Raw genomic sequence first — 976,878 nt, forward strand, 5'->3', positions numbered from 1 at the left:
CAGCCCATCTGTAGGAAACCTGTATGATTGCAGGAGCCGTGTGAACTGCCTGGCTCTTCTGGTGCTGTCCAGAGTCTCATGTGCATCTGTGACCTCTCGGCTGTCCTGGTGCTTTGTGTGCAGGGCTTTCAGCAGAGAATTCTCCTCTCAATAGTTGACACTACTGTTTACCAAAGATCCTGCAGTAGTTTTCTGTCGCTGTTTAACAAATTACTACACATTTAGCAGCTTTTATTGCCTCATTCTGTAGGTCAGAATGTGGGACGGCTCACCTGGGTTCCCTGTTTAGTGTCTCAGAGGCTGGAATTCAGGCACTGCTCTCAGGGAGCACTGGGGGCTTAGTAGCTCTGAGGGTGTTTCGGTTCCTCCAATACTTAGTATCTTCAAATAGCATCAACATATATTTTGCTCACAAACCAGAAAGTTGGTTAGGAGGTTGGAGGTGGCTTCTCTCTGACCCACTTGGTATCCACGGGCCTGACTGGCACTGGGACTGGCATCACCCAAAGGTCTGCCCACTCTTCCTTGCTGTGTTCCCACCAAGGGCTCCAGCATCAAGGGGCTGGAACAAAGCCCTGGGGGCACTCTTCTCTTTACGTGGTCTCTCCACCTGAGCTCTCCTGCAGGGCCCTGGGGGTGCTTCTCTCTAAGCCGTCTCTCCACCTGAGCTCCCCAGCATGCTACCTTCAGAGCAGCCAGACGCCCTCCATGCTGGCACAGGGGTTCCAAGTCACTTGCTCCCAAGGAAAGAACAAGTGACACAGTCCTGTCTTCCTCTCAGACCTGAAGGAGGGCACCTGGGGGCCTTGCAGCGTCCCTGTTGGTGCAGGCTGTGTGGATTGGGGAGGGTGCCCCAGTCCCAGTCCCCAGGGCCTGACAGGAGGGAAACAGCCTCCACTCTGTTGGGAGTGGAAGCTACGACAGGGTGTGCAGGAAATGCATCTGTGGCTGCTCTGGGAATATCGAGTTAGCCTCCTGGGTTTGTAATTATCACCGAATTTGGAAATGTCTAAGCCATTGTTATGTCTGTTTTTCCTCATCACTTTCCCCTTTTACTACAATTCCATGTACATTATATTTAATATACTGTTCTGAGTGTTGTTCTAAATGGCACTAAGGAACTAGTTCCTCATAAGAGTTAAAGACTTAGCACTAAGGTCGATGTTTTTCTCAATCACTGTTTTACTTTTGATAGTTTCTTTTTTTTTTTTTTTTTTTTTTTTGAGACGGAGTCTCGCTCTGTCGCCCAGGCTGGGGTGCAGTGGCCAGATCTCAGCTCACTACAAGCTCCGCCTCCCGGGTTCCCGCCATTCTCCTGCCTCAGCCTCCTGAGTAGCTGGGACTACAGGCGCCCGCCACCTCGCCCGGCTAGTTTTTTGTACTTTTTAGTAGAGACGGGGTTTCACCGTGTTAGCCAGGATGGTCTTGATCTCCTGACCTCGTGATCCGCCCGTCTCGGCCTCCCAAAGTGCTGGGATTACAGGCTTGAGCCACCGCGCCCGGCCTCTTTTTTTTTTTTTTGAGACAGAGTATGGCTCTGTTGCTCAGGCTGGCATGCAGTGGTGCAATCAGCTCACTGCAAGCTCCGCCTCCCAGGTTCACGCCATTCTCCTGCCTCAGCCTCCCAAGTAGCTGGGACTACAGGCGCCCACCACCACGCTGGGCTAATTTTTTTGTATTTTTAGTAGAGACAGGGTTTCTCCATGTGAGCCAGGATGGTCTCAATCTCCTGACCTCGTGATCCACCCACCTTGGCCTCCCAAAGTGCTGGGATTACAGGCGTGAGCCACTGCGCCTGGCCTTGAGAGTTTCTTTTGCCCTTTCTTCCAGTTCTCCGATCTTTCCTTCCGCCATGTCTAACCTCCTGTTAATTCCATCCACAGTATTCCCCACAGCAAATGTTACATTTTTCATCTCTAGGAGATCCCATTTTCATATTTTCTTTCTCTTTATTGTGTTTGTTTCCTTTAGAGCCTTGAGCTTATTAATAATATTTATAATAACTAAGGTTATGATGTGCTAATTCCATCATCTCTGTCAGCTGGGTGTGTTTTTCATTGCATTTTCTCTGCTAAGGGGGCATTTTCCCCATTTTTCAGACGATACGGAATGTTTTTATTGCGTACTTGGTACTGTGAATACCATGTGAGACGGCCATATTTTATTTTATTTGTTAGGAGACTCAGGCCTTTTTCAGGCTCACAGTTGAATTACTTGTGGGTCAGTGTGGTTTTTTCCAGCCTTGTGATGGCCCGTCCGTCTAGGACTAGTCTGGCCCTTCTAAAACTCCACTCATGACCTGTGTAGTAGGAGGCCTCTCCATTCTTGCAGTGAAGTGCAACCTTTCCAGGCCTGTGTGAGCACTGAGATATTTCAGCCTGAAGATTCTCAGTGTCTTTTTCAGTGATCTTGTGGGCTTTTCACTCAGCATGCTGACCACGGCCCAGGTGAGGACTCATGAGGGCTCCCTGCACGTCACGGGAGTCTCTGCTGGGCGGCCTCTGCTTCCCAGGGTGCTGCCCACACAGCGTGACCGTCTCAGCTGCCCTGGGTTTTCAGCGCAGTCTCTCCAGCCAGCAGCCCCGGTTCTGTTTGCTTTTGCATTTCTGGTCTCTGGGCTGCAGAGTGGAGGCTGTGCCAGGAGGTGAGCGGGTCCATAACGAGGGCTCACTGGGTCTGTCTCCCTTCTCTCCGGAGCCTCCATGATCAGCTGTTCCTATCTGCAAACGTGTGCTTCCCATGTTTTATCCCGTTTTCTATTTTTTTTTTAATGGGAGGAGAGTACTTCCTGTAACTTGTCCTTCGTAAGTAGAAGAAGACCTAGAGAGTAGGCTTTGTTTTGCTTTGTTTTGTTTCATAGAAGACAGAAACTAGTGTCTAATCAGCACCCAGCCAACCTTAGCTGAATTCATCTCAAACAGTGCACCGAGAAGCTGATGATGACTTGATTGAAAAATTAAAAAATCGTCAGAAATGAGATTTGTCCTTTTATACCCCTCATTAGCTATTTGTGCATGGCAAATTAACAAAAGCTAAAAAAGAAAGCCTAAGGAAAAAAATATGTTATTTACTACACTAATGAGTATCTAAGTGTTAAATTCATTGTATTAAATGATGGTAGAATTTGTATTAATTTTTACTTAACTTCTCAATTCCTGTCAGAAGCAACCTAGATCAAAATCTGTTTACATATCCTCCAAAACAGTGCAAATCAAGGAGAGTAAATAAACTCGTAACTAAGACCTGCAATGCGGCCAGGAAGTAGACAATGCTGTGATGTTTCATACGCACTCAAGTGAAGACATGATTACCCAAAACCATCACAGCCGCCCCGCCCTGTGCCGGAGGGTAGAGCTGGGCCAGGACAGTGCTGGGCCTAAGGCATCCAGAAAGACATCAGGATAATATTAGTGAATGCATGGCATCACTTAATAAAATTAAATCAAATTAAAGAGTTAATTACACAGAGGCACAGAAGCACCTGCGTACACGTGTAAGACGCTTCACAGAATCATTTGGTGAAATTACTCCCAAAATGGAAATAACCCCAAAGTTCGTCTACAGGAGAAATGGTCAATAAATCATAATGTCATCATCAAAGGAAAGACGACATGTTGATGGGGGCAGTGCCGGGAGCGCAGGAGGTCTGGACTTCAGCAATGCTCGAGTCCAGGGATGGACAGTTGTTCCCTTGGGCCTCCCATGCAGCAGGAAGACTCATTCCTGCAAGAGCTTAATACGGGATAAATCCTCAGTCCCTGGAGCAGCCCTTGATCGGCTTCTTTGTGTTCCAATTCCATAGCTGCTGATATGCCTATAAATTCATATGTCATTTGCTATAGTTGTTTGTTGAAATTGAGAAGAACATCTCAGAACTCATGTTGCTTTTGAGTTTGTTGTGTATGGAGACATCCATGGGAACTCCACTGAGCAGGACACTAATAGTTTGTATCAGCAGATGGTGGACATGGAACTCCAGAATGTGTGCTTACAAACTCCTATTTGTGTTAGACTCCTCCATTCATGGAAAGAAAACAGCTAGTTATGAATTACTTGTATAAATTACTAAATAATAGTTCATTACATTTTCCAAAAAGAATATAAAATTTCTGTGTAATATTTTTTATATTTTTAACATTAACAAATTAAATTTTGTTTTCTTTTTAATACATGATTTAGTGTTTTATAAGAAAATAATTTTAAAAATATATTAAAATAACTTTTGAATATTTTACATTTAATTTGCATTTTCTGTAAAATAGGTAAAGTTCTGAGCACTTTGAAGACAATGTGTTGAATGAGGTAATCCTGTTTTTTCTCATATAAAAGCAAAACATCATAATCTGTGATGCAGCTGAAAGAAAAAAAAGAAAAATACATTTTATGGAATAAATACACAGTATAATGCATGAGTTGTCAATCTCTTTATTACTCATCCAAATATTGCCGAAACGCTAGCGGAGCCCCTAAGAGGGATGTTTGAGAGGTTCCATCCCAGATTTCATGTTGCTGACTCTCAATCATTTAGAAACCATCCTCCAGGAGTTTTTACTTTGTCAGTGGAAGCCTTCGTATCAAGGCAGGGGTTCGGATCACCTGTGAGTCTTCCTGCCCAGCGCTTTGTTCCTAAGCATTTGGACCCACGGTTGGTCATCTGTGGCCTGGAGATGAGAGCAGAGGCCACACAACAGAGGCCGGCGAACAAGAGAGGAGCCCCTGCCACTGCCCGCAGGTGCCCGCTGGCTTCCTCAGCCACAATGTCGCTCTTTCCTGCACTGATCACAGTTTTAATCAACATCACTAGGACACTTTGCATTTACATGCACTTCACAGGCCATCTCCTGAACAAACCCCTCAGGAAAGGCTTCAGTTGGTTCTTACTATTCCATGTGAAAAAGAGAAAAGAGAAAACGGAAAAACAAAACACAGGGTCTGGAGAACGCCCCGTCCCCTGTCCCGCCACCACGGAAGGCACCAAAGACGTGGGGGATCTGGAACTCACATTTTCTCTCAGATGATTCTGTTCATGGTAATCATAGAAAATATAAGTAACTATTATTAAGGATTCAGCACAGAGAGTCCACACCTGGGGGCAATTCCTCCCCGCAGGCTGAGCCCAGCTCTGCTCTCGGCCTGGGGCTCTGTTTCTCATGGGACTTCTGGGGTGTCTGAAGAAAATGTGTGTTGGAAGAATCCATCCTCTGAGTGGTAGAAGCAAAGCAGGTTTTCCGCAGCCACCACAGCAGGGGAGAGGCTTCTCCGGAAAAGGGGGAGGCCGAGCAAGGACAGCCGTGAAAAGGCACACTGCAAGAATCACAAGCTGCTGGGTGGCTGGAGTGCACACCAGGCCACAGGTGGAGGGGACGCAGCCCTGCGGCCCCTGACGAGCCACTTGCCTCTGAAGACACAGAAGCCCCACAGGCCAGAAGGCTGTCGGCCCAGGGAGATGATGTTCGCCTGGATCAAGGGCAGCCAAAGGCAGGATGGCTTGTCAAAGGCTGCTGAAAAACCCCCAGTGTGAGAAGGCAAAGGCCTGGGGCAGGGCCGGGGGGAGAGATGAGGGGTCCCTCTGTTCCGGCCCTGAGCACCGTCCTGTGCCGTAGAGGGGCTGAGAGGGCGGTAACTGCTCTGTTCCCACAGCATCGTACCCTGTGGAGTCCATGCAGGATCAAGATTTGCAAATGAAACATAAATCAGTAAAATACCACACTTCCCCCAAAACTACACAAAACAGCTAAGTTGATTCATAGCCGAAGCTTCCATGTCTGTCTGGGCTGATGTTGCTCTGTGAGGATACGTTCTCCCGGTTCGTTTAGTACGAATTATTTCTAACCCCAGCAAAGGGAAAGATTGCTTGCTATTTCCAACCTTAAAATGACTTCGAGCAACAGCTTTCTTTAACCTTTGCATTCAATCAAGTGTCAGCTTCATGTGAGGCTAAAATCCACATCCCAGAGAGCAGAAAATAACAAGAATACAGCTACTAAAATAACATATGGTGAACAGCACGTCGCACCACCGAAGTCTTGATGTCCTGAATAGAATTTGTGTCTTTGTCAGACACATGATTTGCTGAAAAGAATTCCCTAGGGCAGGCCCTGTTCAGCGCATGACGCGTGGTCTACAGTAGACTCCTTTGAAGCAATTTTAGCACAGTAAAGGCGGTAATTACATAACAATGGACATAACACCGATGACAGGCTGCTAATTTTCTGCAAGTAGAAGTTACTCGTTTTGGGAGAGCTCCCTTTTATTCTCCTCAGAGGGAGGAAAAGGAATGTTTTGTGGACGCTAGAAAACAAGATGCATTATGTTCGGATTTTCTTTAAAAAAAATTGCACATGTGGTAAAATAAGCATATTGTTTTCAAAAACATTCTCTTGTCCTTAAGTTTGCAATTCATTGCCAGAGTCTCAGGATACTGCAGCTCCCACGTATTCATTTCCTCGTCGGAGATGTGTTCTGAATATAAATTGTATTTAAAATAATTTGTGAGCCTGCAGTGTAAGCTCCATCCTTTGCCAACTGGTGGTGTGGAAAGGCAGGGAGCTGCCCCTGTCTTGTGCTCCCCGGGTTGGGAAACTCAAGGGCACACCAGGGCACACCAGGGAGCCAGCATGTGGTGCAGACCCGGGAGGCTGTCGCATCCATGAGAACAGCTGCACCTTCCCTCAGGGTTACAGACGCCTGGCTAAGCCCAGCCCTGGTATCCCACGAGGCCACTCACTCAGGCAGCACACCTGCCAGCGTCTCTTCTCTTCACAACCTTTTCACGGCTTAGTCTTTCCTACAATATCCAGTGGACAGCACTTTGTGTGGTGGTGAGGACATTCGTGCGCGGCCTGTTTCCTGGCCGTCCGCCATTTCTGACACGAACCCCCTGTGGGATGGTCTCAAAGGCTGTTCAGTGACCTGGCGCCGCCCCCCACGCTTGTGAAATGCCATTTCTCCCCCACTTTCCCAAGTTAGTTTTTCTTCCGGGACTAAATTTAATTTCTTCTCTATTCAATAGCCTCCTCTGACTAATTTAACCCTCATCCATTTCCTTTACTTCTGCTAAATTCCTACAGTCTCAGCAGCTGAGAGGAAAGCCTGGGTGGATCCCTGGGCCTCTCTGTGTCTCTACGACGTGAGCTGCTGCAGCTGTTTCACTGCCCTGCACCCCGGTGCCCTCACCTATGCAACAGGATGCCACAGTCACCCTCGGCCGGGTGCTGGGAGAGTCAGACCAGGTCAGAGGCCTGCAGCCCCCATGCGCTCATCGCCAATCCCCCAAGCTTCCAACACCAGAGCCACGGGACAGAAATGCTGGTATCGGGCTCTAAAATCTCTCCATAGGCTAACAGTGTTGTTGATGAAGACAAGCTGTCACCTCTTCCAACAAGAGGGAAATGTCTGTTGAGTGGATGGAGTCCACCACGAGCAGGTCTGAAGCGGGAGGTGGCAGCGGGCGGCTGATTCTCACTGCTGCTCACTGGACTCAATCATCTGCTTTGGAATACAAATGATGTGCTTCCTACACAGAATGAAAACACTGCATGTGATTTCATGACCTGAGATTAAACATCATGAAACCAGAGTGTGGAAATGAAAAATGCTCCAGGCTGAGGTGGGGCTGTCTGAGGTCTGGGTTCAGCTGCTTCCTCTCAAGGGGATGCGTCACTGTCTGCGTCCCTGGAGCAGGCCATGGAGGAGAGGTCAGCACAGGCCACAGGACTCCGGTGTAGGCCTCGGGGGAGGCGAGGAAGCTGGACTAAGCTCTCACTGGGGTTGGTCTGAGGCCCGGCACCTGTGGCTGGAGTGGGCCCCAGGGATGGCCAGTGAGTAGGTGGGTGACAATCAGACCTCACCAGGGGCAGGTTGACCGGGACTCAGACAGTAGCACCAGGGCCACACCAGCTGAGAGAGGCAGGAGAGGAAAACTGAAGTTCCTTACTAGGAACTGAGGGCCGAAGGTGAGCCAGCAGGAGAAGCCAAAAGTAAGGTATAAGGTACATATTTCCTTAGCCAGGGTTTCAACCAGTTCAAGGGGAGAACGTGCCACCATTTATCAGAGAGATGTGTTACCTGTAAAATGTACCACCAAAGATACAAGTAAGATAAGAACGTGGGTGGTCGCTGTGGGCAGGGTCTTTGCAGAGCAGGGCACTGAGGCTCAGGAAGGTTCAGAACCTTCTGGGGACCAAGGATCCTCCTTGCCCACAAGGGACACCAAGTCCTGGGGTGTGGGACACCCACCCAGGGCCCACGAGAGCCCACCATGAGGACACATAGCCTTTCCACAGCCACAGAGGATCCAGTGGGCAGGAGGTTGGGTGTGGGGTAGGAAAACCAAGCAAGGTCCGAGTTACAGAGAAAAAATACAACAAAAAACAAGACCAAGGTCCCAGGATCTGCGAAGGAAGATACAGACCTAAGGCAGCAGGACAGAGGCAGGTCGGAGAGGTTTTTATTTTGTTTTGATCTGGAAAAAGATTGCCTTTGGTTTAAAAAGGCAAGTCAGATCCTAAAATAAGAATTAATGAGTCCTGGTCCTAGTAATGATGGTTAGAACAGCAAGGATGGGGAGTAAAGGAGATCGTTACAATCAAAAAGTTTTCTATTTCATGTACTTATTTTAAGGAGAGGAAATGAAAATACGAACAGTGAACCTATTCAGACATCCAGGCTTACAGAGCATTTTTATTATAGTTTCCTAAATATTTCTGGCACTGTTCCTGCAACATTAGCTCAGCATCTCCTGAGAAATACAAGAACATCTGTGGTTTAACTAGAAGCAACTTCTAGTCTATTCAGAGCCTGAACCCGAGTCCTGCAGGTCCCCACGCCTGCACCACATGATACCCATCTGCTGGCCCCCGTGGGAACCACCACAGCAGGGGCCTTCTGGTTGCCTCACCTCCCACCCCCGCAGTTTGCCTTTGCAGGTTTAATGGCTCTTCCAACCAAATCCTGTGGGTGACGCAAAGCAGCCCCTCCAGGCAATTCACAAATAATACACTGTAAACATTTAAATAATGAAATGCCAAAGCTACTTGATTCCCACAAAAAGATTTTGTTGATTTCTGCTGAATTCTTTGATCCACAGCCAACCTAGGGTTTAAATTTAATGATGATTTGATAAATGGAGTTGTATTCCAATCCACCACTTTCCCCAATAAATTAAACTTAAATTTGACATGTGACAGAATGATAAATGGTTTCCCAGCCTCATATAAATTATACTAATGAAATCAAAGCCTCTTTTTACTTCAGAGTCATGTGTCCTGGAACTTCACTCGCTGGTTACCTTTACTGAATTTGGAAAACAGATTTCAAATACTGAAAACACATGTTGTGGCTTAATAGCCAGAAACCACAGAGGCCCCCAAGGCTGATTCATACCTGGGACACTGTGCTGGCTTCCACAGATCTGCCTTTTATGATGCACTTGGGGTAGCAGAGAAATTCATTATTTAGCTCTGTAAATCTTAGGCTTAAACACATTTTTTCTTCTTAATAGGGTCAAACTCTAATGGATATTATTGAGCTATGAATCTACGGTGCAAATTTCATGTTATATTGTGATTGAATATTTAAGTTAAAATTGGGCATGAATTAACATTTACTCTCATAAGACCAAGTCCCTTAGATAATTAGGGCCAAGTGACCACACTATATGCTTCTTTTCATTTAAAAAAAATAGTACCTCAGGGTCTCATGGACAGTTAGTAAATTCAAAAATTTGCATTTCCACCAGGGATATTTGACATCATCCAACACTACAAACCCTATTGGCCTCTTCATAATTGCTTTCTGATGACTGTAGTGCTGCGATAATGAGCCTGGTTATAATTTGCCACACAGCAGGGGTTTGTATTTAAATGAAATTGTGAATCCACACCCAAAGACTCTCAGATGCCGTCCTGTTCAGACTCCCACAGAACCCGTCACATCTCAGAGGATGGGGAAGGACAGAATGGGGTGGGAAGTACAGAAGTACAGGAGCCAGAACCATCGTGTGAAAGAACCTTCCACTAGACATGGGTGTGGTGACTACTAGTTAGTGCTGGTAAGATTAGTAGTATCAGTGATTGATATGGTTGACTGTGTCCCCACCCAAATCTCATCTTGAATTGTAGTTCCCATAGTCCCCATATGTCTTGGGATGGACCCAGTGGGAGGTAGTTTAATCATGGGGGCAGTTACTCCCATGCTGTTCTCATGATAGTGAGTTCTCACAAGATGTGATCGTTTTAGATGGGGATTTTCCCCCTTGGCTCGGCACTTCTCTCTCCTGCTGCCATGTGAAGAAGGACATGTTGCTTCCCCTTCCGCCATGATGTTAAGTTTCCTGACCCTCCTGAGCCATGCTGAACTGTGAGTCAATTAAACCTCTTTCCTTTCTAAAGTACCCTATCTTGGGTGTGTCTTTATCAGCAGCATGAGAACACACTAATAAAGCGATAATTACTAAAAGAAAGGACTTTTATGTATTAGAGATTGATAGGAGAACTTTACAGTTGAATACTTGTAACGATTTATGATTTTCATGATCTCATTTATTTATCCTAACTTTTGCATCACTCTTGTTTCATTATCACCAGGCAGGTTGACTTTTCTTGGTCTTCTAGGGAAGAATTTCATGTATTTAATGATCACACCAAGATAAGTTACATTGACTATGAAACAGTAGAGAACACAAAGTATTATAGATGTTATGAAGTTTTATTTTTGTCATATAAATACTAAAATTTGATTATAGGCCAGGTGAAGTGGCTCACACCTGTAATCCCAGCACTTTGAGAGGCCCAGTAGGAGGACAGCTTGAGCCCAGGAGGTTAAGACCAGCCTAGGCAATAAAGCGAGACTGTATCTCCACAAAAAATATGAACAAATAAAATTACTCAGGCATGGTGGCACATGCTTTTGGTCCCAGCTACTCGGGAGGCTGAGGGAGAGGATTCTTTGAGCCCAGAAGTTCAAGGCTGCAGTGAATTAGCTAGTCAGCCAGCCTGGAAAATAGAGCGAGACCCTGTTTCAAACAATAAATTAAGTCAGTAAGTAAATATATAAATATATAAAATTTGATTGTAAGGGAGGTTTTAGCTTGGCTTTCAAGCCAAAGAGGGCTTTTCAAAGGCAAAGATAAAATATTTTAAGGACGAGTAAAGAAACAGAAGTGAGGGTTTATAAAGATGCCTCTTTTTTCCGTCCCGGCCCATGGCTTCCCGTGTGACTCAGAGTAACAGCCAAGGCCCCACCATGGTCTTCGTGGCCTCCAAGCTTCCCTTCCCAGTCTGTGCCATGGCAACACCCCCATTTTGTTCCTCGGGCACATTTCCTTCTCAGGCCCTCTCCCTTGTCATTTCTTCTTCGTGGCACCCTCTCTCCCCGAATCCACGCCAGCATTCTTTGAGGTCTCAACCCCAGTAACATCTTATGCATGAGACCTTCTCTGAGAACCTCTTATAAAATAACAAAGAGCACACCTTCTCCCCTACAATTTCTAGAGCTCCAGTGTGGAACAGAGGGGCTGCACAGACACCAGGGAGGCTCAATTTGTGGGACTTTCAAAAACTCTTGGAATGATAACTGTACAGTTGACCCTTGAATAACTTGGGAATTAGGGGAGCTGAGCCTTCACACAGTTGAAAATCCACATACAACTTTTTATTTCCCCAAAATTTACCTGCAAATAGCCTACTGTTGACCAAAGTCTTACTGACAACATAAAAAGTTAATGAACACATATTTTATACGTTCTATGCATTACCTACTGTATTCTCCCAAGGAAGCAAGTTGGAGAAAAGAAAATGACATTCAGGAAATCATAAAGAAGAGAAAATGCATTCACCATTAAGTGGAGTGGACCATCATAAAGATCTTCATTCTCGTCTTCATGTTGAGCAGGCTGAGGAGGACGGCGGGGAAGGGGTCTGTCTGGCTGTTCCAGAGATGGTGGAGTGGGTAGAAAACAGGCGTGTAAGGGACCTGCACAGTGTACATCTGTGCTGCACCCAGGCCAACTCCACCCATTCCCTGGAGAAGTCAGCTAGCCCCCAAGGCTTCAGGCACACGGTTTTCTAAGATCTAAGATTAAGGTTCAATATTACGTGTGCTTTGGCATCAGGGAAATCAAGAGGCCCCAAATGACCTTGCCACTGTCCCCTCCACACTCTGCTCCCTTGGGTGAGACCCCTTAGACAAACACCCCCTCCTCCCAGGGACCAGGCACCAGCCCCTCCTGAGCAGGGAGCCTCACTCAGCTCCTGGCCGGCCGGCAAAACTGCAGAGGTGGATGTGGCTCCCGTCCCTAAACTAACTGAGGCTGCCAGCTCCACCCTCTTCCCTGTACAGTGGATCAGGACACCTGCCTAATCCATCCCACGTCATGGCCTGGAGAATGAGACCACATCTGGTCATCACACGCAGCTCAGTCTGTAGGTCGCCAGACAGCCTACAGCCAGCATCGAGGTTGAGGGGGCCCAGGGGGTCACGGTGGCTGACACAGGACAGGTGGCATCTGCCCCAAAAGGCAACCCTGCCTCTGGGCTTGCCGAATTCGTGTGGGGCTGGTGAGACCCCCAGAGGTTCCCCACAGAGCCCCAATCACAGAGATACATCAGCCAGCACCTTCCGACCTCCTGGGCCCCACAGGCTAAGGGGGACAGCAGGCAGCCTGCAGCCACAGGACAGCCCTGGGTGAAGCTGGGCATCCACAAATCACCTGACAAAGGGTAGAAGTGACCCCGAGTGCAGTGTGCACACCAGGGTCCAGGGTCCTGCTAAAGCTGCTGTGTTTCCTCTGCAGAGACGTAAACACGATGACACGCTGGGCTCAGTGGAAGGCTGCCGCCCTCCCGTATCCGAGACCACAAGACTCCAAAGGCCCCGTGTGTCCTCCTCGGGCCTTGGGGAACTTGGCAGGGCTGCCCACTGGCTCCATCAGCACGAAGACTTCAGAATTACCAACTTTTGAAGAATTTCTCAACTTTGAGAACAACCGAGGTCCCTGTGCACGGCTCTGTGGATGTGAGTTGGTCCTGCGACAGGCAACAACGCGTCTGCAGGTGAGGGGAGGCCAGCAAGAGCAGGAGTGGCGTCATCGGTCCAGTTACAGAACAGAATCACAGGACAAGATCCGGTAGACCCCGTGTTTGCCAGCAGACACTCGCTCTCTTCCACAACCTGAGCAGGGGAGAGCCGAGGGGTGTGGAAGGGACCCCACCTGCCCTCACTCCCAGGCCCGTGGCCAGTTCCTCTTTCTGCTTCAGGAAAACATCCTTTTCCCCTGGAACCCAGTGTTTGATTCACCGACCTGCTTGGAAAGCAGCCTGGAGACGGCCGTCTTCCTGGCTGGGACACCGGGCACTCCAGGGCTTCCGTTTTCCTTCCTGTGGACGTCATCATAGACACGACCTCACACTGTCTGTTTATCCCAATGTAAGCTCTTCAGAAAAACAGTCTTCACATTGGCATTGGTTATGAGCGACAGGGGAGGGAGCAAAGCCTCCTCCTCCAACCCATCTTTTCGCATCCCCACCCCCAGGAATGTAAGGACAGAAACTGAAGTCCTCATCATTCTGCCTCTGGTCTTCCTGTTAATAAAAAATAAGTCTGTGTTAATTAGATTTGGAAGATGAGTTTTCCACCCAGGCACTTTTCCCTGAATTATCTTCGTCCACACGAGTGATTCTTTCCAGGGCTGGAGCTCATGGCTGGGCTGTGGCCTGTGCCGTCCCATGGAGGTTAGAAGGTGGGCAGAGATGTGCCCGGCTTCCTGCAAGACGTCTCATTATAATGCCACCCCAGGCAGTAATTTGATCTTTTTTTTTTTCTTTTAAAAGATGAAATTCCCCTTTTATCCCTTTGGTTATAGCTCCTCTGCTTGTTAAAGCTTAAGGAAAAGGCTAAAATCTTTTGCCACTATTGTACTGTCAGTATGTATTTCAAAAAGAAAAATAACAATATACCTATTGCATTAAAAATGTTCTGATCTGATTGTAGCTACAAGGTAACAGATATGAAAGAATCTAGTGCTCTCCCCTATGACAATTATAAATGCTGCATTTTCCTTATTCCAGGAAATGTTAATGAAATTTGGGAACACTAAATTAATATAATTTGCCCAAAGGTGCTTATGTCTGTCTGGAGGACTGGATAAGTTCATTGTAGTGTAGATAATGCATATCATACAAATCGTGTTCAGAAACCCCTGCTAAAACTAGTCTTATTGTTTTGTGATCACATTATATGAAGGAGTAAATGCTGTATCAGAGATTCCGGGAATAAAACTTGATTATTAAAAACACCCTACACAACCCCTCAGTGTCCAAGGGACATAAAAGGTAATGTCAGGGGTACCTGTATATCAACATAAATGTGATTTTCAGATAAGTAATTACAGCATAGTCCACAGTAATATCTGACATTTTTATTGCTTGAATATTTTTGTAATAAGGAAAAATAATTCAGTACAAATTTACGCTATTTTTACACTAGATTGAAATTAGCATTTTCTAAATATTTGAATTTTCCTATCGATTGATTTTATCCATTATCCTCTTCTAAAGTATCAATCCAGTGGATTTTCTAGGATTTGAATTTAGCAACAATTGTATATGTATTTTCACTACGTAGAATCTTGTGTGCACCTGCAGTATGTCAGGTCACTTTAGGCAGGCATGTAGTTACAGTATTAGTCACTATGGGGTTATTTGATGACCTCGCCGACGCCGTAACGCAGGTTGACCTGTGTCTGTTTTCAAGGAAAATGTGCATGCTTCCTGACACTCGGCCTCAACAGCTCCGTGGGGGTCAGTCCTGCCAGGACCCCTGCTGCTGGCTTCATCCTTCTCTTTGGAAGAATTCTCTTTTTCCCAGTGGAACACTCTGCTTTCAGCCACACTTCGGGCCACTGGAAACCCCAACTCTCTCCAGCCCCACACAGGTCTTTGAGAATAAGGAAAGATGAGCGTGGCCAAGTCGCCATCAGGTGAAGGACTGAGTCTTGTGCACCCTCCTTGGCCTTCCCTGGTGTCGCTGTTCAGCAGGGAATGCTCCGGAGCGAGGAGGTCAGAGCAGCCAGTGCCTCCAGCAAGTGCAGCCAGGCGAGAGACACTCACTGTTGTCATCACCATAAACGCAACAGTGCACAGTTCTAAATTTAAAACCAGAGAGTCTACTGTGGTTTGAATGTGTGACCCTTCAAGTCCACGTTGAAACTGAATCCCACTGTGGTGGTGTGAGGACACGGGGCCTTTGGGAAGTGAAGGGATGAGTGCCTTGTACAGGGGCTGGCAGAAGGCGGTTAAGGCTGCCACAGGCCCTCCCCCACACTCCCCATGAGGACCAGGCACCTGCCCCAAGGCCACCTTGGATATAGACAGCAGCCTTCACTAGACACTGACCCTGCCAGCGCCTTGATCTTGGACTCCCAGCCTTCAGTACTGTGAAAAATAAATTTATATTGCTTATAAGTTACTTTCTATTACTTGTAAATTACCCAGTCTGTGGTATTTTGTTACAGCAGCACGGAGGGATGGAGACACACTCATACTCACCTCAAGCTTAGCAACTGGACTGGTGCTCCTTCTCACTTCTTAGTCACCTTTTTCCCAACAGAGTCATCCTATTTCATCTCTGTATTTTATTTCTGTATAGAAGAACCTGAAAACAATGTCTTTGCTGACATGAACTATGTTGTATTTCTTCATGAAAGTTAATATTCTCCACATTCCAAGCCAAGACTGAAAAAGTCACAATTGCCAGGCTTGGTAGTTCATACCTGTAATCTCAGCCCTTTGGGATGCTGAGGCAAGAGGATCACTTAAGACCAGGAGTTCTAACACCACCAGCCTGGGCAACATAGTGAGACTTTGTCTTTACAATTTTTTTGTTTTCAATTAGCCGGGTGTGGTGGTGCACACTTGTAGTCCCAGCTATTCAGGGGGCTGAGGTGGAAGGATCATTTGAGCCCAGGAGGTCGAGGCTGCAGTGAGCCATGATTGTGTCACTGTACTCCAGCCTGGGAGAGAGTGAGAGTTCATTCCTCCACCAAAAAAAAAAAAAAAAAAAGAAAAAGTCACAATATGAAGCCTGACAGATAGGAAAGTCATTGTTTAGGTCAGTAAGTTAAAGCCCTAAATGCTTCCAGATGGAATAGAGTTTGATGAAGTGTCAAGGTTTACAGAGACAGGCCAAAGCCAGTCTGAGGAAATCCTATACAAGTGACCACGGAGAAGCAGGGGAACGGGACCAGTTTGATTGCAAACAGTCAAAGGAGGGTGAGCCACCAATTCACCTTTCTGCTCCAATGTCTCCTGTGCTTAAGACTCAAGTTTTTATGACCATTGGCTAGACAGGTCTGCATATGCTGCATATGTAAATTTCACTGCAAACTCAAATAAACTGAAATCAAAACCTACTGCTCTCCTCTTAGAACTTATATGCAAGACAGCAAACAACAAAAAGACTCTGGTCACTCAATGTCACCATCATTTCCAAGCTGCTCTGGCTCTAGGAAACCCTCACGGTGAGAGCCAACACTTAGCGAATCTCGTTAGACAAAATTCCAATACGTTTTCAGCCAGCCTCCCCATTTCACTCTTGCGTGAACTGCATTCAGGCCACACTCTCCATGCTCAGTCTGTGCCTGGCCCCTAAGACCAGCCTTTCTCCCGCCACGGGCTGACCAGAACCGCCCACGGCTTTCCTAAGCACAGTTCTGAAAGGTACCATACATTAAAAAAAAACAAAACAAAACAAAACTTCCTTCTTCTGCAGAACAAAAACCAACCTCATACCCTGGCCAATAAGACCTCCACAATTTATAAACAGGTTCCTCAAGACATATTTTCCAAGAATATTTTCAATTTTCTGCACAGAAAACACTTTGACTCTTGCCCTTCATTATCAGTGACCAGAATGTTCAAGCGTTTGGCATTTGTTCACGTCTTCCCCCTCTCACATCTTTCAAGTTTTAAAATTGCCATGCACGATTCTAGGCCACGCCTGAAGGTGCTCCCCCTCCAAGCCGTCCCTGTGTCGTCTCCACCCTGGCTTCCTCCCTGACACCTGCCATGTGCAGACGCCCTTGCACTAGGCCCCAGTGTCTGCCTTCATCCCCAGCGAGCCTCTGAACTCAAGAACAGGGTGCAGGTCGCTTCTGGCAGGGGTCCTATTAGACACCTGAGTGCAGTTCACCTCATAATTCATACCCCTGGGAACCCCTTGAGGGCCATGGGCACCTTCATCCAGGAATACTTACAGGGGAGTTTAGGGAGAAACTGTACAAAGTACCTAAGAGAGCTCCATTTTGTTTTAAAGCCAGATGGTCAGTTTGCAAGGTGCTCAGCACAGCACTGTTTCGGTGACCAAGACAGCTCTCATTTCCAGTGCCCTTGGAGTCTTGCTTTAGTTCCAAACTATATGCTTCATCAAGCTGTGAAATAAACGTAAAAGAGAAGACACCTGAAACTTCTTAAACTAACAAAAATTTGAATTCAGAATGTGTAAAGAATACCTACAAATCAATAAAAGATGAAATAAAAAGTGATGCAAAGTGGGCAAGAATTGCAAACTGTCACTCCAGAGACCAAAATTCACGTGAATCATTAAGAATCAGAAACTGTAAATGAAAACCTTGATGAGATGCCTTTTATACCTAACACTGCAACACCGGAAGGTCTGCCGATGCCAGGCAGTGTTGAACAGACGGTGCGAGGGGCAGCCCAGGTGGGTGAGCCAGCATGATGCAGCCACCTCGGAGGCTGTTTGGAATTGCCTGGAAATGAGCGGGACGGGCCAGGCAGTGACCAGCAATGATCAATCCACGCCTGGGCGTGAGCTCCGGCACGTTCTCTGCAGAGTGTGGCCGTCTCTTCTCAGACAGGATCCACCTCTGCCATGCTCTGGCCCAGGGAGGTGGTCTCCGGGGCCCACCACCTTAGCTTCTTGGCTGCTGGACCCCAGGCCCATTGGAAGGGAGGCCGGTGGGCGGGAAGCAGCCAGGGGGGAACAGTGTGGATGCTGCCCTACCCTACAGCCACATCCTTCCAGTCACTTTGCTGCTGGGATCAACACGTACAAAAGGGGAACCTGGTTGAGTTCTCAGGTCACGTCGACAGCACCTTCTGTTCTAGTATAAATAGGTGCTGAGAACTGGATGGTACCTACTTAAAAAGGAGGACTGTTTATCTGAAGTTTAAATTTAGGTGGGTGTCCTGTATTTTTATTTGGTAAATCCAGCAATCCTGGCTGCTACCCGTTCTCTGAACTCCCAGAACAAATCGTTTCTTACCTGATATTCTAGTCGCTTACACGAATTCTGTCACAGGCAAGCAATTTAAGTTCCATCTTTGACCGTTACAGAGGCGGAGAAGATGAGTCCACGGGGACATATTGCCTTCCTCAAGTTCTTTTTTTCTGTGCTTAGTCACTGTGCAGGGCAAAACCGCTTTGGAAGAGAGTGTGTGTTGAGTCCACCTTTCACAAAAGATAAATGGACACATAACTGATGGAAGAATCCATTTTTATAAAAATAATACAGGGCTTTAAAATCAAAGTGAAGGTTTGAAAACCCTCATTGTCACTTGCAACTGAGACTTTCAGCAAGAGACTGAAAGTATAATGTGGTATTTACATTTTGGGCTTGCTTGAGAGAAGTTAACAAAATAACCACAAATAAGAACCTATCACATCTCAGGGCTAATAATGGCTAATAGAATAAATGAAATATTATACTTAATATGGCAACGAGTATGGATGCATTTGAAAGCGCTGATATCATGCAGATGATGCTCTTGGACCACAATGGATTTAAATTGGAAATTAACAACAGAAGGAAATTTGAGAAATCCAAAAGTATTTATAAATTGAACAACACATTTCTAAATAATTCATGAGCCAAAAGAGGAATTACAAGGGAAATTAGAAAGTATGCTTTTCTAAATGACAATAAAATCAAAACATCAAAAGTTATGAGACAAAGCTAAAGCAGTACCTAGAGGAAAATTTATAGCTTTAAATGCCTCTGTGAAAAGATAACGAAGATCTCAAGTCAATAATCTAAGCTTCTGCAGTGAAAATCTAGACAAAGAAAAGCAAATTAAACTGAAGGCAAGTCAATAAAAGAAAGATTAAAGGAGAATTAATGAAATAGAAAAATAGAGAAAATTTGAGGGAACCAAAAGTTCGTACTTTGAAAAGATCAACAACATTGATAAGCCTTTAGCTTGAAGAAAAAAATAAGACAGGCCAGGCGTGGTAGCTCATGACCGTAATCCCAGCACTTTGGGAGGCTGAGGCGGGCAGATCCCGAGGTGAGGAGTTCGAGACCAGCCTGACCAACATGGTGAAACCCTGTCTCTACTAAAAATACAAAAAAATTAGCTGGGCATGGTGGTGCGCACCTGTAATCCCAGCTACTCAGGAGGCTAAGGCAGGAGAATCGCTTGAACCCAGGAGGCAGAGGTTGCAGTAAGCCGAGATTGTGCCACTGTGCTCCAACCTGGGCGACAGGGCAAGACTCTGTCAAAAAAGTAAAAAAAAAAAAAAAAGACTGAGAAAAGAAGACACAGATAGTGACATTTATGAATGTAAGAGGAGACATTACCAGTGACTCCTCTGAAATTAAAAGTTACAAAAATATTCTCTGAACAACATTTTGGGAATAAATTCTACAACATCGATGTAGTTGTCAAATTCCCAGAAAGGAGCAAATTAGCAAAATGACTCCAGATATAATAGAAAATCTGAATAAATGTATGGCAAGTAAAGAAGTTGAATGAAGAATTAAAAATCTTCAGACAAAGAAAAATTCAGGCTCAGATGGTCTCACCCAGATAGTAATTTTTTATCAAATATTTAAACATGTAATATCAATATCTCACAAACTCTGCCATTAAATAGAGGAGAAAAGAATGATTAACAACTCATTCTATGATTCAATGAGACAAGAGAGTGTGTGTTGGGCCCACCTTTCACAAAAGACAGATAGACACATAACTGCTGAACGAATTCATTGCATTTTTTAAAAAGTAATACAAGGCTTTAAAATCAAATTAAAGGCTTGGAAATCCTCATTGTTGCTTGCAACTGAGAATTTTAGCAAGAGACTGAAAGTGTACTGTGCTGTTTACCTGTCTATCACCCTGACAGAAAAGCCAAAGGCATAGCAAGAAAGAAAATTACAGACCAATATCTCTCGTATATAAATGGAAAAGCTCTTGACAAAATATTAGCAAACTAAAGCCACATCACATTATACAATAAACACTATGATCAAGTGGGATTTGTTCCAGAGAAAAGAGGTTTGTTTAAGATTCAAAACTCAATGTAAAGCATCCTATTTGTACAAAAAGCACATGATCATTTCAATAGATGCAGAAAAAGCACTGAACAAAATGCAGTGCACTTTCATGGCAAAAGCCCTCCACAAACTAGGAATCTAATAAATCAAAAACTGATAAAGAAAATCTAAACACAATCCCCAAGCTGACACCTTGCTAAATGGAGGGGGACGAACCACGTCCCTCTGAGTTCAGGAAAAAGGCAAGGACATCTCCTCTCATCTCCTTTCCAATGTGGTACAGCCTGTGCGAACAGGGCAAAAAGGCACCCGAATTGGAAGAAATAAACACACTATTTGTATTTGCAGATGTCAGAGTCCTGTACATAAAAAATCCTGAGGAATCCACAGACAACTATTAAAACTAATTTTTAAAAGCACAGCAAGTTGACAGAATACAAATTAATATGAAATCAATTGTATTTCTATATGCAAGCAATGAACAACCTGAAAAGGAAATTAGGAATGCAATTTTATTCACATCATCCAAAATTATAAAATACTTCGGAATAAATTTAACAAAAGTAGTGCAAATCACGTGCACTATAAATTAGAAAATGTTCCTGATAGGAATTAAAGTGACTTTAAAGATATGGAGAGACATTTTCTGTTCATGGATTGTGAGACTCAACATTGATTTAATGTACAAAATAACGCCCCACCCCACAAGATAACATGTTTGAATCCCAGACACCTTTGAATATGTTACTTGGCAAAAATTGGCGTTGCAGGTGTACTGAAGGATTTTGAGTGGTGAGATTCTCCAGGACTGCCCAGGCCAGGCCAGTGTCACCATGTGGGTCCCTATGGGAGAAAGAGGGAGGTGGGAGAGCTACAGGAAGGAAGGCAAAGGGAAGGGCCACTGACTGAGGAAGTCAGGTGCCTCTAGAACATGGGAAATGCCAGGAAAAAGACCTGCTTCTGGGGCCTATGGAAGGAGCACAGCCCTGCCAGCACATTCATTTTAGCCTGGTGAGACCAGCTTTGGACTTCTGACTTCCAGAGCTGTGAGGTAATAAACGTGTGCTATTTTCAGTTATTAATTTTGTGGTAATTTCTTACATCAGCAATAGAAAGCTCATCAAGAAGATAATTCTCTCCAAATCGATATGGATCCAATGCCCTCTCCATCAGAATTCCACACGGCTTTTTAAAGAAATTGACAATCTTATCCTAATATTTATACGAAAATGAAAAATGCCAAGAATAACCAAATCCAATTTTGAAAAAAAGAGAAAAAGGACTTTAACTTCCTGATTTTGAAGCATACTAGGAAGTGACAGCTCTCAGGACAGGTGGCACCAGCGTGAAGAAACATGTGGAGACCAGGGAACAGACGAGAGTCCAGGAACAAATCCCAACATTTACTGTCAATTGATTTTCTCAAAGGTGAGATTAAAAATTTGTCAAAACATATGAATACGCACTTCACCAAAGAAGATATTATGGATGGCTAATAAGCACATGCAAAGATGCTCAGCATCATTCATCTTCAGTGAAATGCAAATTAAAACTACAATGAGATACTGTTTCACACGCACTAGCATGGTTAGAAACCTGGTTCATTGTATGATGAATGATAAATCACCATCCTTCACTTAAACCACACATAAAAGTAACCTTTTAAAGCTTAAAAATGTAATTAGAGGAAAACTATTAAGTGCATAGAATACGTACCCAAACATCTTTATGGTATAAGGCTAGTGTAGATTTCCTAAATAAGACTCCCAAAAGCATAAAATTTAAAACTCATAAAGTTTAAACAGGTGACTACATCATGACCCCCAGGGAAAGAGCAGTAGCTCCACAGAGAAGGAAACAGGAGCGGGAGCAGGTGAATCCAAGGTGAATCAAATGAATGACCAGCTCTTTTGCTAACTTCCTGATTCATCAGTTCTTATCTCACCACAGTATTTCTTCCAGAAACTATTATCAATTCTCTTTCTTGCTATTGCCATTCTCCTTGAGGAATATTCAAACTATTTTCCTAAAAACTGTATTCTTAAAATTTCACTTTCAATTTCGGCACAGGCATCCTGCTGACCAATCTTCCCACCAGGAATGAGAACAACTGGACGAAAGAAAAGGTGTCTTCCAGGCGCTATCTCAGACTCGCCAGGTGGGGCTGCATTCTAGACAGAGGGGAAGCAGGTTGAGGCAGGCCTGGCTTTTTGTGGGGTTCTCCCTTCCCAGGCATTTGCTAGTGTGGTGTTAGTTAGGGTTGGAGAGTTCAGAGAGCTGACCTTAAAGACATGGGTGACAGCCAAACCACAGGCTGAGTTCTGAGCAGACAAACACAACCGTCCAGAAAAAACTGAGCATTCAGGTTTACTCACACTGCTATAAAGATACTACCTGAGCCTGGGTAATTTATAAACAAGAGGTTTAATTGACTTACAGGTCCACATGGCTGCGGAGGCCTCAGGAAACTTACAATCATTGCGGAGGTGAAAGGGAAGCTGGCACCTTCCTCACAAGGTGGCAGGAGAGAAAGAAACGGCGGGGAAGTGCCACACTACAGCCATCAGCTCTTAGAACTCACGCACGACCCTGAGAACAGCCTGGGAGAAACCAACCCCACGATCCAATCATCTCCCACCAGGTCCCTCCCTGGACACATGGGGATTACAATTCAAGATGAGATCTGGGTGGAGACATGGAGCCAAAGCATATCACCAACATGGCAGCCAGATTCTGAGAGGATAGAGCTTTCTCAGGTGGGTCTCGGAGCATGTGCAGCTTTCTCCCTGAATGAAACGTCTGCAGTTTGTAAGTGGCTCAGGCCTGGAAAACAAGAGACCATGGAGAGCTGTGGTTGAGGTCGCCAAACAGCCCCTTGGCTGGGGCTAGCCCATTTGCCTGCCCCTAGGCTGGGGACCATGAGCAGCAGTTCAGCTCTACTTCAGACCAACAGAAACGAGAGCAGATCTGTGGGACCTGCCTCCTCCCCGACTGCCGCCAGGACACGGAAATGAACGCTTGGCCCAGGCAGTCAGCGTGCTCCAGCCTGGATTTTCTGCAGCCTCACACATCATATCCAACCTAAGCCAGAAAGTGCATGCTTAGCCAAGGGGGTCAGCACGCTCTGCCCTAGACTCTCTGCAGACTCACACATCGTATCTGGCTGCAGCCAGAAAGGGAATGCTTAGCCAAGGGGGTCAGCATGCTCCGGCCTGGACTCTCTGCAGCATCACACACTGTAACTGGCTGCATTTGTTTGCTAGGGTTGCTGCATAACAAAATATCACACACTGGGTACCTTAAGCAGCGGAACTGTGTTCTCTAGTGATTCGGGAGGACAGATGTTCGAGATGAAGGTGGGGGCAGAGTTGCGTTCTCCTGCGGCCTCTTCCATTTGGGGGTGGATAGCAGCCTTCCTGCTGTGTCCTCACGTGGTCACCCTCTGTGTGGGGCTCTGTGTCCTCCTTTCCCCTGGACATAAGAAGTCACAAGACCCCCATCATCCTGGATCAGCCCACCTGAATGACCTCATTTTCACTTGATTATGTTTTCAAAGGCCCCATCTTCAAATAAGGTCACGTTCTCAATTACTGAGGGTCAGGTGTTATGAATTGGTGGTCACCATTCAATTCATAGCACAGCATTCAGTTAAAGATTACCAAGCAAACCAGTGAGAGGACAAGGCAAACTAAAAATCAAAGGAGAGTAGAGAGAGAAGTAATGGCAGGGGAGGCCCATCTAGAGCAGCCAGAAGCGGCTGCAGAGGGGAGGCACGGCAGAGGCTGCACATGGAGCCAGTGGGAGCTGGGGACAGGTGGGATCCCCGCCCCTTCCGAGTTGATGGGGTGGGAGCAGGCAGGACACCCATGTCATGGCTGCAGATCCAGGCCTCCTGCTCCACAGAGCAGGCAGGATCCCCACCCCCATGTGTGCAGCTGCAGCCACCCAAACCACGGCTGTGGACCCAGGCATCTCTGCACTCTTGGGGGCCCAAGAGTGCCCCCTCTGCCCTCACAGGCTCAGAAGTTCCTGCTTCTGCTGCCTGGCTTCTCACTGCTGTTGGCACCCACTCCAATCTTGGAGAAAAGTTAGGGCCGAGCCCAGACACTTTCTCAGCCTGGCTGGGTGTGTACATGCTCCAGGCAGTGCTGACACACCAGCCCCCTGCTGCCTCAGCCCACCTCCAGACTTTGGGCACCAAGGAGCTTAGGAGGGAAACTGAGGGGAAGCTGAGGGCAGCTCAGGGCTGGCCTGCATGCATCCTTGGCACCTACAGTCTGGGTGCCATGAAGCATGGCAGGAGGCAGACAGGTTCCTGGGCAGAGGGGACAGGTCCCTGGTGAGGCCTCACCTTCAGACCAGGGAGGCCCTGAAGGTTGGGGTCTTGCAAACCAAAGTGAAAACTTGTGGTGTCTTTTTTAGGCCTGCCCATGGCTGCCCATGGATCATTTGGCATTCACTTCCTCCCCTCTGAGGCCCATAAAAGCTCTGGGCTCAACCAGAGCTGAGCAGACATCTGGATGACCAGCTGGAGAGAGGAGCTACCCACTCCAGGGCCTCCTCTCTGCTAGGAGCTGGGGAGATGGTGGGATGACCTGCTGCAGAGAGGAGCTACCCACTCCAGGGGGCCTGCTCTGTGCCAAGAGCTGCAGACAATGGGATGACCAGCTGCAGAGAGGAGCTACCATCTGCTAGGAGCTGGACACTCATCGGGGCACCCTGGCTGTGGAAAGAAGCTATCCCCTTCTCTGAGCTGTTCTATCACTCAATAAAGCTCCCCTTCGTCCTGCTCACCCTCCACTTGCCTGCATACTTCATTCTTCCTGGTCACAGGAAAAGAACTTGGGAACTACTGAGTGGCATGCCTAAAAAAGCTGTAATACAAAAGGGGCTGAAATACACCCCTTGCTCACCACATTGCAGGCAAAGAGAAGGAGAGAAGAGCTGCGGCCCTATGGGGAGCCCAGACCTTGGAGCTCCCCAAGCCAAGGCTGTAACTCCCTCTTTGAAGCCCTGCAGTTCTTGGTGTCTTCAGGCCTCCAGGTGCCACTGCATTCCCCAGTGCTGGCCATGGAAGCTGCTTGTGGTGTGCCTAGTCAAGCCACAACCTTGCAGAGAGTTGGCACCCATGCTGGCACCTGGAGCTACCTGCCCGGCTGCAGCAACTGGCATGTCGACTGCACACTGGCTGGACTCCACACTTGCTCATGCACCCCTTGCCGCTCCATGCCTAACTTGCCCTTAGCAGGCATGGGACCCAGGCTAGTTGTGTGAGTGGAACACAGCCTTCTAGGCCAAGTGGGGAGAACCAGCCCAGTGGGCTTGAGCACAACTCAGGCAAAGGTGCCACCAGCCACAGAGATTTCTGGACCAAAAATGCCACACAAAAGACCCTGTAAGAAAAGGACAAGAGAAGCTGATCAGGGAGCCCCAGTCTCTGTGGTGAAGAGATGCAGATTACAATGAAGGTGTCCTCCAAGAAGACCAGCCATGAGGTGGAGAAGCCAATCAGACATAAACTATATTTTCCAAAAAATGCAACAAATGGAAGTTGTATAACTGGAAAATAAAATAATTGCAGCTAAGCACTAAATACGTGGGTATTAGAAGTGATTGAAATAGTCAACTGGAAGGCACACACAGCAGAAAATACTAGGTTGGTGCAAAAGTAATTGTGGTTTTGGCCTGTGAATTTTAAATCATTATAACAGGTTCAAATACATCCTCATGAATCAAAATAGGAACCACTACAGTCAGCACAATTTTTGCCAATGAGAAATAAGTTTGTTTATTCCCACAGCATAAAAATCCATGCTTCGGGATTTGACAAACTCTCGGAAAGCATTTCCTGCATCCTGTTGGGTGTGGAAGTGTTTTCCCTGCAAGACGTTGTCAAGATGCTTGAAGTGGTAGTCGGCTGGCAAGGGGTCAGGTGAATATGGCGGATGAGGCAAAATTTGTAGTCGAATTCATTCAACTTTTGAAGTGCTGGTTGTGAGACATGTGGTCAGGCATTGTGGTGGTGAAGAACTGGACCCTTTTTATTGACCAATGCCAGCTGCAGGCATCGCAGTTTCTGGTGCCTCTCATTGATTTTCTGAGCACGTCTCAGGTATAATGGTTCCACTCGGACTCAGAACCGTGGTGGATCAGACCAGCAGTAGACCACCAGACAGTGACCAGGACCTTTTGTTGGTGCAAGTTTGGCTTTGGGAAGTGCTTTGGAGCTTCTTCTCAGTCCGGCCACTGAGCTGGTCATCACGGGTTGTCACATAAAATCCACTTTTCATCGCACGTCACAGTCTGATTGAGAAACGGTTCGTTGTTGTGCAGAATGAGAAGACACTTCAAAATGACAATTTAAAAAAAAATTTTCACTCAGCTCGTGAGGCACCCACTTATCAAGCTTTTCACCTTTACGATTTGCTTCAAATGGCGAACAACCATAGAATGGCCAACGTTGAGTTCTTCGGCAGCTTCTCGTGTCGTTGTAAGGGGATCAGTTGCTCTCAATTGGTCATTGTCAACTTCCGATGGCCGGCCACTATGCTCCTCATCTTCAAGGCTCTCATCCTTTTTGCAAAACTTCTTGAACCACCACTGCACTGTAGGTTCATTGGCAGCTCCGGGGCCAAATGCATCGTTGATGTTGCGAGTTGTCTCAGCTGCTTTATGATCCATTTTAAATAAGAAAATTACTTGAATTTGCTTTTTTCCTAACATCATTTCCATAATCTAAAATAAACATAAAATAAACAGCAAGTAATGTCATTAACAAAAAAACATAAAGTGAGAAATGCTCATTAAAATGATGTATAGCATAACCACATGTATTTTTAAATGTTTTCAAATGTCAAACGGCAAATTCCAACAACGCAAACAGTGCAATTACTTTTGCACTCACAGGCTGAACACAGAAGAAAAGAGGATGGAAAACATTTTAGGAAATGAAAATAATGGCAGGAAAGAGGATACCAGCACAGAGGTGAAGCCAGGCACTACTCCAAGAAGACACAGTGTCGAGAGACCATTCATCCCCGAAAACAGGTTTGAACTTTCTTCTGAGTTCTTTGTAATTTGACTTTTATTATTGCCAACCTAAATAAGAGACAGAAAGAAAGACCCTCTAAAGAAAAAATATTTGTTTGGGAATTGTGCATTGCAATGGGAGTCAGTGAGTACATTCAGGGAGGTCAAGGAAGACAAGAGTTTTTGAAGAAAACATAAGTTGTTTGGAGACAATTATCCTTGGCTACAAGGGCCAATAGCAAGGGTGGTGCCTGTGTGAGGCTGGACAGGCAGGTGCTGAGCAGACGTCCTCCCAGAGGTGCTTTCTGACTGAGGCCGCTGGGGCTTTCGTGCATGGATGTCATGTCCGCAGAGTCTTTAGGTCTTGTTGTCGAGGCATTCGTGCAGCAGAGCCCTTGCGAGGTCCTCGGGGCTTTGGTGCATGGATGTGGTGTTTGCAGAGTCTTTGGTGATAGTTCTTGTTGTCAGGCGTTCGTGCAGCAGAGCCCTCCCTCCAAGGCCTTCCCCAGCTCAGCTCATCCAGGTTTTAACACAAGCGACTCCACTTTCATTCTGACAACTTTCATTATATTTGAAAAAAAAAGTGTAGAAAATAGGTAACATTTGTCGGGCTATTTCACTGCTAGTCAAGACTTCTGGTTTAGGCCCTGACCCCGTCCGTCCGCACATTGGAGAAGCTGTAGAAATGGCGCTCGCCTGGGAGTCACAGGGAGGAGCCCAGCTGTGGTTGTCTTTCACTGATTGCTTAATTTTTGTTATTTTTAATTTTTTGTCCCATGAATGGAAGGGCTGGACAATCTTACAGCTTTTAAATTCTTTGACATTACAAAGTGTTGTGAATCGATTACAGCACACGTTGTATATTTTATCCTCTCTGACCTGAAAGTACAAAAGAGTATGCTTATTTGCATAATGTATATATTTAAATTAACAGATGTTTCCATTATATACATTATTTTTTTCTAAATTGGTATTTTTCCATCTTAGTAGCAACCTTTTAACTCCAGTAACAAAAGTTTAAGTTTTGAGAACTTGATACAAGAGAAAAGATGCAGGCTATTAAATTTATAATTCATCACATACATTGTCAAATTCAAAAGTGAGCAACTGGTATTTTTTCAATATAGTGTAATTCAGTATAGGATAATAACAAAATTTGTTATTTTATAGCTAAATAGGAGAGTTAATGTTCTCCATTTATATATGGAAATGTTAGCATGATTTATGTATTTCTAATTATCTAATGATAAATCTTTAGTGTATGCTGCATCTCCAGAGAAATTCATTTTTATCTACTCTCCTATTACAAACACCTTGAAAAAGGCCACTTAACACATTTCAAGAAACACAAATGTATTTTTAATGGAAATAACCCTCTTTGTGACCTTCTTTTCAGAAGAGTCTACTTTTGAGAATAATTACTCACTTACCAGTGAGAGGATTTAAACTTTAAAAGCGGAAACACTCGAAGATTTAGCATTTGCAAAGCCTGTAAGAGAATGCAGACATTCTGGTGAATCAAATCTCTGGCTGATCACACACGTGGAGCTTCTAGTTGCAAATGAGCAAGTGAGTAAGTGTAAGGGGGGTGTGCGGCCCTCCAGATTAGTGAAAAAGACGCTGTCTCAAGGGAAGAGACAGTGGAGAGGCTCGGTGCTCCAGGCAGGCCCGGCGACTTGGAAGCTGAGTGGGGCTGGGCTCTGAGGTGTGTGACAGATGCTGAGGCCAGGCCTTTGGCACGTACTGAACCTAGTGAGGTCTGCGGCCGGAAAGGCAGGAAACAAACCACAGGGAAGGAAAGGCCTGGCCACCTGTTCCTGTCCCAGGGCCCACGTGTGGAGCTGTCAAACGAGGCCCCATCGATTATTTTGCCTTTGTGGGAGGGGAACCATCTGGAAAACCTTGTTTTTGGCTTATTGCTTAAAAAAGTTGGTGCTTTAGACAAAATGGATCAGCTGCCAGTGGGAACCGGCTGTCTCGTAGAATTCAGACAGCTTTGCTATCCTGGAGACTGGAAATCTGAAGTGGGCGTTCTATGATTTTTCACAGCAGGAGGCATTTTATTTGGGTCGATTCCATGTTGTTCAAGAACATTCTGTGCTCTGGTTTTCGCAGCTAGAAGAAAAGGAAACACAGTGAGCAAACAGCTCTTTTCCTCAGCTGCTGAAGAGGAATAGACCCGACAGTCAGACGTGGGCTTCTCCCCGGAAGCCCCTGGATGGTCTGCGGTGCTGATGGCCACATGCTGTTAAACAAAATGTACTTTACTTTGCTCAAGTGTCTGATTCACAGCTCCGCAGCTCCTATGACAAATTGCAGCGAGGCTCTGAATGTGTGGAGATACTCACAGCAGGAGGAAGAAGGGTGTGGAAAAAACACACCTGACGCTTGCCACCGCCTGGCCTGGAGAACGCGGGACCGGGCACCAGGTCACCCGGCACACGCAGGCTCCACACACAAGGGACACACTCGGTGTGGACCGGGGAGGGGGAGGGGCAGGGGGCTCACCAACTGTCACTAAAGGCACCCATAGGGGCACCAGGACCTCCATGGCCCAGACATGCGGAGTCAGGAGCTGCAGCGGGTGGACCCGGAACCTGATTTTACAAGGAATGACTCACAGAGCCTGTCCTGGGGGCCCTGGGAGGAGCTGGCATGGGCAGGAATGATGGGCCAGGGTCACCAGCTCGTTCCTAACCCCGAACAGCCTGTCCCGCCGGGCCCCAGGGCTCTGTCTGGAGGAGTCTGACCGAACAGTGAAAGCCCTTGATGAAAGAAAAACTTTAGGCAAATGACATTGGACAGAGTTTAACTGAGCAATGATCAGGCAGCCTTCCCAGCCAGAGGAGGCTCAGAGACTCCCGCGCAGCCGCGTGGGGGAGGAAGATTCATGCACAGGGAAAGGAAAGTCACAGAAACGGATGTGAGGGACAGAGACGGCTGGATGGCTTACAGCCTGCATTTGCCTTATTTTAACAGGTTCAAACAACTGGCTCTGTCTGAGGGGCCAAATCTCCGTGATTGACGCAAGTGCAGGCTATAGTCTGTGTACAATTCCACTTAGGTTATAGCTCACGCCGAACTTAAAATATGTAAAGAGGCAGCTTTAGGGCACACTTGATTTGACACCCAGGAGAAGGGCCCCTTCTCCCCCAAGCCCTTGGGGACAGGCCTCGGGCGCCCTCCCTGCTCCCTCACTGGGCAGAGGGGCCTCCACTCCCCCAAGCCCTTAGGGACAGGCCTTGGGCACCCTCCCTGCTGCCTCACTGGGCCTGACTCCGAGGCAGTCCTGGCGGCTGCATCCTGCACTGTGCTGCCGGCTCCTGGCTGCTCTCTTCCCGCCTGGATGACTTTGAATAGCCACGCATCCCTACCTCTACCCAGGCACCCCAGGAAGCGAGCAGCCCAGCAGCTGTGGGAAACACCAGCCCCAGCAACCTTCCTTGAAAGCTCTGCAGGGGCCGGCTGCTATAGCGGGCACTTCAGTCTGGTAAATCAATACTACGTTGCGTGGAACGTGGGCATGGATGCCACTCTGTCCAGGATTGAGTGCAGCGGCACTCGCTCTTCTCCATTGTTAGGAAAGAGGTGTCTGGAATAAGATAAACCATTCCTTTTTATTTTTAAAGGAACCAAGGGTCATGGGCTCCCCTTGGAAGCAGCTTGAGGCTCTACACAGCTGACAGTGGCAGCTGCACCCCCAGGAAGCTGTGCTCACCTGTGAGTTGGGTGGGGCGCGTCTAGAATGGGGCTCTGGAAACTGGTTGCCGAGGTGACAGCCCCACACGGCCCCTGAGGTTGTGAACCTGGGTGAGTGAGGCAGGCCCCCTGCAGCTGCCTGCACCCATCCAGCTGTTTCTGGCTCCTTCTCACCTGATGAGTTGGTATTAAATCCAGACCAGTTATGACCTGGAGGGAGGGGGAGGCCTTGACTGTTCCTACAGAGCCCAGCTATGAAGTAATTCTCAAAATCGAACTATTTTAATGTTTGAGTGTATTTGAATGTGTTTCATTGGTTCAAAATTTAAAATAAAAAATAAATAAGTAAAATCCCACTTGTCCACTTGTTCACCCAGCAACAGAACTCCCTGTCTGAAGTTCATTGCTTCTTCTGTGTCTTCTAGATGATCCCAGAAACAGTCTGGCCATATGCAACAAATAACAGCAAATAGCCTCCGTGTGCCTCTGCACACACACAGTGCACAGGGCATGCTACGTGTGTGTGTATATATATATATTTCCCTGTTTATAGACAGGAAGGTGCCCCTACACACACACAGCGCACAGTGCCTGCTACATGTATATATGTGTGTGTGTGTATATATATTCCCCTGTTTATAGACAGGAAGGTGCCCCTGCACACACACAGTGCACAGTGCATGCTACATGTTCTGCATTACACCTGTGGTATGTTACACACTGTATGCTACACACTATGTGATACAGCGTATTGTTGAAACTGGAGAATTCCCTGAATTCCCCTTGAAAGATGTACAACAGGAGTGTGGCTCACCTGTTTGGCCGCCCTGCAGCTCAAACCCCTAGCAGGAGCATGCAGAGGGGCAGGGGCAGAAGCTGGGGCAAGGACTTTGGGCTCTTGGCCCTACAGTAGTGTCTAGAGGTGCGTGCGTGCAACCCCGTGTCACAGAGCTCTCTCAGTTTGGCTGCCTGCAGATGGCTTCAGTGTTAACCAGCTCAACGAACCTTCTGCCTTATCACAAGGGCAGAGAGCCAATGTGACAGCCTTTTGTATCCCAAGCTCTTGTCCAGCGTCCTGGAAGAATCGAATCACAAGTGGACTCCAAGGATGAGTGTGGGGTTCTATTGAGTGGTGAAGGTGGATCTCAGCAGATGGATGGGGAGCTGGAAGGTGGAGGGGGCGGGGAGATCCTCTTCCCCTGGGGTCTGGCTGTTGTCAGCGAACTCCTCTTGGTGTTCAGGCCCCTCTTCCCTCCTTCTCTGCCGGGCCACAGTGTTGCTCTCTGCTGCTCTCCACCACTCTCTGCCACTCTCTGCCGCTCTTCACCGCTCTCTGCCCCTCTCCACTCCTCTCGACATTCAGCAGTTTGTGCGTTTGCCCGCTAAGGTCTCGGGTTTATATGGGCACAGGATGAGGGTGTGGCAGGCCAGAGTGGTCTTGGAAATGCAACATTCAGGTGGGAAAATAGGAGTTCCTGCTCTCACTTCGGCCTGTGGGCACAGGCCCGAGGGTGAAGCCCTCACAGTGAGCCTGCTCTTCTCCACCCGCCCTTTCCTGCCCCTCCTGTGTCATCATGACCTAGGTGGTGCACTGTCTACGATATGTTGCTTATAACATATTATTTATATCCTGTGAATGTTTTCCAACTTTAATCCTTATATACACAAAAACATATGATGCACACAATCTAAAATCAGGTGTTTCTTTAATCGCTTAACCATTATCTTGAAGATTATGCCTTACTAGTGTAGAGTTTATCATTCTTTTGAAAAGAAATGTTATTTTCCATTGAGTAGGTATGGCCTTGTTTATTTAAGCAACGCCTTATTGAATTACTCATAAGGTATTTCAGTATTTTATTTTTTAATACATCAATGGATACACTTTATACATATGTGATAACATATATCTAATAAAATTTAAGACATTAAATTATCAGGTCAAAAGAGTATGAGTGTTTTATCTTTTGTGTCTAATTTTCAATTGCTTTTTATAAATGTGAAGCTGGTTTGCAATGCTGCCAGCAGTGTGGAAGACGGCACATGTCTTTCCACATTCTTAGCGATCCAATTATTCCTAATCCTAGAGGCAGAAATCAAAAGTCATCATTCATGATTTCAATTGTTTTCTTATTCTTAATTAAATTAAGCATCCTTTAGCGCATCTGTACTCTGTTTATTGTCTCATCTTTTGGCCATTTTTTCAGTTGGATTATTGGTATTTTTATTACAGAACTGTAGAATCCATGTAACCATTTAAAATATGTGCTTTATGATAGCAACGAATTTCATGATTTGTCCATTTCCTTGAAACCATGTCACTTTTAAAATATTAATCCAATTATAAATTTTAATTGTTCTACTTATATTAATACTTGGAAACATTTCTCATGCTGAAACCGTAAGAAAACATCTTCATGTTTTTTTGGTGCTTATATACTTTTCAATTTTACATTGAAATATTTGATTCGAAAATAGTTTATTATGGTATAAACTGTGAGAAAATGATTTAACTACCCTTTTGTTAAAACCACAACCATATTCTTTGCTGTAGATTACAGGGTTCATTAATACCATGCTTTTTCTTTAAGTTCGAAATTCCTACTCTGAAGTATTCAGGGCCAGGGTTTATTTTTCTTGTCCCCACAATGCAAACATTTGTGTTATTCAACTGCATAAAGCACTGATAATTAAAGAGAAACCTTTTGAAACCTAAAGGAATTTATTTTGCTATTTACTAATTTTTATAAATTATTTAGTTGGATAGGATTGTTTCTAAGTTTTAGGTAAAAATTTTAAAAATAAAATAAAATACAGTTAAAATGCTTTGGTCCCTAACCCTCATTTTCCATGGAAAGGATCATTGCTCCTTGGAAAAAATGGCTGATTCTATTTCTGGTGAAGACAGGCACAAAGTGAGCCATGGCATCATGTTATGCCAGGAAAAAGCAAAACAACAAAACAACACAACACAAAACAAGAAAAACCTCAAAGACAACTCTTCTTCAAAGCCATGGGATGTGTCTAAGAATAGTCACAGCAGCAGAAGAGGAAACTAGCAAGTCCCACAAAGAGTAAAATGAACAACGGTGTTATCCATACTCACAATGGATGATGGAGCAGCAGGGATGACACGTGAGATACTGCACACATCAGTGCAGGTTAATTTCACATGCATGAGTTGAGCAGGGAAGCCAGACTTAAGACTGAACACTGTATGGTCCCATTTGCATAAACAACAAAACAGGCAGAACTAACCTGTGTCGTTCCACGGCCAGGTAGTGGCTGTGCTGCCGGATGGACGGCAGAAGCGGCAGGAAGGGTATTCTTGCTGTGGGCCCCACTCTTGGCCCACAAATGTGCTCGGTTTGCAAAAATCCATGGAGCTGGAAACTTGTGACACGTGCACCTTTCTGTGTGATGTTTTCTCTCATCAAAACTTTCTCGAGAACATGCAGGAGAGAACCTGAACAGCTTCCCCTGGGAAAGAATGGGACTGTTTTAACATCAAGAATGAAGATAACCTTGAGGGACTCTAAACACATCTATAGTTTAAATCCCATGAATTATTAATAATTCTCAACAACACCTAAAATCAAAGGAATCCGTGATCACTTTTGGGAGATAACAGAGGAAAAAACCTCATAATTTTGAAAATGGAAAGAAGGCAAACGCATTGATCCTGCCTTTCGTATAAAAACTGTACCTCAGGGCAAGGAAAGAGTCAACAAGGGGAAGTTTCTCTTCATGGAAATATTTCAGCTAATAAATAAGAAAAGCATGGTAACATTAAAATACTACAAATGTGCTACCCACATGCATTAATGTACCTATGTGGTGATTATCAAGGCTGTTTACATTAAAGTATGAGACACACTGGATACTCCATTGTTCCACAGTGGGGAGGTCCCAGCACAACTGCCCTCAAAGTCCAAGGAAGCTGAGAGGCCAGAGAAAAAGGCCAGTAAACCTGGTTTCTCAGAAAGAAACATTTAGTAGGAATTTAGGGACAGAAGCCGTGTCTGCAGCCAGACAAGATGGTGGATCCCTGCCCATAAACCCCAGGCCCAGGGCCTATGAGCCAGGGCAAAGGGCTGGTTCAGAAAGCATGGGTGGGACAACTGAAGTGCAACAACATCAAGGTTGTCTGGACCCAAAGGCACGATTTACAGTAGATACTTACTCACACGCAAGGAACAAGATTGTTACCAGCCATGGGTTCCTATGCTCCCATGCAACAGAGGGGTCACAAGGCCACGGATTCTTACACTCCCATGCAACAGAGGGGTCACGAGGCCACGGGTTCTTACACTCCCATGCAACAGAGGGGTCACGAGGCCACGGATTCTTACACTCCCATGCAACAGAGGGGTCACAAGGCCATGGGTTCTTACACTCCCATGCAACAGAGGGGTCACGAGGCCATGCGCGTTCCCCAGAGGAGGCTTTGTCAGGAGTCTGTGCTTAAATACGAGGCGGCAGCACTGGAGAGAGAGGTCTCGGGCTGGCTCCCTGAGGGCAGGTCTTTTTGGTGTGTTAGGAAGGATGTCAAGGATAAGCATGAGGCATGCGAACATCATTACGTGTGTGGGACGGAGCTGGGGGTGCATCGGCACAGTGAAAAATCAGTCTGATACATACATTGTTCATGATAAATAACACCTAAGCCCCTCCTGGGTGGGGATTTTAACCTTTTAATGAGGCAAGAGGTAAAGCTCAGCCATTCTTCTGGTCTCGTGCACACGGCAGTGACAGAGGTGGCTCCCTTGAGTGAGGTTTCCAGCAGAACCCTGGGTAGCTTGGTTTCTCCAGGGTCTGTGGAGCCAGTGGGGGTGGTGCGGCAAGGTCAGGTGCTTAGCTGATGTGCACGGAAAGACGCATCAGTGGGAATGGGCCACGTTCCTATGGGGGCCAAGTCTTGCCTTTACTCTGTCTCAAGATAAACTGGAAATCTTAGAGGACTTCCTGGAATTGGAGTTAATCAAAAGTCAACACGGTGGGTGTCATCCAAGGTGGAGCTGCTTCAGCCTCCACATCTGCCCTTCTTGACAGTTGCACACAAGATCACAATAAATACTCTTGCCAAAAACATCAGCCATGAATTCAGTTAAGCATCTTCATCTATCCATTTACTGGAAGTATGGAGAACAGAAAAAGAAAAACACAAACTTAAAAAAGAAAAAAACAACATGAGAACTGTATCCCTAAAGTAGCTAATAGGACGTCTACATAACAAAAAATCTAGTTTTTTCAACAACAGCAAAAAAATTGTAAAAAATAAAAATTTAAAAAAAAAAAGAAATGAAGGAGGAATACCTACAGCAGTAGAGTCTTCAGGGGTATTTTAATTAATAATAATTTATGTAATGTGTTTGAATTGTTTCAACTGCACAAACTTTTTTTTTTTTTTTTTTTTGAGACAGAGTCTCACTCTGTCACCCAGACTGGAATGCAGTGGTGTGATCTCAGCTCACTGCAACCTCCACCTCCCAGGTGCAAGTGATTTTCCTGCCTCAGCCTCCCGAGTAGCTGGGACTACAGGCGCCTGCCATCACGCCCGGCTAATTTTTGTATTTTTAGTAGAGACAGGGTTTCGCCACGTTGGCCAGGATGGTCTCGATCTCTTGACCTTGTGATCCGCCCACATCAGCCTCCCAAAGTGCTGGGATTACAGGCGTGAGCCACCATACCTGGCCTTAAAATGTATTTTAAATTCATTAGAATGATTATAGAAATGTGAGGAGTGGTTGAATATTTGATGATATTAAGAGAATACTGTGGATTAATTTCAAGTTTGATAATAAATTGTCACTATGTTTAAAGGTGTTGGTGTGTCTTTTAAAGATACACATAGAAATATTTAGAAATAAGTGCAGAAATATACGTTGGAATTACTAGCACAATGGAATAAGGAAACACACAAGGATATTCACTGGCACATAATTTGATCAGGTGAAAAGGTGGAAAAAATATAAGTATCCAGATAGTACAAAATGGACAAAAGAATTGGTGCAGTGATAGAAAGAAGGCTAGACCTAGCCCAAGGCATCAGATGAGGTCATCTTGGGGAAGGGGAGAGAGTGAGAAATAGAGGAAATGAGACGGGCTTTGAGCTGATCAACGCTCAAGACAGGTCATGGGTAAATTAGAGTTAATTATGCTATAATCTCCCCTAGGTATGTATTTGAAATTTTCCATAACAAGGAGTGATATAAAAGTATAAGAATAAAATAATTTTATTCAAATAAGGATTAGGAGCTCCAATCTCTCATCTGAAACAATTGAAAAAATCTAAAAGACCATTTCAACTAGAAGAGAATTTGACCCCAGGAAAAGGGTCAGTGTCTACAAGCAATGTGAGGAAAAGTCAGCAACAAAATGACGTTGCTGAACTGAAGTATTTTTTTTTTATAAAAAAGTGTGAAAAATTTGTTTTTTTAAAGGCAAAACAAAACAGTAATCACAGTTCAACATTATTTATGAACATAGATACAAAAAGTTTAGATAAAATAAATAAGTCATATGTAGCTGTGTATAAAGAAACATAAATCCATCTTGAGTAATTAACACTTATCTCAGGAATACAAAGATTATTCAAGAGCTAAACAACCTATCACTTACCTTCTTCATTACCTTAACAAATTGAAAGGGTGAAAAATAAAAACCATTTCAACAGAGAAAAAAATTGATGCAATTCAACCAATCAATTACAATACAAATATCTACAAAACAATAGAAGAGATTTCTCAAATTTGATTTTCTCTAAAAAGTATCTACCACAACCTTATATCAATCCTTTAAAAGTGAAAAATTACCTGCATTTCCACTTAAGGCAAGATTAAAAATGTCTTTTTTATAAATTTTCATAAATTTCACACTTTTACTGCAGGTGTTAGAGAGTGAAATGAAGCAAGTCAACGGGAATATGGGGGAAATAGTCATTATTTGTGAACACAGTGGTTCTCTACATAGAAAATACAAGCTAAAAATACACTATAGAAATTGCATATCTAGCTAGATTTTAGTTTGGGAAGTTATTTGCAATGTGTAATACAGCATTAGTATAAGGATTACATAAAGGTCATCTACTTATCAAATACATGGAGACAAATGAGAACAAAAGGAAACAGACTAAGAATGGGTAATTCACCCAGGAGAAAATAACCAAACAGCTAATGAGTTTATGAAAAAAAATCAGCATCACTGTTAATTAAGAATACAGACATCAAAGATATAATTTCTTAGTTATTTGCTTTAAAAAAATAACAGATATGAACAAGTTATCATGGATGTAGAGAAAAGGAAACTCTTATAAACAAGGTGTTGGAGTAGATATTTATACAACCAGGTTGAAGAGCAATTTTACAGTGTCCATTAAAATGTCGGTGTGCATCTGCTATAACATAGCAATTCCAGCTTTGAGAATATATCTTAGAGTATCACTAATGTATTTATATAAGGAAATATATTCAGAATGTTCACTGCAGCATTATTTGTCAGAGTGGAAAAGTAGAAGAAATCTACATATCCAAATAGTAAGAAATGGACAGACTGTTTTCTGAGAAGCTTGATGAGCCATTGGGGCAGATCTGACCATTATGTGCAAATTTTGTGCTTCAAAATGATTAGAAAATTGATAAGCCCTTAGGCAAATCGATTAACAAATCCAAATTTCCAAAAATAAGTCATTATATAAAAGGAGACACCAGTAGAGATCCTAGAGATATTAAAATTATATGGAATGTGATAAATAGCAATGTAGATGAAATCATCAAATTCATTGAAAATATAATTAACAAAGGTGATGAACAAAAGATATAAAATCAGTATAGCCTGAAATATGAATTTGTTAATTAAAACCTTCCTACAAAGAAAACTCCATCCAGATGGCTGTGAGTTCTGATTTCTAGACCCCTTCAGTACATAGAGTGGAAAAGCCTGCTGCAGGTTGTTTATCTGAGGACAGGGATCCACGCCCCTGTGGGGTGCACCTGTGCCTAGTGACAAAACTGTCACATGATGAGGACCTGTGGCCCTGGGCAGCATGGGTCTTGTTAGACACAAGCTCATGATGACAGAACATGTGGGAAGATATCTGACAGTCAGTAAAACTCTGCAAATCCTGTGTTGAGATGTTCAGGGAACAATCTATAGTCTATGACTGGAAAGATAAGAGAAAGAACACTGAAGGGGAACCGCCACTCCGGCACCTCCATACCAACTTACTGTGTTCTTCCTGCATGTTTCACGTGCGGTTAGTGAAGTCTTTTTTTTTTTTTTTTTTTTTTGCAAGAGGAGGTGGGACGGAGTCTTGCTCTGTTGCCCAGGCTGGAGTTCAATGGCACGATCTCGGCTCACTGCAACCTCCTCCTGGGTTCAAGCAATTCTCCTGCATCAGCCTCCCAAGTATCTGGGACTACAGCCATGTGCCACCACGCCCAGCTAATTTTTTTGTGTGTTTTTAGTAGAGACATGGTTTTACCATGTTAGCTAGGCTGGTCTCAAACTCCTGACCTTAGGCAATCCGTCCGCGTCAGCCTCCTAAAGTGCTGGGATTACAGGCATGAGCCACCATACCCGGCCAAGCCTCATTTGTTTTTAATGGACATACTAGTTTTTTCATTGCTGCATGATACATGAGCAAAAGCTTAAAAGCTCAACACTCTTTTATCATCTCACAGTTTTTGTAGGTGAAAAATCAGGGTTCAGCTTAGCTGTGTCATCTGCTCGGGGTCTCAAAAGGCTACAAGCCAGGTGTTGGCCAAGGCTACGGGCTCATCAGAGGTTGCACTTGGGAAGGGAGAGGTCTGCTCCCAAGCTCCTTCGTGTTGTTGGCTGAATTCATCTCCTTGTAGTAGGAGGACTAAGGTTCTGCTCTGTTGTGGATGTCAGCTGGGGGCTCCTCTCAGCTGGCAGACGCGGGTCCCCCGCAGCCCCCCTCAGACACGGGTCCCCCGCAGTTCCCCTCAGATACGGGTCCCCCGCAATCCCCCTCAGACACGGGTCCCCCGCAATCCCCCTCAGACACGGGTCCCCCGCAATCCCCCTCAGACACGGGTCCCCAGCAGCCCCCCTCAGACACGGGTCCCCCGCAGCCCCCCTCAGAGACAGGTCCCCGGCAGCCCCCTCAGACACGGGTCCCCCGCAGCCCCCCTCAGACACGGGTCCCCCGCAATCCCCCTCAGAGACAGGTCCCCGGCAGCCCCCCTCAGACACGGGTCCCCCGCAGTTCCCCTCAGATACGGGTCCCCCGCAGTTCCCCTCAGACACGGGTCCCCCGCCGCCCCCTCAGACACGGGTCCCCCGCAGCGCCCCTCAGACACGGGTCCCCGGAGGCCCCCCTCAGACACGGGTCCCTCGCAGCCCCCCTCAGACACGGGTCCCTCGCAGCCCCCCTCAGACACGGGTCCCTCGCAGCCCCCCTCAGACACGGGTCCCTCGCAGCCCCCCTCAGAGACAGGTCCCCGGCAGCGCCCCTCAGACACGGGTCCCCGGCGGTCCCCCTCAGACACGGGTCCCCCGCAGTTCCCCTCAGATACGGGTCCCCCGCAGTTCCCCTCAGACACGGGTCCCCCGCCGCCCCCTCAGACACGGGTCCCCCGCAGCGCCCCTCAGACACGGGTCCCCGGAGGCCCCCCTCAGACACGGGTCCCTCGCAGCCCCCCTCAGACACGGGTCCCTCGCAGCCCCCCTCAGACACGGGTCCCTCGCAGCCCCCCTCAGAGACAGGTCCCCGGCAGCGCCCCTCAGACACGGGTCCCCGGCGGTCCCCCTCAGACACGGGTCCCCCGCAGCTCCCTCAGACACGGGTCCCCGGCGGTCCCCCTCAGACACGGGTCCCCCACAGTTCCCCTCAGATACGGGTCCCCCGCCGCGCCCCTCAGACACGGGTCCCTCGCCGCCCCCTCAGACACGGGTCCCCCGCAGCTCCCTCAGACACGGGTCCCCGGCGGTCCCCCTCAGACACGGGTCCCCCGTGGCCCCCCTCAGACACGGGTCCCCGGCAGTTCCCCTCAGACACGGGCCCCCCGCAGTCCCCTCAGACACGGGTCCCCCGCAGTCCCCTCAGACACGGGTCCCCTGCAGTCCCCCTCAGACACGGGTCCCCCGCAGTTCCGCTCAGACACGGGCCCCCCGCAGCTCCCTCAGACACGGGCCCCCCGCAGTCCCCCTCAGACACGGGTCCCCCGCAATCCCCCTCAGAGACAGGTCCCCGGCAGCCCCCCTCAGATACGGGTCCCCCGCAGTTCCCCTCAGACACGGGTCCCCCGCCGCCCCCTCAGACACGGGTCCCCCGCCGCCCCCTCAGACACGGGTCCCCCGCAGCGCCCCTCAGACACGGGTCCCCGGAGGCCCCCCTCAGACACGGGTCCCTCGCAGCCCCCCTCAGACACGGGTCCCTCGCAGCCCCCCTCAGAGACAGGTCCCCGGCAGCGCCCCTCAGACACGGGTCCCTCGCCGCCCCTTCAGACACGGGTCCCCCGCAGCTCCCTCAGACACGGGTCCCCGGCAGTTCCCCTCAGACACGGGCCCCCCGCAGTCCCCTCAGACACGGGTCCCCCGCAGTCCCCTCAGACACGGGTCCCTCGCAGTCCCCTCAGACACGGGTCCCCCGCAGTTCCGCTCAGACACGGGCCCCCCGCAGCTCCCTCAGACACGGGCCCCCCGCAGCTCCCTCAGACACGGGCCCCCCGCAGTCCCCTCAGACACGGGTCCCCGGCAGTTCCCCTCAGACACGGGCCCCCCGCAGTCCCCTCAGACACGGGTCCCCCGCAGTTCCGCTCAGACACGGGTCCCCCGCAGTCCCCCTCAGACACGGGACCCCCGCAGTCCCCCTCAGACACGGGACCCCCGCAGTCCCCCTCAGACACGGGACCCCCGCAGTCCCTTGCCATTGGCCCCCCAGAGGCCTCTCATGATGCAGCACCTCACTTCTTCCAGGCAGAAGTGGAAAGAGTCTTTCCGGTGAATGCGAGCGAGACAGAGCTCTGTGTGAATACGGTAACGTAAGGAAGAGAGCGACTCCGTCACTGCTGCCATTTCATGTTGGTTAGACACCAGTGACTGGTCTCACCCACACTCAGAGGAAGGGATTATACAGTCATGAAAATGGGACCCTGCCAGGGTCTGGTCTGTCCACCACATAAACCTCATTTTGAAGAATTTCATGAGTCCCAAGGGTCACCGACAGCCTCACCGACGCTCTGCCTGTGAATCGAGGCTCCACCTAAACATTCCTTTTCAGTGTGTCCTCTTTTCTCGTCCTTTTATTTTCCTGTTTTATTTTGGCATAAATTAGTAAAATTTTATTATGCATTTTGTCCGTTTATTGACTTTTTGACTGCATTTTTTTTTCAGTGTTTTCTCTTGAAGTTATTATATCCATTTTTATTTGTATGGTCTACTCTGAGGTAATATTGTGTGACTTCGTCTACAGTAAAACAACCTCATGCTGCTATAAATCCACTTGTCTTCCCTGCTATCTGCAAGTGATGCCCCACATTTAAATTTGATGTTATAAAACTATCTTTTCTATTTTTGTTTGAAATAACCAATTAATTTTGAAGAATTTAAGCAAACAAGGAAAATAATTGTTTTTATTTATTTTCATATTTGTTATCTCTAGTATTCTTCATTACTTTATGACACCATTTTTCATCTGGTATAATTTCTCTTCAGCCTAAAGAATTTTCTTTAGCGTTTTTTTAAGTATGGATCTGCTGGCAACACACTCATCCAGCTTCAATTCATCTTAAAATGTTTTCATTTACCCTTCATCTTTGAAAGATAGTTTTTCTAGATATGTTTGTCAGTTGAAAGTCTTTTTATTTTTGGTGACATTTTCTTCTGGATTCCATTATTTTTGCGACAAAGCATCATTATTCAGCTGTATCACTGTTCCCCAGTGGGTAACAAATCTCTCTTATCAGGCGGCTCCTGAGAGTCCAGCTTATCTTCAGCTTTCAGCCTCCGGCCTCTGACAGCTTGCTGTGCTTCCTGGAACTGAGAATCACTGTTTCTGATCAAGTCATTTTCTACAAATGCTTCGTCCATTTTGATGTGTTTTTATTTTCTTCTGGGGCTCACATGGCCCATGAGTTCCAGCTTTTGATTCTGTCCCTGGCACAGTCGACGTGGTGTTGCTCCTTTTTTTATTTTTTTCCTCTGTGCTATGCTTGAATTAGAATGATGTTTACTGACATCCTTTGGTTTTTATCAATCCAATTGCATGCATGTTAGACATTTCATCATGTCCAGTATGCCTTTCATACGATGACTGCAGTTTTTGGCTCTCTGTTCTTCAGCTTCAATATTTTCTAACGATGTCACTTCTAGGGCATTGATTCTCCTTTGCTCTGCCCACTCTGGCATTTACATCTAGTGAGCTCTTCATTACAGCAATTGTCTCCTTGATTCTGGAGTTTCTATTTGCTTCTTTTATACAGAGTCCATCGTTGTGGTAAAACTATCCGTGGTGTTATCTATTTCATGTGTGTATAAAGCTGCCATTTAAATGGCCAATGTTAATGCCAATATCTGGGCTGTGTGTTACATATAAAGTGGAGATTTCAGTTACCAGGAGGCTGGTGTGTGGCTTGCAGGAGGCTCTGATTATTCCGCTCCCCCCTCAGGGCAGGGGCATCCAGGGTACCCTGAAGGAGCCTAGGGGATGCCTGGGGCCCCTCACTCTTCAGAAATCCTGGTCTCAGCTTCCACCTCCAGCACCACCCAGAATCCAGTCTGATTTGCAGCTTTGTTCTCTTTGGTTTCTTAGCTTCTTGATTCACGGAGGTTCCACATTTTTTAAATGCCTCAATAGAGAGACAACACTGATATGACCATCACTTTTCTGAGTCTTTTTTTCTGAAGATCTGAAACCATGAGACCTGCCTAACTTGCATACACGTGGATGTTCCCCCCGATTTTGTCCAAATGTTTTAGTTGTCTTGGCAAAGTATTGGTGTTCCTCCAGACATTCCACAGTAACTGGAATGAGAACTTCCTGGTCGCACGCTGAGAAAGGAGGACTTGGACAAAGGGAATTTGAGCCCAGAGGCAGGAGGTGATTATGAGTTTGGCTTTGACACTCTCTGTGGCATCCCAGTGGATATGTCATTCAAAGAGTCACACATGGGACCCAAACTCTCTGATGAGGACCCAGCGGGACACACATTTTTAGGAATTAGTAGCATTTGGGAAGGGGGTCATCAAAATAACGCAAAGCACTAAGATCACTGGGATAGAACTCCTGGGGAGAGGGGAGGATGCAGCGTCACCCCCGTTCTGGGTAGGTGGACCAGAAGCGGGCAAAGCAAACTGAACACACAGACACCAAAGAGCAAGGAAACCAGGAATGCCGGTAGCTCCAACGCCCAGAGACGGACGTGGATTAGCAGATCAAATATGGCCGTTTGCAGGGAATGTTTACATCAAGCGCTTACACATCACAGGCAGCAAGGGAATGAGTGAGTCTTACGCTTAGGCCAGAGGCCTGTTCCTGCTCTGAAAATTCCAGGGTGACACAGGAGTGGGGGATCGGAGAGAAAAGTCGGTCTGGAGCAGGGAGACTGGGCTTCCTCTCCCTGAGGGTCCACTGAGATCACTGAACGGGAGTGGCCAACTGAGTGGGTTGATTTTCCCCATAGTGTTTTGGGATGTTACAGGGCCCTCCCTTAGACTGTGGCCAGACAAATGAATTTTCCTATCTCAGTCTCCACAAAGGAGAGAGGCCAAGTCCTGGTGATTCTCTAAACTGCTGTCCCGTGTGGTCTGGGACCTGGGGAACGAGGGGGCACTGCAGAGGGTGTCTGGTCCATCACTCCTGAGCACGTGGGCCTGGCTCACAAATGCCACCCATGGAATGAATACCAGAGGGAACTGTGCTTTGAATTGAGATCATTTGCAGTGGTTACTTATTACTTTGTCCCAAAATTTGCTCTGAAACTAACATCTACGAGATGCACTCTAAAATAGTTGTGTGGTTTTTCTTTGTAATTAAAAATCAAAACCAAAAGCTGTCCAACGGCTAAAATCACGGGAGTTCCCTCCAAGTAGAAAGTGGGTATCCGACGGCCAGGAACACTCAAACTGCGATGACAAAAATGTTGTTTTCATTCCGTCATGGGCATCAGCGGCGAATCGGATGCTGTGGTGTGGATGGTAGAGCGGATTCTTATAAGATCATCCCGGATGGTCCGGTCCTCAGGACACGCAGGTCCTCGGGCCCGGAATCAAAAGCATCCACAGTATCCGACAATCCTGAAAACACCATCTTTACTCTAACAATCTTGAGGGTTTTTTTCTCTTCTCATTTGAATTTATTTATTTTCTTTACTATGTAAGACAATCTAGGTTTTTGTTCAAAGTGTGTGACCATTTATAGGTTCCCATCACTATTTCTAATTAAAAGAATATTTTAGCCTATAATGTGAATGATATTGATGAGTAAATTCTCAAACACCAAATGCGATGAGATTAAATATTAAAAATTTATGCACATGGTTTCTTCAAATAAATAATGCACATATTTGGCTTTTTATGTTTAAAAATTGTTCATTTCTAATGTAGATTTCCAAGCTTTTGTTTATTGTATATTATTAAGAGTAAATTATTATAACTAGATGCATCCTGTTATTCATTCTGACCCTCTTTGAAGCACATCATGGCTCAGTAGTGCCTCTGGCAAAGAGTTGACTGGAGGAAAGAAGAAATACCAATTTTCTCTATCAAGTATTGACTTCAAGGCTAAATCACTCATTCAACTCATGTAGGTGGTGTTTAGATCTGGAACAAAAGGGATTCTTCATGCCCAAAGCTGGGACTGTCTTTATCGGCCTGCTCTTAATTTCCACATGGCAATATGGTCCAAAACTTGGACTTCAAACTCTAACGCATACGTTAATTTTCCTGTTCTAATTAGAACATAACCTTTAGTTATATGAGTCAAGGTCTCATTTTTGTCTATTGTTTTAATTCTTTGGTTGAAGACAATTACTGGGATCTGTCCTCGAATTAGTGGGTATCATAGATTGTAAGAGCCAAGAGGAAACTAAAGAGTGATTGGCTGCCTCCTCCTCAGGCGGGAAAGCTGAACTTTAGAGAAGAGTGTGACCTCCCTGTGGCCAAGACAGATCAGAAACCCGGCCTCTGGGTCAGGGCCCGGCAGTCCCTCCCTTGAGCCTGCATGGTGAGGAGGAGGGTGCAGTCAGCCGCGGATGTGGCCCAGGTGTGTGGGGTGCACCCTGTCTGCCTGTCCATGTCACTCTGGGTCTGCTCTCAAGTGAGTGGGCACCAAGGAAGGGAGAGGTGTGCCCAGCCTGGTGCTCGCAGGGAGCGGGACCGGCCAGGGCAGCTGCTCTGGGGTGGCTGGATGGAGAACTGGACTCCAATGTCCACACACGTAATTGAGAGAACCCTTAAGGCACAGTTAGGAGAGTGGGGAGCAGAGAAGAGAAGGACGAGGCCATGAAGCCAGTCCGGAGCCTCCCGTAGCCAGAAGACAAAATTACAACAAGTTTAGATAAAGATCTTGATTGGTATTGAGAGTGCGCGTCCCAGTGAGCCAAGCAGAGGCGGCTGTGATTTTATAGACAGAAGAGGAAGCAAGCGGGAAAACACAACGCGAGGGAGTTGTCTCCTTTACAAGAGTAGAGCAGTGGAAAAGAGTAGAGCCGTGGGACAGACGACCGAGCCGTGGGACAGACAACCGTCTCTGGTAAAAGACCCTGGGCGAGGGGAGGGGGTCTGGTTACTTTTCTTGTAAAGGCTGAAGCAGAGGAACCTCCTTACCATGCCGGCTAGGACCGGCCTGTTTGGAGATCTGGCTTCTGTGCGCTTTCTCCTGATGTCTCCGGAGGTCAGATAAAGATCTCGGCTCCTCCTTGGTGGTGTGGGACCTGCAGCTCACTCCGGTCTGGGCCCTGCACAACAGCTTGTTCCAAACTGCTGCCTTCCACAGAATTCACTTAGCTCCATATCACAGGGCAGAGATGCCAGGGGCCTGGGGATTCTGCACCAAGGTTGACCTTCCCAGCATAAGGAAGGGATAGTGGGCAAGGCAGAGGATTATTTGACAGATTGTTAGCACAGACGAGGACTTGTACAGAGGCAAACATATGGCATCCAACCTGTGTCTGTGCTTGCTCCTGTCCCAGATACAAATGCAGCCAGAACTCCGCCCAGATAGTCCCACACCTGGAATTAGTCAGACCGTGCGCTGCTCCATCTTGAAACACTGTTACCCAAATTGAAATGTGGCTTTTCTTGTTACTGTAATATTAGCAGGAGGATGAAACCCTACCGTGGAAGCAGCCCAGGCAAGGGCCTGTGCACTGTGTACCCTCTGCCACCAGAGGAAATGTCTGCTGGCTGGGCTGCAGACTTCCGAGGGATGATACAAGTTTTGTGGGGACTGAAGCCTCATCTTTCATGATAACAGACTCACATGATGCACATTCAAGCATACGTACATGCAGGACACACATGTGCACACACTTTCATGACACACATGCACTCCAGATGCTCATTCATGCATACACACACATGCAAGACACACAAACACACACCTGCGCACACACATAAATACCCAAAAATGCACATTCATGTATATGCACATGCAGGACACACACATGCACATGTGATGCACATTCATGCACACAGACAGGATACACGTGTACACACATACATGACACACATAAGATGAAATTCATGTCTGGACACACACTAACGCATGCATGGACACACATACATATAGGTGTACAACTCCCTTTTGTTTCTCACCATTAAAAATAATCCCATAATGTTTTAACTGATTTAAAATCCATTCAAAGGACTGTCAGTGGAAGACGTCTGATGGCCCCGGTTCAGAGGCCTCCAGGGATTCTGGAGAGCAGAGACTTGGGTGCCTCTCTCCTGCCTACACGAGACGGAGATGCCAGAGTGGGCCAGGGGACCAAGAGGCCACGTGCTCAGAGGAGTCTGAAAGTCCGACGTGTGATCTCTCTCCATCTGCACCTCTCGACCCACCCAGGCCACATCCGGCTGGGCTGCAGCGATTCCCCTCAGGCATCACCCCTTGTGGTCCCGTCTCCACAGAGCAGCCAGATGATCTTTCTACAAGACCTAAATCAGATGTCATGTCTTAATTAAAACCTTTTTTTTTTCTTTTTGGAGACGGAGTCTTGCTCTGTCGCCCAGGCTGGAGTGCAGTGGCGTGATCTTGGCTCACTGCGAGCTCTGCCTCCCGGGTTCACGTCATTCTCCTGCCTCAGCCTCCCGAGTAGCTGGGACCACAGGCGCCGCCACCACGCATGGCTAATTTTTTGTATTTTTTAGTAGAGACGGGGTTTTACCGTGTTAGCCAGGATGGTCTCGATCTCCTGACCTCGTGATCCACCCGCCTTGGCCTCCTAAAGTGCTGGGATTACAGGCGTGAGCCACCGTGCCCGGCCCAACTAAAACCTTTACTGGCTTTCCACTGGACTCTGGATTCTTCTCCCTGATTTATAAAGCTCCGTGATCTGGCCCTGTCTGCATCCCAGCCTTGCCCAGGTCCACCTCCCTGGTTTCATATCATGATCCCCTTTCTTGTCTTTTTTCTTTCTGGTACTAAAACAAAAACAAATACACCACCAATGTGAACAGTTGGCTGACATTTTGAGAAGATAAACAGTCAACAAAACTTTACCCGAACTAAGAAAGATTCAAATAAATAAAATCAGAAATGAAGGAGACCTCACAGCCACCACCACAGAAATACGAAGGGTCAGATGGCCGGTGTGAACAACTGTGCCGCAAAAAACCACACGGCCCTTGGAAATACGAAGGGCCACACAACCAGTGTAAGCAATTAAACTGCAACAAACCGGATGGCCCCGAAGAAATGGACAGATCCAGAGACACATACAACCTAGCAAGACTGAATTATGAGAAAAAGAACATCTGAAGAGACCTAAATAGTACAAAGATTGGATTCATTAAAGGAAAAAACAAAACAAAACACTTTCCATCAAAGAAAAGCCAAGGAAGGGCCTAATGGCTTTACTGATAAATCCTACAGACAGTTAAGGAAGTAACACCCATCGTCCTCAAATGCTTTCAAAAAACTGAAGGAGAGAGGATACTTCCTAATTCATTTAGTGAGGCCAGAATTATGCTGATCCCAAAGCCAGATGAGGACACTGTGAGAAAAGATGCTCTGCCCGGGATTTCTGAATCGACTGCTCCATCCCCCAGGAAGGTCTTCACAGGCAGCCCCGAGACGGTCACTCATATGGTGCCAGCTCTCCATCCATGTCCACCTGCAGGCTCAGAGGAGCCCCGCACCCTAACCCACAGTGGCCGCCAATCGCCCCTCATGCGTCTCTGCCATAACGTCTGCTTCAGGCTTGCCGGGTCCTTGTTTCTGTTGTTGGTGGCCTTGTCCTCACCGGGCATCCCCTTCATCTACACAGAAGCCCCTGAGATGAGGGGCACAGCCAGGGATCTCACTGCTGCAGGCCCTGTACTCAGGAGGATATTGGGCATACAGTAGGTGCTCAATTAATGCTGAATGAATAAGCGCATGGTGCAGTCAACCCTCAGATATGGGAAGGACAGAACAGGCCATTCTGATGCTCATTCCAGGCCCTGCTGTGGGGTATCTTGTGTGTCACGGAGGAGCTTATCAGGGCCGTGGAGATGCCTCGTGCGCCATTCTCTGATGTTTGGGTTCTGTGGATGAGGAGATCAGGCTCACGGAGGGCAAGCTGAGTCCGGCTGGTAGGCTGGAGTGGGTACTTCATGGCCCTGTTGCTGTCAGAGTTCCTGCCTTTCCCTCCATTCATAGCCGCCTCCTTTATAAAAGTCTCATTAATTTCAAACTCTTTGAAACTGCTGCCTTTAGGCACCTTGCGTCTTACAGTGGAATCATCCTTTGAATGTGACTATCATTACAAAAAGCAAAACTCCAGTGGCTTTCCAAGCTCATGTTAGAAACTCTCCTTTGCAGAAAACAGACCTCGAGATGGAGGAGTCCAAGGCTCTCGTGGCTGCTGTTTGACCCTCACTGGGAAGGGGAGCTGTAAAATTGTCACGGGCCCACGGAGGCCTTCCCCGGTCCATTGCCCTGGAATATGACAGACACCACATACGCAAGTCCACAGGCACCACCCCGCTGAGTAGGTAGGGAAGGTTGTCTGGGTCGGGTGAGACCCTACACAGGTGTGTTTCATGGTCTCAGAAACTCACACCAACCTACATCTCAGAAATGCAGTCACCTCCACAATATTCTGGTGATGATTAATCATCGCAGATACATTAATTTAATGCATATATTCCTTACTATCACGTCTCTGCACTCAGACTTCGGTGCCACGTCCCCGTCTCTGCACTCGGCCTTCGGCGCCACGTCCCCGTCTCTGCACTCGGCCTTCAGTGCCACGTCCACGTCTCTGTACTCGGCCTTTGGTGCCACATCCACGTCTCTGCACTCAGCCTTCAGTGCCACATCCATGTCTCTGCGCTCGGCCTTCGGCGCCACGTCCACATCTTTGCAGTCGGCCTTCACTGCCACGTTCAATATTCCAAGTGGAGCACTCACGCACACGTTTTCTCACTAAAATCCTCATGTGGGAGGTGCACATGTCAGTCATAAAGTGCTTGCAGTTAGGTTGGGCATATGGAGTCCCGGGTCCCTAACACAGCTGTGGCCATTCCTGTCTCTTCTTCACGAAGTCATCAGAATAGCTGATGGCTTAGAGCAAGCACAAAATCTTTTGTGGCCTCCAAACACAAACAGGGAACGCTGTGAAGATGTTGAAAGGGAAGGGGCGGTGCAGGTGTCTTGAGCCTCCGGCCGGTGCCCCACAGAGGAGAGATGCGGAAAGCCGGTGAACTGGATCAAGTTTGATGTCAATGGATGAAGGTCCCTATGCAGGTGTTGCAAGCCAGGCAAAGACAGACGACGAACGTCAAGCATCTCCCATCTTCTGCACTGAGCCGTTCAGATTCAGGAATTCATTTAATCCTCTCCACGACTCTTATTGGAAAACGGTATCCTCATCACTTGACGAGATGCACTGAGGTTTCGGGAGTCCAGACACAATTTAAAGGGAGTGAAGGACAAAGCCTGGGTTCGACTCTCAGGCTGTGTGTGCCCTCAGCTCACTGCGTTTTCAGCGCCAGACTGCAGTTCAGTAGGAAGGAGAAGAAGCCCTCTCCCATACATTCATGGAAAGCATTCGTTGCCACACACAGCCTGTAAACACGCCAGCCACGCCTCTGAAACACAGAGACAATACAAGAAAAGACAGGCGTGTTTGCTTTGAAAATCATGTCAATTCGTACTTTCAGCTAATAACTGGCTTCAGCCAACTGACAGCCCATGTCTTCTCTTTTGTTATAGAAAAGGTTGACTTCAGCTTGTTCACCAGTCACAGAACTGTGAAGAGGGCTCCGGGTGATCCGCAAAGCGGGCATCACTCGGGGTGGGAAAGGTGGCTCTGTGACAAGACGGCTCCAAAGCTGGTGCCTGGTGGACCCGTGGAGTAAGCGTGGTGACGGGAGCGCCAGGTGCCCACGTGCAGCTACGGCTCAGAGGCCTGCAGGCTGGGCTTGGTCCTTCGACAGGGATTGGGACCCTCCCCTGGTCTAACCACCTACACACTCGCTGCAGAGCAGTCCCTGGTATTGGCATCTGGAGACAAAGCAGCATGGCCAGGTGGGCTGGGACCAACCCAGCTGCACGTCCTCCCAGTGGCTTCCTGGGAACACTCAGACCCCAGCTTCCATCCCGGGCGCTGCCCTCGTGCCCTCCCCGCCTCTCCAGTGTTGATTAGACCAAAAGCAGCACTTCATGCAGGGTGCCAGAGCCTTCTAAAACATCTTTCTAAGCAAAGGTGATTGTGAACATTGCATCACATGGTTCCTTATTTAACGAAGAGTTTCCTTTCAAGTCTTTGATGAATTTTGTCATCTATCACGTTTTTACCATCCCCTGGCTATCTACATCCTCTACCTATCATTTATGTTCAGGAAAGCATCTATTCTTATTCTAAATTATGACCTCTTCTGTTTACTGACTGACTGTTCTTCTCACCCACAGAACATACACTCAAGCCTTCAGCTCGCGCCCGCCCTTCACCATCCAGCTCCAGGCTAATGTCTGGCACGTGGAAGCTGCACAGTAAATCTCTGTTGACTTATTAATTGATAAGTAGTTGTTTGGAAGCGATAACACAATTTCCCAGGGAATTAGTACTGTAATTCTATCCCCACAAGTTCACAGGAGACAATTAAATTTATAATATAACAAATACAGAATGCTTGTGGTGAATATAATTTTGAGTAATTTTTTTCTTTAATCAAAATGAAAAGCTATATAAGCTTTTGCAGGACAGCGTGCCTCACTCTGCATCAGAACTGAGCATATTAACTCATGAAAGCCTCTTGTCCAGCGTTCTGGTGGGAGTCCCACTGCCTCGGAACCGCGGTGGTGAGCAGGCTTTCAAAACTCTGGTTCCTTCTACCAGCGGTGCAGGAAGCTCCAGACTTTCCCTCTTCTTCTCATGGGATCTACTGCCCAGAGGTCAACAGTGAGTCTCGGCTGCTGTCGAGACAGACAGGAGGGACAGAGTGCCCAACCCAAAACAGTAGCAGCATCCAGTAAAGGAAATCAAAGGTCCTTGAAAAAGTCAAACTTAGAGGTAATCCAACTATATCCAGAGAGTAAAGAAACAGTGATTTTCCTAAGTTAGAAATCGTTACATTAATTGTAATAATAAAGAAATGATCTGTGTGAACCCCGGGATAAGAGATGGAAGACGCTGTGGTCTCTACATGTTGGCGATGCTCTTCGTGCCCTTGGGTGCCGCGTGGGGGTTGCCGAGTCAGAGGGCACCGTGCTGCAGGGGCCGCTCCACACCCTGCTTTCCTCCTGGGTGTGCTTCCCACGCCCCATGCCATGAGCCCCTCCTGCTGCAAGGGTAGGGTGTTCCTGTGAAATAGTCGTATGGGGTGGGAGATAAACGCACTTCAAATTCTCTAGGATCTGTCATTGGGAAGAAGGTCAAAGTGCCAACAGGAAGAAACCACCCAAATATCCATCAGTGAACAAAAGGAAAAATGAGATGCGGCTTAGCCACGCAAAGGAACATCATTCATCCATAATCTAGAAAACATTGTGCCTAATGAGAGAGGCCAGATGCAAAAGACCTTTGACTCTCTGTGTTTGCATGAAGTCTAGGAGAGGAGTCTGTCCAGACAGGAGGCAGCTTAGTGGCTGCTGAGAGCTGTGGACGGGGGACAGAGGGACAACAGGAGAAGGGCAGGGGTCTCCTCTTTTTCTCCTAGAGCTGATCAAATGATCCAGTTGAGGGTGGGGATGGCTGCACATATTTGTGAATATACTCAAAACCATCGAATTGTACAGTTTAAATGTGCAAATTGTACGGTATTTGAAGTATAGCTCAACAAGCTGCTTTCCAAAAGACTGATGTAATAACAAGAGAAAATAGACACATTCATGTGGTGAAACATGGTATGGAGAGAATGTACAGTTTTAAATCCATATATTAGAAAATCACAAAGGCTGAAAATCAATAAATTTTGTGTGTGTATTTAAGATTTGTTTTACAATGGCATGAACAAAAGCAACAGAATCTATGCAAGACCAGTATACTCAAAGTCATGAAATGTTTTTCCAAGAAATTAAAGACCTAAAAAAAAAGCAATGTTTGGATTCTGGAAGACTCAGCACACTAAAGGTAAATACGCTCTAGAATCAAGGTCATCTCAGTGACAATACCTGCAGGCCTTTTCTTTTGTGGACATTGACAAACTGAGTCTAACATAGAGGCAGAGACAAGGCATGGCCTGTAATCCCAGTGCTTTCGGAGGCTGAGGCCAGAAAACTTTGTGAGACCAGGCATTCCAGACCAGATGGGGCAACACAGTGAGATCCCATCCCTATGAAAAATAATTTCAAAACCACAAAATACAGGCAGACAAATGAGGAGCTGAAGGCAACACAGACACGCAGGCCCCAGGAACTGCCCCATGGCCGGTGGTTTCTCCAGTAGCGGTGACCAGCGGCGCGGGCGCAGAGACGGTCAGGGATGGAATGGAACCTGGAGCTGAGAATCAAAGCTTCACAGACACAGACACTTAGCTCATGGCTGAGTTTGGAGTAGAGAGCAGAGGGATGTGTTGTTGTTTTTTTTAACTTCAATAGATAATATTGGGTCAAATAAATATGAAAACTAAATAATGAGACGATATATACTTTACACTGCACACAAAAATAAATGCATGGTGAATTTTAAATCTAAATGTGAAAGATAGAGTAAGACAAATTATAAATAATAACAGGGTATCTACATTTTTCATTAGGGAATTGTTTCTTTAGAGAGACACAAGGAATAACAACCGTAAAAGAATAAATCAACACATTGGATTGCATTTGTATTAAGAATATTTGCTCCTAGAGAGACACCAATAAAAAGTTAAAAGCAAGCCACACAGTGCAAGAGCATCCTTGCAACACATAGCTGGCAGAGAGCTTGGAGCTGACACAGAAGAATAACTGCCATAAATCAGGATCAAAACCACAAATGACCTAATTAAACAGATGGGTAAAAGACTCAAATGGGTCCTTTACAGAAGAGGATATCCAGCTGCCCAATATCCATATGAAATGTCTTAGACCTCATTTGCAAACAACTTTCTGTAATGAGGAAAATGCAAACTTAAAGCCACACTGGATACCTCCACACCATGGATGGGGAAGCAAGGAAGCAATATTGCCACTATCCAGCAATAATAAAGGTACTCATTTATGACCTGCCAACGTCACACCTAACTAGACAGAGAGCAGGGCTGCGAGCTGTGTGCAGGAGGACTCATGGAAGGATATTCACACAATTGAAGATCTGAAAGATGCCAATGCACAGCAGGGGCAGGATGTGGACACAGCCCTTCAGGGGAGGAATCCACAGCAGGGGCGTCTGCAAACCTTTTCTGTAACCGTCAGGCAGTGAGTGGCGTAGGCCTCGCAGGCCATGCAGCCTCTATCAGGGGCTCGCCTCTGCCACTGCAGGGAGCAGCAGTCTTCACCAACAAGTAAAGGAGTGAGCATGGCTGTGTCCAGTAAGACTTTACAGACCAAAACAGGCCACAGTGGCTGAATGTGGCCCCCACTGACTGTGGTTTGTTGACACCTTGTTTAAAGCAATATAAATGAATGGACTGAAGCGATATGTGTGCAGTAAAGTAGATAAATATCACAAATGCAATATTGCATAAAAACAGGTAGATACAAGAATACAGATCACAGAATTCCATTTTCATAAATTTCAAACAAGGTAAAACCATAGTATTCAAAGGTGAATGTCTAGGTGGTAAAAAGGACAAAGAAAGAAAAGCGAGGAAAGAATAAGTACGAATGATCACTCTGGTTGTTCCTTTTTCAGGAAAAGGAGGAGGTAGTGACTGAGGGGTGTGAGGGAGTACTGTAGATCACTTTCAATCTTCTGCTTTTTGACCAAAGTGTCTGATTGATCATAAGCTTCCAAACTATGCATTTTGTTCTTTTTTATATGTGTGTTATAATTTGTAATACAAACAAAATGTTCTCATATTTATCTATGTAAAATAATGAATTTGTGGTGGGTAACCCTCCAAAACATATCGCATTCCCATTTCACAGGAGAACAGCTGTGGCCTGAGAAGATAGACTTGGTTCTCAGAGATGTAAAGTAGAAAAGCAGCATTGAGATGACAATATGTGTTTTTAGTGGAGGAAGCTGAGGACTGAAGCTTGTTTTTATAAAACTCTCTTTAAAAATCTGGAATTGAAGGGAGTGCAGGAGGCAAAATTTAAAAGATGCCCCACACCACAGCCCCAGCAGAGCCAGTCCTGGGTGATCTGGTCAACACTAATCTCAACACCACCCTGAAGGAGATTTGCAGACAGAATTAAAGTCCCAAGTCAGGTGACCATAAATAAGGTAAATAACTATTCCTGGAATTTCGTGTTGAATTTTTTTTGTATCTCTGATTTTGTATCCCCTCAAAAACATGACAGTCAAACAATTTAAAAGATATCAAAATGTTAATTTTTATGTCGTCTGGATGATGAGTGCATGAGTGTCTTTATTGAATGCTTAAAATATTTTATAATTAATAAAAATTCAAAAGTAAGAATATAAATAAATTATATGAAAATGAGATAAGGGATCAGGAGAATATACTATGTATTTGTTTAAGATTTAATAGTTTTTCACCAAAAGTAAAAGTTGGTAAGAGTTAACAGTGTAACATATATTTTAGACTACTGGAAAAACAGTTTTACATGCCAGGCGTATAAGGAAAGTAAAATGTGCTTTTGGTAAAAGAGTATAATAAGTCATGGGAATAGTATTTTTTTTGCCCAGTTTAGAGGGTTAAAAGATTCTTTTAAGTTAGATAGAATAAAGCTAAAAGTTTGAGCAAGTTGTGGAAAGTTTGTGAAAAAGTAGTCTTATAAAATAGTGTGTGTGTGTGATCACATTGCTAAAGTTAAAGGGGTATTATTCAGTTTTTCTGTAAATTGAACATTGGAATGAAAGCACAACACAGTTTTCTTAGAGCATTGCTCTGGTTTTTAACCGAAAATTGTAAAGGGTTATAAAAGATTTCTGAAAATCTTTCCTTATGGTCAAACTGATTAATATTAAATAGATTTGTCAATAAGGTTTTATTAAGAATTGGATTTAACATCAATAGGACACTAATGCAAAAGTAAAATTTGGCTTTTTTTGAACTGTATTTTCATAAATGTGTTGTTGGTATCTATTCCAAAATAATGTGAAACTTCTGTAATTGTAATATGACTTAGTATGCCTTATTAATGATAACTAAAATTATTTTAAATAATTGTGTGCCACGGAAGTGATAAATTTCCTTGTCAATTGTGTCTTTGACCATGGCTGCCCTAAGGTTTTTTGTTACCCACAGACAATTGTCTCATTTTAATTCTCTTTAAAATGTGGTTTCATAATCAGCTATAGAACTCTAACAGGTGTTCTTAAATGCAGGTTTCTGATAACTCAGAGATTGTGACATTAAAATGGAGAGAAAAGAACTTCCAAGACTCTCTAGGAAAAGTAATGTGTTCATAAATATTGAGCAAAACATGAATTAACTGCATAAACTGAGCTAATAAAAGGCTGAAGTAATCTTTTTTTTTTTTTTACTTTTGGCTTAAAACCTTGTGGATCCTTTGTTTTGTTTTCAGAATAAAAAATACTTCTCTTTCAAGCTATTTATAACCTTTACCAGTTAAGTATACTCCTATAAACAAAATTTGAATCATATTTCTATCTACCAGATTTCTCCAAAATTTGGAAACTATTTGTGAATATTCTTAACTTACAGCAGTATAGTTATTTGCATAAGCATAATAATCCGTTTTCTTTTGTAGTAGGGCACAATTGCAGACACTGGTTATTTTACCAAGGCTTTGACTAGAATGGCATGCTTTTAGATACAAGCAGACTATTTTAAGGAATCAAAGTTTACTTATAGAGCCAATAAAAGCCTGTTGGGAAAACTGGCCTAATACTTTGTCTACCCAGTCCCTGTGCAGGGTTCCTGACCTGTAGTAAGTAAAGAATGTCACTTTCTAACAGGCCCAGGAACCCAAGTTATCTTGGGACCTAAAGAGAAGAAGAATTTATACATCTAATACAGGTATTTGATGGCACAAGTCCATGGCAGGGCTCAAGGCTTTAAAAAGTCTTTTCTGAGACTCCTTATGAAACAAAGTTCTATCAAAGCCAATTTTAGAAAGAGGCTGTGATTATTCTTGCTATGTTTTATGCAAATAATCCGGCCAAGTGTAATATGACTAAAGCTTATTTTGCAAACAAATCAGGCCTAGCATGATTTTACTTTAATAAAAACAAGGACTAGAGAGATAAAAATTATGTTTCAAGAACTGTAATACACCTGCTATTAGATTCCAGTCTCATCAGTTGTTTATGAGGTGTTTTTTTTTTTCATGCAATTCAGACTGATCCTGCTCACTCCTATCAACCAACCATGATGTCTGGCTGCAGCTCAGAAGAAACAAGAGGGATGGGTAATGCAAAAATCTGGATCAATATTCTAATTTGGGGCATATATTGGAATCAGCCAGCAGCTCCATGCCCCAGAGTCTTAGCCACCAGCTACCTGGGTATCTCAGCAGTCTCAGAATTTTTAGGAACTGTTCTCACCCCCTTATTTCATTTTGACTTTTCTACTTGTCTTAAAACTCAAGAAGCCTTCTATACTTGTGGCCAATCAGTTCACCAATGCCTCCCCACTAACGGGACTAGAACTTTTACCATAGGCTATGTATCCACAGACATCTTCATCGTCCCTGTCAATCTCTCTCTTCCAGTACCAATCTATGGACATTCCATGTTGCCCAGGGTGAAGAGGGCTATCCAATTATTTCCTCTTCTCATGGGACTTGACATTGTAACCTATACAGGAACTGGAATTGCCAGATTCATAAAAGCCTCCTTAACCTACAGCCCACTCTCAAAGGAAATAGCCAACAACATTGACTCCATCGCTAAAGGCTTAACAACCATGCAGGAGCAGATCCGCTCTTTAGCTGCCATAGTCCTTCAAATCATTAAGGACTAACATGAACAGCACCACAGGGAGGACCGGTGTTAACTAATGTTCACAGCAGCTCAGAGAGGAATTTCCTTAGCCTCAAATAAAAAATATTGCTTTTGGGTAAATCAATCAGGAAAAGTACAAGACAATATCAGACAACTTGTAAATGGAGCCTCTTGTTTATGGGAACAAGCCTCTCAGGGCTTGCTTGTTCTCATAAAGGAACCTGGGGAAGGAACCTGGAATGGAACATAGAAATGGTTCTCCTGGGTTTTCCCCTTTGAGGACCACTTGTTAGTCTCCTACTTCTGCTCCTTTGTGGTCCGTGTCTTCTAAATCTAGTAACCTGATTTGTCTCCTCCTGCCTTCAGGCCATCAAGCTCCAGATGACCCTCAGCGGGATGCCATCCTCTCAGGATTCTAGAGCCATCCTTCTACAGAGGACCCTTAAACTGCCCATCAGTATAAAGCAACAGAGTTGAAATCTTGCCCCATCTCCCTTAGACCTGGCTAGACACTGCTTTCACCAACTCAAAGAGTCACCCTTCTTCCCTGACAGCAGCAAGAGGCCAAGACCCACAGAACCACCACCACTGCCCATTTGTCAACAGGAAGCAGTTACAGAAGACTGACCTTAATCCATTTTCTCCCAAAATTGGGGTCTTGGACTCTTGATGGGGAAGTGCCACAGCAGGAAGTCAGGCAGATGTGAGAGCCCCCATGGCCAGGAATGTCAGGCAAATATCAGGTGATGGCCAGGAGGTGGTTAACTGGCTCTAAAATAGTTGGTCACAGCTGGCACCAGGGAACAGCAGTTTCCCAATGGACAGAAAACACCTGAAACTGGATCAGCAGCTTCCCGATAAGATCTCAGGAGCTGGGTGAGCAGGCTTAAGCATGGGCACTAAAAGGCAGAATGGTGGAGTCTAACTGGCATATGACCTTCCAGGAATATTCAGCTAGTAGGGGAGGAATGCCTCAAGCAAGCAGACGTACAGCTTCAGTAAACCTACTGTGCACGTGGCCCTTCCCAAGGGCTGGCAGGCCACTGTGCATGCAGATAGCCCACTCCATGGGAAGAATCAAGGGAGAAGGGACACAACCCCCTGAAAGCATGCCAATGGATACACCGCCAAGTCAAAGGTCAAACCACACATTTCACTTGCTGAAGCCGTCCATTTGGTCTTCTTCCAAGTGGACTTTCTTTTGTCCCCACTCTAGGCTTTTAATACACTTTCTCTCCTCCACTAAAACTTGCCTCAGTCTCTCCTTCTGCCTATGCCCCTCGATCAAAGTCTTTCTTCTGAGGAGACAAGAACTGAGGTTGCTGCAGACTCGTACAGATTCACCATGGCTAACCCTCATAAGTCACGTGCCAGCTCAGGGCAGCAATGATTATCTTTCTTCTTGCTGACTCTGTGTTGTTGAGGAACACATCACATTTTTATCTCCAAGATTCAGGCTTAAAAATAACTATTCTTAAGGATTCATTTTGATGCTTTTGTTTTCCCCTTGAAATCTCCCTGTAAAGGATCATCCAGAATTGAACCTTCAGGACTGAAGCCTCCAGGCGAGATTCCGTCTTTCCTCCCTTTTCCAGTTCTGCATAGTGCAAATGTGGTGGGTTTCACCCCAATTCCTGCTGTAAATCAAAACGTATCTGAGATGGGTCTCAATTAATGTAGAAGTTTGTCTTGCCAATGTTAACCGCACGCTCAGGGTAAAAATATCACCACAGAATCACAAAAACAGTCTATGGTGTGTGCCTTTATCCAAAGATGATGCTAACAGCTTCGACAGTTGAAGGGGAAATGGGAGCTGGAGGGGAAAGAGGAAGGGTGTGGTCATCCACATGCAGCAGGAGGAAAGGACAGGCAGGAGAACTGTCAAATGTGCACCCATCTCCCGCTCAGCAGCTCTGCACTTAAGACAAGGTAGACACAGAGCCGCTGCTTGTGGAGATGCGTCACCTTCATCTGTCACTCTCTGCTTAGGAACAAAAGGAAAGGCAGCTGCTTGCATGACTCGTCTTCCAGCTTCATTCCTTCCCCTTGGCAGAGTAAATGTGGGCCTGAGCTTTTAGTTTCCTTTCATGGTGCCCTAGCCAGAGTGAACGCAATAATCAAATGCATTTGTCTTCTATGGAGAGAAGAGGAAAATTACTTTACCACCAATATTTCTGTCTATTTTTATTTGCACTGTTTGAAATTGGTAAATTCTGATTACTTCCTTTGAGGTCACTTTACACACACAATGCCTCCAACACTGACGTGGACTCCATTCTCCACCAGCTGCAGTCGGGCCCCTCCTCACCTCCTCCTGCCATGGCCCAGTTCTCAGCTGCTAAGCCCAGGTTAGCAAGACTCCCTGAGTCAAACCCATGTCCCCGATCCCTCAGCATCCCTGGCACTTCGTCCCTGGAGGTTCTTGCTGTGTTCGGCTGAGCCCAGGCCTGCACTTTGGCCTCACAGCCCTGAGGCAGTAACTGGAATAAACTCTGTCTTGCTATTTTTAACAAGCCTATGCTACAAATCACAGCAGGCCCCTTTACGGTCTGGCATTTGAAGAGAGTAATTCCTTTTCTATTTAAAAAAAATTCCTTAAAGACCTTATATACTGAGAAAAAACCTTGCAAAGCATCACTCAACATTAACAAGAAAACACAACAACTTAAAGATTAGGATCGAGTAAACAGGGTTTCATCCCAACAAAAGTGCCAGGGCTGAGCGCCTGCCGAGAAAGTTGTAATAACGCCGAGGGATCCCCTTTGCCCAGGGCTGAGAAGGTTGTGATAACACTGAAGGCTGAGAAGGTTGTGATAAGGCTGAAAGACCCCTTCGCCCTGTCCCACGAAGGCACTCACATCTGTAAAGTCCCTTCCTTTCCCCACTGTGCTGATTCTTTCAGGGCCCTTTCCTGTCAGGAGAACCCGCTCCCAATGTTTAATGTGGGTTCTTTTCTATTTCCTAAGTGTCTCAATTGGGTTGAGAAATAAAGGGAAAGAGCACACGAGAGAGAAATTTAAAGCTTGGGTGTCCAGGGGAGACATCACATGTCGGCAGGATCCATGATGTTCCCCGAGCCATAAAAACAGCAAGTTTTAGGCCGGGCGCGGTGGCTCAAGCCTGTAATCCCAGCACTTTGGGAGGCCGAGACGGGCGGATCACGAGGTCAGGAGATCGAGACCATCCTGGCTAACATGGTGAAACCCCGTCTCTACTAAAAAATAACAAAAAAAACTAGCCGGGCGATGTGGCGGACGCCTGTAGTCCCAGCTACTCGGGAGGCTGAGGCAGGAGAATGGCGTGAACCCGGGAGGCGGAGCTTGCAGTGAGCTGAGATCCGGCCACTGCACTCCAGCCCGGAAGACAGAGCCAGACTCCGTCTCAAAAAAAAAAAAAAAACAGCAAGTTTTTCTCAGCGATTTTCAAAAGGGGAGGGAGTGCACGAATAGGGTGTGGGTCACAGAGATCACATACTTCACGAGGCAATAAAATATCACAAAGCAAGTGGAGGCAGGCGAGATCACAGGACCACCGGATGGGGCGAAATTAAAATTGCTAATGAAGTTTCAGGCACGCATTGTCATTGATAACATCTTATCAGGAAACAGGGTTTGAGAGCAGACAACCTGTCTGACCACAATTTATTAGGCGGGAAATTTCCTCATCCTAATAAGCCTGGGAGCGCTACAGGAGACCAGGGCTTATTTCATCCCTTCAGCTTTGACCATAAAAGACAGCAGGCTTTGAGAGGGTCATTCATAGGCCTACCTTCAGGGCACATTCTCTTTCTCAGGGATGTTCCTTGCTGAGAAAAAGAATTCAGCGATATTTCTCCTATTTGCTTTGGAAAGAGGAGGAATATAGCTCTGTTCCGTCCGGCTCACCGGCGGCCAGTTCCAAGTTACCTCTCTTGTTCCCTGAACATCGCTGTTATCCTGTTCTTTTTTTAAGGTGCCCAGATTTCATATTCGAACACACATGCTCTACAAACAATTTGTGCAGTTGACACAATCACAAGGTCCTGAGGCGACATTCATCCTCCTCAGCTTACAAAGAAGATGACGGGATTAAGAGATTAAAGACAGGCATAGGAAATCACAAGGATATTCATTGGGGAAGTGGTAAGTGCCCATGAAACCTTCACAATTTATGTTCAGAGATTACAGTAAAGACAGGTGTAAGAAATTATAAAAATATTAATTTGGGGAACTAATAAACGTCCATGAAATCTTCACAATTTATGTTCTTCTGCTGCGGCTTCAGCTGGTCCCTCCTTTCAGGGTCCCTGACTTCTCTCAACACTTTCCATTATCCCAAGTTGCCCTACCTGAATCCTTGTCATCTGGCCCACGGCAAACCCTCGAGCCTTGCCTCAGTCTCCCCACATGACCCCCCACATGCTGCCCTGCACCCTTCCAGGGTGGATGGTTCTCTTTCTCGGTTGTGGACACACAGGGTGGTCCCTCCTCCTGCCAATGGAGTTCATTTCCTCAGCGCAGCCCGGGTGTCCACCTTCCCACTCTGACCACACCCCTCCTCTCTTGCTGGCAAGGACCTGGAAGCTGCAACCTCCACCCTCACCCTCTGTTCCCCAATGTCCCAGCAGTCCTCTCCTGCCTGTCCCAACCCTCACGACCCCTGCTGAGGCCTTCCCATGCCGTTCACTGTACAGCAGGCTTCTCCCTCGTGTGGGACTCCCACATACGTCCAGTCCGGCCCACCTTACACTGGGTTACTGATCCTCTGGTGGGCACCCCCCCGGCACCTGCCCCGGGCCTGTGAGATTGGAGGCTCACCTGACTTCCATACCACCCCCCACGATCAAACCCAGGGCTTCGCCTGTGGTCGCATTCAACGTCTTTTCCAAATACCTGCGTGAATTCTAACTGTGACGTTTTTATACCTAGCACTGCAGACGTCTGAGCCCCCATAAAGTCCTTTCACTTGACCTTTGTTACACAAATGGATATGATTCTACAGGGGAATAAAAGTAAGTTGGTGTATCACAGATGGGGTGTTTATTTTAGTGGAAACTTACAAAACCCTTTTGTAGAACGACTTTTCCATTCACAGGCAAGAGTATTTTTAGATCAGCAGACAGCACTGCACAGGAGCCGACAGGAACTTCTCGAGACCCACATTCTTCCACTGACCACCACCCTCTCTAGAACCTTCCAGAGGGCGAGCTTGTTCTGACCCTCGTCACCGGAATCTCTCTGACCCAATGAAGATGGAAATTCATTAAAAATAAATGTAAAATGTCTGCAACAATCTACTTTATGATCCATTAGAAAATGTATTACGTACCTTTGACTTGTCATAGAGAGATCCCTGCTCTGTTTTAAAATTCTTCTTACTGTGACTTTTTAAAATAAAGTCTTACGAAACGTGCTTGAAATAGATGCCAAAAATTCTTACAAGCATGACTTATATGCTTTTTTCTTTTCTTTCCTTTTTTTTTTTTTTTTTGTGAGATGGAGTCCCACTCTGTCACCAAGGCTGGAGTGCAGTGGAGCAATCTCGGCTCACTGCAACCTCCATCTCCCACAATTCCTCCACCTCAGCCCTCCGAGTAGCTGGAACTACAGGCATGCATCACCATCACCATGCCCAGCTATTTTTTGTATTTTTGGTAGATACAGGGTCCCAAGCTTTTATTGTCAACCATGGCTTTTATTATAGCCAATGGGGTGTCCCCATGTTGGCCAGGATGTTCTTGAACTCCTGACCTCAAGTGATCTGTTCACCTTGGCCTCCCAAAGTGCTGGGATACAGCTGCGAGCCACTGAGGCGGCCAACATTCCTTATATACTTTATTGGACCTTTTTTCTTAGTTTTTTCTTTAACATGCCACCTCATTAATTGTGTTTGGACTCTTCAAAATACTGTTTTCCTGTCTTTCGAGGAAGAGATCGGCTGTTGCTTTCTCATTATAGTTCGTGTGTTTGTCTTCTACAGTCATTTTTTTAAATGTCAGCCAACAGATACGGTTAGGCTTTGTGTCCCCACCCAAATCTCAATCTTGAATTGTAATCCCCATAATCCTCACGTGTCAAGGGGAGAGACCAGGTGGAGGAAACTGGATCCTGGGGGAGGTTTCCTCCATGCTGTTCTCATGCTAGTGAGTGAGTGCTCAGGAGATCTGGTGGTTTTGTAAGGGGCTCTTCCCCCTTCACTCAGCACTTCTTCCCGCCGCCCTGAGAAGAAGGTGCCTGCTTCCCCTTCGTTTTCCCCCAGGACTGTTAAGTTTCCTGAGGCCTCCCAAGTCATGCTGAACTGTGGGTCAATTAAACTTATTTCCTTTATAAATTACCCAGTCTCAGGTAGTTCTTTATAGCAGTATGGAAATGGACTAATAAGCCAATTTGTGATTTAGTTTTGGTTCATAAGGAAGAAATGCAAACCCAGAAGACAACTCACTGGAGACCAGGACTCATCATGATTATGGTTTTGCATTGAGTCATCCACAGCATCTCCCTCCCATTTCTTTTTTGTTGTAGAGGGGAGATCCGCTGACCATGTCTAGTCTGGATTCCAAATTCTCATGTCTTGTCTCTGTGCTTTTCATACACAGAGCCAAAAACTCTTGTCTACTTCTTTCGAGTCTACCTAATGCAACACAACCATGACTACCAATCTGTAAGCACAGAACGCTTTTACATGTTCGTGGTTAAACTAGTAACTTTGACTTCTTGTGGGGAAGGCCTGTGGTTCAAAGAGTGATGGGGAACAGAACCGTGAAGGCCCTGAAGGAAGAACGACGGGACAGGTCTCACCACTTTGTTTTGCTGTCTGGCATTTAAGGCTGGTCTCTCTGAGCTGTTTCTCATTTTGTAGATTCTTCACTCAGCTTATAACCCAGAGCTTCTCTCAAACCTCCAAGTAGGTTTAGCTCTCAAAGGTCTCCTTGTTGCCCTTATCTCCTGTACTAAATTATAAGATTTTTTGTTCGTAAGCATTTTTCGTCCTCACTGGCTTTTCCTTTTTTTTTTTTTTTTTTTTTTTGACGGAGTCTCACTCTGTCACCCAAGGTGGAGTGCAGTGGTGCAATCTCAGCTCACTACAACCTCCACCTCCCAGGTTCAAGCGATTCTCCTGCTTCAGCCTCCCAAAGTAGCTGGGTTTACAGATGGCTGCCACCACATACAGCTAATTGTTTTTGTATTTTTAGTTGAGATGTGGTTTCACCATGTTGGCCAGGCTGGTCTGGAACTCCTGACCTCAGGTGATCCACCCGCCTCGGCCTCCAAAAGTGCTAGGATTACAGGCATGAGCCACCATGCCCAGCCTCTTTCCTTTCAAAGCATCTTGGTGGTTAGTAGATGGAATGGCTCTCATTTTATGTCCAAAGTACTTAAGCATGTTGTGTGTGAAGACTTGAAAGCTGTCCTAACCAGCTGTTTGAATTGTCACCCCAGGACAGACGCATTTTATTCCAAAGAAAACACGGCCTCAGGGGGACACAGAGCCTCCTCCAGGGACGCCACCATCAGGAAATTCTAGGAAAGAAAGAGGACGCCACGGGAGGGGGGATCTCAAGAGAAAGGAGTGGGTAGAACAGGGAGAAGGGAGAAGGGTGGTCGGTGAAGACCAGAGCTGATGTAGGACAGGGCGAAACACCAGCAGGGGGTGGGAACCCCAGCCCTACAGCAACTGTTCCAGGAGCTGCCTCAGCCACGCTTCTACAATCCTGAAGTCCCCTACCCTTGCCTTCAGCCCCGTTCCCTCATGTTCTCTCTTTCCTTAACAACTTCCTCCTTCAGGGAACTCTCAGAATAACATTTATGCTGGGCTGACTCCTCTCCTGGGGACCTGCACTTTAACTGTGTCTGTCTCGTGAGGAAGCCATCACAGCCTTTGTGTCCTTATAGGAGCTGCGGACCAAACGCGAGCAGTGGGGACGTGCTGGCCGACAGGCGAGGACATCCTCCCTCACATCCACAGCTGGGGAGGTCGTGCATCCCACCCACAGCCTTCCTGGCAAAGCAGCCTTACAGAAATATAGATCCAATCTTCTGCAGCTCTACCTGTAATATTTCAAAAAGAGTTTGATTTACCTGTGGTCTTGAGGAATCTCAAAGTTTCCATATGAGTTCTGAACAGGTTTGATAAATACACGTTCCCAAGACAGCCAGGCTGCCTGTTTCTACAGTTTTTGCAGTTCCCATTCATGATCTAAACTCATAGTGGTCAAACCAGAGCAAGTCTGTGTTACCTGTTTATTGCTGCGTGCATTATTTCACCCACTTATTCTGGGGGAGCCGGGGAGTGTTTAGGAGACACTCAAGGGTCTTGGCTGCAGGTCTCCCCTGGCCTCGCTGCTCTTCCCCAGAACACACACAGCAAGTCCCTTCAGCCCTGCAGTAGCTTCCTGACCATACGAAACATTCAGGACTGCAAAATAACTGCTTAGAAATACAGAAGTCAGGAAGTTAAGTGAACCTCCCTTCAATCGCCAGAATCTCTGACATCGTTTCTAATTCTGTTCTCATTGTTTCTAATTCTGTTCTTTTGCCCCCGCAATAATACAAACAACTCCCAGAGTCATCTGAGAATGACAAATTCTAATACACAACGCATGTGGGATGTGTTACCTGAGACAACACAGTGAGTGTCTGTGCAGGAACAGCCAGAATCATCCCGGAATTCTTTCATTAAGGAGTGTGTTAGGTCAATTTCCTTAAAAGGAAATGTACAACTTTACTGCAGTAAAAATTAACACCTGTGAATCATTCCATAGTAAAATATTTTTGGTTCATCCATTAAGTGTGATGTTACCGCCGAGTTCTTTTCATTGATATAAAACAATTATGTTATTATACAGAAGCACCCATCCAGAAGGGACGGAATTCTTTTTAGACAGAAGCTTTCCAAGCATGGTTATGGGCAGAGGGAGGAAGGGAAATTTGGAATCCAAATTTGGAGGCTATTTTGGTTCAGGAATTTAATCTCGGTGAGTTCTTTTCAGAAACCGCAATGCCAAGTGCCTATGAACAGCTGGGGTGCAAACGGGAACTCCAATCTCCATGCCCATTGCTTCTCTTCCAGGAAAATAACAAATAAATGTCTAGAAAACAATCTTTGTATTGGTTGATAAAAGCATTAGGTCACATCAGCAATAAAGCCATGCCCTGTGACTTCAAGGAGCATCTCCAGCCTGTGTTATCTGTCCTTGGAAAAAATGCATTGCAAGAGTCGCTGAAGTGAGTTAAAAGGTTAACAGTTGTCCGCAAGATTTCTAATGTTCTACAAATTCTGTCACCCAGAAAGCCCAGCTGTTCCTTCCCAAAGGCCAACTAGATGATGCAGCCTTGTGTGGGGAGCAGGTTGAGGGGAGAAAAGGATGCCAGTCCCCTCTTCTTTCCACACTGACGCCCTGCGCACCGATCTGTGATGTGACAGCAGCCTCAGGCTCCCCCAGAGAGCTACATGGCCCCAATTTCAACTTCTGATACCTTAGAAAAGGAGAACGTTCATTTCACACAAGGTTAGAACTGAAGGGCTGTGTTTATATTCACAGGTAAGGCACGAGGGATGTTACAAATACACGCCTGTGTGTTCTGGGCTGTACCTGCCACCTAAAACAACAGCTACATAATAACACACACACAAAAACAGAGCTTTGAAAGTATGAGATAGAACCAGGCCGGGCGTGGTGGCTCAAGCCTGTAATCCTAGCACTTTGGGAGGCCGAGACGGGCGGATCACGAGGTCAGGAGATCGAGACCATCCTGGCTAAAACGGTGAAACCCCGTCTCTACTAAAAAATACAAAAAACTAGCCAGGTGAGGCGGCGGGCACCTGTAGTCCCAGCTACTCGGGAGGCTGAGGCAGGAGAATGGCCTGAACCCGGGAGGCGGAGCTTGCAGTGAGCTGAGATCCGGCCACTGCGCTCCAGCCTGGGGGACAGAGCAAGACTCCGTCTCAAAAAAAAAAAAAAAAAAAAAAAAAAAAGAAAGTATGAGATAGAACTGAAATAAACAGTAGGTTTAAGATACTTTATTTAGTTATATTTGTGACTGTTGCAGAAGGCTTTTTTGTTCTTACTGAAATGTTGGTAGAGCTGGTGCTTTTGATGAGAGAAAAGTGAGTGAATATGATGAATTATTTGATAGCTCTTGGCTCAAAACTTGTGAACTTGTGGTGTGAGAGAATGAGTCAGTGCTAATTCTATGTTCAGGTTTCTGTTATTGGCTTTGTGGCAGTTATGTTAAAGCATATATACAGTTTCAAATTGTGTAAAGCCACATGAAGCTGTCTGTGATGTACTTTCTAAACCAAGATATTTACTTTTTAATATCAACTACCAATTCTGGTTTTTGTTAAAATTTAACATTGTTTCTATCTTTCCTTGTATCAGTCCACTTTTATGCAAATAAACCACATTTTGAAATATTTTATATTTTTATGTCATATTTTGGTGAGTGAATTCAAAATCTATCCAACAACTTTTTTTTGAAAGATTCTCACTGGATGAGAAAATTTAGTTTCAATGATTTATGATGCAGACACAGAAGTTTTATCAAGGCCATACATGATTGTTTCTAGCAATAAAATTATTGGAACCTTAGAAATATTCACTTTTAATAAGCTCCCTCCAGAGTTTAAACCTACTTAGAACACATTCACTCTTTTCTCCATTTTTCAGAATGTCACTTTTATTCGGAGGGGCAGATTGTTTATTTAAAAATACTTGATAGCTTACATACTAAATTTTAACAGCAATAAAAGTCTCAGTCATCTTTAGTTTCAGTAATCTAATTATTTTGCCACAAGATGACTGTGAACCAGTGTGAGATGCAGAAGACTCTCATGGTAGATGCTTTGTTATTGTAAAGGGCTACAGGATGCTATCATCACTTAGAAGTCTTTTTAGAAATATAAAACATATTACCTCTATAATGCTGTCACCTTCCATACAATTTTTATCTGTTTCTTACATGTTTTTGCTACAATAGCTTGCCTATGAAAGATGCTGTATTTCAAATTCACATGTGGTGTGTGTGTGTGTGTGTGTGTGTGTATATATATATATTCCAATGAAAACAGCCCATTAGACCAGGGTCCTTCTTACACAGTTCCCATAATGCATCATCCTTATTAAAAAAGTCATTTTCTATTGAGGACATTTTTTTCCCAGCTAAGGCATTACCTCTTTGCTTCAGAGGTTAATAAAAAATAGTCTGTACACAATAAAAAATGATAAGGCAGATATCACCACGGACCCCACAGAAATACAAACTACCATCAGAGAATACTACAAACACCTCTATGCAAATAAACTGGAAAATCTACAAGAAATGAATAAATTCTTGGACACATACACACTCTCAAGACTAAACCAAGAAGAAGTCAAATCCCTGAATAGACCAATAACAAGTTCTGAAATTGAGGCAGTAATTAATAGCCTACCAACCAAAAAAAGCCCAGGACCAGATGAATTCACAGCTGTATTCTACCAGAGGTACAAAGAGGAGCTGGTACCTTCCTTCTGAAACTATTCCAAATAATTGAAAAGGAGGGAGTCCTCCCTAACTCATTTTATGAAGCCGGCATCATCGTGATACCAAAACTGGCAAGAGACACAACAAAAAAAGGAAACTTCAGGCCAATATCTTGATGAACATCGATGTGAAAATCCTCATTAGAATACTGGCAAACTGAATCCAGCAGCACATCAAAAATCTAATCCACCACGATCAAGTTGGCTTCATCCCTGGATGCAAGGCTAGTTCAACATATGTAAAATCAATAAATGTAATCCATTACATAAATAGAACCAAAAACAAAAACCATATGATTATCTCAATAGATGTAGAAAAGACCTTTAATAAGATTCAACATGGCTTCATGGCAAAAACTCTCAATAAACTAGGTATTAATTGACAGAATATATCTCAAAATAATAACAGTTATTTATGACAAACCCACAGCCAATATCATATCGAATGGGCAAGAGCTGGAAGCATTCCCTTTGAAAACTAGTGCAAGACAAGGATACCCTCTCTCACCACTCCTATTCAACATAGTATTGGAAGTTCTGGCCAGGGAAATCAGGCAAGAGAAAGAAATAAAGGGTATTTGAATATGAAGAGAGGAAGTTAAATTGCCTCTGTTTGCTGATGACATGAATCTATCATTAGAAAACCCCATCATCTTAGCCCTTAACCTGATAAGCAACATCAGCAGTCTCAGGATACAAAATCAAGGTGAAAAATCACAAGCATTCCTTTACACTAACAATAGACAAGCAGAGAGCCAAATCATAAATGGACTCCCATTCACAATTTCTACAAAGAGAATAAAATACGAAAGAATACAGCTAACAAGGGTGTGAAGGACCTCTTCAAGGAGAACTATAAACCACAGCTCAAAGAAACAAGAGATGACACAAACAAATGGAAAAACATTCCATCCTCCTGGATAGGAGGAATCAATATTGTGAAAATGGCCATACTGCCCAAAGTAATTTATAGATTCAATGCCATCCCCATCAAACTACCATTGACATTCTTCACAGAATTAGAAAAAACTACTTTAAATTTCATATGGAACCAAAGAGACCATATAGCCAAGACAATTCTAAACAAAAAAAACAAAGCTGAAGAAATCACGCTACCTAACTTCAAACTATACTACAAGGCTACAGTAACCAAAATAGCATAGTACTTGTACCAAAATAGACAGATAGACCAATGGAATAGAACAGAGGCCTCAGAAATAACACTACACATCTACAACCATCTGATCTTCAACAAATCTGACAAAAACAGCAATGGAGAAAGGATCCCCTATTCAATAAACGGTGCTGGGAGAGCTGGCTAGCCATATGCAGAAAACTGAGACTGGACTCCTTCCTTACACCTTATACAAAAATTAAGATGAATTATAAACTTAAATGTAAAACCCAAAGCCATAAAAACCCTGGAAAAACACCTATATAATACCATTCAGGACATAGGCATGGGCAAAGACTTCATGACAAAAATGCCAAAAGTAATGGCAACAAAAGCCAAAATTGATAAATGGGATCTAATTAAACTAAAGAGCTTCTGCACAGCAAAAGAAACTATCATCAGAGTGAACAGACAACCTACAGAATGGGAGACAATTTTTGCAATCTACCCATTTGACAAAGTTCTAATATCCACAATTTGCAAGGACTTTAACAAATGTACAACAACAACAAAAAAAACAACCCCATCAAAAAGTGGGCAAATGATATATATGAACAGACACTTCTCAAAAGAAGGCATTATGTGACCAAAAAACATCTGAGAAAAATGCTCAACATCACTGATCATTAGAGAAATGCAAATCAAAACCACAAAGAGATACCGTCTCATGCCAGTCAGAATGGCAACTATTAAAAAGTCAAGAAACAATAGATGCTGGTGAGGCTGTGGAGAGATAGGAACGCTTTTACACTGTTGGTGGGAATGTAAATTAGTTCAACCATTGTAGAAGACAGTATGGTCATTCCTCAAGGATCTAGAACTAGAAATACCATTGCACCCAGCAATCCCATTACTGGGCATATACCCAAAGGATTATAAATCATTCTACTATAAAGACACATGCACATGTATGTTTATTGCAGCACTGTTCACAATAGCGAAGTCATGGAACCAACCCAAATGCCCATCGTGATAGACTGGATAAAGAAAATGTGGTACATATACACCACGGAATACTATGCAGCCATAAAAAGAAAGGAGATCATGTTCTTTGCAGGGACATGGATGAAGCTGGAAGCCATCATCCTCAGCAAACTAACACAGGAACAGAAAACCAAGCACCGCATGTTCTCACTCATAAGTGGGAGTTGAACAATGAGAACACATGGACACAGGGAGGGTCCTGTTGGAGGGTGGGAGGCAAGGGGAGGGAACTTAGAGGATGAGTCAATAGGTGCAGCAGACCACCATGGAACATGTATACCCATGTAACAAACCTGCACGTTCTGCACATGTATCCTGGAACTTAAAAAAAAAAAAAAAAAAATCTGTAAATGTATTTATCAAATTTGAATAAACTTCATTTCCTATTTAACAAGCTGAAATAAATACAGATAAAGGTGCAGTGTATCAATCCGACATTCTGAAAGATCATCTTGCATGCCACGGGGGGTGCACACACCCCAGTGTGGTCATCCTGACATGATTCACAAACCTGCTCCTTCATATCTGCCTGTTTCCCTCATTCTCCTCTGTCTTTGCTCCTCTATCCCACAGGATTGTCAAGAGGTGACGTAGAAATCCAGGGTTGGCGCAGAGCCTGTGGTGGATGAGAATAGCCCAAGAAGCTGCGGGTCCCTTCCCACGACCTGCAGGTGGGAAAAGCCATGCAGGGCGGTGGCTGGGGATGCTCCATGTCCTGTTCCAAATCCCCAAGAGGTTCCCCACGAAGTCAGTGAACGAGGGAGGTCAGAAGAGCAAAGGGCACGTTGGTGTAGGGAGAGTAAGTATTCATCTATCCACTACTCGCCCTTTGATTTTCCCAAAGAATTTCTGCCTCTGTCTATTAGAATGATGTCATCTCACTGGGAGGACATGAATGAATAGTGGTCAACATGTGTACGGCCCCTATCCTGCTAGATTTTTATTATTAAATATTGCTGAACCAATGCCAAAAATAAATACATGTTGAATTATTTTTTTTTAATTCTACCTTTCAGAGTCTGGGGTAATTTTTCCAATACTTCATGATAACTTTCCATTCCAAATCAAAGGATATGAAAATCTCCCTTTTATGAACACTCCAACTATTCTACCTGTAAGCAGGTATTTACATATATTTTTAATGCTTATGAAACTGTCTTATTTTTAAATTCAAAATAAATTATAACAACTAATAGAGAAGAAAATTAATGTATATGTTTCATGCAGTGGCATGGCATAGAAAGGGAAGTAATTCAACATCATATTTCTCCTTGCCATAATCCCTACCATTAAATGCAAAATATCTTTATTGAACTACATTAGTTTTCATTTTAGACAAAAATATGGAACATGGCGAGCCACACTCAACATACCATGAGCAATTCCATGAGTTGTTAATATGAAAAAGGATAATGATATTCATAGTGATTGCAATTGTATTAGTTCTTAAGAACTAAAACATCTTTGATTTCACTGTTCCTGTGGCTTGGTGCTAATTGACCACACACACATAAAATGAAATCAATGAAAGTCACAGTTTTAATTTTAAAAAGTATTTTAAGGCTAAAATGAAATTTGTATGTTAAAATTTGTGTATTTTTGTCATTTATATATGAAACTAATTTTGGGCTATTTTCTGCTTATAGTTTTTATTTCAAATAATTAAATAAAATTGATTAAAATAAGAGTAAGTTAATTGTAAACGTTCAATAAAATTGAATGCATAAGAAAGTAGTTTAATTGGTGAAATCTGCTTCAGTCACATGTATTCAATGAACTTTCCAAATAACATTCGCACACGCTGATGAAACGTTGGGAGAGCAGACGCGGGATCTTTGGCTTCCGTCAGATGCTCCTTGCCTCTGAGAAGTTGGCACACCTGGGTGCACACAGCCTGTCCTCCCTGTGCGTCCTGCAGAACCCTCAGCAGGGCCGTGGTCGGGAGCGTGCTGCTCCTGCAGGGGCACAGGGGACCCCGGCTCAAGAAGCCTGGCAGGGCTTCTTGCCCTTGACCCCACTTTTGGGGTCCAGCTGTGCAGGACGTCCAATCTTTCTGATTAAATGATCATGGCTGCCTTTCAAGCACCCACACTGTGGCAGAAATGGGAAGGGAAAGAAAGGGAGAGAGACAGACAGTGAGGACTGAGCTTCAGCCATTGGCAGGAGGAGAGGGCCGCTCCGGAAACACCAGGCGCTTTTCCTCCACTCCCTCGGCGCTCCCAGCCCTGTTCACACCTCCCCGGACAAGAACAGCCTTCGCCGCCCGGCCTCGGAGAGGTCCCAGTTCCTGGGGTGGAAGCTTTCTCCACGGCGGTGGCTTCCCGTCTTGCTGCCGTGCTCTTCTCAAACGAAGTCTCGCCTTACCTAAGGCAGGATTTGTCTTTTATTTGACAACCATAGATCAACATTTCACCATGCCATAATTTATATTTAATGTATTTTTAATGTATATTTAATGTATTTTTCCCAGTATTTTAGTATTCAAAGAATAACATGGTTTAAAGATCTTGGTATATTAATATTTGTACTTGTATAGATTTTATGGTAATTTTTAGAAGTAGAATTACTGAATTTAAAGGTATGAATATTTCAGACCTTTGGGACATTTATTTTTTTAAAAACAAGTTGCTAAGTTTAAATCTTCATCAGATGTCTATGATATGCACATGGAAATATTTGAATATTTATATATTTTATGAAGCATTTCTATTATAAAATTTGTTTTGCATTAAACACTGGTGAAAATAATGTTTTCCCTATCCGACCCTCAAATTCCTTTGCAAATCTGTTCACGAGGCGGGAAACACCCCCAGGCGGCGCTTGTCCCTGCACCCTTTTCATCCACAGTCCCCAGGGACCGGCTGCTCCGAAGGAAGCTGCTGGGGAAATGGGTGGCGTCCCCCAGTCCCCCAGGAACTACTATGAGTGCTGTGGGGGTTACTGCAGAGCCTATTTTTCAGATTAAGAAACTTCTACAACCTTTCTGGAGTTTTCTACAACCTCACTGGAGTTTTATGAATAATCAAAGGCTATTTTGGATCTATGGATAAGATTATACAACTATGTTATTAATACTATGGGGATTTGCCCTGATTGGCTCTTCAAGGGCCCTTTGAATTCTTGGAATTTTGCGTTTATGGAATAAACACGCCATATTGGTGTATTACCTGCCCCGGTGGATTTGATGAGCTAGTGTTTAGGAAGTTTTCAGGCATGTTCATAGATGTGATTGTGCTATACTTTCACGCTGTGTATCCATGTCAGGTTCTACTATGAATCAAGCTATTTGTATTTTTTCAGTATTATTTTGTCAGCTTTGGCAACTTGTGTTTTTCATGGAATGTGTGCGTTTTTCTCCAAATTCCTCTCTATGCTTCAACTTGAATATCTTCTATTGATCTGTCTTCCAGCTTATTAATCCTGTCCCTTTCTGTGTTCAACAAGTTGTTAAGGCCAACCATTGAGTTCTTCATCTTAGATCTAATCTGCACTTCTAGAATGTCCATTTTATACTATTTTATGGATTTCAAATCTCTTTTGAAATTCTGTATTTTGTCATCATTGTTGTTCAGCACACAATTGTTCATTTAATAGCAAAGAAATGGTGAAAGTCCATGTGTACCAGCACATAATAGCCACTAAGTGTAAGAAAAGTATTATTTCTTCAACTAGTGTCAGGAAGAGTGATAAAATAACTATTTCTTATCATGAGGAGTTCAGATGAAGGGATCTTAATTGCAGCAGGAGTTAAGGTGCCATCCACACTATGTCATGACCTGCCTTTCAGCTCCAGCCACTGCACACACAGGTTCCTGCCAGGAGTGTCCTCGCTCAAAACCCACAATGCACACAGGATTTTCCTTCATAGGCATAACATTCCTCTCATGAAAAAGGCTTGTTTACAAGAGGATTGAGAGTAACATTTCTTCCAGATGAGACTTCAGAAACAATCACAATTTTCTCAGAGATTCTCTACTGATGAATTAGGAGGCAATGAGAACAGCTATATTGCTTTTGGCAGAAATAACACAAATACAGATTTTGATGGATGCACGCGTAAAGGTGCAGATGACGTTTATTCAAGGTTGAAGCGAAGCACAGATGCTGTGGGAAGTGGGGCTCCCCGGCCCAAAGACCACGACGCCGTGAAAGCAACAGCCGATGCCTTTGCTACAGACGCAGAAGCAACTGTCTTCTTATCGCAGCTTTGACACGATCTGAACTGAGTGATTAATGGATTGTTATAGAATTTTTGGCATTCAGTGTTCTTCAATTCTTCTGCATTGAAAAACCCAATGACTCTCCTTAAAGAGTGCAGCTGAGAGCATCTTCAGTTTATCTGCAGCACTAAAATCATGTTAATTCTGAACAATAGCCCCAAGATATTCTTGTTGACTTTTAAAATAATCCTTTGAGTGAAGCCTACTTGCTTTTTCTTCATATTTTTCATCATTGCTTGAGTAATCAGATTATGCAAGTTGAAGGAAGGAAGCCAGCAGTGCTGCTGAAGTTCTCCGCTGCTGGAAGGACCTTGCTGAATGCGTCGAGGAAATAACCAACGGGAAATGCATTCCTTTAGGCATCAAGGCTGTTCTTACATGCAATGACATAATTTACCAACAGGAAATGAAATTCTGACTTGAGGTGGGTGACTACTATGGAATGGCCAGGACTGTCTTTCCGGATAGATTTTTGGGATGAATTTCACGCTTAAATAATCGAATTCCTTCACAAAGATGTCACCAGCCCTGCTACCAGTGTGGCCTTGAGTAAAACCCAACATGTGTAATGCTGAAGAAGAAGGAAATAAAAATTGATAACATTTATCCTTTTTGTCAGTGTATTCTTTTTATGTTTTTGATCAAAAGACATATATAACCCTGAAAAAAGAAAGAGAGAAATACGATGCCATGAAAGGTGGTACCGTGTGCTTCAGCACACTGGGTTTGAGGAGCGGTTCTCAGCCTGGTGGGCTTCATCCCAGTTCATCTTCTGCACACTGGCTCACATGCTGATGCTGACCGTGTTTTCTCTGTAATGAGGGTTCCATGGGCCAACGAGCAAAACATATTGTGTGTGGCTACTATAGCAGGTATGTTCCAAGATAAAGGCAACACAGACTATCATGGCAATGAATTTTAGAAGCAAATTCTGCAACACAAAAAACTGTTAAGCAAACCAAATTATTGAGAAATATCATTATAAAAAGATACGTGAAACTTCTATGCTTTAAATTATTACAGATGAATGACTTGCAATCTCATCTGTTGTCTCAATGCATACATGCATAGACAGAAATAAATCTCGCTGGCTGTCCATTGTTTTTATTTCCTGAATCTGACAAGCCCCATCTGCATGGCAGCTTCTGCTATCTATGCTTCTCTTATAATTCATCAAATAATAAGTCTTGCATCCTGTGTCCTGGTGTGACTAGTAATTTTTGATACACTGATAACATTATGTATGAAAAAAAGCATAGAGGTACCAGAACACTGGTTCACCCAGCAAAGGCCCGCCCTTTGCTCTGCTCTGAAAACACAGCAGGACATCAATGGCCCTCACTTCATCAGGGCAGTGCTGGGTGGAGACGGGGCTGCAGTTTTGGTCAAACTCCATCCATCTCTTTTTCTCTCCATGACTAGGGTTTTCACTGATAATCTTACTCCCTGCTTTTCTGAGGTTGGACTTAGTTCTGTAGCCTATCCTCTCCCTGTGATAGTTTGACAAATGCCCTGAGAGTCTACCCCGGTGCACCCTGGAGGCCCCTGGAGCAACCCTGGAGGTTCAGACCACAGGTTTGTGCAACGCGTCGTTTTCCCATCCCCCAGCAGTGGCCCCATGCCAGGGCTGCTGTGTGGCGAGCAGGTGGAATATCTGAAACTAGAAGGAAAGGACACCTCAGCCTACTGCATGCAGAGGCTCCGGGGCACAGGCTGTCGCTCTGGGGCTACACACCTGTGCAGCCTGGGACTGCACCGAACGTTGCAGGTGACTAACACAATGGTGAGCATTTGTGTATCTACATGGCTTCTTCTGGAACACCTCCTGAAGAACCTACCAGAGGCTGTTTTACAGTTAACCTTTTAAAATATAAGTGGAAGGAGTACACTCTAAAATAAGGATAAAAAGTGTAGCAAATACATAAACCAGCAACATAGCCGTTTATTATCATTATCTAGTATTGTGTACAGTGTGTCGTTGTACGTGCTGGACGTTGACACAGTTGGCACATCGCAGCCTTGTTTATACAGCACCCCACAAACATGTGAGCAATGTGCGGCACGCTGGCGTGAGGACTGCTGTGTCACCAGGCACTGCGGAATTTCGGCTCCATGATTATCTCATGGGACCACCACTGCATACGGGGTCTGTTATTGACCAAAACATCCTTATTCAGTGCGTGACTGTATTTATTTTGAAAACTCTCAAAAATAGCATATTTTTAGAGAAACCATCTAAGTAAAAAATAATTGAAGTTTTTTTAAAGGAAAACAGTAATCATGTTTGAATTACATTAATTTGTTGCATGTCATATTTCATTTAATTACCTCTAAAAGCATTAGTATCAATAAAAATAGTATTGTTTTGCTTAATGTTATATTAAAGCAGTGTTCTTTTGTTACACAGTTATTATATATCTATCTTACAGCACCATCTGGTAATTTAATAGTCTACCTCATCTGTTTTTTATTAAACAGACATTAGATGTATAATGGCTTAAAAGTAGAAATCACTGGAATTAATAAGCTAAGAATCAGGCCCTGGGTCTGGCCAAAATCTGACTCCACTGAAGCTCTGAGAGGTTTTGTGAGCCCACGCTGGCCTCTGTGCACTGGCCTTCTGCTTCCCTCTCGCCCCAACGGCTTTTGCCCGATGGTGTTGAAGGACACAGCAGCGTGTCCTAAGGCCACAGCCTCAGTGGTAGGTGGCCGTTGTTTATGTTTTGTTCAAGTGACAATTTCCAGGAAAAGCAAGTCCTGTCTCCTTCCATGAGTTTTCTAGGAAATCACATACTGAATTATTCTTTAGCTCTAAACAATTCTGAGACAATAATAAATAAAACATTGGTCATTTACGGTCTCTACTGTGTTTCCAGCACCGGGAAGTTCACACAGATTATTTTAAGTAATTGTCTGTCCACATTCTGAGGTAAGCCCCCTCCCCATACATTAGATAACACAGCACCCAAGGCATAGCCAAGACCACAGCTCGGAATTAGGGTCTAATACAAATCACCAGAGTCCAGGACCTGGCGCTCTTCCCATCATGCTGCACCAACAGCCAGAGCTCACCCTGCCCACAATGACAGCCTGGTGTTTGATGAGTGTCTGCAGGTGCAGAGAAACACAGGCTGTGGGGCATTTCCCACAAGTGTCCGCAGGTGCACAGAAGCACGGGCCGTGGGGCATTTCCCACGAGTGTTCCCAAGGGGAATAAAAACCTAGGCCATGGGGCATTTCCCACGAGCATTCACAAGGGGAATAAAAACACAGGCCGTGGGGCATTTCCCACGAGCGTTCACAAGGGGAATAAAAACACAGGCCGTGGGGCATTGCCCACGAGTGGTCACAAGGGGAATAAAAACACAGGCCGTGGGGCATTGCCCACGAGTGTTCACAAGGGGAATAAAAACACAGGCCGTGGGGCATTGCCCACGAGTGTTCACAAGGGGAATAAAAACACAGGCCGTGGGGCATTTCCGACGAGTGTTCACAAGGGGAATAAAAACACAGGCCGTGGGGCATTTCCGACGAGTGTTCACAAGGGGAATAAAAACACAGGCCGTGGGGCATTGCCCACGAGTGTTCACAAGGGGAATAAAAACACAGGCCGTGGGGCATTTCCAACGAGTGTTCACAAGGGGAATAAAAACACAGGCCGTGGGGCATTTCCGACGAGTGTTCACAAGAGGAATAAAAACACAGGCCGTGGGGCATTGCCCACGAGTGGTCACAGGTGCACAGAAGCATGGGTAGTGGGATGTTTCCATGGGTCACCTAATTCCAGCCGAGGTGGACAAACTTTCCTGAACAGACTGGGTGTTGTCAGTGTGGAGAAGTATCCACAGGCTATGACTGCAGAAGCTGCTGGATGGCTGAGAGGCGTCTCCAGGAAATAAATGGGGTGCCTGCTAGATAGCACAGGATCCCCGAGATCCAGGTGATTTTCTGACTTTACTGAACACACTGTGAGCAGCTAGGACATTTTAGTGCAGCTCGCCCGGGCTTGTGAGGGCCGCTTTCTGTCTAGATCCTGCCTGCTATGAAGACTCATTGGCTGACTCAACAAATATTCCTTGGAATAGCTGGCTGAGGCTTCCATAACAGAAACCCACAGACGAGGTGACTTATACGACACGGATTTATCCTCTCCCAGTTCTGGAGGCCAGAAGCCTAAGACCAAGGTGTGGGCAGGGCTGGTTCCTCCTGAGGCCTCTCTCCTTGGCCTGCAGCTGCTGCATTCTGTGTCCTCAGGTGGTCATCCCTCCGTAAGGGGTGGGGGCCAGTGTGAGGGGTGAAGGGTCAGATGTAAGCCCCCTGCCTGCCATGCAGCCAGTGCCCCTGAGTTGTGCTGCCTGGAGGAGGATGCACACTGGGCCACAGTGTCTGGGCAGGTCTACCATATTTGAGAATACCGGTTCAAGAGGTCCAACTGTGACCTCTTGTCTGAAGGTGCAGGTGCACCTACAGCAGCAGGGTGTGTCTCACACGGGCCAGGTCTCACACTGGGCATCGTCCAGCCTCTCCAGCTTCACCCCACCCAGGCTCTGCCCTCATGCCGTTTCTGAACATGGCACCCTCATTCACCCTGCCTACCAACGAGGACTCTATGTTCTCCCCCACTGACAAGAGAAGGGACATCTGTAATGTGCTCCTGCATCTCTCCTCTGCCTGGAGAGTCTCCCAAATGTCTGTCTGACATCCCCAAAGATCTGTCAATGCACAGCTCAGACGCCTCTCTCCTGATCAGCCTTTTCCAAAGTGACTTCTCTTTTTTTTTTTTTTGAGACGGAGTCTCGCTCTGTCACCCAGGCTGGAGTGCAGTGGCCGGATCTCAGCTCACTGCAAGCCCCGCCTCCCGGGTTCACGCCATTCTCCTGCCTCAGCCTCCCGAGTAGCTGGGACTACAGGCGCCGCCACCTCGCCCAGCTAGTTTTTTGTATTTTTTAGTAGAGACGGGGTTTCACCGTGTTAGCCGGGATCGTCTCTCGATCTCCTGACCTCGTGATCCGCCCGTCTCGGCCTCCCAAAGTGCTGGGATTACAGGCTTGAGCCACCGCGCCCGGCCCCAACGTGACTTCTCTAGGAAAGAAGCATCAATTACTTTTTGGCTCCTAAGCCTCATGGTTTATTACACACTTGAGTCATATATTAATATACTAATTATAAGTATGTATATACAGGTGTGTGTGCATGTGTGTGAGTGTGTGTAGGGGCGAGGGGGTTTGGGAGGAATGTACATGTGCATGTGTGCGTGTGTGTGCATGTGTGTGCGTGTGTGTGTGTAGGGGCGGCCTGCCCAGTTCATGGGTCGATGGCACCACGGATGTGGCAGGCATGGTGCCAGGCCCGTGGAGGACACACCCTGCTGCTGGAGGTGCACCTGAACCTCCAGACAAGAGGTCAAAAACATCCAGCCCAGCTGCCAGCCTGGGGCCCCGGGCAGAGGCCGGTGGCTAATGTGTTAGACATTCACCTAACACCTCTTGGTAAGGGGTGAAAACAATCTATTGTACCAGGTTCCAGTGACTAATCTATTCCTCGCTCATTCTTAATTCAGCTCAACTAAGAAAGTTCAAGGTGGCGGGAGGCCCAGGTGAGGGTGGCCGTGGGGACCACAGTGGCTGTTGCCTGGAAGGTGTTGATGATCAAAGCCAAACAATAAAATTGTCACAGAGGTTCATTCTTAGCCAAACATGAGTGGTCATGGCCCATGATGCAGCACCGAGACGTCCTCAGATCCTGCGCTCAAGGCGGTTGGGCTACAGCGTGGTCGTATACATTTTAGGGAGGCAGGAGTTACCGGTTCACATCGGTTCAGCCCAGCAAGGTGGACATCTCAAAGCGAGGACTCAGGGGCCACAGGTGGACTCAAAGATTTTCGGAGTGACGATTGGTTGACAGACTTCAGCTTTGCCTGAAGAGTGAAGGCAGCAGAAAGAAATGCTCCGGCAGAAAGCTGAGGGGTTGTGGAAGCCAAGGTTCGTGGTATGAAGATGAAGCCTTCAGGCAGCTTCCGAGAGAATTGATGGCAAACGTCTCCTACGGGACCTTAAAAGATGTCAGGCCTTAGTTAAATCTCTCCCAGATCAGAAAAGGGCCTAGCAAGGGATTCTCCACAGAATGCAGATGTTCCTGGCAAAAGAAGCCTTTGCAGGACATTTCAGAATATGTAAGGGAGATATATTTGGGGTTAATATATTTTGATTTCCTTCAGGACCTGCTGTTTTTCACGTGAGGCTATGCCAGGGCCAGGCTGGAGCGGGGAATCTTATTACTACAAGGAGTCTGTTTGGGTAATGCTTTGATGTCTGCTTTGGTGCTAACGCTGGTCAGCTGGTCCTGAACTCCAAAGGGAGGAGGGTACAATGTGGCCTGTCCAATCCCACTTCCTGCCATCATGAGCTGAACCAGTTTTTAAAATTTTTTTTTGGCAGGGGGAATCCCTTGGCAAAGAGGGGGTCCATTCAGTCGGTTGAAGGACTTAGAATTTTATTTATTTTGCAAAGGACACCAGAGGCTCTTCTCAAACAGAACTGGCACTGCCTGACAGCCCACTTCTCATGAAGCCGGCATCACAACTGAGCACACGGTTTTATTCAGTCCTCTCAGGAAAGTGCAGTTTTGTTTCACAGATGAGAAAACCAAGCCAGGGAGAGCCCATAAGGACACACAGAGGCTGGAAGAGAAAGGATGAAAAAATACATTCCCTGGAAACGAGAGCAAATGGAAGCAATGGTGGCCATATTCATGTCAGATTAAATGGACGTTAAGTCAAAACTGTAAAAAGAGACCAAGAGAGTCATTATGTGAGGTTGAAGGGGTGACTTCATCAAGAGAATGTAACAATTGTAAATACATCTTTACCAGCGTCAGAGCACCTAAGTACACAAGCAAATGTCAGTAAATCTGAAGGGAGACACAGACACCAAGATAATTAAGTAATAATGTTAAGGGGCCTCAGGGTCCCACCCTCAGCAGGGGACAGACCATCCAGGCAGAAAATCAATGAAGAAGGATTGACCTTAAACTACGTGTTAGGCACCTGGGCTCACAGGCACACTGAGACCATCCCATCCAGCAGCAACCAGACATGCTCTTCTCGAGTGCGCCAGAGCATTCTCCAGGACAGACAGCGCACTGACGCACAAAACAATTTCCAGCCTGATTTAAAGAGACCAAAATCACATCAATACCGTTCCCAGCCACAGTGGTATGAAGCTAGAATCAATAGCGGGAGGAATTTCAGAAGATCCGCAAAGGCGGGGAAATTAAACACCTTACTCCTGAAACACCAGTGGGTCCATGAAAACATTATAAGGGACATTTAAATACATCTTGAGACAAATGAAAATGGAAACACAACATATTAAAATCTATGGGGCACAGCAAAGCAGTTCTAAGAAGGAAGTTTTGAGCAATAAACACCCACATCAAAAAAGAAGAAAGACACCAGATAAACAGCCTCATGTTACACCTCACGAAACCAGGGAAGCCAGAACGCACGAAGCCCCCGTTAGCAGAAAGAAGGAAATGGTAAAGGCCAGACAAGAAACAAAGGAACCGTCTTCATACCTCGCCACGCTGCATTCCCTGTTTAGGAATATTGATTGCTATTTATTTTGTAATTGATCCCTGGCAATTTTCTATCATCATTCCTCCTTTGTGCCTGGGGTCCTGATGTTGAGTCACGTACTTGCCTTCTTCCGTCTGCCTTGTATCGTGTCACTCCACCTTGTGTGTTCACTTCCTGGGTCTCATTTCCTGAGGATTTCCTGTGCGGAACGTACACTTGGGTTTTGTTTTGCAATCGCACAAAATATACTTTCTTCACTAGATCAATGAATGGGAACATGGTTAACTATTTCATGTGATATAGTGTCTTCCTTTGGTCCTTTGGTCACAGAAGGAGGAAAACGGTTTTCCCTGACTATCCGGCTCCTCTCAGAACTTCACGTGGGACCCCAGGTCAGGATGGGGGCTGAGGGGTTTCCACACCAACCACTCTCCATCTCCCTAAATACCAGCTGGGTGCCCTACAACTTAATTCAAGTCTGACACTTTCTGCCTGGGGTTAGTCCAGGCCCCTGGGCTAAGGACTCAGCCCCACAAGGCTGCCCCTCTTCAGATGCCACTCCCAGGGATCAGGGTCCCTGGTTACCCCCATGTCTGTCCAACTTGGCTCCGAACTGGATCATCAGCTGTGTTACGCAAGCAATACACTAACGTCGGGTGTCAACAGGAGAATCTGAGTGTGGGACGTGGAAACGCTTTCCAATCTGTGCAACTTTTCTGTAAATTTAAACTATTCTAAACTTGTCTTGCAGGTGCTTAGGATAGATAGAACACTTCAGAAATATCAACGAATATATAGTCTATCACAAATCGACGTAAAATTTTTAATTCTTTTTTTGTAAGCTTGCTGCAAAACTGTAAATGAGCTAGCGGTAAGCTTTGGGTTTATCATCATAACATGCTGACAGAATCTCATTTTATTGCTCCTTTTTGCTTCCTGTCTCCAGTGGCTGACAAAGAAAAAAGATGAATTAAAACTCTTGAAGGTACGTAATTTTCCATATATCACCAAGCAATAAAAACATCAGCAAAAAATTAAAGACTGCAATTTAGTCTAGCTTTATAACTAACACATGAGAAGTGCATTTAAGCAATTTAAATTAATAGTTTAAGCGTCTCAGCAATAAAGCTGTTGCTTTTTTCCTAAGTTAAATATATACATTTTATAATAGCTCTTAGCTTTTTAGCATTCTAATATACAACTTTTAAAATCACTGTCGAATTGCACCCAGATAAGGCTGCATTTCTTCTCCCCTGGGAACTTCCTGCTCTCCTCCCTGCCCAGCTCCGCACCCCTCACCCTGGGGCCCCAGACACTTCTCTTCTCTCTGACGCTGATTTCCTTTGAGCTTTGCTCTTCTATCCTATCCTTGGGCTAAAATTTACTAGATTTGTTGAATTAAAACAAATTTTCTCTCCTACAAAAGCTAACAGGTCAAGCAAAAGAAGGAATGCTCAGGCAAGTCTAAGTTCAGCATGCTTGTGTTTCTCTCTGCAGAGGCTCACACGTAGCACATACTGTATGCGGTATGGCCCTGTGGACACAGCCCTCACCACCAGCTCGTCCTTGGGCCTCAGAGGAGCAGCAGGACCTCCCTCTGGCCTGAGGAGAGTTAAGGACTCTTGTCCAAGAACAAAATTTCAAAAAATTGAGTTTTGAAGACTAATTGGCTGCTATTCATGATGCATGGACAAGCAACAAACCATCCAAGTGTAACATTCACAGCATACCATCCATACCACCCACAGCGTACCACCCACAGCATACCATCTGTACCACCCACAGCATACCATCTGTACCACCCACAGCGTACCACCCACAGCATACCATCTGTACCACCCACAGCATACCACCTACAGTGTACCATCTGTACCACCCACAGCATACCATCTGTACCACCCACAGCATACCACCCACAGCATACCACCCACAGTATACCATCTGTACCACCCACAGCGTACCACTTACAGTGTACCATCTGTCATCTACAACATACCACCCACAGCGTACCACCCACAGCATACCATCTGTACCACCCACAGCGTACCACCCACAGTGTACCATCTGTACCACCCACAGCGTACCACTTACAGTGTACCATCTGTACCACCCACAGCGTACCACCCACAGCATGCCATCCATACCACCCACAGCGTACCAACCACAGCATACCACCCATAACATACCACCCACAGTATACCACCCACAGCATACCCCCCACAGCATACCACCCACAGCATACCATCCACAATGTACCACCCACAGCGAACCCCCCACAGCATACCATCCACAGCGTACCATCCACAGCATACCATCCACAGCATACCACCCACAGCCTACCATCCACAGCGTACCATCTACAGCATACCACCCATAGTGTACCATCCATAGCACACACAGGGTTTCCCTAGGTGATGCCCATGGTCTGCTTCTGCAGGCAATTTGGGTGGGAAGGAGGAGGTGACATTCTGCAAGCTGGCAGGATATCAGGTTCATCCATTTGTGCTGCTGTAACAAACGCCAAGGATGGACCATCACCAACAAGAGATTGATCTCTCCCAGTTCTGAGGCTGTGAAGCCCAAGATCGAGGTACCTGCAGGGTCCATGTCTGAGGAGGGCCGGGGTTCTGTTTTCAGGAGGGCACCTGGAGCTGTGTCTCACACAGAGGAAGGCAGGAAGGGCCAGGGGCGCTGGCTTCAGTCTCTCCTATGAAATCACTAATCCCATTCACAAGGGCTTCACCCACCGGCAGGACTTGATCCCCTATGAAGGGCCCCCGTGATGCCATCACATTGGTGCTTAAGTTTCAACACGCGGATGTGGGGGGCACATTCACACCACAGCAGATCACATCAGTAGCATTCATGTTTGACATGGCTTGGCTGTGTCCCACCCAAATCTCACCTCGAACTGTAAAAATCGCCACATGTTGTGAGGGACCTGGTAGGAGGTGATGGAATCATGAATGCAGAATTCCCTGCCACTGGACTTATGGTAGTAAGTCTCACCTGATCTGATGGTTTTATAAAGGGCAGTTCCCCTGCACACACTCTTGCCCACCGCCATGTAAGACATGCCTCTGCCCTTCCTTCCTCTTCCACCATGATTGTGAGGCCTCCCCAGCCATGCAGAGCTGTGAGTCCTTTAAACCTTTTCCTTTATAAATTACTCAGCCTTGGGTGTGTCTTTATTAGCAGCAGGACAGACTAATACAATGTTCCTTTCCTCTTGTGGACTAAAGCCCAGGGATGCTCTTATCCTGCCAGCTCAGGTGGCTGGGCCCCTCCTGACGGGTGACTGCGAATCTCCTGTTTTTGGAAAGCTGGCCTGTTTTTAAGCTCAGTTTAGTGATCTGGCACCTGGCAGAGGTGACTTCAATCTGCCTAGTCTGCCCAGGAGGGGCCTAGTACAGGAACTCAGTACAAACCAATGGCCCCCTGTAAATTGTATTTAACACTCTAATGCGTGAAGTAAAACATTCCCTTGCAGCTGATGTTTAGGGAGACAAACCAGGTCCCGAAAGTGACATTCTACTTTGCTGCCAGCATTGAGACCACGTATTCAGGCTCTAGGTTGAAAATTCAGTTTTAAATGTATGCCCTATGTCATTTATGGCACTGTCATCATAAGACTCTGGGTCTCCCCCTGAGGCTGTACTTTCCTTACCTCCTTCCAGAAATCCAGTGTGTTCTCCCTGCTGTTGAGGGGTTTGAGATGTGGTTGTCCTTTCTTAAGGGAAAATTTTGCCAAGATATGCAGCTTGTGATTTGCAGCTGTGTGTGTGTGTGTGTGTGTGTGTGTGTGTGTGTGTGTGTGTGTGTGAAGGCTGCCATGACAAAGCACCTCAGAAATTCATCCTCTCACATCCCAGGGCTGGAAGTCCCAGATCCAGGTGCAGGCGGGGCTGCTTCCTCCTGAGGCCTCCCTCCTCGGCCTGTAGATACCGGCATCCACCGGTTCCTCATGTCCTGAGGCCTCCCTCCTCAGCTGGCAGACGCCAACATCCCCCAGGTCCTCACAGGGTCCTCCCTCTGTGTGTGTCTGTGTCCCGATCTCCTCTTCTCATAAGGATACCATCCTGTGGGATTGGGGCCCACCCTCCTAACCTCCTTTGACCTTAATCCCCCCTTTCTAGGCCCTGTCCCTAACTCCAGCCCCATTCTGAGACACTAGGGATTAGGACTTCAGCCTATGGATTTGGGGACACGATTCGCCCTGCAGGACTCTGGCTTTTAGATGAAGGCTGAGAATCTGTTTCCTAAAACGTGCCTCACCACAGGCCCTACGCTGTGATATCTGCGTTTATTGCTTCAAACACAGGAACAGTACAGCTAAGTAACAGCTGCCACTAAATAGTTAAAACTCAAGCCAAAGTGCTCTATCATTCTTAACACAGATATTTTATACACAGAAGTGTAATTTCTGGTCCCCTCTGCTAGTATTACTGGCTCATTCCTTCTGGAAATGGACTTATTTAGAACCAATGGTGGAAAGCGTGGAACAGAAAGACCAGCAGCTTGGCAGGTATGGTACGGTTTACTATTTTGCAATACAGTTTTCTCAAACAGACCAAAAAAAAAAGGGATGACATTAATGCTGAATATATTCACCAAAAGCTAAAATTCATTATTTATCTTCCTCCTTTGCATATATGTGTATTTATATTAAACTCAATTTTAGCACAAAGGCAAATACACTGAATAAAGCGTTAATTTTTAAAGTGGTTGATGTATATTTATCTTTTAAAAATAATTAACATACGTGCAGTTTTTAGACTTATCAAAGTCTGCCAAACAGAAAGGAAGATGTTTGCATATTTCTCCGCTATCAAGGGATTATCTCAACAACACCAAGTGGGAGAATGTGTAGATCTCAAATCTCCCACGAGCCTGTCATCTCCCACTCAAATATCTTCCCATGAAACAGACAGAAGCATTTGAAAAAACATCCTTCCATTGCCACTGCAAGTCGGATTGAATTCCCACACATTTGGGAGGGAAAAAAATCTCAATTTTATCTGGATTTAAAAGTCCAATGTTCACAGCACACACACAGCGAACGTAACATCTTTAAGCTCACCGTCTACACTGGCTGTGATTTCACTGCCCCGTGGCCTACACCTGAGTCAGGAGCCGGAAGGACTGTGCTGCCTCCAGCCGCTCTGGCTTAGAAATGTGCCAGCAAGAGGAAGAATCGCCCAAAACGCCACTGTTACCAGATCCTGAGAGAACCGTGGACTTTCGTGAAGGAACACTTTCCCCAAAACAGTAAAAAGGTATTGACCCGTTGCTTTTGTCGTGAATGTTCTTTCAAAATGCTGCCAGAATGAAGCTCTGAGTAACGGAATCCTGAGGTCTGTTCTAACAGACTAAATAGTTGAGGGTTTTCAAAATCAATGGGAAAAATTTATAAGATGAGAATCTTGCTACAAAGAAAAAAAAATACGAATCTAAATGTTGAGAAACATTGGAAGATCTCGCAGTCCAAAACCTCGACATCAGAACTGACCGAACATTTGTACAAAGCGAAGTTCCAGGAGCTGCCCCTTTAGAAAGGCGTCCTCCTCCCAGAACTTTGGGGGTCGCCTGGCTGGGAAGCCAGGGGTCTTGGTTGCCCTCCCTAATGTCAGAACTCCTTCTACCGCGTCCCGAGTGTTCACATCAACTCGACTCTGCACTTCGGTCTCGAACTCCCAGAATTCAGGTTGAGAAATCAGTATCTGTGGTTTCACCCCCAGCCTGCAGCCCTCTGTCAGGTCAGCACAAGCTGCCAGGACCCTCGGGGGCCCGCTGGGGTGGATGCAGGGCCCTGGCCAGCCTGGCTGTGACTCAGACCCCAGCCCGATGCTCCATCCTGCGGCCGCCTTTTATTCTCCATCCTCTCATCCCAGCCACATTAGGGCTTCAAGAGCTCCTTGTCTTCAGCCTCCACTCCCTAAAACACACAGTGCACCCAGCAAGGTAGAGGTGCCTCCACGGGAGAAACCCAGCACCTCTTACTTAAGTCTCCACAGCAGCCCCTTCATTTGCTCAGCAAGTTTTCACTAAGATCCTGTGTGTGTCCTGCACTGGCTATCAGCTAAGACGAGGGTGTGTGGGCTCTCACCCTCCGGGTGCTCAGTCTGCTGAAGCCCCCTCTTCAAGAGCACAAAATAAGTCCTGTGTTGGGCCCACTGTGTAAGAGCTCGGCCGTGCAGGAGGCCCCAGGCCTCTGAGGATGCTGCCAAGGTCTTGTGTCAGGCCCTCGATACCTGCTGAAGATGCTGATGACAGGTCCCCGGGGTCCCTGGCCTCGTGTTGTGCCCCCAGCACCTGAGGTGCTGCCAGAGGAGCTGCCTCCATGCTGCACCCTGATGCCAGCCTCCTCCCCAGTGCCTGCCTCTGCCAGAAACCTCTCCTTCACAGCACTGCACCTTTGCAGCCTCCACCCGCCCTCTCCCCTGGACCCCCAGCCACACCCTCCGCCCTCTCCCCTCCCGGGACCCCCAGCCACACCCTCCACCCTCTCCCCTCCCGGGACCCCCAGCCACACCCTCCACCCTCTCCCCTCCCGGGACCCCCACCCACACCCTCCACCCTCTCCCCTCCCTGGACCCTCCGCCCTCTCCCCTCTTCCCCTGGACCCCCCAACCACACCCTCCGCCATCTCCCCTTCTCCCCTGGACCCCCACCCACATCCTCCGCCCTCTCCCCTCTGTGGTGCTGGACAGTTCCTCGGGCCATCGAGGTCCCCTGCTCATCTGCCCCCTCCACACCAGCCCTTGGCTCCGGGGCAGGAGCACAATTGTTCATTGATGTCCAGGGACCGCTGACCACGTCTGACGCACAGCGCTCCCAGGCGTCCCCAGGCGTCCCCAGGCGTCCCCAGGCACCTGCGGAGTGCCCATCCCTTAAGGATTTGTTTCCTTACCTGTTATGGGAAGCCCAAGAAACTTCAACAGTCCTGAGATTCCATTAAAAACACTTCCCCAAAAGGGGTCACATGGGGGTTCTGAGAGTCCCATCATCAGTTTCTGGAGCCCCCACCTTACTCCTCAGCCCCCACCTTATTCCTCAGCCCCCCACCTTACTCCTCAGCCCCCACCTTATTCCCCAGCCCCCACCTTACTCCTCAGCCCCCGCCTTATTCCTCAGCCCCCACCTTACTCCTCAGCCCCCACCTTACTCCCCAGCCCCCCACCTTACTCCTCAGCCCCCACCTTACTCCTCAGCCCCCACCTTACTCCTCAGCCCCCACCTTATTCCTCAGCCCCCACCTTACTCCTCAGCCCCCACCTTACTCCTCAGCCCCCGCCTTATTCCTCAGCCCCCACCTTACTCCCCAGACCCCACCTCACTCCTCAGCCCCCACCTCACTCCTCAGCCCCCACCTTACTCCTCAGCCCCCACCTTACTCCTCAGGGCAGAAATGAGAACATGGTTTTTCACTTCCCTTTTTGTTACTCAGGTCACATAATAATCACTTATATGGCAAAATTTCAGATGCAATTAGAGAGTTTTCAACCCTTCCCCCGTTAAATTTCAGATTGGTGAGGTTTTTGTGCAAATTCTCCCTCAAAATTAGTTGTTTAAAGATTTATGTCCAAACATTTACAGGAATCTCTGTGCGTTCCCGCGCTCTCGAGACAGAAGTAACGACGAACCTGAACGATGGAAATTAACGCGCACGCGTAAAAGAAACCGGCATCTTTGGGCTGCTGCCTCCACACTCAGAACACCGGGGGAGCCTGGATCGTCACATGTAATTCACAAAACCTCACTCCCACCTGGGAAAAGCTTCTCCAAATGGCGCCAGCATCGGACCGATTGCTCAGGCGCAAAAAACAAAACAAAACAAAAAAACACACAAGCAAACAAACAAATACGACTTTCCGTCTTTCCCTGCACACCCCACCTGCAGGTGCCGTTGACCGCTTCATCCAAACAATCCCCCCATCCAGCCTGCCTCATGGCTCCACCAGCCCAGGGCACCCTCCTCACAGCTACCTGGACCAGAGTGAGCCTCCCTGAGGGGCTCTGTTTCCTACACACATGTGCGCAGGAACCCAGCTGAGTGAATGTGAAGCGTGGTTTGAATTGTGCCACTCGAGTGCTCAAGTCCCTCCCAGAGTTTCCCGAGCCATCAGCCCCTTCACGCCCCACACGCCTCCTACACACACACACACACACACACACCGATCCCTCTCGCTCCTACACACACACGCACACACACACTCCAAACCCTCTCACCTCTACACACACGCACACATGCACACACACATGCACACACCTCCCAAATCCCTTGCCCCTACACACACACACACGCACACGCACACACACCAAACCCTTTCGTTCCTACACACACACATTCACGCATACACACACACATGCACACTCCTCCCAAACTCTCTTGCCCCCTACACACACACACACATGCACCCACACACACGCACACACACACCAAACCCTCTCACCCCTACACACACGCATGAACAGACACAGGTACACACACACCTTCCTTCAGAGAGGGAAGGTCACAGACCCAGGTGCTGGAGGACAGCCAGACAGCCTTCAAGGCAGGTGGTCAAGGGGTTAACAACTAAACATGGCCTCATTGTGGTCAGGCTTTGGAAAGTCACGGTTGATTCTGGTTGTGGTCTGAGGATGAAGCATCCGACCTCTCCCTCCTTGCCCTGAAGCTGAAGCGTTTCCCAGCTGCCGTCACCTGCAGAGCCCCTGCCCCGGCGTTCTCATGCCCAAGCCAGCAACAACCAGGACACCCTAACTAAAGGTTTCATCTCACTGAACTCTCAAAAGCCCCATGGCGCACGGACTCCTCTCTCTGTGGCGGGGACAGCCCACAGTCTTAGAGTAAGAAGAAGAGGCAGAGGGTTTGGTATGTTCCCATAGGTTCTAAGGAGTAGGTGGGTTCTTTGTAGGACTGAGTTACACGATGCATGTTTGTGCCTGACCCACACTCTGTGCTCAATAAATTTTACTATTTCCAGGTTACTTTGGAGATTTCTCTGTGAACAGTCACAGCACAAACCTGTCTTGTACTTCACACTGTCAGTCTCTGCACATGGCCCATTGGCGCTCCCACAGTCAGTGGAGGAAGATGCCAGCGTGTCTGGGTGACCTCGGGACAGGACTTCTAAAGGAATTGCAGTTTTAAAGGAAAGTTGGGAAGGACGTCCCTGGACTTTCCCATCGCCGTGAATATCGACCGTATTGACGACCTCTCCGTCGCCACCCGCCCTCCTGCGCAGCTGCCTTCTGTCCTCCGCCGTGGGCCGTTCAGTTAAAGATCAGAGGAATGCTTTGCGTAATCCCTGTTTTGGGTAACTGGCCACATTTCTTTCATTTCTCTGCAGCTTCTTATTCTTCATTCATTTTATTTTGAATTCATTTTATTCTCTCTTCATTTTATTTTGAGAGGTGGAATAGCTTTGCATTCTGTGAAAGGAGCCCCAAGGAACTTAGTAATCTTTTTATGTGAAGTAGAAAGGCAATGAATGAGTAAGTAAATACATAAAGACTTGAAAAACAAAGTTCCTCCTTTTCCCAGGAGAGAATCTGAGAACGGCCTGAAGTTTGCCTTGTCTGTTTGGGAGACGCTGCAAGGCCGGTTTCCCGCCGGGCTGTGAACGGCAGAGCACGCGGCCCTGTCCCGGGCAGGCTCGGCTCCAAGTGGAACCCAGGACACCTGCACGTCCTCAGTGGGGCCTCCGCACTCCACACTCAAGCACATTTCCCTTAATGATGCCAGCGGGTTTAACACCAGTGCCCTCCTGCAGCCTCTCCCCCGTCCAAGCGTGCACTCTTGTTCACCAGGCAGGTCCTCTGAGCCGGGCACGTCCCTGGACAGGGGCCCTGGCCAGAGCTGTGGTGAGTGGGCTTCAGACCCTGCTTAGTGAGTGGAATTTTGTCTCCATCTTTCTGTGATTATATTCCACTCTGGAGTGGACTGTGGGCTGCTTCCCACGGGGACATGAGCTCCCAGCTGCACACTGGGAATCCGTGCCCTCTTCATGGGACCCCCACAGCCCGTCACGCACTGCAGGGTCTGTGGTGCAGGAAACCACCCGACATGCCCAGACACCTGCTGCTCGGGGGGAATCTCAAGTGAATCCAGGACAGCCAGGATGTTCACGCACCTCGGGGGGCTGGGCCCACATGGGCAGAGACAAGACACAGAAGTACATCTTAGACCGTGTCTGCCACATCCGTGGTGCCGTCAACCCAGGAACGGGGCAGGCCGCCTTCCTTCCCCGGCCTCAGATTCCTCCCCTATCAAATGGAATGTTAACCACATTAAGTGCACAACGGTAGAATTCTACACTTTAAATGTTGTCTGTATAGGTTAGGAGATAAGACAGGCACAAATTAATTGCAAATAATGTGACGTTCCTCATAATTCAGACCAGTCCAGGAACAGAAGCAGTTGTGTTCCGAGGAAAAGGGAAGCCCTCCTGTCACCAGAGCAGCCTGAGGGGAGCAGCCTGAGGGGAGGAGCCTGAGGGGAGGAGCCTGAGGGGAGGAGCCTGAGGCTTGGGCGGGAGGGAAATACGGAAAGAAGAAGGTGGCGGCCGCCCAGCAGCCCACGGGTGCCACACACACGTTATCCTGCCTCGTTCTCACCAGAATCCTTCAGGGAGTGCCTGCATCCCAACCTCACACGCCAGTCTGGAGCCCCAAAGAAGTCAGGTCCCTTGCTGAAGGTCACCCCGGGAGACCGTGGAAGGGCGGAGGCTCCCATTCTGGATGAGCTGTAATCTATTCCACCTGATTCACTCCTCTAGCTGCTCACAGCACAAAACCTGCACAAAATCAAAATACTAAGCCACATTCCAGAGGGTTCTGAAACCGAGGAAAAGGCAGGCAAACTAGGAACCCTGGAACCCTGAAAATGACCCAGCAGTGAGCTCTTGGGGGTTTCCAGTCTCCTTTATACTCTAGCCTGGATGGGACAGGAGCCCAAAAACAGCCACGGGTACAGACACACAGGAGCCCCACAGAGGCGGCCCTCTCCAGCCATGGGATCTGAAGCAGTGAAGCCCAACAGAGTGGGCTGCAGTAACTGCACCTGCCCCCACCTCGAAGGGAGAAACCTGATCCCCCTACCCCTCGGGCTATGAGAAGGCAACGTCCTGAGGAGGATCTGCGTGGAAGCTGCCTCCTCGCCCTGCTCAGCAGGCACAGGCAGGGGCCTCCCCTCTTCCCACCCAGGACAGGGACACTGGGGGCAAAGTCACACCTTCTAGAGAAGACAGCGGCACGGACCAAAAGAGCACTGCAGGGGGTCTATTGACAATGGCATTGGACCACTGACAGCAAAATTGAGCCAGGATGTGCATTCGAACTTGAATCGGCTGACACGTGCCAAACTAAAAAACCAGAGTCTTACATAGAAGATTTTAATAGGAGCTAGACAAGGATTTTAAAGCAGCCATGTTAAAAATGCTACAATGAGCAGTTGAGAACACTCTTGAAGCCAATGGAAATATAAAACATCTCTGCAAAAAGAAAAAAAAACTATATGTAGTTGTGTACCAAATGGTAATTTTAAAATTGAAAAGTACAATCATCAAACATAACACACACCCACACACAAAACCAACAAGAACACTTCAGTGCACAGGCCCAGTAGGAGAATGAACACCAGCAAGGACAAAATCAGCCAACTTCAGGAACATCAATCATCTGAATAATAACATCAATAATCTGAAACAAACAGCAGCAGCAGAAATAAAATAGACTGGGAACCAAATGAATGTGCCTCAGAGTCCTAAGAGGCTCAACAAAGGCTCCGCATATCATCCCATCCGCAACTACAACAGGGAAAAAAGAACGCAGGATGCAAAAAGCTGGAAATTAAAACAAATGAGTAACTGCTTCCCAGGCTTGGTGGAAGACATAAATCTACAGATTTAAGAAAGCAAATGTCCTCTCCCAATTAGGATAAAACCTAAGAAATTCATGTTCAAATGCACAATAGCCAAATGTTTGAAAGCCAGAAATGAGGAAACAAATCTTACCCCAGCTGGCGAGGGAGAGCGGGTCAGCCTGCATGAAGCCCCACATCTGGTGTCAGGACTTACGTGTGGAACGTGTTATGAGTGTAGCAGAAGAAAAACAGTTTGTCTTTTTTTCCTGTTTTTCAAGTTCTAGGAACATTAGAAATCTTCCCGGAGAAAGAAAGTGAAGTGATCTTAGTGTCTCACTGCACCTGACCTCTGCGTCGAGCTACGAGTGTCTGGGCCCTCACCTGACCTCTGTGGCAAGCTAGGGGTGTCTGGGCCCTCACGATGCCCTCCCCTGTGAGCACTGGATCCCTTCGGGAGGCAGGAAGCAGATGCAGGGTGGTGCAGCCCCAGGGCACGGAGCCTGGGAACGCCAAGCCCATGGTCAGCCCTGCCCGGTGCCATCAGACGCACCTGGAGGGTTTTCTATGCGCAGAAACAGGCAAGGTTAGCACAGGGCAGGGTCCCCAATGCTGGAACCACCAGAGCCCAGGGAAACGAGGGTGGGAAGGACTGGGGGGCTCAGGAGGGACTGGGGGGCTCAGGGGAAGACTGAGGAGGACGAGCTTGGAGGGGGACTGGGGGGCTCGAGGGAGTGGACTGGGGGTGTGGGAGTTCCTGGCCAAAGCTGAGGGGGACCTGTGTGGAAGCCAGAAGGATGTGGGGGATTAGGAGGCCTGGGGGTACATGGGCGAGCTGAAGAGGAAGAGGTCCCACAAAGCTGCAGCCGTGGAGGCACCGACACCACTGCTGGGGCAGAGACGGGCATGGCTGATCCTGAAGGAGCCCCAGACTCAGGCCGGCTCTCAGACCTGCTGGGGTCCAGCCGCCCAGGGCTGCCCTCCAGAAGGCAGAGCACGAGCAGGATCAGGGGCTCTGCAGAGCCCGTGGAGGCCCCAGAACCCCATCCTCCTGGTTACAGTCCCTGATGGCTTTGTCCTGGCCGACATCTGACCGGAGACCAGAAATGAACAGTGGTGACACATCTCATCCCACAGGGAAGTAAATTCAAACCTTTCCGGGCCCTTGTTCAGTGCTCTCAACGCGGCAGATGCTGCTGGCAGCACGAATCTCCACACGAAGGTGAGTCCTCTCACGACAGGTTCCTCCAAGCACAAGAGCTGGCCTGGGACTGACGTGGACAGAGGCCAGCGCTCATGAATTCTCAATGATGCAGCCTTGGTGACCCCTCCCCGCAGGGACTGTTCCTCCAACCTGATGGCTTCCATGTGCACACGAATGCACACGAGTGACAGGAATCCGTACATTCCTGAATTCCCTAAACTGATGCTCCCTGAGCTGGAACAGAGCGCACAATGAGACAACAAGGAGGCCGAGTCCGTCAGAGCTTCCCGTCCATCCATGTCTAGCCCAGTGAATGGCCTTGGTTTTGCTAAGGCCATATTTTATGCTGGCTTCATGTTTCTTTGAAGTGACAGAGAACCTATTTTTGATGGAAACACAGTGACAGAACACTCCGCCTTCCCCTTTGATGCATGGAGACCCCGTCATCAGGAGCCAAGGGTGCCCCGATGGCAAGAGGCCCTTCCAGAGGCAGCAGTTTTCTGGGTCTCATTTGACAAGCCACAGAGGGAGGCCACAGGGTCCGTCATGAGGAATCTGCTCCACCGCGGGGTGGGAGGGGATGCCTTCCCCGTGCCAGCGCACACACCACACCCTCGCCACCACTCCACACGAAGCAGCTCTTGTCCCGTCAAAGTCCGGATTCTCCTGAGACCAACTTTCCCTTGGCCAGGGTGGGGCCACACACACAGCTCAGTTACTGAGGAATTATCTTTGTAACACCTGTTGGTCTTAAATAATTTCAATGCCAACCCATGCAGTAAATTAGCACTGTCAGTAGCAGAGAACCTGTTGAGGGCATAACTGTCCTTGGTGAAGCCAACAATTAAACAGAGGAAAATGACTTTCCTCTTGGCCTCTGCAGAGTGGTTAAATACACAGTGGGGGCCCTGAACCCCGGATACTCATCAAAAGCCACATTGCCTTTTCCTGAAAATAAATGACTCTGTTGCAAAAGAATTCTCGTATGTAATATTTTCGACTCTTCAAAAACCAGCATGAAATGTATATTTAATAAAGAAGATCAACTTCTTCTAGTAAAATAAAGAAATATTAAATCCTGAAAGTGGTTTATAGTGTGAAGTCTGTGTCAGCGTGTTATCAAAAATACAGTCAGAAGTTACTCTTGTTCAGTTTTCTGAGTGACAGTGGTCGATGCAGAGGAAGGGGCCGGAGTGGAGAGTCAGGGTCTGCCTCTCCCACGAGCACCCTGCAGACCCTTCACACCCACTCCCCTCAACACGGCACAGAGCCCCCCTCCTCGTCTTGACACAGCCAGATTCAGCACCAAAGAGACAGAAAGCGTTGGAGGAGAAGCTGTCACCTGCACCTGTGTGGCTGGGTGGGCTACAGACATTGGATCCTGCCACATCCCTGAGATGAGATGAATACAGGCAAGTCCGTCTTCATCCTGCAGGGCTGCCCTGATGGAGGACACAGACGGGACAGCTCAAATAACAAGAATTTATTTCTCGAAGTTCCGGGTGGGAGGCCGGAGATCAAGTGTCCTGCTGTCCTCCCTTTCACAGAAGGAAACACAACTCAAAAACAAGCAGGACCACCCACCCAGTGAGCAGCAGGTGTGGACTCTGAAGCCAAATCCCTTGATGGCACTCCACCTTGCACTCAGCAATGCTGAGTGAGGTCAATCCAACATGTGCTCGGGGTGTGGCTGTATTTCAGGATTCAGTGTTTACTACCACAGGACGGTGCATCGTGGAATATTTTAAAGCTGCTTCTACTGTGTTCTAGCACACTCTAAAACAATGTAACAATGTACCATGTCCATTTACATAAGTACCTGGTGAGGCCAAGGCTACATTGGATCGGAAGAGACCCCAACTGCCCTCTCTGTGATCCAACAGAAACTCAGTCATGATGTTGAGAATAATTCCGTGCGTATAAATTCCACAAGATAAGGCTTTGTTGTTGCTTTTCCTGTTCTTGTTTTGTTCCATCTGCTTATCTCAAGGGAGCAGCGAGGACTAGACGGGCTTACAGTGTGCCCTGGCCCAGGCCTGTATCTGAAATCATGACGAGGGCTCATGGTGGAACAAGTGTGAAACACCGATGTTAACAACCGAAGTGGCTTGTGCAGCAGTTAAGAGGCCTGATATGTGCAGCAGTAACCTGGCCCCCATGTTTACCAACCCCAGGAGCTGCCACTGCCCAGTCCTGACCTAGGGGATTCCTCACTGAGAAAGAAGCACTGAGGCTAGTGGAATCCGAGCGCATGAGACGCCGGGAGGCCATGACCCAGAGCCCCCTATGAATCCATGGCCTCCAGAGTTACCGGTATCACTGCTCATGAGGGCTGGGGGAGTACAGCCAAAGACGCCTCATCCAAGTCAGCACCCTTCCCACTGGATGTGAGAGCCGGCCAGCCTCAGCTGTGTGCCTGCCTGGCAGGGCGGTGAGTCACCTGTGATTGGAAACAGCCTGAACTGGGACAGAAAAGAGGAAAAATGAACCTCAGATTTTTGTAAACACGGAGCCCATGGTCATACGTTTTTGCTGCTCTTCTGTTTTTCTAGCTGGGAAGGACCTCGGTGTCCAAGTCTCTGCATGGAGTGGATGTGGAGATTCAGGGTTAAGGCGCTTCCAGAAGGTCCCACAGCTGCTTAAACACGAGGAGCGTCCACTCAGGGCTGCAGCCTTGAGGCAGGCACGAGTCCAGGCCCTTTTCATACATGAACTCTTTAAACCTCACAGCAACCCCAGAGTCAGGTGCAGGTTGTTAGTGTCCACAACCCCTGGAGCCCGAGGGATGACCAGGAAGGGCCCCAGTCACAGCCGGCAGACGAGGGCCCGAGCCTCCAGGGGCGCTCAGATCCACAAGGGTCTGCGACGCTGCAGTTCCCACTGGGTGATGAAGGTGAAAGTGAGCATCTGTGATCAAACACTGAGAGGAGAACCATTCCATCCCATCATTTTAAGGTAATTATTTGGGGTTTGGCTGACCAGTGCAGCAAAACAAGAGAAGTGCTGGGACGTAGCACCGTGTTCTTCCATGTCGGCGCTCCCAGCGACCGGGACTTAAAGACACACTCATGAATTGTTCAGGCCAGGGCTGGCGTGAGGGTCCACTCTGCATCTGAACAATGCCTCACCTTACTCTCAAGAACAGAGCCATCTCCAGCAAAGACTCTGAGGCACCTCAGACACGAGGTCATTTCCAGGAGACTTCAAGTCTGAGATGCATCGAGTGCCTCTAAATGAAAATGCGCCCTTTACATGCTAATTACGCCAGTTCAAAGAACAGCCCAGCAGTTTAGAGGGTAAGAAATATTTGAGAAGATGTATATGAAAAGCTTCATGGCTTGACACACAACCCCAGCTTGCAGGAACCTCAGAAACACTGCCTCTGAATACTTCCCACACCCTGCTTGCTGGAAGGAGCTCTCAAATGGAAGGAGGTGAAACTGGTCTGTTTCCTCAGTAATCATACCTGACAGGCTAATTTCTCAGTGGCAAATGAAAGTGGTAAACATCTGGGTGATATGAACAATTCCAAAATATCTACTCCCAATGTCAGATTCATTTCTTGAAGTTTAATTCATGGAAAGATTCTGGCCTTCTCATTTATAGGCTACAAGTAGAGACAACGTCTTTACGGAAAATCAGCTCACAGCATCTTTATTAATTATAGATCTTAATGTTATTTTAACTTTGTGTTTCAACTTATTACAAAAATATCTCTATTTTAAGAGAACGTTTCTCTCTACAGATAAACTAGGCTGTTCTGTGTGAGGGAAAGTAGTACAGGCTAGGTGAAACAAAAGTACATGAGCCATCCGGCGTTCCCAGTGTCTGCTGGGAGACGCGAAGTTCAGGTTTGCCTTTAATTTTATCAGCTCTCTTCACTCACTATTTTGTAGTAAAACTCTTTTTCTATTTTCATCATATGCTTCTCAGATTCTCACTAGTTTGACAGCACACACATATGCATCTTTTACTGAAATAATACTTTCTAACGTAATGAGCACTTACATTAATAGCCTAAGCACCACCCAACACCTATCCATTCCTCTCAGAAGCTCCCCAGTCCCTGAGCCGAGAGGCTCAGCCTCCCTCAGCTCCAAGTAATTCCTCCTCAAGGCACCAGCGTGTAGGGCATCGCAGACGCATCTGCCCCAGGACTGGAGCTCACACTGCAGCCCTCTGCGGGGAGCTCCACCCTCAGAGCTGACCCTTTTCTGATTCTCTGGCTAATCCGCCCCAGGACTGGAGCTCACACTGCAGCCCTCTGCCAGGAGCTCCACCCTCAGAGCTGACCCTGTCCTGATTCTCTGGCCATTGTTCTTTCCACTGCAGTCGAACATGAATGAGCCGTTGTGTCTAGCCATTCTTCTCTAGAATTATTTGTGCTTATTTAAAGTCCTTAAGAGAACATCAAGAAGTGAAAACATTACTCTTCTCAGTAGTACCACCATTCTAAGCTTGCACATAAATATTGTCTCCTCCTGGGAGAAACACCTGGATTTACCCCGATAGAGCCTGGTCCAGTGTGTATGGCCAGGTCTCAGGAGCCCATCTCAAGAATCATCGTCACTCATCCAAAGCAGCCCCTCCACAGACGGCTGTTGACAGCCCTGCCTTGGATTTTTCTGGAACTGACCACGCGTGGAAAGCAGGGCTGGCCCAGGGCACAAGCGCTGACCGCCTGGGTTCAATGCCCGTTCCATAACTCACGGCTGTGTGACCTTGGTGCTCTGACTCAGAATTTCCAAGCTTTGATTTTTTTAATTGAAAACTGATGGAAAATCCACACAAAAGGTTTAGCACATGGTAAACACCACAAAACAATTATTCATGAGATTGCTCAAACATGACAACACTGAGTTCCTGAAAAGAGCAGTTTGTATCATAAAACATACCAAATAGTATTGTTAAAGGTTTGTATTATCTCTACTTGTAAAGAAAGACACTGATTTTGTTTTTACTTAGTACTTTATTTTTATGTGAAAGAATTCTAGCATTGTATAGGCATGTAGATTAATGAGCCAATTGTGTAAACTTCTGTGAATGAATAGTTAGTATAAAACAATATACTCTTTTCTATTACTCTTTGAATAGTGAAATTTCACTTCACTATTAAATCCAAGAAACATTTTTTAAAAACACTTGTCAATAATAAAATATTTATGGTCATTTTTATTTCTTTTTTGCCATATTTGTTTACCCTATTTTTTTAATTTTACATTTGCTAACTGTGTCTCACAAATAAATCCATCTTAAAATGTATGAGGTAGACTGACAGGCTTTCCTCTCAAAACGCCTGTGTACAAATCTCTTCTCTTATAGTTAGCTGAGTTAATTTTGGCAAATTACCTAGTCTCTCGACATTAGCCTTCTCATCCCAAAACGCAGATACTAAATCTATCTATCTCACAGAGTTGACATCAGAATTAAACTAATCAATTTATAAACACTTAGAATCCTGTCTCACACAAAGTAATCCCTCCAAATATAGCTATAACAACAAGGAATGAACCAAAAGCAAACCACTTAAATATTCAAACAACACATTGCTAGTAATAGTGATATTAGCACATTGAATGCTGTGCATAGCTTAAACAGGAATGAACCATTGACACACGATTGAGGATAAAACATGTTTTCTTGCTGCTGTGAGTAAATTCAGATACCATTGGTCTAACTTACAGCCACACAAAGGAAAATAAATTACCTGGATTTAAATTTAGAAAAATTCACACGGCTTGATGTCAAAGAGCCACATCCCATTATTTTGCTAATTCTGAGACTTTTTACTATAGTGATAGAAATTAATGTTAGGCAACAATGCTTTCTGTGCTCCCACTAATATTAAATAAAGGTGATGTTTCAAAGAAGAGATAAAATAATGACAACAGAGAAAGCTGACTTGAAAAGCTAAAGATGAAATGGCACAAATGAAACGGGTAAAAGCAAACAGATCAGAAGGAAAATGACAGAAAATAATATCTATCAGTGTTGAAGCTGGCAAATATTGTTAGATTAGAATAGTTCAAATGGGGATACAGAACAGTTTCTCCGACAATATTCTGACAACATAGTACACCTCCGTGGCCTCAGATGCGTGAGGGTTTGTTCCCACCAACCACCAATTTGGGAGCAGATTGTCCAACAGGCACCAGCCAGGTGTCCCCAGTTCAGTTCGTTCCTAACGCCACTCACCTAGAGACAGCATCGGAGCCCACAGACTGAGACTCAGTTCCCATGATGGCCCCCACTTCAGACACCAGTCACCAGCCCCAGGTTTTGACCTGTGTCTCGGACTAACCAGTCATACATCGGGGTTCCCATGGCCCCTCCTTGGGGTCAACTAATTTGCTAGATCAGCTCAAAGAACCTGTATATTTATAATCTGACAAAGAGTATAGACAGACAGCTGGATGGAGGAGATGCACAGGGTGAGGTGCAGGGAGGAGTCCAGTGCGTCCATGCCCTTGAGGGTGATGGGCCATGTCCCTGGCCATAGGCTGCAGACTCCACCTGGTGTGGCCAGCAAACAGCAGGACACAACCTCCTCCAAGGTCAGGCCCTGCAAATGCACCTTCTCCACCCCTCGGCTCCTCCCACCCCAGGCTGCTGCAGGACTTGTCCTTCTCTGGTGCTCTAGGTTCGCTCTTCCTCAAGATATTTATTAATGACAAAGGGAGAAATGGTTACCCTATGCTGGAGAAACCAGTCAGACACACCCCTTAACCAAATCAGTTTAGGCTGACATTCCAGGCAGAAGAGGCGCCAACCCAGGGCACTCCTGACAGGGCACACGGAGAAGACACATTTTCTCCATGCTATCCCTTAAAGGATAATAATTGTAGCCTCAAACTAATCATGAAGAAACATCAGACAAACCCTGATGCAAGGTCACCCAGCAAGCTTATTGACCAGTTCTCTTTCAATGTATCAAGGTCACAAACCCACGTGTAGAATTTGTGTTTATGACTGGAGAACCCACTCCGTTCAGAGGGAAGTGGGGGAATGAGACGGCTAAGTGCAGGGTGATACCACGGATCAGATGCTGAGGGGTAAAGGACGTCTGTGAGAAAACCAGTGAAACCCAGATTAAGTCTGTAACTAACAGTGTTGCACCAAGGCTAATATCACGGCTTTATAAAATGTCCCGGCCAGGTGCAGTGGCTCACGCCTGCAACCCCAGCACTTTGGGAGGCCGAGGCAGGGAGATTATAAGGTCAGGAGTTCGAGACCAGCCTGGACTGCATGGTGACCCTTTTCTGATTCTCTGGCTAAAAATACAAAATTACAAAAATACAAAAATTAGTCATGCATGATGGTGCATGCCTGTAGTCCCAGCTACTTGGGAGGCTAAGGCAGGAGAATCACTTGAACCCAGGAAGCAGAGGTTGCAGTGAGCCGAGATCAGGCTACTGCACTCCAGTCTAGGCGACAGAGTGAGACTCCATCTCAAAAAAAAAAAAGAAAAAAAAAAGTTCCAAGTTCATGCAAGAGGTTAGAATTAGAGGAAGCTCATGAAAAGTGTTATAAAAACAATCTGCATTATTTATTATTTTTGCAGTTTTTCTGAGAAGTGTAATTTCAAAACGAAAAGTTAAAACACTATTAGGCATTTCAAATCTTGGCAGGATCAGAAATCAGATCCCTCAATACTCAGATCAATAAAAACCAAAGCATGAGAATAAATTTTATTACCAATTGAAATGGCTAGATGAAGAGCAATGAAGTCAACAAATAGGAAGTACAGGAAACAAAAAAATATACATAAATATTTTCAACCAAAAGATAGAGAATAATAAAATGGTAGATATAATCAATAATGTAAATCCTAGTTCTTTGAAAAACTTACCAAATAGACAAATAACTAGAAAATTTAACCAAGCAAAAAAGATAAATATGACAAATATACAAGATCTCTCATATATGGAATCTTAATGTTTTTAACTTGGATGCACAGAAGCAGAGAGTAGAGTGGTGGTTTCCAGAGGCAGGGAAGCGGGTTGGGAGAAGTTGATGAAAGGGTAGGAAGTTGCAGTCATGCAGGATGAATAAAGCTAAAGATGGAACGGGCAGCATGAGGGCTATAGTTAGTGATATTATATACTGGACCTTTGCTAAGAGAGTAGATTTTAGATGCACTTAACAGAAAAAAAGGATAACTATTTGAAATGACAGACATGTTAACTTGCTTGGCTATAGTAATCCCATCATATCACTATGTTCATGTGTATCAAAGCACCATGTTTTATACCTTAAATACATACAATAAAGAAACTGAAAGGGCAAAATAACAATGAAACAGGAAACTTTTACAAGGTAGAAGTTACTATAATTTATCAATCCTATAAAAATAAATTTGAAAACATAGGAGAAATGGAGGAAACACAGTTTATAAAAGTTAGCTTCAGATTTAATATAAAGTTTAATCTTAATAAAGAATTACCTCACCAAAAAATCACATCCTCATAAGAATATAAGAAACAATTTTAACACATATTAAACATAGGATATTCTAAATATTACACAAATTATCTGAAATAATAGAAAGTGAAAGAAAACTACCAAATTCTAGTTATGAAACAAGAATATCATTTGTACTTAAACCTAATATAGTACCAAGAAAAAAACATAAACTACTATCAGTGATAAATGTTGATGCAAAAATATTAACTATTAGCAAAGAGTGGTTACCTGGGGTCTATTTCATGAACTCAGGGTCAGTCCAATATGAAGGAAGTCAGCAACATGACGTAGCAATCCCTTTAAAGAGAAAAATTAATAGCATTACATTTGATGCAGGGCAGGTGATATGGTTTGGATCTGTGTCCCCACCCAAATCTCACGTTGAATTGTAATCCTCAGTGTTGAAGGTGGAGCTTGGTGGGAGGTGATTGGATCGTGGGGGTGGATCCTTCATGAATGGCTTGGCACCATTCCCTTGGTGATGATGCTTTCACGATGAAAGTGAGGGAGTTTTTTGAAAGTGTGGGGCATTTCCTTCCTCTCTCTCTGAGTTCTGCTCCTGCCATGGAAGACACCTACTTTCACTTTGCCTTCTGCCATGAGTAAAAGCTCCCTGAGGTCTCCTCAGAACCAAACACTGACATACTTCTTGTACAGCCTGTGGAACAGTAAGGCAATTAAACTTTTCTTTATAAATTACCCAATCTTGGGTATTTCTTTATTGCAATGTGAGAACAGACTAATATGGAAAATTGGCACTGAGGATTTCGGCTTTGTATAGAGACCTGAAAATGGAGAAGTGGCTTTGGAATTGGGTAATAGGCAGAGGTTGGAAGAGTATAGAGAGCTCAGAAGAAGATATGAAGAAGAGGGAAAGTTTGGCACTTCCTAGAGACTTGTTAAATTGTTGTGGCCAAAATTCTGATAATAATATAGACAATAAAATCCAGGCAGAGGAGATGTCAGACGGAAATGAGGAATTTATTGCGAACTGAAAGCAAGGTCACTTTTGTTATGCTTTGGCAAAGGACTCAGAGGCACTGTGCCCCTCATCTAGGGAATCTGTGAAACTTTGAACTTGAGAGTGATGATTTAGGGTATCAGGCAGAATAAATTTCTAAACAGTAAAGCATTCACAATGTGACCTGGCTGCTTCTAACAGCTTAGCTTATATGTGGGAGCAAAGAAATGATCTGAAACTGGAACTTATATTTAAAAGGGAAGCAGAGCCTACAAGTTTGGAAAATTTGCAGCCTGCCCATGCAATAGAAAAGAAAAGCCCCATTTTCAGGGGAGGAATTCAAGCAAGTTGCAGAAATTTGAATCACCAAAAGGAAGGAAAATACTGATAGCCAAGAAAATGGGGAAAGGGCCTTGGAGACATTTCAGTGACCTCTGTGGCAGCCTATCCTATTACAGCCCAGAGGCCTAGGAGGGAAGAATGGTTTCATGGGCCAGGCCAAGGCCCTCCCCAACCCTGCACAGTCTGGGGACACTGCTGCCTGCATCCCAGCCACGTCAGCTCCAGCTATGGCTCAAGCAGGCCAATGTACAGCTTGGGCCACTGCTTCAGAGGGTGATGGCTTCCACCCCATAAGCTGTGATGCCTTCCACATGGTGTTAAGCTTGCAGGTATACAGAGTAAAAGAATGGACACTTGGAAGGCTCCATCTAGACTTCAGAGGATATATAGAAAAGCCTGGACATCCAAGCAGAAATCTGCTACAGGGGCAGACCCTTCATGGAGAATCCCTACAGGGCTGTGTGGAGGGGGAATGTGGAGTTGAAGCCCCCACACAGAGTTCCCAATGGGGCACTGCCCAGTGCAGCTCTGGTAAGAAGGCAACCATCCTCCAGACCCCAAAATGGTAGAGCCACTGGCAGCTTGCACCCTGCACCTGGAAAAGCCACAAGTATTCAACTCAGCCAGTGAGAGTAGCTATGGGGTGACCCCTGCAAAGTCACAGGGCTGGAGCTGCCCAAGGCTTTGGGAGCCCACCCCTTGCACAAGAATGCTCTGGATGTGAAACATGGAGTCAAAGGAGATTATTTGAGAGCTTTAAAATTTAACGACCCCCCTGCTTGATTCTGGACTTGTGTGGCGCCTATAGCACCTTTCTTTTTGTCAATTTCTCCCTTTGGGGATGGGAGGATTCATCCAACGCCTACACCTCCATTGTATCTTGGAAGCAACTAACTTGTTTTTTATTTTATAGGCTCATAGATAAAAGGAACTTGCCTTGTCTCAGGTGTGACTTTCAAGTTTCAATTTCGAGTTAATGCTGCAATGAGTTAGGAGGACTGTTGCGAGGGCATGATTGGATTTTCCAATGTAAGAGGGACATGACATTGGGGAGGGGCCGGGGGTGGAATATATGGTTTGGATCTGTGTCCCCACCCAAATCTCACATGAATTGTAATCCTCAGTGTTAGAGGTGGAGTCTGGTGAGAGGTGATTGGATCATGAGGGTAAATCCTTCATGAATGGTTTAGCACCATCCTCTTGGTGATGCTCTCATGATGGTAAGTTATTGTGAGGTCTGGTTGTTTAAAAGTGTGTGGCACCTCCCTCCTCTCTTGGTCCTGCTCCTGCCATGTAAGACATCTCTTCCTATGTCACTTTCTGCCATAAGTCAAAGTTCCCTGAGGCCTCCCCGGAAGCAGATGCTGCTATGCTTCCTGTACAGCCTGTAAAGCTATGAGCCAGTTAGACCTCTTCTCTTTATAAATTACCCAGTCTCTGGTATATCTTTATAGCAATGCGAGAACGGACTAATACATCAAGTGAGTCCCAGAATTGGGATTTATCCCAGGAGGGTTCTTGCTTCATCCAGGAAAGATTTCAAGGGTGAGCTGGTGGTGACAGAAAGCAACTTTTACTGAAGTAGTGCTGCCCCTTGTGGAGCAGGGATACCCCATGGACAGTGCACCCAGAGTTTGCACCTGTGAGCTGTGAGCCAGCTGTTTTGAAAAAATGTCTGGAAAAGGAGCAGAGAGTTTCCAGAACCATGTAAGGTAACTTCCATGTTGTTGCCATGGCATTTGTAAACTGTGGAGGGGTTTTTATGCAAATGAAACATGAAACGTGGCACCAGTGGAGGGGTCTTTATGCAAATTAGTACTGAGGGACGTTAAGGCTGCTGCCATCTCCACCTGCTGGCTTGGCAGTTTCACTGCACCATTTCCACCCCATCCTGTTCTGGCCAGCAGGGTCATGCTGCAGTCCTGTCCACTGCTCAGAAAACAAGTCCTGCTGGTTTCCCGTCTCAGATTTACAGACATTAAAAATGTTTTTGGCAAAATCTAACCATTCTAATACAAACATTCTATAAAATATAAATTGACGGATATTTCTTTAACATTAAAATATAATAATGTTTTATATTTCATTGTATTATAGATATCTTTTTCTTGTAATACGTAAATGTTTTATACATTTTAGGCTAAGCAAGTATTTATCAATTCATATGTATGATATATGCACATATAAATACGTACAACTATATATAGTTATATAGTTATCTATAAATATGTAAAACCATATATAGTAAATATAAATACATAAATATATGTAATGTAATATATGCAAATATGTTTAACATAATTATATTTCTCCTAAAGCCAGCATCATATTTACTGGGAAATCACTAGATATGTTTTCATTCAGAATGTGATACTAGAGAAACCATTATGGAGGAACTAGAAAACCTGAATTGAGAGACAATCATTTTAGATCATCAAAGCTAGTAAATTATTGAAAATATTTTATGATTTTTTTTAATGTAACATAAGATCGGTTTAATATACAATACTCATACCTATATAACAGACAGTACTAGAAAATTTAAAATGAGAAAAGCATTACATTTCAGAAACACTAAATAGATAAAGATTATCTTCTAAATTTTTGAAACAAACATGCTAACATTCTACTAAGTTTAGTAATCAGACAAGGAGGAAGTTATCTCCTCACTTAAAAACATTGTACTTTATTTTCTATTAGCCACATTAAGATAAAAAATAATAAAGAGAATTCAGAACTGTATGGGAAAAGATAATATATTTTGTATTATTGACAATATTTTTATACAGAAAATTCAAAGAAATCTGAAAAAACTCTAGCACTAATAAGAGGTTTCACTGAGATGGTCAGATAGAATACCAACATTTAAAAAAAGAGCCATTGTGCTTATTTTCAACAATAATAATCAGAATTTTTAATGGAAAAACAGAAACTTATTTTCTCACAGTGCTGGAAGCTAGAAGTCTGAGATGACAATTTAGTCATTCCTGGACCCTCCCAAGGCTCTCTTTGGCTTGCAGATGGGGCCTCTTCCTGTGTCCTCGTGCAGTCATTCCTGTGTGTGTGTCTGTGTCCTCATTTCCTCTTCTTATAAGGACACTAACCATATTGGACCAGGGCCCACCCTAATGACCTCATTTTCACTTAATTACCTATTTAAAGGCCCTATCTCCAAATGCGGTCCCATTGTGAGGTACTGGGAGCTCGAGCTTCAACATATGAATCTGGCAGGGATGCAGTTCAGTCCATAGTAACATCAATAAAAAAGGTCAACCCATTAAAACATGGGCAACACACACGAAAAGGTAATTTACAAGTAAGAAAACCTAAAGTCAATCTTCTGAACACCAGTATAAAATTACTTGAATTCAGTTAAACATAAATCAAAATAACAATGTGGTATTACATTATGGCAATAGTATTTGCAGAAATTAATAGGTATAAGAATGTGCAGAAATGGAAACTATTGTGTAATGAAGTACATGCATAAATTGTTCAAAGTGATTTGATCAATTTGGCTGAATAATACTTTTTCAAATGATCCTGCACTAAGAACCAGCAAATTCACTAGTACATGTACACCCCAGATTCCAATTACCCAGAAGTGCCCATCACCAGCATTGGAGCCAAGTAAGCCCACTCTGGTGTTTGATGTCTTGGCCAGCATGAGAAGGAAGACATCTGATTGTCCATCAATCCAAGTGCGGGGTAAAGTGACCCTAGGACTTCAATGAGATGAAAAAGGAAAGCAAAGGGGTGTTTCTTGAAGCAGATTAGTGTTGGAACATTAATAAAAATTATAGAAATAATTTTAATGCACAAACAGAATTATCCAAAACATCTGAATTCTTAAAGGAAAATTTTATAATAGATTCTAGCAGCAGTTTTAATATTTTGTTTGATACACTAAAATTCTTTATAATGGTACTTAACTACATAATAACTAATATTCCTGTTTTTATATTACATCACTGGCTGAACTTTGTTCATGTGTCCAACCTTTCTTTGAAAGCCAAATATCATCATCAAAATATTTATATAAAATTTATAATATCATGATACATGCATTTTATTTAAGCCTGAAGTAAAAATTTGAGTCAAAAATATCTTTACATTGCTTTTCTGATGAAATTGTATTTAGATACAGATCTTTTATTATCATGCAATAAATATTTCTATGATTCATAGTAGAAATGCTTTTGCAATTCATGATTAAAAGTCTAAATGACAGAATATTTATCTTCATATGTCTCTATTCACATACATAACCTGACATTTCATTTAGAATGTAAATTATATAGGTAGGTTAATAGTTGTGATGTTATTGCTTCTTGATATTTAAAGAAAACATATTCAGTGATCCAATAAATGAAGTCCATATGAACTGACTGCAGATAGAATATAAGAAATCTGTTACTTTAATTTTGCTTTGGATACTGCGCTTTATTTGGTGATGAAAATATACAACTGAAGATTTTAGAAAAAGTCTAACATCCTTTATTATTCTAACATTGTATGACTTGAGTTACCCACTGGCTGCAAGAAATTCTGGTAGGCAGCACAAGGAAGTCATACAATAAAAACTAAGATCAATGAGAAGTCGGTAGATTTCTGCATTTCTAACCAGTGACATATTATGTGCAAATTTTAGAAAGTTCATTTTTACTGATAGAATTATCTAAACTTTTAAAACAAAAACCAAATAAAATATTTTAATGATAGATTTTCATTGTGGAGAGAAAAGAACGAACAATTGAAAACCCACTAAAACTCTACAATCATTTCCTTTTTTTGGGGGGCGTGGGGCTTTATTATCAGTCAGCCTGTAATTTAGTTGATAAATTACCTGCATGTCTTCCTTTCCCTTTCCCTGGAAATAAAGCAAAATAAGGAGAGGAAGGTGCACTCTCCAACATTCAGATGCACAGGCCAGGCTGCGTCCCACCGCCAGGCATGTGACGTTTGGACAGGGGTGCTATTTTCTCTCTCAGAGTCCATCTGTGACTAAAGTGAAAGGTTTAAAACCCAGGAGTTGTATATATTATTATAAAAGGAAGGGCCTGGCCTGACGCGGTGGCTCATGCCTGTAATCCCTGCACTTTGGCAGGCCGAGGCGGGTCGATCACGAGGTCAGGAGTTCAAGACCAACCTGGCCAAGATGGTGAAACCCCGTCTCTACTAAAAATGCAAAAATTAGCTGGGTGCGGTGGCGGGCATCTGTAATCCCTTTAGCATGCTTAAGACTCCTCAGGAGGCTGAGGCAGGAGAACTGCTTGAACCTAGGGAGGTGGAGGTTGCAGTGAGTCGAGATCCTGCCACTGTACTCTAGCCTGGGCGACACAGCAAGACTCTGTCTCAAAAAACAACAACAAAAAAAGGAAGGGCCTGATTGTTCATTCATTCATTTGTTCAATTAAAATTTGACTAAAACAATTATTTTATTAGAAGATGCTAAAATTTTGTTTTGTGTTTTTCTAATTTAAAAAAAGCAGTAGATGTTGATTATCTTTCCAGCCATGATTAAGTAACTGAGGCAGGCTTAACGTTCTGATATAAACAACTACAAAATTGGGCAGAAGACAAGAAACGACTGTTTTCAGATGTTGGAGACCAGGTGGTCTATAGGTCGATGTATTCTCCTAAAAAGATCAATACAGTGATACCTACAATTGCTCCATACACTTTTGCAGGAGTAAATCCCTCAAGAAGTGCTTATAGGTACGTTTCCTGAGTTTTTAGCATGCTTAAGACTATTTTTCTATAGCCTTGATGCTAGAAAGACAGTTTGGCTTGGCATAGGATCCTGTGCTCACACCTCCATTAGGGGGTTTCTGGGATGCAGCCCCATTGTGGCCTCACTCTGCAGGTCACTCTTGAGAAGTCAGATGCCTACTTTGTTCTTTGGCCTGGATGAGGAATGTGATATTTTATCTTCAGGCCCTTAGGATTGTGTTTCATTATCTTTAAAGTTTAATAGTTTTATTTGGCTATGTCTCAGTTAAATATACCAGGCCAATTCCTGCAGGTCTCATAGGCCCTCCTAACATGTAGCTTCAATGCTTCTTTTGTTTCTGGAAAATTATCTAAGTCTAGTTTCTCTAGCTCTGGCCCTGGGTTTGTATGGGACTCCAGTTACATGTATGCTGGCTGTTGTTGGCTCTCTTGCATGTCACCAATGTCACTCTGACCCTTTTTTTTATGTAACTCATTTTGATAGTTCATTTTATGTGTCAACTTGCCTGGGCTATGGGGTGCCCAGGTTTTTGGTCAAACATTATTCTGGGTGTTTTCGTGAGGGTGTCGGTACATGAGATTAATTTACTTTGGTGGACTTTAAGTAAAAAGCAGATTCCATAACATCAGGGTTGCACCAGGCCTTGCACCCCTGAAGGCCTAAAGACCCCCCTCCCTGGCTCTGAGAGAACTGTGCAGCCCACCTGCTTCAGACTCCAGCTGGAGCGTTGGCCCTCCTGGGTCTCCAGCCGCCAGCCCAACCTGCAAACTGTGGACTTGCCAGCCCCATAATTACACGAGCTCACTCTTCATTCCAGGGGTTCTGTTTCACTGGAGAATACTCATAAATCATTTTTATTTTAATTTTTGTTTTCTTGCCTTTCTTGAATGTCTCAAATCGTCACTCGATCCAGTCATTCTTGGTTTTAGTCATTTTTATATTTCCTGCTACAAGGTCCTTTTCCTTGTACAACCAGCCACTTGGTGAGGATATTTAATTGAAGGTGCAGTATTGTGCTCAGGTCCCTTCTCCTTCACAGCTGTTTTGTGGCAGTGCATTTTTATCACCTGAAATGGCTTGATTCTCATTTTGTGTTTTCTTCTACAAACAGCTTTTTATAACACTGGGCTGCTTTTGTTTGCTTATTTCTTCTGTGCAGCTGGCCGTTAGAGGCAGTGGATGGGATTCCTTGTTCAGGAGCTCTCTCTCCCGTCAGTGCAGCAGCATTCCGCTTCCTGTTGCTGTCCCAGGGGAGGTGGTGTGTCCTCTGGTTTCTGCTCCTCTTTGGTCTTGCAGAACCCCACATTTTCCTCTCTTGCTTCTCTTTATTTCTTCACCCCTCTGCTTCCTAAGGGTGCCTCTTCCTTCTATTTATCCTCTTCTTCAGAGGCAAAGCAGCTCTGGGCATGCCATGTAGGTCCTGGAGATGCATGTGTCCTTTCCCTGGAGCCGCCAGCCCCTGGGAGGCTTCTCTGCAGTTTTTCTCCATGTCCCTCCTGTCCACGTCCCTGGACTTTCCTCACTGTCCACCACTGTGTTCACTGGGATCAAAGGTAATCGATCTGCTGTTGTATGTTGTTTATTATTTCACCTGCAGGCGGTTGAAACACACCGTGTCTCTCTCTCCCAGGCTTGCTGAGGGAAGAGTTCTACGTCAAGTAGTTCTTCATGCTCATCTTGGAGATGTTTGGAGAGATTTAGATTCAAGTGGCTGCCGATATCTTCAGCCAACCCAAAGTCAAATTAATGTTTTTATTTAATGTAAATCAATGATTAGAAAATGGATTTTACATATTTTACATAATTATCACCATGGGACTCATTATTTTGTTGCCACTCATCAACCTGTTAATTTTGCATTTATAGTTATTTGTAATAGTTTTTCTAATTAAAGCAAACTAAATGAAATCAGTTAATAACGAAGTAGATTTTATCCCTCATGTACATTATCCTAGAAAAACACGAAATCCCGTAATTTATCTTATTTTAAAGTACATTTTTATACCAGGCAGCTGATTTGGTTTCTGCCCTCGGTCTGTTCTCTCTTGCACACACTCCCCTTCTCTTTTTCTCTATTTTTCCTCGGTCCTTCGCACCCTCAGCAGGAAGCTCAACTGCCTGGCGCTATTCTCACATACAAGTCAGGTGTAAACGTCTTTATGGGGGAAACAGGTCCTGGCTGTCTCACAAAGCTTTAGTGTAACATTTTCATTCACTTCTTAAAGGTGATTTACATGAGCCTCGCACAGCTGAGACGTATTTCGCTGCTTCCTAAACCTGGAATGATGGTGCATCATTCTCATAAAAACAAGGAAGCGCAGAAAGGTGGAAGCATAAATTTTTGTGTTTCTGGGCCAGTATGAATGTGCGACGGCAGGCATGGCTGTCTAGGCCTCCCTGGCAGCCCTGGTGTGGGGGCTCCCAGGAAGGAGTAGAGGAGGGTTAGGAAAAGGATGGGGGGGCAGGGGCCTGGCAGCTGAGCAGCACCTGGGCCCTCACAGCTCAGACTGCAGAGCAGAGAGGGAGCCACGTGTGGAGGGCGGGGAACATGGAGGGAGAAGGGGAGGGGAGCACAAGAGGGAGTACAAGAGGGGAGGATGGAGGGGAGCATGAGAGGGAGCATAGAAAGGGGCATGGAGGAAACACAAAGGGAGGACTGAGGAGAGCATGAGAATAACAGGGGAAGCACGAGGCATGGTAGCCCAGAGGGGAGCACAGAGGGAGCACTAAGGGAGCACACCGCAGTCTGACACGAGCAGGGGTGACCCCCGAGGCCAGACCCTTCCCCCAAGAGCACAGGAAACAGGCAGTGTTCACCCACAGTGGAGGCGGGGGGGAGAGTCCAAGGGCCGAAGAAGAGCTGATGGTCCATTTCCTGTGGAATTGCCGCAACCTGATGGCGTCCGTAAGTCACACTTAGCATGCTTGGGTTCTCTGGTCAAGTCTGGAAGAGGCAAGTCCTGCTAAGGGCCCCATCGGCTGCCCTCAGTCCCCAATGCCTGGGATATGTGCAGCGTCAGCCCTGGGGCCTTGGTTTCTGATTTCCAGGAATGTCCCAGCCCCCCTCCCTTAGCTTCTGCTTCTTGGTCTCACATCCAACTACTGCAAGGGCACCTCTGCACCTGCTGGCGGAGGTGATGCCTGTCCCTTCTGCACCTGCCAGCCATGGATTATGACCTGTGCTTTCTGTACCTGCCAGGCCGGGGGTGATGCCTGTCCCTTCTGCACCTGCTGGCTGGGGATTATGACCTGTCCCTTCTGCACCTGCTGGCCGGGGGTTATGACCTGTCCCTTCCGCACCTGCTGGCCGGGGGTTATGACCTGTCCCTTCTGCACCTGCTGGCCGGGGGTTATGACCTGTCCCTTCTGCACCTGCTGGCTGAGGGTTACGACCTGTCTCTTCTGCACCTGCCAGCCGGAGGTGATGACTGTCCAGTCCACATATGCCGGCTTGGGGTCTGACTGGTCTGTCTCTCTACATCTGTGGGCTGGGGTGACTGGTCTGTCTCATCTACACTCACCATCTGGGTGTGATGCCACAGGCTCTGCCCGCTTCTGTGCTGGCACAAGCTGTCGCTCCTGGGGAGTAACCTGAGGAGTTACCTGGCGTGTGTCTGGTGCAGGTGACCTCTGCATGTCACTGACATTGTGGAAAAGCCGTCAGGGGACCCAGGCCAGCAGAGCTCCTTCCCTCTTAGCTGTTAGCCAGGATCCCCCTCTCAGGAGCTGAAGTAGCCTCTGGATGGAGGGCAAGACAAAAACATGTTCTAATCAGATAAAATGATCGGTGGAGCCCTCTAAGTGCAGGGTGCGTGGATCTGGGAGCTGGGGGTCCTTTGCTTCTCCTACTCTCAGGGCAGGGCTGGTGCAGAGGAGATCGGCCGAGAAGTCTGAGGGGCTCCAAGAGCAAGAGATAAGAATCACAGGAATGTTTCCAGGAGTGGATTTTAACTAAACAGTGTTGGTTAAGCTGCATTTCCATAACTCATCAATTTTTATTAACAGAGCCCATGTATCTGGAGTTAATTTTGCTATGTTCTTAGTGGGAACAGGAGAATCTTTCCTATAACAGCCATACAGAAAATGTTTTTTTCAGCCACATTCTTTCTAACTAGTGTGGACCTGCTTAAGAATGCACTCTTCTGTATCTTATCTAAAACAGGAATTTATCTAGTCTATATTTGAGATTACCATGAAATCTTATTAGTACTTTACAAGCTAAAGCATCTTGAATCACGTTCCAAATATTATATATACTTCATAATTTCCTGAATAGATCATTAAGTAAAGTCCCATATATTCCAATTTAAGTAAAAATACATTTTTAATTACCTGAGCTTCATAACCTCAAATTTACCAGTTAATTAAAGCACAGACTTATCAAAGTCTCCAAAGCAGGTCAAGTTTAATACTCATCTGGCCCACTTTCAATGCCCACTAGGTCCTTCTGGAAATGAACTTCTGAATAAGAAATAATTATTAATTAGTAATTAGTATAATTATTAATGATCTATGTTAATTAGAACAAATGCACATAGTGCACATTATTAAAGTAAGTCACAGGAAATGGCGAAATCCTTTCTAAATCACTGATTCAAACAACAGTCAAAAGAGCTGACTACCTCATAAGACAGAAAATGTCATAGCCCTGCTCCAACCTTAATCTGTCCACTTCAAATATGTCAGGTCTATTTACAGCAATTTGCCTACATTGAAATTCATTGACGTATGATAGTGGTAAGCTGGCCCTGTTTTAAGATACAGTTATGTGATCAGAAATTCAGAAATAAATAAATCACATAAATTTTACTATTTTATTTTACTATTATGAGACTGTACAAACTTTGCAAATGTTTATAGTGGAGTCACTTTATTGATTTGAAAACTATGCAGCAAGTAGACACAGTGCCGTGCAAGGCAACAAATTCCCTAGAAGGGGGTTAAAATTACAGTAGAGCAGAGGTCTGCTTACTTTTTCATGAGGAAGATTCAAATGCCACAGTCCCTCAATGAGATCACCTCTGAAGCCTCTTGCTACTCTAAAGCCTATGATTGGTTCTTGGTCAAAAATATACAGATGCCGATCCTTGCCAACTGTCACTGTCTAATTACGGGATTCATTTTCTCTTTGTTGGATGAATGCAGAACCCTTGGCCTCCTGCCTCCCCTCCCTTTAATCGGGGTGAATTTGGGAAACGTTTCCTGGCAGGAACAATGTTGTAAGCGGCATAAGGGAGGCGTGCGTGGATCGAGCGCATGTCTGCTGGAGAGGAGTGCAAGTCAGACCACAGAGGTGCGGGACAGAGAAAGAAGGAGGCTTTAAACTCCTGCTGGAGGAGTACAGATTTTTTTCCTGTAATTGGTGGCAATCTCTGGAAGGTTGCTGGCTGGGAGAAGCACACCTGGGGCAGCGGAGGAAGACTGATACTGTATTGTTGTTCCAAGTAGAATGGGATAAAAAAGAGTTCACAGAGGTCAAAGCTTCTGGACTCATCTGTAGGCCACAGCACACCGTTTGCAATTCTCGGACCAGATCCAGCCACTGCTCCCCTCAAGCCTTGGCGCCCAGGCTCTTGGTCACCAGCAAGGCTCTCTCAAGCTTTTGCATCCAGGGACATACATCTTTCTTTTCCACCTGGTGACGTCACCTCCTGAAATGTCAGGTCAGGTGGCATTTACTCCACGCAGCATATCCGCTTACACTGAGTTCCTCCCTTTATTCTTCTTCCTTGATACTTTGGTTTTGCTAATCATATCCTTACTGCTGTTTTCTGTAGATCGCAAGAACTCTTGTAGATATTTGCCCCATTAATGCTGAGCTCTTTGCCTGGCCAGGACAATGCCCTGATCCTGTTTGCCCTAAAACAATGGCCCATGGTTGACGCACATAGATATTAGATCATTTTCACTGTTACTTTTTTATTCATCAGTACACCTGAAAAGAAAATACTTGTCCTTTCAATGTAAGCTTATAAAGTGATAAGTATTTTAAAATGTGATTGCCACACCTCAATAAGCATCATTATCCTTCCACTAGGATAAACTTAATACATAATTTTATAATTCTATTTAAACAGTAGATTACGTTAGGAAAGGATAGTAAAGAAGTGTGACTTTGAACAAATAATATCTCTTCCCTTCAGGGTCAGAACTAGCTGGAGTTATTCTGATGATCATGACTTGAACGTTAAATTCAGTTTGGACAATTTGGAGTCTTTATGGACACAGAGTCCCCAAATGCAAGGTGCAGTGGACTGAATGTGTGTCCCCTCAGATCTGAAATGTTGAAATGCTAACCCCAGGGTGACGGTGTTGGGAGGTGGGGTCTTTGGGAAGGCATGAGGGTGAAACCCTCCTGAGTAGGATGAGTTCTCCCACAGAAGAGGCCCCGAGAACTGCCCTGCCCCTTCGCCCACGTGAGGACAGAGCCAGAGGGTGTTGTCTGGGAGGGAACAGGACCCTGCAGACACCGCATGGGACAGCACCGTGGTCTTAGACTTCCAACCTCCGGAGCTGTGAGACAAGTCTCTGTGGTTTAGAATCCACCCAGCCTGTGCGATTCTGCTGTAGCAGGCTTAGTGGACTAAGACACAAGGTAAAACGTCATTTGCTAAAGGAAGTAAAAGAACTGGAGATATTAAAAATATATAGGAAACCTGCGCATTTATCAGAAAAAATAAAAAGCTGTCATGTGCCCATGAAAGCAAGTGCTAAAATAGTAACTACAGTTTCTTATTTCATTGTAGTCAAATTGCTATCTGTTCTTTATGGCCAACTTCAAACAACTCCTAGCCTCTGAGGCTTCCCTTGCTAACTCTCCATGAGTTTCGCTCCTTCTTCCACAGCCTGCTGGGGCTTTTGGCATCCAGATTGCCTTCTCCCATATAGATATCTCCTCTAACCCCTTCGATCATGCACATTTATGGCAAAGTTTCTGTGTAATTGCATCTGTATCTGCCTTGTTCAAAAAGTATTTACTTCCATCAGCATCTTAAAAGTAGCATTTCATTTTATTGATGAGGAATCACTAAGGAAATCTCTAAGCAGTAAGCTAATCCCCCAGTTCACGTTGCATATGATCAACGTACCTACGTGTATTGCTAAATTTACTCCTTTCCTTAAATTGAGTCTAAACTGGACAGACATTTAATTCCAGAAAATAGATTATTGAATTTGCCATACATATGAGTTGACGTCAAGAAACCCCAGGCCGCTTCCCAGTTCCAAGCCACAGAACCAAGAAAGTCTAACTGACCAATGCAGGCAAACCCAAAGTCAGCACTTGTTTAAGGACTAACCAGACACCAGAGGCTTCTCACCAAATCCAGAAATTTCGCTGGGGTTTCATTTCCTCCCGGCGTCCTCGCCTGCACTGGGTCACCAGGGGAGTTGCTGTGCCTCTGCCATGTCCTTTGTGTGCTGTGACCCCACATCTTGACACTCTGCCTTCTCATAAGCTGAGTTGGTTTATTTAGTGAATTCAAGTCAGTTTACTTCCACAGACATTCCTGAGGGCCCCCAGCAAGTCAGAAACCAAGTTCAGCACTAGGGAGATGAGGATGACCCCACAGCCTCTGCACCCCAGAGCTCACGTTCTACTGGAAAGTGATAGTGTTGTGAAAACTGCACAAAATATGCACTAAGGAGTGAAATATTAGCAGAGGGGGTGACAGTGCTCCAAGAAGAGACAGCAGTGTAGGCAACTTAGGAAACACAACTTCAACATCGGACCTGTGTCTTGAAGAATGATTAAGCGTCTGTGGGTGCAGCACCCTGAAAGGACACCCTGCAGGAGAAGCTGTGGAGCGAGGACAGAGCTCTGCGAATGTTCAGAGGCTCTGGTGAAGCCGGGACTACTAAGCACGGTGGTCAGGTGGGGGCTGCCAGGTGCTGTCCAGATGGTGAAGGGCCTTGGCTATCACCATGTGAATTTAGGGATGTGTCTCATATGCAATAGGAAGGCTGGCAGAGGAACATAAGAGGGAGGTCTGTGCTTTAGAAATGTAACTCTGGCAGCCTGTGGGGAAATAGGATGAAAAGGAAAAGATCCTTAGAAAACACGGTCAGCACCAGCATCCCTGCAGGTACCACACTGTGCAGGGGCATTCAGAAGCCAGGTCTGGGAGTCGCACGGATGATTTCCACTCATATTCCATCGACTGGGACTCAACTCATGGCCATACCTGACTTTGAAGATTGGGTGGAGGTTAGATGGAGATTATCGCTGTGATCGGGAGAAGAAGGAAGGTGATTTGGGGAACTGACAGTCTCCGTCACACTTTTACTCGAAATAATTTCCACATAAAAGATTTTTGAGGGTGGAAACACACATACTGTGTTTTGAATACATGTGTGTGTAAGTCTGCCATGAACAGCTTTATTTTCCCTCTGAAGGATCACACACATGCATCTGGTTTGCCATTCCACACACAGCGTTGAAGTTTGTTAACTTGTAGAATGAGAGGAACACCCAGCTCTTCAATGCCTTTTGTAATGTTTCCAGTGTTTCTTGTGGAATCTAAGTGCTGACATTTATGGGATTTGATTACTAATGTTGTCTCCAAAATACACATCAAATGATGACGGTGATGACGAGGAAGAGAATGACAGTGATCATTGAATTAGCCAACATTTTCTGCAAGCTTCCCATTCTAGGCACTTTACCTATATTTCCTCTTAATGCTAACTTATGACGTAGATATTGATATTACTCCTGTGTTATGAATTTAGCATACTGAGTTTTAGAGCATCCGAATAACTTGTCCAATGTAATTTAGTTGTAAAACCATAACCAATACATGAATACTAAGGTCCTTACCCTCACATTCATGAAATCTAAGGTCCTTCCACCTCACATACATGAATACTGAGGTCCTTCCACCTCACATACATGAATACTGAGGTCCTTCCACCTCACATATATGAATATTGAGGCCCTTCCCCTTCACATACAAGAATACTAAGGTCCTTCCACCTCACATACATGAATACTGAGGCCCTTCCCCTTCACATACAAGAATACTAAGGTCCTTCCTCTTCACATACATGAATACTAAGGTCCTTCCACCTCACATACATGAATACTAAGGTCCTTCCACCTCACATACATGAATACTAAGGTCCTTCCACCTCACATACATGAATCCTGAGGCCCTTCCCCTTCACATTCAAGAATACTAAGGTCCTTCCTCTTCACATACAGGAATACTAAGGTCCTTCCCCTCACATACATGAATACTAAGGTCCTTCCCCTCACATACATGAATACTAAGGTCTTTCCCCTTCACATACAAGAATACTAAGGTCCTTCCACTTCACATACATGAATACTAAGGTCCTTCCCCTTCACATACATGAATACTAAGGTTCTTCCCCTCACATAAATGAATACTGAGGCCCTTCCCCTTCACATACATGAATATTAAGGTCCTTCCTCTTCACATACATGAATAGTAAGGTCCTTCCCCTCACATACATGAATACTAAGGTCCTTGCACCTCACATACATGAATACTGAGGCCCTTCCCCTTCACATACATGAATACTAAGGCCCTTCCCCTTCACATACATGAATACTAAGGCCCTTCCCCTTCACATACAAGAATACTAAGGTCCTTCCTCTTCACATACATGAATACTAAAGTCTTTCCACTTCACAGTGTGCATTATTGATCACATACGCCCCTTCACAAGGCTCCAGGAGTTGATTCCCTTATTTGTAGGCAAGTGTGTTGGGCCACAAAGGATTTATGCATAAAGAAATATTACTCAAAAAATTATCTCACAAGAAGATTCTATGACATCCTTATGCAAGGAAAAGCATATAAGAGATCATCGATTCTTCAGTGAGCACTGCTGAGTGGCCTTCTTTCTTAATCCAACTTGTGATGAGCTTATTTAATTGTGGAAGGACTTTCACAAAAAAAAAAAAAAGGAATTCCTCACAGTCACTGGAGTGTGTCATCTGATTATGAAACACAAGCAGGATTGCAGGAGCTTAGGAATTAAATTGCTGAAACTTCTGTTGATCTGGCTGGAAGTGGCCTTTAAGTTATTCTAAATAATGCTCACACTATGCTGAAATGCATAGAGTTTGGCAATCACGAGATTAACCTTCCCTGAAACCACCCAGAAGATGCTTTATTCTATCAATTTCTCATGAAAAATCAATATGATTAACCTTGAAATTTATTTCTAACTGTGGAAGATGCACATTTCTAAATAGACTCTTGAGCTTTTGTCCTATGAACCAACCATATTTCATGGAAAACAGGCAATCAATCAGTGAATGTCTATTTCTGGCTATAATTTCTACCCACAGAAACATATAGTAAATTCAGTATGGCTCTTGAAAGCCTTTTAAAAGTTCTTTCTCTCTGGAAAATGCCTTGTGAATATGAATAATCTCTTTCTCCATTAGTGTGGCATGGCATTTATCTTTGGAGATTAAACAAGTGAATCAGTTGGCAACATGTGCCTCAGATGGCAAGATTACAGCCACTTTAGTAGAGAATGCCGGTAGCTGGAATCTTAATTTTCGAAGGGCTTTCACCAAAAAAAAAAAAAAAAAAAGGTACCCTTGTGGCAGAAAGAACCTAAAGACATCTCCCCTTTTGACCTAAACAGTGCTTCCAAGTGTCTTCAGAAGAGCCACTGCTAAAGTGAAAAGCTCCTTCTAATGTGGACAAAAACAAACTGCATCATCAGCCAATGAGACGAGACTGAACTTGCGTCCTCTTCCCACGGCAGAGGATCTGGGAAGCGCCCCATGCCGGTTGCTCATAGTTACCTAATCTACCTCTGTCAGGACAAAACCTGGGACATGTCCTTCATGGCACTGGGGTGAGATTTGTTAGACTCGTGCAAAAATGACCACGAAATGTAATGCTTTTTCCACCCATGAAGGAAAATATTTTCTGATATTAAAAAGATAGTCTTGGCAGAGATGCAACATTATTTGAGGCTCTGTGGTTGTGAACGCTTTTCCTACAGTTGGACTGCTCGGTGCATTTTACACGAGTCACTAATCAAAAGTGTTCTATGTGTGCAGCAGGCCTGTCAGAGGCGTGAGGATGCAGCCTGACTCCATCCCTGTGGGAGGATTGACACACAGTCCCTGCAGGGAGGCCAAACATTCATGCGCAATGGTTGCAGGACAAGGTGTGATGGGTAAGCAGCCTTTGTCCTCCACAATCTGGAGTCGTCTAGAGTTTCCGCTGAAGTTGTCACTGGCCAAGGAGATATCGTGGCTCCTGACAGAGGGAAACTCAAGTGTCTGAATCACACTGTCTGTATCACCATTCAGATCTGTCAGATCCCCAAAAGACCATCTGTCTAAACACACGTATATGCTATGCTGATTGCAAAGCACTTTCAGATAGATACGTAGATAGATAATGGATAGTCATATAGATAGATGGTAGACAAACAGATGAGAGATCATAGAATTAGAGGGATAAGACAATCAGATGATAGACAGATAATAGATACATGATACATAGATAGATGACAGACAGATGATAGAGGATAGATAGATGATAGGTGATAGATGATACATAGATGATAGATGATAGATGATAGATAGATGATAGATAATAGATAATGATAGATGTTAGATGATAGATAATGATAGATGATAGGTAGGTAGATAGCTATAGGTGACAGGTTATAGATAATGATAGGTAGTAGATAGATGATAGATCATAGATGACAGATCGATAAATAGATGATAGATAATAGATAAATGATAGGTAGGTAGGTAGATAGATCATAGACAGATAGATGATATATAATGATAGATGAGAGATCAATAGATGATAGATAATGATAGATGATAGACAGATATCTAGATGATAAATGACAGATAGAAGGAGAGAGAGATGATTGGTTGATAGACAGATGGATTATAGATCGATAGCTAGGTGATAGATGATAAACAGATAGATAATAGAGAGAGAGAGAGAGAGAGAGAGAGATAGATAGATAGATAGATAGATAGATAATAAGAGATGGGTAGATAGATCAATGATAGATGGAGACAGGCAAACAGAGGCAGGTGCATAGGCATGAGCAGAAGTGGACTGGGACATGCTGCCACCCTAAAGAATCAGAGATGGGTAGATAGATCAATGATAGATGGAGACAGGCAAACAGAGGCAGGTGCATAGGCATGAGCAGACGTGGACTGGGACATGCCACACCTAGAGCAGACGTGGACTGGGACATGCTGCCACCCTAGAGATGTTGTGTCTGAAGTATAAACAGTTCTGTGCGTTGCTTAACCACACGACTGGTCAGCATTCTCATATCTCACTGAGATGGAAGCTCAGGCCTCCCAACTCTGAATTCCATTCCCAGTCTAAAAACTGCTGTGCAGGGTTCTGGGGCTCAGGCAGGATCCTCTCATCCTCCCCGCCCTCCTGTTTCCACTCCATCTCAATCCTCATTTCCTGGGATTCAACACCCTCCCTCCGGCTCCCCTGTTCCTCCTGCCACCTCTCCCTCTTCCTTACTCACTCTCCTCTTCCCTTTCCTTTTTCCTCCTTCTTACCCATTTTTCTCCCTCCTATCTCCCTTTCTTGCAATGCTATATCTTTTTTTTGAGGGGGGGATGTCAGGCTCTTTTTTTTTTAAATTAAGTTCTAGGATACATGTGCACAATGTGCAGGTTTGTCACATATGTATATGTGTGCCATGTTGGTGTGCTGCACCTGTTAACTCGTCATTTACATTAGGTATATCTCCTAATGCTATCCCTCCCCTCTCCCTCCACCCTATGACAGATCCCGTTGTGTGATGTTCCCTGCCCTGTGTCCAAGTGTTCTTATTGTTCAATTCCCACCTATGAGTGAGAACATGTGGTGTTTGGTTTTCTGTTCTTGCAATAGTTTTCTCAGAATGATGGTTTCCAGCTTCATCCATATCCCTACAAAGGACATGAACTCATCTTTTTTATGGCTGCACAGTATTCCATGGTGTATATGTGCCTCATTTTCTTAATCCAGTCTATCACTGGTGGACATTTGGGTTGGTTCCAAGTCTTTGCTATTGTGAATAGTGCCACAGTAAACATACGTGTGCATATGTCTTTATAGTAGCATGATTTATAATCCTTTGGGCATACGCCCAGTAATGGCCTGGGTCAAATGGTATTTCTAGTTCTAGATCCTTGAGGAATCTCCACACTGTCTTCCACAATGGTTGAACTAGTTTACAGTCCCATCAACAGTGTAAAAGCCTTCCTATTTCTCCATATCCTCTCCAGCACCTGTTGTTTCCTGACTTTTCAATAATCGCCATTCTAACTGGTGTGAGATGGCATCTCATTGTGGTTTTGATTTGCATTTCTCTGATGGCCAGTGATGATGAGCATTTTTTCATGTGCCTCTTGGCTACATAAATGTCTTCTCTTGAGAAGTGTCTGTTCATGTCCTTTATCCACTTTTTGATGGGGTTCTTTGATCTTTTCTTGTAAATTTGTTTAAGTTCTTTGTAGATTCTGGATATTAGCCCTTTGTCAGATGAGTAGATTGTAAAAATGTTCTCCCATTCTGTAGTTTGCCTGTTCACTCTGATGGTAGTTTATTTTGCTGTGCAAAAGCTCTTCAGTTTAATTAGATCCATTTGTCAATTTTGACTTTTGTTGCCATTGCTTTTGGTGTTTTAGTCATGAAGTCCTGGCCCATGCCTATGGCCTGAATGGTATTGCCTAGGTTTTCTTCTAGGGTTTTTATGGTTTTAGGTCTAACATTTAAGTCTTTACTCCATCTTGTATTGATTTTTGTATAAGGTGTAAGGAAGGGATCCAGTTTCAGCTTTCTACATATGGCTAGCCAGTTTTCCCAGCACCATTTATTAAATAGGGAATCCTTTCTCCATTTCATTTCTTGTTTGTGTCAGGTTTGTCAAAGATCACATGGTTGTAGATGTGTGGTATTATTTCCGAGGGCTCTATTCTGTTCCATTGGTCTATAGCTCTGTTTTGGTACCAGTACCATGCTGTTTTGGTTACTGTAGCCTTGTAATATAGTTTGAAGTCAGGTAGCATGATGCCTCCAGCTTTGTTCTTTTTGCTTAGGATTGTCTTGGCAATGAGGGCTCTTTCTTGGTTCCATATGAACTTTAAAGTAGTTTTTTCCAATTCTGTGAAGAAAGTCATTGGTAGCTTGAGGGAGATGGCATTGAATCTTTAAATTACCTTGGACAGTATGGCCATTTTCACAATATTGATTCTTCCTATCCATGAGCATGGAATGTTCTTCCATTTGTTTGTGTCCTCTTTTATTTCGCTGAGCAGTGGTTTGTAGTTCTCCTTGAAGAGGTCCTTCACATCTCTTGTAAGTTGGATTCCTGGGTATTTTATTCTCTTTGAAGTAATTGTGAATGGGACTTCACTCATGATTTGGCTCTCTGTTTGTCTGTTATTGGTGTATAGGAATGCCTGTGATTTCTGCACATGATTTTGTATCCTGAGACCTTGCTGAAGTTGCTTATGCAATGCTATTTTTTTTAATTATGCAAGGTAACCCCATCAGTATATTCTCATTCTCTTCAATTCAACAAGCAAGGACACCCATGGGTGAGGGACAGCAGGGACCTCCAGGCAAAGTGAGCCACAGGGTCCCCACATGCAAGTGCATCCCAGGCCGTCAGCCATCTTTTCTGCATTTGTTAAATTGCTGTGCCTGAGGCCGGTGGCCCGTCTGCCTTCACACACATGTGTGTCTGGCCTCTGGGGTGGCACTGGGAGTCCTGGGAGGAGCAGGCGTCATCTGCCTGGGGCCACTGGATCACTTCTCTTCTATTTCCATCAACCTCAGTTGTTCCAAGAACCTGGACTCAGAGCCATAGCTTTTTTATGACCAACCCACAGATACTTGCATAGTATTTTGGGCCAGAAGTCAGTGTGTGGTTCAGTTCATCTTCTGTCTATGCTGACCCAAATAAGGATGCTCTGTTTAGACTCTGCCCTGAGGAAGAGAATCCTGCATTTGTGTGGAAGGTGAACATGCTACCCAATGCGGAACTGAGCCGGGATCCCAGGGCGAAGCCTCCCTCCCACTCCGTCATCACAGCCATGCACACAATCCGCTCCTGTATGCTACGCTTCTGATACTGGTGACCACCGGATAGATCCTGGGCTGTTTTCCCCATTGACGCTATCTCATCCACCAGGATAAAACATCTACAGGGGGCCAAATGCAGGCCTGGATCCGAATTTCCCGCTAATTATTGGCTCCTTTCCTTGTGTTGGGCTTTAGTCTAGAAATGCTGAGTGTGGGGTCGATGGGGACGAGAAGAGGGAGGTACCACCCAGCCCCCAACTCTCCCCGAGTCTCCTCAGAGGAGACCTTGCCACGCCACTTGCTCATTTGTCTTTGAAGGACGCTGGGTGTGGGAGGAGGGCAGGAATTGCAGCAGGTACCTTGGCCCTCGGACCCCTTCCCTGTATCTGTGCCCTCCCACCACTGCCTCTCTGCTGTGGGGCTCATGGGAGGAGCACATGGGACCACCTGCTGCCCCCAATATTGTATTTCTTGTTGTCTTGTGGGCAGAGAAGAGTTCCTTATGTAAAGTCATATGCATAGACCTCAAGGCTGACATTTGGGGCAGGGAATGTAGGAAAGGGGGTGAGCAAGCTTCCCATGGCAGATGAAACAAAGTTCCATTCTTGGGTTTAAACAACAGGATTTAAAAACAAATTGTCTCATAGTTCTTGAGGCCAGAAGTCCCGGACCCAGGGGCCTACAGAGTGGGTTCACTGCAAGGCTTTGAGACTGGCTGTTGGCTTGTCTATGGGCCTCCTCCTGTGTCTTCCCTCTGTCTGTCTCTGTGTTGGAATTCCCCTTGTCATAAGGACACCAGTGATCTTGGATTAGAGCCCACCCTAAATGCCCTCACCTTAACCTAGTGATAGTATCTCCATCCTGAGGCACTGCACAACCTGGCCCATGGCTGTGCTTAGCAGGGTGTTAAGAGGATTTTGACACAAGGAGGCCTTTGGGGAGGACACCAGCTGGGCTTCTCAGGTGAGAGCAGACACAGAGCGTCCCAAAGGAAAAGGTGGGTGTGAGCAGAGCACAGGCCTGCAGGCACAGGGAAAGGCCGCTAGCGTCCAGTGAGGGGAGGGACAGGGCTGGCCTCCAGAAGGTGCTTCCGGGCTGGTGTGGAGGAAAACCATGGGATCTAGCTGGCCTGGACTCAGGGTGGAGAATGGAGGTGGGTCAGCAGAGGAGTGAGTGCCCAGGGTCCCCGCAGACACCCTGAGATGCATTGCAGGGCATGGTGCTCAAGTGCTCAGCCACCTGCCTGCACGGCTGCTGATTCCACTGCTAGAGCTGTCCCTGCCCCAATGGGCTGCCCTTGGGAGCTAGTGGGCCTGGACTGGGAGCCTCTGGACAGGCCGTCTCTCTCTCTGTCCCTTTGGGGAAGCCTCCCCTGCCCCACAGAGATTGCTGGGCTCAAAGCAGGGAGGAATTTCGGCCGGGAGAAGGGCCTTCCAACCCTGAGCTCTGTGAGAGGAAATCTCATTAGGAGCAAACCCTCACATGTGACCTGGAAAAAAGGAGAACATGCACCTCTTTTAATAGACGATGTCTGGATCTTTAGTGAGGATGAGTTAGACATAATGCTTCCTTTTACTTTCAAAAGGGAAAAAATATGGGTCACTGAGAAATTCCTGCTGTAGCATAGATCATTGATCAAGTTCATAGCAAGTCCATAATCTCCAAAATTCAGACAGTTTCATGTTAGTCAAAAGTTAGTGCCTGCAGTGTGGGAATGCTGAAGACAGCCGGCCCAACACCCTGCTCAGGGATTCCCAAAGCCTCCCCGCGATCCAGAGAAGGAAGCCTAGATTTCTAGGTCAGTGCACCCCACTAGCAAGAGAATAAAGTCTCAGTATTGAGCTCACAGGCTGCAAACTGTTCCCCTGTATGTCCTGAGAGTCCCCAAGGACCCTTGACGAGGGCTCCTGAGTGTCGACCAGGGCTCTTCCTTCCACAGGCAATGCTCCTTCCTCCTCCTTTCTGTTCAGCGACCCCCACATCAGCCCAACACCCTCTTCAACCCCATGTCTCAAACTAGAAGTCACAGCTGCATCCTTTAGTTATTTCTTTACTTTTACATAATGTTTACAATATTTGTCACATTCTGCTTGTAGTTATTTGATGCATGTCTTATTCTCCACACTACAAAAGTCTCAATTTGGGGACCTCATTATTAAGCTTTTTTTTTTTTTTGTACATACGATCTCACTCTGTGGCCCAGGCTGGAGTGCAGTGGCATGATCTCGGCTCACTGCAGCCTCTGCCTCCTGGGTTCAAGTGATTCTTGTGCCTCAGCCTCCTGAGTAGCTGGGACTATAGGTGTGCACCACCATGCCCATCTTTTTTTATTGTTTTTAATTTTGTAGAGACCAGATATCACTATGTTGCCAGGGCAGGCCTTGAACTCCTGGCCTCACGTGACCCTCTGACTTCAGCCTCCCAAAGTGTTGGGATTACAGGTGTGAGGCACCGTGCTGGCTTTTTTTTTTTTTTTTTAAAGAGACTGGGTCTCTGTCACCCCAAATCTTCATAATTCAGTTTCTATGTTTGTGAAATGAAGGGTTCAACTCAATGATCTTTAAAAATATTCTGCCCTACCAATTGTCTGCAAATCAGCGATTCCAGTTCGCCTCTGTTTGAGGTTTTCCTGCTGGAAACCCCCCTCTCCCCACAGCTTTCTTCTCCAGTCCCTGTCTGCCCAGTGGTCAGTATCACTGTTTTCTTCCCAGATACCAGAAAACCAGGTGACCTCAGCTCCTGTCCTTCCACGTGACATTCTAATGTTATTGCATTAAGTAGCTGCAGAACCAGTGAGGATGAAATTTGTGTTTGGAGTTTTGACATGTTTCTGCTCTATTTGCTTAGTTACATATTTACCTACATAATCTCACATCCATAAATGGTTTCAAGTCACAGAACTCTAAGAACTGATTTACTCTTTTTGACATATCCCTGTACTAACATATCTGTGTTTTGTTTTTTTCATTTCAGTTTAGTAATAATACAATTTGGTTAATTTATATTTGTCTCAGCAACTTCCCCAGAGATTCTTGTTTGGAATTAAAATAACTTCTGAAGTTCCTTTGGAGAGTTCCATAAAGCTTGTTCCCTCACTTCTGTGAATAATTTCATTTTAAGACGTGGACAGCACATTTATCAGTTTTCAGTACACACGAAGCCAAGAATCCTAGTTAAGACATTAAATGGCAGTCATCCGTCATGAGCAGGTGGCAGATCAGAGCCACGAGGCAGAGGGAAGGGAATGAAATAACAGAAGGGCAAATGCAAACTCCCACATTTACATTAAAAAAAAAATCCACAATAACAGAATGAGGAAAATTGGTTAAATTGTCTTTTCACTGAAAGGTATTTGTGGGTTTTATTTTTTTCCATGTGATTGGGATTAACAGGAATAAACAATGCTGTGGCTTGAAAAGGATCGGACAACTCACCCGTCTTAGGCCATAACAGTGGCAAATAAGAGAGAAGAGTCCACAAGGCAGTAATAGTCAGCACTGGTCAGGGGAATTTTTGGCAAAACAATTAAAGAGAGGAATGGGTGAAAACACTGCATAAAGCACTTCACAAAGCACAAGGCATCAGGCACTCATTACAGGTATAACTTGAAATTTTAACATTTCTGCATTTCACATTCCTCTGTGATGAGGCCTCTGTCCTGGCTGCATGGCACCTTGAGAGGTGCTGCCGCTGGCTGAGCTGGGAAGAGAGGGGTGTGGGCAGGTAGAGTCCAGATTGGAACAGACTCATCTTTGGGACAGCCAAGGGCTGGGGTCAGGCAGGCAGCCTGGGCTCAGAAGAGAAATGCGAGCACCAGGTGTGAACCTGACCTTTCAGGGAAGCTACAGCAGGTGATGCCTGGGGGATGGAAGATGTCATGAGAAGCCTGGGAGGGAGAGTGGCTGGACTCTCTGGGTTTCTCCTGTTTAGGGCTGGGTAGAAATCTTCCATCTGAGGAGGGACACCGGGGCTGCTCAGAAGCCAGGTGGACAACCTACTGTTCTCTTGGAAATCAGGGAAAATGTGTTTCAAAAAGGACAGCCAGGCCAAAGGTATTGGATGGCCTTGGGAAGAGACAGATGAATCCGAGAGTACCTCCTGGGGTTGGTGTCCTGGGATCCAGTTCAGTGTGAAAAGGACAGAAGGGGAGTTTTGGTGAAGTGGGGGCTGGACCGCAGCCTGGAGGTCAGGAGCACGAACAGGAATGAGGACGCCCGGCTCTTCCTCTCAGGGCTTGGTGTCTCCCAGCGTCTCCCAGGACATCGGGACTTGGACAAGGGGCTCTCCTCCTTCAGCCAAAGTGGCAGTTATTCATTCTCAGGCTCCTCCCCACATCTCTTGTCACTGAACCTGGCCTATGTCTGGAATATTGAGGTCAGCTTTCACAGTCTCTACCCAGAACATCCTGGCCTCCCAATGCCTCTGCATGCAGGTCACCTCTAATCAATTTAATGAAAACTAGAACACATTTTCCCAAGCTCTCCGTCCCTTCCTGGCATGATTTTATGACGTGATCAATTGCTGCAGATACCTCCTCACTGCTACTCAGAAGACCTTATTTCTACCACCTTCTCTGCAGTGGTATCTGTCTGGTCCCCATCTCAGTAGCACAGCAGGATAGAAAAGAATGCCAAAAATATCCAGTGTAAGTCAATGCCAAGCTACAAGGTCAGTCTAAGAAAAAGAACCTAGATGCATCATCCTGAGAGTGCCCGGGTACAGGGCCACAGAACCGGGAAGGAGAGTCACGTCAGCCTCATAGGAGCACGGCTGTGTTGCAGAGACAACGTCAAAAGGAGGGACCTCAGCAGGGAGGCCGGAGTAGGGGGCCTGATCAAGGTCGGTTCTGAGAGCTGGCATGTCTGAGAGTCCCGCACGTGGACCTAGGGCTGCACTGCTCAGATCCTACTTAGTTTTGAGATTAATTATTGTTCAGCCTACCTAATCTCACATAGGTTGTTGACCTATAAAAGTTTTATACCCACATTCAAAATCAATTTTGCTAATAATTTAGATTTCAGAACGTAAAGGCAAGGAGGATTTAGATGACTCATAAAGTCAAATTTTCTGAAAGTACAAATTGTAAAAGTCTGGAAATGTTCATTTTAAGAACTTCTTTGAAGTAAATTACTTATTTTAGTGTAAGGTTGAGCAGTAAGACATGTAAAGGAGCCTGTGAGAAATTCCTCGGAGCTATGAACCTACTGCCCACACCCTCACAAGGACGGGCTATCTCCCACGGGGGCCCCTTGGTTCTTTCCTTCTAAAGCAGAGCTTTGCAAAGTGAAGTCACTGAAACAGCAGCAGCAGCAGCAGAGGCAGCTGAGGCCTTGAGGCCTTCTTTGAAAATCCCACCCAGACCCATGGGATCCAAAACTCTGCAGGCAGGACCCCAGGATCTGTGGGTAACAAGCGCCCCCGTGATTCCAATGCAGGCAGGACCCAGGATCTATGGGCAATAAGCACCCCTGTGATTCCAATGCGGGCAGGACCCCAGGATCTGTGGGCAACAAGCACCCCTGTGATTCCATTGCAGGCAGGACCCCAGGATCTGTGGGCAACAAGCACCCCTGTGATTCCAATGCAGGTAGGACCCAAGATCTGTGAGCAACAAGCACCCCCGTGATTCCAATGCGGGCAGGACCCGGGATCTGTGGCAACAAGCACCCCTGTGATTCCAATGCAAGGTAAGGTCTGAGGTGCAATGTTCTGGAGAAACCTATGTATGAAAATACATGAGGAAAACAGATCCACAGGCCTGAACATAACAAGAAACAAAATGAAAGAAGGTAGACTGATAGAGCAAATATCAGTATCTATGAGAGCAGAACAGGATAATTCTAAAAATAAGAAAAAGCTCATGCAAGAGAAACCCATGTCGTCACAACAGGGGGTGACCTGGGTACAGGATTCCCCTCTGCTGATGTCAAGTGGGTCAGGTCTCAGGATCCACAGGTGAGGGAGGTGGCCTGGGGTCTGCTGTCCACAGCAGACTTCCTCTCTCCACCTTCTCATAGAACAGAAGAAAGAGAGCGCAGCTGCAGGAAAATAAAGGTTCTACGGGTTTCTTGCTGATAACTTGCCACATGGCTCTCTCTCCACAGAAGGTAGTAAAGTCTCTGCCTCCAGAGCAGCCGGCTGCCCGGAGACCATGGTGGCAGCATTCAGGGACAGGATGACCATATTCTCTCCATCCTGGGAAGAGCAAGCCCCAGCAAAGAGATGTAAACCCCACCACAGATATGCGTGATGGGCTCCAGGAAGCCGGCTGCCTGTTCCCCTGCTCTGTGATGTCTGATGGGCTCCCGGAAGCTGGCTGCCTGCTCCCCGACTCTGGGCTATGCCTGATGGGCTCCTGGAAACCGGCTGCCTGTTCCCCCGCTCTGTGATGTCTGATGGGCTCCTGGAAGCCGGCTGCCTGTTCCCTGGCTCTGGGATTTGCCTGATGGGCATGGGGAAGCCAGCTGCCTTCTCCCCGACTCTGGGAAGGGTCTGCTGAGAACCATCTAGGCTGAGGCTGTAATGTTATCTGCTCTCTCCTATTATTTTTGACCTGATTTGCCCAAATTTTACACAAATTATTGACAAAAGCAAGGTGGTTTTCAGTTGAAACAGCTGCACTCAAATGAGAGCACCGTGCTTGAACCGTGTGCTGGGGCAAGTGAAGAGTCTCCTTGTTTCTCCGTCCCGTGGTATAAGCCTGGGGCTCTGATGCTCGTTCCTGTCCTCACTTGGCTTAGAAATCAGTCCTGAAAAATCATGTGGACTTCTTTGGAAGTAGTTATTTTATTTCCGTACAAGACAGGAGTTGAATTCTCCAGGATGCTGAGATTCCTTTTGGAAAAATGTTCCTTTTCAGATGATGAAACAGCCAGTGCCGTGGAGTTTTCTCTTTGACCGAAGCACAATGAGAACAATTTGAAGTCTGCGGTTGATCGACATTTATGCCTCCTTAGTGAAAAGGCAAAGGTAGATGCCCCTACAGACAAGAAACGAGGAACTTCGGCCTCATGGAAGCTAAGCGTCTGGATGCCGAAGGCTTGAGTTGCAGGGTGTTGGTCTTTCCTGGGTCCCAAGCTGGTGGCAGATGGCCCACACCCCATGGCTGCCACACACACACTGTGATGAGCTCGCTGTGTGTCCCGCTGCTCGTGCCATCCTACACCACCCCCACCTCTGAGCGTCAGGAAGTGCACACAGCTGAACAATTCCCCCTGTAAGACTTATCCCCATGCAGGACCCCGGGAGTGAATGGGAGGAGAATGTTGCATCCATCCTTCTCTTTGGAGAGAGCACTAAACAAGGTGCCACCTCAACCCGGCAGGAGGGAGTCAGACAGGACCCCGGGAGTGAATGGGAGAACAGTGTGTCCATCCTTCTCTTTGGATACAGCACTAAACAGGGCGCCACCTCAGCCTGGCGGGAGGGAGCCAGACAGGAACCGGACACTACCCGAGGTCAGTATCCTCCGGCTGGCCCAGCAGAGTGAGAGAAATAAGGAGAAAGATGTGGGCACTGAATATTTAGGACCCTAATTTATCCAAGCAGAATACTTTATTCTAGATCTTCATGCCTGTATTGGAATTTAAAAGCAGGGTAAAGTTCGCCTAAGTTGAATTTCAGGCATGTGCAGAGCCATTGACTTGCAGCTGTCCATGGAGGGCCACAGGCAGGCTGGGACCATGAGCCACAGGCCCTGCACCACCTCAGCTCTGGCCACATCAGACCCTGTGCATGGATTCAGCTGTCCCAAGAGGAACTCTGGTTTCTCCTCCTGGTGTGTTATCTGTTCGTTTCGCTTAGAAAAGAGGCAGCATTTTCGTGGGGTGGGGACAGGCCATCCCAGGTTCTCCGGTCAAATGCCACTTTATATCACGACATAAAACTCTCCACCTTTGAGACATCAAGTAAACACTGCCCTTTCTGAGAATCAAGCAAGTAATTCCTTCTTCTACCATACGCTGTATCAAACTGATAAAAAAAATTCATAGCTGCAGACTGAATATACATTTTATGATTTCTTAGTTCTCATGAAAGCCAGACAGGCACACAAAGAAGTGAAAACAAGGATCATTTCCTTCACCCATCCATCCACGAAGCAATAAGCATTTTAATGTGACCCTATGCTAAGAATTGTCCAAAAGTCCAAAGTTCAGTGGATTCAACTTATATATCATCTTGACTAAGAGAGATTAAGAAAAGTTAAATACAAAAATGGAAATTCAAAAGCATTGAACATGGACTGTTCAGCTCTTTCTTCAAGTTGGAAATTATCCATGAAAGCTCACCAGGAGAAAAGTCAAGCATTTGGAAGTGGACCGCTATCTCTACTCTCAAACGATGTGCCAGACCTGTTTGGGTTTAGGAGGAAGACCAGGGTATACTAATGGGGACACAGGTTTTTGTCCCAGTCCAATCGTTAAGGTGAGTCAACTGGGACAAATGACCTAGGATGTCTGAATCTCAGCTTTCTTATCTTTCTGAAAGTGATAATTGTTCCTCTCTGCTTTGTAGAGTCACAAAGATCAAATAAAGTAAAGCTTAAAGCTGGATAACCTATAATAGTTTTGGAATTCTCAAGTCCTATGTGAGTTTAAGTATCAGTTATGATGATATTTGGAGTCAGGTGACGGTTCTGAGCACTCTATCGAGAAGTGTCTGAAGGGCCGCCCCTGAGGGCAATTGTGGAGACAGAGGCCTGGGCACCGATGCTGAAGGCCGCCCCTGGGAGGCACTGTGGAGGCAGAGGCCTGGGCAGGGATGCTGAAGGCAGCCCCTGCGGGCCATTGTGGAGGCAGAGGCCTGGGCACGGATGCTGGCAGTGAGGGAAGAGTGCCCCCTCCTTCTGAAGGAAGCCCTCCCTGACCACATCGATCACATTGCCAGAGACTCCACACAGCCTCCACACTGCAGACAATCATATCCTCAGAATAGGATCACCAAATCATGGCTCTTAGAAATTACAGGAAAACATGAAGACTTGTAAATGTGATCTTTGTTGTGCAAATCTGGTTACATTATCTATTCAAATGTTGCCGGCAACACTCAAAGAGATATTTCCCGTCTTTCTCTGAAGCAGGGAAAACTACTTTTCTGAACAAATTTTTACAAGGACTTAATTTCACGCTTAGCAATGCCTTGTCTTCATTAAGGTTCTTTAGGCCATTTGACAGGATGCTAAAGTGTCTTAATGAAGCCGCAGGCTCAGGCTCAAAGCAGCCACATTTACAGTCTCAGCTGTGAGAAGTGCCTTCAGTGCAGACCTGCATGGGCCTCCGCAGACAATTCCCAGGCAGTGCTGCGGGGCTCTGGGACTTGGGAGGGGCCCAAGCATGCTTCTATCTGGAATTTTCCGCATTGTAAAAGCTCGGTTTCTTCAAATCACCCTCACCTAGAGAAAATGCTGACCCAGGGAAGGGGTTTCCTTCTGATTTCTGTGTTTCATATCCCTGCCATGTGCCACACGGCGCTAATTGATAAATAAATTCCCTGTGCACTGCCCGACAGACGCTACGGGCAGAAACACGAAAAGCGACTAGCACAGACCAAATATAAAGAGGACAAGGTCTGCTCAGCAAAGTGGTGCTTCAGGTGAGTCCTTTCATTAAAAAATTTAAAAAGGGGCAGGTGCGGTGGCTCACGCCTGTAATCCCAGCACTTTGGGAGGCCAAGGCAGGTGAATCACTTGAGGTCAACAGTTTGAGATCAGCCTGGCAATATGGTGAAACCCCATCTCTACTAAAAATACAAAAAATTATCTGGGCGTGGTGGCAAATGCCTGTAATTCCAGCTACTCCAGAGGCTGAGGCAGGAGAATCACTTGAACCTGGGAGGCGGAGGTTGCAGTAAGCCAAGATCACACCACTGCACTCCAGCCTGGGGACAGAGTGAGACTGTCTCAAAGAAAAAAAAAAAAAAAAAATCAGGGTTTACTCTGCGTACTCAGTGTCTACTCCCAAGAACTCAGGAATGAGAAAGTTCCGTTAGAATCACATTAAAATTAGGAACAATACCTACTGGCTCAGGGATCGCCTGCTCAGGGGATACAGCCCACGGGCTCCGTCTCAGCTCTCATTAAAGGGTCTCTATCTGCTATGCACCTCCAGGACTTTGCAGAGTGGAGAGGGGCATCCCCAACCCTGGCAGGGCCTGGTTCTTGGCCATTCACAGCTTGAAGAGGCAGCTTTGCTGCTCCCTGAAGCTGCTGGCTCAGGGGCCCTGTTGCCTGGGCCACCAGCCACACTCAGAAACCCCTGGCAATTACCGATGCTTCCCAGGCTGGCCCTTGTTCTGATCCTGCAACCTGGCTGTGGACCCTTCCTCTAGTGTTCCCCAGAGGTCCATATTCCCAGCGCTTCCTAAGATAAATGCTTTAGCTTCTATGCATGTCAACACACCCACGTCAAATAGTGGGGTGTGTCCCCTGCACGTAACCCTGACACAATCTCACTGTAACAAATGTCCTTAAATTCTATTTGTCTTTTATTAAAACTAACACTTTTATCTTAGCAAATAAGACTGTCCACAAGGTCCTAAAATTCCACTCTCTGCTTGCTCTAATCCACGGTTTCACAATCTGTGTGGCAGGAAGGAGAGCAGTCCCTGGGGGTGATGCGCAGCCAATATTTTAGTTTGTAAATTAGATTTGTTGCCAAACACACCATGCTCAAGATCGAAAGAGTCTCAGAAAGGCTTTACTTTTTAGATTAATTAACCCATGTATGCGGTTTTAAAGGACTGACCGTATCTTTTACCAGATTTAGGGAGGAAGACCACAGCTGAGGACACAATTTCTTCTTCATAAATAAGACAAGCATATGGTTCAATTGATTTGATACCAGAACATTAATAATAATAAGTTAGCTCCTTTTTTTTTTTCTTTGAGACAGAGTCTTGCTGTTGCTGCCTGGCCTGGAGTGCAGTGGCGCTATCTTGGCTCACTGCAACCTCCGCCGCATGGGTTCCAGCCAATTCTCCTACCTCAGGCGCCTGCCAACACGCCCGGCTAATTTTTGTATTTTTAGTAGAGACGGGGTTCCGCCATGTTGGCCAGGATGATCTTGAAATCCTGACCTCAGGTGATCCACCCGCCTCGGCCTCCTAAAGTGCTGGGATTGTATGGTAGAAATATTTCATTATATTTTGGATATTTATTATCAAATATTTACTCAACACCCACTTTCTCCTAGGTTGGGATCTATAAATACAACCAGAGGCTAAATCGGGCCTGTGGACTTTCCTGTGTGATTCTCAGTTAAGAACGTTTGATATTAGTAATCTTTGATGTACGTATTCATCTTTTTTCATGCTGCTGATAAAGCCATACCCAAGACTGGGTAATCTATAAATATAAAAGAGGTTTAATGGACTCACAGATCCACGTGGCTTGAGAGGCCTCACAATTACGGTGGAAGGTGAAGGCGGAACCCGTCTTCCGTGGTGGCAGCAAGAGAGAATGAAAGCCAAGTGAAGCTGGAAACCGCTTATAAAACCATCAGATCTCGCGAGACTTATTCACTAGCATGAGAGGTGGAAGCCCCTCACAAAACCATCAGATCTCGTGAGATTTATTCACCATCACGAGAACAGTATCGGGGAAACCGCCCCGTGATTCATCTGTCTACCACAGGGTCCCTCCCAAAACACGCGGGAATTACGGGTGACGAGATGAGATTTGGGTGGGGACATAGCCAAGCCCTATCAATGCATAATCCATTGCTATGCCACACTGAGGCTTAGAACGGCACCCATTTATTACCTCACAGTTTCTGGGGGTCAGGAGTCCAGGCCTGGCTCAGCCGGGTCCTCTGCTCATGGTCGTAGAGGCCCTTGAGGGGTCCATGGGGCTGATTTCATCAGCAGGCTCCACAGGGAAGGGCCGGCCTCCCCGAGGCCTGGCTGCTCGCAGAGCCCACTCCCTCCGTGCTACACAGCTCGGCCTCAGTGCTGGCCGCTTGCTGTCCCCGCTGGCCCTGAGCCGTCAGTCCTGCCCACAGCCCCACAGCGGAGCCACATCGCAGCCGCGACGTCTTCACAGCCGGCAGGACCGAGTGGGCTTCAGGAGACCCGCATCCCTGCCGCCGTCACCCTGGCATCTTCTCTGAGTCAGGCGAGAGTCACAGGAGCCACCCCGATCAGGGAGAGGATTCTGCAGGGGCACGAGCTCTGGGAGGTCGGGGTCATTAGGGGTTGCCTTGGAGTCTCTGAGCCACAGAATTTTACTTTTCTTTTTTTTTTTTTTTTTTTTTGAGACGGAGTCTCCCTCTGTCGCCCGGGCTAGAGTGCTGTGGCCGGATCTCAGCTCACTGCAAACTCCGCCTCCCGGGTTCCCGCCGTTCTCCTGCCTCAGCCTCCCGAGTAGCTGGGACTACAGGCGCCGCCACCACACCCGGCTGATTTTTTGTATTTTTTTAGTAGAGACGGGGTTTCACTGTGTTCGCCAGGATGGTCTCGATCTCCCGACCTCGTGATCCGCCCGTCTCGGCCTCCCAAAGTGCTGGGATTACAGGCTTGAGCCACCGCGCCCGGCCGGAATTTTACATTTTTAAACGGCAGTGAAAACGGCATTTAAAATTAAAGAGAATTATATGTGACAGAGACCCTGCACGTAAACGCCCCTCGGACTTCAGGGAGAAACCTGTACTGTTGTCTGTGAAAAGGAACACAGGTTCACTAGCGAAAAGGTGTCCTTTTATTCCTAGAAAACATTGTTCCTTTCACAGCCTCCTAGTTATCAGAGTGGACTTTGAGGGTGAGGTCCCTTTAAGAACTGATTCCCACTCTCTCCCTTACCCAGAGTGAAGAGAACAGGTGTGAAGAGAGTATAAGAGAGTATGAAGAAGCAAGGTGTGCGGGCAGGACTCACGCCACCCTGTGTGAACCAGGACCCAGCAGAATCTGGAGGACAGAACAAGAACCCCGCCAGCTCAGGCCAAACTCCTGCTTCACAGGGCAGGAGGCGGCCTCATGAGGCCTTGTGGCAGCGCAGACCCCAAGAGGCCAAGAGATGGAGCTCTCCAGTGTCCACACTTGCAGCTGAGGGCAGGGCTGCCTGTGTGAAACTTGAGCTCCTTTCCTGCCTCCCTCGGACTCTGAGCTCTCCTCCTGCTGGGCTTGATTTGGATGCAGATACAGGGTACAACCCCGTCCCCAGATACCACAGCACATCATGCCACCCACACACCCACGCCCTTCCATAGTCAGTGAAGTGGCTTGCCCCTCCACACCTGTGGGTGTTTCTCGTTAGGTGGAATGAGAGACTTGAGAAAAGAAATCAGACACAGAGACAAAGTATAGAGAAATGAAAAGGGGGCCCAGGGGACTGGCGCTCAGCATACAGAGGACCGGCGCCGGCACCTGTCTCTGAGTTCCCTCAGTATTTATTGATCATTATCTTTACCATCTTAGAAAAAGGGAAGTGGCAGGATAATAGGATCATCATAGGGAGAAGGTCAGCAGTAAGACATAGGAATAAAGATCTCTGTGACATGAATAAGTTTAAGGAAATGTGCTGTGCCTTGATGTGCATATGCAAACATCTCCATAAACCTTTTTAGTGCATAAAGAGCAGCATTGCCCTAGCACGGCCCACCTTCAGCCCTAAGGCGATTTTCTCCTTTCTCAGTAAACAGAACATACAATCGGGTTTTACACCAAGATGTTCCATTGCCCAGGGACGGGCAGGAGACATGCTTTTCTCTATCTCAACTGCCAAGAGGCCTTCTTTCCTCTATACTAGTCCTCCTCAGCACAGACCCTTCACGGGTGTCAGGCTGGGGGACGATCAGGTCTTTTCCTTCCCACGAGGCCATATTTCAGACTATCACATGGGGAGAAACCTTAGACAATACCTAGCTTTCCTAGGCAGAGGTCCCTGCGACCTTTGGCAGTGTCCCTGGATACTTGAGATTAAGAGAATGGTGATGACTTTTCACAAGCATACTGCCTTCAGGCACTTGTTTAACAAAGCACACCCTGCACAACCCAAAATCCGTTAAACCTTGAGTCACCACAGCACATGTCTCTTGCAAGGACAATGTTGGGGGTAGGGTCACAGATTAACAGCATCTCAAATACAAAACAAAATGGAGTCTCTTATGTCTACTTCTTTCTATATAGACATAGTAACAGTGTGATCTCTGTTTCTTTTCCCCACATTAACCCCCCTGAAATTGCAAACCACTGAAATTTACTTCCTTCTGGAAACTTCCCCCACATTCCCAAAGCCTGGGTGCCAGGAGTTTCCTAAGATACCCTGCAGGTCCTTGGCTTTTCCTACGTGTGGCATGGTTGTGTGATGTGTCTTTATTTCTATTTCTCTCTCTCTCTCTCCCTTTCTAGTTAAAAAACACCAGTAAAGGGCAGGGCTCTGCCTGCAATGTTTATTGCTGTGTCTGCAATTTCTAGCACAGTCACATAGAAAAAGTAAATATATCCATTTGTGAATGTGTGTATATGTGCACGTGTGCCTGTGTTCACATACATGTACATGCGGGTACCTGTGTGCATATGTGTGCACATGTGCATGTGCAGATGTGTGTGTTGTGTGTGCATGCGCATGTCAATATGCATATGTGTGAGCACGTGTGTCCATATGTACATGCATGCATGGGTATATTGCTGTGGTGGTTAGCATGTGTTCCTATGTGTGTGCATGTGTGAGCACATGCCTGTGTATGTACATATGCCTTGTGTACCTGTGTGCATATGTGTGCTCATGTGTACACTGAATCAACCAAATGCTCTTTGGATTGAACAACAGGGCCTCACAGAGTTGCATCTGTTTTGTCTGAAATACCTGATCTGCTCCTTGGTCCCAAGCCCCAGACGGGCTAAGTCCAAGGGACAATAGCTGTGGTGATTAATAGGAGCCGTCGGCCCGACTGGATTGTGGAGGCCAGGTGGTTGGCCATGTGTTGCTTTTGAGTGTATCTGTGAGGTGATTCCAGAAGAAACTGGCTGAAATTCAGTGGTCTGAGACAGGAAGACCAGCCCTCCATGTGTGTGGCACCTGGGGGCCCAGTTGGACAAAACAGAGAGAAGAAGAAGAATTTGCGCGCTCTCTCTCTCTCTCTCTCTCTGCTCTCTCTCTCTCCTTCCAGGGCAAGGCCTCCTTCTTCCTCTTGTCCTTAGACATCAGACTCCAGGTTCTTCAGCTTTTGGACTCTCTAAGGCTCTCTGGCTTTGGCCTCAGACTGGGGGCTGTACTGTCCATTTCCCCAGTTCTGAAACTTCCAGACGTGGACTGAGCCAGGCTGCTGGCTCTCCTGCTTCTCCAGCTCCTCCAGTTCTTCAGTTCCCCTGGTCCTGCTGTGTCTCTGGTTCTGCTGCACCCCTGGTCCTGCTGTGTCTCTGGTCCTGCTATGTCTCTGGTTTTGCTGCACCTCTGGTTCTGCTGTGTCTCTGGTCCTGCTGTGTCTCTGGTTCTGCTGTGTCTCTGGTCCTGCTGTGTCTCTGGTTCTGCTGCACCTCTGGTCCTGCTGTGTCTCTGGTCCTGCTATGTCTCTGGTTTTGCTGCACCTCTGGTTCTGCTGTGTCTCTGGTCCTGCTGTGCCTCTGGTCCTGCTGTGTCTCTGGTTCTGCTGTGTCTCTGGTCCTGCTGTGTCTCTGGTCCTGCTGTGTCTCTGGTTCTGCTGTGTCTCTGGTCCTGCTGTGTCTCTGGTTCTGCTGTGTCTCTGGCCCTGCTGTGTCTCTGGTTCTCTAGCTCCTCTGGTTCTCCAGCATCTCAGGTTCTCCATTTTCTCTGGTTCTCCAGCATCTCTGGTTCTGCTGCTTGCAACAGCCTATCCTGGAACTTCTCTGGCCCTGTGACTCTGTGAGCTGATTGCCCCTCATCAATCCCTTTCATGCAATTGGTTCTGTCTGTCTGGAGAACTCTGACTAACACTTGTGCCTTCTGTGGAAGGAGGAAATTCCTGGGGGAGGCTTTTCTCTTATTCACACTGAGATTTCCAATCATCTAGTCAGAGCCCTGGTGAAGGACCACCCAGAATTCTGGAAAAATCTCCCTATAACCCCAACTCCCTGAAATATATATATATATATATATGGGGTGGGGATGTTTTAAACACACACACACACACACACACACACACACCCCACACACATATATATGGCCTATTTTCCAATGACTAAAACTTCATTCACTATGCACAACAATTCTATGGCTTTCAATTCTGCAGCAAGACTCAGGTGTACTCACTGGTTTCAATCAGCAGAGAGGGTGAACAGCAGAAGCTTTCGTGAGAAGAGCAAAGTGACAGGGTCAAGACGCAGCCAAAGGCAAAATTAGCGGTGACCCCACAAAAAGTCAATAGGAAGACAAACGAAGAACACGGAAAAACTCCTCCCAGGAAGTGATTCTTCCCTGAGACTTGGTGCCTAGTGATCCTTGGGACGGATCTACCCGGAGTCACAAAGAAAGGAAATGTTCCTGAAATTCATGTACAATAATAAGACTATGTTTTAGCTTCTGTGGTGGGGTTCATCCAATTCTGCCTGCCGTTCTGGTCCTTTTCAAAATTCATCTGGTAATGTCATGCTCAGAGTTCTTAGAGTAAAAGACCCCTAGATTAAGGTAGCATTGATTGAGAAACACCAATTTGGCAAATAAACATCGTTCATGTGTCATAGCAGCTATTATCTAAGGGAAAACAAATTATAACAAGAAACAAACGAACGAAATTCATGATAAATAAAACTTTGCTATTTTAGCTTTACCGCAGCAATGTAGAAGTCACAGCAGGAAAGAGATATTGGAAATTTCTCCCTGGTGCCTACAATTGATATTTTGTATATAAGCCTCTTGGGAGCTATATTTTTGGTTCACAAGTTACCTCAAATGAGTAGCAAATAAGCCACGGTTCTGTCAAGGGTGAATGTATTCAATGTGACTTAAATAATCCATTTCAAAATGCAGTCATACCTCTAGAGTTATCTTTTCAAAAATAAGTAACTTTTTGATTATCTCCAGTAGTATGGATACAGTCACCTTCCTTGAATTTAGAGGACTTGCTCATCCATCCAACATTCATTAATTAAGCACCTACTGTGTGCAGGTCATCCTATTTAATGCTGTCATTGATGAAAGTTTGGGGAATGTTTTTTCAGGTTTGTGCAATATAGTTATACATATGTAAATAATGATCAGACCAGACACAAATAGATAAATGAATTCGGAGAAAAAGGGATCAACTTGAATAAAGGCTGATAAAATCTCTCTCTGGATAAAATGTCTTGAAGAGCGATCTGAAGTATGAGCAGCTTCTTGACATGCGTGGAGAAATTCAGGAAGGACATTCCAATGGGAATGGGCTTATTAAACATCATGAACATGGTACCCCATACCTAAAAGGTAGATGTGTGCACAGATTATGTCTCTATATGTGAACAGAGGTAAGGAACAATTAACAAATGGAAATATTTTCAACTTCACTAGAAATTAAGACATTTTAAATTAAATAAAAATGAAATGCAACATGTTCCTGTTAGTTGGACACATTAAGGTGACTCCCAAAGCCCAAAGTCAAGGTTGTCAGGAATCACACATCCAGACTCAGCTGGAGCGGCTGTCACACAGCCTTCCTCACCCAGGCCTGGACCCTCCATCACAGCCCTGGAAAAGCACGCCCCCATTCTCCCAGCAGAGCTGCTGTTGGAAACTTCACCTAAAACCATAAACCAGTAATGTTCAAAGCTGGAGGCATGGAGATTCTCTTTATAATTTTTTTAATTGGAAAAAGCTGAGAGTATCTTAAGTATCTGTATTAGTCAAGGTTTCCAGAGAAACAGAACCTATCTATCTATCTACTCTCTGTCTAGATAGATAGATAGATAGATAGATAGATAGATAGATAGATAGGGAGATAGACAGATAGATAGATAGATTTTAGGAATCTATTTTAGGAATTCCCCACACTCTGTCTATCTAGAGAAAAACAGAGAGAGATTTTAAGCGTTTGGCCCACATGATTCTAGAGGCTGATGAGTCCCAAACTCCCCTGTGAGGGGGTCTGCAAGCGAGGGACCCAGGGAGCCGATGGCTCAGTGGTCAGTTCTTGTCTGAAGGCAGCAGCCAGCGGCAGCAGGCAGAAAGAATTCTCTCTGACCTGGGGAGAGCTGGCCTTTGTGTTCTACTCAGGATTCAACAGATTGGACGGGGCCCACGCACACCGGGGAGCTCCTTCAGCTTTACTCAGGGGTCAAATTCAAACACCCTCACAGACACACAGAATAGTGTTCAGCCAAATATCTGGGAACCTCATGGCCCTGTCAGGCCAACATATAAAATTAGTTATGACACTACAAACAATATAAAATCAGTTAAATATGTAATATCCCCAAAACGGGACCTTATAGTAGCAATTAAAATGGCATAGAGATACAATTGTGTAAATAAACATTGACATATACTTTGACTGAGGAGGGATAATGGAAAGCAGACAACAGTGTGTCATACCACTCCTGTAATGTAACAAGAGACACCATATTTACACAAAGTAATATACTCACACACACTAAAGGAGCAATGTTTAAGATAATTTACACAACCAATGTCCAGAGCTATGTAATAGAATTTTGGGTAATGTTTCTCTGTGTTTTTGAGTATCTGCATTTTCTCATTTTTCTTCCAATATATTATCTAGAAAGAAAAAAAAATGCAAGATGAATTTGTCATCAATAGCAGCAAGCTTTGTGTGAAGACTGACATAACTTACAAATGAATCCAAATGTATTCTCTCAGTAAGGGCTGTTTAATAAATCAAAATGTGAAGAAGTTACCCAACTTTGGATAATGATGTAACTTAACCCAGGCTGGAATAAAAAACAGCATGGGCTTGTGGCTCAAACAAAAATGATGACCCCACAGGCCTGGAGGCTGCAGCATGAGGTCAGGGTGCCTGCGTGGCTGTGTCCTGGTGAGGACCGCTTCCCGGCCACCTTCTCACTGTGTCCGCACGTGGTGGTCAGAGGAAGCATGCTCCCCGGGGTCTCTTCCTGTAGGGCACCGATCCCATCACGAGGGCCCCACTTCCACAACCTCATCTAACCTCATCACCACCCAAAGGCCCCATCTCCAAATACCATTACACTGGAGAGAGGGGCTTCAACATATGAAATCTGGGGGACCCCTATTCAGCCCATAGCACTGTGATTAAAGGCAGGCCAACCCCATCCATGGGTGTGAAGGGACAGGACATTTTCAGAATAACCCACTGGCATCAGACTCCATGAAAATCTGAGAGTACAGATAACAATGAGGAGGGCCTGGAATTCTGAAATTCTGCAGTTGGTGAGAAAGATGGAATGAATGCAGAGCCTGGAAGAGCTTTGTCCAGACGCGAAGGTCAGCTGTGTCCTGGAGGCATCTTCCCCAAACAGGTCTTCATATGTTTTCTGTGTTTACGTCTCTATGCAACCCTAGTAACTTTTCCCGTGTTATTTTTGAGAAAATGCATCCCAAACACCTATTGAGCATCCAGATGTTTTACAAAGATATCTTAGTGGGGATTTGCAGAATCTTCAAGGCACTAAGAGGGTGCAGATAATGTATTGTCCATTTCACAGTGCTGATGTCCCCTCCATCTGGTAAAGATAAAACATGCCACTGACACAGCCCTGCAGCCTCACGGAATCTCCCTAAGCACAGGAAGACACATCAATCCTGCTCCCACCGGATCCGTACCGTCTAACACAGCTGCCAGCACACCGTGGTTTCTTCAAAAGTATCTGATGAATTTTTTGAGACAGCGTCTCACTCTGTCGCCAGGCTGGAGTGCAGTGGTGTGATCTCAGCTCACTGCAACCTCCGCCTCCTGAGTTCAAGTGATTCTCCTGCCTCAGCCTCCCAAGTAGCTGGGACTACAGGTGCATGTCAACATGTCCAGGTAATTTTTGAATTAATGTATTTTTAATATTGCCATTTAAGTTCTGAATTTTTCTAAAATTGTTCTTCTACTCTTATTTCAATTCTTGTAGTTTAACAATACTTAGCCATCAGCCTTTAAAAGCATGGAAAGAAACCCCATGTGTTTACTTAGCAAACATTCACTGTGAATTTTTTTCTGTGCTCATCATGTGCTGATTAATGAGGCCAGAAAGATGAGTACATGGGTCATAGGACCCCACAGACGGGGTTTCCTGAGGAAATCAATGTGCAAATGAACAGTTACAGCACAAACAAAATCCGAAATCTGCTACTCGGTCCTCAAGTTCCTTAAGAAATTGTGCACGTACGGAGCCAAAATGGCTCCCTGCCTGCACCCAAGGCCCTGGAGGGAAGCACTGGCACGCCTGGCATGGAGCAGACTCCTGCCCGCAGAAAGCCTGGCTCGTGGTGTCTCCGTGGGTCCTCCCCCTTCCCTGCAGAACCGCCACTGCCCTCAGCTGCTGCTACCAGATGCGCCCTCTCCCCGGCATCTTCCCAAGCACCTGCTCCCAGCAAAGCAGGAGACACCAGGGAAGGAAAGGGCGGCAGGGCGGGAGGCGGAACTCCAGAAAGTCGTCAGCATCGCGTTTCTTGCTCGTCCCTGAGGGCTTTTGTGTTTTCAACATGTTACGTGCTTTCTGTTTGCTTCTTCTACCTTTCTCAAAAGCTGTTGAAAATACGTGATGAGGTCATGCATAGGACATGGTTTGGATGTGCATGTTTATAAGGTCAACAGTTTCAAATAGTCCAAATTTAATATTTGTATTTTTTATTTGTCGTTGCATTAAGTTGAAGTGAAAAATTCACACAGATTCCTCTATGTTGGTGATTTTCAAATAAAACTGTACAAATTATTTGTAGTAAAGTCACACCTAGTAGTGAGCTAAACCTTGTTTCATAAGATTTTCCGAATGGAAGATTGTTTAGATTTCAATAAAGCCAAATACATTTAACATCAGTTGGCTACAACTTGCAAAACACCTTTTGGTTTTGGGAATATTTTTCTAAAATTTGACTCCACATTCTAGAGCAGTAAAACATAAACAAAATAATTTCTCTGAAACAGTTTCCTTGTTACCATGGGAAGGACCATGAAGAATCTGGCTATAACTGCTGACACCAAAGGCTTGGGAATGTTCTGTTAAAATAAAACAGGTGATGTCGAAACATGATGAAACCAAAATTGTCGTCATGATACAAACAATGAACGTGTATTAGACTAACAGGCAAATAAACAAGGGGTTGGGGACATTTTCCACTGCGTGGAATTAACTTCAGTGACATCACACAAAGGTTTTAAGAGCAAAGTGAAGACTTTTCTTTAACTCGCTCCAGGTGAACAAAGGAAGCAGAACATGGTCTTCCCACAAACAAGGAAAATGAAAACCTGTTCCACACGTCTGAAATGCTGATTTGAGGAATAACAAACAGAAAAGCACAGCACTTCAGCGTGTTCTGTTCCTGCCAAGCATCATAAACTAAATCAGCACTCAATTATTCCTTCCAAAAACAGAAAACATGTTTCCAAATTGGGAAGGTCAACTGTTAATCAAAAGGCCTTAAGGTTGTTGTCAGTTCTGAGTCAATTCAACTCCAAATTCAACCATTCGGAAAACTGTGAGCGCTGAACTGGAAAAGCCATCCCTGCGTTTGGCAATCTGTGCTCATTGCACGTCCTAATCAATAAAGCTGTTCAAGGGCAGCGCAGGCTGAGCCCACGGCCCCAGTGGAACGTCTCAGAATTTCAGAGATGAGCTTCTACTCGGAGGATGGACAGGCGGAGATTTCCGTGGAACCACTGAGTAATGCTGATTTTAAACAGAACCTAACACCAGGGTGAGGTGCATGGCTGTTGTCACCTGGACTTGGGATTGTTGCCAGGGAAGGACACTCATTTCTTCTCCAGGATGTTGACTGTCCTCATCTATGAGGTAGAAGAAGAAACTTCACGCACCTTAGTGGGCAAGGCCACGCTACCAGCATTTTAGGACTCCCCTCACTCCTGGCTTGAGGGCTTGAGAAGATGACGTCACGGTTGAGGGACTCTCTCCCCTGTGGGCCATACGGCCTTTCTGTGTCCCAAATGTCCCTGTGTTTGTAGTACCAGTGAGACCATTAGGAGTCATAAAGTTGGGTACAGGCTCACCGTGCTCCTCCTGCTGTTGTTATGGGATCTCTGGGGTGTTGATTTTCTGGCTGGAAACCTCTGTGGCTGGTGGTGCCTTTGCCTAAGTTCTCGTCCTCTGTACAGAAGAATGAGGCACACGGACAAGTGGAAGGTGAGCAAGATGAAGAGGAGCTTTACTGAGTGTTAGAACAGCTCAGAGGAGACCCACAGGGGGCAGCCCCTCTCTGCAGGAAGGTCGTCTCATGGAGTGTTCAGCTCTCAGCAGAGAGAAGGCCCTGGAGGGTGACTCCTCTTTGCAGTGGTTCATCCTGTCGTCTCTCTGAAGCTCTCAGCAGAGAGGGTGGCTCTTCTCTGCAGCTGGTCACCCTGCCATCTCTCTGTCCTCTGCCCTGCTCTGGCTGAGTCTGGGGCTGTTATGGGCCTTGGTGGAGGGTTGCATGCTGATTGGACTGTGGACAGCCATGGGCAGCCCAGGAAAAAGCTCCATGAGTTCCCCCTCTAGTCTGCAGGAATGGCAGCCCAGGCCCCCCGGACTTTAGGCCTGCCCAGGCCTGAAGGTGGGGCTTCACTGGGGACCCACCCCTTTCTGCCCAGGAGCCAGTCTGCTTCCTGTGGCTGTTCATGGTACCTAGACTGCTGGCACCCAGAGGCACCTGAAGGCCAGTGCCCAGCCGCCCTCAGCCATCCCCCCAGGTTCCCCTCCCACACTCCTCTGTGACCACAGTCCACAGCGGGCCGAGGATGTAGGGGGTTAGCAGCACTGCCCCGAGCATGCGCACAGCTGGCCACGCCGTAACAGCACCAGACTTGGCCCCAACTCTGCTCCGAGAACATACGGGCGCTGAGAGCAGGGAGAGGCCAGGCAGTGAGAGCAGGCACATTAGAGCCTGCAAGGGCAAAGGGACCCTTCCCAGGCTCCCAAGAGTGCACGGACGCCTGGGTCTGCAGGCCTGGCTTGGGCAGCTGCAGCTGTGCCTGGAGAGTGGGGCTCCTGCCTGCTCCTGCCCCCAGGAGCACAGAGGTACCAGGTTGCAGCTACAGGTTGGGAAGCTCCTGCCTTGCCAATTTGGAAAGGGACCCTACCCGCTTGTCCCCAGTTCCCACTGGCACGACGGAGAATGGCACCTAGCCATGCCCCCTTGCAGCCTGGGGTGGGGACTCCAGGTCCTCGCTGGGCTTGGGCTGGCATCGGGGCAGGGGCAACTTTGCAGAGAACTCCCTCTGTGGCCCCAGCACCCGGGGCTGACCCGGAGTCCTCCCTCTCCCAGTGGCCTGACTCGGCCCCATCATGGTGGCCTCCACAGGGGCAGGCTGCAGTGGGGGGCTGTTCACCTCCTCCCCAGGCCCTCCCTGCAATGGCCAGCATGATGGCAGCAGCCACATCAGATGGCCCCACCACTTCCATCACCCTCCGAGCCCAGGAGACCAACTCCACCTCCCACCCACAACTCCTCCTCCCACCAACAACTCGAACTCCCACCAACAATCCACCCCCATGACTCTAACACCTCCCACCAACAACTCTGACACTGGGATTCACATTTCAACATGAAACGTGGAGGGACACACATTCAAACCACATCACACGGTAAGAACACAGCTGGCATGGTGGGGTGTGGCCCTGACCAGACGGCCACTTGCTCATCCACACTCGGCAGGCTGCTCACTCCACTGGTCCCTGCAGCCATCCTCCTCTGCGGGCACAGCCATGTCCCTGGACCTCCCTGTCCGTCCTCTTCTGCAGGCACAGCCATGCCCCTGGGCCCTCCCTGTGACGTGCATGAGTGTGGGCACGTGGCCGAAGCCAGCGTCCTCTCTGGAGTGAAAGTGTCCACTCTCCAGCTTCTCGAATGTGCCTTTTTGCACAACGTGGCATCCTGAGGTTTCAGGATCTCGAAGAGCACTCGTGTGTAACTGTGAATACAGGTGAAGCAATGCTTGTCTTCTCTACGTCACATTCACAAATAAATGAGAGCGACAAGGCAATCCCACCTCCTTCTTTGACATATTTAAATGATTATTTTGATGTATTTAAATTTTGTACTCTAAGTATGAGATCCCACAGCCAGTTTTTCAGGCAGGAATCGAGTGCAGCCTCTCCCACCCGGGTGTCGGGCTGCTGGGCTGTGAGGACCCAGAGTGAACGATCTGCACTCAGGACCGTGTGGACAGCAGGACCTGTGGGCGTGGAGGGTCTCAGAAGCTCAGCCAAGAGCAGATTCCAGACCCAGAAAGGGACAGCCTGGGCCTGCCAGCCCAGATCCGGGAAGGCTGTGCGCACAGCGATCTGTGTCGGAGTTGAGCTCCCGCCCCTGCTCTGCGGACCAGCCCCCTTTCCTGTGAGCACGCAGGGGCACAGGTGACCTCCGGTCCCGGGACGCACACTGGTGACCAGGGCAGCTTCATCCTCAGCGTCCCCGGTCCCCGTGTCTCATCTCACACACTGAAGCCTCGGGGAGGATGCTCTCCGCCTCACTGAGACTCAATCTTCTGCCCCTGGAAAGGCTCAGCCCTGCCCAGGGCAAGCCAGAAGTGCCCTGAAGTCAGTTTTCCCAAATGCAGATCTCCACAGGCTGAGGACTGGGGAGCGGTGTAAGCCCTGGTGTCTGTGTGTCTGACACAGTGCTGTGGGCTGAACTGTGTCCCCCAAATGCATAAGTTGAAGGCATAACCTCCAATGTGACTGCGCGTGGAGATTGGGCTTTTAGGAGGTAACTAAGGTTAGATAAGGTCAGAACCACGGGCCTTGATCTGACAGGAGTCATGGGCTCCCAAGGAGAGGAGGCAACGCCAAGACCCCCATTCCCCCTTCTCTCTGTCTCTCCCTGTCTCTCTCTCCCCTACTTCTCTCTTTCTCCCATCTCTCTCTTTCTCTGTTTCCCTCTTTCTGTCTCTGTCTCCCTCTCTCTCTGTCTCTGTCTCCCCGTCTCTCTGTCTCTGTCTCCCTGTCTCTCTCTGCCTCTCTCTTTTCTCCTCTCTCCCCCATCTCTCTCTGTCTCTCTGTGTCTCTCTCCTCATCTCTCTCAGTCTCCGCCTCTCTCTCCCTTGCCTTCCCTTTCTCCCATCTCTCTCTGTCTCTCTCTTTTCTCCTCTCTTTCTCTCTGTGTCTCTCTCCCCATCTCTCTCGGTCTCTGTCTCTCTCTCCCCTGCCCTCTCTTTCCCCCCATCTCTCTCTCTCTCTGTCTCTCTCTCTCTCTGTCTCTCTCTGTCTGCCTCCCCATGAGAGCACAGTGAAGAAGCCATGTGTGGACATACGGAGAAGGCGCCGTCCACCATGTCCACAGCCACGGAGCACAGTGAAGAAGCCATGTGTGGACATATGGAGAAGGCACCGTCCACCACGTCCACAGCCACGGACAGAGGCCTCAGAAGAAACCATGCTGCTGGCACCTGAACCCCGGGTTTGTAGCATCCAGACTTGTGAGAGAAGAAGCATCTGCTGTTTATCCCCCAGGCTGTGGTCTTCTGTTGTGGCAGCCAGAGCTGACGGCTGCACCCTCTGAGATGCGGTTCTCTGGAATCGGAGTTCCCGGGAAGTCTGCTGTCTACAGCCGCCCACAACAGGGGCATCCAGCCTGGGCTCTCCCCACAGCAGGGGTTCCTCAGGTCACCTCTTTAGTAAAGCAAAGCACCCCGATTCTTATCTCAGTGTCTGCTTCTGACAGCACACACACTAACGCGTCTCCCCTGGGACGCACTCAGAACACAGGCTTCGTTCTCATTATTCCACGGGTTTCAGGTGTATTCTCTTATCGGTACTTTCCCTGAAGTCTCCTGCTTTGGAAACACCCACAGAACACCGTGGGGTGATGAAAGGCATCCTGCTGTCGGGCTGACGACTGTCCGTATGCATTCCCTCCCAATAACCCCACATATTATACTTAATCGGGACGGGGTGCGGGCTGTCGTAGGCACACACAGCTTTCGTCAATTGACTCTTGAGAAAATGTTAGGTTTGAAATGGCATTTCTTATAAAAATTGTTAACTTCAAAAACTTTTGTAAAATACTACTGAAATATTTTTAGTTATGAATGCACACATAACTAGTACTTAAACCTCTTAAATGTAGGGTGTTTAAATTCAACCCTAATCACAAGATAAAAGTATATTTCAGAGAATTAAAATAAATTTAAACTAAATGAGAAGAAGACTAATAAACTGCTTTCCATCATTGCAGCCTAATTTCTGTTTAAATATCTCTGCTTGCACATTACATAATTTAAAACAAGTTGTTCTGTTTAATATTGTATCTTTAACATACATGATTAACATTTTAATATTTGGAAACTATATCCACCCAGTTAACAGCTCTCACGACTCCTTCATTTGCTCCCGTGGGGAACTTAATACAAGTAAATCACGTCACCGGATGTGCATGGCGTCTAACTGCAGCGTCTATTTTAATATCGCTAGCTGCTATTTATCAAATACTTACCAGAAGCACAGCATGGACTAAGCACTTTTCATGTCATCTCACTGAATCTTCAAAACAGACTTCGGAGGAAGAGAAATGGTTCCCCATTTTCCGTGTGAGGAAACCGAGGGCCCCTGTGGCGGGCAGGGAACTTCAGGCCAACATATATCTATGTTGGACTATGTTGGAATTCCTACACACACACAGACACCCTTGGGTATATCTATGTGGGACTATGCTGGAATTTCTTCAACCAGGCACCCCTTGGTGTATCTATGTGGGACTATATAGGAATTCTTATGCACACACAGGCACCCCTTGGTGTATCTATGTGGGACTATGTTGGAATTCCTTCACACACAGGCACCCCTTGGTGTATCTATGTGGGACTGTGTTGGAATTCCTACACACAGGCACCCCTTGGTGTATCTATGTGGGACTATGTGGAATTCCTACACACACAGGTACCCCTTGGTACTCAAGGCTTCGCTGTTTTCAGCCTAGGCACTCAATGTGAGCTTCTTGCTGGTCAATTATTAGCACCAAATTATAAAATGAAAAAGATGTATAAATTAAAATGGAAAATTAAAAAAAATACCAACAAGAAGGTCTATTATCTAGAGAACACTAAAACAAAGAGTAATTTAACAAAATCTCAAGAGAAAAATTACTATAATTTTAAAATAAGAGAATTAAGAGCTCAATAAAGGCTAATAGTTCAGACTAATGAGACCAAAAACAAATGTAGTCCAAGGAAAAAATCTAGAAATCCAATATGTAAAATTTACAATATCATAATTAAATAAAGTATTAATAAGCAACATAAAATTAAAATGAGAAGAGTGAACAGAATTAGACACAAAAAACATGGATTGAGAAATTTTAAATTAAGAAGGACAAAATCTGAAAGAAAACAGAAAAAGAAATTTAAGGATTAGTGAGATAGATATATTAACAAAAATATTATGAAAAAGAAAGAATTAAGATTGCCTAAAGTGGCAATATAATCTGTAACAAGAACAGAATGACAGTTTTAAAGGTGACTTTCAGAATGCCAGATATTTTCGTGGTGAAAACAAGTTTCAGGTATGTTGTTGTTACTGCCAACGCCACTGTCCTGGTCTCCCCAGCCCCCGTGGGATGGAGGCCTCATGACCAGCTCTGGCCACAGGCAGATTAACGGTCTCTCTCGCTGAGTGCCCATCGCTGTGGAAGGCAGTGGAGATGCTCTGTATCCTCTGGAGTGGCTTCTGTCTGCAGGACCCCCTCTCACTCAGGAATGCAGGTGTAGTGAGACCAGGAATTGGAACTTCTGTAAGTCACGGAGCTTTCGGTGCTGTCCTCAATACAGTAGGCTTTTCCTGAATGGAATGCAAAATGGTATGTAACAGGGGAGGTTGGGCTGGGCGCGGTGGCTCATACCTATAATCCCAGCAGTTTGGGAGGTTGAGGTGGGTGGATCACCTGAGGTCAGGAGTTCGAGACCAGCCTGGCCAACATGGTGAAACCCCATCACTACTAAAAATACAAAAAAAAAAAAAAAAAAAAAAGCTGGGCATGGTAGTGGGCGCTGTTAGTCCCAGCTACTCAGGAGGCTGAGGCAGCAGAATCACTTGAATCTGAAGTTGAGACAGGAGACTCACCTGAAACCGGGAGGCAGAGGTTACAAGGAAATACATTAAACAAACAAACAAACAAACAAAACCATGAAGGATTAAAAGGCTGAATTAGGCCGAATTAGGGACCCCAAACATGGCCATATCCTACTCACCAAAGTCTGTGGATGCCTCAGGAAACACGGTGAAAGGGAGTTGAGGCTGCAGGTGGGGCCCCCACTGCTGGGCACGGACCAGGCAGTGAGGGCCGCTGGCCCTGGTGGAGGAAGGACCGTGCGTCTACGGCCTGGAGCAGGCAGGAAAACGGACTGTCCTGGAGCCTCCAGGGGAAGCGGCCCCACTCACAGCTTGACTCTAGCCCAGTAAAACCCACTCGCACACCCGCCCTCCAGAACTGAAAGACAATTTGTGTTGTTTGAAAGCCACCGGGTTTGCGGTAATTGGTGACAGCGGCAGGAGGAACCCCTATGGCGACCTGTGTCACACGGTGGCCAAAACGTGATGAAACCATCACTGACCAACGCCTGTGACGTAGAAAATGGGAGGTGCCACCAGCAACTGAAACAAAAGCACCCGGTCAGCAGCTAAAGCAGGAAACTCCATGCCCAGTTTCACAAGACGGCACGAGAGAGAAGTGAGCCTGGAGAAAGTCACGTCTACACTCGGGAATGAAGGGACGCGCAGCCCAGAGGAGCAGGGACATTTGGAGAAGAGGCAGCTGCCCTCAGGTAACGCACACACGTGGACGTCCTGTTATTAGCAGCAACAGCGCATCAGTGCGGCCAGGGCTGAGTGCTGCGTCTGGCATTCGCAGCCATGGTAGAGGGTGGGCGTAAAACCCCCTGGGTTCAGAGAGTACCCAGGACACCCTCTCCACTGCACAGGCCTGGTGATAGAGCAAGCTTTAAATGGCGTTCTTGCTTGTCTGTCCAATGGGCTGAAGGCATCTGGAATTAACTGGAGAGAAGGAAAAACACCTCAGAAGGACGCAGGAGCATGGACGGACTCCAGCAGAGAGCCCAACAAATAAGGAGCCTACCAGATGCTGAAAATCATTACACTCAAGGGAAACTGGGAGCCTGGAAACAGGACGTCGTGGATGCTGAAGAACACCCAAGGCCCTGGGCCCCCAGTGTCCAGCAGAGCCCCAGGAGGGCAGCTCTCCACCAGAAACACAGAATCTCCCCGAGCCGACGGTCACAGGGAACAGCCAAAAAGGAGCATCTGCCAGGGAATACCTCTGGGCAACGGAGGCTCCGCCTCACCCAGGGCAGCGCCCACAGGAATCCCAACAGAATTTCAGGAGGCTTCCTGGCATCACTGCCAAGTGGCCCCTCTCTCCTGACTCCTGCAGGAGGTGCTCACTGGGAACCCAAGCTGGAGGGCGGTGTTTGTACAACCATAGCCCATGGCAGCCTTGACTTTCTAGGCTCGAGCAAACCTCCCCCCTCAGCCTCCCCAGTAGCTGAGACTACAAGTGTGCACCAATGTGCCTGGCTAATTTTTTAAAATTTATTTTTTGTAGAGATGGGGTCTTGCCATGTTGCCCAGGCTGGAGCAGGATTTTGGCAGTGGTTTGCTTTGCCTGGACAGTAGGCACAGTGTTTCTGCCTCACACCTTCATAGGCACACGCAGACACAGGAACCACAGGGCTCCTGCCCAGACTGACGTCTACACTTTTCTAAGAAAACAAAGGTGGGCTCTGCCGCCTGTCTTCTCGGGTCTGAATTGCACACTGGCTACTGACTGCTTGTAACTCTGCATCAGGGAACCTGGCACACATCAGTGTCACAGTGAGCAGAGGTGAAATCACTGGGAAAGAGAGCAATTCCTCCAGGGAAGTTGGCTTTTTCGGGTGGCTCACCAGTCATCTACAGGCTTCAGAAACCTCAGATATCCTAAGAAAGGTCCCAGGCACTCTGGGAGCACTGGTCTGTGGGTCTAGCAACATGCTTCTCCAGCACAGCCTCTGCCCTGAGAGCTTGGGAACTGAGCCTGGGATCTGAGCCTGTGCCAGCTCTGCCAGGGCCACAGGCACTGCTGGGATCTGTACTCAGCCGAGTCCACAGTCCCTGGACCCCTCAGGAGTAAGAGCTCCAAATACCACCTGGGCGACAGAGTGAGACTACACCCCGCCCCAACCCTCCAAAAAAATAGAAAGCACTTGGTTAAAGTGTTGACAGGAGACTAAAAACTAAAGGAGAATGAGAACTGCAATTATCTGGGAAGGAAAATTTCTTGAAAGTAGCTTCAATTTATCTTACACTTTCTATTCTCAATTTACACAAGTAATGGATGGGACATCTTATGTTTATGTATTTTTTTTCCAGGTAAAAGTTCTCTTTTTCTCACTTATTTGTAGTTTGGGCAGTGCTTGCCTATAGGAAATAGTTTAATTTGCAATACATATTTTGTACTCTTTCAGCTAGGCTCAGGCCACTATTTTTTTTAAAAAAAGAAAACTAAAAATGAAACAAACAAAACAAACAAAATGAAACAAACAAAACAAACAAATAAAATGAAACAAACGAAAATTCAGGAAAGCCGAACTCGCTTCCCTGATCCCTCTCCAACTCCACACGTGCAGATCGTGTTCAGAAATCATTGTGCTTCGGAGAACCCAGCTTCAGAGAAATCAAGCTGTTTGGCAAGCCTGATACAAGAAATACAAAGCTCAGTTTATTCTATGTTTCCACAATCAAAACCGAGGAAACTGGGAAAAAATGATTTTATAAAAGGATATACATCTAACAGGGTCAAAATTAGTATCAGGCAGTCAGAAACCATTAAAGACCTCCCAACTGTCGAGGTCTTATGGGGATATTCTGTTTACAGTTATGAAGTCTATGAACAGGCTGCATTTGGGAAGGACAGTCGTAGCAGAAGAGGCAGGAGAATGACCCCTGCTGGGAGTCAGGACTGCGCTGGGCACGTGGAGGTGGCGCTGCTGGAGTCCTAGAATTTCCAATTAGAAAAGCTGCTTGTGAATCTCAGGCCAAATGGATGTTTTCTTATGTCTAGTTGTGTGCCAGAGGCTAACTTGTACTGAAGCAAAATACATCTTTTCTACTGAGTTTTTATATTATATTTTACCAAAGTGCAAATTAGCATGGTTATCATATTATAGAATGGAATGAATAGGCATAAAAGGCGAAGTAGAATCATGAGCAACACTGTAGATTTATTTCTTTTTAAATCGACAGCACAGTTTTAATGGAAGAAGCAGTTATTTCTGTGGGGGGGAGGAGTGTGAAAGTTATAATGTCTCTGAGTCATGTCAGAAGTGTTTAAGTTCATCTAGAATGTCAAATCTATAATCTAACTAATTGTGGGAGTAACTGATACCATTTTTAGTTACTTATAGTTAATAACGACTTGTGTTGATTTTCTTTTGTATGTTGGAAAACCTCAGGCATTTTACGATTGAGTCATGATGAGGACTTTTCAAGGTAGGCATTCTTATTTTGACTTTGAAATCGAAACTCAGTGAATGAAGTAACTTGCTGTGCCTCAGTTACCCAGACAGGGAGCAGAACTTGAACTTCACTCAGATCCACCCTCAGGAGCTCGGCGACTGAGCTCAGACCAGACCTCCGTTTCTGCATCTGTAGGATGGGATGTGAACCCTGGGCTCACAGGTCAGGGAGCGGAGAGAATGGGATGACCTGTGCAGCGCCCCAGGCTCCTGGCCTCGCCCTGCAGCCTCTGGCAAGTCTGCTGCCCTGCTGCTGCTGTAAGCAGAGCTGCCCCCGGCAGGGGCGAGGTCCGATCTATGCGTCTCTTGTTTCGGCCTCTCTACCAGGCCCTGATCAGCCATCAGACCAAACCCTCATGTCACACGCTACAAAGTTCTATAGGAACAGTGCAACATCCGATTCTTTTTTTCATCCAAATCAACTTTCTGAAGGCTTTTGCCAAAAAGCTGGAGCTAACTCTCCAAATTCAATATCCACATCCTCCTTCCAGAAATTTATTTGCAAAGATTTTTTCATTGTTTTTTATACGTTGAGCCAACTCACTGAATGATCAAAATTTCCATGAAGTGAAATTCTGAAGTGTGGTAATTTGGAAGAATGGCAGCAATTTTTAAAATGGTCACAATAGCCAGGAAGGATAAACAATAATCATGAATTGTATCCAGGACTTATTGTGTGCCTTGTAACATTAGGTTATTAATGTATTTCAAAGACACTCTCACCTACATCCACAGGAGATGGACTAAAAACGATTTTCATCGTTCTATTGCTCACAGCAGTAAAAAGCTGGAGATAAGTTACAGATTTATCCTTTGGAAAATAGATGAGTAAAATGATGAAAGTCTATGAAGCAGCTGAAGTAATGCATTACGTTTATGTGTCATATTACAATAGATCTCAAAAGCATAGTAAGGTGGGGAATGTTAGAAATAGAATGACCTCTGCCGCAAAATTCCATCCATGCAGAACAAAAATGACTCCATATATGTCCAAGGATGCAGGTGTATAATTAAATATGGATATAGGATAGTGGATGGGTATGAAGTTGGGAGAAGAAGGGGATTACTGTAAAATAAAATAAAGAAACTAATGATGATTATGCAACGTGAATTGAACATTACCAGTTCAATCTTGTCAAACAAGACTTTTAAAGAATAAAAAGAATGCTAGAAAATATGCCAGTCTGATCACTCACTCTAATTTTCCATCCCTTTGGAAACCCCATTGAAATAAAATCATAAGTAGAATAGAGGAAAAATATTATTGTATAAATAATGAAAATATAATGACGCCCATATCAATAAACTAAGGCCAGTAAACCTCCCAGAATGCAAAACAGACAAAGAAGAAAAATATGAAAGGAACACTATCTGATCTAAGTAACAAGATTTTCAGGAAGAAAAAGTTTATAACATAAACAGTAGATAATGGAAAAAAAAAATCTTACTTCTAAAGGTAGGGGACTTGCGCTTGCACGCTCACAGAAGTCCAGATGGTATGTCCAGCACAACTAATCAGAGAAACTCAGAGCCTGATGTGTAATTCAGATCTCGCAGAGCTCAAAGGTGAAACAAAAACTCCAAGGGCTCCAGGACAGTGGAACACAGGCGCCTGCAAAGAAATGAAAACCTCTGGACAACAGATTCCTCCTTGGCACATCAGGCTCAGAGACAACCACTGGTATGTTTAAACTTTTGAGGAAAAAAGATTTTTCTGAGACTTCCATAGTCATCTAAATTAGCATGTAGGAATAAGACAGAAGGAAGAGATATTAAAATACTTTGGATTCAGAAAGTGCATGAAGGAAGAGGACTCCAAGTCAAAGGAAGAAAAGTTCAGAGGAAAATATAATTCCCTGGCGAAGCAATTATAGGAACTAGATACAGGTGAATAAAAGCAGAAAAAAAATGAACAGTAACAATACATTCCAGGGAAGAAAACTTATGGAAGAGTCATTGTTGCAAAATAATGCCCAGATTCCATCATGGCTGCTGCTGGAGATGGAAGCCCCTCAGTGGCTGATCGTGGCATGAATCAGAGCGGGGACTGTGATGATGCCAGCAACCCCCAGGAACAGAAGCCGTTACAGAATTAACCAGAGGGTGGTCAACGCTGGTTTCAAGTTGTGATTTGAAATTAACATATGGAGAAAGCATTAAAGACTCATCGGATTGTGTCACCAACCTTAACTATGTAAAAATAAAAACAAAACAAAACAAATAGCTGATTGGAGTTGCAAGGTAAGAGGAAGGTGGGTAGAGAGGAGTAAAGCATGGGAAAGTTCAAATTCTTTTTTTTTTTTTTTGAAGACGACACAAATTTATTCGTTTAATATGGATGACAAAAATAAAATAACATGATTAAACAGAACTTTCTGGAAATTTAATATACTAATGAAAGTTATAAATATCCTGTGAATAATGTGAACAAGAGCAAATATATTGGTATTTAAAAACCTATTTATTTACATTAGTTAAAATATCAATTAGTTATATGATAACTTACTCTATAATTATTCTCCTTAGAAGTCTTACAAGTCCTGAAGAAATGGAGCTTTAAGTTTTTTGACTTTCATACCAGTATAGTTACTACTATGGACACTACTTGTTACTACTCTTTTTTTTTTTTCTTTTTTTTTTAATTATTATTATTATACTTTAAGAGTTTGTGTCCTTTGTAGGGACATGGATGCAGCTGGAAACCATCATTCTTAGCAAACTATCACAAGAACAGAAAACCAAACACTGCATGTTCTCACTCATAGGTGGGAACTGAACAATGAGATCACTTGGACTCAGAAAGGGGAACATCACACACCGGGGCCTATCATGGGGAGGGGGGAGGGGGGAGGGGGGAGGGATTGCATTGGGAGTTATACCTGATGTAAATGACGAGTTGATGGGTGCTGACGAGTTGATGGGTGCAGCACAGCAACATGGCACAAGTATACATATGTAACAAACCTGCACGTTATGCACATGTACCCTAGAACTTAAAGAAAGTTCAAATTCTTATCTCACAAAACGGTGAGATCCTGCTGGAAAATGCTGATGAGAATTAAAGGGTTTCAAGTGGAGAAGAAGCCGCTCGCATGAGGGTTTTATGGGAGAGCAAAATCACTGAGCACTTGCATTTGGTGTGCTTTGGACAGACATTTTATGATAGTAAATTAAAATCAGTATCATTTTATTTTTATCAAACAGGGCACTTAAAAGAAAAATAAATATCATTATTGTTAACAAAAAAAGGATGAGGGGCAGGACTTACCTCTCTTGAACCTCTCAATACAGTGTTTGAAGTCCCTGGCCTGGATTGGGCACACCAAGGGGACTGGTGACAGGGGGCCTGGAGCCACCCCCTCACTCCTGTCTCTCAGTCCCTTTAGTAGTGAGGTGGGGACAGTGGCAGTGACCTCCCACAGGCCTCAGTCACCACCCACAGGCCTCAGTGACCTCCCACAGGGCCCCAGGCCTCAGTCACCACCCACAGGCCTCAGTCACCACCCACAGGCCTCAGTGACCTCCCACAGGGCCCCAGGCCTCAGTCACCACCCACAGGCTTCAGTCACCACCCACAGGCCTCAGTGACCTCCCACGGGGCCCCAGGCCTCAGTCACCACCCACAGGCTTCAGTCACCACCCACAGGCCTCAGTCACCACCCACAGGGCCACAGGCCTCAGTCACCACCCACAGGCCTCAGTCACCACCCACAGGGCCACAGGCATCGGTGGGTCAATACCATGGAAGTATTTTCCATCCACGTTGAGGTTGGGGGACTATTTTACTTCTGTGATAATTAATACGATATTTTATCTACAAGAGTCTCACACATATTTATTCAGTTGGATGGATTTCGGGGTCACGTAGCCTCCAGAGAGTCGCAGGAGATGAACAGATGTAGACACTGAGTGCAGTCTCTGCAGATCAGCAGTTTGAAGTGTCCCTGGCAGGCTCCAAAATCTTCATTTTTGAAAAAAAATCCACTTGATATTCAAACACTCTCCATGCAAAAACATCATAATTTGTTACAAGCTTAAAATGTGTTTCATATACTATATATAGATATCCCTTATAATAACTTACCAAATAATGATATTTTAATAAAAATTAAAGGAAAATAATTGAAGTAAAAATCTGTATTTTACATAAAACTTCACAGGGAATTGTAAGTAGTATTTCCTGGTGAAACAATTCCATGGACTAGATCAGTTTTTGAAATTTGCAGTAGCGTTCAGTTAAATATAAGTAGGGTATATGCCTTTTTGAAGAAAAAATACATAAATAGTATTGACAATAAATATATTGTATACATAGGCCCTCACAGTGTATATATTTTAGGGTATTGATAATATATAAAACTATATTGATAATATAGATATTATTTCTTTAAAAAATAAAATTACAAATTTTATTAAAGTGAAATAAAAGTACTTTTCATAGTTACATCTACTTCTAAGATAACCATAATTGACATTTTATGATACAGAAAGGCAAACATGTATACATATACAGTGTATGTTTTGGGATCTTATCAAATTCCTCTGTTTTTTTTTTTTCTAAAGTTCCAATTTTTACTGTTTGACAATTTCTCGTGTGTAAATATTCTGATCATGGCCATATCAAGCTCCCAATGTTACATTACCTCACTGTCAAGCTGGAAACAGATGTGAATGAATGGCCCTCACAAGCCTGTCTGAGAACACACCTCACTTCTACACACATTTCACGTGTTCAGAAAAGATACCATTTAATATGCACAGTTCACACCTGTATTGTTTTCTCTTCATGTATTATAGACCTTGTCTCATATGTATAAATGTAAATTTACCTCATTCTTGGTTACATCTGCATAAACATTTTACTTAATCCCTTTCTCTATAGGTAGATGATGTTTCCAATATTTTTGCTGTTATTAATAAGGCTGTAATGAGCATCCTTGAATATGTTTTTAATAAAGTTGCACTATTATTTTAATCATTTATGGTAAATTCTTATATGTGGTATTGCTGAATCAAAAAAATTTACAGATTAGCCTCTTAGGATCTATTTTCCTTTTTTTCCCATTGAGAATCTGACGTCAGTGTTAAAAAGCTGCTGAGCTGACTGAATAAGGGAACAGCTCACTGTCCTCTGGAGCCGTCTTGTGCGGGCAGATGTTGAGGCTGCGTGGAGTATGGATTCTGTGCCCCCCTGGCTGAGCCACCAGATGCACAGATGTTTGACAAAACGTCATTGGGGGTGTTTCTGGGAGGGTGTTTGTGGATGAGATTAACGGGTAGAATGAGTCAAACAGATCGCTGTCCCCAGGGTCAGTGACCCTCGTCCATTCTCTTCAGTTGGAACCCGAAGAGAATGAAAAGGCAGACCCTCCCTCAGAATAAGAGGGAATTCCTTCTGGTTGGCTGACTTGGAACTAAGAAACTGGCTCTCTCCTGCCTTCGGACCGTGGCTGAAACATCTGCTCCTCCTGGGTCTGGAGCCTGCTGACCCACATGAGGACAGTGGACGTGTCCATCTCATGAGCGAATTCCTCGCAAGCCACCTCCTTACTGATGGAGCTGCATATTTGAGCCCATCCCACCTGTTTCATTTCTCTGGAGAACCCTGACAGGTCACCTTCTCTCAACTGCTCCTTTCTGAAGACTCAAAGGGCACGTTTTTATCTTCAAGGAGGAACAGGGAGCCACAGCTCGGGGTTTAAGATCCACAGAACTGAATCGAGATTTTTACTTCTGTCTGGGTTACTACTAAGTGGACATTGGGCCCTTTCTTGAATGTTACAGGAAAAATAATTAGGGTTGTAATTTTCTGAAGATGAGTTTCCAACTGGGCCTCCCACAAAGGACAAAGGCCTTACTTATTTTTCATTAATTATTCTGCTTCATAATCACTTAGCATTGGCCTTGTATGTGGAGGACTCTGCTGTGAGGATTTTAATATCCGGTAACAGGGGTTTTATTTAAGGCCTAAATGAGCTTCCTTGTGGGGCAGCGAGATAAATGCTTAGCTGGAACAGATGACAGAGAGAATGTGAGATAAAGAACAGGTGGAGGTAACAGTTGGGGCCTGGTCTTCCAAAACCCTGATTCTGATAGGGAAACGGGGTGATGCCTCCCGAGGATGAAAGGAAGAGATGGTTTATTCTTTTCAATACAGGAGGTAATAGGCTATGTCCACAAGGGACTGAGAGTAATCTAGTATTGTATAAAAATGCCGAACAGGGAGAAAAGGGGATCATTGCAGGAAAAGGGGAATGTGGTGCGTTCCATAGTCACTGGGGAGGATTCCTCAAGAAGAAGGGGAGCGGGGAATGTCCAGCGAGAAACAGATGAGGAGGCAGTTTCGGCGACAGACAGGTGAGGAAAGCCCCATGCAATTGTTCCTAATTTGTATTTTATTTAGGGAGAAAGATCTGCAGCAGATTAAACGGGAGTCGGGGAAGATAGAGGGAGTGGGAGAGAGAGAGGAGGAGAAGAAAGAGGAGGGAAGGAGGGAGGGAGGAAGGAAAGAAGGACGGAAGGAAAGAAGGAAGGAAGGATGGTAAGAAGGAAGGAAGGAAGAAAGGAAGGAAGGAAAGAAGGAAGGAAGGAAAGAAGGAAGGAAAGAAGGAAGGAAGGAAGGAAGGATGGTAGGAAGGAAGGAAGGAAGAAAGGAAGGAAGGAAAGAAGGAAGGAAGGAAGGATGGTAAGAAGGAAGGAAGGAAGAAAGGAAGGAAGGAAAGAAGGAAGGAAGGAAAGAAGGAAGGAAGAAAAGAAGGAAGGAAGAAAGGAAGGAAGGAAAGAAGGAAGGAAGGAAAGAAGGAAGGAAGAAAAGAAGGAAGGAAGAAAAGAAGGAAGGAAGGAAGGGAGGGAGGGAGGAAGGAAAGCAGGGAGGGAGGGTAGTAGTTTTTGAGGCTGGAGACTAAAACAGGTAGGGTGTGTTGCAGGAAACGGGTCCAAATCCAGACGCCAAGAGAGGGTTGTTGGATCTCTCACAAGAAAGAAATCAGGGCCAGTCCGTAAAGTGAAAGCAAGTTTATTAAAGTAGAGAAATAAAGACAGAGCAGCCCTGAGGGCTGTTGATTGGCCATTTTTATAGTTATTTCTTGATGATATGCTAAATAAGGAGCGGATTATTCATGCCTCCCCTTTTTAGACCATATAAGGTAACTTCCTGACGTTGCCATGGCATTTGAAAACTGTCATGGTGCTGGTGGGAGTGCAGCAGTGAGGACGACCAGAGGTCACTCTTGTGGCCACCTTGGTTTTGATGGGATTCGACCAGCTGCTTTACTGTAACCGGTTTTATCAGCAAGGTCTTTATGACCTTATCTTGTGCTGACCTCCTATCTCATCCCGTAAATTAGCATGCCTAACCACCTGGGAATGCAGCCCTGTAGGATTCAGCCTCATTTTACCCATCCCCTACTCAAGACGGGGTTACCCTGGTTCCAGTGCCTCTGACAGTCAGAGCAGCAGGAGGGTCTGAGTGCTTGTTTGCAATGTGATCCTAAGTGGAAACTGAGCCAGGTCAGCAAAGCTTTTTTTTCCCTCTCACAGGGTTCAGGTGCTTGCGAAGATGATGGAGATGATGGATGGTTGTGAAACTAGGCCTCATAAAACTTAGAAACTAGGCCTCATATAGAAAAAATTAACACCAGGTGGCTCTGGATAGGGTCCCACCCTGCCTCGATAGGGTCCCACCTTGATAGGGTCCCACCCTGCCAATTCCGGGAGACAACCCCATGGGGTCCCACCCTGCCTGGAAGTTCCCGGAATCAGCAACTCCAGGAAAAAAACCTCATAAGGTCCTGCTCTAACCAATTAGAACAAGACACCTTGCTCAGGCCATAGCTAGACCCAATTACCACGCGCCTAAAGCTTTGTTTGAATTTCGCGCCTTAAGCTGTGTTTGAACTTGTGTTTGCCTATATAAACAACCTGTAACAAGCACTCGGGGTCCCAGGGCCAACTTAGAGCTTGGGACCCTAGCGCGCTAGTAATAAATAACTCTCTGCCGTGAATCTCGTGTCGGTGATCCTTCGGGGCGACCCCTGCCCAGGAGGGAATCGACAGTTCGGTTCCAACAGTTGAGCTTAACCAAGGCTACAGTCTTCCTAGATAAGTACGGCAGAGGCAAAGTGCAGCAGGCAGTTAGTGTTTGCAAGAGAATGATTAGTCATGCAACTTGTACTCAAGCAGAATCAGGAAGGAAATGGAGGCCTTTTGAGGGTGCGGTCGATGGCCGGTGGTGAAAACACCAGAGCGCAGAGTGGGATGCCCCAGGGCCCGCCTGGCAGCTCTGGAAGGAAGGGGCTGGAAGGAGGCGTGTGTTGGAGGTGAAATGGTGCCTGGCCCACTTGTCTGGGGAGACAGAGGCCAGAGTGAGGACGGGCAGAGCTGAAGGCCAGGGAGCTGTCAGGCCGGAACGTGGCCGCACAGAGCCTGAAGGGTAAACTGAGGTTAGCACATGTTGTTGAATAAATAATTAATTAAAGGGATTCATGAATGGCTGCCTGATTAACTTATGAAGCAAAGGAACCTCCCTGTGCCTCGGATGCAGTGGGGTTCTCTACGAAAGCACTTTCCCATCACTAAGCGTCTGGGCCAAAAACAAAGTCTGAAATACACATAATATTCAATAAGAAAAAATCTGAAACTCAAACATCTCAAAATTCATATACTTACACATTTTTAATGTACTTAACAAGACAAGGAAATAATCCAATGAAAGGATAATCTTCTATTTTTATTACAGCTCAAGTTGGGGAGAATCATATAATATTGCTCAAACATTTCTATTCATCCTTCTTAAGCCTATGGAAGTCTAAGTAACTTTGTACTCAGAAACTAATTCTCAACTCAGAGTCTCTGTACATTTCTCAACTAAGAAAACAAGCTTTGGCCGGGTGTGGTGGCTCGCGCCTGTATTCCAGCACTTCGGGAGGCCGAGGTGGGCGGATCACGAGGTCAGGAGATTGAGACCATCCTGGCTAACATGGTGAAACCCCGTCTCTACTAAAAGTACAAGAGATTAGCTTGGTGTGGTAGTGGGTGCCTGTAATACCAGCTACTTGGGAGGCTGAGGCAGGAGAATGGTGTGAACCCGGGAGGCAGAGCTTGCAGTGAGCCGAGATTGTGCCACTGCACTCCAGCCTGGGCAACAAAGTGAGACTCCATCTCAAAAAAAAAAAGGAAAAAAAAGAAAACAAGCTTTGGGGACTTGATGAAGAGTCCAGCCCAAATGTATTCATGGTTTATTTCTATTTGAAGTCCATTCTAAAAATTCAAGTGCATATTTGAATATTCTGTTGCCTGCTGGATATCTTCCCAACATATTCTCATGCAGTTAAGAATACAGTCACTATCAGTCAAGAGTTCATTCATTAATTTCTTATCAAGAATATTTAACCTATATAGGTTAATACACAAACGTATGACCCCTTTTTATTGCCTGGGTAATGAGATGTCTGCAATCTGTATAATAGAGGAGGCAGTGATTTTGTGTGAGTAATTCACCAGGCTTCATGCCCCACAAGGGCCAGGCCACACTTCTATTGATCGTCGCAGCCCTGGAGCCTACCGAAGCTTCTGGAACATGGCCAGAAACCAGTCAATAGATGCTGCAGGTGTAAATCAGATGATTGGAAAAAAACTATGGAAAAGTGCAAAGCAGTAAATGATGTAAATCTTTACCTATCGTCTTAGAAATTCACTGATGAGCCCCCTAAAACCCACCCTTGGGCCCTGAGTTAAAGCCTTTGCACTGGGCTGTGGTGCAGTTCCCTGAGGCCTCAAAGCCATTTAATACTAGCACAGCTTATAGAACACAACACACTCTGTGTTGTGAAAGCATGGGAAAGAAACCAACATCAGGAGATGTTTTGCAGGGTACACGCCCTGGGGAGAAGGGAGGAATTCGGAGATGCACCTTCTGCTCTCTGCCTGTCTGATCAGCGGATCCACTCATCGACCAGCAATGTGGAGCCAGAACTGAGCTTTCTACCCACAGACCTGGGGAAAAACAACAGGTGCTCAGAGCTGCCAAGGCAGCCAGGACTCGAGGGACGGATGCCCCAGGGAAGTGAGGCCACAAGGGAGTCCCTGTGACTTTCAGAGCACTTTTGTCCTCAAGGCATTTTCCGATTCCTTCCAGGCTCCAGGCAAGGACCCCTGAAGTGAAGCAGAAGGTGTCAGCGGGGCCGTGGCGGAGGTGAGCGGGTGTCAGCGGGGCCATGGTACAGGTGAGCAGGACACAGCGCAGTCTTGCCGTGGGGACCAAGACGGGGTGCAACGCCCTGTCCCGGGCTGTGCCCCAAGCCTCAGAGCAGGCAGCAGGGGAAGTGACTCTCAAAGAATGAAATGTGACCTCAAACCACTCTGGCATTTGCTGCAATGGAGGTGGCCTGGCTCTGCACTAACTCCTGCCAGGAGGAAAGGAAGGTTCTTAGGAGAAAGTCACTGCCTGAGTCTTAATTTTCTTAGCAAAGCTTAACATTCAATTGAAAGAAAATATACATATATACCAAGGCTGACAGGAGACAGAACCAAGTGCAATAAAATAAAAAGACAAAAGAAACAGACCTAGATACAGGCGTTGTCAGAAATCAACTTTAAAATAGCTGAATTAAACTTTTGAAAATAGATGACAAGATAGAAATTTTAGGAACTAAAAGGAGTTTGAAGATCTGAGAATTGTGTAATAAAAATAAAGAATTCGGTGTAAAGGTGTGACGGGTAATATTGAGTGTCAACTTGATTGGACTGAAGGACGCCTAGCTAGCTGGTAAAGCGTTGTTCCTGGTGTGTCTGTGAGGGTGTTGCCGAAGGGGATGAACATTTGAGTCAGGGCACGGGGAGGGGCAGACCCACCCTCAGTCTGGGTGGGCACCATCTAATCGGCTGCCAGTGCGGCTAGGATATAAAACAGGCAGAAGAAGGTGGGAGGAGACGACTGGCTGAGCCCTCCGGTCTCATCTTTCTCCCATGCTGGATGCTTCCTGCCCTCCAACATCAGACTCCACGTTTTTCAGCTTTTGGACTCTGGGACTTACACTGGTGACCTGCCAGGGGCTCCTGGGCCTTTGGCCACAGACTGAAGGCCACAGAAGGGGCTTCCCTACTTTTGAGGCTTTGGGACTCAGACTGATCCACCACTGGCTTCCTCACACCTCAACGCGCAGACGGCTATCGTGGGGCTTCTCCTTGTGATCGTGTGAGTCACTTCTCCTTAATAAACTCTCTTTCACATTTACATCTACCCTGCTAGTTCTGAACCTCCGGAGAATTCTAACGCAAACGATTTAATTCCAGACTGAACATGAGAGGGAAGGATTGGCGAGCCAGAATCTAATATCCAGACCCAAGCACAGAGAAGAAAACTGCAAAAACAGAAGAAAGCAAAAGGGACTCACCCCATGGTGAGAAGTCCACAGACACACACATGAAATTCCAGGAGAGGAGGAGAGACTGAGGGACCGAAACAGTGTTGGAAGAAATAACTCATCAGATTTTTTCAGAACTAACACTAGCAGGGCGCAGGCTCAGGAAGGCCAGCAATCCACAAGAAGCATAAAGGCAAAGGAAACCTCACCTCAGCACGTCCTAATAGAAAGCCCCTGTGCAAAATGAGGCTGGCATCTCCAGGAAGCCCAGTGCGACTGTGAGCTGCCTTCCCAACAGACACGGGAACCAGAAGGCGAAGCGGATACGGCTTTAAAGTGCTACAGGAAAACCAGGGAACCCACTACCTACTTAGATTCTAATCCCAGAAAAAACCCTTCAAATATGAAGACAGAGTAAAGATGTTTTTAGACAAAACAGAAATTCTTCTCTAACGTAAAATGAAATGCAAATACTTAACCAAATAAATTAGCAGTTTTGAATGTCCAGTTAAGCATGCAGGGTATCTGTCAACTTACGTGAAAAAAATAAAATATCTTTTAGTCGTTAAATTCGAATTGAAATTTAGCATTTCTTTCAGTTGGAAATGTGGGCAGCAAACCACAGTAACATGCACCTTAGTATAACATTGTCTCCAGTGGAAATTAGAGGGACTATCGGCCACACGGCAGAGGGTCTGTGCCTGGGAATGTCCTTCACGCTCATGAGTTCCGACGTGAAGTTAGTGATGAGACCCGTCGCTAGATCTTTTAATTTAGGGTTTTCAAAAACATGGCATGTCTTTTATCACGTCATAATGATAAAAATTGACAACTGTATTTCTTACGATTGTTTTTTCTCTAATTCAGTGAATGATATGATAAGCAGGTAAAAATCACTAGTCTTTAGGCTAATAGGAAAAATGTGACTGGCATATTTGACTTAATTGTCATATCAAAATGAAAATTATAATACCTTTCGAATTGAAAATGTTAAAAGAATAAAAAATGTTAATATGAGTTTTGTCACCTAAAAATATAAAACCATTAAAATGTTAACATTATAAAACCTATAAAAACTGAGCTTGAAAGGAAAATTATAGCATTGAAAGGATCTCTTAGAAAAGTAAACGGGTTAGAATGAATGCTCTGAGTACCACTTCCAATAATTGAAAAAATTATAAACCTGTAAAAAGTGGAAGGAAAAATAACATTAATAAACAGAAAACAAAAGCATTTTTGAGATTATCAATTAAGCCACAAGTTGGAGTTCTGATAAAACCCACACAATTTAAACACCACCGACGGATCTGCTCAAGACAAAGGTAGGAGAGCAGACACAGTTCCCCAGTGCAGGCAGCACCACCGCAGGTCACACACATGCTGGAGCCAGCGAGGGAGGGCTGAGGGGTAACACTGGGCTCAGCTGGTACCACCGCAGGTCACACAGATGCTGGAGCCAGCGAGGGAGGGCTGAGGGGTAACACTGGGCTCAGCTGGTACCACCGCAGGTCACACAGATGCTGGAGCCAGCGAGGGAGGGCTGAGGGGTAACACTGGGCTCAGCTGGTACCACCGCAGGTCACACAGATGCTGGAGCCAGCGAGGGAGGGCTGAGGGGTAACACTGGGCTCAGCTGGTACCACCGCAGGTCACACACATGCTGGAGCCAGCGAGGGAGGGCTGAGGGGTAACACTGGGCTCAGCTAGTACCACCGCAGGTCACACAGATGCTGGAGCCAGCGAGGGAGGGCTGAGGGGTAACACTGGGCTCAGCTGGTACCACCGCAGGTCACACAGATGCTGGAGCCAGCGAGGGAGGGCTGAGGGGTAACACTGGGCTCAGCTGGTACCACCGCAGGTCACACACATGCTGGAGCCAGCGAGGGAGGGCTGAGGGGTAACACTGGGCTCAGCTGGTCAGGTGCAGCCATGCAAAAGAGACAGTGGAAGGAAGCCATGCCTGGAGCACTCCCTCATTCTGATGAAGCTGGAAAGGAGATGTTGAGCCTGCAGAAGAGCAAAGACAGAGGTGATAAAGTCTGGTGCAGCATCCACACCTTGTCTGCAAACCACCAGTTGGGTGGTGTGGCTGGGAAGGCATGGCCAGCACAGAGGGGAGGCCAGGCCAGACCTGGCTGGAGCTGACTGTGTATGGTGAGCTGGGGCTGAGAGGGACTTCTGTGTCTGGAGCCAGCAGACCTGAGGCCTGCAGAGGACTCACCATTCTGAGGGCTTGGTTAGATATGGAGGCTGGAGTAAAGAAGTAAATAAACTTGAGGATAATCGGAGCCTTCAAGAGAAAAGAGATCAAGCTACGGGGAAGGGATGGCTGGAACAAACTGCAGTCATGGTCTGGAAATGAAGAAATAAGTATGAACTCTTGATACACACACATATCCATCTTTCATATATAAACACATACACACACAAATGCCTGTTTATATATATCTTATGTAGTATATTAATATAAATATAACATATTATACATAATATATAAATATAAATATATTTATTTAATAATTTAGGTTACATACAAAATTAGATGTAATAAAAGTATATATTAATATAAATAATTACATATATATGTGTATATATATATATAGTGATGGTTAATACCAGGGGTCAACTTGAAGGATGCAAAGTATTGATCCTGGGTGTGTCTGTGAGGGCGTGGCCAAGGAGGTTAACATTTGAGTCAGTGGACTGGGAAAGGCAAAGGCCCACCTTAATCTGGGTGGGCACAATCTAATCAGATGCCAGCTTGATTAGAATATCAAGCAGGCAGAAAGATGTGAAAAGAGGGACTGACCTAGCCTCCCAGCCTACATCTTTCGCCCATGCTGGACGCTTCCTGCCCTTGGACATCAGACTCCAAGTTCTTCAGTTTTGGAACTCGGACTGTGTCCCCTGCTCCTCAGCTTGCAGACGGCCTATTGTTGGACCTTGTGATCATGTGAGTTACTACTTAATAAACTCCCCTTTATATGTATCTATCCTATTAGTTCTGTCCCTCTATAGAACCCTAATACATTTATATATATATAATATATGTAATATATATAATATACATATATATTCACTGCCCTATCTGCTAGGAGGAGCTAGAAGTCAGGTGGCTCAGTAGCAATGGGCCATACAGCATCTAGCTTTCAACTTCTAAATGCCAATCTTCACAAAAAGAATCAAGAGCTCCTTGGAAAGAGGGCTGGGTAGAAGATTCCTTGGAAAGAAGACTGGGAATTGGGTAGAAAAGGATGAGATGAGCCTGGAAGAGAAAGTGAGAAAGTCCTCATAGAATGAAGAGAATTTGTCAGAGGACACAGGCCTCGGCTCCAAGAGGATCTTATTGGCCAAATCTGGCACAATTGGAGCCTGAATATAATAATGGAGTATACCCCATTGAAGAAAAGAAATCCACATGTCCATGTTGATGTCAGTGAATGAATGAATGAACATTGGTATAGAATGCCAAAGAATGAATGTTGAAAGACAAGATTATAAAGTCATCATTTGACAACCATCATTACAGTAACTGATACAAGGAAGAACCACCAAAGGATTACTTGAGTGCCCACTTGCGACTTGCACAGCAGGCCGGCCCCTCATAGGACCTGGGAAGACCTGTGCCTCCTGGTGTCCATGTACTTGTGTCTCCCAGGGACTTGGGTGGCCAGCATGACCCACAGTGTCCATGGGTGGCAGTAATAGTAGGTGCCTTCTGAGGCCAGGCCAAGGCACAGAAGCCCCACCTCTTTAACTCCTTGCTCTAAGGGAAGCTGCGGCCTTTCTGTAAGGATGCTCGGTAGCCCCGTGGAGAGGACCATGGGGTGAAGCACCGAGACCCAAGAATGGTGCCCATGCCCACTTTCCAGCCTGGTGAGGCTGCTGCGAATCCCAGTGTTGGAGGCTCTGTCCAGCCTTCCTATGACTTCAGTACCAGCTGACACCCAGTGGTAATCTCCGCAGACCCCCAAGCCAGAACCACATCGGATAGCCAACCTTGAGTTTCTGATCCACAGAAACTGTGTGAGACAGTAAATCATGATAGCGGCTTTAAGCCATTGCCTTTTAGGGTGATTTGTTGTACAGGATTAAACAACCCGAAACATATTTGCAGTAATCACTTAATGTATTTATCAGCCAGTTATTTACTAATCCATAAGTTCAAATATTTATGATTTTATAGTAAATAAGTCTGGCAGATACTCACTAAACCAAATGATCACGTTAATATCACCAGAATCGGGACAGGTTAACAATGGGCCTTCTGGAGTGATGCACTGTGAATACCAGGACACGTCTGTAATATTCCTGTCAAAAAATGTACAAATGAATACAGTCATGAGGAAAGTTTAAACAAACCAAATTGAAAGAAATCCTATACTCTTCAAAAGTATCAAGATTGAGACTGAAGAAGATCAAAGGAACAGACAACCACAGGCAGAACGTGATCCCGAATTGGATCTTGAACCCGAAGAGAAAGTAGAGAAAAGGAAAAGCTAGTTAATTGTATGTGTTTATTATTGCTACAAAAAGATATTATTAGAAAAATTGGTGTAGCTTGAAGGCAGTTTGTCTTTACTGTATTAATGATAATTTCCTGATTTTAAAATTGTTTTTATGTTTGACACACAATTGTAAATATTTATTGTGCAGGATGTGATGTTTCAGTACATGTACACATTGCATAATGTGATCAGCATACACAGCATATCTATCACCTCGAACGGTATCATTTCTTAATGGTAGGAAGACTCAAAACATTCTCTTCTAGCTATTTTGAGAGACACAATACCTTATTGTTGACTGTAGTCACCCTACTATGCAATAGGCCAGCAGAACTTTCTTCCTTTGTGATTGTAACTTTGTACCTGTTAACCAAGCTCTCCCCATTCCCTGCTTTTTCCTCCCTGCCCCAGTCTCTGGTAACCACTGTTCTACTTGCTACCTCCATCGAATTAACTTTTTAAGCTTCCATGTATGAGTAAGAGCCTGTGATAATTGTCTTTCTGTGCCTGGCCTATTTCACTTAACATAATGTCCTCCAGGTTCATCCATGTTGCGAACGATTGGACTTCATTTTTTTATGGCTAAATAGGATCTCATTGTGTATATATGAAAGGAAAATAAATCTTGGGGCCCCAGAGTCACGAGGCTAAAGGGAAAAGTCAAGCTGGGAACTGCCTAGGGCCAACTTGCCTCCCGTTCTATTCAAAGTCACCCCTCTGCTCACTGAGATAAATGCATATCTGATATCCTCCTTTGGAGAGGCTACTCAGAAACTCAGAAGAATGCAACCATCTGCTTCTTATCCATCTGTGATCTGGAAGCCCCTCCCCTGCTTCCAGGCTTCCTGCTTTTGCTTGGAGTTGTCCCTTGTTTTCAGGTCGAACCAATGTTCATCTTACATATGTTGACTGATGTCTCATTTCTCCCTAAAATGTATAAAATCAAACTGTGCTCTGACCACCTCGGGCACATGTTGGGAGGACCTCCTGAGGCTGTGTCATGGGTGTGCATCCTCAACCTTTGCAAAATATTACCTTCTAATTTAACTGAGACCTGCCTTGGATTTTTGGAGTTCACATATACAACCCCCATTTTCTTTATTCATTCATCCACTGTTGGACAGTTACGTAGCTCTACATCTCAGCTATTGTGAATAGTACTGCAATAATTATGGGAGTTCGGATATTTCTTCAACATACACATTTCCTATCATTTCCTATCATTTGGATATAGATCCAGTAATAGGATTGCAGGATAATATGGTGGTTCTATTTTTAAAATTTTTGGGAAAATTCGATACTGTTTTCTGTAGCGGTAGTAGTGCTTTACATCCTTGCCAACAGCGGACAAGTGTTCTCTTCTCACCACAGCCACTCCAGCACTTATCTTTTGTCTCTTTGATAAAAGCCATTCTAACAGGTGTGAGGTGATATATCATCATGATTTGATTCACATTTCCCTGATCATTAGTGATACTGATATTGACCACAATTTTATATACCCATTGGCCAATTGTATGTCTTCTCTTGAGACATGTCTAAGAAGGTTTTTGTCTTGTTTTTTAATCAGATTACTTAGATTTTTGCTATTGTTTGAGTTCCTTATATATCCTGGATAATATACCTTTGCCAGATGTAGAATTTGCACATATTTTCTTCCATTCAGGCAGTTTTTCCTTCATTTCGTTGATTGTTTCTTTTGCTGTGCAAGAGCTTCTTAGCTTTTGGAATATCATCTGTGTGTACTGTTTTTGTTGATTATGCTTTCGAGGACTAATCCAAAAGTCCTTGCTCACTCCAAGGTCATGAAGTGTTCACCCTATGTTTTCTTCTAGTATTTTCATAGTTTGGGGGTATCACATTCAAATATTTAATCCAGTAGTTTCATAGTTTGAGCATCTCACATTCAAGTATTTAATCCATTTCGAGTTGCTTTTAAGTGGTGATAGATAAGGGTCCAGTTTTATTCTTTTGCATGTGGCTATCCAGTTTCCTCAGCACCATTTATAAAGGCGGTCCTTTCCCCACTGTGTGTTCTTGGTGTCAAAAATCACTTGATTGTAGATGTGTGGATTTATTTCTGGGCTTTCTATTCTGTTTCTTTGGTCTGCGTGTTTGTTTTTATACCAATACTATGCTGTTTTAGTTATTAGAGTTTTGTGGTATATTTTGAAGTCAAGTGGTGGTGTCACAGGGTGATCTCCAAAACTGGGGCTCAGCCTAGGAGGCCAAGTGGGTTCTTGCTTTAGCACAGGAAAGAACTCAAGAGTGAGGTGGCAGAGAAAAGCAAGAGCAAGTTCATTAAGGAAACAAAGGAACAAAAGGAGCCACTCCACAGGCAGAGCAGGCAACCCTATAGGAAGAGTAGTTCCAGGGTTGCTGCTAGCTGGCTGTCTTAGTGTGATTTCTTGATTATATGTTAGACAAGTGGTGAGTTATTCATGAGTTTTCAGGGAAAGGTGTGGGGAGCTCCTGGAACTGGGGTTTCTCTCCCTCCCTCTTACAGGGTAACTTCCGGGCATTGCCATGGCATCTGTAAACTGCCATGGTGCTGGTGGGCATGTCTATCACATGCTAATGCAGAGAAATAATAAGCAGTGAGTACGACCAAAGGTCATTTCTGTTGCCATCTTGGTTCTAGCTGGCTTTAGCTAGTTTCTTCTGGTCTTATCAGTGGAGTCATGTGACCTGTTGTCTTGGGAAACAAGTCCCGCTGAATTCTTATTTCAGTGTGGGCTTTTGTTTTCCTCAAGATTGCTTTGGCTATTAGGCTTTTTTTGTTCCATAGGAATTTTAGATTTTTTTTTCTATTTCTGGGAAGAATGTCATTGGTATTTTGACAGGAATTGCATTGAGTCTGTAGATCACTTTGGGTCATATGGACTTTTTAACAATATTAATTCTTCCAATCCACAAATACAAGATATCTTTTCGTTTATTTGTGTCCTCTTCAATTTCTTTCATCAACATTTTATAGTTTTCAGCACAGAGATCTTTCACTTCCTTGGTTAAATTTATGCCTAAGTATCTTTTTTTGGAGTTACTATAAATGGGCTTGTTTTCTTGATTTCTTTTTCAGATTAGTCACTATTCATGTATAGAAACTCCACAGATACTTGTGTGTTGACTTTGTGTTCTGCAACTTCACTGAATGTGCTTATTAATTAGTTCTAACAGCTTTTTGAAGGAGTCTTTAGGGTTTTCTATATGTAATACCAACTCCTCTGCAAGCAAGGACAATCTGAATTCTTCCTTTGCAATGTGGTTGCCCTTTTTTTCCTTCTTTTGCCTAATTGCTAGGCTAGGACTTCCAGTACAGAAGAGAAGTGATGAGTATACTCTATGCATGCGTGACAGTGCTTTTGATTTTTTAGGAAACATTTGTTAAGTACTTAATGGAAATGGCACATTATTTCTGCAAATTACTCTGAACAGGTTTCATGGAAAGTTATCTGCATATAAATAGAGAGAAGCAGAGTATTACTTGGGATTGAGTGAAAGATCAAGGGCACAGCAGCCCTAGCTCTGTGCGGTTTCACTTTCTGTGGTCCCAGGTGCCTGTGGTCAACTGCAGTCTGAAAATATTAAATAAAAATTTCCTGAAATAAACAGTTCATAAGAGCGAAGTTGTACCGTGTCTGACAAGCATGGCAAATCCTAACGCTGACACCTCTGTCCCTCTCAGGATGTAAATGGCCCATCTCAGGTCATAAGAGTGAAGTTGTGCCCTGTTCTGAGAAGCATGGAGAATCCTCACGCCTTCTCTGTCCCGTGAATTCACTGTGTGCCACACATCCTGACACTTAGTAGCTGTCGGGGTTATAAATTGACTGTCCAGGAAGCACAGTGCTTCTGTTCAAGTCTTGCTTATTTTATTCAATATTGGCCCCAAACACAAGACTAAGGATGCTGGCCATAGAGAAATCCCAAAGAGAAGCCGTAAAGTGCTTCCTTAAGTGAAAAAGTGAAAGTTCTCACTTTAATAAGGAAAGGAAAAAAATGTATGCTGAAATTGCTAAGATTCCCAGTGTGGTAAGAATGAAATCTCTCCGGGCAGAAAAACTAGTTACAAAATGGTAACCAAGTGTGAAACAGGAAGGTAATAGGTCTTGTTGCAGAACTAACACTATGCCTGGAGGGAGAATAGGGTCAGTTAGCAAATCAAGCAATATAAAGGATGTCCCCATAAGGCTGTCAGTCCAGAAGGTATTTTAAGCTAAGTAGAAAATGAAACCCAGCGAGGCGCGGTGGCACACGCCTGTAATCCCAGCACTTTGGGAGGCCGAGGCAGGTGGATCACCTGAGGTCTGGAGTTTGAGACCAGCCTGGCCAACATGATGAAACCCCATCTCTACTAAAAATACAAAAAAATCAGCCTGATGTGGTAGTGGGCACCTGTAATCACAGCCACTCAGAAGGCTGAGGCAGGAGAATTGTTTCAACCAGCGAAGCGGAGCTTGCAGTGAGCCGAGATCGTGCCACTGCACTCCTCCCTGGGCGACAAGAGTGAGACTCTGTCTCAAAATAAATAAATAAATAATAAATAAAAATAAAAAAGAAATTCACGCTAGTTTTGCTGTCACATTTCAAATTGCAAACGTTATGGCCGCAGTGAGTGATAAGCGCTTAGTTAAGATGAAAAAGACGCTGAACTTGTAGGTGGCAGACATGAGCGGAAAGGTGTTCCCACCGAGGGCACGCCAGCACAGAAAGCACAATCCCATGGGAAGACTTCAGCAGTGAGTCCCCTGAAGTGAGTGACACTGGGCCATTCATGGCAAGGGAGGCATAGCTACACTGATTTAGGAGTGGGCTTGTCGTGAAACAAACAAACAAACAAAAACTGGAGAGGCTGTGTTTGCCAGTGAAGAAGCTGCTGCCATATTTCCGGCAGAGTTGAAGGTGATAAAGGAGGAAGGATGCCATCCAAAACAAGTCTTCAACTGCAGTGAGACCAGGGTTTTCTGGAAGAAGATCCCCACCAGACCTATGTTCTTCAAAGTACAAAGAAGCCCCAGGGCATAAAACACTGAAGGGCTGATTTACCCCGTGCCGTGTGCTGCTGTAGGACGTGTGGCCAAGCCAGGTGTGGTGCACAGAGAGAGGAAACCTTAGGCTCAAAAAACAAACATTACCTGCTTGTGTCCGGGCAACACAACCAGCAAGCACGGGTGGTAACCACCATGTTTATAGAGGGGTTCCACCAGTACTTCCTCCCAAAGCCTTGGTACGGGGAAGGTTGGAATATAAAGTCTCATTAATACCAGACCATGTACCTGGCCATGCTGAATGTGTTTACTATACAAATGACAAGGCCAATGTTGTATTTTTTTTTTTTTTTTTTTTTTTTTTTTGAGACAGGGTCTCACTCTGTCACCCAGGCTGGAGTGCAGTGGCATGATCTTGGCTCAATGCAACCTCTGCCTCCAGGGTTCAAGGGATTCTCCAGCCTCAGCCTCCCTAGTAGCTGGGACCACAGATGCATGCCACCATGCCCGGCTAATTTTTATTTTTTTTTGTGGAGATGGGGTTTTGCCATGTTGCCCAGGCTGGTCTCAAATGCCTGAGCTCAAAGCAATCTACCTACCTCAGCCTCCCAAATGCTGAGTTTACAGGTGTGAAGCACCGCGCCCGGCCCCAGGGTTGTATTTTTACCTTCAAGTACAACCTCATTGCTCCCGCCTTTTGACCAGGGCATCGTCCAGTTTGTGTAGGCTGCATACATCAATTTGGTCAGCAATTGATGCAGACCCTAATCTAGACATCATGCAGCGCTGAAAATCAGTCACTGCTGGTGACACAATAACATTAATCAAAACCGTAATAAATGAAATAAAACCAGAAACACTGAATGCCAGCTGGAAGAACTTATGGAATGAAGTCATGAATGATTTTAAAGAATAACCAGAGGATGATGAAGAATTTGGGAAAATCCTTTACACAGCAAGACAAGTTGTTGAAGGATTTGCCAACATGCTTGACGAAGAAATGTTAGAACCATTGAGAAATGAAGGCCACCGAGAAATGGTAACAAATGAGGAGCTGAAAGAACTCGCTGAGTCACCTACAGAAGAAGATGAAAGTGAAGAAGAAGAAACTGAAGCAGAACCAGCAATGTGGACATGACTGACATTTGCTCAAGTGTTTCCAATTGCACAAAGGGTAGAGGGCAAAATTATGGAATACAATCCTTGAATTGCACGCAGCATTAAAGTCACCCTTAGAGTCACCAAAGGATTAGAACCTATGCAGTACCACTTTGATTGTAGCAGGACGAGCCATGGACAAAACCCCTCAGACACTGAGGTAGTGAAGGGAGTGGCTTGAATCAGCAGGGAGCATCCACAGGCTAGAGTCTTAAAATCTGAGCTCTTCAGGTGCTCAACTTCTGTCCCTTTTAAGGGCTCACAACTCTAAGGGGGTCCGCGTGAGAGTGTCGTGATCGATTGAGCAAGCCAGGGGGTTCGTGACAGTGGCTGCGAGCACTAGTGGTCAGAGTGAAACAGAACAGAACGGGAGGTTTCACAGTGTCCTTCCATACAATGTGTGGAATATATAGATAACATCAGTTGCTAGGTCAGGGGTCAAATTTTAACTACCAGGCTTAGGTCAGGCAGACCCAGGCCTGGTTTGGGGTCTGGTTCCTAGGTGCCAGGCTACCTGCCTTTAGTTTCGCTTCTCTTTCCTTTTCTGAGTATAAAACAATATGAGAGGGTCTCTCTCTTCTCTCATTTCCCTACCTTTGAGACTCTCACTTTTTATTAGTGGGAGTTCTCACTCTTATTTTCACTATTTATGTCTTCTTGTGCAATAGGTTGATAGTGATTCATACAGTACACTGGTGCTGAAGCATTCTGGTGAACTAAGGAAGCAATAAGGCTTTTTATCATTTGAAGGAGTACAGGCAGCAAACAAGGGAGCAGTAAGCAGGTTCCTATTACATTACAACTTATAAGAGTTTTAAATCTTCCTAGTGCTGGGAACCAATTTCTAAACATGGCCTTAGGATCAAACCCATGCCACACTTGCATGGGCACACGTGCCAGTTTTGCTACATCTTTATGTCTTCAACTACTTGCCCCTGATCATCTATGTGTAGACAACAATTAGTAAGGTTAAATTTTCTACGAACCCTTCCTTCAGTTGTTAGCAAGTAGTCGAGAGCCAGTCTATTTTGATAGATAGCATTCCTCACCTAAGTTTCTTGGTGGACTAGAACAGTCAAGGTTTGACCGATTTTATTAGTGATGATTTCTAAAACAGCTTGCAACCATATGATTCGGTTTGAGCATGTAAATGGGGGTCTGGTATCCCCATGAGCCGTCTTGTGCCTAAGTAGCAGGCCTATAATATTGTATGATTCTCTTAGGGGGCTATTCATTATTTTTCAATTTTTTTATAGCTATTCTTTCTGCAGGAAGCATAGACAGGGAAGCCCAGGAGTTCGCCTGTTTTTATGGGCAGTAGGAAGAAAGATGGTTTAATAGTGCCAATAACACAACTACCTGCACACTGGTCAGGCAGCTTAGCGTAGGCTCTATGTCCACATATCCAGTATAGTCCAGTGGGGGCCATCCAGTCCCGGTGGGATTCTGGGTGGGCTTAAATGGTCTGCAACTTTGGAAATTGACTGAATGGATTTTTATCTGTGTGGTTTGAACTCCACCATGTAACTGTTTTTGTGGTACTATTATACGGTTTTTGTCTTAGGCAACTAAGTCATCCTACAGAATGAGTGAATTCTTTCCTTTTTCTAGCTATGCAATATTGTCCAATAATTGAGACTTTTGGAACCTAGAAATGATCAGGGTGATTCTTTAGGGCTGGGAATTCATCAGGAACTGGGTCTGTAGGCACTAATTCTTGGGCTTCTTATGGCCATTGATCTATTACAGTTTTTCCACAAATATAACATTTAGAGACTGGGCTACATACCTTGGATAGAATAGCATTATACAAACAAGTTTCTTTTAGAGTCCCAGTACATGTATAATAACCATAAAATAACAGGACTGTAGCAATCTTTTGTCCTACCTCAGTGACTTGATGTATATACTGGGAACAGTCCTCAGTCTGAGGAAGGTCAGTTGAAGCCCTCATTGTACAAGTCCAAATTTTAAGGAAAATGAGTCCCAAGATGAGTTTCCTCATGCTTCGGCCGTGCGTGGACCAGTGGAGCAGGGCTTGTCGTCCTCTTCAGAGTCACTTTGCAAGGGTTGGTGAGGCTGCTCCCATCCACGTACAGCTCCCAGTCTACTGATGTTTAAGGAGGTCTCGGAGGTCTTGGAGAATAAACTGAGTCCAACACCTCTACACAGTTATGTTTAACTGGGCTCTCTGATACCAGGAGTAAGGTGGCGGGGTTTAGGGTGTTGTAAACTTCAATGGTTATGTGGGGATTTTCACAGAGCAAGCTTTGGTATCTAGTTAGTCTAGCATTCATTAGCTAATGATGTCCTTTGGTATTTATTAAAGTCACCACAGCATGGGGGGACTTTATGTTTAGGTTTTGCCCAAGAGTTAGCTTACCTGCTTCTTGTGCTAACAGGGCTGTTGCTGCCAGGGCCCTTAGACATGGGGGCCAGCCTTTGGAAACCCTGTCTAGTTGTTTTGAGAGATAGGCCACTGGCCTTGGCCAGGGCCCTACAATCTGGGTTAAAACTTCAACTGCCATTTTTTTTTTCTTTTTGACACATAGAGTGTAAAGAGTTTTGTCAGGTCAGGTAGTCCCAGGGCTGGGGCCGACCTGAATTTTTCTTTAACTCATGAAAACCTTGTTGCTGTTGGTTGTAATAGATGTAGTTTATCTAATTTACATTTTTATTAACTGTCACTTACTAAAATACTGACTTAAATCCTGCAGCTATTTGATTTCAAGCTTTCAATTGATCCGGTATTCCTTGCAGGACTCCAATTGCTTCTAAATGGACGTGAGAGTCGAAAGACCTATAAGGGGCTTCTCTCACTTTACGATGTCTTATTTTTCCTCCCTCTGGTTGATGAAATGCCAGGGTGAAAGGGATAGTCAACTGGACTAAAGTACAAGTGCCACTCCAGTTATTCGGCAGAGTGACTAGTAAGGTCCACCAAAACGCCACCACACATCCGCTCGGGGATGAACAAGGGCTGACTGATAGATAGGCTCTTGAAAATGCTCAAGTTCATCGCATTCCTTCGGGTCTCCAAGGAATGCTAAATGTCTTCCCTGTTGTGAGAGACACAAAGTGAACTTAGTGTTGGGAGACGGAGGCTGGATGACTCTCCGGGGCTGACCCACAGGGTGCTGGACTTCGAGATATAGCAGAGAGAGAGCTCGGCGAGACTTGTTACTCCAGCCTGTAGAATCCTGGAAAAGAGCTACCATGCAGCCCACGCCTGGTCGACTGGAGGACCACCTTAGTGGAAGGGGGACAGTCAGGGCCTCTGGCCTGCCATGTGCACAAGCATAACAATTGCTTTTGTTTAACATGCAGATAGAATATTTGATCCATTCCAACCAGGCATTTGCATCTTGGTATGCTGTCTTAGTTGCCAAAATTTGTTTTAAGTTTTTAACTTTTATGATCTTCTAGTAAAATGAATGTTTTTTTAGCACCTGTTTTTATTGGTTTTTAAACCAAAGACAGCCAAATACCATTTTACATTTAACAATGCTTTTTGTATCATTTTTATACTAGAGAAGATAAATTTTACCTTTATATTAGTGTGTTATTGATGTTAATTTTAATAAAATCTTGTAGACCTATTTATCTAATTTTTAATATTTGACCATAAGGTAAGATTTTATACACTCTTTTTAACCTTTTATAATTTTTGTTAAAGAGCAGGTTGGTGCTTTAAGAAAAAACTGTTGCATTTTTACTTCAATGTTCAGTTCATAGAAAAACTGGATGATACCTTTTTAACTTTAGCTAATATGTTTACACACAGAATTTTCTCTATAATTAACGCTTTAAAACTTGCTTAAGCTTTCAAAACAATAATTTTTTTAACCTTTTAATGTAGGTAAAAATCCACATTCTTATGCCTCCTCATAAGCCTTTTACCAAAGGTATATTTTACTTTCCTTACACACCTTACACATAAACTGTTTCTTCAGTAGTACTCAGGAGGCCTTATTACTTTTAAACTATACAACATTTTTTGCATAAATTTTTTTATAACATTTTTTCTTTCACGAATTTTGCAGACAATTCTTTGACATGTCTCAACTTTCTGACTTATTACAAACATTTCTTTCTTTAAACAACCACTTAATTTATTTCAGGACAAGAATTTAGCATATAACACTCTTTTTACATACATTCTGCCTCCCCGCGCCCACCCCCCCCCGCCTTTTTTTTTCCTTTCTTCTGTTAGCAAACCAGCTACCACTACAGATTGAATGCATCTGGGCCATTTGCGGGTTACTGGGTTAAGGATTTTTGATAGGAAGGCCTCAGTGCTTTCGGGATACGCCCTTGTTTACACTGACAACGAAGTGGTATTAGAGTGTTACAGGGTTACTGAGAATACCTTTAATTATCAATTACAGGTTTTAAATTTACCTTGGCTTTTAAAGGAATAGGGTATACTGTTTTATTCTTAACTACTTGAATATTTCTCTCTTTCTCTTTTTCTTTTTCTCTTTGACTTTCTGTCTCTCTCTCTCTGACTTTTCTTTTGCCTCTGTCTCTTACTCTCTTTCTGCCTCTCTCTTTCTCTCTCTCTCTTTTCTTGACTCCTCCTTTGTCTCTTTGCCTCTTCCTCTCTGTCTTTTCCTCTCATTCTTTGCCTCTTTTTCTGTCTCTTTCCTCTCTTTCTCTCTGCTGGTCTTTCCTTGCCTCTGCCAGCCACTTATGCTGCTGTTCTCTTAACTACTGTTGTGGGGAAGGAGGTCTAAAACCAGCTGTTGTACGGGAACTGGTCTGGGTACCTTGGCTTACAGGATACCTTGGGCCATGCCTTTGAAACAAGGGACCTGTCTAGGCTTCCTTCTGATGGCCAACCCACCTCTAATGCTGGCCAGTCTATTTCACACAAAGTTCTAAGTTTTCCTGGTGTCGTAGTTACACCGTAATCTCCCTTAAATCCTTTCTTGAAAATTTTCAACATAGTTCCTAGTGGGGTGGGCTTACTTTGTGCCTGACCCATGTCTCCTCGAGACAAAACACCACACTCACACCACATGCATACCACAAAACAAAGAACGGGTGAAAAGGGCACACACACACACGTTTACAGTTTATGCCAAACCAGAATCAATATCAAAATCAGAGAATCAAGAAATCCAAGCCAGGTCAAAACCAAAACCAAAGTATCAAGAAATCCAAGCCAAGTCAAAAACAAAAACCAAAGTGCCGGTACAGGCACGTCATGGGTGATCAGGCCACACTTCCACTCAAATGAAGTAGGCAAATACCCAAGACCAATCCTGTCAAGCAATTCAAACCAAGTCAAAGTCAAAGTCAAAACCAAAACCAAAACCAAAGTGCCGATAAAGGCACGCTGTGGGTGATCAGGCCACACTTCCACTCAAATGGAGTAGGTAAATACCCAAGACCAATCCCGTCAAGCAATTCAAACCAAGTCAAAACCAAAACCAAAGTGCTGATAAAGGCACACCGTGGGTGATCAGGCCACGATTCCACTCAAATGGAGTGGGCAAGTTCCAAAGACTAGTCTTACCAAGTTTTAGATGTCCAGACTCCAAGTGCCAGTTCCTTCCCGAAGTTCAGCCACTGCGTTGATCCTCCAAGGGGGCCTGCCACACGCTGCTCTGGCGAGGCATCCCACTGGAGCAAATGCCTACCCGGGAGCGCTCTCAGGATCCGTGTCACTCTGGCTGGTTAGAGTCCCTCGCAGGGATGTTCCACAGGGCAGTCTAAAGCCGCCTAAGGAGCTGCCTCCACCGTTTGTTAATCACCTCACTTCCCAGTCAGGGAACCAAGGAATGTAGCGGACAAAACCCCTCAGACACTGAGACAGTGAAGGAAGTGGCTTTAATCAGCAGGGAGGATCCACAGGCTAGCGTCTTAAAATCCAAGCTCTTCAGGTGCTCAACTTCTGTCCCTTTTAAGGGCTCACAACTCTAAGGGGTTCTGTGTGAGAGGGTCGTGATCGATTGAGCAAGCAGGGGGTACCTGACATGGGCTGCAAGCACCAGTGGTCAGAGTGAAACAGAACGGAACGGGAGGTTTCACAATGTCCTTCCATACAATGCCCGGAATCTACAGATAACATCAGTTGCTAGGTCAGGGGTCAAATTTTAACTACCAAGCTTAGGTCAGGCAGGCCCAGGCCTTGGTTTCGGATCTGGTTCCTAGGTGCCGGGCTACCTGCCTTTGGTTTCGCTTCTCTTTCCTTTTCTGCGTATAAAACAATATAAAACAACATGAGAGGGTCTCTCCTCTCATGAGTTAAAATGAGAGACACCTCCTAATTACACTGTTCTTTCCCAAGATTTTGGAAAAATTTTCAACTATCTACGATCCCCAAACATCAATATCATCCTGGTTGGATGATCTAGGATCACAGGGAGCAGATGATCTCCTTTTGAGCTCTTTGGACATTCGGTAGCATCCTAATGCCTTCACAATGTCTGCGCCACGCACCTCACTTTCTCTCAGCCCGCAGGAGGCATCCTATCATTTCACATCATCCAAAAAAGGGTGAGTACAGTGCAGTGTAAGGTATTTGAGAGAGAGAGATTAGGCATTCACATAGCTCTTCTCACAGTGTATTGTTATAATTGTTCTACTTATTTATTGCTTTAATCTCTTACTGTGCCTAATTTATAAATTGAACTGTATTACCAGTATGTATGCAAGGAATAAACATAATATATAAATATATAATATATACATATATGTGTATATATTACATGTATAGTATATATTATATATTATGTGTATATAATATATACAATATATAATAAATACTATATATGGTATATATTATATGTTATATATGCATATAATATATAACATATACAATATATACATATATACTATATACATATATATGCACATATATGCACATATAATATATACACATGTACACATATAATATACATATATAATATATACACATATATACATATATATCTACATATATAACATATACATATATTATGTATATACATATTATATATACACATATATATACACACAGTACTATCCACGGTAACAGGCAGCCATTGGGGGTCTTGGAACATATCCCTGAGGATGAGGGGTTACTGTAGTTTTTTGTACTACATTTACAAAGTTTCTGTAAATTCAGAATTATTTCAAAGTTAAAAGTTAATAAAGAGACACTAACTGCAACTCATTTTAGACACATCTCAGAATCAAAGCTATACTCATCACAAAAACCAGAAAGTTGAATTTTGGTAACCTCATGGGGGACATTCCCTCGCCGAGTTTCAGGATAGTCAGTGTTTTACTTTTTATTGTTATTGTTATTGCAGTAGAACCCTAGTATTTAAAATAAAGCAAAATAACTCTTATGTGCAGTCCTAACACAGATGCATAAAAGCAGATATGCAGTTAAAACTTGCATTAATCAGCCTTTCAAAAGTAGCCCCAGAGCGCCTAAGATGTCCTGGAATCACAACATTTTATTATAGAAAGGATTCCAGGGATTGTCAGCCAAAACTACATTATTTTATAAATGAATTAACAATACCTTTGGTCTGAAAACAAAAATATATGTGTTTATTCATTAATGATAAAATTTTAACAAACACTTGTCTCTCAAAGTCAACATTCATGCATGCAACATGCTGTTTTTCCTTCTTCAGGTCCTGGAATAGAATGTCCCTTTTCGAGTTAATGAGACAATATCTTTGTGTATTTGGAGACATTTAATTTCTCAGAGATTATATGCACGCTCTTTTAAAAATGCAACCGGAAGGCAAACAATAATCTCTTGTGCTTTTCCTTTCTTATTCTAGGTTTTTTCTACAAATAAAAAGTAGTACAATATTTCTTACCAATTCACCCAAGAAGCATACTTTGTAAGAGGCACTGAGCCAGGTATAGAAAGACCTGATTTTTGCGATTCAAGAGCTCGTCCTCTGGTAAACCGAGTGCTAAGAAGTGCTGGCCGACTGCCCTGCAGGCTCAACAGGAATACAGAGAACAGAGAAATGGGGAAGGCGTCTGTGTTCGAAACCCAGGTCAGCTCAGCGGTCAAGCAAGTCGGAGTCAGAAAAAGTAAAGTGTTTAACATCGATTTTTCAATATTTATTTGTTTACAATGCGTCACATTCTGTTCCTAGATAGGGTTAACCTCTGAAGACCTCCGATTTCGCTGCTTTTCCTCGCCGTGGAGCGGGAATGAAATCGGCATCCCGGCCTCGGCGATGCGCGCTCGTTCCTGGGCCGGAGGATTTGGAAAGGGAGGAAAATATCCACATTTTTTAAAAAGTGGGTAGCCCTTGGCTCAAGCCTGTAATCCCAGCACTTTGGGAGGCCGAGGTGGGCGGATCACGAGGTCAGGAGATCGAGACCATCCTGGCTAACATGGTGAAACCCCGTCTCTATTAAGAAATACAAAAAACTAGCCGGGCGCGGTGGCGGCGCCTGTGGTCCCAGCTACTCGGGAGGCTGAGGCAGGAGAATGGCGGGAACCCGGGAGGCGGAGCTTGCAGGGAGCTGAGGTCCGGCCACTGCACTCCAGCCCGGGCGACAGAGCGAGACTCCGTCTTAAAAAAAAAAAAAAAAAAAAAAAAAGTGGGTAGCCTTGTATGCCCCCTCACTCCCCCGCCGCACTGGAATCTATCCTAAACTTACTTTCATTTACATTAAAACGGGACGGTTTGAGTCTACCAAACCCAATACCGCATCTGTGAGGCTCCTTTTGGCACAAACCTGAATGAACAGCGGGAACCGCCGCCTCCGCGGGCGCCTGAGATCTGGGGTCCCCTCCCCACCCGGTCTCCCCGCTCCAGCCCCCGCCCCATGAGCCCCAGGAAGGCACCGCCGAGCGCCGGGTCCTCGCAGGGTCCGGGAGACTCCGCGGACCGGAGGCGGGATGGGGGGCCCGAGCTTTGGGGGCGGGAAGGGAGGGTGGGAGGAGGAGGAGGGGAGCGGGGTTGGGGGAAGTTGGGGCTTCTGTATCTTTTCTCTGGGTCAGGACATCCTCGGGCCCTGCGCTGTTTCTCCAAGGGCTGGGGAGACGCCGTGGGGAAAGGTCTGAGGATGCGGCCGGCGCGCACAGGTGTGGGGGCTTCAGAGGGCCCGGGAGGACCCATGGGCCTCGAGGCTGTGGACTGGAAATGCCCCTGATGAGAAGCTGAGAACCTTTGGCCAGGGAGGTGGGGCGGCCGGGAGAGGTCGTCAAGCCGGTCCACAGCGCGCCCGTCTGCGCCCCAAAGGAGCGGGGGTGCCCCCCTCCCATCCACCCACCCGCCGCCGCCGCGCGCCGCGGACCTCGGCGACCCAGCCCGGGTAGAAGCGCGCGCTCCCCGCCTCCAGCCTCGTGCGCCGGCCCCTGCCCCGCCGGCCCCGCGATGGTGCCCCCTCCACCCCCGCGGGAGCGCCCCTGTCCCCCCATCCTGGCACTTTCCCCGGAGTCGCGCGCCGGTTTCCCGACCCGTGGGAGCGCCCCTCTCCCGACTCCGCGGATCCGCGCTCGCCGCCCTCCCCGCGGGTGCGCGCCCGGCCCCTCCTTCACCCGGGGCGGGTCTGCGTGGGCGGCGCTCCCGGGCGGCGGGCGGAGCTCGGGTTCCCCAGCTCCGCGCCCCGGTGTAGCCTGAGCTGGAGCCGGAGCCGGCCGAGGGGCGCGGACGCCAGGCTCCTGGCTCCAGGGCGGGGTCCTGGCGTTGAGCTCGGCCGGCCCGGAGCGCGGACCCAGCCGCAGGGGTAGCGATGAGCACCGAGGGACCCCCGCCCCCGGCCGCCCCCCGCGGACGTCCGGGCTGCCTGCTGGTGCCTGCGCGGGTGAGTGCGGCCCCTCTGCGCCCCTGCACCCCCGGCCCGCTTCCTTCTCCTTCGCGCCCGTCTCCCTCCGCGCCCACCTCGTTCCCCGCGACCCCTTCCCTGTCTCCGCGGGCGGCTGGTCGGAGGGTGGACGCCGGAGCCCCGGGACGCAATGGGCACCCGCCCCCTGGCCGCTCTGTTCCCTCCAGCGCGGTGTCTTACTGGAAACTTGCAGGCTTTGCTCTTCGAGTGTCTTGCAAGGCTTGGTTTTGGGGTGCACGGGCTTCCCTAAACTGCGTGGGAGGTAACGCTTTCCAGAATTTGGAATTTGAGATCGGCCCCACATTCCTTCCCAGGAGCGGCTCCTTTGGGTCCAGGCGGTGGTGCGGACCGGAGCGTCCCCCCCTGCAGCCTTCTGGCGCCCAGGCCGGGTCTGAGCTGGCTGGAGTGAGCCTGGCCAGGTGCGTGGCGCGGCCTCGGCAGGTGCTGGGGGCTCTTGGCCATTCGGGGAGCCGCTGGGACGCTAATTGGGTAATACGGTTTCTTTTTTGAAGTCTATTCTAGTTCTTACCCTAAATAACTCCTTCTCTGCCTTCTTACTTTTAAATAACTAAACTATTGATTGACAGAAAACAAGTATTAGTTCAAAGAAAAACGAAAAGTTCTTGGAAACCTTCAAGTTGCCACCCACAGCACAGCCCCAAGTTGTGAAAGCAGTTTAAGGGAGCACGTGGCCACCCCAGCCCTAGGAAGCTGCCTGGGAGCGCGGCTGTTCAGGAAAATGCATTGACAACCACTCCTTTAGGATTCCTTCCCCAGGAGCTCCCAGTCCCCGGAGCCACCAGGAATAGGACAGCTGAGAGACCGTTCAGAAGGCCACAGGCTGAGGGCTGCTACACATTCCTATTGTCATAATAACGATTCTAAACTAGGACAGTGGTTGTAGCTACTGTGTGATGTTAAAAAAAAATTATGGAGATAGATGCATCTTCATTCAAGTCGTACCTTTCTGGGCTTTTACTACAAAATATGAAAATTAAATTTCATGTAAAATGTGGGTGTTTATTTCTTGACGTATTTGTAACATGAATAGCCATCCCGCTGTTGCCCATGGTAATCAAACCCGAGAAAGTACGCGGGGATTACCTGGAAATAAACTGCAGTAAAAACTGCAGGCGCTCTGGAATCACAGCTTTCCCTCTGGTCACCGCCTTCAGCTTTAAAATGATGCCCTCCCATGGTTAGGAATTGTGCGTTTTTCTCGAGACATTCTTGCAGCAAGTCTTGCTTTTAATCATTGTAATTATAGCAGAAGCTTTGAAGTGGATTCATCATACTTCATAATTGACCCACTTGATGAGTTATTGGCAATAACGTCAACAAATACAGCAACTGCGCATATCCTAGTAAATGTTCTCATTTGTGCTCGGTGTTAATTAAGGGGCTGAATTTGATGTTTTCCAGTCAAGGGTGGCCTCTGCTCACCTGTTTGCTACAAGATGTGATTGGTGCTTTCTTTGTAATAAGGACCTTGATTATTTGAAACAGCCTATCTGAATTGTGTTGAAAGAAACTTTTTTTTCAGCGTTGGAAGCCAATTATTACAATAAGACGGAGCGTTTTAAGACCACGACTCCTAACTTTGCAGTCATAAGTAATTAGGTAGGTGCTGAGCCTACCTTAGACACCTTAGCCTACGTTAGACATTAGACACGGTCGTGTTAGCTCAGATTCTTATTTATTTAAAACGAATCTGTTAAGTATCGGTGTTGGCAGGTATGTCTTGAATGTTCTTAGCATACAATGTCATCCTTGCTTAATGGCAGAGACAACTGCGCAGAATTATTTTCTTACCGTAACTGCATAATATTATTCAACTTGTGTAATTATTTCATCATTTCAGTGAAGAGAACTTGGTGCTTTTAACTGGAAAAAGGTGAAAGTCTTTTCTAAATCTTACCTTTCTAGTCATGTTTTTTTTCTATCTGGAGTTGAAACCGTGCACATTCTTTATCATGACTCCTTGTCTGAATCATGGAATTTGGCCACGTTTGAAGGTCTCCTGTTCAGTAGCAAAACTGTCTTGTGTCCCCTTTCTCGTGCCTGTTCTCGATGTCTTTTTCTAAGTTAAGTCAGTTCATGGAGCTCTGTCTCTGACCATACCTGGATTTTGTCTGTCCGTGATAAAATCCCACGGACAGACAACCCTCAGTACAATGTGCTAAGTGTGTCTTGCTTGTAGCTTCAAAGACTACTATTGGTTGATGTTTACAGCATATTTGCTGCTTTTAAATGACAGCACTACTTCTGTCTGGGGCACGGGAAGAATCCTTGACATGAGCTAGGAACGTGCCCGTTTATACGATGAGCTTGCCCACTGAAAGGGGCCCATTAGGTCATTTTAAAAGTGCATTTGCTAAGGGCACCACTTAATCATCTGTTTACAGATAGGAATTGCTGCATGAGATGAATGAAGCCTCTGACCTCCTAAGAAGGTTACCCATTCCTTCTATGCTTTGGGTATGTTTCTCATCCTTGCTGACTCATCTTTAATTTCAATTGTAGAATTTCTGTTGATGTCTAGACATCATAAGCAAAACTCATGCATTATAAAGCAGGCAATTACCTGATTTTACCAGGAGACATGGAGACATGTTCCCCAATAAATATTTAAACGAGGCAATTAAGAAAAGTGTGCCTCCCCCTCTCCCCAATATGGGATGTTAAAATTGCCTTGTTTTCTGAATGGTGTATGTAGAGCAGCAACTTCTTGTCTCTGGATATCTTTATGGCTGATGACTGTAGACAAGGCATTTAAGCTTCAGTTTTAATTTAGATCTCCTTCCCAAGATACCCCATGAGGCTCTGAGCGAGTTGGCGGAGGGGCTGGCATTGCAGTTCTCAGTGAGAGAGGATGTGTTTGCACCGCAGGCCCTCTATTTACTAAATGGGTACATTCAGGATAGACTTACTTAGCAGTGTGATTTTCTGGCTTTCCTGTTAGCTCATGTAGCATGTGACAACAGGCGCACGAGGGACCCCAAAGAGGAGCTGCTCTCAGGTTCTGCTGCACACCCCTAGCTCCTGCAGTGCTGGGCAAGGGGCAGGCACAGGCAGGTGCTTGTGGAAATGGAGAGGGAAGGAGGGAGATCAGGGTTCCAGGGAGCTCAGATAACCCCCACCTCGGGAACGGCCATCCTCTCTGGCTCTGGCTTCTCACCTGTGGACTATGTGCTTGGGTTCTGAAGGTCACTTTGCATCTGATTCCAGATCCCTCAGAAACTCGCTCTTCAATTAGATTCTAGAGGTATTTTTGTTGAGTGAGACACAACAAGGAAGGTTAAAAACATGCTTTTGGAGGAAAAATGCACTCAGGATTTCATGGAAAATGTACCTTGAACTGGTGTGTACTTGTTACTGTTGTCCAACTGGTTACTGCATGTTGTCATGATTGTAGTTTTGAATAGTCGACTTTGGATTATTTTCAGCTAACACTAGATGTCACTTTCCCCCAGTCCATGCTAAAGTTCGATGTAAAACTCAGGAAGCCGAGGTTATCTTTTCTATTTCTGTATTAAATGCTAAGCTCCCCTATGTGGGCATAATCCCTCACCTAAGGACTGACCCCAGCCTCTGGCTCTTCATCCTCTGCCCCTCTAAACAAGAAGGCCCCCCAAAAGCTCACCCATTTCTGGCTGCCTTCCAGGGACCATGTTGCTTCTTCACCCCATCAGCCTGAACCTTCCTGTTTTCCCCCCTTGCACATTTTAATAAATACTATTAACAGTGCTGTGAATATGAGGATGCGATTTTGCAATTAGAATTACATGGTAAAATAGTTTGCTTTTTAAGGAGTCTACATTTTTACATCTTATAAATATTATTATAAACTAACATTTTAAGTTAGCAAAGACTTTGGATTTAAGAAAGTGAATATGCTTCTTATTTAGGGGATAGTGTTCTAAACATTTATAAAATGTAAAGTTATATTTTTAGTGCATAAAGTATTAAACTTCAGAGGCTGCTAACTCCTAAACTGGTGAGTTTTAAATCTGTTTTATCTGTTACCCTTTGTAAAGAAGCCGTATGTCATTCACTTCTCTTGACTTGAAACCTAGATCACTGCGTGGCCTGTTATTTTGCAACAACCCGCATTACTGTTAATGAAAGAGGTGCCCCTCCACTGTCAAGATTCTGAGTGTCAACTTTGGGAGGCACCAGCATTCACTCGACATTTGGGTGAACATCATTTGATGACAGCACCGAATTGAGTTATTATAAAAACAATCACATAGAACATTAGAATCAAGTGTCCTCAATATCATGTGCTTTTTAGCCTCCATTTTATAAATTTACTTTTCCTCTTGTTTTGATTTGGACCCCAGCTCCAGAAGGCAAACTTTCTTCTTGTATCCAGCCAGTGGCAGTGGCCTCTAGGTATGGACTGACCAGGAAATCGCTGTGATTACGCCTACCTTCATCAAAATAGTTTAAATGACAAATCCTGTGCAAGAATTACATTCCACTTCTGTAAAGAATGCTTATAGTTGCAGATGTCTTATTGTGTAGTTAATAATTATTATAGGTAAGGGCACAGCCACGGGGACACACTCAGATTCCATGGGAGAACATTTCTGTTGGTTGAGCTGGTGTTTAGAAAATAATCTGTGTTTGTGCATTTGTGAAGTGGGATACAGCTGCCAGTTATTCTGAGCAAAATCATCACTTATTCTGGATTTGGCAGCAAGTCCTCTCACTCCGAACGGGGAGGCCTCCTGTAGTCCTCTCACTCCGAACAGGGAGGCCTTTAGTAGTCTGGGGTCCCAGCTACCCTCCTTTCAGAATCTGGTGCCCGGGAGGCCAAGGGCCCCGCATCTGCCACTGTCCCCAGCCCTGCCTCAGAGCCTTCCCTGCGCCTGCCCCTGCATCTGCCCTGGCCCCACCCCCTGGGCTTGCAACTATGCCAGCCCCTGCCCCTACCCCTGCCCCATGCCTATCCCTGCCCCTGCACCTACCCCTGCCCTGCCCCCACCCCTACTCCTGCCCCTGACCTGCGCCAAACACTCTGCACCTGCCCCTACCCTGTCCATGCCCTGCACCCACCACCCCCCGCCCCTGCCCTGAACCTACCCCTGCCCTGCACCTACCCCTGCCCTTGCCACTGCCCTGCCCCTACCCTGCCCCTGCTGGGCATTCTGCGTGCTCCTTTCCAAAACTCCTCTCTGCAGCTCAGGCTGGAACAGGGTTGCGTTCTGTCCTTCCCACGCCGGAGCATAACCACGGGCCCCGCGGGTGCATCCTTCCTCCCTTGGGGCCTTCGCACACTTCGGTTGGGCGTGTGGAGCGCTGCCTGCCTCGGCCCAGGGCCTTTGCTCAGCTGCCTCTCCTGGAGGCTGCATCTCACCTGGCGCAGCACCTGCCCCCCGACCTACACCCCTTCCTGTAGAGGACCCGCTCCCCCAGGTCCATCTCGGTCGGGCGTCTAGAAGGGAAGTGGGACCGGGGTCCATGCTGCTGTGAGCCGGTGGAAGGGGCCGCTTTTGGAAGGACATAGCCCGGGGAACTCGGTTCTGCCCCGCTGCGTGGTGCTGACCCATGAGTCAGTTGAGTCAATAACTATATATCTGAATTGGATGTATGTGTTTCTATGAACAAGAGAGAAAGTTCCATTTCTGGTTTTTGAACTGAGAATGTATTTTGTATTTATGATCAGTTTATTTGGATTTAAGTAAAATTGTGCTTTCGTATTTTTCGAATAGCTGTGTTTTGATTTTAATTTTTCACATCAGCATAAGTTTAATGGTAAATATAATTTATTCTATTTCTCAGCTGTATCCTGCTCAAGATTATCCTTAATGATTTCTCTGCAGATAATTGTATTTTACCAAATGGCTCTATCAGTTTGCCTTTTTACATTATTAAGTTTTCATTATGTACTGAGGAATATGGAATTACTTCTTATACCTTAAACCTGGGGACATCCAGAACCCGATGAGTTAGATGCAGTGTTTTTAGACACGATGAGGTAGTTGCAGTGTTTTTAGAAACATGTGCTGACTTGGTCGTAGTTAGCATAGGTCATATGGTCTTGAAAGAAATCCAAGTCTGGTTTTATTCCTAAAATGATCATGGTCTGTAGCCAGGTAGAGAAATTCCAGCCTTTGTATTACCTCCTCGGAAACACTAGAGATTTTACGACCTCCGTGCTTGAGGGGGAGTGAGGGATGGGGAACGGTGGTGGGAAGTAGCTCTGCGTCTCAGGCCTCCTTTCGAAAGATGGGGGTTTGGCGACGATTAAGTGCTGTTTGGAGAAGTGCTTTATGATGATGCACCTTGCGTGCGTGCAGACGCAGGCACCCAGATTTTAGAGAAGAATGATTAAGCACCTATTAATTGCCACACACTGAGCTGGAAGCTAAAGATAAAAATAGAGTAGAACACCTCTCAGACCAGGCCGGTGGGGCCCTGACTACCTGAGAGGCAAATTCTAGAGAAGCAGCCACGAAACAGCATAGGGCAGCTAAAACGTGGGTTCCCTCTTCTATAGATGAGGTCGTGCAACGTGTGTCTTTAAGTTAAGGATCTTAGGTGAAGGATCCTTACATTATTTGAGTGACCCCTAAATACAAGTCCACATGTCCTTATAAGCGAGAGGAGATGGAGTTTGGAGACCGGCACACGGAAGGCGAGGCTGGTACTAAGACTGAGACGGGGGAGACGCTTTCACAGGCCAGGGGCACCTGCAGCCACCAGAGCCAGAGGAGGCAGGAAGGAGGCTCCCTGGAGCCTCTGGAGGAATTTGATACTGGACTTCTGGCTTCCAGAACTGTGAGAAGATAAATGTGCATTGTTTTAAGCCACTAAGTTTGAGGAAATGTTGTCATAGCAGCCGTGGGAAGCTAATTGGTCTTTTTAGGTAAATAATACAGCTTTTACGGAATGTCTTCTTAGAAACATAGGGAATTTGAGCCCAGAACCCCTAGAAGTACTTACCTAATTGCTAACCTCTACTAGGTACTAAGAGCTCTTTGGAGGGCTTCATTCCTTTAACACCCCGGGGTACTGCTGATGCTCCCCACTTACACAGAAGACTGTAGAGAAGGCAGGTGAGCGGTGGTCCCCATGGTGGCTGCAGCCCCTGAGGGTGTGATTTTGAGAGAGACGTCTCTATCCCACGTGCAAAGGCTGAGAAATGGCCCCAAACGCATTTCCTTTAAGTGGTCATTTCTTGTGAGACAAAAAGATAACAGGAATTAGGAAATCAGAATCAGGAGGAATATACAACTGTTTTATTGTAATTGAGGTTGTAGTTCAAAATGGGAACAGGTTCATAAGTCGAGTAGATGGCAACGGCTGATGCAGCCCCTCCCCACAGACAGCAGTAAAACGATGTTGAGATCGTGCAGAGTACTATGTGATATTCTCCAGATTTGGTGCTTCAAGATGGATTTTTTGTAAACAAAAGCTCTGCAAAGATATGACATTAAATTTATTGAAGCTGAACTAGCAGAAGCTTTGTCAATTACCTATACTGTAACTGCTTTAAAAAGGAAAACAAAACCTCTGAAGTCACCATTATCTAAATTGGTGTTAAGAATTTGAAAGGTATTGAGAACATGAATTTGTAACTAAAATACATTATAATCTAAATAAATGGCATCTTTTTTTAAAAAGTGGTTCATTTGAAATCCAGAGAGAGATGAAAAAAATCATGTGGACTTCCAAATTATTTTCTATTTTAGGTTTCTAGATGTAGTGCAGTAAAATGTACTATTTCTTACGTGTTTTAATATTTTGATGTTAGGAGTTGTAGTATCAAACATGCCTTATGACAGTCGAAATTTTGGAATAGTACGGTATCTAAAACAATGATGCTTGGCTAAGAGTTAAGAAATTAGAACCAAACTCAAACTGCTAATAACAAAAGATAATAAAGGATAATGACACACACAGATAAGACCACTCTTTCTCTGTATGTAAAAAACATTTGTTCTTTGTAGCAACAAAAATTAAATAGATCAAATCATAATATACTTTGTAATGTATAACCCGTATATAAGATTTAGTTATATTAAAAAAATTAATTTCTATGTTGAATAATATTGTAAATTTAATAATCGAATAAAGAGGAAAAGCTAGTAGCTGAAAAAAAGGAGGTAAACTGAAAGCTTTCCTATCAGAGCAAGATACAAACCCACTAGGAAACAGCTGCATATGTGAATTACGAGCTTTGTAAGTGATGGGATGTAAACATTCTCCTATGTAACTCTTCTTTATTGAATTGAGGAGAGGAGCAGCACAGATCTATGAAAATGCTATGAGCTTTATGTATCACAATTATTTTCTTCCAAAGCTTTATCAAATTTTGTCGTGACCTACAGATTCTTGTTTTTATCAGGGTGGAATCGGAATGCTTTTAGATTTGTAATTTCCATGTTGGCAGGAGGAAGGGAGAATGGGATGGGGAGGGGTCCGCACACACAGGCCTGGAGTCGGAGGGAGGTCCAGGGTTCAGCTGCGCTAGGGTCACCTGGTGCAGGGCGCTGCCTGGGGTGTGGTGTTACCACAGTGGGCTGTGCAAAGCCTCAGGGCGGCTTTTGCTTTACTGGCCTCGGGCCAAATGGAGAAAGTGAACGGAGCAGGCCAGGGTCACAGAATTGCATCCTGCAGGCCCTACCTTGCTGACCGGGGGCTGGAGTTTGCGTTTCGGGTGCCGCTGTGCAGCTGGAGGGAACGTTCAGGGATACGATTCGAATCTGTCACCTTCTTTGGAGTAAATATATTTCCTTTATTCCTTTGATGTTTGTATGAATAGTGGCATGGTATCCGTACTGAAAGTGCATATGAGATGGAAAAGTACAAGGAAGGAAAGTTCCTGTGACCTGGTCTATACCTGACTAGCAGCTCATAGATCTCCTTCTGGCTTTTTCTAGTGTTTATTCTGTAAATCAAACTCATCCTTGAGATAGAATTTTCTATCCTGCTTTTTAGAATTCTCATTATAAAATGATAATTTTCATAATTTGCTAAGAAATATCCATGAATTACTGTCAACCCCCTGCTTTAGGTTCTTCTGTATCAGTGGAGAGGCCTTGGGCAGGTGTTCCCACAGGAGGAGCCTCTGTTAATGACACAGTCCTTTGGTCCTTTGCTCTTCTGTCTGGAAAGCAGCACCTGTCCTAGCACACGTCCTTGCTCCGCTGGCGTCTGTGACTAGGGTGACAGCATTGCTTGGGAATCCCAGCTGATAGCTACACCTGCTCCCTGGTAGAGCCCCACAGCGGGGAATGCTGGGCTTCTGGGCCCCGCAGTTCTGAGAGCTCAGGCTGCGTGCTCTCCTTTCTTGGGAATGCTTCAGTGCACGGGGCTTTTCAGGGTAGGGTCATGTGTGCCTTATTTTCTCGTTGGTGAGATTGGATTCCTGTTGTCTCCCAGGTGAGCCCTGGAACTCAGGGTTCAGCTGGATGCAGACAGGACTCTGGCCTCATGGAGGAGCTGGGAGCATGGAGAGCTCTGAGGGTTCCCGGGCACGGCTGTTGGTTCTGAAGAGGGCTGCTCGTACTGCCTGCTCATGGTCCTGGAACCGCTCACCTGCCCGCCTGCTCCCTGCCACTCCAGAGCACAGCCCCTGGTTTGTCTGTTCCCGTCACTTCCCGCCCAGACGGGCAGCTCCCACGAATGCTGCCAGCTACTGTAGATAGTGCTGATCACAATAATTTATGATTTCTGATTTTATCGCCATTTTCTGTTGATATAAAACTTTATCTCACTGATATTGCCAGAGTTTCTAGTAAATGAGAAATGATCATGGTAAATAAAGCCAACTTTATTTTGTTTTATATGTTAAGCTATCACCCCGGGAGGCTGTTGGTTTGAAACTACTGTTAGATTTTATTTTATTTTTTATTTTTGAGGTGGTGTCTTGCTCTGTTGCCCAGGCTGGAGTGCAGTGGCACGATATTGGCTCGCTGCAACCTCTGCCTCTGGGGTTCAAGCGATTTCCGGCTAACTTTTTTTTTTGTATTTTTAGTAGAGCTGGGGTTTCACCATGTTGGCCAGGCTCCCAAAGTGGTAGGATTATAGGCGTGAGCCACCGCACCCGTGGAGATGAACCACGTCTGTGAACTTTTCTGTCACGTAGCGTCTGCGTTAGTACCGCGCTGGGAGTTAACACACCACTGTGTGCCCAGGAAATGTTACATTTTCATTTTCTTTCTCAGAGTGGTAGGATTAGCCAGTCGAATTTCTCAATTATTGGGTTTTCTGCAATGTCTTTTAATTGAGCATTTTATTCTTTTTCTTAATTTTTAGGCACATGTTGTGTCTGTTGTTTTGTTTCCTGAGATCTCTCATGTCATTTTGAGTTCATTTTTCCCCCTATTCTGACATGTGAGTACGTTCCCAGTGAGTGGGTCTAAGAGAGTGGCAGCCTGTTTGGCTCTGTGCTGAACCGACCATGGCAGCGGAGCTTGCTCAGAGAAAGGAAGCGCTTTTAGCCAGGCTGGGTTTATAGAAAACACACACTTCCATGTGAAGCTGCTGAGGGTAATTTACTTTTTAGAACAGCAGTACTTCTTCCCAGGTGAGCAGATGGAAAAATCACATTTTACAATTTCCATTGAGAAGGATGGAGTTGTACCATTCAACCTAGATTCCTTGGTTCTTCAGTGAAATGTGAAAATACTGGTAACTTAAGATACATTTCTTATTTTAGTTTTAGTTTTTTGGCTGGAGTGCAGTGGCATGATCGTAGCTCACTGCAGCCTTGAGCTCCCCAAACAGCCCAGCTCAAGCAATGCCCCTGCCCAGCCTCCCGAGTAGCTGGAACCACAGGCACATGCCACTACCCCGGCTAACGTTTTAACTTTTTGTACAGATGGGGTCTCACTATGTTGCCCAGGCTGATCTTGAACTCCTGGTCTTAAGCGACCCTCCTGCCTTGGCCTCCCAAAGCGCTGAGATTTTAGGTGTGAGCCATCATGCCCGCCCCCAAGACAAGTTTCTTACCATGCAAGAAAGCATGAGTTTCGTGGTGAAGGTTCTGGACCCTGATCTGCCTTGTGTCTTCTCTTTAACCACATCACTCTCAGCTTCTTCATTTGTGTCCTTGGCTGTATCCAGCTACTGGAGTAGCTGCGTTGTTTGAAACCATACTAGCCTCTGCAATGCAGAAAAATAATTAGATGAAGTAAGACATTTATCCATAGTACAAATAGAATCAACATATTTCTTGATTATGCCTGTCTTTGAATAAGTAGGTTATGCTGAGTTTTCACTGTACCTTTGAATTAAATAGAAAAAATAATAAATCAAATATGCTTTATTCAACCTCGTGATGTTAAGTAATGAAGCCAAATAAAGAAAATTACAAATACCTTTGCAAAGGAGATGTGGTGAGCTGTGTCCTGGCTTCTAATTTGACTGAGGAGAGGCACATAAATCGAAAAAATGAAACAAAACAAACAGTTCGTTAAAACAAAAGATAAGTGTCATCCCTTCAATCAGAGAATGAGTGTGCCCATTCAGCAAGACAAATGTGAGTGTCGGACCCCTCCCTACCATGGCCATGTTGTGCTAATCCCACGTTCACAGATCCTTCCACTAATGGGGGATTTGGAGGTACTGCAAATAGTTCAAACCAAAAAAGGTGAATATGGATGGTTTTTGGCGTGGTAACATGATTTCTCATGCTGCTCCTGTATTCTAAAGCTGGTTTGAGTGCCTGCTTTGTGTGATACTATTCAAAAACTAACTGCAGTTTTTCTTAATTTATCCTTCATTAATCATCAGACTATGGTTTGAACTTTTTTAAAAAAAAATACTTCATTATTTGAAAATGATTAACATTAACATAATGAATTTAAAACCTATTTTTCCAGCAGCATCACAAAATAAGCACTTTTGAAAATGAAAATATGCTATGTAAAAATTGAAATGGAATGACCCCAAAAATTCAAAATTGCATTAAATAGAAAAATGTGCTTCAAACAGATAAGAAAGGCAGCATGCTCAAAAAAGTTAACTCTTTATATGATATACAATTCTCTAAACATTAGTTCCTCTGGGAAAAGTATTAGGAAGGTGAGCAAGTCCGTTTTCATGCTTTGCACACCTTTACGTAGTAAATGACGTGACCAGGGTTACCATCTATATTTGGTATTCGTGTACACGAAATAATAATGTTATTATTGAAATACGGTATGCCTTGGGACCAACTCCTAATATTTACACCTTTAACAATAGAAATATATTTAATATGCCAGTTTTTAACTTCACTAAAATTTGAGCCTTGATTTTTTCTTTTCCATAGTTTTTGATGGGCTGAAATAGTGCCTGGCACATACTAGCTGCCCGGTAAAAATTGGCTAAAGAGCTGGGCCCAGCTCCTCCCGGCTGCTCCCACTTAGTCCCTGCTTCTTCCGTCCTGTGAGTGTCGGACCCCTCCCTACCATGGCCTTGCTGTTTCTCTCGCCCCCATGCATGCCCAGGATTCCTCGTGGAACCTGCTGCGCAGCGAGGCCTGCCCTGGCATCTGCTCTTGTGGGGCCTGGACCAGAACCACTTTGTCCCACCTCCCTTCTCTGTGCCACATTTGTGGGGCCTGGACCAGAACCCACCTTGTCCCACCTCCCTTCTCTGTGCATTCTGTGTGGGGTCTTCAGTTACTTCAGGGTCATCAAAACAGTTTTGATATTTTAAAAATGTTTGTTGTTATGCTTACAATAACTTCTTCTGGGTATTTATATTTATTAAGAGTACTTATTTTACTTTTTTTTCTCTTAAAAATTTAAATATCTGCAATCTTTGCCTCATTCTGCAATTTGTTACTTTTGTCTTTTTTAACCTTGGGGGAAATTGCTTATTGTGTTTTGGATAATTTCTTATTGTGTTCATTTGAACTCTGATGGTGAGAATTCTTTAAGGAATATGTTCCTTTCATCTTTATCTGTAAGATTTTTGAGATTTGTAAAGGCTTTTATAATGCATAATTCATAAGAGAACAATAATTCTGACTATAAGGAATTTTTTCAAAATCATGTAGGACAAAACAAAATGTAGATAAGTTGTAAAATGAATGCAAAACAATGAAATAGAAAATTATTTCCAAAACAAATAATAGTTGAATGGCTATATTTTTAATGTTGAAAAGCTTCTGAAATGAGAAACTTAAAAAGTCCAAAAGGAAAATGGACAAAGAATATAAATTTACCTTAAAACAGAAAGAATTGTCACTAGTCAAAAATATATATGAGAAAATGTGCACCCTGTTCAGGCATAACAGGGACGGGAGTACAGACTGTGTGTGTGTTTCTCTTACTTCTCTTTTAGCAACTTGTACTCTTTTTCTTTTTTTCTGTTGACGTATTGTAATGGGTAAAACCACAAATATGCTATTTAGTAGAAATGGGAAGAATGGACACCTTGCCTTATTTACTATTTTAAAGGGAAAACATTCAGCGTTCATCATTCAGTAAAATGTCACTGTATGTGCTTTAGAGATGCTTTTTTTGGTTTGATGAAGTTCCCTTCTCTTAGTTTAATGAGATTTTTATTGGGAGTAGATGTTGAATATGGCGAAACTTGTTTCTCATCTATTGTGGTAATAGTGTTTTATTTTTAGTCTGTTTTTATGGTAAATTACACATTGATTCTGTAATTTGAAATAACCTTACATTCTAGAGATAAATCCTCTTTGGTCACAGTGTATCATCTTTTTATGTATTACTAGATTCAGTTTGCTGTATTTCATCTGTGGACATTTGCTTCTACGTTCACGTTGGATATTGGTTTGTTTCTGTTCATGTTGTGCCTTTGCCTGTTTTGGCATCAGGGTATTGGTATAATCCTGGCCTGTCAATATGAATTAGAAAGTGTCTTTTTGTGCCAGGCACGGTGACTCACGCTTGTAATCCCAGCACTTTGGGAGGCCAAAGCAGACAGATAACCTGAGGTCAGGAGATTGAGACCAGCCTGGCCAACATGGTGAAACCCTATCTCTACTAAAAATACAAAAATTAGCCAGGCATAGTGACAGGCACCTGTAATCGCAGTTACTCAGGAGAGGCAGGAGAATTGCTGGAACCCAGGAGTTGGAGGTTGCAGTGAACTGAGATTGTGCCACTGCAATCCAGCTTGGGCAACAGAGTGAGAGTCTGTCTCAAAATTAAAAAAAAAAAAAAGAAAGAAAAAGTGTCTTTTTATAGTTCCACAGATTTCCTGTAGTATTTGCATTATTTTTTTGGTAAATTCATGCATAATGCATTTGAGCCTGGAATTTTATTTTGAGGGTTTTTTAAACTATAAATTCAGCTTCTGTGATAATGGGTTATTCACATTATTCATTCTTGAATGAATTTTGATAGTTTCTGTCTTTCAGGAACTTTGTCCTTTTTATCTAAGTAATGAAATCCATTGATAAAAAGTTGTTTGCAATATTTCTCATGTGTTTAAAGTCCATGGGTTCTGTGGTGATGCCCCCCTTTTCCATTTGTAATACTGTTAATTTAGGTCTTTTCTGTTTTTTAAAAACAAATCAGTCTCCCTACTTAATTAATCAATTTTAGTGTTCTTTTCAAAGGATACGTTTTAAATCTCATTTTTTTATTTTGGTTTTGAAGTTCATTGATTTTTGTGCTTATTATTTTCTCAGTGCTTGCTTTTGGACTTATTTTGGTTATGTTTTTCCTGATTCTTAAGGTGCAGTCTTAAGTTTCTGATCTGGGGTATTTCTTGCCTTCTGTTGCCAGTGTTTACCACCATGTATTACCTATGGAGTGGTGCTTTAACCCCTTCCCATAAGTTCTTATGTCTTCTTTTTAGAAGTGTCTGTTCATGTCCTTTACCCATTTTTTAATGGGATTATTTTTTTTGATTATTGATCTTTTTTGATTATTGAAGTTACTTATGGATTCTGGTATTAGATATTTGCTAGATGCATAGTTTTCAAATATGCCCTTTCATTCTGTATGTTGTCTTTTTACTCTATTGATAGGTTTATTTTGCTGTGCAGATACTCTTTATTGTAATTCAATCCTATTTGTCAGTGTTTGGTTTTGTTCCAATTGCTTTTGGAGTCTTTGTTATGAAGTCTTTGCCAGTTCCTGTGTCCAGAATGTCTTAGGTTTCCTTCTAGAGTTTTTGTAGTTTTAGGTTTTACATCTAAGTCTTTAATGCATTTTGAGTTGATTTTAGTGAATGGTGAAAGGAAGGGTCCAGTTTCAATCTTCTCCATATGGCAAGTCAGTTATCACCAGCTCCGTTTATTGAATTGGGGGTCCTTCCTACATTGATGGTTTTTGTTGACTTTGTTGAAGATTAGATAATTTTAGGTGTGTGGCTTTATTTCTGGGCTCGCTACTCTGTTCCATTGGCCTGTGTCTGTTTTTGTAACTATACCATGCTGTTTTGATCACTGTAGCTTTGTAGTATAGTTTGAAGTTGGGTAATGTTGTGCCTCCAGCTTTGTCCCTTTTGCTGAAGATTGCCTTGGCTATTCAAGCTCTTTTTTTGTCCCATATGAATTTTATAATAGTTTTTTTTTCTAATTCTTTGAAGAATATATTTGGTTGTTTGAAAGAAATAGCATTGAATCTGTAAATTACTTTGGACACTATGGCCATTTCAACACTATTGATTCTTCTTATCCATGAACATGGAATGTTTTTCTGTTTGTTTGTGTCATCTCTGATTTCTTCCAGCAGTGTTATCTAGTTCTTGTTATCTTGTTATATAGTTCTTGTTATAGAGATATTTCACCTCCCTGCTTAGCTGTGCTCCTAGGTATTTTATTTTTGTGTGTGATTATGGTGAATGGGGTTGCATTCTTGATTTGGCACTTGCCTTGGAAGTTATTGGTGTTTAGAAATGCTACTGAGTTTTGTATATTCATTTTATATCCTGAAACTTTGCTGAAGTTGTTTATCAGATCTGGGAGCTTTTGGGCAGAGACTGTGAGGTTTTCTAGGTGTAGAATAATATTGTCTGCAAACAGAGATAATTCGACTTTCGCTCTTCCTATTTGTATGCCTTTTAATTCTGTCTCTTGCCTAATTGCTCTGGCTAGGAATTTCCAATACTATGTTGAATAGGAGTGGTGAGAGTGGGCATCCCTGTCTACTTGTGGTTCTCCAGGGTAATGCTTCCAGATTTTGTCCATTCAGTATGATATTGACTGTGTGTTTGTCATAGACGGCTCTTACTATTTTGAGGAATATACCTTCATTACCTAGTTTGTGGAGGGTTTTTAACATGAAGGGATGTGGAATTTTATCAAAAGCCTTTTCTGCATCTATTGAGATGATCATGTGGTTTTGGTTTTTAGTTATGTGATGAATTACATTTTTTTGTTTTGTATGTTGAACCAACCTTTCATCCCAGGGATAAAGCCTACATAATTGTGTGGATAAGCTTTTTGATATGCTGCTGGATTCAGTTGGTTAATATTTGGTTGAGGATATCCTTTTTTTGGTTATATCTCTGCCAGGTTTTGGTATCAGAATGATGCTGGCTTCCTAGAATGAGTTGTGGAGGAATCCTTCCCCTTCAGTATTTTGGAATAGTTTCATTAGGAATGATACCAGCTTTTCTTGACTTGTCTGGGAATTTGGTTGTGAATCTGTCTGGTCCTGGGGTTTTTCTGGTTGATAGGCTTTTTTTTTTTTTTTTTTTTTTTTTTAATCACTAATTTACTTTTGGAACTTGTTATGTTACTGGTCTGTTCAGCATTTGAATTTCTTACTAGTTCTGCCTTAGAAAGTTGTATGTTTTTATGAATTCATTCATTTCTTTTAGGTTTCTTAGTTTGTGTGCATAGAGGTGTTCATAATAGTTTTTTTTGTATTTCTGTGGGGTCAGTGGTAATGTCTTTTTTGTAATTTCTGATTGTTTTTATTTAGATCTTTTCTCTTTTTTTATTAGGCTGGCTAGCAGTATATCCATCTTATTTTTTTTTTTTAAAGAACAAAATTCTGGTTTTGCTAATCTTTTGTATGTTTTTTCATGTGTGTTTCCGTTGCAACTCAACTCTAATTTTATTTCTTTTCTTCTGCTAGCTTCTGTTAGTTTGCTCCTTTTTTTTTCTTATTCCTTAAGATATGATGTCAGGTTGTTAATTGGAGATCTTTTAAACTTTTTGATATGGGGGTTCAGCACTATAAACTTTCATCTTAACACTTCTTTAGGTGTGTTCCAGAGATTCTGATATGTTGTATCTTTGTTCTTATTAGTTTTAAATAATTTTTTATTTCTGCCTTACTTTCTTTGTTTACCCAGAAGACATTCAGGAGCAGGTTGTTTAATTTCTGTGTATAGTTTTGAGTGATTTTCTTGTTATTGATATCTATTTTTATTGTGGTCAAAGAATGTGGTTGATATTCTTTTTTGATTTGCTGAGAATTGTTTTATGGTCTATTGTGTGGTTGATTTTAGAGTTTCTAACATGTACAGATGAGAATAATGTATATTCTGTTGTTTTGGGGTGTAGAGCTCTGGAGATATCTATTAGGTCCATTTGGTCAAATACTGAGTTCTGGTCCCAAATGTCTTTCTAGTTTTCTGTCTCCATGCTCTTCCTAATACTACCAGTGTGGTGGTAAAGTCTCCCACCCTTACCGTATCTAAGTATCCTCACAGGTTTCTAAGTACATGCTTTATGAATCTGGGTGCTCCTGTGTTGAGTCCATACACATTTAGCATTATCAGGTCTCTTTGTTGTGAACCCTTTACCGTTATGTGAGGCCCTTCTTTGTCTTCTTTGATTGTCATTGATTTAAATTCTATTTTATCCGAAATTAGAGTAGTAACTCCTGCTTTTTTTTTTTTTTTTTTTTTTTTTTGCGCATCTAACAAGCAAACAAAAAAAAAGCAGGAGTTACAGATGACGTGTTATGATATACATCTTCCACTTGACACTATTGATATGGTTTGGATCTATGTCCCCACCGAAATCTTATGTTGAATCATCATCATAATATTGTAGGTGGAGCCTGGTGGTAAGTGATTCGATTGTGGGGGTGGATTTCTCATGGATGATTTAGCACCATCCTCTTAGTACCGTCCTCCTGATAGTGAGTGAGTTCTCATGAGATCTGGTTGTGTAAAAGTGTGTAGCACCCCCACCTCTTTGCTCCTGCTCCCATCATATATGACCTCTTGCTCCCGCTTTGTCTTCTACCGTGATTGGAAGCTCCATGAGGCCTCCCCAGAAGCAGAAGCCGCTATGCTTCCTGTACAGCCTGCAGAACTGTGAGCCAATTAAACCTCTTTTCTTTATAAATTACTCAGTCTCAGGTATTTCTTTATAGCAATGTGAGAACAGCCTAATACAAGTATCTACTACTATGTGACAGTATACCATTTTAGTATCTTGTAACATTTACATATATTTCTTACCTCTCATATTTTACTCTAGTTAGCATATATTTTGCTTCCATATTTTTAGGAACCTCTAGTACATTGTTTCTTTGTTTGATTTCAGCGAGCAGTAATTCTTATAGCAAATTAAAAACAATCCTCTTTTCAACATGCTGTCCTTTATCCCTTTATGTAATCCGCAATTCTGTCTGACGTCACAGTTTTTCCTGGAGAACATCCTTTAGCATTTCTTGTGATGCTGGTCTGTTGCCAATGAATTCTCTCAGCTTTTGTTGTTCTGAAGGCATATTTAGGTAAATTTCCCTACATTTATAAAAGATATTTTTGCTGAGTATGGATTTCTGAATTGAAAGTTTTTTCAGTGTTTTTTGTTTTAACTACTTTCAGGGAGTTTTCTTTACCTTTGGCTTTCTGGAGTTGATTTTAAAAGGTTGAGGCTTTGTTTTGTTTTGTTGAGTTTTGCCATTGAGGGATGGACATATTAACCTGTTTGGGATTCTCTGGGCTTCTTGGATATTGTTTTTACTTGGATATTGTTGTTTTTTACTAATTTTGGAACTCTTTATTATTAACTCTTTGAACATGCCTCTGCCTTTTTATTTTTTCCTCTCTTTTTAGAACTGTAACTGCCTGTTACTGAGTTTCCTATTTTCCCACAACTCTGGTATGTTCTTTCCGTTCTTTTTCATTTTTGTTGTGTTTCAGTTTTTGTACCTCATTTTGATTTGTCCTCAGGTATCTTTATTCTTTCCTCCCCTGTGTCCAGTTGTCTAACAAGCCCCATGGAAGGGATTCATGCTGACTTTCTGTATTGCTCTCATTCATTTAGTTTTGTCTTTTAAATGTCTAGGGTTTCAGCTTTTTTTGCTCAGATTTTCCATCCGTCCATGTGTTTCATTAATCTCGTCTCTCACACACTCGAACATCCAAATCTCAGTCATTTTGAAGTTTCTGTCTGGTATCTCAGGACCAGCGTTATCCCTGGGCCTGTCTCTGTGATGGCTTCATTTCCTGAAAATGGATTTATTTATTTATTTATGCTTTTTTTTTTTTTTTTTAAAGCTCATAAAACTAAGAAAGAAGGAAGTGGTGGCCTCTTCTTTGGCTGGATGTTACTGAGAGTGTTGAGTTGAGCTGGGTGGTTGATCTTTGTTGCTATCATCCCCTTAGAAGTTACCTTCAGAGACCACAAGCCTCACATCCTCTGAGGTGGGCTGCTTGTCCTGTGGACTCATGGGCTGTGGTGCCAGAGAGCTTTGCCCCATGTTCATGTTCCACATGATGTAGCAGGACCCCAAGCCTGGGGGCAGAAGGACAGGGGCTCCCCACGAGTGTTCCTCCACAGGGAGCTGCACCCGTTACCTGGCCATGGTAAGGCACTGCTTGGTTTTCCTGATCCTACCTCTTTTCCAGGCAGCCCTCAGTTTGACCCTGGGGTGAGCTTTAGGGCATCAATGCATCAGCAGCCCCTGCATGCAAGAGCTGGACACTGGCTCCCTTGGGTGTCCTCCCTGCCTCAGTCTTTGCTGGACCTGTCAAGGCTGCTGGTGAGGGAGGGAGATTTTCGGAATCATTCGTGAAGCTCTAGGTTTTCAAAGGTGTCTTGTCAGCTGAAGTTTCTAAAATGTTGCTGGCTTCCTCCCAACCTGTTTTTTGGCAGCATTTCCTTCTCTGGAGCTCTGCCAATCGTGAAGTCTTTCAGTCCTGTCTCTGTTCAGAGGGGCTTTTTGCTCTCTGGAATGTAGTTCACTTTGTTGCCTTGAAGCCATAGTTCTGGTGGGCTCAAGTTAATTTGTGCTTTTACACTCTCTGACCTTCTGTGTGGTTAGGGTGGACGCTGTGCCTTGTCATGGCTTTGTGTATTCTACATACATATCCCAAACTAAACAAAAAATAAAATCTCATTTATCCTAATTTTCTGCCCTTGTATTTTATTAATTCTGCACGTTAGGTCATTTGAAACAGAGAGTGCGTGAAGAAGGTGAAACATACACATGGACATCAAACATGCACTTGCTCTCACTCACACCGAGGAGCAAACACCCCGTGCTTGCACCCACTCACACCCATGAACAAACCACACCACACGCTTGCACAAACACCCGTGAACAAAACACACCACACGCTTGCACAAACTCACACCCATGAACAAAACACACCACACGCTTGCACTCACACCTGTGAGCAAGCACCACACATTTGCACTCACACCTGTGAGCAAACACACGTGCTTGCACCCACTCACACCCGTGAACAAACCACACCACATGCTTGCACTCACACCTGTGAGCAGATAACACCACACCCTTCCATGCACACTTGCAAGCAAACACCACGTACTTGCACTCACACTTGTGAGCAAACACCACGTACTTGCACTCACACTTGTGAGCAAACAGCACCAGTTGCCCTGTGACCCTTAGGAAATTTGCAGGAAAAAGTCTCTGGGGCTAGGAGTATTGAATACATTGATGTTTAATATACAATAAGCCCTAAAGATTAATCAATTAAGGAACAAGCCAAGAAAATACAAACCCAAAACAGAACCCTCTGCACACCTGCCCCCCCATCTGTCTACACCACATACATCTTAACATTTGACAAAAATTCCTACTGTGGTTTTTTTGTTGTTTGTTTGTTTTTTAGACAGAGTCTTGCTCTGTTGCCCAGGCTGGAGTGAGTGGCGCGAACTCGGCTCACTGCAAGCTCCGCCTCCCGGGTTCACGCCATTCTCCTGCCTCAGCCTCCCGAGTAGCTGGGACTACAGGCGCCAGCCACCACGCCCGGCTGATTTTTTGTATTTTTAGTAGAGACGGGGTTTCACTGTGTTAGCCAGGATGGTCTCGATCTTCTGACCTCGTGATCCGCCCGCCTCAGCCTCCCAAAGTGCTGGGATTACAGGCGTGAGCCACCGTGCCCGGTCCTACTGTGTTTTAAACAAAAAAAAAAAATCTAAGCATAATCAAAGACTGGAATTAATTGTGTGTTCATCCTGAATATATTTAGTAAATCGTGAGTTTAGCTGTATAACTTTTAAAATAAATGTGTTGATAACAAAAGCTGTTGGTATATGTCCATATAGCTATTATTATTGTGTTTATTCCCCAAGATCTTCTTCAAGATGTTACTTTACCAGGCAGTAACCTTTATTAACGTGTTACGAAAATCTTCTGATACCAGACAAATAAGCCATAACAAGAAAAGTACAGTGGCTTCTTAGATAACATTGTGCATAAAACAAAATCAGGACAATCTGTTGTCTCTGGGTTACATACTCTGGTGAGTACTGTCTGCCGGTGATAGGAACAGGCTTTCCCACAACTGCTCTTTTCTTCAGACAAAAGGAACCTGTGGCTGAGAATGTATTTGAAGAGTTGGATGAAATGTATTTGAAGGATACAAGGCGATGAATCTGGTGTTTGTGGTGTGCTTATCAACAGAATAATTAGAAGCAATTCATATTCAGGGTAAATAGGAAAAGTATGGATCTTTTGAAGTGGAAAGTTCTATCAATTCTGTAAAATATTTATCATGAAATAACATTTGTTTTTGAGTGGTGTTTTGAGTTATGAAGGTTTGAAGCTGGGGGAGGAAGAGAAACATGAGCTTGCATGCTGTGACATATCGATGTTGTGTGAGCTTTTAAGCGGTTCTCTATGTGCACATCGTGTTTGGAATGGTTGGGAGGTGGAGTCCAAGGCCTTGTTAGTAAATGCGGAAGCCAGCGATTGTTCTTGCTTCCCCTGCTCTGTCCCCACCTCGCTGTCCTCGTTTCTTCTTTCTTCCTTCATCAGCCTGAACCGGTCTCCTATCACCCGTTTCAGAACACATCAGTGATGAGCATTGTTCAGTAATGTCATCCCTGAAATCATGGTGGCACCTGCTGTCCACTCCCCAGCCCTGTCCTCTGCCCCTCTGAGCTCCTCTTCTGAGCAGATGAGCAGGTCTGTGCAACCCCCACTCAAGAACCCCCATCCATCTCCCTCCCTGCCTGACTCCTTTCTCTCCTGCCCCACCCATCTTCCAGATTTGCTCAGTTTACCCAGTAGCTCTCCAGAGGCAGCCTCAGCCAAGGCGAGTGGGGGCCCTGGGGAGCACCAGGCTGCTGGTCTGCTGGTGGGGAAGGCCGAGCGTCTTGTGGGATTTCTCAAGGATTGGAGGTGGCAGCCCTGCCTGGCAGACACCATCATAGACGCCTGCTGTCTGCACAGCCTTCCTAGCTTCTTCCTGCCACCATTCACTGCTAATGTAGGTGATCCAGGAAGCCACAGGTTTCTCTTCTCTGAAGAAAAGAGCAGTTGTGGGAGAGCCTGTTCCTATCACTGACAGGCAATACATGCTGTAATTATATATAATCCAGAGACAACGGATTGTCCTGGTTTTATTTTATGTGCAATATTATGTTAGAAACCATTGTACTTTTCTTGTTGTGGCTTATCTGCCCTGTGTTGGAAGATTTTCATAGCACGTTTAGTAAAGGTGCCTGCCTGGTAATGTCCATGAAGGTGGTCCAGAGAGCAGCGCAAATGGTGCCAGGAGGCCCCTGTGCCCACAGCCTGCTCAGAGTCTGCTGTGGGATGGTTCGCTGGATTTAACTGATTGCCCCTTCTCTCTTAAGCTCCGTCTTTACCACCCAATCCTCTGCCTCACCTTCCCCTGTCCCACCGCTTCCAGCCTGTTTTAAGGCACCAGTACCCTGCACTTACACTGTTTAATAAAATAACCGACAGCTTCCCTCCTACTCAGGAACCTTTGCCATCTCTGCCACTCAATGGTCCATCTTGCCTGTGAGTCGTTAAGTCAGGTCTCATACCCTTGGTGGTTTAAACTCGTCGAAAGCTACCCATTGCTTCTAGGATGGGATCAGAGCCTCACCGTGCCTCACTTTAGACCTTACTGAGATCAGGACCTGCCTGCGTTCCCAATGTCATGGCCATATGGTTCTTCCTCAACCTCATTTCCACCCTCCACAATCTCTGCTCTGTTTTCTGAGGATGGCAGAGCCTTCCTGCCTTGTGCCACTGATCCCTCTTCAAGCAACTGATCTTCCCATCTCTTTCATCTCAGCTCACTGGTTTCTGAGAATGGCCTTCTTGGAAGACCTCATGTAAAATCGCTGTTATTATCTATAACATCAGCCTATGTATTGATTTCATGAAGGTTATCAACATCAGTACTTCTCTTGTGTATTTATTCATACTTGTTTCCTTGTTTATTGTGTGTGACCCCACTGAAGCATGGGATGGAGACATACCCAACAGGGGCAAATCCACCCAACTTGATGAGTGATTGCCCATGGCCAGTGAAGGTGAGAGGGGACAGAGGTCACAGTGAGGGGCCTGGAGGGCCCTTACTGAGCTGTGAGATGCAGCTCGTGGTTTAGGATGATGTGGGTGTGACAGGGAGTTGGGGTGTCTATTCCCACACTTTATCATGCTAAGAATACGTGGAAAATAGTGGAGAAAAGTACATTAGTAAAAGTGATTCAGGCATTATTCAAAGTTCTTTTTACCAGAATTTGAAATTATTACTTTTCATTCAAATTTAGTTGGTAAATGTCATCTGATATTTTTCAGAGACCAAATCCAAAACTTTAATTATTATCCAATAAGGAACATGTCTCAAAAATTAAATAAAAAGAGGAATTTGGGGGGATGCCATAAACTTAAGGAGGTATACATTTTCCCCGTCATTTGTTTAATTTTCCACTTACCAAGTAATAAGATTCAACCTTTCAGGTGGCATTTTCCCCCTCGTTTCCTGAAGCCTTCTGCCCTGTGATTCACGGTAGCCGCCTGTACAGTTTGCTAGCCAGGGCTGAAAGCTGTTAGAAATGACTTTTAAAATATGTATTTTCTGACCTATGAGGATATTTTAATGTGTGCAATAAGTGGATGTCTTGTGCACAAAGGGAGTTCTGAAATTCCAAGTACAGATAAGTCTCGCAGTGGGAAGTTGGTCGCGTCTTAGTCTCATGCTCTCACTAATCAAGTGTATGAACCTGGGAAAGTCCCTTAGCTTATTTGGGCTAGAATGTCCTCATCCATAAAGTCATTTATAAGGATGAACCTGATGATAATTTTAAGTCAGATTGCTGAATATTATGTATTTTAAAAAATGAGCACTTGGTGTGTTGTAGGCTCTCTGCATTGAGGATTGGATGTGTGTAAACCAAGGCCCTGCTCTTCTTAATCATAATCTCCTAGGGAACATTGAAGTGATATTAAATTCAACTTCAATGAAAGGAAAATGGAAATCAAATTGAACTAGAAATCAAAGGAAAATTGAATGGAAATTGAAATGAAAATATTACCATGACCTCAGTGGACAGCTGGTACACTGGCTTTTGGGTTGGGGGCGGGTATTGACCTGGTTTGTGGTGACAGCTGATTTCTGTGGTATAAATACATCCGTAGTGGCTGTTTAAGGTATCAATGGTTTCATTACCAGTTTGCAGCATTCCCCAGTATTTAACAGTCTGCTCTCTCATGCTGGTGCAATGAAGAATTCAGTGGGATAACTGATTCAGTAAGAAGGTACAAATGCTGCACAAACGGCCTCATAGGCATCCCCGGGAGGCAGGGTGGGGTTTGAGGGATGAACAGGAGCTTGCCCGCTGGGCTGTACCCAGCTTTGCTGGCTGTGTTGGTTGCCATATATCTTTGTGGTTTTTACCAGACAGATCCTCTCGGTGACCTGTCCTCTTGCCTTTTGGGAAGCTGGGAGGTGTCCTAAACTCACCCTGTGGCTTTGTTGCTAAGGAATATGCTCCCCAAAAGTGGTTTTAGGAAAGTTGCTTCATTGTCTCTGGTCTTCTTCTTCTCTCCTTTAAAAAGACATTTGCTTTTCTCAAGATAGGGAACAAATCAGTCCTACTTATGCAAATGTGTGGGTTCTTTCAAACAGCTGCTACAGTGGAGTGATTTTCCATTTTAAGATCTTTTAACTCTTAATGGTATATTTGCAACTTTCTAATACATTGAATGTCCACAGAGAACTAACACCTTGTAGCAAAGTTATTGCCAAAACTTAGAGATTATAATTTGATTTAAATTTTGTTAAATACATTATGAAATAATTGTGCCACATTTTGCTAATAATTTATAAAAACAAACACAAAAAAGAAGTAAAGTTTTATTCATAATTTTTAATGCATGAAATCTTTTAGAAGATAGGTTATTTTATATAAAATCTTATGCCAAAGAGCATCTGTGACTTCCATGTGACTTCTTTGTTTGAATTCAAACTGATCTCAAATACGGAATTCCAAATCAGCATCCTCCTTATAGTTAATTCTTCATCACACAGCCATCTAAACAAGGGCTGTGTATTCATGTTAGGGTCCAGGTACAGCTGCATGTTACAGTTACGTGTTAGGATCCAGTGCTCAGTTACAACTCGGTCCTGGGCCTCCTTTTTAAAGGTGAGCAGGTGGGAGAAGAGAGTTTCCTAGTAAACACCAGAAAGAATAAGCCTTCTTGAGTAAACTAAAGACAGCTGATGATGAATAATTCATGCAACGATTCTGTTTCCTATGGATCTGTGTGGAAGGTAGTACTATAAGGAAATATGGTGTTTCTAAGTCATTGGGACTCTGCCAGGAATTCAGAAAACAATACATTTTGGATAACGATACTCACATTTTCATCCTGTTACATTTTAAATTTAAGGGAAAGTGAACTTTTGGTTTATCACTTATTTTACCAAGAATATAGTGATTTCTACAAAGCTCATATTTTACTACCTGATGCTTATCTGAAATTTTAGCTTCATATGAGCCATCCAGTATGTGTAAGTATATTATTATAAGTGGATAGGCCTAGTGTTTTTAGACACATGTGCACACACACACATTTATATAAGTTCTTTTAAAAAGGGATGTAATGAAACCTTGTTTTAATATTTGACATAACAAAAAAGAAATATTTTTCATTTTCCTTGAAAGACATTAATGGATTAGATAATAAACGATAGTAGCTTCTTTTCCCCATCCATGCTGTCTGTATTACGTTCTAGATACCCAGGACATCATAAATACTGACTTCTTAATCATCATGACAGCCCAACTTCCTAGCCCTGTTATTTTTCTTATTTTACTTGTGGGGAAAGTTAGTCAATAAGAAGTTAAATGAGTAGCCCAAGGTTAGAGCTGGCAGTGTTCAGGACTGAAATTTGAATCCTTGCAGACTGTGTCCTGAATTTGAAATATCAATCACCCTCCAGAATGCTTCTCAGGTACCATTTTTACTGCTGTTCAGACTCATTCTACTGTAGCTTTGTTTTTCATGATCCAGGTGTTTGTGTCTAACTGGGGAGTGTGACTTTGAGCAAGGGACAAAATATGTGAACAAGTAGCTGCCTGTTCTCAAGGCTCAGCAGCTTCATGAAGCAAATGACGATCGTTTGGGTGATTTCCAGGCTGGACCATGTTGATTCACATGAAATATGCTTTCCATTGTTGTAGTCTATAATGTTGCTATTTCCAGGCATGCACACACATGCATGTACACACAAAGGTATACAAACACATGTGCATACACACAAAGCACATGTGCACACACATGCATAACATACACATGCATATGTATACATGCTTACACATGTGCATGAATGCACACGTGTCCTACACATGCAAGCACACACGTTCCAAACTCATGAGCACACACATGCACACACACATGACTGCACACACATCCATATCATACACATTCAAGGACATGCCTGGGCCCACACATATGCACATACAGGTGCACACGTGTGATCATACATGCACACGAACACACAGACCTGCATACATGCAAGTGCACACATATACACATGCACGTGCAAACAAGTCATACACACATGCACATTAATGTGTCCCTACAGGAACATGAGTACACACATGCCCCCACACTTGCAAGCAGACATGTATATCATGCACATGAAACTGTGCACACACAAATGCCGATGCATGGATGTGAACACGCATGTCCACACACCCACACAGATGCACACTCACATGCACTTGTGCACACACATGCCCACACAGATGCATACAGGTGCACACTCACATGCACGTGAACACACATGTCCACACAGAGGCACACAGGTGCACACTCACATGCACTTGTGCACACACATGCCCACACCCACACACATGCATCTCCAGGCTTTTTCTTTGGCTGCTAATCTCCTCATTTAACAACCATCTTCAACCTGAATCTTGGTCTTTCCATAACTTTAAAGTCACTCACCTGTATTGGCAAAGCCCTAATTAGAATCCTGCTCTCCTTGTTTTCTTGAGTTTTATTTTTTTTAATGATGCAAAAACTTGTAGTCTCCTTCACAGTGTATGCATTGTTTTAATATAAAATAAGCCTTACAGTTACCAGTTAGAGGAATTCACCTTCCCCACTTATTCTTTGAGAATAATTGGTGTTTCAAAGATGTGCCCTATTAATCTGGATGCTCCCTGCACACCCCGCTGGTACACAGAGGACACAAGGATGTCCCAGCCTCATCTCCTCTAGCCCCACTGCAGGGGTGAAAACACCAGAGACTCCGCAGGTTCCTTTTCTAGGTTTTTTCTGTGCCTGTTCCCTCCTGGTTGTGAGTAAAGTTGAGTAGCTAGTAATGCACTAATGTAAAATATGAAATGTGATTCCAATCAAAAACATCCTCATACCCTGAACACCGTTCACATTAAAGTCAGTGTGCATGCAGTGGGTTTCTGAAAGAAGCAGCGTGGAGAGGACACCTGTGGGCAGGGCCCCTGCCACTGTGCCTGGGCAGCTTTCTCTTCTCTTGTGCTCACTCAGCACCTTGGGTTAGCATTGACCATGGCCCTGATTCAACACTGATTGTGGACTTGGTCACTTTGTAACTGAGCCTCGCCTAGAATGGAAGTCCTAAGGTGCAGAGACTGTGCCTGGAGGAAGCTGTGAGACACTAAAACCCCATCCTAAGGAGAGGGAATCTCTGCAACAAATGGTCAGGATGAAGCAGAGCTCTCTTCCATAGAAGCTGCGGAGGTGGTGGTCAGGATGAAGCAGAAGCTGCGGAGGTGGTGGTCAGGATGAAGCAGAAGCTGCGGAGGTGGTGGTCAGATGAAGAAGTTGCAGAGGTGGAGACTGGGATGAAGCAGAGGCTTTCTTCTGCAGAAGCTGCGGAGGTGGTGGTCAGGATGAAGAAGTTGCAGAGGTGGTGTCAGGATGAAACAGAAGGTGTCTTTAGCAGAAGCTGCGGAGGTGGTGGTCAAGATGAAGAAGTTGCAGAGGCTCTCTTCTGCAGAAGCTGTGGAGGGGGTGGTCAGAATGAAGCAGAGGCTGTCTTTAGCAGAGGTTGCAGAGGTGGCGTCAGGAAGGAGAAGCTGCAGAGGTGGTGGTCAGGCTGCCCCATCCATCACCACACTATGGTTTAATCAGGTGCTGCCTCCCACCCTTCCTGCCCAACTTGGTGCCTCTTGCGTGATTTTCAGTGGGGCCGCAAAGCAGGCATCCCTGTGTCCCTGATCTCACCCTCTGAAATAGTCACTCGCCACCCTGCCCCGGGGCCGGAATCGTGTTTGCAGCCTCCACCCCACCTGCCCTTCTGCACTGCACTCAGTGGCTCCCGTTGCCCCAGGATGAACTCTGAGCTCCTAAGTGTGCGCTGACCTGCAGTCCTGATTCATGTCCCTAGTTGGATTTAAAGTGTCATAGGTACCAGTTTTCTTAGAAATTGGTCCAGAATATATTGAGTAGAGGGAGATTAAAAGATCAAGACATACTTCTCACTTGTGGGCACCCTCCACCGTGGAGCCTGGAGAATCACGGAGGAAGGGGAGGAGGGATGAGGGTGTTCAGAGAGCAGGGGTGAGTACAGAAGTCACCTGGCCATTGCCACTTGGGAGAAGTCGGGCTCCACACAGCATGGCCTCTGAGGTGTCTTGTGTCCCTGTGTCCCTGAGGGTCAGTGTCAGGAGGCAGCCAGACTGTGTCTGGAAGAGCTGTGGGCACACTCCCTTGTTGGAGGGCTTCATGGAGGGGCTGTGGCACCAAGCTGCTCCATTGCTGAGTGGCCAGGTGGCAGGAGCTCTGTGAGCCACACCTCCCTCGGCTCCTTGACATTGGAGAGGTGAAGCTATTGAATCATACTTTATCCTGGGATTCTTGTACAAACCAGATGCACTTTTGGAGAAGAAAAGTAAGAAGCCTCACTTATTTCTAACAGTCTTCCCACTTTTACCCAAAAGAAACGAAGCTTTTTTTTTTTTTTAATAGCACACGTTCATGCAGTTAATTCAGATAAAATAAAAACAAAGGGCAAAACCTCCTCTCTGATTGTTGATGGAAATGGGAAGTGCGTGTTTCTTCTACTAAGGGAAGGGAGGCTCAAATCTTCCAGCATGAGGCTTTTTCATTTCACTAATTTCTGCACAGTCCAAGCAGGAGCGTTGTGCCATTTGCTGGGTAGAAGATACTCGGTGCTTCTTTGCTCTCTGATAAATGTCATCCACCCTCTCCCATCCGCTCTTGACCTCTCCGGTCCCTTTGGTCCACTTTGACTGGTCCTGGTTCCCCATTCTGAGGCCCCACAGCACCATGAGGTCAGCTGTGGCCCTGCCGTCCTTAAATTGCTCCTTCACTTGGCGTATCCTGCCATCATAAACTGCCTCCATGAGGGCACTGCCTTAGCCCCATGACTCAGGACAGTGCTGAAGAAGTCAGTGTATTCTCAGCGGGGAAGGCAAGGGTAACATGTCCAGGTGCTGCGTCAGCTCCACAGGGAAGGAAGCACCCACTTCTCAGTTCCTGAACCCAGACCTTAGGTCTTCAAGTCTAATGCTTATTTTATTGGAACACAGTAGAAGTTTTATTATCAATCAGAATTTAACAAGGTTTGACATGAACCTATTTGTTTCTTTTACACAGTTTTCTTCAATAACACTAGAAAAGAGATGTTCTAGGCTACACAATTTGCTGGGGGAGTTTTTCTGTGCAGAAGCATATTATATGTCCATTTTTTTTCCCCAAAAACAATCACCTCAATTTGTGAAGACAGAAAATCCAATCATCAAGTGTTGCCTGAAAAGCAAATATATATCACTCTCATTCTTAGACATAATGTGGCTTCTGCAGACCACACACCACTCCCTTCTAAAGAAAACAGCATGGACTCCCCTCCAGGAAGAGCTTTTCCTGCTGAATTTATATCAGGATCCATCAAAGAAAAGCAATGGAAACGCAGGTGCCTGCAGCCATTAAACAGAAAGACAAGTTTTTTTTTTTTTTTTTTTGGCAAATTTAGAAACTGGTGAGGAAACATTTCATGCTAGAGCAACTTCTGTAATTAAGGTATTTTCTTCCTCTAAAATAGAAGGGTTTGTGTGAGTTCAAGGATGTGTCTCTTCTTTTCTAGGAAGTGGAAAAACCAGAACCTCAACTTGAGCTATAGGACCCTGCTAGGAATAAGAGGGCCTGCAGCTTCCCAGCTCCCCAGCTCCCCCTGTGCTGGGCCAGGCAGAGACACCCTGGGAGGATCCAATCCTCAAACTAAGGCCATTTTGCTTTTTAACTTCGGGGGATAGGCACAGGATAATTTTCAGAGAGAAACAGATGCTGGTAAACTGATATCTCAGACCTTCAGTCAGAAATCTAGCATTCTCTGTGGTTGATTTTTGGTAATTCTGCCTACACAAGTTGGTAATTAACCTGTCTTCTGATAGGACCATCTGAGAGCAGTTTCACCTAAAGGAAGCCCATGCTGGTTGGCTTTTTATCCGAGCTACTCTTTCAACTGGCATAAATGTTTCTCCTATATCGTGAATCCTCATAATTTTCTTGCAACAATGATTAATATTGAGACAGTCACGTGTTATCACAGTTTCATAGACAAGAAAGAGACAATATGTGGAAGAAAGTACTGTGTCTGGAGACCCAACCTATTTTTATTTTATTTTTCTGAGAAGCAAAGCTCAGAAAAGAGGGGAGAGGGATTTATATTTTATTTATTTATTTTTATTATTTACAGCGAAAAATACATTCCCTGCAAATAATACAGAGAGCGAGAGAAAATCAGAGGATTTCCCATGTGCTGAGTATCAATTTTCCTTTCACACAGTCTTGCATGGGGTGCTGGCGAAGCACTGAGGACAGGCAGCTCATTTGGGAACATGGCCGGGATGACCTCTGTACCCTCATGGCCTGAGCACAGTTGTGGTCCCTGGGTGGGGGAGGGGTGGCTCCCAGACCTTCTCACATACTCTACCAGGGTTGTTTGGGATGGAATGACAAGGGTAACTTTACCCTTTAGAGAAGAGAGAATCTCACCTGGAATCAGGTTTCTGTTTTCATTTTTAACATATCAAAAAATGCCCCTTGACATGAGTTGAACTAGACTAACAGATAATGCGGATTTACATAAATAGGACTTCCCATGTAGGAATGGACAGATGTTGTGAATGAGGTTGTCATGGTTAGTTAAAAGGGGAAGATTTCAGATAAGACACATTTGGAACCTTCTGGACAGCTCAGGATCCCCTAATAAGGATTGGCATACCAGGGGCAGAGCCTGATGCTCACATCATGTTTAATAGCCTCTGCCTCCTTAAAGACTATCAGAGGTTCTGTGAAATGTCCAGGCAAAATTGCTTTCTTAGCAAGTGGAACATTTTTTTTTCTTCCTTAAGTAGAGGATTTGTTCTTTTAGTGGAAAAGACAAAATGTAGCAGTGTTCTAATTAAAGCACAGATTGTGTTGTTTAAAGAAAATGTCCTTGGCAATACAGAAAAATAGAACATATTAGAAAAACCAGTAAACACTTAGCAATTTTGAGTATATAACTAGGGACTAAATTTTATTGAGTATTCTCAGTGCTTTTCAGATTAAAATCGGAATACTTGCAGCTGTTTTATAAATAACACATTCGATTATTGTTATATATGTTTTTACAAATACTTTTTAGACACGTGTTTTTGAAGTGTTGATCATGTCCTTACCATGTGCTGGGTGCTTTGGAAAATGCAGAAGTTCTAGAACACACAACCTCTGTCCTCCAGGTGGTTGTCTTCTGCCTGGGCAGGAAAACATCCCTGAAGTGGCAGGAGGTGATAAAAGGCGGAATGCAGTTAGGTCCCGGAAGCGCTGTAGGAGCTGAGGAGATGGCGCTTTTGGAGCCTGGGATGGTTGTGCCATGACTGAGAAGGAGAGGAGAGGCTAGACTGTGCTGGGTTAAAGCCAGCCAGAGAATGGCACACTGCAGGTGTGGTGGGCAGAGATGGTCCCCAAGGATGTCCGCCTCCCGATCCTGAACTGTGGACACTGGACCTTAGGCAGCAAGAGCTTCTGCAGAGGTGGCTCAGTGAAGGCTCCTGGGGTGGAGACCTGGGATGATCCGGTGGCCCAGTGTGTCACGGGGGCCTTTACAGTAGGGGCAGGTTTTGTCAGCGTCCGAGGAGAGATGAGGATGGAAGGAGAGGTTCGCGCTAAGGGGACTCGAGCGCCTCTAGCGGCTGGAGGAAGCAACGGACGATTGTCCCGCGAACTCTCAAAGGCGAGCAGCCCCTCTGGCGCGTCGATTCCAGGATTCCGAGTTCCAGAGAGAGGATGTGTCTGCGTCTTTCAGCCACTGCGTGTGTGGTCCTTTGTCACAGCAGCTCCGGGAAACCATGGGGAGGCTGTGGAGAGAGGCCTGGAGGACGGGCGGGTGGATGGGACCTCCGGAGATGAAGGGAGGCCTCCTAGGCAAGGACAGGGGTACTGAGAAGACTGAGGAGAAGGTTCTGGAGATGTGGAAGGGCGCAGCCTTGCCCGTCACCAGCGCTCTCCGCTCCATTTCCGCCCACCAGTTCCTGCCTCAGGTCTGCACTCAGGATGACGCCCGACTGGGCCTCTCCAGGCCTCTCGGCCGCCCAGATGCAGCTTCTTCCCGCGCTCAGCCTCGCCCTGCCCTGCCCTGCCCGCCACAGCCCGCACCTTCCCCCTCATCACCTCATGCGGAGCCTCCCGCCCCTTTGGCAGAACGCAGGCACATACTGACTATCAGTTCCTTTAAGAAGTACGCATCTTGGCCGGGCGCGGTGGGTCATGGGCCATGCCTGTAATCCCAGCACTTCGGGAGGCCGAGGTGGGTGGATCACGAGGTCAGAAGATCGAGACCACTCTGGCTAACACGGTGAAGCCCCGTCTCTACTAAAAATACAAAAAATTGGGCGTGGTGGCGGGCACCTGTAGTCCCAGCTAATCGGGAGGCTGAGGCAGGAGAATGGCGTGAACCCGGGGGGCGGAGCTTGTAGTGAGCCGAGATCGCGCCAGTAGATGGCACCACTGTACTCCAGCCTGGGCGACTGAGCAAGACTCCGTCCCCCCCCCCCCAAAAAAAAAAGAGAAACAAAAAAAGAAATACGCATCTATGCATCTTTCCCAGCCTGTAACATTGAGAGGAAACAAGGCTTTTTTGGGACATCATCAAGAGGTCACAGCAAAGACATGGGAGACGGAGGCGTGGACACCCAGGTGGGGAGACCCTGGGCCACCTGAGGCCCATGCTCAGATGTAATCATGGAGCCACAACTATGATCAAGATTAGACACTCATGACCCCAGAAGCCGTGAGTCCATTGCAGTTAATCCCATCCCACCCCTCCTGGCCATACTGGCCTGTTCTGTGTCCCTAGAGTTGTGCCTTTTCCAGATGTCAAATAAGTAGAATCTTGCTATATGGAGTTTTGATTTTTTTGGCTTCTTTTTTCAGGCTTCTTTGGCTTATCACAGTGCTTCCAAAACTCACCTGTGAGGATGCGGGGTCAATAGGGTGTTATGCTGGGTTGAGGTGCCACAGTCTGCTCAGCCTTCTGCTGTGGACAGCACTTTGATTGCTTCCAGGTTTAGGCAGTTATGAATAAAGTGGCTGTGGACGTTCATATGTGGACTCTATAGACACGGATTTCCATTACTCTTGGGTTAAGCTCCTGGGAGTGTGCCTGCTGGTCCTTATAAGAAGTATATTTGCAGTTTTATAGGAATTTTTTTTGCATTTTTATGTAAATGTAAAATCACTTTCTCCATTTCTACAAAAACACCTGGTGCTGTTTTAATTGTGATTTTATGTGTATATAGCTCAATTTGTGAAACATGTTAAAAATACTGAATTTTTCAATCTATGAACGTAATATATTTCTTATTTAGATCTCTGTCAAAATCTGCCAGCCACGTTTTACAATTTTCATTGTATATGTCTTGCACGTATTTTGTTAAGTTTATGACTAAATGGTCATATACTTTATTTTATTGTATTTTTTTAAGTTCAGTTTTCAAATATTTCCTGTTACCATACGTAAATTCAACTTTTTGTTTACTTTCTTTGTGTCTTGTGACTGTCAAACTTGTTTACTAGTTTTGGTGGCTTTATTTTTAGATTATTCAACATTTTCTATGTAGGCAATCATGTTATCTGGGATAAAGACAGTTTTACTTCTTTCTCCCTGACATAAGACTTCTTTTTTTATTTTTTCCTTCCATCTTGCATTGGCTAGGATCTCTAATGAAATGTTAAAAAGACATTTTATTAGGGAAGTATCCTAGTGGTGGTCCTGATTTCAGGGATAAATAGTCCCTTTTTCTCCATTAATTGTTACACTCAGTAGATTGTTGGTTTGAGAAGGTCCCCCTTTCCATTCCTAGTTTGCTGAGAGTTTTTATCCTAAATGTGTTGAATTTAGTGGAAAACTTGCTTTGCATCTATTGTGATGTTCATATGGTTTTAGTTTTGTAGTCTGATATGGTGTATCACATTGATTTTCAAATGTTTATGCAAACTTGCAATACTGGTATAACTATCAATAGGGATTATGTATTTTTCTTTTAATCCACTGCTGAAAATGATTGACTTCATTTTGTTAGATACTTGCAGTTAACTTTATGAGGCATATAATCCCCAATTTTCTCTCATAATATATTTACTTTTGATAGTAGGGTAATTCTGGCATTATAAAATGAGTTGGGACTTGTTCCCTTTCCTACTATATTTTAGAACATTTTGAAATAACCTAGCAGTAAAGCGACTTAAGACTAGACCCTTCTTTGTGGAAATAATGCAATTCTTCTATTAGATTTAGGGCAATTCAGGTTATCTGTATCTTCTCAAGTGAACTTTGGCTATTGGACTCTGTCAATGCCCTTGTTGTTTTAATCTAAGTTATGTAGTTTATTGCATACAGGAAGCCAAGGGGACCCTGCTGCATGGTCCAGGACAGGGGTGGCATCCAATCACGGCTCCACTCTGTTTCCTGCCCTGAGCACCTCTGGGAGCTAGGGAGCAGCTGCTGACCCCTTTGTGGTTATTCTGACTCAACACACAGCTTTATGCCTTTGCTAGCCTTTCACCTTTCTTTTAAAAATCTACTTTTATTGCTGCCATATTTTCCTTCTATTCTTTACTAAAGGCATATAGCTCATGGGTTCTCACTGCCCTCAGAGGGGCTGGACATCCATGGCCATTCAGTTCCTCTGTTTGCCTGGAGCCTGTGCTCTGGAGCTGGCTCAGAGAGGCCTTGCTCTGTACTTTGCAGGTGTGAATCGGAGGAGGGGCTCCACCAGAGGCGTCTCAGTCAGCTCAAGCCTCTGCGACCAAATCCCACAGACCTGGTGGCTTCAACAGATTCTGGAGGCTAGAAATTCAAGATGAAGGTGTTGGGAGTTGGTAGCTTCCGTGTCTGATGAGGGCCTGCTTCTGGGTTCACGGACGGCCCCTTCTCACTGTGTCCTCACGTAGTGGGGGAGCTCTCCTGCCTCTTTCTCCTATTACGGGGGCACAGATCACATGAGTGGGATCTACCCCCATGACCTAATAATCTCTCAAAGGCCCCACCTCCTGACACCATCACTTTGCAGATTAGAGCTTCAACATCACCTAGGAATTTTGGGAGGACACAGATATTCAGTCCATAACAACACTTATCTCAATTACAAATTGTGAACGTAATTTTTTGGTCAGTTCTATGCATTGTCAATTTTGATGTGCACATTTTTATTGAACTTGGAGAAAAAGCACATTATTAAAATAAATCCAATAAAATTGGTATATAGTAACTCTTTTTATATCATTCCTAATTCTGGAAATGCCATCCTAAGTCACAGGGAAAAGTTGGCACCCTTTTTTTAGGAAAAAAAAAGAATTAGAAAATTTACCTTTTAAAATGAAGTCATTAACTCTTTATTTTTGCAGGTTGGAAGGAGTATATTGTATTATTTTAAAAGGGAAATCTATATGCTTTTCTTTTTTTAGTCATGATTTACTGACCTTTCTTTCAATCTCCCATTTACTCATTAAGTACTTACCATCCTGAGACCAGTAAAAACCTTAAGATATGCTGATGGTATATGTCTGGTCACGCTACAGAGAAAACTTTCTCTTAATTTGCCTGTTTCTGCTGGTAATGAGAGGATTTAGTACCAGAGACAGAGAAAACCAGATGGCAGTTGTGTTGTTCCATAACTGTAGGGATTATAGCTAGCTCTTCCTGAAAGTCTATGTATTAATGTCTAATGGATTTCAAGGATGAATGCCACGACCTCAAAGAATGATTCAATTTCCTAAGTCTTGCCTCATTGTTAAAATAGTCAGTACATTAAATTGAAGTTATAGAGAAGGAGCTTATAAGTTATGTAATATTACACACACACACACAATTGTGACTTTAATTCTAGAATGACGAGGCAGGCTATAATGATTTATACACACAAATGGACCTTATCAGTTAGAATATTTATAGTTAATACCTGACTAATTATCCTGGCTTATTCTGTTTTCCATAATCCTGTTATCGTTTTGCCGTAATACTCATGAGTTGGAATGTGAGGCATGTTTTTCACTCCAGGTAGCACTCAGGGCATCGGCCCTAGATGGAGGCATGTGGCTGCTTGGAAAATGGCGAAGACAACACTGTCCGCAGCGATAGCATCTAGGGTTGATCGCCGGACAAGCATTTTCCCGGCACAGGGAAGGCACAGCTGGTTCAGGTTTCCCAGGAGTGAGTTCCCTGCACGTCATCCTGAGACCAGGCAGCAGTGGTGACAGCAAATTCATTCTCAGTTCATTATATTTGTCAATAAATGATAAGAAATTTCATGAGAGATTGTTGCCCTTAAGTCTATATCTAGGAGAGAGATTAATTTTGTTCTGAAGCAGATTGGCAGGGAGCACTTGTAAGTGACGCCGTGCTCACCTGTTACCCAAGTCAAGAAACAAAAGTGACAGAAACGCTGACTCCACCACGACCCAGCATGCTCCTATAGTATCAGGCATGTGATGCAGATAAAGGAAATAACACACCGTGAGCCAGCATGCACCTGCAGCATCAGGCATGCGAAGCAGATGAAGGAAATAACCTCAAATAGGATTTTCTTTTGAAAGAAACATTTTATATAAATTATCAATACTGACTATGGAACTGAAAAGCACACATTTGATTATTTTGTAAAGCAAAAGTACATTCACAGAATAGGAAGCAGAAAAGAGATATTGGGGAAATTGAGTTAGTGATGTGGAGAAAATTACACTAAGAAAACAAAATAAAAGTAAAAATATGAGAAAGTGGATAATAGATACAGAGGACAAAACACATGATAAATATTCCTACTGAAGAAATTAAATGAAACAGACATGATAATCAAATTACAACTACAAAACTTTCTTGATACAGTATTTAGTATTTATTTTTGGCAGCCTCAGGGATACACTATTGACAAGAATTTCAAAAATAAATATTTAATAAAAGACTTCAAGAATCTTTGCAATACAAGATGAATGAGTGAATGAATGAATGAATGAATGGAATAGATTACCATCGGCTGACGCAAGTCTACCTTCTCTCAGACTTCATTTCTGAATAACTTTGGAATATCTTCCCAATTTACAAGAATGAGATTAGGACCAGGAATTCGCTCCCCTTCCACGTTGCATTTCATACATGATGGTGCAGGGGGTCGTTTTATGACACTTAATTAAGTTCATGTTGAAAAGCGGCTGCCAACATATTGTCTCTGAGGCCATCACACAGTGGCCTGTCCAAATCTTTATTCCCAAAGCTGTCTTATTCTTTTATAGATGTATTAAGATACAGTTCACACACCATACTGTTCACCCAAAGTCTACAGTTGGGTGATTTGTAGTGTATTCACAGAGCTGTGCAGCCATCCCTATAGTCCAATTTAAGAACTCTTGAGCACCCTTAATATAGAACCCCATTACCCCCTCCCCAAAACCTGGCAACACCAAAATCTACTTTATGTCTCTAAAGATTTGCCTTCTGTGGACATTTTACATAGTGTTGGTCATACAGTTGGTCTTTTGCGACTTCTTTTGCTTAGCATAATGATTTCAAGTTCCATCCACATTATAGTATCAGACTGTTTTCTTGTTACTACCAGATATATTCCATTGTAGCACATTTTGTTTATCCATTCATCAGTTGATAGACTTTGGGTTGTTCTGCTATTTGACTAATATAAATAATGATGCTGTAAATATTTATGAGATTTTGAATGGACCTGGTTTTCAGTTCTCTTAAGTATAAAACTATGAGTGGAATTACTGGCCACACTGTTTCCAATTCTATTTCATTATTTTCGAAACTCCTGAAATCAGTGGTGTCTCTGATGTGATAATACTGGATGAAGAAAATTGTACCACTTGACATCCCCACCAGCCGTGTATGAAGATTCCAGTTTCTGCATATTACTGCTAAAACTTTGTGTCTGTTTTTTTTATTAAAATCACTCTAGTGAGTGTGAGCTGGTGGCTTTGATTTGCATTTCCCTAATGATTAGTAATGTTAAGTATCTTCACGTATGATTATTTGCCATTTGTATATTTTCCAGTGTTTCCATTTTTAATTGGATTAGTTATCTTTTTCAGTTGTGAGTGTTTTAAAAAATAACTTTATGTTCTGGATACATGTAGGCATATGATTTACAAATATTTACTCTCATTTTGTGGGTTACCTTTTCATTTTCTTCAAAGTATCATTTGTCATGGAAAGTTTTATATTTTGATGAAATTCAGTTGATCTATTTTTACTTTTGCCATATGTTTGTTTTATTATTTTATCTAGCAAACAGTTGTCTGACCCAGGATGATAAAGATATACGCCTGTGTTTTCCTTTGGACTTTTATAATTTTATTTCTTACTATTAGGTAAAGGGTCTGTTCTGAGCATATTTTTATATTTTTGTGTATTGTGTGAAGAACAAATATAAACATATTTATTTTTAAAATGCGGATATCCAGAGATCCCAGCATATTTTCAGAAGTCTTTTCTTCTCCCCTTTGAATTGTCCTGGAAATCCTGTTGAAAATCAAATTATATAATACATGTGAGGGTTTGTTTCTGGATACTCGTTCCCATTCCATTGATCTAAATCTTTATTTTTATAAAGCTATATTAATATTTTCATGCTTATGCCAGCACCATACTACCTTGATTATTGTTCCTTGGTAGTTAGTTTTGAAATTAGGAAATGTGAACCCTCCAACTTTGTCCTTCTTTGTTAGGATTGTTTCTGACAATCCTGGGTTCCTGGAACTTCCATAAAATTTTAGAATTACCTTGTCAATTTCTGCAAATAAGTCAGCTGGGATTTTGATAGACATTGTATTGAATCTGTACATCAATCAGAATTATCCATCTTCACAATATTAAGACTTTATTAAATGTTAACCATATTGTCTTCAATCCATTAACATGGAATGTCTTTCTATTTATTTAGTTCTTCCATTTATTTAGTTCTTTCATTTTCATTAATAATGATATATAGGTTTCAGAGTTTTGCATTTCTCTTAATGAAATTATTCTTAGGGTTTTTATTCTTCAGTTTAACTCCTATAAATAGAATTATTTCCTTAATTTTATTTTTTAGAATGTTAATTGCAAACATATATAAATACAATTGACTTTTGCTTATTGATCTTGTATCCTGACACATTGCTAAACTCATTTATTAGTTCAAATAATTTCGAACAGATTTCTTAAAATTTTCTAAGTACAGGATCATGTTTTCTGCAAATAGAGTAATTTTGCTTCTTAATTTCCTATCTAGATGAGTTTTAGTTCTTTTTTCTTCCTCATATTCCTTTGATAGGCACACCCAGTAAAATGTTAAATTGAAGTGGCAAGAATAAACATATTTGTCCCATTCTTTATTTTAGCAGAAAGACACTCAGACTTTCTTCCTGTGTATATTGTTTACTATGGATTTTCCACAGATAACTTTATCAGATTGAGGAAGTTCTGTTTTATACCTAGTTTGATGGACATTTTTACCATGAAAGGCTGTTGGATTTTATCTAATGCTTTTTCTGCATCTCTTGAGGTGATCATATGATTTTGTCTTTTATTTACTTCATATGGGGTATTGGATAAATTCCTTTTAGATGTTAAACCAACCTTGCATTTCTGGTATAAATCCCACATAGACATGATGTATAATCTTTTAGAAATGTTGATGGATTTGATTGGCTTGTATTCTGTTTAGCATTTTGCATCTATGTTCGTGAGGATTGTTATCTTGTAGTTTTCTTGTGATGTCTGGTCTGTGTTAGGGTAATACTTGTCCCATAGAATAAGTTGGAAATTATATCCTCTTGATGTTTTTAGAAGAGTTTGTGAATAATTTGTATTCATTATTATTTAAATATTTGGCAGAATTCACTAGAAACTACTATTTCGTTGCCCGTGTTTGCTGGATATGCATTCAGATTATGTATTTTTTCATTCAACTTTGTTTATGCTTTTCTAGGAATGTGTCAGTTTCATTTAAGTTATGTAATTTTCCCAAAACTCTTTCACACCACACTTTCTTTGACTTATATTACTTCCTTCCTCTCTTTGAAGAGCAGCACAACCTCCCCATAGTATGTAGAAAAGGAACACAATCAGGAGGAGAGATAGAATTAGTTGGCAAACAGCTCCAACTTTTGCTCCAAAAAGACATGGAAAAATAGAGTTTCTGGTTTTAAAATTTTAACATATGACCTGAGCAGGTCCCAAAAGTCATTATTTAGTGGAAGTTATTTTTTGTTGTTTGCCTTGTTATGAGGAAACATTTTTATTGTCTTTCTTAACCTCTAGTTATGGCTAGATAGGTGTGACTGACCATAAGCAAACATACTCTCAACTTGTGATTGCACACAGGTGGCCTGAGTGTCATGGAGGTGTTTTGATTGTAGTTTTCTGGTCCATACTGGGTTAAAATAGATTAATTTAAATATTTGACAATTAGGTAGTTTTCACTTAAAAACCAAGAGAACTTTTCAAATACTTGCCTTTCTGGCAGCTTCGACTGCCAGAAATCAGCTCAGAAGTGAGCAGCTTCTTTCCTCTTAGATTATACCTTCAATTTCTAATTCAACAGAATTCCCAGGATTTCTGATTGTGCTTATTCCTGAGCCTACTGTTTACTGTTGTGTTCCATAGACCTTGTAGAAAAATGGGTTGAGGAATAAATATAAACATTTCTTGTGACTTCATCTAAATCAAAAGTGGGAAAGTAAAATGTATATATAGGCTTATGCTGCCACAAACATTGTGTGTATCTATATATCTACATATAAACATACATATATGTGTATCTGTATCTACATATATGTGTGTGTGTGTATATGTTGGTGGAAACTAGTTATCTTGGCTGATTTATATTGCTTGTATTTGAGTTACCCAGTTTTTTTTTTTTTTTTTTTTTTTACTACCACTAGGTATTGATGAAAGCAACACAAGAAAGACATTTTGGAGATGCTGCAGTACCTAAAATTTTCTTCTATTAACATGAGGGTTGCTCTGTAGCAGTGAATGAACAAAAGGAGCAAAGTTTGAAAATGTCTGATTCCTTCTGTTTCATCATTTATTTAATATTATATTAATAATGTAAAATGTCAACAAAGCCAAAACTACTGGATAAGATGCCTAAGGTTGTCAAGTGAGACTTTTTTTTTTTTTCTGTTTTGCCAGTACCAATACTCTATGTGTGTCTGGCCATCAACTCAGCAGCACTTTGTTTTGTGTCCACCTTGTAGCAGGCACTGTTCTGGATACCACTCTACGGGTACACAAGGTCTCATACTCACTGTACCTTACTTTTTTGGTGGAATCGGAAGAAGGCAAAGAAATAAGCAATTTCACAAATAAACAGAATAATTTTATTAAAATGTTAAGGGGTATGTAGGATATAGAGCAGAAGGATTTGAGAACGTGTACTGGGGGTGTGACAAGCACTAGGTTAAGCTGGGCACCTTCTCTAAGCACGTGGCTTCTTAACGGAAGCCTGGATGTCAGCCATGAGCCAGCCGTGAGGACCTGTAGGGAAGGACATGGTGAACACGTATCAGGGCTGAGAATGGACCATGATTTCCAGCCTGTTGACAGTGACTCGAGATGCAGGAAATGAAGTGAGAGATGTAGGATCATGCAGATATTGGCAATGGATTTGAATTTCATTCTGTCTGTGGTGAGAGCAACCAGGTTTTCAGCAGGAAAGTAGCATGATCTGATCTTCATTAAAGACTTCAGTCTGACTGTGCCGTGGGCCACAGAATGTGAGGATGGGATCTGTGGCAGGAGCGCAGATGAGGTGGCCATGACTGGATTGAGACCTCTTCCATCACTCACCTCAGCAGTTCTTGCATTTCTACTTAGTGGGGTCTGGCAGGCCTACCCTTTCTAGCCAAACAGACCCCCCTCTGGGGCTGAGTGGGGAGCCCAGGCCACCAGGCATTCCAGAGACCAGCCCATTGCCTGAAGCACCAGAGAGCTTCTCTTGGTAAACAAAGGTTAAACATAAACCCTTGTGCTACCACCACAACCGGCTCTTACCTGCATATACCACCCACTACCCTGGAGATGGAACTACACAACCCATTACAAAACCTGTTGACACAAGTGAACAGCACAAAGAAACATGATGAGATTCTTGAGACCTCCGCCACTCTGTCTCTGCAAGAGGCTGTTAGCCTACTCACCTAACCAGTACATCACTCCTACACCCAGCACTTGAGAAAGCCATCATACAAAGGCTATCTATAGCTAAGGAATTCATACAGAATCTTTGCCATTGAAAGCACCTAAAACAAAAGCCAAATGACCCTACACAACACACATTATAGTCATATCCTCAAGGGTGAAAAAATTCATCCAAATGAAAGTAAATTCAAAAATAAGGAGACATAGTTTATCTAGATGAGACGGAACCAGAAATTCTGAAAGTATGAACAGAGTATTACAACAGCCCCCAAATATCACACTAATTCTCTAGCAGTATATCCTAACCAAAATGAAAACATGGAAATACAGATAGAGAATACAAAATATTGATTTTAGAGAAGCTTGTTGAGATTCAAGAGAAAATTGAAAACAGAAGGAAATCAGAAAGAAATCGAATTAGGACATTAAGGAAAAGTTTACCAAAGAGATAGATATTAAACAAATAAACGGAACTTCTAAGAATGAAAACTTCATTGAAGGAATTACAAAATACTGTTGAAGGCATTAACAATAGACTAGATCAAGCATAAAAAAGAATCTCAAGAGTTTGAAGACCTGTCTTTCAAATTAACTCAGACAAACATAAAAGAAAAAAAATTTTAAACAAAGCCTTTAAAGAGTATGGGGTTATGTAAAATATCCATACCTACAAGTCATAGGTATTCCTGAGGAAGAAGAAAAAGTAAAAAAGTTTGGAAAACATATCTGAGGAAATAATTGAAAAAAAAATTCCTTAGTTTTGCTAGAGATTTAGACCTCCAGATATAAGAGGCTCAGAGAACTCTAGAAAGATACAATGCAAAATAGACTTCAACAAGACCTATAATTATCACACTATCCAAAGACAGTGTGAAGAAAAAACTTTGAATCATCAAGACAAAAGCATCTGATTACCTGTAAAGGAAAGTCCATCAAATTTCTAAGCCCATCAGTGGACTTACAAAGAGAAACTTCACAAACCAGAAGAGACTCAAGTTCTACTTTCAGACTTCTTAATGATAAAAACTGTCAACCACAAATTTTATATCTTGCTAAACTAAGCTTCATAAATGAGGGAGAAGTATAGTATTTCCCAGACAAGAAAACACTAATTTTCACCAAGAGACTGGCCCTGCAACAAATGCTGCCAGGAGTTCTAAACGTGGAAACAAAATGTTGATGCTCACCATAATAAAAGCATACAAAGCAGAAAATTCACAGGTCTCATAAAACAATTACCCAAATGAGACCACAAAGCAACTAGGGAACAATTAACATGACAGAAACAACACCTCACATATCAATATTAACTTTGAATATAAATGGATTAAATGTTTCACTTAAATGATACAGATTGGCTAAATTAATTTAAAACAACAACATTGTTTAACCATATGCTGCTTACAAGAAACCCACCTGACTGGTAAGGCATTAGTAGGCTCAAGGTAAAAATGTAGAAAAAGATGTTCCATGCAAAGGACACCAAAAGCAATCATGAGTAGTTACACTAATATCAGATAAAACAGGCTTTAAATATAGAAACATAAAATGCCAAGGAAGTTCATTATATAATGTTAAAGGTATCAATTCCACAAGAAGCTGTAACAATCATAAATATATATGCATCCAACATTGGAGCACCTAGATTCATAAAACAAATAGTACTGGCACTAAGAAAATAGCAATACAGTAATATTGGGGGACTTCAATACCCTACTGAGAGAACTAGACAAATCACTGAGATCGAAAATCAACGAAAAATTAGTGGACTAAAATTTGACTGTGGACCAGATGGACCTAACAAACACATTGCATTCTACTCAACAACTGCAGATTATATACTCTTCTCTTCAGTGCCTAGAACATTCTCCAAGACAGACAACATGTAAGGACACAAAACAAATCTCAGTAAATTTTCAAAAATCAAAATTATATAAAGTACTTTACTTTCTCAAACCATAGTGGAATAAAACTAGAAAACAATTCCAAGAGAAACTCCCCAGACTATAACACGTATGGAAATAAAACAATCTGGTCCTGAAATGATCTTGGGGTGAAAAATGATACTAAGATGGAAAATTTTTAAATTTTCTTTACCTGAATGAAAGTGGAGCTATGGCATACCAAAACATCTGGGATACAGAAAAATAAGTGCTGAAATGAAACTTTATAGCATTAAATTCCTGCATGAAAAAATAGAAATATTACAAATTAACAACCTAACATTGCACGTTAAAGAACCAGAAAAAGAAGAACAACCCAAAGCTAACAGAAGAAAATAAAGATAAAAGCAGAACCAAATAAAATTGAGACCAAAAAAATCATACAAAGGATCAACAAAACAAAAAGTTGTTTCTTTGAAAGGATAAACGAAATTGATAGACCACTAGCTATATTGACCAAGAAAAAAAGGAGAAGATTTAAACAATCAGAAATGATAAATATAACACTACAACTGATACCACAGAAATACAAAAGATCCTCAAAGACTACTGTGAACATTTCTGTTCACACAGACTAGGAAACCTAGAGGAAAAACATAAATTCCTGGAAATATACAATCTGTCAATACTGAACCAGGAAGAAATAGAAATCCTGAACAACCAAATAACAACTTATTAAATTGAATAAATGATTTAAAATTGTAACCAAAACAAGCCCAGGATCAGACGGCTTCACAGATAAATTATACCAGATGTACAAAGAAGAACTGGTACCAATCTTACTGAAATGATTTTAAAAAATGAGGAGGAAGGATTAATTTCTCACTCATTCTATGAAACCAGTATCAACATGATAACAAAACCTGGCAAGAACACAACAAAGAAAGCTACGGGCAAATATCCTAGATGAACATAAGTGCAAAATCCTCAAGAAAGTACTAGCAAATAAAGTCCAGCAGCATGTCAAAAATGTGATAAAAAATTTATCATGATCAGATGAGTTTTAACTCCAGAAATACAATGATAGTTCAAGATATGCAAGTCAATAAATGTGATTCACCACGTAAACAAAAAGCAAGAACCAAAACCATATAATCATCTCAATAGATGCAGAAAAAGCATTCAGTAAATTCCAACATCCCTTTATAATAAAACCCTCAACAAACTAGGTATTGAAGGCACATACATAAAAATAATAGCCGTATATGAGAAATGCACAGTCAACATCATACTGAAGGATGTTCAGTCTCACCTCACCTCTCCTATTCAACATAGTATTGAAAGTTTTAGCCAGGTCAGTCAGGCAAGAGAAAGATATAAAAGGCATCCAAATTGGAAAAGAGGATGTCAAATTATCTCTCTTTGCTGGTGATATGATCTTATACCTAGAAAATCCTTAAGACTCTTTCAAAAGACTTCTATATTTGAGAAATGAATTCAGTCAATAAAGTTGCAAGATAGAAATCAATGTACAACAATCAGCATTTTTATACAACAATAACGATCAAGCTGAGAACCAAATCGGGAAGTCAATTTCATGTACAATAGCTGCAAAAAGTAAAATACCTAGGATTATATTTAACCAAGGAGGTAAAAGAATTCTATAAGGAAAACTATGAAGCACTAATGAAAGAAGTCTTAGATGAAACAAACAAATGGAAAAACTTCCCTTGCTCATGGATTGAAAAAAATCAGTATTATTAAAATAACCATACTACCCAAAGCAATCTAGAGATTCAGTTCAATTCTCACCAAACATTAATATCATTTTTTAAAATATTAGAAAAAAGTTCTAAAATCCATATGGAACTAAAAAAAGAGGCTGAAGGGCCAAGCGGTTCTATGTAAAAAGAACAAAGCTGGAGGTATCACGTTACCTGACTTCAAATTGTACTACAAGACTATAGTAACAAAAAGAGCATGGTCCTGATATAAAAATAGGAACAGAAATAGAGAACCCAGAAATAAATCCACATACCTACAGGCAACTAATCTTTTACAAAGTCGATGAAAACACACACTAATGTAAGGATACCCTATCCAAAAATGGTGCTGGGAAAATTGGATAGCCATATGCAGAAGAATTCAACTTGACCCATAGCTCTCACCATATAAAAAAGTTAAAATAAGTTAAAAACATAAATATAACACCTGAAACTATAAAAAATCCAGAAGAAAATCTGGGAAAATCTCTTCTGGTTATTGCCATGATCCAATAATGTATTACTAAGTCCTCAAAAGCAAATGGAAAACATCCCAAAAATAGACAAATTGAACTAAAATGCTTCTGCACAGTGAAAGACAAAATCGACAGTGAACAGGTAACTTATAGAATGGGGGAAGATATTTGCAAACTGCATTTAGTGAATAACTAATACCCAGAATCTACACAAGGAATGCAAAAAACTCAATAACAGCAAAAACAACCACACTTAAAAGTAGGCAAAAGACATGAACAGACATTTTCCAAAAGACAAATGTTTACAAGCGTATGAATTAATGCTGAACAACACTGATCATCAAAGAAATGCAACTTAAAACCACAATGAGATACTGCCTTGTACCAGTCAGAATGGCTATTATTAAACATTTTAAAAAGCAGATGTGTGTGAAGATGTGAAGAAAAGAAAACACCTCGTTGGTTGAAATATAAATAGTACAACCTCTATGAAAAAGGGTATGGATATTTCTAGAAAAAAACTAAAAAATAAAACTCCCATTCAATCCAGCAATCCCAATAAAGGATATATACCCACAGGGAAAAAAGTTATATCATTATATCAAAAAGATACTTGTACATTTACTGTGGCACTATTCACAATAGCAAATATCTGGAATCAATGTGTTCTTCAACGAATGAATGACTAGATAAAGAAAATGTTTTTATATATATATATATTTATATAGTCACCCATAAAAAAGAATACAGTCTTGTCTTTTTCAGCAACATGGATGGAAGTGGAGGTCATTATCTTAAATGAATTAATTCAAAAACAACCAAATCCTGCGTGTCCCTGCATGTTTCCACTTCCAAGTGAGAGCTGAATAAAGTGTACACATAACTGTAGAATAATAGACCTGGAGACTCAGAAAGTGGGGAGGGTGGCAAGAGATGAGAAATTACCTCATGGGCACAATGGAAACTCTCTGGCTGATGGTTACACTAAAAGCCTGCATGCACCACTACGTGGTATATCCATGTAGCAAAACTACACACGTACCCCCTAAATCTATAATTCAAAAAGAAAAAAATAATGGATTTGCATGAGTATGTGAATCGATTATGGGAGGATGACAGTGAATAGTCAAGAGTGTGGCCTGGAGTTGGGTGAGGTGAGGGATGGAGGTTTGCGGAGTGCAAGTCTGGGTGACACAAGCCGGTGGCATCAGCTCAGGCATCAGTGGTGTCAGCCCCCAAACTCTGGACCCAGTTGGAGGCTTCTATAATTAAGAAGGAACATCAAACATATTAACCAAGCATTCGTCATGTTTAGACTTCATTACATATGCCATTATGATTTCTATTGTATTCTGTTGTGTTGGAGTCTAGAGAGAGGCCCAGGATTTCTGTACACATTTGGACAGGCTTCCTTCCTTCTGTCTTACCTTGGGCGCATTTGCCTGGCAGGTGACAGTGATTAGGCCAAGTGTTTCTGTCAGAAGCTGTTCCAATGATGTCCTAAGCAGCTGTGAGTTTTGAAAGGAGCTGCTGTGACGATCTATTAATAGATGTTCCCTAATGTAAATGCACTTTGAAGCATCACTCTATAGCTACTTGCTATTATTTCATTTTGAAATCTTTATTACTTCAGATTACACTTATGTAACATTGTCGAAACATATTTTTTTTGTACATAAACTTTTTATTATTTCTCAAAGAAGTAATTGTAATTTGCTAGGCTTCTCCCCTTTATTTATTCCTTAATATGGACTGCATTCTGGGGCTTCTGAAATCCCAGTGCAAACTGAATGCTTAATTTATACCTGTCGTAACCTGAATTGCTTCATTTGGGAAGAGAGCTATTACAAAGCAGCTGTGTTAGAAAAGAGAATTTGCCGAATATTTATACCTATGCAGAATCCCCTAAACTGTGTGACCTACTTAGTTTTAATTCTATAAAAAAGTTATACCATATTTTATTCTTAATGATAGTGCCTGACATGACTGTCCTGTGACAAAAACTAAATCATTAGTCCCTGTAACAGGAAGTCTATATTCATAAAACTCTTACAAGATAACACAGGAAAAGCCTAGATTATGTTGGATATGATGATGACTTTTGATATGACATCAAAAGTACAATCCATGAAAGAAATAACTGCTAACTTAAAATTGAAAAGTTCTGCTCTGCAAAAGACATTGTTAAGATAATGAAAAGACAAGCCAAAGACTTGTAGAAAGTATTTAAAAAATAATCTCTGATAAATGGCTTGTATACAGGATATACAAAGAAATAAAAGTCAACTACAAAGCCTTGAAGAAACCATTAAAACTTGGGCAAAACACTTGAACAGACACCTCACCCGTGTAGATCTGCAGATGGCAGATAAGCATATGAGGATGCTTAATGTCAGATGTCAGGGAATCGCAAACTAAAGCAACAATGAGACAACCCTACACTGCTGTTAGATGGCTAAAATCCAAAACGCTGACAGCACCAGATGCTGGCAAGGATTAGAGCGATGGGGACTGTCCATCATTGTGGGTGCAAATGCAAATACGGTGAAGTCACTTTGGAAGACAGTTTGCTCGTTTCTTACGACGCTAAACATATTCTTAACACACAGTCTAGCAGTTGTGCTCTCTGGACTTTACCCAAATGGTTCGAAAACTTATGTACCCACACAGAAAACATGCAGAGATGTTTACAAAAGCATTATTTATTTATTTTATAATTATATATAATTGCCAAAAACTGGAAGCAACCAAGATGTCCTTCAGAACGTGGAGAAATAAACTGTGGTTCATCCAGTCACTGTAATGTTATTCAGCAGTAAAAAGAAATGAACCATCAAGCCACGAAAACATGGAGGAAATTTACATGCAAATTACTAAGTAAAAAGTCAATCTGAAAAGGCTGCAGACTGTATGTCACGCTGGAAAAGGCAGAACTCTGGAGACAGTAAAGAGATCATGGACTGTGGGGCGGGAAGGGTGAACAGGTGGAGTGCTGAGGATGTCAGGGCGGTGGAACTGAGTTACATGATCCTGTAGTGGTGGACAGGTTCATTGTCTGTCTGTCCAACTCCAGAGACGAGGATGTCAGGGCGGTGAAACGGAGTTGTATGATCCTGTAGTGGTGAACAGGTGTCGTTGTCTGTCTGTCCAACCCCACAGACGAGGATGTCAGGGCGGTGAAACTTGAGTTGTGTGATCCTGTAGCGGTGGACAGGTGTCGTTGTCTGTCTGTCCAACCCCACAGACGAGGATGTCAGGGCGGTGAAACTGAGTTGTGTGATCCTGTAGCGGTGGACAGGTGTCGTTGTCTGTCTGTCCAACTCCACAGCAGGTACAACACCTGGAGTGAACCTTGGTGTAAACCACGACTCTGGGTGACGAGGACACGTCCGCGTGGGTTCACCAGTGATAATAGATGTGCTGCCTGGGGCGTGTTGATAATGAAGGGACTGTGCACATGTGGGGGCAGTGGGGATACGTGAATTCTCTGTACTGCCCTCTCAGTTTCTCTGTGAATCTAAAACCCCTCTAAGAATGAAATCTATTTTAAAATATTAACGTTGGAGCCAGGCGTGGTGGCTCACGCCTGTAATCCCAGCACTTTGGGAGGCTGAGGCGGGTGGATTGCCTGAGGTCAGGAGTTCAAGAGCAGCCTGACCAACATGGAGAAACCTCGTCTCTACTAACAGTAGAAAAATTAGACAGGTGTGGTGACACATGCCTGTAGTGCCAGCTACTCAGGAGGCTGAGGCAGGGGAATCGCTTGAAGCTGGGAGGTGGAGGTTGCAGTGAGCTGAGATTGCACCTCTGCACTCCAGCCTGGGCAACAGAGCAAGACTCCATCTCAAAAATACATATATTAACATTGACATTGCTCTTGAGACTTTATTTTTATATTATTTAAACATTGGATGAAAAATTTTACATGCCAACTGAATTATGTGGAGGAAGCCAAGATAAATAATTAGCAATATATTCTTCAGGAACATATGAGCAGAATATTTGAAAACTCTGGAAGAAAATTCTGTTAAAACATATTTGGATGGCTAATCTTGTGTTTTGGTGAAAAATTCTTTCTTTTTTGAGCGGACCTCAATATTGTTATTTACTTAGAGAATTTACTGTTGTCTACTTTTAGTTATACTTTTCTGTATAGACTTGGCCCTCCACATCCATGGGTGCAACCAACTGTGGATGGAATACATTTGAATAAAAAATGTGTCTGTACTTATGTATAGACTTTTTCCTTGTCATTATTCCCTAAATAATATATTGTAACAGTGTTGTTATGGCATTTACATTGTGTTAGATAGAAGTAATCTGGAGATGATTTAAAGTATGAGGGAGGGCCGGGCGCGGTGACTCAAGCCTGTAATCCCAGCACTTTGGGAGGCCGAGACGGGCGGATCACGAGGTCAGGAGATCGAGACCATCCTGGTGAACACAGTGAAACCCCGTCTCTACTAAAAAACTACAAAAAACTAGCCGGGCGAGGTGGCGGGCGCCTGTAGTCCCAGCTACTCGGGAGGCTGAGGCAGGAGAATGGCGTGAACCCGGGAGGCAGAGCTTGCAGTGAGCTGAGATCAGGCCACTGCACTCCAGCCTGGGCGACAGAGCGAGACTCCGTCTCAAAAAAAAAAAAAAAAAAAAAGTATGAGGGAGGCCCAGGTGCGGTGGCTCACACCTGTAATGTCAGCAGTTTGGGAGGCTGACACGGGTGGATCACCTGAGGTCAGGAGTTCGAGACAGCCTGACCATCATGGTGAAACACCCTTTCTACTAAAAGTACAAAATTAGCCGGGCATGGTGATGCGTGCCTGTAATCCCAGCTGCTACTAGGGAGGCTGAGGCAGAAGAATCACTTGAACCTGGGAGGGGAAAGTTTCAGTGAGCCGAGATTGTGCCACTGCACCCCAGCCTTGGCGACAGAGTGAGTCTCCGTCTCAAAGAAAGAAAGAGAGAGATAGAGACAGAGAGAGAGAGAGAAAGAAAGAAAGAAAAGAAAAGAAAGAAAGTATGGCAGAGGAGGTACCTGGGTTTTTTGCAAAGACTGCACCATTTTATAACAGGGGCTTGAGCATGTGTGGGTTTGGGTATCTGAGGAGGTCCTGGAATCTACAGATCCCAAAGGACGCTACATGACTCTCACACACACCCTGATGAGAAGGACATTAGACAGGAGACCTGTGTTCTGTGTTTTGGCCAATTCCTGACCTACACGATCTTAGGTCATCATAAATCACATCTCTAAACTTGTTACCTCATCAATGGAGACACCTGAGTGTTGCCAAGAGAAGTAGCAAAGGTTTTGGTGTTAGATGGACTCGCATTTAGACCTGACTTGTCCTTTCCAGCTGAGGATGTTGGGCAGGAAACAAAACTTCTCCGAGCCTCAGTTTCTACAGCAAAAATGGCATTAATCATATGTGTTACACATTGTTGTGAAGATTGAAGATGATGTCTTCAAATCACCCACCACAAGGCATAGTAGACAAGGTGGGCAATGACTTTTCTGAGTAAACGCAGCATTACCTTCTAAGGCTGCTTCTTTTAAATGATTTCCTAAAAATCATCATAAAATGATGTACTATGTGTGAAAGCACTCAGTAAGCATTCACCTCTATAGAAAAAGATGCGCATCCCTAGTATTGAGTTATAAACTCAATAGACAATATACCTTAGAAGATTTTTTGTTTGTTTGTTTTTGTTTTTGTTTGAGAGAGTCTCACTCTGTCACCCAGGCTGGAGTGCAGTGGTGCGATCTCGGCTCGCTGCATCCTCCACCCCCTGGGTTCAAGTGATTCTCCTGCCTCAGCTTCCTGAGTAGTTGGAATTACAGGCACCTGCCACTGCACCTGGCTAATTTTATTTTTAGTAGAGATAGGGTTTCACTATCTTGACCAGGCTTGTATTGAACTCCTGACCTCATGATCCACCTGCCTTGGCCTCCCAAAGTGCTGGAATTACAGACCTGAGCCACTACACCAGGCCAGGTTACTTTTTTTATTTTTTATTTTGTTGAGTGGGGAGCATGTTATTTCTTGGCCTTACTGATCTTTGTATTTATGTAAAAGGCTTGATAATAACTTATATTGAAGACACTGTTTTACACACAAATAGTGCTTGTTTTCTACTTTTCTGTTCTATATCTTTCTCTGAAAACAGTTGACTGATCTGTGTTTTTGTAAACAAACAGTTCTCTTTAGTTAGGGAACATTTAGAATGTGTGTTTATAACACTCACCATTTATAAGCAGATTCCAGTAATTTTACATCTATTTTGTTTCACATGAGCAAACCAGTATTATTTGTCTCCATTCTTGATTATTTTTAGTGCTTCACAAAAATTATAGTCATTTCTATAATTGCTTTATCACTTTTTTTTGAGATATGCAAGAAATGGATGTTCAGGTAACCATCACATAACGATCATCACATACAGTATTTGGCCCTCCTACTGTGAACATTTTCCACTTAAAAAACCAAGTCTACTGCATTAAAAAATGCATGAATTTCAGACTAAATGCCTGTTTATCTACATCATCAGTTTTTATTTATTTATATTTATTAACACTACGGAAACTTGGAATGTCATAGAACTGGTGATAGATGATATAAATCTTTATTTGATGTTCTAGTTATAGTTTTGATTTTGGAAAAAAATATAGTAATGTAAAAGGGCATCTGGTTTGGTGTAGATTTGGATAGTAATTAGTATTTTTGCGTTTCTGTAAAAATAAATACAAGTTTATAAGTTACATATATTTTCAATTGTTATTGAATTCAGGTTTTCCAAGTTGTGTACTCAATTTTCATTTCATTTTTTTCTGACAGGCCCTAGGTTACCTAATTTTGCATTTGACAGCAAGTGCTCTTTCAAATTACTGAACTTTGGTATGGCAAGAAAGAACTGTATGGCAACCTGAAATTGCATGAACATAATTGCCTTTCAAATTACAGCCCATTAGAAAGAAAATATGCCTTTTTTTAGAGTACCTAGGAAAACATTTTTTACAGAGAAACTCCTGGTGTCAAACTCTCTAAAGCTAAGTGGGCAGCTGGCTCTAAAGGCAGTCACGTCTGGTCCTGGGTCGTGTGTGTGGCAGCCACACCTGTGCCCCCAGGAAGACAGGCTGGTTCTGATACTAATGCATCTCCCAACCATGTGGAACCACGTGAATTCTCTCCTCATTTTCCCTCACCTGATCTCAGCTTTATGATAGGGAATGAGATCTTCCCTCCCCTACGTTCCTATCGCCCCCATCTCTCTTGTCATCCTTTCATTTTTAAACAAATCAGAAGTCCTGACTTGTGGAAGAGATGCCCTACACAGGATTCTCTGCGTGTGCTCCTGATGTGCCTGATCAATTTCAGTCACTGGGGGAAGGAGCAGTACTTTTGCTGGTATCATTTACATTTGTGTTAACAGGTGAGACATTATCAGAACATGCTCTATTCACCTCTGATAATGAGATATTTGTAATGTGTGGTTCCAAGTGGTATGAACACACTAAATGGAGCTTATGAGATGTCAGAAGGAGAGGTAATGGGACGTCCATGGAGTGAGTAGAATGAGGCGTGAGCACTCAGGGAGGGGCTCACTAAAGATGGGACCCAGAACTCAGGCTGCAAAGGTGAAGGATAAAGAGTGAAGCTTATACAGTGGAAGTCAACCTACTTGCATGTCCTGAAGGAATAGATAACATAAATCAGTTGTATATGCCAAGACTGGACCTGGTCTAGCTGGTGTGAACCACACATGCAGAGGAGTGGCTGTTATAAATAAAGGGAGAGGACACCCTGACAATCAGCCTCATGAGCGTGGTGTGTGGGATTGTGAATGAATCTGTCCCTCTGGTCAAAATCACTCAAGCATTTATCTGAGCATTTTGCTTGTAGGCATCCGAGCCAGACTATAATTAGAGAAGTTGAAATATGGCCAACAGGATGCCACAGGAAAAATTGAATGCTTGCAAAACACACGTTGCAAGAGACAAAGTCTCTTCATTGGAAGAGTGAACAGTCACACTTTTTTTCCGATAGCGCTTGGTTGTGGAAGAAAGGATTGTTAGAACATGACTAAAAGCCTGGCCAACTCCCTATTCGCAGGGCTCTTCACCTCTGTCTCTGCTGCTCCCGGAGCCCTTGCTGACAGGGCTATGAATGACAGCTGTGCTCAATGCCGTGACCCCAGGCAGGGCCCAGGGGAGGGGCTCCCTCCCAGGCTGAGTCCAGAGCACTTCAGGCTAGAACGCAGAAAGGGAAGCACTTACCGTCCTGGCCTAGAGTCTTCCGACTCTGGACAGAAAATGGAAAAGCGGAACTGAGTTAACTTTACAGCAAGATGCAATGGTGTGTTCGTGGAAATGTTCCATCTTGGAGGCCTTTCTCAGTGCTCTGATAGGTTTTCTTTTGGTTTATTGAAGGGGAGACAGATTTAGTTATAAAAACATAATCAGCAAGTGTGAGCTCAGTCTGCCTCACAGTGTCTGAAGTCCTAAGAAACCCTCATTCTGATCTAATCTCTAATGTGGCGTGGGGTGGCTGAGGGCCAGGTGGGAGCAGGGCGGGGCCTCAGCAGGCAGCACACTTGCATCTGAGCACTTTCTCAGCTGCTAGAGCCAACTTCTCTGCCCTTATATATCCCTTTCCAGACCCCCCTTCTCTCTCTGCCCCTATAAATCCCTTTCCAGACCACACTTCTCTCCGTCCTTACAAATCCCTTTCCAGATCACGCTTCTCTCTGCCCTTATAAATAAATCCCTCTCCAGACCCCCCAGGCACTGCTGTCCCTTTTCAGTGTGACTGTTGATTAAGCCTGCAGGTTTCGCTGCCCACCCACCCAGCTGTAGGTTCTAACGGGGCAGAGACTGTGCCGCGTTCTGCTCACCACTGGCCTCCCACACGGGGACACATTCACTTGCCTGGCACGGCCTTAGGTCCTGTTTGTAAATTGGTGCCTTATTGCCTCAAAGAATCCACTCTGTCAGTCTTATGATCTCTATTTTACTGCTGTACCATCTAGTATTATTCTGTAAATGTGTCATAAAAGTCGAAAAACTTCATTAGAAAATGAAATTGACTCAGTAAAGCAAAAGGTATGTAATAAAAGGTATCAAGTATATCTTTTTAAAATTATATACACACATGCAGACACATGTATATACACATACACATGCAGGCATGCAGACACATGGAGCTATGTGTACACATGCAGACATGCAGACACGTGCAATGTGCATATACAAACATGCAAACAAATGCACATGCACACATGCAGAGACACATATATGCACATGTACACCCAGAATATATGCATATCCACACATGCATGGATACACACATATACACACATGCACACATACATGTATGTACATGTATTTATGGTGTAGGTTAAAATTGGATAAAGCTGGCATTGAATATACAGATGCACACCATAGTGTTAAATTTTGCTTAAGAGCTCACGTGTACATAAAATAAGTTTTTAAAAGAAGAGTTACAATATCTTATATAATTTACTTGGTTTCTGATCACAGATAAGCATTGCTAGACAGTTCTGTGACTCTGTCAGGTGAATGTTAAAGGGTTGTCGTGAGGGCAGTATTAGATGTGGTATGCATCAATAACTGTCAGGTTCAGAGCACACAGTGGGCGTTCTACAAATGGGGATGGTGTGAGGAGGTGACGTGTTGTGTCTGGTCAGCTCATACTTCCATATTTTTCTTTAGGCTCTTCCGCTTCAGAAAGTGCCTCACACCAACTCCAGTTGGGTTTTGTCCATCCCTTTTCCTCCAGGCCCTTTCATAATTTTGTGCATGTATCTGGCATCCATACATAAGAAATGCAAAGATACTTGTTGGTCATGGAGTTAGTTAGCAAAATATCTATGTTGCAGTATGCTAACGAGCTTCTGTTGACTCCCACTTCTTACTGGTAGGGATAAAATTTGAAAATGATTAATTCACAGTTCTTTTAAAAATCCCATTAAGGCTGGCTGATTTCTGAAGTAGCTCTTACGTTCTGTTCGGTGCATCAAAGCAAGGGAAACGCTGTCTTGCAGAAAGTAGTGAGGAGACAAGCAGCCCCGAGGAGCTGAAGGCACGTTGCTGGTGGTCGGAGCATGTCTTCATTTACTGGCCACAATCCGCATGAGCTACTGCTTCTGAAAGGTGCCCTCGAAATCTGGTCCCCACTCCTGAGACCATAGTGGACTCCCCAGGAATCCCTGCTTTAATGTTCACTTATGGCCAAAGATTGGGCCTTGGTGCCCAGAGCTGACTGGGTAGGCGGAGGCTGTGCAGTCAGGGAGGGGAGAGTGCGTGGTGGGCAGGGTTGGGGCAACCATCAGACCTGGAGAAGCATCAGTGAGAAAGCTTGGAAGAGGAGGAAGGAGCAGAAATGAGAGCTGTTTAGACCCAGGGCGTGAACTTCTCACCTGGGTCAGCGTGTGCTCTGCAGGGAAGTATTCACAGCATGAATGATGAACAGAGCCAATGCATGCTCAAGTGGCTGGCAAAAAATAATAATAATAAAATTAAATTAAAATATTGCATGATGTTTTGTAAAATGTTGGCAAAGGCCTGAGCACAACATGCTTTCACTTAATGGGCCATCACGTTACAGCCCCCGTTTGCTCTTAGAGGTGTTTGCTGAGCGCTGCCGGGCGTGGGATGCTGGTAGTTTCCAGCGTGTGAAGAGACGCCCATCGTCCTCCTCCTGTCCTGACAGGTTTCCCACTTGAGGAGAATACAGCATGCAGAGCTCTACAGTGCTGACAGCGCTGCATGTTTTACTAGAAGGACCTGGCATCAGCTCTTCAAGCAGGTGCTGTTAGGGTTGCAGCTGTGGAGGGTGTGAGTTGTGGACAGGCATTCTGAGCTGGGCTGCAGAGCACTGATGGAGGGACGTCGTGGTGTGTATTGTGCATCAAACAACCCCCTTTGGCTCAATTTCATGTGATGGGTGATGAAGTTGAAATCAGACAGGCCAGACATCATGTCTGTGAGTCTTGGAGGGTCTTGGAGAACGTGCTATGAAGTTTTCATTTTAATCCATCAATGAGTGTGTTTGGAGCAAGGGAGGGACTAGTGATTCTAAACTGGTGTTTCCTTATTTGCGTGGCAATGTTGTGCAGGGTTGAGTGGGAAGGGGACAAACTGGAGCTGTTTAGAAGATGGCTTTGTGAGTCTGAGTGAGTGTTGTGGGAACAGGCCACAGTGTGCTGGAAATGTGGAGGGGGTGACCAGGTGTGGTATCCAAGGGAAGAAATGGCAAGGAGGGTGGGGTCAAAGTGGCTCCAAGCTTTGGAAATTGCACTCTTCTGGAAAGAAAGGAAATGGAAATTCACTGAAAAACTATAATGTCACAACAGGCTGCTGAAACTGTTCAGGCATTCTCTAAGTTAATGATAGTTCCACTGGTAATTATGCTGCAGGATTAGGCCGTTTTAGCTGAGGTTTAACCACAGTGCTAGGAGGCTCATGGGAGGTGGGCGACTTGGTGTTAACATCAACACAGAGGTCTGTAATCCCAGCTACTTGGGAGGCTGAGGTAGGAAAATCACTTGAACTCGGGAGGCAGAGGTTGCAGTGAGCTGAGATCGCACCACTGCACTCCAACTTGGGGGACAGAGTGAGACTCCATCTCAAAGAAAAACAACAACAGAAACACCACAGGCCACTGACAGTTATTCCCAATAGCCATTCAGGCGTGAATCTTCTAATATTAACAATGGTACATTTCAAATACACGAGCTGGTGATGAATAAAGTCCCATTTTACATACACGTGTGTGCTCTTCCAGCTTTCATAGATGTGGGGTGGATGGTGGAGGACTCCAGGGTGATGCCCAGTGGGTGAATGGCAGGGCCACTTCCCAAGGGCCCAGGCATCTGGGCTTGGGCCCAGCTCCCCTGGCTCCAGCGTGAGTGCTTTTCCTCCCACTTCTGGCCCCTGGACTGGCCAGATGGTGAGTGAGGGAACCACTTACAACCATCAGCAGGCAGGCCACGGTGGAGCCTCAGAGGGACATCTGCAGAAGGACTTATTTTTACCAAAGAGCTGTTCCGAAAACCCACTCATCATTTGCACTGTCCAAATGGGATCTGATTGTGCTGGGTCTGTGTACTAATTCCTGCACTTCTCCAAATTTGTAGCAATGAATATTTTTTAAAACACAGAAAAGTTGGAAGAATAGTCTAATAATATACTCCTCATCCATATTCAATTACTAATGTTTTAATAAATTTTTGTTTTTGCTGATCATTAAAAATCATTTGCAAAATTCATGAATTTTAATCTCAAACATGTCAAACTGTCTGCCACATCGGGCAGTCCCATTATTCATGAGCTGAGTTTTTCACTTAAGAGAGTAACTCACAGACTTCCCTGTTTTTAACCATATGTATACATATATTTTTGCCAATAGTTAACTGTTGGACAGCATGAAAATACACTACCAACAATTTTTACTTAATAGCTTTAGCATTTAATGATAATCCTTCTGAGTCAATTATTTCATTGAACCTGGAAAAATGGTGATTTTTCTATTACATTTTTAATGACCTTTCTCCTAATAAGAATAGCTTTTCCTCATCAACTATAGAGACACTGCATTTCCTCTTAAAATGAAAGGTCAATGATTAATTCTCTCTTGAATTGCCAATTTTCACAGTAAGGAATCGTGTTTTGATCTCTTCCAGTGGGGCAATCAAGGCATGTTTGTCTCTTCCTCTCACGTGCTTTCTCTATAATTTTTTGAGTATTATTACATATACACGTGCACTACAGTCAGTTACAGTAACTACTATCTTTGACAGTTAAATAGACCCAAATAGTAGGAAGTTCAAGCTGGTTTCTGTATCTTGTTGACCTGCACCCATAAAAGTCTGTTGATCAGTAGCTCCTTTTGTTTGATAATAAAAAATATCTCAGGCACACTCTCATAATAACTTTGCTGAATTCAGGAATGACATGCCCCATTTTCCAAGGAGATAGAATTGCTTTTTAAAATCCATCGTTTTAATAGGATATTTGGAAACCAAAAGCTTGCAGGTACATTTTCTGGACACATCAAGCAAATATATTTTAAAATTTTGTTTAAATATATTTTTTAATATTTTACTCAAATTTGATATAACTTATTTTTTGCCTTGACGTCTAGGAATTTTCTTTCTTTTTTTTTTTTTTCCTTTTGCTTTAGGGCCAGAGTCTGTCTGTGTCATCCAGACTTAAGTGCAGCGGCATGATCATAATTCACTGCAGCCTCCACCTCCTGACACCTCCTGGCTCAAGCAATCCTCCCACGCCAGCCTCCTGAGTAGCTGGGACTATAGGAATGCACCACCATGGCCGGATTTATTATTATTATTATTCTTATTATTATTATTTGTAAAGATGGGGGTCTCACTCTGATGCTCAGGCTGGTCTCAAACTCCTGACCTCAAGTCATCCTCCTGCCTTGGCCTCCCAAAGTGCAGCGATTAAAAGTGTGAGCCACCATACCTGGCTTGAATTTTGTTTTATGTGCTTTTTTTTAATTTAGTGAAAACACAAGGTAGTAATAACCCTATCATGCTAAATTATTCTATGTGTACATGATACATTTTCAAAATTTTAATATACTAGTTACATGTGAACTAGTGTAGCCACTGTGGAGAAGAATATGGAGGTTCCTCATAAAATTATGAATAGAACACAGAGGTGAACTGAAAACTATGAATTGACCCAGCATTCCCATCACGGGGCATTTATCCGAAGAAAAGGAAATCTTGCATTCTGGTGAATCCCTAGGTTCCTGCAAGTCCCTGATTTCCTGTTAGTCCCTGCATTCCCATGAATCCCTTTGTTCCTATAAATTCCTTTGTTTTTGTGAGCCCCTGTGTTCCCATGAATCCTTGTGCTCACGTGAACCCCCTGTATTCCCATGAACCCCTGCGTTCCTGTGAATCCCTGCATTCCCGTGAGGCCCTGTGTTCTCAGGAGCCTCTGCGTTCTCGTGAGCCCCTGCATTGCCGTGAATCCCCGAGTTCCCATGATTGCCTGAGTTCCTGTGAGTCTTGCGTTCTCGTGAGTCCCTGAGTTCCCGTGAGTCCCTGAGTTCCTGTGAGTCCCTGAGCTCCCGCGAGTCCCTGAGTTCCTGTGATTCCCTGAGTTTCTGATTCCCTGTGTTCCTCTGAATCCCTGTATCCTCGAGTATTCCTGCATCCTTGTGAATCCCCGAGTTTTTGTGCATACTTGCCTAGTACATGGCAAGTGCTCAGGTACATTTTTTATTAATAAGGTATTGCACTGGGATTGGTGATAATCAAAATGGGTCAGTGCTAAATAGTGAATTTTCCCTTTGTCATTTCTTCTTTCCCTCTTTCTATGAGAATCTCCCTTGTGTAGCTGAGAAACTGAAGCTAACATTGTAGCATCTTGATAGCGAATATAAATCCATGGACCTTGAGAAACAAGGCCTAGGGATTGTCATCTGGCGAGTTAAGATTTGCTTTAAGAAGACAAGAAAAGATAAAGGAGATAATGGCTTCAGTCAGTTGGCCAGGGTAGGAGGATGTGAGACTGGCAGCAAATGAGCCTCCCAGGCACACAAGCCTCGGAGCTGCTACAAGTGGGAGAAACCAGAAAAGAGGATTTTTTAATGTGGTTCAAAAATAATTCCGTTTTGACTTTACATTTAACCCACTATCAGTAGATATTCACATAAGTTGTTTATTTGTCTGTTTGTTTTTAAATTTTATTTTCTGGCCCGTGTCTTGAGGAGAGAATTAGTCTGGGCCCATGTTATTTATCCTGTTTGAAATGAGAGATTTGAGTAATCACCCCCCAGCCTGGCCTGGACGGTCACTTGTCACTATACTCTTGGGCCTTCTCCTTCTCTTGGCAGCAGTAGAAGGATGTGGCTCCAAGATTGTATTTTCTCCTGTAGTGTGAGGTGAGTGGCCATCGCATTGGGCTGAATTGATGCTGTGTTGGAGACTGGATGGTGGTAAATCTATTTTTAAAGAAATTTTCTGCAGTCAGAATGTGCAAATAGTTGATGTTGTCTTTATTTTCCATCACAGAGATAAAAGGCCTGACTTACTTTGTTAAAGTGGAAGAACGTAAGTTTTACACCTAAATGGGTAATAGGTTGTTATTTTTATTGACGGTTTCATCATCGGACATTTTAATATTGTGGACAGTGTCAATTCTTGCCCTTGTGGGCCCACTCAGACCTGCCTGGTCAGCCCTTGCAAGGGCACTCGCATTGCCAGCCCTGGCTCCGTCCCTGTGCCTCTGTCAGTACATCTGCAACCTGCGTAGCCTGGGAACATTTAGGCAGCTTTAGGCTCATCTGCAGCAGGGACAAGTGGATCCAGAACCTTGGCAGTCTGCAAGGAGAGCTGCGTGTGTGCCATTGACGTCCACTTCCACTAGGTCAGGCTGCAGGCTGCTCTTGGACCTCCTTGCCCTTGACTGGGACTGAAGGCAGCACAACCGAAAGCTTTCCACGGATGAGGAACGTTACATGGAGTATCCATTGACAGTGTGGAAAAACTAGTGTGTGCTTCACACCAATAATAACTTATCTGGAACAGGGGTTGGCAAACTTTTCTGTGCAGTGTGAGATGGTGAATATTTATTTGTGATTCTGTGGCAACAACAGTCCTGCTCTTGTGTGGGGGAAGTGGCTGCGGTAGACATGGGTATGGAGTGAGTGGTGCCTGCCAGGGAAACTTCCTGACACCACAGGGGCCTCCTAGATTCAGTCCATGGGCCACAGATTGAAAACAAAGCAGAAGAAGATGTTTACTTGAAAAATTGTAATACAATTTTTACAATTGTAAAGTGAGGGACCAATATGAAGAAAACAAATATTTAAATAAATATAAAACCTTGACTAAGTCATATCATAACATGATGTGATAGAAGGTTATTATGTACTTATCTTTTCTATAAGTGAAGTTACACTTTAAATATATTCTAATAAAAACATGAAGACTAAGTTTTTTTAGAAAGGGCCTCCATCTGTTGCTCAGACTGGAGTGCAGTGGCATGATCATGGCTCACTGCAGCCTTGACCGTCTGGGCTCAAGTGGTCCTCCCGCTTCAGCTTCCTGAATAGCTGGGACCATAGGCTCATGCCACCACACTTGGACAATTATTTTTTAAAATTGTTTATAGAGATGTGGTCTCATTATGTTGCTCAGGTTGTTCTTCAACTCCTGGGCTCAAGCGATTCTCATCCTCCACAATGCTGGGATTAGAGGCATGAGCCACCATGCCTACCGAAGAATGTTTTTAATGAAAATATTGATTCTGAAATTTAGCTGCAGTAATGAAAAGATGAGAATTAATACCCAAGGCGTCTTTGAAGAATAAAGTAATAAAGCAGTGACTTGCGCTAGCAAATGTCAAAACATTGTCAAGCAAGGTGGCACTGAGGTGAAATAGGTAATACAGGTCCACATTGTGTACTCTACCAAGAAATAAAAAGAAAGCAGAAACTAATACAATATGATTACTTGTTAGTGCAATCTATGGGATAATGAAATACATGGCAGGATATAATGTTAGTTATTTTGAAATATTGTCAAGGTCTGCTACATACACTCTACATGGATTAGAGAACTTATCTAAAAGATCAAAATATGAAACGCCCCCACTCACCCTGCCAAAATCAAACTATGTCCCCCGCCAGAACACTGAAGGGGTGTTGCAGAGCTTAATAGAGTAGATCCAAGTTCTCGGCTCAGTGTTTTCCCCTAGGGATGAGGAGTAATGTGGGGTCTGAGCAGTGCTTGAGCAGGAAGAAGCAGCCATCCCAGCTGGGAGCAACTCGAAGAGACTCATGGAATAGAACAAGGGCCCAGTTAGCCCACGACGGGGTGAGGGTGTCAGGGGATATGAGTGCGTGGAATCCAGGCAGGGCAGCCACACGGGTACTTTGGCATGCAGGAGGTGGCTGTGGAACTGTGTGGCTCTTCTAGAATTCCCATGATGAGAAGAGCATGGGGGATTCGCTTCCCATGGCTGCTGGTTTTTACTGCAGAGCACAAGTTTAATATTTTATAGTTCTGGAGGTAGAAAGTCTAAAATGGGTTGCACTAGGCTAAAATCAAGGTATCAGCAGGACTGCGTTCTTTCTGGAAATTCTGAAGGACGATCTGTTTCCTCTGGATTCTAGAGACTGCCTGCGCACCTTGGCTCCTGGCTAAGTCCTCCATCTTCACACCGTCTTCACAGCCAGCGGTGCAGCATCTCTAAATCTCACTGTGACCCTGGTCCTCCTGCCCCCCCCTCTGCCTTATGGAGGCCCCTGTGATGATATGGGGTCCTCTGGGTCATCCGGGACGACCCCCATCTCACAAGCCTGAGTCGCATCTACAAAGTCCCCCTGCTGTGTGACATTCACAGGCTCTGCAGATGTGGATATTTTTGTGGGGACCTTTGCCTAACATAGACAGCATCATTCATTCATTCATTCATTCGACCCTGAGACTTGTCAACCGCATTTGAGGGATTTGAAAATTTGGACTCTGCAGGTATAATTGACTTGCTAAAACTAGTTGTTAAGCCCAGGAGTTTTGGCTTTTAAGTCAGCATTACAAACTAATTTGGCATTTTGTTTTGTTACATGTTTATAGAAGTTAAAATGTATTCTTTAAAACCAGTCCAAATGTAATGAGTAATTTGAATATGAACTGTTAATCAGTTTCTGGAAAAGCAAGCAGCCTTGTTCATTACTGGATAGTTAATTTTGAAAAGTTTTTTTTGTGGTTGTTTTTCCCAGTGCTTCAACACCAGATGCAGACACATGGCTTTTAATTGAACCCGACTCTAGCATTGTTTTGTGGTAATTCAGGATTATTAATCAGACTCTCAGTTGGTGTTCCTCTCCAGCACTTAGCGTGAACACTGAAGAACACGCAGCGGAGAGGACTCGTTCGCCTCCTTCCAAATTTTATGCAGTTTTTGGCATTAATTCAAAATCTGCTATTCAATGCACGAAGAAATCATTAGAGTTATCAGTACAGGGACTTAGCCCTCTGACAATACTTTTAGGAAATTATAAGATGTCTTTTGCCAACATCCAAAAACACAAATAAATAAAACTGCCAGGAGAAACAGGGAGGGAGGTATCATTGTATGGGCCAGAATTTTGAGATTAAGTATTCAAGGGTGGCTCTTCGTGTTTTCCTAGGCATGAAATTGTTGACAACCCTGCACTCACCCGGCGGTCTCATTCTCCGGAGTAACCTTGTGCATAGAATGGAGCTCGGGAAACAACCCTTGGAATAACCTACTTGCTCTGCCTTTTAAAAACACCCCGATTCCACCTGTCTCCCATGGCAAATGGTCCGAGTGCCATCCTCTCTCACTGGGTGAATGCAGGAGCCCCCTCCTGCCTTTTGGCCTGCCCTTCCTCCTCCTGCTCGTGGCCTCCTCCTTTTACCTGTGGCCTCCCCCTGCCTGTGGCCTCCTTCTCTCCTGACTTAGTGTCTGCACAGCAGCCTTGCTGATTTACTGTCTACACTCCTTAGCTTAGTGACTGCACAGCAGACAGAGTGGTTCTTCTACAGTAGCTTGGCTTAGCCTCCATCATGCTATCCTGGCTCCCTTGTGTGATGCTGGGAGCCCCTCCCTGCATCCTGACCCCTCTTGCTGCTGCACTTAGTTCTCCTGCGTCCCATGACTGTCTTCCATGTGCTTCTTGCACACCCTAGAAACAGCTCTCCCCTCCATCTGCTCATTGCCTGTACCCTGGAGAGACCAGGGATCTCATCTGCTTGTTTCCTGGTGATGCTCCTGGGCCCACAGTGCTTTCTAGTGCCAGCAACTTCCTCATGCATCTCCGTTGAGTGAAGAGATAAGCAGGTGAATTATTGAAGGTACGTCTGACCCACAGACACTAAGCTCTGGCTGCACATCAGACGCTTACTGAACCTTTAACAATACTTGGGTATTCACTGACTGCAGATACCCTGATAGGGTAGAGCCTGAATGGACATATATGGTGTTTAAAATCCCCACAGCTGGTTCCGAATGCTGGCTGAGAAGCTTCCTTCCTCAGGTCGGCCTCATTTCCATCTAGACATGAGACCTGGTGTCAGTCACATAAAATGTCCAAACCTTCTCAGCTTCCTCTTCCTTGAAAGGTCCAGAAACCCTCTGTTGTCCCCTCATGTGGATCTGTCTTTCCTCATGCCTTACTCAAAGAGACTCTGGGTCTTACAACACTGAGGAGTTAGAACTCCACCCTGTTCCTGGTCCTCTCCACCTCTGCGTCTCTTTTCTAGGCAACCTCCTTTTTGTTTTTTTGTTTTGTTTTGTTTTTAAATAATCACATTTGCATAAAAGCCAGGGATTCTTCTCACCCTGAGCTTCTAAGCAGGATGTGTACTGTTCCCTTTGTATGCATTTTTGTGCCATATTACACGCTTTTACGATGAATTCGCATCTACTTTTTAATAGGACCAGACCAGTTCTAGAGTCTGGAGTTTTTAGTAATATGTGTCCATGTTCATCTCTAAGGGCAAAGGCCCTGCCCCAGGCTCTCGGGAAATGTGGAGGGAAGCACCTTCTGTCCAGGCTGGAGTGTGGCTTCAGGCAGGATCAGGAGGGCTCAGGTGGCCTGGACAGCAGGCCGCCACGTTTCTGGGCTTTCCAGCCACCCCAGCCTGCTTACCTTTATCTCCCCAAAGCACACATCAAAAACCCCATTTTATAGAAATCAATTTATTTCTACTTTTGTGTTTCAACTTAGAATTGGTACATTACCAAAAGTCTCAGCCAACTATAGGAGGCTAGTTTGATTTACAATTTTTAAATGACTAAGAGGAGCTGGCAATTAACACAAAATAGACTGATTTTCTTTGCAGGGGAGGGAGGTCAGGAAAATATATTGCAATGGTACAAGAAATACACTTGACACTTGATTAAACAAGCTATAACATGTCTGAATAAATTCTCAGTGTCAGGTTTTGATTTATTGCATTATTGAATAATAGTATCTAAGAATAATAAGACCCCCTTGGTTATGCTGCTTGGTTACGCTTGAATAATTCCTTTTTTAAAGAAATTAAGAAACGGAATTTGGTCATTGTAGATGTTTCCACTAGTCAGCAGTGTCGTCCTGATCAGTTGACACGTGAGACCTTCATAGTTCTGGCGTTTCACCCTGAGACCGTGCGTGACAGCATGACCTTACACGTTCTGGTCCCGTCTCATTCCTTCCAGACTTAAGCTGCTGTCACTGCCGAGGTGCACTCATTCCGGTGCCCCCTCAGTGCCCCTGTGCCATCTCATCCTCTGCTAAGTCAGCCCTGAGTCTTCTGAGGCCTTGATGCAAGTCGCTGGCAAGAGTCGCCTTTCCAGAACCCTCAGTGATGACCTTTTCTCAGTCATAAACCTACAATAGCCGCCTAAGTGACTCACACCTGACCTCTTTCTAGTGAAGTACTTGGGCTTTCCCCTGTTAGGCTTCATCTTACCTTTCACATCTTATGTTCCTGTATCATTTCCAGGGTTTTACACTCTCGCAAAATAGAAGCTGTGGATGCAGAGTGACTCAGCAGCCATTCCCTTTCCCCGGCATGCTGCTCCTTCATCTCTTCTATCTAAATGTTGAGTGGCTGCAGGACTCAGCAGCCATTCCCTTTCCCCGGCATGCTGCTCCTTCATCTTGTCTATCTAAACGTTGAGTGGCTGCAGGTTGGCTTAGGGATGCTTCCTTGCCGCTTTGGAAGTGACCTCTCCTTCTTTTGTATATTGATAATAAATAATTTGTAGCTCTCATCGCATGCACTGATTGTTGCTTTAGCTGTTTGTGTTTTTCTTGTCACTGGCTGTATTCGATGCTGAACTTCTTGAGCAGTGCAGTCATGCTGCCTTCCGCTGTGCCCGGTGCAGTGCGTGTGGTGGAGATGTGCCTCATGCTTAGAAAGGAGGGTTTCAGAGGAAACTGTGGGAGCCACTTGATCCCTGGGCCACATGATCTTAATTTCAAATGTTGCTTTGCTCAGACACAATTCAGTTAAAAAAAGGGCCAGGGACACACACAGACACTTTGCCTGTGATGCATGGATGGTACAAACGCACAACAAGATATACTTAGTGGAGGCTGCTCACACGTGTAGCTGTGACAAAACGAAACCAAGCTGTCCACACGTGCACCAGTGAGCACTGATGGTCAGCGTTACACCGAGCTGTCCACACGTGCACCAGTGAGCACTGATGGTCAGCATTATACTTTGGCCATGTCAGTCATGGCCTTTTCTCAGTCACACACCTATAATAGGTCAGGTGTACCTGTCAGGGGCCTGGTGAAGGCTGCTGAGCACTGCTGTACACTGCTTTTCCAACTTCTAAAAAATCTACAATTATTTCAAAATAAGTACAAATATGTTGGCAACATGTTATGTGTATTACATTGTAGGCACCTTCTGGAACGTTCTGAAGTGTGCCATAAATTGTGCACATATTGATTTCCTTTTTTCCCCGTTGACAAAGGAAGAAATCCATGGTTCTGCTGCAGAAGAGCCACATGCACCGCTGACTATTCGTGTGACCCCAGATTCACTGATTTCCACTTTTATGAACTCTTTTAAGCTGCAGTTGTGAAATTCAAAGACACCAACGTGTTGTAAAGGTTATTCTTTGAGCAAGTGGTAGTTAGCTAGTTAGTTTAGACAGGTTCTTAAGTCAAAACACCAGTAACTACTTCTGTTCCAGTCTTGTATGGCAGAGTCTATGAAAGCAAAGAGGTTCTGAGAGGAATCCCAAATTAGTGAATTTGCAGGCTCCAATATTGCTTGAAACTGTGAAATTTAATAAATTTTGACATGTGTACGTTAGGTAACAAATGTAAAGGCGGCCACCTGACTTCTGGAGATCCTTGGTTTTGTTTTTGTTGAGTGGACTTTACATGCAGAGGGTTGAGTTGTTGAGTTACACGGTTGGAGACAGGTCTGTTGCTGGCCTGTGCAGGGTTCCTGTCTGGTGTTTTCTATTCCTACTCCCATTTCCTCCCCTCTCAGGGAACAGTCCTCAGAGTGTCTGATGGGCACTCTCTAATTGTAGCTTCTTTCCAGTAACCCATTGCTGTACGATGTGCTTTATTTTAATTGACGTGAGTAGACTTGTCTTATAGTCTCATGTGTTTTCTCATGGTTTTCACTCCGCAGTTTTGAAATTTTATGTGTTTGGCTCTTTGTATATATAGTTCAATGCTTTATATTTCTTTCTTTCTTTTTTTTTGAGACAAAGTCTCACTCCGTTGCCCAGGCTGGAGTGCAGTGGCGTCATGTCCGCCTCCCAGGTTCAAGCGATTCTCCTGCCTCCTCAGCCTCCTGAGTAATGGGGAGGGGACTAAAGGTGCCCGCCACCACACCCAGCTAATTTGTTTTACATTTCTATATAGTAATGAAGTACTGATACAAGCTACGATACAGATGAACCTTGAAAATATTCAAGAGAGAGAAGCCAGATGGAAAGACCTCATGTTGTGTGATCCCATTCATGTGGAATATCCCGCATAGGCCAATCCACAGAGACTGAAAGTAGATTTGCATTTCCTAGCGATGGGAAATTGGGACTGACTGCCAATGCACACAGGGTTTCTTTCTGGGGTAATGGAAATGTTCTAAAATTAGCAGTGATGGTTGCATAACACTGTGAATATAGTAAAAATCTGTATTTTAAGTTTAAAAATCGTGGGCTGCATAGTACATGAATTATATATAATTAAAGTCATTGTTAGTAGAAGTAGCCACTGACAGCATTGCTTGTGATGGGTGAAAGGGTTATCTGAAATGAAGCGCCATCAACACCAAAGTGAAACAAGGGCAGGCAGGGTCCTAACGACGCTGCAGCAGGACCACGGGCTGGGACACCGGAGCACAGCATCTCGTGATTTTGATATGACTAAGAACTTCTTAAGCAAAACAGCAAAAGACAAGTAGGCCAGGTTATACTGTACAGTGAAACACACAATGAATAAATGTAACAGAGAAATGACAGATTACAAGATGTTCCTAAAGTCTAAAAATAATGAAATCACACCCCCCCCCCCCCAGGAATCTGTAGCAAATCTACAAGATAAATGAATAAGCCCAAATTTTAGATGGTCCAAAAATATAAACAGGTATAGGCAAGGGAACTCAGGTAATGGGTAATTAGGACACTTTCAATTCTTCCCTAACTTATTTGATACATTTAAATTCACATAATGATAAGATATCCTTTATGCCCAAGATGTCTGCAAAAGTCACATAAGAATCATGCCAAGAATTGGCCAGTTTCCTCATGTTTCTGAATTAAGAAGGACAACATGTAGTTTTCACCATAAAGTATATTATCTGTGGGTTGTTTGCAAATGCTCTTAAACAGTTTGAGGTAGTTACTTTGTATCTACCTCATTGGTAGATACATCCTTGGTATATCTACCCTTGGTCATTGTATTAGGTCATTCATGTGTTGCTATAAAGAAACATCTGAGAAAAGAGGTTTATTTGGCTCACAGTTCTACAGGTTGTGCGAACATGGCACTGACATCTGCCTAGATTCTGGGGAAGGCTCAGGAATCTTCCATTCATGGTGGAATGCAAAACGGGGGCAGTCATGTCACGTGGTGGGAATGGAAGTGAGAGGGGAGAGATGTCACACGTGGTGGGAATGGGAGTGAGAGGGGAGTGACGTCACATGTGGTGGGAATGGAAGTGAGAGGGGAGTGACGTCACACATGGTGGGAATGGGAGTGAGAGGGGAGAGATGTCACATGGTGGGAATGGGAGTGAGAGGGGAGAGATGTCACACATGGTGGGAATGGGAGTGAGGGGAGAGATGTCACATGGTGGGAATGGGAGTGAGAGGGGAGAGATGTCACACATGGTGGGAATGGGAGTGAGAGGGGAGGGATGTCACACGTGGTGGGAATGGGAGTGAGAGGGGAGAGATGTCACACGTGGTGGGAATGGGAGTGAGAGGGGAGCGATGTCACATGGTGGGAATGGGAGTGAGAGGGGAGAGATGTCACACATGGTGGGAATGGGAGTGAGAGGGGAGGGATGTCACACGTGGTGGGAATGGGAGTGAGAGGGGAGAGATGTCACACGTGGTGGGAATGGGAGTGAGAGGGGAGAGATGTCACATGGTGGGAATGGGAGTGAGAGGGGAGAGATGTCACACGTGGTGGGAATGGAAGTGAGAGGGGAGAGATGTCACACGTGGTGGGAATGGGAGTGAGAGGGGAGGGATGTCACACGTGGTGGGAATGGGAGTGAGAGGGGAGAGATGTCACATGGTGGGAATGGGAGTGAGAGGGGAGGGATGTCACACGTGGTGGGAATGGAAGTGAGAGGGGAGAGATGTCACACGTGGTGGGAATGGAAGTGAGAGGGGAGGGGTGTCACACGTGGTGGGAATGGGAGTGAGAGGGGAGAGATGTCACACGTGGTGGGAATGGAAGTGAGAGGGGAGGGGTGTCACACGTGGTGGGAATGGGAGTGAGAGGGGAGAGATGTCACATGGTGGGAATGGGAGTGAGAGGGGAGAGATGTCACACATGGTGGGAATGGGAGTGAGAGGGGAGAGATGTCACACATGGTGGGAATGGGAGTGAGAGGGGAGGGATGTCACACGTGGTGGGAATGGAAGTGAGAGGGGAGGGGTGTCACACGTGGTGGGAATGGGAGTGAGAGGGGAGAGATGTCACATGGTGGGAATGGGAGTGAGAGGGGAGAGATGTCACACATGGTGGGAATGGGAGTGAGAGGGGAGGGATGTCACACGTGGTGGGAATGGGAGTGAGAGGGGAGAGATGTCACACGTGGTGGGAATGGAAGTGAGAGGGGAGAGATGTCACACGTGGTGGGAATGGGAGTGAGAGGGGAGGGATGTCACACGTGGTGGGAATGGGAGTGAGAGGGGAGAGATGTCACATGGTGGGAATGGGAGTGAGAGGGGAGGGATGTCACACGTGGTGGGAATGGAAGTGAGAGGGGAGAGATGTCACACGTGGTGGGAATGGGAGTGAGAGGGGAGAGATGTCACATGGTGGGAATGGGAGTGAGAGGGGAGAGATGTCACATGGTGGGAATGGAAGTGAGAGGGGAGGGATGTCACACGTGGTGGGAATGGGAGTGAGAGGGGAGAGATGTCACATGGTGGGAATGGGAGTGAGAGGGGAGAGATGTCACATGGTGGGAATGGGAGTGGGAGGGGAGAGATGTCACATGGTGGGAATGGGAGTGAGAGGGGAGAGATGTCACATGGTGGGAATGGGAGTGAGGGGAGAGATGTCACATGGTGGGAATGGGAGTGAGAGGGGAGTGATGTCACATGGTGGGAATGGGAGTGAGAGAGGAGAGACGTCACATGGTGGGAATGGGAGTGGGAGGGGAGGGATGTCACATGTGGTGGGAATGGGAGTGAGAGGGGAGCGATGTCACATGGTGGGAATGGAAGTGAGAGGGGAGCGATGTCACATGGTGGGAATGGGAGTGAGGGGAGAGATGTCACATGGTGGGAATGGGAGTGAGAGGGGAGTGATGTCACATGGTGGGAATGGGAGTGAGAGGGGAGAGATGTCACATGGTGGGAATGGGAGTGAGAGAGGAGAGACGTCACATGGTGGGAATGGGAGTGGGAGGGGAGGGATGTCACATGTGGTGGGAATGGGAGTGAGAGGGGAGCGATGTCACATGGTGGGAATGGAAGTGAGAGGGGAGAGATGTCACATGGTGGGAATGGGAGTGAGGGGAGAGATGTCACATGGTGGGAATGGGAGTGAGAGGGGAGTGATGTCACATGGTGGGAATGGGAGTGAGAGGGGAGAGACGTCACATGGTGGGAATGGGAGTGGGAGGGGAGGGATGTCACATGTGGTGGGAATGGGAGTGAGAGGGGAGCGATGTCACATGGTGGGAATGGAAGTGAGAGGGGAGCGATGTCACATGGTGGGAATGGGAGTGGGAGGGGAGAGATGTCACATGGTGGGAATGGGAGTGGGAGGGGAGAGACGTCACATGGTGGGAATGGGAGTGGGAGGGGAGAGATGTCACATGGTGGGAATGGGAGTGAGAGGGGAGGGATGTCACACGTGGTGGGAATGGGAGTGAGAGGGGGAGAGACGTCACATTGTGGGAATGGGAGTGAGAGGGGAGAGATGTCACACGTGGTAGGAATGGGAGTGAGAGGGGAGAGATGTCACACGTGGTGGGAATGGGAGTGAGAGGGGAGCGATGTCACATGGTGGGAATGGGAGTGAGAGGGGAGCGATGTCACATGGTGGGAATGGGAGTGAGAGGGGAGGGACGTCACACGTGGTGGGAATGGGAGTGGGAGGGGAGTGATGTCACACATGGTGGGAATGGGAGTGAGAGGGGAGAGATGTCACACGTGGTGGGAATGGGAGTGAGAGGGGAGAGATGTCACACGTGGTGGGAATGGAAGTGAGAGGGGAGGGATGTCACACGTGGTGGGAATGGGAGTGAGAGGGGAGAGATGTCACACGTGGTGGGAATGGAAGTGAGAGGGGAGAGATGTCACACGTGGTGGGAATGGAAGTGAGAGGGGAGGGATGTCACACGTGGTGGGAATGGGAGTGAGAGGGGAGAGATGTCACATGGTGGGAATGGGAGTGAGAGGGGAGAGATGTCACATGGTGGGAATGGAAGTGAGAGGGGAGGGATGTCACACGTGGTGGGAATGGGAGTGAGAGGGGAGAGATGTCACATGGTGGGAATGGGAGTGAGAGGGGAGAGATGTCACATGGTGGGAATGGGAGTGAGAGGGGAGAGATGTCACATGGTGGGAATGGGAGTGGGAGGGGAGGGATGTCACATGTGGTGGGAATGGGAGTGAGAGGGGAGCGATGTCACATGGTGGGAATGGGAGTGAGAGGGGAGAGATGTCACATGGTGGGAATGGGAGTGAGAGGGGAGAGATGTCACATGGTGGGAATGGGAGTGAGGGGAGAGATGTCACATGGTGGGAATGGGAGTGAGAGGGGAGAGATGTCACATGGTGGGAATGGGAGTGAGAGGGGAGAGACGTCACATGGTGGGAATGGGAGTGGGAGGGGAGGGATGTCACATGTGGTGGGAATGGGAGTGAGAGGGGAGCGATGTCACATGGTGGGAATGGAAGTGAGAGGGGAGCGATGTCACATGGTGGGAATGGGAGTGGGAGGGGAGAGATGTCACATGGTGGGAATGGGAGTGAGAGGGGAGAGATGTCACATGGTGGGAATGGGAGTGGGAGGGGAGAGATGTCACATGGTGGGAATGGGAGTGGGAGGGGAGGGATGTCACACGTGGTGGGAATGGGAGTGAGAGGGGGAGAGACGTCACATGGTGGGAATGGGAGTGAGAGGGGAGGGATGTCACACGTGGTGGGAATGGGAGTGAGAGGGGAGAGATGTCACATGGTGGGAATGGGAGTGAGAGGGGAGAGATGTCACATGGTGGGAATGGGAGTGAGAGGGGAGCGATGTCACATGGTGGGAATGGGAGTGAGAGGGGAGGGACGTCACACGTGGGGGAATGGGAGTGGGAGGGGAGTGATGTCACACATGGTGGGAATGGGAGTGAGAGGGGAGAGATGTCACATGGTGGGAATGGGAGTGGGAGGGGAGAGATGTCACACGTGGTGGGAATGGGAGTGGGAGGGGAGAGATGTCACACGTGGTGGGAATGGGAGTGGGAGGGGAGGGATGTCACACGTGGTGGGAATGGGAGTGGGAGGGGAGGGATGTCACACGTGGTGGGAATGGGAGTGGGAGGGGAGCGATGTCACACGTGGTGGGAATGGGAGTGGGAGGGGAGGGATGTCACACGTGGTGGGAATGGGAGTGGGAGGGGAGCGATGTCACACGTGGTGGGAATGGGAGTGGGAGGGGAGCGATGTCACACGTGGTGGGAATGGGAGTGGGAGGGGAGAGATGTCACACGTGGTGGGAATGGGAGTGGGAGGGGAGGGACGTCACACGTGGTGGGAATGGGAGTGGGAGGGGAGGGACGTCACACGTGGTGGGAATGGGAGTGAGAGGGGAGAGATGTCACACGTGGTGGGAATGGAAGTGGGAGGGGAGAGATGTCACACGTGGTGGGAATGGGAGTGAGAGGGGAGGGACGTCACACGTGGTGGGAATGGGAGTGGGAGGGGAGTGATGTCACACATGGTGGGAATGGGAGTGAGAGGGGAGAGATGTCACATGGTGGGAATGGGAGTGGGAGGGGAGAGATGTCACACGTGGTGGGAATGGGAGTGGGAGGGGAGAGATGTCACACGTGGTGGGAATGGGAGTGGGAGGGGAGGGATGTCACACGTGGTGGGAATGGGAGTGGGAGGGGAGGGATGTCACACGTGGTGGGAATGGGAGTGGGAGGGGAGCGATGTCACACGTGGTGGGAATGGGAGTGGGAGGGGAGGGATGTCACACGTGGTGGGAATGGGAGTGAGAGGGGAGCGATGTCACACGTGGTGGGAATGGGAGTGGGAGGGGAGCGATGTCACACGTGGTGGGAATGGGAGTGGGAGGGGAGAGATGTCACACGTGGTGGGAATGGGAGTGAGAGGGGAGGGACGTCACACGTGGTGGGAATGGGAGTGAGAGGGGAGGGACGTCACACGTGGTGGGAATGGGAGTGAGAGGGGAGAGATGTCACACGTGGTGGGAATGGAAGTGGGAGGGGAGAGATGTCACACGTGGTGGGAATGGGAGTGAGAGGGGAGGGACGTCACACGTGGTGGGAATGGAAGTGGGAGGGGAGAGATGTCACACGTGGTGGGAATGGAAGTGGGAGGGGAGAGATGTCACACGTGGTGGGAATGGGAGTGAAAGGGGAGGGACGTCACACGTGGTGGGAATGGGAGTGAGAGGGGAGAGATGTCACATGGTGGGAATGGGAGTGAGAGGGGAGAGATGTCACATGGTGGGAATGGGAGTGGGAGGGGAGAGATGTCACATGGTGGGAATGGGAGTGGGAGGGGAGAGACGTCACATGGTGGGAATGGGAGTGAGAGGGGAGAGATGTCACACGTGGTGGGAATGGGAGTGGGAGGGGAGAGATGTCACACGTGGTGGGAATGGGAGTGGGAGGGGAGGGATGTCACACGTGGTGGGAATGGGAGTGGGAGGGGAGGGATGTCACACGTGGTGGGAATGGGAGTGGGAGGGGAGCGATGTCACACGTGGTGGGAATGGGAGTGGGAGGGGAGAGATGTCACACGTGGTGGGAATGGGAGTGGGAGGGGAGGGATGTCACACGTGGTGGGAATGGGAGTGGGAGGGGAGGGATGTCACACGTGGTGGGAATGGGAGTGGGAGGGGAGCGATGTCACACGTGGTGGGAATGGGAGTGGGAGGGGAGAGATGTCACACGTGGTGGGAATGGGAGTGGGAGGGGAGGGATGTCACACGTGGTGGGAATGGGAGTGGGAGGGGAGCGATGTCACATGTGGTGGGAATGGGAGTGAGAGGGGAGAGATGTCACATGGTGGGAATGGGAGTGAGAGGGGAGCGATGTCACATGGTGGGAATGGGAGTGAGAGGGGAGAGACGTCACGTGGTGGGAATGGGAGTGGGAGGGGAGAGACGTCACATGGTGGGAATGGGAGTGAGAGGGGAGCGATGTCACATGGTGGGAATGGAAGTGAGAGGGGAGAGATGTCACATGGTGGGAATGGGAGTGAGAGGGGAGCGATGTCACATGGTGGGAATGGGAGTGAGAGGGGAGAGATGTCACATGGTGGGAATGGGAGTGGGAGGGGAGGGACGTCACATGGTGGGAATGGGAGTGAGAGGGGAGGGACGTCACATGGTGGGAATGGAAGTGAGAGGGGAGAGATGTCACATGGTGGGAATGGGAGTGAGAGGGGAGCGATGTCACATGGTGGGAATGGGAGTGAGAGGGGAGAGATGTCACATGGTGGGAATGGGAGTGGGAGGGGAGGGACGTCACATGGTGGGAATGGGAGTGAGAGGGGAGAGATGTCACACGTGGTGGGAATGGGAGTGAGAGGGGAGGGATGTCACACGTGGTGGGAATGGGAGTGAGAGGGGAGGGATGTCACACATGGTGGGAATGGGAGTGAGGGGAGAGATGTCACATGGTGGGAATGGGAGTGGGAGGGGAGAGACGTCACATGGTGGGAATGGGAGTGAGAGGGGAGGGACGTCACATGGTGGGAATGGAAGTGAGAGGGGAGAGATGTCACATGGTGGGAATGGGAGTGAGAGGGGAGCGATGTCACATGGTGGGAATGGGAGTGAGAGGGGAGAGATGTCACATGGTGGGAATGGGAGTGGGAGGGGAGGGACGTCACATGGTGGGAATGGGAGTGAGAGGGGAGAGATGTCACACGTGGTGGGAATGGGAGTGAGAGGGGAGGGATGTCACACATGGTGGGAATGGGAGTGAGGGGAGAGATGTCACATGGTGGGAATGGGAGTGGGAGGGGAGAGACGTCACATGGTGGGAATGGGAGTGAGAGGGGAGGGACGTCACATGGTGGGAATGGAAGTGAGAGGGGAGAGATGTCACATGGTGGGAATGGGAGTGAGAGGGGAGCGATGTCACATGGTGGGAATGGGAGTGAGAGGGGAGAGATGTCACATGGTGGGAATGGGAGTGGGAGGGGAGGGACGTCACATGGTGGGAATGGGAGTGAGAGGGGAGAGATGTCACACGTGGTGGGAATGGGAGTGAGAGGGGAGGGATGTCACACATGGTGGGAATGGGAGTGAGGGGAGAGATGTCACATGGTGGGAATGGGAGTGGGAGGGGAGAGACGTCACATGGTGGGAATGGGAGTGAGAGGGGAGGGACGTCACATGGTGGGAATGGAAGTGAGAGGGGAGAGATGTCACATGGTGGGAATGGGAGTGAGAGGGGAGCGATGTCACGTGGTGGGAATGGGAATGGGGGGCGGAGAGACCTCACACACTTTTAAACAGATCTTGAGAAGACTCACTCACTATTGCAAGAACAGCACCAAGAGGATGGCACTAAACCATTTACGAGAAATATACACCCATGATCCAATTGCCTCGGCCAGGTTCCATCTCCAACACTGGAGCTTACACCTCAACATGAGATTTAGAGCAAACAGCATCCCAGTTGGTACTGTAGCCTCAGACAATTGTGATGCTAAACAGTGGCCACTGACTGCTTCTGACAGATGCCCTGGGCGGGTGTTGTCCTGCAGGGGAAGCTCTGAGTCAGGTCAACAAAGACAAGTCCAGAGAGTGGAGCCTTCCAGGGAGCTGCTGGACAGATCCAGTTCTGACAGTTTTTTGGAGATGGGACTTTTGGAGAAACTCCACAAATGCCTGTCCCTTCTTCAAGGGCTGCTACGTTGCCTGTGGCAGTTAGGACAGCTGTGAGGCTGCTGGTGTTGAAGGCTGCTACAGAGCTGTGGAGACTGGGATAGAAACAGGGTATGTTAAAATACCACAAAGCTTACTCTTCTTCCCAGCGTTCAGATATGTTGCTTGATAAAATCTCTTCTGATCACTGCTAACCTTTGATCAACTTTTGGAGTCCTGAAAAAGTTGTGGTTAACAATTTTTGCCAATCTGCTGTCTTGCTTTTGTGGAGATCTGGATTGACTTTGGAGTAGAAGTTCCTGTGGACCTGTGGACAGGCTTCTCATACCCAAGACTGAGATTCCTGTGTTGTAGGAAACACTCAGGCATTTTCACAAATGAACTCAAGATTGTTCGGCTTAGTTACTGGTCCGGCCTGTGCTCCCTGCAGTAACACATGAGTGTTTCCAGTTTCTTCCTAACCCCACCAGAAATTGATTTTTTTTAAATGAATATGCTAAGTATAGTGATTTTATAAAACTTGAAATATTATTTTCTTCTTTCTTGTTTTTTATTTCTCTTTCTTTATAAAAAATATATTTTTAACTTTTATGTTTAGAGGTACACATGTAGGATTGTATATAGGTAAACTCGTGTCACAGGAGTTTGTTGTACAGATTTTTGTCACCCAGGTATTAAACCCAGTACCCAATAGCTATTTTTTTTCTGATATTCTCCCTTCTCTTACCCTCCACCTTCAAGTGAGCCCAATGTCTTTGTGTTCATGTGTTCTCATCATTTAGCTCCCACTTATAAGTGGCCTTCTGTTCTTGGGTTAGTTTGCTTGGAATAATGGCCTCTAGCTCCATCCATATTCCTACAAAAAAACTTGATCTCATTCTTTTTTATGGCTGCATAGTATTCCATGATGTATATGTACAACATTTTCTTTATCCAGTCTACCATTGATGGGTATTTGGTTGATTCCATGTCTTTGCCATTGTGAATAGTGCTGCGTTGAACATATGCATGCAAGCGTCTTTATAATAGAATGATTTATATTTCTTTGGGTATATATCCAGTAATGCAATGGCTGGGTCAAATGGTAGTTCTGTTTTTCGATCTTTGAGGAATCACCACACTGCCTTCCACAATGGTTGAACTAATTTACACTTCCACTAACAGGGTATAAGTGTTCCCTTTTCTCTGCAACCTCACCAGCATCTGTTATTTTGTGAGTTTTTAATAGTAGCCATTCTGACTGGTGTGAGATGATACTCATTGTGATTTTGATTTGCATTTCTCTGATGATCAGCAATCTTGAGCATTTTTTCATTAGAAACGTGCAAAGAGAGTTAGATTCCCACACAATAATAATGGGAGACTTTATTACTCCACTGACAGTATTAGATCATTGAGGCAGAAAATTAACAAAGACATGAAGGACCTGAATTTAGTACTGGACCAAATGGATCTGATGGACCTCTAAACAACTTTCCACCCAACCACAGCAGAATATTCTTCTCATCACCACATGGTACATACTCTAAAACTGACCACACAATCGGACATAAAACAATCCTCAGCAAACGCTAAACAACTGAAATCACACCAATCGCTTTCTCAACCACAATGCAATAAAAACGGGAGCCAAGACTTAAAACATCACTCAAAGCCAGGCAATTACGTGGAAATTAAACAAACTAATCCTGAATGACTTTTGGGTAAATAATGAAATTAAGACAGAAAAGAAGAAGTTCTTTGAAACTAATGAGAACAAAGATACAACAATCCTTTATTTTCATTCAGTGCATAGCTTCCTTCTTATTGTTCCTCCAAGTCAAGGAACATTCAGTATTGTATTTGCTGAGTGTCTAAGGCTATTCTCTCATCAAGGAGTGGAATTCTGTTGCCCCGTGACAGGCAGGCAGAGTCTGTAACTGATCCTGGCAGTGCTCTGTGGTGCTCTAGAATGAGTATCATAAAATGTATTGAGGGTTACTTTCAAGATCCTTCATCTTGTTATCTGAATCTTCAGCACCTCTACTTACTTCCCTCCATTTGTTCTGTCAAGAGATGGACGAAAAGGGACTGGAACCAACTCTCCACTGCAATTCTAAAGATGCTCATTGTGTACTTCAGCGGCCGGTTTTTTATTTGAAATATTGCTGGGTTTGCATATGGTGTCGATTGCCATATCATCTTGATTTATTGTTCATTTAACGTGTTTAGTTGTTCTCATGGGTTTTGTTTTTGTTGCTGGAAAATCTATTTAAACAGTTTTAAATGGGCACGATCCTCCTTTTGGGGTTCATATTTGCCTACTTTATATATCTAAAGTCTTTTATTTTCAACTGTTGTATATTTGCATTTATCTTTAGTGTGTTTTTGTCTTTATTTCGTCTGCACATCTTATCTGAAGGGGATGGAGGTAGAACATGAGTATTTGTCCACATGGGAAATCTGTTTTTTTCCACAATAAACAATTACATTGTCTGCCAATAATGATAATTATTTTCCCTTCTTTACAAATCATTAAACATCATAATTCTATTTCCTACCTTATTAGTTTGACTGGGATTTTTCCGTAACCATGTTAAATGGTAGTGATGATGGTGGAAATATGTTTAAACTTTTTGCTATTGTTAATAGGCTCATAAGATTTTTGTCTCTTGGTTTTCCTATGTGATTTTTAACTTACGGTTTATTAGCATCAGCTTCTGCTGACAACTCCTCATATATTTGGTGTTATTCTTTCATTGTACTTCTAAATTATATTTTCTTGGAGAGAAAGAGATATTCTACTTATATTAAAAAGTGAGATTTGTTCTTCATTTATTTATTTTCCATATTTGTCACATTTTTCTTTATTATTTTTTCAAATGTAGCAGGAATCCCTTCCTCTTATCTGTACTCTGATATTCTTTACAAGGCATAGTATTTTTTTCTCAAATGTTTCAAATAACTCATCTATAATCAGTCTTCGCCTTGAGTCTAAAAATGACTCTGATAAATTTCTAAGATCTCATATTGTTTCAAAACCTACTTAAGTTTTGATAATTTAATTTTTCAAAGAAAATTGACACTTTAATTAAAATTGTACATAGCTAGTCACACTCCCCACTGTGGTTTTTAATTTGACTCTATGTTTCTGTGGCAGATTATTTTACCCATATTCCTTTCTGCCTGGGTGTATAGAAGTGACATTTCCTTACGTGGTGTTACAACATTAAATTAGAAATGTAATAAAGTATTTTTAATAATGGTTTTTATTTGTTATAACTGTTGTGTGATTTTTCCAGCTGATCCCCCAGTTGTGCTAATTATGCTGTTAAAATATGCACTGATGTAAATCTCACTGTCTGCAGTATTCCGCTTATCAGAGGTAAACGAGACCTTGCCTAGCGTTTGTCTTGGGCTTAGTTCTTTCAGAGATACCGTGTTTCTCTCTCTGCGTCTTATTAGCTTGGTGAGAACAGGGCATTCATCTTATAGTGTCTGTCACCATGTGAGAGACTCAGGAGCCTGGGTTGTGCCCACATCATGTACTACCAGACCTGGAGGTGAGGGCAGTGTGGGTGGACTCAGCTCCCAGGGGCACCCATGCCTTGCAGGTGCCTGCCTGAAGTTCCCTGGTCCATGGAGCACAAGCAAAGTAGAAACCCGCCAAGTCAGAGTGGCTCACAGCTGCACACTGCCATTTCTGTGGCCAGGTGGGGACGTTCCACCAGCACTCAGGGCTCTCCATCTGCATTCTGCTTCTCTCTGTGACGTGGAACCCATGACAGGTCAAAACCTGACCCAGAGTCAGCTGAACCATATCTGGGTCCTTTGGGACAGCAAGGCAGTGAGGGCTAACACCCGAGGCTACTCCTCGCCCCACGCCTCCCTGCCCATCCTCTGAAGGAGGAGTCCACATCCCCAGGCTATGCTGCCATAGCCCTGGCCCCCAGTTCTGAGCCAGACATGGATTTAAAAGGTGTGATTCAGTGTTTTTATTATATTCACAGAGTTGTGCAGCCTTTGGCACAATAGGTTTTAGATCATTTTCATCACCCCAGAAAGAAGCCATTTACACCCATTTTGCATGCTCCCTGCCCCAGTCCCTGGCCACCAGGGACCTGCTTTTTGCCTCTCTGGATTTGCGACTTCTGATGCTTTATATACACAGAATCCAAGGACGTCTGGTGCTTTATGTACACAGAATCATAAAACGTCTGGTCTTTTGTGTTTGGGTTCTTCTACTTTGTATCGTTTTTGGGGTTCATTTTTGTTGTTTGCATGAATCAGTTCTTCATTTCCTTTGATTGCTGAATAATATCCCATTTTATGGCTACAACATGTTATTTATCCACTCATCAGGGATGGACTTTCTGGTCATCTTTAAGCGTGGCCATTGTGAATCCTGAGGCAGTGGACGGTGGTGTTCAAGCTTTGGTGTGGACATGAGTTTTTGCTTCTCTTGGGTATGGACTCGGGTGGGCTTGCTATGTCGCATGGTCACTCTGCTTCTCATCTGTGGAAGAGTTTTCAGACTGTTTTCCAGAACAACTGTGGTACCTCCCAGTGGTGTATGAAGGTTCTCACATGTCACAGCAATTATGTATCAGTTGTCAAAACCTGGCCCTGTTTTTGGTCAGAGGTGTTTGCTTAACTTTAGTTCCACTTGATCCATCTTTACAAATAAAATTCACGGCCTCATGACCAATTTCATACTTGGTTTTCTTTTAAAGCTGAACTGCCGTCAGTATTCAATAGGGAAGATATCTGTGTATTCTTTATTCCCATAATACATTTTGGGCAAGATTCATTTTCTGTAACCACATTCTCTTAGAATGAACCTGGGAGTTTCTACTTTCAGATTGGCAAAAATAAAGCCCACAGCTAATTGTGAGGGAAAATGTCATCCTGGAATACCTAAACTTGTATATGAAATAAACAGCGACTTCTCAAAGTATTGTGTCATGGACCCGAGGAAGCTCCGTCTTCCTTGAAGTCATAGCCCCTCCCACAGTTCTCTTTGCCTTTTGTTCATGTTTGGCAGCATCCAGATTAACCTCTTCTGCCATTTTCCTTTTAAGTAAGTTAAAATTCAAAGAAATTCAACATGGATAAGATTGATCTTAGCTATTATTCGAGAGGATTTATCTTCTAAAGAACTTGCTTGTAGAATATTAACTGTATGATTGTTTTGACTCGTGGAACTCAAGTTCAGGTTCACCTTTGTAACAGTTTTGCAGATGGTTCGAGTGAGTGTGAAAAGCCTGGTAAATCAAGTAACCAAAGTTTTTATTATTTAAAGGAAAGTTAGAAGCCTAGTCCTAATTTAATTTCACAGTCAAACGTGGCATCTAATGAAATATGTGGCACATTTGGAAGATTTAGATACATTGACTGTTTTTCATCCTTTTCCACCTGCAGTTTATTCTTCCCAAATGAGCTCATATTCTTCTGCTCCTACCTTTTTTATAAGAACAAGATCTTTATTCAGAAACATGCATCTTGCCATATATTCCACTTTGCAAACCTGTAAGTTCATGCAGAGTGTGCATAAAGCTCCCACAGACTCATTTCTGAAGGTGATGGTATCTATTATACAGTAATTAGGGTTTGTCTTTAATTCTGCGTTTTGAAATCAATGATAAAAATTGCCAGTTAAGGTATATAAAGAAATGTTTTGACAACTTCAACAGGAGTTGTCTGAGTTACTGACAGTTGATTTTTAGTAAAATGATAAATAGCAATTCATTTATTTTGTTGTGATAGTTTGAATGCATTTTGTGACTCTGAAATATGTGTACAAGCCTTTCCTCCCATTTTTTCTCACAGTTAGACTGCATTTTAAATACAGTTTAAGCAGGTAGATGTCTATTTTAAATAACATCGAAATGCTTTCTGTGTGTCAGATTCAAGTTATTCAAATGTTATGCTATTTTGTTGAAAAGTCTTTCGATCTTTGTGACTTATTTCAGCATTCCATTTTTACAAAAATGGAAATCGTTCAACGGCATGAAGTGCTACCGTTATTTTGCTTTGAAAATGCTCCCTAAGTAGGTCATTATTGACTGGTCTTCCTTGTTTCGGGCCATCAATTTTGGGGGGATGGCAGAATCAATCTCTTTTTATCAGACACTGATATGGTACTGTGTGGTCATGACTGATGTTTGGCTCTCTACAAATTTTAAAGCCACAGCATAAAAGACCTATTTATTGACTTTTTTTCTGGATTATGGAAAAATATAAGTGCTGCTCCTAATAACACCCTGGGAAGCTGTGTGCACAGCCTCACTTCAGGGCTGTCAGCCCTGCTCTGGAGGGTTGCGGGGGACCTGTTTAACCTTCTTCATCTTTCTGCAGACAGGAGGCTGGCGGCTGTCCTGGGCACACTCTGTGAACCTCTGGGCTCCTTTTGGCCCTGAGCCGATGGGACACTCTGGGATTGAGTTGGCTGTTAGAGGGCTTCAGTAGTTGAAAGAGAAGGTCTTTGGGGTCAGGCATTCCTTATTCTTACCCCAGATCTGCGTTGCAGGGTTGGCCCGTACAGGTCACATGAGCATTCAGGCCTCTGTTCTCACCTGTAGCTCCTTTCCAGGCACCCTCGTGGTGGCTGCCACTTACACCTGCATCATTCTCTTACCATCAATTGTTGTCAATTTCCCTGTCCCGCAGAACCACCTGCAGGCAGTGTACATTCCTGCACCCCACTCCAGTGACACCAGAGTCCCTGTGGGCGGGACCCAGGCATGGGGCGTTTTGAAGCTTCCCAGGCCATTCCACTGGGGACCCCAGTTTGAGAACCCTTCTCTGGTCCTCACCTGCTCGCCTCCCTGTGGCCTAAACCTCTCCTCGGATTCCAGCTCCCATGGCCCTCTCTCCTCCTGTCTTTCCCCAGCTTTCCCCTTCCCGCCCCCATTGCTTTCAGCACTTTGCCCTCCCCAGCCCCACCTTTGCACTGACTGGCTCTAAGGCTCTGTGTTCCTGGCCTCCAGGGAAAGTCAGTAAGGTTCAGGGGTCCTTCTGGGTGGAGTTCCTGCCAGCCATTGCTGAAATCCACATTGATCTACCAAACACATTAACCTGTTGATAACAGAATAACTTTGCTTCCTGGAATAGGAATTTCTCTTTTTCATGCTTCAAACAAAAACCAATTTAGATATTTTTCCTTAACATCATACCTGATGGTATGAAGCATTTCAAAAGACGTGATGAAGAAACATCATTTCTGAAGAGGCTAAAACGCACACTGACAGCGTAGGTAGCAGAATAACTAAATCCTCCTTGTCCTGCCACCCTTGAGGTTTGATGTTAATTATGCTTCAAAAATATGCCTGTGTGACGGAGCCCGGCTGTGCCATCAGAGCAGCCGTTTGATTTCTGAGTTTGCTTTGTGTTCAGTTTGCTTTTTCTGTCCAGTGAAAGCAGTGAAGCCCTCAGTCCAGTGAATCCGACGGCTTTTCGGTGGAGGCTAATGTTAAATTCCGGGACTGGCAGAGAAAAGGGAATACCTTTTGTCAGGCACATGCTACGGTGTGATTCCTCTTCGGAGGGAAGTGGCCTCTCTGCATCCGTCCCGCAGCATGTTACGTGTCCTGTACTTTCTAAGGCGAATTCTCGCTGACTGTGTGCGCTGCAGAGAGTGTGATTTTAAACTGCACTGCAGTTTCGTTTGTGTTGCTCTCAGCGCGGTGCTTAGTGTAAAGTACAGTTAACCGTAGTTGGATTTGTCAGCCTTTACCACATGGTGTTTGCTTTTTCTGCCTGCAAGGAAACTTTGCTAAGCCCCAACAGTCAGGAAGATATTTATTTTAAAAGCTTTCAACTTAAAGTCTTTAATATGTCTAGACTTCAGTAAGGATCCAATTTACTGGTTTTTGTTGTTGTTGTTGTTTCATGTGTATAATCAAGTACCCCGGTACAGATCATTGTTATTCCTAGCCGATACAGTTGGATATTGGTCCCCGCCGCATCTCAAGTTGAATTGTGATCCGCAGTGTTGGAGGAGGAGCCCGGTGACAGGTGTTTGGGTCACGGGCACGGATTCTTCGTGGCTTGGTGCTGTCCTCCTGGGAGTGAGTGAGTTCTCGCGAGATCTGGTTGGGTAAACGTGAGCAGCACCTCCGCTCCCACTGCCTCTCTCTTGCTCCTGCTCTGCCTTCACCTTCTGCTGTGAGTCAGAGCTCCCTGAGGCCTCCCCAGAAGCCCGGCACCAAGCACAGCCTGCAGAGCACCAAGCACAGCCTGCAGAGCTGTGGGCCGGTTAACTTCTTTTCCTCATAAACTACCCACTCTCAGGTATTTCTTTATAGCAAGGCAAGAACAGCCTAACACACTAGCCGTCAGCAGTACCTGTCAAGGTCGAGTCTCCCTGGAATTGTGGGGCTGATTCGGGGCCCTCTGTTCTGTTCTTTTGGTTGATTTTCTAAGCCTGCACCATCTTTTTTCCAGAGTTCCAGTTATTATGACTTAATAATACCATATTTCTTCAGTTCTAAGATGCCATTTACATTTTCATACACCATTATTTTATGTAACACAAAGAACTAAGGCTACAAATGAAATTTGAAACATCTGCTGTAAGATAGAACTTGATTTCACAGATGCTGAATTATGAATACATATTAGAACTAATGACAGATATCAAATTTTCTTTTTTAAAATGGTGGATTAGCTCCTCATGGGACTTTATATTTCCTTAAATTTTAGCACCTTTTTTGTCAAGTTTCAAATTAATTCATACTTTGATTGTAATTACATTGTATCGATCAGTTTTGGGACATTTGCCATCATTTTATTGCATCGTCTTATTCACAAATATTTCTCAGTTTAACTAGTATTTCTTTAATGATCTTCTTTCTTTTCTTCCCAACTTTTATTTTAGGTTCGGGGCTACGTGTGCAGGTGTGTTGGAGGGGTAGGTTTTGTGTCATGGGGATTTGGTGTGCAGTTTGTTGTGTCACCCAGGTAATAATAGTACTCGGTAGGTAGGCTTTGATTCTTACCTTTCTCGCACTCCACCCTCAAGTAAGACCCATGCCTATTGTTCCCTTCTTTGTGTCCATATGTACTCAGTAATTAGCTCCCACTTGCAAATGAGAATATCCAGTGTTTGATTTTCTGTTCCTGTGTTAATTCACTTAGGATAATGGCCTCCAGCTCCATCCATGTGGCTTCATCACAGGATTACATCATTTTCATGACTGCATAGTATTCCATGGTGTATATGGACCACATTATCTGCTCCACTGTTGATGGGCACCTAGGCTAATTTCACGTCTTTGCCATTGTGTATAGTGCTGGGCTAAGTATAGACATGCATGTGTCTTTATGGTGGAATGATTTCCCTTCCCTTGTGTATATACCTGATAATGGGATTGCTGGGTTGAATGGCAATGTGATTTTGGTTACTTGAGAAATCTACAGACTACTTTCCACAGTTACTGAACTAATTTGGATTCCCACCAGCAGTGTGTACCTGTACCCTTTGCTCTGCAACTTTGCTAGCATCTATTGTTTTGTACCTTTTTCATAATAGCCATTCTGACAGCTGTGAGATGGTATCTTGCTGTGGTTTTGATTTGCATTTCTCTAATGATTAGTGATGCTGCCCATTGTTTCACATGCTTGTTGGCCACATATACATCTTTTATTGAGAAGTGTCTGTTCATGTCCTTTGCCCATTTTTAATGGGGTTGTTTCTTTTGTTAGGTTTGTCGAAGTTTCCTGTGGATTCTGGATATTCTACCCTCATTGGATACATAGTTTGCAAATATTTTATCCCATTCTATAGGTTGTCTGTTTACTCTGTTGACAGTTTCTTTTGCCCTGCAGACACTCTTTAGCTTAATTAGGTCCCATGTGTCAAATTTTGTTTCTGTTGCAATTGCATTTGGAGTTTTTGTAGTGAAGCCTTTGCTAGGCCCTATGTCCAGAATACTGTTTCCATGTTTCTTCTAGGATTTTTATAGTTTTAGGTTTTACATTTAAGTCTTTAATCCATCTTGAGTTGATTTTTGTATGTGGTGAAAGGAAGAGGTCCAGTTTCAATCTTCTGCATATGGCTAGTCCGTTATCCCAGCACCATTTACTGAATAGGAAGTTCTTTCCCCATTGCTTGTTATTGTTGACTTTGTTGAAGATCAGATGCTTATAGGTCGATGGCTTTATTTCTGGGTTCTCTAATTTGTCCCATTGGTCTGTGTGTCTGTTTTTGTAACAGTACTATGCTATTTTAGTTACTATCACCTTGTAGGATAGTTAGAAGTCAGGTCATGTGATGCCCCCAGGTTTGTTCTTCTTGCTTACAATTGCTTTGGCTATTTAGGCTGTATTTGGTTTCCTATGAATTTTATAATTGGTTTTTCTAATTCTGTGAAAAATATCATTGGTAGTTTGATGAGAATAACACTGAATCTGTAGATTGCTTTGGGCAGTATGCACATTTTAACAATATTGATCCTTCTTATCCATGAGTATGGAATCCTTTTTTATTTGTTTGTGTCATCTCTCATTTCCTTCAGCAGTGTTTTGTAATTCTCATTGTAGGGAGCTTTCATCCCCCTGGTTAGCTGTATTCCTAGGTATTTTATTGTTTTTGTGGTTGGTGTGAATTTGGTTCTCAGCTTGGACATACAATGCTGTATAGAAATGCTACTAATTTTGCGCATTGATTTTGTATTCTGAAACTTGGCTGAAGTTGTTTCTCAGATCTAGGAGCCTTTGGGCAGAGACAATGAGATTTTCTAGATATAAAATCATATCATCTGTGAAAATAGGTTGACTCTTGGAAGGCTTCTATTTCTTTCTCTTGCCTGTTTGCTTTGGCTAGGACTTCTAGTACCGTGTTGAAAGGAGTGGTGAGAGGGGCGTCCTTGACTTGTTCTACTTCTCAAGGGAAATGCTTCTGGCTTTTGCTCATTCAGTGTGTTGTTGGCTGTGGTTTTGTCATAGATGGTTCTTATATTCTGGGACAATTTCCTTCAATGCCTAGTTTGTTGAGGGTTTTTAACATGCAAAGATGTTGAATTTTATTGAAAGCTTTTTATTTGTTTATTGAGATGATTATATGCCTTTTGTTTTCAGTTATCTTCATGTGATGAATTATGTCGATTTATTTGCACATGTTGAACCAGCCTTGCATCCCAGGGATAAAGCCTACTTGATAGTGGTGTATTACTTTTTTAATGTGCTGCTGGATTTAGTTTGCTAGTATTTTGTTGGGGATTTTTTCATCTGTGTTCATCAGGGATATTGGCATGACATTTTCTTTTTTTTGTCGTTGTGTCACTGAGAGGTTTTGGTATGATGTTGGCTTCACAATATGAGTTAGGAATCCCTCCTCCTCAATTTTTTGGAATAGTTTCCATAGGATTGGTACCAGCTCTTATTTATACATCTGTTACAAGTAGTCTGTGAATATTTCTTATCCAGTGCTTTTTCTGGTCAGTGTTTTTTTTTTTTTCTTAATTATTAATACGAATCCAATTTTGGAACCTAATATTGGTCTGTTCAGGGTTTCAGTTTCTTCCTGGTTCAGTCTTGATAGGTTGCATGTTTCCAGGAATGTATTAATTTCTTCAGGGTTTTCTAGTTTGTGTGCATAGAGGTGTTCGTAGCAGTTTTGAAGGGTTTTTTGTATTTCTGTGGAGATAGTGGTAATGTCCCCTTAGTCATTTCTGATTGTGTTTGTTTGGGTCTTCTCTCTTACTTCTTTATTAGTCTATCTAGTGGTCTAACAACTTTATTTATTTATAAAAACAACTTTTGGTTCCATTGATCTCCTATGGATTTTCACATCTCAGTTTCATTCAGTTCAGCTCTGATTTTGCTTCTTTCTTCCTGCTAGCTTTGGGGCTTGTTTGCTCTTTCTTTTTATTGTTTTTCTAGGTATGTTCTTACTGTGAGATCTTTCTAACTTTTTGATTTGGGTGTTTAGCACCATAAGCTTTTGTCTTCACACTGCTTTAGGTTTGTGCCTGATTCTAGTATGTTATATCTTAGTTTTCGTTAGTTTCAAGGAATTTCTTGATTTCTGACTTAATTTCATTATTTGCCCAAAAGCCATTCGGGGCAGATTTTTTAATTTCAGTGTAAGTGTATGATTTTGAGACATCTTGTTTATATTGATTTCTACTTTTATTGTGCTGTAGTATGAGAGTGTGGATGGTATGATTCAGGTTTTTTGAATTTGTTGAGAATTGCCTTAAGGCTGAGCATGTGGTTAATTTTAGAGTCTGTGCCATGTCCATATGAGGAGAGTGTATTTTTGTTGTTGTGTGAAGTGTTTTGTAGATGTCTATTTGGTCAAGTGTTGAGTTTAATCCTGAATATATTTGTTAGTATTCTGCCTCATTGATCTAATACTGTCAGTGGGGTGTTGAAAATATCCCACTATTACTCTGTAGTTATCTGAGCCTCTCTGTGAGACTCTAAGAACTTATTTTATGAATCTGGGTCCTTGAGTATTGGGTACATATATATATATATATTTAGGTAGTTAAGTCATCTTACTGAATTGAACCATTCATTATTATGTAATGCCCTTCTTATAACTTTTCGATCATTGTTATTTTAAAGTCTGCTTTGTCTGAAATAAGAATAGAAAACCCTGAAGTTTTCTGCTTGCTTCATAGATCTTTCTATATTCATTTACTCTGAGCCTCTGGATGTCCTTGAATGTGAGATGGGTTTCTTGAAGACTGCATTTGTTTGGGTGTTGCTTTTATCCAACTTGCCACTCTGTGCATTTTTAATGGGACATTAGCCTGTTTACATTGAGGTTTGATATTGATATGTGCTGGTTTGATCCTGTCATCGTGTTATTAGGTAGTTGTTATGTAGATTTTATTGAATAGTTGCTTTATAGTTCAGTGGTCTATGTATTTCAGCGTGTTTTTGTGGTGGCCAGTAACAAGCTTTTGTTTCCATGTTTTGTACTTTTTTAAGGACCTCTTGTAAAGTAGGTCTGGTGGTAACAAATTCCCTTAGCATTTGCTTTTCTGAAAAGGATTTTATTTCCCCTTCACTTATGAAGCTTAGTTTTGCTGGATATGAAATTTTTAGTTGTAATTTATTTTTTCTAATGATGTTGAATATAGGTCCCCAATGTCTTCTTACTTGTAGGGTTTCTGCTGAAAGGTCTGCTGTTAGCCTGATGAGATTCCCTTCGTAGGGGATCTTCCCCTTCTCTCTCTCTGCATTTAACATTTTTTCTTTTGTATTGACCTTGGAGAATCTGATGACTATATGTCTTTGGAGTTGGTGATCTTTTATAGTATCTCTCAGGGGTTGTCTGAATTTCCTAAATTTGAATGTTGACCCTTCCAGCAAGAATGGGGAAATTTTTGTTGTTATTTTCCTTCAATATGTTTTCAGAGTTGCTTGTTGTCTTTTCTTCTCTTTCAGGAATGCCAGTCATTCATAGGTTTTGTCTCTTTACATAGTCTCATATTCCTTGGAGATGTTCTTCAGTTTTTTTCTTTATTTTGGTCTCACTGTGTTAATTCAAAGAATTGGTCTTCAAGGTCTGGGATTTGTTCCCCAGCTTGGTATATTCTGCTGTTAATACCCCGGATTGTGTTGTGAAATTCTTGTAGTGAGTTTTTCAGCTCGATCAGATCAGTTTGGTTCTTTTTTAAAATGGGTATTTCACCTCTAATCTCTTGGATAGTTTTACTGGATTCCATAAATTCTTTGGCTTGGGCTTCAACTTTCTCCTGAATCCTGATGATCTTCCTTGCCATCCAGATTCTGAATTCTACTTCTGTCATTTCAGCCATTTCATTCTGGTTAAGAACCATTGCTGAGAAATCTCGTGTGGGGTTTTAGAGGCAAGAATACACTTTGGCTTTTAGAGTTGCCAGAGTTCTTGTGCTGGTTCTTTCTCATCCATGTGGTGAGATGTGTGCTGACTACAACTGTGTGGTGTAATTTGAGTATAGTCAGTTGGCTTCGTTTCTGGATGTTTTCAGAGGGCCAAGGCTTAGTGCGGGGTCTTCATTTGTAGCCGACCTCTTGCCTTTTGTTTCACATGGGAGTAAATTCACCAAGTATTTTGGTGTTGCAGTTTGGGCTTCAGTCCAGTAGGTGGCGATTAAGTGTCGTTGCTGATTGGTGGGTTCTTGCTCACCCGCTTGGTGGTTCCTCTTCATTCCCTCAGGTTTGCAGCCCTCTCCCTTTCAGTGATCTGAGTGCAGGGGCTCCTCTCCCATTCACGTGCTGGCTGCGTATCTCAGCTTGACACTTTTTTTTTAATCTTATGGTAGACTAAGGTACACACACAAAAAATGCTGAATGCCAGCATAAAAGCAGAGATTTCAAGGTGTCACCACTTAGAGTAATGTTTATTGCAGGGGTTTTAACCAGGTGCTCTTCGACATATATAGGAAATTCCTATCCCTACTTTGCAAGGAAATTTTTATCATAATTATTTCTCCATATATTTAGATTTTTAATTTTTTTTACTTCTGAACATTTTAATGTTCTTTATTTTAGTGTATAAATTTATTCCTTATAATCTTCATCCCTACTTCGATTATTTCCTTCACCTCATAATCATTCACTTTGTCTCTTTCTATTGATATATTTCTACAAAATGCCTACTTTTTGTATACACATGCATTATTTAATCAATGTTTTACTGATATACAATATGCAAAGGGAAAAGTGTCCAAATCGTATGAATAGCTCAATGAATTTTCACTAAGACCTCATGTGGCCAGCACTCATACCCTGACGTCCAGCACTCACACCCCAATGTCTGGTCAGTCACTACCAGTCAAGAGTGAATTAGTGAATGACTTCTAACTTCACTATGATAATTTTCCCTGATTCCAAACTCTCTCCGTAGATAGATAGATACCCACACACACATATATATATCACATAATATTTCATGGTGTTTATCCACACTTTGCTTGTAGTTGCACTTTGTATATTGTATTCACTGTGTGAGGATGCCAACACTGGTCTGTTCTACTTGTTGCTGGATACTGGTGCTGTTATGTGGTCTCAGTTGTAGTAGATGACATTTTAAGCATCCTTTCACATGTCTTTAGATGGACGTGTTTGTGCAGCTCTGTTGGGTGAAAACCTGAGAGTGGAATTGCAGCTTGAGTATGCACATGTTCAGCTTTTGTAGAAACTGACAAGCAGTTTTCCAAAGTGGTTGCACCATCATAAACCCAGAAACTGTAAATGAGAATTGTGACTGTACCACACCTTCTGTAAACTTTGATATTCATTCACCCTCTTTGATTTTGTTCATTCTTTTGTGAGGTAATGTTTTATTGTGGATCTGGTTTGCATTCTCTGCTGATTAAATCATGCTGAGTACCTTTCTATTTGTCATCAGTCATTCACGTAGCCTTTTTATTTCGAGTATTATACATTTTAATACACTTTATTTTTTATAGAGTTTTAGGTTTACAGCAAAATGGGACATAAAATATAGAGATTTCGTATGTACTCCCAGTTCGCCTTCCCCACACAGCCTCCCACACTATCAGCATCTCACACCAGAAGCTTCTTTTGTTATAATCAATGAACCTCCATTGACAAGTCATTGTCACCCAAGTCTGGAGTTCAAACGAGGGTGCACTCTTGGTATTGTACAATCTGTGAGTCTGGACAAACCTGTAATGACAAGCGGGTATCCACCATTATAGTTTCATACAGAGTCACTTCACTGCCCTAAAATTTCTGTGCTCCACCTGCCCTGACAGCCACTGATCTCTTAACTATCTCCATAGTGTGCCTTTTCCAGGTCAGACAGTTGGACTCACACAATATGGAGCCTTTACAGACTGGCTCTTTCACTTACTAACGTGAATTTAAGCTTTGTTTGTGTCTTTATGTGGCTTGCTCTCCTTCTGTTTTAATGCTAAATCATATTGTCTGGATAAATCACTGATTGTTTCTTCATTCACCTTCATATTGGTTGATTCCAAGTTTTTGCAATTGTGAATAAAGCTGCTATAAACATTCCTGTGCAGGCTTTTGTGTGGACATGTTTTCAGCTCCTTTGGGTAAATAGCAAAAAGCATGGCTGCTGGATGATATGGTGAAACTGTGTTTAGGTTTGTGAGAGACTGCCACACTGTCTTCCAACATGGCCGCACCATTTTGCATTCTCACCAGCAATGAATGAGAGTTCCTGTTGCTCTTCATCTTCACCAGCATTTGGTGTTGTCAGTGTTTTGAATTCCAGCCCTTCTAATTGGTGTGTGCTAGAATCCCATTGCTGTTTTAATTGGCAGTTCCCCAGTGACATATGTTACTGAGTATCTTCTCATATGCCTATCTGCCATCTTTACGAATCATTTGATGAGAAATCTATTCAGATCTTTGCACACTTTGAAACTGGATTGTGTTTTTCTCTTTTTTTCAATTGCATACTTGGGTCCTTGCCAGTGTTTCTTCTGGGTTGTTTATTGTTTTTATTTTTACTGATTTAGGAGTTCTTTACATGTTATGAGTCTTTATCAAACGTATGAGACACAAACATCTTTCACTCTATGGATTCCCTTTTACTCTCTTGGTAATACTCATTGAAAAGAATTTTTTTCCTTTTAATGTAGACTTAGTTTATCAGTTGCTAATTTACAGTGACAACTTTTCCCCTTCTTTTCAAGAAATCTTTACTCCAGAGTCATGAAATTAGTTTCATTTGTTTTCTTTTAAACACTTTATTGATTTACCTTTTAAATTTAGATCAAAATTCCAGCTAGAGTTTTTCTTCTGTATGCTCTGAATTAGGGTTCAAAGTTTAGTTTTCTTCCTATTTATTGTAGAGATTATTCTTTCCAAACTTGACTGTAGTACCACATTTATCACAAATGTGGAGTTGTGTGTGTGGATTTTTTTTTTTTTGGACTTTGTATTCTCTGTACTCCATTGGGCTAGTTTCCTTGAGCAAATTTTCTATTGATTGAATTGCTCTAAGTTTATAATAGTTCCTGATATTTGGCAATATGAATCTTAAACTTGTTTTCTTCCAGGATTTCCTTGATTATAGTTGGCCATTTGCATTTCTGTCTAAAATTTAGAGCCCCTTTATCAATTTCTATGACTCATTCTAGGATTATTATTAAACAGCTTTCAATAACAATTATTGTTTTGAATATGTAGATTACTTAGGGGAGAAGTGACAACTTGAAAATAATTCATCAAATCCATAAACAGGATCTAGTCTGTAATTCATTTAGGTCTTCTTAAATTCCTCCCAATAATGTTTTATAGTTTTTATCATAGAAATTTTGCACATCTTTCATTAGATTTATTTCTAGGTATGTTTAATGCTACTGCAAATTGCATGTTTTTATTTCAACTATTATTTGTTGCTGATATGTTGAGACATACTTTAAAAATATTGACATAATAAACTGATATTTTTATTAATTTCAAAGGTTAATTGCTTATCTATTTTCATACCATATGCGTAGATACTTTCAGATTATCTCCATGCTCAATAATATCATCTATGAAAAATGCTAGTTTAATTTTTTCTTTCCAATGTTTACACATTTCCTTCCCCCCTCGCTCTCCCCCTTCCTTCCTCCCTACCTCCCTACCTCCCTACCTCCCTGCTTCCCTCCATCCCTTCCTGCCTTCCTCCCTTCCTCCCTTCCTCCCTTCCTCCCTTCCTCCCTTCCTCCCTTCCTCCCTTCCTCCCTTCCTCCCTTCCTCCCTTCCTCCCTTCCTCCCTTCCTTCCTTCCTTCCTTCCTTCCTTCCTTCCTTCCTTCCTTCCTGTTTGCTTTATTATTGTATTGGCTGGGAGCTGCAGTACCATGCCATATTGAAGTGGTGCTGTTGAGCACCCTTTCCTCATTCCTTTTCTCAGGAATTTTCAAGGCTTCACCCTGAGTGTGACATGTGCTGTAAGTCTTTTGTAGACGTCTCTAACCAGCTGTGGAAGTTCTCTTATTAAAAGGCTTTAGGTGACAACATTTGTCAACACTGTTTTTGAGATTAATCAATGATCATATAAGTTATTTGTTCATATGGTATGGTTGCCAGCCTGGAGGAAGGCACCTGGTATTCACGCCCCTGTGTAACCCATCTGTTGTACTCGGGGTGGCCTCTGTGTCATGGTGTATCACATATCTGATGATGTGCCATTCCTGATAGTGGGCTATAAAGTCAGCAGCTTCTGTGCTGGGGGCAAGCATTTTTCCTCCTGGATCATTCTTTCTAGTATATGCCATGTTGTGAACTACCCATTGGAGAGGCCCATGTGGCAAAACACTAAGGCCTCCAGGAGCCACCACAGGAGAGATCTGGAAGCAGATCTGCCAGCCACACTTGAGCCTTCAAAGACGGCAGCACCCCTAGCAACTGGGCTGCAGCCTCTGCAGGACCTGGAGCCAGAAGCACTCAGCTGGGCTCTCCCAGAATCCTGGCAGTCAGAGGCTGTTGGTTGTTGGATATTTTATTATACAACATTAGAGAACTGTTCCATGTTATGAATTACACCGATTTTCAAATGGTAAACTACCCTTACATTTTTTATTGTAGTTGCTTTAGAAGTATTTTGCTTTTTGTATTTTTGGATTAGATTTCAGAATATTTTATTTAGGATTTTTTCATTTATATTCATGAGGGTAATTGATATGTAATTTTACTTTATTATAACCTTCTTGTTAGGTTCTGGTGTGCAGCTTAGGTTGGTTGTATAAATGAGTTTACTGGGAGTCATTGTTTTTCTATTCTTTGGAAAAGTTTGTATAGTATCCATGTTACTTATGAAATATTTAGAGGAATTCACTGGACCCAGAGTTTACTTTGTGAAATAATTTTAATACTAAATTCAACTTTTAAGTTACATACAGGAATATTTTATATTTGTATTTAATATATCTGTTTTAGTAAATTGCGTGTTTTAAAGAGTTCATCCTTTGTACACAAATCACAAACTGTATGGTAAAACATTCTTGCTATTTTCTTGTGTACTTTTCATATCTGCGAGACTCATAGTGGCTTCCCCCTTCCTTTCCTCATCTTGCTGCTTCTGTGTGTTCTCTCCTTGTTTCTCATTTCTTCCAGAGAACTGTTCTTTGGCTTTGTTCAATTAGTTGATTTGTCTTCTGTTTCAGGTATTTCTGCTCTTATTTCCTTTATTCTCTTTCCTTTTTCTTGCTTTGTTTTTGGAAACTGAAATCGGAGGTCTCCAAAGTGTTTTGAAAGCCACATGGTGTCTTAGGCTCACTGGCCATGTCGTCCTTTACAGACAGACACTCAACTCTGCCATCCTTGCATGGAAGCAGGTGAAGGGCTGTGGCTGCGTTCCAATAAAACTTTATTGACAGACACAGGTGGTGGACCTGAATGCTGGGCGGCCTACTCTGGGATGAGGTCACTGATTTTCACCCTTAGTTTCTGCATGCATTCCAGCTGCAAATTATTCAGTTGCAGCTGCACTTCACATGTTTCGAAAGTCGTAAGTTCATCATCTGTTCAAAACATGTTCCAATTTCCACTGCGAGTCCCCTCCTGGATCTATGGTGATTTGTGAGTATGTTGCTGAACTTTTCAGGAGAGGAGATTTTCTGTGATCTTTTTCTGGTAGTTTTCCATTGCCACATATGTGAAAATAACATACTCTGACTTCAGTCCTTTGAGATTTTTGAGGTTTTCTTTATGACCCTGCGTTTTGTCCACGTAGGAAGGAAAGTGCTCTGCTGTTGGTGAGCACAGGGTTCAACAGACATCAGTCAGCTTCTGTCCCTTCGCTGTGCTGTTCAGATCAGTGTTGATCTGTTCATGCTTCTGAAATCTAGGTAAGCAGGCTTATTTTTAATTCCCGAATTTTTCATTATATGCTATGATTCTAGAAATGCATTAAAAGTTGTTTTTATTGAAGATGAAAATTATTTTGGCAGAAATATCAATTTTACATAATTACTGTAAACTTTAAAATCATATAATTTGATTGTTCCTTTATTCTTAAGATCCAGCTACTCCAGGAGGATGTGTTTTGGTGTTGACTGTTGATCAGTATCACTCCATCCCCGCCACCCCCCAGCCCTTTGCAGCTAAGTTGTGTCCCCCTGATGGCAGATGTCAGTTTCACGGAAATGCAGTTGTTTACAGGAGTATTATTTCTATGCCTTTTTATTTTTTTCCACTTTGGAAACATGAGTTACATGCTAGGTGTCCAGGTCGTGTTCACTTGGCGTACATCTCTGTCGTCCTCTGTCCTCTCCATATCACCATTTCCCACCTCATTTGTGTGATGCACTTAGGCCTGCATGTGGTGACTCTGGTTCTTGATTGTTTTCATTTGATTGTATTGCATTTTGTTGTGGCTTTGGTTCTGATTACTTTAACCCGCATTCACCTTCCTTAGCCTTTTTCTCCATTCTTTTCTGAGCTGATGACTTCCTTTCAGGTAATTCTGTTTCCATGGTCCCTCCTTCTCACCTCCTCTTCTCCCTTCCTCCCTCCCTTTGTCTCCTCCTCTCCTCCCTCCCTCCTTCCTCCTGCCCCCTCTTGCTTCCATATGAGTGGGAGTGGGAGACCTCGTGTTCCCTTCTCCCTCTGCAGGCCCTGTGAGGTGCAGGATTACAGGGATTTAACCTGCATGTCTTGCCCTTATTGTTTGTACAGCCCTCTAAGTGCTGCACCAGCATGAGAGGCACTGCACCTGCCACCTGCACATGTCTGCTGGGGCACTGCAGACCTGTGCCCTTGCCACCCTGATTCAGATGAGCCTGAACCTTTGGTTGTTTCCCTTGGTGCGGCTCGGGGGTGCCCTGCCACCTTGTCAGGTGGTGGAAATTGGCCCTTTCTCCTGCATCCCTAAGCATCAGGCCTCAGTTGTTCCCACCCAAGGAGAGAGGCTGCCCACACCTGGGCTGTGGCTGGAGCATCTTCAGGGGACTAGGAGTTCATTCTTCTTCATGCCAAGGAATTGGTTAATTCTTCTATGGTCCAGCATTTTAATTATCTAACTCTAATAAGGGGTTTACTTAGAGGACTTCGCAGATTTTCAGTATGGCTCTCATTTTGACTGAGTTTGAAGGATTCCTGAAAGGAAATCCCAGGCTCCTACAGTGGTTTTGTCACTCTTCCTAGCAGGTTTAGGACGCAGTCCTACATGGCTAGAGATGTTAGAGAAGGTCTCAGTAATATCCCTGTGAACCCCACAGAGCCGCCCTGGTGATTCTGGGAGCCCCTGGAGGTGACACATTCCTGAGACACCCCAGGGTACACAGCAATAGCATAATTAAGCCCCATGCTAATTAAGTCTTTTCCCCAGACCGTAGATCAGAATATCACTTTTTATATTATCTGAAGTTATGTTGATGTATTTTTGGATTTTCAAAGAGGTACATTTTCAAACAAAAAATCTAAATTAGGAAAATGAAAAAAGTAAAACAGAATAATGTAATTGTAATTAGGGTCTACCATTACACTTGTAATATATGAGATGAAAATTGGCCATTTTAGAAGTTAAAAATATTGCCAGGGTGATTTTTTGTTTGTTTGTTTTTGTTTTTGTTTTTTCTTTCCCCTACTGATTCCTTTGGTCTTTATTTCATTCAGAAAACAATTGCCTCTCACCTCCTTGGTCCAGCCTGCATCAGGTACTGTCGTGTGATAATATAAATGTTCTCACCTCCTCTATCCAGCCTGCGTCAGGTACTGCCGTGTGGTGCTGTAAATGCTGTTACCTCCTCTGTGCAGCCCACGTCAGGTATGTTGTGTGATGCTATAAATGCTGTCACTCTGCACTCACATTGTAGACATGGCCCTGACCGCAGGGAGCCAAGACAGAAGAGTGTGGCTTCATGTTGGCAGGAGACGGGCTGTGCGAGAGGAGTGTGAATGTGAGCTCCGCCACGGCCCAGGCCGTCTGCCTGCATGTGTGCCTGGCTGTGCACTTCATGGCTTGGGGCCGTTCCACTTGGAGCTTCTTTCTGTAAGTTTTTCATTTTGCGTAGGTGACTCTTTCCAGTGCTGTTGCCTAGATGAGCCCACACGGAAAGAATGCATTTCCACCCACTGTGGAGGCTCACGACCTGCCTTGTGTGGGTCAGGATTTTTCATGGATGTCACTAGATCAGTGTGCTGAAATGCCCGTCAGAGACAAAAATACTAATTTTGAGTCAGTGTGATCTTCAGATTTTCAATGCCAGAAATGTTTTTATCAAGTAGCAGGTACAACTATTGACCAGTTTTAATATGAAAATGTTAGTCATTCATAGAGATCAAACCATGTTGCAGAAATTCAGATTTGGAGGAAACCCGGAACAATAATTGATCTTATCCATTCTCCTCGGGTTACCATGAAGGATTTGATTTAACAGTGCGAACACTTCCGTTTTCTAAGGTGACCGTGCCTTTATTTAGACGGCTCTGAATTGTAATTTCCATTCGGTTGCAGCACCAGCCCTCCGTTGCTGTGCGGAATGACCAGGTGTCTTTAGGAGTGAGGCTGGGGCAGGACGCCACAGAGCTGGGTGGGGTCAGCAGGAGTCCTCCATGCTCCGTGTTACCTGCTGAATGCAAATTAACCCTTGCCTAGACAGGAGACAGTCTCATCTCATCAGAGGTATTTCCTAGAGGGTCTGATCTGTCCCGGACACGCAGTGGGTCCCGGGGGCTGCAGCTTCATCTCTCAGACAGCTCCCTGTCCCCACTGTTTCCTGGTGGACACAGGGAGGAGGGGCGAGGCAGCTGGGACCCAGGGCTGCGCTGGCTCCCACGTTGGTGGGAAGCTGGTGCACACCACCATGAACACAGGGAGGACTCCCTGAGGATGGACTCCAGCTTGCTTCTGAAGGAAGGAGTTGAATAAGTTAAGCGAAGTGGTTAAGAGGGAGAGTGCATGGGGGAGGGAGAGCGCCTCGCTGTGGGGAGGGAGGGAGGGAGGGAGTGCGCGGCGCCTCGCTGTGGGGAGGGAGGGAGGGAGAGCGCTGTGCCATGCTGTGGGGAGGGAGGGAGGGCACCGCGCAGGGCTGTAGGGAGGGAGGGAGGGAGTGCGCTGTGCCGTGCTGTGGGGAGGGAGGGAGGGCACCGCGCAGGGCTGTAGGGAGCGGGGGAGAGCGCCGCGCTGTGGGGAGGGAGGGAGGGCACCGCGCAGGGCTGTGGGGAGGGAGGGAGGGAGAGCGCTGTGCCGTGCTGTGGGGAGGGAGGGAGGGCACCGCGCAGGGCTGTAGGGAGCGGGGGAGAGCGCCGCGCTGTGGGGAGGGAGGGAGGAGGGAGTGCACGACGCCTCGCTGTGGGGAGGGAGGGAGAGCGCTGTGCTGCCGGAGCGATACGTGCCGCTTCCTCCAGGACCTGGGAGTGCAGGGTTGGACGGGGCCTTCTGAGCATGCGAGCTGGGGCCAGGCCTGTCCTGCAAGCAGCTGGCCTATTTCTGCTGGAAGCTGTGAATTACAGCTGTAATTTATTTATTCTGAGGACTAACCTGGCACTATTCATAAAAGACTGTGTTAATATTTGCACTGTACTGTCTGTAATTATACCTCATCAACTTCTTTTTGATCTCTATTCTGGCTGTATTTCATCTTCCTGATTCTCTTCTGTGTGCCTGAAAGGAGAGTTGGTGTATTAGTCAGGGTTCTCTAGAGGGACAGAATTAATAGGATAGATACGTATATGTAAAGGGGAGCATATTAAGTAGCAGTAACTCACAGGATCGCAGATTCTCACAATAGGCCGTCTGCAAGCTGAGGGGCAAGGAAGCCAGTTCTAGCCCCAAGCTGGAGTCTTTGGGGCTAGAACTGTGTGAGGGCAGGAAGCATCCAGCGCGGGAGGAAGATACTAAGCCATTCTAGCCGTTATATTCTGGCTATGCTGGCAGCTGATTAGATGGTGCCCACTGAGATTAAGGGTGGGTCTGTTTTTCCCAGTCCACTGACTCAAATGTTAGTCTCCTTTGGCAACACCCTCACAGACACGCCCAGGATCAATACTTTGCATCCTTCAGTCCAGTCAAGTTGACACTCAGTATTAACCATCGCAAGTGGCAAAATATAAATACCTCTGAATGTGCACAGGATCTTTCTATATTTAAACAATTACCATAAATTTGCATTATCAAAAAAATCTTCCAGCTGGACAACATGGTGAGACCCCATCTCTACAAAAAATTTAGAAAAATAAAATTGGCGCACACCTGTAGTCCCAGCTATTCAGGAGATTGGGACAGGAGAATCGTTTAAGCCCTGGGGGTCGAGGCTGCAGTGAGCTGGGATGGCACCACTGCACTCCAGCTTGGGTGACAGAGGGAGACACTATCTCAAAAAGACAAAAATTAAAAAACTTTGAAAAATTATATTTGAATCAATATAAATAACTTACATTTGTATCGGCATTCTTTTATGCTGTTATTTTCCTTGTTCATCATCTATTGTTGCTGACTGAGAGATAGGATTATGTGTCAAAAATTAATATTCTTCTACTAACATGTAAATTTAGAGTACAGGATTAAAAAAAAAAAAAGAATGAATGGGGAGATGAATGTCTTCTTAATACGGTAGTGTTTCTGTCTTGTCTCTGACTTTGTGTCCACAGCATGTGGTGAAAGTACAGGCAGAGTAGGCATTGGATATTTTTTTAAAAAAAGCAAGCAACGCACCAGTAGTGTTAAATGAATAAAGGACACTGGAAGTTATGTGACATTATTTCTTTGAAATTCTCCCTGTTTTCATTTTACATAATGTTGGTTTTAGTGGGTTTATTGGCAGTATTTTAATTTGCTCCATGTTGGATTATGGATAAATACATTGCTTTCCATATAATTCCACAATACCTGTTACCTCATAGATGCAAAAATCCTCATGTCTCCTCAGCTGCTGTTCACACTGATGCTTTTGTCTGATTAAAGTTTGGTTGAGCACAGGGTGAACCCTGGTTGCTATTTACAGTGTCCCCTGCATTGGGGACCTGCATGGGAATAGCATCATCCTTGGCTATGGGTGGAGTTTTTGTCAGAAGTTACCAACTTGTCTCTGTAGATGCTCGTGGTTCATCTCAAGCACCATCAAAAGCATCTGGTTGTACCTAACTAATGGCACCTGTTTGTGCCACACAAGCCTGTGGTCCCTAATGAAAGTCAGATGAACTGAGCTTCCATGTGCCAGAGCCCTTCTTGAAGGCTCTTATCACTGTCACTGGTCCGGTGCCCTCTCCGAGATGGGCTACTGTACAACTGTCTCCCCAGGAGGGAGAGCAGGATGGCAGCCATGGGACCACACCTGCGTTCCGTCTTTAAATGTCGCCGTTTGTCTTCTAGCTGGGCTCACTTTTGGGCAGCATTTCCTTCCTTGTCTCAGTTGCTTTCAGAAAAACCAGAAAACAAATGCATCTTTCCCCTTCGTCTTTGAACTGCCTTACCTCTTGCACTGCCCTTTGCTTAGCTTTGCCGTCTGCAAGTTCATCTGCGAGACTGAGGAAAGTGCGTTCCTGGCAATGGACTCCTGGCGCCTTCTGCCATCTCTTAGAGTGAATATTCTACAAACCTGTTTTTAGATTTAATCTTGAGTAGGAATGTAGGAGTTTCCTGGGAAAGCCAAATAACACAACTCCTTCTTCTCCTGGACTAAGAGTTTTCAGCTGCAAAAGGGCAAAAATAATAATAAGAAGAATCAGTCAAGATATCTATGTAAACATTTGGAAGATGATGAAGCTTATACAATGTGAAGTTTACTAGAAGGATTCTGCAGGTTTTATAAATACAAGTGTGTTCTGAGATTCTAATGGAAACTTGGAGTCACAATTGGATTTGAATATTTTTTGGAACTTTAATCTTTTGGATATATAATTTGTAATCTTTACTATTTCATTTAAATAACTTTTTTATTTTATAAATTTCTCTTTTGTAGAATTTTGAAGTGTAAGGAAAACCGTGACAATGGAAATGTAAAACTCCCTCAACCCTCTTTCTCAGAGGGCATAACATGAATAATCTTAGACAAAAGTTGTTAAAATTTTATTTGCTTAGAGACCATTTTAAAAAAGAATCTAAAATATGCTAAAGCTTAAAGATGCAAAACAAGCTGAGACATTTCTGAAATAGTGCTGGGAAGCTAGATTTTTCCATTTAATTACTACAAACATACCATGAATCTATATAAACTAAGACAGAGTCATACTGGTTCAGGGGTACAAAAGTTCAATTGAATCAAATATAGGGCTCAGAAATAGGAGATACATAACAAAAGTGGCATGGCTGATCACTGTGGAAATAAAATATTTTATATAAAGAGATGGAAAGAATGGTTAGCCACATGAAGTAGGATTACATTTTATCCCTACTTTACATCATGTCAAAAAATAATACAGACTGGAATGTACTCTTATCTGCAGGCCTTAGTGTAGGAAAGATGTTTAATGCCAAGACTAAAATACTTTAGGGATAAATGAAATATTTGATAAATGTAATTACAGTAAAATAAAACATTTGAATTAAAGTAAGTAAAAAGTTACAAACTGAAAATTACACAGAAGAAACCAAAGGTTCATTTTCAAGAAATGAAAGATACCAGTGTGAACTCAGTTGTTTAATATTGATAACTATCTAATGGATATGTAGGTATTAATACACTTGTGTATGTGTGTACTGTGTGTGTGTTTGGAGAGAGAGAGTTGCATAGATACGGAGATAGAAGTGTCCTGCCGTGGAGCACTGAGCAGTCCTGAAACCAAAGACACCCTCTAGCATGAGAATCCCAGCTCCTGGCTTAGGATTCTAAACGCCCTTCTTCTTCACTAAAGGGAACCAGGGCCCCTGAGGACAGTCTGGCTCCAGCACTGGGTTAAGTATAAGGTTCATCTGAAAGAGTGACAGGTGTGAAGGGCAGAAAAATCAGCTTGAAAGTGTCCCATGGGCCAAGCCTGGAATAATTCAAATATGAACCTAAAAATGATACTAACGAATTACAAGTATTTGAATGAAATAAGAAATAGTGGGTTTATACTGAAATAAATGAGTAAATAAATGGAAAAGAAGAAAAAGGTGTACTTGTAGTTAGATGCCAACTAATAAATCAAGAACAAATGCTGAAGTTATAATAAAAGCTGTCAATGGATTTAAACCCAGTGGGTGAAGTCAGACCAGGAGCAAGATATGTTCACTGTCCTGATGTGTCCTCCCATGAATTACTTAGAAATTACAAAGGGAAAAATGGTAACAGTAGAGTGGAGAAACTTGTGGGTCCACAACTTAACCAAGTGATCAAAATTAACACCACAAATGAGAAGGACAACAGTGATAGAAATGTAAACTTGTGGTATTCCTGCAAAAAAGGCGCATCCTGAACCTGTTTAACCCTCACACAATCACACAAACTTCAGTTGAGGAACATTCCACAAAATAACTGACCCATGTTTCCAAAAAAAGAAAAAAAAGTCAAGATCAAGAAAGGTAAACAAAGGGTGAAAAGGTAAAAGAGACGTGACAACATAGAGCTGTGTGGTCCTGGGTTGGATGCTGGAGTGGAAAGAATGATAATAGACATTGTTAAGGCAATTAACAAAAATGGAGTATGTGTATCAGATATTAGAAAGGTATTGTGAGATCATGATCAATGGGGTCACATTTCTGCACAACTTGTGTGCAGAAGTGCTGATTGCCTTTGTTCCAGACAACCTTTTCAAGGATGTTTGTACAGTAAACAGCTTTCCGAGGTTGAGGTAGTGTTTTGCCTCTGATAAAAGGGCAGGCATGCTTATTGAACATAGTTAAAGTTTCAGTTTCCTATGTTCAGGGCTTCTCTTCGGTAACGCAACCCACTGGGTATACAACTGCCAATCATCTGGCCCTCTTGGTGCTTCATGGGATATCAGGCTCAAGAAATCATAAAGGAAATTGTGAGTGTTCTGTGTCCTACTTGTTTCTGAGTAACAAAGCCCTTTAGTCCTTTGTCTCCAAGCCAGGCGTCTCATGTCTTCTGCCAGCATCCATGCGCTGTTGCTGGATAACGGGTTAGCTTGAACTTAGGTAAAATCTTAAAACCCTCATAGTTCTTGTCAGGTGTCAATGATCAGTTTTCTGAACTTCATCCTTGGAATGGAGCAATACAAAAATATTCCATTATTCTTGGGTATTACTTGGTAGTATTTAAGAGCAGAGATAAAGAAAACAATTACTAAAGAAAAAAATGAATGTATACTATAAATCTATAACAAATATGTATCACAATAAAAATGCAAGTGATACATCAGAAAAATGGAATCAGACATAAGAGGCGTTTCACAGAAGTAACATGTTAATCACAAACATGAGTGTAATAAAGGCAAGAAGCACAAAGACTACAACGAAGGATTTTCACACCATTTGACTGAAAATAAAAAGCTTTATTAGAAGGAGTGTGCATTCACTGGAATTATTGTAAGTTGCTGGTAGGAATATAAACGGCTCTGCAATAACTCCGATGGCCATGTTTGTCATTATCTCCTGAATTTGACCATGATCAAGCCCACTCTCAGCCATGCACCAAGGATATACTTTTGTGGTTGTCTAGATGGAGACATAGAAATAAAAGCAAGAAATGATAAAAGATAGGATTCAGAATCCTGGCAACCTTGGGTGGATGGGAGCAGAGGAATGAAGTGGGGGCTATATTATTAGAATTAGATTTTTTCTCATGGTTTTGGGTATGACAATAATAAAGAAATGTAGTCAAATAACTGACTAAATAAAAAGCTACACATGGATTAATGATCAGAAAGTGCCAAAAATGAAGGGCATGGTTAATCCAGCAGAAAAAGAAAAGAAAAATAAGAGATGTAATATTGTATCTCCAAAGTATAACAAAATTAATGGTCATTCTTCAAATAAGAAAATATATTGGGCACCAGCTCTACCTTATGACTCTTCTGTGGTACATAAAATGTTGAGTTAAGCATGATTTTAAGTTGATTTTTGCATGTACAAATTTTCCCCTTGATTTTTGTGAGTTATAGAATACTTCCCCTTAAAAGGAAATGTGATGACATTGAGCTTGAAAATTAGGCTTAATAAATGTCAACCTACACTTCATGGTGTATTAGTAAGTGATTTATTATATAAAATGGAAAAAAATGTGTGTGTGCATACACACAAACACATATACATACACATATATACACACATATACATACATACACAGCTTGGTGACAATGCATATTTTTGTTTCTTTGCTTAGCAAAAGATCTATCACATTGTACATACCAAATAGATATTTCTACCGTTAGTTGATATGAAATAACTGTAAAAATCTTAGTTGTCCTCACACTTTGTGTTTAGATGTGGAAAGTAGCAGGAGACTGTAGTATCCACTGTAAACCATGACTACACATAAACTCTCATATCTTTAAAATCTCTCAGTTACTTCTGTGAAAGGCCTCTTATGTCTGATTCCATTTTTCTGATGTATCACTTGCATTTTTATTGTGATACATATTTGTTATAGATTTATAGTATACATTCATTTTTTTCTTTGGTAATTGTTTTCTTTATCTCTGCTCTTAAATACTACCAAGTAATACCCAAGAATAATGGAATATTTTTGTATTGCTCCATTCCAAGGACGAAGTTCAGAAAACTGATCATTGACACCTGACAATCTATGCAAGAGCTTTCTAAAAAAGAAACATACATTTTTTTAAAATTCGTAAAGTATAAGCCCTTCCAGAGGAGCAGATACCCACCGGTGATGCTGCCGGCCTCCTCACAGATAAGCTAAGGAGAAACCAACTGGACGTTCCACAAAACTTTGAAAAGCTGCATTTAGCTGGGTGGGGTGCACAGACTTCCCAGGAGTTGCAACCAAGGAGCATTTGCCCGCCAGCCCTTCAAAGAAGCAGGAGGCATTTGCGGAAGCCTGGGAGTGGGGCAGCAGGGCCGAGAGAAGAGTTCCCTCTCAGGCACAGCTGACTCTCCCCAAAAGCACCAGAAAGGAAAGCTTTCAGCAGGACAGCAAAATGCGGTGTGAGAGTAGGAGACCCAGGGATGACCCTGATGTCGGAGTGCTCCTGAAGGGAGTGGAAAATAACTATGAATCACATGTGTGATTTCGCAAACAGAAAGTACAAACAATTCAAGCAGAAAGGTTATTAATGAAAAACATGTCAGAAATGAATAATTATATCATTGGGCTTAACTGAAGAGTGGACATAACAAAATACTGAAATTGAAGATCAATCACATAATTCAACTGAAACACATGGGGGAAAAGGCATTGAATTAAAGGTGTATTAAACAAAAATCATCCCCATTTATGAGAGAATAGCAGAGTCTAACTTAAGTAGATTCCCATAAGAATGGAACAGAAGGGATATTTGAACATACAATGGCCAAGAATTTATGAAATCAGTGAGAGTTATCAATACATGTCCTGAAAAGTTCACTGGACCCCAAACAGCATAAAATTAAAAGAAAATCATTTTTAAAAGCATACAATAATCAAACTGCTGAAAGTGAGAGTAAATAGAAAAATCTTAAAAACAGAAGATTAAAAAGATAAAATACTTACATAGAAATAATTTTAAAAGACAGCCAACTTCTTAGAAACAACAGGGGCCAGAATAAAATAGAACCATATCTTCACAGTGCTAAAATGAAAAAATAATGAACCTAGAATTCTGTATCTGTGAAAGTATTCTTCAACAATGAGCGTGTATTAAAGACTCATTCAATCAGAAGTAAAATAAAAAGATTAAACCCTTCAACAGCCTTACACTGCAAAAAATGTTAAAAGATGTACTTCAGACTGAAAGGAAATGAAAGCAGATAGAAATGTGAACTGCAGGGTGAAATATAAAGCACCTGAAATTAAATATAAAAGGTACATATCCACATATGTAATTTATGTATGTTTTAATGCATTTATATATACTTAATTATATATATGTATATATACTGAAATATAAATTTAAGTTTATATATATAAATAAAGTACTACATTTGGGGGCTTATAGCTATGGAAATCATGACAGCGTGACTATAGAGGATGGGAGGAGTTTCTAAAATTAAATTCTTTGAAGATTCTTACATTGTTCATGAAGTGATACTATATTTGATGGTAGTTGGTGATATGGAAAAATTTTTATTCTCAGCTAGAGAAACTGTTAGGAAATTTTAAGAATCTACATGTTAAAAAAAAAAGCATTAAAAGTGATGCAATGGGATACTAAGAAATATTTGATTCATTCAAAGAAGACAGAAAAGAAGAACAAAGAATACAGTATCCAAACAGAACACAAACGGCAAACATGGTGAAATCAAATGAAACCACATCAAAACTTACCTCACAGGTTAAAGGAACAAGGACTTCAATTAAAAAGTGGCCGTCAATGACAAGACCCAACTTTATGCTGTTTGCAAGAAACACGTTTAACAAAAAGACAGAGTGAAAGGGTTTGGGGAAGATATTCTGTGTCAATACTAAGCATCAGCAACATTGTGGGGCAGTTTCGTATCAGACATGGTGGATTGTGGGAAGGAGATTTTATGAGAAAAATGTGAAAATCGCCAGCTTGTTTTCACTCAGTCCATTGGTTACACGTCACCTGGAACTGCGTAGCTGGAGGCACACAGCCATGTGGGATGTGGGGGTGTCAGTCCAGCATGAGCTTGAGGAACAGGCAGTCTTCATGGAGATCTGAGGCCCCTGCCCACTGACTTACCGGGCACTGTGCTCTGTGGCCACCTCTTTCCCAGAATGCCTGTATTCAGACCCTCCACCACAAGGCATCTGACATAGTGACTGCCCTCTGTTCTAGCTGGGTGGCCATATAGTTAATTGTCTAAACCATGAATAGCACAAGGAGCATATTTATGATTACATTGAGATAAGGGGCATAATTGGAATCGCCCCTGGCAACTGAAAGGTGGCATCCCCCTCACCTACCCCAGCACACCCTCTGAGAGTGTTTTGAATGTGGTCAAACGAGTAAATTTCCCAAATATTACCAACTAGATGTTTGCTTACTGCTTATCTTACGTAGCACACATTGTATTACGAGATAATGTTTCTTATATATGTTTACAGTTTAAATGTTCAGATTATTTTCAAAGGAGGCATTTTTGTTTTTGTTAAAAAATTGTATTTAGCAATGCGTTGCAAATCATGAACTTTATTCCTAATACTGTTTTATGATACTCTGCTCAGCTTTATATATTTGAAATTTGCAGTTATTTTTTTATATGTCTTTCAGCTAAATGGCCATATTAAATAGATGTTCTGGAAAGAGTCTTGTGTTGTGGGATTGGTGGCTTTGAATTCCATGTAGATTTTGGCCTCTGCAGAGCCACTGACAAGATGTTTGGATTTTGGTGAGAAGCTCACCTTCTTTTGACTTTGGTGGCTTTCATTTCCAAATGAAGATAACTTACAGGTTACAAAAATAATCAAATGAGATTATCTGAAAGGCTTTGTATAGCAGTCACTTATAAAACTGTAGCCATAATGATTTCATTATTAGGTTGGTGCAAAAGAAATTGTGGTTTCAGACCGTGAAATTCAAATCATAACTAGGCTCACACACATTTTTATTGATCAAAATAGGAACTATTACAAGCAACACATTTTTGCCAATGAGAAATAAGTTTGTTTATTCCTGTGGCATAAAAATCCACGCTTCAGGATTCGATGAACTCTCGGAAAAAGCATTTTCTGCATCCTGCTGGGTGTCGAAGTGTTTTCCCTGCAAAACGTTGTCAAGATGCTTGAAGAAGTAGTTGGTTGGCGAGAGGTCAGGTGAATATGGCAAATGAGGCAAAACTTCACAGCCCAGTTCATTCAACTTTTGAAGCATTGGTTGTGCAGTGTGCAGTCACGTGTTGTTGTGAAGAAGAACTGGACCCTTCCTGTTGATCAGTGCTGGCTGCCGGCGTTGGGTCCTTGGTGCGTCTCATCGACTTGCCAAGCCCACTTCTGAGATGGGATGATTTTGCTGGGATTCAGAAAGCTGTAGTGGATCAGACGGGCACGGACCCCCAGACAGCGACCAGGACCTTTTCTCGGTGCAAGTTTGGCTTTGGGAAGCGCTTTGGAGCTTCTTCTTGATCCACCCACTGAGCTGGTCATCACTGGTTGTCATATAAAATCCACTTTTTGTCGCACATCACAATCTGATTGAGAAGTGCTTCATTGTTGCGTAGAATAGAGAAGATGATGCTTCAAAACGATGATGTTTTTGATTTTCGCTCAGCTCCTGGGACACCCACTTATCTAGCTTTCTCACCTTTCCAGTTTGCTTCAAATGCTGAACGACCATAGAATGGTCATCTTTGAGTTCTTCGGCAGCTTCTCGTGTGGTTGTAAGAGGATTGGCTTCCATGATTGCTGTTTGTCGTTGTCAACTTCCAGTGGCCAGTCGCTACGCTTCTCATCTTCAAAGCTCTCATCTCCTCTGCAAAACTTCTTGACCCAGCACTGCCCTGTATGTTTGCTAACTGTTCCTGGGCCAAATGCATTGTTGATGTTGCAAGTTGTCTACTCTCCTTTATGACCCATTTTGAACCCAAGAAAATCGCTCGAATTTGCTTTTTGTCTCACATCATTTCCATAGTCTAAAATAAATATAAAACAAACAGCAAGTAGTAAGTCACTAGCAAAAAAATTGCGAGGAATGTGCATGAAAATGATGTGTAATGTAACCACATTTACTTAAGAATGTATTCCAATATCAAATGGCAAATTCCAACAATGCAAAAACTGTTATTACTTTTGCAATAATGGGTAATGAGATAAAATTGCTTCTGTTTAATGTTTATAACATCACCAGTTTATCACTGTGCCATAATTAATACTTGACATATTCTATACACCATACATTGCAAAAACATATGTTTATACTTTTTATTTGGGAGGAGCTGGTTTTCATGGATCACTTATGGTTCTGTGGAACTAAGCATTCACAATCATGGAAAGGATAAAATACAAATTTTTTCTAAAATCAGTTAACATTTTAGGGAAACCTAATATCTTTTTCCTTCGATGTTCTGAAGCCTGTTTTTTAATCTCCTTGATGTTTCTAAAGGGAGTCAGAGAATGAGTTTGTGAAGGTTGGGCTCAAAGAGAGCAAGATGACGCATGACGTAGTCTGTCAACATTCTCTTTTCTTGGAGCAGCACCCATCTCAGTATAGAATCAAAGAGGTAAAATTTTAGCACTGGAACTAAGTTATCCAACTATGGAAGGGCACCTGTTTATTTTTCAGATGCAGAAACCGAGGCTAAGGAAATTCGAGTGAGGTTATATAGCAGATCAAATTACCCCACTCGTAAATCATGCCTGGGTGCAACACAGGCTTCTGTACGCAAACCCCAGGGACAGTTCTTCACTTTCCCGGGAGGAAGTGCAGGCTTATGGGTCCCGTAGTCCTTGGACTCCCAGACCTCGGGAGTGCAGCTGGAGCTTTGGGGTGACCCTCCGATCCTCTGCATGGTGAGGACAGAAGTAGCCTCTGATTGAGTCGGTCCTCCAGGAATCAGCAGGCATTCCCCAGGTTCAGTCTTCTGTGTCAACCTGAGCTCATCCTCATTTCTGCTAAGAGGTCCTATTGCCTTGCTTTCAACTAAAAATTATTTTGCCCGTATCTTTTTCAAGAGTGGTCAGGCACCAGGTATGCAGTAGCTAGTGGGTAACCCAATAAAACAGGAAGGGAGAGTCACTTTCCCACAGATCCTCACATAGCAGGGCACCCGTAGCTGTGTCGGCAGGCCTTATTTTTAAAAATTTTCCTGAAAGTTGAGGTTCAGGTAGATATAGATGGAATAAAATATTCCTCGGTTCCCTTGCGTTTTCTCCAAATATCAGGCATTCAATAGGTTGTAGAAACATGAAGCAAATTAACACGGTTTCCACAGTCGAGATGGTAACTGGAATGGCAGAGCCCAGTAACCAGAGGCTACGATCTGTTATTGCTGCTGCTGGCCCTGCATCCTTCACAGCATGATTTTTCCCTACAGGCATATTCTTAAAAATATGAGTGATAAAATGCTTAAGAAAATCAGAAATACATTAAAATGCAATTAGACAGATGTTCTCATTTTTATAGCCATTTGATATTTTGTACTGTCATCTATTGTTGGATTTTAGCTTCAATATTAATAACAAAAGCTCTTTTCACAGTTGCTTAAAAATCCATTACATTTCATCTTAAATTCATATGCTGAAAGCACTGATGGAACACACAGCACAGAACTTTCATGATTTTGTTTTATATATTCAGAATGGCATAAGGATAGCAATGATCAGTCTTCTCTAATTGGCTTGTGACGTACTATGTTAACAGTAATTAAAAAGGACATTCAGCTTACTTTCTAATCATTCAGATAAATGTCACTTATGTGCCAGCAGTTTGTCACTTGTGTCTTTGCCATGGCAGAACCATACTCATCCACTGGAAATGGCAGTTTTTGCCTTGATGCTGCTTAGAACAAAGCTTCTAGTTAAAAGGCTGAGTAAAAATGTGCATTTGAAAGACGGAATTTGTAATAACATCTCTCAAACACATGTCAGTGTCATTGTATCTGTTTCCAGTCACAGTGAGGAATGTGCTGTACATGGTTTATGATGGAAGGTGTTTATTATCCCGAGTCATAAACCACAAGTCTATTTTTTGAACTTATCTCTGATATTTTATAAGATGCTAAGCACCTTAACACAAAAGTAATGTCTTAAAGATTCATCCTTGTAGGATGTGCTGTGCTGCTTTATTCTAAGCTGAACTCAGGCAAATATGCCAAAATATATGAAATGGGGCATTAAAATAGCCCAGGCCTCTCTTATATAAATGAAGAAAATTCTTATATACATGGAAAAAAAAAAAAACAAAAAACCTCTTGTCTTCTGATTTACGTTCTGAAAGTAGTGTAACCTGTACGTGAAACTGAGCAATATTCTCATTAAAATTCTGGTCTAAAGCAATGCACGTGGATTATGGAGCAGGGAAAGAAAATATCCACTGAGGCTAGGGGAAAAAAACAAAAAAAACAAGCCGGGTGCAGTGGCTCACGCCTGTAATCTCAGCACTTTGGGAGACCGAGGCAGGCGGATCGAGATCCGGAGATTGAGACCATCCTGGCTAACATGGTGAAACCCCGTCTCTACTAAAAAATACAAAAAACTAGCCGCGCGTGGTGGCGGCGCCTGTGGTCCCAGCTACTCGGGAGGCTGAGGCAGGAGAATGGCGGGAACCCGGGGGGCGGAGCTTGCAGGGAGCCAAGATGGCGCCGCTCACTCCAGCCTGGGGGACACACGAGACTCCGTCTCAAAAAAACAAACAAACAAAAAACACCACAAACAACCCTAGAGAGCTGTCTAATTGATAACTCAGCTCAAAAGATGTCCCTGGGAAGCCCGGCCCCTTCAGCACCTCACCCAGGGGTCTCGGGACGCCCGCTCCTCACCGCCCCGGTTCCCTGGACACTCATTCCCACAGCCACTGTCTCTCCCTCCAGGTCATTTCAGAGCCCCCGGCCCCCGCGTGTGTCTGCAGTGACGTCAGTGTGCAGAGGGGTGGAGTACAGCCAGTCGCCACCTTGGAGCTTTTTGCGAGACCATCAGTGCCAGTGAAGCGATGTTGGCAATTTCTGCCAGTCGGTCTGAGGGGTGGGGGGCCAAGAGGACGGGAGAGCGGGGCGGGAATTGCCCTGAGCCCACCGGAGACCCCACCTGACTCTGTCTTTCACTCACTCTTAGCTGACATGATGCGTTTCTCCCCTGACATTTTTTTTGACCTAAATATACTAAGGTACGCCTGCTAAAGGGAGCACACTCCTGGAAAACTGGAAGGAAGGAAGTGATGTGGTTGAGTGCACAGTTTTCAGGAATACAAAATCTTAATTAAAACAGGTAGAATAAACAGTGGTCTTTACATTGAGGGAGAATTTTCCTAAGTTTTAAGAAATTTGATAAAGGTATTGTTAAGTAATCAGCATTTCACTTCTATAAAATGAAAAGATAAGACTATTTTGTAATTTGTTGCATTTTACCTGATGAATTTAATTCATTCAACCCTAAGATTCAAAGCTTACTCTGTATCTGACATTAAACATACCTCTTACAATTTATACACCTTATAACTTTCTCAGGAACTGGTTCCCTAGGAGTAAAGTATTAAATTACAAAGCAACTCAAGGGAAATTATCAAATGTTGAATTAGCAGAACCTAAAAAAATGTAATGATTATGATAGGCTCGAGTTATTTTTTAGACAAGTCTATGTTGAGTAACACTATCCTAAGAGAAACCGTAGTTTTTAGGAATGTATCCATTTGATTCATATGGCACTGTGAAGTTTTTGGATCAGTTTTGTGTGTGTAATCTAATTTAATTATTATTTCATTGCTATGTTGGTCCAAGAATCAGATTTTATCATTTTAAGTAAAAAAAAAAAATCAATAAAATAATCATGGAATCATATATGACTATACAGAATGGACCATAGAGATCCAATATTCTCATCATTATAGGTGCCAAGAATAATGCACATAAAAGAGTAATAACCTAGCCAAAGTCACATAACTAAGAAGGATGGATCAGATGAGCGTTGGAGCATAATTAGACGCATGTGTGCATGTTTGTAAGTTGAGAAGTGTTCACTGAGTCCCCAGCCTGTCCTAGGCACTGTTGTTCTCTTGGGGTGCAAAGTGAGTGGGGATAACCTAAGTGGCAGCTCCTATGTCCTTCGCAGCTGCCACACATTGCAGAACTGAGCTGCGGCCACCAGCAAGTCTCAGCCAAAGACCCTGCTTTTATGGGGACTTCATTTCATGTCCTAAACTTCAAACTCTAACTTTGATGGGCAGAAGATTATCCATTTTCCAATGGAAGGTGTCATCGTTCATTGGTAGAAAATGAATGTTTAGGTTTCTGCTTTCATTTAACCTTCCAAGGGCAGCAGTAGTTGTTTCCGTGTAGATTTTAGTGGGACACTGGCTGATTGGTGTTCGTTTTTCTTCTTATCTGAATTGTTTTGGTTTATATCTAAAACTAGGAGTGTGGATTTTCCTTACTCAAATAATGTTTGTGATAGATTACTCGCTGATGTCTTCATTTTTTCGGTTTGTTTGATATGCTGCTGGATTGACAGAGTTTATTTTTCTTTCTTGTGCCAAAAATGGTTTCATTTTTACTGACATGAAAATATCCATAAAGATAACCTTCCAGAAAAAGACTGAATTATAGTGGACCACTGCTGTTCTCTGACAGGTTCTCTGTTAGGAGCGTTCACAAATACCGTCTCATTTCCCCATTCATGTGTCTGAGTAAAGCTGCAATTATCTGCTTTTACAGTGACGCGGGTTCACAGCCCTCGCTGTTTGGTGGCTGCTGTGACATCACAGTGGATTTTATGTTTTCATGTTTCTGTGTAGCAGGTCCTCTTCTCTGCAGCTGTCTTTATTTCATTAAAGATCACGAAGCAGAGGCTCAGAGCAGTGAGGCAGATTGTGCACCTGTGTGTAGGGAGCATATGGCAGACGTCGTCGGACGCGTCTGTGGCTCGCTCCACCTCCTCCAGGGGCTCATGTTCTACATATGACCAAAGTCATTGGTGACACAAACATCTTCAATGCCAGTTATACCACCAGTATATGGATGTATATCCACACAATCTTTAATCTTTGGTAGACCCAGTTGACCAAGTCAAAAGGCACAGTATTAGAACTTTAGAATTCTTGATAACCAAGCACTTCTGACAGCTCCCTTAGCTGTCAGCTTCTAAAAACTGGGCTAAATTGGAAGTCTGTTGCTTCCTGCCGCCCCGTATGGCCCAGTAACTTATGTGGTTAGTGTCTCTTCCCCTGTGACTCTTCATGGCTTTTTACGCTTTTTTCAGCAGCTGATATGCATTTGCTAATTATCTTAATGTCAACAACTCAGGGAAGGAAATATACTTCTGGATAACCAAGGGGCAATGCTTTATAACAACTTGTATACGTTTTTATCACACTTTGAATCTATAGATAGCAATAATTATTTGATGAGTGTTATGCTGTGTGGTACTTTATATCAAGTATGTTCTATTTTAGAATAGCCTTCTCTGTTTTAATCTGCGAGAAGGTGTCAGTGTGCTGTGCTTCCAACAAAGACATTCATGAATGATCTCAGCAGAGATGCACTGGGCTGCATAAATAAAAAGCAGTAAAATAGCTAAATTTAGTATTTATGGTTTTTCTAAATTATTAAGAGACTCACCTTGAATTTTATGGAGGTAAATCAACTTTAGCAACAAAAGTCAGGACTTAATAAAAAATTGACCTTCATAGATTTAAGTAATCAATAATAAATGATGCATTTTCATAATTTTAAAATTATAAGCATTTGCATAAAATATTAATGTTTTGAAACCCTGTTCTTCTAAGTCTTCTCCATGCTATATTTACATCTATGTATGTGCATAATTCTTAAGAGTTACTATCATACTCTTCTGCTTTTCACACATGCTTGTTATTTCTGAACTCTTGCTTATCAACAGATGCTGAAATAAATTACTTTTAGCAGCTTCTCAGTGTCACCTATAAATCATAATGCACTTTAAAAGTGAAAGGTGTGAAATGAACACCTTGCCCACCACTCTCAGCGCCAAGTCTGATTGTTTATTTTAGGATGAATTCTTAGAAGTAAAAATGCTACATTAAAACCTAGTCCTAGTCAACGTTTACATCTGTTTCTGAGCGTTTTCTGGGAACAGGCTGTGCACTCACACACCTGCCAACACCATACGGACGTCCATGTCTGCACATCTTCGCTGATGCGAGGTGTTGCTATCCCTTTTACACATTTACCTGCCTGGTAGTTTAAAAATCTGAAATCAATGTTGTAGTGACTGTGATTTTTTGATGACTAGTGAGGTTGCATGTATTTTCACATTTGTAATTCAGTTTCTTTTATTCCTTCTTTTGGGAATTATTTTTATATTCCTTGCTCAATTTTAACAGGATGCTCATGTTTCCATCTTTATTTGTGAGGCTCTGTGAAACTAGTGTCTACAGCATGCATTTATTTTTGAATATGGTATTTTTGTTATATAAAGGTTTTTTATGTCTATATAACGAATCCTTTACTCAAGAAGTTCTGGCTTTTGAGTCACTCTAACCCAATATGCTTGCACACATCCCCGCACACAAACACACATACTGATATTTCCTTCACAGGTTTTTATTTTGTTTTTCTACATCCTTATGACTGTTGATCTCTCTGGAACTACTTTGTGAAATGAGGCATATGAGACCCATATTTACAATTATGGAAGCATTACTACGTTAAGCAATAAAGATCTTTCTTTGCAGGAACTTTTTTTTTTTTTTCTCTCCAGGGATGTCATACACCCTACATGTACCTGAGACCTCCCGGTGCTGACGCGGGTTCACGGCCCTCACTGTTTGGTGGCTGCTGTGACATCACAGTGGATTTTATGTTTTCATGTTTCTGTGTAGCGGGTCCTCTTCTCTACAGCTGTCTTTATTTCATTAAACATATTGTTAGAATTGTAAGGCTACATTTCAAAGTTGTCTGGATTGGGTTTTTATTGGAATTGCATGGATAAAGTTATAAGGTGAAAGCAGGCTTCCTGTTGCATTCCGTTTGAGAACTGTCTTGTGCCCCTAGGATATGCCAGGCTGCACTGTAGGAACTGGTCCTCCTGAAGTGGAGAAGGTAGAGACGACCCTTCCATCATGGAACTCATGTTCTGTTGTCAAGCAGCACACAGGTTCTGAAAAGTGCTAGGGAGAAAGATAAAGCTGGGAAGAGGCATGAAGAGCAATGGGGGATGGCGGAGTTCTGATTTTAACTGGCCGGTTAGGGAAGCGGCCGAGGTGGGGGCTCTCAGCCCAGACCCCAGGAGATGAGGATGCTGGGGAGAGGAGTGGGTGGGGTGGGTGGACAAATCCCAGGCAGGCATGACGGGGTTGCAGGACAGCTGGGCAGGGCAGGCGGATGGACCCCAGGCAGGCATGACGGGGTTGCAGGACAGCTGGGCAGGGCAGGTGGACGGATCCCGGGCAGACACAATGGGGTTGCAGGACAGCTGGGCAGGGCAGGTGGACGGATCCCGGGCAGACACAACGGGGTTGCAGGATAGCTGGGCCAGGGACAGGGAGAGACTGCAGATGCCGACCTCACAGGGCATCGCTGGACACTGGCTTTTCCTTTGAGAAATGGCAAACTTTGGGGAGATTTTGTTCAGAGAAATGATGTTACCTGAACGATATTTTATCAGGGCCGCCCGGCTGTAACTTTAAGAATACACTGAACTGGGGCAAGGCTGGAAACAGGTAGGTATTTTATGATGTCAGTGAAGCAGCTTTGAAGGTGGCTGAACCCTGTGACCCTGGGCAGAAGGGGAGACATTTCAGGGGATTTGCTGGCGAGTTGGACACCGAGGGTCAGGAGGGAGGAAGGTCACGGAACTGAGGGGCTTCAACTGAGACACCGGGGTGATGCCATTGCCACCCACTGGGGTGGGGGGATCATTGGATGAGAAGGGGTTTTACTTTTGTTAGTTTTTAAATATTTTTATTTGTTTTGAATGGGAAAGACTAAAAGTTTACTTTTGAAGAAGTTGAGTTGGAATAACTATTTTATTTCCAAGAAATGTGTCACGGAGATGCATTCAATTAGCTCATTAAATACCCAGAATTCCTTAAGCAATGGGAAACGTGGGCCTTGGAGAGGGCAGGACCCAGTGGAACCCGCGTCCCCTCCCTCTGCCTTTATTCCTCCTGCTGAGTGACCTGCCCTTATCTCAGCAACTCCGTGCTCAGCTGTTCACAGAGGTTTCCCTGGAGGGCTACAGGTCATGTCTCTAGGGCACAGGAAGGGGCACAGAAAGCAGTGCCTGGAGGGCATATTACCGCACATTACTGCAAATAATTCTCTCTGGCAAACTAAGGCCAATTTGACAGAACGTGTGTTGTTATAGAAGAAAGTGATTAGCATAAATTGCAACTGTGATTTGGAATGCCTAATTACCTCTAATTTGGTTGTGTTCCTGACTTTAACATTTTGAGCAGAAGTTAGGTTTATTTCAGATAGCATCATCTGGTTCAGACGGCGTCACAGAGCAACAGATGATTCATTAGAGGTCTTTGTTGAATCTTATTTGCTTTCCTTAGCTAGCATTTAAAATTTTATGTATTTAAAATATTCTGTTTTGTTTGTTAAAGCTCGGCACACCCTTCACTTGGCCTCTGTTGTGGAAACTGTTCTCTGTGGACACTAAGTTCAGTGTTTTCCATTACTAGAGTCCCTGGGTTGCAGGCAGTGTCCTCACCAGGACAGTTAACCAGTAGCAATGGTGAGCGGTCAGCGTGATGATTAGTTGGAAATTAATATTCTATGTGAGTGTGGACTTTACATCCAGATATAACATCGACCAACATCGCATCGTTTTGATACAAACTAAAAACTGTTCTCGTCCTGAATAACGAGCAGAGCAAGCCCTTCCTCCAAAGGCGGCTGCACTGCCTCAGCTTCTCTGGGGATGGCCCACTGCTCACTGTGGCCGCTCCTTACCACGCATCTGCCGCTCGGGGTCTCTGCACCCCGTTCCGGGTCCTGCTGCTTATTAGTGCCGCCCCTGAGGTCCTCCCCAAGAGCCCCGCAGGTCCCCCCTGGCGGTGGCGAGGGGGCCTGTCCTCGGCAATGGTGTGGCTGGGGGACACGCGATGGCTCAGTGAATGTCTGCAGCAGGAATGTGCTCAGAGACGTCGGTCACTGGGGGATCTGGAGAAGCCAGGCTAGCCAGAGCTCCCATTGCCAGGGAGATTCCTAGGCCATCGTGGAGAAAGCCTGTTTAGCAGGATGATACGGCCTCTTTCTGCACTCAGAGTGAGAGCCTCCTTCCAAACACTGCCTGTGACTTATTTTTATAGGAATTTGACTTTTACTTTGAGTTTTGGGTTCCAACTTTACAACTCCAGGCTTGGTCTATATCAGCTAAAACTTTTATTCCTGTCCTGACCTCAGCATATTGATACATGTGCTCTGCCGTGGTGTGTATGTGCCTATGTGTCTGTGTGTGCATGCATTTGTGTGTGTCTGTGTGTGTCTGTGTTTGTGTGTGTGTGCATGCATCCCTGTATGTGTGTGCATGAGTTTTTGTGCACATGTGTGGAAGCATGCGTGTGTGCATGAGTTTTTGTGCACATGTGTGGAGGCATGCATATGAGCCATGTGTGTTGTATGGGTGTGTGTGTGTCTGTATGCCTGTGTTTGTGTCTGTGTGTATGCATGCATCCCTGTATGTGTGTGCATGAGTTTTCAGGAGTTTTTGTGTGCAGGTGTGGAGGCATGCATGTGGGCCATGTGCGTGGCATGGGAGTGTGTGTGTTTGTGTCTGTGTGTGTGTGTACATGCATCCCTGTGTGTGTGTGCATGACTTTTTGTGTGCATGTGTGGAGGCATGCATGCGGGCCAGGTGTGTTGCATGGGGGTGTGTGTGCAGGTGGTTTCTAGGATGTGGGAGGGAGGTTGGAAGGGAACGTAAGTGCTGGCAGCTCCCTGCCTGACTTTGATGTGTGTTCTCACCACACCTGTGAGGATATCTCACCATTGCCTCCTGCATTTACTCTCACACAGAGAGAAGGGAAGGCGGAAGAGGCATGGCTGCTTCCTGGGTGGCATGAGAAAGGTCTGGACCCTGTAAGAGCAGTAGGCATTTGTGTTTTGGGGTGGCCTCGGTCAACAATTAAAGAAATGCCTCTGAGCTCCATCCTGCAGGAATCATTACCGAGAACCCTGGTGGCCCTTCCTTATCTTTGAGCCTGAGAGCTGTCAGTCATAGTGACTGGCAGGGAGGGTGAGAACCATGGCCCCAGGAGAAGCAAGGAGAGAGGCTGGGACCTGGGGCCTCTCCCAAGCCAGGCAAGCAGGACCACTTTCTGGCTTCCACGGGCTGCGATGTCCTGAGGAAGCCTCATCGCTCAGCTCCTCCCATTGTCAAGCCCACACGCCTGGGCTCGGGGCTCAGTGCTTGCTGCCCTGTGGCAGAGCTGGCCCTGCTTCCCTCTGTGTGCAGCAGAGTGGGGGATGCCCACCTTTCATCAGGCACCCATGTGTGAGAGTAAGTGCAGGAGGCAATGGTGAGATATCCTCGCAGGTGTGGTGAGAACGCACATCAAAGTCAGGCAGGGAGCTGCAGGCACTTATATTTCATCCTGTTTCACGCTGGTTAGCTAGAATTCTGTTTTCCCAATCGGTGTTCACTTATAAGAGTTACACGTTACACACGCTCATGGGGAAAATACTGAGGAGGGTCTTCCTGCCCTTAGGGACACGTCTGCATTTCTTCATCTCTCCAGTGAGCTCAGCCCGCGGTCAGGCAAGCCTAGGGGTCAAGCTGCAAAGGGCCAGGGGGCCTGGGTCCAACCATAACTGGGCTTCCTTCCCAGCTGCCCTTGGTGCCTCCACAGGCACTGCCCCTTACAGAGACCTAGTGGATCCCCAGATGGCCCGTGAGCTCCCAGAGCCACAGCAGCACTCCCAGTTCCAGCGCCCACCTGGTCTGGCAGTCTCATCCATGTACAGCCCCCTGGGGTTGGCGAAGTGGGTGGGAGCACACAGCGCCCACAGGGATGGGAAGAAACCATTAGAGTTTCCACTGGTTGCAGTTTTACTTATGCTGGGTGAGGTGTGGATTGTAGTGGCCGGTCCCTGGGCTGCCGGCCGGATGGTCACGTGTGACAGTGTGTGCGAGCATAGTCCTGCATGTGTGGTTGTTAAATTAACAGATGCAATGCAGTGGGGCACACACTCTTTTTTGTGCTGTGTTGATTGAAAGCAAGAGGAAACCACTCGGAACCCTCCTGAAACTCTCCTGCGCGTGGGGATCAGCTGAGGATGTTGGGAGGAGCAGATTCTGGCTTGGTTGGCAGCTTCCCTTGGCGAGGGTCTGTGTTTCCCGTGAGTGCTGAGGAGGCCTCCACTGTGGAAACAAGCCCAGCAAACCCTTCCTACCCATCCGTGCTACTTAATAGAGGCGTTTGATGAGTTCGTTTTTAAAAATCCTTTTGTTCAACCTGGGTATCACCTGGTGAACTCCAGATCTCTGGGGAAGATGCAGGCGCTGGGGCTCCTTGGACCCCCTGTTTGGTTCTCACAGTAGCTGAGTTGTGGAGCTGCAGGGTTCTATGTGGCCACGGCCTCATCCTTCACCCGCGGGGACCTCCCTGTCCATGGGCCAGGCTCTGCCCTCATGTGTGGCTCTGAATATGAGGGTTGATCAGCACCGGGGCTCTAGGCAGTGAGGATGGTGGGGTCTCAGCCTTCCTTGCTGGGCCACTGGCCTCCAGATGTGCCTGTCCCGCTCCCCTGCCACGTGGCGTGAGGACTAAGTGCCCTGGCTCTAGCCCCTGCTCCTGCACTCCGGAGGCTGGGTCCTGACAAGGCACTGGGCATGCGGCTGGGCATAACCGCTATCCTGTGGGATGCCCAAGCCCTGTACCTGGCCAGTGGTCTGCTCTGGATTCCCCAGGGTAGCTTTCCCTGACTCTCCCTGAGGAGGAGGCAACGTTTCTAATGACCCAAAGGTGTCTTTCTGAACTGTGCCTCCTTCATCTGCTAACAGAGCTGATAGGTTTATCTTCTATGACTAATTACACGTCCCTCCTGATCAATACTTCCCAGCAATTCCACACTGTGTTGCTTGCTGTCCGGGAACAACAGGCCTGGCCCATTCCCCAGCTCCCAGAACACAGCGGTAGCCCCTGCAGGAGCTTGGGCCACGCCCACCTGCCCACTTCTCAGAAGGCCGCTTCCTCCTGGGCTGTGGTTATTCCCAGTGTGTTCCTTTCCTACTCCCGGCCAACAAACCTTCATACAGATATTTTGTGAATCTTAAAAACTATCATTTTTATTCAAATAACTTTAGTTAAACTAAAAAATATGTATATTTTTGGAAGTGGGAAAAATTGATTAAAATACTATAAAACCTTTCAAGTTAAAAAAAAAAAATGCCGGGCTAATTTTCTTTTAAAAACACGCCTTATATAAATCCCACAAAAACTGCTTAGGAACAATTATTCAACACTTTATTATTTTTTGCATAAATGAATCAAATCCTTATCGGTCGAGCACAGATCTCCTGTGCACACGTGAGCGCTACACGTGCGTTTTAGGAAGAGTCTTGAGCAGGAGGCTTGCGTCACCCGTCCCCACCCCTGGCTCCTGCCCTCACACCATTCTTTGTGTTTCCACTTTGTCCCTACAGACGAAAACCGCTGTTGCTCTGTTGTACGATGAAGAGTCCGAAAATGCCTATGACGTCCGGCTGAAGCTGACGAAAGAGGTGCTGACAATTCAGAAGCAAGACGTCATCTGTGTGGGTGGAAGCCACCAGGGCAGGAATGTAAGTGCCGCCACTTCAGGGAAGTCTCGGAGTGTTTCAGAGGAGCCCCATGAAGGGTCTTTGAAAAGTGTGGTTCAGGAATGATTGCTGAGCAAAAGCTGTTGCCTGTTATTTAAATATCCACAACTACTGGCTTTGACTGTGTCACAAAATAAAATACAGTTTTTAAGGTTGTATTACTTACTCTCTCCCTGACTTTCTTATTTGCTAATACATTTTCCATGTAAAGCTTATGTAAAAAATATCCCCAATCCTGGCGCGTACCTGTAATCCCAGCTCTTCAGAAGGCTGAGGCAGAATTGCTTGAATCCGGGAGGCGGAGGTTTCCGTGAGCCGAGATCCTGCCACGGCACTTCAGCCTGGGTGACAGAGCGAGACTCCGTCTAAAAAAACAAAGCCCCGAATGCCCCCATGTGAGATGTGGAATGTTCTCCCTGGAAACCGGAAGGGAGCCACAGGGTGACTGGTGTGCTTGCTGAAAGCACAGAAGCCCCAGGGTTTCCGTCTGCAATGGCCGTGAAAGGCAAGGCGGTGGGTGTTCCGGCATTTGGGGCCACCTTGGTCGCCGTGCATCTGTGGATGGAAATGTGAATTTTGATGCTAAAACAAGGTCCTTCTTGGCTGCAATTATATTCCCAACTGACAGATGAAATTTCCTTAAGGGTAAGAAATGTATTTATCAGATGCGGCAGAATAGTGACTATTGGGGATTTTGTTTTGTTTTGTTTTTGCAACTTTTATTTGAAAGAGGACTACTGCAAATCAAACATACTGCATTGAAACTGCAATCATTTTGTCAGTTCCTAATTTTCCTTCTAGTAGGGGTAAATAATTTTAGATATATGTAGTGTCATCTTTAGTCAGAAACCTTTCGTTGCTCTCCTTTAAATACATCCATTAGCTGCAAAAACTGATGTTCAAGAATCATGTAGTTGAAAAGAGGTTCTTTTCAGTGTGTTCTTGAAAATATTCCCCAAACCATTTCCATTCCTATGTTCTAGGCTGGCCCTTTCTGGGGGCACAGGCTTAGGAGACCCTGTGTTTATTTGGTTTTCTCAGTCCTCCTGTCCTTTACCTTGGAAATAAAATGAGGTGGGCATGTCCCCCCCGACTCACAATCCTGTGATCAGCGTTTCTGAAGAGGTGCAGATGTTAGCAAAGTGTGACGGGTTTCCCAAGAAGGTCCACAAAGATCCCACCGTAAACCGTTCTGGTGTAGATGTGTATCGTGTACAAGTGCCCCTGTGAGCATCCTGGCCCACACCTTCTGTTTGGAGCCCCTCCTTCTGTGGCTGGCACCCAGTCCACCCTCCCGCTCCCCCACATGTCCCCTGTGGCTCAAGGAGGCGAAGGTTCTGGGATGGGGGGGCAGGGTCCCCCTTTCGGTTGCTCTTCCCTGGAACCCCAGCCCCAGCAGCACATCCCAACATATACCCTCTTCATACTGCCTCCAGGACTGCATCTGTCTTTGTCCGTTTGAGTTACTGTAACAAAATACCTGAGCTGGGTAATTTACAAAGAACAGAAATGCATTGCTCACAGTTCTGGAGGCTCAGAGCACAGGATCAAGGTGCCTGCAGATTGGGCGGTCTGGTGAGGGTCTGCTCTCTTTCCAGACGGCGCCTTGAACGCTGCATCTTCCAGAGAGGACGATCACTGTGTCCTTGTGTGGCAGGAGGCGGAAGGGGTGAGATTTTTCAGCCAAGCTTTTGTGTGAAGGCACCTGACCCCATTCATGAGCTCACAGCCCTCATGGCTCGGTCACCTCCCACAGCCCACACCCCAGCACCACTGCACTGGGTAGTAAGTTTCCACGTGAGCTTTGGAGGAGACAGACATTCTAACCCTGGCCTCTGCGTTCCAGAAGCCATGGTCGGTCTTCACAGGCTCATGCAAGATTCCCACAATTATGAGGCTTTTTTCTTCCCAAAGTGTAGATAAATCTCCTGTCTGCCTTTATGTAGTCTAATCACTAACCATTATGTCTTTTCCTCCACTTGTTCTAAATACCTAATAAGAGTGAGCTTGAGCAAAGAAAAAAATCAAGGAAGGTAGGAAGGTTTTGTAATCATTTTAAACTTACCCTGCTTAGTAGATATTTTTATAGAAAATCTCAAAGTAAAAACACTAAATGTGTTTATGCTGTATTGGCTAGAAAAAAAAAATTACATTTTAAAAGTCTATAGCATCAGATTCTCTACCAAAAGTTAGGTTATTGGTGAACATGAAAGACTGCTTAAGAAAAACAGGCGTATGCTCGTACATGTAGACTTACGCATAGTTTTATACAATTTTAGGTGAATTATTGACACCTAAAAAGCCCGTTGATCTAATGTTAAGATCCCTGCTCTATGAGAAGTGGGGCCATCAGAACACTCAGGTGCCTGGTCCATTTCTCAGTGATCTTTGCTGCTTCCACATGACACCCTCCTCCTTAGAGATGAAGCGAACACGTTTGTGAAAACACATGCGCACCTGGGCTGGATAATTGAGGGGAAATACCTGGGCTGGAAAATTGAGGGGAAAGGGTTTATGGGAAAAGTATAACCCCAGAAATTGAGGTCAGATTTTTTTTCTTCTTGCTTTTTGAGACGGGGTCTCGCTCTGTCACCCAGGCTGGAGTGCAGTGGCTCGACCTTGGCTCACCGTAACGTCTGCCTCCCGGGCTCAGGCGACTCTCAGATTTCTTTTAGGTACAAAATTTCAGGGTTTCAGGTCCCAGGCAGAAAATCATATTGGGATCAACCCCCTTAGTTTGAGGGATAACTGAAATCCTGCACCTTCCGTTGATTATGAAAATAAAGCCATTTTACCATGAGAAGTTATCAGGTGTTTGGAGATTGGGAAGGCCTGCTTTTAACAAAGGTCACAGCTGTTTCTAGAATTAGAAGCAGAGCACCCCGGGGGGCCTCAGAGCCCGGACAACCCTTTCGTCCACATCAGGGAGGGTTTCCCACGTTGGCCCCCAGCGAACCTGACTGAGAACAGTTGTTTTCTGTTTAAAAAAATTTTGAAGAGCAGAACTGGAAGACCTAATCATTGCACAATTGATTCACAGAAAAACCTAAGTGGGGGATTTTTATCTCATGGACTATGGAGTCCCTGCGTGGAACCCAGGAGATGAAAAATTCATCATCAGATTCAGCTCAGCATAGATTTATTGAGTACACAAGATAGGTATTAAAGTCAAGCGTATCCGAAACCCTAGATAATATTACTAGTAAAAATAGTTACAAATATGAATTATTTTATTACCACATGCCATTACTTTTCTAAGCATATTTCATATTATAATTCACTTAAAACCTCCACATCCTGATGCAGTAGACACCCCTACAGGCCCCCTGGTACAATGACTTAGCCTAAGGCTGAGGCTCTTACCCTGAAGGGACCCTGAGGTTGGTACCTTGCTCATTCGGCCCCTAGGATTGCTGGTGTGTCTGCCACTGACTCCGCGTCCTGGAGAAGACGCCTGCTGAGTCTGCATGTTACTTTGAATGTCCTCACTGAAGTCGCACGTACAGTTCCGACTGGCATTTTAATTTTCAGATTTTTTTTTCTTTATAGCAACTAATACTAATAGTTAATTTATACGCTCTGAGCCCCGTTTTCAGTGGGAGGTTCACTCTCACTCCAGCACCTGCTCTGCAGACGGGCTTGGAAGGAGTTTGGGTCTCCTGGAGCCTACCCCAACATTCCCACTGAACTCCAAACCTCTGGTTACATTTGTGTTCCCACCTGAACATTGGAGAAGACAAAATTAATGGGTAGATGTGTGTTTTGTTTTCTTGAACCTGCTGAAAATAGAACCACATTATCCATTAGTGATAGATGACCATAGAAGGAAAAGAGCAAAACTAGCTTCACCTTTAACAAAGCCAACAGTTCTGCCCATGTATCCTGCAGCACGGAATCTGAATCGCTGTATTATTTTACTTCCTGTTCCTTTATATTGACATGAAGTGTGGATGCCCAAGAGTCTCAGGATTCCGTCTCCCAGAGACAGTGTGGGCTTTCAGGAGGGGAGAGCCGGCTTCCTCTTCCCTTTCAGAATTCCCATTTAGATTGCTTTATTTTTCTATAATTGTCATTGTGCATTAGATGTTCTTTTAATTGATACGTCTATGGTGGTACTTTTAATTAATGTGGTGGGACGCTGTATATTAAACTTGGTACGTTAGGTCATGGTAGATTCACAGTTGGAAAGTATTTTAGAAAATTTCACTTCTTCATTTTACTATGCAGGAAATTAAGATTCAGGAAGAAGGAGGTGTGGTTCTAATATTACAAAGTTACCCACAGAGTTAAGACAGCACTGGGCACAACTCTGCTCATTTACAATCTAAGGGATGTGCTCTGATAAATTAGTGAAGACTGCACAAGAAACCAGCAACCACAAGCAGCGCCAACACAAACAGTGTTGGGTGACATTTAAAATCACAGTTCTGAACTGTGATTTTAGAACTGTGATTTTAATTTGGAATGAAGAATTTAAAGTCTCTCAGATTGTTGAATGGATTGTGACACTTGCAAACATGTAGGACTTTATGATAAATTCTATATACAATATACAAAATTCTACACTTGTTTCTCATAAAGTCAATATTTCATGACTACTTTAATTTATCTAAATTTATATCTGTATTTCCCAAGTTGCTTCTTATTCTTTGGGTGCAAAATCAGGAGTAGACATCACTTCCGTTTTACTTTTTTTTTATTCTAACCTTAATCTTTATTATTTTATGTCCTTAAATTTAGACAAATGACCAATTCCCCTTACAATATTTTTGTAATTCAGCCAAAATACAAGTAATTTAGTATCAATCCTTTTAAGCTAATCTGACACTTTATCAGCATTATATATTTTTTCTGTTGATAACTTTATTGACAAACATTTATTAGTTTGTTAACTCTTCCATTTTTCTCAGATCCCAACACAAAATGTATTTCTTTACAGTTTCTGAAAACCAGTCTCTGTGAGCTGCTTCATTCTGAGTCAGCTCTGACGCCTGTGTGCATCGCCTCACCGGTCTCTCTTGGTTGGGTCAGATCCCACTCCGCCTGGCACCAGGTCCTGCTCAGGGCCTGTGAGCTCTCATTAGTCCATTAGGGGAAGGTCTGCTGGACGCCTCGGCCTGTCCTCCACAGAGCTCATCAGCGTAGGGCAAACATGCATGTTTACAAATGGAATACTGCATAAGAAGAATTGGCTACTGTTCCTAGAAACTGGAAAACAGAAAGTAAAACAACTGCATTCGGAGCTTTCATTTGTCGGTGACTCGCCCACCGGTGGAAGAATCATATAAGCTCATTAGAGTGTGTCCATAGTCAAACTGCAATATGAATTCTTCTCTCATTATGTTCTATCCCAGGGTAAATCAGATGTCCTTGCTGATTGCCTGGCTGGCTTTAAGTGGGAGGATATCCTTCTTATGAAAATCACTAACTTCTACAAGGCATCCATTCTTGTTTGAAATTGATTTCTCTTGTGTTTAAAATGGCCCCAGCCTTTTTCTTCGATGAATTTATTTCCAAAAGATTTGTCTCCACAGAGGAGGATGGCATGGCGAGGCAGTATGACTGGAACATAAACAAACTGTAAGACACAAAGTGCCGGGAAAAGTGCAGGTAAATTTGGAAGCAAGCGATTTGTGAAATTTCACAGGTACGGGGCCGAAGGCTGCAAGGATGAACCAGGACTTTGAAATTCATACCTTCAGGAGAAAAGTGGACAGTCTTGCTGAAAAGGCTTCCGAAACAATTAACAAAATGCAGTCGTCAGCAAAACATCTAGAATTTATCTGTCATCACTTGGATAGTGGCTGACTCTTGCAAAATTCACCTTCACCTTAGTTTTCAAAACTATTGAGTTAGCTCGTTAAAATGTTATTTAATGGTACCCAGAATACAGTTCACTTCAATAAGGAAAGTTCTGGTTTAAAGAATATGAAAACCTTAAAATAATGAACAGTTTGGCCATATTCATTATAAAAGTTTACACCAAGGTTTAGTTAAAAATAATAGTTTACACTTTGGGAGGCTGAGGTGGGAAGATCACGAGGTCAGGAGTTTGAGACTAGCTTGACCAACATGGTGAAACCCCATCTCTACTAAAAATACAAAAATTAGTTGGACGTGGTGGCAGGTCCCTGTAATCTCAGCTACTCAAGAGGCTGAGGCAGGAGAATCGCTTGAACCCAAGAGGTAGAGGTTGCCATGAGCCGAGATTGCACCATTGCACTCCAGCCTGGGCGACAGTCAAACTCTGTCTCAAAAAAAAAAAAAAAAAAATAGTTTACATATGTTTGTGTATGAGGGTGTGTGCATGCAGCAGCACACTTTATAAAGAAATCAAATAGAAAGTGCGTCACTCAAATAGAACTTTCAATATAACTAAAATCTAACAGCAAAGACAGTTGTATAATCTGCCAAACATTTTTTTAAGTATATAATTTTTTAAACCTAAAAAATTTGAAGTGAGCAAACAGAACCCCGTGCAATTATTATTAATATTTATTATATGCCGACATAGCACTAGATTGCTTTGGCTCTGTCTATGTTTTAAAGAGTGAAGTACTCCTCCACAGCTGGAGCCTGACTGCCTCCTCACCGGCCCTTCGCTACTGATGCTCCTACCGACTGTTCCATTTACATTTTTAAATTCTTCCTTCATACGCATTTTTCCACAGACAACATATTTTTTGTGTGTTTTTCAATTGTAGATAAATGGAATGCCATTAGGTGCTCATTTTGCAAACATGCTTTTTAAACGGATCTACAATGCATGAAGATAAAACCTGCTGCATGTAGATCTGCTTAGTCCATCCCTCTAAGGACTGTGAGTTGTTGCATGAACTGTCCAAAGTTGATTGATAAGTTTTCTGCACATTCTTAGTTGGGTGTAAGTCCCTGCAAGAAAAATTTAGATTTTCAATATTGCCAACATATTTATTTTAATAAGCCTAACTTTGCAATGATGTGTACATTCTCTAGAAGTTATTTGGGGCTCATATGTGGTGAGTTCTTGTTACCAGCTGTGAATCCACAAGGGTCTGCAGCAAACTCGATTCTTGCTTCCTTGGAGGAAAGAATTGGGTTGAGGGGCAGAAAGAGGTTTAAGGCAGAGGGAGGTTTAAGGCAGAAAGAGGTTTAAGGCAGACTGAGGCCAGTTTTAGAGCAGGGGTGAACGTTTATTAAAAAGTTTTAGAGCAGGAATGAAAGGAAGTGAAGGACACTTGTAAGACAGCCAGTGGGTGACTTGAGAGACCAAGAGCCCCGTCCAGCCCTTGACTTGGGTTTTCTCCATTGACATGGTTCCAAGGTTTGCAGGCCCCTTCCCCTGTTCTTCCTTGGGGGTGGGCTGTCTGCATGTGCAGGGCCGGCCAGCATTTGAGGGGGCTGCATGCACCGTGTGTTTCCTGGGGCTGTGCACATGTTCACTTGAGGTGTTTTTCCCTCACCAATTGAGTCCACCCAGAGGAAAGTCATAGACCAGTTAAATACCACCCTTTTGTCTTGAAGCGCTTGTGCTTGAGGCCACTGCCCAGCTCCTGAGATCTTATTGGGAAGCTGCTGATCACCAGCTTTCGGTATTTTCTATCTACCTGGAGACTGCCTTTTCCTGGTACTGGCTGTGCCCAGTTATCATTTTAGAGAGAAAGTATAACAACCACCCGACCACCACCTGCTGGTCGCCTGATGTCCTGGGGCTGGGGCCCGTCTCCTGCCCTGCTCGTGTCTGCTCTGTGTTACGGTTGTGAGGTTGTGAAGAGCCCTGCTCGTGTCTGCTCTGTGTTATGGTTGTGAAGAGCGAAGTCGAAGGGCAATGACAGGCCCATCTGCATCCATGACTAATCGTGGTGGGTGCCCAGTTGACTGGCAGGAGCAGTGCTGCCAGGTGTGAAGCTGGCGGGTGAGAGGCAGCTGACATGGACGGACACCCCTGCTCCTCATCACCTGCCCTGATAGTGCAGGCCAGGCTGACCAGGAAAGCTGCCAGCCCCAGTTCCCTGGACCACTTGGGAGAGCTCCCCTGGAGGGCCAGGCCCATCAGCACAGGGGCTGGGTGAGGAGAGCTAAGGATGGAAAAGCCCTGGAAGCTAATTCAGAGGAGAAGAGCGTCTTCAGGTTCCTCCTGTACCCCGTCAGGGATTGAGGCAGAGGCTCCAGATGGACCAGAGACTCCAAGGCCAGTATGCAAACGTCATAAGGTCATGGTGGCCGGGAGCCTGGTTCCTGTCTGTGGCTCCCAGAGACCCCAGTGTATTGTCCTGGCATCAGGTCGGGGCTGGGGGGGCTGCTCCCCCATGATGCCCGCCATTCAGCCTTTGTCATTCCTGGCCTGTGCTCAGACCTGATGAAACTCATACTCAGAGCTTTAGGTGTGAGAAGCCAGATCCAACTCCTCAAGAAGGTGGATTACTATGGAATCACTGGATTTTTAAAATTTAGGAGTTATCATGCACTTTTCAAAACTCTAATCCCAGGATATTGAAATCCTTCTAATAAGGATTTAACATCCAAATTAGGCAAATATGCACAAGAGTTTTCAAATAACTCTTCTTAGTTTGAAATCATTGCATCCAGACACTGAGAAATAGTTTACTTACTTCAGATGGCAAATGCAGGCTCCCGCAGTCTATTTAGGAAATTTTATTTGAGTGAATTATTTTTAAAAAGTAGAGAGAGATTCAATACCCCAATCTGAAGGATGCCTTACAGAGCGTTTCCTAAAGCAAAGGGAATGTCCAACTCTGTGGAAGAAACAATGCCTCGTGACTCAACACCCTATCACATAGCCTCAGGGTGAAGTCTGTTAGCACATTGTTTTCTGAAAACTATGAGTATTTTTGAAAGTATCTTTCATGTGTGGGTGTGAAATAGAACACTTCAGAATTGTTTTTCTGTAAATTTCTAATTTTTAAAGTTTAACATTCAAACCCTTCAATTATAGAGAAAAAAAAAAAAAAAAAAACAAAACCTTATTTTCTAGGTCCGTGGCCTTTCCCACATCTCCATTCTCTTCTTACAAGAGTGAGGCCAGGCCTGTGTGAGGAGTAAGACCACCAGGGAAGGGAAGGGAATTGACGAGGACCTGGGGAGAGAGCAGGGGGATTAACGCCCCAGGTCATCCTGTCCTCGCCACAAAAGGGTTTTGAGCTGAACAAACCTGGGGGTAGGACCCTGGCTGGTGACCACAATACAGCGTTTTACTTGTAGAAATGATTGAAATATTTCTGGAAATTGCAGTATTCACATCTGAACATGAGTTTGCAGCCATAACAAATTTAAATTTAGTGTTAAGTCCACAGTTTAAATATCTGTAGTAGAATTGTGAGGCCCATTCATACATGTAATTCAGTAATAACTTGAAGAACAATGTTTTAGAAGACCAGAATGAGAAATCTGATCTTACATACCCCCAAACCATTTTTTTGATGAGAAATGTATAATTGATAAGTTATCTGTGTCATAGAAAACTGCTCCTTCTTAAAATATGTGGTCAGAAGATAATGTGGAGATAGCTATGTCCTATTATTGATATAATGATGCTGCTACCAAGATGTGAACATAAATTAAATGTCATAACATAGTTTGAGATTAAATGAGAAAATGCAGAATAGTATTTTATGAAAGCTTTTATCTGATATGTTTGTGAAAAGAAAAGCAGGATTGAATTGGAAAATAATTTATTGAACAATTACCTTAGATTTCAACCTCAGTTCTGTAGAGGTTTTATGATACATTTGATTCTATTCAGAATTTGTTCCTTTGGTGAGTCCCTGCAGTCCCTGAATGTGGGAAGTGAGGAGGCCGTGATTATGGGCGAATGCATGGAATAGGGGAGTCAGGCCATAAATTAGATTTATAATGAGCCTTGGGGCAGCTTACGATCCATACCTGCTTGTGGGTCCTTGACTTTAAGGGGTATGTATTAGGAAAGGAATGAAACAGCGGACTGTTTTGGTTGCATTAGAAATGCTTTTTGATGGCATTAGTTTGTCTAGATATCAGTTAACAGAGCACTATGAAAATGCTACCCAGAACCTGAAATTAAAGTGATCAGCTCTGGATTGACTCTGGGGTCATAAAATAATTAGGACGCAGGAGGCAGAATAAGTTCAGCCAGGTTGCTGTGTGAAAAGTTCCATTAGAAGCTGCAGAAGTTTTCCCATTTACTTTTTATCATCCAGTAAGTTTTATAAATCTTGGTTTGAAAATTAAAGTTCCTATATATGCTAATGTTAAGATGTTAGGGGCTTCATAATGATATAATGGTCATTTATAAAAGTGTGGAAGCACAAATTGGCTGAGCCTTTTCTCTCAACTTTAGCACACTGAAGTCCTTGGTGTTTGAATGAGGTGTTTTTTTGTTTTGTTTTGTTTTGAGACGGAGTCTCGCTCTGTCACCCAGGCTGGAGTGCAGGGGCCAGATCTCAGCTCACTGCAAGCTCCGCCTCCTGGGTTTACGCCATTCTCCTGCCTCAGCCTCCCGAGTAGCTGGGACTACAGGCGCCCACCACCTCGCCTGGCTAGTTTTTTTGTATTTTTTAGTAGAGACGGGGTTTCACCGTGTTAGCCAGGATGGTCTCGATCTCCTGACCTCGTGATCCTCCCGTCTCGGCCTCCCAAAGTGCTGGGATTACAGGCTTGAGCCACCACGCCTGGCCATGAGGTGGTTTTAAAACAACAATTTTTCATGGAGAGAACTAACCACCTTGGTAGTTTTGCTAAACCTGATGGTCTATAAGGTGCTTTCCACAGTGATCGTCCTTGACTGCTGTCGAGGCAGCTTGGACTCCACGGTAACAAGGAACCACAGGTGGGCTGACTTGGGCAGCAGGGACTCCCTTCTCACTGTTCTGGGAGGTGGAAGTCCAACACCAAGGTGCTGTGGGTTTGGTTACTGGCAAGGGCTGGCTTCCTGGACTGCAGGCGAAGGCCTTATATGCGTGTCCTCACATGACAGAGTTACTGGCAAGGGCCGGCTTCCTAGACTGCAGGCAAAGGCCTTATGTGTGTGTCCTCACATGGTACAGTTACTGGCAAGGGCCGGCTTCCTGGTTTGCAGGTGGCAGCCTTATAGGTGTGTCCTCACGTGGTAGAGACAGTGAGGTGGGGGTGGGGAGAGAAAGAACAAGAGAGAGAGAAAAAGAGGAAAAAGAAAGAGAGAGCGCTGTATCTGCTGTCTTTTCCTGTTCCTTTAAGGACACCAACCGTATCAGATAGGGCCCCCTTGAATGACCTCATCTGACCTTAGTTACTTCCTACAGGCTCTACCTCCAGTGCAGTCACACTGGGGGTCAGGACTTCAACATGGATTTTAGGGGGACATGGTCCCATTCCCAGCACTTCCTGTTAGGGCTCACAGTACAGCTCTCACTTTCCAGATGCAGAAACTTGATTTTAGAGAGATTTAGAGACCTAAATACCTAAATGGCTGGTTCAAACGTACACAGAAAGGAACATTTCAGGAGACTGCACAAAGCTGATATGAAATGAATATTATTTCGGCTTAGCTAAAATCATAAAGAACAAGCTCCTCAAGTTCTAGTAAACAAATGTTTATGTTGGTTGTTCAAGTTGTAATTTTTTCTTGCCTATCTTGTTATTAGTCCAGATTTTACCACAGGTGATCAGTTTCTTGATGTTTCCTTTGAAATATCAAGGATATTTTAGGATATTTCAGGATATCTTCCTGACATGTATAAGTGAGTCAAATGACAGCTTTAAAATGTCATTCTTTGGCAGTCTATCGAGGCAGAAACTAACTTGTTTCTTCTCAAAATGTGTTTTCTCTCATCTTGTACTTGCTTGCTTGCATGAGTTTCAAATGCTTACATTAACAGCTAAAATTTTAAAATGTTGTAGAGCATTTTCAGAAATTCCATACAGAGAGGCCTCCAGTTACTATGACATAGATAATTCAATGTGCTCATCTTCCGTAGCACAGAAAAGTTCTTAGAAGCATGAGGCTATTTGCTGTGTCACACAGAGGAACAGCTAGTAGGTGGACGGACGCCTTTCTCCCCACTCCCTCACTGGACCATGAACACTGCAGAATTTACCGTCTACTGAGGGAGGGAATGAACCCCTGCTGTGTTCTGCAGTTCACACTCACCGTGAGATGCATTCTGGCCTGCAAAGTCAACGGTCCTCGTGTTGAAGAGGAAAACCGTGTGCTTCCCACATGCAGGAGTAGCTCCCTGTCCCTCCTCTGTAGAGGATACCCTTGGAAACGCACTGTCCACACAATGGCATTTATTTATTCAGCTTTATTGAGCTGTAACTAATAAAAATTATACATGCTTAAGGTGTGCAGGGTATGTTCTCATGGGCATATAATGAAATGCACACTACAAGCAAGCTAATTAACACGTATATCACCTCTTACGGTTACCTTTGTTTTTTGTGGTGAGGACACATAAGGTTTATTCTCTTAGCAGATTTCAAGGAAATACGGTATTACTAACCATAGTCACCATGCTTTCCATTGGAGCTGCAGAACTTGTTCACCTTACAGCTGAAACGTTGCACCCTTTGGCCTGCATCTCCGCGCCGCCCCCCACCCCGAAACCCCTGGTAACCACGGTTCTACTCTCTGCCTCTGCATAGGGGTAACCACGGTTCTACTCTCCGCCTCTGCATAGGGGTAACCACGGTTCTACTCTCCGCCTCTGCATAGGGGTAACCACGGTTCTACTCTCTGCCTCTGCATAGGGGTAACCACGGTTCTACTCTCTGCCTCTGCGTCCAACATTCTTAGATTCCATGTGCAGGAGAGACCGTGTGGTATGTGTCTTTCTGTGCCTGGCTGATTCCACTCAGCCCAGTGACCTCCAGGCTCATCAGCGTTGTTCCAGATGGCGGGACTTCCCTCTTTATGGCTGAAGGATGCTCCATTCGGTGGATCCACTGCGTTTTCTTTGTTCTCGCATCTGCTGGTGGACACTTGGGTTGTATCCGTATCTTGGCTGTTGTCAGTAATGCTTTGATGGGATTTAAGAGCCCGTCTGTTACTCTGTCCATGGGTGCAGTGTGGCTGGGAAGCATCTGTGGCGTTTCAGGTAAATACTGAGAATGCGGATGTGATAAGAGCCCACGGTATGGACATCCCAGGGTGGCTCTGACTTTGCTGTTCACAGCATCTGGAACGCAGCCTAAGACCAAGAAAAAGTCAACATGATCACTCTGTAGCAAGATCCCTGAAATATAGCTCTTTTTCTGTGTGTAAAATTATTTTTGTCAGTTAAAAATATATGCGCAAAAAATTTTAACGCAGGTATATTTGCTCTAGTTTGTGGTTTCTTTCCTTTGAGTTTATAAAGTATTCCCCCTAAGAAGGACATTCCTGGGATGTCTCAGGCTGTGGAAGTCCTCACAGCAGCCTTCCTGCATCTGCACCTGCACCGCTGTCCAGGGCGGGAGCTCCCAGGTCCCCCCTTCGGCATGAGCTCTGCCACCGTCTTACTTCTTCGTCCTTGCTTTGCACAACAGATTCCTTTCAGAGCCATTCAGCCTGAACATGCTCATGTTTCCACCTAGAACTCAAAGAATGTCTGTCACTTCTGTTTTTCCTGTAGTGTCTTTTTGAGGTAAAGGCACCCTTTGGCCACTGTCCATCTGCTCCAGGCCACCTCGTGCACCCCTCAGAGCGCACCAGTCACCCGTGTCCACCTGAAGTTGGCAACAGTCGCATTCATCAGATTAGCAAACACAGGTGCATGGCTTAATGCGCAAGAGATTTGGAGATTTTTACCATTTCACTAGCCAGTTAAGGGCCTATTGTGCTTTTAGCTTTTTATCACAACCTACCCTTAAATATCCCAGGCACCTGTGGTCAGAGGACGTGAAAAAATTGATCATTCTTAAATTAATATTGGTTGAAGATTGTCCTAAACACGGCTGACTTCAGCAGAGATGCACAGTGAAGAGGGAGCCCGTCCTGGGGTTGGCGGGAAGAGTCCGGATTTAAAACAGGACTGACTGCCCCGCCCCACTTCCCTTACACCACCTTGGAGAAGGTGGGCCCCTCATTTCTTCATGGAGCTCTGTTCCTCACAAGCAGATTGCAGATGGGATGGCAGCTGTGCAGAGACTCTCCCTGCATTTCACGGGGCCTATTCTTTATCACCGTCTTTGTTTTCATACGTGCAATACCACACATTAAAGGTTTGAAATAGTGTCATTACTGTCATATTTAGCCAAGGTTGCTTTGGAAATGTAATTTAACAAGTATTTGAGTTTAAATGAAGAATTTCTTTTGAATTTACTTTCCGATGGTGCATTTTAACCTAAACTTGGTTTGTTTTCTAAACTTTTTTAAAGCACAGAACTGTTACACTTCGCAGACAGGCAGTTGGCGGCTTGGGCCTGAGTATAAAGGTATGGGAAATGGTTTTCTTTATTCCTGCTTTTTATTTTTGAAGAACTTTTTAGTGTGAATCATGATAACTGTGCTTCTTTCTGATGGCTTTGTCTTTCAGGGAGGTTCTGAGCACAACGTCCCCGTCGTCATATCAAAAATATTCAAAGACCAAGCAGGTAAAAACAGTCAAAAATGACCTGTGTATGCATCGCAGCCATTTGTAAGATAACAAAGTACTGAAAATGATAAAAATTAGCAGATGTGTATTTTGCTCGATTACCTAAACTTCCGTTTTATTTTCGTAGCTGTGTCTTTCTCAAAGGATGCTTCTTATGCCCTGATCTGAGGCTGCCCTTTTTAACCTCTGCTGATCCCTCTGGCCCTTAAGACAGACAGTAATTCTCTGATGTATCAGGTTATCCTCTAAAGATACTGATGATGCAGGGGTTTGAACATGGAGTTTAAGGTATGTTAAAAATTGAGGAGAATTAAATACAGATGGAGAAGTCCATGGTGGTCATTGAAGTATCTGACACAAGTCTCCAAGCGTAAGAATGTAACTTGCCTGTTGCAGGACTAGCTGACCGCACCAGGCGGGGCTGAAACCCGTCCGTTCTGCACTTGGCAGCTGGCGGCACTGCACTGACTGCCACCTCAGTCCATGAAATGAAGCACTGGCTATGGGAATAATCACAAGAATCACTGACATTCATAGGGAGAGATCACCCTGTATGCAATCGAAAAGTGAGGGTGGGACTTCCGGCCACACATTCCACTATTGTGCAGATTGTTTCTCATACAATTCGATTTTGGACATAATGACCCCCCTGCATTAAACTGCATGCATCTGTCTCCTTGTCAGGAGGATTTTGCATCCCCACAGCTGGCCTCCTCCCACCTGGTCCAGCAGCTCCTGGGTGTGCAGCCTCAGGCTGCTCCTCCCCTGTTCTCCAGAGCAAGGGGCACTTGGACATGGGCTGTGTGGGGGGAGATTAGCTTAAGTCCTTGAGGCCTGCAGGGGAACAGGAAGTAAGACAGAGTGGGTGAGGCGAGGTGGCCTTATGACCTCATGTGCCTCACACCGGAAAGCACAGCCACTGCAGGGGACCGCTGGCTGTGTCCCTGGAGGGGACATGCTTCTCTCCACGCTCTACCAGAAATGTGGAGGTTTTGGGTGAAAAGCGCAGAATAAGCTCATACTTTTTCTCAAAACATTCTTACTCATTTCATCCAATTTTACCCAAACCGTAAGCCCAGTATGCAGGTAGAGTGCCCTGAAGAGGATGGAGGTCCCAGGCTGGGGAAGCCTTAACCACCAGCCCTCTGAAGGTGGGTGCGGTGAGGGCAGCGAGAGTCAGGTCGTCTGAAGGTGGGTGTGGCAGTGATGGTCAGGTCGTCTGAAGGTGGGTGTGGCAGTGATGGTCAGGTCCTCTGAAGGTGGGTTTGGTGAGGGCAGTGATGGTCAGGTCCTCTGAAGGTGGCGCGGTGAGGGCAGCGATGGTCAGGTCCTCTGAAGGTGGCACGGTGAGGGCACGATGGTCAGGACAGCGATGGTCAGGTCCTCTGAAGGTGGCGCGGTGAGGGCACGATGGTCAGGACAGCGATGGTCAGGTCCTCTGAAGGTGGTGCGGTGAGCGCAGCGATGGTCAGGTCCTCTGAAGGTGGGTGCGGTGAGGGCAGCGATGGTCAGGTCCTCTGAAGGTGGTATGGTGAGGGCACGATGGTCAGGACAGCGATGTGTGGTGCAGGAGATCATGTTCTGCTGCGGAGATTGTCTCAGTGGGATGTGAATTCCCCACGGCAGCTCTGAACCTGTTCTCAGGGAAGAGAGGTTTCCACAGAATGATTCGCCATGAAGTCTGCATCCGGGTAAAGATTCTTTTTCACCAGAAGGACATGTAGGAGTCAGGTCAGCAGCACAGTTTTCTCCTTCGGAGCAAAAGCTTACAAACCTGCCTTCAAACTCGCAGCAGATGGCTTTCCATTTAATCCGGAATTAGGGGCCAGCAACCCCCAAAACCCAGCGGCAGCCTCGGCCTCAGAGGCAGCAGGGGCTGTTCGGAAGGAAACCTAGGAATTTCAGTGTTATAAAAAATACAGTGTTAGTTATAACCAAGATGGCAGGAAAAGTGAGAAGGCTTTGCAGACCTCTGAATGAAAGGATAATTCTTTTTGAGGATTTTTTTTTTTTTTTTTGGTTTGTTCCCCCACCCTCCCCACCCCTAGATGGCATCTCACTGAGATGCCCAGGCTGGAATGCAATGGCGTGATCTCGGCTCACTGCAACCTCCACCTCCCAGGTTCAAGCGATTCTCCTGCCCCAGCCTCCCGAGTAGCTGGGATTACAGGTGTCCGCCACCACGCCTGGCTAATTTTTGTATTTTTAGTAGAAGTGGGGTCTCACCATGTTGGCCAGGCTGGTCTCGAACTCCTGACCTCAGGTGATCTGCCCGCCTCGGCCTCCCAAAGTGCTGGGATTACAGGCATGAGTCACTGCACCTGGCCTCTTTTTGAGGTTTTTAGAGCATTTCAAAAGAAACATGATGATTCATTTGAACTGTAGTATTTTGTTGCATGTATTACATCAAGTGTTATCATTGTGTTGACCAGCTTTGCAGACCTCAGTGCTTTGGCGCGTATGAAGTGTGATTCCACACGGAGCCGTGGGTCCACCGTTGCTGTGTCGGGTGTGGTTGGTTCCTGCTGCACCCCTGAAGCCATCTGGCTGACTGGTGGATAGTGGAAAGAAGGCATGGCCTGATGCAGCTCTGTTCCTCTCATCTTTGTGAATATTTTTAGTTATTTTCATTAGTGGGGTTTTACTTTTTAATTGGTGGATATGATGAAAATCCCAGAAAAGAGAATAAGACAGTAAGGTTGGTCAAGAGGTAGCATTCAGTAAAGGATGTTTATGGTTAATTCAGAAAGAAAATCTATTTTTCCTGTAGGGGGAGAAACAGGTCAAGAAGGCCACACTCCCTAGAGTGTGCGTGCGACCCTGGGGTTGTAGCCCGTGTGCCCTCCCAAGCCAGCATCCCTGCCTCAAGCAACCAAGGCTTGTGGGTGTGGTCAGGAGAAACTGGGACCCGGGAGATCCCGTCTTACCAGTCCGCAGACCATGCTGATGCACTTCTCTTCTGACATTGGAAGCTTCACAAGTAACTCCAGTGGGGAGCCCCAGTGGGAGGTCCCCACGCTTCTCCCGGGCCTGCTTCCAGGCTTGCGTTCCGTACCCGCTGCAGATTTCCTACCCAGAGCCTTGCCTGCCCATCCCTGCTGCCCCCTCGTCCTGCCAGCTCGCCTGTCTCCATCCTCACCACCCCTCCAGGCCCAGGCCCGCTACCTCAGCAGCACTTGGAGATGAACTTACATGGTTCCTCCAGGCTGCACCTGCCTCTCCCCACCAGGATCCATTTCATCCGCTGTGCCAGAGTTCATGTTTTGGAGACACATTTATATCCTCATTGTATGCAGTCAGTAACAGAAAGTCCTGGCAATGAATTGTGAGTTTAAGGGATCAGGGGCTTTGTCTCATTTATTTTATGTCTTCCGTGTAAACCACAGAACGAGTGTTTTACAGGCGAGCAGAGCCCCTGGGTTGTCCTGAGTATCTTGTATTAAACTGACACAGGAGTCTGGCCTCAGGATGAAGGGAGTGCAGGAGGCTCTGTGGACTTTGGTGCTGGAGCCCAGGAGCGCATACCCTCTACCCCACAGAGCAGAGCCCAGGAGCACATACCTCTACCCCACAGAGCAGAGCCCAGGAGCGCATACCCTCTACCCCACAGAGCAGAGCCCAGGAGCGCATACCTCTACCCCACATAGCAGAGCCCAGGAGCACATACCTCTACTCCACAGAGCAGAGCCCAGGAGCACATACCCTCTACCCCACAGAGCAGAGCCCAGGAGCGCATACCTCTACCCCACAGAGCATGGAGTCGCCAGATAGGTCGGGAGGCAGACAGACCAAACACGGGGTGATTAGTTAGAACTAGGAATCCCTACGGATGCTAAGAGAAACTGTCTGCATTCCTCCACGTTTTAGATCCTCTTCTGGATGAGCAGGTATGCAGTTATCCCCAGGTGATGAAAGGCCAGGACAGGTGGGAAGGCTCTCCAGCTCTCATTCTCCAGGGACGCCAGAGCAGCCAGGTAGCCCGAGGCTTCACCTCGCTCTTTTTTAAGAATGAGGCAGTTGTGAGATGTTAGATCAGCACAAAATATAAAATTATTAGTTTGCTTGTTTATCCATGAATTTATCCAATCCTATTTAATAAACAACTTCTATGGATAAGACACTTCTCGGGCCATCAGCAGAGACCAAGGCAGAATTCTCGCCGTTGCAGAGCTTGTAGACAACTGGAGAAGGCTGGCAGTGAACACATGTGCGATACATTTGCAGAAATGACGGCTCCTGTGGAGTGAGCGAAACTCCTGTGGAGTGGTACGGAGGAGACGGGTAGAGGGCGCTGTTTTTTGTAATGTGGTGAATGATTTTATCCTGTGAGTAAGAGAGAGTCAGCTGAAGTTTGTTTAAAATAGAGTGATTAGGGTAGCCTCTCATTTAAGAAAAGTCCCCCTGGCTGTTGTGAGGAAGCTGCTCCAGGAAGCAGGGAGGAAGGTGGAGAGCCAGTGCAGGGTGTAGGAGGGGCCGCCATCCCTGCCCTTCTGGGATTTTGGTGAATCTGTAGATAAGTGGCCAGAAGCTGGATGTCCTCGGAGGCTCCATGCCACATGCTGCTGAAGGGTGGGCTGTGTGTCTGAGAGCAAGGAGGACTCAGGCCAGGTTGAGGTTTCCTTTTAGCCTCAGCACCAGGTGGGCCGATGGTGCGTTTGGTGAAATGGCCCGCACAGGTCCTGGGGTGTTGAGTGAATGTCGGAAGCAGAGCGTGGACAGCAGGGGATCCGTGCTGCGTTTCAGGGCTGATTTGCTGGCCAGCGGAGTGTACCTGTGAGGCTCAGAGGACAATATCAGGGTAAGACACTTTTTAAAGAGAGGCATTTAAATTAAATGAATGGCACTGAGGTGGTTCCCCAGAGACTTACTGTAGGTGGAGTGGAGAAGGCTCCTGAGGCCTGAGTTAGGAGTGTGGACATCCCGAGGTTGGACGGTTGCCTGATGTCAGAGTGGAGCCAGGCAGCCCGGCTCAGTTCACTTGTGCCTTGAATTCTTCGCGAAGTGACTCTTGAGCATCTGAATTGCCTGAGCAGCTGTGCAGAGCCTGACAGAGAGAGGCTCTGATTGTACCGTTGAGGTGCGGCCTGCGTGCAGGATTCCACGCCCTGGAGCCCCTGCCCCCTGGTCCCTCTGATGTGGAGACCTTCAGACCTCACACTCATCACAGGGGACTTGGGATCCACAGGTCCACGTCATGGGTATGGAGAGGCTGAGAGGTGGAGATAGGTCTGAGACTCTCCTCAGTGCAGATATAGGGTTAAGCACATATGTCTAGACATTGTTGAATACCTGGTGAGATTGTATATTTTCAGGGAGATATATAATTATTTTCATTGTGTTTAATGGGAAATTTGTTAATATTACATTTGAAAACTTAAGTATAATTTTTCTTCAGCATTAAATGTCAATCACCAATTTTAATTCCTTCAATTCATTAACCTTTCAAATAATGAATATAAATTTCTTTTTCTTTTTTTCTTTTTTTTTTTGAGATAGAGTCTTGCTCTGTCACCTAGGCTGGAGTGCCGTGGCGCGATCTCGGCTCACTACAAGCTCCGCCTCCCGGGTTCAAGCAATTCTCTTCCCTCAGCCTCCTGAGTAGCTGGGATTACAGGCGCCAGCCATTATGCCCAGCTAATTTTTGTATTTTTAGTAGAGATGGGGTTTCACCATGTTTTCCAGGATGGTCTCAACCCTTGACATCGTGATCCGCCTGCTTTGGCCTCTCAAAGTGCTGGGATTACAGGCGTGAGCCACTGTGCCTGACCATGATTATAAATTTCTACAAATGATCCATTTGATTATGTTAAACTTCATAAACACTAGACAAAGCCTCTGCGCATGCTGTGATTGCAGGCGCACACTCATCGATTCCGTCGTTCGGTTAACAAATGTTGTAGACTCCTGAGTGCTAAGCACTGCCCTGTGTGCTGAGAGAAGCGAAAAATAGACTGAGTTCTTGCTTTCAGAGAGTGTGCATTATAGCGGGAGAAGATAATAAGCAAAAATATAAATGAAATTATGTCATGTATGGATAAGACTAAGAAAAATATAGCTACATTTTTGCTAATACTTTCAGGCATTCATGGTATGACCTTTAACTACCCTATGAGATGATGACTGGGATTTTCATTCCCATTTTATAGATGAGGACACTGAGGCAAAGATATGTTAAAGAGTTTGCACAGGGACACACGTGTAAATAGCAGAGCCGGGGAGTGACCCCCAAGACCCATTTCTGGGTCATCATCCGGTGCTGTCTGTCTTTCAAACATTTGGAAAGAACCAGTGCAATGTGGTTACGACATTTCTTCATTTATTCTTTATTTTTGTACATTCCTTGGGTTATTGCTCTATGTTGGTGTTGCCTAGGGTTGAGTAATGTTATTTTGATAACTTCCTAGTGTAGTAATGGTGGAATTATTAAACCAGAAAAGGAAAAAGCAGTGCCTTTTTGGACCAGCTGAGTGACACGGTCTGCTGTTTGATGCATGGTTTATTGATTATTGATATGAGATTTGATTAATTCTCTCAAGATAATTTAAAAATAAACACTTTGTATTGAGCTTTCTTTTTGTAGTTGAACTTCTTTTGTTAAGTCAATAGACTTCTAATGTGCACATATTTATCTAAGTTTTAGGTTTCTGCATGTATGTACCTCAGGGAAAAGACAAATGGAGAAAGGAAAAACTCACTTGTCGACCTGGCCTGAGACTTGCCGTGTGTCATTTTGTCAGTGTGTGTGGCCCTAGGGTGTTAGCATTGTGAAAACCTGGGGACTCCACCCAGGAAGGGCCGTGTGTGCTGTGAAATCCTCTCAGCTTATGGTGGTTTGAGTGAATATGGCTTGCTCTTTTCACTGAACAAGAAATCTGGTTGTGTGCTGTGGTTTCCTCCCAGTATCTTTCTGTCCTCCCACGGCACCATCCTTGGCTTGTGCCGTGCATCCATCTCCAGGAAGGAAAAAGCCTCCACGGTGTTCCTTCATTTCCATCCCACCCACTGGAACGGGACTGAAGTTCGCCCTCAGAAAGGCTGAGAGAGCCAGTTCTTGATGAGCTGTTTGAAGTTTGCCCTCGGAAAGGTTGAGGGAGGCAGTTCTTGGTGAGCTGTTTGAAGTTTGCCTTCAGAAAGGCTGACGGAGCCAGTTCTTGATGAGCTGTTTAAAGTTCGCCCTCAGAAAGGCTGAGGGAGCCAGTTCTTCGTGAGCTGTTTGAAGTTTGCCCTCAGAAAGGCTGAGGGAGCCAGTTCTTCGTGAGCTGTTTGAAGTTCGCCTTCAGAAAGGCTGAGGGAGCCAGTTCTTGATGAGTTGCTTGAAGTTCGCCCTCAGAAAGGCTGAGGGAGCCAGTTCTTGACGAGCTGTTTGAAGTTCGCCCTCGGAAAAGCTGAGGGAGCCAGTTCTTGGTGAGCTGTTTGAAGTTCGCCCTCGGAAAGGCTGAGGGAGCCAGTTCTTCGTGAGCTGTTTGAAGTTCATCCTCCGAAAGCCTGAGGGAGCCAGTTCTTGGTGAGTTGTTTGAAGTTCACCCTCAGAAAGGCTGAAGGAGCCAGTTCTTCGTGAGCTGTTTGAAGTTCACCCTCAAAAAGGCTGAGGGAGCCAATTCTTCGTGAGCTGTTTGAAGTTCGCCCTCAGAAAGGCTGAGGGAGCCAGTTCTTGGTGAGCTGTTTGAAGTTCGCCCTCAGAAAGGCTGAGGGAGCCAATTCTTCGCGAGCTGTTTTAAGTTCGCCCTCAGAAAGGCTGAAGGAGCTAGTTCTTGGTGAGTTGCTTGAAGTTCGCCCTCAGAAAGGCTGAGGGAGCCAGTTCTTCGCGAGCTGTTTGAAGTTCATCCTCCGAAAGGCTGAGGGAGCCAGTTCTTGATGAGCTGTTTGAAGTTCGCCCTCAGAAAGGCTGAGGGAGCCAGTTCTTGATGAGCTGTTTAAAGTTCGCCCTCGGAAAGGCTGAGGGAGCCAGTTCTTCGCGAGCTGTTTGAAGTTCGCCCTCAGAAAGGCTGAAGGAGCTAGTTCTTGGTGAGTTGCTTGAAGTTCGCCCTCGGAAAGGCTGAGGGAGCCAGTTCTTCGCGAGCTGTTTGAAGTTCGCCCTCAGAAAGGCTGAGGGAGCCAGTTCTTGATGAGCTGTTTGAAGTTCGCCCTCAGAAAGGCTGAGGGAGCCAGTTCTTGATGAGCTGTTTAAAGTTCGCCTTCAGAAAGGCTGAGGGAGCCAGTTCTTGGTGAGCTGTTTGAAGTTCGCCTTCAGAAAGGCTGAGGGAGCCAGTTCTTGGTGAGCTGTTTGAAGTTCGCCTTCAGAAAGGCTGAGGGAGCCAGTTCTTGATGAGTTGCTTGAAGTTCGCCCTCAGAAAGGCTGAGGGAGCCAGTTCTTGATGAGCTGTTTGAAGTTCGCCCTCGGAAAAGCTGAGGGAGCCAGTTCTTGGTGAGCTGTTTGAAGTTCGCCCTCCGAAAGGCTGAGGGAGCCAGTTCTTGGTGAGCTGTTTGAAGTTCGCCCTCGGAAAGGCTGAGGGAGCCAGTTCTTCGTGAGCTGTTTGAAGTTCATCCTCCGAAAGCCTGAGGGAGCCAGTTCTTGGTGAGTTGTTTGAAGTTCACCCTCAGAAAGGCTGAAGGAGCCAGTTCTTCGTGAGCTGTTTGAAGTTCACCCTCAAAAAGGCTGAGGGAGCCAATTCTTCGTGAGCTGTTTGAAGTTCGCCCTCAGAAAGGCTGAGGGAGCCAGTTCTTGGTGAGCTGTTTGAAGTTCGCCCTCAGAAAGGCTGAGGGAGCCAATTCTTCGTGAGCTGTTTGAAGTTCGCCCTCAGAAAGGCTGAGGGAGCCAGTTCTTGATGAGCTGTTTAAAGTTCACCCTCGGAAAGGCTGAGGGAGCCAGTTCTTCGCGAGCTGTTTGAAGTTCGCCCTCAGAAAGGCTGAAGGAGCTAGTTCTTGGTGAGTTGCTTGAAGTTCGCCTTCAGAAAGGCTGAGGGAACCAATTCTTCGTGAGCTGTTTGAAGTTTGCCCTCAGAAAGGCTGAGGGAGCCAATTCTTTGTGAGCTATTTGAAGTTCGCCCTTGGAAAGGCTGAGGGAGCCAGTTCTTGGTGAGCTGTTTGAAGTTCACCCTCCGAAAGGCTGAGGGAGCCAGTTCTTGGTGAGTTGTTTGAAGTTCGCCCTCGGAAAGGCTGAGGGAGCTAGTTCTTCGTGAGCTGTTTGAAGTTCATCCTCCGAAAGCCTGAGGGAGCCAGTTCTTGGTGAGTTGTTTGAAGTTCACCCTCAGAAAGGCTGAGGGAGCCAGTTCTTCGTGAGCTGTTTGAAGTTCGCCCTCAGAAAGGCTGAGGGAGCCAATTCTTCGTGAGCTGTTTGAAGTTCGCCCTCAGAAAGGCTGAGGGAGCCAGTTCTTGGTGAGCTGTTTGAAGTTCACCCTCAGAAAGGCTGAGGGAGCCAGTTCTTCATGAGTTGTTTGAAGTTCGCCCTCAGAAAGGCTGAGGGAGCCAGTTCTTCATGAGTTGTTTGAAGTTCGCCCTCGGAAAGGCTGAGGGAGCCAATTCTTCGCAAGCTGTTTGAAGTTCGCCCTCGGAAAGGCTGAGGGAGCCAATTCTTCGCGAGCTGTTTGAAGTTCACCCTCAGAAAGGCTGAGGGAGCCAGTTCTTCATGAGTTGTTTGACAACCTTTTGCCACCCCCTGAGTTAGGGGAATTTAGGGGTTCCTTTCCCTGAGAGCAACACACTCTGCCCTCTGCTGAACCGTGGGAGCAGGCCGGGCTCTGCCACGAGGCTGGGAGGGTTTGGTGGGGGCGGGGTGAGTGTGGGGTGGCCCCACTTACATATTGTCACTGCCAGCTGTGCCACGCAGAGGCCTTGCCTGGGATTTGTTTCTGTCCATGTCCATGGTTTCAGGCATCTGCTGCAGGGCTTACAACTTAGATAAGGGTGGTTGCCATATGAGGTTCTGCATGAGGTCCACCTTAGCTGCTTAGACATTTAAATTCTTAGATATGGTGTCCTTCACACTTTCATTCACTGCTTCAGAGAGGTGTGTACACCCGCCAAGGCTCACAAATCAGGAACCACATGCGTGCTCCTTAAGGCGGCCTGCCAGCCTACTCAGCAGCCGGTCACCAAAAAAATCTGTTTTAATACCTAAAATCACCATGGGCAATTGGATTTGACACTGTTCTATACATAGATTTTATGAGGATTGAATTGCTCTGAGCGTGGTTCAGTAGTGAGGATGCTGAGCTCCTGCTCACCCTCCCTCCAATGAGGTTCTTCCTCAGGACCCTGCTGCCCCTGGCCCAGAAATCATCCATGACTCCATTGCTTACAGAAGAGCCAATGTGCAGGCTGGGCTTTCCAGCTCACCTCTGCATCCTGGGTCCCGCAGCCATGTTTGTCTCCTCCCTGCTCCGATGTGTGGCACACGATGCCCACCCCAAATCTCCACCCTCACCTGGAAGCTTGGCCTCCCCTGCGTGTCACAGTGGGGTCAGGATGCTCACCTGGTGCCCGACCCTGAGGCTTCTCACCATGCTCCTTCCACCCCAAGTCTCCACCCTCACCTGGAAGCTTGGCCTCCCCCGCATGTCACAGCGGGGTCAGGATGCTCACCTGGTTCCCGACCCTGAGGCTTCTCACCATGCTCCTTGGTAATAGTGGACGTACACTGTCATTGGGGTGCAAGGTATGGAGAGCTCCTTGGTAGTAGTGGACGCACGCTGTCTTTCGGGTGCGTGGTATGGAGAGCTGGATGCACGTCTGCATCATGACATGTCATGCTTTCGGAAATCAAAAGTGGCTTGCAAAGTCCCCTAAGCTGCTTTTATTCCCCCTCACAGAGGCTTGTTCTCGGTGATCACCTTGTTCATACTTAATGCAATGAAGAAGAATGAAGTACGCCTCTATGATTGGATGGAATTTACATGTGGTATTTCCAGCATGGCAAAACCTTTGAAACCCAAGTCAGACTGCATATAACACACAGAGAATGGATGATGAAAACCACGTGAAAAAGGACATGAAAGTTAGAGGGTTCCATCTGCATAGGATTTCCTGACACTAATATTTTGTCATAGGAAAATAACTTCTATTTTCATTGGATCTTCATAAAAAGTATGAAATAGACAAGGGATGCATGATCATTCACATTTCATAGGGCAGCAGATAAACAGAGGAATCCTGAGTTGCCCAGTTTTACTCAGCTCACAAGGGCTGGTGAAGAGTCATATACTTATACACTTAGATTTTTCCCTCAAAATCCGCTTCTTCCTACTATAGCATATCATCTCATTAAGTACAAATAAAATTCATTCACAACCACAATTTAATTCCACTTAAACGGTAATAAATAATTTGATAAATAATAATGTTTCTGTAAGACTTTGGATAGGCCTGGGCCCTGTAGCTAATTTGATGTGTATATTCGGGAGACAGATGGGACAATTAGAAAATACTCAGAAAATTGCACAGAAAGGAAGGGGTGTTTTGTCTCAGAAAGAAAGGCAAGACGAACGAGAACCCTTCAGTCATTCTTATGTGGAACATTCATTGTTCAGTGCCAGGAAGTATCCTCAGCTGAAGGGTGGGCTCTTACACAGAGGCCACCTGCACTATAGTGGGAATGTCAGGTTGGACACGAGGCTCACCATTACTCATAAAGATATTGACACACTTATACAGAACGACTATTTCTATAACCAAATATATGTACTACACTTGGTGGGGAAGGAAAGGGAACATAAAACCCAGGTCCCAAAGCTCCCCGTTCAGGTCTCTGTGGCACAGCGGCTGTGGCGGGGTTTTGTCTGGATCCTATCATTGTCTAAAGTCACAGCCTGGACACCTGTGAACACAGGAAGAATCACCCTTTTCATACCAGAGTCACAGAGACTTTTGAGCTTTGTGTGATAGGATCACCATGACATGGGCCTCCACCTGTATTTTGTTGTTCTCTAGAATTTTCACCTGTTGTTGGTGTCTTACTGCCATGCACATGCCTTCATTATGCCAGATCTGTGATTGATTTCTTTCTGTGTTTAATTTATTTCACCTGTTCTGCTGAATGTGCTGTGAAGCCTTTCTCCCCTAATACTTATATTTCTCCTCTGCTTCCCTCCCTTCCCATGTAAATATTGACTTAGATGTCTTTATGTTAAAGTAAGGTCCTGCCCTTCACACACTCTAAAAAAACCCATGATGAATGTCCCCAGTGTTCCTCAGAAAGCAGAGACTGGAGCAGCTGGGATGCCTCTTCCCAGAACTGGAATCCACAGCACTGCCTCTCTGGCATCCACTCCTCACACCGCTGGGCCTTTGCCTTTGACGTTCATCGTGTCTGCTGTGCTGCCATATCTTCCTTTCTAGGCTGTAAAAAATGGCTTTTGAAATTGAAAATGTGATACAACTACTCAGGCCAATGTGGCTGCACTAATAAATAAGTCAGCTATGATCTGTTTTTTCTTCTGGAGGTCTGTGAATATTTGATAGAGTCCTTCTATTTTAGATGGTTGAACCTGGATCTGGCTACATGTGTATAGAAATGGATTGTCAGAAACCTTTTGTCACCTTGGGGTGGGTGGATGTGGAATTCAGTTTGGAACTTTCAAGTCTAACTTTCCTTACCAGGCTTTCTATCACAAGCCGAAATCTGCTTTTTGTCTCAAGTTAGCTTTCCGTAAGAATGAAGGGAGTCCCATTTTCCAATCCCAAGATCTAGACAGAAGTACAGCAGAGTGAATGAAGAGTATTCCAGTGTTACTGCTTTATTGCTAATGAATCAATGAAAGACATGCTTTTAAAGCTATCAAAGTAAATAGAACTTGACAAGGATAATATAAAATGGACTTTGTAGCTAAATGAGAAATGTTGAAACCTCAAAAAGAATCGCAAGATACATCAGAAGCCCTGAGGTGCGTGTGCTGTGCACTGCAGGTCGAATTTAAATTCTGAGTAGGAAGAGCCTTCGTCCTGAGGAGCGGCTGGAAGCAGGAAGGGGAGTCAGCATGCTGCCGGGCCACTCTTACCTTTGCAGGTAAGAGCACCCGCACACCAGGGCACCCTCATGCCAGAGCACCTGTACCTCAGGACACCCACACACCAGGGCACCCACATACCAGGGCACCCACATCAGAGCACCTGTATACCAGAGCACCCCCAATTCTGGAGAGTTCTCTGTGAACCAGGGCCACGTGTGAGCAGCTACAGCCTTGCCTGTGTAACTAGAGCTGTTTTCACACCTGCTTCCCTGGCAGCTTTTGTTTCCTTTCCATTCCAATGTTGTCAGGCTGATAGTGTTCTAGTGAATAAGAGAAAACTGTTACAGACTCACACAATCTTTTAAATTAGGTAGCACTCACTAGCTCTGCTTCTCAGAAAGAAAACCCTAAAGCTTTCTTTAGGTGCTCTGGTGTGTGGGGGTGCGGCAAATAATCCAGTTGTTTTTGCTTTAGAAATTGCCTGAGATACAAATCCTTCTGGCCCCAAAGATGCTGTTGTGAGACCTGCTTTGCCATTGCTCCTCAAGTTCAGCCAGTACTATGGCAAGTGTCAGTGTCCACCACTGGGGACCTTCCTGGAAGATCAAAAGTACTTTTTAATTTAAATATACATAATATTTCAAAATGTCTAGTGTCCTTCCAATTACTTCAAGAATTTAGACTTCCCTGTTATCAATGATAAATAATCTCTCAGGGCCACTTAGAGAGACTCTGTGAGAAGAATCGCATGTACTGAAGTTTAACTCTTACAGTCCTTTGAGGAGGATAAGAAGAGTGTCCCTTGTGCAGGGACAGTCACTGAAGTTTGGGGAAGTCTAGAAATTTTAAAAGAGCAGGATTTTGGAAATGAATTCAGACCCCATGGTGCCCTTTTGAGTCGCTCTGAGACAGTCCAGGGCCTGGCCTCCAGGACCTTGGCAGAGGGTGGGGCCAACGGGTCCCTCTTCTAACAGACTCTGGTGGGAACAGTATCAGTTTCCTTATGACCGACACACTAGTGAGTGAAGATCATGATTGAATTTATGACGGAAGCATCTTATGTTTATGCAGTTCACATAGACAACAGGGATGGAATCGTAGGTGGCTGGATGTGGCATCTTCAGAGCTTAGGATGCTTGTGAGTTAAGTGAGCTTGGTGGTCACGGGTTTTAGGGCTTTCTTTCTGAGAAGCAGAGCTAGTGAGTGCTACCTAATTTAAAAGATTGTGTGAGTCTGTAATAGTTTTCTCTTATTCACTGGAACACTATCAGCCTGACAACATTGGAATGGAAAGGAAACAAAAGCTGCCAGGGAAGCAGGTGTGAAAATAGCTCCAGTTACACAGGCAAGGCTGTAGCTGCTCACACGTGGCCCTGGTTCATGCAGAACTCTCCAGAATTTGGGGTGCTCTGGTATACAGGTGCCCTGGTGTGCGTGTGCCCTGGTGTGCGTGTGCCCTGGTGTGCGGGTGCCCTGGTGTGTGGGTGCCCTGGTGTGCGGGTGCCCTGGTGTGCGTGTGCCCTGGTGTGCGGGTGCCGTGGTGTATGGATGCTCTGATGTGTGGGTGCCCTGGTATGTGGGTGCTCTGACGTGTGGATGCTCTGATGTGCAGGTTTATTTTAAGAAAGTTAGGTAAGAGCATCACTCAAGATGATTGAGTCTTTTTCTAATAATTCCAAAGGCACTTTAAGGTTTCAGAGAGCCTTGGATTGTTTAATATAGAGAAGTCATTGCAGAATATAAACCACAGAAGGTGTCTGAGGTGACTGTAATTTTTTTTTTTTTTTTTTTTTTGAGACGGAGTCTCGCTCTGCCGCCCAGGCTGGAGTGCAGTGGCCGGATCTCAGCTCACTGCAAGCTCCGCCTCCCGGGTTCCCGCCATTCTCCTGCCTCAGCCTCCCGAGTAGCTGGGACTACAGGCGCCCGCCACTGCGCCCGGCTAGTTTTTTGTATTTTTTAGTAGAGACGGGGTTTCACCGTGTTAGCCAGGATGGTCTCGATCTCCTGACCTCGTGATCCGCCCGTCTCGGCCTCCCAAAGTGCTGGGATTACAGGCTTGAGCCACCGCGCCCGGCCTTGACTGTAATTTTAAACAAGTTCCTGATATTAACACACTGCAGTGTATCATTTAATTTTAATAGAAACAACTTTTACTATGATCTTTCCTTTTTTTCTTTCTCCTTGAAATGAAGACTTAACATCAAATTCAGCAAAACAGATGAAATCAATTAAAATATAAGGTGGCATCATGCAGGGCAGGCACAGCCTTCTGCCCCTGGGGAGCTGGAGCCCTCACAGAGTCCTGTGTGTGGCTGTGCTTTCTGAGGCTGAGCAGACAAGGTAGCTCAGTTCCTCAGGAATCAGACCCCAGGCAGAGTTGTGCCACCCCAGCCTCCAGGGTGAACAGCAGCAGCTCCGTGCCTCCCTGAAACTGGACGAGCTCCCCAGAGTTCAAGCTGCAGAGGTTCCTGCCTCCCCAGGGCATGGAGTCCCCACTGCACTGCTCCACACCTTGTGGGTCCCAGGCTGCACTGGCGTCTTGCCATTCCTGGGTCCTTGCTGCTGCTGCATTGGCCTCACAGGGCCTGGGCCACTGCCATGTCCCACCATCCCCGAGCTACCACTGTGTGGCACCTCATCTCCTGGCTCTAGTTGCTGCTGTGCCCTGTTGGTTTTGGGTCCAGGATTGCACCTGTGCCCTGTGTCCCAAGAGCTGAGCTTCTGGAGAACCTCTTATCTCCCAGGGCCATGACAGTGCTGTGTCCAGCTCCCCCGGGTCAGAACTAGAGCTAAAACCTGGCCCCCTAGGTCTGAGCTGCCAGAGTCTGCCTCAGAACAACAGATCCCAGCTTCGTGGACAATCTGAAGCCACCTGAGCCCCAGAGAGTGAATCTGCACCTTGAGCAATGGGTGCCACAATGGCTTCACATCACCCAGAGCCCAGGGCCCTGACTCCACAGCTGCCCTGTGCACCTGTGCCCTGGATCTCAGTGCCACTGCAGCTGCCTGTGGGCTGTGTCAGACCCTGTGCTAAGAAAGATTCTCTCAGCTGAGACTCCCCTCTACAGAGAAGACAAAAGCAGTAGGATATGTAAAGCCATTGCCACCAGGGATCCTGGACTTATGCTGCCACCATCATTGTCCTGAATTCCTGCAGCCTATACCACTTAGACACACAGTCATTACTGACATTCATTACAACTGAAGAACCTGCACAGAGACTATACCCCTGCACCCTGCCCAGCTGGCACCCTCAGGCCCATCTATATGTGAAAATCTTCCCCTACAAAAGGCACTACTTAAAGATTAGAAGAGATAAGAATCAGGTAGCATAAAAAGGAACCAGACGGAAATCTCAAAGCTGAATAACTCAATGAAATAATAATAAAAAAAAAAAATAGAGGACTTCAATAGCAGACCTAGATTAAGCAGCAGAAAAAAAAATCTGTGAACTTGAAGATAGGTCTTTTGGAATGACTCATTCGGAGAGTTGAATAGAAAACAATAAAACTAGTGAAGAAAGCCTACGGCACTCACAGGAAGCAATCAGATGAAAAAAGTTCTGCATTATGGGACTCAGAAGGAGCAAAAACAGAAAAAAAGGACAGAAAGCTTTTTTAATAAAATAATTATTGTAAACTTGGAAATTTTCAGTCTTGGGAGAGATATGGACATCCGATTTCTTGAAGCTCAAAGATCCCCAAACATATTCAACCCAAAGAGTTCTTCACCAAGGAACGTTTTAATCAAAGTGTCAAAAGTCAAAGGCAAAACAGGATACTTTTAAATGAAGCAAAAGTGTTAAGTCGCATGTAAGGGAACCTCCATTAGTTTGTCAATGGATTTCTCAGCAGAAAACTTGAAAGCCAGGGAAGAATAGTATGATACCTACAAGGAAAACAAACAAACACACAAAAACCGTTAGCCAAGAATTCTGTGCTCAGCAAAGCTGCCCTTCAGAAATGGAGAAAGTCAGTCTTTCCTAGATTAAAAAAAAAAAAAAAAAAAGGATTTCATTATCAGTATACTTGCTGTATCTAAAATGCTTACGGGAGTACTTCAAGCAGCTAGAAAAGGGTAATCATTATCACAAATACACCTGAAGTTACCAAACTCACTGGCAGAAGTAAGTGCATAGTCAAATTCAGCATACTCCAGTGTCATCATGGTGGTGTGTAACCCATACATATCTCCAGTATGAAGGTAAAAAGTCAAAACAGTAAAATTAAGGCCACAATAACTTTTTAAGGTATTCACAGTGTCAAAAGATGCAAATTGTGACATCAAAAACATAAACTGTGGAGAAGAAGTTAAAGGCTCAATTTTTTTGTATACAAAAAAAGTAAGTTGTCAGCAACTTAAAATTGTAGATTATAAGATATTTTACATAAGCTTCATAATATCCACAAAACAACAACAGCAACAAAATGATAGCAGATATACAAAGGGTAAAAATAAAGGAATCAAAGCTGAACACGACAGAAAATTATCACATTATAAAGGCAGACGAGGGGAGGAAAGGAACAGAGGATCTACAAACAACAACAAAAAAAGAATGGCATTGCTCATTTCTTACGCGTCAATAATCACCTTGAATATTACAAACAAGAAAATAAGAGAATGGCATTGGTAATTCCTTATCTATCAATGATCACCTTGAATATTACAAACAACAAGAAAATGAGAAAATAGCATTGATCATTCCTTCTCTATCAGTAGTTACCTTGGATATTCCAAACAACAAGAAAATAAGGAAATGGCATTGGTCATTCCTTATCATCAATAATCGCCTTGAATATTACAAAACAACAAGAAAAGAAAATGATATTGGTCCTTCCTTATTTATCAATACTCACCTTGAATATTACAAACAAGAAAATAAGAGAACGGCATTGGTCATTCCTTATCTATCAATCACCTTACCAACAACAAGAAAATGAGAGAACTACATTAGTCATTCCTTATGTATCAGTAATCACCTTAAATATAAATTGACTACATTCTCCCATCAAATGACATATAGTGGTGAAGTGGACCGAAAAAGAGATGATCTCAACTATATACTGGCTATAAGAGGCCCACTTTATCTTTAAGGACACACATATATTGAAACTGAAGATAGGGAAACAATATTCCATGCAAATGGTAGCCAAAAGAGAGAAGGGGTGGTTAAACTTACATCTGATAAAACAGACTTTAAACCAAACCGGTCACAAGAGACAAAAGGCCATTATCTAGTGAAAAGGTGCTAATTTATCAGGAGGACATGACAATCATAAACATATATGCATCCAACATTGGAGTACTTAAATACATAAAGCAAATATGAATTAACGTAAAGGGATAAATACATAGCAATACAATAATAATATGGGACTTAAGCACTCCACTTTCAACAATAGATAGATCAACTACACAGAAAATCAATAAGAAAATACAGGACTTGAATTGTACTTTGGGCCAAAATGACTTATCAGATATATAAAGAACTTTCCATGCAACAGCAGCAAAATACACATTTTTCTCTAGCACACATGGAACATACACATGGATAGACCATATGTTAGGCCATAAAACAAGTCTTAACAAATTTTGTATTGCAATTCTATCTGGTATCATCTCTGACCACATGGAAGGAAACTAAAAATCAATAACAGGAGGAATCTTGGAAAATTCATAAATAGGTAGAAATTAAACAGTATTGTCCTGAACAATCAATGGGTTACGGAGTCAAAAGTGAAGTTTGAAAACTATCTGTCTTGAGACAAACAACAATGGAAATACAACATACCAGAACTTCTGGGATGCAGCAAAAACAGTTGTGAGAAGGAAATTGATAGTGATAAATACCTACATTAAAACAAAAGAAAGATCCCAAATGAATAGTCTAACATTAAGCCTCAAGAAATGAGATAAAGAACAGCAAAGTAAACCAAAAGTTTACAGAAGGAAGGAAAGAAGATCAGAACAGAAATAAGTCAAACAGACAACAGTAAACAAGAAAAAGAATTAGTAAAACTAAGAGTTGTTTTTTAAAATATAATAAAATTGGCAAACTCTTTGTCTGTACTAGTCCATTCTAACACTGCTATGAAGAACTGTCGAGACTGGGTAATTTACATAAAGGAAAGAGTTTGACTCACAGTTCTGCATGGCTGGGGAGGCCTCAGGAGACTTACAATCATAGTGGAAGGTGAAGGGGAAGCAAGGCACCTTCTTCATAAGGTGGCAGGGAACAGAATTAAGGCAGGAGGAACTACCTACCACTTGTAGAACCATCAGACCTTGTGAGAACCCACTCAGTATCATGAGAACAGCATGGGGGAAACTGCCCCCATGATCCAATCACCTCCACTTGTTCTCTCCCTTGACACGTGGGGATCATGGTGATTGTGGGGATTATAATTCAGGATGAGATTTGGGTGGGGATACAAAGCCAAACCATATTATAATCTAAGAAAAAGAAGTTTCAAATAGAAAAAGAAGTGAAGGCATTACCATGGATACCTCAGAAATGAAAGGATCATAAGGGACTATTATGAACGATTATATGCCAGAAAATTGGACTACCTAGTGGAAATAGATAAATTTGTGGAAAAATACAACCTGCCAAGTTTGAGTCAGGAAAAAATAGAAAGACTGAACTGACCAAAACCAAATTGGGACATAGAAGAAGTAATCAAATCCTTTCAACAAAAGAAAGCATAGGGCGAGATGGCTTCATGGTTGAATTATACCAAATATTCAGAGAAGAAATAATATCAATACTTCTCCAACTCTTTCAACAAATAAATCTAGAGGGAATAATTACATACGCATTTTTAAAAGCCACCATCACCGTGGCACCTAAGCTGAACAAAGATGTCACTAATAATGAAAACTACAGGCCAATTTTTCTGATAAACAAATTATGCAGACATTCTCGTAATGACTTTAGCAAGCCAAGTCCAACAGCACATCAGAAAGATTACATGCAATGACCAAGTAGGAGTCTTCCATGGCATGTGAGGCCAGTTTAACGTTTTCAGATTCACCAATGTGACACATCACATTAACAGACTGATGCAGAAAAATCATTTGACAAAGCCCAGTATCTATGATAAAAAATCTCAGCAGTTCAGGTATAGAAAGCATGTTCACAATAAAGCCATTTGTGAAAAATTCCTAGCTAGCATTATGATCAATATGAAAAAACAAACGCTTTAACATTGAGATCCTCCACGAGGCAAGGATGGCCAGTCTCATCACTTTTATTCCACATGACACTGGAAATACTTGCATGAGCAATCAGACAAAAAATAAATAAATAAAAGTTATCCGAATCACAAAGGAAGAAGTAAAGTTATCTGTTTGCAGATGGCATGATTCTCTATGTAAAAACCCCAAAGATTTCACAGAAAAACTGTTAGAACCCATAATTAAATTCAGTAAAGTGTCAGGATATGAAGTTAATATGCAAAAATTAATAGCATTGTTATACACAAATAATAACTTAGCTGAAAAATCAAGAAAATCCCATTTATTAATGCAAGCACCAGAAAAAAATAAAATATTTAACAATAAGTATAACCAAGGAGATAAAAGACCTATACAATGAAAACTATAAAACATTGATGAAGACAATTCAAAACATTGAAGAAGATAGAAATAAATGGAAAGTCATTTTGGGCTCGTGTCTGGGCTCATGGTTATTAACAGTGCTAAAACATCTATGAGCCAAAGTGATATATAGGAGTCCACGTAATCCCTATCAAAATCTCAATGACATTTTTCACAGAAACAGAAAAAAACAATTCAAATGTTCATATGGAATCACAAAAGACCTTGAATGGCCAAACAGTTCTAAGAAAAAGAAGGTTGAAGGCATCACAATTTCTGATTTAAGATTATATTACTGTAGTAATCAAAACAGTATGATGTTGATATAAAAAGCAGACACATACACCAGTGGAGCAGAATACAGAGCCCGGAAATAAGTCTAAGCAAATGTATTCAACTAATTTTGGACGAGGGCATCAAGAGGATACAATGGAGAATGTATATTCTTTTCAATAAATGTTACTGGGAAAACTGGACTTCTACATGTGATATAGTGAAATTGGGCCTTTAGCTTAACCATATAGGAAATCTACCAAAAATGGATGAAAGTCTTAACTGTAAGATCAGAAGCCATAAAACTCCTAGAAGAGAACGTAGGAGACGAGCTCCTCGATATTGGCCTTGGCGATAATTTCTTGGCTGTCACACCACAAGCTCAGACTACAAAAGCAAAATGGATAAATTGGACTACATCAAACTGAAAAGTTTCTGCACAGCAGAGAAAACAAGACCAGCAGCAGCAGCCTGTGGATGGGGAAAGTATATTTGCAAAACGTGTATCTGATAAGAGGCTAATATTCAAAATTTATGAAGAATTCATTCAAGTTAATCGGAGAAGAACAAGTAACCCAATTAAAAACTGGCAAGGCAGATACAGAAAGACAAGTGCCACATGCTCACTTATATGTGGTATCTAAAGCAATTGAACTCATGGAAGCAGAGAGTAGGGTGGTGCTTACAGAGGCTGGGGATTGGAGAATGGGGAGATGATGGTCAGAGGGCACAGACTCTCAGTTATGCAGTGGGATTTTTTTTTAAGTTCTCTTGCACAGTGTGGCAAAGATAGCTTTTTAATAGATTGTACATTTCAGAATTGCTAAGAATATTATCTTAAATGTTTTCGTTATAAAACCGTGAAGTATTTGAGGTCATAGATATGTTAACCAGCTTGGTTTCATTATCTCATATTGCATTCATAAATCGTAACGTTATTTTTGCCCTATAAGTTTATATAATTGTAAATTGTCAATTACCATTTGAAAATATATAGGATGGAATATTACTCAGTCTTGAAGAAGGAGGAGGTCCTGCCCTTTGTCACAACAGGGTTGAACCTGGAGGATGCTATGCCAGGGGAAAGAAGCCAGACATTAAAGGGAAATACCACATAACCTCACTTATGGGTGGAACCTGAGAAAAAGGTCAAACATACAGAGAAGGAGAATCAAACAGTGGCCACCAGAAGTGAGGAGACGGCGGTGGGGAGGAATGAGGAGCTGTAGGTTAGAGGATGCAAAGCAGTGCACAAGTGGATGAGTGAGTCTAGAGGTCCAGTGCCCCTCATGAGGACTAAAGGTCACACAATCATACTATGTTGGAGATTCCTGCTACGTTTTAGTTGCTCTTGACACACACACACACACACACAAAACAAACAAAACAAAAATATGGGTAATCAGGTGAAATGATGGATATGTTAATTTGCTTCACTATAGTAACCATTTTGCTATGTATAACATCTTTTTGTATGCCTTAAACATACTATTATTATTAAAAAATAGTAACAAAAATCTACTGGACATCCACAGGACATTCACAATTTGAATCAACAGCAGCATTAACCTTCAAATTATGTTAAATAAAACTTTTTATTTAAAAGTCTTCATTTTAATATGCTAAATATTAAGTTACTAAAGTCTGACTACTCGAGAGATTTCTTGCATAGCATATTTATTTCATAATATTAAAACTTCATTTCTTCATTCATGAACTTTATTATCAAAGTAGAGTTTTTGTCCTTTTTTAAGTCAAGAGTGTGTGATAGGAAGCTGAGCTTTCCTCTCCTCTCTCCCTTCCTCCTGTCCTCCTCTTGCTTCTTCCCTCTCCCTCCCTTCACCTTCAAAGCACCCATGCATTTGCGCATATTTTTATTTGTATCCTTAGGTTTGAAGTTTGCTGCTTTCCTCTAATATCTTGGTGTTAGTCATTCAAAACCCTTAATAACCTACCATACCTCCAAACCAGAATTGTTTTCTAAGGTGAGTTATTGTAAATACAAATCACAGAAGGAAAGACTCATCTGGCATACTTGAGATGGACATGCTACCTTTCTTTTCTTGCAGATTTACAGTAAATAAATGTCAGCTGTTTTAATATTAATGTGTGTTTTGCTTAATCTCAATGGAGAAACTTTTTCTCTTGTGGCAAAAAGTAACACATTAGATCAGATAGTAAATTTCGGAACAGGATATGATGATAGAATAAATGACAGAATTAGACAGTAGGGTGTGGTGTACAGGGATAGGGTGAAGCTGTGTTTTTTTTTACTTAACACATAATTGTGCGTATTTATGGGGTACATGATGATGCTTCAATGCATACAATATATAGTGCTCAGATCAGGGTAATTATATTCATCATCTCCAACATTTATTATTTCTTTGTGTTAGGAACATTCAATATACTCTCTTCTAGCTATTTGAAAATATGCAATATATTATTGCTAACTATCATCGTTCTACAGTGCTATAGAACACTAGAAGTATTCCTCCTATGTAGCTGTAATTTTGTATCCTTAAAAAAGTCTCTCCACATCTCTTTTACCCTTTCCCCTTCCCAGCCTCTAGTAACCACTATTCTACTCCTTAGTTCCATGAGATCAGCTTCCACATGAGTGAGAACATGCAGTGTTTAACTTCCTGGGCCTGGCTGACTTCACTTAAAGTAATGTCCTACAGGTTCACCACTCTGCCACAAATGGGAGTGTTTCATTCTGTGTGTGGCTGAATAGTGCTCCACTGTGTGTATACACCACATTGTCTTTATTCATTCACCTGTTGTGGGACACTTGGCTTTGTTCTGTATCTTGGCTATTGCAAATATTGCTACAATTAACATGGGGTGCAGATATATCTTTGACATAACTGATTTTCTCTCCTTTGGAGAAATGCTAGTGGCGGGTTTGCCAGAATCATATGGTAGTTCTATTTTTAGTTTTTTGAGAAAACTCCATACTGTTTTCCATGGTGGCTGTACCAGGTTACATTACCACCAACAGTGTGAGTTTCCTTTCATCTCCACCTTCACCAACATTTGTCATTTTTGGTCTATTTGGTAATAACCATTCTCACTGGGATAAGATAACATCTTATTGTGGGTTTTATTTGCATTGCCTCATGATTAGTGATTTTAAGCATTTTTTCATATCTTTAGTCGTTTGTCTTCTTTTGAGAAATGTCTGTTCAGATCATATGCCTATTTTTCAGTAGGATTTTTTTTTTTTTTTTTGCTGTTGAGAGATTTGAGTTCCTTGTATATACTGATATTAATCCTTTGTCAAATGAATACTTTGAAAATATTTTCTCCCATTCTGTGGCTTGTCTCTTCACTCTGTTGTTTCCTTTGCTGTGCAGAACCTTTTTAGTTTGATATATCCCATTTGTTTATTTTTGCTTTTGTTATCTGTGTTTTTGAGGTCTTATTTTTACAATTTTTTCTCAGACCAGTGTCCAGAACCATTGCCTCTATTTTTATCATCTAGTAGTTTTATAGTTTTGGGTCTTACATTTAGATCTTTGATCCATTTTGAGTTGAATTTTTATACAAAGTGAGAGATGGGTCCAGTTTCCTTCTTCTGCAAGTGAATAGCCAGTTCTCCCAGCACCATTTATTGAAGAGAAAATGTTCTCAATATATGTTCTTGGTGCCCTTTGTAAAAAAAAAAAAAAAAAGTATGTTGTCTATAGATACATGGATTAATTTCTGGGATACTTATCTTGTTTGATTAGTCTATCTATTTTTTGCCTGTACCATGTCATTTTGGTTACTATAACTTTGTAATATAATTTTAAATCAGGAAGTGTAATACCTTCAAGTTTATTCTTGTTTCTCAGGATTGCTTTGGCTACTTGGGGCCTCATGTGGTTCTGTGCGGGCCTCATGTGGTTCTGTGCAAATTTTAGGATTTTCTTTTTTATTTCTGTGAAGAATGTCATTGGTATTTTGATAGGGTTTGCATTTAATTTTTAAATCACTTTGGGGAGTATGGTCATATGAACAGTTTTGATTTTTCCAGTCCATGAACATATTATGTCATTCCATTGTGTCATCGTCAATTTTTTCTACCAATTTTTTATGGTTTTCCGTGTAGGGATCTTTCATATCCTTGGTTAAATTTATTCTAAGGTGTGTATGTGTGTGTGTATGTGTGTGGCTGTTGTAAATGGAATTGGTTTACTGATTTTTTTCAGCAAGTTCATTGTTTGTATTTAGAAACACTATTGATTTCTGTATGTTGATTTTGTATTCGGTAACTTTACTGAATTCATTTATCAGTTCTAAGAGTTTTTTGGTAAAGCCTTTAGGTTTTTCTATGCAAGATCATGTCATCTGCAAAAAGGGACAATTTGACTTCCTCTTTTTCAATTTGGATGTCTCTTATTTCTTTTGCCTGAGTGCTCTAGCTAGGACTTCCAGGACCATGTTGATTAAGAGTGGTGAGAGTGGGCATCCTTGTTTTGTTCCGGTTTTCAGCTTTTCCATTCAGCATAGTGTTAGCTGCAGGTTTGTTATATGTGGCCTTTATTGTTTTGAAGTACTTTTCTTCTATACCTATTCACTGAGAGTTTTTGTCGTGAAGAAGTGTTAAATTTTATTAAATGCTTTTTTTCTGAATCTATTTAGATGATCATATGGTTTTTAATTTGCCATTCTGTAAGGAATGTAATTTATTTATTTTTGCATACTGTGAATAATGGAATCGTGATTATATCTAGAGTCTACTCATTTCACCATTTGGGGCTGTATAAAAAAATTGCTTTTTTAAAATGAGCAAAATAATTGTATACATTTTTATTATGCATATGAATACATACAATAATCTGAAAAATGGATTCCGTGGATTTGAATTTATTTTTGTGTTGTTATGGAAGTTTTCGTCTTTCAACAGGCTTTGTAACATAATGAATATCTGCTTTAGAGATTTATTCATAACCGTTTCATTTTTTCTCTTTCATTTAAGTGATGCCTCCATCAACACAAAATGTACAGTACAGAAATAGTGTTTGATAAATGAATACAAGCTCTGGTCTCCCTGCTTCTCTCAGACCCTCACAGTGTAATCTGAGTTTCCCGTGCCAACTTTCAATGTTGTTTATATATTGCCATGATATGGTGGAGGGTGAAAACTGTGTTAGAAACTAGGACTTCTGCTTGGGGTTTTACTTCTGCACTGGACTAATAGACATTGGAAATCTTCTTGTCCAAGGCTGATAGCCATCAGCCAGGATGAGAGTGCACAGGAAATGCTCAGTTTGTCTTTTCACAGCCACTTAATGTGACTTTCTGATATTCCAGTTGACTTTTTTTCAAAATGAAATCTGCATTTTCGACTTGGAAACTGTTGGAAAACGATTCGGTTTATGATTTTAGGAAACGATTACTCATCTACTTCCAGTGCTGAAGGGGAGATCCATACACCTAGGAGAAGTGTCTAGCCTTTCCAACGTCAGAGCAAATGCTGTACAGCAGGGAATCGGCCTCGAATAAACGACATACACCTAGGAGAAGTGTCTAGCCTTTCCATCGTCAGAGCAAATGCTATACAGCAGGGAATCGGCCTTGAATAAACGACATACACCTAGGAGAAGTGTCTAGCCTTTCCATCGTCAGAGCAAATGCTATACAGCAGGGAATCGACCTTGAATAAACGACATATACCTTTTATGCAGGACATTTTCAGAAAGTACCAAAAGTGAGATGAGACAGTTGATTCTTGAGATAAGCTAAAGGATTTGCTATTCGTTCATTCATTTTTCTAAATCTTCTAACGAATGATTTCCCAAGAAAACTCTGCGTGGTTGTCACTACTTAGTTCCTCTGCAGAGCATCCTTCTTTTATTATTATTATTATTATACTTTAAGTTCTAGGGTACATGTGTATAACGTGCAGGTTTGTTACATATGTATACTTATGCCGTGTTGGTGTGCTGCACCCATCAACTCGTCATTTACATCAGGTATAACTCCCAATGCCATCCCTCCCCCCTCCCCGCTCCCCATAATAGGCCCCCGTGTGTGATGTTCCCCTTCCCGAGTCCAAGTGATCTCATTGTTCAGTTCCCACCTATGAGTGAAAACATGTGGTGTTTGGTTTTCTGTTCTTGTGATAGTTTGCTGAGAATGATGGTTTCCAGCTGCATCCATGTCCCTATAAAGGACACAAACTCATCCTTTTTTATGACTGCATAGTATTCCATGGTGTATATGTGCCACATTTTCTTAATCCAGTCTGTCACTGATGGACATTTGGGTTGATTCCAAGTCTTTGCTATTGTGAATAGTGCCACAATGAACATACGTGTGCATGTGTCCTTATAGCAGCATGATTTATAATCCTTTGGGTATATACCCAGTAATGGGATGGCTGGGTCATATGGTGCTTCTTGTTCTAGATCCTTGAGGAATTGCCATACTGTTTTCCACAATGGTTGAACTAGTTTACAGTCCCACCAACAGTGTAAAAGTGTTCCTGTTTCTCCACAACCTTTCCAGCACTTGTTGTTTCCTGACTTTTTAATGATCGCCATTCTAACTGGTGTGAGATGGTATCTCATTGTGGTTTTGATCTGCATTTCTCTGATGGCCAGTGATGACGAGCATTTTTTCATGTGTCTGTTGGCTGTATGCATGTCTTCTTTTGAGAAATGTCTGTTCATATCCTTTGCCCACTTTTTGATGGGGTTGTTTGTTTTTTCTTGTAAATTTGTTTGAGTTCTTTGTAGGTTCTCAGAGCATCCTTCTCTACGCTGATTTTGAAAGTCATTGGCCTTTACCAGAAGCCTTTATGATAAATGACAAGATGAAGTTTGTATCTGCATGTCCTGCAAACGTGCTTTTGAACTCAGTGTCCATTATGGTACCTTGTTTCTTTTGTATAAAGGTCTACATCATGATTTGAGAATTCCTTCCCACGGAAATGTGTCTCTTCTGGTAAATAGACACAAATATACAATTTTGGATAAATTTGGCGTTGGAAATTAATAATTTCATCATGGTCATCTGTCATCTGAGGCAAACCGTAGCGCCAAACCGTAAAGCCAAATATGAAGGTCAAGTTTGTGACTGCCTTAATTTAACTTTGTATGTAATATTTGTCATTCTAAGTAGTCCTTAATGTTCCATGTGTTAAATTTAGCAATTATAATATGCATATAACTTATGACATTTCACCTTTAATTCTTTTGAGGTGAAACTGGAAACCTCAACCACTTCTGGTTGTCCTGGTGTTGAGTAGGGCTTGGAGGATTTCTGATGAGCTGTGCAGTAGACTCTGCAGTCAATAATACATCATTGCCAAGTTAATGTGACCTCTCATTATCATCAAGAGAATGCCTTTAAATACCTCTTTAATATTTTATAACGTTATCTTCATGTAATTTAATATATAAAATATTTGAAGGTGGTGTTCACAAGGTTGTAATAAAAATTCTTGCAGGCCATACATCCACTTAACATTTGTAGGGAGCAAGTCTACTTCTTATTGATTGTAGAGTTCCTGATAATAAGAGTTACAGGCAAAAGAACTCATTCATCTTAAATTCTTGGCCAAAAAACTTAAAAGCCATATGTGTCTGTCTTATTTTTCGTGCTTATTTTACAGAATATGAGCAATGAAAGTACTTCTGAGTCTGTGAATCTCCGGCTTCCTTGACTGCTTCCCCTGAGTAAATAGGCTGTCACTTATCATGGACATGGACATCCCAAATTCATGGATGACATTCTTTGGAGCCATTTGGTGAAGTGACAACATAATTTTTTGCATAATTTTTTCTAGCAAACTCTGAGAATAAACTCAGAGTTTAAAAATAGCAATATGGTTTTCTCAGTTGAATAAAACTAACTCTTATATATGATAAAGAAGATAAATTTTCATTTTTCCTTTCAGATTAATAATATTTTACATGATAAAATCTTTTTTTGCATTACAATTTTTCCAGCTAGAAAAGTTCAAAAAGAACTGTAACACTGCTGAAATTATTTTAAGAAATGACAATTAAAGTTTTCTTTTTGATACATCATCACAGTTAGGCTGGTGAAAACTCCATCTAGATGGCTTGTCCATCCTTTCAACATTTGTTGCCCCTCCCCAAAAACTCCTGGAAACAATTTAAAAGAATGTTCCAGGCTCATATTTTTGGAGTAACCTGAGAAAGTCTTGTGCCCAAGTCATAAAGCATGTGTTTCTTGACAAGAAGCTTGATTCATTTGCGGGAGTACAGTGTTGGAGATTAAAATCTCTGTATAGAGAAGCATTTTTCATAGCCCTTCATGAGTCGGTCATCACTGGGTACTCTGCAGAGGTGAAGAAAGTCTATTGAAAACTTAGGCGTTTACATTGACACTGCCAATTTAGAGTTTCATTTGCCACAGATAGCTAAATCCTGCAGCCTGTCATCAATACTATAGTAGTTTTTCTATAGTTTTGACTAAATGGTAATAAAAACAAATTTAATGACCTTTGTTTTTATCAGGTAACACAATATAAATTCAAACAATGATTATAGGATTTATACAGTCAACAGGAGCCCCAGACAAGACACAGCCTCGGGCCAAACTGTAATGTGCTTTGCTACTGAGATGCAGGCAGCTCTCTGTGGGATTGATGCAGGTTTCCAATTGTAAGACATTCTGGTCTGTTAAGATTATATAAGCGCTGTCTGATTTATTCCTGAGTTAATTTGCTGACGTTAGTTTTAATCAGAAGATGTGTTTTGACTGGCAGTTCTTGGTGTCTATGTTCGGCTGGCATTTCTTTCTTGGTAGAAACGTTTAGGTGCCGGAGCGCTGCTCTTGGTAGAGACGTTTAGGTGCCGGAGCGCTGCTCTTGGTAAAAGCGTTTAGGTGCCGGAGCGCTGCTCTTGCTTATCAGGATGTAAAAAGGCCATTTAAGTTCCAGAGTCACACTCGGGATGGATTCAGCTACACCCTGGCCTGCGGTGCGCAAGCTTCGAGTTGTTTTGGCGAATCCATTTGACTTACATCTCTCAGATTATGTATTTTAGTGATACCGTTGGAGTCCACGGATCGTTAAAGTGAGCTCTTTTTGAAAATGAGCACAAACGTGGGACACACTATTCATTTCCCTCAGTTTAAAGTTCCAGAGAAAATGCAGAAACTCTCCTGTTCTTCTAGTTCACACCTTTATGAGGGGCCCGTTTAACCCACTGGCAGATCCTTTTCCTTTTGAGCTCTTCACCTAATGGGAAAATGTTTACATTTACTTTCACCCGTGTCCTAGGCTAACAGCTTTTCTCTAAACTATCAAATACACATTCTCGTATAGATTTTAATATAGTCTCTGCTACATTGTTTTACAAAACAGTAAGTTGAACTGTAAACTTAAAGTTTCAGAAACCTTTTGTTTTAAAAATAAAATAAAATTAGAGCTTATTTAATCAGATAATCTCTCTCTCTCTATATATATAACCTGTATATGTATGTATGTGTGTGTGTGTATATATAGATAAATATACACAACATACATACATACACAAGTTGATAGGTTTGACAGCATGCATTTAATCTGTAACACCAAGTACACAAATACAGTCAGAGCCACGGGGAAGTTGAGTAAAAGCAGCACTCCTTTCCGGATGCCTGGAATTGAGTTTGCGGAAGGCATGATTTCAGATCACCCAGCTGCTGTTGTTTCGACACCATGCAAACTACCTGAAAAGAAAAAATTCTCTCTTGATGTAGGCAATTTTTCCCTTAAGTTTTGTCCCGTTATCTTTTGATCATGTGTCAAAAGATCATGTGTCATCGTGGTGGTAAGCAAACCTCGATTCTGTTTCTAGGTTGCCTGTTCCGGAGGCAGTGAGGCAGTGAGTGGGGACTGAGGGAGTGACTGAGCAGAGTTGTGGGGTCGGCTGCGGGTCTGCACTGTTAGGCGGGTTAGCCATCCTCCACTGTGGAAGCTGAGTGTAAGCTGTGGAAGAAGCTGAGACGTGTGTTGGCTGAGTGTACATGATACCATCCTCTAAACCACACTAGAGCAAACGCCCACTCACCTTCCCTCCAGTTTCAGAGCTAAATACCGCCCAGAGCCCCATGCCCCGTGCCTGCCCCTTCTCTCCTGAGTTCAGTGAGAACCATGCTTTTGCTTTTCTCTACAGTTCAGCCACATATGTGTCCCCAAACATCACATTGTTTAGTTTTGCTTGGTTTTGAACTTCACAGTAATTAAAATCATACCATATGTCTTCTTTGCCTTACATTCTCTGCTCAGTGTCTAGTCAGACATGCACAGGTGTTGACGTGGCACGTGGTCTGAATTTTGACCCTGAGGTCCAGAATTTTTACCTGTGGGGTGATGATTATGCCTTACACATGGGGTTGTGATGTGGTTTAAATAAGTCCATAAGGACTATGAAGGTTGTCTGACCTGTAAGAAATGCTCAGTAATTTTAGTCATTATTAATTCAAATAAATAATAAAATCTAACTCAATATTAAGACTTGGTAACAAATATTATCATTATATAACACTATCCACATGCATATGTGAATAAATATTTAACAAATGTCTTAACTTTACAAATTCTAATTAATTTTCAAGAAAACACAATTATGTTCATGATAACACAGTTGTGTTCCAAACCTTAATTACATTACCTTTACATGACCTCAGATAACCCTATAATTACTTTATCTTGAAAAAGCAAATATAATGAAACAAAATATCACCTCATTATAACATTTTGTAGGAGTTTGAATATTTATATGGATTAAAATGCATTATGCTATATTTCATTTAGCATATGAATTTTATGAGTGTCTGTATTAGACACTCATAAAACATGAGGCAGTGGCTGTATTACCATAGGGATTAACTAGAATCACTTTTCAGCTAAAATCAACAAACCTTGCCTAATCTGACCAAATTCATTTTATTTAGGGGCGTTAAATTTTTGAATTAAAATCGAACTTTCATGATTTTATTTTATCACCCATTTTACCACTTTTTAATTTTTTTAAGGCTAAAAGTGTCCGTCAGGTGAAAAACATTTCACAGATTTAGCTGGAAAGTATTTGTAATTACCTTTCATTTAATAACTGGGAATGACTCTCCTTCCTCCTCCCTTTCACTGAACCAAAATTGCTTAAGAAGGTTGGTTTTAAGCCAACATTTCACAGGGTTCACGCTTTTGTAATGTTGTTTGTAAACTTTAGCTGTTAATAACTACACGGAGCTCCATGATGTGCTCTTTCTCTGCTCTCTTTGTTTCTTAAGCTACATTTAGGACCAAAGCACAATGATGACTTAAAATTCCGTGAAAGTTTTGATAACGCTTGAACTAAGTTAGCTTAAAGCCATTTCAAGTCAGTATATTTAAGAACCTTGAGCATTCTGGAAATAATGAAATTATGGTTTACTATAAATTCAGTTATCAGTAGTTTTAATGACCCAGGTTATTGCCACAAACAGAGGAAAGAGGAAACAAAATCTAGGAAACCAATGAACAAAGAAACAGCGATTTCACACAGTGTTTTTCTACCTGAAGGACTCTGGTGGGACATGAGGAGAGGCTGGACTTCCCTTTGTCTGGCCATCAAATGCTTAACCCAAGTGTTGGCTCCAGAACTGAGGGAACCTAATTGTTACCCACAGCAAGAGGAGGGAGAAAGTGGAGGCAAGAAAATGAAGAATAAACCAACAAGCATGTCTCACCACATTAAAATTATTGTTTTCCTGCTGTTTAAACTCCTAAGTTTTAGTTAAGGAAGGATTTCCGTCTCTCCTTTAAGGATTTTAATTTGATCCTTTAATTTTCAGCAAAAACTGCAGAAAGTGTATGCCAATGTTTGCTATTTACCTAGACTGCTGCTGGCATTTTAATTTCATTACTTGAGAATTTATAACATTATATGTTTGCACACACAAAAATTATGTGCCAGTTCCTTAGGGCCTCACTGTCTCCACTGCCTCAGTGCCCACAGGCCTCCAAACTTGCGGGACCTGCAGAGCCTGGAGCTCTCCCAGTCAGAGGCAAGTAAGAAGCAGCGAGCCCTGGGATCCCTGCTTTTCCCAGATGGAGGTCCCTGGGTGGCTTCAGAGCTCAAATCAAAACGGAAGACGTATTGACTCAGGTGTCCAGGATGCTCTTCGGGGTCTGTGAAATGTTTTAATGAGGCGGACTTCCCTCCAAGTAAGCACTGCTATGCTCCCCGTGGGCGTGGTGGGTGAGGAGGCCTGGCACGCAGACAGACGCTGGGCTGCAATTCATCGTCATCTCATTAAACCCCAGGTCCTGCAGAAAAGCCCGAGTCCAGGGAGGCTGCTGACCCACGGGCTCAGCACTGTCCCATGTGAGTTTTTCTGCCGTCTGGAGGCGGCTTCTGACCAATTCTAGAGCAAAATAGACCTCACTGCATTCGTTCCAGACAGGAAATGGCAGTTCCATTCTGAAAACTCTAGATACCACTATTTTCAGGGAATTTGGTTATGCATTTTGGTGCCTGGATCTGGACAGTCATTTTTGTCTGCTGTTCTGTGGGATCTCAGACGCACATGTGGCTTGTTGACAAAACAAAATGCTGCTTTCTGCTTTAGGTTAGAAGAGTCAGATGCGTCTTCACTGACCTTCATCAAACAAAGAGATTAAGTCATTTACTGTGAGGGATTACCATGCATATCATTTTAAAAACACATTACCTCGGCCGGACGCGGTGGCTCACACCTGTAATCCCAGCACTCTGGGAGGCCGAGGTGGGCAGATCACCTGAGGTTAGGAATTCAAGACCACCCTGGCCAACATGGCAAAACCCTGTCTCTACTAAAAATACAAAAAAATTAGCAGGGTGTGGTGGTGCACATCTGTAATCCCAGCTACTCGGGAGGCTGAGGCAAAAGAATCACTCGAACCCAGGAGGCAGAGGTCGCAGTGAGCCAGGATCGCGCCATTGCACTCCAGACTGGGCGACAAGAGCGAGACTCCATCTCAAAACAAAACAAAACAGAACAAAACAAAAAAACACATTATCTCCTGCACTGGACTTGTTCGATGACGACACTTTCCATAAGTAGCTAAAGTTTGTTTTGAAAAATCAATGCATCTAAATGCACAGAGATTTTTATTTTCTGTAGGTCCATTCAGACCATGGGGTAAAATACTCTGATAAGAACAATCCTGTTAGACAAGCTGAAGCTAAGTTTCTGATGCGCCAGGCAGGTGTTTAATAAAGTTGGTGCTTCTTAAACTAAACATTGAGAATTATGATGATTAATTGATTTGGACCTTGTTTTTTATCATATGCAATTTTCTGCACTTTTATAGCATCCATATTATATGATCTATATAATCACTACCACATGTGTAATTTCACATGGAATCCACATATTCTGTGTGTACTTTTTTATGTTAATCTTTGATTCCCTTAAATTTTAGGGTTGTAATGCTTCTGAGGCCCCAGCCCAGAGTCCATTATTTCAGATAATCAATAAATGTTTTCAGGATGCAACCCACCCTGGTGTGGCTAGAGAGGGGAAGAGCAGCATGCGAAGACAGAGAGACACAGAGACAGAGAGACACAGAGACAGTGAGAGACAGAGAGGGGGCAGTTTGAACACAGGGAGACGGCGCAGGGGAGAAGAGCTGCCACCACTGCATGGTCCACGGCAGCTTTGCCTTGGACAGTTTTGGTGCAAATGAGAACTTTATTTGGATCACTTAGCATCAGTACCATTGCTGTACAGAATCGGTACCATTACGTACAGTGATCTGAAAACTATAGTTTCCACACGATTTGATATTTGCTAAACACTAGAAGTAATATTTAGAATTGACATTTAATCTGTATATAGTTTGTCAAGAGCGTTCCCACTTTCGAAGAACAGGTTACTGCTTGTTTTCCACTATTTAAACAAAGACTTAAAATTGAAACAAACCTATATGAAGGCAAAAACTGGGGCAAAAAGCCTTAGCTTTTGTGCAGATTTGTTCGATCTTATTTAATGGGGCTCTCTCTGCCTCTCTGACGATGGAAAGGTTAAGTGAAGACATGCTGCATAGATTATAGCCAAACTTTCTCATACAAAGTTTTTCAATTTGTTGCATTTAATATTCTAGGTACAGTCATTTTGATTAGAGCCGTCTGTGTATGTTTGTTTGTGGGAATGAGGGAAAATGCTAAGTGACTTTGGGAATTTCTTGTTTGTTGCACATTTAATGAAAAATGTGCATCAGACTTTCCATATCCTGTAATGAAACCCTTTATTAGGAGGAAGTGACATTTGTTTTCCACATTAAACAAGTCTTCTGTGACTGGAAAGCAACTCTCTTAATGCACGTAAATCAATCTAGCTTTCCTTATGAAGCGGCCGCCTGTTGCTATGTGTTGACATTTCCCACACCCCTATGGACACATGCACACACACATCCATGTGTACACACAGGCACACACATAACAGATTCACAGACTCAGACTCGCAAGTACCCATGCATGCCACCCACACCCACGCATGCACACCCATCTGCACCTGCACACACAAACACACATCTACTCACGTGGACACGGGTGCACACACACACACACACACACACACGTGGCCACTTCAGCTGCTGCAAGCACTGTGCTTAAATGACTGTCATAACAAAGCATAATGTCGCTGAGATTTCTCTTAACACTGTTGCCACTTTTGCCACCCTGCAGCGGACCAGACAGGGATGTTGTTCGTAGGCGATGCTGTTCTCCAGGTCAGTATTGTACACGTTAATCCTTAACTTGATTGCATTTTTATTTTTAACTTGTATTAATTATTATTCTCAACATTCTTACTTTGTCATCTGTTCAGGTTAATGGCATAAATGTAGAAAATGCAACTCATGAAGAAGTGGTAAGTGAATTACATTTTATATTTGTTCTGTTTATTATTCTTGTATTTGAATTATTTGTCTCTGTAATTTGTGTTTAACTGAGTCTATCCATAGATGCAGTCTTAGAATTGGAAAGGAAGCTTAAAAGGTTTAGTAACTTGTGTTACGAAAGGACCTTAACAAAGTGCCCACTGTCGACCGTTGCATGCTGACCGGGTCACTTCACAAGCGTTCCCGTCAGGGATCCTCACAAATGCTGTAAAGTACACTTGATGAAGCCCATGTTGATCACAAGGGCACTGGAACTCAGGGAGGAGGTGACTCACCCGGGATTCCTGAAGGGTCGTCATCGTGCAGAGCACAGGAGGTGTCAGGGCTTTGCAGGGTCTCCCCGTACCGCCCGGGCACTGGAACCTGCAGGGCCTTCACACCTTTGCTCCCCATTGGCTGGCAGCAGCACGCATGCATTAGAATGTGTGCCGTGGAGGATGTCAGGTGAGACCTCTGAGGATCACATAAGATGGTGGGGGTCAGGACGCATTCAGTGCAGGATGCCTTCCATGGAGATGAGCTTTCTCCAGTGTCACGTCAGCTTAAAAGGCGGATGAAACAGACGTCTGTCCCCGAGGTACTCATTCTGGCTGTTGGGAAGAGAGAAGCCAAGTGCAGCCTCACCATGGGGCTGATGCCAGGAAGCATGTGGTAGGGACACATGGTCAGTCCAGTGCCTGCAGGGTGGGGGCAGAGGTGGAGACGGTATTACAGCTGAGAGATGAGGTGGAGGACAAAGCGGGTGAGATGCCTGGCAGAGCATCCCTCTGCCGATAAGTGAGCTGGGGGACACAGGGTCAAGGAGAGAGGTAGCGAAGCTGAGTCCAGGACGCACGTCTGGGGCCCCAGGCAGCTAGCAGAGCCCTCACGGGAGGTTAATTCTGTGAGTTGCAGCAAAAGGCAAGCAGGCTGGTAATTTAACTTGTCCTATGAAGAGTAACAGGCATGCGCTCATTTCTTCTTCAGTGTTTATCTTTTCAATTAGCCAACTTTTAGTTCCAAGGAAGGGCCAACAGCCCTAGTACCCGAAAGTCACCCCATCTGCATAGCAGTAAATTTCCGTGAACCCAAGGCAGGCACATGCAGCCGTCTGTAACTAAACAGGGAATCGCTTCCTACACGCTCACTCCAAATTCATCTGTGTCTTCTTCAAGATGTGTAGTTATCGACCTCTAATATGCGCTGGGCGGAGGAAAGAGTCACAGCAACAAGGATCAGCATATTCTTGGCCTCCAAGACCTGAAAGTCTCGAGTAGATGAAGTGCTGTTACACTTTTGCTTATTATGGGAAAACACATCACAATTGAAAGAGAGGCAAGACATGCCTTCATGACTTCTATCCTAGCCCAGAGAGAGTAAAATGCTTGTGAGCAACAGTTTTTTTGTTGTGGTTGTTGTTGTTGTTGTTTTGTTTTTGAGACAGAGTCGCACTCTGTTGCCCAGTCTGGAGTGCAGTGGTGAGATCTCAGCTCACTGTGACCTCCACCTCCCGGGTTCAAGCAATTCTCCCTGCCTCAGCCTCCCGAGGAGCTGGGATTATAGACGCTCACCACCATGCCTGGTTAATTTTTGTATTTTTTTTTTAAGTAGAGATGGGGTTTCACCATGTTGGCCAGGCTGGTCTTGAACTCCTGACCTCAGGTGATCTGCCCACCCTGACCTCTCAAAGTGCTGGGGTTACAGGTGTGAGCCATCACGCTCGGCCACAACAATTTTTTGCACTAATTGCTCACAACTATAATCCAAGCACTTTGGGAGGCCTAGACAGGAGGATCACTTGAGGCCAGAGGTTCAAGTCCAGCCTGGGCAACATAGCAAGACCTGTCTCTACAAAAAATAAAAATAAAATCTAGTCAGGCGTGGTGGTGCATACCTGTAGTCCCAGCTACTCAGGAGGCTGAGGTGGGAGGACCACTTGAACCAAGGAGTTTGAGGCTGCAATGGGCTATTATGGCCCCTACACTGCAGTCTGGGCAATAGAATGAGACTTCATCTCAAAAAAAAATCTAGTAAATTATATGTAAATCTTATAAATGGAGCTATTACAATATTGGACTTATACAAATATACTTTTTGAACCAAACTGATCATATCATATGTCTACATTCTTATGTGATGCAAAATAAATTATTAGAGAAATGCTAATGAGACGTATAATCTCAATTTTTCAGATGCATGAAGTTCATTAAAATGTTAAAATTCTACAAGACTTATAAATCATATGGTTTCACTTCCTCATTTTTCAGAGTAAATTCTGGCTTCGATTAATTGTAAAAAAAAAAAATGTCAGTTCTACTCAATGCGAAGAATCCTTTTTAATCTAAAAATTAGATTTACCTCCACAAAGTGAATCTTAGTCACTCTACTGCTTTGGAAAATTTTACTACTCTAGGTTGTTAAAACATCTTAATACACATAAATGCATATACAGTAACATATAGTTTCCCCTTTTTAATACATCGGTGCATTTTCATCCACATTGGCACGTAATACTGTAGCGGCTACAGCAGAGTAAGCTGCCCGTATGTTCACTGGGCAAATTCTGAGACATGTCTCTCTCAGGAGAAAAGGGAGATCGGCGACGGCTGTCACTCAGTGTGACATCCCTGCGCAGACACAGATTGGGATGTCTGGGGGGCGGGCAGCAGGAGCTGCAGGTTCCTCTGTCCCTCTGCCTGGTCTGTGATGCCACCACTGATCCAGAGTGAGGAGCTCGGGGAGGTGGGCTGCTCTCCAGCGCCCCCACAGGCAGGGCACAGAACAACAGCCTGGCAGGGCCGCAGCAAGGCTGGTGTGTTCCGCCTTTAATCACCCCAGGGCATCTCAGAACAAGAAGCTTTACAGAATGTCATTTTTCTACTGTTCATTGGGAAATTTTAAAAAGACGTCTCAAAGGTGAAAGTAAGATGTTGTAATAGAAAATTACTTCTAGTCTAAGTTACAGTCTTAAGTTCTTAAGTGCTATGAAAACCATTGATAAAAATTGCCCTAATTGGAAAAAAAGTCACTAACACCTTTCACAGAGCTTCCTTTTTAAATTTAAATTAGTCCTTTTACATGTTTCAGTCACCTATAGTAGCTTTTACTATGATTAAGAACTCATGGCAGATCCTGCCTGGAGGTGATTTTGAACTTAACTGTTAGAAATAAAGTTGACATCTTATGTTGAGAAAACTGGTGTGGACACTCTGAGTAGAAAGGAACCTTCCAGATCATCTACTTTGAACAGCAGCTCAGGGCGGGAAGTCCCATTCACAGAAATTGGCTCTGACCATTTACTCAGCAGACCTTGGGGACTTCATTCCATGTTAGCAGAATAAGGGATTCCTAACACAGAGCTGAAGCTTTCCTTCCTGTTACGCCAGGTTGTCCATTTACCAACATGTGTTATGCTTACTACTGAAACAGGACGTTCCGTCCTGTGTAAGCAAGGCCTTTTTCCTCAAGAATGAGTATGTTCTGGCCTCGGTGCCGGAACACAAAGGTATACTATTGCCATTTGGAGGCAGTCTACTTCTGGCGATGTGTGCTGACAGCTAGAAACTGCAGGAGAAAGAACCACTGGCCAGTTTCGTAGCTGTTTGCCAGGTATCAGGGATGTTTTTGATTTGCTCTGGGATACAGGGCACATCTGGGACAAGAGCTGGAACTGGAGTTCCATCTGTTGATATTTATAGTAGAGCACTCCCATTGCTAATAATTTATTTGCTTTCTGCCTGAGCCAAGAGGCAATCGAAAGAAATGTAATAAAAATTTCCTCCTCCACATCTTTCAAGTCTTTTCTACAGCGTGGCTTTTGGTTTTCCATTTTCCAAAGGAAAAGCCATTCTAGGATGTCCAGTCACCCAACCATAATGGGCCTGAATGCAGGGGTCCAGACACCAACATGGAGGTTCCACCAGTGGGACACGTATCTGTTCGGCTCTGTACTCAGAGGGGAGATAAAGAGCCCCAAGGTGTGTTTGGGGCCCTGAGACAAGTGTGGGATGAGTCCAAGACAAAGGCAGCTGTCCCCCGACCCACATTATCCACACATTGTGACAGGGGCCGTGGCGGGCACTGGGACTCCAACGACTTGGCATCGGCCCAGAGCCAGGGTCCGGGAGCCCTTTGTCCACCACTCATAGCTGCCAGTCTCTGCAAGTACTTTACAGAGGCTAAAAGGGAGATCTGCAGTACAACGGCTTGGCAGTCTTTCCTCAAACAGACTTGGACTTCCCTTCATTCAGGGCTGCAGGTTCTGGGAACTGACTCCCTGAAATGGATTGAGAGCTCAGGTCTCTTTACTGTGGTAAGTCCAGTCTCTATCCACTTGGAGATTTTTCACCTACGCAAATCAATTACAACTGCAATGTATTCCCCCTCTATTTCAGTCCTAAGAACTCCGTGATCAGTTAGCCATAGCTAGATAGATCTGCAGGTCACACCATCAGCCCTGCTGCCCATGAAAGGAACCAACCCACCTGGTCTGAAGGTTCAGTGCTGCTGCTGGGCTCTGCCATCCCGTCCAGGGTCCACCATCTCTTTGGATTCCAGGAGCCACCTTCAATGGTGGCATAACCCAGTACCATGCCTGCTCAGCAGGAAAGTGCCTCAGCAGAGTTTCTGGGATGCTGGTGCCTTCCTCACTTAGGAGTTTTTCAGTCTTTTGGCAAAGAAGTGAATGTAGATGCAGCAAGAGAACAGGTATGGGAGTAGGCACCCTACTTCCATAAACCTTTGAATTTCTTCTGGGACCGCACACCAAGGAAGCTATGGCAACTCAACCTCACTTAGTATGGCCACTGTGAGTCAACTAACCAAAGAAACCAATAGAGTCTCTCTCAAGTAATTAAACAAATTCAATCCAGAATCTCTAGTCATTCAATCCAGAGTCTCTAGTCATTGCACCCATATCAATACAGTTGGTCTAATCCAACAGAGGATTCTACAGCCTTAAACACATATTTCCACGCACAATCAGAAGTTCATTTCTGCCATTGTCATGACCATTGCATCATGGGCTAGCTCTTCTGAAATTAGGCTTCATAATAAGTTTTGGGGCTAGCTATGAGACTAGAAATATGGGGAGTGACCAGCTGCATATTGAGGAAAATCAGCATTGTCCTGCCAGATTGTTGCCTCAGAAAACATAATTTGAGGATCTTTGGGCAAAAGTGACTGCCAGTAGGGGAGGAAGGTGAAGGAAAGTCAGTAGGATATGAACGTGCAAAAGGGACACAGACATGCTGAGATCTGTTCTCATTCCCACTCTTTACCCATCAATGCCCTAACTGTAGAGAGACTCACTGCCTGATAGAATTAGTCAGCCACCTGCAAATTGGCCTGAGTTTTCAGAAGTCTTAATTCTGTAGTTACAAGAAATAAGGAATAATTTCAGGGGAATCCCAAAGCTCTGTAGCACTGCACTCATGGCTTAAAATGGACATATGAGTCACTGAGCCTTGTCATTGTCTTTCTCCATGTTCTCCACTGCAGCTTTAAGCAGCCGCTGCCCTTACCCAACAACCCAACACCTGAACTCTACCCACTAGGATTTGGTCAGGAAAATGGGAGCAGCTCCAGGAATTCCAGCTGTAACAGTTTGAAGATAGGGAGAAACGGGTTCTCACCAAGTTGGAATTGCTGGAATGCAAAGGGCAGAGAATCTGCCGTCGAAAACGTGATATTTGGCCGGTGTCAGTGGCTCACTCCTGTAATCCCAGCAACTTTGGATTACTTAAGGTCAGGAGTTCGAGGCCAGCCTGGTTAACATGGTGAAACACTGTCTCTACTAAAAAAAAGATAATAACAATAATAATAATAATAATAATAATAATAATGATTAGCTGGGCATGGTGGCGGGTGCCTGTAATCCCAGCTACTCGGGAATCTGAGGCAGGAGAATCGTTTGAAACCAGGAGGCAGAGGCTGCAGTGAGCAGAGATCGTGCCACTGCACTCCAGCCTGGGCGACAGAGCGAGACTCTGTCTCAAACAACAAACACCTCCCCCCAGAAAAAATAAAATAATATATTCAAAAACCATAAAATTGTCAGTTCTTAAGAAAAATAAAAATTGCGATTCTCATGAAAACTCTGGAACATCTCCCACAGTCGACAGTGTTGAAGCTGTGGCTTTCAGGACACAATGGGTAGCCCCACGGATGCATCTGCCCAAGGGTGTGCTTATCTGACTTCAAAAACGGTTGGCATCTCCTCTTTACCCTCCCAGATCTTTAATGAGTTTCTTTCAGCAAACTCTCAGCCTGAGACATATGGGAAAGGATCTGGAGAAACATGGAACCTGGTTTTTCTTTCTGCTTTGAGAAGGGAAATGGAGGGTTGCTGAGTTGACAACAGATAACCCAACCAGCCATAAGAGTGCAACTGGTCAGAAATGGATAGACCCGCCTGGCAGAAATAAGAAAGGACATAGCAAATTTCAGCAGCATCATCAATCCACTGCATGTAATGGACATCTACAGACTACTTCACCCAACAACAGCAGAATAGCATTCTTTTGAAGATTACATGAAGAATTCACCAAGACAGACCACATGCTGGGCCATAAAAACACACTTTTACAAATTTAAAAGAACAGATATTGTATTAGTTTGTTCTCACGCTGCTGATGAAGACAGACCTGAGACTAGGTAATTTATAAAGAAAAAGAGGCTTAATAGACTCACAGTTCTATGTGGCTGGGGAGGCCTTAGAATCATGGTGGAAGGTGAAAGGCACATCTTACATGGTGGCAGACAAAAAAGAATGAGAAACAAGAAAAAGGGGTTTCCCCTTATAAAACTATCAGATCTCATGAGACTTATTCACTACCACGAGAACAGTATGGAAAAAACTGCCCCCGTGATTCAATTACCTCCCACTAGATCCCTCCCGTAACACATGGGAATTATGGGAGCTATAGTCCAAGATGAGATTTGGGTGGGGACACAGCCAATCCGTATCAGATATTGTACAGTGTCTGCTCTTAAACCACAATGGAATTAAACTAGGGTTCAATAACAGATTGCTGGGAAGTCACAAAATGTTTGGAGAGTAAACAGTACACTTCTAAACACACTGGTCAAAGAATGAATCTCAATAGAAATCTTAAAAATATTTTCAACTAAAACAAAATAATCATACAACTTATCAAAATTTGTGGCATGCAGTAAAAGCAGTGCTTAGAGAGAAATATATAGAATTGAAAGCATATATTAGAAGAAATGTCAAAAATTAATCATCTAAGCTTTCACCTTAGGAAACTAGAAAAAGAGAAGTAATTTAAACCCAATGTAAATAGAGGACAATAAATGATGAAAATTACAGAAGAAATCAGGGACTGAAGACAGGAAATCAAGATAGAAGAAAAAACTATTTCTTTGAAAATATAAACAAACTTATAAGCCAATAGCCAGGCTACATACGCAGAAAGAGAACACAAGTTAATATTATTAGAAATCAAAGAGAGGATATTACTATAGATTCTATCGAGATTGCGTACACCTCTGTGCTGACGAATTTGATAACCTAGATGAAATGCACCAATTCCTTAAAAAGCACAATCTGCCAAAACTTACGCAATAAAATACAGACAGTCTAGATTGGCCTACGTCTATTAAATGAATTAAATCAATAGTTAATAACTTTTTCAAACAGAAAATGCCAGGCCAGACAGGTTCCCTGGTGAGTTCTACCAAACAGTACAGCAGAAATTATACCAATTGTCTACAATCACTTTCAGAGAACAGAAACAGAAGGAATACTTCCTAGTGCATTCTATGAGGCCAGATTTATCACGATACCAAAACCAGATGAAGACATTATGAGAAAAGAAAATTATAGACCAGTATCTCTCATGAACATAGATGCAAAAAATCCTCAACAAAATATTAGCAAATGGAATTCAACAATGTATAAAAAGAATTACACACCACAACCAAGTGGAGTTTTTTGCAGCTATGCAAGGCTAGTTCAGCATTTGGAAATTAATGTAATTCATCACATTAACAAACTAAAGAAGAAAACCCTAATGATCATAAAAATGGATGCAGGAAAAGCATTCCACAAAACCCAACATTCATTTTGTGATATAAACTCTCAGTAAGCTAACAGTAGAGAAGGACCTCCTTAACTTGATAAAGATTAGCTACAAAAAAATCCCACAGCTAACAACATAGATAATGGAGAGAAACTAGATGATTTCCCACCAAGATCAGGAACAATATAAGGATGTCCCTTCTCATCATTTCTTTTCAACATCATACTGAAAGCTCTTGGCTGTGGAATGCAAGGTTATTTATTATACACAATTTAATTGCCTTCCTATGTACCAGAAATGAAAAAGTAAAAGTGGGCTTTGAAATTAAAAAGCACAATACCATTTACATTAGCACTAAAAGAAATAAAATACTTAGATGTAAATATAACAAAATGTGTATAATGTCTAAATGAGGTGAACTGCAAAACTCAGATGAAAGAAATCATAGAAAAAAATAAATGAAGAAGATAGTCTATGTTCATGAATAGGGAGACTCAATATTGTTAAGATTTTAGTTCTCTCCAACTTGATCTGTAGATTCAATACAATATCAACCAAAATTCTAGCAAACAGTTTTGTGGATATTGACAAATTGATTCTAAAATTTATATGGAGATGGAAAGGCTAGAATAGCCAATGCAATATTGAAGTAGAACAAAGTTGGAGGCTTGACACTTCCTGATTTTAAGACTTACTATAAAGCTAATTTAATCAAGACAATGTGGTATTGCTGCAAGAATAGACAAATAGATTAATGGAATGTAATAGCCCAGAAATAGAACCACATAAATATAGTCAACTTCTCCTTCATGGAAGTGCAAAAACATTATAATGGGGAAAAGGCAGTCTTCAACAAATGGACATCTGCGTGTACAAAAATGAATCTAGACATAGACCTTACACCCGCCATAAAAATAACTCAAAGTGAATCATAGATTTAAATGTAAAATGCAAAACAATAAAACTCCTGGAAGATAACAGAGGAAAATCTGTATAACCTTGGGTTGGGCAATGACTTTCTAGATAAAACACCAAAGCCGCAGTCCATGAAAGAAATAATTGATAAGATGGACTTCATTAAAATTAGATATGGGCCAGGCGCAGTGGCTCAAGCCTGTAATCCCAGCACTTTGGGAGGCCGAGATGGGCGGATCACGAGGTCAGGAGATTGAGACCATCCTGGCTAACCCGGTGAAACCCCGTCTCTACTAAAAATTACAAAAAACTAGCCAGACGAGGTGGCGGGCGCCTGTAGTCCCAGCTACTCAGGAGGCTGAGGCAGGAGAATGGCATAAACCCGGGAGGCGGAGCTTGCAGTGAGCTGAGATCCGGCCACTGCATTCCAGCCTGGGTGACAGAGCGAGACTCCGTCTCGAAAAAAAAAAAAAAAATTAAATTAAATATGTTTTTCTCTGCAAAAGATACTGCCAGGTGAATGAAAAGACAAGCCACAGACTGGGATAAAATATTTGCAAAATATATGTCTGATAAAATACTGTTATCCAAGTTATAGAAAGAACTATTAAAACTCAACAATAAGAAAAGAAACAAACCAATTATAAAAATTGTACAAAGACCTTAACAGATACCTCACCTAAGAAGATAGGCAGATGTGAAGTATAGGAAAAGATGCTTCACATCATCTGTCATCAGGGAATGTAAATTATCACAACAGTAGGACAACTGTTGTAGGTGAGGATGTGGAGCAACAGGAACTCTCACTCATTGCTGGTGAGAGTGCAAAATGGTTTGGCCACTTTGGAAGACAGTTTGGCAGTTTCTGAGAAAGTTAAATATACTTTTACCATATGATCCAGCAATTATGCTCTTTTATATATACCTAAATGAGTTGAAAACTTAATTTCACACAAAAACATGCATGCAGATGATTATAGCAGCTTTATTCACAGTTTCCAAAACTTGGAAGCAACCAAGATGTCCTTCAGTAGGTCAATGGATAAGTAAATTGTGATTCACCCAGACAAAGGCATATGATCTGCACTAAAAAGAAATGAGCTATGAAGCTATGCAAAGGCTTAGAGGTACCTTAAATGAACATTATTCCCAAGTGAAAGAAGCCAAAAAGTGTACATGATGTATTATTACACATAGATGACATCCTAAAAAAAAAAAAAAAAAAAAAACTATGGAGACAAGAAAGAGGTTAGTGGTTGCCAGGGATTGGGAGGAGGGAGGCATGACTGGGCAGAATAGAAAGAATTTCTAGAGCAGTGAAACTATTCTGTATGATAATTCAGTGGTGAACATGTCTCATTAAAAATTTGTCCAAATCCATAGAATGTACAACATCAAGAGCGAACCCTAATGTCAACTACGGACTTTGGGTGACAATAATGTGTCAATGTAGTTCACGGATTGTAAGAAATGTTCCCTCTGGTGGAGATACTGGTAGTGGATGGGGCTATGTGTGTGTGTGGGAAGGGTTTGTGGGAAATCTCTGTACCTTCTGCTCAATTTTGTGGTGAACCTAAAGCTGCTGTAAACATATAAAGTCCTTTTTTTGGTTGTTAAAAAAAAAAAAAAGGACAATTGAGTAAGCCATTAGGGAAAAATGGAGAATGTGGTGACTTAAGATATTTAATTAAATGGTTGTCAGATGTATGTGTTTATGTGAACACGTGTGTACTCATGAGTGTATGGCATGTTTATGTATGCTTGTGTATGTATCACTTTGTGTCCATGGGTGTGTTTGTGTGTGTTTGCATCTGTGCTCTGGAAGGAACTGGCAGGCTCTGTGGTTGGTAATCCCCAGACCTAAGTCATCTGAGAAGGGGAAGAAATGAAAATATGTTGGTAAAGGGACAAGGAGATGTCAGGAGGTCCAGAGTCAGCCCTGGGGCTGAGCCTGTGAGTTCCTGTCTGTGCCACCGGCCTTTCTGGACTAGGGTTTTCATTATCTATGTGTTAATGCTCAGTTTGGCTCCCAGACATTTTGCAAACACCTCTAATGTGTTTTATCCTAAAGAGGACCTTTCAGTGGATCGTCCTGTGTGGCTCTGCCTTCCTCTGATGGAGGCTTTATTTTTCATCAGCCTTTTCTCAAAAATCAGAAAATCAAGTCTCAGGAATAGTAAATGACTCACAGCAGGCTGTGAAGTTATCATACCATGGAATCAAACCCCAAACTTAGCTGTGAGGACCCCAGATCTGCCCACACCCCCCAGCAAACCACAGACCCAGCTGTGAGGACCCTGGACCTCCCCATACTTTGCTTCTGCCTCCTCAGCTTTGCTGGCAGAGATGCTGAACAGAAAAGAAGGTGCTTTCTTTTTGTTTCTTAGAAATTTATTTATTTCCTTGAATTCTGTTCTTTTCAGTAAGTTCTTGATTCCCCCTAAGATGAGTCCTTATCAAAAAGGCCTTTGCAAGAGAAAACACACAAACACACACATAGATACACACACACCCTTTATATACATATATATGAAAAGGAGTTTATTAAGGAGTATTAAATAGGATATATGTATCCTATTAGTTCTCTCCCTCTAGAGAACCCTGACTAATACAGATTTTGGTACTGGGAGTGATTCTAGAGAAACAGAATATTGAGGTTGGCGTTTTTTCACTGGTGTTAGGGTTTCTGGAGTTGGATGCTTAAAATGATTAGAGCCCAAAATGGTAAGAACTATACTTCTAATAGTTTGGAGAACACTCATAGTCCTTGGCTTGAACTTTAGAGATTTATGCAAAATAAATGCATTTGACACTCCTGATTCACTGCTCGTGAGAGGTAAGGAGTTTAGTGACTCTATACATAATACCTTTGACCATATGTGGAGAACCAAGGAACATAATGAAGCTGGTCTTGCTCCTAAGTTCACTGGACAAAGTGATAAAAGCAAATGATGAATTCAGGGATTCTAGCTCCCCTCTTCAGAAGCAGATACTGAGCCTCAAATCTGCTAAGATATCAACTCCCCAGCTTTGTGCCCTGAGTGACAGTCTTATCTCCTGTAGAAAGAGAGCTGAAATTTTGGAAAATTAGACACAAGGTCTTATCATGTGAGTGGCTGACCTGCAATGAAAGGTGCATGCACAGCCTCTCCAGGTGTCTCATGTTAAAAGTGAGAGCACTGATTGGAAAAGAAGGGGGCCCTGTAACTTGGAATGGGGACATGTGGGAGGACCCTGATGAAGCTGAGGACACTGAGCTTATAAACTCTGATGAGCCTTTCTTGCCAGAAGAAACAGCTTCCCCATCCCCAATAGTGGCAACATCCCCACTCCCTGACCCACGCTGCCATCAGCCTTTCCACTTTTGCCGAAGGAGATAAACCCTGTGCTGCCTGAGGCAACAGTGATGGCCTCCCCCGAGGCAGTTGCCAGGCAAGATCATGTTGATTCTCCTCAGAAGCCACCCCCAACACCCCGGTTTGCTTCTAGACCTATCACTAGACTAAAGTCCTGGCAGGCCCCTAAAGGTGAGGTTCAGGGTGTGAGCCATGGGGAGGTGTGCTACACTCGTAAAGGACTGCTTTTCTAATTTATATAAGTAGCAATATGGAGAACAGGCCTATTCATAATGGATATTAAGGGTGTGGGACGATGGTGGAAGGAACATAGAGTGGGATGAAGATGAATTTATTGATTTGGACCCACCAAGTCGGGATTCTGCATTTAATGTTGTAGCTCAGGATGTTAAAAAAGGTTGTAATAGTTTATTTGCTTTGTTAGCTGAAACATGGATTAAAAGATGGCCCACCGTGAATAAGCTGGAAATGCCTGATCTCCCTTGGTTTAATATAGAGGAAGGGATGCAAAGGCTTAGGGAGATTGGGATGGTGAAGTGGCTTAGACACTTTAGACCAACTCATCCCAGCTGGGAGGGTCCAGAATTTATACCCTTGACTGATGCCTTACAAAATAGATTTGTGAGGGCAGCACCTGCATCTTTGAAGAGCCCTGTAACTGCTCTTCTCTGTATGCCACATCTAACAGTGGGAGCTGCAGTCACTCAACTACAAACTTTAAATACAATAGAAATAATTGGATCCTGAGGTGGCAGGAGCCAAGTAGCGGCACTCAACGCATCAAAGGCAAGGTGGGCATAGCTATCGTAATGGACAGTAGAGGCAAAGGAGTAATCAGAATGGTCTGAGAGCTCTGGCCTTGGCTAATCACGGTTTTCCTAGAAATGAAATTGATAGGAAGCCTACTATATTTCTATTTAATTTATGTAAGCAGAAAACTTCCAGGTCGAAGGGACAAAGGACTAATTTCAATTATAACAACAGAGAATCATGGCCCCTCAATCAATTTCCAGACCTGAGCCAGTTTACAGACCCAGGACCCCTTGAAAGAAGGGAGGCTCCGTCCCCTTGAGGAAGGACCCATCACACTACTGACAATTTATGCAGTGAATCTTTCTCCCACCCTTCCCCAAGGAGACCTCCGGCCTTTTACCAGAGTAACTGTGCACTGGGGAAAGGGAAATGATCAGACATTTTGGGAACCACTGGACACTGGCTCTGAGCTGACGTTGATTCCAGGGGACCCAAAATGTCATTTGGTCCTCCAGTTAAAGTAGGGGCTTATGGAGGTCAGGTAATTAATGGAGTTATAGCTCAGATCTGACTTACAGTGGGTCCAGTGGGTCCCTGGACTCATCCTGCGGTCATTCCTTCAGAGCCAGAATCCATAATTGGCAAAAACGTCCTTGGCAGCTGGTGGAAACCCCACATTGGCTCCCTGACTGGCAGGGTGAGGGATGTTATGGTGGGAAAGGCCAAGTGGAAGCCATTAGAGCTACTTCTACTTAGAAAAATAGTAAATCAAAAACAATATCGCATCTCTGGAGGGATTGTGGAGATTGGTGCCACCATCAAGGACTTGAAAGATGCAGGGGGTGATCCCCACCTCATCTCCATTCAACTCTTCTATTTGGCCTGGCAGAAGACAGATGGATCTTGGAGAAGGACAGTAGATTATCGTAAGCTTAACAGAGTGGTGACTCCAACTGTAGCTGCTGCACCAGATGTGGTTTCATTGCTTGAGCAAATTAACTCATCTCCTGGGACCTGGTGTGCAGCCATTGACTTGGAAAATGTCTTTCTCTCCATTTCTGTCCATGAGGCCCACCAGAGGCAATTTTCCTTCAGCTGGCAAGGCAAGCAATATACCTTTACTGTCCTACCTCAGGGGTGTATCAACTCCCCGGCTTTGTGTCAGAATCTTATTCAGAGAGACCTTGATCACTTCCACAAGATAGCACATTTGTCCATTACATTGATGACATTATGTATCTAGTGAGCAAGAAGTAGCAAACACTGGACTTATTGGTGAGATATTCACCTGCCAGAAGATAATTCCAGCTAAAATTCAGAAACTTTCTACCGCAGTAAAATTTATTGAGGTTCAGTGGTGTGGGGTCTGTCAAAATATTCTTTCTAAGGTGAAGGATAAGTTGCTGCATTTGGCACCTCCTACAACCAAGAAAGAGGCACAATGCCTAGTGTGCCTATTTGGATTTTGGAGGCAACACATTCCTCAATTGAGTGTGCTACTCTGGCCCATTTATGGAGTGACCTAAAAGGCTGCCAGTTTTGAGTGGGGTCCAGAACAGGAGAAGGCTCTGCAACAGGTCCAGGCTGCTGTGCTAGCTGCTTTGCCACTAGGGCCATATGACCCAGCAGATCCAATGGTGCTTGAGGTCTCAGTAGCAGATCGGGATGCTGTTTGGAGCCTCTGGCAGACCCCCATAGGTGAATCACAGCAGAGACTTCTAGGATTTTGGAGCAAGTCCATGCCATCTTCTGCAGATAACCGCTCTCCATTTGAGAGACAGCTCTTGGCCTGTTACTGGGCTTTGGTGGAAACTGAACATTTGACTCTGGGTCATCAAGTCACCATGCAATCTGAACTATCATTAACTGGGTGCTTTGTGACCCATCTTGCCATAAAGTGGGTCATGTACAGCAGCATTCCATCATCAAACGGAAGTTGTATATACGTGATTGGGCTTAAGCAGGTCCTGAAGGCACAAGTAAGTTACATGAGGAAGTGGCTCAAATACCCATGGTCTCCACTCCTGCCACCTGCCTTCTCTCCCCAGCCCGCACTGATGGCCTCATGGGGGGTTCCCTATGAGCAGCTGACAGAGGAAGAGAAGACTAGGGCCTGGTTCACAGATGGTTCTGCACGATATGCAGGCACCACCCAAAAGTGGACAGCTGCAGCACTAGAGCCCCTTTCTAGGACATCCCTCAAGGACAGCAGTGAAGGGAAATCTTCCCAGTGGGCAGAACTTCGAGCAGGGCACCTGGTTGTGCACTTTGCCTGGAAGGAGAAATGGCCAGATGCCCGTTTATATACTGGCTCATGGGCTGTAGTCAATGGTTTGGCTGGATGGTCAAGGACTTGGAAGAAGCATGATTGGGAAATTGTTGACAAAGAAAGTTGGGGAAGAGGGATGTGGATGGACCTCTCTGAGTGATAAAAACTGTGAAGATATTTGAATCTCGTGTGAGTGCTCACCAACAGGTAACCTCAGCAGAGGAGGATTTTAATAATCAAGTGGATAGGATGACCTATTCTGTGGACACCACTCAGCCTCTTTCCCCAGCTACCCCTGTCATCACCCAATGGGCCCATGAACAAAGTGGTCCTGGTGGCTGGGATAGAGGGTACACATGGGCTCAGCAACATGGACTTCCACTTACCACGGCTGACCTGGCTACGGCCACTGCTGAGTGCCCAATTTGCCAGCATCAGAGACCAACACTGAGCCCTCAATATGGCACCATTCCTGGGGGTGATCAGCCAGCTCCCTGGTGGCAGGTTGATTATATTGAATCTCTTCCATCGTGGAATGGGCAGAGGTTTGTCCTCACTGGAATGGACACTTACCTCAGATACGGGTTTGCCTACCCTGCTTGCAGTGCTGCTGCCAAGACTACCATCCGTGAACTCGCAGAATGTCTTATCCACCGTCAAGTATTCCACACAGCATTGCCTCTGACCAAGGCACGCACTTAATGGCTGACAAAGTGCGGCAGAGGGATCATGCTCATGGAATTCACTGGTCTTACCGTGTTCCCCATCATCCTGAATCAGCTGATTGATAGAATGGTGGAATGGCCTTTTGAAGTCACAATTACAGCACCAACTGGATGACAATACTGTGCAGGGCTGGGGCTGGCCAAGTTCTCCAGAAGGCTGTGTATGCTCTAAATCAGTGTCCAATATATCCTGTTTCTCCCATAGCCAGGATTCACGGGTCGAGGAATCAAGGGGTGGAAGTGGAAGTGGCACCACTCACCATCACCCCTCATGATCCTCTAGCAAAATTTTTGCTTTCAGTTTCCAGGACATTACATTCTGCTGGCCTAGAGGTCTGATTTCCAGGAGGAGGAATGCTGCCACCAGAAAACACAAGCACAATTGCATTAAACTGGAAGTTAAGATTGCCACCTGGACACTTTGGGCTCCTCCTACCTTTAAATCAACAGGCTAAGAAGGGAGTTACAATGTTGGCTGGGATGATTGACCTGGACTGTCAAGATGAAATCAGTCTACTACTCCACAACGGAGGTAAGAAAGAGTAGGCATGGAATACAGGAGCTCCATTAGGGCATTTCTTAGTATTACCACGCCCTGTGATTCAGATCAATGGGAAACTGCAACAGCCCAATCCAGGCAGGACTACAAATGGGCCAGACCCTACAGCAATGAAGGCTTTGGTCACTCCACCAGGAAAAAAAGAAACACGACCTGCTGAGGTGCTTGCTGAAGGCAAAGGGAATACAGAATGGGCAGGAGAAGAAGTTAGTCATCAACACCAGCTACCACCATGGGACCAGCTGCAGAAATGAGGACTGTAATTGTCATGAGTATTTTCTCCTCCTTTTGTTAAAAACATGTTTGTGCATGTATGCACTTGTACTAAGAAAATATCTTCACTGTATTTCCTTTCTCCTTTATCATGTGACATAAGATTTATTGACTTCGTACCAGCATTTAAGTATTGTTAACTTTATATAACAGCATTTGGGTTGGGGATTGGTGCATTTCCAGTCGTACCAAGGATAGTTGTATTATGTTAGGTGTAATTATAATCTCATTATTGCCTATATTGGAGGATTATTTTTTATCTCAGGAGATGTATATGGATTCAGGTTGACAAGGGGTGGGCTCGTGATGGTTAATACTGAGTGTCAACCTGATTGGATTGAAGGATGCAAATTGTTGATCCTCATTGTATCTGTGTGAGTGTTGCCAAAGGAGATGAACATTTGAGTCAGTGGGCTGGGAAAGGCAGACCCACCCTTAATCTGGGTGAGCACCATTTCATCAGCAGCCAGCACGGCCAGAATATAAAGCAGGCAGAAAAATGTGAAAAGGCTAGATTGGCCCAGCCTCCCAGCTTACGTCTTTCTCCCACACTAGATGCTTCCTGCCCTCGAACATCAGACTTCAGGTTCTTCAGCTTTGAAACTCAGACTGGCTTCCTTGCTCCTCAGCGTGCGGACAGCCTATTGTGGGTCCTTGTGATGGTGTGAGTTAATACTCCTTAATATACTCCCCTTACTATGTACATCTGTCCTATTAGTTCTGTCTCTCTAGAGAACCCTGACGAATACCCAAGTATGGGGGGTAAGAGTCACCAAGAAAACCTGCAGATAATGATGTAAATTGTTCCACACAGGGAAGGAAATCTTTGATGGTCAACAGAGTGAGGCTAACACAAAAATAATGATTAACTGCAATTGCATGGCATGAAATGCGGTATTGCCCAGACATGATTGTTCCATGTGAAAGTAATTATCTTCACAAATATTATTCTGAAAACATTGCTGCTAATAACCATTAATTTTAAGTATGTGAAATTTTCAGAGGCAATTGAAGCAATAGAGGTCTGAATGTGATTTTAAAAGAAGAGAACCAATTACTTGAAGAATTCATCTGTTTTTGCATTGTAAGGACCGAAGTAGTAACCTCATCTAGAAAAAAGGGTGCTGGAATGAATGAGCTGGTGGTTGCATTTTTCTGGCTCCTTGTCAGCTTCCTCTAGATGGAGCACTGCTCGCTGCTGGAAAACCAATCCCAGGAGGTGGTGCAATTACAGGGGGCCCTGCAGGAGGGTCAGATGAGTGAGAGCAGAAACATTGTGAGGCGGTGCCATTCAAAATGAAAGTGTTGGACAATTGCGAAATATGGAATGACCTTAGTGATTTCCTGGTTGGTCCAACTCCTTGTTTCCCACATGGGGAAGAGAGGGCCTGACAGCCCTTCATGTTTGCAAGGACGTGAAGGCAACATCACCTTGTGTTCCTGGGGCAGCCCAGGTGCGTGCTTCACAGAAGTGGGAACCCGGAGCTGGGGAGGCTGCGGGGCTGCTGTGTGTGTTTTGTGTTAGGCCCAGCACCAGGCTGAGCAGGAGTCAGCTAAGGACCTGCCTATGAGCTCTTCATGCTGAAGATGCCAGCTTGCTACGGCCCTCACTACTGACCTGTGTGTTACCTGACACTAAGCCTGAGCTCCCAGGGCGAGATGCACCTGTGGTTTGGAGAGGGTTCCCCCCATTCCTTGCGTGATCACCCAGATGATGAAGCCAGCATGAGATGAGAGTGAACACGTGGAGGGGCTGCTCTCTTGAGACCCTTTGGATGTTTTTCCGAGCCGGGCCCACACAGAGGGGCTTTCAGGAGTGAAGGAATGGAAACAAGGAAGTGGGGGGAGAAGGTGAAGGTGGAGGGAAGGGAGGAAGGGGCCTTCCTGCTGAGCCCACCCTCTGCAGGTGCCTCCTGCCCTGGTGTCACAGCCTGGCAGGTGCACCCTCTGCAGATGAAAGGGACAGGTGTCTCGAGGTCTCACGGCTGCTCGAGGCTTCTGGGCATTGCCCCTTTCCCTACAAATAACAAACAGTGACTATTGTCAGGCACCATGGAGTGGGGTACACCATGAAGGTATTTCATGGTGCCATTCCCTGGAAGGTATTTAAAACGAGTCTTGTGAACATGAATTTGGAAAGCAAAGTAAATTATTATTATGGGTTCCATGGTTCATACACCAGGGGTCACTGGGCAAGTTGACAGTTAGATTGAAATTAAAACATACATGTTCTTCTTGTCGGACATGTGTGGTTTGTGTGTGTGTGTGTGTGTGAGTGATGGGGAGCAGTGAGGCTTAGCTGGGTGAGGAGGGTGAGAGTTTGTCAATGAGATTGTGTGGACGTTGCAGTTCTGGGAATTGCCCCGTAGCTGAGCTGAGTTTGTCTTTTCGTTGTACAAAGGAAGAGATGTTGGAAGTGGCCAAGGATTGTGAATAGGATTAGAAAAAAGGACAGTTGTGAATACACACAGGAGAAAGGAAGCAACAGCATCAGAAGATTAAAACTCTACTTAGGGCTTTGCCACTTATTTTTGTCCATGAGCACATTACACAATTACCAAGACCTCTGTGGGTTAATCTGTAAAGTCAAGTCCTAATGTGCTTTTCCCGGCAAGAATCTATGAGCAGCAGTGGTTTGGAAAAACCTATCCACCATGTCTTTTCTAGGTTCAGGTGGCGACATTACTCCTGCCCACCCTCAACAGATCGATGAAGCTGGTTAGCTTTTTATTTGACACTTCTCCATTATTAAAATTGCATTCACGGATGAAATAATGTTCTTTAAATATTTCACAATCACAAATCTCTTAGTGAATAGTGACTTAATGTAACAGCAGGCATTTGAAGGTTTAGGGAACTATTTTGAGAGGTTGTTTTTAAATGCAGGGATCTCAGGGAAGGAAACCCCTGGTAGAGGTCTGTGTGAAATCTCCCATTCTCATGGTTCTAGTGTTCTAACAAGAAAATGTATCTGTCATCTCCACTTGCCTCCTAGAGATCTGCGGGCAGTGCTAACAAGCATCTTACTTTGTATCTATTGGGGATCAAAAAGGCTGTCTGTCACTCACAGTGAGTGACGTGTATAAAAGCAAATTTGCCATTTGCAGCCCGCGTCGCTGGTTTTCCCTGCCACAGCACCAGTGGTCAGGCCTGGGCACACATCTTCATAAGACATTTCATTGGCTCTAATTGGTGGGTGACGTGCAGCCCAGAGGGTCTTCCCTGGGGGCTTGGTGTGCGCCTCCTGATGTGTGACCGGGAGGACACAGCAGGGTGGGTCAGGGCCAAGATGAACGGGGAGGAGATATTTTTCTGTTGCGAGGGAGCAAAATGTGCTTATGGAATTCAGCTGATAAAAGTAAAGGGACATCCTGTGAGTTTACTTAAGGACATGGAGAGATGGATGTCATGCTTTTTAAGTACGATCCACTCAGCGGCAAATGTCGTGTTAGCGTGTAAAGGTCAGAATTTGGAGGGTCAGTATCTATGCCTGAGAGGCCTCAGCCTTTTCTAGTTGTGGAACAGAAATTGTCGAGGGAAGACCAGACCTCTCATGAATAGCCCTGTGTGGAGGTGGCCGGGGTCGGCTCTGTCCCAGGGACTGCCTGGAGCTGGGCTCCCTCCGTGTGCCCAGCACAGCCCCATGGCTGCTGAACCGAGCCCCGAGCCTGAACCCCACAGAGCCTCATTCTCACCTGTGCTATCCCTGGCGGGTTGTGGTTTGGACTCAGCGACTGCCACTCTCTGGGTGATGCATTTCATTTGTCAAATTTGGGAGTGGTTTTGTCAAAACCTCCAGTTACCTCTGAGGTAGAAAAGTATAGAATATGTGCTACAACATACAGTGGAAAATATCGGTGAAAGTGCATGATTTTGGAAGAAACCAGCCTTAACGGCACAGTTACTGTTCCTTCAGTTGTTCTCATGCTGTGGAAATGAGCTGTCTTCAGCCCCAATGGAAGGCATGTGCAGGCTGCAATCAGGCTGTGGTCCCGTCTGTACCAGCTCTGGGTCAAGGTGTGCACAGGACCCTGGTGCTGCAGGCTGTCTCCAGGGGTGTCCCACACCTGTGCACACCTGAGGGCTGGGGGTGCCCCACACCTGTGCACACCTGAGGGCTGGGGGTGCCCCACACCTGTGCACACCTGAGGGCCGCGGGTGCCCCACACCTCTGCACACCTGAGGGCTGCGGGTGCCCCACACCTGTGCACACCTGAGGGCTGCGGGTGCCCCACACCTGTGCACACCTGAGGGCTGCGGGTGCCCCACACCTCTGCGCAGCAGAGGGCTTTGCCGTTTGTTGTTGCTTTGTTGTTTGCTGCTTGTTTGGCTCAAACTTTTCCTAATGTTTCGTTTTCCGGGTGCTACCTTCTGATAACAAATGTTGAGACCCTTCCACCTGTTTCCACACCCAGCCTCGCTCTTTCTGCAGGAACACCAGACACCAGACCGCAGCTTTCCCTCTAGACTGAAGCGCGATGCCCACGTGCGCCCCTTCCCTGTGACCTCTGCGTGTTTCTTCCGTTCTAGGCATCCTCAATGCTTTCCTGCTTATATTTAGATTTTTATGACTCGTATTATTCTTTAGGCTGCTCTGAGCGCCTTTGTGTCCTGGATTTGCTGCTCGCCCTTTACCCGTTCGTGCCGCACTTCTCATCACTTTGTCACTTTCGTGAACCTGGTGATGATGCAGATGAGCACAGCTGCTCACACGCTGCAGGGCACCTGCTCACACGCTGCGGGGCACCTGCTTACACGATTTTACCTAATCCTCATAGCGGCTGGAGAAAATGGGTGACCAGCCCTCACGTATAAGGGGTGTAATTCGGGTTTTCAAGAGCACTAAGCATCAGAACTCAGAACTGAAAACAGATTTGCTCAATTCTAAGTCATTTCTACTACAATATACTCAATTTACTAAATTCTCAAACATATCTAGAGAACAATTATTCAAATATTAAGTATGTAAACATTTACTGTCCTTCACTTGCTAACCACATAATAGAATTTTGGTTTGTTTTGTTTTACACATCATGTATAATTTTGACATTATGTATCTGAATTTATAAAGGGCTTATATTAGAGATCATCAGTGTGTTGACTCCTAATTAGATGGTTACAGGCCAGGCAATCAGTCAATCATGGCATCCACTTTCGAATTGTGTGAAGATGTAGGGTAGAGCAATTAACCTTCAGTTCAAATTATGGACAATCTACCACTCTTATTTCAAGTGTTATTTGATGATAGCTGTTAGAGGATTGGTTAGGGCTCTACCAGAGAAGCAGAGCGAGTAGGAAAGATATTGGATACACATGTGTATACATGTTTGTGCACACGCATGTACGTGTGAGGCTGCATGCTGGAGTGCATATACACGTGTACATGTGTGTACTGCATATATGTGTGCATATCCAGGGGCATGTGCAGTATGTGTTTATGTCTGCATGTGTGTGGATGTGTATATTCCGTGTGTGTGCATGTGTAGTATTCATGTGTGCACACGTGTGTAGTGTGTGTGCACGTGTATGCATCTGTGTGTGTCTATGTGTAACATTTGTAGTTCAGCACCTCAGTCTGCAAACTCCCGAGAGGATCTGAGCCTTTATCCAGCAGGTGGATTTTCTTCTTCCTCAGAGAAATCTCATGTTTTGATCTTAAGGACCCAACTTACATTATTGAGGATAATTTCATTTAAAGTTAACTGATCATAGATGTTAACCACATCTATAAAATACCTTCACAAGGCCAGGCATGGTGACTTATTCCTGTAATCCCAGCACTTTGGGAGGCCGAAGCAGGCGGATCACCTGAGGTCAGGAGTTCGAGACCAGCCTCACCTACATGGTGAAACCCCGTCTCTACTAAAAATACAAAAATTAGCCAAGTGTGGTGGCGGGCGCCTGTAATTCCAGCTACTCAGGAGGCTGAGGTGGGAGAATTGCTTGAACCCGGGAGGCGGAGGTTGCAGTGAGTCGAGATCGCACCACTACACTCCAGCCTGGGCGACAAGAGCTGAACTCCGTCTCAAAAAAAAAAAAAAAAAAATGCCTTCACAACAGCACCTCGACTGGTGTTTGGTTGGATAACTGGGCACTGCCCAGCCAAATTGACCACAGGAAACTAACAGTTATAGCCAGTAAGAAACCGTGACATCTTGTTACATGACGGTTATTTAAAAATATGTGCAGGAAAAGACCCACATTTTAAAAGATTGCATTATCGCTGTTTGAATGACACATCAAAAGGATCTGCCTCTGAATTATAAAGAAAATAGTATACAATTAGGAATATCAGTGAAATGTCTAAAAAGTGCATACACAGTCATCTCACGCCCAGGGATGGTGGCTCCACAAAGGGAAAGCCTCACAGAAAAGCTTAAATGCACTTGTCCAAGTGCATAGAGTGACTTAAATTCTGTGAATTTAATTATTCCCTGGCAATAACTTGTTCATGTTTTATAAATAATCTCTCCAAAGACAAGTGGATAATAACTAATTTCACAGAGCAGTAAAATGCAAGTTATTTAAGAAAATAAAACATTATTGATGCTGAAAATGTTAGCTATTTCTCAGTGCGGGTGATTGAAGACTAAATACATTTTCCTAACTTTGAACAAAAATCAAAGTACATCAGCTTGGGCACAATGCCCATGAGAGCTGGCCTGAGGTTGGCAACTGCTAAAATAGGGACTTCGCTGTGCCAGAGGGCAGATGTGGCTTCTGGGTGGAGGTGTGTATTTAAGATCCAACAAGAGGATTTCCAGGAACCATCTATGAAATACAAAAGTCGAACAGAAATCTCTTGCAATGATTTTTTTAAAAACGGAATTCTACTTATGTAAGCAAAAAACAGGAAATCTTAAAAGTTGCAGAAAACCTTAGCAGATGCAAAGTGTCTTGAGCCAATGAGGAAGAGGGCAGGGAGCCAACAGGGGGCTTGATGGGGGCATAGGGAAAGGGCGCGGGGAGAGGCAGGAGGAGCATGGGGGTGTGGGGGGAGGGCCCAGCCCCACAGAGGCTGACACTGGGGACCACCAGAGACATTGGCTGCAGCTGCCCTCACTTGCGGCTGAGGCGCTGGCACGGGCCTGGAGATGGCGTCTTCCCGTGGGGTCCAGTTGTACCACCTGTCCTTCCAATTTTAAGGTAAGTGGGACAGGACCCCAGAACACACGGCTTTCTATCGAAATATGTTTAATAAGATTGAGCTTATGAATGAAAACTTAAAAGTTAACAATTTATAAAATAGAAAGTTCTACATATATGTTGAAAAATGATGAGAATGTTGGGTTAAGGAGCAAGTGTGACAGAGACAATGTAGGTCGGATAAAATGAACAGCAAAAGGGCATAAGAAGAGAAAAAGTGAGGGACGGAGCACCTCCAGCATCGTGACAGTGACAACTTATCATTGAATTATTCTGGAAGTTTACTGAAATTCTCATCAAATACCACTGCATGTCTAATGGATCAGCAAGCTCCATAAATTAAAATATTGTAGCAGTAAGTGTAAACGAGATTAATTCTCCCTATTTAAGGAAAATGGACTCTCCTAATGGCTTTGAAACTCAGAGCCCACCTTCCTTCTACCTCCAACACACACATCCCACACACACCACATACACCACACATATACATGCACACAACACATAGACATGCACACACCACACACAAACACACATACCACATACACACAACACAAAAACATACACACCACACACATAAACACACACCACACACAAAGACACATACCACATATACCACACATATATACACACACAAACAACATATAGACATATGCCACACATACCATACATACACACCACACACACACAAATCACACACATAACACACACACTAAACATACACACCTAACACCCACTTATACATACAAACACGCACACATAGACACACCTCATACACACACACACACACACACATAGACCACACACACACCACACACACAAACAGCATGCAAATATATATGGACATACCCACACCACACACACATACCCACATGTACACACACATTCACACCACATGCATATACACATATGCACACCACACAGACATGCCCCACATCACACATGTGTACACACCACACATACATGCCCTGCATCACACGTGTACACACACACAGACACAAGCATATTCTGTCTACCAGAGAAATACTTCAACCAGTAAATTCAGAAGGTTAATACAGAAAGGAGAGGCAACAGTTTCAGTGCAAGTCCAAATTTCAGGGCTGAGCTCAGAGCCCCTGGGGCCCTGTGTGCAAGAATCTGGATGTCAGCTCCGGCTGTGGTGGGTGACAGTGAGAGAGATGGCCACCTGCAGGTGCCTCTCCCATTGCTTGGGGGACCTGCTGCTGGGCCAAGCAGGGCTCTGAGAAGGTTTCCCAGTCACCCCCAAGCTTGGGACTGAGAAAAGAGCTTCGCAGAGGTGCCAGCTTTTGAGATGGGCGGCACAGGCTGAAGATCCAACGTGGGAGGGGGTGCAGGCACACGTGGACTTGGGAGCCCTGGGCTGGAAGTGAGTGTAGGGGTGATGGCCACCCAGAGTGGCAGGAGTGCAAGCACTGCTCCTCAAGGACCCCAGCGTTCAGAGCTCAGGAAGCAGAGCAGGGCCAACAACAGACAGGGGACGCCCAGAAGGACAGCCAGGAAGGACACCGCAGACAAAAAAACCCCACTGAGGAGCCAACAGCAGGAGACCAAGGGGTAGATGGAGCACAAACAAGTTTTTAAAAGCATTTTGCTGTGGGAAGGAATGGAGAAATGGCACAGGGCCACACATGAGTGTTGCACTAAGGAAGGGTTTCATGGTAGAAGGTTCCATGGCAGGGACTGCTCTGAAGGGAAGGAAGCCAGATAAAGGAAACATGTTCCATGGCAGGGACTGCTCTGAAGGGAAGGAAGCCGGATAAAGGAAACATGTTCCATGGCAGGGACTGCTCTGAAGGGAAGGAAGCCGGATAAAGGAAACATGTTCCATGGCAGGGACTGCTCTGAAGGGAAGGAAGCCGGATAAAGGAAACATGTTCCATGGCAGGGACTGCTCTGAAGGGAAGGAAGCCGGATAAAGGAAACATGTTCCATGGCAGGGACTGCTCTGAAGGGAAGGAAGCCGGATAAAGGAAACATTGTGATGTAGGACAAGGCGAATGCACGGGACAGAGGCTCGAAGGGAGAGATTCCTGCGGCTCTAGATAGATCGAGGCCAGCTCTTTTGTTGCAGGGGGATGTGGAGGCAGAACAGGCCTCAGGTCGGCAGAGCAGGAGCACACAGAGATGTTCACTTTTATCTGCATGTTGAACTGAGAGCTGTGATCAGCAGCTGAACAGGTGGAGGCTTCAGTGAAGAGAAGGAAGGAAACATCCATCTTGGGATAGGGAGGGAGAACAGGTCGGGACGTGTCCTGCCCTGACTTGAGTCCCCTGAGTGAAGAGTCTTGAATTTAGAGATTAACCAGCCAGCAGTTACGTTTTTCTCCAGCCGCAGAGCAGAAGGAGACCTGGAGTTGAGTCCCTTGTTTCTGAACCAGTGACCATGACAGGTGAGGGCAGAAGGACAAGGGGCCATGGGGTTCGGTTTGAGGAGGAGGCAATGAGGCCCAGGCTAGAGACAGTCATCTGAGACATGGGTGGCTGAGCCCTGCCTTCATGGCGGTAGGAAATGAACGGGCCTGCAGTGAAAGAGGACCCAAGATGCTCAGAATAAAGATTCCAGCGCAGGGTGGCAGCTCCTGGCGAAACAGATGTTTTCACGGTGATTGGGAGTGTGGCTGAGGAACGTGGACAGTGAGACCCTTGGGGGCCAATCTGGGCATCTTAAACTCCTTCCCTGGTTATCCATAGAAACGTGAGTCCGTGGGGAACGCAGACAGGAAAAGTCATTTGCTCCGGGAAGCTGCAGGTCCCTGTGTGGATACACTCGGCATACCCCATGCGCAGTTCAATCCCACACACTACGATTTGGCAGAAATAGTCAAACTTGGCTTATTCCTGACTCAGCTCCTTCCTTTCCTCACCTTCCTTTCCCCTCCATCCCTTCGCTCCCAGCACCCTGCAGAGTGGCCACAGTGCTGATCCACTGGATGTGTCACTGGTGACTTGGTAAGTTTGGCAGGAAACGTTGAGTCCTGCCCTGGCTCTACCCCTGACCCCTGCAGGACCCAGAGGTGCAGCTGAAATGCACCCGGCACTGCGGCTCCTGCATACTCAGTAAAACCGGCCCAGACACTCCCATGTGCACAAGGAAGCCAGATGGGAGGGGAAGTGTCCACGAAGAAGCCTTCACACTTAGAAAAAGTCCAGGGCTATGCATGCCCCTCACATCCGTAAGTAGGTTCCTTATGTGTAACAGACTGGGTTTAAATGTTGAAAGGATACTGGCAACGAGAATGCAAACTCATTAAGAATGAAGAGTTTCGGGAGGCCGAGACGGGCGGATCACGAGGTCAGGAGATCGAGACCATCCTGGCTAGCACGGTGAAACCCCTTCTCTACTAAAAAAATACAAAAAACTAGCTGGGCGAGGTGGCGGGCGCCTGTAGTCCCACCTACTCGGGAGGCTGAGGCAGGAGAATGGCGTAAACCTGGGAGGCGGAGCTTGCAGTGAGCTGAGATCCGGCCACTGCACTCCAGCCTGGGCGACAGAGCGAGACTCCGTCTCAAAAAAAAAAAAAAAAAAAAAAGAATGAAGAGTTTCATAGGCTGAGATCTGTTTCCTTATTAACACAGTGTATTTAAGCAGAAATGAGTTAAGTCATTGTCCATGGAGAACTACAGTGGAGTTTTTCTCTGTTGAGGTCACAGAGGTTTTTTCAGACTCTGGAAATAACTCAGCTTCTGGTGTGCGCAGACTAGAGATGTGCTGTATGCATGTGCTCAGCCTGCCCCGCGGGTGACATGAGCCCAGCCCTGCAATGCTCTGGGAGGTTTTTGAAGGATGCTAAAGCTATAGATAGATATTTTATGCATCAGTTAATAAGGGAGAAGGAGTTTGCCTCAGGCAGTTTTCTTTAAAAGTCTAATTGCTCTAGGCACAAACGTTAGCGTTTCAAAGTTACCTTGGCCAGCAGCAGGTTTGGTATGGCCCATCGTGTAGACATTCCTGGCAGCGCACACTCAGGTAGGGGCTCATGGCGATCAGTAGAGTCAGCGTCATGCTCAAAGGGCCCAGTTGCATAAACTGCTGTTTTTTTGTGTTAAATGATGTGCTGCTGACTATGGCAGTATGTAGGGATACTTGAATCATTTCTAATAAAATATAATAAAAGTGTCCTGGTTTTAAAACTAATTTAGGGGACTTATTCATGAACTAAACCTTCCCTTTACTCGCCCAAGTTCAAGTGAAGGAAGGATTTAAAAGTGTACATAGAAAAGTGGAAAATTATTATTTTCTAAAATTTATCTGCATCTGAGTACACTATGGTAAGTGGTTCAAGGAAAGAGGATGATTTAATGGGATGTGACTGTCCACACGGACCACACTCCATTTCTGGTGGGGGAAGAATGCAGAGGAGACTCATGTGTTTAGCGTGGCACCAGGTGCCTTGCCCCTGTGCTTAGCTTCTATAAAAGAGAAGAAGTGAGAAAGAAAGAAGAGTATTCATGACAATTGAGTAACACATCAGTGCACATTTCCTAATCATATTTCAAGTGACCTATGTGTAAGCATGCCAAAGTGTATTTTCTGGGGAGTTGCATTTCACCATGGTTGGGATTTGGGGCAGACAGGCACAGTATGGCCAGAGGGGTGAGGGAATTAAAGGTGTGTGCAGGGAAAGGCTACAGGGGTGGATCTTGGAATTTAGCCTAAATAAAGGGGAACGTAAGGCTGTGGCATAGTAAGAACAAGAGAGAGAGCTGCTGTTGCCAATCATGCTAAGTCTCTGAAGGACTGCAGTGTCGTGTGTGCAGGAGGGCTCTAGGGAGCACACCGGAAGACAGACATGGTAGTTGGGTGCTTGGTTTAAAGTAAGAACCCTTGCAGATGTTGATAACAGCAAGATCTAATACAAGGCCTTGGAGTATGTTACTAAAGTGGGGTGGATGGCAGGTCACAGAGGAGAGGACGTCAGCATGTGGGTGTGTCCGTGTGTGTATGTCCCCGTGTGTGCCTATGTGTGCATGTATGTGTCCACAGGTGTACCTGTGTGTGCACGTGTGTGTGTATGTGCATGTGTGTGCCTGTGTTCATGTGTGTCCGTGTGTATGCATGGGTGTGCATGTGTGTGAGTGTGTGTGTGGAATTACGTCTGAATGTGTGTGAGTGCATGAGTGTGTGTGTGGAATTACATCTGAATGTGAGTGCATGAGTGTTCATGTGGGAGTGTGGTGTGTGTATGTGTGTGTATGCAGGTGTGTGTGCAGGTGTGTGTATGTGGGGAAGGTGTGTATGTGTGTGACTGTGTTTGTTCTCATGGGTCTTTGTTCAACATAAACTTACATTTTTTCCCAGAGCATGTGGGGCATTCACAGTTATTTAGGCCACAAGGAACCCAAGAAGAAATGCAACACAGATGATATCTAGTAAACAAAATGACAAATGCTTTTAAAAATATCGACACTTCTGGAAACTTTAAAAATAGCTATACTGGTGTAAAAAGAAAACATAAAGGAAAAAATACACAATACTAACATGAAAAATATTGAAGAACTTTGTATCAAAATTTGTGGAACACAATTAAGTAGGGCTTAAGGGAAGACTGGTAATTTGTAAATACGTTTATTAGAAAACAAGTAAGCAAAGAAAAAAAGAGCCATGTTGTCACCTAAGAATCTGAAGCAAGAGCAGCAGAGAAGCCTGCAGGAGCAAAGGAGAAAGAAATAATAAAAATGAAGATGCGAATTTGTAGAAGAGAAAACATAGAGGACAAGTCAGAGAAAATAATAACAAAACTGTGTCTCCCAAGATGGGTTTGTAATAACGCAAGATGCAGAGGCCTCTGAAAAGACTGATGAAGAAATATTAATTAAAGTAAGATTAGGGATGAAAGGGGAGGGACTAAGAAACTAAACAAGAATTTGAGGATTGAGGATTCATTGAAGAAGTTACAGAACATTCGTAAAATGGAACACTGCATCCATGGGAAAGCCTAGAAGTACATGAATAGTACGGGGTAAGCTGCAAGATGTGTTAGATAAAGAATCATGTCTAACAGAGTTCAGGGCCTGTTTAAGTGAAAATGGGGCAAATAAATGGGATATATAGTGCACATCGTATATGAAAATTCTTTTTTTTTTTTTTTTGACGCGGAGTCTTGCTCTGTGCCCCAGGCTGGAGTGCAGTGGCGCGATCTCGGCTCACTGCAAGCTCCGCTCCCCCGGGTTCACGCCATTCTCCTGCCTCAGCCTCCCGAGTAGCTGGGACTACAGGCGCCCGCCACCTCGCCCAGCTAATTTTCTTGTATTTTTAGTAGACACGGGGTTTCACCGTGTTAGCCAGGATGGTCTCGATCTCCTGACCTCATGATCCGCCCGTCTCGGCCTCCCAAAGTGCTGGGATTACAGGCTTGAGCCACCGCGCCCGGCCTCGTATATGAAAATTATTGTACTGACCTCTTTATTCCCACATACTCATGCATCTACACATGTGGTTGCTGGATTAAAATGCACATACATTGTATATCTGATCAATATGATCAAACTGCCCTCAAACGAGAAAACATTCTTACAAAGGCATAGAATCTCCAGAACACCCACAATATCCCAGCATCAGTTGTCTCTGAGGGGTCAAACTAGGGATCTCATGGGTATAAAAATCAGACTCTTTCATTGCATATGTTGTATTATTTCATATCTAAACTATCAAATGTGTTATATTTCTAATTAAAATTCAAACTGCGTTAACCTGAGGCTGCTGTGTGTAGAACCATGTGGCGTGCTCTTATCTGCTGCCCTGGAAGCCTCCATCAACAGGTCGAGTTTGCGACTCCACAGAGAAACTGCACTGATGTCACCAACTTTGTGTCCTGGGCTACTCACCAGCCCCTGTTTCGGACTGGACTTTGTGTCCCCCCAGATTCACATGTTGAAGCCCTAACCCCTAAATGAGGGTGTCAGGAGACAGAGACAGGGCCTCTGGAAGTGACTAGGGTGAGACAAGGTGATGAAGATGGCATCCTGGTGACGGGATCAGTGCCCTGTAAGAAGAGGCCCTCTGGAGCGCACTTCCCCTCTCCACCACACAAGGACACAGCCAGAGGGCCAGGCCCTCACCAGGAACCCTATGCTGGCCCTGATCACGGACTCTGAGCCTCCGGAATTCCGAGGAAGGAACCTCTGCTCCTGGGAAGCCACCAGGCATGGCTGAGCTGACTCAAACACCGCAGGGAATCCAATGGCTTCAGAGTCATTTCACAAGGGTGGGGAGATTTCATTTCATAGCTGCCTCCTTTCTAAGGAAGAAATGGACTTGGCTTACCTGTCAGAACTTGACATGCTGGTGAACTGGAGGTTGGAACGCATCCTCCTACCCTGACTTTGTCAGCGTGAAGCAGGTGTGCACTGGAATGGGGGCTGCAGGTGGAGGTGGGAGGAGGCCAGGCATGATGGCTCACACTTGTAATCCTAGCACTATGGGGCCAAGGTGGGAGGATCACCTGAGTCCAGAAGGTCGAGGCTGCAGTGAGCTATGACTGCACCACTGCCTTCCAGCCTGAGTGACAGGGCAAGACCCAGTCAAAAAAAACAAAAAAACCAAAAAAAAAAAAAGGGAGAGCATCTAGACTTTTAGTGTGTCAATCAAATTTAAACAATGGCAAATACATTGTGCACAAAAAGCTGAGTTTAGATGCTGTGTTGAAAGAGAGAGAGAAAGAGAAAGAGAGAGAGACAGAAAAGGGGAAAGCCTCCAGGCCATGGCTACTGGTGTTAATTTGCTGCAAAAAGCAGTGACTGCTGCTGTGGGCAGAAGGAGGCTGCTCTCTGGGCGGGTGTGGGCCAGGGTCTCTCCTGGTGCCATCAGGCTTAGGGCCGTGATTCCAGGAGGGAGAAATCTTTGAAGGCATTGGTTGAATTTAGTAGCATCAATGGTCAACATTCAATTATTTTGTTCATACACCACAAATATGCTTCAAACTAAATAAAAGATAAGACTGATAACAAATTGAATGCCTTAGTCTTGTTCGGGTATTTTAAAGTCACAAAAAGATCAAGGCAAGGTAAACATTTGGGATTAAAAATTAATAATAAATTGAAGCTAAGTCCAATCTTTAATTAAAAGTGCTCAACGTTTTCAGGCTACTCTGCCTCTCTCTATTGATTGGTTCTGTTACTTCTGACAAAATTGTCCATTGTGATAAGTACAGATTCCTGTAAGCAAGGGATGGCAGATTTTCCTGCTTCAGTCCACAGTCATTCTCCAGAAAAACTGGTGAAAGTCACTGAATAGACTCACTTACCTCAGGTATGGAGGTGGGCAGGGAGGTGTCCACGCACACCTCGATGATTTCCAATAAGGACTTCAGGCACACTGGCTGGGGGACAGACTCACATAGGGGAGCTATGCATGGCCTGGTCCTTTGGGAGGAGGGCAGCCTGTTTTAAGGATGGGGCACGGTGAGTTGTATGAATCTCAAACTGTTCTTGTCCTGGTGACATTTTGCTCTTTTAAAATTATACTGCACTGAGCTCCCGGGACAACTACGGTATTACAGTGGCCGTCACTTGCTGGGAAGTGGCTGGACAGTGGACAGCGGAGGTCTGTGTGATCTCCCCTCCCACGCTGCACACTCTGCACCTCCAGGGATGAGGACTTTCGGGGCCTTGCGAGATTCCAGCCCTTCCATGTAGAAAGGAAGGGTGTCGTCGCCATCATGAACCCCGTTCGTCAAAGGAGAGCCTCGATTCTACTTCTTTTCACCAAAGAGGAGAAGAAAATTCAGATTTGGTAGTTTTCTCCAGGATCTCGTGCAGGAGGAAGGATAGAGTCAGACAAATATGCTAGTGGTTAAGCTTTGATACTTTCTGGGAGTTGGTCAGAGGAGAGCTTCTATTTCACAGTCACTTTGCACTGCAGCAGCCTGTATGAAGACAGGGTGTGGACGCTGGAGACAGGCATCTCACAAGGGTGCACCTGTACTGAACAGTAGGGGAGGAAAGACGCCTTGGAGACAGCCGGCGGGAGAGGCCTGGCTTAGCCCTATGGGGGGCCCAGCCTGTGGAGCATGACAGGAAGGCAGTGATGCAGGATCACAGGAAGTGGGCATGTGAAGCCTCCCAACTGGAAGTGGGCTTGTGAGGGACCCAACAGGAAGTGGGTGTGGGAAGCATCCCAACAGGAAGCAGGTCTGTGAAGCCTCCCAACAGGAGGTGGGCATATGAGGCCTCCCAACAGGAGGTGGGCATATGAGGCCTCCCAACAGGAAGTGGGCCTGTGAAGCCTCCCAACAGGAAGTGGGCCTGTGAAGCCTCCCAACAGGAAGTGGGCATGGGAAGCCTCCCAACAGGAAGTGAGTGTGTGAGGTCTCCCAACAGGAAGTGGGTGTGTGAGGCCTCCCAAAAGGAAGTGGGCGTGTGAGGCCTCCCAACAGGCAGTGGGCGGCGTGTGAAGCCTGCTAACAGCACCTGCGACCTGGAGGCTGTCAGCACAGGGTCACCAGCCACATGGGAGTGGATGAGGGGAGGGAGAAGAAAGGATGTTGAAAATGCTCAGTGGCATTAGGGGAGCGTTTCTGCAGTTCTGCTGTTTCCAGTCTGGAGTTTTCAGTGGGATTTCATGAGGTAAAAGGGACGAGGCTGTCCTATGAGGTCAAGATCTATGTGAAAGCACCGACATATGTAAGGTTGTCCACAGGCATGGCTGAGGTGGGGTGGATTGGAGGGCCAGGAGGGAGCACTGGTGGTAGAGGTGGACCAGCCATGCCGGATGGAAATGTCCTCGGGTGAAATAGGAAGACGTTTATGTTGGATCTCAGGCCATGGGAACTTTCAAACTTTCTAAATCCAGTCTTCAAAACCCACCCAAGCTGCACCAAGGGTCTTAGGGAGCTATGCAGAACTGTAGTCCTCCAGGTAGACAGTGACGGGCATGGAAAGTGACTGAAGAAATGAGGAGGAATGGTCAGAGGGAGTGATGAAGTAGGGCAGGAACCTGCCCAAACTGTGGATAGGCTTTATGTAGAGGAGAGAGCAAGGTGGGTTACGCCTGGCCTACGAGGATGAAGTGAGGTAGGAACCTGCCCACTGTGGGCAGGCTCTGTGTGGAGGAGAGGGCGAAGTGGGATACGCCTGCCCTAGGAGGATGAAGTAGGGCAGGAACCTGCTCAAACTTTGGACAGGCTCCATGTAGAGGAGAGGGTGAGGTGGGATATGCCTGGCCTAGGAGGACAAAGTGAGGTAGAAACCTGCCCAAATTGTTGGCAGGCTCTGTGTAGAGGAGAGGGCGGGGTGGGCTATGCCTGGCCTAGGAGGATGAAGTAGGGCAGGAACCTGCTCAAACTGTGGACAGGCTCCATGTAGAGGAAAGGATGAGGTGGGATACACCTGGCCTAGGAGGATGAAGTGTGTTAGGAATCTGCCCAAACTGTTGACAGGCCCTGTGTAGAGGAGAGGGCAGGGTGGGCTATGCCTGGCCTCAGAGGAGAAGGACATGGCAGAGCAGGGTTATGCATTATGGGAAGACACAGGTGCAGGTGCAGGTGCAGTGAATTCTGACACACACAGCTTTGCAGCATCTAGACTTTTAGTGTCTCAGATTTAAACAATGGCAAACACATTGTGCACAAAAAGCTGATTTTAGATGCTGTGTTGAAACATGCAGGATTGTATGTGAGGTGACTAAAACAGTGAGTATAATTTGAAGTTTCATCACAGAACTAAGTTCCATCCTTTTGAAATGATAGCCACTAATTTCCTGAGAACTAAAGCGTCATTTAAATCTTTAAATTCATATTTGTGGTTTGTTGTGCCACAGTTAATCCATGTTTTGCCAGTGACTGAACACTGGGTGTTTGTAGTAACACACTGATTTCTCCAAGGGTATTATTTTCTGGTAGATTGCGTTCATAGGGATGCAGAGAGCCTGGTGTTGTGGATGATATGGGCAGACCCCTGTTCACTCATGCACTTGTTTACGCAGATAGAATGTGGGAGGCAGGTGGCCTCGGAGGTGATAGCCACTCTTTCTTTACTCCAGCTGAAGCCCACAAAGTTTTCTGTGTTTCCGAGGTAGCTATGAACTTTGAATTCTTGGGAAACAGGAGGCAGAGAGATTTTATTTTTTAATTCTGTGTCTGGTTCTTTTGTGGTGGTAAAGTGGCTATTTTTGTCATATTGACAGGTGCATCTTCTGAGAAATGCTGGCAATGAAGTTACCATCACCGTTGAGTATCTCAGGGAAGCGCCGGCGTTTCTGAAGCTCCCGTTAGGTAAGTGGGAAGAGGAGAAATTGCAGGGTGCTGGAGAAATTCCTTTTTGGCCACATTATTTATCTAAATGCTACCGCATGGACTGGGATATTTATCATTTCCTGAGTGTACATTCAGAGAGAAGAAAAGTATAGGCAGGCACCGTGGCGTTACATATTCCCATGACGTATGTTTTAACACATCCATGGGCTTTTTTAAAGGAAGTGTTATCAGACCATGCTTCTCGTCACGTAACTACATGGTTCTTCCTTCGTGCAAACTCACCATGATTGTAGTTATCTATATGTTAACATACAAGCAAAGTTTCCATTTGAAATACCTATGTTGACCTGAGAAATTTTCAGTGCAAAAAATGAAAATAATGGTAAATTTATGCTCTGAAGTCCCTGACATATTTTGGCACAAAGTTTGTAATCCTCTATTACACTTGAATTGTGACCCAATATGAAAGTGATGAACCCCAAATCTAGAAAAATGTTTTAGTGAAGATAGTTGTAACTTTTTCTAATGTCATTCATCTGTTGTGGCTTTATAAAGGTTGGAGTCACCACCGTTCCTTTGGTTTAGCAGAGGGCGTCGCTGCCCTCTCTTTGTGGGTAATCAGGAAAGGCCTTAAAGGCAAGGCCCAGGCTCCCCTGAAGTCAACATCTGCTGGTGGCTCAAACCCCATGGCATCCAACACGGAATGAGGACCTCCCGACGAGCTGACAGTCGGGTTCCTTCTCATGGGGGCTGATGGCCTGTCCTTCCTGCCACTGTCTCATGGGAAGGAACGGCGTCCCTCCCTGGGGGTTCGTATTGGCTGTTTTACTTTCTCTCTCTCTTCCATTGATGTCCCCTTTGTCAATGCCTTCCTTTCTCTCCTGCCCCGAGTGGCCCGGCTGCAGCTCTCAGGCACATGAGTTGTTGAGTTCTGATCATGCATTGGGTTTTTCACTGATACAGGAGAGGGGCAGGGAAGTGCTGGGAGGAGAAGGGCAGGTCCTCGGTGAGGGCTCCACCCCCAGGCCTGGGCCCATGGACCTAAGTAAGGACAGGCACTCCTGTTCTTGCACCCAAATGTTGCATTTTCCAATACCACCCTGGCCCACCACACCCCCATCCTGTGCCTAAAACAACCCCAAGACTCTAGTGGGCAGAGACACAACTGGCTGGATGTCGAGAAGAACAGAGGAGTGGAAGAGCATGCTGACAGGCACCAGCAGACACTGGCAGGCTATCCACTGGCAGAATGATGTGGAGTTTGGCTGGGGTGGTTGGAAGAGACTCTAGGAGAAAACCACCTTGCCACTCCATGCCCCTTCTGGCTCTCCATCCGTTTTCTGAGAGCTACCACCACTCCATAAAACCTTGTGCCAACCCTCCAAGCCCACGTGGGATCCGATTCTTCAGGTACGCTAAGGCAAGAACCCCGGGATATAGAAAGCCCTCTGCCCTCGTGATAAGGCAGAGGGTCTAATTGAGCTTATTAACACAAGCCGCCTCCAGACGGCAGAACTAAAGCCTGGAAGCCGCCTGCAGACGGCGGAAGTGAAGCCCACAAGCCGCCTCCAGACGGCAGAAGTAAAGCCTGGAAGCCGCCTGCAGACGGCGGAAGTGAAGCCCACAAGCCGCCTCCAGACGGCAGAAGTAAAGCCTGGAAGCCGCCTGCAGACGGCAGAACTGAAAGAACACCCTGGAACACACACTCCCAGTGGGGCTTCAGGAGCTGGAAACATACACCCCTACGTGCTGCCCTGGGGTCCGAGCCCCAAAGCCTGCCCATCTCTATGGCACCCCCGCCACAGGTGTGAGCAGCAGGGCACGGAAGAAGCGAGCACTCTGCCATCACAAGCCCTGCAAGGGGGACACGTGAACTTTTCCTGTGTCAGCGTTTGATCAAAAGCATCATTAGACTCATAGTGTGACTTCTGCTTTCATCTTCCTCAGCAACCAGGAACAAATCAATTTCAGCAACTCCATGTTTCCCATCGATCACAGCAGGATAACTGTGCTATTCACAATCTTAGGAAAATCGATCTTACTGCCATTGTACTAAACATGGATCAGTAAGATTCACTGCATGCCCTGCCATCCACAGAGACCACTCCCTCTGCTAGATGGAGCCACAGGAGCATGGATGAGGACCTGGAGGGTTCTTGAGGAAAAGAGTAAGGGGTGCTGAGAGGCCGTGCATGAGAAAGGCGAATATTCCCAGGGCGGTAGAGGCAGAACATGTTAGCAATCGGACAAAAGTTCGAGGGAGCGAAATGTCACACGCGGCACAGTGGTGCACCCCCTGGGGTTTTGAGAAACTTTGCTGTGAGTCAGGAAGGGGGTGGACGTGATGAGAGCTGCACAGAAGTTCTTGGAGCCAGCAGGGAGGCTCAGGTGTCAGACACATCACGAGGCCCAGCAGTGGGCTCAGATGGGGGAGGAGGACTCACTTGCGAGGGGGCAGCCTGAGTGTCTGAGGATTCTGCAGCAGCTGTGACCATACAGGCTCACCAAGGAAGAAACTAAGACATTTCATAGATTTTTGCCAGAAAGAAAAAAAAAGAAGATAGTGACTTGGACAGGCGGAGGTGGCACAGATAAAGGAGGAGACAGATGGAAAGCAGGGGTTGCTTTCTGGTGTTGCGAAGTGGGAGTGGGAGTGGGAGCCGGAGGACACTCACTCTGGGGCCGTTCCTGACTTCTCTCTTGGGCAAGGTGACTTCACAGGCAGAGTGAGATGGGTGCTGCGTCTGAGCCAGCTTCCCCAGCTGCTGTTGAAACAGCAGAATTTAAGCAACAGCAGCAGCAACATTGCAACAGCAGATCACAGAGGAAGTGCCCCAGGCAGAGGTTTCCACCGAGCGCTCCTGCCTAGAGATAGTACGGAGCCTGTGTTTCACTCTGAGGATGGGCAGCTCTTGCAATTCTGGTGCCTGAGCCCGCGGGGCAGAGGCTGTCTCTGTTGAGATTCACATCCTGACTTCTGTCTGTGGGCTCCGCTGAAACCCGCAGGCTCTGGGGTCAGTTGCCGGTGACCTAGTGACTTCTGTGAGCGTTGCTGCCCGCGCCCTGAGCAGGGCTGTGCTGACTCTAACTGCTCTGCCTGAACGGGCCCAGCTGCACCAACCACCCCACAGGTCACCAGGCACATGCAGGAAAGGGCAGCCTGGGGCGCAGATCACGGAGGCCAGGGGTGCTGCGTCCCCGTTAATTCAGTAAGTGTCTATTCTCCTTTTTATTTCATTCTTTACAATAAAAAATGTTAACATCTTAGTATCCATAACAATTTAAGCACGGCAGCCGTAATCTCTCCATAAATTCAGGTGAAACGTCCTCTGCTGAATTCACACCGTGAAGGTAAAATTGCGGTGCCCAGGCCGGGCGCGGTGGCTCAAGCCTGTAATCCCAGCACTTTGGGAGGCCGAGATGGGTGGATCACGAGGTCAGGAGATCGAGACCATCCTGGCTAACACGGTGAAACCCCGTCTCTACTAAAAAAAATACAAAAAACTAGCCGGGCGAGGTGGCGGGCGCCTGTAGTCCCAGCTACTCGGGAGGCTGAGGCAGGAGAATGGCATAAACCCGGGAGGCGGAGCTTGCAGTGAGCTGAGATCCGGCCACTGCACTCCAGCCTGGGCGACAGAGCGAGACTCTGTCTCAAAAAAAAAAAAAAAAAAAAAAAAAAAAATTGCGGTGCCCGAGCAGGCTTCACTTTCTGACTGCAGAGCAGCCCCAGTGAGTGGGGAAAGGGAGTACCACAGCAGATCTGTGCTGAAAATGTCCAGCTTCCACATTGTAAAACGTTTATCAAAGAGAAAACAAATAGCTGTTTGAGACTGAGTCAAAGTAGGCTTTTATTTTTCACAAGTCAGGCTCTTGGTCTTTTTATAAAGATACAATTCATACAACACAAAATTCACCGTTTTAAAGTAACACGTCAGCAATTTTAAGTATTTCACTACGTTGTAGAGGCCTTGCTACTATCTAATTCCAAAACATTTCCATCATCCCAAAAATAAACCGTGTCCCAATTAGCAGTCAGTCCCCATTCTCCCCACCCCAGCCCGCGGCAGCCGGGCATCTCCCTCCTGTCTCTGGGGATGTGCCTGCTCTGGACATTTTCTGTGAATGGAATCCCGCTCTGGGGAGCCTTTGTGTCTGACGTCCTCCCTCAGTGCAGTTTCGGAGTCAGCCCCCAGTGTCCCGGCATCGGTGCTGCCTTCTTCCAGCTGAACAGCATCTCTCACAGGGAATTTATCTGTGTTTATGGACCCACGTGCATACCCTTTCATCAGCTGGTGGGCGTTTGTCTTGCTTCTGTTTGGGGGATATTGTGAATTATAGCGCCATGAGCATCTGTGAAGGCGTTTTTCTTCGGAGATGCTTTCCTTGCCACCGAGTGGATGCCGCGAACTGGAATTGCTGAGTCCTCTGGTGATTCTAGGCTCAACTTTTTGAATGGCTGCCAAAGTATTTTCCACAGCAGCCACACCATTTTACATTCCAACCAGCATTGCCTGAGGGTAACCGAAGCAGTTTTGATAGGTTGGGGTTAGTTTTTTCTAAGATTAGGTGCTTTAATAAACATTGATTATATACTATATGTTTTCTAATATGATTATTTATTTTTGACACCAACTAAGTCAATTTTTATTGAGAATTCCTGATATTGGGTTTTTAAAAAATAATGGACTTTTATTTGTGATAGAAGAAAGATATAACTATTCACATTTCTGTTCTGGGATATGGATGACAAGATACCCATTCATCAGAAATAAATTTATAGAAATTTAGATTGTAAGTGTGACTGTCAAATGTAAATTTATTGACTATTTACCTGTTTGCTCATTCAGTCAGTGGCAGCTTGGATCTGCTGCCATTAGCCATGTGTCTCCTTGGTCTAGAGCATGGACTTTGGGATTTTAGAAGATTGCAGTCGTTAAAAATATTTTGATTTTCCTCTCAAATTACTGATACAGTGATTATGGATATAAAATAACAGGCATTGGGAAAGAGTTTCAAATAAATAACAGTGAAATGTGCTTCTGAACGCTAAAGGGCAGATTGAGGCGCTGTCTCAGCAACGACCCCGTGAAACGCCCTGGGTGCTGTGTGGAGCCGAAGGCTGGTCCACAGCAGAGTCTTCACCAGACAGTAAACAGTGGCCAGTGAAAAAGGAAAGTTCCTCATCTAGTAAAATTGACAACTACCCTTTACACAAAGTTAAGCAGCTCTTATTTCCCCCAGAGTACTCCAGGTTTCTCAATATCTTAATTTTCACGAAGGAATATGGTATGAAGTGTTTTCTGAAAACATGAGTCTTTGTAGGTATCATACAGCTGGACAAAGGGTAACAGCGAGCCATGTTAACTCGCTGAACATTGCACGTCACATTTGCAGAGGCAGATTGGAGGTTAGAGGGTCTTGAGCCTCCGAGCCGTATCGCGTTCCTGTCTGCACCAAGCGAGGCTGGTGGTCACATTATGACTTTCCATATGTGATGCCGATTGATCTTCACTTTAATCCCAGGAAACAGACGGCACAACAGGGCATCCCAAATACAAATGCACAGAGGTGTGTCCACCAGGCTTTCTTCAGCTTCACAGGGGTCTTTCCTGCAAGAGGCCAGTGTGCCAGTTCAAGCCTCCATTCTGCAACAGCACCACATGGTTGTGATGACTGATGGCTGGCTGGTGACAGGTCCTCCTGCTAGTGCTGTTCTCAGTGCTTCTTTCCTCTTTCCAGGCACTCAGGTGATCTAACAACAGGGCCTGGTCTCCACTCATGGATGCATCAAAGGCTCCTTTCTCAGTGTTGGGAGGCCTCTGTTCCACCTGACTGGGAATCTAGCACGGTCAGGCTACTGTGTTCACGGATCTGTCTTTACGTGGCAATAACACAGAAATGCTGGGTGAAACACTAAGCCACATGGGAGCAGCCCACTCTTATAGTCCAGCCTGAAGATATTGGTGGGAAGGGACAATAAAGGAACAAATACAGCCTTTCTCCCTGAGCTGTTCCCAGGACCTTGGAAATGGCATGAAAGCGCTCTGCGTCCCCTGGGTAATCCATGCAACGTGAAGATCTATGAACTGGCTTGCTTCTGTTTAGCAGATGTAAACTCTGGTTGCACGAGCCTTATTTCCAGGGAAATTATGTTATGAGCACCTGTTTTACCTGTAATGTGCTAAGTGCTTTGAGTGTGAGCTTTTCAATATTGTCTCTGGAAAAAAAAAAACCCTTTGAGTGGCCTGGTACGATCATCTCCTTTCAAAAGAGAACACCAAGATCACAGAAGGCGCCTTGTGCTGACCACTCCAGGGGGGCATGTTGACAGGGAGGGCCTGGGCTGCCAGGGGCACACCTTCCCGATGCTGTCCCTCCACCCTGGGGAGCCCTCACAGGAGCCGGCAGTGGTCCCTCCCTTCAGAGGTCAGATCTTGGTGAGGAAACTGTATCACGGCAGGAAGGTGAGAGGCCATTGGGGATGACCCAGCTCATAACTGGGCATCAGCTTCTCTGAGAGTGACCAGGCATTTTGGCGCTGGTGACTTCCCATGCAGAGGTAGAACTGAAGTCACTCCATGGTCACAGTGTGCTTTGTCGAGGCACCAATTGGAAGGAACTTCTCTTGTTTTGCTGCAGGGTCCCCAGGGCCATCCAGCGACCACAGCAGTGGGGCCTCCTCTCCCCTCTTTGACAGCGGTTTGCATCTGAACGGAAACTCCAGTAACACAGTAAGCATATAGATTCTCATTAAATTTTATTTTAACAGAAGTATCAGTAGCCCAGAGATAATCTCTAGACAGAATTAAAAAGATGCTGTACTGCCCAGTGAAGATAATTGTGATGGTTTGAGAGGAAATACTTAGAACACAGATTCAAGGTGCTGTTCTGTTGACATTTACTCCCACGTGGGACACCTCATGATTGCATTATAGGATATTTTAAGCTCATAATTCACAGCATCTCAGTGAGCAGGCAAGAATACTTTGAGTCCTGCCTCTGATTTACATATCACTCTGACTGTAGGAAGGATTCAGGTTATTTTTAGGAAACTTCTGTGAGACTTCCATTAATTTCTGAACAGAAAATACCTAAGGAGGCATGAACACTGTATAATGCAGTGAGTTTTAATCACATTCCAAATATCCACCCTCCCAAGGAAACCAGACTCGAGCAAAAGGAGAACCTGCAGCTCCCCGGGGCATGGGACTCCCACCCTCCTCCCTCAGAAGCCTGGGCTGTCAGAGGACCTGCAGCTCCCTGGGGCATGGGACTCCCACTCTCCTCCCTCAGAAGCCTGGGTTGTCAGAGGACCTGCAGCTCCCTGGGGCATGGAACTCCCACCCTCCTCCCTCAGAAGCCTGGGCTGTCAGAGGACCTGCAGCTCCCTGGGGCATGGGACTCCCACTCTCCTCCCTCAGAAGCCTGGGCTGTCAGAGGACCTGCAGCTCCCTGGGGCATGGAACTCCCACCCTCCTCCCTCAGAAGCCTGGGCTGTCAGAGAACCTGCAGCTCCCTGGGGCACAGGGCTCATGCCCTCCTCCCTCAGAAGCCTGAACTCTGACTCCCACAGGGTGACCTGTGAGCTGCACCCCCCATGGGGAATTCATCATCCACAGAGGCATTAGTGCACGAGAAATGTAGAATCCTGTAAGCAGTTTGAAAAAATGTTTTATTGTAAATCATTCCAGTCACATCATCAAAATGACCAGATACTTCATACACAGGGAGAACAGAGAGAAAAATATTCACGTTTGTACAATCTGTGTTTAAGATGTCTGACTACTCCATTTCTAACCAATTAATTGAGCTTTTGATAATTAAAAATTGCATTTAGACTCTGTGTCAGTTATGAAGCAAAATAAAGCAAATGCCCATGAAATTGCAGTTCTCATCAATAATTAGAGTATTGTCCCTAGCTTTTCATCTGTGTACTCTTCCATACCCCATTTTCTGGCCTGCCCAGAGATATAAGGCATCCTGAATTTTGTGTTTATCATTCTCTTGATTAAAAAATGTTTTATCTGTAAATATATAATTTCATTTTATTGCAAGGCTTATAAAATATTATTCTGCCATAGTCTTCTGAGATTTGCATGTTTACTTACTGTTTGTTTCTATGAGGTTTTTTGCTGTATGATATTTCACTACAGTTTATTTATCCATTGTCAGTTGCCCATGGACACTTGGCTTTTGTTTTATGTTTGTTTTCCTAGTTTATCATCATTAAAACCAGCACAGCCATAAAGATACTTATAAATGTCTCTTGGCTATTCTATAAGGTAGAATTTCTGAGTGCTAGATTATGCTAGGATGTTCTATTTTCAAAATAACAGCAAGTTTTCTACAAAAGTGGCTGTGCAGTTTATATTCCTACAGCTCTAGGGAATTCCAGTTGAGCCACAGCCTCTCCAGTGCTAGGTAATTTTTGACTTAATATTCAAAGTACAGTAGCTGTAAAATTGTTCTCTCTCTGGGACTCTATTTCATTTCCATCATTACTAATGAGTTTTATTTACTTTTCCTATTTGTATTTTCCTTTGGCTTTTCCCCTTCTGTGAAATGCTATTCATCTCTTTGGCACATTTACCATTAAGGTGATCTTTTTTCTTACAAATCCGTTGAAATGTTTAATATATACTTGGTAATAATATTTTGGTGGTAATGGGTTAAAAATCTCTTCCTACAGCTGATAACTTGTCTTTTTCATTTTGTTTGTGCTATCTTTTGTGGTTTTGTGGTTTTAGGATCTTGTTCAAGAAATCTTTCTTATCCTAAGTTCATAAAGATATTTCCTTATATTTTCCTCTAAATATTGTTAATGTTTGCTTTTCACATTAGGTCTCTAAATTCCATGAGATCTATTTTTGTGAAACCTGTGCAAGGTAGAGTTCCAGGTGCGTTTCTGTGGATAACCAGTTGTCTCAACACTGTTTCTGGGTGATCTGCAATGCCACGGCTCACATGTAACCAGCGCCGTGAGCACAGGCGTGTGCTGCTGAGACCTCTGTTGTATTCTGATGGTCAATATCAACGGCAATATCACACTATGTAATTACTAGGTATTTATAATCAGTTTGTGTCATCTGTAGGCCTTGCCCTCTTGCCACCTCCTAACTCACTCTATTTTTTCCGTCTTCTCTCTTTCTTTGTTTTTTCTTGTGAATTTCAATAGCTCTTGATCCAATTCTACAAAAAAACAGTGTTGGGATTTTGACTGTAATCACCAGATTTACTGGGAAGAACCAAACCTTTCTGACTCACCTTTCCTGCTTATGGAAAGCATATTTATTTGTGCTATCTTTGAATTAATACTGCTTCATTTCTTTCCATATTCTTTAATATTTTCCTACAGTCTTTTTAAAATTAATTTTACAAGAGGATTATACAATTCCATTTGTCTGCAACACCCCGTCCCCCAAGCCAGCACCATCCAGCAGGGGGAAACTGTCCTCCTACCCTTTCTGTGCAGTGTCCTCAGCGTTTCTCTCCCACTGTGTGGCTGTAACTTTTTGAGTGGACTCTAAACTCTTCCTGGAAGGAGACACAGAGCATGAGGCATGATTCGGTGTCATTCCAGGAAAGGTCAGACAGTGTGTGGCTCTGGTAAGCGCAATGGAAAAGTAACATGAGAGCAACATTGAAGGGAGGCTGCCTGGTTTAGCCTGGTTCTCCCAGCTCTCCCAGTTCTCCCGACTCTCCTGGTTCTTCAGGCTTTGGTGGATATGATCCTCCTGTCAACGAGTAATTGAGGAATTATGGAAGGGACATGGGTAAAGTGACCAGCCTAATGCTTAGAATATGTCATCTTCAGACATCCTCCTCCTCCTTATCAGCAAGAGAAAGAGAAAAGTGCTGAACTTAAAAGTCTTTGTAGTTATTCATATGGTTAGCTCAGCTCCAGAATAAAGCATCGTCAGGTTATTTAAACTCATTACAGAGAATGTGAATTGCAGAGTTTTAAAATAGTTTTAATATGTTCTTTTTAGAAGGCTATCAAGACTCGATATTGAGACCTATCTGAGGGTGAAGGGTGGGAGGAGGAAGAGGATCAGAAAAAAATAACTATTTGGTATTAGGATTAATACCTGGGTAAAGAAATAACCTGTGTAACAAGCCCCCATGACACAAATTTACCTATATAACAAACCTGTACATGCACCCCTGAACCTAAAATAAAGTTTTTTTTTTAAAGAAAAACTTAAAAATTGGCAAATGGAATCTAATTAAACTAAAGAGCTTCTGCACAGCAAAAGCAACTATCATCAGATTGAACAGGCAAGTTACAAAGTGGGAGAAAATTTTTGCAATCTATCTGTCTGACAAAGGTCTAATATCCAGAATCTACAAGGGACTTAAACAAATTTACAAGAAAAAAAAAGACATTAAATGTAGGCAAAGGACATGAACAGATACATCGCAAAAGAAGACATTCATGTGGCCAACAAACAGAGGAAAAAAGGCTCATCATTACTTATCCTCAGAGAAATGCAAATCAAAACCACAATGAGATACCATCTCAGGCCAGTCAGGATGGTGATCATTAAAAAGTCAGATGATGTCGAGGTTGCAGAGAAATAGGAACATTTTTTCACTGTTGGTGGGAATGTAAATTCATTCAACCATTGTGGAAGATGGTGTGGTGATTCCTCAAAGGTCTAGAACCAGAAATACCATTTGACTCAGCAGTCCCATTACTGGGTATATACCAAAAGGAATGTAAATTATTCTGTTGCAACAATACATGCATGTGTATGTTAATTGCAGAACTAATCACAATTGTAAACACATGGAATCAACCCAAATGCCCATCAATGATAGACTGGATAAAGAAAATGTCATAGAGATACACCATGGAATACTATGCAGCCATAAAGAAGAACAAGAATATGTCCTTTGCAGGGACATGGATGGAGCTGAAGCCATTATCCTCATCAGAATAAGGCAGGAACCGAAAAGCAAACACTACATGTCCTCACTTATAAGTGGGAACTGAACTATGAGAACACATGGACACAGGGAGAGGAACAACACACCCTGGGGCCTGGCAAGAGGTGGGGGCCCACAGCGGGAGGGAGAGCATCAGGAGAAAGTAGCTAATGGATGATGGGCTTAATACCTAGGAGATGGGTTGATAGGTGCAGCAAACCATCATGGCACACGTTTACCAATGTAACAAACGTGCACATCCTGCACATGTACCCTGGAACTTAAAAATTAAAAAAAAAAAAAAACTTTAGAAGGAGCCAGAAGTTAAAAAGAAAATAATAGTAAAATTGACAACTTCTTTCTCAACAAAAACAAGAGAAGCTAGAGAAAATGAAATGACAGCTTTAAAGTATGAAAAAGAAATTAATTCCTGTTTAAAATTCTATACCCAGCAAACATGCTTCAAAAGTGAAGAAACAAATACAATATTTTCTGACAAAAAAGAGATAATTGTTTCCAGTAGATCAGCACTTTCATTTTATTGTATTTTTTTTTGAAAAGGAAACTAAGCATACCCACATAGCCCTTCAAGTTGACATGCACTTCCTGATGTGATAAAAGGTTATTGGCACACTGCTGAATGAAAACAACATTTAAATAATTTCATTTATGTAAATTTGTCACAAAAGCTTAGCAGTGATTGCATGTATTGTTAAATATGAGATAATTTTTATATTAACCATACTACTATATTGTTGGAATTTGGGACGATAAACACTTATTTTGTTGTTGTTCATTAAAATATTTAATTATATGATAAACACTCCTGGTATAATATCAAGGAAAAAAACATAAATGAAAATGTTTTAAAAGTCTCAAAATCCTGTGAGAATTTTAGAGACATTCTAATTGGTTTTCTGGATGGTGCTTTAATAATCTGAAAGCCAATTTTCTGTGTAGTTAGTTGACCATTGGGCCCTCTCTTGTGGAGATGATTTAAAGCATTGTGATTATTCTTCGCACTCAAGAGTATGTTTTATAGTACATAGCAAAGTGGTAATACTAGCATTGATAGTGTCTATGGACTGGAGAATAAAACAGACGGCACAATTTCTTTCTTGAAAGAGGTGAGTTGGAAACTTTCTAGACTCAAAGGATTTAAGCTGCTTTGATGGCTGCATTTTCAGACTTACCAGCTTCACTTTCATCCTCCCAGGAACAGGCCTGATGAAGCAAAAAGCAAAGTTTGTCATGTTCAGAGAAACCTTGTAATCACAAGAAACCTGGAGGAATGGTTTCCATCTTTACAATTGGAAACCTCTGACCCCTGCTGCATTAGCAACCTCTTCCTCTGGAGGCGGGATAGGTGGTGTGTCACGTTCCCTCTCTGTCCTGACAGCCGAAGTAATTCCCTGAGCTACCTTATATATTTGGCAATTTTTCCATGTTATTATTTGAAGCTAAATTACTAACTACCTGCTTTCCCAGAAGTCACATTTCTCATTTCTTTCTCTTCTGCCTCCTAAAAGTTGAAGCTTGCGGAGAGCCTTTGCTTCTAGTTGCCACATATCCTCTCCCAGCACCTGAGTATGGCTCACATAGTTTAAGATTCTAAGTTCCTGATTTATACTATGCCATTTTTGTCTCAAGAATCCTTACTAAACATTTATAATGAAGGAAAACTCCCACTCACATTAATGTCATGCATTTAGGTTTGAAAGTACAGAATCCATTGCTCTCTCACCCATTGCTGAATCCATTGCTGCTTCTTTCCATCTTCTGCAAATTCTGTCCTGACTGGCTTGTTAATTGGTTGGTGTGCAGCTTTCCTTCAAAGGGTGCACAGAGGGCTGCCTCCCTGATTGCGTGCATGTGCAAAAATGCTTTTCCTCGCCTTGGGAGTTGGTGCTTTCACTCAGTGTTCTGGGTTCTTGGATTGCCGACCAGATCCTTTGAGAGGACTTAAAATGCTCACCTATGGCTTCTGCTTTAGCTGTGCCTGTGCAAGTCTAACGTGGGACTCACTAATTTTCCTTTGTAAGAAACCTTTACCAAAAATGAATAAGGAGTTACAGAGAACAAAATATTTCTGATAGTAAATCCCTGCTTTTCTAACTTAAAAATTTCAAAAAAAAAAAAAAGACTAATCAAAAAGACTCTGGTCATTATAATTAAATGAATGAATCAAGAAGGGTATAGGAAAAAAGCCTCAAAACAAAAATTACAGAAGGTATAAGAGAACAGATGAGAAACTTGTTATTAGTAGTCACAAAAAAGAAAAGACAGCTATAATAATAAAAATAATAAAGTATTGAATCTGCAATCTGAGAGGAAAGATTGCCTCCCAGGCAGAGATAGCGAATGGCCTTGTACATTTAATTGATGTACAAGGTGTCTGCAGTGAAGTAGGTGTCTCTGAAATGACAACTTACTTCACAGCATCTTTGTCAAGATATAGCATGTCTCCAGAATCTAGAAGTATTCCTCCCAGAAGTAATCACTATTTTTGTTTGTTTGTTTGCTTGTTTGAGACAGGGTCTCCCACTGTTTCCCAGGCTGGAGTGCAATGATGGGATCTGGGCTCACTGCAACCTCAAGTTCCTGGTCTCAAGTAATCCCCCCAACTCAGCCTCCCCAGTAGCTGGGACAATAGATGTGTGCCACCATGCCTAGATGATTTTTGTATCTTTTTTGTAAAGACGGAGTTTCACCATGGTGCCCAGGCTGGTCTTGAACTCCTGGGGACAAGCAATCCTCCCTCCTCAGCCCCCTAAAGTGCTGGAATTACAGGCATGTGCCATGGCACCTAGCCTAATCACTGTTTTGACCTCTATAACCATAGATTCCTTTTGCCTGTTTTTGAATTTCACATGAATGAGAGTCATACTCTTGTGTTTGACTTTGTTTGCTCAATATTGTGACATTTGTTTGCTCAATATTATGACATTATATGCAGCAGTATACTTTTTTATTTTTCATTGCTATCCAGTGTTCCACTGTATGCTCATAACATATTTCCATCTAATCTAATGATGGTAGGCATTGGAGTTTTCTGATTGGGGCCTATTACATATAAAACTGTTATGATCATTTGTGGACATGTCTTTTAGGGGACATAGTATTCATTTTCTTTTGGGTGTATACTCAGGAGTGCAGTTGCAGGGTGATATGATATGTGTATGTACTTACCTTTAGCAGATCCTGCTTGGCAGTTTTTTCAAACGGGTTGTACCAACTGACCACCAGCAGGGTGAAGTGTGAGAATTCCAGTTGCACATTCTTGCATCATGTCGTGTCATATACCTTCACCAGTAAGACTGGACAGATAGAGAATAGTATTTCTTTAACATCATCAACAAAATGGCACAACAGCAAGTTCAAAAAATTGATGGGAATTAGCAACTTTATGATTCAATCAGGGCATTTTATTTTTATTGTATATGTTTATGTATGTGTATACACATATAAAACAACTTAAAATATTTTCAAAAGCTATTTACACACTCTCAGTTCATGAAGTTTTTCTTTTTCAAAAAGCTCAAATGCAAAAGGAATTTATTCTTGCTGAAGGAAAAATTAAGGAAACCTAGAACATATAGTTATTCAAAAGAGGAAAGAAGTTAGCATTAAAAAACGAGTTTTTCCATGTATTTCCATTTTTTTCTCAAACAAATATAAGGAAAGGTGCTTTCTACTTCTGGTAGTGTCTTAGAATAGCTGTTAGAAAGGGACTGTCCCATGACAAAACCCTATTTCCTACAAAAAATATAAAATAGTTATTGCTTGACTTGCAGAATTTCAGAGAGTTGAATGGAGATGAACTGAATGTGGAGTGTTGAGTTACAAGCCCTCAAGGATTGTGGGGGCCACCCTGGGTCCTAATACTTCTATAGACCCCCAGTCCATTAGGAGACTAAGCCTGGGTCAGCAGTAGAAGGAAGGGGTCAGAATTGGAGAATTCTACATTAATCCAGGAATTCAGGAACATGGCTAAGTTGATTCCAGCCCACAGTACAAGTAACTGAAAACGCATTTAATTTAGGCCCCAAAGTTATCCATAAATTAAGTTCAACCAAATATGGGAACATCAACACATTTTATCAAACATATAAGGGAAAATACTACATAGATGAGTGAGCAAAAAATAAAAAAATAAAAACAATAGACTCAGGCAACTAAAACATATAGATTTTCAGACATTGAATATAAAATAACTATGATTACTGTCTTAGCCAATTATCACACTGCTATAAAGAAATACCCGAAACTGGGAAATTCATAAAGAAAAGAGGTTTAATTGGCTCATGTTTCCATAGGCTGTGCAGGAAATATGGCTGGGGAGGCCTCAGGAAACTTACAATCATGGTGGAAAGTGAAGCAGGAGCAGGCATGCCTTCACATGGCCAGAGCAGGAGGAAGAGCAAGAAGCGGGAAGTGCTACATAGTTTTAAACAACCAGATCTCATGCGAATTCATTCACTATTATAAGAATAGCAAGGGAAAATCTACCCCCATGATTCACTCACCTCCCATCAGGCCCTTCTTCCAACATTGGGGATTATAATTCAACATGAGATTTGGGCAGAGACACAAATTCAAAATATATCATTCCACCCTTGACCCCTGCCAAGTCTCATGTCCTTCTCACATTGCCGATTGCAATCATTCCTTCTCAACAGTCCCCCAAGTTTTAACTCATTTCAGCATTAACTCAAAAGTCCATTGTTCAAAGTCTCACCTAAGACAAAGCAAGTCCCTTCCACCTATGAGCATGTAAAATAATAAAAAAAAAAAGTTAGTTACTTCCAAGATACAATGGGGATACAGGCATTGGGTAAATAATGCCCATTTTAAATGGGAGAAATCAGCCCAAACGAAAGAGCTGCAGGCCCCATGCAAGTCTGAAATCCAAAAAGGCAGTCATTAAATCTTAAAGCTCCAAAATAATATATTTTGACTCCATGTCTCACATCCAGGCCACTCTGATGCAAGGGGTGGGCTCTCAAGGCCTTGGGCAGTCCCACTGCTGTGGCTCTTCAAGGCTCAGCTCTCATGACTGCTCTCAAAGACTGGCATTGAGTGCCTGTGGGTCTTCCAGGAACATGGTGCAAACTATCAGTAGATGTACCATTCTGGGGTCTGGAGGATGGTAGCCTTCTTCTCACAGTTCCAGTAGTCAGTGTCCTAGTGGAGACTCTGTGTGGGAGCTCCAACCCCACATTTCCCCTCTGCACTGCCCTAGCAGAGGTTCTCCATGAGGGCTTCTCCCCTGCAGCAGACTTCTGCTGGGACATGCAGGAATTTACATACATCCTCTGAAATCTAGGCAGAGGCTTCCAAACCTTGATTCTTGCCCTCTGTGCACCTACAGGCTTAACACCACGTGGAAACCACCAAGGCTTACAACTTGCACTCTCTGGAGCAGAGGCCTGAGACATATCTGGGACCCTTATAACCATGGTGGGAGCTGGAGTGACTGGGAGGCAGGGGGCAGTGTCCCAAGATTGCACAGGGCAGCAGGGCCCTGGGCCTGGCCCAGGAAATAATTCTTCCCTCCAAGGCCTCTAGGTCTATGATGGGATGGACTGCCAAGAAGGTCTCTGAAATGTCTTCAAGGCATTTTCCTTGTTGTTTTGGCTATTAACATTTGGCTCCTCTTTACTTATGTAAATTTCTGCAACTGGCTGGAATTCATCCCCTGAAAATGGGTTTTTCTTTTCTACAACATCGACAGGCTGCACATTTTCCAAACTTTTACATTCTGCTTTCCTCTTACATAAGTTCTACTTTTACATCTTTTTTTGCAAACAAATATGAACATAGGTTGCTGGAAGCAGCCAGGCCCCATCTTGAATTCTTTGCCGCTCAGAAATTTCTTCCACCAGATACCCCGTATCATAACTCTCAAGTTCAATGTTCCACAGATCCCTAGAGCAGGAGCACAATGCCTCCAACCTCTTTGCTAAAGTGTAACAAAAGTGATTACCTTTACTGTAGTTTCTAATAAGTTGCTCATTTCCATCTGAGACCACCTAAGCCCGGACTTCGTTCACTATCAGCATTTTGGTCACAACAACTTAACAAGTCTCTAGGAAGTTTCAAACATTCGCATTTAAAACGTAGCTGATAGAAAAGATTATAGACATTTAAATAAATAACTTAGGATCTTCAAATCGGAAAGGGGTTGCTTGGCAGAAGAGAGTAAATTGTTTCCTTCCCTATACATTAACGTATTTTTTAGATAAAAACGAAGTGGTTGTATATAAACAGCAGTTCTGTTAAGAACCACACATGGACTCTGAGGAGATAGAAGATTTGGGCTCGGGAGGCATGGAAATCCCAGGAGTCAGAGCCAGATGATGTGGGGCAGAGGGAGTTGGGAATGTGGTTTCCACACAAGGTTCTGGTTTACGGCTGTGTTTTCTATTTAGGTGACTTAGAAATGTCTGAGTTCAGGAAGCAGCGTTTCTGGAGAGTTCTCTGCAGCCGGTGCGAAGATCATTATGGATGCTTGTGTCTTCACCATAGAATCCACACCCTGGGATTTATTACAAGGGGTGTTCCCCAGCCAGTGCTGTGATAAGAAAAGTGGATTTAATCTAATTTCCAAGAATATGAAAATAACTATGTGGTGACACTGTCGTGTGATGAAATTTGTCAGTATTTTCAAGTGGAATTTACCAAGAATTTTTAATTACCAAGAATTAAAATTAAAAATTCTTGGTAAACTAATTTTTTAAATTTAGCAAACACATGGATGTTTTCTAGAATTAAAGCAAGGCTCTGTCTCAATAATCATCATCATCTGGTTGGAACAATGTGAGACTGGCTTCCTTCATGCAGGACATCTCGAGCCTGCGTTAATCAGTCGTGTTGCTCCAAGGGAAAATGTGCTAAGGGGACTTCTCAGCCTCCTCTGACCACACCCTCCCTCCTACACCCTCCCCTAGTGGAATAGACCAGCAAAAGTTGCATTTCATGGAGCAGAATTTGGGCGTCCTGTTCTAGAGGTTTTGTGATGATAAAATGTGTACATTCACTGTCAGATTTATGGCAGATAAAGGAATGTTTCCACACAATTTGTCCTGTTAATCAGAAGGTGCCCTGTCCTCTGTGGGTAGTGGGCGGAAGAGAGCAGCCAGACACCTGCAGGTCAGCGTCTGTGTTCAGCTGGTCCATGTGAAAGGCTCACAGAGGCCATACTGGAGACCCCTCTACGAGGGACTCAGGGAGGAAGGGGCTGCAGAGGATGCCTGCCGCATGGCAGGGAGACAGGGCAGGGGCTAGGGCCCCATTACACAGTCTACAGCAGACCCCCCAAATTCCTCCTTGTTGTAATAGCTTCACCATTCTATCCCAAATTCAGAACTCTTTGTTCTGTTTCAAAGTTGCTGTTTAATATAGGTGGCTCTGAAACTGGAATGGGTGACTCCTGCCAAGCTGAGGGGAACTCCCAGAACCTCCTGAATTTTCTCAGGTGGCAGGTGGACAACTGGGGAGGTTCTTGGCACAACTGGGGAAAGCCCTCCCTCCTGGAGGCTCTGCAGACAACCGCTCACCCCTGATGAAAAGGACTGGAAGGCGTCGCCCAGGCTTCATCACTGATACCCGAGGACCTGCTTTTGTTTGATTCTTCGCTTGTCTATTTTTCTGAGATACTAAATAAGCAACACATATTTTAGAAGTCCATTGCTGTATTGAAAAGTAAATCATTTAAAACACTCATTGCTAATGGCCACAGTGATGGACCTGCCTCAGGATTGCAGAATATATCTCCCCTGCATAAAGAAGAAAAAGGAAACATTTGTATGTGTTACATTTTGGACATGGGTTTCCAGTTTCTTTTCAGCCATAAAGAAGATAGTCCTGAGCATTTCTAGGCTTTGTTAGACTCTCGCCTGACAGCAAAGGGTAGAAGTAAATTTATTTTTATAAAGACTGCAAGAATTCACCATCTACTGCATGTTTCTAGGTGAACATGGTTTACACTTTAGATTCCTGACCACACTTTACACCCACCTGAATAACTCTGAACACATGAAAACCAAACAAAACAACTTCTCACTGTTATTAAGACCTTGATTTGTAGTTGGTCTATTCTGACTTTCTGAGGGGAGCTTTGGCTGCAGGCCACAGTGTGGGCACACTTACCTCTGTCGGACCCTCATCTCCCTCCAGCCAGTCTGTCTCCCATCCCCAGGCCCAGAGTGTGCAGATGAGATATGCACTGGACCACGTGTGCGCAGGGCAGGAGTCCTGGCAGCCTTTCCTCTGCCACATTAGTGGTTATTGTTGGAAGTAGCAAGAGCGTTGTTTCCACTTTTCATTTTATACCACCCATGATCCTCTCTTTATAAGAAGCTGTATCTCCCAGAGAGTTAGAAGTAGGAGGAAGCAGGGTGAGCTCTGCACAAGGAAAGAAGCATGGTCAGGATCGGGGAGAAGCACTGGTGATGCAGTCTAGAGTGTTGTCTTTCTCTGTATCCTGCTGGATGCCGGGTTTTCCAGGTGTTTACAAACTCCCAGCAAAGGCCTCAGGCAGTTTCACCTTGTGACCACGTACAGCTGTGAAAATCACACATATTTTACAAATTTAAAGTATAGGAGTGTAGGAATCCTTCTTTCTTAGAACTTCTTAGGCACTTAAAGATTTCAAATTTCCTCAAAGGACTAAAGGCCCTGTAGGTACCACATTGGTTGATTCATCCTGGCCAATATTTTACAGTTTTGGCCACTTTCAGCTAAGATTTCTTAGTGATATTGTGTTGCTGCCTACAATAGTTAAATTCTTTCCCCATTATGTTTGTGATGATTATACTCTAAAATTATACTAAAACTGGCCTCCGGTAGGTTTTATAAAGGTGAAAATTTTGAACGTGTGACCCAGAGGCATATTTTGTCCGCTGATCAGGCTTATTTATTTATCATACTTTAAGTTCGGGGGTAAATGTGCAGAACGTGCAGTTTTGTTACATAGGTATACACTTGCCGTAGTGGTTTGCTACACTGTCAACCCGCCATCTACGTTAGGTATTTCTCCTAATGCTATCCCTCCCCTAACCTCCCACCCCACAACAGGCCCCAGTGTATGATGTTCCCCTCCCTGTGTCCATGTGTTCTCATTGTTCAACTCCCACTTACGAGTGAGAACACGTGGTGTTTTGTTTTCTGTTCTTGCGTTAATTTGCAGAGAATGATTGGTTTCCAGCATCATCCATGTCCCTGCAAAAGACATGAACTCATCCTTTTTCATGGCTGTATAGTATTTATAGTATTCCATGGTATATATGTGCCACATTTTCTTTATCCCGTCTGTCTTTGATGGGCATTTGAGTTGGTTCCAAGTCTTTGCTATTGTGAACAGTGCCAAAGTAAACATATGTGTGCATATGTCTTTATAGTAGAATGATTTATAATCCTTTGGGCATATACCCGGTAATGGGATTGCTGGGTCAAATGGTATTTCTAGTTCTAGATCCTTGAGGAGTTGCCACACTGTCTTCCACAATGGTTGAACTAATCTACACTCTGACCAACAGTGTAAAAGCGTCCCTATTTCTCCACATCCTCTCCAGCATCTGTTGTTTCCTTTTTAATGATTGCCATTCCAACTGACGTGAGATGGTATCACATTGTGGTTTTGATTTGCATTTCTCTAATTACTGGTGATGATAAGCTTTTTTTCATATGGCTGTTGGCTGCATAAATGTCTTCTTTTGAGAAGTGTCTGTTCATATCTGTCGCCCACTGTTTGATGGGGTTATTTTTTTTTTCTTGTAAATCTGTTTAAGTTATTTGTAGATTCTGGATATTAGCCCTTTGTCAGATGAATAGATTGCAAAAATTTTCTCCCATTCTGTAGGCTGCCTGTTCACTCTGATGATAGTTTCTTTTGCTGTGCAGAAGCTCTTTAGTTTAATCAGATCCCATTTGTCTATTTTGGCTTTTGTTGCCATTGCTTTTGGTGTTTTAGTCATGAAGTCTTTGCCCACGGCATAATTATTTTTAATTGTACATGAAGTTGTGGATATTATGTTATTAAAGATTAACTCTTTTCCTGGGTTTAGTGATTACCTTTATTGATCAGGAAAAAAATTAAACTCACATTTTTGGGATAATCTAAAAATAACATCATGATATTACAGCATACCATGAAGAAGTTAACTCTAAAGGCCTACAGTATATAATAAAAATTTGGGTTTGGAATCTTCTTTTGTGTGTCATGCATAACTCAAACTTTGCATATCACCTTCTTCTTAATCTCCAGTAAGTAACTGCTTTATAGTTTCAGACTCCATGTTAGGTCAGAATATTCAATATCAAAGACTTTTGATAATACCCCCAAATTTACCAAAGAGATAGATATTATAAAAACAAGGAAACAAACAGAAATCTTAGAACTCAATAACTCAATGGATGATATAAAAATACAAACGAGAACTTCAGCAATGAAGTAGATCAAGCAAAATAATGAATTTCTGAACTTAAAGACAGGTCTTCTGAAATAACCCAGTCAGACAAACAAAAGAAAAAATAAAAAAGAATGAAGAAAGCCTATATGACATATGGAACATAATAAAATGATTAAATATTTGAATTTCATGTGTTCCAGACGTAGAAGACATGAGCAAAGGCATAGAAAACCTATTTAATAAAATAAGAGCTGAAAGCTTCTCAAGTCTGGCAAAAGATTTAGACATTTCGATATAGAAACCTTAACAATCACCAAATAGAATCAACCCAAAAGGTCTTCTCCGTGGTACAGTTTGGTCAAATTGTCAAAAGTAAAAGATAAAAAGAGAATTCTAAAAACAGCAAGAGAAAAGTAGCAAGTCACATATAAGGGAGAACCTCCATCAAGGCATGAGTTGATTTATCAGCAAAAACCATACAGGCGGGAGAAAATGAGATGATACATTCAAAGTAATAAAAGAAAAAAAACTTCTAGCCAAGAATAGTGTACCTAGAAAATCTATTCTTCAAAAATGAAAGAGAAATGAAGTCTTCTCATATAAGCAGAAACTTAAAATTAATCACCATTAGACTGGTTCTACAAAAAATGATTAAGGGAGCCCTACACCTGGAAGTGAAAGACCACATCTACCATCATGAAAACACATGAAAGTTTAAAACTCATTGGTATAGCAGACACGTAAATGAAAAAGAGAAAAGACTCAAGTGTTAACCATTACAGAAAACCACCAAACTGCAATGATAAACAATGAGAGAGAAAGAAAGGAAAAAATGATATACCCAACAACCAGAAAACAATTAACAAAATGACAGGAATAAGTCCTCACCTATCAATAACTACCTTAAATGTAAATGAATTAAATTTCCCACTTAAAATATATAGACTGGATTAATAGGTACAACAACAACAATGAAATGCCCCAATTATATGTTGCCCACCAGAAACTCACTCCACTTGTAAATACGTTTATTACCTGAAAGTGAAGGAATAGAAAAAGCTATTCTATACAAATGGAAACCAAAAATGAACAGAATCAACTATAATTGTATCAGATAAAGTAGACTTTAACTCAAAAACAAAAAAAAATCACAAAGATCATTATAAAATGATAAAAGGATCAATTCATCAAAAGTCTATAACAATTCTAAATATACATGTACCCAATATCCAGAGTATGTATGTGTGTGTGTGTGTATGTATGTGTGTGTGTGTATGTATATATATATATATATTTGATACAGGGTCTCACCGTCAGTCTGGGGTGCAGTGGCACAATCATGGCTTACTGCAGCTTCAACCTTCCTGGGCTCGGTGATCCTCCCGCCTCCTCCCAAGTATCTGGAATTACAGGCATGCACCATAATGCCCAGCTAATTTTTGTACTTTGGTAGAGATGAAGTGTTGCCATGTTGCCCAGGATGGTGTCAAACTCCTGGGCTCAAGTGATCCACCTGTCTCAGCCTCCCAAAGTGCTGGATTACAGGCATGAGCCAACATGCCTGACCCAGAGCACCCAGAAATATAAAGCAACTATCTATTAGTTCTAAATAATGAAATAAACTCCAATGTGAAAATAATTGGAGATTTCAACACTGCTTTCTCAGCATTAGGCAGATTATCTAGACAGAAAATCAATAGGGAAACACTGAGTTTAACTTGTACTTTAGACTAAATGAATCTAACAGATATTTACAGAACTTTTTTAAATTGCTGCAGAATACACATTGTTCTCATCGGCACATAGAACATTTGCTGGGATAGATCATACATTAGGCCACAAAAAAAAGTGGCAACAAATTTATGAGAATGAAACTATATCAAATATCTTCTCAGAACACAATGGAATAAACTAGAAAAAATAAGAAGAGCCTTAGAAACTATACCTATATAAATACATGAAAATTAAACTACATGCCCCTGAACAACCATTGGGTCAATAAAGAATTTAAGAAGGAAGTAAAAAGCATTATTGAAACAAATGAAAAGTGAAACACAATATTCCAAAATCTGTAGGATATAGCAAAAACAATACTAAGCAGAAAGTATATCTGACATACAATATACCAAAACCTATAGGACATAGCAAACACAGGACTAAGTGGAAAGTATATGACAAATAAGAGACATACATTGAAAAACGTAAAAAAAAAAAAAAAAATCGAATAAGCAACCTTATGGTTAGCCTAAAGAAGGAGAAAACATGAACAAACTAAAGCCAAAATTAGCAGAAAGGAAAAATAATACAAAGATCAGAGCAGAATTAAATAGAGACTAAAAAAGTACAAAGATTAATAAAGTTTTTTAGTAAGATAAAATTGATAAACTGCTAGCTGGACTAACAAAAAAAAGAAGGTCCAAATAAATAAAATTAGAAACAAAAAAGAAGATTTTGAAGCAGATTCCAAAGATATACAAAGGAGGATTAGAGACTATTATTAACCACTGTATACCAACAAATTTGAAAACAGAGAAAATAGATAAATTCCTAGAAATACACAACCTACCAAGATTGAACCATGAAAAAAAAAGTCTAAAACCTGAACAGACCAATAACAAGTAACAAGGTTGGATCGGTAAAATCTCCCAAAACAGAAAGCCCAGGACTGGATGGTTTTACTTCTGAATTCTTTCAAACTTACAAAGAAGAACTAACAGGCATACTTCTTAAACCACTTCAAAAATTGAAGAGGAGGGATTTTTTTTTTCATAACTAATTCTACAATGCCAGAATTACCTAATGCAAAAACCTGAAAAGGACACAACAAAGAAAGGAAACTACAGGCCAATATTTCTGATGAATGTGGACACAAAAGCCCTCAATAAAAAAACTAGCAAACCTAATCCAACAACACATCAAAAAGGTAACACACCAAGATCAAGCAAGATTCATCCCAGAGATGCGAGGATAGTTAAATATATGCAAATCAATAAATGTGACATATCACATCAACATAATAAAGAGCAAAAACCATTTGACCATCTCAGTAGAAGCAGAAAAAGCATTTGATAGAATTCAACAATGCTTTATGACAAAAGTACTAAAATTAGTCAGAGAAGGGATAAACTTCAACATAAGGTCACATATGACAGGCCCATGACTAGTATTGTAGTGAATGGGGAAAAACTGAAAGGCTTTCCTCCAAAAATTGTAACAAGACAGAGATGCCCACTTTTATCACTCCTATTCAGCGTAGTACTGGAAGTCCTAGACAGAACAATGAAGCAGGAAAAAGAAAAGGCATTCACATTGAAAAATAGGAAGTTAAATTGTCCCTCTTTGCAGATGACGTGATCTTATATAGAGTAAAACCTAAAGACTTCACCAAAAAACTCTTAATACTAATAAAATAATTCAGGAAAGTTGCAGGATAAAGAATCAATGCACAAAAACCAGTAGCATTTCTGAATACCAATAACAAACCAGCTGAAAAAGAAATCAAGACACCAATCCCTTTCACAATAGCTATGAAAAAATACTTAGGAATAAGTTTAACCAAAGAGGTCAATGACCTCTACAAGAAAAACTACAAAACATTGTTGAAAGAAATTGAAGAGAACACGAACTAATGGAAAGACATCTCATACTCATGGATCAAAAGAATTAATATAGTTAAAATGACCATGTTTCCTAAAGCATTTTACAGATTTAATGCAATCCCTATAAAAATACCAATACAATTCTTTACATAAATACAAGATAGAATTGTATTAATTTGTATCGAACCACAAAAGCGCATGAATAGCCAAAGCAATCTTAAGCAAAAAGAACAGAACTTAAGCAAAAAGAGCAGAGCGACTTTGAAATATACTACAGAGCTATAGTAATGACAATAGCCTGATACTGGTATAAAAACAGACACAGAGACCAATAAAATATAACAGAAAATCTAGAAATAAATACATATATTGGCAGCCAACTAATTTTTGACAAAGGTACCAAGAACATACATTGGTGAAAGGATACTCTTTTCAATATATGCTTCTGGGAAAACCGGATATTCATCTGTGGAAAAATAAAGCTGGACCCCTATTTCTCACAACATTAAAAAATCAACTCAAAGTGGATTAAAAGCTTAAACCTGAGATCCAAAATTATAGAACTACTAGAAGTAAACATAGTAGAAACACTTCAGGACACTGGTTTAAGCAAAGATTTTATGACTAAGACCTCTAAAGCACAGACAACAATTTTTAAAAAAACAATAGGCAAATTGAATTGTATTAAACTAAAAGGCTTCTACACAACAAAGGAGTAATCAACAGAGTGAAGCAACAATGTATTTAATGGGAAAAATATTTGCAAATTATTCATTCGACAAGAGACTAATATCCAGAATATACAAGAGACTCAACAGCAAAAACGATAAGAAAAACAAACTAATCCTATTAAAACTGGGCAAAGTATCTGAATAGAAAATTCTCAAAAGAAGACATATGGCCTATAGGCCAACAAATGGCCAATGAACAGACATGTGAAAAAAATGCTTAGTATTACTAATCATCAGAGAAATGAAAATCAAAATCATGATGAAATATTATCTTACCCCAGTTAGAATGGTTATTATAAAAAAGATTTAAAAATTACAGCCTCTGGAAGGATGAGGAGAAAATAGAAGTCTTATACACTGTTTTTAGAAATGTACATTAGTACAGCCACTCTGGAAAGCAGTATGGAAGCACCTCAGAAAACTAAAAATAGAGCTACCATATGATTCAGCAGTCCCACTAGTGGGTATTTATTCAAAGGAAAGGAAATCAGTATATCAAAGGGATACCTGTGTCCCCATGTTTATTGCAGCATTATCCACAAGAGTAAGATATGGTGTCAACCTAAGTGTCCATTATTAGATGAATAGATAAGAAAAATATGGTATATATACACAATGGAATGCTATTCAGCCATAAAATAATAAACTCCTGTCATCCGCAGCAACATGGATGGAACTGGAGGTCATTATACTAAGTGAAATAATCCAGGCACCAAAAGACAAATATCACATGTTCTCACTCATATAGTAAGAGCTAAAAAAGTTGATTTCATGAAGTAGAGGGTAGAAGGATGGTTATCAGAGGCTGGAAAGGGTGTGGGGGTTGGTGAAGAGAGGTTGGTTAATGGGTAAAAACATACAATTACAAGGGATAAGTTCTATTGTTAACATAGTTAATATAAATCTATTGTGTTGGGGATATTTCAAATATTTTCTTCTAGGTATTTTGAAATGCACACTTCAAATGCTATATGACTTATGGAGGAATATGCATTTGAAATGTGTATTTCAAAATACCTAGAAGAAAATATCTGGAATGTTCCCAACACAATGAAATGATAAATGTTTGAGGCGATGGATTTTTAATACCTTGTTTTGCTCATTATGCATCGTATGCATGTATCAGAATATCACATACACCCCAAAAATGTGTGAAAATATTATGTGTTAATAAAAATGGGCAAAAAATAAAAGTAAATGAACTGAGAATCAGAGACTTGTAAGACACCTCCAGTGGTCTGAGTTACATGTCATGGAGTCCCAGAATGAGAATAAGAATGCAAAGAATAGGAGTGAACATGAAGCAAGATGGACACAAAGAAAACTATGTAGGCATAACACAGTCAAACTGTTGAAAACCAAGGAGTAAGAGAAGGTTTAGGAAGCAGACAGATGATAAAAGGGCATCTTAGGAACAATGATACAAACAAATATTTATTCAAAGTTCTCTATCCAGAGAAAAACATCCTTCAAAAATGATGAGATATAGAACTCTTTTAAAAAATAAATTCAAGTTGAGAGAAAATGTTGCCAGTAAACCTACACTACAAGAAATAATAATACATGCTTTTCAAGCTGGAAGGACATTAAACCACGTGGAAACTTGGATACATAGGAAGACGTGATGAGCACTATGAATGGCAAATAGGTGGGTATGTATATAAAATATCCACTGTTTCTTTTCTCAGTTTTCTTTCGGATAAATAATAAAGGACAAGATTATGACATAGTAAAGTGGACTTGATAATGTATGTAGAAGTAAGAGATACAGCAAAAATAGAACCAAGGACGCAGTTAAATTGTTCTATTTTGAGATTTTTATATTTGTAAAGTGAGGTATAGGAAGATTGTTGTGTCAATATGAAGTTTCAAGTGATACAATATTGACTCTAAAGAAACAGTGATATATTAAGAATGCATATTATGAACCGTACAGTCAATGAGGAGATAAAAGAGGATCATGAAAAAAAAATGATTTACCCTCTAAAAAGAAGAATTTGTTCAGCAGAGTAGAAGAAATCCTGGGGAACAAAAAGACCAATAGCAATGTTTATTTAAGCCCAGCAGTATGAGAATCACATTAAATATAAATGGACTAACCATTTTAATTAAAAGGTAGAAGTTGTCAGACTGGATTTTTAAAAAAGCAACATCCAATTGTATGGTGTATATAGAAAATATAATTTAAATATAAAGATACCCACAGGTGGGAATTAGAAGAATGGAGAGCACGTATTTCATAAACAATAACCATAAAAATATGAGTCTATTAATATTTGATGAGTGCTCTTCAAAATAAGCTATGTTCCCAAGAGGAACATTTTATTATGATTTAAAAATCTGTTCATCAGGAAAACATAATAATTGTAAATATGGTATATACCTTATAAAAGAGCTTCTGAATACAAACCAAAAACTGATAGAGATGGGAAAAATACAGAGAAATCCACAATCAAAATGGGAGATTTAAATATTTTATGCTCAGTGTTGATAGGACAAATAGAAGAAAACATTAGTAAAGATGTAGAAGAACTACACTACCTTATGAATCAACTGGGACCTCACTGACATTTATAGAGTCCTGGATCCAAAGTCTGCAGAGTGCACTTTCTTTTCAGTTGAGCATGGAACATTCAACAAGGTAGATCAAATGCTGGGTCATGATCGCCTACTTAGGACTAAAAAGGTTTATACAAAACTCAAGTATCCTGCAATTGGTGAATTCTTTCAAAGGAGTAATATGTACACTTTTCTAACTCTTTCAGAAAATAGAGAAGGTTGAAATGAATCCCAGATAACTATGAAACTGGGATAACACTGATACCAAAACCTTCCACTGAGATTGAGAGTGACAAATGTTACACAGGCCAGGCACAGTGGCTCACACCTGTAATCCCAGCACTTTGGGAGGCAGGGGAGGGAGGGTCACTTGAGGCCAGGAGTTCGAGACCAGACTGGCCAACATGATGAAAATCCATCTCTACTTAAAAAAAAAAAAAAAAAAAAAGCCAGGTGTGGTGGTGCGTATCTGTAATCCCAGCTTCTCAGGAGGCTGGGGCATGAGAATTGTTTGCGGGGGTTGCAGCGAGCCAATATCACACCGTTGCACTCCAGTCTGTGCAATAGAGTGAGACCCTGTCTCAAAAAAAAAAAAAAAAAAAAGACCAATAGCCCTTATGAATGTAGATGCAGAAATTCTTCAAAAACATATTAACAAATCAAAAGACGGATCATGTATCATGAAAAAATGGGGTTTATTTCAGGAATGCAAGCTTCATACAACATTCAAAATCCAAATTTAGATGACAGCATAGCAACGTTATTAATAATATTCTGAAACAAGAACCAACTCAGATCTCTTTCGACAGCTGAATGGATGAATAAATGTTGGTATATGCAAGTAATACAGTGCTTGATAAAAATTGATAAAAATGATAAAAATGAATTGATAAAAATGAACAATCTGCTGACACACACATTAACATGGATGCATCTCACAGGCTTTATTCTGAGAGAAGAAAGGCTTACACACAAGTGATAGTGCATCATTCGATTAATATCAAGTTCTAAAGCAGCAAAACTAGTCTATAACAGCAGAAACCAGATCAGTGACTACCTTGGGCTGGAGGGGATTGCCTGCAAACAGGCACAGAGGAAGTATCGTGGGGGTGGGTGTTGTGCGGATAAGATAGAAATACTCTGTTTCATAATTTGGATTCGGGCTGCATAGACTGTATATATTTGACAAAACTCATCAAACTGTGCACTTAAAATCTGCACATGTTATTGTATGCCTTTTATGCCTCAATATAGTTCAGTTACAAATTTAAAAAGTGCAAAGATTTTCAGTGATTCACTGTAGAAAATATAGCAACACCTAAAAATTTGGCTTCAGACCTCTTATTTAAACACAAAGTATTAAAACACCAAGTGTATGGTGATGCCTCTCTTATCTGTAGTTTTGCTTTCTTCAGTTTCAGTTACCTACAATCAACCACATTCTGAAATATTACATGGAAAATTCCAGAGATAAACAATCATAAGTTTTAAATTGTGCACATTCTGAGTAGTTGATGAAACCTTGTGCACACACTGCTCCATCCCCTCATCATAAGTAGGAGGGGAGGAGTACAGTAAATAAGATGTTTATAGAGAGATCACATTCTCATCATGTTCTTTACAGAATAGTGATATAATTCCTCTATCGTATTAGCAGTTGTTGTTAATCTCTTACTGGGCTTAATTTATAAATTAAACTTTATTATGTTTGTTTAGGAAAAAGGCATAGTATGTATCTATATGGTTTGGTACTATCCACAGTTTTCAGGCATTCACTGGGAGTCTTTTTTAAATTCAAGAAATGGTTATTATTAAAGCAGAAAGGCTCAGAAGCCTCCTGAGAGCAAAGATTTATCTTGAGATTCCACTTTTTATTATCTACAATCTAAAAATATTATTTTCTTGTGTGTCTTTAAAAAGTATGTGCACTACGTTCTTTTTTTTATACTTTAAGTTCTAGGGTACATGTACACAATGTGCGGGTTTGTTACATATGTATACATGTGCCATGTTGGTGTGCTGCACCCATTAACCCATCATTTATAGTAGCTATATCTCCTAATGCTATCCCTCCCCCTTCCCCCCACCCCATGACAGACCCCGGTGTGTGATGTTCCCCTTCTTGTGTCCAGGTGATCTCATTGTTCAATTCCCACCTATGAGTGAGAACATGTGGTGTTTGGTTTTCTGTTCTTGCGATAGTTTGCTGAGAATGATGGTTTCCAGCTGCATCCATGTCCCTACAAAGGACATGAACTCATCCTCTTTTATGGCTGTATAGTATTCCATGGTGTATATGTGCCACATTTCCTTAATCCAGTCTATCATTGATGGACATTTGGGTTGGTTCCAAGTCTTTGCTATTGTGAATAGTGCCGCAATAAATATACGTGTGCATGTGTCTTTATTGCAGCATGATTTATAATTCTTTGGGTATATACCCAGTAAGGGGATGGCTGGGTCAAATGGTATTTCTAGTTCTAGATCCTTGAGGAATCACCACACTGTCTTCCACAATGGTTGAACTAGTCTTACAGTCCCACCAACAGTGTAAAACCCTTCCTATTTCTCCATATCCTCTCCAGCACCTGCTGTTTCCTGACTTTTTGATGATCACCATTCTAACTGGTGTGAGATGGTATCTCATTGTGGTTTTGATTTGCATTTGTCTGATGGCCAGTGATGATGAGCATTTTTTCATGTGTTTGTTGGCTGCATAAATGTCTTCCTTGAGAAGTCTCTGTTCATGTCCTTCTCCCACATTTTTATGGTGGTGTTTTTTTCTTGTAAATTTGTTTGAGTTCTTTGTAGATTCTGGATATTAGCCCTTTGTCAGATAAGTAGATTGCAAAAATTTTCTCCCATTCTGTAGGTTGCCTGTTCACTCTGATGGTAGTTTCTTTTGCTGTGCAGAAGCTCTTTAGTTGAATTAGATCCCATTTGTCAATTTTGGTTTTTGTTGCCATTGCTTTTGGTGTTTCAGACATGAAGTCCTTGCTCATGCCTGTGTCCTGAATGGTATTGCCTAGGTTTTCTTCTAGGGCTTTTATGGTTTTGGATCTAACGTTTAAGTCTTTAATCCATCTTGAATTAATTTTTGGATAAGGCGTAAGGAAGGGATCCAGTTTCAGCTTTCTACATATGGCTAGCCTGTTTTCCCAGCACAATTTATTAAATAGGGAATCCTTTTCCCATTTGTTTTTGTCAGGTTTGTGAAAGATCAGATGGTTGTAGATGTGTGGTATTATTTCTGAGGGCTCTGTTTTGTTCCATTGGTCTATATCTCTGTTTTGGTACCAGTACCATGCTGTTTTGGTTACTGTAGCCTTGTAGTATAGTTTGAAGTCAGGTAGCGTGATGCCTCCTGCTTTGTTCTTTTTGCTTAGGATTGTCTTGGCAATGTGGGCTCTTTTTTGGTTCCATATGAACTTTAAAGTAGTTTTTTTCCAGTTCTGTGAAGAAAGTCATTGGTAGCTTGATGGATGGCATTGAATCTATAAATTACCTTAGGCAGTATGGCCATTTTCACGATATAGATTCCTCCTATCCATAAGCATGGAATGTTCTTCCATTTGTTTGTGTCCTCTTTTATTTCATTGAGCAGTGGTTTATAGTTCTCCTTGAAGAGGTCCTTTACATCCCTTGTAAGTTGGATTCCTAGGTATTTTATTCTCTTTGAAGCAGTTGTGAATGGGAGTTCACTCATGATTTGGCTGTTTGTCTTTTATTGGTGTATAGGAATGTGCTTGTGATTTTTGCACATTGATTTTCTATCCTGAGACTTTGCTGAAGTTGCTTAGCAGCTTAAGGAGATTTTGGGCTGAGATGATGGGGTTTTCTAAATATACAATCATGTCATCTGCAAACAGGGACAATTTGACTTCCTCTTTTCCTAATTGAATAGCCTTTGTTTCTTTCTCCTGCCTGATTGCCCTGGCCAGAACTTCCAACACTATGTTGAATAGGAGTGGTAAGAGAGGGCATCCCTGTCTTGTGCCAGTTTTCAAAGGGAATGCTTCCAGTTTTTGCCCGTTCAGTATGATATTGGCTGTGGGTTTGTCATAGATAGTTATTATTTTGAGATAGATATGTCCCATCAATACCTAGTTTATTGAGAGTTTTTAGCATGAAGGGCTGTTGAATTTTGTCAAAGGCCTTTTCTGCATCTATTGAGATAATCATGTGGTTTTCATCTTTGGTTCTGTTTATATGCTGGATTACGTTTATTGATTTGTGTATGTTGAACCAGCCTTGCATCCCAGGGATGAAGTCCACTTGATCATGGTGGATAAACTTTTTTATGTGCTGTTGGATTCTGTTTGCCAGTATTTTACTGAGGATTTTTGCATGGATGTTCATCAGGGATATTAGTCTAAAATTCTCTTTTTTTGTTGTGTCTCTGCCAGGCTTTGGTATCAGGATGATGTTGGCCTCATAAAATGAGTTAGGGAGGATTCCCTCTTTTTCTGTTGACTGAAATAATGGTACCAGCTCCTCATTGTACCTCTGGTAGAATTCGGCTGTGAATCCGACTTGTCCTGGACTTTTTTTGGTTGGTAAACTATTAATTATTGCCTCAATTTCAGAGCCTGTTATTGGTCTTTTCAGGGATTCAACTTCTTCCTGGTTTAGTCTTGGGAGGGTGTATGTGTCCAGGAATTTATCTGTTTCTTCTAGATTTTCTAGTTTATTTGCGTAGAGGTGTTTATAGTATTCTCCAATGGTAGTTTGTATTTCTGTGGGATCGGTGGTGATATCCCCTTTATCATTTTTTACTGCATCTATTTGATTCTTCTCTCTTTCCTTATTTACTAGTCTTGCTAGTGGTCTATCAATTTTGTTGATCTTTTCAAAAAACCAGCTTCTGGATTCATTGATTTTTTTGAAGGGTTTTTTGTGTCTCTGTCTCCTTCAGTTCTGCTCTGATCTTAGTTATTTCTTGCCTTCTGCTAATTTTTAAATGTGTTTGCTGTTGCTTCTCTAGTTCTTTTAATTGTGATGTTAGGGTGTCAATTTTAGCTCTTTCCTGCTTTCTCTCATGGGCATTTAGTGCTATAAATTTCCCTCTACACACTACTTTAAATGTGTCCCAGAGATTCTGCTATGTTGTGCCTTTGTTCTCATTGGTTTCAAAGAACATCTTTATTTCTGCCTTTATTTCGCTATGTACTGAGTAGTCATTCAGGAGCAGGTTATTCAGTTTCCATGTAGTTGAGTGGTTTTGAGTGAGTCTCTTAATCCTGAGTTCTAGTTTGATTGCACTGTGGTCTCAGAGACAGTTTGTTACAATTTCTGTTCTTTTACATTTGCTGGGGAGTGCTTTACTTCCAACTATGTGGTCAATTTTGGAGTGCGATGTAGTGCTGAGAAGAATGTATATTCTGTTGATTTGGGGTGGAGAGTTCTGTAGATGTCTATTAAGTTCACTTGGTGCAGAGCTGAGTTCAATTCCTGGATATCCTTGTTAACTTTCTATCTCGTTGGTCTGTCTAATATTGACAGTGGGGTATTAAAGTCTCACATTATTAATGTGTGGGAATCTAAGTCGCTTTGTAGGTCTCTAAGGACTTGCTTTATGAATCTGGGTGCTCCTGTATTGGGTGCATAAATATTTAGGATAGTTAGCTCTTCTTGTTGAATTGATCCCTTTACCATTATGTAACGGCCTTCTTTGTCTCTTTTGATCTTTCTTGTTTTAAAGTCTGTTTTATCAGAGACTAGGATTGCAAATCCTGCATTTTTTTGTTTTCCATTTGCTTGGTAGATCTTCCTCCATCCCTTTATTTTGAGCCTGTGTGTGTCTCTGCGTGTGAGATGGGTCTCCTGAATACAGCACACTGATGTGTGTTGACTCTTTGTCCAATTTGCCAGTCTGTGTATTTTAATTGGACCATTTAGTCCATTTACATTTAAGGTTAATATTGTTATGCGTGAATTTGATTCTGTCATTATGATGTTAGCTGGTTATTTTGCTCGTTAGTTGATGCAGTTTCTTCCTAGCATTGATAGTCTTTACAATTCGGCATGTTTTTGCAGTGGCTGGTACCAGTTGTTCCTTTCCATGTTTAGTGCTTCCTTCAGGATCTCTTGTAGGGCAGGCCTGGTGGTGACAAAATCTCTCAGCAGTTGCTTGTATGTAAAGGATTTTTTTTCTCCTTCACTTATGAAGCTTAGTTTGGCTGGATATGAAATTCTGGGTTGAAAATTCTTTTCTTTAAGAATGTCGAATATTGGCCCCCACTCTCTTCTGGCTTGTGGTTTCCACCAAGAGTTCCGCTGTTAGTCTGGTGGGCTTCCCTTTGTGGGTAACCCGACGTTTCTCTCTGGCTGCACTTAACATTTTTTCCTTCATTTCAACTTTGGTGAATCTGACAATTATGTCTTGGAGTTGCTCTTCTCGAGGAGTATCTGTGTGGCGTTCTCTGTATTTCCTGAGTTTGAATGTTGGCCTGCCTTGCTAGGTTGGGGAAGTTCTCCTGGTTAATATCCTGCAGAGTGTTTTCCAGCTTGGTTCCATTCTCGCTGTCACTTTCACGTACACCAATTAGATGTCTTTTCACATAGTCCCATATTTCTTGGAGGCTTTGTTCGTTTCTTTTTACTCTTTATTCTCTAAACTTCTCGCTTCATTTCATTCATTTGATCTTCAATCACTGATACCCTTTCTTCCAGTTGATCAAATCGGCTACTGAAGCTTGTGCATTTGTTATGTATGTAGTTCTCGTGCCATGGTTTTCAGCTCCATCAGGTCATTTAAGGACTCCTCTACACTGGTTATTCTAGTTAGCCATTCGTCTAATCTTTTTTCAAGGATTTTAGCTTCTTTGCAATGGGTTCGAACTTCCTCCTTTAGCTCAGAGAAGTTTGATCGTCTGAAGGCTGCTTCTCTCAACTTGTCAAAGTCATTCTCCATCCAGCTTTGTTCCGTTGCTGGTGAGGAGCTGCATTCCTTTGGAGGGGGAGAAGCGCTCTGATTTTTAGAATTTTCAGCTTTTCTGCTCTGTTTTTTCCCCCATCTTTGTGGTTTTATCTACCTTTGGTCTTTGATGATGGTGACCTACAGATGGGGTTTTGGTGTGGATGTCCTTTCTGTTTGTTAGTTTTCGTTCTAACAGTCAGGACCCTCAGCGAAAGGTCTGTTGGAGTTTGCTGGAGGTCCACTCCAGACCCTGTTTGCCTGGGTATCAGCAGCAGAGGCTGCAGAACAGCGAATATTGCTGAGCAGCAAATGTTGCTGCCTGATCCTTCCTCTGGAAGCTTTGTCTCAGAGGGGTACCCAGCCATGTGAGGTGTTAGTCTGCCCCTACTGGGGGATGCCTCCCAGTTAGGCTACTCAGGGGTCAGGGACCCACTTGAGGAGTCAGTCTGTCCGTTCTCAGATTTCAAACTCTGTGCTTGGAGAACCACTGATCTCTTCAAAGCTGTCAGACAGAGACATTTAAGTCTGCAGAGGTTTCTGCTGCCTTTTGTTTGGCTGTGCCCTGCCCCCAGAGGTGGAGTGTACAGAGGCAGGTAGGCCTCCTTGAGCTGTGGTGGGCTCCACCCAGTTCGAGCTTCCTGGCCACTTAGTTTACCTACTCAAGTCTCAGCAATGGCGGGTGCCCCTCCCCCAGCCTCGCTGCCGCCTTGCAGTTCTATCTCAGACTGCTGTGCTAGCAATGAGCAAGGCTCCATGGGCGTGGGACCCTCCAAGCCAGGCACAGGATATAATCTCCTGGTGTGCCGTTTGCTAAGACTGTTGGAAAAGTGCAGTATTAGGGTGAGAGTGACCCGATTTTCCAGATACTGTCTGTCACAGCTTCCCTTGGCTAGGAAAGGGAATTCCCTGACCCCTTGCACTTCCCAGGTAAGGCGATGGCTTGCCTTGCTTCGGCTCACGCTCAGTGGGCTGCACCCACTCTCCTGCCCCCACTGTCCGACAAGCCACAGTGAAATGAACCTGGTACCTCAGTTGGAAATGCAGAAATCACCCATCTTCTGTGTCGCTCACGCTTGGAGCTATAGATTGGAGCTGTTCGTATTTGGCCATCTTGGACAGTATGATCTTAACTTTTAAAAACCAAATAGAAAAAGATCATGAGAAATATACAAAATGGGTGATAAGGTTTTTTTTAACCTTTTTATATTTCCCATCTTTTCTAGAATGTAGTTGTATTTCTATGATAATCAGAGAATGTAGACTTAAGAGTGTGCTCTTAACACTACTTTGTGTCCATACATACATGCCTTGAGGAGGCAAAAATGCTGGGATGATATGCAGTTTATGTTAAACTGGGAACCGTGTAAGTAGTTGAAATTGGGAACCGTGAAAGTAGTTGAAATATTTGGAGGCTTTTGCTTTCATCTATTTTTATTCATTTCCAGTAACTTTATAAAGAGTATGTTAAAAGTACTCCATTTTACTTGACTTTTCAAAATGCATCCATCTAGGCACAGTGCCCTCTAGAGATCCACCTCCATTCAGAATGTTCATCCTGTGCGTGTGGCAGATGCCAGGATGACATCACTTTTTGTCAGCCCCAAAGAATCAGAGCTGGGAGAATGCAGAGTGGGGGAGCTCGTGCTTGCATGTCTGAGATGAGGACTGCGTTGAAAACTAAACCGCACAAGTTCCTTCTTGGGGACTGCAGCAGTTTGAATACAATGCTTTAGAAAGAGCACCTGCCCAGTGACCTGATACCAGTTCTTGCTTTGATCTCTGAACCTGATGGCCTCTGTCTCCAGGCAGTTCACATGAACATCTCCACCAGTAGAGGCTCCCCTCACCCTCCACTCTTCGAAACACGTGTGGCTTGCGTCTTTGGTTACAATCCTTTCTGCTAATTCTTGTGTACATTCAATGTATTGGGAGATATTTTTCTCTAATTTTTTTGATTGACAATCTTTTTATTTTTATATACTTTAAGTTCTAGGGTACATGTGCACAATGTGCAGGTTTGTTACATATGTATACATGTGCCATGTTGGTGTGCTGCACCCATTAACTTATCATTTACGTTAGGTATATCTCCTAATGCTATCTCTCCCCCATCCCTCCACCCCACAACAGGCCCCGGTATGTGATGTATGATTGACAATCTTGCAATAACTGTGGCATCTCGTAGTAAATGCCCTGTGAGTTGGTTGGTCAGTCACATGTAAATGCTACAGGATGGCTTTTGGGGGTCAGTTCTTTCGACTGCAACTTTTGACTGCATCGTCGATTAAATAGAGGAAAACATGTTTTGTTTTGTTCCTCATCTGAAATTTGTTTCCACTGCCATGGATAGATGTAGATGCTTTCGCAGCCCTGGAGATGCTGAGCTCTGCATTCCTGTCGTAGGCAGCAAGATTACAAAAAGCTGACAGGTACAAGCTATAGGATTTGTGACCAACTGGTAGGAACATGCCTCATGATATCTGCAAGCTATTGAGTTGATGTAAGATTTGGGACCACGATGAGGATCACGAGGCTCTGCTTTCTGCAGGACATGAACTCTCTCACAGTGGGGTTTGCTCAAATGAGCAGCACCTTCCTTGAGCCAACTTTGGACATGCCAGTGTGGGAGGCGGGCACAGGACCAGAAGGCATTTCTGGGTACCCTGCACATGCTCTTCTCCTAAGGAGAGGAAGCTGGAGGCATTTCCTCCATCAGTGCCCAGCTTGTGACTGCAGAGAGCAAAGAGCTGGGTGCACTGGGGCAGCTGGAGAGAAAGGAGCTGTGGAGCAGGTAACGCTGGCATGTTCCTTCTCCTTTGCCCTCAGTAAATGGGAGCATTTGACCCTGCTGAGCTAAGCATTAGCTCACAGAGATCTGACTTCTCCCCTAGCTGCTAGTTATAGAAAATATTTTCTCCAGATTGTGCAAAATACTTTTCCAGAGGAAAGTACATTCAATGGGACATGAAATTCAGGGTTTATCAGGGGCCTCCGAGTGAAAAGCATCCTATAAAAGTCCACAGTCTGGAGGCAAAGCTGCGCCGACAAACTCTGCATGCAGCCTGATTTTATAAAGAAAAAATGGGTTTTCTTAGTGGGGAATTGCTTTTGATCCTACACCTTTGAAAAGTAATCTTCAACTGATTTTGTGAAAGGATGCATACTATTTTGTTTATTTTAATATTGTGTATTGTATAGCAGAATCCTCTATGCAATTTTAAGTAGTGGTTTTGCAATATGATTCTAGTTGCTCTGAAAACAGCACACTGTAGCAAACCTTTGAATCAGCAACAAGAGGTATAGATTATGTGGCTAAACACGCAGCACCATTACTAGGATGAACTGCCATGGCACAGATGGATTATTGTGCATGCAAATACCACAGTTAAAATTCAATGAACAGTGATAACTAAAACCGTGCCACAGTATGCAATCATTTATAATGAGTTCCTACACAGCTTGCAGCAGTCTGTGTAGACAAATGGTATTTCAGCAAAGCTAATATGAAATACATAGCAGGTGATCTGAAGGTATTTCAGTGCCGTTCTCATGCATGCACCAAAGGTGAATCTCTTACCAGATGTTAGAGCCCAACAGAAAAGGGTAACAATGAATGAATATCTGTAAAATTCAGCTCAGAGTTCAAATGTTCCAATATTGCCACTTTTGTTATTGAGCTATTGGCCATGGAATTAATAAATACAGAGAAACAATGTTAGGATGATAACCCAAACCCAGCCTCCGGCTGTGTGAGTTTTTGTTCTGCCTGCTGATACATCTGTAGATGGCGAGGCCGCCTGTTCTGTGTGACGCTCCAACCCTCCCTCAGCGTCCATTCCCCCGTCCCACCTGCACTGGGTGAGAGGCCTTTCATCTAGAATCCTAGGGCAGGGATGCAAAGATGATTTGAGGTGGAGGAGAATGAGAAAGGGGCTTGTATATCAGCAAAGATGAAAATAAATCATCACACTCTTTCTGTTAAGTGTGAGCAGTGTGTAGAGTGTCGTATGGAAACCTCATCCACATGGAAGCGAAGCCTCCAAGATTCCAGGGATCTCATGTGAAGCCCTGGGGAACGGCCCCCCATCTCCTCTCACCACAAACCAACCAGAGCCAGTTCAGCGGCACAGAACTGTTAGGGATGTTATTTTTTGGCAGGTAAAGCTGACTGCAGAGGAGACTTGAGGTGGACAGGGTTTGCTGTTTAAGTGGCGGATTAACCAATGTATAAGGTTGTACATTTATAAGGAATGAGGTATGTGGTCTCAAATAACATTCTGATACATAGTGGACATGTAGCCGATTAATACTTATGAACAAGCAAGTATGAAAGACACTTCATGCCACCCTCTGAGCCTCCGGAAAGCCCAGGTCTGTTTTCTCGTGGCCCCCCTTCTTACAGAAAGTCTTCTTGCAGACAGATGCTCAGATTCCAGGTGCAGCAGTCCCTGAACCCCAAGGTCCACAGAGCCCAGAGCTCAGGGCTGGTGTTTCCGGTGGACACTGAATTAAATTAAATCAACAGAAATGTCTTGTGAGTGTGGGGCACACCTGTCAGTGTGAGGCATGCCCGTGAGTGTGGGGCACACTTGTTAGTGTGGGGCACACCCGTGAGGTGTGTCCATGCCGGTGACTGGGGCGGCAGCGCCTGGTTCATTCATAGCGAGCCGGGCTCTGAGGTCAAGATGGCTCAGGCAGCTCAGGCTCCTCTTTGAGAATGTGGAATATTATACGATTGTATCCTGTGGCTAGAACCCACCTCTGACCCTTTCGTTGTTGGACGCTCGCGGGGCTGTTACGTGTTCTGACCCTTTTGTTGTTGGACGCTCGTGGGGCTGTTGCGTGGTGCTGCGGTGGTTGCATGGCTCCGAGGCCTCCTCACTTTTCCATCTGGGCCCAGCTCCTACTACTGCACTGGCAGGGTCGTTGCCACTAATAATAAAGCAGACCCATGACCTGGACAGAATGTCATCAGCCATTCTATTATGTGTCTCTCGACCGAAACTCGCTGAGTGGACATTTCAGGTTGTTTTGGTTTTGCGTCTTTCTCATGGTCTCTATGCACTGAGCCCAGTACTGTGTCTGCAACTTTCCCTCCAAATTTAGGCACCTGTTCTCCTTCTCCTTCCTTTCAGCTTCCTTCCTCTCATGCAATTTGCAGTTAGAAAATAGAGGGAGAAGATGTCTTAAATCCGGGTAGAAGAGCACTTCTTTCTTTCCCGATCTTTCAGAAACGATCTCACTTGCTTTTTATCAGTTAAGATGTGTTGGACTTGAGTTCTGTGTTCCAGGCACCTGCAGACGACTCCCCCTGCATGTAGCCTCCTCTGCCTCTGTGACGCTTCGTTCTCCTTTCTTCTGCACAGGCTCCATCGTCACCTTCCTCGCCCATAGCTAAGGACCCGAGGTATGAGAAGCGCTGGCTGGACACCTTGTCCGTGCCTCTGTCCATGGCTCGCATCTCAAGGTACAAAGCCGGAGCGGAAAAATTAAGGTGTGTGACCGTTGCCTGAGATGGGAAAAGTTGATGAACCCCGTGCACTTTTGCCAGTTCCTACAGGCCACTGGTTACTCCAAAGCGCTTGACTGTGACATCAGCAAGTGGGCGTGCTGTCTTCTGGTAGATTTAGCATTTGGAATAAACAAGTTAAAGATCAAGAGAAAATGAGAAGTCAGGTATCAGAACGGTGAATTTATTACTAAGACTAGTTCTACCTAGGGCAAGGTGGCATGGTTGCTTCTCGTGAAACAGTCATTAGTAAAATAAATTCTATTTTTAGTTTTAAATGCTAACAGAATTAGACTGGAAGTAAAGACTGACTTCTTGTCCAAGTCTCAGATATTTCTAGAAATGCCACTTAAACTCTGTGGGCCTCTTTTTCTTCAGTAATAAAATGAGAAGGTTAGACCAGCAGCTATGTTAAATAAATGCTAACTAGTTTGTGAGCTTGGTTAATTAAATAATTTCAAAGATGTAACTATAAAAGTTTATGTTTCCATAGCTTTTTGAGTAGAAAAATGTATGCTTGGCTAATTGTGCTGTTTAATCACTGTGGAAAGGCCCACAAGTAATGAGTTGGTGAATTTCCTCTTTCTATTCTTAAGACAGATGTGTAGAAATAGCAAACTTTCTGTCAGCAAAGGAATTTTTTTTTTAATTGAGCACTGTACTTCCCAAAATGTGTGTGCATCTGTGTGAATGTTTGTGGCTATAGGGTCTGTGGTGGGCAGACAGTACAACCTGAAATTCCCTTTACTGGTCCTGAAATGGAAGGTAAAAGTCCAGCAAATGTTGCTTTTCATGAAGGGTTAAAATTAGGTTTTCTCTATGAATTGGTATTAACTGTACAGCCTCTCACAAAGGATGTTCATGTTTGTGGAAGGATGTCTATGATCCCATTGCAGGAACAGGGATAGTAAGCTTGATTTTCAGATTTGTGCCCACCTTTGGTAAAGGGAGACAAACCTAGTAGATGTGTGTATTCCTAGAGAAGTAGAAAGACAGGTAGGTAAATATAGGTGGATAGATAGAGATGATAGATAAAGTGGATGGATGGATGGATAGACAGACAGACAGACAGACAGACAGACAGACAGACAGACAGACAGATAGATAGATAGATAGATAGATAGATAGATAGATAGATAGATAGATAGATAGATAGATAGATAGTGTTCTGCATAATAATGTTTTGGTCAAGGACAGACCACATATGCCATGGTGGTCCCATTATATTGTAATGGAGCTGAAAATCCCTATTGCCTGGTGACATCAAACATCATAACCTCACAGTGAAAGACATGATGCACATGTTTATGGTGATGCTGACATAGACAAACCTACTGCACTGCCAGTCATATAAAAGGAAGCAGTAATGTCCTGGACCTTCACATTCACTCACTCCTCACTCATGGCTTCACCCCAAACAACTTCCAGCCCTGAAGGCTCTATTCATGGTGAGTGTCCTGCACAGGTGTGTCATTTTTTAACTTTTATACCCTATTTTTACTTTCACTTTTCTAAGTTTAGATGTGCTTACATACACAGATACTTGCTTTTGTGTATTTAGATACACAAATATGATTGTGTAACAGTTGTGTAAGTATTCAGCACGGTCACATGCTGTACAGGTTTGTAGCCTAGGACCAATAAGCTATATCATATAGCCTAGGTGTGTAGTAGCCTGTATCATCTAGGTTTCTGTAAGTGCACCCTACGGTGTAAACACAATGACAAAATCGCCTAATGACACATGTCTCAGAATGTATCCCCGTCATTAAATATGACTGTAGATATATAGATGAATTATTGCAGTGATACAGGGGCTGAAATATAGATAGATTACAGAGATACAAATAGATGGATAGGTAAATAGTCATTTGTACAATATAGCAAAATGTTTTAACAGTTCGTGCTGTCACTGTGAATTCCTTTTAAAATGTGTGCATGTGGCTTTCTTACAACATGTTTCTTTGGTTTGGGGTTAGTTTGGGAACCAAGTAGAGATCTGGGCATGTATCTGTCTTGACAAAGAGGGAAATAGTGCATGAAATGACCTTTGTCTATTAGCAAATTTGAATTAAATGGGTTTTTAGAAAAATAGAGCCACTCAACTTCATAAACACTTCCTAGCCCATCTACCATTGAATGTGATGAAGATTAGCCATTCTAGCTTTGGTTTAAGGATGAATTCAGGTCGTAAGATGAAATGTCTCCTACTCTGAGGACAGGATAGGTTCTCTAGTTGTATTAGTCCATTTTCATACTGTTATGAAGAAAAACCCAAGACTGGGTAATTTATAAAGGAAAAGAGGTTTAATGGACTCAGTTCTACATGACTGGGGAGGCCTCACAATCATGTTGGAAGGTGAAGGAGGAGCAAAGGCATGTCTTACATGGTGGCAGGGAAGAGCGTGTGTGCCGGGAAACTACCCTTTATAAACCATCAGATCTTGTGATTCTTATTCACTGTCATGAGAACAGCATGGAAAAAAACCGTCCCCCATGATTCAATTACCTCCCACCAGGTCCCTCCCATGACATGTAGGAATTATGGGAGCTACAATTCAAGATGAGATTTGGGCAGGGATACAGCCAAACCATATCACTAGTAATTCTTAACTAAATGCAGACTTGACCACCCATTCCTGCAGCTTGAGAACATGTAGAAACACATGTGTTATTCTTGGTGACAAAATACTTTGACCCACTAAGCCATTCATACCATAATCATTGGGATAAATACATGACATCCAGGAGAATGAAAAGGAACTCAAGAAATCAGCTGACTGCCTGAGCCTCAGATTCTTTTTCTGTTATAACAGCTATCACACACTGATTTGGTTTGGATCTGTGTCTCCACCCAAACCTCATGTGGAAACGTATTCCCCCATGTTGGAGGTGGGGCCTGGTGGGATTCAGTCGTGGAGTGGATTCTCATGAATGGGTTAGCAAAATCCCCCTTGGTGCTGTGCTTCTGACAGTGAGCGGGTTCTCCTGAGATCTGGTCATTTAAAGCTGTGTGGCACCTCCTCACTCTCTCCCTTGCTCCTGTTCCTGCCTTGTAAGGTGTCTCGCTCACCCTCTGCCTTCCACCATGATTGGAAGTTTCCTGAGGCTTCCCTAGAAGCAGAAGCCGCCATGCTTCCTGTGTAGCCTGCAGAACTGTGAGACAGTTAAGCCTCTTTTCTTTATAAATTAGCCAGTCTCAGGTACTTCTTTATAGCAGTGCAAGAACAGACTAATACACACTGTAACAGCAAACTGAAAGGTTTATAATTTTTCATAAGACAAGATTTTGTTTTATAAAGGCAAATATATCTTACTAGCTTTGTTGACTTTTTTATGATTTTAAGCAAGACTTAGTATGGGCAGGAAAGGGCAAATCATAAAATACGTAAGGGCTCAAGCTATGAATTTTATAAAACCTGTTTGTTCTGAAACGTATTTGTGTTAAAGTCCCATTTAGAGGCTGAGATGCTGTTCTTAGCTCCATCTTACCTGTAAGCTCCTCAGGTCTCATTTTAAAATGGATGAAAAAGAGAAGAGACTTGGATGTGCTGATCCCAGTAGATGGAATTCTAAAATTTCTGTGTATCTTCTCCTAAGGGCTCCTCAGTCTATTGAGGGTAAGGAACAAGTTTAGAAATTGTCAATTCTAAATCAAACAGGTTTTAGAACCTTAAAACAAAAGCTGTAAGCTGTAGCCCAGGAGGAACCTTTAGATATCATATAATAGAAACATAAATAGGATGAAGAGGTTGGAAGCCAGCATCTTGTGTGTCCCCTCTGACTCTGTGCTTGTCCAGGTATAGGACCTCAATCTATAACCACCACCTTCTGGGTGCTTTCTAAAAATTGACAAATAAAATCATATATAATTAAGGTATAAAGTTATGTTTCAATACATGTTTACATCATGGAATAATTAAATCAAGCTACTTGGCATATCAATAACATCACATCCTTAGCAGCATTTTTGTGGTGAAAATATTTAAAATTTACTCTTTTAGCAATTTTGAAATATACAATACAGTACATACTCACTTAACATCATTGATTGGTCCTCAGAAACTGCAACTTGAGTGAAAAGATGTATAAAGAAACCAATTTTCCCATAGGCTAATAGCTATAAATAAGAGTTAGATTCCTACAGCATATTTCTGGTCACAAAACATCACCAAACTTATAAATAAAGACCAAAACACTTCAACTATTAAATAGTTAAATAAATATAAGCTATGCATACATTTAAGAAAGATTAATAAAAACAAGTAAGATAAGTATTTGCCCAATTATTTCATTCAGGGTTGGGGAGACTGGAGTCTGTGCTGGAAGCTCAGGGCTCAAGCTGGGCAACAACCCTGGACAGAATGCCATCCCACTGCAGGACAGCTCACACATGCCCACAGTCACTTAGCCTGGGACCATTTGGACACAGCAATTAACCTTACCTGCACGTCTTTGTGGGGAGGAAACCACAGTGCTTAGAAAAACCCATGCAGACACAGAGCAAATATGCAAACCTCACGAAGATATTATTGTTTCTTCTGTCACCTGTGCTTTTGGGTCACATTCTAGAAATCATTAACCAAATCAAAGTCGTGGAGCTTTTCCCTATATTTTCTTTTAGTGGTTTTATAGTTTCCGGTCTTACATTTAAGTTCTTAATCCATTTTGAGTTGATTTTTGCATATGGTGTGAGATAAGGGTCTAGTTTCATTCTTCCACATGTGGATATTCAGTTCTCTGAACACCATATGTGGAAGAGACTGTCATTTCCCCATAATATGTTCCTGGCACTTTTGTTGAAATCAGTTGACCATAGATCTGTGGGTTTATTTCTGGCTTTATATTCTATTCCATTGGCCAATGTATCTGTGTTTATGCTTGTACCTTGCTGTTTTGATTATTATAGCTTTGTAGTAAGTTTTGAAATTAGGTAGTGTAATGCCTCCATCTTTGCTTTTTATGCTCAAGATAGATTGGATATTCAGAGTCTTTTATGGTTCCATATACATTTGAGGATTGTGTTTTCTATTTCTGTGAAAAAATATCATTGGGTTTTGATAGAGACATCATAGAATTTGTATATCACTTTAATTAGTATGGTATCATAACAACATTAACTCTTCCAATCCATGAATGCAGGATATCTTTCCATTTTTTGTGTGTCATCTATAATTTCCTTTATCAATGTTGTATATTTTTCATTGTACAGATCTTTCATCTTTTTCATTAAATTTACTCCTAGGTATTTTGTATTTTTATACTACTATAAATGGAATTGTTTTCTTAATTTCTTTTTTTGTGTAGTTCATTGTTAGTGTACAAAATACTACTGATTTCGGAATGTTGTTTTGTATCCTGCAAATTTTCTAAATTCCTTTATTAAGTCTAACAGTATTTTTGAGTCTTTAGAGTTTTCTATATATAAGCTTATGTCATCAGCAGACAGAGACAATTTCACTTCTTCCTTTTCTATTTGGATGCCTTATTATTTCTTTTTCCTAATTGTTCTTGTTAGCACTTCCAGTTCTATGTTGTATAGAAGTAGTGAGAGTGCACATATTTATCTTGTTCTGGATTTTAAAGGAAAACCTTTCAGCTTTTCATCATTGAGTACAATTTTAGATGTGGGCTTGTCACACATGGTCTTTATTGTGTCAAAGTACATTCCTTTCATACCTAATTTGTTGAGAGCTTTTATCATGAAAGGATATTGAATTTTGTCAAATGTTTTTCTGCATTTATTGAGACAATGTTATGGTTTTTGTCTTTCATTTTGTTAATATGGTGAATTATATTTATTGATTTGCATGTGTTGAACCATCCTTGCATCCACGGAATGAATCCAACTTGATCACGGTGACTGATCTTTTTAATGTGCTATTGAATTCAGGTAACTAGTATTTTGATGAGGATTTTTGCACATATGTTCATCAAGGATATTGGCCTGTAATTTTTGTTTCTTATAAGGTTCTTATCTGGCTTTGATATTAGGATAATGCTGGTCTCATAAAGGTGAGTTTGAAAGTGTTCCCTACTCTTCAATTTTTTGTGAATAATTTGAGAAGAATTGGTATAAGTTTTTCACTGTTTATTTGGTAGAATTTAGCAGTGAAGACATCTGGTCTTCAGCTTTTCTTTGATGAAAGATTTATTATTATTGTTAATTATTACTGATTCCATCTCTTTACCTGTTATTAGTTTATTTAGATGATCTATTTCCTCTTAATTCCATCATGATGATTATATGTTTCTAGGAATTTATTCATTTCCTCAGGTTATCTAATCTGTTGACATGTAATTGTCCAGGTCCCATTCAGCATCTGCAGTGGTATAGGAACCTGCAAGCCTGTTGGAGGCACAGACAGGCGAGTCCCTCTGGGTCCTTATGTGAACAGTAGTAATGTGATTAGGCTTTGTGTCATCAGCACAAATTTCATCATTTGTGTCTCCACCCAAATTTCATCTTGAATTGTAATCTTCATGATCCCACGTGCCTAGGGAGATAACTGATGGGAGATGATTGAATCATGGGGGTAGCTCCCCCATGCTGTTCTCATGATAGTGAGTGAATTATCATGAGATCTGATGGTTTTATAAGGGGCTCTTTCAATTTCACTCCATCACAGATGACTTAGCATAACCATGCGATCCTGACTACTGGCTTAGTTATCTAGACATTTCTCTGACATCAGGTGCAGAAAAGCATTATTGATGGGGTGGCCGTGGTGGTGGAGATGCTAGAGTTTTGCCTGTCTTTACCATATCAATTTTCTATTGCCATGTAACAAACCAGTGCAAACTTAGCAGGTAACACAGGACTGTTTATTATCTCACAGTTCTCATGGGTCAGGAGTCCAGCAGTGCCCGGCCAGTCCTCTGCTTGGGATCTCACCAGGCTAAAATCAAGGTGTCGGATAGGCTGTGTTCCCATCTTCAAGGCTCACTCAGGGTTTCTGGCAGAATTCAGTCCCTTGACTTTATAGGACTCAGTTCCCCACCTTTTTCAGCCAAGGGCTGCTCTCCACCACCAGAGACCACCATGTTCATTGACATGGTCAGCCTCTGCCCTCAAGCCAACAGCAGGTAACAGGTAACTCCATGAGCCTAAAATCTATGACTTCCTTCATTCTGACCTCTAGACCCGGACATAAATGGCCATGTGTTCAGGCTGTGCCCCTGCATAAATCTCCCTAACTGAAGGTCTGCTGAGTTGAGACGTTGATTGCATTTGCAGAATCCCTTCACACAAACACCTAGTTTCTGTTGATTGAATAACTGGAGCAGATGTTTCCACCAAGGGCTGAGAACTGGGGGCTGCCTTAGAACTCTGCCTGCTCTAGTGTCTCAACCTCTATTTCACTCTGGAAAGCCCATAGCATGTCCACGCTTTTTAGAAATTCATCCTTTTAAAACAAAAGTGGCCTTGGATGACGGTTGGCTGTTCTTCCACATGGTGCCATTGGACAAAGCTGGATTTGAGCCAGGCTGCTGCCCATAGCCTGTGTGTTTCAGAAAATAGAGAGAGAAGAAATACTTAAGAACAAGAGAAATGTCTATGCTTGAAAAATATCCACAATCATTTTACCAGTGAGGAAGCTTTACGAGAGGCTCAGAAAAGAGATAAAGCTGTGGTGTCTCTGGCATGTGCCCCTGAGGAAGCAGGTGGTATGAAGGAATAGTACAGGGTTCAGAACTAAGAGATTTCTAATCCCGCTTCACCCTCTTGGGGCCATGACCTGGATAACTCATGCGGGCTCTTGTGATGGCTTCTTTGCCCGTTTAACCAAGTAGGGTGGGAGATGATATTAATACTTTACCGCTTTCTAAGATAGTTTATGAAGGTAACAAAAAATAAAACTGTACGTTTAAAGGAGCTTTGAAGCAGCAGGAGTTCAGTGATTTTTAATTGTGATGCAGTTGGGGTCTGCGTTTCCACCCAGATCTCATGTTGAAATATAATCCCCAGTGCTGGAGGTGGGTCCTGGTGGGAGGTGACTGGATCACGGGGCAGATTTCTCATGAGTGGTTTAGCACCACCCCCTCGGTACTGTTTTCATGATAGTAAGCGAGTTCTCATGAGCACCAGCTGTTTAAAAGTGTGTGGCACCTGCCCTCTTTCCTTCCAACTCCTGCCACGCCCATGTCGAGTGCTGGCTCCCCCTTTGCCTGCCGCCATGATTGTAAGTTTCCTGAGGCCTCCCCAGAATCCTAGCAGATGCCGCCATATTTCCCGTACAGCCTGTGCCACCATGAGCCAAGGAAACCTCTTTTCCTTATAAATTATCCAGTCTTGCATATTTCTCTATGGCCGTGTGAGAATGGACTAATACAAATTGTTTGTGGAATAGGGAATGACTGAACAGAAGGAAGGAAATTCAGATTTGAGTGATTATCCCCAAATAAGAGCAATTAAACAGCTCCAGAATCTCTGTCCCACAGAATTACTGTGTATCACTTTGCAACTCTTTACAGGAGGAACTACTTTTTATTTACCTGCTCACAGGAGCCCTGTCCATGCCTCTCATTTTAGGTAGGCCTCAAATTGATTAAAAGTAATTGACTTTTTTTTTTTTTCTAAAACATAAAAGGAAAGAAAGGGAAGAGAGGGGATGGGAGGGGAGGGGAGGGGAGGTGGAGAGGGAGAGGGAAAGGGAGGGAGTTAAGTAGTAAGGTAGGAAGAGAGAAAACCCACAACTTAGGGATCTTTTTGCCCCACATCTACCATGTTTTTTAAAAAACAGAATTAAATTATGTTTTGTGAGTTCAATAAAATTTCATGTGCTTTGTAGGCCACTCACCTTATTTCAGAAGAAGAAGGCAGATGGGCTCTGTAGTAGTCATAATGGAAACAGACCTACTGCAGATAAGCAGATTTTGAAAAGTGATACTACAAGTCAGAATTATACTGTTAAATACTGTAATTTGTTTTGCAAAGGAGATTATCATGTTTAAATAGTCACACCAAAAAGAATCCTTTGGTGAATTTTCTGGAGTTTATCCATCCCGAGAGCACAGCACTAGATGCTCTGAGCTCACATGTCCCACACACATGGGGCTCCTTACCTGGGCTTCCAGGGAGACAGCGTCCTGGTGGCTGTGGCACCTCAGGAAAGGGGGGCTTGTGATGGGATTTGGGAATGTGTTGGGTGGTTCTGGGAAGGGCCAGGAGATGAGGGCTGGCCCTGCACTGGGTGCCATCAGAGTGTGGGCTGTGTCAGCAGCGTCTGGCTTAATTTCTATCCAGGAGCATGAGACAGGAAGGGGCCAGAGCCAGGCCAGGCTTGTGGGGGCAGCAGCCGCTCCCTCAGACCAGCAGCCCGCCAGGGACCTGTGGGGCCTTTGTGGCTGGACGGCATCTCACGTGTCCCCTGCTCCTGCTCTGCCTTGCTCCCTCATGTCCCTGGAGAGCCCCGGTCTGAGGTTGATGACGTGTGGGACCCTGTTTTTCAGAGGAGCCCCACAGCCCTGCTGACTGCTAGCAGGTGCCAGAGCTGCTGTTTGTTTCTCATTACGCCATCTTTAAATTTTCTGAAAACTTTCTTTTGACGACAGAAGGTTAGAGTGTTCATGTTGATGGAAAGAGAATAATCCCATTCTACTTACATCTCTACAGACGCCCAGTTCTCTGGCATGTGTCCTACCCTGATAAGGGCACAGGACTCGTGTTTAAGATCTGGAGGTCTCTAAGTCTTCTCAGAAGCCAGTGCTGCCTTCAACACCTGGCAGTTCTGGTGGGGGTGTCTTCCGTGGTGCCCAGCCCTGGGCCGCCCCCTCCATGGGCACGCAGGTGAATCAGGGTGTCCTGTGAGCATCACGGAGAGCTGCTCCGGGGCACCCGTGAACCCGCTGCTGAGCGGATCAATGACTACATAATAGAGCTTTCCTGAGTTTGCTCTGATAGAGAACAAGGGCTGCTGATTTACGGAGGCACCCTGACACCCCTCCCCATCCAACAGATGGTGGAGCAGCTCTGAGCTGCCTTCTCTGGGTGGAACTGCATCCGCTCCTTCTTTCCTGGGAATTCAGAATCATTCTTGAGAAATCATTCTGCATCTGCGTCATTATCCCGGCTCACTTTTCAAGGCTCCGTTACGCTTCCTCGGGGGGAGTGGTCCCCACCGCACTGTGTGACGCTGCTTCCGAGATGCCCTGGGTGCTCCTCTGTCTCTGTGTCTGTCTCTGTCTCTGCCCCTCTCTCTGCCTCCGCCTCTCTCCATCTCTGTCTCTCTTTGTCCCTCTCTGTTTCTGTCTCTCTCTCTGCCTCTCCTGGTCCCTCTCTGTCTCTCCCTGTCTCTGTCTCTCCCTGTCTCTGTCTCTCTGTCACTGCCTGTCTCTGTGCCTCTCTCTGTCTCTCTCTGCCCCTCTCTCGGTCTCTCTGCCCCTCCCTCTGTCCCTCTCTGTCTCTGTCTTTTTTTGTCTCTGCCTCTCTTTGTCCCTCTCTCTGTCTCTGTCTGTCTCTGTCTCTACCTCTGTCTGTCCCTCTTGGTCTCTGTTTTTGTCTCTGTCTGCCTCTGTCTCTGTCTCTCTGTCTCTCTCTGTCTCTGTCTCTGTTTCTCGCTGTCTCTGTCTTTCTCTGTCTTTGCCTGTCTCTGTCTTTCTGTCTCTCTTTTTCTCCCTCTGCAGTCTCTCAGTCGAGTATCTTTTCATTTCCGAGGATTATCCGTTTTATTTTCATTTTGACTGTAAGGGATTAGTGCCCTGTCTATGAAAAGATGCTGCGAAGTCTCCGCTTGGGGACGTTAAGATCTTTTCTTCGTATCTAAGCAGGATAAATTCATAACAAGTTGTCCGCTTTAAAAATTAATTTGATTTTTCTTTCCTTTGTGTGTGGAGATTTAATAGGCTCTCAGGGTCTGTGATGAAAATGAACAGGAAGGGCTTTTTAAGCTGGAGGTGCTGAGTCGCTGCAGATGAAAGCAGTGCGGTGACGGAGGGCGTCTGCCTGCCCTGCCTGCTGCCCCGGCGCCGATCTTTTGTCTCTGCCAACTGTGTCCGGTTCCTCGGTGCCTCCTGGGATGCCTGTGCTCCTAGCCCCACGACCACACCACAGCTGTGGCCAGTCGTTTTACCATGAACCCCTCACCTCGATTTCCCAGCACCCTCCCCATTACAACTAAACATGAGCCGAAGTCCCTGAGTTTTCCTGCTGCTGAAAGGGGAGAACTGTCAGTGGCATCATTCGTATTAATCCCCAAGCAGGAGGAACCAGCTGTGTCTGGCAGAGTGGATGGAGAAGGTTTTAGAGGCACGAGATCTTCAGGGTGTCCATGACCTCAGCACACTAACCTTGCTCTGAAGGCCTCGTTTTAGTCAGTGTGGGCGGCCGTAGCCCAGTTCCACAGATCGGTGGCCTTACGCAGCACACAGGTGGGTGGCCTTACGCAGCAGGCATGCGTCCCTCGAGCTCTGGAGGCCATAGCCCAGTTCCACAGATGGGTGGCCTTGGGGGCTAGGATTTCAACACTGAACACTTGGGGAGTCACATTCAATCCACTGGGAATTTGACCCAGACTTGGGGATGGGAGTTGCTAGGGATACCCCACTTTTAGGAATTAGGCCAAACTTTTCCGTTACTATGGAAGTCACACTCTTCAAAAACTGGATTTAATTTCAGTTTTTCTTCTATCTGTGCCTCTGCCTGGAGCACAGTCCTGGGGATTCCACCTGACCCTTGACCTTTGACCTGGCTTCCCAGCCTCCTCATCCCCCTCTCACCTCCTTTGCTCCTCTCCCCTCCTGTTACCTGCTCTGTGCTTACCTCAGAGACCAAACTTGCCTATGCTCTGCCTCCCAGACCCCTCACCTGGAGTGTTCCGGGGCCCCTGTGATGCCATGTGCCCAGCGTGGGAGGAGGAGGTACAGACGGAACCCTCAGCGGCATGTGCAGAATGCATTCCATGTTCCCCTCACCTCATACTCAGCCTTATCTGGGAAAGCAAAAATATTCTCCTGGCTGAAGAGTTTCCTGGCATAGAGATCTTTATGTTTACCTAGACTGGGTCCAGTCTCCAAGCCCTGGCCGGGTGTTCCGAGTGAGCAGCTCCCCTCGCTCCACGGCTCATTTCAGATGCAACGTTTCTATCCCAGGAAAAAGAATGGAAGCCGTGATAACTCAGGTGGCAGGAATGGTTACGTTCCTGGAGTTCACGGATCCCCTCCAGCAGGTGCAGTTGTGTTTAACACCTCAACAAATATATAGGAAAAGTGCAGTGTTAGGCAGGAAAACATTGAGCTGTGTAAGCCACGGCCATTCACGTGGCTTTAAGGTACAGAAGAGGCTGTTTGTTAGTTAAGAACTGAGGTTGTGAATCGGAGACTGAGTTCCTTATAAAGCTCACTTGTGTGTGTGTGTGTCCCTGCCTTTACCACTTCTGGCCTTATGAGTCACCTTGGGAAAATTGGTTTATCTACATCAGCCTCGATTTCATCATCTTTAACATGATAACCACAGGACTTTCTTCATAGGATGATTGTGAGGGCTAAAACCACTGCAGCATATAAAGTATTTACACAGTGTTTATTACAAGGTGTGAATAAATGCCAGCTGGTTCTTTTTATCCTCCATATAAATGCAATTGTTAGTAATCTATCTATTTTCCTTCTTCATTTCTCCCAAAAGTATTAAATATTTAACTTTAAAGACATATGTCGGAGTATGAAAAGAATCAGGATGCTTTTGTGAAAGGAGCCTAAGAATTCTTTGCACATCATTGACTGGTTGTAAAATAAGCAGCAGAAAAGCAGAGACAGGAGGAGACAGGTGGGGAATCGTGCATCGTTGTGTCCGCTGCTCTCTTGAGAGTCGGTTTTTACTGCTTTTGGGCTTCCATGAAGTCCGTCACTTATGGTCGGCAGGAAACACTGACGAGTGGCTCCCTGAGCCAGCGCTTCCGTCACTCCTGTGCACACTCAGTCCTGTGACCTCCCAGTGTGGGACGAAGCTCCACTCACATCTGCGCTTTGGGGTGGAACGTAAGCACCGTCTGAACTAAGAAATCATTGCAGATACGTGGAACGTAAGCACCGTCTGGACTAAGAAATCATTGCAGATACGTTCACTGCCAAGGATGTGAATTAAGTAGAAAAGTGCAGACACTCGGAGACGGTTCGTCCTGCTCGCTCTCGAGTGACACCAGGTCTTTCTCGTCTTTGGCTCAGGAGTGCAGCCCCACGGTGCGTGCCGGTTAGCACACCCGGGCAGGGCACAGTTTGTGGGCACACGGAGGCCCATTAACACCAGCCGTGTATTCGGTGATCAGATTTTTTGCAGGAAACATTTCTTGACCACCATTTAATACCACTTGCTACAGTGGAAAGAAGAAAAAAAAAAAAAATCTTGCTATGGAACATGTGATTAAATGATAACTTTCAAAAGTGTATTAAAGTTGGAAACTAAGGCATTCTGTTGACCAACACCAAACTCTACTGGTTTGTAACCATTGATTTTGACTGCACGGGCTTTGAGAGAGCCTATTAGGTTATTGTCAATTCAGAGGAAACCTGAGTGGCTATGTCATTAGAAAGTTGGATTTGGATGTTAAAATGAAGGTTGATCCCTGGAAGAGGACCTGGAGGACTGCTGAACACAATGTGTGCTTCTCAAAAACGGGATGATCACTCAGAATGTTCTTTATGTACACGGCGCCCTTTCTGCCAGTCACCCAGCTTCGCAGAGGTTAAATCAGAAGCGTAGGCAGCAGTGGGTGGGGCTGCGCCACGCTCCGTCCCCAGCACCAACTGGGAACACAGGCGGCGTTTCCACTGGAGTCACCCCATCAGTGTGGAAAGACACGCAGGGGCCCAGGGACTAAAGCTCTGCTAGATGGAGGTGGAGGGCTTCGAGGCCATAGCAGTGACCTCCTGGGCACGGAAGCCTGTGATACATCGAGGCTCACACCCGAGAGAAACCTGGGACCCAGCGTGTAGAGGGCGCTCTTAGACTGAACTGACACAAAAGGTGGAGACCGAGCCGGCTTCTTATGTTCATTTTCCTCAGCCACAGGCAAAACCGCAAGTTCTCTTATGCAAAATAGTTATAGAAAACTAAATTTTGAGAGGTAGAAGTCTCAGGTTAGGACTTAGTCCCAGTAAATTTAGCCTCTAAGAATCTTTTAGACTGTTCTGCTTTTATAGACAATAAATCTATCTCTGTTTCAAATTGATTGTATTTTGAATTTTTCACAGTAACTTCACTCATTATGTAAAGTGAACTTTTAAAATGTGTTTGTTTTTTCAAACATGAGGAATTCGAGCCCATAATCAAGCTCATTAACACACGTTACAGCACCTGTAACAGGCAGCTGCGTTCCTTCCCTGGACGGAAAGCGGGTGTCCTGCCTCCTGTCTGCCCGAAGAGAGGGGCGCGATGTGTAAATGTCCTTGTACATTCAGCACCCCCAACTGTGTATTTTAAATCAGTGTGTACATTTTTATAAAGAGTTATTTTATCATCACTGAAAGAGGTTCTTTGTTTTTTCCTAAGTTAATTCTGCGTTTGCCCTTAACAACAAAACCAAACAAAACATACAAAATCTCTTCTAGTGATGATGAAATAGCTCTTGAACAAAAGCAAACAAAAAAATGCATTTATTTCCAAGCAGGAATTGAGCACCTACTGTGTGCACTTTCCAAGGTAGGAAGGATTCTCACAGGAGTAACAGCCTGTCCAGCTGATGGCTGCTGTGCTGAGGCCACGGATGGGTGGGGGACAGTCGGCCCCTCGCTGGTGTCCAGCGTCTGCTGCTGCAGTTGGGTGTTCTCTCCTGAAGCGGAGGAGCCGCCCGTGTGACTCTGATCCGCAGCACGTTGGTGTGGGAAGGAGAGTCACGGCAGACAGCCTTCGAGCGCCTCCGCTCGGGTGCGAATCCGTTTCCCTGCCTTATCCACCCTGGAGTCCTGCAGCTTCCACAGCAGCTCCTCAGGCCTGTTTGAGTGTGGGTCTGTGCAGCCACAGCTGGGGAAGCTGAGCTTCGGTCTCCACTGAAGTTTGGGCTGGAAGGTGGCACTGGCATGTTGCAATCAGCCTTGTGTCTGCCATCTGGTGGAATTAATTAATTCCTCTGAGACATGATTTCATTTCACAGTAAACTTGTGTAAAATATAAACAAGTTCTCTGGTGATTCTTCTGCTCGTACTGGTGCCGCTCTTAAAGTTCTGCTGGGTCTAAGTGAGGTCACTTTGCTGCACTCTGTGGCTCCAAACACAGCTCTGCTGGGCAGGTCGATCTCCGTTCTAAAAACGAGGAAGACAGCCTGAGAGGCTGGCAGCCTCCCGCCCCGTGCAGGGGATGACACAGCGCCTGCAGCGTCCAGGCATTTCTGCGTCTCATGGCTGGGGTCTGAGTGCTGCGCTGTGTGGGCTGAGTGCTGTACCGTGTCTCACATCTGAGCTAGGGCTTCTGTCATTCCTGTGCACACTCAGCCCTGTGACCTCCCAGCATGGGACGAAGCTCCACTCACGTCTACACTTTAGAGATGATGGGGGGTCCTCGTGGTCTTGGACTGAGTTACCCGTGTTCACATGTGTGCTTAAAATGTGGCCTTGACATTTATAAAATATGGTTCTCTTAGGATTAGAGAACATGGACTGCAAGGCCTGCTCTGGCCCTGATCCTTCCAGTCCCCGGCTGCGGGTCCCTGCTGTGTGGGGAGCGCCTCTCTCTCACCCAGGCCTGCTTCAGCCCAGCTGTGCAGCCCCTGGGAGACCCTCACCTCCACTCCCATGGTCCATGCCTACACGCCCAGGCTCTTGCCCACCTGGGGGCCTGCTCTGGGCTTCCTTTTATCAACAAATCTCTGCATTTTCTCACGTTACCCAGGAATTGCTGCTGTGTCCCGGGCCCTGAGCCACCTGGTTTTAGGAAGCTGTGGCCTAAGGGGACAGGAGCCGACTTTGGTGTTGGGTAAAAGCACGCGGCTGCGGCTTCTGCTGCTCCATTCATTGGCAGGTGTGCAGCCTCCACCCGTGTTCCATTCGATAGTCCAGATAATCTTCACTCTGGGTTCATGCAAGCTACCAGGATACAGGCATTCTGTTTAATGATGAGGTTTTATCCTTTGAAATGGAAAAAGAAAACGAAGATGAGTGAGTAAACTCAGGCAGGCTGTAGTGCTAGGATGACCTGCCCGGTGTATCAGACACAGTTTTATAAACAGACAGCAGGGCAGCCAGGCTCAGAGGGACGGGCACTGGAAACTTGGATGTCTGGGGGCCGGGACTCAGGAGCAGTTTACCGAGAAGAAAAGGCCAACGCTGAAGCTGAGAGGATTAGGGGACAGTTCTGTGAGTGACACCTTCACCTGGATGAAAAGCGAAGTCCCGTTGTGATCACAGGTCACCCTCTGTCCTGCCCGCTGCTGGGGGTGCCCACCTGGGTGGTCGAGGCCAATTAGTTGGTCTCGTTGGATCTCAGATAACCGAGAAGAAGCACTGAGCCCCGGGATGCTGGTTGAGCTTCCCTGGAGTAAACGCAGATAACGATTCCACCTTGTGGGCAGCGCGGCGCCCGGGTCCACGGATCCCTCCTTACGGAGAGCACAGTGCCCTGGTCGACAGCGTGGGGGCCAGAGGTTCCCAAGCTTGAGCCCAGGCCCCACACTCAGTAGCCGTTCAGCCCAGCCTGTGTCACAAGCCCCCGCCTCCGTCCTGCACCCTGGGCAGTTGAAATGACAGTGGCTCTTCCATAGGGTCACTGCGAGGGTAAAGCCAGCTCGTAATGAGTGATGGCCTTTATTTAGTTCTCTGTTGTTGTTACAGCTACTGCTGCCACTATCGTATACAACCAGTTCTTACAATCAGGTGACATGCCCGGCAGTGCGGGTGTGAAAAGAAGCACAAGCCATTCAGTGCAGCACCGTGCCTCGCTCCAGATGGTCCCCGGTGGAGAGGAAAGTGATCATGAGGACGCGCCAAATGTGCATATGCCAGGCATGAGCTCCTCCCTTCACCTCCCTCCTCCATTTCCTTCTCACAGCCCAGTGGTGTGAGCCCATTGTCAGATGAGGGACCCCCCACAACGTGGCTGAGATCGGGTGGAGTCAGTCCTACCAGCAGGCAGCAGGCAGAGGGGAGGCAGCAGGCAGAGGAGAGTGTAGACACCACCTTCCCGTGACAAAACCAGGTGCTGGAATCCTGCTGGGTCTTCTCAAACATTTACTCACAAAGCAAACACGCATGTGTGCCTACTGAGTGCCAGGGCTCTTAGTGCTGGCCCTGGTGGAAAGAACAAAGCGCAGGACGCCCACTCTGCTGAGGCCTGCAGCAAACACACAGGCTTGTGATGGCCCCACAGCAAGACGCATGGACATGCGCGACATCCCTGCAGGCCGCCTCCTGTCCTTCCCATCCACAGGGAGGCCTTCAGGGAGTCCCTGGACATTGCACTCCAGTGCCCCACTCACTGACCTGGGCATGGCCTGCATGGATGGGGCCTCCTGCCTCTCCTGCTTCAGCAGCACTGCCCGGGGAAGTGAGGGGCTCAGAAGACCCAAGCCCTGTTCTCACGAGGCAATGGGAAGTGACAGAGAAGGGTGAGGAGGTGCCCTGTGAGACACCACACGGGGGAAATTCTCTTTCTTGGACCTATTGACCTTTTCTTTGTCTCGAGTGAACACTTTATTTGTGGCCTGAATTTCTGGTAACAATGCCTTTTTTTTCCCCCGCCCTGAGACAGAGTCTTAGTTGCCCAGGCCGGAGTGCGATGATGTGATCTCCGCTCACTCCAACCTCCGCCTCCTGGGTTCAAGGGATTCTCCTGCCTCAGTCTCCCAAGTAGCTGGGATTACAGGCATGCACCACAACGCCCAGCTATTTTTTTTTTTTTTTGTATTTTTAATAGAGATGGGGTTTCACCACATTGGCCTGGCTGGTCTCCAACTCCTGACCTCAGGTGATCCTCTGCCTCGGCCTCTCAAAGTGCTGGGATTACAGACATAAGCCACCGCGCTCAGCCCACAATGACTTTTTAATGAACAAGTTACTCCATTAAGTTCAGACGTTCCTGAACTTAAATTAGCCCTCTTTATTAATATTTAATATGGAATATTTAGAAACGCCACTACATGACAGGGAAGTAGAAAAAATATATTTTTCTAAATTGTACTAAAAAATAATATATTACAGAGACAGTTTTCAAATAAAATATGTGAATGAAATTTCAAGATTTTTCAAATTCTGAAACATACACGTTATCTTTTTGTCTCATGAATACTCATAATTTTCAGTCATGAGCTAAAATACACACACACACATGCACACTCTCCTTATTTTCCAAAGCATGAAGGCTTAAAGTTAAGTAAACAGGCGTGTGTGCGATACACACCTTTCCTCCCTGTTACCGCAGGCACAGAGGGAGGTGGTGGCCAGAGTCGATGGGGAGTGACAGGCTGTGGTGGTAATGAGGGCCACCAGCCATCATTTATGGATGAAAGGGTCCTTGGTTACATTTTGTAAAGTCCAACATATTTATTCTTTAAAAACCAGACAGCTTGTTAAAAAGGTGATTTACACATTTTGACTTCCTTTCTCCAACACTGAAGCTTTGACAGGCAATTAAGAATTCTCAGTTTTTAGGGTCAAATTTTATAGTTACTGGAATCCCACAGCACAAGTGGAGCAGGAGGTTGGAAGAGTGGTCGTTGGTAGCAGACGTAGCAGGGGTCTCGGTTCGAGGCTTTAATAATAACTGATAATGCTCTATGATTGGTTTCCGCTGAAGCAGATGATTTGGAAAAGGGTCGAATCTGTTGAGGTGTGTTTTGTGACAGGAAGATTCCCAGCGGTTGGGCAGGATTCAGAGGCCTTTCTGGATGTGGACCTGAAGACTACAGCGAAGGCGGGCAGTGTGGCCGGACGCATGAGAGCTGGGCTGTGGGGCTTTTCCCGGCAGGAGCCGCAGGGTTGGCGTTGAGGCTGGCACTGAGCCCACAGTCAGGAGCGCAGGAAGAGTGGCCCAAAGACACTGGATGTCCTCCACGGGAGGTGCAGACCCGAGCACGTAACTTCAGTTCCGTAATGCCCTAATACATGAAGACGTGTGCTTTGAACTTTATTGGAATAAATTTATTTCTCTTAGCCAAAAACTGTGATTCAGTTCACTTCCTAGAGCATAAAACTCTATTTTCAGTTTTCTCTTTGGAATTCAGAAATTCTCTAAGGGCATGAGGAAACCCTGGGACGAGGGTAGACTTTTCAAAAGTGCCAACGCGGTCAGTGAGTGTCGGAGCTGTCTTGGTTTCTTCTTGGGGAACCCCGGGGCACCAAGCACTCTGCCTTTGCTTGGTGTGGCTTTGCTTACGGCAGCTTCCTACAATCTCACGCATGGCCATCAAGGAGCATGTTAGCTCCTGAGCAGACGCTCTGTGGATTTCAGCTCTGACAATGACCTTGACCACACGAACACCATCCTGAAAGGCCTGAGCAGCCACTGCAAGGTGGGTAGAGAAGCCAGGTTCCATCCGTGAGCCACGGAGAAAACTTGGAGGAAACTATGAAACTCGGAGGAAGCAAAGGCCCAGAAATGCCCTGGAAGAAGCGGCTGCTGATCTCGCATCCAGACTTGCCTGAAAGCAGATTGTGTAACTTACACTAGTTACCCGGCTTCTATAACAATAAACCAAACAGTGAACCAGTGATAAGCCAAGCTGTGACCTTCCTTTCCCTGTTTTGTTAACATGTTAGTATCTGCCATCAGCATTATTGTTAACAACTTTCACAGCTTCTGTTCATTTGATATGTAATTTTTATTGCTTTCTTTGACAAATTACAGACTAATAATGCTTATGTGGTACTCATGGGCTTACAAATAACTTTGTTTAGGTTATTCCATTTGTTTCTCTCAGTATTTATATTTTATGGTAGAGTTGGCATTTGAAGCCCATCGTAAGGACAAGGAAAGCCCAGCTCAGAATGAGATGTCCAGCCTGCCTCATGTAGCTACGGCATAAACGTGCCTGGGTGCAGACGCCTCCCTTTTCATTGCAGGTCACAGCCGTCTGCCCCTCGTGCGAGGCCGTGAGCCTCTGGGGCTCTACGTGTGTTCAGTGCCTCAGGGGGCAAAGCTGATGATCTTTCTGAAGACCACAGCATCGATAAAGGGTCCTTCATGGAGCCTGGGCCCACCGTCTCTACCTCACGTCTTATTCCCGCTACATGAATGATGGTGTAAACATCCGAAGGCCGAATTAGGACTCAGGACTCAGATTCCTTCTCACCACTGACTTTACGGGGATGACCACAGTACTGACCCTGTTGAGAGCGCTCGGTGTTCAGTCCTCCATGCATTTGGTGCATACGTCACCAACCCTGAGAATCAGGAAATGCCAACTCCCCGAGAAGACACTGTTGTTAGCACATGTGAGCTGGAGCCAAGCGGTGACCACGAGTGTCCTTCACATGCTCCACCAGGCGTCCCTGATTCATGAGAGGGGGGCGCCCCTACCCCCACGCTGCCCCGGGATCCCTGCAGGCCCCACCCCAGTCCAGCTAGCTCCAGGCAAAGCTGCCCCTGGCCCACACTGGCACCACCTCCTGTTCCTCCTCAGGCCTTTGGAGAAAAACAGGCTCTCCTGAAAGAATAAAAGCGTAGAGCTCTGAGATGGGGATAATTGGAGGGTGGGACACAGAGAACTTTTGAAGATTCTTCTAAAGTCTGTTTTTGGTCTGAGGGTTGGTTGGCCAAGAGTATTGAATACGTGACTGTTTATGGAGGTGTTCACTGGTGAGTTGTGTGTGCGTGTGTGTGTGTGTGTGTGCTGTAGCTTGATGTAAAATGTGCCTAAAAATAGCAGTCTCTGCCCTCTTCATGTGGGGAGCCAGGGAACTTGGCTGTTGTCCTCAGTAATCTGCTTGACCCAGCTGTTTGTTTACCACTAGATGAAGGTCAGCCTTGCTTTGTGTATATCACACCGGTTAACGTGAACAAACGAGAAATGATGGCGATGAGCCCATTTTTAGTCAGCACTTATTTAATAAGAATTAATGGACACTTGGACAAAAGTATGGATATAAGTCTCTCAATATTTAATAAGCACCTAATTCATGTGGAATATTACATGATGTGCCTAAAATAGTCTCCCAGCATTTTAAAGTGTAAAGATTAATTTGTTATAGCAGACACCCAGGATCAAAGGCCCCACGGGAAGCGATGGACCCTGAGGGACGGGTGCTCACCAGGAAGACCAGGAAAGGAGATCAGAAAGGGCTGAGCAAAGGTGGAGGCGGAGCTGCCTGCCCTCCCCACGCAGGGGACCTGCTTTCTCCGGCTTCTTCCCCTCTCCAGCTCCACTCACTCACCTCCACCTTCACCTCTGTCCTCCTGCAAAGTCAGGAGTATCTTGTTCATCGCCATCAGGCAGAATATCAGCTACAAGTAGATAAACCTCACATTCTGATCCAAGAAACACTAATTAGGATGAGAATGTCCCCTAGACAGGGATGTCTGCTTTTAAAAAGAATGATTTTTAAAATAGCAAACTCTGGTCTGATAGATTTGGCTCAAAAATATGCAGAACTGTGTTATACCATCTCTGTTTCCTACCCCTCCCTGCCTAAGAAAGCAGCAATGACACTCACATCTGAAAGATTATTAAAGCATAACTCAGTGAAGACTTGTTTTTTTAACAAAATATGTTTGTTTTGTTCTGTATTTTATCTTCAGTTAGTGGCTTGAGACCATGGAGGTGTTATGGGTCATATAAATTAATATGCATTGTTTTCTTCTTTTTCTTTCTTTTTTTAAGATAGGGTCTCACTCTGTTGCCCATGCTGGGGTGCAGTGGCATGATCTCGGCTCACTGCAAGCTCTGCCTCCCGGGTTCAGGAGATTCTCCTGCCGCAGCCTCCCAAGTAGCTGGGACGACAGGTGTGTGCCACCATGCCCGGCTAATTTTTGTATTTTTGGTAAAGATGGGATTTCACCATCTTGGCCAGGCTGATCTCGAACTCCTGACCTCAAGGGATCCTCCCACCTCAGTCTTCCAAAGTCCTATGATTATAGGCGTGAGCCACTGCGCCCAGCCAATATGCACTATTTTCTTAAGAAAAAGTCTACAAAAGTGTACATGACATTCCTCTTTTGCAAATAGGTGTATGTAAAGTATGTTTTTAAAAGATGTTGCATGACAGGGATGAACTACTGAATTTGAGACAGTTGGTTTGTTGTTGTTAATACTTGGCCATGATTGGGTTCTCAGCAAGTGGAGTGTCATGGAGCAATGGAAGGGGACCCAGCTTCTCCCAAAGCTCCCCTGTCAATCAGAAGCGCACGCGTGGTTCTAGAGAAGGGTGGATGCTGAGTGCGGAGGGTGCCTGGGCTGCTCCAGCCTCACCCCATCAGGAGCTTTAAGTGCTCCATCCAAAGGGTCTTTGAAAGAATAACCAGTAAGAATCTTGCAGACAGTAACTCCAAAATTTCCGGAGCACTGTTCTTCCCCTGACAGTTGCTTTTCATGTTTCATCGAATTAGAAGTAGCTCCTGTTACCAGGGGAATTCAGGGTTTGGCCTTGGTCTCAGCGAGCCTGCTGACCGTACTGAGGTGCCTGAGGAAGGGGTGCACTTGCCCCATGTCCTGGGTCCAGGGTAGAGCCCTGCATCAGCCTTGAAGCTCACGGAGGCAGGCCTGCGCCCCTCGCTGCGGGGCCTCCTGGACAGCTCTCTCCCCTCCTCCAGGTGGAACGCGTTCGAGGTGCTCGCCCTGGATGGAGTCAGCTCTGGGATCCTCCGGTTTTACACGGCCCAGGATGGCGCCGACTGGCTGCGGGCGGTCTCAGCCAACATCAGGGAGCTGACCCTTCAGAACGTGAGCACACGTTGTTTCTGAGTCTCTGCTGATGTTCATTTGTGCATGAAAAATAATTGAGACATCAGATTTTTGATGATTGATGATTAACCCTAAACAAAATCATGTACTTGTTTCAATGTGTCAAATCTCTGACTATAACCATTAAAAATCAAGCCATCAGAATGTTTCCAAATCAAAGAGTGTGACTACGTCTGACAGCTGGGAATTTCCCACCTGGTTTTATCTTCCTCCTCCCCTCTGTCTGCCTCTGTCTCTCTCCCTCCCTTCCTCTCTCTTTCTCTCCACATACATTTACAGAAATAGTTATGCGTCATAATTTTATATTTTACCCAAATGCATTGATACAATGTGACATTTTGAGTTGGGGAAACCCAATTGGGTTAAAAGTATAATTCCCCCAAACGTTATGAAGATTTAGAAAAAGGTATAACTGAGCAAAAACATTACTTCTCAAATTTGTGCTGCAGTCCCCCAGAAAAGAAAAAACATTGTATCTTTCAGTGATGTGTTTGATAATAAAAGTCAGCAGGACATTTTAAAGATAAATGAAAAGAGATGGGGTGGGAGCAAAGACTCGATGATGTGGGAGTTGCCTGGAGTGGTGGGTGTCTGGATACGGACATGGAGCCGTGGCCGCAGGCCTGGAGACTGTGGCAGGACTGGCCCTGCCTGGAGGGGGCCCTGGACTGACCTTACTGTCCTTGCTCCCTCCCAGCTGACTTGCCTTGTAATTGCACTTCGATCCCTGCTCTGTTCCGGCGTAGCCTGGAGGCTGCAGAGACTGGGTCCAGCTTGCAGACCGGCCAGGCACGGCCCACCCTGCAGCCCTGCAGAGGCACCCGCCCTGCCCCTGCCCTGCCTTTCCCTGCCCAGCACCCCACATCTCCTTTGCAACCTTGCTGCTTCCTGTGGCTGCTAAACAGAAGTTAACCTGTCACTGGGGGAAGCAGCAATGTGTGAGATTTCTCCTGTAAAGACCTCAGGGGCTTCCTTTCTGCAACCATAGAAGGAAGTACCAGGACCTTCCTAACATCGTAATTTTCAGATGTGACACTTTAAATTCCAAAGTTATCTGAACAAATAGAAAGGGAAGAAAGGATGGTGCTTGACTCATATTTGCAGAAATGCTTGTGACAAGGAGCGCCCTTCAGTTCTGTATCATTTCACACATCACCCCTCATAAGCAGGGCAGAGAAGTCAGACACCCCAACACTTCAGAATGGAAATGTGGACTCCGAGCCACCTCGCTGCTGTGTGGCTGTGGGCTCTGTGGCTGTGGGCTGTGGGCTGTGGGCTGTGTGGCTGTGTGACTGTGGGCTGTGTGGCTGTGTGTGTGGCTGTGGGCTCTGTGGCTGTGGGCTGTGGGCTGTGGGCTGTGTGGCTGTGGGCTGTGGGCTGTGTGGCTGTGGGCTGTGGGCTGTGTGGCTGTGGGCTGTGGGCTCTGTGGCTGTGTGGCTGTGTGGCTGTGGGCTCTGTGGGCTGTGGGCTGTGGGCTGTGTGGCTGTGTGACTGTGGGCTGTGTGGCTGTGTGTGTGGCTGTGGGCTCTGTGGCTGTGGGCTGTGGGCTGTGAGCTGTGGCTGTGGGCTGTGGGCTGTGTGGCTGTGGGCTGTGGGAGTGTTATGATTCTGCACCTCCACTTCCTCGTTAATGAAATTTTGGAAAACAACATCTACCTCCATAGGTCATTGGGTGAACTAAATAAAAGAAAGATTATCAACTGTGATAACCGTAATTACCATCACAGTAATACTGACTGTCAGAAGGTTATGTAGAGCAGAAATCATTTCCTCACTTTTCTCAGATATTGGAATTTAAGCACCTGCTCTCCCGTAACTTCACCTACATAAATGCTGATATTTGAAAAAGAGGAATTGAAGTCTGCTGGTAAAGTTTTTTCTACTGCTGCCATGCTTGTATTGACTCTGGCTAGGTTTTCAGATAGGAAATGTGTCATTAAAGAAGCCTGTTTCCCAGGACAGAGTGTGGCTGATGACTTCCAGCTGTCACTCAGGTGAGCCGTCCTGGTGTTGGTGGCTGTGGCGCTGACTCTCTGCCTTTTCTCCACAGATGAAGATGGCGAACAAATGCTGCTCTCCTTCCGACCAGGTAGGGTTTGTATTTTCTGCTTCATGATGAAACACATCTCAAAAAGCAGTCTCTTTGGTTGTTTGAAATTTAATTTGGAAATGTTGATAGGAAAACGTTAGCACATTTCAGACTGCATTTTGTGGTCTCTGCCCTCCCTGTTAATTCTGTAAAAATGCTCTGTCTATGGGAATAGCATAGGTCATTCTGATCTCCTGTGTATGGATGATTTCTCCATTGGCAGTTATGTTTTTTTGTAAGAAATCATGATTTAAATGATGATTTAGATATGTTTGTTTAAACTGAGAAGGGCTTTGTAATGACACACCTGTGCAATTTGAAATTTTAAGCATTATATTATTTTCTTAAATAAAATCCTTACTAGGAAAGCTTCACTCTCAGGAGGGCTTTGACCCAATGGGTGTTATTGCCGGTGGATAGGATCCTGCCATCCCCAGATCCAGGCAGTTTGTTCACCTGGAGCCCAATGCCCTTAACGTTGTCCTGGATTCACGATGGCTACCTTTGTAGCCACCCTCAGGCCTGATTTTCTGCTCACTTCCCAGGTCTGTGAGTACTTAGGAAAACTCTATTGTAATCAAGCTGTTTGAATATCAGGCAAATCAGCTTTTAAGCCACTGTGTTATTCTTCTGTTTCCTTTATAATAAACTTACGGTTTAACTTGTAATGTAAGGGAGTATGTTACTTACAGTTCATTCATTTTTGGTTATATCTCTTATGGGCTTAAAGAAACATGCATCATAGCCTCAAGAAAACTGAGAAAAACGTGTTCAATTTGCTTTAAATAGCGCACAAAATAGTGCTTAGCAAGAATATTTGAATTCACGATGGAGGACTTTAGAAGAGGTCTCCTGCCTATCAAATATTTACTAAAAGAATGGGAAAATAGGGCTGTGTTTTAAATTAAACCTCTCTAGTCAACATTTCTACATTAGAAAAGAAACAGAATAAATAGTTCTTCTAAATCTTTTATCTCTTAATAGTATTCTAAATTTACCATCAACTATTTTTGTTTGCATAGCTATTTAATGATTATTTCTATAAATTCTTCAAATTAATATAGGATTCGTTTCATATTCTTATGCATAATTTCCCTACTATGTGTTTTTGTAACAGAAGTTCTGAAGCTTTTCCACAAAGTGCATATCTCTCTATGGTTCACACAGGAAACACTTTATCTCCACCTTTTTATCAAGGCTGGTGTGACGGTGGGCCAAAGTTTTGCCATAGTCTCTATGAATAATTCACCATTTGATATTGTGTCTTATTCACCATTTGATATTGTGTCTTATTCACACACTCAAATTAGCAGAATGTCTCCTGAGATCCTCGTTATGGCAAACCTGAGACTCTTCCGAGATCTTGGGAGGAGCCGCAGCTTCTGGTGTTTCTCAGTGTTGGCTGCTGCTTCTCTGTTTCTCAGTTTGTTTGCCACGAGGACAGCCATCCTCTCCCGGCCCCCAGAGGGCTTGTCACCTTGCAGACAGATCCTTGATGCTAAACGGCGATGCCCACAGGTGGAGAGCATGCGTGGGAATGGGCAGCGTTTACGGACTTGGCCTTTATGTGCTTCAGAGAACATGCTGACTTTCGTAGCTGTTCTGGAATTACTTCTCATGTTGGAAAGAGCACTGCTCCGGAGAGGAAGGCATTTTCTTTTTACTTTGGAATTGAATCCTCCTTATCATCGACTCACAAGAGATGATGAAATAATAGTTCAGAGAAACATAAAAACCTGTAGGGAGCACATCTCCTGGTACGGAGCACGTTGAAGGACCGTCTGTCTTCCGGAGACCTCAGAGGCAGTGGGTGGCCTTGTTTTTGCTTCATCTTGGTGAAATTCTACCACATGTTAAACGTTGTGTGTTTCACATCCATCTGGGTGGCCTTGTTTGACAAAGCAAAAAGCCAAAGGCAAACCGTGGACCTAATAACCCTGACCAGACCCTTATCTGGTGGTGTAATTTTAACAAATTCACTCCAGAGGTTTAATTTCTTTATCTGTAATACAAGAAAGTTGTACTGGGTAATTTAAGGTCCTTTTTACAACCTTAAATGTTCTATACAACTTTGAATTTACTTAGCGGCTTGGAGTAGCTTATTTGGAAATTAATCTTAGAACTGAGCTTCACTATGTAGGATGATGAAGAACTAGCCCTGCTAGATCCGGATGCGCTTTTGGTGGAGGATGGTTTCACGTTTTCTCCAAAAGTGGTGTGTGTTGTACAAATGTTAGGAGTTTGCATTTAAGACGTTAGGCCCTTTAAAACAGAAAGAAAATTTCTTCTCACTCTGAACAATTCATTCTTGATTTTGGTATTTAATAAATAATTGTGAGATAATTGTTAATGTGAAAAATGTGAATTTTATGTGAAAAAAATTTTTGTGAAAAGATAAATAAAGGTATTTAACAACCAGTGAAATTGGCAAACAAAAACACATGAAAAACAGAATTAGGAGAATCTACAAAAAGCATAATGTGTGCATTTTTAGACTCTCATATCTGGTATAAAAAATAACCAAATAATTTATCACACAAACCAGAGCACTTTTGTCTGGGACAAAGACTAACCTGAAAACAATACCAAGATAACTGCAGACACACACACGCCCACCCACCAAACAACACCACCAAACAACACCACCAAACACCACCACCAAACAACACCACCAAACAACACCACCAAACAACACCACCAAACAACACCACCAAACAACACCACCAAACACAGCAGACACACACACACCCACCCACCAAACACCACCACCAAACAACACCACCAAACAACACCACCAAACACAGCAGACACACACACACCCACCCACCAAACACTGCAGACACACACATGCCTACCCACCAAACAACACCACCAAACACCACCACCAAACAACACCACCAAACAACACCACCAAACAACACCAACAAACACAGCAGACACACACACACACACCCACCAAACACTGCAGACACACACATGCCCACCCACCAAACAACACCACCAAACAACACCACCAAACAACACCACCAAACACAGCAGACACACACACACACACCCACCAAACACTGCAGACACACACACGCCCACCCACCAAACACCACCACCAAACAACACCACCAAACAACACCACCAAACAACACCACCAAACACAGCAGACACACACACACACACCCACCAAACACTGCAGACACACACATGCCCACCCACCAAACAACACCACCAAACAACACCACCAAACAACACCACCAAACACAGCAGACACACACACACACACCCACCAAACACTGCAGACACACACACGCCCACCCACCAAACACCACCACCAAACAACACCACCAAACAACACCACCAAACACCACCACCAAACAACACCACCAAACACAGCAGACACACACACACACACCCACCAAACACTGCAGACACACACACGCCCACCCACCAAACAACACCACCAAACACCACCACCAAACAACACCACCAAACAACACCACCAAACAACACCACCAAACACAGCAGACACACACACACACACCCACCAAACACTGCAGACACACACACGCCCACCCACCAAACAACACCACCAAACAACACCACCAAACAACACCACCAAACAACACCACCAAACACAGCAGACACACACACACCCACCCACCAAACACTGCAGACACACACACGCCCACCCACCAAACAACACCACCAAACAACACCACCAAACAACACCACCAAACAACACCACCAAACACAGCAGACACACACACACCCACCCACCAAACACTGCAGACACACACACGCCCACCCACCAAACAACACCACCAAACACAGCAGACACACACACACCCACCCACCAAACACTGCAGACACACACACGCCCACCCACCAAACAACACCACCAAACACCACCACCAAACAACACCAACATAACTACAGACACACACATGCCCACCCCGCCAAACACAGCAGACACACACACGCCCACCCCACCAAACAACACCACCAAACACCACCACCAAACAACACCACCAAACAACACCACCAAACACAGCAGACACACACACACCCACCCACCAAACACTGCAGACACACACATGCCCACCCACCAAACAACACCACCAAACAACACCACCAAACAACACCACCAAACACAGCAGACACACACACACCCACCCACCAAACACTGCAGACACACACATGCCCACCCACCAAACAACACCACCAAACAACACCACCAAACACCACCACCAAACAACACCAACATAACTACAGACACACACATGCCCACCCCACCAAACACAGCAGACACACACACGCCCACCCCACCAAACACTGCAGACACACACACGCCCACCCACCAAACACTGCAGACACACACACGCCCACCCCACCAAACACTGCAGACACACACACGCCCACCCACCAAACACTGCAGACACACACACGCCCACCCCACCAAACACTGCAGACACACACACGCCCACCCACCAAACACAGCAGACACACACACGCCCACCCCACCAAACACTGCAGACACACACACGCCCACCCACCAAACACTGCAGACACACACACGCCCACCCACCAAACAACACCACCAAACAACACCACCAAACAACACCACCAAACAACACCACCAAACACAGCAGACACACACACACACCCACCCACCAAACACTGCAGACACACACATGCCCACCCACCAAACAACACCACCAAACACCACCACCAAACAACACCACCAAACAACACCAACATAACTACAGACACACACATGCCCACCCCACCAAACACTGCAGACACACACACGCCCACCCCACCAAACACTGCAGACACACACACGCCCACCCCACCAAACACAGCAGACACACACACGCCCACCCCACCAAACACTGCAGACACACACACGCCCACCCACCAAACACTGCAGACACACACACGCCCACCCACCAAACACTGCAGACACACACACGCACACCCACCAAACACTGCAGACACATACACGCCCACCCACCAAACACTACACACACACGCCCACCCACCAAACACTGCAGACACACACACGCCCACCCCACCAAACACTGCAGACACACACACGCCCACCCACCAAACACTGCAGACACACACATGCCCACCCACCAAACACTGCAGACACACACATGCCCACCCACCAAACACTGCAGACACACACATGCCCACCCACCAAACAACACCACCAAACAACACCACCAAACACCACCACCAAACAACACCACCAAACAACACCACCAAACACCACCACCAAACAACACCACCAAACAACACCACCAAACACCACCACCAAACAACACCACCAAACAACACCAACATAACTACAGACACACACATGCCCACCCCACCAAACACAGCAGACACACACACGCCCACCCACCAAACACTGCAGACACACACACGCCCACCCACCAAACACTGCAGACACACACACGCCCACCCACCAAACAACACCACCAAACAACACCACCAAACACCACCACCAAACAACACCACCAAACAACACCACCAAACAACACCACCAAACAACACCACCAAACACCACCACCAAACACCACCACCAAACACCACCACCAAACAACACCACCAAACACAGCAGACACACACACACCCACCCACCAAACACTGCAGACACACACACGCCCACCCACCAAACAACACCACCAAACAACACCACCAAACACCACCACCAAACAACACCACCAAACAACACCACCAAACACCACCACCAAACAACACCACCAAACAACACCAACATAACTACAGACACACACATGCCCACCCCACCAAACACAGCAGACACACACACGCCCACCCACCAAACACTGCAGACACACACACGCCCACCCACCAAACACTGCAGACACACACACGCCCACCCCACCAAACACTGCAGACACACACACGCCCACCCCACCAAACACTGCAGACACACACACGCCCACCCCACCAAACACTGCAGACACACACACGCCCACCCACCAAACACAGCAGACACACACACGCCCACCCCACCAAACACTGCAGACACACACACGCCCACCCACCAAACACTGCAGACACACACACGCCCACCCCACCAAACACTGCAGACACACACACGCCCACCCACCAAACACAGCAGACACACACACGCCCACCCCACCAAACACTGCAGACACACACACGCCCACCCACCAAACACTGCAGACACACACACGCCCACCCCACCAAACACTGCAGACACACACACGCCCACCCACCAAACACTGCAGACACACACACGCCCACCCCACCAAACACTGCAGACACACACACGCCCACCCACCAAACACTGCAGACACACACACGCCCACCCCACCAAACACTGCAGACACACACACGCCCACCCCACCAAACACTGCAGACACACACACGCCCACCCACCAAACACAGCAGACACACACACGCCCACCCCACCAAACACTGCAGACACACACACGCCCACCCCACCAAACACTGCAGACACACACACGCCCACCCCACCAAACACTGCAGACACACACACGCCCACCCCACCAAACACTGCAGACACACACACGCCCACCCCACCAAACACTGCAGACACACACACGCCCACCCCACCAAACACTGCAGACACACACACGCCCACCCCACCAAACACTGCAGACACACACACGCCCACCCCACCAAACACTGCAGACACACACACGCCCACCCACCAAACACTGCAGACACACACACGCCCACCCACCAAACACTGCAGACACACACACGCACACCCACCAAACACTGCAGACACACACACGCCCACCCACCAAACACTGCAGACACACACACGCACACCCACCAAACACTGCAGACACACACATGCCCACCCCACCAAACACTGCAGACACACACATGCCCACCCACCAAACACTGCAGACACACACATGCCCACCCCACCAAACACTGCAGACACACACATGCCCACCCCACCAAACACTGCAGACACACACATGCCCACCCACCAAACACTGCAGACACACACATGCCCACCCCACCAAACACTGCAGACACACACATGCCCACCCCACCAAACACTGCAGACACACACATGCCCACCCCACCAAACACTGCAGACACACACATGCCCACCCCACCAAACACTGCAGACACACACATGCCCACCCCACCAAACACTGCAGACACACACATGCCCACCCCACCAAACACTGCAGACACACACATGCCCACCCCACCAAACACTGCAGACACACACATGCCCACCCCACCAAACACTGCAGACACACACATGCCCACCCCACCAAACACTGCAGACACACACATGCCCACCCCACCAAACACTGCAGACACACACATGCCCACCCCACCAAACACTGCAGACACACACATGCCCACCCCACCAAACACTGCAGACACACACATGCCCACCCCACCAAACACAGCAGACACACACATGCCCACCCACCAAACACTGCAGACACACACATGCCCACCCACCAAACACTGCAGACACACACATGCCCACCCACCAAACACTGCAGACACACACATGCCCACCCCACCAAACACAGCACACACATGCCCACCCCACCAAACACTGCAGACACACACATGCCCACCCCACCAAACACTGCAGACACACACATGCCCACCCCACCAAACACTGCAGACACACACGCCCACCCCACCAAACAGCAAGCAGCCCTATTTCTTTCCAAATTAAACTTATTTTTGAATAACCTGAAATTTAATTTACGTAGATATTGATGCTTTAATCGCCAAATCACCCCGACCCCCTGCAGAAAACCCTGAATAACACAAGTAATTCTGGCTTTTTCTAGCTAAAGGAAAAGACCAGCTGCATGTTATCATCTGGTGGACGTTTGATTATCTTGACTGATCAGGTGAAAAGAAAATGACTTTCTTCTAGAAATGGTATCAGAAAAGATAAAAAATATATTTCTTTATTATAATGGTTATGACATCTTAATTTTATTAAGGTGGTACAATCAGGGAGATGTGTCTAAAAGTGTAATACACACTTCTTGGAACGTGTAATTACAAAATTCATAATGTAGAAGATAAAATTAGCTTTGCTTAAAATTATTTATGAACTGCATATACCCAAGAAAGATTCAGAAAGCATCCGATGTTTCCAACAATAGCAAAGCTATAACGTATTTCTTCACTAAATCTAGCATAATTCAATTACATGTGTGATTTAATTAAGCTCACATCCAACTAACATATTTCAGATTACTGGCAGTCTGTTATTGCCATTTTGGGCTTACAGTAGCTCTTTATTCACTCCTTGATACATAACTCTCCTTGAACTTTGTGCCAAACACTGTGTCAACCAGACACAGAAAAGAAGAAGAGCCCAACACTGTCCCAGCCCAGGGGGAAGAAAGAGCAGCCCTGGGGCAGGGAGGTGGGTGTGCAGCTCATGGGGCCTCCCAGGTCTGGGTGCTCAGATTCCAGCTGGTACCTGGAGCTCCTCAGAAAGAGAGTAACTCTGCTGAATCTGAATTAGACGGTAATTCCACCGCGTGATCAAGCACTCCTCCTAAAAGAAGGCTTGCTGCTGCCATGCTAGAAAAACAATCCCAAGTTCTCTATTTTCGCCAAGAATTCAAGAATGCATACTTCCAACTTACTCTCCCTTGATCTACCTGTAATGTAAATCAATCTCTCACCCATCTGTCCTCTGTATTTAGATATTCCTGAGTGTTACAGCCCTGTCATAGATTAAGTTCCTGCACTTCAGTTTCCTGTTCACAGTTCATCCCTTGTGAAATCTAAATTGCAGTGTATGATTAAGTGTTTCGTGAACAGAAAGAGTAAGATCAGGGAAACTCAACAGTATGTGAACACATGACTTAAAAAATGAGGGAGCTGAGGCGGGCAGATCACGAGGCCAGGAGTTCAAGACCAGAGTGGCCAACATGGTGAAACCCCATCTCTACCAAAAATACAAAAATTAGCCGGGCGTGGTGGCACACGCCTATAATCCCAGCTACCTGGGAGGCTGAGGCAGGAGAATTGCTTCAACCCTGGAGGCAGAGGTTGCAGTGAGCCGAGAGCGTGCCACTGCACTCCAGCCTGGGCGACAGAGCAAGACTCCGGCCTGGGGCCAGGGTGGTGATGGGGAGGGCTGGGGAAATGAAGGAAGTAAAACCATCAGAGTTTGTCTGCCCTACAGGCAAAAGCAAAATATCACTTTAAATCTCTCTACCCCGTATGAATCTAATCAGGCTTTGACCCTTAGAATTTCTCATCAGAGGAAATATTTGTTTTATGAATGTTAAAGAATCTCAGACCACGTTGCCAGGGACCTGCAGAGGGAATGTGTTCACCATTCCCTCGTTTTTTATTTTGCTGATTTTTCTGGATGTGATTATTCTCTACCCCTCCTTCTTACTAACTCTGTGATTTGACGAGGATCTTGGTGTGACTCCTCGTAATAAATATGGGGTCAAACCAGACTTTTTGTGCTTGTTGCTGATTCTTAAAAGTTTGCAATAATTTAGGACTCAAGCAACTTCCTACATTTTCTAGAAATTCTGGTTCCACACTTTGATGCTAATCAATAAGAGAAAGGTCTTCCACTCAGCCATCCTGACAAATACGGTGAACTTGTTTTTGCCTGCTGCAATTATCCGGTGGCCAGAGGCTCCTGAAGATTTGGATTTGAAGATATGGTCATCATTGCTTGTGAAACCTGGCCTAATACGGTCTCCTCAAGGCTTCAGCAATGCACTCAAGTGCGCGTAAGATGACCCGGGCAGCTGCTCAGGGCCGTGTGCCTGGTCCTCCTGGAATGTGAACTCTTTTCTTGCTGAACAAACTGCCCACGTAATATTCTTTTCATGACCGTGTGGAAGCCTCCGTGTTTGCAATTAGTTGTTTTTGGTAACTGTGCTTCAATGAATCCTATAATTGTTTTTATAGTAACTGTGCTTCAATGAATCCTATCTTAAACTGTACAAATCCCTGCACTCGTGCAGTAGCGAGTTGGAATTAATCACTCATTGAATTCACATTAATTATGGAAACATCGAGCATCTGCTAAATTTGCTAGAAAAAAATGCATTTTTAAATGGAGCTTTTTGTGATTTACAGAGTATAAATGCAAGTGTTATAACCAACAAAAATATGTGACCCAACCAGACAAAAAAGGAAAAAAAAAATCTATTAGATATTTTTAAATAATCTGTGTATTTGGCTTCAAATTCAGACACTGGAGGAGTAAATTACACATTAGTGGCTTTTCCAGGTATGAATGTCCTCGGCCTTTGCCCCCAGCTAGTGCCTTACGAGGGGCTTCCTGTGGTACCCTGTGAAATTCCCACAGTTCTCACGTGAGATCTATAATTCTATCCCATTTCATGATGGAAAAAGAGAGCCTTGGCAATGTTAAATGTGCTTTGCTGGGGAGGGTCTCTGGGGAGATAAAGTCGTCCTCTGTTATCATCATATTAACACCACATCGATGTGGTTCCTGAGCCTCCATGGGACGTAAGGATAACCCATTAGGAACTTGGAAGTTCATGATCCAGTGAAATATTTGGGTTACTTTTAAAAGCCTTGTAAATCCTGAACAGTCAAGAAAGACAACATTAAAACGTTTAACGCATTCGGTGATTCGTATTCAACACTGAAAACCACGATGATGTTAGCTGTTCAGCTACGCGCCCCGCCCTGCAGAACAGTGCTGGTAATTTTCTTTCCCATTGCTAGAAATACCGTTCGTAGAACTCTGATTCTGTCGTCCAGCCTCTCGACGTCCCGGGAAGTCTCATCCAGCTTAAGAGTGAAGACCGTCAGCGGTTTATCAAGCAAATAACAGAAGCAGGACTTGCCCTCGGTGGATCCCGTGCTGGCTGTGACGGGACTTACCCAGGCGGTCCCGCAGAGGGCGCTTCGTGTGTGTGGGGCTTGCACGCTGGAGGGGTGTCAGGTCCCAGCTGGTTCTCAGCTTGTCATAGCTCATCGGTCAGTGTCGTTTGGTAAAGTGGTCGGGATCTCTGTCATAACTTATTTTTATTTTTCTGAGTGTTTACTGCTAAGCATATGTTCATTGGTTTTCCTTGAAATAGCAGAGTGAGAAAATGAAAGAATTATAATGAAATTACTCCTAGTACTCACTACAAAATATGTGTCACATTAAAATTTTAGATAACATGGATTTTTCTTCAATAATAGTTTGAATTCATGCACTGAATTATTAAATTGGATTACTATTTAAATGTTTTTGAATCATATTCTGATTTTTATAGTTTGGATTTTATATGGCTAAAAATATTCACTGCTCATTGTAAGAATCTAGTATTTTTGCGTTATTTCATTGTTGTTAAGAAGTTGAACCATAAAGGGAAACGGTTATTTTTCCATATATGCCAACTACTATGTTCACTCTAGGAATGAAAAATATAATTAGCTGTTTTTACTACCTCATAGAAAAATCTGAAATACTACCTTCTAATAGAATATAATTCAATACAGCCTTTTTAAAAGATAAATGAAACCAACAACTCTAAGGCAGCTGAGAAACCCATTCGCCAAAACTGAAAGTGCTCATATGTAAAACCTGGTTCAATGCAAAACTGAATTTTTAATTCAAGATGTGATTCATTCCTATTGTGTGAACTTGATTTGGAAAATTGGACATCTCCACGTTTCTCCCATCTCCTGATTCTGGGTGTGTTGACCTGGTGGGAGCACGGCTTGCTCATGTGCTTAACTCTGCTCCTGTGACATTATGCCCTCATTAAGGCTTGGTTTGTAATTTTCAAAGGTTTCCCTTTGCAGGTGGTGCATATGGGGTGGGTAAATGAGAAACTCCAAGGAGCCGACTCCTCTCAAACCTTCAGACCCAAGTTCCTAGCGCTGAAGGGCCCGTCCTTCTATGTTTTCAGCACTCCTCCGGTAAGGATGCCTTTGACACTCCGCAGGGAGGGGCTGCCGGGCGGGGGAAAGCTGCGTCTGGTGTTTGGAAGAGGGGGCTGCTGGGAAGGCTGTTCCTGTAGGAGGGGGAAGCTACATCTGGTGTTTGGAAGAGGGGGCTGCCGGGAGGGTTGATCCTGTAGGAGGGGAAAGCTACATCTGGTGTTTGGAAGAGGGGGCTGCCGGGAGGGCTGTTCCTGTAGGAGGGGGAAGCTACATCTCGTGTTTGGAGGAGGACAAAGACAGTGCTTGGTCCTGCCGTTTGCTGTTTCTACATGGTTGGAAAGGATTCTGCTTGTAGATTGCTTATTTATTGCTCCAAATTTATACATTAACCCACTTCTTTGTTTAGTTCAAATAGCCATTAAGATATTGTAGAGCTTATTTCTTCCTCAAATGCCAGCTGGTTTGGAGGTGGGATGCAGAGGCTCTGTGTCTTAGAGGATAAATTATGTAGTTGAAGAAGCCAAGAAGCAAACAAAATATAACCCTCTTTTTAGACGTTTCTAATTTCTAAATTTTAAAAGCTTTTTTTCCCTGATGTCTCCCAAGTTTTATTTTAAAAATAAGCAGCCTGCTTTAGTGGGGTCCATAATATAAATTTATGGCTGAATGCTATAGTTCTGCAATTTCATTTTCCAATTCCCACCAGTACCATTCTCCCCAAACTGACCAAATGTAATGTGTAATGTCTAGAAGTTTATCGATTTAAACAGCTTTACTTTTGAGAGTCTGACCATCAGAACTGCAAGCAAACTAAAAACCTGATGGCTTCAGGTACCTACACATGTTGGATGCATGTCACGTGCAGTGTTGATGGGACTTTCTTCCATTAAAAGGAAATGAAAAGATAAAACCAAGTTCACCTCCAGACATCAAGACAGTATTACCCTGCCTGTCTTTTCATTGATAAGGATGGCTTTTTAAGTAAATGTTTTACCTGAGAATAATTTTAGATTTATGGAAAAGCTGCACATTCAGTGCAGAGAGCCCCATCTACCTCCACTCAACTCCCCTCATGCACCTGACTAACGTGGCCACGGAGCATCTGGCAAACCATTTGACGACGGTGCAGCAATACTAACCACACTTCGCCCTCCAGCCGAACTGCAGTTTTTCTACTAATGCACTTTTTCTGCATTGTCTTTAGTTGCAAGGTTTTAAAATAAACCAGCACTTTGTGCTTACTTCATCTAAATGTTTGCATGAATAATGATTGAATTCTCCTCAAAACAAGTGTAACCATGTCCTTTAACATTTGCTGCTAATTTGCTCCATATTTTCAAATTCAAGTCCCAGAGTTAAACATCTGATTGACTGGGCTGATTTTGGTTTTGAGCAGAGCTGAGATATTCATGCCAGCTCATCTCAGAGGTGCTGACTTGGAGGAGGTGGCTGGCACGGCATGTGCCCAGCCTGGACCACTTACCACTGACACTGGAGACACAGGAACGGGCTGAGGTGTCGGAGGCCTGCCATGGACCTATATCACTGCACGTGTTGCCAGCGCAGCCTGTTTACCAGTTGGCCTTTTATGGAACTTAGGGATTCTTCGAACCCTAATAGGCAGACCCTAATTCAATAATCATTGAATAACAAGGGTTTAAAACAGTTAGAGAAGTTTCTTTGCCATATGTCTTCACGGAAGTTATGTCCCGCCTTGGGACACTCCAAGGTGCTCGTAGCATCCAACTCATCTCAGCAAGGCCTGGCTGGTAAATTGATTGCAGCGTCACAAAGTGTCCCTGGAATCGCTAACGTGGGTAAACTCCTTTGTAGCTTCTAGTGCACTTCTGTCCATTATATAATTTGATTCTTGAGACAACTGAAGGCTCCTCATTTTATTGATGAGTGCCAAGAGCACACAGTGTCAGAGCTCCGTCTTGATACATCGTAACTGTTTTATCATGGAGACCTCTTATAACATAACTGATAACTAAAAATAGGTATTTTCATTTCAGCAACACATTGAACAGCCACATTCACTTGCTTTTGTTTTCTCATTTGAGTCTTGCTTTTACAGATGAAGGTCATGTGTAAATAAAATAGTAAACAAATGTATTTGAGGATTGCTTTGGATAATTTATTTAAAATCCTCTCTTAAGAGACTGTGGGTTGTATTAACTGCATTTAATGCCAGAATAGTCTTACAATGTACTGAAAATCCAGAGTGCAGGCAGTATCCTCTCTGGTCTTCTTCCCCAGTGGGAACCTCCAGCCCTCTCATTCTGGTGGGAACAGTGACTGGAGAGGCCAGGACAGATGCCATTGGCAGATCTCGTCTTGAACAAGGCTGACTCGAGCTAGAAACCCAGTTTCCCAGAGTCTCTGTTCTCACATGGCTCTGTGAGCGTTGCAGGTTGTCTCTGAAGTCATTGACATTTGTGAAATGATGGAACCTCCCTCGCAGACCAAGAGCCTTTGGGCCATTGACATGTAGACCCACATCTAGACCCTGATCCACATCTAGACCCCGATCCACACGCTCGCTGCCCTGCAGGCACCTGCAGCTCCATCTTCCGGAACTCAGAAGTTATGCCTTAAAGTATTTGGCCTGTCATTATTCTTCTTGATACTTGCTGTCATAATTGGTTTTAAACTGGTTTACTTAGCCTGAAAAAAAGTAATAAATACAAATAAGCAGCTTCCCTTCAGTATTCATTTGTATTCTGCTTAGCTATAAATTATGAGTCCTTAACTACGTTTGATTTTGAAATAATTCTTTTAAAGAAATCCTAATGTATCTAAATTTTAAGCTGTGCTTCTTTTTCTTCATACCTGCTGTGGTTAGAGAGTTCGTTTCTTATTTTAAATGCAGTTTTGTTTTGTTAAAATGTAGGTGAGTCTTCCCTCAGGGTCCTGAGGTCGCTGCCGCTCACACTGGCTGGGCAGTGCATTTGCAAGGGGCAGAGAATCATTTCCTGGGGATCTGAAACCAGAATATGGTTGTGGGGAGTGAGGGCTGAGGAGGGCGCATGGCACTGGGGTGAGGGGCAGGAATCTGCCTTGCCCAAAGCCACAGGAGCAGCTGTGTGTGCCGGGAAGCCAAAGTCACATTTCCATGTGTCCAGGAAGGAAGTGGAAATCGCAAACTCCTCATCCACGTAGAGGAAGTGCCCACACCTTAGCCTGCTGGGTTGGGGCTTCCCTTCCCCAGGGCTGCCCGCCTCCTGCCCTTCCTCTGGCCCACAGAGACTGTGCTCTCCGCCACCTGGCTTTGCCGTGGTTTGTTAGGGTTTCTTTCTTGGGCATTTAAACTATTTGAAAACAATAAAAAACTAACAGACAAACCCTGTTTCCACGGGCAACATCGCTTTTTCCATTCCAGATGCTGCGGCTCCTCCCTCCATATCTCTCCCTGTCTCTGTCTCTCCCTGTCTCTGTCACTCTCTCTTTCTATCTCTCCCTCTCTCTTTCTCCATCTGTCTCTCTCTATCTGTGTCTCTCCCTCTGTCTGAATCCTCTATCTCTGTCTTTCTCTCTGTCTCTCCTCTGCCCACTCTTTGCTCCTCTCGAGGTCTCTCTCTCTTCATCTGTCTCTGTCTGACTCTCTCTGTGTCTCTCTCTCTGTGTCGGTCTCTCCCTCTGTCTTTCTCTCTGTCTCTCCCTCTGTGCCCACTCTTTGCTCTTCTCGAGGTCTCTTCCTTTATTTGCTTTCCAGTCCCTCAGAGACAGTTTTATCTTTGGTGTGGGAACCTGTACCTTATCTTGTATTCATGACCCCTTTCTTGTCCTTTCCTGTAAAAGTTATATGTCATATCTTTCTCCTTCTGCATACACTCCTGAACATTCCTAGAACTTGATTCTTTTCATTAACTTCTAATTTCTAATAATTTCTTTTTTTTTTAATTTATTTATTATTATTATACTTTAAGTTGTAGGGTACATGTGCATACAGATTTGTTACATATGTATACTTGTGCCATGTTGGTGTGCTGCACCCATCAACTCGTCATTTACATCAGGTATAACTCCCAATGCAATCCCTCCCCCCTCCCCCCTCCCCCCTCCCCCCTCCCCATGATAGGCCCCTGTGTGTGATGTTCCCCTTCCTGAGTCCAAGTGATCTCATTGTTCAGTTCCCACCTATGAGTGAGAACATGCGGTGTTTGGTTTTCTGTTCTTGTGATAGTTTGCTAAGAATGATGGTTTCCAGCTGCATCCATGTTCCTACAAAGGACACAAACTCATCCTTTTTGATGGCTGCATAGTATTCCATGGTGTATATGTGCCACATTTTCTTAATCCAATCTGTCACTGATGGACATTTGGGTTGATTCCAAGTCTTTGCTATTGTGAATAGTGCCGCAATAAACATATGTGTGAAAATTAATTCAAGATGGATTAGAGACTTAAATGTTAGACCTAATACCATAAAAATCTTAGAGGAAAACCTAGGTAGTACCATTCAGGACATAGGCATGGGCAAAGACTTCATGTCTAAAACACCAAAAGCAACGGCAGCAAAAGCCAAAATTGACAAATGGGATCTCATTAAACTAAAGAGCTTCTGCACAGCAAATTTCTAATAATTTCTACAGAAGATGACTTGGCACCATCTCCATTCTCTCTTCAGAGCCATCAGCAGGGCTTCTTTCCATCATTGTGGTTCTGAAGGCCTCGCTGTTCCTTATCAAGGGTCAGCGAGGACCCAGATGAGCCTAGAGAGTCCTTCTCAAGATTCAGTAAACCTGTGAAGTTGAATTAGCCCCAGACAGATTTACCATTAGGCTGCAATTTAAGGAAGCCAGATATTACTCTAAACTGTATGCATCCATCCAAACTGGTCATTGGCAGGTTAGCTGACCAGATCTCTGAAATATATAAATTTTGTTATCCTCAAGTAAGCATAGTTTCATAATTTAAATTTTTAAGTGTAAATATGTAACTGTTAATTACACCAAGATAAACTGCACAGTCTGGGAAGCTTTTGAGTCTAGTAGTGCTTAGGAAGTGCACATAGACACACACACGTGCACACCACACACAGACACACCACACACACCACAGACACCACTCATGCACACACCATAGACACACCACACGCACACCCCATGCATACACCACACATACCACACACACACACACACCACACACACACACCACACACACACACCACACATACCACACACACACACCACTCATGCACACACCACACGCACACCACATGCACACACCACAAACACACCACATGCACACACCGCACACACACCACACAAACCCCCACACACATGCACACACCACACACATGCAGACCACACACACACATCACACACCACACACACACCACAGACACCACTCATGCACACACCACATGCACACCACATGCACACACTGCACACACACCACACAAACCCCCCCCACACACATGCACACACCACACACACCACACATGCACATACCACACACATGCACATACCACACACACACCACATGCACACACCACACAAATAGACACACACCCCATAGACACACACCACACACCACATGTGCACACCACATACGCACATACCACACACGCACGCACCACATCTGCACACCACTCATGCACACACCATACATGCACACCATGCACACACCCCCAGACCATGGCGTGTGGATGTGAGAGGAGGGACTCCAGCTGGCAGTGATGCTGCCATTCGCTGAGATGGGAGCTGTGGGATGCACTCATTGGCCAGTGCTGGATCTTTGTAAGTTTGAAACGTTTAAAGATTTCCAAAGGGAGGTTTTTGAGTAGAGTTAGACCCACCAGTCTTGAGTTCAGAGACAAGAACTGGGTAGCCATAGAAACTTTGGAGGCACCCAGGACGCAGAGAGCTCCCGATGCTGTGAGGCCGCAGGACCCTTGAGTTCATCCAACTGGATCCTTGATGATCCACGCTAAAGAAACCACTCATTTCTTCCGGATCTGGATAAGTTGTGTTTTTTCAGTGGTAGTTACTACCAGTAATGCACTGGAGAGAGAAAAAGGTGCAGGTTTTTATGAATATTCCATCCAAAGTTAGATCGACGTGACTTGTTTTATCTGTATACTTCCTGATGACTTCCTATAGTTTACAAATTTCCGGTGGCCTCCAACTGTCAGTACTAAATGTCACCTGTAAGATGAGAATGAGGACTGTAAATGCCTGCCTGAGAGGGTTTTAGGGAGATTAAGAAAGGATGATTAATACATTATAAATATCATACAAAGGATGGCTGGTGTGGAAGTTTTCTCTCTTGATAAAACACTGGGAACGCGATTTGGCTTCCATGGGCCTGGGAGCTGCCCGTGCTGGGCTCCTGCTGCCTGCACCATGTCCAGCATCGCCTCTGACATAGAGAAGATGCTGCCTGGTTACTGGTTGAATAATCTATAAAATAAGTACTGGGGCCTGTTAATGCTTGGTGGTGGGCTGAGTGTTTTGCAGAGGTCATCAAATCCTCTCTAATGCGACTATCAAGGAGAAATCAACCCTTCATATTTGCACTCCAGCCTGGAAAACAAGAATGAAACTCCATTTCAAAAAAAAAAAAAGCTCTAAAAGCATTTGAATCTAACAGACAAAATTATCTATTAATATTCAGCAACTTCTCATTGCAAAATCAATACACACAATATGGTGAATGAATTTACATCTAAATATTTATAATGTATTAATATTTTTTCTGGCCTGACACTTTATATCCTGGCACTGGTGGCAGTTTGCCAGTAGCAGTCTTACTTTGGCCAAATCTAAAACAACCTTATGTTAAGGTTTTAATATCAATATTATGAATTTATTTTATCCTGACATGAAACGTGAGGTTTTTGGATCAGAGACAGGTTGTTAATTACTCACAGAACGTCTCAATGCTGGTTCCCTGTCCCCGCCTGAGTTCTCTGCGTGCAGAGGTGTCAGCCACGGGAGAAGCACCCAGGGCCGAGACTCTCAGAGCCTGGATAGGATGCTCACCACCCACCCACCCTCCTCCCCACAGAAGGAGAGACTCCTGCTTACTAACGCCATCTCTCTTCTGTCACACTTTGGAATATAAATCAAAGGCTTCAGGGGCCATCCGTGTGAAATGTCCCTGAATGACTCACTATTGCCAACTCCCATGACCAGGTCACTGCACCATCCCTTCATTCCAAGGCCCTCACGAGCTATGCAATAATGTAGAAATATTCACGGAGCCTCAAATCTTAGCAGTCTACGTCAGAAAATTTCAGTGAATCTTACAAGGACCCAAAGACTATCATGACAACTTGGGGAAAACTAAAAGATAAAGTCCTTCTTTAAACGATGGCTTTTGAGCTCGTTCAAGATGAGGAAGAGGAAGAACATTGAAGGAGAAAAGAGAAAAGAAAGTGTATTAGTCTGCATTCGCATTGCTCTAAAGAAATGCCTGACACTGGGTAGTTTATAAAGAAAAGAGGTTTAATTGACCCACAGTTCCACAGGCTGTACAGGAAGCATGTCTGGGGAGGCCTCAGGAAACTTACAATCGTGGCAGAAGGCACAGGGGAAGTAGGTATGTCTTACATGGCCAGAGAAGGAGGAAGGGAGCAGGAGGAGATGCCACACTTTTAAACAATCAGATCTCATGAGAACTCTGTCACGAGAACAGCACCATAGCCAGAGAAGGAGGAAGAGAGGAAGGGAGAAGATGCCACCACACACTTTTCAACAGTCAGATCTCATGAGAACTCTATTATGAGAATAGCACCAAAGACCAAATCCACCCCCATGATCCAATCATCTCCCACCAGGCTCCACCTCCAACAGTGAGGATGATAATTTGACATGAGATTTGGGCGGAGTCACAGACTCCAGCCATAGCAGAAGGGAAACGGGATAGAAGAATGGAAAGGAGGAATTGGAGTGGAAAAAGCAGATCCATGTTTCACAGCTCAGTTGTTCCGTAAGGAGGGCCCAGCCCACTCTGGTGGGTCCCTAATCTCTGTCTTTCCCATGCACCAGGAGATGCTGGAAGAGCTAAGATTAAAGCCGGGACTCTCGACTCTTTCTCACACACCCTACTCTCCTTCGTTAGCCAGAGTATTTATTTCTGATTTGTACATTGGAATCTGAAAGATGTTTCAGTTATTCCTGTTTTCAAACATTAAAATGCGTTAAATTAAGTTTAAAGTCAATTTTACAGAATTGTATGGAATTAATATATCAATGATATAGCAACTGCCTATCCATATGCAAGAAATATTCACAATTTTAAGAATATCTATTACATAGGTATATTCTATCATTAAAAATATTACTTGGAAAAAATAATTCAAATGAAGATTTGTAAATGGAGCAAACTGTATTGTTCTGGGGACACATATTCATTGTTCTACAATAATAGTCAAAGGTACCAAGATATAGCATTGTGTAATCTACAATTTCTGCTCCATTTGAAGCCAAATGTGGCCAGATACTTAGAAAACTATCAATTGCCATTATTTGGAAAACGTAGTGATGATATGCAGTTACAAAACCAGCCACCTTGTCTACCGTCTCACAAAGCTTGGTTATGTCTCTTGTTCCGTGAGAGTCTGGAGAAATCCAGGCATCCGCATACCTCGTGTTTCCTCGCCCCGGTGTTAAGTCCCTGCTCTGAGCAAGAAGCGTGATGGTAGAGCCAGTGGATCTCTCCCCCTACATGCAAACTCACTCCCCAGAGAAAATCGGCTGATAAACAGCCTCAGAGACGCCCACGCTGCCAGGGTTCCTCTCAGCAGGGGGTTCCCCTCTTTCAGCAGAAGAGGCACGGTCCTGGAAAACCGTGTAAAATAAGCCGCGGTGACTGCGGTAGGGAGCCCTGGACTTCGGGAAGCCGTGGCGTGGAGCCAGCCAGTCGTTCACCAAGTCAGGAATTCGTTTTTCCGATGAGGGTGATTGAACATGCCTCTGCTTTGCAATTCACAGCAGCTGCTTCCATCCCACCCTCGGCCTTCCTTCCCTTTTAAAAGGTGTCAGGCTTCTTATCCTCAGGTTGTTTTCCCACAAGACCACCACGTCAGACTCCCCCAATAAAACATCAAGAACACCAATGTTCCTATGAATCACCTGGGAATGCTTCCTAAAACCACAGGCTCTGATATGGCAGGTCTGGTGCGGACCTGAGACTTGACATCACCAACAGGGACCCAGAGATGCCGAGGCTGTTGCTGGCCATGCTGCACTTTGGGAGTCATGATGAATACATCAACAGTAAATTGCTTAAAAATAAAAAGTCAGGGTCTCTGAGCCTCACTCCAAACTTGCTAAATCTGAACCGCTCAGATGGGGTGCAGGAATCTGCATCGGCAGGTGACGCCTGGCCACACTCAGGCATGGCACAAACACACTAGGCATGCCCTGCTTCAGAACAGTACTCCAGGCTTCCAATATCGTCACTGCATCGTGGGCTACGCACACCTTGAATTTTGAGCTTTACATTAATCTTCTAATTATATGTGTGTGTGTGTATATATACACATAAAGCTATATATATACACACACATGTATTAATACACATATGTGTGTATAGCCACGCATTGCTTAAGGACAGGTATATATTCCAGAAAATGCAGAGTTAGGCAATTTTGTCATTGTGCAAACATCATAGGGTATACTTACAGAAACCTGGATGATCTGTATATTTTTATTTATGTATATTTACATATAGAAAACCAAATGCTCCAGCACCATTACTGACTATGACTCCCTTCCTCTAGTCGATCTGCAAGGCCAGTATCAAGTTCCATCCACCGGGTTTCTGTATATGCTCCATTAGAACCTATGGGGCCACTGTGGTCTATGCAGTCCATTGTTGACTGAAGTGTTGTGATGTGTGCATGACTGTATACACACGCACACACACACATTTGTATACGTGTACAGAGAGGGCTTTTACTAGCTTTCCTAACATTAAGCTCAATTTAGCCAAGTTTTTTCACGTCTGTTGCAGCAGCCTACCTCCTATCTGAACTACAAGCTGCGCAGAACCTTAACCAACGCACGAGATGCTCTTCTGGATACCTTAGAAATAGTTTTATCTTAAATAATCCCCTTCTGTTACATGGTCATGTTCAGCATTGAATTGTTGTAGCCTAGATATTTTCTAGAGCTATAACTAGTGAAATAAAAAGTGAGAAGAGCCCTAAAGGACATGATGAATTTTTTGGTGATAATTTTTTTCTGGCGGAAACTCAGAGGAACCTGATGCCTGCACTTTCACTGAATTAGGGAAGTGTTCACGTCACAGCCACGTAGGGAGAGGAAGGATATCTGTGGCAGGCTGGAGCCGGGCTGAGGGTGCCCTGCAGAAAGGATCACACACGTGAAGGCACCTCGGCTGCGGGTCAGCAGGGCGGAGTGGATGGCAGGGCCGCTGGGACTTGGAAGAGGGGAGGGAGACCTGCCAGGGCTGTCAGGAAAGGCCTCAGGGCTGGGTCTGAGCTGAGTCCTCGAGAAGCCATGAGGTTCAGGTAGGCAGGGAAAGAACAATGATGAGAAAGACCTGCTTTTTTTTTTTTTTTTTTAAATCAATAGACTTGTTTTGTGGACGATTTTAGATTTACAGAAAACTGAGTGGAAGGTGAAGAGTAGCCTGTGCCCCTCACCTCCCCCACCTCCCCTGTTCCTAACACTTTTGTCCTGTGGTGCGTTATCACAGCCAGGAGCTAGTGTAGATACTTCCACACGCATAACATCCACGTGGCTCAAGGGGACTTCCCACGGCTCTCAGGGTGGCAGCATTTTCTTCAAGTCCACAATAGAAATGGTTCCATCGGAAGCCCAAACACCTTCTTACCCATGTCTCCAATCAAGGCACATTCTCTTCCCCGAATCAATCGTGATGGCGAAGACGGTGAGAATTCTGGCCTGAACTGTGTGTGGACTGCGCCTCGCCTCCCTGGGCTGGGGCAAGGTCATAGCTCTGGGAGCGGAGAAGGGTTCCCCGGGGGAGACACGGCCACTGGCAGGAGGAGTAAAAGAGTAGGAGGAAGGCAGGACTACGGCAAGAACAGCAGACGCCACAGGGAGGAACAGAAAGGGGCTTAATAAATGGATGATGGATGCGGCGGAAGGAGGGAGAGACTAGACCTGCCTTCTGCGGACAGCAAAGAGCACAGCCTCCTCCAAGCTTTGTCTTAGAACAGGACTCAGATCCCTGCTGTTCTGCCACATGTTGATAACAGACTAGTATGGAAAATATATTCAATGTGACATAATCTAATACAGTGACCACATATATTAATCACAGCACTGTGACAATGGTGAAACCTAAAAGCAATCTACAATGTCCGTCACAAAGATAAAGCTTATGAAAACCGTAACTCCAAGCGGAAATTCTAAGCAGTAGTTACAGTTGTATTTCTGAATAACATTTAATGACACGGGAAAATGCTGATATTACAAAGTATATTTTGAAAAGTATAGAACCATGAATATGTATAAGGTATATTTACAGCAACAAGTAAGCTTGGGAAGATGTCTCTGAATAGGGTGTTTAGTGGGTTTTTTTCCTCTTTATATTTACAGCCTCCAAAAATAAGCAGCATTGTCCTAACTGGGAAAGTTAAAAATGGTGGATCCATAATTCTGTATTTTCCAGTTATAGAACCAGCACCTGAGCTGTGACATTAGGCAGTAGCATAAAACACTGGCCAGGGTGGGAACAGGAGAGGGAAGGGAGAGGCAGGTGCAGTGTTGAGGAACCAGTGGGCACTGCTGTGGAATTCAGGGTGATGTTTTATTTCAGGCATCCATCAGCATGGCTCCCCAGCTCTCAAGAGAAGAGGTGCTGGAGTTTCTGGCTTTTAAACTCTGAAATAAGCACCTGAAACTCTCTCTAGCAAATTCAAGATGTAGCTCTTATGACCTGAATACTAGATCCAAAAGGAACTTTAAAGTTCGTATTCTAATTGGCCATTCTCACTTTCAAATTGTTCCCTTTACTTACCGTTTTATTGCCGAAATCACAATTGCAATGAGCTGACTCTAGGGCAATTAAATATTAAATGGCAAACTATTTGTGTAATTTTTCACATTTCACTTGTGATGACTTTAAAAATGTCTTGAGAATTTTGTTTGGTGCAAGGATTACCAGAAAGTCACCAATTAATTAAAGCCAAGACAATTTCAGAGTTTCAAAGACATAATTCAGTGCACTTTGGATTATTTTTGCTGGCTGAAGGAAAAAGTGCAGGGTCAACAATAAAAAACATCAAATTTGTTACACTCACTCTTGAATATCTTAAATTTTTCTGCATGAAATAATTTAACTTCGAGATTATATATCTGAACTTGAATTGTAAACTGTAGGGCATTATTCAAAAGTGAGATTAGTTTAGTCATTATTATTAAAATAGTTGTGAACTACAACAGGTCAGACCAATGAAAAATGTATTTGATTAAATTGGTTAGTAAGTTTTTGATTCACTTCTGAAATAGAACTAAGTTTATTTCTAAAAAGCAAAAGACCATCTACCCAATATTTTCTGTCCGTTTTTCTGTGCCAGTAAATATATAAACTCATTCACTTTCACATGCATTAAATGTTACCTGAAATTCCTAATTTAAAAGGAATCCAAAATGATTTTCAAAAATTATGCCCAATTGTGTGTGATAGACAAGATATCATAGATATCAATCTTATCTATCTAAGATAAGATAAAGGAGATAGACATTTTCCTGTCAGTAATGGAGCTATTATATTTGCCACAAACTGACAGAGATGAGGACGTGGCGACTCATCAAAACTCAGCAGTACATAAAGTTTATTGTGACCAATTTATACTAATGGGGACTTAGGATTTAATTGAGGTAGACACACATGCAGTCACACTATTGTAAATTTTTAAAATTTTCAACTAAAAGTAGCATGCTGCTTTTCATGGAATGTTTTCTGTTTCTTGCAGGTGAGCACATTCGACTGGGTGCGAGCAGAAAGGACCTACCACCTCTGTGAGGTGCTGTTTAAAGTTCACAAGGTAGGGATCTTTTGCACTTTAGATGCTTTCATACAGTAAGATGCCCTTTGAGCTTGCAGAATGAGAGGACTGTTTGTTCCGCATGGTCCATTGAAATAGCAAAATTGGAATGGACGATCCGGACCCATCCCCCATTCCCACCCGGTACGTGGGTTCTAGCTGTCACCCTGTTGCTCATCCAGGCAGGATGAATGGATGACGGTGTGTCTGTGTGTATGTGGTATGTGGTGTTTGTGTGTGTTGTGGGGGAAAGATGTGTTTTAGGACGTCCACTTACAATAATTTGTTCCAAGAACTTTAGATTCTGTTGCTGCTGCTGCTATTGAAATTGTTTTCAACAAGTCAGATACAAATTTGCCCCAGGGTCTGGCCAGTTTGCTGCTCATGGTTCCTAGGGTAGGTAGGGACTGAACCTTCCTCCGGGAGACACACCTCACTGGTGGTGCTGCCCGGAGCCTGGAGGTGCAGCAGGGCCCTACCCGGGCCCCACCCACCTGACCGCAGAGGTGTCTCCACAGCCAGGCGGCGATGTGCTCACCGTGGCCGGGTGCCACCGTGTCCTAGTATGTGACTCAGTGAGAATTTGGCCTTAAAGAGTTATCAGTCTAAAGTTAGAAGCTTTGAATAAAGATTTGTCTTTCAAAGTTTGGTTTGTTTTCTTAAATTGAAAATGTCCTCAAAAATAATATTCTCTATCTGTAGTTGCTTTTTTTAAATTTAAATCTGGAATTTCAGACTGCCTTTAATGGAAACATGTAAAAGGGAAATACATTTCCATAATAACATTATCAAATGATAAATACATTTATTTCCCATTTTTGAAAAATTTATTTGGGCAACATTTTTCTGCATTGTTCCTATTTTTGTTGAATATGGTAATGAAGGAGATGAAGGAAAGGGCTGGATGTATTTAAATTAAGACTCCTAATTGCAGGTTGTAATAAACAATCACTGATCAGAAAGTGAACGTTTCTGTGCTAGGCATATTCATTAAAAAATGGAAGAAAATAGAATAAAATATTAACTGTGGTTTTCTCTCAGTGATGGCTTTTCTAGCTATTGTTGCTTTCATTTTAAAAATTATTTTGTTTTCTAAGTTATCTGTGACAGGAATGCATCATTTTGAAAATGATAAAAAGGAAGCCTTGTGTTAATGTGAGCCTCTTGGTCGTAGATGACACGCAGGTCGTTTATTGATCAGAGTTCCACAGAGGAATTCGTAGAAGGATTCTTGGCCTTTTTGTTTCCTTTGCATGGACACGTTTTCACTTCCTCCCCCTCTTGTTTCAGAGGATTCCCCTTCCGTGCACCTGAGATGTTCTTTAGGTACTGGGGTGTCTTTGAGAGATTATTGTATCTTATATATGTGGTTCATTAGTAAGCTATAGAGCCATCTCATTTTCCCAGGAAGATTGTAAAAAAAATTAACCAATAAATATTATATGAAGTGTTTATGAAATCATGAAAATTAGCCAGTAGAATGGCTATAGCAAAGGTATTAAACTAAAAATGGGGTAAATAATAATCTATAGCATTCAATATTTTTAAAAAAGAGATTAAATTATATGAATTGAATGTCCTATTTGGAAGTGTTAAAATAGCAATCTTACAAAATCGTATTGCCTGCTTTTACACACATTCAATTGCGGATGTTTATCGTTTAGCATACATAAATTTAAAAGTAAACGCATTCAATTCATTTTCAGAAATGTAAATAAATATGTGAGTATCATAAGAACTAATACTTTTTCATGTAGATTCTTTAAATATAATTACCATTTCAAAGTATACTCATTAATATTTAGACCAGAAATCAAATTCTGAAGTTGTGATTGTGTTTTTTCTCTGATACCTTCTCCGCTCTAAAAATTACTTTTCCCAGCTCTTAAAATTATATATTCTATATTTCAACACTCATCATGAAATAGATGAGAAAATTGCACCAATCAGCCTTGATTGCAGTCGTGAGCAAAATGATAAACAGCTTTCGTGCAGCATGGCAGAAAAGCACTGTGGACGCTATGGAGCGTCCTGTGTGAAATGCATGGGTCCGTCCTCTCAACCTAAAGATACCCCATTAAAATTTTCAGGAAAAGTCCATGTTGTCATCTGCTTGGCAGAGGATCTTAGTAATGACAGCTGTCTTTATTGAGTGCTTCCCTAGTAGCCTTGCTAAGCACTTGGCTATGTCCCTGAGTTAATTCTCTCCCCACCTAAGGAGAACTCTGTTTTGTAGCTAAGAACTCAGAAGCAGGAAGTGGACGAGGATCTTCCAGAAGCCAAGCAGAGGCAGGGATGGGGACCAGACTCACCTGGCTACAAAGCTCATCCTGAATCCCTCCTATTCCACGTGCTAGAGGCAGTGGTGTTCCGGGAGTCTGTCGCGAGTGGGCATTAAGAGTTCTAGAACGTGTTCTCCAGGGATCTTCAGGGTAGTCCTGTTTGGATAGTATCAACACTGAAAGGAAGAATTCCTAAAGCCATGTCAGGACAAAATTGCACCGAAGTTAAAGGCGAAGAAGGCAAGAAGGCCTTATTCAAGTATATTATGCTAGGAGAGAGAGATTAAACCCAACTCCACTGAAACAAAGGATGAGAGGGTTTCTACAAGTTGGGCTAGAAAGGAGATCGGGGCCATCAGTGTCTGTTGATTGGCTTCCTGCAAAGAAACAGAGAGCTGCTCCCATCTTCATGATAGGAGATGGTTGCACAGCTTAGAGCCAGGCACCCACCAAGGCCGGGCTCCATCCTTCCACAGGGACGGGAGATGACGCCATCTTCCCAGTGATCACATTTTGAAGGGACAGCTCTCAGCTCCTTGAGAAAGACAGTCCTGGGTTGTACAGCCAGCAAGAGACTTTTAGAAAGATTTAGGTATCAAATGGCAGAGAAAGAACATACAATAATACATTTTCTAAAGCAAATGCTCTAAGGATAGGGAGTTCCAGGTCCCAGAGGCAGGAAGAAGCCTGGCCAAGGCTCAGTCCAGACGAGGAAACCCAAAGGTTCCGTCCAGACAAGGTAACCAGAAGGCTCAGTCCAGATGAGGTAACCCAAAGGCTCAGTCCAGAATAGGTAACTGGAAGTGTCAGTCTAGACGAGGTAACCCAAAGGCTCAGTCCAGGCGAGGAAACCCGGAGGCTCAGTCCAGGCGAGGAAACCCGGAGGCTCAGTCCAGGCGAGGAAACCCGGAAGCTCAGTCCAGGCGAGGAAACCTGATGGCCTGGCCAGTCGCTGACTGACTGTTGACGGCAAGCCGCTGACCTTGGACTTCAGTGCTCAGGGTTTCCAGTCATATCAACACACTGCAATCCACAAGGGCTGAGTGATTGTTTTTAAAGGAGCTACAGGAACTATCTGGGGAAATGAGCTATATATGAGTCATTAATTTTCCTTATGTAGAACTTACAACACATTCTTTGTGAGGCTGAACAGTGGAAAAACAATCCCTTGCTTGATCAAGCAGTCTTACTCCTCAGAATTGAATCTAAAGAAGAGTCCATTACCATACTGAGTTCAGAGGAATCAAAGAGCTGTATGCATGAGAACATTTAAGGATATTCCTTAAATTAATGATATTTGAATAATCATCAAAAGGCCATTGAAAAATATTTTAAAATCTTATAACATATTTTAAGTAATTGTATTATAAATTTATACAATTATATATACAAATTCACATTGTATGAAAGAATATTAATAATTATTGTCCTATTATTAAGGGCATATTAGTAATTATTGACATATTTTTAAAAATCAGATGACAAAACACAGTAATAAATTTGTTTTAAATTCCCTTTATTGTTGCTATAATTGTTTCATAATAAATATAAATAGAAAAAAATATGTAATTTTAAAATACAACCCTTTTTGTTTCTTCAGGAAAGGGAACATAATAAGATGATGTCATGCAGTCCTAGGTGGGGGGTGGGCTTTCTTCAGTCGTGGGGGTGGCTGGAAATGCTGTTCTGTATATCGCCCGAGCTGACCCTGCCAGGAGGCCAGGTAGCTGGAAAGCAGACATCAAATCGACATGTATGGCCTGGCTCGGCATTGCCTTAGGACGTGTTTCTTTATGAAAACAGATAGTGAACTCATGTGAATCCGGGATGTGAGCCTGCATGCCGGCCGCTCTGTCATGTGAAGTTATGACAACATTTTTATCATGATTCCATTTCACAGCTCAAAAGTGGAGGCTCTGAGAGAGTGAATCGCTCAAGGTCAAACAGCTAATACTGGGCAAAGAAAGGCCTCAAATCTTATCTGACTCCAAAACCTGATGTTCTTCTATTATGATACACAGCTGCCCAAATATAGCAAGTGATAGGAAAGAAACACAAGTGACCTTTGAACAACATGAGCTTCAACTGCATGGGCTCACTTAGATGCCAATTGTTTTCTATAAGTATGCTGGAAAATTTTTTGAAAACAATTTAACAATTTTTAAAACCTCTTAAGACAAACTATGCAGCTTAGAAATATCAAAACATTAAGAAAAAGTTAGAGATGTCGTGAATTCATACAATATATGTAGATACTAGTCTATTTTATCATTTACTCCTGTAAAATATAAAGCGATCTATTTGGCACCATCTGAGTGGAGAGGAACGTAGGCAAAGGTAAAGATGCAGCATTAAATCTTTCCTGCCCGTGGTTCACTGTAGCACATAGTGTACTGTGATGATAATTTTTGTAGCCACCTCCTGCTGCTGTTGCAGTGAGCTCAAGTGTTGGGTTTCTGAGTAAAATGTCTTAATCATCCCTGTGGAAGCAATTTCTCTCTCCAGTAAATTGCAGAGCATGGTAACGAGTGATCTCTCGGGGTTCTTGTGTACCTTCCCTCCTTCGTGTTGAGTCCAGTAACGTAAACCTTGAATAACACCCCAGGACCCACACAAGTGCCACGAGGGATGGTGCAAGTGCCTCCAAGAAGCAGGATGTCACAGCATTACCAAATTTTTGCTGTGCACCACAGATTGAGGTCTGCAGCTGTGGTTGCCACCATTTCAGACCATTCATCTTATAAACAGATGATGTAAACTTATGGTGTCAATAAATACAGTGCAGTGCTCTAAGTATATCTTCTCTTCCCTGTGATTTTCTCAATAACATCCTCTATTCTCTAGCTTACTTGCTTAATTCATTTATTTATTTAGAGATAGGATCTTGCTATGTCATCCAGGCTGGTCTCAAATTCCTGGGCTCCCGTGACGCGCCCGCCTCAGCCTCCCAATCAGTTGTGATTTCAGGTGTAAGCCTCTGTGCCTGGCTTCACTTATTTTATTCTAAGAACATAGTATATTATTCGTATAACATGCAGAATATGTGTTAATTGACTGTTCATGTTAGTAGTGAAGCTCCTGATCAACAATATATTTTATTCTAAGAACATAGTATATTATTCGTATAACATGCAGAATATGTGTTAATTGACTGTTCATGTTAGTAGTGAAGCTCCTGATCAACAATATATTTTATTCTAAGAACATAGTATATTATACGTATAACATGCAGAATATGTGTTAATTGACTGTTCATGTTACTAGTAAAGCTCCTGATCAGCAATATATTTTATTCTAAGAACATAGTATATTATACGTATAACATGCAGAATATGTGTTGACTGTTCATGTTACTAGTAAAGCTCCTGATCAACAATAGACTACTAGTAGCTAAGTTTTAGAGGAGTCAAAAGTTCTATGTGAATCTTCAACTGCATGAGAGTTGGCGCCCCTAACTCCTGGATTGTTCAAGGCTCAACTGTCATGAGCCATTCAGTGGGGAATGTGCGTTCCCACATAAATATCTTCCAACAGTTTTTCTTTATCAGTTTTTTGACATTTAAGTTCAGTGGATAAAGAGATACGTTCTGCACCATAAGGTCAATGATGAACATGGTGTTCTTGGTTTGTGACGTGTAACCCTATAGGTTCTAGGTATCCCAGCTGAAGGAGAGGATCCAGGGGGCCCCGGAATTAAAGTGCAGTTTCTGTACTCAAGGCTCATTTAGGGTTAGCAACGTATGCATACCACACCCATTCACGCACACACACATTCATGTGCACATACATTTCCACACATACACATGTTCGTGTGTGCATACACACATTCTCATGTGCACACATACATGCACACATGTTCTCACATGCATGTACCACAGGCATTTGGTGTCTGGATGATGCACAGGGATAAATGTGCAATGCTGTCCATGACCAGAGGGTCATCCTGCAGAGCTGTCTGAGGGGCCAGGAGAGCCAGGGCATCCCCCCGGAGAGGCCAGGAGGCCCACCTGAGACACACCAGTCGTAGCTTTTACCTCAAACCTGTGCCTGGAGTGCATGTGTCAGCGTATTTGAAGTAAAACTGTTTGGCCAACTGCTGAGTTCATGTGGATTTTGGGACTGGACCTTGAGCATAAGTGTGAGTGGGGAGTGTCCAGCTTAGCTGGTTGGCACAAGTGAATGGAGATATATCAGAATCATGATGGGAAGACCCAGCAGGTGGGCAGCTCCCCTTCCTTTCTGCTGCCATATGCAGGGCTGTGGGTAAACACCACATTCTCATTCAGGACTTTGGAAACCCCAGCCCAGGTGTCTCCCCTTGTTCCCTTCATTGGGGGAGAGACTGGTGCAGTGAAATTGATGTTGGGGTGCAGCATCCCAGGAAGGTGTCTGGTGGGGATTCTTCAGGGTGGATCTGATGGCCAGTAAATGAATGGGTGAGCTAAGACTGAGATGGGTCCAGAGACAGACAGACAGAGACAGAGAGAGGGATAGAGAGAGACAGAGAAACAGACATAAAATAGAAAGAGATAACAGAAAGACAGAAATGGAGAGAGAGAAAGAGAGAGACACAAAGAGACACACAGACAGTGAGATAAATGGAGACAGAAAGAGAGACAGACAGAGACAGAGAGATGCCAACCAAGTATTGAGTATGCGTTCACCATGCACCTCCATGCTGTTGACCTAGTAACTGTGACAACTGGGACCCCCAGTCTTTCTCTCCTGTCCTTGAGAAAATGAATCTCAAAGTGGGATGCGACCTTGCAGATGGGGGAAAGAAGTGGGGAGCGCCCCAGGCGGCTCCGTGCAGCACAGGCTGGCAGCATCGGAGTCGCCTTGGTGCACACAGAGTCAAACCTGTGATTAATAGACATGCTGTAAGTAACTTACATCTCCAGTTAAATGATTGACCAGAAATGGAACAACATCTGTTGGGGTCCGTGCCGGGGGTGGTGGAGAATGAAAGAACACACAAAAGACAAAGACACACAGAGAACATGGCGGCCGCGCTCAGAGCCTCCGCCTCACTTTATTTATACCCCATAAACCCCACGTCAGCAGAAAGAATGCAATGCAAAACAAACTTTCTTTTCCCAGATGTAACCTTCTACTCAGTTCCTTGTTTCTATGCTCTTCCTTATCTGCCCGCCTTCTTGGCGCCTACAGGAGTTCATTAAAAGTTCAGTTGGAGATACTGTCCTTGAGCCCTATCTATTCTCAGCATACTGTTTTCAAAGGCCCCTGCATTTCCCCCTTTTTGTTTTTGTTTTGCCTCAATCCTAAAAAGGTAGCCCATATTTGTTCCTGTGTTTTCTTTTGTTTTTGGAGGCGATGGAGGGAGCATCGAATCACCAAAAGAAGTAGACCCAATCCAAGTGCCCAAAGCAATATACTTCCAGAGATTGTAGAAATCCATGTTTTCATCTGGGTCCATGGGTTAAAGGCAGCAAGGCACTGACCCAGCTTCTGCAGGGTTACGGTTCCAGACAACACATGTAATTGTTGTCGAAATGCTTCAGAAATGTTCTGAGTGAGCTCTTGGATGTCCAAACTAATATTTTTATGGCCTACTAATAATTTTCTGATTATGGTCCAATTTTGAGAGATGTTAAAAGGCACAGGCGTTACACAAAATTGAGTGGAGTTCCAATCACATTGTAATGTTATCCGAGTACTGAGGACAGTGAGCTGATCTCCAAGCCATGTCAATGCTTGCTCCATGTTGTCCAATCTTTCAGCAAGTTGAGAGTCAATGTTTCGTTGTTGAAGCCATAACCGGTGAGATTGTTCGTGCCATTGCTGCACAAATTCAGCATTTTGTATACTTTGATGTAGAGCGAGCCCTGCTACAGCCGCAGTGGAGACGATGGTGACAAGGCTCATCACCGAGGCAATTATAAGTCCAAGGGCACAGCGGGTCCGCTGGAGAGAAGTCCAAGTATAAGTTTCAAGAGGTGATGCCCCCCAAGGTCGCGTAAGGTTAACAGGTAGCCAAATTTCCTTACGAGCCCTGAGGATATAAATATCCCCAGCAAAGTTGTGCCACCAGGAATGATTGAGGCAAGACAAAAATATACGCGTATCTGTACAATTAACAATCCCCGTATCATTATCCCATGTCAAATTCCCCACTAATAATAGGTAGGGCTTACGGACACAAGCAATAATATATCGGGAGGTATTCCGATATAACTGAATATGAAAGGAGTTATTCGGGTTAGAAAGATTAAGGGACATATTCCCCACAAAAGTGCTAATGGCATCGCCTGCAGCTAACAACTTCCAAAGATGACTCTGTACTTTAGGCCTCCTTCACGCCATACCAAGGTTTCATTACTGTTAGCAGCAATAGTTTTATTTACCCAGTGTCATTTCAAAGGTATGTGACTAAATTTTGTTTGAAAATCACTGTGCACACTTCAATCAGTTATTTGCATCCCATTGTATTCTAATAAAATCCGGGGTTTAGTTCCCCGACATTGTTGCCACTCCAGCACCTCAATATTAGAGGAAACCTCTAGAATAGGACAAAAAAGTACAGAACTAGGAATAGTTTCATTACTATATACAGTATGATTATATTAAAAACTTCTAGTTACAATAATAACAGTATTAGCACCCACATGACTATGATTATAACAAACAGCCCAAGCTTCATGCGATTTTCGGAGACAATGAGAACTATTTCCCCTACATATTGGAAGTCCTTCCACTCCAAATTGATATGTGTTGTTTATAATTCCCGTTTCCTGTTCTATGTTGTCCTTGTCCATATAGGGGGACGGCATCCAAGTAGTGCCATTGGTGAAAACCTTAATTTCCGCCTCCCCCCAGGCAACTGCCTGATACAAGGGTGGAAAGGGAATATAAGTCCAATATTCATACAAGCCCCAGGCGACTCCCTGATACAAGGGCGGAAAGGGAATATAAGTCCAATATTCATACAAAGCCTCACTAAGAGAAATAAGTCCCCCGCCGAGGCACATCCAACAAAGGAAGAAATGCTGCTGAATCCAGTTTTCTTTTCAACAGGGTTTCAATCATCTTGTAGGAAACCACTCAGGTCCGCTCCCTGTAAGGACAAGAGCATAGCCCTGTCCCTGTTTTAGAACTTGCCCTTGAACATACTTACCTTCTTCATTAGGATACCAAACCTTTAAACTGTCAGCGGGGACTATCACCGAGGGAGGTGAGGAAAGATGGGTTACGGCAGCGGAATCTTGCAATTGTCTCCATTGATTCAAAAAAATTAAGGTAAAAAGAACCTTCAAAATCTGGTTTCTGGGGGGCTCATTTCCCCCTTTTTGTTTTAGTAGTTGAGTTTTTAAAGTTAAATTTGCGCGCTCAATGATGGCTTGACCTTGACTGTTGCCCGGGATACCGGTGATATGTTGAATATTGTATTGCTGTAAGAAAACTTGTAATTTATGAGAGACATAGGCAGGGGCATTATTAGTTTTAAGTATAAGAGGAATGCCCATGATGGCGAAACAAACCAAGAGATGTGTAATAACAGAATCAGCTTTCTCAGATGGCAACGGAGTGGCCCATTGAAAATGAGAAAAGGTATCAGTGGTATGATGAACATACTTTAATCGTCCAAAAGAAGGGACATCTCATGGATTAACCCCAAGATGGAAGGATGGAATGCTCAAAGGAGCACAGGAAAGACAAGCTCGAATAAGAGAACGAGCTTGTTTTGTTCTGCAGCATGTAGGTGGCCGATTAAAAGCGAATCAATCTGAGTATTACCATGAACTAATGGTCCAGGAAATTGAGAATGAGAACAAAGATGAGTGATGAATAAAGGAGCTCGACGTTGGCTCAAAGTAGAAGATAACAAGGAAAAGAGTTTTTGAAGAGAAGAAGTAGCACAAAGAGGTAAAGTGGCCTGAGAAATATAAGAAGTAACATAAACGGCGTATTGAGAATCACTAACAATGTTACAACCAGTAGTAGGGAAATCAAGTAAGACCATGAGAATAGCAAACAGTTCTCCCTGTTGCACCGAGGGATAAGGATAAACTGTAACTCGAGATTGATGAACACTCCAATATCCAGCCTTACCATTGCTACTAGCATCAGTAAAAAAGGTAGGACCTTGAACAGGAAATACAGAAATTGGTGAGAAAGGCAACACAGAATGTTACCTAAAAAATGAAAAGATCGGAGACTTAGGATATTGGGTAGAAAATTGTCCAACAAAAGAAGCGCAAGCAACTTGCCAAGAATCAGAAGTTGCAAGAAGATAAGTGATCTGATTATGAGTGAATTGAGGAATAATTAAGGAAGGATCTCCTCCCCAAAGTTGTCTACAGTGATGCCGTCCTTTGATGATCAGTTCAGCTAAACGATCGATATAAGTAGCCAAGCGTTTAGATATTTTATTGGACAAAAAGATCCATTTTAGTGGTCGACTAGTTTGATGAATCATTCCTGTGGGAGAAGGTAAAGTATGAAATAAACAAAAGGAAGGGCCTTTTGAAGTTGCTCTTCAACAAGCTGGAGTTCCTGTAAAGCCAAAGGAGTTAAATGGCGTGAGTTGTCCAAGTGACTGTCTCCTAGAATAGAAAAAAGATGTTATAACTGATATGTTGGTATTCCTAAAACAGGACGCATCCAATTAATGTCTCCTAGAAGCTTTTGAAAATCATTTAATGTTTTTAAATGATCACGTCGAATTTGAATTTTTTGGGGTCGAATATTTTGTGTTCTTAAGGTATAACCTAAATATTGAATAGGAAAATCCAGTTAAATTTTTTCTGTGGCAATATTAAGTGAGTAGAAAGAAAGCTGAGTTTGTAATGATACAAAAGCATCTTGCTGCTTTTCTCTGGTGGGTGCAGCAAGAAGAATGTCATCCATATAATGATATAAAAAAACAGAAGGATGACGCTTTCGAACAGGATCCAAGGCCCTATGGACAAATTCTTGACACAAGGTAGGGCTATTTAACATACCTTGAGGTAAAACTTTCCATTGATATCGAGAAAGTGGCTGAAAATTATTAAAAACAGGGACAGAGAAGATCCATACAATGATAAATTAGCACAGAAACTGATTGTTTACAGGATTTAAAGTCCTATGTACGAATTTTTGACATATAGTAGGGCTATTAAGTATACCCTGGGGAAGAAGCTTTTGCTGATATTTTTGAATAGGTTGTCCATTATTATATTTAGGAATAATAAAGGCAAACTTTTTACAATCTTGAGGTTGTAATGGAATAGAGAAAAAACAATTTTTGAGATCTATGACCATTAATTTTTAACTTTGTGGGATAAGGGCAGGATTAGGAAGACCGGGCTGTAAACTTTCCCTAGGTTGAATGTAAACATTTATAGTTTTAAGAACAAGACAAAGACGGGAATTCCATGCAGAAGTACGTGGCTTTAGATTCCTCTCGGCCATTTGTTTTTTGACTTACTCTTTTAAAATCCTAAGTATTTCTTTAGATAATGGCCACTGTTTCACCTAAAGAGGAGTGGTCGTTTTACACTTTAATTATAAAACTTGAGGCTGGTGAACAGTGGCTATGAGTTTAAAGGATTGTAGCCCATTTTGAACATCATATTTTTGACAGCTGAGGAAATATGAAGAATGTTTAAAAAAGCACCAAATTGTTATGAAAGATTTTGTCCCCAAAGATTAATATTGATAGGAATAATATAAAAAAACACTTGACCTTGTTGACCTTTAGGACCGACACAGGTTAAAGGTTCTACGTTTTGATAAACCACAGAAGCAGCACCCAAGCCAGTGAGTATAACTGAAACTTATCTTTTTTCCCATTGTATAGGCCACTAATTTAAACAAATAATAGACATATTCACCCCCATATCAATTAACCCTTTAAAAACTATTTCATTAATATGCAGTGAACATAAGGGCTTTTGATTAGAAACTAAAGTTTCCCAAAAAACAGTTTTTTCTGTGCTACCAAACCCTCCCTATTGAGAATACGTTCCCCTGCCTCTAGGCATATAAATTGTGAACTTGTACCATAATAAGAATTTTATTAGTACCATCAAGATCAATGATTTCTGAAATCATCATTAACTTCCATATAGCACTGTTGTTTTGACCTAACAAAAGTCCTACATGTCCTTTTGGCAAAGGGCCACACCCTCTAATAGCTAATTTATATACTCCTCTATTAGGAGACAAAGTATAAGGCTGAGTAATAGCTAAGTCAGCAGCGGCGCTCTGCTTAGTTGCCGCATAAAGCTGAGAAACTGGGGTAAGGTGTGGGATCCTTAAGGAGGACTTGAATTTATTCCTTAATGTTGTAGGCCATTGCTCACTGAATATTGTAGTACACTTGTATTGTAATTGTTGGGGCCTCAAACCTGTGGGCCCCGACTCCCATTTCCCAGGAGAGGAGACAGTAAATTTCCACTTCTATCAGTTTTGGAACGACATTTATTTGTCCAATGTCGACCTTCATCACAACATTTGTACACCTCTGAAGGCAGCTTTCTGCCTCGAGGGATAAAAGTGTTCAATTTTTATGACATTCTTTTTTGAAATGTCTAGGTTTACCACACTGAAAGCAAATACCTTGTTTGTTATTTCCTTTTAAGGCTTTAGACAAAGCTCCAGCAAATAATTGAGCATTATAAATAGCCCCTCCAACACTAACACAAGTTTTAATATATTTATCTAAATTGGCCCCATTGGCCTTTAATGATTTTAACAATTTTTGACAGTCAGCATAAGCATTTTTAAAAGACAATGTTTGTAACAAAATTTTTGAAGCAAAGCCAGCACTCAAAATTTTCAAGACAGCATCCTGAAGACGGGCTACGAAATCTGGATAGGGTTCATTTGTGCCCTGTAAAATCTTCACAGAGGAAAGGGAAGATTTTCCTGTTATCTCTACCTTATTTCAGGCCCTTAAAAACAAAGTCTTGGCCGGGCGCGGTGGCTCAAGCCTGTAATCCCAGCACTTTGGGAGGCCGAGGCGGGCGGATCACAAGGTCAGGAGATCGAGACCACAGTGAAACCCCGTCTCTACTAAAAATACAAAAAATTAGCCGGGTGCGGTGGCGGGCGCCTGTAGTCCCAGCTACTCAGGAGGCTGAGGCAGGAGAATGGCGGGAACCCGGGAGGCGGAGCTTGCAGTGAGCCGAGATCGCGCCACTGCACTCCAGCCTGGGCAACAGTGTGAGACTCCGTCTCAAAAAAAAAAAAAAAAAAAAAAAAAAACAAAGTCTTGATTTGAGTAAAGGCAACATCATCTAGACCAGCCTGAGCATTAAGAGTAGCATATTGGCCCGTGCCTGTGAGTTGTTCCTCAGTGGGTCCTGGGGGATCACACATAACATTTTTTCTAGCCTGTACATGTGCCTTGTCCATTTACCAGCTGTGCAATTATAACCACTGAGAATGATCAAGAAAAGCCTTCCCCAAAGTCTTCCAGTCTATAGGAATCATCAAATTTTCTGATGAAAAAATATCAAGAAGACCAAGGATAGGGGTCCATAGTTAGAAATGGCAGCTTTCATTTCTTTTAAAAATTTAATTTGTAAGGCATTAAATTGGACATTATTGCCACCATTTGAAAACTGAGCATTAGGCGCAAAAGAAGCACAAATAATTAGAAATAGATCCAGTTCCTTAAAAAAAATTTTTTTAATTAAAAGTATATATAATATATAATAATACTCATATCCCCAAATATAAAGAATCCCAACATATTAATAAGAAAAGGCAAATAACCCAACCAAAAGTAGCAGAACAAAGAAATGACAATAAACCTATATGTCTAACATCATTACTCACTAGGAAATATGTATATTAATACCAAATTGAGAATCATTACATACACAATACAATGGTTAAAATTTAAAAACACAGAAAATATCAAGAGGTAGTTAATGTGTTAAGCAACTCGAATACTCAACTTCTGTTTGGAGTGTAAATTGGTGGAACCTATGCACCCCTATAACATAACAATTTCCTAGCTGGGGTTATTAATACTATATTAATATTAATAGTTAATATTAATGTGCTTATTTATTGACTATTGAAATACTCATAATATTTTAACAAACAATAAGATATACATATACACTGGTTTTGACATATTAAACAGGTGTTTAGTATAAATTTAAAGTATGTCTGATATGAACAGGGCTTCAACTTTGCCAAACAAAGGTAAAGATAAGGAAGCCAGGGGGTTGGAGGCTCTGGAAAATCCTTTTTTAACAGGGCAGAAGGAAAAAAAACAGGGAAAGCTCGCAAAGGTGAATTAGAAGAATATATCTGTAATATTTGTTGAAGCATTTCCATAATACACTGCATGTCAGAATTTCCCTTAGAAGAAGGAAAAGCTGGCTTTTTCTCTTCTCCCCCTTTTGCTACCCCCCCCCCCCATCCTCTGTTATCCTGGCACAAATGGGCTCCATTTCAGATTTTTTTTTTTCCCAAATCCTCAGATACCTTTCCTCCTGTGGCTACATCACCACACTCTGAATCAGTCTCAAGTAACTCTAATGTCTGAGTGATAGAGTTACACAAGGTCCACAATTTTAGAGGCATAATATCCCCTAACTGGAGAGCTCTAAGCAGAGCTTTTACTACCTGTAACCATTCTCTGCGATTCAGCTGCACTTTAGTCTGATACTGAAACCAGTAACAATGTTGTTCAACATGGGCAAACAATCACTTCAAAGTCTTTTTCTTTCACTTCTACTCCTATAGACAGCAACAGTCCTTGAAACAGGCGTAAATATTCTGAGGCCAGAGAGATGGAATTCCCATAATGAAAGCTTAAGAAGGTTCCCCTTAACAATATCCGGGCCTTACCCGCCCCTAGGGGGGTTCCCCTTCTTGTTCTCCCCTACTCACCCGTGCTGACCCTGCTCGCTGCGCCACTTGTTGGGGTCCGTGCCGGGGGTGGTGGAGAATGAAAGAACACACAAAAGACAAAGACACACAGAGAACATGGCGGCCGCGCTCAGAGCCTCTGCCTCACTTTATTTATACCCCATAAACCCCACGTCAGCAGAAAGAATGCAATGCAAAACAAACTTTCTTTTCCCAGATGTAACCTTCTACTCAGTTCCTTGTTTCTATGCTCTTCCTTATCTGCCCGCCTTCTTGGCGCCTACGGGAGTTCATTAAAAGTTCAATTGGAGATACTGTCCTTGAGCCCTACCTATTCTCAGCATACTGTTTTCAAAGGCCCCTGCACATCATTCCCTTTGTCAGGCCTTTGGGTTGGCGGAATGAGCTCCTGGGTGGTCGGGTGCCTGGTTGTGCTTCAGGGGCGTTCTGGGCACTTGGTCCTTAATCTCAGGACAATGAACCCGCGGGGAGAGGAGGAGCCAGTAATTCTGTAGAGACTCGGAGGCGCAGGGGACACGCTTAGTGAGAGTGGTGGTGGTGGTGGTTCCAGTGTTTTTTGGTTTTATGATAAACACAAGCATCAATGTCTCAAGACTTTCATCTTCATCTTTTATTTATTTTTTTTTTTTTTTGAGACAGAGTTTCCCTCTGTCACCCAGGCTGGAGTGCAGTGGCTTTCTGTAACCTCAGGCTTGATCTTGGCTTTCTGTAACCTCAGGCTTCTGGGCTCAAGCAGTCCTACCACCTCAGCCTCCCAAATAGCTAGAACTACAAGAGTGTGCTGCTACACCTGACTAATCTGTTGTATTTTATTGATTCATTTATTTTTGTAAAGACAAGGTCTTGCCATGTTGCCCAGGCTGGTCTCAGACTCCTGGGCTCAAGCAATGCACCCACCTCAGTCTCCCAAAGTGCTGGGATTACAGGCGTGAGCCGCCACACCCAGCCTCATCTTTCTCTTCACAGTAAAACAGGGAAGTGTGTGGTGACCAGTATTTTAAGGGAAAGGCACTTACAGAGAATCAGGCGTTTGACATAATTTATTTACAGATGCTTGTCTGTGGACCAGCTGTGCATGAGAGGCTCATTGCTCCAAATTTGCCTCCTTGTCTGCACCCAGGAGACCGTTTCCCAGCTCACGCAGACACTGCCTTCTCCCCTCGCCAGGGCCCTCAGCCTGGGAATGACCTTCCAGTGCCGCACATTTCCAATCCATGCTCTGTTTTTCAGTTCTGGCTCACAGAGGACTGCTGGTTGCAAGCAAACTTGTATCTGGGTCTTCAAGATTTTGACTTTGAGGACCAGAGGCCCTATTGCTTCAGCGTCATGGCCGGCCACGGGAAGAGCCATGTTTTCAACGTGGAGCTTGGCAGCGAGCTGGCCATGTGGGAGAAGTCCTTCCAAAGAGCCACGTTCATGGAAGTTCAGAGAACCGGGGTAAGTGAGCAACTCACACTCTTCTCACCTACACCTGCTCGGGTGTCTGAGACATAGCATTGCAGTATACGTAGTAATTTATTGGGGGAAAAGAGGAATCTTCAGAAGGTGGGAATTTTCACCTGAGCCACTGTGTGGAAATGATCGTTCACACGGAGTCATGCGCTCCGTGGATAACATGAGTGGCAGTGGAAGGTGAAAGGGAAGGGGAGGAGAGGATTTTGTGTCTGTCTCTACATTGAATGTGAGGAAAGGTGGTGCGTTCCTTTCCAGGCAGGGACTCACTGACATGGTGCTCAGATTCCTGATGAGTGACGACACTTTAGCCTGTGCTCCAGGAGACAACACCTACCTTACAAATGAGTGTAATATGCCGTGCAGTTACTTGGATGTTTGTAATATTTTAAGGCACTTTAATGGTTCTTCCTCTCAAACTTAATGGTCCAAAGGTGCATATAAAATAGCTTGTGTGTCTGAATTGCTTTGCTCTTCCTGACAACAGCAAATACATCAATCACAAATTTGAATGTATATCATGTGAAGGGATAAGGAAGAATGCATTATGATCCTCATTATCCTAAATAGTGGGGTGAGCCTTCAGGGAGGATGCAAGCTGCAGGAATGAAGAGTGACAGGAACAGGAGATAAATGAGGCAATGCATCACAGAGGAGCTCTGACTTCATGCCAAAGTCCAGGGCTCCCGCCTGGCTGAGCGCGGAGAATGCTTAGTGTGAACTTAGTAACTAAAGATGACTACTTCATTTATATATATATATATATATATATATATACTTTGAATGTGAAAATATTCTGTGTTATTTATCTTTCATTCAGTGTGTCAAAATGTATCAAGGCTCCTTGGCGTGCCATCACAGAGCACAAAGTATCCCTGTACTAATGCACACGGAGATCTGTTTGTTCACAGAATGAAGTCACACCCAGATGTTCATAGAAACTGATGCCAACATTTATTCTCATTTATCCCAGGCCACTGTGATTTTCCCCTCAAATTGGGCATCCTAAATTGGAATTATGGTTGATTCCTGATGCTTAAAATAACCTTTATATTTGAAGCATCCAATTCATTAACCATTATAGAACATTATATACTGGAAAGAAAATTACTAAACATAGGATCCCTCATCTCAGGGACTTACTCAAATGTATAGTGGCATTTAACCACTTAGAAACCGTCAGTACTGAAGGTTCAAGTCATTAAAAGGCAAAGTGAAAGAGCATTTCTGGGACAAGGTGAGCTTTCTGCTTGTTTTCTTTAGATGATAGCAGTAATCATTTTGCTTTCAACGTAAATACCAGAGAAGTAGAGAGAATTCTCCATTCGCATGTGTGTGCAGGGACTGCCCCACGCCCTCTAGTGCCCCAGGGCCTGTACCTGGCTGAGCAGAGTCATGGTGGCCATTCAGACTCATCTATGGGAAGGTGACAGGTTACAGGAGAAGATATCCTGAATAAGAACAATCATAGAATTACAGTGTTGGAGGAAGGGTGAAAGGTTAGTAATTTCATCTAGTATCTAGATGTCGTGAAATGAATGTCTGAAGGATTCTAGAGGGTGAAAGTTTACTTAGGATTCCTAAAAAATAGAACTTCTTTATGAATAGTCCTTCCTTATGTTCAGTACTGTCCTTATTCCACTAAAGGGGGTGAAGGCTGGACACGGTGGTTCATGCCTGTAATCCTAGTCCTTCAGGAGGCTAAGGCAAGAGGATCCCTTGAGCCTCAGAATTAGAGACCAGTCTGGGCAACCAAGCCCAAGAAACCTAGAAGCCCTGTCTCTTAAAAAAATAATAATAAAATATTAGCCAGGCATGGTAGCTCGTGCCTGTAGTTCCAGCTACTCAGGAGGCTGAGTGGGGAGGATCTCTTGAGTCCAAGAGTTCGAGGCTACAGTGAGCTATGATGGCACCACTGCACTCCAGCCTGGGCCACGGAGTGAGACCCTGTCTCAAAAAAAAAGGTGCGGGGTAGGGTGGGAGTGAGGTCAGAGCTGGGTTGGACTTTAATAGTCAGGACATCTTTCCTAGAGGAAGTGGTTAGTGTCCTTTAAAAATCATTGGTATCTTGCACAGGTGGAGAAGAGAAGGCATTTCCAATGGGGAGCATTGAAAAATTAGGCTAATGCTCGATTTGGCAGAATGAAAGATCTAAGATTCGGGCTAGGACTCAGCAGGAAGCAGTGTGCCAGGTGGATTTTAGAGGAAACGTTTTCAATAATCCAGGATTGAGATAATGAAGACTTTTCATGGGGGATGGAGGCCATGAGGGTGTTAACAAGCAGGCACACCTGCAGAGACTGTAAGTGGGCATGGACATCCATCCACGTTTCTGCACGACTGGGTAGAGGGGGGCTGTCAGGGCTGTGATGGCCACTGTTGGGAAGAACTGCTGGGGCTGTGCCATGCTGCCCATGACTGACTTGCTGGATCTTCACAGCTCAGCAAAGTGGATGCCCCCAAAGAAGCCTGGGGGATGCTTCCTTGTGCAGGGTGACAAGGTCATGCAGGACCTCTGAGGGCATCGGATTCCCAGTTTACCCCTCACTCAGGACCCTTGTTTTAGGAATTCCCCCTGCAGGCATTTCTTAGGCTCCACCCCACATAGTGACCTGACTCCTATCACATCTGCCCATGGTGTCCTGGAGAGGAAGGACAAAGCATTTCGAAATTAGTCAGATGGACCTGCTCACTCTTCGTGAATTAGAGAAAATAGTTCTCCCAAACTCCATTACACAAACTATAAATTAAGTATTATAACTCATTGTGGAGTACTTATAAAATTATATTTAGTAATATCTGTGAATGAATTAAGTCAAATGTAGGCTGGATGCATTGCGTGTACATCATTTAACTTTTTTAACTTGTCTAATATGCAGTTCTTTTCTTTTCCCTTTTATTTTACAAATGGTAAATGAAAGTTCAGAAGGGCTATGTGACTTTTTCACAGTCACCTAGAGACTAAACCACAGTGGCAGAATCTATGCAAGATTTCAAGAACTGCTGTCTTGAGAGTCACGTTCTTTCTGCTGAAACACTCAGCCTCGCATGTGACAGAGACGAAATAGTGTGAAGGTGCCTAGAACAGTCCCTGGCATATTTCAGACTCTGTAAATGTGTTCTTCTTGATTCAGTAGCACTGATGGATTTCTTTTCTCCACCTTCTATCTCTGTGTCCCTTGCTTTGCTAGTTTTTTCTACTATTTCCTGACTTTGATTGTATTCCAACCCAGCTCTCAATTTTAAATCCCCAGAAGAATTACGTATGTACAGTGTTGATCGCGTTGATTTTTCTTTACTAATTGTAACACTTTTCCCGCATTGGTCAGCGTGTTCATTCCTTCCCTAAAAGGATTTCTGAAAGGAAAGCCCTGCACCCTTCACAAGCTCTGAATCTAAACTCATGACATTTCTTCACAGTCGTTTCTGAATGTGCCTATGTGAGGTCAGTACATTTTACAGAAAAGTTCTCCATCATCAGGGTAGTAGCTTGGTGCATGTCCTTGACTGCCGTAACAACATTGTTACTCTCTTAAATAATATCTACATTACAAATATTGTTCCAAGTTTTCCAGAATTCAGTGTCACACACGTGTGTAAGAGAATAACAGCCCTTCCATGTTCCAACCTCCCCATCCCTGCCTCCCAAGCTGAGGTACAAATGCCAATATTATGTTATATAATCTTCAAACTGTTTTCACACATATTCAAGTATTTTTTTCCTTTTCATTCAAAAGTCATCACATATGCATGTTGTTCTGCAGTTTACAAGACTTTTGTACATTTTATGTCGATTTATCTAAATTTGTGTTTATACCAGCAATGTCCTGTTAGAATTTAAAATAAAAAATGTATATCTTTCCTAATAGCAACACAAAAACACAAAGTATAAAATATCTATCAGATAGGATGCCTTTGGCTACAAGTAAGAGAAAGTTCTTGACTCACCCAACTGTAAACAATACCGAATGTTGCTATTATTTTCCATAACAAGGTTTCCATACTCCACCTTGCTGAGCTTTGAGGTCTAGATTGTGCCTTGGCGTGGCTCCCCTCCCGGTCATAAGATGCCTGCGGAAGCAACAAGCGTTCATGTCGGTGTTCAGGGGAGGCAGAAAATGGCCTCCATAACCCACTGAGGACGTCCCTGTCAGCCTGGTTGTGCCAGTCTAGGTCATGAGCCCATCAGAGCAAAATACTCGTCAAGGGAACGCCATTGGCCGATTGGCTCCTCGTCAAGGGAACGCCATTGGCTGATTGGCTTCTCATCAAGGGAACGCCATTGGCTGATTGGCTCCTCGTCAAGGGAATGCCATTGGCTGATTGGCTCCTCGTCAAGGGAACGCCATTGGCTGATTGGCTTCTTGTCAAGGGAACGCTGTTGGCTGATTGGCTTCTGCAAACCAGCACCCACTCTGAGGACTGGAAATGAGGTCAGCATCCCCTACGGCAACGGTCCCAACCTTTGTGGTACCAGGGACTGGATTTTGTGGATGACAGTTTTTCCATGGACAGGGTCAGGGGGATGGTTTGGGGATGATTCAAGCACGTTACATTTATTGTGCACTTTATTTCTATTATTATTACATTGCAATCTATAATGAAATAATTATACAACCCACCAAGCAGAATCAGTGAGGTCCCTGAGTTTGTTTTCCTGCAGCTAGACGGTCCCGTCTGGGGGGATGGGAGACAGTGAGAGATCCTCAGGCATTAGGTTCTCATAAGGAGTGTGCAACCCAGATCCCTCACAAGTGCAGTTCACAATAGGGTTCCTACTCCTAGGAGAATCTAATACTTCTGCTCATCTGACAGGAGGCAGAGGTCAGGTGGTAAAATGCTCACTAACACACCTGCTGCTGTGAGGCCCAGTTCCTAACAGGCCAGAGACTGGTACTGGCTAAAAAAAAAAAAAAAAAAAAAAGTATTCTATTAGAAAGGACACCCCAGGGAAGAGGTGTAGAAAGGACACCCCAGAGAATAGGGGTAGAAAGGACACCCCAGGGAGCAAGTATACAAAGGACATCCCAAGCAGCAGGTGCAGAAAGGACACCCCAGAGAAGAGGTGTAGAAAGGACATCCCAAGCAGCAGGTGTAGAAAGGACACCCCAGGAAACAGGTGCAGAACTCGTGGACAACAAGGTCTCCTGCGGTGGGTGAACAAAAAGTAATCAATAGGAAACTGCCAGAAGGATGCAGAAGATGACCTGAATAAATGGAGATTTGCTGTGTTCCCATAAACTGGTAAAACGTGTCATCATGGATCCAATGACTAAAATATAGTTTTATGTTTCAATTTCGACAGAGCTCCCAGGTGTTTCTCTTGTTCCTTCAGTGTTTCATTAAGAAAATGCATAGATGCACTGCTCAGTGACCCTGTCGGACATGGACCAGCACACGGCAAGAGACTCGGACAGGAAAGTCTGATCTGACAGCGGTGCTCATGCCTGGCTGCACGTTTGAATCAGGGGAACCCACTCCCAAGCATGCTGGCTGGGTCAGGCATCAGCCTAAGGCCTGTGGATGCCGGTGTGTAGCCGGGCTTGGGAGCCCTGCTTTAAAGCAGTGTAGAACCTTCCCAAGGACTCATGGCTGGACAAAACATCACAGCCTCAGAACCTTCTCATGACTAGATAAGTTTTCCTCCATGCTTTATTTTCTGAGAGGATAAGAAAGGACTCAGGCCTAGTACGTGTTTCTTTTTGATTGCTGAGTGTCCAGAGGTAAACTAGGACCTACTAGACTATTGAGACTTTAGCCCTAAGTGGGAAGAAATGAGGCTGAGAATGAGGCTGGAGGCTCAGCAAGGCAGTCTTTTTAAACCATTGTCCTCATGTCTCATCAGGAAGGCCCTCTCATGCTTTTAAGTGCTGATTTGATGACATAACTGGATTCAAAGGGAATTAACTAGGAAAGAAACCAAGCACCTGTCCACTTCCACCCACCTCCATCATGTCTCCTGATTATTACTGTGGATTAGGATTGGTTTATAGTACGCTCAGAGGCATCACCATCCCGATGGCACAGTGCCTATAGGGCCATTTTCACTGGTCCCACATGAAATAGAAATGGGATAAATCTCTGTAGCCAGCATCATGTACAGGGAGGGCAACCGTTGTCTGTGAAGGTTCACCTTCCTCCCCCCAGCACAGTAGCATGTGTGGAAGGAGGATGGCCTGGTGTGCAGCCGTGAGGTCCCGTCCCCCGAGGCGGACAGGCAGGGGCGTGCTGGTCAGGACTCTGCAGAGGAAAATCCACGGAGCACTGTGCCCGACCGACCCCGCTAACAGGAGAGCCGCTGCGCAGTGCTGGTGACAGTGCGCATCCATATAGCACACACAGACCTAGGGAAACTTCAGAAACGTGATCTCATGAAACTGTCTCGCAAAGTAGAAAGCTGAATTTGGTGGTAACGTTTACCATCTTTATTCATGGAATCAGCGCTTTCCTTAGATGAAGCACTTCAGAATTCAACCTGAGGAATAGAAATCACGGGCTTCCAAGTTTGAAGGAAAATTAAACACAGCACACACTCGGTGTGTATTAAAAAGTGTTGCTTCTGATAAACCAGTGGGATGGGCACTGGGTCCAGCAGTGGGTCCCCTCCCAGCCTCGCCACCCCGGCTCCCCTGTGTGCACTGCTGGCCTCAGTCCGGCTGTCCATACCGCTGACCCCCTCCCTGTGCCCGGTGCCCGGCTGGCTCCTGCTGGCCCAGGACCGCCTGCCCTGCACGAAACCCGCTCCTCTGAGCACACCCAGCTTTGTGTCCGTCTTCCCGCTTCAGGTATTGGTTTCTTCACACCAGCTCCGTGTTTCACCTGTTTCTGTAACGTGAGCCCCACAGAGAGCCTCTCCATAACGAACCCGTCAGCACGTGTGTGTGGGGCCGTCTTCACCAGACACGGGCACAGCACCAGCCGCAGGGCCTTGGCCTGTGTGTGGCTTTATTCCCCACTGTCTGGGTGGATGGGCTCCCTCCTGCTTCTCCATGGACTGATGGCAAACATGGAAACCAGGAGCCTGGTTCATCCACCCTGAAACCCAGAGAGGCGAAGGGGACTTCCCAAGACCACACAGCCGCTTGGACGCAGTGCCGGGACGGGAGCCTGCATTTCCTCACCATCTGCCTTCCTAGCTGCCCTTTGGTTTTCCATTTACTGCACCACCTGCCTTAAACTCTGCTGTCCCCACCAGCCCTGTAATTTAATAATGATAAAATAAGGAAGGCCTTCATTAGGCAGGTGACCTACACCAGTCTTAGAAGTTGGCCTGCTGCTTCTGTGACTTTATTATGAGCAAGGATTTCCTGACAAGAAACAAAAAATTAGGAAGGATGCTCTCTCAGTGCCTCTTGGCATTGTCATAAAATGTCAGGCACACGCAGGAGGGTCCCACAGTGGTTTAACCAGGCAGCAGCTGCGATTTTGTGTCTGAGGCCTGCCCTGGTTCCCAGGTGTCGCATCCTTGCCTGAGTCTTCGGGATCAGTCTGGGTGATGAGATTTCTACTACACTGCCCTCCCCTGCAGCTGTCTTTCCTTTCCCACGTCCACCTGCTTGCCGGGCCTGGGACAGCGGATCTGTATGGATACTTGGGAATGTTGGTGTTGGGACTGAGATGGGGTCTCTTTAACCCAGGTCTTTTCTGTTGCCCGAATCTCATCCAGTTTTTGCCTCATTGCCTCCCTGAATGGATTCAGATCATTTGAATAATATGCATTTTCATTTTTCAAAGATGCAAATCAATTATTCAGGTACTTTCTAAGCCTTATCCATCGTAATGAAGAAAGAATACAAAAGAAAGAAAGAAAGATGTAAACGTAGTGGTCTGTGGTAGATATTCTGAATGGACTGAGGAAACTTACAAGGTTGTAAACTGTTATCATACCAGATATTACATCAAGGGTGCGACCTTCATGTTTAAGCATTTTAACTTCACAAAATGTCTTCAGTTACATGGTAGTAACACATATGAGTGTGTTCTGCTACAGTTAGCAAACCGTCTTCGCGTGTGTTCACAATGTCGGGGTGGCGGGAGCCTGGTTCCTGAGCAGCATCCCTGTTACCCGAGCCGGGACTGGGGTCCTGCGGGCCGGGCCTGAGGTCCACAGGAAGACACTGAGACTCAAGCCCTGCAGCCCCGGCCTGAGGTCCACAGGAAGATGCCGGGGCTCTGGTCCTGTGCCCTGGGCCACGCAGCCCCCAAGTGTGGTGATGGGTCTTGGACATAAGTATTTTCATTCTAAGTTTTCCATTTTTTTCTTTCTTTTCTTTTTTATGTCCCATCAATACATGCTACATGGTACTGTGGGGAATTTTGATATTTTAGTCATAATTTTTAGGTAAACTGAGGTTCAGAAATGTAGCCACTAAAGCTGGGATAATGGAGCTAGTTATTTGGCCAGGACACGCGCTGAACTCAATTTGACCAGATTAAGCAGCAACACGCAGCAATCCCACCTGCCGTCCGCAGAACACCCTCAGAACAGACCGATGAACGTGCCTTCTAGCTGCTGGTTTCACCAATTTCTTAACCTGGAATAGCTACGACTCTAGATTTTAAAAAGAACTTCAAAAGATGACGTCATAGCTCTCAGGAAAATGCAAAATGAACACGTGCTCAGAGTTTTTATTTTGCTTCTTTATTAATGAAGAAAGCAGTGGGGCGTTTAAGGAGTCCAAAGAGCATGTGAGAAACTCACTGTCCATGTGCAACTGAATGAAGATCTATTAGTGTATGATCGCTGGCTTAGATAGAAAACTCACTCCTTAAAATCCAGCAGGCTCGTAAACTGGCGTCTCTGAGTTTATGCCACCAGATAGAAACTACAAGCATTAACTACCAGTTGATGTTTGCCTCTGTTGAGCTGAAACTTACCCAGTCAACAGAAACTCAGGGTCTGAGCTGCTCTCACTGAACACCAATCTTCTCTTCTGCCTGTTTCCAAGTTTTGGAAATTTTTCTCATAATTTCTCCTTTTTGTGTATAAAGATTCTCCGGAGACTGTTCTTGTTCACACACAGGTTAATATTCTGGCATTAGTTGCTGCTTGGTGTGATGTGCAACAGAATTTTAAGCAAATCAAGATGGCTCCGTGATTCATTGATGCCTTTACCACCCCTACTGTACCTTAAAGACAAGCACAGCCAAAAACAGCTTCTGTGTATGGCAGACGTGCAAAGGTAACTCAGTGGAGAAGGGAAAGGCTTCTGAACAAATTGTGCTGGAATAATTGGATGCCCATATACAAAAAAAGCTTTGATTTATTATATACCTAAATATTATATATAAAGTATAAACTCAATGAATATAGAACTAAGTGCAAAACTATGAAACTTTTAGAAGAGTAAACAGAGTAAAGTCTGTGTGACCTCCAGTTATGCAAATATTTCTCAGATACAAAACCAGAAGCACAAATCATGAAAGAAAATTGATAATTTAGACTTGAAATTAAAAGCATCTATTATTTGAAAAACACTGCTAAGATAACGAAGAGAAGATATGAAAACTGGGAGAAAATATTTGCAAGGCATGTAACTGATAAAGGACTTCTATCTATAATGTATAAAAAGATCTCAAAGCTCAATGACAAGAAAATAAGAAATTTGGGAAAAGGCTGAATAAACACTTCAAAAAAGATTTCTAGATGGGAAATAGGTATGTTAAAATATGCTCAAAATCATTAGCATGTAGGGAAGTGCAAATTAAAACAGTGAAATCTCACAGCACACATACTCAAATGAGTAAATTTTAAAAGACTGATGATGCCAAGTGTTGATGGAGAAAGGAAGGAACTGGAAGTCTCATTCACTGTTGGCAGCTGTGGAAAATGACATACCCAACTTGACAGTGTCTTAAATGTAAAGACAAACTCACCATAAGATCCAGAAAGTTTCTCGTTACCCTGGTGTAGCAAAAAATGCTCATAACAGCTTCATTTGTAAACACCAATAATTAAAAACAACCCAAATGGTCACTGACATAGGAATCAATCAAAAACGTGTGTATCTATATAAAGGAATGGAATTCATCAACAGAAAGAATGAGCTACTGGCACAGGCAATGATATGGAAGACTCCCAAAGCAACAAGAGTACATTCTGTCTAATTTCCAGAGCAATAGTTTCATTTTAATGAGGTCCGCTTCATTGAGTTTTTCTTTTATGGATTGTGTTTTTGGTGTCACATCTAAGGACTCACCATTCTGCCCTCGATCAGGATGATTCTGCCTGGATTTTGTTCTAAGAACTCACCATTCTGCCCTCGATCAGGATGATTCTGCCTGGATTTTGTTCTGAGAACTCACCATTCTGCCCTCGATCAGGATGATTCTGCCTGGATTTTGTTCTGAGAATTCACCATTCTGCCCTCGATCAGGATGATTCTGCCTGGATTTTGTTCTGAGAACTCACCATTCTGCCCTCGATCAGATGATTCTGCCTGGATTTTGTTCTGAGAACTCACCATTCTGCCCTCGATCAGATGATTCTGCCTGGATTTTGATCTAGGAGCATGACCATTGCACATTCACATTTGTCACTGGTGTGTGTGCCAAGGTAGATGGAAGGGGGATCCACCTGGCTGGTGGACCCCTACACAAAGGCTCAGTGGGAGAGTCTTAGTTTATTTAGTGTTGCTGTAACAGAATAGCTGAGGCTAGGTAATTTATAAAGGAAAAAGGGCTTATTTTGCTCATAGTTCTGCAGGCTGGGAAGTTCAAGGGCAAGGCACTGGCTTCTGACCAGGGCTTTTCTGCTGAGTCTTCACATGCAGTAGATCAAAGAGGAAGCCGACATGTGCAAAGGGGCCAAATAGGAAGTGTGCCCTGGCTTTATGACAGCCTATCCTTGTAAAAACTAATTCACTCCTGAAAAAACTCATCCAGTCTCCTGAGAGGGAGAACTCTCTCACCACCTGGAGAATGGCATCAAACCACCCACCAGAGCGGAGCCATCGTGACCTGAACGCCCAGCATTAGTCCCCACCTGTGAAAGGCTCCACCTCCCAACATCCTTACCTTGGCAACTACAAACTCCACTTGGTTTATTGTGCTTTGCTTTGTTAAGCTCTGCAGATACTCTTTTTATTATTTATTTTTAATTGGAGATTTAAGGCAACCCTGCAGTAAGCAAATCTGTCACTGCCATTTTTCCAGGAGCATGTGCTCTGTTATGTCTCCATGCTTCTGTCACATTGTGGGAATTCTTGCAGTATTTCCAATGTTTTCCTTATTACTACATCTGTCACTGTGATCTGTGATCAGTTTTTGTTGTTACTGTTGTAATTGGTTTCAGGCACCACCAGTCTTGCTCATATAACATGACAAACTTAATCAGTCACTGCTATGTGTGTTCTGATTGCTCCACTGACCAGTCATTTCCCCATCTCTCTTCTTCTCCTTGGGCCTCCTCATTCCACGAGGCACAACAATATTGAAATTAGGCCAGTTAACAACCCTGGAATGGCCTGGAAGTATTCAAGTGAAAGGAAGAGTCACATGTCTCTCACTTTAAATCAAAAGCTAGAAATGATTAAGCTTTGTGAGGAACGCATGTCAAAATCCAGGACAGGTCAAAACCTTCTTGTGCCAAAGAGCCAAATTGTGAATGTAAAGGAAAAGCTCTTGAAGGAAATTAAAAGTGCTACTCCAGTGAACTCATGAATAATAAGAAAGCAAAACAGCCATACTGCTGCTGTGAAGGAAGTTCTGAACAAGATCAACGTGCTGAACAACAACAAACCAGCCACAATACTCCTTTAAGCCAAAGCCTAATCCAGAACAAGACCCTAGCTCTCTTCAATCCTATGAAGGCTTAGAGAAGGGAGGAAGCTGCAGAAGAAAAATTGGAAGCTAGCAGAGGTGGGTTCATGAAGTTAAAGGAAAGAATCTGTCTCCAGAACCTGAAAGTGCAAAGTGAAGCAGAAAGTGCTGACGAAGAAGCTGCAGCAAGTTCTCCAGAAGATCCAGCTAACAACACTGATAAAGGAGGCGACACTAAACAATAGATTTTCCATGTAGATGAAACAACATTCTATTGGAAGAAGATGCCATCCAGGACTTTCAGAGCTGGACAAACGTCATTGCCTGACTTCAAAGCACCAAAGGACAGGCTGACTGGCTGACTCTCTTATTAGGGGTCAATGGATATGGAGACTTTAAGTTGAACCAAGGTTCATTCACTATTCTGAAAAGCCTAGGGCCCTAAAGAATGATGCTAAATCTACTCCACCTGTGCTCTAGAAACAAAACCACAAAGCCTGGATGGCAGCACATTTGTTGACAGCATGGTTTAGTAAATATTTTAAGCCCACTGTTGAGACCTACTGCTCAGAAAAAAAGATTCCTTTCAAAATATTGCTACTCATTGACAATGCAGTTGGTCACTCAGGAGCTCTTGTGGAGATATCCAAGATTAATGTTGTTTTCATGCCTGATAACACAACATCCACTCTACAGGTCACAAGTCAAGGAGTAATTTTGACTTTGGAGTTTTATTGTTTAAGAAATATATCTCATAAGGTTATAGCTGCCATGGACAGTGAACCCTCCGATGAACAAGTAAATTGAAAACCTTCTGGAAAAGATTCACCACCCTAGATCTCATTAGAAACACTTGTGACTCATCGGAGGACGTCAGAGTATGAGCATTAGCAGGAGTTTGGAAGAAGTTGATTCCAAACGTCATGGATGACCGAGGGATTCAAGACTTCAGTGGAGGAAGTCACTGCAAATGCGATAGGAATAGCAACAGGACAAGAATAAAAGTGAAGCCTGAAGATGACTGAATTGCTGCAATCTCAGGATAAACTTAGGACAGATGAGGCGTTACTCTTACAGATAAGCAAAGAAAATGGTTTCTTGAGATGGAATCTACTCCCGGTAAAGATGATATTAACATTGCTGAAATGACAACAAAACATTTAGAATATTCCATAAACTTAGCTGCTAACGTAGCAGCAAGGTTTGAGAGAATTGGCTTCAATTTTGAAAGAAGTTCTACCATGGGTAAAATTCTATCAAACAGCATCCCATGCTACAGAGAAACCTTTCATGAAAAGAAGAGTAAATCGATGAGGCAAACTTCATTGTTGTCTTATTTTAAGAAATTGCCACAGCCACTCCAAGCTTCAGCAACCACCATCCGCATCAGTCAGCAGCCAACATCCAGGCAAGGTCCTCTCTCTGCTAAAAAAGGAAGACTCACTGAAGGCTCAGATGACCACTAGGTTATTTTAACAATAAAGTGTGTTTAAATTAAGGTTTGTGTATTGCTTTGTAGACATAACGCTTTGCACACTTTACAGTATAATATAAGCGTAACTTTTATATGCACCCAGAAGCCAAAAAATTAGTAGGACTTGCTTTATTGTGACATTTGCTGTATTGCAGTGGTCTAGAACCAAACCTGGATATCTCTGAAGTCAACCTGTGAATTTCTTTTTTTTTTTTTTTTTTTTTTTGAGACGGAGTCTCGCTCTGTCGCCCAGGCTGGAGTGCAGTGGCCGGGTCTCAGCTCACTGCAAGCTCCGCCTCCCGGGTTCATGCCATTCTCCTGCCTCAGCCTCCGGAGTAGCTGGGACTACAGGCGCCCGCCACCTCGCCCGGCTAGTTTTTTGTATTTTTAGTAGAGACGGGGTTTCACCATGTTAGCCAGGATGGTCTCGATCTCCTGACCTTGTGATCCACCCGTCTCGGCCTCCCAAAGTGCTGGGATTACAGGCTTGAGCCACCGCGCCCGGCCCAGCCTGTGAATTTCAACATGAGTTTTGGTTGGGACAAACCCCACATCCAAACCATAGCAGGGAGTCAGGCTTTTCCACGTGACGCCAGGGAAGAGGCAGCTGGGGACACGCAAACCAGGCACCTCCAAGAGGTTTTCGTGCAGGGCGATGCAGGGGGGGAGGGAAGGCAGCCCGGTGGCTTCTCAGAGGGCGGCAAGGGCACGGCCTCACACAAGCTCCACGGAGATCCCGCCGGAAGTGTCCGGCACCGCTCCAGGGTCTCCATGTCAGTGGGGTTTCCATCCCCACTGGAAGGGAGGGGAAGATCATGCTTCTCTGGTTTTCCAATGAGTAACATTCTCTCTGATACTTAGTGCTGAGTGTTAACTTCACCACATTACTAAAAGGGTGATTATTTCATTTATCAAATGTCATCAGTCAATCTGCAAAATTTTCAGATAACTGGGACATCTCTTTCAGTTCCAAGAAAATCTGGAGCGACTTTTTAGTGACTAAGTTTCACAATATCATATGCACTTCACCTGCTTAATCACAGTGCACAAGTAACCTCATTTTGGGGCAACTCACCTAAGTAAGCAGCCATGTCAGTTAATGCAATGTATTGTTGTTTACAGAGGGCACCAGGTGCTAGTGAGGTATGTTGTTACCTGACCATGTCAGTTACTGCACTGCGTTGCTGTTCATGGATGGTCCGAGGCACTAGTGAGATATGTTGTTCTCTGACCATGTCAGTTATTGTACCAGGTTGCTGTTTATGGAGGGTAGGGAGTACTAATGAGGTATGTTGTTACCTTACCATGTCAGTTACTGTACAATGTTGCTGTTTATGGAGGGCACCAGGTGCTGGTGAGGTATGTTGTTACCTGGCCATCTGCTAGGTTCAGTTTTAGATTCCTTACTTGTCCTACAAGCATTAATTCTGTTTTTCTTGCTGCTTCCTGTAGTAGGCCTCCCTCCAAACTTCATGGCCATTTCTAGTGCAGTGGTAGCCAAGAAAACAAATACTAATGCTTCTTTCTCTTCTTTCAAAACCAAGAGCAAAGAAAACCCAAGTGAAGATGTCAGCCTCTTTATGTAAGTGTGACACACAGTGGTCTCCCTTCGACTCCGTTTCGCTTTCTGAGGCTTCAGTGACCCGTGGTCAAATGTGTTCCAAAGACATTAAATGAAAAGTTCTATAAATGAATAATTCCTAAGTTTTAAATTGCACATCTTCTGAGTACTGTAATGAATCTCATGCCACCGTGCTGCATCCCCCCAGTGCTCAAATCACCCCTCTGTCCGTGCGCAGATCACGCCTCTGTCCGTGCGCGGATCACGCCTCTGTCCGTGCGCGGATCACCCCTCTATCGGTGAGCGGATCACCCCTCTGTCCGTGCGTGGATCACGCCTCTGTCCGTGCGCGGATCACGCCTCTGTCCGTGCGTGGATCACGCCTCTGTCCATGCATCCAGGCTGAACACCACCCATTAGTCACTTAGCGTCCATCTCGGTGATCAGATCGACTCTTACAGCATCACAGTGCTTGTATTCAGGTCACTCTTATCGGATGTAGTCATGTCACATAAGGGTGACTGAGGTGCAAGAGTAGAGATACTGGTATACAGTAATAATTGCTTTATTATTAGTTTTTGTTACTAATCTCTTACTGCACCTAATTCACAAGTTAAACTTTGTTGCAGGTAAGTATGTATGTATGTAGGAGGAAACACAGTATACAGCGTAGATAGGGTTCCTTACCGCCATGCTTTCAGCCATTCCCTAAGGGTCTCGGAATGTAACCGTCCTGGAGGAGCAGGGGCTCCTGTACAGGAATTAAGCTTTCGTGTGTTAGTGTGTGAGCTGTTTGGTCCTTCTGAAGCCTTTTGCTTATATCATTTCTCATGTGGTTTGTGCTGTTTTTTGTAACCAGAAAAGTTTTCTTTCATTGTGTCTGCACAGCATCTCTGATGTGCTCCGTGCTTTTTGCGATGTTTTCAGATGGGAAGCTGGTCGGGGTATGTGCTTTTCTCCAGCGGTCAGTCAGGCGTCCACCTAGCCCAGGGCGACCCTCTCACTGCACTGGCAGCTGGAGTACAGGGTTCCAGGGCCGCTATTTCTGGGCATTGCAGATAACATCCAGCAGTGATGCAAAACCTTTTCTGAGCACCATGGCTAGATTCATTGTATATGAGACAGACAGATGCACATGCTGCCTTTTTTAAATTCATAATAGCTGGAAGATAGTTTTGAATAAGTCACTGAACCTTCCTAAGAATTCGTGTACTTATTCCTAACAAGATTATTTTATCTTTGCATAATATTATAAAATTTAATTAATTGAGGTTTATAAAGTACTTCACATGGAAATATGCAAAACATAATTTTCTTATATGCTTAAATTAATTTTCTAGATAAATTTTCAAAAACTCTTTCTTGAATTATTTAACAAACCACTATTATTAATGAGATTTTGAAATATGATATAGAATAATACTACAAATGTATTTTTGTTTCTCCTGAAAAAAATAAATCAAGAGAACCTAAGAGAAAGTCAGGTGAAATACTGAATAACATTGGATTAGAATAGATTTATGGGGTCATTAAAAGATAATTATTTGTTACCAGAACCTCCAGTTTAATTACTCAATTAAGTTTTAGATTATCTTCATTATGTACATGAACCTTATTGCAGTTCTAATTTACCTCATCACTTTCAGAGCTGGTTTGGCGGCCAGCTTTATTTTAAGTTAAAACTGCCAATATAATTGTGTGGCTTCTGTCAATGACTCTTAAATGTTTTGTTTTCCTTAAATACACAGCAGTTGCACAAATGGTCTGGAAAGGGACTGGCCTTGGTGGGACCTTGATTCCTCTTGAGCTTCTCCAGCCCCTCTCAGGGGAAGCGCCAAGGTCAGAGGCTCCTGGGACTCCTCACCATTCTGGAGCCTCATCCACATCTATGTTAAAATTCAGCTTTTCCTTAAAATTGTTATTCATTTGCTTAAATCCTCTCTGTAGTGTATTCTTAACCACTGAAGCAAATTACGAATTTCAACAAATTCACAAGTGACCTCATATTAACGTTATTCCATGCATTCATTTACAAACTTTCTGAAAGTATCTATCTGAGGCCAATTTTTCTACTGCTAGTGCTTTGCTTTTGTTAAGTGTGTTGTGTAATTATAGAAACTTTGTATAAAGTTTGTCAAATCTGATAACTACTAGTTTGCATATTCAAACTCAGATATTCACAAGTGAAGTTATACTCTGCTGCTGTGCACATGGATGCATAGAGAGGTAGAGTTACGCTCTGCTGCTGTGCCTGTGGACACGTAGCGAGGTAGCGTTACGCTCTGCTGCTGTGCCTGTGGACATGTAGTGAGGTAAAGTTGCCACTGCACCCCCATCCGTGTCTCCTCAAGCCTGTGAAGAGGTGGGTGGGCTCACGGCTGAGCCTTGTGACCTTGCTGCCATTCTAGCATTGTTTCTATAGGAAAATCTCCTGACTCTGGGAATCTGGCTTGCACGTAGACATCCAGCCTCACAGCCTGCCTGGAGCTGTCAGTCTTGCATTATCAAAACCAGAATAAATACTAATATCATATGGATGTGTTTTTAAATGTGTGCCCGCCTTACTTATTGGCTTTGGTATGACTATAATAACGTCCTTCCCGTGGCTCTTTTTCCAGACACCTGGAATGAGTGTGGGATTCTCTTCTGCGGCGAAGTGAATGGCACTAGTTGGGGAGTAGTTTACGTGCACCGCCAAGTTACTCCAAAGAAAAAAGCCCATTTTCATTCGATACTAGGAGCACAATATAAATTCTATATCTACCATTGTCTTGTGAGCCCTTTAGATGAAGTTAATGTCTTCCTTTTGGAATTTATTTTGCATTTATTACTCATACACGTACCTAAACTCTTTCAGCTGAAAACATTGTTGATCAAAGAAATGCGACTGCATGCTTTGGAAGTCAGAAATGCACCCAACACATTTAGAAGGCCCAGCTTCAAGCTGGGCTGAATGGCATCTGTGCTGGATGCTTTTTAATCATAATCCCCAAAATTCCACCAAACAGGAATCCAGAGGCTGCACCTGCAAAGTCCTGCCAAGCATCACTCACAATAACGCTGCCTCCCCCACTAGCGCGTCCCTCCAGGAACTCCCCCGCCCCCGCGTCAGTGAGCTGGGTGCTCTCCAAGACCAGGTTCAGTCCCTGCCTCATGACTTTCTTTCATGACTGATACAATCGACCACTTCAAAGTAGAGCGCCGGCATTTCCTGATGGTCCCAACACGTCGGCCTGTGAAAGACAGATGAGCTCCCTTTGCTCACACAGATGCCGTTTACTACAGAGATCCTGCACATCTGTTTTCTAAATTAAGGTTAAAAATAGTCAAAAGGCACAAAATACAGATATCAAGACAGAAGTGGCCACGGAAGGTCGGTAGCTAAACTCAGAGGATCCCAGTCTCTGGATTTTCAGTCTTCCAGGCACCGCCCACACCCAGAAGGAAAAATCCCTTCTCCAGGGCTCGCAGAGCCTGGCTGCAGCCATGGACAAAGCCACCGTGGCCTGCTCCTTCTGGGAAAGGCGGGTGGTCGGTGGTCTCCTGCTCACTGCTGCCGCCCACACCCTAACTCCGCAGCCGCACCCCTGCACCGGGCTGGTGGTCACGCTCCAAAGTCTCCGCTCACCAATCTTCCGGGCCTGACCCTGCTGGGCCTGTGCACACCCAGACCCCTGCTGATGGGGGTCCTTGGGGCCGGGGTGCCCACCCCTTTGCCTCCCTTTGGCCAACATGGAGGCTCCTCAGCCCCATGGCCCTTGCGCTCATCGGCATTGACAGTCCCTCGGCTGTAAGGTGTGTCTTGTCCACTGTCCAGTTACAAATTAGTCTTCAGAGCTGCTGTGCACCTGCAGGGCATCCGGAGCTGCCTGGACAGGGCCCACCGACCCTCCTTCCCAGACCTGCCAGGCTTGTCTGAGGACCGACTGTGCCCAGGACACCGTTCACCCTGTCTGTCTCTGGGGCTTTCTGTCCCACACCCTGTGCCCCAGCCTGGATGCCCTCTCCTCGCCACAGCCTGTGTGTGGCCCTGGCTTCTCTGTGTCTTCCACAGTTCTCTGTGGACCTCCCTCTCGCATGGGGCGTCGTCAGGACCATCACACAGCAGGCGTGCCCGGTCATTCGTATCCTGTTCCTGCAGAAGCTCCGCGACTGTGGAGGCGGCGTTTCCTGAATTAAAGCGAGTCTTGGGCCTGGATAACTATTAGGGGAATACAGTTAAAGAGCCCTCTGTCTTTTTTCCCATCGGAATATAAAATAGAGCTGCTGAGAGAAACAGGGCTAGAACATTGGCGCTGTGCTCTGGCTGGGAATTTTGTTTGACAGCTTTAAACGGAGGACCTCATGGTACATATTTGAAAGCCTCTGCAGTGAGCCACCGACCTGCCGTCGTGAAGAATGATGCTGAGTATTGCTCTTGGTGCCTGTCAGCTCCTGTGAATCTCCCCCAGAAAGATGCTGGAGTAGGGAGCGGGCTGCAGCTGGCCGTTTATTTCTCCAAAAGCCGTTATGGCTTAATTTAATTAGATGGGAACTAAGAGCGCTGGTGGTAATGTTTCTATTTCTGCTCTGTCATTTATTTCGGGGCTAATCTAATCCTTCAGTTAACACTCCCATCCTGGGAAGAGCAAATTAGCTTTTGTTAATTGTTCACATTGTAACGTTCCCTCTCTCTCCAACTTTTAGCTGTTCTGATTCTGACGGGTGCTGATAGGAAGGCAGCAGCCGACTGAACCTGGCAAAGTGTGAGAACCCCAAGCCCAGCATTTTTCTGGGATGCGAGCTCGGTGATGGCACGGAGAATCTTCTTGTTTTTCTTTGGAACCCCAGAGTCTCCAACGTATCACAGTCAGGCACCCCTCAAAAAACTTACAAAACCACCTAAAAAGAGAATACATTTCTCACCATCTATTTCCCTTCGATGTAGACTCCAAACCAGCTGTGTTCTCAGTTGGCGTATGGGGCCCTGGAAAAGCGTGTCATGTTTTCTCCGAGTAAGGCAAGATTAAATTGGCCTTACCTTTTAAAATTTCACTTAAACATATGTTTATACAAAACAAGTAGAAAATTGAAGCTGATGTCAACTAAATCACCAATTCTAAATACTGGAACCATATTACATTTCTAAAATAGACATTTGTGTTTGTAACTAAAATATTCAGTTTTGCTTATTAATCATAAACTCAAACATTTATTGCACATTGACTGTGTGTCAGGTTATAGGAAACCTTATACTTACTGTATTAGTCAGGGTTCTCTACAGGGACAGAATTAATAGGAGATTATATATATATATCTCATATTAGTTTTATAACTCTCTCTATAAATATAAATATATAAATATGATATGTATATGTATATATGAGAGTTTATTAAGTATTACTAACTCACACGATCACAAGATCCCACAGCAGGCCATCTGCACGCTGAGGAGCAAGGAAGCCAGTCCGAGTCCCAAAGCTGAGGAGCATGAAGTCTGACGTTTGAGGTCAGGAAGCATCCAGCACAGGAGAAAGATGTGGGCTGGGAGGCTAGGCCAATCTAGACTTTTCACGTTTTTCTGCCTGCTTTATATTCTGGCCGTGCTGGCAGCTGATGAGATGGTGCTCACCCAGAATAAGGGCGGGTCTGCCTTTCCCAGCCCACTGACTCAGATGTTCATCTGCTTTACCAACACCCTCATAGCAACATTCAGGATCAATATTTTGCATCCTTCAATCCAATCAAGTTAACACTCAGTATTAACCATCATAAGTCCACCCTTGTCGACTTGAACGCATACACATCTCCTGAGATTATATATAATCTTCAAATAAAGACAATCATTTCATAATTACACCTAATATAATACAACTATCCTTGGTACGACTGGAAACGCACCAATCCCCAACCCAAATACTATTACACAAAGTTAACAATACTTAAATGCTTATATGAAGTCAATAAATCTTATGTCACGTGATAAAGGAAAAAAAAAATGAAGATACTTTCTTAGTACAAGTGTATACATGCACAAGCGTGTTTTTAACAAAAGAAGGAAGAAATGCTCATGACAATTACCATCCCCATTTCTGCAGCTGGTCCCATGGTTGTAGCTGGTATTGATGACTTCCTTCTTCTACTGCCCATTCTGTATTCCCTTTGCCTTCAGCAAGCACCTCAGCAGGTCGTGTTTTTTTTTTTTTTTTCCTGGTAGAGTGACCCAAGCCTTCATCGCTGAAGGGTCTGGCCCATTTGTAGTCCTGCCTGGATTGGGCTGTTGTAGTTTCCCATTGATCTTAATCACAGGGCGTGCTAATACTAAGAAATGCCCTAATGGAGCTCCTGTAATCCTTGCATACTCTTCCTCACCTCCGTTGTGGAGTAGTAGACTGATTTCATCCTAGTCTGGGTCAATCATCCCAGCCAACACTGTAACTCCCTTCTTAGCCTGTTGACTTAAAGGTAGGAGGAGCCCAAAGCGTCCAGGTGGCAATCTTAACTTCCAGTTTAAGGGAATTGCCCTTGTGTGTCCTGGTGGCAGCATTCCTCCCCCTGTAACTAAGACCTCTAGGCCAGCAGAACATAATGTCGAGGGAACTGGAAACAGAAATTTTGCTAGTGGATCACTAGGGGTGATGGTGAGTGGTGCCACTTCCTCTTCTACCCCTTGACTCTTGGACCTGTGAATCCTGGCTATGGGAGAAACAGGACCATATATCGGACGCTGATTCAGAGCATACATGGCCTTCTGGAGAACTTTGCCCCAGCCCTGCAAAGTATTGTCACCTAGTTGGTGTTGTAACTGTGACTTCAAAAGACCATTCCACCGTTCTGTCAATCCAGCTGATTCAGGATGATGGGGAACATGGTAAGACCAGTGAATTCCATGAGCATGATCCCACTGCCGCACTTTGTCAGCCATAAAGTGAGTGCCTTGGTCAGAGGCAACGCTGTGTGGCATACCTGACGGTGGATAAGACATTCCGCAAGTCCACGGATGGTAGTCTTGGCAGATGCATTGCGTGCAGGATAGGCAAACCCATGTTTAGAGTAAGTGTCTATTCCAGTGAAGACAAACCTCTGCCCTTTCCATGATGGAAGAGGTTCAATATAATCAGCCTGCCACCGGGGAGCTGGCTGGTCACTCCGAGGAATGGTGCCATATCGAGGGCTCAGTGTTGGTCTCTGCTGCTGGCAAATTGTACAGACACACCCAGGATCCACACTTTGCACCCTTCAATCTGGTTGAATTCACACTCTGTTAACCATCACACCTGCTCTGAAGAACATTCATCAACAGGTTACCTGAGTGTCGCTGTGATTGTCATGACTTGCTCACTGAAGGAGGCAGGCACATTCCCGGGCACTTCCCCGGTGGCCTCTTCACTCTTTCAGAACGAGGGGGCTGGTGAAGGTGTGTCCTCCAGGTGGACACAGCTCACAGACAAAGCTCCCAGAAGGGCAGGCGTGTTTGGAAGGAGCTCTGGGTTGGGGAGGAGAACATCTTTGCTCACTCTGTGCTTTTCCCGCCGAGGAGTCACAGCTGAGTCACCTGCCCCTTGTTCCTCATTCCTTCCTTCTGTCTAAACAATGAGTAATTGTTATCCACATTTAAGGAATGTTGGAAAGACTTAAAAACTTTTGAACAATTTAATTTCTTTGGAGAAAGGCTGATAACTGGAAATGGAAATAGTCCAGCAGGAGGCACCAGGGCCTCTGTGGATGCAGCAGATGCTCCTTTGTCTGAGCCGACCTTGAGTGAAGTTGGAGGTGAGGCGAGTCCGGCAGCTTTTCCTTCTCACCTCACCTCTGTGCTGCTCTGACCAGACAGACGGTTTCTAAACATGTTCACCACGTGTCTTGTTCATGGAGAAGCTGAACTGTGAACATGCCCCTTTATTCGAGGAATGAGCCCCAGCCCACACATTGCTTGGTGCTGCATCTGGTTGAGCAGGGGTGGAGAACAGCAGCAGGAAGGGTCCAGAGTGCTCAGTGCAGGTGGCAGAGTGACGGTGGAACATGCTCCTGATGGTGACGCTGAACGAGCAAACCCTGAGTAGCACGTGCCAGACAGTGAGCACTCACCGTTCTCATCGGAGGGCCGGGGCCACGGAGCAGCTTCACCCGCTAACAGCGTGACCTGTTGTTTTCACCCTCTGGCCACCACTGAAGAGTCTGCCATCTTAAAAAGGGCCCAAGCGGCATTTCCACGTGAAAAATAAGGTGCGTCCTTTTCCATCCATGGTTTTGTGGATACATTAATGGAAGGAGAAGCCTTCCCAGGTGTTGACTTTAAGACCTGAGACTGACCACCTCACTCATGCATTCCGCACAGCATCGTGATGGACAGCCTGGCCCCGGGGCAGAGCACCTGGGGTGAGCCCAGCTTCCACCCTGACCACCTGGAACCTTGGGCAAGTTTTTAAAAAGGCCTTTGCCTCAGTTTTCTTCTGTAGAAAACAGGATAATAGAATTAATCCCCTACAGTTGTTTTGATATTTATGAGTGATTGGTATTCATACGGCTTACAGTGGTGCCTGGCACATGGCAAATGCTATCCAAGTTGGCTATTTTTGCTTACTCAGCAAGTGTTTTCTGGGTGGCACTTATGTTCTAGGCCTTGGAGAACCTGCAGTGAACAAAACAGACTAATCTCTGTGTGGAGACCTGACGTCATATCTAGACCACTCAGAGCAGAGCTCACGTAGGGCAATGTGTTCCTGGTTGTCTCATTTCTGCTACTTGTCATCAGGCACAAGGTCTGAGACCCAGCAAACACCATGTAAATCTCTGAAGGTCCGAGGAAGAAATTTGTGTCACCAAGAACATAAATTTAACTAAGTTAATGGTGCTCAGCTATGCTCCAAGATGACCCCCTTCCCAAGCTCACCAACAGGCTACAAACACCCCACACCCACGCGTTCACACACACAGGTACATACATGGACATGTGCACACATGACATACACATGCATTCACATGTGCACACAGGCCCATGCATGCATGTGTACCATACTGCACACACATGCACACAGCCACATACCACACACACAGGTATACATGCACATGGGTACAGCACACACATGAAGAGACATACCTACATTTTTGTGCACATTCAGTTATGCATATGCACTTACATGCATGCCCACACACATGCACACCCATAAAAATGTGTGTAAACATGACAACCTCACACACTTGCACACATGCACACTCATGCACATTCATGCATGCATGTATTCACACATGCTCATGCCACAACCACTTCTGTGTACACACTTACACCTACGCATACACATGCAGCCTTTCCCCGGCCTACTCTTCCATCTCCCCCAGCCCCTGCATTTGCAGGTCATCCCTAGCCACACAGATCTGACTTCAGACTCCTGGTCTACTCTTACGCATGATTCCTTTCAGCCTTGGCCTTTGACGTTGTTGATTACGGCTCCTTCATTAGCTTCTTTTCCATGATCATCTTGATCATTTTCTGACTTTCTCATGGCTGTCTTCTGCTCTCCGCCATCATCTCTACTTGGCTTGAAAGCCCAAGTGTTGGCATCACCCCCAGCATCTTCACTCCCTGCCACTAGCATTATCTTCAGAGATCCTAATCAATCTCACACCCTTAGATATTCCAAACTAGCAATGATGCCAATCTTTACTTATCTGCAGCTCATTCTGGAACCTCAGGTCCACATCCCCAGGTGACTGGGGTCCTGTTCTCACCTTCAAAATGGCTTCTTCTGCTGCCGTCCTTCCCTCATCTTTCCTGGGGCACTGGGTGCCACGTGCACTCAAGTGGAGCCTGCTCAGTCCACTCACTGCCGGCGTGTTTCTCCCCAACAATTTCTCTGACTGCCCCTTCCCCCCGCCTTACTCCTGCCACCTGCTTTGTGTCGATCGCTTGGCAGATCGTACCCTGGAAGCCCATGACACACTTTGTGCACTGTGGGCAGCACTTAGCAAACACTGACGTCCGTGTTGACTTTGCGTGAACTCGTGGCTATTTGCACAGAAAATAAGCGTGGGCCATAGTCAAACCTGTAGCCGTCTTTGGAGTAGGGCCCTTGTTTTAAAAATGTGGTAAAATATACATCACATAAAATGTAACACTTTAAAGTATACGGTGCACAGTCATTGAGGGCATTCACAGTGGTGTCCAGCTGTCACCACCAGCAGCAGAACCCTGTCATCTTGCAAAGCCGGAGCTCCATTGCCATTAAACACCAGCTCCCCATGCTCCAACCCCAGCCCATGGCACCCACTATTCCACTTCCCGTCTCTATGAATCTGAGGACTGCAGATATTTCATATGAGCAGACTCGTGCAGTGTCGGTCTGTTTGTGTCTGACTTCTTTAACTTAGCATAATGTTCTCAAGGTCATCCCTGTTGTAGCATGTCAGAATTTCCTTCCTTTCAGAGGTGAGTAATATTCCATTGCATGGATGTAACATTTGGTTTGTCCGTTCATCCATTGATGGACACTTGAGTGGTTTCTGCCTTTTGGCTGTTGGGAATAATGCTGCTATAAAAATGGTGTATTAGTCCGTCTCACGTTGATATAAAGAACTACCTGAGGCTGGGTTATTTATGAAGAAAAGTGGTTTAATTGACTCACAGTTCCACAGGCTGTACAGGAGGCACGGCTGGGGAGGCCTCGGGAAACTTACAATCATGGCAGAAGGAGAAAGGGAAGCAAGTTGTCTTCACATGGTGGAGAGGGACAGAGAGAGCGTGAAGGGGAAGTTCTACACCCTTGTTTTTTAGATGGACTTTCACTCTGTCACCCAAGCTGGACTGCAGTGGCATGATCTTGGCTTACTGCAACCTCCGCCTCCCAGGTTCCAGCAATTCTTCCACCTCAGCCTCCTGAGTAGCTGGGATTACAGACACGCACCACCACACACAGCTAATTTATGTAGTTTTAGTAGAGACGGGGTTTTTGCCATGTTGTCCAGACTGATCTCGAGCTCCTGACCTCAAGCAGTCCACCCACCTTGGCCTCCCAAAGTGCTGGGATTACAGGTGTGAGCCACCGCACCTGGCCGAGTACTGCACACCTTTAAACAACCAGATCTCGTGAGAACTCTCTCACAAGACAGCACTAGGAGGATGGTGCTAAACCACTGGAAACCACCCCCATGATCCAGTCACCCACCAGGCCCCAACTCCAACACTGGGAATTGCAATACATGAGATTCTGGTGTGGGCACAGAGCCAAACCATATCAATGGGTATACAAATTATCTTGTAATGTCTCTGCTTTCAGTTACCTTGGGTGTATACACAGAAGTAGGATTGTTGGATCATGTGGCAGTTCAATTTTTAAATTACAAGGAGTTACTGTGCTGTTTTCCATAACATTGCAAAATTTTACATTCCTAGCAATAGTACACAAGGGTTCTAATTTCTTCATAGCCTCATCACCACTTGTTGTTTTCTGTTTTATTTGCTTGTTTGTATTTTATCATAGCCATCCTAGCGGGTGTGAGGTGGCATCTCACTGAGGTTTGATTTTTGTTTCCCTAATCACTGGTGATGTTGGCATCTTTCCACATGCCGAGGGATCATTGATATATCTTCTTGGAGTAATGTCTGTTCAAGTCTTTTGCCCATCTCTTAATTGGGTTGTTTGCTTGTTTACTTCTGGTTCGGTTGTAGGAGTTCTTATATATTCTAGACATCAACCCCTTAATAGATATATGATTTACAAACTTGCACATTCTCTGGGTTGGATTTCCATTCTTTGGTGGTGTCCTCTGATACACAAAAGTTTTAATTTTGGTATTATTCCATTTGTCTGCTTTTTTGGTTGCCTGTGTTTTTGGTGTCATGTCTAAAAAATCATTGCCAAGTCCAGTGTCATGCAGTATTCCCCCTATTTTTAATCATAAGAATTTTACAATTTTAGCTGTAACATTTAGCGTTTTTATCTATTTTCATTTAATTTTGGGATATGATGTAAGATAAGGGTTCCACTTCATTTTTGCAAATGGATATCGAGTTTTCCCAGCACCATTTATTGAAAAGACTGGGCCGGGTGCAGTGGCTCGAGCCTGTAATCCCAGCACTTTGGGAGGCCGAGGCAGGCGGATCACAAGGTCAGGAGATCAAGACCATCCTGGCTAATATGGTGAAACCCTGTCTCTACTAAAAATAAAAAAATTAGCTAGGCATGGTGGTGGCGCCTGTAGTCCCAGCTACTCGGGAGGCTGAGGCAGGAGAATGGCATGAACCCGGGAGGTGGAGCTTGCAGTGAGCCAAGATCGCACCACTGCACTTCAGCCTGGGCAACAGTGTTAGACTCTGAAGGAAAGAAAGAAAGAGAGAGAGAGAGAGAGAGAGAGAGAGAGAGAGAGAGAGGGAGGGAGGGAGGGAGGAGAGAGAAGATGACGAGAGGGAGGGAGGGAAGGAAGGAAGGAAGGCAGGCCGCAATAAACATATGTGTGCATGTGTCTTTATACCAGCATGACTTATAATCCTTTGGGTATATCCCCAGTAATGGGATGGCTGGGTCATATGGTATTTCTAGTTCTAGATCCTTGAGGAATCGCCACACTGTTTTCCACAATGGTTGAACTAGTTTACAATCCCACCAACAGTGTTAAAGCGTTCCTATTTCTCCACATCCTTTCCAGCACCTGTTGTTTCCTGATTTTTTATTGATTGCCATTCTAACTGGTGTGAGATGGTATCTCATTGTGGTTTTGATTTGCATTTCTCTGATGGTGAGCAGGGGCAGAGGGCATTTCAATCTATTAGCATGTCAGCATAGTGTATTTTATTTCATTCATATTTATTTGTAGTTTCATTTTTTAGAGACGGAGTCTACCTCTGTCACCCAGGCTGGAGTGCAACGGCATGATCTCAGCTCACTGCAACCTCTGCCTCCCAGGCTCAAGAGATTCTCATGTCTCAGCCTCCCGAGTAGCTGGAATTACAGATGCCCCCCACCAAACCCAGATAATTTTTTGTATTTTTGGTAGAGGTGGGGTTTTGCCATGTTGCCCAGGTTGGTCTCACTCCTGGGCTAAAGCGACCTACCCACCTTGGCCTCCCAAAGTGCTGGGATTGTAGGTGAGAGCCACCACACCCGGCCTACACATTTAATTTAAAATAAGAAATATGTAAACAGAAGGCAGGCTGAAGTGGCAAACATTCTTAAACAGAGAAGTAGAATTACACCAGTAAGCATTGGTAGAGACCCTGCCCTCCCCCGGTCCTGGACGGTTCCCCTGGGTGAACACCAGGTCTGCTTTCCCCACTCGCCTTCCCTGCGTCCCTTCTTCCTCTGCCTCTGCCTCCTCCACCTCTCTAAATTCCTTGTTACCATCCTGCGCCACTCCAGACATGATGGTTAGTACTGAGTGTCAACTTGATTGGTTTGAGGGATACAAAGTATTGATCCTGAGTGTGTCTGTGTGGGGTTGCCAACAGAGATTAACATTTGAATCAGTGGACTGGGGTAGGCAAATGCACCCTTAATTGGGTGGGCACCATCTAAGCAGCTGCCAGTGAACATAAAGCAGGCAGAAAAATGTGAAAAGGGAGATGGGCCTAGCCTCCCAGCCTACATCTTTCTCCTGTGCCAGACACTTCAGACTCCACGTTCTTCCTGCCCTCGAACATCGGACTCCAAGTTCTTCAGTTTCCAGATTTAGACTGGCTCTTGTTGCTCCTCAAACTTGCAGACGGCCTATTGTGGGACCCTGTGATTGTATAAGTTAATATTTAATAAACTCCCCTTGATATATATCTATCCCATTACTTCTGCCTCTCTATAGAACCCTGACTAATATAAGATACTTTTATCCAGTAAGGCACAACACCGGGAGCCAAGAGTCGGAGGCAGGAACACGCCCCGCACTGCTGCTTTCTGAGCGGTGGAGATACCCATATCCATCACCAGTCCTGGCCCTGCTGGCCTAGCCCTGCGCACGTTTCCCGGGACTGCCCTAAGGAACATCCGCAAACTGAGTGGCTTAAAACAACAGAAATTTGTCCTCTCATTTCCGAGATCAAAGGGTTGGCAGGGCTGAACTCTCTCAGGTTCAGGAGAATCCTTCCCACCTCTTCCCGCTTTGGGTGGCTCCTGCAGTCCCTGGCATTCCTCGATCTGCAGCTCCTCACCCCAGCTTCCACCCTTGTCTCCACACCTGGCTCTCCTCCCTGGGTCTCTGTCTCCTTTTCCCAGAAGATCACTGGTCATGGGATTCGAGCCCCATGTGCTCCAGCACAGCCTCACCTTGGTCTCTTCTGCAAAGAGCCTACTTCCAAATAAGATACTGGGGCTAAGACTCCAGCATGACTTTTGGGGGGACACAAGTCATCCCTGTGCACCAACCCACAGGAAATGTGGAGCAAACTGCAATGCTGAGCTGTGGTGTTGGAAGCGATAAATGAGGAGCCAGGACTCAGGGACAGAGACTGGCCCATCCTCTGTGCATATGGCAAGCTGTGTGCCTGCCCAAACCCCACTGTCATCTGTAAAATGAGGATGGAAGCACCATCTCGTGAGTTTACCATGAGAATTCAATGTAAGGCATTTAGCCTAGTTCCAGGTATGCAAGAAGGGTGCCTTAAATGAGGGCACTGTTACCATCACTGCTCTGAAGTGCTGTCGAAAATCCTTTCAAAGTCCGTTCACTCATGGCTGATGCTCTTCGTTAGCTACAGCGTTTTCTGCAGGTCTCCTTCCACAATCCAGTCTGCTTTAGATTGAAGAAAGCATTGGTCTCCCAGGGCTCACTGACCCTACGATAGAAACAGAAAGATCCCTCAACACCCCAGGGTGGGTCAGCGTTTCCCCTGGACACAAGCTGTGGCCCCAGTGTGCACATTGACCAGAAGAAACTCACCTGGGCCGTGCCAGCCCCTGCTTGTAAGGTGGCTCTCGGTCTATCCCAGCAGAGCTGCCTGTGCCCATGTGATTTCTCTCCCTTCCCACACCCCATCCTGATGTTGCTTCCGACAGCTCCATGTGTCCGGTTTTGTTAATGAACAGAATCGCTTCTTTAACTTCTTCATTAATTCCAGTCCTTCATTTGTGCCTGTTGTCTATGATACTTAAAAGGCTAATCTTAATGCTTTTGTTGAGAGCATGAATTTTTAACATATTTGAAAATGAACTTGAATGTGCTATTTAATACCATGTTTTGTTTTATCACATCCTAATGAAGTTTACTAGCTGTTGTCCTATAAAAAGCTATTTTAATATTTATTATCTGGATTTTTCGCCCCTGCAGCACGTGTCATTTTCTGTAGTGGTGTCCAAAAATTAAGTCAAAGGTATTTAAGGGAACTCTGATTGTGCTTCTCAAGAGCCCTAGAAAATTTGACGAGTCATTAAGCTGACTGTGTGTGAGAGGAAATTCTCCACTGACAGCCTGAAGCCAAGACGGGGTGACTTTAGACCCACTGGGCGCTCACAGCACTCAGCTCAAGCCTCAGCATCCCCCAGAGGTGACATGCATGGAGTTAGTGGATGGCACCTTACTCAGTTTGAGGGAGAGTCACACAGAGTCCACATACTCACTGTGGTTCCCGCTGCCCACCCTGTGCCCTGCTGAGGCCTGGCTGCTGTCTGCAGCTGTGCCGTGCTGTCCTCCAGGGGGACCTGCAGGATGTAACTAAGGCATAACACCTGTATCACTGGAGTCCAGGAGAAAAGAAGTACTGAGAAGTACTCAAAAAATATTACAGCCTCAAACTTCCCCAAATTGGCTAGAGACATAAACCTACATATTCCAAAAGTTGAACAAACTAAACAGAATAAGCCCAGAGAATTCTATACCCAGATCTTTACAATTAAGCTCATGAAAACTAAAGAAAAAGAAAACTAATCTTGAAAGCAGCCTGAGAAAAATAATACAGCACTTAGGGAGGAAAAATGATTCAAACTACAGTGTCTTTCTCATCAGAAACTACAGAGGCCAGAAGAAATGTCCCAATATTGTTTTAAGTGCTGAAAGAAAAGAATTGGCACACAGAAACCTTTATTCACTTGAAAATATATTTCAGGAATTAAAAAGAATGTAAACATTTTCTGATAAAAAAGAAAAGATTAAGAGAGTTTAGTATCAGCAGATCTACCCAAAAAGAATAAAGGAACTTCTCTAAACAGAAATCAAAAGATGAAAGAAGGAATCTGGGAACATCAGGAGGGAAGAAAGGCCATGGTGAGCAAGAGTGCAGGTGACACCACAGACATTTCTTGTCTTACTGAGTTTTCTTATTTTTTTTTTTTTTTAGGCAGAGTCTCGCTCTGTCGCCCAGGCTGGAGTGCAGTGGTGTGATCTCAGCTCACTGCAGCCTCCGCCTCCCGGGTTCAAGAGATTCTCCTGCCTCAGCCTCCCGAGTGGCTGAGACTGCAGGCATGTGCCACCATGCCCAGCTAATTTTTTGTATTTAGTAGAGACAGGGTTTCATCATGTTAGCCAGGCTGGTCTCGATCTCCTGACCTCGTGATCCTCCCACCTCAGCCTTCCAAAGTGCTGGGATTACAGGCGTGAGCCACTTCACCCGGCTGAGTTTACTAAATTATGTTTTATGGTCAAAAATAATACCACTGTCTGATGTGATTATAAATGTATATGAAGAAACTATTTGAAATATATATACTATAAATAGGGGAGGGAAAATGAAGTTGAAGGGGAGTGAGTTTTCTGTACTTCAATGAAACTGATGTAGGGGTGACCATTGTGTATACAGAATGTATATACAACTGTGTATAGAGAACCAGAGCAACCTCTAAAAAGGCCATCCAAAGAGACACTCAAAAAATACAGATAAATTGGAATGCAGAAAAAAAAATAAAAAAGAAGTTTAAGTAACTTACAGTTAGGCAGAAAAAAAAAGCAGAGAAATCAAAGACAGGAAACAAAAAATAAAATATCAGTTTTAAGCCCTAAGATATCAATAATTACATGAAGTGAAAATGGTGTAAATGCACCAAGTAAGAAACAGAGATTGGCAGAGTAGATTAACAAGATGACCAAGCTCTAATGAAGAAACTTACTTCAAAGATAACCATGTAGATGGTTTGAAAGTAAATGAGTAAAAAGAGATAATTCATGTAACCTTGATCAAAGGAAAGCAGGAGTAGCCCTATTATCAGATAAAGGAGACTTCAGAGAAAATAAAATTACTAGATGCAGAGAGAGTGGCGTTATAGAATGATAAAAGGCTCAGTCCACCGAGAAGACCCAGCCATCCTGAGTGAGTATTCACAAAACAACGGGGCTGCAAAATATGGGAAGCAAAAACTGAGAATTGAAAAATAACAGAAAAATCTACAATTACGGTGAAAGGCCTCAACGCTCCTTCTCAACAGTTGACAGACAACTAAGTAAAATATCAGCAAATATATAGAAGAATTCAACAGTACCATCAACTAAAAGAATCTAGTAAATATTTATGGAATCCCCCCACTACATACTACAGGATAATAAACATTATTTTCAAGTGTCCATGCAACTTTTAGCAGGATCAGCCATATCTGGGGGCATAAACAAGCATCAACCAATTTGTAAGAACTGAAAACATACAAAGAATGTTATCTAATTAAAATGGAAACAAATTTGAAATCAACAACAGAAAGATAATAGGAAATTCTCCAAACACTTAGATACTGCACACTTATAAATAAGCAATGTGTCAAACATGCAGTTTCAAGGCAAATAAAAAAATAATGAGGATATGAAAATGAGAACCCTGTAATATATCAAAGTTTGTGAGACACAGCTGAATCAGGGCTGCGCAGGAAATTTACAGCATTAACAGCATGCATTCATTAGAGAAGAGGAAATGTCTAAAAACCGTAGGCTTCTGCCTCAATAAACTAGAAACAGAAGAGCAAAATAAACCCCAGGGAAGAGCAGGTATCAGTAAAATCGAAAACAAAAAAACAGAGGAAACCAGTGAAACAGTGAAAAAAAGAGCTGTTTCTTTGAAGATATCATTAAATTTGGCAAATGTTTAGAAGACAGACAAAAAAAGAGGAGAAAAAGAGAAGACAGAAATTGAGAATATAATAAATGGAATGGGGTATCACTACAGACTGTAAGCTTCGACAGGATAATGAAAATACAATGAATAACTCTACACATGTAAATCTTGCAACTTAAACCGAAGAGACTGTTTCCTCGTAAACCACGAACTGCCACAATTCCATCACTATAGTCTTGGGAGCCTTATCATTACTAGGAAAACTGTATTTGTGGCTTAAAAACTTGCAAAATGAAATGTTTAGTTCAGATGACTTCACTGGAGAATTCTATCAAATGTCAAAGCGAACACCAATATCTTCTCTATAATATCTTCTAGAAGAAAAAAGGAGGAAACACAAGTTTTTGAAGCAAGCATTACCCTTATACCAAAAGCAGTCAAAAACACTCCAGGAAATAAACTGCAGACCAATATTCTCCATGAATACAGACACGCAGTCTTCAAGAAAACACTAGATGACCTACGCTTGGCAGATGCACACCTGCTGTTATCTCTCTTCTGTCTGACTCCAGTTCCTTTTCCAGGCTGCTTGCTTTACTGCCCACTATTGGGAGAGCATTTTCCTTAATGGAAACGAGCAAATCAAAGGGGGCAAGTTGCCTGTCATCTCCTGAAGTTACAGCATCTCACCTGAGCAGCCCAACTGTGGCATCTTGTTCTTGGTGTTCAGAACACAGAAAAGAAATCTTGTCTTGGCCAGCACGGTGGCTCACTCCTATAATCCCAGCACTTTCTTGTCTTGGCCAGGTGTGGTGGTTCACGCCTGTAATCCCAGCACTTTGGTCGCTTGAGCTCAGGGGTTCAAGACCAGCCTAGCCAACATAGCAAAACCTCATCTATACTAAAAATACAAAAAATTAGCCGGGTGTGGCCGGGCGCGGTGGCTCACTCCTGTAATCCCAGCACTTTCTTGTCTTGGCCAGCACAGTGGCTCACTCCTGTAATCCCAGCACTTTCTTGTCTTGGCCAGGTGTGGTGGTTCACGCCTGTAATCCCAGCACTTTGGGAGGCCTAGGCAGGTGTATCACTGAGTTCAGAAGTTTGAGAGCAGCCTGGTCAGAATGGTAAAACCCCATCTCTACTAAAAATACAAAAATTAGGCGAGCGTGGTAGGGGATGCCTGTAATCCCAGCTACTCGGGAGGCTGAGGCAGGAGAATCACTTGAACCTGGGAGGTGGAGGTTGCAGTGAGCCGAGATCACGCCACTGCACTCCAGTCTGGGCAATAAGAGTGAAACTCTGTCTCAAAAAAAAAAATATATATATATATATATATGCACACACACATATAAATATATATGTATACATATATAAATATATATATGGTTTTATCTCTGGTATTAGTGTTTTTTCTTTCTTTTTTTAACTCTTCAGGTAATTCTGTGCTTTATATTTTTGATAGTTTCTGTAAATATTGATTGCTCTGTGCTATTGCTCTTGATTTATTTTATTCCAAAAGCTGAACTACAAAACCATTTACTTTAAGCTTTCATTAATAAGACCACTTTTGATATTTTCATATAAAAAGTTCTGAAACTATCTATTTTACGTTTCGGTCAGTTGTGGAAGGAGGTACTTAGAACTTTTTTTTTTTTTTCTTGAACTCATTAATTGATTCAGAAGCTTTGCTGTAAGCCCAGAGCTGTGGTCTACAGTTGGCCATTTTTCTATGGGTCACCATATAATGTGCTGGAGATAAAGTTCAGTCCCATCTTCAGCCAAACCATGAAGTGTTATGCATATACCTTTTCTCCGTAATTTCATCAGTAGATCAAATGTTATCCTAGTAAGTTTTTCCTTGGCCTCGACATCTTGGAGAATTCCAAATGACTACACCAAATGCATTATGTGGACATTCTCTCCCTGAGTTACATGAAAATGTTTAAATTACTAATTTTATCAAAATGCGCTGGGCAGTCTATGAGGATGTCTTTCAAGAAGCCGGTACACAAAAATAAACATTCCCAGACTCCCTCTGATGTGGGAAGTGGGCCATGAGGCAACCCTTCATTCAGGATTTGGGGCATGTGTGCCAATTAGAGTTTCTTCCAAGGCATCAAGGGAAAATTGCAAACATAGAGGAAGCCTGGAAATAATCCCACATGTCATTCATTCACTAGGTTGAAAGAATTGTGTTTGCAAAGTTCTATGATAAGACTGTTTTGTGGGAGTTGTATGTACAGCAGTAGTGAGGAAACAGATTTTTTTAAAAATTCCTTCAAGTTCTAAAAATGCAAATGATGAGACACTCTATGTGTCTGGGAGGATATTGATTGATTAATTCTGAAAATGAGATTTTGTGTAGCCAGAGGTTCCTTAGACGAAAGCTTTCTTTTCTTCCTCCATCCTAAGCCCCTTTGGAGATTATGCAAATGTGTTGTGTGCTTATGTAGCCATCTGGAGTAACTTTGGCCTGTGCCGTAAAGATGGGCTATAATTACTGAATGTGTGTGCATTGCCATTCAGCGGTAGCCACTGATGTTTACAATTTCTACAGATCCTATGATGATAGCTACTTAGTCTACATAAAATATAGCAGTTACCCTTGGAATACTTTCATTTCCTATTTTATAATCACTAGATTTAAATTCTGAGCTTGAGTAGCTTTCAAATCTGAGCTGTGAGAATGTCACCTCCTGTGAACTTTCACGTAGAACCTCAATCCTCCTCACACTCTGGGTCAGATTCATGGAAGGTGAGCAGGGGGAGCTGGCTGGGACTGTGCTTTTCAGCCACCACTCATTGCGATCTGCTCTCGTATTCTCATCGCAAAGCCAACGGTGTGTAGAGTATTCGTGACCGCCGGCTGTGTGTGTGGTGTTGGCTGGACCCCCAGTTATCCTGGAAGGGTCAGGAGCTGTGTGAAGCCCAAGACAGATGGGTCCTTCCAGCCTTTTGCCCCCCTCCCCCCATCCCTGCCACCCCACCCCCGCCACCTGCTCTCCCCTACGAGGGGAGGGGCAGGGACTTGAGCTACTCTGTGACAATCTCTAAGGAAAGGTTGACAGGCGTGAAGATATTGAAGGCACACAGTCAGCTATTCAGGAAGAGGACAATAGCAGAACAAGAGATAAGTGAGGAAGAACCTCCCAAGCTATGCAGCCACAAGGCCGAGCACGGCGGGCGCGGGGGGCAGTGTGGTCTTGTCAGGCAGCGTGGGCAGCCCATGGAGTGGAGCCGTGGCAGGAATGAGACCTGAGATCTGAGACCTGACTGACTCCAGCCCGCCTCGGTCAGGGTATGTGTGAGTGTGTAAGCCATGCACTGTCAGCCGTGCACTGTGTGTGAGAGCCACACTGTGTGTGTCAGCCATGTGCTGTGAGTCATGCGCTGTGTGTGTGTGAGCCACATGCTGTGTGTGTCAGAGCAGTGCACTGTGAGCCAAACTGTGTGTGTGCACGTGTGTATGCCATGCACCATGTGTCAGAGAGCTGTGTGCTGTGTGTGTGCCCTGAACTGTGTGTGTGCGTGTGTAAGCCGCATGCTGTGTGAGACCTGTAGGCTGTGTGGGTGTGAGCCGCACATTGTGGGTGTGTGTGTGTGGTGTGAGAGTCGGGCACTGTGTGGTGCATGTCATGTGCTGTGTGTGTGTGGTGTGTGAGCCATGGCCTCTGTGGGGGGGGTGGTGTTTGTGTGTGTGTGAACCATGCACTCTGTGTGTGTGGTGTGTGAGCCATGTGCTCTGTGTGTGGGGGGGGTGTGAGCCATGCATTGTGTGTCTGTGTGTGTGTCTGTGTCTGTGGTGGGTGAGCCGTGCATTGTGTATGTGTGTGGTATGTGAACTGTGCACTGTGTGTGTGCGAGCCATGCATTGTGTGTGTATGTGTGTTTGTGGTGTGCAAGCCATGTATTGTGTGTGGTGTATAAACCTTGCACTCTGTGTGTATGTGTGTATATATGGTGTTAGCCGTGCACTGTGACTGCGTGTGTGGTGTATGTGCCATGTATTGTGTGTGTGTGTGTGTGTGTATGCGTGTATGCAAGAGAGAGAGAAAAGGAGGGAAAGAGAGAGAGTGTAGGCATCAAGCACCCCTTTCCCATAAGAGTAACGTGTTTGGATGCCAAAGGGCCGTGCACACCCTGGCTCAGAGACAGGCCCAGAACCCACGGCTCTATTTATCCAACTCAAATCGATGGCTCCAATTCTCTTCTAAATGGGAACATTTTACCTGCAGATTTATTACAGAGATTGTTAAAAATAACTTTTAACAAGTTATTAGGGTTCCTGCTTCTTTTGTCTTGAGTCGCATGAAAACATTTAAAGCACAAATCTCGCTTTCACCCAACATGGCTGCGAGTGCATTGGCAGGTGTTCACGGGCTCCACAGCCTGAAGCCCAGAGACCTTCGGGGCAGAGACCAGGGCAGAGAGCCCGGGTTTCCCCTCAGAAGCACCACGTGCTGGTCCAGGCCGCCCTCCACACAAACCACACGCCTGGGGGTGAGCAGAGAACCCGAGTTTCCCCTCAGAAGCGTCACGTGCTGGTCCAGGCCGCCCTCCACACAAACCACCTGCCCAGGGGTGAGCAGAGAGCCTGGGTTTCCCCTCAGGAGTGTCACGTGCTGGTCCAGGCCGCCCTCCACACAAACCATCCATGGCGGTGGGATGTGCTGCAGACTGCGGGACTTCTCGCACTGTGTGACCGATGTCATTTTTGTGTGGTTTTGGCGGTATCCCTGCTGTCCTGCTCTGCTACTTGATGATGTTGTAAATTGTACTGCTCTTCAGAATTTTCTCATGAAATGCCACGTCTAGCTCCTGCCGTAACATGCCATGCGCCTCATGCAAAGAAAAGTGAGCGTATTACCCACTAGGTATAATGAGCTAGCAGGAGGAAAATTCAGTGGTTTACTGTGTTTTCAAACACGCGTTGGAGAATAGAGATTGGCTGGGCTCTGTGCCTTTGTTCGGAGTTAGAGCAGTGCCGGCAAACACTCCCCCCTCACAGAGCTGGAATTATTGGCCTCTCGACGAAAAGCAAGAAAGAACTCCCTGTACACTGTTGTTCCTGCGGGTCTCCCGGGACCCTGCTTCCTCCTGTTTTGTTCCCTGTAACTTTCATGTTAGAGCATTTTATAATTTTTGACCAAAGACGGGTTGATATTGCACCTACATAATTAAAGTTAAACAGCTTTATTAAAGAATGTTTTCTCAAAATTAATACTTTTTTCTAGTCCAGAACATACATGTGCAGCTGGCAAGGAGAGATGCTGTGTTTCACGGTGGATTTCGCGATGGGATTTACCTGTTTTGAGAGTAAGACAAAGGTAAGAGGCCGAGCAGGCATCCATGCCGCCCCGTTGCCATGTGCTTGGTTACATTCCATGGACTTTAACACTCAGGCCTGTCTGATAGAAGCCACCACCCCTGCTGGATTGTGTGTTGTGCAGAGGCCATTCTTTCATAGACTGTCTCCTTTTTTTCTGATAGCTCAGGGACCCAGGATTTCCACAAGCCCTGAGTGTGTCTGGCCAGTAGGATTCACAGCAGGGTCAGTTGGGTGGACAGGGAAGTTGAAGATGCCGCTGCTAAGGAGGGACCCACAACACTTGAGTAAATGCTTTGAAAAAAACACTCCTCATTGCCTGCCTTCTACCTGAACATTCGTGGTAACCGTGAACAGCACCTGTGCCTGGGGGAATTTATGGAGGGCGCATGCCAGGAATATACAGCTGCTGTTAGGAAGGGAGCGAGACCCATTTCCACCCGCATCTGAGTATTCTCCTAACTACATAAGTGTTAAGGAAATGCTTTGCGAGGACAATCCACTGTTTTGTCATGTAATATTTTTCAAAACCTACTCTGTGTTAATTAAGAATGAATGAAATGGAAAGTGTTGGTAGGATAAATATGGTGGTTAAAAATTTTTTTCAACAAATCGAGTTGAAAGACCTAGTTGTCTTTTATTAGCAATCTCAAATCAGGCAGCATCCCCTTTACAAAATAGAGCCCCGTTCGTTTTCTCATCGTCATTTCCTGACTTCTGTGTTCAGGAACCTTTGGGTGCTCTCTGCAGTGAATTGGTCGTTGAATCTGTAGGTTCATGAGCACTGGGAACTGCGCCTTCTTTCTGAGAAGCCGCCCTCACTGCGTGGCCTCTCCACAAAAAGCAAGACAAAAACCCCTTCCTGGGCTGGGTCTCTCAAACTGGTGGTTTTGCCCCCGAGGGACCCTTGGACATGCCTGGAGACATTTTCTATTGTCAGGACTTGGTGGGGGTTTCTGCTGATATCCAGGGCACCTGGAGGGTGGAGCCCAGGGATGCTGCTCAGGGCACAGGGCCCTGCACAGGGCATCTTCAGGGCCTACTGGGCAATAGTGTGGAAGTTGAGAAACCCCGGCTAGGGCCATAGGCTATTTCCTTTACGGAATTCCAGGGCCAGAAAATTTAATGGGGTCATTGTTCCCCTCCAAGGGCACATACCATGTTTGTAAGGACAATGGCACATATTTGCATAAGCGCTGAATAAGAAGAAGGGATTTCACATCTGCCGTCCAGTATCCAGGTCCATAATTCTGTGGACCCTAAAGTCACAGAGTGGGAAGTAGCTTCCCGGTTCCGCTTAGGTGTTTTTCCCACTGTCCCTGGTCTGCCGTATGGACCTGCCGGTTCCAGGCTAAGTGACTTGCTCTGAATATTATTTGGAAGCCAGATCTGTATAACTTCACCGTGCATGTCCTTCTGAGATAAGGGAGGTCATGAAGCAACTATTCAAGCGTAAGGACAAACTCTCCATACAGCTTCTTAAATAGAACACCTGATTTGTAACTTCTATTTCTTGCTCTGTGTTTGAAGTAATGAAGTATTCCAGGTGATCTGAAGGGAGACTCCAAAGTCTGCTTTAGAGCAGGTTTGCATAGCCCCCTCACTGCAGCCCCTGGGGTCCTGTGTGTCCCTCCTCTGGAAGGAGCCTGTGAGCTCCTCCTTTCCAGGAGAGAAACACTGGCCCACCGTCCCCATTGCCTGGGTCAGCATTCACCAGGGGCGTCTATCTGTGCCTGTGTTGCTGTGGGTAATGTACTTACAGGCCCTTCCCAGCCAGCACCTCTCACCCATGCCCAGGGCTCAGCACAGTGTCCAGAGGTCATGAGTCTCCCTGTCGTGATTCTGCCAGAAGGTCTCACCATAGGAAGATCCAACTGAGTCTGCAAAAATGAAAAGAACATCCATCACCACGTTTAGCCAAGCCCTGAGCCTCGTACCTGCAGGGGCTGATTTTCACCTGGAGTGGCCACGGGGCTCTCTGGGTGGGAGCGATGTTTGTGAGTTTCCAGGCCGTTGCTCAACGTGTTGACACATTTCCTACCTTCATTTCCCCGGTGAGTTTCCTTTCTTCCTGGGCTGCCCTGTGCCTTTCCTCCTCAAGGGCCTTTCCTGGAGCCTCTTCCCATTTCCCTGGTGTGATCAATGATGCCAGGCACAGTCAGGCAGAGCTGGGCTTGGGGCCTCACAGGGCACTTCCTATTGTTTCAGACAGAACTATCTCCAGAGTCAGCCCTAAAATTAATGCAGTCAACTTTTAAAATAGCTGTAATTTGTTTCTTAATGCTGTGCAAAATGCAGTTGTGAGCCCTTTGGTAAAGCAGCAGTGTTTTAAACTCCTGGTAACCAGACCGTCCAACTCAGCTGAGCTCCTATAATCAAAGCCCATTTGTCTACAGCCTTTCGTGCCTCTTTCTGTTTGACAGCGTGGGTATCCCTCACCCAAAATGACCTGGGCAATGCTAGAGTAAGCATGCAGGCGGTCCGGGGGCCTCTTTGCTGCGTGCTGGGCAGGTGGCCTGGCCGGCTCCAGCCCTCCTCCCGCTCACCTTCCAGCGAGGAACTTTTCCCCTCCTCAGCTGTGGGTCTCTTCTGCTCGCTGTCCTCTCCACTCTAGGTCAGCTTTGTGTAAAGATTCAATGACGATGTGTTTTTGTGGTCTGAATCTGAGGCTCAGAGGCCCTGACCTGCTGACCTGTTTTCCTTTGAAGGAGAGCACTTGACTTCACATTTTTCTTGGGATTATTTCTTTATTTCAAGGAGTTCTGGCCTAACACTGGTTTGCTGAGTCCACTCAGACAGCAACTCAACATGAAAATAGTGCATGACAACATAAACAATTGTTCCTTGTAGTTTACTTGGGTTTATTATAGAATTTACAATATTTGAATTAATATTTTTTGAAGGAAAGCTTTCCCACCTTAACTATGAAGGATAAACCAATGAGTTGTAAATTCATAAAATGTTGATAATTTTGCTTTATTTGGCATCTTGTCACTCATGTCAATGTTGGAGGACATTTGTAAGTCTGGCATCAATAGGCTTCCAATTATTTGTATATTGATAAGAGCATCAATATGATGAATGATATGAAACAATTATGAAAATAAATATCATTGAATATGAAATGCTTCTAAATAATTATTTAAAATGTTGTTTTCTCCAGTGCCCATGTGCCCTCTGTATTAGTTATTAGAAAAAAAAATCAAATAGATTATGTGGCTACAAATATTTTGTTTGGGAGTTACCATGCTTATATTCACAAGACAATTAGCACTTTTACGCCACACTATACTGTTAACTCAGGACATTTGTGTATTATTTCTGGGTCAAAACTAGACCATGACATGGCAGCAATGCCTATTCACCAAACTCTTGCAAGGAAAGAGGTTCTGGACTTGGGAGGCCAACCCAACTCATCTGCTGGGACATCCTGGTTCGAAGCCTGTATATAGTCAAATTTCTTGATTGCCCACCTCTGCTTGCCAGAGAAAGACAAGCAATTATTTCCAAGCCTGAATCCATTAACCATCAACTATCTATTTTCAACGTTGAGAAAAGAGTTAAGCAGGAAAACAAAAAATGTGTTTGACCATGAAAATATTTTCTGCACTTACAAAATAAATGAGAAGACCATTATCTAATCTATATGGCCTAAATCTCTAGATGGAAAGTATTTTTTTTAATTAAAGAGGATAAACTAGAACACCCTCCTAGCTGCTAGAGATGGAGGGCGTCCCTGCCCCGTGCAGGCAGGTCACCTGCCCTGTCCAAGCGCACTCCAGGCCGGTGGGGCCTCTGGGTGACGTCCACATCCTCTTGCTCTCTGGATTAGCACTGACTTCCCTCCTGTTCCATGTAACTAATCAGAAGTGGGAGAGAATATCAACAAGAATAGAACCCGCAGTGGTGTGAGAGAAGCGGAGACTGACCCCGGGTGCGCACCAGGCACCAACCTGGCAACAACCTGGGTCCGGGAGGGGTCCTGCCTGAGCCCTCAGCCTCCACAGGGCTCAGGATGGGGCCCGGTTGCACATGTAGGACTGAGAGCTGCTAGAGAGGTAGAACCACCACAGGATTTACTTGCTCTTGGGGGCACAATGAAAAGCTATACTTGTCTCTAAATGGCAACTTCTATTCTAACTGTACCACCAGGTCACTCCCCACACCACAGCAAATTATGATTCTGTATTCAGGGTGATCAGTGCAGACCCTCACAAGAGTGTCGTGGGGCTGCCCTGGCCCCCATGGGGCCTGGTCCTTAGTTAGGAACAGGATACCTGTGGGGCTGAGTTAAGGTTGATGGAGAGGAACAAAAAGATCTGTTTTTAAAAGCTGAAAAGGAATTGTTTGTTGTGGGAGACAAAGTGCAGACTTGGCTTTGGCCTGATGAGGAGGAGCAGCAAGTGTCTCTACAGCTCTCTGGAAAACACCAAGAAATGAATCAAGTTTGAACTGAGAGTACCTCAAAGTCCCTGGTGTCATGGAGTTGCCTGGTACTATCCATGGCACCTCCACCGTGAAGGATTCCAGGATTACCTTCCATTGTCGGTGTGTTAACAATCGGACTGCATTACAGGGGAAGTTTTACCTTCCACTGTCAGTTATGTTAACAATCAGACCATGTTACAAAGGAAGTGAGATGTGATTATCATCTTTAACAACCTGAAACCATCACAGTAATATGTAAACATTAGCATGTTTCATGTAACGTGCACTCAACTGCAAAGCTGCTCTTTAATTACTAAAACTACGGAAAAATATTTTCTGTCTTCCAAGAGGGAGAACTAGAAATCTGGCTTCCCTTCAGCTTTTATCTGTGCCACGGGAGGATGGGTCCACCCGAGTTTATCCCCCAGGCTGTGGAACAAATAAAAATGGCTCTGTTGTGACTGGCTGCCAACAGCGTCTCTGGAGCTGTGAGTGGAGCACATGCCACATTCCGATCTAGAAGGTCCGATCGCGCTTTGGAGAAGGGCTTAGAGTTGTGAAATTAAACTGTTACCCAGACCACTTTTAAATAAAGTGTGCAGAAATGCCATCCATAATGGAAAAACGAGTTCCATTTTTACAGAAACATTGCTATTATGAGATGCATAAGGGAAAAGCTGTGAAAGAGTTAAAAGAGGCCACCGGGGTGATTTGGAAGGGATGATTACGAGAGGAGCCACCACGTCCCCACCACACGCTCTGAGAAGGGCAGAAAGAGAGCCACACCTGCACCCACAGAGCCCCGACTTGTGCCTGGACCACGTTGCAGCCTGTCCCAAACCAGAGAAGCTGACAAGATCCTTGTCCTCCATTACCCCAACAAGAGCTAGATGGTAAAATTGGGACACAATTTTAAGCATATATACTGGATGTGTATGCCTCGTGAGGAAACGTTATTCTCAAATCTGCCAGTGTTGAGTACAGTTACGGTGCAATATCAATGGACCAAAAAGACAATAATCATATACCTAAGTCACTTCACTGTGAGGACCATTTCGAAGCCTTTAAACAATAAACAGGACTTTTACATAGATATTTTTGCACTTTTTGTATATAATGTTTTAATAGCAGTTTATGATACCATGCAAAATATTAATTTAGGTTATTTCCAAGACCCTATCCTAATAGGGGTAGACCACTACTGAGCTTTCTTTCTTCAAAATCAAATTTGAGCCAAAGCCTCTTACTGCTGCTCACTGAGTCGTTTGAGTATTGCTTATTTTGTGAGAAATTAGGCAAAACCTCAGTAGCCAAGACTGCCCGGCTTTTCCTGATGGATGAGCACATACCTATGATCAGGTCCGTCCTACAAATGATGGATAATAGGTTCTTTTAAAGGCAGATGAGACTTACCTCAATGTAAGAGGCTGAAGTCACAGCCTTCACTTAACAGCTTGCAGAGAGGGTGCTTTGGCACTGCCCAGACAAGGTGGAATGGGTGTGGAGTGTGGGAAGAGGCTCTCCGGAGGCAGGTGCAGTGGGTGGAGCAGGGCAGGAGTGGCTCGGGCAGCTCGCTCACTGGGACAGGTCCTCCAGGCCGGCTGTGGCTGCCATCTGCTTCCGGGGCTTGCGTCAGTGCCCCGTTGCTCACATCACACTCTCTTCTGCTCACGACAAGAATGGATACACATGTTTCACTTCTGGAATTGATGACCATAGGGTATTAGTCCATTCTCATACTGCTAAGAAGAAATACCCAAGACTGGGTAATTTATAAAGAAAAAGAGGTTTAATGGACTCACAGTTCCACATGGCTGGGGAGATCTCACAATCACGGCAGAAAGCAAAGGAAGAGCAAAGGCATGTCTTACATGGCGGCAGGCAAGGGAGATTGTGCAGGGGAACTGCCCTTTATAAAACCATCAGATCATGTGAGACTTAGTCACTGTCACAAGAACAGCATGGGAAAGATCTGCCCCCGTGATTCAGTTACGTCCCACTGTGTCCCTCCCACGACACGTGAGAATTATGGGAGCTAAAATTCAAGATGAGATTTGGGTGGGGACACAGGCAAACCATATCACATGGGAAGCAGTGACTGAGGCATGACTTTGGAATATTCTGTTTCTGCACAGTGTCTGGCAATTCCAATTCTAAAAGGATCCTGATGCTCAAGTCTGTCCAGGTGGATTTGGGCTCAGTTTCCTCACTGTGAACATGGAAGAGACAGAGAAACTGTTCCCTAAGATCTTATGAAGTTCTAATTTTCCCAAAACCTACAGGAAACGTGTGCTTTGACACTTTGGCATAAAATGCGGAGATTCTATTTAGCTCCTTGATTTAATATAAAAGAAAAGATGTGGCCAAGAATCTTGAGGTTAGCATGTGGGCAGGAAATAAACCCGTCAATGGTCAGATGGGATAAAAGTGTTCTTGAAACTTTTTCCCTGTTTTCTGCAGCCCCTTTCCCTCTCCTGACACTTAGAGGAAAATATGTTCTTTGTTTAAAAATAAAAGCTTTTAATGGAAATTCGACCTATGGCTTGCTAAAAAAAAATTACTGTTCCCTGGTGGAATTTTTCTGGGAAGATAAAGATTTATTATAATGAAGTATGTATAATTAAAGACTACCTTTTATAGAAGACATCCATTAAGTCTTTCTTTGCTGCAGCCTTTTTTATTTATGGGAGTAAGAGTGTGTAGAGTACATTTCATCTTTAAAGTACCTTAGCAAACATTAAGTAATTTTTGCAGTAGTATTAAAAGGCAATATTTTTAATTTTTAATTTTACATTTCTCAAATTGGTTCATGAAAAACTAAGGTTTAGTGGTTCACATATAGCCATAGATGGGGTGGTATCAGTCAGGATTAAAGGTTTTCATTTTTTCTGCACTCTTGACTATGTCTTATATAATATAGGAAGAACTGGAACTTTTAGTGAATTTTTCTGAAGTTCTCCAAGCAGAAAAAGGAGCAATGCTCATAAGATGTTTTAAGGCTGTGTACAGGAAAACGCAAGGGAAGACCAGTGGGGGCCACTGTGGGCGACAAGGGACTGAGGACGGTGGATGCTGATGCATCCTCAAGACATGCGGAGCAGCTACTGGAGGCTGGACCGTGGGGCAGGAGAGCTGGGTGGGCTGGAGGCTGGACCGTGGGGCAGGAGAGCTGGGTGGGCTGGAGGCTGGACCGTGGGGCAGGAGAGCTGGGTGGGCTGGAGGCTGGACCGTGGGGCAGGAGAGCTGGGTGGGCTGGAGGCTGGACCGTGGGGCAGGAGAGCTGGGTGGGCTGGAGGCTGGACCGTGGGGCAGGAGAGCTGGGTGGGCTGGAGGCTGGACCGTGGGGCAGGAGAGCTGGGTGGGCTGGAGGCTGGACCGTGGGGCAGGAGAGCTGGGTGGGCTGGAGGCTGGACCGTGGGGCAGGAGAGCTGGGTGGGCTGGAGGCTGGACCGTGGGGCAGGAGAGCTGGGTGGGCTGGAGGAAGCCAGTTTGCAAAGATTGAAGAGTGAGAAAGTAGAGACTGACAAATCATTACATGCTAAATATCGATTTAAACATTATGTGAATGTCTGTTGATGTAACAAGGCTGTTTAATGTAGTAAGAGATGCTAATTAAATAAATGAACTCTTGTTTATAAATCACTAATTAATTTTATTCCTTTACAGAATGTGCTCTGGAGATTTAAATTCTCTCAGCTTAAGGGATCTTCAGATGATGGGAAAACTCGAGTAAAGCTGCTGTTTCAGAATCTGGACACCAAACAGATTGAGACGAAGGTATGGGGTATGGGTTATTCTGCCACCCACCCACACATAAAGTACAGCTCAGATGGTCCGCTGGTAAAAGCCTCCATCCTTCCCATGCACACATACATAAACCAATAGGTCCCGAAGCACGAGTCCTTCTTAAAAATTAGACAATAGATACATCGAAAGAGCCTGTCCAGGTCAAATGTCCCTTATCTGAAATGCTTGGGACCAAAAGTGTTTGGGATTTCAGATTTTGGAATGTTTGTGGATTAGGTACTGATTGAGCATCTGAAATCCAAAAATCCAGAATACAAAATGTTCAAATAAACATTTCCTTTGAGCATCATGGCAGCATTCAAGAAGGTTGGGATTCTGGAACATTTAGCGTCAGGCCAGCATTCAAGAAGGTTGGGATTCTGGGGCATTTAGCATCAGGTCAGCATTCAAGGTTGGGATTCTGGGGCATTTCAGTGTTTGGATTTTCAGATTTGGGAGGCTCAAGCTGTACAGGATGTTTCCTATTAGAGAGACGTTTATATCCTAAAATAGTGACTGTTGAAACAAAGTATTTGGTTTGACTAAAATGTACAAGCATCTTAGTAAATATTAGCAGGAAATCAATATTTCAAAATATACCAGAAGTCAAAATTTAAAGGAAGGGTTTTACAAACTGTATTTTGTTTGCACCCTGTATGTGATAAATTGACCATAATATTGAGAACAAACTTCTTTGTTAATTAAAAGACCTTAGACCTTTTAAATTCATTGCCTGGAGGTGACATTGTACTATTGACAGGTGTTGGCTTTTACCATATTTTATGTATAAATGTGTTGCCTACAAGCCAGTTTTTATATAAACTTAGTAAGACAAGATTAAATTTACTAAACTGAAAAATAAATTTTAAAAAATATGAGACTCATGAACATATATTATGTGGAAACAGATTGTCAATACTTTGCAGACATTTTTTCTCTGATGGAATTAATCTGAGCAACACGTCACATGTGGCATTTTTATATGTGAAAGTTTAGGTCAACTTTGAACCTCTCTTCATTGATCTCAATGAAATGACAATTTATAGCTGTACTTAAAGTACAACGGAAATTGTATGTGATTGTTTGACATTTTTATGTTTTGGAAATTGACAAAAGTAAAACCTGATTGCAGATGGTACAGAGGCTGTGGCTCCTGGGGTGGGGGACAGTGATGAGGCAGCAGCACTCGTGCTGACCGCAGGGCCCTGAGCTGACCTCTCAGCAGGCTGCCCTGAGCCGCATCCCGGGGTCGTCAGCCGCCAGCAACCTGGGAATGTGGAGAGAGAGGCTTGACATCAATTTCCATCTGGTATTTCACTGGCATGGATGTGAATGGATCAGGGATGAAAATAGAACGTTCTTCCTCTGGTTTGTTTATTTATGCAGCTGTTTGCCTTGGGCCCCCTGGCGGGGGAGGAGCACCATAACCTTTTGCTGCTTTAATCTTGTGGAGCTCTGAGTCTCGTACTGTGAGGGCGCGAGGTCTCCGGTGGCCATGAGGGTTTCATGCCCGCGGTGTCCCTGTGGCTTTCTGAGCCCCTCTCATCCCCGGGGCACAGGCTTCAGGACCTCCAGCAGCTTCCATGGCATCTGAAACACCCTTTTAACAGTGTCTGTTAAGGTTAAATCCATTTGTGTTTTATTTGTTAATGATCAGTCAGCTCTTGATTATCTGTTAATAAAAGGAGCATCAGTATCAGGTCACCTAAGACAGAGGGGCTTGAAATATGTTAGATTCGCGTGGGACAGAGGCTTTGTGACAGGCATGGCTGCCTTGTGCTGCTGTGTTTGGATCCTACATATTTCCATCGTGGGTGGGTGGAAAGGAGAACGCCCCAGGGAGTTCCAGAGGCCACAGGGATAGACGCCAGATTCGTAGGGCTTGAAGCTTAAATAATTCATGGGAATTTTTTATGGAAAAAAAAAGTAAAACTGCAAATACAGCAACCTAGCTACACTTAGAAATGAGTGTGGGGCACATTAATATGTCCCTACAAACCCAAACTAAAAAACCCTCCACCTCCATTTCCCCACACCGGATCTCAGAGCCACCCAAGGCCCCTCCGTGGCACCCCTGGGGCGAGAGGGAGGAACTTGGGTAGAGAGAGGCAGGGACCTCACAAGAGCAGTGACCCAAAGGCCCTGGGCATGTCGCTCGCGCCCCCCAGCTCCCTGGGCTCTGTGCAGTCGAGGGCCTCACAGCTTACACAGGAAGAAGAGGGGACACAGACGAGGATGACAGCATTTCCCACCTTATCCCACAGAATAGGAAACAGACATGTGGATGACTGCAAACACTTAGTGCATGGGTGGCCGTGGGCATTTTCAGAAGTCACCTCCACACACTGAGGTTCTGCAGTTGTCAATATATGAGATATATGGAAAGTTAGAACATGGCGGCTGGGAAATGAAAACTATAGAAGCTAATGCAGGACATAAGGAGTCCACGGGAATGAATTCTGAGTGAGACTCAAAGCTCTTGCAAATCTTGGATGTTAGCAATATGTCGTCTTAAGAAATAGGAACCTTTTATTACCTCATTACATCAATTAACCAGGAGTGTCAGAGAAAACAGTATTCCTAGTAAGTTGATTTTCTAGTAAAATGAGTGGTAACAATGAAACAAGTTTCCTTTTAGTAGTTGTTGAAAATATTTCTGGAATATTCTACCAGGACACTGCCTTAGTAATTAGTGCATGATGAGAACACTTGAGTTTCTCCTGAAATCTGAAGGAGGAGTTGTGGGGCTTGGGGAGCAGAGTGAAATGTTAATTCCTACCATCCATTATTTGCAAAAGTTACATAGAATTGGCCGGGCATGGTGGCTCACGCCTGTAATCTCAGCACTTTGGGAGGCCGAGGCAGGTGAATCACGAGGTCAGGAGACCATCCTGGCTAACACGGTGAAACCCCGTCTCTACTAAAAATACAAAAAAATTAGCCAGGCGTGGTGATGGACACCCGTCGTCCCAGCTACTCGGGAGGCTGAGGCAGGAGAATGGTGTGAACCCAGGAGGCAGAGCTTGCAGTGAGCCGAGATCACACCACTGCACTCCAGCCTGGGTGACAGAATGAGGCTCCATCTCAAAAAAAAAAGTAATAGAAGAAATTTAAAAATCACATAGAATTCAAGACTGTGGGATGATTTCACAAGGATTCCAATGGCTGGAAATTTGAGGTTGCAGTAGTTTTTAAATAAAATATTTTTCTTCCTCTTTGACTGTTTTTTCCTTTAAAAAAAAAAAGAGTGGAGAGGAAGCAAATGTTATTGAATGAAGAATTTCCATCTTGTGCTGTTTAATTGTTATTCATGCAAATTATGTCAGATTATTCAGACATAGCTTGACACGCACTGCACAGGGGAAGCTGCCCTTTCCTAATTCCCACAAAAGAGACCCAGTGAGACCCTGCCATGTTTCTGTGCATATTGCTTGTATTTTGCATATTTCTTTATAAGTCCATTTCTGCCTCTAGGCTGAGCCTCCAAAGGGCAACTTTAGTTTAGCTTTTTTATATTCAGCATGAGGTTCAGCACATATGTACACTTGATAAATGTTTTAAATGAATAAATTAACGAAGAAGGAGCAAATTAGTATTAAAGAAACTGCCAAATGTACTCACAGGAGTTTCATCAGTTCTAAGGAGAAAACTGTTCCTACTATCATTAAAATGAGATACATTTTAATGACTCCATACAGATACCTACAGAAGTTTCTGATGTTCCCACATATATATCCATGAAGCAGAGGTTGTGCCTTGAAAGCAAGGCACAATTTACTGCAGAATCATGTCTCTGGGAGAAACACTACTGTGTATTTTTCACTCTATAATGATCTGTGAGAGTAAACCCCACTGAAAATTATGCCTCTGCCATCAGTGAGTCGGCTGAGTGTGCCAGCCACAGACGGAGGGCTTGGGCACCTGCGTGTTTAGGACCACTGAGGGGTTGGCAGACCAGAAGGAATTTGGGGTGTTTCTGAAACTGAGGCCTGGCTGCTGAGTTTTCTCAGCAGGAGCGCCGATTGATGCCCACAGCATTTATCACTGAAAAGACTGAATCGAGGGTGCTGAGAAAACTATTTCAGGAAGCCAGATGGTGCCAGGAGGGAGGGCCAGCCCCAGCAAAATGTCACCCAACAGAGAATTTCCCATCTCCCTGTCTGTAAACCAGGGGCTTCTAAATGTTCTCATGCAGATGGATATCAAAAGGAAGAGCATAAACAATTAATATGATACTCGTGAAGCGCAACGCCCCCTTCCCAAATACAGATCCGAAATTATTTTTTAAAATCTCGTCTCAAGAAAATGAAAACAAAAGCAAAGCCTTCCTTCTTCCTTCTTTCCTCCTTCCTTCCCTCCCTCCCTCACTCCCTCCCTCCTTCCTTCCTTCCTTCTCTCCTTCCTTCCTTCCTTCTCTCCTTCCTTCCTTCCTTCTTTCCCTCCCTTCCTTCTCTTCTCTTTCCATTTCTTAAATAATAACCTTTGATAGAAGGCTGGACAATTGATTCATTCCAGAAAAATGAATTGGCTACTTTTAGGATGTTTGAACACAACATCTTTGTTTTGGTTGTAAGTCTCTCAATGGCTGAGTCCAGAAACACAATATTCAAATGAACACAAAAATATAGTTGAATCAAATCTCTTTTCTAAGCAGTGGCAACAAGCAAGTATATTATCATTCAGTAACTAACGTGTTCAGTATGGTGAATTGAAGTTACAACATTCAGTCACAAAATTCCCCCTGCAGCAGGGCCAAGTCGGAGTGAAGACGGTTCTCCCGAAGCAAACCTGGAGTGTCAGCAGCTAACTCCCCCAAAGCCAGAGACATGGGAATATTTAGGGCCCTCGGAGGGAAAATCCACATGGTTTAACATACGCAAGTCAGTAAACATGGTACATCACATAAAATTAAAAACAAAAACCATATTATCATCTCAATAGATGCAGGTAAAGCATTTGACAAAATATAGCATCTCTTTATGATTAAAACCCTCAACAAAATCAGCATAGAAGGGACATGACTTTAGGTCATAAAAGCCATGTATGACAGACCCACAACCAACATCATACTGAATGGGAAAAAGTTGAAAGCATTTCTCCTGAGAACTGGAAGAAGACAAGGACGCCCACTCTCACCACTTCTATTCACCATAGTGCTGAAGTCCTAGCCAGAGCAATCAGACAAGAAAAAGAAATCAATGACATCCAACATTTTAAAGAGGAGGTCAAACTATTGCTGTTTGCTGATATGATTGTACTTAGAAACTGTAAGGACTCGTTCAAAAAGCTCCTAGATCTGATAAATGAATCATGTAAAGTCTCAGAATACAAAAGCAATGTACACAAATGAGTAGCACTGCTATACACCAATAATGACCAAGCTTAGAATTAAATCAAGAACTCAATCCCTTTTACAACAGCTGCAAAAAATAAATAAAATACTTAAAAATATACCTAACCAAGGAGGTGAAAAATTCCTACAAGGGAAACTACGAAACACTGCTGAAAGAACTCATAGATGACACAAACAAATGGAAACACATCCCATGCTTATGAATGGGTAGGATCAATATTGTGAAAATGACTATACTGCTGAACGCAATCTACAAATTCAGTCCCCGTCAAAATATCATCATTCTTCACAGAACTAGAAAAGACAAACCTAAAATTTATATGGAACCAAAAAGGAGCCCACATAGCCAAAGCAAAACTAAGAAAAAACAAATTTGGAGGTATCATATTACCCAACTTCAAACCATAATAGAAGGCTATAGTCACCAAACCAGCATGGTACTAGTACAAAAACAGACATAGACCAATAGAGCAGAATAGAGAACCCAGAAATAAAGCCAAATACTTACAGCCAACTGATCTTGGCAAAGCATACCAAAACATAAATTGGGGAAAGGGCACTCTATTCAATATATGGGGCTGGGATAATTGACAAGCCACATGCAGAAGAATGAAACTGGATCCTCATCTCTCACCTTATACAAAAATCAACTGAGGATGGATCAAAGACTTAAATCTAAGACCTGAAACTATAAAAATTCTGGAAGATAACATCAGAAAAACTCTTCTAGACATTGTCTTAGGCCAATGAGAGTTCATGACGAAGAACCCAAAAGCAAATGTAACAAAAAGCAAAAACAAATAAATGGGACCTAATTAAACTAAAAAGCTTCTGCACAGCAAAAGAAATGGTCAGCAGAGTGAACAGACAACCCACAGAAAGGAAGAAAATCTTTGCAATCTATATATTCGATACAGGACTAATATCCAGACTCTGCAAGGAACTCAAACAAACCGGAAAGAAAAAAACAAATAATTTCATCAAAAACTGGGCAAAGGACATGAATAGGCAGTTCTCAAAAGAAAATATACAAACAGCCAACAAACCTATGAAAAAATGTTAAACATCACTAATTTGCAGGGAAATGTAAATTAAAACCACAACATATAAGCTACCTTACTCCTGCAAGAATGGCCATAATCAAAAAGTTAAAAAAACAATAGATGTTGGTGTGAATGTGGTAAAAAGGGAACACTTTTACACTGCTGGTGGGAAAGTAAACTAGCACAACCACTATGGAAAACAGTGTGGAGATTCCTTGAAGAACTAAAAGTAGGACTGCCATTTGATCCAGCAATCCCACTATTGGATATCTACCCAAAGGAAAAAAAAAAGTCATATGAAAAAGACACCATGCACACAAATGTTTATAGCAGCACAACTAGCAATTTCAGAGACATGGAACCAACCTAAGTGCCCATCAACCAATGAGTAGATAAAGAAAGCATGGTACATATACTCCATGGAATGTTACTCAACCATAAAAAGGAACAAAATAATGTCTTTTGCAGCAACTTGGATGGAGCTGGAAGCCATTATTCTAAGTGAAGTAACTCAGGAATGGAAAACCAAGTATCATATGTTCTCATTCATAAATGGGAGCTAAGCGATGAGGACGCAAAGGCATACAAATGATACAGTGGACTTTGGGGAATTGGTGGGGGAAGGATGGGAGGGGACTGAGGAATAAAAGACTTCACACCGGGTATAGTGTACACTGCACGGATGACAGGTGCACCAAAATGTCAGAAATCACTACTAAATAACTTAACCATGTAAACAAAAACCCCCATTCCCCAAAAACTATTGAAATAAAAATGAAAATGAATATTCAAAACGTGCATGGACAAAGTACTCAAAGAATACAGAAAAGTGAATTGTTTCTTAAATAGCTATGTTCTTTCTTCCTGATTATAACCCTATCCCAGTAATTCCCTTTTTCATGGAGAGATTCATGTGTTTTGTCTCTCAACTTGGGGCCCAGCCACTGTTGACACTAAAGCGCACTGAGCCTGTGCTCCTTGCGTAGAGGACTCTGAATGTATCCCCGTGCCTGCACTGCATCAGCCGCTGGCTTTCCATGTGACAGATGCTTCATAAATGTTTCCTGCAAGTAACCATGCTTTGAGAAACTTTATCAACATATAAGCTAATTTTTGGGAGACGTGACAGAATGGGTCCTAACGTACTTCCTGGCTCTCTCAGTGTTGAGAGAAGCCCAGCAGAGGCCTGAGCCGTCAGCAGCCAACCACGCTGCCTGCTGGTCCAGGAAAGGCGAACCGGGGCTATAGCTTCTGTTTGAGAGGGAAGGACTCATGCTCCTCTCTGACCCTGGCTTTGGGGATTCACAGGTGGGTGAGGAAGTTAGAGCATTAAAACAATGGCCACGTAGGTAAGTAAAGCCAGTCTGGGCCCAGGGAAAACCAAGAAAATTTCTAATCATTTTATTTTCAACCATCAGGGCTTCTAAGATAAATTTATGTTAGAGTGGAGTCCTACAGGTGAATTCCGTTTTCCAAGTATCATTACACTAAATCTAGACATGTGCTTCAGCCCGTGTGGGTCTGGATTGAACACCGAGAAACCACATGACGCACACTCAGGTTCTGTCCAATGAGCTTAAATAACTCGCTTGTGATTGGGTTTGACAAAATATAAGATGGATGTTCACACTGGGAGAACTCTCCCTGGTAAACACTCCAGCTTCTAAGATAGAAATGCAGCCTTCAAACCCGTCCGCTGGGTGACCTTAGAGAGAGGCTGGTGTGTTTTACTTTTCTTTCAGGTACATCACAGTCATGGTTTACGTCACCAGATCAAACAAATCATATTCTCATTGCTTTGTTTTCCTATCTTTTTTATTTGGAAGGGACCATCCCCATTAGGGTCTATATTTTGGAAGTCAAAATAATATTAGTCTTGAAATTAAAATGCTATAATATTTCAACTCAAAGGCATTGGTAAAGAGAGAAATCCAAATTATGCCTCTTTTGATGCAGATTTTCAAAGAGAAAAGTACTAGACACAATAATACCTACCAGTTTGGAGGCGTCAGTTTCCCATTCTCCCCACTCTCTCTGTGCTTAGTGATGCTGAACATTTGTTTCATAGACTTGTTGGCCATCCGTCTGTCTTCTTTTGAGAAAAGACTGTCCAAGTTTTTTGCCCATTTTAAAATCAGGTTGTTTTCTTGCTTTTGAGTTCTTTGACTTCCTTATATATTTTGGATATTAACTCCTTATCAGATGCATGGCTTGTAAATATTTCCTCCATTCTTTAGGTAGTTACTTCATTTGGTTTATTGTTTTTATTGCTGTGCAGACACTCTTTAGTTCAATGGACTTTAATTTGTCTGTTTGCTTTCATCGCTTATGCCTTTGGAATGATATCCAAAACATCATTGCCCAGACCAATGCCAAAAATATTTTGTCCTATGTTTTATCCTAGTAGTTTTATAGTTTTTGGTCTTACATTTAAATCTTTAGTCCATTTTGAATTGATTTTTGTATATGGTGTGAGCTAAAGATCTGATTTCATTCTTCTGCATGTGAATATCCAGTTTTCCCCACATCATTTATTGAAGAGACTATCTTTTCCCCATTATGTGTTCTTGCCACCCTTGTAAAGGAGCAATTGATGGTAAAAGCATGGATTTATCTTTCGGGTCTCAATTCTGTTTTTGTCTATATTTCTGTTTTAGCACTAGTACCATGCTGTTTTGGTTGTTACAGCTTTGTAGTATATTTTGAAGCTGGGTAGTGCAATGCCCCTAGCTTTGTTCTATTTGCCCAATAATGCTTTTGCTATTCAAGGTCTTTTGTAGTTCAATATGAATTTTAGAATTTTTTTCTGTTTCAGTCAAACATGTCATTGGAATTTTGATAGGGATTGCAATTGAATCTGTAGATTGCTTTGGCTACTGTTTCTTTTCTATTTTAGGTTGAATAATATTCCATTATATGCATATACCCAATTTTTAATCCTTTCATTCATGGGCAAACAGGCTGCTTCCATCCTTTGGCTCTTGTGAATATTGCTACTGTGAACACAGGTGTTCAAATATCTGCTTGAGTCCCTGTTTTAAATTATTTGGGTATTGAACAAAAGTAGAATTGCTGGATCATGTGGTAATTCTATTTTTAATTTTTTGAGGAACTCCTGTACTCTTTACTGTAGCAGCTGCACTGTTTTATTTCCACCAACAAAGGAAATTGGAATGCACAAGGGTTCCAGTTTCTCCACATCCTCAACAACACTTCTGATTTTCCTAGGAGAGTACTGGCTATCCTAATGGATGTTAAATGTTATCTCACTGGGGTTTTATTATCTTCTAATGATTATTGATGTTGAACATCTTTTCATGTGCTTGTTGGACACTTGTATACCTTCTCTAGATAAATATTCAGATTTTTTGCCCATTTTCTAATCAAGTTTTTTTTGTTGTTGTTGTTGCTTGTTTGTAAGAGTTCTTAAATATTCTAGATATTAGCTCCTTATCAAGTGTGTGATTTGCAGATGTTTTCTCTCATTCTGGGAGTTTCTCTTTATTCTTTGTTTACAGTGTCCTTTGATGCACAAAAGTTATTAATATTGGTGCAATCTAATTATCTCTTTTAATTTATCTATGCTTTATTTGATTGCCTTTGCTATTTGTGTCATATCCAAGAAATTATTGCCAAACCCAATGTCATGAAGTGTTTCTCTATGTTTTTGTCTAAACTTTTTAAAGTTTTAGCTCTTATGTTTAGGTCCTTGATTCATTTGGGGTTAATTTTTATATATGGTATAAGGTAAGAGCCTAAATTCATTGTGTTGCAAGTGGATATCTAATTTTCCCAGCACCAGTTAATTAAAAAACTGCCTATTGCCCGTAGCACAGACATTTCCGATTGAGTGGCAGACTTATATGGCACCACATAGGCCAGGTTTTACTTCTGTGCTCTCTGGTGTATTCATTCATCATTCATTATTCATTCATTCATCTGTATGTCTCTCTTTATACCAGTAACAGTGTTTTGATTACTGTGGCTTTGCCATAAGCTTTAAAATCAGGAACTATGAGACCTCAGACTTTGTTTATTTGTTTTCAAGATTGTTTTGGCTAGTCAGGATCCTTTAAGATTACAGATGCATTTTTCTATTAAAAAATAACTTTGGAATTTGGATGGAGAATGTGTTGAATCTGAGGTTCACTTCTGGTAATATTAACATCTTAATAATATGCCTTCCAACCCATAAATATGGGATGCCTTTCCATTTATTGGTGTCTTCATTACTTTCTTTTAACAATTTATTTTAGTTTTCATTCTACAAGACCTTTGCATCCATGGTTAAGTTCATTCCTTAGCATTTTATTTTTTCATCCTATTGTAAATGGGATTGTTTCTATGATTTCTTTTTCAGATTATTCATTATAAGGGGATAGGAGCAAAATTTATTTTCCCCTTCTCCCAACCTCCAGCTCTGGGTAACCTCTATTCTATTGTCTGTCTCTATGAACTTGCTTTTTCTAGGTGTCTCATAGAAGTGCAATCATAGAATAGACGACCTTTTCTGTCTGGCTTCTTTTGCTTAGAGCTTAATGTCTTCAAGGTCCATCCATGTTGGAATAAGTATCAGAACATTCTTTTTTAGAGCTGAGTTATATTCCATTTTATGGATACATCATATTTTATTCAATATTTGTTGATGAGCACTCTGGTTATTTCACCTTTTGGCTATTGTGAATAATGATGCAATGCACATTTACATGCACATATCTGTTCGAGTCCCTTTTTTATTTTTTGGAATACCCATTAGGAGTGAATGTGCTAGGCCATATCATAACTCTGTTTAACTTTCTTAAGGAATTGCTCATCTGTTTTCCACAGCACCTATACTTGTTTACATTCCAACCATCAATGAAGGTTCCAGTTTCTCCACATCCTCACCAATGTTTTTCTTTTCTCCTTTTTCAAATATTACAGCCATTGTAGTAGGTGTGAAGTGGTATCTCATTTTGAGGGTTTTGTTTGTTTGTTTGCATTTCCCCAGTGATTGATGATGTGATGCATCTTACCCTGTGGTAAGGGGTCATCTGTGTGTCTCCTTTGGAGAAACTTAAGTCCTCTGCCCATTTTTAAAGTGGATTATTTGGTTTTTTTGTTGTTGTTGATGTGTAGGAGTTCTTGACATAGTATGGATATTAAATTCTTCTAAGATACATGATGTATAAATATTTTCTTCCATTCTATAGTTCATCTTTTCTCACTCTCTTGAAAATGTCCTTCGATGCACAAAAGTTTTTTATTTTGATCAAGTCCACTTTCATCTCTTTTCTCTTTTGCTGTTTGGCAGCAGTGTTTTAAACTCCCTAATGCGTGATACAAGACAGTCACTTACCAGAGTTATCTAACATGTGCTAGTTGGGGCTGGAGCCACCTTGAATTCCCACTTCAGTTCTCACATTGATATAAGGAATGGTTTGTAGCTGTTTTTATATTTTTCCAGACTCCAGGAGGAGGGCTTCCTGCCAGTTTTCCCTCAAGTTGAGTGGAAGGCTTGTCACACCTCATCAGTAAAAAGATTTGCTCATTGTGAGGGCTGGTTATTTCTCTGATGTGTGAATCTTAAGCTGATGAATATCAAGAGGAAAATGTAAACCCTTCTGCCACACCACAGTAGAGGAAGCCGTAACTGCTTAACCCACAGAAACAAACACATTCCACTGCAGCCCAAGAGCTATGCGCTGGCACCTGCATACAGGCTGGAGACAAGATGGTCAGGTGGGGGAAAGGGCAGCACCCCCTGCCCCCATGCTAATGGCCAAATGAGAGTATTGGCTGCTGCATCACTCCCTGATCTGCAGACTAGAAACTGCTTAAGGCTTTGCACCATCCGTACACCGGCCACATCGAACCGGAATCAAGCTGGGATGCAGCACAGGCTGCTTCCGGGAGCTCCCAGAGGGTGGAGGCTCTGGAGGCACAGAAGAGGTACCGAGGCACTCGCCTCCCTCTCCATGGCCTCTGACAATTTTCTGTGTGTTCCCAAGGTCTTCTTTCTCCTCCCCACAAAAAAAAAAAAAAAAAAAAAAAAAAAACCGGAGCTAACAACTAAAGCAAATCCTCACCTCTGTCTAAATTTACTGATTTAGGTAACAAAACCTGCAGACCTCAGAGATTGTGAATTTGGAGAAGTTACTTAAAGAACCGAGATGCCAGTTGTTATTACCCTGGAAGAAGGGGTGGGAAGAGGAGTCTATGCAGACAGAGGGTGGACTTGGCATTTGAATAAATGAGATCATCATGCAGCAGCCCGTTTATAATACACCGTTATTTATCCTTTCCAGGATAGAAAGGGCAAACATTTCATACTAATCGAAGGAGAAATTCTTTTGCAAAGTGGGTCATTTTTCTTTTCCAGGTTCTATAGAGCTGGCTCCTGCTAGGAATTAATAAATACCAAATAACAAAATATTGTTGAAATGGCATCTCTTCAAAAAGAGATGATCACCTCTATTCTTTCAACCAAAAAAGATTCTAACATGAAATATCTCTAATATAAGTGCATATATTCATAAAAGTGATCCAGTACAAAAATAAAATATTTGACATAGTGTGATTTGTCTTTCTAAAATTGAATGGTAAAATAGTGACATTTTATTATTACTTGCATTAATTATAAAAGCATCCTAGTTTTGCTATTACTTCACATTTTTTCCTAAATGGGAAAATAATTTTTCCATCTTTTGTTATTAATAATCCTTGAATTAATTTGGGATGTTTCGCACAGAGCCAATTACAGTTTATTTTCTTCCTAATTTTTTTATAACAAAAGATCCCCATTTTACAGGCAAGACACCTGGCTCAAAGAAAGAAGTTATTAGCCTAAATTATAGCTGCCATTTTTGATGGTTAAATTGTGCCAAAGTTTACATTCAGTATCTCACTTAATTCTCCCAATACACACATTGTATTGCCCCAATTTATAGGTTTGCCCCAATTTATAGGTGAGAAAACCAAGTTTTAGAGACGTGCCTTTCTGAGACCTTTGGCTGCCACGGGAGGATGGCAGCTGAGCTGGGTTTGCAGGAGTCCACGTGTCTCTGCTATTGGAGATGCTCACAGGAGTTTCCAGGTGACCGGATTCACCTGTGATCGTCCAGATCTTCCCCCACTTGAACGCTGTGCTTTCTGTGTCCATCAGGAAGCTCAGGACGATCCCTTTGTTCCCCATCAAAAAGGGCCACAGCTGACACCCTTACAGCAGAGACACACGTTAACAAGAGAGAAGCAGAGAACAGTTATTACACTCACATGTGTTCATGGAGGTCATGGGACATGTGAACTCAGAGAGGGTCCAGGTGGCTGAGGCCCAAATGCCCTCCTTACAGAGAGGAGGAGTGGAGATGCTCAGGCCCGTGCTCCAGGGAGGATGCGTAGGAGTGAAGGTTGTCTCGGCTGCAGACCAAGTCTCCCAGGTCACCTCTGGGAGCTGCCCTCAGAAGAGGGGGAAAGTCTGGGCCTGGTGGCCTCCTCCAGTCTCTTCTCTTCTCTGGTGGTGGATCTTTCCCGGCTGTTTAATGAGATCTCTGGGGAGGCGGTCTTAAGACAGTTGCATTCCTTTGAAAGAAGCTTTCTCAGTCAAGTAAGGAGACTCCAGAGAGCTTCTCCCCGCCCTTGGGAGAGAAACAAGACAAGGCTGGAGGGACCTTGATTCCGAGGCAGCTTCTGGGGCCCTCAGCACATCCATGTGCCAGGCTTCAGGGCGCCACCTGCTGAGACCCAACAATGCTCTGTTTTCTAGTTTTTATCTTGTTTTTTGCTTTTTGTTTGTGTTTGTGTTTTTTTGGAGATAGGGTCTTACTCTGTTGCCCAGGCTGGAGTGCAGTGGCACAGTCATAGCTCCCTGCAGGCTCAGACTCCTGGGCTCAGGCCGTCCTCCTGCCTCAGCCTCCCAAAGCACTGGGATTACAGCCGTGCACCACCTCACCCAGCCTGTTTTATTTTAATGAACAACATGCTGTAGCCTGGGACTTAGGTAGTTCAGAGTCTGGAAAAGATATTTTCCTTTAATATTTAAAACCTTCTTGAGGACCTAATCAATGCAAATCAGAGCCTCCCTAGCAAGGCCTCTGTGAAGACCTCGGGGCAGGGAGCTCACTCCTTAGACGAGGCCGGTTTCTTGCTCCCGGCTTGTTGTGAGTTGTGTTATAAATTACATTTGTCTCTTGAGTGTCCTGCATTTCAAACAGCACCTGCTCTCTAGGACAGCAGCAGCTTCCTCTTACTGGGATTGTGAATTTGGGAAGCAGGACGTGCATAGGAAGAGTGGAGTCTCACTCTTTGCCCTGTTCTGGGCACACCTGGCCCAGCAGCCCTGCCGATAGGACCACCCCTCCACCCTGCCCGGCACTGGGACTCCTGAGAGCCGCCCACATCCAAGGATGTCTCTGGAGGCAGGAAGCCCCCGTCCCAGGGAGGGCAGAGGGCAGGCTTGCCCCGACCACAGCTGATTCTGGTCTCAGTCCCCATGTCCAGCTCTGATGTCCAGACTTGCTTGAGCAGGAAGTCCTGTTTGCTCCACACATCTCACCCAGCCTCTCCAGTGCCAAGTTCCAGGAGCAGCCAGGACATGAACCAGAGGGGCAAGCTCCCTGCAATGCGGGCTTCAGCATTCACAACTAGAGGAAGATAAAGAGGATGGCAACAGAAAATTGAATGCTGCCAAAATACTTAAAGGTTTATTCTGAGCCAACAGAGTGACTGTGACCTGGGGACACACAGCCTCCTGAGGTCCCAAGAAGGTGCAGGTGCACCTGAGCAGCCGGGTTGCAATTTGCTTTCATACATTTCAGGGTGACGGAATCTCAGGTGAAATCAGAAGTCAGTGCATGGAGGGTGTGCACTGGTTCAGCCTGGAAAGGTGGGCATCTCCAAGTGGGGGCTTACAAGTCATAGGTGGGTTTTGGGGATTCTTTAGCTGGCAGTTGGTTGAAAGAGCTAAGCTTTGTCTCAAGTTCAGTGTGAAGTAACACTGAAGTTAAGATGAGGGCATCTGCATCCACCATGTCATGCTGTACCAGAGTCAGGCTGGAAAGTCAACCATATCACATGGATTAATAAGAAAAAAAAGAATCTGTTCAAGGGGATTTTATGGTTTATAGGGCACAACTCCCCAGGCCCTTTAGAAAGGAATTTGGTAAAGAGGAAAAAAATAGTCAGAGCTCAGTCATCAGGGAACAGGAAGGTAAAGCCCTTCTGGTCCCAGTGCTAACCCTACCAGGCGCCACCATAACAGGCAGGGGCTTTGGGCCCTTGAGTAAGAAGGTCAGGACTTGAGAGGGCTTAGAGCTCCAGCCAGGACTCCTGTAGGGCAGGGTCCAGTAGCCTCCTGACCAGCCTGTGGGTCTTCCTGGTGTTAAGGCTCAGCCCATGAAAACCAAGGAGCCCTCAGGCAAGCCACACCCCAGCTGACCCTCACCAGCCCTACCCAGAGACTCAGACCATCATCAAAACAGGACAGAATTGGTTTTGAAAGCACTGGTTTATAACCACGGGCTCTTCTTAAAGACCACAACATCATCTCTCACTGCCTGTTCCTCTCTGTCACTCTGAAGTCCCTGTCTCTCTCCGTGTCCTGTCAGGCCCCTGTCTGGCTCCCATCACTGTATGTGTGAACCCGTATTTCACTCCTTTCGCTCCTTGGCCAAGGCCTTGTGAGTTCAGCATTAAGGGGTCTGAATGGCTGGATCTCACCCATCCCTGGGAAGAGAAAATTAGCTCAGAGGAGTCAGCTACATGAGGTTTGCGGAATTTATCAGTCCCAGGGAGACGTGAGTTTGGGGCTGCAGTCCTGCAGTCCCACACGTGCATCCTTGCCTGGGGCAGCTGTTTAAAGGCATTGGGCCCTGCCCTGCTGCCTCACCTATCGTCTTCATGTTCCTGGAATTTGTGATACAAAGAACAAAGCATGGCCAATCAATCAGTAGCTTATGGTATTTAATTTAGATTTTGGGCAAACAACTCAGAAACTGCCACTTTTTTTTAAAGGTCCATTTATAACTGCAGCTTTTTGGAGTGTATATTCAGGGCAATTTAAATCTGTGTACCCAGGTTGCAGCTCTCAAGCTTAGCTCAAAGAAAGTCTCCACATGTATTAATTTAGCCTCAGCTTCTTGCTTTAGGTTGACATCCCTATGGCAACAGCCACCGGACCCTGCCTGGAGCGCAGCATGCCCTTTATATGTTTTATGCTAAACGCAAGGGTGCATGAATAATTTGTAAACCAAAAATAAAATTCTAAGGCCCCCCAGCCATCTGAATGGACTTCCTTCTCAGCCAGGGATTTCTTAAAATTTAACCTGAAAGACTGGTTCAGGCCATGACGGGAAATAACGGTTGGGTGTGCCTCATGATGCCTCTCCGGCATGAATATCAACATATTCTTTAAGTCTGAAAAGAAATATTTTACAACCTATTCTTTCTGTAAAGCCTACTACCTTAAAGCTTCCTCTGCAAATAAGAACTGTGGTCTCCACAATCCTTTATCTTAACCCAGACATTCCTTTCCATTGATCCCAGGTCTTTACATACACTCAATCAATTGTCAATCAGAAAATTTTTCGGCCGGGCGCGGTGGCTCAAGCCTGTAATCCCAGCACTTTGGGAGGCCGAGACGGGCGGATCACGAGGTCAGGAGATCGAGACCATCCTGGCTAACACCGTGAAACCCCGTCTCTACTAAAAAATACAAAAAACTAGCCGGGCGAGGTGGCGGGCACCTGTAGTCCCAGCTACTCGGGAGGCTGAGGCAGGAGAATGGCGTAAACCTGGGAGGCGGAGCTTGCAGTGAGCTGAGATCCGGCCACTGCACTCCAACCTGGGCGACAGAGCGAGACTCCGTCTCAAAAAAAAAAAAAAAAAAAAAAAAAAAAAAAGAAAATTTTTCAATCTACCTCTAAGCTGGAAGTCCCTACTTGTAGTTGTCCCACCTTTCTGAACCAAAACAATGTATTTCTTAAATGTATTTGATTGAAGTCTCATGTCTTCCTAAAATGTATAAAATCAAGCTGTGCCCTAACCACCTTGGGAACATGTTCCCAGGACCTCCTGAGGGTGATGTCACAGGCCGTGGCCACTCATATTTGAGAATAAATCTCTTCAAATATTTTACAGAGTTTGACTCTTTTCATTAACAAATTGTTGTGCAGTTGAACAGAAATCAGCTTAAACTAATACTTGTGCATCTAACTTTCTTACTTGGTGCATTTCTAACAAATTATTTTCTTTAAAAATAATCTTGTTACAGCCTAATGGGTTCTTCTTGCCTGATGCACAAAAAAGCCAATACAATGAGACAGCATGTGTTACAGCAGAGAAAGAGTTTAATTATTGCAAGGCAGCTGAGCGAGAGGAGACAGGAGGTACTTCTCAAATCTTCCTTATGAAGAATTCAAAGGCTAGGATTTTATAGGATAGTCTTCCAGCAAAGGGCTAGACAATGGGAAATGCTGACTGGCTGGGTTGGGGATGAAATGATGGGATGTCCAAACTGTCTTTGTGCACTGCATCGCTTCCTGGTTGGCGTCACTGGTCTGGGCAGCATCAGTTGTTCCACTAAAATATAAGGTCTGAAAAAATATCTCAGACACCAGTCTTAGTCTTTACAATAGTGATGTTATCTACGGAGGCAATTAGGGAAGTTACAAGTCTTGTGAACACCAGCTACATGACACTTAAGCAGTAAACAAGTTAAGAAACAATAACTAGTTATGATTGACCTATGCAGAGCTTTTAGCAGAATTCAGGTTCCTGCCATAATTCTAAACTTGTGGCCCTTCATTAGCTATACAAAGGCAGTTTTGGTCCTCGAACAAGAACGGGGTAGCTTTGGGAAGGGGCTGTTATCATCCTTGCTTTAAGGTTAAACTAGAAGCTAAATTCCTGTGTTCTGAACTGGGCCTGTGTCCAGCCATGAACAAGGCCATCAGCTTGTGAGGTTAGAAGCAAGGTGGGGTCACTTACGCTACTTTTCTCGCCTTCATAAGTTTCACAAAGGCAGTTTCAATCTCTCTTGTATATTAAGTGCCATCCAGATGCCAGGGACTGTACTGGGTAGTGTTTATGCATGATTGCATTAATCACCACCAAGCCCCGGGACACAGTGTAATTATCCTCGGTTTGTTCATCGTGAACCTGGGGATGAGTGTAAATATCTTGCTTCGGGTAAAAGAATTATTAAACATAGAATCAAAGTTAAGCTTAAGTCATCTAAGATTCACAGCCTGCCCAGACTCTGGTCTTGTCAATATTTGGAAATGATTATTTCTAAAATAATGAATTATAAGCCTTTTGGAGGGGATAACAACTTATAATGTCTGTTTAAAAATTTAATGTTTTTAAATTAAAATTTTATAAACAACAACAACAAAAGAAGTGTGCCCATTTAGGAAATGGGATGACCTCAGTCTCCTGGCCTTGCTGTCACCCCCCAGTGCCTTCTACATTTCAGACATTGCATTGCCCTCCCCACAATGCCTATTAGGATAATTACGGTTTTTAATATGTGGCGATTCCTCAGAAAACGGTCAGGGGAGCAGACTCTGCAGAGGGAGAAGGTGGTTCTTCCTGGAAGGCGGAACTTGGATATAACCACATTAGTTCCTGCTGGGCTTTGGCTGAATTAATTTCAAGCCTTTGAAAGAGGAGGGAAAGTGTTACAGTGTGAATGGAGGTCTGGAAGGAGGTTGCCCTGCAACACAGCTGGCCCCAATACACGTGCAAATGTGTTCTCTGCCTCTTAGAAAAGCTACCAGATTGCCCATTTATTTATGATTATCCATTGTAGTGATCTGTGTGGTGCTTCTTGCAGGAGTTTGGCAATTTATAAATCACAGATTTTTCCAGCAAGGACAGCCAGATGCTGTTTCTGCACATATGCCTAGAAATATAAGCATGCTGTCATTTGCTGGCACTGATGACTTGAGTGAAGGCTAAGGTTTTGGCTCAGAGAAACATGATGAATGTTGGTGATGGAAAGGGAACAGTGATTGTAACAACTGTATTTTATTGAATGAGAAAATAGAAGTATAAATGCCAACATGCTTCCAAAAAAGATACATGAAGTTTTTTTAGCTGTCATTATTGGAAAAGAAAAAGAAAAAGAAAGAAAAGCCAATCGGGCTCTAATGACTAGCCTTACGAAAGCAAATGATATTTTGAGTGAATAGGGACATGATTGACTTGAATTGGTGCCTGATTTTCATGTTTTTGTTCATTATTTGTAAGACAAAATTATCAGAAAATGTCTTCCCAATTCCTTAATATGTTTATTACTACTTTTACTCTCAATATCAAGTTTGGAATGGGTAAAATTCTATACTATCTCCTCACAAAATTGACCTTGTTCGGCCAGTAAGTGTAAGAGCTCTTTATCTTTGTCAGAACTTGGAAATTTCCAAATAAAATATTTACACAAGCAGAAGAAAGCAGCCCCACCGTTCTCTTAATTTCCTTGCTTTCCCTCTGTCTGCCTGACTCTGGAGCTACAGTAAATTGCAAGGAGTACGCTTTGTGAAAACAGCTTTCCAAAGAGCCAGGGATTCATCTTTAAAATATGTCTCTGTAGGCACAGGAAAGAGGCAAGAGTGATAGATTCAGAGTTGTTTGCAGAAGTCAGATGTTTTTTAGCCTTCTGGCAAGATAATAATACTGAGGGTATAAATAGCATTTATGAAGATATGATTCCATTATTTGCTGAAGGGGAAAAGGTGGTTTAAAAACCTGAATCAAAGAAACACCAAGGAAAGCATCCCAGGAGGCAAATCACGGGGTACCCTGTCACGATGACAGGGAACACTGCCAAGGAAGGTAGATCTTTGAATCTAACCCGATGAATCTGAACGGGTGGAAGAAAGAGGGCACTTGACACAACAACTTCCAAACAAGATTGGAGGCGCACGGGGTGTGAATGGAGCCCTCTGTGCTCATCCGCCGACTCGGCCACATCCAGCCGGGCTCAACAGCCTGGATTTGTTTCTCTCTCACCAGCTGTTTCTGCCATTCTGGGGAAAAGCACCTGCCTCATTTACTGTTGAAGCCTTCATCCCACTGCTCTGAAGTGTCTCTGACATGGTTGTTCTAGGAACACCAGCTCCCATGGTGGAATGCTCGCCCCACCCTCTCTGCCAGCCCACGAGGCGCTTTCCTCCTCACTGACCTGCCCTCTGACATGCCCTCACCCTTCCTGGACACCTGCAGCCCCTCCTGAGGGAAAGTCCTGTCCTCAGTCTTTCCCTCCTGTCTCATGATGGACAGCTGTCCTCACCCCACAGACATGATTCGGTGTCTCCCAGTCGACTGGGAGGTCCCTGGCCCTGCAGAGGAGTACCGGCAGAGTCCCCTCTCTGACAGTCCCTGCACAGCCCCACAGGGCAACCATCACTTTCTAATTCACCACACTCGTGCCTCGGTTCCTGCCTTCTTCTGGAACCTCATCCACCCACACCATGCCCAGCTGTAAAAATCATTCATTCCCCCAGGGTACAATGAAAATGACAAGTTACAACCAAAGCCGTCTTCTGTTCAATCCTCCTGGCACCTTTAGCTTCCCGACTGTGTTTGGGGTGCCAGCCTCTCCTCTCCTCCCCTCTCCTCCTTTCAACTGGGATGCCAGCCCCTCTGCCCCCTGAGCTCCTTTGGTCTGGGATGCGGGCCCCTTTGCCCCCTGAGCTCCTGTGCTGGGATGCAGGCCCCTCTGCCTCCTGAGCTTCTTTGGACTGGGATGTGGGCCCCTCTGCCCCCTGAGCTTCTTTGGACTGGGATGCAGGCCCCTCTGCCCGCTGAGCTCCTGGGCTGGGATGTGGACCCTTTTGCCTCCTGAGCTCCTTTGGACTGGGCTGCAGGCCCCTCTGCCCCCTGAGCTCCTTTGGACTGGGATGCAGGCCCCTCTGCCCGCTGAGCTCCTGGGCATGGTGAGGCTGGGCCTGTGCAGGCCTCCTCCTAGCAACCCCTCCTAGTCAGGGTTGAGCACACAGTCCAGCAACCCTGCGAGTGTAAACTCAGTAGGTCAGGGTGGAGCCTGAGATTCTGCCTGTCCAACAGACTCCTAGGAAATGCTGTCTCTGCAGGACCACTCCCCATAAAGCTTATGAGTTTATTCTTGGGCGTTTTGTAATACGGCGACCTCGTAGTGTCAAGGTTCTGAAATCTTCCATGAGTGAAACATCAGGTCCCATTGGGCTAAGAATCAGATTCTACTTCAGGTGCCAATCTTGCAACACATTGGCCTTGTCACCTTGCACGGGTTATTTAAATCTCTGTTTTCTCATTTGAAAAATGAGGACTGTGTCACCTACATTTTGTTTTATTTTACCTTAGCTTTGAGGCTAAAGATGCCTTATTCATTTGACAAAGATGGTTTGATGAAAATGGCAATGTCTGTTGAGCATTGATGCTGTACCAGAAACCTTACCCTTCTCATCAGCCACCTCATTCAGTCACCACAGCAGTTCTGGGGGCGCAGTGGGGTCCTGCCTCACAAAGACGTCACCTCCGAGCTGCACAGTTGCCCAGCGTGCTCCTGTGCTGCGTCTGGCTCACAACCACCCAGTGCTCCTGTGCTGCGTCTGGCTCACAACCACCCAGTGCTCCTGTGCTGCGTCTGGCTCACAACCACCCAGTGCTCCTGTGCTGCGTCTGGCTCATGACCACCCAAAAATCCACATGGTGCCTTTTCAGAAAATTTCCAGCCATATACAAAACCCCTGGGAGCTTGAAACTGGCTGTGGCGGGAGCACATACACTTCAGCAGTGAGAGAGGCTGCACATCAGGCCCCCTCCACCCCCGGGACAGCCAGGTCGCCTGCACACCACCTCCGCCCACAGAATCAGTGGGGAGAAGGAGCACGACCTGAGCTCCAGAGTGTGTTCACATGTGAGGGCTCCAGCCTCATGGTGTAAACGTAAGGAAGTGCCTGGGGCCCTGGCTTGGGCTCTCTGCAGCACTGCAAGTGTGGCATTGAGTGCCGGGGTGTGACTGTTCCTCGTTATTGTTGCGTTTCATCCTATACTTCTTGGGCTTTTTCTAAGGCAAACTACAAAGCATTCTCACTTATTCCAGGTATTCATTCATGCATTGAACAACCATCTCTTTCAAGTCTTGCTTTGAGAGCCAAGTCCCCATAACCACCTCCTTGAATTCATGGGTCCGTCAGTGGCAGAGGAGTGGCCTGCGGTGAATGGCAGCCTGTCTTTGGATTGCTGTGGCCCAGTGGAAATGGTTTTCTTCAGTGCTGATTGACTTCACCTTTGCCCCCTTTCCCATAGGGCCATTAGGTAACGATTGGGAAAACTAAGAACCCAGGATGGCTGCTCATCGGAGGGCCAGTCATCTCACAGGCACTTTGTGACAAATGTCCAACAGTTTGTGCACTGAGACGGATAAATGGACCGTGCAGTGAGGAGGCGTGATTTCCACTGGAGGAGATTGATTGAGGACATGGGGTAATATTAGCATTTATATGTTGATTGAAAGTGTCACTCTGGTGATAGATGGGGCATGCCTGCGCATAAAGAGGTAAAGAAAAAGCATTTTCTCCAATGATGGGTGACCTCGTCGTTCACATTTTGACAAGCACAGGATAGAGCCTCATGGCGTCCTAAAAGTTTTACCTAATTAAGGAAAAATTCAGGGTGTTAAAGCACTCAACTGTTGAAAACTGTGCCAAGATGTGGGTCATATTTAAAATCATTGTTTCAGCCACCATTAAATATTAAAAGACTTTATAAAAATCTAGGGCGTTAGGACAGATACATTGCAGAGGAAAATGACGGGGCTGTAGGAGTTGGGTGTGGGGGAAGTGGAAGAACGCCGGGCTGGAGCTCAGGGACTGGGTGTTCCGTGGCAGAGCCGGCTGCCCGAGTTCCCCGAGCCTCTGCTTTCTCATCTGTAAAGTGGATACGTTTCCACCTGAAGGATGTCACACATTGCGAATGTGATGGGCTGGGGTGACACGTGAGAAGAGAATACTTTGGGACTTTACAGCAGATTAAAATCTTATTTTTTTCAGGGTTGGCAAATATCTCTGGGTAGACGTTTCACAGGCAACGGGGTCTAAGAGCCGGGCGGAAGTTCTTCCTGTGTCACACAACATCATTTGACTTCAGGCTTCTGTGGCCTCGATTTCTTCATGTCCTCTACGAGGACACAAGCCCCCCTTGCTATTGATCCCTGTAACCAAGGGTAACGGTTTTGAAACAACTTCTGTGACCCTCCTCACTTTGCCTTTAAGCTTCCCTGAATCCCAGCCTCTCTGGATAGCCCTGTCATTTCTTATGGCACCTATGTCCCAGCTTGCAATCGCCTACAGAGTCCCAGATAAACTTTGGGAGAGCCTGTCTCTGTCATTGTATGAGGCTGACACTCCCTCACCCAACGTATCAGACTGTTCGTTCCACACTGTTTCCAGCACAGAGAGCCAGCAGACACCCCCTCCTCTGCAGGCGGAAACGCGTCAGCCCGTGACCTACGCAGGAACACGGGTGAGGAGCACAGGGAGGGCTCCATACAGGGCGTCTCAGGCTTAGAAACTCAACACAGGTATTTTATTCAAACAAAATATCAAAATGTGATTTTGATCAGCTCTAGTTACAAATCTATAATTCTTTTTTTTTTTTTTTTTTTTTTGAGACGGAGTCTCGCTCTGTCGCCCAGGCTGGAGTGCAGTGGCCGGATCTCAGCTCACTGCAAGCTCCGCCTCCCGGGTTCGGGCCATTCTCCTGCCTCAGCCTCCCGAGTAGCTGGGACTACAGGCGCCGCCACCTCGCCCGGCTAGTTTTTTGTATTTTTTAGTAGAGACGGGGTTTCACCGTGTTAGCCAGGATGGTCTCGATCTCCTGACCTCGTGATCCGCCCGTCTCGGCCTCCCAAAGTGCTGGGATTACAGGCGTGAGCCACCGCGCCCGGCCACAAATCTATAATTCAAGATGGCCTTGCTGGTGATACTTGGTTAGAAAATTAACCAGACCACAGATATCATGGAATTGAAGATGTTCAGTGAAATGCCCACAGGATGCCTGTTTATTCAGTGTCTGGATCACGACAGAATGGACTGAGTATTGTTTCAGAAGCTTTAATTTCATTCCTGGCTTTCAATACTACTCATTGAGTTTTAGTGTGGAATTTAGTGGCATGACTGATTTCACTGCTAGCTAGTACTTTTTTCTTTTCTTTTCTTTTCTTTTGAGACAGACTTTCACTCTTGTTGCCCAGGCTGGAGTGCGGTGGTACAATCTCGGCTCACTGTAACCTCCACCTCCCGGGTTCAAGTGATTCTTGTGCCTCAGCCTCCTGAGTAGCTGTGATTACAGGCACCAGGCACCTGCCACCATGGCTGGCTAATGTTTTTGTTTTTTTTTTTGGTAGGGACAGCGTTTCACCATGTTGGCCAGGCTGGTGTCAAACTCCTGACCTCAAGTGATCCATCCACCTCGGCCTCCCAAAGTGCTGGGATTACGGGCGTGATCCACCATTCCACCATGCCTGGCCACTGCTAGTACTTTCAAAGATTATGGAGTGTAACTTCAACTTATGATACCAAAAATTATTGATGTTGTTTTGAATGCCTGCATTATTACTGGTAGCTGTTTGGCTTCTTATTTCTGTGCATTGTGCTATTACTGGATACATCTTGGGAACTTGTAAAGCAATTTTCAATTTGTATGTATAAAACCAAAACCCTGGCCGGGCGCGGTGGCTCACGCCTGTAATCCCAGCACTTTAGGAGGCCGAGACCATCCTGGCTAACACGGTGAAACCCCATCTCTACTAAAAATACAAAAAAAAAATTAGCCAGGCATGGTGGCAGGCGCCTGTAGTCCCAGCTACTCAGGAGGCTGAGGCGGGAGAATGGAGTGAACCCGGGAGGCGGAGCTTGCAGTGAGCCCACATTGTGCCACTGTACTCCAGCCTGGGCAACAGAGATTCTGTCTCGAAAAAAATAAAATAAACCCAAAACCCTGAAGCATGAGTGATATGGTCATTATGGCTCTTTTTCTCCAAAAGTCCCTTCAAAAGTTCAGTAATTACTATTTGGAAACACATACATACATTAAATTACAATATGCGCTAAGTTTGCAAGAACCTTGTGTTTCTTCTAGAAAGCTACTTGGTTTTTTTCCTCTAACAGGGATAAGTTAAAATGAATAAAAGATTTTAAGTTCAGTCTCACGCTTTGGGTATGACTGGTGAATCCAGCTTGAGTTAAAGTTTAACACAAGGGCTAGGCAGGCCCTGGGTTCCACTCACGACCAGAGTGAGGGATGCTGGTTTCCAAGTGTAATGACCCTTTATGAAACTACCTAAAGACTATGAAGCTGTGGCAGGAGAGTATTCCTCAACATCTTGAACATTTTGCTCATCACAACTTGAAATGATCAAAATAATTAGTGTTGTAGCTGTCAGTGTTAAGATTCCTTCACATGCAAAGGAAGGAACTTAATTCAAATTGGAATGAAGGAAAGGCGAAGTCTTCGGTTGCTGTCAGTAGGAGGTTGGGGGCAGCTCCCAGCGTGTTGGTACCCAGTGTCCCCCAGTGTTCTTTGTGTGTCCCTGCGTGGGGTGTTCCTCTGTGCTGAATTCCTCTTCCCACAGGCCGGCTCGCTGGCCCTCCACTTGGCGATAGTGGTGTTAGAACAAGCTTCAGGTATTCACTTCTCACAGCCGGTCACACCAAAGTAGGCATCTTGGCCTCCCTCTCCCTGTCGTCTATACCAAGCTGCCCCTGGGCTCTGCCTGGTCCCCCTGGGTCCTATACCTGTCGCAAGAGAGGAGCGGTTTCTAAAAGAAAGGCATGCAGAGAGGACCAGCAAGAGGCCGAGGGGACTTCATGCTGTCAGGGAAGTTCGAAGTCATTTTTGAGATGTCACGTCATTGAGTTATAAAGAAAAGCAGTTCAGAAAAGCTGAGATGGATATTACTAGGGAGGGAGGGCTTTACCCGGTGATGTGTGACCTCCACCCCTGCCTGGGGCCCCATTCTCCACCCGCTCATTCTGCCATGGAATGAAAATGACCGAGATCCTGCCTTTTGAGAGCTTAAGGGAGCACCTCTGTGGGACTGACGGACCTTAGTTTGTGTTGCTGTTCTTGAAAATGATTTCTCTTTCTTTCTGGTGTCATCTAGGCAGTTTAGAATATGCTAGAATTTTGGTGAGATTTAGCAAATAGGATGTCAATCAATTAGCAGTCACCTTAAAAGAAATTTTGTTGTTCTTCATCTTATTGAATTTTGTTATGTGAACAAAGAAGAGAGACAACATTAGAAGAATGCACTTAGACCTTCTTTTCTACCGATGGAATGGGGTGGCGGGACGGCGAGATTCATATTTTACCATCAAAAACAGGAAGATGATTTTTTCCCCAGTAACTGAATAACTTCTAAAAACAGTTTCTTTAACTTCTGTGTCAGCTTTGGGGTTCAGCGTGGACTTTTCTGTTTAGTTGACACGAGGACATTATGTGGGGCAGTTTGTGGAGAGAGGAGGAAGCTTTTCTGGGTCATTTTTGCTTTTACATGACATTTGGTGTGTTTAACGTGCAGAGGTGAGGATCCAGCAGTTTGTTTTAGGTTTTTTATTGGGTATGGGGCGGGGAAACGGGCATAACCGTCTCTCTGGGAAACTCTCCCTGGGGCACCCTTGCTTGCTTTCCCGAAGCCATGGGGACAGGGTGGGTGAACAAGGCCCCTCCTCGCTCCCCGCCATGCTGTGCCCACCGCCTATTCCGCACCACACAGCAGGCGCTGTTCCTCCCAAGCGCGGCCTTGGCATGAAGCCCACATGCACCCATACGGAAGGCACGCAGGCCTGGGACACAATGGCTAGTTCCGCCAACTCACACAGCACAGGGGTCTGCCGCGACGGGATCCACATCACAAAATCACCAGAGGCGCTGGGCAGGTGGGGAAGACTGAGTCCTGGCCCGGATTACCAGGTGTGACTTAATCAAGACCCATCACTGATCAATGAGGATGCAAAATAAAGGAAGTGAGTATTAGCTCCCGTTAGGTGCAAGAAAACAAGTAAGTTACAATCTCAGCGTTGTAATAAAAAATACCGTATATTCATGTTTGTAACCAATTTGGATCATATTACTCTGCCTTTTACTTTAAACCATATGTATTTCCTGTGTATTGTTACTCTCTTGGAGGGACTTTCTTGGAGTTCACAAGGTCCAAACTTTGTTAAATATTTTTGTAACGTGTTCTTCCAACAATTATAATAAACACTTGATCTGATGTTCTCCTCCAGGAACTCGAGTTCCAGGACCTGACGGCTGTCCTGCACTGCATCCACTCCTTCATAGCAGCCAAGGTGGCCTCCGTGGACCCCGGCTTCATGGACAGTCAGAGTCTTGCCACCAAATACATGTACAGCAGCTAAAGGTTGTTTCTGTTGAGTGCTGAAAAATTAAATTATTTTCGTAAGAAATGATTCTTTCCTGCATAATATTGCAACTTTGTGTTGTTTTATAATGAGCCTATAGTTGTGATACCAATAAAACATGTCACTAGTTTCCAAAGATGGGTCCTCCTTGTTAAATCTGACATGGGGGATGCCTGGTCCCCTCTTCCCACGAGTCTCCCCTCAACGAGGAGCCCCAGCATCCCCCACACAAGTCTGTGGCTCAAACTCCAGTCCACCTGATGCAGTTCACACCCCTAGCCCGTGTCCCAGCAGCATGAGAACCGTGTGGGCATTGCACACACCACTTCCCAAGTTGGCAAAACCCAGATTTATTTTCATAAAACATGTCATCACAAATTCTGAGCAGGTACCACGTTTCTCCTCAGGAAGGAAAGGGCCTTCTTTGCAGTGGGGCTGTCGCTTCCCTTCTCCTCCAGTGGGGATCAGAGTGACAGGATTATTTGAGAAACAGGCATTGGTCAAAATATGTGGGGAAAGGAAATCAACTTTAATTCCTTAATATTATAATCTTATTACATATCAATCTTCATGCTTATAAATGTATCATACATTGAATAGCATATATAAATGGGAATTTTAATTGTTTCCCTAATTCATCAAATATAGCATGCAGTTTAGTTTCCGTGTTTCTCATTTGTTTATGACTTCTAAGTAGGGATACTTTGTATTTTTGTTATTAATGGCAATTGACTAGAGTTACTTGAATTTTTTTTTTAGAGATAGGACTCTAGGTGGAAAAATAAGGATTAGGCACTTGCTTGTCAGCCTTCAAATAAAGGACGAACATAAAACCATCAATCTACAAAGTATAGGAAAGTAAGAAAATAAACAGATGCCTGCTTCTGCAGTTCTGTTGAAAAGAAAATGTGGGCCAGGTGTGGTGGCTCATGCATGTAATCCTAGCACTTTGGGAAGTTGAAGTGGGTAGATCACTTGAGGTCAGGAGTTCAAGACTAGCCTGGCCAATATGGCAAAACCCTGTCTGTACTAAGAATACAAATATTAACTGGGCATGGTGGCAGACGCCTGTAATCCCAGCTACTCAGGAGGCTGAGGCAGAAGAATCGCTTGTACCTGAGGGGTGGATATTGCACTGAGCCGAGACTGCGTCACTGCACTCCAGCCTGGGCAACAGAACAAGACTCCGTCTCACAAAAAAAAAAAAAAAGAGAGAGAGAGAGAGTACAGATGCTAAAGAAAGATTCCATATTTCCATTTCATGAGGTGATGAAGATCTCAGCAAAAATCCACAGCTCCCCACATTACACCCACCCCTTGTCTGTCTGACAGTAGGAAGAGGGAAATATTTTAATATACCAAATATTTACAACCAATAGTTTTATGTGCTTGAAAGTATATTCTTTTTAGAAGATGTACATCTCTATATAATAAATATTGCGTGTACTATGGACATTTTGATGGCTTCTGTGGAAGACTCCAGCAAGGAGCAGAGTATTTCAAATGAATTTAAAGTAATATTCTGCCCCGTGAATGTGATTCATGGGGCATCAGACAGTATTTTTCGGTCTCAGTGTTCATTCTCTGGCTTTAACTCAAACTTCCTGTTAATATTAATAGCAATAGGAGTCAGAATTTTACAAAATATATAAAACCCAAAAAGGTAAAGGTAGAAATTTTCCTTTCACCAGTTTCCCTTCCATGTGGATATTTTGATCTGCAAAATGAACAGATGCTCATTTTCTTCCCTTTCGCCAAAAAGCCTAAACCCACCCAAAAATAGAACGTGTTCTTCTGCACCAAGGAGGGAAGAAGCTGGGAAGATTTTTGTTTTTGTAAAAAATAATTCTAAAAATTAACCTTTACTATATAATAATGAAAAAACTAAGATTTTCCCAGGAAGATTTGATACTAAAGTTTATTTTTATATTTGTATAGATATACAATTCTTTCGCAAAAATGCACTATTTTTTAAAATTTAAAAACAGTAAAAGTATTTTTTTTTGTAAAAATGAGACAAATGACCCCATTCCCACAGGCCTTCCTCTTCACATCAACTGGACCCCTGTGGGTGGCCACGTACAAGGCTGTAGAGATGCCCAGGCTGGGCAGTGAGGCCACAGGCCGGGCACCAGCCTCCTTCATCCTGGCAGTGTGTCAGGGCAGCAGCCCGTCACGATGGCACCTGGTCCATGGGGCAGACAGTCCTTCATCATTGATGGCACCTGGCCCATGGGGGCGGTGGCCCCTCATGATTGACGGCACCTGGCCCATGGGGGAGGTGGCCCCTCATGATTGACGGCACCTGGCCCATGGGGGTGGTGGCCCCTCATGATTGACGGCACCTGGCCCATGGGGGCAGTGGCCCCCTCATGATTGAGGGCACCTGGCCCATAGGGGAGGAATCCGTTCATGATCACACCCCTTTGAAACCGAGACCCTCAGTATCTCCTCCCACCAGGCCCTTACAAAGTGGGGCCCGGGGCCGGAAATTGTTTTATTTTTATTTGAGACACGTAGTTTATTCTAAGATCTCCTTAGCTTTGGGTTTTAATCAAAAGGTAATGGGGTCACCTGTAGATCTCCACAGCTAACATCTACTGAGAAGTCACCAGCTCACCGCCACTCCTAGGGTGCAGGCTCCGGCCTTCGGCTCCCATTTCCAGGTACAGAAGCAGAGAGTCAAGGGGCCTAGCAAGGTGTCTGTAGCCCTGGAGCTGGCCGGGAGCCCAGGCCTCCTGCCACCCACCCGGGAGTCCTCACACCACAGGGCCCACCTCCCTCACTAAGCAGGGGACCCTCCGAACCCACAGCAGCCACACCCGCCTGGGGAGTGCTCCTGGGGGGCCGATTTTGTCTTTGCCCCTCCTTGGAAAACAGTAGCCGTTATCTTGCAAACGTGGATCCGTTTTCCTTCTGCTCCACGTCTGTGCTTTCCATATCCCATGTGAACACCAAAAACAGAAAACGTTTGTGAATCTGATTTAATTTCCAATATGTGGGCATTTGACAGGATATTATTCTGAGCAGATAATTCTCATTGGTGATGTTGCTCTATGAATATTCATCCGGAAGTTTTCTTTACGTCTTTTAGAAGGAGGACTGGAAAATGCTCAGAATCCCAAAAGGCAAGGAAATGAAATTACAAACATCATGTCTTTTTTTTTTTATGGAGAACCATGCACCAAGTATGTCTTTCACTCAGATGTATGTCTTGAATGCAGGCTTTGCTCATACAGAGCACACGGGGTTTTCACAACGCTGAGCCAGGAGAAATGAGTGAACTCTGGCAGGACGAAAAGCAGAGAAACCTTTAGAAAAGATCAGGTGAGACACAATTACAGCTCAAAGTTAGAGTCTCCAGCCACTGGGTGCAAACAGATTTTTCAAGAGCGGAACTGGATTTGCAAAGCCCAGAGATTATTCTGCAGAAGGATAGGCTCCGTGGAAAAAAGAGATAGAAATTAACCTAGTGCTTTGGGAGGCCGAGACGGGCGGATCACGAGGTCAGGAGATCGAGACCATCCTGGCTAACACGGTGAAACCCCGTCTTTACTAAAAAATACAAAAAACTAGCCGGGCGAGGTGGCGGCGCCTGTAGTCCCAGCTACTCAGGAGGCTGAGGCAGGAGAATGGCGTAAACCCAGGAGGCGGAGCTTGCAGTGAGCTGAGATCGATCCGGCCACTGCACTCCAGCCCGGGCAACAGAGCGAGACTCCATCTCCAAAAAAAAAAAAAAGAAATTAACCTAGTGGTGGGTTGTGACAGAAGACAGTTAACACAGTGAGGTCCAGTTTTAATGAGAATGAGACAGCAAGTGGTTTTGAACATTAGGAATCATATTTTTAAATGACTCACGTGAACTTTATTTTTCTCATTTTATGGTCTGAATTTCAGTGAATTCCAAGAACATTTTAGTTATCAAAGGATAAAATATCTAACTAAATGAATTTCACTACAGAAGAAAATAAAACATTCTCAGCATATAAACAAGTTTCTCCAAATCTTACTTTCAGTGTTTAGTTGAACTCTGTGTGTTTGAATATGAGACACCAGTCAGCAAATGCCTTCTAACAATCGTCCAGTCACTGATACTGCCCAGGACCTGCTGTTTGCATTCTCAGCCTATTTTCATGTGTTTCTTGACTGTTTTCTTCCTCCAGGACTCCCCGCGTATCACAGCAGTGCCAGAGGAATCCCGGCAGTCAGCCGGAAAGCTAGTTTACCCCTCCGGGCCCATAGTTCATGGGAACTGATGTTCAGCTCCTCTGATAGCCTCTCATAAATGTACAACCATGAATCCTGCTCTGCCCTTGCTGGTGGAGGGACCATTTGATTGTTGTCCTTTCAGACAGATAAAAGTTAGGGCGGGGTTTTTCAAAACAGATACAAGATGGAGAACATTTCCATGTTCTGTTTGCTCCTTTCAGTGTTTGGGACAAGAGATAGACAGGTGGAGAGTACATAACCCCTCCCCCAACACCCACAACCCCCGCAGGTTTCCAACCTGCCTTGTAAATACTGTTGTCAGCACACAAGCTGTCAAAAGCAGAGGAGCCGAGGCTTGGAAGACTGTTGGCTTAGGAGTTGGGAGAACTCTATCCTTTCTGAGGTGACCACAAGCAAGTTTAAACCCGTGTGAAGAATGTACCATGTTTGACTTTTTTTTTTTTTTTTTTTTTGAGACAGAGTCTCGCTCTGTCGCCCAGGCTGGGGTGCAGTGGCCAGATCTCAGCTCACTGCAAGGTCCACCTCCCGGGTTCACACCATTCTCCTGCCTCAGCCTCCCGAGTAGCTGGGACTACAGACGCCCGCCACCTCGCCCGGCTAGTTTTTTGTATTTTTTAATAGAGACGGGGTTTCACCGTGTTAGCCAGGATGGTCTCTATTTCCTGACCTCGTGATCTGCCCATCTCAGCCTCCCAAAGTGTTAGGATTACAGGCTTGAGCCACCACACCCGGCCCATGTTTGACTCTTTTGCTCATATATGGAAGAGAAAAAGTCGCAATCCCTGTTCCCCACCCCCTCACAACCTCATTATGGGCATCAGGTGAGAAATCTGGGAGAAAGTTCTCAGCAAAGCAGGAAAAGCGGGTTTTCAGATTTGAGCCTGTGCCTGCCATCTCTAAGGCTGTCCTTATCCATGCATCCAGGTGCCTCCCGAAGTTATGAATGGAGTCCGTGCACACACGCTAGAAAAGCAGCAGGAAGCATTCACAGGCAGCCCCGTTTCCCTAAGGAAAAGCACTTCCTGTCTATGAAAAAGGCCCCGATAGATGTGGGGAGTAGACATATATGTTCCTCATTTCAGTGAGGCGCTTGCAAGCACACCCTGTCACCAAGCTGGAGAAGTGCACATGGAAAACGCAGGTTTATGGTGGAAGAATGAAGACATGCCTGGCACATCGTGAGGACCATGGCTAAGTCAGAGACAGGGAGGTGGGATATGCTGAAATACAGAATTAACAGTTTGTAAAGCCCTTAACAGGTTAAAACCCTGGGATAAACTAACACAATCTGTTTAGAGAAGAAAGTACTATAGTTGAATCTAAAAAAAAAAAAAAAAAAAAAAGATTCAAGGGGAGCCCAGTCTCCCAAACAGTAGCTCTTGGGAGAAGCATGTGAAGCATTTGGGTGAAAATGTTTTTGATCCATTCAACAAATATTTGTAGAGCATTAACCCCAGGGCCAGGCTCTGTGACAGGTGCTGCAGCAGAGGAGCCAAGGATGGGCAGCTTGGATGGGTGCCTTGGGTAGATTGGCACCTTGGATGGATGGGCATCTTGGGCATCTTACATGGATGGGCAACTTGGATGGGTGCCTTGGGTGGATGGGCAGCTTGGGTGGATGGGCAGCTTGGATGGATGGGCGCCTTGGGTGGATGGGCACCTTGGATGGGTGCCTTGGGTGGATGGGCAGCTTGGATGGGTGCCTTGGGTGGATGGGCAGCTTGGGTGGATGGGCACCTTAGGTGGATGGGCACCTTGGATAGGTGCCTTGGGTGGATGGGCAGCTTGGATGGATGGGCACCTTAGGTGGATGGGCACCTTGGATGGGTGCCTTGGGTGGATGGGCAGCTTGGATGGATGGGCACCTTAGGTGGATGGGCACCTTGGATAGGTGCCTTGGGTGGATGGGCAGCTTGGATGAATGGGCACCTTAGGTGGATGGGCACCTTGGATGGGTGCCTTGGGTGGATAGGCAGCTTGGATGGATGGGCAGCTTGGATGGATGGGCGCCTTGGGTGGATGGGCAGCTCACAGCTGCTGAAAACGCTGATGTCATCCTCATGCCCACCATGAAGGAAGATGGGCAGACAACGGCATGACCCCCGACACACACCTGGAACCGATCAGTTCACACAGGAACTGGCCTTTTGTTCTGGGAGCCATGTTTGAAGGACACTGACACACTGGTTCTCAACAGGCAGTCACTTTTGTTTCAGGTGCTTCCTTTAGAACACCTCCGCAGCACATGTCAGGAATTAGGGTTCTCATAGAGCAGATCGGAGGCTCCTCTGTGTAGCCCTCTGGACAATCTGTACGAAGTGCACGGTAATGTTACCACCTTAGCAGAATTTCCATAAACTGGATTATATTATAATGGATTTTTTGTGTTTTTAATCTTAAAGCTCAGAGTCAATACTCTTTTCTCAGTATTAATAAAAAGAGAGTGCACATATGGGAGTTTGGGTATGAATACGGGATAGAATAAATATAACTGACCTTATACATGTATCCTACACACTATCTCTACTATGTCATTTTTTTCCCTATGAAACTGTGTGAGTCTGGGTGGGATGTAATGAAAGACAGGCTACGTGAGTCTTCGAAATTCAGGTTATCCCAAATCTTTTCCAACATGACAATCTTTTAAAAAGCATATAGAGGAATACCTACTTTGTGCAGGGTATGTAATAATGAAATGTCACAGAAAACTCAAACAGAAGAAAGTGGGGGTGGCATTTTCACCATTGTGGGAATGATCCGCCATCCAGGACACAGCCTCAGCATCTTTTCCTGTGCCTTTAACTTCAAAGGTCCACGGATAGTCCAAGCTCCAGGCCGGCAGGTATCACGATACGCACACTTACATACAGTTGTTTGTGGTGAAGAAAAAGTCGAAACAGTTTTAAGATGAATATATGTAGCTTCAAAATAATTAAGCCAACTGTAGATGATATTCTAAAAGATAAGCTGTTACCTGAAACATATCTTGATGGGCCGTTTCAGTTCCAGAACTAACGTGCTGAGTGTTGTAAACAGCAGTTCTTGCCCAGTGGCAGATCTAAAAGCGCCTGTGTCCGTTGGGAAGAAGAACGGTATTTAAAAGCCGCCTGAAATAAGCCACGTGGGAAAACAAGTCCACTGCCGCCGCTCCCACAGTCTCTCCGCTCTCCCTGCATCAGCCAGTGGCTCACACTGAGGACCAACAGGTGAAATCACGTTGAGAATTCCCAGCAGAACCGTAGTTTTCTCCCGGGCTGGTGTCTCCAATCAGCCCTGTGGCTGTTCCACGGTGGGCGGGGGAAAGGGAGCTTCGCAATGATTTCCATCTGGGTCAGGAGAGGAAGAATTGCCCCCGGCCAACAAGTATCCGAGACCTGGAAAGGCCGTGTGAGCAAACAGACAAAAACCTGCACTCGCCTTCCTTAAACTGAGGGGAAATCCTGGAGAAACGCCTTGCACACTCAGAAGCAAACGAGGGAGATGGTCACGGTGGCCAAGTCTACAGGTCACCTCTGTGGCCACTTCCCTCTGGATGAAGCCCTCAGCCGTGGTCTCCTCTTCACAAGACTCTAAGGAAAGATAATTCAGATGGAAATCTTTTTTACCCTGACTGTTGGAAATGCAATGATTGTTACTTCAAGGATTGAAGGCAAAGGACTGGAAACACGCACTCAGCTCAGCCCCTGCCTTCAGCCGGCGCCAGAATCCTTCCTTGACCCCAGCCTCACCGTGAGACACCCGGCCCTTCACTTAGAAAAGGCTCCATCAATCAGCACCTTGGCGGCCACTACCCACCGTCCACCTGGTAGGAGTTCTGTGTTTTCCTTTTTCTTCTTACTGAACGGGCTGAATTTTTGAGAAAGTTAATCTTTTGTTGTCATTCCCAAGTGTGTTACAAACTTAATAAGTCGTAGAAACCATGGTCGCCGTGTTTAATTTCTTCTTTCTAGGACAAGCATGCATTTGCCCCTTTCAGGTTCTAAGTTTTAACTGACAAAATTTGAAAACATTTCTGCAAAAATGTTGATGAGGATTTATTTGAAAAGAACATCATACCAGAAAACATGAGCCCTGTAATTTATAGAGAAACCTTTTCTTTTTTCTTTTTTTAATTGAGATGAAGTCTTGCTCTGTCACCCAGGCTGGAGTGCAGTGGCTCAATCTCGGCTCACTGCACCCTCTGCCTCCTGAGTTCATGCCATTCTGCCTCAGCTTCCCAAGTAGCTGGGACTACAGACACCCGCCACCGCGCCCAGCTAAATATTTTTTGTAGTTTTAGTAGAGATGGGGTTTCACCGTGTTAGCCAGGATGGTCTCGATCTCCTGACCTCGTGATCTGCCCACCTCGGCCTCCTAAAGTCCTGGGTTTACAGGCGTAGATAAACCATTTCAACAGATATTTAAGAATAAAAAAACTGAAAATGTTGATTAAAGAGTTTTTAAATTTTTTTTAGTTTTTAAATTTTAAAAAGGGAAAAAAAATCATCATGAAGAAAATTGCATTAAATTACTTTGACCACACATTGCTTAGGGCTGAAAAATAATGTCAGCTAGACAGACAACAGGAGAGATGGGGTCGACTCAGACCTACACTGGCATAGGAAACTAGTGAACTAGGACACTCACCTTGGTCGTGAAAGGGAGGATTTATTTTGGTTCACAGTATCGTAAGCCAAAACGTGACCGAAGTAGATCTCAATCAATTAGAAGTTTATGTTGCTAAGATTGAGGATGTGCCCAGAAGAAAGAAACACAAGTCCCAGTGGGACCTGTGACCTGAGCCTTTTCCAAAGAGGGTTTGGGGAACTTTAATTCTTAACGGGGAGAGAGCAAGCAGGAGGGGAGAAGGAAAAGGAGGGAGGGCAGGTGGTGGGGCACAGTGAGGCTCATGGCTACATTCTCGTGGGCCTCTGATTAGCACTCAGTGAATCCACCTTTTACATAAGGTAAGGTCAGCCCGGGAGATCACAGCTGCCTGTCTGGGAACAAAAGGGAGGCAGTTTTTGTGTGACACGGGTCCCAAGCTCAGTCTTCCCTGTGGCATCGTGCGTTTGGGGTCCCAATAGTGTGTTTCCTTCACCGTGTCTACGTCGTCCTTACAAAACATGTCCCGAGCACCCTCATTTCCAACCCTGCAGGCCTTGCTCAGGCCTCTGATTCTAAACCCTAGTTCTGGTTTTTGGGGAAGCCACTTCCTCACTGCAAATCTCCGATTCTTTTGTTTGAGACACCAGAGGTGGGAAGACAGGAGGATTTTTCCAGTCACGGACAACGAACGTTTCTCTAATGCTGTGCGTGAGGGAATGACAGTGTTTCATCCAGCACAACGGTGCCTCTTCAGTGTGCCGTGCCCGACACCTGCAGCCCAGCTGCTGCAGGCTGCGTTTCCTGACGTGGGACACCCGGCACATACTTTGTGGTAATCCCTGGAAATAAAGACGAGCGCTGCACCATCTGTTCCTCCGAGGAGTTAACAATCTCGGTGTTTTCTTCGTAAATTCAAATGATCCATTGCAGATCTAATATATAAAACCCGCCATCACTGCACTGCCTGCCCCAGGAACCAGGGCCACCCAAATGTCTCGCTCTGAAACTGAGACTTGGGGTGTCTCCGCTGTCCTTATTCCTTTTCAGTGAACGTTCCCACACACGTCGATGTGAACTGGATTGACTAGATATTTTGCTCTTTTAAACAGTATTTTAGGGAGGTTCCTAAAAGTTTCTTTGATTTATTAAATACGTTATGAAGGAACTATTTTGTCATATTCATAGAGATTCGATTTCTACTTAGCCATTGATCCAAAGTGACATTTTTGCTTATCGTGGCATGATGAACCTTCTGAAGTGAGGTGTGGTCTCAACATGACCCACGACGATTACACGATTACACGGGGCATTCGCGGGTGCACGAGCATGGGGCTGAGGCTGTTCCTGACGGTGCCCAGAGGAGAGAGCCTGGTCTGAACAGCACCGCCCGCTCCACACGGATGGCGCAGGGCAGGAGCTTTACCCTCCACCTCCCAACCCATGGTCGAGCACCCTTCACACCACCCCCGTCTCCCATGAAAGAAGAGTAAAGACATTTAACAAAAAGCGATATTCTCAACAAAAAGTGATTTTCTTTAACAAAAAGTAAAACAACAGGAGGATGTTGTTTTAAAAGCTAAACAAAAGTAAATAATTCTGATAGTGAAAAGAAAACCAAATTCATATATCTAAAAAAGGTAAAATTCCCAAGGGCACTGGCAGGACAACAGTGATATTAAAAACCAATGAAGACAGCTTTTGGTCAGGGCTTTACTTAAAAATTACTTTATATTTGGCAAAGACAAAATAGATAATACGGTATTCGGCTAGGGAAAAGGATGTGTATTTTATCGGTTCCCACTGGTGAATTTACACCAGAGTAAGAGCTCAGCCATTTAAATAATATTTAATTTTTTGTGTGTGATAAAATGTTTTCTCCCATAGTAAACTGTTCCTTTAAAACTGGAATTCAAAGTAAATGCAAAGCAGAAAGTAGCTCCACAGTGCGCCCTTCGGGTAAACCGGTCCTCCTGCTGCCTTTAGATCAGCGCCTCAGGTTATTTTTCAGCCTGACTTACACACAAAGAAGAAAGCCGTATGCATTGGAATAGAGTCTCTCTCTCACGGATTATTCTGGTAGATTTCAGAAACCCTACAAGAGTAATACGGGGAGCCATGGCTCTTTTTGTGATGGCTGTCACAGTTTTATGAAAGACATTTTCAAAAGTTAGCCTCAAGGAGATTCTGGAGATTTCTGTGCTCTCAGGAAACCTTGCCACGGCTCAGAAGCAGAAGTGAGCGGCCAGCCTTGTCCACTTATGGAGAGGAATTTTCTGCACCTTCACAAGAGCTCAAAATGAACCCAGACAGAGTCTTTGAAAGGACAAAGGGCAGGGCCCAGGAACCGGGCTGTGACTCTGCCCTGCCTCTCTGCTTTCGGATCCTGTGTCCTCAGAACCCACCAAAGTCACGTCGGTCTTGTCGCCACAGGTTCTCCTGGCCCTGGGTGAGCCACGCTGGGAGAGTTAGCACCAGCAGGGAAATGCAGGCCGGCGGCCGGGAGGGTGAGCTGCAGCTGCCCCTCTGCACCCGGCGCTACGTCCACTAGCGCGTCTTCACCCAGGAGGTACTTCCTCATTCTCGACTTCACCCCCAGCTCCAGACTCAGAGTATGAAGAACTCGAGTGGTTGCCTGACATGGTTTGGCTGTGTCCCCACCCAAATCTCATCTTGAATTGGAGCTCCCATAATTCCCATGAGTGGCGGGAGGGACCTGGTGGGAGATAATTGAGTCGTAGGGCGGTTTCCCATGTACTATTCTCATAGCAGTGAATAAGCCTCACAAGATCTGGTGCTTTTATCGGGGAAGCCCCTTTTGCTTAGTTCTCGTTCTCCCTTGTCTGTAGCCATGTGAGACATGCCTTTCACCCTCCGCAATGATTGTGAGGTCTCCCCTGCCATGTGGAACTGTGAGTTCATTAAACCTCTTTCTTTTTAAATTACCCAGTCTGGGGTATGTCTTTATCAGCATGAAAATGGACTAATACATTGCCTGTTTATATTTTTAATTGGCAAGTGCCCTTAAGTTGCTGGAGAGTGGGGCCAGCTAACTACAGCCCATGGGCCAATGCTGGGCCCCTCTCCGGTTTCTGCAAACCCAGCCTCACAGGAGTGCAGGGCCTTCGCTGGCCGTGGTCAGAAGCTGCTTTTTCCCAGAGGTGTGGTGCTGAGCAGAGGTGATGGAGCCCCATGGCCTGAAACATTCGTTGCCCCTTCAAATGTGCCTGTTATCGATGGCTCAGAGCACACAGCACCGTGCTTAGTGGCTGATGGCACAGGGTCATTTGCCACCTGTCCTGGGGGCTGTGAGTCAGGTGTCTGAGAGAACATCAAATGTGGGATCTCTCCGGGGTTGCCCAGGCTCGGCCAGGGCTGGAGCACCTGCCTCTAGGGCGGCTGGGACTCCGTGCTGCCCTCCCCGGGAGGCCCTGTTCCTGTCCATGCGGCCCGTGCTGGTGCAACAGTGGGTGGACAGAGATCTGTGGGAATGCTGTGCACCTGGCGGGGGGTTCGTGCCTGTGCTGCTGCAGTGTGAAGCTGCAGTTTCAGAAGGTCCAAGAGATGTTATACCCATTTGGCAGAGGGCATCTGATTGGATTCTGCCTCCCCTTGTTCTGGGGAAATTAGGCGGAAGTTGTTCTGCTCCTCTCAAAGGCGGCTCGCTGAACCCTGGCAAGGCACACACCCTTGAGTGGATCAGTTCCAGCACTTGGCGTTGACTTTGGAAATCTGAAATGTCTGTGATAAGCCAAATAAACTTAGATTTGTTTTATTTCATTTAAAAAGTGAAGGCCCCAGAACTTTGGGAGGCTGAGACAGGCGGATCACCTGAGGTCAGGAGTTCAAGATCAGCCTGGCCAACATGGTGAAACCCAGTCTCTACTCAAAATATAAAAATTAGCCAGGTGTGGTGGTGCACACATGTAATCCCAGCTACTCAGGAAACTGAGGCAGGAGAATCGCTTGAACCCAGGAGACGGAGGTTGCAGTGAGCTGAGGTCGTGCCGCTGCACTCCAATCTGGGTGACAGAGCAAGACTCTGTCTCAAAAAAGAAGAGTGAAGGCAAGGAGATTAAACGTAAGAGCTAGTAAGCTCTGATCTTGGTAGGAATGAGTCCTCTTGCCATACGTGAAGATCAGCCCAGGGCTTGCCCAGGGCCGGAACCATCCCTGAGCAGGCAGTAGATCAAACCAGACTGACCACGAGGCAACTGGAATTCAGAAGGGAGCCGTAGAATGCAGAGGGCTTCACCAGAGGCCACTCGGCTCTGGGGCCTCCAGACACCTCTCAGCTCCTGTAGGTGACGTCTCCTCACACAGATGTGCTTCGATAATCTCGGGCCTTCTTGTAAACCAGGGGGTTGGTACAGCTCACAGCCTTCCATCTTCCCCAGCACTTTCCCCGTGTGGGGACTAAACACAAGGGTCTTCCAGGCTCACTCCTCCTGGCAGAACACGGCTGCTCACACATGTCATAATATTATTTAATATAATAATTTTTATATCAGTATTTTTTCATTTAGTAAAGAATCTTTGGACTTTCTTAACCTAAAGAAATAACTTTAAAAATGAAAATACCAGGCATAACAAAATCTTTGTAAAGAGATATTTAGGGGCAGACATGTGTCCTGTCAACCTTAAGACATCACATTTTCCAAGATCTGAGTACTCAGAGTCAAGAGTTTTAAGAACAGCATAGTTCGCAGTTTGGTGATAAATGACATCAAATGTCTCATTACTACACTGACTGAAAATATGTCAAATGTGACTTTAAAAAAGATTAGGTAGAATATCTGTTTGCTCCTTATTTTATTTGATAACCCTGAAACACAATTTTTCCAATGAAAATATAATTTATTTTATAATTTCCTTAAGATAGCCATATAATATTAGAGTAAAACAAACGGTCATGTTCATCATTATATTCTGAAAAAAAGTCTATATTTGAGGCATTTGTTACTATCAGAATGTCTCTCCTGATACGGGAACACATGATGAAAAGAAAATAGTAAATAAATTGATCCAGTTTTCACACAATCACAGCCCCCAGCTGAGTTAGGACAGGCTCATTCAACGGGCTAGATGCTTCCATAAGGATAGGTCTCCTCCGGAAAAAGCAAACATATCCAGAAGAGAGGATGTCTTAGGCTGTTCTTGCATTGCTATAAAGAAATACCTGAGACTGAGTAATTTATGAGAAAATAGGCTTAACCGGCTCACAGTTCTGCAGGCTGTGTAGGAAGCGTAGTGGTATCCGCTTTTATGGAGGCCTCAGGAAGCTTCCAATCCTGGGGATGGCAGAGGGGAAGCAGGTGTCTCACATGGTGGGGGCAGGAGCAAGAGAAAATGAGGCGACAGGAGGTGCCATAGACTATATATATATATATATATATATACACACACACACACACACACACATATATACACTTTAATTTCTGGGATACATGTGTAGAACGTGCAGGTTTGTTATGTAGGTATACACGTGCCATGGTGGTTTGCTGCACCTATCAAGGTAATGCCATTCAATTCATAGGCATGGGCAAAGATTTCATGACTAAAACACCAAAAGCAATGACAACAAAAGCCAAAATTGACAAATGGGATCTCACTAAAGAACTTCTGCACAGCAAAAGAAACTATCATCAGAGTGAACAGGCAACCTACAGAATGGGAGAAAATTTTTGCAATCTATCCATCTGACAAAGGGCTAACATCCAGAATCTACAAAGAACTTAAATTTACAAGAAAAAGACAACCCCATCAAAAAGAAGGCAAAGGATATGAACAGACACTTCTCAAAAAAAGACACTTATGCATCCAACAAACATATGAAAAAAGAAGCCACAGACTTTTAAACAACCAAATCTCATAAGAACTCACCATCCTGAGAACAGCAACGAGGGGGTGGTGCCAGACTCTACCTGAGAATCCACCCATGATCCCATCACCTCCCACCAGGCCCCTCCTCCAACACTGGGGATGACATTTCAACATGAGATTCGGGCGGGAACACAGACCAAAGCATATCGGACAACTTCTTTGATCAATCCATTGCTTTATGTAGAAAAATGTCAGAGTCTTCACTAATAAAATTTTATGGTATGATGATTTCTTCTTGAAAGATGTTTCGTGTTTTAACCCATTGATGTTAACACGATGATGTGCTATGGGATAAGTGGAGAATTAAATGTGCAAAATCATATCCTTTTAGGAGCTAAAGGACCACGTAGTTTGGGCATGCGCCTCTAAGTGATGTGGAACTGAGCTCCATGACTCAGGTGTGCTGCAGCCTTAATGTCCTCCTTTGCAAAATGAAAATAACAAGTGTCTCTACCTCATGAAATTGTTGAGAATTAGAGAAATTGTGCCTGGCAGCATAAGCACACACAAAAGCAGCTGTAAATTGTGGTTGCTTCCATGAGGATGGGAAGACGGAAGAGTTTTTACCCCAATCGCAAGGAGGCACTGGCAGGGAAGAGGTCACGTGCAGTCTACCTTTTGACCATAAGAAGCTCCCCGTTGCATTAAACCCTTTAAAATGTGTCTCCACGACGACTGCACCACCCACCAAGCAGAGGCCACCGGCGATGCCCACGTTGAACCCAGGAGCGTTTCAGTCCCACTAGGGCACAGGAGGGGCACTGCCTTTCAGAATAACTGTCAGCTGGCTTCTGTGACAAACGGCTCCCAAGTATAAATGACAACACAGATATTCCTGGCAGGGCAGCTCCACACAGTTGCTCTTTTCCAAGAGGTGATTCAGGAATGTAAGCTTCCTCCTTGGAGGGTCAGCATCTTCAACACAGAAACCCCAAGGCCACTATGGAAGCAGAGAGAAGGGGGCACACACCCCTCCTGCCCATGCTTTACTGGCCAGCAACAGTCACTTGCCTCCATGAAAACCTGAGGCATCATGTCTTCATGACGAGAAATATCATCTTGTCAAGTGCCCAACGGAAAACTAAAATATCTTAGTGAACAAAGCATTGTCTTTACCACAGGTACCAAAATTGGTGAAGCTGAACAGCTGCAAAGGATACAGGCAGCAAAGTGCCCCGAAACTCATGGAGAGAACCTTGCCAGGATTGCCACAACCAGGATTCCAGGAAGACCTGGACTACATAGATACGTAAAGAAGAATATGCTCTTTCCTCCCTTAAGCATCCCTTAGCCAGGAAAGCCAACAGGCTCACAAATCCCAGCCAGCCTGAGAAGGCTGCTCATTGCCTGTGGAGCGACCTCATTCCCAGCAATTTGCCAGCTTCGACTCTGATAAGGTAGGAAGACCATTGAAAACTGCAACTTCACACACAGAGAGGCTACGAGAACATGCCGTAGCTGTTTTATGGTTTGAAGGCATAGAAATGAGGAGTGGCTGCCCGATTGTTCCCAGCTCAGAGGAGACACAGAAATGCCTGCGGTGTTACCTGTGGGAGGTGGAAGATGCTGAGCCTGCTCTGGCAAATGCAGCCACAGGACCCCTGGAGCCCAAACCCAGAAGTCAAGCCCTGTCTATGGCACTCCCCTGCTAGGACAATGACAATATGCTCACACTGTCTCACTCTGCTCCTTCCCAGACCCAGAAACCAACATCAGATGGAGCGGACTCAGCCTGGGTCTGGAATGCGCCATGATGCCTTGTAATCACGCAACACCAGCCCCTCCAATCAAACAAAGTGGGAAGAGGGGCCTTCTTCGAGTTAGACCTGAATGGACCCTTCCGAAAACGAAATACCTCAGCATATCCTTACAGATTACAGAGTGCGTATTTTCAGATTCAACACTATTCTTTCTTCAATGGGAAGCTGTTTAAAAGGAAAGAGTCGAGTCTCTGGAATCGTAATACCTAACATTCATAAATTGCTTCTCTAGGGAGCTCAGCGTGCACTGGAGACAGCGCTAACCACATTCTTGGTATGCAGGGAAGGAGCACATTTGCTGCAAGGATGTTGAGCAGATCAACAATTTCTTAGCAAAGAGTCATGCTGAATGAACCATCGAAATAACAGCGCCGCTTCTTCCATGTTTAGGTGTGGTACAGTCTTTGTAGGGTTCTCACCCTGATGCTTCATTTGAGTCTTGTCACAGTCCCCAAGGCACATCAAGCAGGCATGGTCTCCCTGTTATACGGATAAGTAACCTCTGAGAAGGAAGGAGGCCTCCCCGAGCCATGCCAACCCCAAGCTGTAGCCAGAGCTCCCCCCGCCCTTCCTCCCCTAGGTCCAGGTGGCCATGCCAACACCTGGCTCAGTGCCCACCACAAGCAGTGGGCAACTTGCTACTTCTCTTCTCCTTCGAGACTCTGCTACTGACCTTCTGAACCACCTCCAAACTAACCTCATAAGAATGATACAATGGACCTGGGGACTTGGGGGAATTAGTAGGAGGGAAGTGAGGGATAAAAGACTACATATCGGGTACAGTGTACACTGCTCAGGTGATGGGTTCACCAAAACCTCAGAAATCACCACTAAATAACTTATTCATGTAACCCAACACCACCTGTTCCTCAAAAACCTATGGAAATAAAACACTTTTAATAAAAGAGAAAGGGGGTGACAAAAAGTGGGCCTGTCCCTGGGCCATGTGGGCAGCCTGGGACCAGCAAGACATGGGAGGCCAGGCCCCAGAGAGCCGAGGGGTAGAGGCCAGGGGTAGAGGCTGGAGCCTCTGTGAGACCAACTCACTCCCCCCGACTGGAAACCAAAACATGGAAATGCGTGGGAAGTTGGCATCTGAGTGGCGTATGGTTTGCCTTTCTGCCTGTCTTCCGTGGAGTCTAGCATGAGGGTCTCAGAAGCAGAACCTTCTGTTTCCTTCCCCTGTGTTAATGTTCCCTCTGCCTCTGTCTTCACCCGTTGCTCTGTCGTTGCCAGTCAACTGTGGGCTCATCGAGCATTAGAATTGCATGGTGTGGGGATGAGGTCCTAGCTGAAGATATACTCACTGATGTGATGACCATCTCCTGGTACCAACACCAGCTCCCGGCTGGAGAAAGTTCACCATGCAGTGATGTCTGTCACATACCTTTGCCAGACTAGGCCTGTCATTTGTTAGTCATCTAAACAAAGTATTTCCACCTGCACCTTCCTGTGCAGGTCAGAATTTTCTAAAGAAAAGTTTAGGGTACATTTTTGCCCCAAATAAGTGAACAAAAATCAATTGGGGGATACATTCTTGTTCTAAATAAGCAAACAATTAAGAAGTTTTTTGTTTTTGTTTTTGTTTTTTATTTTGCTGACAGCCGGATCTCTGGGGGAAAAACAACCAAACAACATTTTGACAAAGCCGGGCTGGGCTGGCAGCTCACTCAGGAGGGGCAGGGCCTGGCTCAGGTCAGGTCTTCCTGGGGGAGACCGTGCTGGGATGAGGCGACAGTAGCACCGTGGGGAAGGGGCGCTGAGGGCGTCTCAGAGAGCAGAGGGCGTCTGAGGAGCCCATGGCCAGTTCTGGTCCTGGCCAGGGCTAGTGAGGTCTGGTGTCCGGGTTATTGGTTTTCAGGACATTCGTGGAACAAACAAATGTGTCTGCAACTTCATCTTCCTGGGCAAGTGTTTCCCGGAGAGTAAAGTCATGTTCAGAGATGAGAGTTCTACTTCCCAACTGAAACTGAAATCTCAGTTTCACTTACTCATCCACGTGTCTGTGCCTCAGTTCCCTTTCATGTAACGCGGGAAAAATAACATTACTTTCCTCGTCAGATTGTTAATTAATACAAGTAAAATATTTAAACAGTCTTGGTGGGTGGAAATGTCTGCAAATGCTAGTCCTTACCGTGGTGATAATGATTGGCTCAGTAAGGCTTCCTCCAAGCCATGGCATGCTCTTACTTGGGCCGTTTCTGTCCCCAGAGCCACTCCTGCCACTGCCAATCCATTGTCCTCCCCTCCTGGCATCCAGTGCGTGGCTCTTCCTCCCTTGCTTGTTTCCAGGAATTCTTTCCACCTCAGACTAAAAGCCTTTTACACAACACAGCCTCCTCTGACCTGCCTGACCCTGACTAGGTCAGCTCTGACACTGTGGTATTTTAGAATTGTTTCATCAGTGATAAGCAACCAGGACACTTAGATCAAATTGTCTTTGGCTTTGGCTTGCTGTTTGTCTTTTCCAATAAGCCGCCTTTTCTTCCCAGGGACCATGCCTGGTTTTTCACCATGGTGTCCCCTTGTGTACAAGATGTTAAATGGTTATTTCTTTCTTTTGTTTTTCTTTTTTTAAACTTTAAGTTCTAGGGTACGTGTGCACAACGTGCAGTTTGATACACAGGTATACATGTGCCATGTTGGTTTGCTACACCCATCAACTCGTCATTTACATTAGGTATTTCTCCTAATGCTAACCCTCCCCCAGTCCCCCCACCCCGTGACAGGCCCCAGTGTGTGATGTTCCCTGCCCTGTGTCCAAGTGATCTCATTGTTCAATTCCCACCTATGAGTGAGAACATGTGGTGTTTGGTTTACTGTTCCTGTGATAGTTTGCTGAGAATGATGGTTTCCAGCTTCATCCGTGACCCTGCAAAGGATATGAACTCATCCTTTTTTATGACTGCATAGTATTCCATGGTATATATGTGCCACATTTCCTTAATCCAGTCTATCATTGATGGACATTTGGGTTGGTTCCAAGTCTTTGCTATTGTGAATAGTGCTGCAATAAACATACGTGTGCTTGTGTCTTGATAGTAGCATGATTTATAATCCTTTGGGTATATACTTAGTAATGGGATCTCTGAGTCAAATGGTATTTCTAGTTCTAGATCCTTGAGAAATCGCCACACTGTCTTCTACAATGGTTGAACTAGTTTACACTCCCACCAACAGTGTAAAAGCATTCCTATTCCTCCACATCCTCTCTAGCATCTGTTGTTTCCTGACTTTTTAATGATCACCATTCTAACTGGCATAAGATGGTATTTCATTGTGGTTTTGATTTGCATTTCTCTGATGACCAGTGATGACGAGCATTTTTTCACGTGTCTGTTGGCTGCATAGATGTCTTCTTTTAAGAAGTGTCTGTTCATATCCTTTGCCCACTTTTTGATGGGGCTGTTTGTTGTTGTTGTTGTTGTTTCTTGTAAATTTAAGTTCTTTGTAGATTCTGGATATTAGCCCTTTATCAGATGGGTAGATTGCAAAAATTTTCTCCCATTCTGCAGGTTGCCTGTTCACTCTAACGGTAGTTTGTTTTGCTGTGCAGAAGCTCTTTAGTTTAGTTAGATCCCATTTGTCTGTTTTTACTTTTGTTGCCATTGCTTTTGGGGTTTTAGTCATAAAGTCCTTGCCCATGCCTGTGCCCTGAATGCTATTGCCTAGGTTTTCTTCTAGAGCTTTTATGGTTTTATGTCTTACATGTAAGTCTTTAATCCATCTTGAATTAATTTTTATATAAGGTATAAGGAAGGGATCCAGTTTCAGCTTTGTACATATGGTTAGCCAGTTTTCCCAGCACTATTTATTAAATAGGGAACCTTTCCCCATTTCTTTTTGTCAGGTTTGTCAAAGATCAGATGGTTGTGGATGTGTTGTGTTATTTCTGAGGCCCCTGTTTTGTTCCATTGGTCTATATATCTGTTTTCGTACAAGTACTATGCTGTTTTGGTTACTGTAGCCTTGAAGTATAGTTTGAAGTCAGGTAGCGTGATGCCTCCAGCTTTGTTCTTTTGGCTTAGGATTGTCTTGGCAATGTGGGCTCTTTTTGGTTCCATATGAACTTTAAAGTAGTTTTTTCCAATTCTGTGAAGAAAGTTATTGGTAGCTTGATGGGGATGGCATTGAATCTATAAATTACCTTGGGCAGTATGGCCATTTTCACAATACTGATTTTTCCTATCCATGAGCATGGAATGATTTTCCATTTGTTTGTATCCTCTTTTATTTAATTAAGCAGTGGTTTGTAGTTCTCCTTGAAGAGGTCCTTCACATCCCTTTTAAGTTGGATTCCTAGGTATTTTATTCTCTCTGTAGCAATTGTGAATGGGAGTTCACTGATGATTTGGTTCTCTGTTTGTCTGTTATTGGTGTAGAGGAATGCTTGTTATTTTTGCACATTGATTTTGTATCCTGAGACTTTGCTGAAGTTGCTTATCAGCTTAAGGAGAGTTTGGGCTGAGATGATGGGGTTTTCTAAATATACAATCATGTCATCTGCAAATAGAGACAATCTGACTTCCTCTTTTCCTAATTGAATACCATTTATTTCTTTCTCCTGCCTGACTGCCCTGTCCAGAACTTCCAATACTATGCTGAATAGCAGTGGTGAGACAGGACATCCTTGTCTTGTGCTGGTTTTCAAAGGGAATGCTTCCAGTTTTTGACCATTCAGTATGACATTGGCTGTGGGTTTGTCATAAATAGCTCTTATTATTTCGAGGTACATTTCATCAATGCCCAATTTATTGAGAGTTTTTAGCATGAAGGGCTGTTGAATTTTGTCAAAGGCCTTTTCTGCATCTATTGAGATAATCATGTGGTTTTTGTTTTTGGTTATGTTTATGTGATGGATTATGTTTCTTGATTTGTGTATGTTGAACCAGCCTGGCATCCCAGGGATGAAGCCAACCTGATCGTGGTAGATAAGCTTTTTGGTGTGCTGCTGGATCTAGTTTGCCAGTATTTTATTGAGGATTTTTGCATCAATGTTCATCAGGGATATTGGTCTAAAATTCACTTTTTTGTTGTGTCTCTGTCAGGTTTTGGTATCAGGATGATGTTGGCCTCATAAAATAAGTTAGGGAGGATTCCCACTTTTTCTGTTGATTGTAATAGTGTCAGAAGGAATGGTACCAAGTCCTCTTTGTACCTCGGGTAGAATTTGGCTGTGAATCTGTCTGGTCCTGGACTTTTTTGGTTGGTAGGCTATTAATTATTGCTTCAATTTCAGAGCCTGTTATTGGTCTGTTGAAAGATTCAACTTCTTCCTGGTTTAGTTTTGAGAGGATGTATGTGTCCAGGAATTTATCTATTCTATTTTTTTTTAGTTTATTTGCATAGAGGTGTTTATAATATTCTCTGATGGTAGTTTGTATTTCTGTGGGATTGGTGGTGATATCCCCTTTATCATTTTTTATTGCATCTATTTGATTCTTCTCTCTTTTCTTATTTGTTCTTAAACAGATACTGAGGATGAAAACGAAATATGTGTAATATTTTACATTCATGAGTGTGTAGAGTCATATGGACCCTTTGTCATCACTGGCTTTACTTTAAGGCAAAGGTGACTGACTTAGGTCATTCTCACACTGCTATAAAGAAATATCCGAGACAGGGTAACTTATAAAGAAAAGGGGTTTCACTGGCTCGTGTTCCTGCAGGTTGTAGAGGAAACAGCAGCTTCTGCTTCTGGGGAGGCCTCAGGAAGCTTCCAATTGTAGCGGAAGGCAGAGGGGAGCAAGGCGTCTCACGAGGCAGGAGCAGGAGGAAGAGAGAGAGGAGAGGGAGGTTTTGCACACTTCAACCACCAGATCTCACAAGAACTCACTCACTGTGAGGAGGACAGCACCAGGAGGATGCTGCTAACCCATTCGTGAGAATTCTCCCATGCGTGAGAAATCACGCAGTCACCTCCCACGAGGCCCCTCTTCCAACCCTGAGGACTGTCATTCAACATGAGGTTTGGGTGGGGTCACGGATTCAAACCGTATCAGTGACTTTGCAGAGTTAAGATCAGGTCCACACAGGACCTGGGTGGAAGAGGCAGGGGTTGTGGGAGGGCCTGGGCCAGGCAGGCGGGGGACCCTTGTGCTCAAGGACACCCTGTGAACCTGCTATCAAGCTCAGGGACAGCTGTGAACCCGCTGATATCAAGCCTACCTTGAAGTCTGTTCAGTGCTCTTCCAAATAAGGCCTGTGGAAATTCTCATGAGAAAATCAAGGCAAAAACTGCAGAAATTCAACAAAATAGATATATAGGAGATGAAAAGAGTGTTCCTAATTTGAAATGTCACTACTTTATAGACAAGAAAATGCTCACTTGTGATTATTGGAGTACAAATAATGTTTTTATGTTTCCAATTATATATTAGATTACATGAGAATTAGCTAAATCATGGTGACATTTTTAAATATTTTACTTCTTCTTTACTCATTTATTGCTATAAGGACACTATCTGAAAAGTGGAGCTACTATTTATTTCAATATTTTAAGTAGACTGTGAAAGAGAAAACAGACCGAAGTAATTCGTTGGTGTTTAGGTGTCAAGGGGGCTTTAGTAAGCTTTCAAATACCACTTTCAACTTAAGCTGCTTATCTCCTCCATGTGGCAACTTTCAGTACTTCCAAAGTAGGAGTTTTACCTAGAAATCATTGACAAAATATGTCCAGCAGCTCCCAAATATTTCACTATATCCAGTATCCCCTTCCACATTGAAGCATTTAGCACAATATGGAGTTGTCCCAGGCTTGAAAACTATGAACATGGTGGAATATTAAAGCTAAAGTTGACAGGAAAACACAAATATTGACATCTTATACATTTCAGCTATTTTTTCCTGTAACATAAGAACCTTGTAATGGAACGTATAAAGGGGAAATCAGCACTCAGATGGTTTCATTTTGACGAGCATGGAGGGTACGTCATCAGGCTTTGATGCTGCCTGCACTGAGCAGAAGCACCTCGATCTGCCAAGACATCAAAATACAGGCTGGCCCGGCCACCACAGACAGGGAAGGCTGGATTCTCTGAATGGGATGTGGAATGGGCAGGCAGGGCCTACTGGTCATTAGGTGCCTGGATCCAGACCCACCAAACAAACGTCCCTGGGAATACTCCTTTAACACTTGAAGCATGCATGTCTCACCTGTGAGATGGAGAAAGTATGTCCCCCAGGCCAGTGGGGCTGGGATTGGAGAGGATGGAACAGGCAAATGCAAATGTAACAAAGCAACCTTCAGGGCCACTGTCCTGGACGCATGGACCACACATCACCCAGGCCCTGCCCAGAGAGTCCTGCCTAGTCTAATGCTCTGCTGTCACTGGTCTGAAATGGTTTATAATTTTTTGGGAAGGGGCCACGGGTTTTTAATTTGCACTGAGCCCTTCACATTCTGTAGCTGGTTTGCAAGTCGCATTGGATGGGCCGTGAGAGTGTTGAGATGCGGTTAGATTTGCAGGAGGGAACTCAGGGCACGCACCCACCTGACTCCAGGCTCTTAGTCACCACGCAGGGCCTCTCCTGACCCTGAGGCTTCCCCTTCCTCACACACCATATGTTGAATTTTCCTTCATAATTCACAGCTTTAGTTGAACAAGAGTTTTCTAGGATGAAAAAAAAATTGCAGAGTTTTTTAATTTGAAAACTTTTAAATGTCTTACTACTTTTCCTCCATTGCCTGTTGGTGCAAAACAAACACAAATGAAGCCTCAGCCGCTTCTCTTTCTCTAAATCTCCAGGCAGCTCCATCCCGGGTGTGCCCTTGGAAGAGGCGCAGTTTGCTGCACAGAAGCTCTGGCATAACTCAGAATAAAAAACTCATTTCCCCAACCAGCCAGCCACACTCTAATCCAAGCAGAACAGCTTTAGGGATGCTCTGACACAAACATTTCCCGTGTGACCATTTAAGATTTTATACACGCTAATAGTCTTCCTTTAAAGAATAAAGTTTGCCTTGGATTATTAAACAGTTCTGCATTTAAAGGTCGCGGGGAAAACTTAAATGGCAAAATGAAATGAAGCAAGGCCAAAGTGTCTTTTATGTCTAACATAAAAAAATTGGTAAATAATGCTATGTATTTTTGATAGATTTAAGAGCTAAAGTTCCTAATTTTTATGTATAATAAAAAACATAACAAAAGTCTCTCCATGTGAAGCGGCTTTGAGTGGCGTTAGTGAGTGATCTGGTTTGACTGTGTCCCCACCCACATTTCCTCTTGAATTGTAGCTCCCATAATCCCCATGTCATGGGAGGGATCTGGTGGGAGGTAATTGAATCATGGGTGCAGGTTTTTCCCATGCTGTTCTAGTGACAGTGACTAAATCTCACGAGATCTGATGGTTTTATAAAGGGCAGTTCTCCTGCACATGCTCTCTTGCCTGCCGCCATGTAAGATGTGCTTTGGCTCCTCCTTTGCCTTCTGCCATGATTGTGAGGCCTCCCAGCCATGTAGGACTGTGAGTCCATTCAACCTGTTCCTCTCTATAAGTTACCCAGTCTGGGATATGTCTTTATTAGCAGCATGAACACAAACTAATACAATGAGGAAGTAAGAAGAGGCTGAATTTCCTACATAATCCAGACACTTTCCGTCAGCTGCCACCACACTCTGCTCTGCTGGAAGCTCACGTGGGAAGAGTCTGCCTGGCACAGCTTCCCCAGGCCCCATCTCCCTTTAGAAAGGGCAGACACCAAGGCTGGGGGAGGAGGCAGAGGGGAAGCCAGCCAGCACCCTGTGGGTGAAGCCCTCTGAGCCACATGGCCACAGTGGCTAGCAGGGTTCCCCAGGAAGGAGGAGCTAAGAAGTAATCTTCTGGGAAACTCAAACCTGCCCCAAGAATACTGGGAGTTGAAGGGCACAGACACTAGACCAAGAGAAAACCAAGTCCCATGAAGCCTTTACCCAGTGGGGCCAGGGCAGGAGGCCTGGGTCTCAGGACAGCTCCCGGCTCTGAGATTGGCAGAAGTATAGACATCCTACAGTTCACAGCAATGTCTTCCACAGCTGAGAGCGTCTCTGTGCATATGTCTGCCGTCTGCAAATCTGACAGTGCTAGAATACTTTTTGATTCAGCAGTGGAGTAATGTTATATTCTAATGGAGCCCATTGACTTGTACGCTAGAAAGGACAGGTGTGGTTATGTTCTAGCCCCACATAAACATGGAGGGAAGTTGCAGAACGAGCCACTGTTCTTTCCCTCTGGGCATCGTGTCACAGGGAGACACAGTCTCATCCCAAATCCCACCTTTGCCATCAGGTAGGGAGCACGAGCCCCGGGTTAGAAGCTGTCAGTGTCTGTTAACAATCGAGTCCAGCTGGCCCGCCCAGGACCCAAGGCAGGCTTCTTGTGTGGGCAAATGAATCCAACCTTGCTCCATCGTTCCTCATGAAAGCATGCAATTTTAAAATAAAGCCACAGAAGTTTAATAGATATGTTAAATAGTTAATGCATTATGTAGGATCATAGAACTTGGACTCGGTGTTTCTGTGGTTTATAAAACATCCGCATACTTGTTTTCATTGTATCCAAATAAAGCGTATTTTCCAAGTGAGAGTTGCTATCCATTCCAGACCCTGTACTCACTTACTGTTGGAACATTATCAAGGCTCATTTTCCTTATCTGAAAGGTGGAAACAATAGTAGGTGCCTCATAAAGATGCCGTAAGGACTTAACACCTGCCAGCTTTATCCGTTTTAAGATCTATTGATAATTAGAGTTCACATACAGGAGCCTCAGCTGGGGAAAAACTCCAGTTCTGTCTATATTTGCCACAGTAGCTTGTCTCTGCAAATTTCCTTAATTCAGAGATTATCATTGCTTCCCAACCAAGTTATCCCGTTTTTACTGCAGGAAAACACGAGGAAGCACAAATCTGAAATGTAGGGCATGACAAGGGAATTACTGACTTCCATGGATATGTGAGGACGCCCTCCCTGAGTGCCCTGAGAGCCTGCAGATGCTGCAGCCTGGGAGAAAGATACACCATTCCCTCACCAGGCAAGCCTTCAACATTTGGTAAAGCCATGCTCCAGTCCAGACGGACTCCCATCTTACGTTTCCTAGCTCCAGCTGTAGGCTCGAATTCAGTCTGGAAAGACACAGCCAGCTCTGGGCCCTCTGTCATTCTTGAGTTTGAAGAAAAGCACAGAGGCTCGTTCCAGTCTGTGCTGGAGTGTGGCCTGTGGAGGCAGAGCCGGGAGGCCCTGCTGCTTCTCTGGTCCTCGTTGTTGCTCTCCCAGCCTCCAAGCCTCCCATCCCTGGGAGAGAAGGGGCTCCTCTATCCTCCTCTCTCTGCCTGGCAGTTGGCTCCTCTGCTTTGCCCATCAGAGGTGTGTGTTTTCCTCTCTGCACAACGCCCGATATTCTCTCTCCTTCCGTCAGCCCCCAGCAGAGCATTTTCCAACTCAGACACACGTCAGAAACTCGTTTTTCCAGCTCCCATGGGGCGTACCTGGGGTCAAAACTTCCAGAGTTCCAATTATGCACCTTGTACAGAAAAAAGTATTTCCCATGCCACAAACAAGGGTCCAAGAATAGTAGCATTCCACACATTTCCAGGCATGCAATTTCATCTCTTGGTTAAGCCCCACTTCCAGACAGTGAAGGAAAATAAATCCAGTCAACTCCAAGAAAAACCAGGCATCAGTTTTCATTCCCCCTCACTCAGGGGTGACTGTGGAGAGGGACAGGACTGTGGCCAGGGCCTCCGTCTGCCCCCCACACTCTGCTGGCATCTCCCCATCAGTCCTAGGGGAACCACAGATGCCTGCTGGCACCCAGTGATGTGTGGCGGCCTCCCTGTGTCTGGCAGACATGGGGCAAGCAGGCAGCCTGGGGCCCATCTCCTGACTGCTGCGCTGCCCAGAAACTACTGTTGCCTTTGGGTCACTTCTATGCCGGCTCTGGCACCGCGGGAAGCTTGTGGGTTTGAATCAGGCCCTCTCCCCAGACACCCACACCGCACGTCCGCCTGGCTTCCCACTGCAAACAAGTCTGGCCACCCCCAGGCACCAGCTCAGAAGCAAAGACCACTCCATGGGTTCTCAGACCTCACCCAGTGGGGGGCTCCTGCTGTGGCTCCAGCATTGCAGACAGCACAGGCGGAGGCCTCCGTCCCTTCTCTGCTTCCCAACAGCTCAGCATCTATCTAGTTGGGCAGGGAGGGTCTGGGCAAAACTGCAGTGGGAGAGGTCGGGAATATCACCTGGTTCATGTGCAGGCCAGCCCTGGTTTCCTCCTGTGCCGCTCGCATGGGGGTCTCTGTCTCTGGCTTTGTGGGGGTGCCATTCCCCCAGGGAATGGAGTGCTGGGGCCAAGTCTCTCCTTGTAGCCCCTGCTGAGGATTTGGGGGGGCAGGGAGTGCGGGGTGCGAAGAAGGTGCCTGGAAGGTTGTGCCGCCTCACCTGCAGCCATGACCCAGGACTGACAGAGGGTGGGGGCGCCGGCACCGAAGCTCCTCGAGCAGCCACTGCCAGGGCCCTTCGGCAGCTCCAGGCCCAGGAGGCTGGGCTCTGCCTGCAGCCAGGCCCTCGCCTCCTCTGCAAGCCACGCTCACATTCCGCTTTCCAGGAACCAGACCAGAGACATTTCTTCCCTTCTTCTGTTTCTTGGAGACCAGCCCCACCCTCCCTGCAGGTGCATTTCCCAGGTGGCGTCTGCAGCTGTTGTTTCTGCAGGACAGGACTGGGTTCACCCATGCCCTCCTCTGTTCAGCCATCCCTCCCTCGTCTGCCCCAGGCGAGTCCTCATGAAATGTCCAGCCTCCCCGAGGGAGGCACAGCCACGCGCTCTCCAAGCCCTCCTGGGCATCATCACCAGACTGCGTTTTCTGTGTGGAGCTTCTCGAGCAGCATCAGCAGCCTGACGACGGGCGTCCGACTCTGGTCTTTCCAATAGAGCAGCCCCTTATCCAAGGGAGAGTCTTTCCAAGACCCCAGTGGACACCTGAAGCCGCGGAGAGAACGAATCCTATGTATGCTGTGTTTGCCTACACACACCCACGGTAAAGTTTAGTTTATAAATTAGGCACAGTAAGGCTTGATCACCCATAACTGATAATAAAATAGAATAATTATAACGATACCCAGAATGGTGTGTGATTTAAAACCACGAATTGTTTATTTCTGGAATTTTTCATTTAATATTTTCAGACTGAGGTTAACCACAGGGAACTGAAACTGCAGAAAGCAAATCTGAAGATCAGAGGCCCTGCTGCCCGCCCTTTCCGTCTCAGCAGATCCCCAGCGCCTCGGGAGCCTCTCCCATCGAAGGGCCTGGGGCTCCTGCCTCCTCCCCACACGTCCTCAGTCCGCCTTCCTGGAATGAATTTCTCTGAACGACACCTGCCTTCACTCACTCACATCTCTCTAGGAGCACCAGGTTCTGCAAATAGAAATACAGCACGTCAATGGGTGTGCAAGACAATCCTTTTACACTGGAATCTTATTTGTTATTTGAAATTCACGTTTAGGTGAGTGTCCTGCATTTTACCAGTAGCCCCACCTAATGGGAGCTGCCACCCAAGGCCACCACCCTTTCCTCTTCTCCAGCCAGACGCCCCTGGGCTCTCTTCCCCTTCCCAGTGTGAACATTCTTGACCTTTATTTTCAGCCCTCATGTGGCACTGTCCCTGTCTGCTTTCTGCAGTAGCTTCTTACATTTAGAAAAATTATGTTTGAAATGTTATTATCAAAGATAGGGGGAGAGGCTCCTAGGTTATAAAAAATACATGAAGCTGCAACCAGCTATTACTTGAAAAACAAAAATAGGCCGGGTGCGGTGGCTCACGCCTGTAATCCCAGAACTTTGGGAGGCCAAGGCAGACAGATCACAAGGTCAGGAGTTCGAGACCAGCCCGGCCAACATGGTGAAACCCCGTCTCGACTAAAAATACAAAAATTAGCTGGGCGTGCTGGCATGTGCCTGTAATCCTGGCTGTTCAGGAGGCTGAGGCAGGAGAATTACTTGAACTTGGGAGGCAGAGGTTGCAGTGAGCTGAGATCGTACCACTGCACTCCAGCCTGGGTAAAGAAGCAAGACTCTGTCTCAAAAAAAAAAAAAAAAAAAATCAAAAATATTTGTGACTTTACATTACATGTGTCTCAGAAAGAAAAAAAAACTTTCAATTATGATGTATGAAATTGCCCAAGCAGTACAAATGAAAATGTAAATGTCCTTCACATTTCAGTGAAATTGGTGCAGGCTTTTATTGTAAGTGTTAGTTTATTCAGGACTTTTATCAGCAAGAATCGAAAATTAACTTCACGTGGAGTCTTCATGTCTTGGCAAGTCAGACATTAATGGGTAAGCCAAAGGGGATCTTTTTAAAATGCCTTTTTCCTTTTTCAAAAATCTCAAGAGATGGATTCCTTTCTAACCATGTATCCTTGTGGCAAAACGTCCAAGCAATATAAGTAAAAAGGACATTCCTTTTCTAAGCCTCCCTCATGGCCTGAAGCAACTGTGGGGCATCGTAGTCTCTTGTGCTGACTTTCCAACCTGACATCTGTCCTTGTAGGTCTGGGTATTCCTCACCTTGCCGTAAGCTCAGAGAGCTTCGCCTCCCGTCCCCTCCAGGAGGCTGAGGCTCCCATCAGCAGAGCGTCCCGTGTCTGTGCCTCCAGGTTGGCCGGAGCTGCAGGCAGCGCACACATCACAGTCACCCGGCCGAAAGTGAAACTTTAGGCAAAACACATTGAAGTGACTTTACTTGACCATCCGAGGACTCGTGAATTAGGCAGCACTTGGAAACAGAGGAGGTTCAGGGAACTGTGAAGGCAGTGGCCTCTCAGACGGATGGGAAAGGAAGACAGACACAATGTACCCAATCAGTTAGAGCCCCCGCCACAGGGGAGTTGCTGGTTTCTGATTACTAAAGTCGCTAGTTCTGTTTTTCTGTTTACACTGGGCTTTGGTTTGCTCACTCAAGAACCCAAGCCGTGGAGCCGTCCCAGCCTAGTGGCCTCCCAGTGCAAATGCTGACACCACCTGCCAGGTGGCTACACCCATGACCCAGCCAGGCTGACACCACCTGCCAGGTGGCTACACCCATGATCCAGCCAGCCCAGCTATAGCCCCACAGCTCCCCTCAGGACCAGATGAGCAGAGCCTGCACAGCCCTGAGCTTCTGCCTCTGCCATCCTGCTTCCTCTTCCTCCTGGCATGGGTTTGATCCCTGATAAGCATTCTGCACCTCAAATCCTGCCTCAGTGTCTTCTGCCAGAGAGTGTGGGCTGAGCAGGTGCCTTGAACCAATATCTCAGTGAGGACCGCACAGGCAACTTCAGCCTGCAAAGCCACTCTGCAGCACGCCCTGAACGCACACACCCCTGTGGGTATTTGTCTGACTGTGAGGATAAATTCCAGATTTGGAACTGTGGGTCCAAGTGTATAGGTTAGGGGTCAAAGGGCGCTGAGTGCCATGAGCCGGCCATTTACTCAGAGATCCTGCTGAGTAAGTCATGAGGCAAAAGCCAGGCGGCCCCACGCAGGCTGTGTGAGTGGGCAGGTGGAGGGCCCCCAAATGCTGCTTCCTGGTCACTCCTCATCTGGATCAGAGAACGTCGCACAGACTTCAGGATGAAAGGGCTGACGGTTACCTCTGGCCAAATCTCCATCCTGTGGATTCTGTATGCAGCCAAGTGGGCCCCAAGCCTCTCCACCTAACCAGTGACTCAGATGCAAGTGGCCCAGGGCTCATCCAGGGACCACCTGTAAAGGCCACCCTGCCCAGTGAGCTAGGGTCAGCATCCATGGGAGGACTCCCTGACTCTGTGGGCAGATAATGAAAGAGGAAGGGTACCCCTCAATCCACAGGGAAGGCACAGAAAGCAAGACCACTGGTAACGCCTGGCCCAGTGGCATCTCCAGACGCCAAAGGACCTGCTTAGGAAGTGGGGGGAGCACAGAGCCGGTACAGAGCCAGCCAGTCTGGGAGCAGGCACAGAAACGCCACAGAGCGGGGGGATCTCCCATTTCCTGAGTGAGTTAGTCCATTTTCGTGCTACTGATAAAGACATACCTGAGACTGGTTAATTTATAAAGGAAAAGAGGGTTAATGGACTTACAATTTCATATGACTGGGGAGGCCTCACAATCATGGCAGATGGTGAAAGGCATGTCTTACATGGTGGCAGGCAAGAAACAATGAGAGCCAAGCAAAAGGGGAAACTTCTTATAAAACCATCAGATGTCATGAGACTTACTCAGTACCAGGAGAACAGTAGGGGGAAAACTGCCCCCAAGATTTAATTATCTCCCACTGGGTCCCTCCCACAACACGTGGGAGTTGTGGGAGCTACAGTTCAAAATGAGATTGAGTGGGGACACATCCAAACGGTATCACCCCATATTTTGTACACCTTGAATTTGGAAACTTAGTGCCAGCTTGTTGCTCCAGAATGGTGCCCATCCGCATTTCCACTAGTGATGAATGAGCGAGTCATTCACTTCCGGCATCCTCACTGGAGCCACCATGATTGCATCTTTAGTCACTCGCAATATGGGAAAATATAATGTCTCATTGACACTTAACCTGCGTTTCCTGTATCACTATGTTTTTAGAAAGATATACTTCTGTTTTTTCCTTTGTTTTATGAATTGCCTGCTCATGACCTATGCCCTTTTTTTAAGTGGTGTATTTAAGTGCCTACCTTTACTTTGTGTTTCTCTGTAACCCACAGATGGACTGCTCAGCTCCGTTCTCCCAGGGTGTGCGGGAGCTTGTCCGATAGTGCCTGGGTGCAGGGCAGGGCAATGTGAGAGCCAGCGGGGGCTCTGCTCGACACAGGCCATGCCCGGACTGCCTGGCGATGCTTGGGGGACTCAGTCCCCTTGTCCCACTGGAGGTCCAGATGGACACCACCTGCTCTCCCTCTTCCCACCACTGTGAGACAGAATGAAATTAAAGGTACTGCAGCAGCTCTGGGCTCTCCGTGGTTCAGCTGTGAGGACACAGTGGGGCCACAGCACAGCCCTCTTCAGCAGTGGTACCTCCTCAGCAGTGGTACCTGCTGTGTCTCAGGATTGCGGCAGGTGGCTGTGCCCACAAAAATGCCACACACACTGGGTGGGGGACGCTGGGGAACAATGGGCTGGTGACCCTCAGAGTCACCACAGGAACTACTTGTGGCTGCAGCTGCCCCTTTACCATGTGAATATCAGGATGCTTCTCTGTCAGGCAAGGCTCTTAGAAGGACATGGTCCCGTGATAGTCCCGAGAGCTGCTTACAGATGGTTCCATCTCCCTCCTTCCGAGCATGCCGTGGGTTCACGTTTCACTGTGGTGTGACCACCTGGCATGCTTCAGTGGGAGTGGTGTGGCCACAGCATGTCGGGCCGCACTCAGTCTCCCCTCTGGATGCAGCAGCAACATCCGAACGGTGGCTGCCCCATCAGCTGGGGACCCTGCATGGTCAGGATGAGCACAGCCCCCTGACAGAGCTTGGAGTGGGGTTTGCCTGTTACTGCTTTAACCAGCCTGCACCAGTTCAGAGACTTCCCAACTTCCAGTTTTTGACATATGCAATCTTGCGTGAACCTATGCACAGAGCAGAGAATCTAATTTACCTATAGCTATAGCTCTCCCAAGCACAAATCATGCCCAAGGTAAAACCTGTGTTGTACGTGATTCTGAAATGAAGTGGAGAGGCTAAGAGACACCAGGCAAGCATTTTTTTCACCCTGGAATGCACATGTACAGACCTTGCCAGGTGTTCTCCTTAGAGTCCTGTCACTTGCGTTGCACACTGTCTCAAGGGAGGAAATGCATCCTCCTTGGCCAGTTGTGGTGATGCAATAGCCCATTCTACATCTTTGGTGCCCAAAGAGGAGTGGACGGGGCCCGCTCTGCTGGGACCCCGTGAGAGGAAGATTCCTGCTCTTTTTTACTGTAGCCTGTTTGGGACTGAATTGCATCCCCAGGGTTCCTATGTTAAAGGACTGACCCCCAGCATTTCAGAATATACCTGGAGATAAGGTTGTCAAAGAGGTAATTAAGTTAAAGTAAGGCCATTAGGTTTGCCCCTAGTTCCTTACAACTGGTGTCCTTAATAAGAAGAGGAGATTAGGACACAGACCCACACAGAGGGATGACTATGTGAAGACGCAGGGAAAGGTGACCAGTCAGGGAGACAGGCCTCAGAATGAAAACAACCCTGCCAACATCTGACTCTTGGACGTTTGGTCTCCAGAACTGTGAAGAAACAAATGTCCATGGTTTAATCCACCCACTCTGTGATACTTTGTTATGGAGGTCCCAGGAAATTAATACACAGCCTTTCTTTCTTTTTAGAAGGCTGCAGCATCGGTTTTCTATTAAATCGTTCTATTGAATTTATCACAAAAAGTAAGGTATTTTATAATCTAGTCCGTTTTTCTCACCTTTCAAGATTAATTTTATAGCACTGGTTATTCTCTACAGTTCACCCTCACAATAATTCAATCAGTTATTTAAATATGTCACTCATTTATTCACTTCATTCCTTTATCCATCCACCCATTCACACATGTACCCACGCAGCCATCCATTCCTTATTCATTCATCCATGCATCCCACCCACCCAGCCACATAGACATCGACTCATCCATCTGCCCATTCACCCACCCACCCACCTGTCCAGTCACCCATCCACCCATTCAGTCATCATTCGCCTATCCATCCATTCATCATCCACCCACCCATCCATCCATCATTCACTCACTCATCCATCCACCCACCCATTCATCCATCCATCATCCATCCTCCCATTAATCACTCACACACACATCTATCCATCATCCACTCACTCATCCATACACCCACCCACCCACCTGTTCACCCATCCATCCATTCATCATCCATCCACCAACTCATTCATCCACCATTCACCCATCCATCCCCTCATCCATCCTTTTATTACTCACCCACCCATCCATCCGTTCATCATCCACCCATCCATTCATCTATCCATCCACCCATCAATTTCTCCATCCATCTATCCACCCACCCACCCACCCATCCATAATCAGAACCCACCCCTCTCTCCCAGATTTCTTTCCACCCACCTTTTATCTCCCCCAGAACATTTCATCATTATTTCAGCTTGTCAGGTGCCCTCTTCTGTGTTCTCTCAGATTCACTCCCAAGATTCTAATAGGAAATGTCTCCCACTTCACAGAAATTGGTTGCTTCTTTATCTTCCTAACTCAACTATAACTTTTATGAAGTTAGGAAGAACATCTTATTCATGTTCACACTTGTCAAGCACAGAACTTGACCCTAAAGAAGTTATCAATAATTATTTGGTTTACTCAAAAAGAAATACGAGTCATTTATTTTTCTTAATCAATGTAAGAGATATCCACTGAACGATATTCTAGATTAGGCTTCTTTTTAGACCTTTGTGTTTTTTTTTTTTTTTCTACAATCACCACAATACAATCCCAAATCTAGCTAGAAAGAAAACATGCATCCTTTCAAACTGTAATTTGGTCAAAACAACATTATTCCATTTTTAGTTTAGTTTTGTTGTTTCCCTAAATGGATTGACTTGGCTGGTTTACCCTACTGTAACCTGTGTCTCTAATTGAACAGGAACGCCCATCGCATCATTTTCTGGGGAAACTCTATGCTTGAAAGTCGGGAGCTATTTGGTGATATTCACATCCTCCTTTAGAAATTACTCAAGTGTATTTACCGACCTTCACCACTCAGATTAGGGAAATCCACTTGGTGAGGGAAGCCATGCATTCTAGTGTGTATAGACTCTAGGGCCTTTTATAGAAACTAACAATTTGGAACCTGATTGAAGTATTGGGCTTAGGAGAGTACCATTTTTTAAAATTTATTTTTCCAGGGCAACTGTGTTATGTTTTGCTACCTTTTTTGTGACTATTGTAAGACACAAAGAACTTAGCTTAGCCATCCTATTATCCACATGAATAAGTCCACTAACGAGGTCCTTCTCTGCTTCCAGACATGGTCTGGCTTGGACCTGCTATGCCTGGCTTGCAGCCCCCATCACCCCTGAGCATGACACAGCCCTGGGCCTCTGAGGCACTCTTGCTTGCCATGGCTCTGCCTTGTATTTTACAGAGCTCATCAGCCTGAGGGCATCTCCCTGTCTATTAATCCCACTGTAGTGTCCCAACACGCATGAAACAAAGGACCAAAGGCCATTCAGAATATTACCCCCAGAAACTCCCTGCAAGGACCGGAGTCATTTTCCTTTCAGTAATGTGAATACGAGCTCCTGGTGAATACGAGCTTCCAGTACATATGAGCTCCTGGTAAATATGAGCTCCTGGTGAATACGAGCTCCTGGTGAATACAAGCTCCTGTGCTGCCATTAGTGAGTGGAAGGTGAAGACTATGGGAGAGGCCAAGGGTTCGGAATGAGATGAACTTGCACCTTAGACAGGACCTTTTTCAAAGGAAGTATCTTGTTTTGACCAGATCATTATTTGAAGGATCATCAGCCTGGGAGAAGGAACATGAGTGTGTATTTAGTCCTCACCACACGGTTTCATAAATGTACTACGTGCAGGACAATGAAACATTCATTTGGCTGCAGGTGGAGGTTCAGAGGCAGACACAGGCACTGGACATTGATGGAGAAGTGAGGGAAGGTGAGCTATGTGGCTATGGTAACTGCAGAGGTTTGTAAGGAAAATATGGCAACACAGACCTGCAGCCCTCAAGACAAACGTTTCCACCGGGTTTACCGCCTGGGGCTTTGATTTCTGTTTATGTTAATATTGACAAATCGTATGTGTACCATTACTTTCCAAATACCCTTAGAAATACAATCAAGTCAGCAAAGTATCTTCCTAAACACCACTTTGTTCAAAAATGACCTGAGAGCTGTACCTGGGGAAAGTGCCAAAACCTCAAGCTTGTTACTGGCAGTTGTGGAATATTCTATTGGAACGTTGAGAAAAGGTGTGTGTTGTGGGGCTTGTGGAGACGGCTGAAAACTGATGAAATGTTTTTCAAAAGCTCAGCCCTTGAATTGTTTCTCAAATCAACCAAGCGACAGGTCCTCTGTGCATTTGTCAGTTTAGCAAAAGCCAAATGCTTCATTTTCTTTCTTTTTAGAAACGGCACATTTATTTCTAAGAAGTCTCCCAAACTACCCCCCTTTTCTTGTCTTTTAGCAGGTTGTTAGGTGATGCAGGTATTTCAGGAAAGTCACAGTTATTTGTTCATAACTCACCAAATATCAGTATTCTTAACACACGATATAAAACTGAGGCTATCAGAATATTTCATAAACCAGATGAAACAACATCCTCTTAATGATCACTAATGTTTCCATTATCCTTTGTGGCAACTTAAATTCACTACAATAAGAACAATCATGCAACCTTCTTTTTGGCTTCCATCAAGGAAGATTCCATTTCTAGGAAACCCCCCATCTTCAAGATTACACTGTAAAGACAAATTGAACTAAAACTTTGAAGATTTCCACACAAATGCAAAGAATTCAGATCTGGGATTCCATCTTTTGTTCTAATTCCTACTTGATCTGGCTGTATTCTGAATCCCCCTTACGGGAATGTGATGTGGACTGACACGTAATTTGGAAACTACTAGAAGGCTCTTGAGTAGAACCAGGGATTCTTCACGCTTCATAGAGCAGCTGAAAGGGGCTTGAGCACTACTTGGGCCTTCTGACGCCAGAGTTACAGAATGTTCTTTTGCCAGATCATGGATGGTCACTCGAGCACACAGATATCCAGGACCCCCTTGTCCCCGTGAGCAGAGAGGCCTGGTGCTGGATACCGTTTATGTGAGATGAGCAGATAGCTGAGGCTATGTGGATGCACATAACTAGTTAGAGTGTTTTACTAAGTTAATGACTGAAATCAGAGCTCTCTGGTCACTACTGGAATCAGCTCCTCTCCCTGTGAAGTAGTCAACTGTGGTCCTGATCTGCCCTCTGCGCTTCCCAGTTAATTGCACCTGCTTCCTGTTTTCACGAGGGGAGGGCACCCTCACTCTGCCTCGGAAGCACTGACGTGGAGTTGTGCATGGGCTCCTGATGGATCCTGGGTCCGTGAGCTTAGCTGCCTAGGTGGAGTAGTAATTAGCAGCACAGAGTTTTACAGGAGAATCTACTGCATAGTTCATGAGGAAACTGGAACTCAAAAAGGATGTGTAGTCAAAGCCACATGCTCCTGTGAGTGGGTGGGCACGTGCAGTCACTGCTATAGCAGAGGGAAGAGCCTCAGAGACCCCTACAGTCCCGTGGGCTCAAGAAAAGCACATTAATTAATTAATTAATTAATTAATTAATTTTATAACATAAAAAACTTCTGGTGTTCCAATCGGTCTACTCAGACATTCCTCACAATATGGAGGTAGGAGGGACACAGGGAAATGTAACTTTCCAACGATGCATCCATCAGCAATTTAACACCTCGTTTTGTCCACTTTTCCTTCTTGTGAAGAGGGTAATGTCAAAGTTAGGGCCACATCTCCACTTTTAGAAAGACTTAGCTGAGGCCGGGCGCGGTGGCTCACGCCTGTAATCCCAGCACTTTAGGAGACCAAGGCAGGTGGATCACGAGGTCAGGAGATCGAGACCATCCTGGATAACACGATGAAACCCCGTCTCTACTAAAAATACAAAAACTTAGCCGGGCGTGGTGGCGGCGCCTGTAGTCCCAACTACTCGGGAGACTGAGGCAGGAGAATGGCGGGAACCCGGGAGGCGGAGCTTGCAGTGAGCTGAGATCCGGCCACTGCACTCCAGCCTGGGTGACTGAGCGAGACTCCGTCTCAAAAAAAAAAAAAAAAGAAGAAAAGAAAGAAAAAGAAAGACGTGGCTGAAATGTCTGAAGGGCAGGAGAGGTGACTCTTGATGAGAAGCTAGCTCTTTGCTGGCATAATTCACCCTGATGGTGTGGGTCCCTGGTCAGGAAGACTGTTTTATGTCCTTAGCTTGTAGAAACGCGAAGCACAGGGGAAGGGCGTCTCGCCACTCGGCAGGTTCTAGAGTTGCTGGAGAAGTGACATTGTCAGCAGTGCCCTGGGAAAAAAGTCCCCTTTGAGTGAATGAACAGCCTTATTTAGGGCCACTTTGGACCTGAGCAGCTGGGTCTTGGCCCCACACAGCCAGCTTTTCCAGCAGTGCAGGAACTTGCCCATGTGTCTTTAGTTTCAGCCAAACTGAATTTGTCATATTGTGTTTAGAGGCCACGTTGCATGAAGAATGTGTATCCTTAAATGGGAGACTCCAGGAAGGACACAATCTGGTGCTCACAGCATGAGATGAGCCGCACACGGGGACAGACTGCCGTCCCCAGAGCCCATGACAGGAGCCTCACACGGGGACAGACTGCCGTCCCCAGAGCCCACGAGAGGAGCCTCACACGGGGACAGACTGAGGTCCCCAGAGCCCATGAGAGGAGCCGCACACGGGGACAGACTGCCGTCCCCAGAGCCCATAAGAGGAACCGCACACGGGGACAGACTGCCGTCCCCAGAGCCCATGACAGGAGCCTCACACGGGGACAGACTGCCATCCCCGGAGCCCATGAGAGGAACCACACACGGGGACAGACTGCCATCCCCGGAGCCCATGAGAGGAACTGCACACGGGGACAGACTGCCGTCCCCAGAGTCCACACTCATACCTCCTACTTGGAAATACTGGAGCCATTAAAATGGTTACTGCTAACTGGGGAGATTTTCGGGGTGTGAGAGAGCCCCATGATTATTTCTTGAATTTCAATTAATGAAAACCCCCCTATATTTGTCTTTGATTTTACCTGACTCATATAAACTGGCAAATTACCTACCTGAGTTTGAACAAAGCTGAATAATTCTTCAAATTTTACAGGGAAATTTAATTAAGTTTGACAGCATTCTATTTTTAAAATTTATTTGTTTTAAAATGAATTGAGCTGTAGTAAGAGTTGGAAGGTAACACAGAGCTCCCAAACCTCCTTCACCTACCTGCTCAGTGTTACCTCTGTGCACGGCCACAGCACAGCAACCAGAATCAGGGCGTGGACGCAGATCCGATGCTGCTGACTACATCTCAGAGCTCGCTCCGGTATCCCCAGCTTTTCCATCTGTGTCCTTTCCCGTTCCAGCATCCAGTCCTGGCACCGTGCAGCCTACAGCCCTTGGGGGTCATCAGGCCCCTGAGTCTCCTCCTCTCGTCCATGTTCATCTCTTTTTTTTTTTTTTTTTTTTTTTTTTTGAGACGGAGTCTCGCTGTGTCGCCCAGGCTGGAGTGCAGTGGCCGGATCTCAGCTCACTGCAAGCTCTGCCTCCCGGGTTTTTACGCCATTCTCCTGCCTCAGCCTCCCGAGTAGCCGGGACTACAGGCGCCCGCCACCTCGCCCGGCTAGTTTTTTGTATTTTTTAGTAGAGACGGGGTTTCACCGTGTTAGCCAGGATGGTCTCGAACTCCTGACCTTGTGATCCGCCCGTCTCGGCCTCCCAAAGTGCTGGGATTACAGGCCCATGTTCATCTCTTAAAAAATAAACTTACAAATTTAAAAATGCAAAAAACGAACAGCACACACACACACACACACACGCCAAGCACCAAAAGACAAACACCTCATGATCTCCCTCCTATATGGAATCTAAAAAAGTCGAACTCGTGGAAGCAGAGAGTGGCTGGTGGACACCTAGGGTTAGGGGGCAAGTGCAGTGGCGGGCAGGTGCAGTGGGGGGTAGGTGCAGTGAGGGGCAGGTGCGGTGGGGGGCAGGTGCGGTGGGTGGGGACTGGTGCTGTGGGGGGCAGGTGCAGTGGGGAGCAGGTGCGGTAGGGGCTGGTGCCGTGGTAAGGGACAGGTGCCGTGGGGAGCAGATAGATACTGGTCAAAGGTGAGGATTTCAGTTGCAGGATAAAAATGTTCTGGGATCTAATGTACAGCTTGATGACTGTATTGTTTATTTGAAAATCGCTAGGAGAATAAATATTAAGTGTTCATATCACACACACAAAAGGATGAACATGTGAGGTGCTGTATATGTTAATTAGCTTGATTTAATCACCCCACAAGGTTTTTTGTTTTTTTGAGACGGAGTCTCGCTGTGTCGCCCAGGCTGGAGTGCAGTGGCCGGATCTCAGCTCACTGCAAGCTCCGCCTCCCGGGTTTACGCCATTCTCCTGCCTCAGCCTCCCGAGTAGCTGGGACTACAGGCGCCTGCCACCTCGCCCAGCTAGTTTTTTGTATTTTTTAGTAGAGACGGGGTTTCACCATATTAGCCAGGATGGTCTCGATCTCCTGACCTCGTGATCCGCCCGTCTCGGCCTCCCAAAGTGCTGGGATTACAGGCTTGAGCCACCGTGCCCGGCCCACAATGTTTACATGTATCAAAACATCACGTGAACATAAATCTATGTAATTTTTATTTGTTAATCATAGCTTGATGAAGCTGGGGGTGGGGAAAACAAAAACTAAAAAGGGAATGGCAAGTAAAAAAGGCACCATCAAGCTGTAGTTTGAAGAACACAAGGCAGTCAGGCCCTGGCCACATGTCAGGTGAGTCAAGCGTGAGCCCATCCTGGATCCCTATTCTGTTACAGTCACGGGGAGGGGTCCATGACCAGTGGTCCTGGGTCCCAGTTAGGGAGAACCTCTGGTCTTAGACAGAACACAAGATGCTTGCAGGGATAAAGGTGGCCTTTGTATGGAGACATTAAGCAAAATGTATGATTTGCTGTTTCTCATGCATTGATCAAGGTATTCAGTAGTCAGATTTCCCCAGGGTATCAAATAGTTCATTGGCACTTGCCAAAAAAACGGAAGCTTGCCTCTGGTCTTCTCGGTGGGCCCAGGACCGGACCGCAGGGCTGGCGCCACTCCTTCGATGAGATCTGCTTCCAGCCAGCCCCCGCATTCCCCATCCTGCTACGTGTGAGTTGGCTCCCTAGTGTACCAAGCATTCCTTGTAGATTTCCATCTTCTTTGGAGCGCCTTGATTTTTCTCATAATGGGAGAAGACATGTATTCTTTTCTTTCCTTCTCATGGCTAAAACTGTCCTCTTTCTCACCGAGTCTCCCCTGCAATCTCTCCGCTCTGCGTCGCTGGGTGACCACGTCTTCCAAATGCTCCTTCCTGACACAGCCTGGGGGCTTCAGCCAGATCTTTAGTTGCCTCTTTCATTCTTCCATTATGTGACACCCTTGAGTTTTCCATTTCTCCCTGCAGAAATCTTCCTTCCCAACTCCCCCATCCTCTTTCTCCAAAACATGTGTGCCGTCCAGTGGGCCTTCTCCAAACCCGCCATTCTCAGGCTTTTGTCCGCTCACCTCTCAACATTTCCAGTGTAACAGCTTCCATTGTACTCGCTGCATTATTTATACTGTTTAATTAGTATTAAAATAAGCACATATAATCTAGCTAAAATATGTATTTTCAAATGATAGATACGTTTCTCATATTTGTGCATGGTCACTTGGTAACAGCAACTTAGAGGAGAGGCTACAAAACGCCCTGGAGAGGTGAAGTGCCGGCTCAGCCTCCCCCAGCCGTGCGCGCAAACCCCTTCTTCTCCCCAGGTCTCCATTGGCACTTGGCATTTTCAAGTGTCCTTCTGTGATGAAAAGAGCGTCCAGTCAGTATTTAATTTACATTTTAATGCTCTCTTCTCCAAACTCTTCCTTGAGTATTTGCCCCACACTGTCTCGTTTTACCACCCACCTTTCTGGCTGTGTGAATTTCCTGTGAATGCCTTAACAGAGGGCCACACGCTTAGTGACTTTCCTCCATCAGCTCCGGAGGTCACAGATCCAAACGAGCCTTTTGGCAGCAAGGCCCAGGGACAGAGCGGGTTCTGCCTGGAGGCCCCAGAGGCCCTGCTCCTGGCCTCCTCCAGTTGCTGGAGGCTCATGGCCACGGCCCTCCAATCCCGGCTTCCATCATCACTTCCCCCTTCCTCCCCCACAGACTTTCCCACCTTTGTCTTGTAGGGAGCTGTGTGCTAACACTAAGACCAGTGGATAATCCAGGTTGATCTCTCCACCCCAAAATCTTTACTGAATCCCATCTGCAAAGCCCCTTTTGCCATGCAGGGTTCAGTCACAGGCTCGGAGACTGCATCCCGCTAGTGCTCTGAGCTACTCTTGACGTCTTTTCCATCCATGTTCTCCCAAGAAGAATCCCATTCACTCACAGTCCACACTGTATCCCCCTCAGGACTCCCAAATGTGTCTCTTTAAGCTGGACTCTACCCAATGGTTGAAAGTACATTTCCAAATGCCCAAGAGCTCACTGCCTGCCTGTGCCATGGACACCTCCAACACAATTCCAAGCCTGAGCCTGCTGCCGCTTTGCTATTCATAGCCAGTCTGCCTTCTTCTCTGGCCTTCCTAGGATCAGTACATGAGATTTTCACTTGCTCAGGCATCAAACCGAGAATAGCTGAATCTTCAGATTTTCTCTGTGCTTTTCTTCTGTTCCCAACAATAACTCGTCATTGAGCCATGGAATCCTCCTTAATGAGCCACCAAGTCTGGTCCTTCCTCTCTGTCCAAACCCCGCCCTCCTAGTGACCATGCTCAGGGTACATGGAGGGATTATATCACTGTTGACTGATCTCCCTGTTCTTCAGAGCTTGTCTGACTCATTTGTTATCTTCACCCATTTGATGGGTGTGTGATGATGATTGAGGGGAGAATGTTATCTTTTAAAGGCAAATCATCACATTCTTAGGCTTCAGAAGATCTAACAAACAGACTTAATATTTGGAAGCCTTTGCATCATGTTTTAGCATTTACTTTCAAATTACCTAGAGGAAGCATCAGTCACATTTGGAGAGGGGGAAAGAGAAGAGAAAGATGAAGACGATTTTCACAAAGTAGACACCCAAAGGACTTCTGGACGCGTGAAGAGGCTCAGAGTCTCAGGAGCGGGTCATTGAAGACACATGTTATTTTATCATTTTCATGGTGAGATACAGCCTGAAAGCAGATCAACTGTGAAGACACGTCATCTCCCAGTGTTGAGAATGCAATTGTGGTGACCTTCCTACTGGGTATCTCTGTCTTTGTGGGGACTCTTTTGATGGGTGTGTGATGTGGATTAAGGGGAGAATGTCTGTGTGCTGGTGAACACACGCTAGACTGTGCTCATTTTTCACCTCAACAAATTGGGAAAAAGTGTAGTTTATTCACCTCTTAATGATAAGAAAACTGGTTTTCAGGGACAGAAAGCAATAGGCTCAGAGTTGTAGAGTGAGTCATTGGTGGGCCTGGGAGCTGCACCCCAACCCAGTCCTCGGGAGATTAGCAGCCCCTTTTTTACAGGGTATTTAACTGCGAAAGTAAGAGGGAGGAAAATGCGAGTGTCACAAGGTTGGATTTAGTTGGTTTATTCTTTCTCCCTGTATAATTTTTTCCCCTCTTCTTCCTAACTCATACGGCCAGAGGTTGGACCACATGTGCACCCCGATGACATGGCAGTTTGTTTCTGACCAGTCAGGACACACAAGAAGCCTGGTGCAAACACAACAAAGCCCGCAGACATTCTGTTCCCATGAAGAACGGGCGCCACTCCACTTCCTAGCATCTTGACGGGGTATCAGAGCGTGGAGTCGGTTTATAAGGTGGGTAACCAAGTCCCTGGAAGGCAATTGAGGCGCTCATTTCAGAAGAGTTACAGCCGCACAAAGTGCCCAACACTGCAGCTGGCTGAGAAGAGAAGAAAGGTCAGGCTGTAAAATTTTTATGTTTCCATTTTCTAAGAGAAATCCATCACTGGAACTTGTAAACTGGTCCAAGAGAGGCTGTAATTTGGGCCATTATGGCAGGTGTGGGTGGCGTCTCCCAGCAAGGCGGACTGACTGACTGATGAGTGCTGTTTGCAATGACCTCCGCTGGAACATATGGGTCCCGTAGGGTCAATTCCTAGATCATCGTCTGCGGAGACACGTTCCCGCCAGCACAGACTCACTGGTGCTATCCTGCTTAACGAAATTAGTGGCTCAAAAATAGTCACAGAAAGCCTAAGAGAAAAAAACCAGGATTTGAAAGTAGAAATGACGAATTTTGAATCTTCTGTTTTGTCTTAACAACTATAATTCTGAAATCATTTTATGGACATAAGAATGCTTCAAGAAATTCAATAGGCATCTAGGGGTTTTATTTATCACTTTTATAAAGGCTAGATTTCTAATAGTATTCACTTTTTGCCAGATAGATACGTTAGGGGAAACAGATTTTTTTCATTCCCAATAATTATTCCCAGTAATGTTATACTATTTGACATTACCAAAAATTTAAATAGGTTGTTACTGAGATATTTTGGCAACTGGAGCTGCCAAACATAAAAATTCTGTTTTTGAATAATCAGGGCCTGGGGAGGCCTGCTCAGCACTGCAGCTTCTGTGCACCTCCTGACATGAAGGGCGGCTCTGGCCTCGCAGACCCCAGGCCTGTAAGGGTCGCTCACCGCCATACAGGCTGTGTGGAGTCAGCGGCGGGAGCCTCTCATCAAGGAGACGCAGACACAGTGGTTCTCACGGCCTCATTGGTGCTTATGTTGCATACTCTGTTTCCTTCCCTTAATTTTAGAATGAGAGCGTGGGCTGTTCTGGCTGTCACGCTGATTGTGGCCTGCACAGAGGCCTTCTTCCCTTTCATCTCAAGAGGCAAAGAACTCCTTTGGGGTAAGTAGCAAACACATTGTGGTCTTCTGGCCTTATAAAGTTATTTTTCACACTTACTAAAATAGAGGGCATGATGGTAGCTCCCGAGAGTCAGTTTAGGCCCCTGTAGCGTATGCTTTGTTATACTTAGAAAAAAAATTGTAATTCTTGATTTTAGAAGGATTAAAATACTGTACATTTCTTTCTTTTAAAAAGAGCTGATTTTCCTTGGATAACACAATAGAAAATTTTCACTTTTACCTATTCATATATTTGAAAAAAAAATTTCTTTGGGAGTGTTTTTCTTCCTTTGCTACAGAATCATTTTTTCTTAAATAACTTCTGTGATGTATTTTCTGGAATCAGTGTGCTACTATGTGAAAACAAGTTAAGAAAGCTACTGAGATGCAGTGGTTAAAATAATCACAGATCAAACTCTTTGCTTTTCTTTTGATAAAATAAATGAAGTCCCAAACCCTGAGAACAGGTTTCACTGGAGCGAACACTGCAGGGGCGTTTGCCTGGACATTTCACCCCACAGACACTCCTGGCCCCGCAAGCGGGTGACACCTCACTGGGCAGGTCCCTGGGCCTCTGGACACAGTCCTGAGACACCTGGAGCAGGTGACACCTCACTGGGCAGGTCCCTGGGCCTCTGGACACAGTCCTGAAGCCCCTGGAGCAGGTGACACCTTGCTGGGCAGGTCCCTGGGCCTCTGCACACAGTCTCAGGGCCGTGGCACAGCACTAGCACCTCTGCCCTCGCCTGCCTTTCCCAGGACTGGAGACTCGTCTGTAGTTCAGGGTCACAGACTCTGGAGTCCTCACTGCTCCCAGCCACACCCAGCCCAGCCTTCTGCTGGGGGCCACATTTTATCCCAATGTTTCTGCATCTCAGGACTTCACAAACCATATTAGGAGCTGCAGTGAAGTCCATAACAGACTCGTAGACTCCTTAAAGCACTCTCCCTCCACAGCTCCCAAGAAGTGCCAGTCACTGCCCACTCTGAGATCAGGGAAGCCGTGGGGCCTCTCCCTGCCAGCTTCCATCCATGCCCCAAGGATGGGCTACTCACCCCCAATTCCTGTCCCTCACCTGCAAGTGGAGAACGCTGGAAAATTACCCATCACAATCGTTATTCATGAGCAAGAATGAGATACTCCATTTAAAGCAGCGAATGCGGTGCCCTGGCAAACACACACACACACAAAAACTGAGTCACAATATAAAGAACCTCAGGAAAAAGTGATTTTGCATCTTCCAATAATAAATCAGTCACTCTATCACCCAGAACATGCTAGATGTTCAGCCAATGGTTTGTAAATTAATTAATTTGTTATTTTATTTCATACTTACTAAGGACCTGGTTGTATAAAACCAAAGTAAAATATGTTAGAAATCAAGAGCTAGTTATGAGCAAGTCGTTATACATGGGAGCTGTTCAACGAAATATTTAAAACTCTGTAACATGTTTTTTAATTTAAAAAATCACATTTAAAAAGCTATCAGGAATGCAATATCCACAACTTTTGCTAAAGCAGTTTTTAAAAATTATTTTTCCATCTCTGAGAGATTTGACCTTTTCCTTTTGCTTAAACTTTTGGTTGATACGTCGCGAGTGCACAGGATGGCAGCTGCCGGCTATGCCACACACTGGGCACATCGTTCTGCCCGCTCCAGTGTTTCCACGCTGACTTATTATTTGCTTGACATGTAAATGAGTTACTGAAAAAACATGTGTCTCACAGTACTTCAGTTTTCCATCCTTTAATAGTTGTTTTGCAGCTTTAAATCCGTTTGGAAAATGATGATACCCGATGATTGCGTGTGGGTTTATGTCACCTGTGCTCACAGCCATGTGAAGCAAAAACCTTGGCCTGCTCCCCAGCCTCTGTGCAGGACAAGCCAAAGAGCAGCCAGTGGCAGGGCCAAGAGGATCCAGGCTTCCCCGGACCACACATGGTCACACCATAAGCAGATGGTGCCCGGGGGGTCCCGGGGGGTCCTGCTTGGTGGGTGGCTCACCCTTTATGTGTCAGGCACCCCTTTTATGGATCAAAACGTAGAAGTCTGGAAGTCTCAGAAGCAGCAAGGCTGTGGCCACTCAGCCTCAAGTCCCAGGTCTTTACAGAGAACCAACACACATCCTCATACTTGAAGCTTGATGATAAGTACTCAGTGAAAAGTATCAGGCCAGTGCCATGACTCACATCTGTAATCCCAACACTTTGGGAGGCCGAGGCAGGAAGATCACTTGAGGCTAGGAAGGAGTTCAAGACCAGCCTGACCAATATGGCAAATCCCCATCTCTACTAAAAACGCAAAAAAAATAACAACTAGCTGGACGTGGTGGTACCCACCTGTCATCCCAGCTACTTGGGAGGCCGAGGCACAAGAATCAGTTGAACCCAGCAGGTAGAGGTTGCAGAGTCGAGATCACATCACTGCACTCCAGCCTAGGTGACAAGGTGAGAATCTATCTAAAAAAAAACAGACAGAGAAAGAAAAGCATCAGTCCTGGATAGAGTTTAGGTTGTATCAACTTGTCTGTAAACCTTAGGAAGGTGGAATAAGAAGGGAACGATCTCGGCGGGTGCTCAGACTGGGTGGGTGCAGGAGAGACTCTTGCTCCAGAGCAGGATCCCCTAGGGTCAAAGCACAAAGAGAAATAAACTTCAGCACCTGAAAATTCTGTAATAAGAGTCTTTGAAATTGGAAAAAGATTTCATTTTCCCTCCAAAGTCTGTGCATGACCATTGTTGTCTGAGAGAAGTTTGCTACCAGCCCCTCCTCTAAAACCCTGAACAGCGTGTTCATCACCGGAGCCCTGTGTATTCATCCCCTCGCAGGCTGAGCGGCATTCCAGCATTTGTGCAAAATCAAGATTTATGTGCAATTAGCTTTATGGCAAATGTTCCACAAGTTATAGCTGTTAAAAGAAAACAAGATGCAAATGAACAACGGGAAGCAGAGGCGCTGCCTGCAGACTGGGAAAATTTGGGAAGCTAGCCTAATGAGTGGATTTGTTTTAAAAGGAAAGTTGGCAAACCTTATTCCAGTTCATTAAATTTCAACAGACAGCAATGATTAAAGTGAGAATCAACACACGACTCTAAACAGGAATCCAGCGCTTAGAGTTAGGGGCAAAGCTCTGGCCCTGGGGGCTTAGGGTTTTGGAGAAGAATTTTGGCTTTCATATAAATATAGATATGTATTTATATATATATAGGTTTTTTTACATAAACAGCCTTTGGAACAAGGCAACTTCCTTCTTCTTTCTGAAATATAGTATGTTCTTGCCGAATGTGTCCCTGAATCCCACCTCTTTTATGAACAATATGAATATGCGTAAAGGAGAATTTGGGGGAACCGTGCCATGCACCTCTCAGAGCAGGAGCAATCTCGAGAAGGCGCAGGCAGAGAGCAGTGGGCAGCTTCTCCAGAGCAAGTAATTAAGTCCCGTGACTCCCTAGAATTCAGTGTTCAGTTCTGAAAAAAATAAAGTTCAGGTTCAGACTCCCTAAGTCTATGGTCCTTGCATCCGACGCCTCTTCCCTGGGACTGCTGGGAACCGAGGAAGGAGAGGCAGCTGCAGAGCTAACGATGGCAGGGGGGTCAGAGCCAGCTACCCCTGCTCCCTGGCAGCAGGAAAGCTAACGTGAGCTGATGGAAACTGAGAAGCAGCAGATAAAGGAAAAGCCATCTACCCTCCCTCTGTTTGGCTAAAAGTAGAACATAAATCCTTTCCCTGTCCAGCAGAGAGGACAGAAATCACCATGGGGGACCCGAGGCCTCAGCCTGGGACCAGTCCCAGAGGCATCTGTGTGGCAAACCTCTGCAGCCCTGGCCTCCCTTCCTGTAGCTGCCCCAGAGAGACCTCCTCACAGTATGTTTCCCAGGAGCTCAAAGCCCTTTGCTTTGGTCTTGCAGCTTCTTGGAAAATGATTGTCCTTTTGTTGAGGGGCTGTGTGGCCGAGTTCTAACTGTCCGTTCAAGTTTCCATCTTGGGGCGCTCAGGGGGCTCCCTCGTGGAAGCAGGAGGCCAGGTTAATAACCCCCTGTGTGTTTTCCCTTGGGACTCTGCCTTTTGTCAGTATAATTTACAATGCCCCAGAAAATTAACCTAAGATGCAGGGAGAGAAAAGGTTTCTTCCTCCCCTACAGATGGATGTCAGTCACCTCTATTCAGCCAAGAAGTAGTTAACCTAAACAGTGAAAACACCACCGGTTCCAGCAGACACTTAGGACTATCTGATGAGAATTATGTGTCTCTGATGGGAGTTTTCAATACAAAAATGGATTTATTTTATGAAACTTAAAAGACAATAATAATCTGCAAGCCTATAAAAATGTTTTAATTTTGTGAAATATTTCACAATAAGAAAAGAAACTAGAGACTAAGCAACATGTGATCAGTTAAACTTAAATAACAATATATTAAATTTGTCAATAACAAGGAATGATCTCTCTAGAAACTGCCATTTCCAAGCATAGTAGGGAAAGCTAAGCATGTTTCTTTATATTTCATCAGTTGGTTCTTAAATAATTGTCAAGTTGCCTGCTGAAAACCAGCCTTTGGTCTTGGCTGTGAATAGCGCAGAAGTTTGCAGAGTCCTAAAGAAACTCTCAGTGACAGGTGCATAAACACAGGTGGTGTGAGTGACAGAGCTAATTTGTTTTTCTGGTACCTAAAGATCAGCAGGATCAAAATTTCATAAAGGAAGAGCTGGGAGCTTGAGATTGACAATTTCATGAGATGAAGGATAAATTGCATTTTACATCCACAGCTCTGCAACATGGAGATGGGTTTTGGGCGGGTTGTGGAAGTCCTGGATTCTGAGGAGGACCTGCACGCAATTCCGTGGGCATCAGCAGCCTTCAGATGCTTTCATCAAAGGCACAGGCACAAGCAGGCCTTGTTTTAGAAAGGTCACTTGGGTGACAGCAGGAGGGACAGAAGGCTGGGGGAGAGATCAGTGCCGGAGACAGTCGAGAGCTCCTTCTACTAAGGCAGTAGAAAGGGAGACTAAGGCAGTAGAAAGGGAGACTGGCAAGGGCCAGGCAGGAGCAGAACGTTCTACCAGAGATATTATGGGGAAATCAGCACAACACGGCGAATGAAAGGCAAGGAAAGCCGTGGCTGGGTTTCTGGCTTGGGGACCTGAGCTGGCAGGGTGGTTATTTCAGGCTGTTAATTCCCCCGAGTGGGGAACAGAGGAGGATGGCGTGACTCGGGAGAGAAGTTCAAGTGAAAACGGGCATTTGGGTGAGGACGAAAGGAGGGTGAGAGGAGACGGCAAAGATCAGAGGAGCCAGAAATGCACCTATGGTGACATTCACGGGAGGGAGACCGTGGAGGGAAGACAGCCACGGTGACCGAGGCTGGGAGAGGGAGCGGCCAGAAACTGAAAGCAGAAGGCACGACGGCCGGGAGCACTGAGGCTTGCCAGGCCCTCAGCCAAAAGCCGTGCGAACTTCTCTCTAAAACCATCCTAAGACGTAACTCTGCGCACTTGCCAGGCCCTCAGCCAAGAGCTGTGCAAACTTCTCTCTAGAACGATCCTGCCAGGTAACTCTGCCGCTAGGAGAGAAAGCCGCGCCAGGTGAAGGGGTCCGTGCGTCACTCGGAGATTGATTTGTCTCACTCCAGAGCTCATGGCCGTCACCCCTCTGCCACCTAAGAATGCCGGCAACATCCCAAAAGCACCAGAGTCCTGGGGGGTGGTTACTGTGTTTGGCAAGTAAGCGGCCGTGACTGACCTCAGAATACTAAATGTGAGTTGAGTTGCCCAGGCAGTTGCAGTGGGTTTAGAAGGAAATACGAGGAAAATAAACGAAAATTCCAAGTGTCTTATATCTCAAGCTTTTGTGGGAACAGGAAGTTCCCTTGCTCTTGAGAGCTGAAAGAAATCTCCATAAAGCCCAGAATGCTGGTCCTTGAGGTCCACACCTGCCACTGGTCCTGCGATGCCCAGGCCGCCCCTCCTTTTTCGGCTCCTACTCACTCCCACTGGCATCTGTTCCACATCGCACTTTCCCAAGCATGCACATGCTGGCGCGAAACCAGGTCCCCTGTTCAGACTCCACACCCAGAGCCCGCAGCTCTGACGACTGTACTGCGTGGCCCTGGTGGAGCTGTGAGCCCATGCTGGGTGCCCCCCTCCCTCCCGCCCTGGCCCCAGGGAGCCCCACACCAGGGGGGCTCTGTTCATTGCTCTCTGCCCAACCCTGAGAGGTCACCCTCTGCCCCAAGTGTTTAACCACTGGTTACTCATCCCAGAACCCAAGAGAGATCCATCATGGAGGTTTTCTTAACTTTGTTGTATCGCACTGTAAGAAACTGGGTAGACAACGGAACAGACGGAGCAGGGCAGAGTGAGCAGGAAGAAGGGATGGTGGGGAATTTGTGTGCTCCTTGGGTGGGGACGAGCATGGAAGGCACTTGGGGCTGAAGCCTTGAGAGGCGCTGCAGTCGCCTGTCCTGGGCTGACCTCGTGCATTTGCCTCTCCTGGGCTGACCTCGTGCAGGTTGGGCCGTTGGGAGAGTGAGAGCCTGGTGTCCCCTTCAGGGACTTCTATTTGCTTTTAGGAACCAACGCATTCCTTTGGTGGAGTATTGATGCTACACAGGTGAATTTAGTGACAGGACTGATGTGTGAACATGGCCGGAAGCACTTGCCATCTTCCTGTTACCCGTCTGGAACTTCACGTTGTTACCCAGAAATGGGATTTTAACCTCTTAAACATTCCAGGTGCTAAAACAAATAACACAGGAGTGTTTTCATTGGAAACTGCTGGTATATTGGAATTATTTTATCTTTTATTAAGTACACAAATTAAGATAGGCAAATTATTACCAACTTTACCACTAGCTCAGGCGACCAGTGATAAATGTTCAGAACGAAAGTTATTCAAAATCATTTGAAGTGGTTTAGACAAGAGAGAAATTAGGTGAGCAGCTCTCTCATCCCATTCTCCAGGCAGCTCCATGCAGGGGGATGGACACTTCTCCATAGCAAGGAAGTGAAGGCCCGTGGAGGAGAAGCCTCCCGCAGACCTGGTCGCCTGCCTGCCCTGGAAACCACGTGGGCATCACCACAGCCAGATGGGCTTGAGCGACAAAGCAACACCGTCAGTGAATCCCCGAACCGTCACTGTGCTCTGACTGTGTGGTGTTCCTGTCAGTGAATCCCCGAACCGTCACTGTGCTCTGACTGTGTGGTGTTCTCTTCTGTAGGAAAGCCTGAGGAGTCTCGTGTCGCCGGCGTCTTGGAGGAAAGCAAGCGGCTGGTGGACACTGCCATGTACGCCACGATGCAGAGGTGAGCCCTGGGGAGGGGCCACCGCCCCGAATGCCACCTACGGGCACGTCCTCCCCGACATCCGCACACGTGTGGCCTAATATTCACAATTGCAAATGAAACCCTGAAGCTTCCCATTGTTAATTTACTTCCCCAGTGTCATGTGCAAGCAGAGGATAGAAATGGTATTTAATATCCAATTCTTTCTTTAGCAAGACACAGAGGAAAAGCACCATGATCCAGTCAGCAATTACATATATCCTGGTTAAAAGACAGTAGAGGCTGACGTCCTGATAGTGAAACCAGACTCTCTCCTCAAGGACTAGGACAGATTAAAGAGGAAAAGGGAGACCTAGATCCCAGATCTTTGGTGGTGTGATGTAACTGTAACATAACCTGGGGCATAGGATAAAGAATTAAATGGGGCTCTCCTCCATTTTTGAAATAATTAGCATTTGTAATTATATAACAGACACCACTATTAAGAATATTGTGGTCTCATATTACCTGTCTAGATAAAGAAAAGTAAAACAAACCTGTAAAGCAGTTTGTCCTCCCAAGCTTATTATTTTGTAGGAAGTTGACTAATAATTATATAAGTTCTCAAGATACAAAATATCAAAAGACAGCAGTTAATTTATTCCAAATTTCTATTATTCCAGCCAGAAAAATACCTTATTGTTCATAGTGGCTGAAAACAAATTATTATTTATTTTCTAAAAATTGAATCAAAGGTAAAAGAAAGAGAATCACTATTTCTTATAAACTCACGCACACTTTAGTAAGTCTAAAATGGACAGGAATTCCTGGAAAGACATGGCAGTGGGGGTGGATACCAAGTGCGTAGTAACAAGTGTGTGCTGCTCTCTCAGTAACAATTTGTGAACCCAAGTATCTAAGACAGATCTCAATCCGTGTAGAACGTTTATTTTAACAAGGCTAAGGATGTGCCTGTAACGCAGTGTCAGGAGGTCCTAAGGACACCTGCCCAAGATGGCTGGGGCACAGCTTGCTTTTACACATCTTAGAGAGACAGAAGACGTCCGTCAAAACGTGTCAGATTTGCATGGTGGGGAGTCTCTGGGTCATAAGTAGATGTAACAGTTTTCTGATTGGCAAAAATCAGTTGAAAGAATTATTATCAGTGGGAAGGAATGTCTGGGTGATGTGAAGGGGTTATGGACACCAGAGTTTCATGAGCTTCATAGAGAAGAGATCGTGAATGTTTCTTATCAGACTTAAGGTCTGTGACGATGTTGATGCTGGAGGGGCAGAAGGAGGCGTGTCTGACTCACCACCTTCCATCACCGTCTGAACCAGCTTTTCGGGCTAACTTTGGAATGCTCTTGGTCGAGAGGCGGGGTCCACTCAGGTGATTAGGCGAGGACATTAGAATTTTACTTTTGGTTTACAAATTATATGTTAACAGGACCCTTTTGAAATCAATGCCTTGATCCTAAGGATGCATTAGAGTGAGGGAAGCCCAGGAGAGATGTCAGCTGGGGACACTATTGGAAAAATTTGCCTTTTGATATCGCTCAAAAAATACACTATACACCTATTCCAACTATGTTTCTTTCCTTAAGAAATACTATTTCTACTGTGGAACAGTCATTGTTCTGGATTCCGGGATACAGAGATGAGTTAGATCGTTTCATATTCTCAGAAGTCCGTGCTCCTTCTGTAAAGACAGATACCTGAAGGGGACACCTCATTTAGGGATGAATTTATTATGGATCATCAGGAAATACAATGGTTGGTTGGTTAGAGAACTGACTTTGAGTAAAAGTTTTAATAATAATAAAATACTTTTATCCTTCAAAACACATCTAGTTACTTTAGAGCCGAAAAGAAAAAAAAAATAACTTCTCCAAATAATATCAGAAGCTAGAGTGTGCCTAAGTCATTTCTTCCACTCACTCATGGGCAGTGGTATGGCCCCAGGCTTTTGGAAAGTGATAGGAAAGCACAGAGCCTGCCCATGAAAGTGTTTACAAAAAGGGAGCCTCTGAGACCCCCTACCCCCTCACTCATCACTTCGCTTACCTGGATAGCACGGGGCCAGGGACAAAGGACTTTGCTCCCGAGGTAGATGGAGTCAGAGTTTTAGTGTTTGCACTTGTTCCCTGAGACCACCTCCCACAGAGCAATGGAAAGGAGACCAGGGTAGGCTGCACACAGGAGGGGCTGCGTCTGGGGAGCGGGGGGTGCCCTGTGCCTTGGGACCTGGATCTTTACGCTGTGCGGCGAGCGTGCCCACCCGGGCTCTGGGGAAGGGGGCCCTGTGCCTGGGGACCCGGATGGAGGGGCTGCATCTGAGGAGGGGGGCCCTGTGCCTGGGGACCCGGATCTTTATGCTGTGCGGTGAGCATGCCCGCCCAGACTCTGGGGAAGAGCACCCCTGTTTGACTGGAGAATCTGGAGAATGTGCAGTGTATTCTGGAGGAAGATACAACCTCCAGGGAGGCAGCGGCGGGTTCCCGGGCCTGTGGCCCAGGCTGCATCAGCAACCAGGTTCACCTGCAGCAGCCAGACCCTGTGAAGGAGGCAGGCAGGGGCAGGATCTGCCCATCCATTGTGTCTGGGCCACCTGGCCAGGTGTGGCTGGTAGTGTGGGGGCAGGGGTGAGTGTGACCCATGAGTGTGTGGGGGTGGGGGTGAGTGTGCCCTCGACCTGGCAGGCACCCCTTGGACAGGGCAGTGTGCTTTTCTCCCGCCATGGCAGAGAGCAGGCACTGCAGATCTGCCCCCTCCACCTGCCATGAGAGTGGGAGCAACTCCCTTCCTTTCTGCACTTCGTAATTTTATAATTTCGGCATAGATGGAAGAAGTGTCTGCGTGAGGCTCTGGGTCCGGTAGACCAGAGGCCGAGAAACCAAATGTTCCCATCAGTCTCAGTTACTCACCCCAGGGTCTGTCCAGGCTCACATTCCTTGAGCAGTAAACTCATTCCTTTTTAGCATTCAGGGACCATTTCCAGTATTCACAGTTCGCTGTGAGGTCCAGGGTGTATTCAGCCTGGAGTATCTGTACCTAGATTAGTGATACCATTTTAGTCTGTTTACTGTTCACAGTGGAACGCTCTGGGCATTCCTGGGGTGCCAGACAGAACAGCTAAAGGAGTGTTATTATTTAATCAAATGAAGCTACTGGAAGGTGTCCCCGAACCAAGAGCAATCCGCAGAATTCGTGGGAACACACATATGATGCATGGCTCTGTGTGGGCTCTTCACCTTAAGAATGCAAAACCAGCTAGAGTCAAAGTTCCCCTAATTTGAGTTTGATTTTCAGATATTTTGCTGCAGTTAAGAGCCTGCAAGTGTCACCTAGTAATACCTTGCTTATGTTCTGAAGCTGAGCTCTTAAAGTAACATGCAGCCCTGACCTGGGCTGCAGACTGCGTCTGTGTCCGGAATGAGCCATGGCTGCGGCCCCTGGGAAATAGCAGCAGATGAACAGAGCAGACTGTGGCTTGTTGTGGGGGTTGAAGCACCTCTCCAGGCTCTTCTGAATGAGCTGCCTGCAGGCTGGGCTCTGTAGAAAGTGGACATGATGGGAAAGTGACCAGCCAGCGAGGGAGAGACCTCTGAGCTTCACGGCAGCTGCAGGGACAGGAAGGGCTGATGTGGGCAGCGTGGCCTGGGGACCCACCCAGGGGACCTGCTGGGCGATACCCTCCAGGTCACGCTCAGGAGCTAGGATCAGTTTCCCAGACCCCTCCAGGTCACGCTCAGGAGCCGGGATCAGTTTCCCAGACCCCTCCAGGTCACGCTCAGGAGCTGGGATCAGTTTCCCAGACCCCTCCAGGTCACGCTCAGGAGCTGAGATCAGTTTCCCAGACCCCTCCAGGTCACACTCAGGAGCTGAGATCAGTTTCCCAGACCGCTGCTTTCCTGATATACCTCTTTTGGGTCCTGATTGTGTTGTCCCATGGGTGCCAGGCAAAAGAAGGGATGAGACAGTGAGCCCTCGAGTGGGTGCAGGTGTTCTAGGAGGCAGGAGTAGATTTCCTCAAAAGGAGCACCCTTGGCCTTCAGATCTCCAGAGAATTCTCATTCTTCCTGTTAACCAAATGTCTTGCTCAGATAGATTTTAGATAAATGTCTGCAAGGAAAGCATGCGTTTTGGGAGGGTTGCTATGCTCTCTACCATGGCGAGTCCTGGGGAAGCTGCACAGGTGCCTACGCTCTGGCTCTGCCGCAGCTGCTGCGACTGACAATGTCACTTGCGTCTGGGCCAGGAGTCTCCTGTCTTCGGCTGGCATCCATGAACTGTGGCTGGCTAACATGTTAGTTATAAGTAGCTACAATCTCAGTGTCCTCAAAGTTCATGACTATATACTACCTTTTACAAACATGTCAGCAGATCTAAAACACATATATTGTATATTTTAAGTTAAATATCGCATGCATTTGTATGTACATAAAGTTATTTCTAAGGTACATGATGCATGTGTGTAATTTTTGTATCTTACTGTTGTCTCTATCATTTACTGGATGTCTACGTGGTGCAAGCTAGTTAGTTTTCAATGAATTAATTTCCTCACCTATAAAATGGGCGTAATTGTTGTATTTATCTCACAAGCTCATATGGTTTGGTGCGTCCCCCCAAATCTCATGCTGAAACGGGATTCCCAGTGTTGGAGGTGGAGCCTGCTGAGAAGAATCGGATCATGGGGGCGGATCCCTCATGAGTGATTGATTTGCCCCATCCCCTTGGTGATAAGGGAGTTTTTGCTCAGTTAGTTCACATGAGATCTGGTTGTTTAAAAGTCTGTGGCACCTCCCCCACTCTGCTCTCTTGCTCCAGGACCTGTCTACTCCCCATCCAAGTTCTTGCATAGTTGTCAGCTTCCTGAAGCCCTCACCAGAAACCAGGCAGGTGCAGGAGCAATGCTTATATAGCCAGAAAAACTGTGAGCCAATTAAACTTCTTTTCTTTTCTGCATACATTACCAAATCTCGGGTATTTCTTTATAGCAATGTGAAAATGGCCTAACACAGAAAATTGGTACCGAGGAGTGGGGTGTTTCTATAAAGATACCTGAAATTGTAGCAGTGGCTTTGGAACTGTGTAATGGCAGGGGTTGGAAGAGTTTGGAGGGCTCAGAAGAAGACAGAAAGACAAGGGAAAGTTTAGAACTTCCTAGAGACTTGCCAAATGACTGTAACCAAAATGCTGCTAGAAATAAGGACAGTGAAGGCCAGGCTGACATGGTGTCAGATGGAAATGAGGAACTTACTAGGAACTGGAGGTAGAGGTCGCCTGTGTTATGCCTTAGCAAAGAGCTTGGCTGCATTGTGTCCAAGTTGTGGGGATCTGTGGAAGTTTGAACTTCAGAGTGATGACTTGGAGTATCTGGCAGAAGAAATTTCTATGCAGCAAAGCATTCAAGGGGTGGTCTAGCTGCTTCTAACAACCAACCATCAGATATGAGAGCAAAGAAATGATTTGTATTTGGAACTTATATTTAAAAGGGAAGCAGAGCATAAACATTTGGAAAATTTGCAGCCTACCCACATGATAGAAAACAAGATCCTGTTTTCAGGGAAAGAATTAAAGGGAGCGGCTGGAGTAACCATTTGCTAGAGAGATTAGCATGACTAAAAGGGAGCTGAGTGCTACTATCCAAGACAACAGGAAAAGGGCCTCGAAGAAAGCATGTTGTAAGTCCTCAGGACAGCCCCTCCCATCACAAGCCCAGAGATCTGAGAGGAAAGAATGGCTTCAGAGTCTAGACCTTGGGCCTCTTTGTCCTGTGCAGCCCGGGGACACAGATCCCTATATCCCAGCTGCTCTGGCTCTGGGCTTGGCTCAGAAGGGCCCAGGTACTACTCAAGTCACAGCTTGAACAGTCCAAGCCATACGTGTCTACAGCTTTCACATGGTGTTCAGCCTTCAGGCTCACAGAATGCAAGAGTTAAGGAGACTTGGTGGCTTCCCCTAGATTTCAGAGAATGCATGAACAAGCCTAGGTGCCCAGGCAGAAGCCTACTTCAGGGGCAAAGCCCTCTCAGAATGACTCTACTAGGGCCACGCTGAGGGGAAATACGAGGTTGAAGCCCCCACACAGAGTGCCCACTGAGACACTGCTTAATGGAGCTGTGAGAAGGAGGCCCTCACCCTGCAGACCCCGGAATGGTAGATCCACCAGCAGCTTGCATCCTGCACCAGAAAAAGCCTCAAGTGCTCAACTCCAAACCATGAGAGCAGCCAGGTGGGCTGTGTTCAAGGAAGCCACAGGGCAGAGCTGCCCAAGGCCTTAGGAGTCCATTCCTCACACCAGGGTACAGGACACGGAGTCAAAGGAGATTGTTCTGGAGCTTTAAGATTTATCGAATTGTCTACTGAGCGTAGACTGGTGTGGGGCCTATAAACCCTTTCTGTTGACTGATTTCTCCCTTTTAGAATGGAAAAATATACCCAGTGCTGGTGCCACCGTTGTATCTTGGAAACATGTAACTGTTTTTTTATCTCAGAGGCTCATAGGTAGAAGGACCTTATCTCCAGGTGAGACTTTGGACTTGGGACTTTTGAGTTAATGCCGGAATAAATTAAGACTTTGGGGGACTGTTGCGAAGGCATAATTGTATTTTGGAATGTGAGAAAGACATGGGATTCGGGGGAACAGGGTAGAAGGATATGGTGTGGATGCTTTTCCCCTCAAATCTCATGTTAAAATGTGATTCTGGATGTTGGAGATGAGGCCTGGTGAGAGGCAAGTGGATCACAAGGGCAAACCCCTTATGAATGGTTTAGCCCCATTCTCTTGGTGATGAGTCAGTTCTCGCCCAGGAGGTCCATGTGAGACGTGGTTGTTTTACACTGTGTGGCACCTGCCCGCTTGACCTCTTGCTCCTTCTCTCACCATGTGAGGCACCTGCTCCCGCTGCACCTTCCACCTCCCCAGAAGCCAAGCAGGTGCTCGGTCCATGTTTGCGCAGCCTGCAGAACCTTGAGCCAATTAAATCCCTTTTCTTTATAAATTACCCAGCCTCAAGTATTTCTTTAGAGCAATGCAAAAATAGCTTCACATGTAAGCTTTAACAATTTTTATTTTTGTTGTATATGTTTCAGATTTGCAAAATGATGTTTTGATACATAATGAAGTGATCACTACCATCAAACAAAATTAACGTACCCATCACCTTCCATGGTGATTGGTGTCTACGTGTGGTGAGAGCACTTAAAATCTCTCGTAGCACATTTGTTTTTAGTATTCAATATTATTAACTATGGAAGGAATACAAGGGCTTAGCACAGCACCTGAAACTTTACTTTCACTAGTAAGCACTATGTATTTTGGGATTATTATTAATAAACAAAAATATAAACAATCCATTTAATTATGGCAGAACAACTGAAGAGAACAACTAGATCACTTTTCCCAAAGCCACAGTGGGTGATTCTGAGTCCTGAGCCTCATGTCTAACTTGCAGAGGGAAGGAGGTTCTCCTGCCAGCTCCGTAGTTCTGCCTGGCCTCTGACACTCTCACACCTCCCCTGGTCACTTGGGCAGTGCTGGCCTCCTGTCAGCTGGAGAGGCCCCACTGCAGATGACTCAGCCAGGGCAGCTGTCTGCAGCCCCCAGAGCGCAGTCCGCTGTGGTCACTCTGCTTCTCCTTTGGGGCCTGGCCCTGCCAGCTTTGCTGTCAAAGGTGATTGACTCAACCCTCAGGCAAGAAGGATGGTGAACCTGATGTAGTCCTCCCTTGGGCCCTGGGGACTCAGTAATTCCACTTGGCAGGTGCTTGGACAATGCTCTGATCCACCCAGGTGTTGGAAGCATTGTTGCAAAGGTCACCTCTGTCCTTTCTCTCCAGGTTCCCCAGGTTCCCAAATGCTAGTAGGCAGGTCAACTGTGAAACCTTGGATTGGTTCCCTGTAGCTGCTGCTGCTGCTGGGAATCTAAAAAGGTCAGGTGCCTGTGTGGGAGGCCAGGAGTGAGGGGAGGCCTGCAGGTGAGGAGAGGCCTGCGGGTGAGGAGAGGCCTGCGGGTGAGGAGAGGCCTGCAGGTGGGGTGAGGCCTGCAGGTGAGGAGAGGCCTGCGGGTGAGGAAAGACCTGCAGGTGGGGTGAGGCCTGAGGGTGAGGAGAGGCCTGCGGGTGAGGGGAGGCCTGCGGGTGAGGGGAGGCCTGCAGGTGAGGTGAGGCCTGGGGATGAGGGGAGGCCTGGGGATGAGGGGAGGCCTGCGGGTGGGGAGAGGCATTCAGATGAGGCAGGCTTCACATGTTTCTTATTCTGTGAGGGCGTGTTTAGCTCTCACTGTGAACAGCTTTGCTGCCCCATTGTGGGGCTACACTGAGCAGATGCTCTGCACTGGAGTGGGAAGCGAAGAAGTTGGAGCTGGGACACAGGCAGCCTCGGCCGGCATTGGCTCTGAGATCAAGGCAGGGCCGTGCACTGCCCAGTCTCCTGTTTCATTAGCTGGGACATAAACAAATCATGTCTTGGTTTGGATGTGACGGCCTGTCAGCAATTGTTATGAGAATCCAATTGACTCTGATACGACAGTTTTGTAAAGGGCAAGGATTTGCCATTTTCCTCATCATTCAATACTGAAGCATCACCTACACCCTATTCCTGTTCCTAAACCCGACAACCCCATGGACAGCGGTGACCCCGTGGACAGCGGTGACCCCGTGGACAGCGGTGGCCCTGTGGACAGCGACTGCGCGTGTTTTCCCTGTGCACACCCCACAGTGCCCGGCACATTGTCTGGAACACAGTAGTTACTCAATAAATGTCTGCTTAATTAATTCGTAATTAAGTGCCAAAGCTACCACAGACAAATAATCTCTTTTATATCTTCTTTATGTGCCATAGAAACCTCAAAAAAAGAGAAATCCTTTCCCCACATCAGCTTCTGTCTTTTTCCAAACTTCCCGAGCCAACTAGCGGAGAGATTGCCCGAGCAGCAGAGATAATGGAAACATCAATACAAGCGATGAAAAGAAAAGTCAACCTGAAAATTCAACAATCACAGCATCCAACCGGTAACGGGCGCCCCCTCCCCACTGAGAAGCCGCAACTCCCCAGGGAGGATGCCTTGATTTTTGTCCAGGGGCTGCTTGTTCAGGGCGTGTTTTTTACTTGAGACCGAGCAGGATGGGACTCCAGCTCTTTCAAAACATACAAGCTGCAATTTTTAAAATGCTTACCAAACAGTCTCAGTATCTTATTTTTGTTACTCCGGAAAATAGCTGTTTCTCTCCAACTCAAATCAAATTTGAAAACGAGCTCAATAAGCTAAACATCCGTTTGTATGGTATAAAATAATTTAGGAATTTTTCCCACAGCCCCCCTCTTAGTTAAAACTTGGCGAGCTCATTCATAAAACCTCTTCAATGAAAGGACTTCATGTGTGAGGCAGCGTGTTGCAGGGAGCCCCATCTTCCCCGAGTTGCTGTTGCCTTAGCAGAGCTACCTAGGACCTTTGAGAGCCAATTGACTCATCTCTAAAATGAGGACAGTAGCACTGCTCACTCCGCTGGCTATCGGAAGACCAACGCATAAACCAGGAGCAAATGTCATTATTTCTTCAGCTCTAAAGCACTCTATGGACATAAGATACTGAGATGGTAATGCAGGCAGCCAAAAGGCATATTGGTGCTTCTTATGATGGGGAGCGAGTAAGCGAAATGTCTTTTTAATTAATCAATAATTTTTTCTGTGCAGTGCCATGAGCTACTTGGCCTCTGAGTTCTTCCTTCTAACTAGCTATAGATCAATTTGGTGCTGGTTTACTTAGCTTTTAGAATAAGACAAACTTGGCTAAACCAGTATTAACCAGAATTCTCAAATCCTAAACTTAACAGTGAAGTTTAATTAACTTTATAGCAAGCTAAGATTCATTTGAAATGTCCTTTCTTTCAAACCATGTGACTGAACGATGTTTCTAAGAACTCTTGGTCCACTGTCCTGTCCACTGTCCTGTCAGGCCTCCTATGGAAATAGCAGTTCCTGACGTCAGAAGATATGGGTCTTTCTGGTCCATGCTTTAGAGCCACATGCTCATTGCTGGGTCTGTAGACATAAATGTTTAGGAGAATAGGCTGAGGTATGTGGTCCAGGCTATAACATAGAACTTAAGGACTCTATAATTTAGAATATTTTAAAATGATTTCCATTGTAAACATAGCCCATCTAGAAAATTTAGAACATGAGGAATGTAAAAAGGTTTCCCATTACTTCATCACCAAGGCAGGACTCCATTAAATGTCAGTGCCTGTCCTTCTAGGCTGCTGCTTCACATTGGTCTTGTGTATTATGTGACTATAACCTAATGGTTCTTTTCTATTGCACATGATTTGTTGTCTGCAAGCACCTGCTTGAGGACATTTCTGTCAAGAAGAATCTGTGCTCAGCTTTTTGAGGAATGCCTATTCCTGCACTAACTGAATGCACACTGCAGTCCGAGGTTTGCTTAACTGTTCCCGTAGAGCCATTCCCATTGGCCTATTAGTGAGCATTCATGATTGAAAGACTAGTTTGTTTCTCTCATATCTGAAAATGGAATGAATTCCTTCCTGGATTTTTTTCTATTGAATATCTCAATTTCACTGGTATCTGGTTAATCCAAGTTTTGTAGCATTATCCTCAAAGATTTATATAAACCGTCTTGGAGAAGTAATCCATGATTACCTCTACTAATGGACAGTAAAGTCACTCTCACTTTGATTTGTTGAATAACATATAAATTATAGTGACAGAATTGATCCAAAAAAAAAACAGGAAATTGTTTCGTGGGCTCTCGTCTCATCTGGAAAGATTTACAAGGGAACCAAAAATCAATACAAAGGAAAAATAAAAGGTTTTATAGATAAGCGTACCATCTTCATCAAGGCAAGATTTTTTTCTACATTAGGGTTCGGGATAAATTCTACTCCTCACTGTCTTCTAAAGCACTGGGGCCGTTACTAGGCACACATGCCTCACTGTGCAGTTGTGCTGAATGAGCCCTGGAGATGTGCTCAGTGAGGGTTGATGGTAACTGCGAAGTTACTTGCTGGCTTATCCCCTTGGGGGCTGAGAGCTTTTGGATTGCTTTTCTGAAAGATCACAGAGCAAAAATAAATTTAAAAAACCCCACATTTCTAGCAATAAGGAAGCTCAAGAGAATTAAATGAGTGAGTACTTGATGTAAAGGGAGAAAGCAGATTTTCTCAAAAACAATGACTCCAGTTACATATGAATCCCAAATTCAGATGCTGGAGCCACTTTTGAGACTGCCATAGAATATTTATTGGGTGGATTTGTGGTTACAAGCACAGAATTCACGGTTTCCCATTTTTCACAGATGCTTTATCAGAAGATCTGCTGAGCATCATTGCAAACATGTCCGGGTGTCTCCCTTACATGCTGCCCCCAAAATGCCCAAACACGTGCCTGGCAAACAAATACAGACTCATCACAGGAGCTTGCAACAACAGGTATTGTTTGTGGATTTTCTTAATCTTCTCATGAAAGTTGCATCTGAACATGACTAGGTGCCATCATAAAGGAGCCTCTACCATGACTGGTGGATCTGTACCCACCCCTGAGCTCCTGGTTCCTGTCCTTGGCCTCCCTGACGTGGCCTCTTGCACACCTGGTGGTGCCTCGAGCAGCGTGCTGAGCCACACCGTCATTCCCAGCCACAACGCCCCTTCCACAGGTGCTTCTAGGTCACTCTTAACTTCCTAACCCCACAAATTCCACCGCCGTTCACCTAATAACTCAAGCCATACGTTTAGGTGCCATCCTTGATTTCACTAACTCCCCTACCCATTGTTTCCAATGCACCCCCAAGACTGTCACTATTACCCCCAAAGTGAGTGCTCTCCACTCCCTGTCACCTTAGCTGAAGCCAAAATAACCAGCCGGCTGCCATCACGTGGTGGCTCCTCACTGGTTCTCCTAGTTTAACTGTTGCTTTCCCCGTTCACGCTTCTTGTTGTGGCCAACACCATCTCAGCACCCTCCTTCTCAGTGCCCCCCACCCAAGTCCCCACTGCACTCAGAGTGAGTTCAGATCTGCCCAACAGTGGCAACTGCCCACCTCCTCTGGTCCACGGTGGCAGGAGGTAGACAGGAGCTTTGGCCACACACACAGCCATGTGATTCAGTCTGCGGTTCAGACTGGTTTTCTGAAGAAGGTGATACAGAAGTGAGTCAAATCTTAAGGGATGAGTGGGGATTTCTCAAATGGGCCACAGGGTAGAGGAGAGGGTTTTGCAAAGGCCAGAAAGAGCAAGACGCGTTTGGGCAGAAACACGTAGCCTTTGGCACACAGAGGGGCAGAGGGAGAGCAGCTGCGACTGTGGCGCCTGTGGGGTCTGGGGGCAATAATACGCCCCGTGGTCACCTGGAGGCTTTGTCAGGATGGCCGCAGGCTTGATGTCCACCGATGCAGGCAGCAAAGGTGCTTAGCATGGAAGAGCTCCTCAAAGGGACTCGAGCTCCTCGCTGCTGGGTGTGCTGAGGCCAGAAGGAAGATGCCCCGTCCCCGCTGACCCCGTGAGAGAGGGATCAGCAGGACCCAGGCAGAGCCCTGGCCTGGACAGGCAGTGTCCTGAGACAGAGGGCAGGGGCTCTGGGACAATGAACAGGAATCGGCGTCCTGGGTCAATGATGGTTAAGAACAACAGCTTTGCAAATGGACAGCCCTGGATTTGAGACCTGGAATCACCACTTATCAAAGGGCAATTTGTTTCCATTCTTTGAGCTGTAAGAGCTTGTTTGTAAAGCCCACATCAGGAACGCATAACCTGGCTATGTGTAAGGACCGGATCTTAGGACCGTGGAGCCCCAGCTGGAAGAGGCAGCCTGTGCTGAACGCGGAGATGGGTCAGGACCACACAGGAGGCTACTGTCCACCCCTCCTCCCCTGAAGCCTGGGGTGCCTGTGCTCACGCATGGAAGCAGGATCAGAGGTGGAGACGGCACGTGTCCTGTCCTCAGAGCTCGGTGGAAGACATAGGTGTAGACAAGGGATGCGCAGGAGATGATGCCTGGGAGTATGGGGACACTGAAGTGGCTGGTGGGATGCATAGCTGGAGGGACCGGGCCTGGATGGAGGAGGGGATGGGGCAGGTGCACTGTTGAGCCAGAGGCCAGAGCAGAGATGGCTTGGACTACACGGGGAGGAGCAGGGTCTTCAGCAGGGCAGGGTGGGGTCTAACCTGCAGATGCACGTTCAGGGTGGGGATTCCTGGGGACAGTGGTGTTGGAGATGTGGGGGCGGGGCTGCTCTCTGAATGGATTTCAAAGCCTGCCCCTGGGTCCTGCAAGAGAGCCTGAAACTTTCTTTGGTTTGGTGCTTCCTCATGCATAAATCAAACAACAACAACAACAACAACAAAAACTCTTTAAAAAATATATTGTGCTTCAGTTTACAATTTAACAACCTCAAGACCAGGGCCTCAGCCAGCACCAATGAATTCCTGCTCGGCCCTTCCTAGAGGCCTTGCTGCTGTCTCAGGCGCCTCTGCCCCTGCTGCTGGGCGAGCTCCACTGATGCTCCTGGGAGAATCTCTGTTGACCGTACAACGACGTTGGCACTGGCAGCCGTGATCTGGGGACACTTCGATCTGAGCTGGTTTCTCTCTTTCTGTGGTGACGGCTACAGTTTTCATTAAGAATGTACAGCATCTGGATCTAAAGTCCCCTATGTTCAAGGCTTCACACATTGTATTCCACCAAAAATAAAACATCTGCTCAGAAATCGTTAGTGTCTCACTTGTTACAAAAGTGAGCCACAGAGGACCCCTGCCCCTTGGCCCCTGGGTGGTTTACTTTTTCTCTGCAGGCTGAGACCTGTTAGTGCCAAAGCCTCCTAGGATCAAGCTCAAATTTATTCATGCCCAGTTGTGAAAAAAACAGCCCAAACGAGCAGATTTTTAGCCACTTGGAGCCTACCTCTTTGTGTCTTCCACAAAACTTCTCCCAGTATCTCAGGCCATTGGTAAGATACAGCCTTGTGGTCATCAGACCCCAGGTCGCTGCTGCCGCTGGAGTTGCCTGGCCAGAGACTCCCCCTCCACCTCACCATGTTGCTGAGTAAAGTCATCAGACACAGAGACCCTCTGATGCCCCACCGTGAGTTCCTCACCATCCTCCCCATCTGCGTGGCGGTCCCTCACCTTAGCCTCTGGATGGTCCCCTGCCTTGAGGGATGTCCCCTCTTCTGCACCTGTGCCCAAGAGCCACCCTAAAGGCATGTGTGTGTCTCTGCCTCCCCTGGTCCCAACTTTTGCCTTGCTCAGCCCTGAGTTCCCAGAGCTTCCCCACACCCAGTAAGTTGCTAAGTTCCCCTCCAGCGGTCTCCTAAGCCACGTTAGCGTCCCTCTCAGTCACCAGCACCTGGTTCCCCACCCACACCTTCCCATCCTTGCCTGGGCTGGTGCCGACTCACTAGGACCCTCCCTGCCCAGGGAGGTCACCTGGCCTCTCCAGGCACCCAGAGAGACTGTGACCGTGTCCTTGCATGGCACTAGCTCTCTGGCCTGGGTTTGGTTGCGTTTCTCTTTATTGTTTCTTGACTAGTGTGTCGGCCATGTCAGGTGAAATTTTCAGATTAACAGCTTAACACTCCATGCAGGAAGTCCCTACTCAATATTCTCAGCACATCACCATATGGCTGTCCTGATGGTATATATTATATCTTATAGAACACATTAATCTTATAGACCATATTAATATGTGGGCTTCGTTACGTGATCCTAAAAATCCAAATATGTTTTAGAATTGTCATTGCAACTTCCAGTCAACATGTTTAGCATTTGTTTTGGTTAGGTTTGCTTTGGTTTTTCACATATGGGATTAAAGAATTAAGGCAGATATTTGTTTCTGATACATCATTTTTAATTTAGAGAATTTATATTCCTTTTGATTAATTCTGGTGATTAAGCTGTGCCTCTACATCCTTGCTGGGTCAGATGATGCAGTTTTTATTCCAATTATGAAGGGCATGTGGGTCCTCTGCAGTGAGTTTGGATTTTTATGTTCGAGGCTCACCAACATTCCTCAAAAGGTTTCGGATAACTAAATCTCGCATTAAGCATTTCCCTTTTATTGTCTAAAATTTCACCCATGTTTCTTTCTGATCGCGTTTGGCTTTTGTTTTCGTTTTGTTTCTTCCTTTTGTTTCTAACTTGAAGGCGCCGCGTTTTCTTTTCCTGCTCGCTTGTTCCTTCCTGAAGGTCGTTTCTTGTCCCTCACCCACCACTGCTGCCCACCGTGCTGTATTTCCAAGCAACCTTCGGGTGTTGGCTGCAATGACATATCTAAGACAAATGTTATTTGGAATTAACTTTTGAAATTCTAAATGTCGAAACGGTAGATTTTAAAACTCATTCATTTCTACTAGTTCTCTTGCTTTATGGTGTGATGTCTGCATGTCACAAATGGATGGCAGGGTTTCTAAGGCTTGCTTTTCCTTTGTTGGTATTTTCCTAATTGCTTAGGACATATCACATAAAATTACTTAACAAGTAGTGGAAAAGAATGATTTTTCTTTTGCCATTTCACCTGGACTTTTTGTTTGTATGGTGTAGTCGGTGCTGCAGGAACTACCTTGTTGAAAGAGGAGGGGGCAGGTTGCTTCTCGTTTGTGTGGTGTAGCTAATGGCACACCCGGACGTCTTGTTTGTACGATGTGGTCAATGCCACACCACCTATCATGTTGGAAGGGAATGGGGCGGGTTCCTTCTTGTTTGTATGATCTACTCACTGCCGCAGGAACTACCATGTTGTAAGCGAATGGAGCAGGCTCCTTCCTGTTTTTATGGTGTAGTCAGTCCCGCAGGAGGCACTACGTTGGAAGGGAACGGGGCAGGTTCCTTCTTGGTATGGTGTGGCCAGTGCTGCAGGACGTACCATGTTGGAAGAGAATGGGGCAGGCTTGTTGTGAATTTTGAGTCTTTTTTTCTTTTCACTTTGTCCTAAAGGAAATTATCAGGTCTCTGCATAAGCCCCGATTTTTTAACAGGGAGGGGGTGTGTGCATGCATGGCAAACTAGTCCCTTTAAAAATTTTAGAATCTCTAAATATAAAGCTTAAGATATTAGTAATGCTGTTGATAACTGTGTGTTTGGGGTGATGGTGTTTTTGTAGTATCATTTAAAGGATTTCCAGCTTCTTTCTGTTTCTGTTACCAACCTGTGGAGACCTCTTCATCATCCTGGACTCAGATCCAGTCCTCAACACTCCTGTGCTCCCAGCCAGCTGAGGCTGTTGTTCCCGCCCGTGTGTTTTTATAGAAGTCTAGGAGTTGGGGATAGGAGGTGGGTGTGGGCAGGGGTCACGTCGCTTACAGGTTACGTTTGCTAGAAGCAGTCACATTGGCTGAGAACAGAATCCCCAGGGCCTGAGGATATCATGCAGGAAACTGGGTTTTAGTGTGTAGCTTGGCATCAGCCTAGAGATCAGACAAATTCTGATCAGACAAATTTATTTTAAAAATCAAGTGCTCTGGCCGGGAATGGTGGCTCACGCCTGTAATTCCAGCACTTTGGGAGGCCAAGGCGGGTGGATCACGAGGTCAGGAGATCGAGACCATCCTGGCTGGCACGGTGAAACCCCATCTCTACTAAAAATTTTTTTAAAAAAATACAAAAAACTAGCCAGGCGAGGTGGTGGGCGCCTGTAGTCCCAGCTACTCGGGAGGCTGAGGCAGGAGAATGGCGGGAACCCGGGAGGCGGAGCTTGCAGTGAGCCAAGATCGCGCCACTGCACTCCAGCCTGGGTGACAGAGCGAGACTCCGTCTCAAAAAAAAAAAAAAAATCAAGTGTTCCGTGGTGGGATGGTGATATGGTTGGCTGTGTCCCCACCCAAATCTCAGTTGAATTCCCATGTGTTGTGGGAGGGACCTGGTGGGAGGTAATTGAACCACAGAGACAGGTATTTCCTGTGCTGTTCTCATCATAGTGAATAAGTCTACGAGATTTGACAGTTTTATAAGGGGGAGTTCCCCTGCACATGCTCTCTTTCTGCCTGCTGCCATCCAGGTAAGACATGACCTGCTCCTCCTTGCCTTCCACCATGATTGTGGGGCCTCCCCAGCCACGTGGAACCATAAGTCCATCAAACCTCTTTTTCTTCCCAGTCTTGGATATGTCTTTATCAGCAGCATGAAAACAGACTAATACAGATGGAGTAGGGGAGGGCTACTGAAGAATTGAAGCCTCTTAGCTGCTGCTGGAAATAGATGCAGTCGAGGTGCAATTACTCATGGCCAGTCCTCCACAGGCAGCGGGGTCATTGTGAAGACCTGTGTGCCACAGTATCTAGAAAACAAAGGAGCCATGAGCCACTGTTTGCTTGTCGTCTAAATCAATGGACTATCTTATCACATGCAATGTTAGACAGTGTATTACATACGAATATTCATAAGCAGAAATATAAATATAGACTGTATACTGTAAGATAGTATTCATTATACAATATGATTAATTCACCTAGATACTTCACATAGAATTTGCCTTCAGTTTTACATTGATACGTGTGATAATAACTGCTCTGTGTGTTCTTGAGAAAGTGCTCACATTCCTGTACATAATGGAAACGCCATCACATTTTGAAATAGAGCATGAGATTCTGGCCACCACGTTGTCAGTTACAAGCTGCTTAGACTTCATGTCTTGCTTAGATTCTCAAATTCTCTGCATCTGGAAAATGGCAAAGATAGTGATGCGCATTTCTAGGGTTGTCATGAGGCTGAAGTGAGATAATGGCAGCAGAAATACTTAGTGAGCAATAATGCTGCAAAGGTCAGCGACTGTTTATGTAAATAATGGGCACCTTTGAAGCCCCTTTCTTCAAAGAGTCTCAGTCTTGATTCTTGAAGAGGTGTAATTTATCTCTGAAAAACTGCATTATTTCTTGCTGGGCATGTTGGCTCACGCCTATGATCCCAGCACTTTGGGAGGCTGATGTGAGGGGATCGCATGAGCCCAGGAGCTCAAGACCAGCCTGGGCAACAAAGCAAGACCTCATCTCTAAAATTAAAAAAAAACTATGGTATTTCCTGAGTTTTGACGTGATGAACTACTGCGGTAAACCGCTGTGTCTCACAGTGTTGTAAGCGAATGGAGCAGGCTCCTTCTTGTTTGTATGGTGTAGTCCATGAAGCAGGAACTACCATGTTGGAAGGGAATGGGGCAGGCTCCTTCGTGCTTGTATGATCTAGTCATTGCTGCAGGAGGTATCATGTTGGATGAAGTACCATGTTGGATAAGTGGCACAGTGGATAGAATCCATCTCCATTGTGACCATGAGTGGATTTCTGCTATTAAATTGGAGTACGACTTATGCAGGGCTTGGGGGTGAATCTGGAGGCACAGGTGGCCAAGTCTCCCATGGGCCTGCACCCCCAGATGAGGGGCCCCCAGATGCAGATCAAGGACTTTACACCCCAGAGGGCTGCCTTCTGGCCCCTCCCAGATTGTGCTGTCTCCCCAGAGGTGACCACTGTTTTGATCTTCGTCACCATAGTCAGTTTTCCCTGACCTGGCTTTTATAGGAAGGAAGTTAGATGGTAACCCCTGGGCCTGGCTTCTCCACCTCCACTCACCTTGGAGATGTAGTTGCTCCTGCCTTGCGGAGGGAGACACTCATCGTTACAGGACAGGCAGGGTGAGTGCTGAGCGCTGGTCAATGCTCCCCAGTGGCTGCTCTAATCTGCACTCCCAGGAGCAAAGTGTAAGGGCCCCACGCCCTCCCCAATCCCCGCACTGCGAGCCCTTTCATTTTAGCCCTTCTTGAGGGGAGGGTGGCATTTCCTGTGGTTAACTTTATATTTTCCTGGTGACTAAGCACTTTTAAAACACATTCATTGGCCATTTGGAGACTTTTTGGGGGGATGTGCCAGTTCAAACATTTTTGCCATTTTTGATGAGTCTTTTTTGATTTATAGACGCTCGTATTTTCTAAATATGTCTTCAGTGAGAAACGTTTTACAAATGTCTTCTCCCACCCGAGATTGGCCTTTTCACTCTCCATGCTGTCTTTTGGAGAAAAGTTGTTCATATTTTTAATGAAGTCCCATTTATCAATTACTTATTTCGTGGAAAGAAAACTTTTTTTGTTGTGTTTAAGAATCTTGGTTTCTCTGAAGGATGTGAAGGTATTTTTCTTGTGTTTTCTGCTGAAAATGTTATTGTTTTACATGTCACATTTAGATCTGTGACCCATCTCATTTAATGTTTTGTGCAATATATGAGGTGGCAACCATGGTGTGTGTGTGTGTGTGTGTGTGTGTATGTCTGTGTCTGTGTCTGGGTGTGTGTGTATATATTGTAAACCAAAAATAAAATTCTAAGTCCTGCGATCATCTGAATTGACCCCTCCTCTCAGCAAGGGCGTTCCAAAGCTAACCTGAAAAATTAATTCAGACCATGATGGGGAGAGCGAGGTCAGATGTGCCTCATGACACCCTCCTCCCTTTTGGAATTACTGCTAGAACAGACTTAACTCTAGAAGAAACATTTACAATCTATTCTCTCAGAGGTCTGCTGCCTGGAGACTGCATGATGAAACCTTGGTCTCCACAACCCCGTGTCTTAACCCAGACACTCCTAAGTCCTTAGACAATAACTTTACTCTTTCAAAAAATTGCCAATCAGAAAACTCTTGAATCTACCTTTGACCTGGAAGCCCCCTCCTCCGGATGTCCTGCCTTTCTGCACTGAACCAATGTACATCTTACATGTATTCGACTGATGTCTCGTGTCTCCCTAAAACATATGAAACTAAGCTGTGCCTCAACCACCTTGGACACGTTTCTCAGGATCTCCTGAGGGCTGAGTCATTGGCCATTGGTCACTCATATTTGGCTCAGAATAAATCTCTTCAACTATTTTACAGAGCTTGACTCTTTCCTGACAATATCTGTAGGTGTGTATGTATATATAGAGGCATGTATATGTAGGTAGATTTGTATGTGTGTGTGTATATATATAATAGAGAGAGAGGTCTGTATTTATAGAGGCATGGGTGTGTGTATGTATAGATGTGTGTGAAAGCATATGTATATGACATTTAATGTATTCTGAACCATCCTTTACCCAGTGAACTGCACCAGTGCCTGTATCATGAATTGAGTAGCCATATGTGTGTGGGTGAGGACTGCTAGACTCTTACCATCATGTATATAATTATGAGAGAGAGGGAGAGAATGTGAGTTAGGCAATTAGCCACACTCGTCTTTACGCCTGCTGAGAAAACGACACAGGGACCCAGCGGCATCAGAACACCTTGTTGGGGCAGCTCTGCACTGGGGCGCAGGTGAGAGAAGCCTCACGGGATTCTGTCCAGCAGGAAGAGAGGCCGGCTTCAGCCCCTCCCGCCTGACAGTGCATGGGTCCTGCCTCGCCTGGGAGGAGGAGCCCAGGATTGGAGGCAGGGGCTGCTCCCGCCTCCAGAGGTTTCCAGGAGGCCACATGTTGTGCCCTGCCGGCATCCACGCATTTGGGTTATACCCACTCCCAGACAAGGACACTCATGGACTTGAAGACACTTGGTGTCTTAGGAAATCGCAGAACATACAATGGGTGTAAATGACGCCAGAATAAACAAGATTTTCAAAGTTTTTGGAAAAAGCTGAGCTCATGCCGATTATAGAAAGCATTTGCATCTTTTGAAGGGCTTTCCTCTGAGGGTTCAGATATCCCTCAGGGATCGTGCTGGTGACAATCCCAGCTTTTTGCAAACTATCTGGTCTTAATTGCCTTCAATCAAGTCGCTCCAACCGAGATGGGAAAAATCACAGCTGAGTTTCCTCATACTTCCGGCCACCTGACAGGGCATCAGGCGTCTTTGGTGACAAGCTGGATTCTCGGGCACCTGGCCCAGCAGGACTGCAGGGTGTCGGCTGCTCCTGGGTGAGCACCTCCCATACAGAGAAGCAAACCCCCTCATCCCATGTCCCGCCGCCGCCCAGCTGAGAAAGAGGTGTGGTTGCAGAGGAGTGGAAAGCTGACTTCTTCCACTGTTTCTCTCCCAGCGTGTCACACTGCATTGCTGTGTGCTTCTTTTCACGGGCGGCACACGCCTCTGGCACTGAGCGTGCCCGTGTGCCGTTACTGGACGGCCACACCTGGCAAACATATTGACCCGTGTCTCTCAGCCTGAGGCCGCAGCTTCACGCTCCAGCTCTCTTCAAGATGGAAGTTTAGAATTTCTTTTCTCTTTGGAATTCAGAAATCACAAAGTCTCCATTGCCAGGTGCCTGGGAGAGGGGAGCTAGTGTCCCAGGGAAATCAGAGTGACTCGGAGCCTCGGTGGGAGCACAGACCTCGGTCTCCCTCCTGAAACTCTCCTCCAGAAATGTTTCTCTTTGCTCATTTTGTCAGCTTTATGATCCTTTTTCCCATGCTGCTGTTAATCCAGATCTAATGAAGGAACAGTGTGGTGCAATAGGTGTCCACTGGGAAAGGGTCTTTCCAACAGGAGCTGAGCAAAGTCTCAGAGGGACCCTCTCAGTCCTGCTGACCTGCTGACCATGAAGGTGACACATTTGCGGAACGTCCACAACAAACATCTGTGAGTGCTCTTGGGCTGTTGTGATGTCCTAGTGAACTGCTGAAATAGAAAAGTCAATCAGCAAAAAAAATCACCACTTAAGCAGTTAAATTAGCATTTCATTATTTTTAATTGAGTGATCTAGCACCTCTCTATGAGCCACACTTTATGGAATTTCAATAAAGACCAACCAACCGTAAACGAATCTGAACACTTTATGAAAGCAATCTTTCCAGTCTTCAGATGCTGATGTATTGCAGCTAATTATATGCATTACTCTCCCACACATTTTTGCAAATTGAGCCACTTTGGTGTGCTGGAGATTAACAAAGTATTAATAATAGAATTATTCTCCCCTTACGATCCTTGTAGACATAGAGAAGTAACCACGTCCCCAAGCCACCTGCCGCTGCTGACCACTCATCCTCGAAAGTGTCCTAGATGAGGTAGCAGCAGGTGCACGACAGTAGGAATAAAACCTCCTCTCCTCTAATGTCCGGAGCTGCACGGTGGCCTTAGAGGCTTTTAAACCGGAAGTCTCAGCTCTTCAGTCTACCTCAAGGACAAAACGAATCTTTCCTTCACACATGTTGCCCAGGTTACAAAGTTCTGAGCAGAACCTTGGTCCCTTCATTCCTGTGCAGAACATCTAAATCAGTCACATTTAATACGAATGACTAATGTATGTTATAACCATAAAGGCAATGGTAACTTAGTGACAAAACCACAACTAATTTTTAAATATTTATATTCCCAAACACTCCAAATGTTTTAAAAAGTTGCTTATCTTGTCATGATTCTTGTAGACTTCACTCCTTGTATTTTCTAAGTGGGTACACATCAGATACATGGAAGGATTTTCAAAGCCTGCATCCTGGTCACGCCTGACTCTTTCGTCGTGTGCCTTGCAAAGTCTTCCAGTACCAGTTGTCCACGATGCAGCTTCAGACTCTGCAGACTCAGCCCTGCTTGTGTTGCATGACTCTGCAGCTGCCACACACAGAACCCCAGTGCCAGTTATTCCCACAGGGCTTGACTGACAGACACCAATGGAACCCGGATATCATGACAATGTTAGACCCAAAACAATCTGTATTTATTTTTAACAAAAGGAACCTACTTTTTTCCAACAAAAAATTTCTGTGTTTTTCTCTTTGAATTGACTTTTATATTCTAATTCCTCCATATTTCCTTCCAAATCCAGAATAATTTATGCCTTGTAAATTGAGCCATTTTATTCCAAATGTAGAATATTTTATACTTGAAAGTCCTTTATTTTTAATATGTTTTACATAGTTCTTTATTTTACCTATCCTCTACAGATATTTATGCTCATGTCATATATTTGGTACATTCATTTATATATTCTTCACATTCTTATAGTCTTACCATACATTTACATATTTGAATATGTATTTTATTTTGTATGTTACATTTTTATATATGTTATAAATTTAAATTTCATATTTAGAAAATGTTCAGTGAGTACAAGGGTCTCAGTGTTCATGGTTTTCTTCAAGATTGAGTTATTTTGTACACATTATTAGAACATAATCGATTTAATCAGCACGGATCTATGACAGATGTTGGTAATTATTATGCATAGAGATAAATATTTGATGGAATTAGTTTATTGATGAGATGGGTGGAGTTTCCGTTAGTTCCTTCAGCAGTTGGCTGAACATCAGCTGTTGGCCGAGGGGCCATGCATGCTGGTTACCCGAGATCCTTCCTATTTATGCCTTCTATCCCAGGAAATTATTAATAATTAACAGTGCTCCTGTCTCCTCAAAAGTATTCCACTGTGGTTAGGAATTATATGATCGTCCTGCGTACTATAGATCAGACAGTTCAGCCGCAACCCTGTGATTATTTTTACCTTCGCAGATGGACATGCCTAGAAACCGACCGCGTGACTATGTCACTGGGAAAAGCTCTGCCATCTGGCCCTCAAAACCCCTTCTGAGATGTAGAAGAAAATGAACATATGATGAGCTATCATTAAAATGATTTTTATTCATGTATCAGCAAACAATTCAATAACATTGTCCTCCAAATTTCTAAACAAAATATTGGAAAATACCTGATTCACACAAGGACTAGTTACGAATCTTTAGTCTTTTATTTCCTCAATTTCTAGAAAATGTTCCAAGACACATCAAGTGACTGTTAATTGTGCCTACATCCCTTCAACTTAGGGGCACCTTGCTTAACACAGTACACTCGGAACTAGGTGTGAAATCAAAGTGTTCAACACACCTTTACCTTATCATGCACTTCAAATACATTTTTGTCAGAATATATTTTGACCAGTGGAAAGAAACTGCAAACCAGCCTACTTATGGGAAACTTCACCATCTAGCTTACTGGCTGAATCCATTCTCATCCCCAAATCAAACAGCCAAATACAACCGACTCTCTCTCTCAGGAGAGACTTAACTTTATTTTTAACTTATTTTATTTTTAATTCATTCCCGCAAGCTCGCCTGGACAATCACACGGGGCAGGAACAGGCACGACACCCTGGTGGCTTCATGGTGCTTTGATTAAAGGATGTTTTATGCCACAGGATTTAAATGATCTCTTTGTTTGGAGTACCAGAAGTTTCTGTCCTCCCGAGAACTGCCGCTGGTGCATTCTAGAAGGGTGGGAGACCCTCCTTCAGAAAACAGTAGGAGAAGCTTTCCTGAAGGGCAGTGGGAAGGAACCCTGTAGGCAGCCACCTCCAGACAGCATGTGCTGCGCTCGGGAGAGGGCGCCTGTGGGAACCGAGCCTCTGGGATGAGCTCCCTGGAATCCAGCCATGATCTGGGCCTCCAGGAGGCATTTCGGGTCTTCTGGGGAGCTGTGCCCCTTGGGCCTCCGGAGAGACCCCACTTATTCTCCCTGGGAATGGTTCCTTATACCTGGGACTCTCTGCTTCTGCGTTCTTCTCCGCCATCTCAAACACATCCTTGCGTTTGTCTCCGCAGAGACCACCCCAGATGGGGTGCCTCCAACACAGCCCTGGCACGATGGCTCCCTCCAGTCTACGAGGACGGCTTCAGTCAGCCCCGAGGCTGGAACCCCAGCATCTTGCACAACGGGTTCCCACTGCCCCCGGTGGGTACTCGGGACGCTGCTACCCTGGACGAAGATTGGGTCCTGTGATGCTGAGGGAGGGAAATAGCCTTTTACTGGGTTCTTGCTCGTGCTGGGTGCCACGTGCAACTCCTTCAGATCCTCCCGCCCTCCCTTTGGTGTAGCAATCACTGTTTCTGCCCTATGGCTTAGAAGCCAAGGCTCAGGGAGATTAAAATCTCTTAGTGAGTGGAACCCTGCAGATTTAAATTAAGTTTTGTCAACCCTAACATTTCTGTTCCTGAAAATCACTTCAGTGTTTTCAGATAACTTCCTTTACCCATCATGTGGGCTCGGTACATCCCAAGATGCCTTTGAGTTCAGCAATCCACTCACTGATGTAAAGATGATCACTTTACTCCCAGAGGTGAATTTATTTGCTGAACAGTCATAGCCTAGTAGAATCTACTGGTCTATTTGGTCAAAAAATGGGTCATTTTGCTTGTAATTTAACTACTCATTTCAATGAATCAGCCAGTCTGTTTGCTCTTGTGCCATGTTCAGTGACGAAATTATGTAGAAATACAGCAGTGGATGTTCTGTTCAGCCCAAAGAGGCCAGGTGGTAGGACTCAGGTCTGACTCAGACCAGCCGTGGGCAGGTACACCAGCACAGAGTTCCCCTACGAAAGCCAGCAACTTTACCTCGGCAATTTTCCCAGGCGGGCTTTTAGTAAGAGGACGCGGTGTGCCCAGAAGCCATGAGCAGCCCTGGGTAGAGCTGGAGGCTGAGTCACTGAGGACGGCTCAGTGCTCCCAGCAGCAGGGACGAGGGGATTGGGCTCACGCTCCGCTCCCACTGGCTTCCTGCAAGTCACTTGCCTTCTTGGCCAGTGACAATACTTAAAATGGGATAACATTGTCTTACCCACCTTGCGCTCAATGGTAGAGACCAGTTCAACCCTCGAGGCTTCTTAAACTCTCAGTATTAGGAGCCTGTGATTCTGTAAACCCATATTTGCTCAGAATTATTTCACTGTTGAGAAAAATCAGAGTTCAAGTGTCCTTAAATGTAAATTGTGTTAGTTTTCTCCTCAGCTGTGACAAATTACTCCAAATTTAGTGGCTGAAAACAACATAAATGTGATCTTCCAGTTTCGTAATCAGTGTCTGATGTCTCACTTGGCTCAAATCCAGGTGTCGCAGAGCTGGTTCCTTCTAGGGGTTCCAGTGGAGAACCCCTTTCCTGGCAATTCCAGTCCTGGAGGTGCCCGCATCCCCTGGCTCGTGGCCCCTCCTTCAAAGCCAGCAATGTTGTGTGTCTGTGCCGTTGTTTAGAGTCACAGCTCCACCTCCAGTCAGGAGAGGGCCTCCAACTTTAAGGACTCAGGTGATTGGACTGGACACTCGTGGAGACCCAGGACAACCTTCCCATCCAAGACCCTTAATGTAATTGCATCCGCAGGCTCCAAGGATTCGCGAATGGATGTTGTGCGAGAGGCATTTTTCTGCCTCCACAAATGACCCACTGACCCTCAAAGATTCATGGCCTGTCCTCATGCATAACATGCTCACCCCATCCCAAGGTTCCCCCAAACCCCATCCCATGACAGCACCAACTCCAGGCCCAAAATCCAATCCAAATCTCACCATATAAATCATCCACATCAGGTAGGGCAGGCTCAGGGTAAGATCCATCCAGGACAAAATTCCTCTCCATCTGGACCTAGCCTGTGAGACAGGGAAGCCTGTCGTCTGCTCTCCAGATGCCCTGGCAGAACGGTGTTAAACGTAACAGCAGCAGACATCTGGGTGGAGAAAGGAAAGGAAGGGGAGTCGCTCCTCCCAACCCACGTGGAAATCCAGCCAAGCAACATCCCTTAGGCTTCAAGGCCAAGGAGTAATGCCTGTGGCTGGAGGCTCTGCCCTCTGAGTCATGGACTCAAAATAGACGACTCTTCACTTAATCCTGACAACAACCCTGAAAGATCAACCTTTCTGTATTAACTTAAAGATGAGGAAGCCGGGGCTGAGGGAAGTTAACGCCAGGCCCTCCAGCCACCACAAATCAAGGCAGGGGTTCGAGTCCAAGGGCCTCTGTCTTCAAAGCTCACGCTCCTCCTGCCCTAACTCCAGGGCACAGATCTCCTAGGGGCACCTGGAGCTCTGTGAACAGGAACCACACCAGGAACTGCATGATCCCAAAGGTCATCTTTCTTCTCCCACAGGGTCTCCTATATCCTGACCAATGGTCTCTTCCTACCCAGGTCCGGGAGGTGACACGACATGTCATTCAAGTTTCAAATGAGGTTGTCACAGATGATGACCGCTATTCTGACCTCCTGATGGCATGGGGACAATACATCGACCATGACATCGCGTTCACACCGCAGAGCACCAGCAAAGCTGCCTTCAGGGGAGGGGCTGACTGCCAGGTGACTTGTGAGAACCAAAACCCATGTTTTCCCATACAAGTAAGTTTTAGAAAACGTTTTTATGTTTATTATGAAACTAAGTGCTATTTAAAATGTCAAACAGAACAGTATAAAATAAAATGTGAAAGTCTGTTTCTGTCGTCCTAGTCCCAGGGGTAACAGTTGTGAATATCCCAAGCATCTCACTGGAAATTATCTGGATACACATATATATAGCATATAAGATAGCGTGTGGGCAGATGTGTATATGGCATATATGATAATGTGTGGTCACGTGTATATAGCGTATAGGATTACGTGTGGGCACGTGTATTAGCATATATGATCGTGGGTGGGCATGTGTGTACATAGCATATATGATAGCGTGTGGGCACTTGAGTATATACAATCATGTGTGGGCACATGTGTATATAGCATGTAAGATAGTGTGTGGGCACGTGTGTATATAGCATGTAAGAGTGTTGGGCACGTGTGTATATGGCATATAAGATTGTGGGCACATGTGTATATGGCATATAAGAGTGTGTGGGTATGTGTGTATATAGCATATAAGACAATGCGTGGGCATGTGTGTATATGGCATATTGGCATATAAGATACTGTGTGGGCATGTGTGTTTATACATATAAGAGTGTGTGGGCACGTGTGTATATATCGTATAAGATAGTGTGTGGGCACGTGTGTATATAGGATATAAGATAGTGTGTGAGCATGTGTGTATGTTGCATATAAGATACTGTGTGGGCACATGTGTTTATAGCATATAAGAGTGTGTGGGCATGTGTGTATATATCGTATAAGATACTGTGTGGGCACATGTGTATATAGGATATAAGATAGTGTGTGGGCACGTGTGTATATGGTACACAAAATAGTGGGCATGTGTATATGGCACATAAGATAGTGTGTGGGCATGTGTGTATATAGCATATAAGACAGTGTGTGGGCACATGTATATATGGCATATAAGACAGTTTGTGGACTTGTGTGTATATGGCATATAAGATACTGTGTGGGCACGTGTGTTTATAGCATGTAAGTTAGTGTGTGGGCACGTGTGTAAATAGAGCATGTGATCCCATGTGTACCTGCGCTTTTTCTCATCCTCTGTGTCACATCATGTGCATGCTTAGTGCCTGGTAAGGACCACTTAGCAATAGTTCTTACACATGTCTGCATAACATTAAGTGAACAGAAATGTTAATTGTTTGTGACTTCTTAATATTCCATTTGTGTGTGCATTATAATCTGTCTAACCACTTCCCTTATTAATGAGCATGAGTTGCTTTCTGCTTCATTGCTGTTTTTATGCTGTCACAAATAATGAAGCAAAGAGCACACTTGGCCCTCAGTCTTTGTGCACATGTGCACACCTGATGGATCCAGGGGTAAGATTGCTAAGTCATGGTGGAGGTGCCTGTGGAATTTTGATAAATATTGCAGAATTACTCTCCATTAATATTGCACAAATGTTCACTCTTACCCGAAAAGAAAGAGACAATATAGGTAGGATTTTAATTTTATTTCTCTCTGGAAGCCAGCCTTGAAGTTAACAAGGGACATTTTCTTTCTTTTCTTTTTTCTTTTTTTTTTTTTTTAAGATAGGGTCTCATTCAGTCACTCAGGCTGGAGTGCAGTGGTACAATCTCAGCTCACTGCAACCTCTGCCTCCCAGGTTCAAGTAATTCTTCTGCCTTAGCCTCCCGGGTAGCTGGGACTACAGGTGCATGCCACCACACCTGGCTAATTTTTGTATTTTTAGTAGAGACGGGGTTTCACCATATTGGCCAGGCTGGTCTCGAACTCCTGACCTTGTGATCCACCTGCCTCAGCCTCCCAAAGTGCTGGGATTACAGGTGTGAGGCACCGTGCTCAGCCAACAAGGGACATTTTCTACTTAAGAGCACAGGTGGTTTCAGGCTCATGTCCTCTCTAACATTCATTCAATAAAACTTCACTGGTAGTTATTCTGTGCCATGCTGTGCTGTGTGCTGGGCAGACTGAAAAGGAAGACAGGCTGGTCCCTGGAAGATGGGCAGGACAGTTACATAAACCAGAAGTTATAAGATTCTGGGCATCTGCAGAGGAAGTCCCAATGGGCAAAATCAAGGTATTTAAACCAAATATCCCAAAAGGAATAATATTGGGGGAAAGGAGGAAAAGGAGCACCATGAAGACTGTGTCAATCATAGAAACTGAATTTCAACCAGGTCCAGCCTGTCCCTGGGAGGAGGTCACACTCTCTCTCACATGCTGGGGCTCAGACCCTGTATGACGGGGGGGTCCCTCGCTCTTCTCTGCAGAGCCTCCTCACCAGCCATCCCTGAAGTGACCCCCGCTGCAGCATGTCCCTCTAACCTGGGGGTTCATTCTTTTTTTTTTTTTTTTTTTTTTGAGCTGGAGTCTTGCTCTGTTGCCCAGGCTGGCGTGCAGTGGCACAATCTCAGCTCACTGCAACCTCCACCTGCCAGATTTAAGCAATTCTCCTGCCTCAGCCTCCTGAGTAGCTGGGACGACAGGCGTGCACCACCATGCCCAGCTAATTTTTCTATTTTTAGTAGAAACAGGGTTTCACCACGTTGCCCAGGCTGGTCTTAAACTCCTGACCTCAACTGATCCACCTGCCTCGGCCTCCCAAAGTGTTGGGATTACAGGTGTGAGCCACCGCGCCTGGCCCTAGTGTTCATTCTTCATACCCAGGACCCCAAAGTTCTCATCTGTTAACATTGGAGCTATCAGATCTTGCAGAAGTACCTGTATCTTCAGCAATGAACGGTCCGCCAAGCAGAGGCCCTCATTCCCAGCTAAGAGGCTCCCGAGCAGAATCTCTGCAAAAACGACTGAGTTGTGCAGCCTGGAGAAGCAGTGGAGACGGGCACCTGTTATCTGTCAGGTCTTGGGTTCCAGGCTTGCCTTGTAACTTATCAGCTGCTTGTATATAGGTTTGTTGTCTGTAAAAAGAGTCTATTTCCCACCTAATAGTGTAGCAATTAAAATGAAATGAGATCGAATTTGCAAAACCAGGCTCGGAGAAGGAATTCGATGAATGTGCATTGTAATTGCTGTGTTGCTGGAAGCCTAGCTGGAGGGATGTGAGGTGATTAGGGAAACTCAGCAAGGAGGGAGCACGTTGGGTGGGGAGCTGCACTGAGAGAACTACTCTGTGTGGGGGTTCCACCTTTGGGGCTCCCCTGGAGTTTAGCTGGTTTGGGCAAGAGCTGGTCAAAAGCAGCCTGGAAGAAGGAGGGGTTGTTCGTGCAAGTCTGCAGCTGCCATTGGGGTAATCTGTGTTTGCCCATCCAGACAAGTGGGACAGTTGGGGGCCACCACCTGGGTGGGAAGGACACGGGTGGCACTGAGGCCAGACAAGAACCCCAGGAAAAGCCCAGCCCTTCAGGGCCACACACACTGTGGGGGAGGTCGGGGGCCTCCGGCCAGGGCATCATCCCAGGCATGTTCCGCTGATATCCAGGGCCACATGATGGTTGGGGTGAGCCCCACACACCTGCCCACAGGGGCTCCTTCCTCCATCCACAATAATCAAAGCTACGTGGATGGCTGTGTTCATATAGAGATAAATATATTAATGTAGGTTAAAACTTTTTCTTTGGCCTAAATGTTTCTTATTTTCTTCTGATTTTAAAATAAATTAAGCATTTTACGAGCACACTTACTCCTGTAGCCGTAGGCACTGTGGCTATGGTGCCTCCTGGATAAGTTGGCCTTGGGGAAACTGGACTTCCACCCACTTTAGGAGAGAAATGGGCCTGTTGTCCTAAGAAAAGTCTCCTCAGAAGAACCTGAGCGGGAGTGAAAAGCAAAAGTGAGTTGGGCCCCAGGGCCCCCCGCACGACCAGGCATAAACATACCCACAGGCACATGTGACCACCCATACACCTGTGTGTTCACTCTTGTGCATACATGCATGCACACCCACCCACACCCACCCACACCCATACACACACGTGCACACACGTGCACACAGGCACATGCACCTAATCATGCTCATGCACACACAGACCCACACACACACCTGCACACACCTCACATGCACACCCACCCACACCCATACACACCCATACACACACGTGCACACAGGCACATGCACACACCTCACAGGCACACAGCTGCTCCAGGCTCCTTCTGCTGCCGTGGGGTTCTAAGAGGACGCTGTGTAACTCAGGAGTGTGTTGGACAAGGGCAGGGGAGGCCGTGGAGAGGAGCAGGATGCTGTAATGTCCATGGAGATCCCCGCAGACGTTCTGGGGGGTCCGGGCACTGGCTCCTTGGGGGCTCCCTACTGGATCTCAGGGAAAGGCGGGTGTCCTCATCAGCCATGTCACTCTCCAAGCTCCTCCTTTCTTTTTAGGGCTCAGTTATAGTGAGCCCAGTCACACCAGGTACCATCTCTCTACCCTATTTCAACTTTCTGTTCTGGCTATTCTGGGCCAGCCTATCTTCCATGGTGCAGGACTGGTGTTGACGGCACTTCCCTTCCACGCTGAGCACATGCCTGTGGGGCCCTGAAGGCAGAGAGGCTGGGGCAGGTGCTGTGGGCAGCAGGGAGGGAGGGGCTGGACCATCTCAGGTGGGAGCCTGCAGGGCTTGTTCCAAGGAGCTAAGGAGCTGAGACTCCAGACCTCAGGGCTGTGTGCTAAGGGCTCTGGACACAAACTCAGTGCATGGACAAGAGGCAAACCCTCAGGGGACGACTTGAAAATACGGAATGACAAGGAATTGTTATCTTCATTCTATAACGAGCTCTTATAAAGCAACGAGAAAAAATAAACACCCAATGGAATAAACCCCTGATGTGAACAGGAAAATTACAAGAAAACTCAAATGTGTATGTACACACACACACACACATAGATATAAATGAAAGATAAATTAACGGCAAGATGCTGTTTTTAAACATACAAACTGGAAAGAAATTATGAAATTTTAATTTAGTGTCGTTGAGGGTATTGAGAAATGATTTGTATCCATACATTGCTGTGCAAATGTAAATTGGTGAATGCATTTGGGACACGATGTGACATAAAATATGAAATGAAATCAAGCCCATTCACACCACCACAAGAATCTTTCCTAGGGACAATGTCAAAACTGCCCATAAAAGTGGGTGAATATATTTGTTTGTCACAATTTTTATATCACCAAAATACTGGAAAACTTTAAACACTGATCACAGGCTAGGAGCATGAGAAACACAAGCAACTTTAAACAATCATGTTATACAGTGACACTATGGAAATGGTGAAATGTTTCCCGGGTTAGTAAAATTTTAGATGATATTCTCCTTGTCACTTTTCTTATTTCAAAATGTTCATTATTGAGCATATATTATCTTTGTACTTAGAGAAAAATAACAATCAAATTATTTGTAAACAATTTTTAAAATAAAAGGCAAGACCACATCTGGCAGAGAGGACACCTGTGTGCCTGCGGGTGAGAATGTGGGAGAGGCCCCAGGGTGGGTCTCCAAGGCACTTTCCAGGGCTCTTGGTCTCGGGCGCGAGCCTCCTGGCTTGTAGTTAAGAGTGTTCGTCAATTATCCAGATCCTGTCCATCCCCAGGGCAGCCTTCAGTAGTTGAGTGATTGAGCTAATAGTCACTCCAGTGAGATGAAAAATATATGGTATACTCTAGGAGTAGCTCCGTAAACCCAGTAGATGACACATCATAAATCAGTGCTTTTAAATGTTTGATGTCCTTTGCACTGAAACCATCCAGTTTGGTCTCTGAGTATTTACGGTGGAGTGTGAGGGTAAAAGTTCTTAGTGAGCTTGGAGCAAGTTAGGACTTTAGAATCTCAAAGCAAAACAGAAAATGATCCACACAATTTATCATATCTATGTTTATTCAATTTTCCTTAGAGAAACATGTTTCCAGCAACTGCATGAGACTATAAATTAAAGTGTTTTGAGTCTCTGACTACTGCCTCAGTCCAGTAGCTTCTAGGGAGCTGTGAGAGCTTCGCAGCATCCTCTATTTTAGGACCAGGCTTTTCTTCATGCCCTCGCTCCTTCTGGTCTCAGCTAAGTGGGGATGCAGCCAGCCCGATGATTTCCACTGGGTGCTGCAAACCCCCCATCCACTGCAGAAAACATGTAGCTATGAATGTATCGAAAACCTAAAAGCTACCCAAGCCTTCTCGTGCACACCAATGTGTATCTCTAGGTACATAATACAAAGTGGAGTTAGTGGATGATGAATTATGTTCAGGATGGAATTTTGTTATTTCCATAAGTTATTGGGAACAGGTGGTGTTTGGTGACATGAGTAAGTTCTTCAGTGGTGATTTGTGAGATTTTGGTGCACCTGTCACCTAAGCAGTATACACTGAACACAATTTGTAGCCTTTTATCCCTCAGTCCCTTCCCAACATTTCCCCCTGAGTCCCCAAAGTCCACTGTGTCATTCTTAAGCCTTTACATCCTCATAGCTGAGGTCCCACTTATGAGTGAGAACATAAAATGTTTGGTTTTCAATTCCTGAGTTACTTCACTTAGAATAATAGTCTCCAATCTCAACCAGGTAGCTGCAAATGCCATTAATTCATTCCTTTTTATGGCGGAGTAGTATTCCATCATATATATATAATCATATATATATAAAATCATATATATATAATCATATATATATATTTATATATTTCACAGTTTCTTTATCCACGCATTGATTGATGGGCATTTGTGCTGCTTCCACAGTTTGGCAATTGTGAATTGTGCAGCTATAAACGTGTGTGTGCCAGTATTTTTTTCGTATATGACTTCTTTTCCTCTGGGTAGATACCCAGTAATGGGATCGCTGGATCAAGCAGTAGTTCCACTTTTAGCCCTTTAAGGAATCTCCATGGTGTTTTCAGTAGTGGTTGTACTAATTTACATTCCCACCAGCAGGGTAGAAGTGTTGCTCCCTTTTCACCACATCCACACCAACATCTATTATTTGTTGATTTTTTTTATTGTGGCCATCCTTGCCAGAGTAAGGTGCTATTGCATTGCATTTTGATTTGCATTTCCTGATGATTAGTGATGTTGAGCATTTTTTCATACGTTTGTTGGCCATTTGTGTATCTTCTTTTGAGAATTCTCTGTTCATGCCCTTAGCCCATTTTTGATGCGATTGTTTGGTTTTCCTTACTGATTTGTTTGAGTTCATTGTAGATTCTGGATATTAATCCTTTGTCAGATGTATGGATTGTGAAGATTTTCTGTGAGGTGTCTGTTTACTCTGCTGACTGTTCTTTTTGCTGTGCACAAGCTCTTTAGTTTAATTAAGTCCCAACTATTTATCTTTGTTTTTATTGAATTTGCTTTTGGGTTCTTGGTCGTTAAATCCTTGCCTGAGCCAATGTCTGGAAGAGTTTTTCCAATATTATCTTCTAGAGTTTTTATAGTTTCAGGTCTTAGACTTAAGTCCTTGATCCATCTTGAGTTGTTTCTGTATAAGGTGAGAGATGAGGATCTAGTTTCATTCTCCTGCACATGGCTTGCCAGTTATCGCAGCATCATTTGTTGAATAGGAGGTCCTTTGCCCACTTTTTGTTTTTGTTCGCATTGTTGAAGATCAATTGGCTGTAAGTATTTGGGTTTATTTCTGGGTTCTCTATTCTCTTCCATTGGTCTATGTGCTTATTTTTATACCCATACTATGCTGTTTGGGTGACTATGGCCTTACAGTATAGTTTGAAATCAAGTTATGTGATGCCTCCAGATTTGTTCTTTCTGCTTGATCTTGCCTTGGCTATGCAGGCTCTTTTTGGGTTTCATATGAATTTTAGGAGTTTTTTTTTCTAATTTGGTGAAGAATGATGGTGATATTTTTGATGGGAATTGTGTCGAATTAATAGATTGCTTTTGGCAGTATGGTTGTTTTTACAATATTGACTCTACCCATCCATGAGTATGGGATGTGTCTGATTTGTTTGTGTTGTCTGTAGTTTTTTTCAGCAGTGTTTTATTTTGTAGTTTTCCTTGTAGAGGTCTTTCACTTCCTTGGTTAGGTATATTTCTAAGTTTTTCTTTTCTTTTCTTTTCTTTCCTTTTTTTCTTTCTTTCTTTCTTTCTTTCTTTTTTTTTTTTTTTTTTTTTTTTTTTTTTTTTTTTTTTTTGCAGCTATTGTAGAAGGGGTTGAGTTCTTGATTTGATTCCCAGCTTGATCGCTGTTGGTGTATAGAAGAGCTACTGATTTGTGTACATTAATCTTGTATCTGGAAACTGCTGTATTCTTTTATCAGTTCTAGGAGCTTTCTGGTAGAGTCCTTAGAGTTTTCAAGGTAAACGATAATATCTTCAGCAAACAGTGACAGATTGACTTCCTCTTCGCTGATTTGGATGCCCTTTATTTCTTTTGTCTGATTGCTCTGGCTAGGACTTCCAGTACTATGTTGAAGAGGAGTGGTGAGGGTGGGCATCCTTGTCTTGTTCCACTTCTCAGAGGGAATGCTTTAAACTTTTCCCTATTCAGAATTATGTTGGCTGTGAGTTTGTCATAGATGGCTTTTATTACATTGAGGTATTTCCCTTGTATGCCTATTTTGCTGAGTTTTCATCATAAAAGGATGCTGGATCTTGTCGAATACTTTTTATGCATCTATTGAGACAATCATGTGATTTCTGCTTTTGATTCTGTTTACATGGTGTATCACATTTATTGACTTGTGTATGTTAAGCCATCCCTGCATCCCTGGTACGAAACCCACCTGATCATGGTGGATTATCTTTTTGATATGCGTTGGACTTGGTTAGCTAGTATTTTGTTAAGGATTTTAGCATCTATGTTTGTCAGGGATATTGGTCTGTAGTTTTCTTTTTTGGTTATGTCCTTTTCTGGTTTTACTATTAGGGTGATACTGGCATCATAGAATGATTTAGGAAGGGTTGCCTGTTTCTCTGTCTTGTGGAGTAGTGTCAGTAGGATTGGTAACAATTCTTTGAATGTCTGGCAGAATTCTGCTGTGAATCTGTCTGGCCTGGACTTTTTTTGTTGGTAATTTTTGTGTTACCATTTCAATCTTACTGCTTGTTATTGTTCAGGGTATCTAATTCTTCCTGATTTAAGCTAGGAGGGTTATATCTTTCCAGAAATTTATCCATCTCCACTAGGTTTCCTAGTTGATGTACATAAAGGTGTTCATAGTAGCCATGAATGATCTTTTGTATTTCAGTGGTGCCAGTTGTAATATCTCCCATTTCACTTCTAATTGAGCTTATTTGGATTTTCTGTCTTCTTTTCTTGGTTAACCTTGCTAATGGTCTATCAATTTTATTTATCTTTTCCAAGAACCAGGTTTTTGTTTCATTTATCTTTTGTATTTTTATTGTTGTTGTTTCAGTTTCATTTAGTTCTGCTCTGATCTTGGTTATTTCCTTTCTTCTGCTGGGTTCGGGTTTGGTTTGTTCTTGTTTCTCTAATTCCTTAAGGTGTAACCTTAGATTGTCAGTTTGTGCTCTTTCAGATTTTTTATGTAGGCATTTAGGGCTATGAACTTTCCTCTTAGCACGGCCTTTGCTGTATCCTAGAGGTTTTGATAGGTTGTGTCATTATTGTCGTTCAGTTCGAAGAATTTTTTTTTTTTTTGAGATGGAGTTTCACTCTTGTTGCCCAGGCTGGAGTGTAGGGACACAATCTCGGCTCACTGCAACCTCTGCCTCCCGGGTTCAAGTGATTCTCCTGCCTCAGGATCCCGAATAGCTGGGATTACAGGCTTCCACCACCACCCACCACCACGCCTAGCTAATCTTTTGTATTTTTAGTAGAGATGGAGTTTCACCATGTTGGCCAGACTGGTCTGGAACTCCTGATCTCAGGTGATCCACTGGCCTCGGCCTCCCAAAGGGCTAGGATTACAGGCGTGAGCCACGGCACCTGGCCCCGAAGAATTTTTTAATTTCCATCTTGATTTCATTTTTGACCCAGTGGTCATTCAGGAGCAGGTTGTTTCATTTCCATGTATTTGCATGGTTTTGAAGGTTCCTTTTGGAGTTGATTTCCAGTTTTATTCCACTGTGGTCTGAGAGAGTGCTTAATATAATTTCAGTTTTCTTAAATTTATTGAGGCTCATTTTGAGACCTATCATATGGTCTATCTCAGAGAAAGTTCCATGTACTGTTGAATAGAATGTGTATTCTGTGGTTGTTGGGTAGAATGTTCTGTAAATATCTGTTAAGTCCATTTGTTCTAGGGTATAGTTTACACTGTTTCTTTGTTGACTTTCTATCTTGATGACCTGTCTAGGGCTATCAGTGGAGTATTGAAGTGCCCCACTATTATTGTGTTGCTGTCTATCTCATTTCTTAGTTCTATTAGTGATTGTTTTATAAATTTGGGAGCTCCAGGGTTAGGTGCATATTTATTTAGGATTGTGATATTTTCTTGTTGGACAAGGCCTTTTATCATTATAATGACCCTCTTTGTCTTTTTTAACTACTGTTGCTTTAAAGTTTATTTTGTCTGATATAAGAATAGCTACTCCAGCTTGCTTTCGGTGTCCATTTACATGGCATGCCTTTTTCTACCCCTTAAGTTTATGTGAGTCCTTATGTGTTAGGCATGTCTCTTGAAGGCAGCAGATGGTTGCTTAATTCTTATCCATTCTGCAATTCTGTATCTTTTAAGTGGAGCATTTAGACCATTTACATTCAATGGTAGTATTGAGATGTGAGGTATCATTCCAGTCATTGTGCTATTTGTTGCCTGTACACCTTGGGTTTTTGTGATTTTGCTGTTTTTCTAAATTGTATTTTTGTTTTATAGGTCCTGTGAGATTTATGCTTTAAAGAGGTTGTGTTTGGATGTGTTTCCAGGATTTGTTTCAAGATTTAGAGTTCCTTTTAGCAGTTCTTGTAGTGTTGCCTTGGTAGGGGTGAATTTTCTCATCATTTGTTTGTCTAACAAAGATTGTATCTTTCCTTCGTTTATGAAGCTTAGGTTCACTGGATACAACATTTTTGGCTGATAATTGTTTTGTTTGAGGAGGCTAAAGATAGGGCCCCAAACCCTTCTAGCTTGTAGGGTTTCTGCTGAGAAATCTGCTGTTAATCTGGTAAGTTTTTCCTTTGTAGGTTACCTGGTGTTTTTGACTCACAGCTCTTAAGATTCTTTTCTTCATCTTAACTTTAGGTAACCTGATGACAATGTGCCTGGGCAATGATCTTTTAGCAATGAATTCTCCAGGTGTTCTTTGAGCCTCTTGTATTTGGTGTCTAGGTCTTCAGCAAAGCCAGGGAAGTTTTCCTCTATTATTCCCCAAAATAAACTTTCCAAACTTTTAGATTTCTCTTCTTCCTCAGGAACACTAATTATTCCTAGATTTGGTCATTTGACATAATCCCAGACATTTTGGAGGCTTTCTTCGTATTTTATTATTCTTCTTTGTCTTTGTTGGATTGGGTTAATCTGAAGACCTTGTCTTTGAGCTCTGAAGTTCTTTCTTCTGCTTGTTTGATTCTATTGCTGAGAGTTTCCAGAGCAGTTTGAATTTCTCTAAGTGTGTCCAATGTTGCCTGAAGTTTTGATTTTTTTTATTTATGATATCTATTTCCTGGAATATTTCTTCCTTCACTTCTTGTATCATTTTTCCGATTTCCTTACATTGGGCTTTGCGTTACTCTGGTGCCTTCCTGATTAGCTTAGTAACTAATCTTCTAAATTTTTTTTCAGGTAAATCAGAGATACCTTCTTTGGATCCATTGCTGGTGAGCTAGTATGATTTTGGGGAGTGTTAAAGAGCCTTGTTTTGTCATATTACCAGAGTTGGTTTTCTGGTTCCTTCAAATTTGGATAGTCTCTGTCAGAGGGAAGGTCAAGGGCTCAAGGCTGTTGTTCAGCTTCTTTCGTCCCTCGGAGTGTTCCCTGGATGTAATTAGTGCACTTCCTGTTTCCTAGGGAGGTGGTTTCCTGAGAGCCAAGGTGTAGCGATTGTTACCTCTCTTCTGGATCTAGCCACCCAGTTCAAATTGTTACAAAGTTCGCTGGAGGTTTCCTTCTTCCTGTGGCCTTTTTCAGGTGCCTCTGGCAGCCCTCCTGAAGGATCCCTGTGAGGCAGGGTGGAAGTGGCTACCTAGGGGACTTGGAGAGCTCACAGGGCTTTTCCCACTGCCTCCTCTACCCCTGTATTCCCCTCGGCTCTCTAAATTGACTCAGCTCCAGGTGAAGTCAGAATCTTCTCCCGTAATCTAGACCTTCCGGTTCCCCATTGGGGGTGCGTGTTCAGGGTGGGTGATCTCTCCCACTTCTGCAGTTTGGGCATTCACAGTATTTGGGGTGTCTCCTGAGTCCTGCAGGAGCCATCCGCTTCCTTTAGAGGGTTTGTGGGTTCTCTTGGCTTTCCTAATGTATTCCTGCTGTCATTCTGGAGCAAAAGTTCACGACATGAGCTTCCACACACCGCTCTGTTTGTCTGAGTGAGAGCTGAAATCTAGTCCTACCTCTTGTCCTCCATGATCTGTCACAAAAAATCCTCCTCATGTTGGAATTTTAATAGTTACTCCCAAATTTCTCTGCAGCAATGAGATGGCAAATTGTATTTTCTAATTGATTATTTGTCTGCAACAATTATTCTTACATAATTCCTATTATTTTCCAATGCACTAAGGAAGAAAATCTTCAATTTTCATTACTGGCATTAAAGCCTCTGTCTATCTTTTGTTGACCTAAAGCAAGAAGCTGAGGCACAAAATATCATTTTAAAGAGTTTACTTGAACCAAAATGAGAATAGCTGCCCAGAACACTTAGACCCAAATAATCTTGGACATGAGCTTTGTTAGATCTTTGTTGCAAACAGGTTTCAAAGGCAAAAAAGGTGGACAAAGAGTGAGCCTTGGTCCTTCACTCTATATAATTGTTTGGCTTTTCATTTTGTTTACAGTGCCATTATTCATAAGATTTAAATTTCGGTCGATTTTAGTCAATTTTTTTTCTTCTTTATGAATCTAAATTGTTATCTTACTGAGCAGGTCTTCCTTATCTGATATATATTATAATAATATATATATAATAAATAGATTTTTCTATATTTTATTTTAAACATATTAAAAACTGGGTTTGATATACAACTTTGTTTTATTAGGAATCAATTTTATGTACATAAAATACTGCTTTAGCGAGTAACATTTTAAAAAGCCATGGTGAGAGCAGTATCCTGGCTCTGTTTCTTAGGTAAAGGGCATGATTCTGATGTTTTTCCTCCCATATTGTGTCTACTAGGAATTTCTGCTAGACAACTTCAGTTAGAAAATTGAAATTTTTTTATTTGTGATTTCCCAAGAATTTCAATGAGGCTCGTGGGTTCCAGCTTTACTCAATGTCGGCGGAGGAGGCCACAGGGCTTCCACTTCACTTCATTATTGTGTGAGCTACACTGGTAGACTTCCAACGCAGTGCCACCCTTACATGGCCTGCAGGATGGTGATGCAGGTTTTCACTTATTCTTGGATTGAATTTGCTAATATTTGATTTGAAATGTTGCATCTCTCTTCATAAGCAGAGTAATGCTACAGTGCTCTTTTCTGATGCTGCACCCGTTTGGGTGTTACAGACACACCAGCATCTGACAGTGATCAGGGTTGCCCATTTCTTTCACTATGCTCAGGATTACCTTGTCTAGAATAAGATTTGGGTTTTTTGTTTTGAATAACTGGTAGATCTTATTTGTGACTCTGGTCCTGATAACCTCTGGGGTGGCAGATCTTTGGTTATGGGCTCAGTTCTGGGTGCAGTTAGTCTATTCGGGCCCATAAGTCTTTCCTGTTCTTTGTTTTCTACTGCCTTCCTATTATGCCTTTTCATCTGCTTCACATTTCTCAACTTCTTATGGTAAAAGCGAATTGAGTTACGTTCACTGCCTCATACTTTTCGACAAGTGTAGTTAAGACTATTTTCCTATGACCTGCCCCCGCCCCCACAAATTTTGATGCATGGTCCTTACGTTGATGTTAGTTCAAAATAGGTTTTAATTCAAATAAGAATTTCTTACATTACACTGGAGCACCCACATGTAAGTGTAATTTCACATAAATGTAAAACTTAAACTGTGCCTGACTCTCCTGACATGTGGCTTTTCCTCTCCCTCCCTTACTTGCTAGACTCTCCTGCTTCTCACTCCCATGTTCTCCACTCATGCCCCTGTCCCCAAACCAGATCACTTGACTCCCAAATGTTGATATTTGAAGTGTGTGTGTAAGGGGAAGGGGGCGTGATAAATGAAACTAGAATAGTGAGAAGTTGGTGTAGACAGCATAGTGGGCTCAAAGGGATTCACTGGGCACCCCGTTTTAATCAGCACGCCCTTGCTGTGATCTGAGCGCTCATGGCATGGCCTTGCCATGATCCTGATGCTCATGGTGTGCCCTTCCCATGATCTGCATGTCCATAGCATGCCCTTCCCATTATTTGAGTGCTCATGGTATGCTCTTCCTGTGATCTCAATGCTGATATCGTGCCCTTCCCATGATGCAAATGCTCATGGCATGTACTTCCCGTGATCTGAATGCTCATAGAATGCCCCTCCTATGATCCAAATGCTCATGGCATGCCCTTGCCATGACCTGAATGCCCACGGCGTGCCCTTCCTGTGTTCTGAATGCTGATGGAGTGCCCTTCACATGATCTGAGTGCTCATGTGTGCCCTTTCTGTGATCCAAATACTCATGCTATGTCCTTCCCGTGACCCAAATGCTCGTGGCGTGTCCTTCTGATGATCTGAGTACTCATCGCGTGCTCCTCCCGTGATATGAGTGGTCATGGTGTGCCCTTTCCATGATTTGAATGCTCACTCGGCTACACCTAAAGAAGTCACGCACAAGCATTTTCTTTTGAATGTTGTTAATAAAAACAGGACTCTGCTGAGTACACGTTCTGTATCTTGGGTTCTCAATCAATAGTGATGCATCCTGGAGATTCCCCCAATGGAGCTCCGAGCCCTCCCTGCTCACGGCTGGACTGTTCCATGCTCCAGGTCACAGCCATGGGTGTGCCCTTCCGTGTTGCAGCCTCTGCCCCAGTGTGGATCACCAGAAGTGACACTGCCAGGTTGGAAGGCGGCTTTAGCACTGCTGTGCTGGTACTAAAATGTCTAAAAATTCTGTGCCCTCACAGCAACAACTGAGTTCACCCCTTACCCACATCCTCCATCCACACTAGTAACAGCCTTAATTGTTTTTTTTCTCATTTTTTTCTGCTTGTTTGGCAGCAAAAAAGAGATAGTTCATTGTTACATTAGTTGCTTTCCCTGAATGTTAGTAAATTTTAAACTTGTCCTTTTTTTTTTTTTTTGGCAATTTGTATTTGTTCAATGAATGATCTATTCATAACCTTTGTCCATTTTTCTACTATTTGACTGTTAATTGATTTTAATTGCTCCTTTCCACTCTAGATGTTAACTCTCTCTCACTTTTCTTACAAATATTTTTCTCCAGCCCCATCAACCCAGAACTCTCAGCATGGAGCACTTTTATATTTTATGAGGCCAGGTCTCCTTATGTGTTGATGGCTTCTAGGCTCAGTTGTGGTTCAGGAATCTCCTTTGCTCAAAGTCAGCAGTGACCTCCTGGGTGGGACTGCAGCACGGGTTTCCATGCATCTTGCACAGTGGACAGTCGGGTGCGTTTTATTCCCATCCAGATGGAAAACCAGCTGGTTCCACCCTCCTTCTCCCCATAGGCCTAGATAACGCTTTGTCACAGGAGAACTGGTGTCTGGTTCTGGGCTCTCTGTCTTCCTTTATTAACAGATGCATCTATTCTTGTTGACAATACTGTGTGGACTTGATCATAGCAGCCTTATAGTGTATCCTATTGTCTGTCAAGTCAATACTGCATCACTATTCTTTTCCCTAGTTGATTAAGGAATAGATAATGGAATTGGTGTCTTCATATAAACTTTAAAATTAATTTATCCTTTCAAAATGAAAACATACTATCATTATTCTAAATGAAATTGCATTTAATGTATACACTCATTTAGAGAGAAATGATCTTTTCTCAGATTTTCATATATTTAATGATGTTTTATGATTTTCTTTTTGTATGTCATGTGATTATTTTGTTAAATTTACACACCTGATTTTGATCAACTTTTTTGTCATTATGAAAGGGATATTTTTTCTCCATTACCATTCGTGGTACTTTGCTAAAGAACAAAACAAAAAGAAAAAAAGGAAAAGAACAATTTTATACTTTTCCACAGATTGAAGACACTTTTTAAAAAATTTGATCAAATTTTTAGAATTTTTAGATGTTGTAGACATCTAACATAGCATTAAGAAAAAAGATAATTTTATTATGGTTTAAATCTTATTTTCTCTTATAGTAGTTTTACCAGCTCTTGTTTAATTTCTAGACTTTGGTCTAACAGAGATAGTACTAAGTACCAACAATGATAGTGGTTGTTTCTGCTAGTCCTTAATTTTAAATTAAATTGTTCCATTGTTTAACTGCTCAAGATAATATTTGTTATTGCTTCTACATTATATTTTAGCAATTCCAATCTACTCTATTCCATTTCTATTTAACCAGGAATGGTAAGTAATAGTACCTTGTATTATTGCATTTTAAGTACCTGTGATATTAATTTTTCTTCTTTAATTTGTCGACACCCTGGATAATATAACCCTATCCAACACGGAACCATTCTGTGAATAGATTCTATTTGACTCTGGTAATTGCCTTTTGATTGGCTGCCCTATCTTTTATTATTTTATTTAGAAGGGGATACTGACCTGTATGCCCCATCCTTGTCCTGTTTTCATCAGAGGCCAACACAAAAGTTTCGCTGACTCTGTAGAACGCACTGGGGCCCTTTCCATCTTTTCTGTGGCTGAAATAGTTTAAGCAACCTTGGAGTTACCTATCCTTTCGAGATTTGATGGAAGTTCACTGTCAATGCCATCTGATCCCTGGATTTCTGATCACCTTGTCTGTCTCTTCCATCCTCATTGTCCTTTGGAGTTTTACATTTCTTCTTGGCAACATTGTGGTTATTTCCATTTTGTTAGGGAGTCATCCATCGGCTCTTCATTTTCCAGTGTGTTGCCATGAAACTGCATAGACAGTCGCTCCTGATTCTTCTCGTCTCTCCTGCGCACCTGAGCCCTGCTCCTTTCTCACTCCAAATCCTGCTCACTCTGTGCCCTTTCTTTGTTTTCCACACTGGGTTGTGAAGCAGAGCTTTATGTTTTCTTCCCACCAGTTCTTTTATTCATAGTTAATTAATTTTAACTTCTGCGTGTATTAATTTAACTTTCTCATTTACTTTTGCTTTAGCTCTCTGTTCCTCAACTAAATTCTTAAAATAGCTACTTAATTTCTTTGTTTTTGTTGTTTTGATGAAAGCAATTTAAAGACTATAAATTTTCTTCTGAGGGAGGCTTTGCTGGTGTTCTTGAATTTTCTTAACAAGCAAGTTAACCTTTCATTGATTTCTAGAGAGACTTTCAGTTCTTCTTAAGAGTCTCTTTGAATCAGTTATTAGGAGAATTTGCAGCTCCTTGTTATTTATTTGTAATTTTATTATTATTTGTGCTCCTCAATTTGATTCCTCTATTTCCTCTTATTCTTGGGGCCGCTGGGCCTGTATAATCCAAAGGGCGTGCACTGAAGTTCCCGCTATCATGATTTTCTTGGCTTTCTTACTCTCTTGCTGAATTTCAGCTCCTGCCTGGGTTCCCTGCTGGCCCTAAGTTCTCACATCCTCTGCTCTGAGCCTTGCAGGCCTCCCTAAGGGCTCTCAGTAGAAGCGCTTTTTTTTTTTTTCTTTTTCTTTCTTTTCTCTTTTAAGACAGAGTCTTGCACTGTCACCCAGGCTGGAGTGCTGTGGTGTGATCTCAGCTCACTGCAAGCTCCACATCCTGGGTTCACACCATTCTCCTGCCTCAGCCTCCCGAGTAGCTGGGACTACAAGTGCCCACCAGCACGCCCGGCTAATTTTTTGTTAGTAGAGATGGGGTTTCACCGTGTTAGCTAGGATGGTCTCGATCTCATGACCTCGTGATCTGCTCAACTTGGCCTCCCAAAGTGCTGGGGTTACAGGCGTAAGCCACCTTGCCCAGCTGGAAGTGCATTTTTTAATGCACGACCTGTGGATCCTGTGCTGTCTCTGAACCAGGGCTGGGGCGTCCTCGCTGCCCCCACCCCCCACCCCCACCTGGCCTTGGGCTGCACGGCTGCCAGGCCAGGGTGCTGCCCAGAGGGGTTCTCACAGCATCTGCTCTGCTGCTTCACCACAAGGCTGACTCCCTGTCACCTGCATTCTTTTCACTGCACCTCCTGTGCCTGAGTCCATCAGGGGCTGGGCCTGTCTCCCTGCACAGCACTGCATGCCACGGCTAACTCCTGAGTGGCTGCTGCCTCGCTGGGTGCATTCCCCCACGTGACCCCAGGTCCTCTGTTCCTTCCTACTCCTCAGTGCCTGGGCTGCGCTTTGCCCTGAGAGGAACTTTTCCCTTATTTTCACTGGTAAAAATAATGTCCTATTACAAGAAGACCATGATCTTCAGGAAGAGTCTCTTTCGGGGTCTGTCCAACCTGGTCGATCTTGTGATTCTGGATGAGCGATTTAACCTCCTAAATCTAATAACACCCAGAGTAAGCCCTGACCCTGTGACACCTCCCCAGGGAGGAAGAGTTGCCAGGGAAAGGGCACGTGCTCTCTGCAACCCACAGAGCTTGCCCGACATCCAGCACAGGCGACTCTTCCCAAGAAACCTGTAAATCTGGAAAAATGTTTTAGATCTCCATGTTGTAGAAGAGAAGATGGAAGCTGGCCACAGCCAGAGTTGGAAGCCCACCCAAGGTCTCCTTACTCCCCTCTATCTGCCTTTACACTAAACAGTGATGCCCACAAAACTCTGAGACTGTTTGCTCATTGGGCTCCTAAACCAAGTCCATGGCACTGGAAAGAAAGAGGTCAGCCCTTAATTAGCGGGGCGTGGTGGCGGCGCCTGTAGTCCCAGCTACTCGGGAGGCTGAGGCGGGAGAATGGCGGGAACCCGGGAGGCGGAGCTTGCAGTGAGCCGAGATAGCGCCACTGCACTCCAGCCTGGGTGACAGAGCGAGACTCCGTCTCAGGAAAAATAAAAAGAAAAGAAAAGAAGAAAAAGAAAGAAAGAGATCAGCTCTTCCCAAAGTCAGAAGGTAAATCAGACCGGGGAGTTCATGAGCAGCTAGAGCAGGTCTGAGCAGGAACGAGACTGGCTCAGGCCAAGAGCATCTGAGCTTTAGGGAGATGTGGACTCCTAGGATGTGGGGTGCATCCTCTGGGTTCAGCCTCTTCCCCAGGCAAGAGACCACTGGTGAGCAGGCCAGGGGGGAGGTCGGGGGACTGGCTGGACCGACCCCTGCAGAGAGGACTAGAGGGGCAGAGAAACATGCGGCGCTGCAGGGTCGTCGCTGGCCTCGAGCTTCTAGAGTCTTAAAAAGGGTGAGCGGGGCCCTGGGTGACCTTGAACTCCCCTTGTCCGCAGCTCCCGGAGGAGGCCCGGCCGGCCGCGGGCACCGCCTGTCTGCCCTTCTACCGCTCTTCGGCCGCCTGTGGCACCGGGGACCAAGGCGCGCTCTTCGGGAACCTGTCCACCGCCAACCCGCGGCAGCAGATGAACGGGCTGACCTCGTTCCTGGACGCGTCCACCGTGTACGGCAGCTCCCCGGCCCTGGAGAGGCAGCTGCGGAACTGGACCAGCGCCGAGGGGCTGCTCCGCGTCCACGCGCGCCTCCGGGACTCCGGCCGCGCCTACCTGCCCTTCGCGCCGCCACGCGCGCCCGCGGCCTGTGCGCCTGAGCCCGGCATCCCCGGAGAGACCCGCGGGCCCTGCTTCCTGGCCGGGGACGGCCGCGCCAGCGAGGTCCCCTCCCTGACGGCGCTGCACACGCTGTGGCTGCGCGAGCACAACCGCCTGGCCGCGGCGCTCAAGGCCCTCAACGCGCACTGGAGCGCGGACGCCGTGTACCAGGAGGCGCGCAAGGTCGTGGGCGCCCTGCACCAGGTGCGCGGGGTGGTCCTGGGCGCCCTGGGTGGCCGCATGCAAAGCGGGGGGCGCCTCATGTGGGTGCGCAGAATCGTGGGTTCTCTGTCCCAGGTACTTGCACAGCCATCAGGGGCGCCCACATGGGTGAGCCCGAGGTCGTGGGGCCCTGTGTGGGTGCGCAATCATGGTGGGCGCCCTTCATGGGTGTGTGGAGGGTCATCGTGAGCTCCTGTGCAGGGGCCGAAGGGTAACTCCAGCGCTGGCGGCCCCCCGGGGCCCCTCTGTCCCACCTGCTTACCCTTCAGCTGGCTGGTGATTATCCCACCAAGACACCAATAACCACAGCCCCCCAACAATGGCAGCCAGGTCACCCAGGTTTCCCTGTGCCCACAGCCAGGCAAGGTGCTTTACAGATTTCAACTCATTTAATAATTCCCAGAACAACCCTTGCAGGTGAGTGGACCAGGGCTGCTGGTGTTTTTGTATTTCAGAGACAATGCAGAGAATGAAGAACTGACTCTGTGTGAGGTTTCTGAACTAGCAAGTTAGAGTCTATTTGAAACCTTTCTTCATTTTATGACTCTCTTAAGTATTGCATGAGAGGGTCTTGAGACTCAAGTTGACCTTTTATTAATTGTGTGATGGAGAAAAGCACTTACACACCTAGAAGTGCAGTCCCTGACTCTGGGGGTCTCACGGGGTTGTTATGAAGAAGGATGGGCTGTTTTACATTGAGAGTCACCATGTGCGCGTCTGTTGCACCGGGCCCTGTAGCGGCCTGGGCATCGTCTCTGCAGTTCTTGCCCTGAGCCTGCGGGGAAGGGCGCGTCAATCCTGTTCTAAAGGAGGCACTGGAGCTTTGTCCAAGGAGGCACAGGGGCTGTGCGTGGCACCGACCACCCCCAGGCAGCACACACCCCTGCCACTTTCTGGCCTTTGCTGCCCTGGGGTCCAGGCCCCAAAGGTCAGAGCAGAGGGCCTGGGAAGCCCCCATGCGCTGGGCGTTAACTCTTAGTTCCTGGGTGATGAGGGAACCTGGAGCTTCCTGGAACAGGGGCTGGCAGCAGCAGGCCCGCAGGCTTCTCCAGCAAACACGGCAGACGAGCTCACTGTCCTAACGTGCGCATCCTCACAGCAAACACAGCAGACGAGCTCACTGTCCTAACGCGCGCATCCACACAGCAGTGCTCGGCTGGGAGCATCCGCCGGACGGAGGAGGCTTGTGTGAGTGAGAGGAGCGGAGTTAGAAATGAAAGCAGGAACCTTGTCACCATGTGAAGTAAAAATCATCAGGCACCCACGTCGCTTTCAAGCAGCGACTCAGACACTTTCCTGCTTCCCTGTGCAAAGGGGAATGTAAACCCAGGAGCTGCTGAGCGGTGGAATCCAGGTCCTCGTCTCCGTGAGCCTGGACTTCCCACCACACACCTGGGGAAGCAGGTCCCAGACGGCCGCCCTCTCCCCTCTGCTCATCCCCTGAGGCCTTCGGGGCTCCTGTTTGCTTCCTTGCTGCTTCCGTGCTGCTTCCCTGACTGCGAGCTCCACAGGGGGATGTTCATCTGTTTAATTCTTTTTTTCTCAGGACCCACAATTTGCCAGGTTGCTTCGTAAATATATATTGAATTTGTGAATGAAGTAGAAATTTCAAAAATAATTCTGGAAATCCTGGCCCTGCTGTAGCCTCGGGAGCAGGATTTGGTTTGAACCTTCTTTGAGTGAGAACCTCATCCAGCCCAGGGAGCTGTGAGAAAAGAGGCTGCCTCGGATCCCTGGAGCCCGTTCACAGGGCCAGAGACGCCCAGTTGTCACACATCCTGCTGTCTTTCTTCTCCATGGAGTTCTGGAATTATTTAGAGGTGTGAATTGTTACCAGGCCCTGTCATTATAGATTAGAGATAGTTTAATTCCAAATTTCTGAGAATCCCACTGACCTGGAAATAATGACATTTGGTTGCCTCCTGCTGCTGCTGCTCCTCCTCCTCCTCCTCCTCTTCCTCCTCCTCTTCTTCTTCTTCTCCTTCTTCTTTCTTTTGTGTGTGTGTGTTTTCGTTTTGTTTTGTTTTGTGTTTTTGAGACAGAGTCTCACTCTGTCACCCGGGCTGGAGTATAGTGGTAAGATCTCGGCTCACTGCAACCACCGCCTCCCAGGTTCAAGCGATTCTCCTGCCTCAGCCTCTCAAGTAGCTGAGACCACAGACACGTGCCACCACTCCCAGCTAATTTTTGTATTTTTAATAGACATGGGGTTTTGCCATGTTGGCCAGGATGGTCTTGAACTCCTTTCCTCAAGTGATCCGCCTGCCTCAGGCTCCCAAAGTGCTGGGATTACAGGCCTGAGCCACCATGCCCAGCTGCCTATTCTTATTATTAATGAAATAATAACAGAAAACAATAGGAAAATGTTCTTCTCTGTTTCATATTTACCTTCCTCAGTTCATTTTCTGTGGGTTCTGCTTTTTTAAAAAATGTGAACGTTCTTTTCTTCTTGGTTTTACATTTCACCTTTGAATTTCCTTTTGTGTTTTTTTAGTTAATAGGTCCTCTTTGGTGCTTTTTGCAAAAACCTTTGATACATTAAAATAATAAGTTGTGTTTAACGCGTCAGTAGAGCCACTGCTGTAACTTCCAGCCATATTTGAAAGATCTGCAGTGGCCTGGAAGGCTCATTTTTCTCTCCCTGGTTCTATCGACTCATAGTTTGGTAACTGTGATCTGAATCTCTCTTCTTCTGAAAAGCATTAGATAACGAAAAGAAATGCCAGGGCAACTTTATGAAAGAGAAATAGCATCCCCCTTCTATTATTCCCCCAAACCCCCTACACACACACACACACACACACACACACACACCACACACACACACGAGCTAGCCAGGGCCAGGATAATGCACACATCAGCAAGAGGCAAAAAGGCTCAACTCAGAGCTGGGAGTCACAGCTTTCTCCTCCATCTGTCCACACCACCTCCCGCCTCCTGCATCCGTCCACACCACGTCCCTGCTGCTGTGTCTGTCCTCACCACACCCACTCTAAGCTGTCAGGGTCCAACCCCAGCCACCCTCTGTCTGAGGATCTCGGCTCCTCTAATTTCTTTTGTAGACAGCTGAGAGCGATCCCCTCCCTCAGCCCTGGGGCACAGGACTTCTGCCGTGGGTGTCTTTGGGAGGCATCTGCAGGCTGCCCTCTGTGCTGGTTCCTGGGAGCCGGCATCTCTTGGGGGACTCGCACATAGGAAGGGCTGATGAAGTTGCTCTTGCTAGCTTGAGATCCCACAGGACCCCAGTTCCATAAGCCGTGCTTCCCGCCAGGAGGAACCGAAGCTCTTGCTCTTCCATCCCAGCAGTCCTCAGCTGCTCTATGGTGTGTCATAAAACAAGAACTCACAATCAGATGCTCACTTTGGCGATAACTTTTGTGTTCTACAGACAAGAAAAGAATGAGAAAGGAAACCCTTCCCAGCACAGGTTGAGGGAGGCAGAGAGGAGGTAGCCATCCTTGGTGAGTCTGGGTGTGCCGTCCAGGCTGTGTGGAGTTTGAGATAAAGACCCAAACATCTGGCGTGGGTGTTTTCTATGCCCCGGCCATCAGATAGCAGACCTGGTTCTGGAGCACAGCCTTGATTTCCCCAGATATCCAGGGACCCACAGAAGCTTTGCTTTGGATGTGTGTGGAGGTACGACCAGACCCCGGAGGGACCGCAGATCTCCCCGGACATCCCCATCCTAGGCAGGCGGATCCACGTCTCAGGGCAGGGGCTGCATCCCCAGGCCACTCGGCTGCTGACCTTTGCTGTGGCTGAGTACTTTTTCAGATTGGCTGCTCTTCTAGGCAAAGGAGCAGATGGATAAAGCCATGCTTCCAAGGCTGGAAAGAAAGAAAAAGGCCGCTTCTCTTACCTGATTGCCCTGGCCGGAACTTCCAACAGTATGTTAAATAGGAATGGTCAGAGAGGGCATCCCTGTCTTGTTCCAGTTTTCAAAGGGAATACTTCCAGTTTTTGTCCATTCAGAATACTTAGGTGCTGTTGCTGCCCCACCCAGACCCCTTTACCGGCAGGTCCCCATTCCCCAGCAGCCTCCAATGTTGGCTGACAAAATCTCCCAGTCGTTCCTCTCCAGGGGTTCCTCTGCAGGGACAGCCAGTCCCCTGCCTCAAGGCTGGACCAAGCCCAGGTGTGCCATGCTGCAGGGCTGCCTGTGGAGGAGCACAAGCCCAGGTGTGCCATGCTGCAGGGCTGCCTGCCGAGGAGCACAAGCCAGGCCTGGCTGTGTTGCATCCTTGGGGAGCTGGGTGCTGGCTGGGTGCCTGCTCAGCCTCCTCCCCGGAGCACCCTCAGCAAACACGTGGGAGCCTCTTGTTGGACTAATAGGGCATGTTTGAGAAAATAGTGAGTGACATTGTTCTGTGGAGAGCAGGGTGGGTGACGTTGAAAGCAGTCAGGACGTTCAGAGGAGCCTGTGCCAGGGGCTGCGTGGCTGTTTCCCACCGTCGGTGACAAGCATCGCATCTCCAGGTCTCTTAGTCCTGGTCTCCCCCTGTGCTGGGGTCCTGGCTTCCCACCACCTTCACGCCCACCATTTTCCCAAGTGTGGACCTTTCGGTCATTCCCACTGGTGAGTTGTGAAGGTCAAGAAATGGAGAGTGGCCACAAGTCAGCGCCTGGCAGCTTTGGCAGAGGCTGTGGGGAACCAGGAGGCTGGGTGAGAGCAGACATGGAGGAGCAGCTTGAAGCCGCTTGGGAAGACAAGGCCTCTACACGGCACTGCCAGCAGTGAAAGAAGACGGGGCCCACCTGGGAGATGGGCAGGAGGGGACCCAACAGCAACAATGCCCAGGTCTGACAGTGTGGCGTCTGCCCAGGTCCAATAATTCAGAGTAACCATTTTCCCTATGTGACCGGGTAAACAAATACCAGAAGCATTTTCACAAGAATTACCATGAAAATTCCAGAGAGCTGTTTACAAGGTTCAAGGTTTTCTTTTTCTCTTTTGAGAAGGCACCTCCTCTATCACCCAGGCGGAAGTGCGGTGGCACAGTCATAGCTCACTGCAGCCTCCACCTCCTGGGCTCAAGCATCCTCCCACCTCAGCCACCCGCATCGCTGGGACAACAGGAGTGCACCACCCCGCCTGGCTAATTTTTAATTTTTAAAATATTTGTAGAAACAGAGTCTGACTGTGTTGCCCAGGCTGGTCTCGCTCTCAGGCTCAAGCAGTCCTCCCACCTTGGCCTCCCAAAATGCTGGGATTACAGGCGTGAGCTACCACACCCGACTCAAGATTCAAGTTTTAAGGCCCTATTGGGTTGAACAAAGGGTGCTTCTGCCCAACCTCGACAGCTCCCAGGGGAGGCTGCACTATCTGAGCCCAATCACTTACCAGGGACATTTCGGATCAGATGAGGAGCCAGTGGGGAAGAGGAGAGACACTGTTCAGAGCTCTGGCAAGGTCAGACACTGAGGAGGCGCAGTGTCTGCGAGGCTCGGATGAAGGGCACGGGTTTGCTCTCTGTTCGTAGCTGGTTGGGCACGGGTGGAGCTGGGAACCTCAGGCTCAGGCCTCAGGAGTTCTCTGTCTGTACTTGCTGCATCCCCTGGCTCACAAGTCAAACTTCAGGTAGGCAAGAAGGGAAAGAGGTGTCTTCCTTAAAATAGCTTGCACTTGAATTTGAAATTGTCTCGGCCGGGCGCGGTGGCTCACGCCTGTAATCCCAGCACTTTGGGAGGCCAAGGTGGGTGGATCACGAGGCCAGGAGATTGAGACCATCCTGGCTAACACGGTGAAACCCCATCTCTACTAAAAATACAAAAAATTAGCCGGGCGTGGTGGTGGCGCCTGTAGTCCCGGCTACTCGGGAGGCTGAGGCGGGAGAATGGCGGGAACCCAGAAGACGGAGCCACTGCACTCCAGCCTGGGCGACAGAGCGAGACTCTGTGTCAAAAAAAAAAAAAAGAAAGAAAGAAAGAAATTGTCTCAGTCTCTGGGCTAAAGAGAGAGAGGCCTTTTCCTTTCTATTGTAGTGAGAAGAAGCCAAAGAATGTTCCAGGGAGCAGAAGGTGCTGCCTGAGTTCTGAACGTGGGAAGAACACGGACCTTCTCATGTGGCTAGGAGGAGCCCCCAGGACACCTGTGTGGCTCAGAAACGTTGTCACATAAATTGCGCCTGAGGTGGAGAGGCTGTTTGCAGGATGAAGTCAGAACTACTCTCTGGGATGCTGACCCATAGCACGGTGCTTCTCACCAATGGATGAACTAGCACACGGACGGAAACCCCACTGGGGAACTTTTGGATGCCGCCTTTTCCTTCTTGTCTGTCCAGGTCTCCGAGGTGGAGCGGGACAGCGGGGAGCAGGTGCGCCCTCAGTAAACGCCAGGCCACACAAGACTCATAGCTCTCCCTGGTCTCCCTGAAGGGCCAAATTACGTGCTTAGGAAATGCATTCTGGCGCCTGGAAGGAACGTATTACAAGTGTGTAAATAATATTGGTTATTTTTAAACAATCTGCTTGCCTTCCTAAACTGGTAAGCTAAAAGAGAAGATTCATATTCTAGAATTATGCCTATTATGCTTCATTTGGATGTAGTTTATTGACCAAAATATTCCCCTTAAATACCAAAACAATTTGAGACTGATTTTTCTGTCTGAAAGAAACACTGTTAAACCTGAAAGTAGAATCTTTGTACGTAATTCTCCTGGGGCCATGTGTCAAATAGTAATTTCCAGGCCCTGCGATTGCACTGTAATTGTCCATTGACAGACCTCTGTGCCAAACAACATGCTTTGATTTAATCCTCACAAAGGCTCTAGGAATTAGGTGTTGTTGCTTTGTAGAAAAAGGAACTGCTCCCTGCTGTCAGTCATCCAGCCAGGAGTCGAGCTGCCCAGCCTGGCCCGGTGACCACCGTTGGCTCGACAGAGACGCTGTCTCTTGCCACTGCCAGCCCCATCACCATCCTGGGAAGGAGGCTCTCCAGTCAGCCCTATAAACGCACCTCCTGAATATTCATGAAAAACATCAACAAGAACGCCTTTCTGGGAAGTTCAGCTGAGGCCTTTATTGCAAGGCGAGAAGAGTCCAGCTCCCTGGGGATGTCAAGGAAGATGCTCTTCTCCACTGCCACTCGAGGCGACCCTCCTCTGTATCCTGGGCCTCACTGAGACGCTTTTCCTTTCTGCATAGATCATCACCCTGAGGGATTACGTCCCCAGGATCCTGGGACCCGAGGCCTTCCAGCAGTACGTGGGCCCCTATGAAGGCTATGACTCCGCCGCCAACCCCACTGTGTCCAACGTGTTCTCCACGGCCGCCTTCCGCTTCGGCCACGCCACGATCCACCCGCTGGTGAGGAGGCTGGACGCTGGCTTCCAGGAGCACCCCGGCCTGCCCGGGCTGTGGCTGCACGAGACCTTCTTCAGCCCATGGACGCTCCTCCACGGAGGTGAGTGAGTGCAGTCCCTGCAGCTGGTCCCTGTGAAGTCACCCTTCTTTTTTTATATTTTTATTATACTTTAAGTTCTAGGGTAAATGTGCACAACGTGCAGGTTTGTTACATAGGGTAGACATGTGCCCTGTTGGTTTGCTGCACCCATTAAGTCACAATTTACATTAGGCATTTCTCCTAATGCTATCCCTCCCCCTGCCCCCACCTCACGACAGATGGGGTGTGATGATCCCTGCCCTGTGTCCATGGGTTCTCATTGTTCAATTCCCACCTATGAGTGAGAACATGTGGTATTTGGTTTTCTGTCCTTGTGATAGTTTGCTGAGAATGATGATTTCCAGCTGCGAACTTATCCTTTTTATGGCTGTATAGTATTCCATGGTGTATATGTGCCACATTTTCTTAATCCAGTCTATCACTGATGGACATTTGGGTTGGTTCCAAGTCTTTGCTATTTTAAATAGTGCCACAATAAACATACATATGCATGTGTCTTTGTAGTAGCATGATTTATAATCCTTTGGGTATATGCCCAGTAATTGGATCACTGGGTCAAATGGTATTTCTAGTTCTAGATCCTTGAGGATCACCACACTGTCTTCCACAATGGTTGAACTAATTTGCATTCCCACCAACAGTGTAAAAGCATTCCTATTTCTCCACATCCTCTCCAGCATCTGTTGTTTCCTGACTTCTTAATGATCGCCATTCTAACCGGTGTGAGATGGTATCTCATTTTGGTTTCAATTTGCATTTCTCTAATGACCCGTGACGATGAGCATTTTCTCATGTGTCTGTTGGCTGCATAAATGTCTTCTTTTAAGAAGTGTCTTTTCATACCCTTTGCCCACTTTTTGATGTGATTATTTGTTTTTTTTCTTGTAAATTTGTTTAAGTTCTTTGTAGATTATGGATATTAGCCCTTTGTCAGATGGGTAGATTGCAAAAAATTTTCTCCCATTCTGTAGGTTGTCTTTTCACTCTGATGGTAGTTTCTTTTGCTGTGCAGAAGCTCTTTAGTTTAATTAGATCCCACTTGTCAATTTTGGCTTTTGTTGCCATTGCTTTTAGTGTTTTAGTCATGAAGTCCTTGCCCATGCCTATGTCCTGAATGGTATTGCCTAGGTTTTCTTCTAGGGTTTTTATGGTTTTAGATCTAACATTTAAGTCTTTAATCCATCTTGAATTAATTTTTGCATAAGGTGTAAGGAAGGGATCCAGTTTCAGCTTTCCACATACGGCTAGCCAGTTTTCCCAGCACCATTTATTAAATAGGGAATCCTTTCCCCATTTCTTATTTTTGTCAGGTTTGTCAAAGATCAGATGGTTGTAGATGTGTGGTGTTATTTCTGATGCCTCTGTTCTGTTCCATTGGTCTATATCTCTGTTTTGGTACCAGTACCATGCTGTTTTGTTTACTGTAGCCTTGTGCTATAGTTTGAAATCAGGTAGCATGATGCCTCCAGCTTTGCTCTTTTTCCTTAGGATATTCTTGGCAATGTGGGCTCTTTTTTGGTTCCATATGAACTTTAAAGTAGTTTTTTCCAATTCTGTGAAGAAAGTCATTGGTAGCTCGATGGGGATGGCATTGAATCTGTAAATTACCTTGGGCAGTATGGCCATTTTCACGACATTGATTCTTCTTGTCCATGAGCATGGAATGTTCTTCCATTTGTTTGTGTCCTCTTTTATTTCATTGCACATCGGTTTGTAGTTCTCCTTTCAGGTCCTTCACATTCCTTGTAAGTTGGATTCCTAGGTATTTTATTCTCTTTGTAGCAATTGTGAATGGGAGTTCACTGATGATTTGGCTCTGTTTGTCTGTTATTGGTGTATAGGAATGATTGTTATTTTTGCACATTGATTTTATATCCTGAGACTTTGCTGAAGTTGCTTATTAACTTGAGATTTTGGACTGAGGCAACGGGATTTTCTAAATATACAATCATATCATCTGCAAACAGGGACAATTTGACTTCCTCTTTTCCTAATTGAATACTCTTTATTTCTTTCTCTTGCCTGATTTTCTTGGCCAGAACTTCCAACAATATGTTAAATAAGAGTGGTGAGAGAGGGCATCCCTGTCTTGTGCCAGTTTTCAAAGGGAATGCTTCCAGTTTTTGCCCATTCAGTATGATATTGGCTGTGGGTTTGTCATAAATAGCTCTTATTATTTTGAGATACATTCCAAGAATACCCAGTTTATTGAGAGTTTTTAGCATGAAGGGCAGTTGAATTTTGTCGAAGGCCTTTTCTGCATCTATTGGGATAATCATGTGGTTTTTGTCATTGGTTCTGTTTATGTGATGGATTATGTTTATTGACTTGCGTATGTTGAGCCAGCCTTGCATCCCAGGGATGAAGCCGACTTGATCATGGTGGATAAGCTTCTTGATGTGCTGCTGGATTCGGTTTACTGGTATTTTATTGGGGATTTCTCATCGATGTTCATCAGTTCTCCCTTCTTTCTTATGACTCACCACAGCCATGCAGACCTTCCGTATGGGCACACTTGCTGATCCTACACAGGGTTTTTAATATCTGTGGGGAAAATAAATGTGTTTAAAGCATTTTAAAAGGCTAAACTGGGCCCAGACATGGTGGTTCACGCCTGTAATCCCAGCACTTTGGGAGGCCGAGGCAGGTGGATCACTTGAGGTCAGGAGTTTGAGACCAGCCTGGCCAACATGGTGAAACCCTGTCTCTACTAAAAATACAAAAAAAAAAAAAAAAAATTAGCCAGGCGTGGTGGCGGGTGCTTGTAGTCTCAGCTACTTGAGAGGCTGTGGCAGGAGACTCGCTTGAACCTGGGAGGCAGAGGTTGCAGGTGAGCCGAGATCTCGCTTTTGCATTCCAGACTGGGCAACAGAGTGAAAATCCATTTGAAAATAAAATAAAAATAAAAGGCTAAACCATTCTATAGTTATGATCAGCACCCTCATCTTTAGAATGTTAATGATGGGTTACCTTTGGAAGTTAATTATTTGGAAGAAAATGATTCTATTCCCCCAGTTAGTTTTTTGGAAGGGTTATTTTTAAGCTTCCCCATTTTTTCTTTATGTTCCTTTCCCAGTACTCTGTGTGTCTTTCTGGGAGCTTCTAACCTGACTCAAAAGTTGACCGGCTCCAGGTGTAGTGGGGAGAGGGGAGGGCAGGGGTGCGGCAGTGTGTCTGGCGATGCCTGCTTAGATGAGAGCTGGGTCATGCACAGTGCACCAGAGAGGCAGGGGCTGGCCCGGCCCTCAGCAGGTACCTGGCATTTGAAGACACCCAGGTCATCCCACACAGGACGATGCACGTCGTGATTCCTAAGTCTTCCTTTTGGGCATCCTAAGGCCAAACTTTAAAGACTGGTGGCATGCAGTGGTGGGTTCACACGCCACTGAGATAGAGGGACCCTGAAGGCGGTGGGGCCTGCTTTCCACACGGGGCCTTTGGAAATGACAGGAACAGTGGTCCCCAGGCACCCTGGCCACTCCCTCAGCTAAGCTGAGTCTTCCTTTCACTGTTCTGGATGTTAGAATTCAGCAAATGCTTCTTTTTTTTGTAATCTTTCTGTTGCTAAGAAACAAAACAAAAAGCTTTAAAAACTGGTGGACTCCTTCTCCAGGCCCCTTTCTTTCTGAGGGTCCATCCCTCATGAGCCACATCATCAGTGCCAGCCCAGTGGTTCACCCGCCAGCAAGGCAGTGTCCTGAGGACATTCAGGAAACTCTGGAATCACACAAGCGGAATTCATGAACTTACACAAAGATTTGCTAAGGACAAGATTGAAATATTGTTGTTTCTCTAGAACTGAGCCGAGAACTGTCCTTGCTTTGCACATGGTATTTTCCAGGTGGTTTGGACCCACTAATACGAGGCCTTCTTGCAAGACCAGCCAAACTGCAGGTGCAGGATCAGCTGATGAACGAGGAACTGACGGAAAGGCTCTTTGTGCTGTCCAATTCCAGCACCTTGGATCTGGCGTCCATCAACCTGCAGAGGGGCCGGGACCACGGGCTGCCAGGTCTGCCAGTTCCTTCCCTTGCACACCTCACGCAGCTGCTGCAGGATTTGCCGAGTTAGCAACCTGCTGCTAGAGAGACTGATTTAAAGTAAAACAATCACAAATCTAATGCCTTCTAAGCAATGGCTCTTAAAGGACTCCAGTTCATTCAGCTATAGAGGCCACTTCGAGCTTTTCTTAGAGAGAGAAATGGCACAAAGAGGGTGGTTCTGAACCTCCCAGGGACGTATGAGCTAGGACCTTGAGAAACACCCGCTTCTAGTAGAGGGAGGAGGCACTGCACGGGCAGACAATGGCAGGTCTGTGTCTGGCGTCCCGGGAAGCTCCTGGGATGGCTAGAGTGCCCCCCGTCCCCTTCTCCTCCCCCCAGCGAGATCCTAGGGCCTGCAGAGATCGTTCCACCACATCAGGACTGCTGTTAGCTAACTGGTCCAAGCTGGCCCCTGGTGGGAGTGGCTGCTCCTCTCAGGCCAGCAGCCCCCTGTGCTCCCTACACCCGACCTGGCTCCTGCCTTTCCCAGGCCCCACCGCGCAGCCTCCTCCCTGACCTGCCCAGTTCCCAACTCCCTGACCTCAGGCCCACCTCAGCCTTCCCTCCTCTGGGCTCCTAGGTGATTCGGTTGTCTGGTCAACCTGCAGCACCTGTCCAGTCCCGATCCCCTGAGACCTCGTATTCTGTGCGCGGCTCTGTTCTCTCCATGCACCCTGGGAGCTTGGGAGGTGCCCTCCTATTGTGCGTGGGTGACATGTGACACGGACAGTGCTGGCAAGTCTTGTTCTGCCACATCCCTGGGCCTTCCTCTGTCCCCTGGCCCTTCCCCCATTCCTGCCTTCCTTACCAGTGGCACCTGGAAGGGCTGGGATCAGCAACCACACAGGCTGTGAATATCTGGGGACTAAACGTGAGTTGGGAGGATGCAGAAGGGGCCCCATGTGTGTCAGGATAATGCACACTGTCCCCCTCACTCCCTGCACCCAAACACAGCTGCTTCCTTGTTGCCAGAGCTCAGGGAGCACAGCCCACACATGCCTTCACACGCCTGGCACATACCCAGCACATGCCTGCACACGCCCAGCACATACCCAACACATGCCCAGCACACACCCGGCACATACCCAGCACACACCCACACATGTCCAGCACACACCCAGCACATGCCCAGCACATACCCAACACATGCCCAGCACACACCTGGCACATACCCAACACACACCTGTCTACACATGCCCAGCACATAGCCAGCACATGCCCAGCACACACCCGGCACATACCCAGCACACACCTGTCTACACATGCCCAGCACACACCCACCACATACCCAGCACACACCTGGCACGTGCCCAGCACACACCCACACATGCCCAGCACATGCCCACACACACCTTGCCTCTGGCTGGGACCCCCTTTGCTGCTGGCCCTGCTCAGGCCCCACAGCTTGACCTCCTCATGTTGCCACTGCTGACTTCCCTGAGCTAACTGCGCCAGAGAGCAGGCGACCCCAGCCCAGCCCTCACAACCCCCACCTTTGTCTGCTCTACTTTTCACCAATTGAAATGTGGCCAAAGGTGAAAATCCACGTTCCCACTGGCCTGTGGGTCCCCCAAAGATCATAAGCCCAGGAGGAAGGGCTGTGTTTCAGGGCTGTGGTCACTAGCACCCAGAGCTGTTGACTGGCACAGAACAGGCACTTAGGGAACCCTCACTGAATGAATGGGTGGGTGGGTGGGTGGATGGATGGATGGATGGATGGATGGATGGATGAATGAATGAATAAATGTATGTTTGGGCAAATAAACGCTGACGAGGACAGAAGGGCCTGGTGGGAAGGGAACAGGAGTAAGACCAGCACACAGCCCGACTTGTGTTCCAAAGACTTGGGTTTGGACCTGAGGAGTTCAATTTTGGATGAATTTCTTAATTAACCTGTGTGGTTCCCAGTTCCTTCCCTGAGTGCCCAGGACAGTAGAGTCAACCTCACGTTTGAGTGTTGGGGACGCACACACGAGAGTGCTTGGTGTGAGCACACAGGAGGAGTCATGACACAGCAGTGTAAGAGCTGCCACGCGGGTCCCTGTGGCCTGCAGTTCGAAGCCCACTGCGTGTGTTAGCACTCTATACCCCAGTCACCGCGGAAGGCCAGACTGCGATCACGTTTTTTTTTTTTTTTTTTTTTTGAGATGGAGTCTCGCTCTGTCACCCAGGCTGCAGTGCAGTGGCCGGATCTCAGCTCACTGCAAGCTCCGCCTCCCGGGTTTACGCCATTCTCCGGCCTCAGCCTCCCGAGTAGCTGGGACTACAGGCGCCCGCCACCTCGCCCGGCTAGTTTTTTGTATTTCTTAATAGAGACGGGGTTTCACCGTGTTAGCCAGGATGGTCTCGATCTCCTGACCTTGTGATCCGCCCGTCTCGGCCTCCCAAAGTGCTGGGATTACAGGCTTGAGCCACGCGCCCGGCCATACGATCACGTTCTAAAAGATGGACTGAGAGACTGACACACAGACAGTTTAGGCAACGTCCCCAGGTCTGAATTCCAGCAACTGGAGGCATCGATGCACCAGAAAGGCCACAAACCCAGCAGAAGCTTCGTTAGATCTGATTAGTTAGATCTCAGGCTAAATTAGATAAAAGAGAAACGCTCGTGTCTCAGCACGCTGAGCTGGGATGGTGATTTCCGCCACGCCCTGAAATCGTTTGTTGTACTTTACTGTGAATATAAAATGTACAACCTTCCCCAAAACACTTTTTTGCGGCCGGGCACAGTGGCTCATGCCTGTAATCCTAGCACTTTGGGAGGCCGAGGCGGGCAGATCACAAGTTCAGGAGTTCAAGACCAGCCTGGCCAGATGGTGAAACCCTGTCTCTACTAAAGATACAAAAAATTAGCCGGGCGTCATGGCAGACACCTGTAATCCCAGCTTCTTGAGAGGCTGAGGCAGGAGAATTGCCTGAAACCCAGGAGGCGGAGGTTGCGGTGAGCCGAGATCATGCCTCTGCACTCCAGCCTGGGTGACAGAGCGAGACTCCGTCTCAGAAAAACAAAACAGAACAGAAACACCTTTTTTGCATTCCCGTTTCTGCGGTGTCTCCCACAGGCAGGGACATCCGAAGTGATGTTGTTCCTTCCGGGCTCTGTGGCCTCCGGAGCTGTGAAGAGCTTCAGCCTCCATGTCTTTACCTCCTTCCCAGACCTTGCACATTTTCCCTCTAGAATTGGAAAAAGATGCAAATAGGTTTCCTCTCAGAGCAATAAGAAAGGAAAATGCCCTCCTAACTTCGTTGTTTTTTCTTTTTAAAATTAAGATGTCAATCTCCCACAGGTGTGAAAATGCTTTTATTGTACTAATTAAAACAGTTTGACAATGGTCTAAATTGTCAGTATAGAAACCTCTCCTCGTTTTAGAATTTTAATTTGCTCATTATTTTTGTTTTTGACTAGTCTGAAAATAAGTGCATTCTTTTAGTAAATAAAATAACGGCTGTGTCCCCCGAGCCCTGTGGCAAGCAATGGGCATCTGTGTTTTCTATATAAACCGAGTGTCTACAGGTTGCCTGTTACTGGAGCTGAGACATTCGTGGGGTATGTTTGGGATGGTCTAGGCTAAAGTAGACTGTGTGATAAAGATGAAATTTTGTTGGAGGTGCTGAGTTGGAGGGACACCGGTGCCTCTTGACGGGGCAAAGCACCTCCCGGTGGCTTTGATGAAAGGGCCAGGATGGCCCATCTGGAAACAGAAAATAAGAGTGGTTTCTGCAGATACAGGGCAGCAGAGCCACTGCGGACAGCAGGAGTCAGGCTGAGGCAGCACAGCTTCTCATGGGGGATCAGGGGATCCCCTGCCAGATGCAGCAGCACCAGGGCTGTGGGGCCAGCCAAGGGGGGTGACTCTAGGAGCACAAGAGTCAGACACACACGGGTTCCTCCTGACGGTTAACCAGGGAAATGGCTCTCAGCCCGCTAAGAAATGGACTCAATAGCACCTGACAGCAGTTTTCTAAAAGCTCAGGGTGTTTTTATTTTTGTTTTTGTTTGTTTATTTGTTTTGAGACGAAGCCACACTCTTGTTGCCCAGGCCGGAGAGCAATGGTGCGATCTCGGCTCACCGCAACCTCCGCCTCCCAGGTTCAAGCAATTCTCCTGCCTCAGCCTCCCTAGTAGCTGGGATTACAGACGACTGCCGCCACACCTGACTAATTTTTGTATTTTCAGTACAGACAGGGTTTCACCGTGTTGGCCAGGCTGGTCTCAAACTCCTGACCTCAGGCAGTCCATCCGCCTCGGCCTCCAAAAGTGGTGGAATTACAGGCCTGAGCCATCGCACCCAGCCTCTAAAAGCTCAGATTTTGAATGTCGCTCATGCCTTCCTCCTCCAGTTTGTCCGTTCCTCCAATCTGTCTTCCTCCAAGTTGTTCCCACCCCTTGGCTCCATGAGTCTCTTTGTCACGTGGGCATCCCCTTCCCAGACTAACGAGGATGCCTGGCTATTTCTCCCAGTTCTGTTTGGTCTAAACATGAGACACCACAGGCCCGGCCTTCTGTCCCGCGAAAGCCTCACTGCCCCTGGGGGAACCAGCCCAGTGCTCACATGTTGCTGTGCGTGCACTTGTCTGGGACTTCTGCTGGGAGCCTGCGGTGGGCAGGGCGCTGAGGATAGAACCAGACAGTCTTAGCTAAAGCACCACACAGGGCGGGTGGATGAGCAGAGACAGCAGCAGAGGCCCTGGACTGCGCTCTGATCAGACCCCACGGGAGTGAGGGTCGCCCAGCCTTGAGGAGGGAGTGCTTCTGGAGGAGGCGACAGTGGAACCAAGAGGAGTGGATGAGGGACGAAGGCGGATGTAAGGAGCAGGGCACAGGGAGGGGCACCAGTGTCAGGCAAAGGTACAGCCACAGAGTCAGACCATGAATGAGGGCCTGGGCAGTGAGCAGCTCAGGTGTGGGGCAGCGAGCAGAAGGAGGAGTGAGAAGAGACGCCAGGGATTCACCAGGGTTCCCAGCAAGAAAAGATCTCTAGTCTTCAATATGGAGATGACTAGCCAGACAGATAAAGATATTTGTGTGTGTCCCTTTGTGTGTGTGTGTGTGTGTGCGCGCATGAGAGAGAGGGGAGAGAGGGGGAAGAGAGAGAGCGAGAGAGAGTGCTGGCTTCTGTGTGTGCTCCTGATGTCATTGTGGGAGGTAAACTCTGAAGAGGATGCAGAGCTGTCTCGGTTGCTCTGGAGAGGTGAGAACTAAGTGCAGGCTGGGCGATAACAGGAATGCACTTAAATGTCGTGGACTCAGCATTCTTGCTGTCTCCAGCTCCTTTATGAACAAACCCTGCAGAAAGAGCTCTGGCTTCTGAGCTGGAATAGCCTAGCCTGGCAAACGGCTGGGCAGTGTCACAGGGTGGGATGGGACTCTGCCCTGCTGTGCTTCCCATCTTGGGGACCACGGCATGAGCGAGATGGGCTCAACGAAGGTTCAGGTCTCTGAGAGAAACCGTGCAGCCTCTCCCCTGTGCAGGTTACAACGAGTGGAGGGAGTTCTGTGGCCTGCCTCGCCTGGAGACCCCCGCTGACCTGAGCACAGCCATCGCCAGCAGGAGCGTGGCCGACAAGATCCTGGACTTGTACAAGCATCCTGACAACATCGACGTCTGGCTGGGAGGCTTAGCTGAAAACTTCCTCCCCAGGGCTCGGACAGGCCCCCTGTTTGCCTGTCTCATTGGGAAGCAGATGAAGGCTCTGCGGGACGGAGACTGGTAGGTTCCTGTCCGGAATGTCTTCCTTCTTGTTCTGCACAGAGGCAGGTGGTCTGCATTGGTTCAGAAGCCAGCCAGACCTGCATCCAAATTCTGGCTCCACTGCTGGACTCTTACATAAGCTGATCAGATTGTTTCTCCCACCCATAGTTTCCTTAACCTCGAACCGTGTTTTCATAACAATGAAGCAACTACAAAGCATGTAGCACTTAGAATGGGAGCTAGCACTGATTTTTCCTAGATCCAACCACATGAGCAAACAGGCGCCTAACAAAAACAAATTGTGACACACTCGTGACAGCCCTGAGACTGCATCCCATCCCCCACGTCCCCTGACGATGCCCAGGAAAGCGCAGAGGTGGACAGTGACTCAGGCGTAGACACAGGCTATGCCTGGTGCTCATGGATGCCTCTGGGCTGGACAGGCCTCCCGGTCCCCCAGCCCCTGCCTGCACACAGAGGTGCTTGCCGGTAGCAGAAAGCTGAGGTCCCGGTTTGCCTGCCTCGTACATGTCTGCTCCCTCCTCAAGTTCAACCTGGAATGTGGAGGTTTGTACTGGAGGGAGTCAGAGCCAGATCCTGTTCCCGTGTGATTCTGAGTCCTTCCCCACTCCCGTAGAAGCAGGTGCACAGGATACCAGTGTTAAGATTTTGGAACAGCACAGACAAAAACAATGGGAAAACGTTTTCTTTTGCTTTTAAAGACATCCCTACCTATCCAGCTCTCTCTCTATTTTTGGTAGTCACTGTGCCAAGGTCAGATTTTTGTTGTAAAGGATCTGTGCTCTTTCCAGAGAGTGCACCTGTCACACGCGGAGGCTCCTGTCCTTTGCCCAGTGTGACTTTTGTCTCTAATTTCGGAGATGCAGCATTTCAAAGAGCTACGAACACCTGGGGAGAAATTACCAGATGAACTTGTCTCCCTCATAGCTGTGTCTTCAGTAAACGTGCGTTTGGAATTCTCTGGGACATGGGAAGCCACTCGTTCAGAAGGGGGAAGATTTCACCAACTTGCCCCATATGTGTGTCTCCCAAGCGTGTTTTATGCCACCCATGGCTGAAGCTCCATCTGAAATCAGAGGCAGCTGGCAGATTCCTGGGGTGGTGCCCGCAATTTCTCATCCTGCGTATTTATGACCAAATATCTCCCCAATGCAAAAATGGGGTCAATTAACTTCCATATAATGGGGCCTCTCTTTTATGTTCTAAGAGGAATTCATCCCCGTGATGGGAAGCAGAAGAGCTTTATGTGGCCGGGGAAATGTGTGCTTTATGGCACTCAGGCCAGGAGCTGCTGGCACTTTGGCAACGATTTTCGTATTTTGAGAGGAAAGCGGGACTTCATTTCTTCACATTGCAATTTTCTTGATTACCCATGGCCTGGAGGAAGAAGCTGAAGGTAGAGAGACCGTGCAGGGCACGCTGACTTCAGACTGGAGAGCAGCACGTTGTAAAGCAGCTGAATTTGCTGTAATTATTCTTGTTTTTAACACAGCATTGCACCCCAAATAACAGCAATGCAGCAAAATAGATTCTCACACTCAACACGCGAAGTGGCTCTGAGCCCCTCCTCCATCTGACGCCGCTCGTTCAGACAGCCAGGTGCACGCCGTGCTGCCCCTCCGCATCTCCTTCAGGTCCTCAGTGCCTGCACCTGCGCGGCCCCGGGTGCTGGGGGTCTGGGCAGGCGCCGCAGGGGAGGCCAGCAGCACACAGCAGTGGGTGGCTGGTCCTGAGTGCCTGCCCTGGGGGTTCTCCAGGCACCGTGAACTTACGCTCTGTCTCCTTCCCTGGAGGTTTTGGTGGGAGAACAGCCACGTCTTCACGGATGCGCAGAGGCATGAGCTGGAGAAGCACTCCCTGTCTCGGGTCATCTGTGACAACACCGGCCTCACCAGGGTGCCCGTGGATGCCTTCCGAGTCGGAAAATTCCCTGAAGACTTTGAGTCTTGTGACAGCATCCCTGGCATGAACCTGGAGGCCTGGAGGGAGACCTTTCCTCAAGGTGACGTTTGGTCTTTTCTCACACCACCTTACAGCACGTGCATCTCATCAAACAAACCTTGTCTTCCCAAGGAGCTGAGTTTAACTTTTCCCTGTTTAGAAAACAGTCGATGCCCTGCCTTACACCCTCAGGGCAGCTCCCGGGGCGGGCGGGACCCTTCTCTAGTGAGACAGGAACTGGGGGCCTAGAAAATGGGATCCAGCGGGGCCCGACCTGGGAAGTGACGGTGTGTGCTGCGTGGGTGCTGAGTGAGTGACCACAGCAGGGCTCCCCAGCCTCGGCACCAGCCCCTCCAGGGCACAAGTGTGCCCGTGACAGGGACGTTGGTATGTGGTTTTCTTTTCTCGCAGTTTGACTACATGTAAACCTGTCCACATTTCACAGACGACAAGTGTGGCTTCCCAGAGAGCGTGGAGAATGGGGACTTTGTGCACTGTGAGGAGTCTGGGAGGCGTGTGCTGGTGTATTCCTGCCGGCACGGGTATGAGCTCCAAGGCCACGAGCAACTCACTTGCACCCAGGAAGGATGGGATTTCCAGCCTCCGCTCTGCAAAGGTCAGTTCTTTCTTCAATAACAATTACAAAACATCTGCATGTTTCCGATATAAATTAACAACGCAATGTCATTGAAAATTTATTCGCCAAAAGATGCTTCTGAAACTGTTATCTTCCCAGCAGCAATTTGGGGGTAGGAAGCAAGGGCTCTCCCTTTGGCTGGCCGTGTTCCCAGCTGGCCTCTATTCTAGGTGGTGAGGCCTCAGAATAGGCACGTGGAATCGTGACCAATGGGGTCACCTGTGAGGGAAGAGAGAGAGGAGTTCATGAGTTCCAGGCAAAGTTGTGGTGAACTTGCAGGGCCACTTTCTCAAAGGAAACACGGCAGCAAACGTCTCCACTCCAGGAACCCATAGAGTTAGTCCCGCCTCCACCTCCCACAGGTGGCTGATTCCGAAGCCCATGCCTGGTTCTCTAGTCGCTGGGTTTCACTCCCAGCCTCCTGTGTGTTTAGGTGTAGACAGGTGCGGGCTCCTAGCGGTGGCTTGAGAGCAGGTTGGGGAGGCAAAGGCAAAACAGCTGTGGGCCACCTCCACCTCCTCCTCCCATGCGCCTGGCTTGAGCAGATGTCAGCCCAGGGCACCTGGGAGCAGGTTTGCTGGACAACAGAGCCTCCCAGGGGAAGAGCCATGTACTGGGGTCCCTCTGCGGGGAGCAGCAGAATGAGAGTCCCCCACTGACTGTTCTGAGACAGAAAGAGCCCTCTGGGTGCAACTCCTGAGGCTGGGGCGTCCTGTCGGAGCAGCTCGTGTCCCCCAGCTACTTCAGAAACGCCCTGCAACAAAACCCGGACCGCTGGCTCTGGTCTCATGGGCCAGTGGGGTCAGGGCAGGCAGGAGCAGGAATGGCTGCTGTTCCCAGAGGAAGGTTGCTCAGACGACACTCACCAGCAATGTTTAGAAGGCCAAGCTGCCTTCAGGGACTGCGTTTTAGGGGAGGAAAACTGGCATCAGACACAGAGCCTCCTGTGAGCTGCTGCTATGAGCTGCACTAACCTAGACCGCAGAAGAAAGGGAGGGTCTCGTGCCAGAATCTGGCTGGTTTGCAAGTAGAAATAAAAGCAAAATCCAGTTTTCAGTTTTCTCAGAGTTTTCAGAAGACGAAAGGGTCCTGGAGCCAGTGCTTTGGGAGACCCAGGTGAAAGAATCCTTTGAGGCCAGGAGTTCAAGACCAGCCTGAGAAACGTAGTGAAACCCCATCTCTACAAAAAAAAAAAAAAAAGGCCTGGACGGGGATGGTGGGATAAGTTGCACAAGGTCAATACCATTGAACTGCACATTTAAAAATGGCTGAGGTGGTAAATTTCACATTATGTATAATTTAGCACAGTAACAAAATTTCCATTTCAATTTTGAAAGTCCAAAATGTTTGTCCTTGAAGGGTTGCAGTGGCCAACTGCTTCTAGACCCTCAGTCGTAAAGGGAGAGGCTGAGACCCCGCGTGCACCAGAGACCCAGCAGGACTCAGTGCTAGGGCAGGGGTCAGGTAGGGGTGCGGCTCCCTCCAAGTCTGTGGTCTCAGATGCCCTCCCAGGAGCCATCTTTCTGTTAGGAGAGGAGAGAAGGGATGAGGAGAGGAGGAAACGAAGCCAGCTGGGGAACGGTGCCTCGGAAATAACTTTCAGAGTCGCTGAGGACACAGGGAGCTGCCTGGGCACAGATAGGGCAGAGGCCTGCTACGTAGCTGAGGGAGGGTGTCATCGCTGGAAACCAGCAGCCTGGGCTGGAAACCCTCGTTTAAACTGTTAATTGCACGATGCTAGATTTGTAGACGTGCTCCCCTGCTGCATTTTGGGATTGGTCACAAATGACAACGTACAAGGAAGCCACCCAGAGGTTAGACAATGCCCCAGAGAACAGCAGACCAGGATGTTTCTCCCAGGGAACTTTCCGGAAGCCTCGGTGTTCCGAAATACAGCTACTCTGTTGGGTGATGACATCCGTGTAAACTTGTGGTTGCTGTTAACACCACTGCATGACTCCTGGCCGCGGGCTCTGTCACTGACCCTTCGGTGACAAAGGGATCACGAATCGCGCTTCTCCTGTTTCCTTGGCTTAGAGACTGTGCAAGCTTGAAGTGCCCACTTCACCCCCGTTCCTGGTTTTCCATGTTGGCATCACCGTTAAGGAATTGATGGCAAGTGCTTCAGGGCGCAGCACGTTGCATGTTCTGTGTTAACAAGCCTTCCTGTGGTGCATTTCACTGTACACCTACGTCCGTCCTTGCCCAAATACCCAGATGTTTCCCGTGTCCATTTTAGCTTATCTTAAGTATGAATGACCCCAAAGTGCTATCACAGGGATCTGCAAGGTGCAAATAAAAATGGGCGAGACCTTAGAGTGGATCGGGAAGGGAGACTGCTGGTGTCCTGCAACCTGCCTGTGCAGAGCTGTCCCCGGTGCACGTGCCCTCTGACCTTCTGGCCTGTGACTTTCTCATCTGTCTCCTAAACGAGGAATGCTCCTCCAGCCTCCTCTAGACCATCCTATGCCATCAAAATCACTCTTTTGTTATTGAAGTCTTTTCATTTATCTTCCTTGATTTTTAGGCCAACAGTTAACAGCTGTCTAAAGTTAAGATCTGTTTTTAGAAGGACTATTTCTGAACCAGTCTGGGTACTCCCCAGGGTGTAGGAGTGTTTCTCAGTGTGGTCCGTGCACAGGAGCTGGTGCTCCTGGCGGGTTCCCTGGCTGCAGCAGCAACGTCACCAGGGAGCTTGTTAGACCTGCGGCGTCTGGGGCCCCGCCACAATCCCTGAGTCAGAATCCACACACTTCACAAGACCCCGTTAGACTGTGTATGTGAAGGTCCAAGACGCCCATCGGCCGACCCTAACTCATTCTCTCTTCTCTCTGTAGTTCACTGACTCGGGCCCAACTTCATGTTCTCCTGCCACGGCCATTTCAGTAGCCATTTAATCTGTCTCCCAAAATTGCTGAGTCTCTGCGCCTCCAGGTTTTCAAACGTTAAATGAGGACAGGAATAAGGCATCAATTTAAATTAGTTAGAAATGCACAGTACAAAGAGTGGGGCGCAGGCCTGTTGTTGACACCGTGTGTGCCCAGGAGCCGTGCTCCAAATGCTGGGACAGCTGCACCCAGAACAGTTACGCTGCACAGTTAGCAGGACGTCTGCTGACTTGGAGGAGTGTTGGTGACACGTCACTCAATGAACGTGCAGGCTACACAGCAGTGTGTGCACTGGGAATCCATTCAGGTGTTTTTAAAGCAGTGGGTCACTGGCACACACATCACTTTGATGAGTGTCCTCCCGAATGCAAGGGGAGCGCTAGGCTCTGCTCCAGAGCCTGTTCATACTGGAGACCTCGGCAGCCTGCCATGGGAACAGGGAGGAGGGATTGCTGACATGCAGCAATACGACTCTTTTTCTTGTTTTTTTTATCACATCTATAATTAAAATATGTCTTAGAAATAAATGACAAAACTCAAAAATCTGGTACAAGTGCATATGCACAAATATTTTTACCACAGCTATTCCCTGCACTAGAAGTTTCAAAATCAAGAATCACAAGGGAAAAAAATGAAGTATAAGAGAGAGGAAACTTTACATTTATGGTAAATTGACAAGAATGTAAGTACTCAAGCAGGTCCTCAGTGAAATCTCCTCATCAACATGTCTGCGGCTCCAGAAAGGAAGGCTGTGGACTTAACTGAATAATATAGAAAAACAAATAGTATTTGCTGCTCTCTTCTCTATTCAAATTCTACTTATTCACTAAAACTCATCCACATAAAAACTTGATATTAAGGCTGGGCATGGTGGCTCACGCCTGTAATCCTAGCACTTTGGGAGACCGAGGCAGATGGATCATGAAGTCAGGAGTTCAACACCAGCCTAGCCAAGATGGTGAAACCCCACCTCTACTAAAAATACAAAAAAGAAAAATTAGCCAGTCATGGTGGTGGGTGTCTGTAATCCCAGCTACCCAGGAGGCTGCGGCAAGAGAATTGCTTGAACCCAGGAGGCGGAGGTTTCAGTGAGCCGAGATTGCACCACTGCACTCCAGCCTGGGCAACAGAGTGAGACTCCGTCTCAAAAAAAACAAAAACAAAAAAACTGGCAAATGCATTGCAGTGAGTCTCCTCTGAGTGCCTTGATGCTACAGATTTCAAATAGATAAAAAGCTATGAATCAGTGGCTTTTTACATCAGTTATTGTCAGGAGGTTATACAGTAAACGAATATACATAAATGCTTTGTGTGTATTACGGAAAATATGGTTCACAACCAATACTAATTTGCTTAGAGAAATGGAAACATCCGTGCACATCTGCACTCACTGTGCATGGAGACTGTGGACGCCACGGCCACTCTTCTTGAAACTCAAGGTGAAGCAGCCAGAGAGCACAGTCTTGGCCTCTGTGCAGGTTGCCCTGGTATCTGGGGACACTGCGGCTGAGGCTGGTTTCCTCCTCTGCTGGGGAGAGTGCTGCTCTTCAGACAGGGCCGATTTGTCCCCCTCCTTCCTGTCCATCCTCGGGAAGGAGATCTGCATGGCACTGGCCCCTGACTCAGGCTTCTGCTTAGAATAAACTGACCCTGGGTGGAGCATTGTGGGCCAAACTGTGCCCCCCAAAAGCTATGCTCAAGTTCTAGCCCCGTGTACCTCTGCATGTGGCCTGAAGAAGAGGCAAGGCCTTTGCAGGTGCCATCAAGTTAAAATGAGGCTGTCGGGTACGTCCCGATCCAATGTGCAGTGTCCTCGTAGGAAGAGGAGACAAGACACAGAGAGATGGGAACATGTGAAGACCCAGGATGGAAACAAAGCATCTGCCAGGCATGGGCCCCCCGGGACCCACCAGGAGCCAGAGCATGCAGGAAGGACCTCCTCCCCCGAGAGCCTTCTGAAGGGGCACCGCCCGGCCGACACCCTGATTTCAGACCTGTGACCTCCAGAACTGTTGGAGGATGCATTTCTGTTGCTTGGAGCCATCCAGTTTGTGATGATTTTTCCCAGCAGCCGCAGGGAACTCATACCTAGGATAAGTCTGAGCTGCAGGGAGCGGGTGAGGAGAGGGGCGGAAGCTGCTCCAAGGGAACTCCCCCAGAGGGAGGTAGGGATGTGTTGACGGCTGCCGTTCCCACTCTGAGGGCCCCATGGCACACCCCGGGGGTGAAGAAGAGAAAATGGGCTTGCAGCATCCATGGGTGAGGACCTCGATTTCTCACGCGATCATGATAGAAACACTCCCCTACCCCAGGGGTGGCTGCAGATGCCTTCGCACAGCTCCGGCGCTTCACAGCTCTGCATAGCGGGATGCAGGAGGGGCTGGTTCCAGGGGCAGATGCTTTCGCACAGCTCTGCATAGCGGGATGCAGGAGGGGCTGGTTCCAGCGGCAGATGCCTTCGTGCAGCTCTGCATAGCGGGATGCAGGAGGGGCTGGTTCCAGCAGCTCTGCATAGCGGGATGCAGGAGGGGCTGGTTCCAGCAGCAGATGCCTTCGCGCAGCTCTGCATAGCGGGATGCAGGAGGGGCTGGTTCCAGCGGCAGATGCCTTCGCGCAGCTCTGCATAGCGGGATGCAGGAGGGGCTGGTTCCAGCGGCAGATGCCTTCGCGCAGCTCTGCATAGCGGGATGCAGGAGGGGCTGGTTCCAGCGGCAGCTTTAGCCAGGAAAGACCTTCTATGTTTAACAGCCTTGACATGGTTACCTATACATAAAACTTTAATAGCTGCTGCAAGATACAGACAATTAACAGTGGCCGATAGTCAATAGCTCCAATCCCTTGAAATTTCTTTACCCTTGTCTTATACTTTTTATTTTTTTGAGACGGAGTCTCACTCTGTTGCCCAGGCGGGAGTGCAGTGGTGCAATCTCTGCTCACTACAACCTCTGCTTCCTGGGCTCAAGTGATTCTCCTGCCTCGGCCTCCTGAGTAGCTGGGATTACAGGTACCCACCACCGTACCTGGCTAATTTTTGTATTTTTAGTAGAGACGGGATTTCACCATGTTGGCCAGGCTGGTCTCAAACTCCTGACCTCAGGTGACCCCCCACCTCAGCCTCCCAAAGTGTTGGGATTAGAGGCGTGAGCCACCGCACCCGGCTTCTTATACTCTTATAGAGTGGTTGTCATTATCAATAATGTCATTATTAAAGACTGTCCTCTTTAGAAAGCCTGAGATATCCCCAACACCCTGCTTGTTGTCATAAGCACCATCTTTGATTCCAGGCCCGTTTTTCACAACAGACATAATGATACCCATTCTGTAACTGAGAAAACCAGCTGGCACCAAGGCTCCGCCCGACCCCAGAGCCCTGAGTTAGGAATGGGCAGTCCCACCCAGTGCAGCCCCTCACCCTGGGGAGCAGGAGGGCAGCAGGCCACCCCAGCTGACCTTCAAGGCCTTGCAGGTCTCCGGCACTGGGTCGCCTGAGCGCTGCCCAGGTTCGCACATTCTCCTCGTCCTGGGGTGGCCGAGTCGGGGGCCAAGTCCCTGTGGCCTATGTGGACCCCGGCTCTTCCACTCAGCGGTGAGATTGGGGAGAGTCCCTCCACCCCTCCCAGTACCTTTGCTCTGTCTGGGGGTGTCGTCGGCACCAGGACCCCAGGAGCGCAGACAGGTTGCTGCCCCCAGCCTGGCCCTCAGCAGAGACTGCACCCAGGCCAGCTCTGTTCCCTCCAGACAGAGCAGCTCCTGGAAGAGCACGTGTCCCAGCACTGACAGCACCTGTGCCATTCAGAGAACACACACTGGGCGTGTGGAGCAGACCTGTGACACGCTCCTGCTTGTTTTCTAAAATTGGCCAGAAAAGGAACATTATTTGAACAAAATGTACAGCAGGTTATCTGGAAATAGAAGCCTAGGGGATGAGGTACTAGATGTAGGATTCGCGTGCAGGGAGAGCAGGAGGGGACGCACCATCCTCACTGGCGGTGGCAGGTGGCCCCAGTCCTTGCTCTCAGAGGACCTGGAGCATCTGGGCCAGCTGGGAGTCTCTGCTTGGGTGAAGCGGACCCTGCCCTACCCTCCCCCTGGCCCCTTCCTGCCCCTGTGTCACTTGGCCAAATTCCACATTTGCCACTTGGCCAAATTCCACATTCCCCTATCCCAGGCAGACCCTAATTTCCTCCAGGAAGGCTCCTGTGACTTGGGCCTGAGTGAACCCCAGTGTGTGGACTCCCTGCAGGCTCAGAGCCCACGGCCAGCATGTGTCCGTCTTCTCCTCATCACCTTTTCAGATGTGCAGGGAGCAGGGGGCGGCCACACAACAGCAGAGGTGGTGCCTGGTTCCCCCTAGACCGGGTGGGGTGTCAGGCAAAGGGCTGACCTCCCCAGACAGAAGCATCTCCCAGAATGGGGGTCACACGGGAGAGAAGGGGGTGTGGCTGCTTCCTCTCACGTGTGTGGCCTTGTGTGTCTGGCAGATGTGAACGAGTGTGCAGACGGTGCCCACCCACCCTGCCACGCCTCTGCGAGGTGCAGAAACACCAAGGGCGGCTTCCAGTGCCTCTGCGCGGACCCCTACGAGTTAGGAGACGATGGGAGAACCTGCGTAGGTGAGTCTGCTCCCCTCCCTCTCTGTCCATCTATTTGCAAGTTTTTGTAAAATGAAGAAAAGTGTGTTCAAGTTAGGCAACTGTCAATCACCATCTTGATTGGGAAGGGCAGAGATGAATAAGACACCAAGCCCAGGTGCCCGAGGGGCGTCCGCGCTGTGCTGGGGGCAGAGGATGCATTTCATATCTGCTGTCTGTGCAGAGACCCTCGGTGCACGCTGAGGCTGGGGGCGGCAGCCAGAACCCATTTCCAGACAAGGTCCACAGGTGCATACCCAACCTAGATCACCCTCAAGACACAAAACTTATGAAACAGGCAGCGTTCAATACAGACCCATCCATCACCTCTCCTCCTCCTGGGCCCCCTCCAAACGCACCCGACTGCACCCTGACCAGGGCCAGCAGCACAGCTGCCTGCCTGTCGCCCACCCCCACCTCTGGATGTCCCCGCCCTGCATGGGGCCTGGGTGCTCAACATCCACCTCGGATGGCCTTGCCCAGTCCCCCAGCTCTGCCCTCAGATCAGGGACAGCGTCTTCCTCACCGCTGCCTCCAAGTCAGGCGCCAGATACGCCCAAACTTTGGACGAATTTACTCCCCTGAAAATTGTGGCTCTTAAGTAAGCATTATCTTTAATCTTCATTTTATACAAAAGGACACTAGTGATAAGAGGGCGAGATGCTGCCACTCACACAGCCACTCTGTAGCTGGCCGGGAATTTGTGTTAATAGTTGACTTCCAACTCTTATAGAAAAATAATTATTCGCCAGACTCGTGTTACAGACAGAATTCCTTTGAGCTACTGTCATAGGGGAGTGAGGTCTCCAGAAAGAACCAAGTGCAAGGCCCAAATGCAGCAAAGGCAGCTGGGACGTCCAGCCAGGACAGAAAGACGTCAGTGCAAAACGCTTCATGACTCAACTTCATTAAGGGGATTCTGATAAGCTGGAATAATAGGATTCTTGCTGAAACTCAGCTCCTCAGGCGAAGGACACAAGGGCCAAGGTTAAGGCCAGTCAAGAAGCGAGTGAGTCTGAAAAAAGATGGCCAGAACGCAGCTGCGTGGGGCCTTCAGAGGCCGAGGATGCTCCTTCTGGTGCTCTGAAGCTACATCCGCCTGACAGGCGTGTCCTCCCTTCCTGTGTCAAGCACACCCCCCTCCTGTGTCAGACACATCCCCCTCCTGTGTCAGGCACACCCCCCTCCTGTGTCAGGCACATCCCCCTCCTGTGTCAGGCACACCCCCCTCCTGTGTCAGACACATCCCCCTCCTGTGTCAGGCACACCCCCCTCCTGTGTCAGACACATCCCCCTCCTGTGTCAGGCACATCCCCCTCCTGTGTCAGACACATCCCCCTCCTGTGTCAGGCACACCCCACCCTCTTGTTTCAGACGTCCTCTCTCTGCACAGCATTCCCTCCTTATACTCATTGTTTTATCAGCCTCTGGTTTTATTCATGTTTTTTCTCCATATGAAATCATATCTTCTCTTCATTTCAAACCAGACCACTCTCAGTCATGGAAAACTAGAAACAGCAGCTCTTGCATTCAGGTTTTTAAATAAAATGTTTAAATCAACGGTTCAGATGTGAATTGCAAAGGTAGCCAGGTGGCGAAGCTGCCACGTTCACAGAGAGGAGCTCAGCTGCTTTCCGCATTGTTACTATAAACCCACGAAAGCCGATTCAGAACCCTGCTCAGGTGAAGCCGGTGGGACATTTACATCACGATTGCAGTTTTGCTGCACTGCAGCCCGGAAGCACTTGCTGCATTCTTGGTAATATCTCACTCCGTCAGATGGCTCCGTGGGGCCCCGGAAAACACTTCTACTGCTGTCCTCCAGCTGAAGCCACCACCCTCCGTCCCCCCAGTGTTTTCTTCTGGACTCACCCACAGAAGGATGGAGAAAGGAGGCCCAGTGGAAGTCAGGAACAGCCCTGGGAGAGCACAGAGATGAATTTGTGCCTAAGAGGGCTCACCCACTACCTCTCTTCCTCTTCCCGGAGAGCACCCAGAGATGAAGTCGTGCCTAAGAGAACTTGCACACCACCTCTCTTCCTCCTGGGCCCCCTTTGAACGCCTGCACCATGACTGGGGCCAGCAGCACATGAGCCTAAGACCATTTTGTGCACCAGGGCCCAGGTCTGAGAGATTAATATGCAGGTGCTCAGGGCTTCTTCTGTCTCCACGGTGACTTACAGACTTAGATTTAGATACAGGTGTGCATATAGATATTGATTATGGATATAGACAATTGTAGATATAGGTACAGATGCAGATATATAGATATAAATTCACCTATAGGTATAAAAGAATAGATTTAGATTTAGGTATAGGTATCCCTATATATGTTTAGATGTAGAAACACACATAGATTTCGGTGTCAATATAATTATAGAGGGAGCTCTGCTTTTGTTGTGTTTTGTTCCTAACGTTGCAATTAAGGGAACTGTATTGATTTCCTGGGGGTGCCATAGCAAAGCCCTGCAGACTGGGGGTGCCGTGGCAAAGCCCTGCAGACTGGGGGTGCTGTGGCAAAGCCCTGCAGACTGGGGGTGCCGTGGCAAAGCCCTGCAGACTGGGGGTGTCGCAGCAAAGCCCTGCAGACTGGGGGTGCCGTGGCAAAGCCCTGCAGACTGGGGGTGCCATAGCAAAGCCCTGCAGACTGGGGATGTCGCAGCAAAGCCCTGCAGACTGGGGGTGCCGCAGCAAAGCCCTGCAGACTGGGGATGTCGCAGCAAAGCCCTGCAGACTGGGGGTGCCGTAGCAAAGCCCTGCAGACTGGGGGTGCCGTAGCAAAGCCCTGCAGACTGGGGGTGCCGTAGCAAAGCCCTGCAGACTGGGGGTGCTGTAGCAAAGCCCTGCAGACTGGGCACTTGAACAAGAGATTTATCTCTCAGCGAGTCCTGGAGGCTGGAATCCAAGATCAAGGTGAGAGCAGGGCTGGCTTCCCCTGAGGACTCGCCCCTTGGCTGCCACACCACTTCTCCCCGTGTCCTCCCAGGGCGGTCCCTCTGTGTGTCTGAGGCCTCATATCATAAGGATATGATATGACATAAGGATATGTCCCACCAGCTTCACCTGAGCAGGGTTCTGAATCGGCTTTCGTGGGTTTATAATAATAATGTGGAAAGCAGCTGAGCTCCTCTCTGTGAACGTGGCAGCTTCACCACCTGGCTGCCTTGGGCCACGGCCCATAGTGACATCCCCATGTCGCTGCAATTACCCCCTCAAATGCTCCATCCCCAAATCAGCCACATTCTGAGGCCAGGGGCATTGGGGCTTCAGCATGAGAATCTGGGAGATCCAGTTCAGCCCACGACAGCACATGGCACACGGTGCCATCTTTTAATCTTCAGAATAAAACCTTAGAAGAAGTTCATACACAGGAGCATAAGCTAATTTCCAACATTTTGCTTCAAATGTCTCATTTTAGTTTTTTTCCTGAGAACAATTACAACATATATTTATCTGTTTCCTACATCTTAAGGACTCTTTTCTATAAACCTTGAAGTCAAATGTGTCTCTGGAGTTGAGACGTTCCCTCCCAGTGCTACCTCTTTGCTAAGGAATCCCCCTGCCTGGACGCCATCCATCTGCCTCTCCAGGTCTTGCCCCCATCAAGGGCGTCCGAGAGAACCCCTGAGCCCAGCCCGGACCAGCGCCCATGCAGTGCCCGTGCTCAGGGCAGCTCTGAGCTCCGCACTGCCTTCTGGTTCTGTGCGGTGGATGTGATGATTGCATGGTGCTGTCCCTGCCCTGCTCTGCCCCTGCTGGGCTCCTGGCTGCCGAATGTGAAGTCAGGGTCCACCGCAGAACACTTGTCTTCCTGCTGAGCCCTGCAGCCCCTCAAGCAGCTGGCTGCCTCCAGGAGTCTCCTCTCCAACAGCTGCCCTGTGCCTCCCTGGCCTCCCTGGCAGGACCCAGGCCCTCTGGAGGCACTGGGCCGGGCTGCCGGTGGAGCCTGATGGGGAGCGATGGTGGACAGTGACCTTCTCTTTCTAAGGAAGAGACTGAGGGAGGGAAAGTGCCCCCAGAGCATCTCAGGAGCTGGGAGGTGAACAGCTGGGGATGCAAGCTTCCCCCACCAGCAGCATCCTTGTAATGACACTGCTGCCCCTGCAAAATCGTCCGTGGAAAATTAGGATGCTGGGCATGACCTTTCTGCATCCCTGATGCACAAGCCTAACTGTTGTTCCATGGAGGCCACATATGTCCCTGTTGAAAGGGCCCTGCTCCCACGCAAGCAGCCATCAGTGCCTTCTCCGTACAGACAGCGCAGGCCAGCAGGACCCAGCACCATCCCTGGATGCACCAGCTCTGTCACTGCTGGACAGAACACCCCAAAAGGTTGATGGACGTGGCTGTCCCTCAGCTTTCAGAATGACAGCTTGAATCCCGAGCCTGCTTCCATGAGGAAGGGTGGACACCAGGAGAGAAGCAGAGGCCCTGGCTGGGTGGACATGCACTCAGGTGCTGAGGGCTCAGAGTGAACCAGGAGCAACAGCTGAGCCATGTTTACAGCCCCTCATACGAGCCCTGGCTGGAGGCTGGAGGTTCCAGAGAAGGTGGGCACCAGAGCCCGTGTCTGAGAGATTAATACACAGGTGCCATGGCTGCTGCTTCTGTCTTCACGGTGACTTACGGACACGGACGCCGAGGCCTGGGAAGATGAAGCGTAGCTGTGAGAGGAGCTCACATTCCGCTGGCCCACGAGAGCTCCAGCCCCGGCCAGCCCGTGTGCTGGTTGTCATATTAGATGGACTCCCCAGAGCAACAGGAGCAATCAGAGATGCAGATGTGTGTACAGAAATCGTTCTAGATTAGACACAGACATCCAGAGAGACACAGTTTGTAGATGTAGTTGTATAGATTTAGATATAGATATCGATTTAAATATATATGGATATTGATTGAGATATACATACATGCATAGATTCACATAAATTAGACATACATATAGATAACAAAAATGTAGACATGGATATAGTTATACCAATTTAGATTTGGATATAGATATTGATTATGGATATAGATATAGTTTTAGACTTAGGTACAGATGCAGATATAAAAATATAAATTTACACATAGGTATAGAATAGATTCAGGTGTAGCTATCCCTATATAAGTTTGGATATAGGGCCGGGCGCGGTGGCTCAAGCCTGTAATCCCAGCACTTTGGGAGGCCGAGACGGGCGGATCACGAGGTCAGGAGATCAAGACCATCCTGGCTAACACGGTGAAACCCCGTCTCTACTAAAAAATTCAAAAAACTAGCCGGGCGAGGTGGCAGGCGCCTGTAGTCCCAGCTACTCGGGAGGCTGAGGCAGGAGAATGGCGGGAACCCGGGAGGTGGAGCTTGCAGTGAGCTGAGATCCGGCCACAGCACTCCAGCCTGGACGACAGAGCGAGACTCCGTCTCAACAACAACAAAAAAAGTTTGGATATAGACACAATATAGATTTGGTATAGATGTAAATACAGCGGTAGACACCCATACACAGACGTAGTTTTAGATGTGCATCTAGCTCTATGTATAGATATGTGAAAGCATCTCTATCCTGCAGAACTGGTCATGGAATTAGAGAGGCTGAGGAGTCCCAGGATCTGCTGTCTGCAAACTGGAGCCCCAGCGTTGCTGGCGGAGTAGTTCCAGTCTGAGGGCAGACGAAGCTGCCATGAGATGTCCCAGCTCAAGCAGCAAGTCAGGAAAAGAGAAGTGAAGTCCTTTTCCCTCCACTTCCTGCTCTACTGGGTCCCTGAAAGGATGGGACAGGGCCCACCCATGTTGGGGAGAGCCGTCTGCTTTTCTCAGACCACAGATTCCAGTACCGATCCCTTCCAGAACCTATCTCAAAAACACAGCAGGAATAATGTCTAATCTGGGCCCCTGTGCTCCAGTCAAGTGGACACATAAAATTAACCATCCCAGTCATTATTCTGACCTGAATGCTCCAAAATCCCGATGCCCTCTGTCTGCCCAGGGCCTGCCAAAACCCGACACCCTTTCTTTCCAAAGGCCCTGGAAGGCCTTCACCCAGCCTCAGGGAATCCCCCCTCGCCCAGCCCCACAAGAGGGGGCACCCACACCCACGCCCACAGCAGAGAACTCCAGGGCTCCCTGGAGTGGCACTGAAGAGGTCAGGAAGCCACTCTGGCAACAGCTGTGACCTTGGCGATGCCCCCGTAGGACATACAGGGGCTTCGGGGCCTGTCTCAGCCGGGAATCCCCCAGCAACACACAGCCTTAAATCTGGCTCCAGGCGCAGTTACTGGTTCTTGAAATTGCAAATGCCAAGAAAGAAAAGTTTGGAGCAAAGAATAAAGGAAAAGTTTCTGCTGTGCGGCATCTGGCCTTTCCTTGGCCCGGGCTCATTTCACTTTCAGGTAGACATGGAGCTGCTTACGTCCCTGCTGTGCGTCTGCCGTTTGCTGGTGTGAGGTGGGCTTCAATCAGATGCTCGCCATGGCCCAGCACGTGGCTCCTCCTCTTACTCAAGGCTCTGATGTCAGATGCTTGGCTTTGCCAGTTTTTGAGGTTCCACAGGTGGCCCCTGAAAACCTCTAGCCCAAGTTTCTCAGAACCAAATCCAGCAGGAAGGGTGAATCCCCCTCCCAGAAATGTCAAACATCAATTCCAGAATGAATTTCCATGGCTGCGCTGTCCTGACTGCCCTCACCTGGTCTGTGCTTACCTGGAATCCCCACCCAGGCCTCGATCGGCTCAGCCTTCCCCGCACAGCCAGCCCCAGCAGCACAGGCGGAGCCCCCACCTGTAGTAGCCATGGGGGTGAGAACATGAACCCAGCCTCTTTCCGGATGTGGGAGGAGCGGCGTCCCACGGCCAGCAAGCTGCTCTGCTCTCCACGGACTTTTAGCAAGAGGCCGGTGTGCTCAGGTTGCCCTGCAGACTCTCCTGCGTCTGTGAGAGGTGGCAGGAAGGAGATCCTGGAGGCGGGAGGATGGTTAGAGGAGCCCAGGAGGAAAAGTCATGAGGTGCAAAAGCTAAAAGGACAGGATCGTTTTGGAGAAACAGTCAGGATGTGCATTTAGGATTTATTCATTCATTCTTGTGTCCACCAAATACTTGCTGAGTGTCCAAGACTCATGCTAGGAAGACAGTCATGGACACTACCTGTGTCTGGGCTGGAAATGAGACATACCTGCAAATCATGCCCAGGTGCTAAGTGGCACAGGGAACTGCCGCCACCCACAGACGCATTCATCACTGACTTTAAAAAATCCAGTGTGAGAACTAGAACCAAACCAAGCACCCAATTCCCCCAGCCACTGCCTTCGTCTGGTGCCTGAACGCGTTCCCTTAGCCCCAGAGCCTTTCTTCAACCACACGTGATGATATTTATCCAGGGCGACCCATGTTTGTTTTAAAAAAAACACTGATTGGTAGTATTTAAGTTCTTATTTAAAAGTCAGTTTTCATTTCATCTTGGGTTTCTCCTTGGCCACCTCGAATGCGCACCTAAACAGAAAAGTCAGTAATAAAACTGTGGTCAAAGGAGGTCTGAGTTCAAAGCCGCACTGGCCCCAGGCTGGTATCTCCTTGCAGAGAGCATAGAAGCCAAGGGCCGGACCCAGGAGCCCTTACTCAGTCCCTGGCTTTTTCAGACGAAGACACAGGTCCAGGTGGGAGGCACTTCCTCAGGCCCCTCACCAGATGCTCTGGGGCCGGCTCCCGGGCTGCCTCTCTCCTCTGTCCCGTCTTCAGGGCCTTCTGCACTTCTCTGTCTGATTCACGCTGACCCTGTTCGGTTTATTTCTGGAATGGGCTGATGAAACCCAGCATGAGCTCCAAAATCTGCTGCCATCCCGTGCCCCTGTGCCCCCAGGGCTCCAGCTCTGCAAGGTGCAGACCACCTTCCCTCGACCACAGTTTCACCTCTAGGAGGCGTCTGGGAAAAATAAAATGCAGCCAAGGGCAAAACCTCATGGTGTTACACCACATCCCCTACAGACCACTTTGTCCTACTTTCCTGCCCCGGTCAAAGGCCCCACAGGGCTCCCTGGGTCCTGCGGTCCACTCAGGGGGCACTGAGAGTCCTCCCTGGTTTGGGCAGCGAGGTGTACTTTCTGTCCTGCAGGACAGCGTCCATGCCAAGCCCACAGTGAGGCTGCCATAGAGAGCGAGCCAGCTTCTCTGCCCTGTGTCCCCTGCTGGCTCTCCCCACGTCCCATTCGGCTCTGGACTTAACGGTCTATGGCTTTTCTGGGCAGATAAATGACCCTCCCTCCCTCCCTCCCTCCTTCTGTACATCGTGCTGTGGGGTGAAGGCAGCTGGCCCAGGACAGGGTGTGGCCCAGACTCAGGCAGGACAACGTGGCTTGCCCAGGCCCTGGAAGGTTCTTCTAACCAGGCCTCTTTCTGTGCCCCAGACTCCGGGAGGCTCCCTCGGGCGACTTGGGTCTCCATCTCACTGGCTGCTCTGCTGATTGGAGGCTTGGCAGGTCTCACCTCGACGGTGATTTGCAGGTGGTAAGTCCTTCATTTTTTGACTGTTACTTAGACACAACACAATCTCCTTTCCTCTGGACATGGTTGCAGTGAAGCTGCTTTATTTTCCTAAAGCTAACATAGGTTACTGGTATCTCAAAGGCATTGATCTCAGAGCTATTTTGTACAACGTCTTAGACTCTCCGGATCATTCTTTATGCTTTAAATAATGAAAGTGGAGTGATCATTTGTACACCTTAGGTGGTGTCAGGTATCTGTGGATGAAGATTCAGCAATATGGAATACTTTTCTAACATTAAGTGATTGCATTGAAGTAGTCTCTTGTTAGGAGTAAAGATTCTTCTAAAGGTTTCTCAGAGAAAAAAGGTCATCCATGAATGAAAAGTTTTATTCCTCAGTTTTATTTCCTCCCTTGAGGGCAGAAATTGAAAGTTGAACTTTCATGGTAAAAATGGCGCTGCTGTTGAAAGACTCAGACCCGAACCTGAGAGAACCTGAGAGTTCCTGCCCTGTGAGAGTGCTGTCTGCAGAAAGAACCCCTCAAGGCTGCCTCGGGTGGGGCAGCTGGTCCACGTCCCTAGCCCCGAGGAACCAGCTCTGCGCCTTGCTGCTGCCACTCACCTTGCTGCTCTTGAGAACCAAACTTCTTGAGCATCACTTCATTTTTAATGCACAATTGTTCATTTTATATAGAAAGTGTTAAAAATAACAGCAAACACTATAAAAAGTCATTGCAGCCCCAGGCTGGGCCCCCAGGGCCATGCCCAGAATACCTGCAAATAGAGGCCACAGTTACTCGGCCTCTGCTCTCCCTGAGTGCCAGGCTCAGCCCAACACAACCTGTGCACGCTCCTGCTATAGCCAGCCCTGCCCTCTGCCAGGATGACCCCTGCAGTCTCCTTTGCCTTCACCTTCACCCTCCACCCCGGCCTTCAGAGCTCCTCACTGGCCAAGCCCCCAGCACCACCCCATACCACACGCATGGATTATCCAAGCCTCCTGGCACCACCCCATACCACACATGTATGGATTATCCGAGCCCCCAAACATCACCCGACGCCACATGTCTATGGATTATCCACGACTTTCCCACCCTAAGGCCATCTTCCAGGCTGTTTCTCATCTTCCCAATAATAGAAACTCAACATTCTAGCAAACCTTCATTTTTCTAGCAACCTCTCGGTCCACTGAGGAACGTCTGTGCCTTGAACAGGAAACCTTTTTCTCACAGTTTTTGCACCTCTGCAGGGACTGGTTTTTTAAAACTTGAAAGCTTAGCAACCAGAAGTTACCCAGATCACTGTCGTTTCCAAAGGGCCTTGTCAACAATCCACAGCAATGGCCTCTTTTCTGTTGTTTTTGTTTTCGTGGGCACTTGTAAGGGAAGCCCCTGTGCCTGCCATCTGCTCTGCATGCTGTTTCTCTGCTGCTGAGACGTGGTAGTAAAGCCAGTTCCCCGTTTCGGTTATTCTGCAAGGCCTCTGGCAACTACTGTGGTTGACCCAGACGCCCACGTTTGACACAAGAGCTTCTGATCCATCCGGCATATGACATTTCAGTGATGTATTTCTGAGTAGCGTCATAGCTTCTGTCAAAACTAACATACACCATAATTCAGACAACTGTGAGAAATTCCTTCCAGTAGAGAAGTGATAGTAACAGCTAAAGCCATGTGTTGGAGGCAAGGCTAAGTCATCCTTAGCCACTGTCTCCTCTGATTTTCTGATCAATCATCTGACTCAGGTGTTTGCCATGGCTTGAACTGTGCGTTGCCCAAAACATGTGTTTACACCCTGACCTTTAGGACCTCAGAATGTAACCTTATTTGGAACTAAGGTCTCTGCAAGTGTAATTAGTTACAATGAGATTGCCCTGGAGTACAGGGGACCCTAATTCAATATAGCTGGTGTTCCTCTAGAAAGAAGAGTTTGCACAGAGTCATGCCCGGCAGGCAAAGGCCGTCTCGATGGGAAGGCAGACATCAGGGTGGGGTTTCTCTAGGCTGGGGCCTGGGAAGATCGCCAGCAGTGACAGGAACTGGGAGGGAGGCCGGGGAGCCGCCTGCAGGCACCTCGACGTGGACTCCTGCCTCCAGAACTCTAGATCATAAACTTCTGCTGTTTAAGCAGCCAGGTCCGTGGCCCTCCGTGACCGCGGCCAGGTCTGTGGTCCTCAAGGTCTGTGGCCCTCCGTGACCGCGGCCAGGTCCGTGGCCCTCCGTGACTGCGGCCAGGTCCGTGGTCCTCTGTGACTGCAGCCGCAGAAAACTAACAAAGTGCTGTGATTGTGTCCATTTTCCGTGTAGCATGAGGAGGTGGAGCAAGAGCCTGTTACTGGCTCAAAGCTGGTAAGCCCAGAGCAGATCCTTGAACCCAAGGCCTGTCTGGTGCTGGAGGTCGTGCCACAGCTGCCCGGCTTCTCCTCGCAGAAAGATTATATCTCACATGCAGAGGCTGTTGTTTCAAATAATCATTACCAGTGAAGACTGAATAATCACCTACTCTCTCTACAAGACACTGTATTGATCTGTTTTGGGAAGAGACTACTTTAACGTTTAAATGGTGTCTCTAGTTTTAGATGGGGTGGTGGTAGGAAATATTCCCCATGTTTTATGAATCATTCGGTCTTTAAACCTTAAAAACTTTAATTACTAATAATTAAAACCCTCAGCTAACCATGAAATAGACTAAGCAATAAAAATTGAATAGGCTGTAAATAACTTCAAATTAGCTGATTATGTAATTATAACTATTAAATGTGTAATTGTAACAAAAACTGATGTGACTATAATTTCCTGTTCATAAACAATTTTGTATTTGCAAACATCCCTATAGACATCTATCACATTATCATTATGATAAATATTAGTGTCTGTAGTCCACACTCATGAGAAAAATTGCAATTTTCCTTAAGATTGATAGCCATAGATTAAATGAATACCTTTCCAAGGAAACGTGGGAGATAAATATTTGGCTGTAGTTGATTTTAGACTCTGGAGTTCTAAAAATATGCTACCAAGCACCAATTTAGTTTGCAAAGTGCCACTTAGCTGAAAGATATGAAAAAGTGGATGTTAACATGCCAACACACGCTTAAGCACAGAGAACAGGGGCAGTAACAGAGTCAGAGACCATAACGGGAAGACCCTGGGGCTCCAGGGGAGAAACGTCCTGGACAAAAGCCACAGCACCCCCAGACCCATGATTCGATGAGCTCAGAAGGTCAAGTCACTTATTCAGGAAATGTCTTCCCGTCACCTACCCTGAGACCCCCACGCTGCTCCCAGCAAACGGGCTCAATGCAATCCCAGCCTCGCCTCCCTCTGTGTCTCATTCTTCAGCTTTAAAAACATGGTCTTATTTCCAACTTAGGGCATTATTGTGCGGTGAGGAGTAGGGAGGAGAACAGAGAGGGAAAGGGAGAAAGAGAGATGGAGACAGCGGAGAGAGACGTGGGAGGGGAGAGAACGCAGCACAGTGTGACACACGGAGGGAGTTCACTAGTAGGGTGTCTCCTAGTGAGACAAAGGTGTTTGCTTCTCTCCTCTCCTCCTCATTGTCTACCCACCCAGCTGTCTGGGGTCTAACACTGTACGTTCTGGTGTGATTATTAACGTGACAAATTGCTAATATATTTTCACTGCAAATCTGTGATTCAGAGTTAACTCCAGCAAACCTATTCCTTCATCAACTTTCTTGACACCGCATTTAAAATACCTCCAAGGTATTATACATGTTTTATTGTGTTGAAATTGTTTTCACCAAGTTGAATTCTTTCTGTGCAAACTTCATTCACCAGATCCGTTCTTTGGTCTCTGTACACTAAAAATTCATTCACCAGATCCGTTCTTTGGTCTCCGTACACTAAAAATTCATTCACCAGATCCGTTATTTGGTCTCCGTCAGTTTTGCCAATTAGACCTTTCGCCATGGAGGCGTTTTCCTCTGTGGTACGATTTCTTCAGGCCCAGCTTTCATAGCTCAGCATTTTAAACTTAAATTTCATGAGGACTTTATCTGTCTATTGATTCTTACTGTCCAGGGAAAATGTTAAACGTGCAGTTCCAGTCCTTCTCCATTTGCTCTTATTTTTAACAACTCTACTTTTCCACCATCACTTAGTTCTGTGACTTCTGAAATAGTTTTTCAGGTTTTCTTTGTCTCTGGTAAACTGTGCCCTATATCTTTTTGCTGTTTTCAGTTGTATCTTGTATTGATATCCCTACTTACAGTGTGCATTATAAATTCAAAAAAGGTTGAATCATTTGCATTAATTTCCAGCAAATCCATGGGAAAGCCGCGAGGTCCTTCCCTAGCATACAGCCAGGTTTGTCCTCTCTCCAGGGTGTCTAACCCTTTGTGCCCTCTCGCACCTTCCCGCACTGTGAGCTGACACGGTGCTCTTTCTCTAGGCATGGCGCTGGGGGTTCCTGCCGTCTTTCCTCTCTTTATCATTAGATTCACAAGCATGCTGGATGGAGGCCAGCCAGGACTAGGCTGAGAGGCAGCCATAGGGCAGTGGGCAGCGGGATCCCTGTAAGCTGTGGGTGACCTGGTGCCCTCTTCCCCCAGGACCTTCCTCCCCAGGGACCCTCCTCCCCCAGGGCCCTCTTTCCCCAGACCCTTGGGACAGAGACAGCCTGGGTCTCTTGAGATGGCATCTGAGGTTTCTGGTCATCTCAACTGCATGTTGATGACAGGAATTGTCTTCAGGACTTCATTAGGGAAGTCTGAGGGAACTGGCCCTTTGCTGGGGGACAGACGTAGAGTGGCCGCCTGGGCTACACGGCACGGGGGATCCGAACCTGTTGTAGTGGAATCCCTCAGAGTCAATAAGGCATCTGTGAGGCACTCAGGGCCCAGAGGACCTGGGGAAGGACCTGTGCTCCTTAGAGACCCATGTCAGCCCTGGAAACGAGCAGGGGGGGCCGCTCCCAGGCTGGTCACATGTCAGCCCCAGCAATGACAGCCTCCTACCTCCCAGTCCCCCTGTGGCTTCAGCTGAATGCGTTATCCAGTTTCCAGCCCAGAACCCAAGCCTGGCCACCAGGCTCATCTGCTTTCTCTGGGCAGCTCCCAGCCCCTCCCTCTGTGGCTCCACTTTCTTCACCCACTTCTGAGCAAGTGTTGCTGGGAAATGTGCCTTCCTGCCTCTCCTGACCCCAGGCTGTCTACCCTACACCAGCCCTGCCACCGCGCCCTCACAGTCTCTCAACCCCACACCGGCCCTGCCACCGTCCCCTCACAGTCTCTCGACCCCACACCAGCTCTGCCCTCGCAGTCTCTCTACCTCGCACAAACCCTGCCACTGTGCCCTCGCAGTCTCTCTACCCCACACCAACCCTGCCACCGTGCCCTCGCAGTCTCTCTACCCCACACCAACCCTGCCACTGTGCCCTCGCGTCTCTCTGATCTGTCCCTGGATATGCCCAGCCGTTCCCACTTCTTGCCTTTTGTTCAAGCCTCAATCTTTCCATAGAATACCATCTCCTTATCATCTCAGCACAGCCTTGCATGTTCAGCTCTGACACATCGCTAAGGCTCCACCCAAACACCACCCACCGTGTGCAACCCCCCAAATCCCCCACTGTGTGCAACCCCCCCAAATCCCCCCACTGTGTGCAACCCCCCCAAATCCCCCCACTGTGTGCAACCCCCCAAATCCCCCACTGTGTGTAACCTCCCCAAATCCCCCCACTGTGTGCAACCCCCCAAATCCCCCACTGTGTGTAACCCCCCAAATCCCCCACTGTGTGCAACCCCCCCAAATCCCCCCACTGTGTGCAACCCCCCAAATCCCCCACCGTGTGCAACCCCCCAAATCCCCCACTGTGTGCAACCCCCCCAAATCCCCCCACTGTGTGCAACCCCCCCAAATCCCCCACTGTGTGTAACCCACCAAATCCCCCACTTTGTGCAACCCTCCAAATCCCCCACTGTGTGCAACCCACCTACATCCCCCACTGTGTGCAACCTCCCCAAATCCCCCACTGTGTGCAACCCCCCACATCCCCCCACTGTGTGCAACCCACCTACATCCCCCACTGTGTGCAACCCCCCAAATCCCCCCACTGTGTGCAACCCCCCAAATCCCCCCACTGTGTGCAACCCACCAAATCCCCCACTGTGTGCAACCCCCCACATCCCCCACTGTGTGCAACCCACCAAATCCCCCACTGTGTGCAACCCCCCACATCCCCCACTGTGTGCAACCCCCAAATCCCCCACTGTGTGCAACCCCCCACATCCCCCACTGTGTGCAACCCTCCAAATCCCCCACTGTGTGTAACCCCCCCAAATCCCCCCACTGTGTGCAACCCCCCACATCCCCAACTGTGTGCAACCCCCCCACATCCCCCACTGTGTGCAACCCCCCAAATCCCCCCACTGTGTGCAACCCCCCCAAATCCCCCCACTGTGTGCAACCCCCCAAATCCCCCACTGTGTGCAACCCACCAAATCCCCCACTGTGTGCAACCCCCCACATCCCCCACTGTGTGCAACCCCCCAAATCCCCCACTGTGTGCAACCCCCCACATCCCCCACTGTGTGCAACCCTCCAAATCCCCCACTGTGTGTAACCCCCCCAAATCCCCCCACTGTGTGCAACCCCCCACATCCCCAACTGTGTGCAACCCCCCACATCCCCCACTGTGTGCAACCCCCCAAATCCCCCCACTGTGTGCAACCCCCCCAAATCCCCCCACTGTGTGCAACCCCCCAAATCCCCCACTGTGTGCAACCCACCAAATCCCCCACTGTGTGCAACCCCCCACATCCCCCACTGTGTGCAACCCCCCAAATCCCCCACTGTGTGCAACCCCCCACATCCCCCACTGTGTGCAACCCTCCAAATCCCCCACTGTGTGTAACCCCCCCAAATCCCCCCACTGTGTGCAACCCCCCACATCCCCAACTGTGTGCAACCCCCCCACATCCCCCACTGTGTGCAACCCCCCAAATCCCCCCACTGTGTGCAACCCCCCCAAATCCCCCCACTGTGTGCAACCCCCCAAATCCCCCACTGTGTGCAACCCCCCAAATCCCCCCACTGTGTGCAACCCCCCAAATCCCCCACTGTGTGCAACCCCCCAAATCCCCCACTGTGTGCAACCCCCTCAAATCCCCCACTGTGTGCAACCCCCCACATCCCCCACTGTGTGTAACCCCCCAAATCCCCCCACTGTGTGCAACACACCCACATCCCCCACTGTGTGCAACCCCCTCAAATCCCCCCACTGTGTGCAACCCCCCAAATCCCCCACTGTGTGCAACCCCCCAAATCCCCCACTGTGTGCAACCCCCCACATCCCCCACTGTGTGCAACCCTCCAAATCCCCCACTGTGTGCAACCCCCCCAAATCCCCCACTGTGTGCAACCCCTCAAATCCCCCACTGTGTGCAACCCCCCAAATCCCCCACTGTGTGCAACCCCCCAAATCCCCCACTGTGTGCAACCCCCCACATCCCCCACTGTGTGCAACCCCCTCAAATCCCCCCACTGTGTGCAACCTCCCAAATCCCCCACTGTGTGCAACCCCCCAAATCCCCCACTGTGTGCAACCCCCCCAAATCCCCCACTGTGTGCAACCCCCCAAATCCCCCACTGTGTGCAACCCCCCCAAATCCCCCACTGTGTGCAACCCCCCAAATCCCCCCACTGTGTGCAACCCCCCCAAATCCCCCCACTGTGTGCAACCCCCCAAATCCCCCACTGTGTGCAACCCCCCAAATCCCCCACTGTGTGCAACCCCCCCAAATCCCCCACTGTGTGCAACCCCCCAAATCCCCCACTGTGTGTAACCCACCTACATCCCCCACTGTGTGCAACCCTCCAAATCCCCGTGTGCAACTCCCTCAAATCCCCCCACTGTGTGCAACCCCCCAAATCCCCCCACTGTGTGTAACCCCCCCAAATCCCCCACTGTGTGCAACCCCCCCAAATCCCCCCACTGTGTGCAACCCCCCAAATCCCCCACTGTGTGCAACCCCCCAAATCCCCCACTGTGTGCAACCCCCCCAAATCCCCCACTGTGTGCAACCCCCCAAATCCCCCACTGTGTGTAACCCACCTACATCCCCCACTGTGTGCAACCCTCCAAATCCCCCACTGTGTGCAACCCTCCAAATACCCCCACTGTGTGCAACCCCCCAAATCCCCCACTGTGTGCAACTCCCTCAAATCCCCCCACTGTGTGCAACCCCCCAAATCCCCCCACTGTGTGCAACCCCCCAAATCCCCCCACTGTGTGCAACCCCCCAAATCCCCCACTGTGTGTAACCCCCCAAATCCCCCACTGTGTGCAACCCCCCAAATCCCCCCACTGTGTGCAACTCCCTCAAATCCCCCCACTGTGTGCAACCCCCCCAAATCCCCCCGCTGTGTGCAACCCCCTCAAATCCCCCACTGTGTGCAACCCCCCCAAATCCCCCCACTGTGTGCAACTCCCTCAAATCCCCCCACTGTGTGCAACCCCCCCAAATCCCCCCACTGTGTGCAACCCCCCAAATCCCCCACCGTGTGCAACCCCCCCAAATCCCCCCACCGTGTGCAACCCCCCCAAAACCCCCCACTGTGTGCAACCCCCCAAATCCCCCCACTGTGTACAACCCCCCACATCCCCCACTGTGTGCAACCCCCCAAATCCCCCCACTGTGTACAACCCCCCCAAATCCCCCACTGTGTGCAACCTCCCCAAATCCCCCACTGTGTGCAACCCCCCACATCCCCCACTGTGTGCAACCCCCCAAATCCCCCCACTGTGTGCAACCCCCCACATCCCCCACTGTGTGCAACCCTCCAAATCCCCCACTGTGTGCAACCCACCTACATCCCCCACTGTGTGCAACCCCCCAAATCCCCCACTGTGTGCAACCCCCCACATCCCCCACTGTGTGCAACCCTCCAAATCCCCCACTGTGTGCAACCCCCCAAATCCCCCCACTGTGTGCAACCCCCCAAATCCCCCACTGTGTGCAACCCCCTCAAATCCCCCACCATGTGCAACCCCCCAAATCCCCCACTGTGTGCAACCCCCCAAATCCCCCCACTGTGTGCAACCCCCCAAATCCCCCACTGTGTGCAACCCCCCACATCCCCCACTGTGTGCAACCCCCCCAAATCCCCCACTGTGTGCAACCCCCCAAATCCCCCCACTGTGTGCAACCCCCCAAATCCCCCACTGTGTGCAACCCCCCACATCCCCCACTGTGTGCAACCCCCCCACATCCCCCACTGTGTGTAACCTCCCCAAATCCCCCACTGTGTGCAACTCCCTCAAATCCCCCCACTGTGTGCAACCCCCCCAAATCCCCCCACTGTGTGTAACCTCCTCAAGTCCCCTCGTGCAGGGAGTGGCTTCTTCACCCTGTGAATCTCTCCTCCCTCATTTGCCCAGAAGCATCTTGTGATTAGTAAAGAGTGCAGTAAATATTTCTCATAAATATTTCTCATGTTAACAAGGTGCTCCGACCTGATACAAGGGAAAAATGGTTGAATTCAGAGGGATGGGCACACCCCATCCCTGTTTCTTTTTGTTTTTTTGAGACGGAGTCTCACTGTGTCTCCCAGACTGGAGTGCAGTGGCGCGGTCTCGGCTCACTGAAACCTCCGCCTCCCGGGTTCACGCCATTCTCCTGCCTCAGCCTCCTGAGCAGCTGGGACTACAGGCGCCCGCCACCACATCTGGCTAATTTTTTGTATTTTTAGTAGAGACGGGGTTTCACCGTGTTAGCCAGGATGGTCTCGATCTCCTGACCTCGTGATCTGCCTGCCTCGGCCTCCCAAAGTGCTGGGATTACAGGCGTGAGCCACCGCGCCCGGCCCTGTCCCTGTTTTTAAAGCGTTTATGAAGAAGCTCGAATTCAAATGGTGAAATAGCCATATATGCAATTGTATAGAAAAGTCAGGATTATTTGACAAGGATTGTTTTCAATGCTTTTACACAATTCAGAACCTCAATGAATATAAAAAATAATTTAAAAAGACGTAAGACCACTCTAGATTGAAATGAGCATAGTGCTTGTAAAACAATAGTGAACAGTGAATGCAAAATATTTTAACTTAAATTTCTATTATGCAGCAAATTCATAAAGTAGGGAAAGTCTTTTTCCAACATTTTTCAAGACATTTTCTGTTAAGACATGGTCTTTCTTCAGGTGGCTTTTACTTGGGATATTGAGAGGTAAGATGGCGGAGTGGTGACAGTTCAGGTTGAGGAAGGCGAGGGCTGCCGTAACAAAGAACCACACGTTAGGTGGCTTAAAGCAACAGACATTGATTCTCTCACAGTTCTGGAGGCCAGAAGACCCAAGTCACGGTGTTGGCAGGGCTGTGCTCCCCCGAAGGCTGACAGGACGAATGCTGCCTTGCACACCCCGTCTTTGGTGCCCTGCTGGTGTCCGCTGGCACCACTTGGCCTACAGGCTCATCATGCCAACTTCTGCCTCTGTCTCTACCCCGCCTTCTCCCCTGTGTGTCTGTGTTCAAATGCCCCTCTTCTTATAAGGGCACCAGTCCTGCTGGATTCCAGTTTCCACCCTATCCCAGTATAGACTCACCCTAACTAATTGCATCTGAAAAAACCTTACTTCCAGACAAGGTCACATTCCCACATTCTGGGTGGATGTGACTTTGAAATGATTATCAAGTAGATCCAGTTCCATTTACAATAATGAGCAGAGAGTGAATGAGGCATTAATGCACTTTCACATGGCACGAACACCTGACTTTCACTGAATTTTAATAGAAGCTGGCATTGGTGCTAACTCCTTACACACTTTATGTCAGTAGATTCTCACTGAAGGAAGTTGCTATTTTATCCCACTTTACGAATGAGAAAACTGAGATGCGGAGAGGTCACCAAGTCAAACTCAAGCAACACCCCAGTCCCCCGTGGTGATCAGGCTGAAGCGATGACTAAATGCCATTTGCTCCTGATGACACCATCACAAGCACTGAAGCCACCAAGGGCTGTTGGGCCTGTGCAGAGGAGAGGCAGACTCAGGCCCTCCCCATGGACGGGAGGGCTGTCTTCCATGTACACCTTGGTCGGAGTCCGCAAGGGTGGGGAGGTGACTGTGCACTGGCCTTTGGTTTGCAATGCCTTTGCTGGCGCTGCTGGAATGGCCTTTGGTTTGCGATGCCTTTGCTGGCGCTGCTGGAATGGCTGTGCGGAGTGCTGTATGGTGCTGGGACTGCGCTCCCTAGCAGGAGTTGCTGGAATGGCTGTGCGGAGTGCTGTATGGTGCTGGGACTGCACTCCCTGCAAGGAGCTGCTGGAATGGCCTTTGGTTTGCGATGCCTTTGCTGGCGCTGCTGGAATGGCTGTGCGGAGTGCCCTATGGTGCTGGGACTGCGCTCCCTGCGAGGAGCTGCTGGAATGGCTGTGCGGAGTCTGTATGGTGCTGGGACTGCGCTCCCTGCGAGGAGCTGCTGGAATGGCTGTGCGGAGTGCGCTATGGTGCTGGGGCTGCGCTCCCCGGGAGGAGCTGCTGGAATGGCTGTGCGGAGTGCTGTATGGTGCTGGGACTGCGCTCCCTGCGAGGAGCTGCTGGAATGGCTGTGCGGAGTGCGCTATGGTGCTGGGACTGCGCTCCCCGGGAGGAGCTGCTGGAATGGCTGTGCGGAGTGCGCTATGGTGCTGGGACTGCGCTCCCCGGGAGGAGCTGCTGGAATGGCTGTGCGGAGTGCGCTATGGTGCTGGGACTGCGCTCCCTGCGAGGAGCTGCTGGAATGGCTGTACGGAGTGCGCTATGGTGCTGGGGCTGCGCTCCCCGGCAGGAGTTCCTGGAATGGCTGTGCGGAGTGCGCTATGGTGCTGGGACTGCGCTCCCCAGGAGGAGCTGCTGGAATGGCTGTGCGACGTGCGCTATGGTGCTGGGGCTGCGCTCCCCGGCAGGAGTTGCTGGAATGGCTGTGCGGGGTGCGCTGTGGTGCTGGGACTGCGCTCCCCGGCAGGAGTTGCTGGAATGGCTGTGCGGAGTGCGCTATGGTGCTGGGACTGCGCTCCCCGGCAGGAGCTCCTGGAATGGCTGTGCGGCGTGCGCTATGGTGCTGGGACTGCGCTCCCCGGGAGGGCTTCGGAAGTTGTTTGTAGGCATTACAGTCTTGTCTGCCATTGCCACGTTGACACAGGGTCAAGCCACCTCCAGGGCCTGTGTTCCTCTTCAGGCGGGCGGGCAGGAATGCTCAGGACCCGTGATGATGGCGCCATGCAGAGGTCAGGGATGAATGACGCCCAGGCAGGGGAAGGAGTCCAGCAGCTCAGTGTTTGGGGAATGGGGCTGGGGGCAGGTAAAATCTTCGAATCAAGGCAAACAAATAGCTGGAAAATACAATAGCTGTTAAGTTCTGATGGAAAAGCTGTTTTGTACTTACAGTTAAATCCCACAGTATTTTTGATGCGTTTCTGGGTTACTTGCTCTTCCCTTCTCAAAAGGTCCCAATCTCACCAGAGCGTCCCTTCCTGCTCCGGCCCCAGCTCTCCACGCCTCCCGGAGACCGGGGGCCTCTACCCTTGCTCCCCTGGGACGGCGCTTCCCCCCCTCTTCTCCAGGTCTGGGCTGGGGTCTTCAGGCTCAGGTGGAAGGTGGTTTCGGGCCCTTTGCCTGCACAGGGACGACGCCCTGACCCAGGAAAAGCTTAACGTTGCCTGTCACTTGGACGCATCTCTTGGCAGTGACGGGGGTGGAAATCCTCACCGCAGCCCGTGTCTCCTGCATGATTGTTGTGAGAAAGCCACCGCTCCGCTGCATGGAGACAGGGTCCTCCTGGCTGCGAAATGCTAAGATCGTTTTCCCTATGAAGAGAACGGTGCCAAGTTTTCCAAAATGTATCAGATCATGATTGACTTGACTGAAGCGGGAAATGAAAGTGGGTTGGAGCGTTCCTGCCAAAGACAAGCGTGGCCGCCGTGCCCTCGCTCATGCCGGGCTCTCCCCTCCACAGCCACGGTGCCGGGCCCTCTCCCGGTAACTGGACACGTGTCTCCCGCAGGACACGCGCTGGCACTAAACCCACACTGCCCATCTCGGAGACAGGCGGAGGAACTCCCCGGCTGAGATGCGGGGAGCACCGGGGCGCCGCAGCTCAGGACTCGGAGCAGGTGGGCCTGGACCTCCCTAGGCCACACCACGCCGCATGTTTCCAGCCGCCACCGCAGTGGCTGGACAAGATCTGAGTGTAGGAGCAGCTCCGCCGAGGCTCCCGGCATATTTCTGTGTACCCCGTGGTTCCCAGTCCGCTCTGCACTTTCGTCCTGGAGGTTTTATTTACAAGTTAATGACAATGAGCCAGAATGTGAGCCTGCTTAGTGAGAGGAAGGAAAATGCCTTCCGTTTGTACAAACCGGTTCCAAAACTAAGGGCTGACTTTCAGGCGTTGGCTTCCACTTATTCTGAGGACTGGCTGGAAGCGCAGGAGAGGAAGGAAAAGCTGAAACAAAATGCTGACTTTTAAATTCTGATTTTTAAGTGGAATCGTTATAACTAGTATGGAAAAATGTTTATGTTTTACCAACTTTACCTTGTATGCAGAACCCCAAGTGAGGGCGTATTAAAAAGTCACTTGTGTAAGTGACTGTTGAACTTAGAGAAGCAGAGAGCAGCACAGTGGACTCCAGAGGGCAGTGGGGAGATGCTGGTCACAGGCACAAAGTCTCCGGCAGGAGGAGGACGACTCAGATCTGCTGCACCGCGTGGGGCACACGCTTTGTCATAATGATCACATATTTCACAATTGCTAAAATAATAGGTTTTTTTTTGTTTGTTTTTGAGACAGAGTCTTGCTCTGTCACCCAGACTGGAGTGCGGTGGCACAATCATAGCTCACCGTAGCCTTGACCCTCCTGCCTCAGCCGCCCGCATGGCTGGGGCTACAGACACTCACCACCATGCCTGGCTAATTTTTAAATTTTTTGCAGAGATGCAGTCTCACTACGCTGCCCAGGCTGGTGTTGAGCCCTTAAGCTCAAGAGATCCTCCAGTCTGAAACTCCCAAAGTGCTGGGACCATGCCCAGCCACTAAAATAATAGATTTTAAATGTTCTCACTGCCAAAAAACAGATGTGAGGTGATATGTTAATTAACTTGATATAATCTCTCCATAATGTAAAGGTATCGAAACCATGCTTAAAACGTAAATATATGCAGTTATTATTTGTCAACTAAAAATACAAATTTTAATTTAAACAAAGTCACTTGCATACAGGAGAGGGCATTGCCAGCATGATCAGGCTCCCTTCTGAAATTCAGTGTGAAGTTAGATCCTGTCCTCGGAGACGAGCAGAGCCCAGGTCATTCTGCTGAGAGCAGGTTCGTCTGCACCTGGCCCTCACACATGGAACCAAAAAGACCTGGCCTGGGAGTGAGGCTCTTTGTGAATTTTAATGCACCCAGGATACCTTTGTTAGCCACAGCAAGGGTAGTGCCAGCAAGTCCCCTGGGCCCCTAATGAGCCTGACTGACCCCAGGGGCAAGGCCAGGTGTTTTGTGCATCCGTGGTCGCAGGGGCCTGCGTGCTCAGCATGCCTTCTTCCTGAAGGACCCGCCTGCGAATCGCAGATCCCGCTCTGAGCAGGAACCTTTGCCACGTGGATCCTCTGTGGCCTCCTGCAAACAAGTGTTCGTCCGGGAGCCAGAAACTTCCCTCTGGCATGACGAGGAAGGAGGACGGTTCATGTTGCCAGCAGTCCTTTGTGAAAACAGCTCCTGTCCGGACCCTTCTGTCTTGTATCAAGTGTGTGCTGTTACCGGAGCAGTCAAAATTCAGATGTTATTAATATTTGTTCTGCATTTTTGCAGGAGAGTGCCGGGATGGAAGGCCGGGATACTCACAGGCTGCCGAGAGCCCTCTGAGGGCAAACAGGCAGGACACTGATCCCACAGAACAGCTTCGTGTTCCCAAAATCACCGTACAACTGTTTTCCAAACACAGGCAAATCCAAAATCACCAGGACGACTGTTTTCCAAACACGTGCCAATCTAGCACCATGTTATAATTACTCTCAGGCATGGATGAATAAATATTGTAACTGCATTTGTCTAGCCTTTCCTTGTAAGCATTGCCTGATTTGTTCCTTCTGGGGCTTTGCCATTAAAATGTATTTACAGATTACACATCTTTATTTTGCGAACCCCGGAAACACTACTCTTGCCATCATCCTATCTCCACCTTCTGGTGTCCCTGACGCTGTGCTCATCTGCATTCTGCCCCGGCGGTCCCTCCGGCGCTGGCATTTCCACACCCGCTGCCCATCACCAGGTGTCCGCAGGGCCTGCATCCGGCTTCCCTCTTCTCCTGAGAAGAGCACTCCTGGCTTCCTGCAGGGCCGGTGGGAGGAGGAAAGTGATTCTGAGGGAGAGGCTGGAGCCTTAAGTACCAACAGGGCAAAGTGACTTGTCTCATCCTCTAGAGATTCACCAACATGTCAGCCTCAGACCCCAGGCTTCTGCCTCCAGCAGCCGCCCTGCCGCGCACCCCTCTCACCCCTCCTCATCCCCCTCACTCACGGGGAACACAGCCCAGTGATGCCGGAGGAATCCCCCTCCTTGACTCAGCTAGGCAGCCTGGGGGGCACCGTTAGCCACGCTGGCCCTGTAAAGCTGCTGTCCTCATTTCATGTGTGAAGCAGCTGAATTCCAGAGTGCTGGGTCCCAGCCCAGGCAGCCCTCAGCCTCACCCAAGGAAATAGTCAGGGGTCCTTCAGCATTGAAAGCAAACGCAGGCGCATCTGACCTGGAGCTCTACCTCCACTAAGAAGAGAGTAGTAACTAATCATGGATGAAACAGGCCGTCTATGCAGCACTTAATGGTCTCACCCACGGATGCCAACAGTGGCCTGGGAGGGCTGTGAACGTTTCGCTTCAGGATGTTTTATTTCGCTGGAGTGTTCTGTAGAGAATGCGTAGTTTGCTTTTTATAACTTTTGTAACCCAAAAATACCAGACTGTTGTTTTCTCTAGGTGCTAGGCCATCCTGTTCTACGTGTTCCCAAACTCTTAGTTGTGTTCATGTAAAACTCATTCATGATCTCAGAATTAAAACAGTATGAAAAATATCCTGGCAAATGTCACAGATTGCCCTTATCACACCTGTAAGCAGTCCATTCTCACACTGCCGTAAAGAACCACCTGAGACTGGGTCATTTATAGAGAAAAGAGCTTTAACTGGCTCCGGGCTGCACAGGCGGGGCAGGTGGCATGGTGCTGCCATGTGCTCGGCTTCCGGGGAGGCCTCTGGAAACACAGTCACGGCGGAAGGGGCAGGGGCAGGAGGCCCATCACAGGGCAGGAGCTGGGAGCCGGGAGGGAGAGGAGGGAGAGAGGCAGCCACACACGGAGGCCACCAGATCGCAGGAGACTCACTCCCTGCACAGGACCAAGAGGGGTGGTGCTGGACTCTTCCTGAGAACCCACCCCGTGATCCCACCACCTCCCAGCAGGCCCCTCCTCCAACACTGGGAATGACAGTCCCACATGAGACTGGGTGGGACACAGAACCAAACCGTATCAACACCCAGGGAAGGGACACGACGCGGCTTCTGCAGAGGAGCTGCCGAGAGTTACCATCAGCGGCTGAGGAGAGACACAGGGAACCGCAGCAATGCACAACGCATCAGCTCCTGCTCTGGGCAGCAAAGCGGGGCGGCCGCCCAACCTCTGGATCATTTCCACCAAGGGAACACAGGCCTTCTACTTCAGCCGCCGCCCTGCCACGCACTGGAACACACTGACTGGGGAGCGGTCTTCCCTTCCACCTCGGAGCCTCTTGCTGACACCAAAACCAGGAACCCTGGCCTGATGCGGTGCCTGTGTCACCTCCACCCTCTAGGATTAGCCAGAAGAAGCAGTGCCATACAGTGATGGTTAACGTCAGGCCTCAACCTGGCTGGCTGGAGGGAGGCCCAGCTGGCTGGTGAGGTCTTGTCTCAGCCTCAGCTAGATGGATAAGAGGATAAGCTGTTTTGGAGGAGACTGGGGTGTGAGTCAGCAGACTGAGGGGAAGACCTGCCTGAATGTAGGATGGGCACCATCCAATCCTGGATGGAACTAAAAGGCAGCTCTGTCTCTCTCCTAGAGCTGGGACACTCTTCTCCTCCTGTCCTTGGACATCAGCACTCTAGGCTCTTGGTCTTTAAACTCTGGGCTTGCAGCAGCACTCCCTGCCCTGGGCTCTCAGGCCTTCAGCCTTGGACTGAGTCACACCATTGTCTTCCCTGGCTCTGAGGCCTTGTGACTTGGGTACTGAGTCACACGACCAGCATCTCAGAGTCTCCAGCTCTAAGACAGCCTGTCACGGGACTTCTCAACCTCCATCATCACATTTCTCCTACTGCATATCCTCTTTCCATCCATCTAGCTAGCTATCTGTTTGTCTATCATCTATCTATCTGTCTGTCTGTCTATCTATCTAATCTATCATCTATCACCTATCATCTATCTATAATCTATCATCTATCACCTATCATCTATCTATCTATCTATCACCTATCTATCATCTATTTGTCTATCTATCTATCTATCTATCTATCTATCTATCTATCACCTGTCTCTCTATATAGCTACCTACCTATCTATCCAGCCTATTGGTTCCGTCTCACTGCAGAATGCTGACTATAGTGATACACGTATTTTAAGAGTCCCGGCATGATTACGCACTGATGGCTCACAGCCTCGACAATCCCCAATGATGGGATCAGCCTTAATTTGTGTGCACCATCTTCACAGGGCTACAATCCTGACACTCCTTGGAGTCAAGGGGTTTAGGGTATTAGTTACTTTATGGGTCTAATGATCTTGGTTGATATGCTGCCAGGATTTGTAACAAGTTTGCCAAATCTCAATCTATTTAAAGATCTAACTGAGAAGGCTGCGCCTGGCTAAGTATCCAGGGAGTCGGTCCGCTTGCTTCCCAGGCCTTTCTGTGTTTGTCACACCATCCACTCACTTTCATTATTTCTGTTGGGCCATTCACAGGAGAATTTCAGGCAAACTGGCCGCGGCTTTGGCCTCTTACTGGGATGATTGGCACCATGTGATGTTAACCCTGGAGACCACCACAAGGTCACTCTGTACGGCCCCTTGATTTTGGAGAGGAACTAGCTGAGCCCCAGGCATTGGAAGTGAATTGCTTAGAGTCACATAACAAATTTAAGTTCAGGAAGAGATAACAACACACTTCACCATCAGCACTTGGTAGGACTGCCTCACCCCTGCCATGCGCTAACGGCCCCATCATCTCTACCCAACCTCGATGTCCCCAAATTGTGCTTGCTATTTGGTTGACTGCTTCTTCCTTACTAAACATTCTGCTATTCGTGAATGACTCTGGCCAACTTAATGAGAGCCATACGGCCTACTGGCCTTGTAACACCCATTCCTTGTGAATATGACACATGTGGGAACACACCCAGCCGTCCCCTGGGAGCGGGGGTTCGGAGTGTGTGGGGTCCTACAAGTCATGGATCTCTCACTAAGGATGTAATTTCTGAGTGAATTGGTCTTTCCTTGAAAAAAGAAAGAGGGAAACTGTATCCCAGCAAATGCGGGTTTCCATGAGCAGACAGCGCCACCTGCTGGGTGACTTGGGAAACAGCAGAATCACCATTTTTCTGGACCTGCATCTTCATTCTGCTCAAAGAGCACACGTGTCTATTTGATTCCAGGGCGCTGGATATGTGCGTGGCACATGGAAGCCTTTATTTTACTTTTTGGGTTTTTCGTGCTTGTAGTTAAACATCACCACTTTCTCACTCAGCTGTGACTGTCAAGAGCCTTGCGCCCTGTGGTCTTACTGAGATCTGGAATAAGGGAGAGAACCTCAGGACGCCCATGTCAGCAATAGCTTTGCAGACGCCTTCTCAAAAGCCACAGACCCCAGACATGCTAAGGACAGGCACTGCTCGTTGCTTACAGACTCACGTACTTACCCGAGCGTCCACTCAGGGCCGCAGATGGGAGGATTGACGGGAAGAAAGGCCGGGAAAGGACAAAGGCTGGAAGGTGCACGTCCTCTGCACCTGTAGGCAGCTACTAGGTTCAAACAGTGAAGGGCGTCGGGCCCAGGCAGAGCCCAGAGCCTCTGTGAGCCCAGAGCTTTCCTAATAAAGTCTGCTCCCTGGGCAGTGAGAGTTTCCATAGGATGCATGGTGTAGCCTTGGACTCAGGGGTGTGCGTCCTCCCTGTGAACAGATGGGTGAAGCAGAAACTCCACACAGAGGGAAGCACAGTCTATGAAGAAAGCTCACCCAGGACACAGCACACGTGGAGATGTCAGCACGTGTCGGGGGTTGGGAGAGGGTCACGGTCTCTTCGCTCATGACTTCCTGCAGCCAAGAATGCAATCTGCAATTAGGGCACCAGACCGGGGGTCGTGGAGGAGCACTATTCCTGGAGTTAGGGGGAGCACTATCCCTGAGGGCAGGGGGACTGTTATCCCTGGGAGTCAAGGGGGAGCACTATTCTTGGGGTTGGGGGCAGCTCTAGGCCTGGGGGAAGTGGGAGCACTCTCCCGGTGGGGCGGGGAGGGAGCACTTGGCCTGGGGCTGGGAGAGACAGGCGGAGTCTTGGGTTTGGGTGTCAGACCCTGCAGGTTTCCGTCCTCCGCCTGTGTTGGTTTCCTGGGGTCGCGTCACGGACTCCCACACACGGGGTGGCTCCACACAGGGAATGGACGCTCTCCCCATGGCGGAGTCCAGCACTCCCAGATGGAGGTGTCTGCAGGGCCATGATCCCCCTGGAGACTCTTCGGGGCCCTTCCTTGTCTCTTTCAGGTTCTGGGGGCTCCAGGCAAACCTGACCGGGGCTGCCCCGATCCAATTCCGCTGCCTCTGCGTCTCCTTTCCCTCTGTCTGTGGAAAACCCCTCAGCCTCCCTTTGGAATGGGCATGGGTTTGGCACTCAGACACCCCCAGGTGGCCTGGGCAGCTCTCCCACTCTCAAGGCCCTAATCTTTTCCCTCTAAAGATCCTTTTTCCTTCTCCACGGAAGGTCTCATTCACAGGTTCCAGGGACTCAGATATCTTTCAAGGAATCAGTTTTCAGCCTTCCACATCGCCATGAACTGTCTTGAAATAAAACCTCAAATCCTATAATATTTATTGTCAAGAAGAGACACCTCTCAATAACGGTGAAATCCTGTGATCAGCGAAATAAGTATGTCATGTGAGTATGTCGATAAGCATTACACACACAGAAAGAAACAAACACCGCACACACAGCCAGAATCACTCACACCACCCACCACACACACCACACACACAGCCAAAAATCACACACCACCCACCACACACACACTACACACACAGCCAAAAATCACACCACCCACCACACACACACCACACACACACAGCCAAAATCACTCACACCACCCACCACACACACACCACACACACAGCCAAAAATCACACACCACCCACCACACACACACACCACACACACACAACCAAAATCACTCACACCACCCACCACACACACACCACACACACCTTCCCCACAGCCAGCCAAAAATCACTCACACCTCCTACCACACACACACCACACCTGCACACACACCACACAGATACAACACACACCACACCTGCACACACACCACAGATACAACACACACCACACCTGCACACACACCACACAGATACAACACACACCACACCTGCACACACACACCACACAGATACAACACACACCACACCTGCACACACACCACACAGATACAACACACACCACACCTGCACACACACCACACAGATACAACACACACCACACCTGCACACACACCACACAGATACAACACACACCACACCTGCACACACACCACACAGATACAACACACACCACACCTGCACACACACACCACACAGATACAACACACACCACACCTGCACACACACCACACAGATACAACACACACCACACCTGCACACACACCACACAGATACAACACACACCACACCTGCACACACACACCACACAGATACAACACACACCACACCTGCACACACACCACACAGATACAACACACACCACACCTGCACACACACCACACAGATACAACACACACCACACCTGCACACACAGATGTCACACCACCACTCCTGTTTAGGAGCATGGAAGGGCTTTTTTTCACCCTATCAGCGAAGGGGAATCAACCTGTAAGAACTCTACTGGCCGGGCGCGGTGGCTCATGCCTGTAATCCCAGCACTTTGGGAGGCCGAGACGGGCGGATCACGAGGTCAGGAGATCGAGACCATCCTGGCTAACACGGTGAAACCCTGTCTCTACTAAAAATACAAAAATTAGCCGAGCGTGGTGGCGGTGCCTGTAGTCCCAGCTACTCGGGAGGCTGAGCCAGGAGAATGTCGTGAACTCGGGAGGTGGAGCTTGCAGTGAGCCAAGATGGTGCCACTGCACTCCAGCCTGGGCGGCAGGGTGAGACTCTGTCTCAAAAAAAAAAAAAAAAGAAAGAAAAAAGAACTCTACCAAGAAAAAATGACACTTCATTGGTCAGTGAGAGACTAAGGATAAGTATTTTTAGTCAGTGTTTAACTTATGTACATAAAAACTCAATGAAATCATAAGACAGCATTAAATAGCTTGTTTAAAATAAACCGAGGGAACTCGCCTCTTGGGAATCTTTAAAGTACAGAATGAAACAGTGGTCAGAGCCTGACTCTTTGTTTTACCACTAAAAAAAATGTAATGCACTTTTCATGACTCTGCCATTCTTGCAGGCAATTTCATATGCATTTTCTGACTCCCCCATCGGGGTTCAAAATGCAATACCCCAAATGCAACACCTTGGAGAACGGCCTGCTTTGAGCTGAGGGAGACCCGGAAGTCCACAGAAGCGAGAAGTCCTCTCTGGCCTTCACCCTCCTTCTCCCCACAAAAGGCATAATGGAAACTAGGGCTCTTCTCCCTGAAAGCAAAAGCCATAAAACTGGGAGGGTAGCTCTCTGCCTCCCTGCTTCTCCCAGGAAAGGCCTCGAGTGTCCGTGTCCTGCCCAGCACCCAGGGGACGATCCCAGCACAGATCCAAGGATTCTGCCAAGGGGCCTGGCCGGGCTCCCGGCTCACCAGCTCCAGGACATGCCTTTCTGTTCACTCTTAGAACTCCCTGGCTCCTGCTTCCTTCCTCAGGCTTAGCAGAAGAATTCCGTTTCCCGGGACCTTGGGTCCTCGTGTGTGGTAGAAGGCCTTGGCTAAACACGCGTGCCATGCCCTCCTCTTGTCGGTGTGAGTGTCCACCACGAGCCTTGCAACAGGTGAGGAGAAGGAAACCGTCTCCGGGATGGACTGGCCCCACATCCCTCCCTCCTGCCCTCACCCACCCTTGGTCTCTACAGGAGCGAGTTTCATCCCAGGTTGGGCCCAGTCCCCAGGGCCAGCACCTGTCCGCGGAGGACCTCTAGTCCTCAGTCCTGGTAAGTAATTGGATCCCGGAGCAGCTGGAGCCTGGCGGCTCTTTACCTAGAGCAATGATCCATACTTAACAGGTGCTCCAGGGAGAGCATAAAAATGGCCATCCCAAAGAGAAAAGCAGACAGGCCAAGCTTTGATGGGCAAGATCTGATCTGACCTTGGGTGGTAAGGAAAAAAACTGTACTTGTAAATTAGGTTTTTTCTAAACCTTCAGTATTAGCTAAGACTTATTAGCTAAGATGGACTTTGTCTCTGAACGACCTTAGTGTTGTAATGGGATAAATAGGTCTTCCATCTTATTATTCAAAAAAACACTTTCCAGGCGAAGGTTCTTCACCTTAACCTAGTCAATGCATTTCTTCCCTTTTTCTTAAATCTTCCTGCCTCCCCCATCCATCCTTCCCTCCCTTCCTCTCTCCTTCCATTCCTTCCTTCCTTTTCTTCTTTCTTCCTCCCCTCCTCCATCTTTTCCTCCTTTCCTCTTTTCTTCTTAAAATTCAAGATGGCAGCTGCAACTCAACCTCTCACGTGGCTCCCATTGAGAAGTTTCATGAGATAATCCAAGCAGAGAGATGACTACAGTGCCCGCCCATAGTAGTTACTCAGTGGCTTCTAGGTCCTTCTCACGGAAACCGGACTGACACTCCTGAGGCTGCAGGGCAGGTAAGCCTTGGCCCAGAGGGAGGCAGAGAGCAGCCATATGGTGCAGAACAGGCATGGTGCAGAGGTGGACGCACATTTTCCAGATTGGTTCGAATTTTTCAGGGCATCCGTTTTGTGCTGTGGCCCCACCCCAGCCAGGTAAATAGAGACAAGTTCCACCTGCCATAGGATCCCCCGCCCCCTCTCCAGACACATGACACCTGCTGCTTCTCTTCTGCAGCTGACAGCAGGGCTTCTCCTGGTGGGTCCCCAGCCCTCCATCAGCCCCTGGCTTTGGGCACTCACCCCAGCCCATCTCATGTGGCACTGTTGGCGCAAAGATGTCCCTGCTACAGGAGCCCACGCCTGTAGACCAGCAGAGCCTGACTGAGCTGGACCCGTTGGGCTGGAGGACTTTGCCACGGTTCTGTTGAGTCAACTGACCTGCCTGACGATACTGCTACTGCTGTCACCCAGTGTGCAACCACAGGCCCTGTGCCCGCGTTTCACAGCTAAGGAATAGCAGATCCTGTGCGGGGAGGGAAGGAAGGAAGGAAGGAAGGGAGAAATGGAGGGAGGCAGGGAGGGAGGAAAGGGAAAAGGGAGAGACAGAGCGCAGGGCTGCTGGGCGGAGAGACCTGGGCCGGGCCAGGCCAGGCTTGGCCGTGTGAGGAGCACCTGTCCTTCAGGAAGGGACCTTGGAGATCAGGGAGCAGGCTGCTGACAAACGACTTATTTCTCCTCCCTCTGAACTCCCAAATTCCCAGAAATCTGCCTCGGAAGTGGGGAGAGCGGAGAGGCTGTGAGGTTGGACCGAGGGGGGCCACCCCTGGACGCTTCGTTCGCAAGCCTGGTACTGTCCTAAGATGTGGTTTGATTTTTAAGGGCGGAGAGACGGGCTCAGCCGCTGGAATGACGCTTTCCGCTGCTGGTGGAATCCAGCCCCTCCGTCTTTGGGGGATGTGGGGTCTCTGCCTCCTGCAGTGACAGCGCGAGGATGACCCGGCCTGGCCTCCCGCTCCCCAGCGCGGGCACCTGCGGCCGGAGACGCGGCTCTGCAGCGCCACCTAGCGGCCGCCCTGCGTCTTCCCAAAGCGGAGCCTTAGGACAAAGCTTCCTTTCCAGGAGGTCCCTGCAGGTTTCTGCGGAGCCGGAGTCTGAATCACTGTCTCCCGGGTGACTCCTAACCCTGGAAACTCGCTGCCGCTCCTTGGGGCTGGTGGTCGTGCCAGTTGCTGCGTCAGAGCAGTTGGGTGCCCACAGGCTGAGGACGCCGGGGCCAGGGTGAGGGTGAGGCTCCACCCCAGGGCTCCAGAGACCCTGAATTTTGCACTTGACTCTCCTTAATCTCTCCCAAAGCCTGATCCTTCTCATCCCCCTGAGGGCCTGAGGGCCCCTATCTGCATGATGGAGGGGTGGGGTGCCACGATCTTAAAGACCTTCCAGTTCCCAGGGTGACAAGATTGTAACCACGTTGCACATGGAACACTTTTCGGTGCAATGACCCCAAACAACATCCCGGCCTGTGCAGTTCCCACTCGCAGAGATCCAAAACTCGGTGGGTGACGACCCACGTGTGAAAAGGGCGCTAGAGAGCTGCCTGCAGTCTCATGTCCCCCCACCCCCTGCCCTCCGCGTGCTCAGCACCTGAACGTCTTCACAGAGACAGGGCAGAGTCTGTTTAAAAGGAAGCTCCGACAGTCTCCCTAGGAAGAGACGGCGCCACCTCAGGCACGTGGACGACTTCTGGGGATGGAATTGTCGCAATGACGAGGAAATCCCCTGTGGTTTAATGGGCAGAGTCCCAAGGTGCTTGACATCCTGACCAGCACAGGGCAGCCACCTCCTGCAGAAGCTGAAAAAACGGCAAGAAAAATAGACCCATAACTAGTTTGAGTAGTTGTAATGTGCACTGAGACAAAAAGTCTTTACACTTTTTTTTTTTTTCTTTTTGAGATGGAGTCTCACTCTGTCGCCCAGACTGGAGTGCAGTGGCGTGATCTCGGCTCACTGCAACCTCTACCTCCCAGGTTCAAGCAATTCTCCTGCCTCAGCCTCCCTAGTAGCTGGGATTACAGGTGTGTGCCACCACGCCAGCTAATTTTTGTATTTTTAGTAAGATGGGGTTTCACCATGTTGGCCAAGCTGGTGTCTATCTCCTGGCCTCAGATGATCTGCCCACCTCGGCCTCCCAATGTGCTGGGATTACAGACATGAGCCACTGCACCTGGCCCTTTTCACAATTTTAATTGCACTAAACTTTCATAGAAGGCTGACAGCACATAAACACGATTATGTGTCTTTGCAGTGCTCAAGCTTCAATACTGAGAATCCAAAAATATGATGAAGTGTAGAGTTTATTCGAACATGAAGTTTGAGGATAGCCACATAGGAAACAGAGACTCCCAAAATGGAAAGTTAAAGTCTCATTTACATAGTCAGAGGCAGAGGTTTGACAGGTTGCAGCCTTTTCCAACAAGATCAGGACATAGGTTATAGTGATTGAACTTGATTGGTCATACCTCGCTATACTTTAAGGAAGATTGTTTTAACATTCCATAAAGAAGGGTAATGGTCTTGAGGGGAGTCTCACTTCTGGTGCTATTCAGTCTTTCCTAATCATTACAGGACAAGAATGAGGGAGAGATTTGACCCGGAATAAAGAAGCAGAAGGTACAGCTTCACGCCATGCGACACAGGCCCCACCGCCACATTCCTCTCAAGGCTCAAAATCAGGTACAGTTCTGACAGCTTTCAATTTGGATTATTTAATTTCACATCTCCCCCTTTTCAACATGATCTTTTGAAGAAGGCTTAGTAGCTGAACGCAGATGGTTTGGGATCTCTGTCTGTGTAGGGGCTTAGTCCCACACACCTAGGAAGGTTCATTCCTAGGACGTTGTCTCCCATGGCTAGGGCCATGTGCCAAGCTATGCAGAACTGATGGGGTATAGGCCGAACCTGGAGCCACATGAGGGAAGTGACATGGTGACCTGGGTCAGGCTGCACAGCTGCATCCTCCGTTAATGGGATTCTGTGACAATTATTTTAGTATCTTCAGTTGTGGATTGACTCCATTGCACACCACACAGTGAAGACAAAACAGGCTAGAACCCAGCCAACGACTGATTAACAGCTTCTTCCGCCAAGTTCCCCAAGACCCACACCAGTTGCTTAACCAACTGTGTGGAGAGGGTGTTGGATCTGAAAGTTTGGTTATTGGGTTTTCATATCAGTATTTAATTTAAGGTCATTATCTGAGTCATCTGGGTTCGGGACATGACGTTCAGTCTTTGTGATGGTTCCCTCTGCAGCTGCAGCGAGTCTGTCTGAGGCCATAGGAGCCTGTAATGCAGCCTTTCTCATAAAAGCATCTTCGCTGTTTATTAACGCGGCACACGTGACTATCATTCGGGGCCTTTTTCAGTTCGGAGGGACACTGTCCTTCCCTTCTGGGACTTACCTCGTCCTCCTAGAGGACCTTTTATAATTCTGGTCACTCAAGAAGAGAGTTTAGATTTGTTTATTGAGTCGGCCTTCAGAATCTGGCCAGTTTTGAACATTACATATTTTGCTCAATCCACAAAGCTTCAATTTCTCTTTTCAAAGAGAAACTGTTTTCTCCCTGACCAAAATTTCAAATGGGAGAAAAAGTTCTAGAAACTCTAATGAGTAATTCAAAACAGAACCTTAACCTCTGAAAAAAAAAAATCAAAGTCTTGAATCTGGGGTCAGCAGAATCCCTGAAGAATAACAAACAAAACCCCAAACTTGCAGTAGGTCTTCCAACCCTATCAAGTTAGCAATTTGTGTGGCTCAAATAAAAGTCAGAACTTCAACAAGCTGGGAGGTTCAGACCCGAGAAGGTCCTTCCCAGAGGTCCCTGTTGACTCGAGCGAGGCCAGGTGAACCCACACCGTGTGTGCTGACAGCATGGCTCTGGCTGTTGGTGATGTAACAGGGATCCCTGGAGGCCCACTTCACATCCCTTTGTGGTTAGCAAAATGTCAATCTTTAATCATGAAATTTGGAAAAGGTGATTCACTATGGAGTTTGAGTGTGAAACTTGAGGGTCGTCACCTGGGAAACATAGACTCTAGACGAATGGGCTCTGCTTTTAAAGTGAGAAGTTAAAGTTTCATGTTGTAAGTAGAGACAGAAGTATAACAGGGCTGCGGCCTGTTCCAAGGAGGTCACAAGTTAAATCTGTTTCACTTGATTGCTCACAGCTTGCTACATTCCAAGGAAACTCACTTTAACTTTCCACAAAGAGGGGTCATCCTCTGGAGGGGTCTCACCTCTGGTGCCATTCAGTCCTTCCTAATCATTTACAGGACAAGAATGGGGAAGAGATTTGACCTAGAATCAAAGACGTTGCAGCTTCACACCATGTGACTCAGGCCACACAGCCACGTTCCTCTCAAGGTGCAAAATGATCTTAACTTTCAACAGCTTTAGGTCTGAATTATTTAATTTCACAGGGACTTTATACCAAGGTTTTCCACATTGCACAAAGATCACTACACCTTCCAAAACCCTGCTCAGGATGTCTTAGTCACTCCTTCAAAATAGGAACTGGAAATAAAAAGCATTGAGACTGTTTTGTTGACAATTGCTTTACTTCGTTTTTATCTTCATTAGCAGGCATTAGGCAACCGTAACCAACCTTCTAGGCAGTTGTCAATGATCACTGTCATATTAAAGTGCATGTTATATATTATAAATTTCCTTCACTTTAATCTTACAGCATTATGTTGATTTTTTTAACTATATGGAAAGTGAAGTTACATGAGCTATAAATTCCCCATTACATGATGAAGCCACATTACAAAAGACTCGCTGTATTAGAAGAGGGCAGTGGAAAGTCTTGTTTAAAATTTAGTGCTAAAATTCTCACTAAAATGTAAGTCACTGATAGTATCCCTTTGCCTCAGAAGAGACATAGAAATAAGAGGGGTAAGTTTGGGGGTTGCACAGACAATGCTTGCTGAAGTTTTCCATCCTTCCCTGAGCCTCGGGGATGGAGCTGGGGTCATACCAGGTGGCTTTCTGGATATCATCACTTCTTCCTCCCAGAAGCCGCATTGGATGTGTGCGTACATATGTATGTGTGATGCATGTGTGTGGTGTATGTGGTGTGTGCATGTATGATGTGTATGTGGTGTGCAGAGTATCTGTGTGTATGCATATGTGTGATGCATGTCTGTGGTGTGTGCTGTCTGGGTTTATGCATGTGTGGTGTGTGTGAAGTGTGTTGCTTGTGTGTATACATGTGTGTGTGGTGTCTGGTGTGGAGTATGTGTGTACATATATGTATGTGTGATGCATGTGTGTGGTGTATGTGGTGTGCAGAGTGTATGCATGTGTTGTGTGTGTGCATATGTGATGCATGTCTGGGTTTATGCATGTGTGATGCGTGTGGTGTGTGTGAAGTGTGTTGCTTGTGTGTATACATGTGTGGTGTCTGATGTGGAGTATGTATGTGTGTGTGATGCATGTGTGTGGTGTGCGGAGAATGTGTGCATGTGTGATGCACTGTGTGGAGAATGTATGGGTGTGCATATGTGTGGTGTGTAGAGTGTGTGTATGCATGTGTTGTGTGTGCGTATGTGTGTGATGCATGTCTGGTGTGTGCTGTGTCTGGGTTTATGCATGTGATGCATGTGTGTGAAGTATGTCGCATGTGTGTATACATGTATGATGTGTGGTGTCTGGTGTGTGGAGTATGTGTGCATGCATGTGTTGTGTGTGCATGCATGTGTGATGCATTGTGTGTGGAGAATGTGTTGTATGGGTGTGCATGTGTGGTGTGTGGAGTGTGTGTATGCACGTGTTTGTGTGCATATATGTGTGTGATGCATCTCTAGTGTGTGCTGTGTGTGTATGGGTTGATGCGTGTGTGTGGTGTATGTGTGCATATATGTGATGCATGTCTGTGGTGTATGCTGTGTGTGGGTTTATGCATGTGTGATGCATGTATGTGTGTGTACAGGTATGTATATGTGATGCATGTGTGTGGTGTGTGGAGAATGTGTTGTATGGGTGTGCATGTATGATGTGTGGTGTGTAGAGTGTGTATGCACGTGTGTGCATATATGTGATGCATGTCTGTAGTGTGTGCTGTGTATGGGATTATGCATGTGTGATATGTGTGGTGTGGAGTATGTGTGTGCTGTGTGTGGTGTGTGTGCACGTGTGTGCTTTCTGGTTCCCGATGGCAGACGTCTCTGACACTGCACCTCCCTTCTGTGATGTGCTTTACAGACCCTGCACCTCCTCCTGCTCAGAGCTGCCCGTGGTCCCATCCAGGGAAAGCCTGAATATTCCTCTTCAGTATCCATGGAGGGTTCATGGATGAAGCCTCTGGCTTCTGGGTCCTTATCTTCAGTGTCCTCCACAACTGGTTTCTGTGTCCTCAAGGTCACACCCGAGATTGCATTTGTACTCTGAATGCCTCTCCCTGGCCCAGGGCACCCCTCACCCTCAGCCCCTAGCTCTGGGAGCCACCTGGGTCTACAGAGCCACATGCCCTTGCTTCACTCAGGGGCACGATGTATCCTGGGGCCTGTGCTGGTCCCTCCTGCCCCTGCAGGCTGGGTAGGGCTTCCATCTGCTCCTGCCTTTGGGCTGTGGAAGAATCAAAAAGGAGACACATGGGAAAGCGTGGCCACTCCGGGGTGGACATCCCACTCCCAGGCAGTGTCCAGCCCCTGCAGACACCTTAGCTTCATGAAGAGCCAGGAGGTCCCATGGGCTTTGCTGGGTTGAGCACGGGTTTCCATGGCTTTCAGAGGTTCCATGGAAGCATTGAGAAGGTTTAGAAAAGGAGGAGGTCATGTTGGATTGGGGTCCAGGGACTTGAGTGTGGGGAGCCCACAAGGGTGGGCTCCTGGTGGGCTCAGGCCCCCGGGTGACATTGTCCTGGCACTCTCTTAGGGTTACAGCCAGTACCCTGTAGGACACCTCCTCACTGGGACTGGATTTTAGGCCACTGTGGTGAGGCAGGGGGTGTTTGGGGGCAGAGAAGAGTGCAGGACTCATGGGTGCACAGGGGCTCGGAGGGCTTCCTTCAAGCTGCTGTGGGCAGTGCGGGGCGGGGAGGAAGGCTACTGGCCAGGGCAACCCACCGGGTGCAGGTTCCTCCCTGGGGCCTCCCTCTAATGTGTCACTCCACAGGGGGACCAGGCCCTTTGGAGGATGAGGAGAAGGGGCCACCCTTTCTGCAAAACCCAGCTTACCTTTCTTCCCCAGGCTGCACTGAATTCTGGCGGATGTTTGAGTCATTTGTTCATAATAGGAATCCCTTAAACGTCCACAGCAGGACCAGGTCAATCCTGGCCGTAGACAATCAGCTTCACCATCTGCATCTAGCAGATGCAGGAAAAGGCACCGTCATAAGTTTCAGAAGCCATGTTTCTTCAAGGTCTGAAGAGAAAATGTGTGACTGAAATGTGCTGAGTGTCACTTTCCTTTCTGGCCTCTCCCTTGCCCCTCCCTCTCCCCGACCACATCTGCCCCAGGAGCCCCTACCCTGAGGGGATGGAGGTAGAGATGTCCGGTAGCCACTGAGGAACCTAAGGCAGGTGTCCAGTGCCTCTGCCCCCAGACAGGACTCCACAGAGGCCACTGGTGGCCATGGCACAGGGGCGACTCAGCCACTCCAGGCCAGGCCAATGGCAAATGGGCCCCCAAGCGCCCTGGGAGCCCGCAAAGGACCTCAGTCTCCATCTGGTGGGTGAAACGAGGCCACTGCAGATTGTGAGCAGAGCTGACATCCACAGGTGGGCCCAGGACACAACCCAGGGCCAGGAAGTGATGGAGGTGGCCACCACACACCAAGCAATTAATCCCCCAACATTTGCAGAGAACTGTCTACGTAGCAGACCCTGCAAAAGACACAGGAAGTTACACTCCACTGCAAAGACACGCGTACGCATGAGGCACGTGTAAGGTCATGCACCGCGACCTCTGCAACAGATGGACAGAGTTGTTCTGTGCAAGCCCCTACAGTGAGCTGAGCCCAGAGCCTCGGACAGGGCCCAGTGCCAGCTGTGTGCATGTGGTCAGTACAGAAACCAACGTCAGCTGGGGAGACCAAGGCCAGTCCAAGTAGCAGGTGATATTTGACCTGAGCCTTTAAAAATGAGTAAGTAATGTAAATGACAAGTTAACAGGTGCAGCACACCAACATGGCACACGTAAACATATGTAACAAACCTTCACGTTGTGCACATGTACCCTAGAACTTAAAGTATAATTTAAAAAAATAATTTTAAAAAATGAGTAAGTGTCGATAGTGAAGACTCGGGTCACTGATTCAGAAGTCGCTCCAGGCAGAAGCAGGATGTGGGAACAACAGCCACATTTTGCAGAGATTTCACAGGAAGGTTTCAAACCCAGAGGGATTTCTCCTCAGCCCTGAGAGCATGAAATTAAACTGAACATTGCAGCTGAGACGAGGGGGACTCGTTTCTCTTTGCAGTGAGGGAAGGGACCAGCACTCCGGGAAAGAGCTGCCCATGGACAACGCCACCCAACAAAGTCTCCCGTTCTGTGCACAGAGCACATCATATCATCTTATACCAAGGACTGTCTATTAATTCCCTATTTCTCAGCCTCTGCTGGTGAAGTTTCTGCCTCTTACTTCTGAAGTCCAAGCGGTGAAGGGCCCTTGGCCCACACAGTCTCAGGGTGGCAGGAACAAAAAGGCAGAATGGAGTCTGCGAACAGAACCTCTGGCAGCCGTCAGGTGCCACCAGCACAGGAATCTCTATTACGTGAGACACGGAGGGGAGGCTCCCTCTAACTTCCAACAGGAATGCAAAATGTGCCAGGCCGGGCGCGGTGGCACACGCCTGTGGTCCCAGCTACTTGGGAATCTGAGGCAGGGGGATCTCCTGCACCCAGGAGCTGCAGTGATCCGTGACTGCACCACCACACTCCAGCGTGGACAACAGAATGAGACCTTGTGTCTTAAAAAAAATAAACTAAATTTATAAATTACCAGGTTTGTCTAATTTCTAAGTATGAAAAGCAAAACATAAGGAAATTTTGCAGCTTGTTTCATGACTTGTTGCCTCCTTTCCTTCTGACTTGAGTGTGTCATCTGAGAGAGGGCAAGGTGGGGGAGTTCTTGCCCTGGGAACATGTCATCAAGCTCTCGGCTGGCGCAGGCGGCCCAGGACATTGTGTTCCCAAGTCCTCCCTGCTCAGAGCACGACCTTGGCTGGTCCCCATGGCTCACATGCAGCTGGCTTCCATGGCAGCCGGACCCATCACTCAGAGTGATGCAGGTTGACTCAGCCCTGGTCTGTCCAAGTCTAAATTTCCTCTTCTGTAAAATGGGAATAACCTGCCTCCAATGGTGAGAGTGAGGTGGGGTCGGCCAGGCAGGCAGGGAGCAAAGGGAACACTGCCTGCGTTTATGTAACTGGGAGGCCATCCCCAGTGGGGACCGAGGCATCACAAAGGCCCCTGTTTGCAAGACGCCTCGAGTTCTCTGCTGTCTCCACAGCTGGCATCCAGCCTCACAGACACCCTCGACCCAGGTGAGGTCCCCACTGTCCCCATGTTGAGTGTCACAGGGAGACGCCAGCAGGACCCGGCCTGCCTCTTCCTCAGGGGAGGCCTGGACGAGGCTTCTGGGCCAGGACGTGACCCTGGATGGGGCACAGGGCAGCCGCAGTGAGCGGCCAGGACTCAGGCTGTGGGGGCCTCCCTGACCCTGCCTGGGGGTGGGGTGGGGCCAAGGAAGCCCCAGGCCTTCAATTTAGGATTTGCTTCATCAAACGGATCAATTCAGGCTCAAGATAAGCAACCTCGAAACTGTCTCCCTGGAGAGCCAGTGGGGCTTCCTGTTGGAACTCAGTCCCGTGGGACCCTTCCAGGCAGAGGGTGTGGGAGGCTGCGCCCATCCCTGCCACGCCTGGCCCCCACCGTGTCCCTCCGTGCATCGCAGACATGTTCTCCTGCTGACCTCCACCCTGCAGACGCGCCTGGGTCTCCCCCTTACTGTGTGGGACACAGAGGGGCCCTGCAGACCTGGGGGGAAGGAAAGAGTGGGAGAAATGGGAGGCGCTTGCAGGACTCAGCACAGCCGCCTGGGCCCAGCCTCTCCTCAGGCAGACCAGGACCCCTGAGTGAGATCCCCCAAGGTCCCTTCCTGTCTCAAATTTCTTCAATTTTTACAATTAAAGGAAGAGAAGAAGAAGGACGTGCTCTCCTCTCTCATGCCCATTTTCTTCTATACCCTGAAGATCCTCAGGTAGCTGGGATTCTCTGGCTGCTCTGAAACCCCGGCCACGTGTCCATTTCCAGGCGAGTGAGTCCCGGCTCCCCACTCCTGCCTCCTCCTGATCTTCTCCCCACTCCTGCCTCCTCCTGATCTTAAACAAGTTTGAGGCTCCAGGTAAAGATCATGGAGCCTCACCCTGCTTGCTCAACTCAGCAACTCGGCGGTTTCCCCGACGGCGGGTGGAGAGCTGGACCCTATCCCTCCACAAGCTGCATCTGCCCTGCCTTCTCAAAGGCAGCAATTCTGGGAGCCTGATGGCTTCATCCGGAAAATAAAAAGGAAAGGCCACGCGGAGGGGTTTTGTGCAGGGAGCCACTGGCCCAGCTACCGGCCAACCCGGGAAGAGCTAGCTGGGTGACGAGGGGACGGAAAGGGCATGATGAGTGGGTTTTGCCAATGCTTGTAGCCAGAGACCATGCACGGGGCTTGAAAATCCTCCCTTTAGCTCGAAAAAGCCTGAACTTTGTCCCTAAATAAGAGAGTATTTTGTGGTTCATCATCCATAGAAGGAGAACTCAAAGGAAAGGGCGTGATCACAGCAGTGAGGCACTGACTGGGGTCCTTCCTGCGCAGTAAGCGACCACTGACGGGGGTCCTTCCTGCGCTATGAGCCACCGGGCAGTGGGGCTGTCCTGCCGAACCCCATGCAGGGCCCCTCACCAGCAGGTCCTCTGAGCCCACCCTGGCACACAGTGGGCTCCTTTGGGAATGGACCCGGGAAAGCCGAGCTGCCCCAGCCTGCAGGATGCCAGGGCAGGGGCAGCCCCTTATCCTGGCCTCCCCTGGGCCAAGTTCCACCTCTCCCACCTTCCTCATCTCCTGAATCCCCTCCTCCTCAGCCACAGAGAGCGCTCCCACCACCCTGGGGAGTGAGATGGTGATGGTGACAGCTGTGGCCATGAATGTGGCTGGGGAGCTTTGTACCCAGGTGCTGCCCTGGTGCCTCACACCTAAGTCATGTCATTCTCAGGACAACAAGCAGAGAAACAGGCAGGAGCTGGTATTACCCCATTATACAGATGAGGAAACTGAGGCATAGGGTGATTAGTGCTCGTCCCCAAATCACAGAGCTGCAGAGTGGTGAAGACAGAACAAAACCCCAGCCAGCCAGAGGCCCTGCTCCCCACACTGCCCTCATTCTAGAAGGTTCTGCCGTAAAACCAGTCCCGCCCATTGTGGATGAGCCCAACAGAGATTCAACGAGACAGGAGAGAGGGATGGAAGATAACCCGGGGCCCAGCACACAGGGACGGCTCTGACAGATCCTGTGCAGTCAGGCTAGTTGAATACACAAGCAAGCGACCGTGCCCGGGCTGTCTGGACTCCGTGTCCATGGCCTGGGTCACCCTTGGCCAAGTGTGGAAACACGCAGCTGGGGGCTTCCTCTGGCCGAGCATGGCAGCTTTAAGCACCACGGCCAGGCAGATTTTCTTCTGCACCACGGTGTCCTCATCCCAGGCTAGTCTCTGCTGAGGAGCTCCCTTTCCTGCTCTGGGCAGTGCCCCCACCTTGGCAACGGAAAAAATTCTACCCTGCAGAGAGTAAAATTGCTGGTGCTCGACGGGGACACGTGCATGGCAGTCCCTTCCTTGCAAAGCTACTGAAAATCCACTGGGGCTGGAACAGGGCCTGGCCTCTGGCTCTGGGGCCCAGCAGGCTGTGGGGAGTCACTGGAGGAGAGGAACTGGACTGTGCCCCCTTCAGAATCCCCCTTTAAAGTGGAGAGCTGGGGACTGACGGCGTGCCTACAATACGGTATGCATGTGGTCGGTAAAGAGACCCCACTGTCAGTCCATCCTCCCACAGTGCTGGCCCCGACACGTGGGGACTGCAGAGTGGGTTTGCCTGGGAAGAGGAAGCATGGTGGTGCAGAGTGGGCGGTGCAGCAGACATGGGAAAAGCAAGAAAAGAAAAGGGGAAACCGTGCAGAAAGCAAGCCATGGTCAGGCTGAGTGTGCTGCCCCCTCCACCCGGCTTCAGGAGTCTGATGACTTGACTTCTTTTGTCGTCTAAGCCAGGATAACAGGAAAGCCAAAACGAAGGGCTTCAGGCCCAGGAAGATCAGAGGCAGCAGTGCTGGAACTGGCTCTGTAAATTTTACCGACTATTAGATTTTCAGAAAATTTGTGAGCTGGTTGATGTTAGGTTTGTAGCTGGAATTCAGTCATAGGTAGAGGGAGAATTTACACCACAGAAATCAGCTAATGCCAAACCTCAGGACTCCTCCCCGCCTGGACAGCAGGTGGGGGACACTCACCGCCGATCCTGTGGGCCCCGCAGGACACTCGGCACTTCTGAGCAAGGTTCGCTCGTCTGCAAAGTATGGGCAGTAATCCATAATGGCAGGGCTGTCGTGAGGTTTAGAACAGTGTAAGTGCAGTCTGCAGCCCAGCTTGATAGACAGCATGTTCAAAAAGCATTAACCAGCACTGTTGTGATTACCTTAGACGCACCGCAGGCCAGCCTGGTGGGTAACCAGAGACCGTTCTAAAACATTGGCTCTGCCGATCAAACAGAAACACAGGCTGGGAAGCCTATTTTTTTAGAGGGTGGAGGAAGCGCCACAAGATTTTTCCATAGACCTACGGAAATCAGTTTTTCCAGTTTCTGGAGCTCATTTCAGGACATGCCAGAAAGGCGGCGTTTCATTCCTGGGCTGGCTCTGAGAGGCTGCCTTCTTGCAGCTTCCAAAGGAGGCACGGAGGTTCCAGGCTGAATGCCCTGCAGGGAGGGGACCTCCTTCAGCTGCTCTACCAGGAGCCACATGATCGGGGTGGAAAAGTCGGGGCCTTCCAAGTACACAGGGACCAGAATCTCCCAAATCCCACTGGAGACAGACCAGCGTGCCCTTGGTCGCTGCTGGGAAGCTCCCGGGGACACGGCCTCGAGGAAATGGCGGATACCTCCTCAAGTCATGCCACACCCAGACCTTACCCTGGACCATCTTTGGTGGCACACAAACCTCAACAGCGACCCCTTCCCCTGCGAGTGCCAGGCCCCCAGCCCTCCCTCCCACCCCACCTGCGCCTCCACGTCCTCAACCCAGTGCCCTCCAGCCACAGGTGCAGGTACTGTTTTAAAATTTCTCACATTGGACAGTGACCTCCTGCATCATCTTGCTGAGGCACAAATCTAAGTCATGTGCATTTCATTAGCTAATCGTTGGGGGGGAAAGTTAGTATTTGTGTTGATGGCTAGCACTGACCACAAAAATTAAAAGAAGGTGAAGTGGGATAAGATGACAGTGATTTATAGCCAGGAAACAAATGTTTTGCATAAATATGAGAGTGGAATGCTAAGTTTGGTGACAACTCATATCAGTGACAGAAACAGGAAAAAGCAATTTATGAAAAGGTTTTATTGTGTGCTTCAGCTAGAATTTATTTGTATTGCTTCATAAGTGAGTTTAGCTTTGTTTTATAAAACCATTAAGGGTCTGAATGGGTCATCGAATTCTCCAGTTCTGTGTTATTAAATTTTAGGAGGAAAATGATGTGCAGTGATGGAATTCGAATGGGCAGCAGTTGGTGGATGTTTCAGAACGCTTCCCTCGAGAAGCCTCACCACGGAGTGTCCTTCAATCAACCTCAGCCCATGCTCACTTACCACCCTGACACTCCCGTTCCTGAGTCCATGTGCCACCTCCTGGATGCCACAAATGTTCCCAGGCAGAGCTGTGCCCTCACCTAGAAGAGCCTGGCCCTTGTTTGCTGGTGAGGTCCTGAAGGAGGCCCAGGTCCTCCGGGAAAACACGGGGCTACATGAAGCACACCTCCTCACATTGTCGTAGAGATGATGAGCTTTCTAAGTGTAAAGCACTCTGCCAACACACACATCGCCTCCCGGCCTCCTCCGGCCAAGCACCTGCACCCCCTGGTCTCACCAAGTCCTGCCCCTCACTTCTACCCAAGCTCCACTCCAGGGAGAGGCACTTTGGCCAGCAGAGAGCTTTTTGTAAATTATTCATCCAACAAACGTTTGGGTGTCTCTTCCATGCCAGGCGTCGGACGCGGCCCGGGGTGCTGGACTCTCCGTGAGCACAGGCTGTGGCAGAAACAGTCGGTCCAGAGGTCATGGGTGATGCATGAAGTCAGAGGTCCTGGGAGCAACACCACGTGCAGCCGATGTTTGTGGGGGCCCCGAATCGCCAGCAACAGAGGACACGTGTATCTGGCGGCGACCTCTGGAGACACGAAGGCCCCGTGTGCTGGGCCAGGGCCCGGGGACCTGAGAGCCGGGGCTGCAGCTTGCGAAGCTTGGGCAGGATTCAGCGTTTCCTCCCAAATGATTCAGAAACCTCTGGAAAGTTGTGAAAAGGAACGAAGGAAATCAGGCTGATGTCTCCAAAGGACTCTTCAGGCTTTGGGGTGGGGGAAGCGAAAGCCAGGAGAATAGGGCAGGGTGGGCCTGTCCATGTCTGCACACGGGCCCAAGAGATAGACGTGGCAGCGATGAGGCAGGGGCACAAGGGAAGGGAAGGCTCAGAGCAGGTTTGCTGGAGCCCATCCTCAGATGGGCGTCTCTGTTGAGGTCGAAGAGGCCCTTGATGGGGCTTCAGAGTCTGTGACATTCCAACTTCAAACCACTGCTGGGCTTCATGTGGAGGTGCAATGATAATAATCAGAACAAGCTGGGGGTTCTAACATGATCTTGCTCACCGCGGGCGGATTCCATACACTGGTCACTTGTAATGACTTCACATTTCTTAGTACGACAGAAGCCTCCAATCTTGAATACAAACTCATACAGGCCCACAGGCGCTGCTGTAAAACGTCCTGTGGAGAAGGTAGAGGCGTCCAAAACTGCCTTGTGAACTGGTTTTTGCTGGCAGCATTTAAATCCACTTCCCTCAACCCCCAAAATGGAAAAACAATTTTCATTTGGAAGAGCTCTGGACACCGTGGTCGGCGAGAACGACCTTCTTGGAGCCTGCGGTTTCCTGTGGGGAGGGCTTTCCTGTGCCCTGGGCCACGCGTGGACTTCTCTCCCTGAGGCAGAACGTGGGTTGGGGAGTTGGGTCCCCAGGCTTGAGATCTCTGGGTCCATTGAATCTCAGCAAAACACTGGCTCCCAGAAGAATGGGGATGCTGGGCGGCTCCCATGGGCCAGAGCTCCCCTGAATGTCCTGCTCATCCCTCCCACCCACAGTGTTCCTGAGCCCCCGGTGAGGCCACATCCTGGGGGACATCCCTGTGTGCTGAAGCAGCCGCAGCTGTGCCCAGGCCACAGGGGAGCCCCCGACACAATCCTGGGAGGCAGTGGTCCCTTGTTGTACTCAGTCACCCTCTATACTAAACCACCCGCTACACCGGTAAACCACCCGCTACACCAGTAAACCACCCGCTACACCGGTAAACCAACCGCTGTACTGGTAAACCAATCACTCATTACACCAGTAAACCAGCCACTACACCAGTAAACCAGCCACTACACCAGTAAACCACCCGCTACACCAGTAAACCACCCGCTACACCGGTAAACCACCCGCTACACCGGTAAACCACCCGCTACACTGGTAAACCACCCGCTACACCGGTAAACCAACCACTGTACTGGTAAACCAATCACTCATTACACCAGTAAACCAGCCACTACACCAGTAAACCAGCCACTACACCAGTAAACCACCTGCTACACCAGTAAACCACCCGCTACACCGGTAAACCACCCGCTACACCAGTAAACCAACCGCTGTACTGGTAAACCAATCACTCATGACACCAGTAAACCAGCCGCTACACCAGTAAACCAGCCGCTACACCAGTAAACCACCCGCTACACCAGTAAACCAGCCACTACACAAGTAAACCACCCGCTACACCAGTAAACCACCCGCTACACCAGTAAACCACCCGCTACACCAGTAAACCAGCCGCTACACCAGTAAACCAGCCGCTACACCAGTAAACCACCCGCTACACCAGTAAACCAGCCGCTACACCAGTAAACCACCTGCTACACCAGTAAACCACCCGCTACACCGGTAAACCACCCGCTACACCAGTAAACCAACCGCTGTACTGGTAAACCAATCACTCATGACACCAGTAAACCACCCACTACACCAGTAAACCAGCCACTACACAAGTAAACCACCCGCTACACCAGTAAACCAACCGCTGTACTGGTAAACCAATCACTCATGACACCAGTAAACCAGCCACTATACCAGTAAACCACCCGCTACACCAGTAAACCAGCCGCTACACCAGTAAACCAGCCGCTACACCAGTAAACCACCCGCTACACCAGTAAACCAGCCGCTACACCAGTAAACCACCCGCTACACCAGTAAACCAACCGCTACACCAGTAAACCACCCGCTACACCAGTAAACCAGCCGCTACACCAATAAACCATCCGCTACACCAATAAACCACCCGCTACACCAGTAAACCACCCGCTACACCAGTAAACCAGCCGCTACACCAGTAAACCAGCCACTACACCAGTAAACCACCCGCTACACCAGTAAACCAGCCACTACACCAGTAAACCACCCGCTACACCAGTAAACCAGCCACTACACAAGTAAACCACCTGCTACACCAGTAAACCACCCACTACACCAGTAAACCACCCGCTACACCAGTAAACCAGCCACTACACCAGTAAACCAACCGCTGTACTGGTAAACCAATCACCCATTACACCAGTAAACCAACCACTACACCAGTAAACCAGCCACCACACCAATAAACCAGACACTATACCAGTAAATCAACCACTATACTTCTAAACCAACCACTATACTGGTAAACCACTTATTACACCAGTAAACCAGCCACTATACCAGTAAACCAGCCACTACACCAGTAAATCAACCATTATACTCCTAAACCAACCACTATACTGGTAAACCACTTATTACACCAGCAAACCAGCCACTACACCAGGAAACCAGTCACTACACCAGTAAACCAGCCACTATACCAGTAAACCAAGCACTACACTAGTAAGCCAGCCACTACACCAGTATACCAGCCACTACACCGGTAAACGAGCCACTATACTGGTAAACCAACCACTACACTGGTAAATCACCCATTACACCAGTAAACCAAGCATCACACCAGTAAACCAGCTACTACACTGGTAAATCAACCACTACACCAGTAAACCAAACACTATACCAGTAAACCAGCCACTATACTGCTAAACCAACTACTACATCAGTAAACCAACCACAACACTGGTAAACCAACCACACCAGTAAACCAGCTACTACACTGATAAATCAACCACTACACCAGTAAACCAACCACTACACCAATAAATCAACCACTATACTCTAAACCAACAACTATACCAGTAAATCAACCACTACATTGGTAAACCAGCCACCAAACCAGTAAACAAAGCCACTACACAAGTAAACCAGTCACTATGCTGGTAAACCACCCACTAAACTGGTAATCCAACCACTACATCAGTAAACCAGCCACTATGCTGGTAAACCACCCACTAAACTGGTAATCCAACCACTACATCGGTAAACCAGCCACTACACCAGTAAATCAGCCACTATACTGGTAAACCATCCATTACACCAGTAAACCACCCACTTACATTGGCAAAGCAATCACCATGCTAACCACTACACTGGTAAACCACTCATTACAGCAATAAACCACCACTACACCAGTAAACCAGACACTACAAGAGTAAATCAACCACTAATCAGTCAGAGGGCCTGAGAGCAACTCTGTATAGTGTGGTGGACCCGAATCGCCAGCAACAGAGGACACGTGTACCTGGTGGCGGCCTCTGGAGACACCAAGGCCTCATGTGCTGGGCCAGGGCCCGGGGACCTGAGAGCTGGGGCTGCAGCTTGCGAAGTTTGGGCAGGATTCAGCGTTTCCTCCCAAATGATTCAGAAACCTCTGGAAAGTTGTGAGAAGGAACAAAGGGAAAACCAACTACTATACAAGTAAATGAACCACTACACTGGTAAACCAACCACTATATGAGTAAGCCAACCACTATACCAGTAAACCAACCAACACACCAGTAAACCTGTCACTATATCAGTAAATCAACCACTACACCAGTAAACCAATTGCTTTATGAATAAACCAGCTGTTTCACCAGTAAACCAACAACTACACTAGTAACCTGGCAACGAGCCTGTGACCACCACAGGGACTGCCCACCAGCCAGGACACTGGCGCCCGGCTCTTCCAAAGCAGCAGACGCGGTCCCTGCAGTCAGAGAGAGTCAGCCCCTGGCAGCAGAGGTCAGGTCATCCTGCATTTGTCCCAGGAGCCTTTCCGGAACTCTTCCCGGCATGGTCCTGGGTCACTTCCAGTCCCCAGCTGGGCAGAGGAGAGGACACCAGTTTTCCCCCGTGCATTAGTGACACAGCCATTGAGGGTTCTTCAGGAGGGAGGGGACTGAAGAAAAATATATGATCAGGGATGTGCTAACCCTGCAAGACTCATCATTACAACAGAATGAAAAGGGGTATCTGACATATTTTATTTCTCAAATTGCAGCTACAGGCCGGGCGCGGTGGTTCATGCCTGTAATCCCAGCACTTTGGGAGGCCAAGGTGGGCAGATCACGACGTCAAGGGAGCGAGACCATCCTGGCTAACATGGTGAAATGCCATCTGTACTAAAAATACAAAAAAAAAAAAAAAATTTAACCAGGAGTGGTGATGGGTGCCTGTAGTCCCAGCTACTCCGGAGGTTGAGGCAGGAGAATAGCGTGAACCTGGAGGCGGAGCTTGCAGTGAGCCAAGATCGCACCACGGCACTCCAGACTCTGTCTCAAAAAACAAAAAAAAAATTGCAGCTACAGTTTTGAATGCCCTGACTGCGTTGTATTGATTAGTGACCTAATGATCTCTCTTCTTTTACATCATTAGATTTCAGACTGAAGACAGTGCAGTGGGTCTGGAATAAATGTTTGCGACGCAAGGGACATGAGTTCCAGTGCTAGAGGCAGCCGTGACTGCCGTGAAGCAGGGGATGTGGGTTCCAGTGTTGGAGGCAGCCATCATGGCCACGCTGCAGGGGACAAAGGTACCAGTGACAGCCACAACACAAGGGACATGGGTTCCAGTGACAGCCACAACACAGGGGACGTGGGTTCCAGTGTTGGAGGTAGCTGTGACTGCTGTGACACAGGGGACATCGGTTGCAGTGACGGCCGTGATGCAGGGGACGTGGGTTCCACTATTGCAGGAAGCCGTGACACAGGGGATGTGGGTTCCAGTGCTGGAGGCAGCTGTGACCACCGTGACGCAGGAGACGTGGGTTCCAGTGTCAGAGGCAGCCATGACTGCCGCGACACAAGGGACGTGGGTTGAAGTGATGGCCACGACACAGGGGACGTGGGTTCCAGTGTTGGAGGCAGCTGTGACGGCCACCACGCAGGGGAGTGAATAACCAGCGTGTGCTGTCTAGGCAGCAGGTTCCAAGCAGCCGCTTTCCTCCTATGACTTTGAAAAGTGATTTCCTTGTCAGTTTCTTACTCACTGAACTATAAACTGGAATACAAGTATGGACTCAACATAAAAGGAAATCGATAGAAATAAAATTGTGACTTTTAAATGTGACATTTTTCACAAGGAGTAAAGAGTTGGAGGCGGCCGGGCACAGGGGCTCACATCTATAATCCTAGCACATTGGGAGGCCAAGATGGGTGGATCACTTGAGCTCAGGAGTTCGAGACCAGCCTGGCCAACATGACGAAACCTCGTCTCTACTAAAAATACAAACATCAACTGGGTGTGGTGCTCATGCCTGTAATTCCAGCTACTCAGGAGACTGAGGCAGGAGAATTGCTTGAACCCAGGAGGTGGAGGTTGCAGTGAGCTGAGATCGCACCACTGTGCTCCAGCCTGGGCGATAGAATGAGACTCCGTCTCAAAAAAAAAAAAAAAAAGAAAGAAAAAAAGAAAGAAGAGTTGGAGGAATCCCGATATGGAGGAAAAAGATGTATCTGGAAATCCCTAATAGAACTCTAATAAAGGAGCCGAGGCCACAAACCCACAGGACATGAAAGGCAAGTGGTGAGAAGACCCAAACCAGAGCTGGCACCCAAGGACAGCAGCTTCCCTCTCCTGCAGGTCCATCCAAGCAGTCAATGCAGGGCAGGGTGCCCGGCACTGTGACACCCACAGAACCCACGTTCTGCCTCAGGGAGAGATGGGGTCTGCGTGGTGGCCTCATGGAAGGGGCAAGGCAGATGCCTATGAGAGAGCAAGCAGGGAAATGAGGTCCCAAAGGGAGGGTGGGTCAAAAAGGAAAGGCTTGGCTCTGGTGTGAGACGGGGAGGGCTCTGGTGTGAGATGGGGAGAGCACAGGTGAGGGGCGGCTGCTGGGAACAGGTCCCAGGCAGAAGCTGAGGACACGGGAAGGCACAGGACAGGCTCTTCCTGCCCTGAGGGCTGTGAAGGAAAACTCTAAATGAAAACTCCAGTACTTACGGTGGGGGCTGAGGATCTGCCGGAACCCCAACCCTGAGGGGCTGCATGCTCCCTGTACAGACCTAGAGCCTCTTCCCCAGGGGTCTACAGCTCAGCTCTGCCTGAGGCTTGAGGCAAGGTGAGGGGTCGCTAAGCAGCTGGCCCTAGGGGTGTTGCCTCAACCACACCCAGGATGCTTGACCAAGCAGAGGGACCTGTCTCAGGGGCTGTGATGGCCAGAGGGATTTTTTTTTAAATTTTATAATGTCAATAGCTTTAGGGGTACAAGTGGTTTTTGGTTACACAGATGAAGGTACAGTGGTGAAGTCTAGGATCTTAGTGCACCTGTCACCCAAGTAGTGCACATCATACCCAAGGCATAACTTTCCATCCCTCACCCCCATCTCCCTCCCCACTTCTGAGTGTCCAGTGCCCATTATACCACCCTGTCTGCCTTTGCATGCCCATAGCCTTGTTCCCACTTATAAGTGAGAACATAAGTCATCTGTTTTTTTATTCCTGAGTTATTTCACTTAGAATAATGGCCTCCAGCTCCATCCAAGTTGCTGAAAAGACATCATTTCATTCTTTTTCATGGCTGAGTAGTATTCCATGGTGTACATGCAGCACATTTTCTTTATCCCCTCATCAGTTGATGGGCACTTAGGTAGATGCCATATCTTTGCAATTGTTAGAAGGATTTTTTTAAGCTGCAGCCTGAAGTCTCAAGAGTTCCATGCATTTACAGTGGTGTCTCCCCACGTTCTCTCTGCGTTTTCTTCTATGTTATCTCAGCCAGCTCGAACTGCAATAACAAAACACCACAGATGGGGGGCTTAAACAGCAGACATGCATTTCTGTGAGTCTGGAGGTTAGAGGTCCAAGATCCAGGTGTGAGGCAATTCTGCATCTGGTGAGGGCTCCATTCCTGGCTTGAAGACAGCTGTGCCTTCTCACTGGGTCCTCACATGGTAGAGACAGCACAGCCCTGCCATCTCCTCCTCTTCTTCTACAGACACCAGTCCTGTCGGATCAGAGCCCCACCCTCATGGCCCCCTTGGACCTGATTTACTTCCTTAGAACGCTTTCCCCAAACGCAGTCATCCTGGGGTTTGGGATGTCAATGTGTGGATTCTGGGGAGGCAGCTCGGTTTATAATGGACAGGCATTTTTTCTTAGACATCTAAGAAAAGAAAACCCTCCCCTGCCTTCCCACTCCCAGGAGAGGAGCCAGCAGGGGTGAGGCCACCCAGCCCCAGGACATGTCCTGCAGAACCTGGGGTCCCGTGGGCTCTCCCTGGAGAGACAGAGAGCTGTCCACACGTGGCAGCCCCAGTCCACACCCTAAGGATGCTGTCTCCACACCTGAGCCGCCCATTGTCCTGCCCCCACCCACTGTGCAGGGTTTCACATGTCCTAACCTCCCCTTTCTGGCTCTCCTCCCAGCGTCCTCTCTTAAACTTGCAGTCTGCAGCTCGTAGGGGTGACAAGTTATGAACCAATCTCAGAAGAGAGACAGGCAGGGTCACATTTGGGCGGCAGCAGACCACCACCTGCAGAGACCAGGTGGCAGGTCCTTCTGGGAGGTGTGGGACGCACCACCAGGGGCTTAGGGCATTCCACCTACAAGGTTCTTAGACCCTTACTCATACACGGGGGACGTGCACAGTATTTCTACAGCAATCCACACTTCTGAATTGCCAATGAAAATTATTTTCAACATACATTGTCAATTAACAAACTCAATTGCAGGCAGACCACGATGGCAGAGGCTGATGGGTCTGTGGTGGCCACTGCGTGGTGAGGCTGCCAGGCCTGGGGAAGAGCTCCCTGGCAGTACACTGTGTGTGAGCTGACCTTCCCCCAAGTGTGCTTTACAACCGAAGACATCTGTGTTGTATGTGTCCATATACATCCACACGCACACAACATCACAGGGATGGACACAAGGTCACAGATGATAAAACCCACTTCAATGGGGATGTCAGAGAACAATTAGAAAACCAAAACTGTCCTGCAGCCAGTCATCATGCTAACCTGTAATAGATAATGCATGATCGTTATGTGAATTATTTTCAGGGGTTAGTGTCAATGTCTTTCTAATTTTCAGCCTCAATATAGACATAGCTCAGCTGCTGCCCTGACAGAGCTGGGCAAGCCCTCCTAGCACCTGACGCTGAGCTTTCCCTTAGGGGCTCAGAGCTGTCTTTGCCTCTGAGTCCTTTTTTCTTCTCTCAATCTCCTGTGTGGACTTGAGTCCTGCAAATGATCAAAACTGGAAGGTCCAGTCTGGAGTCACTGCAGAGAATGTTTCTCATGCTTCCCTGAGAATTATTTCATAATTGCATTTGCAGTGACCAAGAAGGGGAGGAAACAACAGCTCGGACAATTCAAGCTTCAAGAATCTCACCCCTGGGAGAGGAGTCATTCCTCCACCCACACTGGCCCACGCCCCGCCCCAGTGGATTTTCCTGCTGGGAAAACAGACCACTTTGCAAGTTGTTCCTTGGATACTCAAGGTCGGAGGAGGACGGCGAAGACTCTGTACGTAATTAGATGTCCTTAGTTCTTAGACGACCACAGTGACTCAACCGCCCTGTGCCTCCTGAAGGGCAAGGCTAAGAAGTAAAACAAAACAAAGTAAAAAGCATGAGGGGAATGCCCTGTCCAGAATCCCCCATGAGTGCCTACACTACGAGGTAGCCTCTCTGCCCAGGAAAAGCCCATGACTTGCTGCCCTTCTCCATCCCAATCTGCACTTTGAGATCACCAAGAGAAATACTGACGATCCCAAGACAGATTCAACTGCCAAAGTTAATGGTGTGGACCGCCAAATAAGGTTAAAGGAGACTCCCAGCCCCGTGCCAAGGACAGGGCACTTGCTCAGGAAGCTGCTTCCCCTCATTCTCTCAACTTCCACTCTTCTCTCTGGAGCCTGGGTACCTTGAAAGGCATTGTTTAAAATAGCTCCAGCAGTCTTGCAAGAAAGTGTGGTTAAGAAGTGTAGGATGCCTTATCATATAAGTGAAATTAACCAATGTGCTCAAACTAAACACGGGCATTACAAAGACAGTCAATATTAACGCAATGGAAATTGCACGTAGGGTCCAGACTTACACATACAGAGCTAGAAATGACGAGTGGTTATTTGTGAACTTAAAATACACAAAAGCATGATATTTGCCGAATAAGTTGGTGCAATTACACATTGCAAAAATATGTTTAAAGGGGTCATAACAGGGAGGCAGAAAAAAACCCACATTTGTTTTTGTATTTAGATTCAAAAATATTCAGGGAAACAACAAATATCCTTGGACAACAACTCTATCCAAGCAGAAGGCAAGCTGTGAGCCCAGCTCAGCGAGAAACACGTTGGAAGCTCCCCCTCCTCAAGACAATTGGGAAGTAAGATGCCAGCATACAAAACATTTTTCAAATTATCAAAACCAGAATGTTTCAGATACAAAAAAAGGTGGCGTAACTTGGAAAAGGATCATAGAGAATGGGGCAATCATTTTCAGTTGGAATGAAGAAGTTCTGATAGAAAAATGCGACATCTGAACTGACTCTGAAAAGGTGGATAGAATGGACAGAGTATGAAAAGGTACAAACACCAGGAAAGGATTTCTGGGAGCGGAAAGGGGGATTCAAATACCTAGAAGTAAAGAGGAGTCAGGCTTATGGGAGACAGAAAATAAATTCAAACTACCAAGCAGCCAGCCAAGGGAACCACAGATGCGGCCACCCAGATTAGCAGAGACAGAGGGCAAGGTACTATAGCTCCAATGAAAGTTGGTAGGAAAAAGCAACAAAACAAATACATGAAAAAGCAGGTGGGGGTCAGACCCAGAGCATTCTCCAGTCAGGTGGATGCCTCCCTTCTGCTCGGTGGAGGGAGAGCATGGTTGGGGGTGGCCGGACAGGATGGGAGATGATGGCAGGGCAGACAGGCAGTGAGAGGCAGCGGAGGAGGACGAGACAGGGGACCCTCTGTGGAGCGGAATCAGGAATACCTGAGACACTGCAGCGTGAGGCTGAGTAAGATGAGCATCAAAAAGCATCAGAAATGCCAAGCATTCACGATCCACTGGGGTATGTTAGAGCAGGTCTCATGGATGGAAGGAGGAAAACCGTTGAGTGGATATTGGATAAACATGGGTCTTAGTCTGTTTGGGCAGTGGTAACAAAGTGCCCTGGATGAGGGGGTTTAGAAACAACAGACATTTATTGCTCACAGTTCTAGAGGCTGGAAGTCCAAGATCAAGGGGCTGCCAGGGTTGCTGTCTGGTGAGGGCTACATTTCTGGTTCACAGATGGTGCCTTCTCACTGTGTCCTCACACAATGGGGTGGGCAAGAGAGCTCTCGGGGTCCCTTCTACAAGGGCACTAACCCCATTTATGAGGGCTTCACCCTCATGACCCCATCACCTCCCAGAAGTCCCAACTTTTCAGACTGCTACCTTGAGGGTTACGTTTCAACATGAATATTTGAGGGAGACACCAACATTCAGACCATGGCAATGTGAGAGCCTTTTCTAAGTTAGATACAATACAATTGGGAGGGAATAATGTTACAAGAATCAGGCAAAGAAGCTGAGATTCTGGAATAAAAGGATGTCTGAATGTTTCATACACATATTTCCCTAGAAGGCTTGAAGACTCATCATTCCAGGACATAGTTTTTCAGTTTATCTGGGGCTTTGGTCTCATGTGTCAATAAAGTTTGTGAAGGAATTAGAAGGGAAAATTTTAAATAAAAATGAAGGGAGTTCAATGCTTAAAGTCACAAAGTTTAGGAAAGTCGGCTCAGATAAAGGGAACCTCTGACACTCGATGATGAGAAGGGACCGAGTGCATGTGGGTTCCCTCAACCATCAGCACAGCTGCCTTGGATGAGCGGCCTGTGGTTAGTGGCCTGAATTCAAGGCTGTGAGACAGATGGAGTGGGTGTGGTTCCTATCTGTCCAGATCAGTCAAAGTTGCGCACATGGTTCCTATCTGTCAGATCAATCGTAGTCATGGACGTCCTCATGGGAAAATTCACCAGAAGTGAACACAGTGTGGAAACCACGGTGGCTGTTGTGGAGACAGCTGCCCATGGGGCTCCTGGGGTCCCTGTGCAGGCTGTGAGCAGAGGCACTGAGACCCACTGACCCCCCACTGTCTTTTCAAGTATGTTTGCTTAGTGTGCAGCCTTGGGAGACACAGACAGTGCTTCCGTCCAGAGACGAAAAGGCAGGTCTGCTCAGCATCCACTGTCATGATATGTCCCTCCGGGCCAAAGGCCAGTCAGTCTCACAGTCCATAGTAGGACCCAGATCCCCTGTGCTCAAGCTCCTTATCAGTGGTGCAAACCCACAGTCACACTCACCTAGGACTTAGGGAACAGGGAGAGCAAAACCTCAGACTTTTTATAGTTTTAGCTTTTGACACTAGACACATCAGAATAAGTCTGAAAACCAAAGACAAAGAGATAAATCTTAAAAATACCAAGAGAAGCCGGGCGCGGTGGCTCAAGCCTGTAATCCCAGCACTTTGGGAGGCTGAGACGGGCGGATCACGAGGTCAGGAAATCGAGACCATCCTGGCTAACACGGTGAAACCCCGTCTTTACTAAAAAAATACAAAAAACTAGCCGGGCGAGGTGGCGGGCGCCTGTAGTCCCAGCTACTCGGGAGGCTGAGGCAGGAGAATGGCAGGAACCCGGGAGGCGGAGCTTGCAGTGAGCTGAGATCCGGCCACAGCACTCCAGCCTGGGCGACAGAGCGAGACTCCGTCTCAAAAAAAAAAAAAAAAACCAAGAGAAAAATAACATGACACTTTCAAAGAGCCACATTTAGAGTGTCAATTGACTTCTCAACAGAAAGTAAACAAAAGGCATGTAGTGATGGCCTTGGAGTGTTTACAGATCATATATAACAACTCATGCCCAATAAAGATGCTTTTCCAAATGAAGGTGGAAATCAAGATGTTCCCAGACAACCAAAACTCATGAACATGAGGCAGGACAATTTTTTTTTTGAAGACTGGAAATGCTAAAAGTAATAAAGAATAACAAAAGGGTAAATATTTCAAGTAAACCTACATAAAGATCTAATATTTAAGATAATAATAAAAATGTTTCATGCATTTGAAACATGGGACAAAATGCAAGACAAAGCCCAAAAAGTGAAATAATTTAAATGCATAAAATGTAAAAGTAATAATTCAGGATACACGACGTCGATGGTGAATTTTTGGTAAAAAGTAACCATTGAAATAATAGTAAAAATGTTAACAATAAGCTAAAAGTCAGAAATAGAGAAATAAAAATCTTGATTCATTCATAAAAAAAACACAAGGAAGGAGAAAAATGAACACGAGGCAAATAGAAAATAATAGATGGTGGATTTAAAATAAAATACAACAGTAATAGTATTAACTGTAAATGGACTAAACATGCTAACTGAAAAACAAAGATTATCTCTCTGGATAAAATAAAAGATCCCATGGTACGCTGCTTATAACAACAAAGGGGCCAGACCAGCGAAGAGCTACTTTAAACCTCAGCACAAAGAAGTAATAGAGTAAAAGGATTGCACAAGATACACCACAAAGTTCAAAACCAAACATACCCGATTTTAAAAACTGATATAACTAATGAAGAGAAAAGACAGACTTTGCAAGTTTGTCCAACCCACTGCCCATGGGCTGCATGCGGCACAGGATGGCTTTGAAAGCAGCTCGAAATAATTCATAAACTTTCTTAAAACATTATGAGTTTTTTTTGTGATTTTGGTTTCTTTAGCTTATCAGCTATCACTAGTGTTAGTGCATTTTATGTGTCCCAAGACAATTCTTCTTCCAATGTCATTCAGGGAAGCCAAAAGATTGGACACCCCTGCTTTAAAGCAAGAAGTATTACTGAAGATAAAAAAGGATATTTCATAAAGATAAAAGGCTATCATTATTATTTATAACACTATGTAAAAGGAATAATATGTTAAGCCTAGTAGGATTTATTTTACTAATTGAAATGAGCTTTATATTTAAAATTAGTCATAGTAAAGCAACACAAAAACAGAGTAAAAGATAAAACTATGTAAGAATATCAATAACTGCAGAAATATTATAAAACTCAACATCTATTCATGATTCAGGCAAAAAGCAATTCAAAAGAAATCTCAGTTAACCATAAGCACAAGGATATTTCTCAAATATGACAGAGTATTTACAAAAATGCCTCTACCTAGGCAATAGTGGAATACTGAAGACACAACTAAGGAAATTGGAAACGAGACAAGAATTTCCACGAACTCCATTTCCTTCAATACTGTACTAGAAGTACTAACTGAGACAATGAGGTAAGAAAAGGAAATTTAAAAATTAGAGTTAGAAGTAAACAAATAAAACCTTATTTATCCAAACAAAAATATTCTGAATGTAGAACTTCAAAAAAACTATAACTATTTAAATTAATAAGTTAATTTATTAAGATTGCTGAATATGAGGTCAACATCCAAAATTCAATTGCATTTCTATATGGTTACATATCCAGAAAGTGAAATTTTTTTAAAAAATACAATACCATAAGAACACCAATACCAAGAAATAAATCTAATGAAAATGTGCAAAACTTTTATAAAAGACTGAAAAAAAAAGTTCTTGAAACCTATTAAAGAAGTTGTACATAAAGATAGGAATATACCACATTCACAAACTGGAGGATTAAATGTTAAAATTGTCAAGTGAGCCCAGTTGATTTATAGATTCAATACAATACCAATCAAAACTCCTGCAGGCATTAGTTTTGTTTTTGGTGGAAATTGACAAGTGGATACTAAGATACATATGGAAAGGCACAGGGGCCAGACCAGCAAAGACCGTCTTGACAGACAGCAACTAAGCTGAGGCATTCGTATTACTAGACATCAAGACTACTTTTATCAGCCTATAGCATTTAAAACAGTGTTTATGCAAGGTCAGCAAATCACAGGAGAAATTCCAGAAAGAGACACACTCACATAGATAGTCACTCAATGACAACCAAGGTGAGAGTGCAGGGCCATGGCGAGAAGACGCTCTTGCAAATATATGTCATGAAAAGTAAAACACAAAATCCTCAGCCCTCCAACTGACTGAACAGCCCTCCTCTTGGCCACGGGGACCCCAGAAAAACCTGAACTGAGTTCCTCACCATGACAGGATAGGAGGTGGAACGCTCCTCATGACACCCCTCCCTTGCCACCATGATTAGGTTTCCTTCCCTAAAGGTTAAAGAGAGACCAGCCCTTTTGGAAGACTTGCGCCACGCTGAATCAACCAACCTCATCACTGACCCTCCTTTTTATGATCTGGACTCAACATCCAACAGCATTCCTTCCTGAAAGGAAACCACTGGCCATGGAATAGCCCTGGCCACTCTGTGGGGAATGTGCAGGGAGGGTTTTCCTATCCTCTGCTTCACCTTTTGAAGCCAGAGGGCCAAAATCTCCATCCTCAGATCACATTAACACCACTAGGTTTTGATCCATGGAGAAGCATGAAGCCCAGGTGCACGTGTGCATGTTTTCTTTTCATAAATATTAATGATTCCTATAGCTTATTAAGTATGTATATTGGCTGAATAAATTTCAGCCATTCTGAATAAATTTCTGTCTTATTATTTCCACCCATGTAGTACCTGTTTCCAGCTTCTGAGTGGAGGCTACATTTCCCAGCCTGTCAAAATGGCCACTTTTGCACTGTTCATAGGAAACAAAGCCCTCCTTTCCAAATGTATGAACCTCCTCATTCTTCAGCTGACAATCACCAGGTCAGCTATGCATGAGTCATAACATGAACCTGAATCCCTGCAATATGATATATTTAAAAATCATTTCCAAGTGACCATCAAACCTGGAAATGAGAGGTGAAATTATTAAATTTCTAGAAGATTACATAGGAAAACAACTTAATATTCATTAAGCTTTCCTAAACAGGACACAAAAACCCATAAAAGATTGACAAGTAGGACTTGATGAAAATTAAGAACTTCTATTCAATTAAGAGAACAAAAGGCACAAATTGAGAGAAGAAATGTAATATATCTATATATAAAAAAACTCATCTAAAATATAAGGGTATATATCCTTATATATAAGGATATATAGAGAGGTAATATCAAACATTACAAATCAATAACAAATTGAAGATAATTTAAGTGAGAAAAAGACTTAAGCACTTCACAAAAGATGGTCAAATGACCAATACACACATCTGAATAGGCTCGACCTCATTAATCATCAAGCAAATGCAAATTAAAACCACCGTGAAACACCACTCCTCACTGCCAGAGTGCCTGCACTTTAACGCTGCCAACATCACATGCTAGAAAAGACTTGGAGCAGCTGGAACTCTGATCCTTCGCTGGTGAGAATGTAAATCAGCAAAGCCATTAGAGAAACATTTTGATAGTGTCTTATACAGCTAAGCATGCAGGAATTCTATCACACCCAGCAACTCCACTTCTAGGCAGGTACCCACCTGCAATGCATTCACATGTGCACCAAAAGACTTGTTCGTATCCATATTATTCGTAATAGCCTAAAACCAAAAACTATCCAACAGCACTTGAATGATTAAATTGTGGTATATTTAACATGAAATACGACACAACAATGACCAAAAAAAAAAAAAAAAACCACACACACACAGATACCCAAAACCACATGAATGAATCACAGACAGGATATTAAGTGGTAAATGACACAGACAGAAAACTACGTACTGTCTGATTTTTTTTGCAGGGAGTTCATAAAACGAGGCAAGATGAATGTGGTAATGAATGTGCAGCCAGTATTCTGTCTTGACTGAGTGGTGGTTGATTGAAGGTGTTAATAAACTGTCCAACTTCACTGGGAAAAAAGCTAAGATGTGCGGGCCTTGCTGTCTAAATGCTGTACTTCAACAGAAAGTTCACCCAAAGTCCTTATGCTTTGGAGTTTGTAGCATTGAAAATATTCTCTTCTTTTAGAGAGAAGAAACTTTTCTCACAAAAGAAACCCAGGAAATATCTCTCCACAAGAAGTTTAAAATCAAAGCGAAGGGAGAGAATGTATAAACCAAGCAGAGGCCAGTTCTTCTCTTGGGTGGTTCGTGACAACCATTTCACCCCCAGAATCCTGACAATGCCATGCTCTTTCGGGGATTTCTAATGGCGGCAGCTTTAGGCTTTTCCTCAAGGGATCCTATGAGATTCCTGGAGGTGGGACTGTGCTGAAGCAGCTGTGGATCCTTCCCACAGTGAAGCGGGCTTCCTGCCGGGGCTCTCCCAGCAATCCACGGATCCTTCCCACAGTGAAGCGGGCTTCCTGCCGGGGCTCTCCCAGCAATCCATGGATCCTTCCCACAGTGAAGCGGGCTTCCTGAGGGGGCTCTCCCAGCAATCCATGGATCCTTCCCACCGTGAAGCGGGCTTCCTGCAGCGGCCTCACAGCAATCCACGGGTCCTTCCCACAGTGAAGCGGGCTTCCTGCCGGGGCTCTCCCAGCAATCCACGGGTCCTTCCCACAGTGAAGCGGGCTTCCCGCAGCAGCTCTCCCAGCAATCCACGGATCCTTCCCACAGTGAAGCGGGCTTCCTGCAGCGGCCTCCCAGCAATCCACGGGTCCTTCCCACAGTGAAGCGGGCTTCCTGCAGCGGCCTCCCAGCAATCCACGGATCCTTCTCACAGTGAAGCGGGCTTCCCGCAGCAGCTCTCACAGAAATCCAAAGAAGCAGTCTCTGGTTCACTGAGAGCCATTTCACATCCGCACATTCACTCCATTGCTGCCTTCTCCATGAATTTGGCAAACCATGAAGACTATACTTTCTCATACCCCGTTTTCTGCTCTCTCTCTCCCACCTGCCTTCCTTCTTAACAAAGCTGCCCCGCCAGTTCCCAACAATGGAATTCCCAGCTGGTAGATTAAGAGATTGTCACAATGTCCAAGGCCAACGCTCCTCAGCCATCTCCTCCTCCAAACCCTGCAAACCCACAAGATCTCAGCACAGAATCCACTTTATTTAAACCAGAAAGTTCCCGTCACTAACTCTTAACACTGTTTGAGACAGGCAATAACACAGTCAGCTTGGCCATGTCATCCTGTACGATGGGGTCTGTCCTCGCAGACTGGGATTTCTAAGTTGTTCTTAACAGCTACGTATATATATATTTTTCCCGTTTGCAAAACTTGGAGATCAGTGAAGCCTTTTCACCAAATACAATAGCTTGTTTCTTAGGAACCTTCTGTCACTCATGGGGACTTTTCTGACTGCTTAACCAAAAAAACACACGAAATGTCATTTTACCATATATTTTTCTGTTACATATTTTTTTTTGTCCCAGATCTGGCAATTGGAGTATGGCTATAAAAGTTGTGCCATCTTCCAGTTTCATCTTTATGTGAGAACTTGGGATTTCCTGCTTGATGAGAAACGGGAGCTGATTCCTTCTGCACATCTGCAGAGCTCCACACTGAAGCAGAACTCAGCAGAACCCACAGAACCAGGTAAGAGCTTACACACACATCGCCACAAGTGTGAAATGCCTGACACACAGGACGGGTTCCCCTTCTACGTCCTCGTGGGCCGTGGGCACCCTGCAGGCTGAGCTGGGTAAACAGTGTTTGCTGGAAAGAAAACAGACACAGAACTCGGCTGGCCATCACGCCTGTGTGCCCACCCAGGGTTTTCTTCAGCTGAAAGCCACCGCTGTTGTCAAACCTCATGTGGCCTCATCCTGTGCCAGCAGGAGTGGAAGAGAATCTCCAAGCTGCTCATAACCCTCGCACTCCCCCTCAGCCTCCAGCCAGGACACCGCTGCTCCGCACCGCATCCTTACGCACAGACATGCTCCGTTTCCACTCCCCCTGTGTAGACAGAGTCTTCGTGTTCAGAGGCCTGTGTTGTGCCCTCCCTCCCACTAGTCACTCTTCTGTTTCTGTGGCTGTCCCTGGACGCTGGAGGTGCCGGGAGGGGAGGTCACGCTCCCTCACAGCCTCCCCTCACCCCACAACTCACTCATACGCTTATTTCCCTACTTTGTTTTTCACCAAACATTCAATAAGCATCTTCCATCCCCTCCTCCATCCCAGTCCCTGTGCTAAGCCTGGGGTTGTAATGACAGACAGTGGTCTAAAGAATCGCAGAGATGCAGAGAAGGCAGAAAAGGAAAGAAAAACAGTCACAATATGCAGAATCAACAGGTATGAATCTCTTCTTCATAAAAATAAGCCAAATTCATGCCATTTATCCTAGTAAAGTATGTGGCTTACAAGCAAGGGCTAAGGGAGGTATTTCAATAAGCCTTTTTTTATCTGACAGCTTGAAGATCCTATTATCTTATACCGTTTGTACAGAGAAACTTTCAGTCAATTCATTACAAATAGAGCAGGCTCAATTCAACAATAGTTACACAATAATCTCTCATGGATTTGAGTAGCATGTTGCACTTTCAAGTATGGTTTCGATCATGGATATACAGCCTTAATACGTTTTTATTTATATCTCACCTTTCTTCTAAAAAAGATTGGAGGTACCCCATCTGTATGAATCTATGAATAAACAGAATCCACGATGGGCAGAAAATGTGTGGGCCAACTTCGGAAAACACTTAAAACTCCAAAGGAAAGTGTGTTGGTCCCAGATTAGAGGGGCATGACTCGCTGCGCTCACAGGCTCCCCTCTGCTGCGCAGGGTTGCGCTCTGGGGCGGCTGGGAGGGACCCCATTATTCACAGCACAGTAGTCAGGGTCTCAAGGATGACGACGTGCCAAGTCCCACTCCCACGCCCTGGCTCCACCTTGGGTGTCCCCTGCTTCCCTCCTTCCTGCCCTGTGGCCTCCATATCAGTTGCTCCCTGAGAACTCGCCCAGGTCTGCTGGGTTGGTGTCCTGGCCCTGACCAGGCCCTGGGCTGAGTGCACAGAAGGTCTGGGAGACACCGTGTCCCCTGGGGAGTGAGGCTTCCTCCTTCCAAGTCGGGCTGGATTCTGCGGGAGCACTGCTCCCTTTCTGTCCCCGCCAGCGCACTCCGACCCACTGTGGGTACTGCCCTTCTGAGATTTCATGGGGGTCCCAGCCCCCAGGTCTCAGCCAGCACTACCCACTGGCCAGGTTTCCTTCACCACTTGCCTGTTGGACCCCCCAGGACCATGAGCAGAAGTCAAACATGGATGTCACAGACCCTCCTGAAGGTCTGGAATTAGTGGGTAAGAGCAGAGAACCCGAGCCTGGTCAGTCCTCCCAGGACAAGCGTGAGGCCCACCCTGGGCCCTATGCAAGGGTCTCCCAGGACCCCCAGGGTCCAAGCCTGACTGCCTTGCCGCCTCCCCCAGTATTTCCTGTGGAAAATCTCCCCCCACTTTCAGGATGATTTCCATCTCCCTGCCTGAGGGGTGGTCTCACTCTAGAAGTTATTCTCTCCCCCAACAGCACCAAGAGGAGCAGCCGCATAGCCACCCAGCTGAGCCCTGCCCACCCCAGGCTGTGCCTTCTGAGGATGCCTGGCTATGCAAATGGAGACAGGCCCCTCACCCTCTCTCTCTGCCCTGCCTTCTTCCTGCCTGTTGCTGTCTTCTGTCCTGGCTGTTAAAAAACACTACACAATGCATTCCCGGGCCCAGCAACCGTTCCCTGAGATCATCTGCTCCAAATTTTCTTAAGGAATGGGAGCATTTTCCTAAAACCAGCCTGGTCTGTAAACACCTCCCTGGCCCGAATAGAGGCTTCTGTATTCCCAGCTTCTGAGCCTTCATAGGGCCTGTGCTCAAGAACCAGCCCCTTTTCCATCCATCAGAGCTCAGCATAGGCGCCAGAAAAGTTTCAAAAGCTGGTCTACTTTAAATACCTGAGCTGCTGTCTACTATAATTTATATTTATTTATTTGCTTGCTCGGGTGCTGACCTCCGCCAGCTGCAAGCGTGCCTGTCTCATTCACCTCTGAATCAGCAGCACCTTGGACCCCATCTGACTCAGCACCTTGAGGGCCCCTCTTCCCACCCCAGGACGCTGGGGCATAGCCTCCTCTTGGCCTCCTCACCCTCTGGTCCAGGCTTTGGTGTGGAATGCCTAAGGATGCCCAAGGAGTGATTTTTGGCCTCAGATTGACTCTTTTTTTGCTAGGCTAAACCTAGGTTATATTTTTTGCCACCAAGTTTTAATCTCACACCCCAGTGAACATGTGTATATGTGTGTGTGTGTATGTATATGTGTGTGTGTGTGTATATATATATATTTTTTTTTTTTTTTTTCAAATTTGATTTTGCAAATGTCCCAGGAGCACATGCCCGGTTTCCTAATGAATCTCCAGGGCTCTTTAGAGTAAACAACAAAACATAGCATTCCTGCTTTGGGACTCCAGCCCTCCACCCTGGGGAGCGTGTGTCTCTTTGACCATGGTCATCTCCTACTGGACCAGAGTTGAGGAGGGAGCCGAGCCCGACCAAGCCCCGAGGAGAGACCGTGGGGCTGCCTGAGAGCATCAGCCCAGGGCAGTGGCAGACAGGAGAGGACGGCCACTCTTGAGGGCTGTGGGAGGCCATCTGCAGGCTGAGGGGGCGGGTGCCTGTCTTCAGGCTTTTCCCCTACATAGGACTGAGCCTGTGATCAAGGAGTCATCCAGAGCCCAGTTATGTCTACGGGAGCTTTTCTCAGAGAAACGGGCATAGACACCTCTAAGATGGTCCCTGGAAGCCCATGAACCAGAGCCAGAGCCATGTTCCCGATTCGAACATGTTTGGTGTATCCTATGGGGAAATGCGCAGGTCATCCAAGGAATGGAAGTAATGGAAAAATATTTTTTGAAACAATTTTTTAAATGTTCAAATAGTGACTGCCACCACGGAAGGAACAGAAATCCTCCAGAAGAGTGAGCTCCACGTCACAGGGGCATTCAAGCCCGTCCTCCCGGGAGGATGCACATCCCACAGCTGCTCCACCAGACAGCTTGTCACATCTCATCCCCCCAGGTTCCACTATGTGCTCCACAGCAAAGCTCTGCCCCTTGGGCTTGGGGTCCGGGGAAAGATCCCTGGACACCTGGAGGTGCAAGTAACCACAGGGTGGTGCGCAACTGTGCCTCCCCAGCCCTTCAGATGAAGAGGGAGCTGCCAACTCTCCATGTGTCAGTGCAGAGTCTGCCAAGCTACATGCAAAGGTTCAACCCAGGGCTGATCCACACAGGCTGATTCTCACCCATGCCTGAGTCCTCCTGCCTTGGTGACCCTTTAGGTGAGTTGAGAGCACTTCTCAGGAAGTAATCACCTTGAACCTCAGCAGTTGCACAGAGATTTGGGTGAAGGCCATCCCTTTCTGGCCCCAGGTCCCCTGCATAAAGGACTGACTCAGCCTCACCTGTCCCTAGGATGAGCCTGGCTGTCCCGGGGAGGTGAGGAGCCCCACTCCCTGCAAATGTGGAGGGCCAGGCACGCCGCAGGTGTTTATTAGAGAACCTTTCTGCCTACTGGCCTGCAATCAAGAAGACGCTCCTTAGCTCATTACCTTCATGGACAAGTTCCGGAAGAGGAAGACCAGGCCCCCCAAGCTATCAAGGTGCCCGCGATGACACCCAGCTCCTCCCCCACCCCCTTACTTGCGGGGCACTTCAGTCCATCTGGCTGTGCCCTGGCTGCAGCCCGGCTCCTGGCCTCTCCACTTCTCCCTGGAAAGCTGAGACCTCAGGACTGGGAGTGGAAGACAAAGAGGAATGTGGAGGTGGAACTTGGCAGAGGGCGAGGCCGGCCCTCCCTGTGGTCATCTCTGCCCTGCAGGCTGCCCTCCCCGCCCAGATTCCTATTCAGGCCAGCACCCCCACCCCTGGCCCCACCCACAGGGACCTCCCTGCAACCTGCACTGCAGAGACCGGGGAGACCAGGTGGGGAGACCAGGTCGGGAGACTGGGTCGGGAGACACACTGGAACAGGGAGAGCCCACCCCCAGGGAATCCTAGAGCTATGTCCTGAAGATGCAACTTTTATCCTAATGGGCTGGGCTCCCACACAGATGTGGAGGCAGCACCGCCTGCAGCAGCCCTTGTCAGTGGCCATGGAGAGCCTGTTACTCTGTCCTCCCGCCCTGTCCCTGTCCCCGCCCTGTCCCTCTGTCCTGCCACCCTGTCCCTCTCTCTCTTCCCTGTCCCTCTGTCTCTACTCTGTCCCTCTGTCCTCCTGCCTTGTCCCTCAGTCAGTCCCCACCCTGTCCCTCTGTCCCCACCCTGTCCCTCTGTCCCCACCCTGTCCCTGTCCCCACCCTGTCCCTGTCCTCCTGTCTTGTCCCTCTGTCCCTGCCCTGTCCCTCTGTCCCCACCCTGTCCCTCTGTCCCCGTCCTTCTGTTCCTTTGTCCCTGCCTTGTCCCTCTGTCCCCATTCTGTCCCTCTGTCCCAGCCCTGTCCCTCTCTCCTCCTGCCCTGTCCCTTTGTCCCTCTGTCCCTGTCCCTCTGTCCCCACCCTGTCCTTCTGTCCCCACCCTGTCCTTCTGTCTTGTCCCTATGTCCCCACCCTGTCCCTCTGTCCTAGCCCTGTCCCTCTGTCCCTGCCCTGTCCCTCTGTCCCTATGTCCCTGTGCTGTCTCTCCCCCATCCCTCTGTCCCCATCCCTCTGTTCCCCTGTCCCTCTGTCCCCACCCTGTCCCTCTGTCCCTGCCCTGTCCCTCTGTCCCCCATTTCTCTGTCCCTCTGCCCCGCCCTGTCCCTCTGTCCCTGCCCTGTCCCTCTGTCCCCCATTTCTCTGTCCCTCTGCCCCGCCCTGTCCCTCTGTCCCTGCCCTGTCCCTCTGTCCCCCATTTCTCTGTCCCTCTGCCCCGCCCTGTCCCTCTGTCCCTGCCCTGTCCCTCTGTCCCTATGTCCCTGTGCTGTCTCTCTGTCCCCCATCCCTCTGTCGCCATCCCTCTGTTCCCCTGTCCCTCTGTTCCCACTCTGTCCCTCTGTCCCTGCTCTGTCCCTCTGTACCCACCTTGTCCCTCTGTCTCCACTCTGTCCCTCTGTCCCCACCAGTCTGTGCCCTGTGCTCATGGATTTTCCTCACAGGAACTTTCATTTTCACACAATGAATGGGCGAGTGCAGCTCTGGGTGAGGGCAGGGCCCCACCTCTCAAAAGGACAACTCAGTCCTTCCCAAGCCTTCCACGGCCCCCACCGGATCCTCAGCCTGAAACCCTGGGCCAAGAATGCTCCCCAAAGCCCTCCAAGAAGGGCTGCCACCTCAGAGCCTGGGCAACACCGCCCATTCCCCCCGCACAGGTCTTCACTGGCCAGAAGCCATCCTGGGCTCCACTTGGCTCCTGGACATGAGAGCTGAACAGGGCCTTGAAGTGGCTCAGCCTGTTTCCCTATCACCCACACCTGTGTCCCCCACACCCGTGTCCCCCACACCCGTGTCCCCATATCCATGTCCCCCACACCCATGTCCCTATACCCGTGTCCCCCATACCCATGTCCCCCACCCACATCCGTGTCCCCCCACACCCATGTCCCTGACACCTCCAGTTCCAGCCTTGCTCAGTACCATGGGCTGCACTGTGGCCTCAGGTCCCCTCGGAGCTTGACTGTACTTGGAAACGGCCCATGAGAGGAGGGCACACAGAGGGGCATCAGGCAGGCACAGAGGGGTCCACGTGAGGACACGGGGGAGGGCTCCACGTGAGGACACGGGGACGGCCCCGCCCCACCCGCAGTCCACAGCCTGCAGAGACACCCAGGAAGACCCGCCCGGCCAGCCCCTAGTCCTGGACTTCCCGCCTTCAGAACTGCGAGGAAGTAAACGCCTGTGGCTCAGTCCAAAGCCTGTAGTGTTTTGTCATGGCGGCTCCAGCAGATTAATACACATACTGCTTCAGATGTTACTATCAAGGCCACAAGGCCAAGGCTGGACCCCTTATCACCAGCAGCCCTGGGGTGTGGAATAAGAAGCATGGTGGGTGGCAGAGCCAGGTCACACCACAAATTCCCCCACCCAGTGCCCCAGGCCTGTGCAAACCTGGGCAGAGCTGCCCGGCCCTTCCTTGACTGAACGGAGCCTCTGCCTGTAACCTGTGTGTGCAGATGCATTGATCTCCAGCGCCGGGGAGCGGCGTGTCTGTGGTGAAGCAGACAGACCACGCAGGGCCCAGGAACAGGTGCCCAGTGGGTCCCATTTAGACACCCAGTGTGACTGTAACTGCTGGGTCTATGCTGATGCAAACTGCAAATCTCAGAAGAGTCCTGCAGGAGGGGCACAGACCACAGATATCGTGAGAGCAGACAGCAGCCTGGCTCAGAGGGGAGAGCTCAGAAGCCCAGGGTCCAGAGGAGGCCAGGAAGTGCCAAGCACCTTCCCAGGGGAGGGGCCCAGGCAATAAGGGGCTGTCCTTCTGACCGCAGCATCAAGTTGAACCAGCCCCGAAAACATGTATAAGACAATTGAACCAGAATGCCTAAACCCACGTCAATCTGAAAACACAAACCTACTGGAAGTTCACTTGCTAAAGTCTGTCCAGCGGGACCCTTCAGTGAACAGTCAACCTAATGACGCCTCTCTCGGGTGGGAGTGAAAAGTGCCTTCAAAGACCCTCTGTCCTGCACCTGCGAGGCCCCTGCACAGAGCAGCTGGGAGGTCCTCGCTGCTCCAGCCACTGGCAAAGCTTCTGGTGCCACTTCACTGCCCCAGATGTGCTTTTTAAAAAACCAACAACAGCAAATATGGTGAAAAAATCGCAGTCCCTAGGGCCAAGTCTGACTGCCTGTGTGCAGAGAATTCTGAGGCTGTATCGGAGTCTTAAGTGAAAAACCCACAGGGGCAGATGAGAAATCTCCTTTTGCCTCTAACAAAGGTTCATTGAGAATTTGGCATGTTCCAGACACTGTGTGAAGTGCCAGAGATCTAGGGGGGAACAATTTGAACTCTCTCCCGAGAGCATAAATTTCAGACAGAAATCCAGACAAAAACAATTTGTGGCCATTTTCTTTTTTCTCACTAATAAGGTCTGTGTTTGCTATTTCCCAGGCAGCAATTTGCACATCTGAAAACTTGTCTTTCTCAGTCTCTGTTGCAGAAAGGAATAGCCCGTGTCGTACTCTGGCAAGAGAGGGGTAGGTGGAAGTTTTAGGGTGGGACTGCTATAGACTCTCTTAAAAGGGGGACAAGCCCAACCAGCAGGCACCACTTTGCTCTTGGACCTTGTCTCTTCCTACTGCTTGAATGAATAAACAATGGCAGGAGCTCCAGCAACCTCCATGAGGACGTGCGCACAGGGCTCAGTGCAGCAGAACCGTGGGGCTGCCAAGCCAGCCTGACACTCCCACCCCCAGGTTTATGAGTGAAAAATGCGTTTTCATAGAAGTGACTGTTCCTGGGGTTTCTATTGTAATAATCCACTCTTCTTTGAGAAATCAGCAGCTGAACTTGATCACCAGCATAACACAAGTAAACAAATAAATCAAGCAGATGATTCTGCTTGGCCTAAATGCTGGAAAGGAAATGACCAGGACACAAAGCACTGAAGCAGGAGGAAGGCAGCTCGGACTGGAAGGTCCAAGCAGGGCTGTGCAGATGGTGAGGGCCCAGAAGCAGACAGGCTCTCCAGGCAGAGGTCTTGGCAGACCCAGAGGTTCTGAATCCTATCCAGCCACATACCACCTGAGAAAGCTGCATCAACTAGACGGCACCTCATGCATGGCAGGGAGGTCAACAAAGTTGGAGTGGGAGAATCCCACAAGGCAGGGGCTTGTAGACCCGGGAAAAGATTGCAGATTTTATTCTTTAAGCAGTAAGAAGTCACTGGGAGGTGTTGTGAGAAAATGAGCTAGCCCAGGGGCTGCCCCTTGAACCCTGGCTGTTGTGTTGGCCAGGATACCTGCCAGGCCTGTGGATGCGGGAGGTGCTGCTCTCTGTATCTCTGCCCTCCCCGCACTGGGAGTGGGCACTTCCTCTTTAGTTACAATGACAAATAACCGATCGAGGCCTATCCAGTGTCCCCTGGGGCACGATGCCTCCAGCTGAGGACCACTGCATAACGTCTTCTGTAAAGAGGAAAGTTAGCAAAATGGCAGAGTGAAGGAGGGGACACTGGGCAAGTGCAGAGGCAGAGAATGTGGGGAGAAATGCAGATGTTCAAGACACATCTTGGAGAAAATCCTGTGGAATTGACTGGTATGTTACATTATGTGGTTATTAAGGGGACAAGTCTCAAGGCACCTCAGAGGCAGGCCTTGTTCCAGCTACATTCCATGGCCAGGCGGGGCCTGCAGGCCTGTGTTCCATTCACACTCCGTGCCCAGGCAGGGCCTGCCTTGTGGGTGCTGGATTGTGGATGGGTCACATCTGTTATTTCCGGCCAGGTTAGGCCAGCTGGGCCGGTTGCCCACTGTGCACCTCTCCGGCCTTTGCAGGAGGAAGCCCAGTCGGCAGGATGCAGCTCCACGCCAGGGACGGAGCCCCCGGCAAACATGTGGAGGAACATTTTCCCTGCGAGCGCCCAGCCTGAACGGGAGGGCACGACGAGGGAGCAAGCCCGCGGTGTGCGATGCTGGTCATGTATTTGCCGCAGCTGCCAGCACACGTCCGCTAACCTGACCTCTAACTTCACAAACGCACCCAGGCTGAAATGGAAGCACCGGCCTGGGCAGGTGAAGGGGCTGCAGGAGAATCCAGAGGTTCCTCGTAGGTACGTTGTGGTGACCCACTCCTCGGGTTTTCACAGGGAGACATCAGGTAGCGGCCGGGCCTGAGGCTCCGGGGCCGGGTCTGGGCTGCAGAGATGCTCTGCGCATCTCCGGCTGTATCCCACGCGTCCTCATCCCAAATCCCAGATGAGGGCGCTGTGGCCTTGGCCACACCGACACGGCGCCTGGGCTCGCATCTGGGTGGCGGTTTTTCCTGCTGCACCACCAGGGTGCCTTGGCGCTGGGGCTGCAGGATGCGCAGAGGACCGCGCATGGTGGACGAGAAGCCAGCCCGGCCTGTTCGTGCGAGCGCCGCACCTAAGCCCGCAGGCTGCTCTGCTGGGAGCGGAGAGTGGGAAACAGCCTCTGGGTTGGTTCCCAGTGGTCCCAGCTGGGGGCAGAAATTCCAGCTGTCTCACAACAGATGAGTATTCTCAAGTCTGGGAAAGCAACACAGACCAGAAACTTATCGGGGGGAGGAAAACTCCCCCTGATAAGATGCAAAGAAGCCTAGAAAAAAAAAAAAAAAAGGCCCAAAAAGCAAGACCCGGTCGTTCGGGATAATTTCAGGATAAACTGCCCCAGCTCTTGGCAGATGTTAAGAAATACCTCCAAGAACTCGAAGGCAAGACACACCAGCTCCTAACAGAAACAGCACCCCTGCCCAACTGCACCCTGGAACGTTCCAGAAGACCTTGGCGGAGCCAAAGACGTCAGGGTGATGGATAACTCAGATCGCCAATATTTCCCATCAAAAGTAGCACTTAGTAATAATCCCACAGTCATGGGGAATACTTTGGGCAAAACTGGAGAAAAAGCCTTTGAGTTTCATGAGACTCACTATTGCCCACAATATAGACATCATATTAAATGCAGTAAAAGAGCAAAAAAAATGGCTGGGCATGGGGCTCACACCTGTAATCCCAGCATTTTGGGAGGCCGAGGCAGGCGAATCATGAGGTCAGGAGTTTGAGACCAGCCTGACCAACATGGTGAAACCCTGTCTCTACTAAAAATACAAAAAAAAAAAAAAAAAAAAGAAAAAATAGCCAGGCATTGTGGTGTGTGCCTGTAATTCCAGCTGCTCAGGAGGCTGAGGCAGGATAATCGCTTGAACCCGGGAGATGGAGGTTGCAGTGAGCCAAGATCACGCCACTGCACTCCAGTCTGGGTGACAGAGTGAGATCTATCTCAAAAAAAAAAAAAAAAAAAAAAAAAATTAAAATTAAAATGGTGGAGGGCAAAATAATTTAAAAAGTGAACAAACCTAAATGACTAGTTATTCTAACAGTAGGCAAACGTCACACTGTTATTATACGTTTCCTGTAAAAAAGCTGTGCTCCATTGTGGTAAAAAATGTGCCTGTGGTTTATAAACACAATAAACCTTAAAATGCAAAGGGGTGCCATGGCCTTCATGTCAGTATCCCTCAAAGTGTCTAACTCCCCAGGTGATGGTTCCAGGAGCTGGGGGCCTTTGGGAGGTGATGAGGTCATGGAGTGGAGCCCCATGGGGGGATCTGTGCCCTTCTAGGAGGCCCCAGAGAGACCCACACGTCTTCCCCTGGGAGAGGTCTGTGAAATAAGAAGCAGTCCTCACGAGACACCAAACCCACGGGGCCTTGGTCTTGGACTTCAGCCCCCAGAGCAGAGAGATGAGTGTCTACAATTTGTAAGCCCCATCTGCTGTGGTTGTCACAGCTGCCAGGTGACCAAGGCAGAGGACAGAGGAAGCTGGATTTGCTGCACATCTGCTGCATCCAGGCCTCTTACGGTGCCTGCAGCATCCCTGTCCTCTGGGAAGAGCCCTTGCTGTGAGAAAGAGCCCTGACGCTCCAGCATGTGCTTTGCGTAAAAGCTGCTGTCATCTTACAGACTCCACGAGTGACCAGCCCAGCCACAGGTACTGAGTCAGGCCGCCAGGTTGCTGCCCCTCCCTGGGGCTGTGAGCAGGCGTCTGGCCACGGAGAATCCTGGACTCGCTGCCAACAGCCAGATGCTGCCTGCTGGGACCCGCCAGGAGTCCTGTTCCCAGCCTAGCAGAGGGGCCTGGCAGAGAGGCCCAAGCTGATAGTGGGGAGAAACAAAGATGAGGCCTGGGCCCCCACTCCCATCTCTGGTCCTTTGAACTGAGGTTTTGTCACTGGCGGTGAGGGTTCTGACTCACACATCTGCTTAAGTTGTGGCTGGGGCACTTAACATTTCATCTGAAGTTTTCTGAATGTCAGCCAAAGGCTGTCAGCTCGGCATCTAGAGCCCTTCAAGTCTCGTACGAATCCACAAATACAAGTTGTAGAGAAAGGAGGCCCAAAGAGAAAAAGTGTCAAAGGACATCATAATAAATGGTCTCAAACAAAAACTTCTAAAGACTCTTTTCCCACCATAATACCCTGACTCATAATGAACAAGAAGAAAGGAATTTTGCTGAGCTTGGTGCTTCAGGAATACCTAGAAAGGAAAGAGGCTCCTGCCGGTGGTGCTTGAACCTGAGGGGCAGCTCCTGCAGACAGGTCCCGAGAGCTGGCCGCCATAGAAACAACCACCGGGCTGAGCTGAGACCTGAGACACGAGGTCTCCTTGCTCCACGGGCACCCGGGGACCCGCCCCTGCATGCCCCAGTGTTCCTCAGTTGGAAGCCGCATCTCTCCAACCTCTGCCTTCATCTGTTATTCTCATCCTCAAACAAGGCCTTCTGGCCTGCCTCCCTCCCACGGCCGCCCCAGCCCCTTCTCATTCTGTTCTTCACAAAGCCGCCAGAAGGTCCTTTAAACTGTGAGCGCTTCAACACAGTGGGATCCTCCCAGGCCTGTGGCACAGCACCCACCACCCCCAGCACTCAGGCCCAGCCTCCGGCCCTGCACCAGGCTCTGCTGCCCCCTGGTCTCCCACCCCGCAGGCTAGCATTCACTTCTCTCCAAGACCTCAGCTCAGCAGACGTTTCACCCTCCAGGAAGTTTCCAGAGCATCCCCTGCTGAGCGCTTACTGCCCTCTTCTCCTGGACATGCTGGGCAGCCCATTCCTGCAGCTGAGCCTACTCTGTGGTCGGGACAGACATTTTCATTTGCCCCACTGTCCGGGGCAGACCCAGGGGTGGGGACGGTGGCTCTTGTCCCTGCGTCCGCAGGGCTGCACACAACAGACAGGGGGCTGGCAGCCTTCCCAGAGGGGGCGCCCATGAGGGAGGAAGCCCCCCGGGGTTCTGTGCGGGGCCCAGGGATGGAGTGCATGGCAGCACTGAGCTGCAGCCTCGGCCCAAAGGACTCACATAACACAGGCACACGACACAGAGCACAGACACGTGCATGCACAGGCACACTCACAGGCCATGGACATGCACACACAGAAACCACAGATGCACGCACACCGATCAGACACACACATGCAAACACAGCACAGATGTGCACACAGATCAGACACACACATGCAAACACACACACCACAGATGTGCACAGAGATCACACATGCACACACATGCCGACACATTCACACACACAGAAATCAGAGATCATACGCATACAGAGATACAGAGATCACGCACACATGCATACACATGCACAGAGATCATACACACGCATGTGCACATGCACACACACAGCCTCCTGCCTTTCAATCTTCCTTTTCATGACGACCTGCAGCACTAAGAGTCGGGGAGATGAAGAGAGGCCTACAGGACAACGTGCAGAGGGGAGGGAGGGCGCTGCCACCGCACTGGGACACAGCCAGCCTGAGGTAACCACTGCCCTGGGAGCAGGAGGAGGTGTGACCCCGTGGGGTCAGGGCTGAGGAGCTGGACACCATCAGTGCCTTTGGTGACTACCGCAGATACAGCTGTCCCAGGAAAGTGGGAAACAGGAAATGTGAAAAACAGACCTTGCTGACTCCTAGCCAAGGAGGGAGGTGCCGGGCAGCTGGCAATGGGCACAGAGCACCCTCGGGTCTCTCACATCCCAAACTGGGCTGGGCCCCAGGGCAGGGCACCCACGGCAGAAGCTGAGCACGCAGAAGCTGCACGAGGCACCGGATCATATGCATGCACCGAGATCCTTCACACACACAGATCACAGACACACACGCACAGGCACCGGCTGCGTGGCCCTGCACACCCTCTGGGCTCCCCGCTCTCGGTGGCATCTCTGGTGTCGAAGCTTGCCCTGAGTCTCAGAACCTCCAGGTGTTCCTGGCCTGGCCCTGGGAGATGCTGTGACGCCTCCTCTGGTCCCCACTCCTCAGGGCTTGTAGGCGGCACTGGCGCATCTGTATCTGAGCAGGTCCATGCTGTCAGACTCCATCAGAACAAGTCATGGATTTGCAGGCAGACGCCCGGCCATCAGCCTTGCTCCATGAACTTAGGAAAGTTGTTGAGCAAACAGAGCCTCAGAATCTCCTGAAAATGAGGATTGTTCTCAAAGTTGTTGACTAAAATCAGATCCGAGTTCACTAAGCCCATCAAGTTAGTTTCACTGGCTCATAAAGTTAGAAAGTCGTCTCGGGGGTGGATGCGCCCTCCCGGGGCTGGCTGTGTCCCTCTGAGATGCAGCCTGGCACCCGGCTCCAGGCTCACTTTCCTAACCATGTAAAGAAATGGTCTCATCTCACCAGAGGGCACCAGGGCCCCTTCCAGATTTGGGAAGGGGGCTTGGGAACCACCGTCTCTGCTTCAGTAGGTGGTGAGTCTGGTGAACATCTCATTCCAGCTGCTTAGGCCATCAGCCTTGGAGCCTTTCTTGGCCCCTCTCTTTCTCTAATAAAGTTCACTTAACCAATTAGAAATCATGCTGATTCTACCTTCAAAACTACTGTGCATGATTTTGGGGACTGCATCCCACAGCATTTCAGAGTGAGCATTAAGGAACAAGACACATTGTACAAGGTGAAACTAACAAGAGTCAGAAGGAGAAGACAGGTGCCCTGGCCTGTCCCCCCTTCCCGTGTGGCCATGGACGGCGTCTCCTGGCCAGAGGAGTTGCCACCTCCCTGCTCCAGGGTATTGCAGAGTCTCCTGGCAAAGAGGTGGGACCACGGGGACAAGAGAAACACAAACAGTGTGATTCCCACGTCTTCAGTGAGCTTGTCTGCAGCCCTCCCGGGGAGAAGCTCATTCTCCAGGCACCCAGGGTGAGGCACTGGCTCTAGGTGGCTCGTGACAGCTCTGCTCATGGCCTCTGCCCTCTGCTCGTCACCAAACCCAAACCAGGGCGTTTCACTCTTCAGCTTAAGATAGCAAAGCCTTCCTTCTCCACCCACAGGATAAGCCACAGTCTTCACAGTGGCCTGGGACGCCCTGGAGGGCCCAACTGCGCTGTGCCCTGGCCCCTCCTCTTCCTGCTGCTCCTTGCCCTCCCAGCTCGGGGTCTCCCTGCCGCGGCCTTTGCGTGCCTCTTCCCTCTGCTGGCAAGTCTCCTCCACAGCTCTGTGCACGCCACACGCCTCTGATCCCCCAACCACCTGGTCTAACATCGCACCCAGCTCACCCCACCACCCGCCGATCCCCCAACCACGGGGTTTAACACCGCACCCGGCTCATGTCACCCCTTGTTTAGCACCACACCCAGCTCACCCCACCACCCTCTGATTCCCCGGGGCCCTCACCCTGTTCAACTTCTTTTTCTGTAACACGTATCATCTTCCAGCATTTGATGTGATGTTCTTATTAATGATGCTTATCATTAACTGATTGCTACCTGTCCCTCCACACCCACCCGACTAGAAGGGAAGTTCCCTGGGGCAGGGTCTCTGTTTGGCTCACTGAGGCATTGCCAGAACCTAGAACAGTGCCCTGAAAATACCAGTCCTCAATAAATGTGTGTTCAAGGAATGAGAGATTAGACAAGTGCTGACTGACACACTCCCACGTGTCAGGAACCATGCTGGGCTCTGGATGAGAGCTGGACTTTAAAAACAATACTATGAGCAGGTGAGCCACGGCCTGTGCCGTCAGGAGCCCCTGGTCTCAGGGAGGCGTGGATCTGTGTTGCTCATGAGGACAGGGCTTATTCACAGAGCTGGGCGTGGGACCCCTGGGGCCTGTTCCTCCGTCATCTGCTGACCATTTCCAGCAAGGACAGTCAGCAGCATCGCATCTGCTAATGAACAAGCAGGGGAAGGGCGCTCTGTGTGCTTTGGACTCTTCCCAGATGTGGAAGATTTGCCCTCCCAGAGAAAACCCAGCTCATCAGCCTGCAAACCACAGACGTGCAGGGCCCCACAGGGCCCCACATCTGGAGGTGATGTCATTGTGTTTGTGCCCCCTAACCCAGTGATGTCAGGCCTGCTACGTCCAAAGTCCAAGCCACAGCTGACCTGCCATGACCTCCTTAGCCATTCTTAGGGAGAAGTTGTGACCCCACATGAGACCCAGAGATGGAAGAGGCAGAGCAGGCTCAGGCTTAGTCATTTGTTTACCAGGGTCTAAACATGGTGCTGGGGAAATAGGCCCGAAATCCAAACAAGCCTCCTCCCGGCTGCCCTTCCTGTCCAACGCTCCACCCAAAGGTGCCCGAGCCTCCCAGACGCTGCCCGTGGTGCCAGCTCCCTTCAGGACACCCGTTCTTCCACCTCCACTCAGAGGACCCTCCTGCACTGGCCCTGGTTGTGTCATGAGGCTTGGATTACAAATGTAAATATGCACATACAGAGAAGTGTCTACTACATATGAACATACCTCTATAAATATTTATCAGTTTATATTATAATATTTGCATAAACATGTACTATGTAAATATGTACTTTAAAATAATCACCTGGGTGATTAGATAACTGTCTGGTCCAGTGCACAGCAGACCCAGGGCCCCGGGTACAGGCAGGAATTCCTCCTTCTCCCTGAACACCCCGGGGATTCCCCAGGTGCCTTTCAAGAAAGAGGGAAGGTTTGGGTTTGCCAGGGATGGGCGCGGCCTCTGCAGCTCAGCAAAGCTGGGGAAGGCTTCACCACGCACTTGGTCTCAGAGCTGGGCCTTCCGGGATAAATGAGGTTTTGTCCGCTGAGTATGTGGAGTGGGTGGAGGGTGTCCCTGGCAGACATGGCCAAGTGTAGAAGGCCCCTGAGGCCTCGGGAAATGGAACCAGCTGGGCGGCAGAAGGGTCAAGGCCAAGCTGCAATGTCCCTTGTACTCACTCTTTGGACTCAGCAGATGTGAAGCAGGGAATCTGTGTAATTTGTTTTGCTTTTTAGAATGATCATGTTGGCAGCAGAGTGGAGAATGGTTGGGAGCACAAGGTTCAGAGAGGTAGGAGGCAGTGGTCGGAGGACACAAGGCACTGGTCGGAAAGACAGGGGAGCACATTCTGCAGCCAGACAGGAAAGGTGGCATTCACTGCAATGAACGTGGGTTCGGAGGAGCAATATGAAGACTATGACATAATTTAAAACATGCAGGGATAGATTTCTATACCCAGGAGTGGATGTGCAGAACTGACCTCTGCTGTTATTTTCTATAAGCCAACAACACCCTTTGCATGAGTGGAAACCCACTTCAATCCCTGCAGATCCTGTCCCCACATTCAACCAGGGTCATGCCAGGCGCCCAGGATCGCAGCCAGCATGAGGAGTCAGGGAGAGTGTCCTCCCCACCCGCCCACGCAGGACGCTCTCAGTTGCCCCCGGGCCTGTCGCTTTGGGCCTCCAGGGTTCTCTCTGCTCCCTGGACAGCCCCTCTCATTTCCCACCCAGAGGCTCACATTTCTTCTAGGCCAGTCTGCTCCTCGCTTGGCCCTCTGCCTCCTCTGCCTTGTACCTTCTCCTAAAGCGCTCTAAACTCTCATAACAATCTAGGCTTTTGGAAAATCACAGGCAAGAGGGAAAAAAAAGCAGGACTCCTGAACTCTGGGCCGGCTGTTTTCTCCCCTGTGGTGCTGAAGTGGAGTCGGCCACCTGCTTACAAGGACGGCGTGAGAGGGGAAAGGGGTGAAGCAGGAACATGCGTGAACCCAATAGAACAGAGGGGATGATGACCATGAGAATAACGGACGATTTACTGGGCACCGCGCTAAGTATCCCACAACCATGTCATTGAATCTGAAAATAATCCTAGACTAGAAATCCTTATCCTTACAGACAACATAACCAAAGTTCAGAGAGGCTAAGCAACTTGCCGAGAGTCACGCAGCAAATGGAGGCTGTGTGGGGTCTACGCAGCTGAGTGCCTGCCCTGTGCAAGCTGGGGTCTTGCTGTCCTGTCAGGTCGCTCTAGGAGGTCAGCCCACCAGGCACCAGGCGGCCGCAGGGGCCCAGGTTCAAGGCCCTTCCCCGCTCCTCCCCTGGGGTCTCCAGTGTGCTGGAATCTCCATCTTCTCACCATAACCTCACCCCATCTCTGGATTCTTCCCAAGGGCAACCCATGGGTAATATCAGTACAAGAAATGTCACCAGAAGGAATTAAGAAAAACCATAAAACAAGATTTTAAGGAAGAAAGTGAATTTCCCACACCAAATCCCGGTATTACTGAACTGCTTTTTGATGATGAGCCACCATCTGCTAAGTTCTCATCAAATTAGATGCCACAGGTCCCATCTACCAAGGCGAGCTGGGGAGACCCCTGTGCCATCCAGAGAGTCAAGGTGCTGCTCTTCTCCCAGCTCCGTGCGGTGGCACCTCCCCAGTCACAGGAGCAGACGGGGCCATCGGCACACCTGGGAGCACCGTCGGCCTTGGTGGCCTGCTCCTGGGTTCCCTGGATTTTCCACCAAATCGGCCAGGCTGGGGCTGCCATCGGACCCATACCTTCTGCACACAAACGCTGCCTGACGTGGTGCCCGACTCTCCAACGTGTCAGGTAGAGAGAACGTGACAGACGCGAGTGTGGGGTTGTTCTGATGGTCTGAATAAGCTACCATACCTACTTAGACCCCCCAAGGAAGCAAATGGACTTGTTCTTTGTGTTTTCACTATCAGAAAAATACATTGTAACCAGACTGGACAACAGGGTCATGCAACCTGTTCAAATTGTAGACAGAAGGTGTTACAACAGCTGTCGTTCTGCCCAAGCTCTCAGTTAGTGAGCAAGCTGCCATGCCAGGGCGGAGCGTCCAACAAGGGCACGCAGAGGATCCCCCGCCCATCCCCATCCCAAAGACGGGGTCCTCTGTGGGTCCGGGGGGCTAAGCAGGGATGGCAGTGACAGGAAACAGGAAAGGCCGCACATGCCACGGAACTTTCCAATGAGTGAGTAAGCCCCAGGCCTCTTGTCCAACAACAATATCTTCTTAGACCCCAGTCAGGAACCTAAACACACACACACACAGAGCTATACAGCCATACAGACATACACACACACAAACACAGACACAGACACACACACTACACAGACACACACCTACACACAGATACACAGATACACAAACACACAGACACACAGAGCTATACAGCCAGACACACACACAACACAGACACACACACGACACAGACACACACACAAAAACACAGACACAGACACACAGAGATATACAGCCATACAGCCACACACACACAGACACACACACACACAGAACTATACAGCCATACAGACGCACACACACAAAAACACAGATACACATACACATCTACACACAGATTCACACACACACACACACACACATATATAACCCACACACAGACACAAGCATACACAACCTACACACATACAAACACATAAAGACACACACACGTGCAACCTAGACACACAAACACACAGATACACACATACCAACACACATATACAGCCTACACATACATAAGCATACACACAAATACACATATACACACCTATACACATATAATTACACACAGACATACATATACACACCTACACACACATATACAACCTACACACAGATATATACACAATATACACACACAAACACACAAAAACAGACACACATATACACACCTACACACATATACAACCTACACACAAAGACATACACACACAATACACACACACATAAACACACAAAGATACATACACCTACACAAACCTACAAAGACACATACAGATACACAGACATAGACAAAAACACACAAAGACACAGACACATACACAGCATATACACAGACACACACAAATACACTGATACAGACACACACATATACACACCTATGCATACATATACAGCCTACACACATGCACACAGACATAAAAACACAAATACACACCTACACAGACACATATACAACCTATACACACACAGACACACACACACATACACACACGCACTTATATATACCTACACACAAACAAACACACAGACACAAAGATACACAGACACAAAGATACACAGACACACACATATAGACACACAAAGACATATATAGACATACACACACACAAACACACTCAGAGACAGAAAGATACAAAGACCCAGATACACACACTTATGCACAGACACATACAGACACACAGACAGCAGGTACATATACACAGGCCCAAAGACACACAGACCCACATATACAAATACACATTTTTAAAAATCCTTGTGCCTCGTTAACTCTGAGACTTTAGGTGGACACTATTCCACAGGGTCTGACAGAGTCAGCGATGTTGACACATCTCAGCTGAGAAGGGGCAAATGGACTCCTGGGCCTGCTTCTGGTACCCCCCAGCAGACAGGACGGCTGGAAAGTGGAGGCGGATAAATGATTTTGTTTGTTCGTTTCTTCCACAAACACAGGCTGGCCACTTCCCGTGTGACAGGGACTCTGCTTGGGCCTAAGATAAAAACATCACGAGAGGCAGCGTCTGCTTCCAGAAAGTACATAGGAAGTGAGGCAGAGAAGTTATTTCCCGGCGCCTGGAAGCCGCTGCCGCCCCGCACGGGACAGCCGGTGGGGAGAGGCAGCCTCCCGGCGTGGAACACGGTGAGGAAAGCTGTCGGAGAGTGAGTGGCCTCTGCCCGGGCAGGGGGAGGCAGTGCTGACGCCGCAGGCAGCCTGTGGCCCTGACTGGGGGTCAAATAGCTCCCCCAGCCTGAACGACTTCAGCATCACCCACGTGTGGAATAGCTGTTCAGTGGTCTCCACCGCAAATAATTCAATTCTGCTTAGCAGAGTCTGTCTCTTTAAGAAAGTGAAGAAGAGGGCAATATAATTTTTAAAAGTGACAACAGACAAAATCTAGATTATGTGGAAAATACACTTGAAAGCGGCACTTCCTTTAAAGTGATGCTGGATGCAGAAGGTTGTTCCTGGCCATTCACTCATTAGACTGGCGACAAACACCGTCTGAGCAGCTGCCACCAGCCAGGCACCACCCCGGGCCAGGAGCTGCAGCACGTCCATCTGTCCATCCTCAGGAAGCCTCTTAGCCCCACATCTAAACATGGGGCACGACCCGGCCAAATCACCAAAACCCAGTCTGCAGACCGCTCCCATTTCCCCCTTGGTGTCTCAGGATCAGGTAACACGGGGCAGCACTGGGGAGAGTCCCCAGACAGCAGCAGCCGCCAATGCACATTTCCCACATCGACAAGCAGGAAAGAGAGAAAGGAATTCCCGTTCGGCCATGGCTCTGCCTCATCCTGAGTATCAGCTTCTCCATCTGTAAACTGGGGCAGTCTGCTCCGCCTGCCTGTCTCTGGGAGGCTCCGTGGGAGGGGACGGCCGAGGGGCTCCGTGGAACGAAGGGCCTTCCCACAGCCGTCCTGCACTCAAGGTTTGCCCGGCTCACCGAAGGACCTGGCCGACCACCACAGAACTGACCGGCAGACGCGGGTTCTAAGGAAGGCCTGGGCGATCCTGAGTCTGTGTGCTCTCCTTGTTCATCTGCCCACACTCTTCGAACTCCAGAGCGTGCTGAGTCCAGAAGACCCTGCACTGGGTTCTGTTCAGCCCCTTTATCATGTGTTCACTCACACTCCATTAAAACAGGGAACAACACCCCTGTGCCCCCCGAATTTCCCCCTCTGGGATATTAAAGTATATGATGGGGAAGAGCTCGCACCAATTAATACAACAGCCCACACAATGCCAAGGGAGGGTCCAGTCCATCCTCATGGACTGAGCACTTTCTACACAATTCATGTTGTACCCAGTCCTGGGCTACCAAGAAGGAATGCTTCTGACCAAATGTGGTGGGGAACTCGGAAGGCTGGAGGCTCAGGCTGGAAGGTGTGGTGGAGGTAAACCCGAGTGCAAAGGACCTGAGAGGGAGGCACACCTGAGTGGGAGGTCCACCTGGACGAAAAGAACACCTGATTGCGAGGTACCTGAGGTATATACCTGGTGGGCAGTCCACCTGAGTGGGTGGCACACCTGGATAGAGGATACACCTGAGTGAGAGGTACACCAGGACGGGAGGTACCCAAGTGGAAGGTACATCTGGGTGGGAGGTATAGCTGTAAGAAGTACTGAGGGGAGGTCCACCTGGGTGGGAGGCACACCTATGTGGGAAGTCCTGAGGGGCGATACACCTGGATGGGTGGGAGGTATACCTAGGTGGGGGGTACTAAGGGGAGACACATGGATGGGAGGTCCACCTAGGTGGGAAGCACACTTTTGTGGGAGGTACTCAGGGGAGGTCGGCCTGGGCGGGAGGTCCACCTGGAGGGAAGTCCTGAAAGGAGGAAGGGCATCTGGGTGGAGGCAGGTGCAATCACAGGAAACCAGCCTGGGGAGGGGCAGAGTCAGGTTGTGTGGGACGTGGGAGGAGGTGCAGGTGCTGGGCTGCACCCTGCAGAGCAGGAACAGGAAATGTGTGTGCTGCAGGGGATGGAAAACCCAACTGAAATGATTTTAAGTAAAAAGGGAAATGAGTCTGTTGGCTCAAATAATGCAAAGCTCCTAGGGAGGCGTGAGACGACAGCTGGGTCCAGATGTTCAAAGTGTGTCTAAGGTCAGACTCTTCCTTTCTCCCTTGCTCCTCTCTCTCTATGAAGTTTGCCATCTCTTTCCCATCTCTCTGTAGCCCCACATCTGCCCCAGTTTCTCCCCTCCGCCTTTCTGCCCCTTCCAGCTCTCTTCCCTACTGTCATCCTCATTGCCTTCACCTTCCCCACAAGACCCCTCTCCACACGTTGGCTCCCAGCAGATCCGCACTCACGTTAACCTGAGTGTTGGTTGTCCTGGTAGACAAGGGTCTTCCGCTTCCCAAGACTTCCCCAAAAATTCCTGGATAAAAACTTGAACCACCTTTGGTGATGTGCCCTTCCTGGAGGCATGGCAGGGACGAAGATCCTCCCCATGGCCACCAGGAACGAGAACAGGGAAAGACTGAAGTGCAGCTGCCAGGACACAGCCTGGCGGAACCGGGGACCCGGGTCCGGTGAAGTGCAGCTGCCAGGACACAGCCTGGCAGAACCGGGGACCCGGGTCCAGTGAAGTGCAGCTGCCAGGACACAGCCTGGCAAAACTGGGCACCCCGACTCCAGGAGGACTCAGGCCAGGCATTCTTCACAGAGATTCAGGTGGCAGAGGGCAGGGAGGGAAACCAAGGCATATCAGAAGGAACCCCAAGGAGGGCAGAGCAAGTCCAAGAATGCTCAGAGCAGGCAGAGACCTTTCCCAGAGAGGGACAGAAGGAAATTTTGAGGAGAGAGGCCCTTGGGGTTGATGATGAAGGACAGGAAAGATGAGGATGGGCTCTGAGGTCACCCTAGCCACCAAAAGCAACAGAAAATACCCCTGTGGCCTCACATCCTGTGCCCACAACAGCAGGGTTCGCTCCACCCACAGAATTTCCCTGTGGACCAATCCAGATGCAGGTGCAGTGTGTAGGCGTCTGGGCAGGCAGAGAGGAAGGGAACGTGAGGACGCACCAGAGCTGCTTGGCCAGTCTTCTGGTTCGTCCAGGGACTGAGTGTTGCTGATAGTTGAGGCCACATTCATTTTTGAGATCTGCAGATGTTAGATGTTATTGATTTCTAAGTGCAATAAAGTTGAGTGGCACTGATCTGAAATACTCCCCCTCAGTCTGGTAGAAATACAGCCGTTACGGTTTGATTTAGACCCGTCATTAGGAAGAATAATCAGAACACCAAGATCCTTCCTTTCCCAGCACGAGCAGGCTCTCAGTCATCGGGCATGTCATAATCTTGGAAGGTAAAACCCAAGCACATGGGCACTAACAAGTAATTCTGGGGAATTTGAACAGGACACGCTCTCCCTCCCTGCCTCCGCCCTTGGAGACACTGCTTCTGCACAGTGGTGCTTTTCAGCTGGGGAAGGCAAGTCAAGAGTTTGACTCACTGAATGATTCTTCTCCTTCCCTAGTTTATGTCCAATAATGGAGAGGGGATGATTAGTAACACAAATAGAAAAGCAGCCCTGCCTCGAACCACTTCTCAGAGACAAGTGCAGGTCACCTCGGCTCCGAACACAGATCCAATTCCATCTCAACTCGGAATAAAGACTCCCAGAAGTGCACCTGCCACAGCTTCCAGCCTCACACCTGCCCTTCCTCTCCCTCCGCGGGACGACAGCCATCCCCTCAGCGAATGCCCCACGTGCCCTTGAAAACAGCATGTGCAATTGTTGTGTGCAGTGTTACATGGATGTTGATTGGATCATGGGAACTGGCAGTACTTGAAGATCATCTAGGTCTTAGGTTTTTTTTTCTAGTTATTTTATCAATGGCTGAGAGAGGAGTATTAAAGTCTTCTGCTTTGTGAAAAAGTCTATTTCTCCCTTTAATTCTTCACTTTTCATGTAATCATAATTATACACTGGTAACTTATGCCTTCCTGATAATTTTTCCTTTTATTACTATGAAATGTCCTTCTTTGTCTCTGGTAATATTATTTGTATTCAGTCTGTTTATCTGGTATTAACATAGTCATCCAGTCTTCTGTGCTTAATGTTTCCATGGTATGATTTTTGCCATCTATTGAACTTCTACCTATGTGTATCTTTAATTTTAAGGCGTGACTCTTGAAAACAGTACCGGGGTTGTTTTTATTCACTCAGTCTCCTTTTAGTTAAAATTATTTATTAATATATAATGTGTAATTATTAACATGTCATCATGGATACAATTTGGTTTAAAATTACCATTTTTTTCTATGTATCTGTTCCATTTCTGTTCCTTGGTCTTTCAGATTAAGTCTTTTTAGTAGTCCATCTAAATTTGTAGTGCATTTTGCTATATCTCTTTGAATCATTCTTTTAACAGCTGCTCTAATTATTGCACTAGACACATGCAAAATCTTTCACAGTTGGCTTGGAATAGGACGCCACTTCCTGTAGAGTGTGGAAAACCTGCGGCTGCACAGTCCTCCCCAGTGACCCCGTCACAGATGTGACACCACTTCCTGTAGAGTGTGGAAAACCTGCGGCTGCACAGTCCTCCCCAGCGACCCCATCACAGATGTGACACCACTTCCTGTAGAGTGTGGAAAACCTGCGGCTGCACAGTCCTCCCCAGCGACCCCGTCACAGATGTGACACCACTTCCTGTAGAGTGTGGAAAACCTGCGGCTGCACAGTCCTCCCCAGCGACCCCGTCACAGATGTGACACCACTTCCTGTAGAGTGTGGAAAATGTGCGGCTGCACAGTCCTCCCCAGTGACCCCGTCACAGATGTCAGGTGTTTTACATCCATGTACATTGAAAACCACGCCAAACAGTATACATTTTCCTTTCCATGCTCACAAATTTTAAATAACTAAGAGAAAAAGAAGTAGTCTTTTATATTTGTTCTGATACTTACTGTTTCCACTTCTCTTTCCTCATTCCTAAATATCCAAGTTTACCCTGGCACTCATTCCACTCATGCTAAACAAGTTCCGTATAAAGGCACTCACTAGGCCAGGTCTGTTAGTAACAAAAATTCTCTGTGTTTTGCTTCATCTGAAACTAAATTTATTTTGCCTTCATTGGATGGATTATTTTTTTGCTGGGGACAGAATTCTTGGTTGACAGTTCTTTTTTTTTTTTTTTTTTTTTTTTTTTTTAACACTTTCAAGCTTCACCTTCATGTGCTGGTTTCTAGAGAGAAATCCACAGTCACTCAAATCACAGCTCCACTAAATGTAATGTGTGCATTCAGTTTTAATGTGAGATGTGGAACAGATGGAAACATGCTTTCTTTGAATTTTAAATTCTATGCTTCCTGGCTAAGAAACACAGTAAAAGTAGCAATATTTTTTATAACCTGTGTATGCCAGAGAGACGGAGGAAGTTGTTCTTTCCTAACATTGCTCAGCTGTGCCTGCTGAGGCTCGTCAGTGTGCCTTATTTACTGATGCTCCTGACCATGCCCGTATGCTACAGCCACCCTGTCCCCAAGGCACAGGACACCCGCTGGCCCCTCCAGTGCAGGCTGCCGCAGCTGAGCCACCACAACTGGACACCCGCTGACCCCTATAATGCAGTCTGCCACAGCCGAACCATCACAACTGGACACCCGCTGGCCCCTCCAGTGCAGCCACTGCAGCTGAGCCACCACAACTGGACACCCGCTGGCCCCTCCAGTGCAGCCTGCCACAGCTGAGCCACCACAACTGGACACCCGCTGGCCCCTCCGGTGCAGCCGTCACTGAGCATCACAACTGCAGTCGTCCACTAAGATAAAAACCCTACATGGTCCTACCTGAGGCTTGAAGTCACACTTCTTCACTCAGCCAAAGGTCTGTGCACACGTCGTTCTGGCCCCCAAATTCTACTCCTTCAGATACATGGCTCTTCCTCTACGCTGGGGGAAGTTGAAGCCTGAGTTCAAAACCCATCGAACTCACACGAATGAAGATTGAAATGTAATATTATTACCAACAACTGATAGAGAAGCTAATGGCTTCTTTCTGGTTGCCTGGTGAGTGTTTTAGAACTCCCTTCCTCCACCCCGCATCCCTCAGTCTAGATCCTGGGACAATCCACCTGAAGGACAGCTTGAGGTCCACAGAGGTGACCTGTATTCATGATATTTGCCTCCTACCATCCAGAGAGGAGAAACAGAGATGGAACTCTTATCTGATGAGCCCCATCGAATGAGCAGGACGCCCCAGCTGCCTCCTGTTACTGGGGAGAGGGAAGGATAAGGCCAGGAGCCCATCGAATGAGCATGATGCCCCAGCTGCCTCCTGTTACTGGGGAGAGGGAAGGATGAGGCCAGGAGCCCATCGAATGAGCATGATGCCCCAGCTGCCTCCTGTTACTGGGGAGAAGGAAGGATGAGGCCAGGAGCCCATCGAATGAGCAGGATGCCCCAGCTGCCTCCTGTTACTGGGGAGAAGGAAGGATGAGGCCGGGAGCCCATCGAATGAGCAGGATGCCCCAGCTGCCTCCTGTTACTGGGGAGAAGGAAGGATGAGGCCGGGAGCCCATCGAATGAGCAGGGTGCCCCAGCTGCCTCCTGTTACTGGGGAGAGGGAAGGATGAGGCCAGGAGCCCACTGAATGAGCAGGATGCCCCAGCTGCCTCCTGTTACTGGGGAGAAGGAAGGATGAGGCCGGGAGCCCATCGAATGAGCAGGGTGCTCCAGCTGCCTCCTGTTACTGGGGAGAGGGAAGGATGAGGCCAGGAGCCCACTGAATGAGCAGGATGCCCCAGCTGCCTCCTGTTACTGGGGAGAAGGAAGGATGAGGCCAGGAGCCCATCGAATGAGCAAGGTGCTCCAGCTGCCTCCTGTTACTGGGGAGAGGGAAGGATAAGGCCAGGAGCCCATCGAATGAGCAGGATGCCCCAGCTGCCTCCTGTTACTGGGGAGAAGGAAGGATGAGGCCAGGAGCCCATCGAATGAGCAAGGTGCTCCAGCTGCCTCCTGTTACTGGGGAGAGGGAAGGATGAGGCCAGGAGCCCATCGAATGAGCAGGATGCCCCAGCTGTCTCCTGTTACTTGGGAGAAGGAAGGATGAGGCCGGGAGCTCATCGAATGAGCAGAGTTCCCCAGCTGTCTCCTGTTACTAGGGAGAAGGAAGGATGAGGCCAGGAGTCTCGGGAAGATGCCATCTCAGAAACCAAAGCATGGTGGCATGCTTTGCCCAAGGTTACTTGCCTCTTGTCTTTGGGATAAAATGGAATCAGTACCACACCTGTGGCCCCGTCTTCCCTGACTGGCTGCTCTCTCAGTTCAGTTGGTGGCTGAGGGTTCCCGGTGCTCCAGCCCCTCCTCCCCCATTCCCCAAGGATCTGTGACCCAGCATTCCTCTCCCTTCCCACTTCTCTTCCTCTAAAGGCCGTCCTCGCCCTCCCCCACTTCCTCTGCACCAACGTCCCCGCTCGCCCCTTGCTGTGGCCCACGGGCTCAGTCCTCTCCGCGCTTCTCACTGCATTGCCTGGTCTTGAGCTTCGTCTTTCCCACCATTAATACTTCCAGTGCAAGGCTGTGACACAGATCTTCTCCTTGAGTAATTCTAGTCAGGCTCCTCTGAACTCTCCTCTCAACGGGGTCCTGACTTGGGGGCTTTTGTGTCCTTTTATGCATTGTCCAATTTTATCAAAAATCCCACTAAATCATTTTAAGTGGAACCCCATGCCCTTGCTGCCTGGTTATCCTTGATATCCAACCGGTTCCTCATCCTCCTGTTGTCCTGGCCTGGCTTCTGTGGGACCCTGTTCGGTGGCTTAGCCTGATGCTTCCTCTCCCAATGTTCCACCCACTGACCACCCACTGCTGCTGGCTGTAAAATCCCACGTGTCCTTGTTGTATTTGGAGCTGACCCGGACCTCTCCCCACTGCAAACCCCATTGTCACGGTCCCTGCACCTATCCCAGTGCCCCCTGCAGTCCCATGAATATAGCCTGCCTTCCTGTTTTTAGACAAGTTTCAGGATAACCTTTTTCATCAACAATTGACAAAGAATCAACGTTCAGTAAGTATGCGCTGAGTGTCCAGTAACCAGTCTCCTTCCTACGGGCATCTCAGGGCAGACCACTGAGGAAAAAGGCTCAGGAGAGGCAGTGATGAAGGGAGGAAATTGGAAGGGGTGGTTTTGGGTGGAACCCAGGCAAGGTGCTGGGCCCTGACTCGGGTAGGAGGACACAAGGAGACTGAGGAGGACAAGGAGTGAACACCCTCCGTTTTACACAAGCCTTGGAGGTCAGACCCCCTTCCAAAGGACAAAAAGATTCTGTTTTCATCCTCAAGCAATTCTGGTTTCAGGACTTTCCCCCATGTTTAAAGAGGCCACATCCCCCACTGAGGGTATCATTTCCAGGGTGATTTAACTGGCTGATGTGCAGAGAGAGACACCACTCCCACACCAACAGAGCTTCGTCCACGCCAGTCAGCGTGTGTCCTTTAGGATGTGTGCACTAGGCGGCCCACGGCAGCGCACCTGCACCTGGCCTCGCCTCCACCTGCTCTGTGTCCCTCTGAGGTGTGACAGGCACGGAACACGCCACAGCCCATTCACTTGGGAGGCAACCACCACATTACCTGAGAGCCTGGGGGGAAAACGCCAACGAAGAAACGCAACAAGGAGCTATGGGGTCCATTTATCTATTAAAAAAAGATTCAAAACAGCAATAATGATCATTGCTTGAGATGAAATTTTCTAACCTGTGCTTACCGGAATTGAAAACTATATTCTAATCCAGAATCAGAGAAAAGAAAACCTAAAAACAAAAAGAATCTGCTATCTGTCTGCAGGTGGCCTTTTTGCAGTAAGGAAAATGTGGGTCACACCGAGAGCACTCCCTCTCACGGGGCCAGAGCTGCGGCTTCCTGAGGACTCCCTCCTGGAAGACGGCGCTTTGGTTATAGAAATGCCTTCACATTTCACATAGTGAGTTTAGCCCTCCCACTGTGTTTGGGGGGCCCAGGGGTTCCCCATCCTCATCTCGCAAGAGGGCAGAGACCCTGCGGGCCTGAAACAGTCATGGGGGCGGAGGGAGCTGGGCCCAAATCCAGAAGCACTGGTCCTGAAGCTGCCCTTCCCACTTTCCCATACTCAGCCTCAGGTCAGCAAAACCACACCCACACCTCCTGCTGGGAGAGGGCGGGACAGCTGATCTCCCTGGGTCATCTGCTCTTGTGAGAGAAAGACAAAGAGAGAGGGAGGGAGACAGAGAGACACAGACAGAATTCAGTAATTACTCATGCTTGTGAGCCAATGTCACCAAATGAAGAGAACATTCCCTACACAAAATCTTAGCGGATCATGAACTCCCAGGAGGTGTTTCGGTAATTCAGAAGTGAACAATGAAAACCAAGTTCTGACGGAGTTTCAAAATTCTTGGCTGGAAACTTCTAAGGAGAGCTAGCATGCTGGGTGGGGTCACCGCCCAGCCTTCTCCCACTGGGGATGTGGGAACCTTGTGCCCAAGCCGGGGCTCTGGGTTCCTGGGACAGAAAGGCGGGACCCACAGCCTATGCAGCCGTGCACACACAATGGCTCGTTTCAAATACAAGTTGCCAAAAGGAATTTTGGCTTTGTCTATGGGAACAATTATAAGTTTTAAAAACTGTATTTTCCCTCTGGATATGTTCTAAAATGTCAACTTCCATGAGTCTTTTACAAGAGGCATAGGCCTTTAGTATTAAGGCCGTTGAATTTATCCCATCTTTAATAAAAGAAGAATTTGTTTTTGAAATTTAACAGGAATATAAATGTCTTAATTATTATTTTAATTACTCTTGAAGGAAATGTAAACAAACAAAGAATGCGAAACCTTCTACTCCTCAATTAAGCGTGACGTTGATTGAAATGCAATGTGAATGTTCTCACAATATAACAAATGACTTCAATCTGGACTTAACCATGCATCTCAGCTGCGATTAGTGTCGCCCCCGCTGAGGGTGGAAAGGGGATGTGTTGGTTGGGTAAGGGAGAGGATGGAGAGAGCAAGAGAAAGAGAGAGAGAGAGAGAGAGCGAGTGAGGCTCGCTGCCATTATGAACTGCCATCAAGTTTGGGAAATCCACTCACACATGAATGGCCCCACATGCAAATCAACCTGGGTTTTCCTCCAGGGCTGAGTTACTTGGCTCTGTGACATTGAGCAGGTCAGTTCCACTCTCTAAGTGGCACATCTTTTATTTGTGGAATAACGAATTTGGAAGGGGAGGGAGTGGGGCTCTACCTCCAAAATCCCTCGTTCTGGAATTGCCTGGCCTGAGAGGGGAGTAGGCCGAGGAGGGGTGTGAACCCAGGTTGCTGGGAGAGGTGAGGGGAGTCGGTGCTCCAGGAGGAGTCTCTGAGGGGAGGGGAAGGTGGAGTGGGGGAGGGCCCTTCAGGGAAGGGGCTGGGGGTGCAGAGTGCTGGGGTCTGGAGCAGGAGATAGACAGTGGGGTCTCCTTCGGCACAGTTTTGGAAGCCTGTGCTGCCCCTCCCCACATCTCCTCATCAATGTTCTTCAAACTTTTACATCACCCAAAGGGCTCTACTGAAACACACATTGCTGGGCCCCAGCCCCAGTAATCCCAGCTTGGTAGGACAGGAGTAGGCATGAAGAAATTTGCATTTACAATCCCATTTTTAATAGCTACAAAAACAGTAAAATACCTAGGAACACAGATAACCAGGGAGGTGAAAGATCTCTGCAAGGAAAACTGTAAAACACTGCTGACAGAAATCAAAGATGAGACCAAAAATATGGAAAAACATCCCATGCTCATAGATTGGAAGAATCAATATCATTGAAATGGCCATACTGTCCAAAGCAATTTATAGATCAAATGCAATTCCTCTCAAACTACCAATGACATTTTTTCACAGAATTAGAAAAAGCTATTCTAAAATGCACATGGAACCAAAAGAGAGCCCGAATAGCTAAAGCAATCTTAAACAAAAAGAAAGCCAGAGTCCTCATATTACCTGAGTTCAAACTATACTACAAAACCACAGCAACCAAAACTGCATGGTATAGGTAGAAAAAAGACACATAGACCAATGAAACACAAAAGATAACCCACAAATAAAGCCACACATCTGATCTTCAACAAAGCTGACAAAAACAATAAATGGGGAAAAGGCCCTTAATTCAATAAATGGTGCTGGAATAACTGGCCAGCTATACACAGAAGATTGAAACTGGACCCTTCCCTTTCACCATATGCAAAATTCAACTCAAGATGGATTAAAGACTTCAGTGTAAGGCTTCAAACTATAAAAATCCTAGAAGAAAACCTAGAAATGCTCTTCTTGATATGAGTCTTGGCAAAAAACTTATGGTTAAGTCCTCAAAAGCAATTACTACAAAAACAAAATTGACAAATGAGACCTAATGAAGCTAAAGAGCTTCTGTACAGCTAGAAAAACTATCAACAGAGTAAACAGACAACCTGCAGAATGGGAGAAGATACTCACAAACTATGCATCCAACAGAGGTCTAATGTGTAATATCTATAAGGAGTTTAAATCAACAAGCAAAAGACAAATAACCCCCGTTAAAAAGTGGGCAAAAGACATGAATGAACACTTCTCAAAAGAAGTAATACAAACAGCCAACACATGTATGAAAAAATGCTCAGCATCACTAGTCATCACAGAAATGGAAATCAAAACCACAAGTAGACACCATTTCACAGCAGTCCAAATGGCTTTTACCAAAAAGTCAAAAAGTAACAGAGCGAGGTGGCGGGCGCCTGTAGTCCCAGCTACTCGGGAGGCTGAGGCAGGAGAATGGCATAAACCAGGGAGGTGGAGCTTGCAGTGAGCTGAGATCCAGCCACTGCACTCCAGCCTGGGCGACAGAGCGAGACTCCGTCTCAAAAAAAAAAAAAAAAAAAAAAAAAGTAACAGATGTTGATGAGCATGCAGAGAAAAGGATGCACTTATACACTGTTGTCTGGAATGGAAATTAGTCCAGCCACTGTGGGAAGCAGTTTGGAGATTTCTCAAAGAACTCTGAGGTTGAACGACCATTCAACCCAGCAATCCCATTACTGGGTATATGTCCAAAGGAAAACAAATCGTTCTACCAAGAGGACACACGCACCCATATGTTCATTGCAGCACAGTTCACAAAGGCAAAGACGTGGAATCAACCCAGGTGCCCATCACTGGTGGATTAAACAAAATGTGGTACATATGCACCATGGAATACTATGCAGCCATAAAACAAAACAAAATCAATCCTTTGCAGCAACACGGATGGAGCTGGAGGCCATTGTAGTAATAAGTAAATTAACACAGGAACAGAAAATCAAACACCACCTATTCTCACTTATAAGTGGGAGCCAAACACGCGGTGGCTCAAGCCTGTAATCCCAGTACTTTGGGAGGCCGAGGCGGGTGGATCACGAAGTCAGGAGATCGAGACCATCCTGGCTAACATGGTGAAACCCCGTCTCTACTAAAAAATACAAAAAACTAGCCGGGCGTGGTGGCGGGCGCCTGTAGTCCCAGCTACTCGGAGGCTGAGGCAGGAGAATGGCGTAAACCCGGGAGGCGGAGCTTGCAGTGAGCCGAGATCGCGCCACTGCACTCCAGCCTGGGTGACACAGCGAGACTCCGTCTCAAAAAAAAAAAAAAAAAAAAAAAAAAAGTGGGAGCCAAACATTGGACACTCACGGACACGGTGAAAGGAAAATAGATCCAGGGACCCCCAAATCACTAAGCTAAAGGGAGAAGGGGAGAGGTCAAGCTGGGAACTGTTTAAGAGCAACCTACCTCCCCTTCTTTTCAAAGTCACCCTCTGCTCACTGAGATAAATGCACATCTGATTGCCTCCTTTGGAGCGGCTCATCAGAAACTCCAAGGAATGCAGTCATTTGTCTCTTACCTACCTATGAGCTGGAAGCCCCCTGTCCTCTTGGAGTCTTCCTGCCTTTGCTTCGAGCTGTCCCACCTTTCCAGACCGAGCCAATGTTCATCTTACGTATGGTGATTGATGTCTCATGTCTCCCTAGAATGTATAAAACCAAACTGTGTTCTCATCACCTTGGGCACCTGTCATCAGGACCTCCTGAGGCTGTGTCACGGGTGTGAGTCCTCAACCTTGGCAAAATAAACTTTTTAAATTAACTGAGGCCTGGCTCAAATTTTCCAGGTTCACAACACAAAGAAGGGAACAACAGACAAGATTAGCAGATGATTTCAAAATGGTCGTATTTCAGTAACTTCAATAACGCAGGCTGGGGAGACAGGTTAGAGAGTGATTGTCAGCCAGTGGTTGCCTGCACAGAACTGATGGTGTCCCCTCCTGCAGGATGGCTCCACCCCACACTTTACCCTGGTTGCGATCAGGTGTGGCCTGAAAGGCAGCCCTAGAGACCGGAGCATGGAGGTAATGAGAGCTCGCTGGCCCAGACTCCTTCTAGAGGAGTCACTGGAGCTGGCTGGTCGGCCCCTGTGCTGCCCTGGGGCAAGGCCACTGCAGAGATGCTCCCCAGGCAGCCCCTCTCCCCAGGTGTCTTCTTCCTCGGCCCCTTCAGGCCCCACAGCTGGCTGTTGTTGACCCCAACACCAACCCTCGGTTGGGGTTCCCTACTTCCTGTTCTGCGGATTGTCCTGACGCTGTCCTCAGGCCACGCAGCCCCAGGGCGCTTTCGTCTCTCCTGGGATCCTGGGGCTGAGGCCAGTTTCTTAGGGCTTCCTGCAGATCGGATTAGGGTGGAAGCACCTCTCCTATTGCAGGTTAGGAAGCTGCCGAGCGGAAACCCAGCATCCTGGCTGAACCTGGGGTGCTGCTGGCTGATCTGGGATCCCGCAAACTACCCGGGCCTCAGAATCACCTGGGGAGGTTGCTTCAAATGCATATGTTCGGGTCCCTCCCAAAACCAGAGTCAGAATGTCCCAAGGTGGCACCGAGGAGCATGGGCCTGGCTGCCGCCATCCTCTCCTACCCCTTGGTTATTTGGGAGCCCGGATCTGCCTTCACTGAGCACACAACGAATCACTGCGTGCCCTGTGACTGGGACGTGCCCTGGGACTGAGAACAAGGTCACTGCTATAGGAGGTCTCCCTCTGCTGTCTCCGTAACTGCCAGCACCTCTGTGACCCTGCACGGTGGGGGCGCAATGCAGCCCAGGTCCCCATCGCCCACTGCTGTGCACCAGTGATGCTGCCGTCAGAAACGGCCCCACTTGGGCACAGAGACGGCTGGAAACCCTGGCCCAGAAGTTAGGTTTGAGAACGAAAAAAAAACCAAAAACAAAGAACACAGTTGAAATCCTCCAGTTGATCTTCCTCACTTTGAAGAACGTTGAACTTGTGATAAGAAGGCAGCCTGAGATCAACGATGGCAGATCCATCGACTGGTCACAGTTCAGTTCTGTCCCTGACCTCTGTGTCCTTGGAGGACCAGGCCTGGTTCAGTCTGTTTCCACTGGGAAACCTCCTTGCTGTGCAGCAAGCACCAGCCTAGCGGGTGGGGACCCTGGTCCCTGTCTGCACCTGTGCAGGGGCAGAGACACAAGGCCCCCCTGCTTCTGGGAACCTGGGCTTCTCACGGCGGGTGGCTGCTCACGGGGCTGCGGGCCACTCCTGTCCTCACACCCAAAGCAGCCCTACACCCAGGCCAGGCATCCTCAGTCTGGCAGAGTCACTCCCAAGGGGGCAACATTAGCTCGTGGGTGGACAAAAATTCTTGGCCATTGCAACATTTGCAATTCTCGGGAGGGTCAACACATGAACAGGTTTATAATTCCTGTGCGCGGTGAGAAAAGGAACATTCAAAAGATCTTTTTTTTTTTTTTTTTGAGACAGAGTCTCGCTCTGTCGTCCGGGCTGGAGTGCAGTGGCCGGATCTCAGCTCACTGCAAGCTCCGCCTCCCAGGTTCATGCCATTCTCCTGCCTCAGCCTCCGGAGTAGCGGGGACTACAGGCGCCCGCCACCTCGCCCGGCTAGGTTTTTGTATTTTTTAGTAGAGACGGGGTTTCGCCGTGTTAGCCAGGTTGGTCTCGATCTCCTGACCTCGTGATCCACCCGTCTCGGCCTCCCAAAGTGCTGGGATTACAGGCTTGAGCCACCGCGCCCGGCCCCCTTCAAAAGATCTTAAGAGTAGCCTCTAACAGCTGCATCGGGACACAGAGCTAACAAAGCCAAGGCCTGTAACCTAAAGCTGGCCTCTTGCCCATGTAATTGGGGTTTGTTAAATATTTCACTGGCAGGTACTGGTCATAAACCTGTTTATCATAAACCTGTAGAATAAAGACAGGAGGGAACCAGTCTGCCTCCAGCCCCCCACTCAACTGCATATTTACCTTATTGTTTGGGCAGTGCCACCGAGCACCCATCAGAATCTCAGGAATGTCACGGCTGTTTCACCGCTTGCCTCTCCCACCTTCTGGGCTGCACACATCCACCTGTTAGAAAATATAAGTGCACGGTGCCTCACAGAGCCTGCCTTGAGATATATTCTCAGTGGACACAGAGTCTGTGTTCCTGGGCTTAAGTCCTCCAGCTTGGCTCAGAATAAGTCTCCCCATGATTTCCCTCAGTTCTAGTGTTTACTATTCAGCTTTGGGTCAATGGTGGTATTATAATTTCATTGCAGAGGTGAGGGCTTGACTAGGAACATAATGTCTAAAAATCCTCCTTAGCAGATTAATAATAAGAAAATGGTAAGGAACACTCTCAGCACACAGGCCTGTGAAAACTGGCAGGTGAAACTCATTGGCCATTCTTGGACTAGATCATGCAACAAATACACGAGAGTTGCTCACGACGTGACAGGTGCCTCCCTTGCTGTTGGGGATACAGCAGCAGGTGACATTCTCGACAGCTGAGGAGCCTGGCAATTCCTCCTGAGGCTCCTCTCCAACCCAGCGTCCAGGTTCCAGACACTTCCCACCCAGAGTGTCCAAGTCCAGCCTGATACTTCCCACAGCAGAGCCTGGGGGCAGCCCAGACCCTCAACCCCTCACCCCCCGGTGACACGCCATCAGCTGGAGCTGCCAGCCTGAGAACTCGGCAGCCCTTGTGTGCTTGGGAGCACAGCTCCGATATGGTGTGGCTGTGTCCCCACCCAAATCTCATCTTGAATTGTAGCTCCCATAATTCCCGCGTGTTGTGGGAGGGACCCAGTGGGAGATAACTGAGCCATGGGGGTGGTTTCCCCCATACTGTTCTCATGGTAGCAAATAAGTCTCATGAGATCTGATTTTTTTTTTGTTTGTTCTGTTTTGTTTTGTTTGTTTGTTCGTTTTTTTTTTCTTTCTTTTTGAGACGGTGTCTCAGTTTGTCACCCAGGCTGGAGTGCAGTGGCACAATCTCAGCTCACTGCAACTTCCGCCTTCTGGGTTCAAGCGATTCTCCTGCCTCAGCCTCCTGAGTAGCTGGGATTACAGGTGCACGCCACCATGCCCAGCTAATTTTTGTATTTTTAGGAAAGACGGGGTTTCACCATATTGATCAGGCTGGTCTCGAACTCCTGACCTTGTGAGCCTCAAACCTCAGCCTCCCAAAGTGTTGGGTTTACAGGTGTGAGCCACTGCACCCGGCCAAACTGATGGTTCTATAAGGGGAAACCCCCTTTGCTTGGCTCTCATTCTCTCTTGCCTGCCGCCATGTATGACATGCTTTCAGCTTCTGCCATGATTGTGAGGCCTCCCCAGCCACGTGGAACTGTGAGTCCATTAAACTTCTTTTTCTTTATAAATTACCCAGTCTCAGGTATGGCTTTATCAGCAGCGTGAAAGTGGACCAACGCAAGCTCCAAGGACAGGCGGGAGGAGGAGGCCATGTGGCATCCAGAAAGAGCAAAAGGTAGCTCTGCAGTCAGTCAGGTCCGACTGGGTCCCTTGCTGGATTTCCATCTTTTGTGCAGTTCAGTGATTGATGTAAAATGTCCTCAACTCAAACTGCCATGGCCCCAGCAGCGAACACACTGCTAAGGCCCAGCAGTCAGACAGGATGTCATCACACAAACAACTCGGCAATGCTGGCTGATGAAATAGCCATCTTGCCCTTTCTGGGGGTTACAGACATCCGGGTCACCTTCCTCCAGCCACTCATTTCTGTCCTGATTGATGAGGCTCCCTGAAGCACTGACATGTCATTTGGTCAAAGGTCCATTGCCGATTCGGGGCTGTAATTGTGCTAAGTCTGGGGATAAAGAGGTGAACGAGACGCTGACCCAGTCTTCAAGGAGCATAACTTATTAAAGGGGCTTTCATTATAGTACTAAAACTTCTTCGCACAATGATGACTGCACGTGCACCACCCAGGGTGGTCCACAGGAAGACTCGGGCGATGCAGGATCCCAGGCAGGCGGCAGCGTGGGCCGCGGTGCACATAGCAGGCCCGTAGGTCTGCTCCTCTGCTTCCTGGAGTCTCTGCTAACAGGAAAAAGATTAGCGCTGTGAGCCAGTCCCAGACGTGATGATCTTCTCAATATTCTAGGAGGCGATGGAGGGATCCGTCTTACCCAACTGCCACTTTGGGAATCCTGCATTTTAGAAGGCTTGGCCTGAAGCTTCATTTCTGTTGACAGTGCGTAGACATCCAAATGCTCTCGTATCTTTCCCCATCAAAATCTTCTCTTCAGAAAGTGCCCTAAGAAAACAAACACATGCAATGGCTTTGACCAAATGACTGTGTCCTCCCTCTCAGAGGAACAAGGCAGTGGCTGACAGTGTCCTCCCTCTCAGAGGAACAGTGCGGTGGCTGACGGTGTCATCTCCCTCAGATGAACAATGTGGTGGCTGACGGTGTCATCTCCCTCAGAGGAACAATGCAGTGGTTGATGGTGTCATCTCCCTCAGAGGAACAGTGCGGTGGCTGACTGTGTCCTCCCTCTCAGAGGAACAATGCAGTGGCTGACGGTGTCATCTCCCTCAGAGGAACAGTGCGGTGGCTGACTGTGTCCTCTCCCTCAGAGGAACAATGCAGTGGCTGACAGTACCGTCTCCCTCAGAGGAACAGTGCGGTGGCTGACTGTGTGGTCTCCCTCAGAGGAACAATGCGGTGGCTGACAGTGTCCTCTCCCTCAGAGGAATAATGCCATGACTGACTGTGTCGTCTCCCTCAGAGGAACAATGCGGTGGCTGACTGTGTGGTCTCCCTCAGAGGAATAATGCCATGGCTGACTGTGTGGTCTCCCTCAGAGGAACAATGCGGTGGCTGACTGTGTCGTCTCCCTCAGAGGAACAATCTAATGCTGGCACTACTTCAGGCATCTCAAATCAGTGAATGAGGCTGCTCTGGGGTCTCAGGACATAGTCAGCCCAGGAGGGAGGTGGCGGAAGCCCCAGTGTACCAGCAAGGCATGCCCTAACCAGGAGTTGGGTGGATGATGCCAAATGTACAAATGCCCCACAGACGCAAGGTTAATACACAAAGCTTAGGCCTCCACGTGATGGCTTGCAGCTGGGCAGGTTGCATGTCATGCAGCTTTGGGAGCTGGATTCACGTGGCAGCCGTAGTGAGTTTGTATATTTACGGTGAGATTTTTCCAGCCAATGGAGGTCATGGGTCTGGAGGACGGGGATTCATCACAGTGACATCTGGGCTTGTGGAGCTGCTGCCGTTCCGACCCAGTGGCCTTGAAGCTGACTCCCCTGTAGCTGACCCGCGGCTCCCCATTGCCTGTGGAGTCCCCTCCTCTCCTGTCTCCTGCTGGCGTTTCACCTGACACCTTTATGCTCACAGGACACACTGCTTGCCCCAGAACTCCTCTCGGACCCCTCCTCCACATCAGGGAGTGGAAAGGACGGTGCCCTCTTCCCCTGCAGCTCTAGGGGATCCGTCCCCAACCTTGATGTGACAAAGGTTGGCTGTTGGGTGCTCCATTCAGATGCGCCCCCTCTTCAGCCCTGCCAGGGGCTTCCCCAGGACACTCAGAAAAAAATGGTCACCTTCTTTGAGGCTATTGGACCCTGCTTAGCTGTGGACTCTCCTGGAGCCCGAGGCCCTTCCACCTGGGACATGATGTCACTGTCCCCTCCAATGGCTGCCCCTCCTCACTGCCAAGAGGTTTTCTTCACTTCCAAGTGGAGCAAGGAGCCCCTGCTGTGTGCTCCTGGGTGGTCCTGTGCTCTCCCCGCCACATTCATCACACAACCTGACACGTCGCTCGTCCATCTTCTCTGTCTCCATGCTCCTTAATGGAACCCAGCACAGTCTCTACCTAGTCCACATCTAGGCTGTCTAGTCTATACGCAGTCTATGTCCCGTCAATATCCAGGTCTACATCTAGTCTGTAAGTATCTAGTCAATATCCACTCTACATCTAGTCTGTAAGTATCTAGTCAATATCCACTCTACATCTAGTCTAATCTGTATCTAGTCTACATCTAGGCTGTGTCTAGTCTATTTCTAGTCAGTATCTCATGTAGATTCAGTCCGTCTGGTCTAATGTATCTAGTCAATATGTACTCGATGTCTAGTCTATATCTAGGCTGTATCTAGTCTATTTCCATCTATATCCAGTCTTCGTCAAGTCAGTATCTTCTCTATATTTCATCTATTAATACATGTAGTCTACATCTAATCTGTATGTATCTAATCAATATCCAATCTACACTTGGTCTACAGCTAAGCTATATAGGCTGCAAACCTGTAGAGCTATACCCGGTCTCCATCTAGTCTATAGTCCATATGTAGTCTATACATAGTCTATATTTAGCCTGTATTTGGTCTGTGTTGAATCTGTACACAGTCTCCAGCCAGTCTGTATCTAACCTGCATGGAGTCTCGGCCTATTTTATGTCTACCTTGGTCACAGAGCTAGGAGCACAGAGCCAGGCTCCCGCTAGCTGAATGAACAAGTGAAGGAAGAGATGGCAAGATGAATGATCACTGCTAACCTGGACTTGCTTATAGTCTCCACCACCGGGTTGATGTTACTCTAGTGCCTGCTCAGAGGCAGCACGACAACGCCCCAGGCAAAGCTCTAGCTACCTCCACACGCGAGACCAGGGAGGTACTTACTCACAGGGTTCATAAGACAGACAATTCTGGAGCATCCAGAAGAGCCGTTTTCCCCAGTTATCTTCACAGATAACACAGCTGTGGCCCTCCGACCCCTGAGAGGGTGGGACCTCCTCTTTCTTTACAGGGAAGGGGTTGACTCTGCCAGGACCTGGGCGCAGGACACGACGACTCTGCCCAACAAGCTGCCACCGCCCCCTGGCAGCTCAGACGGCTGTATCCTTTCTATTTTCTTTTTATTTTTACTGACATTTATTTTGTTCCATGAAAGATACTGTTTTCTGTTTTTTGGAGACGGAGTCTCCCTCTGTCACAACCTCCTGCTTGTGGGTTCAAGCGATTCTCCCACCTCAGCCTCCAGAGTAGCTGGGGCTACAGGCACAAGCCACCACGCCTGGTTAATTTTTGTTTTGTTTGTTTTTGGTTGGTTTTTTTTTTGGTATTTTTGGTAGAGATGGGTTTTTACCTATTACCCAGCCTGGCCTCATACTCCTAAGCTCAGGTGATCCTCCAGCCTCGGCCTCCCAACGTGCTGGGGTTACAGGCAGGAGCCACTGCACCTGGCCAAAAAAGTCTTACTAGGTAGACAATTTTATAGCTGAAAATTGAGTCTGGAATGAGTTACATAATTTGAGCTCAAACAGCAATTAACAGGAATGGAGCTCACCCAAATCTCACGGCTTCGGGTGCATTATTTGCCAAAAATACAAAGACTCTGTGACCATCAGGTGACAAGCAAAGATTTTCACTTTAAAAAGTCATGGAGCCGGGCGCGGTGGCTCACGCCTGTAATCCCAGCACTTTGGGAGGCCGAGGCAGGCGGATCACCTGAGGTCAGGAGTTCCAGACCAGCCTGGTCCAAATGGTGAAACCCTGTCTGTACTAAAAATACGAAAATTAGCTGGGTGTGGCGGTGGGCGCCTGTAATCCCAGCTACTCAGGAGGCTGAGGCAGGAAATCGCTTGAACCTGGGAGGCGGAGCTTGCAGTGAGCAGAGATCGTGCCACCACTGCACTCCAGCCTGGGCGACAGAGAGAGACTCTGTCTCAAAAAAAAAAAAAAAAGAAAGAAAGAAAAACTCATGGAGCCACTACCGAAGTAGGACGGTGGCGGAATCAGTCATAATTTAGAGTTAAGGTGAGGTTGGTGGAGCAAAGCTCATCTGGGCTGTGCTTGTCCCCAGACTTTACATCTAGCAGGGAAAAGACCTGCGCTGGTTGCAGCGGGCAGAGACTCTTGGTGAACGGTAAAGCCTGGCCCAGGTGCAGGCCTCACGGCTCACACTGGACGCCTTCCTGGAGATTAGTCACCGTGGATCCGCAGTGGGCAATGGGGAGATATGGAGATTATTTCAAGTAACAAGGATGAGGGGAGAAAACAGGCTGAGCAAACACAAAGACAGGAAAGGTGTGTTTGGAATGCCTGGGGGAACTGAGTCACTCAGGAAGGAGGGGTACTGGGGAGCGCTGTGCGGCAGGGTCTGGAAGGCTCCCGCTGGGCCCAGGTGCACCGTCTTTTGTAACCACAGTCTTGGCCTCTGCAAGGCTTGAGCTCTTAGCCACTGGCCTCTAATTGCCCGATGGTCTGGGTCTGATGTGGCTGCTTCTCATCATAACTTCGGCTGCTTCTCATCATAACTTCATTGCCTTTACCTTCAGGCAGTGTAGGAAGTCAGGGAAGAGGTCCAGAATCTTCTCCTTGCCCTGCTGCCTGAAAGCATGAGTGAGTCTCTGCGTTTTTCTAAAACTCACTATGGGATGTGGGGGAGGGTCTCTGAGCCTGAGGGCTCTATGGGCTGTGCTCAAATGCCCAGGAAAGGAGAATTCAGCATCTATGCCTGAGCTAGGCACTTTGATAGGAACATCTCAGGTCATCTGTACAGCAGACTCGCAAGGTGGATGGCGTAATTCTTTCTGGTTTATAAAGGAAAAAAAAAAGATTTGGAAAGGTCACGTGAGTTGGTAAAGGCCACAGAGCTAATAAATTGCAGTCATTTTATTTCAAGCACTCAGGTTCCTAAAGTTACACGATTTTGTCTTTCGGATGCGAAGCTTTCAATGAACTCTGCAATTCTATCCATGTTTCGGGGCTAGCAAGGAACAAATTAAAAGTTTTAGTCCAATGTAGACTTTGTTTCTCTACATTTGGTAAAATGAAGAGAGTACCTGACTCAGGGTCAGAAGCAGTGGGTTCCAGTCTTGAGTCCAGCAGTTCCTGACTGCAGGGCATGGGAGGCAGGCACCGAGGAGTTGAGAGAGAGGTCGCCGGACACAGCCCAGCCAAGAGTCTTCCCGGCAAGCTCAGGGTCCCAAGTTTCCACAGAGTGCGTGGCCACAACACGGCGTCAAACATCCTGCTCCCTTCCCCTACACACCCTGAATCATAAGAAATGATGACCAGGGGTCATTCTCTGAGTTAATTTCTGGGGCAGTAATTTTTAAAGAATACAAACATGAATGTTTTCCGGGAACTCCCTCTATAAACAGGTACATACTAGTCACTCAGCAAGGCTCCACTCCTGCGTCCTGATGAGTTTGCTTCTTGAGGACCAAACAAGAAGAAAAGCAGTTTATATGCTGGGAAGGACGCAGACAATTGTAAAAGCATGTGACAGTAATGTCATAGTTACTTAACTTACGGCTTTTTTTTTTTTTTTTTTGAGACGGAGTCTTGCTCTGTCGCCCAGGCTGGAGTGCAGTGGCGCAATCTCGGCTCACTGCAAGCTCCGCCTCCCGGGTTCACGCCATTCTCCTGCCTCAGCCTCCCGAGTAGCTGGGAGTACAGGTGCCTGCCACCATGCCTGGCTAATTTTTGTGTATATTTAGTAGAGACAGGGTTTCACCGCGTTAGCCAGGATGGTCAACTTAGGGCTTTTAATTGTGGGTTAATAGCCATTAAGAAGGTATGTTTTTGATAAAACACATTGAAGATAAAATTTTACCTGTAACTTAAGATTATGCTCAAGGTCAGGAAAACAACATAATAATGAAAATCTGAAGGTTTCTATTCCTTCTCTTCCCCAAACCGCGGTAATAGAAAAGCCACACCAATTTACCATCCATATCTCAACAGTCATTGCAGCTGATAAAGGGGTACACAGTGTTTCCTTCCATCCTCAGCAACACCAAACCAGGAACCGCAAAGTGATGCCTGAAAATTGTGGTTTCTTGGTGGTACTGTACTAGACCATAAGGGTGACATCCAGAGTTATGATGGAAAAAGGATCACTTTGTTAAGTGAGGGACACGTTCATGACATAACGGAAAGGACAGTGGAGATGTTAGCCTTTCAACCTTGGCTTCCACCCTCTGGAGTCCCCACAGCTGGAACAAGGAACACCCAGATACTGTGATGGTGAACACAGACCGAGTTATTTTTAACAAATCCCACAAACATAAAATCAGTCATTACTGGAGTTTCAGGAATCTTCCAGATTCAAACGTGCTAACTGACGGTCAGTATCCCCAGGTTTGGGATGTGAGCATAGTTGTTACCATAAATATAAAAGAAAGTAAATCTAAAACGTGAAGATTTTAAGCACAAAGGCTTAACACTTAATACACGAAAACCAACACTATAGTGGCTGTCGGTGCCTTTGTTATAGCCACTAGGATGCTAAGGACAACTTGGGAATGGCAACCCATCAGCACGACTGAGCTAAGGAGCCGTGACCAGGGCATGCTTCCTCACAGTGGTGTGTAAACCCGCGTGGATACGAGCAGGCTGGGGTATCGACAGGTGCAATGCTCACAGCTGTGTGCAACAACGCATGGGGTTGGGCTGATGTTGGACGGGCTCTCATATTGTTTGGTGGGCTGGTGCAATGGTCAGCCCTCTGGGACCATTTTTCCTCATCTGAAATTACAGGATAATCTTAAATCTGTTCAAGCTGAGGCTTCCAACTGGTCACATGGCAGGGATTTGGATAAACTTAAAGCATGTGAGAGCTTAGGAATAAATGACTCTTTTGCAAATACACTTTGCTCACTCATCTATTCCATCTCCGAGATTCTAGAGTGTCGTGACTAGAATTGTGGGTGGTGATAAATTGGTTTCACCAGAAAAACTGTTGCATGAAACTCAGTGGGTGCCTTCAGATGCCTTCCTGAAATTTTGTCAGAAAACATTTGGGAAGTTCACTAGATGCATGCAAGAATCTTTTAGTGAATGCTTTGACAAACAAAAAAACCACAGGCACAATTCATTTTATGCTTTGATTTTTTGCACTTCACAGATATTGCATTTTTTCTTTTTTCTTTTTTTTTTTTGAGTCGGAGTCTTGCTCTTGTTGCCCAGGCTGGAGTGCAGTGGCGTGACCTCAGCTCACTGCAACCTCTGCCTCCCTGGGTTCAAACGATTCTCCTGCCTCATCCTCCGGAGTAACTGGTACTACCGGTGCCCGCCACCACGCCTGGGTAATTTTTTTGTATTTTTAGTAGAGACGAGATTTCATCATGTTGGCCAGGCTGGTCTTGTTCTGGTGATCCACCTGCCTTGGCCTCCCAAAGTGCTAGGATTACAGGTGTGAGCCACCATGCCTGGCCCACAGATACTGCCTTTTTTTTTTTTTTTTTTTTTTTTTTTTTTTTTTTTTTTTTTTTACAAATAAAGGTTTGTGGAAACCCTGTGTGGAGCAAATCCAGTAGGGCCATTTTTCTCGTAACGTGCTTACTTTGTGTCTCTGGCACATTTGGCAATTCTTGCAATAGTTCAAACTTTTTCATGATATCTGTTACGGTGATCTGTGATCAATGATCTTTGACGTTACTATTAATTGCTTTAGGCCCCAAATGGGTTATTCTCCCTCTCTTCAGACCTCCCTATTCCTTGAAACATAGTAATATTGAAATTTGACCAATTAATAGTCCTACAATGACCCTAAGTGTTCAAGGGAAAGGAAGAGTCACTTGTCTCGCACTTGAAATCAAAAGCTAAACATGATTCAGCTTAGTGAGCGAGGAATGTCAAAGGCTGACACTGGCCACAAGCCAGGCCTCCTGTGCCAACCAACCAAGCCATGAATGCCAAGAAAAAGTTATTGAAGGGAATTAAAAGTGCTTCCCCGGTGAACACACTAACGACGAAACACGGCAATAAGTGAAACAGCTTTATGGCTGATAAGGAGAAAGTCTGAACCATCTGGATACAAGGTAAGTCAGACACAACATTCCCTTAAGCCAAAGCCTCACACAGAGTCAGGCCCTAATTCCATTCAATTCTATGAAAGCTGAGAGTGGTGACGAAGCTCCAGAAACAGATTCTGAAGCTAGCAGAGGTTGGTTCTGGGGTTTAAGGAAAGAAGCTGTCTCCACAGCATAAAAGTGCAAGGAGAAGCAGCAGGTGCTGATGGAGAAGCTGCAGCAAGGTCTCCAGAAGCTCTGAGATCACAGATGAAGACGGCTACACTAAATAACAGATTTTCCATGTGGACAAAACAGCCTTCTATTGGAAAAAGATGCATTCAAGACTTTTGTAGCTGGAGAGGAGAAGTGAATGCCTGGCTTCAAAGCTTCAGAGGACAGGATGACTCTCTTGTCACGGGCTGGTGCAGCTGGTGACCTTAAGTTGAAGTTAATATTCATTTACTTCTGAGAATCTTCAGACTTTTAAGAATTATGCTAAATCAACTCAGGCCGTGCTTTTTTTTTTTTTGAGACGGAGTCTCGCTCTGCCACCCAGGCTGGAGTGCAGTGGCCGGATCTCAGCTCACTGCAAGCTCCGCCTCCCGGGTTTACACCATTCTCCTGCCTCAGCCTCCCGAGTAGCTGGGACTACAGGCGCCCGCCACCTCGCCTGGCTAATTTTTTGTATTTTTTAGTAGAGACGGGGTTTCACTGGGTTAGCCAGAATGGTCTTGATCTCCTGACCTCGTGATCCACCCGTCTCGGCCTCCCAAAGTGCTGGGATTACAGGCTTGAGCCACCGCGCCTGGCCTCAGGCCGTGCTTTATAAATGGAACAACGAAGCCTGAATGACACCACATATGTTTACAGCATGACTTAGTGAATATTTTAAGCCCACTCTTGAGACCTACTGCTCAGAAAAAATCAATTATCTTCAAAATATTATTGCTCATTGACAATGCACTTGGTCACGCAAGAGATGTTAACACAACATCCATTCTGCAGCCCATGGATCAAGTTATAATTTTGACTTTCAAGTAAGAAATCATTTCATTAGGCTGTAGCTGCCATAGATAGTGATTCTTCTAATGGATTGAGGCAAAGTAAACGGAAAACCTTCTGGAAAGAATTCACCACTCTAGATGCTATTAAAATATTTATGAGCCATGGGAGCAGGCCAAAATATACACACTAACAGGAGTGCCTGTTAAAAAAAGTTGATTCCTGCCCTCTTGGATGACTCTGAGGGTTCAAGACTTCCGTGGAGGCAGTAACTGCAGATATAGTGGAAATAGCACGAGAAGTAGAAGTGGAGTCTAAAGATGGGACTGAACTGCTGCAATCTCATGATCAATCTTGAAAGGATGAGGAGTTGCTTCTTGGGGATGAGCAAAGCAAGTGGTTTCTTGAGATGGACTCTACTCCTGGTGAAGATGCTGTGAACACTGTTGAAATGACAACAAAGGATCTAGAATATTCCATAAGTTGATGTGATAAAGCAGCAGCAGGCTTTGAGAGGACTGACTCCAATGTTGAAATAAGCAATTCTGTGGGTAAGATGCTATCAAACAACATTCCTTGCTACAAATAAATCTTTCATGAAAGTAAGACTAAACCAATGCGCTAAGCTTCATTTTGTCTTGCTTTCTGAAATCGACACAGCCACCCCAACTTTCAACAACCACCACCCTAATCAGTCAGCAGCCATTAACATCAAGACCCTCCACCAGCAAAGAGATTACAGCACACTGAAGGCTCAGATGATCGTTCACTATTTTTAGCAATAAAGTATTTTTAAATTAAGGTATGTACATTTTTTAGACATAATGCTTCTGTGCATGTAATAGATCATAGTATAATGTGAACACAGCTTTTATATGCACCGGGAAACCAAAAAAATTGTATGACTTGCTTTATTGAGATAGTCACTGATTGCAGTGGTCTGGAACTGAGCCCACAATGTCTCCCAGGTATGCCTGTATTTATGTCATTTGACATATAATCTTGCATGCCAGAAACAGGTATTAAGTGTTAATAACAAAAAGCAATAGGAATGTTTCAATGCATTCTACATATTATTAAAACAAGACACATATGGTTAACTTTTGCTAGTTTTGCATTAGGCATTTCATTTAAATTAAAATTGGTATATAGCACTCATTCCCTGGTGACAGAAAAGCACCTGTCTTTTGTTGACTGAGGAGTGTTCATCCCATGTTCATAAACATTCCATGAAAGCAGCTCAATTTCTCATTCTAATTTTGAAATGATTTGGCAATTTTAACAACATAATATTTAATTTTTCCTTAATATTTCATTGTTCTCCTTATATAGTCGAGTAGTATTTTTTCCAGGCCCTATAAAGACGCCCTCGAATCCATTCCAGTTTCCCTTAGAGCAGCATCCTGTCTCCCACCCAACCACAGCCTGAGGGGCTCAGCAATTATCACATGTCATCCCCGGCTTCTGGCCCCAGAGCCCCACATGGCTCAGCTCAGAAAAGGGAGTGTCTGCCTTCTGTGCACTGTGCCCTCCTGACCTGCGTTCTTGCTTCTGGAAAAGCAGCTGCCCGTCACAGACACCTCGGTGTGTGAGCTGCTGGTACATACCTCTCTGACAAAGAAATGTCCTTCTCCACAGCACAAAAACTGCAGGAGGCATTTAGTTGCCAGAGGTTTTTCCCAAGAGCTCACTCCCACCTGTCAAAATTCAGTCAGGTTAAAGCATCCTAGCTACTTCGGAAAAGGAAGTCAACTTTATCTAATACCTTATTTTTAGTAATGTCTTCACATTTAGTCACAAAATCATTAGTGACTAGGACAGTTCTGGGGCTTTTTCCTGGACCTACCTCCTTCCCTTCTCAGGCTTTGGATCTCACCTGGAAAAGCTTTAGCCTCATGTACTGGTTTCAGGTAAAAATAAATAAATAAATAAAGCCATTCTCCATTTGAAAATGTGACCCATTTATTTGAACTGAAAGGCATCATTACAAAGTGCAAACATTTCTTTGGTAATGAACTGAATACAATGGTCATAAAAAAGGCATTTGGCTGTTGGAGCAGTTAGAAAAGTAAATAAATATGTACATTCCACTCCCGTTACAGCGATCCCGCAGAGGGGCTGCTAGACACGTTCACCCAGGCACTGCCCACTGTTCTGATTACAGAGAGTATCAAACTGCTGATTCCGCAGACATTTTGGTTTGAATGACAGAATTTTTTTTGGTAAATAACAGTCAGCTTCCCCCTTTGGCTTAGACAACACAACTGCTTGTCAGTGGCCCAGACCGCACATTACACAGGTGTGCTACAGGTGCGCCACCCCAGCACTGAGACCGCAGAGGCCTCCAAGGCACGAAGAGGCACAGAACACTCGAGAACCCAGAATCCGCTGCCATCCGAGTGCCTCAGCAACTTACATAACCGTCAGTTTTCAGACGAACTTACACATTTCCTGTTTTACAGAAATCTCTTCCACAATTCGGTCACTACATTTGACTTGCTATTTCAAAAGAAGTCCATATGTCATGAAACGCCAACCAATTTTATCACTCACTTACCAATATGAGGATAAGAAGTCAAGACAACCATTTTTACAGATAAAACCCATGAATCCAACGACCCTCCTCACAGCTGAAATGCTGCCTCTGCCACAGCAACGTAGCAGGCTCGTGCTGGAAGGGTCTGGGTGTCTCCTTGGGAGGACATGCTCCTGGAACACGGGCCGTGCACGAATCACACTAGGCACTGTACGCACCCATACTGTCCGAAGGCAGCCGGCCACCCCCACCCCACGGAAGCCTCGACGTCATACCCCAGTGCTGGACACCTGCCACCCTGAACTGAAACGGCCGTGACCTCAGGGGCTTCCGCCTCCACCACCTCAGCTGGGCCGCGCTGAGGGCAGGTGGCCCGGACCTTGGTGCCTCACGTGTCCAGCACTATGCCCGGCACACGGTGGGTGCTCAGGCCAGCGTGCTGCACTGAAGCTGTGTGTTCAGGGAAATGGTGCGCAGAACACAGATCGCTTTGTATTTAGAGAAAAATGGAAGGTTTTGGTCAATTAAAGAGAGACCATGAGGTATGAGAGTTGATTTTCACTGACTTCTAAGAGAACTTTTGCATAGTGGAAATGGTTTTTCTGTCATATCTAATACTTAAAAAATGGACAAAATTTCATAAAACATCATGCATTTTAAAAATACAAATGAGGTATAGGGATTCTTCTTCTTTTTTTTTTTTTAACGCACTCACACAACCTGAAGTTAGACAGTTCCCGACACTCGAGCTCCTCTTCCCTTGGGAAGAGCCATCCGGAGGCGGCTCCTGTTCAGGACGTGGACGCAACCAGGGCCGGCTGGGGGCGGTGCTGTCAACGCACACGACTGGCCCTCGGCAGGTATCAGATACACAATGGGATGAAGGAGGATTTTCACATTTGGTTCACAACTAGGCAGTATGTATGCAAGTGACAGCTGAAAGCAAACCTGTTTCTAAATGTGGCTTACGAATGTTCTAATCAAGTGTGGAAGGAGCTGACACATGGAGAGTCACAGGCTATACAGCTGCTTCGAGCAGCGGGAATGTTGGTCTTGGGATTAGATGCTGACACGCGGTGAAATGTTACAGAGAGCCCAGAGGAAGGAGGAGTTCAGAGGTTCCCAGGGAAGAGGCCGGGGGCTCGCACTGCAACCCCAGACAGTGTCCCTGTGAACACTCTTATAAAAGGTTCTGTTCCATTTGCCAAACACCAATTCTCTTTTTAAACATAGCTTGTGAGGGAACCCGGATTTCGGTGAGCCCCTCTGGCAGCTCCAAGACTCACCCCACCTGCGGGTGACAGGTCTGCCGGCTCCTGGCATCTGAACAAGGTAAGGCTGACGTGTAGAGGTATCCTGCTTTATTTAAAAAGAAATGGTGTTGGGAGGCAAAATCAATTTAGGCGCCTAAATGATTCAACTGTGCAATTTAATAATAGCACCAATTTTTCATTGTAAAAGAATTAAATAAAAACCTGAGAAGTCTAACGTGAAGCTAGGACTCCTGCCTGCTTCCCTTCGGGCACCTGCTCCGCCTCCTTCTCCACAGACGCTCCAGTTGGAAGCCTCCTGCACTGCCTTCTGTAACAGCACCAGCTGGACGTTGTCATGAAATGTCGCGAGTTCTGGGTGTTTCCTGGTCCGCAGCCTGCAGCTCCCTGCCGTCGGCCACCTGATCTCACGATGGCACCGCAGACAAACTCCGAGGAGCCTCCCAGGAGCCTAGGGCTTCTCCTCCGCCCTCCTCTGTAAGCAGACTGGACAGCAGGCCCCTGGGATGTTCGTGGGGACAGCACAGGTGGCAGGGGGGCAAGCTTCCACGAAGCAGGTGACCTGCCCGTCCTGGAGAAGAGAGACGGAGCACAGCCTGTCAGCTCTGGGATGGCCTTCAGGTGAGCACAGTCTGTCAGCTCCGGGACAGGTGTCAGCCACGGCCATGAGTCAGGCCTTGCCCTGAGGCCCCTGCCTTGCCCACTGTGCTTGCCCTGTGGGCATGGGTTTTGTGGTTCTCTGAGGATTTCATAGTTGCAGACAGGTATGAGTTAATGGGAGCCCCCATAACAAGTCTCCCTGAGGCTCCGTCCCACCTTTCTGTCCATGCCCACCCTCCTCTCACCCTGAGGGGCCAAGACCACCAGCTGGGCACATCCTCCCACCTCACACCTGGATCCCCTCGGACTGTGTCTGGGGGTGGACGTTGTCAGGAAGCAGGATGGGACTAGACAGAGAGGAAGGGACAGGGCTTTGCTCTTCCCCAGTCTGCCCTTCCCAAACCTGACCAGCTCAGGGACACAGATGCGCCCTCTCCCAATGGCCATGGCAAGTGAGGCGCCCGGGCTGGCCTGCTGTCCTCACCATCCTGCCTCCTCACACTATGCCCTGAGCTTTCCACGGGGCCTGGCTCCAGCCAGACGTCTGTCCACTGCCGGCACCAGGGCACGCTCCACCTGCCACTGGTCTCCTTCTGCAGGGGAGGGATCGTCCCCCCGCGACCTCTGTAACACCCCAGCCCTGATGGGAGATGGGACAGGGTCAGCGGCGGGCACGTCAGTGTTCACCCACCAGCTCTGCAGGGAGGAGCTGATCTGCCCCACTCACGGGTTTCCATGGCACGAACATTCCTGCCACAGCTGATGGGAGGTGAGGCCAGTGCACACAAGCAGCCCCACGTGGCCCCGCAACAGAGAAGGGGTTGCCCGCCCTCTGTGGGGTGGACCATGCTGAGGTTCTGAGCCTCCTAGCACGTCCTCTGTGCACAGAGAGCTGGGCTTGCCTGGTGCTTCCATAGGAGTGAGGGAGGGACGAAGGCCGGCAGAGGTGGGCGGGGAGGGGCCTGGCCCTGACATCTGAGCCACCCACCTGAGTGGTCACATGGGACTCTCGGACTTGGGTATACCTTAGGGTGTGAAGACAGACCCCATACTCACTTTACATTCACAAATGGTGCATGCATCCTTCTTCCACTTGGTGTTGTTGGCGTGAGACTCACCCCCGGCATCCACGCACTCTGTGGTACTGAGCCGTGATTCAAGTTTCTTTATCTGCAGCAAAGCGAAGAACATTCATTCACTGGCCCCTTCAGAGTAACAGCTTAGTTCTTGCATTAAAATATGTTATTTCCCTGAAAACAATGCCTTAAAATAAACAACATTTGAGGAGCATATTTCTCAAGAACTTTTGCAGAATCTCCAATGTCCTTATTAGACTGGCGACGGCTGGCCAAAAGCCCCAGTGGAAGACGTTCCCACCACCGTGCTGTCAAATAAAAGCCTTGGTCACAAAGGTGACGTTCTCAGAGGACTGTGGGAGCAACATTCGACCAGAGGACAAGAACGTCCTGCACCTACGCTTCCACCAGAATGGACGACGACCACTCAGAATCCCCCGAGTCAAGTCTGCCTGTTTTCCGAGTACCACCACTGGCTTTTCTCTGGAAGCTCGGGGCCCCATAATAAGGTGCCCTTTCCAACCGCCGTGCCAGGCACCGGGTGGCAGGAGCCTCCTGGAAGGGTCTCCTTCCTCAGACCCTCTCTTGCATCTTGCAGGGCCCGGGGGCAGAGAGGGTGACAGTGGCCGGAAATGCCTGGGCCACGAGGTGACCTTGGGAAGAGGCCACCCGCAGCACAGCACCGAGCCGCAGCAGGGAGTGACAGAAAAACTCGTACCTCATTAAAACCATCCGGATTTGGGGTTTTCTGTCCCCTGCAACGGAACCTAAACTGTCAGTGATGTCTGAAATGAACACAAATTATTTATCGTATCTATCCCAATTCCTCTAATAAGCCTTCTCATAAAGCATGTTCAGCCACAGGTAAGGCTGTCTGCTTTGACCGATCAACAATGCTGGCTGTGAGCCACCCACTCACTCATTTCAATTAAAACATCTTCTTTGATTTCCTGTCAGCCAGAAGTGTGTCGTCCCCAACCTGTGCCGGAACAGTGTCTCACCTGTGCACACATCATGCTGAAAAAGGTGGACGTCCCCTCACCGTACCCACTGCATTTCGTGACAGCTGGACATCTAGAACCTAACTAGTTACTCACTTCGGGAAATGTCTCAGATGCGGCTTCTAAATGAAAGCCATCTTTCCTGCCTGCCTCATTCGTTAGCAACTGGCACTTAAGTCACCAAAGCTTAGAACTGTCTAGCTTTGGGGATGGGGATGGGGATAAAAAAAAGAGGGAAGCCTCAGGAGCAGTGGCACAGGGGCCAGAGAGCACTTGGGGGTGGCAGCCAGGACAGTCTGCAGAGGTTCCAGGTGACCTGCATGTCACCTCTGTGTCTGTGGCTGACCTGCTTTAATTCACAGCCAGAGAGAAGCAGTGACCACAGCAGCCTGTGTGCGCCTCAGCAGTCACCAAGATACATGAACGCCTCTGCACACACAAGGTGCGGGGAAATGACCACAGACGGCACACACCCTGTGCTGCTGCCGGCCACAAAATCACAAGGGACATCCGCATTTCTCAGACCTAGCGCTGCTACCCTGGGAGCTGCCCATTCATCCTGAGGGTGGAAGGAAGTCACAGCACTGTGGACAGAATCAACAACATGGGAGGGCACAGGGCACTGGTATTTGCAGACACAGGTGGGGTGGCTGGTCCCCCTCCGCCTCTGCTCTGCTGTCCAGGGTCACCTGTGCACAAGGCCTGCCCTGAATGACCTTGGGGTTCACAGACTCACCTCCGCAGTGGACCCCTGGGGCATCCAGGCCTCAGCACAGACCCCAAGGGTCAGTCTGGGTTTGTCTCTGCTTCCCTCCTACTGCCAGGTGGAGCTGAGTGAACACTGCATGCTGTCCACTTGGGCAGCTGCCGGGGGATGTGCACGTGGTCTCTATGCTGCAGAGGGAGGAAGACCTGCCACACGCTGTCCACTTGGGCAGCTGCCAGGGCTCGTGCACCTGGTCTCTAGGCTGCGGAGGGAGGAGGACCTGCCACACGCTGCCCACTCAAGCAGCTGCCAGGGCTCGTGCACCTGGTCTCTAGGCTGCGGAGGGAGGAGGACCTGCCACACGCTGTCCACTCAAGCAGCTGCAGGGGGATATACATCTGGTCTCCAGGCTGCAGAGGCAGGAGGACCTGCAGCTGCAGGGGATGAGGCGGCAGGCAGAGAAGCAGTCAGGGTACCTCTCCCTGTGGCTGGGGGTTACCTTGGGGCTACACTAGGAGACGACTCTCCCAAACCTAAGGGCTCAGAGTCCTGTGAGTAGGAAAGGAGCTGTGCTTACAGGTTAAAAGTGCTGCAGACAGCCAGGACCCGCACGCCCTGGGGATCCCACCCACACCAGCGGAGTGAGTGCACCTCCTTTTATTTAGCCATAGATCTCAATCTCCACCCGCTTATGTAACATCCCAGAGATAACCCCAGCACAGGCAGCGGAGAAAGCAGAAGGAAGTTCCTGGGATAGGAAGGACAGGACGGAACTCATTTCTGCAGGATTTCTGCAGAGCCCGAGAAGCCGCCTCATCTGAAAATCCCTGTGGTCGTACCACAGACACCAGCACTTTCCTCACACCGGAGAGGCTGGATTGGGTGTGGAGGACTGAACTGGAAATGCCTCCTTACCACGCCCTGGGAGGGGTGATTCCAAGTTTTTCCTAAGTAAGAGGCTTAAGAACAGGACTTCATGTTTGAACTCTCCTACAGCACCCTAATCCTGTGTTCTCTCCAGCAAGGTCACCTGGCTGGCAGTCCCACGGCTGTGACACAGATTGCCCCTGCCTGGTGACCCCCATCTGTTGGGAAACCCAGGGACACCAGTGGCACCTGGCCCAGCCCGACCCAGCATGCAGAAATGGCACCCCAAGGCTCCAGGGTCAGGGTCCTGTGTGGGCAGCTGAACAGTCGCCTGGGAATGAAGCGGTGTCCCCAGAAGGCTGGGGCAGGGCTGTGCTGCTGTGGAGTCCTGGATGGGCGGACACAGGCCCCAGGCACCTCACCTGTGTTCTGAGGTCTGTGATGGTCTTCTGCATTTCCAGAACAAACTCTCTGAAGTCATTAGTCCCGGGAGTGTCTGAGCGTGTGCTGAAGGCTGAGGTGCTGTTGCTGAGATGTTCCCCATGTCTCCCAACACTGTGGTGAGGGGAAAGGAGGAGGAGGGAAATATAATCTCGGCAGGTCACGCAGGGTCTCATTTCAAGGTGCTCAGGGCACCGTCCCTGATGCTCTGAGCGGGCAGCACCGCAGGACGCAGGCTGCAGCCTGGCCCCCAGTGTCCCGGGACGTCCCTGCCAGGAATCATCCTCACCACAGGCCCACAACAGGATGCCGGTCCTACTGCCTGATGCCCGCGGTGTGAGGGCCCCTCTGTACATCAGCTGACCTCAGGGACCACCATACCTGGGTGTTTTCCGTGGTCTTGTTTTCTTGGTCGGCTGGTCCTCCTGGTAGCTGAACTCAAGAGACCGTCTGCCTCGGAAATGGTAGGAAAAGGCGTTGAACTGCCCCCTGGTCCTACAGTCTAAAACGGAAGCACAAAGCAGAATGTCAGTTCTGGAGGCTCTGACCTCAGGGAATTAAAGCACATCCTGCCAACTACGAACAGTCTTCACTGGCTGCCCGTGGAGCAAACGGTGGCACCTTAAATCAGGCAACCTGGCAGCTGGTCTGTAGCTCTTACCCTCTCCTGCCCTGAGGGGTCAAGCTTCTTTCCGCTGTGCCCCTGCCCTCGTGACCTCACGGCACCGGCCGCGCTGAGGACAGCTGGGCGAACTGAGGAGGCCCACACCACCCACCGCACCACAACCACACCCTCGCTGAGTTCCCTCCACCCACACATGGAGGCTCAGGCACTCTGCCTCGGAGATCAGAGTCTGCTCGTGTCTGGCGGTCCCTCCCCTATGGCCAGGTGACAATCTGCACTCTGGAGTGCCTTGAAGTTACGCTACACTACCTGCATCACACTGCCAGCCCCACTGTCAGACAAGAGGCGGGCCTGGCCCTGCTTCTCCTGAATGTAGCCCAAACGCCTCCCTGCCTAGGTGTGGCTTCCTTCTCAACCTGTGGTGGACTGAGAAGCCCTCAGTGCTGTACCTCACCTGAGCCCCGGGTGAGGGGCCCTCAGTGCTGTGTCCTCCTGAGCCCTGGGTGAGGGGCCCTCAGTGCTGTCTCCCTCCTGAGCCCCGGGTGAGTGAGGGGCCCTCAGTGCTGTCTCCCTCCTGAGTCCCGGGTGAGTGAGGGGCCCTCAGTGCTGTGTCCTCCTGAGTCCCAGAGTGAGGGGCCCTCAGTGCTGTGTCCTCCTGAGCCCCGGGTGAGTGAGGCGCCCTCAGTGCTGTCTCCCTCCTGAGCCCCGGGTGAGTGAGGGGCCCTCAGTGCTGTCTCCCACCTGGGCCCTGTGGACACACCATCTAACGAAGTGAGGGGTGTTTAGTCTGTCTTGTACATCATCCTCACCCAAGAAAGCTGTGGCAGAGAACGAAAGTGAAGGGCAAATATGGACCTTTGCAAAATGCTAATGTCTCAGGAAGCCACTGGAGTAGAAATTCTATGAGAAGAGAAGAGGCACGTGCAGCATAAACCTCAGACCCACGCTAGATTTCCTGTCTCCCGTGAAGGGCGGCCGGCTCCTTCTGGTCTAGTATTTGCCTGACTGGCTGGAAAGAGGCAGGGAGTATCTTCAAGACAGAAGCCTAAAGCCCCTTCTGCCCCCAGAGCAGAGCCCATCAACAGTCCTGCTGAATGACCTGTTGTTTATTTCCACCTTAACTATACAGCTTCTGAGTAAACCCAGTTGGCTGGACCCCTCACTTATTCCACCCACAAATCGTCTTAGGAGCAGGGAAGAGTTTCTTGAAACGGCTCCTGGGCACATAAATACATCATAAAACAGCAGCTGCCTCCCAGACTACCGTAGCCCCTCCCAGCAACACCCTGGGGACAAGAATGAGCCTCACTGGCAGGCCCACCCAGGGCTGTGCAGGTCTGGGGTGAGTCCCCGGTAGAATTCCAGGGCGACAGGGAAGCAGCAGGGCCAGGACACGGTCCCAGGCACTGTGGGGTCCCTGCCAAAGCACCCATCAGCCCCAACCCCAGAACTCGTTGATGGGACCCCCATCCCTCCAGGATGGCCGTCTCCTCCTCACGCCCCAGGGCACGGCTGGGCCACACCTGCTCAGTGGCCTGGCCTGCACCTGCTCTGAGCTGCCCAGGCTGGCCAAGCCAGGAGCAGGCTGGCTTCCCGGACCTAGTGCAGACGCCACACAGCACTTGGTGTAGGCATCAGTGAAGCCGATGACGAAGAGTTGCACCTCAAGGATGTTCATTTTAAATGTGTCCTTTTATTTTTATTTATTTACTTTTTTGAGACAGTTTCGCTCTTATTGCCCAGGTTGGAGTGCAATGGCACGATCTCAGCTCATTGCAACCTCTGCCTCCTGGGTTCAAGCGATTCTCCTGCCTCAGCCTCCCATGTAGCTGGGATTACAGGTGCCCACCACCACGCCTGGCTAATTTTTGTTATTTTTAGTAGAGACGGGGTTTCACCATGTTGGTCAGGCCAGTCTCGAACTCCTAACCTCAGGTGATCGCCTGCCTTGGCTTCCCAAAGTGCTGGGATTACAGGAGTGTGCCACCGCCCAGCCCCCAATGTGTCTTTCTAAAAAGTTTAATTGAAAAGTAAATAGCAATTGACATTTGGTTCTGTCAAATCTGAGTTCTGTTTTCATATTTTTCTGCTGTACTTAAATATGGCTTTTGGGGTAAAACAAAAACAGGTAAAGCTTATCAAGCATTCTCTAAGCCGTGTCAGCTTAAGGCCATGCCTGTTATTTTAAGAGAGAAAAGTATCCGGAAGAAACAGTGTCAGCCATTGCTTCAGGCAGTTCAGCCTCTCCCACAGTGCCCCTGAGAGGAGGAGGGGCTTGTAACCCGAGGGGAACACAGACTGGCTTTAAAGATGAAGTCTTTCAAAGGACTTTGGATTTTCTTAGCAAAAGAACAGAAAACCTGGCTGTGCTTCTTATTAAGCAGCTAACAGGGGCCTGGTAAAGTTACCAGAAAACGGTTTTTGTATCATTGGCTTTCCCTAATCATTTTCAACAGCACAATTTTCTACAAACAGAACACATTTTCTACCATGCTTGTAGAAAAGTATTTTGAATTGGATAAACCGGTGAGGAGGATACAAAACAAAAACACAAACAAAACAATAAAACAAAAAACAGATACAAGTTTCTGACAGATGTAATAACAAACATGAAAATGATTTGGAAAACTGGGTACCTAGCAAGCATAATTTTGTTTTTTATGTGAATTCTCCTATCATATATACTTCCCTGCATGTGTGTGTGGGTGGTGGGGTGGGGGGCAGATAAGGAGGTAGATGCAGAATTAGATCACACACCCACCACACACACACCCACCACACACACACCCCACAGGTACACACACCCCGACACACAGGCACACGCTGTCTCAGAAGCTGCTAAAACACAGCTCCATTATCAATGCAGATTTCAACACTTACTAAATTAAATAAGATCTGGGCCAGAACTATTACTTCAGGAAAAATGAGGTGGTGGGGAATATGTCTACAGTATCTGAACTTTGTGTCTCTTCTTAAACTACCAAGTGTCCACAGACACCACAAGCTCCACAGAGCGCCGGGTGAGGCCACGGTCTGGCCCCGCCTCCCCGTCACGCTCACCGCAGGCCCCCAGATCCCCCCATGGTGGTGGGCCCCGCTTCTCTCACCACAAGAGTGAGCACTCCACAACCTGGGTTCTAAACATCCCCAGTTTGGTATTTTATGGGGCTCTGATCATAGTTTGAATAAAGCCAAAATTATGTTCAAATTAGTAATGGAAATGGAGGTTAACCAAGGCTGGGAGTTAGGAATGCGAAGCAGGAACTCAGCCAGGAGAACCATGGCCGCACTCAGCAGGCCACTGACGCCTCTGCAGGGAAGGAAGGACCTGGCGCGCCAGGGCACGAGTGCCGGGGCTGTGGGATTGATGTCAGGGCAGGGCACGAGTGCCAGGGCTGTGGGATTGATGTCAGGGCAGGGCACAAGTGCCGGGGCTGTGGGATTGATGTCAGGGCGTCCCTCAGCTACACGGCCCCCGACGCCGATCATGAGGCCACCTCCTACCTGCAGGGCTCCTCACGAGATACTTTACAACACCTATCTTCAGTCATTTACGTTACAGATATTTAGAACATTCAGTATAATTTTTTAAAGAAAACCTGATATATTTGATATGCTTCTTTCATATTTTGATTTTTGTCTTTTATCTGGCTACACGAGTACTGTAAGCTAGACATACATTAGGTTTTAAGGAAAAATTAGGGGCACACCTTGCTGAAGTCTGGGTTTCTGTTTCTCTTACATAGCGCTTTAATCATGAATGTTCTCCCATAGCACTGCCAATTCCTCAGAATCACCACCTTTGTTTATATTTTTGGCTCCGCAGTCCACCTCAGCATGGATACAGCACAATTTAAATCTAAAGCTGAATATTTTGTTTTCAGTTTTCAAGATTAGGGTGACATCTGCAGGTAATTAAGCACCCGCCAAGCAGTCACCAAAACCAGGGATGAGAAAGGAACAGACGTGGTGCCTCTGGCACGCACCTTCACAGCAGTCCTGCCACACCCGGAGGTCCACCCTGGGGATCTCGTCACAGCTGCCGTAGCCATGAGGGAACTCCGCCACCCTGAACACGTCGCTCTGCACCCGGGTGATGTTGTCCGCGTTGTCGCACAGGATCCTGGCCAGAGACGTCTGCTTGATTTGAGTCAGCTGGGCGGGGGAGAACACCCCGGGGTTCTCATACCACAACCTGGATCCCCCAAAATGAAAGCAGGATCAGAGAAGGGCAGGAGACTCACAGGTCACCAGGAGCTGAGTTAAAATCTCCCCCTACTTAGTTCACAGCAATACAGAAACCACTAGGTTTGATTAGGTGTCACTTAAAAATGGACTCACACACTGTTCACATCCCCTACTCCGTAACAAAAGCAAAGGCAGACAATCTGGTGTAAAAACGACAGTGTTAGCTCTTCTGACTAGCAACAAAGACAATGGGCAACTTTAAAAAACAACTGGTATGGCACTTATTTTAGGTTTGCTGAAATAGTAATAGGTACGCTCTGCCTTTCCACTACATTAAAGTAGTAACAGTAGACAAGAGGCAAAACAAAGATCTTGCCCGAAGCCCAAACTTCTCTGAAGTCCCACAGTGGTTTAGCTGTATGGATTGTCCAATAGGTTTACAGGAACAGAAATATTCCTGCAAATGAAGGGGTGGGAAAAGCATCTTTGAACCTGGTGTGGTTGAGTTTTGAGGCTGCAACGACATGCAAGTCCAAGGCGGTGCACAGAAGACACCAGGGCCTCGTGCCTCCCTCATTCTCAACCAGGACGGCCCTTCTCCTCTGGAGTCCCTGAGAAGGCGGCTTAGGAGTGTGCTCCCCTTTCTGGTGCGTGTGCTCCCCTTTCTGGTGCACGTGCTCACCTGTCCCCATCTCGCAGGCGCTTGAACTGTGTGCTGAGAAGACACATCAGGGTGGGGCCCAGCCGGCTGCCAGGCACCAGGTCCTCCACCATGAGTGCTGGAAACAGGTCGATGTTGAGTGTCGAGCCATACAACCTAAAAAATAAAGAGAAAACTGAAATTTACCTAACAAAGCTGGACGTGGCAAAAAACACAGCAAATATGAAAACAGTTCTTTTTTTTTTTTTTTTTTTTTTGAGACGGAGTCTCGCTCTGTCGCCCAGGCTGGAGTGCAGTGGCCGGATCTCAGCTCACTGCAAGCTCCGCCTCCCGGGTTCACGCCATTCTCCTGCCTCGGCCTCCCCAGTAGCTGGGACTACAGGCGCCCGCCACCTCGCCCGGCTAGTTTTTTTTGTATTTTTTTAGTAGAGACGGGGTTTCACCGTGTTAGCCAGGATGGTCTCGATCTCCTGACCTCGTGATCCGCCCGTCTCGGCCTCCCAAAGTGCTGGGATTACAGGCTTGAGCACTATTTTACATTATTTAGAATTTTACTTAACAAAGAAAATCTTTACTTCTCTGCAGCATCTCTCCACTATTCTTTAAAGGATTTTCCCTACTTTCTGTTATATATGTGACACACACACACACACACACACACACACACACACACAAACATTTATTATAACAAATTTAGAAAAGTCAAGAAAACATAAGGAAGAAAATTTAAGCCACACCTTTTCCTACTATTCAGGGATAACCACACTTAACATCATAATGTATACCCTTCTAACCTTTTTAAAATAAACATATGAACAATAAATTATACATAGCTAAATGTATATAGTTTATTGTTCATGTTTATTTTTAAAAGTATATAGATACATTTTTAAAGAATAACATTTGATTCTACTACATATTGAAAATATATTTGCCATAAAAGAAAGTATCTGCTAAGCAAAGATAGGGCAAAAAAACCTTAGGTTTATATGTTCAAAAACAAACATTTTCATCGACTTCTTCCAATTCCTTAGAAATACAGGTTTAAAAGCAACATGTCACAACTTCTACCACAAATCATTAATCTCATCTTAGAACTTGACTACGCAGCAGATGATGCCTGTTTCAACTGCTATTCAAAGCTCAACTCGATTTTTAACATATACATTCTACAATTCTCATTGCCCTTTTCTACAAAACTCAAATCAGTGACCACCAGCTGACCCCTAGGATCAAGAGAGATTTTGTTGCTGACTGAACAGGATGCACACAGGGCTGTGTCCTTAGTGGCCCCGGTCTTACCGTAGAATAAACACAATTTTATGTAAACTAGCATTTAGTCTTTCAAAGACAGACAAATTGTCCTTTTTTCTTGTAAGTTCAATGACATTCAGGCTGAACTTCTAGCTCTAAGATGTCCCCTGGGAGTGAAACTTGGTCGGGAGGACCCTGGCGGCATCTGGTCTGTGGCTGAGGATAGCACACTGGGGCCACCAGAGGCGTCCACACCTTTTCCCAGAGGACTCCCTCCTGCTCCGGGCGGCTGCTGCTCCGGGCGGCTCCTGCTCTGGGTGCCTGCTCTCTTCTGTCCCCCACCTCTGGGAGGGACCCACCGTCACAGGGGCTGCAATAGTCACATTCCTTAGGCTCACCAGAGTCTAAAGCCTCCACCCAAACGCAAGGAGCTTCCTCCAGGGAAGAGACCTCGCAGTTCCAGAACGTCCCATGGCTGGGGATGGGCAGCAAAGGTGAGCCCAGGCCAACGCCATGCCATCCACTCGCCGTGCCGCCGTGAAACACAAAGTAGATGAGAACTACACAATCTCTAACGTCTGCTGAAGGCAACCCCTCTGCCCTGTGAAGTCCTCCCAGCCCCACGGTCTCCGATGGTCATGCAACTTTTCTCACGTTTATGTTTCATTTCCCCTTAGTCAGCAATGGGCTGAGCCAGGAAAACAGAAACAGACGAAGGGCTCAGTGTGTGGGTAACGTCCTTAACTTCTTTACCAGAGGCCTAGCACGCAACGCAGCCACGGTCCACCCAGCACTGGGCTCCACATCTAGTTCTTTTGAAATGTTTTGAAATAAGTTTGGCAAAAGAGAGAATCAGCTGGGAGAGTAATCTGTGTCAGTTTGGACAAGAACAAAGGAGGATATTTAAGCACATAAAAAACACAGACAGTTCACATCAGTCCTAATTCAGCAAAACCACGACAAAAAACTACACTGGATTAATGGAGTGCGCACACATTTCCAAATGCCAGTAATTTAAGAGCATTATTTAAACGAGCATTGGAACATATTAAACTTAATAGGACATCATGTTCATTTATTCATAACTTACAATAAATTACAAGTAAAAAATCACTTTCCTTTAGAAGGCACAGGTCAGATCCTAACGGGATATGTCCTAACTTCAGCGTTAAGTAACTTAGGAGTCAACTGGAGAGTCCAGAAAATACGGGAAAACAGTCTTAAGAAGAAAGGTTTTTCTTCTTTTTAAAACAATGTTTTTGAATGGGAATAACATGTCCTAATACACAGTGCCCTGTGGATCTGATTCATAATCTAAGGACTGAGAAGAATCGTAACAGGAAAACACTGATGAGCAATTATTTTATTTTTATTTATTATTATTTTCTTTTTGAGATGGGGTCTCAACTCTGTCACTCAGGCTGGAGTGCAGTGGCGCGATCTCGGCTCACTGCAACCTCTGCCACCCGGGTTCAAGCAATTCTCCTGTCTCAGCCTCCCGAGTAGCTGGGATTACAGGTGTCTGCCACCACGCCCAGCTAATTTTTGTAGTTTTTAGTAGAGATGGGGTTTCATCATCTTGGCCAGGCTGGTCTTGAACTCCTGACCTTGTGATCCACCTGCCTCAGCCTCCCAAAGTGCTGGGATTATAGGCGTGAGCCACCGCGCTGGGATTAAAGGCATGAGCCACCCACCATGCTGGGATTACAGGCGTGAGCCACCACACCTGTTTGCAATTATTTTTATTTCCTTAAAATACAAAAAGCAAATCTGGTAGAAATAACATGCAAAAAAGGTAGTGAGTAAAAGATGTGAATATCTAGCAAAAAGGAGGGCCGCTGAATGTCTCCACTTTGGGGAAATCTGAGTTAATCAGAACCCCACTGTGGTACTGGGAGTCCTGGGAAGGGGACTGGCTATGGACCAGGCAGCCCTGATCCTACCCCAGTCCTAGGCCTGGGTAGTGCCATGGTCACTGCTTTGCCTGTAAAACTTTGCCATTTTTGCCGCCCCACGTGGCCTGAGGTGACCTAATCTAGCTGGCCAGTTTTCCTTGTCTCAGGGGTGACGGCCTCCCATTTTGCCTCTGCGGCAGGACAAGGAGAACTGCGTCCACAGGTGATCAAGGCTGTGGCTCAGAAGCGGCGCTATCTGTGGCAGTCACGGGCAGGTGGCCCCACAGGCCTAGGTCTGGGCAACACAGTGAGTATGGGAGATGCTACAGGCCAAGCCTTAGGGGCTGGTGGCCCCAAGCACCCGGTTCTGCAGACACCAAGCTCTGCCCCTCTCTCTGCCCCGATACAAGAGCAGGAACCTGAAGCACCGCCCCCAACAGCCACAGCGTCAGTTTTGGTGTTTTCTGGTGCAAACAGTGTATTGTTCTCTGCAGTCAACCCTTCTGCCAGAGAAGTATAGCTCATCTCCAAGCTGAAAACGTGCCACAGCTCGGTAAAGCTGGTCTCTTGGAAAACGGGCTGGAGGAAGGGCCCTCCACTGTCCATCCGCCCCTGGCTCTGCCCCCTCCCCACAGCCACACAGCCACCGAAGGTTGCAGGTTCCCATCTTGACCTTCATGGACTTGCTTCATCTCACCTCTGCACGACACAAAACTCACACACACAGCCAAATAACACACACCCCCACAGTCCGGGTCTTCCAGGTGCCTAGGTACATGAGCCAACCCACACGGCCTCTTCAGCTCACCTTTTCAGTTTCTCCCGTATCTCAGGGTTTTTTATCTCATTTTTCAGGTCCTCGAACGTGTGTGCCGCCGACAAGTTGCAGTAGACCCTGTAGTCGTGGTAGGGCGGGATCCCGTGGTCCCGGCCACGCTGGATGTTGATGGCCGCCAGGTCCAGAGCCACCGTGTGTGCCATGGAGAACAGCCGCTCCGTGAGCTCCGTGTTCAGCAGCTGCGAGGGCACACGCATCTTCCCCGCCACCCCGAACAGCCCCCTGAGAAGCGGGTCGATGCCGCCCTCGTTCACAATCCGGAAGGGAGAGAAGAACGCTTTGTGGAGGGGGAGGTGACCCTGTGCAAGCGGCTGGAAGTTCTCGTCCAGCCGGTAAAGCAGTGGGTTGACCAGCGTGTGGCCAAACCTGAAGGCAGCGGTGGCGAAGGCGTTGAAGATGCCAGCATTGATGCCGGGGTCGTAGCCCTGGTACTCTCCCAGCATCCTCATGCCCACCTCCCCCAGGATCTTCGGGAGCCAATGCTGGTAGGTGATGTGCTGGATCTCCGCGCCCACGATCTTCCTGGTCTCGTAGTAGATGGTGTCGCCGTCCCAGTGCGGGTTCAGCTTGAGCAGCTCCGCGGCGACGCGGTTGTGCTCGCGGAACCACAGCGTGTGCATGCTGGTCAGGCCCAGCTGCTCGTTGGCGCGGTGGTCCCCGGCCAGGAAGCAGGGGATGGGGCTCTCGTTCTCGTCCCGCATGCACTCGGTGGGCGGCCCGGCGGCGAAGGGGAGCAGCGGCTTCCCGGACCGCTGCACGATGCCCTGCCGCAGCAGGCCGCGGTGGCTGGCCAGGTCACGTATGCTGCGGGCCTCGTGCTCCGTGCTGCCGTACACGTTGGAGGCGTCGATGTAGGAGGTGAGCTGGTTGATCTGCTCCCGCGGGTACACGGAGTTCATGAGCAGCGAGGTCATGCCGCTGCCGCACACGGGGCTGGAGCGCACGAAGAACATGCAGCGGGCCCCGCTCCTGGCGCGGGAGTCATTGGGGGGGATCATGACAGAGAAGCAGGGGGGGTCGTTGCTGCACACGGAGCTGCAGTGCTGTCCGTCGGAGAAGCGTGCCTGGCTCAGGGCCACCACCGTGGAGTCTAGGTCGTGGTCCAGGAACTGGCCCCACTGCATCAGCATGTGGGTGAACTGCTCGTCGGGTGTGACGGTCTCCGTCCCGATCAGGGTGGTGGATACCAGGCGCGGCATGGGAAGGGCGTGCCCGTTGTACAGTCGGTGGGGGTTGATGCCCCGAGGGGTGTTGAAGCCGTTCTCGTACACGGACTTCAGCAGGCGCTCGAAGGCGGTCAGCGAGGCGCCCCACATGGGGTGCTGCAGGTTGTTGCAGGTGCCGTCGTGCGCCCGGTACTTCTGGTGGAAGCACATGTCGGAGCAGTTGTTCACGCGCCGGTGGGCGGTGCAGCCCGACAAGTTTGCGATGAGGTTCAGGTACTGCGGAGACACCAGGTCGTTGTAGTGGTAACCTGGGCATGGAGAAAAGCAAGATGGCACTCAATTCCCCTGGAGGACGTGACAGCCTGGTACCCCTTGGCACCTCTGCCGCTGACGTGGGGCTATCTACCCCCAGCTCATGAAACCTGTTGTGCGCCATGCAACCAGCCCTTCCTGCTGGAAACCTGCTCACCTCCCATTTGGTAAAACTGCTCCTCCCCTCCTCCAGCCCTAAACACAGGTGTTCTCTCCACAGCCCCAGTTTCTGGGCCCTGTCTCCCCTCCACACTCAGCAGTCTCATGGTTTCAACCAGCAGCTCTTCTCTGGGAGACCCCTAACTGATGGAGCCCGACCCATGTTCACCAGTCCAGGCTGACGCTGCTCCAACTTCACTTTAAATGCCCTGCGGAAGAGACAGTCACCACACCTCCACACGAGTGCACGCCATCGGTCTCCACATGCCGCCGAGCAGGGCATTTCCTTACACACCTGTCGCAGTACATCTCGGTCCACTGAGGCTTCATGCTCTCTTCCCCCAATGTCCAAAAGATCGCCACTTCCTTTCACACTGCCTCCAAAATGTTCCTAGCCCCCGTGCCCTCCTCTCCATTCTTCTGGCAGAATCCTGGGACTGATTTCCATGGCACTGGCCTTCAATTCCAGAAGGGCCTCCTGCCTGGTGGAAGCCATGCACACACACACCCTCCCCACAGCAAGCACGCCCTCCCATGAGCCCCGCAGACTCTGGCTAGGTCATCTTCTTGCTAAGAGACCTTCCTTCTTTGCCCACTAGCTACAGAAGAAATTCCAAACATGGTAGCCTGGGCCATCACTCCACAGAGCTCTTCCTAAGTTCAGCTCCTAGTCTTCGCCTTCAAGACACCTGCTCCAAGCAACAGCGACTCCACGTCCTGGGGTCAGACACATCAGATCTGTGTTCGCCAAAGTGCTTCCCCCACATATTCATACATCCTAGGCCTTCACCTTCCTCAACACTCCTCCTTTCCAGGCACATGCCATGCCTGCTGAAAAGCTACACATGCACACACACATGCACACTTAAATGTTTACCACTCAACACATGCACACACATGCAAACATGCTTACAGATCACACTCACACTTTCGCGTGTGCAGACACTCACAGAGTTCCAAGCCATCAATGCCTCTTTTTTCTAGTTTCTCTAGCCCGTTTCTGCTTGTCAAGATCACAGGTATCACTATGGACACCTTTAAAGCAAACAAGAGACAGCCCCTTTTCTGTGGGGGAGCGGTGTGCATAACATCCACATAAGAATGCAAAGAATTGGAAGTGAGGCATTTTCCAGGCTGGGGAGAGTAAGTCAGAAACACACACCCTGGTGTGTTGGGTGGGAAAGGTCTGTGTGGGGAACATGAACCCCAGGCTCCCCTCAGCCCCTGGTTCTGTTCTGACTTTTCCCAGAGGCTGAAACAGTGAGCTGAAACATCTGGCCCTATTTTCATAGCGACTCTTAGGAAGTCCCACAGAATTATCAATCTTGAACATCCACAGAGCCAAGAAAGCAGAGCGCCAGGAGGAAAAGCGCTTCCTCCCAAATGCCTGGCTGGGCTGCGGGGCTGGTCTCCAGGCTTTCCTCCAGAATGTTCACTTTTTCCGTGGCATTGGCCATTGGTTCAGAGGCAGACCAGACCTGCCAACCAGAGCAGGTGGCACCGACCCTGGCCCCAGTTTCCCAGGGCTGGTTAGCCCACGTCTGTCCTCACCCCATGCAGGTGGTCACCCAGCCCGATGCTTTAAAATGCATGAAACCATGTTACTTCTCTGCAGGAAACCCTAAGGTTCCCATTTCATACAGAGCCAATGACACATCCTTATATTCGCTCCCAGGCCCTTTCTGGTGGAGCACAAATATCCCTGTCTTTATCAGCCCTTCCCCACCCCCTTTCCAGCCACACTGACCACCTGCTGTTCCACTATGCCCAGATGTGCCACACCTCCAAGCCTCTGCATGTGTGGTCCCCTCAGATGCTCCAGGGAGGCCCCCTCACCCTTGTGGGGTTCCCGCTCACATGTCACCTTTGCCCATGGGAAACAGCACCCCATCCCACCCAGGGCGCCACCCACCTCCCACCTGCTGTTTCTCTCTGGGTCACTTGCTGGGGCTTCTTATATGCAGGGACCTCTCTCTGGTTTCCCATCTGCATTTCTCTGGACCGTTTGATCTTTGAGGGCTGAGGTTTTTATTTCTTCTTTTTGTGGCTGTAGGCCCTGGCCCGGGACAGTGACTGGCATAGAGGGTGTGCCCTGACAGGCAGGTGGAATGAGTAAGTGAAGAAATGAGTGCCTGCATGTGCATCTAACTGCTGCTCAGGTAAACAGCAAAGGTATAAAATGATTCACATTGTTGGGGTGATTTTACTTTTTCCTTTCTGCCTTTCTCTGAGTCCAAACCTTTTTTTTTTTTTTTTTTTTTTTTGAGATGGAGTCTCACTCTGTCGCCCAGACTGGAGTGCAGTGGTGCGATCTCGCCTCACTGCAAGCGCCGCCTCCTGGGTTCACGCCATTCTCCTGCCTCAACCTCCCAAGTAGCTGGGACTACAAGCGCCTGCCACCACGCCCAGCCAATTTTTTTGTTCTTTTGCATTTTTAGTATTTTTAGTAGAGACAGGGTTTCACCGTGTAAGCCAGCACAGTCTCAATCTCCTGACCTCGTGAGCCCGCCTCAGCCTCCCGAAGTGCTGGGATTACAGGCGTGAGCCACAGCGCCCAGCCCCCTCGGTCTAAATCTTTCTATAATTGGCATGTAATGACACACAATGGACATGCAATTCCTCACAAGGAACAACTTCCAACAGCCTGGCTTCGAGAAGACGTTTCCAGATGGCTTTATTTCTGTGGTGGCAGCAGAACCCACTTACTGAGCTGCCACAGTAATGTTTAAAGATCTGATCCTGTAACTAAATGAAGAAAGGTAGGGAGTAGCAAGAAATTACACTTAGTAACTTCCCTCTTCATTCTCTGGAGAAGAGAACATGGCCTTTCTACCAGGAGACTGGCACCAGGGACTTGGGAAGGGGCTGGGACCCTACATGCCTGGTGCCTCTCACCCTAGTCTCCCCCTGCACCTGACAAGCACAAAGTGCCAAATAAACACTTGTTGAAATAACAAAATGGGCTCTGATGCATCTCCCCAAGAATGTGCCTGGGAGGCGAGGATGGAGTTTCATCCATCAAGAAAAGCAGAAACATTGAGAGGCCTCCAACCCAGTATTTCCTGCCCTGCCCCGCCCCGCCCCGCCCCCAACCACAAAAGGCCAGGCGAGGACTGGGAAGCAGGAGCTGTGGAATGCGCAGTTTTGCATTGGCTGGTGCCTGGGCTTCAGCACCAACAGGGCTCCAAAACCTAACAGGTTGGGGCTGGCTCAGAGCAACACTTTACTCCGAAGACAGGGATAAATTACCCTACAGGTCTCAAAATTCCACGCCTCCTTCATTCAACCCTTGAAGAATATTTTTTGCTCTAATCGTAAAAGATATGCTCATTGAAAACAATTTGGAAAACTGAAAAATTATAAGGCAGTTCTTTCATCCCACAGGGACAGCTACTGTTGCATTCTCCTCCGTGCTCTGTGTGTGTGTATGTGTGCGTGTGTGTGTGTGCGCGCGTGCACAGAACTGTGAGTAACCAGCTGCTGCTCAAAATGATGATTTTACATAAGAAAGTCAGGGTCCTCTACGGGTTCATCAATAGTACAACTACCAGCAAGGACAATAATGACATGTAAAGGCATCTGTTCTTTACTGGGCAATGGCAAAGTGCCAGAGCAGCGTGAGTGGGGGACATACCTCCCCCAACAGCATCTCCACACCAGCCCGAGGTGATCTCATCAGCTGGTTTCACAGACCAGGGACTCTTCAGAAACAGCCCTCCTAATACGCATGGTGCCGCATTCCCAGGACACAGCGTCACTCAGGGCGCAAGCACGCTGCCAAGTCCTCCCTTACGGCTCATTTGTTGCATAGGGACTGGGCTTGCATAACCCACCCTGGCCAGGTGGACCTGCTGTAGCCTGACCAGCACTCCAAGGGACTTCATGTCCCCCAGAGATTCCTATTAAACCAAAGTGACAGCGACAGGGCTGTAGGGCTCAAGAGGACTCACAGTTTAAGGAAATAATTTCACAGTTCATAAGCACAGTGGGAAAGAAAGTGCTGGAACTCTTCCCTAGGAATGTGACTTAACTGTGGCATGTTCAACCCCATTACTCAGGCCATGGAGGAGGAAGGAAAAGGCTTTGGTACTGACTTGTCCCGTTGAGGTCGACCATCAAGCCGTGCTGCACGTGCTCCTGAATGAGCTGCAATGTCCGTTCAAAGATTTCTCCTGCTCGGGCCTGTTCAACCGTGTAAGGATCCCTCGGATACCGGAACAAGGCCAGCAAATCATTTGGAGAACGAGGACGGCTAACCAGAGTTTAGGGAGAAAAAAAGGAAGAATGAAACAGATTACTGAAGATAAAACTCACAGTATCCAAAAATATAATCATTGCTATTAATATTTCTACAGCTACTTTCTACAACATAATGTACTATACCTTCCTCATCCGGAGTGGAGGCAACAAAACAAAAACAAAACAGACAAAAACCGGAAGACACTAAAAACAGATAATTAATTAAGTCAATAGAGAAAATCGCAGATATTGCATTTCAAATAAGAGGCAGAAAAACTGCTTTGGGATCAGCAACATGAACAAATACACTAATGACTTTTAAACTATTTGTTTTTGCCAAATCATGGAGTCATAAGCCAAAGGAATGAGTTGAAATTTTCAAAGAATGTTTTGGTTATGGATCACAGCCAAATTCTATTTGAAAAGCACACATCCTTCTGTTATTTCAACCCCCAGAAAACTGGTGCCCATGTTGTTCATGATTTTTAAATTAAACATTTTGGTCATCAGATAATCAAATCAAAATTCATATACTAGAACTGCATGCATTCTTTAGTCACTCCCACCTTCACCCTAAAGCTCTGTAATTTGAGGGTCAGCGTGTTTACAGCCCCGTGATACCTGTCAAACAAATGTGTTCGGGTTGAGTTTATAGCTCTGTCAACAGTCGCAATCGCTTCCACAATGGAGGTAGCTACAAACGGATCTCCATTTCGACTGACGTCAGGAACTAGGAAAATACAAAGTCGCGTATTACCAGGAAAAATACTACACAATTACTCATAAAATGATGTCTAGACACTACATCATTTAGCCACAAGGCATACTTTTCTCCAAATGTTATTTCTATTTTTCAAATCCAAACTCAAATTATTTTCTCACAAATTCTACTAGAAGCTGTTGTCAGACAGCATGAAAATTACAGACTTTAGCTTTTGAAATCATGTTATACCTAAGAAGACAGGAAGTAGTTATAACATGAAGCATGGAAGATCTTATACTACATGCGGCAGCACATGGGAGGTGTGGACTGAGGCCTCCCTGTGTGGCCAGCTGAGCGGACAAGATGTCTGTGGGGACACCTCAGGGTCCAGCAGATCTCATCCATTCCTCTCATCAAGGGCCACAGCCTCCCTGGACTCTGGGATCCTAATCCGCTCCCCTCTTTAAAGATCTGCTGCCTCCATGATCCCATCTTCTTGCCTGTGGACTTGTATCATTACACAGGGCAACTCCTTCCTCACACACACCACACATCACACACACACAATCACATTATACACACAAAAGCACACACAGCACCTACATAAAACATTATACAGAGACACACACACACTATACGTAGCACATTACATGCATGCCACACACAGATCCATACCACACACATACCATACACACAGCACATTATACACACATATCACATTATACACACACATACCACACATACACATTATATACACAGAAACACATATACCACCTACACAGAACATTATATACAGACACACGCCACGCCACACATAACACATCACACACACACCACACAGATACATATCACACATGCACCACACACATAGCACATTATACACACACAAATCACATTATACCCACACACCACACACACATCACTTTATACACACACATCACATTGTACACACAAACACACATACACCACACACAAATCACATTGTACACATACACCAGAGGTACCCACCACACACTGCACATTATACACAGACACACAGACACCACACACACACACCTGCCCCTCCTGACAGAAACCTGCCCCCACCTGACCGAAACCTGTCCCCTCCTGACAGGGATCTGCCCCCTCCTTACTGGGATCTGCCCCTCCTGACAGGAACCTGCCTTCTCCTGACAGAAACCTGCCCTCTCCTGACTGAAACCTGCCCCCTTCGGACAGGGACCTACTCCCTCCTGACATATCCCACCTACATAGCACATTAAACACAGACACACACCACACATAGGACATGACATGCACACCACACACAGAAATATGCACCACACACACAGATTATACATACAGATACACACAAAAATCACACATCCATCACACTACACTCAGATACACACCACACACACATCAAACACACATACACACCACACAAATACAACACACCCAGCACATTATAAATAACACACACAGTCCACCAAACATACAAATACACACGACACTATACACACAGATACATACTACACATGCCACACCATAGCACACCACACATACTCATCACACTATATAAACACACACGTACACATACCACACAACACACACACCCCCCAAACACCACATAAACACACAACATACACAAACACATCAAACCAAACACAGAAACATGTACACACACAATCGCACATCTTATCTACCCCTAAAGTTACTGCCCTCTTTCTGGTTCCCTCTTGTCATTCTTTTCTGCTTAATACTAAGTCCCTAGTTGATATTTTACCAAATACTATAAACTAATTCCAACCAACTTTTATTTTTAGTGATAAAACAGCTCTAACCATCTCACGCAATGACACGAACCCCAACAAATCCAAAGTTGATTTCATTTTTCTTCAACATACGCAATCTTTTGACAGACGCTGACACAGCTCAACGCACCCTTACAAAAAGGCTTCTTTCACTTGGCTGCTGGGACACAGCCCTCCATGGGGACCTGCCCCCTCCTGACAGAGACCGGCCCTCTCCCGGCAGAAAGGTGCCCCCTCCTGACTGAAACCTGCCACTTCCTGACAGGGACCTGTCCCCTCCTGCCTGAAACCTGTCCCCTCCTGAATAAAATGGGTCCCCTCATGACAGGGCCTGCATACTCCTGACTGAAATCTGCCCCATCCTGACTGGGACCTGCCCCCTGACAGGAACCTGCCCCCTCCTGACTGAAGCATGTCCCCTTCGGACAGGGGCCTACCCCTTCCTGACCGGAAGCTATCCCCTCCTGCCTCAGACCTGTCCCCTCCTGACTGGGATCTACCCCCTCTGACTGAGAACTGCCCTCTCCTGACTAAAACCTACCCCCTGATGCCTGCTGACAGGGACCTGCCCCCTGCTGACAGGGACATGCACTTTTTTTTTTTTTTTTTTGGAGACGGAGTCTCACGCTGTTGCACAGGCTGGAGTGAGCGGCGCGGCTCACTGCAAGCTCCGCCTCCTGGGTTCCCGCCATTCTCCTGCCTCAGCCTCCTGAGTAGCTGGGACTACAGGCGCCCGCCACCGCGCCCGGCTAGTTTTTTGTGGTTTTTTAGTAGAGACGGGGTTTCACTGTGGTCTCGATCTCCTGACCTTGTGATCCGCCCGCCTCGGCCTCCCAAAGTGCTGGGATTACAGGCGTGAGCCACCGCGCCCGGCCCATGCACTCTTTAAACTGCAACCTAACCCCTCCTGACTGGGCAGGGACCTGCCCCCCACCCGACTGAGATCTGCCCCCTCCTGACTGAAACTTACTCTCTCCTGACTGGAACCTGTCACCTCCAGACTGGGAACAGCCCCCTCCTGACAGAAACCAGCCCCAACCTGACTGAAACCTACCAACTCCTGACTGAGACCTGCCCCGTCCTGCCTAAAACCTGGCCCCTGCTGACTGAAAGCAGCTCCCTCCTAACAGGGACCTGCCCCCTCCTGACAAAGAACTACCCTCTCTCGACAGCGACCTGCCCACTCTTGACAGCGACCTGCCCACTCCTGACAGGCACCAGCCCCTCCTGTGTGAAACCTTCCCCCTCCTGACAAGAACCTGCCCCTTCCTGTCTGGAACCTGCCCCCTCCTGACAAGGACGTGCCCCCTCCTGACTGAAACCTGCCCCCTCCTGACTGAAACCTGCCCCCTCCTGACTGAAACCTGCCCCCTCCTGACTGAAACCTGCCCCCTCCTGACTGAAACCTGCCCCCTCCTGACTGAAACCTGCCCCCTCCTGACTGAAACCTGCCCACTCCTGACTGAAACCTGCCCCCTCCTGACTGAAACCTGCCCCCTCCTGACTGAAACCTGCCCCCTCCTGACTGAAACCTGCCCCCTCCTGACTGAAACCTGCCCCCTCCTGACTGAAACCTGCCCCCTCCTGACTGAAACCTGCCCCCTCCTGACTGAAACCTGCCCCCTCCTGACTGAAACCTGCCCCCTCCTGACTGAAACCTGCCCCCTCCTGACTGAAACCTGCCCACTCCTGACTGAGACCTAGTCCCTTCCTGACAGGAACCTGCCCCCTCCAGACTGGGACCTGCCCCCTCCTCACTGGGACCTGCCCACTCCTGACTGAGACCTGCCCACTCCTGACAGGGACCTGCCCCCTCCTCACTGGGACCTGCCCTCTCCTCACTGGGACCTGCTCCTCACTGTGATCTGCTTTCTCCTGGTCTCTTCCTTCCTCCTGAGCACTCCTCTTCAGCTGTGGGCTCTCGCACTCTCTCTCTCTCTCTGAGTCAGGTCAGTCCCACCCTTGCTCTCTGTTACCGTCTCTGCATGCGTCCACTGTCAGTGTCTTTATGATCACTCTGCCTTGCCCGCCAGGCCTCTGATGCTGGAGCTCCAGCCCAGCGACCAGGTGTTCCGGTCCTCCGCAGCATCTCCCTGTGTGGTTCCATTTCACGCCGTTGTCTTAACATTCCCAACTTGACACCATCGTCCTGACCTCTCCCTGCAGTTCACTTCGTGCCTCTAACCACCCACTCCAGGCTTTTCCCTTTTCCATGCTCAAACAGGACTCCTCCATCGCCTCTTCCCCCAGGCTGGCTTCTCCCCAACTGTTTCTGGGTCTCAATCAGTGACACTGGCAAAGCCCAGCAGTCACCCCACAGTGCGAGCCAACTATTGCCAGGCCCCTCAGATCTGCTGTTGGCCGCCTGCCCAGGGACTGGCCCTGCAGAGCCCAGCTGTGTGCCCGGATGCAGGCACTGCTTCTCCCACTTGGCCAGGCACTCTCTGCTGTCCTTCCCGATACCTCATCCCGGACGCTTTATCCACAACCCAAGCCGAGTCTTAGGAAAGCAGACCAGCTCGCGGTGCTCCCTGCTGGGAACTTCCTCATGGCGTCCTGGTATGTCCGCAAGGACAGTCGAACTCTGCAGCCCGGTCAGCACCAGCACCCCGAGAACTGCCCCAGCCCTGTGCTCCCCACCCCCTCGGCATTGGGCTCATTCTGACCCCAGAACCCCACCCCTCCACTCTCCCCGACCAGGCTGCCCCCTGCTACCCCTCATCTCCCGTGGCTCCTTCTGCTCAGAATTCAATACTCAGGCGAGTGCTGACCCCCTCTGCTTCCCACTCTGACCCATGCCTTGCCCTGCGGTTTCTCGTGGACTCCTCACTATCTGAGTGTGACTGTGAGCTCATCTCACTGCTTCTCATTCATCTCAGGATCTAACTCCATGGAGCCGAGCGCCTGGCACACCTGGCTCAGCACTGAGGACAGAGTCCAGCCCACGAAGGCATTTGCTGAATGAATGACCAAGCGGCGGCGACTATCGGTGTAACTGGGTCAACCCAGGGCCCTTCTGAACCACCTTCTTACAACATGTGTTCACACCCAGCTATGGATGGACACCTCCAGCCTCATTTACTCCACCGCTAACAAACATCACAGGCACATGGATTAGGTGAGCTCGTCGGCTATTTTACATATTTGAGGAAGGTACACGTGGACAAATCAAATGGCTAAAAAGAATTTCAGCTAGGCAGAAACCTACTTTTGTGTGTATCTCAGAGCTCAAATTGACTAATTTTTGGAATGCAATATTTTTATGCCAATAGGTAGATGAGTCATACCATTTTACATAATTTTATGACTCTAATATTTCATTCTTATTAATGGTTTAAGTGGAATTTGTTTTTCTACAAGCAATGATCCCAGAAAACTAATCCAAAAGCATTTCTTTATCTATCTTTTTATAAAAAGAAAAGAAATCCAACCACAATATTAATGATGATATTTTGGGGGGATGGAATTATGGGTGGAAGATTAAATTTCAGATGTAGTTAATTCATGTTAAGGTGGCATTGTTTCAAGCAAAAAACAAATATTAATTTAAAATAATCTACTAGTTTTTAAGTTTCATCAACTTAATTTTACACTTAATTTTACATCAACTTTACATCTCACACTCTACATATAATGGGAAAATAAGGTCACTTAAGACTTTTCCTAAATAATTCTGAAAAGTCTTTTTTCAGAATTCCATTACGGTTCACATTTACGTCTGCCATGTTCACGGCACTGAGGGGGGTCACTCTTCTTGTCTGTTAACAAGTCCCATGGAGAAGGCGGATCAGTCACGACGAGAGTGGAAAAGGCAAAAACAGAATCACAGTGGAGGCCCAGGGGGAGGGCCAGTGCCCGCGGGGAGTGGGGTGATGGCCAGAGGGTCCTTTACCCCGTGAAGGGGGGTTTGTGCACGTTCTCAGAGTGCTGTTAACTCTAGGGGGACAGAGCTGGAGTGGGAACACACCACTGAGGAGATGCAGGTTTGGGTCACATCATAAAGACTCCATGCAAAGCTAAAGGGTGTGAGTGTCACCCTGGTGGCCATAGGAGACACGGAGAAGGGTCAGGGACACATGACGGGCATCACTGAGTCTGTGGGTTGAGAAAGAGGGGCCAGAGCGACCCGGGCCTCTGTTATAAGAACCCAGACAAGGTGCCAAGGGCCTCGGGGTGAGTGGGATGGAAGCGGTGGGGGGACCAGGATGCAAACAGGCAGATGCAGGCATGGAGTCAGGACGGCTCTAGGACCACTGACTGGATCTAGGTAAGGCTGCCTACAAGCACCTAGAGGTTCCCACTGAAAGATGCTTCCGGAGCATTCCTGGCCACAGCCCGGGGAGAGAGACACCACAGCTAAGGAATCGGAATCTCATCAAGCAACCACATTTGCCAAATTATAACTGTAAATTACACCTGGTCATTTCTGGACAGATGCGGACGACCCGAGAGCAAACCTCTGCCCAGTGGACGGGCTGCAGGACAAAGCTCTGCCCAGTGGATGGGCAGCAGGGCCTGCAGGTGCCTGAGTGGAGGGGAAGGGCTGGCGAACAGCCTGGCTATGCACCAGGAGAATGTCCCCACCTGGGAATCACAGGTGCTCTGTCTTCTGAATAATTCTGAACAGCCTAAGCCAATGGGCCTGGGACTGCACTAGGGGCCTGCTGGCTTTCTTTGTGGATACCACGTGGGTAGATGTGGGCATGTAGCATCTTACCGTTCACACTGAGCACCATGCTCACCGAGGCCGACCCAATGGTGTTCCGGGCTACACACTCATAGCGGCCTGCGTCTGCAGGGCCAACGTCATTGATGGTCAAGAATCCCTCAGGGCTGATGTGAAATTTTCCGCTTTCTGTCACCTGAACCCCATCCTGGAGCAAAACAGAAAGAAAACAGTAATAGAAATAAGACTAAGAAGCAGAAGTTGTCTGACCTAGGGTTGGGGGAGGGGAGACATTTGTTAGGATTTGCAAATGGAGAAGCTCCCAGGCTGTGCTCGGATCCATCCAGGCCTGGGAAGGGAAGGAGACATGGTCAGTTCTTCCAATGCCAAGCTGGCGAGATAAACTCTTTCCACATCTCATTCTTCAGGAGAACAGAGCTTGATAGCCTGAGGCAAGGATGATTTTCCACAATAAGGAGAAGTGGCACCAATGATGACTCCCTTAGACACCCGCCATGGGAGGGGGCCCTACAAAGACACCTAGGAGTGTCTCAGAAAGAGAGGGCATTGGTCCAAGGGCAAAGAAGGATTCAGAGGCAGACACAGAGGGACAGGTGACCTCCCAGCTGAGGCAGGAGCAAGAGCAGATGCCTGGAGTGTGTGCGGCGAGGAAGGAAAGGACACAGAGATTCACAGGGAGTGCAGGGATGCGGTGGAGGACGGGACCGTCTCCGCTGAGCACTCTCTTTCTGTGAGGACCAGTGCGGCCGGCCCTGTGCTCCCGGGAGGGATTTCACAGAAACACGGGTCATGGTGTGTGAGTGCTGCCCACATCTTCCTATTGAGCTTAATAAAAACAGCAAAGAAATGAAATAACAATGTAAACCCTTCCTTATTGATGATGAGACCATAGTTCTGTAAGAGGGTTATTCTTTGCTTTTGTTACGGAAAAGATTAAAAAAATGGAATGCTCCAAGTTTGTTTTGTTCTTATTAGTAAGGATGCCCCGAGAAACCTCAAGGCTTACGATCTGAATGTTTTTCTTTCTGCTACAGAAAGTCTGTAGAGGAAGTGGGCAGGCAGCAGCTGTCCAGCCCATCACACCCCACAGCAGAGGGGAGGCTGGGGCGTGGGCACTGCCCTGCCTACCTTGTTCTAGGTGGTGGGTGGTGTGGGCGCCAGCCTGTCTATCTTGTATCTGGGTGGTGGCTGGCTCGGGCATCGGCCCACCTACCTTGTTCCAGGTGATGGCTGGCTCGGGCTCGCCCTGGGAGCTGCATGGGAGCTGCACATTGGCGCCCACCTCCACCGTTGTGTCGCTGGGAATGCTGGCAAACACTGGGGTGACTGGAAGGCAGATGTAGATAATCCAGGAAAACGAGTCAATCACATCAGAAAACTTCAGAAGAACAAAATCCCCTGCCCTCCATCAGGCCCACCCAGAGATGCTGGCAGCTCGCAGTCAGTTTCAGAATGGGCCCTTTCCCTGCCTCCCAGCGGCCTCTGCACAGGGTGGGGGAGCCTGAAAGGTCCCAGGGAAGATCCGCCCGCCTCCCTGTCTCCCAGGGCAAGGAGAGCAAAGTGCAACCAGTGTCTTCCCTGCTCAGAGACAAACAGCCACAGGGTCCAGGACGGGCTGGCAGCCATGTCCTCCAGCCCCGGCCCCTCACTGATGGCGGGGCAGTCTCAGGCATATGCTGTGCCGCAGGGCCCACGGAGGACAACGAGCTCTGGGGAGAGCCCCACTCTTGGAGAAGGAAACAGGGGAGCTTCCTCCTCTGAAAGAGCAGGAGCGTGGCTGACTGCGGGGATCTGGGGGGCCGCTCAGAAATCCCACCCCCGCATTTTCTACACAGGCACCCAGAGTCCCGCTAGGTCAGGGACGCAAAGGGCAAAACCAAGAAACACAGAGCCAATCGGACAGGTCAGCCGTCAACAGCCTGCTGATGACAGGCTGGGGGAAGCCCCTTCCAGAGGTCCGCAGCGTCTCAGAACATCCCCAAAAGGGACACAAGGAAATCCAGCCCTATCCTCCCCGCACGTCATCTCTGCCCCACTCCCCACGGTCTCCATGACAAGCTCAGGGTCTGTGGCCACCTGGACTGCTCTGCTCTGGGGGCCACTCATGCTAACACTGGAGTTAGCACAGGACGCCTGCAACACGAGGGCTGGGTCAGTGGCCTTCGCTCTTGCAGAGGCCACAATCAGTGCTACACTGACTCTATCAGGAGGGATATGAGGTTGCGGGGATCCTTCTCATTGCAGAGAACAGGCAAAGGCAACATCCAAAAAGGACAAGAGGAAGGCCGGGGTCCAAGGATGAGCTGGCAGACGGGAGAGAAACCGGATTTGGCCCTCGTGACACATCATCTGGGGTCTGTGCCTTGGGGGCGGACTTGATTACACTGTGTTACTTAAATAACCACCCCAGAAAGGGTAGTTAGAAACAACCCTTTTCTAAAATAATCTTAATTAACTAAGGGAAAAAAACCAAACAGACTTTAACAAGTCAATCTTATCCAAGTTCAAAACAACCATCACTGAAAAATAAGCAAATGGTTTCACCAGCTAAAGGGACAGAGATTGAATGAGCTACTATGCAGACACCTTGGGGGCACAAGCACAATGACGGTGCATAAAATGCAGAGAGAAGAGCCAACACTTCATAACGAAGAATAATACTAAGGTCAGCTGCAGAATCTGTGTTTCCTGATGACTGATCTGAGAAAATCAATTCAGTCCACATCCTCCTGGCACCTACCTCTGGGCTGCACAGTCAGGTGGGCCACGACCTTCTGGGAGCCGATGATGTTGACAGCCTGGCATTCGTACTGGCCCTGGTCGTGGAGGGCAACCCCGGAGATTCTAAGTGTTCCCGACGACAGGACCAGGTGCCGCCGGTCCACGGAGAGCTGGCTCCCTGCAAGTGCATGGGTCCATTACACTGGACACTCGGACGTATGGAGAACTCCTGCTCTCAAACTGACAGCATCACAGACGCTTGTCTCCACCTGGGTCGGGGCACCGAATAATTTGGCCTGGCCCTGCATAAGCAAATCTTTGACTCCCCAGCAGACACCATGGTGATACTTGAATGTCCCCACACCCGTAACTCAAGAGAGAGGGGTTGACAGGGGCAGAGAACAGAGGGAAAAGCACTACACAGGGAGCCAGGAAGATGTGGGAACTCGGGGGGCTCTAGTGGGGGTGGATGGCCAGCTGGGAGAACCAGGGCAGGGAGCCAGGAAGACGTGGGGACTCGGGGGGTCTGAGGGGGCGGATGACCAGCTGGGAGAACCAGGGAGAGGACTGAGTGCTGGAGCTGATGAAGAGTCAAGTGAGGCCCCAGCACGTTCCTTTTGGGGATAAGTCTCTTCTGTTCCGCCCATAACTGCCTGAGAAAAGGGAAGTCCAGGGCGTGTGATGTAGGCACAGGCCTCCTTCCCAAAGACTCCTGGGTGGGGCCCCTCAGAGGGATGAAGGGATGGGCTGGCCATTTGGTGCAAGCTGGAGTGGACAGGAGGTCTCAGGGCCACTGCCTGCATCCCAGGACAGGAACCAGGAGGTCTGTGTAGCTCCTTCTCCGGCAGTTTTAGCTCCTGCCCTCATCCCAACCCCCATCCAGGCTGTACCTCTACGCAGTAGCATGCCCAGTGACCTTCCCATTGAAGGAAGAGCGCTGGGACTGTAGGCAAAGAATGTGATGAAAGGTCACGACGCTGAACGGCGAGGTGACAGTGAGGGCTCTGGGAAGCAAAGTCAGAGCAAAAGCTGTTTGTCTGTTTCAATATAGTCCATGACTGCTTCCAGAAAATTCTATCCTCCATGCAAATAGATTCCTTCAAGATGCTACTTAAAAGCACGACCTAGAGACTATCTGAAACAAGGCAGGTGTGAGGGAGTCAAAGGCAGGAACCCCAAGTCTCTTCTGTAATGACAGAGCTTCTTAGAGTTTCCTGCCATGATGTCCATGAGGGACAGCCATGCATGGACAGGAAGCCACGGGGGGGTGTGCAGACACCTCTGCGCTTCCCAGTGCCTTGGTCCTGTGGAATCCAGTCCCAGCTCAGCCCTGTCCAGAACACATTGGGGGTTGCCTGGGCATGGTGGAAAAGTGTGCTTCCTGTGTCTGTGGCTGCAGAGGGAGCAGGCAAAGGCCTGGGGTCTGGCTCTTACCTCCCTTGGTCCAGGCAATGACGGGCGGCGGGTTGCCCTTGGCTTCACACTGGAAATCCACGGTCTGGCCCTCGATGACAACTCTGTCCTGAGGCGTCACAGTGAACTGAGGAAGAGCTTCCGGAGAGAAAGCATTCGAAACAGGACATGTAAAAAGCAGCATGGAGTAAAAACACCACCAAGAAAATGACCACAGTCTTGGCAGACACCTGACGGTTAGAAGCGATGTCTACAACGAAGAGTCAGAAAGAGGCAGAGGGCACAGGAGAAGATGGGAGCGAAACAGAAAGAAGATGAAGGACGGGTGAGTTCTCAGCATCACCCTGGAAAGCACACAAAGACTGTTCAACCACACCGTCAGCTGCAATGCACACAGGGCACAGATGAGGCCACACTGAAGCTTGTGGACACCAGGCTGACTTACAACGATTCCTCTCAATCCTCACCCTAAACTAATATTTGCAAATGCTTAAAAAAATGCCATCTGGTATAGCTGTGTGCGATGATAGTGGTTATTATCACTGGATGAAAAACATGACTTACAGAAAAGTATTGTCTGGTATGATTCCATTTTTATACAAGTAACAGCCACAAAAAAAGTAAATCCACGTAACACGGCTGCATTGGTGTACATGCAAATAAAACCAGAAAGATGCTCGACAGATTGCCAGTGAGACAGGAAAGGGTTGAAGAGAGGCTGGCAGAAGGAAATGATTTCTCTATCTCTAATATCATCTCTAATAATTTAGCTTTTGCACTTCTGTATTGTTTGAATGTTTTCCAACACACGTCCCACTTCACAAGAATAACTCAAGTCAAGCAATGTAGAAATACATGGCAGAAGGCGTAAACCGATGAATACTCCCAGGAGACTACACCCAAAACTGATCTTAAGGAAGGATTCAAAGCTGTCTGCAAGGTGTATCAACCACCTTACTGCACATGTGCACGCACGTGCGCACACACACTCACTTATCCGACAGACACTCCTGCTGGCCAGGTGCTGGAGGTACAGAGACACCACAGCCAGCACACAGAGCCCGTCCTACTGAGCCTTCTGATGCAAAAATCTACAAATTGCGATCATCTGTAGGTAGTCCAATGGGGGTATAATGGATAAAAATAACCTGAGTGAAGTAGACAGGGCAGAGATTCTACGGAGCGTTGGTGGGTATGGCAGTGCGAGCTGGTGGAGCGGGGAGGAAGGGGCTGAGCCCTGGCTCTGGCACAGAGGATGGATACCCACCCTGGACGATGATGAACGCAGTGGCATGGACGCTGTCAATGCTGTTGGTCGCAGAGCACGCATACTCTCCGCTGTCCTCCTGGACGACGTTCTGTATGTAAAGCCCGCCAGAAGGTGTGATGTTCACTCGCGGGTCGACGGGCAAGGGTGTGCGGTCACCTCTCGTCCAGGAGATTCGCGGCGGGGGGTGGCCTGTGGCGCTGCACTCCAGCGTGACGCTCTCCCCAACCAGCACCTCTGTATTCTGTGGCTGGATTACAAAAGTGGGTCGAGCTGTCACAATTAAACAGAAATTCTCAATTAATTTCTCCCGGTTTGACATGGTTTTTGCTTGATTTTTCCTATGTCAGGCTATTAATTCTATTTACCACCAAAATAGGGCAAAACAAACACAATGTAACTGCATATTTTCTTTTTAAAGAAATGTGCAGACAATAAAAATGGTTCACAGCCTCGGGTCAAACAACATGCAGGCCACCTGAGCAAAGTGAGCAACCATGGCTGCTTAGGAAAAGCTAACGAGCAAGGGCTTTTTCTTAAAACATGTGCTGAACTCCATGGAGGATCCTTATTTCTAAATAAAATACATTATGTCAGTCTTGTTAGACCTTGCTAGTAGTTCCTACTGGCACAAATTATTGTTAGTGAAGTATATTTAGAGTATACAAAAATAACAAATTTACTCATAAAAAGTGCAAATTAAAAGCAAGCAAGAAGGCCGGGCGCGGTGGCTCAAGCCTGTAATCCCAGCACTTTGGGAGGCCGAGACGGGCGGATCACGAGGTCGGGAGATCGAGACCATCCTGGCTAACACAGTGAAACCCCGTCTCTACTAAAAAAAATACAAAAAACTAGCCGGGCGAGGTGGCGGGCGCCTGTAGTCCCAGCTACCGGGAGGCTGAGGCAGGAGAATGGCGTGAACCCGGGAGGCGGAGCTTGCAGTGAGCTGAGATCCGGCCACTGCACTCCAGCCTGGGCGACAGAGCTAGACTCCGTCTCAAAAAAAAAAAAAAAAAAGTAAGCAAGAAATAATATTTTTCAAATTTAAATCCAGAAAAAAGCCCTACAATTACAATGTGTTTCATGCGTGAGTTTGTGTGGAAACGGAACTCTCCTACGCTGGTAGTGAGAGCACGCCCTGGCCCAGCCCACCTGCAGAGACGTGGCCGTGCATACCAGCACTGAACATGTGCACACTCTATTGCCCAGAAATTACCCGGCTAAACAAAAGCTAGCAGAAGATAAGAAATAACTAAGATTAGAGCATAACTGAAGGAGACAGAGACACGAAAAACCCTTCAAAAAAAATAAATGAATCCAGGAGCTGGATTAATTTGAAAACATTAACAAAATACATATTTTGTTAATCTGTTTGACAAGCAGATTAGATAGACTGCTAGCCAGACTAATAAACAAGAGAGAAGAATCAAATAGGATAAAAAATGATAAAGGGGATATCACCCCTGACCACAAAGAAATACAAACTACTATCAGAGATTACTATAAACAGCTCTACACAAATAAACTAGAAAATCTAGAAGAAATGGGTAAATTCCTGGACATATACACCCTGCCAAGAGGGTATTCAAATAGGAAGAGAGGAACTCAAATTGTCTCTGTTTGCAGACGACATGATTATATATTTAGAAAACCCCAACATCTCAGCCCCAAAACTCCTTAAGCTTACAAACAACTTCAGCAAAGTCTCAGGGCACAAAATCAATGTGCAAAAATCCCAAGCATTCCTCTACACCAATAACAGACAAGCAGAGAGCCAAATCCTGAGTGGACTCCCATTCACAATTGCTACAAAGAGAATAAAGTACCTAGGAATACAACTTACAAGGGACATGAATGACCTCTTTAAGGAGAACTAGAAACCACTGCTCAAGGAACTAAGAGAGGATACAAACAAATAGAAAAACATTCCATGCTCTTGGATAGGAAGAATCAATATTGTGAAAATGGCCATACTGCCCAAAGTAATTTATAGATTCAATGCTATTCCCATCAAGCTACCATTGACTTTCTTCACAGAACTAGAAAAAACTGCTTTAAATTTCATATGGACCAAAAAGGAGCCCATATAGCCAAAACAATCCTAAACAAAAAGAACAAAGCTAGAGGCATCACACTACCTGACTTCAAACTATACTACAAAGCTACAGTAACCAAAACAACATGATAGTGGTACCAAAACAGATACGTAGACCAATAGAACAGAACGGAGGCCTCAGAAATAACACCACACATCTACAACCATCTGATCTTTGACAAATCTGACAAAAACAAGCAGTGGGGAAAGGATTCCCTATTTAATACATGGTGCTGGGAAAACTGGCTAGCCATATGCAGAAAACAGAAACTGGACCCCTTCCTTACACCTTATACAAAAATTAACTCAAAGATGGGCTAAAGTCTTAAACATAAAACCTAAAACCATAAAAACCCTAGAAGAAAACCTAGGCAATAGCATTCAGGACACAGGCACGGGCAAAGACTTTGTGACTAAAACACCAAGAGCAATTGCAACAAAAGCCAAAAGTGACAAATGGAATCTAATTACACTAAAGAGCTTCTGCACAAGAAAAGAAACTATCGTCAGAGTGAACAGGCAACCTATAGAATGGGAGAAAATTTTTGCAATCTATCCAGACAAAGGTCTAATATCCAGAATCTACAAGGAACTTAAACAAATTTACAAGAAAAAAACAAAAAACCCCATCTAAAAGTGGGTTAAGGATATGAACAGACACTTCTCAAAAGAAATTTATGTGGCCAAGAAACATGGAAAAAAAAGCTCATCATCACTCGTCATCAGAGAAATGCAAATCAAAACCACAATGAGATACCATCTCATGCCAGTTAGAACGGCGATCATTAAAAGTCTGGAAACAACAGATGCTAGCAAGGATGCAGAGAAAAGGAACGTTTTTACGCTGTTGCTGGGATTGTAAATTAGTTCAACCATTGTGGAAGACAGTGTGGCGATTCCTCAAGGATCTAGAACCAGAAAAATAATTTGACCCAGAGATCCCATTATTGGGTATACACCCAAAGGATTTTAAATCATTCTACTATAAAGACACATGCACATGTATATTTACTGTAGCACTATTTACAATAGCGAAGATTTGGAACCAACCCAAATGCCCATCAGTGATAGACTGGATAAAGAAAATGTAGCACATACAGACCATAGAATACTATGCAGCCATCAAAAAGAATGAATTCATGTCCTTTGCAGGGACATGGATAAAGCTGGAAACCATCATCCTCAGCAAACTAACACAGGGACAGAAAACCAAACACTGCATGTTCTCATTCATAAGTGAGAGCTGAACAGTGAGAACACATGGATACAGGGAAGGGAACATCACACACTGGGGCCTGTCTGGGGTTTGGGGGACAGGGGACAGAGAGCATTAAAACAAATATCTAATGCATGCGGGGCTTAAAACCTGGACGACAGGTTGATGGGTGCAGCAAACCACCATGGCACATGTATACCCATGTAACATACCCGCACATTCAGCACATATATCCCAGAACTTCAAGTAAAATTTAAAACATATATATATTATGCTAGAAACTTAATCTATAGCTATTTTTACAAGCACATAAAATGTCATATGTCCAAATACATTTTTGTTTGGGCCAGACGTGGTGGCTCATGCCTGTAATCCCAGCACTTTGAGAGGCTGAGGTGGGCACATCACCTGAGGTCAGGAGTTCGAGACCAGCCTGGCCAACATGGAAAAACCCTGTCTCTACTAAAAATACAACAATTAGCCAGTACGGTGGCGCACACTTGTAGTCCCAGCTACGCAGCAGGCTGAGGCAGGAGAATCACTTGAACCAGGGAGTCAGAGGTTGCAGTGAGCTGAGATCTCACCACTGCACTCCAGGCTGGGCAAGAGCGAGACTCTGTCTAAATAAATAAATAAATAATAAATTTGTGTTTTCCTTTTGCCCTGTTGTTTGTTCAGGTCAACCATCCTTATCCACCACGCTAAAATTCAGAAAACTCCAAAAATCATTATTTTTTTGTAACTTATTTGTTTGGAAAATTTGATCTATCTAGCATGAGGATACTTATAGCCTTTATTCTACTTTCTGTGAATATCCATACAGTTTGCTATAGGATATCAATACATTGATTATAGGGCACTATCCCAGACTCTGCTGACCGTCTAAATTGGTATGTGGATTTTACACTATGCTACCCTTCCAAAAATTTACCCAAGTTTCTGAATATCAAAAGACATCTGGCCCAAAGGCTTTTGAATAAAGAACACAGAACTGTGAGAGCTAAAGATTTGGAAAAAAAATCTAAATTCACTCCAAAAGGAAACTTGTTAAATAAATTCAGGGTGCATTTAGATCATGGAATTCTATGCAGCTATAGAAAGAAAGAGAGTAAGAAAACTGATGTATCAAAAGTGAAAGACTAGAAAGATTTCTAAGCTATCATCTGAGAAAAATCACTTGCCTCAAATATGCTTACTTTTTTTTTGTATACACACAGGGAAGAAACTACTAAGCATTTTGGGAAGAGGGGAAGGGAAGAGGGAATTGAGCGCATAACGGAAAGAGCCAGGACGACGACTTTCTACCTTTTTATATATGTTAACATGTAAGCTGTGTTAGTCAAATATTTAAGTATAAATTACAAAAAATACAGAAATGACATTTAATATTAGCATTTCTATCAGAATAACAAATTGGAAACCATGAAGCTACTCACAAAAGTAGGAACACCAAAGTCAAAGTCGGCCTTGAGGGCATTCGTAGACCCTTATAACTTAAATTGAGCTTTAAAGGGCCTCATGCAGTACAGAAGACAAGACACAGATCAACAGAGGCCCACGAAGAGAAGTTCGACAGAAAACTGAACAGCTGCATCCCCACAGTGCTGTGCCCTCGGCATGAGAAAAAACTAACTTCAAAACCTGCCTGCCCCACCCAGGGAACGACGCCCAGTACAAGAGATAAATAAATCTCATTTAAGTGTTCTTCACCAAAACCTGGTGCTCACATGAGCTTGCTGCCCAGCTCCCCCTACATCAGCCAGAAGGAAGGTGATCCCCGACAGAAGAGCTGAGATAAACAAAGGAAGGACAAAGGAAGTGGGAACCACATGGATGCATCCAGACAAACACTGGAAGAACAAAATAATAATGTTTATAGGTTAAAAAAACACAAAACAGAACTAAGCACGTCAACTCAGCGGGATGAATACATGTTAGAGGGGAAGGTTATACTAACTTTAGGCTTTGGCAATTTAAGAATGCATTTAAAATTTTCTAGGCTAACCACTAAAAGAACAGAAATGGGTATATAGTGTACAAACTGGTAGTGGGAAGCAAATATGAAAAAATTATTTCCAATTAAAGCAAAAAACATAGAAAAGTTTGGACAAACAGTTCAAAATAAGAGGTAGAATTTATAAATCTCATATTGTTAACTACAATAAACATATTTAAATGGATTAACTTTAAGGAAAACTTAGGATTTTTAAAAAATTTCTAGCTCTGTGTTATTTATATTCAACATCTCAAACATGTGTACGTGGAAAGGCTCGGAGAAAAATGGTGGGAAAAGATACACCTGACAATAAAGATCAAGTAGAGGCTGCTTTTATGTATCTTACAACAAATTTACCTAGAAGCAAAAAGCACTGATAGAAGTGTTATTGATCAAAAATGTAATTCATCAGACAGATAATAACTGCAAACTTTTTATATGCCCCTAATCACAAAGCTTCAGGATAATGGGTGCGATATGCCCCTTTATGGCCCACGGAGACCTCCACGTCACTCTTTTCCTATTACTATACATTATTACCATAGTCTGCAACAGCAGTTGGCCATTTTTATTCTGTAAAGGGCCAGACTGCTCCTGTTCTAAGTTCTGAAGGCCACGCAGGTTTTGTTGCTTCTCCTCAACTCCGCCATGGTAGCATACAAGCAGCCACAGACATTGTGCAAAAGAATGAGTGCAGTCATGCTCCAAGAAAACTTAATCACAGACAGTGACGCTTGAATTTCTTCTAGCTGTCATGTCGTCATAAGATACTGTTCTTTTAAAAGTTTTGATCATTTAAAATTGCAGAAAAGTATTCATACACCTTAGGAGAAACAGGCAGTAGGCAGGTGTGGACTGCAGGCTGTAGTGTGCCAGCCTGGCCTAGGCTTCTGGGCTTCCCAGGGCTGGTTCCCCCATGCTGCAGTAACTCCCTGTGCACTGGATGGCGGGAGACTCTTCATTTGTATCTGAGGGAGCTACACCACATGTTCAGACTAGTACACTAAATAGGGCTGTTATTCCTGAGAAAGACCCAAGAATTCAGATCAAAAGGAGCGAAATTTGGAACTCTCAAGCCATAAAGAGCTGGCTAAATATTCCTGTCCAGGAATCAATCAACCTACTCGCATAGTAACTCTCCTAAGTAGTTCATTACTCATAATCCATGGTTATTCTCCTTTGTCTGTAACACATACTTAACAGTACTACATAACTATTTTGTGGACTTTTTAATGCCTTAAAAACAGAGCCCAGGCTCCTTCTGGGAGCAGCGGCTGTGTCTTCACTTCTCTGCACATGCCCACAGCACTGACTTTGGAAAGATGCTGAACGCCTTGTGCTGAACATGTGGAACGTTGTTTGATTGAGGGCTTTGAGTCAGCAGTACTATACCACTGGGCTTTCCTTTGAACGGAAATGTGAGAGCCGGGAATTCTCAGCCTTCGGTACCCGTTGATTGTGTCTATGCTGGGATGTACCAGGTGATACAGAGATTAGGCCAATTAAGGAGCCGGCATTTAAACAAGAAACACCAAAACCACTTACATTGCCAAACAAAAGGTTTTATAACCATAATGGCCTGAAATACAAAATACCAGGGAAACAGCGACCCTGGCATGATTTGTGGCTGAAGCTAAAGGAAGCCAGAAGGTTTCAGAGAAGAAGTTACACCTGCAGCCTCCTTGGGTAAGGGCTCCGACTCTACCGGCTTCCACACAGGAGGACAGGCGGACCCGTCCAGAGGCGTGAAGGGATCCGCATCGTTTCCCAGAGCCGTGGGGTACACCCAACGCCCCATTCCGCTGTTGTGCAAGGGCCCAGCTCCTCTTCTGAGCAATGGCCACGGATAACACAGGTGGATCAGAGCAGAGTTTGCAACCTGGTGGGGCCCAGATGGATGAGAGGCCACAGCTAGACTTGATGTGGCTGAGACAGTTTTTAAATGTTTTAAATTTACGTGCCATTATCTTAAACATGAAAATATTGGATAAAAATCTAGAATTGTGGTTCCTTTTACATAATCCAAGCCCTTCGCAAAATAGAGACCTTGTTACCACATGGCAACAGCTGGCTGTGCCTGAGTAGCTGTCCCTTCAGAGGGCGCCTGGGTGGTGGGGTCAGTGGGTCGGGGGTGGCACAGTCTCTCCAGGTTCCCAAGGCCCTCTCTCCATGGGCTGGGCTCACAGCATGGACTGCCCCGGCTGTGTGGACTATGAGTGTGTCCCCAGATGAGGGGCTAACTGGGGACCACAGCACCGCTCACAGATCATCTACGACCCTGCGCTTCGAAAGCTCTGTGAGCCAACCCTGTATTGCAGCTTCAACTGCAGACTTCAATGTTCATTCTTATTTTACTGAGTTGGGGTGCAAGGAAAGAAGAAGGCAGATACTGAGGGACGACAATTCTGGGCGGAACCCAGGTGTGAAATGCCCACCACATACCTGGAGACCCGAAGTACCTGAGGGTCACCTCTTGCGTCTTCACCTCTCCGGCCACGTTCTTTGCCATGCACTGGTAGATACCCTGGTCCGTCTCCTGTGTGTTCTGGATCATCAGGGTCCCATCATCCAGCAAGTTTAGGCGGGAATCTGTCTTCATGCTCAGCTCGTTACTACAAAGACAGAAATTTGGTCTGGTCAAGTGTTGAAAGCACAAAGACGTACCTCACCCATCCCCAGCACAGGGGTTTCCAGCCTTGCAGCAGGTGTATCAGAGCTCGTGCGAGCAACAGCTCACCTTCCAGGGTCTCCTCCTTCCTGGCAGCCCCTGATCTAACAGGCAGTTCTGAAAAGGGGACCGCGTATTCACACATCTCATTCACTCAGATACTTATCCTTAGTATTCACATGTTCAATCTATCTACATGTTTTAAAGTGTTCCTAATTCCAAAGGAGAAAGCAATGAACAAAATGGAAAAAATTCCAAGGAAACATTTTTTTTTGTTTCTGGTGAATTAACTAAAAAGGGTAGAAACATTTTTACATTACTAAATGCCGAAGATACACCTACGTGCATTTTATTTTTTTATTTTAGAGACAGAGTCTCACTCTGCGGCCCAGGCCGGAGTGCAGTGGTATAACCATGGCTCACTGCAGCCTCAGCCTCCTGGGCTCAAGCGCTCCTCCTGCCTCCAGCTCTGAAAGTGCTGGGACTGCAGGAGTGTGCCAGGCCTCTCTATCTGTATTTTAACAAACAGTGCCTGCAAGCTGCTGGCTGGCCTCCCTCTGGGATCTGGGAGGAACCTGTGGAGCTGCACCATGAACAGGCCAGGACACGGGTGACCTCACCCTCGCATGGCTCGGTCAGTCCTCGGGCAGTAATGACCTCCCCGGGGCCACGCTGCATCACACACACTTCAGCAGCCAAGAAAAGCTGCAACACCTTTACCCCAATGCTCAGTCCTGCCGCCTCTCCCCTCACCCACCTGTAACTTCGCTTTAGTTCCCTTTCTACAGAAGCAGGTGAAGAGGAGAGAGGTGACACTGGATGCCACTGAGATCACAGTCTATGGCAAGTGTGAGGACTAAGAACAGCCAAGCATGGAGCCCTCTGAGAATGCAGATGGGCCAACGAGAACTCCTGCTTCCAGATCGTCAAGACAGACAAGGCCTCTGTGAAACAGAAACCCACTTCCTCCGTGCACGAGATTCATCATCTTCCATGCGCGTTTCCTAAGGAATGTGTGGAGCCTGCACCACGCTGGGTCGTTCATGCAGGAGGAGCAGCCCCCGCACTGTGCAAAAGCACTTTCCCACGACCGCCCTCAGACACCTGCTAGCGTGCTGCCAAACCATCGGGGACGCTCTCGAAAGACCAACACCCACCTTCTCCCAAATCTTCCTCATGCTCTCCTCTGCCTGGCACCAATCCCCCAACCTGCAATCTGTCCTTACTCACAGGGCTTGCTAGACGGAAGCAATGTCAGCTCAGGCCCGATAAATACGACTCTCTCTGATGTGGCCCGATCCCCTGCCCAGAAACACGGCGAGCCAGCAGGTGAGGCTGGCCTGCAGGTGACTCTGGATGTTAGGTAAGGCCGGCCGGCAGGCAGGTGAGGCCAGCAGGTGAGACTCCAGCTGGTGGAGGGCAGAACCCAGCACGGGTCACCAGGCCTCAGGACCTCGGCTCGAGCCCAGCACAGGTCACCAGGCCTCAGGACCTCGGCTCGAGCCCAGCACAGGTCACCAGGCCTCAGGACCTCGGCTCAAGCCCAGCACAGGTCACCAGGCCTCAGGACCTCGGCTCGAGCTCTGCCATATTTAGCTGTGAGATTTCAACTTTGGGCATCAATTTTTTCATATATTAAATGTAGGTGTGATGGACTGGGGCCAAATTTATGCTTCCCTGACTTTTACATGCACACAACATAATATACTGCAGAATTCCTCCAGTGTTCTCTGGATTTTAAATCTCATCTACTTGGGAGTCATCCAAGACAAGAACTGTGAACAGAGTGACGGCACCTTATAGGCTCCCTGTCCGGCACTGCAGCCAAGGTCAACGTGACCTTTCAGTCATGAGGATAACAAAATCTAGAGCTGGAACAAACCTGCCATGTCCTCTTCAGCATGGACACATCTTCCCGTTCTGTTCGTGACAACTGGGGGCAGCCAGTTCCCTGCTCCTGTCCATCTCTTCTATAAACACCGCCTTGCCCGAGAGCCAAGCCCAGCCCGGTTTGCCTCTGGAGTCTGGAACAATGACTCAGTGTGTGCCTCATCTATCTGCCCGAGTATCACAGGGCTCACATCTCAGACGCATCCCTCTTGCTCCCTCATGACTAAACATGGCCAGAGAGGAGCAGCGCAGGAGCGCTGGGGCTGGGCCGGCAGGAGGAGCTCCTTCAGAAGCTGTCCTCACGCAGGCAGATGGGAGAAGCCAGGACATGGTGGCTTTACTTCAGGATTTTCTTTTAAGGATTCCTTTCAAAAGGTCACTTTGAAAGTGCTCCACTCCAACTCAGGACCCTCGGTGATTTGACCCCAGGTGCCTTTGGGCAATCTGACCTCATTCCCACCTAGGCCTCTCTGCCCCCGCACCATAGGTCCTGCCCCACCCACCCCCCTTGCACGCCTTTCACCTCCTCCCACCTCCCACCTCTCCCCGTAGACTCCACTACTCCTTCACCAACACGGCCCCAGCTCGCAAACCTGAACGGGGCAGGGGTGCTCCCCACATCTGGGCTCACAGGTGCGGCTTGCTGCCGGAACACGTGATGGTCAGCGGTAGGACTTCCCTCTGTCGCCCTGCCAGCCAGCAGCCGGGACCAACTTAGCCTTAACAGGCCCACACCATGTTTGCGGACACAAGGGGAGACTTTCTTTGGGAGACAAGTTAGATCCACACGGGAGCTGAGCAAACCTGTGTCAGCAGCTGCATGGCGCTCGTCTCCTGAAGATGCCGTCCCGGCAGAGGTCAGGGCCCCTCCCACACCCGCTCAGGTTGGTCACAATGCCCCAGGTCAAGGCTGCCAACAACAGTGACCAGAGCAAACAGGCTGCTGCCAGAGGTCAGTGGGCAGGGAGAGAACAAGCAGCACGCTCTCCCTCCCTCCCACTGGGCAGGGCCGCAGGGACACGGTGCCCGGCCAGGGCACCCCTGTGCTGCCCGGGAGAGAGTGGGGAAGGGGCCCGAGCGTGGCAGAAACGTCGTCACACCTCCCGCCATGTAAGACCGGAAAAGAGCAGAAATATCTCATCCCTTGTACTTTTCCCTACGTGGCGGGGGAAGAGTGGACGTGGGCCTTGGTGGGGAGTGAGGTGCGGTTTGGGTGTCCAGGTGTAACTCTGAGAGACGCGTGGGGGACATTTCTGTTTGGCCCCAACTCACTTGTTTCGCAGCCAGATGATCTCAGGCTTGGGGTTGCCTTCCGCTCGGCAAGTGAAATACACGGTGTTCCCCGAGGTCACGTCTGCATCCTGGGGCTCGGATGTGATCCGGGGCCTTTCTGTGCCCAACAAGAAAACGGAAACCTTTTTAGTGTAAACCACGACATGAAAATAAACGACAACCCACGCTGAGTCCTCTGTGTCCAAGAGGAAACCACAGATGCCCAAAGGTGTAATTCAGCCATAAACATCCCCCACAAAATTGCCAGACCGGCTTCTCCACAGCCCCGTCTATGGTGCGGATCCACATGATGTCTGCGCCAAAGGGCGCCACGTTCTGACCACCTGAGGGACAGGCTGGCTCAGAGCTAGGCAGACGAGCCCCAAATGACAGCCTTTGGCGTCCCCTCAAGGCCCTTCGGGAAAGCCAAACACCAGGGCAGAGTGGACAGCCACAGGTCACTAATTTCAGTGAATAGAAGACAAAAAGTCGTACTCTGTAGATAAAGCATCGCTGAAAGAATAAGTCTCTAAAAGCACAGGCAGGTGGCAGACACCACAGCTGGAGCAACTCCCAGCCTCCCTCCTCCACAGCTGCCCTGGTCCTCACCCTCCACCCTGGACAAGGGGAAGAACGGCCTCTCCCGCCTCCTGCGTGCCCTGACTCCATACAGCTTCCAGGGGCCACCCGAGGGCTGACGGCTTCCAGGCTCCTGTCCCTGGCGGCTGCTCCGGAGCTCCAGGCCTGCACAGGGAGCGGCCTTCTCTAAGGCTCCCTTCGGCAGCCGTGAGGGAACCATGCTGAGGGCAGGCCTAGGCTCCCATCTCTGCCTCATCACCTCAGTGTGCAAATCTGTCTCCATGTACATGCTGTGTACATGGAGAAGAAAAAGAAGAAAAACACAACCACACGCAGGTGTGTACAAGTGAGTGCCTGCAGTGGGGCACACACAAGCACAGGTACGAGTGTGTGTGTGCACTGGAGCTGACTCTGCTCAGCGCTGCCATTCTGCCTGGCAACCAAAACAAAGGCCCTCAGACCCAACTGGGGGCCGTCAGCAAGGGCTCCTCCTGGATGGCCTCCTTCCATCTCCCCAGCATTGCACAGCCCAGGTCGCGAGGCTGGGGCGGCTCTGCCCAGCCCTCCCCGTGCTCCCACATCACTCTGGGAACGGTGCCTCCAGCCCTTGGCTTCATGGAGGTTCTCATCCCTCTGGCCTTAGTCCGGCCTCCCCGCCTGCCTCACACACTCCCCAATTCCCTCTCCCTAGGGCTGCCAGAAAGCTCCTCCTAGAATACAAACATCATCCCAACATTCTGTAAACCCTCCCATGGCTCCCCATCACCACAAAAAATAAGCTTTCGCTGCTTTCTTCATTATTTAGGCTGCACAACCCTGCAGACATCCTAAAACCCACCTAATTGTACACCTGAACAGGGTGAATTGTCTGGCACGGCAACAACACCTCCATAAAGCTATTATAAAAAACAAGAATAATCACTGACAGCCAAATTGGAGTAAGGAGTAAAAGTATGACAAGATCTCCAAGGGCACAACCTCAGGAGCATTAGCGGCAATGACAGGGCCTCGACTGATTCACAGGGACGCACACAGCTTAGCAGAGCTGCCAAGTTGGGCAGCACAGGTCCCTGGGCCCCCCGAGCACTGAGGGCCCTCCCGTCAGGGACACGTGGGGCAGCTCCTTCCATCAAGGGCCGTGTCTGGAGCTGCTGACAGCCAGTGCCCTGCAGAGCTGAGGGCGGAGTCTGCGTCCGGGGTGGGGAAGCAGTGCAGGCAGGCGGCTGCACAGGGGTCTGGGCCTCTTTTGCTCCCCAGGCTAGAAATCTGAGTGGTGTAGTACCCCCAGCCACCAGGCAGCTCTCAGTTCTAACTGCCCCTGCCATAGCTCCATCAAGAACTGAGCTACAAGAAACTTAAAAAAAAAAAAAAAAAAAAACTATGTATTTTTGTCATATTATAAAACCATCACACAGGGAGAGCCTTTCACCTTACCAAAATAAACAGCCGTGTGTATGCGTGCCTGTGTGCATATGTGTGTGTGTCTCTAAATGGTGTGAGTGTGTGGATGGTGTGTTCATGTGTATATGTGGTGAGTGTGTGGAGTGTGTGTGTATGTGCATGTGTGGTTTGTGTCTGTGTGTCTATAAATGGTATGAGTGTGTGGATGGTATGTTCGTGTGGGTATGTGCATGTGTGTGTGGTTTGTGTCTGTATGTCTATAAATGGTGTAAGTGTGTGGATGGTGTGTGCATGTGTATATGTGGTGAGTGTGTGGAGTGTGTGTGTATGTGCATGTGTGGTTTGTGTCTGTGTGTGTGTAGATGGTGTGTACGTGTGCGTGTGGATGGTTTGTGTGTTTATGTGTGTGTGTCATTTTATAAATGGTGTATGGTGTGTGTGTAAATGTGTGTGGTGTGTGGATGGTGTGTGTGTGTGTAGTTTGTGTCCGTGTGTATGTCTATAAATGGTGTGTGTAGATGGTGTGTGCATGTGTGTGTGTAGTGTGTAGATGGTGTGTGTGTGCATGCGTGTATGTGCGTGTGTGTGTGGATGGATTGTGTTTGTGTATGTGTGTCTATAAATGGTGTGTGTGGATGGTGTGTGTGTAAATGGTGTGTGTGGATGGTGTGTGTAAATGTCTGTGTGTGTAAATGGTGTGTGTGGATGGTGTGTGTGTAAATGGTGTGTGTGGATGGATTGTGTCTGTGTATGTGTGTCTGTGGATGGTGTGTGTGTAAATGGTGTGTGTGGATGGTGTGTGTGTAAATGGTGTGTGTGGATGGTGTGTGTAAATGTCTGTGTGTGGATGGTGTGTGTGTGTGTGTGGATGGTGTGTGTGTAAATGGTGTGTGTGGATGGATTGTGTCTGTGTATGTGTGTCTGTGGATGGTGTGTGTGTAAATGGTGTGTGTGGATGGTGTGTGTAAATGTCTGTGTGTGGATGGTGTGTGTGTGTGGATGGTGTGTGTGTAAATGGTGTGTGTGGATGGTGTGTGTAAATGTCTGTGTGTGTAAATGGTGTGTGTGGATGGTGTGTGTAAATGTGTGTGTAAATGTGTGTGTGTAAATAAATGTGTGTGTGGATGGTGTGTGTGTAAATGGTGTGTGTGGATGGTGTGTGTAAATGTGTGTGTAAATGTGTGTGTGTGAATGGTGTGTGTGTAAATGGTGTGTGTGGATGGTGTGTGTAAATGTGTGTGTGTGTAAATGGTGTGTGCGGATGGTGTGTGTAAATGTGTGTGTGTAAATGTGTGTGTGTGGATGGTGTGTGTGTGGATGGTGTGTGTGTGTGTGGATGAAGTCTGCGTGTCGGGCCACTCACCACAGTTCAGCTCTTCTGGGGTGACCGCTGCCACTGAGCGTCCCTGGATGCGTCTGGGATATTCACAGGTGGCTGCTGCCTGCGCGTTCCCCGACTCCGCGTAGGTTTTCAGCAAATCCGCCAACCACAGGATTTCACAGTCGCAGTGGAGTGTGTTTGAGTCCAGTCGCCTGTGGGAAGGAAGATGCGGCTGGTGAGACACGGGGTGGGTGGGCTTGTCCATCCGTCCATCACACAGGGCTTCCAGGTCCTGCGTCGGGAAACATGCGCCAGGCCTGCCGGGCTTGCGACACGGGGATGGGACACTTCCCGTGGTGGAATCTGAGCCCCAGTGCCCGACTCAGGGAGTGATGTAGAGACACACACATCACCAGGAAGAGCCCGGGGGTGCACAGTACCCCTGGAGGCACTAACCGGAGAGGCGTGAGTAGCAAAGGGCCGGTGCACACCCAGACATCGGGTGTCGAGTTAAAGACAAAGGAGTGCGCCAGCGGCACAGGTCAGGGAAGTTTGTGAAGGAGAGCGGGTGGGAGCCACTCACAGAAATCAGTAACATGAGAACCACAGCCACAAAACCACCACTGTCACCCAACGCCCGTCATCACGGACAGGACAGTTCTACACCATCTCACTCCGGCCTGAGCCTTCCCAGGGAGTGTGGGAGGGGAGGGCTGCATCTCCCGGCTGGGGTTCACACCTAAGTTTCCTGAGGTCCAAGCTCACCTGGAAAGTTTCCAGTGAGTGGCACATCCTGTCCCAACAAGGGAAGCACGGGCAGGATGTGCCTCACCTTGGGAAAAGTATTGTCTCCGCACACGGGGAAGAAGCTGTCTGGGGGCAGAGGAGTTCCAGGTAGCAAACACAGGCTACAGGACAAGGGCTGGAAGCGGCTGGCAGCTGGATATGAGACTGAGAGGTGACCACATGCTAGCAGCCCTCGCTCCCGGCACCTTCTCAGCCTCGGCGTCCACTCTGGTGGTGCCTGAGGAGCCCTTGAGCCCGCCACCGCTAGAGTGGACGCCGAGGCCGAGAAGGCGCCGAGAGTGAGGGCTGCTAGCATGTGGTCACCTCTCAATCCAGGACAGCCAGGTGGGATGGGGTTCCCAGGCCCCTCCAGCCGGCTTGCGCACTGGGAGGGGTGCGCACTGGGGTGGAGCCCACAGACGTTCGTGCCATTTGCGGGGGGAGAAGCCTGGCCCTCCTCCTCACGGGTGGAATTCAGTCTGCGAGGCAGGAAGCCCACTGGCGGGAAACACATTCTCTTGCTTTGCTAAGGGTCTCTGTTTCCCCCACTTTTTTTCCTTTTTACCCAATAATTCCCATTTTTCTCACTCTTCAAATAGTCCGCGAGCCTAAATTTCTGTGGCCACGTAACAAGGACCCCATCTTTCGCTGAACTAAGAAAAAGTCCTGCAACAGACGTGCTCACTATTAACCCTGGATGAGGTGGCCCCAGGCCACTCCCCAGATGGGGATGGGACGCCGAGAGGTGCTCACCAGGGCGGCAGGGTGAGGGCATCACTAGGGGCCGACGTTGGCTCCAGGAGGGGAAGGGGAGGCTACACCTCCCATCTGAGGTTCTCCTGGACATGAGCCCAGAGGGGACAGGAACACAGAACTGGCCTCATGACCAGAATCACCCTTTCCCACGTGAGCAGGTGCACAGCTCTCAGGTGAGGAGGCTGTGAGGAGGACAGTGTCAGCCACGTGCCCAGGGAACCCAACCTGTGCCCACAGCTGAAGGTCAGTACAGGACCATGGGCACATGCAAGACCTGGATGGTCACGGTCCGGTATGTGACATCCGGCCAGTCGGTCCTGGCTGAGTGAGCTGCTCCGGGCACCCGAGGAAGCAGAGGATCCCCAACCTTCATCTGCTCTGAAGCAGAGACGGCTATTCAGGAGGTCTGGAGAGGTGGGGCAGCTGGCGCGCCCTCCTCAGCCTGGGGCCCCTCAGGGACGTGAGGTTAGAGACTGCTCCCAGCAGACAGCAGCCAGGACACAGCGTGCCCTCTAGATGCAGCTCTGTACATCTAACACAGCATCTCAGTCTGGGGTTGCAGTGTTCGAGCACCTCTAGTAAAGTGAGCAAACAGGAGAGGGGGACCTTGCCAGATACCCAAAGAGGGGCTGAGAACAGAGGGAAGGCAGCTGTCAGCATCATCCAGGCTGTTACCAGTCTGCCCTAAACTTGGCTACTTTCTAGAGCATTTATCTGGTAAATTTCTTTCTACTCTCTGTTATCTATCAAATATGGAAATATTCATCCCATCTTCCTACTCAGGATGTAGCTTTTAGTTTGGCTTGTGATATCTTTATCCTAAAGAAAAAAAAAATCACAAACAGTCCTGAAGGTCTACGTTTTACTCCACTTCATTTCACTGAATAGATAAAACACACACCGTAAGCCCACTCTAGAGTCAGGCTTGTCTCCTGGCATTTTCTGTTTCTTTCTAGGTCTAGTTCATTGCATATACTCAGTACTATTTAACTGAAAATAATGGCTCAAGACCATGAAGGAAAACACAAAAAGAATGTCACAACTTTCTCCGCCAGTAATAAAATGCCTTAATTACAAGAAATAGCTCAGTATAAGGAAGAAGTATATTTGGAAGCCTTAAAAAATGGGTGGGATTACGGGTGCAGTGGCTCACGCCTGCCATCCCAGCACTTTGGAAACCCGAGGCGGGTGGATCACCTGAGGTCAGGAGTTCAAGACCAGCCTGGCCAACATGGTGAAACCCTGTCTCTACTAAAAATACAAAAATTAGCCAGGCATGGTCGCACATGCCTGTAATCCCAGCTACTAGGGAGGCTGAGGCACGAGAATCGTTTGAACCCAGGAGGCAGAGGTTGCAGTGAGGTGAGATCGAGCCATTGCACTCCAGCCTGGGCAACAAGAATAAAACTCTATCTCAAACAAGCAAACAAAAAAAGGGTGGCGATCAGCCTCCTTAGTATGCTGTAGAAACAAACAGAATACAGCACAGGGGTTCCTTCTACACTGGTTTTACTTCTACCAGTAAAGTATGCACTGGAATTAAAAATTAATTTGATGAATTTAAAGATGATTTTTTAAAATGTTGGCTGGGCATGGTGGCTCACGCCTGTAATTCCAGCACTTTGGGAGGCTGAGGTGGACAGATAACTTGAGCTTAGGAAATCAAGACCAACCCGGGCAACACGGCAAAACCCTGTCACAAAAAAAAGAAAGAAAGAAAAAAGAAAGAAAAACAAAAAAACACAAAATTACAAAACTTAGCTGGGCATGGTGGCATGTGCCTATAGTCCCAGCTACTCAGCTATTTGGGAGAACTGCTTCAGCCCGGGAGGCTGAGGCTGCAGTGAGCTGTGACCATGCCACCGCACTCCAGCCTGGGCAACAGAGCAAGACCCTATCTTGAAAAAAAATTTTTTTTAAGTCTTAATTGCCTATCAAAGGAGTAACTATTTGCCACATTGTCTGAGCCACATGTTTTTCATTTTGCTCTCTAATGGATCCAATCCACCCTCCATATATTCTCATTCTTTCAGAATCAGATTGTTATCAACATTTCACTACACTTGAAAAAGAACCAGGTGAATGGATAACAGAGAGAAGTAAGGATTTGCAGCAAAGGAAACACAAAAGGTATCATTATACTCACAATCTCTTCATAGATTCCAAGTGATTAAATGTCCCTGGTACTAAATGTGTAATCCGGTTGTTATGCAAAAATCTGTTGAAAGAGATTTTATAACAAACGAATTTTGAAAAATATGTCTTAAGATGTGTAGAAAAGAATATAAGCAGTCAAATATACATCAGCTTTTAAAAAATCTCAGTGATTACATTTATTTAATACAAACGAATCTGAAAACAATGTTCTTTACTCCAGCAAAGAAATGGATTTTTTTCCTATTTTATCAACACTTTCAATTAAAGAGAAAATTATAAGTCCTATTTCTAAATTGTTAGACTAGAAATATGGACTTTATATCAAAACAGTTTTCAGGTGTTTGGTGGATATTGACCTTAATCTAACCAAGCCAGTGACTGAGGCCTGGGCTCTGTGAATGGAAAGGCAGGAACAACACAAACACACAACTCACAGCCTCTCAAGCTTCGGGAGATGCTGGAACGACTCTGGGTCCAAAGTTTCTATCTGATTAAAGTGCAGGTATCTAGAGCAGTTAAAAGAAAAAAAAAAAAAAGTATAACTTACAATTTAATTTATTTTCTTAGATCCAGATTTTTGCCCCCAATTTTTTTCCTAGTCATTTCAAATTCAGGTATCAATAGACAGCTCACTCACTAGACTTCCTACGTTGTATGAAAAACACATGAAATTGTCAAATGATTCGATAAATACAACTGAACACCAGGCACAGACGTCCACCCTAGTGACTGGGTAAGGGCGAGGGAGGCCCTAGAGGTGCTCACTGAGGTCCTCGACACCATGTCAGAACGGCCTGACTAGGCCATTTTCGCTTCCAAAATATATGGAAAAAAGCAAAAATCTAAAGCATAACTTTAATGATAGCACATACATAAATAGGTGAATACCTTCACTCAAATCTTTTAACTCGTATGAATTTGGCAGCGGCATCATCACATACTTGGGCAGAGAGTATACTGTCAGATACAAAGATACCCTTCAAGACCACAAAGGAAACACAAAAAGAACGTCACACGACTTTCTCCGTCAATCCTGAAGCGTTAAACAAGAGACCGTCTTTCCTCGGGTGTGTGATGGTACAGAATACCCAGTGTTTCTATTTCTTTCCATTTCACATGTCTCCATACTTCTACAATTTATACTTTTAGATATAACTCATTCTCTCTAATTTTTCCTGAATACGAAATTTCTCGTTTTGAAAAGTGGGCTTTTTCCTCGTAAGTCAAACACAAAGTCAGTCTTCTCGCTGGGGTGCTCTGCTGGGAGACCCCTCCTCCCACTCAGGCGTTCCCTGCAGCCAGCACACATTGTAAATGAGCACTTCTTCAGGAGGCCAAAACGAGTAAAGCAGCAGCATGCCAGCGTTCACAGGTCTTCAGAACTCCACAGAAAGGAAAAGTCTTCAGAACGCACGCCTGAGAATCAGGTCTGTGGACATTCTGAGAATACCGTCACCGCCAGGGCACCAGAGTGCGGCTGCCAGGGCCCCCTCATCCTGGGGCCAGCTCCCTGGGCAGCACCCACACAGGCCACACTGAGTCTCTGCGGACGCCTGCAGCCGGAGGGGCCCCCAAACGCAGACTGTCCCTGCCCCTTGTCCCAGGACAGGTCTGTGCTCAGCACTGCGCACGAATGGGAAACACGAGGGAAGGAAAAACTGGAGCAGGAAGACAAGGAAAACCGCCGTGGGCGAGCATGATGGGCAAGCACCTGACGCGGGGGTCCCGAGGAAGGCGGAGCCCTACGTGATCCCTGGAGCCTTGTCTCTGCCGGGCAATGTGCTGACAGAGCGCCTGTGGTTTCTTGGGGTCCTTGGTCTTTCGCAGCACACGCCAGTGTGAGACCCAGGCACCATCAACACACAGTGGCCGTGAGCTGCTCAGCGAGGCTTCAGTGCAGGCAGGCAGGGGTGGAGTCTCCCAAGCAAAGCCCAGAAGGATGAGGAGGTGCTGACCGAGGGAAGGAAAGGGGGGATTTCAAGCCCCACGGAGAGTGGTGGGTGTAAAAATCCCTCCACCTGGACTCTGCAATGCAGGCTGGCCAGGGGGACGGCTGAGCGTGTGGGACTTGGCACCTGCTGCATGGGTGCTACAGGAAATGACGGGCCAGGGTACACAGGATCTTAGAGAGGCCGGGGCTCCGGCAGCCTGGGGTGTCCTTCACCCCTCCCTGAACAGCTGAGGAAACAGGACCAAAGACAGGAAATGACTCCCCAAGTACACCGAGATCATCACTGAATTCAAATGCGTTTCCTGCCTGGCCAGGTGTGTTTTCTGTCCTGTGTCCACAGCTGCCTAAGGAGCTTTTCTGGATCAGGGATACTCAGTTCCCCCAGGACAGCATCTGCGGGCTCTAGGGTATTCCTGCATTCCGGTCTCCCAGTGTCACCAGGAATGCATGTTTTCAATAGCTCAGGGCTATACAGCCGATCGGGGGAAGGGGTGCAGTTAGCCAGGGTCCGGCACAAGCCGTCCTCCCTGGACACACAGCCTTTGCCCAAGTCTCTCACTGAGGTCTGGTGGACTCGCTTATCCCCTCCCCAGCAGTTCCCTGCCCGAGGGCGGGGGCCGGGCTGCCCTCAGGCTCGCTATACAGCGTTTAATGAATGGAACCCGTCACAGCGCCAGAGACCCCGGGGCTCACCTAACCCTGGGTGCTAAAGGCAGCCTGGCCAGCTCATAAAGCCCCCACATCATCCAAAATTTCAGCGAACACCTACTTGGCGATTCACAGACGCCCTTCCTCGTTCAGCCTCAGGTTTCTCCCCTGACTTGCCCTTTCCTTCCTTAAAAATAACACTGGACTCACTCAGCACAAAGCCAGATGAGGGTTTTCCAATCCATTCAGGATCGAAGAACTGTCTGCTACGAAGATGTTCTCGCCCCCACTGAGTGACACGCTTGCTGGATATGAGAGCTTGCTCCTTTGCAAGGTCTCCCTACATGTGGGGGTTCCCTACATACCTCCATGTGTTTCTGCAATGAGGTGCACTGTCCCTCTCCGCAGAGACAGACGATCTCTTCCCAAATCTACCCACGCCCTGTCCGTGCTCACTTGAATCAACACGCACTTTCAGAAACATGAGCACTATGGGTCCTCGGGATGCACAGTCCCAGAGTGGTCTCTCCCCCGCACCGCCTGGCCTCAAACTCTCTGACAACATCGCTGTGTCCCGTCACCCAGTGACCCGTGACCAGAGATCAGCAGCTGTGGCAGGAGGACGTCACACTGCATCACAGCAAACAGCTGCTTTCATCCACATTCCTAAAACCGTGACAACTTGCAACTCCCCAGGAATGGGCTCAGCTTGCCGAGTGAAAGGTGACTGGCCGAGCAAACAAACCAGGACAAATCCTCCTTTTTACCAGGACATTGTAATGAAAAATCAACACGCTGACTTCACAGCAAAGTACGACTTCACAGCAAAGTACGACTTCACGGGCGGCCAAGGGAACTAGGAGTGTTTCATTACACGCTGCACAAAAGGGTTTTCTCCAAAATAAGGGCATCACAATTGAAAAAATTCAGCCCATGGGTTCAGAGTCATAATGAGGAACAATGAACGAGGCAAACAGCCCTCTGCTCCCCGGGCACCCTGGACATTTCCCCTGCGAAGGACGCCTTGATTGGACTTGTGCGCCTGCCTGTCTCTCCTCTAAGTTGTGACAGGGATGCCACTGATCTTACTGTCCTTGGCGTCAGGAGAGCACGGCCCAGGGTCTGGTGCCACCATAGAGGAAACCAGTGATGCATCCTGAGGGGTGGGTGGAAGGCTGGCTGGGTGGAAGGCGGGGAGGAGGACGAATGACTCGCCCATGCCTGTTTTTCCGTCATCATGCACGTACTCCCCGCACCTCAGGTAGCATAGTCATGCATCATGCAAACAGCTAGCTCAGTTGACTGGTCCCTACAAGAGGAAAAGAGCCAGGCGGCATCCAAGAACTAAAGCATGAAGAGAGGAGGCACTTACAGTTGCTCTAGAGAGGCAAGTCCCTTAAATGCTTGCCTGTCAATTGACTGGATCTCATTCTTGTACAGATAGCTGAAACAAGAAACACGGGGCGTTAGCACACAGACAGGAGGTCGAACTTCAGACGGAAAAGAAGAATTAAATTGACACGCGGAGACAGTTTTACAATTAATGACTGTATTCGAATGCAAACAAACCGTCTGCACAGTGAGTACAGAGTGCCTCTCCCAAGGGCTTCCCTTCCCTCAGATCTCAAGTGGGCCAAAAGCAACTGGTGCCGACTGAAGGCGATCAAACCACTGCGACAGGTTTTTCAGGCAATTCGCTGACCTTAGACTATGGCTAATGAATTGTTGACAATACATTTGCTTCAAAGCCTGAAGAAGATAAAAACCATTTTCCACAGACATGTGTAATGCACTGGTGGTAAGATTCTATAACTGATATTGATACATCTCTAAAATACCTAGGAATAATTTGGGGAGTGGACCATATGAAGACCGAATGTGTCCTGAATAACTCACCCCTAGAATCGCATTCTTAGAAAACAGAAGCAATAGAGGCATATTGGAAGAGTCACACAGTTGGCCTGGCGCTTGTCTTTGTGTAAAATGGTGGAAAATCTCAACAGAAGAATCGTATTTCCTAACATGTGACCTTGGAATGTCAGTGTCCATAAAGGAAGCTCTGCCGGAACCCGCCCACACTCGCGCACTCCGGACCGTCTGGGGCTGTGCTGGCGCCGTGCGGCAGAGCCGAGTGGCCCCGGCAGAGACTGTGCGGCTCATAGAGGCCTGGTCCTGCACTGAAAACACCTGCCAAGCCTGACCTAACAGACGGAGGATGAAAATTTCCACACCAACGTATCACCATTCCAAAAAGAGCCACAAAACCATGTGCATTGTGCCCACCCATCTCGGACACGACTCGCCCTCAGCCAGTTTGCTTCACGACACAGCTCTAGGCCAGCAGCGTGGAAGAGCCCAAGGCGGCTGTGAATCCGTGTCCGTGCCCAGACTCGGGGAGACCTGCCACTACCGCTTCTTGGAATCCCTGGGCTCCATCTCTGACATAGGCAGATGGGCAAGTCAAAATCTATGCTTTTCCTACTTGTCAAATTCAGGCAGACACGTCTCTTCAAAATTGATTATTTATGACTGGGTTTCACCTACTCGTTCCACTAAATAAACAACATTTTTTGTCTCAATGCTTATAGTATTATATAATTCATATCCAGAAGGGCTGAGTGTTTGATGGTAAGTTAATTAATATGTCTGGTGCAGGATCCAGTTTAACAGAACCAGCACTGCTAGCCTTACTTCTTACAGCCCATCTAAGTGGATCTCACATCCTCCCTCCATGCAAATTTGCAGAGCTGACTTCATAAAGAGTTACAAGCCTTGGCCAGGCGCGGTAGCTCACGCCTGTAATCCCAGCACTTTGGGAGGCCGAGACGGGAAGATCACAAGGTCAGGAGATCGAGACCATCCAGGCTAACACGGTGAAACCCCGTCTCTAATAAAAATATTAAAAAACTAGCCAGGCATGGTGGCGGGTGCCTGTAGTCCCAGCTACTCGGGAGGCTGAGGCAGGAGAATGGCGTGAACCCGGGAGGTGGAGCCTGCAGTGAGCCGAGATCGCGCCACTGCACTCCAGCCTGGGCCACAGAGCAAGACTCTGTCTCAAAAAAAAAAAAAAAAAAAAAAAGTTACAAACTTAACACGAACCACTCAGAGCTCCCCAGTGACCGAGGGCCCAGTGCCCACAGCAGAGGCCTGACACGGTTGTTACTTCTCTGGGCTGCATGTGTGGGAATCCTTGACCTTCCACTTAATGCCTGGGCCTCAAGTTTCCTCTTCTCTAAAATGGACAGAAATCGTTGAGATTAGTGTGTAAATATGTGTGTGTGTGTGTATATACATTTATCTCTTACAAAATGGCCCCACACACATTAACTGCTGTTCACATGGGAGTTGTTACTATACTTCTGGAGAAGGCAGGTTTAAATGTAATTTTCTGTGCCCATTTCTTTAAAAAGAGAAACAAAAACAAAGTATCAATGAGAACATCGTTTTAGAGGCATTTTAAAAAATGAAAGGGAATCTTTTTAAAGAATACACAGGACAATTGAATCAAACTGACATGTATGAATGTGTGTTTATAAAGACATTGGGATGTAATTTGTTTTCATAAGCATAGGTGGGTATTGGCTGGGTGCGGTGGCTCACGCCTGTAATCTCAGCACTTTGGGAGGCCAAGGTGGGTAGATCACCTGAGGTCAGGAGTTCGAGATCAGCCTGACCAAAAAGGTGAAACCCCATCTCTACTAAAAATACAAAAAATTAGCCATGCGTGGTGGCGAACGCCTGTAATCCCAGCTCTTCAGGAAGGTGAAGCAGGAGAATCTTTTGAACCTGGGAGGTGGACGTTGCAGTGAGCTGAGATCACACCACCGCACTCTAGCCTGGGCAACAAGAGGGAAACTCCATCTCCAAAAAAAAAAAAAAAAAAGGGTGAGTATTGATCATAATAATAAATTGTGATTTTCTACTTCATCATAGAGTTGACCTATGAATGAGTCCTAACTGTCTCAAGAAATAATTTCACTAAGAAATGTGAACTAAAGGGAAGGCTTATGCCTGACTAGAAGTAATTGGAGTTCCAAGAAATAAGAACTACTCAACCTCTACAAGTATATTTTGGTACTGACTCCCTATAGAAGGCTGAAATAATCAATAAATTTCAAGAGAGTTCTTCAGCATTTAGATTGTACACACTTTAAATCACAGCATTTAAGTCTTACACAGTTTCCTAAATCAGCCCTTATCAAATGTTCTCCACCAATGAGCGCTGAGGAGGCGGAGGCTGCGGTGCTGTGGAAAGAGGTCCCCGGACCTCTCTGCACAGCTCCCTCCTCTGCCCTGGTCTTTAGTCCGTTTCTGAGTCATGACCCCCCAGTCTGTGCTCCCTCCACCCCAGTGATCTGTGTCCTCCGCCGCCAGGGACACCGCAGTTTGTTACCGAGGGAGCGAGAGTGTGGAGTGCAGGCGCTTAGAGAGCCGCTGTGCAGCAGATGAGGTCGGACGAGGGTCGTTGAAAAGAGATCAGTGAAAACAGAGCATCCCAACAACTCCACTGTGAACACGTTTGCTGAGTGCATAGTAAGTTGCTCTTAATGATTCAAAACCAGTGACAAAAAATAAAATAATATTAAAAAACCTGTTAAACCTATTACACACACATATACACATACAAGGAATGCTGGCTATCAGCTGACCGGATCTCCTTTCCAGGAAACAAAAGCCCTCTTCTGGAAATTGCACAACACTCGAAATATAAAAAAAAAGGGAGGGGGAGCATAAATTAACCAATAAAAGATGTGTCTCATTTTAGAAATGTGGGACAAGGCTTAGTCATGTTTATATGAAATTAAAAATTAACATCCTATGCCACAATGATGGAGGGGAGAGTGTGTATGTAACACTGACAAGTATCTTCACAGAGGCAATTATTTTAATAAACAGAGTTAAAGGCAGCTCTGTAATTAACAGTCATAGACACAGCTAGAATCAAAACAGATTTCAAAGTATACATCAATAATAACAACACAACTTTGTTTTAAGAATCAAAAAACCTAGAGCATTAGGACAAATACCTAATGCACGTGGGGCTTAAAACCTAGATGATGGTTGATGGGTGCAGCCAAGCACCATGGCACGCGTATACCTATGTAACAAACCTGCACGTTCTGCACATGTAGCCCAGAACTTAAAGTAAAATAAAAAACAAATCAAAATAACTTAAACATTTTTAGGTTCACATATGATGAAAACTTCCAATAAAAATGGCTGAAATAAATAATTTTTATTAAAAATAACTCTCTTTGGAAAGCGACTAAGTCTTTTTTTTTTTTTTTTTTTTTTTTTTTGAGACGAAGTCTTGCTCTGTTGCCCAGGCTGGAGTGCAGTGGCCGATCTCAGCTCACTGCAAGCTCCGCCTCCCGGGTTTACGCCATTCTCCTGCCTCAGCCTCCCGAGTAGCTGGGACTACAGGCGCCCGCCACCTCGCCCGGCTAGTTTTTTGTATTTTTTAGTAGAGATGGGGTTTCACCGTGTTCGCCAGGATGGTCTCGATCTCCTGACCTCGTGATCCGCCCGTCTCGGCCTCCCAAAGTGCTGGGATTACAGGCTTGAGCCACCGCGCCCGGCCTGAAAGTGACTAAGTCTTAAAAGAATAATCTAAAAGCACATGACACACCCTTCTACTCCGAGTGTTTTTCTTCAACCTTTCCAATTTTATAGCAAGTATGTGTGTGACTGAGACTAAACCAGGAAGCTCATTTTCTAAACTGCAAAACTGATCTCAATGAGCAAAAGATGTGTTAAATGAAAATAAATAGATTAAACTCAGTTTTTAAAAGTGAAATAAAATTCACACAAAAATAAGAGGTGAAGTCACTTAGCGGAAGACAAGACGATCTGCAGGAATGAGTGACATTGCACCGGGGTGAGTTATTTCGATTTTACACGTCACCTGCAGCAGGAATGAGTGACATTGCACCGGGGTGAGTTATTCCGATTTTACATGTCACCTGCAGCAGGAATGAGTGACATTGCACCGGGTGAGTTATTCCGATTTTACACGTCACCTGCAGCAGGAAAGACAACTGGAAACTATTCTGACAGCTGATACTCTGCAACACACCTGTCAGCTGTTCATATCAGCAACTCACTTAGCATCGCTTTCCCCTCTGGAAACATCATCATTATTTCTAGAGGGATTTTCAAAGGCTGTGCATTTTAACTTTATGCAATCCACTTTACTAAGGCTTAGTGATGAAACATTAAAAATCACATAATGTAGCACTTTGTATCAATGACAACCTGTTTTTATAATCCCAGCTAAATTTTTACTCACCTTCTGAAAATAAAACTTCTTTTAAATGAATATATTTATAATAATTCATAAACAGCATGAAATTTAGCTCTATTTTTAAGTAATCTAGATACCGTAAGCTTTTAGGTTAAAGAACTGATCATTAACTTACAGATATTTTAAATTTTCCAAGTCTTCAAATGCTCCACTAGGGATCCTCTTGATCTGATTATTATTGAGAAGCCTATGAAACAAGAGTCAATAAGAATTATAAAAAACAACAGAAAACAAACTTCAAAGTTGTGTTAAAACATTCCGAAAGCCTTGGAAAAGGCCATGTAACAATTCAGTTACAGACTTGCCATCAACATTCAATGAACGCTGAATTCACAGGACAAAACACAGCTTTAGTGTTTAACCATCATGGTGGAAAAGTTGCTCTGCAATGCTGTCCGTATTCCACAGTTACCACCTTTTGATACAGTGGAGAAAAAATTCCTTCTCTCCTACAGAAGGGAGTTTGTATCTTTATCCTGCTGTCTATTAGGTTTTCTGTTTTAACCAGGACTGTGGCCAGTGCTAAGGCAGTCATGGTGGGAGGGTGGTGTGGGCAGACAGACGTGCCAGGAAAGGTGGGCCCTGTGGCCCGTGCTCCATTCATGTGCACAGACAAGAGCCTGGGGTGAGAGGCCCCAGGCCCCTTGCTCTCCAGGGTCAACAGTGGACAGGTGGCCCAGGGAGTCCCATGTTCCCCATGACCCTGCCCTTACGCCACTGTGCTCAGTCCTGGTGCAGAAGGGAACCAGCTTCCACTGCACTGGGCATGCCCTGCAGAGCCGGAGGTCTGCACAGCAACACTGGACCTGGCCCTGCCTGCTCCCTCCGGGCATCATGGGACTGCCTTGAACCCTCACTTCAGTCCACTCCACACTCAGAAGCAGCACTGTCCTGCTCAACCTTGCCACGGAGGAGGTGCAGGAGCACACAGAGGTCAGCCTGACCCAGCAAGGGCAGAGTTGATTCTGGAGCAAGTGACCCATATGAAGGCCGGGACAAGTTTTGCGGTCGGTCAGCATGGGTCCCAATCAACATGCAATGGCCAGGCACACAGCCATGAGACGAGAAATACAGTGGCCACAGTCCTGGCATTCACCGTCCTGGCATTCACCGTCCTGGCATTCACCGTGCTGGCATTCACCATCCTGGCATTCAGGTGCATTTTTCAGCCTCACTTTTCTGTTCTACTTTTCCCCACCCATGCCTACTGATTGTGGACGATGAGTTCTACCCACAGGTAAATAATGTAATGATTTCTATTTTTCTATTAGTTTCCAATAGAATATTTCCACTCACAATGTGTTCAAGTTCCTCAGCCGCCTGAATGCCCCAGGTTGGATCTCTCTGATTCTGTTAAAGCGAAGATCTCTGTGAAGAAACAAGAAAGGTATTATTATGTGAAAAAAAAAAAACTATAAACACCGCTACACCTTTGCTGTTCTTAGTCAGTTTCAAAACAGTGACAACGCATTTAAAATATTCAACCATCCAGTTCACTCCTTAAATGAGTCTTCTTTTTCACTGAGGCTAATAAGTGTATGAATACTTATCTGAATGATGGAACAACAGTCTCACACTACAGAATTTTTAAAAACAGTAATTATGGGGAGAAAAATTACATAAACTACCTAAACACCCTATCTTTGGTAAACCACTGGAAAATGTCATGTCGATAAGTCTTAGGATAATAAACACAGGTTAGGTGTGATGACATTCAAGAAGAGAGTCGCACCACCTGTGGAACTGAGTAAACACCTTAGAGTTTAGTCCAGTGATTTCATGAGCTGGAATTCGGCTGTTCCTTAGTCAATGACCTCAAGTGTTACCTTCATGAGATTTAAACTGAATGTCTCAAAACCACGACAGTGAATTCAGCTAACTGGGAAAATAGGCTTTCTCACATATGGGTTTTACCCTAATGGTTCCAAATAGGTATTTTCATTACATTAAACTTCCACTGTTATTTATTTATATTTATTTATATTTCGGGGGTGGAGAGAGGATCCGAATAGCCCATGAGAGACCAGAGAGTATGCCAGAATCAACACAGACTGAATCTGGTGCTGGAAGGAGAAACACTTTGATTACTGATGATCTGATGCTCAGGCAGAGCAAGCTGGGAGGCCCCGACCACAGAGGTCACAGGCCGCAGCATCAGGCAGAGCAAGCTGGGAGGCCCCCACCACGGAGGTCACAGGCCGCAGCATCAGGCAGAGCAAGCTGGGAGGCCCCGACCACGGAGGCCACGGGCCGTGGGCAGCAGCATCAGGCAGAGCAAGCTGGGAGGCCCCGACCACGGAGGCCACGGGCCGTGGGCAGCACAGGTAGTCAGGTCAGAGGCCTGAAGGCAGCGACAGGAAGTGCAGACATGCAGAGGCGTCCGCTCTACCCTTGTAGACTGCCCATCCCAGCTTGAATTAAAACTATAAATTTAACAAGTATAGAAACCACTGAAAAATAAACAGAAAGACCAATTTCTTTACCAAATACTCAGGAAAATTAAAATTCCTTACGCATAGGTCCAGTCCCTTTTCATATCGTCCAGCAGGGATTGGTACGGGTTGAACTGTGTCTCCCGAAATCCACTGGGCTCACCCCCAGGGCCTCAGACGTGACTATGTTTGGTCATTAGGGTATCATAGGTAAGGTCAGGGCATTAGGGTATCATAACAGAAAATGTTTATAACCTTCTAAGGAATCTGATTACCCTACACCAATCACTGTCAGTAGTTTGCAGAACTAGTTTATGTTCTACAAACTAAGTTCTAGTTTATGGTTCAACAAGATACTTCGAAAAAACTATCTGTGTCACTGACAGTAACAGTGTCCAGCCTAGAGGTCAGCGAATTAAATGTGTCCCTCCCAGGGCTGCCCCATGCTGTGGGTCAAGTTCTCCTGGAGGAGAAGGGGAAGGCGGCTCCCCTCTGCCCATCCGGCTCTCCTGGGCATCATTCCACACTGCGCCCTCGCACCCGGGTTCGCTTTCCTCAGTGATACCCACTGTCCACCAACAGTCTCCTCACACGCACCCTCCCCTTGCACTGCCATGCTCCTTTTTAAACAGATGAGATTTTAATTTACATTCATATTCAGAATAGCACTAGTGGCTCCACGCACTGTCCACACAGGAGCTGCTGAAAGTCAGAGGCACCGAAACTGGGAGGTGTTGCTGGAGGAAGACACGGGAGGGGAAAGCAGCCATCCAGGATACTCACTCATTTGGTACAGAAAACACAGACCAAGTACAGATCAGGAGAGAATGCTGACCAGCCACAATTTCGGGATAAACAAATGACTGCAAAGAAGCTCCTGTACCTGAGACACAGCAAGCTGAGGGGCTTCCCAGCATGTGAACAGGTAAGAAAGGCTGTCCTGAGGCTGAGCCACGCATCACGGCTTAGAGCAGAAATCAACCCCAACCACATCTAATCCAGAAACCAAGCTGCTCGTCCAGAGCAGAGGATGGAGTGAGCCCCACTTGTTCTGGCTCCTCATTCCTCATGGGAACCCACACTCAAGGTATAGAGGAGGCAGCGGCAACAGCGTGGAAGCTGGAAAGCAAGATGTGGACTCGGCTCCTAGAGCCTGGGAAGACGGCAGGAAGAGCTGCAAAACTACCCTCCCGACGACATGCAGACCCTTCCCCAGATCTGAAGTCGGTGCCACCAAAAACCTCTAGAGTGACGGACAGACAGGTGCTGTCCCACACACAAGGCCCTGTGCCCTGGGTCTGAGCGCCTGAGAGGTGGCCAGTGTTGAGTAAAAGTGCAAAACTCACACTGGACCTCAAGGACTTTCTACAAACAAATAGAACATAAATCCATCTTCAATAAAAGTTTATATTGAGTGCATGCTGAAACATGTACAAGTCTGGCATGCAGAGTTAAATAAAACATTTTTTAAATTAACTGTTTCTAATTTTTTCAGGAAGTGACCAGAAAATGTTAAATTACATAAGTAGTTCTCACCATATTTCTGTGGGATGGCACTGGTCGAGGTTAAGGGGACCATTTCACAACCTGCTCACAAGCAGTTAGACCTCCCACCACGTTCTTAGGCAGACCACTAAAAAAGACTTCTACTATGAAGAGGGTAAAACAGAGGGTCCCCTTTACTGCAAAGGGGGTTATCTTAGGCGACAAAGTGAAACAATAAAAAAAAAAAAAAACCAAACTGAAATTCTAGAACTGAAAAATATGATAGCTGAAATGAAAAGCTCATTGGATGGACTTAACATTGAATACTGCAGAGGGGAGAGGACTTGGGAGCTACTCAACATTAGAAATGATCTAATCTGAGGAACAGGATGAAAAAACACTCATACGCCAATATTTATACACGCACATATTCATCTGCATGTGTGTGTGTTTACATTTTCTGTCTGATACCACAGCACATGAAAGAAGCTAGAAAGATTTGTCACCAAACAGGAGCGTGTGGTGTTTGGGTGGGATGATTTACAACACAGCTACATCTGCACACGTTACAGGAGGGGACTTGGAGCTGCCTCAGAAACCCTCCTGTTCCAGAGCAACAGAAAGGGCACAGGGTCCAGGTTGTTGTGGCTCCATCCCCGAGAGACAAGCTCAGGGCATGAAGACACCACAGACACAGGAAGCCAATGTTTGTTTCAAATATGAACCCCAACTTTGAGGTCATGAAGACAAATGCAAGGGCTGATTTTTGCCTGAATATTTCTCACTTGCAAGATTCTAGAAAGGTCAGGAGGGATCTGCCCTCCACAGAGCAGCCAGGATTCCGCTAAGCACTGTTTCATGGCACAAGTGCTTGGGAGCCTGTTACAAAAGCAAATTCTGGGCCCCACCCCAAATCTCCAGAATCAGAAACTCCGGGAGTAGGTCCCAGTAATGTGGGTTCCAATAAGATTTCCAGGTGATTCTAAGTAAGGTAAAGTTTGGAAGTCATTGTTCTTCGGGAATGCTGAAGACATAATGCAAATACACACTATGTATATTTTTAAGTGTGCGTGTGAGTAGATATAGGAAAAGCATTTGCACACGCATGCAAACACATAAACACTAGTAGCAGGCATTTGCTCATTTCCTCTGCATTTCTTCCACGTCTGATCCTTAACTTACGGGTCATCATTGACATAAAGCTTACAATAAATGTAAAGCTAAACTCTCCAATTAAAAAGTGCTTAAATTTAAGTGCCACATATAAGTGCTCCCCATTTTACAACTTTTAAAATAACCTTTGCACATGTCTGGGCAGAATAAGACTGTGGGGAGGCATTTGATCCCTGCATTATGCACCTACATATGACTAAACAACTTGACAAACAATTATTATTTTAACAATCATAATAGTTCCACAAATAATCCTAACTGGGGGAAAAAAACGTGCCCAAACTTTGAAGATTTAAAGAGCACTTCAACAAGTCTTCCTTGGCTCTTCCCTGGGGCTTTGTGCTCCCACCCGGTCCTCCTGCAGTAATGTCTCCCGAAGGGGCTGCGGGGGCTGGAGAGGGACCCTAGGCAAATGTGGTCGCGTGGCCCTAGCTGTGTGCCACATGCCAACAGGCAGACCACTGGGTCACCTGCCCTCCGCAGCCGCAGGATAACTTCTGCCAACAAGCAAGGGGCTCTGGCACTCCCTCCATGAAGTAAGTTGGCATGATGAGCATAGAGACAGATTCTAGAAAGTTCCGGGAAACTGTAAGTGGCATGATTACTAAAGCAAGCGGAACACAGATGAACACTGAGGGCTAATATCAGACAGAGCATCCATGAACTCTTGCTGAAGCCAAGGCCAAAGCCCCAGGAGATTGTGATTAAAAATGCCACACCCCTGCCTGGGTAAGCACAAGGGGTACATCCCTTCTAAAGCCTGGGGCCCTAAACCATAAAGCACCAATGACAGTAAGCAGCAGTGAACGAGGTCACAGAAGGATGAAGAGCTTATGTGTGAAAAGTCCTTCATAAACAGCAAACCTCTGTAAATATCCATCGTGTACACCCCCTGCAATTCCAGTGGGTCTTGTCAGCTCGTTCACTGAGCACACGAAGCACGTATCTGGGGCAACCTCTGAGCTAGGCAGCAGCACCTGCGCTTGGAGAAGATTGGTGTGTACAGGGAACCCTCGAGAGCTCTCAGAAATGACCACGGTAGGGCAAGGTCACCCCCTACTTCAGAGTGACAAAGGCACATCCTGAGGAAATGGCTAAGCACACTAAGGCAGAGCACATGAAGGTGGCTGACTGAGGGAAGGGAGGAGAGAATGAGATCCAGGTTAGAAGAAATCCCTTTTCTGGATAAATCGGAATTTAGAAACTAAGAAAGATCAGGTTATTTGCCTAAAGTCAGTCAGTCTGTAAGTGGCAGAACTAGAAATGCAATTAGAGTCAGCGCAGGGCTCTTTTCTCAGCATTAAAACTGCTCTCACTGAAGGCATTTCAAGAGGTTAATCCTCCCAGGTAGAGTCCACCAGACTCTGCCACTTACATTCAAGAGTTCTCCCAAGTGTTAGAGCAGAGCCGCTGCCTCTGACCTACTTAGGGAACGTGGACGCCAACACAAGCCCTCTCAAGTTTAAAGAGAGGCCTGCAATAACTATTAAGCATGAACTATGAATTTTTCAATTTAGAGTCTCAAAAACAGAACACAGATTCATTTACATTTTACATTTAAAAAGCAAGTGAAGTTCAAATCAAGGAGTTTTAGGGTAGTTTTTGTGTTTCCTTTTGTTTTGTTGTTAATGTTTCCATTATTCTCAAATCTTAATGTACTAAAAATCCTACCAGGAAAAAAAAAATGTTGAGAATTGTAGTGTTTGGAATGAAACATCAAAGTACAGGTTTACACTCAATATCAAAATCACAAGTCACTGCAGAACCACAGAATAGTTGAAGGTTAGAACTAAAAGGAAGCTTGGAGATCCAAGTTTTAATCTGATACCCTCCAGGGATTTTTGTCATTAGATTCCCTTTCACAGTAAACTAAAATGCACAGAACGCTCAGAAATGCTTCATTGAATCATGGCAAAGTTATGAATTCTAAAAAGCAGTCATTAAAGATCGTTTTATACAGTTTATTCTATTATAATACCTTCCATAATACTGATTTTTAAAATAAAACAATCTTGACTTTTCCCATATGCAAGTCTCAGATGTGTTTGAATCCATTTTTAAATATAAAATATTAAGAATTTGGCCGGGTGTGGTGATGGCTCACACCTGTAATCCTAGCACTTTGGGAAGTCGAGGCCGGCGGATCACCTGAGGTCAACAGTTCAAGACCAGCCTGGCCAACATGGTGAAACTCCGTCTTTACTAAAAATACAAAAAATGAGCCAGGCGTGGTGGTGTGCACTTGTAATCCCAGCAACTCGGGAGGCTGAGGTGGGAGAATCGCTTGAGCCTGTGAAGTGGAGGTTGCAGTGAGCCGAGATTGCACCATTGCACTCCAGCCTGGGCAACAAGAGCAAAACTCCATCTCACCAAAAAACAACAACAACAAAATAAATAAATAAGAGTTTGCCAATTTGCCAACAAATTCAAAGTTACACACTATATTGTTCAGTTTGAAAACCAAAATTATCTCAATTATGGAATGAAAATTGACTCATGTCAGGGCATCAAAATTTAAGAAGTTACTTCCGGCCGGGCGCGGTGGCTCAAGCCTGTAATCCCAGCACTTTGGGAGGCCGAGACGGGCGGATCACGAGGTCAGGAGATCGAGAGACCATCCCGGCTAACACGGGGAAACCCCGTCTCTACTAAAAAATACAAAAAAACTAGCCGGGCGAGGTGGCGGGCGCCTGTAGTCCCAGCTACTCGGGAGGCTGAGGCAGGAGAATGGCCTAAACCCGGGAGGCGGAGCTTGCAGTGAGCTGAGATCCGGCCACTGCACTCCAGTCTGGGTGACAGAGCGAGACTCCGGCTCAAAAAAAAAAAAAAAAGTAGTTACTTTCATGATGTGGCGACGAGAACTCTTGCCTTTTGTTCTTTCTTGTGCTAGTCGTGTAATATAGGCCTGTTTCTAACTAACAAGAGCCAGGAGTTACCTGCAAATATTCCCCACAAACTATGTATTTCAGAGGTGAATTGTCTTTATTCTCAATATTTTTTTATTGTGACTTTATCATTATTGTCTACATTTTTATTTTTATTTATTTATTTTTTTAACACAGAGTCTCACTCTGTTGCCCATGATGGAGTGCAGTGGTGTGATCTCAGGTCACTGCAACCTCCGCCTCCCGGGTTCAAGTGATTCTCCTGCCTCAGCCTCCCAAGTAGCTGGGATTACAGGCACGTGCCACTGCATCCGGCTAATTTTTGTATTTTTAGTAGAGACAGGATTTCGCCTTGTTGGCCAAGCTGGTCTCAAACTCCTGACCTCAGGTGATCCACCCACCTCAGCCCCCCAAAGTGCTGGGATTACAGGCATAAGCCACCATACCCGGCCATTGTCTGGATTTTTTTTTTAAGTATTTTGTGCATCTTAACATGTTACCTAAGATTTTTGATCACATTTGGATCACAATGTTAAAAATCATCTTGAAGCTAATGGCAGAAGTATCTTCATTTTAAGCTCCTCATTAAGGCACAGGATTTCAACACAAATGTGCCGTCTTGAAGTAAATCACAGTGATGACATTGTGGTTCTTTGTCATTCGTGTTGCTCAGCAGTGAGAACACACAGGACACAGCAATACAAGCAAGGCCAGGCACTGTGGGAGGCCGAGGTGGGTGGATCACTTGAGGTCAGGAGTTAGGGACCAGCTTGGTCAACATGGTAAACCCTGTCTCTATTAAAAATATGAAAAATTAGCTGGGCGTGGTGGCGCACGCCTGTAATCCCAGTTATTCAGGAGGCTGAGGTGGGAGAATCGCTTGAACCTGGGAGGCAGAGGTTGCAGTGAGCTGAGATCGAGCCACTACACTCCAGCCTGGGCGACACAGCGAGACTGTCTCAACAACAACAAAAAACCAATACAACCCAAAGGCTCTTAGACTGCTGCTTCAGAGGAGCAAATATGCAAAGCGCTTTACTGATTTTAAAGGTCGGAATTATAGCCGATGCCCCATGCCCTCTCCCAGGATGAATACAGGACAGAAGCCCCCACCTCAGCCCCGCTGGGAAAGGCGGGAGGCTGAGTCCTACCTCCCCATCCCAGTCTCGCTGCAAGTGGGAGGCTGGGGGAGTTTGAAAAGCCGCATCCCAAAGCCAGGCCATGTGGTTTTCCATGAACATATTTGCCTGACCTAAAATCGCTTCAGTGCCTCGTACTAAGGACTGCCTTTTGTCACTGAAGGAACACCCAGGGCTTGCGTTCTCGGGGTTACAGATGGCACTGCTTTACCACAGGGCTGAGTAAATCCATGCACTTGGGCTGCATGTCAGCAAGTCTCACGGGGCCCACCGAAGTCTGTGAAGGATTAGGACTTCGTAATGTACTCGCTTCTGTACTTAACAGATGCGACCTGAGCCACCCGAGCAGGTGGCCACAGTGACATGAAGGGCACAGACGAGTTTCAAGCCTGCACTCCGGCAGTCGTAGGAGAAATGGGCGCCCAGAGTGGAGGGCAAGGGTGTATTTTGGAGGAAGCGTAGATAGGACCACTGAGGTGGGCCGCGTGGTGTGAGTGAAGCCTCAGGATGCCCCTACCCTGTGGGTGAAGGGGAGTCCCACAGAGAAGCAGGCTCAAGGTAGGGGGATGCGGGATGAGGTAGGGGGGTGGGGGGTGCGGGATGGGGCGGGGAGTGCGGGATGGGGCGGGGGGTGCGGGATGGGGCGGGGGGTGCGGGATGGGGCGGGGGGTGCGGGATGGGGTCGAGGGTGCGGGATGGGGTCGAGGGTGCGGGATGGGGTCGAGGGTGCGGGATGGGGGCGGGGGGTGCGGGATGGGGGCGGGGGATGCGAAATGGGGCTGGGGTGCGGGATGGGATGGGGGATGCGGGATGGGGTCGAGGATGCAGGATGGGGGCGGGGGTGCGGGATGGGATGGGGGATGCGGGATAGGGTCGGGATGCGGGATGGGGCGGGGGTGCGGGATGGGGTGGGGGATGAGGGATGGGGTCGAGGATGCGGGATGGGGGCGGGGGTGTGGGATGGGCGAGGATGCGGGATGGGGTGGCGGATGCGGGATGGGGTCGGGGTGTGGGATGGGGCGGGGGATGCGGGATGGGGCGGGGGGTGCGGGATAGGGTCGGGGGGTGCGGGATGGGGTGGGGGGTGCGGGATGGGGTGGGGGGTGCGGGATGGGGTGGGGGGTGCGGGATGGGGTGGGGGGTGCGGGATGGGGTGGGGGGTGCGGGATGGGGTGGGGGCGTCCAGCTGCCTGGGTCCTGCGCTAGTGCTCATGGCTCCCTGAGCCCCCATGGCTGCAGACTGAACGTTCACGGCCCCTCAGATTTGTGCTGAGACCTAACCCCCAAGGGATGATGTTGGGAGGTGGGGCCTCTGGGAAGTGACGAGGCTTTGATGGTGGTGCCCCCAGGGTGGGGCACCTGCCCTTATGAAAAGACCCTGAGAGCAGCCTTGTCCTGTCCACAATGTGAGAGGACACGAGGAGAAGGTCCCTTCTCCGAACCCGGGTGGCCCTCAGCAGACACCCAGTTGGCTGCTGCTTGATCTTGGACTTCCAGCCTCCAGAGCTGCAGGGGTGAACTGGTACCTGCTGCTATGTTTATAGACTGCCCCAGCCATGGCTCCTCAGAAAGGCCTGAACAGAGCTAAGACATAAGATGCCCACTAATACCATTAATGAGATCAAATTACGTTAGTCAGGACTTGCCTGCCCCTCAGCTAAAGAAACCTGGCCTCAATCCTTTGGCTGTGAGGGTCATTTCTTGGGGGATCCTGGAGTATCACAAATACCTGAAGGCAGAAGGAGCAGAGGAGGCCTGGGTGGAGTGAAGATCTATCTCGGCTTCCAGGCAACGAGAAGTGGGGGCCTGCTCATCCTCTCCCCCTGCCCTTCCTCCACAGGTGACACCCCCGCCCCCGGCACAGGGTCCCCTGTCACCGAGGCTTCCTCCAGGACACAGGGAAGACTCGGCCTGGAGCAGGCCCTACCAGGGCTGCATGGACAGGAACAGGAGCTGCTCCAAGAGAGAAGGAGAGACAGAGCCCGACTCTCCTGCGGGTCACAGATGCCACGCCAGTGATATGTGAACCCCAAATATCTGAGACAGGTCTCGGCCAATTTAGAAAACTTATTTTGCCAAGGTCAAGAACATGCCCATGACACAGCCTCAGGAGGTCCTGACGACAAATGTCCAAGGTCTTCAGGGCACACCTTGTTTTTTGTTTTTTTGAGACACAGTCTCGCTCTGTCACCCAGGCTGGAGTCCACTGGCATGATCTTGGTTCACTGCAACTTCTGTCTCCCAGGTTCAAACAATTCTCCTGCCTCAGCTGAGGGAAGAGAGAGACCCTCTCATATTGTTTTATACTGTTTTATGCTCAGAAAAGGAAAGAGAAGCGAAACTAAAGGCAGGTAGCCCGGCGCCTAGGAACCAGACCCAAAACCAAGGAACCAGACCCGAAACCAGGCCTGGGCCTGCCTGACCTAAGCCTGGTAGTTAAAGATCGACCCCTGACCTAACTGGTGACGTTATCTATAGATTCCAGATATTGCACAGAAAAGACATTGTGAAACTTCCCGGTCTGCTCTGTTTCACTCTGACCACCGGTGCATGCAGCCTGTCATGTACCCCCTGCTTGCTCAGTCTATCACAATCCTCTCACACGGACCCCCTTAGAATTGTCAGCCCCTAAAAGCGACAGGAATTGCTCACTCGGGGAGCTCAGCTCTTGAGACAGGAGTCTTGCCCGATGCTCCCGGCCAAATAAACCACTTCCTTCTTTAACTTGGTGTCTGAGGAGCTTTGTCTACGGCTCATCCTGCTACACAGCCTCCCGAGTAGCTGGGATTACAGGCGCCCGCCACCACGCCCGGCTAATTTTTTTATTTTTACATACGAGGTTTCACCGAGTTGGCCAGGCTGGTCTTGAACTCCTGACCTCAGGTGATCCACGTGCCTCGGCCTCCTAAAGTGCTTGGTTTTATACATTTTAGGGAGGCATGAGACCCCAATCAATATATGTAAGATGAACATTGGTTCGGTCTAGAAAGGCTGAATAACTCCAGGTGAAGGGGGGGCAACTCCAAGAGGGGAGGGAGCTCCCAGGTCACAGGCAGGTAAGAGACCAATGGTTGCACTGTCTTGAGTTTCTGACCATCTTTTCCAAAGAAGGCAATCAGATATGCGTGTCCCAGTGAGCAAAGGGTGGCTTTGAATACAATGGGAGGCAGGTTTGGTTTGCCTTTAGCAGTTCCCAGCTTGACTCTTCCCTTTAACTTAGCGATTTGGGGGATCCCAAGACTTACTTTCTTTTCATACAGTCTTGGGAACCAACCATTATCACATTATATTAATAAAAGCAGATGATGCATTATCCATTGGTGTATTCTGAGGATGTAATGAGAGAATGCACACAGGAGCTAGTTGGTAACCAACTAAAAATTAACTGAAGTTACAGAAAAAAGACAACAGGGCAAGGCAGAACGGCTCAGTTTACTCCCAAACCCACATGACCCACTAAAGACACTCCCTCCATGAAGGCTGGGGTTGGGAGGGGCGAGTGTAGGAGGCAGCCATGTGCCACTCCCCATGAGCCCAGATGCAGGGTGCGGCTCCCCACGGCCTGGGATGCAGGGTGCAGGGTGCGGCTGCCCACGACCTGGGACGCGTGGAGCGTCACCAGCCCTTTTCGCGAGTTTCCCGCGTGGAGTGTGCAGCTGCAAGGAGCAGTTCTCCGTCCATTACGGCCTCACCCAGGCACTTCAGGCTCCCGGGCAGGGCCGCTTAGGCGTCCACGTGGCTTGGACACCCCTCTGAGGCTACTGTCGTCTCTGGTCCAGCTTCTTCAGGGTTTCCAGACCTCCGTCAGAGCGAGCACTTGGATCCGACTGGATGCTGGATTCAAGTTCTACCCCGTCCTCCGATTCCTGGGTTCTCAAACCCAGAGACCGTCCCAGCATCTCCGACCTTCAGTGAGTTAGGAGCTCCTGGGTTATTCTACAAAATTGGGAGCTGGTCTGTCCAGCACCTAAAGATCTATCTGGGAAGCTGGGGCTTCCCTGTCCCACTGGCTACCTGGTATTCACTGGGTCACAGTCCTGCCTCCATGTCATATCAAGTCCTCCAGGGAGCAAGTGCAGTAACAGCTGCTTAAATCACAACTCCAAGTCACAGAATTTACATCCTGCTGGCATTGCCAGAAGCCAATCAGCTCTAAGCCATCACCTCCCCGACTGATAATACAGCCTGAGACCGCGCTGCAGTGCTCACCAATCAGCTCTAAGCCATCACCTCCCCGACTGATAATACAGCCTGAGACCGCGCTGCAGTGCTCACCCATCAGCTCTAAACATCACCTCCCCACTAATAATACAGCCTGAGACCGCGCTGCAGTGCTCACCCATCAGCTCTAAACATCACCTCCCCACTAATAATACAGCCTGAGACCGCGCTGCAGTGCTCACCCATCAGCTCTAAATATCACCTCCCCACTAATAATACAGCCTGAGACCGCGCTGCAGTGCTCACCAATCAGCTCTAAACATCACCTCCCCACTGAAAATACAGCCTGAGACCACACTCCAGTGTTCACCAATCAGCTCTAAGCCATCACCTCCCCGACTGATAATACAGCCTGAGACCGTGCTGCAGTGCTCACCAATCAGCTCTAAACATCACCTCCCCACTAATAATACAGCCTGAGACCGTGCTGCAGTGCTCACCAATCAGCTCTAAATATCACCTCCCCGCTAATAATACAGCCTGAGACCGCGCTGCAGTGCTCACCAATCAGCTCTAAGCCATCACCTCCCCACTAATAATACAGCCTGAGACCGCGCTGCAGTGCTCACCAATCAGCTCTAAACATCACCTCCCCGACTGATAATACAGCCTGAGACCGTGCTGCAGTGCTCACCAATCAGCTCTAAACATCACCTCCCCACTAATAATACAGCCTGAGACCGCGCTGCAGTGCTCACCCATCAGCTCTAAATATCACCTCCCCGCTAATAATACAGCCGAGACCACACTGCAGTGCTCACCAATCAGCTCTAAACATCACCTCCCCACTGAAAATACAGCCTGAGACCACACTCCAGTGTTCACCAATCAGCTCTAAACATCACCTCCCCACTAATAATACAGCCTGAGACCACACTGCAGTGCTCACCAATCAGCTCTAAACATCACCTGCCCACTAATAATACAGCCAAGACCGCGCTGCAGTGCTCACCCATCAGCTCTAAATATCACCTCCCCGCTAATAATACAGCCGAGACCACACTGCAGTGCTCACCAATCAGCTCTAAACATCACCTGCCCACTAATAATACAGCCGAGACCGCGCTGCAGTGTTCAATCAGCTCTAAACATCACCTCCCCACTAATAATACAGCCTGAGACCACACTGCAGTGCTCACCAATCAGCTCTAAACATCACCTGCCCACTAATAATACAGCCGAGACCGCGCTGCAGTGTTCAATCAGCTCTAAACATCACCTCCCCACTGATAATACAGCCTGAGACCACACTGCAGTGCTCGCCAATCAGCTCTAAACATCACCTCCCCACTAATAATACAGCCGAGACCGCGCTGCAGTGCTCACCAATCAGCTCTAAACATCACCTCCCCACTAATAATACAGCCGAGACCACGCTGCAGTGCTCACCAATCAGCTGTAAACATCACCTCCCCACTAATAATACAGCCAAGACCACACTGCAGTGCTCACCAATCAGCTCTAAACATCACCTCCCCGCTAATAATACAGCCGAGACCGCACTGCAGTGCTCACCAATCAGCTCATCAATCTCAGATGCCTCATCCATGCCTTCTGAACATCAAACTGTCAAACAGAAGTAATCAGAAAGAAATTATGATTTAATTGTGATAGGTCTGACTTTTGTGTAAATAATCAACCCACACTTTTCGCCCAAATTTTTGGAAGCACGAGGCTGCCAAAAGTCTTCCAAAATGGAACAAAATGAATCCCTGCAGAGGGGCTATCAGCTGTCAAAGACGCAAGAAGTGCATAGAAGAGGACAAAAAAGGGGAAGACATTTCCCTGCACAAGGCAGGGAATCAACACGCTCTGGGTTCTCTGTTAAAACTTAGTGCAGAGGAGAGATTCGTACCAAGGTGCCTAAAGCAACAATCCGCAGATATCCCTCCCCTAGCAACAATTCCCGTGACTGTCTAAAGCGAAGAAGAATCACCAGCGTTTAAGAGGAACCCATTTAGGATCTACCTTTTACCACACTTACGTCAGCATCCTAAGGGCTAGAGAGGAACTCTTAAGACACTGGAAAGTAACACAAAGCGAGAGATGGGAAACCAAACGCAGGCGATCCTCAGCGGAGCTCTTCTCCAGCTGGAACAATGAGCTTTGTCCCAGGAACAAGGCGGGAACGCCCAGGCCTGGAAGCTGCAGGATGAATGGGCTTCTCAAGTTCTCCTCCCACCTCCCCGCCAAGTAAACCCGGGAGCTGGTGTTTGCTTTGGAGCTGGCCTTGCTCGAGCTGGGATCGCCGCGGGGCTGGGTTGGCTGTCTGCATGTGCCCTGGCGCAGGCCCAGGTCTCATCATGCACCCTCTGTCCCTGCCATTGTTCCACAATTAGTGAAGAGGGGAAACAAGCTTCTTACAACCCAGCAGGACGCTTTAGCGGACAAAGCTCCTGGATTTAACAGGTTCGCTCTTTCGTGTTCAGGCAGCTCCTCCGCTTTGGGCCTGGAGTTTGCCCCTGAGGCCCCCTGTGGATGGACGGAAGGGCTTTGCTCAATCCCACCCAAACACCAAGAACCCAGTCAGCCTCCGCCCTTCGCAGGAAGCCTCTTCCTGACTAGAATGACAAAAATCGTAAGAAGCCCAAGTGATTCTCAATCCTCCTTCGGGAACAGAGGTTGGAGAGGTCCCACCCTGACCCACGACGGCAGAGGAAGGGGAGAGGGGTCCCTGATGCAGTCACGCATCCAGAACCACCGACTCACCCCACAGGGAAGAAACAGTGAGAGCTCCCTGAGCTGCCCTCACCCCAGGCCACGGTGGGACGGAACCTCCTCTCCCAGGCATCCGAGCTGCACGGGCACTGGGCACGCCCAGTTCATAGAAACAAGGGCATCTTTTATGGTATCAATTTGGATCACCTCACTTAACTCTGTGACACACAAATCACCAAGAGCACATGGAGTCCGGTGTGCCCGACTGGGTTCATTTAGACCCTTTCTACATGTACAGGTTTTATCAAGTACAGTTTTTTTAAGGAGTCACTGATGATGCAGAATCCTGGCTCCAAAACACAGTCCTGCAGCGCCGCGACCATGGTGTCACCCGATTTCACAGACAGCACGGTGACAGGCATGATCTGAGGCTGCCAGTTCACCGCGGGACAGAGCTGGTGGCCGGTCTTCCCCACCGGAGCCAGGCTCTGGTCGCTGTGCCCTGGCTCTGATCCCACCCGTGGAACCGCAAAGAACATCCCAGCCCCTGTGCTCGCCGCCCACTCGTTGGTGTTCGCGGCACATCTGCAGTTCATGGGCAATGCTGACCACAGGTGCGGAGACCCATGAGCCCCGCTGTTCGGTGAGGAGGCGGCCAGGCGCCAGCAGGTGACCACAGCACCCGCTGCAGTGGAAGCCTCAGGAGGAGGCCCGGGAGTAGCTATGGCTGCAGGTCAGAGAGGGCCCCAGAGTGCGGGTGCTTGATCTGACCAGGGCAGGGTGTGCGGTGTTTGCCGAACGGACACTGTGCATGGCCCCATGGAAGACAGGGTGAGGAAAGGGCCTCTAACGGAAGCCACAGCGGGGCTGGGGGGTGCAGCGGGGCTGGGATGCAGCCAGAGCCAGCTTGAAGCTTCTCTTTCTTTATCTCAAACACTCTGAAGGTTCCAAAGTCAGGGCCATTGAACAAGACGCGCTCCCGATGGCAATCCCGCTCCGCACCTGCCCGGCCCTGGGAGGTGGGCGAGGTGGCTCCGATCAGTCTTTCCGCCGTCACCCCACGTGATGGTGTTATCAGGAGGGGAGCCTTTGGAGATCACGCACTTTAGATGAGGTCCTCAGTACAAGCCCCATCATGACATCCGTGTCCTTGTAGGAAGGGAAAGAGACCCAGAGCGTGTTCCTCTTTTTCCGCCACGTAAGGACAGAGAGAGCACCATCTGCAGACCTGCAGGAGGCCCTCGCCAGAACCCAACCCTGCTGGCATCTTTGATCTCAGACTTCCAGCCTCCACAACTGTGAGAAAATAGATCTCTGTGATTCACGCTGCCCCATCTGTGGTATCTGTGGGGCTGCCCGATGCAAACAGCACACAGTCTCCAAGCCCTTCCCACCGCGCCGCCCAGCCCACCAGAGGAGCACAGGCAGCTGCGGAGAGGAGGACATCTGGGTTCCTCCAGCCTTGCACTATTACAAACAGCCCTGCAATGACGAGCTTTGGTACATCCCGTCTGTGATGTGTGTTAATATACTTATGAAACAGTTTTCTAGAAATGGCACTACTGTGTCAAAGGAGAAACACGCCGAAGAACAGCTGCCGTCTGCTGCCCACTTGCTAGGTGTGGACCACTTCTATCAATTCAGGTGCTGTGCAAGCCTGAAGGGCAGGAGCTGGCTCAAGTCTGACCACAGCACACGGATCTAAAGACTCAGACCCAGGCTGCTGGGGGCGCAGTGTTTCTGGGGGACAGCTGGAGACAGCAACACACGCTGGTGGTAATAGGAGGTGAAGCCTTTGGAGGTGACACACGTTAGATGAGCACCCGTTCCACCAGCATCCACTTCCCACCAGCATCCACTCTATGAGCACCCACTCCACCAGCACCCACTCTCCACCAGCACCCACTCCACCAGCACCCACTCTCCACCAGCACCCCCTCCACCAGCACCCACTCTCCACCAGCACCCACTCCACCAGCACCCACTCTCCACCAGCACCCACTCTCCACCAGCACCCACTCCACCAGCACCCACTCTCCACCAGCACCCACTCCACCAGCACCCACTCTCCACCAGCACCCACTCTCCACCAGCACCCACTCCCCCAGCACCCACTCCACCAGCACCCACTCCACCAGCACCCACTCTCTACCAGCACCCACTCTCCACCAGCACCCACTCTCCACCAGCACCCACTCTCCACCAGCACCCACTCCACCAGCACCCACTCTCCACCAGCACCCACTCCACCAGCACCCACTCCACCAGCACCCCCTCCACCAGCACCCACTCTCTACCAGCACCTGCTGAACCAGCACCTGCTGAACCACTAGCCTGAATGAAAGGAGGGCCACCTGCAGGAACCCCTGGGGGAAGGCGAGTGCTGGTGGAGGCTCTCTGGCAGTGATGACCCCCTGCACATCCAGCTCCCACCGCATTTGGCAGCCACGAACCAAATCCTCACTCAGAAGGTCTGGGGAGATCTCAGCTCCCTATAAATTGGGGCCTGGACTTGTAACTGCTCCCTCAAGAGGCAGGAGACTGATCCAGGAGCTCCTCCTCATCCAAAGCTCCGCTGCACTCAACAGCAGCTCCCATCTCAGCTTCCCAAGACAAGATGTCAAGTTAACTCAATTCTCAAGTAATCATCCAGTAAATTACTTTAAAATTCTTGTCAATGAAAATGTTGAGGATCGTATATTGATCAAGTGCAAAAAAGGTCAAAAAAATCCATTTTTTCTCTCCAATGAATATAAACTCAGAAAAGAAAGAACTGAGATAATATTAAAAGCACAGGACAGAAAACTATTTCCAAAGAAGACAGGGAAATAAATCAAAGTATTGACAAATTGAAAAGAAGAATGTACATTATAATTTTTATTATGATTTTAGGTTTCTGAGTTTTTTTAATTAGCAAATGTAAAAATGCAGTAATTATATTTAAATATTAGGCTTCTCTGGGATTTAATGACAATATTATTTCCTTCTTAAGGTGATGTTTCACTTTTTTTGTAATGCATCATGTCATAAAATAATCATAACACTAAACCTCGTTTTATTGGGTTCAACTTTTTACAGTCAGCCTACAGAGAGACTGGAAGACAACCGTGCAGAGGACCAAGTTGAAATGTCAAGAGCCTGGCTCATGTCAGATCACATAACTAACCAAATTCCAAACAGGCAGGAAGGGCAGGAGAGTGGAAATCTAAATTTGCTAAATTCCTCTTCTTCCCAGCAGCAAATCCCCAGGGACAGCCTGAGGTAGAGGAGGTCACACATGGTGGCCTTGTGGAAAAGCAGCCAGCAGCAGAACTAAAATGAAAACGGTCGGATGAGACTTGGGGGCAGGGAAACCGTTATTCTTAGTTTTAGATTTTTTTTTTTTTTTTTTGAGACGGAGTTTCGCTCTTGTTGCCCAGGCTGGAGCACAGTGGTGCAATCTCGGCTCACTGCAACCTCCGCCTCCCAGGTTCAAGTGATTCTCCTGCCTCAGCCTCCCGAGTAGCTGGGACTACAGGCATCTGCCACCAGGTCTGGCTGATTTTTTGTATTTTTAGTGGAGACAGGGGTTTACCATGTTGGCCAGGCTGGTCTCAAACTCCTGATCTCAGGTGATCCACCGGCCTTGGCCTCCCAAAGTGCTGGGATTACAGGCGTGAGTCACGGTGTCCGGCCATTTTGGAGTATGTTGTATATTTTTTCTAAAATAGAATACTCCTTTAATTACAAGTAAATGAATGAGTCACACAGGCAGCCCCCGGTTCCTAGACCTTGGGGCCCAAGTCCCTAAGCCACTGCACAAAGCCCCCGCCACCTCCTGTCTCTCTCCCTTCACACATAGGTGCCCCCTGGTTCCTAGACCTGGTGACCTTGGGGTCCGTGTCCCCAAGCCACTGCACAAAGCCCCTGCCACCTCCTGTCTCTCTCCCTCCACACATAAGTGCCCCCCGGTTCCTAGACCTGGTGACCTTGGGGTCCGTGTCCCCAAGCCACTGCACAAAGCCCCCGCCACCTCCTGTCTCTCTCCCTTCACACATAAGTGCCCCCCGGTTCCTAGACCTGGTGATCTTGAGGCCTGAGTCCTCAAGCCGCTGCACGAAGCCCCCGCCACCCTCCCATCTCTCTTGCTTCACACGCAGGGCCCTCAGGATTCAGACACGCTGCCCAGTGCCTTGCAGGGCGAGATCTAAAGCAACTCTAATTTTCTGCACCAACGATCAATTACCACAGAAGAAAGAAGGCTGAGCCTCTCCCTGCTACAGTTTTGTGCTGTGATAACTCAGCCTGGCCTCCGGGCTTCCATCTCTGCGAAGAGAAGCAGGTGGATCCCACAGGAGGCACCTGGGAAGTCTGCGGCTAAGAGGTCTTCCCGCCCCAGTCCAGAGCAAAAACCCATTCCAGATTCCTGCAGGTGACTGCAGGCTGGGGAGGAGTAGGAGGGGCACCTGCCTCGACAGGAGACCCCTGGGGGCCGCCTCTCCCCACTGGCCGCTCCAGCGCCACAGGCTGTCTCCCTCACAGCCCGGGGTGGCTACACCAGCGGCCGTGCCTCCAAATGGACCCCGGGTGGCGGGAGCCTCAGCCCCCATGAATGCTCGTGTGCTCAGGGCCTTGGTGTGTGCTCCTGGTACTTGCAGAAGCCGCAGTGCCTCTGGAGCATGGGGGCACAGACTGAGGGGGGCACCTGAGGCCCCGGGCCCCCGAGAGGTGAGAGGTGGGCAGCCAGGCAACCCCAATGCCGCCTGCTCCAGAGAACTGCATATCCCCGTAAGTGTCCTGGGGTGTTCACTGACCCCATTTTTTTGGTATTGCTTAAAAAGCGACACGAGAAGAGAACTTTAGAGTTCTCCTTCCTCAGCAGGCGGGAAGGAGCTTCCATAGCCAGGAAGGCACAGGCTCCCAGGCTCTCCTGTGTGGGACAGGCACGCAGGTCGCAAGAGACAGCCAAAGTTCGTGTCACCCTGAAACATGGCCCAGCCTGGGCAACCTACGGTAATACTGGGATTGGCAGCTTTGGAAATGGCCTTCAGATAAAAAGGTTCAAGAAAGCGCATCCGTCACCTTCGGTGGCCTCCCCGCCACAACAGCCATCCATATCCAGGACACCATTGTTTTTTTCAACTGCCTCCTTTATTGCTCTTACATCTGCACTTGACTCTCATGGATTTACACGTCACACCCACAGCACCCTGGGTAGGCAGTTGAGGGGCCAACCCCGGCCCAGGTCAAGCCCTCCAAAACCCCAGGAGCCACCTTGGGAAGGTTCCCCTGACCCCAGACCTCCTGCACCCTGGCCCACTCTGCTCCCATGCCTGTGAGAGGAGAGCAGGTCTTGCCTCTGCCAAGACGACGGAGCTACTGTGGGAGGAGGGACCCTGCCAGTCACACTTTCTAGAACTTCCAATCCCTCCCTCATCAACACCAATCCTCACCCAGCAATGACCACAGGTCCACGCTCGGAGAAATGCCCCTCCCACAGCAGGCCCAGCGCGCGCGTTCCCTAAAAGGCCAGGAGGGGACATCTTTGCTTGAGGTGCAGATCATGGTCTTGCAGCTCCTGAATTCTGTCTCAGCAGCAGGAATGCAATGCGGCCACAGAAGATGCAACCCAGTGGCTGTGGCCAAGCTCCGGTAAGCTTTTATTTATGGCACTGAAATTCCAATTCCATAAAATGTCCACATGATGAAATATTACTCCTTTTGATTTTTTCAACCATTTAGAAATGCAAAGTGCATAGCTCTTGGGCTGGACAAAAGCAAGCGTGGGTCAGACGGGGCCCTTGGCCAAGGGCGCAGGAGGTAGGGAGTCCCTCTCCAGGCTCTGGGAGCCTGGCCTGGCGCCCTTTCTTGCTCACCCTGTCCCAGATTAACCTCTTTCTAGCATTTGTCTTTTGGGAGCCTCAGGTTTTAGGTCACATATGAACATACCACCCATTAATACAAAGCTCCCCCCATCCCCGGCTTACAAATAATCAATACACATCTGTTTGTTCATGCCCCCCCGCCCCCGGCTTACAAATAATCAATACACATCCATTCATGCACAGTTTACTCTTCGGGAAAAATAATCCAAAACTTCTTCCATGAGTGTTAAAAAATAAATCAGTATTTTTCCTGCCTTCCAGACAGAAAAACTTGGCCAGTTTTGCGTTCCTGAAAACTTCTTCCAATGAAAATTTCTTTCATTCTGCCCCAGAAAGACCCCGCTCCGGGGTTAAGGGCAAGGACAGTGGGGTCACAAGAGGGGAAGGAGCCGACGGTCATCTGCTAAAGAACCAGGCACGTGAAACGACTGCAGGAACTCCACATTTCCCACTAAGTATGTCCGGGAAAACGCTGCAGGCTGTCATCTGTCTAATTAGAAACAGCCGCAAAAACAGTGCCGGAGCGGGAGCCAATTCCCAGCAGAATCATGCAAATGAAATCCCAGATGAGGAGAAGTGGGAACTCAACTCAGCTTCTGCTGCGAAATTGTAAACGCCTTCCTGTTATGAAAACAGGACACAGGTGTAACTAAGGGGCTGTATCTTCTAACTCAAGGAACACGCCACGGTGCAGGGCGGGTGTCGTCCCCAGCATCCCAGAAGCACAGAGCAACTCAGCCACAGGTCAGCCGGTCTCTGGTGGAGCCTGGTCTCCAGCCCTGGCCTGCAGCAGCCAAACAAGCTGCAGATGGAAACAGCCAGGGAAATGCAGAGTGGACCACTTCCCAGGCTCTGAGCATAGGGACCCAGGTGGCAGGTAACTCAGGTCTGGCGGAGCGTGGACCACTTCCCAGGCTCTGAGCATAGGGGCCAGAGTGGCAGGTAACTCAGGTCTGGCGGCCACAGGCAGCTTCTTTCTCATGGAAAGGCCTCACCTCCCTGCCCAGCCCAACCTCTGCAGGATGAATATCTTCCACACTCAGGGTTAAGGTACTTGCCCGGGGAGACCAAAATGTGTGTGTATGACACAGACATAGTTTTTTCAGGCAAACAATACAGCCCTCACCCAGCTGCTCGGGGCAAGTGTTGGTCTTTTCTACTTTGACGGCAGGTGGTGGAGTGTTGGCCAAAGACAAGGCAACAGGCAGGCCTGGGGCACAGTCCACCTGTGCCACCTGACTGGCTGTGGCTTCCTGGACAGATGCATGGGCCTCTCTGAGCCTCAGTGTACATATCTATAAATCCAGGGTGGCAGGCCGGGCGCAGTGGCTCACGCCTGTAATCCCAGCACTTTGAGAGGCCGAGGGTGGATCACCTGAGGTCAGGAGTTCGAGACCAGCCTGACCAACATGGTGGAACCCTCAGCTCTACTGAAAATACAAATATTAGCTGGGCATGGTGGTGCACACCTGTAATCCCAGCTACTCGGGAGGCTGAGGCAGAAGAATCACTTGAACCTGGGAGGTGAAGGTTGCGGTGAGCCGAGATAGTGCCACCGCACTCCAGCCTGGGCAACAGAGTGAGACTCCATCTCAGAAAACCAAAACAAAAGAAAACAAAACAGGGTGGCAACATCGCTTGCCTCCCAGGACTGCAGCAAGTACCGGATGAAATAAGAGGTGTACGGTGGGAAGCTGGTGGTTAAGGAGGACCAGCGTGGGAGGTGGCGGGTGGGCTGGGCACAGGGACACCTTCTACCTGGGGCGAGGGGTTGGCAAGGGGACTCAGTGTACAGCATCCTCCTCAGAAAGAGATAGGCACCTCCAATCATGTGGTAGGGCCCACAGTGAGGTCCCGTCTGGGGCCTTATGCCCTGGTGGTACCTCTCATGCCCTCCCAGCCCCGTCTCCATCAGTACGGGGTAACCACTCTAGACACCTCTGTTTGACCCCAAGGACAAACATAAGGGGCTGAAAAATGATGAAAGGATGCCCAGTTCCACTCCTTCATTTCGCACCACATGGACAGGTTCAGATAAGTGGGTCCCTGTGCCTAAAGTCACACAGCCCAACAGGGGCAGAAAAAGAAGGGGATGCTAGCCTCGCCCCCACCCAGCCCCATGTCCCCAAAATCCTGCCCCCTGGCCCATTCTCAACAGCCCCTTGGTAAGCATGATCTCTGCTGTGCTCAACCCTCCCCAATTTTAACTTGGTTAAGGTTTGTATACTATTGGGAAGACAATCGATGTCACACAGCCATCGATCTTAAAATGCTAAGGCCTCCCCAAATCTGACGTCTAGAAACGCTGGCCATGAGAAAGCTCCCTCGCCATCCTCTTGGCTGAGGCCACTCCCGAGAAGAAAAGCCTGCTTGGCTGGTGAATTCTTGGCCTTTCCCAACAATAGATTAATGCCTAAACTGGCTGGTGGAAAGTCTGACAGGCGCAGGGATTCCCGCAGCTGTCTGTCCACTATTCAAGGCCTCTTTGTTCTCGGTTCTGCGGATCAGGCCAAATGCCTCTCGCCCGGGGCTATCTGATTCAACTGGGCTCAGCAGCTTTTCCTGACTGGTAACCACACAACCAGGAAACAATGGGTCCACACACTAACGGAAAAGACTTCACACACCCCTGAATCTTTGTAAACTCCCATTGACAAAAGAAAAACTTGCAACAATAGACTCACCTAATTTACCTAACAGATGAAAAGAATCAGGTCACCAAATTGTTGATGTGGGAAACTTACTTACAGGTCTTCTAATAAATGCAGACAGAATCACGAAATAGCTGATCCTGAGCCTGGAACCACATGGACTACTCTACTGACCTGCAGCATGGACGTCCTCTACTAACCTACTCCACTAACCGACCACCCAGAGCTACTCTACTAACCAGCTACCCAAACCTGCTCTACTAACCTACTCCACTAACCGACCACCCAGAGCTACTCTACTAACCAGCTACCCAAACCTGCTCTACTAACCTACTCCGCTAACCGACCACCCAGAGCTACTCTACTAACCAGCTACCCAAACCTGCTCTACTAACCTACTCCGCTAACCGACCACCCAGAGCTACTCTACTAACCAGCTACCCAAACCTGCTCTACTAACCTACTCCGCTAACCGACCACCCAGAGCTACTCTACTAACCAGCTACCCAAACCTGCTCTACTAACCTACTCCGCTAACCGACCACCCAGAGCTACTCTACTAACCAGCTACCCAAACCTGCTCTACTAACCTACTCCGCTAACCGACCACCCAGAGCTACTCTACTAACCAGCTACCCAAACCTGCTCTACTAACCTACACCACTAACCGACCACCCAGAGCTACTCTACTAACCAGCTACCCAAACCTGCTCTACTAACCTACTCCACTAACCGACCACCCAGAGCTACTCTACTAACCAGCTACCCAAACCTGCTCTACTAACCTACTCCGCTAACCGACCACCCAGAGCTACTCTACTAACCAGCTACCCAAACCTGCTCTACTAACCTACTCTGCTAACCGACCACCCAGAGCTACTCTACTAACCAACTACCCAAACCTGCTCTACTAACCTACTCTGCTAACCGACCACCCAGAGCTATTCTACTAACCAACTACCCAAACCCACCCTACCCACTAACCGACCACCCAAAACTATTCTACTAACCAGCTACCCAAACCTGCTCTACTAACCTACTCTGCTAACTGACCACCCAGAGCTACTCTACTAACCAACTACCCAAACCTGCTCTACTTACCTACTCTGCTAACTGACCACCCAAAGCTATTCTAACCAACTACCCAAACCTGCACTACTAACCTACTCTGCTAACCTACCACCCAAAGCTATTCTACTAACCAACTACCCAAACCCACCCTACCCACTAACCAACCACCCAAAGCTATTCTACTAACCAACTGCCCAAACCTGCTCTGCTAACCTACTCTAACTGACCACCCAAAGCTAGTCTACGAACCTACCATCCAAACCTACTCTACTAACCTACTCCACTAACCAACCTCCCAAAACTACTCAACCTACTCTACTAACCTACTACCCAAAGCTACTCTACTAACCTACCCAAACCTACTCTACTCACCTACTCCCTTAACCTACCACCCAAACCTACTTTACTAACCCACTCCACTAACCTACCACCCAAACCTACTCTACCAACCTACTCCACTAACCTACCATCCAAAATGATATGGTTTGGCTGTGTCCCCACCCAAATCTCATCTTGAATTCCCACATGTTGTGGGAGGGGCCTGGTGGAAGGTAATGAATCATGGGGGCAGGTCTTTCCCCTGCTGTTCTCGTGACAGTGAGTACGTCGCACGGGAGCTGATGGTGGTATAAGGTGGAGTTTCCCTGCAAAAGTTCTCTCTTTTTGCCTGCTGCCATCCATGTAAGACATGGCTTGCTCCTCCTTGCGTTCCGCCATGACTGTGAGGCCTCCCCAGCCACATGGAACTGTAAGTCCATTAAACCCTTTTTTCTGTATAAATTACCCAGTCTCGGATATCTTTATCAGCAGTGTGAAAACAGACTAATACACAAACCTACTCTATTAACTTACCACCCAAAGCTGCTCTACTCACCTACTCCACTAATCTACCACCCAAAGTGACTCTACTAACCAACTACCCAAACCTACTCTATTCACCTATTCCACTAACCTGCCATTCAAACCTACTCTACTCACCTACTCTACTAACCTACCACCCAAACCTACTCTACTCACCTATTCCACTAACCTACCACCCAATTCTACGAACCTACTCCACTAACCTAAAACTCAAAGCTACTCCACTAACCTACCACCTAAACCTGCCACAATGTCTACCACACTTTCTACCACACTAATCCAACATATGAATCTACTGTACTAACCTGCCACACTCCCCGCCCTGCCACACTCACCCACTCTGCCCATCCCACAGGGGAGTCCTGAGCCCCTCCTGTGAGTCACTCTTTTTGTCTGGTGTCCCCACCCAAAGGAATTCAAGCCCAGAGTTTTAGGAGAGAGACTGCGCAATTCCCAGGATGGCGGCTGACCAGGAAGGGTGTTGCCAACACTGGAAACATGGACAGAGCAGAGGACAGAGGGGACGCAGAGGGTCCCTGGGGTCAGGGGAACAGAAGAAAGGCTGGCGTGCAGCAGGTACGCCTGCGGGGACAGCAGAGCCCCGGCCCACCTGACACACGTGGGGGCGGCACAGCCCCGGCCCACCTGACGCCTGCAGGGACGGCACAACCCTGGCCCACCTGATGCGCGTGGGGATGGCACAGCCCTGGTCCACCTGATCTGCGTGGGGATGGCACAACCCTGGCCCACCTGATGTGCGTGGGGATGGCAGAGCCGGGCCCACCTGCAGAGATGGTCTTCAGGAGCCCAGGGGCCAGTAACTTAGGCACACACAGGGTGACCCCAGGCAGCATACACAGGGTGACACAGGACAGAGACTATCTTCAGGAATCTGGAGGCCAGCAACATCAGCACACGTGGGGTGACGCGGGCAGGGCGTGTGTGGTCCCTTTAGGGCTGCTGGGTCTCCAGGCCTTTCTAGGCGTCCTTTCTCTGGTGATGTCCAGTACTCTGGTTGAGCCCGGTCTCCAGCTCTGGCCTGCCACAGCCAAACAGGCTGAGGAAGAAATGGCCAGGGCAGGGCAGAGCGGGCAGCTCCCAGCACCTGCCACCGCATGTGGTCCACGGCAACCTGCCACGACTCCAGCCCAAAGAGGGGTTCTTATGGCCATGGAGGAAGCCCGGCCCCGAAGACCATACCACGCAGATGGCGTATGAGGGGCACACCCAGGACACGCTGAGAGCCACGCAAGATCCTTGCAAAGGCAAACACTGGGCACAGTAGCCGAGCTCAGATGCCAGGGGCTGGCTGCACTGGTGCACTCACGGCTCCTTAGACCAGCGAGCCGGCCTGGCGCCCTGCAGCCATGCCTCCCGCCTGAGTTACTCGGAGTGGGGCTTGCTCCACACCTTCTCACACCACCTGCTCCCCACGTGGGACCGGAGCCAGGGGAGGCAGCCACCCACCTTTGCCCGTCAGCCACAGCCTGGCAGTCCCCTAAGAGGACACCCCATGGAGACAGGCCCTCCCCAGGCAGCACCGGGCAGCACCCGACCCAGCCAGGCTCTGTCCCAGGCCCTGCTGGATGAGGCCCCCGAGTCTGTGCCCCGGTCACTGTTCTCTCCCCAGCACGAATCCTTACACACACCACACAAAGCCTGTGTGCCTCGAGGGTCCATGGAACCTAAGAGGGGACACTGGGCTTGCCGGAGGCATCGAACTCCCCGCCGGTCCCTGTCGACCTGCCTGCTTGGCTCCCTAGGGCCCCTGTGCCTCTAACAGCGGCCTCCAAGACCTCTCTGGACTCTCACCACAGCCCTCTGGTTTCAGCCCTCTGGTCTCAGCCCCCACGGCCAGCTGTTGATCCCTGAACATTTTCAAGTTCAAGTTCTCAGGAGACAGCATCACCTAGGCTAAGCCTGACCATCGGCGACTAGCACCTGGACCACTGTCCTGGGTCAGGCACCCACCTGGGTCCAACCAGCTGTGATCCAGAAGGACCAGGTCATGTGACACACATGGCAAACTGGGTTGGTCAGGGTTCTCCAGAGAAATGGAGACCACAGGATGTGTGTACATGCATGTGTGTTTGTGTGTGTGTTTGTGAAAGAGAGAGAGAGGGACGGAGAGATGCAGAGAGAGAGAGGGAGGGATGCAGAGAGAGGGAGGGATGCAGAGAGAGAGGGAGGGATGCAGAGAGAGAGGGAGGAAGGGATGCAGAGAGAGAGGGAGGGATGCAGAGAGAGAGGGAGGGATGCAGAGAGAGGGAGGGATGCAGAGGGAGGGAGGGAGGGATGCAGAGGGAGGGAGGGAGGGATGCAGAGGGAGAGGTGGGGTTGAGGGTGACAAAAGAGGCAGAGAGAGGGAGGTATATTTTAAGGAGCTGGCTGAGATGGTAGTGGCTTGGCAAGTCCAGAGTCTGCAGGGGGTGCCTTGCTCCATGCCTTCTCACACCACCTGCTCCTCACACAGGACCAGGGCCTGGGGAGGCAGCCATCCACCTTTGCCTCTCAGATACAGCTCTCTCTGCGTCTCTTTCTCTCTCTGCATCCTTTCTCTCTCTCTCTCTCTCTCTCTCTCTCACACACACACACACACACACACACACACACGAATGTACACATATCCTGTGGTTTCCATTTCTCTGAAGAACGCTGACCAACCTAGTGTTCGCAATGTGTATCACAAGACCTGGTCCTCCTGGACCGCAGCTGGTTGGACCTGGGTGGGCACCTGACCCAGGACAGCAGGCCACATGCTGGCCACTTACTGATGCTACAGCCCCGGGGGAAGCATGGTAGTCACAGCTCCAGTCCAAAAGCCGCCTCTGCTGGTGGAATTCCCTCCCGCTCAGGGGAGGTCAGCCTTTATTCTGTTAAGGCCTTCAACTAATTGGACGAGGTCCACCCACAACACAGAGGACAGGTGGCTTTACTCAAAGTCTCCAGATTTAAATGTTACTGTCCTCTAAAAACCCCTTCACAGAAACATCCAGAATAATGTCTGATCACATATCAGGGTGCAGTGGCCCAGCCAAGTCAACATAAAATTCAGCAACACAGGCAGGCAGGCAGCGTGGCTGAGGACAGGGCTCCTTCACGTAGAAGGTGCGAATGTGGCAGGCAGCGGAGACGAAGCCACCTTGGGAGAAGTGTCAGAATTCAAACAACCCAACGGGAATAGTTTAAACAACTGTATGGGTTAATTGAGGTGGTTCCTGTTCGGAAAGACCCAGTGTGCTCTGAGTTGAGCAAAATAAATGGATGAATCATGTTATCCCACTGGGCATTCATCCAGGATTCAGCCAACCGGCAGGCAGGAAGCCCCTCTTCACAAACCAAGCCCAGGAAGTAACTGACTCCAGACTCTACTGAAACAGATTGAGTTTTGCTTGTTGCTTTTCTAAAAGCCTCAAATCAGCCAGGCACAGTGGCTCACGCCTGTAATCCCAGCACTTTGGGAGGCCAAGGTGGGCGGATCATGAGGTCAGGAGATCGAGACCATCCTGGCTAACACAGTGAAACCCTGTCTCCACTAAAAATACAAAAAAGTAGCCGGGCGTGGTAGTGGGCGCCTGTGGTCCCAGCTACTCGGGAGGCTGAGGCAGGAGAACGGCGTGAACCTGGGAGGCAGAGCTTGGAGCGAGCCGAGATCGCGCCCCTGTACTCCAGTCTGGGCGACAGAGAGATTCCATCTCAAAAAAATAAATACATAAATAAAATAAAAGCTTCAAATCAGGCTGTGTTTTAATGACCTCCACTGAGGAAATGAATCATAAAATGGAATCAAGAAATATTTATACCAAATAGTTACTAAGAGACTCAAAGGGGATCTGACCTAGGGGACTTCCCACATACACGTGACTTGTTAGGAAGACGAGAAAGGCAAGCCAGGCTGATGAGTGAATGAGGAAATGCTTTTTTTAAAGCGCCAAGTAGACAGTTTTATCAATGAGAAAATACCACAGGACAAAGAGGTATGTGAGAAATAATGAACCCAAGAGGGCTGACAACGGACAGGCTGAAAATGAACTATCAGGAAGTTTCTGAGCGAGCGGACACAAAATAGAACATGTAAAAAGAATAAAATTAAGCCAAGCAGTCCCTCTTGAAAGTTCTCCATGTGGACGTCTTCACTTGACCTCAGGTTATTCCGGTCACCAGCCAGCACGGCCATTCCCTCACCCCGGGACTGTGATGCTGATGCAGTCTCCTCTCTCGGCACTGAGTCCTCAGAGTCCCAGTGGCTTGGCAGTCCCTCTCCAGTGAGAAATTGAGAACAGGAGAATCTCAACGCAGCATCCACTGTGTGCAATGCATGGGTTATCCCAGCATCCAGATTCTAGATGGCTGTGATCCTCAGAAGAACTGGAACATATTCACCCACATCATTTTCTTTGGAGCTTTATTTTCTCAACAACCAGTTGAAAAAGCCTGCTAGACACAGAACTCTGAGGAACCTCCCAGCAAAGGAGGCTTCTCTAACCTCCCCTCAAAAAATATAATAAAGTTGTATTTTAAAATCAGTGCATTCTGAACTTAGGAGAAAAGAGGTGTGCGTCTACAGATGGGGCTCCTTCCATAGCTACCTCCTTCTCTATGACCCTCTAGCTGGGCTTCCAACACCATTCTTGAAATATGGGAGGGGGTACAAGGAAGCAGGGACAGGCTGTGGCTCAAGGGGCACAGGGTTACACGGCAGGGTGTGCCTCACAGCCTGACCCCTTCTGGACTACTAGCACCTGACAGCCTGCTGCTGTCACCAGTGTGGGACACTTCACAGTGATTCCAGTAGTGAGGGATGGATGGATGGATGCATGGGTAGGGAGCTAGATGGAAAGATGGATGTGTGGATGGATGGATGCACGCATCATGGATGGATAGACAGGTGGGTGATTATGGATGAATGGACAAATGGATGGACTAATGAATGGATAGATGAATGAATGGATGAATGGATAGATGAATGAATGGATTAATGGATGGACGGATGGATGGATGAATAGATGGATGAGTGGCTATGGATGAATGGACAGTTGGACTAATGAATGGATACATTGATGGCTGACTGGAAAATGGATGAATAGTTATGAATGAATGGACAGATGGATGAATGAATTAATGAATGGAAGAAAGAATAGATGGATGAGTGGTTATGAATGAATGAACAGATAGATGGACTAATGAATGGAAAGGTGGATGAATGAATGCATTAATGATGGATAGATGGAGGGATAGAAGGATGAATAAATAGATGGATGTGTGGTTATGGATGAATGGAAAGATGGATAAACTAATGAATGGATGAATGAATGGATTAATGGATAGATGAATGAATGGATTAATGGATGGACAGATGGATGGATGAATAGATGGATGAGTGGCTATGGATGAATGGACGGTTGGACTAATGAATGGATACATTGATGGCTGACTGGAAAATGGATGAATAGTTATGAATGAATGGACAGATGGATGAATGAATTAATGAATGGAAGAAAGAATAGATGGATGAGTGGTTATGAATGAATGAACAGATAGATGGACTAATGAATGGAAAGGTGGATGAATGAATGCATTAATGATGGATAGATGGAGGGATAGAAGGATGAATAAATAGATGGATGTGTGGTTATGGATGAATGGAAAGATGGATAAACTAATGAATGGATGAATGAATGGATTAATGGGTGGATGGATGACTGGATAAATAGATGGACAAGTGGTTATGGATGAATGGACAGATGAACTAATAAATGCGTAGATTGATGAATGAGTAAATTAATGGATGGATAGAATAGATGGTTGGGTCATTACAGATGAATGGACAGATGGATGGACTAATGAATGGATGGATGGATAAATGGATAGGTGATTATGAATGGACAGACGGATAGATTAATAAATGAGCAGATGGATGAATGAATGGATTAATGGACAGATGGATGGATAGATGGATGAATGAATGGATGAAAGAGGGATTATGGATGGATGGGTAAACATGTGAATGGATGGGGTGACAAGGGCACTGATCCAAGAAAATTATACAATGAAAAAAACATGCACAAGAAAACAAGTGTTCAAGACTCCTATCAGCCACCTGTTGCCATGCCAATACAAACATCCCACGTGTTTGAGTAAACTACAATCATGAGTAATTGTATCTGCTTTAACTGATATTTTAAAAATTAAAAGTGTTGCTCTGCTGGTTATAGATTTTTAGAAATATTTGCTTCATACCAGGATGCAACAAGTCTCATCTTATTCCCAAAAGGAAGTTTGGCTATGACTAGGAAAAGGAGCATAAATTTAATGACAAGGACTTCAGATAAACTGCAGCCTTTGTTTTCCACTGTTGAAACACACAGATACCATCGCATTCTGTCTAGAAAACCATGTTTCTTTCCCACAACAATTCTCAGTGAAGAAATCTTCCTGCCTGAGAGCTGTTATAGTCTTATTTTTGTCTCCGCAGAAAAAAATGTTAATCAAAGAGTTTCAATCAGTGCTAAGTCAAAATCTTTCCATCTCTACCAGCATCAGCCTTATATTTTATTTAAAATAAATCTGAATTTCCGTTTTTATTGTCTGTAGTTCTTAGCAAAGACTTAACATAGATCTATGTGAGTATGACCCTTTAGAAATCGAGAATTGCTTTTTAAAAAATAAGGACAGGACTTTGGGAAGGGAAGGGCACACTCACGGATCATGTCCTGGACCCCCGGAATGCACCAAGTGCCGTCTCAAAAGGGAAAATCAGATGTTTCTGGCCGGGCGCGGTGGCTCAAGCCTGTAATCCCAGCACTTTGGGAGGCCGAGACGGGCGGATCACGAGGTCAGGAGATCGAGACCATCCTGGCTAACACAGTGAAACCCCGTCTCTACTAAAAATACAAAAAACTTAGCCGGGCGAGGTGGCGGGCGCCTGTAGTCCCAGCTACTCGGGAGGCTGAGGCAGGAGAATGGCGTGAACCCGGGAGGCGGAGCTTGCAGTGAGCTGAGATCCGGCCACTGCACTCCAGCCTGGGTGACAGAGCGAGACTCCGTCTCAAAAAAAAAAAAAAAAAAATCAGATGTTTCTTAAACATATAGGTCTGGTCTGTTAGACAAAATTGCCATTCTAAAATGAAGTGAACACTCTGCTTCCTTGTAATTTCCTGTTTGCATCGAAGTATCCGTTTCAATTAAAGCCAGCCCATGAAGTAACGGCTGACTGAGCCCTGCGAGTCCCACACAGCCCACTCTCCACCCGGAGAAGCGCCACCGCCCCTCACAGCCATCCCAAGTCCCACACAGCCCACGCTCCACCCGGAGAAGTCCCACCACCCCTCACAGCCATCCCGAGTCCCACACAGCCCACGCTCCACCCGGAGAAGCGCCACCGCCCCTCACAGCCATCCCGAGTCCCACACAGCCCACGCTCCACCCAGAGAAGCGCCACCGCCCCTCACAGCCATCCCAAGTCCCTCCTGCTGCCTCTTCCTGACCCTACTTTGGACTTCTTTGGCACGGCCTCGTATTTCAATTTATCACACTTAAACGTGCAGGATTCCATGCAAGCCGGAATAATAAGCAGCTTCCACTGCAAGAGCATCTACTGTGCTTGGCTGTTGCTAGGAGGTTTGCACGCACACCCTTCCTTACTCCTCAGGACTCCTACAGATGGGGAAGCCGAGGCCTCAAGGGGTGCGGTCACATCCTCCAGGGAGCACATCTGGAAAGCACAGAGCAGGACCCCAGCTCAAGGCTGGCACATGCCCTGCACCTGCTGCTGGTTCCACCACACAGGTGCATTTTTCCTCAGCCCTCAATTAGGCAGCCTTCCCACCCCTCTCAAGAAGTCTCCACCACATCACACCACAGGTCAGTGGAGTCCAACCCCCTGCCCACCAGACCCGCTGTGAGTCAATCGCTGAGAGCCAGCTGAGATCATCTCATCCCAGCATCCGCCAGCGGGGCCTCCACATGGCGTGTTCCTTCTGACTTCCTAATAGTATCATTAAATACAACAACGTTAGAGTTGCTCTAACCTGAAAGGCAAGATATTTTCTCCCCTAAAGAAGATTAGTTAGGGACTGCTAAACTGTTCACTGTCTTGTGCTATTCTGCTCAAGACTGTCCTGTTCCTTTCTTTCTTTTTTCTTTTCTTGGGTCTGGCTCTATTGCCAAGCCTTGAGTGCAGTGGTGCAATCACAGCTCACTGCAGCCTTAACCTCTGAGGCTCAAGCAATCCTCCTGCCTCAGCCTCCAAGTGAGTAGCCAGGACTACAGGTGTACACCACCATATCCAGCTAATATTTGTATTTTTTGTAGAGATGGGTCTTGCCATTTTGCCCAGGCTGGTCTCTAACTCCTGAGTTCAAGAGATCCGCCTGCCTCAGCCTCCCAAAGTGCTGGGATTATAAGCATGAGCCACTGCACCCAGCCGACTGTCCTGTTCTTAACGACTAATGTAAACCCTGCGGCACAGATTCCGAGGCAGGTTTCGCTTGAGGCGGTCACACGGCAAGCGCCCCTGCTGGCAGGGTCCCTGGGCCCTCAGCACAGAGCCTCTCTCTAGAAGCTACCAGCCGGAGAATACAGTCCGTCATTATTTGCAGATTCCAAATTTATGACTTCATCTCGAAAATCAGTACTTGCAGCACCTCTGCCATTATCTGTGGACAGGCGCAGAATGGGGAAAAAACGGAGTCACCTGATACCCAGGCCCACAACTGAGCTGGTGATGCTGACACCGGCCCTCTTGTTTCCCCTCTCCTACCGTAAACAGGGTCTTTTTCAAGGTCTATTTAGGGCCACGTGTTTCACACTCTCTGTGCTTTTGTTGGTGATTTTGCCATTTGAAACGGCCCGCAAGCAGTGCTGCCGTTCTGTCTGTGCTGTCCTCACAAGGAACAGGTGTGGTGGAGAAGCTCCACTCAGGAGTAGGGGATGGCGTTCGCGGCCACAGCTCATTAATAACGTCAGTGAATCAACAATGCACAGAAACAAAGTGTCCTTCAACCAAAATGCACCCGAAACAGGACGATTTGATGAAACTTTTGTGGCCAGAGATGTAGCCCTATGAGTCCTCCAGAAGCGAGACAGGCCAAGCACTCTTTTTTTTTTTTTTTTGAGACGGAGTCTCGCTCTGTAGCCCAGGCTGGAGTGCAGTGGCCGGATCTCAGCTCACTGCAAGCTCCGCCTCCCGGGTTCACGCCATTCTCCGGCCTCAGCCTCCCGAGTAGCTGGGACTACAGGCGCCCGCCACCTCGCCCGGCTATTTTTTGTATTTCTTAGTAGAGATGGGGTTTCACCGTTTTAGCCAGGATGGTCTCTCGATCTCCTGACCTCGTGATCCGCCCATCTCGGCCTCCCAAAGTGCTGGGATTACAGGCTTGAGCCACCGCGCCCGGCCAAAGCACTCACTCAGGGTTCCAGGGCTCTGAGGAACGCGACCACCACGGCTAACCAGGCTCCGCCCCAGGTAACAGCAGGCAGGGTGCTAGGCTGGCTGCTCTGTGAGCTCCTCCCAGTGTAGGGCCCAGTGTGCAGGTCCCACCACGACTATGGGTCTGGTAAGACCAGCTGACGGTAAGGCAGAGGCCAAACAAGCTACAGACAAGCCACACAGCGCAAACTGTCAGAACTGTCACAACCTGGGATAAAGACAGAGCTGGCAAATAAACACACATGACAGGCACAAACGCTAGATGGTTTGGCTCTCAGGGCACACTGAAAATCAAACCATTTGGAGAAAAAACACATTGTAATAATCAAAATGCAGTTACTCAGCAAGGAAACACCAGCACTTACACAGGTTGTATATCCACCATCCCGGGGTGAGAGAGACGGCGTCCTCGGCCGCCAACCCTTCCCTCAGCCCTTCCTCCTCACCTGTTACAGGCTCCCCTCGGTAGGTGCAATCTGTATTCGTCCTGTAGTAGGTAAGTCACCACCGCTTAGCTACAGAGAACATCCATCCGCAGGAAAATATGAACAGGGGCCAGGAAGAAAACACAACAAGGTAAGCACACCGTGGGCCAACCACGTCCCTGGTGCAGATCAAAATCTCCCAGAGGGTTTCCACAGCAGGCTGGGGGAGGGGGGAGGGATAAAGTCTACACACTGGGTACAGTGTGCACTGCTCGGTGATGGGTGCAGCCAAATCTCAGAATTCACCACTAAAGAACTGATTCATGTAATCAACCACCACCTGTTCCCCAAAAACCTACTGAAATTTTTTCAAAAAGATTTCTATAGAAATGTGCCCTAAAACAATCTAGACCGAACCAAAAATGGATGCAATCACACTTTGGAAATATTGTTTGCAGGAGCAGAAAAGTAGAAACAAAGAAATGACCCATAATAAGAATTCTGTTAGGCAAATTCGGCAAATTTCAAACAAATACCATGTGGCCATTAACAGTGATGATGGAGGCCTCTAATTACTGAACAGACACACAATCATAATATATTCCCAGATTTTAAAACCACATGTTATAGAGCAGAACATGTGTCATGACCCAATTTTTGAAAATAGATACGTGACAGATAAATATTAACAGGTAGACAAATACTGCTACACACTACACAGGTGTGAATGCTTCCGTGTGTGTGCATCTGAGGACAAAGCCCAACTAGTTAATGTTTCTCTTGAACAACAGCAATGTGAGTAATTTGTTTCATTTTGTTCATCTTTATTTTTAAATTTTTCTAACATGAACATGTGCAACTTGCGTAAAAATATTTTTAAGATGTGTTGTAAAAGACAGCCGGATGGCACAATTAGCGGGTGAAAGAGCAGGCATCATAATTCTTAGCGACAGCTTGTCGGAGAAGAAGCTGCTGAGCCCTTGTGGCAAACAGGCCTGGCAGATTATACCCCTCTGTGTACCTAACCAAACTCCACACCAACAAGAGGTGAACATGGATGGGCAGCTGAGGGGTCCTGGAGAGAAGGCAGTGGGGCAAATTTCCAAAGCTCTTACAAACTGATACACAACTTTAGAATTGCGCTAAGTAAACAGGAAGAGCTGGGCCCCTTGGCTAGAGGGCAGCACCGTGGGCAGGCTCAGGGTATGACAGACGGCCCAGTCACAGGCAGGGGAGGAGGCATGTTTACATCTGAGTAAAACCACTCAAACATCCAACTCCTGGTCCCCAGAAGCCAATGATCCAGGCTGAGAATTCGGGATTCCTGCTGGCTTCCTTCTAAGCCTTCACTGGTGACCCATTACTTCTCTAATTACCCAGGGTACACATAAGGTCAAACCCAAATCTGTCCCATCCCTTAGAGAAAAGTCTTCAGTTAAGCAACTGGATTACAAGCAATCCGGCTGTGACCTATGGTTCCAGTCGCCGAAACCATTCTACCCTTAGCACAATAATCACGCTGGGCCATCATGCATAAATAAACTGCCTTTAATCCCCAAATGATAACAAAATTCTTCCTGTTAGAAGAGGAGGGAGAGAGTTTTAAAACTATCTGTGGTAGTAGCTGCTACAGCCCACATTAGAAGCTGGGTTGGGAGGTGGTAAAATCACTGTAAGTCCCAGAACACAGAAGCAAGCAAAGGGAATATCAACATCACAGACCTCTCCGAAAAGTGACAAGCAGGCAGAGCTGCTCCATCCATGTCAACAGGACACTGTTGAGGAGAGCGCGCGCGTGCACACACACACACACACACACACACACACACAAACTAGCAGGAGGAAGTTTTAAGAAAGTAAGCAATAATTGCATGCTATTAAACTCTGGGACAGCTATGGCAAAAACTGATAAGCTCACAGCCCACTTCCGCTTCCTGGACACGCAGCTGACCTCCGCATCCCAGCACCCTTGCACCCGGGTTGAGACGTGTGCCGTCTCTCTAGTGCGCTGGGAGCAGGAACGTGGGTCAGCTCCGAGCAGGTGGGAGCAGTGAGCCTTCACATAACCTCCTCTCTCCCCTTCCGTGACAGCTTCGAGGCCAGGAACGGATGATGGTGGAGCTGCAGGCGGGGCAGAGCTGGGATCCTTGGGTCAAATTTAGAGCAAACATGTCCTTACCAAGCCAGACTAAACAGCTTGGCTTGTGACAACCACTCACCTCTGCCTCTGCCAGAAGCGGGCAGCCACAGACGAAATTGGCCTGCCACATCCCACAGAGCTCAGGCACAAAACACACAGCTATCCCACGGCCAACCCCCGACCGCTCAGAGCTGAACCTCCAATGAAGAGCTGCCCAGCCAAGAACATCTGCCCGGAGATTTGTGTGAGGGGAGTGAGAACTCACATTATTTTAATGCAATGAGGTTCTGCCATTGTTCAGGACACCAACTAAAGTTCAATGGCCCTGACTGAAGCAATGGCATTCCAAAGACAGACAGAGAACACCAGGATTAAGTCATTTTCATCTTTCCTTAAATTTGAGCTTGGGAATGTGAATGTGGTCATTATTTTATGATGTTATTTATTTTACCACACCTGCTTGCAAAAGAATTCAGAGAAGGTTAAAAATTCAGAGAACATTTGTTTTTAAAACGTGAATGGAGATGTCTGCTTTAGAACAAGACGGGATTACAGGGGCAAGACTTTCTCTTCTGACTGAAAACACCAAACACCAAAAGACTGACAAAATACATGAAGCAACTGTTTTCAAGTGACTGGGCATCAGCCAACAGAGCACTGATCCGCGCGAGACAGAAAACAGATGCAGCGAGCAGAAAACGGCACCGGCTCATTGCCTAAGAGAGAACACGATGCTGAGAGCCCGGGCAGGCCAGGGGGCAGAACTGGCAGGACAGAGACGGGACGCCCGAGCCCTCCCGGGATAGGGAGAGAAAAGGCCCAGGGGCCTGCAGAGCGTCCAGCACTGAGCTGAGCCCTGACCCACACAAACTGCCCACTGCCAGAAAAGAGCCACCCAAATGGATTAGGGATCACAGGGCCCCACACACACTGGACCAGAAGTGAGCAGTGCCATCTCATCAGCCAGACTGGAAGCCTCACGATTCACAGGCAGTCGGTATGGGACAGGGAAGGGTCTTGCCTCAGCTGTTGAAAATGATGAGCCTTAGGTAAAGCACTGCTCCAATCCTGACCAACAAATCTTAAAAGCAAGACCTTAAAGAACCAAACTGTTTCCATATAACTGCACCAAGTACAAAGCTCAAGGATAATTATAAGAGCACAAAAATGTCCAGTGCTCACCAAAGTGAAATTCCATTGTCTGGAATCTGCTAAAAAAATGATACGGCATGAAAGGAAGGATATTACAACCCCTATTGAGAATATTAAATTATTCAATTAAAACCAACCCACAGCAGCCACAGATGTTAGAGTTAGTAGAGTATTAAAATTATATGGCCAGGTGTGGTGGCTCACACCTGTAATCCCAGCACTTTGGGAGGCCAAGGTGGGTGGATCACGTGGTCAGGAGATCCAGACCATCCTGGCTAACACGGTGAAACCCCGTCTCTACTTTAAAAAAAAAAAAAAAAAAAACTTAGCCAGACTCTAAGGCTAGGAGTCATGACATCAAGTAGTCATGGAGGATTTGTTTTTAATGCCCATTTTCTAGAGGTGAAAATCACAGTGTCTGATTTGAAAAATACATAGAGGCCGGGCGCGGTGGCTCAAGCCTGTAATCCCAGCACTTTGGGAGGCCGAGACGGGCGGATCATGAGGTCAGGAGATCGAGACCATCCTGGCTAACCCAGTGAAACTCCGTCTCTACTAAAAAATACAAAAAACTAGCCGGGCGAGGTGGCGGGCGCCTGTAGTCCCAGCTACTCGGGAGGCTGAGGCAGGAGAATGGCGTGAACCCGGGAGGTGGAGCTTGCAGTGAGCTGAGATCCGGCCACTGCACTCCAGCCTGGGCGACAGAGCGAGACTCCGTCTCAAAAAAAAAAAAAAAAAAAGAAAAATACATAGAATTAACAGCAAATTAGATATTGAGAAAGACTTGTTTCTTTCAAGACAAAAAAACAGAAACTACCCAAAATGAAACACATGGAGAAAAAGACACAGTTACAAAAAATTAAGTGATAGATGAGTGAGCCATGGCCTCATACATGTGTAACTGGAATCTTCAAAGAAGAGGAGACAAAGGTGGGAACAGAAAACACATCTGAAGATGAAACACCCCCAAATTTTCCAAATTTGAAGAAATCTGTAAATCCACGGGTCCAAAATTTTTTAAATAAAATTAAATAAAAAATTAAAATCAAAATTAAAAAACCCAAGCATAAGAAACACAGATAAAACCACACCAAGGCATATCATAATCCAATTGCTCAACACCAGGGATAAGGAGAAAATCTTAAAAGCAGCCAGAAACACACAGATGTTCTACTGACACGATATGGGTGTCAGCAGATTTCTCATGGGAAACTATGTAAAAGGACGTTTTTAAAGCAGTGTCGGCCAGGTGCAGTGGTTCACGCCTATAATCCCAGCACTTTGGGAGGCCGAGGCAGGTGGATCACCTGTAGCCAGGAGTTCAAGACTAGCATGGCCAACATGGTGAAATCCGGTTTCTACTAAAAATACAAAAATTAGCCAGGTGTGGTTGTGAGCGCCTGTAATCCCAGCTACTCAGGAGGCTGAGGCAGGAGAATCGCTTGAACCCGGGAGGTGGAGGCTGCAGTGAGCTGAGATGGTGCGGCTGCACTCCAGTCTGGGCAACAGAGTGAGACTCCGTGTCAAAAAAAGAAAAAAAAAAAAAACGTGTCAGAGAAAACCACCAACTCAGAATATTACTTAGCAAAATATCACTCAAAAATGAAGGCAAAGTAAAGCACTTTTTAAACATCCAAAAGCTAAAAGAACCGATTACCAACAGAGCTGCACTACAAGACTTTTTTTAGAGTTCTTGAAGTAAAAGGACTGAATTATGAACCTACGCATAGGAATAAGCAGCACTGGAAAGAATTAAAAACATGTTTGTTTATTTAAATCTCTAAAAAGATAACTGACAGCTTAAACGAAATCATAAAAGTACAGTATTGAGTTTATAACATATGTACAAATAAGATGTAGGACAACAATATCACAAAAATTGGGCCCAGATCACAGAAATAAGCTAAAAATTGCAAAAAGGTTATTCACATGAATGTTTTGGTCTCCCAGTACATAAAAGTTACATTTTCACTACAATATAGCTGATTAATTATGCAACAGCATTACATCTAAAAAAAGTACATACTTTATTATTTTTTTTTAATTTATTTTTTTGAGACGGAGTCTCACTCTGTTGCCCAGGCTGGAGTACAGTGGTGCAATCTCGGCTCACTGCAAGCTCTGCCTCCCAGGTTCACGCCATTCTCCTGCTTCGGCCTCTGGAGTAGCTGGGACTACAGATGCCCACCACTACGCCTGGAAAATTTTTTGTATTTTTAGTGGAGATGGGGTTTCACCATGTTAGCCAGGATGGTCTCGATCTCCTGACCTTGTGATCCGCCCACCTTGGCCTCCCAAAGTACTGGGATTACAGGCGTGAGCCACCACACCCGACCATACTTTATTTAAAAAATATTTTATTGCTAAAAATATTTTATAAAACACCTGAGCCTTCAGAGAATTTTCTTCTTTTTGCTGGTAGAGAACCTTGCTTTGATGTTGCTGGTTGCTGAAGGATCAGGGTGGTGGCTGCTGAAGGCTGGGGTAGCTGTGGCAATCTCTGAAAATAAGACAATGACATTTGCCGCATCTATTAGCTCTTCCTTTCCCAAAAGGTTTCTCTGTAGTATGTGATGCTGTTTCATAGCTTTTTATCCACAGTAGAACTTCTTTCAAAATTGAAGTCAATCGGCCAGGTATGGTGGCTCACCCCTGTAATCCCAGCACTTTGGGAGGCTGAGGCCGGTGGATCATGAAGTCAAGAGTTCAAGACCATTCTGGCCAACACAATGAAACCCCATCTCCATTAAAAATACAAAAATTAGCTGGGCATGGTGGCGCGTGGCTGTAATCTCAGCTACTCAGGAGGCCGAGGCAGGAAAATCGCTTGAACCCGGGAGGCGGAGGTTGCAGTGAGGCAAGATTGTGCCATTGCACTCCAGCCTGGCAACAGAGTGAGACTCCGCCTCTAAATAAATAAACAAAGGCTCATATTTGCCTATCCTGTAAAAATTGAAGTCAATCCTCTCAAACCCTGCGGCTGCTTTATCCACTAGGTTTAGGGAATATTCTAGATCTTGTGTTGTCATTTCAACAACGTTCACAGCATTTTCACCAGAAGTAGAATTCACCTCAAGAAGCCACTTCTTATGCTCATCCGTAGACACAACTCCCCATCTGTTCTGGTTTCATCATGAAGTTGCAGCAATTCTCTCATATCTTCAGACTCCGTTTCTAATTCTAGCTCTCTTGCTATTTCCACCACATCCGCAGTGACTTTCTCCACGGAAGTCTCTGAACCCCTCAAAGTCGTCCATGAGGGTTGGAATCCACTTCTTCCAAACTCCTGTACATGTTGATGTTTTGATCCCCCATGAATCAAAAATATTCTTAATGGCATCTAGAATGATGACGCCTTTCCAGAAGGTTTTCAATTGACTTTGCCCAGTTTAATCAGAGAAATCGCTATCTATAGCAGTGATAGTCTTATGGAATAAATGCATGAAATAATAAGACTTGAAAGTCAAAATTAGTCCTTAATTCATGGGCTGCAAAATAGATGTTTTGTGTTAGCAGCCATGAAAACAACATTAATCCCTTTGCATTCTCCATCAGAGCTCTTGGGTGACCAGACGCATTGCAAATGAGCAGCAGTATTTTGAAAAGAATCTTTTTTTCTGAGCAGTAGGTCTCACCAGTGAGCTTAAAATATTCAGAGATCCATGCGGCAAACAAATATGCTGTCATCCGGGCCTTGTCTCTCCATTGGTAGGGCAGAAACACAGTAGTTTTAGCACGGTCCTTAAGACCCTAGGGTTGGGGAACGGGAAATGAGCGCTGGCTTCAGTTTAAAGTCACCAGCTGCATTAGCTCCTACCAAGAGTGTCACCTGTCCTTTGAAGCTTTGAAGCCAGGCAATGACTTCTCCTCTCTAGCTATGAAAGTCCTAGATGGCATCTTCTTCCAATAGAAGGCTGCTCTGTCCACATTAAAAATCTGTTGTTGCGTGTAGCCACCTGATCACTGATACTAGCTGGAACTTCTGGAGCACTTGCTGCAGCTTCTCCATCAGCATCTGCTGCTTCACCTTGCACTTTTATGTTATGCAGTTGACTTCTTTCCTTAAACCTCATGAACCAATCTCTGCTAGCTCCAAACCTTCCTTCTGCAGCTTCCTCATCTCTCTGCCTTTACAGAAACGAAGAGAGTTGGGGCCTTGCTCTGGATCGAACTTTGGCTGAGCAGAATGTTGTGGCTGGTTTGCTGTTCTTCCCAAACCACTAAAACCTCCTCCATAAACTAACTGATGCAAGAGACCTAGCTTTTGACTTATCTCAGCTTTTGACATGCCTTCTCACTGAGCTTAATCATTTCCAGCTTTTGATTTAAAGTAAGGGACATGCAACTCTCCTTTCACTAGCACATGGAAAGGCCACTGCAGGGTTATCAATTGGCCTGATTTCAATACTGCTGTGTCTCAGGGAATAAAGCCTGGAAAGGGAAAAGAGATGGAGGAACAGCCAGCCAGTGGAACAGTCAGAACACACACAACATTTAGGTTAGGTTTGCAGTTTTACATGGATGTGGTTTATAACACCCCAAAACAATTACAATAGTAACATCAAAGATCACTGATTATAAGGCAGCCACAATGGCTCACACATGTAATCCCAGGGCTTTAAGAGGCCAAGGTGGGAGGACTGCTCGAAGCCAGGAGTTGTAGATCAGCCTGGGCAAATAGCAAGACCCCATCTCTACAAAATAAAAACTTAAAAATAAATTTTTAAAAAAATCCAGGCATGGGGGCACATGCCTATAGTCCAGCTACTTAGGACTAGCTAAAAGTAGGAGGCTAAGGCAGGAGGATTACTTGAACCTTGGAGGTGGATGTCACAACTTAGCAAGCATACTTTAAGTATGTGCTCTTTTAAAATGTCCATTATGTCTGATAAGGCTTTTGTTTTCTTAAGTAAAAATTCTCATGTGGACAAAGGTCAAATAGGGTAACAGTCACTGGTCAAGCTTCTCCTTCTGATTTAACCATAGAACAAAAGGCAGATGCTCCCAAAGGCTCCTCCTAAACCTCCAAAGCTCGGCAGGGCTCAACACACAGCAGCCCGGTAGGATGGAGGGTGTGAGGCTGACCGCAGCCTGCTTTCCCGTAAACACCCTGCGCTGGTGCTCGGGGCTGCTCAGATGTGCTCGGCATCTGGACAGGAGCAGGGCATGAACCCTGCTTTCCATGGGCAGATGACGCAGGAGGCAGCCAGATCTGGAATAAACAAGACGCCGAACGTGCAGGGCCCTCGGACGCCCGGAGGACGGCTGCTATTTGCCACCTCAGGCCTCCGGGTTAGGCTCCTTGGGGGTCTGTGGCTCCCATCCTCTTCACTTGAAACAGGAGGGAAAGCAACATCCTCCAGAATAAAGAAACCAATGAACAAAACAGCAGTGATGACTGATCTCATACCTACGCCAGGGAGATCCAACCCACGAAACAGCGGACAGTCTATTCATGGTTTTGTTTGTTTTTGCCAGCTTCAGTTTACCTTGCATGAGTAATCTTCCACTCAGATGTATTTTAGGCTTTACTATTTTGCTGTGGCCTTTTGGATCTGACAAGAAATTAGATGGGGAAAAATATAATGCCTATTTTCTTTTTTTTTTTTTTTTTTTTGAGACGGAGTCTTGCTCTGTCCCCCAAGCTGGAGTGCAGTGGCACGATCTCAACTCACTGCAACCTCTGCCTTCCAGGTTCAAGCGATTCTCCTACTTCAGCCTCCTGATAGCTGGAACTATAGGCGTGAGCCACCACACCTGGCTAATTTTTGTATTTTTAGTAGAGATGGGGTTTTGCCATGTTGGGCAGGCTGGTCTCAAACTCCTGACCTCAAGTGATCCGCCCACCTCAGCCTCCCAAAGTGCTGGGATTACAGGTGTGAGCCTCCACACCCGCCTTAATGCCTGTTTTTCAAAATAAACTTTAAAACAAAGAAAACAAAAATTACTAGTGTTATCAATTTAGAAAAATATCTATCAATCAGTTGTATTACTTTAGCATCAAAAAAAGCATGCAGCCACCCACTAACATATGTGTGCTAAGTCATATGCATGTGGCCCAGCAGCACGCACAGTTTAACAATTCAACCATCCAGCCTCGATCCTGGGGAGCTACTGGCCCACATAGAGAGATACCACTTAACAGGCCGGGTGCAGTGGCTCGCGCCTGTAATCCCAGCACTTTGGAGGCCGAGGCAGGTGGATCACGATGGAGACCATCCTGGCTGATACAGTGAAATCCCATCTCTACTTAAAATACAAAAAATTAGCCAGGCGTGGTGGCGGGCACCTGTAGTCCCAGCTGCTCGGGAGGCTGAGGTAGGAGAATGGCGTGAACCCAGGAGGCGTAGCTTGCAGTGAGCGGAGATCGCACCACTGCACTCCAGCCTGGGCAAAAGACTGAGACTCCATCTCCAAAAAAAAAAAAAAAGAGAGAGATACCACTAACATACAAAATATCCTGATCGGCTATTTAAGCATCAAACATGGTAAAGTTTGTCTTCTCTTAAATTGAATTCCCTGAAAAAAGGTACTTGTAAATAAATCACATTTTCTTCTGAACCCCAAAAACATATGGAACTATCACTTAAAATAATTAGTAAACCTGGGCGCTGGGAAGCATGAGAGCTCTCACATGTTGGTCACTAAAAGACCAGAGGCCGGCAGTAGCTTCTCAGCTCCAGACCCTGAGCAGGAGCCGGGAAGATCTCTGTATTCCTGAGAGATGACCTGATTCCCGGGCCTGAGCTCCCCTCCCAGAGCACTGCTGTGGGCCCGGCAGGACTTGATACATTTGCATCTATTTTAGCTTCTTCTTACTGTCATGTGCAAAGGAAAAACACTTGGATTCTCCAATCAAAAAGGTATTTATCTCATCATACGCCAATGGGAATTGGTATAACGCAAGTTATCTTCAAACTTTTTTTTTTTTTTTTTTGAGACAGAGCGAGCTCTGTCACCCAGGCTGCAGTGCAGTGGTGTGATCCCAGCTCACTACAACCTCCGCCTCCCAGGCTCAAGCAATTCTCATGCCTCAGCCTCCCGAGTAGCTGGGACCACAGGTGCGCACCACCAGGCCCAGCTAATTGTTTCTATTTCTAGTAGAGAAGTCGTTTCACCATGTAGTCCAGGCTGGTCTCGAACTCCTGAGCTCAGGCAATCTGCCTGCCTTGGCCTCCCAAAGTGCTGGGATTACAGCCATGAGCCACCACACCCAGCCTGATCTTCCGACTCTTACCTAGCTTTGAGATTCATGAGGAGATCGCCCTGCAGACTGGAATTTTGTCTTTGTTTGTGTTTACATATTTAATTTTGAACCCTGGATCTGTGCCATGGAGGCTCCTGCCTGGACGATGCAACACTCACTTTGCTTAAAAAGGCCCAGGTTTTACCCCACACAAGGGGCCCTCATCAGCTTCTGGCCAGCGTGTTCAGGGAAGATCAGATGCCATCCATGGCCCCAGAAGGGAGTCATGCACTCCAGACCCAGTGGCAAGGCCTCCTGCCCACTCACGGACATCTTGAAAACTGGTGTGCCACACAGACCATCTGGTCCATTAAGACAATTCCCCAAACTTCTGCTTGTGCACTAAGAATGAGTCATGCATTCTCTTTCCACTGGACTGAGCTCTGTCGGAAGGGAACTATACAGCTGCCAAACATCAGCAACTAGGGAAACTGAGTCACAACAGAGAAGCAAGCCAAGTCACCCATCCAGGGGAGAAAACTATAGAATATCACAGCCTGTGGACCCTGGATCAAGCCGCGCTTGAAGCTGGAGCTGCCCATGGATTCAGAGTCATATAGAAGGATGTGCTTTCTTTTTACAACTATTTCCTTGACAGATGAAAAAACACAGCAGGGAGGCAAGTTCTAACAATAGAAGAGCTCAATTACTCTGACTTCCTAAGGAGAGAGCACTTTGCAGACATGCAGCACTCACATATTCACATACTGGTTTTCAAAGGTTAAAGTCCTGGTGAAAGCCTGGGGGTCTCACATACTCCCCTGAAGGGCAAACTGGACATCCCAGGAAAGGTCCCAACACACACTCTCTTGGGGATGGGCCCTCTCTAAGCTTATTTTGAACACTGATAATTTTCCTCTTCTGGCCACAGAACACAGAGAGCTCTGAAGATCAACCCGTCTCCCAGGCTCCCATGCTGAGAAAATGTGTGGTCCGCCTACCACCTTGCAAAGATAGATTATCAACGTATTTTCTAAATACGTTTTAAGTATCTGTATGGTACTTTTCAAACGTATTTGCGTGACAATAATACAGTCTTTGACTCTGTCCTGCCAATAAACAGGAAGTCACCATTTGTTCTATGGAAGGCAAACACAGACACTAGCGCCTGCAGGACCCTCCCAGCAGATGCAACCCAGACTCATCCGCCTAGGGCGGAGAAGCCCCAGGCTCCCGCTCACACCCCAGGACCACTGCAGTCTCCTGCCCAAAGGAGGAGGGGCCTGGCGTCCGGGGGCTGCGGGAGCTCCCAGAAGCTGCAGTCAGATGTGAGGGAACTTCCCAGGAGCAGGAGGATGCAGAGGAGGAGGAGGGTATGGAAAGTGCTGAGGGTGGAGAGCCAGGGAGTCCCCAGCAGGCGGGCCCCTCTCCAGCACCAGCCAGCTGGCTCCCTGCGTGCCAGGCAACACCCTGTGACGTCTATCTACGTGTGAGGAGGAGAGGTCCTCTCCGAAAGGCGGCCAATTCTCCAAGGGAGGTCAGGGAAGCTCCAAGGATCAACCTCAGGGCTGATGTGACTCAGGGGCCGATGTGACTCAGGGGACGCAGTCTCCTGGACACAGGAAGTCAGTTAAAAGGCCCAAAGACCCACTCCTATCTATCAACTCTGAGCCCCAGAGGGTCTGCGGGACCTGCAGGACGGTGGAGACCCACAGAGCAGTGACACTGGAACCTTCTGCCCATGTGGACACAGGCCAGACCACCAAGAGTGCAGGTCCCAAGCGCTCTGTGCCCCCATCCCCCGTCCCACCAGGCCTGCACACACCTGGGGTCATCCTACCACTCCCAGTAAGCCCCCTCACTCTCCGGGAGCCCCCGCTGGACGGGGATTCCATGAAGGCGGGTTCCAGTCTTCTTTTCTGTGGGTGGCCCAACACACAGCACACAGCGAGGGCCTGAACACCCAGTAGATGGTGAGAAAAACTGAGAATGAGCAGCAGCTGTCTGGAGATCCTGCAGGAGGAAGAGGCCCCCGCCCCGCCTGCCATGGCATCTGCCTGTAGTTTCTCTGCAATGTGACCTCCTTGAGCCCACCCCAAGCTCCACGTACCCAGACCCCTCCAATGTCAGCGTTTCTGTCACAGAACTACAGTTTGGGACAATCCATGGCTTGCAGTGGCCTGGACTGTGGTGAGGATGTTGGTTTTGATGAGTCCAAGACCACAGCCTCAACCGTGGCGGCTCCAGGGAAGAGAGGAAGGCAGGACAGGAGGAGGGCGTGGAGGGCCTGGCTCCAGTGTGTCCAGCCAGCACCCGAGCGGCGCAACTGCAATGAATAACGTTTCAAATGTGACCTCCCCAAAGAAGCTGGGGTTGAGAGGAGGAAAGGGGCGTCCAACGGCAAACTTTAATACTAGCTTTGAACTACCATTGTGATAAACTTCTATTGTGTTGGATACAGAATGAAACTGTATTCAAAAACCAAGCATTTCTACACAGCTGAACTAAGTCAGGCCTCCGGAGGGGAGGCGCTCTCCAGGAGACCCTGAGGGCACTCAAAGGTCAACCCAAACTGAGCTGAGGGCACTCAAAGGTCAATCCAAACTGAGTCATGGGTGGGCTTATTTCCAAAGCCCCCAAGCCACAATTCAAACAATCCAGTATCAGACCCACTTAAACACACCTGTGGAGCATTTGAGGGGAAGGAGCAGTAAGATGTTTCCAATGGCTCTGATTTAATCTTTTGTGGAGATGGGGTGGAGATGAGTCTCTTAAAAGCAAAGGGACACTGTGATGGTTGGATGGCCCAACTAACTTTGGGGCAGGTTTTTTTTTTTAATTTTCATACATAGTATGTTCCCAATTTCTACCAAAAAATTTTAATAGAAAATAATCACATATACATGAGAGCACAGTCCTGGGAGAATGCTGAAAGTGGACATGAAATGGTGCTTCACGTGTAGCATGTATCATGTATAACTGTGTCATCTCCAGCAACAGCCTACAGACCATGCCCCCAGAGACCCCTCAACATGATATCCCCGCAGAACGGGTGTCCCTCTTCCCTCCGTCCCTGCCTCCCCAGGCTGCACTCCCTGGCGCTTGCTCATGACGTGTCCACTGTGCCTAGGTCCGCACGGCTACACCCTCACGTTCTCCCAGGGAACACAGGTCCTGCTAAAAATCACCCGGCTGGAATGCATCCAGCCAGGACTCCATTCTGGCCACCAGCGCTACCCTCCTCCTCTTGGCCAAAGGAATAGCATCAGGAGCTGCCCTTCTCTCCCAGAACTTCTGTTTCCACCGCCATAAAATGGGTATGTTCATTTCTCCAGTAAAGTGTTTAGTTCTGTAAGGGATTTGATCAACAGCTACCAGTCTACCTGCCTCACAGCAGCAATGTGACTCAACAGCGACCTTTCAAAGTATCACTGAAGACTGCAAAAACTCCTGAACGTATAAGACACAAATGGACGCAAATGTATCCTTTAAGGAAGTGTTGTGAGAGCTGAGGATGATGTCACCGTCTACTCTCAGCTCCTTTTTCAAATTCGGTGAGGTGTTTGTGGAGGAGCACACCATGCAAAGCGCAGCACAGGGCCCCATGTGTGTTCTACGACACTTACTTTAACATGTTATTTTCAACAAGCAATTAATATTCCGGGACAAAGCATACCGCAAGCTTTATGAAACTGACCAGATGTGAAAAATGACTTCGGGGTCCCATTCTTCCACTGGCTCAGCAAAAATTACATTATCCAGACCCAGGGAAACCTCACCCGGTTCCATTCTAAAAGTCCACCGCTTTTGAGTGAGATGTCCCCGAGACGTCCGGCCTGGGCTGACCATTCACGGGCTCTGGAAAGAAAGCCTTGGTCTCTCTCCGGAGGAACAATTTCCCAGGGGGAGAGGAACTCGCGCCCCCGCCCCGCCCCAGGGCCTGCAGGAAGCGGCCAGCAAACCCGGCGACCCCCGGGGGGCGGTGGTCTGTCCCAGCGCTTCGTTTCGGAGGTGAGCGCACTGGCCGCCACTTCCTGAACTGTTCACTCAATTATTTTACAACTTTTGCAGACTCTGGTGGTGCCAGAAAGTCCTCTGGCTCAGCTAAGAAAAGTGAAAACTATTTTTGGCATGCAGAAGAGTCGCTATAGGACTAAATCACAGTCGGCGCCTGAAACGCAGCCCGCCTTCACAGAAGGTTCCGAAAACGCCGAATCCGAGTCGCTTCCGAACACAGGAGGCCTGCAGCGAACTCTGGAGGCACCTGGGTACCTGGAGCCGCGGCGCGGAGGAACGGGGATTCCTGCTGTGGAGACCGTGGCACGGGGAGGCCCGCGGGGGGACACGGGGTGTCAACCCCCACGCAACGCATCCGCTTAAACGTTTGGCGCAACCGCGAACACGGTCGCGTGGATTAGAAACGAAAGAAGCGCCCGGGGCAGAAACCCGCTCTGAGCCCCGGCTCCGTCTAGACCCGCGCGGCCCCTCTCGGGAACCCCGGCCGCCCGGCTCGCTCTGGGCGCAGGAAAAGCCCCTGAGAAGCGCAGGGCCCCCGGGACACCCCAGGAGAGGACGCTGCGGGCGGATGCGGGGGCACTGGGAGCCGGGGCGCCGCGGCCGCGGGAACTGAGGCTCCTCCGGGGAGGCGTCCCCGGCGCGGGGGGATGGGGTGGGCACCGCGCTCCAAGGGGCGGGGGAGGGGGAGAGGGCGGAGGCCGGGGGAGGAGGAGGAAGGGGGGAGGAGGAGGAAGAGAAGGAGGAAGGCGGGGGAGGAGGAAGAGAGCGGAGGAGGGGAGAGAACAGGACGAGGAACCGGGGGAGGGGGGTGGGAGGACGGAGGGGGCTGCGCCGCGCTCGGGGAGCGGAGGGGGACCGAGGGGTCCTGAGAGGGGCAAAGGTGAGCGGAGGAGGAGCCGCGAACCAGAGGGAAGCAGGCGGCCCGCGGAGCTTGGGGGGCGGCGGGAGGCGAGCGGGGCTTCCCCCGGCGGCTCCAACAACTTCCCCGTCCTGCGGGGATTCCGAGTTCCGAACAAAGGCGGCTCCGGAGGCCGCGCGCACAGCGCTCTGGTCCGCCCCTCGGCGTGTCGGGCAGGGCGGACAAAGGCCCAGCGGGTCCCCCCGCCCCGGTCCCCCCACGTTCCCCTTCGGAGGTTCGCTTCTGCGTCCCGAGCCCCCAGGACCCCGCGCGCCCGAGGCCCCCTCCACCCTCCGCGCCCCCCGCCTCCGCTCACCCCTGCGCTCCCGGATCTCCACGAACCCCCGGACCCCGCGCCCCCAGCCGCACTCACAGGATGGAGGTCTGCGGCGCCACGGCGGGCACGGCCTCCAGCAGCAGATGCATGCAGCGCACGGTGGTGCGGAAGCACAGGCAGCGGCTCGGACACCCTGCGCCCGGCTTCTGGGCCACCACGGCCAGCGCCCCCCAGGCGCAGCACAGCACAAGCGCCAGCAGGCAGCGGCGCGCGGGGCCCCTGGAGCGCTTGGCCATGGCCGACGGCGCGGACGGACGCTCGGACGCACGGAGCCACCACGGCCGGCTCCCGACTGCGCCCGCCCGGCCGCGGCCCACGTCCCAGCTGTGCGCTGGGGGCGGGGGGCGCCAGCTGTGCACATGCGCGAGGCTCCTCCCGGCCCCTCCGAATCCCCGAGGGCGGGGCGGGGCGAGAACCCGGGGCCCCAGTGTCCGGCCCGGGCGCCCGTATCCAGGTGGGGCGACCCGCATGCCCAAGGCGAGCGCTCGGGAGCGCGGAGGAGAGCATTGGCACCCCTGATTCTGCGCTCGGGACTCGGGACCCTGGGGCCTACGCGAAGCTTTTCCACTTTTCTTACCCGTGGTTTCTGCCTGCGCGCAGTACGGGGTTTTTTCTTGGCGCCTTGCTGTTTGTAACACTTTCAGAGCGCCTGCTCTGATCCAGGCACGATTGCAGGCGCGCACGCGCGCTCCTCTCTCTCCCTCTCCCTACCCGCAACCATGTAGGAAATTATTCAACGTTCAAAAAAGCCCCTTATTCCTTTTGAGGAAACTGAGGCCCAAGCCCCAAGGCGCATAGCAAGGGAGTCTTTGCGGGAAGGTTAGACCCAGGCGTTCCGGCTCCCCGGGGCCTGTCAGCTCTCTGCCGGCTGCCTGGCTCAGCACCGTTGGGAGCATGAAACGCCCTGTGTGGAGTCCTTGGCGCAGCACAGCCCCCGGGATGCTCGCGGCCTTCAGTGCCTGTCCTCGTGGGACAGTCCTAGGTGGAGACCCAGGGAACCCGCCCACGTCGGGTGTGTCTAGAGACAGCAGAAGACTTTGGAAAGGAGGGAAGACACTGCGTGAAATATGCACAGTTAAAGGTGGTGTTCTCACATAGTTCATACATTCTCTCCAGTCATCTCACAAGGACCCAGTCTCTGAATTTCACAGATAAGGAAGGTGAGGCCAAATTGTTGAACCCAGGCTGCAGGGTGACAGTGCCAGATTCAGAGGCACAGGCTGGGCGTGTTGCCATCGCAAACCCCGAGTCTCAGCTGTGTCCCCGTGCTGATGTTCTAGCCTGAGCTGCGTTTGAAGGCAGCCTGGAATGGGATTGGTGGGTAATCGGCTAGTTTCCTGTTGCTATGTTAAAAAACAAAAACTACCACCACGAGACATAGCCCGAAGGTCACAGGTGCTTTGCTGGCCACAGGGCACCATCTAAGGACTGGACTCCCGAGGCTGCTGGCAGGGGGTTCCGGTTCCTTGCCATGTGGGTCTCCATGGCCTGCACACCAGACATGGCCTGATGCCTCCCAGAGCAGGTATTAGAAGAAGGAGGAAGAGAATGAAAGCACAACACAGAAGCCAGGCTAGAATCTAACCTAGCCTTGGAACTGGCCCCACATCACACCTGCAGGGTGCATCCTCAGACGCTGGTGGGTCCTGCTGACATTCCAGATGCCATCTTTCCTGCAGGATTTTAACCACACTCTACAGTGGATGCAGCTCACACTCCAGATGCCTTCTCTTACAGGATCCTATTCACACACTCCAGTAGGCCCAGCTCACACTGCAGACAACACCTCTCCTGCAGGATCCTATCCACACACAGAAGTGGGTCCAGTTCACACTACAGATGCCATCTCTCCTACAGAATTCTATCCCCATACTTCAGTCTCCAGATGTCATCTCTCTTGTAGGGTCTTACGTACACACTCCAGGGGTTCAGTTCACATTGTAGATGCCATCTCTGCTGCATGATCCTATTCACACACTCCAGTTCACACTGTAGATGCCATAACTAATGCAGGATTCTATCCACACACACTAGTGGTGCATTTAACACTCCGGATGCCACATCTTCTGCAGAATCCTGTCCGCACACTTCTGTGGGTCCAGTTCACCCTCTGCATGTGCTCTCTCTTGCGGGCTCCTATCCACACCCTCCAGTGGTGCCATTCACACTCCAGATGCCATCTCTCCTGCAGGATGATGTCCACACCTTCCAGTGGGTCCAGTTCACCCTCTGCATGTGCCCTCTCTTGCGGGCTCCTATCCACACCCTCCAGTGGTGCCATTCACACTCCAGATGCCATCTCTCCTGCAGGATGATGTCCACACCTTCCAGTGGGTCCAGTTCACACTCCAGAGGACATCACTTTTGCAGGATCCCCCCTATACATTCCACCGGTGCCATTCACACCACAGAGGCTGTCTCTTTGCAGAGTCCTATCCACACACCCCATGGCTGCAGCTCACACTGCAGATACCATCGCCCCTGCGGTGGGTCCTATTCACATTCCAGAGGCTATCACTTTTGCAGGATCCTATACACACACTTTACTGGGGCCAGCTGACAGCCCAGAAGCCGTTACTCCAGTGTGATTCTAGCCATATGCCCCAGTGGCCCAGTTTACACTGCAGATGCCTTCTCTTCTGCAGGATCCTCTCCAGGCACGACAGTGGGTCCAGTTCACACTCCAGTTGCCATCTCTCCTTCAGGACCCTACCCACACACTCCAGTGCCTCACTTCACATAGCAGATGTCATCACTCCTGAAGGATGCTGTCCAAACAGTCGTGTGGATGCAGTTTACACTCCACATGCCATCACTCTTGCAGGATCCTATCCACACACCCAAGGCAGTCCAGATCACACTGCAGATGTCATCACTCCTGCGAGATGCTATCCATACACTCAAGTGGGTTCGGTTCACACTGCAGGTGCCATCTCTCCTGAAGGATCCTGTCTACACACTGTAGTGGTTGAATTTGGGTCCTATCCAAAGATTCCAGTGAATCCGGTTCCCACTGCAGACGCCATCTCCCCTGCAGGATTCTCTCCATACACTCCACTGGGTCCAGTTTACATTCTACGTGTTGTCTCTCCTGCAAGATCCTATCCACACACTTGAGTAGGTCCAGCTGAAACTCCACATGCCATCACCCCTGCAGGATCCTGTGCACACACTCCAGTGGGTTCAGTTCAGACTCTGGGTGCCATCACCCCTGCAGGATCCTGTGCACACATTCGAGTAGGTTCAGTTCAGACTCCGGGTGCCATCACCCCTGCAGGATCCTGTCCACACTCTCCAGTGGGTTCAGATTAGACTACGGGTGCCATCACCCCTGCAGGATCCTGTGCACACTCTCCAGTGGGTTCAGTTCAGACTCCGGGTGCCATCACCCCTGCAGGATCCTGTCGACACACTCCAGTGGGTTCAGTTCAGACTCCGGGTGCCATCACCCCTGCAGGATCCTGTCGACACACTCCAGTGGGTTCAGTTCAGACTCCGGGTGCCATCACCCCTGCAGGATCCTGTGCACACATTCCAGTGGGTTCAGATTAGACTGCGGGTGCCATCACCCCTGCAGGATCCTGTGCACACACTCCAGTGGGTTCAGTTCAGACTCCAGATGCTATCACCCCTGCAGAGTCCTGGGCACACACTCCAGTGGGTCCAGATGCAGATGCCATCACTCCTCCTGGATCCTCTCCACACCCTCCTGTGGTTCCAGGTCACACTGTGGATGCCACCTCTCCTGCTGGATTCCATCCATAGATGCTCTTGTGTCCGGCACATGCCACAGGAGGGCATGGCCTGGGAGTGTAAGGAATATGAGACAGAACCACTGGGGACCGTCTTAGAGGCTGCCTACCACATGTCACTCTTGAGTTTGTGTAGAACAGGGATGCTTGCCAGAATGCTTCTTCTGTATTTCCATAAGGGCAGAATGCTGGGTAGGAGCTGCAAACATGTTCAGCAGAGGAGGAGACAGAGTCCTAGGCAGACTTCAGTACAGTCCTGCTGCTAAGTACCTGGAGCTAGAGCAGACTCCGCAGGTTACGGATGTGGATGGACCTCAGTAAGACCATCCTCACTTTAATACCACTTGTGTGTTCAGGGGTCCCCAAGTCATCCACATTTCTGACTGGTTACAGATTCAGAGGTTTCTGAGACCCTGTCCAGCTACATCTCCTGCTGGAACCACCCATACAACAGATGAAAGTGCTGTGGTTACAAATACAGTTGTATTATGATACCAATCTGAACCCTCCAAATGAAATACATCAGGTGAGGTCAGGGAGGGTCCCAAATGCAGAGCCTCTGTGCCTGGCCTGTGGGATCAGGGCCCATCACCACCTGGCACAGGGACATGACCACCAACCGGGACGCTCCACTGAGCTTTGGTGTCCAGAGTTTTCACCAGGGTTTTATGGCTCAGGGAGGACTGATGACTCACTGTCCATGGGGTTGAACTCTCCAGGGAGGTCAGGCGACAGCACAAGGCCCAAACACTTCACCCTACAATCACATGGTCAGTCCTGGTGATCAGCCTCCATCCTGCGTTCTTTCATCAGCATCAGCTCAGACATGGCTGGGAGCTCACCATGAATAACAGACACGCCTATCCCTGGGGAAATTCCAAGGGTTTTGGAAGCTCTATCCCAGGAACCTGAGGAAAGACCCAATTCCTTCTCATACACCCAAGCTTTACATGGATACTCGTGTTAAGGCAAGTGGCACCCACTGCTGTGTGTCGTTGTAAGCAAGCACCCCGCTCACGAGGTGTAATCACCTTTCTGGTCATCTAGGGACCCTTTCCAAGCCACCCAGGTGTCCTAGGCACTAAGGAGTCACACATCTACCCACAGCACGCTCTGGGGCTCCGTACTCCCTTCCAGGTTCCTTCCAGACATCCCCACCTCGATGTCCCACAAGAATTCCAATGTTATGATGTCAGAAACCAGAATATCGCTCTCCATAAAAAATGCACTTTTTCTCCAGAATCTCTAATGTGATCGTTTGCCAACCTGGAAGTCATTCTCACCTCAATCCCCCACCCCATCCCTAAAGACAGCAGTCGGCCAGGTGTGGTGGCTCACACCTGTAATCCCAGCACTTTTGTAGGCCAAGGCAGGCAGATCATGAGGTCAGGAGATCGAGACCATCCTGGTTAACAAGGTGAAACCCCATCTCTACTTAAAAAAAATACAAAAAATTAGCCGGGTGTGGTGGCGGGCGCCTGTAGTCCCAGCTAGGTGGGAGGCTGAGGCAGGAGAATGGCGTGAACCTGGTAGGCGGAGCTTGCAGTGAGCCGAGATCTCGCCACTGCACCTCCAGCCTGGGCGGCACAGCGAGACTCCATCTCAAAAAAAAAAAAAAAAAAAAAAAAAAAGACAGCAGTCACAGGATCCTGTTAATTCCTTGTGCTGAGCACTTTTCCTTCCCCATGGCTGTTGGCGGAGCTCTGGCCCCTAGACCACCAGTGAGACCCCTCCCGGACACGTGCCTTTGGGTCTGCCTGGCTCATCACAGAGAAAGCAGCTCTCAGAGAATATGCCGCAGCTCGGGCCCTGCAACTGCTCTATGCAAGCACCTCTCACCCCCAGCCTAATGGAGTGGGCTTGGGGCCACCATCTCCAGTGGCTTTGCGTCTGTTCTCTCCCCAAACACCAGACACTGACTTATTTCAACTTTATTTCCTGGCAAACTGCTACTGAACCTTCTAGAATCTGCTCAGTTGGATGGCTCCCTCTGTGTACTTTCCAGGCCCTGGTTTCCACCATCTTCCCAGTGTGAATATCCTTCTAGTGCTACAGCCCACCCCATACAGCCCCAGGACAAGGTTTCTATGCCTAGCTCCCTGTCATGGCCAGGAGCCCTTGGGGATGGACTAGAACAGGCATTGCTGGGTAAAAACAACACATGTACCGCGTGCTGCACTGTGTGCACCACTGCCCAGCCCCAGACGATCAGGCAGACTCTTGGGCAGCCTTGCAGTTGTGAGTTTGTCCTGACACTCACGGGGGTGGGTGACAGAGACTAGAAACATCTGGAAAAGACCTCTGCATTCTCTGCTTTGAGTTTGCTCACGTTTAGAAATCATCAGAAACATCGTAATAATGATTGTGAGGTCGTTTCAGCGTCTGCACAGAGCTCAGGGGCAGTGCTGGGCATGGGCATTGCATTGTAAGGAGGGGCCCTGTGACCGCAGATACTCAATGTCTCCCAAGTGCGCTGGTGCCACCTTCAAGTGGCACCTCTCAGCCTTCACTGTGTCACCCAGTGGCCCAGCACTCCTCAGTGTGTAGTCCCCCTCGCTCAGACACGGCGGCCTATACCTGACCTCCACACTCCTCACCTGCCGCCACCCACGGGAGCATTTCAGGGCATCACGAATTGATGGCTTTTCTTTCCAGTTCAACAGGCATCTCCCAAGTCACCTGTGATGACTGCTTTTATGTGTCCACGTGGCCACACTCATCTAGACATTGCTCTGGAGGTATTGTGGGTGTGGTTAATCTCTATCATCAGTTGACTTTAGGTGAAGGAGGTGACCTTTGGTGATGTGAGTGAGCCCTGTGTAAGCAGGTGAAGGCATTGAGAGCAAAACCTGAGGTTTCCCAGAAAAGGAGAAATTCTGCCTCAAGGCTGCAGCTTCAGCTCCCAATTTCAGACCTGCTGGTCCCACAATCACCTGAGCCGATTTTAAAAATCTATCCATCAATCAATGTCTCCATCCATCCACCAACTCACCTATTCATACATGTACTCGTTCTTGCATCCGTTCATCCCTCCCTCCCTCCTTCCTTCCTTCCCTCCTTCCTTCCTTCCCTCCTTCCTTCCTTCCCTCCTTCCTTCCCTTCTTTGTTCATTGTTCTCCTCCCCCCACCTCCCTGCCTCCCTCCCCTTCTTTCCTCCTCCTTCCCCCAAACCCTTCCATCCTTCCCTCCCTCCTCCCCATCCCCATCCACGGATCCATCCTAGGGACCCCATCCTATGTGTCCCTGAAGACCCCGAGTGGCACAGCATTCGTGTACATGTGCGTGGGGTTGGCAGGGAAGTCTGGGCAGGGGGTGTCAGTGCAATGACCTGGGCCTGAATGAGGGTTTGGTCGTGAGCTCTTCCCCTGTGGAGCTGATGTGCAGCCGTTTTGTTCACAGCTTCCTGCGTCTGCCCTCTAGAGGCCCACAGGAGCCTCGCACCTCCCGTCCCGGCCTCTGCGGGTGAATTGTCTGAGCAGGAGCACGGCGGCTTAAGCTTTCTGTTCCCTGGGCCCCGGTGAAATACTCCCGCCCCCTCTGATGGCCACTTTCCGATCCTGTTATCCGCCCCCGGTCTTGAGATTTGTCCACAGCAAACACTCCTTCCAGGTGTGAGTTGTGCCAAGGAACACTGTTTCGTTGTCACGCACAGTCCTTAGATGTGGTGAGTGAAGAGGTGCTTGACCCCAGGCCCCCTTCTCTGCACACACTGCCCTGTGCGCTACAGCATGCCAGGCAGGGTGCCAGGAGCGCAGACCCATGAAGACCATGGCGGCAGCTCTGAAGACCAGCTCACGGCAGGAGCTGCACTGAGATCTTCTGGGTGCTCATGCTGGGGCCCGAGGTTGTATGGAAAAGGCTTGTCACCCTCACTGGATGTCACAAGGCTCAGGTGAGTGGGTCAGAGCCCTGTTCCCGGTGAGTTCCAGTCAGTGTCAACTCAACCATAGCAAAGGGCAGGGGGCGGGGCACTGGGCTCCCGGGATACCCGCAGGGAGAGGCAGCTGCAGGCTCAGAACAGTTTGCTGTGCTCATTTCAGCCACAGAAAGATGAGATTCTAGAATGTACATGCTAAGCGTGGAGAGTCACCACTTCTCTGTCCAAAGGTCCCTCTGTCTGCCAGAGCACCGGGTCAGGCACCCAGGACGTGGCCGGAGTGGAGGGGAAGAGGGGTCCTGAGGGTCCTCACCTTGTCAGAGTCACATCTTCACTGCTCCTCCCCATGGGATCTTTATGTAAATTAAGCTGCACACTTAGATTCCACGTTTTTCTCAGATAGATAGGTACCAGCAAGGGCTTTCTGCACGCCTGGGTGATGACATCAGAGGGTGGAAGGCTCATGTCTGGGAGAGGGGTCCCGCTAATAATAACCCCCATCCCCAACCGGGGCCCTGGGTGTAGATGGAGGCCTCCCCGGCCCAGGCCCATGGCACGCGGTGTGCGGAGATAGGCAACACTCTGTCCTCCCTCGGGGAGAGGGTCTGCTTCCCGCCTTCCATGAGCCTCGCTGGGGGTAGCCGAGGCCTCCGCAGGAGGGAGAAACACCGAGAGGGTTACAGGGCTACCGTGGAGGGAGTTTAATTGGGCGACTGAGAGGTGAGGCAGTCAGGGAAGCAACCGGGCATCTCTACCTCGGCCCTCGGAGGCCATGGAAGGCAGGGGAAGAACGTGTGAGCCTCACTGGCTAGATTTCTAACTGCAGGAGGGGCTGCCAGGGGCCACGGCTGCAGGTGGACGGCTGGGAGGGCAGGGAGGGCATGTGGAGCCATGGAGGCTGATGCCATCCCCTGGTCACCCAGGAGGAAGCCAGGTGGTAACGGGGACTGGGCAATTCCCTATTAGAGGTTGGTTCCCCAGGACAGGCGAGGCAAGGAGGGGCAGAGACTGGACCTGGGAAACCCAGTGTGAGCACAGCACCCAGCCAGCTTCCAGGGAAGTGAGCGGGCAATGAAAATGGACAAGGAAGGGCAGAGACCCCGAGAAACTCACAGTTAGGTGGAAACACAGGCTTCAACGCAAGCCACTTAGGCCAAGCGTGGTGGCTCACACCTGTAATCTCAGCATTTTGGGAGGCCAAGATGGGAGGATCACTTGAGTCCTGGAGCTTGAGACCAGCCTGGGCAATGTAGTGAGACCTTGTCTTTACAAAGATAAAAAAATATATATTTAAAAACTGTTTTTAAAGCCACATGGATACAAGCTGCTTGGGTGGCCACATTAAGTGAATGGACGCATCTGTGCACTGGCTCTGCGGCCCTGGGCAGGGACAGAGAGACAGCAGGCAGAGCATCCGTCACCAGGATTCTCAGGCAGGGGTTTCACCAGAGCTCATGCGTGCCTGGCCCCAGGCTCTGAGCTGTGGCGCATTCTTCTTGCACATGCCCTGTAGGCTGGGTGAAATGTTGTCACTGAAGGTGAGCTAGGAAGTCACAGGGCAGGTTTCACAAGTGACATGCTCATAAAACAGGATGTGGGAGAGAAGCCAGCCAAAACCAAGATGGTGGCAGAAGAAACCTCTGTTCATTATACACTAATTATAATGCATTTGCATGCTAAAAGACATGCCTGGCAGCACCAAGGTAGTTTACAGATGCCCTGGCAATGTCTGGAAATTACCCTATGGGGTCTGAAGTGGGGAGTAACCCTCAGTTCTGGGGGAATTCCCTTTTTCCCAGAAAACTCATGATCCACGTGTTGCTCAGCATATAATCAAGAAATAACCATGAGAACAGCCACCCTTTTATTCCTGTGCAGTAACCACCCGTTTATTTCTTTAATTTCTTAATTAACCTGGTTTCACTCTGTCCTCTCCATTTATTTATTTATTTATTTATTTATTTATTTATTTATTCATTTATTTTGAGACAGAGTCTCACCCTGTCACCAGGCTGGAGTGCAATGGCATGAACGCGGCTCACTGCAACCTCCACCTCCCGGGTTCCAGCGATTCTCCTGCCTCAGCCTCCCGAGTAGCTGGGACTACAGATGTGCACCACCACGCCCAGCTAATATTTGTATTTTTAGTAGAGATGGGATTTTACCATGTCAGCCAGGCTAGTCCGAAACCTCAAGCAATCCTCCTGCCTCGGCCTCCCAAAGTGCTGGGATTACAGGCGTGAGCCACTGTGCCTAGCCTGTCCTCTCACTCTTGAATTCCTTCCTGTGCGACGCTGAGAACCCATGTGACCTGGCCTGAGCCCCGATTTGGGGGCTCACCTGTGATAAAGTAAGCCGGTAAATAGCAGGGAATCTCTGTGTCTGTAGCTTCCTGTATGTAATTATTTCAAAATTAAAAGTTTAAAACTATAAAAATTATAAAGGAAATTAATAAAAATCATTGTCTCAATCTTCACATCATGAACCTTGAAAATGAATTATTGTTTTGTTTATGCAGAAGAAGAATGTGAGACACAGATGGGCTGAGTGAGCAGGGGAGTGAAATGGAACCCGGATCTCCAGCCCAGGCCACGCCCCTCCCCGGGATGCCGGCTCTAAGCCCTGCGTTTCCATCTGTAAAGTGAAGTGTCTCCCGTGTGACGGCCGCCGAGGACGCAGCATCCCAGGTTCTCTGTGCAGTGTTCATGGCCTGTCCTCCAGATCTTCCCAACTCCCACCTGCCCAGCCGCCCTCCCCACTCCTGCGGAGGTGCCTGCCGGGCCCAGGACTCACTGTTGCCCCAAATGCGCAGCACTTAGCTACCCGCGTGCAAGCCTCAGCTCTAACCTCAGCTCCTTTGAAGGCTCCCACGTGCTGGCTCACCTGCGGGAAAAGCTGGTCTTCCTCCGTGCCCGGCGTGATGTCTCCGTCCCTTCCTCACCATCACGGCACTGAGTGCCTTACCTGCTCACCCACAGGGCCGTCTCCCCACCTGGACTGTTCGATCTGGTGACCTCATCAGCGTGGGTGCTGGTAACCAGGAGGTAATGTGCTGACGGTGAACCCACGGGTCAGTAAATGGCTGGACGGGCTCCTGCCATCCTGGCTGCTGGGGGCGTCCTCCCTGGACTGTGGGCCCTGCTGGAGCAGGCATCTGACGCACCCCATGGCCCCCACCCAGTGCATTCCCTGGAACACAGGCTCTGAAATGTGCAACGTGTGGATTCACGAGGCAGCGGCCCGGAGGGCTTGTGGGGCTTGCTGCCCTGGGGCAGAGGCAGGAAGGGCTGACAGAGCCTCTGGGCCCAGCTCTGCCATGTGGTCCTTGGCAGGCGCTTCTGTTCTTTGTGTCTTGGTCTTCCTGTCTGTTCAGTGGAGCCCACCACAGGACCTGTGGGCCTCCAGAACCACCTAGAGAGAGCAGCTCACGTAGGCGCAGGCACATGGGGCGCGCCTGCTCCCACGGCCACCTTCCAGCAAAGCCGACGCTGCCTGTGTGCCCGCATTCCTTTGCACAATGGTCTTTCTCTTGTGCGCCCCACATTTCAGGTCCCCAGCCTCCAGGTCACCCTCCTTATTATATCCGAATGAAAGGCTCCACCTCTTCAGCACTCCCCGTCCCCACACACTTCCAGGAGTGGGGGGACCCAGGAGTCGGATGCACCCCCGGCACCAGTTACCTCTGGATCCTTCTCTCCTGTCCGCCCAGTGCCCACATCCTTCAGCCCCCCACTGAACAAGGGGTCCTGTCTTTACTGAGGATATGAGGGTGACGGGGACCACAGTTAGCGTGGAGCTGCCATTATCTCAAAATCACAGGAAATTGTCTCTTTGTAAATACCCTAAGTCTTCCCCACTGCAGGGAACATCTCACCCACCCTGTCCTGGCACACGGACTGTCCTCTCTAGGGTCCTCCAGTGTCTCCATTCAGAACGGGTGCTCCCAAGGCTCCTTCATCCTCTACCCTGGGCACCTAAAGCTCTTGTCTCCACAGCCCTCCAGGCAAAAACAGGAAATGCACGCTTATTGGGTAGAGCTGTCTGGTTCTGCTCCTTCCCTGCTGCCATTCTGGAAGAGGGCCAGCCTCCTGTGCGTAGATGATAGGTAAGCAGGTGTGGTTTCCGAAATGTAGTCTCACCTGCTCACATCTCTTCCAGAGGCAATAGGGGTGCAGCAGCCTCCCCTAACACACTGGGCGGGCGCCTCGCTGGGCAGGGTCTCCCTAGGGAGGTGCCTCATGCTCTTCTCCTCCTGGCCCCTTTCTCCTTCCTTTTCCAATAGAAAGGACCTCAAACCAATAGAGCTCAATGCTGGTGATGAGATCAGTGTGCCTCTGCCCTCTGGGTGCCAGAGGAGAATTCCGCCGTGCTTGGCTGTGTGTGTGCTAAGCACAGAGACCAAAGCAGACCATGTCTCAGCTAAAAGCAACTTCCTGAGAAATTCCAGCCGGAAGAGCAGGAGTGACCGCAGGCTGCTAGATAAATGAAGGTTGACTTCAAAGATGGCTCAGCTAAAAGCAACTTCCTGAGAAATTCCAGCCGGAAAGAGCAGGAGTGACTGCAGGCTGCTGACCATAGGCTGTTAGATAAATGAGGGTTGACTTCGAAGTGGGGCAGGAAAGTTGCAGTGAGAGGGGAGAACAATGCTGGCCCTGGGTGCCCTGGGGCTCTGATAAATATTAGTCTCTGTAGAGTAAATGCATGATGATGGAGCTTTCCCACAGAGAGAAGAACTAAGGCTTTGGATGCTTGGAGCAGATATTTCCATTCTTATCAAGTTTGTTTTTTGTGGATTTAGTTAGTACTTATTCAGACTCCATTCACAATCTGTCGCACTGGTCCCTCAAAGCCTAATTGGTTTTCTACATAAAATGTCACGTAGTCTTACATCCACTGTGTGGCTACTGGAAGTCTGTCGCTGTGCTCGGCAGGGGCTGGTTGTGGAGGTGAAATATGGCTTCCTGGGGAGAACAGAGTTCTTACAAGTTACAACAGAGACTTGTAAACAGGAGGTTGCCAGCTTGGGCTTGGGAAGCATCAGAGCCTGCTGAGGGCCTGTGAAGCCCTGGACGAGGCTCCACCTGCCACGTCTGATTCAGCAAGAATGTGCATGGCTGGCAGGTGCCCAGGCACCATGGATGCTGCTAGTCCCAACGTCGCAAGCCCCCAAAGCTGGGGTTCAGTCCGGGAGGCCTTGTGGGTTCTTCGCTTGGAGAAGGAAGAAATTCAAGAGCAAGCAGGCAGAGTGAAGTGAAAGCAGGTTTATTAAGAATGTGGGGGCCGGGCGCGGTGGCTTAAGCCTGTAATCCCAGCACTTTGGGAGGCCGAGACGGGCAGATCACGAGGTCAGGAAATCGAGACCATCCTGGCTAACACGGTGAAACCCCGTCTCTACTAAAAATACAAAAAACTAGCCAAGCGACGTGGCGGGCGCCTGTCATCCCAGCTACTCGGGAGGCTGAGGCAGGAGAATGGTGTAAACCCGGGAGGCGGATCTTGCAGTGAGCTGAGATCTGGCCACTGCACTCCAGCCTGGGCGACAGAGCGAGACTCCGTCTCAAAAAAAAAAAAAAAAAAAAAAAAAGAATGTGGGCCGGTGTAATCCCAGCACTTTGGGAGGCCGAAGTGGGTAGATCACCTGAGGTCAGGAGTTCAAGGCCAGCCTGGCCAACATGGTGAAACTCCGTGTCTACTAAAAATACAAAAATTAGCTGGGCATGGCAGCAGGCGCCTGTAATCCCAGCTACTGGGGAGGCTGAGGCAGGAGAATCGCTCAAACCTAGGAGGCAGAGGTTGCAGTGAGCCGAGATCCTGCCACTGCACTCCAGCCTGGGTGACAGAGCAAGACTCCATCTCAAAAAAACAAAAAACAAAAAACAAAAAACAAAACAAAAAAAAGGAAAATAAAAAGATGCAAAAGCCCCCATCTCCTCAGGAATACATTATTTTTATAAAATACAAACTCTGGCCAAGCACAGTAGCTCATGCCTGTAATCCCAGCACTTTAGGAGGCTGAGGCAGGCAAATCACCTGAGATCAGGAGTTTGAGGCCAGTCTTGCCAACATGGTGAAACCCCATCTCTACTAAAAATACAAAATTAGCTGGGCGTGGTGACACGTGACTGTAATCCCAGCTGCTTGGGAAGCTGAGGCAGGAGAATCACTTGAACCTGGGAGGCGGAGGTTACAGTGAGCTGAGATCCTGCCACTGCACTCCAGCTGGGTAATAAGAGTGAAAATCTGTCTCAAAAAAACAAACAAAAACAAAAACAAACAAACAACAGCAGAAAACTCACGCTGCGGGGAGCAATCAGGGAACAGCATAGACGGTGGTGTGTCACTCTGCACAGGGCCCCGGGTGGAAGCGAACTTGAGCAGCAAACAATCACCCTTCCTCCACGTGGGCAAGGACTCGTCCTCTGCAGCCAAAAGCGTGTGATCTGATGCTCAGCATGTGTTTGGCTAAAGGGGGTGAAAATCATAATTAGGTCCTGCCCCAAATGCCCCTGTAATCCTTTATAACAAGTTAATTGCTTTAGGAATGACAGGGGGTGCACAGGCCGATTCCACCCAGGCCAGAGTCACTGTTGACTTGGAGAAACCAGACTCAGCCCCCGGCAGATGTTTTCTAAGTTGTCAGGAGCTTCTGCACAAGATTACGGTAAATACGGCTCACGTCACCTGGAAGCCAGAGAATGTCAGCTGTCGCACCAATACCCACTGGAACTTGAGCTGCAGACATGTTTCCCACTCCCCCCCCAACTACAGAACGAATGTGTTTGTTTTATGAGAAAATTCCAGGATCCTCCTTTTTAAATTCAGTCCAACTTCAAAAGAGTGAGCCTCACCCAGAGGAGCTGAGTGCATTTCTACCCCATTTTCAAAGGCTCCATTCTAGCTGAGAGTCACGACCTGGAGGTTTTTGCCCCAGGACTGCCAGACGTGGCTCCAGGGCAGTGGGTGGAGGAACTGGACTACCTTCCCTCTTCGTCCACCACCACCTCAGGGTGGGCCCCGCAGTGCAGACCCCAGAAGCCTGGCAGGTGGGAGCCCTCCACGTCTGCAGCTTGCAGAGGTGCACGTGGCTTTCCTGGCTGTCTGCAGGGCTGTCGTACGGGGAGCTCTGTTGCTTGGCTGGAGAGGGAGAGAGTCTGGACTTATAACCAGCTCTGACAGTTACCAGCTGCCTGACGTTGAACAATCTGACCACTCAGAACCTCAGAATCCTCATTTATGAAATGGGACTGATATCCCGCAGGACTGACATAGAGGCTGCAAACGATTGCATGTGTCTATGGGTCGGAAACGTAAACAGTGAATGTTAGTACAAGCCTTCTGCCCTACCAGTCTTGACCTAAGGATTAAACTGTCCGTCTCAATAATGGGGCAAGGGATACAGGCTCTTCTTGGAAAAGGGAATTCAGGCCTTATGTGTTTAAAATGACTTCAACTTCACATCTCTAAACTTTTGACCTAGGAGTCACATTACCAAAAGCATCTTGATTAACCAGTACAAGCTCCCGTTAGGATTTTTAATGACATTGCATCCTTTGATCCAAAATAGTTTTCAGGCACACTCTGCTCAAATTTACATGCAGACCACACTTCACAGCACAAAGCAGTAACATCACGGGTAGAAGAAACAGAAGTCCTATTATTGCCACTTGATTTCCTTCCTGTTAGGGAGACATGAGACATCAATTAACACATGTAAGATGAACATTGGGTTCCAAGATGGCCGAATAGGAACAGCTCCAGTCTACAGCTTCCAGCGTGAGAGACGCAGAAGACGGGTGATTTCTGAATTTCCAACTGAGGTACCAGGTTCATCTCACCGGGGCTTGTCGGACAGTGGGTGCAGCCCACGGAGCAGGGCGGGGCATCACCGCACCCAGGAAGCACAAGCAGTTGGGGAATTCCCTTTCCTAGCAAAAGGAAGCCGTGACAGACGGTACCTGGAAAATCGGGACACTCCCACCCTAATACTGTGCTTTTCCAATGGTCTTAGCAAACGGTACACCAGGAGATTACATCCTGTGCCTGGCTCGGAGGGTCCCACGCCCACGGAGCCTTGCTCACTGCTAGCATAGCAGTCTGAGATTGAACTGCAAGGTGGCAGCGAGGCTGGGGGAGGGGCATCCACCATTGCTGAGGCTTAAGTAGGTAAACAAAGTGGCTGGGAAGCTCGAACTGGGTTGAGCCCACTGCAGCTCAAGGAGGCCTGCTGGCCTCTGTAGACTCCACCTCTGGGGGCAGGCATAGCAGAACAAAAGGCAGCAGAAACTTCTGCAAACTTAAATGTCCCTATCTGACAGCTTTGAAGAGAATAGTGGTTCTCCCAGCACAGAGTTTGCGATCTGAGGACAGACAGACTGCCTCCTCAAGTGGCTCTCTGACCCCCGGGATAGCCTAATCGGGAGACACCTCCCAGTAGGGGCCGACTGACACCTCATACAGCCGGGTGCCCTTCTGAGACGAAGCTTCCAAGGAAGGATCAGGCAGCAACATTTGTTGTTCTGCAATATTTACTATTCTGCAGCCTCCACTGGTGATACCCAGACAAACAGGGTCTTGAGTGGATCTCCAGCAAACTCCAACAGACCTGCAGCTGAGGGTCCTGACTGTTAGAAGGAAAATTAATGAACAGAAAGGACATCCACACCAAAACCCCATCTGTACGTCACCATCATCAAAGACCAAAGGTAGATAAAACCACAAAAAAGGGGAGAAACCAGAGCAGAAAAGCTGAAAATTCTAAATGTAAGAGTGCCTCTTCTCCTCCAAAGGACCACAGCTCCTCTCCAGCAATGAACAAAGCTGGACGGAGAATGACTTTGACGAGTTGAGAGAAGAAGGCTTCAGACGATTGGTAATAACAAGCTTCTCCGAGCTAAAGAAGGATGTTCAAACCCATCACAAAGAAGCTAAAATCCTTGAAAAAAGATTAGACAAATGGCTAACTAGAATAAACAGTGTAGAGACCTTAAATGACCTGATGGAGCTGAAAACCATGGCACGAGAACTACGTGATGCATGCACAAGCTTCCGCAGCCAATTCGATCAAGTGGAAGAAAGGGTATTGGTGATTGAAGATCAAATGAATAAAATTAAGTGAGAAGAGAAGTTTAGAGAAAAAAGAGTAAAAAGAAATGAACATAGCCTCCAAGAAATATGGGACTATGTGAAAAGACCAAATCTATGTCTGATGGGTGTACCTCAAAGTAATGGGGAGAATGGAATCAAGTTGGAAAACACTCTGCAGGATATTATCCAGGAGAACTTCCCCAACCTAGCAAGGCAGGCCAACATTCAAATTCAGGAAATACAGAGAACACCACAAAGATACTCCTCGAGAAGAGCAACTCCAAGACACATAATTGTCAGATTCACCAAAGTTGAAATGAAGGAACAAATATTAAGGGCAGCCAGAGAGAAAGGTCAGGTTACCCACAAAGGGAAGCCCATCAGACTAACAGCAGATCTCTCAGCAGAAACTCTACAATTCAGAAGAGAGTCGGCGCCAATATTCAGCATTCTTGAAGAAAAGAATTTCAACCCAGAATTTCATATCCAGCCAAACTAAGATTCATAAGTGAAGGAGAAATAAAATCCTTTACAGACAAGCAAATGCTGAGAGATTTTGTCACCACCAGGCCTGCCTTACAAGAGCTCCCGAAGGAAGTAATAAACATAGAAAGGAACAACTGGTACCAGCCATTGCAAAAACATGCCAAATTGTAAAGACCATCAATGCTAGGAAGAAACTGCATCAACTAACAAGCAAAATAGCCAGCTAATATCATCATGACAGGATCAAATTCACACATGACAATATTAACCTTAAATGTAAATGGGCTAAATGCTCCAATTAAAATACACAGACTGGCAAATTGGATAAAGAGTCAAGACCCATCAATGTGCTGTATTCAGGAGACACATCTCACATGCAGAGACACACACAGGCTCAAAATAAAGGGATGGAGGCAGATCTACCAAGCAAATGGAAACAAAAAAAAAGGCAGGAGTTGTAATCCTAGTCTCTGATAAAACAGACTTCAAACCAACAAAGATCAAAAGAGACAAGGCCATTACATAAAGGTAAAGGGATCAATTCAACAAGAAGAGCTAACTATCTTAAATATATATGCACCCAATACAGGAGCACTCAGATTCATAGAGCAAGTCCTTAGAGACCTACAAAGAGACTTAGACTCTCACACAATAATAATGGGAGACTTTAACACCCTACTTTCAACATTAGACAGATCAATGAGACAGAAAGTTAACACGGATATCCAGGAATTGAACTCAGCTCTGCACCAAGCAGACCTAATAGACATCTACAGAACTCTCCATCCCAAATCTACAGAATATACATTCTTCTCAGCACCACATCACACTTATTCCAAAACTGACCACATAGTTGGAAGTAAAGCACTCCTCAGCAAATGTAAAAGAACAGAAAGTATAACAAACTATCCCTCAGACCACAGTGCAATCAAACTAGAACTCAGAATTAAGAAATTCACTCAAAACTGCTCAAGTACATGGAAACTGAACAACCTGCTCCTCAGTGACTACTGGGTACATAATGAAATGAAGGCCAGAAATAAAGATGTTATTTGAAACCAATGAGAACAAAGACACAACATACCAGAATCTCTGGGACACATTTAAAACAATGTGTAGAGGGAAATTTATAGCACTAAATGCCCACAAGAGAAAGCAGGAAAGATCTAAAATTGACACCCTAACATCACAATTAAAAGAACTAGAGAAGCAAGAGCAAACACATTCAAAAGCTAGCAGAAGACAAGATATAACTAAGATCAGAGCAGAACTGAAGGAGATAGAGACACAGAAAAAAACCTTTCAAAAAAAAAAATCAATGAATCCAGGAACTAGTTTTTTGAAAAGATCAACAAAATTGATAGAGCACTAGCAAGACTAATAAAGAAAAGAGAGAAGAATCAAATAGATGCAATAAAAAATGATCAAGGGGATATTACCACCGATCCCACAGACATACAAACTACCATCAGAGAATACTATAAACACCTCTATGCAAATAAACTAGAAAATCTAGAAGAAATGGATAAATTCCTGGACACATACACCCTCCCAAGACTAAACCAGGAAGAAGTTGAATCCCTGAATAGACCAATAACAAGCTCTGAAATTGAAGCAATAATAGCCTACCAACCAAAAAAAGTCCAGGACCAGACAGATTCACAGCCAAATTCTACCAGAGGTACAGAGGAGCTGGTACTATTCCTTCTGAAACTATTCCAATCCATAGAAAAAGAGGGAATCCTCCCTAACTCATTTTATGAGGCCAGCATCATCCTGATACCAAAGCCTGGCAGAGACACAACAACAACAACAACAACAACAACAACAACAACAAAATTTTAGAGCAATATCCCTGATGAACACTGATGCAAAAATCCTCAATAAAATACTGGCAAACTGAATCCAGCAGCACACCAAAAAGCTTATCCACCACGATCAAATTGGCTGCATCCCTGGGATGCAAGGCTGGTTCAACATATGCAAATCAATAAACATAATCCATTATATAAACAGAACCAAAGACAAAAACCACATGTTTATCTTACTAGATGCAGAAAAGGCCTTTGACAAAATTCAGCAGCCCTTCATGCTAAAAACTCTCAATATACTGGGTATTGATGGGACGTATCTAAAAATAATAAGAGCTATTTATGACAAACCGACAACCAATATCATACTGAATGGGCAAAAACTGGAAGCATTCCCTTTTAAAACTGGCATAAGACAAGGGTGCCCTCTCTCACCATTCCCATTCAACATAGTGTTGGAAGTTCTGGACAGGGCAATCAGGCAAGAGAAAGAAATAAAGGGTATTCAGTTAGGAAAAGAAGTAGTCAAGTTGTCCCTGTTTGCAGATGACATGATTGTGTATTTAGAAAATCCCATTGTCTCAGCCCAAAATCTCCTTAAGCTGATAAGGAACTTCAGCAAAGTCTCAGAATACAAAATCAATGTACAAAAATCACAAGCATTCCTATACACCAATAACAGACAAACAGAGAACCAAATCATGAGTGAACTCCCATTCACAATTGCTTCAAAGAGAATAAAATACCTACTTACAAGGGATGTGAAGGACCTCTTCAAGGAGAACTATAAACCACTGCTCAACGAAATAAAAGAGGACACAAACAAATGGAAGAACATTCCATGCTCATGGATAGGAAGAATCAATATTGTGAAAATGGCCATACTGCCCAAGGTAATTTATAGATTCAATGCCATCCCCATCAAGCTACCAACGACTTTCTTCACAGAATTGGAAAAAACTACTTTAAAGTTCATATAGAACCAAAAAAGAGCCCACATTGCCAAGACAATCCTAAGCCAAAAGAACAAAGCTGGAGGCATGATGCTACCTGACTTCAAACTATATTACAAGGCTACACTAACCAAAACAGCATAGTATTGGTACCAAAACAGAGATATAGACCAATGGAACAGAACAGAGTCCTCAGAAATAATACCACACATCTACAACCATCTGATCTTTGACAAACCTGACAAAAACAAGAAATGGGGAAAAGATTCCCTGTTTAATAAATGGTACTGGGAAAACTGGCTAGCCACATGTAGAAAGCTGAAACTGGATCCCTTCCTTACACCTTATACAAAAATTAACTCAAGATAGATTGAAGACTTAAATATTAGACCTAAAACCATAAAAACCCTAGAAGAAAACCTAGGCAATACCCTTCAGGACATAGGCATGGGCAAGGACTTCATGACTAAAACACCAAAAGCAATGGCAACAAAAGTCGAAATAGACAAATGACATCTAATTAAACTAAAGAGCTTCTGCACAGCAAAAGAAACTACCATCAGAGTGAACAGGCCACCTCCACAATGGGAGAAAATTTTTACAATCTACCCATCTGACAAAGGGCTAATGTCCAGAATCTACAAAGAACTTAAACAAATTTACAAGAAAAAAATCAAACAACCCCATCAAAAAGTGGGCAAAAGATATGAACAGACACTTCTCAAAATAAGACATTTATGCAGCCAACAGACACATGAAAAAATGCTCATCATCACTGGCCATCAGACAAATGCAAATCAAAACCACAATGTGATACCATCTCACACCAGTCAGAATGGCAATCATGAAAAAGTCAGGAAACAACAGGTGCTGGAGAGGATATGGAGAAATAGGAACACTTTTACAGTGTTGGTGGGACTGTAAACTAGTTCAAACATTGTGGAAAACAGTGTGACGATTCCTCAAGGATCTAGAACTAGAAATACCATTTGACCCAGCCATCCCATTACTGGGTATATACCCAAACGATTATAAATCATGCTGCTATAAACACATATGCATATGTATGTTTATTGTGGCACTATTCACAATAGCAAAGAGTTGGAACCAACCCAAATGCCCATCAGTGATAGACTGGATTAAGCAAATGTGGCACATATACACCATGGAATACTATGCAGCCATAAAAAAGGATGAGTTCATGTCCTTTGTAGGGACATGGATGAAGCTGGAAACCATCATTCTGAGCAAACTATCGCAAAGACAGAAAACCAAACACTGCATGTTCTCACTCATAGGTGGGAATTGAAAACTGAGAACATTTGGACACAGCGTGGAGAACATCACACACCGGGACCTGTCGTGGGGTGGGGGGAGGGGGGAGGGATAACATTAGGAGATATACCTAATATATATGATGAGTTAACGGGTGCAACACACCACCATGGCACATGTATACATATGTAACAAACCTGCACGTTGTGCACATGTACCCTAGAACTTAAAGTATTTTTTTAAAAAAAGATGATTGGTTCGACCCGGAAAGGCTGGACAACTGGAAGCAGGGGAGGGGGCTTCCAGGTCATAGGTAGACAAAAGAAAAGTGGTTGCATTGTTTTGGTTTTCTGATGAGCCTCTCGAAAGGAGGCAGTCAGATACGCTTGTATCTCAGTGAGCAGAAGGGTGACCGTGAATAGAATGGGAGGCAGCTTTGCTCTAAGCAGTTCCCAGCTTGACTTTTCCCTTTAGCCTGTGATTTTGGGGTCCTGAGATATTTTCCTTTCACAGAGCCCTATCCTCCGGTACCTGGGAATGAGACCTTGCTGGGACACGGGGCTGCTGCAGAGGGGATGAGCTCGTACCAGAGAACCCAGGGGACATGAACCCAGTGACTGGTGTCCTTATTAAAAGACGGAAGGCAGAGATGCAGAGGCCAAGGCCATGAGAGGCTGAGGCAGAGGCCTGGCCAGGGCTCTGTGGGATCCCCAGCCACAAGGCCGCTGAAGAAGTCCTGGAGGACGCACTCTCCCCAGCCTGCAGAGGGAGCAGAGCACGCCCAGGCCCCACCGTGGACTGCAGGCTTCGGAACCCTGCGGTTTAAGCCTGTAGTTTGCACCTCTTTGTTACAGCAGCCGCAGGGAATGCGCTTCCAGCCTGTCTGGAAGTCGGTTCTTCCCACAGGGTGTTCAAGGTCAGGTCAGCTGCTCCCAGAGAAGCAGGTGCAGGCAGAGACCACAGGCTGCTGGAGGGGAGGGGACTGCCAGCCTTGGCTGAGGCTCTGTCCCACTTCTGTTTGTCATATTTTAGCCATTTGGGGTGCACCGAACCACTTAGCTTATTCCTTCTCTAGCCTCCTACCTCTACCACCCAGACCGTCCCGCTGTGCGGCAGCCAGGCAGCTCTGGGCCTCTCCCCCAGTCCCCCTGCTGAGCTCTGGACACTCTGGGATGGACTCCCCGATCAGATCAGGCAGGGTCTGGGTCAGGCAGGGGCCGGCCGGCCGCTTGTTCTCACTGGCTTAGCCAGCAGTGGCCTGAGCCCAGGCAGCTCGCTGAGGAGGGATGGCAGGGAGAGACTCGGGTGTCCACCCTGCCTCACGGGCTGCTGGCCCTCCCACACTCCATCCTGCCCTCCTACCCTCCTGCCCTGGCTGCCACCCTGCCCCCTGGACTGGCTCTCAGAACAGCCGAACACATGGGGGGATGGCCCAGAGGGGTCCCAGCCCTGGACCAGGTAGACCTCTCCGGGTCAGCTGTGCCCCAGGGGGATGAGTTGCGTCTCAGGTGGCTGGTGCCCCAGGGACCCCTTTCCTTTCACTTACAGGAGAGTTCCTGTGTCTCACAGCCTGGAGGAAAAAACCAGCTGAGCCCGTCGCGCAGATCTTCTAGGGAGCTGAGCCTGCAGGAGTCCTGGCTTGTACCGCTCCTGGGAGGTTACCTCTCGGCCCTCAGAATGTCTTACCTGATGAGAGCCTCTTTCTTTACCAGGGGCCTTGGGCCACGCTGGAAAGCTGACACTCACAGTGGGGCTTGTGGGGTCCAGCCTTAGGAGGACCTGCAGGCATCCGCAGCACAGGATCTCCAGAGTCCGAGCCCGCCCCAACCCCCACGCCCTCCATGGGGCTGGTGTGGCCTCCCAGGTGCTGGTCCTCCAGCACTCACCACCAAGCCGCCCCACCTGCTTCCTTCTCATTCACCCTGGCCCTGCCTCTGCCCCTCCACACCACCAGACTTGAGTTAACTCATACCTCCTTCCTCTGTATTGTGCCTGCAGTATTTCTCAAATGTACTAAAAATCATAAGAAAGACTTTCTGTGGATGTTTGTTAAAAGCACTTCCCAAGCCCCTCTCCTAAAGAATCGGAGTCAGTAAGCGTGGAGTGGGGGGAGGGGGAGGTGGGGGAGGTGATTTTTTTTTTTTTTTAACAGGTAAGAGGAGAAGCAATTTGGTATTAAAAGAGTGTGCTGACTGGCCTCCCTGCCTCCAGCAGCCCATCCAATCCACGGGCACCCACTCCAGCAGCCCATCCAAATCACGGGCACCCACTCCAGCAGCCCATCCAATCCACGGGCGCCCACTCCAGCAGCCCATCCAATCCACGGGCGCCCACTCCAGCAGCCCATCCAATCCACGGGCGCCCACTCCAGCAGCCCATCCAATCCACGGGCGCCCACTCCAGCAGCGCATCCAATCCACGGGCGCCCACTCCAGCAGCGCATCCAATCCACGGGCGCCCACTCCAGCAGCGCATCCAATCCACGGGCGCCCACTCCAGCAGCGCATCCAATCCACGGGCGCCCACTCCAGCAGCGCATCCAATCCACGGGCGCCCACTCCAGCAGCGCATCCAATCCACGGGCGCCCACTCCAGCAGCGCATCCAATCCACGGGCACTCACTCTTTCCAAGGCCAGCGCTCCGATGCTGCTGCAGCCTCAGCCCCCAGCCTCTGTCAGAGGCCCTCCAGCCCCTGACGCCAGGCCACCTTTAAGCTCCTCTCCTAAGCGCCCCCTTTGGTATCTTGCACACGGCTGCCCTGTGTGAGCAGCTGGTGTGAGTTGGAGTGTAGGGAGCTTATTTGGCAATCTCTTCGATGATCCTTTTCGTGTCTAACTACCCGTATTTGGTACACGACGTAAACGTAAACTCAGAGAATCCTGACCAGCTTTCTAAGGTCGGGCAGCTGGTAAAAGGTGGTGCTTAGATTCAAACCCGGCTCTTCCCGGTTCCAGAGCCTCGGCCTGCTTCCCCTTCCAGGAGGGCTTGAGTTTGTGACTGATCTGCCAGCACCCCCGACATGCTCCTACTTCGTGCTGCTCCCTCTGCAACTCTACTCATTCTTCAAGGCCCAGGGTGGGCGGGCACAGTGGCTCACACCTGTAATTCTAGCACTTTGGGAGGCCAAGGTGGGAGGATTGCTTGAGGTCAGGAGTTCCAGACCAGAAACAAGAAAAAGATTCAGGACCCCTCCACGAACCCCATTTCCATTTCCATTGAACCTGAGGAATCCCCATGCTCGCTCTTTTACAGGCTCCCGAAATAGGGTTTTGTGTCAGCATGACATCCGTGGGCACATATCCAATCTGTCTTCGTGGATTTTGAGGCAAAGATTGCCACTTCTGTTGCCTCCCGTGAGGGGCGTCCGTTCTTCCAAGCGTCTTGAAGCCTTGGCTAAATGGAGTGGGAAATCAATAGTACTGGGAGTCCTAAAGGGAGTTAAAGGATCTAGATTTGAGGGTCAAGAAATAAATGGGAAAACATTTTTAAATATTTACATTAGTTTGAGCTAAAGTTCATACCTGCATTAATTCTAACTTAATCTTGGTTGACATTTCACAAGACTGCTCTTATAAAACCTGGTTGGCTTGGGCTGATCTACTGAGATACCCAGAGGAATTTATTTTGCTTTCCCTCTGAAAACCCCAGTGCTAAACACGTGGGACTCCTGACCCTCCCAAGGCTGACTTGGAAGCTGCAAGCCTGGCTCCTTCCCTGCTAACAGGCCTGCTCAGGTGAGCTCAGGTGCGTGCCCGGTGAGATGCTGCCCCCTAGTGGCGATCCTCTTCTTAGTCCCAGGTGCCCAAGGTGGACCTTGCCCAGGTTCACAGGGAAGTATTTCATGTACAGTGGTGACTACGCTGGAGAATCACAGCGGGAAACAGCTCTGCTTCCAGAAACCCCGTCCAGTGAGATGATGTCGCTTGGGTGGGTCTGACTAGGAGAAGTGGGCGAGCTCTTGCGTGTGTCTGAGGTGAGGGTTACACCCCTGAGCATCTGAACACAGCCAAGGCTGGGATCGCTGAGGAAATAACTCTCCTCACTCACTGGCAGGCTCTTTCCTTCCACCTCTGCTGCCCACAAACCCAGTTTCTTCTGTAAAGAAAGCGAGAGGGGACCACGCTTTCCCACCCTCTTGCAGAGTATGCAGGTGGGAGTTGGGCCAGGCAGACTGGGAGCTCCGGGCTCCTGCAACCCTAAGGAGATCATGGTTGTCACCTATGTACAGATGAGGCCAGAGCTTCCTGTCCTTTGAAATCAATGCTTATGAATATTTTTCCCTAGAACAGGAATGACTGGTCAATGTAGAAAAATTGGTAAATAAATTTAAGCAAAACTTTTAAAACATGAAAGCACACATCAAGAATACCACTGTATTTCTTTCCATCTTTTTATATTCCATGTTTATGAGAGTGCACATTTCTCTTATTCACACATGTGCATGGGCCCCTCTTCTTCCCCTCTGCCCGGACTCCCCAACCCCATCTGGAAACCACTGGGGGAAGTGAGTGTGCTCTTCTCGCTAGAATGTTATAGGAAACCAGCACCTCAGGAGGCCAGGCGGAGGGGAAGGCTGTGGGGTCTTGTCTCGAGGAATAGGTGGGAGAGGTGGGAAGACACCTGGTGCAGAGTTTGAACAAGTGAGATTTCTTTGGGCATCTCAAGTGCAAGTGTGAGGCCCACAGTAGTTCCAATGAGGACAAGGTGCAGGTGAAGGCAGCCCAGTGGAGGTCTCGGACGGCAGCCGCCAGCTCAGCCCTGGAGACCCCAGAGGCAGGGCTGGGGCGGCCACACGACTCACTGAGGCTGAGACAACAGTGACTACAGAGGGCGTCGGGTCAGATCCTGCACCCACCACTCAAAGCTGGGCACTGCGAGGCTGGTTCCCTAATCTCTGTGTCTCCATGTGATGTGTGTGACCAGGAGGGGCCCATGTGGGGTCCGAATGAACTGAAGCCCCAACAGCACCAGAGCACCCTGTGAGTTCATCTAACGGGCTCCCAAGCACAAATGCAGCGCCAGGCCAGGCTTGGCATCACCATGGAGGCCCCCATGAGTTCATCTAATGCGCTCATACACACAGATGCAGTGCCAGGCCAGGCTTGGCATCACCATAGAGGCTTCCAGTGGAGGTGCTAGAGCTCGAGTTGGCGAGGTGTCACGGGAAACACACCTCCTCCTGACCCACACCTCACAAACCTCTCCACAAATGCGGAAGGGAATGGCAACGACTGAGTTACAGAAAACTCAATCAGCCAGAGTGTGGAACGCGGCAGCGGCCACCATGAGGAGACAGCAAAGACAGAAAGAAGCCTCTCGCTTTCCCACAGCTGGGGTTGCAGGTTGTGCAGTTGGAGTTAGGGGAGAAGCTGGGCCTCCTCCTCCCAGAAAACAGGGAGAGGGACATGGTCTTCCTTGGTGGTGACTTTTCAAGGAGATGGCTCTTGGGTCCTTGAGAAAACTTTCTGGATACCTGAATCTGGCCAGTGGCTTCTGTAGCCATTAAACAGATTTACATACATTAAAAAAGAAAGAAAGAAAGAATGCCTGTAGGGAAAGGGAAAGAGGGAAGACCTTATCTTCAGCAAGCAGAACGCAGCCTCTCTCTGTGCTTTGCATTTGTCCTGGCACTGGGAGCTGCTCAGGGTGCATGTTCCCAGGCTGCACCCCAGAGGCCCCGGGATAGAATCTGCAGGGAGAGGGTGGCCACTGTTCACACCAGGCAGCTCCTGCCTCTGGTCCTTTCTGCTGCACCAGTGGAACTCTGGTCTCAGGTGGAACGCACTGGGTAGAACTCTGGTATTGGGTGGAACACACCAGACCCTCCCTTGTACTGATGGAACTCTGGTCCTGGGTGGAATGCACTGGACCCTCCCTTCTTGCTGCCCCTGAGGAATGTTCTGGGATGAACCACAAGTGGGGACCATAGAGGGCACTTGACAGGCACCTGACAGAGGGGTGCTTGGTGTCACCAGGATCCAAGGGCCTTACGTTGGAGCCAAGGGCAGTGCGTGTAAAGAGGCCTGAGTGAGCGGCAGCCTCAGCCTCTGTCAGTGTCAGGCCCGTGGCGGCCCCAGCCTCTGTCGGTGTCAGGCTCATGGCGGCCCCCAGCCTCTGTCGGTGTCAGGCTCGTGGCGGGCCCCAGCCTCCGTCAGTGTCAGGCTCGTGGTAGCCCCCAGCCTCTGTCAGTGTCAGGCTCGTGGCGGGCCCCAGCCTCCGTCGGTGTCAAGCTCGTGGCGGGCCCCAGCCTCCGTCGGTGTCAGGCCTGTGGCGGCCCCAGCCTCCGTCGTTGTCAGGCCCGTGGTGGCCCCAGCCTCAGTCTGTGTCAGGCTCATGGCGGCCCCCAGCCTCCGTCAATGTCAGGCTCCTGACAATTTGTATTGGCCTCTCATCAGATCAGCCCAAGGATCCACGTTCCCAGGCCATTTTCTGCTGCAGTTAGCGTTTCTCATGGTGGGATTTCTCTGCCTGCTCCTTAAGCCGTGCTTTTTCAGGCTTGCCCTCAGAGTGGCCATTAGCCCTGATTGTTTCAGGCCCCCAAGGCTGGGCCCATCCCTACCCAGAGCACACCAGAATGAGGGCACCGAGCAGTGGATTCGCAAACACAACCGAGCTCCCGGCTTCCAGGTCCTTACACTGAGATTTCTTACTGTGCCAAGCAAAGTTATGAATGAACAGAGGCCTGTGGGCTTAACTCTCAGAGCTTCTCCTGGAGAGCAGCACCACTTGTCAGTAGAGCCTCAGGAGGCCAGTGCACTTTCTTTCTCATTGGCCCATGCCACTCTGCTCTGAAATCCACATAAGCATATCCTAAGTTAAAAAGAATGCAATTTGCAAATTATTCGATGAGTGGCAGGCCTCAGGAAGAGCTTGCCTGGCACAATTTGCACCAGGAAGTGGAGGCTGCATTAAGGACAAGGGCTGGAGGCCATCTCTCCAACTGAAGGACCAAAGCTGGGAGGGGAGGAAGTGTCAGGTGGGGCTCAGAAACTGAACGCTGCCCTTCATCAGAAAATAAGAGATCAAGATTCAAGTCCAGACTTAAGGACGACTTTCCAGGTCTGAAGAGCAAAGGGACCCTCTGCTTAGGCTGCATTGAAAGAATTTTTAAAATGTGACTGCAGGCTAATCTTTCCGACTTTCCATCACATAAGCCTAAAGCATTTAAGAACATTTTTGAACCAACAGTTCATTAAATTCCAGGACATATTTTGAGCACTACAGCAAATAATGACACATAATTCACAAGCAACGGGCAAGCGGGGCCTCCAAGCTGAATGGCCCAGGGACCCTCCAACAATGAACATCCAACAGGAAGCCTGGTGCACTTTGTAACTGGCTAAACTGCTCAGAACAATGCTGGAAACATGTGGAAAGAGATCGGGGTGCGAAGGCGTTGCAGAGAGATGCCCGGGAGAGTGGGAAGAGCCCCAGAAGTTGCCACCAGCAGGGCGGCCTCCAGGAGGGCAGGCAACACCTGCAAAGATGTCGTCCCCTGATGTTCTAGATCCTTCTGAGGCCAACCCATCAGCTTCTTCGTTGTCTTTGATGCTGCTAGGACCAGGAACATACTTCTGTTAAAGCGAGAAAAAAAAAATCCAAATGGTTTATTATTTATCCCAAGTGTTTTTCCACATTGCAACGCAACCCCCAAATCAGGAATGCAGTTGTGTCATCCGAGCCTGATTGTACTTAAGGAGCTTTTCATGTCATCCATAGTCAAATGAAAGGGAAAACGGTTCATTATCGGGTATAGATATTCTGTATATGAGATCACCGTCAACTCTCAAAATTCAAGAACAATGATTGTTCTGCAGAGAAGAAGAAAGTGCACATTTTTAATTGCTAACATCAACATTTCCAACAGAAAATTAATTTACTGATCTCAGTAAATGTGAGAAAATGGTGGTCCTCTTGCAAATGCTGCCTGAGGGACGAGGTACCAAATTTCCTAGCCCTTCCCGTCACTTGCCACCCTAAAAAACAGAGAGGTTCTCTAAAAGAAAAGAGATTTATCTGGAAATAAAGCATTGCTACGGGAGTGCGCACACCATAGTAAACTCTGCGTGCTCAGGGAGGAAAAGGGTGATAAAGGTTTTTAAAGGAAAAAAGGAGGAGGATTACATACTTGTCGGGGTAATTATCCTTGGCTGCCCTTACTTTGAGTTTAGTGTGAAACTGCTGCCTTATGTACTGTAAACTCAGCTTAAAGGTTTCTCTGTGCACAGTGAGCTGCCACCTCGCTGGGTGTGTAAACAGACACCTACTCTTCTGCCCCTCACCGAGCTTTGGGCAATTCCAGGCGACCAAACGTTCAAACCATGTCCCAGTAAGGCAAACGCCGAGCCGTAACCAATGTGGCTGTTTCTGTGCCTGATTCCGTTTTCTGCTCCTCACTTGCCTTTTTCTGTCCATAAATCTTCTCTGAACACCCGGCAGTGTCCACGTTGCTCTGAGCCTGTCCTGGTCCCTACCGGATTTGAGAAACGCTCTTTTATTCAGCGAAACTCTGCTAAATTTAATTTGTCTAAAGTTTTCTGGTTTTTTTTTTTTACCCTATGAAGATAAATGACAAGGGGGACACACCTGTCTGAGGTTGGCCAGGTAGTCCATGGGCAGACGTCCTTGCAGAAGGGTTTCTTGTGTCCGGTTGCAATGGCCTTGGTGTGCGGCTGTGATTTTTGCAGGCTTTTGTGATCCTTTTTGTTTTCAGGCATTCGCGCATGGGCACCCTCTCCTCATGGCCTTGCCTGGCTCTATTTATTAGGGTTTTCTTGACATCAGTGACTCCGTTTTGACTCGGACAACTTTCGTGCCTTCAGACTTCTGTGTTACAGCGATGGTGGTATTTCAGATTCTTTTGTCGATTGACCTCATTGTCTCCCCCTGTTCCTAAGGACCATGTTTCTGAACCACCTTAATTTAATGTAACGTGTTTGAAGAACACTATAGAAAAAAGATTGGACAACTGGAAGACCTTATATTTCAGTAGTCGCTAAGATGCTGAGAGAGAGTGTATCAGGGCATTTGACACATCTCTTACTAACAGCTACCGCAGGAAGGCATCCGTTTTGTGTGTGGTGTTGTTACCGGAAAGGAGTTCGGGTCCAGACCCCACGTTTTGTGTGTGGTGTTGTTACTGGAAGGGAGTTCGGGTCCAGACCCCACGTTTTGTGTGTGGTGTTGTTACTGGAAAGGAGTTCGGGTCCAGACCCCACGTTTTGGTGTGTGGTGTTGTTACTGGAAAGGAGTTCAGGTCCAGACCCCACGTTCGGTGTGTGGTGTTGTTACTGGAAAGGAGTTCGGGTCCAGACCCCACGTTTTGTGTGTGGTGTTGTTACTGGAAGGGAGTTCGGGTCCAGACCCCACGAGAGGGTTCTTGGATCTCTTGCAAGTAAGAATGTGGGACGAGCCCATAAAGTGGAAGCAAGTTTATTAGAGAAGTAAACAAGCAAAAGAATGGCAACTCCACAGACAGAGCAGGCCTGAGCGCTGCCTGCTGGCTATTTTTATGGCTATTTCTTGATCACATGCTAAACTAGGGGTGAATAATTCATGAGTTTTCTAGAAAAGGGGCAGGGAATTCCTGGCTCTGAGGGTTCCTCCCCTTTTCAGACTCTATCGAGTAACTTCTAGACATTGCTCTGGCATCTGTAAACTGTCATGGTGCTGGTGGCATGTTTTTTTTTTGCACGCTAATGCATTATAATTTGCTTATAATAAGCAGTGAGGACAACCAGAGGTCACTTTCGTGGCCATCTCGGTCTCGGTGGGTTTTGGCCGCTGCTTTCCCCAGTCCTGTCTTGTCAGTGGGGTCTTTGTGACCAGCGTCTTGTGAAACCAGTGCTGCCGACCTCCTGGCTCCTCCCACGACGGAGAACGCCTCCTGGGAACGCAGCCCTGTAGGTCTCAGCCTCATGTCACCAGCCCCGCTCAGGACGGAGTCACTCTGGGGTGAACGCCTCTGACAGTGCTCCACCCAAATGTCCGATCCCCACTGCTCAGCTCCCAACAGGAACCCAGCACACCTCTTTAGGGCCGAGGTCCAGTCCCATCCAGAAATAGCTTCACCTGCAGTGCCGAGCCCCAGACATGTGTGTCTGCCCCCATTTGACCTTTGATTTCTTGGCTCCTGTGGCCTTTGCCCCGGCTGCCTTGTTTGCAAAGACCTCCAGAAAGACGGACTCACACTCACCAGAAGTGAATGTGTCCTGAAAACAAATTTGTAGACAACAGAATGTCTGAGGGTAGAGTTCAGGATGGCTATATCTATATCTATATCTATATCTATATCTATATCTATATCTGTTTTTTTTTTTTAGATGGAATCTCACTTTGTCGCCCAGGCTGGAGTGCAGTGACGTGATCTTGGCTCACTGAAACCTCCACCTCCCGTATTCAAGCAATTCTTCTGCCTCAGCCTCCTGAGTAGTTGGGATTATAGTTGTGCAGCACCATGCCCGGCGAATTTTCATATTTTTGGTAGAGATGGGATTTCACCATGCTGTCCAGGCTGGTCTTGGACTCCTGACCTCAGATGATCCACCCACCTTGGCCTCCCAAAGTGTTGAGATTACGGGCATGAGCCACCGCATGCAGCCAATGTTTCTTTAAATATGATCTAAACAAGTTTCCTAAGTTCATACATGTTTATCATCTATCAGTCAGAATTCTTTCCGTAGGAATTACTGTCATTATGTTTTGTACTGAAAGTATCAGTTACAATATGAGTGACAAACTTTTTGGGAGTATGTGTATTTTTAAAAGACATAAAGTGACATACTGTCAGTCACCAGTATTAATTTTTAATTAATTAATTAATTTTTTTGAGATGGAGTCTCGCTCTGTCGCCCAGGCTGGAGTGTAGTGGTGCGATCTTGGCTCGTTGCAACCTCCGCCCCCCAGGTTCAAGAGATTCTCCTGCCTCAGCCTCCTGAGTAGCTGGGACTACAGGCACCGCCACCGTGCCCGGCTAAGTTTTGTATTTTTAGTAGAGACGGGGTTTCACCATATTGGCCAGGCTGGTTGGAAACTCCTGAACTTGTGATCCGCCCGCCTCACCCTCCCACAGTGCTGGGATTACAGGAGTGAGCCATGGCACCTGACCTTTAATTGGTTTTAATTTTAATAGCTTTTATCAAGGTGGTGAATTTGTTTTTTAGTAACTATAGCTCAAATTAGTTTTCTGTATTCAATAACTCTCTTGGCATACTGAGGAAAACTGTTTCATTTTTTGCTTTTTCAGATGATTTCATTAAAAAGGTAAAGAGCCACACCAACAGCTCATGTTAGACAGATAACTGCCAAAAGTTGTCAATTAGAAATTTGGTAAACTTCTCACAATTTTGTCTGTAGTTCAGGGGAAGAAAAACGTTTTTTTCTCTATTTATCTCAGGTTCTCCAGCTTGGACCATACAAGTGAGACCAGCCAAAGGCAGACTACTAGGAGAAAGCAAACCAAAGAGTATAGCCTCTGCTTCCACAGGGGAGCCCCCAGAGATGAGTGCTTCCCGGGGGTGTTCAGAGCCTGGGTTTAAATACCAGCAAAGGAGAAGGGTTGAGGGCTTCTGGGTGGAGGAGGCAAGTTATGAGGAGGTGATCAGGAAAAGTGCTGTGTGTGAACGAAGGCTGTCAGGCAGGGCTGCTATGCAGACAGAGGCCTGGTCTTCTCCATTGATAAGAGCAGAAGCTGTCTTGTGAAGAACAGGGGAGAATTCACCTTTGAGGTCTCTGGTTCTTGAATGACTTTGCTTTAAGAGTCCTCGTACAAGAGAAGGAGACACCTTTTACGAAGGTAACTTGTCCTCACAAAAGGAAAGCTTGTGCCCTGTTTTTTAGAGTTTTCCCTGCATCTGCTCATTCTCAATGTCCTTCAGCTCAAAATCATCTTTATGCCAAATGGGCCTATTTTGGGGTGGCAAGTTCTGGTGCTTTCGCTTGACAACACCTCTTCCTTAGACTGTTTTCTGTCTGCTTTGCTTCCAGTTACAATGTGTTCTGTCACTCCTGAAAGACTAAAATCCAGCACTTTGGAGAATAAAATGACTGCAAGTTCCTGTTGAATTAAGTTCAGCCTCGAGCTTCCTTTCTCTGTACGCTGTAACCTATTCTTTTTTTTTTTTGAGACAGAGTCTCGCTCTGTCGCCCGGGCTGCAGTGCAGTGGCCGGATCTCAGCTCACTGCAAGCTCCGCCTCCCGGGTTTACGCCATTCTCCTGCCTCAGCCTCCTGAGTAGCTGGAACTACAGGCGCTGCCACCTCGCCCGGCTAGTTTTTTGTATTTTTTTAGTAGAGACGGGGTTTCACCGTGTTAGCCAGGATGGTCTCGATCTCCTGACCTCGTGATCCGCCCGTCTCGGCCTCCCAAAGTGCTGGGATTACAGGCGTGAGCCACCGCGCCCGGCCTGTAACCTACTCTTATGACAGTCACCAAGTTTTGGCTCATCAGAGGAGGCTGCTCAAACCTTGTTCAAATAAGGCAAACACTGAGCTGCAACCAGTCCGGCTGCAACCAGTCCTTTTTCTGTCACTTTCCTTTTGGTGTCCCTAAATCTTCCACTTCATGGCTGTGCTGGAGTCTCTGAGCCTCCCCTAGCTCCGGAGGCTGATTCACCAACCATCCACTGCTCATTAAACTCTGTTAAATTTAATTCGGCTAAGGTTTTCCTTTGAGCAATGCATTTAACTGTCCTTTCAGCTTTCCAAAATTTACTCCTTTAACAAATATCGAGTGCCTTTTCTAAAGTGAAAACGCTGCTTCTCTGTATGATTCTCCCAAGGCAGCTGCTCTCAGATTCCGAGCATCTAGAATTAGGAGGGTCAGACCCGCACGCACGAAAGAGTTAGAAGTTACAGATAACACCAAGATGGGTAGGGTTGCAGTGGAGGGAACTTTCTTGTGATGAACCGGAGGGAATTCATTGTTGAGGTCTCTGGTTCTTTAATGACCTTTCTTTCAGCTTCACAGACGTTGTATCCTGGCTCAAATTTGAAACTTGCCCTAATGGGGACCCAGGTAGGCAAGGTCCTTCTACCCACAGAAGAAACAAGGGTGGACATGAGATTTAGCCACTTCTCTATTCTACTTTTGCTAGATCACTTTGAGTTAAAGGACATTAGGAACCAACTGTCAACCTAAAAGAAAGGAAGAGGCAGAAGCACAAAATGTGATTTAAAGGGTTGACTTGAGCCAAAGCAAGGACAGCGGCCTGAAAGACTCAGCCCCAAGCAACCCTGGCTGGGAGCTCAAGACTCAGCTCCAGGCAACCCTCACTGGGTTTGGCCGGGAGGTCCATTCTGCCTTTGGTATAGGCAGGTTTTAAAACCAAAAGCAGAGGTACGGAGAGGGGGCTGGTGCAAAGTGGTTTGCAGCAATTCTCATTGATTTGCAGCAATAGCATTGATTAGCGATTGCAGATACATTGGTAAGCAATAGGCAGGGGGTTACAGTGTCTGGTGGGGTGTAAGGAGGCTACTATGGCAACAGAGAGAAGTTTCAAGGGATGGACACGCAGCTCAAGGCAATGGTGGGTCCTGAGTGCTGTCCCATTTGAGCCTCTCTGGGCCTAAGAATTTGAAAGGGTTCACATTCCTGAGATAAAAGTTATTTTCTTTCCTCACAGTAGATTCAGAAAAACAGGAACATGTTTTCCTTTTGTGAAGGAAATTTACAATTGTCAAAGGTGTCTCCCTGTTCTGCACCAGGAAGAGTAGGAGTCTCAGCAGCTCCTACCGCGGCGCGAGCCGGGCTTCAGTCTGCAGGCCAGTCTCACTGGAGGAGCCTCACCGGCAGAGCCACACCGGCAGAGGTTCACCGGAGGAGCCACACTGGCAGAGCCACACCGGCAGAGCCTCACGAGCAGAGGTTCACCGGCAGAGCCTCACGGGAGGAGCCACATCGGCAGAGCCTCACCCGCAGAGCCTCACCGGAGGAGCCTCACTGGCAGAGCCACACCGGCAGAGGTTCACCGGCAGAGCCTCACCAGCAGAGCCACACCAGCAGAGGTTCACCGGCAGAGCCTCACTGGCAGAGCCACACCGGCAGAGGTTCACCAGCAGAGGCTCACTGGCAGAGCCACACCGGCAGAGCCACACCAGCAGAGGCTCACCGGCAGAGGCTCACCGGCAGAGGTTCACCGGCAGAGGCTCACTGGCGAGCCACACTGGCAGAGCCACACCAGCAGAGGCTCACCGGCAGAGGCTCACCGGCAGAGCTACACTGGCAGAGGCGGGCCTACCTGCTTTCCCTGCTCACTTTCCTGTAATTTGCCAACTGCACCCAGAAACTCAAAACCCCTTTCCTGTCTGAGTCTGAGATGATGGATAAACACAAGTTCTACCCACTCCAGCACTCTCACACTGGGTGTGCTGTGTGTACCTGTGAGAGGCATGTGTGAATAAACTTCTATTTTTCTCATGTTAGCCTGTTTCTCTCAAGTCTAGTTGACTAGGCCACAGCTGTGGAACCTGGGATGGGCAGAGGAAAAGGATTTTATTTTCTTCTCCCCTCCAGTGCAGTCCTGCCCACGTAACGCTCCGTTGGCTAGAAACCAGTTTGCCGTTACCTGATTGATGTCCGCCAGCTCTATTTAGGCTCCACCTGAGGAGAGGGGAGGTGGAAACTGGAGCCCCACCTGCCCCAGGAGGAGAGCGCAGACTTTGATGAGCTGCCACAGTCTCTCCTGGCGAGCTCCCGTGGGGCTGTGAATGGGGACCACGGACTCTACATGCGTTCCCACACAGGGAGAGCCCGTCTTGGGCTCCATGTCACACAGGGAGGTGCCACCTCACCTTCTAGCCCAGTGGCAGACACTTAAGGCCTCTGATGTTAGTTCCAGCTCCCCCTTCAGCCCTAACTTTTAATTTTCTTTCCGTTGCTCTTTTTTCTTTTTGAGAGCTGCAAGCTTGCTGTGGTCATGGTGCTGTTCTTCCCATGAACCACCCACAGGACCGCCTGCCTCCTGTGCCCTTCACGCACATGGACTGATGTCTCACGGAAGAAGCCGTGCATTGGAGGGAGCTCACATGCTCCCCTGGGATCCTCATTCTGGGGGCAGCTCTCAGGGTGCGGGGGGCTCAGACCGGGCTCTCTGCACTGCCTCGCACCTGCCCTGTGACTTGGGACAAAGCATTGAGCTTTCTCAGCTGGTTTCCTGTGGTGCACTAAGGAGAGTGACACCTACCTTTGCAGACGTTGGGACTCAGAGCGTGATACCTCAAGGTACGTGCCTTGGCTGTGGTGTTCTTTGAGTTGCAGAATGCTGAAAGGCTCTGAAGCTAGGCTGTGGTCTCTCATTCTCCTCTTTCACTCCTCAGCCTCCCCTGAAGCAGTGGTAGAAATGGGAATTCCTATGCCCCGAGGCAGGTCCTAGAAACTAGAGGTCCCTTCCCCAGAAGCCAAAACCCCTGGAACGGTCACTTTCTCCCATCTGCCTTCAAGACACTCATTCCAGAAGGGTCCTGTCCCGTAGACAGAAGGAAGAAACTGCAGGGGCCAAGGGGAAACCCCCTTTTTACCCTCTGAAGGTTTGTTAAAGGTCCGCTGGTCAAAGGACGATTAATAAGAGTAAAGGCACGCAGATAGGAGCAGGCACAGGGTGAGGAAGTGACTGCCTCACCGTGCGATGGGACAGACGCTGATACACCCGTCCTTTTAGGGGAAAGGGAGGTGGGGCGTGTGGATGAGTTTAGCGGGTAGTAAATGACCTTTAGGGAAATTCAATGGGCTTGAAGAATATACAGTGACCTGAGGCAGCGTCTGTTGGGCCCACAGAGCAGACAATGGCTTATGACACGTGTCTGTCTGGGTGGCTTGAGACTTTGGTCTTTCTTTCTGTGACAGGAATCCAGCTGAGAAAAACTCAGGGAAGAGGCCAGGGGTGACCGTTTCCTTCTTTGGTGGGTCCAGAGCAGGAAGCTGCAGAGAGCAGCTTCACCCTGTGCTTCGCGAGGCAGGGGATTCAGATGGGACATGAGGGAGGAGACCAGAGAGACCTGGAGAGGCTGTCTCTTCAGTTCAACACATCAAAGCACCACATTTTCGGGTGTCGGTTCCCGAGCCCCCACAGCATGCTACACAGACAGGCTGAGAGGAACGTGGACAGCGCGGTCTTGCTGGGCGATCTCTCTCTTTGTCCCATCATGTTTCCGCGTGGCCGCCTGTCTCCGTCGTGTTTCCGCGTGGCCACCCGTCTTCGTCATGTTTCCGCGTGGCCGCCCGTCTTCGTCATGTTTCCGCGTGGCCGCCCGTCTTCGTCATGTTTCCGCGTGGCCGCCCGTCTTCGTCATGTTTCCGCGTGGCTGCCCGTCTTCGTCATGTTTCTGCGTGGCCGCCCATCATCATGGCATCCGAGCAGAACCTCAGTTTTCCCTTGGTCTTCGGGTCTTCCTTTGGAAGCCTCGGGGGCTACAGGAAACTTGGATTAAAGAAATGCATTGCGTTTTTCTCTTGTTAACCTGCCTTTCATTCTAGGAGGGTCAGCCAGGTTGTGACCTTATGATGAGTGAGGAAAGGTCTCACACCAAACAGGCTCTTGCTGAACTCAGCGGGAGGATCAGGTGTCGCCTGGGGATGGGGAGACATGAGGAACCCAGTTAGCTATGGAGGGGGTCAGATGTGGAGGGTGGGGGATTCTCTCTAAACCAACGTAATATTTTGCCACAACTGGGCGAGGCAGGCCCAACGGGGAGAATGCTAAGGTCAAGCCTAAGGAGCCTGACTGGACTTCGGGCAAGGCAGGTCTTTCCCAGCACTGAGGAGGTGATAACAAGATAATACATGCTTTCGTTTCTTTGAGGCCTTGCTCAAATAATTTTTATTTATTTATTTATGTATTTATTTTTTGAGACAGAGACTCACTCTGTCAGTCAGGCAGGAGTGCAGTGGCACGATCTCGGCTCACTGCAAGCTCCACCTCCTGGGTTCACGCCATTCTCCTGCCTCAGCCTCCTGAGTAGCTGGGACTACAGGCACCTGCCACCACGCCCGGCTAATTTTTGTATTTTTAGTAGAGATGGGGTTTCACCATGTTGGCCAGGCTGGTCTCAAACTCCTGACCTCAGGTGATCCACCTGCCTTGACCTCACAAAGTGCTGGGATTACAGGCGTGAGCCACGGCGCCCAGCCACTCAAAGATTTTCTTTCAATGCAAAATAGAAGTTACTTCAGCTTTAAAATGACACATTGAAAAATCCTAGTTCTTTCTAAGGCTTTTATTTTATTTTGAGACTAAGTCTCACTCTGTCGCCCAGGCTGGAGTGCAGTGGTGTGATCTCAGCTCACTGCAACCTCTGCCCTTTGGGTCCAAACAATTCTCCTGCCTCAGCCTCCCAAGTAGCTGGGATTACAGGCGTGCACCACCATACCCGGCTAATTTTTGTATTTTTACTAGAGATGGGGTTTCGCCATGTTTGCCAGGCTGGTCTTGAACTCCTGGCCTCAGGTAATACATCCGCCTTGGTCTCCCACAGTGCTGGGATTACAGGCATGAGCCACAGCACCCAGCCATTCCTTAAGCTTTTAAAAACTCAACTTACAAAAGCTGTTCATTTGTTTAAATACGACAGGTGTGAGCCATCGAGATTAACCTTTGGTCCTGTCCACAAAGTGGTGAGCTGAACATCATTAAACCTTCCACGCAGATTTTATAAGTGCGATGTGCTCACACTCCCCTGGAAACTCCACTGTCTGTTGCATCCTTGTATTTTTTTTCTTTTTGACATTAAAGCTGATAAGCAGCAGGTCTGTGTTTCTTTTAATGAGGCTGGGTGCACACGTGGAGGGATCACAGTTACATCAACAACAAAAATACACAATTGAAATTTTAGTCCCGTGGCGGAGGCATCACTTTAATTGATCAGATTCTCTTAAATATTTCAATTCCTAAAATGCTAAATATGCCTAATTCTAACACAGAAAATGGTTTATTTCTTCATTTTAATTTTTGCAACATTGAAAGATGCCTACGACTGAGAGATGAAAATACAAGCGGACAATGGACCAACCACATGTAAAAGCAGAAATCAGACCCACAGACTGCACAGGAGACCAAGCCCTTACCTGCAATGAACAGCCCAGGATGCCCACCTGCTATCTGCAAATCAGACTTGCAGGAGTCCTGATCACTGTCCCTAGTGACGATCCAAAACGCTGAGCAACAACACCCTGTAACAATCAGCCCCAGCTGGTCAGAGCTTAATAACTCACTGCCCTGACTCCTGCCCTGATGTCCATTGAGGACAAACCGAGAAAGACAAACGTGCTCCCCCGACACTCACACGGGACACCCCGATTCCAGTTGCCGCCCCAGCTCCCAGGCCAGCAGCCTCCATCGGGGCTCACCGGGTGCCTTCCCTTCCCCTGGGAATCTCCCACACCCAGCCTGCTGGAGTCTCTGCAAAAATGCAAGTGACGGCGGTCGGCTCCCTAACTCGAAGGAGCTCGGGATAAGTAGCCTCTGTCTGTTGTCGTTTGGGCAGTCTTTGCTTATTTCCACCCTACTAAGGAAACAGTTTGAGGCCCCCAAGTAATTTTGGGGGTGGCCTTCCCAACTTGATGAGGTTTTGTAAACCATCAGAGAGAGAGGCTGGGAGTGTCTGGCGAGAGACATGGTGCCTGAGTTATGATCTCATTTTAAGGTAGTGTCACAACCTCAATTTTTCAGTTTCTTTGTAAAGTCAGCAACCTCCATCTAGACTTCTATATCCCCTGATTAACCTCTGCACTCAATTCTATCTAAATAACTTTAAACTAGTGCCTAAGTTCTGAAATCTTTGAACACGACAATGCTGTATTCTTTTTAAACCTTCTTTTCTGGACAGGTCACTTCTTACTTGGATTCTAATATTCCTAGGCCACATCTCCCTTTAAAGAGGTCACTCCTAGTACAGGAGGGAGACAGAGTCCTGTTGACTCCAACACGGTCCCCTCCTGGATAGAGGGTCAGAGATTCTGTCTTTGGGAAAAAATGAGGAGAGGACTGGGCTTTTCCATGACCAGTCTCACTGCGGTGAGACATTTCTCAGGAACATCTCTGCCGTCAGACGTGCCTGACAAAGCTGGGTCCTGGGGAAAGGCCTCTGCCGTCAGACGTGCCTGACAAAGCTGGGTCCTGGGGAAAGGCCTCTGCCGTCAGACGTGCCTGACAAAGCTGGGTCCTGGGGAAAGGCCTCTGCCGTCAGACGTGCCTGACAAAGCTGGGTCCTGGGGAAAGGCCTCTGCCGTCAGACGTGCCTGACAAAGCTGGGTCCTGGGGAAAGGCCTCTGCCGTCAGACGTGCCTGACAAAGCTGGGTCCTGGGGAAAGGCCTCTGCCGTCAGACGTGCCTGACAAAGCTGGGTCCTGGGGAAAGGCCTCTGCCGTCAGACGTGCCTGACAAAGCTGGGTCCTGGGGAAAGGCCTCTGCCGTCAGACGTGCCTGACAAAGCTGGGTCCTGGGGAAAGGCCTCTGCCGTCAGATGTGCCTGACAAGGATGGTTTCTGGGGCGGATGCTGTTCAGGTGTCAGGAGGCCCCTTCTGTGGGGACAACTGTGTGAGACACCTCGCTTGCGGTTGACGCACACGAGAGTTTAACGATGGCGTGTCTCTGGCTCTCTCCCCGATGGCCTTGGGTGTTTTTGTTCCCCACATATCAGAGAAGGCAAATGAGTTGAACGCCTACTGTTTGTATCTCACACATGAGAGGGAACAATTTGTTCCTTAGGAAAGGGAAACACAATGATTGCTCATGGTTTTTTATCAGACGCTTCACATGTTTTGTTGGTGGCGTGCGGAAAGAGCATGGTTCTCTGCTGTTGCTGGGCAAGGCTACCAGCCTCCGAGGGGAGGGATGGATCCTAAGGAAGGATGGGCTCCCAACGCATTCGGCCAGAAAACAAGGCTGTGGTGGAAGCCAGGGACAGCTGTTGGGCCCTAAGTATTGATAGCCATGATTTACCTTTGATTATCTCTCCTTCGGGCTCTAAGATGGAATTCTCAATTTCCCGATTCCATCACCGGCCCCTCCCTCTTCTTTCCTTCTCTGATTAATTTCCCGCCTTTATCTGGCCATCCACACACATATCCCTGTGTTTGTGGGTAATACTGATCCTTATTTCCTTATCTTACCTTGCTCAACGAAGATTCGAAGCAACTGGAAGGACATGAACGATGCTCTAGAAAGAAAAAACCCATTAAATTGAAAAACAAGAAGAGGATGAAAGGAAATTAGGATGCAAGGATGGGGTCAGAGACCAAAGGTGACTCCATCCAGAGCAAAGTCCAGCACACCCCACGTTTGGCCTCACACAGGGAAGCCCTCATTAGGACCAGCTGTGAGGTTTCCCCTTCAACCACTCTATTTGATACTGAAAATCAGGGTGCTCAGGAGCTGCCATGTGCCTGTTTTATTATTATATAAGGAGGGCTGTGCCAACTACATTTGTTAGGATGGGAGTTTTTCTTTGTGTTGTTTCCTGCTCGACCCAGGGTCTGAACGGTGACTGATAACTGGTGAGTGTCGAAGTAAGTGAAATACACAGGATGAAAGCCTGCTTGTCTTCATACACTTAAACTGCTTCTCCCTTAAGACCCTGAGCTCTGCCTCATTACCCAGCTGTGTTGTGTAAACCAGTAAGTGTCTGAGACAGGTCTCAACCAATTCAGAAGTTTATTTTGCTAAGGCTGAGGACTAAACTCTGATTTTTTTTATCTTGCCCAAATTCCTATTGAAGGGGTCTGAGGAGTCACGCCCTGCAAATCTTACATTCTCATCAGATGGGTTTTATTCAACCTATATATCATGACTTAATTTTCCAACCTGACTGTGGCACATTACAAGACAAGGAAGAAACTCAAAATATTTTACCACAAAACATGTTTCTTTGCCATATTTTGAAATGGCCCTGCAAAGCTGTTCTTTGTAGGGGGAAATTTTGCATCTGTAAAGAATCTCTGTTAACATAACTGGGTCTTTTTCTTCTAGGCCCTCTCAATCCTGAAGAGATTAACTAAGAGCTGAGTAGGAAGGCCAGGTGCAGTGGCTCACGCCTGTAATCCCAGCACTTTGGGAGGCTGAGGTGGGAGGATCACAAGGTCAGGAGTTCAAGATCAGTCTGGCCAACATGGTGACACCCCATCTCCACTAAAAATACAAATGTGATGGTGTGTGTCTGTAATCCCAGCTACTCGGGAGGCTGAGGCATGAGAATTCCGTGAATCCAGAAGGTGGAGGCTGCAGTGAGCCAAGATTGCACCA

The 976,878-nt window shown here is 46.4% G+C and overlaps 3 protein-coding genes and 4 long non-coding RNA genes across 35 annotated transcripts; 4 read left to right on the forward strand and 3 right to left on the reverse strand.

Moving 5' to 3' along the window:
• Positions 1-10,382: 10,382 nt before the first annotated feature.
• LOC105497555 (uncharacterized) lies at positions 10,383-139,379 on the reverse strand. Of its 6 annotated transcripts, XR_011611377.1 has the most exons (8): positions 139,116-139,379; positions 105,869-105,937; positions 34,280-34,501; positions 18,284-18,468; positions 17,284-17,425; positions 15,546-15,651; positions 11,837-11,926; positions 10,383-10,994 (listed from the first exon to the last, which is right to left on the reverse strand). It is a non-coding gene; the product is annotated as an uncharacterized lncRNA (long non-coding RNA). The 6 variants fall into 6 exon arrangements; XR_011611376.1 differs by lacking the exon at positions 10,383-10,994 and having other exon boundaries at positions 11,001-11,926; XR_011611379.1 differs by lacking the exons at positions 10,383-10,994; positions 11,837-11,926 and adding an exon at positions 14,325-15,142.
• Positions 55,730-59,424, forward strand: LOC105497554 (uncharacterized). Its single transcript, XR_011612183.1, has 3 exons — positions 55,730-56,004; positions 58,049-58,118; positions 59,020-59,424. It is a non-coding gene; the product is annotated as an uncharacterized lncRNA (long non-coding RNA).
• Positions 139,380-156,420: 17,041 nt separating the features above from the next.
• Positions 156,421-189,370, forward strand: LOC105497559 (uncharacterized). Of its 3 annotated transcripts, none has more exons than XR_011611381.1 (4): positions 156,421-156,556; positions 169,440-169,527; positions 187,617-187,825; positions 189,109-189,370. It is a non-coding gene; the product is annotated as an uncharacterized lncRNA (long non-coding RNA). The 3 variants fall into 3 exon arrangements; XR_011611380.1 differs by having other exon boundaries at positions 169,440-169,496; XR_011611382.1 differs by lacking the exon at positions 156,421-156,556 and adding an exon at positions 160,753-161,545 and having other exon boundaries at positions 169,440-169,496.
• Positions 189,371-190,888: 1,518 nt separating this feature from the next.
• On the forward strand, positions 190,889-755,281 carry LOC105497556 (syntrophin gamma 2). 6 transcript variants are annotated; one of them, XM_011768712.3, is made up of 18 exons: positions 269,439-269,967; positions 303,806-303,923; positions 315,985-316,122; positions 330,451-330,507; positions 330,609-330,666; positions 366,121-366,164; positions 366,263-366,304; positions 401,493-401,580; positions 408,202-408,293; positions 442,078-442,205; positions 464,890-465,019; positions 467,091-467,129; positions 478,950-479,066; positions 491,953-492,024; positions 508,392-508,598; positions 546,572-546,664; positions 554,758-554,868; positions 582,522-584,057. In XM_011768712.3, exons 2-18 carry the CDS (start codon positions 303,852-303,854, stop codon positions 582,651-582,653), a joined length of 1,620 nt encoding a protein of 539 aa, XP_011767014.2. In that variant the 5' UTR covers positions 269,439-269,967; positions 303,806-303,851; the 3' UTR covers positions 582,654-584,057. The 6 variants fall into 6 exon arrangements, with proteins under 6 accessions (XP_011767013.2, XP_070932230.1, XP_011767018.2 ...); XM_011768711.2 differs by lacking the exons at positions 269,439-269,967; positions 303,806-303,923 and adding an exon at positions 190,889-191,098 and having other exon boundaries at positions 582,522-584,056; XM_071076129.1 differs by lacking the exons at positions 269,439-269,967; positions 303,806-303,923; positions 582,522-584,057 and adding exons at positions 190,901-191,098; positions 754,569-755,281.
• On the reverse strand, positions 588,950-589,989 carry LOC139358003 (uncharacterized). Its single transcript, XR_011612184.1, has 3 exons — positions 589,861-589,989; positions 589,629-589,745; positions 588,950-589,195 (listed from the first exon to the last, which is right to left on the reverse strand). It is a non-coding gene; the product is annotated as an uncharacterized lncRNA (long non-coding RNA).
• On the forward strand, positions 626,678-745,632 carry LOC105497560 (thyroid peroxidase). 14 transcript variants are annotated; one of them, XR_011611383.1, is made up of 22 exons: positions 626,678-626,779; positions 627,645-627,739; positions 634,957-635,041; positions 643,847-644,016; positions 646,320-646,452; positions 659,495-659,624; positions 661,810-662,055; positions 681,487-682,005; positions 689,167-689,425; positions 693,267-693,437; positions 698,942-699,179; positions 700,976-701,184; positions 701,569-701,739; positions 709,130-709,261; positions 717,653-717,752; positions 737,720-737,893; positions 739,460-739,993; positions 740,075-740,152; positions 740,653-742,082; positions 742,456-742,523; positions 743,421-743,528; positions 745,540-745,632. XR_011611383.1 is itself a non-coding variant. In XM_011768718.2 (17 exons), exons 2-17 carry the CDS (start codon positions 627,646-627,648, stop codon positions 732,584-732,586), a joined length of 2,868 nt encoding a protein of 955 aa, XP_011767020.2. In that variant the 5' UTR covers positions 626,678-626,779; position 627,645; the 3' UTR covers positions 732,587-732,767. The 14 variants fall into 14 exon arrangements, 7 of the variants coding, with proteins under 7 accessions (XP_011767020.2, XP_011767021.2, XP_011767023.2 ...); XR_011611386.1 differs by lacking the exon at positions 742,456-742,523; XR_011611387.1 differs by lacking the exons at positions 742,456-742,523; positions 743,421-743,528; positions 745,540-745,632 and having other exon boundaries at positions 740,653-740,813; positions 740,916-740,951; positions 741,034-742,082.
• Positions 755,282-820,866: 65,585 nt separating the features above from the next.
• On the reverse strand, positions 820,867-934,657 carry LOC105497561 (peroxidasin). Of its 4 annotated transcripts, XM_011768726.3 has the most exons (23): positions 934,443-934,657; positions 883,678-883,749; positions 882,497-882,568; positions 877,450-877,521; positions 873,913-873,984; positions 873,468-873,539; positions 869,822-869,991; positions 866,479-866,596; positions 863,091-863,260; positions 855,342-855,614; positions 854,096-854,212; positions 852,681-852,839; positions 851,154-851,266; positions 849,971-850,127; positions 843,379-843,487; positions 842,613-842,770; positions 836,852-838,355; positions 832,916-833,050; positions 832,032-832,240; positions 827,802-827,922; positions 827,402-827,534; positions 824,386-824,499; positions 820,867-823,300 (listed from the first exon to the last, which is right to left on the reverse strand). In XM_011768726.3, the coding sequence occupies exons 1-23, from the start codon at positions 934,640-934,642 to the stop codon at positions 823,181-823,183; spliced, it is 4,440 nt and encodes a 1,479-aa protein (XP_011767028.2). In that variant the 5' UTR covers positions 934,643-934,657; the 3' UTR covers positions 820,867-823,180. The 4 variants fall into 4 exon arrangements, with proteins under 4 accessions (XP_011767028.2, XP_011767030.2, XP_011767031.2 ...); XM_011768728.3 differs by lacking the exon at positions 877,450-877,521; XM_011768729.3 differs by lacking the exons at positions 866,479-866,596; positions 869,822-869,991; positions 873,468-873,539; ... (3 more) ...; positions 883,678-883,749; positions 934,443-934,657 and adding an exon at positions 865,800-866,126.
• Between the last annotated feature and the right edge of the window lie 42,221 nt (positions 934,658-976,878).

This window comes from Macaca nemestrina, chromosome 13 (genome assembly GCF_043159975.1).
Source record: "Macaca nemestrina isolate mMacNem1 chromosome 13, mMacNem.hap1, whole genome shotgun sequence".
Classification (NCBI taxonomy): domain Eukaryota; kingdom Metazoa; phylum Chordata; class Mammalia; order Primates; family Cercopithecidae; genus Macaca; species Macaca nemestrina.

Coding starts and splice junctions, on each gene's coding strand:
- LOC105497561 (XM_011768726.3), bottom strand. CDS start 934,642: ATGGCCAAGCGCTCCAGGGGCCCCGCGCGCCGCTGCCTGCTGGCGCTT. Junction 855,615..863,090: donor CAGGTACTTCGGGTCTCCAG/GTATGTGGTGGG, acceptor TAATTGTGACAG/CTCGACCCACTTTTGTAATC. Junction 851,267..852,680: donor CCTGACTGTGCAGCCCAGAG/GTAGGTGCCAGG, acceptor TCTGCCTTCCAG/TCACCCCAGTGTTTGCCAGC.
- LOC105497560 (XM_011768718.2), top strand. CDS start 627,646: ATGAGAGCGTGGGCTGTTCTGGCTGTCACGCTGATTGTGGCCTGCACA. Junction 682,006..689,166: donor TCGTGGGCGCCCTGCACCAG/GTGCGCGGGGTG, acceptor CTTTCTGCATAG/ATCATCACCCTGAGGGATTA. Junction 693,438..698,941: donor CCGGGACCACGGGCTGCCAG/GTCTGCCAGTTC, acceptor TCCCCTGTGCAG/GTTACAACGAGTGGAGGGAG.
- LOC105497556 (XM_011768711.2), top strand. CDS start 191,027: ATGAGCACCGAGGGACCCCCGCCCCCGGCCGCCCCCCGCGGACGTCCG. Junction 330,667..366,120: donor AATATTCAAAGACCAAGCAG/GTAAAAACAGTC, acceptor GCCACCCTGCAG/CGGACCAGACAGGGATGTTG. Junction 442,206..464,889: donor GCCGGAGCGGAAAAATTAAG/GTGTGTGACCGT, acceptor CCCCTCCTCCAG/GTGGAACGCGTTCGAGGTGC.